This window comes from Pinus tabuliformis, chromosome 3_2 (assembly GCF_031772625.1).
Source record: "Pinus tabuliformis cultivar Carrire ecotype Pingquan chromosome 3_2, CPIR1, whole genome shotgun sequence".
In the NCBI taxonomy this organism is placed as follows: Eukaryota; Viridiplantae; Streptophyta; class Pinopsida; order Pinales; family Pinaceae; genus Pinus; species Pinus tabuliformis.
The window spans coordinates 307,841,726-308,824,451 of record NC_142302.1 but is presented as its reverse complement, the minus strand read 5'-3'; the positions used below and the strand labels follow the sequence as shown (position 1 = coordinate 308,824,451).

At 39.2% G+C, this 982,726-nt stretch overlaps 2 protein-coding genes and 1 pseudogene across 3 annotated transcripts; 1 reads left to right on the top strand and 2 right to left on the bottom strand.

Annotated features, from left to right (window-relative positions):
- Positions 1-150,735: 150,735 nt before the first annotated feature.
- On the bottom strand, positions 150,736-151,353 carry LOC149180786 (uncharacterized). Its single transcript, XM_089413986.1, has one exon. The coding sequence runs from the start codon at positions 151,351-151,353 to the stop codon at positions 150,736-150,738; it is 618 nt and encodes a 205-aa protein (XP_089270112.1).
- Positions 151,354-162,843: 11,490 nt separating this feature from the next.
- LOC149180784 (putative peroxisomal acyl-coenzyme A oxidase 1.2) lies at positions 162,844-636,824 on the top strand. 2 transcript variants are annotated; one of them, XM_089416296.1, is made up of 15 exons: positions 162,970-163,107; positions 163,190-163,328; positions 164,257-164,365; positions 164,676-164,737; positions 270,701-270,910; positions 271,020-271,104; positions 271,240-271,402; positions 271,827-272,025; positions 272,196-272,393; positions 320,651-320,782; positions 375,498-375,618; positions 462,161-462,271; positions 518,063-518,132; positions 635,921-636,104; positions 636,434-636,824. In XM_089416296.1, exons 3-15 carry the CDS (start codon positions 164,284-164,286, stop codon positions 636,641-636,643), a joined length of 1,827 nt encoding a protein of 608 aa, XP_089272422.1. In that variant the 5' UTR covers positions 162,970-163,107; positions 163,190-163,328; positions 164,257-164,283; the 3' UTR covers positions 636,644-636,824. The 2 variants fall into 2 exon arrangements, with proteins under 2 accessions (XP_089272421.1, XP_089272422.1); XM_089416295.1 differs by lacking the exon at positions 163,190-163,328 and having other exon boundaries at positions 162,844-163,107.
- LOC149180785 (uncharacterized) lies at positions 512,193-514,737 on the bottom strand (annotated as a pseudogene).
- Positions 636,825-982,726: the final 345,902 nt, after the last annotated feature.

Genomic DNA, 982,726 nt, shown 5'->3' with positions numbered 1-982,726 from the left:
ATACACATACATACATATATATATATATATATATATATCCCTCTTGTGGAAAAATTTGGGCATATCAACCCAGAAGGGAATCAAATCCCATCGGCCAGACTATCAGACCTAACCCCAAGGGTGTCGAGGAGAATTGACCATGTGACCTCCTGATCGGCGAATCCCGCCAGCTAGACTATCAGGGCCTAACTCCAAGGGTGTCGGGAGAATTGACTTTGTGACCTCCCGATAGGCAAGGCACTTAACAACAGGGACTCGACCAGTTGAGCTACCCCTTGGGGCTTATATATATATATATGCTACAAGATATAATAATAAGGTTTTCAGCCATATCACCTTAACCAATCTTAAAGTTTCCTTTTGACAAATATAGATCCTTTTTGGGGAAGAATGGTTTTCCTTAGGGGCAAGAGGGATTCTAGAAATTCATCCCATAGCTACCTAAATTTCAACAGGATCTATGTTGGGGTCATAGTAGTGCTCTCAATGGGGTGAAGGCTCATTTTTATGAGGAAGATAGGATAAGGTATATTTCCTTTACTTTTGATTGAAATTATAAGTGATAAAACATTTTTAAATTTGCTATATCTTTCTACACAATTTTTATTAAATATTACAATGCCAAATTTCACAACCATGTCTCTTATTATCTAATAATTAATAATTTCTTAATTTAAAACTATCTCTAATTTATTAAGCTCTTCCATTCAAAATGGTTATTTACCAGCCTAGTTCTATCTTAACTCTAAATCTATAAAGCATCGAGAGGGATCAAATCTCCCAGGGTGAAAACATATTTTTTGAGTGCAAAACTTGAGGAAATGTTTGAACCTTGAGAGATTGGATCCCTCTCAATGCTTGATAGATCCAGAGTTAAGATGGATATAGATTAGCTATATACAAATATAGATATATAACCACCCCACCCCACATTTACCTACTGCAAAATACTTACCAAGGTAAACATGAGCTGAGAGTTACATGTTGGTGAGATAGATGCTAGATGTTTATGGCACATATGTTGATGATAGATGTTGCATATGTTATTATTGGTAGGCTTGATGACAACATGACAAAGGAGCAGCAGATACCTTGATGGTTTGGCAAAACATTGATGATGGCATGTTGATGGCTTGATGCTTGTGTTGATGGCTTTGATAAGTCGTGATTATTTGATGTAAGTAAAAGCATAAAGGAGATGTGATATGTTTGAATAATCTTGCAGAGATTGTTTAATGAAGCATTTGTGGTGACACTAATTTGTTGTTAAGTTGAATTGTTGTGATGCAAAGGCAAGACTCCATGACAGAAAAGGCAAGACTCCATGACAGCAAAGGCAAGATTCCATGATAGCAAAACAAGACAAGACTCAAGGAGGTTGAGGCAATGGCATGAAGAAAAGAAGAATTTGATCATATAGATGGCTTTGGAGAGTGAATGTTGCATACATAGGCTTGCATTATTTCCATATGTTTTTTGCATATTGTTTACATTGGATAATGTTTGCATGTGTTGTGGTGGTATAATGTTGTTTTTGGCACTATGTTGATATTGATGCGCCTAATCATTATAGATGACTGAAATAATATGTGATAGATCACTTATTTATTTTATAATATTCAAAGAGTGAAGAGTTTGGAAACGAATGAGTGGAAGGCAAAGGGTCAAGCATGTTCACTCCATATTCTTATGTGGAATACAAACAGCCAACAAATTATCTTTATAAAAGATGTTGTTTTTGGAAGCAAAAGTGAGGTTAGAGAGTGGGAGGATGTGTGAGAGTTGATTAAGATATTATGCATTAGTTACCTGGCACATATGAATCTTATTTGAAGTAAATTTGAAGGCAAGAAGAGGCAAAAATGAAGATGGAGATATGTATAATTTATGACGAGGTAAACTGGAACATTGTTATTTCTTGTTTGCATCAGGGGATTGTATTCTTTGTTCAAGTAGTGGCTTGATAAATATCAGGTTGGAGCTTGTTGAGGTAGGAGCCTCCTATGGGTTGTAGCCTATAGAAAACATATGGGAATTGCAGCTTCCTTGGATGTTGCAACTTGCATAAAATTGAGGTAGCAGCCTCCTGTAGGTTAGAGCCTACAGAAAATCAGATGTAATAAGGAGTAGGAGCTTGCCTTTGCATCACAACAATAACAAAATCATAGTTTTCTCCCTTTATGGGTTTCCACATATATCTAGTGTCAATATGTGTTGTTATTATGTGCTAATGTGATGTTTTGGTTTGCTTATTACTTGTTGTTCACATATTCAATTTGTTGGTCATTATTTGTTAAGTTTCTCATGTAATGTTTTAGTTAATGAGTTTAATGAAAATAATTTTAATGTCCATGAATATACTAAACTGATTCACCCCCCTCTCAGTTTAGTCAATTTTTCATCAATTGGTATCATAGAAGGTTCCTTCGGAATAAGCCTAACAGCTTGAAGGTAGGTTTTCTTGAGTCATGGACTAGCAAAGTGTACTCGTGTTGAGTGCAACAAACTTTCATGAATGGAGAGATAAGTCAAAATATAAACTGATATCTTACGGACCTGGTGTATGGAAACTAGTATGTGATGGCTACTGCAAATATTCTCCCTCTTTGCAAGAAAAAAAGTGGAATGCTAAAGCAAAATGTGTCATGTATAACAATCTTCATAATAAGGATCTTGATACAATCATAGTTTTAACTTCTGCAAAAGACATTTGGGATAGATTGCAACTAATGCATGGAGAGGCTAGCAGTAGCAGTGCAGAGAAAGAAAAGATAAAGAGAAAGGAGAAAAAACGTATCAAAAGGAAAGTGTTCAATTAAATGAAACTTCTACCGATGTGAATGTACCTGACCCCTCATGAAGAAAAGATAGATGTAAATCAAGCTAGGCTTGACTTATCATTAGCTAGTATAGAAAGATTGAAGAATGAAAACAAAGATTTGAAGAAACTGGTGTATATATGTGATGGGAGAGAGCATGAGTACGAGGAATTTATCAGCTTGAAGACACAATTTTAAAAACAAAGGAGACTATAAGAGGTGATGAGTAATAAATTCAAGGCCTGTAAAATATTAGAAGCTGAGATTGATTCATCTAGAAGTAAATTAGAAGAGAAGAATAGGTTGTGCAAGTAGCTAGAAGAGGAGGTTGCCTCCATGAAGAACTCAGAAAGGGTAGACATTAAAGATGATAATGAATATTTCCTAAAAGGACATGTACGAGAAGGGACAAGCACCATGATTAACAAATAAGAAAACAAAAACAAGCAGCAATATCAAAATTCAATGAATGAGATGAAGAAAGGGTTCTCTACAAGAAGATAATTCTCTCGTGAAAATGAGTTGAAAAAATTTGGAAGATCTAAAAGGAGATTCTTTTCTCCTCAGAAAGATATCAGGTGTTTTTCTTGCCTTGGATTTGGACATGTATTGTTATGAAACCAGCTCACAAAAAGATAAAAAAAAATATATAAATCAACGACTTCAAAATCATCCTCTTTGAGGGGGAAACCTCATTTACATTACACAAATGAACAATTCTTGGATGATACAAATGAAAAGACATCATTTCTATATATAGGAGTCTAAGGGTTCCCAATACAATCAGAGCCTACATAACAATAATATTGTAGGGGCACAACAATAACAATAGTGGGCTTCTATGGGGCATAATAATAACAACATGGGGACTATATGGGCACAACAATACCATAAGGGGGTTGCACTAATAACAATAAGGGGCTACACTAGTAATATAGGGACCTAACATGCCCCTCTCCTTCAAAAATTGTTATCCTCAATGCTTAAGTATTTTTGGATGCTTTTGTATAAAATTCTTGTCCTCCCATGTGGAATCTTCAGCATGTAAGTTCTTCTACTTGATGAGATACTCTGAAATTGATCGATTTCGTAGCTGTCGGGTTCTTGTTTCCATGACTACATTAGATTCAAATATGATTTTTCATTCCTCGTCAAGTTCTGATAATATTGTTTAAACTGAGACCTTGTCACCTATAACCTTCTTTAAGCATGAAACATCGAAAACTGGGGGCACTCAGGAAGATGCAGGAAGCTCCAATTTGTATGCCATAGTAATAATATTTTGCAGCACTTTATAAGGACAATAGTACTTTGGTGATAATTTATTATCCTTCTTAGCTTGCTTGAGGGACATTTGTTTGTATGGTTGTAGTCATAAAAGTACCCAGTCGCCTATGTCAAAACTTCTTTTGCTACAATGTTGATCTGCCTGTTGTTTCATTTTATTCTGCGTGAAAGTGAGGTTATCCTTTTTCTTCTTGATATGTCCTTCTATCTTGAGAGTTTGAGGAGTGGTAATTCCTACCAATGCATTACAAGATATGGCCAAATTCATTTCTTCTTTCTCTGGGGTTGGATCCTAGTGTATATCCTCTTCTTTTGACGTTTCTTGATCCTTTTCTTCCTCCTCTTCACAATCAATGTAAAATAATTTCTTCTCAGCACACTTATGACCTTTAGTGTATTTGCTATCACAATTGTAGCAAAGGTATTTTTCTCCTTTTTCTTCCAATTGTTGTGGTGTCAACATTGTAGGTTGTGGAAATCTAGGAGCAACAACACTTCCATCTTTATAATTGTGAGTGGTATGATTTCTTATTGACATAATTTTTCTCTCAATTTTTCTTGTCAACCTGAATGCCTTCTCCAATGAATCAGGTTCCCAAAGATGAACCTCTAGTTGAATGTTATCCTTTAAATTCCCTATGAAGACATCAATCCTCTGCTTCTCTGGAATATCATTTACCCTTATATTCAATTTTTGGAAGTCCTCAATGTGCTCTGCCATTGAACCCTTTTGTTTGAGATTTATCAATTGGCTAAAGAAGGTGTTGCTCTTTGTATCCTCATAATGTGTTATCATTTCCTCCGTGAAAATTAACCATGTGACAAGTGGTTTACAAGAACAAATCCCTTTATACCATAAACAATGATTTGGTTCTAAATATAAAGATGCAATACATACCTTTTGTAGCAGTTGCACATCATGTAGATCAAAATATTTCTCCATCTATAGTATTCATTTTATGGGATCCTTGCCATCAAACTTCCTCATATCGATATTTGGAATATGATGGGTCTTCAATCCAATGTTAGATTCTACGAAATCATAATTAACATTTATTTTTTTCTCATCATGAGTTTCCTCTACTACCTTTTCGTCATTAGGAGGCCTTTCTTGTAGTAGCTTTGTCCCACCTTCCTTCAAACCTTCCATGTCTTTCTTCAAATATTCCATGCCTTTCTTCAAATATGCTTCCCTACCATCAATATTAGCTTCCATGGAACATATAAAACTATTTATCTTAGCTTCGATCGCATTCTTCAAATCATCCATCCAATTTTGCTTACTACATGTTTCTATTTTCTTGATTCGAGTCATTCTTTTTCTTTCTTTTAGGATCTCGATATTTAAACGAATATAACTCTGTAATTTCAGATCTTCAAGTTCTGCAATTTCTACTTGTGGTAGCCCTCTGAGTCATCTTTCTAACCCCACCACTCTGATCAATATTGGATTCTTCAATAAATATTTATGCCAAATCTCCTACAATGACATGATTATAGACTAGTTTAGTATAGCGAACTTGTACAACCTGCCACGTCTCAATGTTTCGACCTTCAGACCTGAAATTGACACACAGAAAACTACATTCTGTCCTCTTTTTGTAACTTCTTACAACATTTCAATCTGATGCTCAGAGAGAAAGTTATGACGATTTTCCCAAGGTCACCTATTTGGGATGTAATTCAGGAGCCTGAGAAAACCCTAAATTCCTTGGATCATATCTCTAAAACTATAGCAAAAAAATATCTGAAATTTGGGTCCAAGCTTCATCAGGATTGCGGCTCAAATGGGTTTTAATTTCAGAGTCTGAACCTTCGTAGAAAAATAATTATAGAAAAAATTCCACAATGACCTGTTTATGATGGAATTCTAGAGCTTGCAAAAACCCTAACTTCCTCAGAAAATATAGAAAAACAAGATCTAAAATTCAGACCCGAGGTTCAGAAAGATTTCGGATCAAATGGTTTTATTTTAGCTTCTGAACTTGGTAGAGAAAAAGTTGTAGAGAAAATTCCACGATGAGCAAAACCCTAGAAAATGTTATGAAAACAGCTCACAAAAAGATAGAAAATATAGATAAACAACTTCAAAATCAGCCTCTTCGAGGGGGAAACCTCCTTTACATTACACAAATGAACAATTCTTGGATGATACAAATGACAAGACCTCCTTTCTATATACACGAGTCTAAGGGGTCCCAATACAATTAGAGCCTACATAACAATAATATTGTTGGGGAACAACAATAACAATAATGGGCTTCTATGGGGAATAATAATAAAAACATGGGGACTATATGGGCACAACAATACCATAAGAGGGTTGCACTAATAATAATAAGGGCTATGCTAGTAGTATAGGGACCTAACATGTAGAAGCAAATTGTACGAGAAAGCATATCAGAACCAATCATCAAAAGATGCAACAAACAAGAAGACTTCCTCTAGCAAGAAAACAAAGAAGAAGACAGTCATTCACCAGGTACACAAATCATTTCCATGGTTATTGTTATTTGTGCAATGAATTTGAACATAAACTTGTTGAATGTAAACTATATGCAAAAAGGGGCACAAAAATCCACACACCAATTCAACCATACTTTGGTCAAATAAGATGCTATTTATGTCACAACCTTGGACACAAAGCCAATGATTGCAAGTTTCCATATACCCTAAAGAATCCTAAACATATGATGGAAGCAAATCAAAGCCGACCAAAATGTGAATCAAAAAGAAATGCAGACAGTTGAAAGCAACCTATTAAAGAATGGAAGAGAGAATAAAGAACAACTAGTGACCTAGCTTAGTTTTAGGGAGCGCTGCTCTAGGAAGCAAGGAAGTCATCCATTCAGTATTAGAAGAGCGGCATCAGCCCAAGGGGAGAGTAGCAACATCATCAAGACAAACATGCTGCATGATGCATTTTATAGCAGCCTTGGTTGGGAAGTTGGCATTAAATAGAAAGTTTTGTTTGCAGATTCTCTTCTATTTCAAAATCCAAACCTGCAATACCTGCACAATATGTCAAATAAATGAGTGTAATATATTTAATGTGTCACATGTGGAGAAACCTACAATAAATAAAAATGAGAAGACTCCTACAACTACTAGGAAGGAATTTAAGCATAATATCATTCCTCCTTTTTTAGTGAAGAACAAAAATTTTATAATTGGGAGGGAAGAGAAAAATCCATTCCCCCTTGATTATCACTCCTAGGCCTTCTGAAATGGTGCTACAAAAAGCATTGATTCACTTACAACAAGGGATCACATTTCCTCTTAGAAGAAGATTCCCTCTACGAGTGATACAACCCAGAAGAGAAACACTTATGTGAAAGAAATATATTCTAAAGTTAAGTCTGAAGGACCTTCTCCCAAGATTAGTGGTTGGCATCGTAGAGGCTCTGAAGATATGCTAGATTACCTTCCAAAAATTGATGGCATGGATGAGTCAAGGGGTTTGTCAACAATGTCATCTAAAACTCGATTTAGACTAGCACCTCTTCCACAAGGTCATGTCAGGTCGACATGTTGCTAGCACATAAGACTAGTTTTTGCGAATATGAGGATCTGCCCTAGATAAATGAACTTCTAGATATTGGTCGTTGTGTAGCCAATGCAAAATGGAATGATGAAGGAGCATTGGAATATTTGGTTTCCTATCTGGAAAATCTTCGAGATGCCCTTCTGCACTGTAAAGCCGAAGCTCTTATAGTCAACACTTTTGGGAGGCAGATAGAAAGACTGCTTAAGGAAAAGTAGTTACATTTTTGTGAATAGGTACAACCAGAAGAAGAGAAGGTAGTTACGTCCAGTAGCATTGTGGATGAAGATGGCCCAATGGAATGTTGGTTCGCCAATATGGAACGTTGTGAAGTCATTATTACAGTTGCAGGATACGTTATGGATAGAATGGATAGAGTACTGGATGAGATGAGGATACGTTATGGATAGAATGGATAGAGTACTGGATGAGATGAGCGATACATTTGGATGGTAGGGACAGTGGCAGAAAATGACCAGGATGGAGTGTTACTTAGACTATCAATTGAATACAAAAATAATCTGAAATGCAAAACAACAAATGGATAGAGGCAAACGAATTAGAATGATGTGTTAATGGATCAAATACGTTGAAGACTCAGATGCGTTTAGGACTGTTACATATTCTGCACAAGCACTCATTTGACAGTGTATGCATTGGAGGTAAGCATTCATTTGCAGGTAAGCGTTGAGGCCATGTGACAGATAGGTGCCAGTGAACATAAATAAACCTGGGCGCAGTGGTAGCATTAATATTGTAGTGTTTAATATTTCATGACAACATTAATAGATTCATTACAATATTAATACCATGGCAGTGTTAAAGCCACAATACATTAACAACGCATGTTAACATTGGGTGCATTAATACGTAGCAGCATTAACATTAATATATATAATCCATGGCATATATATTGAAAATATAAGGTGGCATATAGTTACAAATGTGTCGATACAAATGCAACAATGTTATTACAGTGCCATCTATTACAATGACAATTTTATCAATGTGTTGATACAATATTATTGTGGCGACGATGATATATATATTATTACCAATGGATTGATTCAGTTATACATTGGTTAATAAATGCATTGGTGAATAAAATGAGCAGGTGTGATAATAGATGTGGGAACATCGGGATGTTGAAGCAGCTTTTTTGTTGTTTGATACATTAAATATACATTATCATTTGGGCATTGCGTCAGTACATTGGGAAGCATTGATATCCATCCCAAGTCCATAACTGTGGATTTCTATGTCACAGATTCTAACGCATACTTTTTTTGAATTAGGGTTTTGTTTTGTGCCCTAATTACGATTCTGGACGGGCTGCATTATTCACCATTGCAATGGGGATTTTACCGAAATATGAATCCAATTCTTAAATTGATTGTTGGTACAGTGGAGGTTTACAATGCAGTGCCTATGGTGGTATATTTACAATACCTACGGCATCAGTCTCCTTTCTACCTAGCCAGGTGATCGAAAGAAGTTGAGAGATCAAAGCGAAATCTATATATGGAGATCATTGGCAATGTGTGGCGTACCCCAACAGATTTCCAATGCGTAGTTATGGAGAGGTGGAACGTGTATTACAACATGGTGTTGGTTTATAATGTGTTTACAATGTGGCATTCTAGCTTTACTTATATGGCGTTGGATATATGAACCGAAGAACTTCGAAGATGGTTCATTCAGATGAAGACTACTCTTTTCGGTCATCGTTTTCGTCTGGAACCCTAGATGCTCAGAGTTTGTTCATGGAGGAAGTTCTTGAGCTTGTTGTTGGTCATCGAGTTATGATACAGCCTGCAGCAATTATGGTTGTGTTTTAAATATGGACTGTGTTGGATATAATACAACGTTATTTAATGCAGCTTACGGTTTGGATGCAATATAATATGACACTATAATACAATGAAACATGTTTAATGTCTTTGCTGACTCTCCCAGCTTTGAACATATGCATAACAATGACTTCATAAAAATGGTGGAATAGAATGAATGCACTATCTCTGCACGCCTATAACATGTTGGTTCACCGAAAACCATGGCCATAAACAATTGATGATACATTCTTACATTGTTATTGTTACGAGTAGTCGTTGTTGGTAGTACGATTGATGATATATGACATTGAACATTATTTTTTTGTGTGGTAAATTGCAGACACAAAGGGATATAAAATTGATTCTAGTCAAATGTCTTTGCATCCCAGTTATTGGATGATGGGGATAACGCTTACACATGCAAAAATCACAAGTTAATGCCAACTCGAATGCAAATGATAAACCTATTACATATCTACAAAAATGTTGCCTAATAAATCATTTCCTAGCTTGGATTGCTTTAATACAATTTGGTATCAGAAAACATTGAAAGCGATTTCAGCATAAATAATGGCATGCTCCAACGAAAACAATGAAAGTGATGTCATTGAGAGTTAATGACTTATCAGAGGTTATTTCGCCGTGGTATCAATGTTATATTATTTATATTATTATGGGTCAATATTGTATTATTATAATGGTAACATTTTACACATGACAGCGTTATTGCATCACTATCAAGCATTATTGCTCTTATATGCAGTGTTATTGCTCTTATCTTTTATACATGACAATAATATTGCTCTTATATTTTATACATGGTAGCGTTATTTCTCTTATATGCAAGGTTATTATACATGCAGCTTTATTGACCTTCATGGCAGCGTTATGGCATTATTATCACCTTTATTCACCTACATGGCAGCGTTCATTACCTATTAATGCTCTAGCATTCAGATTAATGTATCAAAAATATATCTCCAGTGTATTCATATTCAAATGATGTTCCAACGAAAAACCATACAAATACATTTCTTTAGAGCAGCTAACCTAAAATGAAAAGAGAAACTGTCATATAAATGCATTCAAAGCCTTTGTGCAGCGAACTCACTGGATATATGAATGCAAAAAAGCAGCAGGACATGTTGCACATTAGTCATAACTCACTGGATATATGAATGCAAAAAAGCAGCAGGACATGTTGCACATTAGTCATGATTCCCCATTTTGATAAAGAAGGTGTTGCGAAAGTTGTTAAGAAAGTTGGACTCTTGCAAAAGTTGGATTGTTGCAAAAGTTTGTTGTGCATCTGAGAGAAAAAGGGAGATAATGGTTTGGACATATGGACTGAAGGTATGCACAACTTGGACTATTGAGAAAGTTGTTGCACAATTGGAGATTAAATAATAAGCAACCTCCTCAACACCTTGAAAGAAGATGGTGAATGAATATTTCCTTGTCATTCTTTTGTTGTGAACCCCTTGCCATTGATGTCAAAGGGGGAGGTAAGCAGAGGTTAGATGTGCACAAGGAGGATCAATGTTTTGCCAACAATTCCAAAGGGGGAGATTGATGGCATTATTGTCATTGATGGCAAGAGAGTAGAAAAGTATCACTCAGCAAAGGTATGCAAAGGAGCAGGTGTAATACTTTTTGGTGAGACAAATGCTAGATTTTTATGGCACATATGTTGATGATAGATGTTGCACATGTTATTTTTGGCATGCTTGATGACAACAGGACAAAGGAGCCGCAAATACCTTGATGGTTTGGCAAAACATTGATGTTAGCATGTTGATGGATTGATGCTTGTGTTGATGGCTTTGATAATTCATGATGATTTGATGTAAGTAAAAGCATAAAAGAGTTGTAATATGCTTGGATAATGTTGCAGAGATTGTTTAATGAATAATATGTGGTGACACTAATTTGTTGTTAAGGTGCTCAAATGGGAATTGATTGGGCCTTCGACATGGATGTAGTGATTAATCTGAAGAAACGGAAGATGACATTTGAGAGGAAGGCGCTGAGGGTTATTGTGCCACTAGACCCTGCTAAAGGAGCGCGCTACACTGAACCTATCCGCGACTATGAGGAGGATGATGATTTGGATCAAATATACAATATTACTGCGTGCGACAAATATTGGATCAATCCCGCTGCAGATGGGTGGATCGCGTGGGATAGAGACAATTCCTGTACCTCAGACTAAGATGAAGAACTCGAACATTAGCAGAATAGGCTACATGAGGTCTCTATGTTGTGCTACAATATGATGATCAAATGGTTGCAGTGCATATCTATGGAGGTAAGAAAGCTTCCACGTTATGATGGCTTAAATGATGTTAATCTCTTTTTGGATGAGTTTGAAAGGGAGGTGCCCGAGGAACATCGATTCTAGGCACTTGAATTGGCACTGCGTGCTACGCCTACCTCATGGTGGGGTATGCACAAGGATGGCTTCGCTGACTAGAAGGAATATAAGCGGATGATGAAGCTTAGGTTTGGGTATGCTAACACACGGATGACTAAGAAGTACAATGGGAAGGATGACCCACGCAAACACCTAGCACGGTGGACTAAAGCTTGGGGTGAAGAACCTCAACCAGAGTGGGTACATGTTTTCTGTCATACCTTAGACACTATCCCTATGAATTGGTACCTAGAAACAAAATTGTGCCACGGAACGGCTGAATGGGATATTCTACGGGAGAGTTTCTTATTAACCTTTAGTTTTGAGGACGGGTTTGAGTGCATTAATGAAGCACTCTAGGAGATAAAAGCCGCTATCTTCAGAACGCCTAAGGAGCCAATAGAATGGACTCAGCTGGATTGGAATACCCAACTGCGCCATGCGCTAGAGTGTTACAATGTGACTGCCTAAGAAGAAGAGGAGGATCCATGGAATATTAATATTCCATAAACTAAAGGTCAGTGCGAGGTTGAAGGAATTAAGACAGAAAACCCTGATGTAACAGAGCCGCTAAAAACCCGGCAAGTAAATATTGGATCTGATGCGGAGCCTAAGTTCGCGAAGATAGGAGACTATTGGGACGAAGATGCAGTCGATAAGGTGGTCGAACTATTGCATGAATACCAGGATATTTTCCCAACGAAGATCTCGGATCTGAAGGGTATTGTAGGAGATTTGGGAAAAATGAAAATTACTTTGAAACCTGATGTGAAGCCCGTAAAGCAGAGACCTTATTAGCCCAATCCGAAGTATAAGGAAAAGGTGCACAAAGAACTGGACAAAATGTTGGAGGCCAGAATTATTGAACCAGTTGAAGAATCTAATTGGGTAAGCCCTATGGTGGTTCAGGAAAAGAAGCAGCAGGGTGAAATCATAATATGCGTAGATCTGAGAAAGTTGAACAATGCATGTGTGCATGATCCGTTTCCAACACAATTTACATATGAAGTTTTAGAAAATGTTGGAGGGCAGGAAGCTTATTCATTCACTAATGGGTTCTCAGGGTACCATCAGATTAAGATCGCACCGGAGGATCACAACAAGACAACCTTTGCAACAGAGTAGGGTTGCTTTCAGTATATAGTAATGTCATTCAAGTTGAAGAATGCGCCCGCGTTCTTCTCTAGAGTAGTAATCGCGGCGTTTAAGGAGTTTATTCATAAATTCTTGAAGGTATATTTTGATGATTGGGTTGTGTTCAGGTTGGTGAAGCGCCATGTTACAAGTCTGCACCTCATGCTGGATACATATCACAGATACCAGATTGCACTGAAATTAAAGAAATGTATATTCTGTGTGCCTTTTGGAATTTTTCTAGGCCATGTAGTATGTAGGGATTGATGGTGGACCTTGTGAAGATAGTAGTGATTGTGAATTTAGAAGCTCCCAAAAATGTTAAGCAGTTGCGCGCAATGTTGGGCCACACAGGATACTATAGGAATTTTATCAAGTCTTATGCCCAGATAACCACACCGATGGAGAAACTATTAAAGAAGGATGCGAATTTTTATTGGGATGAGGAGTGTCAACAGAGTCTTGATGTGTTAAAGGACAAGATGGTGACTGCGCCCATCTTAGTATTTCCATATTGGAAGAAATAGTTCCATGTGCATGTAGATGCCTCATGTATTGCACTGGGTGCGGTATTGACCCAGCCTGGCGAAGGTGATATTGATCATCCAATAGAATTTGCAAGTAGGAAACTGTCAAAAGCCGAAAAGAACTATTCCACTATAGAGCACGAAGGGCTGGCGATGGTCTACGTGCTGCAAAAGTTTCGACATTATTTGTTAGGCGCACATTTCAAAATGTACACAGATCACTCCGCTCTCAAGTACCTGGTCAACAAGCCTGTGTTGGGGGGGAAGATATGTAGGTGGTTGTTGTTGTTCCAGGAGTATGACTTTGAAGTAATAGTGAAGCCTGGACGGTTGAATGTAGGACCGGATCACCTAAGCCAAATCGAGACAGGTGAAGAACCAACCAATTTGGAAGAAGGATTGTTGGATGCGTAGCTCTTTGCTGTGCGTGTTGCGGATGACCACTTTATTAATATCATTCAGTTTTTGACCACGGGTACAGCCCCGGAAGGCTATTCTACTCAACAAAAAAAGGAATTAGTGGTCCGCGCAGCTGATTTTTCTGTTATAGCGGGACATTTGTATAAGATGGGAACAGATGAAATATTGTGCCGATATGTTCCAGAGTTTGAGCGTGCTAGTATCCTTGCTGAAGCACATGGAGGAGTGGCGGGAGGACACTATGCAGGTAGAGCCACCGTGCAAAAGATTTTACGGGCAGATTTATGGTGGACGATAGTGCATAAATATTCTAAGGCATTTTGTAAAGCATGTGATGCTTGCCAAAGGACGGGAAAGCCTTCGCGAAGAGATGAATTTCCCTTAAACCCTCAGGTTTCGTTACAAGTATTTGACAAATGGGCAATTGACTTTATAGGTCTGATACAACCACCAGGAAGGAAGATAGGTGTGCGGTACATCATTACTGCGACGGAGTACTTAACCAAATGGGCAGAAGTACAACTGGTGAAGGATTGTACTATTGCTACAGCCACGAAGTTCCTATTTGAATACGTCTTAATGCGGTTTGGGTGCCCTAAGATATTGATGAGTGATAGGGGTACGCATTTCCTGAATGAAACAATCAGCACGATGCTCAAAGAATTCCAGGTTTACCATCAAAAGAGTATGCCCTATCATCCCCAAGCCAATGGTATAGTGGAAGCATTCAATAAGATTTTGGAGAATGCATTGACAAAGGTTTGTAACGCGAAGAGAAATGATTGGGATGTACGCATCTCAGCGGTCCTATGGGCATATAGGACGACGTGCAAGAAGTTGACAGGCCAAACTCTGTTTAGGTTGGTCTATGGGATCGAGGTGGTGATGCCCATGGAATATATTTTTCCAAGCCTGCGCATTGCAGCTTTGACAGAGATGGTGGATCGCAAGACCTTGGAGGAATGGCTCGTGTAGTTGATGGAGTTGGAAGAAGACCGGTTTCTTGCAGGATTTCACTAGCAAGTGAAAAAGGAACGTGAGAAGGCCTGGCATGATAGGCATATTAAGTTGTGCACTTTCAAGGTCAGTGATTTGATTTTTCTCTATCATAGTAAGTTCACAAAGTTTCCTGGCAAGTTCCAAATGCATTGGTTGGGCACATATATTATCAATCAATTACAGATGCTGACGCAGTTCAGCTCTCAAAGCTGAATGGCGAATTGTTCCCTAGAAGGGTGAATGGAATTCGGTTGAAGTTGTATACAAGGGATCCTACCCCTACGCAATGAATACATGGTAGCAGGACAGTCTTAGCGCTCCAGGTAGCTGCAAGGGAGAGCAGGACTATAAACTACACTGCCCGAAGAAAAAGAAAACGCAGTAAGGGGGATGCACGATGGACGCAAGGGGTACAACAGAATAAGCTGCGACAGAAGAAGCTACGATGGACGAGCTACGCCATGAGGGTTGGTGCCACACAGTCAAGTCCAAAAGTAGTTGTTGAAGACATTGTTCATGATTGGATAGCGAAAATCCCATTAGGAGGAGCGGGTAGGCGACATTTATGGTGAAAATATTTGGAGATTTGTCGCCAAAGATGCATTTATGATCAGAAAATGGAGGGAACAATCGGATTTGAATTCGAAATCGCCTATAAATCTGGCATGTTGGTCTGTCGTAGAACACTTTGCCTTTTGAAAATCGCGTATGAGCCCTCTTGTTTTCACTCTATGAATCAGCAGATTTGGGAGGATTTATTTTCAAGCCCGACATTTGTGAGACTTCCTGAGTGGAACGAGAAGATTATCCTTGAAAAGATGTCTGCCGAACCTATAAGTTCTAAAGCCATTGTCTCTCAAGCAGAAGCCTTAGAAGTTGTTGTCATGCGGAAAGAGTCAATTTTGCGGACAAAACCGACCTCCCTAGAAGCTAAGGCTTTCTAGTGACAAACAAGACAATCAAGCACTATCTTTCCCTAAATATGCATTTAAAATAAAAGCAACCAGGTGTTTAAAGCATACCTTTATTCCAACGCTGTTTGTAGCAGCCAAGTCTCTCCGATCCAGATGAGCTCCTCCTTCTCTTTGAAACCTGCATTCACTAACCAGCAAACGATTACATAGCACCTGAATAACTCATATAATAAAACATATTCATCATAAAGACCAAGGAGTTTATGAAACAAATTATATATAACAACTTGTTGAGAAAAATGAACTTAATTGTATTAATTGGAAACAAAAGAAACCATTACAACCAGTGCCTTGGTGTTGTGCAGGTCCCTCCCAGGGTCCAACAAGAGTTCTCCTTTACTTTGATCAGCTCACCCACTTCCAAATGAAGCTAAGAAAGGATTGGAATATCTCCTCTCAAGCTCTATAAGGGAGTCCTAATTTCAACAGCATCTACCCTTAGGAATGTTCAGCTTTCAACCTCCCCTCCCTCTGGCCCAATGCCTGTATTTATAATGCTTTGAAGGAAGTTAATCAGGTCCACCATCAATGGGATAAGCCCCTCTTTCAATGGGATAGCTCCCCTCTTGATGGGATAAGTTCCTATTTCTTTGGGATGCATGAACCATCTGGAGGCGCTCAATCCACGTCAAACCATCTTCTAGAATGCTCTAGATTCGACCACAAGTAACTTTTTTGAAGTAAAACTTGCGCCTTTTGACCTTTACAGGAGTACGCACCCACCCCTTTACAGACAGAGCGTACAAGTACGCAAGTATTATGAACTTGAGGTGCGTACACGCAGGTAAGGGTAAGAGAAACTGCGTAACCAGAGTTATATTGATTTTTTTAAAGACTTTCTCTCTTTCTTGGAGTTTGACATGAGGAGCAGAGGTATAAGACTTGCCAAGGAGGACAGTATGACAATTGATGGAGCCATACTGACTGCAAATAGTCATGGTGACAAATTTTAGTGTAACAGATTGCCCCCTAAAGTGCGAAGCCTGTAGTAGATTAGGGTTTCATATCATCTAGGAAGGGTGAAGCACTTTATCATTTCAAGGATTATCTTGTGGAGAGCCCAGTCGGAACTTGCAAATATTCAACACAAAATACATATATGAGATCATATCATCGCTGAGGTAGGCATTCCCATACTCAGATTGAAAACTTAACTAACAAACTAACTACTGCTCTGATATAGGAATGATTTCGCAGTACATCATAATCATAGACTCATGTAGACACAGTATGGACGTAGCCATCTGTTTATGATTAGTCTACTGTATAATGAATACAAAACTCCTCGCAGCCTGGATGGTGGAAACTAGATCCAGGGTCTTCATTTCTACTTCCCGAAATCGTACGATTCTATCCATGCGAATAAATGAGTTGATGTCGAACATGGTAGAAACCACTTGATTACCAGTCAATGATGTAAACTGTTAACAAGTGTGAGAGAGACCACCAGTGATGTCAATGGTTCTCAAAGTACCCAGTACAATCCATGAGATGTGAATGAATTTGTTGATGTCGAACATGTCACGGAATCCTTTGATCGAAAGTCAATGATGTAAACAGTCGTCAAAGGCGAGAAACCTACCATTGAGGCATGCAGATTTCAAGGTACTAATGATTTCTAGATCATCTTTCTAGATAATGTGCTGATGTCGATAGAAAGCGATCCATCGTAGGCAAGCCCACAACACGAAATCATAGATCAAGTTGAAGAAATGTAGTTGTAAGGACTGACTTAGGGATGGTCAAGATGGATGACAGGTATTTTCCAGATGAATGGTTTATTTGCAGTGACCTCTTGAACACATAACGACACAACAGATGGCTTGGTGACAATTGACCCAAAGTTAATACCCAGAAAACAGCTGAAGATTTTCAATGTGGTTTGATCAACTGTTAGGCAAAGGATTTCCCAACCCAGGTGAACGAAAAGTGTCGTGTTCAAGAGTGGTGATAAGGTTTTTCTGAGACAAAAGGATAAAAAATAGGCTCATTTTTCTCTCTTTTCCCCCACCATTTCTGGCAAGTACCTCTTTATTTTTTACAAGCTTGAGGAGGATAACATATGCTTGATTATAAGCTCATCCTTTGGATGAGTCCAACTTAGTTTAGATTCGAACCCTAAGAAGGAGTGGTCCGTTCCTGTTTGTAATCGAACAGGTCCTTTACTGTGAAATTTTAACGAGTCTAGTATAGGAGAAACTCGGCGTTTTTCAATTTTAGAGAGTCTGAAAAACTTAAGAAGACTCCAGGGTTGACCTTTTTCGTAAATTTGTGTCTCCCAAGCCCGAAAAAGTATAAAATAATACTTGAGAGAACCGCTTGATCTTTACGACCAAGGAGTACTTTCATGATTAGTGTCTCTGACCTGAAAAGTAAAAAGCGATCAAGGACACGTCATTTTATTTCCAATATCGAATTTGAAACGACAAAAATCCGGCAATCTTTTCATGTTTTTACGGTCAGAAAAGGGTTGTAAGAGGACCGTCTTTTAATTCCATTTTAACGAGTGTAAAAAGAAAAACTCGGTGATCTTTTCATGTTTTAGGAGTCAGAAAAGATCTTAAAGGTGACTCTAAGGTTTCAATTTTTCGTAAGTTTTAACGAGTTCGAAAAAATGATAAAAATGTACTCATGGTTTTCACTTTTTCGTAAGTTTTAATGAGTTCGAAAAAATGATAAAAATGTACCCATATGGCCGACTTTCAATTTTATTTACGAGCAAGAAAAGACGGAAAGAACTCGACATTTTCATTTGTTTTACGAGAATGAAAGATGGCAAAATAATCTCGGGATTTTCATGAGTTTAACGAGTCTTGAAAATAACTGAAATTGACTCGAGATAGGTTTCATTTTTACAAAAGCTTGAAACAGAGAAAAACTATGCTTCAGAGTAGTTTCATTTTTACACAAGCTTGAAACAGAGAGAAAACTGTGCTTGATGCCCCCTAAGCATAACTGCTAGAGCGCATGCCCCCCAGCCTCATTTCATTCAACCAGTTGGATGAAATGAAGGTTGAGTTACGAGATCATTTGAAAGACTCGACCTAAAACTATAAGAAAATTATGCAAAAAACTGAAATAACTAACCTAAATAGACAACTTAACATTTATGAGATCTAGCCAAACTCTCGACTCAATTAGAGGAGTATTTGTTCCATTTTTTAACGAGCTTGACACAGGAAAAGAACTATGCTCGGATTCGGTTTCATGTTTACGCAAGCTTGAAACGAAAAAACTATGCATGTTATAAGTTCACATGCCCCTAGCATAATGACGCAAATCAAGGTACATGCCCCCCAAGCTTCATTGCATTCAATGAGGTGGATGGAATGAAGCTTTACTTTCAAGATCTTGGAAACACTCGTGGGATTTGTTTCATTTTTTAGTGAGGTTGACACAGGAAAAGAACTATCCTCAAAACCCTTGTTTCATTTTTTAAACGAGCTTGACACAAGATAAGGAACTATGCTCATAACTACTCTCTACAATCTACCTAACAAAAACTTTACTCTAAAAACCTTGATTAATTTTTTAACGAGCTTGACACAAGACAAGGAACTATGCTCATGACTCCTTGTTTCTTTTTTCTTTAATGAGCTTGACACAAGACAAGGAACTATGCTCTAAAATCCTTGTTTCATTTTTTAATGAGCTTGACACAAGACAAGGAACTATGCTCATAAAAACCTTGATTCATTTTTTAACGAGCTTGACACAAGACAAGGAACTATGCTCTAAAATCCTTGATTCATTTTTTAACGAGCTTGACACAAGACAAGGAACTATGCTCTAAAATCCTTGATTCATTTTTTAACGAGCTTGACACAAGACAAGGAACTATCCTCATACCTGATTCATTTTTAACGAGGTTGACTCAGTAACAGGAACTATCCTCATACTCACTGATTCATTTTTTAATGAGGTCGACATAGTAAAAGGAACTTTCCTCGTTGCAGCCTGTTTCATTTTTTAACGAGGTTGGTATAGGAAAAAACTATCCTCGCAACAGCCTGTTTCATTTTTTAACGAGGTTGATACAAGAAAAAACTATCCTCGCGACACTGATCATGGCTTCCAACTGGAAGAAAGACATGTCAACAGACACACCTTGATCATGGCTTCCAACAGGTCTTCATCAGAAGGAAGAATACTTCTCTGGAAGGAACACATGTCAAGGGACTCAAAAGGGATAAGAACATCGTGTTCAAGTAATCCCATAAAGTTTTCCATGTCAATTACCGGATCTAAATCAAAGGAAGATGAGCAAACAGTGAGAGGCTCACTTACATCGGTAACTGAAAACATGGGACCAGTTGCCACATAATTAACCCGTGGCGGGGTAGATACCACTTTAGAATCAGGAACATTTAGGGATGTCATATTATTGGTAGTCAAAACAAGACTAGGGAATGAAAGCTGGTCTACAGTCACAATACTGCCATTGTGAGGGAAAGACATCACGCGAAAGAGTGTCGATACGACAGCTTTAATTGCATAAACATAGTCTCGCCCAAGGAGTAAATTGAAATCCAAGGGACCTCGAACTACCATAAGATCAATACAGACAGTTTTACCTTCCAAGGTAATGGAAAAATTAGGAAGGATCCCTAAAGGTTCACTAATGGTTCTATTAAAAGCTGTCAGATTCTGCGTAATAGGCGCAAGATGAGGGTAACCCAAAGCTTTCCAAACAGTTGAGGATAAAATACTAACAGAAGCACCTTCATCTACCTGAGTACGATGTATGTCCCTACCACCAGCCTTGACAATGATTTGGAAAGGGATGGAGGAAGGAAGATGAGGTTATGTCAGTCTATTCCAATCAAAGGAAAAGACCTCAATACTTGGAGGGGGTTCTGTAGAAACAGGTGAAATGCCCCCCGGCATAGAAGAATCTGATGTAACAAGAAGAACCTGAGCGGTATGAAGTTCACTCTCTAAAGGGAAAGTGGGATCAACCGAATGTGAAATTGAATCGACCACTTGATCAACTAATGGATCATCAACCTGAGTGACATGAGTTTCACTCTCCAATGGAAGAGTGTGATCGACTGTACTTGAAATTAGATCAATCACTCTGTCAGTTGACGGTAGGTTGGGAGAAAGTTTACGGTAACCAGTTGGAAATTCTTGTTGTGGAACAGTAAGGTTTTCCAACAATTTTGAGGCTTCATCCATGTGAGGGCAAATGTGAGTTTGATGACTCCCTTTGCATAACTTACAAGGAAACCTAACTTTACCCTTTTTCCCAAGAACCTGACTATCACTGGTTGATGGATCAATGGAAAGTTGATGAGATTTTCTGACCATACTTCCAAGACTTTTGGAATACCAGGACAATTGACAAGGAAGTGGTCACCCTTACAAAGCCTGCAAGGGTATTTGGGTTTACGATGCATGTTGGAGTTTTCCTCAACACAACTAACACTTACAGCCATGGTTGGTTGGTTGACTTCGTTCTTATCTTGCTTCTTCGTCTTCTTCTTCTTCTTCCCTTTCTTCTTCTTCTCAGACACCTGGTTACTAGCATCAAGGCTTTTACCAAGCGAAGAGGAAGAAATGGAGGAAGAAAAATTAGGTGAAGAAGGTAAAGGGTCAACAGAAGTTTGGTGATGTTGAGATGGTGAACTTTGTTGAGGTGAAGCATTCGATTGAGGTGGAACAATTGGAGTATTTGGGGCCAACGAAGTTGAAAATAACCATATCGGTAAACCTATTGTGAATCCAGGTAATGACAAAGTAGCCATATAAGGAGGACCAACATTTCCAAAGTAAGGAAAAGTACTAGGATTCTCGTTAGGAGGGGTTCCTAGGTTGGTAAATTCCGGAACATTTGCCATTATATTCAACTTCAGTGAATTTTATTAACAATTTAAAACTAAAATTAACAATTCACAAGTCACACCTAACAATTAAAATTCACAATTCACACCTATGGCCTCTAAAAGTAAAAACAAACAAATTAACACGCGCTATCAAATCTAGGAGTCAAACCACACACAAACAATAAATTTCCAGACCGAAAACACTAGTTGGTGATGAAATCCAACATCGCAGAATTCAGTACAGAAATCGCAGGGGGGACAGTTACCCCGGCAACCTGCTTAATGAATAGACTGGACCAAGTTCCTCCACTTTAACCGTCTCGAGTGAAGTGAACCCCCCAGAAAATCCAAGTGAGTCTAACCGACGTCTGCTCCAGGTACAGTGGGATCTTCCCTCCACCGTCCCCTTGGGTAGAACCCTAAAGATAATAGTCACTAAGGTCACCAACAGCAACAAATATACCTGGGGGAACAGTCTACAATCCGATAGCACGCAAGGGCAGAGTAACAAGATCAATCCCCTTGCCGGCTCCTTGACAATAATCCAAGGTTTACCGGCAAGTGACCCCAGGCTCCTCGACAATGGTCAATCCGAGGTTTACCATTTGTAGTACGTGCATATCTGGCGTCGTTCCCAATGAAGGAGGATTGATCCCCTCACTGGTTCGGACACGATCTCGTGCTTCTACTTTAAGAGGAGCTTTCCCAGAGCATAAACGTAACAGCTGGATTTATCCTACCACAAGATAAGCTACTTGTTTGGTTTTACTATCTTGGAGAGTTAATTACTCTCCTACTCCAAGACACTAGCCTGATCTATGTTGGTGTTTCAGAGCCCTAGAAATGTAAAAATTACTAGATGAATTTTAATTAAGCGCTGTGTTATTTAGGTTGTTATTACTCAAAGGGGTAAACGGATATGAAACCAATGGTGTTATGACCCGACTCAACTGAATGCAATCGAATATGATAATGTAATCTTTTCAATTCGATGAATCCTAACTAAAGTAAGGAGAGAATTTCCATTCACTTCCAACAATGCAAAAAATTGATCGCTAAGAGAAAATATAACAAATTCTCTAATGCACTAATTTCATCAAGAAAAACTAATGCAAATCAATTCCAAAATAGTTTTTTTTATTTTTTATTTTAACAAAGCATGAAAAGCTACTTAACAAAAATCAATTTTAAGATCTATGAAAATCTAAGAGAAATTTACCTAAAAACAAATCTAATGAGGTGAAAGCCTACAAAATATAATTCCAGGATGTTTTACTCAGTTACAATTCAACCAAGGACTAATTCATGCAGATCATAAATCAGTCAAAAATAAAAATAAAAAGCTTTTGTTCTTTTTCTTAAGAATGAAATTCACAGCTTAACAAACAAGCCTTCTCGAAATTCCGCAAAGAGACAACACAACGGTAGGTTTCTCACAAAGGTGGATTTTACGAATGGTCCGACTCCTAAGAAGACTGAAAAGACCAGGGAGATCCAAGGTTTTTACAACTTCTAAAGCCAAAGTCACTACAAGACCAATACAAAAATCAAACCTAGGGCTAGAACTTCTATGAACTTCACTAAAACCCTTGATGCTAATGAAACAAGCTTAGATGAAGACTTCTGACAGGTAACCAGTGGATCTGGGCAGCAATAAACAAATTATAAACAAAATCTAATGGGTAAAAAGGAAAAAATGGAAAATTTCTTAGACTTTTGACAGGGTACGCAGGCAGCCTGTTTGCACAGGTGCGGCCACGCTCTGTGTACAAAGAAGAAGTGCATACAGGTACGCACTGTGCTTAACGCAGAGGGTGCGTATTGCTCTCAAAAATAAGAAAAATAAAAAACTAACTCAACCCTAAGCTATTCCACCCAAATTCACAGTCAATCAGTCAAAAACCAGAAAGAAATCGACTTTTCTCAAATCAAAGTATCAATCAAAAGAGAAATCAATCAAATCCATGGATTCCCCAGCGGAGTCGCCATTTTGTCATGCGGAAAGAGTCAATTTTGTGGACAAAACCGACCTCCCTAGAAGCTAAGGCTTTCTAGTGACAAACAAGACAATCAAGCACTATCTTTCCCTAAATATGCATTTAAAATAAAAGCAACCAGGTGTTTAAAGCATACCTTTAGTCCAACGCTGTTTGTAGCAGCCAAGTCTCTCCGATCCATATGAGCTCCTCCTTCTCTTTGAAACCTGCATTCACTAACCAGCAAACGATTACATAGCACTTGAATAACTCATATAATAAAACATATTCATCATAAAGACCAAGGAGTTTATGAAACAAATTATATATAACAACTTGTTGAGAAAAATGAACTTAATTGTATTAATTGGAAACAAAAGAAACCATTACAACCAGTGCCTTGGTGTTGTGCAGGTCCCTCCTAGGGTCCAGCAAGAGTTCTCCTTTACTTTGATCAGCTCACCCACTTCCAAATGAAGCTAAGAAAGGATTGGAATCTCTCCTCTCAAGCTCTATAAGGGAGTCCTAATTTCAGCAGCATCTACCCTTAGGAATGTTCAACTTTCAACCTCCCCTCCCTCTAGCCCAATGCCTGTATTTATAATGCTTTGGAGGAAGTTAATCAGGTCCACCATCAATGGGATAAGCCCCTCTTTCAATGGGATAGCTCCCCTCTTGATGGGATAAGTTCCTCTTTCTTTGGGATGCATGAACCATCTGGAGGCGCTCAATCCACGTCAAACCATCTTCTAGAATGCTCTAGATTCGACCACAAGTAACTTTTTTGAAGTAAAACTTGCGCCTTTTGACCTTTACAGGAGTATGCACCCACCCCTTTACAGACAGAGTGTACAAGTACGCAGGTATTATGAACTTGAGGTACGTACACGCAGGTAAGGGTAAGAGAAACTGCGTAACCAGAGTTATATTGATTTTTTTAAAGGCTTTCTCTCTTTCTTGGAGTTTGACATGAGGAGCAGAGGTATAAGACTTGCCAAGGAGGACAGTATGACAATTGATGGAGCCATACTGACTGCAAATAGTCATGGTGACAAATTTTAGTGTAACAGTTGCGTCAATGGAAGCTATGCCATCTGTGCCTACAGTGCCGAGGTCGTCTAGGCCGAAGCCATTTTTTGTTAAGGAAAAGCAGAAGAAACCCCAAGCTGTACCGGTGAGGCAATCACCGAGGAAGATTCCGACAGAGGTTAGGCAGAAAGGAAAAATGGATAAGTCTAAGAAGCCCTATGAACCCTTAGATTTGGATGAAGAAGAACTTCGTGAAGGAGTTGAAGAGTTGGATGTTGATGAGGGAGAGCCTCTCACTAGGCTCCTGAAGTATATCCCTCTGCGAAAAGGGAAAGTGAAGGTTCCAAAGGATCCCGATAACGCGAAATTCATGATCTCTACGTCGTTATTTTTGAAAGAAGTGGTATTTGAAGGCATGCTCTTAGCGTGTATCCCTGTGTTAAAAATGGAGGATTGGGATCTAGCTGATCACGAGAAATTTCTGCATTTGGCCACCAATAAGTACATGACCAAGATTCACTATGAAGAGACTGGGGTCACAAAGCTGGAACCAATGAAATGGGTAAAAGGGGTCGAGCAGGCCGGATTGCTACATATGTTGTGTGTGCCACACTTTAGCAGGTCAGTTATCAATACTGTATGTGTGTGCCAATTGCTCACGCTGGTGCACGATGGGTGTTTGTGGTTAGGCGAACCCATCCCCATAACAGACATGTTGATCCACAGAATTATGAAATTTCCCTATAAAGGGGTGGATCCAACCAAGGAGTTTGGAGGCAAAATCAAGGAGAAGGAGATTGCAGATAAAATGAAAAATGAGTTTTTGACTGGCCAGGAAGGTCATGCAAGAATGTCGCGCGGACGAGGTTCCAGTGCCAGTAATTTCATTGGTTGCATAGTGCGCAAAGGGGGTGCAGTACAACTGGGCACAGTACCTCTGCAAGGAGTTCTTAGCAAATTTTTGCGAACCGTAGAATGATGGAAAGGCATTTCACTATGCCTAGCTCCTGTTGTTGCTTGTACTCATTGCATGGCGACTTCCGAAGGATAGTCAGTTCCCTCCATAGGATGAGGATTTACCAGAGGCAGCGAATTTCACTTCGTTGTGGGCGACGAAGGACCTGGAGAGGGTCATGGAAGCAAAAGTCTTCTGGATATTGGTCGAGATGGACCTCCGCCCAGTAATTAGTTAGAGGCCAAGGTTGTCTCCAACCTTGTTTGAGTAGTTGCAAGCCTACGCGGAATTTAAGGCTGATTTTCATAATGTATACATCCGCGCAAGGCGAGATCCTAAGAAGATATGGCACAAGTTGCCATACCTAGTTACGGAGGCCGATGTACAGGAGATTGTGGGGACATGGCCAGGGGAGTGGCAACAACCCATAGATATTGACGCAGGTAACAGCAAAGGCGGTGATAGCTCCTCTGTGCAGACAACAACTGCACAAAAATGGAAAGAAGCAGCACAAGCAGCAGCACGGGAATTGGTTGATCAGAAGAAGAAAGAAATTGTTGCTAAAGCAGTTGTCGCTAAGGCAACTACCAAAAAAGAGCGCTCTGCAAAAGAGGCCACAGTAGAAGTTGAGGAGTCGGCTAAGTCAGCTTCCCAGCATACTAAAGAGCAGGAATGGTCTAACCAGGAAGGAGGCAGGGGTGATGCGCAGAGCACTCCCTTCAGGGTGTCAAAGCATCAAAAGGAGACAACTACCGGACCAAGGAAAAAGCACAAATCAAACAAGCAAGCGTGCATTGACCCAATGGTCCTCATAGAGGGGGACCTTAATGAAATTGGGGATAAGGTCAGAGATACAACAATAGAACTGTGGCAATAGTTCGAGCAGTAGTTCCAGCAATCACTCGAAAGCATGCAGAAAGATCTGCACGAGCTGCAAATACATACAGGCTGGCTGCAAGCGAGCGTGGGACAAGCGAACGGGGTTCAAGTGACCCTACAGCAAGCGAGCGAAAGTGCAATGGAAACAGAATGGACTCTAGACCTCAGAGTCATTCCCTTGCTAGAAGGAACATTACGCGCAGAGTTAGAGGAAGATAATGTCCATCTCTAAAACATCAAAGGCGTGGGTGTGAATTTAGCCATGTTGCCACTTCAGACCCTCCACGTGCTTCATTAGGGGGTCTCGGATGAGCTTTGGATCAGAGAGTGGTGTGCGCTATCAGTAATTAGCGAAGTCAAAATGAATAATGAGCATATATTTGCCGAAAATGCTCAGGCTCTTAAGGAAAAAGAAGAGCTAGTAGAGCGAAGTCAGAGCCTTGAAGCAGAAATTACACAAGCACGTAATTCAGTACAAGAACTACATTCCAGAGGATGTGGCAACTTCAACAAAGATTTGGAAATTGGTTGGTGTAGTGCGACAATATAAGGATGAGATAGGCCGAGTTACTTTTTACTTTCAGATGAAGATCTCAGAACTGTAATTGAAAATGCAGCCGACTACTCCGCCAGAGGTTAGGGAGCAGCGTAGTGCAGCCATCAGAGAACACATTTCTACTTTGGATAATGCAGTATCGGGCTGCAATGGTCTTTTTGAAAATGCAATGGAGCTATGGACAAATTTGCAGGAGGACCCAAACCTACATCCACTGGGTACAGAGATTAGAGAGGCACAGTAGAAAGTTGATGAGATCATGGCAACTGCATGCACTTTGGCACCATTCCGACACTTCACGCGCTTATAAGAAGGGAAGTTGTTGTCGGCACAGGTTGAGGAGATGCAGCGCAAAGAAGCAGTTTTGAAGGCTCAGATTCAACCATGGACAGAGGAAGCGAGCCAGATTACTCTGGCTATCTAAGAGAAGCTGAAGACTTTCCAGCAGACACAAAGGACCATGCGCCTCGCAATGGAGGGGCCAACTACAAAGAACTTGGTCAAAGAAGTGCAACAGTCCGCAGTACAGAGCACAGCGGACCTTGAAGTATTGACGCTGGAGTTCAGCAACCTCCGCGATAAAGTGGAGAAACCAGCTGAGTGACTCGAGGGCAAGTCACCATATTTGTGTTGGGGGCCTGTTGGGATGGGGTCCCTGGGGTCAATTTTTGTCAGTTAAGTCAATTTTTGTAATAGATTTTGTTAAAGAATGTAAAGTCTCCGCGAAATATGGAAGCAGAGCGCAAAGCTAAGTAAGATTCAAAGGGGCATTAGTCCCTTGTATAGGTAGGCGATATGATGGTTTTGAGACTCGCCCATGGTCTGCAGGCCATGGTATTGTAATGAAAAGGTTATATATAGTTGAGTCATAGTGAGTCTAAAAAAGTAACTTTTTGTGAATCATTGTAAGGGAAACGTGTTAAGGTAGGAAAGGTTTGTTTCCTGTAATTAGGCGGAAAGGGAAGGCTCCTATAGTTGAGTGCGTGGAGACCTTGGTAAGTACGCAACTGAGTGCATAGGCCCCTACAGCTGGGTGCGCAGCGATAAGAAGTCTGTATCTAAACAATTATACTTAATAAAGATTGTTTGAGCCGAATATGTGCATTTGTGCCTTGTTTATTGTTTCAGTTAAGTTTGTATATCTCTGTGATCTGTTATGACTTATGTGAATTAATGCTTGTTTATTATGCGAAAGTAGTGGATCTGTATCTTTTATGCATGTTAATAAAAATTTAAGACCTTCTTGAAGAGTTGGGAGTTGTTGGAATATATTTACAGTAGTTGATCATTCAGAAGAGTTAGGGTTGCACAAAGGTAGATCTGAATCTTAAGATCCTTAGGAAGACCATTCCCCAATACTGCTTCGGGTGAGACTGCAGCCTACGCTACGCAGGTTGTTTTCGAAAGGGCTAGCAGTTAGGGTTTTTTTGGTTGGCGCAAATAACTCTGAACCTGGGTCAGGCCCCCTCAAGCCAACATTAATGTAACAAAGATATATCTTAGGTGTATTCTTATTCAAATGATGTTGCAACGAAAAACCATACAAATACATTTCTTTAGAGCAGCTAACCTAAAATGCAAAGAGAAACTTTCATATAAATAAGTTCAAATCCTTTGTGCAGCGAACTCACTCTTCAACGCGTATGGAATATATGAATGCAGAAACGCAGCAGGACATGTTGTGCATTGGTCATGATTCCCCATTTTGATAAAGCAAGTGTTGCAAAAGTTGTTGCAAAAGTTGTTGCACAAGTTGTTGCACAAGTTGGACTGCTGCAAAAGTTGGACTGTTGCAAAATTTTGTTGCGCAGCTAACAAAAAAAGGGAGATAATGGTTTGGAGATATGGACTGAAGGTATGCACAACTTGGATTATTAAGCAAGTTGTTGTGTAACTGGAGATTAAATAATAAGCAGACTCCTCAACACCTTGAAAGAATATGGTGATTGAATATTTCCTTGTCATTCTTTTGTTGTGAACCCCTTGCCATTGATGTCAAAGGGGTAGGTAAGCAGAGGTTGGATGTGCACAGTGAAGATCAATGTTTTGCCATCAATTCCAAAGGGGGAGATTGATGGCATTATTGTCATTGATGGCAAGAGAGTAGCAAAGGTGTGCAAAGGAGTAGGTGTAATACTTGTTAGTGAGGCAGATGTTAGATGTTTATGGCACATATGTTGATGATAGATGTTGAATATGTTAGTCTTGGCATGCTTGATGACAACAGGACAAAGGAGCGGAAAATACCTTGATGGTTTGGCAGAACATTGATGTTAACATGTTGATGGCTTTAATAAGTCATAATGATTTGATGTAAGTAAAAGCATAAAGGAGTTGTAATATGCTTGGATAATGTTGCAAAGATTGTTTAATGAATAATATGTGGTGACACTAATTTGTTGTTGAGCTTAATTGTTGTGATGCAAAGGCAAGGCTCCATGACAGCAAAGGCAAGATTCCATGACAGCAAAATAAGACAAGACTCAAGGAGGTTGAGGCAATGGCATGAAGAAAAGAAGAATTTTATCATATAGATGGCTTTGTAGAGTGAATGTTGCATACATATGCTTGCATTATTTTCATATGTTGTGTGCATATTGTTTACATTGGAGAATGCTTGCATGTGTTGTGGTGGTATAATGTTGTTTTTGGCACTATGTTGATATTGATGCACCTAATCATTATAGATGGCTGAAATAATATGTGGTGGATCACTTATTTATTTTATAATATTCAAAATATGAAGAGTTTGGAAACGAATGAGTGGAAGGCAAAGAGTCAAGCTTGTTCACTTCATATTCTTATGTGGAATACAAACAACCAACAAATTATCTTTATAAAATACATTGTTTTTGGAAGAAAAAGTGAGGTTAGAGAATGGGAGAACGTGTGAGAGTTGATTGAGCTATTATGCATTAGTTACCTGGCACATATGAAGCTTATGTGAAGCATATTTGAAGGGAAGAAGAGGCAGAAAAGATGATGGAGATATGCAAAATTTATGACCAGATAAACCAACAGATTGTTGTTTCTTGTTTGCATCAGGGGATTATAGTCTCCATTCAAGTAGTGGCTTGATAAACATTAGGTTGGAGCCATTTGTGGTAGGAGCCTCCTATGGGTTATAGCCTACAGAAAACATATGGGACTTGGAGCTTCCTTGCATGTTGCAGCTTGCAAAAAATTGAGGTAGTAGCCTCCTGTAGGTTGGAGCCTATAGAAAATCAGATGTAATAAGGAGTAGGAGCTTGCCTTTGCATCACAACAATAATAAAATCGTGGTTTTCTCCCTTTATGTGTTTCCACATATATCTATTGTCAATATGTGCTGTTATTATGTGCTGATGTGATATTTTGGTTTTCTTATTACTTATTGTTCACGTATTCAATCTACTGGTCATTATTTGTTTATTTTCTCATGTAATGTTTCAGTTAATGAGTTTAATGAAAAGAATTTTAATGTCCATGAATATACTAAAATGATTCACCCCCCCTCTCAGTTTAGTCAATTTTTCATCACACATGTTATTCATTTTTACAAACACTTTTCATACATAGTACATGTAAGTCATGGATGCATAGTTTGGTCAATGTTTACATTAGATTCACCAAGTGTTCGTCAAGAAGGCTTGTTTCCCTCACATACTTGTTGCAACAAACACATATTAGCGTAAGCATCCATATAAAATAACCAAGACCTTGTCAAACCATGAATTAGATCTAAATTAAGAGCATATCGTATAATAATAAATACACCATGCATGTAACATATAATAACGAACAATAAATCCATGAAAAAAAAGTCATGTAAACAATAGTAAATCAGCAATTATGCTCATTGGTCATCAATAAATAATAGCACATATGAACATATGCAAAGTACCAACCAAGTCGGGGACTTCTACATACCACCCGACCATAGATTAGGATGGACCAAATATTTATTTCAACCAATTACCCTCATGCCATATTCCAAGAATGAATGTGGGATCTCATGGAATAAACCAAGCAAAAACCAAACTAGGGCTTCCAGAGGCCAAACCACCTTAACCCTCAACTAGTGATTCCACCTCATGGTTGGACATCACTAACCATCACTAGATCAGTCTATACCTAAGTTGTCCAGGGCTCTAGAGCGTTTGTTCCAGCCCGACTCCAGGACTAATAACTCAACCGACAGTTGTCGTGTGGCTCTAGAGCGTTTGTCCAACCAAAGCTCCAAGACTAGTAACTCAACCCACCAAGGGCTCCAGAGTGTTTGTCCAACCAAGGCTTCCAGGACTAGTAACGCAACCCAAGTTGTTCCAGGACTTCTAGAGTGTTTGTCCAACCAAGAATCCAGGAACTAATAAATCAACCCACAGACATAAGGAACATGAGCACCAATCAGAAAACAAATGGAAAAACCCCAAAACACCATGGCTATCTAGGAAACGGCAAGGCTAGGCAAAACCATTGTCAATCTAGACAGATCTCCATGCCAATGACAAATCATAACCAAGAAAGCACATGCATGTACCATGCATGCCAAAACTAGTAAGGAAACCATGCATGCAACTCGATACATGCAAAGAAATCCAACTATAGTTGTTGATCCCGCTATTCCCTTGCACTTTCCCACTTTCCATTGCCTTCTTTCTCCAAATCCAATGTGCTCCAAGAATGCTCCAAGAAAAATATAAGTGTGCAAGAGTATAAGAGAAAGAGAATAGAATGAAAGTGCCAAAGACTGAATTGAAAAAGCTAACACAAACAAAATCCTGTGAACTGATACTCATAAGCCTTTTTATCATTGAGACCTCTAATTTCTTCATTTTCCTCTATTTTTCCTTCAATTTCCTCCTCATGCAATTATGTGGCTTTTCACCTTCCTTTTCTCCTATTTTCTATTATTTCATAAGTAAAATGCCAATTAATGCCTCTTTGCCTTTGCCAATTTCCTTTAGCCATAATAAACCAAAGTGACACCGACTAGGATGTTTTTTCCCACCATTCAACTTGGAATATGTGTCCCATGACCTTGGTCTTATATTTTTTACATGAATTTCTAACCAAGGTTGTTACAAAACCCTCACTCTTAGGGGAACACCGTCCTCGGTTTTCAATGACACTTATAAACCAAAAACCAAAGAAAACAAAACATACTACCCATGGAGCTTTATAACCCATCTCATTACAGTATCTATAATGACCACTATTGAAAGCATGACAATCATACCATTTACAGGAGCTTTATAACATAGCTTGTTATGGTATTTAAAATAATGACCACATATACACTTATGCACATTTTTTTCAACCAGCAAATAATCATACTGCCTATGGAGCTTTATAAATCTAGCTTGATACAGTATTTACAATAATAAACACATATGCACATTTTCTCAATTAGCGATTAAAAGGATACGATGCCCGTATCAACAACAAGGAAATTTAGAGGCTCATAGCTCCACCCTCGAAGTAATACCAGGATTCACCTCCTTCCCAGGAAGTCCAAAATCCACTGCCAAAGTCAAAGTTGCATCCAATGTCTAGCGCTATAATCCTACTCCACTTGTCCTCTTAGTGAGCATTTACTAACTCATTGTTCCAGGGCACACTCCCAATGTGTTTATGATTCCATCTGGAAATGCTAATGGCCAAAATAAATACATTCCCCGACCTTCCCTTCTCTGCTACATAGTCCCTCGGGAAATCTGGTCACCCCCTTCTGTGCAATCTCACACCTTCCAAGTTTTGCGGGTATATGCTTCTCTGCTACACAGTCCCTCGGGCATCCCCTCCCTTGGTAAGGTTTCCTCGCATCGAAAGGTCCAAAAACCAAGGCATATCCCTGGTCATTGAAATCAATGGAAACTATTGGGTACCAGTGTCCCACAATGGCCCTACTCCTGAAGTGCTTTACCAGCATACTACTGCCTATTACAATTCCTTTTACTAACGCTTTTAATTCTTGCAGACAGTTTCAACCATCTAGTCCGGGCATCTCCATGCTTCCTATACCAAGCACATAATTTCCATTAGATTCAAAATGAATTGAAATAAATCCAAATCATACCTCATTGGTGGCCCTTCAATAAGGTACACTTTCACTTGTGTTCACTTCCTATCACAACAAGTCAAACCAGCTCTTGACCAAATCATCATGTATAAACATATGACATCTGATTAGCTCAAAACATAACCATAATAGATCAAAATCATGAATCACATGCAATCATCATAAACTAGAATCATAGATCACATGTAACCATCAAAAATCAGAGTCACAGATCACATGCATAATTAAAACTGAAATAAAATATTGATACTTATCCTTCAATCAGTTCTTGCTTTTACCTTTGTTCTTTGTCCTTCTTGTGCACACATTAGATCAATTTCCACATCTGGCAAGCACCTAATACTTCTCTTCTCTTCAAGCACGTACATGTACATACAATGTACATCACATGCAGACACCCGCACACGGTGTACAACACCACACAATACATGCATCTACACCTAGCATGCAACACAACACATACACCTACGCCTGGTGTACCACACAACACATACACCTACATCTGATGTACAACACAGCACATACACCTACACCCGGTGTACACCATAACATAATATATATATGTACATAGATTACAACACAACGAATACATGTCAAAATACCATGACTACACAATGCACATACACAACATGTACGACATGCACACAATACCACATGTGCACAACACAACATGTACGACTTGCATATAGTACCACCTGTACACAACACCACCTGCACAATGTGTACATAGCACCACATGTACATGGAACCACCTGTACAACTTGTACACAACACCACATGTACATATCACCATCTGCACAACGTGTACACAACATCACATGTACACAGCACCACCTACACAATGTGTACACAACACCACATGTACATAGCACCACCTGCACAGCATGTACACAACACCACACACACAGCACCACATGTAGAACATGTACATAGCACCGCACACACACAACACTCATTTACAACATGTACATAGCACCACATGTACACAGCACCCCATGTACTCAGCATCATCTATACACAACACCACATGTATACAGCACCACATATACAACATGTACCTAACACCATATGTACATAACACTGCATATACAACATGTACCTAGCACCATATATACCCAGCACCGCATATGCAATATGCACACAGCACCATATATGAAATAGGCATACAATACCATATGCACACAAAACTGCATATGCTATATGTACACATCTCCAGTGTTGCACATCCTAATACCACACTGTCATTACCAAGCAACCCAGCTTCTAGTGTCTTTCCACTATCCATGCTTGTCCCAGCATGTCGTGGATTGCAGTGCGCATTACCTGTCATAGCATAAAGATAGGCATAGTATAACACATAATATCAAATGATATCCACATGATACTAACCTCATATATTTTTCATGTCTACTCTTCCCACTTGATTTCTCATAAAACCAGGAACCTCTTCATGCCATTCACCTGCATAAGCAATCATTCCTTCACAAGCATGATCCGTGACGACCCTGTCAAACAATGACATGCATACATACATATAAACATTAACATAAAATAATCATGATCTCTGATGACCCTTTCAGATAATGACATACATACATACATGTATAAGTATAGAGACATCAACATAATCATGATCACAACATAATTACTAGATATCATATTGTCTAGGTTAAGAGAACTCCCTTTATCTGCGCACAAAATACACACCATTGAGAACAACATTTCCCAACTTAGCCAAGGCATATGTTACCTTAAGCCCATTTACTTTACCTTTCATGTTACCTTTCTCATGATTGTCCTGCCACCGTCCATTTATCCCAATAGACGCGACCAATCCAATTAGTTGTCATATTCTTGCCTTCAGTTACCCTTATATATGCATCGAGCTTCATCCAGGTCTTTCACTACCTGTTGGGTACCACAAATCTCTCCCCATGCTCCATTAACTTTCCTCTTTCCCAACCAATTCCCAAGACCCTCAAAAAATAAAAGGCAAGAAAAAAAGGAAAACAAGAAGAAAACCATGGAAAACCAACAACAATACAACACCAAAAACAAAGTGGCATGGCCATGCACCATACATAATCAAAACTGAAAATCAAGCATAAACAAATCATAAAACACTGAAAGCACAAGACTTTGAGAAAACACCATGACTCAACCCTCATGATTTCCCAGTACTTCCAAGGATTCATGAGTGAATGCTCAGCTTGAGCCTTCTTCAAGATCTATGACAGTCTCTTTTGTCATTTCATTCCCTACATCGCACTGCAATAACTCATGCTTTTATTCATGCCTTTACAATATTAGAACTCAACCTCTTATCTCAAATATCAACCTTAAGATAACAACCTATCAAATACATATTCATGAATATAACAAATATCCACATAATGTCAGTCAAAATTAAGGTTAAGAAAACTTTTTGTATTCATGCAAAACACTCATTCATTTGGAATTGTGGTTTCCAAACATAGCCAAAGGAATTCTCACCCAATTCCTTTATTTTACCTTTTTACCTTGCTACAATTGAGTCTTATTATGTGCTATCACATTCACCAAGATGTTAGTTATATAAACAAATCAACTATTACCTTGTCAAGATAATACCAAACACGTTGCCGTGCAACTGCTCACACATGGCAGTCACATGTTCCAAAAATCAAGACATCATGTCTATTAATTTGAAATAAACCTTCACTAATACTAACAACCATGTCATAGTCGGCAATCAACTCACAATCATAGTCATAATACTAAAACTAGCACCCACTTGCACGCAAGTGCATATCAGTTGTCTCAAAACATATTGTGTCAGTACAACCGTATTAAAACAAGAGCGTTCCTTCATACAATTTTACAAGCACATACACATATCATGCACTTAATCAAGCATTCAAACAACCTATAACCATGCCCCCTTACTATCCATGGTCCACACTAAGGTAGAAGGAGGAAGCTACTATAATGGCTCGATCTCCAATTTCCAATTATGGAAATGGAATCTCCAAAGCTCTACTAAATTTAACCACAATTGAAAAGAAATTGATTTTCATTTCTCATACATTTTGTATGAGATTAAGTCAAAACATTTCACTTATTCTTCTTGTAACATAATAACTAAAAACATGTCACATAATCATGCCACTTTCCCATTTCCTTACATGCAACTTTTCAAATTCCTTGCATGCAATCTTTCAAATTCCTTACATGCAACTCTTCAAATTCTTTGCATGCAAATAGGCATAGATCAGCTACATCCATATTATCATACTACAATACTATCCCATCCAAAAAAAATAACATTTTCTTCAAACAATTACCATACTTTTACATTTTCTTCAAACAACTACTATACTATTACATTTGCATGTAAGAATTTCTTCAAACACTTTACATGCAAACTAATATAGAAAATTATTTTCATACAAGTAAACATATATCAACTACAACAATACTATTAGACATCAATACTATCCCCAACCACAAGCAACATACTCATTGGGGCATTTTATCAAATAGTTTGTATGCAATTAATCATTGAACCATTTAAGCATTTCATCAAACACTTTGTGTGCAAACTAATATAGTGAATGACTCAATGCATATATCCTAAAATATAGCAGTACAAGTTATGGAAAATTAACCATATGATCAATGGTATTTTCACTCACTATGGTTCAAGTTTCAACTTCTGAGATTTCATATATGAAAAGTTATAACAAAAATACCAACACAATCCTATTTGGTGCACAATTTTAGGAGTATCCAGAAAGCTCGACTTCCACTGGTCATATCTCCTAAAATGTAGTGAACAAATGATTGGGATTTTTATAACAATATTAGTGGGCTTTCCCTTAATTGTGGAAAAAATGTTAGATCCTGAGAGTGCACAGAAGAAAATTTATAACAAAAATGTCAGCGTGACCTGTTTGAGGCTTAATTTTACGAGCATTCAGAAGGCTCGACTCCCTCTACTCATATCTCCTAAAATATATCGACCCAATATCTGAAATTTCTACCACATAATCAGTGGTATGTCCCCTCAATCTGGACAATTTTTCAGCTTCTGAAAACCTACATAAGATAAGTTATTGCAGAAATTCCAACATGACCTGTTTAAAGGTGCATTCAAGAAGGTCATCTTCCTTAGATCATAATTCCTAAAATATTGTGAACCAATATCTGAAATTTTGACCATATTATCAGTGGGATTTACCCTCAATATAGACAATTTTTCAACTTCCAATATTCCACAGAAGAAAACTTATAACAGATATGAAAGAAAGGTTTAAAATTTAATCTTGTGTTCTTCATTTCACCTATTATAGAGCCCATCCAGTCCAAGTGTTTGAACTTGGAAGATCTAATACCACTCTGTAACCACCCCACCCCACATTTACCTACTTCAAAATACTTACCAGGGTAAACATGAGATAAGAGTTACTATGCATGACCCAAATTCCAAAATGTGGTTATGGATATGGGATCTAACTTGCCAACACATGTTACTACAAACACTTTGCATACATAGTACCTGTAAGTCATGGATGCATAGTTTGGTCAATGTTTACATTATATTCATCGGGTGTTCATCAAGAAGGCTTTCTGCCCTCACATACTTGCTGCAACAAACACATATTAGCTCATGCATCCATATAAAATAACCAATACCTTGTCAAACCATGAATTAGATCTAGATTAAGAGAATATTGTATAATAATAAATACACCATACATGTAGCATATAATTAACCAGCAATAAAGCCATGAAAAACCAGTCATGTAAACAATAGTAAATCAGCAATTATGTTCATTAGTCATCAATAAATAATAGCACATATTAACATATGCAAAGTACCAACCAATTCAAGGACTTCCACATACCACTCGACCATATATTGGGTTGAACCAAATATTTCTTTCGGCTAATCACTCCTGTGTTGTATTCCAAGCATGAATGTGGGATCTCAAGGAATAAACCAAGAAAAAAAAAAACCAGGGTTTCCAGAGGCCAAACCACCTCAACCCTCAACCATTGATTCCACCTCATAGTCAGACATCACTAACCATCACCAAATCAGTCTCTACCCAAGTTGTCCAGGGTTCCAGAGCGTTTCTTCCAACCTAACTCCAGGACTGGTAACTCAACCCACAGTCGCCGCAGGTCCAGAGCGTTTGTCCAACCAAGGCTCTAGGACTAGTAACGCAACCCACCAAGGAATCCAGAGCGTTTATCCAACCAAGGCTTCCAATACTAGTAACTCAACCCAAGTTGTTCCAAGGCTTCCAGTACTAGTAACTCAACCCAAGTTATTCCAAGGCTTCCAGTGCGTTTTTCCAGCCAAGGCTCCTGGAACTAATAACTCAACCCACATCCATAAGGAACATGAGCACCAATCAGAAAATAAATGAACAAAGCCCACAACACCATGGTTATCTAGGAAATGGTATGGCTAGGCAAAACCATTGTTAATCCAGGTATATATACATGCCAATGACAAATCATAACTAAGAAACCACATGCATGTACCATGCATGCCAAAACTAGCAAGGAAACCATACATACAACTCTATACCTGCAAAGCAATCTAGTTGTAGCTGTTGATCCCGCTATTCCCTTGCACTTTACCGCTTTCCATTGCCTTCGTTCTCCAAATCCAATGTGCTCCAAGAATGTTCCAAGAAAAATCTAAGATGTGCAAGAGTATGAGAGAAAGAGAATAGAATGAGATTGTCAAAGACTGAACTTAAAAAACCAACATTAACAAAGCCTATAAACTAATCTTGAGAAGCCTTTTTATCATTGAGGCCTCTAATTTCTTCATTTTCCTCTATTTTTCCTTCAATTTCCTCCTCATGCAATTATGTGACCTTTCACCTTCCTTTTCTCTTATTTTCCATTATTTCATAAATAAAATGTCAATTAATGCCTCTTTGCATTTTCTAATGCCTTTTCCAATTTCCTTTAGCCATAATAAATCAAAGTGACACCCATTAGGATGTTTTCTCCCACCATTCAACTTGGAATACGTGTCCCATGACCTTGGCCTTATATTTTTTACATGAATTTTTAACCAGGGTTGTTACAATATATATATATATATATATATATGTATATATATATATATATATATATATATATATTTCTTGTCAGAGAAGAATACCATTGGAAAATCCATGTGTTTTCAGAACCTAAAGTCAAAAAACAAATTGTAATTGACCAAGTCAAAATGTTTACATAACATAACATTACAACATATCTTACATATTGGGCTTGTAACCACCTCCTCCCATATTTACCCTCTTTCACCGACTTGCCTGAGGTAAACATGAGTTGAGGATCACTATGATAAGACTCAACCTCCTATATGACATTAAAGAAATGGAATCGACAACTTAAGACTTTACTCACTTCCTTAGGTGCTACAGGACCTCCAAGAGGAACCCAACCCCTCTGGGTGTCCAACCCCTGAGATAACTCTCTTTTTCACTAACCTAGAGCGTCAACCACTCCCTTACCAAGGCATGCAAGTGACTATAAGCTTCCATTCACTCCCATAGGCATGCATGCCAAAAACTGTGGACTTTTCCAGTCAGTTCTATGCCAGGGACCCTGAATTCTGAGCCACTTTTTCATGGCCAAGACTTGGGCCTCTTCCCAGAACTCAGTGAAACTTACAGAAATGATAAAGGACATAGAAACAAAGCTTATAAACCAAAACTTGAACCGAGACTTGACCTAACCCCTCCCAACCAGGAATAACATTCCATCAAACACATGGTAAACTTGCAACCTATAGGTCATGAATGCATATATGAACATAAGGATCTGAAAACTTATCTGAGGTTTAACAAGAAGGGTTTATGCCTCCTCACAATAGCTGTCATGACACAAGTTAGGTCATTCATTCATTAGCTAGACATTCATTAATGGAAATGTGATAAGATCCATACTTAGAACTTTCAATTAACCATGCTTACAACCAGCATATAACCAGATAAATTACAATGATAGAACAACCATTAAAGCCACATAATAACAAATACATTTACTCATCAAAAGCAAAAGAAACTTAACTCTTATTAACCATATGCAAAAGCCAACCAAGCTAGGTACTTCCATGTACAACCCAACCATAGATTGGGCTGATCCAAATTTTTCTTTCATCCAATCACCCATGTGCCATATTCCAAGCATGAATGTGGGATCACATGGGATAACCCAATCCATAAACAACCAAGGGAATTTAGAGGTTAAACCACCTCCACCCTCACTATACAGTGATCTCACCTAAACCGGTCCAGAGATCACAAATCAAACTGATCTTGGATGCCTCAGAATTCCTTCACCATCCCTTGAGGAATATTCCTATCTCCACCCACCTATTGAGGGATTCTTGGAGAAAACCATCTCCACCCCCAACCCTTGGGATTTTCCTGAGACCACCCCACTCAGATCCAAAACCTTCCGGCAATCCAAAGCTCAACCAAGAAAGAATCACATCAAACCATGGCTATCTAGAAATGGAAGGACAAAGCTAAAACCACTGTCAAAAGCTGGCAAAATCCATGCCACCAACAGGAATGAAACCAAGATACACACATGCATATGCCATGCATGCCAAAACCAGCTAGGAAATCATACATGCAACCTGTTACCTGCAAGTATCCATGTCGAAGTTGCTTCATCCTCGCATTCCTTATCCTTCCTTGTCCTTCCTTTGCTTGCTTTCTTTCCTTCTCCCCTTGGTGCTATTCTCCTCTCTGAGACTAACTCCAAAACTGGACTGACAAAAAGCTACCAATTGATGCTCTCATTGATTTTTATTATTGATGCCTATAATTTCTTCGTTTTCCTTACTTTTCCTTCAATTTTCTCCTCACATGCAACTTGTGACCTTTCACCTCCCTTTTCTCCTATTTCATTTATTTTCATAAATAAAATTACAATAATACCTTTTTGCCTTTTCAAAGCCTTTGCCATTGCCTTTTCCAATTTCCCCTTAGCCATAAACACAACAAGTGATGCCCACTACGATATTTTGCCCAACATTCAGTTTGGGATAAGTGTCCCTTGACCTTGGTCTTATTTTTCCATTATTAACTTTATTACATGAACTTTTAACCCGGGGTTGTTACAGGGTTGAAGAGCCCCTCTCGACATAATAAAATTATTACATCCTAATCCAAAAATAACCTTAAAAATCATTCCTTCTAATCAAAATACAAAATCAACAACACAAAATTAAAATTTTATTGCTCTGAGAGGCGCTCTACAACACAGTATGGAGGAGATTTTGTAGTATCCGTAAATGAGTCAAAAAAATTTAATGTCGGCTCAATATGGGGGAGATGTTGTAATGCCTGTAAATGGGTGTAAATATTTAAATGTTGGCTCAAGGAAATATGTTGTAGTGTCTATAAAATGAAACATTAAAAATTAACTTTTAAAAATTATATAAAACACATAATTATATGTATCATGATGGTTTTAATAAAATTAAAAACAAGAATGATAATCATTGGGGTTTTTTGCAACTAGTTTTCTTTGTTAGGGTTTTCACTTTGCAGAAATCATTGTAAACTTCTTGTATTCAGTACTCCTTTATCTTATGGATTTGATTAGGTGACTTTTTTTTCAACCCTCACTAAGTCTTCTTATGAATCCCCATGTGGGAAGGGGTGAAACACCTTCCTACAAGAAGGCGGTCACCGAAGAAAACCACTTTGTAGCTAATGGTTCTGGTGAAAAATGGAATGAATGAAATCAAGGGGAGAATGTTGTCTTGGGGGCTTACTGGAAATCAGAAAACAAGAGTAGATACATGTTGAAGGTTGTAACTAACCCTAAATTAGAGATCCGCTCTAACACAATTGAGGCATGTATTCAATTTATGAAATCGCATTCCCTTATCTACAAATTTGTTAGGGTTTGGTCGATGCAGAAGGGCCTAGTGAAATGGTTTCAAACTAAATGGAAGCTAAAGGGGAAAATCTATTTGAAGTCGGTAGCCAAGGGATTTTTTTCCAATGATTTTTCATAGCCTAGAGGATACAAATAGGGTGTTTGAAAGTGGCCCTTACTTCTTTGGTAACACAGGTTTATTCATCCACTTTTGGGAAGAGTGATACAATCTAGAGAAGCAACATTTTCTAGCCGCCTGAATTTGGTTATGATTGTTCTCACTACCAAAAGAATTTTGGGAGCCCGTGATTCTTGAATGTATTGGAAATGCCATTATTTCCTTCGTCAAAATTTTTTAGGGAACCAAGCGAGGTCGATATGTCTCATATGCTTGAATTTGTGTCTATATGTACAAATATCAACCCCTTCTAGAATTGATTGAACTTTCTTATAGGGGAAAGGTTTGATATCGATCCCTACACTATGAGCATGTGTCATTTTGTTGTCATTAGCACCATGAGTATGGAAATCTCTTTAGGGATTATTTGATCACCAAAACAAAGCAAAAGCTAGCAAATAATCAAGTTGATCCTGATGGTTTTCAAACAGTGGTTTCCAAACATCATAACCTTGGGAGCACACATGCGAATATGAGGGTGAACCCACCTCTAAAAGGGAATAAATACATAATTTTATAAGATTCCTTGGAGGAAATTAGGTTTCCTAGATCCATCACAGAAGGACAATCAAAAGAGGGGTAATCCTAAGCGTAAAGCTACTATGGATCCGTTGACTGTTGTAAATATTTAAAGGGGGGCAAATCAGTATTTGTTATAAATTAGTATATTTTTTAATTCTATAGAGCATTAATTTTTATTAGCATCAGATAAACATAAACATCATCAACACCATTCAACAATGCATAACAAATAGAGACAGTAGACACAGATTTTTAGGTGGAAACTAGTCCGAGACAAAAACCAATGAACACTTCTTAGTATTTGTCTTCAAAATATTTACGTCAAGTTTTTAGGTCCAACTAAAGGAGGATCCAACCCCATGATTTAAAGGCTCCAACCTGTAGGACACTCCAATGCCTTTTTTACCAATTGCAACAAGGAGGACGCTCCAACGCCTTATGTACCAACTGCAATTGGACAGACGCTCCAATGTCATGTGCATGCTCCAACCTACCCTAGCACCACCCTACCACCCTAAAGTTTTCTCAGGTTCCAAGCTGAAGGAGACTCCACTCTCCTGCCTTGCACCAACCTACCACCCTGATCAGCCGACAGACCACGTTTCACAATTTTTAGATTGGATCCCCTTAAGCTCGATATCAATACAAATAAACTACAATACAATGTTTGTTAATCAATTTTGCCTCTACTTTCCCAATCAAACCATATTGTAACATCCCTGGTGAAAATTTCATGTAATCAAAGTTAATAAAGGTAAAAATAATAACCATGGTTGATGGCACACTTATTCCAAGTTGAATGTTGGGCAAGACATCCTAGTGTGGGTGTTCATTCATTTTATTATGGCTAAGGAAATTAGCAAAGGCAATGGATAAGGCTTTGGAAAGGAAAAATGGCATTTTTGGAACATTTATTTATGAAAATAATGGAAATTAGGAGAAAATGGAGGTGAAAGGTCGTAGGTTGCATGTGAGGAGGAAAATGAAGGAAAATAATAGAAAATGAAGAAAATAGAGGCCTCATTGATCAAAAGGCTTCTGAGGATCAGTTGGTACCTTTTGTTAGTTCAGTTTTGGAGTTATCTCACTATTCTCTCTCTCTCTCTCTCTCTCTCTCTCACTTGAGTTTTCTTGGAGCATTTTGGTAATTGGGTCAAGAAAGGAAAAAAAGGAAAGAGGAAGGAAGAAGCAAGCAAGGAGGAGCAGGATAAAGCAGCTACAGCAGTATTCTTTGCAGTTATCGATTTTCATGTGTATTTTCCTTGCTAGATTTGGAATGCATGGTATTGCATGTGGTTATTTTGTTGCTATGGCATGGGTTTTTCTAGGTGTGACAATGTTTTCGGCCTAACCTTGCCATTTACGGATAGCCAGGGTGTGATGGGGTACTCATGTTTTGGTTGAGCTAGATTTTCATATGGATTCGAAGTTGAGTGAGGTGGACCTTCGAATCATAGAACACATGGCTTAGTAACCCCTGAACCAGACTGTGGGATGTGGTAAAGCTGTATTTTGTGTTGCCTTGGTGGGCCTAGTAATCCTTGTCGGTGATTGGCAGGATATACGGTAAAGCCAAGAGGTGGATTGCTCTTTGTTGGGCCTAGTAATCCCGGGTTGGGATATGTAGTAAAGCTTGAAAAGTGGGTCTCAGTTTAGGGCCTAATGATCCGGTGTGGATTGTGGTAAAGCTTGAGAGACTAGGAGACAGGAAAATTCCTCATGGTGTAGGTGGAGAAATATGGTGGCATCCATGCTTGTTTCGGCCTAGTGATCTGGCGGAGATCGTGGTAAAGCCTATTATTACATGTTTATTGTGTTGGCCTAGTGATCTGGGATGGATTATGTTAAAGCCTAGTTTCTATTGATGAGGGTGAGGTGGTTTAGCCTTGGGATTCCCTAGTTGGTTCTTTTGGTTTGAGTCCCACATTCTTGCTTGGAACATGGCACGGGGATGAATGGCTAAGGAGAGATTTGGCTCGGCCATTCTATGGTCGGGTGGAACGTGGTAGTCCCATCCTAAGTTTGGATTTTTCATCATCAATATGAGGTTATTTCTCCTTGTAATTTGATGAGTATTATATTGGTTTATATGTGGATCATATGGTTGTGATTTCCTTGGTATTTATGTTGCTATTATGCTGGTTATGTATATGTTTTATGACAGTGGATATGTATGGCTCTCATCATATTTTTACTTGTAAATGAATGAACAATGTATCTATGACCTAATAGATGATAATGCAATAAATGATATAAGGGAACAATGCTTCATAGTGATTCTCAAATAAGTATGAGACCCCTATGCTTAAATATGTTGTTTACACCTGTAGATTACATATTTGTGATATGTTTGATGAAATGTTTGTCATGGCTAGTAGGGGTCTGGTTAAGGGCTTGTTCAAGTATTTGCATTTGCATCATTGTTTCCTTGTTATATTTCTATTCTGAAGGTGTCATTCAATTTTGGGTAGTGACCTGGGCTTTGGGCCTAAAAAAGTGGCTCAAATCCCGAGGACGCTGGCACAACACTGAGAAAAATAGTCCCTGGACACTGACATGCCAAGTCATGAGAGTATCCAAAGCCTCCTGGACGTTGTCAGGTCCATATCATGGGGGTGTCCCGGGGTCAAGTGGTCTAAATCCTCAGTGGGACCTAGAGGCTGGTTACCAGAAAGGTTGGGATGGTTCTTAGGAGTCATGTTGATGATGTGAAAGGTCTATATGGTGTGTTTCTGTCGATTCCATTTACTTAAGGTCACCTAGGAGGTTGAATCCAATCATAGTAGCATCTCGTCACATGTTTACCCTGGTTGGTCGATTACTTGGGTAGATGTGGGAGGAGGGCATTACAGAGTGGTATTAGAGCATGGTTCACCCCTTGAACTGGATGGGCAATGCATTGGTCATGCATTCATGTTGCTTCCATGTGTGTTAATCATCCTTGTGGTCCATGTGCTTGTTGCATATGCATGGTGTCATTCATGGTTGTAGTGATGTCGCCATGTGAAGGAGGATGTTTTTGTCATGAAGTATGTCGTCATGAGTGTATGATTGGTTACATGTTGTTTATTCTTGCGTATTGTCAATGTAAATTGGTATGGCTGTGTTTTCATGCATGAGGTCATGGTACATGTAGTTGATATGGTCATATATTGATGACTAGACCCTAGCTAGAATAATGGTTACATGGTTATGTGCTTATGTATTATATGTATATATGTTTTCATGATTATGTTATACATGTAGTACGTTGATTGGTTGTTCTTGCAGATGAGATATCCTCCTTGAATTATACTAAGGTACGTTGGTTTATTGTGAATCGGTTTAGCTAACATAGTATGCCTCGCAGGAAATATATCAAAATGACTAGCAAGATGGTATACTACAAAGACTCTCCCTATGAATCAGTTGAGTAGCATGTTGTTGGGCACCCTTCTGATTTAGCAGACACATTGAGAAGCTTGAAGGAATAAATAAGGAGTTGTAAGGCATACAATGACAAAATCATGCAGGCACAAGAGAAACAAGCAGAGGCTAATGCTATACTCCTTCAACATTTGTCAGAATTGCAGTGACAAGGGCCACTTTGGATCAGCCATGGACAGGAGGACAGAACTAATGGGGCATATGGCAATAGGTCTCATGGTGGTCACAGGTCGGATAGAGATGATACGGTTAGATATGGTAGATTGTTGGATACTCTGATAGGAGAGGTGATTGATATAGGTATTATTCTAGTTCTGATTTTAATAGTCATCATGATCCTCATCGTTATCATCCTTACAAGAGGAATGATATGGGATACTTTCCAGATGAGTTTTAAAAAGAAAAGATACCCACTTTTGATGGAGATGTAAAGAACTCGGAATATGTAGAGGCTTGGATACTTGGGATGAAGAAGTTCTTTGAGTTGCATGAGTACACGGATAATATGAAGGCCAAAACAGTTATCTTCAGCCTAAGAGGTAAAGAAGAAATTTGGTGGGAAGATGTGAAGCAGGTCAGAGACATTAGGATAGATGACTTAGCATTATTTCAAGAGGCTTTTCAGGAACAAATACTTGTCAAAAAGGTACTACGACAGTAAGGCCAAAGAATTTTATGAGCTAAAGATGGGATCAATGACAGATGAAGAGTACATGACTAAGTTTCTAGAGCTATTGAGGTATGTAATGTATTTTAAAGATGAGAAGGATAAAGTTCAACGATTTTTCAATGGATTGTCATTAGCATTTAGAAATCGAATTGAGTATGATGAGCCTCGATCACTTGAGGAAGTTATTGGGAAATTGAAGCATTGTTGTGAACAGTCAAAGCATAAGAATGAATCTCAGCAAGGATGGAAAGGAAAAGACAAAGGTAAAGGTAAATGGTAGTCGAAAAGAGAAAGGCCTCAGAATGTAGACGAGAAAGAAAATGTGGCACCACAAAAGAGATTCAATATAGCTAGATAGGGACATGGGTCACAGCAACAGCATAGAGGTGAGGGTCTTGGTCGGTTGGAGTGTTGGACATGCGATAAGGAGCACCTTAAGAGATATTGTCCATAAAACCAGGGTGGTATGCCTCAGATATATAGTGCAAAGGAGGCACAAACTGTTGGGGATGTTGGTTAGAGCATTCCTCACATTTATGCAGCATTGGATAAAAAACAGGTATACCATCAAGCCTCTATCATTGAGATGGACGGTAAGCTTGTGATCAAGTTATTTCTATTTTGATTGACCCTGAATCTAATTATAGTTATTTTAGTTCTGACTTGGTGGATAAGTGTGGTTTGAATAAATAAGTGCATGCAGAATCTTGGTTAGTGCAGTTGGATACAGGTATAAAGAAGCGAGTTCATCATTGGGTAAGAGCTTGTGCATTTTATTTGAATGGTATGCCTACCGTAGCACATTTGAATATATTATCATTGGGAACATACAATATGTTGTTGTGAATGGATTGGTTGTACCTTTATAGAACCAAGGTGGATTTTTATGACAAATCCATTGAGTGTGTGGATGACAATGGGGAACCAAGAGTCTTAGAAGGAAATAAGAAAGTCACATCAGTTAGGATGGTGACAGTGATGCAAGCAAAGCGTAATCGCAGGAAAGGGTGTGTGTTATTTGTCGTCCACATTCCTAGTGAAAAAGGTAAGGAAGTTGAGGATGCAGATGTTTTAAGCAACTACCTAGTTCTTCAGCTGTTTCAGGATGTTTTTCCCAAAGAGATTTTAGAGTTTCCACCTCACAGGGAAGTAGACTTTTCTATTGAGTTAGTGCCAAGGGCAGTTCTAGCATCAAAAGCACCTTACAGGATGAGCACACTTGAGTTGGTAGAGTTGAAGTTGCAGTTGAAGGAAATGTTGGACAAGGGATACATTAGGCCAAGTGTATCCCCATGGGGCGCACTGGTATTGCTTATGAAGAAGAAAGATGGTACTCTCCTATTGTGCATTGACTATAGGAAGTTGAACAAAGTGACCATCAAGAATAGGTATATGTTACCAAGGATTGATGACTTATTTTATCAGTTGAAGGGAGCAACAGTGTTCTCAAAGGTTGATCTAAGATCTGTATATCATCAGGTACGCATCAAAGAGGAGGACATTTACAAGACAACTTTCTAGACCAGGTATGGGAATTATGAGTTTTTTGTAGTTCCATTCGGTTTGACTAATTCTCCAACTACATTTATGTTCTTGATGAATAGTGTGTTGCATCTGTATTTGGATCAGTTTGCTATTGTGTTCATTGATGACATATTGGTACATTCTAAAAAAGTGGAAGAGCATGTCGAGCATTTAGCAACAGTGTTGAGGTTGTTGAGATAACATCAGTTGTATGCTAATCTCAGCAAGTAGAGTTTCTTTCAAACTAAGGTACACTACTTGGGACATGTTGTTTCCAAGGAGGGCATAGCAGTGTATCCAAAAAAGATAAGGGTCATCATGGAGTGGGTAGCTCTGAGGAATGTGGATGAGGTGAGATATTTCATGGGATTGGTTGGTTATTATAGGAGGTTCATCAGGGACTTCTCACATATTGCTTATCCTATTACATCGTTGTAGAGGAAAGTTTAGAAGTTTGAATGAACAGAGGAGTGTGAGGCCAATTTTGAGCAGCTTAAGCAGTTGTTGACACATGCACTAGTGTTACAGATTGCATATTCGTACAAAGAGTTTGTAGTATGTATAGATGCTTGCAAGAGAGGACTTGGTGAATTCCTTATGCAGGCAGGATAGGTGGTATGATATGAGTCACAAAAACTAAACGAGCATGAGAAGAACTACCCGACACATAATCTTGAGTTAGCATCGATCATACATGCATTCAAGATGTGGAGGCACTATCTTCTTGGCAGGAGGTTTGTGCTAATGAGTGATCACATTAGGTTGAGGTATTTGTTTGATTAAACGAATCTGAACCCCCATAAATCTAGATGGTTGGCCACAATCAGTGAGTTTGACTTCGAGATCAGGTACATCAAAGGAAAGGAAAATAGGGTCGCCGATGCTCTTAGCAGGCGGGTACAGGTAAATAACTTAGCAGCTATGAGCTCATATGGGGTAGACTTACAGCATAGGATCTTGCAAGCAGGTCAGCAGGATGTCAGGTATATGGAGATTGTGCACAGGTTGCAGCAAAGTACAGGTACAGGTACATGTATAGGTAGTAGTACAGGTATATGTACATGTAGTGGCACAGGTATAGGTATAGGTGCTGGTGCACAGGATGTGGACTATTGTCTTACAGCAGATGGATTGGTTAGATTTAGGGACAGGATATATGTGCCAGATAGTAGTGAGCTCAAGAATGTGAGCTTGAGGGAGTTTCACGCAAAACCATATTCAGGTCACCCAGGCTACCGGAAGACATTGATCACAGTGAAGAAATTTTATTAATGGTCTAATTGGAAGAAGGATGTAGCAGAGTTTGTGGCTAGGTGTTTCAATTTTCAGCATGTGAAGGCTGAGTGTAAGCATCCAGGTGGAATGCTACAGTCGATTGCGATTCTAGAATGGAAATGGGAGGTCATTCCATGGACTTTATCATAGGTTTGCCAAGGATAGTGAAACAACATGATTCCATCATGGTTGTTGTGGACAGGTTGACAAAGGTTGCGCACTTCATTCCAGTGAAGTCTACATTCTCATCTGGCGATGTAGCTCAAGTATTCATCAGAGATGTAGTTAGATTACATGGTGTTCCAAAGAAGATTGTGTCAAATAGGGATGCAAAGTTCACGTCTAAGTTTTGGAAGTAGTTGTTTGCAATTTTGAGCACAGAGTTGGCCTTCAGTACAACTTATCATCTGCAGACAGATGGACAAACTGAGAGGGTCAACAGGATATTGGAGGACAGGTTAAGGATGTATGTAATGCATCAGCAGCGAAATGGGAAGAGTATCTTACACTGGCAGAGTTCGCTTAAAACAATGGGTATCAGGAATATTTGAAGATGAGTCCATTTGAGGCATTGTATGGGTGGAGTTGCAATACTACCATCAGTTGGAGTGATCCAGTTAATAGGGTTTTGATTGGACCAAACATGTTGGCGAACATGGAACATGAAATGTAGGTTGTAAAGAAGAATCTAAAGGCAGCACAGGATAGGCAAAAGAGTTATGAAGATCGGAACAGGTTGTTCAAGGAGTTCCAGGTTGGGGAATAGGTGTACTTGTGCATCAAACCAAAGAAGAGCTCCTTACGGATTGGATCATGTGCTAAGCTGGCACCACGGTTTTTTGGACCCTTCAGTATTATTGAGAGGATTGGGCCAGTAGCCTATCGACTTGTACTGCCTCCATTAGTGAAATTCCATGATGTTTTCCATGTGTCACTGCTTAAGAAGTATGTTAAATATGTTGATCATGTGATTGACTAGTCTGTATTGTAGGTGGAACCAGATGGAGAATTCCAGTCAGAGCCTCAGTGTATATAGCAGAAAAAGGTGCTCATGCTCTGGAACCAAGCAATCGAGCGAGTTAAAGTGGAATGGAAGCACTTTGTTATGAAACCAGTTCAAGAAAGATAGAAAAGAAAGATCAACGCCTTAGAATTCAGCCTCTTCGAGGGGGCAACCTCCTTTACATTACATAAATGAACAATTCTTGGATGATACAAATGACAAAACCTCCTTTCTATATATAGGAGTCTAAGGAGTCACAATATAATCCAGCCGACCTAACAATAATAATATAAAGCCACAAAAATAATAATAGAGGGATTCTATGGGGCACATAAATAACAATATGTGGGTAATAGGGGCACAACAATATAAATAAGGGGTATAACTACAATAGTAATGGGGTAATCACTAGTATTATAGGGACCCAACATGCCCCTCTCCTTCAAAAAAGTGTTGTCCTCAACGCTTGAGCAATTCTGGATACTTCTGCATAAAATTCTCATCCTCCCATGTGGAATCTTCAGCGGATAAGTTCTTCCACTTGTTAAGATACTCTGAAATTGATCGATTTCGTAGCTGTCGAGTTCTTGTTTCTGTGACTGCTTCCGGTTCCAATATAATTTTTCCTTCCTCGTCAAGTTCTGGCAATATTGTTTGAACTGGGAGCTTGTCGCCTATAACCTTCTTTAAACATGAAACATGGAAAACTGGGTGCAATCGAGAAGCTACAGGAAGCTCCAATTTGTATGCCATAGTACCAATCTTTTCCAACACCTTGTATGGACCATAATACTTTGGTGATAATTTATTATCCTTCTTAGCTTGCTTTAGGGACATTTGCTTATATGGTTGTAGCCGTAGGAATACCCAATCACCTACATCAAAACTTCTTTCACTGCGATGTTGATCTGCCTGTTGTTTCATTCTATTTTGTGCCAACACGAGGTTATCCTTTAAGAGTTGGAGGACTTGTTGTTGATGTTCGATGTGATGTTCCACTGCCTGAACCTTAGAATTTTCTCTTAAATATGATGTGATTGATGGTGGTTGGTACCCATAAAGTGCCATAAATGGGGTCATTTTTGTTGCTGTATGGAAGGAAGTTTTATACCACCATTCAGCCAGAGGCAACCATTTGACCCATTGTGTATGTTTATCAGATACAAAGCAACGAAGATATCCTTCCAAACATTTGTTTACTATCTCAGTTTTCCCATCAGATTGAGGATGATAAGATGAGCTATGAGCTAACTGAGTACCAAGACAAGAAAATAATTATGTCCAAAAATTTCCAGTGAAAATGGGATCTCTGTCACTTACAATAATCTTTGGGTTTCCATGTAGCTTTTGAACTGTTTCCATAAATGCAGTAGAAACTGTACTGGCTTTAAATGGATGTGATAATGCACAAAAGTGTGCATACTTGGTAAGTCTGTCAACTACCACCATGATGACACTCTTTCCCTCAGACTTGGGTAAACCTGTGATAAAATCCATTGAAACCTCCTCCCAACGTTGGCTTGGAATGGATAAAGGTTGTAATAGACCCGGTGTCTTAATTGTTTCAACTTTATTTTGTTGGCAAACCAAACATTCCGCCACAAACTTTTGAATATCTGATTTAAGGCCATCCCAAAAAAATTCCTTCTTAACCCTGTGGTAAGTTTTTAAAAATCCTGAGTGCCCTCCTAAGGGAGAAGTGTGCAATTCCATAAAAATCTTTTGTTTTAGCTGGGAATTCTTACAGAGGTATAAGCGATCTTTGTACCATAACGAATCATTTTTCCAGCTAAATGTATCAGAAGTACTTGAATCTTGTTGTAGCTTTCGAATAAGTGCCCACACTTCTTCGTCATTCTTCCATTCCTCCTTTGCTTCATTTATCCAATCTGGTTGGATAATAGAAATGGCACACAACAATGCTTCCATATCCTCATCCTTTCTTGAGAGTGCATCTGCCACCACATTTTGCTTCCCTTTTTTGTAGATGATTTCAAAGTCATAACCCAACATCTTTGTGACCCACTTTTGTTGCTCTTCAGAGGATAATCTTTGTTCTAAAAAGTATTTAAGGCTATCATGATCCGTTTTTACCTTGAAGTGTCTTCCCATTAGGTAGGGTCGCCATTTCTTAAGTGCATGGAGTATTGCCAACATTTCCTTCTCATAAATAGCTTTGCTTAAAAACTTTCCCTTGATTGGACGACTTTCAAAAGCAATGGGTCTTTCATCTTGCATTAGAACAGCACCAATTCCATTTCCTGAAGCATCACATTCCACAATAAAGGTTTTTGTGAAGTCCGGTGTAGCTAAGACTGGTGCTTGGCACATTGCCTCCTTAAGATGTTTAAAGGCCTTTGTTGCTTCCGGAGTCCATGAAAATGAATCTTTCTTCAATAATGTTGTTAGAGGTGCTGCTATTCTCCCATAATTCTTAACAAACTTGCGATAATACCCTGTCAACCCAAGAAATCCTCGCAGATGCTTTATGGATGTGGGGATTTTCCATTCCTTAATGGCTTTAATTTTGCTAGGGTCTACCTTAACTCCTTCATGAGATACAATATGACCCAAATATTCCACCTCCTGGACTCCAAAGAAACATTTGGATCTTTTTGCATATAATTGTTTCTCCTCCAATAGTTGTAGCACCTTGTCAACATGTTCAACATGATCCTTCCAAGACTTGCTGTAGATTAGTATATCATCAAAAAATACTAACACAAATTTTCTAAGGAATGGTTTGAAAATTGAATTCATCAAACCTTGAAATGTTGAAGGTGCATTGGTAAGGCCAAAAGGCATGACCAAAAATTCATAATGACCCTCATGAGTTCTAAATGCCGTTTTCGGAATGTCTTCAATCTTCATTCTGATTTGATGATATCTCGAACGAAGATCCAACTTGGTGAAGTAAATTGATCCATGCAATTCATCCAGTAATTCATCAATGACAGGAATGGGGAACTTATCTTTAATAGTGAGCTTTTTGAGCTCCCTATAATCTGGACACATGCGCCATGATCCATCCTTCTTGTGCACCAATACTACTGGAGCTGAGAAAGAACTTTGACTCGGTTGAATTATACCAGCCTCTAGCATTTCTGCAACCATACGTTCAATTTCACTTTTTTGGACATATGGATATCTGTACGGCCTGATGTTTGGAGGAACACTTCCTGGAATCAGATGAATAGCATGATCATGATCACACATAGGTGGGAGACCTTTGGGAGTCTCAAATACCTTGGAATGATTGTCCAGGACTTTTTGGAGATCTGGAGAAATAGATGATTCCAATGTGGAAACATCTAGCGAACATAATTGTGCAATTACACCTCTTTGCTCCTTTTTTAGAAGCTTTTTCATGCCATTAGAGCTGATTATCTTTCCTGGTTTCCCTGCAATACCCCTTAATTCAACTTCCTTTCCTTCCACAGAAAATTTCATGAAAAGTTCTTGAAAATTAAAAGCTATTGTACCCAAGGATTGTAGCCATTGGACTCCTAGTACAACATCAGCACCTCCCATTGGAATGGAAAGCATTGGGCTAGTCAATACATATTCTCCCATGGATAGCTTGATATTATGGCACTTTCCAGAACAATTTATTGTTCCTCCATTTGCAATCATCACTTGACACTCTGGTGCTGGATATAGGAAGCAATTCAATTCTTTTGCTACCCTACAATGAATAAAATTGTGGGTGCTTCCTGAATCAATCAACACTATTACCTTTTTCTTCTTGATTTGTCCTTCTATCTTGATGGTTTGAGGAGTGGTAATTCCCGCCAATGCATTACAAGATATGGTCGGATTTATTTGTTCTTCATCTAGGCTTTGTTCCTGGAATATATCCTCTTCTTTTGACCTTTCTTGCTCCTTTTCTTCTTCCTCTTCACAATCTATGTAGAATAATTTCTTCTCAGCACACTTATGACCTTTTATGTATTTGCTATCACAATTGTAACAAAGCCCTTTTGCTCTTTTTTCTTCCAATTGTTGTGGTGTCAACCTTGTAGGTTGTGGAAGACTATGGGCAACAACACTTCCGTCTTTATAGTTGTGAATGGTATGCTTCCTAGTTGCCATAATTTTGCTTTCCATTTTTCTTGCTAACTTGAATGCCTTTTCTAATGAATCAGGTTCCCAAAGGCGCACATCATGTTGGATATTATCCTTTAAAGACCCTATGAACACATCAATCCTATGCTCCTCTGGAATATCTTTTACCCTTATGTTCAATTTTTGGAACTCCTCAATGTGCTCCATTATTGAACCCTTTTGTTTGAGACTTATCAATTGGCTAAAAAAAGTGTTGCTTTTTGTATCCTCATAATGTGCTATCAATTCTTCCGTAAAAATTGCCCAAGTGATAAACTATTTACGAGAACAAAGCCATTGATACCATACAAACTGATTTGGTTCCAAATATAAAGTTTCCATACGTACCTTTTGTGTGTTTTGCACATTATTGAGATCGAAGAATTGCTCCATCTGTAATATCCATGTGGCGGGATCCTTGCCATCAAACTTCCTCATATCGATTTTTGGAACATGGTGAGTCTTCGATCCAACATTAGAGTCTATGGAATCATGATTAACATTTTTTTTGTTCTCATCATGAGTTTCCTTTAGTACTCTTTCACCCTTAGTGACTATTTCTTGTAGCAACTTATCCATCTTATCATCCATGCCATCAATTTTAGCGTCCATGCCATTCACCTTAGCTTCCATGCCATCCATCTTAGCTTCTACACCTTTATTTAAACCATCCATCTTAGCTTCTACATCTTTCCTTAAACCATCCATTTTAGATTCTGTTGCTTTTTGTGCAAGTGACACTCGTTGCACTTGTTCTTGTAATTTTGATATATCATATAGCATTTCTTCTTCTTCTTCATGAGTCATGCTAGAGCTTTCAGGCTCCTTACTAGGTGTTTGCATTTTCTTTCCTCGGGGCATCAGTTACCGATAATAATTCTCTAATATGCCCTTTGAATTCCTTCAAAATAAATTTTCAAACCAAGCTTAAGCAAAAATTAAAGAAAATCTACACACCTTTTTTCACTTTGTAGGAGCTCGATATTGCCTCCGATGTATCTCTATACTTTCTAATTATCTAGTTCTGAATTTGTGACCTGCAGTAGCCCTCTGTGTCCTCTTTCCAATGCCACAAGTCTGACCCAAATTGGATTCTCCGAGGAAGAGTTATGCGAAATCTCCCACAGTGACTTGATTATAGACTAGTTCAGTAGAGTGAACTTGTACGACATGCCACGTGTCACTGTTTCAACCTTTGACTCTGAAAAATATATAAAAGAAAACTACAGTCCGTCCTCTTTCTGTACCTTCTTACGAAATTTCAATCCGATGCTCAGAAAGAAAGTTATGACGATTTTCCCCAGGTCACCTGTTTTGAGTGTAATTCAGGAGTCTGCAAAAAGACCAACTTCCTCAGATCATATCTCCGAAAATATCGCGCGAAAAACTCTGAAATTCGGACCCAAGGTTCAGCGCGATTTCTTCTCAAATGGGTTTTTTTGCGACTTCTGAAACGTCACAGAAAAAAAGTTATAGCGAAAATTCCACGATGACCTGTTTGGAGCAGCGAAACCCTAGAATCCAAAGCTCTGATACCAAATGTTATGAAACCAGCTCAAGAAAAGATAGAAAAGAAAGATCAACGCCTTAGAATTCAGCCTCTTCGAGGGGGAAACCTCCTTTACATTACATAAATGAACAATTCTTGGATGATACAAATGACAAAACCTCCTTTCTATATATAGGAGTCTAAGGAGTCATAATATATTCCAGCCAACCTAACAATAATAATATAAAGCCACAAAAATAATAATAGAGGGATTCTATGGGGCACAGAAATAACAATATGAGGGTAATAGGGGCACAACAATATAAATAAGGGGTATAACTACAATAGTAATGGGGTAATCACTAGTATTATAGGGACCCAACACACTTTGGGCCCGATGAAGCTACATGAGAGATGGCATATCAGATACAGGTTATGTATCCTTCATTGTTTGCCGGTTGAGGCAAAATAATTCTGGTATGGTGTTTTGGTATATGTTTTGGTACACGTTTGATGATGTTTTGCTATATGTACATATGTATATGTATGTAAATACTGCCATGGATTGTGTTATAAAGCTCCAATAAGCGGTATGGGTGTCATGTCATTATAGTTGTCATGTTGTTATGTTTTCATGTTGGTTTTCTTTTCAGCAGGGTGATCATTGTAAATATTGCATCGAGCTATGTTATAAAGCTCCATGGGAAGTATGTTTTCTTTTCAATGGTTTTGCTGAGGTATAGGTGTGGTTGAACACCGAGGACAGTGTCCCCCAAGGGGGAGGGTTCTGTAACAACCCTGGTGAAAATTCCATGTAATAAAAGTTAATAAAGGCCAAAATAATAACCATGGTTGATGGGACACTTATTCCAAGCTGAATGTTGGGAAAGACATCCTAGTGTGGGTGTTCATTTGGTTTATTATGGCTAAGGAAATTGGCAAACATAATGGCTAAGGCTTTGGAAAAGAAAAATGGCATTTTTGGCACATTTATTTATGAAAATAATGGAAATTAGGACAAAACGAAGGTGAAAGGTCATAGGTTGCATGTGAGGAGGCAAATGAAGGAAAATAATGGAAAATGAAGAAAATAGAGGCCTCATTGATAAAAAGGCTTTTGAGGATCAGTTGATACCTTTTGTCAGTTCAGTTTTGGAGCTCTCTCATTATTCCCTCTTTCTCTCTCTCTCTCACTCACTCTCTTGGACACTTAGAGTTTTCTTGGAGCATTTTGGAAATTGGATCAAGAAAGGAAAAGAAGGCAAGAGGAAGGAAGGAGCAAGAAAGGAGGAGAAGGATCAAGCAGCTACAGCAGTATTCTTTGATTTGCATGTGTATTTTCCTTGCTATATTTGGAAGTCATAGTATTTCATGTCGTTATTTTGTTGTTATGGCATGGGTTTTTCTAGGTGTGACAGTGTTTTCAGACTAGCCTTTCCATTTCCGAATAGCCATGGTGTGATGGGGTTCTCATGTTTTGGTTGATCTAGATTGTCGGATGGATTCAAAGCTGAGTGAGGTGGATCTCTGAATGATAGAAAACATGGCCTAGTAACCCCTGAATCAGATTATGGTTGCGGTAAATCTGTATTTTGTGTTGCCTTGGTGGACCTATGAATCCCTGTCGGTGATTGGCAGGATATATGGTAAAGCCAAGAGGTGGATTTCTCTTTGTTGGGCCTAGTAACCCTGCGTTGGTATATGCGGTAAATCCTAGAGAGTGGGTCTCAGTTTAGGGCCTAGTGATCTGGTGTGGATTGTGGTAAAGCCTGAGAGACTAGGAGACAATAAAATTCCTCACAGTGAAGGTGGAGAAATTTGGTGTCATCCATGGTTGTTTTGGCCTAGTGATCTGGTGGAGATCATGGAAAAGCCTATTATTACATGTTTATTGTGTTGGCCTAGTGATTTGGGATGGATTACGGTAAATCCTGGTTTCTATTTATGAGGGTGAGGTGGTTTAGCCTCGGGATGCCCTGGTTGGTTCTTTTGGTTTGAGTCCCACATTCATGCTTGAAATATGGCATGGGGGTGAATGCATGAAGAGATATTTGGCTCTGCCATTCTATGGTCGGGTGGAACGTGGTAGTCCCATCTCGGGTTTGGATTTTACATCATCAATATGAGGTTACTTCACCTTGTAATTATATGAGTATTTTATTGGTTTATATGTGGATCATATGGTTGTGATTTCCTTGGTATTTATGTTTCTATTATGATGGTTATGTATATGTTTTATGACAGTGGCTATGTATGGCTGTCATCATGTTTTCACTTATAAATGAATGAACAATGTATCTATGACCTAATAGATGATAATGCAACAAATGATATAAGGGAACAATGCTTCATAGCAATTCTCAAATAAGTATGAGACCCCTATGCTTAAATGTGTTGTTTACATCTGTAGATTACATCTTTTTGATATGTTTGACTAAATGTTTGTCATGGCTAGTAGGGGTCCGGTTAAGGGCTTGTTCAAGTATTTGCATTTGCATCATTTTTTCCTTGTTATATTTCTATTTTGAAGGTGTCATTCAATTCTGGGCAATGACCTGGGCTCTGGGCCTAAAAAAGTGGCTCAAATCTCGGGGATGCTGGCACATAGAAAAATAGTCCCTGGACACTGACATGCCTTGTCATGAGAGCGTCCAGAGCCTCCTAGAGGTTTTCAGGCCCTTATCATGGGAGCGTATGGTCGTCAAGTGGTCTAAAACCTAAGTGGGACCTAAGGGCTGGTTACCAGAAAGGTTGGGATGGTTCTTAGGAGTCATGTTGATTATGTGGAAGTTTTGTATGATGTGTTTCCGTCGATTCCATTTCCTTAAGGTCACCTAGGAGGTTGAATCCAATCATAGTAGCCTCTCGTCACATGTTTACCCCAGTTGACCAGTTACTTGGGTAGATGTGGGTGGAGGGCATTACACCTAGCTTCAATCGAATATGCTCATGTTAATCATAAACATATCAGCATGTCATGAAGCATATGATGAGATAAATCCAACACTGAAAACCCTAGAATTCATCAACTTTCCATATATCTCAATGTACCTGCTCAATGTGTCACTGGCAAACCTTAGTTCTACTCAATCATCAATATGCAAGTAAATTATCAAAATATAATCAACCCAGATAGATTTGTCAATTCCATTGTCAATATCAACAATAAGGCACTACATATATCAAGTTCTCATAATTCCTCTTCCATCCAACACATGATATACGATAGTGACATTCAGCCAAATAACAATCCAATACTTTATCATAATATGAAAAACCAATCAACAAAACTTACACTAAGCATGTACCAAGCTCATAGTACAATGATCATGACAGATGATATTATGGAAATTATAATCCATTCCAAATGTGAGAACTCCATAATTACAACAATATGATTTGTCCTAGCTTAAGTTTATTCAACTTTAAAGTGCAAGCACTCTCAAGTTCATTACACCAGTGCTCAAACAAACACATCTCTCATTGTTTTAATCAAATCGCCCTATATGCAAGCCAGTGATGATATCACTCTGAAAGATCAATTACACTTGCACAAACACCATATGCGTCACTCTTTTATATGTTGGCTTTCTCGGCTTCTAAATGCTACGGGTAGCATATTGTGTAATAGCATAGCCAAAGACTCGTACAGATGTGTGCGTTGGTTATAAAAAATCAACCTTTTGTTTTGCACAAGTAGTATATGTGTGTGTGTGTGTTGATGAGCTTATAATTGTACTTTATAACATTTCACCAGCACGTGCACAGGCATCTTTTCAAAATTTCTTTACATTATTGTGATCTCAATTACGATATAGGTTCATCGCCCAACTCTGTCAGACGCACATGATCCAAACATACTTATAGGCACATAGGCAGTGACTTTTTGACTCAATGCACTAACCTGCTCACAAAGTCTCCATGCAAGAACAAATAGTTGAAAAAACCAAACCTATATTAAGATGTGACCAAACTTGCAACTTGTAACCACCCCTCCCACATTTACCCAGCTTCACCGACCTGTCAGGGTAAACATGAGACAGAGAGCTACTATTACATGACCCAAAAGTCTAGATCCAATTAAGGAAGTGGGGTCGACAAATGGAATTTAACAACCACAAACTAACTTCCTACAAGTCTTACAGGACACTTAGGAGCAAAACAACCACTCCAAGTGCCCAAACCCTAAGCTAGACTGCCTTTTTAGTGACATGGACCCACAACTGCATGCATGACAAGGCTCCATGTGGTTATAGGCCTCCAACCGCATGCATAAGCTTGTAAGGGTGTGGTTATGGCCCAAAACTTCCAACTCAGAGGGTGTGGTCATGGATTCTGAGCCACCATTTCAAGCTAGCCTCCATACCACTGCCCAAAGCTCAGTGAGACTTTCCAAAATGATAAATAACATCAGGAAAAATCCATTCACACAAAACGTGATCAAGGACTTGACCTAACTAGGCCTAACCATGATAGTCATTTCGTTAAACATATGGCAAACATGTAATCTATAGGTCATGAATGCATATTTGAACATACGAGTCTGAAACGTATCTGAAATTCACCAAGAAGGTCTAATGCCCTCTCATAATAGATGCAATAACATTTGTTAATCCACACTTTCATCAATCATTCATATATTCATCAAACATGTCAAGATCCATAGACAATATACATCATATAACCAGTGTATAAACCATGACAACTCAACCATAATAATCAATGCATATACTCATAGATCACAATAGAAAAGACATCATATTAACATATGACGAATTCCAACCAAGTAAGGTACTTCCACGTACCACCTAACCATAGATTGGGCTGAACCAAATCTTTCTTTCAACGAATCACCCCTGTGCCATATTCCAAGCGTGAATGTGGGATCTCATGGAATGAACAAAATAAAACCAAACACATGGCTTCTAGAGATCAAACCACCTCAACCCTCAACTAGTGATTCCACCTCACGGTCGAACATCAATATCATCAACAAAATCGGTCTCTACCCAAGCTGTCCAGGGCTCCAGAGTGTTTGTTCCAATTGTGGATCCATGAACTAATTACTCAACCCATAACCTTCCAAGGCTCCAGAGCGTTTTTCCAACCCAGCTCCAGGGACTAGTAACTCAAACCACCAAGGGCTCCAAAGAGTTTGTCCCGACCTAGGCTCCAAGACTAGTAACTCAACCCAAGTTGTTCCAAGGCTTCCAGAGCATTTGTCCCAACCAACGACTCCATGAACTAATAACTCAACCCATATCCATAAGGAACCTTAGCACCAATCAGAAAAAAAAAAAAAAAAAAAAAAAAAAAAAAAAAAAAAAAAAAGTGGGAAGACCCACAACACCATGGTTATCCAAGAATGGCAAGGAAAGGCTAAAATCACTATCAATCTAGAAAAATCTCCATGGCCATGAAAACACATAACCAAGAAACCACATGGATATACCATGCATGCCAAAACTAGCAAGGAAATCATACATGAAACTCGATACCTACAAGAAATCCAACTTTAGTTTCTAATCCACATGTTCCCTTGTGCTCGCCTGCTTTACTTTGCCTTCTTTCTCTAATCCAAGTGAACACTAGAGTGCTCCAAGTAGACTCCAAGAATGCTCTAAGTGTACAAGAGAATGAGAGAATGAAAGAATAGAAGAGAGCCCCAAAATTGAACTAACAAAAGCCATGAACTTATCCTTAGAAGCCTTTTTATCATTGAGGCTTGTATTTTCTTCATTTTCCTTCATTTTATCTTTAATTTCCCTCTCGTGCAAATCTATGTCTCTTCACTTTCCTATTCTCTTATTTTCCATTATTTTCATAAATAAATGCCAATTAATGTCAGCTTGCCTTTGCCAATTTCCTTAGCTATTAATTAATCACCAGTGGTACCCCATCACTACATTTTTCCCAACATTTATCTCGGAATACGTGTCCCATGACCTTGGTCTTATTTTGCCTTTATTAAATTTATTACATGAACTTTTAATCTGGGGATGTTACACAACTAATCGCAGCCAATTCTGAGCTTCGTAGTTAACTGAACATATTTTATGAAGGTCGTAGAGTATGTAATCGACACTCAAAAAGTTAAAATTTGTCAACAAAGGGAATGCTACGAACACAGTTGGGAGAAGAGAGGTTTCCTGGGTTCACTCCACTATCCTCCATGTGGGGCCAGGTATCACCTCCCTCCTCACATGTAATGTTTCGGATAAAAATCCTTCGCATTTTCTCCCTCTCACTCAGTGTTCTAACCCTCCCACTCTAATCTTCTACCTTAACCCTGTCATTAAATCATCTCTCCTCATCATTCCCAAGCCTCTGTTGGCACTATTAAATCCCATCAACTCAACTTTTTTCCCTCCATCCTTTTAACCATCTGCTTCCCCTTAGCCTCCGCTTTAGACCCAAATCTCTGATGACCCATATTACACCTCTCCCATTAAATTTTGCGCTCCCTCTAGCCAAACCTTCACTCCATTCTCATAAGATATGGAGCTGAAGGATCTTACCCATGACTCACTAAACACCATGGAACCTCTGACGATAGAGAAATCATTCTTTGTTGCTAACGAAGTTCCCATTAGCCTTGCATCCTGTAAGAAGGTTACCACTCAGAGAAAGAGAGGTACCAAATTCAAGAAAATATCTAAATGTACTTTTGCCCTGTATGAGCTTCTAACACATTTTCAAGAGATGTAAAATCGTCTAGCCCCTCCTTTCATCGAGCATGCCTCTTTAAAGGTTGGCCACCTAGATGTTTCCCTCTCTAAATCTCGGGTCCTTAGAGTAGAGACACCTAACTTTGACCTTCCCAAATGACTGTAATGTCTCTGAACGTTCGAGATTGGGATCGGCAAAAAAAAGATGATCACTGAAAAATAATATCACCATCTACAAACCTGAGATTGTACTCTCCCAAGAAACCATGACTTGAAAGGAAAAGGCGTGGGGTTTTTTATTACTGATATGTCCAAACTAGCTTGTGTGCACAACAAACGTTGTTGGTTTATCAGGAGGACTGGTTGTAATTTGGAACCCTGACAAATATAATTTCAAATCATATAACACTACTGCAGGCATATTAATCACAGGGGGTCATCAGGCACAAAAATTCAACTCCAGATAATCAACATTTATGCACCCTTCTTAAACAGAAAATTATTTTGGAACATGGTTGACAATAGTGGTATACTAGACCTTAATTTGTTGATATTCGCTGGGGACTTTAATTTCTCCCTTGATTCTACTGAAATCTGGAGTTCCCTCAGCCATCTTGGCCCATTAGGGCATTACTTCAAGGAATTTTTCTAGTATAAATCGCTTCGAGATATCAAGCCAGAGTCTGTTGGACCCACTTAGAAGAATGGCCGCTAGGGAAATCAACGCATATCAAAATTCCTTAACCGTTTCTTTGTTCACCAGTCTATTGTTAGCCGCCTCATGGATTTGATCTCATGGATCCTCCCAGCTCACATATCTGACAATTTCCTATTCTCATGAATTGGGTAGGGGTGCAATCAATTAAGGCTCCTCCTTTTAAATTTAACCATTTATGGTTGAAGGAGCTAGATTTTATAGAACTTGTCCAATCTTTCTAGAGGATACCATATGGGGACTTTGGCCCCTGGATGATGGATAAAATTACCAGCAATTTGTTAGTTTATGTAGCAACGGATGTGTTCTAGCCATGAAATTTGGTAGAGAAGCTAGAATACATGATATTTCCAAAACCCAGAAATCGTTTCTGGAAATTCCACCTAGAAATGACTTAATTAGATTATTAACCAATTTTTAAATATTTCCTAGGTCTAAACTTAGGGAATATGGTTAATTAATCAGCATTGATTAAGTCAAGGTGTGAATCATCTAGAAACCCACACAAAGCGACTTCAATATGATCCTATCCATTGATTAAGTTTTAATCTTGGTCGTTGGTGCTCCAATAGTGGATTATAAGAGGAATTCGATGGGCACTTGGAGAAGATACACCAGAACACCAAAAGTTTGATTTCCTTGGCAGATCAATTTCTAGAGTAGGAGCAATCAATTTCCAGAGAGCCGGAGAATGAAGCAGTGAGCGAGGGGCAAGGACAGTGAGTTTGGAGGAGATTTTCCAGATCCATAGAATCAGCTACAAGAGGGTTGATTTTACTCAGTGAGGTTGCGCAGAGGCAGTGCAGAAGCTTCAGAGGCAGCAGTTCGATTTGGCCAGACAGAGGGTCGATTCAGTTGCTGAAGGCCAGGAATATTTTTGGAAGGGATCATCAAGTCATTCTCAAAGTCTGGATCAGGCAAAAGGCTTGATCAGTTGTATTTCCAAGCAAAGGGTATTAGTGGATGCTCAAGCTTGATGCAGGGGTTTCATGGAGCCCATTCAGAGCCAGTTTTGGAGTTGGAACAGTGTCGGGTGAGACAAATTTCTCTCACTAATTTTTGTGACTAGTTTCTCCTCTAGTGGATTACCAATATGTGCATCCAGATTGTACTTGGATTTTCACTATTGCTTAATAATAAAAAACCCTCAGTTGTTGCATCCGTTTTCCCAAGTTGGGCTTTTCCGAGGACTTTTGTCCAAAAATAACGGTCTCATTTTTATGTGTGTGTGCTAGTATTTTCACAGATTCCAAACCTATTTATTTTCCACATGATTTTATTTGTGAAGGTTGCAGTGTGATTTATTTGATATTTGTCGTAGTAGATAAATTGTTAAAATAATTAAAAGTAGAAAAATAAATTCCAGTTGTTGCAATAGGATTTCAGTTTTGGAATTTTCACATGGTATCAAAGCGAGAGTGATCATTCGGGAAGTTCAAAAGCGAAGAAGATACTTTCATTGTGCAAAGGGAGCAACAGGCTAAAATTCTTGAGGCGATTCACTTCCTTGACAGGCAAATTGAGTTTCTGGGGCAAAAAATTCAATTTTTAGTTGCAGGGTTGCAGAAAAGATGAATTGCCTGGAATAGTGATTCCGACAGTTAGAGGGAGCAGTTGCAGCTTAAATTTTCACTGAGTAGATTCCTTGGTTAGACACGGAGGGTTTTGTAGTAGTAGAATCAGCGTCAGGTGGAAGAGAAAAGCACACACAACAAAGATAAAATTTCTCTCAGGGAACTTCGAGTCTTAGAAGTTCGATTTTTCCAGGCAGATTATTAGTAGCAACTAGCAGATTTGTGCATTCCAAAAGGGAGTGCGAGCAGCAGAGAAACAACCAAGCAGAAGGAAAGAGAGGGTTTTCGATAGTTTCTGATATGGCCATAGCAGGACTTAGAGATCAGTATGGGTCGGAGGTTTCCTCCAGCTATGTCATCTGGAAAGCCAAGATGTCCTTCCTGTTGGATGAATATGGCTTGAAGCTCTACATAGACAGTGTTGTGGCAATTCCTCAAGATGTAGACCAGCTAAAGGAATACAAAAAGGAGATGGTGCAGGCGAAGTGGTTGATCCTAGATGGAGTCCAGGACTATATTGTCTCACACATAGCTAGGAAGGATATTGCCAAAGAGATGTGGGTTACTCTCTCCACACTATATCAGGGCACTTCCGAGTAGCAAAAGATGTTCGTAGAGGAAAAGGCTAGATGCATCAGAATGTAGAAGGGGGAAAACATAGATCCCTTCCTCACTAGGATTCAGGAGGTCCGAGACCAGCTTGCAGTTGTTGGGGCAATGCCTCAACCAACAGAGCTAGTGAGAATGGAACTGAACAATGTCTCTGAGGAGTGGCACGTTTTTGTCCAAAGTATATTGGGAAGAGAAAATCTACCAGATTGGGATAGGATGTGGGACGATTTGCAGCAAGAGGAGTTGAGGCGAGCTTTGTTAGAGAGCTCCATCGGTGGAAGCAATAATTGGACTCAAGGTGGTGAAGGAGGAAGAGAATGTGGCTCTCATATCAAAGGGTTCCAACCAGGGGCAAGGGGAACAAAGGAGGAAGAAGGACCTGTAAAATTTAAAGTGCTTTAGGTGTGGTGAGTTCGTTCACTACAACACGCAATGTCCACTCAGGAAGAAGGACAAGCCAGAGAAGCAGGACTAGCAAACAGCGTCAACTGAGATCAACAAGTTATCCTTCAGGTTGGAGGAAGACTTCGCAATGTTGGTAGCCATACCTCCATGAGTGAGGTGGGGTGACTTGGAGTTGTAGCCCCAAAGAGATACATATTTTAGCAGGGTCCTTGAGGAGTCCACCTCATGGATTATTACCTAGCTACAGGAGCCCATAGTATTCAGTATCAGGATGGATCAGTGCCATTTGATGCAGTCAATACTAGAGTGATAGTTGTAGACTAGTAGCAGTCAGATGTTAAGGAGCGCAGTGTTGACAGCAAAGCAGATGGCTCAGTACAGAGTTGGAATCAGCGCATATTCTTCAATGACAGTGTAGATTCTAGTAGCCTTCAGGACTCGGGAGATAGATGCATCATATTGAACACAGTTGATTCAGTGTTTTGGATGCTTCTCAGTTGCAGTAGTTGTAGTTGCAGCAACAATAGATGAGGAGTTGCAGTGTAGATGCAAAGTTGGCAGCAGTATAGCAGTGTCAATAGCAGCACAGATGCAAGCATCAGAGTTGCGCAATAGTTGGTGGGCAGCAGCAGCCAAACATCAACAATGTGACAGAGGTAAAATAGAGACAGGGTGTTGTGGTGGGATGTGTAGCACTAGAGAAAGAACATAACCCTTTCTAAGAGGGAGTTTTAGTTTCTGTAGCATCGGATGTGTTCTAGCCACGAAATTTGGTGGAGAGGCTAGAATACATGAGATTTCTAAAACCCAAAAATCATTTCTGGAAATTCCACCTAGAAATGACTTAATTAGGTTATTAACCAGTTTTTAAATATTTCCTAAGTCTAAACTTAGGGAATATGGTTAATTAATCACAATTAATTAAGTCAAGGTGCGAATCATTTAGAAAACCACACTGATCGACTCCAAGATGATCCTAGTCCTTGATTAAGTTTTAATCTTGGTCATTGGTGCTCCAACAGAAAATTATAAGAGGAATTCAATGGGCACTTGGAGAAGATACACCAAAAGTTCGATTTTCTTGGCAGATCAGTTTCCAAAGTAGCAACAGTCAGTTGTTAGAGAGCTAGAGATCGAAGTTGTGAGTGAGGGGGAGGGATAGTGAGTCTGGAGCAGATTTTCCATATGTGGAGAGTCATGTATAGGAGGGTCGAGTTTCCTCAGTGAGGCTACGCAGAAGCTTCAGAGGCAGCAGTTCGATTTGGCTAGATAGAGGTTCAATTCAGTTGCCGAAAGCCAGGAATATTTTCGTAAGGGATTAGCGAGTCATTCTCAAAGGATGGATCAAGAAGATGGCTTGATCCATTGTAGTTCCAGGCAGAGCGTACTAGTGGTTGCGCAAGCTTGATGCAGAGGCTGATGCAGGGGTTTCATGCAGCCCATTAAGAGCCAATTTTGGAGTTGGATCAGTGTCGGGTGAGACAAATTTGTCTCACTAATTTTTGTGGCTAGTTTATCCTGTAGTGGATTTCCAGTCTATGCATCGAGATTGTACTCATATTCTCATTGTTTCTTAATATTAAAAACCCTAAGTTATTTCACCGGTTTTTCCAAGTTGGGTTTTTCCGGGGAATTTCGTCCAAAAAAAAGGTGTCATTTTTATGTGTGTATGCTAGTATTTTCTCATATTCCAACCTATTTATTTTCCACGGAATTTTATTTGTGAATATTGAAGTGTGATTTATTTGATATTTGTCGTAGCAAATAAATTGTTAAAATAATTAACAATTAGAAAAATAAATTCTAGTTGTTGCAATAGGATTTCAATTTTGGAATTTTCACACAAATTGAGAGCACTAAAGGCCAAGGCGAGAAGTTGGGCTCACAACAAGAAGCGGGCTCTGATACAAGAATTGATCAACATTGATGAGAAAATCAAACTTCTAGAAGACCCTATAGATCTGTCATATTTTTTTGAGTCTTCCAAACTTGAGATTCATAAATTGGAACTCAGCAGATCTCAGATTTTGCTCTGTCAAGCCAAATATTGGCAACAAAAGAGTCCAACCATGTAGGTGGAAGCTGGAGACAAAATAGTCATTTTTTTCATAAACAGGTGACTCTGAGATGCCAAAGGAAATCCATTTGGATTATATGTACTAACTGGGGTTGTCATCTCACTAGCCAAAGGTACATTGAAAGGGAGGCCCTACACTACTTCAATAATATTTACTGCTCCAAAGACTCTGTTCCTTTTTGCAAACAATTGGATCTCTGCAACCTCTTTCCCCTTTTGACTAGCGCGGAGGACAACAAATTATTGGAGTGTCCAGTCACTAAGGAAGAGGTTCAATTTGTATTAAAAGGCTTGGCTAGAGGACAAAGTCTTGGCCCTGACTGTTGGACCATGGAAATTTTCTTACATTTCTAGGATATCATGATTGATGAGCTAATTGAGATGGTTGAGGAATCTCACAAACTTGGATGGGTCTCTGCTGCCACAAATGCAATGTTTATCTCCCTTATTCTAAAAGTTCCCAAGCCTGTCACTTTCTCAGACTACCATCCTATCTCTTTGTACAACGCTATTTATAAATTGATCTCCAAAACCGTTTTGGATGAACAATTTGGTTTTTTGGAGCAGCACTAGAACATGATGTTGTTGTTATCACTGAGGAATGCATGCATTCCATTAAGACTTGTCGCCTGGACGCTTTCCTTATGAAGATTGACCTTACAAAAGCTTTCGACTATGTCAACTGGGAAATTTTGTCGATGACCCTGCACAAGATTGGGCTTGGCTCTACTATGATAAACTAGATCAAATGTTGCATTAACTCTGCTTCATTTTCTATTATAATCAATGACCCTCCCACATTTTTCTTCTCGGCCTCCAGGGGATTCTGACAAGGTTGTGCACTATCTCCACTCATGTTTCTTCTTATTATCGATGGATTAAGAATAAAATTCCTAGATGCGTGAGTCTGGGATCTCATTACAGGTTGCAAGATTGCAAATGAAGTACCACTTTCCCACCTTATGTTCATTGATGACGTGTTGTAAATTGGGAAATCTGATCCTACAGAATGGCTAGTGATTTTTGACATCCTCTATGATTTTGGACTTGCCTCGGGTCTCATTATGAACAGGACAAAGTCAATCTTGATAGGATACATCAGATTATCAATATGTTTGGTGTTAAAATTTCTCACATGGATGAGGGTTTTAAGTACCTTGAATTTATTTTGATTCCAAATGGATATGGAAATAAGGACTAAGCATTGATCACTCTCAAGATCAAAAAGAGGCTTCATCATTGGTCTTTTGGATTTCCCTGGGGGCTGACTTATTTTAATCCAATCAGTTCTTCACAACATCTCCATTTACTATATGCATATTTACAAAATTCCTAAGGGTGTTTTCAATAAAACAAATTCCATTTTTTCCCAATTTTTGTGGGTTGGCACTCGTTCTAATAGAAAATCCCATCTTGTCCACCTAGAGATGCTGGATAGACCTGTTGATTATGGTGGTTGGGGCCTTAAAGACACAAAATATTTTAATTTGGCAATTCTTCTGAAAAAAATTATGGAGAGTTGTTTGTAGTGATGACCATTGGCATCATATCATCATTGTAAAATATCTCCAAAACAAGGACCTTTTGGGTTGGCTCGGTGCAGGTGCACCTAATCCCCCACATATCTCTCAATCATGGTGTAGTCTCCTCCTAACCAGGCATTGGTTCTTCAGAAACATCAAATGGGACATTGGCTCTAGATCCATTTTGGAAATCAGCTTGAACCCTCTCTCTAGCACAAAAGGTACGGATACATTATCATTTGCGCTCATCACTTTCTTACATAATTAGGGTATTTTTGTGCTAAAATACTTTTCCCATGCTACACTTTCTTCTATTTTATTCATGTATTGGAAAGATGTTGAGGAGCTCGAGATGTATGAACATCTTGTTCTGGAGTGAAAGGTTTATATTACAAACCTTAAACTATATGGGATTCTCCTCTCCTCAAAGGACGACTGATTAATCTGGTTTGGAGGCATTCACAATGGACATGTTATTGTTCGAGAGGCTTACCAGTTAATATCCTAGCCCGCTAGATCATATAAGTTTTTCTCTTCACTCTCTAAGTCCTAGAAATGGAATACACCTCTTAAACTTAAGTGCTTTTCTTGGTTGGTGGCACACAATCTCACTTTGACATGGGAAAACCTTTGTAAGTGGGGTTATCAGGGCCCGGGCAGACGTAGTCTCTTCTAAACTCATGGAAAAGAAATCAATCATTTTTTTATTCACTTCCCCTTTACTTCATCGGTTTGGATCGGGGTGCTCAACATGTTGAACATTCAAGATGAATGGCATCGATCTGACATTGTTTCATGCCTTTATCGGGGGCAGTGGATCACAAGCGCCATCGGTCATTGTCTTTCTTTGTCATTTGGGCTATTTGGAGGACTAGAAATACCCTCATTTTCAAACAAGCAAAGCCCGACATCTGGAGGACTAGTTGCAAAATCTTATATTTCTACGAGGAATACTTTTTTACCTCTTCCAAGGGTCCAAAAAGCCCTCTTCCCCCTCAAAATTTATGGTCTACCTTCCCTGTAGGTTTCTTCGATGGCACGTCATCTTTTAGTCTTTATGGCTAAAGTATGGCCATACACTTGGGGCCTGAACGATTCCTCATATTTCATTGGCACAACAACAGTGGGACCAACACTCGGGAAGAGTTACTTGCACTTTTGGGTGTCCTGCACTGTGTAATCTAGCTTGGACTTATGAATATCATTGTATTTGGAGACTCCAAATCAGTCATAGAATGGGTTAATGAAAGAGGCACTCTAGAATCTCTGGCTCTCACCATTTGGAAACAAAGAATAAGGGAATGATTAATGTCTTCCAGAAAATCACAATATCTCATATCGACGGGATATAAAATTGCGAAGCCAATAGACTTTCAAAGGTTGGATGCAGTGTGGTGCCAAACACGATACACTACTAATATTCTGACAAAGGTCTGGACACATCAGAATATAAAGAATTGAATTCTTGCTTATAGGGGCAACCAGATCTCCTATTCTTTTGACTCAGATTTCAGTGTTAATAGATTATGTTTTTGCAATTTTATATTCAATATGTTATTATGAACAACTCTGAATAGAAGATTAAAATGAACACTGTAATATTTGCTGTTATATTTTGTGAAAACAACTTAATTGGAATGTAACCAAATTGAATGATGAACTTTCTTTTCCCAATTAATGAAATGGTTTTTTTTTAATAAACAAAAGGAAGATCCAAATATCATCTTTCAAAAATTTCGAACAATTTTCCATCACATCGTTGGATCACACTGGAGTTAGAATTGTGAGATAAATCAGTTTCCATCCGCTCCAAATCAGATCGAACCCTCAATGCCAGAACAAGTGAAGGCAATGCAAATAAACCTGCACAGATCTACGCCAAAACTCTGGGATGTGGCCCAATAATCTAATTTTCAATTCAATGCTTGACCAAAATAGGTGTCAGGACCGATTGAACCATGGAATCCATACGCATCACATAGAGATACCTTTTTCAGATCACTTCGCATTACCGCAAAACCATAAAAGTGAATTGTTACATTCACTCTGCCTTAGCCATCGATCATATATATATATATATATATATATATATATATACTTGGGATGAGGTTGCATGATAATCAAAACCCAAAAATAAAAAATCAAATTAAAATTTGAACCATGGTGAGTGAGCGCATAACACGACTGATGCCGACTTGTGCTCATCCTTCACACTTACACTTCTAAGGACATGTGCACATATATAAATTCCATTGAGAGGCCCAAGGATTAAGAGGGTTGTCATTGAATTTCCTAATATAGTGCTTTGATGGTTTATTGCCCATGTTAAAATTCGTGCAAAGTTGTTATAATTCATGCAAGGCCTAAATTTATATAATTAAATTCAAACATATTTTCAATCAAGACCAATATGACCATCATTATTCATTTTTTATGCATGGGCTGACTTTGGGATCTTTGGCCATTATTTCGAGGCATCAATTTTAGGAGGACATATCTTTTTAATCAAAAGGAGCCTTGTTGCATGCCACATATCGTTAGAGTCGACTTGACAAGGATCTCCAAGGAAAATTCACAGATATGTTGCTTCAAAAATCTCCAGCAAGTGTTGGGTACATTCATCATCCAGGGAATCCAAACCCTAGAGCTAGGGTTTCCAACCATACTTCAATTGGAGCTTCCAACTAATGCAATCTAGACAAATATTAAGAGTGTTCAATAACAAATCTTGGCATCAATGGCAACACCATTCAACATCAACTGCATTGGAGACAGAGGAAACCTTAGAGCAAGAACCAGTGGCTATGGACACCGATGAATATGTTGAAACCATCAGTCATGAGGAATAAGTTCTAGTCAATCTATTGCATGAATGGAAAACCAAGGAACCATTGTATATTCATGAACTCCAACTACATCAATTCCAACAAATCTATTGTGAGTTAAAGGACAAGAAAGAGATGGATGGTAGTGCAACAATGTCATCATCAAGGGATCTAAGAGTCCTTATGCGGGATAGCCAAAATAAGGGGTAGATACAAAAATAAAGCAAGAAAAAAGGGATGAGATCCACTTGAGAATCGATTCGAGTTGGAGAACATATGGTTAATTATGGGCAAGTCACGATTCTTCCGAAAGCATTTTCCTCCCTTAAACATCTTATTCAATGAATATATTATTATGGAATATTTGTGGCCTCGATAGCCAAGAAAATAAAAGATATTTTAGGGATATAATAGTCAAGGAGAAACCCCCAATTGTCTTGGTTTATGAAACCAAAGTTTCTTGTGAGAAATTTGAAACTATGATAGAATGTTGTTGGAGAGGATGTGAGGTAATGGTAGTGGATGTTAAAGGAAACATTGAAGGACTAGCTATATTTTGGAACCCATTAGAAATAGATTTTTTAAATTGGGTAACCCTCCCTCGCACCCTCTCTAGTCATTTTCAGTATATTGCCTCGAACGAACAAGGGTGTCTTTCAACAATGTATGGACCTCATTTCCTGGTCGAGAAGGCAACATTCTTAGCAAACACAAAGACTATTCGATCCATACATCCAAATGACCTGTGGATAGTCAGAGGGAATTTTAACATATTAATTCCTTAAAAGAGAAAAAATGGGGTATAAGGAGGCATGACTCATAGGAGCAACGATTTATAGACCTAATTCAATATCTCCGCATGGTAAATGCCAACACAAATAATGAGACCTTTACTTGGAACAACCGGTGTGGTGCATAGAATCAAGTGGCTAGGTAGGATCATTTCCTAGTGTCAAAAGCCTCGATGGGTAAGGAGTTCTTTGTAAAGGCAACTATTTTACCCACACTAGGTTTGGATCATTGGCCAATTCGTCTAGAGCTGGATCTGAAGGAGGGTCCCCACAATCACCCTTTTGATTTTGAGAGTTTTTTGTTACAAGATTTGGATTTATGGAAAAAGCTTGAGTTTGGTGGAAGGAGATCCAGACTTGGGGGTCAATACGATGCACACTTTCTAGCTAAAACTAAAGGAATTCAAATCAAAAATCAAGGATTGTAATATAAATGAATTTGGAAATATATTCTCTAAGAAACAAGCTTTGGAGAACATGATGCATCAAATCCAGTAATAGATTATTCTTAATGGGCACTTTGAAACTTTTATTCAAGTAGAAGTGATCTGGATTGGATCAATGTATTGTTTTTCATCCATCTCAATTCATTTGGAGTGGAAAAAGTGGAGGAATCAGCTCACGAGATTGTTTTTACTAGCGGGACCCAATTTGGAAAAATGAGGTTTGAAACCTTCTGGGAGCATTTTGAGGCATAAAACGAAATTTTTTGGGGGTAAAAATTTGTTGCTTTATCATAGAACCATTTCATGATATTCTACACAAAGAGATCTTTCCAACGGTGCAAGAAGCACATCATTCGGAGTCAGTATGCAAAATTTATACCACTTAGAAGTTGACCTTCCTGTTTTCACACATATAGTTAAGGAGGATGCCGCGTCAGCCCCCATTATTCATGGAAGAGGGGCTAGCCACGTGTTTGTGATGTAAAAGACTCTAGAATATTCTGTATTGAATTTTTAGTTAATAGTTGATGTAGTCAAAATTACCACTAGTAGGCTATCGGGTTGTGTTATAATCAGGCCACTAGGAGGAAGAGGCATTCCATTCTTTCGAGATAATTTTGTTCCATAGTTGAGCAAATATAGTGACAAGAGATAGGAGGTAGAGCACAAACAAAGTATTTGTGCATTTTAGCATCCCATGGTCCACAAACATTACTTCTTTATACCTGCAGCCATATATCCAAACAGAGAAAGAGAGTGAAACAACCTCGCCTTCCAACTGGGTTTTCTCCTAAAAGGGTTTCCCACAGAGTATATCTTGTATATTGTGTGTGTGAGTGAGCTTATTTTTTCGTTCTCTACTTTTCGGCATAATTTCCATTAGCATGCATGCACTAATTACAGTTAAATCTACAAATCTTGAAGTTTAATAAAAGTGTAATAGTGTAGAATCTCATATTTTTAATATAATATTATCAGACCTGTTGCGACGAACTATCTCGTGGAATATCCACGACAATTTACGGATCATTTGGTATTAGAGCATGTTTCTTAGGGTATTTTGTGGAGTTTTCAGGGATCTAATTTGGTGGGTCCAAAAATCGTAAAACCCTAATCATGACCAACGAATCTGTAAATGAACCTCGTGATCCTACATAAGTGAGGTTTACGCTTCTGGAACAAGTCGCAATTATCAAATGCAATGTAAGCCTCCTCATGGTGGCTATGAATAGAAATCTAGGGATATTTGGAGAAGATGGGGATTTGAATGCATAGGACAAATCAGAACAAGGATCAAAACATCGAGGAGAAACGAAGAACCAGTCGAAGAAAGGAACAAAAAAATATCAACCCAGTTCGAGTGTCGTGAACCAATCACGGTCCCTGTTTAAAATGGAATAAAAAATCAATATCAAGTCGTACCACGATGAGGTTGATGCTCTAAATCTGAACCACTGGTTGCAGCAACTGAAAGTTTGTTTCAGTGTCCATAAGATCGAGGAAGGGCAAAAGATATCATTCGTGTGACTAAAATTAAAGGGCCATGCACTGACTTGGTGGGAGAGCCACACAAAAACCCTGAGGTTGGAGGGAGAACATCCAATGACTAAGTGGGAGGATTTCAAAACCCTCATTAAGTCACATTTTTATCCCATTGGATACGTGGAGGACCAGTGGATCCAGTGGCATTACTTCAGGCAAAATTCAGGCCAAAGTGTGTAGGAGTACACCACAGAATTCAGGAAGATGGCTATAATGTTGGGTATCTCTCCAAAGAACCCAAATGTACTCCTCAAGTATTTAGGGGGTCTGCACCACCATCTGCGTGAGAAAGTGATGTTGTTCAAGCCCAAATTGGTGGCTGAGGGTTGTGTACAGGCATAGTACCTGGAGATCATAGGCCTGAAGAGAGTGCAATCAAGTGGATTGAAGCAAAAGGAGCAACAAGAAGCTTCTAAGGAGGGGAAGAAGAAGAAAAAAGGGGGAAATCATAAGAAGATGACAGTGACAACACACAAATGCAAATATCGTAGCAACCACTGCAACATCTATGGCCATATAGAGGGAAAATGTTGGAAGTTGCATCCAGAGCTAAACCCGAAGAACAAGAAGAAATATAGCAAGAAGAAGAATCTCATGGCCACTGATTCGAGCAACCAAGTTGAAAGCAGCTCAAATGTGGATGAGAAGATCATTTGTATGTCAGTACAGAAGGAGGTGAATCTGAGTAGCCTTCAGCAACAGGAAGAGAAAGAAATGACCAAACTCTTCTATATAAATATACAGGTCAAGAAGACAAATATTGATGCTCTATTTGACTCAGGATCGCAAGCGAATCTCATTGCAACAGAGTTGATCAAGAAGTTGGGATCGGAATTTCATGATCATCCAAACCCATATCCATTGGGATGGGTAAATAAGGATGCAGATTTGAAGGTAACAAAACAATGTAAAATTAGATTTTCTATCAGTGCTGATTTTATTGATGAAGTAGACCTAGATGTGGTTCCCATTTATGTATGTGGAGTCATGTTTGGGATTCCATACATGTACATGTGTGATGCAATATTCATGAGGAGATCCAACCAGTATCAGCTCGTCAAGGATGGAAAATCGTTCATCATCAACGCGCACAAAGGCAAGTCAAAAATCTCACTGGTAAGTGCCAACCAAGCCAAGAAATTAATCAGTTCCAGCAAGAAGTATGTTTTATTGCTTTTACGAGAAAGTGAGTAGAGGAATCAATAGGAGACAATGTATTCCTAGAGGGGTGTACTTAGAAACATAAACAACAATTGGAGGAGTTGTTACAGGCATACAAGGATGTGTTACGAGAGCCTAAAGGGTTACAACTTAAGAGAGAAGTGGAGCATGAGATCCAGTTATTGCCATGAGACTCCCTATTGCCAAATATTGGGTTGTGCAAGACTCAGTCTGTTATAGAAGAAAGTGAGGTGAAGAAACAATTGTAGCAACTACTGGAAAATGGTGTCATTCGACCGAGTACATCACCATGTGGGGCACCCATCATCATTGTGTCGAAGAAGGATGGGACTTGGCAAATGTTGTAGAAATTCCTTGTATACTCAAACTGCTAATTGTAATTTGCTAAAACAATAGACTTGACTCTACTCTACTCATCAGTGGAAACAATTAAACAATCATGAAATCACGAAGTATACAAGAAAAAGAATTCAATCAACACATTACACAATGATTTCCTGGGGAAAGCCACAACTAAAAGTCCCTGCTATCTATATATTGCATTAGTCAGAAAATATGAGAAGATTACAATGCTTTTCTCAAGCCCGAGCAACTTCTACACTATCTCTATCTGTATCACAGCTTCCTAGACAAACCCAGACCAATACTTAGCCAATTTCTCGCTTGCCCAAGTCCTTATTTCCTTATGTTGTTTCCTTTGGAATTAGCCCTCTATTAATTAGGTAAATTCCTCAATTGGAATTGCGCAATCCATCATAGGCCTTCCTCTTATTGCATGCACCACTTGTACAATTCAGATGATTATACAACTGATAGTATAATGTCCCTGAACTCCAAGCTCAATTGGGTAACTCTTAGATTTGACATGCATAAGTTATTTATGAGTGAAGCATCGATTAACTGGTTGAACACATGAAGCAGCACCCCACTATCTGACCTCCTACTACTTCCTCCATCAGTTGGAACTAGTTTAACTGACTTTAACCCAGTTAAATTGAATTAATTAATTACAACTCAAAATAAACTCAACCAGGGCTTCTATAATGTAGGAGACACTCTGCATGACTCAAGTTAGACCCTCAACTCGAATTAACTGAGCCAAATAAGTCAAATTAACTTAGTTAACTAATACAAGTTGTCATGTGATGTGGAATTACAATTTTTTTCCTAATTTAATTCAAGGACAAAATTAAATCAATATTTTCTTGTTGCATTTTCAACATTTATTGTAGTCATTTTCAACACTCCCTCTCAACAAGAAAGGGATTCACATCTATATTGATCCAATACCTTTGGAATTTTCTGCATGCAACATTTCTCATTTTTGTTGTTGTTACTGCAACATCTGCAACTGAAAAGCATCCAAAAAAAATTAATAAAAAATAATCACTGAATCAATCTACAACTGTCTACTGGGAAAATTGTGCTATTGTTGATGTTAGTGTCAGTCTTTCCAGCCTTCCTCCAGTGATCAAATATGCTCTTACAAAGTGGTCTCAGAGTGTCAAGGCCAAATTTTGTCATTTCAGTGAGTCTTCAAACAAAATTTGGTCACTAGGCATTAGCTCTAGGGTTTGCTCCCACTCTTTTCAAAGTTGCCCAAATGCCCATCTATGTCACTATTCAGCTAAGTCTATCATCATTCATAGGGTTTTCATTATCATCTCAGTGTCTAATGAGTTATTTGACACCTTGTTCATGCTTCGGTTGCGCCCAGGCAAGGTCATTTCCCTCTCCTAGGGTTTTGAAGGCGATTTCTCTTGGACGGTCAAATCATCGGCAAAACTTGTTTCCAGATGTTCATACACCTTCCCCTATCCTTAAAGTACCTTACCAAATGCTTCCCATCCCTTAGATCCGCCAAATTCCTCATTTTTGCACAAACCCTAGTTTCTAGCTACAACCTGGCAATTTTCTAGGTTTGGCCTGTGTTTTGCCCTTTTGGACCCCTTCCCCTCACTTGATCTCCACGATTCCACTTTCCCCTGCTTCCTAACATCCCTCCCCACTCCCAAAAATTTCCCCAAGAATTTAGAAGCCCCCTATCCCCTTCATTTCGCTCCATTTCGACAAAATTCCTTGTTTCACACATCGGGGCAAGTTTCACTCAAATGATGTTTCAGAGCAATCAAAGATGAATTTTTCAAAACTGAGAGAGGTTTTTGTCCACAACAGGCCAAGGAAGAAAAACCTCCTTCACTTTTTGCACAGGTGTCATGGTTTTAGAGAAATGTCAAAATTGCAATCGCTAGATCCGAGGTTGGCCAAGGCACTAAAACGACGGAAAAGGCCTGATCCACTCCAAATTTTGGTCAAAACCTCTTTGACTGAGCATGGTACTTGATTGGGGACTCCCAGCCCAAATTTCAAGAAATTTGGAGAAAATTTTGTCATTTGTGAATTTTTGTGCCATTTACAGGTTTTGTCCATTAACGGGTCTCACCCCCCGCGCGACCCTTCATCTTGGCAACTCCATTTTGCAAAAACTTAGCATTTCCAGATTTGTCATGAGAAGTTACATATGCTCATCAATGGACTTGAGATTTTATGAAGTTTTGGGCCTCCAGAAAGTCAAAAAAGGAGCAACAAATGACTTTCTGCCACATTTTTTAGACACAGAAAGCAGTCTTGGGAGATTGCAATTTTGGAGGGGAAAATGACCACCAAATTCAGAAATTCCAGTTAGGTTGGAAAGTAGACTCACAGAACTTTCCAACAAGCCTACTCTTGCTCAATTTGGACACCGTAAAGTGCCCCAAATGTGGTCCCAAAGGCGCGCGACCCGTTAGGCAGAGGCGTGCGACCCGTCAGGCAAACTTCTCCAAATTTCAGTGTACAGCGCAGAAAAACGCAGTTTGACCCTGTTTGACTTTTTGGGGTGGATTATTATCCTCTTTGATGTAATTAATGTACTTTTATGACACTTTTACTCTTATGTACCTCTTCTAGAAGATTCATTCATGAAAAAGGTGAAAATTAAATGAATGAATTGGTTTCCTAGCTTATAGAGGTAAGTTGTTTTGACTGCCTAGTTTGTAGCGCTTAGTTTAGAAGTGGTTGAAACAGCTCCTAGGATAGTGAGCTCGACCCATGGAGGCAGGGAAAGAGGTTAGATGATCTATATTATGTACTTTCTTTCTCATTTTCGTGGTTGGACTCTTGAGGGAGAAGCTATCATTGTATTATTCACTGTATCTCTGCAATCTTTGGCTAAGGAAGACCAGGGTTTTGCAGTCCTTTTTGGGATTCTTGTGGTTACATGTATTGATGGTGTGTTTTCTCTATGTATTTTTAAGTGTGTTATGTGAATCATTTCCTTTCTTTTCCTTCTGCACATTAAACAAATGAAGTGTTAAAGTAGAATTCATGACAGTCATGCTCTGCTTTTAAGTTTGTTTAATTTCAATGTTTTCTACTGTTTAAGGAGAATTCAAAGTTATTGTTTGCTCTCCTTAGCTCCTCACCTGTCTTTCCCATCCATTCACCTCAATCTAAGGCATCAATACTGTATCCTAACTCGCCCCAAAGAACCCCCTGCAGAAACTGTGTCCTATCCCCGCACCCAAAATTGCCATTCCTCAATTTGCCACCAAAAACCCTAAAAATTCCAAATCAACCCTTTTGATCAGTTTACTAGCCTAAAATCAGTGTTACCATATTGGTCATCTCATCCATTGAAGATTTCACCGAGATAGACCGAAGAGAGCCCTCTCCAGCCCCGTAGGGCTAGCTACGAGGCTAAGTGGTTTGATGTTGCCTTGAGGTTTACCTTTCTCAGCCTGAGGTGAAATTTCAAGCGCTAACATACTGGCAACCATACTGGGGAGAACAAACAAATTGTTGTGGATTGATGTGTTTGTTTCATAAGTCTTAGACGGAGCCTGAAGTTATGCCAAGTAGCCTTCGAAACGCTTTTGCTTTGCATAAGCGGAAGTAGATAAACGTTGCTTCAGTCCATCTCCGTGAGCTTGTGAATACAGAACTTCATTTGCATTTTACCCCAGTACATGTATCAAGTTCAGATCTGATTGTTGATAGTGAACAACGATCAGACACTGACAAGGCTGAAATCATTCACTGGCGACTCCTTTCACTGAAGAATCCAGCGATCAATGCTTCATGGTGACTTCACTACAAAGAGATCAGTAGCTTTGAGATTTTCAAGATGGACCGAATCACAAGAAGATATGCTCCCTTGAGTCGAGATCACATCCCCGGTTTTCCAAATAAAATTCCGAAGGTAGCTTGGTCAAGGAATCTGCCTATATTTAATGATGATGGTAAGAAGGATGCTGCTTTACATCTAGTTAGATTTCATATGCATATTCGCAAGTTGAAGGTGGATTTTCCTGAAGATTGCTTAATGAAAATATTCTTGGCCACTCTGGAAGGTGCAGCTCAATCATGGTATAAAAGTTTGCCGCCTACTTGTATTTACTGTTTGAAGGATTTTCATGCTATGTTCCTTGAAAGATATCAAGCATCTTATCCATCATTAAATTTGGTTCATGACTGTTGCAAGCATGCTTATAGTTTTATTGAAAGCCTTGAGGAATATTATGAAGATGATAATTTTATGGATGTTGAGATCATGGAGGCTCTGTATGAGAATCCATTTCAGCAACATGAAGAGAACCTAGTGGATACCCATCAAAATGATCAGGAGATTTTGCAGCAGAATCAAGATCAACAGGTTGAAGATGGTCATATGGCTGTAATTGATGAAAGAGAAGAGCTTGTTTTAGATCTGCCCACAGAAGAAGACCAGATTGCAGAATGTGATGCAGTCAAGTCAGCTATTTCAGATCAACATTCAGATCATGATGACCAAGAATACCTTGTGCTGAATCCTGAAAAGGAGAATTTTGTTGTTGAGATCATAGACAATGGTATGGATTCAAATGTTCTCAGTCGTGCTGCCAGTCTGTCATTAGAACCGAGTCTCCATGAGGAGGTCATTCAGTCTGCTTATGAACAGCAAGACAAGATCTTCGTTCAAGTAAGTGAAAAGGTTTCTCTGGATGAATCTATGATAGCTGATAGAAATGTTAGTGTTGGGTTTCATGAAACATCTGAAATTTCTTTTCTCGTGTTTGATGAATGTAATGAGAATCTGGCTGTCATATCTTATGAGGATGACCTACCATATATTCAAACTACAAAAGATCAGATCATTCAGGATTCCATTTCAGATTCTTCCTCATATGTCTCATGTTTTGAAATGTTATTTCAAGAGGAGATCTGCTCATCTACTTGTTCAGAATTTTTTGAAGCCCATGAACATACTTTTACTGAAGCACATGATGAAGGCAGATCAGAATTTGAAGCAAAAGACACCTTGTTCTTTCAGCAGGAGGTGGCAGTGGCAAATCTTCATGTTTTTCACGATCCTCTAGCAAGTTTGTTGCCGCCAGCAGTGATAGTGTTTATTGCAGTATTCAGTGATGAAGGAGAATATGGTCGGTTATATTTTTGGATGCCCAGTGATAGGTTTGTATTGTTGACCAGAAGATCTAATCAGGAGAATCAATCAAGAAGGCATCTGCTTGATTGGTTGCATTGGCATTTTGAAATAGTTTGATGGTATATTGTTTTGTAAGAAACACAGGTAGTTGTCATCATGATTTCAAATCTTGATGCACTACTGCCCTTCAATAAGCTTTGTAAGTTCTTGTTTTAGTTAAGTCAGTCATGAGTCATTTGTGTTTGGTCTGTTGAGTGAGTTTTTCAAGTTATTTCAGTTTTCCATCGAGTCGGTTTGAGTCAAGCTTTAGTTAAGTCTCAGTCATTTTTCAGTCAAGTTTTCATTCAATAAATGTGTCAAAGTTTTGTGTCAAAGGTGTAAATAATGACTCCATTGCCCAATGGTTGAAAACATTGGTCTGCTCTCCCAGAGGTCTACGGTTCTTGGCACCTCCAAGGAGATACCATCCCCATTGGATCCAATGTTAGTGTCAGTCTTTCCAGCCTTCCTCCAGTGATCAAATATGCTCTTACAAAGTGGTCTCAGAGTGTCAAGGCCAAATTTTGTCATTTCAGTGAGTCTTCAAGCAAAATTTGGTCACTAGGCATTAGGTCTAGGGTTTGCTCCCACTCTTTTCAAAGTTGCCCAAATGCCCATCTATGTCACTATTCAGCTGATTCTATCATCATTCATAGGGTTTTCATTATCATCTCAGTGTCTAATGAGTTATTTGACACCTTGTTCATGCTTCGGTTGCGCCCAGGCAAGGTCATTTCCCTCTCCTAGGGTTTTGAAGGCAATTTCTCTTGGACGGTCAAATCATCGGCAAAACTTGTTTCCAGATGTTCATACACCTTCCCCTATCCTTAAAGTACCTTACCAAATGCTTCCCATCCCTTAGATCCGCCAAATTCCTCATTTTTGCACAAACCCTAGTTTCTAGCTACAACCTGGCAATTTTCTAGGTTTGGCCTGTGTTTTTCCCTTTTGGACCCCTTCCCCTCACTTGATCTCCGCGATTCCACTTTCCCCTGCTTCCTAACATCCCTCCCCACTCCCAAAAATTTCCCCAAGAATTTAGAAGCCCCCTATCCCCTTCATTTCGCTCCATTTCGACAAAATTCCTTGTTTCACACATCGGGGCAAGTTTCACTCAAATGATGTTTCAGAGCAATCAAAGATGAATTTTTCAAAACTGAGAGAGGTTTTTGTCCAAAATAGGCCAAGGAAGAAAACCTTCCTTCACTTTTTACACAGGTGTCATGGTTTTAGAGAAATGTCAAAATTGCAATCGCTAGATCCAAGGAGGTTGGCCAAGGCACTAAAACGACGGAAAAGGCCCGATCCACTCCAAATTTTGGTCAAAACCTCTTTGACTGAGAATGGTACTTGATTGGGGACTCCCAACCCAAATTTCAAGAAATTTGGAGAAAATTTTGTCATTTGTGAATTTTTGTGCCATTTACAGGTTTTGTCCATTAACGAGTCTCACCCCCCGCGCGACCCTTCATCCTGGCAACTCCATTTTGCAAAAAATCAGCATTTCCAGATTTTTCATGAGAAGTTACATATGCTCATCAATGGACTTGAGATTTTATGAAGTTTTGGGCCTCCAGAAAGTCAAAAAAGGAGCAAAAAATGACTTTCTGCCACATTTTTGAGACACAGAAAGCAGTCTTGGGAGATTGCCATTTTGGAGGGGCAAATGACCACCAAATTCAGAAATTCTAGTTGGGTTAGAAAGTAGACTCATATAACTTTCCAACAAGCCTACTCTTGCTCAATTTGGACACCGGAAAGTGCCCCAAATGTGGTCCCAAAGGCGCGCGACCCGTCAGGCAAACTTCTCCAAATTTCAGTGTACAGCTCAGAAAAAGGTAGTTTGACCCTGTTTGACTTTTTGGGATGGATTATTATCCTCTTTGATGTAATTAATGTAATTTTATGACACTTTTACTCTTATGTACCTCTTATAGAAGATTCATTCATGAAAAAGTGAAAATTAAATGAATGAATTGGTTTCCTAGCTTATAGAGGTAAGTTGTTTTGACTGCCTAGTTTGTAGTGCTTAGTTTAGAAGTGGTTGAAACAGCTCCTAGGATAGTGAGCTCGACCCATGGAGGCAGGGAAAGAGGTTAGATGATCTATATTATGTACTTTCTTGCTCATTTTCGTGGTTGGACTCTTGAGGGAGAAGCTATCATTGTATTATTCACTGTATCTCTGCAATCTTTGGCTAAGGAAGACCAGGGTTTTGCAGTCCTTTTTGGGATTCTTGTGGTTACATGTATTGATGGTGTGTTTTCTCTATGTACTTGTAAGTGTGTTATGTGAATCATTTCCTTTCTTTTCCTTCTGCACATTAAACAAATGAAGTGTTAAAGTAGAATTCATGACAGTCATGCTCTGCTTTTAAGTTTGTTTAATTTCAATGTTTTCTACTGTTTAAGGAGAATTCAAAGTTATTGTTTGCTCTCCTTAGATCCTCACTTGTCTTTCCCATCCATTCACCTCAATCTAAGGCATCAATACTGTATCCTACCTCGCCCCAAAGAACCCCCTGCAAAAACTGTGTCCTATCCCCGCACCCAAAATTGCCATTCCTCAATTTGCCACCAAAAACCCTAAAAATCCCAAATCAACCCTTTTGATCAGTTTACTAGCCTAAAATCAGTGTTACCATATTGGTCATCTCATCCATTGAAGATTTCACTGAGATAGACCGGAGAGAGCCCTCTCCAGCCCCGTAGGGCTAGCTACGAGGCTAAGTGGTTTGATGTTGCCTTGAGGTTTACCTTTCTCAGCCTGAGGTGAAATTTCAAGCGCTAATAGTTGACTCTACTAATGAGCCTCATTCTCTGTTGTCAACTCTTCTCTGCACTCCTAAGTATTTTACTTACATTGATTCTCCTGCTACTGAATACTGTGGGTCCCCGTAGCAAGGTAATGATCCATGAGACAAAAAACACCTCAATGGATCCTGCCCAAATTTCTGCACTCTTGGGACTATTGCTTCACATCACCCCACCTCTCACCTGGAGGTATGGTTACATGTGCTCCCTCTACCCACTTGGCTCAAAATTCCCCCTACTGGAGGTTTCTTCTTGAGTGTATGTCTCCACTCGGCATCCTCTTTGCTTCTCCAATTGTGGCTGCTCCACAACTTGCTGAGGCTACTTTTGAGGCTGCACGTTGAGACGTAATTCATGCTCCCTCTCAACCACCAAATTTATAACCTTTTCCTTGCTCCTCAAGGCTTTGCATGCATCTTTTACCTCCAGTGCATACAGGTTCTTGACTTACACACTGATCTATTTCACCTATCCGGTGGCAATGTGTCTAAGGAAAACCTTTCCTCTACTAAATATCACATTGTATCCACAGTCTTCCAATACCACGATGGAAACAAGATTCTTCTTTAGTCCTGGAACATACATCACATATATGAGTCGAAGAGGGGATCCAAACTCCTTCTGAAAAGTAAATCTACTGATATGGGTCAGACTATACCTCCCATCATCTCTAAACTCGATGTTCTTCTTGAGGTCTTTCTCCTCCAATTCACTGAAGAGATCTCTATTCCCCGTCATATGGAATGAGGCATCGTTGTCGAGATATCAATTTCTTCCCATTACTATGCTTGTCATGCAAGCAATGAGAGTAAAATCAAGTTTGAATTTTTTGAGGACATTCCGTGGCATGTTGCAGGCTCCTTCTTACTTGCTTTTGTTTGAGGACATTTCATGGCATATTGCCCGAACTCGTGACAATGAAAACACTTGATGTTGGACAAGTCTTTCTTCTTGCCCTCCTCGCCTTGGGACTTCTTTCCCTTGGCTTTCTTTTCTTTGCTGACTAATGCAAAATCCTCTTCCACTTCTTTGGATGAGGTCCCATCTCTAGTGTTCTGTCAAATCTCTTCTTGCACCAAGTCAGAACACAAATGCTCCCACTCTAGTAGCTTCTCCCTCCCATTTACCAAATCCTGGTAGTTGTACCAACTCTTGGGAAGACCTAAAACTGTTAGGCTGACCAAATCATCTTCAGCAACTGTAACACCAACACTTCCAAGCTCATCCCAACATTGGGTGAACTTGGTCAAGTACTTTGGTATTGTGTCACCCTTCTCCATCTTGATATTTCTGAGCTTGTTGATCTGTATTACAAAATTGAAGGTTTATGGAAAATTTGCAAGTAAATTTTATGTCTTTTAGGCAATGGATCAATTTGTAAAAGTACATAAATTAATGGTTTTTAAACTTAGTTTGCAGCATAAAAAAAAAAAAAAAGAGAGACAAATATACCATACACAACAACGCAAGACAAAAAAATGATAGAGGAGTTCACCCCTCCTAGGCTACATCACCTTATCCAGCTTCCAATGTTGGGTCTCTTTCAATAAGTGCTCAAATATGTGATTTCATGGATTTACAATGCTCAGAATGTAAAAATAATTTCTCCAATGGCTTCAGAACAGTAAAAAACCCCAAGTTGGGCTCTTGTTGGGCTCAATTTGGCCAAAAACTAAGAAAGTTATGCTCTAGAGAAGTTTTGTTGCTCACTGCTCTAGAAACTGGCTCCTCGATCTAATTGTTCTATGAATTCCGCAATTCAAGAGGCTGTCAAGCGCCATTTTCGCTCGGCGTTTGTGAGATTCATGCCAGATTGGGTGCAATTTGCCGGAAGTTTAATTCGTCCACTAACCCCTCTGCGTTGATTTTCTGCCCTCGCGCTTATTTCTATGAGTGCATATGGCCGAGGGCCGAGCTTAAATGCACCCCTACCACTCTGCAAATCCCACTGGTGGGCACGGTCACATTACCACCCATGAGGTCGGGGGTTGGGCTAACCACTCGCCCCCGCCAGGTCAGCGTTTTATCCACTTTGTCACGGTTCCGTCTACTCCATAAAACTCGAGGTTGACCCCTGAATCCTCGTGCTCATCGCTTTGGCTCCCTCCAGTCGCGCCCACAGTCTCGTGTGAGCCCACATGCCCTGGTGTCAGGCTTAAACTTAGCCCTCACTACTGTCGCGCCAACCCTTAGTGCCTTCCACTCCGACCCTCAGGTTATGTGGTATAAGGTATCACCTTGGCCTTGGGTTAAGCCCCAAGCCCTTGGTTGTTCCGTCATGGTTCTATGGGGCGTGCAGTGACCGAGGGCCAGGGGCTTAGCCCCGATCCCATCCCCCAAACATGCATTTCAGAATTTTTAAATAGGGGTTTTGCCCTATGTATTATAAGAACCACCAACAACACAACGGTAGAGCACTGCACTGTTTTCCATGAGGTCGTAGGTTCGATCCCTATTGAGTCTTTTCCGACCTTGCCAAAATTTTACATGCCATAGGGGTACCATGTGGCAGCCCATGATTGGGCCACGTGACACCCTACCATTGGACCTCAAACAAAACCATTGACCAATCAGAATTCAACCATGTGCTTCAATCCGGAGACTGCCACTTGTCATCCTGTCATTGACCCGAGGGTGCACAGTCAACTTGTTGACTCATTATATAGACTGCCCAGTCAGCAGTCCTGTACTTCAACCTGCAAAAAAATTACTTGTTTGGGAAAATGATCAGAACGCGCTATCTGGAGCATACTATATTGGTTTTGGGCGATTCAAGTTGTGTTGGATTTAGGGTGATGAGATCTACATTTTGGCGCTGGTTTAGAGAACTTTTGAACAATTTTATTCTTGAGGACTTTACTGATCCCCTGGATCATTCCTCACCACTAGAAACTTTTGGACCTCCAAAATACTATTTTCAGTTAATAGATATATGAGGGTACAATTCCCTCCCCCTTCCAATCTCAACCCATTTGGCCTTGCTTGGATTTTTTCCCTTGAGTCCTACAGGAAGGTACTCCACGTTCCCTCTTCTTCAAGTTCTTATTTTTCTGTCAAGGATAGTATCTTGCTGCAATTCTTCAAGATATTTAGGAGAGAAATATTCTATTGAAGGAATATGAACATTCTCTCCTTGATCTTCAATCAAAGGAGGCTCATACAATTTCAAGTTCTCTTCACCTTGAAGCTTTTCTTTGCTGATGCAAAGCCTTACTTCATCTCCAATCTGAAAACTATGGTCAACACGATGCTTATCATGTCTAGCCTTGTACTTGGCTTGACTCTTCACCAAATGTTCTTGTACCATCTGATTCACCAACTGAATCTATAATGGTTGATTAAGATCTGATGCAAAAATTGATGTTGTATTGATTTTACCTTTCAATGCATTGAAGGCTTTCTGCTGCTTTCCTCCCCATTGAGAGACATGTTTCACCCTTGTCAAAGCATGCAATGAAGCTAGCTTTGTCTTGAAAGAAGTTTTCCATGTATCACCTTCAGCAAGTCTTATTTGATGGTAACCACTTCGCAAGTTCAACTTAGTGAAATAAACAACATCCTTCAATTGATTTAACAAAACATCAATGTGAGGAAGAGGATAACTACTCTTTACCGTGATTTTGTTCAAACTTCCAAAATTCACACACTGTGATTACCATCGCCATGTAGCATCCTTCTTTAGAGCCAAAACATTAGGATACCCACAAGGAGATGTACTAGACCTAATGACCCCTTTGTCAAGTAGCTTTTGCATCTGCTTCTTGATCCCTACAATCTCTATCATTAGCATCTTGTTCATACCAATGTTCAAAAGTGATGCATCATGTTGCAAATGAACTTCATGTTGTTTTACTCTTTTAGGAGGCAACTCGTCAAACTCCTGAAACATCTTATCACATGTGTAAACAACCTCAACTAAATCATGTTTGAGTTTTACATCACATCCTTGGAAAACTTCAAATTCCTCAACATCTTTGTGTTTGATCATTAACAATTCAAAATTTTGACTAGCATTTACAAGCCTCTTCATTTGTCCAGCATTCACAAGAGACAAATTCAACTTCTTGTGATGTGCTCTAACAATATACTAAATCCCATATTTAAACAAATCATACTTGTTCTCATGGTGATGAAAGATGGTTTTCCTATCATATAAGTATGGGCTTCCCAAACAATCCTGCATATGTCAAGTGGTACTACATCAAGTTCTACCTCATCAATAAAATTTGCAGTGATGGCAAACTTAAGTATGCATTTTCTTGTCACTTTCAATTTGGCATTGTCTCATACCCAACCCAAAGGATAAGGTTTAGGATGAGGAATTGTTTCCAAATTTATTTTCTTGACAATGGCCTCTGAAATAAGATTGGCTTGAGATCCACTATCAAACAAAGTATCTACTTTGTTATGTTTTGTTATGACCCTAATATGGAAAAGCTAAATTCTTTCTTTTTCATTTTGAGTTTCAATGGCCTTGCTAGAAGAACTAGTATTTGCAATAGAATCCTTACCTTTCAATCCTATGGATGTAATTTTGGTCTCATCTTTGGAATCAGATCCTAGATCTTGTTGAGTTGTTGCAGCAGTCTTTTCTTTCTCCTTGTTGTTAAACTTGTTGGATCTCAACTCAGGATGAAGTTTCCAACAATGATCTTCATCATGGCCTCCTTTTGAACAGTGTTTACATGTGAGTTTTTCTCCCTCTTTCTTGATTCAAGCATTATTTTTATCCTTTCCTTTGAACTTCCCCTTTCCTTTATCTCTAGACTTATATGGCTTATCACTAGTCCCTTAAGGAAAAAATTTCCCTCTTGTTCTAAATGAGTAGCCATTACACATACTTCATCTAACTTTGTAGGGTTAAACATAAGAATTGTATGCCTCAAGTAACTATGTAAACCACCTATGTATTTAAGGAGAGTGTCTTGAGAGGATAAATCTACACCCAAAATGAGAGCTCTTCTTCTAAACTCTTGGGTATAACTTTGAACACTCATACCTTTTTCTTGTCTAAAATTTTTCCAGTCCATTATTTCTTTCTGCATGTATGCTAATGGATAAAATTGTCTTCTTAATGCAGCTACAAAATCATTCCAAGAGGAAATAATCTTACCACTTTTCTTGAGATCCTCTTGAGTTTTGGCCTCCCACCAAATGAGTGCTACACTTTCCAACCTTAGAGAAGCAAGCTGAATTTTAGTGGAATCATCATCAATTTGTTGAATCCTGCAATAGACTTCAAGTTGACGAACCCAATTATCCAATTTCTCAGCATCTACTTCCCCATTGTACATAGGCAATTCAAATTTTACATCAAGCTTTAACAAAGGAGTTTTACCATGTCCCTTTGGAGTTCTTGGAGTATGTGAAGGGGTTGAAGTAGAAGAAGATGAGGGTGAAGATGGTGGTGAAGAAAAAGGTGGAGGTGGAGGTTTGTCACCATTTCCTCCATTACCTTTTGGAGGGTTTGAGCTCTCTCCTTGCAACCTTGTGTTTCTCTCTTCAAATAGAAATTTCACCATTTCAGACATTTCAAAGAAATATTTTATGAAAGTTCTCTTATCCTCAGAAATCTCTTCATGACCTTCTTCATGTGCCATGACTAGTGAAGCTTCAGATATGTGTGGATTCCTTGAACCCACTTGATGAGTTGGCTCTACAAGCACTAATTCTCCTCTTTTCAGCTTCAACCTTGTAAGCATCAAAAAACACTTGCAAACAAAATCAAACCTTCAAAATAGCCTTTAGCTCTGATACCAAACTAATCTGTACTACAAACTTGAAGGTCTATGGAAAATTTGCAAGTAAATTTTTATGTCTTTTAGGCAATGGATCAATCTACAAAAATACATAAATTAATGGTTTTTAAACACAGTTTGCAGCATAAAAACAGAGACAAATATACCATACACAAAACACAAGACAACAAAATGATAAAGGAGTTCACCCCTCCTGGGCTACATCTCTTGGTCCAACTTCTAATGTTGGGCCTCTTTCATTAAGTGCTAAAATCTGTGATTTCATGGATTTATAATGCTCAAAATGTAAAATTAATGTCTCCAATGGCTCCAGAACAGTCAAAAACCCCAAGTAGGGCTTATTGGGCTCAATTTTGACAAAAACTGAGAAAGTTGTGCTCTAGAGAAGTTTTGTTGCTCACTGCTCTAGAAATTGGCTCCTTTGTCTAATTGTTCTACGAATTCTGGAATTCAAGAGGCCGTCAAGCACCATTTTCGCTCGGCACCGCTGAGATTCACGCCGGATTGGGTGCAATCTATCTAACGTTTAATTCGTCCACTAACCTCTCCGCGCCGATTTTCCACCCTCGTGCCTGGTTCTATGAGTGCATGTGGCCGGGGGTTGAGATTAAATGCGCCCATACCACTCTACACCTCCTGTTGGTGGGCGAGGTCATGTTACCGCCCATGAGGCTGGGGGTTGGGCTAACCATACGCCCCTACCGGGATAGTGCCTTATCCACTTCACCACGGTTCTGCCTACTCCATAAAACTCGGGGCTGGCCCCCAAATCCTCGTGCCCATCATTTTAGCTCCCTCTAACCGTGTCCACGGTCCTATGTGATCCCACATGCCCTGGGTCGGGCTTATCCTTAGCCCTCATGACTGTTGTGCCAAACCTTAATGCCTTTTTCTTCAGATTTAGTCCTGTGGTGATTCATGGGACCTGGAGCTAGGGCTCTGAATTAGCTCCCAACCTGTCAGCAGAAACACCTCCACCCTCAGGTTATGTGGTATAAGGTATGACCTTGGGTTGGGGATAAGCCCCAAACCCTTGGTTGCTCCGTCATGTTTATATGGGGCGTGCAATGACCGGGGGCCAGAGGCTTAGCCCTGACCCTATCCCCCAAACATGCATTTCAGAATGTTTAAATAGGGGTTTTGCCCTATGTATTGTAAGCACCACCAGTAGCACAATGGTAGAGAGTTTCACTGTTTCCCATGAGGTCGGAGGTTTGATCCCTATTGACACTTGTCCGACCTTGCCAAAATTTTACAAACCACAGGGGTGCCATGTGGCAGCCCATGATTGGGCCATGCCATTGACCAATCGGAATTTTTCCATGTGCTTCAATCTGGAGACTACCACTTGTCAACCTGTCATCGGCCCGAGGGTGCATAATCAACTTGGTGACTTCATACAGACTGCCCAGTCAGTAATCCTGTACTTCAACCTGCAAAAATTTTACACGTTTGGGAAAACTATCAGAACGCAATATTTAGAGCATACGATATCTATTTTGAGCGATTCAAGTTGTGTTGGATTTAGGGCGACGAGATCTACGTTTTGGCGTCGCTTTCAAGCACTTTTGAACACTTGATAATACTTATGGCCTTTTCAACACATTTTCTCCACTCTGCTAGGTCTTGAGCAGTAGTTGCCTTAGGAATATCAATGTTTATGATTTCCTTCAGCTCGTTGTCTTCCAACACTGCCTCCAACCTTTCCTTCCAAGCAATATAGTTCAAACTACCCTCAAGGGAATATTCAAGTCTCAATTTGTAGAACAACATCCTCCTAACTCTGAAGACTGATATTACAAATTCGATTTCACCTGCAAAAGACAAACTTGTATTCTCCTCTTCTAGAGTGATTTCTTCTCCGATACCATGTAGAAATTCCTTATAGATTCAAACTGCTAATTGTAGTTTTCTAAAACAATAGACTTGAATCTACTCTACTCATCAGTGGAAACAATTCAATGATCGTAAAATCACGAAGCATATAAGAGAAAGAATTCAATCAACACATTACATGATGATTTCCTGGGGAAAGCCATAGCTAAAAACCCCTACTATCTGTATATTGCATTAGTCAACAAAAATGATAAGATTGCAATGCTTTGCTCAAGCACGAGAAAATTTTGCACTGTATCTATCTGTCTCACAACTTCTTAGACAAGTCGAGGCCAATACTTAACCAATTTATCGCATTCCCAAGTCCCTATTTCCTTGCGTTGTATCCTTGGGAATTAGCCCCCTATTAATTAGGGAAATTACTTAATTGTAAGTGTGCAATCCATCATATGCCTTCCTCTGACTGCATGCACCACTTGTACAATTCAGATGATTATACAATTGATATTACATTGTCCCTGAACTCCAATACCAACTGGGTAACTCTTAGATCTGACATGTATGAGTTATTTATGAGTGACTTCTCTTTTAACTAGTTGAACACAGAAGCAACACCCCACTATTTGACCTCCTACTATTTCCTCCATGAGTTGGAACTAGTTTAACTAACTTTAACTCAGTTAAACTAAATTAGTTCATTACAACTCAAAATAAACTCAACCAGGGTCTCCTATAATGTAGGTGTTGTGTAGGAAATCCTTTCTGCTGATAAAAATGATCCCTTTAGTCCTATGGGAGGATCTAGCAACAAATGAAGGCAAATATATGTAAACTTTCCTAGTTTATACCAGAAAACACAAAGGAGGATAGATGACCTACCTCACTCTGATGCTAACTCCCGTTAGTGTCGTCCTTGATTCCTTTTGTTTCCAAGCTCAATCTCCTCTTCATATTTATGGATGAATACCTGCAAGGAATATCACCTGGAGAAAACTAACACATACATAGCAAAATTCATTCTAATATAAACCATGTAACATATCAAGGAGTATTACACTAAATGAGAAATAATTGACGCATTTATGGAAAGAAAACACATAATGTATTATTAATAGATGGTAAAGGTAGCATTACAATCATTTAAGCCTTGATGTTGGAAGCCTCCTTTAGGTAAGTTTCCAATTCCTAGCCTTAAACTTCAAACACTCCTTTCTCCTTAGCAAAATGGGCAGCAATTGGGCATAATTCAATACTAGGAAGGCATCCAATCATTAGCCAACCATTAGTGGATAGTAGGGATCTCATTTATAGGGAAGGAGAGGGAGTTGATGACCTATGAAAAGAGGGAGGAGTCCCACATCTCAAGGGAGAGATCCATGGTAGTAGGATCTAAGGCCAAGAATGGGAGGTCTCGTTCCAATCCTCATCTACCTAAAACCACATCGTCGTTCTCAATCTTTCTAGTAAGGGAAGCTTCTCCTCCATTTTGGGAAAAAGTGCTTGAAAAGGTGTTAGCGCTTGAAATTTCACCTCAGGCTGAGAAAGGTAAACCTCAAGGCAACATCAAACCACTTAGCCTCGTAGCTAGCCCTACGGGGCAGGAGAGGACTCTCTCCGGTCTATCTCGGTAAAGATTTTCAATGGGCGAGATAACCAATAGGGTAACACTGATTTTAGGCTAGTAAACTGATCGAAAGGGTTGATTTGGGATTTTTAGGGTTTTTGGTGGGAAAATTGAGGGGATGGCAATTTTGGGTGCGGGGATAGGACACAGTTTCTGCAGGGGGTTCTTTGGGACGAGATAGGATACAGTATTGATGCCTTAGATTGAGGTGAATGGATGAGAAAGACAGGTGAGGAGCTAAGGAGAGCAAACAATAACTTTGAATTCTCCTTAAACAGTAGAAAACATTGAAATTAAACAAACTTAAAAGTAGAGCATGACAGTCATGAATTCTACTTTAACACTTCATTTGTTTAATGTGCAGAAGGAAAAGAAAGGAAACGATTCACATAACACACTTACAAGTATATAGAGAAACACACCATCAATACATGTAACCACAAGAATCCCAAAAAGGACTGCAGAACCCTGGTCTTCCTTAGCCAAAAATTGCAGAGATACAGTGAATAATACAATGATAGCTTTTCCCTCAAGAGTCCAACCATGAAAATGAGAAAGAAAGTACATAATATAGATCATCTAACCTCTTTCCCTGCCTCCATGGGTCGAGCTCACTATCTTAGGAGCTATTTCAACCACTTCTAAACTAAGCACTGAAAACTAGGCAGTCAAAACAACTTGCCTCTATAAGCTAGGAAACCAATTCATTCATTTAATTTTCACCTTTTTCATGAATGAATCTTCTAGAAGAGGTACATAAGAGTAAAAGTGTCATAAAAGTACATTAATTACATCAAAGAGCATAATAATCTACCCCAAAAAGTCAAACAGGGTCAAACTGCGTTTTTCTGAGCTGTACACTGAAATTTGGAGAAATTTGCCTGACGGGTCGCGCGCCTCTACCTAACGGGTCGCGCGCCTCTGGGACCACTTTTGGGGCACTTCCAGGTGTCCAAATTGAGAAAGATTAGGCTTGTTGGAAAGGTCTATGAGTTTACTTTCCAACCCAACTGGAATTTCTGAATTTGGTGGTCATTTGCCCCTCCAAAATTGCAATCTCCCAAGACTGCTTTCTGTGTCTCAAAAATGTGGCAGAAAGTCATTTTTTGCTTGTTTTTTGACTTTCTGGAGGCCCAAAACTTCATAAAATCTCTTGTCCATGGATGAGCATATGTAACTTCTCATGACAAATCTGGAAATGCTGAGTTTTTGTGAAATGGAGTTGCCAGGATGAAGGGTCGCGCGGGGGGTGAGACCCGTTAATGGAGAAAACCTGTAAATTGCCTGAAAAAACCAAAATTTACCCAAAATGCTCAAAATTTCTTGGGATTTGTGTTGTGGCTAGGCTATTTAGTGCCTTGGTCCTTCAGTGAAGCCTCGGCCAAGATATGGAGGGGATCGGGCCTCTTTCTCCTTTTTTGTGCCTTGGCCAACCGCCTTTGGAACATCTTCATCTTTGCCTTGCACACGTGCATTCTCGCCCAATAATGGTTCTTCATGTTTCTCAATAATTTTTTATCTTGGTTAGCCTTAGCCAACAACCTCTCCAAGTGAGCATTGAGCTGGATAAGCATGGACTCTCGCTCTGCGGGCAATAGATCACCGGGTCTTCTTCGATTCAAGTTGCGGTCACTACGAATCCTCCACAACTCATCAAGAGCTTGCTCATCCTCCAACTGTTTGTTGCGCTGCTCTAGATATGAGATTTTCCATTGTGCCCCCTCTAATCTCCTCTGCAATGCATCATTTTCAGCTCTGAGGTGCTGAATGATCTCCTTTGACTCTCGGCTAGGAGAACTGACATCAAGATCAATAAGCTCTATATCTGGAACACCTGATGATCCCTCATCAATCCTGGGCTACTTGCCCCTCTCTGATACCTGTGCTGCTGAAGAAAGCGAGGCCCCTTCCACCTGCTATGGAGATAACACTCGCTGAGCTGATGACGAAGGCGAGACCCCTTCCACATGCTGTGGAGAAAGTACTCGCCGAGCTGCTGCAAATAAGGCCCTCTGGCCTCTCTGATAAGTAACCAATGGTGAGGAGCTGACATGTCTAGTGATGGGGATGTCATGCTGCTGTGATGGTCCTCCCTCCTCATGAATAACCTCAGGATGTGGCGGTGGTGGTGCTGTGAAAAGCTCACGAGAGATGAACTCCTCCCATGAGATGCCCTGCTGAGCCAACTGATGTAATACTACAAGCTGAATCAAACCATAATGGTAAAGGCTCCTATACTGCTGTGCCGGGCTCTTCCTCTGCATCATTGACACCATCCTCTCAATGTTCTGATAGAAGAAAACAGGGATGTTCATCATCCGTACCCGTGTGAAGTGCATCAATAGGCGAATATGGTACGAATATACCTGTGAAAATCTGCCCTCACAAGTAAAATAGAGCATGATGAGCCTCATCATGGGAGCATACTCACTCCTGAGAAATCTGAAGGGAAACACTCTTGTCAAGTGCCTCATGAGTGCTGGTCTAACGAAAGGCTCAAAATGAACACTGTCCAACACCTTGCGCTTATTCCATACTTCTCCGACATTGGGTATCCCTGTGGCCTGTGCAATCATCTCGGGTGTCAAGGTAAAGTCCACCCCAGCAAGGTTGACATGTCCATCATGCAAGTGTAAAACAAATAGGCGAGCCAACTCTCTATGGTGTTGAATCCGAGAGATCCTCTCGCAAAACTCATAGCAAGACATGTATTGGAAACATGAAACTGCCATAGGACAAGCCTGTAAATCTGCCAAAGAAGTGGGCTCCTCTCTCTTATGATGACCACCCTTTCCACCCTTATGAGGCCTCCTGTGTACCTCAATCTCTGAAGCTGATGCCTGGTCATCACTCTGCTCATAGGTTTCGGTTTCTGACATGGTTTAAGGAGCAGAGTGGCCAAAATGTACTGTTGTTTCTGCCTTGCAAAATGCTGATTTATATGTTGTTTCAAGGGGACAAGGAGCACGAGGGGAATGTTAGGGGAGGGACACCTTTAAAGGGAAAATGGGAATAAATATATAAAACAGGGATTTAAGGGAAAAAATCATTGCATATGCATTATTATATACATTGTTTACATGGGTATTATGAGAGGTAGGATTAGGGCTTGATTTTTCATTTTTTAGGGAAAGGGGTAGGGTTTAGGTTTTCCTTACAAATTTAAAAGGGAAATTTATATAGAAAGACAAGGAAAATGACATGGGAAATGGGAAAAATGATTTACAAGGGAAAAACCTTAAAACAGCATAAAACCCTAGGCATATTTTACAATTTTAAACCACAGCCATATAGAGCTTTTTCTCTTGCACAATGAGATCTTTAAAACATGTATTCATGATGTCTTTAACCATAACAAGCAGCAATTTGTAAGTTGGAGGGCCTACCTTAGGCAATTTAGCAATTTTGTTGGCTCCTTGGATGATTTGCAGGTGATTTGGTAAAGAGGGCGTTGACGGGTCGCGCGCCTTACCCAACGGGTCGCGCGCCACTGACAGGTCGCACCCGTTATAAAATAACACTGCTGGAATGGGCTCGACGGGTCGCGCGCCTGGTCTGACGGGTCGCGCACCTGTCAAGCTCACAATTTCGCTCAAACCCTCGCCCAATCTCTCTTGCAAGTGAGTTAGATGCACAATGAGGGTAAATGGAGGGAGATTGAGCTTTTATAATTTTGATTTGAAATAATTTCATGCCCAAACCCACTTTATAATGTTTTTCTTTGACACTTTATAAATTTGACCATTTTGGTTTCCTTTGTCCTGAAATTGACTCATTTAATGCTTTTGCTCGATACTTTTTGCAGGGATATCATCTGAGGGATCTTGACAAGAGAGCCAGGGTTACATGCTGTCCTTGGAAGCTTTTTGAAATTTCATCACTTTTTACAAAAATTTGAAAAATGACCTTGGCTTTAAAAACAGGGTTTTTAAATCCAAGGTGAAAATTAACTGTACAAGATAGAAATTTGCGAAGAAACACCTTTAAAATCATCCCTCTGGCTTGCTGAGCACTTATTGACCTTCAGAGACATGACCTTGTAAACAAACTTGACCAAAACCCTAGACCTAGGAATTTGACCCCAAGACAAGACAAGACAAGCTTGAAAGTGACTAAGGACTGAAATGACTTGATCCAACAATGCCAAGAGGGGGACAAAAACACCAGCTCCTCCATCAGGGTTATGGCATGCCTAATGGGATGCAAAAATTGACACTGATGAGACACCTACTTATGCAAATGCAAAGAGTTTTGATCGCTGATGGAGGGCTACTAGACCGACTCTAACAAAAGGAACATCGCAGATTTTCCTGGTAAAGGTAGTGCTGGAAGCACTAGTCACTAGTTATGTAAAAGGACCAGTGCGGATTTTCTTGATAAAAGTAGCGTTGGTCTTTCAAAACAAGGTTTTTGACAAGCTCTTCAGAATTATTTCAAGGCAATTTTTCTTCTTTTCTTCAGGGATGCTTCTGAACATGTTTCATGGTGAATGCACTGAAAATTTTCATCATTTTGAAACATTTGTTGCATTAATGACACAAAGTTCAACACTTCAAGATATGAGACGGGGAGTGTGACAAAATATTGTATAACAAATGCCCCCTAAAGCATGAAGTTAGAATGGGAAGTGATGGTTGAAGTGCTTTATAAGCAAAGGCAAGGACTTAGATAACTACCATCAGGAGACCTGCAAATCAAACATAATACAATATATCTGACATCTTTGATGTAAGTATGCTTAAAGTGTAAGCATCTAATAATACACGGATCCACTGCATGGACGCAGTCATCCGTATAGAGAGGATCATGTTTACAATCATGAATACTTAATAACTCCACGCAGCGTGGATTTATCAAATGAAACCTAGGGTCTCATCTATATCTCGATCCAACCAAAGTACGAATCCCACCATGTGAATAGATGTGTCGAAGTCGAACATGGTAGAAACCACCTGATTACCGGTCAATGATGTAATCCGTTAACAGGAACAAGAGAAACCACCAATAATGACAGTGGCTCTCAAGGTACAACAACACAATCCACAAGCGTGAACAATGAAGCTGAAGTCGAACATTCACAGAATCATTCGATCGAAGGCAAGTGATGTGAACCAATCATCGAATGTGAAGAACTTGTCATTGAGGCATGCAACCTCCAAGGTTCTGAAAGGGAGTTTCTAGATCATCTTCCTGGATAATGAGCTAGAGTCGACAAGAAGTGATTCGTCAAAGGAGGACCATAATGTTTCCCACATCATCAACACGAAACATAGGATTTTGCAAAGTTGGCAAGAATGATTCAAGATTGTTGCAGAAAAAGTCAAACAGGGTATAAGTGGTTTGAATTTGCAGACAGTACTTCTCGTGAACATATCGGCGACACGACTCCGGAATTTGGCAATATTTGACTCAAAATAGGATCAAAGGTCATGGTGACAATAGGATATAATCAAATGAGAGGCAAATGGATTTCCCAAACCTAGTAACGCAAGTGACGAAGTGAGGATAACCCAAACTTGACATGAGATACAGATAAGTATCATGTTTAAGAGCGACATGCTACCTTTTATACAAAATACAAGATATATGTTTCCTTCCATTTTCCCCACTTTTTATAGCGATTACCTCTTTATTTTCAATCTCAATCTTGAATAGGATACCATATGCTTGTCGTATAAGTTCATCCTTGAGATGAATCCATCGTAGTATTTTTAACGAGCCCTAGTAAGGAGTAGCTCGTTCTCGTCATGGTGGAAAATCCTTCATCGTTTTAGTTTTAGGAGTTCGACAAAGGGGTAACTCGACATCTTTTTCATGTTTAGAGAGTTTGAAAAAGAGGCAGAAAATAAAACTCCAAATGTCCCTTTTCGTATATAGTCTCTTAAGTCCGAAAAGGTAGAAAACAATACTCAAGAGAACCTCTTAGCCATGTTCGACTAAGGTATTCCTTTTTCGTAGCTAGTTTATCTCAGTCTGGAAAAGGGTTAAACTTATACTGAGTAGACATCTTTTCATTTACCTTAATGAGTTCGAAAAGACAAGTTCTCGACAATCTTTTCATATTTTGAGAGTCTGAAAAAAGCTAAAAGAGGACTCCTCCTGGAGGAACGAGTGGTCTGAAAGGATAGTAAGTGGTTTCAGTGGTGATGGAACTACTCAAAACATGTAAAGGTAAAGAGGCTGGCTAATAAGAGCACTCATTGCAACAGTTCCTCAGGAAAGGGTAAAACAACGAAATGAAAGCGTATGATCGGCCAAAGAGATTATGACGATGGAATGAAAAAACCAAGGCTCATCTGAAAAAAACAGGCTAATAAAAATGGAAATCACGAGAGGTAAAGTGGGAATGGTTTCATTTTTACACAAGCTTGAAACATGGGAAACTATGCTTGAGAATACTTGAAAATGGTTTCATTTTTTCACAAGCTTGAAACATGAGAAAAAACTATGCTTGGATTTGTTTCATTTTTACACAAGCTTGAAACGGAGACAAACTATGCTTGAGATTAGTTTCATTTTTACAGAACCTTGAAACAAAGAAAAACTATGCTTGATATTGATTTTATTTTTACACAAGATTGAAACAAAGAAAAACTATGTTTGAGATTGGTTTCATTTTTACACAAGCTTGAAACAAAGAAAAACTATGCTTGAGATAAGTTTGCATGCCCCCAGCATAATGACTCAATTTAAGGTACATGCCCCCCAAGCTTCATTTCATTCACCTAAGTAGACTATTGGTTACTAATAGGTGGATGGAATGAAAGTTCATTTACGAGATCCAATGAAAGACTCAATTGGCAATTTACGAGATCTAATCAAAGACTCGAATTGGAAGGGGATTTGTTTCATTTTTTAACGAGCTTGACACAGGAAAAGAACCATGCTCATGACACCTTATTTCATTTTTTAACGAGCTTGACACGAGTAATGGAACTCTGCTCTGAAAACCTTGATTCATTTGTTAAGGATCTTGACACAAGACAAGGAACTCTACTCCAACACCTTGTTTCATTTTCTAAGGAGCTTGACACAAGACAAGGAACTCTACTCTAACACCTTGTTTCATTTTTTTAAGGAGATTGACACCAGACAAGGAACTCTGCTCTAACACCTTGTTTCATTTTTTTAAGGAGATTGACACAAGACAAGGAACTCTTCTCTGAAAACCTTGTTCATGGACCATAAGAGGCCATGGATTCCAAGAGGTTCTCATCATTTGGGATAACAACACTCTCGAAGGGATACATATCAAGGTATCTAATGGAAAGGTCAGGCTCCAATGCCCCCAGTACATGATGCACTATACTAATAACTAGATCATCAATAGACACGGGGATGGAACAGGTGGCCACATAGTCAAACTGTGGCGGGGGCGATACAACTTGCATACAAGGACCATTTAGGGAATATGGTTGATTGGGAGTCAAATTAGGACCAACAAACGAAAGTTGATCAATGGTCACAATTCTTCCTTCATGCGAGAAACATATGACACGAAAGAGAGAAGAGATAAGAGCTCCCGTGACATAAACATAGTCATGACCAAGGAGTAAATTAAAATACAAAGGGCCTTGGACAACCATCACATTGATATAGACGATTTTTCCTCCCAAAGTAATAGGCAACTTAGGAAGGATACCTAATGGTTAACTGGTTCCTCTGTTAAAAGCCAACAAATTTTGGGTAATGGGCACAAGCTGCGAAGAACCTAAAGCTTTCCAAGTAGTTTCAGATATAATACTAACTGATGCACCTTCATCTATGATGGTGCTAAGTACGGGTATATTATAAGCTTGTACTATGATCTAAAAAGGTACGTAATAAGGAAGACGATAGCCTACAAGTCGAATCCAATCAAAGGAAGTGACCATACTACTTGGAGGGGATGCCATGGGAATTGGAGAGCTTCCCCTTTGCATTATTAGAACGGGAGGATTGCCCCCCTATACCCTGGGAACGGGAGGGTTTCCCCCCAATTCATTGGAACCTGAAGAAACAAGAAGAACCTGAGTGGTATGAAGTTCACTCTCTACGAGAAAAGTACGATCAACTAAAGGTGGAATCGAGTCAACCTCTTTCTTGACCAATGGTTGGTCGAGAATGGGCTCATGGGATTCACATTCAGAGAGAGTGGGATTGACTAGAGATTAATTATGATCAATAACTTGATCAACTATTGGAGGATAAGAGGAAAGCTTTTGATAACCAGTCGAAAGACGAGGCTTAGAAGTTGTAAGGTTGTCCAACACTTTTGAGGCTTCATCCATATAAGGAAAAAGGTGAATAGGATGATTCCCTTCACATAGCTTACAGGGAAATTCAACTTTACCCTTTTTCCCATGGACCTTACTATCACTAGTTGAGGGTTTTTCACCAGCATGATCTCTAGGGGCTGATGACGAAGGCTGACATGAGCCTGTAGACCACACTTCTAATACCTTGGGAATACCAGGACAATCTCTAAGAAGGTGGTCACCCTTACATAACTTGCAAGGGAATTTGACTTTGAAGGGCTTATTTGAAGGTTTCTCAACATCAATTGCATCCATAGCAATGGTTGTTTGGTTGCCCCCTTGATTATTTTGCTTCTTCTTCTTCTTAGCTCCCTGGTTACTAGAAGCAATACTTTCACCAAGCGAAGAGGGAGAAAGGGATGAAGAAACAATAGGTGAATAAGGGAAGAGGTCAACTTTACGATCAACATGAGGTTGATGTTGTTCAGGTGGAGGAGAACCTGGTTGAGAAGCAGTTTGGACATTCGGAACCATAGGAGTCGAAAATAACTAGACTGGAAAACCAATGGTAATCCGGGAAGGGACAATGTTGCCATATAAAGAGCACCAATATTTCCAAAAGAAGAAAAATGACCAAGATTCCCATGAGAGGGGTTTCATTGATTGGTGGAATCAGGAATTGTTTCCATTAGTCTCAACCTAAGATCTACTAAGGATTATTTCCATAGGAAGGATGTTGTTTTGTGGTGAATTAATTTTACAAATTAACAACAAATAAATAAAAAAAAGGGTAACTAGGCATAAAGGTTTACCAAGCAACCGTGAACTACAATATACACCTTGGTTAACCAAGGACTTAATGTACGACATAAATCTCCTCGAATGGTGTGTTTGGTGTATCACGATATACAAGGAGACAGACTCGGTTACCTATGGATGGATATCAACCTATAGGGGACTCCCAAAATATACTTTGTCGGTACGTGGGAGTGCAGTCTATAGTATTGTTGTCTAATGCGTAACCGTTCAATGAGAGAGTTCCTTTATACTTTTCATGCATGGAGCATCGTCCGATATACCCAAAGGTACATGGAGAACGATCCTATACACTTATGTACGTGGAACGAGATTTCACCCTCGGGATGAAACGCTGGAAAACAACGACAAATCCTACGTTTAACGACGTCGGAACACATATATAGCCTAGACCTCTAGATGTTTGCATTATTGTTCCAAATGCTCCTTAGGTTAACTGAGATGAAATTTAAAGTTGATTTTGAATTATGTTTTGGTTTCTAGGCTCGAAAATTGATGTCACCTGAACAAACCTATGATGCAACTAATATGAAAAAAGGACTCTTTTCATTTTCGATGAAAGTTATCTAGTGTAGGGAAGAAGTGAAAACATTGATGCAACAATCAAATATGCAACCAACAATAGTTTCCTAACTAGTTCTTTCAATTCCACAATTCCAATGAAAGAATCAAAAAGTAAATGAAATTTAATTTATTAAAATTCACCTACATGAATTTTTTCTTTTAAAATGAATGAAGATGCACTTATCAACTTTCAACACCAAGCAATGTAATCTATGCTCAATGACAATCTCAAAAACAACTTTCCAGTGCAATGTAATCTAATGCAATTTCCAGAAGTAATGATCAATTTTGAGATGAAGGCTTAAGAAATGCAAATGCAATTTCTTTCTGGTTTCTAAAAGAACTAAAAATGCTTATCAAATAGCAAATCAGTAACACACGCAAGAAGCAAAACAGTAAATTCAATTACCCAAAGAACTAAAGATTCAACCAAAGTTCGTTTTCACTACTTCAACATGGAATAGACTCTTGCAAACCATTCAGAATTTAACAACAATAAGTCAAAATTCTTTCCACACATAGTAGGAGAAAAGCTTTAGAGAACAAGACATTCTAGGTCTTCTGTCAGAAACCCTAAAAAATCTCATTTTTTGGACCAGCGCTAATTTAATGGTCCAAATCCGCGATGACAGGGTCTTCAACGCTACTATAACTAGCAAAATTCGTGTTGCCAGCGCTCTATGTTGCATAAAAGAGCATTATGGGCTAGAAAATCTTAGGAAAAAACAAACAAAGTTGAACAGAGACCTAGATTTGACACTCTAAACCACACACCACTCAAAATGTGGATCCACAACCAATCAAAGTTATGGATCACTAAGAGGTTGGCCAAAGTGATCAAACAAGACCAAAAACAAAAGGAGGTTTGAAGGTTTATGTACCCCTAGCAGATTTTCCATTTTGTTGTGCAGACAATCCTTTCTGCAAACAAAAATGATCCCTCTAGTCCTATGGGCGGATCTAGCAACAAACGAAGACAAATATATGTAAACTTTCCTAGTTTATACGAGAAAAATAATAGAGGCTAGATGACCTACCTCACTCTGATGCTAACACCTGTTGGTGTCGTCCATGATTCATTTTGTTTCCAAGCTCAATCTCCTCTTCACCATTATGGATGAATACCTGCAAGGAAGATCACGTGGAGACAACAAACGCATACATAGAAAAATTCATTCTAATATAAACCATGTAACAAATGAAGGAGTATTACACTAAATGAGCAATAATTGACGCATTTATGGAAAGCAAACACATAATGTATTATTAATAGATGGTAAAGGGAGCATTACAACCATTTCAGCCTTGATGTTGGAACCCTCCTTTTGGTGAGTTTCCAAGTCCTAGTCTTAACCTTCAAGCGCTCCTTTCTCCTTAGCAAAATGGGCATCAATTGGGCATAATTTAGCACTAGGAAGGCAACCCATCATTAGCCAACCATTAGTGGATAGTACGGATCTCATTTATAGGGAAGGAGAGGGAGTTGAGGATCCATGAAAAGAGGGGGGAGTTCCACATCTCAAGGGAGAGATCAATGGGAGTAGGATCTAGGGCCAAGGATGGGAGGTATCATTCCAATCCTCATCTGCCTGAAACCACATCGTCGTTCTCGAGATTTCTAGTAAGGGAAGCTTCTCCTCCATTTTGCGAAAAATTACCTAAAAAGGACCAGCACGGATTTGCCTGATAAAAGTAGCGTTGGTCTTGCAAAACAAGGTTTTTGACAAGCTCTTCATAATGTTTCCAGACAAGTTTTCTTCTTTTCTTCAGGGATGCTTCTGAACATGTTTCATGGTGAATACACTGACATCTTTCGTCATTTTGCGATGTTGTGGCATTAACGACACAAAGTTCAACACTTCGGGATACGAGACGAGGAGTGTGACAAAATACTGTATAACAACACAATACACTCTACATGACTCAAGTTAGACCCTCAACTCGAATTAACTGAGCCAAATAAGTAAAATTAACTTAGTTAACTAATACAAGTTGTCATGTTATGTGGAATTACAATTTTATTCCTAATTTAATTCAAGGACAAAATGAAATCAGGATTTTCTTGTTGCATTTTCAACATTTCTTGTTGCCATTTTCAACATATGTGTATAGATTACAGGGCGTTCAACAAAATCACGCTCAAGAACAGATACCCCCTTCCCAAGATAGATGATTTGCTAGATAAATTGCAGCAAGAAAAGTACTTCACCAAGTTGGACTTGAAGTCTAGATATCACCGGGTTCGAGTCAAAGAAGAAGATACATGGAAGACTGCCTTCAAAACGAAGCAAGGTTTATATGAGTGGTTAGTCATGACATTAGGCCTATGTAATGAACCAGCTACATTTATGAGATTAATGAATGATTTCATGTGCTCTTTTATAGATTCATTTGTTATTATCTATTTGGATGATATACTGGCATATAGTGCTACCTAGGAGGAGCATATGTCACATTTGACGCAGGTGCTGGAAACATTGAAGAAGCACTAACTGCTAGCAAATCTCAACAAGTGTCAGCAAGAGAACTGAAGATAGATCCTTCCAAGATGGATGCCATCATGAAATTGTCATGCCTACTAATGATTTTGAGGTCAGGAGTTTCATTGGGAAAACATAGTACTTGAGGAATTTCATAGCCTCATTTTCAGCTGTAGCAACACTGCTCCATACCATAACAGCAAGTGGCAAGAGTTTCTAATGGGGAAAAGGTCAGCAAAAGGATTTCGAAGAGCTAAAGAAAAAGATCATCCAAGCACCATTTCTGGCATTACCAAACTTGTAACAACCCTTTGAAGTGGAGAAAAATGTGAGTGGGTATGTTATGGGAGTTGTCTTAATGCAGGGACGAAGGCATCTATGCTGCAATTCTGAAGTATTTCATGGGGCAGTCCTTAACTACCCTACCTACGACAAGGAGCTCTATTCCATGGTTCAAGATTTGAAGAGGTGGAAGCACTCTCTTATGGGAAAGGAGACAGGAATCCACACAAATACCCAACCAATACAGTACTTCCAGGCCCAGAGTAAGCTACAACAGACCACGCATTACAAGTGGATGGGATTTTTACAACAGTTTCATTTGGTGATCAACTATAAGAAGGGAAGCATAAACAAGTTGGTTGACATGCTTTCAAGGCCACCCACATCAAAGATCACAACTTTGGGGACTCTTATGCACATGGAGCCATTCACCCATGATGCATACAGAGAGGCATATTCAGAAGATGAGGACTTAAAGGAGGTGTATCAACAATTGCAGAGTCAGAGTCATGTGCACGATGGTGTTAGCATGGTTGACTACCATCTCCATGATGGGTTACTCTACAAGTTATATAAGTTATGTGTTCCTAAAGGTGAGTGATTGCAGTTGATCAGAGAGGATCACACCTCCAAGGTTGTAGGTCACTTTGGTTTAGGGAAGATCGTGGCTAACTTGTAGAGGTGTGTATATTGGCCCAAGATGCAAGAGCAAGTAGCTAGGTTCATAAGAGGATGCATGATTTGTTGTACCAGTAAGCCTAGCAATAGGAAAAAATGTCTATAACATCCTTTACCTATACCTACTCGTCCTTGGGAAATCATTTCCATGGACTTTGTGGGAAGTTTACCGACAACCAGAAAGGGACATGACTACCTCTTCGTGGTAGTTGACAGGTTCAACAATATGTGTGTTTTGATGCCTTGTAAAAAGACTATGAGCGGGCAAGAAGTAACAAATTTGTTCTTTGGACAGGTCTGGGTGCACTTTGGGATACCAAGGAGCACAGTTTCAAACAAGGATACAATATTTATCATTGCATTCTCAATTGTGGGAGAATATGGACACAAAGTTGAAGATATCTACAATGTTCCATCCGCAAACAGATGGTCAGACAGAAGTAGTCAACAAGACTTTAGTGCATCTTCTCAGGGGATACAACCAAAAGCATCTGAAGACCTGGGATGAAAATATAGTATGTATACAACATTCTTACAAAATAGTAGTCCATACTTCTACAAGTAAGTCGCCTTTTGAGGCTTGTTTTGGATATCTTCCACCTTCACCTTTGGATATTGCATATGGGCAGCAAGAAGGAGTGAGGGAAGATCTTGCAGGAGATGCTTTGAGGGCTGACAAATTTATAGAGAAAATCAGGCAGATCCATCTACAGGTACAAGAAACACTGTAAAAGTCACAGGAGAAGTATAAGGCCAGGCATGATCAACACAGAACAAATAATTCATTCAAGGTGGGAGACAAAGTATGGTTACAGTTGAACAAAGAGAGGTTGTGGGGGCCTGTTGAGTCTTGAAAATGTCATTCATTTCCATTACACTTTCACTATTATGTCCATTATATCACCTCCATTTCACCTCCATTTCACTACTATGTCACCACATTCATCCCACTTTCATTATCATTGGGCCACCTTTATGTTTTTCCAATCTTTATTATTTCTAAGACTTTTAAGTGAATTTGTGTTTAAACATTAGAAAATAATGTGCATATGCTTATACCTAACAAATGGGTTGAGATTGTTGACATGTGTAGGTTGAAAGGAGGCTTCTAGAAGACCCTTATGTGGCACTCTAAGGCCAAATTCGAATTTGGTTGGAAAGAATCATGGGATCATGAGGATATGTGTCACATCTCCTAATTGTATTGTAACTCTAAAAAGACATGTGTCTTATCAGTTCCTATTTTGATTAGGACTCTAGAGGTAGAGGGAGAGATTCATGGATTCTCATTAATGAGATGGCTCTCATCTTTTTGTATAAATAGGAGATCTCTCTCCTTCATTTGTTAGTCTTTTAGTCCCTAGTTCTTAAGTTTGTAGTTCTTCCTTGATGGCTTTTGAAAGCTTTGGAGAACTTTGTTGTACTTTGTACTTTTGAAGAATTTGAATAAAGCTTTGATGTTCTCAACATGGAAGGAGATGTGAAGTAGATGTCATGGAGCATATTAGGATGTAAGGTAGAGTAGATTTCATTTTGTAAATATTGCTTTGTAGAATGTAAGGTAGAGTAGATTTCATTTTGTAAATATTGCTTTGATTTCATTATGTTATTTGATTGCTTTCAAGTTTGATAGATTAGATTTTTCATTCATGCAAGTGTGTTTAATTTTGCTTTGATTTCATAGGTGGTAGAGGGCCCCTGCCTTGTATAGTTGTCATTTAATTTTGCATTTTATTTTTCTCATGTATATTAGTTGTACATAACAAAGTTGTTTTGATTACTGTTGTTTTACATTTTTCTCATGTATATTAGCTGTACATAAATTGCTTTCAAGTTGATTGTAGATTAGTGATGCACATAGCATTTTAATGAACTAATGACATGATAGAATCATTTTGTCCTTTTGCTGAAGCAGCAAGGATACTGGGTCTCATAGTCATTAGCTCATTGTTTGGTTATTGCATTTTATTTTGATTGAACTAGTTGTATATTCACACTTTTGTTTAAATACTAACTCCATCAATAACATGTTTTAAGTTCTTTTGAAGTGCTAAGTTTTGGAAGTTACCATTAGGGACATAGGCCTTGTCTTGAAATCTTTATCCATACTTGTCCTTTCAAAGTATTCTTAAGACCTTAGAATAGGATTTCCATTTGCATTAAACACTTTAGAAAACCAACAAGAACAAAACCCCAAAAACAAACATAAACTATAAAACAACGAAGTAAGAGAAAGGTTAACTAAGCACATATAGTGCACCACACTTCATCAGTTTACGATACCCGGATTGATAATTTATGTAGAGCAATTTAAGACGTTAAATTGACTAGACATTTTGGCGCCGTTGCCGGGGAAGTGTAATTAGGAGACCTCATTTCTTACATCTCGAAAAAAAAAGTTAATAATTCTTGAGTATGCTCTCCTCTTGCACTTTGTGTGATCTAGAGGATCAGAAAAAAGATTGTTAAGTAAAAAAAGAAAAATAATAATTCTTGAGTATGCTCTCCTCCTGCACTCTGTGTGATCTAGAGGATCAGAAAAAGAATTGTTAAGAAAAAATAGGAGACAAAATAAACTTCATCACTTCAATTGATTCAAGAAAAAAAAAAAAAAGAGACAAAATAAACTTCATTTCATTTCCATTTTCACTCCATACCATCCATTTCATCAATAAAAGTTATTTCCCCATGATCATTTCCATTAAGATTGCCTAACTATCTCTATTTAGCTAAGTGGTTGCTGTGCCAAGTTTCCGCAGCTGGAATCAGTTTCCGCAGCCAGAAACAGTTTCCGCAGCCACCACTCTGTTTTTCAAATTTACAGTCAAGATGTTAGTGCAATAAAATGAAAATGCAGGTATGACTAAGCATATGCTATGAAGACATGTACATGGAGCATCTACAAACATCAATAAGGAGCAATTGAGTAAGGGCTAATGGACAAACAAAGACAAGGATTCTAAAGGTTCAACTTGTAAATGTCTGCACTCCCACTTTTCTTTATGAAATGGCTTCACGATTCTTCAAATAATGTATCCTTCATTAGTGTGTGTTTCCTATGATTGGATTGGAAATTTCTATAGCTACCCTCCCTCTTCAATGAATGCCTTCAAATCAGCAACTACATTCATCTCAGAAGGATTTCATTATTCATATACCAATTGTGAGGGTAAGTGATCGGGTGACCTGTGACGGTGGCAGAGATAAAGCCTGTTCCTGCTCCTCCTATCAGTCGCCCCAATTCTTCAATTCTATCCCTTTGTCTAAAGATCACAAGCCTAACAGGGTTGATGAACGGGAGCGTATTGAGCAAGCCGAGGGCAATGTTATGTGAGCTGGAACATGGAGAGTAGGAGGTGTTCTTGCTGTATCTCGGGCATCTGGCAATCGGTTATTGAAACAATATGTTGTGGCTGAACCTGAGATTCAGGAAGCAATAATTGATGATGATTCTTGTAATTGTTGAACCTGTGTAATACACCTGCAGAACAGTAGATCAAACAAGAAAAACGAATGCAGCAATAAAAACATCAACTCAGAAAGAATGCAGAACAGAGAATTGTTAACTCAGAAAAACGTCATATTTTAAACGTTCGATTTGCCCAAATGGAGATGGATTTTAAAAAAATAAAACATGGGTTTTTTTTCCAGGTGGGTTAATTAGATAACCCAAAAATCATTTGAAGAAATTTGTGGCGGTCTGGGAGAAATATTCGGTTCTTTGGAGCCCATTTTTGACTGCCGCGCGTAAAAAAAAACAGAACTTTCAATTAAATGAGCAGACAGTGATTTAATTCGGCTCTGTGCTGGCACCTGCTCTACCTCTCCCACGTCTTCCACCCTTTTCCACCACGTCTTCTGCCCTTCTGTCACCCGTTTGCAATCCAACACATGTTTAATAACAGTCTGAATTGAACACGGCACGTTTTGGTTGTTTGAAGTAATACGTTTTCCGCCACCCGTCTGCCCATTTAACAATAACATAATCAAATACGGCACTTCTCCAACAGCTATTCCTATGACTCGACGTTTTTCTTGCTAAAATATCGGCACAGTGCTAATACTCAGAGATCTTGTCTTCATTAACATGTTTTGTGTGCGACGTGCTTGACAGTCTGACCCTATTTTCAATCAAAAACTCTGCATTGTTTTTCTATCCGCTCTTCACAGCATCTTGGCCTCGAATACATCTACAATTGATCTCCCTATAGTGGTGGGAAATTTCATCAGCTTTGCTGTCAGTCGAATGTTCTTTACATACACTCAATCGGCTCATATGTTGGTAATTCTTGGTGTAGATATTTTAGACAAAGTCATCACAAGCTTTGGTCCATTCAGATTGCATGTTCTTGTTGGATATGAAGTATCTATTGAGGTTGGCCAGCAATTTGTTACAGCCTTCACTCCTCCACATTTTTTTTTCTCTTCCACACACACAGCCACTTTCCGCAGCTAGCACAACTTTCCGCAGCTAGCCCAACTTTCCGCAGCTGTTTTGTTAAACTCTAGGTTGCAGGTGTCATCAAGCAAAACAAGTCACATGGGTAGCTGGGGGAATGTTGGTACATGGATGGTGTCCTATTCATTCGATCAAATTTGATGAAAAAGACCCCTGTCAAAGGGAAGTCAAATTGTGTGTTATCACTAAGTCGCCACACTGAGTCGCTGCATGTCAAGAAAAAATAATAATTTTGAATCAATGAAATGAACAAGTTATTTTCTCACTTTTCTGAAGGTATTGATTAATTTTGGATTGATGATGAAAGATGAATGGCTAACTTTGTATCCAATATTTTTAGCTACAGAACTGTGCACATTCCGCAGCTGTTCTCCAATTCCGCAGCCAGAAAAACCTCATTGTTCAAATCAGCCTATCTTTCTCATACAAAATCAGATTTTGATGATTTAACTAGCATTGGAAAGATCTCAACAAGATCTATACAATGAAAAATCTATCATTAGAGTTTGAAATGGCAAATAATGAAATAAATTGCTGGAAAGAAGCAACATTCAACTTGGGCACCAATTTCAAAGCAGGTATAAATTCTTTTGATTTTTCCTTTGAGAACTTGTTTCATTAATACAAATTCTTAGTTTTGTGTGTAAATATCATAACTAGAGAGATTGATCACCTCTCTCCTTTGATAATCTTACATTCCATTGCAGAAGAAGTATTAGTTTTTTTGCAGGTTCTAGGAGGAAGGACAAATGACTACAAGAGAATGGTGTCTCTCTAAGAGACCAATTTGTTTCATAAGAGGATGATCAACAACAAAGAGGAAATATGCTGATGCAAAATTAGATCCAAACACTTGAAAAACTTTCAGATACTATTGTCTCCATCACATCCATCCATCACATCCATACTTCATAATAAACCATTCACCTTATTCCACTCCATACTTTCCACTTACATTCACATACACTTTCCATCTCTTTTTGTCCATTCATAACCCACAAATAAAAGCAAGAGGCTCATTCACATGCTTATTGCCATTGCCATTTCTGTTCTCCATTGCCATCTTCCATTTTCATCTTCCATTTCCTGTCATTTTCATTCCACAAATAAGCCCTGCTTCAATGCAAATTATTGAGTCCATAGTCCTTTGAGTCTAAGTTCTTTGTAAAAACACCTTGAGGCTTGCATGCCTTAATGGCAAGTCCTCATGCTAACAAACAATGGGAATACATTAATGTCCCTTGTTCGTTAGATCTTCTAGGTGACTCGACATCAGCAAATTCATTCGTACCTAGCAAGATGTGTTTCGGCATCTTGAGTCTCATTGTCATCAATGGTGAGAGTTCTCGTGTTGACTAGTGGCATCCATTAATGGCCACTAAGCCAACAATTTCCTACTATGTTCGACATTAGAACATCTTTTCACATAGTAGGAATTGTGCCAATGAATTTTGAAAACATGAAGACTATTATTTTCATCATTTTGGAGCAGATTCAGCAAGTTTTAGTAGAAGCAATAAAAAGTCATCTTATCTCTCTATCCATGGCTCCTCTTGTTCAGCCACTTGAAGAAGAATATGATCAGAAATTTTCAGCCACTACACATACAACTCATCCATTCCAAAGGGTAAGTGAAGGTACGGCATTTTCTAACTTTTGACCATAGAATTCCATAAAAAGCTAGAATGATAATTGTTGGAAAAACATTTCTCTTCCTCATTTCATAAAATTGCCAATACCATCAGTTGGGGGGGGAATACATTCATATTCATATCTTGCCATGTCCATATCATATTCATGAGCTCACATACTTCCAACATATATTAATTATTACATTGCTATTATGAGCATACAATGGCTTTTGAAAAAGTGCTTAAAGGATAAATTGGATACAAACAAAATCATGGTTGTCACACAAGAACCAACCATCATGCAATCCAATAAAGATATACTTTGCAACAATAATCAAAATATCATTATGCAAAGTTCAAAGATCAAAATAGAAGGCAACAAAAAAAAAAAAAAATGGTTGTAACACAAGAACCAACCATGTTGCAATTCAAGTGAAACACTTTGCAGAAACATGAAGTTATCAAATGATATCATGCAAAGTTAAGCCAAAGCTCAAGGATTAAAAGAGTTAATGTAATATATATTGCATGAGGACATGCAATAGCTTCAGTTGGGGGGTATGTTGAGTCTTGAAAATGTCATTCATTTCCATTACACTTTCACTATTATGTCCATTATATCACCTCCATTTCACTACTATGTCACCACATTCATCCCACTTTCATTATCATTGGGCCACCTTTATGTTTTTCCAATCTTTATTATTTCTAAGCCTTTTAAGTGAATTTGTGGTTAAACATTAGAAAATAATGTGCATATGCTTATACCTAACAAATGGGTTGAGATTGTTGACATGTGTAGGTTGAAAGGAGGCTTCTAGAAGACCCTTATGTGGCACTCTAAGGCCAAATTCGAATTTGGTTGGAAAGAATCATGGGATCATGAGGATATGTGTCACATCTCCTAATTGTATTGTAACTCTAAAAAGACATGTGTCTTATCAGTTCCTATTTTGATTAGGACTCTAGAGGTAGAGGGAGAGATTCATGGATTCTCATTAATGAGATGGCTCTCATCTTTTTGTATAAATAGGAGATCTCTCTCCTTCATTTGTTAGTCTTTTAGTCCCTAGTTCTTAAGTTTGTAGTTCTTCCTTGATGGCTTTTGAAAGCTTTGGAGAACTTTGTTGTACTTTGTACTTTTGAAGAATTTGAATAAAGCTTTGATGTTCTCAACATGGAAGGAGATGTGAAGTAGATGTCATGGAGCATATTAGGATGTAAGGTAGAGTAGATTTCATTTTGTAAATATTGCTTTGTAGAATGTAAGGTAGAGTAGATTTCATTTTGTAAATATTGCTTTGATTTCATTATGTTATTTGATTGCTTTCAAGTTTGATAGATTAGATTTTTCATTCATGCAAGTGTGTTTAATTTTGCTTTGATTTCATAGGTGGTAGAGGGCCCCTCCCTTGTATAGTTGTCATTTAATTTTGCATTTTATTTTTCTCATGTATATTAGTTGTACATAACAAAGTTGTTTTGATTACTGTTGTTTTACATTTTTCTCATGTATATTAGCTGTACATAAATTGCTTTCAAGTTGATTGTAGATTAGTGATGCACATAGCCTTTTAATGAACTAATGACATGATAGAATCATCTTGTCCTTTTGCTGAAGCAGCAAGGATACTGGGTCTCATAGTCATTAGCTCATTGTTTGGTTATTGCATTTTATTTTGATTGAACTAGTTGTATATTCACACTTTTGTTTAAATACTAACTCCATCAATAACATGTTTTAAGTTCTTTTGAAGTGCTAAGTTTTGGAAGTTACCATTAGGGACATAGGCCTTGTCTTGAAATCTTTATCCATACTTGTCCTTTAAAAGTATTCTTAAGACCTTAGAATATGATTTCCATTTGCATTAAACACTTTAGAAAATCAACAAGAACAAAACCCCAAAAACAAACATAAACTATAAAACAACGAAGTAAGAGAAAGGTTAACTAAGCACATATAGTGCACCACACTTCATCAGTTTACGATACCCGGATTGATAATTTATGTAGAGCAATTTAAGACGTTAAATTGACTAGACATGGCCTGGTAAGAAAATTAAGGCTCTGAGGTATGGTCCCTTTGAGATATTGGAAAAGGTGGGTGATAATTCCTATCGACTCAGTTTACCACCATATATGCGCATTTACTCAGTTGTGAATGTAGAGAATTTGAAAATCTATGAGCCTTCCATGCTAGATTAGGAAGAGGAATAGATCCTACCTTTTGTGGAGGATTTGGCACCAGATGCTCAGGCAGAGTTGACAGAAGATACAGTTTTTCATAAGAGGTCAAAAACTACAAGACAGGGGCAGCATGACCTTTGGCAGATTGGATTGAAGGGACAACTTCCATGCAAAGCTAAATGGTACACAGAGATAAGGTGGAGGAAAAATTTCCTCACCTCATTCAGTAGAAGCTTTGGGGGACCAAAAGCCTACCAAAATGGGGATGTGTGATCTAGATTGGATCATTACATTATTTTTCATCCATCTTGATGCATTTGGAGTGGAAAAAGTGGAGGAATCATCTCACGGGACAATTTTTACTGGTGGGACCCAATTTGGCAAAACAAGGTCTGAAACCTTCCTGGAGCGTTTTGAGGCATAAAACGAAAAAAATTGGGGGTTAATTTTTTTAGCTTTAGCATAGAACCATTTCATATTATTCTACACACAGATATCTTTCCAACGGCACAAGAAGCGCATCAATCAGAGTCTGTGTGCAAAAGTTATGCCACTCAGAAGTTGGCCATATTGTTTTCACACTTATAGTTTGGGAGGATGCCACGTCAACCCCCATTATTCATGGAAAATGGGCTAGCCACGTGTTTGTTATGTAAAATACTCTAGAAGAGCCTATATTGTAACGTTTGTTAAGAGTTGATGTAGTTAAAATTAGCCACTAGCAGGCTATCAGGTCGTGTTATAACCAGGCCACTAGGAAGAAGATGTGTTCCATTCTTTCGAGAGAATTTTATTCCATAACTGAGAAAAGATAGTGAGGAGAAATATGAGGTAGAGTACACAGAGAGTATCTTTGCACTATAGCACCCCACAGGCCACAGGCATTACTTCTTTGTACTTGCAACCATATTTCTAGAGAGAAAAAAAGAGCGAAATAGCCTCACCTTCCAGCTAGTTTTTCTACCGAAAGGGTTTCCCAGAGAGCATATATTGTGTCTTATGTGTGTGTGTGAGCTTATTTTTTTGTTCTCTACTTTTTTTGCATAATTTCCATTTGCATGCATGCATTAATTACAGTTAAATCTATAGATCTTAAAAATTAATAAAATTGTAATAGTGTACAATCTCGGATTTTTAATATAATATTATCAGATCTGTTTTGACGAATTGTCAAGTGGAATATCCACACAATTTAAAAATCAAGAAGGGATCACACTTAATTAGTTGGAACAATGCCAAAATTCGAAGGAAAATTATGGAAAAAAAAGTCGTGTCTTTAATGGCTTAGGGAGGGAGAATGCAACACAAAATTCTTTCACAACGCTATGATCAAACATAGAAAAAACAACAAGACTTTTTTGTTCTCCTCAAGTAACGGGAAACGTCTAGTCCAACAAAAGGATATTGAGTAGGAACTGGTCTCTTATTATCGAACCCTTCTCATCGATCCTACGCCTAATAGGGAAGCAAATATTTGTCACACCATAGCCCGTGTCCCCAATCTGGTTGTTCTAGATCATAATGATGTAGTGATGAGAGAGGTTTCTTTTGAGGAAGTGGAAGAGGTGGTAATGGCGATGCTTGGGAATAAATCACTTAGTCCTAATGGATTTACCACTTACTTCTTCCAAGTTTGTTGGTCTATCCTTGGTCATTAGGTTCACCCCTTGGTGGACGATTCTTGAAGAACTAAATAGGTATGGTCAGGGCTTAATGCCACATTTATCACTTTAATTCCCAAGGTAGATAGATTTGATGATCCCAATGGATTTCCACCCATATCTCTATGTAATGAGATTTATAAAATCATCTCTTCTAAGATTGTTAATTGCCTCAAATTTCTCCGTAAGGAAATCATATCCCTTAAGAAAACTAGCTTTGTGGAGGGCTGACAAATTTTTGATGGAATAGTTGTTGCCCATGACGTAATTAATTCTTTGAAAAAATCTAAGAAAGCCAGAATGTTAATCAAACTAGACCTTTATAAGGCCTATGATTGGCTTAACTGTTAATACCTTTTGTCTACCCTGCAGCCCTTTGGCTTCTCTCCATCATGGATTGCTTAGATTTGGTCCCTGATATCCACCCCTTTCTATTCCATTCTAGTCAATGGATCCCCTTATATCCCCTTTAATCCATTTATGAGCCTCCATTAGGGGGATCACATTTCCCCATTCTTGTTCATTCTAGCAGTTGAAGGACTTGGAAGGTATCTTGAAAAGACCAGCCACCAATCCAATCTCTAGGTTTTAAGGTTGTATGGTATCGAACTTCCCATTACACATCAATATTTTTTGGATGATATATTATTCTTTTCCTTGCCCACGCGAAAGGAATATCTAAACTTAAAATATACATTGAATAGTATTCATGGAGGCCTCTTGTACATTGATTAATGGGTATAATTCCAATACCTTCTTCTTCAATATGACTAGTGTGATCCAACGCCATTTGGATAAGCTTCTAAAGTTCAAGATTGGCTCCTTACCCTCCATATATTTGGGAGCTCCTTAGGTGGCCAATTCTCTTCGGGAGGTCTGTTGGTAGAGCATTCTCCAGAGGATTAGATATAAATTAGATAACTGGCCATTTCGAGCTCTGAACTTGCAAATCAGCTTGTTCTCCTCAAATTGGTATTAATGGCTCTTTCGGTTTATTAGCTATCAACGATGGCAACACCAAAATCGATACTAAAATCCATGTCTTCCCTTTTCAAAGATTTCCTTTAGAGGAGAGTGAACAAGGAAAATAGGTGGTCTTTGGTGGCATGGGATAAGTTGTGCTTCGTAAAGCTGGTAGGTGGTCTAGGTTCGAGGGATCCAGAGACACTAAATAATGTCTTGGGATCCAAGTAGTGGTGGTAATGGCTATAGTGGGGATCAAAGTTATGGAAATAGAGTTGGAACTAAAAATAAATACACTCCTCTTCCCAAGTTGAGAAACTGCATAGAAGTGATTGCCCCTAGGGGCCTTCAATCTAGAACATTGCTAGGAACAATCATATTTTAATCCAGTGACACACCTTTTGGGAAATACAATATGGGATAACTGCATTATTTTGACAGGATGCCTCGAAACAACTGCCACAATTGGGGGATTGTGAGGGATTTTGAGACTTAGAAAGGGATTTTGAGACTTAGAAAGATACACCAATGAGAAACAATGTGTTGAGGTGGCAAACTTTTGGAAAAAATACCAACACTCCAATTTGTGGTTTGAATGGAAACAAGTTGAGGAATGAGCTCCCCATCCATCCTTGAATTCCTTGGTAATCCTATCCAAAGCACTCCAAGATCGAAAAAATTCTCTCTCCAAACTAAGATAAGATCTAGTGGGGGTATCACCCAAGAGGCAAGTTTTCATTAAGGGAAGGGTATGCTATTGTTGCGGGTCATCCAGACCTACCTCATGATGCCATTTGGAGGAAAATTTGGATGAACCAACTTTGGCCTAAGGTAGCTCATTTCCTTTGGTTATTAGGTCAGTGACAAATTCTGACATGTGACCAACTGAGGAGGAAAGGATATTCAAGCCCCTCTCTTTGTTATATCTGTTGGAACAACGAGGAGTCCATGGAGCATATATTTAATACTTTCCCGTATGTGGATCATATTCAAGGAAAATTACAGGCTATATTTGACTCCCCTTATCAAAGTGGCCATAGTATAATGGAAACTATAAAGTAGTTGAGAAATGGAACAGGTGCAAATCCAGTGGTTAACAAAGTGTAGATCTTAGCTCTGTGATTTCTATTATGGGCCTTAGGGAAAGAAAGGAATAGTAGAATCTTCACACAAGAATCCACTAAGGGATAGGTGCTTTGGTATCATATCAGACAGAATATAAAGGAAAAAATTCTCAGTGAACCTTGGACGCAAGAAGATTGGAAAGTGAGTCCCCAAGAAGCTAGAATTTTATCTTTGTTGGATCCCTAAAGCATACCCCCCTAGGTGGATCTACCATTCAATTTTCCTTCTGCCATTTGATGCTTTTGTTAAACCTAATATTGGTGGGGCTTCGAAAGGAAACCCTGGCCAAGCGTTTGGTAATTTAATTGAGCTTAAATTACTGCATAAATTATCGACGAGGACTTGTAAACTAATGAAGTGTATGTGCACCATTTGTGCTAGAATTCTTTATTAGGTGAGTAAATTTTCAAATTAAATTAGGATGTTTTCATGCACGTGTTTTATCTAAGAAATTATCACTCTTGCAAGAAAGGAAAATAACACATTGATAGAAATAAAGCAAAATTGAAATGCAGAAGTAAATAACAAAATCAAATCCAAATTCACTTTACACTTGTCGAAAGAAAACTAATCTCACATTGCAAAAATAAATACCACCCAACAAAATTAGATCTACTTCTCACTGACAAAAACGAAACTAATCTTAAGTACATAAATAAAATATCACACCGGAAAATATGAATCACACTAATAAAGCCTTGGAAGAATTATACTCCTAATTGCAATTCGAAATTAAATGATTCTACTCTACAAAATTTACATGTGCATAATAGATCACCTTTTTGATTTACTTTCTTCATCCTTCACACAACGAAATGATCAGAACTATGAAATAAATCTTCAACAAACTCTTTTATAAATTCTCTCCTCATTGTCATAAGCATTCACTAGAAATCAAGATTGAAATATTAGTTATGATAATCTAATGCTACATAACTAAAATACAAAACTGAAATATTTAACTAAAAATAAAATGAGACCTTACAGCTCCCAGGGGACCCTCCTGTGAATTGTAGGTATGCAGTTATCAACAGAGATTAAACACGCATTTAAACACAATGCACAGAGGAATAAGAAGCTCACTTTTATAATTGCAAAGAGTATTTCAAAAATAATAACCAGTATGTGTGTCATTGTCGTGTTGAGAGGCAGGTTTTATAACCTCCTTCATTAAACTGTTTGGAGTTTTCTAAGCTTATCCTACTTGACAAAAATACTAAAAATAACATAAGATAACATAAAATAGCGATTCTTCATGATTTGTTATCGAAGAAGCAAATCATGAGGCAAAATATTAGCTTCATCCTTATCATCGATCTCCTTGCTTGCCTGATTCGCCTTTGGCTCCTTTTCCGCTGGGTTGACTTCCACGTTGACCTGCTCATACGAAATTCTTATCATCTTGCTCGATCATGGAGATAGGTGGATATTGTTATGCTGGTTGTCAGTTACTTGTCCATATATTTTGTTCCTCAACTGGTGTTTCGGAACCTACATATTCTTAAGTAAGATGCAGAATCAATCATTAGTTGCAGAATCGATTCAATTCGGTAGCTTATGAAAATATTAAATCAAATAATAAGGAAATAATTAAACTATGAATAAAAGATGATTAAGTACCTACTTTTTCCACTAACCTTGCAAGCTTACACCTTATTGAGATTATTATGGTCAAAAAGGAAGGAAATGGAGTGAATGGGGTTTAAGGAAGGTGTCAAAAAGGAATAATTTTGGTCTTCAAGATTCCCCCACACAGAAGATATTGCATGTCCTCATGCACAAAATTTCAAAATTTTGTGATCCACTCTGTCACTGAGCTACCTCCGAGGCTTGAGCAAGAACATCTAAATTAGTATTCTTTGTTTTTTCAGGTTCTAGTTCTGGTTGCCATCCTTGGTTTCTTCATTAAAATCATGCATTGCAAACCCCTAATATTAATTTTGAGAAGCTTATTTTTAGCCTTTAATTTCTTGTTTTTCTTGTACCAGTGGCAAAGATGTAAGAGGATATTGTCATTTTGAGTCCTTTGAATGCCATTTTGTACATTCATTGCTTCATGTTCTTTCTTCAGAAACTTGTTTAACACTTCTAGTTCATAAATTTCTTGTTTAAGAGCATTTTCAGTTCTAGATTCTTCTGGAGGGCTGAAATGAACTTCTTCACTCAGAATTTCTTCTTGGTTTGAGGATAAATCATCAACTTTTCCTTGTGTCGTTTGTTCAAGAGATTCTATATAGTCATAGATTTCTTGTTGAACATGGTCGATTTCTGGGGTCTTTCTTGTTGGACTTGCAATTGGTGATGGTATTTTCTCTACTTCTTCTTCTGCTAAATCAACAAATCCTTGAGACTATTTAATGGCCGATTTCATAAGTCGTGCACTTCTTATTGATGTTTTTTTAGCAGTGAGAGTACGTGTTTTCTTGCTAATTTTGTCTTGCTCTGTTCTTTCCTTTGATGGACCTTCATGTGTACTAGCATATTTCTTCTTTCTAAGACTCTCTAAAACATTTACAAGAGGGGTTTCATCATCATAATCTTTATTTGTGTGCTCATTTTGTGGAATTTCTTGTGCAGGTATTTCATTTTGAAGCTTAGGGTTTGAGGGGAGTTTCCGATGACTTCTTCTTATCTTGGAACAGGACTCATCTTGCTTAGCTCCTTTAAAATTATTTCAAACCAGAAAATCCTCCCAATTATCCCCTTTACTCTTCAAATGAGCTTCAATTAAAATTTTTACTAACCCGTGATGATACAGAGCACTATCAATAGATTGTATTTTCCTTTGGATATTAGCGGCCATTTTTCTTAAACTACAGAGCAGGAAATATGGCAAATTGATTTCATTGCCATCAATAAAATGCATCATCAACCGAGCATCATAAAAGAACATATTCCCAAACCTAACCTCACATGTTATGAACTTTTGAATTATTAACAATAAATTTCTCCATTTATTTTTTAAATTTGTTACCAGAATTCCCTTCTTAAAAATGGGGATGTCCATACCTGGGTTTTTCAAGAAGATTTCCCAATCTTTCTCTTTGATTTTCCGGTTCTTAAACCAACTTTCTCTATTTCTTGGCAATCATGTAGCTTCTACCATGAGCGGCTCTGTCAAGACTAACCTTATATCTCCAATTTATGCTTTTTTCCCATCATAGGCCCAAGCAAATGACTTTGTAATCTCCTTGTCATGCCCATCAAACTTTTCAAAGAATTGTAACCATTATGCCTGCTGCAGTTGCTGCTTCACCTGTGAATATGCTTCAAGAAACTTGGTCCCATTCGGCTCAGAACGCACAATAACTCCCATGGTGAGGAAGCTTCAGTCCCTAATTGCCCTTTTTAATAGTATTATGGAGTGTAGCAAGGAAGAGAACGGAATTCAGGTAGCAATTGAGGTGTTTTCGGCAAAGAATAATGAAACAGAACCGAAGGAAATGGGATATAATGTGAAGGAAATGGGATAGTGTATGGGAGAAATGGAATGTTCTACGGATAAAGGTGAATAAATTAAACAATAGAAAGGTTCTAATGCCATTCAAATCTCGTGATGGTTATCAAAAATTCATGCATTGAATGGCGAAAACCATTATTATGTCATGAAAATGGTAATCATTACATAATATGGTGGAGGCAACAGTTATAATCATCTATTCATATCATAACTCAATATTTTTCCTTTATTGTTTAACTAATATTTACATATCTTCCATTCTTCCTGTCACACAATATTTTGTCACACTTCCCGTCCCGTATCCTGAAGTGTCAAAATGATGAAATCTGTCAGTGCATTCACCATGAAACATATACAGAAGCATCCCTTAAGAAAAGAAGAAAACTTGCCTTGAAAGAGTTTATGAAAAAACTTGTCAAAAACCTAGTTTTCAAGATCAACGCGTTTTGCACCACTGGTGACCCGTGCTAGTAACTTGTTGCACTATGCTGACCTAGCGCTGCCAGCGCGAATTTTATAAGGAAAAACTGTGTTGAACCTCTTCAGGCAGTTTTTCCTAAAGTGGAGGAGAAGCTTCTCTTACTAGAAGTCTCAAGAATGGCGAGTTGGTTACAAGTGAATAAGGATTAGAGCGAGATCTCCCATTCTTGGTCCTTGATCCTAATTTCATGGATATTTCCCTTGAGTTGTGGAACCTATCCCTCCTTTTATGGATCCTTAACTCCCTCTCCTTCCCTATAAATGAGATCCCTACTATCCACAATTGGTTGGCTATTGCTTGGTTGCCTTCCTAGTGCTGAACTATGCCCAAATGTTGCCCATTTTGCTAAGGAGAAAGGAGTGCTTGAAGGTTAAGGCTAGGACTTGGAAACTCACCTAAAGGAGGCTTCCAACATCAAGGCTTAAGTGGTTGTAATGCTTCCCTTTACCATCTATAAATAATACATTATGTGTTTTCTTTCCATAAATGTGTTTATCCTTGCTCATTTAGTATAATACTCCTTGATTTGTTATATGGTTTATATTGGAATGGTTTTTTCTATGTATACATTTGCTATCTCCATGATCTGAATTGGATCATTATATTGCTTTTCATCCATATCGATGCATTTAAAGTGGAAAAAGTGAAGGAATTAGCTCACGGACCGTTTTTACTAGTGAGACCCAGTTTGGCAAAACGGGGTCTGAAACCTTCCGGGAGAGTTTTGAGGCATCAAAGGAAATTTTTTGGGGGTAAAAATTTACAGCCAAAGTGAAACACCTTTACATTCTATTCTACACACAGAAATCTTTCCAACAACACAAGAATCGCGTCAACCAGAGTTTGTATGCAAATGTTATGCCATTATGAAGTTGACCTTCCTGTTTTCACACCTATGGTTCGGGAGGATGCCACGTCAACCCCCATTATTCATGTAAAAAGGGCTAGCCACGTGTTTGTGATGTAAAAAACTCTTGAAGATTATATTTTTTAACTCTAGTTAAGAGTTTATGTAGTCAAAATTAACCACTAGTAGGCTATCGGGTTGTGTTATAACCGGGCCACTAGGAGGAAAAGGCATTTCATTCTTTCGAGAGCATTTTGTTCCATAGTTGAGAAAATATATCCAGAAGAGATATGAGGTAGAGCACATAGAGAGGATTTGTGCATTGTGGCAGCCCACAGGCCACATGCATTACTTCTTTATATTTGCAGCCATATTTCCTGACAGAGAAAGAGAGTGAAGCAGCCTCATCTTCCAGCTGGGTTTTCTCTGGAAAGGGTTTCCCAGAGATCATATCTTGTGTATTATGTGTGTGTAAGATTATTTTTTCGTTCTCTACTTTTCTTCTTGATTTACTTTTACATGCATGCACTAATTACAATTAATTTTACTAATCTAGACATTAAATGAAATTGTAATAGTGTAGAATCTCATATTTTTATTACAATATTATCATATATGTTGTGACAAACTATCCAGTAGAATATCCACGCCAATTTACGGATCACTCCATGTGATTTTCCTTGCAGGTATTCATCCCTAACGATGAAGAGGAGATTGAGCTTAGAAGCGAGAGAATCGAGAACGACACCAACGGATTTTAGCATCAGAGTGAGGTAGGTCATCTATCCTACTTTGTGTTTTTTGGTATAAACTAGGAAACTTTACACATATTTGTCTAGTTTGTTGCTAGATCTTCCCATAGGACTAGAGGGATCGTTTCTGTCCGCAGAAAGAATTGTCTGCACAACAAAATGGCGACTTCACTAGGGAGATTATAACCCTTCAAACCTCCTTTTATGTTTGGTCTTTTTGATTAGTTTGGCTAAACCCTTAGCGATTTGTAACATAGGTTCAGTATGGGTCCACATTCTGAATAGTGTGTTCTTTAGAGTGTTAATTTTGGGTCTCTCTTTGAATTTCTTTTCATTTTCCTAAGTCTTTCTCGCCCAATGCATTTTCTCCAGAAACAGTCACATTGTCATCGCGGATTTTACCCATTACAGTCACACTGAAGGCCTGTCAGCCTGTTACCACAAATTTTTACTATAAAAGTAGCGTTGAAGACCCTATCAACGCGAATTTTGACCATTAAAGTAGCGGTGATCCAAAAAATGATATTTTTTTAGGGTTTTTGATAGAATATCTCGAATATCTTCATCTCTAAATTCTTTCTCCTGCTTTGCGTGCATAAAACTTGCCATTACTTTTGTTGATTTCTTATTGGTTTGCAAAAGTCCGTCCCATTTTTTAAAATAGTGAAAGTGAATTCTAGTTGAGCCTTTAGTTGTGTGTGTGGAAGGAATACTGATTTGTTGTTGATTAAAGCATTATTAGTTCTTTTGGAAATCATAAAAGAAATGGCATTTGCATCTTCTCAACTTTCATCTCAAAGTTTACTTTTCGAATTGCATTAGATTACATTGCATTGAAAAGTCGTTTTGGGATTTTCATTGAGCATAGATTACATCACTTAGTGTTGAAAGCTAAAAGGTTCATTCTCATTCATTGAAAAGAAAAAGTGAGAAAAATTCACGTAGGTGCATTTTAATGAATTGGAATTCAATTTACTTTTGGTAGGTGCATTGGAATAGTGAAAGTGAAAGATCGAGTTAGGAAGCTTTGTTTGTTGCATACTTGGTTGTTGTATCAATGTTTGAACTTCTTCCCTACGTTAGATAGCTTTCATTGAAATGAAAAGAATCATTTTTTCATATTAGTTGCATCGTAGGCTTTTTCAAGTGACATCGATCTTTGAGCCTTAAAACTGAAACATAATCTATGATCGACTTAAAATTTATCTCAATTTAACAAAGGAGCATTTGGAACATTGACGAAAACATTTAGAGGTCTAGTTTAGAGATGTGTTCTGGCGTCGCTAAATGTAGGAGTTGTCGTTGTTTTCCAGCATTGTATCCCAAGGGTGGAATCCCGTTACACATACGTAAGTGTATAGGATCATTCTCCACGTACCTTCGGGTATATCGAACGACGCTCCACGCATGAAAAGAATGAAGGAACACTCTCACCGAACAGTTAGGCATTAGACAACACTAATACAAACTGTACTCCCACGTATCGTCATGTATATATTTGGAGCCCCCTATAGGTTTCTATCCATCCATAGGTAACTGAGTATGCCGCCTTGTATCCTGTGATACACCAAACATAAGATTCAAGGAGATTGGTTGTCATACATTAAGTCCTTGGTTTGCCAAGGTGTATATCGCAGTTCACGGTTGCTTGGTAAACCTTTCTGCCTAGATTCCCCTCTTTGATTTATTTTTGTTGTTAATTTCTCAAATCAATTAATTGACTGTGGAACAACATTCTTCCTATGGAAATACTCCTTAGTAGATCTTAGGTTGAGACTGATGGCAACAGTTCCTACATCCACAAATCAAGGAAACCCCTCTGACAGGAATCCTCCTCTTCCTTCTTTTGGAAATGTTGGTGCTCCTTATATGGCAACGTTGTCCCTTCCTAGATTTACCATTGGTTTGCCAGTTTGGTTATTTTCAACCCCTATGGTTCTAAATGTCTGAACTGCTTCTCAACCAGGTTCTCCTCCATATTAGCAATATCAACCTCTTGTTGATCCTAAAGTTGACTCTTTGCCTTCTTCACTTGTTCAGTATTATTCCTCTTCTTCCTCTTCGTTTGGTGAAAGCCTGCAAGCTACTAACCACGTGGATCAGAAGAAGAAGAAAAGGAAGATTAAGAAGAAGAAAAATAAGCAAGGGGGCACCCAAGAATCCATTGCTATGGATGCAACTAGCATGGGGAAACCTTCCAATCATCCCCGTAAAGTTAAATTCCCTTGCATGATTTGTAAGGGTGACCACCGTTTTAGAGATTGTCATCAGCCTTTAGAGATCATGTTGGTGACAAACCCTCAGCCAGTGATAGCAAGGTCCATGGCAAAAAGGGAAAAGTCAAATTTCCCTATAGATTATGTGAAGGGAATCATCATATTCACCTTTGTCCTTATATTGATGATGCCTCAAAAGTGTTGGACAAAATTACAACTTCTCAGCCTCGTCTTCCAACTAGTTATCGAAAGATTTCCCCTGATCCTCCACTCGTTGATCAAGTGATTGATCAGAATTCATCTCTAGTCAATCCCATGAGCCCATTCTTGACCAACCATTGGTTGAGAAAATGGTTGACTCGTTTTCACCTTCAGTTGATCGTACCTTTCCCGTAGAGAGTGAACTTCATACCACTCATGTTATTCTTCTTTCTTCAGATTCCAATGAATTTGGGGGCAATCCTCCTATTCCCACGATACATGGGGGTGATCCTCCAATTCCCATAATGCAAGGGGGTAGTTCTCCCATTCCCATGGCACCCCCTCCAAGTAGTATGGTCACTTTGTTTGATTGGAGTAGACTGGAAGGATATCGTCTTCCTTCTTGCGTGCCCTTTCAGATCACAGTACAGGTTTATAATATACATGTACCTGGCACAATCATAGATGTAGGCTTTAGGTTCTTCGTAGCTTGTGTTCATTACCCAAAATCTGTCTTTTAACTGAGGAACCAGTCAACCATTAGGGATCCTTCCTAAGTTGCCTATTAATTTGGGAGGAAAGATCATCTATATCGATGTGATGGTTGTCCAAGGCCCTTTGGATTTTAATTTACTCCTTTCTGTGACTATGTTTATGTCATGGGAGCTCTTGTCTCTTCTCTCTTTTGTGTCATATGTTTCCCGCATGAAGGAAGAATTGTGGCCATTGATCAACTTTCGTTCATTCGTCCAAATTTGAATCTCAATCAACCATTTTCCTAAAATGGTCCTTATACTATGGTGTCTCCCCCGCCATAGGTTAATTATGTGGCCACTTGTTCCATGCCTGCGTCTACTGATGATCTAGTCAGTGATATAGTGCATCATGTACTGGGGGCATTGGAGCCTGATCTTTCCATTAGATCCCTTGATATGTATCCCTTCTAGAGTATTGTTATCCCATCTAATGAGAACCTCATGGAAGCCATGACCTCTTATGGACCATGACTGAAGGTTCCTGGAGCACAGTGCCTTTTCTTGTGTCAAGCTCCTTAAAAAATGAAACAAGGATTTTGGAGCAAAGTTCCTTTACATGTGTCAAACTTGTTAAAAAATGAAATAAGATGTCATGAGCATGGTTCTTTTCCTATGTCAAGATCGTTAAAAAATGAAACAAATCCACTTCCAATTCGAGTTGATTATATTTCGTAAATTCCCAGTCAATTATTTCACTTGATCTCGTAAGTGAACCTTCATTCCATCCACCTATTAGTAACCAATAGTCTACTTAGGTGAATGAAATGAAACTTGGGGGGCATGTACCTCGAATTGAGTCATTATGCTGGGGGCATGCAAACCAAACTCAATCATAGTTTGTTTCTGTTTCAAGATTGTGTAAAAATGAAACTAATCTCAAGCATAGTTTGTCTCCATTTCAAGCTTGTGTAAAAATGAAACCAAATCCAAGCATAATTTTTTTTTTTTTTTTTTTTTTCAAGCTTGTGAAAAAATGCAACCATCTTCAAATATCCTTTTTTTTTATGTTTCAAGCTTGTAAAAATGCAACCATCTTCAAATATCCTCAAGCATAGTTTCCCATGTTTCAAGCTTGTGTAAAAATGAAACCATCGCACTTTACCTCTTGTGATTGCCATTTTTATCAGTCTGTTTTTTCCAGATGTGCCTTGGTTTTTTCATTCCATCATCACCATCTCTTTGGCCGATCATACGCTTTCACTTTATTGTTTTACCCTTACCTGGGGAACATCTATGATGAGTGGTTTTATTAGTAAGTCTCTTGACCTTTACAAGTTTCGATCAGTTCCATCATCACCAAAACCAGTTGCTACCCATTTATACCACTCGTTCCCCCAAGTGGAGTCCTCTTTCAACTCTTTTCAGACTCCAAAACTTGAAAAGATTGTCGAGCACTTGTCTTTGCGAACTCATAAAACTAAATGAAAAGATGTCTACTCAGTATAATTTTAACCCTTTTCTGGACTAAGATAGACTAGCTATGAAAAATTAATACCTTAGTCGAACATGGCTAAGAGGTCTCTTGAGTATTCTTTTCTACCTTTTTGGACTTGAGAGACTATATATGAAAAGGGACATCTGGAGTTTCCTTTTTGCCTCTTTTTCAAACTCTCTAAACATGAAAAAAACGTCAAGTTACCCCTCTGTTAGACTCATAAAATTGAAACGACAAAGGACTTCTCACCATGACAAGACCGAGCTACTCCTTCCTAGGGCTCATTAAAAATACTAAGATGGATTCATCCAAGGGATGAACTTATACGACAAGCATATGGTATCCTTTTCAAGCTTGAGATTAAAAATAATGAGGTACTCACTAGAAATAGCGGGAAAAAATGGAAGTAAACATATATCCTGTATTTTGTATAAAGGCAACATGTCGCTCTTGAACATGACACTTGTCTGTATCTCATATCGGGTTTGGGTTATCCTCACTTTTTCACTTGCTTTACTGGGTTTTGGGAATCCATTTGCCTCTAATCTGATTAAATATTATTGTCATCATGACCTCTGATCCTATGTTGAGTCAAATGCTACCAAATTCCAGAGTCATGTCACCGATATGTTCAAGAGAAGTCCCATATGCAGTCTGAGCCGCTTATACCCTATTTGACTTTTCTGCAACAATCCCAAATCACTCTTGCCAACTCTGAAAAATCCTATGTTTCGTGTCAATAATGTGGGAAACATTATGGGGCTCCTTCGATGGATCACTTCATGTTGACTCCAGCTCATTATCCAGGAAGATGATATAGAAACTCCCTTTCACTACCTTAGAGCTTGCATGCCTCAATGGCAGGTTCTTCGCATTTGACGATAGGTTCACATCATTGGCCTTCGATCGGATGATTCTGTGAGTGTTCAACTTCAGCTTCATTATTCACACTCGTGGATTGTGTTGTTGTACCTTGAGAGCCATCATCATTATTGGTGGTTTCTCTCGTGCATGTTAACAATTTACATCATTGATCGGTAATCAAGTGGTTTTCTACCATGTTCGAATCCAACACATCTATTCACATGGTGGGATTCGTACTTTGTTAGATCGAGACAGAGGTGAAGACCCTGGGTTTTGTCTGATAAATCTAGGTTGCATGGAGTTATTAGATATTCATGATTGTACATGTGATCCCTTCTATTCGGATGGTTGCGTCCATGCCGTGGATCCATACACATGATCCTTTTTATTCGGATGGTTGCATCCATGCCATGGATTCATGTATTATTAGATGCCTACTCAGAGATGTATTATTAGGCATACTTACATCAGAGATATTAGATATCTTGTATCATGCTTGATTTGCAGGTCTCTTGACGATGCTTCTCTGGGTCCTTGCCTTGACTTGTAAAACATTTCACTCATCACTTCTCATTGTGCCTTCATGCCTTAGGGGCATCTATTACACATTATTTTGTCACACTTCCCGTCCTTTATCCTGAAGCATCAAAATGACGAAATTTTTCAGTGTATTCCCCATGAAACATATATAGAAGCATCCCTTCAGAAAAGAACAAAACTTGCCCTGAAAGAGTCTATGAGAAAACTTGTCAAAAACCTAGTTTTCAGGATCAACGCATTTTGCACCACTGGTGACCCGTGCTGGTAACTTGTTGCACTATGTTGACCTAGCCCTTCTAGCGCGGCTTTTATAAGGAAACCATGCATTGAACATCTTCAAGCAGTTTTTCCTAAAGTGGAGGAGAAGCTTCTCTTATTAGAAGTCTCGAGAATGGTGAGCTGGTTACAAGTGAATAAGGATTAGAGTGATATCTCCCATTCTTGGTCCTTGATCCTACTTTCATGGATCTTTCCCTTGATTTGTGGAACCTCTCCCTACTTTTATGGATCCTTAACTCCCTCTCCTTCCGTATAAATGAGATTCCTACTATCCACATCTGGTTGGCTATTGCTTGGTTGCCTTCCTAGTGTTGAACTATGCCTAAATGTTGCCCATTTTGCTAAGGAGAAAGGAGTGCTTGAAGGTTAAGGCTAGGACTTGGAAACTCACATAAAGGAGGTTTCCAACATCAAAGCTTAAGTGGTTGTAATTCTTCCCTTTACCATATATAAATAATACATTATGTGTTTTCTTTCCATAAATGTGTCTATCATTGCTCATTTAGTATAATACTCCTTGATCTGTTATATGGTTTATATTGGAATGGTTTTTGCTATGTATACGTTTGTTGTCTCCACATTATTTTCCTTGCAGGTATTCATCCCTAACTATGAAGAGGAGATTGAGATTGGAAGCGAGAGAATCAAGGATGACACCAACGGATTTTAACATCAGAGTGAGGTAGGTCATCTATCCTCCTTTGTGTTTTCTGGTATAAACTAGGAAAGTTTGCACATATTTGTCTAGTTTATTGTTAGATCCTCCCATAGGACTAGAGGGATCGTTTCTGTCCACATAAAGGATTGCCTGCACAACACTGCCTTACTAATTTTCTCTTTTTGTAGGTTGCTTAGGTTGCTTTAGCTATGATCTCCATTCAGGTTGCTTTGGTAATGATCTTCATTTGCTTTTGTCGTAATCTCTCAAGTCAGTTGCAAAATTTCATGAGAGTTTTAGATTATTGACAACTTTTTAGCTGTCTTATTTCTGAAAAAGAGGAATAAAGGAAATGGGATAAGAATAGGGAAATTAAAGAAAATCTAGGCTGTCAAGAATTATTGGTTTTCAACTTAGATTTTTTGTATAAACATGCCAACAATGTTGGTTTTCATGTTTATACAATTAGTTTTTATTTTATTTTATTATTATATTTTTCTTGAAAGAGAAAGTAGAAGGCTAAGTTGGAGAGGAAGAAGAATTTTCCTTGACCAACTTCAAATCAAGATTATCTTATAGATTTCTTATGAATTCTTCCTTTGTTAATGGTTTATGATATATTCGTAATCTATGGCCATTTACAAGGAAAGTTATTTTTTCTTCATCAATGGTTTTAATTATGACTGCTTCATTATCAAAGACAGTTTCAATCTCATAAGGACCAAGTCAATGAGTTTGAAATTTTCCTTGAAAATCTTCAAATTTAGAATTAAAAAGCAATGCCCAATCACTTGGCTGGAACTTCCTATCTTTGATAAACTTATCATGTCATCTAGATCTTGTTGTTGAACTATGTTGGTTCTGTGAATAACATCTTGTCGTATCTCATCAAGTTCATTCAATTGCTCCATTCTTTGTTTTTGGGCTTCTGATAGATCAAGACCCAATTTGACTTATGTTTTGAACGTCTTTATTTGGAATTCAATAGGAAACAAGACTTGCTTCCCATAAACAAGTTCATAAGGAGTATGTCCCGTTGTGTTTCTCCATGTGGTACGATATGCCCATAAAACTTCTGGAAACTTTTCTGCCCAATCCCTTCAATGCAGATGTACAGTCTTGGTAAGAATTGCTTCAAGTACGTTTAGCTTCAACTTGTCTGTTTGCTTATGGATGATATGGAGTGGACTTCTGATGTTTGATATTGTATTCCTCCATTATCTTTTGCACCAACTTTGATGTAAATTAAGTACCTTGACTTGTCACAATTTCCCTTGGGACACCAAAAAGAGTGAAAATATCCTCAAAAATAAATGAAACTACAACATTTTCAGTAGCAAAAGGAAGTGCTTTATCTTCTAATTTTTTTGTGACATAATTTGTACAAACAAGAATGTACCTTTTTTTCCTTGATGGTGGATTGATTGGACCAACAAAATCCAAAGCCCACTTTTCAAAGGGTTCAATAAGTACTTTAGGTTGTAGAGGCATCTCATCTCAAGGAACATGTTTTCCCATTCTCTGACTACTATCACATATCTTAACATATTATTTGGCATATTTAAAAAGACAAGGCCAATAATATCCCAAGAGAAGGATTTTATAGGCAGTATTTCTATCAGCAAAGTGTCCTCCACATGGTTCATCGTGACAAGCCTTTAATATTTCCAGTACTTTATCTTCTCTGACACATCTTCGAATGATTAAATCAGGCCTTGTTTTGTACAATTCTCCATTTATCCACGAAAGATGCATTGGTTTGAATAACTTTCCTTTTCTCCCGAGGAGACAAATGTGAAGGTAACTTTCATGTGGAAAAATAGTTAGCAATATCTGCAAACCAAGGAGATTAAATATATACTGCAAAAATATATTCATCAGGAAAATAATCTTTTACAAGAACATCCTTATTATTATTTTGGATTCTAGATAGAAAAGCAACAATTGTATTCTCCTTTCTAGGCCTATCCAAAATAGTAATATTGAATTCTTGTAATGGAAATAACCATATTGTAACTTTTCCATCAATAATTGGTTTATTCATTAAATATCTAATTACAGAGTGATCTATGTGCACAAAAGTTTCATATCCAGTGATATAATGTAATTCCTTTTCTGTTACGGTATAATTCAACTATGCAAGAGTCAAATTTTTACTTGTGTAATAAATGGCATAAGGATTCAAATCTTTTTGTCCCAATACAACACATAAGGTTGTATCTGAAGCATCAATTGAAATGTGAAAAGGAAGACTCCAATTTAATCCTCTTCAGATGGGTGCTTCAGAAATCCTTTCTTTTAATGTTTCAAAAGCTTTTTGGCAATTAGAATTCTAAGTGAATTCATAGTCTTTTGTAAGTAATTTGAAAAGTGGAGAGGCTATCTTTGTGAAGTTTTTATGAATCTTTTGTAATAACCAATAAAACCAAGAAAACTTCTAACAACTCTTTAACAAGCAGGAACTGATAATTTTGAAATAAATTCTACTTTAGATGTATCCACTTTAATTCCATCTCCTAAAATGTGGTGGCCTAAAACCATTCCCTTAGTGAACATCATAAACCATTTTTCATGGCTTAATGAAAGATTTGTTTCTTTACATCTAATGCGAACTTTTTCTAAATTTTCAAGAGCTTCCTCAAAAGAATTACCATAGGCAGTAAAACCATCCATGTAAACTTCCACACAGTCATGAATTAGATCAGAAAAAATGCCTAGAACTGCCCTTTGGAATGTTGCAGGTGCATTACATAATCCAAAAGGAAGTACCCAGTAAGCATAGGTTCCCCATGGACAGGTAAAAGTTATTTTGTCTTGATCTTCTAGAGCTACTTGGATTTGGTTATATCCACTAAAACCATCCAAGAATGAAAAATATTTTTTCCTTGCCAACGTATCAAGGACTTGATCTATAAAGGGAAGCGGAAAATGATATTTCAAGGTAGCTTTATTCAATTCCCTATAATCGATGCATACTCTCCATTTTCCATTTTTCTTTGGAACAATCACTAATGGTGAGACCCACTGACTATCTGATATTGGGTAAATGAAATTCACATTCAACAGTTTTTGTAACTCCTCTTTAACAATTTCCCTTAAATTTGGATTCATCCTCCTTTGGGGTTGTCGAACTGGTCTAGCATTTTCTTCAATATAGATATGATGCATACAAGTATTAGGATCAATTCCTTTCATGTCGACGTATTCCCATGCATAAGCAGAGGAATGGTCTTGTAACATCTTTATCAATTCTTTCTTTTGGAATTCTTCCAAATTATCATTAATGTTCAAAGTTTTCCCTGTAAAGATTTTTAATTAATTGCCAAATTTTTCCATAAAATGTAAAGCGATTTGATGTGATGATAGATATTCAACATTATATTGTTCTTGAAAATTTTGGTCTTGTTCACAATATGAGGAAGACTCATTATTATTCATTATATTTAAAATTTGATCTTCTTCACCTATTTGCGAAGTAGCAAATATCGGTTGTATGTCAAAATCTTCATTATCATCATCTCTCCAAACTTCACCTTCTACTTCTATTGTTGTTTTTGCAGGAGGATATAGTGTGAATTTCTTAGTAAAGCTTCCATCAAAGATAAACATATCACCAAATCTACAACTTATAAAAGCATCAGTTGTAGCTAACCATGGTCTGCCAAGAATCAATGGGTGTCCTCCTAAATTATTCTTGGGAGTTAAAATCATAAAGTCAACAGGATATTCCCAAGAATCTAAAGGGACATATACATATTCCAATACACCATCTGGTTTGATAACAGATTTATCTGCTAACTGTAGTAATGTTGGTGTGTATTGAAGATTATAAAGTTTTAATTGGTCCATAGTTTGTTTACTCATGATATTGATAGTTGCTCCTAAATCGATTGATGTGTTTTGAATCTCAACACCATTAATGTGTGTTTTTATAGTGGGACTACCCAGATATAGATATTTTTGAACTGTTGGTTTTCCCATCATAATATCTGCAATTTTTTAACTTCTTCTTTTTTCTTCCTGGTTTTTTAATGCTTAACTCCCTTATTGTCTTTGCAAATATTGGTATTTCCCTTATAGCTTGTAACAAAGGAATTTTGATGCAAATATTTTTCAATTCATTTAACATATCATATTTAGGCAACACAATTTGTTTTTCTATTCCTTTGTCAATTTTTAGCCTTTTAGGAAAGGGTGGATTTTGAACAGAAATAGAAGGTTGTTCTGCAATGGGAGTTGGGTTTATTGAGGTATCATGTATAGGGGCATTCTCTTTCTCAGGAATTTATTCTTGATTAAGATATGTTTCTTTTTCAATCGGCTCATCCTGTCCAGATTCCTGAATAACAACAAATGGTAACTTCTTTTCCAAAACTCTACCAGATCTAAGTTAGACATTGTTTAGATCTAATGGAGTTATCATGTAAGCTTGGAAAATCTGACCTTCTATATCGTAAACATGTTGTGAATTTTTATTATTCGGATTTGGAAGTAGCTGAGCAGGTAGTTGATTAGTTTTTTGGGGGTAGGATGTGGATGATAATTGAAGTGGTTGATTAGAAGGTTGAGTTTGATTTTGACATAGTGGAAAAGTGTTTGATTGAGGAGGATAGTATGGAGGTTGATATGGAATAAATGGTTGTTGAAATTGATTATATTGAGGATTCCCAAGAGGATACTACCACCCTTGTGTCCATAATGGATTTTGAAGTGGCCAACTTTGCCAAGGCATTGGAGTATTCCAATTTTTCTAAGGTTGTGCATATGATTGGTATTGAGGATTAAGACCTTGTACCATATTTGGTTGTTGTGGTGGCCATGGTCTTTTACCAATAAAATTGAGTGACTCAGCTTGGCTTGCTTCAACTTCGTTTTGCAAGACTGCTTTAAGTCCAGGAATTGAAGGGAATTCCTTTGTGATATGACTTTCTGCACATATATCACATATTTCTACACTGTCAAGAGGACATTCCCTTAGAGCATGTTTCTTTTTGCATTTAGGACAAAAAATTGATCATGCAACATTTTCAGTTTTTCGCTTGTTTTGAACCTTAAGAGTATCTATTTGTTCACTAATACTCCCTAAGATATATGTTTTGAAGGTGTCAAGCAAATTGCTTATTTCTGCTCTACTTACTATCCTAGTTGTAGATTTATTAATAGTAGACATAATAGGGTCTCTTGGATTTTTCCCGATTCTAGCCTTCCCTCTTGAAATGTGTACACGCAATTCACAAATTTCTCTAAATGATAACTAAGAAACATCTTCTTTACCCATTAAATTGAGAAGTTCTACCCACTCATCTCTAATGGCTTTTAGCAAAAGAGCTTTCATAGTTTCTTCATCTAGATTATGCATTTTATCCCTTTTAACATTATAAGCAAATCTTTCAACAAAATCTTCAAGATTTTCATCATCTTTTTGCATTATTTTAAAGACTTCATCATTAAGGTTATGAGGTATACAATAATCTTTGTATTTATCTAAGAACACATTTTTCATTTCTTCCCATGTTCTTATGGTATGTGTTCCTAATCCCATAAACCATTTAAGTGCTCCGTCTTTAAGAGTGGCTGGAAACAATTTCAATTTTTGAGAATCAAGCAAGTAATCATAAGATCTACACAAGACTTCAAACTCAAAAAAATGTTTCAGGATCCTCAAGTCTTACTCAATTGAAATTAGGGAGGATGGAGGGTGAGATATTCTTCATTGTAACTGTGGTATCTTCATCTAAGATGGCAAACCCAAAAGGTTATGGTTCTCCTGTACCACCTCTTTCTCCACCTCCTCCTCTATTTCCCTCTATACCTCTTCCTCCATTACCTCTTCCACCTCCAATCCTAAATTCACCATTCACATTATGTACTTCTCCTTCCCCTGCCATTGTAGATTCCTCGGAGCTAATGTAGGGTTCTTCAATTGGATTTTCTAGCTCTTCTTCTGGTTCTTCTATCAATGGAATAAAATAAGTTTCTTCTTATTCTTCACTAGGGACTTCCAATTCTTGTCCTAGAATTGGTTCTCCAGTTGAAGATAGAAAGATTACTCCTTATATTGGGGATGTAGGTTCATCTACTACAACTTTAGTAGAAGAAGTTGGTGAATCTTTTGGTTGGATTTTAGATCTTTGTACCTTAGGAAGTCTAAGTTTACCTGCAAATGATGGAATATGAGTTTCGGTGGATGGTGTGGCACTACGAGGTCGTGGTGGGGTGAGTGGTGATGTTGGAATGGAACTCCTACCTCTACTTATAAACCTACCCCTAGAATCTCTTTCCCTATGCATAAATATGTTTTTATCATTTTTTTTAAATGAAAAGACTCCTAAAAAAAATGAATCCTATATACACTTCCCCAGCAATGACGCCAAAATGTTTGGTAATTTAATTGAGCTTAAATTACTGCATAAATTATCGACCAGGGCTTGTAAATTGATGAAGTGTATGTGCACCATTTGTGCTAGAATTCTTTATTAGGTGAGTAAATTTTCAAATTAAATTAGGATGTTTTCATGCACATGTTTTATCTAAGAAATTGTCACTCTTGCAAGAAAGGAAAATAACACACTGATAGAAATAAAGCTAAATTGAAATGCATAAGTAAATAGCAAAATCAAATCCAAATTCTCTTTACGCTTGCAGAAAACAAAACTAATCTAACATTGCAGAAATAAATATCACACCAACAAAATTAGATCTACTTCTCACTAAGATAAATGAAACTAATCTTAAGTACATAAATAAAATATCACACTAGCAAATCTGAATCACACTAATAAATCCTTGGAAGAATTATACTCCTAATTGCAATTCAAAATTAAATGATTCTACTCTTCAAAATTTACATGTGCATAATAGATCCCCTTTTTGATTTATTTTCTTCATCCTTCACACAACGAAATGATTAGAACTATGAAAGAAATATTCAGCAAACTTTGTTATAAATTCTATCCTCACTGTCACAAGCATTCACTGGAAATCAAGATTGAAAGATTGGCTATGATAATCTAATGCTACAAAACTAAAATATTAACCAAAAATAAAATGAGACCTTACATTTCCCAGGGAGCCCTCCTGTGAGTTGTAAGCATGCAGCGATCAACAAATATTAAACACGCATTTAAACGCAACACACAGAGGAATAACAAGCTCGCTTTTATAATTGCAAAGAGTATTTCAAAAATAATAACCAGTCTGTGTGTCATTGTTGTGCCGAGAGGTAGGTTTTATAACCTCCTTCATTAAACTATTTGGAGATTTCTAAGCTTGTCATATTCAACAAAAAATTAAAAATAACATAAGATAACATATAATAGCAATTTTTTGTGATTTGCTACCGGAGAAGCAAATCATGAGGCAAAATTCCAGCTTCATCCTTATCATCGATCTCCTCGCTCGCCTAATTCCTCTTTGGCTCCTTTTCCAATGGGTTGACTTCCACGTTGACTTGCTCATACGACATCCTTATCATCTTGCTGGATCATGGAGATATGTGTATATTGTTATGTCAGTTGTTAACTACCTGTGCATACATTTTATTCCTCAACTGGTGTTTTGGAACCTAGATATTCTTGAAGTAAGCTGCATAATCGATCATTAGCTGCAGAATTGATGCAATTCAGTAGCTTATGCAAATATTAAATCAAATAATAAGGAAACAATTGAAATGTGAATAAAAGATGATTAAGTACCTGTTTTTGCCAATAACCTTGCAAGTTGACACCTTATTGAGATTATTATGGTCAGACAGGAAGGAAATGGAGTCAACGGGGTTTAAGGAAGGTGTCAAAAAGGAACAATTTTGGTCTTCAACACCAAGCTAGGTACGGGAAATCTTCTGCGATTGGGATTGTTTTGTCTTAAGAGTTTACATGGTCCACTGTGGACATACTTGTAATAATATGGCAAAGTTTCTTGGGATGGAGCGAGGTCTGTTGGTGGCTATTGAGACCGACTTCTCAAAACTGCAAATAAACGAGGACTCTCAATTGTTTATTGCTATTGTAAAGAAGTTGATAAATGGAACCTTGGTGGAGAAGCTATCTAAAAGTTAGAGGATGGAACCCATTATTTCCTATATTTAATCTCTACTTAGATTGATCCCTTGTATCTTTGCCTCTCATTCTTAGCATTTTGGTAATAAGGTCATGTACCTCCTCACCAATGTTCGTTGCCAAAACAATAATTCTGATTATAATGTATCTTGGACAAAGGGGAACCAATATGATTAATATGCTTTGATAGAAATATGTTGTCATTGATGGCAAAGACAAAGAGTATGGAAAAGGCAAAGATGGTCTCGGAACAAAAACTTTGGAGCCAGTTCTAATTCAGAAGATCATATCAAGTGTTGTTGGCAACTACTAAGATGGATAGAGCTCTGAACGAGATTTACAGTGGCATAAGGATGTCTACAAATGGTCTCCTGGATCATAAGTTATTGCCACTCAAAGATCAAGAAACCCAAAGTCAAAAGTTGCATAGCTAAACTTGGTGTTAAATGCAAAATGGTGAAAATTGGGTGTTTTGCTAAATTTGGCGGAATGGTTGGCAAAGCGGAGCAGTGTTATACAATGGGAAGCTTTATGTGATGGATGTGCACCACGCGTCTCCTCAAACTCATTAGCGAATATGCAAGGGCTCATGACATTGGTGGTTTAACTGCAAGGGGAGCCCCGCGTTGGGCAGTAATGCCAAAATAACTAACCTGAGATCAACGATCCATTTCTTGGTGGGACCTCCTCCCCATTTTCTAAGAAACTAGACCACAAACTGACTTGGGTGGTCCATGAAAACCACAACGCTAAACAATTTAACATCAAAGCAGTGCAACAACAGTACATTAGTTGACAATTATATCAAGGTTTCTGTCTTGAGATATAAATCTCAAAAGAAAATACACGGAGATTTCTCTAAGAGATACTTTGAGTTATTTCCAAGATATGTAGAGGTGACTTATCACTGGGTTCTACTTGAGACCCTCCTTCTGTCGTGATGATGACATGTACTTAACAACATGGAAGACACATGGCACAATTTCAATGGCTCGTAGAGATGACATAGGAGACACATGTGGAAGATTATGTCAATAGTGATGTGGCCTAATTAGAGTGTGACACATGGCATGCAGATTCAATGCTTTTGGGTGGCCGAGTGGGCCAAAAATGAGTGACACATGGCACCCTTGTAGAGGTTGCAGACATCTGGTAGTGACATAACACCCTGGAAGAAATTGTCCCCAGAAGAAACAATCTTGAAAGCTATTGAATGGTACATAGGCAAATAAAGTCTGAGAAATTAGCTTTGGGACACAGTAGCGCTGAGGTGGCATCTCAATGGAAATGTAATTGGTCTGCGAGGACACATAACCTCGGAGGAAACTCACCCTAGAAGAAATAAATCCCAGAAAAACCTATCTCTGAAGTTTTTATGAGAGGCATCAACGAAAAGGTCAAAGGAATTATTTTTGAGAGGACATGGCAGACATGCAATCTCAGTAGAAATTTGATTAGTCTGCGAGGACACACCATCTCGGAGGAAACTCACCCCAGAAGAAATAAATCCCAGAAAAAACTATCTCTCAAGTTTTTCTGAGAGGCATCAATGAAAAGTTCAAATGAATTACTTTTGAGAGGATGTGGCGGACATGTAATCTCAGTAGAAATTTGATTGGTTCGCGTGTTAGGAGGATGGTCTCCATGTAATACATCATATTGGAGGAAACATTCTCAACAATAAATAAAGTTGCTCCAATGAGTTTTTGCCAAGAAATAAAAGCTGAGAAAATAAAGGCGGGTGCTAATGGTTGGCACCCAAACTTAGTTATGTGGGTGCATTATGACCACCGACGTGGAAGTTTTGAATAAGTGATGGAAAATCCCTTTAGGGCTAGAACAAAGCGCCTTGGGCCTATGTTGAGGAATTTTCATGTGAAATGTTCAACATCTTGGAATTTGGCATTATGTGCCATATTTAATGAAATTCACCAAACTGGCAAAGCATTAAAACTGGTACAAAGAAGGCATGATCGATTTGGAAGCTAGGATGGTAGAATGAACAAATTTGGTGGCGGGTTTAGAAAATTTGCTAAATTTGTAGTCAACTAAATTTAGAAGAACACTGCTAAAATCTGTAAAATTCCAAAATGACAAATTTGGATAGCTTAACTCAAGTTTTCTTGCAAAGAGAGGGGAGAAGAGTTAGAAGGCTTATTGTGCACATCAAGAGGACATTCCAGAAGTAGAAAATAAGAAGTTAATGAGAACAAAACCTATGACAAGTGAAATTTAAAGTGCAAGATAACTAAAGCTCAAGAACTAAAAATATCAGTCCTAATTCTATATAAGCATAATCAAATTTGCAAGATTTACAAGTTGTTGGTTGTTGATTGCTCATAGGTGGATGGTGGATTGATCAATGATTAAATATTGATGGAGGTGATTTTATGGTGGTTGTGTTGAGTGTTTGAAGTGAGAAATGTAATTGTTTATGAAAGAAAGTGGCCTTCAAGATTTTGAGTTTGAAAATGATATGAAAGATGGATCATTGAGGTCAAGCAAGTGGTAGCTTGCAATTTAGGAGTTGTAGCTCCTTCTAGTAGTGGCTGGTAAATAGTTAGGGATTGTAGCTCCTTTCAGTGGTACCTAATAAATCAGGGGTTGTAGCTCCTTTTAGTGGTAGCTGATAAATTAAGGAGTAGTAGCTTCCTTCTGTTGCAACCAGAGAACTTCGTAACAACAAACAGAAGCTTTCCTTTGTGAAATAAATTGATGAAGAAGTTTGAATAAGTTGTGTGTTCTATTTGTACTACTTGCGTTTATTGTTATAATGCTCATATGATTTGTTTCTAAAATATTTATTGGTGTCCTAGTAGCTTTACTAGTGAAAGATTTATTTTTTTCCTAAATTCCTACAAAACTGATTCAATCCCCCTCTTAGTATTGTCCTGGTTTCTATCATGCTTCTCTATAATCCATTGTGGAGGAAGACAAAATTCCCCGATTGAGGTGAACCAACAAGTGGCATCAGGAATTGGAGAGGCGCCCTTCATTCTGCGCCTCCTAATGCGATTAATGGGGGGGGTGGCTTGGTTTACCTCCCCCGGGACGATTTCATGCAGAAGTTCATGTCACACATGTTATTAGGTTGGTTCATTAATAGACCCCCGTATGCCATGGTTCAATGTAAAAATTTCTATTTAAGGCACTAAGGTAATTTTGGTTCGAAGCAGGTGGGAAGAAACCTTCCCCTAGTTTGCTTGGTAACTTAGACAAACAAGCTAGGAAAGGGGATTTTATGGGTTGTTAAGCATTTTTTCTTGGCTAAGAATGCAAAATTTTGTCTAGAAATTTTGAAGGTGCTCTCAGAGGCATCTGTGTTCATTGTGCTGTAAGAGGACAGGGTAGTTGCATGGCAAGGAGACTCAACGAGCAAGGGGCAACCCTTTGATTCCAAGAGTTGGGGCTATCCTGGGGAGGGGGTGTAAACAAGGTCCTTGGTTCATTATGGGTGCTCTCGTTATGGAAACTATTAGGTACTTTCAAATTTGACATTGACATCTTTATAATTAGTTAATTGCAGTGGTTTGAGTAAGGCCTTGTCGAGTTATGATGTATCAGTAACTTTGTTTATGCCTGGAGTTTTCTTTGGTACTATGGAGGTTTGGTTGTTATTTGGAGGTGGTATGCTTACTTTGCGATGAGTCCCATCGCAAAGGTTCTAGTTTGTTGGTTGTCTTCCCCTTTACCCATGTAAATTGTCTTCTTATAATTCCCACTAGGAGATGTATCGGGGTTGTGAATGTAACCATGGTGTGTAGTCCCTGCTATGGTTTGCGTAGCATGGTGTTGAGTGTTTTGTTGTCTATTATGAGGATGGTAAAGTACTCTGGCTTCCTATGTGTTGGTTTGAGACCACAATCACAATTTTGTGGGCATAATGTATATCATGATGTACTTGGAATGTAATTTAGCAAATTGCAGGTAATATAACTTAAACTTACAAAAAAAAAAAAAATTATTTCTATATATAAAGATGTGAAATTTATATAAACATAAATAATATTATTAAGAATTAGCATAGATCCACTTAACTCCAATCTACCAAGTATCAAAATGACTCAAATATTTTGAGGCACAAACCTTTCCTCAAGTTTTGCACTCAAAAAGAGGTTTTCCTCTTCAAAGATTTGATCCTTATCGATGCTTGGTAGATCCATAATTAAGACAGATATATGCTGGTATAGAGCCTAGTATGGGGGTGATGTTGTAGCGTTAGTAAATAAGTGTAAAAATTTAAATGTTGACTCAGTTAATAATAAAAAAAGTTAAAAGTAATAAAAATAATAAAATTCAATTTGTTATATTGTAATGTTGTTTTTATTAATAAAATTACGAACATTTTTTTAGATAATAGAAAATCATAATATACATATCATATTATAATATATAACATATAAGTTGTAGCTATAAATTAAGATCCCCTTTACCATATAAATTAAAATAATTATTTCTTAACCATATTTAAATTTAATTAAGAAGCACATAAAAAATTAATACTTACAATAATAGTCTGGATCCATCTTAACTCCAGATCTATCAAGTGCTGAGAGAGATCAAATCTCTCAAGGTGCAAACCTCATTTTCGAGTGCAAAACTTGCGGAAAGGTCTACTTCTTGAGAAATTTGGTCCTCTCAACGCTTGATAAATTTGGAGTTAAGATGGATCGAGGTTGATTAGTTTTAATTAATAATTATAATTACAATTATAATTGTATTATTATTATTATTATGTAATTTGACCAATTCAAAATGTTTACATAACATAACATTACAACATCTCTTCCATACTACGCTAGAGAGCGCCTCTCGGCAAGATTTATAACCATGGATATTCACCCCCACTTTACCATGGATATTACTAACTTGTAAATAGGCTTTGTTACATTACTATGTGCCATTACAATGGCTTATCAATACCACATGCCCAAAAACCATAACTCATTTTACAATGGGGCAGCTCAATTAGTGATTGTTGTGTTATGAAGTAAAAGCATAAGATTCAAATTAGTTCAAAACCTTGTGAGACAAGCCAACAATATATATATATATATATTCCATAGAGATTAAATTAATGTTCTAATAAAATTAAAAATACAATACTTTTATATATAGAGATGTGAAATTTATATATTATAAATGATATTATTAATAATCAACGTATATCCATTGTAACGAAGGATCTACCAGATGATGAGAAGAATCAAGTCTCTTGAGATGCAAACTTTCCCTCAAGTTTTGCATTGAAAAAGAAGTTTGTATTTTGAGAGATTTGACCCCTCTCAATGTTTGGTAAGTCCAAAGTTAAGGTGGATCTATGTTGGTTTTTAATTAATGACATCCAAAAGTTTAGCTAAATCCAACCAACACAAATGGTATATTGTGTTTGTAAACTTGAACTTGAGAGGGGTTTGTTTAGAACATACCTAGATCCATCTTAAATTTGGAACTTCCATGCGCTGAGAGGGATCAAGTCTCGAGTTAAGATTGATCTAAGTTGGCACTTTTGCATTCCATAATGGATTTTCTCAAACCTTTAAATAAACTTCATTATGCTATGGACAGAATAATGGATTGTCAAAATCTAAAACACAAAAACGACCAGCCATAAATTATTAATTGCACTAAGAGACGCTCTCCAACCCAATATGGGAGAGATGTAATGTAATGCTTAACATTTTGACTAAATCAAATTACATAAAAATAAAAATAAAAATAATTAATAAAAAGATTAATATAATGTAATGTAAACATTTTCACTAAGGAAACTAAAAATAACAAAATAAAAACAACCCTATAGAAATTAAATAATAATAAAAATAAGAATGGCCCATGGTATTGACCCATGATATTGACAACCCATAGTATTGATCCATGGTATTCATGTGGACTAAATCCTATTTAAATAGAGAAATTAAACCAACCTAGATCCATCTTAACTTCGGATCTACCGAGCGCCGAGAGGGATCAAAACTCTTGATATGTAAGTCTCTTTTAGAGTAAAATGATATTTGATCCCTCTCGGTGCTTGGTAGATCCAGAATTAAGATGGATCTACGCTAGTTTTATTATTGCGCCAAAAGGCGCTCTCCAACCCAGTATAGTAGATATGTTATAAAGTAATGTTTAACATTTTTTTTTTTAACTGAAACGGGTATGTTTTTTATTTATTTGAAGGTAGATGGTTGGGCCAAAGCCTAAACAACCAAGAGTACAGTTCTCCTTATCCTCTTTCTTATGCTAGGATGGATTACAATTCTGTCAAGAGAAGCAAGATTGGTATGATATCTCGTCATTAATGTTGAGTTGTCCCTTCTGAAGAGCGCACCCTTTATTTTCCATGAGGTCTGCTTCACTATTCGAATTCCTTAGAATGTGGTAGAATTTGTAGGTGTCGAATTCAAGGAGGGTTCTCTTTAATCTGCTGAGAATTTTGTTGAGGCTTGCATTATTGAACAATTCCTCCGTGTTGAGTTTTTTGATTAGTATTTTTGAGTCTCCAAATGCTTGAAAGTCTTTGATGCCTCTTTCCCTTGCAATTTGGCATGCTTTGAGGAGAGCTAGAATCTCTGCTTGATTGTTGGTTTTTTTCCCAATACCCCAGCAAAAGCAATCCCTTCTTGAGCCATCCGGAGAGTACATAATACCCCCTGCTCCAGCAGCACCGGGGTTCCCTTTGGAAGCCCCATCAAAGAAAATCGAGGTTAGATGTTGTTGCCTCCACCAATCTTGGAAAGTGATGTCAGAATCTCTTTTTCACCATTCAGGGTTTGCAATGGGGGGGACCAAGGGGAGCTTTTGAGGCAGAGGGGAAAGAGAATCCAACCATCTCTTTTCTTCAGGAAGGAGAGTGAGGTCTTCTTTAAAGTAAGATTGCTGGACTGCTTCTAAAAGGAGGGATTTTGCTTTGGTTGCTACTTTCAAGGGAGTATAAGAGATTTCTTTGAAAATCTATTCATTCCGGGTCAACCAAATTTGCCAACATACTTATTTTGGGATGGCGATCCAAATTCTATTCCAAAGAGATTTAGTGGGAATATTGTGGGGATATAGGTGGCTCCACGAGGCAAATAACTCTGCTACAAAATCATGGCCAGGGGGGAAATCCGAAGTTCATGGAGAATGTAGCCCCATACTTCTTTAGCAAAATAACAGTCAATAAAGAGGTGTTTAGTTGTTTCAGTATTGCTTCTGCAGAGGGCACATCTATGCAGTCCTGCGTAGCTTCTCTTGGCTAGATTTTCTCCTGTTAGGACTCTGTTATGCACCAAAATCCAGAAAAACAAAAAAAAAAAAAAATTGACTTTGGGAAGACCTCCAGGATCCCATAATTTTTTCCAGAAACTGGGTGGATGATTGCTGCTTTTTTTTGGGTGAAGGGCGCTATAACCAGCAGTTGTGGTATACCTTCCTGAGTGTCCCCATCCCCATGCATCCTTCATGCTTCGATGAACTGGTGTTGCCTCTTCAAGCAATTCAATGAGCTGATTTTGTTTCTGTAAGAGTCTAACAGGGACATCGTGGAAGTCTCAGCAGCACCAATTGCCTTTGTTGTCCCACCTAGAAAGATCGTAGACGCTATTGATGCCAGCGCATTGGAGCCACTCCTTTATATCTGCGATGTCTTCAGACTCAGATAGCGGAGCACGATCCATAATGCGATCATCCCACAGAGAGGTTTTCTTTCCATTTCTGGGCACGCGATACACCTTCTCTCTGAAGAAGTGTAGACATTTTCGGCATAAATTCCAGGTTTGGGAGCAGTTAACTGAGATGCAGGCTTGCAGATTCCGTAGCGCAGGACCATCTGCGTACTTGTGCAAGAGTGATTGACTGACCGGGTGCTGTGGATCACAATGCAATTTCCACAGGATTTTGCCACCAAGCACAAGGTTAACCATCGCAGGATCGCGAATTTGTAAACTGCCCTCTGTGATGTCTCTTTTGACTGTGTCCTAGTTGATCAGGTGAATTTTGTCCTGATTCCCTTTCCCCCCTTGCCATATAAAATCCCTTAGGAGTTTAGATATTTGATCCATCACATTTTTAGGAGCAAGAAGAAAAGCATCTTGGTAAATTGGCAACGCAGACAACAGAGTTTTAATAAGAATTACTTTTCCTCCTTTTGTTAACCAGTAGCCTCCCCAAGATGAGATTTTTGTTTTGATTTTGCTGATAATGTCGCTCCACAGATCCCTTTTGTTAATTCCATTTGTAATGGGCAAACCCAGGTATTTGATCTTGTCCCATTTTGCATAGGCTTTAAAGCCCAGGATCTGAGATATGCTCATGAGCTCTTGCTGTTCCATATTCCAGCCATAAATTTCACTCTTTCTTTCACTTACTAAGGCTCCTGTTACCCTGCAATAGCATTTGAGGACTGAGTCAAACGCCATTGCAATTCTGAGAGAGGCTCCTCCGAGAAGAATAAAGTCATCCGCAAACAGGGCATGGTTTAAGGGATCTATGCCATGGGAAATTCTGAGGCCAGGTAGTGACCCAACGTCTCTCTCAGCAGTGAGCTTTCTGCTCAGAGATTCAACCAGCATAATGTACAGAAAAGGAGAGAGGGGGCAGCCCTGCCTAAGGTCTCTCTGGGCATGAAAGAAGCCATTAGGGCGCCCATTAACTAGGGGGGCAATCCAGGGATTTTCAATACAGACTTTTATAAGATTCACAAACTGGTTCGAGAACCCGAAGGAGCGTAAGACTTTGATGAGGAAGGTGTGATTAACCTTATCAAAAGCATTCGCCATGTCTAGTTTTATCAACAATCCTTTTTATTTTCGTTGTTTACTTGAGTGAATTGTCTCCTGCACTTGGATGAAATTATCCAAGATGTGTCTACCTTCAACAAATCCTCCTTGGGAGGAGGAGATGAGCCTTTTGAGTAATGGTTTAATTATGTTTGCCAGCAGCTTGGCCAAAATTTTGTAGGAGGTGTTACATAGAGATATGGGTCTGAATCTGGCAAAGGTTTCTGGGTTGGCCTCTTTTGGAATTAGTGCGAGGTAGGTGGAATTGGTTCCTCCTCCTATCTTAGCTTTCTTCTGGAACCCTCTTATCATTTTCTGGAGGTCATATTTAATGGTATCCCAACAGATCTTGTAGAAGTGGATGGTGAACCCGTCAGGCCCAAGAGCCTTATCAGGTTCCATAGACCAAATAACATTAATTATTTCTTCCTCCATGAAGGGTTTGATGAGAGCATGATTGTCTTCTGAGCTAACAAGGAAAGGGATGTTTGAGAGGAGCTCTGCTGAGTCTTCCTTGTTGCCTTGTGTCCCTGCAGTAAAAATCTTTTTGAAGTGACTTTCTGCTGCCTCTTTTATTTGTGCAAACCCTTTGCAGATCTGCCCTTCTTCAGTTGTGATTTCTGAAATATGATTACATGAGAGTCTAGCTCTATATTGGCGATGAAAGAAAGAGGTGTTTCGATCCCCAACCTTCAACCACAAGCTACAGGATTTGATTCTCCAGTACTCTTCTTCCATTCTAAAGGAGCGGAAGGAAGAGCATTGGGCTTCTACCTCTTTGCCTATCATCTCTGAGGTGATATCCTTGTGTTCCATTTCAACTTGTATGTCCTCCAAAGTCTGCATTATTTCTTTCCTTTGGCTGGTTGGATTTGGAGCGGGTTTTTTATCCATTCTTTCAAGGCTTGTTTTGCTGCCTTGAGCTTTTGCTCCCAAACATAACATGGTGATCCTGAGATTGGTTTGGCCCAAGCTTCTTTCACTGTTTCCATGAAACCATCCCTTTCAATCCAGAGGGGGCTGAAGCGAAAAGGAAGAGGACCCAAGTCTTCTTCATCCTCCAGGAGCAGCTGAATGGGCTTATGGTCTGAAGTTAATTTGGGGAGGATTTTTGTATTGATTATCTTGTTGTTCATCATCAGCGAGCTTTGAACTAAGAATCTGTCCAGACGAGCAGATATGTGTTCCTCCCCTGTCCTGTTATTTGTCCATGTATAGAGACCTCTTATTGGGCTAAAATCAAGGAGGTCCCATTGCTGGATGAGATCTTCCACAAAAGGCAGCAAATGGTCTCTACTGCTGTTGCCCCCTCTCTTTTCTTTGGGCTTCAGAACTATGTTCAGATCTCCAGCAAGGATTATGTTATTGGGGTTATGCTGCTCTAAGAATGCTAGGAGGGAATTCCAACATTCTCTTTTTTCAGAGTAAAGAACTGGAACATAAAGATTGAAGAGTGAGATAGTCAACTTACTTGCACAATGCTTTAATTCTGTGAAGATCCAGTGCTGAGTTTCGAAGGAGTTGTTCAGGTGGAAGAGATCTTCTGTCCATAGGGTAGCCAGCCCCCCTGAAGAGCCCCTTGAGCTTACTGCTTTGCCTGCGTTTTTCTTCCACTTCACCTTACTGATGTCGAGGAGGGCTTGCCCTTGGATTTTTGTCTCTTGGAGCATGAGAATATTTGGTGGTTCGATTTTCAGTAGATCCTTGACTGCTTCTATTTTCATGTGGGTCCCCAGACCTCTACAGTTCCAAGAGACAAGACGCATTATTTACCAGATGGGGGGAGGGATCCTCCCTTAGGAGGCCTTGTTCTGGTATTTCTCCCAATAGACATCTCTATCGTGGGCTGGCTGCCTTGAGTTTTAAGTCTTTCAGCCTCCTCCTCCCTTGCTTCTTTATGGGATTTCCTTCCGGCTCTTTTTGACGGATGCTCGTAGATCTCGTCCTCCGATGATCCTGAGCTATCTGCTGGCTTTTTCCTTGTGACTTCTGCATACGAGGGATTGGAGGGGCTGCCTTTGGAAGCCTCTGGGTGGCTTGCTTCTTTGTCTTCTTTGTTGGAGTTGGATGTTCCTTCCTGGTCTACGTTTTTTGGGATTATTTCTGAGGGTTGGGCCTGACTACTTTCTTTTTCATTTGGGTTTGGACCCCTTTCTTTGGTGGGTTTGGAGCTATTGGGGGCCTCCTTCTGAGTGACTTTCCCCCTACCTTTTTTTTGCTACAATGCTTTATGGACTAGGGTCCATTGCTCGCCATTGTGCATCTCTGCTTGTCCCTTAGCCTTTTTCTTGGAGTGTTTTGCGAAATGGCCATGGCCATGGCAATGTCTACATTTAAAAGGGAGCTATTGGTAATCCAATTCTTGAACATGCGTCCATCCGGCAACCATTAGCTTGATTGCTTCTGGCAATCCCTCCTCCAGATCGACTTCGACACATATGTGGGCACACGAATACTGATCTTTTTTGACTGCTTGGTCTATGTATTTTCCTAGAGCGTTGCCGATTAGCTGAAGAGACTTTTGGTTCCAGCAGTGGAGGGGAAGATGGGGCAAACGCACCCAGACGGGAACAGCTGATGGAACATCCTGAGCAGGGTCAAAATCGGGCGACCATTTGTTCAGATATAATCCTTGTGGACCCATAAAATATGGTCCGTTCCTGAAGATTAAGCTTCTGTCCTCTGCACTTTCAAAGACGAAAACGAAGTAGCCCTTGCCCACAAAGTTGATTTTTATGGCCTCTTTGGTTAATGGGATCCAGTTTCTCTGAACCCACTCTTCAACAGATTTTGGTGAAGGCCAGAGGCCAGTGAACTGGCCTATGAGGCCTCTCTCTGCAAGATTCAGAGCTGCTCTGCACGTTTCTTCTTCCGGGAGTGCAACAGAGGGTATGTTGTCCATTTTCTTCACGAATTTTTGTTGCATGGCGGAAGGGGTTCTCTTAATGCAAGTTGCTATCATCGTTTTGAAAGCCAGAACCTCTGGGGGGAGAGGGGGGGAGGCGGACCCCCGCTGGAGTCCATTGGAGAGCCGAGGGGCTCAAGAGCTGCTGTGCGCAGTAGCCACAGGGGGCGCACAGAGCAGAGGCGGCAGACCTAGTTTGCAGTAGAGAGGCAGCGTGCGCGGTTAATGTTTAACATTTTGACTAAGTCAAATTACATCAAAATAAAAATTAAATTAAACTAAATAAAAAGATTAATGTAATGCATACATTTTAACTAGGTCAAAATAAAACAAAAATAAAAATAACCTTGTAAAAATTAAATAAAAATAAAAATGGCCCATGGTATTGACCTTTGATATTGAGAACCAAAGGGGGAATTAAACTAGTTTAGATCCATCTTAACTCCGGATATACCAAGTGCCAAGAGAGATAAAATGTCTTGATATGCAAACCTATTTTAGAATGAAAAGATATTTGATCTCTCCACCCTTAATACATCCCAAATTAAAATAGATCTACACTAACTTTTTTTTACCAAATCAAAATACTTATGTTTACATCACAACACATCATCTCACCGGGTCAAAATGATAAAAAATATATTTATTTTTACCTCACAACACATCATCTCACCGGGTCAAAATGATAAAAAATAGTTATTGTTTCACATAAGATGCAATACCGCCAAAAACATTCACAACATGAACCACGAGAGAGGCGGGCCCACACAAGAAAAAGGAAACAAAAGAAGCGCAGTTTTATAATATATAGGGGAGAGCCACCAGTGCTTGAACGGATCCACGTCAAGTAGCCCGTTCGCCACATTGGCACCTCACCCTTCGTACGACACATGCCCACAACATGCAGTGACCTGTTGACTTGACATAGCCACCGGTTCGGCAGGTGGAGGCGGGGTTTAGGGTTTGTAACGCCATCAACCTTGTGGCTTGTTTTGTGTTGTGTTCATTTCTGTTTGGGTCTTGTTCTTGTTCGTTTGCTCTGCTGGGTAGTTGCACGCCGCTGCTCTAATGGCGGTCACTGCCATTATGGTCGTCGGTGATGCAGGTAGTGGTTTCGGTGATGCAGGTAGTGGTTTATGGACCAACAAAGATGGTCGTGTTGGAGGTTGTTCGATTGTTTTCATCCGTTTTGTCTTGTTTTTTCGACTGGTTTTTCTTCCCCGTCTGGTGGTATGGGCTCGTTATTCGTCTGCATTTCTCCCTGTGGCAGATTTAGCTTGGCTCGGTGTTGGACATGGCCGTTTCGCGCTCCGAACAGATTTTTCAGGTTTGTAGTTAAATTTATGAGCTTGAATTTCACATTTTCTCTGTAGTTTTGGGGATATCTAACCATGTTTGATGCTGTCTTGCAAGTTGTTATAGTCTGAGCTACTGTTTTTGGAGCATCTGGGGTTCCTGTGGCTTTCTGGCATGGAGAAAAAACAACAACTAGACATAGAAGGTAGGACATTGTCCTACCAGCCTGAATATTGTGTTTTTTAACACATTTAGCCGAAATTGGATTATTGTGCCTTTGTTATGCATGTGTATGTGTTTTTAAACACCTTCACCTGTGTGGGTTTTGTGGGTTTTGGCTAATTTATGGGTTTTCAATTTTGTTGGTTTTGGGTGGGTTTTGTGTGGGTTTTCAGTTTTGTGGGTTTTGGGTTGTGCGTTTTGTGTGGGTTTTAATTATTGTAGCACTATTGGCCTTGTGGGTTTTAATTATTGTAGTACTGTTGGCGTTTTGTGTAGGTTTTAATTATTGTAGCACTGTTGGCCTTATGGTTTTAATTATTGTAGCACTGTTGTGCATTTTGTGTGGGTTTTAATTATTGTAGCACTGCTAGTTCTTTCAATTCAATAGGCTCTATGGCCTTAGCCTTTGTGTTTACTGGAGGTTGTGCTTAAACTTAAACTGGAATTGCTTGTTAATATACGCAGCCTGAGGCGCACTTCAGTTGAGAATGAGTGTTATTATGACAGGTCGGCAAAGTTTTGTGTGGGTTTTCAGTTGTGTGGGGGGTTTTGGGTTGTGGGCTTCCTCCATTTAGAAATTGTGGAAGAGAGGATGTTTCAGCCATGAACGCACAATCTGTAGTTCTGAAATTGCAGTTGTAGTTCTGATTTTTTAATGTAAATGTGATGATTTTTCCACTGTCATCTGAAATAAAAACCATTATTGGATGGTATTTCCACTTTTAATTTTCGATTCTGTGAAGTTTCACTTGGCTTATCAATATCATACCAGTTTACGTAAAATCGTCTTTTCGTTCGTTTCGAAATATCTATGACGGATTTGAAAATAAAATTCTTCTCTTCTTGCATTACATCAGCGTTGCGTAAAGCTTTTACATTGAGAACAACCCTAAAGAAAAAGAATCAATTGTCTGACAATTGTTTTGATGGTTAGATAAAGTTCAGATTTATGAAATTGGACTTAATAGTTAGGTATGTGTATTTTCTTATAGCAAATTACAAGTTAAAATTCAAAAGGATAGAACATATACAACTTTGGCAGTAAAATAGAAATACCAATCCCTTAACAAGGAGATCTCATACAGAGTTTATATTTTCTGAGATACGATGACCCCTGCTCAATCATAACCCATAATATTATGGCAGTCAAACGCTCTTGAGCTCCTTAATCTTGTAGCAACATTTTCAATTTTGCTCATTTTGATAGGAGCTAATTTAAATTTTAATATAAAAAATTATAATTTTTGAAATAAAGAAATAATGTAGCTATATAAATTAAATAAATAGTCTTAGCTGCTGGTTCTTTCAATTCAATAGGCTCTACCGCCTTAGCCTTTGTGTTTACTGGAGGTTGTGCTTAAACTTAAACTGGAATTGGAATTGCTTGTTAATATACGCAACCTGAGGCGCACTTCAGTTGAGAATGAGTGTTATTATGACAGGTCGGCAAAGTTTTGTGTGGGTTTTTAGTTGTGTGGGGGGTTTTGGGTTGTGGGCTTCCTCCATTTAGAAATTGTGGAAGAGAGAATGTTTCAGCCATGAACGCACAATCTGTAGTTCTGAAATTGCAGCTGTAGTTCTGATTTTTTAATGTAAATGTGATGATTTTTCCATTTCTTATGTTATAGATCCTGTTAAACACAGTAAGAATGGTCTAGGTAATTATATTTTTCAGGTTTAACCTTTAGTATGAAGAGCCATAGAACGGGGGGAATCTTTCATTGCATTGTGGATTTTGTCAAGAAGCTTTGCACTGTTTAGCCCCACTCTCATGGCTTTACTGTACATTAGATGTACATCAGATTTTCAAGTCTGTTAAGATGCACATTTTAGATGCACATTTCAGGTTCATTCATCACTAGAGCTATTTATCTTGCCTTATCAAAGTGCAAACCATTTTTGGTATGGTGTGTTATTTCTTTGTTGGAGGCTTGCTTGGTTCATCTCTTTTTATTTAGTGTTTCTTTGGAATACTTTTAGAAGCATGTATTATTTTCTGTCATAATGGTTGGGTCATAATTCCATTCAAGATTTAGGACAAAATGTGATAGATTTTCAAGTGAATGGACCATAATTCCATTAACATTGAGAACAGGATGGACCATAATTCCATTAAGAGCTACAATGAAGCTTCTACCTATTATTCAACAGTGAATATGTTTGTAATGATCCTAATTATAGTGATAATTTTTTATCTTTATATGTGCAATATATAACCTCTCTTGAAATAGGAACTGTCAATATATAACCTCTCTTGAAATATTAAAACAAATATCTTCCACTGGATAGATATTACAGATAGATATTATAGATCTCTTTGTCTCTTGTTGAATCCCCTCATGCTCAATTTCTTGATGGTTATTAGTATCTTCTATTGGTAACTACTTGTGATTTATGTTCACTTCTTTTCCTTCTTTATTATGTTGCCTTTCATCAAGTAATTACCAAATTAAGTAATTACTACTTCTTTTCCTTTGCAATGTTGTTTCAAATTGGATTCAATTGATCTTTACTTTCTATTATTTTCTCTTGAATTTCCTTTAGTGAGAACAAAGGGATTCTTTTGTTTACTACCTCTGCGAGCAGACAAAGGGCTGGTTTCTATTGCACTTCTCAAGCACATGCTCCTGGGCAGATCTTTCCTTTGAAAATGAAAATGGTCCATAAAGCTGAGGGGGTCCCCATGGTGGAAAGAGCTACAGTGAAGCTTCTACCTATTATTCAACAGTGAATATGTTTGTAATGATCCTAATTACAGTGATAATTTTTTATCTTTATATGTGCAATATATAACCTCTCTTGAAAAAGGAACTGTCAATATATAACTTCTCTTGAAATATTAAAACAAATATCTTCCACTTGATAGATATTATAGATCTCTTTGTCTCTTGTTGAATCCCCTCATGCTCAGTTTCTTGATGGTTATTAGTATCTTCTATTGGTAACTACTTGTGATTTATGTTCACTTCTTTTCCTTCTTTATTATGTTGCCTTTCATCAAGTAATTACCAAATTAAGTAATTACTACTTCTTTTCCTTTGCAATGTTGTTTCAAATTGGATTCAATTGATCTTTACTTTATATTATTTTCTCTTGAATTTCCTTTAGTGAGAACAAAGGGATTCTTTTGTTTACTGCCTCTGCGAGCAGACAAAGGGCTGGTTTCTATTGCACTTCTCAAGCACATGCTCCTGGGCAGATCTTTCCTTTGAAAATGAAAATGGTCCATAAAGCTGAGGGGGTCCCCATGGTGGAAAGAGCTACAGTGAAGCTTCTACCTATTATTCAACAATGAATATGTTTGTAATGATCCTAATTACAGTGATAATTTTTTATATTTATATGTGCAATATATAACCTCTCTTGAAATAGGAACTGTCAATATATAACCTCTCTTGAAATATTAAAACAAATCTCTTCCACTGGATAGATATTACAGATCTTTGTCTCTTGCTGAATCCCCTCATGCTCAGTTTCTCAATGGTTATTAGTATCTTCTATTGGTAACTACTTTTGATTCATGTTCACTTCTTTTCCTTCTTTATTATGTTGCCTTTCATCATAATTCCAATTCAAATTCAATATAGTTTATAGTTTAGCTTCTACTATGAAACCAATCAACATATTGCATCCTTACAAAATTCACATTGCGATGTGGTTACAAAAATTAATTCATGCCACCCCTATGCTTGATGGCCTCCATTTCTTGCATTGCCCAAAATTGTTGAGTCTCCTGCCTGACCCAAGTATGGTGGACTACCCAAGATTGGTTGATTAGGATGTGCTTGAATGTTACCATATCCTTGACTCCAATTTGCTCCTTGTAGCCATGGAGGGACTGAGTAACCCAAGTGTCCACTTGTGTTACTAACCCCAGCACTGAGTGCAGGTGTCATATAAACACAATTAGGATTTAAACCTACACTGGTAGGGGTATATGAGGTGGGCACAACCCCTGGCTGATAGCAGGGGACTTGGATGTTAATCAGCTCTTGGTATGATGGTGTGTGCTCTGCAATGTGGTCCAACGTATTGGACATCATCCTATTTGCCTCAAACTGGCTTGGACCATAGACTTCCCTACTTGTCACCCCTCCTCCTCTTTCCAACACTTCTTGAACCTTTCTTGCCTCCCTCTCTTGCCTTGCCAATTGTTTTTGATGTTCCTTATCTTCCCTTGCTTTTTGTCTTTCCATCCTTTCCTTTGATCGAGCTTCTGCTGCTGCAATCCTTGCAGCTCTCTTGTCCTTGGCCAACTCCTTCTTTCTCTTTTTAGTTTCCTAAATTTCATTTTTTTTATGTTCAGACTCAAACAATAAATTCATATAATCTTTAGATGTGAGCAACTGTGAACTCCTCCCCAAACGAAGACAATATGCAGTTGAGTGCCTTGATGAGGCCTTCACTCTCTCTACTGGTAGCTTTAGGAATGCACCAAGTAATCTCTAATTTGTCCCATGCTCCCTAGGATCTGACACTTGGCTTTCAGCCTTCAGTACAACTGATTGGCCCCCATTATTGTCTTCTTCAGGTACTTCATGTTGAACAAGCTCCTCTTCTAGTGAACCATTATCCACAAAATAATGAACAAGTTCGGTGTTCAACTCTGATGGTTGTGAAGGCATGTCCATGCTTTCCTCATTGGTGGTAGACACATTATGTGTGTTAATATTCATCATGGACTCTACCAACCATGATGGTGGGCTGCCCATGGGGCTTTGGATTGACGGTGAATGGGTGCGCTGTTAAAGGCACTCCTTGCGATAGGTCACCGGTTCAAATCCCCCGTGGGTACTTAGGTTAGTCTTAACTAGGGCAAAAAAAAAAAAAAAAAAACCATGATGGCGGGCTTACCTGGCTTGGCATGCTCAATTGTTCATTGTTTAATCCTGTTGCATTATCATTTGAAATCAAGTTTGCATCTTCATTTGCTTCATCAACTGCCTCATATGGAACGTCACATGTAGAATTAGAATGTGGTTCAGTGGGTGTGACAGCCTACATGATATTGACAATTGGTTCATGACTGAACTGTGTCTCACTCACATGTTCATCATCATCACCACATAAGTGCCCTTCATAAAGGGACATTATACCTTCAGCAGCAGCAACATCTTCTTGGGCATCAACATGGTCTTGTAAGTTCTCTGCTTCTTGACCTTCCACATAAAATGCTTGGCTACAACAAGTATCATGCACAAGAGCATCAACATTAAGTGGCCATATACCAGTCCTCCTAAATCCAACCTTGATATTAGAAGGTGTGAGAGCCCTTTTTAATGCTTTACTTGCAAGCTCAACTAGCTCAAACCTCTTTACTTCCACCCCTGGATTCTTTGCCATCCACAAAGCTCACTCGACCCTAAAATAATTCTTGAAAGGCCCAAACATGCTGACATCAAGGGGTTGCAATCTGTGAGTGGTATGAGCTGGCAATGTTAATAGGTCAATGCCAAAATTGTTGGCCTCCTCAATTGTCTGCAAAGCCATGTGGCTTCCATGGCCATCTAAAATCAGTAGGTGTCTGTTTTCAGGCGAGACACCACCTGGTATAGATGCAACAAAGTGACAAAGCCAATTCAGGAATAGTTCCTTTGTCATCCATGCATGGGGATGTGTTACCATGCATGCACCTGGTTCACAGTTTTGTATATAGTTTTTTAGTTGTGTTTTACCTTTGAATAGGTAAAATCCTGGGATTGAAGAACCAATTGCATTGACACAAGAAAGAATAGTGATCCACTCTTAGGCAAAATCTTAGGCACATTTCTACTCCCTCTTTTGGTATTTACCTGCATACCACAATTCCTTCCTACCTGTAAGCCTGTTTCATCACAGTTCCATATATGGTTTGGGGCATATGAGTGTTGCTCATATGTAGCAGAAAGAGTGTTATAGAACTTGGACACAATTGCAGGGCGTAGATTTAAAGCCCTGTCTCTGTCAAGGCCCTTAGTTGTACGTAGCACAAGGTCTGGATGCCTTTTTTTAAATCCACTCCACCATGATTTACCAGGAAACCCATCTTTGAAGGGGTTTGGCCTCCCCTGACAGATTTGAGCTACTATGGATTTAAGTTGTATAATCTCTAACCCATGTCCCAATTGGGCCATCTCCTTACACCACTCAACCACCTTGGCCTCCTCCTCTTCAGTCATAACTGTAACAGGCCCTCTACGCTTCATATTAGTCAACCCATTTATCCAATAATGTATGTTAGAGGCAGCAATACCATGTTTTTTTGCAGAGGCACGGATTGAATGTCCCTTAAACTCGATGTCATCAATTGCAACTAGCATGTCTTGCTTTGTCCAGCCTTTAATGGCACTGATTTTCTTTGTTGAACTTGCACCTTGCACTGTGGTTGAAGGTGGCTCTGTGGTTGATGGTGGGATAGCATGATCTGCCACCACAGTGTCCTTTTCAACGACATTACTGGGTGCATTGGGAGCATTCACATCACCCCCCCTATCCTCATCTGATGAACTGGATCGCAGTTGGGCCCCCCTCGCCCCTCGCCTCCTCCTGTTCCTTGTACGATCTGCAATAGAAACTCTTGGCATGGCTGCAACAACCTGCAAAGTTACCACCAAATTCTGATTTTAAAAAATTGTATTAGAAAACAAGGAAATTCATTGGCCTTTGCAATCAATGAGAAACAACAATTAGTGCTTTATCTATATATTGTAACTAAATACATCTTAGATCTGAAAATCATTATTGGAAGGGTTTAAACTTCTTTATTTGATTCTTAGATGATTTTTATGAGTTATTAGGAAGAGCTATTCCTTTTTAATTTTGTAACAAGTTTGACATAACACAATTTCTTTAACCCAACTATTTTTCTGTGTCCTCAAATGATTGTTCTTGGCATTCATTTTATTCCTAGTTGGTGAAAATATGGGTTATTAGGAAGAGCTATTCCTATTTCTTTTTGTAACAGCTTTGACATAACACAGTTTCTTCAACCCAACTAGCTTTCTGTGTCCTCAAATCATTGTTCTTGTCATTCATTTTGTTCTTGGCATTCATTTTATTCCTAGTTGGTAAAAATACGAGTTATCAAGAAGAGCATCCTTTTTCTTTTTTTTTGTAATAGCTTTGACATCACTGAGTTTCTTTAACCCAACTAACTTTTTGTGTCCTCAAATCATTGTTTTTGGAACTCATTTTGTTCTTGCCATTTTTTTTATTCCTAGTAAGGGTTAGCATGTTTTTATGTAAGGGTTCTTAGTTTTAGTGTCTTTATGTAGTTATTTTGATTTCAGATTCACCTCAGGCACATATCTTTTCAGTTTTGTCATTCTTCACTCATTGTTATACTGTTGGAGGCATCTGATCTCAATGAGCATTAATATAGGTAAGAAATTATCCTTGATGTTGATTGCTTAAGGGCAACAACTCACACTGAGTTTTCTGTGTGCCAATCAACTTTGATTCTTTACAGATTTATGGGTTTGTTGGCAACATACAACACCTAGGGGACCCCCTTGAGACTGGAAAATTACCAGTCCAAACAGAGAGGCGTAGTCGTGGTAAGGCTAGATGGACTGTAATTATTAGGCAGGTCCACTGATGCAGATTTGCATGATAGCACTTTGAAACCTTCACTTTAAGTTTATGCAGGACTTTGACAGACCTTAACGAAGATAATATAACATGTTCTCATAGCTATTACAGTTTGGGTTTTCCACACCTAATGGTGCACTATATGCCTTCAATGTTGCCCCCACTGTGGTGTAATTCAACCTCAAATAATATTTGGTTTGGTTCTATTATGCCTTATCTCTGGTTCTTAGAATCTATTGGCTCAATAGTTGTTAGATGTGTTGCAATGTTTGGTTTGCTTGATACTTATTTTGATTTCAGATTCACCTCAGGCACATATCTTTTCAGTTTTGTCATTCTTCACTCATTGTTATATTGTTGGAGGCATCTAATCTCAACAAGCATTAATATAGGTAAGAAATTATCCTTATTGTTGACTGCTTAGGGGCAACAACTCACACTAAGTTTTCTGTGTGCCAATCAACTTTGATTCTTTACAAATTTATGGGTTTGTTGGCAGCATACAACACCTAGGGGACCCCCTTGAGACTGGAAAATTACCAGTCCAAACAGAGAGGCGTAGTCATGGTAAGGCTAGATGGACTATAATTATTAGGCAGGTCCACTGATGCAGATTTGCATGATATCACTCTGAAACCTTAAGTTTATGCAGGACTTTGACAGACCTTAATGAAGATAATAGAACATGTTCTCACAGCTATTACAATTTGGGTTTTCCACACCTAATGGTGCACTATATGCCTTCAATGTTGCCCCCACTATGATGTAATTCAACCTCAAATAACTTTTGGTTTGGTTCTATTATGCCTTATCTCAGGTTCTTAGAATCTATTGGCTCAATAGTTGATAAATGTGTTGCAATGTTTGGTTTGCTTGATACTTATTTTGATTTCAGATTCACCTCAGGCACATATCTTTTTAGTTTTGTCATTATTCACTCATTGTTATACTGTTGGAGGCATCTGATCTCAACGAGCATTAATATAGGTAAGAAATTATCCTTGTTGTTGACTGCTTAGGGGCAACAACTCACATTGAGTTTTCTATGTGCCAATCAACTTTGATTCTTTACAGATTTATGGGTTTGTTGGCAACATACAACACCTAGGGGACCCCCTTGAGACTGGAAAAGAGAATTTCTAAACCAGTGGGTCTGTTATTCATTTAGAAATGCTTCTCTAACCAGACAATGAATCTACCTGACATCATAATTTGCTCTTTGAAAGGATATTCTTTGCTATTATAGTAGTCTGATATTGAGTTGCAGGGGTCAGATTTGAGGTTATAGTGGCAATGAAATTGGTTTCTAAATCAGTGGGTATGTTATTCATATAGAAATTCTTCTCGATCTTGTGATCTATTTAACAAGTGATATTGGCTGTAATGGCTTTAATTTACCCTTGTTTCTCAACAAAAATAACATTATTCAACAAAAACATACCTATATGTCTCTAGCAACTGATGAATAGAATGAATGTAACAATGTGCACACACTTTGTTTGTATGTCTCTAGCAGTTGATGAATAGAATGAATGTAACAATGTGCACACACTCAGTTTGTATGTTTCCAACAACTTCTGAATAGAATGAATGTAACAGTGTCTGAACACTTTGATTGCATGTCTCCAATAGCTGATGAGTAGAATGAATGTTTGAAATGAAAATGAGTAAGAGTTGATGTTTTATAGTTTTTTCATATAGAATTTAATTGGTAGGGAAGATTGGCATGGATTGCCATCTCCCAAATTCAAATGTGTGGCCTGGATTGATTTGTACATGATCAAATGGTTGATAATCTTTGATGGTTGATCCATGTGCTTTCCTGTTTTTAATTCCTGAATTGAAAAGGCTGGTGTGTTTAATACTTGAATTTAAAGGGTTGGTGTCATTTATTGCATCCTCTGAACTAATTCCTGAATTGAATGTTGTCATTTATTGTCTTCAATAGGTTGAATGGTTAAACACACATGTACATATGGCTGACACACATTTCACCTATTCTTGTGTAGGTATTACTGAGCAATGGGATGTGTTGCTCCAGTGGAAATCTGTAGGTGACTGTTTGATGGGATAGGTGTACTCCTGAATAGAATTCAATGGAATGTTTTGTAGTGCATTTTGACTTATTTGGTAATTCAAAGCTGGAGATATTTGAGACATTATGTCTTGTCAACATGTGATGTTAAGGTTTGGTATTTGACACTTGTTGGCCCAATCAATATGTGGGCCCATTTTGGACTAAATTATATAACTTATATAATTTAATATAAACTATTTATGTGCATATTTTTGATGATTTATGAATATTTTTTATGGATGCGTGGGACCAATACTATAACTAGTTAATAGAACTTTTCTACCTATGCCACTGTTTCAACTTTTTTTTAATATAAAACTGTTTCAACTTTTTTGTTTGAAGCTATATTTTATGGAATTGTTTCACATTTTGTTGTTTGAAGCTATATTTTCAATGATTTTGACTCTGATTGATTGATTGGTTTTATTTGTAATGGATTCAAACAGTAAAACAATTGGAATACTCCACATATATTGTGGAACCCAACCCCAAAATTATTTACAGAGTTTGCTTCGAAGATGGAGGACTTAGCAAGAGAACGGGCACACGCAACCTTCGATGTAGAAGCCATGAAAATTATATGGGCAGGCGGCCAGCAGTCATTTGAATTACACCACAAATTGGCTTCAGTAGTCGCCAATGATCCCGTGAGTTTACATTTCATCTTCAGAGTATTGTTTTTGTTTGTTTGTTACAACGTTCACCCATATTCAGTTTGTTTGCATGCAGTTTGAGGCTTTTAGCTTTTGAATGCACCCCATTAAAGCTTTTGCTGAACAACATCGAGAAACGAGCAACTAGGCAATTGTGTTTTCTAGTTGGCTACCCAATGCAGTTGTTTTTGAAGGCCACGTAGTACTGTTACAAGGTGATTTGAATGATCTATTCCGAAGAGTTGGGATCTTCTCAAATTGCATTCGCTTTGCTCGCAGAAGCTGCTGATTTACTGGCAGTACTGCTAAATCGCCTTGGCTAATTTTCGACGACAAAATTATTATTGCTGTGAATGTTATCTTGCAAGCAAAGACATTGGCAGACTCCACTTTGTCAGTATCGTAGTAGTAGAAAGTCGAGACATAATTATACCACTGGCACTTCTTAGGGTAGGATCAGAACGCTAGACTAAGTGAAAACTTAATACTAATAGCTAAATGTTAAAGTTAAGCATAGGAGTTGTCTAAGTTTCACCCTTCAAATTTGTGATTTTAATGAATCCTCGCTGAATTATAGACAAATTAAGTCGGAAATAAACCAGAAATTTTTTCAAAAAAATCTCAGGTATAGACAAATCACTCAACATATTCCATTAATTCCTTCTCACGGCTGCTGACTCCTTCCCTCTCCAGAAGCCAATTTTCAAGAATTATAACCATGCAGCTGGAACAAATAGATAGTGGAAAATGCCCCACTTCTACTAAGTAAAGGCGATCAAGTGCCTACGTAGGATTCGTATTTCATTAGATCTGCTACACACTCTTCATTACTAAGAGGAACAAGTCTCAGACAAATTCACACATGATATTTACCTCCATCCTTGCTTATCTTTCCAAGAAAAAAAGGATGGAATTATATGAGGTATAATAGAAGAGATAGTCTATACATTCCTTCTGAGTAGTTAATTTTACAAGAGCTGATATGTTGTCATTGATTTTTCCTAATCTAAGCTTGTCCAACCAATGTATTATGACGCTCATAAAGGGAACGGTTGAAACTACATTTTTGATATGCTTTATAATTTATTATTATAGTCCTCACTATGCCTTTAGTCTTTTGAAGCTCTTTGATGTACTTTTCAGGTTTTTCGGAAGGACAACAAGCCAAAAATGACTCGTAAAGAACTATTTATCAGCGGAATTAGAAAAGCAGCTCACTGTAGAGAACTCGCTCTCGAACTTGGGCTTTCAGGTGCAATTTTTTTTTCTCTTTCTAGATTGACTTAAAAATTGTTCAAAAGGCTGAGGAAGACAACGGGGGAGAGGGATGAGTTTCAAAAGTGATCAGTCAAGAGTAAAAAATTGTTAGAAGTAGTGAGGGAAGAGATGGATTGTGCAATATTCTGTCATAAATTGTTCTACTTTGAGGTCAATTGAAAGGAAAACTTGTTTAAGTGTCATTCTGCAACTTGAGCTTTGAAAAGGAATATTGTGAAATACGTTATTTTCCCTTTTTGTTCCTGAGTGCATTTTTTTGATTTTTTGTGGCCTTCCGATAACAGAGGATGATGCAAGAACATTAAGGATGCTTAGAGATGATAAAGCTTATGATGACTTACACTGGGTAAGGACTATTTATCCTCATCCTTTTTCTTCTTCCAACTAAAACCTCACGGATTTCCCCCTCTTCCCTATAATATCTGGATGGAGGGGCTCGACCACCAACTCCAATAGCAGTTCGGAACGCTGAGGGACTTGACTGAATTTGAATCTGTGTCCTTTGGTGTCACCATTGGTAACATGTCTAGGGCAGATGGTTCAACCGATTTAGCCACTCTTGGCGCTATTTATTCTTATCTATATTTAACAATATTATCTAATTCTGTAATGTTAAGTCAGAATATATTATTCCTCTTTGTGGATGTTTAATTCATCATTGCAAATTAATGAATTTTTAGGTGTGATTTATTCTTGACAGTATCCTGTAAAAGCGTGCGAAACTTTCTGCATTGTAGCTTGCAGTCTATTGCTTGCACAACTCTGTGATAATCAGTTTTAGTACTCCATGCTGTGATCTAAAAAATTTGCAGTAAAAATCTAATATTTATTTGCCGTGATCTAATATTTATGGGCAGGATATTTGTGGATGTTTAATTCATCATTGCAAATTACTGAATATTTAGGTGTGATTTATCCTTGAGTATCCTGTAAAAGTGTGGGAAACTTTGTGTATCGTAGCTTGTAGTCTATTGCTTGCACAACTCTGTGATAATCAGTTTTAGTACTCCATTCTGCGATCTACTATTTATGTGCAGTAAAAATCTAACTTGTGTTTCTAAACTGCAATTCCTTAAAACGTACTAATACATGCAAATATGTGGATGAATTTTGCATTTTGTTTGTTCTGTCAAAGGTTTGAAATATGAGTTTTGGTCATATGATTGTTTGTGATTGGCAGCCGAGTTTGTCTTCAATATAAATTGCACTGGCCTTTGCAATGCAGGGCATGAGTGAAAACACCACACTTTTTGCTAATGGCCTACTCATCTGTTTGAAGTTCGATGGTTTGTCTTGCTCTTGCATAACACATGTAAATATTAAGATTATCAAGAGATGCTAGGAAGAGGCAAATATATCCAATGTGAAATGGCAGTATAAGTTTGTGCATTAGCTCAGACCAACTGCTCTAATGCTGAGAATAATGAGTCTACGAATGCAGATTCATCTATTGATTACACCAAAGAAGGTGGACAAAGTGTAGTAAACAGGTCCTTACTAAAGGTTTCTCTCCATTGAAACATGATCAACAAGGGTTGAAATAATGGGTGAGTTTTTTTTAGTTTTGAAAAATACATCGTATATTACAGGAGATAATTTACAAGTTTGTGCATTAGGTCAGACCAACTGTTCTAATGCTGAGAATAATGGGTCTGCGAATGCAGATTCAATCTATTGATCACACCAAAGAAGGTGGACAAAGTGTAGTAAACAGGCCCTTACTAAAGGTTTCTCTCCATTGAAACATGATCAACAAGGGTTGAAACAATGGGTGAATTTTTTTTAGTTTTGAAAAATACATCCTATATTACAGGAGATAATTTACAAGTTTGTGCATTAGTTCAGACCAACTGTTCTAATGCTGAGAATAATGGGTCTGCGAACGCAGATTCAATCTATTGATCACACCAAAGAAGATGGATAAAGTGTAGTAAACAGGTCCTTACTAAAGGTTTCTCTCCATTGAAACATGATCAACAAGGGTTGAACAATGGGTGAGAGTTTTTTTTTTAGTTTTGAAAAATACATCTTATATTACAGGAGAAAATTTACAAGACAGCTGACAAAAAAGAAAAAGAAAAACAGAAGGGTATATACTATATACAATGGTATCTCGTATCCTCTTCCTGAGAGCTACTAGGGCAGTAATAAATTCAGAATATATCAAAGCATTTAACTCTCTGGTATTCTTAATTAAGAGGCATCCTTTGGTATACAATAGTATACATATCTCTTCTTGCCAAGAGTGACCAAAAGATTGGACTGAATTGACCTCTTCAGTAAAGACATTTTTGTATCTAAGTTTCCAGATTGTAAATAAGGCTGTAATCCAAAGGCTGTACCAAAGGCCCCAAATGTGAGACAAAACCAATGACCCTGAATCACTAAGAAGAGCTGCGTGCCAATGAAATTGTCTCTGAAGCAGCCTTTAATGACAATCCTGCACAAGCCGCCAGCAAGATCAGGCAAACTTACACTCCCATAAAATATGTTTCAAGGTCTCTGAGTGGCTGCAACAGGTTGACAGATCATCTGTCAACCTGCTTTTGGCAAGATGGTTTTTGGAGGACAGCTTCTTGTAAACAACGAACCATGCAAAGACTCATAGCTTGTAGCTTAGTCGGAGTGACCAAACATTGTGCAACTGGTGGATTTATATAGCCTCAGTTAGAAGACGTCCATCCAGCATTCAGCACAAGAGATAAAGCCTTCTCCCGACACAAATTAGAGTGAAGTTTCTTGTAATCATACCGCTGAAGCATCTTCCAAAATCTCCATCACTGATCTCTCCAAACGTTCCTTGCATATCAATATTTTCAACTTGGACTGATCCGGAGGAATCAAACCCATGGTGTCTTTAATAGCCAGCTTATTGGAGGATAGAAAAGCTTTCTGATGGGCTAACTCTCTCCAATCCTCTAGTCTCTAGATGCAAAGTCCCAAGGATCCTTCCAAAAGAAGACCCTTTCTTACTTAGGCTATGAGACTGGACCTTGAAATCAAGGACACCTAGAAATACACTGGCCTCGATGTAGCCAGTTCCATACTGGTCGCCACACCAAAGCCCATCCAGTACAACTCCAAGAGAAGTTTTGCATGACAAAAGGAGTGACAATTCTCTCCCATATGATTTGACAAATCACTTTTCTTGACACCTTAGAGAGTTGAGGGGACAAGATAATGTCACACAACCCAAAAGGGCCTCAGATCAACAGTAAATGATTGGCAGATTGAAATCTTTAACATAAAAGAATTTATCATGGGGTGGATCCTTAAGGGAACTTCATAATCCATTTTGTGGCCAAAATATGACCTTGCATTGCCACATCAATAATGCCAAGACCACACTCCTCTTTAGGCATAACTACAAACTTCCCAAGGAACCATAGGAAGTCCTCACACACCACCATACTTGGACAAAATGAAGGACCCCAAAACCTGCTTCAATCTCTTGAATTGATCCTTGCTTAGGAGCTAGCAAGTGACATAGTAGACGTGTGAGGCTTGGAGAATACACGAGACCATTGTAAGCTTCATAGCCAAAGGGAGATCCTTATACTGCCAGACCAAAAGATTGGATTGCAACCCCTCAAGAGACCACTTCCACATATCAACAAGTAAGAGGCTAGTACTAAATGGGATCACAAAATAGTGAACAACCACTCAAGGCTTGACCCAATTCCATATAGATTGAATCCAATCTAGAGGATCCTTAATCCCTACCAACCAATAATTTGTTTTTTTCATTAACCACAACGTGAGAAGCACAATATAAAGCATCCAAACATGAATCCTAGTCCAAGCACATAGAAAGAAGAGAATCATTAGCAAAATGGTTGTTGATCATTTCTAACCCATCTAGAAGAGAGATACCTCAAATTCTCCCTTGCATCCTTGCAATTTCTAATAAATGCCCCCAGGAATCGATAACTAAGCCGTGAAGGTAAGGGGCAAGAGTGTTAGTTTTTCTGGTAGCATCGGACATGTGTTCTAGTCTTGATTTGTAGGCTAAGGAACACAAGATTTCCAAAAACCATAAAAGGTTTCTGGAGAAAACACCTAGAGACTACTCAATTAAGTTAATTGATCAATAATTAAAAAATTCCTAAGCCTAACTTATGAAAATTGATTTTTAACAACAATTATGAGAAAGATCGAGAAAGTTTTAGAGACTCACATAGATCGAGTCTAAGATGATCTTAGTTATTGATAACGTTTTAATCATGGCCGTTAGTGATATTGCAAGAGATTATAAGAGCAAATCGATGGGATGGAGAGATATACAGTTGTGAGACACAGGGAGAGCGAGTTCCTTGGCAGATCGAGCTATCTTGTTGCAGAGATCAAGCAAGGAAGAAGAGTTCGAGCCAGAAGGAGAGTAGGAGAAAGAGGGAGCATCAAAGAGAAATTCCGGAGGAATTTCTCAGTGCTGGAGAGCCAACAGAGAGGAGGCTGAAATATTTTGTAGAGAAAGCCGTCCATGTCATGTCCCCATTTTTATTTTCCTCTATAGTACAGCTAGGATGGGTTTTCAGGGTATGTGATGGCTAGGCCGCAGGGACAAGATTATGTCATCAAGGGTCCCGGGAGAGTTTTGAGGAGTTTTTATGGGATCCGACGACATTCGCTTGAGACATTCATCATCATGAGCAGTTCCACACAACTTGTTTTTGGTTCTGTGGCTTTTTGATAATTCATTATTAGGCATAACCTAATTAATTATTCTCAAGGTTGCATTTCGAGAGGAATATTTAGCGGAACACCTTAGTGTAATAGCTCATTGGAATCAAAACGAGAAGATCTATAAAATGGGATGCTAAGAAGTGATTTCAGTGGCTGAAGAGAGTATGGTGGGCGATTTACCATTTTCCGGTTCCCAGCTTAAAAATGACTTTAATTAGTCATTTAATTAAAAAGGGGAAAACTAATTAATTGGAGGAAAAAGGCTCAAAATGACTTAAGTGAATTAAAATAAAGTTAGAAAGTCACTTAAGATAAAGTCAAGGGAGGAGCTTCTAGAATAATAATAAAATAATAAAATAAGATGCTTCTAGAGGTTTGGAGATCTATCTATGGAGTCTTTAAAATGAGGAGGAGGAGATAATTTGGGACATCTTGGAGTTGTCATATTTTCTTGTTGGAGAGGTTTGGAGAACCAGGAGTTCCTAGATTTAGTTGTAGCCGCAGGACGGAAACTCTTGGGTGAATTAGAGAGAGAGTGGACGAGAACCCATCTCTCCCCTTGGTGAATTCATCTAGAATTCAAAGGTGCAGCTTATTGATTTCCAATTTCTATTTTGGAGACCCAATTTATTATCGTAGCAGATCTTCTGTGGCCATCATTGCAACTATTTCTATCGATAGCTTTGTATGTAATTGCTCCAGTAAATAAATAAAGCTACTCCATTCTCCATTTCTTGTGTTATTTACAATTGTGGCATTTTTGGGTTTATTTGCAAATTTCATTTTATTTTTGCCACAATTTCATGGTTCTTGTTCTGCAATTGCTTGGAGAAATTTATGTAGAAAATTTTAAGCAATTTCTTGAGAAGTTTAAGAAAATTATAAACCAGGACATTACAGTCTAGGTGGTGTGAGTTATCCAAATTAGCGGAGCGAATTACCAGGAAGGGTTTGGATCAGTTGCCGGAGGCCAGAAAAACATTCTGGAAGGTAGAGCGAATTTTTCTAGTGGTAGGAGAGGGCTAGACAACAAGTTTTGGAACAGTTGTAGAGGCCGTACGAACTGCGCAAGCCAGGAGTGCGAGCAACCAGGAGGCAGTGCGAGTATGATATAGGGAGGCTTAGTGATTCTATAGAAGGGATAAATTTTTCTCCAAATTATTTAAACGAGATTTTTGCTGGAGTATTGCCAGTAAGGCATCTAAATTATTTTACTCAGATTTTACTACTGCACAATAACAAAATAAACCCTCATTTGCTGCAGCAGTTTTCCCTTTGGGGTTTTTCCAGGGACTATTGTCCAAAAATTATTGTGTCGATTTTATTATGTGTGTGCATCTATTTTCTTAATTCCAACATTTTATTTAACTTCCACAAAATTTATTAGTGAAGAATTGCAGTGTGATTTATTCGATATTAATCAAAAACTTAATAAGTTTCTAATAAGTTAGAAGAGTAAATTCCAGTTACTACAATTTCAAGGAAATTTCGCAAAGAGAACATCCTTGTGTGATTGATGGTCTTCTCTACCATAGTGTGTGTCTTTCATACTCTGGACATGAAATCAATCTACCTTGGTTTCTATCTTCTATCCCAATTTACCTTGAGATTTCAAGTTTTCCTTTAGACTTAGCCTACTAGGTTGATTTTGCCAAACCTTTTCTCAGACATCCTCTATTTCTCTTCCTTGGAAGATCTGATTTCTCTGTCTTCTTCTTCCTCCAACTTCACTAAGCACATTTTTTCCCTCTCACTTTGCATGCAAAATCCTTTGCCTAATTGTAAGAGTACTGGGCCATGTGATGGCTATTTCAACTATTCGTAATAAAAAGATCTGAGCTCATGCCAAGCATTCAACATTTCATTGGGGTTCACTCTTTGAAGTTGGATGGACCACTTAGATGCTCAAGGATGATCAAGGATAGGCACACGTAGTGTGGATCAAAATATTTGTGTCCTTCTCTAAGTATTTTAAGAAAATTGGAAGAGAAGACCTAAAGGTGCATGCAAAATGGAAATGGAGGAGATAAATAAGAAAACTACATAAAAGATCTAAAGAAAAAAAGTGTGCTTTAGTACTTTAAATCATTGTTTGATTCTCTCCACTTTGCTTGCTTTGTGAAGTCCCTTTGGGAAGTTGTGTCTTTTGTGTTTGTGTGGCAGACATATAAAACATTAGAAATGCGAGAATTGGGTGGCTTGAGGCAAAACTAAAGCCTAAAATCTATGTTAAAGGGATGGAAGGATAATGACATAGAAAATAAAATCACTATAGAGAGTAGATCACAATAGAATTGTATTACTTCAGAGATGCCCGAAATTGAAGTAAAAACAACCAAGAGAGGAGTTTACCAAAAATTGTAAGGGTTGATCTTTGATCTCTCTAGACCAATAAATGCATGAATTAGACATAGGTAAGGAGGTGCTGGGTCATTAAATACCTCTAAACAATATCAACCATTAGGTCACAATGGAGGGATATGATTAAACTAGTGTTACCAAAATCAGGATTAAATCCCGATAAAATCGCCAAATCACGAGTTTTTCAACCAGATGATTTTATTGGCCGAGTTTTCAGCGAGTTTTTGGAAATTGAAAAAAATTGGGATTAAATCGTAAAATTGCAAGTCGATTGAAAAACCCGTGGTGGTTCGTTCGAGCCGACATTAAGTCAAAAAAATTTAGTGTTTCTTTTTTATCATTTGGCACTGTTAGCTCACTAAGTCTGACCTGTGAATAGAAGAGCGCAGAATCTAAGTGTCGAGGAGAAGGAGATTTGTTGTATTTTTCTCCACTGGTCAATGATTTATCTCCACTAGTTGCGGATTTGTAGGTAGGTGCCAAAATTTCTCATTCTTTTTTAGTTTGAATGGAGGATTAGGGTTTAAAACGACTGTTGGTTTGAATTTATTTGTGTCCAACCCACACAAAGTTGCAAACCATGAATATTCAATATATTAAAACCCATAGTGCTGGGTGTTTTCCTGTGAGGGTTTTAATGCTGGGCATTTTACTTCAGTTGTTAACCCAATCGACTGATTCAATCCTTCAAGCCATACATTTGATGAATCTATCAATCTATTTGAGCATGGCAACATGCATGCATATGGATTTTTTAAATTTTTTAATGAACAATTTTTAATTTTCTCATGTGATGGATAAATTTTAATTTTTTTCAAATTCTCTTTTTGTGCCCTAGGTTCAACTTCAAACAAAATGCCGAGCCACTTGGACCCCATGTGTGTACTGTGTATATGGTAAACTTGATGTTGTATTCGGGGGGGCAGGGGGAGAGGGTGTTGTCTAGGCAATCCTCTTTGCGGACAGAGACGATCCCTCTAGCCCAATGAGTGGGACTAGCAACCTACGTGACAATCTACTAGACACTTTCCTAAGTTACAATCGAAATAGAAGAAGAGGAAGATGGCCTACCTCGTTCTGATGCTACGATATCCTCCTTTGTTGAAGACCTCGAATCGCTTGCGCCATGGGCTCGATCCTACTACTCACAGTGTTTTAATGCCTGCACAAGAGATCAAGACACAACAAAGCATGCAAGTACAAATAGCATAATTGAAAGTAACCTACTTAACAGATCAAGGAGCATTAAGATAAATGATGCATTAACATACACATTTATGGAAAATGAACCAGCAATTGTATATATTAATAGAATAAAGGAGGAAGCATACAACCAAGCCTTGATGTCAATAAGCTCTCCTTGAATGAATGTCCAAGTCCAAGCTCAAGCTCTCCAAGCACTCCTTCTCCAAGCCAAATGAGTAGCATGTAGGCACAATCTCAGCATAAGGGTGCAAATAGCCAAAGACCAACCATTTGGGAATGGGAGAGGATGAATATATAGGCAGGGAAAGGGAGTTAGGATCTCTCCAAAGATAGGAGAAGGCCCTCATCTCAAGGAGGTAGCTCATAGGGATAAGACCAAAAGGCCAAGTTGAGAGAACTCGACCTCATCCACGCCGAACAACCTCCAACTCGTCGTTCTGGAAGCCTCTAGATCACGAAGCTTCTTGTCCTCTTTGGGAAAATTTCCTTTTAGGGATCATCACTGGTATCCAAGCCAAAAGTGCGATGGCATCGCGGGGCTAGTATAGTGCAACTAGCGACCATCGCGGTTTTCAGTGTCAGGGGGGCGATGATGCCAAAATTAGGGTTTTAGAGTCATTTCCTTTAGGGGAAGCTCAAGGCATTTTTCAATCATTGTTTTAAGGAGGATCTGAGTTGCATATCTGGATGAGTACACTGCATGATGGTCATGTTTCGGGCACTTCAGGGTATGTCACAAGGAAGTGCGGGAAGTGTGACAAAATACTATGTAACAAATGCCCCCTAAAGCATGAAGGCAAAACAGGGAGTGATGGCTGAGATGCTTTATGAGCTTTTGTAAGGATGAGAACAAACACTGTCAGGAGACCTACAAATGAAGGACGCATATACATATACATATTTGATATCAAAACATGAATCCACAGCATGGGCGCAGCCATCCGGATAATAAGGACTATGTGAAAGGATCCATGGTATGGGCGCAACCATCCAAATGAAAATGATCATCTGTAAATGTAAGATCCAATGTATGGACGCAACCATCCAAGATAGAAGGATCACCATAAATGTAAAGTACCATGGTATGGTCACAGCCATCCGTATAACAGAAACATGTGTACAATCATGAATAACTCCACGCAGACTGAGTCATATCAGACAAGACTCAGGGTCTTGTGCTCCATCCCAACTTGATCAAAGTACAAATTCAAACATGCGAATAAATGTGTTGAAGTCGAACATGTGAGAAGACCACCTGATTACCGACCAATGATGTAGACCGTTAATAGGCACGAGAGAAACCACCAATAATGACAATGGCTCTCAAGGTACGATAGTACACTCTGTGAATGTGAAAATGAAGCTAATGTCGAACACTCATGGAATCATCTGATTGAAGGTCAATGATGAAAACCTTTCGTCGGATGCGAAGAACTTGCCATTAAGGCATGCAAGCTCTAAGGTATTGAAAGGGAGTCTCTAAGTCATTTTCCTGGATAATGAGATGAAGTCGACAGGAAGTGACCCATCGAAGGAGGGCCATGATGAGTCTCCCATCATTGACATGAAACGAGGAATAAAGTGGAATGAAATGAGTAGGATCCAAGATTGTAGCAAAGAGTCAGACAATGTATAGGTAATAGACTGCAGATAGGACTTCTCTTGAACATATCGGCGACACGACTCCGAAGTGTGGCAACATTTGACTCAAAATAGGACCAAGGGTCATAATGACGAAGTGGAATGATCAAATGAGAGGTGAAATGGATTACCCAAACCCGGAAGGACAAGTGACTAAGTGAGGATATCCCAAACCCAACACGAGAAACATATGAGTGTCATGTTCAAGAGTGACATGCTGCCTATACAAGAGATGTTTCACTTTCACTTTTTCCCCACTATTTCTATTGAGTACCTCTTTATTTTTACACAAGCTTGAAGAGGATACCAAATACTTGTCGTATAAGTTCACTCTTCAGATGAATCCATCCTAGTAAGTTTACGAGTCCTATGAAGGAGAAACTTGGGTTCGTCATGATGACAAGTCTTTCGTCGTTTAATTTTTTACGAGTTCGACGGAAGAGTAACTCGGTGTCTTTTTCATATTTAGAGAGTTTGAAAAAGAGACAAAAAATAAAACTCCATCAGGTCCCTTTTCGTAATTTGTCTCTCAAACCTGAAAAGGTAGAAAACAATATTTGAGAGAACTTCCTAGCCATGTTCGACTAAGGTGTTCCTTTTTCGTATAATAGTCTAACTCAGTCCGGAAAAGGGTTAAACTTATACTGAATAGATGTCATTTCATTTACTTTTACGAGTTCGAAACGACAAGTGTTCGACAATCTTTTCATATTCCAAGAGTCATAAAAGAGTTGAAAGATGACTCCTCCTGGAGGAACGAGTGGTATAAAAGGATAGCAACTAGTTCTGGTAATGATTGAACTGCTCAAAACATGTAATGGTCAAGAGTCTGGCTAATAAGACCACTCATTGCAGATGTTCCTCAGGAAAGGGTAACTCAACCAAGTGAAAGCGAATGATCAGCCAAAGAGATGGTGGTGATGGAATGGAACAACCAAGGCTCATCTAGCAAAAATAGGCTGATAAAATGGCAGTCACGAGAGGTAAAAAGAGAAATGGTTTCATTTTTACACAATCTTGAAACATAAACAAACTATGCTTGGGCTTGGTTTCATTTTTACACAAGCTTGAAACATGAGAAACTATGCTTGAGTATACTTTGAGGATGGTTTCATTTTTCACAAGCTTGAAACATGAGAAAAACTATGCTTGGATTTGGTTTCATTTTTACACAAGCTTGAAACAAAGATAAACTATGCTTGAGATAAGTTTGCATGCCCCAACATAATGACTCAATTCGAGGTACATGCCCCCCAAGCTTCATTTCATTCACCTAAGTAGACTACTGGTTACTAACAGGTAGATGGAATGAAGGCTCACTTACGAGATCAACTGAAAGGCTCCACTGGGATTTTACGACATCTAATCAAAGACTCGAATTGGAAGGGGATTTGTTTCATTTTTTAACGAGCTTGACACAGGAAAAGAACCATGCTCATAACCTATTTCATTTTTTAACGAGGTTGACATAGTAAAAGAACTATCCTCATGGGAACCTATTTCATTTTTTAACGAGGTTGACATAGTAAAAGAACTATCCTCATATCCCTTGTTTCATTTTTTAAGGAGCTTGACACAAGACAAGGAACTCTGCTCCAAACCCTTGATCACAAACCAAAAGAGGCCATGGATTCCAAGAGGTTCTCATCAGATGGGAGAACAACACTCTGGAAGGGATACATGTCTAGGGATCCAAATGAAAAATCGGGCTCCAATGCCCCCAATACATGATGTACTACATCACCTACTAGATCATCAGTAGATGCGGGCATGGAACAGGTGGCCACGTAATTAACCTGTGGCGGGGGTGATATCGCTTGCACATAAGAACCATTTAGGGATGATGGTTGAGTGGGAGTTGATTCAGGACCAATGAATGTAAGTTGATCAATGATCACAATGCTTCCTTCATGCGGGAAACACATCACTCGAAAGAGAGAAGAAACAAGAGCTCCCATGACATAAACATAGTCATGGCCAAGGAGTAGATTAAAATCTAAAGGGCCTTGGACAACCATCACGTCTATATAGACAGTCTTTCCTCCCAAAGTAATAGGTAACTTAGGAAGGATCCCTAACGGTTGACTAGTTCCTCTATTAAAAGCTAACAGATTTTGGGTGACGGGGACAAGCTGAGGAGAACCTAAAGCTTGCCAAGCAATTGAGGACAAAATGCTAACAGATGCGCCCTCGTCTATGATTGTGCTAGGTACGACCATATGGTAAGCCTGTACTGTAATCTGAAAAAGGCACATAAGACAGAAGACGATATCCTCCCAGTCGACTCCAATCAAAAAAAGTGACTAAACTACTCGGAAGGAGTGTCGTAGGAACGTGAGAGCTACCCTCTTGCTGTATGGGAATAGGAGAACTGCTCTCATGCACCTTGGGAACGGGAGGATTTCCCTCTAGTTCATTCGAAACCGACGAAACCAGAAGAACCAAAGCGGTATGGGGTTCACTCTCTACCTGAAAGGTACGTTTAACTTAAGGTGGAGCCAAGTCTACCGTTTTCTCAACCAATGGTTGGTCGAGAATGGACTCATGAGACTCACTTTCAGAGAGTGTGGGGTTGACCAAAGATGACTTTTGATCAATCATTGGATCGTGAAGAATCAGGGGAAAGCTTTCGATACCTAGTCGGAAGACGAGGTTGAGAAGCTGTAAGGTTTTCCAACTCTTTGGAAGCTTCATCCATAAGAGGACAAAGGTGAATGGATGATTACCTTCACACAACTTAAAGGGAAATTTCACTTTTCCCTTTTTCCCATGGGATTTACTATTACTAGTTGAGGGTTTTTCACCATCATGATCGCCAGAGGCTGATGACAAAGGTCAATGTGAACCTGTGGACCACACTTCTAAGACTTTGGGAATACCAGGACAATTTCGAAGAAGGTGGTCACCCTTACATAACATGCAAGGGAATTTTACTTTCCGGGGCTCGTTGGAAGATTTTTCTCCATTAGTTGCATCGGTAACTATAGTTGTTTGGTTGCCCCCTTGCTTATTTTGCTTCTTCTTCTTCATCCTCTTCTTCTTCCTCTTAGCCTCCTGGTTACCAGAATCCAGACTTTCACCAGGCGAAGAGGAAGAACGAGGTGAAGAAATAGGCGAAGAAGGCAAGGGGTCAATTCTAGGATCAACATGAGGTTGATGTTGTTCAGGTGGAGGAGAACTCGGTTGAAAAGAAGTTTGGACCCTCCGAATCACCGAGCTTGAAAATAACCAAACTGGCCGATGGACAACGTTGCCATATACAGAGCACCAGTATTTCCAAAAGAAGGAAAAGAACTAGGTTTCCCATCAGAGGGGTTTCCTTGACTGGTAGACTCAGGAAATGTTGCCATTGGTATCAACCTAAGATCTACTAAGGAGTATTTCCACAAGAAGGATGTTTTTCCGCGGTCAGTTAATTGATTTTAGAATTTAACAAAACAAAATAAAAGAGGGGTGAATTAGGCAAGAGGGTTTACCAAGTATTTGTGAACCGCAATATACACCCTAGCTGAAACCAAGGACTTAACGTACGACGACCAATCTCCCTGATGCTGTGTTTAGTGTATCACGTTTACAAGACGGTTGACTCCGTTACCTGTGGCTAAAAGATGACAACCTAGTGGGGTCTCTCAATATATACTTGACGTTACGGGGAACACAAGTCCGTGTTAGCGCTGTCTAATGTAGAACCGTTCGATGAGAGCGTCCCTATATACTTATCATATCGAAGTGCCTCCGATATACCCGAAAGTACTAGAGAACCTTCTATATACTTCCATATTGGGACGAGATTTCATCCCCAGGATACACTACAGGCAGTTAAAGACAACTTCTATGTTTAAAGACGTCGGAACACGTCTCTAGCCTAGACCTCTAGATATTTGCGTTAAGTTCCAAATGCTCCTTAGGTTAATTGAGGTAAATTTTAATGTTTATCTTCAATTAAGTTTTGGTTTTAAGGCTCAAAACGATGTCACCTAAACACCTATGATGCAACTATATGAGAAAAGGAAAACTTTTCGTTTCAATGAAAGCTAGACTAATCAAGGGAAGAAATTTCAATCAATAATGCATCAAACAAAACGCATCATGCAAAAATGCCTTCCACTAACTTTCATTTTCGTCTTCCAAATGCAATGCCAAAAGTAAAAATGATTTTGACTTTTCACTATCCTAAATGCAACTTTTTCGAAAGCAAAACGATTTTGACTTTACTAAGATGCATTTATATGAATTATGCTTTTCTTTTCGTTTTGAATGATTTGATGCACCTAATACAGTCTTTAGCTTTCAAACACCGAAAAATGTGATCTATTTTCAATGATGAATCTCAAAAAATAACTTTTCAATGCAACTAATCTAATGCATTTTCACGAAAAGTAAATTTCGAAATACAAGCTAAAACAAATGCAAAATGATGTTTTCAATGATTTCCACAAAAACAACACTTAATCAATCAACAAAACAAACATCTCAATGACACCAACAAGCAGCAAGTGATGACCAATTGACTAGAAACCCTAGAACTCAATCAAATTTCACTTCAAAGTCAATGAGACAAATTTTGCAAATTAATCAAGACAATCAATAAAAAACAATGACAAATCCAAGCATACAGGATGGGAAAATATCTTAGGGGCCAAGACACTGGATTCTAAGGTATAAACCCTAAAAATTCACACATTCAAGGATCAACGCTACTTTATATACCCAAACCCGTGATGATTGGGTTATCATCGCTACTTTGCATAGCCAAACCTGCGATGGTCGGGGTCATCAGCACTACTTTGTGTAGCAAAAGTAGTGATGATTTTCAGTGCAACCAAACAGTGAAGAATTTCTTTTCATCGCGACTGCACAGGTAAAAACTCGCGATGCCAGTGTGACTTTTAGAGCGAAACCCGCGATGGGCGAGGAATATGGGAAAAACCAAAAAAGATTTCAAAAAACAATCCAAACATAGCACTCTAAGGCAGTAATCAGTGATGGTATAGACCTAGACTGATGCAGACAACCCGAGAAATCGGCAGTTGGTCTAACTAGTCACAAGATCCGATTGAAGGAATGGATGGAAAGGGTTATAGCCTCCCCAGTGGAGTCACCATTTTGTTGTCTAGGCAATCCTCTCTGCGGACAGAAACGATCCCTCTAGCCCAATGAGTGGGACTAGCAACCTACGTGACAATCTACTAGGCACTTTCCTAAGTTACAATTGAAACAGAAGAAGAGGAAGACGTCCTACCTCGTTTTGATGCTACGATATCCTCCTTTGTTGAAGACCTCGAATCGCTTGCGCCACAGGCTCGGTCCTACTGCTCACAGTGTTTTAATGCCTCCACAAGAGATCAAGACACAACAAAGCATACAAGTATAAATTACATAATCGAAAGTAACCTACTTAACAGATCAAGCAACATTAAGATAAATGATGCATTAACATACACATTTATGGAAAATGAACTAGTAGTTGTATATATTAAGAGAATAAAGGAGGAAGCATACAACCAAGCCTTGATGTTAATTAGCTCTCCTTGAATGAATGTCCAAGTCCAAGCTCAAGCTCTCCAAGCACTCATTCTCCAAGCCAAATGAGTAGCATGTAGGCACAATCTCAGCATAAGGGTGCAAATAGCCAAAGACCAACCATTTGGGAATGGGAGAGGATGAATATATAGGCAGGGAAAGGGAGTTAAGATCCCTCCAAAGATAGGGGAAGGCCCTCATCTCAAGGAGGTAGCTCATAGGGATAAGACCGAAAGGCCAAATTGAGAGAACTCGACCTCATCCACGCTGAACAACCTCCAGCTCATCGTTCTGGAAGCCTCTAGATCATGAAGCTTCTTGTCCTCTTTGGGAAAATTTCCTTTTAGGGATCATCGTTGGTATCCAAGCCGAAAGAGCGATGGCATTGCGGGGCTAGTATAGTGCAACCAGCGACTATCGCGGTTTTTAGTGTCATGGGGCGATGATGCCAAAATTATGGTTTTAGAGTCATTTCCTTCAGGGGAAGCTCAAGGCATGTAACGACCCATCTAAATTGACCCATTAATAAAATTTTAAACTTTATAATATATATATATTAAATTTTATAAAATATATAATTAGACCTTATAATATAAATTTATAAAATATATCGTAACTGAACTTTATAACATATATAATATGAAATGTTATAAATATATATCATTAAAGTTTATAACATATATAATGAAATGTTATAAATATGTATCATTAAGGTTTATAACATATATAATATGAATGTTATAAATATATATCATTAGAGTTTATAACATATACAATGAATGTTATAAAAAAAAAGATATCATTTAACTATATAACACTTATAATGGAAATGTTATATAAATATAAATGAACTCATAAAAAGACTATGCGTTAACCTACCTAAAACGCACTACCGAAACCATTAACCAGGGCGCGTCGAACCAGCTGAGAAGTTATGGCAGAGCGGCTTTGCCAGGACAGGATCTCAGAGGGTTAAATTGCATGCGGAGTCGTGTCAGGAGGTAGAAGAGCGGTGGCCGGAAGCAGGAGGGTGGCCACCGCCAAGCCTGCCTTTATAAATCACTAGTCTGAACCGGTGAAAGGGGGGAAAAAACCAGAGAGGGGCAGCAGAGACCGAGAAGCATAAATTCATCAGCAGGAAACCGGGAGAAGGGAATTATCAATTGAAGAGCTTTAAGTGGTCTGGGGTTCTGGGCACGGAGGGACAGAGAGCCTCTGTGGAGAGCTTTCTGGATTGAGCAGCTAGGTTTGCTCAGTCTGGTTGGGTGGTATTGGCCTCTCGAAAATTGGGTCAAAACAGCCACGGCATCACCAGCAGCGGGATTGCTAGTTCAATAGCAGAATCAGCAATCAGCTAGCAGTTCAGGTATGTGCAGATTACATTTTTATGCATTATTGTTTTCCAGTTTATGAGTATTTACATGTTTGCTGTATTTCGAAATATGGGCATTACACATGGTATCAGAGCCCGTGTTCAAACCTTCGGGACCTCTCAGGCCTACGCTCCTGTACGCTGTGATTTAATTCGTTCTGGATACGACAGTCTTAGGGTTTGTATCGAACTGAAATGTGGAGTGAATCTTTTCGGCTTTCCTCTTATATTACTTTTTTTGCGTACATCCTTGGCCGTTTCACTAAATTGCAGTCTCTCGGCTCAAACCCGCACTCATCGAAAATGAACGATGTGTTCTCATAAATTGTCTTTTCTGCTATGTGAATTGCTTGGATTCGAATGTTAGCTTTTGTTGGAGCTTTCAATCCATAGGTGAGATTGGGATTAATTGTTGTCACAGGGTCATCGTGATCACCAATCATATTCAAAAAGTCTGTCCACTTATCTCCTCTGGAAGTATCTTTGAATATATCGCCTCATATCTGTGAGGTTGGAGGTTACACAAGTAATCCAACGTTGCTTCTTTTTCAATCAAAGCAGGGTTATGTTCATCAAGTTCATCACGGATAAATCCATTGCTGTCTCCCTGTGAAGTTTCTGCTGCTCGAGGCAACAGAGATGATGCAGTTGACTTTATAATCTGGCGGCCCATGAACGTTCCGACCCTTACAGAACCGTAGTCTGCTCCACCAACGCTAGGAAATCACCTTTTGTTGGGGTTTTACTTTTTAACGCGCGCCTTGAAGCTGTGGTCGCGGCACTAAATTCGATCTGAAAGTGTTTCCTGATTCAAACTAAACAATAAACAAATTTATACGTTTAAACATTTTCCCAATGGAAGTCTGGTGTTTCACCGTTTAGTTTGTTGGTTCTATACAGAGAATTGCGGGAACGAGTCTTACGGTCCCAATACGGCGTCTGTTCGAAAGGGACCATTACTATGGTAAGGACGTATGAGCGACGACGACGTGACCAGGCAGCATCATCACCATTAATGCCGCCACCGTCGCCATCGTCATCCCCATCACCTTCGTCACCACCAAGGCAACCGTCAACATCAAACGCCCCAACGCCAGAGTTGACTGTGATAATGAACTCTTTGGAAGCCTTATTGGAGACATTAAAGGAATCAACTAAGGCTAAAAACAAAGAGGAATTTCAGCATGTAGCCACCAGTTCAGCGGAACCAAATAATTTGGAGCCCAGAAGATCGAGAGAAGACATCTCTAGAGAGCTTCAGAAAATTAGACTCCCAGAATTTTCAGGAGGTCAAGCTGGTGAACGCGCTGAGGCATGGTTGGAAGGGATGAACCGGTGCTTCAGGTTAAGAGAATATTCACCTTCAGCAAAAACAAAAATTGTCGTGTTTCAACTAAAGGAAAGTGCCTTGATTTGGTGGGGAAATCTGGAAAAGCAGCTGCACCTTACATCGGATAATGTTCCTTGGGAACTATTTGAGGAAAAGTTCCGCGCAAAGTATTTACCTCCATACTTTCAACAACAGCAAGCCAGAGCCTTTCATACACTAATTCAGGGAAGTAAAACGGTGGAAGAGTATGAAATAAGGTTTATGGAGCTGGTAAAATACATTCCCTACTTAGACTCTGATGAACGTCAAGCTGAACGCTTCATATTTGGGTTAAACCCTCGCATCAGAGCCTTGGTAAGTATGTGGAAACCATCATCTGTAGCCGAGGCAGTTGAATGTAGCCGTTATGCAGAAGAGCACCTTGGAATCAAAAAGGATATGGGGCCAGCAGGGCCTTTTCAATCAGGGTTTCCAGGGAAGGCTCCCCGGAACGTTTTCAGAGGAGGTAGCTCGAGGCCACCTTACGGTAACAGGTTTACCCCAAGTATGGGGACAAGAGTTCCCATGGCAGTGAACACTATAGCCACGGAATTTTCCAACACTAGACCATGGGCATCGCGAGGGACTACCGGTAGAGGAAGGAGTGCGAGAGGAATCAACATGGGACGACGCGGCTCGTTCTCTAGAAATTCACACCTTGACTCAAGAGGATCAGCGCAGCTCAATTGTTGGGGATGCGGGGGGCCGCATTTCCAGCGTAACTGCCCAGAAGCTTCATCGAATATATTGCAAAGGACTGGGAAGGAGCCGATATCAGCCAATCGAAGTAATCATAGAATTCATGCAGTAGTCAACCACGACCAAGCAGCCCATCAATCCACTGTAGTGGAATCTTCAGGTATTATCAATGGCGTAAAACTCAAAATCTTATTTGATACTGGTGCCACAGATAGTTTCATTTCGTCATATGCATTAAACAAATGTGGGTTGGCAGCTCGTAGACAAAATGATTTCCACCAAGTGGAAATGGCCTCAGGAGAACTCCAAACCGTGGGCTTGAGTGTGGATCAATGCAAAATTGACCTAGGGGTCTGTTCGACTAAACTAAAAGTCTATGTCACAGCCTTAGGGACGTATGACCTTATCATCGGTATGGATTGGCTGGAAGCTCACCAAGCTTGGGTGGACTGTTATGGAAAAAGGATTTTAGGCGTAAATGATGAAGGAGAAGTAATCCAAATTCAAGGAATCAAGAGGGAAGTTTCCTTACGCTACATTTCGGCAATGCAGGTGAAGCGTTGTTTAAGAAAGGGTTGTCAGGCTTATGCAATTCACGAAGTAAGCCAGGAAAAGGGGCCATCCTTAGAACAATATCCGGTGTTAGCCGAGTTCCCGGATGTATTTCCAAAGGAACTACCTGGATTACCCCCGGTAAGAGAATTGGATCTCACTATTGAATTAAAGCCAGGTACCCAACCGATCTCAAAAACGCCTTATAGAATGACAGCTCCAGAACTTCAGGAATTGCAAATCCAGTTGAAGGAACTACTCGATATAGGGCTTATTCGGCCCAGTACCTCACCTTGGGGCGCTCTTGTAATTTTTGTAAAGAAGAAAGATGGATCCTTAAGATTATGCATAGACTATCGAGACTTAAATCGAGCTACAGTAAAGAATCAATACCCTATGCCGCGAATTGATGATCTTTTCGATCAAATGAAAGGAGTTGCTGTCTTTTCAAAAATTGACCTTCGATCAGGGTATCATCAGCTAAGGATTTCTGAAAATGATATCTTTAAGACTGCATTCCGGACACGTTTTGGGCATTATGAATTTACTGTGGTACCATTTGGGTTAACAAATGCGCCAGCCGTATTTATGAATCTTATGAGCAGTGTTTTCCGTCAGTATCTTGATAAATTTGTACAAGTCTTTTTAGATGATATTCTCATCTATTCCAAGAATGAAGAAGAGCATAAAGAGCATTTGCGGCTAGTATTGTCCTGCCTTAGAGAACGTCAGTTATATGGAAAACTGTCCAAGTGTTCTTTCTTTCAGGAAAAGATTCATTATTTGGGTCACATCATATCGGGTGAAGGGATTTCAGTAGATCCTGAGAAGGTAAAAGCGATCATGGAATGGCCAATACCGAAAAATGCACATGAGATACGAAGCTTTATGGGCTTAGCAGGTTATTACCGGAGATTTGTGGAGGGATTCTCCAAAATCGCAAAGCCAATCACAACCCTCCAGCGTAAAGGTGTTAAGTATGAGTGGACCGAGGAATGTAATAATGCATTCTCTGAACTCAAAAGACTACTCACCAGTGCACCAATCCTAAGAGTCCCTGATATGGGCAAAGACTTTACAGTATGTACTGATGCATCCAAGCAAGGGCTGGGTGCAGTGTTAATGCAGGACAGGGGAGTGATAGCTTATGCTTCCAGAAAGCTAAAACCTCATGAAGAACTCTATGCTACTCACGATTTAGAATTGGCCGCTGTAATGCTAGCTTTAAAGATCTGGAGACACTATCTGGTGGGACGAAATTTTACACTTAAAAGCGACCATCAAAGTCTACAATATTTGTTCACCCAAAGAGACTTAAATGCCAGGCAAAGGCGATGGAGTGAATTCCTAAGTGAATATGACTTCGGAATATCATATATTAAGGGAAAAGAAAATGTGGTAGCCGATGCCTTAAGCAGGAGACCCCGGATATTTTCTCTCATACCCATTAAAGTGGACTTAAGACAACGAGTACTGGATCGTCTTATAAAAGACAGCTGGTACTTAAAGGTGAAGGCAAGTCTTGAGGGAATTAAGGCAAAAGAATCTAAATTTGCGGGTTATGAATTGGAAAGCGATGGGATCCTACGATTCCATGGAAGGATGTACATTCCAGATGATAAAGATCTTCGAGATGCCATCCTTAGGGAAGCTCACAAGGCAGTATATTGTGCTCATCCTGGAGTAGGGAAAATGTATGCGGATACCAAGAAACTCTTCTTTTGGGCAGGCATGAAGCGTGATATCACTCAATTTGTTGCAAAATGTTTGGAATGTCAGCAAGTAAAGGCAGATCATTGTCACCCAGCGGGTCTCTTACAACCCCACGACATTCCTATGTCTAAATGGGAGACCATTTCTATGGATTTTATCACTGGACTACCTCTTACTTCTCAAAGACACAATGCCATTCTGGTAGTGGTGGATAAATTAACAAAAAGCGCCCATTTCATTCCGGTACGAGATACTTATGATGTTGCTGACGTAGCTCGAGTATTCATAAATGAAATTATCAGATTTCATGGAGTACCTAAGAAGATTATATCCGATAGAGATTCGCGATTCACTTCCAGATTCTGGACTTGCATGCAGACAGCCTTAGGTACTCAGCTAAATTTAAGCACTGCTTACCATCCTGAGACTGACAGACAAACTGAAAGAGTAAATCAAGTACTTGAAGACATGTTGCGAATGTATGTAATGGATCAGCAATCACACTGGGAAAAGTATTTATCCTTAGTCGAGTTCGCATACAACAACAGTTACCACAGTTCGATAGGGATGCCTCCATTTGAAGCTTTATATGGCAGACCTTGCAGAACACCGTTAAGTTGGGACAGGTTAGAGGATCGAGTGATAATAGGACCAGAATTAATCCATGAAATGGAAGCACAGGTCAGACAGATTAGACAACGATTAAAGGAAGCACAGGATAGACAAAAGAGTTATGCTGATGCTCACCGAACTGATAGGAAGTATGAAGTAGGGGATCAGGTCTTCATCCGCATCAAACCAAATAAAAGTACTATTCGATTCGGAAAAGGGACAAAGTTGTCACCCCGATTTATAGGACCTGTTGACCCCTACTGGTCAACTGCCCATGCAGTACACCTCCTTTCTGTTGGCAGAGAGGGGTAGCTCCTGAGCGACATGTCCGTGCCAGCCTACAGTCATCGACAGCTTGATCATTTTTGTTGTAAACCCAGTCTGCATGTATAAGTTGTAAATAATCTAAGCAGATCAGAGTCATGTATGTAAAGTTGCCTAGGTGGACCTAACTTTCTAATGATGATCTGCGTCCCGGGAGGTTTTTCGTCTCACCGATCCACGATCGGCAGAGTTTTCCTTCAAACCTGACCCCAAAGCCGGGATGGATTTCGTCATCAGAACTTTAGGAAAATCCTAGTGTGTTAAATCTGCTAGATTATAGTTGTGTCGCAGAACTGGGTGTTTTGTGAGGGTCTGTATTAAATGGGTTTGTCCCTTAAGATGTAATTTTGTAAAAGTCATGATGTAATGTGTCCTGAGGGTCGAGAAATGTTTTAAATCCCCTCATGAGTCCTAAGTCCTAGGTCCTAGGTGATGTTTCTGAAGGCTTAGTTCAGTGATCCATTTTAAAATGAATTTAAAAAATTAAAAAATGAATAAAAATAATAAAATAATAAAAAATAAAAAAAAAAAAAAAAAAATAAAGCAAAAATCCTAACTAATAAAATAATAATATTTTAAGTTAATAAATCGACGGATGAGATCAAGAGATGTCTTGATCCTCATCAACGGTCGAGATCATTTCTACATGGATCACTAGAACTAGCCGTTAGGATCATTTCCTTTATATAGGGTCTTAGGGGGTCATTTCAAGGCATCTGATCTGTGAGTCTGTACTGAAAAGCTCTCTTGTAATCTGATTTTCTGGTTAATAAAAAGACTTTGGGGTCCAAATCGTGTTGGTGTTACTCTCTGGAATTGCTGTGAGATCTTTAATTTTCTGCATATTTCAGTTTTCAGCCATTAATCATAGCTTGTTTTTAGAGTAGTGTGAGCACAGGTATCTTGTTCACCTGCTAGGGATTGAGGGCTGCTAGGGTTTCTGAAATAATGGCAGGTATCTCCATTATTTCCTGAGATCTAGCAGCATTCTCTCTCTCTTTGCTGATGGTTGCTTGAGATGTGCAGGAAAACCTTTCTGAAGGAAATTGTGGGCGTTTGGGGAAGTTCTAGGCTGAACCAGCCGACTCCCACTGGCTTTTCTGTGCAGAGCCCAGCTGATTGTTCCCTGGGTTAATCATTCAAAGTTTCTTTTCTGTTTTACATTGAGAGATTTTCTTTCTGTTCACAGTGAAGTTCAAAATTTCTGATATATTGAAAACATTACTGCAATTATTGTCAAATCTGGCATTTCAGGGGCCAAAAATCTGTAAATTAATTAGCTGATCTAGGGTTTTGAGTTTTGCTTTTATCAGGTTTAATCAGGGTTTTCATCAAGAGCAATTTTTGAGTCAGCTGTCGAAGAGCATTCCTGGAACCAGATCGTCGGTATTACTTGCATCACATGAAATCGAAAACAGTGGAAAGCCCTCAGTTATTTAAGCCGTAACGTGCATCATTTTTGTCTGAAACCGAAAGCATACGCTGGGGTTTTTTCTGGTCAAATCGCTCCATCGGCTGATATTTATTGTTCCAGTTGCAAACACGCCGAGAATAGAGTCCCTAAAAAGTACCCACGCTGCCGCAGCAGGTCCTTTCAAAATGACGGTGCAAGAAAACGCGTCACTGTATTTGGCATGAAATGCTTTCGAAGAACCCAGTCGTGAGTATTTCGTTTGGAGGCATCGTGTTAATCAGAATCACGTGTTGGGTTTTCTGGCATGTATTGGTGCGTTGTGGAAAATACGATTAGATGAATATTCGTATGGTAAACATTGTTAACGCATTGATCTCCCTCACATCCTGCCATCGAAAAAGCTCCAAATCTGCAAACGCCGGAGGGTTTACGTAATAGCTGGAGCTCCGAATCTGCAAACGTTGTCATAAACACAGCTCCAAATCTGCAATCGCACCTGCAAATACACAAAGAAATCAAGTGATGCGGGCCAGGTAATATTACTATATGCGTTTAAGAGTTAAGCCCCAGTGGCGTATATCTCCCATCGACATTTCATCTGCAAAAAACCGTCAAATTTCTTTCAGCACGCATACCAGGTAATGCATGAAAGAAATCGTATAGTGGTAATGCATTTTTGTTTATTTCGACGGCTAGGTTTTCTCTGCTCTCATTTCCGATTTTATGTGATTTGATCTCTTTCAGGTTGACAGCGTAGGTTAATGTAGTTTTTTGGATCAGGTTTCGATTAACTGTGAGATCGTATTTAGTTAGGGTATTCGCTTCTTTTAAAATTCGATGCGTTTTCGGTAGCGTAGGCATAGTTTTGGGTTTTCATATATGCGATTGTCAAAGAATTTTTGGTTTAAATTTTTTTTTTGTTATAATGTGTATATATTTGCCATTTAAATTCTTAGGTTTTAGTTAGATTTAAATCAATAAAACAACCAAAAAAAAAAATGTTTACGTTTCAGCCTTAGTTTTTAGTTAGATTTTATTTTGTTGTATTTAGTTTTGTTTTAATTAAGTTTTTAGTATGTTAGCGTTAGTGCTTTAGGTTAGATTTTAGTTTAATTTAAATTAATTTAAATTCAATTTTTCTTTAGATTTATTTGGTAATTTTTTTTTTTTAGATTTTCTCTTATAATAAAATAAAAATGAAAAAATATATTTTTTAGTTTTATTTTTAATGGTTAGAATTTAGTTTTAGATTTTTTCTTTTTTGATTTTTTAAAAATATAAAAAAAAATAAAAATAAAAAGGTTTAGGTTTTGTTTTATATTTTTTATAGTTTAGTTTTAAAATTAATTTAGTTTTAGAATTTTAATTTTTTTAGATTTTTAATAATATTGAGAAATAAAAAATTGAAAAAAGATTTAAAAAATTTTGAAAAAAAATAAAAATAAAAATTTTTGTGGGAAATTATTTTTGCAAGTCTCAGGAGCTTTCGCGTTATATGTTTCATGCTGAGATCTAAATTTTCAAGTCGAGATGCGAAGTTGATATCTGGTTAATGGTTTATGATGCGTGGTGGTTTAAAGCATTCATCTTTTTTTAAATTTTCAGTTGCTGGATATCGTTTTTCATCATTCTAAGAGCATTGTGATTTAGCTGAAGATAGATGATTGCTGTTCACGTTTATGTTTCTACATCATTTAACAAGTAATCATTGTAATAACAATCTCTTAAGGCACTGGTCTGCTAAATTAATCAAATCCATCTAGTGCTCATCTTATCGCGTCTCGTGTCTCCCAACCAACTGGTTGACAGTTGGTCTCATCATCTCACAGGGTCTACCCCCCTTAGCCGCGGGAGACAGGCTTAAACGGAGGGATCGGGGATCAGAGTGACAGCCCCCGGTCTGAGCGTTGTCGTGTCAATCTGCGCGACAACATGACCGTTTAAAGTCGTGGAAAGAGTTGGACCTGTTGCCTATCGTCTTGCCCTGCCACCCCACCTGCATAGAATTCATAATGTATTTCATGTTTCTATATTAAGACATTATGTAGCTGATCTATCTCATAACATCCAGTGGAAAGAATAGCAGGTATCGGACGAGGGAGTCATAACGGTCGAACCTTTACGTATACTGGAACGTAGAGTTCGACAGTTAAGGAACCGTCTGGTGGACCAAGTTAAGGTCCAATGGGACAAGTATAGTCCTGGATCAGCAACTTGGGAGAATACAGAGGACATATGTCAGAGATACCCTAGTTTATGTCCATTTTGAAGACTTTACACTATGTTTAGTATATATTTACTTCACTACTGTCAGAGACCCAAAAACATTTGAATGATTAGTGATAAACATGAAACTTTGTGGCATAATATATGTTTAAATTCCTGCTGGTACATGGATACCAAAATAATATGTGTTTAATTCCTGCTGGTACATGGATACCAAAACAATATATGTGATTATTTTACTAAATTATAAATGTTGAAGTAAAGTTAAGGCCGTTAAATGATTTTACTCCTGGTAGAAATTGAAACAATATAAATCTGTTTTATTTATGCATGTCAAAGATGAGCAACTGAAATGGAAGACAGGAAGTGAATACATCCTAAAGAAAAGTCAGAATACATGCATAGAAAATGACAAAATTATGTTATGCTATAGTATCATATGTAAATAATACATAAGTTATTTCGAATATGCTGATGCACATTTTACAAATGCATGGGTAAGTGTAAGATTGCAGATACCCTGGCAGATAAACTATGATTTCAGATAATTGATCCAATTTTCGAGATGACCACGTGATGACAGAACCTCAGATCAGTTAAAGCTCAAAGTGATTCTATGATAAGGTGTTAGCCCAAAATTTACTGGGAAGGGTGGAGGTGTTACCCACCGTTTATATTTCGAACCCTGGAGTCATGGGAGGACTGTGCGAGTAATGCTCCCCTAGACATGTGATGACGACTGCCGGATGCCTACTGAGAATCAGGTCGGTATAACCGACGCTGTCACCTTAGAGTTATGAATGGTTAGGTCAGTGAAACTGACGCCACGGCATACTCCAGTAGAGGACGGATAGGATGGGAGCGGAAGAGATTAGGAAGGATAGGATGATTTTGAATAGCTTGGGGACCTGGATAGAAAAGGTCATGTCCATTAAAACCTTGACCCTAAAACTCTAAACTTCGGGACGAAGTTCTCAGAAGGGGGGGTGTATGTAACGACCCATCTAAATTGACCCATTAATAAAATTTTAAACTTTATAATATATATATATATATATTAAATTTTATAAAATATATAATTAGACCTTATAATATAAATTTATAAAATATATCGTAACTGAACTTTATAACATATATAATATGAAATGTTATAAATATATATCATTAAAGTTTATAACATATATAATGAAATGTTATAAATATGTATCATTAAGGTTTATAACATATATAATATGAATGTTATAAATATATATCATTAGAGTTTGTAACATATACAATGAATGTTATAAAAAAAAGATATCATTTAACTATATAACACTTATAATGGAAATGTTATATAAATATAAATGAACTCATAAAAAGACTATGCGTTAACCTACCTAAAACGCACTACCGAAACCATTAACCTGGGCGCGTCGAACCAGCTGAGAAGTTATGGCAGAGCGGCTTTGCCAGGATAGGATCTCAGAGGGTTAAATTGCATGCGGAGTCGTGTCAGGAGGTAGAAGAGCGGTGGCCGGAAGCAGGAGGGTGGCCACCGCCAAGCCTGCCTTTATAAATCACTAGTCTGAACCGGTGAAAGGGGGGAAAAAACCAGAGAGGGGCAGCAGAGACCGAGAAGCATAAATTCATCAGCAGGAAATCGGGAGAAGGGAATTATCAATTGAAGAGCTTTAAGTGGTCTGGGGTTCTGGGCACGGAGGGACAGAGAGCCTCTGTGGAGAGCTTTTTGGATTGAGCAGCTAGGTTTGCTCAGTCTGGTTGGGTGGTATTGGCCTCTCGAAAATTGGGTCAAAACAGCCACGGCATCACCAGCAGCGGGATCGCCAGTTCAATAGCAGAATCAGCAATCAGCTAGCAGTTCAGGTATGTGCAGATTACATTTTTATGCATTATTGTTTTCCAGTTTATGAGTATTTACATGTTTGCTGTATTTCGAAATATGGGCATTACAAGGCATTTTTCAATCATTGTTTTAAGGAGGATCTGAGCTGCATATCTGGATGAGTACACTGCATGATGGTCATGTTTCGGGCACTTCGGGGTATGTCACAGGGAAGTGCGGGAGGTGTGACAAAATACTGTGTAACAGGGGGGCGTCAATATACAATATTTAACTTGCAAGTTGTGTGGAAGCATTTGTTAGGGGGCATCAACCAATTGAAATTTCATTTGGAGCAAATTATGGGACAAAATATAGAACTTTTCCCATTGGCAACTTCAGCAATCATTCATAAGGCCATTAAATTACTGCAAAATAAAGATGACGCCAAAGATAACAGGGTAGCAGTGAGAAGTCAAATTGCAGGGGGAGGAGTGTGGGAAGTGATAGTGCTTCTTTAATATCACCTTCCACATCCACATTGCCCAACCCCTTAGCTGTCTCATCCTTTTTTGTTCCTAGAACCACACCTGGTGCACAACCTAGCATCAAATCAGCACTTAAGAAAAAAAGGAAAAAGTGGATAAGATGGTGGGTAGGTGTCTTCTATGGAGTGATGCTCCTTTCAACATTGCCAAGACCAATCCATTCCACCAACCTACGTTTGATGTGTTGAAATTCGAGTGCAAGCTAGAATTTCTAATCTTGATAATTACTTGTGAAGATATTATTGTTCCTTTTTAGCTTTTCTTCATTATTCATCAAGCAATTATCAATTTAACCATTCAAGTACAAGAAAATAAAGATCAAAGTGCATAAGGGACAACAGGAATTAGAACAGAGGCCAGGGAAAAACCCACAAGGGGAAAACCCAACAATCCTTTCCTTATAGATTTTTTTTTCAACAAGAGAGGAATCCGAGTCATAGACAAAATGACCATTAGATCGATTACCCAAGTGCCAAGTGAACCCTCCATTAGACGATAGTTGTTTGAAGTTTGTCCATAGGGTTTCCCTCAAGCTGCTACATATTAGTCCATAGAGATATCAACAAGGTGTCAACTGTTAGTCTTGAACAAGGTGCAAACTTCATCCTCTGCTCTAGCCTTTGCATGCTACAAAGATACCCATAGAAACTTCGCATCATTTCTCAAAAATGGAGCCTTAGGACAGATCTTCATATGCTTCAAATTAGCATGTCACAAACCAGAATATCCTTCCATAGAAGAGATATCCGAAATGGTGCCAAATAGTGGAGAATTGATGCCAATATGTAGTGGTTTCTGTTGCAGAATGTAACTAGGTTCGGTCTTCATAAATTATATTTGAGTCACAATGAAATGTACCTATCAAAAGAATAAAAAATAATTTTTTATTATTATTGTTATGATTTATTAAAGCATGTGTTTCATGCTTGGGTCATCATGTTTTAGGTCAAAGTCCCCATTGAGGACTTCTAGGATTTATATTGAGTCATTAGAGTCATTGTCCATTTAAAGAGACCCTTCTTGGGCTTTTGAATCATGTAAAAATATTTATTATTGAGTCAAATAAGGTATTTGTCACCTCCACACCAAGTCGGCCTCAAACAAAGTAATTCAACCTCACCATAAGCCTATATATTGAAGCAGTTCGAATTCATTTGGAGCATCTCACTCACAAGTTCGATATCGAAGAGAAGAAGAGCAGAAAAAGTGCGAAGTTGTTTGAAGAAGGAAGATTGAAGTTTTTGGGTTTGTCTCTCTCTCACTCGTATGGATTTACTGGGATATTTGCTGGAAGGAGGACGATACTGCTGGATCGAAGTTGTTGCTAGGCTAGCTGCTTGGTCGAAGTTGTTGCTGGGCTAATTGTTGGATCGAAGTTGTTGTTGTTGATTTGGGGTAGCATCGGATGTGCTCTAGCCATGAAAATTGGTGGAGAGGCTAAGGCACATGAGATCTCCAAGACCCATAAATGGTTTGGACAGATTGTATCCGGTTTGGGAGATATTAAAATAATTAATATTTTTATTGGAGTTCCTAAGTCTAAACTTAGGAAAAATAAAATATTAATGGGTATTAATATAAAAGTGGGTTAGAAGGGTCCAAAGGTCATGGATCAAGCCAAATCTAATCTTAGCCGTTGATTAGAGATTTAATCTCGGTCGTTGATGGAACAACGAGAAAAGTATAAGAAGAGGCTTGAGGGTCAGTTGGAGAACACATCGAGTTGATTAAGAATTCGATTTTTTGGGGCAGGGTTTGTTGAGGAAATGAGTGAGTGATCAGAGTTGTAGCTGAGGGGCAGTGAATACATAACAGAGAGGCAGAGTTAGTACCAGGAGGATCAACGCAAAGCCGAGAGAGGGATGCAGAGCCAGCTAGAGGCCACGCAAAGGCAGCCAGGAGCTGCGCAGAGCCAGAGAGGGCTAGCGTGTGAGACGCAGAGGGTCTAGGGGCTGACGCAGAGGCTCCAGAAGCTGACGCAGAGCTCAGAGAGGCTGATGCTGGGCCAGAGAGGCTGACGCAGTGCCTAGAGGCAGCGCTGGGAGCATTTCGTGGGACAGATTGAGAGCTAGAGAGCCGGATAGGGTGACGCAGTCCCTATCAAAGTGACGCAAAGCAACAAAAGCTACATTGTTGCTGTGGGATCGTTCATCCAGTGATTTCGCCGGAATATCTGTCTCTGATTGAGAGGTACTACTGCCGAGGGCATTCTTTGTTGGTGAGCCATTTCTGGCACCCAGGTTGTACTCTAAAACTGCATAATAATAAAACCCTATGAATAGCTGCACCGGTTTTCCCGCATTGGGTTTTTCCGAGGACATTAGTCCAAAAACAACGGTGTCACTTATGTGCTTGTTTACTTTCAGTTGATGATCTGTATGTGTTGATACTGTACTTGTATTTATTTTCAGTATTTACATGGTAAATAACTTGTTAAGTAATTGAACAAGTAGGAAGAAATAAATCAGATAGTACAGGAAGAATTTCTAACGGGTTAAACTTAGAAATTCCAACATGGTATCAGAGCGTGGTTGCAGATCACAGGATAACTGAAGGCATCAGCCGAGCAGAGCAGTAGCAGCAGAAAACAGCTGTCCCGAGTGACAGAAGCTTTTCCTAGTAGAAAGAAACAAGGAAGGGGTGACGCAGAGTGCCTGTGTCATCAGTTCGATCCAGGATCAATGCAGTGGCAGAGAGGAGCAGACCTGACCTACGCAGTGCCCCTTCATCTTTCTCAGCCAGGAAAGATTGATGTTGTGGCTAGGAGGTGCAGATTTTGCCGGTGCCGGGATTGCGTAGAGCCTAGAGGCTCAGTTCTTCAAGTTGCTAAGGTATAGGGGGCTGCAGATAATTTGCGGAGCGAAGCTGGTGGGGTACTGTGGTTAGAACAATACCTAACAGGGCAAGACCAAGGAGGATGGATTTCCAGAAAGGAAATCAAGACTCAAAGGGAGTCGAACCGAGGACTTCCAGGAGGGAAGTAAAGAGACTCAGAGGAGTCGGAAGAAGAGCAACAAGATGGCAGTGAATGGGTTGAGAGATCAGGATAGACTGGACAGAGCTTCCAACTTCGTAGTCTGGAAGGCCAGGATCTTGTCCATTCTAGACAGGTATCGCATCAAGCACTTCGCCTTGAAAACGATAGCGATCCCAGTTGACCCAACTGAAAATGAGAAGTACGAGGAGGCAATGGCCAAGGCAAAGTGCATCATCCTTGATGGGGTCAAGGATCATGTGGTGCCGCATATTGCCGAGAAGGACACGACAAATGAGATGTGGGAGGCCCTGAAGAAATTGTACCAACATACTTCCGTGCAGAGGAAGATGTTACTTGAAAATCAGTTGCGGTCATACCAGATGCAGAAGGGAGAGCAGATAGATGTCTTCCTCAGTGGATTGAAGATCCGTGATCATCTAACTTCCATAGGGGCCACGCCGGATCTGGAACTGATGGTGAGGACCGCATTGAACGCAGTCTCAAAGGATTGGGAGGTATTTGTCTAGAGCATACTGGGCAGGATGAGCCTTCCAGATTGGGAGGAATTGTGGATGGCTCTTCTTCAAGAAGAGATTAGACGGGTGACCAAGGCAGGGAGTAACAAAAAAGGGGTCAGAATCAAGGAGGAAGAAGAAGATGTGGCTCTCACATCTGCGGGAAAGCAGGAGAAGAGAAAGAAGAAAGACCTCTCCAAGGTCAAATGCTTCCATTGTGGGGAACTGGGTCACTATGCGAACCAATGTCCGAGGAAGAAGAGTAAGGGAGAGGCTTCTGAGACCAAGGCAGCGCCAGCGAGGGCAGAGAAAGAAGTGGAGACAGATGATGACTATGCCATGAGTGCTCATGTGCCACTTGAGAGGAAGTGGGGAGACATCGAGTTGTAGTTAGACGGACTATAAACGATGAGGGGCAGGATCCTTGAGGTACCCAACCTCTTGGATTATACCTTGCTACGGGAGCCCCGAAGAGAAGTAGCAGGATTGGCGGATGTTGGTAGAGACGGATGCGGATGGAGTGATAAAGGGTGCTACAGTGCAGGAGTCCTGGGACAGCGTGAGGCAACAGTGCGAGATGCATGGAGTTGTTGCAGCAACGCAGAGGTCAGTAGAGGGAGCACTTATTTCTCAGTAACTGAGTTGCAGCGCAACGGTTAGCAGTAGCAGTGCTGTGGGCAGCACGATGCAGCGTGAGAAGGGGATGCAGTGCAGATGCAGTGTTGGGTATATGGACCACTAGCAGCACAGATGCAGAGGGAGCTGCCATATGGATGCAGCAGTGGCAGTGGCAGGGCCATGGGCAGCAGTACAAGATGCAACAGTGCAGAAGATGTTGGGTGAGGAGGCCCAACATCAGCACAGGGACTGATGCTGGATGATCAGGGTGATACTCAGTGAGGAGTATTACTAGAGCACAATCCTCGGTAAGAGGGAGTGTTGATTTGGGGTAGCATCGGATGTGTTCTAGCCATGAAAATTGGTGGAGAGGCTAAGGCACATGAGATCTCCAAGGCCCAGAAATGGTTTGGACAAATTGTACCCGGTTTGGGAGATATTAAAATAATTAATATTTTTAATGGAGTTCCTAAGTCTAAACTTAGGAAAAATAAAATATTAATGGGTATTAATATAAAACTGGGTTAGAAGGGTCCAAAGGTCATGGATCAAGCCAAATCTAATCTTAGCCGTTGATTAGAGATTTAATCTTGGTCGTTGATGGACCAATGAGAAAAGTATAAGAAGAGGCTTGATGGTCAGTTGGAGAACACACTGAAAGAGATCAAGAACTCGATTTTTTGGGGCAGGGTTTGCTGAGGAAATGAGTGAGTGATCAGAGTTGCAACTGAGGGGCAGTGAATACATAACAGAGAGGCAGAGTTACTACAAGGAGAATCAACACAGAGTCGAGAGAGGGACGTAGAGCCAGCTAGAGGCCACGCAGAGGCAGCCAGGAGCTGCGCAGAGCCAGAGAGGGCTAGCGTGTGAGACACAGAGGGTCCAGTGGCTGATGCGAAGGCTCCAGAAGCTGACGCAGAGTCTAGAGAGGCTGACTCTGGGCTAGAGAGGCTGACGCAGTGCCTAGAGGCAGTGCTGGGAGCATTTCGTGGGACAGACTGAGAGCTGGAGAGCCGGATAGGGTGACACAGAGCAATAGAAGTTGCATTGTTGCTGTGGGATCGTTCATCCAGTGTTTTAGCCGGAATATCTGTCTCCGACTGAGAGGTACTATTGCCGAGGGCATTCTCTATTGGTGAGCCATTTTTGGCACCCAGGTTGTATTCTGAAACTGCATAATAATAAAATCCTCTGAATAGCTACACCGGTTTTTCCGCATTGGGTTTTTCCGAGGACATTAGTCCAAAAATAACAGTGTCACTTGTGTGCTTGTTTACTTTCAGTTGATGATTTGTATGTGTTGATACTGTACTTGTATTTATTTTCAGTATTTACATGGTAAATAACTTGTTAAGTAATTGAACAAGTAGGAAGAAATCAGATAGTACAGGAAGAATTTCTAACAGGTTAAACTTAGAAATTCCAACAGTTGCTGGGCTAACTGCTGGATTGAAGTTGTTGTTGGGTTAACTATTGGATCGAAGTTGTTGTTCGGCTAACTGTTGGGTTGAAGTTGTTGCTAGGCTACTACTAGGTCGAAGTTATTGCTGAAAGGGTTATCATCTACAAAAGGAAGAAAGGGCTGACTTGGTGTGGAGGAAGTCTGTGTCTAGGTCAAGAGTCTTGGATTATCTCGTGAAGTTATTAAGGAAGAGTTGTTGACTGGGTTTTCCCCTAGATAGGGGTTTTGCCCTGGCTGTCCGCCTACATCTGGTGTTTGTGATCTTTGTGCTATTGTTTTGGTAATTGCTTGATGAACTAAAAGATAAAAGAGGAACATAAGAAAAACATAAGAATATCACAAGTAATTATCTATATAAAGAAAATCTTTCTGCCTTTCTGATTTTCTAACATTTTCCTCATCTAAAAAGGTGCCTCTAAAGGCTAAGCCGACTTGTCTTCTGGAGGGTCGACTTGGTCAACATGGAGACATAAAACATACTTTTAAAAATTCAATTTTCTTTCTTTTAAGATGTCCAAATGGGACAAGGCAAAAACAAGTTTCTTTTGACTTGAATAAATTCTTTTTGACTCTTTACAAAATCATAATTATGAAGACTGAACCTAGTTACAATTTCAACAATCCCTCTTAACTAGGGAGGTATTCGTAATGACTCATCGGGATATTCTTGTTGAGAAATCTATAGGGCAATGATTAGAGTGATTTATATTTCCTTGATAACTGCTTGTGATGTATTTTTACTTTTTTCTTACTTTTTAGCTTCGTTACTTATTATTATGTTTGTATATCATCAAACCACTACCAAAACAAGAAAAACAAGAACACAAAATATAGGCTGCCAGCCAAGGCCAAAACCTCTCCAATTGAGAGGAAAACCCGCAAATCTCTTATCTTCCTTATAGATTTTTCAATTGACGAATTCCAAGACCTCTAGACCAAGACCAAGTCCAACCTTTCTGGATGATGTGCTTTCCTTGAACAAGTCAAACCTAGTGAAATCTCTTCTAGTAGCACAACTTCGACCCCCAACTGCAGAATTTCGGCCTCCACTGCAGACCTAAAATTTTCGGCACTTCAGCAGTTGCTGCTGCCACACGTGTGAGCTTTGTTTAGCCTTCCAAGGCTTCCTCAGACCTTCGCTTGGTTTTCTCTTCTTTCTGGAGCTTGAGGATGGCTTCTTGTGACCTTCGCTTGATCTTCATTGCTTCCCTTCTTCAAGATCGAACTTGTAGAAGAAAACCCTAGATCTACTACAGAAACCCTAGCCTTCCTTTGCACGTGTGAGAGAGAAATAGCCCAAAAACAAGTCTCCTTTGTCATCTTCCTTCTTCTTGTTCCTCCTTCGCTTGGTTGAGAGAGAGATGAATGTGCTTCAAGGAGGTCGAGTTTCCTCCCTTATATAGGCTTCTCAAGGTGGACATGGCTCCTCAAATTAGGTCAACTTGCCAGCTGCCAGACCAACTTGGTTTTGACGGGTATTTTTGACGCTTCTAAGGAAAAAATAATTTTCTTTACAAGTTACAATGTCCCCGATGGGGTCTTCAACTTATGATAATGACTCTTTTGACTTCTTGACCTAGGACCAACCCTACAAGCACTCAATGGTTGCTTGACCTATAAAATAAAAGACCTTGAGCATGAAACCCATGCTCCAAAAATAATAATAATAATTTTCTTTCATTTTAGAATTTAGAAGAATCAAAAGTACATTTCATATTTATGAAGACAGAGCCTAGTTATACATTTTTCAACACTCTCTCTTAACTAGGGAGGTATTCATAAATGGTACATGGACATTTTCAATCTAAAGAGATCTCATAATAAGAGTCAGATTGGTAACCCATCTGTTTAACATCATAACACCCAACATTGTCATATAGCAAGACCTTGACTACAACTCTACCTCTCCACAAGATTAGAGCACAATGCTGGCGAGACCAATGATTTATAGATACCATCATCATTGTCTCTCAAGGTACATGCCCCACCTGGGTGTTCATAGAGTATGACCTTCTTTGGACTGTTCTTATCATGGATAGCTAGTCCTCAAAGAATATCGCTCCACACCAACTCTTATCTTAGTTGCCCTACCACATCCTTAAAGAGCATTAGATGCCAGATGTTTACCCAATCTTCCATTCTGTCTTCCCAAGTGAAGACAAGATTGATGTGCCTATCTCTCCCTCTCAATCAGGGAGGATACATCAACCAAACCAAGCTTGTCTCTCAAATATACAAGCTTCTTATTAGGAAGAGATTTTGTCAATATGTTAGCTACTTTCTCATCGATGGAGATATACTGTAGCTGCAACACACCACCTTGTACTAGCTTCGGAATGTAGTGATACTTGTTGTTGATATGCTTTGTATTTTCATACAATTGTATACAACTGGTGTTATCACAATGTATCACTGTAGGGTCCATTAGTCCTTCAAATAAGTCCGATAGCAGCTTCCTCAACCAGACAACTTCTCTGCTTACTTCATAGGCTGCAATGTACTCAGCCTCAGCACTACTCAAAGCAATCATATCTTGCTTTTTTCTCATCCATGAGATCATGGAGGATCCCAAACTAAAACATCCTCCTGTAGTGCTCCTTCCATCTTGCTCATTGCCTCCCTAGTCAAAATCTATATATCCAATCAAGTGGACATCATTCCTCCTTTCATATTTTAGGCGGTAATGGATTGTTCCTTGCAGATATCTCAGTATGTGTTTTGTTGCTATCCAATGATCATGCTTTGGCTCCACTTGGAATTGACTAAGAATATTTACTGCAAAACATATGTCTGGTCGAGTATTCACCAAGTACATCGTGAGCCAATCAATTGCCTATACTTGGAAGGATCCACGGGGCTTGATTCAGAACTCCTTAGTCTTTTCAAGTTTGTGATCATTGGGGTTGTCATTGGTTTGCAATCCATCATGTCAAACCTCTTCAACATCTTGATCACATACTTTCCTTGACCTAGATAGATTTCATCAGGTCCTTGCCAAACTTCCAGTCCCAAATAGTAGTGCATCAGCCCTAGATCCTTCATGTCAAATTCTGTTGCTAGATGCTTCTTACATTCTTCAATTTGACCTTCCACACCTGTCAAGAGAAGATCATCCACATACAAAAGAATGATTACCGACTCTCCCTTCACAACCTTAATATAAAGGTTTGGATCAACAAAACTCTTTGAGAAGCCTAATCTTTGTAGGTATGCATCCATTCTAGCATACCATGCCCTTGGTGCTTTCTTGAGGCCATATAATGCCTTCTTCAATCTGCAAACATATGCCTTTCTGTCTTTAACTTCAAATCCCAAGGGTTGCTCTATATAGACTTCCTCATCAATTGTGCCATTTAGGAATGCAGTCTTGACATCCATTTGGTGGATGTTCCATCCCATTGATGCTGCCAAAGAGACCAACGAACGAATAGTTGTATACCTTGTTGTTGGAGAAAATGTCTCTTCATAATTGATGCCTTCTTGTTGAGAGAAGCCCCTAGCCACAAATCTTGCCTTATATTTATCAATACTTCCATCTGCTGCATGTTTGATCTTGTAGAGCCACTTGGAAGTTACCACAGATTTGTCTTCAGGCCTAGGTACAATCTCCCAAACTCCATTCTTCATTATAGATTGATATTCTTCATTCATGGCATCCTTCCATTCTTGGTGATTGACAACTTCTTCAAAAATGGATGGCTCTGCTTCAATTAATTTTGTCATGTAGGCTGCATACCCAGAATATCGTTTGGGCTTCTTACTTTCCTTGAATGTACCTTGAGTTGCTCCACGACCTTCTGCATCTAGAAGTGTAGACTTCAACTAGTTAGGTCTTTTTCTGGTTTCAGGAATTACCACAGGGTGTATTTGTTCACAAGGACCTTATCTTCATGGTTGATTCTTCTTCTTCCTTAGTAACTTCTTCTTTGAATACCGGAAATTCTTCATCATTAGAGTCCATAGGGAGATCCTTTGATTTCTTAAATGTAATACTTTCATCAAATATCACATCTCCACTGACTTCTATTTGGTGTCCTTCCTTTATGTAGATCCTATAGGCCTTAGAAGAGTTACTGTAGCCCACAAAGGTTCCCTTCATGCCAGATGGATCCAGCTTCTTTCTTTTGTCCTTAGGTATATGTATATAGACAGGACAACCAAAAATTCGGAGATGATCTACGGTTGGTTTCTTCCTAGTGAACACCTCTTCGGGAGTCTTATTATCTAGAGACTTGTGGGGACTTCGATTTTGTATATATACAACTGTCTTTGTAGCTTCACCCCACAGAAATTTCGGTAAGTCTTGATCATGTAACATTGCTTTTACACTTTCTTCAATGGATCGATTCTTTCGTTCTGCAACTCCATTTTGTTCGGGATTATATGGGACTATCAGCTCCCTCTTAATCCTAGAATCCTTACAGAAAGCTATGATTTCCTTGGATGTATATTCTCCTCCATTATCAGATCTTAATATCTTGATTCTTCTTTCTGTAAGGTTCTCTACTTCAACTTTGAATTCTTGAAATTTAGTAAATACTTTATCCTCGAATTTCATTAAGTTAACCCAAGTCTTCCTTGAATGATCATCTATAAATGTGACATAATATAGATGACCTCCAAGTGATTTAGGAGTCATAGGACCACAAACATCGGAATGAATAAGATCCAAGATTTCTTTTGACCATGAAGCACTGCTTCCAAATGGTCTCTTGGTGTTCTTACCCAATGTACATCCATTGCATACCCTTTCGTGATCTCCTTTCAGTTTGGGAATTCCATCTACTATAGAGCTTAGAGTTGGAAGAATTTTGAAATGGAGATGACCAAATCTTCTATGCGAAAGTTCACATGGGCTGATTTCAATGTGAACTAAAGCTTGAGCAAGAGGGGATAGCAACCTGTAGAGTCTTCCTTCACGAATCCCAATTACTCTAGCATTTTCTATGCTTGAGTTCTTACTCCATACTACAACTTTTCCATCAATGAAAGCCACTCTATCACCTTTATCTTCTAGACTTGAAATGGAGAGTAAGTTCTTATGCAAACCTGGAACAAATAGGATGTTGTTGAGATGAATATTGCCTCCATTCTCCAACTCTATTGAGGTTGATCCAATTCCTCTCACAGGATAGCTCTTATTATCTCCAAGCTCTACGGAGTAAGAAGACTTTCCTTTTGACAATTTTTTAGTTGCTTGTGATGCCCGGTCATGTGCCTTGATGCTCCACTATCGATTACCCAAATGTTCTCATCTTGAAATGTGCCAGTGAGTGCTGAGAAGAGTCCTTCGTCCTTTGTCTTGGTTACTTTCTTCTTTGGAGTAAATAGGAGATTCCATGCTTCTTTGATACCCTTCTTGAGATGACTTGCTACCTTTGAACACTTCTTTAGGAACTTCTTCAATGTAGTAGAGATCTTCATAATGCCCTTTTCCAACCTTAGCTCTGATACCATGTTGAGAAATCTATAGGGCAATGATTAGAGTGATTTCTCTTTCCTTGATAACTGCTTGTGATGTATTTTTACCTTTTTCTTACTTATTAGCTTTTTTACTTATTATTATGTTTGTATATCATCAAATAGCTACCAAAACAAGAAGAACAAGAAAATAGAATATAGGCTGCAAGCCAGGGCCAAAACCTGTCCAATTGAGAGGAAAAAATCTCTTCTCTTCCTTATAGATTCTTCAATTGACGAATTCCAAGACCTCTAGACCAAGACCAATACCCTCCAAGACCAAGTCCAACCTTTCTGGATGATGTGCTTTCCTTGAACAAGTCAAACCCAGTCAAATATCTTCTAGTGGCACAACTTCGATCCCCAGGTACAGATTTTCAGCCTCCACTGCAGACCTGAAATTTTCGGCCCTCCAGCAGTTGTTGCTGCCACACGTGTGAGCTTTGTTTAGCCTTCCTGTTAATTGAGGTTGTCATTGATGTCAATATGGCACTAGCCGAGATGGAAAATATTGTTGAGATGCCTGGGTCCAAATGATGATGTCATAACTCGTTTAATAAGAATGTCATTGTTGTCGCACAGAATGTCTAGGCACTGTGACAACGGCTCAGATCGGGGGCTGTCACCCTGATCCCCAATCTCTCCGTTTAAGTTGTCTCCCTACAACAAGCTAAGGGGGGTAGACCCTATGGAAAAGTGGAATGAAGAAGAACTAGTTGGGAACCAGCCAGTTCGGGAGACACAGTGAAGCGATCAAGTACTTGATTAAGATTTAGCAAGACTTATAGGATTTGATTAGATTTTAAACGATTGATACCAGTGCCTTATGGAGTCAACGATCTTGCTAGGGAAATTAAGACCAAGTAATCGATTAGCAACTGCTGCTTAGATGAATGACTATTTTATATGAAATGCAGATCCTAAAACTAATGTGAGATGCAAGAATCTTGGTTAATTTTAGTTAAATGCCTATTTAAATGTGAACCCTTCAATCCTTTCTGTGTTGAGCTTGATTTCGTAGTAATTGGCAGAGAGAAGATCAGGAGAAGCACACTAAGGTGTGATTAACGATACCTCTCCTGAAATTCTAACATACCCGGTGCCTCCGGCGCTGCAGAGAACTGTGGCTCTGACGACTGCAAGGTCACCGTTTTAAGTACTATTAAAACAGGCTTCTCAAGAAAAGACGGATGGAGATCTATCTGTCTATATTGGCCCAACAACTGATGTGGCCTCGCGCAAGGTATCTTGAAGCCACTTGGGCTTCCTCTTCCCTGAGCATACTTCTCCCACCGGAGTGAAAGAATCCTCATCATCATCAGAAGCCTGAACTCCTGAAGGCCTGTCAACTGACCTCATGCCTGAACCTGTGCCTGTAGATGCTGAAGTACCGTGCGAACTGTCCATTAGTGGACTACCCTGTGAACTGCTCTGCAGACTGCCCTGCATGCTGCCCGAAGAACCACCCACCTGACTCTGAGAGCCACTGCTCACTGATGGACTTGACACTGTAATCGACGTACCTCCTGATCCTTGACCACTGGATCCCTGTGACTGACTTAGCTGCTCCTGAGGGTCTGGTGACTCTGGATACTCTAACTCCCGTGACCTCCTGAAAGCTCTCTCCTCCTCGAACTTCACATCCCGCCTGACAACCACTTTCCTCTGCGCAGGAATATAAATCCGATAAGCTTTCGAGGTCTTGCTATAACCCACAAAGATGCCCTTGTTTGTAGTGGGCTCTAGCTTGGTCCTGTTCTCCTTGGGGACATAGGAGAATGTAAGGCACCCAAAGATACGACAAAGTGCCCAACATCAGGCTTCTTCCCCAAAAAAGCCTCCTTCGAAGTCACATTCCCCAAGGCACGATGTGGACTCCTGTTTTGCAAGTACACAACAGTGTTGCAGGTCTCTGTCCACAAAAATAAAGGTAACCCCTGATCATGAAGCATGGCTTTGGCAGCCCCTGCAATGGATCTGTTCTTCCTCTCTACAACCCCATTTTGCTGGGGGTAGTAAGGAACTGTGAACTCCCTCCTAATGCCTGCCTCAGCACAAAAATCAACAAACTCACAAAGGGTATACTCCCCTCTATTGTCCGACCTGAGGACCTTGATCTTCCTCCCTGTCTGGGTCTCCACAAGAGCTTTGAACTCTTGAAACCGCTTGAAGACCTCACTCTTGGTCTTCAAGAAATAAATCCAGGTCTTCCTGGAGTGGTCATCAATGAATAAAACATAGTACTCATAGCCACTCAAGGATACATGAGACATCCGACCACTCACATCGGTATGAATCAAGTCAAGGATCCCGGTCGCTTTGCTGTCACTGCTGGGAAAAGGGATCTGGCAAACTTCCCCATAGCACATCCTCTACATACATCAAGGTGATCAGAATTGAAATCTGGCACACCAGTGGTGATCTCCCGCAATGTACTCAAGGCCCCATGATACATGTGCCCCATCCTGCGGTGCCAAATCTCACACAACTCTGAACTGCTAGATTTGCTGTCGGTCTTGTCTCGGGTGCTGCTACTCAATGTCATCAGGGGCTGGAATGAGAACTTGTACACCTTGGCATGACGCACATCAATCTCTCTAGCTGAAGAAGCTGGAGTTCCTCTAGGATATATAAGCACCTGCCATCTCCTGAACAACACATCATACCCTCTATCCTCAAGTGCTGAGACGGATATTAGGTTCTTCTTCATTCCAGGCACATATAGAACATCTGACACTTTCAAGGGAGGTTTGGGTCCCCTATCAAATGTCAATGTCCCCACACCGACTGCTCTAACAATGCTGTCATCACCAAATACTACCTCCATATCAGTATCACCCTCTGAAAGCTCTGAGAAGTACTCTCTGACTCCTATCATGTGGCGGGAAGTGCCACTGTCAACATACCAGATGCTAGAAGATGCTCTGTTAGTAGCGAGGAATGCACACTCTCTGAACCTGTATGGCAGGTGATCCTGTACTAGTGGCCTCACAAGCTATGAACCCAAACTCTCGATCAAATCTCTCTGAGAAGCTCTCTATCTCTGCAGAAGCTGCCATGGGTTTGTCTTTCCCTTTCTTGTTCTTCTTCTCCGGACACACAACAGCATAGTGTCCCAACTTTTGACAATTCCAACATTTGACTTTGGAATAGTCCTTCTCCTTGTTCTGTTGCTTGCCTTTACCTTTGCTTTTGCCTCCACTGTTGGAAACTTGCTTCTTTGCTCTGCCCTTCTTGCCTCTTGCTATCAATGCCACATTGTCATCCTCCTCCACCTGTTTGGCTACCCCAAGATGGTTCTTTCTGATCTCATTCTGAATGTAATCATCCCACAACCTCTCCTAATCGGGAAGGTTTTCTCGTGCAACAATGCCAACCACAAAATTCTTCCAAGTCTTGGAAAGACCATTTAAAGCAATTCTCACCAACTTAGTGGGTGCAATGATCTCACCTACGGCTGCCAACTCATCTCTCACTGAAGTGATCTTTGTGAGGTATGTTGTAGCACTGTCAGTCTTAGCCATTTTAATGGCCTTCAGTTTCTCCTTTAGGACCATTTTTCTGTTTTCATTTGAGCTTTGGTAAAGATTGGTCAACGCTATCCACATCTCATGTGCATAAGTCTTTCCTCTCACATGAGAAATGACATGGTCTTTGATTCCTTCCAGAATCAATCTTTTTGCCTTAGCATTCTTTTTGTTAAACTCTGCCAACTGTACAGGGTCAGCAGGTACTACTACTGGGTTTTGTGTGGTATTTACCATAATGCCCCAGACTTCTGCTTCCTCAAAGATGCTCTGGATTCTCTCCTTCCATGCACTGTAGTTGTTCTGCCCATCCAACCTCTCTTCAACTTTCGAACCCAAAGACATGTTTCACTATCCTACAAAATTGAAATTTTCAAATCTGTGGTAAAGGTTTCTGTTTTCTATATAAAAATCAGCGTGCTGTAATTTTCACTTTGCTGTCCCAAACTGCACTTTTCAGCTAACCAAGCTCTGATACCATGAAGAAATTTCAACCCCCACTTCGGTTATCAGTTTTCCTTATCACACCATGCATTTAGTTTTAAATCCAAGCATGATAAAAATTCTAAAATCTGGAAATGATAATATTTTTCTGAAAACACAAATTTAAAGATTTCACAACTGCTGAAATTGCAGAAATAAAACACAGCAAAATTATGACAGCCCCACAGAAAATAACACAGTGATTTTTGGTCAATGTGACCCTAGAAAAACCCCCTACAACTCTTGGGGAAAACCAGTTTGAGAGCTCTTCTTTATTTCTGAAAATGATTTTACAGAGAAACTAAAATACACAGTAAAAATTCCAGCAACCACAAATTACAACTTATCTTGATTTTCGTGCTTGAACTCCACCTCGAAAATCGTGCCAATCAGCAAACAGTACAATAAAACAACATTAAATGCTGTACGACCAGCCTTGAAAAATGTGCCCAGAACTTGCTATCCCTCTTCTTCGATTTCTGTGCCTTTCCTTGCTGTACGGTTTTTTCTTGGGATGCGTGCCAATAAATGTTGATGCCCAGATTTGCTGAAATGTCTTCTTGCTGCTCTCTTTCATTTCCTCATTGCTTAGAAATTCTCTCCTTTCTCTCAAATGCTCATGAAAGAATGAATTGATTTTTTCCTTTTCTCTTCTTTTATTCTCTAAATGACCTTTTGGGTTACCCTATGATCTAATGGCTGAGATTCATTTAGATCTAGGGATGAGAATAAATGTGCATTTAATTCTCACTTTCTATTTTTTTAACGCACCCACTTAAATAAAGACCCACTTAGCCTTTTATTTCCATAGTCACTTTTTCACTTTCTAATTCTTCATTCACTTTAATAAAGTCATCTTTAAATTAGAATGTAACTTTACCACTTATAAAGTCACTTTTAAATTAGAATGTAACTTTACCACTTACAAAGTCACTTTTAAATTAAATTGACTTTACCACTTATAAAGTCACTTTAAGGGAAAAGTAAAAAATAAATTTGGACACTTTTCCCTAGGCCAAAGACCAAAGCCTTAGGGAACCACTTGTCCTCTGGTACCCAAATTTTAACAAGAAAAGAAAAACCCGATACCCAATATGTACAAAAATAGAGAAAATCCCAAAAACCCAAGTGTTAAAATTCAAAATTATGTTACAAAAATTTTAGATTTTCACAAGTAAATAACATATCTATACAAATAAAATACATCTCTATATAAATAATTTACAGATCTATCAGATCTGAGGAGTATGAATCCAACTCAGCTCCTAGATTTGATAATCTAAGGCTCTTAATAGCCAGATCTATCAAAATTTCCACAAAATATTTAAAAGATTTTGAAATTTTAGAGAGGTACTAGCCCAAAAACACCCTACAGAAAATTAATTATCGTTAAATAAATTCTGAGGCTTATATGAAGTAGGTTTTTCAGAAAATATGTGTTGAGAGTTGGCTGGTCCAACCGAAGACTATCCCCAAACGCTCAATGAGAACCTGAGAGATTTTCTGCAAATACTAGATCAACCATCAAATCAAGTAGAGAAATAGAACAACAATAAAATTCGGAAGAAATAGAGATCCCTGCTACTTCAATCAAAATTAAAAATGTTACCCTAGATCCAACAAATTGAATAAGATACCTGTATTTAGATTATTCTAAGAAAGCTATTGATTAATAGTTTTCACATAATATTAAGCAGAAATTAAAACAATGTTACCATAAATTCATGAAGAGGAACACTACAGCACGTTGAAACCCCAAAGACTTTTGCATTAATTCAAAAAAAGTATATAAAAGAGCTTTAGAGCTTAGTACACGATTCAAAGATCGGATGATCTCCACTGACAACTGACCTCCTATTTAAAGATAAATCTTCCAACGACTGGTTCGAGTAATCCTTGTCAAAGTAATCTCGACCATTGATGAGGATCAAAATTTCTTTTAATCTTATCTGTTGAAATTTTAATTATTGAGGAAATTTCAAAATTTTCAATTAAATGCATTTTAATTAATTCAAAAATTAAATTTTTGAATTAATTTCCTCAAAATTTTGACTTTGACTTAACCCCAGGGACCAAAGGCTTAAAATTTAGCAAAATAATCAATTAACCTTAGTCCCCAGACCTCTTAAAATTTAATATTTAAAGGACCCACGAATTTTGCCTTTGGAAAATTTAAATTTACCTAGGACCTATAATTAATTAAATTTCTAACTTGGGATTTTAATTAATTTTGGCCAGAAAATTTAATTAATTAACCTATGAGGGGATAAATTATTTTTCTAGCTCTCGAGACACTTTACATCATGATTTTTACATTTTTTACATCTCAAGAGGGAAAACCCATTTGCAAAAGACCGTCACAGACTACCCAGTTCTGCGACACCGAAATATAATCTAGCAGATCAAGCAATTTGTAATAAAATAACCTAACCAAATAGTTAGGATTATTCCCAAATCACTTTTACACAGACTCGATCTATAACACTAGGACTCGCCTAAGATCCTGGTGACAAAATTCATTTCGGCTTTGGGGTAAGGCTGAAGAAAAACTCTGCCGACCATCCGAGAATGGATCGGTGAGACAAAAAATCTCCCGGAATGTAGATCGTTACTAGAAAAATAGGTTTACCTAGGAAATTACATGACACAGATCTGCTGAGATTATTTACATCATATACATGCAGAATGGGTTTATATTATAACATGACAATCAGGCTGATGATAATAGGTGGACGATGCAGACACATCGATCATGTGCTATCCCTTTTGCAAAAAAAGGGGGTGTATTGCTATGGGTCGTTGACACGTAGTGGTCAACAGTCATCAATTAATATGTCAAGTCACTAATGAAGAAGTCTTAAGAAGTGCCAAGTGCCAAGTATTTAGAAGCCCTTGATGACATATGGAGGACTACATTTGATGATGTTATATTCTTGATGAATGACCACAATTGATGATGGCACTTGATGAGGTCTTGATAACATGGTTGGAGATCATTTGATGGTTGGAAGATTATTTTGGAGTTATCCTAATGATGCTGCACTATGACTGCACTAGTATATCATGACATTGTTCATGCGTCATGCTACATGGATGTTGCACTCCTACATAATGACTCTATGATCCTATGATGACATTGATAACAATGAAGAAGCCACGTTGTCCCAAACTTTTTATGCATAAAATTTAAGGACAGTCACAAAGAAAAATTATTTTGGACACCTTGGAGGCATCCTTTGAAAATGGATCCTAGACCATCTTAAAGAGGATTTTTCCGTCTTTCTAACGAGCCTTTATTTGCCCCGAAACTCCCAATAGTTTGTGAGATATTGAATTTTTAAGTTAAGGAAATTATTCCTAGCAGTGAGCCGACCTACACTCAGTCATACAAGTCGGCCTCACTTCAAATAGACATGTCCCTTCAGTTATAAATGAAATCTCTATAAATATACGTCTAAACACTTCATTTTGATGAGCAATTCGGGCAAGAATTCAGAGATACGAAGTACAAGAGAAGACAGAAGGCTGAGGAGAACAAGGAGACTATTGTTTAGGATGAAAAAAAGGATAATTTTGTTTGGGCATAAAATCTTGGTCGAAGCTGCCGTAGTTGCCGTGGTCGAAGCTGCCGTAGTTGCCGTGGTCGAAACTGGTGTAGTTGCGATAGTCGAAGCTGTCGTAGTTGTCATGGTCGAAACTGTCATAGTTGCTGTGGTTGAAACTGCCGTAGTTGCCGTGGTTGAAGCTGCCGTAGTTGCCATGGTCGAAGTTGCCGTAGTTGCCGTGGTTGAAGCTGTTGTGGTTGAAGTTGTCATAGTTGTCGTGGTCGAAGTGTTGATTTATTGGGATTGGACAAATAGAGCTTGTTGAAGTCTTCTCTTGAGAACAAAATAGGGTAGAGTTGGAGAACTTTGTGAAGCAGCATATTGAAGATTTGTGGAGATCATTGAAGACCATGATGCATTGAAGCCATCATGAGGTGACCTTGGAGAATTTTGTTTGGGTGACATGAAGAGCAGTGGTGACACCTTCATGTGAAGAACAAGGTAGTCATTGATAATGTGACATGGAGACTAAGTGAAGGTGTAGCTGAAGATTGACAGGGCTCGTTGAAGAAGACATTGGGAGACATGAAGTATAACCAAACATATCTTGATGAAGTAAAGCTAAGGGTTGGAGCCCAAGAGGTTGGAGCCTCAAAGAGACAAGGTTGGTGGCTTGGAAGATAGGGTTGGAGCCTCAAAGAGACAAGTTTGGTGTCTTGGAAGATAGGGTTGGAGCCCTTCGGGTTGGTGCCTTGGAAAGTCCAAGTTGGTGCTTGGAAAATATAAGATTGGTATCCTTGGAGTTGGTGCTCCTAATCTCAAGGTTGGTGCCTTGGATAAGATAGGGTTGGTGCCCTAGAGGTCGGAGCCTCACAAAAGTCCAAGTTGGTGCTTGGCAACAGGTTGGAGCGTGGAATATTGAAGATCGGTGTCTTCATCTAGGGTGGGAGCCCTATATATATTGTACTTGATTCATTATAAATATTATATTAATAAAAACATTTATTTCTATTGTTCATTTTGTGTTCTAAATATAAGTGATCTAACTGGTAAAAGTAACAATTGAAAAGAAATACTGATTCACCCCCCCCTCAGTATTTCCAACACTTCCAAGGCTTCCTCAGACCTTCACTTGGATTTCTCTTCTTTTTGGAGCTTGAGGATGGCTTCTTGTGACCTTTGTTTGACCTTCTTTCCTTCCCTTCTTCAAGATTGAACTTGTAGAAGAAAACCCTAAATCTGTTGCAAAAACCCTAGCCTTCCTTCGCACGTGTGAGAGAGAAATAGCCCAAAAACAAGTCTCCTTTGTTCTCTTCCTTCTTCGCTGCCTTCTTCTTGTTCCTCCTTCACATGGATGAGAGAGAGATGAATGTGCTTCAAGGAGGTCGAGTTTTCTCCTTTATATAGGTTTCTCAAGGTGGATGTGGTTCCTCAATTAGGCCGACTTGCCACTTGCTAGGACGACTTGGTCTTGAAGGGTATTTTTGACACTTACAAGGACAAAAATAATTTTCTTTACAAGTTACAATGTGCCCGATGGGTTATTCAACTTATGACAATGACTCTTTTGACTTCTTGATCTAGGACCAACCCTAGATGCACTCAATGGGTGCTTGACCTATAAAATAAAGGACCTTGAGCATGGAACACATGCTCCCAAAATAATAATAATAATTTTCTTTCATTTTACAATTTACAAGAATCAAAAGTACATTTCATATTTATGAAGATCGAACCTAGTTACACATTTTTCAACAATTCTCAAGTTGAAGACTTCTATAAGAAAGGATCCTAATTGATAAACATCATCATGACCAACATTGTCAAATTACCAAGGCCTTGACAAGTAAGCTCTATCTCTCCACTAGATCAGAGCACAATGTTGGGAGGCATTCAATAGGATACCGCACAACTGCCTCTCTGAGGTGCATACTCCACCTAGGTTCATCAAAGTATGTCATCCATAGGACCATTTCCTACTTATCACTAGGAATTTTCTGTCCACCAACCATTCTTAAACCAGGTCAATGTACTTGACTTAGCGTGTTAGTCCTAATCGGTCACAGTACTTGACACAATAATGTAAGTCCTTGATACTTATCCAATCCTGGTCCATGTACTTAGGGTGTTAGTCCTAGTCACAATCAATGTTGCACGACTCACACTCGTATAAGACTCGTCAACTCATATAAGACTCAGGAACGACCCTTATAAGACTCGTCAAAATACAAAAAAAACTTAAAATATGGTAAATTTTAAGCACAAAAAAGAAACTAATGACAATTCCAATCCTTATAAGTTATAAAAACCACAATATATGCAATAATTCATAACATCATCTCATATCTATAAAAGTACAACATAACATATTTGATTTTTGTAAGCAAAACATTTAGATACTGAATAAGAAAAGGACTCATGATTCCATAATTAAAATAAAAAATGTCAGCAAGTTCAAAATTCAAATACATATGTCATAAATGATAAATGATTGTTTCATAACAATCTTGAGTCTCATCACTCATCGATGACCACGCCTAAAATAAGCCCTCGTGGAGCTAGTGGTAACATTGGAAGGCTGAAGCAACTGTGAGGCAGGTGTATTTGGAGTCCTCATTTGAGATGACAAACTAGAGATATCCTCAGTCTCTTCATCAAGCCAACTCAAATCAGGGGCCTCCTCCACAACCCAATTAGACTCTAAATTAATAGTATCCAATAAAATTGGATTTGTATTCTTTGGTTGCACTTGTTTTGTGAGCATTCGAAGGTTGTAGTAGATGAAAACCAACTTCTCCAACCTCTCATGCTCCAACCTGTTTCTCTTTTTGCTGTGGATGTGCTCAAACGCTGACCAATTGCGCTCACAAGAAGAAACACTGCAGGGTTGACTCAGAACTCTGATGGTGAATTCTTGTAATTGTGGTGCCTCAGTGCCACAATCTATCCACCAATGAGCTGTAAAAAAATAACAACAAAGATTATCAGTTTGCAATGTCAAACATATAAAAGAGAACTAGCAAAATTACAAGCTAAGTTCTAACAATTTTCACTTACAAGGCATTTTCTTGTCCTTGAGACGTTGGCTTGAGCTGAATCCAAACATGCCAGATGCTTCCTTGTACATATCTCGTTGTATGTTGATTTTGTCCTGAATATCTTGATCCGAGAACATCTTCTCAATGCATATCATGACACCTCTCATCACCTCAGGATCTCTTTGAATGCTAGACCCCTCATTATAGAATAAGCTCGGATTGAGATATGCTCCTATTGCATGCAATGGTGAATGTAGTTGCCTGTCCCACCTGGAATCAATAATTTGCCATATAGGGAGATATTTAGATTCATTTCCCTTATAGAAAGTCTTGATGGCCTCTTTGGCCCTGTCCATGCCCTCATAAATATATCCCATTGCAGGTTTCTCTCCATCCATCAATCTCAAGACTTTCACAAGGGGCTCAGTGAAGCTGACAATCTCAATCACTTTGTCCCACAAGCTATCAGCAAGGACAGATGTTTTCACAGACATTGCTTTTGGTTTTGTGCTATCTTTCCAGAATACCCATTGCTGGCTACAAAACATTCTTCTCCAAGCTTGGTACTCATATAAAAGGCTTTGGAGGGAAAGAAAGTTTGTAGCAAACCGTGTGACAGCTAGGCGACTAAGCTCACCTTGTGTGAATTCCCTCATAAGGTTCAACACCCAAGCATGATTATAAATATACTTGGTAATATGCTTGCATTCTTGCACAACATCTTGCACCCACTCCAACTTCCCAATGTACTCTAGCATCAAGTCTATGCAATGGGCAGTGCATGGAGTCCAAAAAGTGGTGGGATATTTGGCACAAAGCAACCTTCTAGCTGCCAGATAATTTGCTGCATTGTCCGTGATTACTTGGACAACATTTGCAACGCCAACTTCCTCCACCACATCAACCAACAATGAAAAAATCAAACGTGCATCTTTTACATTTGTAGATGCATCAATGGATTTTAGGAACATGGTTCCTTTAGGGCAAGCTACAACAAAATTTATTATTGTTCTACCCCTCTGATCCGTCCACCCATCAGACATAATTGTACAACATGTAAATTTCCATGAGCTTTTAATGCTCTCCAATTGTTCCTTGACCCACTCAAGCTCCTCATCTAGCTCTTTCCCCCTAAGTGCATTATAAGATGGGGCTTTGTATTCAGGGCTAGCACATGTAATGGCATCCACCATGCGCTGATAAAAATAAGGCTTTGCATAGTTGAATGAAAGACTGTTATGGCACCAAAAGCTCCTCACTACCATATTTGCCTCCTTCCTCTTCTTTTCATTGAAACTGTCCAAGGTTGGTTGAGATCTTGGAGTTGTACAAGGACTGAAGAAAGAAGAGGTTATACTCCTGTTTGCCACAACACTTGAAGAGGAGTTACCAATACCTGGACTTTGAAACTGTGTTTCACTCTGAGATGAAGATCTAACTATCTCAACAATCTCTTCCTTCCTTCTTGCCCTCTTAGAACTTGCTTGTTTAATGGATTCCAAAGCAGCTACCATTTCAGTAGTGATTTCATCAGGGCAACTTGGTCAACATCTCACACCATTCCCAGGAATTCTGGCTAGGTGGTATTTCAGCCTGTTTATGCCTGCATGCATTGTGGCATTGCAATAATTGCACTTGATATTGTGGTCATTACTGGCAATGATTCGTTGACCATGTGCCCATGCCGGATCACGAGACTGTCTGAAACCCTTTGGTGGCATGGTGACAAAATCTGGAAGATTTTTTTTTTTTTTTGGGTTTGAATTTTATTTTTTTTTTTTAATTTGCAAATTTTTTTGGTTGTGCGGTTGAGTTTCTCAGCCACACAGGGCCACTGTGTGGTTGAGAAACTCAGCCACAGGCAGCCCCAAACATAAAAAAATTTGCAAACATAAAAAAAATTAAAAACAAAAAAAAACAAAAATGAATACATGGAAAACATTCTAACTAGGTTCATGAAGCCTACCTGAAGCTTAGTCTGATCCGATGAAGCCTCCTTTAGCCTCCTCCAACAGCTCCTTCAGGCTCCTTTAGCTTCACTCTCAACACTCACACAAATTAGCCAAACACTCAAATGACAAGTGAATGAGAAATGGAAGGGAGAGAGGTGCTTATAAAGATTTTTTTTCCCTCCAATTTCCCTTTTCCTCCACCTCATTTCCAAAAAAGAAAAAAAAAAGAAAAAGAAAATCGAAATTTTGGACAGATTGTGGGTTTTCATGCCCAACGGGTCCTATACGGGTCCGATGAGGGTCTAATGGGCTACCCGTGGGTTTGATGCGGGTAGCCGGGTCTTATGGAAAACCTGCCGGGTCCGGGTCTAGACCGCGGGTTCTATGCGGGTGACCCGACCCAGCCATAGACCCACCCTTACCCGCGGGTTTAAAACGGGTGGTGCTTCACTGATTAATACAACATCATCTTTCTCCACCTTTTTAGTTCCAAGACAAGGTTTGAATCATAGCTCGAATTGTTGATACATACCTCTCATCAGACTTCTGAGATTTGGCAAGATACAAGTGACTCTTTCCTTTAATATCATAATTCATAATGTTGACCTTCCTTCGCTGTGTATGCCATGTTTCCTTTATGCATAAAGAGTAATAGATCTCTGGTTACAACATAGACTAAAAAATCTCACAGACATGTACCATAGACTGAGACGAAGTTCGGACTATACCACTGAGATGATCAAGCTTCAAATGACACTACTAACTTGAACACATGGTTTTGCTTAGAGCTTCGGCTTATAATATCTTCTCCAGAGGTAATTTGGATCTCTTTTAAGGGTGATTCAGAGGCCTCATATCTTTTACATAATTGGGATGCCATAGAGAGGCCATACCATTGATTTCTTTTGTTAGATACTGTTTCATAACAAAATCGGTCTTCTGAGGCACCTTAGAGATAATTATTCAGCCTTCAAAATTTGCTTTGACACTCAGAGATGCAGACTTGAATGAGGTAACTCGGACATCACTTTAGATTCCACTGGGATGAGTTTGATGATCATAACTTGGATATCCATTAAATAGGCTTAGCTTCAGTCATCAAAAAGGATTTGGCTTACAAACATTGATTCATAGAGAAGAGAGGCTAGCTACGATCATTTCTTCACTGGACTTCTTGTATTCAGAGTACTGGTCCTTCTTAGACTATAGAGGGCTTGGTGTACCTCTTCTATAATCCTGACTTTGGCTCAAACTTTACTTCATTACTGAGATTCGAACCATAGAGAATGATTAGGATCTTGTTGACTTCAAAGAGGATTCATACCATACCTCAGGTTGGTTAAAACTTTGGATCACAGGTCTCTTACTGAGATAACAAGCGTCAGATCCACATGTACTTGTCTCTTTATTTGGGCTCATTATTACAGAGATTTGAGACTTGATCTTCAAAATATGTATGTGTTCAAGATTGCTTCGAATATCAGACTTGGACTTGAGATTACACCATACAGACTTCGAGATCTCGGACTTATATCCCTGACTCTGGACTTTAGATAACTTGAATAAAGATCCACAGAGGCTCGGCCTTTAGTTAGTGATCCATAAAGGTTTGGATTTGACAATCCACAGAGGAGGAGGCCTTGGATAACCATGCTTCAAACTTGGATCAAGGAGTTTACAGAGAGAGCTCAGATGTAATTCAGGCTTATCACAACTTCATAGAATAGATTCAAACCTTCCTTCTTAGCGACATGTCACAAGGATCTTGGCCCATCACTACATAGAGGACTCAGATTACTATGAAGTTGCCAAGTCAAACCTCTTTAGATCTTCAAGAGGGCTTCAAATTTTGGATCTACTAGAGAGATGAACCATAGAACTTTGCATTGCACAGGAGCCACAGGACTTTGCATAGGACAGAGATATGATCAAACTTTTTTTCAACTAGCTCTGAAATTCTAGTGCAAGCTAGAATTTCTGATCTTAATAATTATTTGTGAAGATATTATTGTTCCTTTTTAGCTTTTCTTTATTATTCATCAAGCAATTATCAATTTAACCATTCAAGTATAAGAAAATAAAATTACAGTGCATAAAAGACAACAGAAATTAGGCCAGAGGTTAGGGAAAACCCACAAGGGTAAAACCCAACAAGCCTTTCCTTATAGAATCTTTTTTCAACAAAAGAGGAATCCAAGTCATAGACAAACTGACCAGTAGATCAATTACCCAAGTGCCAAGTCAACCCTTTATTAAACGGTAGCTTTTCGAAGTCTGTCCATAGGGTTTCCCACATGCTGTTACATATTAGTCCATAGAGATGTCAACAAGGTGTCAACTGTAAGTCCTCAACAAGGTGCAAACTTCATCCTCTGCTCCAGCCTTCGCATGCTACAAAGATACCCATAAAAACTTCGCATCATTCCTCAGAAATGGAGCCTCAAAACACATCTTCGTATGCCTTAGATTGTGCATCAGATAAGCATGTCACAGCCCCGAATTTCCTTCCACATAAGAGACATCTGAACTGGTGCCAAATGGTGGAGAATTGACGTCGATATATAGTGGTTTCCTTATCCGAAAAGGTGCCTCTAAAGGCTGAGTTGACTTGTCTTATGGAGGGCCGACTTGGTCAACTTGGAGACATAAAATATAATTTTAAAAATTCAATTTTCTTTCTTTTAAAATGTCTAAATGGGACAAGACAAAAACAAATTTCTTTTGACTTAGATAAATTCTTTTTGGCTCTTTACAAAATTATAATTATGAAGAGTGAACCTAGTTACAATTTCAACATGTTGCAGTTCCTAATGTTGGCTTGGGATACAAAGCCCCTTCCTATGAGGAGTTGAGAGGGCCTATTCTTCAAAATGAAAAGGTTGATTGCACAACTAGATTGGAGGAGTTTAGGGCATCGTGGGAACACATTGGATGCACTATGATGTTAGATGGTTGGATTGATTAGAAGGGTAGGACCCTTATTAACGTCTTGGTTAGTTGTCCCAAGGGGACAATGTTTATGAAGTCTATTGATGCATATGAAAATATCAAAGATGCAAATTTATTATGTGAGTTGTTCGAGACCTTCATTAGGAGGTAGGTCCACAAAATGTTGTCCAAGTCATAACAGACAACATTGCAAATTATGTTGCTGCTGGTAGGTTGCTTATGGAGAGGTCTCCTAACTTCTTTTTGACACCGTGTGCTGCACATTGTATTGACTTGATGTTGGAGGATATATCGAAGATTCCTTTTGTGAGGCATATTGTTGAATCATCCAAGATCATAACAAATTTTATATATAATCATGCATCTGTGCTTAAGCTTGATGAGAAGATTCACCAACAACAAAGAGTTGGTGCTTCCTGCCATTACACAGTTTGCCACCGATTTCATATCTCTTCAATCTCTATTGAATTCTATGTGGGATGTGAAAACCGTGTTTTTTTCACCGGAGCGACATGCTTTATCTTTTAGCCACAAACCGGAGGGAGAGGCCACATGTAGATTAGTTTCATATAAAAAGAGATTTTGGGCAGGAGTGGAGGAGGTGTGTGCCATTTTCGAACCTTTGGTAAGGGTTCTTCGGTTGGTTGATGGAGATAAGCTCCTAATGTGCCTACTTGTATGAGGTCATGGATAGGGCCAAAGAAGTCGTCCGTACCTATTATGAGAATAAGGGGGATGAAGGGTTTGAGAAACAACATTTGTTATGGAGAGTGATTGATGAGTGATGGAACAATACCCGCCATTGTCCCATTCATGCTTCAGGGATCTACCTCAACCTTACATTTTCTCACTTTTGTGGTTTTAGATTTGATGCTGAGGTGATGGATGGATTCTTCACTTGTGTTGAGAGGATGGTGTCATTTGAGGTAGAACGTGAAGTGGTTCCTAACAAAATGGATATATATAGGATGGGAGGTGGCACATTTGGCTTTAACATGGGTGTTAAAGGATAGGAAGACCAAAATGCTAGGTAAGCTTCAGTTTGTTTCAATTTTCAAATTTCATTGTCTCTTCATAATTTGCTTCAAGTTCCAAATTTCAATGTTTTTGATTTTCTTATGTTTATCTTATTTGTTTTAACTTATAGATTGTGATATCCCCAATTTTGTGAGCATCGGAATCACTAAGGAATTTTGCCCAATTTTGGTAATATGAATTAAAAAATAGCAAATATAATATTATCGGATGAAGGTGGCAAATATTATTTTATTGGAGAAAGGCAACAAATAATATTTTATTGAAGAAAGATGACAAATAATATTTTATCGGAGAAAGCAGAAAATGCTATTTTATTGGAGAATGACGACAAATTATTATTTTATTAAAATGGCGACAAAAAGCCTCGTAGGGGAAAATGGCCCGCACAAATAAAAATAATAGGAAAAAGATGAATCTAGAAGCTGTTGTTTTTTCCACGATCCTGGTGTCTAGGATAGAATCTTAAATCATTGACGCTGTCAAACCAAGAATCACAATGAAGCTACTTTCCACAGTGGAACAATATACAACAATAAATCTACCAGTGCATAAAATATACACAACTTTTTACGCAATTTTGTACAATAACCCAATCTTCGTTATATTAATCTAATCGAATAATACAACAATCTGGGGCTCCCGTACCAAGGATAATGGCCCTCAAATATCCACAAGTACAAGAATACAAAATACAAGATAATCTGACGGTCTAGCTGATGTAGCGATGATCACAACTTCTTTGTCATATCCTGTACACTTGTGGGTTCTTCGCTTCTGTCCTGCAGCACCTGTGCCTCTCTCAATGCTCCAAGTCCATTTGGCCATTGAATCTTAGCTATCCAATCTGCTCTCTCGTTGATCGTTTGTCCATCAACGCATCAACACATCGAGACTCCTATTGAGTTGTTCACAACTCCGTTTGTGAACAACTCACAATTGCCCGTTGTTGCTCCTCAGCTACTCAGGGTCTTCTTCTCACTATAGTCTTCTTGCGCTTCTCCAATGAAGACTAACATAGGGCAGGAGGGCTGACACTTATCACCATCAAATGTCGCTTCTCCAATGATGAAAACGGGCTACAAAAATCTACTCCTCTGGCTAGCCAAACCTTCAGCTACAACCTGCCTCCTCTAGCAGCCTCCCTAGTTCATCAAGGTGCTACTTAGGTTACCAAAACTTCACCCAACTCACAACTGTCCAAAGTCCTTGTCCACTGCTAAGGGATACTCTTGGACACCTACTTGTTTCCCTCCACCAACCACAAGATGCCCAATACCTCTGTCCAAACACGGACCACCATCCAACTAGCAATCAACTCTACACAAATACATCAAAACACATACCTCTGCAAGTCCTTAAGGGCTGATGTCTTCCTCTGCAATTTTGGTCACTGGTTAGGGCTTGTTAGCAGGCTGCTACAACCCCTCTCCACTTAATTAGAGGAAATTTCAGCCTAAAAGTGGCCTCCTAAGGAAAAATCAGTAAATTAATATAAAATGCCATGTAGACAATTTTTTAATATTACTTATAAAAAATTTAATATACTATTTCTAATTTTTTACTTTATCGAAATCCCATACTTTTATTAAAATAATTGTCTATATATATTTTATATATATATATTTAATTGCCTATATATATTTTATATTTAACTACTTTTTTTGGTGTTTTATTAATATCGTTGTGTATTGAGGCCATAATTTCACTCGGAATATATTTTTTTGGACGGAATCTGGTAATTTAACCTTTATGGAATACATTTTTTTAACTATTTAACTATTTTTTAAGTATTTAATTATTTTATATTTAACTATTTAACTAGTCTATGTTTAACTATATATTTTATATTTTTGGCCCGGATCCGGTAATTTCTCTTTCATGGAATATGTTATTTAACTATTTAATCATTTTATATTTAACTATATATTTTATATTTTTCGCTGAAATCCAGTAATTTTTCCTTTATGGAATATGTTATTTAACTATTTAACTATTTAATATTTAACTATATATTTTATATTTTTGGTCGGAATACAGTAATTTTTCCCTTATGGAATATGTTTTTAAACTATTTAACTCTTTTATATTTAACTATATATTTTTATATTTTTGACCAGAATCCGGTATTTTGTCTTGTTTTTTAAATATTTAACTATTTTATATTTAACTATATATTTTTCATTTAACTACCTTTGAACTATTTATCTATTTTATATTTAATTATAACTATATTTATTTTTTAACTATTTAACTATTTTATATTTTATATTTAACTATTTTTTGGGGGCATGGTTATTAACATCAAATGGGTCCGCACTTTTAATTTATATATTTTTTTAATATCAAGATTTACATGCATTAAACTTCTTTTGATATTCTAATTCATATGGGTAAGGTAGGTAAATAATATTAATAAAATATTTCACGAATACCCAAATTATTAATAAAATATTTCATCGATACCCAAATTAATAATAAAATATTTCACACATACCAAAATTAAACAATTTAAAATTATTTAGGACATGTACTTCTTTTTAAAATTTAAAGGATTTTGATTGGTTTACAACTTTACATATTATGACATGGAAATTATGTGAAAATTTCATAGACACTTTTGGGCTGAAATTTCCTCTAATGCCAAACTTCTTCAACCCATGTGGATTCCCTCCAATTATCTCTGCTCCTCTTCGCTGCCAACCTAGGCTAGTAACTAGCCCTCCAGCAAGCCATCCGCCTACCTATGTAAGGAAAATAGGCTTTGCGGCCTGTTTTGCACCATAGAATAACCTCTCGACCCTCTTGTTCCAAGACAAATAGGCTGGCGACACACCTGTAGCTTCTCTCAAGAAGTGCGACCTTTTGTTGGAGAGTTCCTCCACCAAAAAAATTGCCCAAAACATCAAACAAACCACCTTTAAGCCTGCGGCCAACTGCCTGTGGGAGACAAATTAGCCAAAAACGAGTCCCAAACAACTCGTCCACCTTGCTTCTCCAAGCTGCGGCTACCTCAGATGTATTACACAAGAGGTGAATGCACTTTTGGATGTTACTAGAATGCCTCTCCACTCACTTGAATTTACACATTCTCATGTGGTGTCATCAACATGTCTTGTGGCACACTAATACACTAGGCTGACCTGCTCTAGGTGCCACAAAACCCACGAGCTATCTTCAAAAGTTCATATCTCAAGTTCTAGATGTCAGATTTGAGTGATTTTCATGGCCCCTTTCTTCTCTAAGGGTCCTCTATCACCTCAAATCATCACATGTCCAAAAATCCTCTCGGATTCACACCCACCAGCTTGGGTGCAAAGCCCACAAAGTGCTTTTGTGGCACTCCAACCTCTAATCCCCAAACCCTAGGGCTTGGAGTACCTCCCAAGCTACAAAAAAATCAACGCTCCCTCTTAGCGAGGGAGGTACTTGCAAGACTAGGAAGTAACTCGTCATCATCATCATCATCATCACTGCTCGCAATACTTGCCCAACCCCTGGCGCCCATAACTGCAGCAATCCCTGTAGCATGGACTATGCCTCTCTCAGAAGTGTCGCTATCATTGGAGGCCTTTTGCTTCTTCTTTTCCTGAAATGCCTTCCACTCTCTCCATGATTCCTTCTTGCCAGATGTAGAAGCACCCTTTCTCCCCACTGACGACGTGCTCTTCTTGGGCTGCAACGTCTCCCTCTAAACCTGCAAACTCCCTCTAGAACTCCACTCCCTCTGAGCCTCTGGAACCTGGACCTTCTTCTCTGGAACCTGTACATTCACCTCTAAAGCCTGCACTTGCACTTGCTTCTCTGGAACTTGCACCTGGTCCTCCTTCTTCTTGCCATGATCTATAGGCTTGCCTGTCAGCCTGTATAGACCATTCTCTCTAACTCCAATCATGACGCTTGCGGAGCTAGAGCCTCTAGGCTTGAGTCTTGCCTTCCCATCCTAGAAGAAGACCTCAAACCCCCTCTGCTAGATCGCTGAGACAGACGTCACACTATATCTGAGTCTTGGTACAAACAATACATCCTGGACTGGCATCCCCTGTCTTGATTCCATCCTGAATGGCACAACTCCCGATCCTCTGATCTCTTTCTAACTCTTGTCGCCCAACACCATGTGCAACTTCGAGTCCCACTCAGCTAGGGTCTTGAATACCTCCCGTGACTTGTCATATGTTTCGACGCCCCACTACCCACGTTCCATGCAACCTCGTCGATGGTAACCTGCCAGAAATGAAAGATCAAAGCAAAATCCTCCTTCTCCAACCTCTTGGAGAGATCATCTATCTCAGCAGAAGTGGCGACACCTGTGATTCGCTTCCCTTTCTTCTTCTTGTCATCTTCCTTCTTTTTCATCGGACATCTCGTTGAAAAATGATCCATCTCGCCACAGTTGAAACACTTGATTTTACTCAAGTCCTCCTGCTTACCCTTCATTTGTGCTGCAAGACGTCATCTTCAAAAGCCTTCTTCTTCGGATGAAGATCCTTATCTAGCAACTCTTCCTGAATGAAGTTGTCCCATAGCCTATTCTAGTTTGGCAGATTGTCTCTGGCAACGATCCCCTTGATGAATGACTTCCACTCTAAAGTAAACCCCTTCAAGGCAATCCTTACCATCTCAGGATCTGAAATAGTCACACCGACAACAACAAGCTCATCTTTGACCTGAGACAACCCCGTCAAATATGAAGTCACTCCTTCACCCTGTATCATCTTGGTGGACTTCAACTTATCCTCCAATATCAACACCCAGTTCTCGTTCTTATTGTGGAACAAATTCTGAAGAGCTACCCACATCTCATGTGTAGTGTTCTTCCCGGAAAAATGAGGTATTAGGGAGTCTTTCACACCATCTAGGATGATAAATCTCACCTTCCTATCCAGCTCCTTCGGGTCAGTTGGCTTCTTGATGGCTTTCTCGGGGAATTCCAAGATCCTGTTGACCTGCAAGACCAACCTGATCCTTTCCTTCTGTTATGCTCTTAACCTGCAAAATGATACCCAAATACAGAATATGCGAAGAAAAGATACCCAGAACACAGAATAGCAATGATTTTATTATTCAGAGAGTAATGTTCACTTGCCTCTTCGAGGGGGCAACCTCCAATAGAGCAGAGCTCGACTACAAAAATAAGACACAATGCTCCTCGCAGGGAGTCTCTATCCTTTATATATGACTCATACATGCAATACCACGGGCCAATACCGTGGGTTTTATTAATATCATCTATCTAATACTACGGCCCATTTGCAACTAACTGTGGTCCCGTCATTAATTGCGGGTTAACCACTTACAAATATTAATATGGGCTTTATTGAATCTTGACTATGACGTGATCCCATGACATAAATAAGGGGGTTAGGGTGGGACCCTAACATGCTCTCCCCCTTAAGACTAGCCTTGTCCTCAAGGCTGAAGCTGCGGAAACTGCTGAAGAATAGTGGCTGGTTCCCAAGTTGCATCTTCAGGAGAGGTGTCTTTCCATTTGACGAGGACTTCCTTAATCATGCGGCCGCGCAGGTGCTTGTCTCGTGTGTCTAGAACCTGTTCGGGTTGAAGCCAGATTGACCCTTCTTCGTCCAATTCAGGTAGACTGGTTTGAACTCGGCAATTGTTCCCAATCACTTTCTTGAGGCACGATACATGGAAAACTGGATGGATTTTTGCCGTAGGTTGCAAAGCCAACTTGTAAGCCACTTCTCCAATGCGCTAAAGTACTTGGTATGGTCCGTAGAATTTTGGAGAGAGCTTTTGACAACCCTTGTCTTTGAGTGATGTTTGCTTATATGGTTGCAGCCTCAAAAAGACCTGATCCCCTTCTTGAAATTGGCGCTCGGAGCGATGCTGGTCGACCTGTTGCTTCATGCGGTTCTGAGCTTGATGAAGATTCTCTCTAAGATGGGCGAGCATGGTTGCGCGGTGTTGTAGGAGTTGATCCACTGCTTGTACTTTGGAGCACCCCTTGAGATAAGAAGTAGGGGAAGGCAGAAGTTGACCATATACTGCTTCATAGGGAGTCATTTTGGTGGTGGCATGATAGTTGGTGTTATACCACCATTCAGCCAGAGGTAACCACTGTACCCAAAGGTGTTGCTTTTCTGAAGTGAAACACCTAAGGTAGGTTTCTAGACATTTGTTGACGGCTTCGCCAAATCCTCAAAATGTCAATGCTGCCAAAAGTCCTGCAAAAAGTATACCCCGGTATAGGAACCCTTCACAACAACTCCGATCTAGTGGGTCTGAGAGATCTGAATGACGGAACAACTGCTGCGGCGGATCTGATGGATCTGCGGGACTGATGTCTGCTGCTGCTGCACCTCTTTGCACACGTGGATCGGGAATAGATGATGTGTGATCCCCCGATAGAAAAGGAAACTATGGTCGTGAGGAGTGTCAGGTGCTACAGATCGCAATATACACAAGGGTCTGGCAGTAGTACTCGGCCCAATGTTTCAGGGCTCTAACTAAGGAGGATCGACCGTACCCTTAGCCGTACAACCCGACTTCCCTATCGTACGGGCGAGTAATCTCTCCGAGTGCTGTTCTCGGTGTACTGTAGCCACAAGACGGTCGACGGTTTATCTATGGCGAGGTTTCAAGGGAGCCTAGGGGGCTTCCGATATACCCAGAGGGTACGTGGAAGACAGTCCGTGCGTGGTTCTTTCTAATGCGCTACTACTCGAAGGGGTACCCACAGGGGTTACAAGGGAGTCCAACAGACGTGACCACCTCTTGTATTTCCTGCGTGCATGCCTCGCCAAATCCGCAGGTTTATGCGCTCAATGACAGATCCCGTGGTTTAAAGACGCCGGAACACGTCTCTAGCCGAAATTTTTTTTGCTAAGAATTGGAGATCCCACCAGCCCTGGAAAGTGCTCTGATACCACTTGTTATGCTCTTAACCTGCAAAATGATACCCAAATACAGAATATGCGAAGAAAAGATACCCAAAACACAGAATAGCAATGATTTTATTATTCAGAGAGTAATGTTCACTTGCCTCTTCGAGGGGGCAACCTCCAATAGAGCAGAGCTCGACTACAAAAATAAGACACAATGCTCCTCGCAGGGAGTCTCTATCCTTTATATATGACTCATACATGCAATACCACGGGCCAATACCGTGGGTTTTATTAATACCATCTATCTAATACTACGGCCCATTTGCAACTAACTGTGGTCCCGTCATTAATTGCGGGTTAACCACTTACAAATATTAATATGGGCTTTATTGACTCTTGACTATGACGTGATCCCATGACATAAATAAGGGGGTTAGGGTGGGACCCTAACACCTTCCGTGGACTATAATTGGACAACCCTTCCAACCTTTCCTCATATCGAGACCAACTTGCAACTTCAACATTGTAGTGAGCCCTTCACCTACAATGTGACAAACTCCCTCTTAAGCTGTACTTAGCTGTGCACACTCTGATTCATTGCCCCTTCAAAGTAGCTTAGACACGCTCTGATACCATGTTGTTTTTCCACAATCCTGGTGTGTAAGATAGAATCTTAAATCACTAACGCTACCAAACCAAGAATCAGAACAAAGCTACTTTGTACAGTGGAAGAATATACAACAATAAATCTACTCGTGCACAAAACATACACAACGATTTACACAATTTTGTACAATAAACCAATCTTCGTTATATTAATCCAATTGAATAATACAACAATCTAGGGCTCCAATAGCAGGGATAATGACCCTCAAATATCTACAAGTTCAAGAATACAAAATACAGATAATTAGATGGTCTAGCTGATGTAATCAACGATCACAACTTTTTTTATATATCCTGTACACCTGCGGGTCCTTCGCTTCCGTTCTGCAATACCTGCCTCTATAAATGCTCCAAGTCCATCTGACCACTGAATCTTGGCTATCCAATCTGCTCTCTCGTTGATCATTTGCGTTTTGCAACACCTGCCTCTATCAATGCTCCAAGTCCATTTGACCACTGAATCTCGGCTATCCAATCTGCTCTCTCGTTGATCGTTTGTCCATCAATGCATCAACACATCGAGACTACTTTTGAGTTGTTCACAACTCCATTTGTTCACAACTCACAACTGCCCATTGCTGCTCCTCAGCGACTCAGGGTCTTCTTCCCACTATAGTCTCCTTGTGCTACTCCAATGAAGACTAACATAGGGCAAGAGGGGTGCCACCTATCACCATCAAATGTCGCTTCTCCAATGATGAACACAGGCTACAACGATCTGCTCTTCTTGCTGGCCAAACCTTGAGCTACAACCTGCCTCCTCTAATAGCCTCCTTAGTTCATCAAGGAGCTACTTAGGTTACCAAAACTTCATCCAACTCATAGTTGACCAAAGTCCTTCTTGTCCTTTGCTCTAGGGCTACTCTTGGACACCTACTTGTTGCCCTCCACCAACCACAAGATGCCCAATACCTCTGTCCAAACACGGACCACCATCCAACTAGCAATCAACTTTACACAAATACATCAAAACACATACCTCTGCAAGTCCTTAAGGGCTGATGTCTTCCTCTGCAATTCTGGTCACTGGTTAGGGCTTGTTAGCGGGCTACTACAGCCCCTCTCCTTCACTTCCAGACTTCCTCAACCACTGCGGATTCCCTCCAACTATCTCTATTCCTCTTCGCTGCCAACCTAGGCTAGTAACTAGCCCTCCAGCAAGCCATTCACATACCTGTGCAAGGAGAATAGGCTCCGCGGCCTGTTCTGCACCTCAGAATAGCCTGTGGGCCCTCCTGTTCCAAGACAAATAGGCCTGCGGCCCACTTGTGGCTTCTCTCAAGAAGTGCGGCCTGCTGTTGGAGAGTTCCTCCACCAAAAGCCTTCTGAAAAACATCAAACAAATTACCCTTAAGCCCGCAAACAGCTGCCTGTTCCTAGCTTGGACCTGTGGGAGACAAGTTAGCCAAAATCCAGTCCCAAACAACTCGTCCTCCTTACTTCTCTACGCTGCAGCTGTCTCAAATGTATTACACAAGAGGTGAATGCACTTTTGGATGTTAGTAGAATGTTTCTCCACTCACTTGAATTTATACAGTCTCATGTGGTATCATCAACATGTCTTGTGGCACACAAATACACTAGGCCGACCTGCTCTAGGTGACACAAAACTCACCATCTATCTTCAAAAATTCATATCTCAAGTTCTAGATGTCGGATTCGAGTGATTTTCGCGGCCCCTTTCTTCTCTTAGGGTCCTCTATCACCTCAAATCATAACATGTCCAAAACTCCTGACGGATTCACACCCACCAGCTTGGGTGCAAAGCCCACATCTTGGGTTCCAGGCCCACAAAGTGCTTTTGTGGCGCTCCAACCTCCAAACCCCGAACCCTAGGGCTTGGAGTACCTCCCAAGCTACCAAAAATCAACAGAAGCTAGAAGAAGACTCAATGAAGAATTATAAAAGGAGAGAGGGCTCATTTGCAAAGCATCCTATTCCTATTATATCTCATTGTCATTAAAAGAAACTCAAGCGAGTTTCAGACTTAAGGGTTTCAAGCGAAACTCTAAGCTGATTTTGGTGGACTTCGAGTGCCACCCTATTAAAATATTGGGGAAGACCACTTCAGGTCTTCCATTTATGTTCATTGCAGCGTTACATGAATTTCCAAATCAAGAGGCCGAGCTGATACATATTTGCATTCAGAATTTTGAAATTGATTTATAGAGAGTTTACAGGGGATTTCCCATGCCAAATTAGAAGGATGGATTATCTATTAATCCAAGACTCAAATCTTCTCCAAATCAAGAGAGCCAAGCTAGTTTATTCAAGGCCGAATTCTTAAGATACCCAAGGCCGAGTTCTGCTACAGGAGTTAAATAAGTGGGCCGAGTTGTTTATGTGGGTTGACTTTCCTTCTTCCAGGACCAAATTTTCCAGAATTTGTCTTGCTTAGGAAAGGGCTGAGTTCTCTTTCAGACTGGACAAATTTTGTTAGCAGAGGGACGAGTTAACTGGTGTTTTGGGCTGAGTTGTCACTATCACTGTTGAGCTGGTATATATTGCAGGAAGGGCTGATATTCTCCTTATTTGGTGAAGTTCAAGTTGCTGGCTGTAGCATACCTTGTGGGACGAGTTTAGCTCCAGTGGTCGCTTTTTCTGTCTCTATTTGTGGGTGTTAAGACACTAATTACCTGTGCGTGGAGCTGCCATGTCATAAGAAGAAAGGGAGCTGATTTCTGGGCTGGAATATCTATCTGTGGGCTGTCACATCCTTCTCAAAAAAGGCTGAACGTGGCTTACTTATATCAGTCACCATTCTGGGCTGCATGCAACTTGGTGGGAGCTGAGCTAGGTGTTATATCATTGCTGGGTGATTGCTGGACGTATATATCAGAGCTAGAAGCAGTGGAATGTCATCATTGTTGCTAGAAGAGGTCACTGCCATCTTATTTCAGAGATATGATCAGGTTCCTTGCTTTATCATGTTGTATCAGCTATCTTGTCAGTCCATTAATGAATGGTGTATCATTGTGTAATTCTGAGCTGATTTTATTGGTATAAAATGCTCATTTTGCTACTGTATGGTGCACGCTGAATAATGTGTTTCTTGCTAAGTTTGCTTTGAAGTATGTCTTGCTATTTGGAAGAGTTTGGGGGTGTTTTATTAGCACTGTGCTTTTGTATTTGAAATTAAATGGAAAGAAATGACCCTACAGCCATATGCTCCTAAACTATTTGACAAAACTCATCAAAGATAAACTCAGTGAGACTCAAAGATTTTTGTCGCAATAATTGGAATATTCCAAGCGGGAATATTACTGTGGTATCAGAGCATGATTTGGCCAGTTGTGGAGAAGCCAGCAAGATCATGGAAGAGTTGGGCATTCATGTACAGGAATTGGTGGAATCATAGAGATTCTGGTGACTCAAGGAAGGAGTACGCAAGGAATCATGGATGAGATCCTCAGGAATAATGAGAAGCTAATAGAAATGTTGGCCCAGTTGAGTAGTGGTAAGGTAATAAACCAGAGCCATCCTCATGACAAAGACTCTAGAGGTGCGCATGCCACAAGGGTGAAGCCATTGACACCATATAGGGAAGGTCAGTTGAATCAGGACATACAAAAGATAGTGGGAAAAATAACTTTCCCTAGCTTTGATGGTTCAACTAGGAGCTCTGCTAGAGAATGGGTGCAAAAAGTTGATACTTACCTCTAGCTAAACCCCATGATAGAGGTGGATGCTATTAAGTATGTTGCCTTACATTTGGATGGAGATGCGCAGGAGTGGTGGTATCGTGGGCTGATCACTTTGGGTCATGTCGGCATCACATCATACACAGAGTTCACATAGAGACTCATAGAGATATTCAACCGAAAGGACACTAGACCTCAAAAGGAGTGGACAGGACAAGGACAATTAGATGACGAGACTAGGAGGGACCTCCAGAGGAGGAACTTTGGTTTCACATGGCAGGAGCTGTGGATGGGCATAGGTACACTAAAGGCAATGCTCACTACATGGGGGTGCTTCCTGACAACAAGCTTGAGGAGGAGGTTGTGCGTGAGGCAAATAACACCGGTGGTTGTGAGGACTTAGGTCGGCCTAGTGTGACTTAGGAGTCACCACTGTTGGAGAGCCCATTGATGGCTCAGGTGGAGACATTTGCAGAGAGAAGAGAACATGCACCCATAGGGCCTGTTGCTGCACAAACTAGTAGGCCTAGTTTGTAGGGTAAAGCTAAAGAGCACAACAACAATTTGGGACAAATGCCCACTGTCACCACAACCTATGTCCCCTTCTCTTCTTGGATTTTCACTAACGGGAGGAGTCCTAATATCCCTCACTTGTGATTAATGTGTCTATACTAGGGTTTGAAGTGAGGCAAGGATGGCTCATTCAATGGAAAGACTCAATTAAGGTGTGAGCTTTGGGAGAAACTAAGATGGCTTTCCACAAAAAACCCCTTGAGAGAGAGACTATACTAGACCTAGGGTTGAGGTATGTAACGGGATAGAAGTTCATCCAAGGTCAATATAATCAAGAGAAAAGGTTTTGAATGATATGTTACTACGTTACAAACCTTCAAGAAATCCTTAAGTCAAAAGCAACTTTAAGGGTTCCCACCTGATATGATGGCTAGGGCATCAATTATCTTGAGATTCAACCATGAGAAATGCCTCAAATTTGAAAGAGGGCTAGAGGAAACACCAGCGCAGAAGCTTGTCCAATTGGTTTGGCAAGAGCTCACTCCAAATGAATTTCGTACCAAGCCCTAGAGAGGCTACCTATCCTTGAAGGGATGAAGAATAAGGAGGGAAGATAAGGTGAGGGTAAATGATTTTTTGATGAGGAGATGATCACAAAGGATCCCAGACCCAGTGCCTTATCAATTGGGAGAAATGGAGTCAAGATTTGCTTTAATTCAAGAACTTCGCTCTATCAAGGAGACTTATGTAGCTTCACTAGCCCTAAAGGAGGCAACTACACAACTACAATAGATATTTATAATTCGTTGACAATGAATTATGGAGTTTCAAGGTTGCACTATGCAAAATAAGCCTCTAGGAACATTCATTCATCATTATCTATGAGTAATGCATGCAATACATCAATAATCCCAGTGTTCTCATAAATTCACATTAAATTAGGGCACATTTAAGATCATAACATAATATTCCATACATTAGACATGTAACAATGTAAATATAGCATCAAAAGACACTTACAAGACAATGAGAATATATCCACCCATCAACATTGCAAAGAGAAGCTCTAAGACAAGGTAGAGAAATTTTCCATACATCAAAATGCATCCAAACATCCAATTTTGTCCAACAATTGCAGGTCCGAATTCTTTTCATAAGAGATCGAAATTCAAGTGATGATGAAAGATACAAATGAGGCCTCTTCTATTTATATGAGGCTCCTCAAGTTTGATTTGGTCTAATTTAGCCTAATTAAGCCCCTAATAATATTTTAATGTGCAAAATACATGTCTTTGGTGACAAGCCCACCAAATAACTACTAAAGTGAATGATAAGCCATCCCAAGAGGGCTGAAATAGTGCAAAATGGAGTAAGAAGGGCCATTGGAAGGCCAAGATGAGTCCTCTAAGTGCCATGATGAAGAGGAGGGCTCCATAAATGATGATCAAGGGGGTGGCCCCTTGATTTCCAAGCAAAACATCATGTGGTGCTCCCAAGTGGCTGTGGGGCACAATCAATGGTCTCATGGGTCTCCAGTGGCTCAATAATAAGTCAATGCTCCATCAGTGAGGGCTAGAAGATGATACATGCCCTCCTGTGTCTCTCCGGATGAGACAAAACCTCATCTAGTCCTTGGATCAATTGCGAAGTGTTGGGTGCAAATGTGTGGCCGACTGAGCAACGTGGTCCAAGTGCATCATCATCTCTGTATGGCTAGGGCACGAACAAGCAATGTCTGGTGTTGAAGAAGACCATGGTATAGTAATGGATGATCTGCAATGGTGGAGGCCCATGGCTCTCAACGCTCGCCCTACAAGTGCCATTATGACCCTATGGAGGGATTGGACCAGTGTTTTAAAATTTGGCCGGACGGAATCGGATTAGACCAAGCCGAACCCCTGCCTGGGCCAGCTCGGTACAAAAACCGGTTCATTGGCCAGTCTGTTACTGAACCGACTGAGTCGATCACTGACTCGGCTGGTTCAGTAACAGACCGGTCGGCTCGGCCGAGTTTGACTTAAACCGACCGAGATAGTCAAACTCGGTCAGCGATGTGTTTTGGAGGGAATGCGGACCCCAAACTCCAAGTGCCATTATGACCCTATGGAGGTGTTGTCGCACAGATTGACACGACAACGCTCAGACCGGGGGCTGTCACTCTGATCCCCGATCTCTCCGTTTAAGCCTGTCTCCCGCGGCTAAGGGGGGTAGACCCTATGAGGTGATGAAGACCAACTGTCGACCAGTTGGGTTGGGAGACACGAAGAAACAAGCACTAGATTGATTTTGTTAAGTTAAAAGACCAGTGCCTTGTGGAGTTAATGTTTAATCGATTAATTATCAGACGCTGCAGAAATATAAACCATGTAGAGCAATCATTTATCATCAAAGCTTAACTTTTACCAGATACAAGATAATCAATAAAGGCTCAATAGCTTAATGATACTCCAGCAATTAAAAATTTTAAAAGGTAAATGCTTTAAACAACCACGAAAAATGCTAACCAGAGATCACATTTATGTAGTTAATCTTCAGATGAACATTAAAGCATGTCAAACATTAATTCCCACATCAAAATTTTAGCCTCAGCAGAAAAGGATAAAAAGTAACAGATTCCTGGGCTAAGATTCAAACTGGCAAAATATTTCCAAAATATTTTTATGTTTTTCAAATGAAAATTAAAGACTAAATGAAACTTTAATTTAAAAAATCTAAATATTAAGATCTAAACTAAAAGAAAAGAAAATCCTTTTTTGCCTTTTTTTTATGATTTTATACTTAAAAAAAAAAGAAGCTTAAATTTAAAATGAAACAAAATCTAATTTAAAACAGAACTTGATTTTGATATTTTATAAAGATTAAAAAAAAGTAATAAAAAAAATAAAAAATAAAACTAAGATCTTAAACTAAACTTAAACTAAATCTAAACTAAAAAAAAAAAATCTATTAAAAGTAAAAATGATACCCCCTTTCCTTTTATATATTTTCTTTTTTATTTGATTTTTTTATATTTATAAAATATAAAAATAAACTCTTTTCATTTAAAATTCTAAATGTGCAAAATTAAAACCTGAATAAACAAAAATTAAATCTAAACTAAAATCTAAAATATAACCTGAACTAAAATGCTAACCAAAGTCCTAAAAATAAAATTTTATGAATTATAAATAAAACAAAACAAAAATTTAAATTGAAATCTAATTAACTTAAAAATTTTAAAACTAAAATAATCTAATTATAAACCAAATCTAAAAATTTTATGAAGTTCTAAAAAAAAGAATTAACAAGACCCACGTTACCCTAAACTTAAACGAAACTTAAACAAGATTCTAAATCTAATTTAAATGAAATCAAAAAAAAGAATTTGCCAACGACTTACCATACGCCTAATAAAATACCTACGCTCAACCGAATGTGCAGCTGCAGGTTTGACGGCCGGAAAGAGAACGCAGATGGGACGCAGCACGCAGGCAGTCTTTGCAGGTGGCTGTAGGTTGCAGATACGCTTGCAGTTTGGAGATCAAGCGGATAGGTGAGCACGCAGCGTAACACCACAAAAAATGTCACCTGGCCCGTGCATAAACGAAAACGCGAACTCTTTCAGTGCGTTCTGCAGATTTCTTTGATGGCGGACAGAGAACGCTTGCAGGTTGGAGTGTTTTTTAATGGCGCAGATCTTAAACCCAGGATCGTATTTGAAACTGAGAGACTTCCCTGACGCCCACGCTGTGACGATTGCTTGGTCCGTAACAGTAAAACGTGATTTCTTTACCCACGCATACAGTTCATTGTTTACCTTACGTATTTTGCAGGTGGACGGCCAAAAGATGTGAAAATTTTGCAGGTGCGTGGAGACTGGAGAAGATCAAGCAATGAGCAAAGAAAACCGCAGGATAAACTGTGCGAAGGGATGGCGTGAGAAAAAAGAGAAATACGCAGTGATTAGTGTGGACAGTGTTTGGAGGCAGCGAGCAGATAGAAGAGAGCAGCGTGCAATATGGCTGAGTTTTGGAATGAACGAAGGGAGAGAGGGAGCTATGGTATAGACGCATGCAGTATGGGTATGCAACAAGTGAATGGCAGCGTTACAACAAAGGAGAAGAAGGAGCTGCGTTTTTATTTTTATTTTTATGCAGATTTCTGGCAACTGAGGATAGCTGGGGAATTTGAAAAACGATTTTGCAGTCCTTGGAAAAATATTCCAAACCCCAGAAGCTGATATCAATGAAACCGATGCAAAATTTCTTCCGGACCTGAAAAACAATTGAAATTGAAACCCTTGGACAGCGAAACGGCGCAGATAAACCTTGGAAATCTTCAGAAACCCTGCAACCTGGAATGAAAAATCACCCAAAAATGATACGTGCATAAAACAAAAACTGAAAACCCTAAACCCAGCAAAAAATTTACAGTATTTACAAACGGAAAGCTCTTTAGAAGCCAGATTTATCAATAATCACAGTAATATTATCAGAATTTAATTTTAATGTAAAATGCTTCAGAAAACCCTGCATGCATTCATAAAAAATATTTCGAATGATAAGCCCGGGATCAAGAATTGGCTGGGCTCTTTCAGAAAACACAACCTGGGAGTTGGCTGGTTCAGCCGAGAACTTCCCCTAACGCCCCGTAATCTGAAAAAGGATTTCCTGCACAGCTTAAAATCAACTATTAACATAGAAGGAGAAAACAATAGTGAAACCCTGATCAAATGGAGATACCTGCCACTATATTTCAGAATCTAAACTATTACTCAAACCTCAAAGATCAGACAAGATACCTGTGCCTAGATCAATCTTCATTAAGCTATCATCAATGGCTGAAAATAAAATTATGCAGAAAAAAAAAGAACAATCTTACAGCATTTTCAGAAGAGTAACACCAGCAATATTTTTAACCCCAAAGTCTTCTTTATTGCACAAAAAATGACTACAAGAGAGCTTTCTTTAGCACCAGACTCTCAGATCTAATCTGATTTCAAATGACCCATAGCGCCCTATTTAAAGTAAAAATTCCCAACAGCTAGTTCGAGTGATCCATGTCAAAATGATCTCGACCGTCGATGAGGATCAAGAAATCTCTTAATCTCATCCGTCGAATTTTGAATGCATCAAAAAATTGAAATTCTGCATTTATTTACTCAAAATATTATTATTTTATTATTTTAAGTTTTTTTTACTTTATTTTATTATTTATTATTTATTTATTTTTTTTAAATGGATCCTCGAACTTAGCCTTTGGAAAAATCACCTAGGACCTAAGACTTAGGACTTATGAGGGGATTAAAAACATTTTCTAACCCTCAAGACACTTTACATCATGACTTTTACAACTTTACATCTCAGGGGGGAGAACCCATTTGACATAGACCCTCATAAACCACCCAATTCTGCGACACAACTATAATCTAGCATATTAACACACTAGGATTCTCCTAAGATTCTAATGACAAAATCCATTCCGGCTTTGGGGTTAGGCTGAAGGAAAACTCTGCCGATCATAGATCGGTGAGACAAAAAACCTTTCGGAACGTAGATTATCACTAGAAAATTAGGTCCACCTAGGCAATTTACATACATGACTCAACTCTGCTAAGATTATTTACAATTAAATATGCAGACTAGGTTGACAACATAAATTGATCAAGCTGTCGATGACTGTTGAATGGCACGGACATGTCGATTAAGCGCTATCCCTTTTTTTGCGAAGAAAAGGGGGTGTACTGCTGGGAAGTTGAAACGTAGTGGTCAACAGGAGGGATTGGACCAGTGTTTTAAAATTCGCCCGGACGGAATCAGATTAGACCAAGCCGAACCCCTGCCTGGGCCAGCTCGGTACAAAAACCGGTTCATTGGCCGGTCTGTTACTGAACCCACTGAGTCGATCACTGATTCAGCTGGTTCGGTAACAGACCGGTCGGCTCGGCCGAGGTCGACTTAAACCGTCCGAGATAGTCAAACTCGGTCAACGACGTGTTTTGGAGGGAATGCGGACCCCAAACTCACTTAAATTTTGGTTTTAGGTTTTTTGTTTGCCCATCTAACCTCTCCCAAGCCTATAGAAGCTACCCAACCCCCTCATGTTTCCTCGCAACTATCTCATTGCATTTGTGTGAGAATTTGTGAGGAGTTTGTGAAGAGCTGTGGAGTTGGTTTTTGGAGTAGCAGTGAGGAGTCTTTGGCAATCATTAGAGCAACAATGAGGAGCTTCTTGGGTAACCATTGGAGCAACATTGAGGAGTTAGCTTGTTGGAGCAACATTGAGGAGGCTAGAGCCCAGACGTATTTTTTTTTTCACTTGTAAAATCTACCTTTGCTTGTGTTTTTTTTTTGCAAATCTGGAAATTGAAAAGAGTGATTTTTGTAAAAAAAATGAACATAGAAGAGTTGTTTTTTTCTTTTCATTTTCAAATTTGTTTCCTTGCATTTCCAAGTCCAAATATCAGAAAATGGCTCCTAGAATGAAAGATGCTTCTTGGGCATATGCTGAGATGATTGATAATCAAATGCATTGCAAATTTTGTCATAGAAAAATTAAGAGAGCTGGAGGGGGCATTCATAGGCTGAAACAACACTTGGCTGGTATTAGAGGCCAAATTGCTCCATGTGCAGCATGAATAGAACAAATTAGGGATATTAGGAAGGAGTTGATAGAAAAATTTGAGAAGTTTGAGGAAGAAAAGCTAGACCAAAAGAAATAGAGGCTGAAATTGGGAGGAAGAGGAGTATAAAACACATGATGGATGCCAACCCCAATTTTGATTATGAGGGCTCTTCATCTATCCCTTGCACTGATGCATCCAACCCCTTTCGCTATGTTCCTCCCTCTTTGGAGTCTATTCAAGAAAAGGGTAAGGGTAAAATGAAAAAGAAGGGTGATATCAAAAGTTATTTCACACCCTCCTCTCCCTCTGATAGTGCACATGGTCCTCAAGCTAATAGAGGTCAAATGCAACCCACTTTAGATAACTATTGGAAGAAAGAATTGAGAGAAACTGCTTATGATGTTGATATCCCCTTCAATGCTTCTCGTTCAACATATCATGAACCTATGTTTAATGCCATATTTGCTGTTGGAAAGGGCTTCAAAGGCCCTACTATGCATGAGTTAAGGGGATCTCTTTTGCAAAAAGAGGTTTTGTCCATTGATGAATATTTGAAAGATTTCAAAAGCTCATGGGCAAAAACAGGATGTACCATCATGTCAGATGGATGGACTGATCAAAGGAACTGTACCATCATAAACTTTCTTAAGTTTTGCCCCCAAGGAACCATGTTTCTAAAATCAGTTAATGCATCTGATAGGGTGAAAGATGCACACTTGTTGTTTCAGCTTTTGGATGAGGTTGTTGAAGAGGTGGGGGTGGCTAATGTTGTTCAAATCATCACAGATAATGCCTCTAACTATGTTCTTGCTGGTAAAATGTTCGAGGAAAAACACAAAACCATCTTTTGGATCCCATATGCTGCACATTTCATAGACCTCATGCTTGAGGATATTGGTAAAATAGATTGGATCAAGAACACTGTAGAGCATGCCAAAAGCATAACAAAATATATCTACAGTCACTCATGGATTTTGAACCTGATGAGGAAACACACAGGGGCCAGGGATATTATAAGCCTGCCATCACTAGATTTGCAACTCAATTTTTGACATTGCAATCTATGCTTTCCCAACATAGAAACTTGCAAAGGGTATTTTCTGTTGAAGAAAAAGGGTAACTAGGTTTGGTATTTGTCAATGTAATTTTGATCTTTGTACTTGTCAAGAAAAAGAATTATTATTTTTATAAATTATATGAATGAGTTTCTTGTTCATTCTATAGGTCTAGGAAAGTCAAAGAGTCAAAATTATATTGAGGAGCTCTTCTTGAGCATATATGTAATATATATAAGTCTACCTAGTGACTAGATTACCCTCCAAGACCAACACAATCCTCATGAAGAAGACACCAAGCAAAACGATAAGGAGTATATTCATGTCAGCCTCAAATATATATATAACTATCATGTTGGCTCAATAAACAGACACAACGTTTCACACTGTATGTCGGCTCATTTATGGAGACGTGACCACTATAAATACCCTGCTGGGGTCACCACAAAAAACACAGAACTTCACATAAGCCTCTGCAACTTCGGATATCTCTGATAATTTCAGATAAGTGTCTGCAACTTTGGATGATGACAGAACCTCAAAATACCTCTGAAATCTCGGTGACAACTACAATAATCTCCTCGCATATTTTCGTGCAATCTCAGCATAGTTCAGGGTACAAGAATCTCGGATAAAGACAGAGGTTCATTGTGTCAATGGAGAAGGGTCATGTCTCAACAGTCTTGTTATAATGATAATAAGAAGAAACTCAATGACCTCACAATGAAGCATTCTCGGCATACTAGTCACAATCATAATCTCAGTGAGGTGGTAATCATGAAGATAAGGTCATGTTCAATATCTCGGTGCAACTCTCATAAATTATAGAGACCTCGCTGACATAAAGATGATCTCAGTAAGGGTGAAGCAAGGATATAAGTAAAGGAGTAGCTATGGTACAACAACGATGATCTCATTATCATGGTAAAGCCCTCCATCAAGGTGCAACAATGATGTTGCAACAATGAAGAGTGCAATAGTGATGGCCTCAATGATGTAGCTATGATGATGATCTAGATGACGCGGTAATGATGATGATGATGTCAACATTAAGAAGAGGATTGGTGTCTTGGTCTTGGAGTGGTCTAGTAGGTCAAGGGTCATGGTCTTGGTATTCGTCAAGTAGAATCTCTACAAGAAGAATTTTGTGCGGGTTTTTCTCTCCAAGAGGGAGAGGTTTTGGCCCTGAGAGAAAGCCAACATCTGGTGTTCTTGCCTCTTGTATTTTGGTAACTGTTTTATGAAGTAAGAAATACACACACTAATGATATCAAGATAAGATTGTGCTAATAAGAAAAAGTTAAAATACCTCACTAATAGTTATTTTGCTAAGAAGAATCACATTAACTACATTTGCCCTAGATTCTTCAACATGGTTTCAAAGCTAAGGTGCTGAAGTCAAATGAAGGGCAGCAAAAGAGACATATGAGGATCTGTCTTCAAGGACATCAAAGGAGGTTGAAAGGATTAAAGGAGCAAGTATACAACAAGCAAGTCTACAACAATCATGGAGTATCAACTTCAGTAATTACAGTCATGCACTCAACTCATGCTCAGTTTGACGGAGTATATCAGTGATCCTCACTTCTTGATCACTGAACTTTCTCCATGCCATAATCAGGTATCTATACATATTATAGAAGTAATCCAAGGAATACCTCTCAAAATCCATGATTACATCACTGTCTTAATATAGTTATTACATCAAGGCAGTTTCAGTGATGAGACAGTCTATCTATACAGTGCCACCCGCAGTTTAGTTATGTTATTGACAAGTTTGGGCTCTCAATACATTGCCTCTCTACACAATGCACATAGACATCACTGTGCAGTGCCATATCAATATACTTGTCACAGTCTCGAATTCTGTCTATGATTATGATCTCAATAGCATGGTGCTCGGATCAGAACATAGTATCACTAGCATGTCAACAATATGTTGAAGTCAAAAATACCTTAAAGATGAATTGGGAAGGTCATGAAGCAGTTTCGGTGATGTCAAGACCACTAATGTCATGGTGCTAGAAGATCTCCAAGGAAGTCGTGATGAAAGGATACTAATGATGGGAAACTCAAGCAAAAGAAGCATAAAGGTGAAGATCTCCTCTTCACACACCAAGTAAGTATCTTTCAATTTTATAATCAGATTTGGTTAAATGATTTCATGATTGCAAGGGGATTTATAAATCGGTTAGATAATCGAAAGTCCTTGCATAGAATAAGGAGGATTATCATAATCCTCATAGAAAAGAGAAATCATTGATATCTATGAAAAGGTCTATGAAGGTCAAGCATTGTTTGAATGCATCAAGAGATTCATAGGATTCATATGATATCACTCAAAAGTCCTCTCATACCTAAATAGCAAAAGAGGGGACATAAAGAGAGATATATGAAATGCTAGATATTCTCTCGGAAATTAAAGTAAAGAAGGTCACATCACTTAGACCTACACAATAGTAAAGGTATCAAAGAATGAATGAATAACTTCATGAAGATCTAGGAAAGATGATAAGAAGGAAGTCATCATTGATGAGCAAGGTAACAAATATCAATGAACAAAGAAGGTTACCTCACCCAACAATTTGTGGTCTCTATGCTAGATAGAGAAAGACAAGTTGCAGTCTATAGTATTAAAGGATAAATAATTCAACCATGTGCAGAAAGGAAAGGCAAGGTTGGTCCTTAAGCAAAGACAAAAATAAGTATAATTAAGATTCAATGCTATAGAAAGATTTTGGAAACTCATATCAATGAAAGATGGAGGAAGCTAAAGAAAAAGGGCCAAGGAAAGAGGGAGTATCAAATCTCTCCTATGAGTAAGATAGTATCCCTCACAAAAGGATCCTATGATAAGCTCCCATGTCTTGTGTTATAAGATATGACAATGATAATAAGATGCATCATGGCATCATGAAAGCATTAGAAGCAAGAGCTCGTGACATCACCATGGGAATCATGAAGGACAAAAAGGACAAATCCATGGCAGTCAAACATGAAGGATATAACTCTTGGGAATCTCATTGAACATTAAAGGAAATAAATATGTCATCCAGGACAAAGCTCAACATACATCAAGAAACATCTGTTAGATGGGGATATGCAAGATCCTCAAGGTTCTCTAATGGAATCCTCATCGGAGTGTTCAATAATCTAGAGAGGAAGCAAGTGTTTCATCAAGAACTCCAACCTATGGAATTCATGGGATAATGGTGTGATAACATGAAGTAGATCAAGTGATTGAAGATCTCTTCAATCAAGGAAGCTACTGGAAGAAGCCTAGATGACCTAAAGGTAAAATGAGTTATGTATGCTTGTATTTAATATTATAATGTCATGTCATATGGTTGCAGGTAACAATGGATCATTACTTCTATCTTGAGAAGCATGATCTTCTCCTCTGAAAGAATGCAGGAAGGCATACGTCACACTAGATGAAATCTCATATGAAGTATGAGGTAGTTGACTAAGAAACTCTGATTAAAAGCTCCGGGAAATGGAATGTGTGAGGAAGGAAGAGATCGTGAGATATGCAACCATGATGAAGGCAATCAACATCCAAAAGACCAAGAAGATTTGACGAGGAAATCTCCCAGAAAGATAGGAATACTTTGATGAAAGTTTGAAAAAGATGAAGACCATCAACAATGGATATCTTTGGGAGATGTGTCAATATGTGTGCAGGATGCTGATACCTACAACAAGATGTCATGATGAAGAGCCATCTCGTAAGGTATGATTTGATTTAATATGATGTTTTGATTTCTTGAATAATATTTGGATAATGCAGGGCTACTCGAACAAGAGTTGTAAATACAAGTACAACTAGCATTCATGTGGTGGATGGAAGAAGCATGATGAGAAAGAAGTAGTCATATAACGAAGGTTCCAAATATGAAGAGGGCAACTTTCCATGAAGAAAGGAATGACATTATGAACTAAGGAGGAAAGTGATCGATGGCTGTTGCCCTACAAGGAAGAAGCTGCTGATGTATAAAAGAGTCCCTAGCTAAGAGGGAGCTTTGACAGATCCCTGATCAAGAGGGAGTTTGAATTAGATCACCCCTGATTACAGAGTGACAATTGTGTTTTTCCATTTCATGTGTCATGCACTAGACCAGGACTAACAACTGTAAGTCTAGATGAAGGCCATGAATGGAAATGTAGACACATGATATACACAACATTCTTGTCTTCACTTGGGAAGAAAGAATGGGAGTGTCTGGCATCTGATACTCTTTGAGGATGTGTAGGGCATCCAAGATAAGAGTAGGCAAGAGGATCGATATTCTTTGAGGGCTGGGAACCCAAGATAAGAATAGTCCTAGAAGTTCATACTCAGTGAACACCCAGGTGGGTATGTACCTTGAGAGACAATGATGAAGGTGTCTATAAATCATTGGTCTCGCCAACATTGTAGCTCATGGTCTCATGGAGAGATGGAGTTGTTAGTCAAGGCCTTGCACTATGAGAATGTTGATTGATATGATGCTATACAGATGGGATTACCAATCCGATTCTTCTTATGAGAAATTCTTCAGATTGAGAATAACCAAGTACCATTGTAAATACCTCCCTAGTTAAGAGGGAGTGTTGAAGAAAAAGGGTAACTAGGTTCGGTATGTCAATGTAATTTTGATCTTTGTACTTGTCAAGAAAAACAACTATTATTTTTATAAATTATATGAATGAGTTTCTTGCTCATTCTATAGGTTTAGGAAGGTCAAAGAGTCAAAATTATATTGAAGAGCTCTTCTTGAGCATATATGTAATGTATATAAGTCTACCTAGTGACTAGATTAGCCCTCCAAGACCAACACAATCCTCATGAAGAAGACAACAAGCAAAACGATAAGGAGTACAATCATGTCTGCCTCAAAAATATATAGATAACTATCATGTTGACTCAATAAACAAACACAATGTTTCAAACTGTTTGTCAGCTCATTTATGGAGACGTAACCACTATAAATACCCCGTTGGGGTCACCACATAAAACACAGAACTTCGCATAAGCCTATGCAACTTCAAATATCTCTGATAATTTCGGATAAGTGTCTGCAACTTTGGATGATGACAGAACCTCAGAATACCTTTGAAATCTCGGTGACAACTACAGTAATCTCCTTGCATATTTCTGTGCAGTCTCGGCCTAGTTCAGGGTAGAGGAATCTCGGATAAAGACAGAGGTTCATTGTGTCAATGGAGAAGGGTCATGTCTCAACAATCTTGGCATAATGATAATAAGAAGAAACTCAAATGACCTCACAGTGAAGCATTCTCGGCATACTAGTCACATTGATAATCTTAGTGAGGTGGTAATCATGAAGATAAGGTCATGATCAATATCTCGGTGCAACTCTCATACATTATAGAGACCTCGTTGACATAAAGATGATCTCAGTAAGGGTGAAGCAAGGATATAAGTAAAGGAGAAGCTATGGTACAACAACGATGATCTCATTATCATGGTAAAGCCCTCCATCAAGGTGTATCAATGATGTTGGAACAATGAAGAGTGCAGTAGTGATGGCCTCAATGCTGCAACTATGATGATGATCTAGACGACGCAGTAATGATGATGATGATGTCAACAGTAAGAAGAGGATTGGAGTGGTCTAGTAGGTCAAGGGTCATGGTCTTGTTATTCGTCAAGTAGAATCTCTAGAAGAAGAATTTTGTGCGGGTTTTCTTCTCCAAGAGGGAGAGGTTTTGGCCCTGAGAGAAAGCCAACATCTGGTGTTCTTGTCTCTTGTATTTTGGTAACTGTTTGATGAAGTAAGAAATACACATACTAATGATATGAAGATAAGATTGTGCTAATAAGCAAAAGTTAAAATACCTCACAAATAGTTATCATGCTAAGAAGAATCACATTAACAACATTTGCCCTAGATTCTTCAACATTTTCCAGTGATTAATGGAATGAATGTCAATGGTCTCGCAAATAGGATGGCAAAGATGTGAGAAAGAAAGTTAGTTAAGGAATATTTTGGAAAAAGGCAACAAAGATTGTGAAGGTTGCTGAGCCACTGCTTAAGGTGTTGTGGTTGGTGGATGGGGAGAGATTGGCTATGGGCTTCATTTATGATGTTATGGATCAAGAAAAGGAACAATTAAAGGCAGCATACAAGGATAGAGTGGCTAAGTATGGGCCCATTTGGGAAATCATTGATCAAAGATGGAATAATCAACTCTATTGCCCTATACATGCAACTGGGTATTTTTTGAACCCAAAGTATCATTATAAAGCTCTAGAGGTAGAAGCTTTGACTGGGGAGGTTAGAGATGGATTGATTGACTGCATTGATCGCATGGTCCCTAAGGAGAGTGACCAATTGGAGATACACCGACAGATCCCTTGTTTCAGCAGAGCCACAGGTACCTTTGGCAAGAACTTAGCAAGGATTGCAAGGGAAGCAAATGAGCCAAGTAAACAAAGAATTTCAATTTTCAAATTCTTATTTTGTTAAATTGTTTATAATTTGAAAGTTGGATATAATTTGTTGAGCTAACTCATTACAAAACTATGTTTTTTGCTGCGTAATAGTGGGGGGCATTTGGTAGCCATAGTCTTCAAGTGCAGAAGTTTGCAATCCATATTTTGAGTCAAACTTGCAGTGCTACTGGGTGTGAGCGCAATTGGTCTGTCTTCGAGAGGATTCACACGAAGAAGAGAAACCGTTTGGAACAAAAATGATTAAATGATCTAGTCTATGTCCAATGCAACCTTGGAATAAGACGCAACCAATTGCTGAACAAAAGACCTGATACAAATCCCATTGTGTTGGAAGATATTGATCCAACATTAGATTGGGTAGTGGAGAGTCATCCAAAATAGTTTGATTTTGATGAGGATATTGGTATTGATTTGGATTTATAGATGGAGGCAGTAGTTGAACATCATGTTCAGTTAAATGCAAATCCACTAGTACCAGGTGTTGGACACCTAATCCTAAAGGGTTAGTGTGGAAGCCGAAAAGACTAAGCAGTCCAAGAGACCTTGGGATCTGAAACCCAAGAGTCACAACATTGTATTATAAATGTACATCTCCTGTTAATAAAAGTATGTACTCACTGATTTATCTTTCACATCTCTTGTGCTGTCCATGTGTGTTTAACACCAGGCCCAACCACAAGTCCTCCATTTGTAGAAATTTCCTCTACTCAGCTACGACGGAAGCACATAGCTCGTCTATCTTAGCGTGCAGCTGCTGCGCCTGCTAGTGCTACTACTTCTATAGTTGCAGTTGGAGATGGTGATGAGCACGAGGAGCCATAGGTTTCCATGTCTGACTCTGATTCAGAGTCTGAGCCAGATGATGTTGGCTTCTCTAGCAGTAGCCAGCAGTGACTAGTGACTAGTGATGTTTTACTTTTGTTATAGAGGCCATTTAGAGCCTCCTTGGTTATGTGTTTTTGTTCTGATCTCTACATCATGTATGTATTGGACAGTGCACTAGGTGCCATTTTGATATAATGGATATATTGATGCACCTAATTTGATCATATGTTGTCTTCTCTCTATATTCTAATGCTTTGTGTTTGGAAACATGAATGAAAATCTTTAAAATTATGTTTTTTCATAAAAAAAATATTTAATGTATTTTTTACGACGACGAAGTCATTGAAATCAAACTGGCTGAGTCGATACCGAGTCGGAGTTGGAGTCGACCCTCGGCCGGTTTCGAACTCGAGTTGGAGTCGGAGTCGACCCTCGGCCGGTTTCGAACTCGAGTCGGAGTTTTAAAAGATTGGATTGGACCCCGTATAGGGAGACCAAGTCCAAGATGAAGACCCACCTGCAATCCTTTATAAGATCCAATGCATCTCCTCACCTTCTAGTACAATCAATCATTAGTGCAATTGAGTAAATAGGCTTGCTAATCAAAGGAAAAAGTGGACACTTCATAGTGGCATGCCCTTCCAAATGGGCTTCAAAATGTACAAGTGTTTCCTTGCTCGACAAGAGAGGTTAATAAAGGACCCTATTAAGTGGTTTCAACCTCTAAGGGAGTGATAGGTCCATGTTACATCCATCAAATGGCAGGTGTCATGTGAAATGATGATGGAACAAAATGGGGCAATAGGGAAGGCTCCAAGCCACATGCCATGGTACAAGGGAAGCTAGAATGAGAGAAGCTTACACCTTGGGTATATGAATGTAGGAGGGAGCAATCGTGGTACATGAGCTACCTCGACCTTTGTTTTTCCACCCTTCTTCATATGTCTTTTGCTTTTTATTGATCTCTCTTCATTTTACTGCTCGAAGCTCCAGGAGATGAGAGCATGATGCGTAAGATGTAGCAATGAATACCCCCTTGAGGTGGAGAATTCATCGCCCACTGGGGGTTGGGACAATCGTGGGTTCCTTAATGATGCAGGGGACATTCATAGGGGCCCTAGGAACTAGGGTGATGGCCATAGTGATAAGGGGGTAGAGCTCATGTTTGGCTTTCGCTCACGTACTAAATTTTTATGTCCCGACCATCTTTTGCATTTTATGGTACATTTCCTGTTGTAAGTGGCCAAATTATGCTTTTATTTTTATTTTTAGCTGCATCAACTTTCGGGGCATCGTTTCAGGCCTGACCCAAAGTGTGGACAAGGGGAGGGGGAAGGCAACACCTTGTGGACCCAATGGATAAATGTGGACCCAGATTGGGAAAATGTGAAAAGGGCTAGTAATGAGTGAAGGGGAGGGAAATATATGGTGTCGGGAAGTGGAAACATGCAACCAAAATTAGGGTTTCCCGTATAGTGCCACTCCTAAAGCTAGTAGCCAATAGAGGAGATCCCATGGGACTAGGATACAAGATTAACCCCTAGGTTGAGACAAGGAAACACGAGTACAATTCAAGTCCATTCTTTCCACCGAATCACCCCACTAATCCATGTCCAAATGTGCCCAAGAAAAGCAAGCATAAACACCCAATTGCATAATGAAAAGTCATACCTTCGAGGTTAGAAGGCTCAACTTCAAACATATGATCATAACAAATGGGCGAGGGCATACAATGATTGGTTCAGGTGGCAAAGAATGGTGGCACATCGAGTTATCTGGTGGTTGCAAGGGGCTGCTGGCTGTCAGCTGAAGACAAATCTAGGAGAAAATTTCTCCTATAGGAGTCACCCATTGGTGGTGGGTAACATTTGGCTCCAACTGGGACATGAGCTCTTAGTAGAGTGTACAAACCATGTACTGGAACGGGGAGGTCATGAGAAAACCAACAATCTCTTGGGACCACAGACCTGTTACCTGCACATCAAAGATGAAGAAAACAGGGCAACATGCTTTTATGGCGTCCTTTCATCACCCGTGCTTTTGTTAGTCCATAAAATCAACAAGAAATAAAATCTACTCTAAAATGCAAATTTAATCTAAATGCACCTAATCTAACATGAAAATATAATATGATATTAAATTCTAATGTCAAAATCAATATGCAATGCATCCTACTCTAACATGCATATATGATACAATGTCAAGTATCAAGGAAAGGGGTGATGTGACTTATTTTGACCAGCTCTGGCCAAAGTTTGTCGTCAAGTCTAGCAATGTAATAATATCCTTCACCAACCTTACCATGAATCTTGACTGGGATAGGGTTTTGTCTACCAACACAACATCCCCAATCTTGAATTCCTTCCTAGGTTTTTGTACCCACTTCTTGTTTTGTTTTTTATTAGGGCTTTTAAGGATGCGAGCTTCCTAGGAGGGAAGAATGGGGGAAGGATCCTTAGTCTCGGGTATTTTATAATATGGGATAATACTAGGTTTCACCACATGATTCGGATATAGAGGCTCCTTATAAAGGATAAATGGGGTTCCATCAGGTTGCGGGATAGTGGCGTAAGATAGATCCATTTGGAGTTGACCTCCCACAGTAGCACCCCATTTCTTGGACAATAACATTCCCCAAACATCAGGTATATCAATAACTACAACATCCATGAGCAATGATATGTCCTTATTCAAGGCTAATGACACTTTAAGATCTTTGATGAGGCCTTCAACATTAACAGATCTAGAATCAAAGCCACACACATTTTTGTATTTACGAGTGATATTTAGATTGAGTTGCTTCATAACTTTTAATGGCATGATGTTCATAGAAGCCCCAAAATCTAACATACAATTGTGTAGAAGGAGGTCATTAATGGCTAAGGTAAGCAAAGAATGGCTCATGACCAGGATTGGTGTTAGAGAGGTGTATATTTTGCAACATGATAGGTGGTTCCTCTACATCCTCAATCCCTAATAAAATAATAATAATAATAATTTTTTTCTTCTTCTAGTTTTACATAAAAGATCATTATGAAGACAAAACCTAGTTAAATTTTCTAACACTCCCTCTTAACTAGGGAGGTATTCATAATTCCATAATTGGTACAAGGATACTTCTCAAATTGAAATATTCTCATAAGAAGAGTCAGATTGATAAGCCATTTTTTAAGCATCAACATCATAACCAACATTTTCAATTATCAACATAGTAAGGCCTTGACTTGACAAGCTCCAATTCTCCACAAGATTAGAGCATAATGCTAGGAGGCACGCACATGGACACCACCATAGCCTCTCAATGCACATACCCCATCCGGATGTTCACAAGGTATGTCCTTCCAAGGCTATTCTTATCTTGGATTCCCAATCTTCAAAGAATATGTCTTGGATACCCTGTCAGAGACTCAGATCCTCAAAGAGTGTTGGTCCATGCGACTACATCCTATCTTGCATTCCAATCCTCAAGGAGTACCAGTCCCAGATGCTTAGTGTCACATATGGAGAATATGGTGTCCACCATCACTCCCTTTCAACCAGGGAGGAGGTCTTTACTCCTCAAACATGGAGGAGATTTCTTACTACCTCTTAATTAGGGAGACATCATCATAATCCTTAGCTGGTCTCATACTTCATTAATGCATCAACTACTTGTTCTTCTATGGAGATCCTAGTGGTAGTTGCAAAGACTCTTATCTCACAATACATCATATCTAAGCTTCGACCTTCTTTCACATTTCATATTCATGACAGGGTTTCTTGGCTCCTAGCAGCATCATGTCATATCAAACTTCGAGCTTCCTGGATCTTGTCAATCATTAAACACCATTGTCATCAACTGGTTCATTTGTCTTCTACAAGGAGCCACGCTTCCTCACAGCTACCGACACATGTCTTCTTCCTTCATAACAAAGTTTTTCCTTATAAATCATATCAACTTTCCAATATCAATTATGCTCTCATGCTTATCGGAGCCATCAACAGTGTTATTCAAGCAATCCATGTTTTCCATGATCAAATCACGCAACAGTAGGTACATCTATATCATCCAACAAAATATGTCAACTGTTATCTTTCCAACCTTTGCACATACTCCTACAATATTCCTTTCTAGGTAGCCAAATCATATCTCAAGCAAATCATCAGTATTGGACTTGCCAAATCATAATCGCTTTAAATTAAGGTGTCAAATTTTGCTACTTGCTTCTTCTGAAGTCAATTATTCCTTGCATGGTCTTTTTTCATATTGTAACAAGGTTTTGCTTCATCTTTCAATTATCAATGTGTTCTTGGAATATGCTCATCAGCTGGAAGCTTCAATATCATAAGGGTTTCTACAGCTCCCTCTTTCCATCATGCTCATTATTATCAAGTTGTCATTAAGCTTCGAATCTTGTTTTACTTTGTTCTTCCATCCTTCTCATCTCGCTTCCACAATTTCAACAACCTTCGTTATGTGCTTGCAATTCTTACTAGCAAGTACAACCAAGCAAAATATACAAAGACAAGAGCATGTTGTCAACCCTGTCAATATAGGGTTTCCATGATTTCTCAAGTGTACTTTAAGGGTTCTAGTTACAAACCCTAGAAATTCCTTGACCTAACCCTTATTAGGGTTTTTACAAATTAGTGAAAACATTCAGCCTTAGGGTTTTGTCTTCAAGTCCTAGGTCTTATCTTAATCCACCTTTTGCTAGGTTTTAATACATATCCTACAATGTCTCTCAAAACTTTTTTATGCTAGGGTTTCGAGATGTTTTAATATCAAAGAACACTTAACTTGCAAACCCTAGATACCATTTAGAAGGGATTCCTTAGAGGGAACAATTACTTAGGGTTTCCTTTTCTAGGGTTTTCCAATTCAAGTCTCATCTAGGGTTTACAAACCCTAGATACCAAAAAATTTCAAACAAACCCTAAACATTAAGATCTACCATGCAAGAGCCTCATGCATTTCATTTCTTGATCTCAAGGCCTAGATGCTTGGAATGCTACCATATGGACAACTATATGTCTCTATTTCTGATCTATGTTTATGTAGACCCTTTATCTTTTAAAAGACCATCATGACCTAGAGATCTTGACACATATGATGAAATGCATATAACAGTCACACAGACCTCTGTAATTATACCTTATCTTTTCTCTGCAAAGATCTGTTTCTTCTTCAAGTCCAATTATCCTTGTCCACTCCAACAAAGATTCTTTTTTCAAGTACCCAAAATGCTTACGAACTTCAGATTTCTTCTATCTTCTTCCACCAAAGATGGCTTCAGACTTTGGTCCATAGAAATTCCTTCAAGCTTGCATAACTTTTGGAACAATATTCCCTAAATCTTCGATCTTTGCTTTAGGAGTCTCGACCTATCATCCTTCCACTGTCATGGTTTCTTTGAACAATGGTTATAGCTGAAGAAGGATCACAATCATATATTATCATGCATCAAGGTTACTACTATATATCCAAGCCACTGTTATGTAACTTGTCTTAGTTATATATCAAAGTAACTAGATAGCTGTCAAGGATCAGATTCATTGCATATCATTAAGTATATCTCTGTCAGGAATGTGAACCCCGACTCATAGTCAAGCATATTTTTCAAGGTCACGGTCCATATATCAAGAGCATATCACTTTTTGAGATCGCTATCTAGTGTTATCATTATTGTCATATGCACTTTTATCATGCTTATTTTTACAAGTCCAAGTCAAGCGATGTTACTCCGAACTAACGATGTCATGCCATTGTGTAACGAATCACTGTGTAACAAGTGCATTCCATATAGCATGCCAATAATGCGATGTTGAACCACTGTATGATGCGATGCTATAGAACCATTGCTACAAGCCACTAAAACAACGAGCCAATTGTGCATAGAGAAATCCACAGGGTCACGAAACTACTGTGTACAGCGAGGCATGTAGAATACGTGAGCCATAGTATTGAGAGTTATGAGAATGAGTGTATGCGAGTCTTAGATAAACACAAGCCATTGCAGTGAACCATAGATAATTGTGAACCATACAAGCCATAGATAAATGCGTGACAATGATAACAAGTGCGAGCCCTTAGGTAATCCTTTATTCGTAGGTCAGCTTCATTGTTATGGTAGGTCCTCCTTTTATGTATAGGCTTGTTGAAAATATATCTCAAACAAAAAACTTTTTTTCCATCGATACCTTCAGATACATATTGTCACAGTGATAGAGGAGACTTAAAAATAAGGTGCTTCGAGTTACAATCTTCTTTTGAAAGCGTTGATGCCTTTTATATCTCTTGGTAATGTTTTAGGCACTGTCACAAGACCAGGTGGGCGAATCACAGAGTATGATCGCACCACAGAGTATCACAAAAGTATGATCGAACTTTAGATCATATGCGAGTTCACAGAGGCATGAACCATAGAGTAGAGCCACGAACATATAGCAATTAGCTGTCCATAGTATATAGCGTCCCACTATGATCCTTATAAACTTTAATGCAAAACCCTTGTAGTGAGCCATTGAACCACAGGCCCAAGATTACAGATGCGAGTTTTGAAACAAATTGCGAGCCTTTAAACCTTAGCACAGAGAGCCACAACAAGCCTTACGGAGATTACTGACAAGCCATTGTAATATATATGTTATAATACCATTGATGATACCGCAGGAGGTGATCCTGTGATCAAAGTTTTCCTTTTGCCACAAAGGTTGGAGTCTATAATTCATCCACTACTTGCCGCAAAAATTCATCCAATAAAACCACAAAAAGAGAGATATCCTTCAAGAACGCAACAAACTTGAATCCAAAGGCCAAAAAAATGTGATCTTCAAGCCTCCTTCTTCAAACCCTAGCTCTGATACCATGTTGAGAAATCGGGAGGCTTACAGATTATAGATTAGATTTCTCTTTCTTTCATAACTGCTTGTGAAATTTGTTGGCTTCTTATTAATTTAATTATGTTCTTCTCCATCAAACAATTATCAAACTTACAAAACATGAAGATCATAGAAACATAAGGAACACAAGATATAGGCTCCAAGCCAGGGCAAAACCCCTCCAAGGGAAAAACCTAGATAAATTCTCTTCTTATAGAATCAGATCAAAATGAGATGTCCAAGACCCATGACCATAGAAAGATTCTAGCCTTCTAGGTGCTAAGTCAAACCCTCCTTCTGCACAACAAATCCATCAACAACAAGAGGCCAACAACAAATCTTCAATAAGAAATGGGATAAGGCAGAACTTCCACAAACCCTGCTCCAACTTCAGACTTCGGCCCTCCTTCTAAATTTTAGAACTAATTGAGCGAATTGTGTGTCCAAATGAGCTCAAATCATCCTCTATTTATACTGTCCATAGGGTTGTGAATAGACATAACCTTTGGGGCGGAGCTGACTTGATAGGTAGGGCTAACTTGGCATCTAGAGGGGTCACTCCAATGTATTATAAATATGTATCATTGTGAATAATATATGCAATTCAATGCTTATCCTTCATATTTTGCCTTCACCATGTATGTGTTTAACATGGTATTAGAGCGGGCATTCTGCTGCCCTGCTCCAATTTGACCCACTTGCTTCATTTTGTGGCTTGGCCTCTCTATGCATGTCAGTTCTGCCATTTCTACTCCCTATCAGAAGCATTTCCTCTGCTCTGTTAAATTCATGCATTGGTTATGAAACAGTGACAGTTGACTGTGTATGCATCTCCAGAGATCTGTGATTTATTCTCTGAGTATTTCTCTGTGCGTGTAGTTCATGGTATGTGTGTTGAATGGTGAAGTTCATATATGTGAATTCATATGTGTTGGTTCATATGCTGGTTCATGCATTGATTCATATGTTGCGGTGAATATTCTTTGTGCATTGTTTGTATGTCATATCGGTTTCCCATAGCTCCAGCGTAGTTGTTGAAGAGCTGTCGTTGTTTAAAGAGTTGTGGGTATGAGCTATGCATGTATGACATGTGTTATTTCATTCTCTTTAACCTACCATTATTCAGACCTCTCCCGTTGGTAGTCCCGTGCTCTGTTAGTGACCGTTCACTTTTGGTTGGTAAAGCCTAAATTGAATGTAAGGTAGGGTGTCATGTCCCTTCTCAAATACATTTGTAACAGGATGTTGCTACACAATTTTTGCACAATTTTGGCTAAGGAAAAGAACCCAACATTTTCGACTTAGGGACTTAGGAGGAAATTCGACTTTATTTGGTTGCTAGTGGAATGTGGGGACCACCCACATGTGAATTCGAACTAGGCCATTCAAATGGCTTGGATGGAATTCGAATAGCTGGATGGAGGGGCCCACATGAGGCAAGGAAGGCCCAAGGAGTTAAAAGGAGGAGGAAGCTCTCATTTGGATTCATTCTTACACCTTGCAAATCGAAATTACTTGACTGTTCGCTCTGCTGTTTAGCTGAGTCAACCGGCTGTTTAGCCACGAATCTCTCAAGCGGGAGATTCAACCTTTCCTTCGGGGGACCTTCCGTGCCCGCCCTAGGGAGGCAGTTCCATAAGCATTTCAGGAGATCTGGGAGTGTGTTACAGCACTACCATTCAGCCACAAACAGGGAGTGCGTATTTTTGGCTAGCTAGAGAATACGCAGGAGGAGTTGGAGCCATCATTGATCAGACATTTGCTGAGAGAGTTAGAGGATTGGGAGAGCAGCAATAGGCCAACATTTCTTGTGAGTTTTGGAGCCAACAGAGCCAACGTCCCAACAGTTCGAATCACTGGGCTTGGGGACAGCGCAAAGGGCCTGTACATCATTTTCGTGGAGCTTAGGAGCAGGTGCTATAGGGCGGAAGCCCTACCAGGAAGTCAAGGGATTTATAATAGGGGTCAGCCCAACACTTTGGGACTATTTCCGAGAGGATTTACAAGCAGATTCCAGCAGGCCGAGTTTTGCAGTTGCAGTTGAAGTTGGGCTCCTTGGGGGTCGAATTTCAAAAGTCTAAACCAGATAAATTCCTTTGTGGGTTTTTCTGGGTTTAGGCCAAGGAGTTCGGGGTTACAATCTTATAATTTTCTGAGCATAGGAAGTGGACTTTCCAGCCATTCGAACTCAGCAAAAGAGACAGTTTTCTGGGCAGCGCAGTGCAGATTGGTGTAGCAGTTGGAGCAGTCATTGGTTCAGCCATTTCTCACTTGGGTTTGGTCATGCTTGTCCATTGAGACAAGCCCAGGTGCACCATTCTATTATCCATTGTATTTTTCCCTCAAAGAAGTAATAAAATGGCTTAGCAGTTCCTTATTTACAGCGTTTCCATGGGTGTTTAATGTGTATTTCGTTTTTATATTTTGCTGCAGAGGTTTTATGCTTTATATCACTTGCATTTCTATTTAGGAACATTACTTCCATGCTCTTGGGTTCCCCCATGTCCTCCTCTTCAACCACTGCTTTCCCTCTGACCTCCGTGTCTGGAGTAATCTCCAACTCTCTTTCTCTGCTCTGGTACCTCTGCTTTCGATTTGTGCCACTGGTACGAAAGAGGGAAGTGTGGCATGAGTTGGCCCATTAGCTGATGGGTGTTGCGCTGCTGATGAGGGGTGATCGAATGGCTGAGAGGCTTCAGAAGTTTCCCCAAACAGAAACCCTCTAGGAGTGGTCCTGTCTCTGTTTTGCAGCGTTATCTCTTCCAGCGTATCTTTCTGAACCTACCATTATTCAGACCCGTCCCTTTGCTAGTCCCGTGCTCTGTTAGTGACCCTTCCACTTCTAGTTGGTAAGCCTAAATTGAATGTAAGGTAGGGGAGCTTCTTTCTGGCGGTTAAAGCAAGCATTTTGATATGACACATTACCAATGGAGGTCAAAGCTTGCATTTGGTTATATGTTGTGAGTTTTTACATTGAATATGCACTGAATCACCGATTGGAGCGGTTTTTCGACTAAGAGAGCAGCCATCAACAACTCTAGCAAGGAAGGTTGAGTAGGAAGTAGATGAGCGGTGACTTTGATTAGTGTTCCGTTGACGGTGCGAAGCCCTTGCAAATGCTTGGTGCATTGAAAATCCTATTGTACGTTTAAAATCTCTGTGCCAATTTATACCTGAAGGAATAAATGCGTCTAGAGCTCAGCAACTGTAAAACACAGACCCTACGCATCTGCCTCCAGTAAGGACCATATGGAGCAAAGGCCACGTCTGAGGAATTATAGGAAAGGCAACTGATACCAACAAAAATTTGTCTGCTGCGTTGATCATCGTGCATTGAATTACTGTGAGTGCTTTGAACCAATACTATTTGGTGCATATTATTCTTGTGTTGAATAATGATTGTGTTGCATTGAATGGTTGGAGAGCATGACGTTGTTTTGTGTAAAATTTTTGTTCTGGTTGAAAGCCATAAGTATATGGCTTTGGGCTGGTTGGAGAACTCTTTGTGCATAACTCCTGCGAATTATATTAAATGTTGAACCGTGAGTTAACTGTTGCACGTTGTATTGAACACTGCTCTCGCTGGTGTTGCAAACGTTGTCTCTGGCTACCTTGTTGATGTGGAAATGGATATGCGTCCAAGATTTATCAATTTTAGCTTCTTCAGTTATGAGACATGCTTAATTTTGCAGGCATCTAAGGCATGTTACTTGATTGAAGTTCACATAAATTATAACTGGCTTGAAATGTCAAGACGCTACAGTATTCTTTGGAGAAGATACTACATTTCACATGGCATTGACCAATCTAAAGAAAGAAAAGTCTCCCTGTACAAACACAAAGATCTGCTCAAATTTTTGGGGCTTTGAGAAAACAAAATCTGAATATTAAATGTCACCAACGTGACATTATTTATTGCAAGTGAATGCTACTAAAACTCGTCTCTCGATTAATAAACTTTGAGCTCTGGATATTGCGCAAAATACTCATCCGCAGTGATTGTGGTGACTTTGTCCACATATTTTTGGATTTGAACACTTTCATATGCTTCTTTGTACATGTCAACTAGACAAGAACCTATACCCTTTCTATAGTATTCCCAATCAATTGGTTGTAGTTCCTCGCTGAACTTGGTAAAATGTATTGAAGCTAATTCTGGTGCATCCCTTGGTGCGTTGACATTTTGAGGGCCGAAAGCACTCAAAGATACATTGGTGAAACAAGCTATTGATAGAACATAAGAAGTCGATTGCATAGATTGTGGTGGGCAGAGACAAGGTTTGATACAAACCTACTCAAGCTGATTTTTGATGTAGTGAATATTCATTGTTGGCCATTTAGCAAACATTCCTTGTGTGCAACCTCTTCGAGAAGTTTTCTATGTTTTAGAGGGATGCTTGAACACTTAATTGCCTGCATTCCTTGGTTGTTCATTTATGGTGAAGAAATTGATTTATAGTTGAAACAATTTCTTTATTCTTGGGAGCAACACTAGTGAGATTCACTTGATTTTTTCAATGAAAATGACCAGAATTAATATAGTATTAGAGTTACTGAATACTCTGATACTCTGTTCTGTTGATGATACAGTGAAAGTCAGGAAAACCACTCTTATTGATGTTCAAATTTGTTTACAAAATGCACAAGAAAACATGAAATTTTTGCAGCTGGAGTCTCAGATTCATCAAGAGGAGCTACAACATCGTAGTCATGATTTCGAACTTGTTTTTGTTCCAAATAATCCCATTTTTGAGTCCAAAGTTGATTGTAATCAACAACCAGAAATTGTTCAGATCACTGAACCCAGTACAAGAGCAGATTTGAATGCAGAAGCAGAGATTCAACATACACTTCCCAAGTCAATCATCAGACCTTGGGAAGAGCTTGTCCATAACAAGCACATAACTGATCTTGGATATGACAAGGATGTGTCCTTTCATATTCCAGACTATTCCAAGCCAATCCGATTTCAAAGTGTCGGGTTTCTTCAGGACGATTTATCTTCCCCTGTTCCTCCTCCTCTACAACAACAGATTGTGAAATGCCAACATTGTGACCGAGTTGGCCATATGAAAGATCACTGTTTTGATCTTCATCCGTGCAAGCATTGTGGTCAGCGTACTCATTCTTCACATAGATGCTTCAAAAACAAGCCTCCTGCAAGAACAAAGATTCATCTTGGATGGATTGCTTCTTGGCAATGGGCTTCAACAGGTAAGAAGATATTTCGCTCATACAACAGGATTTGTTCTCGAATATTGAAAAGTCTTGCAGGTGAGATCTCTTCATCTTCTCACCTTGTATCTGACAGGGGGCGAAATGATGGTCATCTACAAGCTCCAAAGTCACAACAAACGAGCCTGAGCCACAACTTGCCATACTAGATTCAGAGTTGTATCCAGAGACAAAGCATGCCTTCCGTTGGTGGTCAACCTTAAACCATCTATGCAGGGTTGAGACCTCCCTTTTCAAGTTGAGCTTCTCCCTCTTCAAAGAATTGGGGACACTTCCTCTAGCAAAGGACTTCAGCTTCTTGCCAGTTCTGGAAGAGTTCCAAGAATTGCATTAAGCATTGGTGGTCATCCTTAAACGATCGCAGGTTGAGACCTCCCTTTTCAGGTTGAGGTTCTCCCTTTTTATGCGGGGTGAGACCGCGCTTTCCAGGTTGAAGGTCTCCCTCTTCAAAACATTAGGAGCACTTCCTCTAGCAGAAGACTTCAGCTTCATGCCAGATTTGGAAGAGTTCCGGGAACTGCACTAAGCGTTCCAGTGTTGGTGGTCATCCTTAAACCTCCACCTTATGCCAACATTTCAGAGAGCACACTAAGCCTAGTGCTGCCATGCATTTTTGCACATTTTGTATTACAGCTCTCTTCTTGGACTCATACATACCCTTTCGGATTAAGGGGGGAATGTTGGACACCTAATTCTCTAAGGGCTGGTGTGGAAGCTGAAGAGTGAAAGGGAGTCCAAGAGACCACTTTGAATATGAAACCAAGGGTCACTCCAATGTATTATAAATATGTATCATTGTGAAAATATATGCAACTCAATGCTTATCCTTCATATTTTTCCTTCACCATGTATGTGTTTAACATGATGAATAAGTGGGTAGTAGTGGATTAGCAAACCCTGGAGATGAGTACCAAGAGGAAGAGGAGGAGGAGGATAATGAGAGTGGAGATGATGATGGCAAGAAAACCAAAGTTGACCAAACCCCCTGTGGAAATATGTTACTAGGCTTTCAGGAGGGAAAGGGGGTGGAACCACTAAATTTACATGCCCCCATTGCAAAATCACTTTCACAGGTTCATACATCTGTGCCAAAAAGCATCTTTGTGGGAAAATGGCATGCAATGGAAAGGATCAAATAGGAATCAAACTTGTGGAAGTGTGGATGGAAATGATCTTTGAGGTTGCTTGAGGGAAAGCATCATTTGGGAGGGGAGGACTGTCATGTCCCTTCTCAAACACATTTGTAACAGGGTGCTGCTACTAGTGTTCCACGGGGACGCGTCCCCCAAGGTCGGGTGCGCGCACCCCTCGCACCCCACGCACCCCACACACCTGGGATAGGGGGATGCCTGGGGAAACGTTTCCCCACGTCCCCCTTTTTGGGAGACGTGGGGAGACGCAGGGGGGACGTTTCGCTAGTGTGGGGGATGCGACTCCCCAAAAGGGGGACGCCTAGGCGTCCCGCCTCAAAATGGAATATGCGTCTCCTCTTAAATCTGCTTGTAAACAACGATTTATGATAGGGGAAACCTAGTATTTGATCATATTGTCCTACTAATGCTATGAAATTCATGGTAATGTTAAATTCTTAAAGTAAAAGTGACATTCTCCTTTATCTTTCATTTTCATCCTTTTACTTTGTCACTTTTACTTAAATTTTTAACATTACCATGAAATGACTCAGGATGTTTGAGAGTGGTTCCGACCTCATTGGATTTCATATGGAGAAAGTAGAATTTTAGATCTCACTCAAAATCCAGCAGAGTTAACAGTTTTTCAAGAATTCAGGATTTGATGGATTGCAATGTTTCCATTGCATTTTGTCATGTACAAGGGTATGGAATTAGTATTTAATCAAGATCCCCAAGCCCTCTGTGTACTTTAGAGTGACTTTTAGATTGATCACTCCACTGTTTTTTAGTTTTAATTATATCAATTTACTATTCCAATCTTTAGATTTCAGTGTCTATTATAGTCTATTTTGCTTACTACTAATTAGATTCTAGAATGATAAATGATGAATTTTAATTTTAAATCAATTTAGAATCTAGAATGATGAATGATGAATTTATTTTTTAAATCAATGTAGATTCTAGAATGGTGAATAATGAATGATGAATTTAATTTTTAAATCAATGTAGATTCTAGAATGGTGAATAATGAATGATGAACATGGATCAGAGTATTCCACTATTGAATCTCGTGGTCTATGGATGAATCATGTATGTATTAGTAAGGATGATGAGTATGGATCAATGTATTTCATTACTTAATTCAATTATGTATGTATCATTGTATTTATGCTTTCATTATTGAATATGAATTTGAAATATATATATATATCTATATCTATATATATATATATGAAAAAATAAAAAAAATTATATACCTCGACGCCCCCCCAAAATTTCGCTAAAATTTGAGGGTACTCCCACACGTCCCCCTTGTGCGTCTCCCTGCCCCCGCGTCTCCCTGTCCCGGAGTCTTGGTGGAACATTGGCTGCTACACAATTTTGCACAATTTTGGCTAAGGAAGAGAACCCATCATTTTCGACTTAGGGACTTAGGAGGCAATTCGACTTAATTTGGTTGCTAGTAGAGTGTGGGGGTCACCCACATGGGAATTCGAATTGGCCCATTTGAATAGCTTGGAGGAAAAGTTGAATATGTGGATGGAGGGGCCCACATGAGGCAAGGGAGGCCCAAGGAGCTATAAAGAGGGATCAACTCTCATTTTGGGATTGATTCATACATCATACAAACAAAATCACTTGACTGTTCACTCTGCTGTTTAGTTGAGTCAACCGGCTGTTTAGCCACGAATCTCTCAAGCGGGAGATTCAACCTCTACTTCAGGGGACCATCCGTGCCCGCCCTAGAGAGGCAATTCTACAAGGATTTCAGGAGTTTCGGGGCAGTGACATAGCACCACCAACCAGTGCAGATCAAGGAGTGCGTATTCCTGGGCAACCAGGAAACACGCAGAGGGAGATTGAGGCAAGCAGATATCTGATTGCTTGTCTGGGAGTTGGGGAGCTGAGGTAGCAGCATTATACCAACGTTTTTGCTGGGTTTTACAGTGAGTTGAGCCAGCATTCCAAAAATTCGAACTGCTGGTCTAGGGGACAACGCAGAGGCCACACAACATATTTTTGTGGTACTTGGGAGTAGCTGAGTTGGGCCAAGAGATCATCTGGGGAGTCAGGGATTGGATAGCATGAGTGAACTCAATATTTTGGAGAAGTTTTCAGGTGGATTTACAGGCAGTTTCCAGCAAGTCGAAATTGGCAGCTAGAGCTGAGGTGAGGCTCCAAGGGGGTTGAAAATCAGAAGTCTAAACCAGCCAAAATCCTTTCTGGGTTTTTGACAAGGATCCCAAATATAAAGTTTCATAATTTTCTGAGCACCGGAGGTGGGGTTTTAAGCCGTATCTTTGCAGCAGACAATGTAGAATTGTTGGGGATTAAATAGTGCCTTTGGGGGTCGATTTTGGGAAGTCCAAATCAGGCCAAACCATTTGTGGGTTTTGGCCAAGGAGTCGAGGTTAAAAGCATATAAATTTTTGGGCAGTTTCAGTGCACCTTCCAACCATTTGAACTTCAGCAAAGCAGTAGTTTCTAGGCAGCGCAGTGTAGATTGGTGCAGTAGTTGGGCAGCCTTTAGCGCAACCATTTTCCTACCTAGGTTTGGTCCTTCTTGTACTTTCAGACAAGCCCAAGTGCACCATTCCATCATATATTGTATTTGACTTGTAGAAATATAATAAAATGGCTCAGAAGTTCTCCATTTGCAGCTTTTATATAGGTGTTCGCTGAATATTTCGTTTTTGTAATTTGCTGCATGTATTATTTACTTGTTATCACTTCTATTCCTATTAAGGATCATTACAGTGGTATCAGAGCATGATCTTGGCCCAGCTGTGGGAAATTAGCCAGAAGATCATGGAAGCTTTGGGTATGAGTGCATAGTGACAGGTGAAACCGGAGACAAACCCATGGCTCAAGGGAAATCCAGTATGCAGAAATTCTGGGGTAGAATTCATTGGGACAATGAGAGGTTGGCCCAGTTGAGGAGGGTGACAGACCAAACCCATCCTCACCCTTACAACAAAGACATTAGAGGTGAGCAGGCCGTGGGGGTGCAACCATCTACATCATGTGGGGAAAGTCGACCAGATCAGGGCACCAGATCTCCTGAAAAGGAGCAGACAGGACAAAGACGGTTAGAGGGTGAGACCAAGGGGCGCTTTTGCTGGTGGAGACCTGGCTTTAGATATCAGGAGCCTGAGGAGGAGGTTGAGCATGATGCTGAGAGCCCACAGGATGGTGAGGAGCACATCGATATACCCGGTGTGGCACAGGAGTCACCTTTATTAGAGACCTCTTTGATAGCCCCAATTGGCACCCTGGTGGAAAGGATAGAGCCTACTCGCATAAAGCCATTTGTTGAGGGGGTGCCATCCCTGGACGAGATGCCAAAAGTTGTTGGGGTATCTGGAACTGTGACCGAGTTTGCAGGTGATAGATGCCCACAACAATTCCATCAGTTTCAGGCCGATCTTCTAGCATTAAAAAGGAGGCCGCGTTAGTGCGAGAGGCGATTCTGCAGCAGAACGAGGCACTGGAGGGCATGAGAGTGGTTTGTGCCAAGTCCATGGCCAAATTGACTCATGTTGGGGAGCAGTGGGATTCCCTACTGGTGCAGCTAGAGTGCACGTTGGAGCGTGAGAGCAGCCCTCTCCGGGCATACATAGACGGCGCTGGCAGCACTGTTAGGTTACCTTGGCCCATTGGACAAAGGGAGACAATGCTACCTAGTCAGATTGTATGTATTGACCAGGATAGCGAGATGAGACAACTTGAGTTGCACAGGGTGCAACACTCGCATGCTGGGGTTGTTCTATGTGTGGGAGTTCATGCATTCGATCCCTCTCTTGGGGTTGGGTGACGAGAGATTCTGAGTTGGTACCTGGTGTAGTGGACCCAGGTGGAGCTCAGCAGGAGTTTCCAGGCATTGGCGATGCTGGAAGCTCCGATTGGCATTGGGATCCCGGAGGGACCACCTATCATTTCCCATGTATGCCGGTTGACTACAACCGGGATGGTGTAGTTGACTTAGCAGTTGAGCATGCACATTCGCTAGGGGAGTATCGGTCAGCACTAGTGGCCGACCAGTTTATGGACAAACTCTTTTGGTTTTCTTGGTATGGCACTTGTACATGGGATAATTGGGTGATCAACATACTCTGGCAGGAGTTTGTCGTAGGAGATGGCATTGGTAGGCCACCAGATGGTGCCTTGCATGGAGCTGGGGGCTCTTCACTTTTGTGCGGGGCACAGAGGAGCGAAGCAGTCGTGGCATCACTGCTGACACATAGGGAGAGTCACTTCTCAGATCCCTCAGGGGGGATTTGGAGGGAAGATCCATTCATCGGCGGGGATAATGATGCAATGGTGGTGTGCTGGAGTGCGTTGGACTGCGTTGCAAAGTGGGAGTGCCTCAAATTGCAGTGAGTACATGTGGGGAGTGATAGGTGCAGTGACACAGGTAGGAAGCAGGACGATACAGGATGGCATAGTTGCAGCCGAGGATATCCAACACTGTATAAGGGTAGGCTGCGGTGTATAGTGGCATGTCCAAGGGTACTGGGATGATCAGTGGTATGCAGAGGCATATGGTGCTGCACAATGAGGTCTTGGAGTGTTGCCTCCAGGGACACCCATGGACAGAGATACCGGGCATACCTTTGGGTGTAGTTCACCCAGGATCGATGGGGACACAGATGAGCGATACTTGATGGTATCCGCAGGGACTCACACTCCTGACCCTCTTCTACGTCACTTACAGGAACGGGTGATCTGGTTGTTGTCCTTTGACACTCTAGGCACGAGCAGCAGGGGACGAGGAGCTCACCCAAGATATTTGGATGACACTTGGTGCGATAGAGGGGAGACTTCTTAGCGGGGGCATCGAGTCGGTGCACGAGTTGACAACCACAGGTCGAGGGATGAGGTGATCACCGACAGGGATGGCATATCATTCATCACTGATCCTATGCCTGGGGAGCTGGTCACAGGGGAGACATGTTTCACTCTTTCCACAGGGCATGTCTGGACCATGCATGAGCAGAGGATACCGTGTACGGCTGAGATAGTTGTCCAGTTCCGGGTTCCCAACATTGCATTGATACATTCTCTAGGGTGCGGGTCGCTGAACCAGTGGCGATGGTTGGCAGGAGCAGGATGGATCCGCATACACTGAGTCGATTGCGCGTATCAGATACCCATCTATTGGTTGCATTCAGGGGGTAGCTATTTGGCACACGTGGTTTCCTGTAGTCACCAGTACTACACAGTGGCAGGCACCAAATAGTTTAGCATGCCTTAGATTAGTTCATGATGTATGGAGCCTATATATGGGTGGCATGCAGGGACTAGAGATAAGGGCCAAAGGGATTCCATCGGTTGTTAGGGCTATGCCGCAGCAGGTCTGCTTATGGGATGCAGGGATTCAGTTGATCGATAGATCACTCGTGATGAGCGGAGTCGTGGCAGAGAGTGATATAGTTCGCTCTTGGGATGACACATGGGGGTTCACAAAGGGTTTCATCATATGGGGAGGCAGATATTCTCTATTGCTGCACAGGTTCAGAGTTAGATTTGGATGGGTATGCCTTGGTGCCATGGAGATGCCCGGGCAGGATGTGTCTCGCCTCTTTCAGTATTCCACCATCGAGTTCTAGGAGAGGAGGATACTGTCTGCGCACGATGGGGAGTATGACATAGTCAGAGTAGTGCAACGTCAGCATGGTGGCACCACTCTGGGACTAGCAGGGAACTGGGGCGTCACAACTCTTCACAGCTCAATAACCTTTAGGGATGTGTTGGCTACTGCAGGGGGAGATCATACAGATCTTTCATTGGGCTTTAGCGAGTCACTGATGGGGCAAGGGAATTCTGCTACTCGCACCGGGCAAGATAGCGAGTGGAGCAAGGGGAGCTTCATGTTGGACAGGATGGTCTGGGATCCTGGTATTGAAGGATTCTTTCATATCAGGACAGTGCTGAGGTCAGGGACGATTCAGTGGCACATCTGGGACCCTGGCACATGTTGCAGTGACAGTGGGGAGCAACAGTTAGAGAGGATGCTCGTCAGGGATTGCTTGAGGACAAGCGATTTTTGGAGCATTGGAAGCACTTTCCGGATGAGGATGCCACTTGGGAGGGTGAGCACATATTGGAGCACCCAAATTTGAGGTTGCTTGAGGGCAAGCAACATTTGGGAGGGGAGGACTGTCATGTCCCTTCTCAAACACATTTGTAACAGGGTGCTGCTACACAATTTTGCACAATTTTGGCTAAGGAAGAGAACCCATCATTTTCGACTTAGGGACTTAGGAGGCAATTCGATTTAATTTGGTTGCTAGTGGAATGTGGGGGCCACCCACATCGGAATTCGAATTGGCCATTCGAATAGCTTGGAGGGAAAGTTGAATATGTGGATGGAGGAGCCCACATGAGGCAAGGGAGGCCCAAGGAGTTATAGGCAGGGAGCAACTCTCATTTTGGGATTCATTCATACACCTTGCCAAAAAAATCACTTGATTGTTCACTCTGCTGTTTGGCTGAGTCAATCGGCTGTTTAGCCACAAATCTCTCAAGCAGGAGATTCAACCTCTACTTCGGGGGACCATCCGTGCCCACCCTAGAGAGGCAGTTCTACAAGGATTTTAGGTGTTCTAGGGCAGTGACATAGCACCACCAACCAGCGTAGAGCAAGGAGTGCGTATCTGGGCAGCCAGGAAACACGCAGAGGGTGATTGAGGCAGGTAGAGATCTGATTGTTTGTCTAGGAGTTGGGGAGCTGAGGTAGCAGCATTATACCAGTGTTCTTGTTGGGTTTTACAGCTAGCTGAGCCAACATTCCAACAATTCGAACTGCTGGGCTGGGGGACAATGCAGAGGCCACACAACAAATTTTCGTGGTACTTGGGAGCAGCTGAGTTGGGCCAAGAGATCATCCGGGGAGTCAGGGATTGGATAGCACGAGTGAACTCAACATTTTGGAGAAGTTTTCAGGTGGATTTACAGGCAGTTTCTAGCAAGTCGAAATTGGCAGCTAGAGCTGAGGTGAGGCTCCAAGGGGGTCGAAAATCAGAAGTCTAAACCAACCAAAATCCTTTCTGGGTTTTTGACAAGGATCCAAAATATAAAGTTTCATAATTTTCTGAGCACCGGAGGTGGGGTTTTAAGCTGTATCTTTGCAGCAGACAGTGTAGAATTTCTAGGGATTGAATAGTGCCTTTGGGGATCGATTTTGGGAAGTCCAAATCGGGCCAAACCATTTCTGGGTGTTTGTGGGTTTTGGCCAAGGATTTCGGGGTTAAAGGCATATAAATTTCTAAGCAGTTGCAGTGCACCTTCCAACCATTTGAACTTTAGTAGAGCAATAGTTTCTGGGCAGCACAGTGCAGATTGGTGCAACAGTTGGGCAGCCTTCAGCTCAGCAATTTTCCTACCTGGGTTTGGTCCTTCTTGTACTTTCAGACAAGCCCAAGTGCACCATTCCATCATCTATTGTATTTGAATTGTAGAAATATAATAAAATGGCTCAGAAGTTCTCCATTTGCAGCTTTTATATGGGTGTTTGCTGAATATTTCGTTTTTGTAATTAGCTGTATGTATTATTGCTTGTTATCACTTGTATTCCTATTAAGGATCATCATAATGTTCCACTACATGCCTTGCCATATATCCTTATGCCAAAATACTACTCTCCATCCTGGTTGGGAAAACCTACACCTGGGGGTGGGGTTAGGACCAAACCCCATACAAATCCAAAGGTACAAAATGGGTATATGACAACATTATACAAGTTGGTCCCTGATAGGGAGGAGTGTGCTAGATTGCATGGAGAATTAGGCAAATACTTCACTCAAACTGGAGTGTTTGGTTCTTTGCATGCAATGGAAGATGGGGACAGAATGAATGCTGTCACATGGTGGGACATGTATGGTGGCGGGGGACTTTTGGAAAAATTGACAATAAAAGTGCTTTCATAGGTTGTTAATACTTCTTTTGCAGAGAGGTGTTGGAGCACCTATAGCTTCATCCACAATGTGAGAAGAAACTGCCTCAATGAAAACTGGGCAAAAAGCTTGGTTTTTGTGCACTACAACTTGAGATTGTTGACACATTATTGTGCGTGGGCTTGTGTTGATACATCATATATGACTTGGGACAACAACCCAAAGAAAGATAGTTTGGAGGATGGAGCTATACATTTAGAAGAATTGGAAGCAAAAATTTTGAAAGATGATCATGAAGTAGTAGCAACAACAACAACCATGTTGCCCCCATCGTCCAATAGCAGTGCTTGAGTTCCACAAGCTTTACTGTTGCCACCTCCATCTATAACCTCATGTGGAGGTCATGTGCCTTTTGGTTCTGGTTTTGGACATGGCCGTCCGACTATGCAGGAGGAGACTCCTAATAGACCGTGAGCTTCTCATAAATTAGACATTTCTCATGGCAAGAGGCCCAAGTAGTAGATAATAGATTTACTTGTCTTTTCTAGTTTCTAGTAGTTTTTAACTTTTTATAACTGTTGACTCTTTCATATTTATTATAATATTTTTTGTAAACAATATATGACAATTTAAGTTTAAGTTTGAAGTTGGCAATTATAACTCATTAGTAAATTACATTACGAATATGATGCTTTGTGAAAGTTGAAAGTTGAAGCTTTTCATTTGATGTTAGTTATTCTTTGTTATAGTTTGGTTACTTGGTAATGGTAATGGTTACAAGTACAACTTTAGTGATCAATGATGACAAATGTTATATATTGAATTTTGAAAGCTTGAAACTTTGAGATTGATGAATCATGAGACTCCATATGTTGTATGTTACTAACTGGTGGAGATGTGGTTGATGAAGATTATAACTTCTAGATGAGTGGTTGTATATGGTTTAATCCATGTTTTTATGTTTTTTATATCTAATCCATCATTCTACGTGCCTTTGTTGACACATATATATCAAAATATATAAAACTATATATTATATAAAAATTCGCTCCCGACCCAAGAGCTTTTGAAAATGTCGCTCCCCACTCCCAAGTAACCTTGGTCCCTGGTCTGTCACTTGGAAACCCGTAGTACTTGTTGACCAACTTTGACCAACCATAACTTGATCATGCCTTCACTAATTGAAAAAATTCCATGTGGCATGTCATCCTCTCATCAAATTGAACAAAATAAGACCAAATTGATTTTTTTGACTTCTAAGACCACTTGCATCGGGAAAGGTGAACTACCTTGGGAAGTGTGAAAATTTGATAATTGTGAGATTGTCATTTTGAGAAAAATTCGAGGGACACTGCTCCAAGGCCAAGGCCACCTTTAGACTCAAGAGATTCATAACCATGTGGTGAGACATAGGTGCCCTAGAAATGGGTTGGATTGCCCCCACATTGGTGGTCACCCCTACAAAAGTAGGCTCCTCTAAAGCCAAGATTTTTCAAGTAAGCTCATCCAAGGTCCTCCAATCCTATCCAGGATGAAAAGGAGCTAGATATCAAACATAAGGTCTAGGACACCTAACATAGGGCCTCACATGGTTGTTACAAGGCTTTAACTTGCGACCTTGGGCTTAGAATGGTGTGAAAAATGCTGCATAGATATATATGTACCCTTGCTAGTGTAAGGGGCAATAGTTCTCTTTACACAAACTCTAGCTGAGGTATTCTAGAAGAGTTCTCGCAATTCTATGATAAAAGTTTCCAAAGTCATAAACTTTATGTTCATTGAAATCCATTTTCTATGTGAATACCATAAATGAAAGTTCTCCCTCTGTATTTTTGTAAGGGGTTTTCTTCAAAGGGTCATAAATTGTAAAATGGAAAATTTAACAAGACTAAAATAGACAATTCATGCTGGCATTCCATCCATCAAGGCCAAGGCACCCTTTAGACTCAAGAGACTCATAACCATGTGGTAAGACATAGGTGCCCTTGACATGGGTTGGATTGCCCCCACACTGGTGATCACCCCTACAAAAGTAGGCTCCTCTAAAGCCATGAGTTTTCAAGTAAGCTCATCCAAGGTCCTCCAATCCTATCCAGGATGAAAAGGAGCTAGACATCAAACATAAGGTCTAGGACACCTAACATAGGGCCTCACATGGTTGTTACAAGGCTTTCACTTGCGACGTTGGGCTTACAATGGTGTGAAAAATGCTGCATAGATATATATGTACCCCTGCTAGTGTAAGGGGCAATAGTTCTCTTTACACAAACTCTAGCTGAGGTATTCCAAAAGAGTTCTTGCAATTCTATGATAAAAGTTTCCAAAGTCATAAACTTTATGTTCATTGAAATCCATTTTCTATGTGAATACCATAAATGAAAGTTCTCTCTCTGTATTTTTGTAAGGGGTTTTCTTCAAAGGGTCATAAATTGTAAAATGGAAAATTTAACAAGACTAAAATAGACAATTCATGCTGGCATTCCATCCATTCAATTTAGAAATCACTAAGATGGATATATAAATGAGCAAAGGTAATCCTGAGAGTAATGTTGGTTTCTACTGTTCAGATGACTTATCAAGGTTTATTCACTTTATGCCGTTTGGACTGATGTTTTCACCCATTGCACTACCAATTTTATCAGTTTGCATTTAGATAAAATTCATGTGAATAAAATTATATATATATATATATAATTCACTTAATGATGCATTGGTCAGTAAGGAAGTGTTTCAAGTCTAAATGTTCGCTCTTTTAATATGGATGGGAAGAGAAAGCAAAGCCTTGTACAGTTCTTGATGTTTTCTTGTAAATTGTAATATAAAACACATTTTCTTTCACAGGAAAAGAAAACGAAAAGCTTGTTTTGTAGAGTCCATAGATACTCAGGTCAATCTGTGATGATTTTTATGCATATATATTTTTTATTTTACCTACATTTATGTCTTTCAGAATATGTTTGTTCCTGTACTGAGGACTCAAGCAACAGCAGAACAACAAAAGAAGTGGCTACCTTTAGCAACTAGCATGTCAATTATTGGTTGTTATGCACAAACGGAAATTGGGCATGGTTCTAATGTACAAGGGCTGGAAACTACCGCTACTTTTGATCCATCTACTGATGAATTCATCTTGAACAGTCCAACTCTCACATCTACAAAGGTAATTGCTGAGAAACCCATGGAATTAACTTTAGAAGGATTTCAATTTGTTTATACCTTTTTGCTCAGGTCAAATGAAATAATATTGTGGCATGTGCATGATCTGATAGTGGTGGCCAGGAGGCTTGGGTAGGGTTGCAACTCATGCAATTGTTCATGCACGGCTGATTTTAGACAAGGACTATGGTGTGCACGGTGTGTTTCTTTTCCATAATAGCTTAACGATAATAAAAAAAATACTGAGATACAAACCTCAGAATAAATTAAGCATGCAAATTTCTAGCTTCTAATCATAAGTTTTCTTATTGGAATTAATGATGTGGAGTACAGCATTCATTGTACAAATTCGAAGTATGGAGGATCACAAACCTTTGACAACAATAACAGTGGGGGACATTGGACAAAAGTTTGGGAATGGTGGAACTAATACAGTGGATAATGGTTTTGCACAGTTCAATAACACTCGAATCCCTCGTGACCACTTGCTAATGCGGTATATTATATTAGATTTAATCTGATTTCAAGTTCACAAAATGATAACTCTCTTTTGTATAGCAGTGCTTTAAACATGAAAGAACTCAACCTCAATGCTTTTTCTGACATCAGCTGAACAGATTCCTGATGATTGATGCAGTCTCCCTTTTTTTTAAGCTCAAATTACTAAGGAAAATTAATTTGATTGGAAAGACTTAGAAAGCGAAGTGGCAAGAACCTGTCTGTCACATACCGACAGCTTAAAATCTTTTACACTTACATCATATATAGCTTTAACATTCTGTATTGTCTTTGTTCCAAATCACAATTGTACATCACTGTAGCTGATTCTAATATTCATTCAAGCTGGCTTAGGTCAAAAGAAGAAAGTAAAGGGCCATATTTATATATCAGCTTATTCTAATGCACTGGTTTTCTACCAGAATGGCTATAGTAACAAAAGAGGGCAAGTATGTACGTCAAAATGTGCCTAAACAGATTTTATATGGAGGCATGATCACTGCACGGCAAATCATTCTCATGGAAGCTTCAGTGTGTCTTTCTCGTGCAGTTACTATAGCTGTGAGGTACAGTGCTGTTAGGCGGCAGTTTAGCCTTGACAATGGGAATCGGGAGATACAGGTACAGATTATCTTTCAACACTGGGAGAAAAAAGGCAACACACTATGCTTAAATCATGTTTTTTATGCAAAATGGCTGTGCCATTAAATGCTTATTTTAAATTGAACATGAGTGCCAGCTCTGTTGAATTACCTAATCAAAAACATTTAGTAAGTCAATTACGGTGACAGGTGCTTGACTATCCGACTCAACAACAAAAGATATTTCCCTTACTAGCAACTGCTTATGCATTTCGTTTTGTTGGACAATGGATGGAATCATTGTACTCGGAAGTTATGTACCAATTTGAGAACGACAACTTTTCAGCCTTGGCAGAGATTCACGCATGCACATCTGGACTAAAAGCTCTAACCACCTCGGTTACTGCAGTAAGTAGTCTGCATTCGTTATAAACATTGGTTGTTGTTAAGGAACCAATACCCTATTTTGCGTTGTTTTCTGTCCTTGTTATTTTTGTGCAACATAATCAATTTTTTTATGGAAGGCAGAATCTCAAGAAATGAAATATATTATATCAATATAGCTTGTTCGGAAAACCTTTTGAATAGATGGAATAATACCTGAGAATGTTGAAGAAAAATGACTATTTAGGTCTTATGCAAAATTGGGTGAAGATGGTATGTTTGTTGCAAAGTGAAAATGTCATCCACTTATCATAAGAAACTGGCCGTTGGCTTCTTGCAATATATTTGTTTCAGATTTCTTTTAATCAGACCAGATTCGCTTCTTAAAGATGTATTCCTAACATCATCTAGAGACTCTCTACCAGTTTTATATGCAATTATGACACTCTTAATAACCATGTTAAACCTCTGCATTCAAATTGTACCCCTTTTTTTGTTCTGAAAAAAACTTTTCAATTTACAATCAGAAAACCAAAACTTTGAAGGGTACACACAATGAACATCATAACCTCTTCCGAAGAGCTACCAAGGCAGAAATAAAAGCAGAATACTCAGTGTAACCCAAAGATTGAGCGTCTTTTATCAACAAAACTCCTTTTTCCAATAATTAATGATGAATCTCATCCTTCCAGACCAAACTGAAGGCAGACAAGGAGCTAGGCTCATGATCAAAAACAAGTTTACACTGCAGCTTCCGTAAATCAAAATGCACCACTATCCACAAGCAATGCCAAGCCCATAAAAGGTAGTACAAACAAATGCTCTTGTCCATCACCAAAAAACGCTGCCTGCCAGTGAACCCTGCCCTGTAGAAGCTCTGAGTACTGATCCTCAAACCAACTTCAACAACGACTGGAAAAACAGGCAGTCCCATAAGCTATGCTTAATTGTCTCTGGGAATTGAAAAACAGAATGAAGGCCATCTGACAGTGTTGATTTGGGGTTGTATCGGATGTTCTCTAGCCACGAAAATTGGTGGAGAGGCTAAGGCACATGAGATCTCCAATACCCTGAAAGGGTTTGGGCAGATTCTAAACAGTCTGGGAAATATTAAAATAATTAATATTTTTAATGGAGTCCCTAGGTCTAAACTTAGGGAAAATAAAATATTAATGTGAATTAATATAAAACTGTGTTAGAATGGTCCAAAAGTCATGGATCAAGCAAGATCTAATCTTAGCCGTTGATTAGGGACTAAATCTCGGCCGTTGATTTGTCAACGAAAAAAGTATAAGAGGAGGCTTGAAGGTCACTTGGAGAACACACCAAGAGATCAAGATTTCAACTTTTTGGGGTTGGGTTTGCTGAGAAAGTTGAGAGAGTGATCAGAGTTGCAGCTGAGGAGCAGTGAATATAGAAGCAGAGAGGCAAAGATAGCACCGAGAGGATCAGCGCAGTAGCCGGAGAGAGGGACGCAGAACCAACCAAAAGTTCACGCAGTGTTAAAATTGGCAACTAGAGCCAAACTCCATGTGGGTCATCTTATTAATGACAACTGATATTTTTCTTGGATCCCTCTCATCTAGAGGTGTAGGATTGATCTAAAGATCATCCAATTCCGATAAGTATTCATGGAGATATGAATTTATTTGTGTTATGGGCAATTCGCCAAGGTTGGCCAGCAACCAAATATACCCCACTTATGCTCAACGTTTTAGTATAAATAAAGGTGCCTTGAATCATTTGAGAACACACTCTCATCTCTCTTGATCTCTCCTCTCCATTTGTTTGGGTTGTCCTCTCTCAAAGAGGACGCAGTCAACTAAAGAGCCCTAGCCGCAGTCTTATGAGGAGATCCATTCGCAGGTTAGAAGAGACCTATACGCAGCTCAAAGAAACCCCTATACATTTTCAAGAGGGAGACATATTCGCAGCTCAAGGAGGAAGCCTAGCCACTGTCCAAACAGGGAGATCTAGCCACAGTAAAGTAGGCCTATGCACAGCTGAAGGAGAAGCCCTTATGTGCTGTCCTAAAAGTGCCTTAGCGCAGGTCAAAGGTGCCTTAATCTTAGGCCCTAATCCGCTGTAAAGAGATTTCGTAAACACAGCTAAAGGGAGTCCCTAATCCGCAGTCATAAAGGAGACTAGAACGTTGTCAAGGATGGTCCTACTTTCTGTCAAGAAAGCTCCAATACGGAGAAAATAGGTAGCCCTAATTCGCTGTCCCAAGAGGCCCTAAATCCGTTGTCCTAAGAAGCTCTATATTCACAATCTAAGAAGCCTAAAGCCACTATCAATGGAGCCCTAATACTCAGCCATGTAAAGACCCTAAGACGCAACATAGGTAGCCTTAGAACGCAGCAAGAAAGTGTCTTAAAGGTATAGGAATGGACAGTGTGTTTGCTGTAGGTGTCTGTGTGATAAAGGAAGACTAAAGGGCTGAAGAGGAGGCTGTGTATCTTGCTAGAAGGCTGAGGATAGAGGGTCCTCCAGAAAGGTTGCCTCAGACCTGTTCTAAGGGCTGTATAATCCTGTTGTAATAAGAGATGGACAGTGCCATTGTCAAAGGTTAGAAGTATTGCATTGAGGATCAGTCAACTAAGCAAGGAGCAGAGTGGTGGTGTAATCATCTTGGAGAACCAGTTGAAGAATGAAGACTGAGGAGCTACACATCTAGATGCAACAGTTATATGCAACATGACAGTTAGTGGACATTATGCACAACAACATGTAATGATTGCAGCATAGTGATGACAGTATGTACAACAACATGTATAGGTACAACTGTTGCATAGTGGAGCCAGTGTGTACAACAACATGTATAGGTACAGCTGTTGCATAGTGGAGGCAGTGTGTACAACAGCATGTATGGGTACAACCAGGACTGGTTGCATTTCCGTGACAAGAGCAGCTCAGTGAATGGGTGCAACGTGATGACGAGATGCAACACGATGGAGAATCAGTGGAAGCAACTTGTCTTCAACTGATCTCATGTATCATCTTCTTAGAGATGATCTATGCTCTTATCTAGAGAAGTCAAAGTGTTGACTTCTGTTGTAAATGTACTATCTCTCTCTCTCTCTCTCTCTGTTGAACTATTGAAGAACATATAAGAAGAATTGATCAAGGGTTCCCCACATTGGGGTTTGTCCCTGGCTAGCGCCACATCTTGTGTCCTCTTGTCTTGGCTTGTCTTCTGCGATTTATGTTTATGTTCTATCTGCAATTTACTCTAATGTTGATGTGATTGCTAATCTGGAAAGATATGTGAAAATTGAAATAAATTGCTCTAAGCATAGAACATACCTAAAATTAACATGGTATCAGAGCTGAGGTGAAGACAAAGCCCAAGCAAGAGTGAAAGAGCAATCACCGAAGACAATTGGAAAAGGACAAAAGGATCAGTGGATTCCTTATCCCTCTTCAAATTCACCAAGGGTGAAATCGAAGCAGAGAATATTATCAGAATAGTGCATCGGAAGCTTCTGATGGCCTACCTAAAGATCACTTCATTGGTAAGTCCGGATCTAAGGGTGGAAGGAAAGGCAGATGCCTTGGTTGCAATAAGTTCGACCATTATGCGAAGGAGTGTCCGAATGGCTGGGACACATCACTTGATGATGATAACAATCATTCCAGGGACATCTTCAATGGTTAGAGGAATGACAGGTAATGCAGGTCATCAAGCAAACGACTGACTCTTTAGAGAAAGCAAGGAACCCCAGGTATGAAGAATCAAATGTTGTTTCTGATAAGATAAAGAAGCGCTATCTTGTATTGGCCCTCTCCTTCAGATTCTTTGGAATCTGGCTTATCAATTATAGTGCTTCAAGGCACTTCATCAGATAGAAGGGTACTCTCTCTAATTTGGTAGAGATGGAAACAATCGTGGGATTATACTTGGAGCTAATGCCACCTATCCCGGAAAGGGTGTAAGGAATGTTACCGCACAATTGAGTGAGGGTAACTCGATTCATTTACAGAATCTCTTTTATGTACCTGATCACACGAAGAACTTGATGTCCATTTCGGCAATGGAGGTCAAAGGTTATCGGGTGGCATTCATCGATGGAAAGGTACGTGTTTGAAAATGAAATTTTCAAAGATGCTTTTACTCATGGGTTCAGGGTTGGCAATTTGTGTCAAGTTGCAGGATGGTCCATTGGGGATCATGACATATCTCATCTATAACATCTGAGATCTACTTTATGAGGCCCTAACTGATGTGAGTCAGATGGTGACTCGGATAAGTGAATTCAAGAAAATCATGAAGGTACATGTCTGAGATGTACCGAAGGAAAATCTTACAAGGGGACCATTCCCCTCATGTAGCAGGTCCACAAGTTTGGAACAACCTGAGGGGTTTGAGATTCATTATTGGGAATCTCATGTATACAGGTGGAAGAAAGACCTCTATGGCTTGAAGTAAAACACCCCGGGCCTAATATGAGAGGATTGATAGCTGTCTGATGAAGTTGAGATTCACTAAAAGTGAAGCCGATCCAAACCATTATTTGAAGGTTGTGGATGATAGAACTCTCATACCAGCACCTTCTGAGAAACGACCTATTTCTGACAGGTGCAGACCCTCTCACTTGCAAAAGTAAGAGGGAGTTGGATTCCAGATATGGAATGGTAAACTGCAAGCCCGTGACTACCTCAAGGATCTTAACTTTCAGAAGTTATATGGTGGTGATGCCGGACCAGATTTGGGAAATGCCTCTGAGTTTCATAAACTCATCTGCATTGATGTTCTTGGTGAACTTCCGTCAATATATATGCTTTGCATTTAACACATTGAGCTCATATTTGGTTGAGCCTCACTAGATTGGTGCCAAGAATCTTTTGAGATACCTTCAGGGCACAATCTCTCAAGGATTAAGATACATTGCCGGAAATATGAAGCTGCATGATTATTCGAATGCGGACTGGGCAGGCAGTGTGGAGGATCACTAGAGCACTTCTTAGTGCTGGTTCTCTTTGGGTTTTGCTTCGATATCATGGATGAGCAGGAAGCAGAAGTCGGTTGCTATAAGCACCGCCGAGACCGAATACATAGCTACGAGTATGATCTCGTATGAAGTTGCCTGGTTGTGGAAGCTCTTCAGTGCGCTGTTTGTACACATGATGAATACCACTGTGATTCTTTGTGACAACCAGGGGGGAATTCGATTATTGAGGAATTCCGTGTTCGATGATTGCTCCAACAAATAAACATCACATACTACCTTATCTGGGATATGGTAAGTCAATAAGCGAGGAGACTCCATCGCATTAAGACTGATGTACAGGTTGCAGACACTTTGTCAAAGCCCCGGGGAAAGGTCAAATCTGTGATTTTCCCGAACGACTTGGAGTTGTTGAGAGACCTTCATATAAGGGTCTTGCATGTTGCATGCATTGAGCTCTAGAAGCTCTGGGGGGCTTGGGGTACTTACTGGAGCGACATATGACCACAGGACGACTCACCCTCCCCTGGTGGTGCACTATGTACAGGGTGACAGGTTCAACCTTTCCCTGTGATACCTCATGGCGACTATGGAACAGGATGATTAGTTCTCCCGTGGCAACTATGGAACAGGATGATTAGTTCTCCTGTGGGTTGGGATGATTAGTTCTCTCGTGGTGACTATGGAACAGGATGATTAGTTCTCCTGTGGGCCGGGATGATTAGTTCTCCCGTGGCAACTATGGAACAGGATGATTAGTTCTCCTGTGGGTCGGGATGATTAGTTCTCCCGTGGTGACTGTGGGACAGGATGATTCGTTCTCCTGTGGGCAGGATGATTAGTTCTCCTGTCGAGGCATCCTACCCATGCAGTCTGGGACTCATGGGAAGTACCTCTCATCTGATCAATGAGCAAGGAAATGGGGTTAGGGACCATAGTAGTACTATCGATGGACGCATCGTTGTATCTACCGTACTCCCTATGCTAGGATGACCTCCATTGATCTGGGATCAGTATGAGTGGTTTGAGACACTCTCTTGTGATATTGATCTGGGATCAATGAAACTGACTTCGGGTCAGTAGAGAATGGTATGAGACATTCTCGATCAATTCTTCTTCTTCATGATTCAGCAGAGCAGAACTGAGCAGAGCTCAGCAGAGTAGAGTAGAGCAAAGCAGAGCAGTGCAGGGCATTGATGGCAGAGATAGTACAGTCGAACATATGGATCAACGGATGGAGTTCTCCCTAGTTGAGAGGGAGTGTTAAAATTGGCAACTAGAGCCAAACTCCATGTGGGTCATCTTATTAATGGCAGCTGATATTTTTCTTGGATCCCTTTCATCGAGAGGTGTAGGATTGATCTAAAGATCATCCGATTCCGATAAGTATTCATGGAGATATGAATTTATTTGTGTTATGGGCAATTCGTCAAGGTCGGCCAGCAACCAAATATACCCCACTTATGCTCAACATTTTAGTATAAATAAAGGTGCCTTGAATCATTTGAGAACACACTCTCATCTCTCTTGATCTCTCCTCTCCACTTGTTTGGGTTGTCCTCTCTCAAAGAGGATGTAGTGGAAAGGGTCTTCTTAGAGAGCCCTAGACGCAGTCAACTAAAGAGCCCTAGCCGCAGTCTTATGAGGAGATCCATTCGCAGGTTAGAAGAGACCTATACGCAGCTCAAAGAAACCCCTATACATTGTCAAGAGGGAGACATATTCGCAGCTCAAGGAGGAAGCCTAGCCACTGTCCAAACAGGGAGATCTAGCCACAGTAAAGGAGGCCTATGCACAGCTGAAGGAGAAGCCCTAATGTGCTGTCCTAAAAGTTCCCTAGCCGCAGGTCAAAGGTGCCTTAATCTTAGGCCCTAATCCGCTGTAAAGAGAGCTCCTAAACACAGCTAAAGGGAGTCCCTAATCCACAGTCATAAAGGAGACTAGAATGTTGTCAAGGGTGGTCCTACTTGCTGTCAAGAAAGCTCCAATACGCAGCAAACAGGTAGCCCTAATTCGCTGTCCCAAGAGGCCCTAAATTCGCTGTCCTAAGAAGCTCTATATTCGCAATCAAAGAAGCCTAAAGCCATTATCAATGGAGCCCTAATACTCAGCCATGTAAAGACCCTAAGATGCAGCACAGGTAGCCTTAGAACGCAGCAAGAAAGTGTCTTAAAGGTACATGAATGGACAGTGTGTTTGCTGTAGGTGTCTGTGTGATAAAGGAAGACTGAAGGGCTGAAGAGGAGGCTGTGTATCTTGCTAGAAGGCTGAGGATAGAGGGAGCTGTTTGAGAGCTCATAAAGGATGGAGCAGTCCTCCAGAAAGGATGCCTTTGACCTGTTCTAAGGGCTGTATAATGCTGCTGTAATAAGAGATGGACAGTGCCATTGTCAAAGGTTAGAAGTATTGCATTGAGGATCAGTAAGCTAAGCAAGGAGCAGAGTGGTGGTGTAATCATCTTGGAGAACCAGTTGAAGAATGAAGACTGAGGAGCTACACATCTAGATGCAACAGTTATATGCAGCATGACAGTTAGTGGACAGTATGCATAGCAACATGTAATGATTGCAGCATAGTGATGACAGTATGTACAGCAGCATGTATAGGTACAACTGTTGCATAGTGGAGGCAGTGTGTACAGCAGCATGTATAGGTACAACTGTTGCATAGTGGAGGCAGTGTGTACATCAACCTAAGTTACCAGAAAACGGATACGGGTACGGGGTTTGAAACGGATACGGCAAATTTTCAAAAAATCTGGATACCATATGGCAGGAAACGACACATAATAAATATATAATAAATATATATATATATATATATATATATATATATTAAAAATAAAAAATTCATATTTCCATTGATATTTCAGAATCTAGATTATCTGTATCGTCTATGATCTATCATGATTCATGATTCATCATCGTCAATTCAAGTTTCAACATATGCCATATTGAAGCAACGTTTCAGTGTTCACTCTCCAAAGAGGCAGAGATTACCTTCTCATATCAAGCCAAGGGTTCCTTTTTTGCTGGCTAAATATATCTTGTTATCTGGGCCGAGTTTACCTCTTATTACTTGCTAGTCGAGTTTGCTGCTTTGTGGGCTGAGTTCTGCCATTTTAAATGGGCTGAGTTTTGTCCTTTTGAGGACCCAGTTCCAGTCTATTTCTGGAGTTCAAGATGCTACTAAAAAGGGGGTTTAGTCCCCTCTTGTTGTGCCATTCAAGCTGCCCAAGACCTCTGTTATTGGTGGCTGAGGATTTGTTTGGAAGAACTGTGGGTAATATTTGATATCAGTCTTGCGTTTTTTGAATCTATCTTGTGCTAGACCAAAACAGTTCCAGTAAAAACTTAAAAGCCAAGGGAGGCAGTCTTGCTTGTGTCTGCCTGTATCATGTCAACTATGTTCCAACTTCCAAGATGAAGATAATGTTCCAACTTGCTTAAAATGCTTTTTTTTCACCAAAAATGTTTCACGATTTTTGAAAAACCTTTTAAATTTTCTAAATACTCTTCAAAATTTCCTGAAAACGTTTTCATTTTTTTAAAACTGCAAGTTTTTTCGACAAAAATGCCTCAAAAACGGCTGTGAAAAAAAACTTCCCGTTTCCAGAGAAAAAACGGCAAAAAAACGTTTTTCCGGCGTTTCGTACGCGGATCCGGATCTGAAACGGGAAAACGCCGTTTTGGGGTTGGAGTTAGCCGTTTCCAGCAACTTAGACATCAACATGTATAGGTACAACCATGTCTGGTTGCATTTCCGTGACAAGAGCAGCTCAGTGAATGGGTGCAACATGATGACAAGATGCAGCATGATGGAGAATCAGTTGAAGCAGCTTGTCTTCAACTGATCTCATATATCATCTTCTTAGTGATGATGTATGCTCTTATCTAGATAAGTCAAAGTGTTGACTTTTGTTGTAAATGTACTATCTCTCTCTCTTTCTCTCTGTGTGTGTTGAACTATTGAAGAACATATAAGAAGAATTGATCAAGGGTTCCCCACATTGGGGTTTGTCCTTGGCTAGCACCACATTCTTGTGTCCTTTTGTCTTGGCTTGTCTTCTACGATTTATGTTTATGTTCTATCTGCAGTTTACTCTGATGTTGATGTGATTGCTAATCTGGAAAGATATGTGAAAATTGAAATAAATTGCTCTAAGCATAGAACATACCTAAAATTAACACGCAGAGCTAGCCAGGGCTCACGCAGAGGCAACCAAGTGCTGCGCAGTGCCTCAGAGGGCCAGCATGAGTGACGTAGAGGGCCAGAGGAATGATGTAGTGCCTCCAGAGGCTGACGCACGCCAAGCCATAGTGACGATGGGATAACGCTGGGCCATAGAGAGCTGACGCAGTTCCTAGAGGCTGATGCTGGGGTTTCGTGGGGCAGATTGGAGCTGTGGAGCTGCCGGAGTGTTTATCTGGGGTTTCAGCTGGAATATCTGCTTCCGAGTAGAGAGGTACTACTGCCGAGATTTTTCTCTGTTGGGTGAGCCGTATTTGGCACCCAGATTGTATTCTGAAACTGCTTAATAAATCAAACCCTCAGATAGCTGCACCAGTTTTCCCGCATTGGGTTTTTCCGTGGACATTAGTCCAAAAACATTGATGTCACTTGTGTGCTTATTTCTGTTTCCTTCAGTTGATGATCTGTAATGTGTTGAGCATGTACTTGTATTTATTTCCAGTATTTACATGGTAAATAACTTGTTAATTAACAGAACAAGTAGGTAGGAATAAATCAGTAAAGTACATGAAGGGTTTCTAACAGCTAGACTTAGAAATTTCAACATGGTATCAGAGCGTGGTTGTAGATCACAGGAGAATTGAGGACATCAGCCGAGCAGAGCAGCAACAACAAAAAACCGCTGTCCCGAGTGACAGAAGCTGTTCCTTGCAGAAAAGTAGCAAGGAAGGGGTGACGTAGTGCCTGCATCATCAAGTTCAAGCCAAGAAGAGGCAGCGCAGAGGCTGAGGGAGGCAAAGACAGGCTCACGCAGAGCCACACAGAGGCCAGGAGGGTTGATGCAGTTGGTTGAGGAAGCTGATTTGCCGGTGCCGGGATTGCGTAGAGCCTAGGAGCTCTAACCTTTAGTTTGCTAGGGTTTAGGAGGCTGTGGGTAAGTTGCAGAGTGGAGCTAGTGGGGTACTGTAGTCAGAAAAGTACCTAACAGGGCAAGGCCAAGGAGGAGGGAGTTGATACCGAGGATTTCTAACCGAGAAATCCGGATCAGTGGTGTAGTTGCACTAACGATCGGAGTGGGGGCATCTCGACATTGGCAGAAGGGTTTCCAGGAGGGAAATCGAGGCTCAGAGGGAGTCGCACCAAGAACTTCCAGGAGGGAAGTAGAGGAGTAGCGAGATGGCAGTGAATGGGGTAAGAGACCAGGACAGACTGGACGAAGCCTCAAACTTCGTAGTCTAGAAGGCCAGAATCCTATCCGTTCTAGACAGGAATCGTGTCAAGCACTTCGCCTTGAGGACGATAGCTATCCCAGTTGACCCAACTGATAACGACAAGTACGAGGAGGCAATGGCGAGGGCCAAGAGCATCATTCTTGATGGGGTCAAGGACCATGTAGTACCACATATTGCCGAAAAGGACACAACAAATGAGATGTGGGAGGCCCTAAAGAAATTGTACCAGCATACTTCTGTGCAGAGAAGGATGTTACTAGAAAATCAGCTGTGATCATACTAGATGCAGAAGGGAGAACAGATCGACCCCTTCCTCGGTCGATTGAAGGAGATTCGGGATCAGCTGACTTCCATAGGGGCCACACTGGATCAAGAATTGATGGTGAGAACAACCTTGAACGCAGTCTCAAAAGACTGGGAGGTGTTTGTCCAGAGCATACTAGGCAGGGTGACCCCTTTAGATTGGGAGGAAATGCGGGCTGCTCTTCGCCAAGAAGAGATCAGAAGGCTGAGCAAGGCGGGAAACAGCGGCAAGGGGATCAGAATCAAGGAGGAGGAGGTGGATGCTGCCCTAGCATCTGAGGGAAAGTAGGAGAAACAGAAGAAGGACCTCTCCAAGGTCAAATGCTTCCACTGTGGGGAGCTAGGTCATTATGCGACCCAGTGTCCAAGGAAGAAGAGCAAGGGAGAGGCCTCCGAGACCAAGGCTGCGCCAGCAAGGGCAGAGAAGGAAGTGGAGACAGACGATGACTGTGCCATGAGTGCACACACACCACTTGAGCAGAAGTGGGGAGACATCGAGCTGTAGTCAGACGGACTACAGGCGATGAGGGGCAGGATCCTCGAGGTACCCAGCCTCTCAGATTAGACCTTGCTACGAGAGCCCCGAAGAGGAGTAGTAGGACTGGCAGATGTCGGTAGAGATGGATGCAGATGGAGCGAGAGAGGGAGCTACAATGCAGGATTCCCAGGACAATGTGAGGCAGCAGTGCAAGAAGCACGGGAGTGTTGCACCAGTGCAGGATGTGACAGAGAGGTGTGCAACAGTGCGAGATGCATGGAGTAGTTGCAGCAGCGCCGAGGTCAGAGAGGGAACACTAGTTAGCGACAGAGGGAGCTTCAGCATCGGGAGTGTTTCTAGCCTGACGAAGATGTCAGAGTTGGGGAGATCAGTTACTTACTTCTCAGTAACTGAGTTGCAATGCAACAGTTAGCAGTGGCAGTGCTATGGGCAACACGATGCAGCATGATGAGGGGGGTTGCAGTGCAGATGCAACTATGGCAGTGGCAGGGCCATGGGCAGCAACACGGATGCAGAGGGAGCTGCCGTACTGATGCAACAGTGGCAGTGGCAGGGCCATGGGTAGTAGTACAGATGATGGGCAGCAGGCCGAGCATCAGTACAGGGACCGATGCCGGATGATCAAAGTGATGCTCAGCAAGGAGTATTACTAGAGCACAGTCCTCACTAAGAGGGAGTGTTGATTTGGGGTAGCATTGGATGTGCTCTAGCCACGAAAATTGGTGGAGAGGCTAAGGCACATGAGATCTCTAATACCTAGAAAGGGTTTGGGCAGATTCTAAACAGTTTGGGAAATATTAAAATAATTAATATTTTTAATGGAGTCCCTAAGTCTAAACTTAGGGAAAATAAAATATTAATGTGAATTAATATAAAACTGTGTTAGAATGGTCCAAAAGTCATGGATCAAGCCAGATCTAATCTTAGCTGTTGATTAGGGACTTAATCTCGGCTGTTGATTTGTCAATGAGAAAAGTATAAGAGGAGGCTTGAGGGTCACTTGGAAAACACACCAAGAGATCAAGATTTCGACTTTCTGGGGCTGGGTTTGCTGAGAAAGTTGAGAGAGTGATCAGAGTTGTAGCTGAGGGGTAGTGAATACAAAAGCAGAGAGGCAGAGATAGCACCGGGAGGATCAACGCAGTAGCCGAAGAGAGGGACGCAGAACCAGCCAAGGGTTCACGTAGAGCCAACCAGGGCTCATGCAGAGGCAACCAGGAGCTATGCAGTGCCTCAGAGGGCCAACGTGAGTGACGCAGAGGGCCAGAGGATTGACGCAATGCCTCCAGAGGCTGACGCAGGGAAAGCTAGAGTGACGCTGGGCTAACACTGGGCCAGAGAGAGCTGACGCAGTCCCTAGAGGCTGATGCTGGGGTTTCGTGGGGCAGATTGGAGCTGTGGAGCTGCCGGAGTGTTTATCTGGGGTTTCAGCTGGAATATCTGCTTCCAAGTAGAGAGGTACTACTGTCGAGATTTTTCTCTGTTGGGTGAGCCGGATTTGGCACCTAGATTGTATTCTGAAACTGCTTAATAAATCAAACCCTCAGATAGCTGCATCGGTTTTCCCGCATTGGGTTTTTCCGGGGACATTAGTCCAAAAACAACGGTGTCACTTGTGTGCTTGTTTCTGTTTCCTTCAGTTGATGATCTGTAATGTGTTGAGCATGTACTTGTATTTATTTCCAGTATTTACATGGTAAATAACTTGTTAATTAATAGAACAAGTAGGTAGGAATAAATCAGTAAAGTACATGAAGGGTTTCTAACAGCTAGACTTAGAAATTCCAACAGACAGAACAATCTTGGCCAGTTGCCAACCTTGCCTTAGATAAAAAGCTCTTGATAAATAACAACCCATGCAAACTCGTTCAGCTTATGAGACAACTATATAGTCCAAGCACTGTGCAGGTCCCTTGGGGATGGAGATTTGTACATATATATTTCAAGCTAATTTATGATAGCTAAGTGTAATTTCTTGATTGTTTGTGTTGGGGAACCTATCTTGAGCCCCTATTGGTTGACCTAAGCCTCCAGAAGAACCATAGAAATCTTTGAACTAAAATCTGGAAAGTACTCTTAAATCCACCTTAAACCCTAAATTCCTATCATTATTGTCTAGTGGGAATTATTATCGAAACCTTAGGGGGAACTTAGCTTAAGATGATTGAGTTATTTGATCCCTAAATTCTACTAGGGAAGCATCCCTTCTATTGGATTGCGTTCATCGCTAAAACGACGGAAGTAGTTGCTGGGTTGGTACTGGTGACACTCTCATTGTTGCACTTGTCTAGGTTGTTGATGATAATAGCATTAGATAGGTACTTTCACACAGGTTTAAATGTCTAGATGCATGGAAGTCATCCAAAGGACCCTAACCTTAGCAAATTACTTTAATTAAATGAATAATTAAAGTAATCGACTTTTATAAGAAAAAGTGAGTTAATTTAATGAAATGCTAAGGTTATTTGCATTAATGAATTAGATGAATTTCAACCATTGATCTCAAATGATATTGAGATCTACTCTCAACTGTTAATCACTTTGGAGATTAGGGTTGTGGATTTCGTCAATGACTCAAACTTATATAAGGAAGGCTAGGCCAAAGGTGAAGATACATCTTTGAACACAAGACATTGTGAGATAGTGGGATCCAAATGATCAAGTCAAGAAGTACATTCATCCAAGTGTCCAGGGTTCGATGAAGAGTGCAAGAAACAACAGGGGAGAAAGATCCAGATCAGCTAAGCAAGCTTGAAGGATAGATCTGCAGAGGGTTTGATTAGCTGGTATAATTCCAAGGTTTTGCTATATTTGTATTTTTCCTCATAGGGCCATTTTCCCAGTATGGGGGCCCTTGTATGTTGAAGATATTTAATGAAACAACAGATTTAAAGGGCAAAAATCTATGCGTGCATGTGAATGAGATTGGTGTGATTATTTTGCTTCCACTATTATGTTTTTATTTACATGTTAAAATCTCAACAATGCTTTTTTTTTAGTAGATTTGCTAATTTATAGCAAGGTATCTACTAGGTTAATAAATTGTCGGTGGCTGGGTTTAAAGGAAATCTAAAATGGTATCAAAACATTATCTTTGAGCGAAGACTAGTCTCTAGTATTGCACAAGATTAATGTACAATGTAGGAGTAGCACATGTGGAGGTAGTCGTACGTACAAGTAAAAGTTTGACAAGAGGCGCAAGGGTCGTACATAAAAGAAAGAGGCAGTTTAGACCTACAATGATGGAAGCAACAACCATCAAGCCATACAGTAAATAAGAAAAACAACCATACTGTACGATGATAGAGAAAAAAAATTAAGTATTTTTTTGATGGTTGTAGTGATAGGAAACACATTAGAAAAGTCGTACATACGACCATTGAGTAAAAGTCTGATAGGAGGCGCAAGGGTCGTACATAAAAGAAAGAGGCAGTTTAGACCTACAGTGATGGAAGCAACAACCATCAAGCCATACAGTAAATAAGAAAAGCAACCATACTATACGATGATAGAGAAAAAAAATTAAGTATTTTTTTGATGGTTGTAGTGATAGGAAACACATTAGAAAAGTCATACATACAACCATTGAGTAAAAGTTAAAATAAAAATTGCAAAAAGGGATAGTGGCCAGTTGCCAATCACTAGCTGGTGGCCACCAATAGCTAGTAGTTGCTAGCCATGCGGGGTACAAAGCCATTGCCATTAGAGTAGCTGCATTTGAGGTAAACGAATCACTATGTGTAGGAGTATAGGCTGTCGTAAACAAATGCATGAGAAGTAGATGAATCACAATGTGTAGGAGTATAGGTCGTTGTAAACAATTGCATGAGAGGCAACATGTGATGATACTACATTAGTCAACTATGCAAAACCGTACAGCAACAATGACGTAGAGGACAACTACCGTACAACCAAAATAGATGTATGGAGTTGTATGTAGGTAGGGTGAAGAGCATAGGATAGCGGCCATACACATGGTTATAGAACGATACAAACTTGCAGATTTTCCAAAAGGATTGGTGGAGGTCTTTCTTTAGAGGGAGAAAGGGAGATTGTATTGGTCAAGGGTTTGGTAGAAAATATTTTTTTTGTGGGTGTTTTAAAGGACCAATACATAGATCTTAGCAAATCTATAAACAAACATTGGCTTTTATTTTTGTGGGTGCTAGAAAGAATATGCACAAGGTAGAAAAATTAGATCTAGTAAGGGAAGCAACCAATCTTATGTTTGAAAACCAGTTGGATGGAACATTTAACTTTGTGCCCTAGAAGGCAAGGGTTACCTTGTTGTTGAAAGAAAATGACCTTTGGGATATTGTTGGTAAGGAAATTCAACAACTAATAGATGCAACATACAACATAGGTTGTAGCCCACTAAAAGAACATTAAAGTTCTGCGGGTCATCATAGATGCTATGAAGGATCATTTGATTCCTCAGTTGGTGGAGAAGACAACTATGGAGATGTTCAATGCTCTAGTGGACTTGTTCTAGAGTGAAAACATGAGCAAGAAGATGGTCTTGAGAAACAAGCTTAGGTCCATCTAGATATCAAGGTTTGATAATGTTACTGGTTACTTCAAGAGGTCTAGCCCAATCTTATCTTCAATTAGCAAAAAATTAATCTTCCAATGATAAATAACAATTGTAGATAGAACAACAAATGCAATGATAGTAGGAGACAATAAAGAGAAATAACAAGAGACACCAAATTTGGTCAAAGAATAGGGAAAAACCCCACAAGGGGGAAAGCCCTTTCAAATTCTTGTTCTTATTAGATTGTCATAAAATGTTCAGTAGAGAGATACAATAATCCAATTCATCAACCAATAGTCAAAGTTGATCCTTTGACTATTCAACAATGTCAACCAACCAATATCCAAATGATGAGCCAATAGTCAAATTTGGTCAAAGTCAACAACAGTCAACAACAACAAATGATGCCCTAACTAGTGTTAAGTCAATGGTCAAACAACCTCCAAGAGGGCTTGGTCAAAGGTTAAAATATTAGGCCTTCCAAGTTGGTCAAACCTAAGTCAAAACAACCCCAAAATACATAGTCAAACTGGGTCAACGGAGAGAGAAAGTTTGTGGTCAACTGCAGTCAAACAACCCAGAAAAGCTCGGTCTTTGTGCCAAAGAATGCAACCTCCAAGGACAGATCCAAATCATAAGTCAAACCAAGTCAAAGTGCTCTTGTTGTCACGCAAAGTGTCTAGGCACCGCGACAACGCTCAAAGTAAGGGATGTCACTCTTGATCCTTACTCACTCCGTTTAGACTCTCTCCTAGACAAGTCAAGGGGGGTAGTCTCTAAGGTAAATGGATGAGAAAACCTGTGGATCACAGGCTCTAGGAGATTTTAATGATGGACAACTTGATGAATCTAAATGAATCTCGATTAATTCAAATGAATAGATTAAATGCCAACGTAAACAAGACACGACCACAAGATAGAAAAAATTATAGACCAGTGCCTTTATGCTAAATTAACCATAGATAAAGTAAAACAAGTTATCCAGAACTCTTTACAAATATGTGACGAATAATGACAATCATGAATAATCAATATAAACGCCCAACAATGTGACATGCAAAAGATTCCAAATTTAAAATGATTATCGTTAATGACCAAGATCTAGAATTAATTAATTTTCTCCAATAGTCAATATAACTTCAAACATTTATCGTACTTTGACCATAGGAAAATCATAAAAATGCATTTAATGACCAAATAACACTAAAGAACTTTAAGTTTAAATTTTGTAATTATTCCTTTGGCAATAACTAAAGAAATAAAACAAATTGACAGGTTAAAAAAAAATTGAATCGAAATTTTTAATGGGCCATAAGCCACATTAAAAATTTTAATGTTTAAGCAAAATCCCCTTAATTTATTTCATTTTCCTTAGTCACAAATTTAAAAAAAAATTAGAATTTTTTAATGTTTAGGATTTTTCAAAAAAAAATGTTATGAATTTTTAAATTTTTAGAATTTTTTTATGATTTTTAATAAATTTTTAGGATTTAAAAAAAAGAAGAAGAAGAAGAAGAAAAAGCGAAAGAATCAAATATCAAAAAAGGTTAATTTTTTGAAAAGTTTTTAATTTTTTTAGATTTTAAAGCTTTAAAACCTAAATAAAAATAATCAAAATCGAAATCATAAAAAAATGAAAACAAAATTAAATTTGAAATAAAAAGAAAAACTAAGAAATACGAAAATCAAACTATACAAACCTAAACTAAAATGAAAAATTAACTAAATCTAAACCTAAAAATCAAATGAAACTAAAAAGAATTTTTTTTTATACATATGCCTATCTTAAGTTAAATGCCCATACGCTATACAAATAAAAAAAATAAGTCGAAATGTTATTTGCGTTGCAGCTGCAAGTTAATACGCAGAGAGCGTAGGAGGAGAAATACGCAGGTCTGGGCAGCGAATGAAGGAGAGCTCGAAGGGAAAGGGATAGATTGCGTGGAGGGAGGAGCGACCGGGGGGTGCTGGAATGAGGGTTGAGCTTTTGGCAGCGAAAATCTGATAGGCTGCGTGGAGGTTTAAAGGAGTTGCGAGAAGAGTGAGGAGGCTACGATGGTGAAGAGAGCTAGACAAAGGAAATGGCTGCATGGAGGGAGGAATAAGGCAACGATGGAGAGGTTTGAAGAACGGGAGAGTTAGGTGGGCTCATGCGGAGAGCATGAGGAAGCAATGGCAGCAGTGGAGGAAAGAGCGAGTTGCTGGAGGTAATACGCAAGGGAGGAAGGAGGGTTAGCACGCAGGTTTAGAGACTGCGTGGAGGAGGTTTTGGGAGCAAAGCGCTGGACAGAGCCGCGAGGAGATGGGGGTATAGATGCCAGCGAGGGTTTGAGATTTCTTTTGCAGGTTTAGCAGCAAAGAAAACAGTGGGCAACTGAGTGAGGGTTTGGAAAGGTCATCGTTGGGAGGGTAGACAGAAGAAAAACGCAGGAAGAAACCCAAGATTTTCCAGATCTCATAAAATTTTTTCAGATTTAAACCTCTTAAAATAAAAATAATTTCGAATTTCTCCAGAAAACAATAGTAAAAACAAATTTGAAATTTTCCTCTCAGGCAACCCCAGGCAGCAGAGAAACTGTAGCCCAAGAATTCACAAATTGTAATGTTATACTTATGCTTAAAATTTATCAATGAAACCCTTATGAAAATTCTCCAGATTTAATTAAAATATTAAATCCACCTGCTTCAGATTTGACCCTAAAACCCTTAAAAAAAATTCAGATCTGAATTTAAATTATTTAAAACCCTTGGACTGCAAGATCTGGATATGATCCCTGCAAAAATGATGTTGATGAATCTCAGAGATCCAGATCTTACCCTCCAGGGCCTAGATCTGGACTCTGCACAGTTTTCTACTTCAGATTTGTAGCTGCAGGACAACAAGCAACACCCAAACGATATATACAATGACCCAAAAAACTAAAACCCAGAAAACCCAAGTCAGAAAATTGAAGAAAATTACAGATCTATGTACATAAATGACAGATCTATCAGATCTAGGGAGTGTGAGTCCGACTCCGCTCCCAGATCTGATGATCTGAGGCTCTCAACAACCAGATCTATCGATTTAGCACAAAAAAAATATTTTGAATTTTAGAGGAGGTACTGAGCTCAAAACCCTTCATGCATCACCCATAAAAATATCTTATGATAAACCCGGGATCAAATTTAAGTTGGGCTCTTCAGAAAACACGGATCGGGAGTTGGCTGGTTCAACCGAGAACTTCCCTGAACGCCCGATGATCTAAAAAATCAAGACTTTCCTGCAAAACTCAATTCAGCCATCAACATAGAGCGAGAAAACGATAATAAAATTCAGATTTAATAGAGATACCTGCTATTATATTCAAAACTTAAATTATCATTCAAACCCCAGCGACTGAGCAAGATACCTGTACTCAAATCACTCTTCAGAAAGCTATCATCAATGGCTAAAAAGAAATCTATGCATGAAAATGACACATCTTACAGTATTTCCACGAAGAGTAACAACCACAGAAATTAACCCCAAAGTCTTTCTTTATTGCTCAAAAAAAGATTACAAGAGAGCTTTTTGCTTAGTACACAATCAAGAGATCGGATGATCATGACTGACAAAATGATCTCCTATTTAAAGATAAATCCTCCAATGGTTAGTTCGACTGATCCTCGTCAAAGCAATCTCGACCGTTGATGAGGATTAAAATTTCTTTTAATCTCATCCATTGAAATTTTAAATTATTGAGGAAATTCGAATTTTTCATTTAAATGAATTTTAATTAATTCAAAAATTAAATTTTTGAATTAATTTCCTCAAAATTTTGGCTTTGACTTAACTCAGGGGCCGAAGGCTTAAAATTTAGCAAAATAATTAATTTACCTTAGTCCCTGGACCTCTTAAAATTTAATTTTTTAAGGACCAACGAATTTTGCCTTTGGAGAACTAGGACCTAGAATTAATCAAATTTCTAGCTTAGGATTTTAATTAATTTTGGCCAGAAAATTTAATTAATTAACCTATGAGGGGATAAATTATTTTTCCAACCCTCAGGACACTTTACATCATGATTTTCACATTTTTTACATCACAAGGGGGAAAACCCATCTGAAAAGGACCCTCACAGACTACCCAGTTCTGCGACACAAATATAATCTAGCAGATCAAGCAATTTGTAATAAAATAACCTAACCAAATAGTTAGGATTATTCCCAAATCACTTTTACATAGATTCGATCTAGAACACTAGGACTCCCCTAAGATCCCAGTGACAAAATCCATTCCGGCTTTGGGGTAAGGCTGAAGGAAAACTCTGCCGACCATCCGAGAATGGATTGGTGAGACAAAAAATCTCCCGGAATGTAGATCGTCACCAGAAAAGTAGGTTTACCTAGGTGATTACATACACGATACGGATCTGCTGAGATTATTTACATTATACACATGCAGACTGGGTTTACATTATAAGATGATGATCAAGTTGATGATGATAGCTGAATGGCACGAGCACTTCGATTAGGCACTATCCCTTTTGTGAATAAAAGGTTTGTACTACTATGGGTCGTTAACACGTAGTGGTCAACATCTGACTCTACTTGGGTACACGTTGCTACAATGGAGGAATGTGAGAATCCAAAATCTGCATCCACGCAACACACAATATAACATAAGTAGCGTCCACCCAAGAGATCATCATATAATGTTATGCACAGGAAATATATAAGCTCTTTATTTATTAACTAGTCTAATAACATGAAAAACACAAATCTAACTACAAAATGAAATACTGAAATAACAGGGCATAAGGTTAGAAATACAATACAAAGATGCCCCATGGCATCATATGCGTTCAATATAGTGCATACTGAGCATTTGCCTACTTTCAGGCAAATCTGTCGGCTGTTTCTCGGATGTGCCATGTCCAATTCTGCATACGGTAGGACTTTTTCCTATTTGAAAATCAAGCTGTTCGCGACCATCTGATGCATCAAATCGCTTTCTCATTCTCTTTCTCTTGTGCTTTTTCTTTGTGGCAGGCTGTATCACTAATGACGTGGAACATTCTGCTTCAAAACTCTCAGATGAAGTATGTAAGATATGCATGACATGTCTTTCTTCATTCTGCATCTGCTCTGTCAAGGATGATGGATTAGTCGCACAGGTATCATGAGTTATAACTTGACCCTTTTTTATTTCTTCTTCGATCATGTGATTCTTGGTTAAATCTTCGTTAATGGAGTTAGCCTCTTTCTTGAGATATTCACAACAAGACGGGACCTGTGATTTCCTCTCTTCCAGCGTTTTATGTAATGAACCCATTTCTCTGGCATGTCTTACTATTAACTTAGCTTCATTGAGTTCAATTTTCACGAATCTTTCTTGCAGAGTGACATGATTAGCTTGCATAGCCTTTATTTGATTCTGAATAATGGACATCTGATAAGAATTATTAACTTCCTTTATTTTTAATATGTTCTCGATGATATGTATTCCATCTGTATTTATGACACATGGTACCTGCTTTTCTTCTATGGCCAATAATCTATTCTGAAGATATATTTGACCAACTTCCATGTCCTTTATAATTTTATCATTTTTTGCTTTCATGCCCATGAAATAGTTTTGCATATAGTTTATCTCTTTCTTATGATTTCCCTGTTGATTATTATAGTCAAATCTCATGATGGTCATTTCTTCATCCATAGTTGACAACTTGTTCTGAATCGAACTCATTTCCTCCTGATAACTTGCTTCCATGGAAGTCATTTGATTTGAATGATTGAATTCCATGATCGTCATCTTTTCCTCTAGGACTAATAACTTGCTTTGCATAGAATTAATTTCCCTGTCATGATTAGCTTTCATGGTTTCCATTTCCTTAGCATGTTGACTTTGCATGTCGGTTACGTGATCAGAGTGTTTAATTTTCATGATTTCCATCTCCTTATCACGTTTTTCCAGGTGGGTGTATAAAGTTCTCATATCCTTGACATAATCAGTTACAATTTTTTCTTGATTAAGCTCCATATTTTTTACCAGCCGCATTAGTTCTTCTATAATTTTCTTATCATTTTCCCTTTCATTGTCGACACTGATTTGACAACTTGTCCCTGTTTTCCCACTGTCATGGATTTGATCTGCAACGGTACAAGTGGATGGCACATTCTGATATGGAGAATTGTCTTGAAATCTTTCATCGATAGCTGGATCCTTCACAAGATCACTTTCATTCTGTTGCATAATTTTAGGGGCACAAGGCGAGCTATCTTGATAACCATATCTATCTTTAAAAGCATTGACGATGTCTTGTAAAGAAGCGAAAGAATCTTCAGGACAATTATTAAACCAATTCAAAGCATCACCCTCTAAAGAAAAGGCAAATAGACGCATTTTGACATCTTCATGATCATATTGGGGAGAACGACAATATCTGAGTATTGTATGAGTAAACCTGCATAGATTCTTTCTAACAGCGACTAAATCACCACCCGAGAACAAAGAAAATTTATGAATGGCCACTTCCGGAATATCATGGAGAAAATCAGTAAAATGACACGGGGTAAATGAATCATCCATGATGACTTGCCTGAAGGAATAATGAGGGACCAAATGGATGCTAGAGAGAGAACCCTGCTCAAGAAAATCAAGAGATCCACAAGAAGCAAGCCTCTAGTAGAAACTCTTGTAAGAAATGAAAGAAGTGGAGTCGCCACTTGAACATGAATCTTGCTCTAAGATCCAAAAGGCAAACAACTAGATACAAGGGAGGGTTTCTTGTTTGAGAAATAAGGGGAAGAATAAGTGGAGTCGCCACCCAAACAAGAAACGAACCGAAATGTCCAAGTGCTAAAAGTGTAGATGAAATGATTAATGAGATGATGAAAGATAAAGCGATGAAAAGATAAAATGACACCAGGAAATGTTGTGCTGTCTGACAGGCTAATGAATGGTGGAAAAGATGAGATGATTAAAATGATGTCAAAGAAAGCAAGGACATAAAAAACTCTGTCCGTGGTGGCAATGCCAAGAAGTGTTGACTTTGTCGGCTCGAATGAGAGATGAGAAAGATGAAAGACGAATGTTGTAAAGCCAAGGCCCAATAAATCGATCCCCGACAACGGCGCCAAAAATGTTGTTGTGCAAAGTGTCTAAGCATCGCGACAACGCTCAGAATAAGGGCTGTCACTCTTGATCCTTACTCACTACCTTAGGGACTACCCCCCTTGACTTGTCTAGGAGAGAGTCTAAATGGAGTGAGTAAGGATCAAGAGTGACAACCCTTACTCTGAGCATTGTCGTGGTGCCTAGACACTTTGCGCGACAACAACTCCCAAATACCAAAAGTCAACGATGGTCAAAGTGCTGGTCAAAGACAAATTACGACCCTCTGAAATTTTCTCTCTCCTCTTCGGACGTGGGGATGAAGACCTGCAATTTTCAGATTCTACGAACCTCCAAGAAGAAGAAGATGTGTGATGTGATGCACGGTGCACCAAATGAGGTTGACATGATTGTTATTTATAGGCATTGGAGGAGACCAAATTTGTCCTTTAGGCTAATCTATATTATTATGTCATAGTGGGTTTTTACATCAAAAATATATTTTTCCTTTACCAAATTAAATTCTTCAAATGACAATTTGAGGCTTCTTTGGATGAGGAAGACTGTCCAATAGAGGAAATTTGTTCATGAGCTGCCAAATTAACACTCCCTCTCAACTAGAGAGAAATTTATGACTGCAGTATATGTCCCATCTCAAATGTCTCAATATTATCAAGACAAATTTTGTCTCTGCTTATCTTGGCTCATCTCTAATGAACACTCTCGAGTCTAAAAGAAGAAAAATTTGACATCATAGGGGAGCTCAAGCTACCACCCTCTATCCAAGGACAATAAGCAGGATATGACTTACCGTGAGGCAAGGATCACAACTATCCTATCGTCAGGACAATAGGCAGGATATGACTTACCATGAGGTAAGGATCACAACTATCCTATTGTTCGTTGATCTTCCCAACTTGACCCTTAAGAGTCAGTGGTGGAACCCCTGCATCCTCTCACTTGGGCAGGATACTACTTACCATAAATGGCAAGGATTGCAACTATCCCAAGTCACCTCTCAACCCATTGGCCAGTTAGGGAGGATGTAATGTTTCTAATTAATAATTAACAATAAATATCAATGCATGTGTTAGCTACGACAAAATAAAAGTTTACAACGCAACCACAAAACAATACACACGAGAAATGGAGCCAAAAAATTGAGCCATTGTATTAAATTTGGAAATATGAGTACATCAGTGGAAGAAAAATGGAACCTGGGCTTGCTACTGCAAGCATGCAACGCCCAGGTGAAATAATGTGAAATCTCCAACTGAAATAGCTTAATCTGGCAATTCGCACTGCCAAAAAATTCTGCTGTTGTTGTTGCTGGAGGTGAATTATGGTTTCGGCCCTCAAATCTGTTAGAAAATAAAAAAGGCAGAAATATTTTCTTTATATTGATAATTACTTGTGATATTCTTATGTTCCTCTTTTATCTTTTAGTTCATTGAGCAATTTCCAAAACAATAGCACAAAGATCACAAACACTAGATGTAGGTAGACAGCCAGGGCGAAACCCTATCTAGGGGAAAACCCAGTCAACAAGTCTTCCTTAATAATTTCATGAGATGATCCAAGACTCTTGACCTAGACACAAAATTCCTCCACTCCAAGCCAACCCTTTCTTCCTTCTGTAGATGATAACAATAGCTTCAACCTAGCAGCAACAAAACTTCAATCTAGCAGAACCTCGACCCAACAGTTAGCCGAACAACAACTTCAATCCAACAGTTAGCCCAACAACAACTACGACCCAACAATTAGCCCAACAACAACTTCGACCAACAGTGTCTTCATCCTTCCAGCAAATATCCCAGTGAATCCACACGAGTCAGAGAGAGACAAGCCCAAAAACTTTGATCTTCCTTCTTCCAACAAATCTCTTGCTTCTGCAATTTTGCACTTTTTAACTGCTTCTTCTTGTGAATCGAACTTGTGTGAAATATGTCTCCAAATGAATTCAAATTGCTCCAATATATAGTCTTCTGGTGAGGTCGAATTACCCTATTTGAGGCCGACTTGGTGTGGAGGTGACAAATGACTTATTTGACTGAATAATAAATATTTTTACATGATTCAAAAGCCCAAGAAGGGTCTCTTTAAATGGACAATGACTCTAATGACTCAGTATAAATCCTAGAAGTCCTTAATGGGGACTTTGCCCTAAAACATGATGATGCAAGCATGAAACCCATGCTTTAATAAGTTATATTAATAATAATAAAAAAATCTTTTTCTTTCTTTTGATAAATACATTTTATTATGACTCAAATATAATTATGAAGACCGAACCTAGTTACATTCTTCGACACTCCCTCTTAACTAGGGAGGTATTCATACTTACATACACAAGTACATGGAAGATCTCAAAACACATTGACCATGAAGAGTTTATGCACTTACGGTGCCACGAACTAGATTTTTGACCAGGGAAATCTATCCGGGTGGGACTAAGATGGACTAAAGATTTCAACCTCTGTAGGTACCGTTAGGCTTACTTTCTAACCATCAACCCAGGGATTTAGGTGCACAATGCAAGGTCAGAGCTCTATGACCAATGCCACCCTCCCTACTACTTCGAGAACTAGACATCAACACATATGTCGGCCATATGTCCTCCTAGGCATTTTACACACTCAATGCCTCAACACATCAAATCTCTCTAACTTCAAGGATGCTTTTCAAAAAATTTGAGAGATTTACTTGAGCAGTCGCAACCCCAATCAGTAGCAATCCTTCAAATACGCATGAGTAAACACAAACCTTTGGGTCTTCTGACATCTTGATGCTGTCTCACAATTCATCACGGTAAGACTTCGAGGCTTCCCAAACAAATCTTGACAAAGGTTTCCTTAATCATTCAACTTCCTTTCCTACTTCACATGCAACAACCAAATCCAACTTTCCTTCTTTGAGCAGCCCCTCAATATTCATTCTCCAATTTTCTTCTCCAAGGTATCCATCATGACTATAATACGCCCTCTCAACTGGGGAGATATCCTTCTTTTAGCTCAACTCCCTCTTAACTTGGGGAGATTAACTTCTTACTATAACATTGGAGAATCTTTCATGGCTTCCATCCTTCTTATCAAAGTTATCTTGACCATCATTATTCATATAACTTCCTTTATCATGCTTTTCAACCAAATCAACTTTACTTACGAACATCTTCATCATCTTGAAGATTATGTACTTGCAAAATTTAGAAAGCAAGTGCAACTAGATCCATATAGAAACATGAAGTTAACCATATCATAATCATACAATAATGGAAGCATTAAACTTTAGACATCAAATACTTAGTTAGGTTCATAATCAACAAGAAACACATATTTTTATACTTAAACTTCTTGCTCGAGTTAGGTTATAACCCCTAGACCACATTAGTAACTCAATCAGGATATCAGTGTTATTATATCTAGGGCTTCGATATTTCTTCCAGAGATATGACATACTCTACTATAATATATTGCAAACCCTAGAAGCAATTCAAACAAGTACACTTATGATGCATCTAACAATTTTAGAATTCATATGTTAGACTTCTACTAGGATTTAATGCAAACCCTAGATTTCATGCACCTTAGACAACAATCAAAACCAATCACAACACAATCTAAGGTTTCAACTAAATGACCAACATCTACTAGGGTTTGTTGTAAACCCTAGATTTTATCACCATAATAGAAACAATATCACCATATCCTAGAATATCGAACTTTGACAAGGGCTTAGTTGTAAACCCTAGAACTTACACACTATCAACAATTAGGTTAGCACATATCCATATCTAGGATTTCATAATCATGCACAATATCAATATCCATTAGGTAAGACCAAGACACAAATATCAATACATTTAAAGTCAGACATATAACAATCTAGATCAGACTAGGGTTTTTATCATATAGACAAACATACACCTAGCGTTTCATTCCTAGGAGCTTACTCTCGATACTTAAGGGTTTTACTCATAAACCCTAATTCACCAAACTCATGATATTACCATCCAAAACCCCAAACTATGATATTCATCAAAACCCCAAACATCAAAAGAATAGTATTTTCTAGATTTCATCAACAACCCTAAGTAGACTAGGGTTTTCACATTAGCATTCACATACCCTTAGGTTAGGGTTTTACAGAGAACCTATTAGGGTTCTACAGACATAATTATTTTAGTGAGGGTAGATTCAATCTAATGATTAATCTCCCAAACAAGAATCTCTATGATTTAGGAGTCCTAGACATAACACTTGTTAGTAATCTAAAGCAGATTTCTTAGAATGAATGAATATACCTTTATCATGATGAGAAACAAAACTTATAGTCTAAGACATACCTTTGAGTTTTAGACAAACCTTATAGGACATCAATTCCAATAAGACTTCTATGCTTTGTCTTGAGAGGTCTTCTCCATGGCCCTTTGAGCATATCAACAATCTTTTCCTAAACAAGGAAAATACAAAAGAAATGTTATTATCATCTAATGTAAACACATCTAGATAAGAAAAGGAAAACAAAATATAAAGGATAATACATGGAGTAAGATACTTAACTTTGGAAAAGTGGCGAGGGCTCCCTCTTAATCTAATCTTGAGGGATACCTAAAATTTAACAAAACAATTCAACAATGTCTTTCCAAAGAATGTTAAACCTATAAGTGCTAGAAATCAAAATACAAAACAAATAAAAAACTTAAAGTAGAAGGGATTAATAGTATAAGTCCTTTATTTCCGATTCTTTGCTCTTGTGCTTCTTTGGAGATCCTTCTTCAGCAACATTTGCATGATCTCTATTTCTCTTTCTATTTCTCGGATTTTTAGGACAATCACTTTTATAGTGACCCATCTTGTGACAGTTGTAGCATTCGATTTTGGATATGTCTATCTTCCTTCTAGGCCCTTTAGACTTCTTGAATGATCCTTTGTTCTTGTGATGAGCGAAGTAGGCATTTGAAACTTTTTCTTCTTCATTCTCTTTGTTGCTTACTAGAGAAATCCTGACTTCTTCCTGACTGCAAGCATTCCATAGTTGTTCAAATGTAGGAGTCTCCTTCCAGCTGTTGAGACCTGATGAGAAGGCACTCCATGATGTTGGTAAACCTAGAAGTGCAGTGATTACAAGCTCCTTCTCTGGTACTATCTCATCAATTGCCTGGAGTTCATCTCTTAATCTAGCTATTCTCATAAAGAAAGATGCCACAGTGTCTTCCTTTGTCATCTTTATAGATCTTAGTTCATTTTTAAGGCTTGCTATTTGACCAAGATTCTTAATAGTGAATAATTTTGATAATGCCTCATACATCTCTTGAGCAGAGTCTATGTTAGATATATAGGGGATGAGGTTATCCTTTATTCCATCCACCATTAGAGTCATGGCCAATATTTCTGTTTCCCTGATTTTTTCCTTTTTGCATCACTTGACTCATTAGTAGGCTTCTTTACCTTTCCCTTGACTAGATCCAAAACTTTATTCTTCTCGAGGATGAGGTCTATCCTCTTCTTCCATGCCCTGTAGTTAGATGCTCCATCTAGCTTGTTTTCTCCTTTCATTGAGTTAGACATTGTCCTTGAAGATGATAGATTTGACTTCTTATATGATCCTTTTGATGACCCTTATTCAAAGCTTCTTAGAACTCCTTACTCTTCTTTCAATAGATCTTTGAGCTGCCTTTTTTCCTTCTTCACCTTAGCTCTGATACCATGTTAGAAAATCAGAAAGGCAAAAAGATTTTCTTTATATTGATAATTACTTGTGATATTCTTATGTTTTCTTATGTTCCTCTTTTATCTTTTAGTTCATCAAGCAATTAACAAAACAATAGCACAAAGATCACAGACACCAGATGTAGGCGGATAGCTAGGGAAAAACCCCTATCTAGGGGAAAACCCAGTCAACAAATCTTCCTTAATAATTTCACGAGATGATCCAAGACTCTTGACCTAGACACAAACTTCCTCCACACCAAGTCAACCCTTCCTTCCTTTTGTAGATGATAACAATAACTTCGACCTAGCAGCAACAGAACTTCGGCCCAACAGTAGGCGAGCAACAACTTCAATCCAACAGTTAGCCCATCAACAAATTCGACCTAGCAGTATCTTCGTCCTTCCAACAAATATCCCAGTAAATCCACACGAGTGAGAGAGAGACAAGCCCAAAAACTTCGATCTTCCTTCTTCCAGCAAATCTCCTCCTTCTGCAATTTTTCACTTTTTAGCTGCTTCTTCTTGTGAATCGAACTTGTGTGAAAAATGTCTCCAAATGAATTCGAATTGCTCCAATATATAGTCTTCTGGTGAGGTCAGACTACCTTGTTTGAGGCCAACTTGATCTCCTTGAGGCCGACTTGGTGTGGAGGTGAAAAACGACTTATTTGACTCAATAATAAATCTTTTTACATGATTCAAAAGCCCAAGGGCGTCTTTAAATGGACAATGACTCTAATGACTTAGTCTAAATCCTAGAAGTCCTCAATGGGGATTTTCACCTAAAACATGATGACCCAAGCATGAAAGCCATGCTTTAATAAGTCATATTAATAATAATAAAAAAATCTTTTTCTTTCTTTTGATAGATACATTTCATTATGCCTCAAATATAATTACGAAGACCGAACCTAGTTACATTCTTCAACAAAATCTGCGCCAAAAATTCTGAAAAATTAGCCTTAGGCTCCTCACACCTAATCCAAAAAAACCCATAAATCTTTTGGGCTAATTCCAGCTGGCCTGGAATGCCCTAAAAAGTGCGAATTTCCGGACCACCTAGTTCTGCGCCCAACAAGATGAACATTGTTGAGAAATGGCAAAAATCCTCTTGCAAATTTCTGTGAAATTATGTGCAAATATTCTTAGGAAATGGGTGTTGATTTTGTAGCATCGGACAGGTGTTCTAGTCTTGACTTTGGTCAAAGAGGCTTAGAAACACTAGAACTCCAGAACCTAGAAAAAGTTTAAGGAGAAAACACCTAGAGATGGCTTAATTAAGTTAATTAATCAGTGATTAAATTTTTCCTAAGTCTAACTTAGGGAAAATGATTAACTATCAGGAATTAATTGAGAAAGGTGAGATTTCTCTAGAAACTCACATGGATTGACTTAGAATGATCTTAGCCATTGATGAGGATTTAATCATGGCCGTTAATTAGCCAATGACAGATTATAAGAGGAGGTCGATGGGGTTGGAGCAAGACACATGAGAGAGAAGCTAGTAGTGTGAGTTCTTTGGCAGATCGAGCTATCCAGCTACAAAGGTTAAGTAGAGGAAGAGGGTTCAAGGCAAAAGGGACACAGAGGGGCAGAGACAGTGATTCTGGAGGAGGTTTCCAGTTTCAGAGAGTTAGGAGAGGAGGTCGAGTTATTTCCACATGAGGCTGCCCAAGGATTGTGCAGTAGTCTCAAGGAGGCAATTCAATTTTGCTGAGAAAGAGGTGGGTTTAGTTGCCGAGAGTCGTGATAATTTTCCAGAGGGTTGGAGGATCATTTCTAGAGCAACAATAGTCAGTTAGAGGTATATTCAGTGCATGTGAGTGACTGCGCAAGGCTTGCGTAGAGGGGTTCGAGTTAGCCAGTTTGAGCCAGGATTGCTTGCGGAGGGGTAAAATTCCCTCAGTAATTTTGCCATTATTTCTGTCAGACATGATCGCCAGTTTGGCATCCATGTTGTTGTACTCAAAATTTCATTGCTGCATAATAATGAAACCCTCATCTGTTGCACCAGTTTTCACGCATTGGGTTTTTCTGGGGACAATTTATCAAAAATAACGGTGTCATATTTTTGTGTGTGTGCTCTATATTTCTCAGTTTTCAACATTTTATTTTTTGCAGCGTTTTTATGGTGGAAATTGCAGTTGTGTTTTTATTCGTTATTTGCCATAGCAAATGAGATACACTTTATTTTTTAATCAGTTAGAAGAATAATTTCTAGTTGCTGCAATAGACTTGAAAATTACACATGGTATCAGAGCGAGTTTGATAGATCGGAGGCTTAGAGATGAAGAGGGAGAAATTCGCAGCTCAGAGGGAGCAACAACAATTTTTTTAGGGTTTGTGTAGAGGTTGGCCATGTAGGTCGAATTGCTGGTCAGAGGTTTGATTATCCAGTTGCAGATGGCAGGGAGAGTTCGATTTGTCCAGAAGCAATTCCAACAAGCAGTGGTGAAGCCGGGAAGAAGTTCCAGTGAAGTAGAACAGAGAATTCGTTGAGTAGATCCTTGATCTGGGCGCAATTGGTTTGCAACAGTATTTGCAGTTGCAGATCAGTGTCGTGTGGAAGAGAAATTTCACACTGAGGGATTCTTTTTCAAAGGGTTTCCAAATCCAGTTTACTAGCAAGTAGCTGAAGAAACAAGTGGATCTACTTATTCCAGAAGGGAGTGTGAGTAGCAGTTAGCAACCAAGCATGAAGGAGGATATTCCTGTTTATTTTCCCAGTTGTGAGTTTTTGCAGAGATGGCCTCAGTGGGATTGGCTAACTCGCACAACCTGGACAACTTTCTTTGCATAATATTTTGGCCTCCCTTTTCCTACTTCTCTAGCATTGAAAAACTCTTGGGAAACTCCTTTGGAATTCTCTCAACTGCTCCCTCTCTCCGATGCTCTCCCTCCGGCTCGAAATCTTCTTCCTTGCTAAATCACTGGAACTGGATAACTTGACTTGCCAAGGAAATATGCTCCCCTTTTTGAAAATTGTAACTAGGTTCGGTCTTCATTATGATGTAATTGTAATCATGACATTGTATATTTTTTAGAAAGAAAGAAAGAGAAAGAACAAAAAATATATTTTATTTTTGGAGTTTGGGTTTCATACTCAAGTTTGAGTCAAAAGTATGTTCTTTGTGCTTTTAGGTCTTTATAGGTCTTTCTAAGATAAAAGATAATATTGGTCATGTATCATAGTCCCATTTGGATTGTAATGAAGAGAAATATTTATTTTGTCAAGAAAAAGCCATGGATAAGCCCAAGACAAAGTTGGCCCAGAAGCAAGATCAAGTCGGCGTAAAGGAGGGCTATTCGACCCCTCAAGGAGGCCATGAATACAAAGGAGCTCGACCTCATTTGGAAACTCAACTCAAGCAAGTTCGATATGCAATAGCGAAGAAGAAGAAGAGTAGCTGGGAGGACGAAGAGGAGTAGAAGTCGATGTCTGCCAAAGAATCTCTTTTCTTGTCTCGCTAGGGTTTGTGAAGCTGCCAATTGTAGGAGGCCGAAATTCTGAAGTAGTTGCAAAAGGCTGAAATTGCACGGCTGAAATTCTGTTGCAGGGGTCGAAGTTGCAGCCTCAAGGAAGCAATATCAAAGTTTTGGAAGCTGTCTCAAGGAAGATATTGTTGGGGGTTGGCTTGGGGCTTGGAAGGTTTGTTGGCTTTGGTCTTTGGGTCTTGGAAGTCTCTTTTGTAAGAAAATTCTAAAGAAAGAGAGAAGCATTTTTTTGGGTTTTCCCCTTGGAGGGGTTTTTACCTAGCTTGGAGCCGATATCTTGTGTACTCTGTCTCTTTGTGATCTTCATTGTTTTGATAATTGCTTGATTAACAAAAATAAAGAATCAACTAACATCACAAGTAATTATCATGATAAGGAAAATAAGTTCTAATCTACAAGTCTCCATATTTTCCAACATGGTATCAGAGCTAAGGTGTAAGAAGGAGACTGAAGATCACATCTTTGTTGGCACTATGACAAGGGTTATAAGAAAGGGTTTCAAGGTTCTTGGAAATCTTGCTACATCTATCAAGAATTGTCTATTGAAGATCATCTCCAAGCTCACAAAGGAAGTAGCAGATGAAAGTTTGTTCTTCACTTTATCTGGCACATTCAAGGATGAAAATGTATGGGTTATTGACAGTGGCGCCTATAGACATATTACGGGAGAATGCAGCTAACTCCAAACCCTATCTAAGGAAAACTCATCTCATTCTATCAAACTTGGAGACAACAAGAGCTATCTAGTGAAAGACATTGGGTCTACATCATTGGAGCTCGAGTTAGGTGGAAGCATTCACCTCAACAACATTTTATATGTTCCAGGTTTGAAGAAAAACTTACTTTCTATTTCTTGTCTAGAGGATAAGGGTGATAGAGTTGCTTTTGTTTATGGCAAGGTTTTGGTTTGGGTAAGGGCTATAGTAAAAATGAAGATTGGGATTTGTGAGGGGACATTGTATAGACTCTATACACCTCTAGCTCAAGCCTTAGTTCACTTAGAAGTGAGTCCTTCCAAACTATGGCATAGAAGGTATGGACACCTTCATTATAAGATTTTGCCATCTCTGAGTCAAATGGTCAATGACATCCTCGAAATAAAATAAGATCCTGAAGGGATCTATAAGGGATGTGCTTTAGGCAAGAATGTAAAGAAACTGTTTGCAAATAGTGATACCAAATCTAAGGAAATTTTAGATCTCATACATTCAGATTCAGATGTATGTGGACCTATGGTAGTCAAGTCTCTTAGTGGGCATAAATACTATGTAACCTTCATTAATGATTACTCAAGGAAGACTTGGTTATACCTTCTCAAGAACAAGGATGAAGTATTCGAAAAGTTTCAGGAGTTCAAGAATGTAGTGGAAAACCTAACTGAGAGAAATATCAAAATTCTAAGGTTAGAGAATGGTGGAGAATACACCTCCAAAGAGTTAATAGCTTTCTGTAAAGAAGTAGGAATCAAGAGGGAGCTCATTGTTCCCTATAATCCTGAACATAATTGTGTGGTAGAAAGGAAAAACCATACTATTGAAGGATGTGTCAGGGCTATGCTACATGATCAAGATATCCCTCATTTCCTATGGGCAGAGGCATGCATGACAACTATCTACTTACAAAATCGAAGTCCTCATAGGATTCTTAACAACATGACTCCGAAAGAAGCATTTACAAGAAAGAAGCCAAGTGTGGATCATCTTCGGATATTTGGGTGTCCTGTGTATATTCATATACCCAAGGACAAAAGAAAGAAGCTAGATCCTACCAGTCTAAAGGGCATCTTTGTGGGATATAGTGCTTCATCAAAAGCATATAGAATTTATATCAAGGAGGATCGTCGAATTGAAGTAAGCAAGGATGTCATCTTTGATGAGAGCATAGCTTACAAGAAATCAAGGGATGTTCCGGTTGACTCTGATGAAGAAGAGATACCTATCTTTGAGGATATCTCTAGGGATAATAATGGTCAAGAACTAGGACCTGCTCAAGAAGATGTTGAAGGTCCTTGTGAGCCTATACAACAAGTAATTGTTCCTAAAAATTGGAAGAAGCCTGCTTGGATGAAAACTACTCTTCAAGAGGCAGAAGGACATACAACATCGGGGATATCCTGGGAAAGTAAGAGACAAAAGAGGTATTCTGGATATGATGCATACATGACAAGGCTTATTGAGGAGAAATCTTCCTCCTAGGCTAAACATCAAGAATGGAGGAATGCTATGTAGGAAGAATACCAGTCCATAATGAAGAATGATGTCTGGGAGATTGTCCCTAGGCCAAGTGACAAATCTACAATCACTTCAAAATGGATTTACAAGATAAAGCACACTGCATATGGGAGCATAGACAAATACAAAGCAAGGTTTGTAGCAAGAGGCTTCTCGTAGAAGGAAGGAATTGATTATGAGGAAACCTTTGCTCCCACAGCTAGTTATACAACAATAAGATCGCTTGTTTCATTGGCTGCTACTATGGAATGGAACCAATGTTTTAAAAATCGGAACCGGTGACCGGATCAGTCCACCTAATGAACCGGGTTACCGACTGGAACCAGTCGAATCGGGACTGGTTAGGTCTAAACGAACTGGTTTTAGAAAAATACATTAAATAATTAATTTTTAATGAAAAAAACTATTATTAAGATTTAAAACCATGATTACAAGCCAACAGAGACAAAATATGCAAAGATTGCTCATTTATATACCATGTAAAGGTGAATATATCAAAATGGCACCGAGTGCAATACATATCATCGACAAAATACATAAGCAATGAGGCTCTAAATGGCCTCTAGAGTGCAAAAACAAAGCCTACAAACTATGGGGCCAGTGGCCTACTACAAGACTCAAGTCTACATATATGATAATTGTGATCAACATTATCACTTGAAACTTCTCATGAGTCATCATGATCAAACTCAGTTGGTTGAGTCTCGACTCCCAAACTTTGCAGTCACAATTCTCTATTGGTTCAGTGACTTGAGTCTCAAACTTCTGAAGGTATTCTGCCCTGATATGCCCTATTATTTCATTTGGTGCTCCACATGGCTTTACATGGCCTCCTATCCTAGCCAAGTGTTGCTTGAACTTGTTAATACCCCCTCCTTCAATGGGTTTTTGGCAATATTTGCAGATCATTTTGCCATCAATCATATCACAATGAGCCCATGCAGTATCTCTGGCTTTTGGAGGCATGATGACTACTACTTAGCTTAAACTCTGATGTTCCACTACTCCAACAAAAACTCAACACTCTCCAAGCTCCCAAGCAAACTCTCAAACACTCCAAATGAGATGTGTGAGACAAATGAGAGGGAGAAGGGCCTCTTAAAAGCTTGAAGAGGGTGTTTTTGGAGGGAAAGGACCCTTACTTTCCCTCCAAAAACCCTAAACCACCTTGGATAAGCTGCTGTGTGGGTCCTCCGCGAGCATGGCAGGTAACTGACCGGTTTAGGGCGGAACCGGCTGGTTTGACCACAAACCGGCTGGTTCCGTCCTAAACCGTTCGGTTAGGACCGGTTAGGGCCCATTTCTCGCCATCCAGCCTCCTAAACCAGGTTTTTGCTCCGGTTCCAACCGGTGGGCCTGCTAACCGACCGGTTAGATTGGTAACCAGTTAGCTAGGCTGGTTTTTAAAACTATGGATGGAACATCCATCAAATGGATGTCAAGACAACTTTCTTGAATGGGGCCATTGGTGAGGAGGTTTTGCATTGAGCAGCCTCAAGGATTTGAAATAAAGCAGAGGGAGACTCATGTCTACAGATTGAAGAAAGCTCTATATGGCTTAAAGTAAGCACTTAGGGCTTGGTGTGCAAGGATGGATACATATCTATTGAGTGTTGGTTTTACCAAGAGTACTCCAAATCCTAACCTATATATCAAGGTGGTCCAGGATGGACCAATTATCATACTTTTGTATGTCGATGATCTACTAGTTATAGGTGTAGAGCATCAGATTCACGAATGCAAGAAGCAGTTAGCAACATAATTCGATATGAAGGATCTTGGAATTGTGCACTATTATTTGGGACTAGAGGTATGGCAAAAGCCAGGAGAGATATCTTGTTCAAGGTAAGTATGTGATCAAGATGCTTCAAAGTATGGCATGATGGATTGCAAGCCTATCTATGATGACTCTTATGATTACCAATTTAAAGAAGTTGAGGAGTTCAAAGTCTAGTCTGGTGGATCCTGCTTGCTATAGACAGTTAATTGGGTCCTTGATGTATCTAGTGAATACTAGACCAAACATTTGTTTTGTAGTAAATGTCCTAAGTCAGTTTCAGATAGAGTCAAAACATGATCATTGGATTGCAGCCAAGCATATCCTAAGATATTTACGTGGAACTATATATCACTACCTCCCGTGCACAGGTAATAAATTCCAACTCGTGGGATATACAGATTCATGTTGGGGTGACAGTGAGACAAACAGAAGAAGCACAACAGGTGGATGCTTCAGCCTAGGATCTTCCATGGTCTCATGAATGAGCAGAAAGCAAGATACAGTTTGTTTGAGTAGTGCTGAAGCTGAGTATGTTGTTGCAAGCGAGGTCTGTCGGGAAGCAGTTTGGCTCAGGAAGTTACTATCAGACTTGTTTGAAGGACCGCTTAGCCCTACATGGATACATTGTGATAATCAAAGTTGCATAAGATTGATGGAAGACCCGATGTTTCATGCTAGACGAAGCATATAAACAACAAGTACCACTACATCAAAAGCTTGGTACGAGATGGGGTCGTGGAGCTGCACTATCTACCTATAGATGAACAGGTAGCAGACATACTGACTAAAGTGTTACCAAATAAGAAGTTTGAGTACCTGAGAGGTAAGCTTGGTTTGGTGGATATCTCTTCCATAATTGAGAGGGAGTGATATTGGATAGTTCTTGTCTTTATGGGTCAGACACTAGACTAGGACTAACAACCGTAAGTCTTAGTGAAGGCCATAAAGGAAGAATGGAGTCTGAAGGATTGAATAAGCATCTAGATTGGAACTTCTTATGGATTGGAGAATCCAGGTAAAGAAGTTGCTGACCGATGCTCTTTGAGGATGAGGTAGGGCATCTGAGATAAGAGTAGTCGAAGAGGACCAATATTCTTTGAGGATTCAGGTTTGGGAATCTAAGATAAGAATAGACCTAAAAGGGCATACTTTGTAGACATTCGGATGGGGTATGTGCCTTGAGAGGTAGTGTGGCAGCTCACGTAAAGCCTCCCAGCATAATGCTCATAATTAAAGATGAACTTGTCCAGTTAAGGCCTTCAGGGACAATGTTGGTTATGATAAATATGCTTGACAAAAGATGGGTTATCAATCCGACTCTTCTTATGAGAGTGCTTCAAGATTGAGATTCCTTGTACCATGAATACCTCCCTAGTTAAGAGGGAGTGTTGAAAATTGTAGCTAGGTTTGGTCTTCATTATGATGTAATTAATCATGACATTGTATATTCTTTATAAAGAAAGAAAGAGAAAGAAAAAGAAAGAGAAAGAAAAAGAAATTATATTTTCTTTTTGGAGTATGGGTTTCATACTCAAGCTTGAGCCAAAAGCATGTTCTTCATGCTTTTAGGTCTTCTAAGTCTTTATAGGATAAAGAATAATATTACTCGTGTCATAGTCCCATTTGGACTCATTGTAATGAAGAAAAATATTTATTTTGTCAAGAAAAAGCCATGGATAAGCCCAAGACCTTGTCGGCCCAAGAGCAAGATCAACTCGGCCTAAAGGAGGGCTATTCAACTCCTCAAGGAGGCTATAAATACAAAGGAGCTCGACCTCATTTGGAAACTCAACTCAAGCAAGTTTGATTTGCAATAGCGAAGAAGAAGTGTAGATGGGAGGACAAAGAGGAGTAGAAGTCAATGTTTGTCAAATAATCTCTTTTCCTGTCTCGCTAGGGTTTGTGAAGCTGCCAGTTGCAGGAGGTCGAAATTCTGAAGTAGTTACAGGAGGCCGAAATTGCAGGGCCGAAATTCTGTTGCAGGGGCCAAAGTTGTAGCCTCAAGGAAACAATATTGAAGTTCTGGAAGTTGTCTCAAGGAAGATCTAGCTGGGGGCTGGCTTGGGGCTTTGAGGGTTTGTTGGCTTTGGTCTTTGGGTCTTAGAAGTCTCTTTTGTAAGCAAATCCTAAAGAAGAAAATCAACTTTTTTCTTGGTTTTCCCCTTGGAGTGGTTTTGCCTGGGCTTGTAGCCTATATCTTGTGTACTTTGTTGCTTTGTGATCTTCATTGGTTTGATAATTATTTGATGAACATAACTAAAAAGGTAATAAAGAATCAACTAACATCACAAGTAATTATCATGATAAGGAAAATAAGTTCTAATCTACAAGTCTCCATATTTTCCAACACCCCTCTTGTGTCTCTCTACATCCCATTGACTTGCTCTTATAATCTTTTGTTGGAGCTTCAACGACCATGATTAGATCCTCATCAACGACTATGATCATCTTAGATTTGATCTGTGTGAGTCTCTAGAGCATTCTTGATCTTCCTTAATTAATTCCCATTAATTAATCAATTTTCTTTAGTTAGATTTAGGCATTTTTTAATTATTGATCAATTAATTTATTTAAGGCTTTTCACAAGCTTATCTCATGAAATCTTTTCTGGGTTTTAGAGATCTCATGTTCCTTAGTCTCTTAGACACAAATCGAGACTAGAACAACTGTCCAATGCTACCAAAATCTAACTTGGCATTGGGATCCAAGTGGATCTATTGATGGGAGGTTGAGTCAGAGATGGGTTTGGGATCCAAGTATTGAGGGATCTATTGTCGCCCGGAGTGTACAGGCGCTGCGACAACGCTCAGGACGGGAGCTATCATTCTGATTCCCGCCCACTTCGTTCTAGTTGTCTCCCAACAATAGGCCATGGGGGGTAGTTCCTATGAAATGAAGTGAAGGAATGCAAGTTGAGAATCAACTTACTTGGGAGACACGGATTAGTGGCCTAGCCATTTGGTTGAAGTTAAGCAAGATTGTTGATTAAATTAGATTTTTCAATTATGAGACCAATGCCTTAATGGAGTCACAAATACTTGCTTCTTATGAATTGAAACCAAATGACCTGATGGACACTCGCTGCTTGAATGATTGACTAACCTATATGATGTGAAAATCCTAGGACCTACGTGAGATGCAATGATCTTGGTAAGTTTTAGTTAAATGCTTAGTCTAAGTGTAACCTTCCTGTAACTATTTTGAAGCTAGGCTCTAAGGTAGGTTGTGGGAAGGAGGCTAACAGGAAGCAGGCTAGGGCCTAATTAACGATACCTTCTGTTAGGCTTCTATCACCCGATGCCTCCGACGTTGCAGAGACTGTGGCTCTGACGACTACAAGGTCACCGTGTTAACCACCGAAGAGTTGCCGAGACCCCTCAAGCTAGATAAGAAGGGTTGTCCTATATCTCTATCAACCTAGCTTATGCTAGGAGGTAAATTATTAATGCAAGTCTAGATCTAGAATGCTTATGCAAGAGATTATGAGTGAGATTTATCTTGAGTTAAGATTTTCTTAAGTTGTTTAAGTACTTTGGTTAGAAACCTTTTAAGAGTACTCATCAACAAGATAAAATGCTTATAGATACAAGTGCAAATGTCAACAATATTTCACAAGATACCAAGTAACCCAAGATGCCAAATGCTAACAATAGTCAATCAAGACGCTGGTCACAAATTTATGACAGTTTATATCAGCAATACTACTTCAGAAAATTCAGATTTATCAATGTTGTAGCAACAGTTTATAAACTACTTCAAACGACGAAACTTGCCCAACACATTGAAACATAAAATTTCCAATTTGACCAGTAATGTGAATTGGCTTCTTTAGCACATTTTATGATGGTGTATTCAGCGATATTTCAAATCTGATTTAAAAAATACAGCAGTAAGTAAAGACAGATCAACAAGATAAAACTGCCCAAAATAGATGGCCAATATGCCCAAAAATAGCAAAATGCACGAGAACTTGAAAATTTATATTTTAGGGCTTTTAGTGAGTTTGACTTAGCATTTTTCAGATCTGATTTGATAATTACAGCAGTTAATTAATCACAGATCAGCAAGCTAAAAATACTGAATATGCTGCCCCAAATGTATAAAAAAGGTAAGTTTTTGCCGGAAATTGGAAATTCAAAATTTTTAGTTCTTATCAAGCATATGCTTCAAAAATATTTCAGACTTGAATTTCATAGTTATGCAGTAAATTCCAGCAAGCTAAAATGTTAGATATATAAGTCAAATTAGAGATGCCCAAGCGGCCAAAACTTGTGAAAATTTAGATTTTGCAATTTTAATCGATTTTTACCAATTGAAATATGATTTTAGGGCTTAGAAATTGATGATTTAACTGCTTTAATAAAACTGAAGCAAAATAAGGGTTTGGAGGTCAAACCCTAGGCTCAAGGCCTTGAAGATCCCACTGATGAAAATTATTGAAATCTTGGGATCACCTTGCCGCTTGCGAGATACAAATTTTGAGACCTTATCCTTGCAAAACCGCCAAATATTTAGCCTTAAATCTTCAGATTAGGGTTTCAAGTCAATTTTGGGGGAAAAGGCCAAGAATTGGAGAACAAGGTCAAGGGAAGCGAATTTGCGGGGATAAATGGGCTACAATGATAGATCGGGGCACAAGGATGGAGAAAATGGCCAACGCTTTTCCCAATGAGGCTAGCATTGGAGAAATAAGGGTTTAGGGGCTAAGGGCCTAGGGCTTAAAGGCTCCACAAGGGAGCCGCAAGCCCTTAGAGGGTTGCGGCCAAGGAAGAGGAGGGGATGAGGGCCGAGGGAGGAGGGTCGAGAGCTATGTTATCGGATCTGGTAGCAGGGGGGCCAAGATCCACAGATCCTCGGATCTGATCTGGATCTGGATTAGGATACGGAGGAATACGGATGAAATACGATAGGTGGCAGATCTTTCTTCTTGGGAAACAAATCCTCCTTGCCAGAAACACATCCTGCTTCATTTGCCGGAACCCACAAACTTTTTGGCCAAAAGCCGGAACCCACAAAAGTTAAAAACTTAAAGCGTGTGCGGAGGATTTTAGGGTTTGCAATTTTTACTTTAGCTAAAGGTAGTGTTGTCCCTATTTGTCAGCAGTGCACCCACCATTCAACAGGTGGAAGTTGGAACAGGAAACGGCGTTGAACGTTTCGGTTTGGCGTTATTCACTGTTCAGGCATTGCCACATTTGTCGTTGTCGTTATTCACTGTTCAAGCGTTCAGGCTTCAACGTTTGTTGTTTGTTGGACCAAGTCACACCGCAAGCCTGCAAGGTATTTGTCTATTGAATATTCTGCTGATTTATTTCCGCCACAATAACCTATGATAAGTTGTATTCGGGTCAACGCCAGTTCACTAATAACGAGCTCATCCCCACCTTTAGCCACCCCGTCAAACTTATCTGTAGCCACCCCTCGTCAGACTTGTTCCAACTTCCTTGTACACAGCTCCAAAGCCTCCCTTGCCCAACTTATTATCTTCATGAAACTCCCCTGTTGTTTCAGTCAATGTGTCCAAGCTAAACACTATTTGGGGATTGAACAATGATCCTGATCCCGAGAAGCCATCACGCCTTCCCGAATCTGATAAATTTTTATATACATATATACAAAAGAGAAAGCATGGAAGTTAAAAAAATTGATCATTAGAAGCTAAATAGTAAAAGTATTTTAAATGTTTTATAAGATTAAGTTCAAAGAATAAAGTATGTATATTTTTATTTTAATAGAATTTATTAGTAAAATGGAAAATGATTTTTTATTCTATAAATATTAAATAACAAAGTCTCAGACGCTAATACAGTAATTTAATTTGGTATTATATATGGGAAAGAATATATATGACTGTAGAACATGGTTGTATCTCTATGTCCTCTTATCTTATTATTAGAAATATTAATAATAATTGCATTATTGCACCGAGAAGTGTTCTACCATTCAGGAAGATATTCATATTGTAGTGGTGTGTTAAAACTTAAATGAAGTGTATTTTAATTTTTATTATTTAATTGTGTATTGATAATTATTAATATATTATAATTTGAACTTTATATGCAGTACTGAGTAAGATAACTTATAGACCATTATCATTATGGAACTTGAACCATCACAACATGAGCAGAGTGAAGGGGAAATCATCAAAATAGACCCAAAATCTCCTCTATGGCAGTATGTGGAGATTATTGGAAAAAATCTCGGAGGTGGTTCATTTAAATGGAAGTGCAATGAATGCCAAGATATCAAAAATGGCTCATATACTAGAGTGAAGGCCCATCTCACTGGTCAAACTAACACAGGGGTGCAAGTATGCACCGGGCCAAAAGATGCAAATGGCAAACCTGGCAAAGGTTTGAGTCCTAGAAAAATGAAATTCTATGCATCTTTGCAAGAAGCTGCTGATAGGAAGCTTGCTAAGGGAAAACACCTTGTGCAAATCTCTACAACTAGGCCTCCATTGCCATCTAGGCCTGCTGCCACAACTAATAAAAGGCCCACTCTAGACCCTCTTGAAGCAGCTTTCAATAATCAAGGTAGAGACATAGCCGATGAACATGTAGCTCGTTGCATCTATGCAAATGGGCTAGGTGCGTTCCCCTTATTGGCAACAAATGATTAAGGCAGTTAATGAAGCGCCAAAAGGGTACAAAAGCCCTGGATATGAAAAGGTCCACACTACTTTGTTGGCATCAGAGAGACAATCCGTGGATAGACAACTACAGGCAATCTGGGATACATGGGCAGAAACAGGGGTGTCCATCATTTCTGATGGATGGAGAGACCAAAGAAACCGTCCATTAATTAATGTTGTTGCAGTATGCCCCCAAGGGGCAATGTTTTGAAGGCTGTTGATTGTAGTGGAATAGAGAAAGATGCATCTTTCATATCCACAATTCTTATTCATGCAATAGAAAGTGTGGGGCCACATAATGTTGTTCAAGTCATTACGAACAATGCACAGGTTTGTAAAGTTGCAGGTTTGATTGTGGAGGGTCGATAATGATCACATCTTTTGGACTCCATGTGTAGTACATTCATTGAACTTTATGTTTGCCAAGATTGGTGAGATTGAATGGATTAATGAAATATATGTAGCAACAAAAGAAATCGAAATGTTCATAACCAATCAGTCAATGTCCCAGGCCATATATCGAGGTTTTGTAAAGTTGGAGCTACTGAAGGTATTTTTTTTAATCAACATTATTTCAAATTTCAAAATTTGTATTGGAAATTCCTAATTTTAATTACAAATTTGTGTATGATTTCTCATTTGAGATTTGACTTTTTGAAACTTGTAGGTTGCTGAAACTCGTTTTGCCTCCCACACTCTTGTCATAAAGAGACTTGTGGTGGTGAGACAAGCATTACAAGCAATGGTCATTGACCCTCTTTGGGAATCATGGAGGACTTCCACTTCTGATAGAGGGCAAGAAAACAAGTCCATCATTCTTGATGATGCATGGTGGGACAAGGTCAAATACCTTCTATGGTTCACTGAACCAATCTTGACCTTGATCAAGACATTTGATACAGATACACCTTGTTTGGGGCAAGTTTTTGAAAACATTGATAGTATGTTGGAGAGGATTAGGGAAATTATCAGGGCAAGTGAAAATGACCCTTATGAAACAGTCTATTATTTAGTGAAAGACATAGTTACAGAAAGGTGGAACAAAATGACCACACCATTACACCTTCTGGCATATGCATTGCACCCTAAATACTATCATTCCAAAATTTTGTCTTTACTTGGTAGAACAACGCCAAACAAGGATTCTGAAGTGGTACAAGGATACAAGACAAGTTTGAGGAAAATTTATAGAGATATGGGAGTTGCAATGGAAGTCTACCAAGAATTTGGAGGGTTTGTACAGTTTACTGGTAGTTTTTCAGATCCAGTAGCTATGGACAATCGAGGGTATCTTGATCCTATTACTTTGTGGGACTTCCATGGTGGGGATAACATTCATCTCTCTACTCTAGCCACCAAGTTGCTATCACAAGTTGCTAGTTCATCATCAGTTGAGAGGAATTGGAGTACATATGGCTTCATCCATTGAATGAAGCGAAATAGGTTGGGAGTGGCAAAGGCTGAGGATCTTGTTTATGTTCATTCCAACCTCCGTCTTCTATCACATGTTGAACTAGAGTATAAAAAAGGTCCGAGCAGGATGTGGGATGTGGAGCCTGAGATCTCTGACTTGAACCTAACACTAAATGCCATGACGCACCTTAACTTACTTGAGGATATTTTTCCACCACGAGTTCAACCTACTGATGCAACTTCCTACATTCCAGGACCCCCATCATCTATTCATGAGGTAGAGTTCCAATATGCAGAAGATATAGATTCATTTGAGGATATGTAAATGTATTTACTATTATCATTTATGATATTATGATCCTTTTTGTTACTTTGTATGAGGGTTGATGCATCATTTCAGTGTTTCAGTCTTCATATTTATAATATATCTAATGGTTTCAGTTCTAAAAGTGTTTGATGGTTTCATGGAGTATTTGATTTTCGAACTCTAAAGTGTTTTTTAAAATTTTGAAAATATTATTATATTTTATTTTTTTGTACCTGATGTATCCTTGCCGTATCCGGATCCTGGATTTTCAAAAACTAGCGGATCCGGATCTGGATCCATATCCGAATCCGAATCCTGGTAACATAGGCTGAGAGGACGAGGGGAGGTCGAGAAGGCTAGGGGAGCAAGACGCAAGGGAAGGAGGCCGAGAGGAGGAGGGGCTAGTGGCAAGCCTAGGAGGGCCTAGGAGAGGAGGAGGGAGGCCGAAGCCTCAAAACCCCACGACAAGGCCTAGGGAGGCTCTAAACCAAGAAGCAGAGGGAAGGAGGAGAGATGCTAGGCTTAGAGGAGGCAAATCTGGTCCCGAGAAGGCCAAAAACTGAAAACCCTTGTCTCAAATTTTTTTCTTCTTCTGGATCTGAATTTTGCCATCAAATATTTAGTGAAAGTCCTTGCAAAATTATCATGAGGCTGGAGCTTACTCTCAAGGGCCTAGATCTAGCTCTTCCTTCACTCAATCCCTTGATTCAACCTACAAAAAATAGAAATACAACACCCAAACCCCAAATATATACAAAATAAATTAAAAAAAAGCCCAACCTAAGTTAGAAAAATAATTTACAATTTAAATTTACAATTTTATTTACAAAATGTACATGGGTTTTCAAACGGATTTTGAGAAAATAATTTTTATAATATTTTTTACTTGAAAGAATGGCTAAAACGCTTCAAAAAGATTAATGATCACTATAGCCCAAGCGAAGATTAAATCCACCATATAAAAACTAGAGATCCAAGCAAAGTAACCCTTGCCCACAGTCTGTGAACTTGGAGACCAAGGATCGAGTACCTGCAAACACTATGTATTATCTCAAAATAATAATCATAAAGCACCACATAGGAAGCCCGTAGTCAATTCATACCACAGATCAACGAAACAAAAACACCTCAAGTTGCACCCCAAAGTCTTTTACTATGGTAGAAAAAATAGTTCCCAGCAGGACAATAGTTTAAACAATGCTTTCGCAGCAATTCTAGCCAGAGATCAAGATGACTAGAGACTCAAATGATTCTCTAATTTATAGATAAATCCTCCAAATGGAAAAATAATGGCTAGTTTCTTTGATCCTTGTCAAAATAATCTTGGTCGTTGATAAACACTTCAAGATCTTTTAATCTTGGCTCTTGATTTTTATTTTTGAGGGATTTTTGAATTTATCATTTAATTCTATTTTAATTATCTCAAAATTAATTATTTAGAGCTAATTTTCTCAAAAAATTGACTTTGATTTAACCACCAAGGTCCAAGGGTCCAAATTTTCTTGAAAAAGACAATATTCCCTTAGTGGAGGACCTTTAAAATTTGATTCTTTTAAGACCCACGAATTTTTCCATTTGGAAAATTTATTTTCCTAGACAATTTAATTTTGACTCTAATTAATTAATTTTTTGGCTTAGGATTTAATTTTATTTTGCCAGAAAAGTTAATTAATTTACACGAGGGGATTAATTATTTTTCCAACTCTCTAATACATATGATTTTTCATTTACAAGACTCAAAGAGGGAATACACATTTTTCTTAGACCCTCAAGACACATAACCCATCTGTGACTCAATATGATCTAATAAACCAAGTGATTTGTAATAAAATAATTTAGCCAATTAGCTTAAATTATTCCCAAACCACTTTTACATCAAACTCTACTAAAACACTAAGATTCACCTAATAATTCGACAATAAATTTCACCCTAACTTTGGAGGTTTAAGCTGGAGGGAAAAAACTCTTTTGATTAGTCGTGTCAAAAAACACAGGTAATCAATGAGGTTAAAAAACCTCCTAGGATGGAATTCGTCATCAAATTATAGGGTTACCTAGGTTGTTACATAGACTCACGGTTTTACTAAGATCATTTACAATATATAACTTGTAGAATGGGATCACTATGACACACAGACCGCTGATATGTGATCCGATCCTTGTTGAAAAAGTTGGTGCTTCTGCTTCCTTGGAACTTTGACAATTTGAGTGCAACATGATCCATTCAGGTTTGGTTAGCATGGAGGCATGATGTGACCCAGTGGTTCATATGGGATCCTGGTATCAGTGTATAAATGCCTCTACAGTGGACAAATGCGGATTGCTTGATGACAAACAATCTCGGGGTGGGAGGATTTGTGATGTTCCCATTTTCAGTTTCCGTTATGATGCAGTCAGGATGTACTTCCAGGGTTGGCGACAACCAGTTTACAAGAGCAAGATTACATCATGAGAGGACTGAAGGGGTTTTGGAGGAGTTTTATGGGGTCCAATGAAGTTCACTTACCGTATTTCACCATTGGGGGTACTTCCGCACAATTCATTCTTGGTTCCATCACATTCTGACAACTTCTGTAAAACAGATTTATTTTTAGTATATTTTAATTGTATACACTAAAGGTGTTGTTGGAAGCGGGTTATTTGGAGAAACACCTTAGTGTAATAGCTCATTGGAACCAGAATGAGATCTATAGGATGGGATGGTGAAAAGTGTCATTCAGTGGCTGAAGAAATCGTGAAGGAAAATTTACCATTTTCTAGGATTAAAAGTGATTTTAGTAGCCCTAGGACAAAAACCCTTGGGTGATTTGGTGAGAGTGGATGAAAACCCATCTCATCCTTTGGTGAATTCATTTAGGATTCATAGGAGTGCTTATTGGTTGTAGTTCCATTTTTGGGAGGCCAAATCCAGTGTTGCAGCAGATATATCTCGAGGCCAAATTCAATTGGAGGATCCCATCTCAGTTATCCTCTAGTTATTTGTAAAATCAGTTTTTTTTGTATTAATATAAATAGAGCTAAGATTTCTTGCATGCATTTATTGTCTATTCTGAGTTGGAGTTGGTATTTCTTAGTTTTCCCATTAAATTTATAGTACAATTTGTGTGATTTGATTGATGAATTCACGGCAATATTTTTCTTAAGCAAACATCCCGAGAAAATTATGAAATTTAATAATCGAGATATTACATCCACCTGCCTTAATAATTGTAGGATCTAATTTTTTATCCATAGCTTGGTTAGCCAACCAATCTGCCACCTTATTAGCTGCTCTTCTTGTTGAGAACTTGAGTGTACAGATTCAACATTGAAATTCTCTAGAAACAAGATCCAATATTATTGTTGTCCCGCTGACATTCCTCTCATATTCTTTTTTCTTCTTATTTCTATTGCCCAAGTAGATTAAGGCACTAGTCACAAAATCAGAATTTAAACTAAGTCAGACAGCTTAGGGATATCCCTGTGAGACCAGAGAAGCACTGGTCTAAAACTGAGAGGCACTGTGCTGGTGACAAGATCTTTTCCTAGATTGCCCTTTTGGAACTCCTTGAGATTCCTCAAGGGACAATTCTGAGTTATAAGTTGATATGAATACCTGATGCACAATAATTTTCCTTCCAGAGGGAATAAAATATGTGAGAGAGAATAAGTTTGAGTTCTTGTAAGTATCTACATCTGTGCCACATTTTTATCATTAAGGATTGTTCGGGTTTGTTATTTAAGTTGTTTTCTAGTTCACACTTTCATCTTGCGGCTTCTTACGTTCAAAGTTCCCTTCTCTGATTTTGTTTGATACTTTCTGGTCTTTATTTTTTGTAACTTCTCTTTCTAAGAGAGAATTTTGCCCTTGCTCAAGAAACATGATTTTTCAACAAAGGATTTTAGATAATGATATTGAAGTATTACCTTGAATTTTGCCAGGATGCAATTGAAAAATGCAGGAAAGCTTGTGGGGGCCATGGTTACTTATGTGCTAGTGGACTTCCAGAGCTATTTGCAGCATATATACCTGCTTGCACATATGAGGGTGACAACACAATTCTTTTTATCCAGGTAAGCTCAGCTTTCAAGTAAAATTTCTCTGAGTGCTAACACTAATGTTAAGTCACATTCATTTGTCAACATTTTATGTCTCCTGTTTCTGGAAAAGAAATTTCTGCTAAGAAGGGTTGTTCAATCTTCTTTTGGCATGCTAGTGAATAGATCTTTCACTCTAATTTCTTTCAAATTCTGTTCTTTGTTCTTTTGATGAATAAAATTTGCCTCAGACCTTTTTGGGGTGAGTGACCTTGGAGATAGGTAGTTCACTTTTCCCAAGCACCTAAGATCTGCCAAGCAAGAATATAGAACTGAAACATAATTTATTTGCACTTCTACCTCCTAGTCTGGACCCATGCCCTAGATATAAATCTTTGTTTCTATTTTGAAGGAAAAAGATATCGAGGTTGAAAAAATATTACTTTCTATCTATGTTGCAGGAAATGTGCCCCCCACCTTGTATGGACCAAAACACTGAAACATGACTGAAACACATTTCAATCTGTATGAAACATGTTTCACTTGTGGGAAACACGTTCATACAGACTGAAATGCGTTTCAGTGTCCGTAAAGCGTGTTTCCAAAAACAATTGTTCGATTTTGCCTTAGTTTGATTGTTGGGACTCAACATTTTGGTTTTAATGTTTAATTAGAGGTTTAATGTTTAATTAGAGGTTAATTATGAATTAATGAGACCTCAGAAACCTATAAGACCACAATTTTTTCTTTTAAAAGAGGTTTTCACTGTCAATTTGCACCAAAAATGCTAACAATTAATGGTAATGTTAAATTCTTAGAGTCCCTTATACTTAAATTCTATGTTACCGGATCTGGCAGGGGAGGGGCAAGATCCCCGGATCCACGGATCTGATCCAGATCCGGATCCTTATCCGCCAGAATACGCGGAAATATGGCAGGTGGCGGATCCTTGTCGACGGAAACAGATCCTGTAAAAGTTTGTCGGAACCGGTGAATGTGAAAAGCAAATGCCGCCAGTGATTTTAGCTTTTTGTCTTTTCGTTAAAGGTTAAAGTGTGCACCCTACTCTCGAGGAACAGGCGGAACAAGCGAGGAAGGCATGACTGCTTATTCATCACGACCGCTTATTCATCACCGTTTGGTGTCGTTCATCGCACTCGTATTCCAATATTCGAAGCTCATTTTTGTAGCTTTGTTCTTCGAAGGTTTGAGACTCGAGAGTTTGTTTCAATTTTTTTTGTTCCCCAATTCCACCGAAACCCGTCTTTAATTCCGAGTGGGTTAGGGAGAAAAAAGATAGCGGAAATGGGATTCAGACCTTTTAAATGGTTCTTCGCCTACACTTCCTCCACTAACCCGACATCCCTACAACACTACTTCCTACACGACAAATATGTTGTTTTTTATTGTGTTATTTGTTTTTTATTTGTGTTTTTTATTGTGTTATTTGTAACGAATATGTGTGTTTATCGTGTGGAGCCATGCAGTAAAAAGTAATATCCTATAGTATAATATGTGTATGGTTTGTGTGAAATTTATTGATTGTGTGGGGCTTGGCGTTAGTTTATTGGTCTAAATAGTCCTAAGTCCATATATATATATATATATTAATTGTATAGATCATCCGGTTGATATCCATCCCCGATTGCTTGTATTGTGCCATGCAGTAAAAAGTAATATTCTATAGTATAATATGTGTATGGTTTGTGTGAGGTTTATTGATCGTGTGGGGCCTAGAGTCAGTTTATTGCTCTATATAGTCCTAAGTCCATATATATATATTAATTGTATAGTCATCCGGTTGATATCCATCCCCGATTGCTTGTATTGTGCCATCCATTTGATTGTATAGATTTATCCATTTCCATATATATTTTATTTTGGAATCAGGCGAGGTCGAGTCAACAATGACAATTAAATTCTCTAAATAAGTCAGTCTTGACACCATCTTATCTATCACATGACATATATTCACTCTAAGCATCAATATATTAGAAATACCACATCATTTGTCCATGTGCTCTTATCTTATTATTAGAAATTCAGGAAGATAATTCTAAAAGTGTTTGATGGTTTCGGGGAGTATTTGATTTTTTAACTTTAAAGTGTTTTTTAAAATTTAAAAATATTATTATATTTTAATTGTTTTTTGTACTTGACGTATCCTTGCCGTATCCGGATCCTGGATTTTAAAAAAACTAGCGAATCCGGATCCGGATCCTTATCCGTTTCCATATCCGAATCCTAGTAACATAGCTTAAATTTTCAACATTACCATTAATTGTTTAAGGATGTTTGTGAGTGGTTCCAACCTCATCGGATTTCATATGGAGAAAGTAGAATTTCATATCCCATTTAAAATTCAATATACTTTACGAGTTTTAGGATTTTGGGATTGGTAGGATTGTAGCATTTTCACTAGATTCCCTAGCGTATGAGGGCATGGGATTGGCATTTAAGCAAGAGCACCAAGCCCTTTATGTACCTTGATGTTGGTGTTATTGGTTGTTGGAGTCCTTTGTCACAGCCTTAGCAAAAACACACCCTTCACTCAAACCAAAATCATTGATTAGGCATGTTAATTTTTTTCTACAATGGTTTAATGTTTGGATTAGGTAGTTTCATCAAAATTCAGCGGTGTTGATTGATGCCCCTAGAAGATTGAGGTAGAGACAAAACGTGATTCTATTGATGAGGATCCCAATATAAGTGATGGTGGAAAATTGCTTGACATTCATGTTTGTCATTTAAATGTTCTTGTTTATTTATTTATAATGCTTTCTGTCCAAGTGTCAATATAATGTGCTATTTATATAAATAGCACATTGTATGTATATGTGTGTGTGTGTGTGGTGTTTCCCCATTTCCAAATTTTTGAGGGGTTATGTTTCTAGTGCATTTCTATTTCTGAAATATGTAACCGTTTCCTTGTATTTTGCAACTTAGCTTTCTATAGCTTTAACTTTGTCACAAACATCAATGCCAATGAAACAAAAAGAAGTGGGCCCGAAATCATGTTAAAAGTCTAGAATGTATTAGAAGAAGTGTTGATTTTTCTACAATAGTACACAATATAATTTGATCTTCTAATCTTGATGATTACTTCCAATGATTTATCAGTTTAATTTATCACATGCGACATGTATCATTAAACAATTTTACTTAGAAAATTTTCAACACTAACATTAGGATCAATAAAAGACAGCCAAGCATGATAGAGACAACACATTTAACCTGGGAAAACCCACCTGGGGAAAAACCCAGCAACTTTTATTCTAAAGGAGAATAATTATTCAAAAGTACAAATTAAAATCTTTCTAAAAATCTGTGCCCAATCCAAATTCAAGTTACCAGTCAAATGTGGTCAAAGTACTTATTAAAATCCTTCAAGATGCATGAAAGTCAACTTTGGTCAAAGGGGCCAAAATCCAGCTTGAGGTCAGCTGGTCAAAGGGTCAAAATTTGGCCTGAGGTCAGCCTAGCGCTGTGGTCAAATAGCCTGTGGTCAACTGCATTCAAAGAGCCCATAATTTCTGTCAAACAGGTCTGAACTTGTGTGGTCAATGCAGCCTTCTTCTTCAGTCAAACTTGTTCAGAATTTAGTCAAACAGCAGTCAAAATAGTAGTCCGAATCTCAGTCAAAACAGACAGGTCAAAGATGGTCAACGGGCAGCTTCAATATCTTTGTCAAACCTCAGAAATTCTCCTCCTTTTCCTTGTATGTGTGAACATAATTGTATATGATTGTGAGTGATCTGAATTGTCCAAATGATGGAGGTGAAATTTGATATTTATAGTGGTCAAACAAGGTGGGTTTGGACCAAGGGTCACACCCATTCACATGGTGGGGCTGACTTGTTTTGTGGGGCCTACATTAAGCCCAAAACAATAAATTAAACTTTTAATTTTGTACAATTTCTTTTTGGCATGGGGAAATACCTCCCAATGCTACAAAAAATCAGCACTCCCTCTTAGTGAGGGATGTATTCTCCAGCAACAGATTTGCTTTTGAAAATTCACCTTTATAAGAAAGGTTGATGAGCTCATAAACAAATCCATCTTGGAGTGGGCAAAGTCATTTTTTTACGTGCACGTTTTATAGATCAGTCCATCTTCCAGGGTAATTTGCCAAAGTCCATTATGGCTTCAATCAGTTTCTCTTGGTCAAAATCCTTTGTGACCTATTCAAGTTCTTTTGATAGCCAAGTCCTTCTGGCTCCTAAAATTTTTCGTTCACTTCGCCAAGGTCCATTATGGCTTTTTACATTTATCTTTTCTGGTCAAAGTCTATTATGACCTAGCTAAGTCCTTCTGGCAGCCAAGTCCATCTGGCTTCTAGAAGATTTGCCCTATTTTATAATTTTCCCTGGAATCATTCATCTTTTTGTCAAAGTCCATTATGGCCTAGCCAGGTCCATTTGGCTTTCAAAGATGCCTTGCTTTTTGTCAAAGACATCATGGTTCCCTCTTAATGAGGAAAGAAAATTCTGTCAAGCTTGTTTCTGAAGTATACAAGCTTTTACTTAAGAGAATATCATCTATTTACTTATTTATAGATATACACTGGAGCTCCATTGCTCCTTTCTGCACCATGTCTTGGATAAAGTAACTTGGCCATGCCCATCTAGCCTTTAATGCTTTACTGCTTCATGGTTTGTAATACAAGCTGCAATATATAGAAGTCTGTTTTCTGTTTCATCAAGGGTATCATAACTGAAGTAGTTCCCTTAAGATGTTCTTATGTGTTCTGCACTATCTGAATTTGTAGCCTTTCTTTATTACCATATTCAATTTTATTACACAGGTACTTATTAGTTTGCTGCGATTCACTGCATCTGTCTTAGCTCAACCATATATTGTTCAGTGTTCCTTGCAAAGCAAGTATTAGGCCTGGTGTTGACCCGGTAAATTTGTACATCGTAATCTCCACCAAATCTGTATCTTCAAATCATGAAATAGTGTGTCTACCAAAGATTCTTCATTTCAAACTTCCGAGGCCAACTGAAGCAGATTCTTGTGGTAGTTCTAGTTACTCCCTCTGTCTCAGAAGCAGTTCCTCCTGCCTCTGTTATGAAGGCAAGTCCTTCTGTCATTGTAGGCAAGTTCTTCTGCCATTGCTAGTTTCTGTATTATGGAAGTGCTTCTGCTTACTAGACATGGTTTCTTCAAGTAGGGCATATTGTTCTTCGATAATCTCAACTTATGGCATCCAACTAGAGAGCTGCTCCTTTCCATCTGCCTGACTATCTTCATCAATATTGGAACCCTTTTGGTTACCTGTCACTGTCTTGGATGTCTTGTACAATTTCTTCATAATTCGTTCTTCTTGAGTCCAAAAAAATATATCCTTGTAGTTCACTCCCTCTTACATGGGAGATTCTTCTTGTCACAAATTTTACTTCATTCTTGGAATCATTACTTGGGCAACTTTTATGATGTACCTGCAATCCTCATTCAGGAGGTCATGAAAGAAACAATTATAACCAAGTAAAAAATATAAAGACTAAATTTATCTAAAGAATAAAAACAGTAATCAAAGGAGAAGGATATGAATTACTTATCTTTGATAAATTTGTCTTCTTGATTCTTGCTTTCTTATAACATCATTTTAAATCTTTCTGCAATCTTTATCAAGATTATGCAACTTCCTTTCCCGCATTAGGCATTCCAAATCCAGTTCTAGGGTATCCCACAAACCCTATAATTTACAAGAGGCTGCCCTTTGCCTCCAATGTCGTTGATGATCTCAACCCATGTCGTGGTACTGGGTGTTTATCAATCTATTTGTGAGCAGAGCAACAATATAGTTATTGTTGTCTCCCTTTTGTGAGAGAATCTTTCTTCCTTCTATATAGCTTTGTACTTTCTGATGCTGTCATTGTAATGGTAGTCTTTACCAATGTGGAAAAATCGAAGTCGGGATTAATTTGGCAAGGGTCCAAAAGTTGAAAAACTCGTCAAAGTCGGGAGTTTTTTGAAAAAGTCGGCAAAAAGTTGGCAAAATTTAAAAAAACACAAGATTATTCATTTTTTTATTTTATTTTTTTAACATCTAGAGTATCCACAACATCAAATAAATACATTTCCACATAAACAAGTAAAGTAAGCTAATATATAATATGTATATGAAGTCTAGTGCTACATCACATATCAAAATAGTGAATCAACTCTTGAATTTTGAGTCCTGTCTGAGTCTCAACTCTTAAGAGTCAAAATATCAACAAAAAATATAATAAATGTATATCATGAGTCATCAAGTAATCAGTCACTGAGATCCTCTTCCCCTTTTAATTTTTGTTTCCGCTAATTGTATTAGGAAATAAGTCATGCATTTATTCAGTGGATTGTAATTTGCTTGGGTAATAAGGTGTTAGGTGGTAGGTCCAATGAAAATAAATAGTGAGTATCACAGTAGATGTGAAAATTAACGCTTGGTGACTCCACGTTGCTTATTTTCTGAGAAAACAGTAGATGTTAGATTACTAATCTAGCCTTGGCATCTATTATTCAAAAACTCTTGGAGGTAAAATCCACTTCTGATACATAACCTTTCCCCACATTTACAAGGAGTTCACCACTAAAGAAGATTCCCTTTCAAAACATGCTCTCATTGCAGGAAGGATCTTTTCTGTCACAAGATTTCACGAGTACTTTGTTCCTGTTTGAAAATGGGTTCTTTTTTGAGGCACTGGTTTTGTTTTTTTGGACAGGTTGTTGTTATTTGATCTTCATGACCTCCTCTTTGTTGTTTCTTCTGGAAGCATTCAACAACTATAACAATGTTATTGATGGTGTGGGATTATTTCTACGAAACACTGTTGTATGCCTGTCCTTTTGGTACTTTTGTAATCTTTTGAAGGGGCAGTGGTTGTTAGAGTCTGGATCACTGAAAGCCTGGAGGCTTAGCCATTGTATACTTTGCTTTCTAACTAGAAATATGAAGTATAAAGATTTGTTTTTCCTTGGAAAACAAAAACATATCTTAACCTCAAAACTAACAGATTACAAATGAGACTACTATGCTTGCAAGAAGTATGACAAACAATACAATGCAATAACTTGAAAATGCATGGATGGAAGCCTCAATTTACAATTTTTTCACCTTTGCGGCCTCTTTATCTGCGGCTTGGGAAGGGAGGCAGACTTTTTGGGTTGACTCCTAATTAAATTGGGAGTAATTTTTTCCTTTGTGAAAAAGTCACCAAAAAGTCTGGGGATTAAATCGTTTAGTTCAAAAAATCGTGTTTTTAGGATTCAATTGGGATTTTTTGCAGACTTTTTCCACATTGGTCTTTACAAAGGTCTTCCTTTATAGGAAGGGTTCAAAGCTATGCATAAAATTTGAAAGAACAAGAAACTTGAATAGAACAAAAGTACTTATCTCTTGATTGAAAGAATCCTTTGACTTCTTTTGAGGTGGTTGGTCATCCTTATCCTCAACATCAGCTGCTGATGTATGCAGCTTTGCATGATTTGTATGGGCTAGGGTTTTTTCATCCTATTGAGTTATTTAGTCATACCATAGGCTCAACAGCAGGCTGGCATCAACACAAAGTCATCCTTATGCATCACACCAACTTCACTTGCATCTTGCATTCTAGGTATAGACCTAGGGTTTCATCTCACAAACCCTAGGATTTTCATTCAAGTCTTTAATACAAGATGTTAATAAGAGAAGGAGCCTCGCTCCCTCTAGCTTATCATCATACCCATGCTTGAAAAATGTTGTCATCTCATCCGAGTCATATTCTTCTTTGATCCTCTTGAATCTTCTCATATACACGCACCTTTTATGTCTAATATCTTTACATTGTCACTCTTGTGCAATAGCTTGCATTGTTGTTCAAGAAATGTGCCATCTTGAAAAATTGATCCATAAAAATATCCTTCAATAGTAAGCCATTGGAGGTGTCTTGTCTCAAATCCCTTTATTCCAATCTTAGGCTGTAATAACATTGCTGTCATCCACGTGTCTAAAACCATTATTGTAAATTCCAATGGAATCCTTCCTTGTAGTCCTTGGTGCTGGTTACAATACCTTGTCTCAACTCTACCAATCCTTCAAATATAGGTCTCGGACAACACTTTATGTTCTACTAGCACCTTATCAGTTGGATCCTTACACTCCACAGTCCTGCTTATACTTAGTCTTGGCCTATTTTGTTTACACTTCCGGAGGTACCCGACTTGGTAACTTGGGTCTGTTCTTATGTACTTTGAAAATTTTCAAACCATGGTAAGTAAAGGATTTTTGAGTGATTGCTACACATATGAACTTTGCTAATGTTAATTTGTGATAGCATCAGATGTGCTCTAGCCATGAAAATTGGTGGAGAGGCTAAGGCACATAAGATCTCCAAGACCCAGAAATCGTTTGGGGAAATTCCACTCGGATGGAGAGATATTAAAATAATTAATATTTTTAATGGTGTTCCTAAGTATAAACTTAGGAAAATTAAAATATTAATGTGTATTAATATAAAATGGGTGAGAAAGTTCTAAATGATGAGGATCAAGCCAAATCTAATCTTAATCATTGATTAGGGACTTAATCTCGGCCGTTGAATCGTCAATAGGAAAAGCATAAGAGGAGGCTTGAGAGTCAATTGGAGATACACCAAGATGATCAAGAATTCGATTTTCTGGGGTAGGGTTTGCTGAGAAATCGAGTTAGTGATCTGTTGCAGTGAGGGGCAGTTCGTCAGAAAGCCGAAAATACATATCAGAGAGGCAGAGAAAGTGCCGGAGAGACAGCGCAGAGCCTTGGAAAGCTGACGCAGAGGCAACCAGGACTAACACAAAGGTTGAGGAGGCTAGTGCAGGTGACGCAGAGGGCCAAGAGGTTGACGCAAAAGGCCAAGAGGCTGACACAAAGGCAGTAGAGGCTGCGCAGAGGCCAGCAAGGCTGACGCTGGGCTAAAGAGGCAGCGCTGTGGAACTTTCGCGGGGCAAACTGGGAGCTGAGAGGTAGATGCAGAGCAGAAGAGTGTGACACAGTCCCTGGAGGGTGACGCAGTTCCAGAGAGAAGCTTGGAGCAGCTTTTGCTGTCCAGCTAAGGAACTGTCGAAGTTGCTATGGGATCAATCATCCGGTTGCTGATCAGCCGGAATATCTATCTCCGAGGAGAGGTACTTCTGCTAAGGAAATTCTCTGAAGGGTGAGCCATTTCTGACACCCTAGTTGTATTCAGAAAACTGCATAATAATAAAACCCTCATATCTGCTGCACCGGTTTTCCCGCATTCGGTTTTTCCGGGGACAATTGTCCAAATATAATGGTGTCCCTTGTGATTGTCTCAATTATTTCAGTTGCTGATCTCTATATGTGTTAAGGCTGCATTTGTGTTTATTTCGGTATTTATATTTATAAATAACTTGCTAATGGAAAGAACAAGTAGGAGATAATAAACCAGATAATGCAGTAGGGATTTCTGATGTGACAGACTTAGAAATTTCAACAACTAATGCAACCATTGATTTCCAAAAAAAGGTCTTGTAATGTGTATGCTATGCAACTCAAGAAGGAGGCCATTCCATCAAATTCATCCATGTCTTATGGATAGAGTTCTATCAAAAATAAAATGTGATATTCCCACTTAACAATATTGCTAAGGGGAATTATCAATTTTGTCATTTTTGTCATATATTGGACTAATACTTAGGAAAAGTGGGTTGTGGGACCCCACTTGGAGTTTTGAGCTAAGGTAAGGGCCCAACATAGGAGAAAAGGAGAAAATCAGATGGCTAGTGGACGGTGGGGGCCACCCCCAAAAGGGAATACGCTCTCCTCTTGGCAATACACACTCTTGGAGGGAAAAGTGAGGAAATCGATGGATGGGTCCCACATGGGGGAAATTGGAGGCTCAATGACAAAATAGGAGGAGGCACTCATTCTTGGGCATCTTTGATCATTTGAACATTCACCCTTGACTAGCACGCTTGAGCTGAGAGCCAAGTCTGCATGTGCTGTTGAGCACACGAGATTTTCAGGCGAGAATCTCACCCTACCTTCAGTGGACTTAGAGTGCCAGCCCTAGGAGGTGTTTTGCATCCTTTCAGATCTGTCCGGGGAGTTTACCCAGTGAATTTGTGGAGCTGGGGAGCAAGTGGGATGCAAAAGAGGAATACGCTGTTCTTGGAGGAGTCGATTGTAGAGCAAGGATTCTGTTGGGCTTTCAGGGACAACCTAGGGCCTTCATTTGCTGATAATTTGGAGTATTTTCAGGGCCCCAATTCATGGGAGCTTGTAGAGATTCGTACTAGGGACTACGTGGGCCTGCGCAGTGGTACATTGTGCCACACGTGGGAGTTGGAGAAAAGAAGGATTAAGGGTTGTAGCTTGTGGGATCGTTCCGGAGGGACATTTGCTGAGTATTGCAACCATTTGGGGACCTTCAGCAGTGACATTTACAGGTGGGTCAAAATACCTAGTAGACAGTGGAGTGAGGGGAAATTGAGCCAAAATTCCAGGGTCAGCATTTGGCCAAACCCTTGTTGGGTTTTGGTGGGTTATTGGAGGAGAGACTATTGAGAAATCTAGGGCATAACAATTAGGTGATTTCTCTTCTAAAGATAACTGCTTGTGAATGCTTTTTACTTCTTTGGATTAAGATCTTCTCTTTACTTAGATTATTATTGTATTCTTCTTCATCAAACAACTACTAGTGCATAAACAATAAAGAGACAAGAGACACAGAATGTAGGCGATCAACGAGGGCCAAAACCTCTCCAACTTGAGAGGAAAACCCAAACGAATTCTTCATCCTTATAGAGACTTCAATTGACGAATACCAAGACCAAGACCCTTGACCTATTTGACCTCTCCAAGGCCAAGTCACAAAGCTTCTTATTTTGACCTCTTCTTCTTCCTTGAGTCAATGATGGTCAAACTGCTTGCTTCTTCCTCTTTCTCAGCTACCCTTAAGATCTCGACTTCCTTTCTTGGCTCCTTGAATCAGACCTACAATTTTTCGGTCCTACTTCAGAAACCCTAGTTGTAGTACTTGACTCGGTTAGATATTCTGAATTCCTTCGCTCTAGATGGAGGCTTCTTCTATGGTAATGTGGCTTGGGTATCACCCTAACTTTCTCTGTGTTTTGACCTTCAAGTGTTACTGTAATACCTCGACTCCTTTTGCAACACCTATACCTTGCACGTGTGAAGAGTATCAACCCAAAACAGATCAGAAATAAACTTGGTTATGTACTTCCTTCCTTCGCTTGGTTATAGGCTTCCTTCTTCATGAACTTCGCACTTCTTTCTGTCTCTTTTCCTTGACCGAAAATTTTGTCTTCAAGTGGAGGTCGAGTTGCCCTATTTATAGTGATCTTCCCATCAAATAAGTCGACTTCTCCTAGTGACAAGGCTGACATGCCTTTCTAGAGATATCTTTAGGCTGACTTGAAGGAGGTGCTTGAGCTTGGTCTTGGAGGGTCTTTTAATGACTCATTTACATATGTAACATGCCCAATAAGGGTCTTCAAACTTTGACATTGACTTAATGAACTTTATGACTTGATGACTAACCCTAAAGACTCACAATGGGAGTCTTAACCAATGTTATCAGAATCGAATCAGTGATTGAACCGAAAAACCTTGTGGACTGGGAACTGGTAAATAACTGGGAAAAAATCGGTTTACCAAAAACACATAAAATATTCATATTTTGATGAAAAACATATATATTCATGTGCATCCATATGAATCCAAATCATTTATACACAAATATGCAAAAGTTCTCATTTACATAGCATGTCAGGGTGCACATAACCAAAATAACATTGAGTGAAATCCATCTCTAAATTGAAAATACATCAACAAATAGGCTCTTAATGGCCTCTAGCATCCAAAAAAAATCATGCTACAACAAATGCCTACATATCATCAAAATCATTACCTATATTGGGGTCTTCATCATCAATATAACCATTTAGGCATTAAAATAAGATAGAAAAACGTAGCATGTCATGTCAAGATTTTGTTTGAGTGATGGGTACATTTTTAGTAGAGTCATGATAGAGGAGTTCGACAACCAATGCCACTAACATCAAAGTACATAGAGGGCTTGGTGCTCTTTATTAAATACTAGTTCCATACCCTCGTACATGAAAAAATCCAATGGAAACGTTGCAATCCCCCCAATCCTGAAATCCTGAAAAACTATTAAGTCTGTTGGATTTTGAGAAACCTAAAATTCTAATGAGGTTGAAATCTCTCAAACATGCTGAGTCATTTCATGGTAATGTTAAAAATTTAAGTAAAAGGATGAAAATGAAAGATAAAGGAGAATGTCACTTTTACTTTAAGAATTTAACATTACCATGAATTGCATAGCAATACTAGGGCCATAGGCTTCATTATTAGGCTGAGGGCCATAGGCTTGAATATTAGGCTAGTCTAGGGGAGAATTAGAAGTGGGCCAACCAACATAAAAAATCCAAAAATAAAAAAAGGAATTTTTTTTTGTTTTACGTTGGCTTTCATAAGCAGAAACTGCACAGAACCGGTCCTAAACTGATCGGTTCGGTACCAAACCGACCGGTTCCGTTACAAAATTGGTCGATTCGGTACCGAACTGGCCTATTCTGGTTCGAACTGGTTTTGGGCCAAAGACGGCCAGACCGACCGGTTCCATTGGTTCTAGTACGGTCCTAATAACACTAGTCTTAACTACAAAATAAAATTCCTTGATCATGAAACCCATGAATCAACCATTACAAAAAGTAATTTAATTTTTTTCTTTACATCAATTAAATAAAATCATAATTACATATGTCATTATGAACACTGAACCTACTTACACTTTTCAACAGAGACCAGGGTTAATTTCGTGGAATTTTCTGAGCACCTGAAGGGGACCAAATCAACCATTCTTCTCAGGCAACAGTTTTCTCGGGGATCAACGCAGAGCCATAGAGGGAACAACTACGCAATAGTTGGGACATTTGTTTTCATCACTTTGGTTTTGCTAGCTTGCCTTGAGCAAGCCTAGGTGCACACCTTCCAGATGCTTGATTGTAACCCCATACTTTTATAATAAAATGGCTCAGAGCAACGCAATTCTTGGCTCCTTTTATGGTGTTTGATTTGTGTAATTTTTGTGGGTATTTTTGCTATGCATGCTTTGTTTATCATTGTAAAATTTCCTTAGGGATATTACAGTAGTGTCAAAGCTCATAGTCTTGGCTCAGCCTGTGGGAGCAACTTAGTCTATGACACCGGAGGATAAGCGGAACGTCACTTACAGGAGGCACAGGGATAGAAGGAGGAAAAGGCAACTACAAATCACTCCTGACGCTGTGACCATTTAACCGGAGGTTGAGAGGTCAGACATGGGGGATAATGGGGGAGACAAGATGAGTAAAGAAGAGGAGTTTGCCCAACATCTTCTGAAGGCCATCAACGATCTGTCTAAGGGCATTAATGAGCTGCGGCAGCAGAATTGCAGCAACAACAAGGGAAAAGGGATTCAGGGAGAAATTCATCTGGGTGAAGGCTCGGGTACTTCGCACCACCAGGTAGCGAACACACCCAATGTACCACTTGTTTCTAGTGCACCACCTAGGTCAACTATCCCCACATTTTTAGCATCTGGTGCTAGAGAGATGCAAGGGCAGGAGGAGATGCCCATGGGGGAGTATCTTTGTGGAGTATCAGTCCTATGGGCCGGATTTTAGAGAGGCCATCACCTTCAAGGATTTCTGCCAGCCCAAGGGCAACAATAGGAGCAAGGGACAGAGTGGTGGAGGCTACACATGGCACTGACCTACAACGCATGATGGGGAGATTATTCCTCCCAACTTTTGATGGCTCAGCCAAGAGCTCGGCCAGGGCATGGGTTGAGAAGTTAGATGTTTATTTTCTGCTCAACTAGATGACAGAGGTGGAGGCAATCAAAATTTCCATGCTGCACTTAGAGGGGGAAGCCCATGATTGGTGGTTCCATGGGTTAACCACTATGGGACATGTGAGATTCACGACATATTAGGATTTCACCTAGAGGGTATTGGAGCGTTTTGAGAGGAGAGATCCGGAGGAGCACTTTGGAGAGCTGACATGACTCAAGCAAACTGGGAGTGCTGAGGCCTATATCTTCGAGTTTTTGAGATTGTCAGTGATGGTGTCTGATTTATCAGAGGCCAGGAGGGTTTTCATGTTCTTGGAGGGGCTAGCAGAGCCGTTGAGGGGTTTGGTGAGGTCCAACAAGTCCACCACTTTGCAGGACGCAGTTGGTAGAGCCCAGGACTTGCAGGATGCTCTACCCAGGGCCAAAGCGCAGATACCGCCCAGAAAGGTGTTCCAGCAGAGGGGGAGAGACACTAGGGCTCCACCACTGAGAGCCAACCAGGGGCATGGACAGTTGGATGAGGAGACCTAGAGAGACCTCCGGAGGAGGAAGCTATGCTTCACCTGTCAAGAACCTTGGGCACTAAGCCATAGATGCACAGCGGGCAAGGCCCATTACATTGAGGTCTTCTCTGACAGTGACCAGGAGGATGACGTAGAGTTGGAGATGGGCGGAGATGACAACGTAGCACATGAGGAGAGGGGACCGCCACCACCACCACCACCACCACCACCAGGGGGAGCCCCTTTCGCACCAGCAGGAGGGGTCCTTGCGTCCTTACGTGGGGTACCCAATTTTTTTACGTTGAGGATCAGAGGCACAGTGTAGGGACAACATGTCTCAGTTTTGGTGGACAGTGGGGCCACCCACAATTTCATCGATGCACAAATGGTTCAGAGGAGGGGTATCACGGCTGAGGAGTTTGAGGGATTTTCAGTCCTTGTGCCAAGGACAGGTTCATGCAGTGTATGCGATATGTTCTTGCTTTGACTGTGTCCATGGGGAACTATTCAGTGACAAATCATTTCTTCGTGGTGGATGTACCGGACACCAATGTGGTGATGGGTGTCCAGTGGCTCTATTCTCTTGGTCGAGTCACTACTGATTGGAGGAAGTTGGAGATGGAGTTTACAGGGCCGGATGGCAAATTAGTTGTTCTTCAGGGCATGCATTCTTACCCTCCAGAGACAGTCTCAACACATAGGATGGAGGCTGACTTGAGGCATGGTGACATTGAGTGGGCGGTGGAGTTGAGGATTTTCGAGGCTGGGGGTCAACCCAAGCCACCACACGCTGACATACAGGCCATCCTAGATAGGTACTCGGTAGTGTTTGGGGACATACCACCAGGGCAACCACCTGACAGGGGGTTTGAGCACACAATTGAGCTAGAGCCGGGGGTACAGGTCGTTATTACCACTCCATATAGACATCCCAAGGCCTATAGGGATGAGATTGAGCAAGCCATTCAAGAGTTGCTGGCACTTGGGCACATTAGGCCTAGCTCTAGCCCCTTCGCTTCATCAGTTATCCTGGTGAAGAAGAAGGATGGGATGTTATGCATGTGCATAGATTACCGGGCACTCAACAAAAAGACCCTGAAGAACCGCTACCCCATTCCATGCATAGATGAGTTGATGGATGAGCTGAGAGGAGCCAAGTACTTCTCCAAGATAGACTTGTATTCGAGGTACCACTAGATTAGAGTGAGGGATCAGGACGTCCCCAAGACAACCTTCAGATGTCACTATGGGCACTTCGAGTTTTTGGTTATGCCTTTCGGGCTAACCAACACATCGGCAACTTTCCAGTCCTACATGAACCATGTGTTTTGTGGGCAATTGCAGAAGTTTGTATTGGTATTCTTCGATGACATTTTGATCTATAGCAGGACTTGGGAGGAGGATTTAGAGCACCTGGAGGTGGTGTTACGTATTTTAGAGGAGCAACAATTCTACACCATGCTGTCTAAGTGTGAGTTCAAGTTGACAAAGATGCTCTATTTGGGGCATATTATTGGGGAGGATGGCGTGAGGGTGCATGAGGAGAAGATTAGGGCCATCCGGGATTGGCCAATACCCCGGAATGTGATTGAGTTAAGGGGCTTTGTGGGCATATGCACCTATTACAGGAAGTTTGTAAAGGGCTTCTCACAGTTAGCAGCTCCCCTCTCGGATTTGACTAAGAAGGGGGCCTTCGCGTGGACAGAGAGGGCACAAGCAGCATTTGAACACCTCAAGGAGGTGATGAGCAGTTGTCTGGTGTTAGCCCTCCCTGATTTCACTCGACCATTCACCTTGGAGTGTGATGCATCAGGTGAAGGCGTTGGTGCAGTTCTGTCACAGGATGGCCATCCCATCGCTTTTGAGAGCCGAAAACTCCTTCCGCATGAGAGGTCGTATTCCATCTACGACAAGGAGATGTTGGCCATTATGCATGCATTGGCCAATTCTGATAGTACTTAGTGGGCAACAGGTTTAGAGTGAACACTGATCACAACAGTCTTCGCCACTTTCTGGGGCAAAAGGACCTCAATGACAAGTAGTAGAAGTGGGTTAGCAGAGTCCAGGCCTACGATTTTGATATAGAGTATATCAGGGGAAAGCACAATGTGGTGGCAGATGCCCTATCTAGGAGGCCCGCAACATTTTCCCTCATGAGCATTTGTCATGATTGGAAAGCACAACTGCTGGTGGAGTACTCCAAGGATTGTTAGACGTGTGAGTTCTTAGAGGGCACTTACGGGGATGAGCGCTATCGTGTGATGGCAAATGTTATTTATTACAAGGGGCATATCTATTTGATTCTCTTTTCTCAGTTGAAGGAAAAAATCCTCCACGCAGCCCATTATTCACCATTGTCAAGACACCAGGGGTTCCTGATTACTTACATGACAATTAGGGAGCGTTTCTCATGGAAAGGCCTCAAGGGGGACGTGCTGAAGCATGTACAAGAGTGCGAGGCCTGCCAGAGGAACAAGGGAGAGTTGACTCATCCAACAGGGTTGTTGCAACTGCTTCCTGTTCCAAAGGGGAAATAGGAGAGCATCTTGATGGACTTCATCACAGGCCTTCCTATGGTGCAGGGCCGTGATTCCATCTATGTTGTGGTGGATAGATTGACAAAGTATGCCCACTTCTTTGCTATACCCACCAAGTACTCTGCTTCGCAAGTTGCAAAGTTGTTCTTCAGGGAGATTTTCTAGTTGCATGGTCTTCCCAAGACTATACTAAGTGACAGGGACAACCGCTTCATGGGGGGCTTTTTGGCAAGACCTTTTCAGGCTAGTGGGCACAGGATTACACCTAGCACCAGTTACCTCCCCCAGACCGAGATCGTCAACAAGTGGCTGGAGGGTTACTTGCGAAACTATGTGAGAGGGCAACAGCGAGCATGGGCGAGATGTCTATACTTGGGGGAGTATTACTATAATACAACCTATCACATGTCCATCGGTATGTCACCTTTCTGCGCTCTACATGGTTACAATGCTTTATCTTTTGCTGACATTGTTTTTGGAGACAGCCGGGCCTTAAGAGCCAAAGATTGGATCTAGGAGAGCCAAGATATTCTCAAGGCTCTCAAGGATAACTTACAGACAGTGCGAAACCAACAGAAGGTGTATGCAGACAGGCACAGGGTGGAGAGGCACTTTGAGGTGGGGACCCTAGTTTTTCTGCCCCTCCAACCCTACCGACAGTCTACATTGAAGCAAAAGGGGGCTGAGAAGCTGCAACCACAGTTTTATGGGCCTTACCGAGTCACCCAGAGGGTCGGTGAGGTGGCCTATGAGTTAGAGCTTCCACCTGGAAGCCGAGTGCACAATGTCTTCCATGTATCGTGCCTCAAGAAGGTACCGAGCCAGTGGGTGACAACAGTTCTAGAGCTACCTCCATTAGATGATGATGGGCATCTGGTTTTAGAGCTTGAGGCCATCTTGGACAGCAGGGAGAGGAGGTTGAGGAGCAGGATCATCAGGGAGTTTCTGGTCAGGTGGAAGAACCTACCTGAGGAGGATGCCACTTGGGAGGGTGAGCAAATTCTTCAGCATCCAGCATTGCAATTGCTTGAGGACAAGCAACATTTTGGTGGGGAGGACTGTGATATTCCCACTTAGCAATATTGCTAAGGGGAAATATCAATTTTGTCATAACTTGGACTAATACTCAAGAAAAGTGGGTTGCGGGAACCCACTTGGAGTTTTCAGATAAGGTAAGGGCCCAACATAGGAGAAAAGGAGAAAATCGGATGGCTAGTGGACGATGGGGGCCACCCCCAAAAGGGAATACGCTCTCCTCTTGGTAATATGCACTCTTGGAGTGAAAAGTGAGGAAATCGATGGATGGGTCCCACATGGGAGAAATTGGAGGCTCAATGACAAAATAGTTGGAGGCACTCATTCTTGGGCATCTTTGATCATTTGAACATTCACCCTTGACTAGCACGCTTGAGCTGAGAGCTAAGTCTGCATGTGTTGTTGAGCACACGAGATTTTTAGGCGAGAATCTCAACCTACCTTCAGTGGACTTAGAGTGCCAGCCCTAGGAGGTGTTTTGCATCCTTTCAGATCTATCCGGGGAGTTTACCTATTGAATTTATGGAGCTGGGGAGTAGGTGGGACGCAGAAGAGGAATACGTTGCTCTTGGAGGAGTCGGTTGTAGAGCAGGGATTTTGTTGGGCTTTTAGGGACAACCTAGGGCCTTCATTTGCTGGGGATTTGGAGTACTTTCAGGGCCCCAATTCGTGGGAGCTTGTAGAGACCAAGCCATTCGTACCAGGGATTGCGTGGGCCTGCGCAGTGGTACTTCGTGCCACACGTGGGAGTTGGGGAAGAGAAGGATTGAGGGCTGTAGCTTGTGGGATCATTCCAGAGGGACATTTGCTGAGTATTGCAGCCATTTTGGGGACCTTCAGCAGTGACATTTACAGGTGGGTCGAAATACCCAGTAGATAGTGGAGTGAGGGGAAATTGGGCTGAAATTCCGGGGTCAACATTTGGCCAAACCCTTGCTGGGTTTTGGTGGGTTATTGGAGGAAAGATCCAGGTTAATTTTCCAGAATTTTCTGAGCACCGAAAGGGGACCAAATCTCCATTCTTCACAATCAGTAGTTTAGTTTTTGAGGGGATCAACGCAAAGCCATAGAGGGAACAACTACACAACAGTTGGGGTACTTTTTTTCATCACTTGGGTTTTGCTAGCTTGCCTTGAGCAAGCCCAGGTGCACACTTTCCAAACACTTGATTGTAACCCCATACTTTTATAATAAAATGGCTCAGAGCAGCGCAGTTTTTGGCTCATTTTATGGTGTTTGATTTGTGTGTAAATTTTGTGGGTATTTTTGCTATGCATGCTTTGTTTATCACTATAAAATCTCCTTAGGGATGTTACATGAAAAAATAAACATACCTTATGTAATATGCCTAATAGGAAATAACAATGATAACAAGAGAAAATACTAGCACACAACACAATTTTAACCCATGAACAAACAACAACATAAAACGCCAGAAACTGTGCCAAGCTGAGCCATTGTATTAATATAACAAGATGAAGTACAAATATATGGAGATAGATGAACCTGGGTTTGCTATCGCAAGCAAGGCAAAATTTAAAAACCCAGGTGCGGGTGAGGGCACTCAATTGTTGAAAATGGCTTTGCGGCAAGGAACGCACCCAACCAGAAATAATTGCTGCAATTGTTGGGAAATGAACTGCTGATTTAACCCTGCGAACTGCTCAGAAAATTCAGCGAAATTAACCATAACCTCTACTCCTCAAACCCACGAAAACCCAGCAAGGAATTGGCCTAATTCTGGCTGGTCCGGAAGGCCCTAAAATGCACACTCCTTTCTTTGCCTAGTGTACACACAACTGAAGTAGATATGTTGCTTTAAGCCCAAACTCCCTCTAGAAATCCCTCCAAAAAATCCCCCACACTTTTCGCCGGCAATGCCTCTAAATCTCGACAAGTATCTCTCCTCAACTCCCATAACTCCACACCATGTGCAGGCCTAGCTAGTGACCCTCTCGTTTATTTTAATCCATTTGCTCAACATGGTATCGAAGCCATGTTTTTCCTTTTTATCCTATTGTGTTTCCAATTGGAAAATGAATTTGACATTGGATTTTGTTTTCGAAATATGCAAACATGTTTCTAGCACTTGGGGGGTTAGGTCCCTATAATACTAGTGTATTCCCTTATTATTATTGTCATTGTACCTCTTATTGTTATTGTTGTGCTCGTGTTGTCCTCATATTGTTATTATTGTGCCCCATAGAAGCCCACTATTGTTATTGTTGTGCCCTTACATTATTATTGTTATGTCGGCTCTGATTATATTGTGACCCCTTAGACTCCTATATATAGAAAGGAGGTCTTGTCACTTGAATCATCCAAGAATTGTTCATTTGTGTAATGTAAAGGAGGTTGCCCCCTCGAAGAGGTTAATTTTGAAGGCGTTTATCTCTCTTTTCTTCTATTTTGTGAGCTGGTTGCATAACATTTGGTATAAGAGCTTGGATTCTAGGGTTTCGCTGCTCCAAACAGGCTATGTTATGAGATCCGTCGGGCCTATAGCTTGATCTATGGATCCCCAGATCAGAGACGGATTCGGATCCGGATCCGCAGAGATCTTCCTATCTTCTATTCGTGGGTAAAAAATCATCAACATATGGGAGCACAAAATTCCAAAACGAGAAATTCAATGCAAGTCAATGGAATGGTAAGAAATAGATTAATGAATCCGTTAGCGGAAATAAACTAGGGAATTGCTGGGCGACATAAAATTTATTATTTTTATGTTGAACATATTATAAATTTTAATACAAGACGCTATAAACTTTAATGCAAGTTCGTGGCGACATACAAGACGCTATAAACTTTAATGCAAGTTCGTGGCGACAATTTATTATTTCTATGTTGACCATATTATAAACTTTAATAGTATTAAAGTCATATTATAAACTTTAATACACGTGACGTGAACTCATATTTATTAAACTTTAATAGTATTAAAGACATTATAAACTTTAATACATGTGACGTGAACTCTTATTTATTTAGAAGATATTTTAAAGTTCAAAAAGTAAGTTTATATTTTAATCAATTTTAAAGTTCCTTTTCAAGTTTAAACGTAACTTTTCTAAAATAACTATAAGTTTAATAATTTGCTTAATATAAATAATTATAACTTAGTGTTTAAATATTTATAAATGATGCATTAATTATATTATGATTAATTTAATAATTATTTTTAAAGTATTAAATTGGAGTTATATATTTAAAAATTCACATATGTTTTTTTTATTTTTATATAAGTTCAATTAATGTTTAATTAATATTTATAAATGATACATTAAAAATTATATATATAATAATTATATATTGTATGTAAAAATTATATATTAAAAAATTAGCATATGTTTTTATTTTTATATTTGTATGAATTTAGTTTTTATTTTTATATTTATATAAATTTTAATTTTAAAAATTATAAAATATTTTATATTTGCTTGTACTTTCCGTTTCTTTGCCGTTTCCGGATCCTGGGTTTTCAAAAAACTGGCGGATCTGTATCCGAATCCGGATCCGGATCTGGATCCGAATCCAAATCCTAGTAACTTAGCAAAGAGGTCATCGTGGAATTTTCGCTATAACTTTTTTTCTGCGACGTTTCAGAAGCTAAAAAAAAACCCATTTGAGCCGAAATCGTGTTGAACCTCGGGTCCGAATTTCAGATCTTGTCTTGCTATATTTTCAGAGATATGATCCGAGGAAGTTAGGGTTATTGCAAGCTCCCGAATTATATCTCAAACAGGTGACTTGGGGAAAATCATCATAACTTTATCTCTGAGCATCAGATTGAAATTTCGTAAAAAGTTACAGAAAGAGGACGACCTGTAGTTTTCTGTGTATCAGTTTTAGGTCCTAAGGTCGAAACAATGAAGTGCTAATCAGGGCATCGTAGGAGATTTGGCATAACTCTTCCTTGGAGAATCCAACCTTGATCAGATTTGCGGGGTTGGAAAGAGGACTTAGAAGGCTACCGCAGGAGGCAATTTCAGACCTTAGAGATCCGAAATTACAGAGATACAATGGATTCAATATCGAGCTCCTACAAAGTGAAAAAAGGAGTGTAGTTTTTTTTTAAATTTTGCCTAAGTTAAATTAGTTTGAAGGAATTCAAAGGGCATATTGAAGCATTATTATCATTAATTGATGCCTCGAAGAAAGAAAATGGAAACACCTAGTAAGAAACCTGAAAGCTCTAACATGAATCATGAAGAAGAGGAAGAAATGCAACATGATATATCAAAATTACGAGACCAAGTGCAATAAAATTCACTCTCACAAAAAGTAACAGAAGTTAAGATGGATAGTTTAAAGAAAGGTGTGGAAGCTAAGATGGATGGCGTGGAAGCTACGATGGATGGTTTAAAGAAAGGCATGGAAGCTAAGATGGATGGTTTAAAGAATGGAATGAAAGCTAAGATGGATGGCATGGAAGCTAAGATTGTTAAAATTGGCAACTAGGGCCAAACTCCATGTGGGTCATCTTATTTATGGCAGCTGATATTTTTCTTGGATCCTCTCATCGAGAGGTGTAGGATTGATGTAAAGATCATTCAATTCCGATAAGTATTCATGGAGTTATGAATTTATTTGTGTTATAAGACAATTCGTCAAGGTCAGCCAGCAACCAAATAAACCCCACTTGTGCTCAACGTTTTAGTATAAAAGGAGATTACTTGAGAGTCATTTCTCACACACACTTCTATCTTGATTTCTCTCCACTTGTCTTGGGTTTAGTGGAAGAGAAATCTAGGAGTGGAAGCCTTAGACGTTGGAGGATAAGAGGTTGCCCTAGCCGCAGTCAAGAAGAAATACGCTGCCCTAATCTAGAGGACGCAGTCATGAAGAAAATCCCTAACACTATCAAGAAGGAGCCCTAAACCTATACGCTGGTCCCTACTAAAACACAGACCTAAAGGCTGCCCTCACTAAGACCTAAAGGCAGCCCTAACGAATCTATCCTAAGGCAACTCAAGAAGAAGGAGGACGCTGATGTGAATGGTCAAAGGGGCAGCGTGGAGGTTGCCCTAGACAGCATGAAGGGCTATGTGGACAGCAGAGCCTTAGCCGCAGCATGAAGGATCAAAGTGATAGCGTGGAGGCTGCCCTAGACAGCGTGAAAGGGCTGTAGGGACAAGCGTGGGGACAGAACGGTTAAGAGCACAATAGGCAAGCAACCAGGCCGAGGAGAATAGAAACGATATGCTACTATTTGTGGACAGATAGCTGGGTGTGTAAGGGCTGCCTGATGCCCTAACCAGTGACCATATAAGCAACAGTAAAGGCAACATTGGAACAACAGTGTTGTGGATAGCAACAAAGTAAATGGGACAGCTAGGCTACATGGCGCTGCTAACTAGTGCAACAAAGTAAATGGGACAGCAGGCTACATAGCGCAGCTAAAATGTATGGGACAACAAGGTGACTAGTGCAGCTAAAATGCATGGGACAACAAGGTGACTAGTGCAGCTAAGATGCATGGGACATCAAGGCTACATAGTGCTGCAAAGATGCATGGGACAACAAGCAATCTTGGAATGAACAGTGGGACAACTGTATGCCACATAGGACAACAATGACTAGCATGTTACAACAAAGGCACATGGGACAGCAACAAGTATGGACAGCAAGGCAAGCATGGTGTAGCAGTATGATGTGTACAACATGGTCATGAGGTCCAGCATTATGATGATGGATGTAGCATGGTGCAACATGGTGAGGTGAAACATGATGATGAGATGCAGCACAATGATAGGTGAAGGAGTCACCTTGGAGAATCAGTTGAAGCAATATGTCTTCAACTGATCTCATGTATCATCTTCTTAGAGATGATCTATGCTCTTATTTGGATAATTCAATGTGTTGATTTCTGTTGTAAATGTACTGTCTCTCTCTCTCTCTGCTGAACTAATGAAGAACATATAAGAAGATTTGATCAAGGGTTTCCCCACATTAGGGTTTGTCCCTGGCTAGCGCCACATCTTGTGTCCTCTTGTCTTGGCTAGTCTTCTGTGATTTATGTTTATGTTCTATCTGCAGTTTACTTTAATGCTGATGTGATTGCTAATCTGGAAAAGATATTGAGCTAACTGTGAAAATTGAAATAAATTTCTCTCAGCATAGAACATACCTAAAATTAACATGGTATCGGAGCTGAGTTGAAGACAATGCCCAAGCAAGAGTGAAAGAGCAATCACCAAAGACAGTTGGGAAAGGACAAAAGGATCAATGGATTCCTCATCCCTCTTCAAATTCACGAAGGGTGAAATTGAAGCAGAGAATATTATCAGAATGGCGCAGCAGAAGCTTCTGATGGCCTACCTAAAGATCACTTCATTAGGAAGTCCAGATCTAAGGGTGGAAGGAAAGGCAAATGCCTTGTTTGTAAATAAGTTCAGCCATTATCTGAAGGAGTGTCCGAATGGCAGGGACACATCACCTGATGATGATAATAATCATTCAAAGGACATCTTCAATGATCAAAGGAGTGACAGGTATTGCAGGTCATCAAGGAAACGACCGACTCTTCAAAGAATGCAAGGAACCCCAGGTATGAAGAATCAAATGTTGTTTTTGATAAGATAAAGAAGCGTTATCTTGTATTGGCCCTCTCCTTTAGATTCTTTGGGAATCTGGCTTTTTGATTGTAGTGCTTCAAGGCACTTCATCGAATAGAAGGGTGCTCTCTCTAATTTAGTAGAGATGGAAACAATCGTGGGATTATACTTGGAGACGATGCCACCTATCCCGGAAAGGTTGTAGGAAATGTTACCCCTCAATTGAATGAGGGTAACTCGATTCATTTACAAAATTCTCTTTTGTGTACCTGATTGCAAGAAGAACCTGGTGTCCATTTCAGCAATGGAAGTCAAAGGTTTCAGGGTGGCATTCATTGATGGAAAGGTAAGTATTTGAAAATGGAATTTTCAATACTTTTGAGTTCAGGGTTGTATCAAGTTGTTGGAAGTCCATTGGGGACCATGTTAGTTGTCACATCTCATATATAGCACCAGAGGTCTACTTATGGGGCCCTACCCGATGTGAGTCAGATGGTGATTCGGATGCTTGAATTTAAGAAGAGCATGAAGTTACATGTTTGAGATGTACCGAAGGAAAATCTTACAAGGGGACTATTCCCCTCATGTAGCAGGTCCACAGGTTTGGAACAACTCGAGGAGTTTGAGATTCATGATCAGCAATCTCAGGTGGAAGAAATCCCTCTATGGCTTGAAGCAAAACACCTTGGGCATAATATGAGAGGATTGATAGCTGTCTGATGAAGCTGAGATTCACTAGGAGTGAAGCCGATCCAAACATTTGCTCGAAGGTTGTGGATGATAGACCTCTCATACTGTCACCCTTTGAGGACGACCTATTTCTGACAAGTGTAGACTTAGATTTGAAATGGTGAACAACAAGCCGGTGACTACCTCGATGGAAGCTTAACTTTCAGAAGTTATATGGTGGTGATGCCGGACCAAATTTGGGAAATGCCTCTGAGTTTCATAAACTCATTTGCATTGATGTTCTTGGTGAACTTCTGTCCGAATATATGTTTTGCGGTTAGCATGGTGAGCTCATATATGGTTGAGCCACACTAGATTGGTGCTAAGAATCTTCTGAGTTATCTTCGGGGCACAATCTCTCATGGATTGAGATACACTGCCGGAAATATAAAGCTGCATGATTATTCGACTGCTGACTAGGCAGGCAGTGTGGAGGATTGCAAGAGCACTTCCTAGTGCTGGTTCTCTTTGGGTTCTGTTCGATATCCTGGATGAGTAGGAAGCAAAAGTCAATTGCTATAAGCACCACTGAGACCGAATACATAGCTACGAGTATGATCTCGTGTGAAGCTACCTAGTTGTGGAAGCTCTTCAGCGAGCTATTTATAAACATGATGGATACCACCGGGATCCTCTGTGTCAACTAGGGGGAGATTTGATTGTTGAGGAATCCCGTATTCTATGATTGCTCCAGTATATAGACATCAGATACTACCTTATCTGGGATATGGTACGTCGATGAGCGAGGAGGCTCTATTGCATTGAGATTGATGTACAGGTCGTAGACATTCTGTTAAAGCCCCAGGGAAAGGTCAAATTTGTGACTTTCCCGAACGACTTGGAGTCGTTGAGAGACCTTCTTATGAGGGTCCTGCATGATGCATGCATTGAGCTCTGGGAGCTCCAGGGGGCTTGGGGTACTTATTGGAGCAACAAGCGACCATAGGGCGACTCACCCTCCCCTAATGGTGCGCTGTGTACAGGGTGAATGGCTCAGCCTTCCCCTGTGATACCCCGTGGCGACTTAGGGAAATGATGAATCGTTCTCCTGTCGAGGCATCCTACCCATGCAATCTGGGACTCATGGGAAGTACCTCTCAGCTGGCCAATGAGCAGGGAAATGGGGTTAAGGACCATAGTAGTACTATCGATGGACGCATCGTTGTATCTACCATGCTCCCTATGCTAGGATGACCTCCATTGATCTGGGATCAGTATGAGTGGTTTGAGGCACTCTCTTGTGATATTGATCTGGGATCAATAAAACTGACTTCAGGTTAGTAGAGAATGGTATGAGACATTCTCGATCAATTCTTCTTCTGCATGGTTCAGCAGAGCAGAGCAGAGCGGAGCAATGCAGGGCACTGATGGCAAAGATAGTACAGTCGGACATATGGATCAACAGATGGAGTTCTCCCTAGTTGAGAGGGAGTGTTAAAATTGGCAACTAGGGCCAAACTCCATGTGGGTCATCTTATTTATGGCAGTTGATATTTTTCTTGGATCCCTCTCATCGAGAGGTGTAGGATTGATCTAAAGATCATTCAATTCCGATAAGTATTCATGGAGTTATGAATTTATTTGTTTTATAAGACAATTCGTCAAGGTCGGTCAACAACCAAATAAACCCCACATGTGCTCAACGTTTTATTATAAAAGGAGATGACTTGAGAGTCATTCTCACACACACTTCTATCTTGATTTCTCTCCACTTGTCTTGGGTTTTAGTGGAAGAGAAATCTAGGAGTGGAAGCCCTAGACATTGGAGGATAAGAGGCTGCCCTAGCCGCAGTCAAGAAGAAATACGTTGCCCTAATCTAGAGGATGCAGTCATGAAGAAAAGCCCTAACGCTATCAAGAAGGAGCCCTAAACCTATACGCTGGTCCCTACTAAAACACAGACCTAAAGGCTGCCCTAACGCAGACCTAAAGGCTGCCCTAACGCAGACCTAAAGGTTGCCCTCAATAAGACCTAAAGGCAACCCTAACGAAGCTATCCTAAGGTAGCGCAAGAAGAAGGAGGACGCTGATGTGAAGGGTCAAGGGGGCAGCGTCCTAGACAACGTGAGGGCTGTGTGGACAATGGAGCCTTAGCCGTAGCATGAAGGATCAAAGGGATAGCGTGGGGGTTGCCCTAGACAGCATGAAAGGGCTGTAGGGACAGCGTGGGGATAGGATGGTTAAGAGCACAATAGGCAAGCAACCAGGCCAAGGAGAATAGAAGCAATATGCTACTGTTTGTGGACGGATAGCTGGGTGTGTAAGGGCTGCCAGATGCCCTAACCAGTCACCATATAAGCAACAGTAAAGGCAACATTGGAACAATAATGTTGTGGATAACAGCAAAGTAAATAGGACAACTGGGCTACATGGTGCTGCTAACTAGTGCAGCAAAGTAAATGGGACAACAGGCTACATAGCGCTGCTAAAATGTATGGGACAGCAAGGTGACTAGTGCAGCTAAAATGCATGGGACAACAAGGTGACTAGTGCAGCTAAGATGCATGGGACAACAAGGCTACATAGTGCTGCAAAGATGCATGGGACAACAAGCTACATAGCAAAGATGCATGGGACAGCAAGCAAACTTGGAATGAATAGTGGGACAACTGTATGCCACATAGGACAACAGTGACTAGCATGTTACACCAAAGGCACATGGGACAACAACAAGCATGGTGCAACATAGCAAGCATGGTGCAGCAGTGTGATGTGTACAACATGGTCATGAGGTCCAGCATTATGATGATGGGTGCAACATGGTGCAGCACAGTGAGGTGTAGCATGATGATGAGATGCAGTACAATGATAGGTGAGGGAGTCACCTTGGAGAATCAGTTGAAGCAACATATCTTCAACTGATCTCATGTATCATCTTCTTAGAGATGATTTATGTTCTTATTTGGATAAGTCAAAGTGTTGACTTTTGTTGTAAATGTACTATCTCTCTCTCTATTGAACTATTGAAGAACATATAAGAATAATTGATCAAGGGTTTCCCCACATTAGGGTTTGTCCCTGGCTGGCGCCACATCTTGTGTCCTCTTGTCTTGGCTTGTCTTTTGCGATTTATGTTTATGTTCAAGCAAAACTTAAAGGCAACATGGAAGATATGGAGATCGATTTGAGAATGTTGCTACAAGAAATGCTTACTAATGGCGAAAGGGTAGTAAAGGAAGCTCGTGACGAGAACAAAAGAAATGTTAGTCATGATTTCATAGACACTAACGTTGGCTTGAAGACCCACCATGTTTCAAAGATCGATATGAGGAAGTTTGATGTCAAGGATCCCGTAACATGGATACTATAGATGAAGCAATATTTCGATCTCCATAATGTGCAAAGCACACAAAAGGTACGCATTGCAACATTTTATTTGGAACCCAATCAGTTTGTATGGTATCGATGGCTTTGCTCTCATAAACAAATTGTCACTTGGGAAATTTTTATGGAAGAAATGATAGCACATTATGAGGATACAAAAAGCAGCACTTTTTTAGCCAATTGATAAATCTCAAACAAAAGGATTCAATGGTGGAGCACATTGAGGACTTTCAAAAATTGAATATAAGGGTAAAAGATATTCCAGAGGAACATAGGATTGATGTGTTCATAGGGACTTTAAAGGATAACATTCAACATGAGGCTTGCCTTTGGGAACCTGATTCATTGGAGAAGACATTCAGGTTGGCAAGAAAAATTGAAAGCAAAATTATGGCAACAAGGAAGCCTACCACTCACAACTATAAAGATGGAAGTGTTTTTGCCCCTAGCCTTCCACAACCTACAAGGTTGACACCACAACAATTGGAAGAAAAAAGAGCAAAATGGCTTTGTTACAGTTGTGATAGCAAATACACTAAAGGTCATAAGTGTGTTGAGAAGAAATTATTTTACATAGATTGTGAAGAGGAGGAAGAAAAGGAACAAGAAACATCAAAAGAAGAGGATACACACCAGGAACAAACCCTAGAGAAAGAAGAAATGAATCCGACCATATCTTGTAATGCATTGGCCGGAATTACCACTCCTTAAACTATCAAGATAGAAGGACATATCAAGAAGAAAAAGGTAATAGTGTTGATTGATTCAGGCAGTACCCATAATTTTATTCATTGTAAGATAGCCAAGGAATTGAATTGCTTCCTATATCCAACACCAGAGTGTCAAGTGATGGTTGCAAATGGAGGAACCATAAATTGCTCTGGAAAGTGCCATAATATCAAGCTATCCATGGGAGAATATGTGTTGAATAGTCCAATGCTTTCCATTCCAATGGGTGGTGCTGATGTTGTACTAGGAGTCCAATGGCTACAATCTTTGGGTACGATAACTTTTAATTTTCAAGAAATTTTCTTGAAATTTGTTTCAAAAGGAAAGGAAGTTGAATTAAGGGGTATCACAAGGAAACCGGGAAAGATAATTAGCTCTAACGGCATGACAAAGTTTCTAAAGAAGGAGCAACGAGGCGTAATTGCACAATTATGTTTGCTAGAGGTTCCCACATTGGAATCATCTATTTCTCCAGATCTCCAAAAAGTCTTGGACAATCATTCCAGGGTATTTGAGACTCCCAAATGCCTCCCACCTATTCGTGATCATGATCATGCTATTCATTTGATTCCAGGAAGTGTTCCTCCAAACATCAGGCCTTACAGATATCCCTATGCCCAAAAGAGTGAAATTGAACGTATGGTTGCAAAGATGCTAGAGGCTGGTATAATTCAACCTAGTCAAAGTTCTTTCTCTGCTCCAGTAGTATTGGTGTACAAGAAGGATGCATCATGGTGCATGTGTCCAGATTATAGGGAGCTCAGCAAGCTCACTATTAAAGATAAATTCCCCATTCGTGTCATTGATGAATTATTGGATGAATTGCATGGAGCAATTTACTTCACCAAATTGGATCTTCATTCAGGATATCATCAAATCACAATGAAGACTGAAGACATTCTGAAAACAACATTTAGAACTCCTGAGGGTCATTATGAATTTTTGGTCATGCCTTTTGGCCTTACCAATGCACCTTCTACATTTCAAGGTTTGATGAATTCCATTTTCAAACCCTTCCTTATAAATTTTGTGTTAGTATTTTTTGATGATATACTAATCTACAACAAGTCTTGGAAGGATCATGTTCAACATGTTGATAGAGTGCTCAAACTATTGGAGGAGAAACAATTATATGCAAAAACCTCCAAATGTTTCTTTGGAGTACAAGAGGTGAAATATTTGGATCATATTGTATCTCATGAAGGTGTTAAGGTAGATCCTAACAAAATTAAAGCCATTAAGGAATGGAAAACCCCCACATCCATAAAGCATCTGTGAGGATTTCAAGGTTTGATAGGGTATTATTGCAAGTTTGTTAAGAATTATGGGAGAATAGTGGTACCTCTAACAACATTACTGAAGAAAGATGCATTTTCTTGGACTCCAGAAGCAACGAAGGCCTTTGAACATCTTAAAGAGGCAATGTGCCAAGCACCGGTCTTAGCTATGCCAGACTTCACAAAAACCTTTATTGTGGAATGTGATGCCTCAGGAAATGGAATTGGTGCTGTTTTAATGCAAGAAGAAAGACCCATTGCTTTCGAAAGTCGTCCAATCAAAGGAAAATATTTACACAAAGCTATTTATGAGAAGGAAATGTTGGCAATACTACATGCACTTAAGAAATGGCGACCTTACCTAATGGGAAGACACTTCAAGGTAAAAAAAGATCATGATAGTCTTAAATACTTTTTAGAACAAAGATTATCTTCAGAAGAGCAACAAAAATGGGTCACAAAGATGTTGGGTTATGACTTTGAAATCATCTACAAAAAAGGGAAGCAAAATGTTGTTGCAGATGCACTCTCAAGAAAGGATGAGGATGTGGAAGCATTGCTTTGTGCCATTTCTATTATCCAACCAGATTGGATAAACGAAGCAAGGGATGAATGGAAGAATGACGAAGAAGTGTAGGCACTCATTCAAAAGTTGCAGCAAGATCCCAGTACATCTGATACATTTAGTTAGAAAAATGATTCGTTATGGTACAAAGATCGCTTATACCTCTGTAAGAATTCCCAACTCAAACAAAAGATTCTTAGGGAATTGCACACATCTCCCTTAGGAGGGCATTCAGGATTTTTAAAAACTTACCACAGGGTTAAGAAGGATTTTTTTTGGGATGGCCTTAAATCTGATATTCAAAATTTTGTGGCAGAATGTTTGGTTTGCCAACAAAATAAAGTTGAGATAATTAAGACCCCAGGTCTATTACAACCTTTATCCATTCCAAGTCAACGTTGGGAGGAGGTTTCAATGGATTTTATCACAAGTTTACCCAAGTCCGAAGGAAAGAGTGTCATCATGGTGGTAGTTGATAGAATTCCCAAGTATGCACACTTTTGTGCATTATCTCATCCATTTAAGGCCAGTACAGTTGCTAATGCATTTATGGAAACAATTCAAAAGCTACATGGAAACCCAAAGATTATTGTGAGTGACAGAGATGCTATTTTCACTGGAAATTTTTGGACAAAATTATTTTCTTGTCTGGGTACTCAGTTAGCTCATAGCTCATCTTATCATCCTCAACCTGATGGGCAAATTGAGATAGTGAACAAATGTTTGGAAGGATATCTTTGTTGCTTTGTATATGATAAACAAACATAATGGGTCAAATGGTTGCCTCCCGCTGAATGGTGTTATAACACTTCTTTCCATACTGCAGCAAAAATGACCCCATTTATGGTGCTTTATGGATATCATCCACCATCCATCGCATCATATTTAAGAGAAAATTCTAAGGTTCAAGCAGTGGAAGATCACATCGAACATCAACAAAAAGTTCTCCAACTCTTAAAGGATAACCTCACTTTGGCGCAGAATAGAATGAAACAACAGGTAGATCAACATCGCAGCGAAAGAAGTTTTGATGTAGGTGATTGGGTATTTTTAGGACTACAACCATACAAACAAATGCCCCTCAAGCAAGCTAAGAAGGATAATAAATTATCACCAAAGTATTATGGTCCGTACAAGGTGTTGCAAAAGATTGGTACTATGGCATACAAATTGGAACTTCCTGCATCTTCCTGAGTCCACCCAGTTTTCCATGTTTCATGCTTAAAGAAGGTTATAGGTGATGAGCTCCCAGTTCAAACAATATTGCCAGAGCTTGACGAGGAAGGAAAAATCATATTGAAACCTGAAGCAGTCACAGAAACAAGAATTCGATAGCTGCGAAATCGATCAATTTCAGAGTATCTCATCAAGTGGAAAAACTTACCCGCTGAAGATTCTACATGGGAGGATGATAATTTTATACAAAAGCATCCAGAACTACTCAAGTGTTGAGGACAACAATTTTTTGAAGGAGAGGGGCATGTTAGGTCCCTATAATACTAGTGTATTCCCTTATTATTATTGTCATTGTACCCCTTATTGTTATTGTTGTCCCCATATTGTTATTATTGTGCCCCATAGAAACCCACCATTGTTATTGTTGTTCCCTTATATTATTATTGTTATGTCAGCTCTGATTATATTGTGATCCCTTAGACTCCTATATATAGAAAGGAGGTCTTGTCATTTGAATCATCCAAGATTTGTTCATTTGTGTAATGTAAAGGAGGTTGCCCCCTCGAAGTGGCTGATTTTGAAGGTGTTTATCTCTCTTTTTTTCTATTTTGTGAGCTGGTTTCATAACACGGGGGTAGTATTTCCAGTAACTTATATATATGGAAACATGCTTCTAGCTCTTGGGGCCAACATTTCGAATAGGGGTTACCCACTCGGGTGGATAACAAGTACCTAAGTGTCAATTTCATGTGCTACAACCAGTGGAATCTTTAAGTATGAGGATTTTATCAAATGTTTGTATACATTTCAAATAGTGAGAGTGATAAGGATTAATAACCAATTTTAACTTTGGATTTTAAAAAGATAGTATTTAAACTAGCATATAAAGAATGAGTGAGTTAGGTACTGGTTAAGACATGCTTCTATACTTTTGGGCATTTGTTGAATCTTTAAGTACGAGGATTTTATGAAAAGTTTGTTTACATTTCAAATAGTGAAAGTGATAAGGATTAATAACCAAATATCAACTTAGGCTTGTAAAAAGACAATATTTACACCAATGTTGCAAACATCATGATAAAATCGCCAAATCACGATTTTTTTCAAAATGAAAAAAATCGCAATAAAATCATAAAACTCAGGCAAAAATTGCCAGTGGTTATGAAAAAATCGCCAAGCTGCGAAACAACGAATTAATAAAAGTTTTTTGTGGTTGTTTGATTTCATTTTGCAAACAGAGGGCAAGTTAGAGAGCTAAGGAGGAGGAGAACGATTCTACAAGGGAGAAAGAGGAGAAAACTGAGGTTATTTAGGATCACAAGCAAAAAAAATGATTTTGGATCAAGTTTCTTTAGCAGGATGTGGATTCTAGGTATGGGCATCAAATTTGGCCCTATTTTTTTGTTTTCTTCTTGTTTATCCTTGGGTTTCAGTCACTCATATATTTTCCATGTTTTTTGCTTGGGTTTGTGTGTTTTTTTTTGCCTTTATTGTTTCATTGAGTGGAGAGGGTTTTTTATTGTAAAAAATTCAAAATGTGGATTGTGAATTTTATTTTTTTTAAATTCTTATTGTACCTTAAGTTCAATCTCACATTAAGAGTTCAACAAACATGCCAAGACATTTGGACCCTATGTGGGAATTTGTTGAACCCGATGAGGGGTTTGATAGATCATATTTGAATTGCAAATTTGTGGGAACTTGGAAGCATATGATAGGGGCATATTCTAATAATTCCACCTGTTGGAAATTGAGTTCAGCACTTCTCGTGTGTTTCGCGACATGGACTAACTGTCTCTTGCGGATCCTAACTTTGGCAATTGTAGCAGAGACTAATGCTTGCGGGTTTTGGCCTAATGACAATTGTGATTCCAACAAGTGGTATCAGAGTGATAGGTCTCGAGTTCGAAACTCACTTGGCTAGCGTTGGGGGGGAGATCGTTGGACATTGGGTTCAACGCTCCCTGCGTGTTTCGCAACATGGACTAACTGCCTCTCGTGGATCCTAACTTTGACGATTGTAGCAGAGACTAATGCTTGTGGGTTTTGGTCTAACGACAGTCGTGATTCCAACACCACCTTGTGTTAGGAAAAATACTAAGGGGGGGATGAATCAATATTTTTTAATTCTCTTTAACTTTCAATTTCACATTCAGAATTCTGTACGCTGCTATTCTTCATGCAATCGACGTGTGTATGCGACATCAGTGAAATAAAACCGCCTATATCCAGTTTACTTATTTTTTCATAAATTCCATCAGTGATTTAACTTAACCAGTGCATCATTGTTTCTTTAGTTATTCATTATGCAATAACCATGAACAATAAAGAGCAGATAAATCATCAACACATAAGAAACACATCAACACATAAGAAACACATCAACACATAGGACACCGGGATTTTAGGTGGAGACCCAATGTGGGAGAAAACCACCGCTATTGTCGTCTTTGTCTTCTTCTTTTATTATAAAGAAAAACTTGATTACATCTTGTACTGATGCATACTCTTACCAGCGCGCAGACACCCATCTGTAGGAGGCTACAACCTCCACTCGTTCTCTAGCACCCATTGGAGGGGAGCTACAACCCCTTGATATTGTTTACCGGCTCCTATCGGAAGGGAGTTCCTACTCCTTTACTGAGGGCTCCAACCCTTAACACCTCTCGTGGACCACGTTTCATAATATTTCATACTGGATCCACTTGTCTCAAACAAACATCAAAACCTGTAGGCCACCTTTCATCAAATTTTCACACTAGACCCACACCAACAATAAGCCCAAACCAAAATGCCAAACTGAAATACTGAATCTCAAAATCTGAATCACTAAAGCACTATAAACCAACTGAATCATTGAAACATCAAGCTACTGAATATTGAATCAACCACTGCAACTGGATCAAATCAATGCACAACCAAACCACAATAGATACAAACCATCCTGATCAAGACATCATTGACAGACAACAACAAATACAACAAAACTCATCAACTGTCATCATCAAGCAATACTGCAAACCCTGATCGGATATAACTCGAAATATATATGCGACTGTTATTAAGCAGACCTGCGTATATACACGCTTATCATGTGCAACAACTGTGTACAAATTTCAATATACTGAAAAACATATCTCAGAATATATGCGCGACTAGACATAAACAGATCCGTGTATGTACTTGACTATCCAAAAGCAAACTTGCGTACAAATCTTAAATTACTGAAACAAACCTTCGCTGCAAACACAACTCACATTCCACAATCTTCACTGTCAAGACTATAGATTTCTAAAAACACATTCAGATCACAACATCACTATAACCACAGATCTATCATTTTTGGCTACCTAAACATTTGCAACAAGCAAATCAATCAAGCATATCTTCAGATCTTTCAGATTTGAGTCTTGTCCTTGCTCCCTAGTGCACACCTGTTCCAGATCAAATCACACATAAATAATCCATTACTTGCACAGATAACTACTTGATCTCCACCTCCTTATATAGCTTTTGCCTTTGCCAATACCTCAGCCAAATCCTTTGGTAATGTCGTTAGTATTCGTTGATGGGACCAAATAGATGTTGCCGCCACACTTATTATGGGAAAATACAATGGTAATGACCCCTGGTATCCAAATTTCCATGGTTCGGGTTATGTACTCGACTTTTGTTCATAGAACCTGCATATGTACGCAACCCTTCTTCATAAGAACCGTGTATACTTCTCAAACTTCACATTTGTCATCCATCTGATATTGAACTGCCATTTCTTTTCCATATCTTCTATAATGCCTATACCATAATACTTGTACAATCAGTTATGTCATCATATTATAACGAAGTTGACATTGATAACATATTTATCAATCAGGTTGCCATCAAGGACAACACATTAGCCATAATGCCAACAATCTCTCCCTTTGGACTTGATGGCAACCACTTTGGTGTTTGGAAACCACCTGCCAACACCAAATCTTCTCTCCCGCTTTGACATCAAGGGAAAAGGGCTGAACCAGGCTAAATGAAGTACTTCCCTTGTAGTGTTCATTGCTATAAGTTGGATCTGCTGATATAAACTATGAAATTTGCATACTGACCATGCACCCGCTGAGCATATGTTGGACCTTCCAAAGATATACAATAAAAGAACAAGGCTTTATGACTCAAACAAATATGACCTTTCCTATCACTAGTGCCTCTATGCTCCCATGATTACATCAATCACCCAACATAATGGGTTTACATATTGGACCCAATTAGACATCAATTGCCCAAAATAATGGTGTTACATGACATGACTTGATCCCAATAGCCCATACATGATTGAATTTTACAATGATTACAAAATAGGTCTTTTCATGACCTTTACATCACGAGACGTACATAACCATAGACAATGATTTCAACAATGACATATCTTTGTATCAAAACCATGATACTCATCAACAACCACCATGCTTCAAATAGGTATCTGCAACATAATCATCTGACAATAACAACATAAATAATACCAGCATGAACCTTCTCATCATCAAGAAGCAATAAGAAGATAAGACAGTGTAGCATCAATCTCTCCAATGTGACTAAATATGTAATGCTTCCAAGCATCACCAAGCAAATGTAGCAAAAGCATACGATTGTGCAATAAAGATCTGTCAGCAACTCATCCCCTTGACCTCATGTCCTCAAGGTCAACACACTCTCTCCATATATAGGAAGAGCCACAATCCTCAAGCAGCGATATCATTCTCTTGAACCACAACACCATAGATAGTATACTCATGCATCAATAACATATGTGCAAACAAAGAGTACCTCAAGCGTCACAAATCATTAAGTAGAATAGAACTGATCAACACCATCATCAAGCAACATCTTTAGTGATCATAGCATACATATCTTCCTTATCAATATTTAACAATAGCAAGAATAAGACATCATTAATAGGTTCACCAAATGCAACTCAAGCAACATATAGGCATCATCCATAACTTCACTACATGTAACCCATGCATCGTCGATAACTCATGACATAATGATAGAAACGTGTATATTTTTCATTAGTGACAACAACAATAACCATATATCAAAATCACCAGCAATCATAGTCAACATAATGCAACAAGGAGTATTCAAGAAATCATAATGCCAACAATGAACCATTAGAAGCATGGAAGGCACTCCCCCTCAACTTGTGCCAACTCTTCATCATCTGATCACATCATATCTTTCTCATCAATCAAAGGGACATATCAAAGACCTTGCAATATCTCAACATTCATCATGAGCTAATACCCTAATCAGCATAAGGGCATTGCCAACAGACTGCAGCAAACCAATGTCAAAACCAAAAAGACAAGAATGAATTAATGGAAACATATGTGAAGCCCCCCCTGAATTTGTGCCATTCATTTTCATCAGAGGAAACCATATGCGATTAGTGACCTTCTTGTGTACCTATTCATACTGCCAAAACTACACACGAAGAAAAAGAGAAGGTGGCCACTTGAAAAACCTAAGAAAACTTAAAAAATATCAATAAGTGAAGAAAAAGAAAATACAAATATTTGCTATTTGATTTTTATTGCACCACTTTAATATGAAGTGTTTCAAACTATCAGAGGATGGACTAGTCATGCCGATCTAGTTTTGTAATTTTGAACAATGGGATATATGTTACTCTTGCACATTGGATGAAATACCTTCTTACATTTCCATTTACTATGAGATGTAAAGATATGTTTGTCAGTAAAGATATGATATAAATATACTTCTATTTAGTTTGTCAGAATGTCAGTCCTACATTAGTGGGCTAGATAAACTTGAGTGATAGTGTCGTCATAAATGTGGATTTGAAATTTAGTATAATCTCAAGTTAATATGAGTAAACAAACATGTGTACAATGCATATATATGTATAGATATATACATAAATACATGTATACATTTGTAATATCCCAAACTAGGAAAAACAATTAATATTAAAAACATGCACCAAGCTACAGAAATTTTTTACACATGCAAGCACAAAATTCACACTCAAATAAAGATCAACTAACCATAGAGCAACAACCATAAATTTGTGCCATTTTATTAAATTTTCAACTGGAACTGAGTACAAGGAGTGTAATGATAGAACTTGGGCTTGCTAATGCAATACCCAGGTGAAGATATAAGTAAAAATCCAACTGAAATGGCTCAATCTGCCCAAACGCACTACCACGAAATTTTTGCTGTTGCTGCTGCTGGAGGCAAACTGTTAAATGACCCCTCAAAATTGCTCCAAAAGCTCTGAAAAATTAGGAGAAGGATCCTCACATCCAATCCAGCAAAGCCCAGAAAAATCTCACGCTAAATCCCCAAGACATTTAAGCCCCAACATCTGCGTGTGGCTTTTCCTAGTTAGCTAGTGAGCCACAGAAATCGAACTATTGAAAAATACTCAATCTTGCCAAAGGGAATCACCTCCAAACTGTTGGAAAATCAAAAAGACAGTAAAGATTTTCTTGATCTTTGATAATTACTTGTGATGTTTCTTATTATTACGAGTCTTTATATCTTCTTTCTTTAGTTCATCAAGCAATTACCAAAAGCAACAACACATAAAACAATGGACACAAGATGTAGGTGCATGCTTGGGAAAAACCCCCCTCGAGGGGAATACCCAGTCAAAGTAATTCTTCCTTTCAATAGTATTCTTTGAGACTCTTCACCCTAGACCAAGACCAAACCTTCCACACCAAGTCAGCTTCCAGAAGCTTGACCTCTTCCCAGAAACTTCGAATATGCAGCAACTTTCGACAACTGGTAGCTTCTGACAGTAGTCCAACTTGGAAGACTTCGATCTCCCAATCCAGAGCACGAAACAGAGAGAGACCACCACCAAAATTTCGATTTTCCTTGTCTCCTTAGACTCCCCCAAACTTGCATTCACTTCGACTTCCCAGCAACAAACTTCGCACCTTTTCCTAGCTACAAGAGAACTTTGCACTTTTGCCCAGCAACAAGAGAGTTCGAACTTGATGAGAGAGAGATGCTCCAAATGAATTCAATGTGCTTCCTTTTATAGGCTTCTTGTGGGGTCGAATGGGTCCTTAGGCCGACTTGATCTTCTCTTAAGCTGACATGGTGTGGAGGTTACATAATTCATCTTTGACTTAATACTTAACCTTTTTACACGATTCTAAAGTCCAAGAAGGGTCTCTTTAAATGTACAATAATTCTATAGACTTAGAATAAATCCTAGAAGTCCTCAATGGGGACTTTGACCTAAAACATGGTGACCCAAGCATGAAACCCATGCTTTAATAAGTCACAACAATAATAATAAAAATTCTTTTCTTTATTCTTTTGACAAGTACATTACATGATGACTCAAGTACATTATTGAAGACCGAACATAGTTACTTTTTCCAACACTCCCTCTTAAGTAGGGAGGTATTCATAATGTACATATACAATGGAAGATCTCAAACTATATGAACCATGAAGAACTTTAGGCACCGCAATGCTATGGACTAGATTCCTGACCAGGGCAATCTATCCAAACAGTGACTCAATGGTTTAGGCACCGCAATGCCAAGGACTAGATTCCTGACCAAGGCAATCTATCCAGGTGGGACTAAGATGGACTCAAGCTTTCAACCCCTCTAGGTACCATCAGGCTTACTTGCTAATCATCAACCCAAAAAATCTAGGTGTGTATCCAAAACAAAGCTCAATGATCAACACCACCTTTCCAACTTCTAGACATCAACACAATGTGCCAGCTAGATGTCATCCGAGGCAATGCTTCACTCACAAAGCCTCAACACCCCTTGATCCAACAGATCAAGAATAACCAATCTCTCCCAATCAAACTTGACTGGTAACTAGCATGCTATCGAATTCTTCGAGAGATTCATCTGTACAAACACAACTCCAATCAATAATATACTTTCACATGTACATAATCAAATACAAAACTTCGGGGTCTTTCAGGCAACAAATGTTGCTTCTCAACCTTCCATAATAGGACTATCAACCGAATCTTTGACAGAAGATTCCTCAATAATTTATTCTTCCTACTTCATATGCAACAACATAATCGGATCTTGCTTTCCTTCTATTAGCAGCACCTCAAAATGCATTCTCCAATTTCCTTCTCCTACTCACGGTCCTCACTAAAGCTTATGGCTATTAGTCCTTGTCTAGTGCATGACACATGAAGCAGAGAATCATATCTGTCACTCCCTCTTCAACAGAGAGGATCTAATCATTCCTATACAAGGAATATTCTCAACCATCCTCTTATCCTAGGGAGATTCCTTTCATTCGAGCTCCCTCTTAACCTAGGGAGTTCTACTTCTTCTTTTCGTCATCAGAGAATCTTTCGTGGCTTCCAACCATTTCATCAGAGTTTATTATCATCCTCATCATGCTTGTCACATCGAGCATCTTCACCAAGTTGAAGATTATGTACCAGCACAACGTGCTTGTCACATCGAGCGTCTTCACCAAGTTGAAGATTGTGTACTTTCATAGCTTAGATAACAAGTACAACCAAACCTATAGAACAATGATGTTAGTCATATCAAAATCACGGAAGCATTTCATCTTTATACATGTCAGATACACAAACTCAATTACAAACAAGAGACATATATTCTTCAACATCTTGCTAGGGACTTTATTATACACCCTAGACTACTTCATAACAACATTCATTCCATCTAGGGTTTCAATGTGTCTTCCAAGGGTATGACATACCTTACTACAACACATAGTAAACCCTAGAAACAATTTACACAAATATAGATCTAACCACCTTTCATAATACATATGTTAGACTTCTCACTAGGGATTCATACAAATCCTAGATTTCATACAAAAGAATCAATCAAAGTCAATCACAACATAGTCATTAACTTGACCAGCTTCCACTGGGGTTAGTTCCAAACCCCTAGATTTTCCAATCAACCATCAATCAGTCACTAACATGACCAGCTACTACTAGGGTTAGTTGCAAACCCTAGATTTCCCAACAATCATCAATCTTAACCAAAAATTCAAATTTCAACAAATACACATCTCAAGTTATCATATAGTTGACATTCATCAGAGATAACTAAGGTTCAACTCCAAAACCCTAGAATTCACAAATTCACCAAACTTATACAAATCTCAAATCATCATATTCCAAAGATTTTACTTTGACTAAGGTTTAACTCCAAGACCTTAGAATTCCACAATCTCAACAATCATTAAACACATGCATCTCAAATTGTTACATTTCACACTAGACAATATCACTACTAGGATTTAACTGCTAAACCCTAGATTTTTCAATTTCAACAATCATCTAATAGATTTCAAACACATACTAGACAATTTTAACTTCACTAGGGTTTAGCTATAACACCCTAGATTTTCAGATATCATCATCCTAGAATCTCAGACAAGGACTTCCATTAAATCCTAAAGCTCATGACCATCAATGACTAGGTCAACACATATCTAGGAATTCATAACCATACATAAGCATATCATATGTCCAACAACATTAATACATCTTGTCCTAGACCAACCTAGGATTTCAACCAAAAGGACATATCTATATATGCCTAGACTTAATCATCATGTAAATATATATCATGTGTTAGTCAAACCCAACTTCACAACAATATCAAATACGAGTTAGACACACAATCATTTTGATTACACTAAGGTTTGATCCGACAAACACACACATACCAAAGAGAACATTTTTAAGACAATGTAAGGGTCTTGCTCACACATTCCACCAAACCCCAATGAGCTAGGGTTCCAATGTAGAAACATAGCAAACCCAACATTACCAAAACTTCAAAGGTTTGGGATTTTAGACCTCATCATTCAACCCTGACAAGTTAGGATTTCCAGATCACATCAAAATCCCAAACAAGACATCATCAATAAAACTTCAACTAGAATTTCACAATCATCCTAAGCAGCTTAGGATTTCAGACATTCACATTAGCATACCCTTCGGTTAGGGTTTTCTAGAACATGCCTAGGGTTCTACATAGTCAATCAAGAATATGAGTGGGGTGGGTAGATTTTATCAAGCGCTGAATCACCCAAACAAGAATCACTAAGATTCAATACAACTAGTCATAACAAGGTTAGTAATAGATCATCAAATGAATAATCCTTTTAATCAATGTATTCAAAGCATACCTTTGTTTCTTGACTAACCTTGTCTTGAGAGATCCTCCTTCTTGCAGATGTTTTTCCTAGTCAAGATAACAGAGGGAGAAAGGTGATTAGTATTTAATATAATCAAAACTAAATGAGTACATGAACCCAAAACTGAAAAGACATGAGATACTTATCTTTGAGAGTTGTTGAGAGCTCCCTCCAAAGCTTGAGGGAAACCTACAAACTTAAAGCAATAGAAAAAATGTCTTTTCCAAAGATATGTTAAAAACCTATAAATTCTAAAACATATAAAACAAGTTATGTAAAGCAAATGACTTAATAGTGTAAGTCCCTAATGTCGGATTCTTCAAGCTTGACTTTCTTTGAGTCTCCTTCAGCAAAGATGGTTTGATCTCTTCCTCTCTTCTTATTCCTTGGATTCTCGGGATGTCACTCTTGTAGTTACCTTTCTTATGACATTGATAGCACTCTATCTTAGACATGTCAACTTTCTTCCTTGGCCCCTTCGATCTCTTTCCTTTATGATGAGCAACATAAGCATTTGATACTTCTTCAGGATTGGCAACCATTGAGATCCTTAATTCTTCTTGACTACATGTGGTCCATAATTCTTCAAAGGTGGGAACTACCTTCCAATTGTTGAGACCTGAAGCAAATGCACTCCAAGTGGGTGGTAATCCTAATATAGCAGTGATCACCAATTCTTTTTCTGGAACAATCTCATCGATGGCCAAAAGATCATCCCTGAGTCTAGATATTTTCACAAAGAAGATTGCTACAATATCTTTTTTAGTCATTTTCGTATTTCCTAGATCATTATTCAAACTTGCTACTTGACCAATGTTCTTAATAGTGAACAGCTTCGACAAGGCTTCATACATCTCCTCAGCATGATCGATGTTAGCTATAAATGGGACAAGATTGTCTTTTATCCCTTCTACCATTAAAGTCATAGCCACCAATTCCAGATCCTTGAATTTCGCTTTGTCGGCATCACTGGGTTCTTCTGTAGGCTTCTTTACATTTCCTTTTACCAAATCCAACACCTTGTTCTTCTCAAGGATTAGGTCAATCCTCTTCTTCCAAGATTTGAAGTTAGATGCTCCTTCAAGCCTGTTCTCACCCTTGATAGAGTTAGATATCTTTCTTGAATATGATAGACTCCTTCCCTGAGATAGTGCCTATGGATACATATTCCTTTTTCTTCTTTCTTCACCAAAGCTCCAATACCATGTTGGAAAATCAGAAAGGCAGTAAAGATTTTCTTGATCTTTGATAATTACTTGTGATGTTTCTTATTATTACGATTCTTTATATCTTCTTTATTTAGTTCATCAAGCAATTACCAAAACCAACAACACATAAAACAATGGACACAAGATGTAGGCACATGCCAGGGCAAACCCCCCTCGAGGGGAAAACCCAGTCAGAGTAATTCTTCCTTTCAATAGTATTCTTTGAGACTCTTCACCCTAGGCCAAGACTAGACCTTCCACACCAAGTCGGCCTCCAGAAGTTCAACCTCTTCCCAGCAACTTAGACTATGCATCGACTTTTAGCCATTGGCAGCTTCCGGCAATAGTCCAACTTGGAAGGCTTCGATCTCCCAATCTAGAGCACGAAACAAAGAGAGACCACTACCAAAATTTCGTTTTTCCTTGTCTCCTTAGACTCCCTCAAACTTGCATTCACTTCAGCTTCCTGACAACAAACTTCGCACCTTTTTCCAGCTATAAGAGAACTTCACACTTCTGCCCAGCAACAAGAGAGTTCAAATTTGATGAGAGAGAGATGCTCCAAATGAATTCGATGTGCTTCCTTTTGTAGGCTTCTTGTGGGGTCAAATGGGTCCTTAGGCCAACTTGATCTTCTCTTAGGCCGACATGATGTGGAGGTTACATAATTCATATTTGACTCAATACTTAACCTTTTTACATGATTCAAAAGCCCAAGAAGGGTCTCTTTAAATGCACAATAATTTTATAGATTCAGAATAAATCCTAGAAGTCCTCAATGGGGACTTTGATCTAAAACATGGTGACCCAAGCATGAAACCCATGCTTTAATAAGTCACAACAATAATAATAAAAATTCCTTTCTTTATTCTTTTGACAAGTACATTACATGATGACTCAAGTACATTATTGAAGTCCGAACATAGTTACTTTTTCCCACACAAACCTCGGTGAAATTTTTTCTTCAATCTCTTGGCAATAAACAACTCCACAACTCACAAAACATCCAAGCTCAACCTTTTCACAGGAAACAACCAGTAAACCCCAGTGCAAGCCCAAGAAAGAGAATATTTTACACACCAAACTTCAACACTTTCAGCCCTAAAATTCCCAAGAGAAACTCTTCCTCAAAGGATTTTTTCTGCAAAATATCTGGCCCGGAAGACACCAACCTCAAAACCTCACAAAAACTCTAACTGTGTCCTTTGGAAATTCATACTAGCTAAATATGCTCTGCAATAATCCACCAAAAATGCCGAATCCTGCTCACAATCTCTCTTCTAGAGCGACACTTGAAGTTCACTGAAGAAGAGTTGGGATTTTGCTTGGAAAACCCTTGTGCTAAACAACACTGATTGGCTTGGCTAAGCAGCTCAAGCAAACTCTCCAATTCTGAAAATGAAATGCCAAAATGACGCCAAGAATGGGGCTCTTCCTTCCTTTTATAATTGCTGCTCACCTTTTGCTTGGGGGTTCCACTAATTCAACCCTGTTTTCTCATCCCCTTTTGCCTTGTGGTTCGATTTCCCTAGGGAGTTGAATTTCCCTTTCTTGATCCCCACAACTTAATGCCGCTTCAATTTTTCTTTTTCCTAAGTTGAGCCTTCCTTTTTCTCCAAAATTAAATTAAAACCTCCACAACTTACTTTTGCCTAAGTTTTATTTATCATAACATTATATTAATTGCCAAAATTGCAAAATTGAGAATTCCCTTGGCAAAATTTTAATTGGGGACATGACAATCCTCTCCTCCCAAATGTTGCTTGACTTCAAGCAACTGCACTGGTGGATGCTGTAGAATTTGTTCTCCCTCCCAAGTGGCATCCTCCTCTGGTAGGTCCTTCCACCTGACAAGATATTCTCTGATAGTCTTGTTCCTAAGCTTCCTCTCCTTCTCTTGCAGTATGACCTCAAGTATTAGAATTAGATGTCCCTCATCATCCAGGGGTGGCAGTTCTGCTATAGCTATAACCTGTTGTCTCAAGGCCTTTTTCAGGTAAGACATGTGGAACACATTATGCAACTTACTTCTTATCAGTGTTGCGAAAATCGCGATTTAATCACGATTTTTTGACTCAGTCAATATTATCGCCCGATTTTTACAAAGTTTTTTTTTGGAAAAATTCGCTGAAAAAATCTCGACCCTCCGGGACAACGCATTTTATAAGCAAATTGATGAGTTTTATTTCTCATTTTTAGCAGACAACAGACTTGTTGGAGAGCTGAGGAGGAGAGGAATGCGTCTACTAGGGCAGAGGAGGAGAAAAACGGGAGATTTTAGCATCCCAAGCAAGCGAACTTCATGTTTGGACCAAATTTCTTCGGCAAACTGTGGTTTTCAGGTATGGGAACCAAATTTGGCCATTTTGTTTTGGTTTTTTGTTTTTGTTTTTGCCCGGGTTTCTATAACCCATTGATTATCAATGATTTTTGAGTGGATTTGATGGTGTTTTTTTTTTCATTTTTGTTGCATAGAGTGGAGAGGGTTCATTTTGGTCAAAAATGCAAAAACTTGATTGTTAGATTTATTAGTTTAATTTTTTCTTGTGCTCTATTTTTTTGCATCATTTTTTATTGGGTTTGAATGTGCATTTTTTCTATTATTGTTGAATTGAGTTGAGGTTTTTTTTGTTGTTGTCAAAAATTCAATATGTTGTGTCATGTATGTAATTTTTTTTTAATTTTTTAATTTGCAATTCTTATTGTTCCATAGGTTCAACTTCAAACTTCATCTTACATTAAAACTCAAGAGTTCAACTAAGTTACAAACATGCCAAGGAAATTGGACCCTCTGTGGGAATTTGGTGAACCTGATGGAGGGTTTGATAGAATAAACTTGTCTTGCAAGTTGTGTGGGCAACATATGTCAGGGGGGGGGGTTTATAGGTTGAAGTATTACCTTGCACAAATCCTTAGACGTGATGTAGGGCTTACACCAATACAAATGCGGAAATCATCTGAAGAGCCATGAGATCATTGGAAGAATTAGAGAAAGACAAAGTGACCAAAGCAGATTTGAAGAAGCAACTAGTAGGGAGTGTGTTAGGATGTGAATATGGAAGTGGCACTGGGTCTATTTCAGCATCAATGTCTACAACCAACCGTGTAGCTATCTCATCATTTTTTGCTCCTAGAACCGCGGCTGGTTCACAACCATCTATCACTTCAATGCTTAAAAAAAGGAGAAAGAACAAGCTGACAAGTTATTGGGCAAGTTTCTCCTTTAGAGTGATATTCCTTTCAGCGTTGCAAGGAATAATCCATTTTTCCAGCCTGCTGTTGATGCTATTACAATTGTTGGCCCAGGGTACAAAATCCCTTTTTATGATGACTTTAGAGGCCGCATTCTTCAAGATGAAAAGGTTGACCGCACCAAAAGATTGGAGGAGTTTAGGGCATCATGGGCACAAACAGGATGCACTTTGATGTCAGATGGTTGGACCAACCAAAATGGGAGAACCCTTATAAACTTCTTGGTTAATTGTCCCAAGGGGACAATGTTTATGAAATCTGTTGATGCATCTTCACATATCAAAGATGCAAAATTATTATGTGATTCGTTGGATGTGTTTATTTTGGAGGTGGGTGCAGAACATGTTGTCCAAGTCATAACAGACAATGCTGCAAATTATGTTGCTGCTGGCAAGATGCTTATGGAGAGGCATCCTACTTTATTTTGGACATCTTGTGCTGCACATTGTATTGATTTGATGTTGGAGGACATAGGAAAAATTTCCTTTGTCAAAAATATTGTTGACTCATTAAAAGCATTACAAAATTTATATATAATTATGCATCTGTGCTTAACTTGATGAGAAAATTCACCAACAACGAGTTGGTGCGCTTTGCCATTACACGGTTTGCCACCAGTTTCATATCTCTTCAATCCCTCTTGAATTCTATGTGGGATGTGAAGAGAATGTTTCTTTCAGATGAGTGGCATGCTTTGACATTTAGCCGCAAACCAGAGGGAGAGGCCATATGTAGATTAGTTTCATACCAAGAAAACTTCTGGGTGGGAGTGTAGGAGGTGTGCAATGTTACCGAACCTTAGTGTGGACTATCTGTACGATTAGAGACACAAGAAAACTAAGTCCCCAAACTCAAAATATCTTTCCACACGGTGCCTGTCTGCATACATCTTGTGCTGATTCTGTGCTATCTGCAAGTTATCCTTGAGAGCCCTTAGGATCTTCTGGCTCTCATGTACCCAATCGTTTGCCCATGGGGTTCGACTATCTACAAAAATCATGTCAACAAACGACAATGCATCATAACCATAAAGGGCGCGAAAAGGTGACATATCAATGGACATATGGTGAGTGTTGTTGTAGTAGTACTCTCCCATGTGAAGCCACTTCACCCATGCGCACTGCTGCCTCTTCACATAATTTCACAAATACCTCTCCAGCCATTTACTGACAATCTCTATTTGCCCATCTGTCTGGGGGTGGTAGCTAGTGCTAGGAATGAGCTCAATGCCCACCAATATGAATAACTCCTGCCAAAAACACCCCCATAAACTTGGTATCCCGGTCACTAATGATGGCCTTGGGAAGACCATGCAGCCTGAATACATCCTTGGGGAAGAGCTCGGCTATCTTTGAGGCTAAATATTTGGAGGGAATGGCGAAGAAGTGAGCAAACTTGGTCAGTCTGTCCACTACCACATTTATGCAATCACGCCCCTGAACTATTGGAAGTCCGGTGATAAAATCCATAAATACGCTCTCCCACTTCCTCTCTGGAATAGGAAGAGGCTGAAGTAAACCGGTCAGATATGTCTGCTTCCCCTTATTCCCTTGGCAAACATCGCACTCCTGTACATGCTTTAGAACATTCTCTTTGAGGCCTGTCCAAGTAAAACGCTCTCTGATGGTCTTGTAGGTTTTGAAAAACCCCTGATGGCCTGCTATAGGTGAGTCACGTGCTGCATGCAAAATCTTCTCCTTCAATTGTGAGTCTGGCACCAAATATATCCTATCCTTATAATATTATGAGCTCCTCCATCGCTTGGTATTTGTCATCTCCAAAAGTACCATCCAACATCTCGCATGCCTGTCGATCCTTAGAGTACTCTACTAGCAATTGTGCTCTCCAATCTTGGGTGATGTCCATAAGTGAGAGTGTCGCGGGCCTCCTAGATAGTGCATCTGCTACCACATTATGCTTGCCCTTGATGTATTCAATCTCAAAATCAAAGGCTTGTATCTTACTCACCCACTTTTGGTGCCTCTTCTGAAGCTCCTTCTGCTCTAAAAGGAATCGAAGACTGTTGTGACCAGTCTTCACCTTAAACCTATTACCCACCAAATAATGCTGGAACTTGGCCAACACATGCATTATGGCCAACATCTCCTTATTGTAGATGGAATATAATATCTCATGTGGCTGTAGCTTCCGACTCTCAAATGCAATCAAGTAGCCTCCCCATGTCAGAACTGCTCCAATACCCTCTCCAGATGCATCGCACTTCAATGCAAAGGGTCGTGAAAAATCTGGTAAAGCCAAATCTGGACAACTGCTCATCACCCGCTTGAGGCACCCAAAAGCCTCCTGCGCCATGTCTGTCCATGCAAATGCTCCCTTCTTCGTCAAGTCTGTAGTGGGTGCTGCCAACTTGAAAATCCCTTCACAAACCGCTTGTAGTACATGCATATGCCTAGGAAACCCTGCAACTCCGTCTCATTACTGGGTGTAGGCCAATCCAAGATAGCCCTAATCTTCTCCTGATGGAATTTGACTCCATCCTCTTCGATCACATGCCCAAGATACAACATCTCTGCCAAACCAAACTCACACTTGGACATCTTGGCATAGAATTGCTACTCCCCCAAGATGTGCAATACCTCCTCCAAGTGTTGCAAATGCTCCTCCCATGTCCTGCTGTAAATCAGAATATCATTGAAGAATACCATCACAAATCTAGGCAACTGCTTGCGGAACACATGGTTCATGCAAGACTGAAAAGCAGCCGATGCATTGGTTAGCCCAAAGGGCATCACCAAGAACTCAAAATGCCCGTAATGACATCAAAATGCAGTCTAAGGTCATCCATCGGCTCATCAATGCACAAAATCGGGTATCTGTTCTTCATTGTCTTTTTATTCAGGGCCTTGTATGTTGAAAAGTGTAACTAGGTTCAGTATTCATAATGACATGTAATTATGATCTTTGTAAATGATGAAAATAAGAGAATAAAATTTTTATTGTAAGACTTGCTTCATGGGTTTCATGAGCAAGAGGTTTTATTTAGATGGCTCCCATTAAGAGCCTTAGGATTTGTCATTAAAGTCAAAGAGTCAATGTCATGTATGAAGAACCCTTCTTGGGGATATAACAATGTATATGAGTCTATGAAAATGTCTAGAAGCCCTCCAACGACAAGCACTGGTCCTTCTCTTGATGTCGACTTCAAAATAGAGAGTAAACTCATGTTGGCTCACCTCAAATAGACACACCTATTCGGATAAACATAGGTCGGCTTTTTTATGGAACAAACCACTATAAATACGTGGACAGACTCTTCGTATTTACACAATACGATGATTCAAATATCTCTCTCTGATGTTCGGATGAGGTTACAGTCATCAAGTTCGGATCTTTGAATTCGGGTGGATAGAGGTAGAGTGAAGTTCGGATACATCTCTATAATTTCGGATGGGCAGTAGCAAGATATCTTTGTGGAAACTATAGTACGGTGTTGTCTCACAGTCAAGGGAATTTGGATCCCTCTGAGATTCAGATCATAGAAAGGAGAATAGTTCAGATGGGTCAGCGAGGAGTGATGAAGGGACAATGAAGTTTTGTCTAGTGAAGGAGCTATTGTTTAGTGTTGTATCACTGTGTTTTAGTGTTGTTGTAGAGGTCACATTTTGGTGACATTACTTTGACATGTTTCGGTGCCATGACTAGTATATCTACAATTCGTTGAAGAGATGATCTCAGTGTGAAGAAGGTCGAAGAGGAAGAGGAGTCAAGAAGAAGAACAAAGAACTAGTGTCTTGGTCTTGGAGTGGCTAATAGGTCAAGGGTCTTGGTCTTGGTATTCGTCAATTGGAATCTCTATAAGAAGAATTTGTTCGGGTTTTCTTCTCAAAGAGTGAGAGGTTTTGGCCCTGGTTCATAGCCTACATCCTGTGTCTCTTGTCTATTTATGTTCATGCATTGGTAGCTGTTTGATGAAGAAGAACACTAATAATTTAAGCAAAGAGAAGATCTTAATCTAATGAAGTAAAAGATATTCACAAGCAGTTACTAATCAAGAGAAATCACCTAACTATTGATGCCCTTGATTTCTCAACACTATAATCAATGCACATGTGAAGCGTCCCATCCTTCTTCACCAGCACAACTGAAGAATCAAAATGACTAGAACTAGGTTTGATGTGTCCTAAGGCCAATAACTCCTTTATAGCTCTCTCGGTCTCATCTCGATATGCCTTGGGATGCCTGTATGGAGTAGTGATGATTGCATGCGCACCCTCCTCCAACTCTATAGTGTGCTCAAACCCTCTATCTGGTGGACGACTTGGAGGAATGCCCACGAACACTGCTTGATGCTTCTCTAGTAATGCCAAAATATCTGGATGTGGCTGCTGTTGCTTCCTTGTCTAAAAAATGCGCAACTCTACTGCCCATGCTATATCTACGTTTCAAATCGGCTTCCATCCTGTGGGTTGATACAGTCTGTGGCAGATATGAGTGCATACCCCTTAATACTACTAGCTTCTCGTTTGGCCCTATGAAATCCGTCTCCAGCTTCTTCCAATCAATAGTAACACGCCCCAAAGAATATAACTACTGGACAACCATCACTAAATTGGTATCCGACACAACAACCACAAAGAAATGACCCGTCATTGAATAATTTCCCATGGTCAGGGTCATGCTGGGAACATATCTTGTGCACTGCATGGTCTAATCTCCCAGTGCAGGCACTGAAAACCCCTCAAATGTCTCTGTGCATATGCTTCTCTGCTCCACCATCTGAGCATTAATAAAATTGTGGGTTTCCCCACTGTCTACTAACACTGAAACTCGCTATCCCTGTACTGTGTTCGTGATTCGTAGTGTCAAATACTTCAGTACTCCCCGAAGTGAAGCAATGACTCGTCTAGTAGGCAAAAGCAGTCCTCCTCCTTGTTGTGGCGGTGGTCCACCTCCCATGGTATGGGGTCCTCCATCTCCTGCGTCAAACTCCTGCTCCATCTCATCATCATGCTCGCTATCTGAATACACCTCAATGTAATGGCCTTTCCCTTGGTACACTTGTGCCCCGGTGCCCATGGCTCCTGACACGTGAAGCACAACTACCTCCTCCAGAAGTCCCCCCTAGTCTCATCCCCCTTGGGGTGCAGTGTGCCTGGCAGGTATAGGGGCCTTGGTCTTAGGCAAGGCATCAATCACGTCTTTGGATCTAGAGATGGCATCTTGCAATGTTGCATGCCTATAAGCCCTCACCCAACCACGTAGGGGCTCAACTACCCCCTCAATGAACAACATGATCAACTGAGTCTCTGAAATATCTATAACCATCACGACCAATCACTGGAACTCTGATATATAAGCCTCAGGACTACCAATTTGTCTCAGATGTGCTAACTCCCTGAAGTGCAACTCTGGATCCTTCCTATCAAACCTCTCAACCAACCTCTTGGTGAACTCAATATAGGAAGTAATGTGTATGTGTCCAAGAGTGATCAAGCCATGGTACCACCACTCCTGCGCATCTCCCTCCAAATGCAGGGTGGCAAATCGAATAGCATCAATCTCTTGCATGGGGTTCAAATGGAGATAAGTGTCCAACTTCTGGACCCATGCTCTAGCTGAGCTCTTGGTTGACCCATCAAAGTATGGAAGTGTGACCTTCCCTGCTACCTTCTGCACCTCATGGTTCGACTGTCCTCCTCTATATGATGTTCCAGCTCCGGTCTTGCGTCTCTCCTTGAGGTGAATAAACTCCCCAAGAGACATGGCATGCTAAATCCTGGGGTCTAACCCCTCATACTCATCAATCCCCATCTCCACAGAGTGCACCAAATCTGCAACAGGATCTGGTTCCCTCTCTCTCTTTGACTCATCCATGAACTATGGCATAGTGGGACGGCTAGCCTGGCCACGAGTAGGAGTATATGGTTGCTGGAATATATGCTCATTGGTGTGATGACTCCCACCTCCTTCTCTAGAACCTCCATCACCATTGTGCTAATGCTCAAGCCGGTTCTGCACTTGTAGGCCCAACATTTGCTACATCATATCCATCATTAACTGACCATGCCTCAACATTTGTTGATTTACTCTCAATAGCTACTCCATAACCTAGTTTTGTCTTGCTTGCCTAGGCTGTTCATTTCCTCCATTTCCTTCCTGACCCTACATGTTTACTCTAGCATTGTCAAACTCTGTATCAGAAAAGTGGTTAGGTTCTTCTCCTCTTCCGCGTCCTCTTCCTCTACCTTTGCCTCTGCCTCTAGACATCAATTTCTCTTGTGCCCAAAAGGTCTAGACATGAATTAATCTTGTGCCCACAGTTGGCCAACAACATGCTCTGATACCACTGTAATGTCCCAAACTAGGAAAAATGACGAATATCAAAAACATGCACTAAGCTACAACAAATTTTTTACACATGCAAGCATAAAATTCACATGTGCAAATAAAGATCAACGAACCATAGAACAAGAGCCATAAATCTGAGCCATTTTATTAAATTTTCAATTGGAACTGAGTACAATGGAGTGGAATGATAGAACTTGGGCTTGCTAATGCAAGCATGCAATACCTAGGTGAAGATCTAAGCAAAACTCCAATTGAAATGGCTCAATCTACCCAAACGCACTGCCCAGAAAATTCTGCTGTTGCTGCAGCTGGAGGCAAACTGTAAAATGACCCCTCAAATCTGCTCCAAAAATTCTGAAAAATTAGGAGAAGGCTCCTCACATCCAATCCAACAAAACCCAAAAAAATCTCACGCTAAATCCACAAGTCACTGAAGCCCCAAAATCTGCGTGTGGCTTTTCCCAGTTAGCCAGTGAGCCACAAAAATCTAACTTCTGAAAAATACTCAATCTTCTCGACGGGAAGCACCTCCAAACACCAGTGAAAAATCTTCTTCAATCTTTCGACAATAAACAGCTCCACAACTCACAAAATACCCAATCCCAGCCTCTGCGCAGGAAACAACCAGTGAACCCCAGCACAAGCCCAAGAAAGAGAAAATTTGGCTCACCAAACTTCAACACTTTCAGCCCGGAAAATTCCCAAGAAAAACTCATCCTCCTCAAAGGGATTTTTCTGCAAAATCTCTGGCGTGGAAGACACCAAATACCAGCTCCTCAAAACCCCACAAAAACTCTAACTGCGTCCTCCTGAAATTTGCACTAGCTGAAGATGCTCTGCAATAATACACCAAAAATGCCAAATCCTGCTCACAATCTCTCTTCTAGAGTGACACTCTAAGTTCACTGAAGAAGAGTTGGGATTCCGCTTGGAAAACCCTTGTGCTAAACAACATTGGTTGGCTTGACTAAGCAGCACAAGCAAACTCTCCAATTCTGAAATGAAATGCCAAAATGATGCCAAGAATGAGGTTCTTCCTTCCTTTTATAATTGCTGCTTACCTTTTGCTTGGGGGTTCCACCAATTCGACCCCCTTTTCTCATACCTTTTTCCTTGTGGTTCGAGTTCCCTAAGGAGTTCGATTTCCCTTTCTTGACCCCCACAACTTAATGCCACTTTAATTTTTCTTTTTCCTAAGTTGAGCCTTCCTTTTTCTCCAAAATCAAATTAAAACCTCCGCAACTTACTTTTGCTTAAGTTTTATTTATCATAATATTATAGTAATTGCCAAAATTGCAAAATTGAGAATCCCCTTAGCAAAATTTTAATTGGGGACATGACAACATTTTTGTACTTCCCCATTTGCAAAAGATTGGAGGCTTCTTTGTGAAGGTGTTTCTGTTGTGAATTATTTTGTCCCTTTCACATTTTAGGCAACTTCTAAACACACATGTATAGTATTAATGTGATAACATTTCATGTCATATTTTGCAGGTTGGCAAATTCCTTGTAAAGACGATTCTCAACATGAAAACTAGTTTGAGACCTCAGGGAACAACTCAATATCTAGCAGATCTAGACCTCCTCACAACAAAAGATTGTGAAGTATCAGATGGTATCTATAATGCATTTCTAGTAACTTTGCATATGATTTAATTGCTTTGAATACTCTGATTGCATTTTTATGTTTTCAACTGAGTAGGATGAGGACTACTTTTGAAGTGACGCCTACAGGATGTGCAAAACTTTAATAGAAAAAAAATGGTAGGAAAGTGCATTGGAAGCAAGTAGTGTTCAAATGGAAACTGAATAAACATTCATGAAACTTAAAATGATGGGGTTTTCTCAAACTATATGAACATTCAAATAAGAAATCTGAGGACAGGTTTGCTCATCTTTTACAACTTTCCTTTGGTTTGGATATTGCAGAATGGATTGCTAATGATATTGTGCTATTTGCTCTTACCAATCGTCATCTTTGATTGGTGATAGCTTTAGTACACACCAGCTTTGTTATTCATTTTCTCAGGAAGCATAGGAGATCACCTTCTCTTTGAAGACTGTATAAATATGAAGTAAATCTAAAATATATTAAATCTACATGCACATTTCTAGAACCATAGTTTCTTAACCCTGCCTTGTCCTTTTACCCAGAAAACATTCTGTAGATTTGGTATGGGCTTGTTGTTTGTTTGGACTACGTATGACAACACTAGTCACGTGCACTTTGATCCTTGCTTGGCTGGTTTGGAATGTGTTCACACCAATTATGAGTTGAGACAGACCACCGTATCCCTGATTAGTGAAGGGTTGAAAGACTATACTCTCTTTAAAAGGTGGAGACTAAGGGACATTTCATTTTTAGATGCCCAATTTACCATGAGATTTGTAGGTGGTATGACCATGTTCACAGAGACTCTGGTTGGAAATTATCTCTCACCTTCCACTAATTTGACCATAGATGTTTGTGTGTTTCATAGAGAGGTGAGCATTTAAGCACTAGACACCATGGAATCTTGACCTATTAGATTGATTACATCATTCCTTTGACCAATTTCAGTTAGTAGGGGTGTCAAGCTATTTGTGACTGTTGCTGATATTGTGCAGATAGTCATACAGTATCCCAGCGTTTAGACTATTGTGAGACTGGCTTACATTATTACATCTAGTGGTTGACATAAGGTGAAAATCTCCTGTTTCCTCATCCAGTGGAATGTATTCAACTTTTAATGAACAAATTTAAGTGCTTGGGATATTGGACCTGTTAACCCCTAAATTTTCCCTTTGCGAATTTGGAGGGTTAAGGACCAGCACATTTCATCAGGTTGGAGGTTCAGAGATAGATATGGGGGAGCACCACACACTTCTCCTCACTATGTGGATGCTCACAAGATCTAGAACAGCTGCCAGAAGATGAGTGGTCTACATAGTTGTTGGCAGGCATGGACACATGAGACTTCGAATTTTCCGGTTCCTTTCCTTACTGAAAAGCCCTTTTGTTTTGGAAAGGCTGTTGATTTGCCTGTATATTTTGTTGACTGTGAATGATCTTCTCAATCTTAACAACCTTGTTACTCAAGTCATTCAACAACCTGACAATCCTAGAAGGGATTTCTTTATTTTCAGGTTTGAGTTTTCCTTTAGACTCTCGTAATCCTCTAACTGGTAGATCTTGGGGTCTTATTTCTGTGGATCGAAAAGCTTCCTCATAGGTACCTGGGTCTTCCAAGATGCTTTGATATTCTTCTCAAGTTTTATAGAGGCAGCACATGCCTCTTCCAAAGTTTGTGGTTCCTTCTCTCGGAGCTAAAAACCAAGACTCATCAACAGATCGGAAGTAGTATGATAAAGCCATGCTAAGATTTGTTAATCAAGGTTGTCACTGATGTCAACATGGCATTGACCGAGATGTCAATATTTTTGAGATGCCTGGTTCTAGATGATGATGTCAGGACTCTTGTTTGACAAGGATACCATCAATGAAGATGTCAAGCCATGAAGATGTCAAACCATTAATGAAGAAGTCCTAAGGAGCCCTTGAACTAACTATAATGTTGCATATCTAAATCTTAACCCTTGATGACATATGGAGTCATACACTTGATGATGTCATACACTAAATAAATGACCACAATTGATGATGGCACTTGGTGAGGGTTGGAAGACTAGATGATGACGTGGAAGATCTCATTTGATGGTTGGAAGACTACCTTAGAACTTTCCTAATGATGTTGCACTATGACATATCACTGCACCATTATATGATGACACGAGATGATACACTCATTATTGGATACACTCATGATGACATAAATGCAACACTCCTACATGATGACACACTCATACATTGATAACAATGAAGAAGCCATGCTGTCCCAAACATTCCTCATGTTGTCCTAAACTTTTTATGCATAAAATTTAAGGATAGTTACAAATAAAATTATTTTTTGCCACCTTAGAAGCATCTTTCTCAATGGGACCTAGACCATCTTAAAGAGGATTTTTTCCTCTTTCCAATGAGTACTCACTTGCCTCCTAATTCCTTACCGTTGAAGAGAAATCAATTTTTGAAATCAACATATGTCAAAAATTGTCAAACTGTCCAAGCTGACTTGAGTAGGCTCATAACCCTTGGCAAAGAGACGTATCCCTTCAGAATATGGAAAAACCACTATAAATATAAACCTAAATTTTTCCATTCAAGCTCAGATTTTCGGTGGAGACAAGACAAGAGGTAGAGAAGCAGCCGCAACCTAGAAAAGCAAGGAAGACAAGTTTGTGGAATTGTTCTTGGGTTAAATACTCTCCCATAGGTTCGAGCTAGGAGCATTGAAATTGCCGTGGTCGAAGCTGTTGTAGTTGCCGTGGTCGAAGCTGTCATAGTTTCCGTAGTTGCCGTGGTTGCAATTGTCATATTTGGAGCTGTTGTAGTTGCTGTGGTTGAAGCTACCGTGGTCGAAGTTGCCGTGGTTGAAGTTACCATATTTTCCGTGGTTGAAGTTGCCATGGTTGAAGCTGCCATAGTTGCCGTGATTGAAGATGCCATGGTCGAAATTGTTGTAGTTGTCGTGGTCGAAGTATTGATTTATTGGGATTGGACAAATAGGGCTTGTTGAAGTCTTCTCTTGAGAATAGAATAGGGCAGGCTTGGAGAAATTTGTGAAGCAGCATATTGAAGATTTGTGGAGATCATTGAAGACCATGATGCATTGAAGCCATCATTAGGTGACCTTGAAGAAGTTTTGTTTGGGTATGATGAAGAGTAGTGGTGACACCTTCTAAGAGATCAAGGTTGTCATTGATGATGTAACGTGGAGACTACAATGAAGACTAAGTGAAGATTGACGTGGCTCGTTGAAGAGGACATTGGGAGTTGTGAAGTATAACCAAATATATCTTGATGAAGCTAAGGTTTGGAGCCCAAGAGGTTGGAGCCTCAAAAAGACAAGGTTGGTGCCTTGGAAGATAGGGTTGGAGCCCTAGAAGATCAGAGTCCTCAAGAAACCAGGTCGGAGCCTGAACCAGATATAGGGTTGGAGCCGTTGAGGTTGGTGCCTCAAAATTGATGAGGCTGGAGCCTTGGAAGTCCAAGTCGGTGCTTGGCGAATACAGGTTGGAGCTTGGGAGATTGAATATCAGTGTGTTCATCTAGTGTTGGAGCCCTACATATATTGTACTTGATTTATTGTAAAGAAGAAATTAATAAAAGCCTTTGTTCTTATTGTCATTTTGTGTTCTAAATATAAGTGATCTAACTGGTAAAAGTAACAATTGAAAATAAATACTGATTCACCCCCCCTCTCAGTGTTTCCAACATTGGTATCAGAGCCAATACCTTCACTCAAAGCCTAATAGCGTGAAGGTTGATCCTTAGAACACAAATGGCAAAGCCAAGGAAGAAAGCCTCCAATCCTTCTAAAGATGTCTCTTTCTCAACCGCGAAAAATGAAGACAATCAATTTGGGAAGGTTCCATTGTTTAATGGAAACTTTGATGTATGGAAGGTAAGAATGAGAAATTTCTTAATGGCTTAAGGCATTGAAGTATGGGAATCAATGATTACTGATAACATGATGAATGGAGAATCCAAGGAGTACAATGCAAAAGCGATGAAAGCAATCTTGAATGGGCTACCAGATTCTATAAAGGCCAATTTGGAGAAATGTTTGTCAGCAAATGATATATGGGACAAACTTCATGACCTTCACTTAAAAGGAGTGTTGACCATGACCTCTAGTCAGGAAGATGATGGAAAGCAAGAAGGAAATCCAAAACCCATCAAGAAAGCTGAAAATAAGAGTAATGACATCAAGGCCATAAAAGACCTAGAAGAAGAAGAAAGTAAATAAGACTTTGAAGAAGATCTCCTGACTAAACTTATAGCTGCCATGGAAGAGATTAACAATTTGAAAAAGGAAAATGAGGAACTTAAGAAGAAAGCGCAAGATGGTGACCAGGACAAGACAAAGAAGGAAGTTGATCTTTTCAAGCTTCAAGTACAAGAAAGGGATGAGGAGCTCACCAAGCTTAAGGAAGAATTTCATCAAAACAAAAGAAAACATCATGAAGAAGTCATATCCACGACAAATCAATTGGATAAGGCAAAGAAAAGAGAAGAAACTTTGTCAAGCCACCTTGAACAAAAACACAAGAGTTTGAATAAACTTGAAGCAGAGATTGGTCAATACAAGGAAGAGGTCTCCTCCCTTAGATCTCAACTAGAATAAGCAAGGAGACAAGCGCAAGGAGCTGAGAAGGTGATGGAAGCTTTGGCATGCATAGAAGGACAAGTTGATGAAGAAAAAAAGGAGAGAAACACCATGACGTGCCAACTAGAAGAAAAGGAAGATGATATCACCAAGTTATGATAAAAAATCACTTCTCTTAAGGCCCAATCATGTGAATCAACCAAGATGAAGGAAGAAATGGAGATCATTCTATCAAAGATGGATAAAGAATGCAAGAAAATGAAGGAAGAAATCATCTTTCTTAAAAAGGAAGTTGACTTGCTGAATAAGAACTTGAAGAGTTCTCAAACCCTAGATGACATTCTAAGTCATCAAAGGTCTCCCCTTGATAAATCAGGTCTCGGCTATACAGGTGAATCCTCAAGCAAGAATGATGCAAACCCTAATGCTTCAAACAAGAAGGCTGTGAGGAAGCCAGGAAGAAATGTTGATGCTCCCAGTTCTAGCAAAGGCAAGGAGAAGAGTGAAGACATTAATGAAAGAAATCCTACTCCAAAAAGACTTGCAGATGGTGTCAAGAATACAAAAGGCAATGAATATCATCAAAGAATCCCAAGGCAAAAAGACTTCAGAAATACATCAAGGAAATCTCCATCTCCCAGGTACCAAAGTATATTTCTTGGTTATTGCTATTCTTGTACAAACTTTGGGCACATTGCAAAAGATTGTAGGGCATATCACAAAGACAAATATAATGGTCCCTGTCAATCTCCTAGAAGCAATTTTGCAAGAAGAAGTCATGATTTCTCATTCATGAACAAGATGGAGTGCTTCAATTGCCATAACATTGGACATATGGCACGTGATTGTAACTTGACTTGGGTCCCTGAACAAGCTAAAACCATGACAACCAAGCCAGAAAAGAAAGTTACACAAGTATGGAGAAGGAAGCAAATTGAATCCGAAAGTCTCTTGAACACTCCAACCAACAACACATGTTGTTGATATGATAAAGTCATCCTTGATATTCCAAGTGTTTGATAATGAGACTCTGCCAAAGGAGACCATGCATACTGTTAGGGGGAGCTTATGATTCTTAATCATTCTTGCAGAAGCTATCCGTGAATGGGCCCTATGAAATTCTTGATGAGTCACACATGGACAATCATCTTTTGATAGATCATCTCTTGGGACCAACTCCATTGAAGAACATGATTCCTTACTCATTCGTTGGACTATTGTTGAAGATTTCTTCCATTTGATCACAAGGCAGGGGGAGTTGGTTCATCATATGAAGAAATGTAAACACATCTATCATGGACCACATTGCTAGAAGGAAGAGCACCACGACAGGGGGAGTAACATAGCTATAAAGAACTACTTTTGATAAAGAAAAGAAGTAGCTTGACAGGGGGAGTACTTCGGCACCCCATTTTCCATTGATGTCAAAGGGGGAGAGAATGTTGGAAGGGCAAGAATATTGTCATCAATGACAAAGGGGGAGAGAATGTTGGAAGGGCAAGAATATTGCCATCAATGACAAAGGGGGAGCTTGTTAATCAAGGTTGTCATTGATGTCAATATGGCATTGACTGAGATGTCAATATTCTTGAGATGCCTGGTTCCAGATGATGATGTCAGGACTCTTGTTTGACAAGGATACCATCAATGAAGATGTGAAGCCATGAAGATGTCAAACCATTAATGAAGAAGCCCTAAGGGGCCCTTGAACTAACTATAATGTTGCATATCTAGACCTTAACCCTTGATGACATATGGAGTCATACACTTGATGATGTCATACACTAAATGAATGACCACAATTGATGATGGCACTTGATGAAGGTTGGAAGACTAGATGATGACGTGGAAGATCTCATTTGATGCTTGGAAGACTACCTTAGAACTTTCCTAATGATGTTGCATTATGACATATCACTGCACCGTTATATGATGACACGGGATGATACACTCATTATTGGATACACTCATGATGACATAAATGCAATACTCCTACATGATGACACACTCATACATTGATAACAATGAAGAAGCCATGCTGTCCCAAACATTCCTCATGTTGTCCTAAACTTTTTATGCATAAAATTTAAGGACAGTTACAAAGAAAAATATTTTTTGCCACCTTAGAGGCATCTTTTCTCAATGGGACCTAGACCATCTTAAAGAGGATTTTTTCCTATTTCCAGTGAGTACTCACTTCCCTCCTAATTCCTTGCCATTGAAGAGAAGTCAATTTTTGAAATCAACATATGTCAAAAATTGTCAAACTCTCCAAGCTGACTTGAGTAGGCTCATAACCCTTGGCAAAGAGACGTGTCCCTTCAAAATATGGAAAAACCACTATAAATATAAACCTAAATTCCTCCATTCAAGCTTAGATTTTCAGTGGAGACAAGACAAGAGGTATAGAAGTAGCTGCAGCCTAGAAAAGCAAGGAAGAGAAGTTTGTGGAATTGTTGTTGGGTTAAATAGTCTCCCATAGGTTCGAGCTAGGAGCGTCGAAGTTGCCTAGGTCGAATCTGCTATAGTTGCCGTGGTCGAAGCTACCGTATTTGAAGTTGCTGTGGTCGCAATTGTCATATTTGAAGCTGCTGTAGTTGCCGTGGTTGAAGCTACCATGGTCGAAGTTGCCATAGTTGCCGTGGTTGAAGCTACTGTAGTTTCCCTGGTCGAAGTTGCCATTGTTGCCGTGGTCGAAGTTGCTGTAGTTGCCGTGGTTAAAGCTGCCGTGGTTGAAGTTGTTGTGGTTGAAGTGTTGATTTACTGGGATTGGACAAATAAGGCTTGTTGAAGTCTTCTCTTGAGAACTGAATAGCGCAGGCTTGGAGAAGTTTGTGAAGCAACATATTGAATATTTGTGGAGATCATTGAAGACCATGATGCATTGAAGCCATCATGAGGTGACCTTGACGAAGTTTTGTTTGGGTATGATGAAAAGTAGTGGTGACACCTTCTAAGAGATCAAGGTTGTCATTGATGATGTAACATGGAGACTACAGTGAAGACTAAGTAAAGATTGACAGGGCTCGTTGAAGAGGACATTGGAAGCTATGAAGTATAACCAAATATATCTTGACGAAGCTAAGGGTTGAAGCGCAAGAGGTTGGAGCCTCGAAAATACAAGGTTGGTGCCTTAGAAGATAGGGTTGGAGCCCTAGAGGATCAGAGTCCTCAAGAAACCAGGTCGGAGCCTGAACCAGATATAGGGTTGGAGCCGTTGAGGTTGGTGGTTCAAAATTGACAAGGTTGGAGCCTTGGAAGTCCAAGTTGGTGCTTAGCAAATACAGGTTGGAGCCTGGGAGATTGAAGATCGGTGTGTTCATCTAGTGTTGGTGTGTTCATCTAGTGTTGGAGCCCTAGATATATTGTACTTGATTTATTGGAAAGAAGAAATTAATAAAAGCATTTATTCTTATTGTGCATTTTGTGTTCTAAATGTAAGTGATCTAACTGGTAAAAGTAACAATTGAAAAGAAATACTAATTCACCCCCCCTCTCAGTATTTCCAACAAGATTTAATCTAATGCAAGGAGCAATTTAGGTTGAGTTGACATGGAAGTTGAGAAATTTATTTTTCTCTCTCCTATTTTCCCTCCTTATTCCCTATTTTCTGTGCTACTTTCTCTCATAGTTTTCCTCTCACTCATTCCCCTAAATTTTCTCCCATTTTCCCTCCCCATTTTTCTATTCTTCCTCCTAAATTATTTGCCCTTTTTCCTCCACAGAAAAGAAAATCAATTTAAACCTAAGTCACTTGACACGGGGACACGGGACATGAAGGACACGGGGATTCAAGTGTCGGACACGGACATAGACACGTTGACACCTCGGAACAGGACACATTATATATATATATATATATATATATATATATATATATTAGATATTTCTTACACAAATTCTCATTCATGATACAAATTCATTGATTCAAACATAGATCTTCATCTAGATGTAAGTTTTACAAAGTAACATTATGCATACAAATACAATTGTGACATAAATGATAAATCATAATACATATTCAATTCATCAATGATCCAATAGGAGAAAGACAAGATACTGTAGTTTTCTCATTAAGTCATCAAAATCAAAATGTGTTACATAGGTAGTACAATGCCAATGGCAAATAGAAATAGCAAATACAAAACAACTACAAGTCTACAAGCCTCAAGGCAGTAGGTAGCTCATGAGTCATCAATCCTCATCATCAAAATCAACATCACTATACTCATCATCATGGTCACCACTGCTCTCCTCTGTTGCATCCTCCTCCTCTGTATCCAAAGTCATCTCCTCATCTGTTGGTGTGGAGGATGACCCCTCTAGAGTATCACCATTATCAAATGTGACAGGCTCTAGCACTGGCTCATTGAGATCCATGTTGGCCAATGCCAACTCAACACTGTTGTCCATACCCAATCATGGAATCTCATCCCTCATAAACTTCTCCTAGGATGGGTTGGTCTGTATCTGCAAATCGAAGCAAAGAAATGATAGGGTCCATGATCTGAATAAGTAGATCTACCCTCTCCCACCAAGCATCATCTAACACTGTGTCCTTCACTCTTTTAGAGGCTGCTTGATCTGTCTTTTCCCAAAAAGACCAAAACTCTGAAATAACCATGGCCCCAAGAGCTGTCTTGACCTCCCTCAACCTCTTCAACATGATGAATGAAGAGGCAAACCATGTATCCACAATCTTCAATAATGATAGATTGGTGTACTCGTAGATAGTGAGGGAATTTGTATAATTTTGTACAAAGTTGTTGATATGTCGTGCATCCTCAATATTGCTTCCAATCCAAAGCACATCAGAAGCAATAGATTTAAGTGCCTAGTTCAATGAATGGACAATGCAAGGTGCCCAAAACACTTGTGGATATTTAGCTTCCACAATCATGCTAGTAGCCTTGCAAACAGGTGCATTATCTATAATGATTTGCACACAAGAATCAACACCTACATCTTCAATAACTTTAATAAACAACTCACTCATATATTGTGCATCCTTGTATTGTCCAAGTGCATCCACTGATTTCAAGAAAACTAGACCATTCAAGGAAGACACCATGAAGTTGATGAGTGGGTGTCATGCTGGATCTGTCCATCCATCAGAAACAATGCTAACCCCAGATGTTGGCCATGTTGATTTAATAGGCTCAAGCATTTTGTCCACCTCTTTTTTTGCCTTCGTCAACAATGTGGTTCTAAGCTTTTTTGACCCAGGAGGCACATACTCTGATTGAGTCACTTGAGTTAGAGCTTGGCACATCTCCATAAATAGAGGTAAGTGTGCAACATTAAAGGATATGAAGTTTTGATAGAAAAAAGGCAATGGTGAGATCAAGCTCTTCCCGTTTCTCTTTCTGAAAAATGTTGTCCATTGGACCAAGTGCAATTGCCTTTCTTTTTGTTGCTTGTCCCCCACTAGAACTCTGAAATGGGAATTTGTTTCTGCGTTTCCTCAAGAATGGAAGGGGGTCATCATTCTTGTTTTTTTCGATTTTGCAGCCACATTTTCCATACCAACATTGGCCTGTCTTTCCATTTCTTTCCTCTTTGGTAAAGGTACCTTTGTACAAGCTGCAATTCCACAACTTGGTAAAGCCAACAAATGAGATTTCACACGGTAATATGTGCTCATGAAATTAGTGTTGCAATCGCTGCATTTCCAACTCACATTGCCTCCTCCCTTCATCTTGCTGCCTAGCCCTTGCTCTCTTGTGACATATTTCCACAAGGGATATTTGTTATCTTGAGGATGTTGTCTTGCCTCAACATTTGAAGCTGCTGTTGCAACCCCACTTGCAATAGAGGGAACACTTGCAACATACTCTGATGAAATTGGAACAGGAGGGGCATCTCCAATGAGGACATTCTTCCCCTTCCTTTGCCCCTTCCCTGCTGCCCTTGATTGAGCCATGAATGCTGTAAAAATATAAACAAAAAATGAACAAATTTGTAAAATAAATGCACATGCAAACTACTGTAATAAAAATACAAAAAAAGTAGTGAGAAAATGCACTTACCTGTCGCTTGAATCTCCTTGAAAATGCTCCCACACCCTTTTCTCTTTGCTCTAACACACCCACAACAAACCCACAACCAAGAAGAAAGGTGAATGTGAAATTAGAATGGCCAAATCGGCCTTTTAACGCCGCACAGAAGTCTAATTTTCGGGATTCGTGTCTGATCGGGACATGATCGTGTCCCGACCGGACATGACCGGACACGATCAAAAGGACACGAATCATGTCTGATTTGCCCGATTTGGGACACGAGAGGCCAGGGGGGATGAATCTGGTTTCATAGATTTAAACCAAGTCTAGTTGATGAAAAAGGAGAGTGGAGAAAATTAAGCGCAAGTCGAATTTCTAGATGAAAATTAGCCAAATCAAATTGACTAAATTAACTTGGAGTATTTTTATTATGAAGGAACTGTTACCCACCACTAGTGGGTGACTCTTATAGGAGAATTTTTCTCCTAGATTTGTCTTCAGCCGACAGCCAACAGCCCCTTGCAACCACCTGATAACTTGATTGCTACCATTCTCCGCCACCTAAGCCAACCATTGTGTACCCTCACTCATATGTTATGATCGTATGTTTGAAGGTGGGCCATTCAATCTCGAAGGTATGATTTTTCATTATGCAATTGGGTGTTTATGCTTGCTTTTCTTGGGCACACTTGGGCATGGGTTACTATGAGGATTTGGAGGAAAGAAAGGGCTTTGACTGTGCTCTTGCTCCCTTAACTCAGCTGGGGTTTAACCCTGTATCCCAGTCCCGTGTGATCTCCTTTATTGGCTACTAGCTTTAGGAGTGGCACTGTTATCACTCCAGGAAACTCTCCTAGGTTGCAGCTCGGAGATGCCTAGTAACATATAATCTTCAATATTGTTCTCTGAACTATTGGAATGGATGAATGTTTGGATCAAGCCGGATAACCGTTTCAACTCTGTTTTCACTCCAGACATGCATGAAAACCCTCAACTTGACAAGGCTTTGGACCACTAATGCTCAATCATTTATAGATTCGATGGATAGATGGAGAATATTGACTGTACTAGCAGATGCATACATAAACATATATGAATGACTAGCTATAGGCACTAAAAGAAGCTTGCAAATCTAATTTATCAACGCAGAGATAAGATGACGGTTATCTGGCATTAGACACAGAAGAAAACATGAATAATCTATTCAATTGCAAATCCAATTTATCAACACAGAGATAAGATGACAGTTATCTGGCATTAGACATAGAAGAAATCATGAATAGACTATCCAAGTGAAAGCTTAGAACAAAAGAGAAATATTGAACATGTAACAACAAAAGAAGCTTGTATTACTGGAATGAAGATGAGACGCTGCAAGGAACAGAGTATCAAAAATCTCCAGAAGTTGAACCCTTATTACATTTAGTTTTCAGCCTTTTATAGGCCTTTTACAATGCTACTGATCTCTCAAAGGCTCGGAGTCTTAATCTATCCTCTCTCTCCCTCTAACTGTTTGATGCCCTGACTAAGCAAGCATGGGCTCGGAGGTTCCTTCTTCTGACAGAAGAGTAACCACTTTTGGGTAGCTTGCTGCGTTGTCTGGGAGCTCTCTCGTGCCAAAGATGCCCCACAATTGATTCTGTTGTTTTTGGGCTGACCGTTGTCGATGCCCCATGATGTTTCTGTTTGTTTTGACAAGCTGCGCTGTCTGCTCCATGACCATTCTGTTTGTTTGGATGTGTTGCGCGTGCTGTGGCCCTTGTTATTCTCTTTCCGGTCTCTGTTTCTCGGCAATCTGTCTCCCGGACTCTGCTATGTGGTGGAATGGGTCTTCGGGCCTTTGTTTTCCCTTTAAATGTTTAGAGTGACTATTTTTATGTTAAACACAGAAAAACGCTGCAACACTTGTAAAATCCCGCCAAGATTTCAACGTTTCGGACTTCAAAAGTCCTTAATCATTGCCTATCCCTCTATCGGGTCTGCCCTTAGGGTTGTTATCGTATGTTGCAAACGGCCTGTTCCCTTGCTTCCCTTCCTATTCTTGGAATGTGAAAAAAACACTGAAAGCTATGAAAAATTGGCCTTGGCGGACCTGAAATATTATATATTTCATTCCCGAACCCTTTCGTGTCTGGGACCTATCGCATCGTTGCTGCCCAAGGCTCCCTTTGTATTTCGTAAAAATACGAAATACACAAAAAATTCATTGAAAAAGGCTTTCCCGCGGACCTGAAATATTATAAAATATCATGTATATAACCATCGGGTCTGGTTATCGGATCGCCCATATGTATATATGCCCGCTCCCATGTGTAGCCGATGCGATATAGCGATGCGATCAATCGCAATCGCATGTTGCTCATGCCCCGGGCCCATGGTTAGCGCTCCTCTGTAATCCCCGATAGCGATCCGGCGACGCGATGTGGGCCGTCGATCTGCGCGCTTGATCGACGGTCCACATTGCATCGCTGATCGTAATCACTTTGCGCGCTTACTCCGCCTGCTTCCTCCGCCGATTGCAACCCGCCGATCCAATCATCGGGATCGCTGATCGGGGGTGTCCTTCGCCGATTCTTAAGTCCTCTCTGCTAGCCGATATGCGATTTGCCGCTTAGATCTAGGTCATTGATCGGCCAGATCTAACGACTGCTGTGCATTGCTCAGTTTAAGCCTCCGATACTTGGTTTTTCATGGTTTTTTGAGTGTTTTAGCCTCCCAATAGTGTTTTTCCTCCCTTTTAAGGGCTTTCCTCCTGCGCTAGTTTTGATCTTTGAATGATCCTTAAGCAAATTTCGAAGCCTTTGGTAGTGTTTTGGATCCATTTTTGGGCCAAATGCTTCCAAGGCTAACACTGGCTCCTTCTGGGGATGAAATCCTCCCTGTGAGGTTTCAAGAATCACAGATCAATGCCTTTCCTGTAAAAACAACATCAAACCTTCCTCCTAGTGTTCCATTGGGCATGGAGTCTATTTTGCAATGAAAATAAAAACTGGAAAAAACATATTTACAATACCAAGGCTTTAAAGCCTTAAATGAAATAAAGTTTCAAAAACCGCCCATTGACTGGGCCATCAAAGACTTGTAAAAGCCTGTTAATTTGATCATCCTCTTCAAAAACTTTGCAGCATTTGACTTTGTCAGGTAGAGATGGTCTATATTTCACCTCATCTCTGTATGCTTTCAGCCTTGGATGCTTTGCTTGGAAAGTTTTGTTGACCTGAAAAGTTAATATGAAAGATGAATCAATGCATTCCTGTGTGGGGGACACAAGGATTACACCTACTCCTGCAGCTTCTTTAGAGCAAGCCCCATCAAAGAACATGTCCCAAATTTGTGGGCCTGCTTCCTCTGTGATCTGGCCAACTGGTTTTTTAAGCTGCGTGGAGGCCAACTGAGATTCTCCAATCTGAAGAAAACAAGCTCCAAAATTAGTGTCTACAGCATAAATGGGATGATTAGTGGGATTCCTTTCATCGCTGATAATATAAGCCAACTGAGCCTCTCTGTACAATCTCCTATTTTCACCTCCAAAAACTGGGACAGTAGCATAGGACAGATCATTTTGCAATGTTCCACCTAATCTCTTGATCCAACCTTTGGAAAGCAACATGCCAAACTTGGGGGCTACCTCTGCTACCACAATATCCATCATCATGCTTTTCATGGGCAGCTAGGACAAGATGATGGCTAGATCCTTGATTAATCCCAAACATTTCACTTTCCTAGAGTCAAAAGAAAACAGGTCATGATAAGGCTTGGTAATGTCAAGACCCAATTTATCCACGACAACCTTGGGCATTAGATTATCACTGGCTCCAGTGTCCAGAAGGCAGTTGTGAAGGATTTTATCATGAATAGTCAGAGAGACATAGAATGATGGGGAGCCGTCTTCACAATTTTCAATCATTGGGCTGAGAATAACAACTGGTTGGTCATCTTGCAGATTTACATAGTCAGTGGAGGCTTGGATGGCTTTAGGCTCAAGGGCCTCGAGGATGGATCTTTTGAAGGACTCATTCTTCACTAGTTCAATCAGAGGCATAGGTATTCTTAGAATCTTAGCTTCTGAATTTCTAATTGAAAACTGAAAGGAGAAGGAGACTTGTCAAGGCCTCTTACCTCTATCACTGGAGCTTTGAGGATGATGGGGTCAACTGCCGGTTGCTTCTGCTTATTAGCTTGTTGTTCTGCAGGGACAATAGTTCTTTGAACATGGGTTTCCTTGGCATTATTCATCTTTGACCTCAGATTATATCTTTGTTGATCTTCAGTTTGTAGAATAGCTTCACCATCCCACTCTTGGCTGATCTGGTCATTGAATAATGACTTTTCATAGGCAGCTAAGTTTAAAAAAGGGGCAATGCCTGTCTTCAAAACAATGGATCACATCATCTTCTTCAAACTACTCTTCCTCCATGACTGCGTTTTGAAAAGGGGTCTTTAGCCTTTGGTCTTCATGGGCATCTTTGCTTCTTTGCAGAATCTGCAACTGCTCATCGGTTCTTCTATATGGATTTGGATTTGGAGGAGCAAAGGTGTTAGGAACTCTTCCTTTCCCATGGTGCTGCTCAACCTTTAATTTGGAGATTTCAGAGGCTAATGACTCTATCATCTTGGTCATTTTATCGATCTTGGGATCTGAAGATGATGAAGATTCGCCCCTCTGTCTTCTTCTATCAACATTTCCCTTGAGCTTCTCTGTAGCCATGATGTTTGATTCTACTTCCAAGGCTGCATCCTGCATATCAGCCAAAGTAGCACATCGCCTCTCCTTCAACAGTAAACATAAGTCAGAATCAAAGGCACTGGCATAGATGAGTCTAGTAGAGGTAGTGGTGGTTTTACTTCAGCTGGTATCTTGCTGTACATGCGGTTAAACCTCTTATTAAAATCAGACAGCAACTCACCATTTTCCCTCTTTAAGTTCCCAAACTCAGTGTGGTAGTAGAGGAGATCCTTCTTATCCCCCTAATGCTTTAGGAATATGCATCATCTAAAGCCTCAATATCTGCTGTAGATCTTAGGGTTAGTTCTCTGAACCATATTCTAGCCTCTCCATCTAGGCTTTGGACAAAGACTCTCATCCACACATCATCTTCGCTAATGTCCAAGTTATCAACATAGCTATAGAATGATTCAAGATGTTCTTCAGCTGTAACACCTTCAGTCCTAGTGAACTTAGGCCTATACTTCTGATATTCTCCAGTAGGCATGGCATTCAAAGGAGTGGGCAGTACTAGAGGTCCATACCTAGCAGCTATGATTCTTTCCATTTTGGTGGGTGCTTGTGGACCTGCCATAGCTGTGGTGGCTATAAGAGTACTGATAGTCTGAATGATAGAGGGTTGAGGAGTGACTGACAAGACTAAAGGAGTATGATGGATAGGAGGTGAGGTTTCCTTTGGGCTTACAACAAAAGGAGAACCCAAAGAATAAGGAGCTTTATGAATCTCTGAGAGTTTTTCTTCACTGCTAGTATTAGATGCTATACTCTCAACATGTATTTGTTCTATTACATGCCTTTCTTGAAGAGATATAGAATATTGTTTAGGTTTACCTGAACCTGATGCTCCTTTCTGCAATACCTTTCTTTCTTTGATGATTTTTTCAGGATCAGATACTGGGTCAGCTTGTGGCTTCTGAGGATTTCTCCGAGTATGCCTCACAAATTGAGCCAGAACTATGAAGTGGAGTCGCCAAGAGGTTCGACCTCCAGTAGAGTCGCCAGATAGATGATTACAACCAAAAAAGTGCCCAGACTTTGTCTATCATCAAAGCTGGATCTATGTCGTCTCCCAGGGAAGCTGAGCTTCAGTCTCCTCTCCCCGGCAACGACGCCAATTATGTTATCACTCCAGGAAACTCTCCTAGGTTGCAGCTCGGAGATGCCTGGTAACATATAATCTTCAATATTGTTCTCTGAACTATTGGAATGGATGAAGGTTTGGATCAAGCCAGATAACTGTTTCAACTCTGTTTTCACTCCAGACATGCATGAACACCCTCAGCTTGACAAGGCTTTAGACCACTAATGCTCAATAGTTTATAGATTCAATGGATAGATGGAGAATACTGACTGTACCGGCAGATGCATACATAAACATATATGAATGGCTAGCTACAGGCAGTAAAAGAAGCTTGCAAATCTAATTTATCAACGCAGAGATAAGATGACAGTTATCTGGCATTAGACACAAAAGAAAACATGAATAACCTATTCAATTGCAAATCCAATTTATCAACGCAGAGATAAGATGACAGTTATCTGGCATTAGACATAGAAGAAATCATGAATAGACTATCCAAGTGCAAGCTTAGAACAGAAGAGAAATGGATATTGAACATGTAACAACAAAAGAAGCTTGTATTACTGGAATGAAGATGAGAAGCTGCAAGGAACAGAGTATCAACAATCTCCAGAAGTTGAACCCTTATTACATTTAGTTTTCAGCCTTTTATAGGCCTTTACAATGCTCCTGATCTCTCAAAGGCTCGGAGTCTTAATCTATCCTCTCTGTCCCTTTAACTATTTGATGCCCTGACTAGGCAAGCATGGGCTCGGAGGTTCCTTCTTTAGACAGAAGAGTAACCGCTTTTGGGTAGTTTGTTGCGCTGTCTGGGAGCTCTCTCGTGCCAGAGATGCCCCACAATTGATTATGTTGTTTTTGGGCTGACCGCTGTCGATGCCCCATGATGTTTTTGCTTGTTTTGGACAAGCTGCGTTGTCTGCTCCATGACCATTCTATTTGTTTGGATGTGCTGCGCGTGCTGTGGCCCTTGTTATTCTCTTTCCAGTCCCTGTTTCCTGGCAATCTATCTCCCGGACTCTGCTATGTGGTGGAATGGGTCTTCGGGCCTTTGTTTTCCCTTTAAATGTTTAGAGTGACTGTTTTTTTGTTAAACACAGAAAAACGCTGCAACACTTGTAAAATCCCGCCAAGCTTTCAACGTTTTGGATTTCAAAAGTCCTTAATCATGGCCTATCCCTCTATTGGGTCCGCCCTTAGGGTTGCTATCACGTGTCGCAGATGGCCTGTTCCCTTGCTTCCCTTCCTATTCTTGGAATGTGAAAAAACATTGAAAACTATGAAAAATCGGCCTTGGCAGACCTGAAATATTATATATTTCATTTTCGAACCCTTTCGGGTCCGGGACCTATCGCATCATTGCTGCCCAAGGCTCCCTTTGTATTTTGTAAAAATACGAAATACACAAAAAATGTAATGAAAAAGGCTTTCCCGTGGACCTGAAATATTATAAAATATCATGTATATAACTGTCGGGTCCTGTTATCGGATCGCCCATATGTATATATGCCCGCTCCCATGTGTAGCCGATGCGATATAGCGATGCGATCAATCGCAATCGCATGTCGCTCATGCCCCAAGCCCGTGGTCAGCGCTCCTCTGTAATCCCCGATAGCAATTCGGCGACGCGATGTGGGCCATCGATTTGCGCGCTTGATCGACAGTCCACATTGCATCGCTGATTGCAATCGCTCTGCGTGCTTACTCTGCATGCTTCCTCCGCCGATTGCGACCCGTTGATCCGATCATCGGGGATCGCTGATCGGGGGTGTCCTCCGCCAATTCTTAAGTCCTCTGTGCTGGCCGATATGCAATTTGCCACTTAGATCTGGGCAATTGATCAGCCAAATCTAACGGCTGCTATACATTGCTTAGTTTAAGCCTCCGATACTTGGTTTTTCATGGTTTTTTGAGTGTTTTAGCCTCCCGATAGTGTTTTTCCTTCCTTTTAAGGGCTTTTCTCCTACCCCAGTTTTGATCTTTGAATGATCCTTAAGCAAATTTCAAAGCCTTTGGTAGTGTTTTGGATCCATTTTTGGGCCAAATGCTTCCAAGGCTAACATGCACTACATGGGAAGCCCTGATTTTGGTTGTGTGGTCCCGGTTTCCAATACCATATATCTCACTTCCTTCGCTCATTACAAGCCCATTTCACATTTTCCTCATCTGGGTCCACATTTGTCCATTGGGTCCACAAGGTGTTAGCCTCCCCTTCTCCTTGTCCACACCTTAGGTTGGGCTTGGAACGATGCCCCGGAGGTTGATGCAATTAAAATTAAAGATAAAAGGATAACATGGCCACATACAACAGGAAATGTACCACAAAATGAAAAAGATGGCTAAGAAAATAAATTTAGCGTGTGGGCAAAAGCAAAACATGAGCTCTACCCCAATCATTGGCCATCACCCTGGTTCCTAGGGCCCGTCTGTGCTCCCTGCATCATTAAGGAACCCATGAATGTCCCAACCCCTAGTGGACGATGAATTGCCCCACTTTGAGAGGGGGTAATCACTGCTATATGTTACACATCATGCTCTCATCCCCTGAGCCCCAAGTAGTAAAATGAGGAAAAACCAATAAAAGGCAAAAGGAAAATGAAGAAGGGTGGGAAAACAAAGGCCAGGGTAATTCATGTACCGCAATTTCTCCCTCCTACATTCATACACCCAAGGTGTGGGCCTCCCTCATCATAGATATCCTTATACCATGGCATGTGGCTTGGAGCCTTCCCTTTGTCCCCACTCCGTTCCATCATTATTTCATGACATATGCCACTTGATGGGTGTACCTTGGACCTGTCATTCCCCAAGAGGTTGAAACCACCTAATAGGGTCCTTCATTAACCCCTCTTGCCAAGGAAGGTAACACCAGGAATGTTTAAAGCCCAAATTTGGAAGGGAAAGCCACTATGAAGTGTCCACTTTCGCCCTTGATTAGCAAGCTTATTTACTCAATTACACCAATGAATCATTGTATTGGAATGTGAGGAGACACATTGGATCTTATTCAGGATTGCAGGTGGGTTTTCATCTTGGACTTGGCCTCCCTATACGGGATCCAAGCCCTCCATAGGATCAAAATGGCCTTTATAGGGTGAGCATTGAGAGCCATGGGCCTCCAGCCATGCAGAGCATTGATTGCCATACCATGGGATTCTTCAACACCACAATTTACTTGTTCGTGCCCCAGTTATATAGGGATGATGATGCATTTGGACCACGTTGCCCAGTTGGCTACACATTGCACTCGACACTTGGTAGCTGATCCAGGGCCCAGAGGAGGTTATGTCTTTCCTAGGGAGACATGGGAGGGCATGTGTTGTTGAAGTTTCTAAGTTTACTTACTTAGAAACCCTCCATGCACTTTATCTGATTTATTCCTACCTACTTGTTATTTTCCTTAATAAATTATTTACAATGTAAATACTGAAAATAAACACTAGTGCATGCTCAACATATTATAGATCAACAACTAAAAGAAACAGAAACAAACACACCATATGACATCATTATTTTTGGACTAATGTCCCCAGAAAAACCCAATGTGGGAAAACCAGTGTAGCTATTTGAGGGTTTTCTTATTAAGCAATATCATAGTACAATCTAGGTGCTGAAATTGGCCAACCCGACAAAGAATTTCCTTGGTAGTAATACCTCTCAGTTTCTGACAAATCTCCTGGCTGAAACCCCGGATAATCCTTCCAGCAGCTACTCAACACAAATCTGCCCCTAGAAACCCTAGCGTCTGCCTATCTGGACTGCGTCAGCCTCTCCTAGCCTATATAGGCCTGCCTCAGCCCCAGGAGGCCTTGCGTCAGCTCTTTGACCCTCTGCGTCAGCTACGTTGGCCTCTCTGGTGCTCTGCATAGCACTTAGCTGCCTCTGCGTGAGCACTGGCTACTTTTGCATCACTCTATCTCGCTGCTCTGCTACTCTCTCGGAACTATCTCTGCCTCTCTGTCTCTCGTACTCAATGCCCCTCAGCTGCTCTCCGATCACTGATTCTATCTCTCTTAGCAAACCTCACTCTAGAGAATAGAATGACTGATCAATCTGGTGTATTCTCCAAGTGACCCTCAAGCCTCCTCTTATACTTTTCATGTTGACATCTCAACAACCGAGATTAAGTCCCTAATCAACGCCTAAGATTAGATCTGGCTTGATCCATGTCTTTTGAACCACTCTAACACAGATTCATATTAATACACATTAATATTTTATTTTCCCTAAGTTTAGACTTTGGGACTCCATTAAAAATATTAATTATTTTAATATCTCCTGATCTGTTTAGAATCTGCCCAAACCATTTCTGGGTATTGGAGATCTCATGTGCTGTAACGACCCATCTTTAATTGCACATATTATGTGCCCCTGTATAAAAAATAATAATACTAAAATATAATAATAAAGCAATAAAAATGATAATTATAAAATAGAATAAAGATTTAGTATTGTATCAATAATTAATTAATTAATCTAAAGTTTTAAAGTTATATTAAAACAAACATAAATAAACTTTATATATTAGAAAAAAATATATATAAATAAAACAAAGTATATATATATAAGGTACATATCAATATAATCAAGTAATATAAAGTATGTCATATAACATAATAGTGTTAATATATATATGATGATCAAACGTTATAATACCTTCAATCTTATATATATAAACCATCGCATAAAAAGAACTAAACCTTAAGCAAAGCAGAAACGTCTGTACGGGAGGATGACTCACAGCTGGAGGAAGCTGTCACCGCGAGAGTAAGCGGTGGAGTCGTTGGTGTACAGGACGGCCACCGCTTAGCCCTGACTATAAAATCACCGAGATAGGGCTGAGAAGGGAGGAGAAAAAACGGAGAGTGGAAGGCAGCAGTTCAGGAAATCAGGAGTTCAAGCCAGAGGGAGCTTTACATTGATCTGAGGTTCTGGGCACGGGGCAATGAGCTTCGGTGAGAAGCTTACTAGATTGGCTGGGAGGAATTGATTTCCGGTAATTGGATCAGAATAACCGCGGCGCCATCAACTACATCGGAGCAGGCAGCAGTTCAAGTAGGTGTTCGAAACTCCTTACAGTTACTGTATTTCTATTCTACTTTATCACCTTATTTCAGTTATGGTCTTTACACATGGTATCAGAGCTGCGTTCAAACCCTTCGGGACCTCACAGGCCCTACACAGCTAGAATTTCGTATAAACCTCTATCTGAGCGTATAATCGGCTGTCTGAGCGTCTGTCTTACGGCTATAATTTCAAATTTCTGGTTATATATCTGATGCGTTGTGGTCACGTATCATTCATGCGCTTTCCCCTACCTTGTCATCTTCTCTTCCTGTTATGGAATTCCATGGATACCCGGCACTTGTCCCTACATGCAATCTTCTTGTGTCGATGTGTTTCTGGACGTTTCGAATCCCTTCATGCTCCTTCCGTCTTCTGTAAATAGAGGTCAGCTCTAGTTGGTCAGTTTTTTTTTTTCCTGCTATTTCGTCTTTCATTCCTAGAATATGACTCTGTTGCGAGCGTTATTTCCTCTGGTTGTTGTGTGGAAGTGATCCCATCTCCGTCTTCAGAGGGGCGGAAGTTTTCATTTCTCTGACAAAATTGCCAAAGGAAAAAAACGATAACAATGCCTAATTTTCATTACAGCAGATTCAAGCCAATCTATACCAGAGCTCCTACCTTGCAAAGGCTGAAAATGGGTTTCAATCCGCAATCACGCCGGACACAAATCCCTTTGGTGTTGAATATATTTTTCATAATAGAGGACAAGCAATATATAACAACGTAGGTAGTCTATTGCATTCTTCGCAAGCTTTCTTGAATCCGAATTCAAATGGTATTGGAATCGTGGAACATGGCAGGGGATTCAGTACACAGGCAGGTTCGGAAGAACCCAGAGACAGTTTAGAATATGATGTAGTGATAGTGGGTGCAGGACCAGCTGGGTTATCTGCAGCTATCAAGTTCAAGCAACTCTGTCGAGAGAAAAATAGAGACCTCTCTGTCTGTGTAGTGGAGAAAGGAGCTGAAGTCGGTGCACATATATTGTCAGGAAATGTTTTTGAACCTCGTTCTTTAAATGAGCTTATCCCAGACTGGAAGGAACAAGGGGCTCCTCTCAGAGTACCTGTTTCCTGTGACAAATTTTGATTGCTTACAGAAAATCGCTCTTTTTCCCTTCCTTCACCCTTCAGTAATGAGGGAAATTATGTAATAAGCTTGAGTGAGCTTATACGCTGGCTGTCTCAAAAAGCTGAGGAATTGGGGGTTGAAATTTATCCAGGTTTTGCTGCAAGTGAGGACATCGGCCTAGGTTTTACGTGATGCAAGCTCTAGTAAAGTGATTGGAATTGCAACAAATGACATGGGATTGCCAAAGATGGCTCCAAAAAGGAAAATTTTCAGCGTGGAGTAGACCTTAAAGGGCAAGTCACACTTCTTGGCGAAGGTTGTAGAGGCTCACTTTCTGAGAGAGTGATCAAATATTTTAACTTGCGGCAGCAGGGGAATGGGCAACATCAAAGTTATGCGTTAGGTATCAAGGAGCTAGAATTTCCTACAAAGCAAAGGAAGGATGTGATGCTGCCTCAATCGCTGGTCATGTGGATTGATTGGATCCTTGGTTTTCTCAGGTTTTAGTTCAACAATTTTTTTATAAAAAGGATGTGATTTTGGGAGCTCCTTGCCATTAAAGAGTAAGACATGGTAGAATTTGCGTTTTCTGCTTTCAAGGGTAAATTAAAATTGTTATCATTTTTAGGATGTCTAGCTGCTTTACCCATTTCTTACGAGCTTCATTGAGATTATCATCAATTCTTTTTGAGAAATGAAATGAAATTATATCATTGCCACAAATGACCGAAATAGGTCAATGGGAATTGGACGAACAATGGTTGCCAACAAACAAAAAGGAGTGCCTAGAGCATATCCTAATCAGTTTCTCAGAATCAGATGACAGCCTAGACATCCATTTCATTTCTAGGGTCATTCACTTAATAGCAAAAATGGTTAAGATATTTAAAAAAAAAAAATTGTTTTCTGCTGAATAGGAATTAATGAATTATTAAACACAATAGAAGTTTGGATACAACGAATGCTTTTCTTGGAAGTTTGATTTGTTTTAGTTAAAGTAGATAACGAATGTTTTTACCTGTTTTAGTAGTTTGAAGAAGAATTATTCTCATTATCACAGCCATACCATGCTACTCTTTCTATCTTTAATATGCTATGTGATTTGGATCATTGGTTGAGTCCAGGGGATTACCACGGTTCTTAACAAGAATTCAGTGATGAGTGAGTGTGTTTGTCTACTGTGTATTAGAATGTTTTAGTAATTTAGTTCTGAAGCAGACCAAACCGAAAAGTGAACCACACTTCAGCTGTGCCATCCAACCATTTACAGACGTTATACAATTATTATATTTGATCTTTTAGCTGATCATAGGAATGTTATTAGTAAATCAGTTTGTGGCTCTATTGTAAGTGCACCTATAAGCTTTATTACCTTGAAGCTAAGCATTCGTTGAAACATCTCTTGAATTTAAGCATACTTTGATAAGTTGACTGAGTCTTATAAACAAAAATTAGATATACATAAACGTACTTACATACAACGATTTGTGTTTAGCTACAGAGTAGTTTCAATATAATGCATTGATAGGTCATCTCTAAAGTAACTCTAACATTGCCATGATCTTACAAAGTTTTGATTTTGGTAGTCCCGTTACATTATGCCTGTAGGTGGCTCTTAAACATCTAGAAATGAGATGGTGCACTAATGTAGGAAAGGATAGTATAGATCATTTTATTTGCATACTATTAAACTAACCTCGTATAATCTTTACACTGCCCCAAATGCATTCAAGTTTACTGAATGCAAATGCCAATTACCCCTCTGTCATGTGCCATGGTGAACTGTTAAAATTGCATACCTTATATTGCCTTTATGCCACATTATCTGCTGAACTGTATTTCTTCTAGATTGTAATCATGACATGTCTATGGTAAATTTTCCGGCTAAAGGACAAACTGATTTGGAACCAGAACAACCCTCCATGTTATTATAGGTTTAATCCATATCTAAATAATATATTAAAAAATATAAGTATGTATGACCTTCTTTAAAGGAAATAGCTAGATTGAGGTATGACGGGTATGTTACCGAGGTATATTGTAACGAGACATTTAAACATTTTCATTTTGTGGATATTATTTAGATGTTTGATCTTAGGAGCTAATAACCATACACTTCAGCATTATTCATATTAGGATAGAATACCCTGCATTAGGACAAGGAGGTCGCGAGGCCACCCTCCTTGACCTTGGTACCAGTAAGATCCGCCTAGCGGGTAAAAATAGCAAAACTATACCCGTTTATGAATGTGAAGTTGCAAAAGAAAATTATGCGTTAAATTCGGTTGTCTACCTCAAAATTTTGATAAAATTTTATTATGTGTTCAGGAACCATTACAATGGTAAGGACGTATGAGCGACGACGACGTGATCGGGCAGCATCACCACCATTAATGCTGCCACCGTCGCCATCATTGTCCCCATCGCCTCCACCATCACCATCGTCACCACCAAGACCATTGTCAACATCAAACGCTCCAGCGCCAGAATTGACTGTGATAATGAACTCTTTGGAAGCCTTATTGGAGACATTAAAGGAATCCACTAAGGCCAGAACCCAAGGGGAATTTCATCATGTAGCCACCAGTTCAGTAGAACCAAATAATTATGAGCCCAGAAGACCGAAAGAAGACATTTCCAGGGAGCTTCAGAAAATTAGACTCCCAGAATTCTCAGGAGGTTGAGCAGGTGAACGCGCTGAAGCATGGTTAGAAGGAATGAACAGATGCTTTAGGTTAAGAGAATATTTTTCTTCGGCAAAAACAAAAATTGCCGTGTTTCAATTAAAGGAGAGTGCCTTAATTTGGTGGGGAAATCTGGAGAAGCAGCTGCACCTTACATCGGATAATGTCCCTTGGGCACTGTTTGAGGAAAGGTTCCGCGCAAAGTATTTACCTCCATACTTTCAACAACAGCAAGCGAGAGCCTTTCATACATTAATTCAGGGAAATAAAACGGTGGAAGAGTACGAGATTAGGTTTATGGAGCTTGTAAAATACATTCACTACTTAGATTCTGATGAACGTCAAGCTGAACGCTTCATATTTGGGTTAAATCCTCGCATTATAGCCTTGGTAAGCATGTGGAAACCGTCATCAGTAGCCGAGGCGGTTGAGTGTGGTCGTTATGCAGAAGAGCACCTTGGAATCAAAAAAGAGATAGGGCTAGCAGAACCTTTACAATCAGGATTTCCTGGAAAGACTCCTCGAAACTTTATCAACGGAGGTAGCTCAAGGCCACCTTACGATAACAGGTTTACCTCTAGAAATATAGTAACAAGAGCTCCCATGGCAGTAAACACTATAGCCTCGGAATTATCAAACGCTAGGTCATGGTCATCTCGAGGGACTGCCAGCAAAGGTAGAAATTCGAGAGAAATCAACATGAGAGGACGAAGCTCGTTCTCTAGAAATTCACGTCTTGAGTCAAGAGGATCAATGCCGCTAAATTGTTGGGGATGTGGGGGACCGCATTTTCAACGGGATTGCCCTGAAGCTTCGTCGAATATGTCGCATAGGACTGGAGAGGGACCAATATCAAACAATCAAGATAATCATAGAATTCATGCAGTAATCAGCAACAACCAAGCAGCGCATCAACCCACTATAGCGGGATCTTCAGGTATGGAACAACGGAATCGTAACGGTCGAACCATTACGTATACTGGGACATAGGGTTCGATAGCCGAGGAACCGCCTGATGGACCAAGTTAGGGTCCATTGGGACAAGTACAGTCCTGGATCAGCAACTTGGGAAAATACAGAGGACATATGTCAAAGATACCCTAGACTATGTCAATTTTGAAGACTTTAAACTATGTTTAGTATATATTTTTACTCTATTGCAGTCAGAGACCCAAAAACATTTTGAATGATTATAGATAAACGTAAAATTTTGTGACATAATATATGTTTAAACTTCTGCTGGTATATGGATACCAAAACGATATATGTGGTTCATTTTATTAAATTATAGTTGTCAAAGGAAAGTTAAGACAATTAAAGGATTTTACTTCTAATAGAAATTAAGATATTGTAAATCTGTTTTGTTTTTACATGTCAATATGATCAATGGCATAGAAATCAGGAAGTGAATACATTTTAGATGGAAGTCAAAAGACATGCATAGAAAATGGTAAAATATGTTATACTGTAGTATCATATGTGAATAATACATGAGTTATTTTGAATATGCTGATGCACATTTTACGAATGCATGAGTGAGTGTATGATTGCAGATTCAAGTATCCAATTACCGGGATGACCACGTGATGACAGAACCTCAGAACAATTAAAGCTCCAAGTGATTCTATGATAGGGTGTTAGCCCTAAGTTCTATTGGGAGGGGTGGAGGTGTTGCCCACCGTTTATCCTCCGAACCCTGGGGTCATGGGAGGACTGTGTGAATCACGCTCTCCTAGACGTGTGATGATGACTGCCGGATGCCTACTGGGAATCAGGTCAGTATAATCAACGCTGCCACCTTAGAGTTATGAATGGTTAGGTCAGTAAAACTGACGCCACGACATACTCTAGTAGAGGACGGATAGGATGGGAGTGGAAGAGATTAGGAAGGATAGGATGATTTTAGAAATAGCTTGGGAACTTGGATAGGGTAAAATTTATCCATCAAAATCATAAGCTTAAAACTCTCTAACTTCGGGACAAAGTTTTCTGAAGGGGGAGTGTATGTAACGACCCATCTTTAATTGCACATATTATGTGCCCCTGTATAAAAAATAATAATACTAAAATATAATAATAAAGCAATAAAAATGATAATTATAAAATAGAATAAAGATTTAGTATTGTATCAATAATTAATTAATTAATCTAAAGTTTTAAAGTTATATTAAAACAAACATAAATAAACTTTATATATTAGAAAAAAATATATATATAAATAAAACAAAGTATATATATATAAGGTACATATCAATATAATCAAGTAATATAAAGTATGTCATATAACATAATAGTGTTAATATATGTATGATGATCAAACGTTATAATACCTTCAATCTTATATATATAAACCATCGCATACAAAGAACTAAACCTTAAGCAAAGCAGAAACGTCTGTACGGGAGGATGGCTCACAGCTGGAGGAAGCTGTCACCGCGAGAGTAAGCGGTGGAGTCGTTGGTGTACAGGGCGGCCACCGCTTAGCCCTGACTATAAAACCACCGAGATAGGGCTGAGAAGGGAGGAGAAAAAACGGAGAGTGGAAGGCAGCAGTTCAGGAAATCAGGAGTTCAAACCAGAGGGAGCTTTACATTGATCTGAGGTTCTGGGAACGGGGGCAGTGAGCTTCGGTGAGAAGCTTACTGGATTGGCTGGGAGGAATTGGTTTCCCGGTAATTGGATCAGAATAACCGCGGCGCCATCAACTACATCGGAGCAGGCAACAGTTCAGGTAGGTGTTCGAAACTCCTTACAGTTACTGTATTTCTGTTATGCTTTATCACCTTATTTCAGTTATGGTCTTTACATGTGCCCCAACCTCTCCACCAAATTTCGTGGCTAGAGCACATCTGATGCTACCCCAAATCAACACTCCCTCTTAGCGAGGACTGTGCTCTAGCAATACTCCTCACTGAGTATTACTTTGATCATCCGGCATCAGTATCTGTGTTGATACTAGGGCTTCCTACCTAACATCCTCTACACTGCTGCATCCTGTACTGCTGCCCATGGTTTTGCCACTGCCACTGCTGCATCTGTACGACAACTCCCTCTACATCCGTGCTGCTGCAGGTCCTTTCTCTTAGCATTGCATCTGCACTGCACCTCCTCTCATCATGTTGAATCGTGCTGCCCATTGCTACACTGCAACTCAGTTACTGAGAAGTAAGTAACTGATCTCCCTACTGACCTCCCTGTTGGGCTAGAAACACCCACCGATGCTGAAGCTCCCTCTACCGCTAACAAGTGCTCCCTCCCTGACCTCTGTGTTGCTGCAAAAACTCCCTGCATCTCGCATCGTTGCACACCTCTCTGTGCCTTCCTGCATTGGTGTAATACTTCTGTGCCTCTCGCACTGCTGCATCCTGCTAGCTTTGCACTGTCTTGGGACTCCTACACTTATCTCTCTCGGCCGCTCCATCCGCATCCGTCTCTACCCACATCAGCCAGTCCTGCTACTCCTCGTCGGGGCTCCCGTAGCAACGTCTAATTCAAGAGTCTAGGTACCTCAAGGATCCTGCCCCTCATTGCTTGTAGTCCACCTGATTACAACTCGATGTCTCCCCACTTCCACTCAAATGGCGTGTGTGCACTCATGGCATAGTCACTGTCTGTCAAAACTTCCTTCTCTGCCCGTGCTGGTGCTGCCTTAGTCTCGGAAGACTCTCCCTTACTCTTCTTCCTTGGGCACTGGGTCGCATAATGACCCATCTCCCCACAGTGGAAGCACTTGATCTTGGAGAGATCTTTCTTCTTCCGCTTCTCCTGCTTTCCCTTAGATGCTAGGGCCACATCCTCCTCCTCCTCCTTGACCTTGATCCCTTTGCTGCTGCTACCTGTCTTCGACTGCCGTCTGATCTCTTCCTGGCGAAGAGCTGCCCACATCTCGTCCCAAGGTAGGAGAGTCCCTCTGCCCAGGATACTCTGGACAAACACTTCCCAATCTTCTGAGACAACATTCAGGGCTGTCCTCACCATAAGCTCCTGATCCGGTGTTGCTCCTATAGCAGTCAACTGGTCTCGGATCTCATTCAGTCCTCCGAGGAAGGTGTCAATCGATTGACCCTTCTTCATCTGATACGACCTCATCTGGTTCTCAAGCAGCATTCTTCTCTGCACAGAAGTATGCTGGTACAGGTTCTTGAGAGCCTCCCACATCTCAACTGCTGTTTCCTTCTCGGCTATATGTGGTACCACATGATCCTTGACCCCGTCAAGGATAATGCACTTGGCCCTCGCCATCGCCTCTTCATACTTGTCGTTATCATTGGGGTCGACTGGGATAGCTATAACCTTCAAGGCGAAGTTCTTGACACGATTCCTGTCAAGCACTGATAAGATTTTGGCCTTCCAGACTGCGAAGTTCGATGCTCCGTCCAGTCTATCCTGGTCTCTTACCCCGTGTAGTGCCATGACGCTCCTCTACTTCCCTCCTGGAAGTTCTCTGTTCGACTCCTTTGAGTCTCTACTTCCCGTCTGGAAGTTCTCTTCTGGACTCCCTCTGAGTCTTGATTTCCCTCCTGGAAATCCTTCTGCTGCTTGTCGAGATGCCCCCTACTCTGATCGTCTTGTGCAACTGCACTGCTGATCCAGGTTCCTCGGCTAGAAACCCTTGGTAACAACTCCTCTGGCCCTGCTCTGTCAGGTACTGTTTTGACTACAGTACCTCACCAACTCCACTCTGCAATATTCCTGCAACCTTCTAGACCCCAGCAACTGCCTCTCTGTGAATTGCGTCAGCCCTGGGATGCCCTGCGTCAGCCCTCTGGCCCTCTGCATCAGCAATGTTGGCCTCTGAGATGCTCTGCGCAGTTCTCGGCTTCTTTTGCGTGGTTCTGGCTGGCTTTGCGTTACACTTCTTTGGCTTCTGTGCTGCTAGAAACAACTTTTGTCACCTCGGGACAACTGTTTTCTGTTGCTGTCACTCTGCTCGACTAATGTCTTTTAGTCATCCTGTGATCTGCAATCATGCTCTGATACCATGTTGAAGTTTCTAAGTTTACTTACTTAGAAACCCTCCATGCACTTTATCTGATTTATTCCTACCTACTTGTTATTTTCCTTAACAAGTTATTTACAATGTAAATACTGAAAATAAACACTAGTGCATGCTCAACAAATTATAGATTAGCAACTAAAAGAAACAGAAACAAACACACCATATGACATCATTATTTTTGGACTAATGTACCTGGAAAAACCCAATGTGGGAAAACCGGTGTAGCTATCTGAGGGTTTTCTTATTAAGCAATATCAGAGTACAACCTAGGTGCCGAAACTGGCCAACCCAATAGAGAATTTCCTTGGCAGTAATACCTCTCAGGTTTTGACAAATCTCCTGGCTGAAACCCCGGATAATCCTTCCGGCAGCTACTCAACACAAATCTGCCCCTAGAAACCCCAGCGTCTGCCTATCTGGACTGCGTCAGCCTCTCCTGGCCCAGCGCTGGCCCTGCGTCAGCCCCAGGAGGCCCTGCGTCAGCTCTTTGACCCTCTGCGTCAGCTACGCTGGCCTCTCTGGTGCTCTGTGCAGCACTTAGCTGCCTCTGCGTGAGCACTGACTACTTCTGCATCACTCTCTCTGGCTGCTCTGCTGCTCTCTCGAAACTATCTCTGCCTCTCTGTCTCTTGTACTCAATGCCCTTCAGCTGCTCTCCGATCATTGATTCTATCTCTCTTAGCAAACCTCGCTCTAGAGAATAGAATGACTGATCAATCTGGTGTATTCTCCAAGTGACCCTCAAGCCTCTTCTTATACTTTTCCTGTTGACATCTCAACGATCGAGATTAAGTCCCTAATCAATGACTAAGATTAGATCTGGCTTGATCCATGTCTTTTGGACCACTCTAACATAGATTCATATTAATACACATTAATATTTTATTATCCCTAAGTTTAGACTTTGGGACTCCATTAAAAATATTAATTATTTTAATATCTCCTAATCTGTTTAGAACTTGCCCAAACCCTTTCTGGGTATTGGAGATCTCATGTGCCCCAACCTCTCCACCAAATTTCGTGGCTAGAGCACATCCGATGCTACCCGAAATCAACATGTGTTATCTTCTAACCCTCATTCACGGAGCATCGACTTGATTGTGAGCCATTTGGAGACCCATGAAACCCATTTGGGGCCCACAGAGCCCAAATAAGGGTTTGGACATGTTTTGTAGCATGTAGAGGACACCCCCCTCTCATTCATCATTTTTGAGGCTCTCACTCTCATCCAAAGCACATGAGGCCTCAACGCTGCCCTTCTATGCCTCCATGTTAGCCTTGCATGGGCTTAAGAAGGCTTGTTCAACTTGGTTTTTGAGCTATCATGGTTGGCTTGTAACCATGGGTGGGTTACTTAGCATTTTAGGCATTGGAGGGGCTTCATGTTTCATAATTTGAACTCTTAGCTATTGTATAAATAAGAGAGAGGTAGTCTCTCCTAAACATCATCACTTGGATTTTCAGCCTGCAATTTGTGGAGTGATTTGGATGCATTTTGATGTTTCGAAATTTTCACTATCTCTCTTGGAGCTTCGTTTTGGCATTATGATGGATGAATATATTCTTCATTGTCTTGAAAATGCTATATTTCTGATTTTGATCAATGTCTAATGCATGGAATATTGTCTCATGGTTTTAATGTGCCTTAATCAATGAAGTGTTGTTTAAACATTGAGGCTATTGGGAATTTTGCATGTGTTACTCATGGATAATGAATGAATGATTTTTCCTAGGGTATTCATTGCATGTGCATCCTTGAAACTCTTTTAATAATTGTCTACGAAGTATAAATATCTAGAAGTGTCATGTAGCTGCCTCCATTAGGGCTAGTGAAGTTGCGTCTAGGTCTCCTTGAAGAGTGAGTTGCCTCTTAAGGTCATCCTTGACAACAATTCTCTTGATTGCTAGGCACTAGTCTTTAATCCTTGGTGATCACTTTCAAATTGATAAATCATACTTCTTTTCACCTCTTTTTCACATCTTTCCCTTGTCCCTTTAAGGATAAGGAGGCCTCCCTAGGGCTTGATGCGAATTGCATTAGAGAGAAACTTTTGCAAAACCGTTTGGACAACCTACTGCGTTGGTGTTTCCTCTAGCTCTCCTCCAGATTTGAGGCAATTCTCACGGTTGATTCTCAACAAAATTTGATGCCCTAGCGATTGCATCAAGAGGGAACCCTAAAAGCTAATACTTCAACTAAGGGATTTCTTCAAGGCTTGTGTTTTAGTAATTGTTGAAATATATCATTCATTGCCTTTTCTCTTGCCTACCTTGACCTTGGGTAAGCTCATATATCGCTAAACATCTTAACCCTAGGTCTTGTGTAGTGTTCCTTTCAAGTGGTTTTTCTTGGAAAGTCTTACTAGCCTCTCCCAAAGCTCGCACTTTCATTGAACCTTTCCATTGAATGAGCCACCTTGCCTCACTTCAAACCTATCCTAGATACATCTACTACAAGTGAGGAATACTGGGAATCTTCTCGTCAATGAAAATCTGAGAAGAGAAGGGGACTTAGACTGTGGTGATAGTGGGCCTCTATCCCAGAGTGTTGTTGTGCTCTCTTGCTCTTGCCTCTTTACAAGGCCTGCTAGTTTGTTCAACAACAAGAACTTTGCTAAAAACACCTAAGTTGAATTTACTAAATTATTCTTGGGGTTATTTTTATCTCATGCTGACTCCAAGAGGCTTCAATTCAACTCAAGAAAGGGCCACTTAACTCAGTTTCTTCTCCACTCAAAGCTTAGTTTATCTAACCATTTAGAGTAGTGCCCAATTATGGAAGAATTTGACCTCTCTTCCTTCTTGCCATGAATTGCAAAGGGAAAAACTATTTAAATAGGTGGAAGGCTAGCTTGTGTAATATCCCCTATCACTTGAGATGACTAGAAGGATAACCTTAAGCCCATTTTGTCACTTGGGAAAAAAGGCAAAGGGATTTGTGGTCAAATTTTGGCATTTTGGACTTAGGAGATCTGGGTAAGTGGGTCCCACACTCAAGTGGGGGCCACAAGGAGGCAATACGCACCACTAGAGAGAGAGTGCGATTTTGGAGCGAAGTGGTGGCCACCATGGAGGATGCATGGGCCAGGAGTATATAAAGGAAAAAATGGGGCATTCCACACCATCTTTTGACTGTTACACTTAAGAAATTAACCTCTCTTGGAGCTGTTCAACGTAAGGGTTGGGGTGTTGTTGAGCACAAGGGTTTCAGGCAAAATCCAAGCTAGTTTCGAAGAAATTCAAGTGTCTCCATGGCTGGAAACCATAGGAGTCTATTACTGAGCTTCTACAATGCTTCATCTACAACAATTTGGATCAACAGTGCGCATTTCCTAAGCGGAGAAAGGAAGTCGACTTGATCGTTACACAGGCCGAAGAAGAGATTGAGGGATAAATTTTATTGGGGTTGTCTCTTGATGGAAGAGCGGGATTTTGGTGGTTGTTTGTAGGGCTAATTGAGGGCCATTTCTGAGGGCCATATTTTGATTTTTCTGGTATTGCATGGGCCTCTTTGGAGAAAGCTTGTGCAGGCATAGAAGCTAGGCTAATTGGGAGCTTTAGGGTCTGGAACATGTAATATTCCTAACGGGAAATATTAAGTGATAACAACATACAAAGCATAAACATATAACTATAAATCTAACACCCCAACATAATGATAAATTGCACCGGAATTGTACCAAGAGCTAAGCCATTTTATTTATTTTGAGCGGAATGGCTACAATAGATGGTAATAGTAGAACCTAGGCTTGCTATAGCAAGCTAGTCAAGTCCTAGGTGAAAATGGAGCTGCCCTAGTGTTGGAAATTGCTCTCCCCCAAGTCTCTGCGCTGACCCAATAAATTTCAGCCGTTGCTGCCAGATAGGTAATGGAAAATATGCCCTCAGAAGTGCTGAGAAAATTATGATAAATTTGTTGGTGCACTTTCTGAACAAGGCCAACAAAACCCAAAAAAGGATTGGCCCTGTTGTCGCGCGGATTGACACGACAACGCTCAGACCGGGGGCTGTCACTCCGATCCCCGATCCCTCCGTTTAAGCCTGTCTCCCGTGGCTAAGGGGGGTAGACCCTGTGAGACGATGAGACCAACTGTCGACCAGTTGGTTGGGAGACACGAGATACGATATAAAAAGGACTCGATGGATTTGATTAGTTTAGCAGACCAGTGCCTTAAAAGATTGTTATTACAATGATTACTTGTTAAATGATATAGAAACATAAATCGTGAACAACAATCATTTGTTATCAGCTAAATCACAATGCTTTAAAAATAACCAAAACGATATCCAGCAACTGAAAGCTTCGAAAAGATGAATGCTTTAAACCACCACGAATCATAAACCATTAACCAGATATCAATTTCGCATCTCAGCTTGAAAATTTAGATCTCAGCATGAAAGATATGACAATTCCCGAAAATGACTGGATCTGACAAAGAAAATTTTCCACAAATTTTTTTTTATACTTTTTCGATTTTTTTTTTTTTTTTTTTTAATGAAAATAAAATGAACTAATAAATTAAAATCTAAATCTAAAGCTCTAAATATTTATTTATTTATTTTATTTATTTTATTTTTTTTTAAATTAAAATTAAACTCTAAATAAAATAAATCCTAAAACATAAATCCAAAATCCAACTATAAAAATAAAACTTAGGCTAAAATAAATATTTTTATTAAAATCTAAAAAAACTAAAATGAATTCTAATTTAAAACTAATTGCTAAATCTAAATTCTAAATATTTTTTTTTTTGATTTTTTATAAATTGCAACTAAAAAAAAGAATTAAAATAAAAATGAAATACGTAATTATACAAAACTAAAAAAAACTAAATAAAACAAAACAAATTAAAATCTAATTAGAATTAAAATCTAACCAAGCCTAAGTTCTAAATTTAATTAACCTAACGTCTAAACTATGCTACCGCATACAACCAAATCGTATATACAAAAATGAAACAAATGAAGAAATGACCGAACGCGTGAAAGGGTTTTCGACAGGAGAAGGCTCAAATCGTTTTTTGAAAGTTACCTGAACGCTGCATAAATGACTTCGATCATCACTCTCACTGCAAACGCATGAATGGAGACTCTTACCTGACGTTTATCCGATTGTCAGCGAATCTGGCGTGTTTGGATTGGTGCCCACGATGAAACCAGCTATACGCTTTGACTCCCAGATGCTTGACGGCAGAAGCTCTCTCAATGGTAGAGGTTTGCAATGTATAAATGCAGGTTGGACGACGGATCTTTATGCTGAGCCGAGGATGAATCTGAACGTTTACCACGCGTGCCCACAGAAACTCGCCTTGATCGTATGAAACCCAAAGGATTTTTCTACGCAGAACCGTTAGAGGGACACGCTATCTGCAAAAAAAATTTGTGTATTTGAAGCCGCTGGCCGTCGAAGAGGGTTTCTCGGACGAGCCTAAATATCTCAGTAGCTTGCTGCGTCTGCGTGCATAGTAATTTTGATGCCTGAAAACCGATTTCGATTGAGCTTTTCCTGTATAGAACGTAGGCAGTTTCGTAACAGTGGATGGAGTTTCTGGTTGTGGTGATTTGATTATGGCTTTGCAGTTTCAGAAGAGCTTGCTGCGGATAACGTGAAGGGCAAACAGTGAAATGAGAGCAATAAGGAAGCATGGGAGAGTCGGATCTGTGTGCGGGCAACTTGCTGAGATTGCATCATGAAACCCTGAGATATTTTTAAGAACCTGCACCTGTAACCTGCCAAAAGAAAAGAGACTAAAATGAAGTATGCCAGAAAATAAACTAAAAAACCCTAAACCCTAAATGAAAACTGCATAAAGCAAAATATGAAACCCTAGATCAACTAATTTAATTTACAGATTTGGCCCCTTAACAGCCAGATTCAGCAGTAAGCACGGAAAAAATTTTAAAGAACAGAAATTTCAGATCGTCACTGTGAAGAACTTCAGAAAATCTCTCATGCAAACTTAGAAAAATAAACCGAATGATAGACCCAGGATCAAATCCAACTGGGCTCAGCAAAAGGTGCTTGCGGGAGTTGGCTGGTTCAACCGAGAACTTCCCCGAACGCCCACAAAATTTCCTTCAATGATGTTTTCTGCACAGCTCAAAACAACTGTCAATAAAGAGGGCAAAAATGCTGCTAGATCTCAGGAAGTAATGGAGATACCTGCCATTACTTCAGAAACCCTAACAGCACCCAAACCCCAGCAAGTGAACAAGATACCTGTGCTCACAATACTCTACAAAAAGCTATTACTAACGGCTGAAAATAACATATGCAGAAAATGAAACAATCTCACAACATCTTAAGAGAGTAACACCAGCAAGATATGGACCCCAAAGTCTTCTTTTATTAACCAGAAAAAGATTTACAAGAGAGCTTCTTCAGTCTCTGACTCACATATCGAATATCTGAAATGACTCCTAGCACCCTATTTAAAGGAAATGATCCAACGGCTAGTTCGATTGATCCATGTAGAAATGATCTCGATCGTTGATGAGGATCAAGACATCTCTTGATCTCATCCGTCGATTTATTCACTTAATTTTTTATTATTATTTTTTAAATTTTTAAATTTTTTATTATTTATTATTTTATTTTATTATTATTTTTTAAATTTTTATTTATTTTATTTATTTTATTATTTTTATTCATTTTTTAATTTTTTTTATTCATTTTAAAATGGATCACCGAACTAAGCCTTCGGAAACATCACCTAGGACCTAGGACTTAGGACTCATGAGGGGATTTACAACATTTTTCGACCCTCAGGACACATTACATCATGACTTTTACAATTTACATCTTAAGGGACAAACCCATTTAATACAGACCCTCACAAATCACCCAGTTCTGCGACACAACTATAATCTAGCAGATTAACACACTAGGATTCTCCTAAAGTTCTAATGACAAAATCCATCCTGGCTTTGGGGTCAGGTTTGAAGGAAAACTCTGCCGATCCATGGATCAGTGAGACAAAAAACCTTCCGGGACGTAGATTACCACTAGAAAGTTAGGTCCACCTAGGCAATACACATACACGACTCATGTCTGCTAAGATTATTTACAATTCATACATGCAGACTGGGTTTACAATCAAAATGATCAAGCTGCTGATGACTGCAGGATGGCACGGCAACGCTGATCAGGTGCTGCCCCTTTTTTTGCAAGAAAAGGGGGGTGTACTGCATGGGTAGTTGACCAGTAGTGGTCAACATCTGGCTCTACTTGGGGACACGTTGCTGCTTGCAGGAATGTGAGAATCCAGAATCTGCATCCATACAACACAAAACAAAATATAAGTAGCGTCCGTCCAAAAATCATCATATAACATTAAGCACAGGAAAGATATGAGCTCTTCATTTATTAACTATCTAAAGCAGAAATGAAAATGCGGAAAAAGAAGGAGTAGGGTTAGAAATACGATACAAAAGATGACCCATGGCATCAGATGTGTTCAATATAGTGCATACTGAGCATTTCCCTGCTTTCAGGCAAATCTGTCGGCTGCTTGTCGGATGTACCATGTCCAATTTTGCATAAGGTAGGACTCTTTCCTATCTGAAGATCAAGCTGCTCGCGGCCGTCTGATTCGTCAAATCTTCTTCTTATTTTCTTTCTCTTGCGCTTTTTCTTTCTGGCTGGTTGAATTACTGATGACCTAGTACTTTATGTTTCAAAGCTATCAGATGAAGTATGTAAGATATGCGTGCTATGCCTTTCTTCATCTTGCATCTGATCTTTATCATTCTTAAGTCTGTCTGGATCACCCTCAATCAACCATCTTTCAATCGAATCAACAACCTCCCAATAATAAGATGAATCTTGTTGCAGCAAATGAGAAGACTCCTGATCTGTTGATGTTTGCTGGTTTCTCTTATCCTTTGCCAGTTGCTGAAACCTTTGAACTTGTATTTTAATGGCATCCATCTGATTAGAGTGTTCAACCTTTGTAGAACTGATTTGTCTGGCATGGTGTTCTTGCATGTCTTTTATTACTTTAACATTCTTTTCCTTTATGTCCATCAAGCAATGCTGCATAAAATTTATTTCTTCTTTATGATTCGCTTGCATGTCAGCCACTTGATTATTATGATTGAACGTCATGATAGTCATTTCCTCATCCATAGTTAATAACTTGTTTTGCATAGAGTCAATTTCCTTATCATGATCAGCTTTCATGGTCACCATATTTTCCTCTAAGACTGACAACCTGCTTTGCATGATTCTAATTTCTGTTTCATAATCAGTTTTTATGGCCTCAATTTCTTTAGCATGGTGACTTTGCGTGACCTCAATCTCCCTGTTACGTTTTTCCAGATGGGTGCATAAAGTTTTCACATCATTGACATAATTAGTTTGATTGATTTCCATATTTCTCACCAGCATCATTAGGTCTCGTATAATTTGCTTTTGCTCTTCTCTTTCATTGTCATTCGTCCCTGATTTTTCACTATCATGAACTTGATCTGCAATATTTCCAGTGGATGACACATTCTGACATGATGAATCGTCTTGGGATCTTTCAGCTAGACCTCTTATCAAATTATTTTCATTCTGTTGCACAATTTTAGAGGTAGAAGGCAAGCTGTTTGGACTATCATATCTATCTTTAAAAGCATTGAGAATGTCTTGTAAAGAAGTGAAAAAATCATTAGGAAAGTTATTAAACCAATTCAAAGCATCACCCTCTAAAGAATGGACAAACAGACGCATCTTGAAATCTTCATGATCATATTGAGGAAATCTACAATATAAGATCATTACACAAGTAAACCTGTTTAAATGCTGTCCAACAGTGACCGAATCACCACCCGAGAACTTAAATAATTTACCAACGGCCTCTTTCGGAAGATCATGGAGCCGGTGAGTAAAACGACATGGTCTACATGAATAATCCATGATGAACAATAAGGGATGAAATGGATAATAGAACTAGATCTCTGCTCAAGAAAATCAAAAGATGGAAGAAGTGGAGTCGCCACTTGAACAATGAGTCTGATTCTAAGATCCAGAAGCAATCAACAAACAGATATGCAGGAGGCTTCTTGTCTGGGAAAAATAAGAAAGTGGAGTCGCCACCCAAACAAGAAACACACCGAAGATATGCTGATGATATGGCGAAAAATAAGGCAATAAAAGATCAAAATGATAACCTTAAAGGTCGAATCTGCCTGCTCAAAAGAGAGATGAGAACGATGAGACGATGAATGATCGATGAAAACCTCCAGGAACAGAAAAACTCTATCCCCGGCAACGGCGCCAAAAAATGTTGGCGTTGCCGGGACAGATGAAGAGATAAGAAATGAGAAAAATGATTTGTCGTTTGAAAACGTCGAGAAAACAATCTTCCCGGCAACGGCGCCAAAAAATGTTGGCGTTGCCGGCTCAAACGAATGATAGACAGATGATCGATGAATGATGAAATGTCGTTGAAACGCCAAGGACAGAAAAACTCTATCCCCGGCAACGGCGCCAAAAAATGTTGGCGTTGCCGGGCCAGATGAAGAGATAAGAAATGAGAAAAATGATTTGTCGTTTGAAACACCGAGAACAAAGTGTCCCCGGCAACGGCGCCAAAAAATGTTGTCGCGCGGATTGACACGACAACGCTCAGACCGGGGGCTGTCACTCCGATCCCCGATCCCTCCGTTTAAGCCTTGTCTCTCGCGGCTAAGGGGGGTAGACCCTGTGAGACGATGAGACCAACTGTCGACCAGTTGGTTGGGAGACACGAGATACGATATAAAAAGGACTCGATGGATTTGATTAGTTTAGCAGACCAGTGCCTTAAAAGATTGTTATTACAATGATTACTTGTTAAATGATATAGAAACATAAATCGTGAACAGCAATCATTTGTTATCAGCTAAATCACAATGCTTTAAAAATAACCAAAACGATATCCAGCAACTGAAAGCTTCGAAAAGATGAATGCTTTAAACCACCACGAATCATAAACCATTAACCAGATATCAATTTCGCATCTCAGCTTGAAAATTTAGATCTCAGCATGAAAGATATGACAATTCCCGAAAATGACTGGATCTGACAAAGAAAATTTTCCACAAATTTTTTTTTATACTTTTTCGAATTTTTTTTTTTTTTTTTTTAATGAAAATAAAATGAACTAATAAATTAAAATCTAAATCTAAAGCTCTAAATATTTATTTATTTATTTATTTATTTTAAAATTAAAATTAAACTCTAAATAAAATAAATCCTAAAACATAAATCCAAAATCCAACTATAAAAATAAAACTTAGGCTAAAATAAATATTTTTATTAAAATCTAAAAAAACTAAAATGAATTCTAATTTAAAACTAATTGCTAAATCTAAATTCTAAATATTTTTTTTTTTTTATTTTTTATAAATTGCAACTAAAAAAAAGAATTAAAATAAAAATGAAATACGTAATTATACAAAACTAAAAAAAACTAAATAAAACAAAACAAATTAAAATCTAATTAGAATTAAAATCTAACCAAGCCTAAGTTCTAAATTTAATTAACCTAACGTCTAAACTATGCTACCGCATACAACCAAATCGTATATACAAAAATGAAACAAATGAAGAAATGAACGAACGCGTGAAAGGGTTTTCGACAGGAGAAGGCTCAAATCGTTTTTTGAAAGTTACCTGAACGCTGCATAAATGACTTCGATCATCACTCTCACTGCAAACGCATGAATGGAGACTCTTACCTGACGTTTATCCGATTGTCAGCGAATCTGGCGTGTTTGGATTGGTGCCCACGATGAAACCAGCTATACGCTTTGACTCCCAGATGCTTGACGGCAGAAGCTCTCTCAATGGTAGAGGTTTGCAATGTATAAATGCAGGTTGGACAACGGATCTTTATGCTGAGCCGAGGATGAATCTGAACGTTTACCACGCGTGCCCACAGAAACTCGCCCTGATCGTATGAAACCCAAAGGATTTTTCTACGCAGAACCGTTAGAGGGACACGCTGTCTGCAAAAAAAATTTGTGTATTTGAAGCCGCTGGCCGTCGAAGAGGGTTTCTCGGACGAGCCTAAATATCTCAGTAGCTTGCTGCGTCTGCGTGCATAGTAATTTTGATGCCTGAAAACCGATTTCGATTGAGCTTTTCCTGTATAGAACGTAGGCAGTTTCGTAACAGTGGATGGAGTTTCTGGTTGTGGTGATTTGATTATGGCTTTGCAGTTTCAGAAGAGCTTGCTGCGGATAACGTGAAGGGAAAACAGTGAAATGAGAGCAATAAGGAAGCATGGGAGAGTCGGATCTGTGTGCGGGCAACCTGCTGAGATTGCATCATGAAACCCTGAGATATTTTTAAGAACCTGCACCTGTAACCTGCCAAAAGAAAAGAGACTAAAATGAAGTATGCTAGAAAATAAACTAAAAAACCCTAAACCCTAAATGAAAACTGCATAAAGCAAAATATGAAACCCTAGATCAGCTAATTTAATTTACAGATTTGGCCCCTTAACAGCCAGATTCAGCAGTAAGCACGGAAAAAATTTTAAAGAACAGAAATTTCAGATCGTCACTGTGAAGAACTTCAGAAAATCTCTCATGCAAACTTAGAAAAATAAATCGAATGATAGACCCAGGATCAAATCCAACTGGGCTCAGCAAAAGGTGCTTGCGGGAGTTCGCTGGTTCAGCCGAGAACTTCCCCGAACGCCCACAAAATTTCCTTCAATGATGTTTTCTGCACAGCTCAAAACAACTGTCAATAAAGAGGGCAAAAATGCTGCTAGATCTCAGGAAGTAATGGAGATACCTGCCATTACTTCAGAAACCCTAACAGCACCCAAACCCCAGCAAGTGAACAAGATACCTGTGCTCACAATACTCTACAAAAAGCTATTACTAACGGCTGAAAATAACATATGCAGAAAATGAAACAATCTCACAACATCTTAAGAGAGTAACACCAGCAAGATATGGACCCCAAAGTCTTCTTTTATTAACCAGAAAAAGATTTACAAGAGAGCTTCTTCAGTCTCTGACTCACAGATCGAATATCTGAAATGACTCCTAGCACCCTATTTAAAGGAAATGATCCAACGGCTAGTTCGATTGATCCATGTAGAAATGATCTCGATCGTTGATGAGGATCAAGACATCTCTTGATCTCATCCGTCGATTTATTCACTTAATTTTTTATTATTATTTTTTAAATTTTTAAATTTTTTATTATTTATTATTTTATTTTATTATTATTTTTTAAATTTTTAAATTTTTTAAATTTTTATTTATTTTATTATTTTATTATTTTTATTCATTTTTTAATTTTTTTTATTCATTTTAAAATGGATCACCGAACTAAGCCTTCGGAAACATCACCTAGGACCTAGGACTTAGGACTCATGAGGGGATTTACAACATTTTTCGACCCTCAGGACACATTACATCATGACTTTTACAATTTACATCTTAAGGGACAAACCCATTTAATACAGACCCTCACAAATCACCCAGTTCTGCGACACAACTATAATCTAGCAGATTAACACACTAGGATTCTCCTAAAGTTCTAATGACAAAATCCATCCCGGCTTTGGGGTCAGGTTTGAAGGAAAACTCTGCCGATCCATGGATCGGTGAGACAAAAAACCTTCCGGGACGTAGATTACCACTAGAAAGTTAGGTCCACCTAGGCAATACACATACACGACTCATGTCTGCTAAGATTATTTACAATTCATACATGCAGACTGGGTTTACAATCAAAATGATCAAGCTGCTGATGACTGCAGGATGGCACGGCAACGCTGATCAGGTGCTGCCCCTTTCTTTGCAAGAAAAGGGGGGTGTACTGCATGGGTAGTTGACCAGTAGTGGTCAACAGGCCCCAAACCAACTCTCCAAGAAACCCACAAAGTGGTGCAAATTGCCAGCTAACTAGAAAAACGACTTCTGAAAGAAAGTGGATTTCTGGTAGAATATTGTCTGAATCACGCTAAAAATGCAGCCATAGACTCCTCTCCAAATACCCACGAAAACCCAAAAAATGTTTGGGCCGATTCTGAGCGACGAGAGAGCCCACCAAATAGTGTGAGTGGCTCTCATCTGAAAGCCCTACCGCTCTGCGGGATGCCATTGCATCTACTTGCACCTCATCAATGGCTGGCCCCAAAGATGGATGCTCAACTCTCTCGACCACCTCCCCAACTTGAGCCTTCAATGGGCTCTCCAACAAAGATGACTCATAAATCTCATGAGGCAGATCTAAGTGCCCCTCACACCCATGGGTGTTATCAACCTCATATGATAGCTCTAATGGTGTATCAAAGGTTGTCTTAGGGCTCACTTCAATCTTTTCTTCCTGGTCTTTAACTATTATTCCATCTTCAAATCTGCAACTTCCTTTTTCCTTTGTTGCCTTTGATGGTTCCCATGCTCCCATTTTCTCTATTGTATTTGTGAAGGTTTTGGTATAATCTTCAAATTTTTGAACAAATTCTGCGAACAATTTTTCTTGCTGCAACTGACTCAGAAGAATTTTTAAATAAACCATTTAGGCTAGCAGGTTAACCAACTCTAATACCATTGTAATATTCTTTGTTATTAAATTGCAAAAAAATCAAGGGTTTTGATTCAAAAATTGTGGCATAAATATTTGCTTAAAAACACCATAAAAATTTGCTTAAATGTTATACATTGGGAATCACCAGTAATTAAATAAATATTCAAACCCATAAATGTAACTGTTGCAACTTCGACATTATTTTATTGAATGGAATACTTTGTAGCTCGATCTGTTGCAGGATTTGGCATTTCGTCCCAAGCAAATATGTCAAACTTGGTCCCAGTAAAGCCCACGAACTCGATCTCTTCAAACCACGACTCTTCTCTTGGCAGGTACAATAAATTCGGCCCTTGAGACTTAATGATCTCGGCCTACAAACATGACAAATTTGACCTAATAAACTCGGCCCTGGCCAATCACGAACCCAGCCTATGCAACAATGTTAAACTCGACCCTATAATAAAAGATCTCCGACAAATAAACTCGGCCTTAGCTAATAAAGATCTCCGACAAATAGAAACTATGCCTCTGTAAATAGAAACATGGACACTAGTAAATTTGGCCTCCACAATATACTTCGAACCTACAATTATAATAAACAAAGCTCATAAAGTTAACCCTTTAGCTATGTTAGTTTTTGTAGCGTCGGAGAGGTGTTCTAGTCTTGACTTTGGTCAAAGAGGCTAAGAAACACAAGATCTCCATAACCCATAAAAAGTTTCAGGAGAAAACACCTAGAGGTTGCTCAATTAAGTTAATTAATCAATAATAAAATATTTCGTAAGTCTAACTTAGGAAAAGTGATTAATTAACAGGTTTTAATTGAGAAAGGTGAGAATTCTCTAGAAACTCACATGGATCGACTCAGATATGATCTTAGCCATTGATGGGGATCTAGTCATGGTCGTTGGTTCACCAACAAGAGATTAGAAGAGGAGGTCGATGGGTTGATGAGGAAAAACACTTGTGAGAGCGAGTTCCCTAGCAGATCGAGCTATCCAACTGCAGAGGTTGCGCAGGGAAGAAGAGTTCGAGCCAAAAGGGATGCAGAGACAGAGAGGGAGCAAAGGCAATGATTCCGGAGGAGATTTCCAGTGCCGAAGAGTCAGCAACAAGAGGGCCAAGTTTTCCTCAGTGGGGCTGCACATGTAGCTTCAGAGGAGGGTTCGATTTAGGTGAAGAGAGGGTTGATTCAATTATTGGTGGCCGAAAAAAAAATTCCAGAAGGCCAAGCGAGTCATTCTCAGAGGTTGAGTTGGGAAAAACTACAACATTAGAGCAGTTCTAAAGGCAATACGAATTGGCTTCCACAGAGGCAATGTAAAGGTTGACGTAGGGGTGTTCGAGTATCCAGTTTGAGCCAGTTTCGTCGTTGAGATCAGTGTGGGGTGAGACAAAAGTTGTCTCACTAATTTTTGGCCAGATTATTTTCCTGAGGATTGCCAGTTTGGCATCCATATTTTTGTATTCAGATTTCATTGCTGCAGAATAAAACAAACCCTCATCTGCTGCACCCGTTTTCCCACATTTGGTTTTTCCGGGGACATTTGTCCAAAACTGATTGTGTCAAATTTTTGTGTGTGCTCTATATTTCTCAGTTCCAATTTTGTTTTTTGTTTTTTTTTTTTTTTTTTTTTTGCAACATTTTTATTTGTGAAGAATTGTAGTGTGATTTATTCATTGTTTGCCGTAGCAAATAAGCTACATAATTAATTAGTTAGAACTTAGAAGAATAAATTTCCAGTTGCTGCAATTTAAGGAAATTTTCACATGGTATAAGAGTAGTGTTGAAGACAGATGAAAAGCTTAGAAGCGAAGGAGAAATTTTGTAGCTTCAGAGGGAGTCTCTGAGAAAAATTTCCAAAGTCTGCGCAGAGGTCCAGCCAGGTAGTGCGAATTGCTAGGAAGAGTTCGTTTATCAGTCACAGGTGGCAGAAAAAGTTTGAACAACCTAGAAGCAGTTCCAAGAGGCAGTGGTGTAGTTGGGAAGCGGTTCCGGTGAGTAGATCGATATTTTCGTTGAGCAGATTTGGGTTGGGTGTAGTTGATTAACATCAATGTTTGCAGTAGCAGATCAACGCCGGGTGGAAGAGAAATAACACACACAGAGGGATTTTCCAAGAGGGTTTCCAGATTCAGTTCTCTCGAGGAAATCTGTGATTTCCAGTAGCAGCAGGTAGAACTGCGCATTCCATAAGGGAGTACGAGTTGCAGTGCAGGCAACCGAGTAGGAAAGGAGGAGGTTCCTGTTTATTTTCCCAGTTGTGTGTTTTTTATAAAATGGCCTCAGTAGGACTTCAAGATCAGGATAGGCTAGATGGAGCCTCGAATTATTGTATTTGGAAAGCCAAAATGTCTTTTCTGCTAGATGGGCATAATCTAAAGACGTACGTAGAGAGAGTTGTAGCTATACCTATATACCTACAACAGTTAGAGAACTACAATAAGGAGATGGCCAAGATAAAGCGGTTGATCCTTAATGGCGTTCGAGATCATATAGTCTCACACTTAGTGGCCAAAAGTATGACCAAAGAAATGTGGGATGCGATTGCTATGCTTTTCGAGAACCCTTTTGAGGACATGAAGATGTTCTTGAAGGAGAAGTTGAGGCTCCCCAGGATGACTAAGGGTGAAGGAGTTACTCCTTATCTCACTAGGATTCAGGGTGTTCGAGACGAGCTTGTCGTAGTAGGAGAAGCACCTCAAGAGAGTGAGTTGGTGCATACAACTCTGAATGGTTTTACCTAGGAGTGGGCAACCTTCATCGAAGGCATAACTGAATGAGAGAACCAACAAGGTTGGGATTGATTGTGGGCAAATTTTACGCAAGAGGAGATAAGGCTTGCTCTAGTGAAGAGCAATATCAACGACAACCGTAGTAAAGGACCGAAGAGGGTGAAGGAAGAGGAGAACGTGGCCATTACATCAAAAGGGAAGGAAAAGAGAGGTCCCAGTCAGGGACAAGGCTGACAGGGAGGAGAAAATGAAGAAGAAGGATCTGTCGAAGATCAAATGTTGAGATGTGGTGAGTTTGGTCACTGTTGCCCACACTTTTTCAACGATCCAAGAAGCAATTTTTTTAAATCAATGTCATCATTCAACTTCAGATTATATCATTGTAAACCCAATTTTTGCAAATTTTATTGTAAATGATGCTAGCATGGCCATTGAGTCATGTAATTGCACCTAGGTAAGCCTATGATTTTTGTCAAAAGATTTCATCCTAAGAAGTTTTTTAACCTCCCTGAATTATGTGTATTAGTAAACACAGATAATCAACAGAGTTTTTCTTCCAGCTATAACCCCAAAGCTAGGTTGGAATTCTTTGGCAATGTCTTAGGTGAGCCCTAGTGTTTATCGAGTCTATTGTAAAAAGGTGTTTAGGAATAATTTTCGTGCATGGTCCCTCATAATTAGACACCATCGCTGAATTATTTTATTATAAGCACACTTGGTTTCATTCTAGATCATATTGTATTGCATAATTAGGTAATATCTTGAAGGTCTGGTCTAAATGTGTATTTCCCCTTCTAAGGGTTGAATTAAATTGTAATATCTTGATGTAAAAAAATATTGTAGTGCATGGTTACTCATAATTATACACATGGCTAAAATATTTGAGGGTGGAAAAATAATTAATCCCCTCTAGAGTCAATTAATTATTTTTTCTGGCAAAATTAAATAAAATCCTAAGCCAAAAAATTAATTAATTTTGAGTAAAAAATAATTAGAGAAGAATTAAATTCTCTCCAAGTGGAAAATAATCAGAAATTCGTGTGTCAAAAATAAATTAATTTTTGGAGGTCCTCCACCAAAGGAAAAATGAAATTTTTAGAAAATTTGACCCCTTGGACCTTGGTGGTTAAGTCAAAGTCATTTTTTTGAGGAAATTAATCCAAAATATTAATTTTTGGATTAATAAAAAATGTTTTTTAAGAGAAATTCGAAATTTTTCTCAAAAATAAGAAATCGACGGTGGAGATTTGAAGAAGATGAAGATATTTTCAACGGACAAGATTATTTTGACTAGGATCAAGCCAACTAGCCATTGTTTCCACTTGGAGGGGTTTATTTCTCTCTCATTCTCTATATAAGGAAGCCATTGAGCTCCTATGTGGTATCTTGGGATAATCTCTGGATGATGTAATTTTGTAATGCTTGTGCTGAGCCTTGCTCTGCTGGAATTATTTTTCTCATAATAGAAAGACTTTGGGGTTTCAGTTCATGGTGTTCTTCTATCTGCTGATCTGTGCTATGTGCTAGTTTTTATTTATTTATTCTCTATATCATGCCATTTTTTTTTAATTGTTATTTCATTTGTTGGTGATAAGAACATTCTATTGGTACGAGTTATCTTTGGTGATCTGATTCACCATATGATCTAACAATTATTTTCAAGACTGAATAGAAATCTGCAGGTATACTAGCCCTTGGGATCCAAATTCACAGAATGTGGGGAAGGATTGACCTTGTTTGAGCTCTTGGCTTTCATTTGACGAACTATTTTGTAGGAGAGTTTTGGCTAGTAATTTTTCGAAGTTATTTGTCCATATTATTTGCTTTAAAATCTCTAAAAAAAATTTCAATCTCCTTCTCTTGCGCTATAACGAAACTTACATGCTAATGAGGGCAAACCATACTTTTTGTACTTTAATTTTAAATCTTGTATAGTACTTGGGGTTTTGGGATTTTTGTGATTTTTTTGTATATATTGGGCTTTCGGGAATTTTTTCTATTCATTTGTGCAGGTGAATTTTCGCCTTCAAAGGAATTCGAATTTGTGTGGTAGAACTAGCCCTATGCTAGGGTTTCAAGGGGTTTTCTCCTCCAAGGTAAGACGTCTACCTTTAACCAGATCGTTCAAGTGGGAAGGGCTGAATCAAGCCCTAGAGGCCTAAATCTAGCCTCCAAAGGCCCATGAACCTCAACGCTCAGCCAAGAAAAAGAGCCGCTAGCCCTACAAGGTAATTTTTTGGATTTTTTTGGTGAATTTTGGTGTTTTCATAACATTTCTTTTGGTTGCTTGTAGGGATCTGAAAATTTTTAGGCCTCTAGGGCTTAGTTGAGGCTTTAATTCCCTTAGCCGCAGCCCCTTCCAGCCTTGTCGTCAGCTTCTTCTCCTCACGACAACCCCAGATGACCCTTTTCCTAGTAGCCACAACCTCTTTTGGCCCTTTGCCTTGGTGCTGCAGGCCTCAAACCCTCTCGACAACTTTAGTTGGCCTCTCTTTGCCTTGCCATGGCCTCATTAGGCTTTTTTCCTTGTGCTGTAGGCCTTTGTGCCCTTGATCCCTTGATGACAACCCTATTGGGGCCTTCCATCCTCTGCCGCAGACCTATGGGCCTTGTTCCTTGTCATTGCAGGCCTTTCTAGGCATTTTCCCCTTCTGTCGTGACCTTGTCCTAGCCCCTAGCCCTCCTTTAGCCCTCATTCAGTCATAGCATTATCATCTCGTGGTTTGACACTAACACTTTTGTGGTTGCAGGAGTTTTTCAATCTGTTTTGGAATTAACTTTTGTGGTTGCAGTCTTACAAACTCCTTGAGGGATCTCTAGCAATTAAACTAGCCACTAGCAAAGGCCATAAGGCCTAGTGGTTTGCTTCCTTACCTTCTCTTCTCATCATTGTTTTGTATTGTAGGATTGAAACACATTATTGTAGTGGCATTAAACACCTAACAATGGCATAAAAATTAACTAACATTCACCTTATCTCATAGGAAAATAATTTGCATTGTTGGGCTTATTCGTTGCTAGGCATTGCTTATGATTTTTGGACTGCTATGATCATTGGTCTCTTTGCTGCCTTATATCACTGTTGCATCTCGTTCATTGCACTGTTGCATGCATAAGCATTCACTGTTAGCAATCTCATCCAAGTGATAAGACACATGTGCTCTCATTAAGTCAATATTCTCAATAAGAAGATAAGGGCTCTAAAAATTGGTTTACTTGGATTGAATTGGCATTTCTTGCATAAGATTAACTTGTTGCTCTAATAAGTCCGCTCTTTCTCTTTTAATGTCATTAACATCAATCTAAAGAGTGACATTGTTGAGTAATTATTGGTTATCAAGTTTTGCTATTTCTCTTTCATTAACATTGTAAAGCATTAGTATATTGCATTGTCTAAAGGATTGCTAGCATTTTCATGACATTGGCTTTAAATGAATAATTGTGTTTGTCATTGCTATCATTGCCTAAAGACACTGGATAATGGATAAGTGGTTACACCACTATTGTCATAATTAGCATTTCTTGTGTGTTTTGTATTAAGTGCTCTAACCTAAGTTGCACGAAACACCGAAAAGTCTAGAAGTTTCCGAAATGGGGATGGCCCGAAACGCGACCCCTAGAAAATGGAAACGCAACCGAAACGTCACACACACACACACACACACACACACACACACACACATATATATATAGTGAATATTAAAGAAATTAGAACACATTATTTTGCAAGAAAAGAAAGAATGAGACATATAAATGACATTTTAGAAGGAAATCCAAATTTATATTAACTCCAACAGATGATTACATGATGCAAATATCCAAAATTAACCTTTATAGATGAGGCTTTAAGTCCAAGACTCCAAAATCAGCCTTTATATGTGAGGCTATATGCGCTAAAACTGAAATAAAACATGACCTAAGGAAAATCATGGCTACATTAACATATCATTACTAATAAAAGTTAAAACTCCTCATCCTCATTAACAAAGATAGAACAAGATGCTTGTTCAACAAAAGAGGCAACTCTACTAGTAATTCCAGTTGCACTTGCATCACCACTGTCACAAATATCAAGAGGAAAAAGAGAGAGCTCTAAATATGGACATTCTGGATGCACATCCCAATATTTATGAGGTCCACTTGTAAATTCTTCACCCCTACGAGACACAAGGTGTAGGTTTGAATGGACATATACAAGGTCGTTTGCCCTTTGCGATCCCAACCTGTTGCGCTTCACACTATGAATGAAACTGTAGGTGCTCCAATTCCGTACTGCTGATGAAGAGCTTGCCACTTGTGATAGAATACGAGTGGCAAGACTTTGCAAATGAACACCACTTGCCCCATGACAAGTCCACCACTTAACTGGGTCCATGGTCCTCCTCTCATCCAAAGTTGATATGTCTGCAAAATCCTCTAATCCAACAGCAAAACGGGCAAATTCTTGCCTTACATCAGTTTGTAAAGAAGCTGGAAATATCCTTTGAAAGGCTTTTTTCACTCCATTGGCCACTTCCTTGTCCTTATATGGAGCCTTCCTCTTCCCATTGCTTTCAGCAATTGTTAATTTTAGGTATGTTCTATGCTGAGAGCAATTTACGTCAATTTTTCACATTAACTCAATATCAATTAGCAATCACTTTTAGCATGATAGTAAAATGCAGATAGAACATAAACATAAATCGCAAAAGAACAAGCTAAGACAAGAGGACACAAGATGTGGCGCCAGCCAAGGAGAAACCCTAATGTGGGGAAAACCTTGATCAATTCTTCTTATGTTCTTCAATAGTTCAGCAGAGAGAGAGATAGTACATATAAATCAGAAGTCAACACTTTGACTTGTCAAAATAAGAGCAGAGATCTTCTCTAAGAAGATGACACATGAGGTAGCAGATTTGAACTCAGGTGATTCCATCACCATACTGTACCTATTACCATGCTGCACCGTGCTGCACCATCACACCATGTCCATCATCACTGTGTTGCACCATCACTGAGTTGTACCTCAACATCATGTTGTACCCAACATGTTGCTCTTCATCATCATTATGCTACATCCTTCATGCTGCACTATGCTGTACCCTTCATTGCACTATGTTGCACCCATCATACACTTAATGTATACTGCAATACATCATCATCATGCTGCTACAATACATCATGCTGCACCATACTGCACCATGCTGCCCTCATCATGCTGTCACCTATCACACCATGTCCATCGTCACTACGCTGCAATACTATATCCAATTACCAGCCTTAGCTGCTTGCTATGGCTTGCAGCGTAGCAGAGCAGCTAGGCTATAGTTACACTCTTCATGACACAATGTTACTTAAGGACAACGTTCAAGGTCGTCTCCTATGACAACGTTTAGGTAGCGTAGAGTTTCTTTATGACAGCGTGAAAGGCTTTTACAAACAGCACGTAAGGCCTCCTTCTGACCGCGTCCTTGACTCTTTCTAAATAGCGGATTATAACACCTTTGATGACTGCGTTTGGGGCAACATAGAGTCCTTCTCTTGTTGTGGAATAAGGCCAACCTTTAGGATGCATTTGGACAGAGACTAGGGCACACACAGAACTATGGCTAGGTCTCTTTAGAACAATGTATAGACCTGTCCTTAGGATAGCGGATTGAGGACCCTTTGAACAGCGTATGAGAGCCAACATTATGACTGCGGTTAGGGCTTGAACTGACTATAGTTAGGGAACATAAAATTGCGGCCAAGTCTCTTCAGAGATTGCGGATAGAAGACTATGTTTAGGGCCAGGACTGCGGCTAGAATTCTGTGGCTAAGACACTTCCTCACTGCAGCTAGGGTAAGGATAGATTCTCTTTTTTGGACTGTGTCTAGAAGTCTTTACTTAGGACTCACTTCCTTGCTGGGATATCACCTTATCACCTTCTTCCCTAAATGCGTTAGGACTTCTTGCCTTCATGACTGCGTGTTAGTTAGGGCATCATTAGGCTAGCAGTTAGGGCTTCTCCATAACAACGTCAAGCTTCTCTATAGTGTAGAGCCTTCTCTATGGCAGCATATAAGCTTCTCCATGACAACGTAGAGCTAGGGCATCGTCTTCTTACGGCAGCATATACTCTTATGATCTCTCCTCCCACCAAAAGCTAAAGACAAGTGGAGAGGAAGAGATTACAAGAGGTTTGTCTAAAATGACTTGCAAGGCACCTCTATTTATACCAAAACATGGAGGACAAGTGGGGGTAATTTGGTTGCTGTCCGACCTTGACGAATTGTCACATAACACAAATAAATTCATATCTCCATGAATACTTGTCGGGATCGGATGATCTTTAGATCAATCCTACACCTCTCGATGAGAGGAATCTAAGAAAAATATCAGCTGCCATAAATAAGATGACCCACATGGAGTTTGGCCCTAGTTGCCAATTTTAACACTCCCTCTCAACTAAGGAGAACTCCATCTGCTAATCCATCTGCCAGACTGTACTATCTCTTCCATCAATGCCTTGCTCTACTCTGCTCTGCTGAACTATGAAGAAGAAGAAGTGATCGAGAATGTATCATACCATCCTCTACTGACCCGAAGTCAGTCCCATATAAAAGAGAGTGTTTCATATCACTCTTACTGACCCGAAGTCAGTTCCAATAAAGAGAGTGAGTTGTATCACTCTTACTGACCTGAAGGCAGTTCCAATTGATCCCGATTCCGAGATCAATATCATCCTAGCATAGGGAATATGGTAGTAACACGATGTGTCCATCGGTACTACTATGGTCCCTATCCTCATTTCCCTACGCATTGGCTAGGTGAGAGGTACTTCCCATGAGTCCCAGACTGCATGGGTAGGATGTCTTAGCAGGAGAAGGACAAACCACTAATATTGCCTACATGTTGCCAGGGGTATCCTAGGGGAAGGTTGAACCACTCACCCTCTACACAACAAATTACTAGGGGAAGGCTGAACCACTCACCCTATGACTATGTCTCAACAGGAGAAGGATGAACCACTCATCCTGCCTACATAGCAAACCACTAGGGGAAGGCTGAACCACTCACCCTATGGTTGCTCATCGCTCCAAGATGTACCCCCAAGCCCCTCAGAGTTCCCATAGCTCAATGTCCATATCATACAGGACACTTAGGAGAGAATCTCTCCACAACTCCTAGTCATTCTCGAAAAGTCAAGAATTTGACCTTTCCTAGGGGCTTCGACAGAATATCGGCGACCTGCACATCAGTCCCAATGCGATGGAGCCTTCTTGCTCCTTGATGTACCATATCCCAGATAAAGTGGTACCTGATGTCTATATGCTTGGAGCGATCATAGAACACAGGATTCCTCAACAATCGAATCCCCCTCTGGTTGTCACAGAAGATCATGATGGTATCCAACACGTGTCCAAACAGCTCACTGAAGAGCTTCCTCAACCAGGCAGCTTCACATGAGGTCATACTCGTAACTATGTATTCGGCCTCAACGGTGCTCAAAGCAACTGACTTCTGCTTCCTGCTCATCCAGGATATCAAAGTAGAACTCAAAGAGAACCAACACTCAGAAGTGCTCTTGCGATCCTCCACACTGCCTACCTAATCAGCATCAGAATAATCATGCAACTTCACATTTCCGGCAATGTACCTCGATCCATGAGAGATTGTGCCCTGAAGATATCTCAAATGATTCTTGGGACCAATCCAATGAGGCTCAACCATATGTGAGCTCAACATGCTATCTGCAAAACATATATCCGGACGGAAGTTCACCAAGAACATCAATGCTAGAATGAGTTTATGAAGCTCAGAGGCATTTCCCAAATCAGGTCCGGCATCACTACCACATAACTTCTTAAAGTTAGGTTTCATCAAGGTAGTCACGGGCTTGCAGTTCACCATTCCAAATCCAGAATCCAACTCCCTCTTACTTTTGTAAATGAGAGGGTCTGTACCTGCCAGACAGAGATCGTCCACATAAGGTACTAGTATGAGAGGTCTATCATCCACAACCCTAAAGCAATGGTTTGGATCAACTTCACTCCTAGTGAATCTCAACTTCATCAGATAGCTATCAATCCTCTCACACCAAGCTCGGGGTGCTTGCTTTAAATCATAGAGAGCTTTCTTCCACCTGCATACATGAGATTCCCAATCATGAATCTCAAACCCCTTGGGTTGTTCCAAATCTGTGGACTTGCTACATGAGGGGAATGGTCCCTGTTGACCACTACGTGTCAACTACCCATAACAGTACACCCCCCTTTTTTCGCAAAAGGGATAGCACCTGATCAACGTGTCCGTGCCATTCGACTATCATCATCAGCTTGATCATATTATGTTGTAAACCCAGTTTGCATGTGTAAATTGTAAATAATCTTAGCAGATCTGTATCATGTATATAATTGCCTAGGTAAACCTAATTTTCTAGTGATGATGTACATTCCGGAAGGTTTTTTGTCTCACCGATCTATGATCGGTAGAGTTTTCCTTCAACCTAACCCCAAAGCCAGAATGGATTTTGTTATTAGAATCTTAGGGGAGTCCTAGTGTGCTAAATCGAGTCTATGTAAAAGTGATTTGGGAATAATCCTAACTATTTGGTTAGGTTATTACAAATTGCTGGATCTGCTAGATTATGTTTGTGTCGCAGAAGTGGGTAGTCAGGAGGGTCTTTGTCAAATGGGTTTCCCCCCCTGAGATGTAAAAATGTAAAAATCATGATGTAAAATGTCTTGGGGTTAGAAAAATAATTAAACCCCTCATAAGTCCTAGGTCCTAGGTATTTTTTTCCAAAGGTTAAGTTCGAGGGTCCAATAAAAATAATAAAAAATAAAATAAAAAAATAAAAAAATTTAATTGTGTCGAAACATTTTCGTCACATTTAGTCTTGGCATATTCACTTAAGGATTTGTCACATTTACAATTTTGGGTGTATCTCCTTCGCTAAGGCTAAAACATTTAAATGTGGGATTAATGTTTATCATTTTTATATAGTCAAATGCACTTAAATTTTATCTAAAGAGTAGCTATATGAAAGTGGTGAATCATTTTATGAAATTAGTGAGCTTTTTAAATTTCGTGATTGCTTCAAATATTTAAATCTTTTGAAATTTAATTGCTAAAATATTGTGCATTGCTTGGATTATTTAATGTTCTTTACATCTGAGATATTTTGCAATTTTTTCAAGCAGTCGTCAATTATTTCATAAGCAGCAGCAGCTAAATGATTACTTTGGATCATTGACTCCTCAAGGCACTGGTATTAAATCTTTTAAAATTTTAACCGAGACTTAATCAAGTAGTCGATTGCCTTGTTGTGTCTCCCAAACCGGCTGATTCCGAGCTGGTTCTCCTTTATCCCATGGGGTATACCCCCCTTAGCGTGCTTCAGGGAGACAACTTAAATGGAGAGACCGAGGATCAGGGTGACAGCCCCCAGTCTGAGCGTTGTTGCGCTGCCTAGACACTCTCTGCGACAACATTTTTTGGCGCCACTGCCGGGGAAAGAATGTTTTCTGTGCTTGGTTTATTCGACATTCATCATTCATCTTTCATCTTTCTCATCTCTCATTCGATCCAGCAAAGTCAACATTTTTTGGCACATCTCATCTTTTCCGCCATTCATTAGCCTGTCAAACGGCCAACATTTCCTGGCGTCATTTGATCTTTTCATCGCCCTATCTTTCGTCATCTCGTTAATCGTTTCATCTGTACCTTTAGCACCTGGACATCTCGGTTCGTTTCTTGTTTGGGTGGCGACTCCATTTCTTTTCATTTATTCTCAGACAAGAAGCCCTCCCTAATATCCGGTTGTTGTTTCCCTTTGGATCTTAGAGTTAGATTCATGTTCAAGTGGCGACTCCACTTCTTTCATCTCTTGATTTTCTTGAGCAGAGATCTCTCTCTATCATCCATTTGGTCCCTCATTATTCATCATGGATTTTTCGTTTACCCCGTGTCATTTTACTAATGTTCTCCATGATCTTTTGGAAGTGGCCATTTTTAAATTGCCTTTGTTCTCGGGTGGTGATTCAGTCGCTGTTAGAAAGCATCTAGGTAAGTTTTCTCATATAATGTTCATATATTGTAGACCTCCTCAGTATGATCATGAAGATGTCAAAATGCGTCTATTTGTCTTTTCTTTAGAGGGTGATGCTTTGAATTGGTTTAATAATTGTCCTGAAGACTCTTTCACCTCTTTACAAGACATTGTCAATGCTTTTAAAGATAGATATGGTTATCAAGATAGCTCGCCTTGTGCCCCTAAAATTGTGCAACAGAATGAAAGTAATCTTATGAAGGGTCCAGCGGCCGATGAAAGATTTCAAGACAATTCTTCATATCAGAATATGCCATCCACCTATACCGTTGCAGATCAAATCCATGATAGTGGAAAAGCAGGGACAAATTGTAAAATCAGTATCGACAATGCAAGGGAAAATCAGAAGCAAATTATAGAAGAACTGATGTGGCTTGTAAAAAATATGGAGATCAATCAAAAAAAATTTGTAATTGATTATGTCAAAGATATGAGAACCTTATAGACCCACCTGGAAAAACGTGATAAGGAAATGGAAATCATGAGAATTAAACACTCTGATCACGTAACCGACATGAAAAGTCAGCATGCTAAGGAAATGGACACCATGAGAGCTAATCATGACAGGGAAATTAATTCTATGCAAAACAAATTATTAGCCCTAGAGGAAAATATGACGATCAGGGAACTCAATCATTCAAATAAAGTGACTGCCATGGAAGCAAGTTATCAGGAAGAAATAAGTGCTATTCAGAACAAGTTGTTAACTATGGATGATGAAATGACCATCATGAGATTCAATTATAATAATCAGTTGGCTACCATGCAAGAAAATCATAAGAAAGAGATAAACTCTATGCAACATTGCTTGATGACCATAAAGGCAAAGGACGACAAAGTAATAAAAGATATGGAAGCTAGTCAGATATGTCTTCAGAATAAGTTATTGACCATGGAGGAAGACCATGCCAGGGAAATCAGTACTATGAAGGTTGAACACTCTAGCCAGATGGATGCCATAACGATACAGGTACAGAAATTTCAGCATCAGTCAAAGGATGAAAGAAACAAGGAGATGTCAATAGATCAGAAGCCTCATTATCTGCTGCAACAAGCTCCATCTTATTATGAGGTCCTTTGTTCCATTGAAAAGTGGCTAATTGAAGGTGACCTGGATAAAATGGAAATTAATAATCAGGTTGATGCTCACACGGTTAATCCACCAGTCATAGAAGATCAAGTTATAACTCATGACACCTGTGAGACTGATCCATCATCCTTGACAGAGCAGATACAGAATGAAGAAAGACATGTCATGCATATCTTACATACTTCATCTGAGAGTTTCGAAGCAGAATGTTCCACATCATCAGTGATACAGCTTGCCACGAAGAAAAAGCGCAAGAGAAAGAGAATGAGAAAAAGATTTGATGCATCAAATGGCCGCGAGCAACTTGATTTTCGGATAGGAAAAAGTCCTACTGTATGCAGGATTGGACATGGCACATCCGAGAAGCAACTGACAGATTTGCCTGAAAGCAGGGAAATGCTCAGTGTACACTATATTGAACGCATCTGATGCCATGGGGCATCCTTTGTATTTCTAACCCTACTCCTTGTCTTTTCAACATCTCATTTCTGTTTGAGGATTAGATTTACCTTTTCATGTTACTAGATAGTTAATAAATGAAGAGCTTATATCTTTCTTGTGCTTAATGTTATATGATGATTTTTGGGATGGACGCTACTTATGTTTTGTTGTGTGTTGCATGGATGCAGATTCTGGATTCTCACATTCCTACAGTGCAGCAACGTGTCCCCAAGTAGAGCCAGATGTTGACCACTACGTGTCAACTACCCATAGCAGTACACCCCCTTTTTTTCGCAAAAGGGATAGCACCTGATCAACGTGTCCGTGCCATTTGACTACCATCATCAGCTCGACCATATTATGTTGTAAACCCAGTCTGCATGTGTAAATTGTAAATAATCTTAGCAGATTTGTATCATGTATGTAATTGCCTAGGTAAACCTAATTTTCTAGTGATGATGTACATTATAGAAGGTTTTTTGTCTCACCGATCCATGATCGGCAGAGTTTTACTTCAGCCTAACCCCAAAGCCGGAATGGATTTTGTCATTAGAACATTAGGGGAGTCCTAGTGTGCTAAATCGAGTCTATGTAAAAGTGATTTGGGAATAATCCTAACTATTTGGTTAGGTTATTACAAATTGCTGGATTTGCTAGATTATGTTTGTGTCGCAGAACTGGGTAGTCTATGAGGGTCTTTGTCAAAAGGGTGTTCCCCCTGGAGATGTAAAAATGTAAAAATCATGACGTAAAATGTCTTGAGGTTAGAAAAATAATTAAACCCCTCATAAGTCCTAGGTTCTAGGTATTTTTTTCCAAAGGCTAAGTTCGAGGGTCCAATAAAAATAATAAAAAATAAAATAAAATAAAATAAAATAAAAAAATAAGAAAATTTAATTGTGTCGAAACATTTTCGTCACATTTAGTCTTGGCATATTCACTTAAGGATTTGTCACATTTACAATTTTGGGTGTATCTCTTTCGCTAAGGCTAAAAGATTTTAAATGTGGAATTAATGTTTGTCATTTTTATATAGTCAAATGTGCTTAAATTTTATCTAAAGATTAGCTATATGAAAGTGGTGAATCATTTATGAAATTAGTGAGCATTTTAAATTTTGTGATTGCTTCAAATATTTAAATCTTTTGAAATTTATTTGCTAGAATATTGTGCATTGCTTGGATTATTTAATGTTCTTTACATCTTAGATATTTTGCAATTTTTTCAAGCAATCGTCAATTATTTCATAAGCAGCAACAACTAATTGATTACTTTGGATCACGACTCCTCAAGGCACTGGTATTAAATCATTTAAAATTTTAACCGAGCCTTAATCAAGTAGTCGATTGCCTTGCTGTGTCTCCCGAACCGGCTGATTCCCAGCTGGTTCTCCTTTATCCCATAGGGTCTACCCCCCTTAGCCTGCTTCAGGGAGACAACTTAAATGGAGAGACCGGGGATCAGGGTGACAGCCCCCGGTCTGAGCGTTGTTGCGCTGCCTAGACACTCTGCGCGACAACAGTGCCCTAGTAAGTTTTCCTTCGGTACATCTCGGACATGTACTTCCATTCTCTTCTTGAATTCAAGCATCCCTTTCACCATCTGTCTCACATCGGGTAGGGCCCCATAATGAGCAGACCTCCGGTGCTATAGAAGAGATGTGTCAACTAACATGGTCCCCAATGGACTTCCTGCAACTTGATACAAATTGCCAACCTTGAACTCAAAAGCATCTTTAAAAATTCCTTATCCACACACGTACCTTTCCATTGATGAATGCCACCTTTGTCTTCCATTGCCGAAATGGACCCCAGGTTCTTCTTGAGATTAGGTACATAAAGAACTTCTTGTAAATGAATCATGTTACTCTCATTCAATTGAGGGGTAACATTCCCTACACCCTTTCTGGGATAGGTGGCATTGACTCCAAGTATAATCTCCACGATTGTTTCCTTCTCTATCAAATTAGAGAGAGCTTCCTTCTATTCGATGAAGTTCCTTGAAGCACTACTATCAATAAGCCAGATTCCCAAAGAGTCCGGAGAAGTAGTGGAGAGGGCCAATATAAGATAATATTCCTTTTGCTTATCAGAAACAACATTTGGTTCTTCATACCTGGAGTTCCTTGCTTTCTTGAAGAGTTGGCGATTTTCCTAATGACCTGCAGTCCCTTTTGCCATTGTACCTGTCATTCCTTCAATCATTTGAGATGCCCCTGGAATGATTGTTATCTTCATTAGGTGATGTGTCCCTTCTATTTGGACACTCCTTTGCATAATGACCAAACTTATTGCAAGCAAGGCATCTGCCTTTCCTTCCATTCTTAGATCCAGACTTCCCATTGAAGTGACCTGTAGGTAGGCCACCATGTGCTTCCGTTGTGCCACTTTGATAATCTTCTTTGCTTTGACTTCACCCTTGGTGAATTTGAAGAGGGATGAGGAACCCATTGAGTCTTTTTTTCCTTTCTAACTGTCTTCGGTGATTGCTCTTTCACTCTTGCTTGGGCTTTGTCTTCACCTCAGCTCTGATACCATGTTAATTTTAGGTATGTTCTATGCTGAGAGCAATTTACTTAGATTTTTCACATTAACTCAATATCAATTAGCAATCACTTTTAGCATGATAGTAAAATGCCAATAGAACATAAACATAAATCACAGAAGAACAAGCCAAGACAAGAGGACACAAGATGTGGCGCCAGCCAGGGACAAACTCCAATGTGGGGAAACCCTTGATCAATTCTTCTTATGTTCTTCAATAGTTCAGCAGAGAGAGAGAGATAGTACATATACATCAGAAGTCAACACTTTGACTTGTCAAAATAAGAGCAGAGATCTTCTCTAAGAAGATGACACATGAGGTAGCAGATCTAAACTTAGGTGATTCCATCACCACGCTGTACCTATCACTGTGCTGCACCATGTTGCAGCCATCATCACTGTGTTGCACCATGTTGCACCCATCATACCATGCCCATCATCACTGTGCTGCACCATGCTGCACCATCACACCATGTCCATCATCACTGCGTTGCACCATCACTTAGTTGTACCTCATCATCATGCTGTACCCAACATGTTTCTGTTCATTATCATTATGCTGCATCCTTCATGTTGCACTATGCTGTACCCTTCATTACACTATGTTGCACCCATCATACACTCAATGCATACTGCAATACATCATCATCATGCTGCTGCAATACATCATGTTGCATCCATTGTGCTGCACCATACTGCACCACGCTGCGCTCTTCATGTTGTCACCTATCACACCATGTCCATCATCACTACTCTGCAATATTGTATCCAGTTACCAGCCTTAGCTGCTTGCTATGGCTTGCAGCGTAGCAGAGCAACTAGGCTATAGTTACACTCTTCATGACATAGTGTTAATTAAGGACAACGTTCAAGGTCCTCTCCTCTGACAACGTTTAGGTAGCGTAGAGTTTCTTTATGACAGCGTGAAAGGCTTTTACAAACAACACGTTAGACCTCCTTCTAACTGCATCCTTGACTCTTTCTAAATAGCGGATTATAATACCTTTGATGACTGCATTTGGGGCAACATAGAGTCCTCTTGTTGCGGAATAAGGCCAGCCTTTAGGATGTATCTGGACAGAGACTAGGGCACACACAGAACTATGGCTAGGTCTCTTTTGAACAACGTATAGATCTGTCCTTAGGACAGCGGATTGAGGACCCTTTGAACAACGTATGAGAGCCAACATTATGACTACGGTTAGGGCTTGAACTGACTACAATTAGGGCACATAAAACTGCGGCCAAGTCTCTTCAAAGATTGTGGATAGAAGACTGTGTTTGTGGCCAGGACTGCGGCCAGAATTTTGTGGCTAAGACACTTCCACACTGCAACTAGGGTAAGGATAGATTCTCCTTTTTGGACTGCGTCTAGAAGTCCTTACTTGGGACTCACTTCCTTGCTATGATATCACCTTCTTCCCTGAATGCGTTAAGGCTTCTTGCCTTGATGACTACGTGTTAGTTAGGGCATCATTAGGCTAGCGGTTAGGGCTTCTCCATACCAACGTTAAGCTTCTCTATAGGGTAGAGCCTTCTCTATGGCAGCGTCTAAGCTTCTCCATTACAACGTAGAGCTAGGGCATCTTCTTCTTAGGGTAGCGTATACTCTTAGGATCTCTCCTCCCACCAAACGCCAAAGACAAGTGGAGAGGAAGAGATCACAAGAGGTGTGTCTAAAATGACTTGCAAGGCACCTCTATTTGTACTAAAACGTGGAAGACAAGTGGGGGTAATTTGATTGTTGGCCGACCTTGACGAATTGTCACATAACACAAATAAATTCATATCTCCATGAATACTTGTCAGAATCGAACGATGTTTACATCAATCCTACACCTCTCGACAAGAGGAATCCAAGAAAAATATCAGCTTCCATAAATAATATGACCCACATGGAGTTTGGCCCTAGTTGCCAATTTTAACAACAATGAATTCTTCATCATAAAATTTTGGATTCAGAGCATGTGCCAAAGTGTGCAATGGAGTGTTGAAGCTATTCCACCTGGTAACAATAATGGATCTCACTTGTTCAACAAAATCAAAATCCACAAAAAGAAGAGTGGGAGCCTCTTGTGTAATAATTTCCACAGTTTTTTCAACCATGGTATCCATGCCATCATAAACCTCTCCTAGGAAAGGTTTCTCTGTGTCTGCATCTCAAAGAAGATCAAATGTAAGTGATGTGAACTTGAGCAAGAAATCAATCTTGCTCCACCAATCTTCATCAACCAACACCCTCCTCACCATACTTCCCTTCTCTGAATCTGCCTGTCTCCACTCAGCCCAAGTTGGACCCACCACCATACTCATTAATGCATTTTTAACTTCAACAAGGCGACACAACATGATGAAGTTTGAGGCATACCTTGTCTCAACAACTTTCAACAACTCCAATTTGGAGTATTCTCGATATATTGCTTGAGATTGGTGGTGGTTGGTGATGAATTTTATAATCTCCCTAGCCTGCCCTGTGACCTCCTTAATCCATTCTATATTTGCCTCAATCTCTTCTAAAATCAGATTCAAATTGTGGACGATGCAAGGAGTCCAAAATATGTGATTGTATCTACTCTTAACAATCAAGCCTGCAACTTTGTAAACGGGTGCATTATCTGTGATAACTTGCACCATATTTTCTGGCCCTATTTGTTCAACTGCATAAATCAAAATATTAGCAATGAACTTACTATCCCTTATCTCACCCGAACAATCTTCTGCTTCGATGAACATGGCCACTTTTGGTGATGATGTAGTGACATTAATCAAAGGCCTGCGTCTTGTATCAGTCCAACCATCTGAGATAATGGAAAGCCCTGTACTACATGAGTTACGAATTGGTTTCCGAACATCATCAAGAAGTTCCCTCTCTTTCTTTAGCAAAACTGTTTTGACTTTTTCATAGTTTGGGCCCTTGTAGCCTTGAGGAGCTTTGTTAATCGCTCTCACCAAATCCTGCCAATATGGGGATCGAACCACATTAATGGGGATGCCACAAGCAAAGATGGCCCTTGCCACTCTTGAGTCAGCTTCTTCTCTCCCTTGACTATCAAGCATTTTCAACAATCTGTTGCCTTGAATTGGAGTTGATGGCTTTGATAACTCTGCTTCTACTTCTAGTGCCCTCCTCTTTCTTGCTTCCTGGAATATCTTTGGCTCAATGTTATCAGACATGCGGGGATTGGTAGTGCCCATGCTGATTTTGCTTCTTTGATCCTTCAACCTTTGAGCATCATCATTCTCTTTCTTGAATTTAGCCCTCACCTCTGCATTTTTGGTATGTATACACACATCAATACCCTTTATCTCTTTAGGCAAAATGTGAGCCTTCACTCTTGTGTAAGAGCCCTCGAAGGTCATTTTTGCATAAATTGCACTTCCATTCCCATGTATCATCGGAACCCATCTGCTTCACTTTGGTAACATACTTCCATAGAGGATAATATTCTTGTTGCTTGCTTGCTTGAGTGGATTTAGGGGCACTTGAAACACAACTTTGAGAAGCCATGAACGCTGCAAAATTACAATGATACAAAATGAAAAACTCACCCAATTTAGGGGCACTTAAAACACAACTTTGAATAGCCATGAATGATGCAAAATTAGGAAATGAAAAACTCACCCAACTACCTGTTGCCCACACTCTTCCTCTTGCTGCCCACGCCCTTCCTCTTACTGCCCATGCTCCAAAACACAAATAAACTCATCGCTGCTGCTATAGGAAGCTCTTCTTGCAAAACATTGTGTGAGAAATGAGTGAATGAAGTGCCCTTTTAAAGAAAAGAAGGGGCTCATAGGATTTCTAGAGAATTCTATTCTTTTCATCTTCTAGAGAATTCAATTTGTAATATTTTTTATTAAATTTAGCTAACAACCACATAAAAATTGGTTTGGTAGCGTGTTTTGGTGTTAGATGGCGTCCACGCCCTTTTTCCACTCCTTGAGATGGTAGAAAAAGGCCAAAAAAAAAATATTTTTCCCTTTTCGGCCGCTGAAACTCAACTGTTGCGGCCAAGACAGGGTAAAAACGCCGCTGGCCGTACCATCCAACGTTTCAAAATCGTGAAACGGCGTACGGTACTGCCGACAATGTTTTGGCCCTGTTTTAAGCCCGTTTCGGAGTTTTGGGCCGTCTTCGGTATTGGTACGCCACCATTTTTGGTGTTTCCTGCAACATAGGCTCTAAAATATTGTTTTTGCAAGTGAGCTTTACATCTAAGATTCATAATCTTGCAATATCGTAACTCACTCTTAAAGCACTTAATTGATCTCTATATTGTGATAAGATTGATCTTGAAGTCATCTAAGTGATCTTAAGAATTGCTAATTGTTGGTATCTTGTTGAGATATTGGCATTTATTTAATTGACACATCAACATTGTTAAGAAAGACATTAGACTTGTGCATTTTACATTTATTGATCAAGTGATTGTCCATTGTGAGATTGCTAATCTTGAATCGCCTTACACAACATTTTTTGGCATCATCTAATTTGTTCATTGAGCATTTCTTTTGGTGAAGGTTGTCTTTGTAATTGTTAAGTACTTTTCCTTTTATTGCTCTATATCGAATATTTTTTTGGGATGATTTGTCTTGAAGTACTTAAAGTATTTAACGATCTCACCTAAAGTTAATCACTCATTTCACACTTGCATTCAAGGAGTAGTGGTGCATTAATTAATTTACCTCCAAGCATAAGTTTGGTTGAAAGATGATAAGACCCACCTTTCTCATCCAATTTGCGAAACTAGACCCTCACTTGCGGTTAACATGGTGACCTTACCGTTGCTAGAGCCACAGTCTCTGTAGCGCCCAAGGCATCAGGTGGTTAGAACTCCACGGGAGGTATTGTTAATATAGCCTTTGCTATCTTCTCCTGGGTTTCTCTCCACAACCTACACTTGTTACTAGCTTCGAAACAATGGAGAGAAATGATTCACTTAGGTAGGCAACTAATCTAAAAGTAATCAAGAGTTTGCATTTCACTTAGTTTTAGGTGTTGCATCGCATATATTATAGTGTGCATCCTAAGCAGCGATTGTTCATCCGGTAACTTGGTAGTTAATTTATATTGTACAAGTGATTTGACTCCATAAGGCACTAGTCTCCCAATAATCTAATTAAACCGTGCTAATAGTTAAGCTGGCTAATCGTTTTTAACTAAGTTGTAGGCAATTCAGTTGTGTCTCTCGAGCTTGTCGTTTCCCGATAAGCCTTTCATCCTCACATTTCATAGGGACTAGCCCCATAACTTGCTGTAGGGAGACAACTAGAACAGAGAGGGCGGGGATCAGAGTGACAACCCCTACCCTGAGTCATTGCATTCACCTGTACAATTTGGGCGACAACAATGACTACAATATTCAGTGTCCAAAGAAGAGAAAGGACAAGAAGGAGAAGCAAGAGCAGGCAACAACTTCGACGAAGATAGGTAATTTATCTTCCATATTGGAGGATGGATTCACATTGTATGCAACTATACCTCCAGGGGAGAGGTGGGGTGACATTGAACGTTAGTCACCAGAGTTGCAGAGATTTAGGCAGGGTCCAAGGAAGATAACATCGGACAGGTGTTTCTTCTTGGATCATTACCCTTGCTACAGGGGCCCATAGTGTTCAATAGCAGATGGATCAATGTCAGTTTGGCGCAGTTAGATCTTAAGGGACAATTGCAGTACTAGTTGCAATCAAATGCTGAGGGGCGCAAAGCAGTTGCCGCGCAGACAGATAGTGTAGAATAAAGACTCGTAGTTGTAGTCAGAGACTTAGGAGATAGTTGCAGTCAGAGACTTAGGAGACAATTACAGTCGCATTCACCTATACAATTTGGGCAACAACAGTGACTAAAATATTTAGTGTCCAAAGAAGAGAAAGGACAAGAAGGAGAAGCAAGAGTAGGCAACAACTTTGACGAAAATAGATAATTTATCTTCCATATTAGAGGATGGATTCACGTTGTATGCAACTATACCTCCAAGAGAGAAGTGGGGTGACATTGAACTTTAGTCACCAGAGTTGCAGAGATTTGGGTAGGGTCCAAGGAAGATAGCATCGGACAAGTGTTTCTTCTTGGATCATTACCCTTGCTATAGGGGCCCACAATATTCAATAGCAGATGGATCAATGTCGGTTTGGCGCAGTTAGATCTTGAGGGACAATTGCAGTACTAGTTGCAATCAAATGCCGAGGGGCGCAAAGCAGTTGCAACGCAGACAGACAGTGTACGATAAAGACTCTTAGTTGCAGTGAGAGACTTAGGAGACAGTGCAGTCAAGGACACAGTTGATTCAGAGTTTGGCTCTCAGTTGCAGTAGTTGCAACAACATCAACATGAGATCAGTTACAACACAGAGCAGAGTTGGTAGTAGTACAGGTGCTACAGTGCAGTGTCAACAACAACGTAGATGTAGGGTTGGTTCAACTCAGAGTGGCATATGAATTAGAGTTGCGTAGTGGCTTGGTGGGCAGTGGCAGACAATCACAATTGTCAGATATCAACAATGTGTATGGAGGATGTTACGAAGATAGAGTGAGAGAACACCTTCCTCGCTAAGAGAGAGTGTTAGCTTTTGTAGCATCAGACATGTGTTCTAGTCTCGACTTTGGTTAGAGAGATTAAGAAACACAAGATCTCTAGAACTTAGAATTTTTTTTAGGGGAAAACACCTAGAGGTTGCTTAATTAAGTTAATTAATCAATAATTAAATATTTCCTAAGTCTAGCTGAGGAAAAGTGATTAATTAATAGGAATTAATTGAGAAATGTGAGAATTCTCTAGAAACTCACATGGATCAACTTAGAGATGATCTTAGCTGTTGATGGGAATCTAATCATGGCCATTGGTTCACTAGCGAGAGATTATAAGAGGAGCTCAATGGGGTTGAGGAGGAAAAATACTTGTGAGAGCGAGCTCCTTGGTAGATCGAGCTATCTAGCTACAAAGGTCGAGCAGGGAAGAAGAGTTCGAGCAAGAAGCGATGCAAAGACAGAGAGGGAGCAAAGACAATGATTCTGGAGGAGATTTCCAGTGCCAGAGAATCAGCAACAAGAGGGTCGAGTTTTCCTCTGTGAAGCTGTGCAAGCAACTTCAGAGGAGGGTTCGATTTAGCTGAATAAAGGGTTGATTTAGTTGTTGGTGGCCAAAAAAAAAATTCTAGAAGTCCAAGCGAGTCATTCTTAGAGGCTGAGTTGGGCAAAATGACAACAACAAAGCAGTTCTAAAGGAAGTACGAATTGGTCTGCGTAGAGGCTGATGGAGGAGTGTTTGAGCAGCCAGTTTGAGCTAGTCTCAGAGCTAACATCAGTGTCGGGTGAGATGAAAATTGTCTCACTAATTTTTGGCCAAATTATTTTGTTGAGGATTGCTAGTTTGGCATCCAGATTTTTGCACTTAGATTTCATTGTTGCATAATAAAATAAACCCTCATCTGCTGCACCGATTTTCCCACATTGGGTTTTTCCAAGGACATTTGTCCAAAAATAATTGTGTCAAGTTTTTGTGTGTGTGCTTTCTATTTCTAAATTCCAGTATTTCATTTTCCGCAACATTTTTATTTGTGAAGAATTGTAGTGTGATTTATTCGTTGTTTGTCATAGCAAATAAATTGCATAATTAATCAGTTAGAAGAATAAATTTCCAGTTGCTGCAATTTAAGGAAATTTTCACAAGCCAAGGGTTTCTCTTCTAGAAAATCCGCTCCAAACACATGCAAAATCACTTGTCTAGACAAGTGGAAGATCTGAAGTAATCTCCCAAAAGAGCCAACTAGGGCGGCACTCGAAGTCCACCGAAATCTACTGAAGAGTTCCGCTAGAAACCCTTGCACCAGACTCACTTGAGCCAAATCATTTCTCCAGAAATAATAGATAAAATAGAGTGTTTGAGAAATAACCTCCTCTCCCCTTTTAAATATTTGCTGGACCTTTCTCCAATCTTCTAAAAGCACCTTTTTATTTATTTATTTTTATTGACAAGGTCACTATGTGGATTTTTCTTATTTCCTCCAAGTGACTTTTGCCCCTTTTATTCACTAATATTATATTCTCTAATTAAACAATAAAATCACTTTTCCCCTCTTTTATTTAATAAAGTGACGTTTATTAACTAATTAAAGTCACTTTTAACCTCGAGAAATGCTTAATTAACCACCATGATCACGCCACCCACCCCAAACCACCTTTTCATCATCCTACCTTGTAGATCTTTTTGTCTCGATTCCAACGAGATATTACACTAAGGTGTTCCTCCGAACAACCAACCCCAAATATCACCTTAAGTGTAAATAATTAAAATATGCCTGATAATAACCTTGTTTTAGAGGAATTGTTGGACTGCAATGTGAAAATTCCTTGGAATGCAACAACTAGAAATATTTCTCCTAACTGATAGAATTAATTATGCAGTTTATTTCGTCTGTGGCAAAATAATGAAATATTCACATTACGATTTCTTCACCAAATAAAATACTGTGGAAGATAAATTGGAAATTGAGAAAACACTGACACTCACACACAAAAATATAACACCGTTATTTTTGGACAAAAGTCCCCAGGAAAACCCAATGTGGGAAAACCGGTTGCAACAACTAAGGGTTTATATTATTATTATGCCGTAGAAATTCTGAGTACAATTTGGATGCTTAAAACTGTCAAATCTATAGAGAAAATATTGGCAAAAATATTGTGAGGAAATTTTCCTCACCCTACAATTAATCCAACACTGAAACTGGCCTCTAAAACCCCTCCACAAAATGCCCTATGTCACCCTCTGCGCAGGCACAAATTCGTGCTACTTAGATCTCACTCTAAGCTGCCTCTTCAGCCTGCCACTGACTTTGGAAATATTTCTCTCGGCCTCTGCAAATTTTTCTTGCCTTCAGAACTCTTAAACGACTTCCCAAATCTGCAAATCGAATGACCTCTTATAGGCTACTGCGCAACCTCTCTGTGGCGAACTTTGCCTCTTTGCAAGCTACTCTTCGGAATTGGAAAACTTACTTCGGATCACTGCTGACCTCTTCTGCCACTTGCTACACGCCTCCCGGCTTGATCTCCACTGCTGAATCACTCCTACAACTAGGAATTTGAACTGCGTGGGCAACAGAGCATCTGCACTGATGTCTTCTCCATCTACCCATCGACCTCTTCTTATAATCTCTAGTTGGGACTCCAACGACCACGATTAAAACTTAATCGATGGTTGAGATCATCTCCAAGTCGATCCGTGTGAGTTTCTAGAGAATTCTCACCTTTCTCAATTAATTACTATTAATTAACCAGTTTTCCTAAGTTAGACTTAGGAAAAATTTAAATGATGGTCAATTAATTTAATTGAGCTATCTCTAGGTGGAATTTCCAAAAACGATTTATGGGTTTTGGAGAACTCATGTGTTTTAGCCTCTCCACAAAGTTTCGAGACTAGAACACCATCCGATGCTACAAAAACTAACATGCAATGGATTTAGTATCGAACTATGCGAAATTGATTCTGATGATGAAATATGGCAAATGATCCTAGTGGGACCCCATAAAACTCCTCCAAACTCTCTAGGCCCACCGATGGTGTAATCCTATTCCTATGACCTAGATGACACAAGCCCTGGAAATGACTCCTAACCACATCGCAAGCTAATCCAAAACTTGGGAACATTACAGTTTAGCAGGCTTGAGATGGTCATGGTGTTGGCTTTCACAATGGCAACAAAAGGGTCTTGCTTGGTCTCTTGGACAACTACTAGGTCCTTCAAGGCCTTGTCTTTGCTGCCAAGTTTTTGTATATCTAGGCAGTCAATTCAGTGAATCTCTCCTCTTGCCAATTACCCAGCAGAGTGAATTTCTCCCCCAATTGCAAGGCTGCAATCTGCTACTGTCTGATTATGCCCTCATAACGGTGAATTAGTCCTAGCACTTGGCAAGCTCTTTTTCCAAATCATCCGCTATATGCCTCCAATATTGAATTTCCTCTTGTATCTACCTGTTGAAGTTTCTCAACTCTTTCAGCTTCCTCCTCTTCAAGGCTTTTTCTTTGGTAGTGACTTTAACTTCTTTGATGAACCTAATCTAATACCATATGATTTGTAAACAGTTGGCCTATGGCTTTGTCTATTTTGTCACCACGGATCCTCTACAGAATCAATTTTTTTTCTCTATATTTCAAGATGGATTTAGATCTGGTTTTCTGCTTGTTTATGTAATTTGAATTCATTATCTCTTGAACAACTTCTATAGCAACAGCTTCTGCAGCCTCTCTTTTGCTTACTAGTTTTTGCTTGTCGAAGGTAAATTTTACCAACCAACCTGCTATAACTCTGCTCATTCACAATACTAACAAATAAAGGTTGGCCTAGCAATGAATGGAAATCAACCAGCAATGGAAAATCGGCTGGATAAGTGAGTAGATTCACACAGGTTGTGAATAAGATGCCTAGGGGAATGTAAATTTACCCAGGCAGCGAATAAAATGCCCAAGGGGGTGTAAATTCACCTAGGCAGCGGATAAAATGCTTAAAGGTATGTAAATTTGCTTAGGCAATGAATAAAATGCCCATGGGGGTATAAATTTACCCAGGCAAGTGTAGAATTGATTGTACAACTCTGTAGAAAAGGAAAAACACCCAACAAGCAATAAATGCTATGAACAGCCTGTGGGCAAAGGAAAACTGCCTAGCAATACCAATTCAACTCAGGGAGTGAGACAAACTATTGTTCTTTTAAGCCAGTGAACAAAGCAGGGTGCGTACACTATGTTTACAAGACTCAGATTGCTGTAGCTTTCATGAAAACATCCATAGCCCAGAGTGCTCAAGCACACAATAAATTAATGAACCCACAAGAGAGCCATGAAATTGAAACAATTACACACAAATTCCCACATCAATGGGCATTTTACTAAGCTTAGGAGATAAATACAAAGGGGTGAGCTATACATAGATTTGTATTGTTACTCATGGAAAATGAAAAAATTGTAGATGGCCATGTCTTAGAGGCACCATCACTCATTGTGGACAGGCTCCTTATCTCGTTTGTCCACAGATCTTCAAGCAGATTGCTCTCTTTGAGCTCTCATTCCTGCTATTGTCTTCCCCAAGTTCTCCCTGCCTCTCCCTTGTTGATGTCTTCACTATGACCATCATTGTTTTAGTGGGCTGCCTTTAAAAGGCCAACCATCACAATGGTTTGTTTCCACTTCCAATTTTTCTAGAAAAGGTAAAATAAAAATTATAAAAGGAAATGTTTACAGAATTTACAAAAGATAATGTGAGTAGGTGCTTGTTGCAAAGTTTGGCGAGGATCTAGTTAAGATAAAATCTTCTTTTCTATCCTTCAAGTGACATAAGTCATAATGTCCACTGCTCTTATCTTTGAATGTTCTCTTCAAAACCTATTCAAGAGGCAAAATGTGTTTAGCCACCGAATTTGGGGAATGTGATGTGTTAGTTTTTGTAGCATCGGATGTATTCTAGCCACAAAATTTTGTGGAGAGGCTAGAATACATGAGATCTCCAAAACCTAGAAATCATTTCCAAAAACCTAGAAATGACGTAATTAGATTATTAGCCGGTTTTTAAATATTTCCTAAGTCTAAACTTAGGGAATATGGTTAATTAATTGGCATTAATTAAGTCAAGGAGAGAATCATCTAGAAACTCACATGGATCGATCCAGAGATGATCCTAGCCCTCGATTATGTTTTAATCTTGGCCGTTGGTGCTCCAACAGAGGATTATAAGAGGAGGTCGATGTGGTGATGGAGAATACACTTTAGCAGTTCGATTTCTGAGCAGATCTATTTCCAGAGTAGTAGCAGTCAGTTGCCGAAGAGATCGAAGCAGTGAGAGAGGGGCAGAGAGTGAGGTTGGAGGAGGCATTCCAGATCCAGCGAGTGCATTTGTAGAGAGGCAAAAGAGCCATAGAGAGGCTGACGCAAGGGTAGCGTAGTAGTCTCTAGAGGCAAGATCGATTTGTTGAGATGGAGAGACGTTTTTAGTTCCAGAGGCCGGGAAGGAGTCCCAGAGTGTTGGAGAAGCATATTTCTAGTCAGTAGAAGGTAGAACGACTTCATCAGAGACCAGTTTGAGGCTAAACGTCCACCAGGCTACACAAAACAACGCAGAGGGTCAAAGGGTCGAATTTTTGAAGGCAAGTCGAGCCGGGAGTTTGTCTGTGGGGTGAGGAAAATTCCTCACTAGATTTTTGCTAGTGTTTTTCTCTGTAGGATTAGTAGATTTTGGCATCCACTTGTACTCAAAATTTCTCACTGCTACATAATATTAAAGCCCTTAGCTACTGCACCGCTTTTCCCAAGTTAGGTTTTTCCGGGGACTTTTGTCCAAAAATAATTGTGTTATTTTTATGTGTGGGTTCTAGCATTTCTCAGTTTCCAACACATTTTTTTTTTCTGCAGTATTTTAATTGTGAAGGTTGCATTGCATTTATTTCGATATTTGCCTTAGTAGATAAATTGTTAATTAATTAACAATTAGGAGAAATAATATCAGTTGCTGCAACAGGGTTCCAGTTTGGAATTTTCAAAAGGTATCAGAGCGCAGTTGATTAGATGGAGAGGTCAGAGGCGAAAAGAGAAGGAATTTTGCTGCTCATTGTGGGCAACAGGCTGAAATTCCCAAGGGCAGCACAACCATTCTGTTAGGAGGCCGAGTTACTTGTGGAGGTTCGATTTTTCTGAGTGGGGCAGAAAAATTCGATCCTACCAGATCTAGTGATTCTAGAGGCAGAGGGAACAGTTCAGATTTTTTTGTTGGGCATATCTCTAGCTGGACGCAGTGATTTTTGCAGCAGTTCGCTAGAGCAAAGCCAACATCGAGGTGGAAGAGAGAAGAGAACACACAAAGGGAAAATTTTCCTTAGGGAACTTCTAGTCTCAAGAAGTTCGAGTTTCCTTGCAGATCGACAGTCATTGTGAGCAGATATTCTCACTCTAGAAGGGAGTGCGAATAATAGAGCAACAACTGAGCAGAAGGAAAGAGGAAGTTTTCGATAGTTCGTTGAGATGGCCACTGCTGGGCTTCGTGATCAGGATAGGTTGGATGAAGCTTCCAAATACATCATCTAGAAGGCAAGGATGTCCTTCCTTCTATATGAATATGGCCTAAAAGCCTATATTGATGCAGTGATGGCAGTTCCTCAGGATGCAGGTCAGCTGAAAGAGTACAGAGATGGCACGGGCGAAGTGGTTGATCCTAGATAGGGTTCGGGATCATATAGTCTCGCATATAGCTGGCAAAGATAATGCCAAGCAGATGTGGGATGCTCTCACCACGTTATATTAGGGTACTTCCGAGTAGCGAAAGATGTACCTCGAGCAGAAGTTGAGGCTCATCTAGATGCAGAAGGGGGAAGGCATAAACCCCTTCCTCACCAAGATCAGGAAGTCTGGGACTAGTTGTCAGCTGTTGGGGCAACACCTCAACCTATAGAGCTAGTGAGATTGGCACTCAACGGTGTCTCCGAGGATTGGCAAGTCTTTGTCCAAAGCATATTGGGCTAAGACAAGTTAGCAAAATGGGACAAGATGTGGGCTGACTTGCAGCAGGAGGAATTGAGGCGAGCTCCTTTAAAGAGCTCCATCAGTGGCAGTAGCAGCGGGTAGAAGCAGGTGAAGGAGGAGGAGAATATGGCCCTCACATCTAAGGGTCCTAGTTAGGGACGGGGGGAGCAGAGGAAGAAGAAAAAGGACCTGTCAAAGGTCAAGTGCTTTAGGTGTGGTGAGCGTGGTCACTACAGTGCCAAGTGTCCTCTTAGGAAGAAGGACAAGGAGGAGAAGCAAGACCAACAGTGTAATATCCCTTAAACACAAGTAAACTCCAACCAGAGATGGACTGAGAGGGTGTTTACCAGATATGTCGCCTTTGAAAAGAGGACGAGATCTGGAGGCTACCTGGCCCTTTCTAGACTCTGTCTAAGAGTATAGTAGCCAGGAAGTTCAAAGAGATAGAAATAACAAGAGTGCAACATACAATAATGTATACATGGAATATAAGCAGATACTCGAGAAATGCAGAGAGAAATGCTAAGCCATTTTATTATACTGAGTAATGGAAAGAGTACAAGAGGTGATCAGAAATATAACACCTCGACTTGCACAAGGCAAGTGAAGAAATACACTCAGAATGGTGAGGAAATGGCCTTTCTCTGAACTGCGTCCAAGCTGTCGGAGAACTGCTGTGTTGCTGCTATTGCTGGAATCAAGTGAGGATTTGGGGCTGTTCCCCTCCTTAGAAAATGCCGAAACTCTGGAATCAGCCTCTACTCAATAAACCCAAAAAAGCCCAGAAAGCTTTTCTAAAATAGCTGACCCCCGAGAATCACCCCCTTGAGGATCTACGCTATCCCTCAAGGCTCTGCGCTGCTCCTGAAGAGAATCCTCCAAAACTCTACCCGAAACTCTGCCAAAATCCTCCAATATGCAAGGGTTGATCCCTTCCTCAATCTCCAATCTCAAATCCTCCACAAAAACCCAATTCGGAGCTCCTACCAAAAGAGATTGCGTCCTCCCCTCTCAAGACTGCGCAGTCATCACAATGCTCAGTTCCTCCTCAACTCCAGAGATCACTCCTCTTGCAAAACACTGATGAAACTACCTTGCCCGATCCGGCAATCGAAGTCCCCCGGGGCAAAGGGTGAGATCTCTGAACGGAGACACTCGATGCACTAAACAGTGTTGCAGACAGGCCAAACAGCCAACGTGCTCTAAGTTGAAATGACTAGCCCAAATGCAACATAATCCAATACCGAAATGAGGAGGCTCCTCTCTCCTTTATAGCGTTGGCCTCTCTCAAAACCCTAAGGCCCACCTCCTCCAACGTAGCCTCTCTCTTGCCACGTGCTCCTTCTCCATCTGCGCAGTCCCTCCAATTGTCTACGTGGGCCCCCTTCTCTACGTGGTCCTTTGGCCCCCTTGGCTCCCCTTTTAAGTTACAACGTTGTGCTACTAGGGAGTGACTTTATTCAAAAAGTGAGTTATGTCCCCCCTTTCCTCACCTTTTATTTATAAATAACTATAGAAGGCAATGTTGTCGCGCAGATTGACACGACAACGCTCAGACCGGGGGCTGTCACTCTGATCCCCGATCCCTTCGTTTAAGCCTGTCTCCCGCGGCTAAGGGGGGTAGTCCCTGTGAGATGATGAGGCCAACTGTCGACCAATTGGCTGGGAGACACGATATACGATTAAGATAAGCACTAAAAAGATTTAATTAATTTAGCAGACCAGTGCCTTAAGAGATTATAGTTAAGATGATTACTTGTTAGATGATATAGAAACGTAAATCGTGAACAACAATCATTTGTCATCGAAAGGTATCAGCTAAATCACATTGCTCTTAGAATGACCAAAACGATATCCAGCAATTGAGAATTTTTAAAAAAATGAATGCTTTAAACCACCACGAATCATAAACCATTAACCAGATATCAATTTCGCATCTCGACTTGAAAATTTAGATCTCAGCGTGAAAGATATGACAATTCCCGAAAAAAAAAAAAAAAATTCCACAATATTTTTATATTTTTTCGAATTATTTTTTTATTTTTTTATTTTTTTTAAAACAAAAATAAAAACTGAACCTAAGATAAATCCTAAAAAAAGAAAAATCTAAAACTAAAATCTAAAATCTAACTAATATCTAAAACATTAAAAACTAAAACATAAAAAAAAAAAAACTATACAAAACTAAAAAACTAAAATACAAACATTTTTATTTTTTTAATTTTATAAACCTATATAAAAATGAAACTATATATAAAAAAAAATTTAAAATCTAATAAATTAAAATACATAACAAATTAAAATCCTAAACTAAATCTACGCTGGCCTAACAATTTAAATCACGCAAGCATATCCAAAATCCTCGAATGAAACATACGCTAACCTACAGTGATCATAATAAAACGCTGCAAAGCAAAAAAAAACAGTGCGATATACTCAGGAAACCGTGACCCTGAAAAAGACTGAAACATAAACCGGCGACAGGGAAATTGATCCAACGCAGATACCTGAAAATCTTACCTGAGGTTATGCCAAACTCGTGAATGCACCCGGTGGAAATGAAACGATCCTTGCGGCGTAGTGATTTACAGGTGACGGCAGCGTTTGTGGATCGGCCCTCCTTCTGGCGTTCGATTGAGAGGAATGGCTCATGGGCAAGCAAAATGATAGCTGATGCTTTGTTTCAATTTACTGGCAGCACAAATCCGAATCGCATATGATCAAGGAAGAATGCCGACACGAGATCAACCCTCAGCAACGTGACAAAGAGGATCGAAAACGACAATCTCGCTAAAAATTTTGCTGAATAAACCTGGGCTCGTAAATGATAAATCGGGACTTCTGCAGGTGACGGCGTGGGAGTGTAAGTCTGCCGTCAGTATGAAAGGGAGGAAGAGGTCGATGTGAGGCGGTGAGAACAGCTGCGGAATGACAAATCGATAGCATGCAGGGGGGTCATGCACTTTGGCAGAATCGAATATTCCAATTAGCCATGGCTAATTAGGAATATTATTGTCTCCCCCGGCAAAATGTTGCTTGTCCTCAAGCAACTGGAGTGATGCATGCTACAAAATTTTCTCTCTCTCCCAAGTGGCATCCTCATCCGGTAAATTCTTCCACCTCACCAAGAATTCCAGGACTGTCCTGCTCCGCAGCTTCCTCTCCCTGGTATCAATAATAGCCTTTGGCTGCAACACCAAATGCCCCTCATCATCCGTGGGTGGTAGCTCATCTGTCACTGTCACCTGCTGCCCCAATGCCTTCTTCAGGCATGATACATGAAAAACGTTATGAATCTTGCTGCCTTGGGGCAGCTCCAACTCATACGCAACCTATCCAATCCTGCGTATCACCCTGTATAGCCCATAAAAGCAGGGCTTGAGCTTCTCAGCTCCCTTCTGCTTCAGTGAGGACTGTCGGTATGGCTGTAATCGTAGGTAGACCAAGTCCTCTACCTCAAACTGTCTCTCCACCCGACCCCTGTTAGCATACAGCTTCTGCTGGTTCTGCGCTGTAGCCATATTATCCTTGAGAGCTAGGAGAATATCCTGACTCTCTTGGATCCAAATCTTGGCTCTCGGAGCCTTGCTATCACCAAACATCACGTTAGCAAAAGATAAAGGATGATATCCATACAAAGAATAGAATGGTGACATACCAATGGACATGCGATGTGTAGTGTTGTAGCAGTACTCCCCTAGATGCAGCCACTTCAGCCATGCTCGCTGCTGCCCACTAACATAGTTACGCAAATAGCCCTCCAGCCACTTGTTAACTATCTCTGTCTGCCCGTCCGTCTGTGGGTGATAATTGGTACTCGGTGTCAACTCCGTCCCCACCAACTGGAAAAGCTCGTGCCAAAACCCGCCCATGAAACGGCTATCCCTGTCGCTGATGATGGTCTTAGGAAGAACATGTAGCCTGAAGACCTCTCTGAAGAACAGCTCGGCCACCTGCGCTGCTGTGTAGTGTGCGGATATGGCAAAAAAATGTGCGTACTTTGTCAGTCGATCAACGACGACAAAGATACAATCCTTGCCTTGCACCATGGGCAACCCTGTGATGAAGTCCATCGAAATACACTCCCATTTCCCCTCCAAAATGGGAAGAGGTTGCAAAAATCCTGTGGGATGGCTCATCTCCCCCTTGTTCCTCTGGCAAATATCGCACTCCCGGATATGCTGGAGTATGTCCTCCTTGAGGCCCTTCCATGAGAACATCTCTCTAATGGCCTTGTAGGTTATGGTAAACCCCTGATGGCCGGCCAATGGTGAATCATGTGATGCCTGAAGTATCTTCTTCTTGAGCTGAGATCCCTTAGTCAAGAAGATTCGGTCCCTATAGTAGATGATCTCATCGACTACCCTATACCTGTCATCCGCCACCTGCCCATCCAGAACCTCACATGCAAATCTGTCCTTGGAGTACTCTACTAAGAGTCGAGCCCTCCAGTCTGTGTCCAAGCTCATAAGAGACAACGTGGCTGGTCTACGTGAAAGGGCATCTGCTACCACGTTGTTCTTACCCTTGACATACTCAATGTCAAAGTCATACGCTTGGATCTTATTGATCCACTTCTGCTGCCTCCCCTGTAGCTGTTTCTGCTTCAAAAAGAACCTGAGGCTGTTGTGATCAGTTCTCACCGTGAACCTGTTACCCACTAAATACTGCCGGAATTTGGCCAATGCATGCATAATGGCCAGCATCTCCTTGTCGTATATAGAATACAACCTCTCATGCGGAAGGAGCTTCCGGCTCTCAAAGGCTATAGGGTGACCTCCCTGCATCAACACTGCGCTGATCCCCTCTCCCGATGCATCACACTCCAAAACAAATGGTTGGCAATACAAGCACTGGGCAGCTGCTCATAACCTCCTTGACCCTGTCAAAGGCTCGCTGCGCTGTATCCAACCAACTGAATGCCCCCCTCCTCGTCAGTTCTATCAGGGGTGCAGCAAGCTGTGAGAAACTCTTGATGAACTTCCGGTAGTAAGTACAAATGCCAATGAATCCCCGAAGTTTTGTCACGTTCCTCGGCTCCGGCCAATCTCTGATGGCCCTGATCTTTTCCTCGTGGACTCTCACTCCGTCCACCCCTATGATGTGTCCCAAGTACAACATCTCCATCAACCCAAACTCACACTTGGAGAGCTTGTCATAGAACTGCTGCTCCTCCAAGATGCGCAACACTGTCTCAATGTGTTGGAGATGCTGCTCCCAAGTCCTGCTGTAAATGAGAATATCATCAAAAAACACCAACACAAACTTCCTTAAGTGACTGCAGAAGATGTGATTCATGCAGGACTGGAATGTAGCTCGGGCGTTGGTTAGCCTGAAGGGCATCACCAAAAACACAAAGTGCCCATAGTGACACCTGAAGGCGGTCTTGGGAATGTCCTGCTCCCTCATGCGAATCTGATGGTACCCAGATCTCAAATCAATCATTGAGAAGAACTGTGCTCCTCTCAACTCATCCATTAACTCATCAATCCTGGGTATGGGGTACCTGTTCTTCAGGGTCTTCTTGTTCAGGGCCCTGTAGTCAATGCACATCCTCAATGTGCCGTCCTTCTTCTTCACCAACACCACGGAAGAAGCAAAAGGACTCGTGCTCGGCTGAATGTGCACAAGAGCCAGCAACTCCTGAATGGCCCGCTAAATCTCATCTCGATAGGCCTTGGGATGCCTATAGGGGGTAGTAATCACTGCCTGTATGCCTTGCTCAAGCTCAATGGTGTGCTCAAACCCTCGGTCCGGTGGTTTTCCTGGCGGAATCTCCCCAAACATTGTGGCATACTGGTCAAGGATGGACTGTATCTCTGGGTGCACCGTTTGCCCTGTAGTCCCTGCATCTGATGCACGCAGCTCCACTGCCCACTCTACGTCTCCCTTCTGGAAGACTGCCTCCATCCGATGAGCCGAAACAGTCTGAGGCGGATATGTGTGCTATCCCCGTATCTTCTCATGCCTCCATGTCTTCTCATCATCCCACTCCATCTCTAGGGCCTTCCAATCTGTCGTGACCTTCCCTAGAGTGATAAGCCACTGAACACCCAGTATCATGTTGGTGTCCGGAATATTGACCACGAAAAAGTGGTCATTCAGTGTGTAGGTGCCCATCGTCACTGATAACTCTGGGACATAACGAGCACACACCATGGTCAGATCTCCTGGGACAAAAACTGAAAAGCCATTGAAGCTCTCTGTCTGTATACCTCTCCGCTCAACCATCTGTGCATCGATGAAGTTGTGGGTTGCCGCACTGTCAACCAAAATTGATACTCGCTGGCCACGTACTTTCCCCCGTACACGCAGCGTCAAATACTTGGGAACTCCTCGCAATGCTGCAAGGGCCCCTCTGGTAGGTGCAAAAGTTGCACCACCTGCTGGTGGTGGTGGAAGTGGTAAAGGATCCTGCGCAACATGACTATCTCCTGCCTCCACATCATCCTCCTCATCCTCTTCCCCGCTACTCTCGGAGAAGACCTCAATAAAATGTGCTTTGCCAGCAACATATCTATGTCCTGGTGCCCACGGCTCCTGACAGGTAAAGCACAACTGCTTCTTCTTCAGCTCCCTCCTGGCATCATCATCAATCTGTGCTCGTCCTGGATTCCCTTTTGGAGGCGGAATCCTCACATCCTTCCCCTTAGGCTGGAAAGCCTGTCTCTGGGGGTAAGGTGTTCGGGTCCTGGGTAAGGCATCCTGTAAGTCCCGGGTCCTGCTAATAGCATCCTAGAGTGTGGTTGGTCTAGTGGATCTGACTAGACCCCGAAGTGGCTCTGCTAACCCCTCAACAAACATGTAGATCCTTCGTGCCGCGGATAGATCTTGCACCATCACTGAAACCCTCAAGAAGTCTGCAATGTAGGTCTCTGGGTTCCCGGTCTGTTTGAGCCTTGTCAGCTCAACAAAGTGCTGTTCCGGATCCCTCCGGTCAAACCTCTCTATCAGTCTCCTGGTGAACTCGGCGTATGTCGTCATTGTGGAGTGTCCGAGTGTAACCAACCCATGGAACCACCAGTCCTGGGCCTCACCATCCAAATGTAATGTCGCCACCTTGATGGCCTTTGTCTCCAACATTTGGTTAAGCTGAAAATAGATGTCCAGCTTCTCCACCCAAGACTTTGCCGAACTGTTTGATGAGCCATCAAACGTAGGCAAGTGGAATCTACTAGCTGTGCGGTGGGTGTCTCCATCATGATAATGCCGGTACCCTCTGTGATGGTCGCGGGGTCTACGATCCCGCAGGAGCTGAACAGTCTCTGAATGAGAGAGCATCCCTGAACTCCTGCCCATAGGCCTGGTACTCTGCAAAATAATATCTCATATGACCGGGCTCTGCCTCCTGCTGGGCTCCGGCCCCCGTGTCTGCTCCAAAGAAAGTGGGCATGGTAGAGTGTGTAAGGGCATGTGAGGCCATCTGCTGAGTAGTATCACGCTGAGTGGCACCCTGCTCTGGCAAATGGTGGGATGTACCCGATCCCTCACCAACCTGGAAAACCCGTGGGTTCTCATGCTGTCTAGCCTCCACCGCCGTGAATCTCTGCCCCATCACCTCGATCTGCCTCGACAGATCCTGCACTGATTTGAGGAGCATATCTGCAAATCTCTTCTCGTCCTCATCTGTCGTCGGATCCTCCTGCTCTGTGTCCACCACAGGCTGCTCCTGTTCTGTGTTCACCACAAGCTCCTCCTGGTCTGTGTCCACCACCCGAACACAGTCTCCCTCTCCATAGGTGTTCTCCAACCTACGCTCAATATCTTTGTATTTCCTACCTCTGTAACAGATGTAGGGCTTCTCCCTCGGTGTCATAGACTGCTAGCTCCACAGGCTGAGCCAGATCTATGCTCTGATACCACTGTAATATCCCTTATTAGGGATATCGCTTAAACACAAGCAAACTCCAACCAGAGATGGACTGAGAGGGTGTTTACCAGATATGTCGCCTCTGAAAAGAGGACGAGATCTGGAGGCTACCTGGCCCTTTCCAGACTCTGTCTAAGAGTATAGGAGAAAAACACACAAGTGGTATCGTAGCCGGGAAGCTCAAAGAGATAGAAATAACAGTAGTGCAACATACAATAATGTATACATGGACTATAAGCAGATACTCGAGAAATGCAGAGAGAAATGCTAAGCCATTTTATTATACTGAGTAATGGAAAGAGTACAAGAGTTGATTAGAAAGATAGCACCTCGACTTGCACAAGGCAAGTGAAGAAATACACTCAGAATGGTGAGGGAATGGCCTCTCTCTGAACTACGTCCAAGCTGCCGGAGAATTGCTGTGCTGTTGCTACTGCTGGAATCAAGTGAGGATTTGGGGCTGTTCCCCTCCTTAGAAAATGCCGAAACTCTGGAATCAACCTCTACTCAATAAACCCAAAAAAGCCCAGAAAGCTTTTCTAAAATAGTTGACCCCCGAAAATCACCCCCTTGAGGATCTACGCTATCCCTCAAGGCTCTGCGCTGCTCTTGAAGAGAATCCTCCAAAACTCTACCCGAAACTCTGCCAAAATCCTCCAATATGCAAGGGTTGATCCCTTGCTCAATCACCAAGCTCAAATCCTTCACAGAAACCCAATCCGGAGCTCCTACCAAAAGAGACTGCGTCCTCCCCTCTCAAGACTACACAGTCATCACAATGCTCAATTCCTCCTCAACTCCAGAGATCGCTCCTCCTGCAAAATACTGATGAAACTACCTTGCTCGAGCAGGCACTCGAAGTCCCCCGGGGCTAAGGGTGAGATCTCCGAATGGAGACACTCAATGTACTAAACAGTGATGCAGACAGGCTAAACAGCCAGCGTGCTCTAAGTCGAAATGACTAGCCGAAATGCAACATAATACAATACCGAAATGAGGAGGCTCCTCTCTCCTTTATAGCGTTGGCCTCTCTCAAAACCCTAAGGCCCACCTCCTCCAATGTAGCCTCTCTCTTGCCACGTGCTCCTTCTCCATCTGCGCAGTCCCTCCAAGCGTCTATGTGGGCCCCCTTCTCTACGTTGTCCTTTGGCTCCCTTGGCTCCCCTTTTAAGTTACAACGTTGTGCTACTAGGGAGTGACTTTATTCAAAAAGTGAGTTATGTCCCCCCTTTCCTCACCTTTTTATTTATAAATAACTATAGAAGGCAAAATTGAGCAAAATGGAATATTCCAATTAGCCATGGCTAATTAGGAATATTACAAACAGACAACTTCAACAGAGATCGATAGGCTTTCCTCTAGGTTAGAGGAAGACTTCACGATGTTTGCCGATATACCTCCAGGAGTGGGTGGGGTGACTTGGTGTTGTAGCCCCAGAGCGCTACAGATGGGTAGGATCCTTGAGAAGTCCATCTCATGGATCAATACCTTGCTATGGGAGCACACAATATTTAGTAGCAGGATGGATCAGTGACAGTTGATGTAGTCAAATGCCAGAGTGACAGTTGCAGAGACTAGTAGCAGTCAGAGGTTGGGGAGCAGAGTGCAGAGTTGGAAGCAGTGCAGTTGGCAAAGTGCAGAGTCAACAGCAATACAGAGTCTTCAATGGACAGTGTAGATACTAGCAACAGTCAGAGACGTGGGTGACAGATGCATTATACGGATCATAGTTGATTCCGTATTTTGGATGCTTTTCAGTTGTAGATGTTGGAGTTGCAACAATAATAGATGAGAGGGAGTTGTAGTGCAAATGCAGTGTTGGCAGCAAGGTCAGCAGCAACACAGATGCAACGTATATCAGAGTTGCACAGTGGTTGGTGGGCAGTATGGCCAGACATCAACATCGTGACAGGAGATGATGCAGAGATAGGGTGTTGCTACAGGGTGTGCAGTAGCACTAGAACACATTCCTCGCTAAGAGGGAGTGTTAGTTTTTGTAGCATCAGATGTGTTCTAGCCACAAAATTTTGTGGAGAGGCTAGAATATATGAGATCTCCAAAACCCAAAAATCGTTTCTGGAAATTTCGCCTAGAAATGACTTAATTAGATTATTAACCAGTTTTTAAATATTTCTTAAATCTAAACTTAGGGAATACAGTTAATTAATCAATATTAATTAAGACAAGGAGAGAATCATCTAGAAACCCACACGGATCGATCCATAGATGATCCTAGCCATCGATTATGTTTTAATCTTGGCCGTTGTTGCTCCAATAGAGGATTATAAGAGGAGGTCGATGTGGTCATGGAGAATACACTTCAGCAGTTCGATTTCCACAGTAGAAACAGTCAGTTGTCGGAGAGAGAGCTAGAGATTGAAGCAGTGAGAGGGGCAGAGACAGTGAGGTTGGAGGAGGCATTCCAGATCCAACGAGTGCATTTGCAGAGAGGTAGAAAAGCCACAGGGAGGTTGACGCAGGGGCAATGCAACAGTCTCTAGAGGCAAGATTGATTTGTTGAGAGGGAGAGACGTTTTTAGTTCCAGAGGCCGATAAGGAGTCCCAAAGTGCCGGAGAAGCATCTTTCCAGTCAACAGGAGGCAAAACGACTTCATTAGAGACCAGTTTGAGGCTAGATGTCCAGTAGGCCGCACAAAGGGCCAGATTTCTGAAGGAAAGTTGTGTCGCGATTTTGCCTATGCGGTGAGAAAAATTCCTCACTAGATTTTTGCTAGTATTTTTCTCTGTAGGATTGGCAAATTTTGGCATCCAGTTGTACTCAAAATTTCACACTGCTGCATAATATTAAAACCCTCAGCTGCTGCAATGGTTTTCCCAAGTTGTGTTTTTTCTGGGGACTTTTGTCCAAAAATAATTATGTTATTTTTATGTGTGTGTGCTAGCATTTCTTAGTTTCCAGCGTATTATTTATTTATTTATTTTTTTCCGCAGTGTTTTATTTGTAAAGTTTGCAGTGTATTTATTTCGATATTTGCCATAGCAGATAAATTGTTAATTAATTAACAATTAGGAGAAATAATATCAGTTGCTGCATTAGGGTCCCAGTTTGGAATTTTCACAGATGTTGCACAAAAATAAAAAGGCATATTTTTGCCTTTTTTTGTTTTAAGCTTTTATATCATAACTTTCACTGGTGCACTATGCATTTTTTCAGTTTAGCAGATTTTCAACTTTGGGATTTAATGTTTGATTTGTCAACTTGGAGGGGAATTTTTTTAAAAGGGAAGGGCATGTGGTGTACTTAACCACGTCTTTACTAGGTATTAGACTCTATCACATGAGCTATTGTATGTCTGCTTTGGATTTTGTAAAAATGTCACTTTTATGTAAAAGCGTCTGGTGACTATTACTAGTGACTTAAGCTTTAAGTTAGGGTTTGTGTCTTTCTATTTGTATAAAAAGGGATTTCCCCTCTATATTACATATCTCAAATCATTTTAATTTTTTTACTAGTGTTGAAAACATTGGCATCGGCAAAAAAATGGTGAGAAAATTGGTGAAAAAATTGGTTAAAACTGGCAAAATTCAGCAAAACCATAGCAAACATAAAAAAAACAAAATATATTCATTTTTTCAAAATCAGAAAAAGTCAGCAAAAAGGGGGGAAAAAGGGAAAAAAGGTGGAAAATGGAAAAATTGGGAAAATTCACTGAAGGAAAAAATCACAAAATTTTCAGGCCAAAAAAATCACAAATTTTTGGCACATTGCCAAAAAATTGACGATGTAACACTGGTTTTTACCAATACAATCAAATAGATATTGGTGTTTATTGGAGACATCTTCCTCTACTAAAATTTGTAGGTGCAATGTGGGAGACATCGGGTTTCTTTGCATTATGGCTCTTTGTTTTACTTAAGTTATTTCAATAGCTGCAGTTGTAGTTCCATTTCAGGTACTGAAACACTGAATTGTTTATCTGTAGTAACAAGATGCTTACTTTTGACATTTCCTAATATGGAGGCATGATTTTGCACCTAAAAGCATCACACTAGAATTTACTGTCAAGAAAACAGATTTAGTTTAGACTCCCAAAATGATCTCTCTAACATCTCAAATGATAATATCATAATTACTTTATTTGATCAGAGTAATAATTTGAAGTAGGTATGGTTTTGTTTGTTACGTTTTCTTGTCTTAAATAAAATAGGTGCTTATATTTATAGTACAAGGTCAACAGTCAAAGTCCAGACAGGGTAACATGTGTTCATTCCTGCTTACAATATATCAGGTCTACATCCTGATAATGGTCAATTTAGATTTTGATCAGCTTTGAATAGATGCCAAACACATGTCAACATCTGACTATTTAAAACCCAAGTTTATCTCCACGTGCTTCAAATTAAGCTGTAATAGGTTTCAAAATGATGTATGATATAATCTTATTACAAATCCAAGTTCATTTATATATATGCAGTTTTGGGCTGAAAGGCATTCAGCTTCTGAGCATTGTTTCTAATGGAAGCCATAAATTTGAAGCTTATACATCCCTAAACTCCACAGTTTGCTTATTGCAGAGGATGACTGGTTGAGTTCTAACGTCATTTTGGGCGCATTCAAAGCAAGGGCAGCAAGGCTTGCACTTTCTATATCCAGGCACATACAGAGATTTCCTGATCAAGATGCTGGTAATTCTCCTTTGTATCCAACTTGATATCGTGGCCTTATGTTGGTTATGTTTGCTGAAGGTTCTCTCTGGTCATTCAATGTGTTAGAAACTGAGTTTTCAACAACAAAATTGGTTGTTTTACTGAAATATCAAATGGTTCCAAGGTGTTACTTCCAGAATGAGGCATTGATGTCCTCTCTAGACTGATTTAAATGTAAAATAAAAGAGTTGTTGGAGTTTTCCTTTTCTGAAGAAAGAATATAAGAATGAAATAAAATGACTACCTTATCGACTTTAACACCAAAGTGAGCTTGAGAGGGACCAGAGATGAGAAAGGTGAGAATCTAAACTGAGATCATAATATGTCAATGGGGAATTGTTAAAATTGGCAACTAGGGCCAAACTCCATATGGGTCACCTTATTTATGGCAGCTGATATTTTTCTTGGATTCCTCTCTCCAAGCGGTGTAGGATTGATCTAAAGATCATCTGATTCCGACATATATTTATGGAGATATGAATTTATTTGTATTATTGACAATTTGTTAAGGTCGGCCACCAAGTTAATCAAGCACTTTTACTGCCAGCTCAACCCCAACGTTGCATTTAAATAGAGGAGACCTCAAGTCATTTGAGGAGCACATCATCATATGATCTCTCTCTCCACTTGTTTGGGTTTGTCTTCTCACAAGGAGGACGTGGTGGAGAGAAAGATCAGAGGTGCCCTAGGCGCAGCAAGAGGAGATCTAGCCACAGTCTAAAGAGGAGATCTAGCTGCAGTCAAGAGAAGCCCTAATTCGCAGCAAGAAGGAGCCCTAGACCACAGCAAGGAGGAGTCTTAACATAACATGAAGAAGCCTGGAAGGACAGCGTGTTTGTTGTAGGTGACAGCGTGATGAAGGAAGCTGTTCAAGGCATGTTTTAAGGACTGTTTGCAAGACAGGGAAGCCGCAGTCATAAGGTGAAGTAAAGCGTTGAAGAGATCTGAATTTAAGGCTAAGAACAGATCAGCGTAGGGTTGAATAGTGTATGCGTTTGGGTGCTGGCAAGAGCAGTCAGCTAGGCCGAGATCTTGAGGAAGGCAACGCTGCTGTTTGGGTATCATTTGGGAAAACCGAAAACTACAGCTAGCTGTTGTGCTAGGCCGCAGGCCATAGCACACAGCTGGAGTTTGTGTTAAGAGCAGTCAAGGATGGACAGAACATTTGGAAGGCAGCTTGGCATGAGAGAAGGGTCTCCAAGGTAAACCACAGTCCTAAAAGGATTTGTCTCCTGACTGTGTGGTGGAACTAAGGCTACAGGACATGCCCTAACCAGTAACACAGCAAACCACTGTACTAACATGTTGCAGCAGTGTTATGTGAAGGGCTACTAGATTGATGAACTCCCAAAGGGTATGCTACATCACTCTTAGGAACTGTTTGAAGACTGTCATAAGAGTTTAGGGCTGCAACAAGTGCCCTACCTAGAACAGTCATCATTAGCAAAATGATATCAGTATTATGAACAACATTTGGGCTGATTGAGCTAACTGTTGGAGGCTGAAGTTGACTAGGCTTGACCAAGCCATTTAGAGGAAGATTCTGTCCTGTTTGACTGGTATTGACTTCTTTGGTCAAGGCTTTACTGCTGCTGTCATAAAATATCAGTTTTGTATATTTGTACTATCTCTCTCTCTCTCTGCTGAACTATTAAAGAATATAAGAAGAATTGATCAAGGGTTTCCCCACATTGGGGTTTGTCCCTGGCTGATGCCACATCTTGTCTTGGCTTGTCTTCTATTGTTTATGTTTATGTTCTATCTGCATTTTACTATCATGCTGATGTGATTGCTAATTTGGATATTGATATTGGGCTTATAAGAAAATTGAAGGAAATTGCTCTTAAGCATAGAACATACCAAAAATTAACATAGCATCAGAGCAGAGGTGAAGACAATGCCCAAGCAAGAGTGAAAAAGAAATCACTGAAGACAGTTGGAAAGGACAAAAAACTCAATGGGTTCCTCATCCCACTTCCCGGCTGAAGACAAGCTCCGTGAAAAGTTTGACTATCACGGATGGGAGATGTCTCTTGATCTGACATTGGAAGAACAAGAAGTGTTGGATTATATGAAGGGTAAAATCCCTGAGCCTCCATCAAATGGACTGGCTGCTACAAAGAGCAAGTACAACAACACTGAAGTCAAAGCGAAGAAGATTATCAGAGATTCCATTGACAAGCGTTTCTTGGCCTACATCTCCGTTTTGAACACCTCCAAGGAGATCTACGACAGATTGGTAAGCATGTTCAAGATTAGTGATGCAAATCAAATTTTATTTCTCAAAAATAAGCCGAAGGATATTAAGAAGGGCAAAGACAAGGATATTCAATTCTACTTCTTAAGAATCACGAAAATCAAGAATGATCTTCTTGCGATTGGAGAAATCATATCTGACAGGGAACTTACTATCACTACCCTTGGAGGGCTCCCACTCGAGTGGTATATATTTAGAACCACTATTCTCAATAATGATCGAATTCCAGGGTTTGAAGAATTGATGTCGAGATGCATTCAAGAAGAAACAAGAATGGTGGAGCAAGAAATGCCTTTTACTAAAGGCAACCCTACTGCATTCTCTGCTCATGCCAAAAGGAGAAACAATGCAGGGACTAAAGGTCATTTCCATGGAAAGCCTGGATCTAAGGGAGGAAGGAAAGGCAGGTGCTTTGCTTGCAATAAGTTTGGCCACTATGCAAGGGAGTGTCCAAATAGAAGGGACACATCACATGATGATGATCACAATCATTCCAGGGGCAACTTCAACAACAATGATCGAAGGAATGATAGGTACAATGGCAAAGGAAAAAGGAATGCAGGACATCAAGGAAATGGTCGACCCTCCAAGAAAGCAAGGAACTCCAGGTATGAAGAATCAAATGTTGTTAACAATAAGAAAAAAGAGTATTATCTTATATCGGTCCTATCCACTACCTCTCCTCTGGACACTTTGGGGAATTGACTTATTGATAGTGGTGCTTCAAGGCACTTCACCAGATACAAGGAAGCTCTCTCTAATTTGATAGAGAAGGAGACAAACTTGGAAATTATTCTTGGAGACAATGCCTCCTATCTCGTAAAGGGTGTAGGGAATGTCACCCTTCAATTGAATCAGGGTAACACGATTCATTTACAAGCTAAGTTACCAGGATACGGATACGGATACGGATACAGATCCGGATCCAGATCCGCTAGTTTTTTGAAAATCCAAGATCCGAATACGACAAGGATACGTCACGTACAAAAAAATAAAATATAATAATATTTTTAAAATTTTAAAAAACACTTGATAGAGTTCAAAAATCAATTACTCCATTGAACCATCAAACACTTTTAGAACCGAAACCATTAGATATATTATGAATAGGAAGACTGAAACACTGAAATGATGCATCATCCGTCATACAAAATAACAAAAAGGATCATAATATCATAAATGTTAACAGTAAATACATTTACATATCTTCAAATGGATCTCTATCTTCTACATATTGCAACTCTACATCATGAATAGATGATGGGGGTCCTGGAATGTAGAAAGTTGCATCAGTAGGCTGGACTGGTGGTGGAACAATATCCTCAAGTGGGTTGAGGTGAGTCATGGCATTTAGTGTCAGGTTCAAGTCAGAGATCTCAGGCTCCACATCCCACATCCTATTCGGACCTTTTTTATACTCTGGTTCAACATGTGATAGAAGACGGAGGTTGGAATGAACATAAACAAGATCCTCAGCCTTTGCCGCTCCCAGCCTGTTTCGCTTCACTGAATGGATGAAGCCATATGTACTCCAATTCCTCTCAGCTGATGAGGAACTAGCAACCTGTGATAATAACTTGGTGGCTAAAGTAGAGAGATGAATGCTATCCCCACCATGGAAGCCCCACCAAATAATAGGATCAAGATGTCCTCGATCGTCCATAGCTACTCGATCTGAAAAGCTACCTGTAGACTGTACAAACCCTCCAAATTCTTGGCGAACTTCCATTGCAACTCCCATATCTCTATAAATTTTCCTCAAAGCTGTTTTGTATCCTTGTACCACTTCAGAATCCTTGTTTGGTGCTGTTCTACCTGGTAAAGACAAAACTTTGGAATGATAGTATTTAGGGTGCAATGCATATGCCAGAAGGTGTAATGGTGTGGTCATTTGTTCCACCTTTCTGTAACTATGTCTTTCACTAAATAATAGAATGTTTCATCAGGGTCATTTTCACTTGCCCTGATAATTTCCCTTATCCTCTCTAACATACTATCAATGTTTTCATAAACTTCCCCCAAGCAAGGTGTATCTGTATCAAATGCCCTGATCAAGGTCAAGATTGGTTCAGTGAACCGTAGAAGATATTGGACCTTGTCCCACCATGCATCATCAAGAATGATGGACTTGATTTTTTGCCCTCTATCAGAAGTGGAAGTCCTCCATGATTCCCAAAGAGGGTCAATGACCATTGCTTGTAATGCTTGTCTCACCTCCACAAGCCTCTTTATGACAAGAGTGTGGGAGGCAAAACGAGTTTCAGCAACCTACAAGTTTCAAAAAGTACAAAAGTCAAATCTCAAATTGAAATGAGAAATCATATATAAATTTGCAATTAAAAGAATTTCCAATACAAATAATATTGATTAAAAGAAAATACCTTTAGTAGCTCCAACTTTGCAAAACCTCTATAAATGGCTTGGGACATTGAATGATTGGTTATGAACATTTGGATTTCCTTTGCTGCCACATATATTTCATTAATCCATTCAATCTCACCAATCTTGGCAAGCATAAGGTTCAATGAATGTACTGCATATGGAGTCCAAAAGATGTGATCATATTGACTCTCCACAATCAAACCTGCAGCTTTACAAACTTGTGCATTGTCCGTAATGACTTGGACAACATTATGTGGCCCCACACTTTCTATTGCCTCAATAAGAATTGTGGATATGAAAGATGCATCTTTCTCTATTCCACTGCAATCAATAGCCTTCAAAAACATTGCCCCTTGGGGGCATACTGCAACAACGTTAATTAATGGACGGTTTCTTTGATCTCTCCATCCATCAGAAATGATGGACACCCCTGTTTCTGCCCATGTATCCCGGATTGCCTGTAGCTGTCTATCCACAGATTGTCTTTCTGATGCCAACAAAGTAGTGCGGACCTTTTCATATCCAGGGCTTTTGTACCCTTTTGGCGCTTCATTCATTGCTTTAATCATTTGTTGCCAATAAGGGGAACGCACCAAATTGAATGCTAACCCATTTGCATAGATGCAACGAGCTACATGTTCATCAGCTATCTCTCTACATTGATTATTGAATGATGCTTCAAGAGGGCCTAGAGTGGGCCTTTTATTAGTTGTGGCAATAGGCCTAGATGGCAATGGAGGCCTAGTTGTAGAGCTTTGCACAGCGTACTTTCCCTTAGCATGCTTCCTATCAGCAACGTCTTGCAAAGATGCATAGAATTGCATTTTTCCAGGACTCAAACCTTTGCCAAGTTTGCCATTTGCATCTTTTGGTCCGGTGCATACTTGCACCCCTGTGTTAGTTTGACCAGTGAGATGGGCCTTCACTCTAGTATATGAGCCATTTTTTATATCTTGGCATTCATTGCACTTCCATTTAAATGAACCACCTCCGGGATTTTTTCCAATAATCTCCACATACTGCCATAGAGGAGATTTTGGGTCTGTCTTGATGATTTCTCTTTCACTCTGCTCGCGCTGTGATGGCTCCATAATGATATATAAATTACGTTACTCACAACTGCATATAAAATTCAAAATATAATGTATTAAAAATTAAAATTTAATAATATTAATTATCCATACACAATTTGAATTAAATAACTAATCTATATATATATATATATATATATATAGACAAAAACTAAAATATATATGAGATTTTAAAAAATTAAATATTCATTTGAAAAATTGAAAGCTACATATATTATATATATAATTATAGTAGCATTGTTTTATAAATGCTGATAATTTATATTTATAAACTCTGATAATTTAACAGGTTGATGCCAGAAAACAATGCTACTATATTTATAAACGCTGATAATTTTTACTAAATTAATAATTTAATATTTATAAACCCTGATAATTTATGATTGATATCATACTGATAGTAATAAATTAATAATTTTTACAGTTATAAACGCTGATAATTTTTACAGTTATAAACGCTGATAATTTTTACAGTTATCACACCCCCTATGGTCTCTACGCTAATCCGATGGAAGGGCAGTGCCGCAGCTATCAAATGTCCGAACCAATAAAGTTATAAACGCTCCCGTGGCTTGATTCCAGAGCTCGAATTTCTAATTTGTAAACGCTGACGGCTGTGGTAAACCCAGAACCGTGGACCCGTAACAATGGTTATAAACTTATAATATATAATGGTTATAATATATATCGACTGAACGCTGACGGCTGTGGTAAACCCAGAACCGTGGACCCGTAACAATTGTTATAAACTTATAATATATAATGGTTATAATATATATCGACTGAACGCTGACGGATGTGGTAAACCCAGAACCGTGGACCCGTAACAATGGTTATAATATATAATGGTTATAATATATATCGCAGTCGCTTGGAAGTTTGGAACCCTCGATAAAAACAATGCGGCTGTAATCATATAAAAACAATGCGGCACATTCCAATGGCGATGATATTAAAAACTTAAAATACCTTGCCCGGTTTCTGGTCCAGCCGACACACTTTGAAACTTGAACTGGAACGCTGGGCCCCCTGAAGCTAAACGCCAAGAAACTCAAAGGTAAACGCCAAACGCTTCTGTTCCACTGTTTTTTTCTGTTCCGCCTGACTGCCGACCAATGGGGGACCACCTAACTTTAACGCATACATCAAAGCAAAAACCCTAAACTAAACTCCCACGCATACAACGCTTTTACTTTTTCGCTTTTTCGGTTTTAAGTTATGCAGGTTCCGGCATTCGACTAGCCATACGTTTCCAGGAAAGACGAGCCGTTTCCAAAACTGATATTCGCCACGTGCCGTTTTTTCCAGGTATTTCTCCGTATCCGGATCCGGATCCGTATCAGATCCGAGGATACGGAGATCTCGGACCATCAGCTGCCGGATCCGGTAACGTAGTTTACAAGAAGTTCTATATGTACCCGATCTCAAGAAGAACCTGGTGTCCATTTTGACAATGGAAGACAAAGGTTACAAGGTGGCATTTATCGATGAAAAGGTACGTGTTTGGATAAGAAATTTTAAAGATGCTTTTACTCTTGGGTTCAGGGTTGGCACTTTGTATCAAGTTGCAAGAAGTCCATTAGGGGCCATGTCTTGTGACACATCTCTACAATCTGAACTATGGCACCAGAGGTTTGCCCATCTTCATTACAAGGCCCTACCCGATATGAGACAGATGGTGACAGGGATGCCCGAGTTCAAAGAAGAGCATGAAGGTATATGTCCGGGATGTACCGAGGGAAAACTTACAAGTAATAGCAAGACCACAGATGTGGAACAACCTGAGGGGTTTGAGGTTCATGACCAGGAATCTCATATATGCAGGTTGAAGAAAGCTCTCTATGGATTGAAGCAAGCACCCCGGGCTTGGTATGAGAGGATTGATAGCTATCTGATGAAGCTGAGATTCACTAGGAGTGAAGCCGATCCAAACCTTTACTTTAAGGTTGAGGATGATAAACCTCTCATACTGGTACTTTATATGGATGACCTCTTTCTGACAGGTGCAGACCCTCTCATTCACAAACGTAAGAGGGAGTTGGATTCTGAATTTGAGATGAAGGACCTAGGACTGATGCACTACTTCTTAGGGTTGGAGGTCTGGCAAAAGGCAGGAGAAATTTTCCTATCTCAAGGAAAATATGTTGTGAAGATGCTGGAAAGATTTGGGATGGTGGACTGCAACCCCGTGCCTACCCCGATGGAGCTTAACTTTAAGAAGTTATGCGGTAGTGTTGCCGGACTTGAAGTGGGAAATGCTTCTGAGTATCATCAACTCATAGGAGCACTAATGTTCTTGGTGAACTCCTGTCCAGATATATGTTTTGCAGTTAACACATTCAACCAATATATGGTTGAGCCTCATCACACACATTGGATTGGTGCCAAGAATCTTCTGAGATATCTTCGAGGCATAATCACTCATGGACTGAGATACACTACCGGAGATGTGAGGCTGCATGGTTATTCTGATGCTGATTGGGTAGGCAGCGTGGTGGATTGCAAGAGTACTTCTGGTTGCTGTTTCTCTTTGGGTTCTGCTTCGATATCCTGGATGAGCAGGAAGCAGAAGTCGGTTGCTTTGAGCACCACTGAGGCCGAATACATAGTTGCTAGTATGGCCTCCTGTGAAGCTGTTTGGTTGAGGAAGCTATTCAGTGAGCTGTTTGGACATGTGTTGGATACCACCGTGATCCTCTGCGACAACCAGAGCAGGATCCGATTATCAGAGAATCTTGTGTTTCATGATCGCTCCAAGCATATAGACATAAAGTACCACTTTATCCGGGATATGGTACAACAAGGAGCAATAAGGGTCCAACACATTGGGACTGATAAGCAGGTCGCCGATATTCTAACGAAGCCCCTGGGAAAGGTCAAATTCTTGACTTTCCGAGAACGACTAGGAGTCATGGAGAGACCCTCTCCTGAGGGTCCTGTATGATATGGATATTGAACTTTGGGAGCTCCGGGGGCTTGGGGTACTTGGAGCAATGAGCAACCATAGGGTGAGTGGTTCAGCCTTCCCCTGGGATACCCCATGGCGACATGTAGGCAGGATGAGTGGTTCATCCTTCCCCTGCTTAGACATCCAACCCATGCAGTCTGGGACTCATGGGAAGTACCTCTCATCTAACCAATGAGTAGGGAAATGTGGATAGGGACCATAGTACTACCGATGGACGCATCGTGTACTATCGTACTCCCCATGCTAGGATGACCGATATTGATCTAGGATCAATTGGATCTAACTTCGGGTCAGTAAGAGTGGCATGCGACACTCTCTTTTATTTGGAATTGACTTTGGTCAGTAAGAGTGGTATGAAACACTCTCTTTCATCTGGGACTGACTTCGGGTCAGTAGAGAATGGTATGATACATTCTCGATCACTTCTTTTTCTTCATAGTTCAGTAGAGCATAGCAGTGCATTGATGGTAGAGATAGTACCGATTGACAGATGGATTATGTTGGGCGTGGGATCCCCTAAGGGTAGTTTTGGGGCTTAAAGCCCATATTTTGGTCCAATTTTTGTAATCCAAATGTAAAGACTCTGCATTTTGTGGCCGCAGAGCACGTAGATGTTAAAGAGTCATAGGGTTGTCCACCCTTATTTTGATAATGTAATGTCGGTTGTAAAAGATCTATCCATGGTCCGCGGACCATGGGATTGTATAAATAGAGCTAAGCTCTAAGTAGTTAAGGCATGGAAAATGATGAAGATATGATATGATGTATGAGAGATAGCTCTGAGTAGAAGTCTAAGTTTGGGTCGTAGCGTAGGTAGAGGCTCTGCAGCTGAGTGCGCAGAGGCCTAGAAGTCCGCAGCTGAGTGCACGGACCCCTGCAGCTGAGTGCACAGGGCGAGTCAAGTCTGTAATCATTTGGAAGTATCAATAAAGAGAAGTATTCTATAATTTCTGCGTCTTTATTTCCTATTTATGCATCTGTTATATTGGGTATGAATTTCACTTCTAATGCTTATATGATGCGCGAATGTGTATAACTGTGTTGGTTAAGTGAACGCAAGTAAGAACATCTGTTTACGTGAAGCTAACTAAGATCTGTTAATAAGATAAGTAAGATACTTAGCATAGTTTGGGAAATATCACAGTTCACTGCCCTAGCAGCGCGAAAGCATATCAGCCCCTAGTTAGGGCTGCGCGGAAGCCGATTGTAACATTTCACGAAGGTACTGAAGGGTAGAGCAGAGGGATAAGCAACCTGCGCGAAGGCAGGTATAGTTGGAATAAACCGACATCACATCCATCTCAAGGGTGCGGAAACTTGGTTCCAGCATCCCCCCATACTGCTTCGGGTGAGACTTCAGTCCGCGCTCCGTGGGCTGATGCTGAAAGGGCCAGTAGTGTAGGGATTTGTTTGGCTAACTAACTCTGAACCTGGGTCAGGTCCTTGCAAGCCAACAAATGGTTCTGTTGCCGGGACTGGAATCTGCATGAGAGATGTGTGATGTCGTATCACTGGAATCCAACTAAGAAATAAATCAAAGGTTGGTTGGACATAAGGATTCACAAGTTCGCGGCGTAAGAGAACAGAAACCTACGACTGTCAAAAGAACAGTGGTTGGAAACAACTGATAGAAGAGATCCAGAGGCCCATTTCAGAGAGTTGACACAGCTCGGATAGATATGCAGCCCATAGCACTACATATCAGAGTTCTTGAGGGTATCGGTGATGGTGCCAAACTTGTCGGATGCCAGGAGGGTCTACACCTTTGTTGTGGGATTAGTTGAGCAATTGCGTGGGTTAGTGAGGTCCCGCAGGCCCACCACTCTACAGGAGGCAGTATCTTGTGCTCGGGATTTGCAGGGTGCAATCCCCAAGGCTAGGGCACTAGTTCCACCACGAGCTCCTTTTCCAAAAAGGGGCCATGACACTAGGTCACCACCACAACATGACATTCAGGGGCGTGGGTAGTTGGACGATGAGACCTGGATAGATCTCCGTAGGAGGAAGTTGTATTTCACTTGTCAGGAGCCATGGGCACCACGACACAGGTGTACCAAAGGCAAGGCCCACTACATAAAGGTGTTTTCTGATAGCGAGCCGGAGGATGAGGCAGAGCACGAGATAGGTGCTGGTGATGATGAGCCACGGGCTACATGAGGAGAAGGTGGAGGCCCACCACCCCCACCAGGAGACGCTCCTTTCTTACTGCCCGCAAGAGTTATCGCTTCACTTCAGGGAGTGTCAAAGTACCTTACTTTGAGGATCAGGGTCACGGTGTAGGGGCAACGCATTTCAGTGCTAGTAGACAGTGGGGCAACCGTAGATGCCCAAATGGTGGAGAGGAGAGGCATACACACAAAGTCTTTTGAGGGTTTCTCCGTTTTGGTGCCGGGAGACTGCACCTTGCAGTGTACCAGATACGTTCTCGAGATGACAGTGGTGATGGGGAACTATTCAATGACAGACCATTTCTTTGTGGTGGATGTTCCAGACACCAATGTGGTGCTTAGCATACAATGGCTCTACTCTTTGGGTCATGTTACCACCGATTGGTAGAAATTGGAGATGGAGTTCACAAAGCCAGATGGGAGGCCAGTTTTGTTGAGAGGCATGCATTCATATCCCCCACAGACAATATCGACACGTAGGATGGAGGAAGACTTGAGACATGGGGATATAGAGTGGGCTGTAGAGCTCAGGATATCTAATGTAGGGGGTTGCCTAAAGCCACCACACCCAGATGTTCAGGCCATTCTAAACAAATACCCAATAGTGTTTGGAGACATCCCACCGGGGCGGGCACCCGATAGGGGGTTTAAGCGCACCATAGAGCTAGAGCTAGGGGTACAGGAAGTCATTATGACCCCATACAAGCATCCCAAGGCCTATCGGGATGAGATTGAGTAAGCTATTCATGAGTTGCTGGCATTGGGGCACATTAGGCCCAACTCTAGCCCCTTCGCTTCATGAGTTGTTTTGGTGAAGAAGAAGGATGGTACATTGCGGATGTACATTGACCACTGGGCCCTTAATAAGAAGACCCTGAAGAATTGGTACCTCATTCCCTGCATAGATGAGCTTATGGATGAACTTAGAGGAACTAAATACTTCTCTAAGATAGACTTATGCTCGGGGTACCACCAAATTCTGGGGAGGGATCAGGATATCCTTAAGACAACTTTTAGATGCCATTATGGCCATTTTGAGTTCCTGGTTATGCCCTTTGGGCTAACCAACGCACCTGCTACCTTGTAGTCCTGTACAAACCTTGTTTTCCACAAGCAACTGCGTAGGTTCTTGTTGGTGTTCTTTGATGACATACTGATTTACAACCACACGTGGGAGGAGCACCTACATCATATAGATGTGCTACACATCTTGGAGGGGCAACAATTCTATGCGACGCTATCCAAGTGCGAGTTTGGGCTGACTGAGATGCTCTACTTCAGGCACATTATTGGAGAGGATGGAGTGCGGGTGTATGAGGAGAAGATTAGATCCATTCGAGACTGGCAAGTTCCCCGGAATGTGATTGAGTTGTGGGATTTGTAGGCATTTGCACATACTACAGGGAGTTTGTAAAGGGCTTCTCACAGTTAGCGACACCCCTCATAGATCTGACTAAGAAGGGGGCATTCGCATGGACAGATAGAGCACATGAAACATTTGAGCACCTTAAGGAGGTGATGAAGTTGCCTGGTGTTGGCTTTGCTCGATTTTACACATCCATTCACCTTGGAGTGTGATGCATCAGGTGAGGGCATTGGTGTAGTGTTTTCACAGGGAGGCCACCCGATAGCTTTCGAGAGCCGGAAGCTCCTTAGTTATGAGAGACTTTATTCTATTTATGACAAGAAGATGTTGGCCATCATGCATGTGTTGGCCAAATTCCGGCGGTACTTGGTGGGCAACAGGTTTAGGGTGAAGACCAATCATAACAGTCTTCGCCACTTTTTGGAGTAGAAAGGCCTCAATGAGAGGCAAGAAAAGTGGTTCAGCAGGATTCAGGCCTATGACTTCGACATAGAGTATGTCAAGTGCAAGCAAAACACAGTGGTAGATGCCTTATCCAGGAGGCCCTCGACACTTTCACTCATGAGCATTTGCCATGACCGGAAGGCACAAGTTTTGGGGGAGTACTCCAAGGATCGACAGGGGTGTGAGATCCTAGATGGTATTCATGGGGATGAGCACTATAGGGTGATGAACAATGTCATTTACTACAAGGGGCACATATATCTTGTGCCTGGTTCACAGTTGAGGGAAAAGATTCTCCATGCAACCCACGATTTGCCTTTGTCAGGACATTAGGGGTTCTTGAAGACTTACAGGATAGTCAGGGAACGTTTCACTTGGAGGGGCCTCAAGGGGAACGTGTTGAGGCATGTGTAGGAGTGTGAGGCTTGCTAGAGGAACAAGGGGGAGTTGACTCGTCCCACTGGATTATCATAACCGCTTCCCATTCCGGAGGGGAAGTGGGAGAACATCTTGATGGACTTCATCACGGGACTCCCTATGGTGCAGGGTGGAGATTGCATATATGTGGTGGTGGACCGGTTAACGAAGTATGCCCACTTCTTTGCTATCCCCACCCAATACACTGCTTCACAACTTGTGAAGCTATTCTTCAGGGAGGTTTTCCGGTTGCATGGTCTCCCCAAGACCATAGTCAGTGACAGGGCCAACCGCTTCATGGGGCTTTTTTTGCAGGATTGCTTCAGGCTGCTGGGCACAGAGCTCACTCCTAGTACCAGCTACCACCCCCAGACAGATGGGCAGACTAAGATAGTTAACAAGTGGCTAGAAGGTTATTTGCGGAAATATGTGACAGGGCAATAATGAGCTTGGGCGAGATGGCTACATTTGGGGGACTATTGCTACAATACTACCGATCACATGTCTATCAGTATGACACCTTTCTGAGCCTTATATGGATATGATGCTTTATCTTTTGCTAACTTTGTTTTTGGAGACAGCCGAGCCTCAAGGGCCAAGGATTGGATACAAGAGAGCCAAAACATCCATAAGGCTCTCAAAGATAACTTGCAGACAACCCAAAACTAGTAGAAGATGTATGTAGACAAGCATCGAATCAAGAGACATTTTGAGGTGGAAGACTTGGTTTTCTAGCATCTCCAACGTTACAGGCAGCCCATGCTGAAGCAGAAGGGGGCCAAGAAGCTACAACCACATTTTTATGGGCCCTATAGGGTGATCAAGAGGATTGGTGAGGTGGCATACGAGCTAGAGCTTCCACTTGGAAGCAAGGTGCACAATGTCTTCCATGTCTCATGCCTCAAGAAGGTACTGGGACAACATGTGACAACAACTACTGAGCTACCTCCATTGGATGATGATGGGCATTTGGTTCTTGAGCCTAAGGCTATTCTAGAGACCAGGGAGAGGAGATTGAGGAGTAGAGTTATCAGGGAGTTTCTGATCAGGTGGAAGAACCTGCTCAATGAGGATGCCACTTGGGAGGGTGAGCAGATACTTCAACACCCATCACTGTAGTTGCTTGAGGGCAAGCAACATTTTGGCAGGGAGGACTGTGATATTCCCACTTAGCAAATATTGCTAAGTGAAATATCAATTTTGCTCAATTTTGACATTTTGGTTTCGAACTTAGGAAAAAGTGGGTTGTAGGGCCCCACTTGCAATTTTTGACTAAGGGAGGCTCCAACATAGGGGAGAAAGGACAAATCGACTTCTTAGTGGATGGTGGGGTGTTACAGGGAAAAGTGTCTACACAGAACTGCTTATCCCACTAAGGTGTGGTAGCTACCTTAGAAACAAAAAAAGTAAAGCTACTTTCGTTTTTCCTTTATGAAATATAGATGAGAGAAGAACAAAGAAGACCAACCTCTGTCTTGCGCTAACCTCCTAGTTCGATTCCTCTCTCTCTTGATAGCCTTTCACTACTTGCTCCCTTGTACGCCCAGCTTCACAGAGTACCTGTAGGATCACAGTAGCATGACACTATACAAGAACATGGATCTATAATCATAAGCAATCTAGGATCAGATGTAAATTGACCATACAAATGCATAAAACATAAATGACACAAGAGTATGGAGGAAAACTTGAATAGCTTTTATTGATAAACAAGAAAGAGCCAAGGGAGTTACAACCAGTTGTTCTGACCTAGCATCATCCTCTCAGCAAGTAAGCCCTTCTTCACCTCATACAAAGCTTAGATCACCCAACACTATGATGTTGTCTCAAGAAACCAACAACAATTCCTTACAATATGCGAAATTCCAGCCTCTGGATCTCTGGGATGAGGGATCCATATATAGATATCTGTAAGGGAGATGAGTCAGCTTGTGATTTGATTAGTGTCTTCCTTCTGATAGTTCTTGCTTCCACTTGGAGATTGATGATCTCTTACTCATCCTTGGTCGAATTCAGAGAGGCAAGTGTCACAGGAGAAGTTCTGGAAGATTCCATGCCTCTCCACCTCGCAGAATGACACTGCCATTTGTCACTTCTCGCCCATCGCACCCCATAGAAGGGCTTTTTGAAATGCAACGCACCCACAAAGTGTACTTAGGTGAGATGCAACGCACTTTGCCTATGGAGCAGCTGAAATGATCCTGTTTTGACTAGTTTTGAGCAGTTTTTCATGGAGAACTTCTGGGAGAAGCTGTAATCAGTTGACCTTGTTCCTTTAGGGGTTAGAACAACACTTTTAGGGACTTAGAAGCCCTTGGTTTATGGACATTTCATGCTTGGGGTTGTAGTGCCCAAAAATGTCTATAACAATTGCCCCCTAAAGCATGAGGTCGTTAATCTTTTGATGTCGGGTGAAATGCTTTATTATGAGGATCCGAAGTTCTTTCAAGCTGAGAGGAGACCTGTAATAAGATACAATACAATACATTATCTTCATAATATTTTCATGATCTAGCTGAGGCGGGCATTCCCATGCTCAACTTTATAAATTCATTTTCATGTACATAGGACAGACAATCGTCTGAGTGTAGACTGATGATTCTGGTAGAGCCATCATCCCTTTGATTGGATGATTATCTGTGCAGCAATGATGTACATTTGATGTCTTTATTTCCCTGAATATATATCGCAGCCCGGATGGATGAAACTAGATCCGGGGTCTTCAATCTCGTTCGATCTTCACTCGAGGTACAAGTCGATCCATGTGAGAGATGTTCTGGAGTCGAACATGGAAAGACATCGCTTGATTACCAGCCAATGATGTAAGCTGTTAACAGGCGCGAGAGGAATCACCGATAATGATAATGACCCTCAAGGTACTGCAGTACAATTCACATGGTGTGAATAAATGACATGGCGTCGAACACCACGCAAAATCTTTCGGTCGAAGGTCATTGATGTAAACCTGTCGCCAGAAGTGAGAAACTTGCCATTGAGGCATGCAAGCTTCAAAGTACTGAACGGGGTGTTCCTAGACCGACTTCTTGGATAATGAGCTGATGTCGACAAGAAGTGATCCGTCACAGGAGGGCCTTAATGAATCCCACATCAATGACACGGAACAGAGCAAATGATTTTAATGGAGGTGAAAACGATCTGATGACATAAGGTTCAGGGTGGCGGTCATGAAAGAATGGAGTGTAAATGTATTGTAGCGGGTGAGACACAGGTGAATTCTCTGAATGACTTCTCTTGAACATATCGGCGACACTGACGTGATGGATTGGTAGCATTAACCCCAAATGTGGATGGTGTGATGGGACCATGGTGATGTGACCGGTGAATGAAACAACCCAACCCGACTTGGATGCGGAGTGAAAGTGTCATGTTCAAGAGCGACTTGCTACCAACAAAGTTTCTTCAAGTTTTCTTCCCAATTTTTCCCCAGTCATTACTGACTAGTACCTCTTTATTTTTGTCAAGCTTGAGGAGGATAACATATGCTTGTTCTATAATTTGCCCTTCGGGCAAACCCATCGCTATGTTTTAACGAGCCTAGCGATAGTGAAACTCGTTCTTGTCTGCTATGGACAAGTTTGTCGCTATTAAGTTTTAACAAGTTTAACGACAAAAATAACTCGGTCCTTTTCAATTTTAGAGAGTCTGAAAAGGAACGTAAAGGAAACTCCAAAATTCCTTTTTCGTCATCTAATCCCTTAAGTCCGAAAAAGTATAAAACAATACAGAAGGGATGAATTTTCGATACTTTTAACGAGCCGAACAAAACAAGCTCTCGATCTTTTTGTGTAATAATCCCTCAGGTCCAAAAAGATTAAAATCTAGAGGAGGGATAGCACTTCCGGTCCCTTTAACGAGCTGGAGAGGCCAATGGCTCGGTAATCTTTTCATATTTTACGAGTCAGTTGAAAAGAGCTTAAAGGAGACTCGTCTTTTGAGGAACGAGTGATAAAATTGGGTAGCAGCTGATTCCAGGTAAGGTTTGGAATTTTCCAATCACGGCAGTGTTACAAGGATGGCTAGTGAGATCACTCTTCGCAGCTGTTCCTCAAAAGGGGTAAACAATCAAATGGAGGTGAATGATCAGCCAATACAGAGTGGAGGTGATGATGAGTTTGCATGCCCCCAGCATAATAACGCAAATCGAGGTGCATGCCCCCCAAGCTTCATTGCATTCAACTCGGTGGTTGGAATGAAGGTTTACCTTCGAGATCTTTGAAAGACTCGACTTTGATTTTACGAGATCGTAATCAAAGACTCGATTTGGAAAGGGAGTCGTTTCATTTTTTAATGAGGTTGACACAGTAAAAGAACTATCCTCATGACTCCTTGTTTCATTTTTTAACGAGGTCGACACGAGATAAGAACCGTCCTCGGTATCCACCGTATTTACAGTATTTGATAGAAAATCAAAACTGATGGATGATGAAAGTCATCAGGAGTATCTTCTTTACAAGTCGGAAGATGGGAACGATGGTGGTAACCTTCCCATGGTGTCCCTTCAATTACCATTGATTGAACAATTCCTTCGTCGGTGTAATGCACTCGCGACCAAGGATCTGAAGGGGTGCCATATTCCTTAGACCTATCTATCCAAACACTCGATGAGCGTTGATTTGGGTTTGCCCCCCAAGCCAAGAAAATTGATTGCTACAATAAATATTTCTAAAATGGCGATGATCCATGCTGACAAAATGTTTAGGAATCTTCCGAATCCATTAGATATAGAAGATTTCATATTGCAGGTTTCCACTATGGCCACTTCCGCCAAATTACTCGGAGGCGTTAGGTCAAAAGTACCCATTAAGGCAGGGTCTTTTAGGAGGCCTACTCCAATATTTTGAAGCGAATGATTGCTTCCATGGATCATTGGAATGCTTCCCGTAACTTGTAAACTGTTGGGGAGAAATGTTTGTTGGTCGACGATTGTAATTCCTCCTTGGAAGGGAAATGCAATCTTCCTGAAGTAGGTCGACACAACTGCAGCCATGGCATATATCCAGGGCCTTCCCAGTAGGATGTTGTAATCGAGGTTTCCGTCGATTACTTCAACATCAATTTCTACTGTTTTGCCCCCCAGTTCAACTTGCAAGTTACTTAAAATCCCATATGGAGTGTATGATCATCCATCAAATGCTTTTAACGTCGTTGACGATCTCGACAAGGGTGGTGAGCCTAAATTTTTCCAGCAACTCATCGACATAATACGTGTAGATGCCCCCTCATCAATAATTGTCCGATGAACAATTTTGTTGAGGCCTTTCACTTGAATAAGGAAAGCTAGTTGAGCTGGTAACTGAGGGTCATATTCTTTATGATCAAAGGCTACAAGATTGGAATCCATTGGGTCAATCCCACCTATTGCTGATAATAAAGCTTGCTTTTGGGAGGGGCAATTTTGCGGTACCTCAAGTGTCGACATAGCGGACGGTGATTGGGCCAGGTCCTCTACTATATTATAATTCTGTGCTACTTTGGCACGAGGATTAAATGTCGATTTGTGTACTACTCCATTTGGCGGCTTTATCATTGGTTCAGGAATGATGGGTGGCACAACTTCGGTCAAAGTTGTTGTCGAACTACTAGGTCGTTCATTAGCCTTGTTATTCGACAGCTATGGATTCTCGTAATCTTTATTCCTTGTCAAAGCATCATTTTGCTGTTTTGAGATAGACAACATAAGCACTTGGGATCGGGAAGCATTTTGATTAGCAACCAGTTTGGTTCCTGGGTTTGGAAACGGATCAGTCAATAATGTTGGGGTTTTTGAACTCTTAAAGAGTTTCTTAACTTCAGCTTTATGTGGACAATCTCTCGTCCGATGATCCTCATCGCATATCTGACACCCTGCAAGGGGTTTCCTTTGCCCAGAAGGGTTTGCAGAAGGTTTTTCAGGAGATGACTCATCCTCCTTCTTTTTTCTCCCTTTCTTTTTCTTCTTGCCCCCTGGTTGCTTCAGTTGTTTGCCCTTGTCGGTCGACACGGCATTTACCTCCGAGGCGAGAAGTTCTTCATTTGCATTTTGATCAGAAATCTTACAGGCTTTCTTAGATGTAGCCTTTGTCGATTTCGTGCTTGTCATACCTATCATGCCATTATCGGCATGAGAGTCATTGTTTGATTTAGGAGGAGGAGGGACAGAGAATTCCGGTCTGGGAGCGTTAGGTATTTTATTGTAGAGCGTGCCAGACTGAGTGTAAATCAAGTCTAAATATTGTGCACGGGCGATAACTTGCTCTTCGGTGACGACTCCCCCTTTTGCCACATCTTCCGTGATGGAAGGCAATAATGACTTAATAAACCATTCAGCTAAAAGCTGATCAGGAACATACGTTTTTACCATTCTACGACGACGTCGCCACTCATGTATATGGTCAGATATGTGAGTGGCCATTGTCTGCTTGAAATTGGTAAGAAGTTATGTTCGTGTTTCGTACCTTATTGGTAATTGAAAATGGGTTAAAAAGGTTGTGGCTAGGGTACTAAAGTTGTCAAATGAAGCTCTGGGTAACTCGATATACCATTTTGCTGCCGGACCAGTTAACGTCCTCTGAAAAAGGCGAAGCCTAATCGAATCATCGTTTAGGGTGTTTGATGAACACCACAGATGAAATGTCATCACATGATTCGACCGGTCCTCACCCGGATTTCCATTAAATTTAGGAATATCTGACGGAAGTTTATGCGGAATCGCTGGCCACCAAGGGGCATAAGCAATTGGATCATTCGTCAGCTGGTTTAGATCCGGTAATTCTAGAGTTGCTACAAAGGGCAACTGTTGATTCAGGTTAGGCAAAACATACCCAGGATAAGATGGAATCGCCTGAGCAGTGGGTCTTTGCATACCAGCATAATGTATTTGATGCTGGCAACTTTGACAAGGTTGATGGGCATAACCATTATAATATGGTTGTTGAAAACCGCTGATCCGGATTTAAACAGGAACGCAACAAATTACAGAGATAACCATATACACAAAGATGCAGCGGAAATAATACTTCATTTCATTAATGGAAAATACTGAAATATGCTTACAACCAGAAATGGAAATAAACCAGCTAGGGCGATGGTAGCTTATCTCTGAGAAGAGATGTGATGGCTACATGCCTCTGAACTATGTTACAATGAGGCTCGAAGGCCTATTTATTGTTGAGAAACAATGGAAAACCCTTAACATTCCAAAACCTAACCCTAGGAGATGAAATGCCAAACTGTGGGCCCCGTTTGGGGTAAATTGGTACATCAACTTCCCGGGGTCGTAACTTTGGCATATGATCTCCGTTTGACGCATACAATAGATCGTTAGAAAGATCTATCCGAGTACTACCATTGTTGGAACTGGAATGGACCCATGTTGCCCCCGGATTCCCCAAAAAACGTCGTTTAGGGCCTCAAAACGGCTCCGGAAGTTCAGGACCCGAAAAACTGCTAAAAATAGTAAATTGTGCTACAATTAAGGAAACTGAAAATGCTGAGAAAGACAATGGTGGGGGTCCAGGTGGACTTGGCAGGTGGCCACCAATATCCACCTGGATCATTCCTCCCCCCTTAGGAAGCAATGGTCCCCATTGCGTTGAGCTCCTCCATGAGATGAGGAAACTTTTGCTGAACCTGTTCCCTGGTGAGCCACTTGCCCTGCTGAAGGAGTTGGCCTGCTTTGACAACTCGATACAGTTGGATATTCTGTTGGCGAGTGTTCTTGATCTGTGTGTCCATGATCCGATCAGTTGCAGCTTGTTCCATGCAATCTGGATTTAATTCTGTGGGTTTGAGCTGTTCTGCAATGTCGGATGCGTCTAGCAATGGTGGAAAGTATGGCCGAAGGCGGTTCACATTGAACACTGGGTGCAGGCCAAGGAATGGGGGAATGCTGAGCTCAAATGCATTGTCTCCCATAGCCTTAGTAATGGTGTAAGGACCATATCGGAGTGGTCTCAATTTCCGATAGGCTCCAGTAAGGCGTTCCTTTTGCAAATGCAACCAGACTTTGTCGCCCACCTGAAACTTGTGTGGCACCCGATGTTGATCATGTCGCTGCTTGTACTTGGCATTTGATTTCTCAAGAATGTCATGGACCTGCTCGCGAATATGTTGGATGCGCTCAATGAAGCTGGTGGCCTTATCTGTTTCGGACTGGACATGAGCTGAATTCATGTGAGTCGCTGCAAGTGGCATGGCCACATCAATGGGGCATAGTGGCTGGAATCCCAAACCCACCTGAAAAGGGCTATGGCCTGTGGAGCTGTGAAGAGCTCGGTTGTAGCTGTGCTGAACATAGGGGAGGCTCTCGTCCCATGTGCGTGGATGCTTTGAGTTATACATGCGCAGGATGTGCACAATCATCCTATTGACAACCTCTGTCTGGCCATCAGTTTGAGGATGGAAGGCTGTGGACTTCGTGAGTTTGGTGTCCAGCATTGACCAGAGACTGGACCAAAATGTGCTGAGAAACCGACTGTCCCGATCTGAGATGATAGACTGTGGGATCCCAAAGTGCACCCACACTCGTTCAAAGAAGAGTTTAGCAGTGGCTTCTGCTGTGATATTCTTCTTGCAGGCCACCATAATGGCCATCTTCGAGAACCTGTCGACGACCACAAAAACACAGTCATTTCCATGCTTAGTGGAAGGAAGGCCTGACATGTAATCCATGGAGATGGATTCCCAAGGTCGACTAGGGGTAGGCAACGGGGTATAGAGGCCGTGCTTCTTAATGGTCGGTTTGGCAATGGCACAGGCAGTACATGATCTGATGTACTTCCCAACATCCTGTCGAAGATTCGGCCAATAGAAATAATTTTGCAGTACTGCCACTGTTTTCTCGACCCCGAAATGCCCAACAGCCCGACTGTAGTGTGCTTCCCAAATCATCTTGGCACGCTTGCTTGAAGGAACACAAAGGTGACCGAGGTGGCATAATAGGGCATCCTGGAGGTGAAAATCTGCAACACGCCGACCCTCCAAGAGTGTCTGGTATGTGTGGCCGAATTTTGGGTCGCTTTTGTAGAGAAGTGGCCAATCAGAAGTCTCGTGCTCACAAGAGTTGACCACGGTGGTTAACGCCATGATCGGTGGTCGACTGAGGCAATCTGCAACATTATTGGTGCTGCCCTTCTTATACTTGATATTCAAGTGGAACTGTTGCAGGTATGTAGACCACTTCTGATGGCGATCATTCAGCAATTTCCCTTGGGTCTGTATGAACTGCAGGGGTCGGTGGTCTGTGTGGATGACCGTTTCCTTCCCCAAAATGTAATGCTTCCATTGTCGGCAGGCCTGTACAATGGAATACATCTCTTTATCATAAGTGGGGTACTTCCGGACTGTGTCTGAAAGTGTTTCACTGTGATATGCCACTGGATGTCCATGTTGAGTAAGGACTGCCCCAATAGCATAGTCAGAGGCATCTATCTCGACCTCAAATGGTTGTTGTAAATCTGGTAACGCGAGCACTGGTGCCGTGTAGAGGCGATCCTTCAACTCCATGAATGCCTTCTGTTGAGATTCAGACCAAAAGAATTTTGCTTTCGCCCCTCCCTTGGTGACCTGACTCAAGGGCCAGGAAATATGAGAAAACCCCAACACAAACCTGCGGTAGAAGTTGGCAAGACCTAGAAAGCTGCGGAGCTCTGTTAGAGTGGTTGGAGAGGCCCAATCCCGAATGACTTGGATCTTGGCTGGATCGACATGCACCCCCTGTTCATCAATGATGTATCCCAGATACTGAACCTGGGTCATGCCAAAAGTGCATTTCTCCAAATTGGCACATAGCTTGTGTTGCCGCAGTGTTTGGAGAACCTGTCGGATGTGGTGGAGGTGCTCTTCCCAACTCTGCCTGAAGATCAGAATGTCAGCCAAGTATACTACTACAAAGGAGTTGGTGAATGGCCGCAAGATGTCATCCATTAGCCTCATAAAGGTTGCAGGAGCATTCGTCAATCCGAAAGGCATGACCAACCATTCGAAGAGGCCCTCCTTGGATTTGAAGGCAGTCTTCCACACATCAGAGGGTTCGATTGGTACTTGGTGATATCCTGACTTCAGATCGATCTTGCTGAAATATTTCGCCCCCTTTAGTTGGTCTAGGAGGTCATCAATCCGCGGGATCTGGTACCTATTACGGACAGTGATCTTGTTCAGCGCCCGATAGTCAATACAGAGTCTCCACGTCCCATCCTTCTTCTGTACCAACACGATCGGGCTCCCACAGGGCGATGAACTCGGACGGATGTGACCTTTCTGCAGGAGCTCCTGAATTTGCCTCTTGATTTCATTGTTCTCCAGAACGGAGCGCCGATAAATTGGTCCATTGGGTAGCGGCGCACCGGGGGTCAGATCGATGGAGTGCTTGACTTGACAGTGCAGAGGAACCCTTGCCGGGGAGGTGAAGATGTCCTCGTACTCCTCCACAATCTTGTCCATCTGTAGTTGTCGTGCAGAGGGACCCCGTCTGGAGGCCGCGGCCACTGTCTTCTTCTTTCCTTGAGGGCGTATCATCAGGAAAACAAATTTCCTGGTTTTGGAAATGATCTTACTGCATTGTTTTGCAGTAATCAAAGAGATGGCGGCAGGTGGTGCTACCTCTGGTATCCTGAACAACTTATTTCCCAATGTAATAATAACAGCATGGGGCCTTGATTCATACACAGCATGTCACTTCCACAAGTATGGTTGTCGTAGTAATACATCACAAACTTCAAGGGGAGCAATGTCACACAATACCTCATCCGTGAAGGGCTTGATGTTGTATGGAAGGCGACACTGCTGGCTCACGCGAAGATCTCGTCCTTGGTGAAGCCACCCAATGGTGTATGGTTGTGGATGTGCTGTGGTCGGTAAGCCCAACCGCTTCACGACCTCTGCCGAAATGAGGTTCTTTTGACTCCCGCTATCAACAATGAACTGTATCGGGGAGCCCTTTACCCACATCTGAGAGTGGAAGAGACGCTCCTCCTCCTCTGGATCTTCGGGTTCATTTTTCTGGATCTTTGCGGTAGCAACAGTGGCGCTGGGATCCGCATCAATGATCTGCTTCCCTTTTTCATACCCCTTATCGGGTTCTGACTTAGAGTCGGAACATGCATCTGATTCTGAAACCTTTAGCTCAGCCACCAGTGACTGCTTGGCCCGACACTCACTTGTGTTGTGAGTGGAGCTCTTATGGAACTCGCACCATTTTCTAGTGTCCTTTCTCGGCTTCGCGGCGCTGTTCTTTGCTTGCAGCTTCGGCTGGTTGTCTTGGGCTGTCCCGCCTTGGCTTTGTCCTTTGTTCTGTGGTTTCGAGGCACCTTTCCCTTGCTTTGGATTCGCAGATCCAAAGTCTCGCTTCTTTTGTTTAAACTTCTGCTCGACCTTGACGGCATATCGGTATGCTGCGCCGAGCGAGGGGATGTTTAGGAATTGTATTTCTTCCTGGATGTACTTGTGCAGGCAGCCACGGTATTTGAGTATCAAATGTTGCTCCGAATCCTTGATACCCAACTTTGTGCGAAGGGTATGGAAAAGATTGGTGAACTCCGGCACGTCTTGGTCCCTTCTCTGCCGCAGCGTGGTCCACTTTATGTATTCATCCTCATAGCTTCCAACAGGGTAGTACTGCTCCTTGACGGCATCCCGGAACGAATCCCAGGTGGGTGCGGCTGAAAATAGTGAGCCAGTACTTTCATCCTTCTGCTCGCAGTAGGTTTCCCACCAGTCCTTGACGTGGGGGGCTGCTTTGAGGAGAGAAAAAACAATCTTTTCCCGACTCGAAAATTCATGAACAGAAAAATAACCCTCTAGCAGATTTAACCATTTATCTACGGCATCTGCGTCTATTTGACCCTCGAATATGGGGATTTCAAAATTAACTTGTACCTTAAAGGGTGTGGCGTTTTCAGAGTAGCTGCTGGAAGCCGATGCGTCGCTTCTGGGTAGCCGCTGAAGGATCTGGGCAAAGCTGTCCATCATCGCGTTCCGTTGTCGCTCGAGGGCTTCTTCGAGCAAGATTTTGATGGGATCTCCTGCCCCCTCGTCTTTCTTGTCGTCCGCCATGGGAGGCCGTCGGGATTTGCGAGGCTGGTCTTGCAAAGGTTCAACCAGTTCAAGCCCTAACTCCTTATATCCCGACCTTGTTGGGGACATGCAAAGAAAAACAGAGAAAAAACAGACTGCTCTGATACCACTGATCCGGATTTAAACAGGAATGCAACAAATTACAGAGATAACCATATACACAAAGATGGAGCGGAAATAATACTTCATTTCATTAATGGAAAATACTGAAATATGCTTACAACCAGAAATGGAAATAAACCAGCTAGGGCGATGGTAGCTTATCTCTGAGAAGAGATGTGATGGCTTCATGCCTCTGAACTGTGTTACAATGAGGCTCGAAGGCCTATTTATTGTTGAGAAACAATGGAAAACCCTTAACATTCCAAAACCTAACCCTAGGAGATGAAACGCCAAACTGTGGGCCCCGTTTGGGGTAAATTGGTACATCAACTTCCCGGGGTCGTAACTTTGGCATATGATCTCCGTTTGACGCATACAATAGCTCGTTAGAAAGATCTATCCGAGTACTACCATTGTTGGAACGGGCAACATGGTCCATGCAATGGACCCATGTTGCCCCTAGATTCCCCAAAAAATGTCGTTTAGGGCCTCAAAACGGCTCCGGAAGTTCAGGACCCGAAAAACTGCTTAAAATAGTAAATTGTGCTACAATTAAGGAAACTGAAAATGCTGAGAAAGACAATGGTGGGGGTCCAGGTGGACTTGGCAGGTGGCCACCAATATCCACCTGGATCAACCGCTTTGGAAATGCGGTTGCCCATTACTTACAAAGACTTGTTGCTCAGGTCCTTGATATGATTGCTGGAATTGCGGTTGTTGAGATTGAACCAGCCCTGGTTGTTGGACCATTTGCTGTTGTCCAATACTGGATGATTGACCAAGATGAGGAGTCATAGTACTTGTTTGAGCCTGAGTCGCTCCAGATAAGGAGGCACTAACCTGAGGTTGTGATTGAGTCGTTGAGACAAGAGGCTGTTGTATTGCAACCTGAGAAACTTGGGGTTGACATACAACAGGTAGCGCTTGTATTTGCGATGCAGTCACCTTAGCAGGTATAGTGGGAATATTCGACACAGGGTGGACTGGTTGCATTGAATATACAACCCTTGGTTGCTGAGGCAGTATTGGTACCCAACCGCTGGATGTAATTCCAGTTTGACCTGAACTTTGTTATAAACTCCCATATGGTTGTTCTCTGGGAGGGAACAATGAAAAGGCATACTGCCCTCCATATGGTGGAAATCCAGTACTTAAAGGGTAGATTGGCCTTTGAAGACACATTGGATCAATTTGTTGAGTTTCAACATAAGAAATACCAGATGATAATCCGGATGAAGACATAGGAACTGACCATGTCGTCGAAACAGTCCCTGATTGGACTCCGGATTGTTGTTGATAACTTGCCGGGACAGATGGTATACCATCGAACATCGTTGGAGTAGCAGCAGGAGGCTCTGCCGCTGCTGCGTCAGATGACACAGTCCTGGATGTCGATGGTTGTTCAGACATATCTAGTCTATCCAAAAGATTTTCTAGCGATTCTACAAGAACTTGCGATGAAGGGAGACTAACTTCTAAGACCAACGAGGGAACAGTGACGTTATTCCGATTAAAATAAATTTTAGACGCTTTGACACAACTTGTTTTTTCAATTTTTAAGAGTCGAGAAAAAAAAAAAGATGACTCTAGTCGCCTTCGATTTTTAATGAGCCTGAAGTGACAAGTGCTGAGATGGACCTTTTCCGTTAAGGAGTCTGAAAAGGAACGAAAGGGACTGCTCTGGAAATCTAGGTAGAGGGATTACCAAACCAATCGCAAAACTGCAGAATACTTTTTACGGTACGGCAGTCAATCTTCCCGAATGCTGTGTTCAGTGCATTGCGATCGATAGGGCGGCAGACACGGCTTCCTATGGATAAAGGATTAAGCCTATTGTGGTCTCCCAAAATATACTCGACGGTACGTGGGAGCACAAGTCCGTACTGGCACTTATCGTCTCAAAGTGGAGGAATCACCCAACCATCAGTGAGAACAACAGTTACCAGGCTTTACGACGCCGGAATACGTCTCTAGCCTAGACTTCTAGATGTTGTGCGTTAGGTTCCAAAGCGTTGTTAGATTCATTAAATTTATTTTATAGTTGATCTTGCTTAAGAAATTTGCCTTTCAGGTTCACCACGAGATGTAGATGTACAATTCCTAAAATGCAATCTAAGATGATAAACAGTCTTTTATCTTCTTTGTGCAATGAAAATCCTAGCTACTAAGGAAAGAGAGACAATATTCTTTCACAAAGAGCAAAGAGCACACACTAGATGCACTGTCCTAAATCAAACCAATCAAACAGTGTAAATGCAAATGCACATGCATGTATTTTTTTTCGGCTTTCTTAGTATGTGAATGGTAAAAAGAAAGATAATGCACAATCTGAATTACTTTTCAAGCGACAATTACTAACAAGTTTCTTTTCAAAATAAAAAATGGAGACAATCACAACACTTTACGATTTGAAAATGAATACTTGCTTTCGACACTAGAAAAACTACAAATTCAGACCAAATACAATAGTAACAGGGTAATCGACGATCTACAGCAACCAAACTCTTTCCTATGACTGAAAACGACACTTGCGACACTTTCAAATCAAAGGACGATAGTACAATTACGTTACTTTTGGCAAAGGAGAACTGAAAATGACTCAACAAATACACAAAAACATTTACAGTTCTTTTGCACAATGGAGGCGGAATAACAACAAGGAAAAGGGGTTTTAAACAGAGATATACTGATTACATGCAGCAAAATTCATGAATAGAACTGAAAAGAATGAATCACAAAAACCAAAACTGAACAATGCCTAGTCTGATCAGCGCACCTGTAACACAGGGAATTTGAAATGCAGCGCACCTACTACACTCGGGAAGTGCGCTGAATTTCAGATTCACAAAATAGTACCTGCGCTGGGCCAGAGACGAGACTTTGCTTGGGTTCCGGGTCACAGTTTGCAGTTCAGTTCATGGGTTTTGGCCGAGCAAATGGTAATCAGTAATGCAACAATCAGGGGTAGATCTAAGGAGGTTCTAAGAGCTACCACGAGGGCAATCAGAGAGTTTGTGAATCAGTTGTTTAAATCATAAACAAATCCTGGAGATTGACTGAAGCGGCATTTATCTACTTTGCATTTGCATAGCAAATGCAGTTCGAAAGCTACCTGGCTTGACTTCAGGCTCCGTCTGTAAGTTTATAAAATAAACAACAAGGAAGATAAACAAACAAACTAATTTGTCACCAGTATGGTGGCCATTTTGTTACAGGGAAAAATGTCTACACAGAACTGCTTATCCCACTAAGGTGTGGTAGCTACCTTAGAAACAAACAAAGTAACGCTACTTTCGTTTTTCCTTTATGAAATATAGATGAAAGAAGAACAAAGAAGACCAACCTCTGTCTTGCGCTAATCTCCTAGTTCGATTCCTCTCTCTCTTGATAGCCTTTCGCTACTTGCTCCCTTGTACGCCCAGCTTCACAGAGTACCTGTAGGATCACAGTAGCATGACACTATACAAGAACATGGATCTATAATCATAAACAATCTAGGATCAAATGTAAATTGACCATACAAATGCATAAAACATAAATGACACAAGAGTATGGAGGAAAACTTGAATAGCTTTTATTGATAAACAAGAAAGAGCCAAGGGAGTTACAACCAGTTGTTCTGACCCAGCATCATCCTCTCAGCAAGTAAGCCCTTCTTCACCTCATACAAAGCTTAGATCACCCAACACTATGATGTTGTCTCAAGAAACCAACAGCAATTCCTTACAATATGCGAAATTCCAGCCTCTGGATCTCTGGGATGAGGGATCCATATATAGATATCTGTAAGGGAGATGAGTCAGCTTGTGATTTGATTAGTGTCTTCCCTCTAATAGTTCTTGCTTCCACTTGGAGATTGATGATCTCTTACTCATCCTTGGTTGAATTCAGAGAGGCAAGTGTCACAGGAGAAGTTTCTGGAAGATTCCATGCCTCTCCACCTCGCGGAATGACACTGCCATTTGTCACTTCTTGCCCATCGCACCCCATAGAAGGGCTTTTTGAAATGCAATGCACCCACAGAGTGTACTTAGGTGAGATGCAACGCACTTTGCCTATGGAGCAGCTGAAATGATCCTGTTTTGACTAGTTTTGAGCAGTTTTTCATGGAGAACTTCTGAGAGAAGCTGTAATCAGTTGACCTTGTTCCTTTAGGGGTTAGAACAACACTTTTAGGGACTTAGGAGCCCTTGGTTTATGGACATTTCATGCTTGGGGTTGTAGTGCCCAAAAATGTCTATAACATGGGGGCCACCCCCAAATGGAAATACACACCCCTTAGATAATTTGCACTCTTAGAGGGAACAAGACAAAGGGGGTCGATGCATGGGACCCACAAGGAGAAAAGGAAGCTGAAGGATAAATTGGAGAAGCATGCAACATTTTGGGGCTTTTGAACCTTTGTTAATCGAATCTACCTAAAACGCTTGAGCTGTTGAGCCAAGTCTGCAAGCGCTGTTCAACACACGAGATTTTCAAGCGAGAATCTCTGCCTACCTTTGGTGGACTTCGAGTGCCAGCCCAAGGAGGAAGATCTACACTATGTGGGAGCTGTTCCAGGAGTTTGCATCAGGCATTTCGTGGGATTATTCAACAGACTGGACCTAGTAGAGAAATATGCACTTCCTGGGAGAGCTAGTTGTGGAGCAACAATTTTGTTGGGCTTTCCGAGAGAGACTTGGACCATGTTTTGTTGAAGATTTGGAGTGCTAGCTGAACACATTTCAGTGGGAATCTTGCTATAGCATTGACACTTCTCAAGGACTGCGTAGGTTTGCACATGGGGCATTTCCTAGTCCACACATGGGGGCTAGGTGGATAGATACTTGTGGAGGCATCCAGAGGGGAGTTTTACTAGCATTTGCTATCATTTTGGAGGAGTTGGGCAGTGTCATTTCTAGGTGGGTCAAATTAACCAACTAGTGGAGGAGCACGTGAAAATTGAGGGTAAATTTAGAGGTCAGAACTAGGTCAAACCCTTTCTGGGCTTTGGTGGGTTATTTGAGGAGAGGCCAAGGTTGATTTCTCGGAATTTTCTGAGCACTGGAGCAAGGCCAAACAACAGATCCTTACCAACCAGTGGTGCTGTTTTTTAGGGCCATCGCAGAGCATTGAGGAGGATACTCTTCCAACATCCGAGCACTTGTTCTCTTCACCTGGGACTTGTTTAGCTTGCCTTTGTCAAGCCTAGGGGCATTCACTCCATGCTTATATTGTACCCTCATTGATTTTTAATAAAATGGCTTAGCTTGGCGTAATTTTTGGAGCATTTCTAGGCGTTTAATTATATGTGTGAAATTTTGTGTCGCATGTGCTATTAATGCTTTGTTTATTGCTAGTAATTTTCCCTTGGGAATATTACATCCAAATTTGGGGCTTTGAGTATGTAATAGTGTTACCTCCCTAGGTAGGAGTGGCTAATAAATAACCCTATTAGGTGTTCCCAACCCATAAGGGGAAAGATAGGTCCAAGGTACATCCTTCAAGTGATAGGGGTCATGTGAATAGTAATGAGGTGGATAGGGAGATAGGGGTTTGAAGGCCAAATGCCATGGCTTCAAGGGTGGTAATGATGAGGGATGTCCACATATTTAGCTGTATGGATGTGTTAGTTTTTTGTAGCATCGGAGGTGTTCTAGTCTCCAAACTTTGTGGAAAGGCTAAAACATATGAGATCTCCAAAACCCAGAAATCGTTTATGGAAATTGCACCTAGAGATGGCTCAATTAGATTATTAACTGATTTTTAAATATTTCCTATGTCTAAACTTAGAGAATATGGTTAATTAATTAGTATTAATTGAGAAAATGTGAGAATTCTCAAGAAACTCACACAGATCAACAAAGAATTAATCTGGGCCCTTGATTAAGTTTTAATCTTGGCCGTTGGTGCTCCAACAGAGGATTATAAGAGGTCGATGGGTAGATGGAGAATACACTTGTGGGGTTCGATTTCTTTGGCAGTTCGATTCTAGAGAGAAGCAACAATTGCCGAAAAGCTAGAGAACGACGCAGAAATAGTGAGGGGCAGAGACAGTGACGTTGGAGGAAGTTTTACAGATCCAGCGAGTGCATTTGCAGAGGCGAAATTTTCTCCAGGAATCTATGCAGAGGCAGTGCAGAAGCTTCACTAGGCAGTTCAATTTGCTGAGGAAGGAAGATGTTTTCTATTCCAGAGGTTGGGCAGAGGTTCTAGAGTGTTGGAGAAGCGTTTTCCTAGCCCACAACAGGCATAGCAACTTGATTAGCAGACGATTCAGGCAACACGTGTGGAAGACAACTTCAACTTGATGCAGAGCCTGCGCAGGTCCAATTGGACAACTTGCTTTTTAGTAGTAGTTGAGTGCCGAGATTGCTCAGAGTGAGGGTAATTTCCCTCTAGATATTTTTGCCAGTATTTTCTCTGCAGGATAGCCAACTTTCAGCATCCAAATTATTGTACTCAAAATTTCTCACTGCTGCATAATAATAGAAATCCTCAATTGCTGAATCGGATTTCCCAAGTTGGGTTTTTCCGAGGACATTTGTCCAAAAATAACTGTCATATTCTTTATGTGTGAGTGCTAGATTTTCTCAGTTTCCAACGCTATTTTTTTTCCGTAGTTTATTTGTGAAGATCACAGTGTGAATTATTTGATGTTTTCCGTAGCAGATAAATTGGTAAATAAATTAACAATTAGGAAAATAATTTCTAGTTGTTGTGATAGATTAAATTTTCACATGGTATCAGAGTGCGAGTGATCAATCAGGAAGCTCAGAAGCAGAGAAGGAATTTTACTGTTCTAAGGGGCAGCAAGCTGAAATTCTCAGAGGTTGCGCAGTCCCTTGACCGATAGATTGAATTGTTGGGCAAGGGTTCAATTTTTAGGAGGTTGGTAGAAAAATCGATCTTCCTAGAAGAGTGATTCCAACAGTCAAAGGGAGCAACAACAACTCAGATTTTCACTGAGCAGGTTTTTGGTTTGATGAAAAGGGTTTTGCAGCAGCAAAATTAGTGTTAGGTGGAAGAGAAAAGCACACATGAGGGAAAATTTCTCTCAGGGGACTTCGAGTTTCAGAAGTTCGATTTTTCCAGGAAGATTGACAGTAGTTGAGTGCAGATTTCCTCACTCTAGAAGGGAGTGCGTATAGCAGATCCAACAACCATGCAGAGGGAAAGAGGGAGTTTTCGACAGATTTAGAGATGTCCACAATAGGGTTTAGAGGTCAGGATAGGATAGAGGGAGCCTCCAACTATGTCCTTTGGAAGGCTAGGATGTCCTTCCTTCTGAATGAACATGGCCAGAAGACCTATACAAAAAAGGTAGTAACAGTTCCCCAAGACCCCGATCAGCAGGAGTACAAGAAGGAAATGGCTAAGGCAAAGAGGATGATTTTGGATGGTGCCCGAGATCATCTGGTCTCACATGTGGTAGACAAGGGAACGACTAAGGAAATGTGGGATGCTCTTTCTGAGCTATTTTAGAGTTCTTCTGAGCAACGAAAGATGTTTCTCTAGGAGAAGCTGAGGAACACCAGGATGCAAAAGGGCCAGAGCATAGATGCCTTTCTCACTCGGATTCAGGAGGTCTGAAATAAGCTGTCAGCTGTTGGGGAGGCACCACAACCCACAGAGCTTCTACGATTGGCACTAAATAGTGTCTCAGAGGATTGACAGGTATTTGTCCAGAGCAATGTTTTCAAAACTGGCCGGCTCGGAACCGACTCGGCCAAGTTGGTCCGCGCAGCCCCCAAAATTATGACTCGGCCTTGGAAACGGTCCGGCTGGTCGGGTTAATACCGAGTTGGCCGAGTTGTCTAACAACTCGACCGGCTCGGTATTAACCCGACCGGCTCGGCCGAGCCTGCAATAACTCGGCTGGGTTAGAAACAGCGGCCCAGAAACCCGTAAATCAATGAATTTTTTTTAAAATTGTTTTTTTGGGGGACTCCAAACCTGATTTTGTTTTGTCTATTTTGTCTTTGGGGTCCATTCCCCTCTCCTAAACCCTATTTAACCCACCCAACCCCTCTCATTTCTTCACAGCCATCTCATGCATTTGAGTGAGAATTTCAGTGAGAGTTTGTGAGGAGTTGTTGAGTTTGTTTTTGGAGCAGCAGTGAGGAGTCTTGGGCAAGTATTGTAGCTGGAGTGAGGAGCTTCTTGGGCAGCCATTTGGAACAGCATTTGCCATTAAGGAGTTGGTTTCTTGGAGCAACCTTGAGGAGGCAGTTTGTGCCTGGAGGTATTTTTTTTCACTTGTAAAAATCTGTTTTTGCTTATTAAATTTTATGTGCAAATCTGGAAATTGAAAAGAGTTTTTTTTGTGAAAGAAATGAACATTGAATCAATGCTTTTTTTGTTTGTTTTCATTTTTAGATTTTTTGCTTTCATTTCCAAGTCAAAAAATGGCACCTAGAGTGAAAGATACTGCTTGGGCATATGTTGAAATGGTTGATAGTCAAATGCATTGCAAATTTTTCCATAGGAAAATTAAGGAAGGTCCTGGGGGCATTAATAGGCTGAAACAACACTTGGCGGGGATTAGAGGCCAAATTATTCCATGTACCTCACCAGAAATTGGGGAGATTAGGAAGGATTTGTTAGCCAGCTTTGAGAACTTTAAAGAAGATAAGGCTAGGCAAAAAGAGTTAGAGGCTAAAATTGGGAGGAAGAGGAATATACAAAAATTGCTGGTTACCAACCCCCATTTTGATTTTGAGGGTTCTTCCTCTATCCCTTGTATAGATCCATCCAACCCCTTCCGATATGTTCCTTCCTCTTTTGAGTCTATTCAAGAAAAGGGAAAGGGTAAAATGAAAAAGAGTGATATGAATATCAAAAGTTATGTCACTCCCTCCTCTCCATCAGATGCACATGGTCCTCAAGCTAGTAGATGTCCTATGCAACCCACTTTAGATAACCATTGGAAGAAAGAATTGAGGGAGACTGCTTGTGATTACATAGCTAGATGGTGGTATGATGCTGATATCCCCTTCAATGCTTCCCGTTCACCATATTATGAGCCTATGTTTGATGCCATGCATGCTGCTGGAAAAGGCTTCAAAGACCCTACTATGCATGAGTTAAGGGGGTATCATTTGCAGAAAGAAATTTCCTCCATTAATGAGTATTTGAAATATTTCAAGGACTCATGGGAAAGAACAGGATGTACCATCATGTCAGATGGATGGACTGATCAAAGAAACCATACCATCATAAACTTTCTTATCTTCTGCCCATAGGGAACCATGTTTCTAAAATCAATTGATGCATTTGATAAGGTAAAAGATGGGCAATTGTTGTTTCAACTATTGGATGAGGTTGTTGAGGAGGTGGGGGTGGCTAATGTTGTTCAAGTCATCACAGATAATGCCTCTAACTATGTTCTTGCTAGTAAACTGTTAGAGGAAAAACACAGAACCATCTTTTGGACCCCATGTGCTGCACATTACATAGACCTCATGCTTGAGGATATTGGCAAATTAGATTGGGTCAAAAACACTGTAGATCATGCCAAAAGCATAACAAAATTTATCTACAATCATTCATGGATTTTGACACTGATGAGGAAACACACAGGGGGCAGGGATATTATTAGGCCTGCCATCACTAGATTTGCTACTCATTTTTTGACATTGCAATCTATGCTTTCACAACATAGAAACTTGCAAAAGATTTTTTCCAGTGAAGAATGGAGTCAAAGCCAGTGGTCTCACAAACTGGAAGGCAAAGAATTGAAAAAGAAAGTTAATGAAGAAATATTTTGGAAAAAGGCAACAGAGATTGTGAAGCTTGCTGAGCCACTGGTTAAGGTGTTGCGGTTGGTGGATGGGGAAAGTTTGTCATGGGCTTCATTTATGAGGCTATGGATCAAGCAAAGGAGCAAATAAAGAGGGCATACAAGGATAAAGTGGCTAAGTATGGGCCCATTTGGGCAATCATTGATGAAAGATGGAACAATCAACTCCATCGCCCTATACATGCAGCTGGGTATTTTTTGAACCCACGATATCATTATAAAGCTAAGGCGACAGGAGCTTTGAGGGGGGGAGGTTAGAGAGGGATTGATTGACTGCATTAATCGCATGATCCCATTGGAGTGTGATTAGTTGGAGATACAACGACAGGTCACAGCCTTCAACACTGCCTCAGGTACCATTGGGAAGAACCTAGCAAAGATTGCAAGGGAAGCAAATGAGCCAAGTAAACAAAAATTTCAATTTTCAAATTCTTAATACTTATTTTGTTAAATCATTTATAATTTGAAAGTTGGATATAATTTGTAATTTTGTTGAGCTAACTCATTACACTCCTATGTTTTTTGCAGCACAATGGTGGGAGGCTTTTGGTAGCCATTGTCCTAAATTGCAGAAGTTTGCAATTTGTATTTTGAGTCAAACTTGCAGCGCTACTGGGCGTGAGTGCAATTGGTTTGTCTTTGAGAGGATTCACACAAAGAAGAGAAACCGTTTGGATAAAAAACGGTTAAATGATCTAGTATATGTCCAATAGAACCTCCGGCTCAGGCGCAACCAATTGCTGAACAAAAGACCTGATTCAAATCCCATTGTGTTGGAAGACATTGATCCAACATCAGATTGGGTAGTGGAGAGTCATCCAACAGAGTTTGCTTCTGATGAGGATATGGATTATGAATTACAGATGATAGCATCACTCGAACATAATGCCAAGTTGAATGCAGATCTTGATCCACTTGTACCAGCCTCAGCCTCAGAGCCAGCAAGTCCTCTAGTTGCAGGCGCTTCCTCTGCTCAGCCACGACAGAAGCACATATCTCGTCTATCTCAGCTTGCAGCTGCTGCACAACCTGCTAGTGCTACCACTTCTACAGTTGCAGTTGGAGATGATGATGAGGAGGAGCCATGGGGCCCCCTGTCTGACTCTGATCCAGAGATTGATCCACATGATCTCGACTCCTCTAGTAGTAGCCAGTAGTACTGGTCACAATTTACTTTTGTAGAGGCCATTTCTAGGCTCCTTGGTTATGTGTTTTTGTTTTGATCTCTATATCATGATCATGTATGTATTGGACAGTGCACTGGGTGCCATTTTGATATAATGGATATATTCATGAGCCTACTTTGATCATATGTTGTCTTCTATCTATATTCTAATGCTGTGTGTTTGGAAACATGAAAAAAAAAAATATTTAATGTATTTTTTACAACGACTGAGTCACTGAAATCGAGCCGACCAAGTCGATACCGAGTCGGAGTTGGAGTCGACGCTCGGCCGTGTTGGAGTCTGAGTCGGAGTTTTAAAACATTGGTCCAGAGTATCTTGGGCAAAGATACCTTGGCGAAATGGGACAAGATGTGGTCTGATCTACAACAAGGGGAGTTGAGGAGGACTTTATTAAAGAGTACCATCAACGACAGCAGCAACAAGTGACCGAAGAGTGAGGAGGAGAATGTGGCCCTAACATCTAAGGGTCCTAGTTAGGGGTAGGGGGAGTAGGAGAAGAAGGACCTGTCAAAGGGCAAGTGCTTTAGGTGTGGTGAGTTTGGTCACTACAGCATGCAGTGTCCTCTCAGGAAGGACAAGCCGGAGAAGCAGGACCAGGAAGTAGCATCCATTGAGTTCGACAAGCTGTCCTCAAGGCTGGAGGAAGAGTTTTCTATGTTTGCAGCCATACCTCGAAGAGGAAGGTGGGGCGACTTGGAGCTGTAGTCCTAGAGATTGCAGAGAAAAGGCAGGGTCCATTGAGGAGTCCACCTGATGAATCATCACGTGGCTACGACGCCCACAATATTCAGTAGCAGGATGGATCAGTGTCAGAGATGCAGTCAAATTCTAGAGTGATAGTTGCAGATAGTAGCAGTCAAGTGTTGGGGAGTGCAGTGCAGAGTTGGCAACAAAGCAGAGTCAGCAGTAGTGCAGATTCCTTGGTGGACAATGCAGTAGCTAGTAGCAGTCAGATGCTCAGGAGACAGATGCATCATACTGAACACGTTTGATTCAGTATTTTTGATGCTTCTCAGTTGCAGTTGTTGCAGTTGCAACAACAATAATTGAGAGGGAGTTGCAGTGCAGACACAAGGTTGTTAGCAGTATGGCAGTGTCAGTAGCAGCACAGATGCAACATCAGAGTTGCGTAGTGGTTGACGGGAAATGGCCAGACATTAGCAACGTAACAGAGGGATGATATAGAGATAGGGTATTGTAGCAGCAGTGATGTAGCACTAGAACACCTTCATCGCTAAGAAGGATTGTTAGTTTTTTTGTGGCATCGAAGCTGTTCTAGTCTCAAAACTTTGTGGAGAGGCTAAAACACATGAGATCTACAAAACCCAGAAATCGTTTCTGAAAATTCCACCTAGAGATGGCTTAATTAGATTATTTGCCGATTTTTAAATATTTCCCAAGTCTAAACTTAGGGAATATGGTTAATTTATCAGTATTAATTGAGATAAGGTGAGAATTCTCTAGAAACTCACAAAGATTGATAAGGAATTAATATGGACCCTTGATTAAGTTTTAATCTTAGCCGTTGGTGCTTCAACAAAGGATTATAAGAAGAAGTCGATGGGTAGATGGAGAATAAACTTGTGGGGTTCGATTTCTTTGGTAGTTTGATTTCCAGAGAGTAGCAATAGTTGCCAGAAAGCCAGATAAGGATGCAGAAATAGTGAGGGGCAGAGATAATGAGGCTAGAGGAAGTTTTCCAGATCCGACAAGTGCATTTGCAAAGAGGCCACAATTTCTCCATGAAGCTGTGCAGAGGTAGCGCAAAAGCTTCATTGGGCAATTCGATTTGTTGAGGAAGGAAGACGTTTTCAGTTCCAGAAGCCGGATAGAAGTTCTAGAGTGCCAGAGAAGCATTTTCCTAGCCAGCAACAGGCATGACGACTTGATTAGCAGACGATTTTGGCAATACGTGTGGCAGAAAACTTCTGCTTGAAGCAGAGCCTGCGCAGGCCAAGTTGGACGACTTTCTTTTCAGTAGTAGTTGAGTGCCGACATTGCTCAGAGTGAGGGTAATTTCCCTCTAGATATTTTTGCCAGTATTTTCTCTGCAGGATAGGCAACATTTGACATCCAAATTATTGCACTTAGAATTTCTCACTGTTACATAATAATAAAAACCCTTAGCTGCTGCAACGATTTTCCCAAGTTGGGCTCTTTTGGGGACATTTATCCAAAAATAACTGTGTCATATTCTTTATGTGTGTGTGCTAGATTTTCTCAGTTTCGAGCACTATTTTTCTTTCGCATTTTATTTGTGAAGATCAAAATGTGAATTATTTGATATTTGCCGTAGTAGATAAATTGTTAAATAAATTAACAATTAGGAAAATAATTTCCAGTTGCTATGATAGATGAAATTTTCACAGGATGGAGGAGGGAGGAATTGTGGTACATTAGTTACCCCAGCCATTGTTTTTCCACCTTTCTTCATTTACCTTTTGCCCTTTTTTCCTTCTTTGTATTATTTCTCAGGGCTCCAAGAGATGAGAGCATGCTGTGTATGGTATAAACAATTTTTACCCCCTTAAGGTGGGGCAGTTCATCGCCCACCAAGGGTTGGAACGTGCATGGGTTCCTTATTGATGTGGGGGCACTCATGGGGCGTAGGAACCAGGGTGATGGCCATAAAGAAGGGTTAGAGCTCATGTTTGGCTTTTGACCACATGCTAATATAATGTCTCGATTGTCTTTTGCATTTTATAATATTCTTTTCTCTTGTTTCTTGCTTGTGGCAATGATATGCTTTTAACCTTTTTTTAGCTGAATCAAACTCCAGGGCAACAATTTTAGGCCTGACCCAAACATGTGTACAAGGGGAAGGGGTGTAATAGCCCTTTGTGGACCCAAAGATGGAAAATGATGAATAGGGCTTATAATGTACATAGGGGAATGAAAAATGTGAAACGGGAAAACGAGACAGTGCTACCAAAATTGGGGTTTCCCAAGCAGTGCCCTTCCTAAATCTATAAGCCAATAGGGGGGATCCCATGGGACTAGGATTAAGGATTAAACCCCCATTTAAGGTGAGGTACAAGACTATAGTCAAAACCCTTCTCCTTCCAAGTCACCCAATAATCCTTGCTCAATGTGCCCAAGGAAAAACATGCGTAAGCACTTGATTGCATAATGGAAAACATACCTTTAGGATTGGATGGCCCACTTTCAAACATATGCTCTCGACAGATGAGCGAGGGGACATATGACTGGTTCAGGGAGCGGAGATCAAATTCAAATGGCACAATATATCGGATATACTAGTGATTGTTAGGGGTTGCTGGCTACCGACTGAAGACAAATCTAGGAGAAAAGTTCTCCTATGGGGTCACCCACTTTTGGTGGGTAACAGGGTCAATTTAGACCACTACCACTATAACCTCCATGTGTACCAACATAGCCTCTCATGTGGCACTCATGGCTGGTGAAGCGAACAAAGTTCGTTCTTCAAGTCAAATACTCTAGAAGACTTGGAGTATGTAGATCTCCATTGAGGATACAATAATATATATAAAATGTATGAATAAGAATGATGTTACAATCGAGAGTGAGGGTCTTGTATATATAGCCAAGTAAGTAACCTTTATGAATGGTCATGTCTCCTTAGACATACCTCTTTGTATAACTAATTATTACTTATTTACGTATTATTATGTTTATTATTTATTATCTATATTTATTACTTTTACATAATTATATTCATAACTTTGCCTTCCTATTCAAAAAGCTTTGTCCTCAAATCCTGTTGATGGAAGGGCTTGATCTCTTTTTCTGCTATGAACGTCTTCTGCTTGATCTCTTTTTCTGCTATGAATGTCTTCTCCTCTTAGAACTATCATCTTCGTTGATACAAGTTGATATGATCATTGGAGTGATGTATAAAATTGTCGCACGGAGGAAGGATCTGACCATTCTTAATTAACCTTTTGTGAAATCCTTTGATTACTGGAAACTTGTGATGAACTTTTATTACTGGATTGAGTTGTGCGCACTTCAATATTCTTTAGAACATAAGTTTGTTGTTTATGTTCTGAGTGATACAAATTCGTAGATTGATTGAGATGTCTATTCTTGTGATTCAGATGTAGATAAAGAGTTCTTTTGGTTTCCCTTATCATGTGTGTAGCAAGATTCTGATTTACTTCAGGTTCTGATGTCGTCGAGTTGGTTACAAAATCTTCACTTGGAATTTCCTTCATCTCAACATCTGAGTGAATTTTTTGTTTCACTAACGTGTCGTCTTCTTGAGTTGTGATATTCACTAGATTAGTATTCATTCCATTTTCTTCAACTTGAATTTCTTTATTTGAAGAATTCAACGCTTCCTTCTCAATAAGTTGTTGTACCTTATTTTCCAACGACTTTTTGTCTTTCTTAAGCTTCTTAATTTGTGTTAATAATTTTTCACTATGGTCTTTAAGCCGAGAAACTGTTATGAATAAATATATATAAATAATATAAATATAAATAAGGAGGATAATTGTAATAACGATTAGTTAATTAGTAATTAATACTGAAGAGGCATGTGTAAATGGGACATGACCTTCCATGAAGAGGCACTACCTAGTATATAAGTAGGCCTCTCACTCTCATTGTATCATCATTCTTATTCATACATTTAATATATATTCTTGTATCTCAATGGAGATCTACATATTCCAAGTCTTCTGGAGTATTTAACGTGAAGAACAAACTTTGTTCGCTTCATTTGGTATCAGAGCCATTCGATCCTCTGGCAAGCTCAACCGCTGCACAAGAGTCTCGTTCTCCGATCTAGGGCTTTGGCCATCAACATTCCGTCAACCTTGTTACCGTATAATTGAAGCGTATCGCTTAGAATTTGGGAGTTTCTCCTCTTCTTTATTTTCGCTATCAGGCCTTAGCCATTAAAATATATATATATATGAAAATAATAATAATAAAAAAAAAAATCTATTAAAAAAAGAAATTATACGAAAAAAATTCAAAATACAAATATATATATATATATATATATATATAATAACAAAATTAAAAAATCTGACTTGCGTTAGTAACCCAGAGAAGTTAATACCCAAAAATAATCGTCTGTGTTTATACCCTGCAAAATTCATGCATGACAAATACGTGGAATCTCCAGGTCACAATACCAAATCACCTCTTAAAATTATATTTCTCGAAACAACTGCACCAACTTCCACCCAACGCTAGAAAAACCATTGTATATTTAAAATCCCATCGCTATATACCACAACAATCATCACATCCCCAACAATCGTCGTAGCCCCAACGACAACATCTACACCGCCGCCACCCCTGCCACTATACCGTTGCCCTTGTCCAATACTGCCGCCGCTACAAGCCGCACAACCTTCATCCGACCTTACAGAGGACGCTACCACTGTAACATACCAACCACCGTGTTATTACTTTATTTGAAGCCCCAGTGACTACTAACACGAGTTCTTCTTGGAGCTGCACTTTAGTTTGCCACTGTCGACTCTCCCCACTGCCGCCATCTATCAATTGATGAGCTTATCAGAAAAAACGACGCCTATCAAGCGTTGAATCGTTGTCCATTATAAATCCCAAGTAGCACAAAATTGAAAGCTTGTCGCAAGAGAAAGATAGTGCCACCAAAATCTAAGGTTGGGGCTTCACATGAGATGCCCTCATTAATCTGACACCCGTACTGTTCTCTACCATCCATAAGACGTGTCAGTTGAATCTTTTGCCTAATTCAAAGTTAAAAATCAATTCATATTAATTACACAAGGATATATTTTGGTAAGGTTTATAATGAACACGGAAAAAAGGTGTTTTAGAAAAGTACAAAATAAATAATAAAATCATATATATATATATAAGGAAAAAAAATTATTTTGAAGTTATTAAAGGAGAAGAGAGTTCCAACGGATAAATAAAGGTTATATATGTAAAAAGGGATACTTATAAAATAAAATGAAAAAGGGACCTTATTATAATTCCAAGCAAGGGCATCTCAAACAAAGAATATATAAAGTTTATAATCAAAGTATCATTGACGAAGTTCATTTTGACAAGCAAAATGACATCTAATTCGGAATTTAAGGAAGAAAGATTTCCGAAAACTTCACGTAATTATGCTCCAGTGCTATTTAGAGTTAAAGGGTCCATTGCAGGAAAAGATGTCACTATTTCTATCTCACCTGCCGAAGATAAAAATTATATAACACCTAAAATCGCAAACCAAAATTAGTGATTCCGGAGTCAAATATAATCGAAAAATTACACTGTTTTGGCAACACAAAATGTGACCTAACCAATTTACAGTTAAACATTGAGGATTATACATTTATATCGCACTTTAGTTCAAACCCTATGGAGTGATCAAGGGGACATTATTTTGGGTTCACCCTAGATGGAAATCCTTGGTTCGTTCATCCTGAATACAAAAAAGAAGTTTCTGACACTTTCTTACAAAAAGAAACAAATAACACTACAGGATGTCACCGTGAAGCCCAATTCAGTAACACCAGAAGACATCCAAGATATTTCAAAAGTAATTTTTCAAGAAGGTAAAAAAGTACTACAAAATATGCAAAATAAAATTCACAAAATCACTGCTGATAGAGATTAAGTTTTCGACTTAAGGATCATAGAAAAAAATTACTAACACAAATTAAAAAGATTAAGAAGGACAAGAAGTCGTTAAAAGACAAGTTAGAACATTGTATTCAAGAGGAAGCATCGAAGTCACTCGCCGTAACATCCCGAGTTGAAGATAAAGAAACAGATACTGAACCAGTCAATAGCAGAACTCAAGAAAATGATCAATTAGTTGAAGGAAAAACACACTCACATGTTACAATCCAGATGATGAAAATTCCAAACAAAGATTGTGTACCTAACTCAACAACCATAGTACCAGAAGGAAATCAAAAAAATTCCACACACCTAATAAGGGAAAGTCAAACCAAAAAAGTTCCCTATTGACATCCGAATCATGAGAGTAGACAACTCAACCAAGTTACATATCAGGACCATTCAGAACAAAAACAACAAACTGATGTTCCAAAGAATATTGATGTAACCTCAATCCAATCCTATGATGACAATTCGTTACGAAATTCCAGTGATCAGAATATTCCACAAAAGATTAATCTAGGATGGTCTGATCCCTTCTCAGTGCGACAATTTTGTTTGTCACTTAGAAGATCATATCAACTTGTATCAACAAAGATGACAGTGCCAAGACGAGAAGACATTTGAAACCGAAAAAAAGATCAAGCCTTTTGCATCAACAAGCTTTGAGGACAAAGCTTTTTTGAGGAGGAAGGCAATGTTACGAATACATACATATTAATAATATAAATATAAATAAGGAGGATAATTGTAATAACGATTAGTTAATTAATAATTAACATTGAAGAGGCATGTCTAAATGGGACATGACCTTCCATCAAGAGGCACTGCCTAGTATATAAGCAGGCCCGTCACTCTCATTGTATCATCATTCTTATTCATACATTTAATATATATTCTTGTATCTCAATGGAGATCTACATATTCCAAGTCTTCTGGAGTATTTAATGTGAAGAACGAACTTTGTTCGCTTTATAAACTTCTTCTTTTTTGTTAGTGGTGATCTTGTCAATTTCTCTTTGCATATTTTGTAGTAATTTTTTTCCCTCTTGAAAAATTATTTTTGAAATATCTTGTATGTCTCCTAGTGTTACTGAATTTGGTTTCAATGTAACATCCTGGAGTGTTATTTTCTTCCTGTAGGAAAATGTTAAAAACTTCTTTTTCGTATTCAGGATGAGGGAACCTAGGGTTTCCATCCATGGCGAACCCAAAATAATGTCACCTTGATTGCTCCATGGAATTTGAACTGAGAATTGCGATATAGATGTATAATCCTCAATGTTTAACTGTAAATTGGTGTAGGGCTCGTTATTGAAATTTACAAACAGTATATGCCTATCCATTTAAATTCATTTCTATTTAAATTCATTTCTAACATACTGTATTTACAATTGCATAAAATTTCATTTCTAGCAGAATGTACAAAATATGCCTTCCAATTTTATGACTAAACAAATCAAATTAGATATATGTACTTACCTGGTTTTTCTGAGTTGGTGTCAGTTCCTGGATGATGTTGGATGATGTTGTTCTCCGGATACCAAACCAACCAATTTCCTCCCAGCCTGTCTGGGATCGGTCTTTCCGGACCCCAAACCCAAAAGGCTTCAAAAGTGAAACCTTTTGGCCCCCGTGCCCAAAACTTCCAAGAACAGGTCTCAATTTTCCTAGATCTACATCTGGAACCCCAAAGCTCATTCGGTATTTCACATTCCTCTCCCAGATTTTCCATTTGTTTCCTTTTCTAAATTTCCATCCCGCAATCTCCATATAACCATCCCCCCACCTTCTCCTCTTAGGTTTTCTTATATAGGAAAGGATCCTTCCCTCCGAAGAAATCCCACCCTTTTTTCCTCCAATCATCCTTGTTCTTATCCTTTTAAATTCCCATTACTCCAGTCGGTTGTCTTTATTATACATTAAATTATATTTTTATTTAAATATATAATAAATGGTATTTTGATCTTTATCGCCTCAACCGACTTTGGGAAGAGGATCTTTTTTTTTTTTAAAAGTACTTAACATGACATGCCAAAGGATAAGTTGATTAACTTGGGCCTAATAATATTTATTTATTTATTATTTAATTAAATGTTATTAATGAAAATGAATTAATATATTATAAATAAGGTATTAATTAATTATTTTACTATTTAATTTATTTCCCATACATAAACACTTCATATAATTAAATTGGTATGAATACTACTACAGTGCTTTCAATAATTAATTCATTTTTTTCTTCTACTTGGGAATTTTCATAATAAGTTAGTATGCATACTAGCGCAGTGCATGCAATGCATGCATATGTAGCTATCATATGCATGCCTCGTATACATGCTAATATTTTTATGTTACTTGTAAGTTGAAATGGGTCGTTACATACACCCCTCCTTCAAAACACTTCGTCCCGAAGTTAGAGTTTATATAGTATATCGGTAATTACTTTAGTGTTTAGTATAATCATGTAAGGATTGCGTTCCGCGATTGAATACTTATTTGTAATGAAAAGAATTTTAAAATTTGTTTTGAACATTCATGCTCTGCCCCAACAGAGTTCCCAAGCTATTCTATAATCATCCTGTCCTTCCTAATCTCTTCCACTCCCATCCTATCCGTCCTCTACTGGATTATGCCATGGCATCGGCTATACCGATCTAACCATTCATAAACCTCAAGGGTGATAGCGTCGATTGTATCGACCTATATATTTTGTAGGCATCCGGCAGTCATCATCACACGTCTAGGGGAGCGTAACTCGCACAGTTCTCCCATGACTCCGGGTTTTGGAGGATAAACGGTGGGCAACACCTCCACCCCTCCTAATTGGATCAAGCTGAACACCCTATCATGGAACCTGATTGAGCCTCAATTGTTCTTGAAAGTTTTGTCATCACGTGGTTGGTTTGGTATCCGGGATTTAACCAGAGCTTGTATAGCGTATCAGGGTGATGAAGACATCTGCAACATAAATACTTGTCCACACATCATAACATATGCATTGATATATTCATAAAATATATTCAAATAACCCTTTCCTATACATGGCTATGTCTAGCTGATATATCTACAATTAACTTTCACATCAAAATAGTAAAGTGTGATCACTATTATTATATCCATTTTATCAATGATAGGAAATCTATGGTTTTTCATCAAAGTCACACATGCTCATAAGTAAGACATCATATGTAGAAATTTCATCCTAACATAATTTATGTGGGCATCCATGAATCAACAATACATGCAGATTTAAGTAACATACATAATAAACCATAATAATTTGAAATAACATACTCCTCTGTATCTTTTCATAGCTATGGAAAATTTCAAAATGACAGTCTCAAGAATATGGCTAATAAAGTAAAGATAAAATAAAGCCTTATCTATTATACACTTTTCCTATAATGATATTGCTAATAAATTTTATATTCTTTATGTATTAACACTTATTATCCTTATCATGTTGTATCAAGTTTTCCCTATACAACAATCACTTCAGCTATCTTTCATGTATCAATTATCATATTATAAGCCCTTTAGACACCCTTCTGTACTGCTATCTTGTAGCTTATTTGACTTTTACTTCACTTTTATAGTTCCCCACCTTGCAACTAGTGTTATTTGTTAACATTACTCCCTATTTCCACACACACACATATATATATATATATATATATATTTTACTTGATGATTGCTTTCTTTTTCTTCATTTTCCTTTGACCTTGTTATTTATGATTCTCCTTATCTCTTCAATTACCATAGAGTATACATTAGTTTATTGTTTATTTATGCCCTCATTGCTTTTTATATTTACTTTAACTATTAAAGATATACTCTATATTCTTTTATATTTTGTAACATATTTATTTTCACTCTACTTTATATATATAGTTCCCTGGAAATCATAGTTATATGTCATACTATTATAAATTTGTTCCTTTCCTAATTTTCACTTTCATTTTTATTTGGGTTATTTATTATTCCACTATGTTTTATGCACACCCTGATTTAATATTGAAATTATGAAATATTCGTCTATATATATATATATATATATATATATATTCATTCCCTGAAATCTCTCACATGTGTGTTTCGTCTTTATAGAATGTAAAAATAAAATAAATGACCTTTGTTAATCTTTTATTTATCAAAATACTCATTTTAATCCTAAAGACTAATGAGCCAAATTTATTCACCTTTTCTTTTATTTACTTTAATACTAATTGCTTACAATACATTGAAGTCACCTTATACTACTTTTACTTTCATTTCTACTTTATTGCTTTATAATATTTAAAATTAATTACTTAATTACTTACTTACCGTATTAAATTATTTTATTATTATTATTTTCTTGGCTAAAAATCCACATATTCTTCACTAGATTAACATCTTTCATTTAATATGTGAATGGATTTCTATTCAGGAAAACTAAGGATAATCACCCATTTGCATTAGGTTGTCATTCTTATCCAAATTAGAATTGGGGAGAATCCATGATTAATGCCATGTGAACGTCTGAAACCTTTACTCGGGATCCATATTTCACAATTCTTATTTATTTACTTATTTATTTTCTTGGAAAGAGAAAATTCGAGCTTCGTAATTCATTAAATAACGCGATAATCTGTTCATAATAAAGTCACAACTCAATCTTCTCTGCACAAGGCTTGATTCATTCTGTGTACTTTATACAATCTTCTACTTAATTTTGTTCTCCAAGATCTAGTTCTTTTGAAAAAAAAAAAAATTATTTTTTATTTTTTATTTTTTTCAATTCAATCCAGATATATTTTAATTTAATTCCATAAATATAATTATAGAATAATCCTTAAATAAAATACAAACTCCAATGTTACACCCCTCATCTCCCGATCTCACATACCCATCTTGATAGGAAAAGAAATGAGCATATTTTATAATATACAATGTTTATTGTCATTTTAATGATTTTGTTTGATTTTAAAATTTTTACAGAATTATATTGTTTTACTATACTTTCCAAACAGCTACAAACACATTATCTTAGATTTAGACTTATAAGGCCATCGTTATATACAATGAGATAGGATATATATATTATGTTCATTTTATATTATATATAATTCTGTATGTATATTTTATATTATATATAACTGTTATTTTAAATGGCTTGGCTTTTTTAAAGATTATTGCACGATGGAATTTTATAGCTTCCTTATCTTCTTCGTTCTTACTATTGTATGACTATCTTCTATACAACATATGATGTTTTCAATTAAAATTTGTCTTAGAGCAATAGAAAAATTAAGCCCTCTATTAAATACATTAATCTCATCATTATTAAAATGGTTAATTACTTTCTTATTTGAAATTCCCAATATTCCAATTTTTTTTTTTTTTTTTTTAAAACGTCCACTATACTTATTTGACCAGTTTAAACAATTAATAATTACATACCCATGAAATTAAATGGTCATTAGTAAATAAATAATACCATATTTTTTTTTTAAATAAATAATACCATATTTTTTTTTTTGAAATAAAATGTTCATGACACTTACTACGTCCCCCCCCCCTTTTTTTATTTTTTCGCGCCACGGGCCAAACTTATATTGAACTCAACGGAAAGCACCAACGTACGGTCATCAAGAATCTGGGATTCCGGCTGAGGAGAGATAACGAAATTGAAAGAGTTAGCATAGTCTAATAATCACAGTGCATAAATTTTCAGCTGTCAAAATTTGGTCTATCCGCAGAATTGATTTTCAGCTCATGTTATCTTCTTGATTAGGTAGATTCTAGTACTTCTTGTTCATGTCGATTTGATATAACAAATAGCAGCATTGGTTAATTCTTTAACACATAGTTTGAAGATAAAGAAGAAGAATTAATGTTGTTATATTCTGTGTGTGCATAATTTAATAAAAAAAAATATAGCTAAAGCAAAAATGTTACAATATTAAATTCTTTGCAGCCTTCACTATAAAACAGGAATTTGACTTTTCCAGATGCCCATCATTGTGAACTGACTTCATTAACTCCAAAACCATTAAATCTACGGGTCGGCCATAACCGAAGTATCAACAGCCTTGGGAATATACATACACTCACCTGTTGATTAAGTAGGGAAATTATGCCAAAACTCTTTACAAAGTTTGGAATGCTTTAAACGCCTCTGCGTCATCAACGTGTTAAACTCATGTGAGTCACTGCCACTAATCAGCAAAATTTCTCTCAATTTCCCTTAATTCGTTTGACGTGTGAATATTATGAAATGAAATGTGGAGGGACTATGACCTTTCCACTTGGCCCTCCAGACGTCGCCTCACATGGCCCTTAAACTTTAAAAACCGAAACATGTATCATATTGGAACCTTAGAACCTCATAAGCTTGCCGCATTTCCTTACAATTCCTCCAATTCACCGTCGGCTTTACTAACTGCAGGTAGCTCAATTATGATATTCAATTCCTCCAATTCACCTTCGGCATTACTAACAGCAGGTAGATCAATTTCTGTTGCCTGACTAGCATTACTAACTGCAGGTAGATCAAATTCTGTTGCCTGACTAGCATTACTAACTGCAGGTAGATCAATTTCTGTTGCCTGACTAGCAGCAATACCAATAGGAATAATAGCAGGTTTATTAGCCTTTTTATTTCGAACCTTCTCTGTAGTCTGACAATTCACTGTGTCATCCGAATTCTCTCATCTGAATTCAGGTTTATTAGCCTTTTCACTTCAAACCTTCTCTGTAGTCTGACAATTCACTGTGTCATCCGAATTCTCTCATCTGAATTCACTGTGTCCGTCTTTCTATCATTTTTTTTTTTTTTTTTACAAGGTCTTTAGTATTAATCTCAAAAATGTCTTTAATATTAATCTCAAAATGTTAGATTATGCACCTAAGTTGTACAATTCGAAAATTCTTAGATACATCGGCCTCTTATGTATTCAATGTAAATATTTGCATCTTGCTCCATCAGCAGCATTGTAAACAGAAAATATATTGTACAATCTTGAATGGTTGTAAAAATGACCTCTAAAAGGTGCCTATTACATTTCAGCTGGCCGTTTAAAATGATTCCCTCTCTAGATTTATGCTCATGGTTCTAAGTACTGAAAGTACCTTTTCTGCAAGCTTGTTATCTTTCTTGGACCAACTACAATGTAGGATATCTGCCAATTGACTTTTCTCCGGACAATCACATGTCCTGTAAAAGCATTTCTTATCTGAACAAATAGAAATAGTAAGTGACTGTCCTTGTATACAGCCTTCATGTTCCTGAAAAATCAAACCTCCTAGGAATCCTACTAACCTTAAATATACAGCATGAAGTAAATTTAAGCCAGACATTTTAACGTCAATATTCAAGTCTGAAGAATTTGATGATACATCAGCACCAACATTAACATTCATATTTTCCATTTCTGTATTGTCATCTCGTATCGAATCTAAAGGGTGGCCAACTGAACTCAGGGAATGAAATGAAAATTCCTGATTTTGCTGCATATCATTGTCTCGATTCCAATCTGGAGAAACATTTTCATGGGAGGTGGTATAGTGTTTCTTCCTTGCAGGTTCCTCAGGTTCAAAGCTAGGCCATAATTCACTCTCAGAATTGCACAATGCTTTTGGTTTTATCTCCCTGTTTCTGTTGATGTATATTGGACAGCAACAGATAACTCAACTTTGTGATCCTCCTTTTCCAGAGTATCCAGTGCTTCTGATGAATGGAGAACTTTTACTTTCTCTGCTTTTCCCATTTAAGACAATACCCTCAGCTGGCATTTTATCTCTGACGAGAAGTTCTTGAAGATTTTTTTGTATTCTGCTTGCTTAAGTCCAAAGTAGTTACTTTACCTTGATTTAAGTGCTTAGCCATGCTCATATTCTTTCTAAGGAATTCTTTTGTGACATCAACTTTGACTGAATGGCGTGAAGGAATATCAACAGTTTCATTGTTCATGGGATCATAACTTGGAATTCCCAGCTCAGAGGAAATTCTGGCCTTCAGTAAGGTCATTTTAGGCTTCTCACCATGGACAAGAACTGTATGTCGCGGAGAAACATGCTTCACAAGATCCATAATCCCTTTCGCATCAGTATGTGCACTGAATGATATTATATGTATAGAACCTGACAACGAACTTCAATATATGTCTTTTTGTCCAACTTCACCCTTGTTGCTTTGCCAGACATCAGCTTATGCCCAACAGTTCCAGCTACACAATACCCAGGTAAGGTGACTAGATTCTTCTCTGATGGTGCCCATTCTTTGGAAACATCTAAAGGAAGCCCACCACTGATGGAATATGATTGGCTTCTTCGCTACCATGGGCTCGGATCTTATTTATATAGATGCCTAGATTCTTATGAATACAGACTACAGATAATAACAACTTCCTTTCTGAAAATTGGTATGCTTGCTTCAAAGTCTTAACTTAGAATTTTTCGGTCATTTGTTTATGCACAGAACTATAAATGTTGGGATGACATTTTTTTTTTTTGGATACATATTTTCGGCTACTATACCATTGTCTACAATTCAGACTTTATATATATGACTGTTACAATTCAAACTTTATATATATGACTGTAACAGATCTTCCGTAGTTCGGTCTTGGTCCTTGTGACTGTAGCTTCAAGATGATCCTGTTAACTATGCTTACAGTGCCTTTAATCAACTCGGCACTAGGTCCTTTACTTGCTAGCTAACTAGCCATTTGATGATTTCGGATTACTGAGGTGACAACGTGTTCTTAATTTGAAAGGTGATTTCAGACCTTAATATTTATGCCCAGAACCTTGCTCCTTTTACTAAAGGATTCGACCTTGAATGGCTATTAATCTAGCCTCTCGATCCTTTTAAGAACAATACTTCTATACTCTTCAAGTTACTTCACTGTCTTGCTCAGGCTGCGGCCTAATCACTGGGTTAATTTTGTTTTGTAGTTATGCCCAGAATGTCAACTTCTCTGCGCAGTTGTGATCTTCTATCTGCCCTTGTGCCAAAAGTTTTGAATATGCAAACTTAACACTTAGTGTTAAATAGGAAAACTTTCTTACGTTTATTAGTTATAATTCCCACTATACGATGGTAGCCGCTAAGGTCCCAAGTGTTTGAATTTAGCTCCGATACCATATGTAGGGCTCGTTATTGAAATTTACAAACAGTATATGCCTATCCATTTAAATTCATTTCTATTTAAATTCATTTCTAACATACTGTATTTACAATTGCATAAAATTTCATTTCTAGCAGAATGTACAGAATATGCCTTCCAATTTTATGACTAAACAAATCAAATTAGATATATGTACTTACCTGGTTTTTCTGAGTTGGTGTCGGTTCCTGGATGATGTTGGATGATGTTGTTCTCCGGATACCAAACCAACCAATTTCCTCCCAGCCTGTCTGGGATCGGTCTTTCCGGACCCCAAACCCAAAAGGCTTCAAAAGTGAAACCTTTTGGCCCCCGTGCCCAAAACTTCCAAGAACAGGTCTCAATTTTCCTAGATCTACATCTGGAACCCCAAAGCTCATTCGGTATTTCACATTCCTCTCCCAGATTTTCCATTTGTTTCCTTTTCTAAATTTCCATCCCGCAATCTCCATATAACCATCCCCCCACCTTCTCCTCTTAGGTTTTCTTATATAGGAAAGGATCCTTCCCTCCGAAGAAATCCCACCCTTTTTTTCCTCCAATCATCCTTGTCCTTATCCTTTTAAATTCCCATTACTCCAGTCGGTTGTCTTTATTGTACATTAAATTATATTTTTATTTAAATATATAATAAATGGTATTTTGATCTTTATCGCTTCAACCGACTTTGGGAAGAGGATCTTTTTTTTTTTTTTAAGTACTTAACATGACATGCCAAAGGATAAGTTAATTAACTTGGGCCTAATAATATTTATTTATTTATTATTTAATTAAATGTTATTAATGAAAATGAATTAATATATTATAAATAAGGTATTAATTAATTATTTTACTATTTAATTTATTTCCCATACATAAACACTTCATATAATCAAATTGGTATGAATACTACTACAGTGCTTTCAATAATTAATTCATTTTTTTTTTCTCCTACTTGGGAATTTTCATAATAAGTTAGTATGCATACTAACGCAGTGCATGCAATGCATGCATATGTAGCTATCATATGCATGCCTCGTATACATGCTAATATTTTTATGTTACTTGTAAGTTGAAATGGGTCGTTACAATTGGTTATGTCATATTTTTTGTTGCCAAACAGTCTAATTTTTCGATTATATTTGACTCTAGAATCACTATTTGGTTTGCAATTTTAGGCGTTATATAATTTTTATCTTCGGAAGGTGAAATAGCAATAGTGATCTTTTCCCGCAATAGACCCTTTAATTCTAAAAAGCACTACAACATAATTACGTGAAGTTTTCAGAAATCTTCCTTCAATTCCGAATTAGACTCCATTTGCGTTTATCGAGGTGAACTTAGGGTCTTAAAAGTAGCTCTTTTAATCCTTAAAAACTTTTGAATGGAGCTTTAGAGGTTAATTATTCCTTTTGTGATTTCAAAATACCTCTTCACAAATATTTGGGAAGCCTTCTTTAATAAGACTTCACACCTTTTTTTTATTCTTACTAAGCTCACCTTTCAAAATATAATGAAATGTCCTTTTAATAATATAATACTCTATTCTTCTCTTTTAAAAAACCTTATTTTCTTTTTTTTATAACCTTCTTTATAATTATTTTTAATTAACTAATAATAATAATAATATATATTTTTATTAAATAATTGTAATAAAATTATATGAAAATAATGTTATCATATAACTTATGATTGGATTATATAAAACTATATCATCGACCAAGACAACAAAAGTCATTGCCCTTACGGATTCGATGGAGACGTGACTATTTTGAGGGATGCGATTGGTCGGGCCATGGAAGACAGGGCGTGATCGAGGGGTTTAAGTGGATGTGATGTGGCATGATTGAGATGCGTGGAGCAGTCAAAGGATGTGGTGTAGTGTGACTCGAGACATACAGTTTGTGGATGTTAGAACGAGAGTTGGAGGCGGTTCAGAAAACGACAGCGTAAACACCGGTTCGGGCAGTAGGTGAGTAGCGGTGGAGTGAGGAGATAGGCAGATAGAAGTGCAAGGAGAAGAACAGGGTGCGAGAGCGGAAGAACGAGATCAACGTGGTGGTCAGGAAGCAGTCTGAGGTTGACTGTTTCGTTGATTGGGAAATAACGATTCACGAGACAGGACTGTCACGGCTCGAGCGAGCTACGGATGACATGTACAACAATTGAATGCAATGTCTCGGGAGAGTGCGACAGTTTTAGACTGTGGCTACATGGTTGTTGTGGGTAGAGTGTTGATGCAGCGGGTCAAATAGGTTGTGGGCGGAGCATGGATGCAACAGAAGGGATGTCGATGCTATGGGGTTGGGGCTCCGGTGGCTGTGCAGTCGGGTCAAATGGAACACACAAAGTGGCGGATGCGCTGGCCAAGTGATTCAATGGTAGCTGAGGTGATTTGAGTGATTCGAGGGTGAGTGGTTCGACAATGGGTGTCGCATGTGGTGGTGGCTAGCTGCTGCTTGTAGTGGGTGGCTCCAGAGGCTGTGTGCAACAGGTGACTGATCGGGCAGTTGAGCAGCAACGGGAGTTATCGAGGACTAGTGGCCCGATTGCTTGACGTTTTTTTGTTTTGTTTTTTTTGTTTTTTAATTTTAATTAAATGATATAATTTTTTTCTTTTGGTTAATATAATTTGTTTCCTTCTTTATTCTCCTTTTTTGTTAATATAATGTTTTTATTTTTTTAATATGTTTTTTTATTTTATTTTTTTAATATTTTTTTTAACTTTTATGTTTTTTTATTTTATTTTTATTTTTTATTTTTTTTTGTGGCCAAAGGCCAACTATTGAATTGGAGACCTTCCAAAAGATTGTAGCGAAACACTTCAACAGCAATGAAGTTGACGAATTTCGATGGCCAAAGATGTGGATCGGAGAACGAGCTCTGTGCAACGGTGAAGTGGCCAAAGGATCAAACTGCTCTGATACCAAATGAAGCGAACAAAGTTCATTCTTCAAGTCAAATACTCCAAAAGACTTGGAATATGTAGATCTCCATTGAGGATACATGAATACATATAAAATGTATTAATGAGAATGATGTTACAATTGAGATTGAGGGCCCTGTATATATATCCAGGTAAGTACCCTTTATGAATGGTCATGTCTCCTTAGACATACCTCTTTGTTTAACTAATTATTACTTATTTACATATTATTATGTTTATTATTTATTATCTATATTTATTATTTTTACATAATTATATTCATAACAGCTGGTCGGGGATTTGAACCAGTGATGTCACAAAGAATGCCTTAACAGTGCACCCTATCACTCACTGATTACACCTGGTAGGCAATAGTTCAAATATTATTGACTTGTGGTTCATTTACATTAAAAATGTTTATTCAACATAGTTACTCTTAAAAAATTATATTTAAATTAATTTATGTTGTACTACCTTTCCTTTTTATTCACTAAAGTTTTAACTACATGGAATATTTATAATACAGACCCTCATAAAGGACATTAGGTTTTGGAGAATTGTTTATGAATTTGTTCTCTTTCGTTGTCTCTAAAATGAACAAGAAATTATTCTTTCAATACACCAATAATCATGAGGAATATTTGTAATTACGAATTACATTTCCAATTTTTGCATCAAATGATCCGTAGGCCTCAATTCTTTAATTTTCTTGTGGTTCAGTCTTAATTTCATCATTTCCTCATTAGATTCAATGTAGTTAAGCTCTTTAAAGATTAAATTTAAATTACTTATGTTGTAATCCCTTGTCTCAATATTGAGTAAGTTTGAACTAGTGGAAGATTTATAATGTTTACCTTTGTCATGGACAATAGGATTTGAAGAGTTGTCTGTAGATTTGGTTAGTGTTGCACGTGCACATTGCCAACTCATTGTCCTCTCAAAGTAAGTGTGAATCACCCTCTTTGAAATATTTTTATATTTCATAAGTCACATTGCAAGTTTGATAGACATGGTCTAATACAAGATGGAAGCTGTTTTTGACCTACAAGCGATGCATGTACAACTCCATAGGAATTTGGAAGTACTGACATCTTATTTTGAGTATGATAATTAAGTTGTTTGACAATTGACTGGTATTTTTCTACATCCCCAGGAATGTTAATTAGCTTATGATTCAATTGAAACTTGAACTGAAAAATATAAACTTGAAATAGATTTTGTTCATGAAAGAATAAATTCTAGAATGTTATAAGAACTAGTTTTAGATGCTTTTCATATATGTCAATCATTTATAGTAACTTGTAAGTTTTAAACCAGGAACTTAGCTTTTTGAATCCTTGTAGTGCTTGTAATCTAAAACGAATGTCTCACCCCTAGCATAAAGCAGTAGGTCCTTAATGATATTTTGCGTTCCTCTTGAAAGCATTAATTCAATCTTCTATTGCAATTTCTTTTTGGGAAAGAGGTTCTGAGATAGATGATCTTGATTTTAAACAAGCTAAAATCTAACTCATGAATGTGTTTCTAGTACTTCCATCTTGTCACTTATGGTTATAAAGAACAAGCAAAGAAAATTTACAATTTACAATATGTCAATGACCTTGTTTTATATTAGTAGTATTAAATGGAGGCCGAAGTATATCTTCTCACCAATTGTTGCCAAATGAATTAACATAATGAGTAATCCCTATCACTAACTGTTACTGGCACCACTCTCGTCAGTGAACTTCCTACATTCAAGTTCTAAATGTGTGAGAACTTTAGGATCATCCAACATTAAGAAACTTAAATTTTTCAATATCAACGACCCTTACAAACTATATATAGCCAAGAAGACTAATTTTCTATGTTCATCACATAAAACATAACTTGGCTAGTGTCGAAGATACTTGATCCCTATCCATAAATGACACACATGTGCATGCACACACAAATTTATTAATTCCATTACACTTACATTCATATCCTGCATTTACATAGTATAAATGTACGAGTGATAACAGTTTAAAAGTGGGCAGAGAATTATCACTATTTTTAGTGTGATGGTCTGTGACTCAACTAGTTTAGCAAGTCAGTTGAATTGTTTTCTCAATGAGCCAACACAATCTCAGCTGATTCAAAGTGAATTAGTTGAGTTTGACTAGACTAAACTATACAGAGGAAATTGACTTTGGGGTTCTTGGAATCATAATGAATTTTACATAGATTTTTGTAAAGAAATAACAGGAGGATTTCATGTCTTTTGCTTATAGTACATTTACTACATGGAGAGTTATGACGTTGGGAATGCAGTTGCTATGAAAGATTTAGATGCATGTTCATACTGGTAATATATTCTAAGTTGTGAATGGTTTTGATTCTTGAAATTTGAATTTTCATCACGTCTTTTTGACAAAATATGTGTGTATAACAGATTTGAATTCTGACTTTTCAAGAAGTAAAATAAAACAAAATCACGCAGATCTGGATCCGTGTTTGTTTCTGTGCAACTTAGGTAGAAATTTAAAAGATATGTACAAATAAAAATAATGATTTGATTGCAAGTAGATATGATTCAATTTTCATAATATAATTCCAAAACTCATATCACGAAGATTCAAATTTCAATTAATAAATTTTAGCTCCTAGTCTTAGTAGTCCTCCTTACACTCCCTGTTATCTCTCCAACACTCCTTAAAGGAAAAGTCCCAACCTTATTCTGGGGAAAGTGTAATGCCCTCTTCAAATTGAGGGTTAATGAGGGACGAAGTAGCCTAACCGACCCCGTAGGCTATAGTCTTAATAAAGGAAACGAAACCCAATTTTTCCCAATTTGGGGAAAAAGTTGGGTTGACTGGGGCAAAAGAACCCAAAACTAGGGGTTGCACCCACAACCCCTCACATCTTGAATCCCATGGAGAAATCTATAAATAAGAGAGGAGTTGAGATCAAATCATCATCAATTGTGGAACAAATCATCTGTTCTCTTGAGCTTAGCATTAAGGGTTTTAACTTTTAAGAGCCCTTTTCTCCTATCAATTTTGTTGGGGAAAGATTCCACTGTAGTTGATAAACTGTTTTCTCTTTTCTATTTTTCCACACTGTTCTGGCACAAGATTATTGAAGAGTTTTTTTGGTCCAAGTCTAACAAATTCTTTTCTGAGGCAACATCTGAAGTAAGCGAAGTTGGATTCTCTCGTGAAGGTCAAACAAGCCTTTTGGAAGGCAAAATAAGAACAAAACTCTAGACAGACACAATTTGAAGGCCTTTGAGTTGCTTGGTGACTTAAATACATTGCTACTGTGGCAGACAAGTGTCCTGAGACCAGCTGAGAATCTAATTGAGTGAAATCCGATGGGGTTTAAAGTTTAAACATACTTTGTGACCGTCTGACAACTGTCGGAAGTATCCTGTAGTGGTTCAGAGGGTGGATTCTAGCGTTCTAAAGACTCAACAACAAATCTAAGCTCTTAAATCAGGTATTCGTGGACCCCTATAAATAGCAGACCGACCATCCTGAAGCAAACAATTCAGAATTCCTGTAGCATATTCGGACTCCTAAAATAGCTACTAATTTCTGTAGTAGAGTAGACGGGCACTTGAAGGGAACAGTTCGTGTGACTCGATGCAGGAATTAATATGGTCCTGGGGGAAACTCAGGTATTTTAAACATACAGGGACTTGTGTAGGGTTTTAGGAGCTATACAGAATCTGGAACTTTGGTTAGGGTATCAATACAATATTAAATTTACTTTGAATCATGTTGTGTGGATGTAGGGTATTGTGCCCTATTGTTGTGAGAAGTTGATGAACAATACATTGTTCTGTTGGGTTTGTTGAATTGTTGATTGAATTCATAAAGTGTTACATTGCTCTGTTTAGTTTGTGCATTATTAAGAAGGTTGGTACTTTTCATCAATTGTATTGAATTAAATGTGTATTGGAAACGGATTTTTGTAAAATGCTAGTGCGAAAAAATTGCCCTAGAATACTACAGGGGTACCAGAGCGAAAACATCTTTCCAGCCTGTGAATACATGAGTCTTGAATGCTTTTGGTGGATACCGACAACATCACTGTAAGAAAAAAAAAAGAAAAAATCATCAACCAACAATGGGGGATGAAATAGGACAAGGGAATCAGGATCCTAGCATCTTGTTAAGTGCAATACAACAACAACAACAAATGACCAATGTCCTACTAGAAGGACAACAACAGATGGTTCAGGTTATTGTCCAAGCCATAAATAATCTTGATAATAATGGATTGAACGTAGGTAATAGGGTTAATACTAAAGGGAGCAACAGCGGTCACCCCAATGCTGTTCCTCAAACAAGCCATATGGCAACTAGTGGAAGGAGTCATAGGCCTTTGCTTCCTCAATTCTTGAACCATCATGTAATATTCCTAATTAGCCATGGCTAATTGGAATATTCGATTTTGCTCAATTTTGCCTTCTATAGTTATTTATAAATAAAAAGGTGAGGAAAGGGGGACATAACTCACTTTATGAATAAAGTCACTCCCTAGTAGCACAACATTGTAACTTAAAAGGGGACCCAAGGGGGCCCAAGGACCACATAGAGAAGGGGCCCATGTAGACACTTGGAGGGACTGCGCAGATGGAGAAGGAACACGTGGCAAGAGAGAGGCTACGTTGGAGGAGGTGGGCCTTAGGGTTTTGAGAGAGGCCAATGCTATAAAGCAGAGAGGAGCCTCTTCATTTTGAATCTTGATCATTCGATTATGTTGCATTTGAGCTAGTCACTTCGACTTAGAGCACGTTGGCTATTTATCTTGTCTGCAGCACTGTTTAGTGCATCGAGTGTCTCCGTTCGGAGATCTCACCCTTAGCCTCGGGGGACTTCGAGTCCCTGCTCGGGAAAGGTAGTTTCATCAGTCTTTTGCAGGAGGAGCGAACTTTGGAGTTGAGGAGGAGCTGAGCATTTGATGACTGCAAAGTGTTGAGAGGGGAGGACGCAGTCTCTTTTGGTAAGAGCTCTGGATTGGGTTTATGTGGAGGATTTGAGCTGGGAGATTGAGCAAGGGATCAATCCTTGCATATTGGAGGATTTTGGCAGAGTTTCGGGTAGAGTTTTGGAGGATTCTCTTCAGGGGCAGCGCAGAGCCTTGGGGGATTGCGTAGATCCCCAAGGGGGTGATTTTCGGGGGTCAGTTATTTTAGAAAAGCTTTCTGGGCTTTTCTGGGTTTATTGAGTAGACACTGATTCCAGAGTTTCAGCGTTTTCTGAGGAGGGGAATAGCCCCAAATCCTCATTTGATTCCAGCAGTAGCAGCAGCACAGCAGTTCACTGGCAGTTTGGACACAGTTCAGAGAGGCCATTTCCTTACCATTTTGAGTGTATTTCTTCACTTGCCTTGTGCAAGTCGAGGTGCTATCTTTCTGATCACCTCTTGTACTCTTTCCATTACTGAGTATCATAAAATGGCTTAGCATTTCTCTCTGCATTTTTCGAGTATTTGCTTATATTCCATGTATACATTATTGTACGTTGCACCACTGTTATTTCTCTGGTTGGAGTTTGCTTGTGTTTGAGGGATTTCCCTGATAAGGGATATTACAGTGGTATCAGAGCATATATCTGGCTCAGCTTGTGGGGCTAGTAGTCTATGACACCGAGGGAGAAGCCCTACATCTGTTATAGAGGTAGGAAATACAGAGATATTGAGCATAGGTTGGAGAACACCTACGGAGAGGGAGACTATGTTCGGGTGGTGGACATAGAACAGGAGGAGCCTGTGGTGAACACCGAACAGGAGGAGCCTGTAGTGGATGCAAAGTAAGAGAATCCGATGGCAGATGAGGATGGGAAGAGATTTGCGGACATGCTCCTCAAATCAGTGCAGGATCTGTGGAGGCAGATCGAGGTGATGGGGCAGAGATTCACGGTGGTGGAGGCTATACAGCGTGAGAACCCACGGGTTTTCCAAGTTGGTGAGGGATCGGGTACATCCCACCATTTGCTAGAGCAGGGTGCCACTCAGTGTGATACTACTCAGCAGATGGCCTCACATGCCCCTACACGTTCTACCATGCCCACTTTCCTAGGAGCAGACATGGAGGCCAAAGCCTAGCAGGAGGCAGAGCTCAGTCATATGGGCGATTATTTTGTAGAGTACTAGGCCTATGGGCAGGAGTTCAGGGATGCTCTCTCATTCAGAGACTTTGTTCAGCTCCAGTGGGATAGTAGACCCTGCGACCATCACAGAGGGTACCGGCATTATCATGATGGAGACACCCACCGCACAGCTAGTAGATTCCACTTGCCTACGTTTGATGGTTCATCAAACAGTTCGGCAAAGTCTTGGGTGGAGAAGCTGGACATCTATTTCCAGCTTAACCAGATGTCGGAGACAGAGGCCATCAAGGTGGCGACATTACATTTGGATGGTGAGGCCCAGGACTGGTGGTTCCATGGGTTGGTTACACTCGGACACTCCACAGTGACGACATATGCCGAGTTCACTGGGAGACTGATAGAGAGGTTTGACCGGAGGGATTTGGAATAACACTTTGTTGAGCTGACGAGGCTCAAACAGACCGGGAACCCAGAGACCTACATTGCAGACTTCTTGAGGGTTTCAGTGATGGTGCCAGATCTATCCGTGGCACGGAGGATCTACATGTTTGTTGAGGGGTTAACAGAGCCACTTCAGGGTCTAGTCAGATCCACTAGACCAGCGACACTCCATGATGCTATTAGCAGGACCCGAGACTTACAGGATGCCTTACCTAGGACCCAGACACCTTACCCCCAGAGACAGGCTTTCCAGCCTAAGGGGAAGGATGTGAGGATTCCACCTCCAAAGGGGAATCCAGGACGAGCACAGATTGATGATGATGCCAGGAGGGAGCTGAAGAAGAAGCGGTTGTGCTTTACCTGTCAGGAGCCGTGGGCACCGAGACATAGATGTGCTGCTGGAAAAGCACATTTTATTGAGGTCTTCTCCGAGAGTAGCAGGGAAGAGGATGAGGAGGATGATGTGGAGGTAGGAGATAGTCATGCCGCGCAGGATCCTTTGCCACCTCCACCACCAGCAGTAGGTGGTGCAGCTTTTGCATCTACCATAGGGGCCCTTGCAGCATTGCGAGGAGTTCCCAAGTATTTGACGCTGCGCGTACGGGGGACAGTATGTGGCTAGCGAGTATCAGTTTTGGTTGATAGTGGGGCAACCCACAACTTCATCGATGCACAGATGGTTGAGCGGAGAGGCATACAGACAGAGAGCTTCGATGGCTTTTTAGTTTTGGTTCTAGGAGATCAGACCATGGTGTGTGCTCGTTATGTTCCAAAGTTATCAATGACGATGGGCACCTACACACTGACTGACCACTTTTTCATGGTCGATATTCCGGACAGCAACATGATCTGGGTGTTCAGTGGCTTATCACTCTAGGGAAGGTCACGACAGATTGGAAGGCCCTAGAGATGGAGTGGGATGATGAGAAGACAGGGAGGCATGAGAAGATACGGGGACAGCACACATATCCGCCTCAAACTGTTTCAGCTCATCAGATGGAGGCAACCTTTCGGAAGGGAGACGTAGAGTGGGCAGTGGAGCTGCATGCATTAGAGGCAGGGACCACAGGGTAGACCGTGCACCAAGAGATATAGTCCATCTTTGACCAGTATGCCACAGTGTATGGGGAGATTTCGCCGGGACAGCCACTGGACTGGGGGTTTGAGCACACCATTGAGCTTGAGCAGGGCATACAGGCAGTGATTACTACCCCCTATAGGCATCCCAAGGCCTATCGGGATGAGATTGAGCGGGCCCTTCAGGAGTTGCTGGCTCTTGGGCACATTCGGTCGAGCACGAGTCCTTTCGCTTCTTCCGTGGTGTTGGTGAAGAAGAAGTACGACACATTGAGGATGTGCATTGACTACAGGGCCCTTAACAAGAAGACCCTGAAGAATAGGTACCCCATACCCAGGATCAATGAGTTGATGGATGAGTTGAGAGGAGCACGGTTCTTCTCAAAGATTGATTTGAGATTTGGGTACCATCAGATTCGCGTGAGGGAGTAGGACATTCCCAAGATCGTCTTCAAGTGTCACTATGGGCACTTTGAGTTTTTGGTGATGCCTTTCGGGCTAACCAACGCCCCAGCTACATTCTAGTCCTGCATGAATCACATCGGTGTTCTTTGATGATATAGCATCTCCAGCACATTGAGACAGTGTTGCGCATTTTGGAGGAGCAACAGTTCTATGCCAAGCTCTCCAAGTGTGAGTTTGGGTTGACGCAGATGTTGTACTTGGGACACATCATAGGGGTGGATGGAGTGAGAGTCCACGAGGAGAAGATCAGGGCCATTAGAGATTGGCCAGAGTCGAGGAATGTGGCAGAACTCCGGGGATTCATTGGCATTTGTACTTACTATTGGAAGTTCGTCAAGAGTTTCTCACAGCTTGCTGCACCCCTGACAGATCTGACGAGGAAGGGGGCATTCAGTTGGTCGGATACAGCGCAGCGAGCCTTTGACAGGCTCAAGGAGGTTATGAGCAGCTGCCCAGTGCTTGTATTGCCAGATTTTTCGCAGCCATTTGTTTTGGAGTGTGATGCGTCGGGAGAGGGGATCGGCGCGGTGTTGATGCAGTGGGGTCACCCTATAGCCTTTGATAGCCAAAAGCTCCTTCCACATGAGAGGTTGTATTCTATATACGACAAGGAGATGCTGGCCATTATGCCTGCATTAGCCAAATTCCAGTAGTATTTAGTGGGTAACAGGTTTAGGGTGAGGACTAATCACAACAGCCTCAGGTTCTTTTTGGAGCAGAAACAGCTACAGGAGAGGTAGCAGAAGTGGATCAGTAAGATCCAAGCGTATGACTTTGACATTGAGTATGTCAAGGGTAAGAACAACGTGGTAGCAGATGCCCTTTCACGTAGACCAGCCACGTTGTCTCTTATGAGCTTGGACACAGACTGGAGGGCTCGACTCTTAGTAGAGTACTCTAAGGACAGATTTGCATGTGAGGTTCTGGATGGGCAGGTGGCGGATGACAGGTACAGGGTAATCGATGAGATCATCTACTATAGGGACCAGATCTTCTTGATTGAGGGATCTTAGCTTAAGAAGAAGATACTTCAGGCATCACATGATTCACCATTGGCCGGCCATTAGGGGTTTACCAAAACCTATAGGACCATTAGAGAGAGGTTCTCATGGAAGGGCTTTAAGGAGGACGCACTCCAACATATCCGAGAGTGCGATATTTGCCAGAGGAACAAGGGGGAGATGAGCCATCCCGCAGGATTATTGCAGCCTCTTCCCATTCCGGAGGGGAAATGGGAGAGTATTTCGATGGACTTCATCACAGGGTTGCCCATGGTGCAGGGCAAGGATTGTATCTTTGTCGTCGTTGATCGACTGACAAAGTACGCACATTTTTTCGCCATATCCGCACACTACACAGCAACGCAGGTGGCTGAGCTGTTCTTCAGAGAGGTCTTCAGGCTACATGGTCTTCCTAAGACCATCATCAGTGACAGGGACAGCCGTTTCATGGGCGGGTTTTGGTAGGAGCTTTTCTGGTTGGTGGGGACGGAGTTGACACCGAGTACCAGTTATCACCCACAGACGGACGGGCAGACAGAGATAGTTGGCTACTTGCGTAACTATGTCAGTGGGCAGCAGTGAGCATGGCTGAAGTGGCTGCATCTGGGGGAGTACTGCTACAACACTACACATCACATGTCCATTGGTATGTCACCATTCTATGCTTTGTATGGATATCATCCTTTATCTTTTGTTGACGTGATGTTTGGTGCTAGCAAGGCTCCGAGAGCCAAGATTTGGATCCAAGAGAGTCAGGATATCCTCTGAGCTCTCAAGGATAATATGGCTACAGCGCAGAACCAACAGAAGCTGTATGCTGATAGGGGTCGGGTGGAGAGACAGTTTGAGGTAGGGGACTTGGTCTACCTACGATTACAGCCATACCGACAGTCCTCACTGAAGCAGAAAGGAGTTGATAAGCTCAAGCCCCGCTTTTATGGGCCATACAGGGTGATACACAGGATTGGACAGGTTGCGTATGAATTGGAGCTGCCCCAAGGTAGCAAGATTCATAATGTTTTTCATGTATCATGCTTGAAGAAGGCATTGGGGCAGCAGGTGACAGTGACAGATGAGCTACCACCCACGGATGATGAGGGGCATTTGGTGTTGCAGCCAGAGGCTATTATTGATACCAGGGAGAGGCAGATATGGAGCAGAACGGTCCGGGAATTCTTGGTGAGGTGGAAGAATTTACCGGATGAGGATGCCACTTGGGAGAGTGAGAAAATTTTGCAGTCTCCATCACTTCAGTTGCTTGAGGACAAACAACATTTTGCCGGGGGAGACTGTAATATTCCTAATTAGCCATGGCTAATTGGAATATTCGATTTTGCTCAATTTTGCCTTCTATAGTTATTTATAAATAAAAAGGTGAGGAAAGGGGGACATAACTCACTTTATGAATAAAGTCACTCCCTAGTAGCACAACGTTGTAACTTAAAAGGGGAGCCAAGGGGACCCAAGGACCACGTAGAGAAGGGGCCCACGTAGACACTTGGAGGGACTGCGCAGATGGAGAAGGAACACGTGGCAAGAGAGAGGCTACGTTGGAGGAGGTGGGCCTTAGGGTTTTGAGAGAGGCCAATGCTATAAAGGAGAGAGGAGCCTCCTCATTTTGATCATTCGATTATGTTGCATTTGAGCTAGTCACTTTGACTTAGAGCACGCTGGCTATTTAGCTTGTTTGCAGCACTGTTTAGTGCTTCGAGTGTCTCCGTTCGGAGATCTCACCCTTAGCCCCGGGGGACTTCGAGTGCCTGCTCGGGCAAGGTAGTTTCATCAGTCTTTTGCAGGAGGAGCGATCTTTGGAGTTGAGGAGGAGCTGAGCATTTGATGAGTGCATAGTGTTGAGAGGGGAGGACGTAATCTCTTTTGGTAGGAGCTCCGAATTGGGTTTATGTGGAGGATTTGAGCTGGGAGATTGAGCAAGGGATCAACCTTTGCATATTGGAGGATTTTGGCAGAGTTTCGGGTAGAGTTTTGGAGGATTCTCTTCTAGGGTAGCGCAGAGCCTTGGTGGATTGCGTAGATCCCCAAGGGGGTGATTTTCGGGGGTCAGCTATTTTAGAAAAGCTTTCTGGGCTTTTCTGGGTTTATTGAGCAGAGGTTGATTCCATAGTTTTAGCATTTTCTGAGGAGGGGAACAGCCCCAAATCCTCATTTGATTCCAGCAGTAGTAGTAGCATAACAGTTCACCGGCAGTTTGGACGCAGTTTAGAGAGAGGCCATTTCCTTACCATTCTGAGTGTGTTTCTTCACTTGCCTTGTGCAAGTCGAGGTGCTATCTTTCTGATCACCTCTTGTACCCTTTCCATTACTCAGTATAATAAAATGGCTTAGCATTTCTCTCTACATTTTTCGAGTATCTGCTTATATTCCATGTATACATTATTGTACGTTGCACTACTGTTATTTCTCTGGTTGGAGTTTGCTTGTTTTTGAGGGATTTCCCTGATAAGGGATATTACACATCAGCAAACAATAACTCAAGAAACAACAGAGCCGGATAGGCTCTTTGATGAGTACTTTTGGGAGTATGCAACATTGGAAGAACACACTCAAGCAACCCTAACTTTTTGGGAATACAACACTATCAGGTTTCAGAATAGACCTAGGGAGAAACGGAATTTTTGACCTAATTCGCAAAGTAAGTGAACTTTTCCTCCCCAAATTTGATGGATCATCTAAATGTTCAGCAAGAGCTTGGGTGCAAAAATTAGACACCTACTTCAGACTCAACCCTATGTTAGAAGCAGACACCGTCCAATTCGCCGCATTGCACCTAGAAGGAGATGCACATGATTGGTGGTATCATGGATTGGTTACGTTGGGACATGCAAACATAGCTTCTTATGTAGACTTTTTTCAAAGATTAATAAATAGATTTTTGATCAGAAGAACTCGGAAATACATCAGAGAATTTGCATAGCTCAAACAAACAGGATCGCACGAAGAGCTTATTGTAGAATTTGAACAAATTGTAATCATGGTGACAGTTATATCTGAAGAACGACTAGTCATACTTTTCACAAAGGCATTTTCCGAAACCCTACAAGGTTGGCTCAAGGCATTCAATCGGAAACCCTTCAGGATGCCATCAAAAAAGACTCAAGACATGGGATATGCAGCTACCAAATCCACTGCCCCATCCATGTATCTCTTCCCTCAGAAAGATAAGGAGAAGAAACCCTTTCAATGAGATTGTCCCAAAAGGGATAGGATGGATGAAGAAACCCAAAGTGAATGAAGATGGAAGAAACTCTGTTTCACATGCAGGGAACCATGGGAACCAAGACACCGCTGTTTGGGCAAAGGAAAGATCCACTTCATCGAGGTGGTGTCTAATGATGAGGATGAGGGAGGTGAACCCACCCGAAATGATGAGCCTAACATCCCAAGGAAGGAACAACCCTAGGAGGAAGCTAAAGAAGAGGAAAAAACACGTGAAGAAAAAAAGTCCTGACCACAAGTCAAGATTGCAACTCTATCAGGAACACCCAAATATTACACCTTCATGGTCAAGGGAATTATCAAAGGACAATGTATCACAACTTTGATTGATGGGGGAGCTACACAAAATTTCATTAATCCAACATTAGTAGCAAAGAGAGGGCTTCCCACAGTAGAGTTCGAAAGCCTTGATGTGATAGTAGCAGATGGGTACAACTTGGACTGCACAAGGATGATCCTAGGTTTGAGTGTAACATTTGGTAATTATACTTTCACTAGTGATTTTTACATAATAGATCTTGTAGATATTAATATGGTATTGGAAATTCAATGGTTGTATTAGTTGGGAAAACATATTATGGACTACCAAGCATTGAAAATGGAATTTAAAGCTCCTAATGGAAGTGAGGTGGTTTTGAGAGGTATGGCAAATGGTGGCCCACAAGTCATTTCCACCAGAAGGATGGAAGCCATATTTACGCATGGAGATGTGGCGTTCACAACAAATGTAGGATTATTAGCCCAAAGACCCCTAGCCATTGCAAACCGTAGTACAGGGTAGATATTCAACAAGTGCTAGGCAAACATGCTCAAGTGTTTAGTGATATTCCTCTAGGATTACCTCCTAAGAGAGGATTTGAACATACTATTGAATTGGAGGAAGGGACCAAGTCCATAATTACCACACCATATTGACACTCAAAGAAATTCAAGGACGAGATAGATAAGACCATTCGGGAATTATTAGTTTTGGGCCATGTTGACCACTAATATGTCAACCACCCCTTGAGCAGAGTACAATGCAAAACAATTAGAATTTTTCAGATTTCATCATCATCTTACAACTTCTGGTCATTATAATGTAATCCAAATTTTGCAGCCCTGTGGGCCTTGATGTAAAAATGATTCTAGTATGTTTATAAAGCCATGTAAAACATCTAGGTAAGCCTATGATTTTTACCAAAGATTTTCACTTTAGGGAGTTTTTTTTCTTTGCCAATTATTTGTTTTTTTTTAAACATTTACAATTGGTAGATTTTTTTGCCCGAGCATGCCTCAAAGTTAGAGTGGGGCTTGATGTTAAGGTCTTAGGTGAGTCCTAGTGTATCGAGTATATGTAAATTATCATGCTAGATCATCTTTAAAGTGTCGCAGTATTTGGTTGAGTCTAGAGGTCATGTTTTTATTGTCAAAATTCACCTTTTGTATGAGACTTTCTATGTAATATTTCATGTAAAAGATGTAAAAGGTGTTGTCTATAGAGGTTCTAGGGGGTGTGAGTACTCAAATTATACCTCAACTCCTAAGCTTTCTGTCTAGACACACTTTGAGGGTGGAAAATTATGTGTAAACCCCTCTAGAGTCAATATTATTATTTTTTGGAAAAAAATGACAAAATTATTAGCGAGAAATTAGTCAAAAATTAAAATGAGAGAATATTTTTTTTCTCCAAGGGAAAAAATAATTAAGAAAGGAATGTGCACTTTCCAAAAAAGGGGATCAAATTGAAGGTGGAGAAAAGTCTCATTTCCAAGGCAAAAAAGACCCACAAAAATTTCATTGGGCCTAAAGGAAAATATTTCTCAAGGGAAGTCAATTTTTTTTTGTCCGCTTGGTTATTTTGAATGAAGGAATTTCAAGAAAATTATTTTTGAAGATTTTCTAGTGGTCCAAAATCACCCTAGGGTGAAAGATTTGTCCATCCAACACTTCAATTAAGGAGTTCGAATTTTTCTATGGATTTGTGCAACAGTAATCAAGGGTTCAAACTATTTTGAGGATCAAGCCTTAGATCAAGTCAACTAGCCGTTTTTTCCACTTAGTGTTGGAAATAATACTGAGGGGGGGGGGTGAATCAGTATTATCAAATTCTTTTCAATATGCCTTCCAGATTTATACTTTAATTTATTCTTCAGATATTGATCATTAATTTGTATGTCAGTGCCATATAATAATGAACAAGAACAAGAAAAATAGATAAGCACACCAAAGAACACCAGATATAAGGTGGAAACCCAATGTGGGTGAAAACCACCTGCTGCAATATGTCTCTATCTTCTTTCAATTAGAAACTTCTTTTACAAGGATTTTGTACTGGTGCAGTCCTTTACCAGTACGTAGGCTGCAACCTGCAGAGAGCTACAACTCTCTCTCGTTTTCCAGTCTCTCCTGGAAGGGAGCTACAACCCCCTTTGCTCTTTTACTTCTTTAGGGACCACGTTTCATTAATTTTCAAACTGGATCCAAGAAGATCAAATAATCATCAAGTACATGCAAATCACCCAATCTCCTTATACAATCAACCAATGAATCACCCAACTTCTCAGAATGCTGTAAACAGAAAAGTAATACCAGAAATCTAAATCGAGAACTCTGCAGCAATAGATAAAAGACAGCCAATAAATGTTTCAAGATAGGTCCGCAACTTCACCAATAGTGGCCTGCGAATACCCGCAATGCTTCTGTGTCTAAACTGCGCAGATCCGCACCTGGTCGGTCTACTGCTCTGCATATCTCCACACCACTCGTTCTGCTGCCCTGCGTACCTCTGCTCAGATCCACACCTGCACTGCCCGCCTGACAGCATACCTCCGCGACTTGTTCTTCTGTTTCCCTGCGTACCTCCGCACTGCGCCTTCTCCTGCGCTGCGTACCCCCGCACTCACGCCGTGGATCGCCTGCAAACCTCCGATTAGGGCCAAATTAATAGTCCTCCAATGTGCCACAGTCAGTCAGATCCACAGATCTGATCATGCACCCGAGAGATCACGACTTATCAATTGATTTGCCTTAAATTTTCTCCTTGATTTAGATCTAGCTTTTAAAACCAATCACCCAAACTTTCAGATCTTAAGATATTCAAATTTCATAAGTGTCTAGCCAAGTGATCTCTTTTCCTTTTTATAGGCAAGCCCTTATTCAAACCATGGGACAAAACCATCGAAAACCAATACAAGGGATCCAAACAGGGGTTCAAATAATTTAGATCCTAAACCACGGGCCAAAATCATAGGATCATGAACGACGGGCTAAATACCAAGGGCCAAACATAAGAAACCCCACGTGAGCGCGCTTCTCTGCATTGGAGTGAGTGAACTGGGGGACCGCACCTTATGAATGGATAACCTGCGGGTATGTCCGCACTTCCTGGACGGCGAACCTGCGGGTCTGCACCTTTTGAACGATGCACCTGCGAACCTCTTATTTTCCATCATTTTGAGAGCCTGAATAGAATTTTGCCACTTGAGTGAGTTGCCATCAAGTACAACACCTGTACCATAGAGCCAAACCAGAATCATAATGCCAACAATCTCCCCCTTTGGACTTGATGGCAACCTCAAGATCCTCAACGTCATTCTCCCCCTTTGACATCAAGGGCAAAGGGTTATGCTCCCCCTGAGAACATGCTCCCCCTGACTATAAACCAGATCTGCAAAAGGAAAGAAATTTCTTCAAGAAGAACCATAATCCACCAAACACCATAATTGACCATGCAAGAGATAGAGACATATTGCAGCACTATTCAGATCAGCATCCATGATCTCCTTCTGTACTTCCTCTAAGATCTTCTACCATAATGCCAACAATGCATTATATGCTCCCCCTGAACCTGTGCCATTCGATCTTCGACCAATCCGCAACCTAGCAAATGTACGCGTACACCCCATATGAAACTTGTGTACAACCAACAATCTCTGAAATAGATGAGATTCAACAATAGGATGATGCATAAACAACCCCCAGCTTTTGCCTGAGGTATTCAAAGGTCTCCCTGGGCAATGGTTTGGTGAGTATATCAGCAACTTGTTCCTTAGAAGGAACATACTCCAACTTGACCTTTTGTTCAAGCACTTGTTCCCTGAGAAAGTGATACTTGATCGGTATGTGCTTGGTCTTTGAATGCATGACTGGGTTCTTTGAAATGCTGATTGCACTTGTATTATCACATAAGATGGAGATAGGTGGAGTACAAGTGATCTGAAAATTCTGCAAGGTCTGCATCATCCAAAGGAGTTGAGTGCAGCAAGATGCAGCAGCCACATATTCCGCTTCAGCTGTAGATAAAGCAATCGAACTCTGTTTCTTGCTGAACTAAGATACTAATCTGGAACCCATAAAGAATGCACCACCACTTGTGCTCTTCCTGTCATCCACGATTCCGGCCCAATCTGCATCTGTATAAGCATGAAGTGTGAGATCTGTATCTCTAGGATACCATAAACCATAGTTTTGAGTTCCTTGAAGGTACTTGAAAATTCTCTTCACTGCCTAAAGATGAGTTTCCTTTGGATTTGCCTGAAATCTTCCAACTATTCCCACTGCATGCATGATGTCTGGTCAGGTACCTGTCAAATAAAGAAGACTTCCAATCATAGATCTGTAGGTTGGTTGATGCACTACTGCTGATTCATCATTTGCACTGAGGCTACATCCTGTGACCATGGGGGTACATACTGGTTTTGCATCTTCCATGCCATATTTCTTCAAAATCTGCTTGAGATACTTGGTTTGAGACAAGAAGATCCCGCCTTCATTTTGTTGGATTTGCAGTCCAAGAAAATATGTCAGTTCTCCAAGCAAAGACATTTCGAATTCTTTCTGCATCACCAAGGCAAAGCTTTAACTCATAGCTTCTTCATTGCTGCCAGAGATAATATCATCTACATACACAACAAGTATTAGTAATTTGTCATTTTCAATTTTTATATAAAGATTGCTATCTGCTGATCCCTTTGAAAAACCTTGTTGATGAAGATATTTGTCCAAGCGGTAGTACCAAGCCCTTGGAGCCTGTTTAAGACCATAGAGAGCCTTTTTTAGTCTGCATACAAGATTTGGATCATTCCCAAGGATGAACCCATCTGGTTGCTCAATGTACACTTCTTCTTCTAAGTCTCCATTCAGAAAGGCTGATTTTACGTCCATTTGAAATACTTTGAACTTCTGAAAGCTTGAGAGAGCAAGGAACATTCGGATGGCCTCAAGTCTAGCAACGGGAGCAAAAGTTTCTTCAAAGTCTATTCCTTCTTGTTGAGCATACCCTTTACAAACAAGTCTGGCCTTGTTTCTAATTACTTCCCCATTTTCATTCAACTTACTTTTGAAGATCCATTTTGTCTCTATGACATTCTTATCTTTTGGTCTAGGAACCAACTCCCAAGTGTTGTTCTTTTCGATCTGCTCAAGTTCTTCATCCATTGCCTTGACCCAGCATTCATCTTTGCATGCCTCTCTTACATTTTGTGGTTCAGTGGAGGAGAGTAATGCCAAATAGCTTGAGGCTTCTGCAATTGTTCTTCTTGTTTGTACACCTGCCTCTTTCTGCCCCAAAATCTGAGATTCTGGATGATTCTTCTGAACGTACCTGGATGGAGTCTTCTCTTCTATCCTTATTTGTTCCTCTGGTGCCTCTTGATGTTCTTCTTCATCATCAATCTGATTTGGAGAGTAGTCTTCATCTTCTTCGATATTTTCATAATTTACTTGCCTAGGAATGTATCCTTTTTCATCAACCACTACATCAATGCTGTCAACAATTCTTCCAAGTCTTTTATTGTAACACTTATATGCTTTGCTGTGGGGAGAATAACCAAAGAGAATGCCTTCATCTGCTCTAGGTTCAAGTTTGCCAAGCTGTTCACCATTATTCTTAATATAGCATTTGCTTCCAAAAATTTTGAAATGCTTTACTGAAGGAGTCTCACCATACCAGAGCTCATGAGGAGTTTGAGTGCTGTTCACTCGGACATTTGTTTTGTTGAGAATAACAACCACAGCAAAATCAGCTTCACCCCAGAAGGTTGCGGGAGTCCCAGACTCATCAAGCATAGGACAAGCCATTTGTTGGACCGTTCTGTTCATCCTTTCCACCACTCCATTTTGCTGAGGAGTCCTAGCTGTAGAGAATTCCCTTCTTATTCCATGTTCTTCACAGAAATCGAAAAATTCATTTGAGGTAAACTCCCCACCTCTGTCGGACCTGAGGCACTTAATTTTGTGATCTGATTCGTTTTCAGCCAAGGCTTTGAAAGATTTGAATTTTTCGAATGCTTCGTCCTTGTGTTTCATAAGTCCCAACCAAACCATCCTGGAGAAGTCGTCAATGAATAATATAAAGTATTCTTCTCCTCGAGGTGACCTTGTCCTAAATGGACCACATACATCTGTATGGACTAGTTCAAGAGGCCTGCTGGTTGATCCTTCCTTCTCAGGGAAGTTAGTTCTGGTTTGCTTACCAAACTGACATGATTTGCATATGGTGTTGTCTGGAATTTTGATATTTGGAAGATCACGAACTGCCTGGTATTTGCATGCTTTCCTTATTTGTGAAAAGCTTAGATGCCCCAACCTTCAGTGCCATAACCAATGTTCATCATCTTTGCTCAAATAGCATTGTTGTTGTTCTTCTTCAAATATGTATAGATTATTTGGAGTTCTTCTGCCTTTGATCACTATTTTTCCTGTATCAAGATCACGAACACTACATCCATTTGATCGAAATATTACCTCTGTTCCTTGATCGCACATCTGACTGACACTTAGTAGATTATGCTTCAAGCCATCAACATACAAAACATTTCCAGCTTTGACCTTTTCTTTCAACTGAGCAGTGCCTTTTCCTTTTATGGCTGCAGGGGTATCATTTCCAAAAGAAACTTTCTTTCCCTTTTCTAAAGCAGTATATGATTCAAGTTTTTCTTTATCACCTGTCATATGCTTCGAACATCCGCTGTCGATGTACCATAGATTTTCTTGTCCTTCTGCATAAAATGCTATCCCACATCTTTCTGTTTGTGGTTCCTTTATTCTCCATGTTCTAGTGCTTGAGGCTTGTTCCTTTGTCTGCCGAAACCTGCTCCTGCATTCAGAATCTTCATGACTGAAGTTATTACAAATAGAACATTCAATTTCATTTTCAAGGGCAGAAAAGTTGTTATAGGTCCTTTTCGTAATCCCAGTCATACTTCTTTGTTTTTGAGCTTCTCTAGTCATGATTGTCTTATAAGCAACACATTGAGCTGCTTTGTGACCGAAGTTATGGCAAGAGAAACATTGGCCATTGAAGAAACTTCTGCGATTATCAAATCTACCAGCCAAATGATTGTAATTTCTATTGTCATCCATTCTTGAAGCAAATTGAGAAGTTTTTACCTGTGGCTGGTTGTAGCTTTTGTTCACCCTTAAGATGGATTGCCCCTGGTTTACCTGGTAGTCTTTGTTTGTTCTTGATGTAATTCGTCCCTGCCTTACCTGGTGATCTCCATTGGGCTTTTGCTCATTCCTCCTTGCTGCATCAAGATAACTCTTTGAGGTGGATGCTTGAGATGTTTCTCCATTATAACCCAGACCTGTCTTGATTAGTGGAGAATGTTGTACATTGATAATCTCATCCAGAGTTTCAGATCCTTTAACAAATTTAAGATTAAGAGCCTTTGTTTTCTCAATTTCTTTTCTAAGGCCAACAATTTCACATTCTAACTTCTCCAGAGATTTTTCTTTTTCATCAAGTTGGAATTGCAGAGTATCAATGATCATATCTTTTTCTTCTAAACATATTTTGAGTCGAGAAATCTCTTCATAAAAACCATCTACATCTATAGCGTCCATGTAATCATCATCTTCAAAGGCCATTAAAAGTTTATAATCATTACCTCGTTCATCTTCGTCACTATTTGATAGGCCATCACTGTCTTCATGAGTGTAGTAACTTTTCTTAGTTGCATTCTATTTCTTGTTCCATCTAACAGGTTCCTTCCCTTTGTCAATCTTATCCTTGTGAGGACATTTCGCAGCATAGTGACCGACTCTTCCACAAGCAAAGCATTTGAAAGGTAACTTACCTCGGAAACGACCAGTACCCCGTTGAAGATTTCTGACAAAATTTGATTCTTCTTCTTCTTCTGACACGTGTCCTGACTCATAGTACTCTCTTTTGCCTGAAGCCTTGAAGGCAGCTTTTCTCCTGTCTGATGGACCTCCTTTCCTCATTTCATAAGCAGTTAGAATTCCGTGCAGCTGTGACATTTTAAGGCTTTGTAGATTCTCTTTTTCTTCTATTGCAGAAACTTTAGATTCAAACCTAGGGGACAAAGATCTTAGAACTTTTTCAACCACAACAGCCTCTTTTATTTCTTCACCCAAATTTTTCATACAATTAACAATCTCATCTACACGAAGAAAATAGTTAGCCACACTTTCATCATTATACATCCTGAGATTTTCATACTGAATTCTGAGGGTTTGAAGTTTTGCTCGTTTTACCTGATCATCTCCTTCATAGCTCAGAACAATCTTGTCCCATATCTCTTTTGCGGATTTAAACTGCATTACCTTAACAAATTCTGATTGAGATAGGCATCCTAATAGAGTATTAACCGCCTTTGCATTTGTTTCATATTTCTTCTTCTTAGCCGGATCTGTAGGAGTTGCTGATGGAAAAGTATACCCTGTATCTATGATATCCCAGACTTCTGTACCAAGAGATTGAAGATAGGCAGTAACTCTTACCTTCCAATAAACGAAGTTTGTCCCATCAAAAATTGGTGGCCTGATTGATGCTTCCCTCTCGTAGTTGCTCATGATGAAAGATCTTTCTTCAAGCGATCAAGCTTCTTCTGAAGAACCTGCTCTGATACCAATTATTGGAAATAATACTGAGAGGGGGGGTGAATCAGTATTATCAGATTCTTTTCAATATGCCTTCCCGATTTATACTTTAATTTATTCTTCAGATATTGATCATTAATTTGTATGTCAGTGCCATATAATAATGAACAAGAACAAGAAAAATAGATAAGCACACCAAAGAACACCAGATATAAGGTGGAAACCCAATGTGGGTGAAAACCACCTGCTGCAATATGTCTCTATCTTCTTTCAATTAGAAACTTCTTTTACAAGGATTTTGTACTGGTGCAGTCCTTTACCAGTACGCAGGCTGCAACCTGCAGAGAGCTACAACTCTCTCATTTTCCAGTCTCTCCTGGAAGGGAGCTACAACCCCCTTTGCTCTTTTACTTCTTTAGGGACCACGTTTCATTAATTTTCAAACTGGATCCAAGAAGATCAAATAATCATCAAGTACATGCAAATCACCCAATCTCCTTATACAATCAACCAATGAATCACCCAACTTCTCAGAATGTTGTAAACAGAAAAGTAATACCAGAAATCTAAACCCAGAACTCTGCAGCAATAGATAAAAGACAGCCAACAAATGTTTCAAGATAGGTCCGCAACTTCACCAATAGTGGCCTGCGAATACCCGCAGCTCTTCTGTGTCTAAACTGCGCAGATCCGCACCTGGTCGGTCTACTGCTCTGCATATCTCCACACCACTCATTCTGCTGCCCTGCGTACCTCTACTCAGATCCGCACCTGCACTGCCCGCCTGACAGCGTACCTCCGCGACTTGTTCTTCTGTTTCCCTGCGTACCTCCGCACTGCGCCTTCTCCTGCGCTGCGTACCCCCGCACTCACGCTGTGGATCGGCTGCGAACCTCCGATTAGGGCCAAATTAACAGTCCTCCAATGTGCCACAGTCAGTCAGATCCACAGATCTGATCATGCGCCCGAGAGATCATGACTTATCAATAGATTCGCCTTAAATTTTCTCCTTGATTTAGATCTAGCTTTTAAAACCAATCACCCAAACTTTCAGATCTTAAGATACTCAAATTTCACAAGTGTCTAGCCAAGTGATCTCTTTTCCTTTTTATAGGCAAACCCTTATTCAAACCATGGGACAAAACCATCGAAAACCAATACAAGGGATCCAAACAGGGGTTCAAATAATTTAGATCCTAAACCATGGGCCAAAACCATAGGATCATGAACGACGGGCTAAATACCAAGGGCCAAACATAACAAACCCCACGTGAGCGCGCTTCTTTGCATTGGAGTGAGTGAACTGGGGGACCGCACCTTATGAACGGATAACCTGCGGGTTTGTCCGCACTTCCTGGACGGCGAACTTGCGGGTCCGCACCTTTTGAACGATGCACCTGCAAACCTCTTATTTTCCATCATTTTGAGAGCCTGAACAGAATTTTGCCACTTGAGTGAGTTACCATCAAGTACAACACTTGTACCATAGAGCCAAACCAGAATCATAATGCCAACACTTAGAGGCTCTCACACTCTCATTTTTCTATAAAATGAAGCTCTAAGCTCCTCATTTGAATTATCTAAAATCTTGAGCTCTTGGTCAAGTGAAGCTTTGATACCTTTTTAATATTTTTTCAAGCAATAAAATAAAGTCTTTGTGACAAAGCTATGGTGTTATTCTTCAGTTATATGGTATAATTTTTTCTGATCTCTTGTGCTTAATGTTCTACTAGTGTTTTAATATTGTTATTTCCATTAGCTCTTGAAGATTCATTGGTGTATAGTTACCTTGCATCATTGTTTAGATTTGGAGAAACAGACTAGGGGAAACAAATCTATTGGTTTTCGGTTAAACCCTTAGACTCTATCACCGAGCTATCCAAATCTTTGTGGATCTAACAATTATCTTTCAAGTGTGTAGAAAATAATATTGTTGATCAAATTTTGGATACTTGGGGACATTCTCGGTTGAATTAACCAACTATTCAAGCATAAAAGCTGAGGAACCCATTGTAATGCCCCCGTAATAATAATGATAATAATTAAATAAAATAATATTAATATATTAATAAATAAAACAATAAATAATAAATAATAAAGAAAAAGATAATAATAGTGAATAAATAATAAAGAAAAGATAATAATAGTAAATAAATAATAAGTAATGAAGAAAATATAATAATAGTAAATAAATAAAATAATAAATAATAAACTCAAGTTTTAAATAAAAATATATAAAAATAAACTATAAAAATAGTAATAATAAATAAAGTTAACAAAAAGTAAAAATGAATAAAATAAGAAAGAGTCAAGTTAAGAGAAATATTGAATTAAGCAAAACTTAAAACAAAGAAATAAAAGTAGGCATGTTGACAGATGGATTGTATGCATACGGATCCCTTTCCATTCCCTTTTCATTTTTGGAACCATTTGTTCTATTTAATGGACGAGAGAGGGATGAGATTATTCATTCTTATGGAGAAGAATGTCGAGAGACAAAGGTAACATTGACAGTAGTACATTGATTGAGAGCTTGGGGGTGGCCAACTGTAGAAAGCTTATGTGCAACTGAGTCTACGGTTGGGTGGAGAGTCGTCCCCAAAAATTTGTTGCGGTTAGCGGGATTCAAATAACGTTCAACTTCAAAACCACAAGTAAGGAATCTCATCGCTACAGGTAAGTCGTCTTTGCTCGTGTTTTTCATAAATTCTATGTTAAATAGTTGAATAGTTGTGTTTTGATTATTAATCACATAAATTGGCGTAATTAGTTGTATTTGTTGAATTTTGGGTTGTTATATATGGTATCAGAGCCAAGTTCAAACCCTTAGGGCCTATGTGCATTTCAATGTTGAAATCACAGGGAAAAAAATATAAATATTGATACAATATCTAAATTTTATATTATATATTTTGATGGATTTTTATGTTCTCATTCTTAATAATTATAAATAATCTTGTTGAAAATAATTATAAATAAAATATTTTAATTATATATATATATATATATATATATATATTAAAGCGTGTGGGGTTTTATGTTGTAGACAGCTATATCACTTTATTTCCATTGGTCCATACTTATTCCCCTTGGTCCACGATATAATTTATATAGCCTTGATTTACCATTAACATTGGGTAAAGGGGTATATCCCGTATAATTTATGGAACACTTCCCTATCATATTATAACACATGTCGTCACTTCTAAATTAAGGTGAAAGGAATGGTTTGTATGTTATAAGTTTTCAGTCTATAATATACATACTCCGTATTCATAAAAACATGATGGCTTGAACCTAAAGTGAATTTTTTTTAGCAAGTTTGCGATGAAGAGTTCTGTGAATTGGCGTAAGAATACTGGAATGTCCCCGGTGAGAGGAGCTAGTTCCCAATAACTTTTGACGAGTTTGGTTAATTGAAAATAGAAAAAATTTCGATAGGTTGGTATACGAGGTGAAGGGATTAATAATGGCCTTGGAGAAGACATAATCTTCCAACATTAGAATAAAAAGGTCGGATTTTGAATGTTGTGCCAAAAAAAATGCGAGTCAAACGAAGGGCCATGAGACTGAACAAAGAAACTGGGGACAAAGAAACGAAACTAAACTACACTTTTCTCCAAGCTTGGGTTCACCAGAAATTAAGGCGAAGTAGAGAGCTATCCAATTTCACCGGCTGTCCAATTTTTGCTGGAATTTATTAAAATTTCGGCAAACTTACTTCTAGATATTTTCTGAAGAAATTTTATTTGTTGAGGCCATATGTAATAACCATGCACACACAGTAACTAAAATTTGAAATACAGAAGCCTGAAGAATTAATTTGTACTTACCTTAACTGCTGCTGATTCTGCTACTGAACTGGTGATTCTGCTGCTGGTGATGCCGTGGCTATTTTGATCCAATCTCCGGGAGACCAATACCGCCCAACCAGACTGAGCAAACCTAGCTGCTCAATCCAGAAAGCTGCTCAACAGAAGCTCTCTGTCCCTCCGTGCCCAGAACCTCAGACGGCTTAAAGCTCTTCCAATAGATAATTATCTTCTCCTGGTTTTCTCCTGGTGAAATTCTGCTTCCGGTTCTCTCTGCCCCTCTCTGGTTTTTCCCCCTCTCTCGATCCAGGCTGCCGGTTTTTATCCATGGGCCTGGCGGTGGCCGCCCTCCTACCTGCAGCCACCGCCTTCCCCCTACTTGACACGCCCTCCATGCAATTTAACTCTCAGATATTTCCCGGCAAGGTGTGCTCTGTTATAAATTTCCAGCAGGTTGGACGCGCCCCTTTAATGATCTTTGGTATATATATATTTTTTTAGCACAGTTTAGTTTTACGCTTTAGTTTAGATACGTTTATAAAGTTCAATTATATGTTTTATAACATTTCATTTATATATGTTATAAAGTTCAATTATATGTTTTATAACATTTCATTTATATATGTTATAAAGTTCGATTATATGTTTTATAACATTTCATTTATATATATTATAAAGTTCCATGATATATTTTATAAATTTATATTATAAAGTCCAATTATATATTTTATAAAATTTAATATATATATATATATATAGATATATATATTATAAAGTTTAAAATTTTATATAATGGATCAATTTAGATGGGTCGTTACATACACCCCCCCTTCTGAGAACTTCGTCCCGAAGTTTAGAGTTTTAAGTTCAAGGTTTTAATGGACATGACCTTTTCTATCCAGGTCCCCAAGCTATTCAAAATCATCCTATCCTCCCTAATCTCTTCTGCTCCCATCCTATCCGTCCTCTACTGGAGTATGCCATGGCGTCAATTTTACTGACCCAACCATTCATAAACACTAAGGTGACAGCGTCGGCTATACCGACCTGATTCCCAGTAGGCATCCGGCAGTCATCATCACACGTCTAGGGGAGCGTGACTCGCACAGTCCTCCCATGACTCCAGGGTTCGGAGGATAAACGGTGGGTAACACCTCCACCCCTCCCAGTAAAATTAGGGCTACTACCCTATCATAGAATCACTTTGAGCTTTAATTGGTCTGAGGTTCTGTCATCACGTGGTCATCTCGGAAATTGGATCATTTACCTGCAATCATACACTTACCCATGCATTTGTAAAATGTGCATCAGCATATTCAAAATAACTCATGTATTATTCACATATGACACTACAGCATAACATATTTTGCCATATTCCATGCATGTCTTTTGACGTTCACCTAGATTGTATTCACTTCCTGATTTCTATCCCATTGATCATATTTGACAAAATAAATAAATCCGATCTATAAATAAAGGTCTTTCCTTAAACAACTATAACTTAGTAAAATGAACCACATAGATTGTTTTGGTATCCATGTACCAGCAGGAATTTAAACATATATTATGCTATAAAGTTTCATGTCTATCCATAATCATTCAAAATGTTTCTGATTCTCTGATTGTAGTGAAGTAAATATATACTAAACATATTGTAAAGTTCTTCAAAATGGACATAAATTAGGGTATCTCTGACATATGTCCTCTGTACTTTCCCAAGTTGCTGATCCAGGACTATACTTGTCCCATTGGACCTTAACTTGGTCCACCAGACGGTTCCTCAGCTGTCGAACTCTACGTTCCAGTATACGTAACGGTTCGACCGTTATGACTCCCTCGTCCGATACCTGCAATTCTTTCCACTGGATGTTATGAGATAGATCAGCTATATAATGTCTTAATACAGAAACATGAAATACATTATGAATTCTATGCAGGTGAGGTGGCAGGGCAAGACGGTAGGCAATAGGTCCAACTCTTTCCACGACTTTAAACGGTCCTATAAATCGGGGTGACAACTTTGTCCCTTTTTCGAATCGAATAGTATTTTTATTTGGTTTGATGCGGACGAAGACCTGGTCCCCTACTTCATACCTCCTATCAGTTCGGTGAGCATCAGCATAACTCTTTTGTTTATCCTGGGCTTCCTTTAATTGTTGTCTAATCTGTCTGACCTGCGCTTCCATTTCATGGATTAATTCTGGTCCTATAATCACCCGATCTTCTAACCTGTCCCAACTTAACGGTGTTCTGCAAGGTCTGCCATATAAAGCTTCAAATGGAGGCATCCCAATCGAACTGTGGTAACTGTTGTTGTATGCGAATTCGACTAAGGGTAAATACTTTTCCCAGTGTGATTGCTGATCCATTACATACATTCGCAACATGTCTTCAAGTACTTGATTTACTCTTTCAGTTTGCCCATCAGTCTCAGGATGGTAAGCAGTGCTTAAATTTAGCTTAGTACCTAAGGCTGTCTGCATGCACATCCAGAATCTGGAAGTGAATCGCGAATCTCTATCGGATATAATCTTCTTAGGTACTCCATGAAATCTGATGATTTCATTTATGAATACTCAAGCTACGTCAGCAACATCATAAGTATCTCTTACCGGAATGAAATGGGCGCTTTTTGTTAATTTATCCACCACTACCAGAATGGCATTGTGTCTTTGAGAAGTAAGAGGTAGTCCAGTGATAAAATCCATAGAAATGGTCTCCCATTTAGACGTAGGAATGTCGTGGGGTTGTAAGAGGCCTGCAGGGTGACGATGATCTGCCTTTACTTGCTGACATGCCAAACATTTTGCCACAAATTGGGCGATATCACGCTTCATGCCTGCCCAAAAGAAGAGTTTCTTGGTATCCGCATACATTTTCCCTACTCCAGGATGAGCACAATATACTGCTTTGTGAGCTTCCCCAAGGATGGTATCTCGAAGATCTTTATCATCAGGAATGTACATCCTTCCATGGAATCGTAGGATCCCATCGTTTTCTAATTCATAACCCTCAAATTTAGATTCTTTTGCCTTAATTCCCTCAAGACTTGCCCTCACCTTTAAATACCAGCTGTCTTTTATAAGACGATCCAATACTCGTTGTCTTAAGTCCACTTTAATGGGTATGAGAGAAAATATCCGGGGTCTCCTGCTTAAGGCATCAGCTACTACATTTTCTTTTCCCTTAATATATGATATTCCGAAGTCATATTCACTTAGGAATTCACTCCATCGTCTTTGCCTGGCATTTAAGTCTCTTTGGGTGAACAAATATTGTAGACTTTGATGGTCGCTTTTAAGTGTAAAATTTCGTCCCACCAGATAGTGTCTCCAGATCTTTAAAGCTAGCATTACAGCGGCCAATTCTAAATCGTGAGTAGCATAGAGTTCTTCATGAGGTTTTAGCTTTCTGGAAGCATAAGCTATCACTCCCTTATCCTGCATCAACACTGCACCCAGCCCTTGCTTGGATGCATCAGTACATACCGTGAAGTCTTTGCCCATATCAGGGACTCTTAGGATTGGTGCACTGGTGAGTAGTCTTTTGAGTTCAGAGAATGCTTTATTACATTCCTCGGTCCACTCATACTTAACACCTTTACGCTGAAGGGTTGTGATTGGCTTTGCGATTTTGGAGAATCCCTCCACAAATCTCCGGTAATAACCTGCTAAACCCATAAAGCTTCGTATCTCATGTGCATTTTTCGGTATTGGCCATTCCATGATCGCTTTTACCTTCTCAGGATCTACTGAAATCCCTTCACCTGATATGATGTGACCCAAATAATGAATCTTTTCCTGAAAGAAAGAACACTTGGACAGTTTTCCATATAACTGACGTTCTCTAAGGCAGGACAATACTATCCGCAAATGCTCTTCATGCTCTTCTTCATTCTTGGAATAGATGAGAATATCATCTAAAAAGACTTGTACAAATTTATCAAGATACTGACGGAAAACACTGTTCATAAGATTCATGAATACGGCTGGCGCATTTGTTAACCCAAATGGTACCACAGTAAATTCATAGTGCCCAAAACGTGTCCGGAATGCAGTCTTAGAGATATCACTTTCAGAAATCCTTAGCTGATGATACCCTGATCGAAGGTCAATTTTTGAAAAGATAGCAGCTCCTTTCATTTGATCGAAAAGATCATCGATTCGCGGCATAGGGTATTGATTCTTTACTGTAGCTCGATTCAAGTCTCGATAGTCTATGCATAATCTTAAGGATCCATCTTTTTTCTTCACAAAAATTACAGGAGCGCCCCAAGGTGAGGTACTGGGCCGAATAAGCCCTATATCGAGTAGTTCCTTCAACTGGATTTGCAATTCCTAAAGTTCTGGAGCTGTCATTCTATAAGGCGTTTTAGAGATTGGTTGGGTACCTGGCTTTAACTCAATAGTGAGATCCAATTCTCTTACCGGAGGTAATCCAGGTAGTTCCTTTGGAAATACATCCGGGAACTCGGCTAACACCGGATATTGTTCCAAGGATGGCCCTTTTTCCTGGCTTACTTCGTGAATTGCATAAGCCTGACAACCCTTTCTTAAACAACGTTTCACCTGCATTGCCGAAATGTAGCGTAAAGAAACTTCCCTCTTGATTCCTTGAATTTGGATTACTTCTCCCTCGTCGTTTATGCCCAGAATCCTTTTTCCATAACAATCCACCCAAGCTTGGTGAGCTTCCAGCCAATCCATACCTATGATAAGATCATACGTTCCTAAGGCGTTCCTAAGGCTCTGATACCATCTGTAATAACCATGCACACACAGTAACTAAAATCTGAAATACAGAAGCCTGAAGAATTAATTTGTACTTACCTTAACTGCTGCTGATTCTGCTACTGAACTAGTGATTCTGCTGTTGGTGATGCCGTGGCTATTTTGATCCAATCTCCGGGAGACCAATACCGCCCAACCAGACTGAGCAAACCTAGCTGCTCAATCCAGAAAGCTGCTCAACAGAAGCTCTCTGTCCCTCCGTGCCCAGAACCTCAGACGGCTTAAAGCTCTTCCAATAGATAATTATCTTCTCCTGGTTTTCTCCTGGTGAAATTCTGCTTCCGGTTCTCTCTGCCCCTCTCTGGTGTTTCCTCCTCTCTCGATCCAGGCTGCCGGTTTTTATCCATGGGCCTGGCGGTGGCTGCCCTCCTACCTGTAGCCACCGCCTTCCCCCTACTTGACACGCCCTCCATGCAATTTAACTCTCAGATATTTCCCGGCAAGGTGTGCTCTGTTATAAATTTCCAGCAGGTTGGACGCGCCCCTTTAATGATCTTTGGTATATATATATATATTTTTAGCACAGTTTAGTTTTACGCTTTAGTTTAGATACGTTTATAAAGTTCAATTATATGTTTTATAACATTTCATTTATATATGTTATAAAGTTCGATTATATGTTTTATAACATTTCATTTATATATGTTATAAAGTTCGATTATATGTTTTATAACATTTCATTTATATATGTTATAAAGTTCGATTATATGTTTTATAACATTTCATTTATATATGTTATAAAGTTCGATTATATGTTTTATAACATTTCATTTATATATGTTATAAAGTTCGATTATATGTTTTATAACATTTCATTTATATATATTATAAAGTTCCATGATATATTTTATAAATTTATATTATAAAGTCCAATTATATATTTTATAAAATTTAATATATATATATATTATAAAGTTTAAAATTTTATATAATGGATCAATTTAGATGGGTCGTTACACCATATTATTGTTCCATTTATTGTAATTATTTTCTGGATCCAGATTTGTCTATTGGGGCCGAGTTTATTTGTTGGGCTTAGTTTATTTACCGCAACCTAGTTTATTTGTTAGAGCCAGATTTATCTATTGGGGCTGAGTTTTATTGTTGGGTTGGGTTTATTTGCTAGAACCGAATTTATTTGTTGGAGCCTAGTTTATTTGCCAGATGTTTTATAGGAAATTTCACTCATTTCAGCCTGTGATTTTGTAGTGGGTTTGCAGGATTGAAGAGTTGGAGCATTGTGGTACGAATTTATCTTATTTGGAGCAGTGTGTAGAGCTGGGTAGATAGGGAAATTTGCACTAATTTGGGCTTTCTGGGTCAGCTGGAATTTTTCCCAAGATTTTTCTGGGTTTTTCGAGGTTTTGTGAGAGGAGTCCGTGGTTAAAATTTCAGAATTTTCTAGGCAGTATTCGGGTTGTAAATCAACATTCCTTCAACAGTGCGCCTTATTGGTAAACTAGGTAATTCACACCACTTGGTGGGCTTGATCTTGGCTTGGAGTTAAGCCAAACTATTTCTTGATTTTTATGGGTTTGGTGTGAGGAGATACGGGTTAAATTTTAAAAAAATTTCTGAGTAGTTTTGAGGGTGGAAAATCCAGCTCTTCTTCAACAACAACAACAATGTTTTTTGGGCAGTGCGTGCTACCTGTTTGAATCATTTCCAACACTTGGTTCTACTTCATTTCACCTAGGTTTTGGTGTGAGGAGATACGAGTTAAATTTTCGAAATTTTTCTGAGTAGTTTTGAGGGCGGAAAATCCAATTCTTCTTCAACAACAACAACAATGTTTTTTGAGCAGTGCGTGCTACCTGTTTGAGTCATTTCCAACACTTGGGTCTACTTCATTTCACCTGGGTTTTGCATACATGTAGTGTGGCATCATATTTATTTATGTTACAAGTGTTTCCACTTTATCTGCAAAGTGTTTGACAAAAGTATTGCTTGCTAATTGTTTGTTAAAATTTCTCAAAGAATTTTTTTAATATTTGTCGAGTTAGTGAGAGAGTATGGTGAGTCTACATGAGGTGTTCATATTATATTTGGACCTCTATGTAATTGTTGAATGTGACTTGTGAGGGATGAGTATGTCTTGATGTGAGAGGTCTATGTATTGAGTCAGTTGGTCATGTAATCAAAAGTTTATTGTTGTCCTGTTGAGTGGATAAGGTATGCCAACTTGATTGAACTAAAACATGGATAAGACCTTCATCAATTCTCTTAATAAACCAGTAACAACAATCAACGTAAAACTTTCCAAGGAGATACTTACTATGCTACAACAAGAACGACCACATAAAGAACTTGAGATGGGATACAAAATCTTTACTCTTGGAACAAATTTGATTTTAATGGGATTTTCAATAAAAGCCCTTCTCAAATTGGAAGTACTTGCTTCACTCCTCTCAAAGGTGTATCAATTAGATGGGAAGAGCTTGATTTGGGTTGTAAAGCCAACCATGCTTGCCTTAGTACAACCCAAGTATTTGGAGCACCCTTGTATAGGAGTCAAACTTCAAATTTCCTATTGTCTCAGTAGTATAATAATGTTGACCACACTTATACCCCCTTACAGTGATGACATTATGAGAAGAGTCTTCAGACTGATAGTGGGGACCTTTAAGGGTTTGGATGATAGTGAGGGCCCTACCTTTGGGAAGAGGCTAGAGATTCTAGAAGTCATGGCCTTGGTTAGATCTTATCACCTCTGTTATGAATAAAATATATATAAAAAATAATACAAATAATGTAAATAACAATAATAATGATTAATGATTAATTAACTAATAATTAGTAGTGAAGAGGCATGTCTCTATTGACATGACCATTTCTGAAGAGTTACCTGCCTAGGTATAAGCAGGGCCTCACGCTCATTGTAATCATTTCACTTGTATTCAAATATTCATATATAATATATTATCTGTCCCATTATGGACATTCTTATATACCAGATATTTTGAGTATTTCGTTGCGTATACGAACTTTGTTTGTTACATTGGTATCAAAGCATTCTTCCGAGTAGACGCACTTTGTTTGTTACATTGGTATCAGAGCATTCCTCTGAGTATACGAACTTTGTTCGTCACATTGGTATCAAAGCGTAAACGAACTTTGTTCGTTACAACCTCATGTTTGAACTGGAGTGTGACAACTTGATCTCGCAGATGTTCCAATGCTTCTTTTGCATTAGAAAACATCATCCTGACACAGTCATAACACACATGCATTCCATTTTGTCCGCATGTATGGGAGGACATGATGCCATTTGCAGGAGGTTGCAGTCTAGATTGTTGGCCATTTGGAGGAGAGAACAATTGGTCTCACCTGCTGCTTATGAACTAGCCGAAAGGTTGGTTAAGCAGAACATTGGTCTGTTCAGGAGACGATTGACCCAAGAGGAGTTGCGGAGGATTGGTAGTGACCAACCATGCAACAAGAATGGGCTGAGGAGGAAGGGTCTTTGCTTCATGTGCAAGGAAACTTGGGAATCTGGCCACTCATGCTTGAGCGACACCGAGGAGATGACAGGGGTAGATCAAGAGGAGATTCTTTCCGACTTTCAAGATGATGATCCTTCTTTGGTGAGTCCATGGGTTCATACGAGGATGCCTCTGAGGAGCATGAGCAATCATGTGGAGTTGTTGACAACATGCCAAATTTATATTTTGGTGTGTATAGTGAGTAGTCAGTGGACCCTATGGGAGACATTCAGGGTGATGAGTCACCAATGACGATTCAACATGAGCAACATATGGTGGAGCATGAGTCAGTTGAGGAGGATGATATGCACAGTATGCATGATGAGCCTTTTATGGAGAGCCAGTTGGAGTTTCATGTTGAGCTCATGATAGAGGATGAGTAGCCATCTTTTGGACTAGCCATTGATGAAGAATAGGCAAATGCATAGACAACCGACAGGGTGGTAGTACTTGCAGACACTTGTCATCAGGGGGTGCTGGAGTCTGACAAGATAGTTTTGTAGGAGGTTGGTAGACTGGAGGAGCATGGAGTTCCCTGTCAGACGAGGGAGATGGTGGTGCATCCATATTTGGGTCTACCCATTGATGAGGTGCAAATAGATGCAGCAGCAGCCAACAAAGCTGCAACATTTTTAGGTAGCAACCCTCTCCAGGAGTACATAGACAAGGCTTGCAACACAACTTTCCCACTTTTGCCCATTATAGGGAGAAGGGAAGGATTTCTTGGACAAATCTTGTTGATGGACCAGACAAAGTAGCATGAGTTGAGCATGGACCAATGACAACATAGTAGACTTGTTCCATACATAGGTGTCCATGCATTCGATTCTTTCCACAGGATAGATTGGCGGGAGATCATGAGTTGGTATCCTATTGATGGAGCAATATTTTTATTTAGGGAGATAGTGTAGTAGGAGCCCATAGCAGTGAGGGATACTGCATGTTTCTGTTGGTAGTGGGATGTAGGTAGTTAGCTCATTACCATTCCAACACAACATTAGCATAGTAGGATTGACCTTGGTTTATGCCAGGGGTTGGACTGGAGAGAGGTGACGAGTTGGGATTCTACTGGTGGAGCAACATCTATGGTCAGAGACAGAGCACAACTTGAGGCATGGGGGATGGATGAGGGTGATTGGTTATGGTGGTTTTGGGATCCAGGTGGTGGATTGAGTCAAAGGTTTGTTTGAGATCTAGGTATTAAGGGACCCATTCATGTTGGTTAGCTTAGAGGCATGACATGGTACAGTGGTTCATTTGGGATCTTGGTATCAGTTTACAGATGCCTCTGCAGTGGATAGATACAGATTGCTTGAGGGCAAGCAATATTGGGGCGGGAGGATTTGTCATGTCCCCATTTTTATTTTCCTCTATAGTACAACTAGGGTGGATTTCCAGGGCATGGGATGGCCAGGTCATGGGAGCAGGTTTATGTCATCAAGGGTTCCGGGGGAGTTTTGAGGAGTTTTTACAGGGTCCGATGGCATTTGCTTGGCATATTCTATCATCTGCACAACTTGCCTTTCGTTCCGTTGCATTCTGACAACTTTCAGAAAATAAGGTTATTATTGAGCCTGACTTAATTAATTTTGCTTGAGGTGGCATTCCAGGAGAAATATTTGATGGAATACCTCAGTGTAATAACTCGGAATCATAATCAAAAGATCTAGAGGATGTGATGCTGAGAAGTGACTTCTAGTGGCTGGAGAGAGTATGGTGGGAGATTTACCATTTTCCTTTATTAAAAATGGCTTTAATTAGTCATTTAATTAAGGAAAAATAATTAATTGGAGGAAAAAGGCCAAAAGTGACTTAAGTGAAATAAAATAAAATTAAAAGTCACTTAAGATAAAGTCAATGGAGGAGCTTCTAGAATAATAATAAAATAATAAAATGAGATGCTTCTAGAGGCTTGGGGATCTATCTATGGAGATCTATAAAAGAGGAGGAAACCATTTGGAGACATCTGGGATTGGAGCATTTGTCTTTGATATCGATTGGAGAATTCAGTGCTCTACTATAGTAGCCCCACGACGGAAACCTTCGGGTGATTCAGTGAGAGTGGGCGAGTACCCAACTCTCCCCTTGGTGAATTCATACAAAATTCATAGGTTGTAACTATTGTTTTCGGTTTAGATCTTGGAGGCCTAGGTCAGCTTGTAGTAGATATTTGTGGGAGGCCATTCTCTCAGCCATTTCCAATATTTGCATGTACTTCCTTATATTAATAAAATAACACTGAGGTTATTCTGCATGTGTATCTTGTTAATTCTTTAGTTGCAGATCATGTTTCCAGTTTTTGTCATTAATTTAATGGTTAAATGTGTGCAAATTGTTATTTTAATTGACGACTTAATTTTTTGAAGAAATTTTCAGCAAAAATTGTATTTGGGACAAGCATGTATCCCATCTGCAAGGATTGGAACAATGATGCAAGCCCTCCCTTGTCTCCCATGGTGAGACAAAATCTGATCTGGTACCCTAGATCAACTGCCAAGCGTGTAGCCGGCTGGGCGAGGTGATCTAGGTACATCGTCATCATTAAATAAGTCAGACACTAGTGAGTGATGAATGGTACTGAAGGATCCCATGGCATGGCTATCTACTCTCTGCTATAGTGGAGGCCCATGGCTCTCGAGTCTCAACACACACCCTAGAAATGGCAATATGATGTGAATGATATAGCAGTGGATACCCCCTTAAGCAATTCATCACCCACCAGGGGTTGGGACAATCATGGGTTCCTTAATGATGAGGGGGGCTCACTTAAGGGGCCCTAGGAACCAGGGTGATGGCCATAATGGTAGGGGTAGAGCTCATGCTTGGCTCTTTCCCATGTGCTAAATTTTTATGTCCGATCCATCTTTTGCATTTTATGGTACATTTCCTGTTGTAAGTGGGAGAGTTATGCTTTTAACTTTCTTTTCAGCTACATCAACCTTTGGGGCATCATTCCAAGTTCAACCCAAAGTGTGGACAAGGGGAGGGGAGGCTAACTCCTTATGGACCCAATGGACAAATGTGGACTTGGATGGGAAACATGTGAAAAGGCGTTATAATGAGCAGAGGGGAGTAATATATGTGATGTCGGGAAGCGGGACTGTTATCCACCGCTTTTTTGGGTGATATCCCTAGGATAATTTTTTTCTCCAAGATGGTCCTCAACCAACAACCAACAACCCCTTGCAGCTACCAGATGACTCGATGTGCCATTCTCTTTGCCACCCGAGCCAACCTTGTGGTCCCTCGCCCATCTATTATGATCGCATGTTTGAAGGTGGGCCTCTCAACCCCAAAGGTATGACTTTTCATTGGTTTAGTTGAGTTATTTTGTTTACTTAACATGGAGACTTTTGGGCATGGATTGGTGGGGGGATTTGACGGAAAGAGTGAGCTAGGTTTGTACTCTTCTCTCCTCTACTTGATTCGGTTGTTAGCCTTGTATCCTAGTCCCATGGGATCTCTTTTACTGGCCATTAGCATTAGGGTTGACACTACATGGGAAATCTCGATTTTGGTTGCGTGGTCCCGCTTCCTGACACCATATACATCACTCCCCTCTGCTCATTTTAACCCCATTCATCACTTTTCCCATTCGGGTCCACATGTGTCCACATAGGGTTAGCCTCCTCCTTCCCTTGTCCATGCATTGGGTCGGGCCTGGAACGATGCTCAGAGGTTGATGCGACTAAAAAGAAAGGAAAACGCATAATTTGGCCACTTGCAACAGGAAATGTACCACAAAATGCAAAAGATGGTTGGGACATACAATTTAGCATGTGGGCAAAAGCCAAACATGAGCTCTACCGCTCATTCATGGCCATCACCTTAGTTCCTATGGGCCCTAGATGAGCCCCCTCCATATTGAGGAACCCATGATTGCCCCAACCCCTGGTGGGAAATGAGCTACCTCACCTTAAAAGGGGGTATCTACTTCTATATTCTATGCATCATGCTCTCATCCCCTGGAGCACTGAGCAGTTATGAAGAAAAATCAATTAGAGGCAAAAGGCATATGAATAAGGGTCAAAAAACAAAGGTTGGAGTAACTCATGTACCATGATTTACTCCCTCCTACACTCATATACCCAAGTGTGGGGTTCCCTCATCATAGCTACCCTTGTACCATGACGTGTGGCTTGGTGCCTTCCCCTGATCCCCACTCTGTCCCATCATTATATCGCATGCCACCTACCCATTGATAGATGTACCTTGGAAGTGTCCGCCCCTTTCAAGGATGAAACCACCTAATAGGGTCCTTGGTTAACCTGCTTATTGAGCTTGGAGACACATGTACATGCCAAAGGGCACTATGGAAGGGCATGCTACCATGAATTGCCCACTCGATTCCATGATTTGTAAACTCTTTTACTTGATTACTCTAATGATTTGTTGTATTAGAGGGCAAGGGGACGCATTAGATCCTATGCAGGATTGTAGGTGGGTCTCCATTTTGGGGTTTGGTCTCCCTATACGGGGTCCTAACCCTCCAGAGGCCCACATTGGCACTTGTAGGGTGAACATTGAGAGCCATGGGCCTCCACCATAGTAGAGTACTTCATGGATCCCCAACACCATTCAAGGATCACTTGTGTTCCACCTTTTGGATGAGGATGATGCACTTGGATCACCATGCCCAGCAGGCTCCACAAGTGTGCCACACACTTGGCAGATGTTGTATGGTCCAGATGAACATGTGTCTCACTGTAGCAAAGGGAGGGCTTATGTCATCATCCTAGCCCTTACAGATGGTTTACAGGCATTATCAATCCACTTGGAGACCCATGAGGATGTCATTGTGCCCCCACACCCACTTGGGAGCACCACATGTGACTTGCTTGGAAAACAAGGGGCCAACCCCTTGTCCACTATGTTTGGAGCCTTTTCACTCAACTTGGCACATTTGGACTCCATTAGGCCTCCTCAATGGCCCAACGACTCATCATATTCATTATTTTTCCCTCTTGAGAGGCTATTCTTTGTATTATTGAGCTATCTTGGTGGGCTTGTCACCAAGTCATGTCATTATTATGTATTATTTTATTATTTGGGGATAAATTAGGCCAATTAGGAAAATCAAATCCCCTTTAGAGTTGTATAAATATGAGAGAGGCTCATTCTAACCTCTCATCATCACTTGGATTGGATTGGTATCTCTTGAGAGATTTTCGCACTTTTTGCTGGGATAAACTTTTTGGAGTTTCTTGATGCACTATGATGTTTGGATTTTTGCTATTGTCTTTGGAGCTTCTTTCTAATGCAAAGTGGATGAATGGATATATTCTCTCTCATGTAAGTCAAAATTTTGATGCTATTCTTGTTATCTTATTTGTCAAATGTAGGTATGTTGTTATCATTATTCTTGTATGGGTTAATGTAATGTGAAATTCTTCTGGGACCTTGAATAAGTGATTTAATGCATGCGTTTCTCTTTGAGGGATTGGGTGAATGTTCCTAGAGGCACCTCTTAGGTTGAAAGACCTCGAAACTTCATCTCTTTGGCAAATTTGAAGTATAAATCCCTATTGACCTAGTTGTTGCCCTTGGAGAGGCTAGCAAAGATCAATTAGGGCTCCTTAGCTCACGAAAATTCTTGATCTATGTGTATCTTGACTCCATTAAACCCAAGCAATAAGGCACTGATCCTCATATCCCTTTGGTGGTCAAATTTACCTCTCTTTTCTTCACTTTTCCAAATTCTAGGCCTAACCCTAGAGGTCACCTAGGGCATCAAGCGAAATCTTTTGTAGCCATCCAAACACCTTGAAAATTGGTCCACAACTGCGTTGGGGTCTTCTCAAGGGGTCCTCCAAATTTGAGCACAATCTGACGGTGGAATCCTGAGATATCGCAAGCCCTAGCTCGAGGATCATTTCTCTCCCTAGGCTAATTTGGGTTAGTGTCCTCATTTGGATCATTGCGTTCAAATTTCAAAAGAAAATTAGTCCTTTGATCCTATTCTCTTTCCTAATTAGGTCAAGCCCCTCTTTGGTCGATCAACTCCATACCCTTGACCTAGTTTGGGTCCACTTGGGTTCTCTGTGGTCCCACAACTTTATAACTCAAATTCCACAAGGATTACATAGAATCCATTTCTCCATAGGGATCCTTAAGTCTAGGAAGCTTGTTGTCAAGACAAATCCTCTAAACCTAGGCTCAAGTGTCCTCTTGGCCCTTCCTAGAGAGCCTATCACCTTGCTTTTCAAGCAAGTAAGCTATTTAATTGAGTCTCTCTTGTGAATAGGCTTTAGGAATCATTCCTTATCCAATCATTGATCTTGTCATCATTGTGATTCCTCTTCTACCGGGTCTCCTCCCATTAGTGAAAGTTTGCAAAGAGTAAGGAGCTTCAACTGAGGTGACAGTGGGCTATTGCTCCATTGCTGCCTCTTGACCTAGTAGTTGCTCTATAGGATCCCCTCCTAGGACCCCTGCTAGCTTGAGCAGTAACAGGGACCACTCAACCAAAATTGGGGTTTCCCATGTAGTGCCACTCCTAAAGCTTGCAACCATTAGGTGAGATCCGACGGGACTAGGATACAAGGTTAACCACCAAATTGGACAAGGGGACAAGTCACAAGAGTACATACCAAGCCCATTCTTTTTGCCGAATCCCCCCACTAATTCATGTCCAGAAGTGTCCATGATAAGTAAGCAAAAATACCCAACTACATAATGAAAGCCATGCCTTCCAGGTTGGAAGGCCCACCTTCAAACATATGATCATAATAGATGGGCGAGGGAACATAATGGCTGGCTCAGGTGGCGGAGATGGTGGTACATCGAGCTATCTGGTCGCTGCAAGGGGCTGTTGGCTGCCGGTTGAAGACAATTTAAGAGAAAAAATTCTCTTATGGGTGTCACCCACAAGTGGTGGGTAACAGGTAGACCATGTAACCTGAAATTTCTTGGAAGAATAAGTCCGCTACCTAGGACATTGAACTCCTAAAGGGGATCACAAAAAAATGGGCGTACTTATTCAATCTATCCACTGCAACATATATGCAATCCTTGCCTTGCATTGATGCAGTCCATAGAGATGCTTTCCCACTTTTATTTTGGAACAGGAATTGGCCGCAACTAGCCTGCTAGATGGTATGCTCCTCTTTATTCTTTTGACAAACGGTACATTCGCAGACATACTTCAAAACATCCTACTTGAGGCCCTTCCAAGAGTACCTCTCCCTAACTGCTCTATAGGTTTTAAGATAGTCTGGATGACCTGCGAGTGGGGAGTCATGTACTGCCTGTATAACATGCAAATCTGGTACTAAGTAGATCATGTTCTTATAGTAATTGCTTTCCTGCACCACCCTGTACTTGCTATCCTATATCTGCCTATCCAAGATCTCACATGCCATCTTGTTCTTGGAGTACTCCACTAATAGCTGGGACTTCCAATCCAAGGATGTGTCCATGAAAGAGAATGTTGCAGGTCTCCTAGAGAGTGCATTTGCAACCACATTACTTTCCCCTTGACATACTCAATCTCAAAATCATAAGTTTGAACCTTGCTCACCCACTTCTGCTGCCAATCATTTAACTCCTTTTGATCTAGGAAGAACCTGAGACTGTTATGATCAGTCTTGACTTTGAACCGGTTGGCTACCAGATATGGCCTAAACTTGGCTAGTGCATGCATGATGGCGAGCATCTCTTTGTCATATATGGAGTAGTGATGCTCGTAGTCCCTAAGCTTTCTGCTCTTGAAAGCAATAGGGTGGCCATTCTGCATCAATACTACTCCAATCCCTTCACCTGAAGCATCACACTCCAAAACAAATGGCTAAGAAAAATCAGGCAAAGCTAAAACAGGACAAGTGCTCATTACCTCCTTAAATCGCACAAATGCCCTCTTTGCTATATCTATACATACAAAAGCTTCATTCTTGGTCAAGTCTGTAAGTGGTACTGCCAGCTGGGAGAACCCCTTGACGAATTGCCTGTAGTAAGTGTAGATGCCCAAGAATCCTCTCAACATCGTCACATTCTTGGGAGTAGGCCAATCAATGATGGCTTGAATCTTCTCCTGATGCACTTGCACTCCTCCACCAATCACGTGCCCCAAATAGAGCATCTTAGTCAGACCAAACTCACACTTGGACAACTTGGCATAAAATTGTTGTTCTTCTAATATCTTCAACGCCTCCTCCAAGTGCCGCAGATGTTGCTCCCGTGTTCTACTCTATACCAGAATGTCATTAAAGAAAACTAGCACATACTTGTGCAACTTCTTGTTTAACATATGGTTCATACAAGACTTCAGGGAGTTAGCACATGTACGACAGATTGGTAGTCCGGAGGCTTATATATCAGAGTTTGAGCGGTTGGTCGTGATGGTTATAGATATTTCAGAGACTCGGTTGATCATGTTGTTCATTGAGGGGCTAGTTGATCCCCTACGTGGTTGGGTGAGGGCTTATAGGCCTACAACATTGCAAGATGCCATCTCTAGAGCCAGAGACATGATTGATGCCTTGCCCAAGACCAAGGCCCCTATACCTGCCATACAGACTGCACCCCAAGGGGGATGAGACTAGGAGGGACTTTCGGAGGAGGTAGTTGTGCTTCACGTACCAGGAGCCATGGGCACCGGGGCACAAGTGCACCAAGGGAAAGGCCATTACATTGAGGTGTATTCAGATAGCGAGCCCGATGATGAGATGGAGTAGGAGTTTGACGCAGGAGATGGAGGACCCCAGACCATGGGAGGTGGACCACCACCACTGCAGGGAGGAGGACTACTTTTGCCTACTGGATGAGTCATTGCTTCACTTTGAGGAGTACTGAAGTATTTGACACTGCAAATAACAAGCACAGTATAGGGATGGCGAGTTTCAGTGTTAGTAGACAGTGGGGAAACCCACAATCTTATTAATGCTCAGAGGGTGGAGTAGAGAGGCATACGCACAGAGACATTTGAGGGGTTTTTAGTGCCTGCACTAGGAGATTAGACCATGCAGTGCACAAGATATGTTCCCAGCATGACCCTGACCATGGGAAATTATTCGATGACGGGTCATTTCTTTGTGGTTGCTGTGTTGGATACCAACGTGGTGATGGTTGTCCAGTGGTTATATTCTCTAGGCGTGTTCCTACTGACTAGAAGAAGCTGGAGACGGATTTCATAGGGCCACACGAGAAGCTAGTAGTATTAAGGGGTATGCACTCATATCTGCCACACACTGTATCAACTCACAGGATGGAAGCCGATTTGAGACATGTAGATATAGCATGGGCAGTAGAGTTGCGCATTTTTTAGACAGGGAAGCAACAACAACCACATCCAGATATTTTGGCATTACTAGAGAAGCATCAGGTAGTGTTCGTGGACATTCCTCCAAGTCGTCCACCAAATAGAGGGTTTGAGCACACTATAGAGTGGAGTAGGGTGCACATGCAGTCATGACTACTCCATATAGGCATCCCAAGGCATATCGGGATAAGACCGAGAGAGCTATAAAGGAGTTATTGGCCTTAGGACACATCAAACCCAGTTCTAGTCATTTTGCTTCTTTAGTTGTGTTGGTGAAGAAGGATGGGACGCTTCACATGTGCATTGATTACAATGTTGAGAAATATAGGGCATCAATAGTTAGTTGATTTCTCTTGATTAGTAACTGCTTGTGGATATCTTTTACTTCATTATATTAGGATCTTCTCTTTGCTTAAGCTATTAGTGTTGTTCTTCATCAAACAATTACCAATGCATGAACATAAATAGACAAGAGACATAGGATGTAGGCCATGAGCCAGGGCCAAAACCTCTCACTCTTTGAGAAGAAAACCCGCACAAATTCTTCTTATAGAGATTCCAATTGATGAATACCAAGACCAAGACCCTTGACCTATTAGCCACTCCAAGACCAAGACACTAGTTCTTTGTTCTTCTTCTTGAATCCTCTTCCTCTTCGACCTTCTTCACTCTAAGATCATCTCTTCAACGAATTGTAGATATACTAGTCATGGCACTAAAATTGTCAAAGTAATGTCACCAAAATGTGACCTCTGCAGTAGCACTGAAACACAGTGATACAACACTGAACAATAGCTCCTTCACTAGACAAAACTTCGTTGTCCCTTCATCACTCCTCGCTGACCCATCTGAACTGTTCTCCTTTTCTGTGATCTGAATCTCAGAGGGATCCAAATTCCCTTGACTGTGAGACAGCACTGTACTATAGTTTCCACAGAGATATCTTGCTACTGCCCATCCGAAATTACAGAGATGTATCCGAACTTCACTCTGCCTCTGTCCACCCGAATTCAGAGATCCGAACTTGATGACTATAACCTCATCCGAACTTCAGAGAGAGATATCTGAATCATTGTATTGTGTAAATGCGAAGAGTTTGCCCACGTATTTATAGTGGTTTGTCCCATAAATAAGCTGACCTATGTTTATCCGAATAGGTGTGTCTATTTGAGGTGAGCCAACATGAGTTTACTCTCTATTTTGAGGCCGACTTCAAGAGAAGGACTAGTGCTTGTCGTTGGAGGGCTTCTAGACATTTTCATAGACTCATATACATTGTTATATCCCCAAGAAGGGTTCTTCATACATGACATTGACTCTTTGACTTTAATGACAAATCCTAAGGCTCTCAATGGGAGCCATCTAAATAAAATCTCTTGCTCATGAAACCCATGAAGCAAGTTTTACAATAATAATTTTATTCTCTTATTTTCATCATTTACAAAAATCATAATTACATGTCATTATGAATACCGAACCTAGTTACACTTTTCAACATACAGGGCCCTGAATAAAAAGACAATGAAGAACATATACCTAATTTTGTGCATTGATGAGATGATGGATGACCTTAGAGGAGCTAAATACTTCTCTAAGATAGATTTGCGCTTGGGATATCATCAAATTTGGGTGGGGGAGAAGGACATCCCAAAGACTGCATTTTGATGTCATTACGGGCATTTTGAGTTCTTGGTGATGCCCTTTGGGCTAGCCAACGCATCGGCTACTTTTCAGTCTTGCATGAACCATGTGTTCCGCAAGCAGTTGCCTAGATTTGTGATGGTATTCTTCAATGGTATTCTGATTTACAGCAGGACATGGGAGGAGAATTTGTAGCACTTGGAGGAGGTATTGCGCATCTTGGAGGAGTAGCAATTCTATGCCAAGATGTCCAAGTGTGAGTTTGGTTTGGCAGAGGTGTTGTATCTTGGGCATGTGATCGAAGAGGATGGAATCAGATTCCATCAGGAGAAGATTAGGGCTATCTTGGATTGGCCTACACCTAGTATTGTGATGAAGTTGCAGGGTTTCCTAGGCATATGCATATACTACAAGTGGTTTGTGAAGGGATTTTCAAGTTGGCAGCACCCCTTACAGACTTGACGAAGAAGGGAGCATTTGCATGGACATACATGGCACAAGAGGCTTTTAGGCGCCTCAAGCGGGTGATGAGCAGTGGTCCAGATTTGGATTTACCGGACTTTTCACGACCCTTTGCATTGAAGTGCGATGCATCTGGAGACGGTATTGGAGCAGTTCTGACGCGGGGAGGCTACTTGATTTCATTTGAGAGCCGAAAGCTACAGCCACATGAGAGATAATATATTCCATCTACAATAAGGAGATGTTGGCTATAATGCATGTGCTGGCCAAGTTTCGGTAGTATTTGGTGGGTAATAGGTTTAAGGTGAAGACTGGTCACAATAGTCTTCGATTCCTTTTAGAGCGGAAGGAGCTTCAGAAGAGGCACCAAAAGTGGGTGAGTAAGATACAGGCCTTTGATTTTGAGATTGAGTACATCAAGGGCAAACATAATGTGGTAGCAGATGCACTATCTAGGAGGCCTGTGACACTCTCACTTATGGACATCACCCAAGATTGGAGAGTGCAATTGCTAGTAGAGTACTCCAAGGATAGACAGGCATGTGAGATCTCGGATGGTACTTTTGGAGATGACAAATACCAAGTGATGGATGAGCTCATAATATTATAAGGATAGGATATATTTGGTGCCAGACTCACAGTTGAAGGAGAAGATTTTGCATGCAGCACGTGACTCACCTATAGCAGGCCATCGGGGGTTTTTCAAAACCTACAAGACCATCAGAGAGAGTTTTACTTGGAGAGGCCTCAAAGAGAATGTTTTAAGGCATGTACAGGAGTGCGATGTTTGCCAAGGGAATAAGGGGGAGGAGACCTATCCGACCGGTTTACTTCAGCCTCTTCCTATTCCAGAGAGGAAATGGGAGAGCGTATCTATGGATTTTATCACTGGTCTTCCAATTGTTCAGGGGTGTGATTGCATAAATGTCGTAGTGGACAGGTTGACCAAGTTTGCTCACTTCTTCGTCATTCCCTCCAGATATTTAGCCTCAAAGATAGTCGAGCTCTTCCCCAAGGATGTATTCAAGTTGCATGGTCTTCCCAAGGCCATAATTAGTGACCGGGATCCCAAGTTTATGGGGGTGTTTTGGCAGGAGTTATTCATATTGGTGGGCATTGAGCTCATTCCTAGCACTAGCTACCACCCCCAGGCAGATGGGCAAATAGAGATTGTCAGTAAATGGGTGGAGAGGTCTTTGCGAAATTATGTGACAAGGTAGCAGTGCACATGGGTGAAGTGGCTTCACATGGGAGAGTACTACTACAACAACACTCACCATATGTCCATTGATATGTCACCTTTTTGTGCCCTTTATGGTTATGATGCATTGTCGTTTGTTGACATGATTTTTCTAGATAGTCAAGCCCCACGGGCAAAGGATTGGATACAAGAGAGCCAGAAGATCCTAAGGGCTCTCAAGGATAACTTGCAGATAGCACAGAATCAACACAAGATGTATGCAGACTGGCACCGTGTGGAAAGACATTTTGAGGTTGGGGACTTAGTTTTCTTGTGTCTCTAGTCGTACAGATATTCCACACTGAAGCGAAAAGGAGCTAAGAAGCTTAAACCACGTTTTTATGGGTCGTACAGGGTTATCAGACGAGTTGGAGACGTGGCCTATGAGCTAGAGCTTTCAACAAGAAGCAATGTTTCAAAAATCGCGATCGGGATTAAATCGGCGAGGGGAAAAAATTGGAAAAAATCGTAAAAATCGGGAAAAAATCGGTAAAAATCAGGAAAAAATCGTAAAATACAAAAATATTCATTTGTTTTTCAATTTTTTTTAATATCTAAAGCATCTACAACATAAAATAAATACATTGACACATAAATATGATAAAAGAACTAATATATAAGATGTGTAATATCATTTCTAGTGCTACATCACACATAACAGTGAATCATGTCCTGAATAGTAAGTCCTGACTCCTGAGTCCCAACACAGTCTCAAAATATCAACAAAAAATATAATAATGTATCTCATATCATGAGTCATAATGTCATATACAATGAAATGAACCAAATAACTAATACTACTGATTTCCTCTGTCCCTCTTCCGAGAAAATGCAATAGCTTTCTCTTTCCCTCTAGATGTAGATGTCGGTGGAGTTGATAGTGGACTCTGCTCTGCTCTAAAAGCTGAAGAACTAGGAGCTACAGGAGGTAGACCACATCCTCTACTGGTGGCAGGGGTAGCCTGGGTAGGTCGTGTCACGTCCTCTTGTTGCTCCTCCTCCTCCTCCTCCTCCTCTATGCATTCCACTACCTCCTGCTCTAACCAATCATCGACAGACTCCATGAGAGGTCTCTCAGCCTCAACCCTCCATGTAGCAATGGTGTCAATCCCATTCAATGAGATGCTCTCCATATCAGGTATCTTCTCAAGTTGCCTCACCCACAATCGAAAATTGTAGTAGACGTAGACCATGTCATTAAGTCGTTGGGACTCCAATCTGTACAAAGATCATAAAATAATAATTATAAAAAAAATATTATTTAATGAATTTAAAAAATTAATTGGAAATTTGGAATATTTTAAGTTTTAAGTTTAACATGTTGCACTTCTTGTTGTGTATTTTTTCAAATACACTAGTTGCGCTCACATCTTGAGGAGCTACATGTTTCGCTGAGGATTCAAATGGCAAGCTTTCGCAGATGGGGTACTCTAGCACCATAGCGAGTCCACCATGCATCTACAACAAAATTACAAATAAGATAAACATAAGAAAAAAATGAAATTTGAAAGTTGAAACAAAGTATGAAGTTATGAACTTGAAGAGACAATGAAATTTGAAACAAACTAAAAAATACCTGGCATTTTAGTTTTCCTATCAACCACAACCATCTCAAAGCTAAATGTGCCACCTGCCATCCTGTATATCTCCATTTTTTTGGAGATTTTTGCACGTTCTGCTGGAGATCGCACCATCCTCTGAACACAGGTTAAGAATCCATCCATGATCTCAGCATCAAATAAGAATGCAAGTGGGTAAGAAAACGCGGGCTTCAGATAGATCCCTGCAGTATGAATGGGACAATGGAGTGTGTTGTTCCATCGTTCATCAATCACTTTCCATGGGAGGAGTTATTTCTGAAACCCCTCATCTCCCTTATCATCATAGTAGGTCTGAATGGATTCTTTGGCCCTGTCCATGGCTTCATACAAATAGCTCATTGCGGGCTTCTCACCATCAACTAATCGAAGAACCTTTACTAAAGGTTCAGTAACATTGCATACCTCTTGCACTCCCGCCTAGAAGTTTTCCTAGTATGAAACTAATCTGCATATGGCCTCTCCCTCTGGTTTGCAGCTAAATGTCAAAGCACGCCACTCATCTGAAAGAAACATTCTCTTCACATCCCACATAGAATTCAAGAGGGATTGAAGAGATATGAAACTGGTGGCAAACCGTGTAATGGCGGGGCGCACCAACTCCTTGTTGTTGGTGAATTTTCTCATCAAGCTAAGCACAGATGCATGATTATATATAAATTTTGTAATGCTTTTTGATGAGTCAACAATATCTTTGACAAAGGAAATTTTTCCAGTGTCCTCCAATATCAAATCAATACAATGTGAAGCACAAGGTGTCCAAAATAAAGTAGGATGCCTCTCCATAAGCATTTTGCTAGTAGCAACATAATTTGCAGCATTGTCCGTTATGACTTGGACAACATGTTCTGCACCCACCTCCAAAATAAACACATCCAGCAAATCACATAATAATTTTGCATCTTTGATATGTGAAGATGCATCAACAGATTTCATAAACATTGTCCCCTTGGGACAATTAACCAAGAAGTTTATAAGGGTTCTCCCCTTTTGGTCGGTCCAACCATCTGACATCACAGTGCATCCTGTTTGTGCCCATGATGCCCTAAACTCCTCCAATCTTTTGGTGCAGTCAACCTTTTCATCTTGAAGAATGCGGCCTCTAAAGTCATCATAAGAAGGGATTTTGTACCCTAGGCCAACAATTGCAATAGCATCAATAGCAGGCTAGAAAAATGGATTATTCCTTGCAACGCTGAAAGGAATATCACTCCAAAGGAAAAACTTGCCCAACAACTTGTCAGCTTGTTCTTTCTCCTTTTTTTTAAGCATTGAAGTGATAGATGGTTGTGAACCAGCCATGGTTCTAGGAACAAAAAATGATGAGGTAGCTACAGGGTTGGTTGTAGACATTGATGCTGAAGTAGAACTAGTGCCACTTCCATATTCACATCCTAACACACTCCCTACTAGTTGCTTCTTCAAATCTGCTTTGGTCACTTTGTCTTGCTCTAATTCTTTCAATGATCTCATGGCTCTTCGGATGATTTTCGCATTTGTATTGGTGCAAGGCCCTACATCACGTCTAGGGATTTGTGTTAGGTAATATTTCAATCTATAACCCCCCCTTGACATATGCTGCCCACACAACTTGCAAGACAAGTTTATTCTATCAAATCCTCCATCAGGTTCACCAAATTCCCACAGAGGGTCCAATTTTCTTTGCATGTTTGTAACTTGGTTGAACTTTTGAGTTTTAATGTAAGATGAAGTTTGAAGTTGAACCTATGGCACAATAAGAATTGCAAGTTAAAAAAAAAAAAATTATATACATGACACAACACATTGAATTTTTGACAAACAAAAAAAAACCTCAACTCAATCCAACAATAATAGAAAAAATGCACATTCAAACCCAATAAAAAATGATGCAAAAAAATAGAGCACAAGAAAAAATTAAACTAATAAATCTAACAATCAAGTTTTTGCATTTTTGACCAAAATGAACCCTCTCCACTCTATGCAACAAAAATGAAAAAAAAAACACTATCAAATCCACTCAAAAATCATTGATAATCAATGGGTTATAGAAACCCAAGCAAAAACAAGAAAAAACCAAAACAAAATGGCCAAATTTGGTGCCCATACCTGGAAACCACGGTTTGCCGAAGAAATTTGGTCCAAACACGAAGTTCTCTTGCTTGGGATGCTAAAATCTCTCGTTTTTCTCCTCCTTTGCCCTAGTAGATGGGTTCCTCTCCTCCACAGCTCTCAAACAAGTCCGTTGTTTGCTAAAAATGAGAAATAAAACTCATTAATTTGCTTATAAAATGCGTTGTCCCGGAGGGTCGCGAATTTTTCTGTTCAAATTGCGGGTTTTTGGAGAAAATCGCGATTTTTTCAGCTATTTTTTCGAAAAAAAACTTTGTAAAAATCAGGCGATAATATGTGTTGAAATTTGGTACCGGAGGATAGGTGGTTCCCTAAGGCTTTGATATTTGGCCTAGGGAAATGTGTCCAAAAGAATTTAATTATTCTCCTAAAGTGACTTTATAATTTTTATAAAGTCAAATCTAATTTAAAAGTGACTTTAAGTGATAAAGTTACTAAACTCTAATTTTAAAGCGACTTTAATAAAGTCAATGTAAAATTAGAAAGGAAAAATGACTTTGGAAATAAATGACTAAGTGGGTCTTTATTAAAGTGGGGTGAATTAAAAAAATAGAAAGTGAGATTTAAATGAGCATTTAATCTCAGCCCTAGATCTCAATCTATTTCAGCCATTGGATTTAGGGATTCCCCAAAAGTCACTTAGGGTTAGATTAAAGGAGAAAAAGGAGGAAAAGGTCATTCATTCTTTCATGAGCAGATTGAGAGAAGGAGAGCAAGAGAGCAAGGGAGATTTCTGGACAGGGAAGAGAAGGAGGCAGCAGCTTGGCACACATTCCAAGGCAGCATTTTAGCAAATCCGTATTGCTGAGTTAGCACACAGTGAAAGGCAGATATTGGGCACGATTTTCTAGAAATCCGTACAGCAAGTGCACAGAAATCGAGGAGTAGAAATTCGTACAGCAAGTGGTTGTACCTTGGCATGCAAATCGAGGCAAATTCGTACAGCTGTACTGCTGGTTTTTTCTGCACACAAATCGAGGAAATCTGTACAACGTATTTATGGTAGCTTGCACGCTTTTCTAGGTAGGCTGTATAGCAGCATTTAAGGCTGAAATTTGGGCACAAAAATCGAGGAGGCCGTACAACATTTATTGCTGTTCTGTTTTGCTATTTTCAAGTTTTTTCAGTTGGCTGTGAGGCACGGAAAACGAAATAAGTTGTAAAAGTTTGCTTGCTGATTTTTTGTTGAATATTTCTCACTGTAAAAAGCATTTTCCAGAAATAAGGAGCTTTCGAACTGGTTTTCCCCAAGAGTTGTAGGGGGTTTTTCCAGGGTCACCTTGACCAAAATTACTGTATTTAAATGTGTTGAATGGCTGTTTGTATGTGCTGATTTTTATATTTCTGCATTTTCCAGCATTCTGTAATTTTTCCAGAATTTGTGTTTTCAACGAAATTTATTTTTTCAGCTGTTGAATGTATGGATATGGGAAAGGGCATTTAACAATTTTGGAGAAATAAGGTGAAACTGAAAACCGAGGTGGAAAATGAGAAATTTTTACATGGTATTGGAGCTTGAGTGCTGAAGTGCAGTTTGGGACAGCAAGGAGGAAAATTACAGCTTGCTGATTTTTCACTCAGAAAATTCCAGCAAGCTGATTTTTCACAAACAACAGTTTTATCTTTACTACAACAGTGCTATTTTTCAGTTTTAGGACAGTAGGATGTCATTGGGATTGAGGGTGGAGAATAGGTTGGATGGGCATACCAATTACAGCATTTGGAAGGAGAGAATATAGAGTATCTTTGAGGAGGCAGAAGTCTGGGACATCATGGTGCATACTACACAGAACCCGGTTGTTGTGCCTACTGATGCCACTCAGTTGGCTGATTATAATAAAAAGAACAACAAGGGTAAGAGACTAATTCTAGACGGAGTCAAAGACCATTGCATTCCTCATGTGAGAGGAAAGAGAAATGCCCATGAGATGTGGACAGCACTGTTCAATCTCTACCAGAGTACCAATGAGAACCGGAAAATGGTCCTGAAGGAGAAGCTGAAGACCATTAAGATGGGCAATGATAGTGCAGCTGGATATCTCACAAAGATTACTAATGTGAGAGATGAGTTGGCAGCAGTTGGAGAGGTCATTCCACCCACTGAGTTGGTGCGGATTGCAGTGAATGGCCTCCCCCATTCATGGATGAACTTTGCTGATGGGGTTTGTGCACGTGAGACCCTTCCCACATGGGAGAGGTTTTGGGATGATTGCATTCAGACAGAGATCAGGAAAGGTCAGCTTGGGGCAGCCAAGTCAATTGAGCAGGATGCGGATGTAGCAATGTTGGCAGGAGGCAAGAAAGGCAAAGGGAAGAAGCAGGCTTCCACAAGCAATGGTGGGGGCAAAGGTAAAGGTAAAGGTAAACAAGATAACACACAGAAGGACTATTCCAAGATGAAGTGTTGGAATTGTCAAAAGATGGGACATTATGCAGTTGTGTGTTCGGAGAAGAAGAAGAAGAAGGGGAAGAACCAGAGCATGGCAGCTTCAGCAGAGGTTGAGGACTTTGCAGACCGTTTTGACCGGGAGTTTGCGTTCACTGCGTATGAGTCCTCTAATGCAGGATTACCTGCCACACAGGTTCAGAGGGAGCATGCTTTTCCCTCGATTAGCGGAGCATCTTCGGATATCTGGTATGTGGACAGTGGGGCTTCACGTCACATGACAGGAGTTCATGAATACTTCTCAGAGCTTTCAGAGAGTGGCACTGATATAGAGGTAGTACTCGGTGATGACAGAATTGTTAGAGCAGTCGGGGTGGGGACACTGACATTTCAGAGGGAGTCCAAACCTCCCTTGAAGGTGTCAGATGTTCTTTATGTGCTAGGGATTAGGAAGAACCTCATATCCGTCTCAGCTTTGGAGGATAGAGGATATGAGGTACTGTTCAGGGAAGGACAGGTGTTGATGTATCCCAGGGGCACTCCAGCTGATTCAGCTAGAGTGATAGGTGTACGCCATGCAAAGGTGTACAAGTTTGCATTCCAGCCCCTTTTGGCATTGAGCAGTAGTACCGACAGCAGAGCTAGCAGTTCTGAGCTGTGTGAGATTTGGCACCGCAGGATGGGGCATATGTATCATGGAGCCTTGAGGACCTTGCGGGAGATCACTACAGGTGTGCCAGATTTCAGTACTGATCACTTTGATACTTGCAGAGGATGTGCGATGGGCAAGTTTGCCAAATCCCCTTTCCCAGCAGTGACAACAGAGTGACTGGGATACTTGATTTGATTCATTCCAATGTGAGCGGTCGGATGTCTCATATTTACTTGAGTGGATATGAGTACTATGTTTTATTCATTGATGATCACTCTAGGAGGACCTGGATTTATTTCTTGAAGACCAAGAGTGAGGTCTCCAAGCGGTTTCAGGAGTTTAGAGCTCTTGTGGAGACACAGACAAGTCGGAAGATCAAGTCCTTGAGGTCGGACAATGGGGGAGAGTACACCCTTGGAGAGTTTGTTGACTATTGTGCGGAGGCAGCCATTACGAGGGAGTTCACTGTTCGTTACAACCCCCAGCAGAACGGGGTTGCGGAGAGGAAGAACAGATCCATCGGAGGGGCTGCCAAAGCCATGCTACATGATCAGGGGTTTCCATTGTTCTTGTGGGCAGATGCTTGCAACACAACTGTTTATTTGCAGAACAGGAGTCTGCATCGTGCCTTGGGGCACATGACTCCGGAGGAGGCTTTTTCTGGGAAGAAGCCTGATATTGGTCATCTTCGTATCTTTGGGTGCATTACATACTCCTACATACCCAAGGAGAAGAGGACCAAACTAGAGCCCACCGCAGAGAAGGGTATCTTTGTGGGCTACAGTGAGACCTCAAAGGCCTTTCGGATTTACATTCCTGCACATAGGAAAGTTGTTGTCAGGCGGGATGTGAAGTTCGAGGAGGACAGGGCTTTTAGGAGATCACAGGAGTTAGAGTATCTAGATCAGCCAGACCCTCAGCAGCAGTTGAGTCAGTCGCAGGGATCCAGTGGGCAGGGATCAGGAGGATTCGGAGGTACATCTATGAGGATGTCAGGTCCGTCAGTGAGCAGTGGCTCGCCGAGCCAGAGGGGTGGTGCTCCGGGCAGCATGCAAAGCAGTTCACTAGGGAGTCTACTGATGGACAATTCACACGGTACCTCAGCTTCTACAGGTTCAGGTGCAGGCAAGAGGACAACAGACAGACAGTCAAGAGTTCAGGCTCCTGATGATGATGAGGAGGAGCAGTTTCATTCTTCAATGGGAGAAGTACGCTCAGGGAAGAGGAAGCCCAAGTGGCTTCAGGACACCTTGAGAGATGCCACATCTGTTGCTAAGCCTAAGAGGCCGGTCAGAGAGAGTAGACCACCTGAGAGGTTTTGTAGTTATATGGCAATGACTATTAGCATCCTTGACTCTGAGCCTTCTAGCTATGAAGAGGCAGCTAGCCAGCAGGTCTGGAGAGAGGCCATGCAGGTGGAGTATTCTTCTATCATGAAGAATGATGTTTGGGAGGTGGTGCCGAGGCCTGAGGGCAAATCCGTGGTTACTTCCAGATGACTTTACAAGGTAAAGCATGTTGCAGATGGCAGCATTGAGAAATTCAAAGCGAGGTTTGTGGCTAGAGGATTCTCCCAGGTAGAGGGAGTTGATTATGAGGAGACCTTCGCTCCCGTGGCTCGATATACTTCGATCCGCTCCATTATATTGATAGCAGCAGAGATGGGTTGGAAGATCCACCAGATGGATGTGAAGACTGCATTTCTCAATGGCTTCATATAGGAGGAGGTGTACATTGAGCAGCCACAGGGCTTTGAGGTGCATGGGAAGGAGTCCCATGTGTGCAGACTGAAGAAGGCCCTTTATGGCCTGAAGCAAGCTCCCAGAGCTTGGTACTCCTAGATAGATACATACTTGCAGGGGATGGGTTTCACAAAGAGTGAGGCAGATCCGAACCTTTACTATATTGTGATAGGTGAGGAGCCTCTCATTCTGGTGCTGTATGTGGATGACTTGGTCAGTACAGGTGCAGAGAGACTCATAGAGCACTGCAAGAGAGATCTTGCGGCGGAGTTTGAGATGAAGGACATCGGCTTGATGCATTACTTTTTGGGTTTAGAGGTGTGGCAGGAGGAGGGGCATTTCTTCCGGGGGCAGGGGAAGTATATTGTGGACATCCTTGGCAGATTCCACATGGAGGATTGTAAACCCATGTCGACACCGATGATCACCAACTGGAAGAAGCTTCATGCTTCGGATTCCGAGTTGGTGGATCCCACATTGTACAGGCAACTGATTGGTTCCTTGATGTATTTGGTCAACACTAGACCAGATATTTGTCTTGCAGTCAACACGATGAGTCAGTTTATGTGTGAGCTTAGGAAGGTTCACTGGGTGGCTGCAAAACACATTTTGCGGTACTTGCAGGGGACAGTGGATTATGGTCTGGACTACAGGCAGGAGGATGGAGTGAGATTGGCAGGTTATACTGATTGGGCAGGTTATACTGATTCTGATTGGGCAGGTTGTGCTTCTGATAGGAAGAGCACTTCAGGGTGTTGTTTTGGGTTGGGTTCGGCAGTAGTGTCATGGTTCAGCCAGAAGCAGCAGTCAGTAGCATTGAGTTCAGCGGAAGCAGAGTATATGGCAGCCAGTCTAGCTAGTTGTGAGGCCATCTGGCTTCGCAAGATGTTGTTTGGCTTATTTGGTCAGCCGTTGAGACCTTCAGTGATTTACTGTGATAATCAGAGTTGCATTAAACTCACGGAGAATCCAGTATTTCATGATAGGTCAAAGCATATCAGGATCAAATATCATTTCATTAGAGACTATGTTCAGAAGGGAGCTATGAAGCTTGAGTATATTCCCACTGATGAGCAGGTTGCAGATATTCTTACCAAAACCTTACCACGGGGCAAGCATGTCTACTTCAGAGACAAGATGGGTGTGGTGAGGAACACCTTCCTCGGTAAGAGGGAGTGTTGAAATTTGGTACCGGAGGACAGGTGGTTCCCTAAGGCTTTGATCTTTGGCCTAGGGAAAAGTGTCCAAAAGAATTTAATTTTTCTCCTAAAGTGACTTTATAATTTTTATAAAGTCAAATCTAATTTAAAAGTGACTTTAAGTGATAAAGTTACTAAAGTCTAATTTTAAAGCGACTTTAATAAAGTCAATGTAAAATTAGAAAGGAAAAGTGACTTTAGAAATAAATGACTAAGTGGGTCTTTATTAAAGTGGGGTGAATTAAAAAAATAGAAAATGAGATTTAAATGAGCATTTAATCTCAGCCCTAGATCTCAATTTATTTCAGCCATTGGATTTAGGGATTCCCCAAAAGTCACTAAGGGTTAGATTAAAGGAGGAAAAGGAGGAAAAGGTCATTCATTCTTTCATGAGCAGATTGAGAGAAGGAGAGCAAGAGAGCAAAGGAGATTTCTGGACAGGGAGGAGAAGGAGGCAGCAGCTTGGCACACATTCCAAGGCAGCATTTTAGCAAATCCGTACAGTTGAGTTAGCACACAGTGAAAGGCAGATATTGGGCACGATTTTCTAGAAATCCGTACAGCAAGTGGCTGTACCTTGGCACACAAATCGAGGCAAATCCGTATAGCTGTACTGCTGGTTTTTTTGCACGCAAATTGAGGAAATCCGTACAGCGTATTTATGGTAGCTTGCACGCTTTTCTAGGCAGGCCATACAACAGCATTTAAGGTTGAAATTTGGGCACAAAAATCGAGGAGGCCGTACAACATTTATTGCTGTTTTGTTTTGCTGTTTGCAAGTTTTTCCAGTTGGCTGTGAGGCATGGAAAACGAGATAAGTTGTAAAAGTTTGCTTGCTGATTTTTTGCTGAATATTTCTCACCGTAAAAAGCATTTTCCAGAAATAAGGAGCTTTCAAACTGGTTTTCCCCAAGAGTTGTAGGGGGTTTTTCCAGGGTCACCTTGACCAAAATCACTGTGTTTAAATGTGTTGAATGGCTGTTTGTATGTGCTGATTTTTATATTTCTGCATTTTCCAGCATTCTGTAATTTTTCCAGAATTTGTGTTTTCAGCAAAATTTATTTTTTCAGTTGTTAAATGTATGGATATGGGAAAGGACATTTAACAATTTTGGAGAAATAAGGTGAAACTGAAAACCGAGGTGGGAAATGAGAAATTTTTACAATATGTGGTGAGTCAAAAAATCGCGATTTTCGCAACACTGGGTAAAACCATCAAAGTTTGGAAGGGTCAGGTTCCCCACACTTTACTGCAATTCAGTGTTTTGTGTGCTTGATCCTCCAACCCCTTTGTGCTTGTTACCACTTTTCAAGAGACAAAAACCCTTGAATGTGATTTCATCTTGGAAGCCATCTCCCATGGATTGATATTCCTGGAAATAATTTCCCAATGGCATGTCCTCTTGATCCCCTAGTTCCGCTGGACTAGCAGGTGAAAATTTGGGCTTAGTGGGTCATGATACTCCACTATAAATTTGAGTGTAGCTTTGGGGATTGGTTATTGAAATATTATGAGATGTACCTATTCCTTTTTCGACATATGAGTCCCCATTAGTTCGTTTGTTCCAGTTTTGTTGCCTCGTTTCTTCAATCATTTCTTTTTGCCCCTTTGCCAAGTCATTTAGAGCTTTCAAAAGGCTATGAAATGATGCTTCCTCCTTACTTAATGGGGTACTTCAATCTCCCATCTGGACCTCCTTTGATATAGTGAGAACTTCTTTTTGCAATGGTGAATTTGGCTCTGAATCTATTTGCAACTCTATTTCTTTGCTCTTGTAGCTCTTCCTTCTATATTGTTGAGAAATCAAGTGAAGTAGGAATATGTTTGATTTCTCTGTCTTGATAATTACTTGTGAATAGTTAATGTCTCCTTTTTAACTTTAAGTGTTCTTCATCAAGAAATTATACAAGTAATCAAAAAGTAAAGATCATCAAGAGACAAGAGACACCAGAAATTAGGCTCCTAGCCAGGGCAAAGCCCCATAAGGGGGAAAACCCAAAAATCCTTGTCTTATAACATCAGATCAGAATGAGATATCCAAGACCAAAACTGCCACCAAAACTCCAAGTCCAACCCTCCTCCAAGTCATCCCCAAAGTCAAAAGTCAACATAGGTCAAACTGGTCTTCCTCAAATTTCGGCCTCCCTAAAATCTCACACCTGAATTTTTGGACCTGCAATGATCTTAGAAATTCATCCTTTTCTTCACAGAAATTCCTCCACTTGTGCAATCTCCTTTTTGTCCCTTTTCTCCATTGTTTAGGTGCAAAAGATATGTATGATTGATGATGGTTTAATGGGTTTCAAAGTGAACGAATTGTCCTTTATGTATATTTGTCCAGGAGGTTGAATAGGTGGCTTTTGGAGCCTAGGTCGACTTTTTCCCAAGGAGTGTAGACTTGGCAGTTTTGGTGGACTTTAATTCCATAAAAAAAATCTTTTTCTTTTCCTTACAAAAGTCCAAATGGGACTTCACTCAAGTACAATGACTTTGACTCAAAATAATTTTTGTTTTGACTCAATTGACACTATAAGCATGAAGAACATGATTTGACTAGAAAATAATAAATATAATGGATATAATCAATGATAAAAATTACATTTTATTGCATTATGAAGACCGACACTTGTTACATTTTTCATCACTCCCTCTTAACTAGGGAGGTATTCATAATGACACATCCCAATACTCTCAAGTTGAAATATTCTCATAAGAAAGGATTTTAGATTGATAAGCAACAACATAACCAACATTGTCAAAAATAGCAAGGCCTTGACTAACAATCTCTATCTCTCCACTAGATCAGAGCACAATGATGGGAGGCATAAATTTGGACACTACCTCTCTAGGTACATACCCCATCTGAATGTTCACTAGGTATGTTCTCACAGGACTATTCTCATCTTGGATACCCATCTTCAAAGAATATTGGTCCTCGGGACTATTCTTATCTTGGATATAAATCCTCAAAGAATATCGGTCCTAGATGCTTATCCATTCCACCATTCTCCATACTAGTTCCTTCACTAGGCTTATGATTGTTCGTCCTGGCCATAGTGCATGACACATGGAGAGTATTGTGTCCAATCCTCACTCCCTCTCAACTAGGGAGGAGATCTTTACTCCCTCTCAAATAGGGAGGACTAACCATAAGCCCAAACTTGTAAAAATTTCTCATCAATGCATCGACTACCTATTCTTTCGTGGAGATCTGTTGTAGCTTTGAGCTTCAACCTTCCTGGTTCTCTAACAATTTTCATGCAAGTTTTAATCAAGTAGTTAATCAAACATCTTATGGAGCCAAAATTCTTCACAACTGATTGCATAAGCCTTCACATCTTCTTTCTTCATAACAAGGTTATGCTTTCATGTTCTTCCAAGAAATTATATCGGCTTCCAATCAACAATAATATCCCTATCAACATCAATACTGTCAACCCAAACAATGTGTTCTTGGATCAAACTAATTTGTTGCAGGTATAATGATATTAGAACTCCTCAACTTCTTCTTTAAATTGATTTCTCCTTCTTCAATTACGTCTATTTGGATTTAGAGAAGTCTTTGTGCTTTGTTGCGTTCTTCCAATTCCTCCATCTATTAGTCAAGTTTAGATAGCTCTTGTCTTGACCTTGCAAGCTTTATTAGAAGACCATGAGAGAACAAAATGCAAAGTACAAAGACAACAGCTTTAGTAGTAATCAAGGAGATGTAGAGTACTTATCTTTTGAAGAAGGTTAGCTCCCTCTTAATCTAGGACCTGTTCACCAACCTTGTTTTCACATTAGCATGATGTGATTATTATCAAGGGTTAAATCTGACTCTTACGACAGACACAATTAGATAGGGTTTTGTTCCTAGGGTTCTTCTTAATCCAAACTATGCTAGGGTTTACAAACCCTAGTTGCCAAAGTCTTCAAGGCCTGTTAGCTTCTAAATTGCAAGTTCAAAATATATACAAACCCTAGAAATATCATTATCAAGCTTTCTATATAGAATTCATTTCATTCCTAGTCTTTATATGCAAGGAAAGACTTCAAATGTTAATGATTTTTAAAATGCATCTACACAAACCCTTTTCTATGATGCACTACTATCTATCACTACTACTGACCTATATCGTTGATTGCAAATGAATGTACCTCGTTTAACTCTACCTGTTCTCCATTATTACCTTCGAGTATAGTACTATATTGTAACCCCTTGAGGCTACTCGCACTAAAATCAGACTTCTCATTCAATTCACTTCCGCAACTAGGTCTTCATATGGTCTTCACATTGATCTCAGTCCTTCATGCTTCAAGCTTTGAAGATTCAATGTCAGATAGGTCAGCTTCCATTGATGTGATTAGTCCTATGTATAGGAAGGAAGCTATGGCTTCTTCATAGACCTTTAGATATTTTACTCATAGTTCTTCCAGTCTCGGTCTTCAAGATGTCACAGTTCTGTCTTTAGATCACAATGGGTATTAAATCCTTTTGTTCACGTACTTCGCATATCGACTCAGTTCATCAATCTAGACTTCACATATCATGCCACAGAATACACATTCTTCCACAGAAAAATTCATCATTTGAATTCCTGGATTTATCTAAGACAATTTTGGATGTCTATATTGTTGCTTATCATAGATGCTTTGACTCTTAAAAAAAAGTATGTTGCCACAATGAATTTGGATGTCTTAGTAAGCTTCGAATATCTCATAGAAATGTTGTCACAAAGATTTTTGTAAGCCATAGTGTCATAGAAGATTTGGGTGTCACTGCAGAAGATTCGATTCTCAGAGATTCGTGCTCCAATATTTTGCATAAACTTCTAAAGGTTTTGTATTATAAACTTGTTCATAGAGATAGATAGCCAATCTGTTTATATGTATATGTCACAGAGATGTAGGTGCCAAAAGAAGCATGCTTTATTAATGGAGGTAGGTACCATTGGGACTTGCATTAGTATTGAGAGATATGTTACATGAACTTGGATCACTTTATATGTGTCACAAAAGCTTACATCACTTCTTTTCTTTTTTGAGCGATATCATATATACTCTTTCTTCTAGATTTTGGCCTTCATCCTTCCTTATGTCTTTGTAAATTGTAGATATGAATTAGTTCAGTCCTCAGAGATATATAGCTCCAGAACAGAGATCTGGATCACTTTTCTTGGTTTCAATGTGATGTTCCTTTTTCTGGTGTTCCTTATGGCCTGGTTAGGATGGACCTTTAAAGTTGGGGGCAGACAGGTCATAGGTGCAGGTGTGAGTCATCAGCGGGCTCAGGGGCTTTTGGTCGAGTTTTGAGGAGCTGTATCAAGTCTGAAATGCAGATCACCTTAGTGTAATAGCTCATTGGAACCAAAATGAGAAGATCTACAGGATGGGATGGCTAGAAGTGATTTTCAGTGGCTTGAAGAAGCATGGTGGCCAATTTACTATTTTTTCACATTAAAAAGAATATTTTAATTAAGGGAAATGTGCTCAATGGTTAAAATAGTAATAAAATAGGAGCTTCTAGAGGGGTCCATCAGATCTATAAAAAGAGGAGGATGCGGCCATTAGACGACATTTTGGATTTGATATCGCTTCTTGTATGAGAGGTTGAAAACCCGATTCTCTACTTCATTGGTAGCCCTAGGACGGAAACCCTCGGGTGATTCAGTGAGATTGGGAGAGTACCCATCTCCCCTTGGTGAATTCATCTAGAATTCACAGGAGAGCTTAGCAGTTACATTTCAGTTCAATTTTGGAGGGTCGGTTTCAACATTGGAGCATATTAGTTTTGGAGACTAGGTTATCTATCTCAGCTATTTCAGTTATATCATCATGTACACTCTTTCAGTTATTTATTATAATAAAAGCTGAGATTATTTATGTTCATTGTGTTATTGAATTGCATGTACTCTATTTGTTATATTTTACATGGCAATCTTCTGTTTATGTATGGAAATTTTATTTGAAGTATTTCTGAGTTAAAATTTCAAGAAAACTACAGATTTCTACATTTGGAATATTACATTTAACTTGGACTCCTTTAGTAATTACTTCCCATCATCAATAGGCTTGGATTATACTGATCTAATAACTTTGCTACCTTTTGATACCATTCAGAATTTCTGAAGTATCCTCAGAATTTCGATCTAAGACATGTGACTTTAATGCTCTTTAACATTTTTGCTATCTTATAGGTGTTCTTGACATACATTAAAAGCTGCTACAGGATTATGTTTAAGCACAAGTTACACCTTCATTCCTTTTAGAGATGTTATTCCTTTATTGGTCGATGTTCACAATGTCCTCTTGTCTTCTACTAAATGTATTCTCAACCATGTGAAGATTCAAACTATAGAGATTGTATGCCACAAAGGTTATGGTGTTATAGATAGCTTGAACTCCATTAGTGCCATGAATTTGTATCAAAGTGAGAAATTTGGATTATCTTAGAGAAGTTCAAATTCTACAATTCGGATATATGCTTACAAAAATTTGCATTTCATAGAACTTTGGATCAATACATCTCCAAAAACTTGCTTTCAAATTTCAGAAAAATATCTCAATTTTGTCTTATGTCTAGGGTTGCCACAGAGTTCGGATCTTGATAGAGCTATGTTAGGTCCCTATAATACTAGTGATTCCTCCATTACTAATTGTCATTGTAGCCCTTATTGTTATTGTTGTGCCCCTATTGTCCCCATATTGTTATTATTATGCCCCATAGAAGCCCACTATTGTTATTTTTGTGTCCTTATATTATTATTGTTATGTCGGCTTTCATTATATTGTGACTCCTTAGACTCCTATATATAAAAAGGAGGTTTTGTCATTTGTATCATCCAAGAATTTTTCATTTGTGTAATGTAAAAGAGGTTGCCCCCTCAAAGAGACTGATTTCTAAGTCGTTGATCTATCTTTTCTATCTTTTTGTGCATTGGTTTCATAACATTTGGTATCAGAGCTTTGGATTCTAGGGTTCACTGCTCCAAAACAGGCCTTTGTGGCATTTTCGCTATAACTTTTTTTATGCGATGTTTCAGAAGCTAAAAAAAACCCATTTGAATCGAAATCTCGATGATCCTCGGGTCCGAATTTCAGATCTTGTCTCGCTATATTTTCAGAGATATGATCCAAGGAAGTTAGGGTTTTTGCAGGCTCCCGAATTACATCCCAAATAGGTGACCTTGGGAAAATCGTCATAACTTTCTCTCTGAGTATCAGATTGAAATTTCATAAGAAGTTACAGAAAGAGGATGGACTATAGTTTTCTTTGCATCGTTTTCAGGTCCGAAGGTTGAAACAGTGACATGTGGCACTTCATACAAGTTCGCTCTACTGAAAAAGTGTATAATCAGGTCAACTTGAGAGATTGGGCATAACGCTTTCTTGGGGAATCCAATTTCTATCAGCCTTGTGGCATTAGAAAGATGACTCAGAGGGCTACCACAGTTCACAATTTCAGACCTTGGATATTCAAAATTTCATAGATACATCAAATACAATATCAAGCTCCTACAAAGTGAAAAAAGGTGTGTACTTTTTTTTAAATTTTGCAAAAGTTTGGTTTGAAAAATTAGTTTGAAGGAATTCAAAGGGCATAGTGAAGCATAATTATCATTAATTGATGCCTCGAAGAAAGAAAATGGAAACACCTTGTAAGAAACTTGAAAGCTCTAGCATGACTCATGAAGAAGAGGAAGAAATGCAACATGATATATCAAAATTACGAGACCAAGTGCAACAAAATTCACTCTCACAAAAAATAAGAAAATCTAAGATGGTGGTTTAAAGAAAGACATGGAAGCTAAGATGGATGGTTTAAAAAAAGGCATGGAAGCTAAGATGAATGACGTGGAAGCTAAGATGGATGGTTTAGAAGAAAATCTTAAAGGCAACATGGAAGATTTGAAGACAGATTTGACAAAGTTTCTACAAGAAATGCTTCCTAATGGCGAAAGGGCAGTAAAGGAAACTCATGATGAGAACAAAATAAAAGTTAATCATGATTTCATAGACTCTAATGTTGGATCGAAGACCCACCATGTTTCAAAGATCGATAGGAGGACGTTTGATGGCAAGGATCCCGTAACATGGATACTACAGATGGAGCAATATTTCGATCTCCATAATGTGCAAAACACACAAAAGGTATGCATTGCAACTATATATTTGGAACCAAATCAGTTTGTATGGTATTGATGACTTTGCTCTCATAAACAAATTGTCACTTGCGCAATTTTTACGGATGAAATGATAGCACATTATGAGGATACAAAAAGCAACATTTTTTTTAGCCAATTGATAAATCTCAAACAAAAGGGTTCAATGATGGAACACATTGAGGACTTCCAAAAATTGAATATAAGGGTAAAAGATATTCCAAATGAGCATAGGATTGATGTGTTCATAGTGACTTTAAAGGATAACATCCAACATGAGGTTCGCCTTTGGGAACCTGATTTATTAGAGAAGGCATTCAGGTTGGCAAGAAAAATGGAAAGCAAAATTATGGAAACAAGCAAGCCTACCACTCACAATTATAAAAATGAAAGTGTTGTTGCCCCTAGCCTTCCACAACCTACAAGGTTGACACCACAACAATTGGAAGAAAAAAGAGCAAAAGGGCTTTGTTACAGTTGTGATAGCAAATACATTAAAGGTCATAAGTGTGCTCAAAAGAAATTATTCTACATAGATTGTGAAGAGGAGGAAGAAAAGGAACAAGAAACGTCAAAAGAAGAGGATATACACCAGGGACAAACCCTAGAGAAAAAAGAAATGAATCCGACCATATCTTATAATGCATTGCCCAGAATTACCACTCCTCAAAGTATCAATATAGAAGGATATATCAAGAAGAAAAAGGTAATAGTGTTGATTGATTTGGGCAGTGCCCATAATTTTATTCATTGTAAGATAGCCAAGGAATTGAATTGCTTCCTATATCGAGCAGCAGAGTGTCAAGTGGAGGAACCATAATTGCTCTAGAAAGTGCCATAATATCAGGCTATCCATGGGAGAATATGTATTGAATAGCTCAATGCTTTCCATTCTAATGGGTGGTGTTGATGTTGTATTAGGAGTCCAATGACTACAATCCTTGGGTACAATAGCTTTTAATTTTCAAGAACTTTTCATGAAATTTTCTTCAGAAGGAAAGGAAGTTGAATTAAGGGGTATCATAGGGAAACCAGGAAAGATAATCAGCTCTAATGGAATGACAAAGCTTTTAAAGAAAGAACAACGTGGTGTAATTGCACAATTATGTTCGCTAGAGGTTCCCACATCGAAATCATCTATTTCTCCAGATCTCCAAAAAGTCTTGGACAATTATTCCAAGGTATTTGAGACTCCCAAAGGCCTCCCACCTATTCGTGATCATGATCATGCTATTCATTTGATTCCAGGAAGTGTTCCTCCAAACATCAAGCCTTCCATATATCCCTATGCCCAAAAGAGTGAAATTGAACATATGGTTGCAGAAATGCTAGAGGTTGGTATAATTCAACGTAGTCAAAGTTCTTTCTCTACTCCAGTAGTATTGGTTCACAAGAAGGATGAATTATGGCGCATGTGTCCAGATTATAGGGAGCTCAACAACGTCACTATTAAATATAAATTTCCCATTCCTGTCATTGATGAATTATTGGATGAATTGCATGGATCAATTTACTTCACCATGTTGGATCTTCATTCAGGATATCGTCAAATCAGAAGGAAGACTGAAGACATTCCGAAAACAACATTTAGAACTCATGAGGGTCATTATGAATTTTTGGTCATGCCTTTTGACCTTACCAATGCACCTTCTACATTTCAAGGTTTAATGAATTCCATTTTCAAACCCTTCCTTAGAAAATTTGTGTTAGTATTGTTTGATGATATATTAATCTACAACAAGTCTTGGAAGGATCATGTGCAACATGTTGATAGGGTGCTCAAACTATTGGGGGAGAAACAATTATATGCAAAAAGGTCCAAATGTTTCTTTAGAGTACAAGAGGTGGAATATCTGGGTCATATTGTATCTCATGAAGGCGTTAAGGTCAACCCTAGCAAAATTAAAACCATTAAGGAATGGAAAATGCCCACATCCATAAAGCATCTTCGAGGATTTCTCGGGTTGACAGGGTATTATCGCAAGTTTGTTAAGAATTATGAAAGAATCACAGCACCTCTAACAACATTATTGAAAAAGATGCATTTTCATGGACTCTAGAAGCAGCGAAGGCCTTTGAACATCTTAAAGAGGCAACGTGCCAAGCACCAGTCTTAGCTACGCTAGACTTCACAAAAATCTTTATTGTGGAATGTGATGCCTCAGGAAATGGAATTGGTGTTGTTTTAATGCAAGAAGAAATACCCATTTCTTTCGAAAGTCATCCAATCAAAGGAAAGTATTTACACAAAGCTTTTTATGAGAATGAAATGTTGGCAATACTACATGTACTTAAGAAATGGCGACCCTACCTAATGGGAAGACACTTCAAGGTAAAAACGGATCATGATAGTCTTAAATAATTTTTAGAAGAAAAATTATCTTCAGAAGAGCAGCAAAAATGGGTCGCAATGATGTTGGGTTATGACTTTGAAATCATCTACAAAAAAGGGAAGCAAAATGTTGTGGCAGATGCACTCTCAAGAAAGGATGAGGATGTGGAAGCATTTCTTTGCACCATCTCTATTATCCAACCAGATTGGATAAACGAAGCAAAGGATGAATGGAAGAATGACGAAGAAGTGTGGGCACTCATTTAAAAGTTACAACAAGATTTCAGTACATCTGATATATTTAGCTGGAAAAATGATTCATTATGGTACAAAGATTGCTTATATCTATGTAAGAATTTCCAACTCAAACAAAAGATTCTTATGGAATTACACACCTCTCCCTTAGGAGGGCATCAGGATTTCTAAAAACTTACCACAGGGTTAAGAAGGAATTTTTTTGGGATGGCCTTAAATCGGATATTCAAAAGTTTGTGGTGGAATGTTTGGTTTTCCAACAAAATAAAGTTGAAACAATTAAGACCCTAGGGCTATTCCAACCTTTATCCATTCCAAGCCAACATTGGGAGGAGGTTTCAATCGATTTTATCACAAGTTTACCCAAGTCCGAAGGAAAGAGTGTTATCATGGTGGTAGTTGACAAACTTACCAAGTATGCACACTTTTGTGCATTATCTCATCCATTTAAAGAGAATACAATTTCTATTGCATTTATGGAAACAATTCAAAAGCTACATGGAAACCCAAAGATTATTGTAAGCGACAGAGATCCCATTTTCATTGGAAATTTTTGGACATAATTATTTTCTTGTCTTGGTACTCAACTCATAGCTCATCTTATCATCATCAATCTGATGGGCAAATTGAGATAGTAAACAAATGTTTGGAAGGATATCTTCGTTGCTTTGTATCTGATAAACAAACACAATGGGTCAAATGGTTGCCTCTGGCTGAATGATGGTATAACTCTTTTTTCCATACTGTAGCAAAAATGACCCCATTTATGGCACTTTATGGATATCATCCACTGTCCATCCATCATATTTAAGAGAAAATTCTAAGGTTCAAGTAGTGGAAGATCGCATCGAGCATCAACAAGAAGTTCTCCAACTCTTAAAGGATAACCTCACTTTGGCACAGAATAAAATGAAACAACAGGGAGATCAACATCGCAGTGAAAGAAGTTTTGATGTAGGTGATTGGGTATTCCTATTGCTACAACCATATAAACAAATGTCCCTCAAGCAAGCTAAGAAGGATAATAAATTATCACCAAAGTATTATGGTCTGTACAAGGTGTTGCAAAAGATAGGCACTATGGCATAGAAATTGGAGCTTTTTGCAGCTTCCCGAGTGCACCCAGTTTTCTATGTTTCATACTTAAAGAAGGTTATAGGTGACAAGCTCCCACTTCAAACAATATTGCCAGAACTTGATGAGGAAGGAAAAATCATATTCGCACCTGAAGCAGTCACAGAAATAAGAACTCGACAGCTACGATATCGATCAATTTCAGAGTATCTCATCAAGTGGAAGAACTTGCCCGCTGAAGATTCCACATGGGAGGATGAGAATTTTATACAAAAGCATCAAGAACTACTCAAGCGTTGAGGACAACACTTTTTTGAAGGAGGGGCATGCTAGGTCCCTATAATACTAGTGATTCCCCCATTAAATTGTCATTGTAGCCCTTATTGTTATTGTTGTGCCCCTATTGTCCCCATATTATTATTATTGTGCCCCATAGAAGTCCACTATTGTTATTTTTGTGCCCTTATATTAATATTATAATGTCGGCTTTGATTATATTGTGATCCCTTAGACTCCTATATATAGAAAGGAAGTTTTGTCATTTGTATCATCCAAGAATTGTTTATTTTTGTAATGTAAAGGAGGTTGCCCCCCTCGAAGAGACTGATTTCTAAGTCGTTGATCTATCTTTTTGTGAGCTGGTTTCATAACAAGCTACCATAGAGATGCTATAGACTTCGGTCAAAGCCACATAACCTTATTCAAGTTAGCAATGGATTTTATGCTTCAGATATGCTGCTTCGATCTTCCTTAGAAGTATTCCATGATCTTCTGCTCTGACTATTTCTAGTGTTAGCTTTGCTTAGGGTTTCCTTAACAGTGCTCATGCCTCCACCATAGCTTTAATACCATGTTGAGAAATAAAGTAAAATAGGAATATGTTTGATTTCTCTATCTTGATAATTACTTTTGAATAGTTAATGTCTTCTTTCTAACTTTAATTGTTCTCCATCAAGCAATTATACAAATAATAAAAAACATAAAGATCATCAAAAGACGAGAGACACTAGAAATTAGGCTTCAAGCTAGGGCATGTTGAAATTTTGATGCTCTATGTTGTTACAATCACTTAAATCTAAAACTTATTTATGCTGCAAAATAAGTTAAGTAATTGTAGATAAAACATAAACCATATAAACTCTATGCACAATGGAAGACATCCAAGAACTCAATGAGACACAGAGAAATTAGGTCAATGACCAGGGCAAAACCCACAAGGGGAAAACCCAACCAAGTTTTTCTTCTATTAGAAATCAATTGTTCATCGATTATACAAAGTACAATGAAAAAATGAAGTTCACCCAAATCTGAAGAAGATCTTTGACAACAATAGCTGATGCAAACATTGAATCACTTTGGCTCTCCAAGATCTACTCTTGCTCTCTCTCTCAATCTTCCTCTAGACTCTCCAACTCTCTCTTTCTCAAGTTTGAATTCTCCTCTCACAAGCACAAGTTTGTCAAGTGAAAGTGAGAGGCACAAATATATAGGAAGAGCAAGGAGGTCGAATTCATGAGGGAGTAACTCTTATGGCTTCAGGAGTTACATATGCCAAAATAGGAGTGTAACTTATGCCATAAAGGAGAGGAGTGTAACTTATGCATTAAAGAGGTGTAAGAGGAATCTTTTTATGACGAGTCGTTAAATTGTGTAAGAGAGTCTAAGAGGTGCGTAAGAGCATTAAAGAGAGAGAGGACTGAATCCATTAAGAGAGAGAGAGGGAGTAACATATGCATTAATTGAGGAGAGTTACATATGACATGATTGATTCTCATGATTGAGAGACTTGAATTTTTTTTAATAATAATATAATAATATCATAAAGAAGATAATAGTAGTAATAATAATAATATTGATGATTAAGTTAAAAATTAGACAATTGAGATTGACTGAGGACAAGTTGAGTGATTTTTCATCGTATATATATGATTACGAATTGATGGAAAGTGACTTACTATTTTTGGAAAGTCATGGTTGCAAAGATATACATGACTTTCTATTTTTAGAAAGGTCGGAAATGAAATTTTATTCAGGGAAATTCATATAGCTGTCAATTTTCAACAGGGCAAAACCGTGTGTTGACCACTCCGCGTCAACTACCCTATAGCAGTGTACATTCTCGCAAGAAAATTCCATCATGCTTGGGCAGTGAAGATTATCTAGATTTCATCATCATCTTCAATCGACAGTCTGTCAAAATTGTAAACCCATTGTGCATGTTTGTAATGTAAATGATCTTAGTAAGACCATAATGTTTGTAACAACCTAGGTAAAACTATTATTTTGATGACGATTTTCATCCTAGGAGGGTTTTCGTCTCACTGATTCATCTGTGTTTCTAAACACAAATGATCGACAAAGTTTTTTCCCTCCAGCCTCACCCCATATTTAGGGTGGATTTTGTCATCAAGATCTTTAGTGAATCCTATTGTTCTAATCGAGTCTTCTGTAAAAGTGATTTGGAAATAATTTCAGCTAATTAGATAAATTATTCTATTACAAATCACTTGGTCTACTAGATCATATTTGAGTCACAGAATTGGATAAATAATTGAGGGTCTATAATGAATGGGTGTTCCCCCTTTATGTATTAAATTGTAATATCTTGATGTAAAAAATATTTTAGTGCATGGTCCCTCATATTTAGACACCATGGCTAAATTAGTTGAGGGTTGGAAAAATTATTAACCTCCTCATAAGTCAATTAATTAAATTTCCTGGAAAAAATAATTTAAAATCCTAAGTCAAAAATTTAATTAATTTTAAGTCCTAGGAAAAATTAATTCTCCAAATTAAAAAAATTCGTGGGTTTTAGGGGAATTAATTTTTGGAGGTCCCCGACCAAGGGAATATTGAAAATTTCAAGAGATTTTGGACCCTTGTGCGAATATTTGGAGACCCAAATCCCCTACTGCAACAAACTGATATTACTTCTCCTACTTGTTAATTCATGGAAGTTATTTATTGTGTTACACTGTAAATATCGAAGTAAATACGACTGCAACCTTCAATAATTAAATTATATTCGGAAACAAGAACTGAGCAAGAAGAAATAACCACACACACAATTGTCATAGTTGTTTTTGGACAAATGTCCCCAGAAAAACTTGAGGGTTTGTATTATTATGTAGTAGTTTCTGAATACAATTCTTCGGATGCCCAAACTGGCAATCCTATACAAAGATCTAACTGGACAAAAAGATAGTGAGATGATCTCACCTTGTCACTGGAAAATCCGACATTGATCTGCACTGGAGATGAGCCTCGGTGCTATCTTTGCACAACAATGTGTCACACCTATGCAGTTACTGCATCACTGCTGTTGGGACTGCGCTACACCTCCTCTTGATCTCTTGCTAGCTACAAACTTCGGTCCTCTAGCCTCCCGGTCTCACACCCTGGCTTCAACACTAGATCCCGGCTGTTCCCCAACAGAGATATAGACTCCCTCTGAAGCTTTGCACTGCCACAACGTAGCTCTGCGTTGCCTTTGCGTGGCACTGTGTTGCCTCTCCGGACTACTCTCTGCCTTCTCTGCCTTGCACTCTCCGGATCAGGAAAACTTCCTCCGGAAAACTATCCCTGCCCCTCACTGCAAGAATCTCCTCGATGATCTCTCTGGCTACTCTGCGCTGCTCTCTTGAGAAATTGATCTCTTGATCCCACTCGATGTGTCTTCCAAATGCCCATCGAAGTCCTTCTTATAATCTTTTTGTTGAGTAATCAACAACTCAGATTAAATTCTAATCAATGGCTCAGATCATATTGACTCTATATCCGTCTTTTTCTAGAAGATTCACACCCAGTTTTATTAATACCCTTTAATTATTTTAATTTATTAAGTTTAGACTTAGGCATCCATTAAAAATAATTAATTATTTTAATAAAACTGTATCCGAGTGGAATTTTCGAAAACGATTTCTAAGTATTCTGGAATACATGTGTCCTAGCCTCCCTGCAAATTTTGAGGCTTAGAGCACATCCGGTGCTACTAGAAATCAACACCTTGGGCCTTGGTAGTTAAGTTAAAGTCAAGTTTTTGAGGAAATCAACTCAAAATAATTAATTTTGAGTTGATTAAAATTCAATTAAATGAAAAATTCGAAATTTCCTTAAAAATAAAATAATTTCGACGGAGGAGATTAAAAGATAATTAAATATTTTTCAATGGTCAAGATTACTTTGACGGAGATCAAGCCAACTAGCCGTTGGAGAATTAATCTGTAAATTAGAGGTCATTTATCTCACAAATCATCTGATCATTGAATCATGTACTAGCTCTTGAATCTCTCTTGTAATATTTTTTCTGGAATAATACAACGCAAAGTCTTTGGGGTTTTATTTAATGGCAATGTTCCTCTCCGGTGTTTTATGGTAATATTGTTCCTAGGAAACCGGATTCGTCCTAAACCCCCTGCGAATCCCGAATCCGGCGAATCCGACACGATTCGGTCCGGATTTGTGTCCAAATCACAGGACACGTCATGTCCGGATTTGTGTCCGAGGGCGTGTCGCTATTTTCAGGGGCGTGTCGCGATTTTAGGACACGTGTCCGGTTTCCAGGACTCGCTAAGCTCAGCGCGGGTATGAAAAGGGCGTGTTTGCTCATTAATATTTCATTTGGTAAGTGATTTGTGCTGTTGCAGCAAGGAGTAGAGCATTTTGGCAGCTTCATAATCAAGTCTAGGCCCTAGTATTGATATGCTATTCATGGTAATGTTAAATTCTTAAAGTAAAAGTGACATTCTCCTTAATCTTCATTTTCATCCTTTTACTTAAATTTTTAACATTACCATGAAATGACTCAGGATGTTTGAGAGTGGTTCCGGCCTCATTGGATTTCATATGGAGAAAGTAGAATTTTAGATTTCATTCAAAATCCAGCAGACTTATCAGTTTTTCAGGATTTTAGGATTGGGGGATTGCAATGTTTCCATTGAATTTTGTCATGTATTAGGGTATGGAACTCGTATTTAATCAAGAGCACCAAACCAAGAGCTTCTGAATATGTCGCTCCTGCTCCCGTTTTCGCTCCCGCTCCCCGCTTTCGCTCCCGCTCCCAAGTAACACTGTTCCTAATGATATGGGTCTGGACACCATTGTTGAGTTGCCATTGGCCAACATGGATCTCAATGATCCAGTGCTAGAGCCTGTTAGATTTGATGACTTAGAGGGGTCAGCCTCCATACCAGCAAATGCAAAGGCGACTATGGATATAGGGGAGGAGGAGGATGTAGAGGAGAGCAGTGGGGACCATGATGATGGGGACAGTGATGCTGATTCTGATGTTGATTGATGCCTTGAGGCTTGTATACCTGTAGTTGTTTTATATTTTCTATTTCTATTTGCCATTGGCATTGCACCAACACTACCTAGTACCTATGTAACACATTTTGATTTGATGACTTAATGAGAAAACTACAGTTGTCAGTGTGTTTATCTTACTATCTTGTAGTTGTAAGTTCTCTTTCAGTTATGAATTATGAATCATGATTTAAATTTTTAATAGATTTATCATTTATGTGACCAGTACCACTGACATTTATTTGAATTTTGTATGTACTATGCATGCTAATAGCTATAGATGAAGATCTATGTTTGAAATCAATAAATTTGTATCATTAATTAAAATTTGTGTAAGAAATATGATAATATCTAATTTTTAATATATATATATATATATATATATATATATATATATTATTTTTATTTTTAAATATATTATATATATATATATATATATATATTTTAATAAAATAATATATAACGTGTCCTGTTCCGGGGGGTCAGCGTGTCCCGAATCCGACACCACGAATCCCAAATCCTACGTGTCCCGAATCCCCGTGTCAGGTGACTTAGTATTGTTCCTAATATTATGGTGATCTTATTTAATAAGTTGTTGGTTAATAGCTTTCATGAAATAATCTATTGCATAGATATTTTGCATAGGTTATTGGATTTAAAATAGCATTATAATTTAATTTGATTAGCAGGTATCTCTAAACTTTGAAAATTTAATCGTTATTTTATATCTCTATTGATTTAACAACTTAAATTCTGAGTGTGCAGAGATTATTCATATTCAAAAATTGGGCATTTGGGGAAGTTTTCAGTTGGACCAACCGACTCCCAAGACATAAGATCTGGAGAGCCTTCTTGATTAAAATCCTAAGATTATCTAACAAATTTCTTTCTGCAGGGATTTTCTGGGCTAGTACCTAAATTAAAAAAAATGTTATCTATCTTTAATAAATTGTGCTAAATATTTAGATCTGGCTAGCAAGAACCTGAGATCTACAGATCTAAGAGCGGAGTTGGACTATACTCCTCAGATCTAATAGATTTGTATTTTATTTATATAGATCTGAAGTCTTTGTAGAATAATTTTGATTTTCTAACTTTTGGGGTTTTGGATTTTGTTTTAAATTTTATGTTTTTGGGTTTTTAGCATACTTGTAAATATTTTTTTAAATTTATTTTGTAAATAATTTTTTAGATTTCAAAAGTGTAAATATTTATCTCTATGCTTGTAACTTTTGTTTTTGTATATATTCGTGGCCTTCATAGGAACAACGTATGTTTTGGTTTTATGTTTTTATTTGCATGCGTATCTTGTCATATTCTTTGAAAGGAGCCAAGCAAAGGAAATAAGTGCTAAATCCTCACCGAATCTCACGACTAGGAATTGAAGTGTATACCATTTTGAGGGTTATTCGGTCTTTAGAGAATCTTGAATTTCTTTGGAAGGTTTTTCTCTTTTTTCTAAAATTCTAAAACCATAGCCCTCCTCTTCCTATAGCGGCTAGGGTATCAAGGTTCAGTCTAGAATCAAAAGCGGGTCCTCTTAAGGGAGTCGATTTATAAAAAACTCTTCAAATTTTGCCTGAATTTTTCATTGGAATTTAACGTCTAATTTTGCAGGGCAACCTCCAGGCTTTTTTTTTGAAAACATAGTCTCACTGCAAATTTGATTTTCGACCAGGGTTTCAGATTGGCATATAATTTCTGGGTAAATATTTCTTTTATGACTGTTGCAAAGGATTTCAAAAGAAGCACCGAGGTTGAGGGCCTTCCCATTCAATAAATTGAACAGAATTTTGTTACAAGGCTTGAGGCCATTGTTTTCACTGTATAAATCAATTTTTTGGGCTTATATTCATAGTATAACTTGGTCTAGTGTAGAGTTAGGTAAAGTGTGTTTTTTTACTATGTACATTTGTAACTTACAATCTGACGGTCACGATATGTTCTAGACATGAAGTGATCCGACGGTTCATTCTTTCCTCGGTATTACTGACACTTGATCCGTGGCTTAACACCCGATTGGTCCATGATCTCTATTTCAAGAGCATGGAGGTTCATTTGTAGGATGACCGTTCATGAGAGAAGCTTATGTAAATTTTCATTCTTTTATTAATAAATTGTTTGAAGTGGTCGCGTTGGCTCAAGTCATGGACTGTTTCCCTCTTTGAGGGTTTTAACCATGTCAAGAATACTGGTGTATTGATCTGTGATCTGTATGTGAGCGTGTCCTTTGGTGTTCTGTCTGAGCAACTTACCTTGTAAATTCCTACATGGTATCAGAGCTATTTGAGGGCTACATCCGTTGGTGATCCAAATCCGAAGTCGGTACAACTGCATCCGATTGTCGTTTCCTAGATCTATTGTTTCTGACTGGTTTCGGGCGGAGAGGACTGCTCTATTGTGTTAGGAGCATCTGTTCTAGTGAGGAACCCCTTTCGTTTCACGTAAAAAGGTTTTCGGTAGCCCTAGCTACATCATTTTTAAGATCTGGAGGTATATAATTTTTTTTGCAGTTCTAGTTATTCATCTCTTTGTTTATTTCGGTTTATTTAGCTCTATTTTTTATTTCTGGATCTATACGTGTCATTTCTGCGTATGCTCTTTGCCCTGCAACTCTGTGCGATCTGGGCAAATTAGAAACAAAAAGAAAGGATTTTTCTCATGCGTATGCTCTTTTCTGCCGCGTCTTAGTGTGATCTCGGAAAATCAGAAACATTGAGGAAAATATTTAGTTTCCGGTGAAAACTAATTTCAAGTCATAAGGTTTGGTTTTTTTTGCATGTCTGTGTTGGGTTGTGTGGTTTTTTGTTTTGCGGGCAAAAAGAGCTTTTTCAAGTAAGCACGCACTCTAAAGCTTCAATGACAAAAAAAAAACCCTTCCTCTTTTCAAAAAATTACTAACCTTTTAAACTAGCTCACTTGGTCCAAAGTTACTTCATGAGAATAGAGGTCTTGAGTTCAAGTCTTTCTTTTTGTCGAGTTACTTTTTCAAAAAGCACATGTAACTTATGTTTTAAAGTTACTTTATGTAAAGTGTTCTCACTCATTATAAAAAGTGAGTCACTTATAATTCTAAAGTTTTTTTTATCTTTTATTTAAGCTACAATTTAGTGGGTAGCTCATAAAGTACCATTGTAAAAGTGACTTTCACTTATTTATAAAAGTGGGTCACATTTTTTTTTTTAAGTGAGCTAAATAGATTAAGTTTGGAAGGGGGGGGGCGCGGATTTTTTTTTAAATATAATGTTATCATTCACTTCCGCACATTCATGCACTTCGTCGGCATCTTCAACAACTTTTCTTCAAAAAGCCATAACTTCTTCATCCGGAAGCCATTTTTTTTAATCGGCCTAATTTTTCGAGATCTTTCCATTGGAACACTTAGTTTCAGCATCTACAGCTTCAGTTTCTGTTAAAATGGAAAGTCCATGCCAAGTTATTCTTGACAACACCAACTACTTCCAATGGTGGTCCTACATTGTGGATTTACTTAGAAGTAAAAGTCTTTACAGAATAGCCTCGGGCCAAGAAATTAAACCTAAAGATGAAGATAAGACAGCCAAATGGGAAAATAGACAAGATCAAGCACGTGGGTTGATAGGGATGTCTATTTCTCCAGACCTTAGATTCCATATTGCAGAACTTGATACCCCTAATAAAGCAATGAAACAACTCATTAAAGTTTTTGGAATTAAAAATGAAATTAGGGCCCATCAACTCGAAAATGAGTTGCTTACGTTGGACCCCAATAATTTTTCCTCCATCGAAGATTTTTTGTCCAAGTTCAAGACCCTTAGACTTCTCTTGGAAGGTGCTAAGGTTAAGAAAGAAGATGGTAGCCTTATCTATTCCATTCTTACTAAGTTGGGACCAACCTACTCTGTGTTTGTTTCCACCTTCCATTCTACTAGAGAAGCCTTTATTTTCTCAAGGACAAGATTACAAGTCCCCCTCTTTTGATGCCCTTTGTGATTCTTTAATAAGAGAACAAGAAAAACTCTTACATCTTGGTCTTCTTAATCTTGGAGACTCTTCTAAGAAAGCCTTAGCTGCCCAGCAACAACCAAATTCAAATAATCCTAAGAAGCTGTATCCTAAAAAGAATGGTCCTAAACCAAACAAGGGTCCTAAGCAATTTCATTCTCAAAATGAAAAATCAATTCAACAAAATGATAAAGCAAATAAAATCAAAGGGAAGAACACTGATAGGCAAAACAACTTTTGTAATTGAGATGACCACTTAGAATCCAAATGCTTTAAGAAGATGGAAGCCTTGGAAGCTGCAATGAAGAAGCATAACATCCATTTGGAGAACTCTTCAACTTCAACTTCATCTTCAGGAATAACACTTTCTGCATGTGGTTGTCAAGCATCTTGGTTTGGTTATGCACTAAATGTATCTTCTTCTTCTCATTCTCATGAGTGGCTCATTGATTCTGGAGCTTCTTATCACATGGCCAAAAACAAAGCCATGTTTTCTTCTTTAAATGATTGTAACACCAAAAATATATATGTTGGTGATGATAGATCTCTTAGTGTTGTAGGGACTGGAACTATTCATCTAGACAATGGTCAATTTAATTATGTATTGTGTGTTCCAACCTTATCCTGCAACCTTCTATCTGTATATCAGATAACTCATTCAAGTGAAGGTAAAACCGTTGAATTTTCACCCCACGATGTTGTAATTAAGGACCGAAGAGATCCTAGACAGATTTTAGCTACTGACATTGCTGATGATTCAACAAGGTTGTATAAGTTTAACAACTTTGGTTCATCAACTCTTCCCTTGGTATTTGTTGCTCATAATGATGAAGTGAGCAAACTTTGGCATGAGTGATTTGGTCACTTAAACTATCGCTCCCTTCAAAATCTATGTAAAGAAAATATGGTGACAGGTCTTCCTATGGTATCTTGCAGAGATGGTGTTTGTTCCGGATGTGTACTCGGAAAACACCATCGAGATAGTTTTGAAAAACATGCCTCTTGGCATGCCTCAGCGGCTTTACAACTTGTGCATAGTGATTTATGTGGTCCACTTCCAGTTGTTTCATTCTCTGGCTACAAGTATTTCTTAACTTTCATTGATGATTTCTCCAGACGCACTTGGGTATACTTCTTAAAACTCAAGAGTGTTATGAATATAATTCATAACAAGTAATTAAATAAAATAAATATAAATATTTAATAATTAAATATTAATTAGTTTAAATAGTCATTAAGTTAAGTGAAAAGGCATGTCTAAAAGACATGCCCATTCACGAAAGGACACTTGCTTAGGTATCAAAATGCGGGTCCTCACTGTAACATTCATCACTTGTACAATTTTATATATAATAAATTATTATTATCAAATACCTCTGTGTATTTTTACTTTCAAGTTTCCAAGCTATCAGTTTTCTTGCTTCAGCCATAGTTTTTATGTTTTAGTGGTATCAGAGCCATGGCACACAATATAATCATGCGGGTCTTTGAACGTTGTTCACCGCACTATGTGCCATTACGTTCACATCCTGATGGCGTTGAGCAGTTTAATAAAATTCAAAAAGTATTTCAACATTTAAAAAAATCATGTGCTGAAGCTACAACATGTTTTAAGGAGACTTGTGCAGAAATTGATAATACATGTACAACGATTGAACCTGATGGGCCAAGGGATAATACAGGTTCAGCGATCAAACCAGATGGGCAAGGGGATATTTCATCTGAAGTGATTGATGAGAATATGTCAGATTCCAAAAGTTTAGTTTCCAAGGCGTCATTTGACGCTGAGAAAGTCATTGAGCCAAGCCTTGTGACTGTTCTAGTAGATATACCAGCATTTTCTTTGATTCATGGTGTGAACCAAAGCTATTTTTTCGCTACAGGGGTTGTGATCTATCAATCTAAGACCGTTGGAATAGTTGCGGTTGACAAGTTTACAGTGCCCGTTTGTGTATCAGATGTCACGTTGAATTTTGCTGCCTTCCCACTGAACATGCATGGAGAGGTGGTTTTTCTGCATCCTATACACAATTATGCATTAATAACATATGACCCTGCTGCATTAGGTCCATCTGGGGCTGCTGCCATCCGTGTAGCTGCTCTTCTTCCTGAACTAGTTTTACATGTAGGTGATGTTGTATATCTTGTTTCTTTGAATCGTGGCTTAAATGCTCAATCACTCAAGTGCATTGTCACAAAGCCTAAGGCTTTTTCCAATAGTATTGACGTTATCAAAGTAGACACAGATTTTGGGGTAGGTTATTCAGGTGTACTAGTCAATGAACATGGGAATGTTCGGGCATTATGGGGCAGATTCTCTAGAAATGAGATTGGAGGAATTCCGATTTATGCTGTAAGTAAAGTGCTACACAAAATTATAAATGGAACTCCGGATGGTCCACCTTTGCTTATAAATGGAATTAAAATGTGTAAACCTACTGTCTGCATTTTAGAGGTGGAACTTGCTCCCTTTTTACTTTTAAAGGCGCGTGGCTTTGGACTAAGTGATAACTGGATTACAAAGTTAACACACATCAGACCACACGTACTTCAGGTGAAGAATTGTTGGGTTGGATTAAGCGCTCAACATACCTTGCTGCCAGGGGACATGCTATTGGCAATTGACGGGAAGCCAATTACCGTTGTCCGTCATATAGAGAACGCTTGTGAACAGTACAAGAATGAAGAAGAAAATTTAAGAATAACAGTTTTTTGCCAAGGTTTGAAGTTGAAACTTCCGGCAGGCACCGATGTGAGTGATGGGTTTGGACCTAAACACATTGTGAGTTGGTGTGGATGTATTGTTCATGAACCGAGAATTGTTGTCCGTGCATTTGGATTCTTTCCAGAAGAAGGGTATGGGGTATATGTGTCATCATGTTTTGGTGGCAACGCTGCAAGTAGATATGGGATTTGTGCGAACCCGTGGATTGTGGAGATTAATGGAAAACCGATCCCAAATCTTCAAATTTTTAAAAGACGTTATAAAGGAATTGAAGGAAGGGTCCATGATATAAAACGCGGTGAGGTTACGGGGTCAACTGACATGACCAACAGACGTGGCTAGCACCGGTTCAAAAAATAAGAATTACGCTCAAATTGACTATTTAGAAAAATCGAACTATATAATATATATATTCGCTCTTATATATATATATATATATATATATATGAAATATAACGATAGTATATATTTTGTGAATTAATTAATTAATTATAAAAAATATTATAAAATCGATGTATAAATTATATAATTACATATTATATATATATATATATATATATATATATATATATATATATAGTTTATAATTATATAATTTAATTTAAAAAAGAAATAGAGTTGAAAAACATTATTATTTAAAATATATATATATATATAAAATAAAAAGGAAAAAAAAAGAGGACAACTTTGGACTCAAAATAGAGTTATTAGCGAATTATAGACGATGAGCCAACTTTCCGCCTTCCATATGCTGAGACGACAACTGCAAAGACAATTGCCAACAATATAGCTTTGAGGACAAAGCTTCTGAAGGAAGGGGCTATGTTATGAATATAATTCATAACAAGTAATTAAATAAAATAAATATAAATATTAAATAATTAAATATTAATTAGGTTAAATAGTCATTAAGTTAAGTGAAAAGGCATGTCTAAAAGACATGCCCATTCACGAAATGGCACCTGCTTAGATATATAAATGCGGGTCCTCATTGTAACATTCATCACTTGAACAATTTTATATATAATAAATTATTATTATTAAATACCTCTGTGTATTTTTACATTCAAGTTTCCAAGCTATCAGTTTTCTTGCTTCAGCCATAGTTTTTATGCTTCAAAGAGTGAAGTATTTAACATGTTCTTGGCCTTTAAGCCCTTTGTTGAAAAACAATCTGGACATCAAATTCTTAAGCTAAAATCTGATAATGGTGGAGAATATGTTAACAACAAATTCATCAACTTTTGCACTGAGCATGGAATTCAAATGTAACATACTGTTCCATATACTCCACAACAAAATGGTGTAGCTGAAAGGAAGAATCGCATCTTAAAGGAAATGGCTAATTGTATGCTTCAATCTAAAGGACTTAGTCTTAATTTTTGGGCAGAAGCAATTAACTGTGCAAATTACATAGTAAATCGCACTCCTACTAAGGTTTTAAAGAACATCACTCCAGAAGAAGCATGGAGCTCAATTAAACCAGATGTAAGTCACTTTCGTGTTTTTGGAAGTGAGGCATGGGCCCATATTCCAGATGAGAAACATAAAGCTTTAGAACCTAAGAGTGAAAAATGTATTTTTGTTGGATATTCTGAAGATGTCAAAGGATATAGACTTATTCCACTTAAGTCCGAAAATGTTATCATTAGAAGAGATGTAAAGTTTGCTGAAAATATGCTGGCCTACGAGCCTAGTTCGACGGATGTGCCACCTCTCTCTATCCCTTCTATTTCTGAAAACATTTCTTCTTTAGATGATGACAGCGAGGATGACAATCCTCCTTCACCTTCTTAGGATCCTCCTTCAACTCCTCAGTGTCCAAAATGGGTCCGTGCTACTCGGGATGCAGCAGGTGCTCTTGCAGGTGATCCTACAGATCAGCGACGTACAAGTTCTTAGTTCGATAGAGCCTCTTCTTTACTGGCTCAAGCTTCAGCGAATCATGATCCTGACACCTTTGCAGAAGCTTCAGGCCATCCAGATTGGGACACAACTATGAATGAAGAATATCGTTCATTATTAGCAAATGATACATGGGATCTTGTTCCTCTTCCAAAGGGAAGAAAACTTGTTAGATGTAAATGGGTTTACAGAACCAAGTTTGGACCAGATGGAAAAGTTGATAAACATAAAGCTCGTCTTGTTGCTAAGGGTTTTTCACAAGTTGAAGGCATTGACTATACTGAAACCTTCTCCCCTGTTGCCAAAATGAACTCTATCCGCCTTGTTCTTTCCCTTGCTGCCTCTTTCAAATGGGAAGTCCATCAGATGGATGTTAAATCTGCCTTCTTGCATGGGGACTTGCATGAAGAAATCTATATGGAACAACCTCCTGGCTTTATACAAACAGACTCCAGCCTTGTATGTCGGCTTAAGAAATCCCTTTATGGTCTCAAGCAAGCCCCTAGGGCTTGGTATGCCAAAATGGATAACTTTCTTTTAGATACTGGCTTTTCTAGGTGTCATTCTGACAATACTGTCTACACCAAGAAAGTGGGTAAGTCCCTTATCATTCTTGTTCTTTATGTTGATGATCTTATCCTTACTGGTAGTGATCCCAACCTTATAAACCATGTGAAGTCCAGCCTTAAAAAGAAGTTTGAAATGACAGACTTAGGACACTTGCATTATTTTCTTAGTCTTCAAGTCTTGCAATCCAAGGAAGGTATTTCCCTTTCCCAGTCCAAGTATGCCTGTGATCTTCTACGCCACTTTCACATGGAAGACTGTAAGCCAGCCTCTTCTCCCTTTCTGTTTGGAGCCAAACTTTCAGTCACTTGTACTTCCCCTGAAGTTGATGCTACCTTATACCGTCATCTTGTAGGAAAACTTTTGTATCTGACCCATACTCATCCTGACCGTTCCTTTGCTATTAGCCTTATTGCTCGGTTTATGCAAAACCCACATGAAAATCATTGGAAAGCAGCTAAAAGAATACTTCGTTATGTTCGAGGTACAGTTCAGTTTGGGATTCATTACAGTGCAGAAGCATCCCCTGTATTGGTTGGTTTCATTGATTCTGATTGGGTTGGTGACCCTGATGATCGGAAGTCTACTACCGGTTATGTCTTCACTCTTGGTTCTGGACCTATTACATGGACTTGCAAGAAACAAAGTGCCATTTCTCTTTCTTTAGCAAAAGCAGAGTATCGTGGCGCTGTAGAAGCTAGTAAGGAAGCCCTGTGGCTTCGTCAAATCCTGTCAGAGTTTGGCTTTCAGTAGCAGCATCCGACTACACTTTGGTGTGATAATCAAAGTGCCATTGAACTATGCAAAGATCCAGTCCAACATCAGCACAACAAACACATTGAACTACACATGCACTTCATCAGAAAGCTCATTCATGACCATGTTCTTGAAGTGCAATATTGTTCAACTGATGATCAAGTTGCAGACATCTTTATAAAGGCTCTCACAGAGGCAAAGTTTACTAAACTTCGATTTATGGTTGGAACTCAGGAAGTTGTCACTAAGGGGGGATAGGCTCTAATGCCTCCTTCCTTCTCCTATTGTGTCATATTTGTACATCCTTCAATCCTATCCCAAGTTGTTCTTAAGGGGGGATGTTAGGATATTCCGACATATAGGAAATAGTTAAGTATAACTTGGTTTAGTGTAGAGTTAAGGAAAGTGTGTTTCTTTACTATGTACTTTTGTAACTTACAATCCGACGGTCATGATATGTAGTGATCCGACGGTTCATTCTCTCATCGGTATTACCGACACTTGATCCGTGGCTTAACACCCAATTGGTCCATGATCTCTATTTAAAGAGCATGGAAGGTCATTTGTAAGGTGACTGTTCATGAGAGAAGTTTATGTAAATTTTCATTATTTTATTAATAAATTCCCTGAAGTGGCCATGTTGGCTCAAGCCGTGGACTGTTCCCTCTTTAAGAGTTTTAACCACGTCAAGAGTTCTCCAACATTTAAAATTCATGGGTTTTAAAGTTTTTAATTTTTGGAGGTCCCCGACCAAGGGAATATTGAAAATTTCAAGATATTTTGGACCCTTGGGCCATAGTAGTTAAACCAAAGTCAATTTTTTGAGGCAGTTAACTCAAAACAATAATTTTTGAGTTAATTAAAAGGAAATTAAAAGTGAAATTCGAATTTCCTCAAAATGTAACTATTTCAACGATGATAATTAAAAGATCATTTGATCTTCATCAACGGTTGAGATTGCTTTGACGGGGATCATGCCAACTAGCCGTTGGAGAACTTATCTATAAATTAGAGGTCTCTCTCCATTATTTGGATCCTATTTCTAAATCGTGTACTTGCTCTAAGAAATCTCTTGTAACTTTTTCTGGTTAATAAAACACAGACTTTGGGGTTTCAGACCATGGTGTTCCTCTTTCAGATCTATGTGGTAATATTGTTCTTAATACTCTGCCTTTTCAATTTGTATTTGCTGGATAATAGCCTTTGAGGATTGATCTGTGTACAGGTATCTTGCACAAATTTCTGGGTTTTTAAAATATCATTTTGATTTGATAGAAGTAGCAGGTATCTCTATTTTTTGATGATTTTATGATCATTTTTGAATTACTATTAATCTAACAATCAGATCTAAGTGTGCAGAAGTTATCATTTAGGATTTGGGCGTTTGGGGAAGTCCTCAGCTGGACCAACAAACTCTCAGTTTACAAAATCTAAAGAGCCTACTGTTTTTAATTTCTGAAGTCATCTTACAAAATATTTTATTTGAGGGGTTTTTCTTGGGTTTGTGCCTCTTTAAAATTTCAAGTTTATTTATAAATTTGTGGAAAATTGTTTATATCTGGCTAATAGAGGGCTCTGATTTGCAGATCTGCTAGATTTGTAGAATATTATTGTAGATTTGTAAATATCAAATTTTTTAATTTATTGGAGTTTTTGGGTATTTCATATTTTTGTATATACAAGCTTTGGGGTTTTCTATCTTTTGTTTGTGGAGGAACTGATCCGACGATTGTAGGTGAATTTTGTGGATTTTGGAGGCAGATTGTTTTGACGGGAATCAAACCAACTAGCCGTTGGAGAATTTATCTATAAATTAAAGGTCTCTCTCCATTATTTGGATCCGATTTATGAATCGTGTACTTGCTCTAAGAAAACTCTTGTAACTTTTTCCAGATTAATAAAATACAAAATCTTTGGGGTTTCAGACCATGGTGTTGTAGAAAAACCTGTAGATTCACAAGCTCATGTAATCTACTAAAACAAGAGACAAGAATCTACTTCTACTCTTTACAACGGAAGCCCATAAACATCGAGCAAACAACAATCAATAGAGGAAGAGAATCAAAGGCACATAACACAATAAATATCCGGGGAAATGCACAGCTCAAAACTACACTATTTGTTTTGTATTAATTTGGAAAATCAAGATAAAATTACAATGCTTGTTCTCTCTAGAACAATTCCAGCACTCAGCAAATTCAATCTCCAAATTATAAGCAAGCTCAAGGCCAAAGCTTAGCCAATTCACAAGCTCTCCAAGTCTCTATTCCAATGTGTAATTCCTATGGAGAATAGCTTGTATTTAAAGGGAAATAAAGCCTCTAAAAATAGCGCAATCCCTTAAGGATCAGTTCCTGATTGCATGCACTATCAGTGCAACTCAGAAAAATCTAAAACAAATAATACACTGTCCCTGCACTCTAGTCTCAACTGGGTCATTTTCAGAATCGACATGCATGAGTTTCTAATGAGTAAATATTCAGTTAACTAGAGTAGCATTGGTGGAGTTCATTAGTGTCACGACTAACTGTTAACTCACTATTAGTTCTTTCAATCAGTTTGAGAACTAATTCAACTGAACTGACTCATGAAACTAAGTTTTCTATTTTACAACTCACAATTAACTCACACTGGTCTCCTACAAAGTAGGGAGAACATATTCATGACTTCCAAAAGACTTCCAACTTGAATTTCCTAAGTTAAGTAAGTTTAATAAACTTAATTTAATTATTTTAAGTTGCTATGAGAATAGAATTCAAATTTAATTCACAGTGTAATTCAAGGACAAATTAAATTGGAATTTCTTGTTGCCATTTCTCAACAGGTGTTCCTCTTTCAGATTTATGTGGTAATATTTCTCTTAATACTCTGTCTTTTTTATTTGTATTTGTTGGATAATAGCTTTTGAGGATTGATCCGTGTACAGGTATCTTGCACAAATTTCTGGGTTTTTAAAATATCATTTTGATTTGATAGAAGTAGTAGGTATCTCTATTTCTTGATGATTTTATGATCATTTTTGAATCTCTATTAATCTAACAATCAGATATAAGCATGCAGAAGTTATCATTCAAGATTTAGGCGTTTGGGGAAGTCCTCAGCTGGACCAACTGACTCTCAGTTTACAAAATCTAAAGAGCCTACTGTTTTTAATTTCTGAAGTCATCTTACAAAATATTTTATTTGCGGTGTTTTTCTTGGGCTTGTGCCTCTTTAAAATTTCAAGTTTATTTATAAATTTGTGCAAAATTGTTTATATCTAGCTAATAGAGGGCTTTGATTTGCAGATCTGCTAGATCTGTAGAATATTATTGTAGATTTGTAAATATCAAATTTTTTAATTCATTGGGGTTTTTGGGTATTTTATATTTTTGTATATAGATGCTTTGGGGTTTTCTATCTTTTGTTTTTGTAGGAACTAATTCAAAGATTGTAGGTGAATTTTGTGGATTTTGGAGACAGATTGCTTTGACGGGAATCAAACCAACTAGTCGTTGGAGAATTTACTTATAAATTAGAGGTCTCTCTCCATTATTTGGATCCGATTTCTGAATCATGTACTTGCTCTAAGAAAGTTCTTGTAAAATTTTCTAGTTAATAAAACACAAAGACTTTGGAGTTTCAGACCATGGTGTTGTAGAAAATCCTATAGATTCACAAGCTCATGTAATCTACTAAAACAAGAGACAAGAATCTACTTCTACTCTCTACAACGGAAGCCAATAAACATCGAGCAAACAATAATGAATAGAGGAAGAGAATCAAAGGCACATAACACAATAAATATCCGGGGAAAGCCACAACTCAAAACTCCACTATTTGTTTTGTATTAATCCGGAAAATCAAGATGAAATTACAATGCTTGTTCTCTCTAGAACAATCCTGGCACTCAGCAAATTCAATCTCCAACTCATAAGCAAGCTCAAGGCCAAAGCTTAGCCAATTCACAAGCTCTCCAAGTCTCTATTCTAATGTGTAATTCCTATGGAGAATAGCTTGTATTTAAAGGGAAATAAAGCCTCTAAAAATAGTGCAATCCCTTAAGGATCAATTCCCGATTGCATGCACTATCAGTGCAACTCAAAAAAATCTAGAACAAATAATACGTTGTCCCTACACTCTAGTCTCAATTGGGTCGTTCTCAGAATCGACATGCATGAGTTTCTAATGAGTAAGTATTCAGTTACCTAGAGTAGCATTGGTGGAGTTCCTTAGTGTCACGACTGACTGTTAACTCACTATTAGTTCTCTCAATCAGTTTGAGAACTAATTTAACTGAACTGACTCATGAAACTGAGTATTCTATTTTACAACTCACAATTAACGCACATTGGACTCCTACGAAGTAGGGAGAACATATACATGACTTCCAAAAGACTTCCAACTCGAATTTCCTAAGTTAAGTAAGTTTAATAAACTTAATTTAATTATTTTAAGTTGCTATGAGAATAGAATTCAAATTTAATTCACAGTTTAATTCAAGGACAAATTAAACTGGAATTTCTTATTGCCATTTCTCAACAGGTGTTCCTATTTGAGATTTATGTGGTAATATTTTTCTTAATACTCTACCTTTTTTATTTGTATTTGTTGGATAATAGCCTTTGAGGATTGATCCGTGTACAGGTATCTTGCACAAATTTCTGGGTTTTTAAAATATCATTTTGATTTGATAGAAGTAACAAATATCTCTATGTCTTGATGATTTTATGATCATTTTTTGAATCTCTATTAATCTAACAATCAAATATAAGTGTGCAGAAGTTATCATTCAGGGTTTGGGCGTTTGGAGAAGTCCTCAGCTAGACCGACTGTCTCTCAGTTTACAAAATCTAAAGAGCCTACTGTTTTTAATTTCTGAAGCATCTTACAAAATATTTTATTTACAAGGTTTTTCTTGGGCTTGTGTCTCTTTAAAGTTTGAAGTTTATTTATAAATTTGTGCAAAATTGTTTATATCTGGCTAATAGAGGGCTCTGATTTGCAGATCTGCTAGATCTGTAGAATATTATTGTAGATTTGTAAATATCAAATTTTTTAATTCATTTGGGTTTTTGGATATTTCATATTTTTGTATATACATGCTTTGAGGTTTTCTTCTTTTGTTTGTGGAGGAACTGATCCGAATATTGTAGGTGAATTTTGTGGATTTTGGAGACAAATCTAGGCCCTGAACGGGATCTCCTTTTCGTTTGCAGGTTGAAGAGAAATTTCAAGAGGATTGTGGGATAAAAATTTTAGTACCTGGAGGCCCTGTGCTGGCCATCTCGAGCTCCTTCTCGACCTTCCTTCCTTCATCCCTTCTCGGCCTCCCTTCTTTCCCTTTCTCGGCTTTCCTTTACGGCCTCCACTCCTCGACCCTCACTACATCCTCTCCCTCGCTACCCTTTCCACCTCACTCTCGGCCCTCACCTCTAGCCTTATGGCCTCCCCTCATTCTCGGCCTCGCTCACCTTCCTCTCGACCTCTTCCCTCACCTCCTCTTGGCCTCCCTTCAGCTCCATCTCTCATCCTCAAGGCATTCCACCCTCAAGCCTCCCCTCGCTAAATTTTTTTCACTATTTTTTCCTAAGAATTTCCCAAAACTTTTTTACAAAATTTTCTCAATTTTTTTTTTGAGTTTAGTACTTGGATTTGAAGATTTTCAATGATTGGGGCAGCTTGTCTCCAAGTGTCTTCAAGTCCCTAAAGGCTGACTAGTGCACATCCTCTAAACCCTTACCTCATTTCATTGATCTAATTGAAAGCCAAACTAACAGTGGCATAGATTTTCAATTAGCTGAAGTTTAGCAACAAATTTAATTTACATCTTTTACTGCTGTACATTTTAGAAATATAAGGTATCTTCAATAACCTTTGGCATGCTAATTGACAAATTTCTGAGCATTGTTTCACTGCTTTTCAGTAATTTATTTCCGAGTTTTTAGATCAAATGCATCACTAGATTTGAAATAGTTAAACTCTGAAATTTTCTGAATTGTTAGTTATTAGTTTGTCATGTGAAGTTTTTGTTGTTATACATAGAGAAAATATGAATATTGCATAGTAATAGGACCACTAGTTTAAAATATGTTGTTGGCATTGTCATTTGTTTTAAGAGCAGATTACTAAACTGATATTTCATTGATGTGATCTGAGTTTAAACACTAAGTTAACTTTTTGAAGTACATTTGTTTTTACATGCTCATGCAAGTAGAACTAATCTAGTTTTACTTATGGATCTAATGATCTCTGATTGAGTACTTCATGCAAATGGATTTCTGAATATAAAGTGTTTTATTTCCAACATTTTACATTGGTTTCCTATTGTACATTTCAGTAATTACTTGTGCAGACTTCATATTTTATGTTGTTGGGATAAGTATTTGTTTTCACATTAAGATCTTTTTTCTGAGCCTCAAGTTAAAGAACACTCAAGACATATTTCAGAAATAATCTTAGGCCCTCCTTTCGCCATCGCATCATTTCACTTTGCATTTGCATACTAAGCTAGTTCTTGCATATTAAAATTTTACTTCCAAGCGTAAGCTTGGTCGATAGAAACATTATCTTAGAACAGACATTTAACTAAAATTGACCAAGTCCCTGCATTTCACATAGCTTTAAGTTTTGCATTTTCATATAAGATAGTCAAATCATTTAGCAATAGTTTCCCATCCATTACTTAGACTTTATTTCCTTCATGAGATAGTTGACTCCACAAGGCACTGGAATCATTTTTCTCAAATCTAATTGAATCCTTCAAAATCTTGCACAATCTAAAACAAGTATTGGTTGCTTAACTGTGTCTCCCAGATTGGTTGGTTCTCAACTAATCTTGCCTCACTCCATTTCCATAGGGTCTACCCCCCTTAGTCTACTATTGGGAGATAACTCAAACGAAGAGATTGGGGATCAGTGTGATAGCCCGATCTCAGCAGTTGTCGCGGTGCTTAGACATTTTGTGCTACAACAAACACTTTTTTACAAACACTTGGCATGCAAATTCTGGACAAACATCTTTAGCAAATAAACTCATACTTTTGTCAAATAATTCATGAATCTAATAAGAGAAACCACATCAACTAAATTTTCAGGCAAATCTGACCTTTATTGGCACTTGATCTTCAATGTTTACAAATGGAAATAGAGAGAAACCCTTGGAATATGCTTTAGCTGATAAGGAGAAATATATTCCAATAATATTTGATGCTAATCTCTTGGAGATCACACTTTGGCACTCAGAATCAGCTCGGCCTTCTAATTAATTACGTCCTCAAAAAGGGAATTAACTACAATACTGATATGCTTGTGAGATGATGTCCTTCAACCTTTCTGCAATGGAAAATTCTGCCTTGACTATGGAATGAATTTGGCCTCAAGATGAATATTCTGCCCCTTCGAAATAGTTATGAGACCACTGAATGTGCCAAGGATAAACTCTTTTCTTCTGCCTGGAATATTAACTTTAGATATGAAACTTTTACTGGAAGTGTGTGTCTCCTTGGGGACAATTCGACTCTCTTTCTTTATGAAATTCAGCCTCCTTTAATTCATTCACAAGATGACAATTGATGGTTAGAAATTCTTCCTTCCAAACTGAGCGAATGGCTATAGGAAAGTACAACTCGACTCTAGTACTTTTTTGGTGTAGATCGACCCCCTGGATTGGATAGACTCGACCTTCTCTTCTTGAAAATTATATGTGGAATTGGCACTGGGAATATGGCTGAGCTAAACCCCTTGGATCAACAAATTCGACCTCTGCAACCTTGCCTTGGCACTAGAATAAACTTGGCCTAATGTTCGACAAACCAGTCCAGAATTCCGCCAGCCTGAGGAAGGGCACTCGACCTCTTTGAGAAAGAAACTGATTTAGCCTCCTTGAGGAATGAGAATCTTTGGAAAAACTCGACCTCTATAAGAAACAAGAGCTCCCCTTTCCTGCAATTATAATCTTGCAGTAAACTCAATGAAATTCTTCAGAAATTATCACGGGAAATGAGATCCACTAGAGTGGCAATAATGTCCATTGAAGATGGAGAATTGCTAGCTAGGGTGGCAAGAAATCCACCAAAACTAGTGTGAGGATTTTGCTTCGTTGGACACTTAATCCTTTAAGGCTTGGTGTGGAATGTGAATAGTCACCAGAGTCCAAGAGACCACTTGGTATATGAAACCAAGGGTCACAAGAATGTATTATAACTGTATATCTTTGTTAATAGAAACATAATTCATGCTTTTCTTCATTTGTTGTTCATTATCGTGTGTGTTTAACATCGTATCAGAGGAGGTGTACTCTTGCCTTGCCCAAATTTGAGCCACTAGTTTTTGTGGCCTTTTTGTGCATGTTAGTCCTGCAGCTCTTCCCATTCTCTCGAAATAACAAAAAAAAATGGTCGTTCTCCCTCATATTCGGATCCATCACCTGTCTTTGCACCTCATTATAACCTGTTAGTGAGCAGAGCGACCGTTATTTCTCAGATCCTGAGTTGCATCACCAGAACTCTCTGCTTGAATTGTGCACCTATTGACTGCTCTACCAAAGTCAAAGTTTTACCTAAATTCCAGTGAACCCCACAACACAACATTGATTAAACCTTATTAATTTTTTATAACAATGATATGTTCTATGCTTAAGCACAATTTACTTCAATGTTCCTTTAGCAACCCAATGACAATTTCCAATTATATCCAATAGCAATCACATCAACTTATAAACATTGATGGTAAATGCAAATAGAACATAAAATCATATGCAAAAAACAAGCCAAGACAAGAGGACACAAGATGTGGCGGATGCCAAGGACTAACCCCAATGTGGGAAAACCCTTTGATCAAATCTTCTTATTATTCTTCAATTGTTCAGCAGAGAGAGAGAGAGAGTACAAATATCATAAATACAAGCCCAAAATAGATTTTCCAAATCAGCAGTCAATGCAGCGCTAACAAGAAAGTCAACAGTGGTCAAAGTTGCCCCAAAACGTCCTCCAATCAACACGGTCAACAACATTTCAATTCTGTTAAAATTGGCAACTAGGGCCAAACTCCATGTGGGTCATCTTATTTATGGCAGCTGATATTTTTCTTGGATCCCTCTCATCGAGAGTTGTAGGATTGATCTAAAGATCATCCGATTCCGATAAGTATTCATGGAGTTATGAATTTATTTGTGTTATAAGACAATTCGTCAAGGTCGGCCAACAACCAAATAAACCCCACATGTGCTCAACGTTTTAGTATAAAAGGAGATGACTTGAGAGTCATTTCTCACACACACTTCTTGTGTTATCCTCCTCTCCACTTGTCTTTGGGTTTTTGGTGGGAGGAAGAGATCCTAAGAATCTACGTAGCCCTAAGGAGAGGATGCCCTAGCTCAACGTTGTCATAGAGAAGGCATGACCTAGATCTAGATGCAGGCAATGAAGAGAAGGCCCTATGTCCTAATGTGGTAGCTTACATGGAGGGCAACCCTTATGGTGGACACAAGGCTATACGTTGTCCAAATCAAAGCTGCCCTAAACGCTGTTCAGCCACCCTAAACATTCTCTGTTTTAGCCACAGCAAAAAGAGGACAGAACAGCTTGGGTTTTGGAAGCTATTAAGAAGGATGAGGAGATTCTGGACAGCGTGATAAGGAGGAGATGAAGGAGGCCGAGCAATGGATATATTTGAGGACTGTTCTTTGTAACAGGCTGAGTAAAGGGATGACTAGGCCGCAGCTAAGGCAACATTCCTGCGAAGGTTTGAAGGGCTGTCTTAGGCCATCTCAGGTGATCGAATTATTGCAAGGAAGGGCAGCCGCATTCACTATTTAAAGGACGGGCAAACCCTTAACTAGTTTGCTGCAAATCTATGGAAGCTTGTTGTGAGGGCAAGTCGTGGACCTTGTAAAGGCTAGAACCACCCAGGATTATTGTGAAGGGTCTCATCCCCACAAGGAAGGGCAGCCGCATCACCTTGGAGCAAATCTGGGCGGAAAAGAAAGCTGGCAAAGAGACTGTGATATGCACTAACCAGACCTTAGTTGCAACAAACAAATCAAACCTCAAAACATTGAGCTAAGGTATGTTGTTTATGACATTTCTTGTAGGTGTTAAGGGCTTCCATATGCCCAGAACAATAGTGTTTTGGGCATGACTGTTAGGTACAGTAGTTACAGCAGTACAACTAGGACAACTAGGCAATGGTACATACATATATTTAGAGCAGCGTAAGTGTGTTGGGACAGCAACAATGTTGGGTTGCTGTAAGTATACTGGGATAACAAGCCCTGATGGGACATCAGTACTAGCAACAATGATATTGTGCCACAATGTTCAATGGGACAACACAATGATGAGGCAGTGGCACAATGGGACAACAATGACATTGTGCAGCAGTGGCACAATGGGACAACAAGCATGAACAACATGGTGCAACATGGTGCAACATGGCAAGCATGGCAAGCATGGACAACATGGATAGTTGTGGCAAGCACATGAGACATGTTGTATGACAACATGATTCAACAATGGCACATGGGACAACAGTGCAACATAGGGTGCAGCATGGTGCAACACGGTGAGGTGTAGCATGATGACGAAATGCAGCACAATGATAGGTGAAGGAGTCACCTTGGAGAATCAGTTGAAGCAACATGTCTTCAACTGATCTCATGTATCATCTTCTTAGAGATGATCTATGCTCTTATCTGGATAAGTCAAAGTGTTGACTTCTGTTGTAAATGTACTATCTCTCTCTCTCTCTGCTAAACTATTGAAGAACATATAAGAAAAATTGATCAAGGGTTTCCCTACATTGGGGTTTGTCCCTGGCTAGCGCCATATCTTGTGTCCTCTTGTCTTGGCTTGTCTTTTGCGATTTATGTTTATGTTCTATCTGCAGTTTACTTTAATGCTGATGTGATTGCTAATCTGGAAAAGATATTGAGCCAACTGTGAAAATTGAAATAAATTGCTCTAAGCATAGAACATACCTAAAATTGGCACGGTATCAGAGGTGAGGTGAAGACAATGCCCAAGCAAGAGTGAAAGAGCAATCATCGAAGACAGTTGAGTAAGGACGAAAGGATCAATGGATTCCTCATCCCTTTTCAAATCACCAAGGGTGAAGTCGAAGCAAAGAATATTATCAGAATGGCACAACGAAAGTTTCTGATGGCCTACCTAAAGACTACTTCAATGGGAAGTCTGGATCTAAGGGTGGAAGGAAAGGCAAATGCCTTAGTTGTAATAAGTTTGGCCATTATGCGAAGGAGTGTCCGAGGTAGGGACACATCACTTGATGATGATAACAATCATTCCAGGGACATATTCAATGATCAAAGGAATGACAAGTAATGCAGGTCATCAAGGAAACGGCCGACTCTTCAGAGAAAGCAAGGAACCCCAGGTATGAAGAATCAAATGTTGTTTCAGATAAGATAAAAAAGCGTTATCTTGTATTGGCCCTCTCCTTCAGATTCTTTGGGAATCTGGCTTATTGATTGTAGTGCTTCAAGGCACTTCATCGGATAGAAGGGTGATCTCTCTAATTTAGTAAAGATGGAAACAATTGTGGGATTATACTTGGAGCCGATGCCACCTATCCCGGAAAGGGTGTAGGAAATGTTACCCCTCAATTGAATGAGAGTAACTCGATTCATTTACAAGAATCTCTTTTGTGTACCTGATTGCAAGAAGAACCTGGTGTCCATCTCGGCAATGGAAGTCAAAGGTTTCAGGGTGGCATTCATCGATGGAAAGGTACGTGTTTGAAAATGGAATTTTCACAGATGATTTTTCTCATGGTTTCAGGGTTGGCAATTTGTATCAAGTTGCAAGATTATCCATTGGGGATCATGTCAATTGACATATCTCATCTATAACACTGAAGGTCTACTTATAGGGCCCTACCAGATGTGAGTCAGATGCTGACAGCGATACCTGAATTCAAGAAGAGCATGAAGGTACATGTCTGAGATGTACCGAAGGAAAATCTTACAAGGGGACCATTCCCCTCATGTAGCAGGTCCACAGGTTTGGAACAACCTGAGGAGTTTGAGATTCATGATCGGGAATCTCATGTATACAGGTAGAAGAAAGCCCTCTATGGCTTGAAGTAAAACACCCCGGGCATACTATGAGATGATTGATAGTTGTCTGATGAAGCTGAGATTCACTAGGAGTGAAACTGATCCAAACCATTGCTTGAAGGTTGTGGATGATAGACCTCTCATATCGGCACCTTTTGAGGACGACCTATTTCTGACAGGTGCAAACCCTCTCATTTGCAGAAGTAAGAGGGAGTTGGATTTCGGATGTGGAATGGTAAACTGCAAGCCCGTGACTACCTCGAGGATCTTAACTTTCAGAAGTTATATGGTAGTGATGTCGGACCGGATTTGGGAAATACCTCTGAGTTTCATAAACTCATTCACGTTGATGTTCTTGGTGAACTTCTATCCGGACATATGATTTTCAGTTAGTAGGATGAGCTCATATATGGTTGAGCCTCACTGGATTGGTGCCAAGAATCTTTTGAGATGTCTTTGAGGCACAATCTCTCATGGATTGAGATACACTACCGGAAATATGAAGCTGCATGATTGTTTGAATGTTGACTAGGCAGGCAGTGTGGAGGATCTCAAGAGCACTTCTGAGTGCTGATTCTCTTTGGCTCTTGCTCAATATCCTAGATGAGAAGGAAGCAGAAGTTGGTTGCTATAAGCACTGCTGAGACCGAATACATAGCTACGAGTATGATCTCGTGTGAAGCTGCCTGGTTGTTGAAGCTCTTCAGCGAGTTGTTTGTACACTTGATGGATACCACTGTAATCCTATGTGTCAACTAGGGGGGGATTCGATTGTTGAGGAATCTCGTATTCTATAATTTCTCCAGCATATAGACATCAGATACTACCTTATCGAGGATATGGTACGTCGATGAGCGAGGAGGCTCCATTGCATTGACACTGATGTACAGGTCGCAAACATTCTGTCTAAGCCCCGGGGAAATGTCAAATTTGTGACTTTCTCGAACCACTTGGAGTCATTGAGAGACCTTCTGATGAGGATCTTGCATGATGCATGCATTGAGCTCTGGGAGCTCCGGGGGGCTTGGGGTACTACAGGAGCAACACGCGACCATAGGGCGGCTCACCCTCCTCTAATGGTGCGCTGTGTACAGGGTGAATGGTTCAACCTTCCCTTGTGATACCCTGTGGCGACTTAGGGACAGGATGAGTGGTTCTCTTGTCGAGGCATCCTACCCATGCAGTCTGGGACTCATGGGAAGTACCTCTCATCTGGCCAATGAACAGGGAAATGGGGTTAGGGACCATAGTAGTACTATTGATGGACGCATCATTGTATCTATCGTACTCCCTATGTTAGGATGACCTCCATTGATCTGGGATCAATGAAACTGATCTGGGATCAGTATGAGTGGTTTGAGACACTCTCTTGTGATATTGATCTAGGATCATTGAAATTGACTTCGGGTCAGTATGATACACTCTCTACATATAAAACTGACTTCGGGTCAATAGAGAATGGTATGAGACATTCTCGATCAATTCTTCTTCTTCATGGCTCAGCAAAGTAGAGCAGAGAAGAGCAGTGTAGGGCACTGATGACAGAGATAGTACAGTCGGACAGATGGACCAGTGGATGGAGTTCTCCCTAGTTTAGAGGGAGTGTTAAAATTGGCAACTAGGGCCAAACTCCATGTGGGTCATCTTATTTATGGTAGATGATATTTTTCTTGGATCCCTCTCATCGAGAGGTGTAGGATTGATCTGAAGATCATCCGATTCCAATAAGTATTCATGGAGTTATGAATTTATTTGTGTTATAAGACAATTCGTCAAGGTCGGCCAGCGACTAAATAACCCCACATGTGCTCAACGTTTTAGTATAAAAGGAGATGACTTGAGAGTCATTTCTCACACACTTCTTGTGTTCTCTTCCTCTCCACTTGTCTTTGGGTTTTTGGTGGGAGGAAGAGATCCTAAGAATCTATGCAGCCCTAAGGAGAGGATGCCCTAGCTCAACGCTATCATAGAGAAGGCATGCCCTAGATCTAGATGCAGGCAATGAAGAGAAGGCTCTGCATCCTAATGTGGTAGCTTATATGGAGGGCAACTCTTATAGTGGACACAAGGCTATACGCTATCTAGATCGAAGCTGCCCTAAATGTTGTTCAGCCACCCTAAACATTCTCTGTTTTAGCCGCAGCAAAAAGAGGACAGAACAAAGTGGGTTTTGGAGGCTGTTAAGAAGGCCGAGGAGATTCTGGACAGCGTGATGAGGAGGAGATGAAGGAGGCCGAGCAATGGATATATTTGAGGACTGTTCTTTGTAACAGGCCGAGTAAAGGGATGACTAGGCCGCAACTAAGGCAACATTCCAGCGAAGGTTTGAAGCGCTGTCTTAGGCCATCTCAGGTGACTGAATTATTGCAAGGAAGGGCAGCCGCATTAACTATTTAGAGGACGGGCAAACCCTTAACCAGTTTGCTGCAAATCTATGGAAGCTTGCTATGAGGGCAGGTCATGGACCTTGTAAAGGCTAGAACCACCCAGGATTATTGTGAAGGGTCTCATCCCCACAAGGAAGGGAAACCGCATCATCTTGGAGCAAATCTGGGAGGAAAAGAACGCTGGCAAAGAGATTGTGATATGCCCTAACCATACCTTAGTTGCAGCGAACAAATTAGACCTCAAAACAGTGAGCTAGGGTATGTTGTCTATGACATTTCTTGTAGGTGTTAAGGGCTGCCATATGCACAGAACAACAATGTTTCGGGCATGACTGTTAGGTACAACAGTTACAACAGTACAACTAGGACAGCTAGGCAATGGTACATACATATTTAGAGCAGCGTATGTATGTTGGGACTGCAACAATGTTGGGTTGTTGTAAGTATACTGGGATAAAAAGCTGTGATGGGACAACAATACTAACAGCAATGATATTGTGCCACGATGTTCAATGGGACAGCACAATGATGAGGCAGTGGCACAATGGGACAACAATGACATTGTGCAGCAGTGGCACAATGGGACAGCAAGCATGGACAACATGCTGCAACATGGCAAGCATGGATAGCATGGAAAGCATGGTGCAACATGGCAAGCATGGACATCATGGATAGTTGTGGCAAGCACATGAGACATGTTGTATGACAACATGGTTCAATAATAGCACATGGGACAGCAGTGCAGCATAGGGTGTAGCATGGTGCAGCACGGTGAGGTGTAGCACAATGATAGGTGAAGGAGTCACCTTGGAGAATCAGTTGAAGCAGCATGTCTTCAACTGATCTCATGTATCATCTTCTTAGAGATGATCTATGCTCTTATCTAGATAAGTCAAAGTGTTGACTTCTGTTGTAAATGTACTATCTCTCTCTCTCTCTCTCTCTGTTGAACTATTGAAGAACATATAAGAAGAATTGATCAAGGGTTTCCCCACATTGGGGTTTGTCCCTGGTTAGCGCCACATCTTGTGTCCTCTTGTCTTGGCTTGTCTTCTGTGATTCATGTTTATGTTCTATCTGCAGTTTACTTTAATGCTGATGTGATTGCTAATCTGGAAAATATATTGAGCTAACTGTGAAAATTGAAATAAATTGCTCTAAGCATAGAACATACCTAAAATTAACAAATTCGGCCTTCCAGGAGAGTCAAAGTCAGCGCAAAACAATTTGGTCAAACCCACTCAAAGGAGAGAGAAATACTGCTGTAATTTTCTGCAGTCAAATTTGAAGTCAACCTAAAGTCAATGCTGGTCAAATCCCCCTTGGTCAATGCTCTGAAACTTCAGCCTGTTTTGACCCAGAAAAACTCGGCCTCCTGCCACACGTGCGAAGAAGAGAAGCTGCCTCCAAGAAGTACAAACCAAATAAGAGAAGAGAGAGATGATGTGATGTGTGATGAGTGAATGTCCAAATGAGGGAAGGGTCACTCCTATTTATACAATTCGTTGAGGGTGAGGAGACCCATCCATTGGGCTTCATGAGCCTACATTTGACTGAGGCCGACCTTGACAATTTGTCCATAAGAAGAATAAATTCATAATTCCATTTCTGCTTGTCAGAATGAGATGATCTTTATATCAAAATTGTACCTCTCCGAAAGAGGAATCCAATGCAATAATTATCTCCATCATATGAGTTGTCTTAAGGTGGAAGTTGGCCCTAGTTGCAATTTCAACACTCCCTCTCAACTAGGGAGAATTCCACTTACCAAGCCATCTAACATCATCATGCCAACCTGTCATCCTGTATCGTCCATGCCATCACTGCCTTGCTTTGCTCTGTTGAACCATGAAGTAATAATGAAGAAAATGTGATTGAGAGTGTATCATACCACTCTCCATTGACTATAGTCAGTCCTTGATCCCATATCAAGTTGTTGAACACCATGCATCCTAGTCATAGGGAGTACGACAGTACACGATGCGTCCATCGGTAGTGCTATGGTCCCTAACCAGCGTTTCCCAACTCATTGGCCAGATGAGAGGTACTTCCCATGAGTCCCAGACTCTATGGGTAGGATGTGTGTCGGGGCATCAATAGGAGAAGGTGAACCACTCATCCTATGCATATGTCAATCGTAGGGGAAGGTGAACCACTCACCCTACATACATTTGTCTGGGTAGGGAAAGGTGAACCACTCACCCTACACACATGTCAACAATAATGGGGTATCACAGGGGAAGATGAACCACTCACCCTGTATCCAACGCACCACTAGGGGAAGGTGAACCACTTACCATATGGTTGCTCATAGCTAGCGTCAAGAAGTACCCTGTGCCCCTAGGAGCTCCTAGAGCTCTGTGTCCAACTCATACGGGACCCTCGTAAGAGGGTTGTTCCACGACTCCAAGTCTCTCACGAAAGGTTAAGAATTTGACCTTCCCGAGAGGATTCATGAGAATGTCAGCAACCTGCTCATTTGTCCTGATGTGTTGGAGCCTAACTGCTCCCCGTTGTACCATATCCCGGATAAAGTGGTACCTGATATCAATGTGCTTGGAGCGGTTGTGGAACACGAGATTCTCTGATAGATGAATCCCACTCTGGTTGTCGCAGAAGATCACGGTGGTATCTAGCACGTGCTCAAATAGCTCACTGAAGAGCTTCCTCAACCAAACTGCTTCACAACAGGCCATACTTGCAACAATGTATTCGGCCTCGACGGTGCTTAGTGCAACCGATTTTTGCTTCTTGCTCATCCAAGATATAGAGGCAGATCCCAAGGAGAAGCAACACCCAAACATTCTCCTACAATCCACCACCCTGCCAACCTAGTCAGCATCTGTATATCCATGTAGTTTCAAATCCCTGGTAGTGTATTTCAGACCATAGTGGATTGTGCCCCGAAGATATCTCAAGAGATTCTTGGCAGCAATCCAATGAATGTGATGAGGCCCGACCATATATTGACTCAACATGTTCACAACAAAGCATATGTCGGAAAGGGAGTTGACCAAGAACATCAGTGACCCCACAAGTTTATGATACTCAGTAGGGTTTGCCAATTCGAGCCCAACAACACTTCCACATACCTTCTTGAAGTTGAGTTCCATCGGAGTAGTCACAGACTTGCAATCCACCATCCCACATCTCTCAAGTAGCTTCACAATATATTTTCCTTAAGAAAGTAAAATCTCCCCTAGCTTTTGCCAGACCTCCAACCCTAGGAAATAATGCATCAGTAATAGGTCCATCTCGAACTCGGAAACCAGCTCCCTCTTGCATTGATCAATGAGAGGGTCATCACCTGTCAGAAAGAGATCATCTACATAAAGGACCAGAATGAGAGGTCTGTCCTTTTCAACCTTGAAGTATAGGTTCGGGTCAACATCGCTTCTTGTAAATTCCAGCTTCATAGGATAGCTATCGATTCTTTCATACTAAGCCCTAGGGGCTTGGTTCAACCCATAGAGGGCTTTCTTCACCTTGCATACGTGTCTCATGATCTTGAACCTCGAACCCCTCGGGTTGTTCCACATACACTTCCTCCTTAAGCGAACCATGCAAGAAGGCAGTTTTGACATCCATCTGATGAAGGTTCCATCCTTGCGAGACAACAAGGGCCATGATCGAACATATGGAGGTATATCGGGCAACTGGTGCAAACATCTCATCGTAGTCTACTCCTTCCTTTTGAGAGAAGCCTTGAGCTACAAATTTGGCCTTGAATTTCTCAGCACTCCCATCAGCTCCATGTTTGATCTTGTAGAGCCATTTCGAAGTGACTACAGAGTTATCCTTGGGTCTAGGAACCACATCCCAAACATCATTCTTCATGATCGGCTCATACTCTTCGTTCATCGCATCCTTCCAAACCTGTTGCTTCATGGCTTCTTCGAATGTACAAGGCTGATATGGTACTCATGGCAGTTAAGTACCCTTCGTACCGATTTGGCGTCTTGCTTTCACGAAATGTCCCCCTCGGTGCAATGTGTTTCTCGGCGTCTTCAAGAGTATCTTTGAGCCATAAAGGCCTCTTCCTTGTAGTAGAGGGCTCACTAGGAGGTGGATCAATGGGATCCATCGGACCTTCAACATCGGGCATCGATTCATCGGACGGAGGTTCATCCTACTTTGCTGCTTCAACATCATCATTAGCCTTCCTAGGAATAAGAAGATCTCGAATCTTTCTAAGAGAAGAATCTTCATTGAAAGTGACATCATTACTTAATTCCACTTCCCTTTTCCCAGGCACATAGATTCCATATGCCTTCAAAGTTTCACTATAGCCCACAAATGTTCCATTCTTCTCAGATGCATCTAATTTGTTTCTTTTCTCTTTTGGTACATGAAAGTATACAGGACAACCAAAAATTCGAAAATGAGAAATGTCTGGTTTCTTATCGGTGAATACTTCTTCGGGTGTCTTGAAGTCCAAAGCTTGATGTGGGCATCGGTTTTGGACATACACAACGGTGTTGGCAGCTTCTCCCCATAAGAACTTTGGAAGACCTTGATCATGAAGCATAGCCCGAGTGGCTTCAATGATAGTATGATTCTTCCTTTCAACAAAACCATTTTGTTCAGGAGTATATGCGGTGGTAGCCTCCCTCTTAATGCCAGCGTCTCTACAATAGTCTTTGAATTCATTAGACTCATATTTGGTCCCATTATTGGTCCTCAGAATTTTGATCTTCTTCCTTGTTTGATTCTCAACCAAGGCTTTGAAGGAGAGGAACCATTTGAATACTTTATTTTTCTTCTTTGAGAAATAGATCCATGTCTTGCGAGAGAAGTCATCCACGAAAATAACATAATACAAATATCCACCCAAAGATGTCACGGGCAACATACTTGATAGATCAGAATGGACCAATTGAAGAATATCGGTGGTTTGAGTCTCACTTGAGGGGAATGGTCCCCTTGTATGCTTTCCAGCTTCACATCCCTGACAAACACCTTCATGATTTAAGTTGAATTCGGGCATCCTTGTGACCATCTTCCTTACATCGGGTAAGGCTTTGAAATGAAGGTGAGCAAATCTCCGGTGCCATAATTTGGATTGAAGAGAAGTATCACAAGTCATTGCTCCCAACAAACTTCCTCCAATCTGATAGAGACCTTCAACTTTGAATCCTAGAGTGAATGCATCTCTTGGGTTCCTTTGCAAAGACAAACCTTCCCATGAACGAATGACACCTTAAAACCTTTGTGTTCCATCGCAGAAATGGAAACCAAGTTCTTTTTCAAGTCAGGTACATATAGCACTTCTTGTAGGTGAAGTGTTTGACCATGATTTAAGTGAAGAGTAATGGTCCCAATTCCTTTCACGGGATAAGTGGCATTATCCCCAAGTATAATCTCCATATTTGTCTTCGTTTCAACCAAGTTAGAGAGGGTCTCCTTGTACCTAGTGAAGTGCCTTGAGGCACCACTATCAATCAACGAATGGTCCAATGTATCCGGAGGAGAGGCGGCAAAGAGGGCAGAAATAAGATAAAATTATTTTTCCTTTACAACATTAACTTCATCATACCTAGAGTTTCTTGACTTCTTCGAAGGATGACCACTTCCATTTCGAGCAGCAGGAGCATTCCTCTTTCCTGTGTTATTGAACCTGTTGTTCCTTTGATTGCCATTTCCCTTGAAGTTGTTGTTGTTGTTGTTGTCATCATCTCTTTGAGTATCCTTCTTGTGAGGACACTCTCTAGCGAAGTAGCCAAACCTGTTACAATCGAAGCACCCTCCTTTTCTTCCTTCTTTGAATCTCGGCTTGAACCCTTGTCCTTGATTCCTTGGACCAGCATTGTTCCTTATCTTAGAATGAGCAGAGAAGGCAGTAGGATTGTTTCCATTAGAGGGCTTGTCTCTTTCCATCATCCTTATTTTTTCTTGAGTGCAGCTAGCCAATAGTTCATCAAATCCCGAAATCCTGTCATTGTTGAGAATGATAGTGTTGAACACATCCCAATCTCTTGTAAGGCCCCCAAGTGCAATAAGAGAGTTCCCGGTCACCAGTGACTTCACTAATAGATAGGAGATAATTCTTGATCTCGGTAATCCTCATGAAGTAGGATTGGATGGATTCTCCTATATCCATCTTGATATTGTTAGAAATGTTAGTTTATAATTGTTGATTGACTATGACAATACACACAGGTTTCTGAATGTAATATATTTTATTAATTGATAATATTCGAATGATGATTACAAGGCTGAGGCGGTGCTCCATTAATAGGAGTTCACTGGCCATGCCTAATCAGAGAGACATGTCCTTTGGGACTGATGTCTCTTCATTTAGCTAATAGTAATTAATTGTTAGTTAATTGATTAATATTAACCGTTTAATTATTTAGGTAATATTTTATCATTTTTAATAATTTTATGAATTTAAATTCGTAACATTGCCTTCCCCTTAAGATGCTTTGTCCTCAAAGCATAGGTAGGTTTGGGTGTTGATGAAGAAAGTGTTCTGATTCCCAAGACGAGTCTTCCTCTGGTAACCTCTTCCATTTGATGAGGTATTCCTTTATTGTCTTCGATCGTAAAACCTTTTCTCGGGTAGCGAGTATACCTTTAGGTTTGAGACTATTCTTCCTTCTTCATCGGTCTTTGGTATTTCTGTTTGTGCTATTTGGTTTTGTCCTAATACTCTCTTGAGACTTGATACATGAAAGGTATTGTGCATTCGACAATTATCAGGTAACTTTAAGCCATAAGCTATGCTACTTATTTTTTTGATTATCTGATACAGCCCATAATATTTAGGTGATAATTTATTCTTCCCTTGTTGTTTTAGTGATAGTTTCTTATAAGGTTGGAGTCTAACAAAGACCCAATCTCCCTCCTCGAACTCTCTTTTAGAGCGGTGTTGGTCAGCTTGTTGTTTCATTCTATTACGAGCCATGGTTAGATTTTCTTTTAGTAAGTTGATGATCCTTTTACTTTCTCCTAGGTGGCCTTTAACTGCTGGTACCTTGGAATCAAGAAGTGCAAAGTCTTTCCATTTGGGTGGCTCGTAACCATATAAGGCATGGAAAGGTGTCATTTTAGCTGAAGTATGGTATGTGGTATTATACCAACATTCTGTCAGGTGTAGCCACCGGGTCCATCTGTTTTGTTTATCTGTAACGAAACAACGAAGATATGTTTCCAAGCATTTATTAATGATTTCGGTTTGCCCATTTGTTTGGGGGTGATAGTCCGAACTCATGTTGAGGGATATTCCTGCTTGGTGACAGAATTCCTTCCAAGATTTGCCCCTAAACCTTACATCTCTATCGTTGACGATGACCTTAGGGAAACCATGTAGTTTGTAAATATTTTTACAAAACACATCAGCGATTTGTTTAGTTGTGTCAGTGTTTTTAATAGCCTAAAAGTGGGCATATTTAGTGAGCTTGTCGACTACTACAAATAGTTTATCCTTTCTGTCAGATGCAGGAAGTCCTTCAATAAAGTCCATCGAAATCTCCTCCCACTTTTGATTTGGAATGTGTGATGGATGTAGCAACCCTGGGGTTGGAATGTTTTCGCTCTTGTTCTTTGACAAATATCACATTCTGCAACATATTTCTGAATTTTCTTGCTCATACCCTTTCAATAGAATGACAGTCGGATGTTGTAGTAAGTCTTGTAGAATCTGACATGTCCCACTGCAGGCGAATTGTGAGACTCTTTTAGTATTCTCACTTTAAATTTGGATGCAGGTGTCAGGTAAATTCTACCCTTGTACCATAAGATGTCATTCTTCCACTCGTAGTTGGTATGTTGACTGATATTCTTAATCATGGAGTCACAATCCTCATCCTTGGCATATTTGGCTCATATTTATTCCAACCATTCTGGGACAACTATCATAGTAGCGCATGTTGTGTTGCTGTCATATTTATGTGAGAGTGCATCTGCCACGACATTTTCTTTCCCTTTTTTGTGCAATATCTTCAGGTCGAAGGCTAACAACTTCTCCATCCATTTTTGTTGCTCTGTTGATAATGTCTTTTGCTGAAGTAAGAACTGTAGACTGTTGTGGTCGGTTCGGATTGAGAATTTACTTCCAAGCAAGTATTGGCTTCACTTTGTTAAGGCATGTATGATGGCAAGCATCTCTTTTTGGTATGTTGATTTTAAGCCCTCTCGTTTATTAAGTTTGTTGCTTTCAAATGCTATAGGATGGTTGTCCTTCATTAATACGGCTCCAATTCCGAATCCTGAAGCATCACATTCGACTACGAACGGCTTGGAGAAGTCAGGAGCCGCTAGCACTAGTGTGGTTGACATTACTTCCTTTAAATTCTCAAAACACTTGTCTACTTGGTCATTCCACTGAAAAGCATTCTTCTTTAACAAATTGGTTAGACCTAAAAATCCTCCTAGCTTGGATACGTTCTTCGGTTTGCGTCATTCTTTGATTGCCTTGATTTTGTTGGGATCCACTTGGACTCCTTCCTTGGATATAACATGTCCTAGGTATTCAACTTCCTTTTGCCCAAACGTACAATTTGATAGCTTGGCGTAGAATTGGTTCTTCTCCAATACAGACAATACTTCTTCCAGATGCTTGAGATGTTCCTTCCATGTCTTACTGTGGACCAGAATATCATCGAAGAAAACTAATACAAACTTCCGCAAATGTGGGTGAAAAAGTTCATTCATGGTTGCTTGGAAGGTGGCTGGCGCATTTGTTAATCCAAATGGCATAACTTTAAACTCATAATGTCCTTCATGAGTCCTGAATGATACCTTTTTGACGTCTTCTAGTCTTACTCGTATTTGGTAGTAGCCTGATCTTAGATCTAATTTGGAGAAGTATTATGCACCGTGTAGTTCATCTAACATTTCGTCAATGAACAAAATCAGAAACTTATGTTTAATAGTGATTCTGTTTAAACCTCTGTAATCTATACATAATTGGAAGGCTCCATCCTTCTTCTTGACCAATATTATGGGTGCAACGTATGGACTTCTACTTTTCGTAATGATTCCATGCTTCAGCGGGTCTTGTATTAAGCGTTCTATTTTTGTCTTGTGGTGATGGGGATAACGATATGGCTTAACATTTACTGGTGTTGAGTCTAGTTTGACTTCGATAATGTGTTCAATTTGCCTTTCAGGGGGTAATTTCATTGGTAGTTCTTGAAAAACCTTCTCGTAGTTCTCAATCAAGGATGAAATTTCTAATGGTTGGTGGGTCCCTTCTATCGATAATAACTCCAACTGCTGACATTGTGCAACAAATGCTAGTGCCCCCTTGCAAATAAGTTTCTTCATCTGCTGAGCGGTGATGACTTGGGTTGGTGGCGCTTGAAACCCAAACAACTTATATTTCCTTCCATCCCACTTGAATTTAATGAACTGCTTTATGTGATTTGCTGAATACGTGCCTAGTGTTCGTAACCATTGTACCCCTAAAACGACATCTACTCCTCCTAGGGGAACTGTGTAAAAATTGGACTCCATTGCATATTCGCTTAATTGCAACTTAACTTTATGGCACTTGCCTACTCCATCTATACGTTTCCCATCTGCTACCATAACTCTTAAATCTTTTACTGGGTAAGCAAAAACGTTCAGTCTTTTTGCAACAGTGACATCTACAAAGTTGTGTGTACTCCCTGAGTCTACTAGAACGATAACATTTTGCTTCTTGATGTGACCTTTAAGCTTCAATGTCTGTGGTTGAGCTATCCCTATGATGGCTGTTAAAGAAATTTGTGGCATATCTTCTTCTAATTCTGGACTAGGGTTTGCATTTTCTTCGTTGTCCTCTTCGTCAGAGCTGTCTTCTGAAGATTCTTCTTCTCGTTTGGCTTTGCAATTGTACAATTTTTGCGTTGCGCATTTGTGTCCTGCGTAATACTTGTCTCTGCATTTCCATCGTTTGCCATCCTTTTTCCTTTCGACACTAGATTGTTGTTTTCCTTCATTTTTCATTGGTGGTGGAACATACTTGCTAGTGTTCTCTAATGATGGTTTACCTGATTTCCCCTTGGAATAGCTATTAGTTCTCTCGTTACTAGCAAATGGTGGCTTGTGGAGTTTATATTTCCGCTCGATAATTATGGCTGCGTGTCTGGCCTCCTCAGTGGTTTTGGGTTTATGCAATTTTAATTCTTCGCGAATGTAATCTTTAAGGCCACAGCGATACATTTTTAACAACTCTTCATCTGAGAACCCTCTCTGCCTTACTGCTAATACTTCCCATTCATGAGTGTATTCACTCACTGATTCTTTTTGTTTCAGGTGAATGAATCTCTCATAGACATCATCCTCCTCCTTGTCGTGAAACCTATTTAGCAGGGCATTTTTAATGTTTTTCCAATTGAACAAGCAACCCATACATTTAGACGACCACCACAAAAACCAATCGTACGCTTCTGCTTCTAACTAGTTGGATGCAGTCATGACTCTTTCTTGCTCACCGAGCGGAGGGTTCGCTAAAAAAATGGTGTCCATCTTGTTTACCCATAAGACGGTGCCCTTATAATTCTTACCATCATACTTAGGTAATTCATTTTTTATTTTAAGATGGTTCCTTGCAAAAGATTTAGTATAATATTGGCTTCCTTCGAAGTGAATTTGTGGTATTCACTGCTTCTCATGCCTTAGGAACTCATGCTCTGAAGAAGTCTCACCTTCCGGAGTCTTGGGACTCTGTGTAGCTGAAGGTGGATCAGTCTCTCCGAAACGCTGGCTCATCAAGTTTTTTAAGAAAGAGATAGCCATTTGGTCCTGCTTACTAATAGATTTCTCGACGTTATCAAGGCGTTTATTTAACTTGCTAATGTCCTCTTGAATTCTTTTCATATCGTCATTGTTGTTGCCCGCCATTTTGTTTCGTTTTTTCTTTGAAAACCCAATTTTTTTTTTAAATAATAATATTTATTTTTTCTTTTAAATAATAATAAATATATATATATATATATATATTATTTTAAATAACAATAATATTTATATAATTATAAACTATATATATATATATATATATATATATGATTGTAATTTATATATACTATATAATTATAATTATATAAAATATATATAGTTTTTAATTGTTAATGGAGCGGTGTATGACCGAAAAAAGAGAATCACGACCGTTGAACGTAATTTGTATTTGTATCAACGATCTCTCGCTGCCCTGGACTTATACGCGCAAACAACGGATCATTCCACGATGGCATACTGTTCCATGCCTAACCTGCAGACGTCACCTACGTTGTTCTTCCACACCGCCTTACACGCACAGACAATGGATCGTTCCACGGTGGCCGGCTGTTCCACACATAGACTGCAAACGTCACCTCCACAGCACGTTGTTCCTCCACGCCGCTGAGCACAGGGAACCGCGCCACTGTTCTGAGAGCAGTAGTCTTGCAATAGTGAAACAATAGAGCAGGTCGAGGATGGGAGGCTCGTAGGGCCTGATGGCCAGCAGAGTGATGTGGGTTGTCACCAGAAGAATTCTGGCTTTGATACCACTATTAGAAATGTTAGTTTCTAATTGCTGATTGACTCTGACAATACACACATGTTTCTGAGTGTAATATATTTTATTAATTGATAATATTTGAATGATGATTACAAGGCTGAGGCGGTGCTCCTTTAATAGCAGTTGACTGACCATGTCTGATCAGAGAGACATGTCCTTTGGGACTGATGTCTCTTCATTTAGCTAATTAATTGTTAGTTAATTGATTAATATTAACCATTTAATTATTTAGGTAATATTTTATCATTTTTAATAATTTTATGAATTTAAATTCATAACATATATATTTCATCTTGTTCTTGAGAGAGAATTTGATTTGCATTGTTCACTTTGAACATCCCAACCAACTTTTCATACATCTCCTTATATGTTTCCAAATCAGAAATATAGGCAACCAAAGGCTTATGAATGGAATCAACACTAATCTTCTTAGCTTTTACCTCACCTTTCTTGTACTTGGTTTGTTCAGCAATGGATGCATTTGAAGGAGGCTTGGCTATTCTTCCTTTGACATAGTCCATGGCATCATTCTCTTCCAAAGTCAAATACAAAGTCATCTTCCGTGCATGATAGTCAGACTTGTCCTTAAGCTTGTCCTTGGATTTGAAGAAAGATGTAGTCGTCATTGGGACTAGTTCCAAGTCCTTGTCCAACAATTTCTCTTAGTTATTGCTTTGCTTCACTCTTGCTTGCGCTTTGTCTTCACCTGAGCTTCGATACCATGTTAATTTTTGATAACAATGGTATGTTCTATGCTTAAGCACAATTTACTTCAATGTTCCTTTAGCAGCCCAATGACAATTTCCAATAGCAACCACATTAACTTATAAACATTGACAGTAAATGCAGATAGAACATAAAATCATATGCAGAAAACAAGCCAAGACAAGAGGACACAAGATGTGGCGGATGCCAGGGACAAACCCCAATGTGGGAAAACCCTTTGATCAAATCTTCTTATTGTTCTTCAATAGTTCAGCAGACAGAGAGAGAGTACAAATATCATAAATACAAGCCCAAAATAGATCTTCCAAATCAGCAGTCAATGCAGAGCTAACCAGAAAGTCAATGGGGGTCAAAGCTGCGCCAAAATGTCCTCCAAGCAGCTCGGTCAATAGCAGTTCAATTCGATCTCCCAGGACAGTCAAAGTCAGCCCAAAACAATTCGGTCAAACCCAGTCAAAGGAGAGAGAAATACTGCTGTAATTTTCTGCAGTCAAATCTGAAGTCAAACTAAAGTCAACGCTAGTTAAATCCCCCTTGTTCAATGCTCTAAAACTTCGGCTTGTTTTGACCTAGAAAAACTCGGCCTCCTGCCACACATGCAAAGAAGAGAAGCTACCTCCAAGAAGTATGAACCAAATAAGAGAAGCGAGAGATGATGTGATGTGTGATGAGTGACTGTCTAAATGAGGGAAGTGTCACTCCTATTTATACAATTCGTTGAGGGTGAGGAGACCCATCCACTGGGCTTCATGAGCCTACATTTGACTGAGGCCGACCTTGACAATTTGGCCATAAGAAGAATAAATTCATAATTCCATTCTGCTTGTCAGAATGAGATGATCTTTATATCAAAATTGTACCTCTCTAAAAGAGGAATCCAATGCAGTAATTATCTCCATCATATGAGCTGTCCTAAGGTGGAAGTTGGCCCTAGTTGCCAATTTTAACAAAACTGGAGGCATTCTCTATGTGTTGAACGCCGTGTTGGTTTGGTGTGTGAGATTTTGGGGCATTTCTCTGCCCTGTAGCTCCTCTGCTCCATTAAGTCTGCTGCTTGCTATGCATTGGTATCAACCCCTCTGTTGTTATATACCTAGGGGGGATAATATGGGGTACAAAGGGAGGTACCCAAGGTAATAATGTAATAATGGAATGGGCCATAGTAATAAATAAGGTGGTTAACCCATATCATGTAAGGGACCACAAGTAGTTAGTAATAATGTAATGGGCCCATGGTATTAGTTCGATGGTATGAGGAAACCATGGTAATGATCCATGGTATTGTATGTATGAGGCCTATATAGAGGCTAGAGACTCCACATGGAGGGATGTCAAGGAATATGTCAAGGATTATTGTATGAACAAGCATATGGCTTGTGGAGTGTTCTCCCTCCTTAAGGAGTGAATGTATGGTGTTGCCCTACCTTAAGGGTTTTGATATCAACAAAGAAGCATTTCTATCTATTTCTCTCTTATTGTTTCTGAGTTTATTTCCATTATCATATATTTCTAGGTTAGATATATGACAAGTGGGATCAGAGCACTTTCTTGGGCAAACAGTGGATAATTTTTTTTATTTTTTGCAGGATTTTGGGGGCGACGAGTTTGCAGATCAGATCTGTACGTTTTGGTGCAAGATCTGCAAAATTTAATTGCAGATCTGGATTCTATGTGAAAAAATACCCAATTTCAAAAAAAATATCGGTCGAATCAGAGTCCGGATGAAGGAGATATCGCTGATTTAAAAATCAGTGGGGTTGCAGACAATTTTTCGAGGCAGCGAATTTGCGGCGCAGATCTGGATGTTTTGGTGCAAGATCTGCAAAATCTAATTGTAGATCTGGATTATTTGTGAAAAAATACTCAATTTCAAAAAAAAATCAGTCGAATCAGAATCCGGATGAGGGAGATATTGTTGATTTAAAATCAGCTCTTTTTTGCAGAAATTTTGGTGACGGCGGGAGAGTTGCAGCACAGATCTGAAATTCCAGTGCCTGGATCAAGATTTCTATCACATGGGCAGATGCAGAATGATTGTTCCATTTCTGAAAACAGGTCATAATAGGGATTCTGAGCAATATTGACTAAACTGTGACAATTTCAAATTTTTGCCAATTTTTTTGTGATGGCGGGCCTAGCTCAGAGTTTGAGGGACTTGTATAAATTTGATGGCTCTCATCCATTCAAATGGTTAGCACAAATGGAGAAATGTTTTAGATTGAATTACATCATGGATGATGAGACTAAGTTGAGAATGGGAAAAATGTACTTGGACAATGAAAGATGGCAATGGTGGCAAAGGCATCAAATTGCTATCGAAGGCCTTTGACTTGGGACATATTCACAAAAGCTCTTATGGACCACTTTGACCGTAAAACTAATCTTGTGGATAAGCTCACACAGACAAACACACAACCTAGCAAAGATTTTATTTTTACAGAAAAGAAGGAAACCAAGGAACCTAAAGGGTTATTTTCTGCTGGTATCTCCTTATTGCAGGTTCATGGATTGATTCAGAAAGAGAAGATCATTGTTTCTATAAATCCTAGTTGCAAGCATAATTTCATCAATGTTAATTTGGCAAAAAAATTGCAAGTTCCTGCAAAACACATTGAAAACACACAGGTGGATGATGAGGATGTTCAAGTGTATAAGGATTTGAAGATTTCTATGGATAAGTATGTGTTGCATGGTGATTTTTATACTTCAAAAATGGATAATATTAATGTTGTTTTATATATTCTTGGATGGAATCTGTGGGTACTATAAATATTAACGTGCAGAAGAAATTCCTAACGCTTTGGTATAAAAAGAGGAAAATTACATTACAGGATATTTCCATCAATAAACAGGTAGAGTCCACGGAAGTTGATGCAGAAGATGTTCCAGGGATTGACATATCAGATGATGCACAGTTGATGGTCGACAATCAAACACAAACAGAGGCTGAAGCAGAAAAGGTTACAGGTGTTGATACATCAGATGAGGGCTCAGTGGTGGAAGTAATATTGGAAGATAAGACACCACAGCAGGCACCACAACATAACAGTCAGGCTCCAGTAAGGGGTGAATTAAAGAAAAAGACACCGTGGGTTAAAACTTCAACATATCATCACCCACATCACCCCGCAAGACAACAACCAACAAGATGGCAACCAATTAGCCACAAGGACAACAACCCCCGCCGGACAGATAGAGAGGAGCAAAGATCCACCTACTACACATCAACACAGAAGAGCTACCATGGTCAGCTTCCATCTCAAGCGAGCGCGGCACCAGCGAGATCGAGGGTTCATCTTTCTCTTGGATGGCTAGATGCACGTGCATGGTACCAGTGGACTACTCTTTTGAGTAGATCTTATTATTTATGTTCTTCCCATGTTTCGGGGACGAAACATGCTAAGGGGGGTGGAATGTTATATACCTAGGGGGGATAATATGGGGTACAAAGGGAGGTACCCAAGGTAATAATGTAATAATGGGATGGGCCATAGTAATAAATAAGGTGGTTAACCCATATCATGTAAGGGACCACAAGTAGTTAGTAATAATGTAATGGGCCCATGGTATTAGTTCGATGGTATGAGGGAACCATGGTAATGATCCATGGTATTGTATGTATGAGGCCTATATAGAGGCTAGAGACTCCACATGTAGAGATGTGAAGGAATATTGTCAAGGATTATTGTATGAACAAGCATATGGCTTATGGAGTGTTCTCATTCCTTAAGAAGTGAATGTATGGTGTTGCCCTACCTTAAGAGTTTGATATCAATAAAGTGAAGCATTTCTATATTTGGATCTTATTATTCTTGGGTTTATTTTCTATTCTCCTATATTTTCTGGGTTAGATCTATAATAAGTGGGATCAGAGCCAAGTGGGTACCCAAGGTAATAATGTAATAATGGGATGGGCCATAGTAATAAATAAGGTGGTTAACCCATATCATGTAAGGGACCACAAGTAATTAGTAATAAGGTAATGGGCCCATGGTATTAATTGATGGTATGAGGGAACCATGTTAATGACCCATGGTATTGTATGTATGAGGCCTATATAGAGGCTAGAGATTCCACATGGAGGGATGTCAAGGAATATGTCAAGGATTATTGTATGAACAGGCATATGGCTTGTGGAGTGTTCTCTTTCCTTGAGGAATGATTGTATGGTGTTGCCCTACCTTAAGGGTTTTGATATCAATAAAGAAGCATTTCTATCTATTTCTCTCTTATTGTTTTTGGGTTTATTTCCATTATCATATATTTCTGGGTTAGATATATAACATCTGTTATGTTAAATTCATTGCTTGCTAAACAACCCAATCGCTTTCAAATATGTAACATTGTCTCTGCATATCCAACATCTCAGTGTGTTCAACCATGTACGTTCTGCCATACTGTGTGCATTTGTTTGAGGTATACTCTTTGTGCGTTTTCTTGAGGGTTGTGTATACTCTCTACGTGTTTGTTTAAAGGTAGTGTATGATTCTTCAGAGCTTTGTGCCTTGGTTCATACGCTGGTTAGTGCATTGGTTCATATGCCGGTTGTTAACTTTCATACCATCTCTCATATGCTGCATTGGCTGAGTTGAATGGTTGTATGTTGCATTGAATGGTTCCATATTGTATTATCTACGACTAGTCTAGCAACAAACTAATATTACACCTGGTGTTTTCCCATTGGCATTCTCTCTCATGCAAATTAATGTATAGTGTGTCTGCTAGGAGTTTTTAAAGTTACCACATATACAACTCGTGTTAAATGAGTTTTTGGATGCCACGCTACCTTCACTTCCCATTAATTTGTTAAAAGATAAAGAACGTGTAGCAGTCCATGTTGCCATTTGTAGGACTTCAGATCAAATAAAGGTGACCTTCCCTACACACCTACAGGGGTGCAACTGCTTGTACCACTTTGTGTCTATGGATCCTCTTGAGGGCTGTGAGTTCCTTCTCATATTTTCCTCGACTGACATTGATGCAAAGCTTGGATTAGACGCGAAAGTCTTAAGTTATTGGAGCTTTGTGGAAATCATCACAACAAGCAATGAAGACATTAAGAAATCCCAATATCGAATTTGCTGGGTAGGATTTGCATTATGCCAGCGTTCATACTTGACAAAATGTTTTGGTATCACTGTGAGTTGCACTCCATATTTTAGAGTTCAAAATATTTCTGAATTTCAGTACAGTTTCACTGGTATTATTGATGTCAAACTCAATCTCCATTATTATTTTGTCTTCCTATCCCTTTAATTAAAAGGATACAGATCCTTGAACCGAGATTGATTGATCCTCAAGCAAATTTTGTCTTCAAAGTGCCTGCTTTCAATTTGTTTGGCACCCTTTTTTTGAGGTTGTTTGAATTTATAACTTGGTGCAAACACGAGTTATTCATTGTCTCCTACCCACGACTCAGCTGGATATGCATCATTTTGATAGATTGCTACCTCTGATTCTAGCCTAAGATATTAATTGTACTTGGTGCATTTCCATGACACCTTTAACTACCAAGATGGAAAAAATGGCTACAATTGAGGATGTATTAGAATTACTAAATACTCTGATACTCTCCACTGCTGATGGGATGGTCAACATCAACAAGGACACTTTTTCTTGTTAGAAAATTAGAAAGGCAGAAAGATTTTCTTATATAGACAATTAGTTGTGATTCTTTTATCTTTATGTTCCTCTTTATCTTTTAGTTCATCAAGCAATTACCAAAACAATAACACAAGGACAACAAATGTAGGCGGACAACTAGAGAAAAACCCCTATCTAGGGGAAAACCCAGTTAACAATTCTTTCTTAGTTTCTCGAGATAATCCAAGACACTAGACCGAGAAAGAGATTCCCTCCACACCAAGTCAGCCCTCAATCCTTCTTGTAGATGACAACCCTTCACAAACAACTTCGACCTGGCAGCATCAGCAATTGCTTCGACTCAGTAGCAGCTTCAACCCAACAACAGTAGCAATAACTACTTCGACCAAACTTGGAGAACTTTGATCTCCCTTGATACACCTCAGAACAGGGTGAGAATTGTCCCAGAATTTCGATCTTGAGGTTTACTATCTCCTTCCAGAAACTTGCACTCCTTTCCAACCCTTCCTCTAGCCCTTTCTCAACTTTGCACGTTTCCAGCTTCTAGCTTCAGGAATCGAACTATGTGAGAGAGAATAAGATGCTACAAATGAATTCAAACTCCTTGTATTTATAGCCCTTCTTTGACGTTGAGTTACTTGTCTTGAGGCCAACTTGGTGTGGAGGAGACTAAATTCATTTTTGACTTGAAAATAATTCTTTTTACATGACCTGAAAGCCCAAGAAGGGTCTCTTTAAAGGTACAATGACTCTGATAACTCAGAATAACTCCTGGAAGTCCTCAATGGGGACTTTGACCTAAAACATGATGACCCAAGCATGAAACCCATGCTTTAATAAGTCGTAATAATAATAATAAAAATATTTTCTTCATTCTTTTGATAAGTATATCTCAAATACATTTTTGAAGACTGAACCTAGTTACAAATTTCAACATTTCTGACATTAGAATCTGTTTGCAAAATGCACAGGAAAAGATAGAGTTTTTGCAGCTTGAGTCACAGCTTCAACAAGATGAGTTACAACACAAAAGGCATCATTCTAAACTTGTTTTTGCTCAGAACTATCCTCCGTTTGAGTTCAAGACAAACTCCCATCAACTACCAGAAAGTGGTAAAATCAGTAACATTGAGTTTGACTCCCATCATGTGCCCATTTCAGGAGCAAATTTGCATGCAGGTGTGGAAATTGAGCCCGCACTTCCCAAGTCAATCATCAGACCTTGGGAAGAGCTTGTCAGCAAGAAGCGCATAACATGTCTTGGATATGATAGGGATGCATCCTTTCATACTTTAGACTACTCCAAGCGCATCCAGTTTCATAATGTTAGGTTTTTGCATGATAGTTCATATTCACCTGTCCCTACTCCTCCACAACAACAAATTGAAATGCCAACATTGTGACCAAATTGGCCATGTGAAAGATCACTGTTTTGATCTTCACCCGTGCAAGTATTGTGGTCAGCATTCTCATTCTTGAAACAAATGCTTCAGAAACAAGCCTCCTGCAAGAACAAAGATTCACCTTGGATGGATCGCTTCTTGGCATTGGGCTTCAACAACCAAGAAGATATTTAAATAATACAACAAATTTTGTTCTCAAATACTGAAAATTCTTGCAGTTGAGTTTTCTTCATCTTCTCACCTTGTATCTGACAGAGGGGGAATTGATGGTCATATACAAGCTTCAAATGCACATCAAGCGATCTTGAGCCACAACCTGAACTTGCTTCCTGAGCCTACATCCAAAGACAGCCATACCAGGATTCAAATTTGTAGCCAAAAATAGAGAAGCCCCTAAGCATGACTTTGGTTGGTGGCCTTCATTAAACCACAGCAGGTTGCAAACCTCCCTTTTTCCAGGTTGAAGGTCTCCCTCTCCAAAGCATTAAGGAGCACTTCCTCTAGCAGAAGACTTCAACTTCTTGCCAGATTTGGAAGAGTTCCGAGAATCGCACTAAGCGTTCCTTTGGTTGGTGGCCTTCCTTAAACCACCGTAGGTTGTAGACCTCCCTTTTTCAGGTTGAAGGTCTCCCTCTTCAAAGCATTAAGGACCACTTCCTCTAGCAGAAGACTTCAACTTCTTGCCAAATTTGGAAGAGTTCCAGGAACTGCACTAAGCGTTCCAGTGTTGGTGGTCATCCTTAAACCACCGCCGGTTGAGACCTCGAGTTCTCCCACCTTATACCATCATCTCAGAGAGCACATTCAACTTATTGCTGTCATGCATTGTTGTATTTTTGTATTAGAGCTCTCTTCTTGGACTCGTATATACCCCTTTGGATTAAGGGGGGGAATGTTAGACACCTAATCCTCTAAGGGTTGGTGTGGAATGTGAATAGTCGCTGGAGTCCAAGAGACCACTTGGTATATGAAGACCAAGGGTCACAATAATGTATTATAAATGTATATCTTTGTTAATAGAAACATAATTCACACTTATCTTCATCTGATGTCCATTATCATGTGTGTTTAACACGCTTGGAACCCTCAACACTGAAACTTGTTTGAGCTTCACTTCAATGGCAATAAGAAATCATGAGATCAAATGCCTAGCAGATGAGCTCCACCCCCCTTTTATAATTTTTCATTGAGTCTTCTTCAACCTTTTAGATCTTCTTTTAATATTATTTTATTGAAGAAGTCACTCTTTCCTCCTAAGTGATTTTTTGCCCCCCTTCTAATAAAAATATTTTTCCCCTTTTTATTAATTATAATTTATCCCTTTGATTTAATAATATAAAAATTGGGTAAATTTCTTTGGGTTTCCTGGATTAATTTTCCTTCTTGCTAGCCTAAAGGAGACAATTGAGCAAGCGGAAACCATGGCTCCAGCTCAAGAGATAGGGGACATTACACAATGTGCAAAATTGTTAGAGGTAGCCTGCACCAGATAGCTGGGTAACATTCACAAATCACAAAAGATACCTTAGCTATGATGTAGGGTTGTATCTACTTTGGATTACATGCCGAAGAATATTTTACGCAGTATTAGATAAGAATGTTTTATTAATATCCACAGGTGAGCAAATAAATAGGTCAATGGGACTAGAGAATACAGCAAGTTGCAATCACAATGTTGGAGTTCCAAGGCAACTTGTAAGTGCCCAAAGCAAAAAAAATACAAGTGAAAATAAGAGTAGTTAGTAAAATAGAGTACACCAAGTGGTTCAACCCTAGAAAGGAGAGAACCACTAGTCAGCACTAGAAGTAGAGGAGGGAGTGGAGCTATCCCTGTACTCATCAATCACTTGGAAAGCACAAATATAGAGTCTAATGAGAAAGTACAAATGTAGAGTCTAATGATAAATCAGCTATATTTCATCAGAATACTCACACACACATGCAGACACTTTCCTGAGTTCTATTTGGCATGTGGCTTCTTTGCAAAGTGCAACTACATTCAACATTTGGATGTTTCCATTCAAGATGACTGTCCAGGCAACCTCCATTTGCATTCTGCTACATAAAATTTGCTCTCCTACATTCTGTGTCGTCTCCAACAATCGCAGATATCCAAACTATCAGAGGACAAGATATTTGCGATACCAGATTACTGATCAACTTCTCTCCAATAAAAGTTTAGTTTGGATTCTTTGCTGTTGTTCTTTATTTTGTAAATGTGAAAGCAAGATGCTACTTCCTAGATTTTTCAATTGCACATTGTGAAAGAGGTTACCTCATATTTGTGTCATTTAAATTCTTTTAGAAAACTGCAATTAACCTTGATACCCAGAACATAAAAGTTATAAGATTACACATCCACAAAAGAGAGTAGGTAGTCTCAAAAGATTTTCAGAGACTGTTTCTATTATAAGCTTGAATTGGTTTCATCTTTTATATCTTTAACATCTCTTTTATCGTGTTATAACATAAATCAAATGTGAAAGGTATGTGGCTCAAACATCGATGTTGTCTTTATCTGCAGTTTCATTGATAAATTACATGGTGCAATTCCCGATTTGAATGTGAAGAAGCAGCTACAACTTCTCTGTAATACTTATGGGCTCTCATTAGTTTGGGAACATGTTGAGGAATTTCTGGTCACTGGATACATGACCAAGAGGCAGGCAAAACTGGCAAGGCATCAACTAAGAAGTCTTTTATCTCATGTGAGTTTACCATATTTCTGTTCAGTTTCAATATTCCTTCGTTTCTCTTTATCTTAAATATCTTTGTTTGTGGTAGAAGCTCATTATAGCTTATTTTAAGAAGACTGAACTTGTGTTCTTCTGACCTGATTCTTAAGTACGTGAGTTTCCTTTAACCCAAGAGCATGACAGCTGCTTATTAAATGTCGATGTTTTGAAATCCGTTGGTCTTCTGAGAAAAGTAGCATGTCTGCCTTTCGATGTGGTTTTCTGCCTCATAATTTTTCAGAGACCAAAAATATAATATCTAAGCACTGCCTGATGATTTTCTTTTTCAATGATGGACTCAGGTGCGTCCAAATGCTATTGCATTGGTTGATTCCTTTGATCATACAGATGATTATTTGGGTTCAGTGTTGGGTCGCTATGATGGTGACGTATATACATATCTTTACAGGGAAGCTTTGAAGGATCCTTTCAACAATTCTGCTGTGACCGAGGGATACAAAGAGTACATAGAGCCTATCATTAAACAACGACTACATTCATCAAAGCTGTAAATCCTGCTTGTATGAATTCATATCAACAATAATTTTACTTTTTTTGCAGGGTCATGGTCTAGAATGACATTTTATAACTTCTATGATGCTACAGTGCATGCATTTACATATTCCATGCATGTTATTTGATTGCACTGAACCAATTTGACTCATTCAAGGATTCGAAAAATTGACTACATCAGTTATACGGCTGCTATGTTTCTTGACAAACAAAGATAAGTCACTCTTGCATGACGTGTAGTTAGGTGAGAACATCATAAAATGAGAAATCAAATATTCATTTGATATTTATTCGTATGGAAATAAACCAAAAATATGATCAAGGTTCGATGCTCAGTGTTAAATTTGTCAAAGAGGTGAAATGAGACCAAACTGTATCTTTCTGATCAGAAATTAAATCCATCATCACAGGCAGAAATAAGCCAAAAATCACCATCCTTTTTAGGAAAATTAGAACTGATGTGGAAGAGAAGCAAGTGATACTCTTTAATAAAAACGATCTTATGCTATAACTGAAACCAAAACTTTCAGTTTGTACATCCCACATCAGAAATTTGTAATTTCTTCAATCTCCAACGGTGTCTACATACCTTTTATCTTTGAATTTCTGGAAGAGGAGATTTACGTAATCCTCATGAATAGGGTGAATTTGTTGAGATTCAGGAGAGATAGAATGCGGGGAGAGGATGATCACATGGAACCAACCAGCAAACCTTAATTCTAAATAAAGAGTAAATAAACCAACACTGGACCAAAATAATCTGGTGAAGTCCTAATCCTGCAATAAGAAAGAACGACACTAGGACAGACAAGAGATGCACAAGTTGCAAGCTTGAGCCCCATTAGTTCTAATCCAAAAAGTTAATCAATTAAACTCTTAATCCCCGTAGAAGAGTGAAAATAGAATATGGTTGAATAGTTATACTAGATATTTGGTATATCTATCCATTAAATACATTAACTAGATTGATAAATGTTGAAGCTTATAGTAACTTCGGAAGTTCTTCTGCGTAGGCTTGGTGTCTTAGCATGTGGAAGATCATTTATTACTTCTTTAGGTGCTTGCTTGGTGGATTGAGTGATTTATGTCTTCTTTCCTAAGTGTAACTTAGGAAAAGTACAATAATTAAAGTCAATTAATTATTGTGGACTATTAAGTCATTTTCTATGGATAAATAATTTAATTATTTAAGTGACTTAGAAATGATCTCCAAGATATTCTAGAAGGAAGATTAGGGTTAGGGATCTAGGCGAAGATTATAAAAAGAGGCCTAAGGAAGAGGTGGAGACACAAGAGAGGAGTCACAACAAGAGAAAGTGATTTTCTCTAGTGCAAGTGGCTCAGTAGATTGAAGTGCAAAGGAGGAAGATTACAAGAGGATTCGAGGGCGTATCTAGTGTTGAAGAATCTAGGGAAATTAGAATTAATGTGATTCTCTTAGCTTGATAACTATTTGTGAGGTGTTTTAACTTTTCTTCTTAGCATAGTCTTCACTTGTTATTATTTGAGTGTGTCTTCTTAGTTCATCAAATAGCTACCAAAACAAAGAGACAAGAACACACGATGTTGGCTTTCTACCAGGGCCAAAAACTCTCCCTCTTGGAGAGGAAAACCCACACAAAATTCTTCTTATAGAGATTCCAATTGACGAATACCAAGATCATGACCCTTGGCCTAATTAAGCCACTCCAAGACCAAGACACCAATCCTCTTCACTGCTGAGATCATCACCTTCATTGCTGCTTCACTGAGGTCATCTTTGAGATCATCATAGCTATGCCATCATCGAGATCATTACTGTGCATTCACTGAGTTTATCACTGTACATTTACTGAGATCATCATTGAGATCATCATTGCATATTTACTGAGATTATTACTATGCAATTACGAAGATCATCATTGCACCTACGAAGTCTATATACTGAAGCTGCACCGAGATCTTCTATTATGATTATGCCTTTGTAATTATATCTTCATCACGGTCATGAAATCACTGTGCCATGATTATGACTATGTCCAGAATATGAGACAAAGTGTGTTTCTGTGAGATCACCAAGATCCTTATCATCATACTTACGCCTTGACTGTGATTGTTCCTAAAGAGTATTCTGAGTGTGTATCCCTTCATCGTTAAATATACCGAGACCATGACTTCATCTTAGAAGTATGCTGAGACAAATATATTGTGATTATAGTTATGTCGGAAGTGTAATATAAAAAATGTGCCGAGACTATAGTGGGATCATCGTGATCCTCTCCATCATAAATGATTGTGCTGAGACTGCAACTGTGCCACTATAAATATCCACGAAATTTCAGAGACCTCGAAATAGTGTCCTCCTGTAATGCGAATTGCAGACTCCTGTACCCATCGAATTAATTTAGAAAGTTTGAGTTTTCCTTTTGTACTGTACCCACGAAAATCACATAGGAATCCGATTTCCATGTCTTTGTTTTTTGCAGACCCTCACTGGGTATATATAGTGGTTTCGTCTCTATAATAAGCCGACCTGTACAAATGAACTGTTGTGTTTTCATTCTAAGCTGACATGACTATTTTTTATCTTGTTTGGAGACCGACTTCATCAAGAGTGATCGTGCTTGTCTTTGGAGGGTTGTTCTAGACATTCGGTTGACCCAATACATTACACGTAGGCTCAAGAATAGCTCCTTATACATGACTCTGACTCTTTTTCTTTCCTAGACTTATGAAATGAGAAAGAAACTCATTCTTATAATTTACAAAAATAGTATTTCTTTTTCTTGACAAGTACAAAGATCAAAATTACATTTGTAAATACCGATCCTAGTTATACTTTCTTCAACACTCCCTCTTAACTAGGGAGGTATTTATAATGGTACTTGGTCATTCTCAATTTGAATAATTTCTCATAAGAAGAATTGGATTGGTAACCCATCTATATAGCATCATAGCAACCAACATTGTTTCCACAACAAGGCCTTGACTAATAGCTGTATCTCTCATTAGATCAGAGCACAATGTTGGCGAGACCAATGACTGTAGACACCTTTATCATTGTCTCTCAAGGTACATACCCACTCGGGTGTTCACTGAGTATTACCTTCTAGGACTATTCTTATCTTGGGTTCCCAACCCTCAAAGAATATCAGTCCTCTTGCCTACTCTTGTCTTGAATGCCCTACACATCCTGGTCTAGTGCATGACACATGAAATCGAAAAACACATCTATCACTCCCTTTTTAATCAAGGGTGACTTAATCCAGGCTCCCTCTTAATTAGGGATTCTCCTTTCATCAACAACTTCTTCTTCGTGGGTCCTTCAACGACTTGATCAACTTCTTTTCTTGATGTCATGAAATTCAGTTGAGCTTCTTCCTTGTAGGGCTTTGGCCATCGATCACTTTCATTCTTGGTTTGTCATGTCATTTCTTTCTTCATGGAAAGTGGCCTTCTTGGTACATATTTGGAACATTCTTAATCTGGCTACTTCTTTCTCATCATGCTTCTTTTCAGAGTATCCACTGCATGAATGCTAGTTGTACTTGCACTTATAATTCTTGTTTCAGTAGCCCTGCATGAACTCATCCAAATATTATTCAAGAAATCAAAACATGTCATTAAATCAAATCGTACCTTTCGAGATGGCTCTTCATCATGACATCTTTTCAGTAGGTATCAACATCCTGCATACTTGTTGACACATTTCCCAAAGATATCTATTGTCAAGGGTCTCCAATTTTCAGACTTTCATCAGAGTCTTCATATCTTTCAGGGAGATTTCCTAGTCAACTCTTCTTGGTCTTTGGATGTTGATTGCCTTCATCACAGTTGCATAGCTCACGATCTCTTTCTCAGGGGTTTCTAATCAGAGTTCTATAATCGTAGTCAACCACCTCATACTTTATATGAGGATATATTATGTTGATTTCATTTAGTGTGACTTATGCCTTTCTGCATGTTTTCAGAGGAGGAGATCCTTTTCTCTTGATCATGCTTCTTAAGATAGAAGTGATGATCTATATTACCTGCAACCATACGACATGACATTATACAGTTAAATACACACATACATACCTCATTTCACTTTTAGGTCATCTAGGTTTCTTCCAATAACTTTCTTGATTGAAGTGTCTTAAACCCCTTGATTCACTTCTATTATTATGTCACCATAACATTATCCATGAATTCCATGAGTTGGAGTTCTTGATGAAACACTTGCTTCCTCTCTAGATTAGTGAACCCTACGATGAGGATTCCATCAGAGAATTTTGAGGATCTTCTATATCCCCAACTGGTAGATGTTTCCTTTTTAACTTGATGTATGATGAGCCTTGTCCTAGATGACTCCTTCCTTTCCTTCAATGTCCACTGAGGTTCCCAAGAGCTATATCCTACATGTTTGTCTGCCATGGATTTTGTCCTTCATGATTCCCATGGTGATGTCACGAGCTCTTGTTTCTAATGCTTTCATGATGCCACGATGCATCTTAATATCATGGTCATCTCTTTAATGAAAGATCAAGAAGCTTATGATAATATCCTTTTGTGTGGGAAGCCATCTTAATTGTAGTGGAGATCTTGTTGCTTTCTCTTTCCTTGGCCCTTTTCTTCAGCTTCCTTCATCTTTCCGACGATATGAGCCTCTTTCTTGAATCTTATACTATTCTGTCTTTTCCTTTCTGCACATAATTGTGTCTTTCAACATTTTTGCTTTCTGTCATAGATACCACAAGTTGTCGAATGAGGTAACCTTCTTTATTCATGGATATTTGTTACCTTGATGATTATCTTCTTATCATCTTTCCTAGATCTCTCAATTGAGAACTCATGAAGATATTCTTTCTTTCTTTGATACCTTCATTTTGTGTAGATCAGGTCTAAGTGATGTGACCTTCTATATTGCATTTTTTAGAGAATGTACCCTCTATTATTTCATATATCTCTTTGATGTCTTCTTTCTTGGTACATGGGGATGAGAGAACCTTAAGAGTTCCTTCCCTTGAATTCAAAGAAGACCTTTTCCCTTGATATGTTCACTGACTTCTTTTATCTATGAGGATTATGACTATACTCCTCATTTCATGCAAGGACCTTTGATGACCCATTCAATCCATAGATCTCCTTGTAGTCATTTAACCAAACTTTATTATTAAAATGAAAGAGAATTACTTGACAAGTGAAGATGAACTCTTCTACCTGATCACTTTGATGTTGGTTGGAGAAGATGTATTGGAGTTTCCTCCTAGTTGATCTTCTCTTCGATGGAAAACCTTTCTTCAATGGAAAAGGTTGCTCCCTTTTGATGAGGATGATCTGTTGCTTCCCTTGGATGATCTTCTTCTAGGGCAAGGAAATGATCCTTGCTTTTATAACCTTGAAGGTGATGACAATGCTTTTTCTTCTTCAATATGCTTTGCCTTCTTTAGTAGTGTAGATCAGGATTGTTGCTAGGGTTTCAACCTATTTCAAGATGAGGTGATCTTTGATTTTGAGATCCTTTGAGTTACCTTGCTTTGTAAACACCTTGATGAGGGTCTTGGTGGCCTTTTGATGATGGTTGTGGAGACACAAGTTCTTGTTGTTGTAGACTGCTTGTTGTAGACTTGATCCTTCAATCTTGACAAAACCCTTCAACTTGCTTTGATGCCCTTGAAGACTGATCCTTGTATGTCTCTTTGCCCTTCCTTTGACTTATGAACCTTAGCTCTAATTCCATGTTAAAGAATCTAGGGAAATTAGAATTAATGTGATTCTTCTTAACTTGATTACTATTTGTGAGGTGTTTTAACTTTTCTTCTTAGCATAGTCTTCACTTGTTATTATTAGAGTGTGTCTTCTTAGTTCATCAAATAGCTACCAAACAAGGAGACAAGAACCCAGAATGTCTGCTTTCTGCCAGGGCCAAAACCTCTCCCTCTTGGAGAGGAAAACCCACACAAAATTCTTCTTATAGAGATTCCAATTGACGAATACCAAGATCATGACCCATGACCTAATTAAGCCACTCCAAGACCAAGACACCAATCCTCTTCATTGCTGAGATCATCACCGTCACTGCTGCTTCACCAAGGTCATCTTTGAGATCATCATAGATACTCCATAATCTAGATCATTAATGTGCATTCACTTAGTTTATCATTGTACATTTACTAAGATCATCATTGCATATTTACTGAGATTATTACTGTGCAATTATGAAGTTCATCATTGCACCTACGAAGTCTGTACACTAAAGTTGCATCAAAATCTTGTATTATGATTATGCCTTTGTAACTATATCTTCATGACGGTCATGAAATTACTGTGCCATGATTATGACTACGTCCAGAATATGAGACAAAGTGTATTTCTGATAGATCACCAAGATCCTTATCATCATACTTACACCTTGACTGTGACTGTTCCTAAAGAGTATTCTGAGTGTGTATCCCTTCATCGTTAAATATACTGAGACCATGACTTCATCTTAGAAGTATGCCGAGACAGAGATACTATGATTATAGTTATGTCAAGAGTGTAACATAACAAATGTGTCGAGACTGTAGTGGGATCATCGTGATCCTCTCCATCATAAATGACTGTGTTGGGACTGCAACTATGCCACTATAAATATCCACGAAATTTCAGAGACCTTGAAATAGTGTCCTCTTGTAATGCGAATTGCAGACTCCTGTACCCATCGAATTAATTTAGAAAGTCTAAGTTTTCCTTCTATACTGTACCCACGAAAATCACAGAGGAATCTGATTTCCATGTCTCTATTTTGCGCAGACCCTCACTGGGTATATATAGTGGTTTCGTCTCTATAATAAGCCGACCTGTACAAATGAAATGTTGTGTCTTCATTCTGAGCCAACATGACTGTATTTTATCTTGTTTGGAGGTCGACTTCATCAAGAGTGATCGTGCTTGTCTTTGGAGGGTTGTTCTAGACATTCGGTTGACCCATATACATTACACATAGGCTCAAGAAGAGCTCCTTATACATGACTTTGACTCTTTGACTTTCCTAGACTTATGAAATGAGCAAGAAACTCATTCTTATAATTTACAAAAATAATATTTCTTTTTCTTGACAAGTACAAAGATCAAAATTACGTTTGTAAATACCGAACCTAGTTACACTTTCTTCACATCTAGGAGGCCAAATTGCTGGATATTGCAGGGTTGAGTTGCCGAAGAGAGAGGGACGTCGATTTGATCAGAGAATCCAATTTTCTAGTGCCGAATTTCCTGAGGTGTAATCGCAACTCGAAGGGAAGGCATAGGGTCAATTTGCTAGGAAATTAATGGGCCAAATTTCCCCAAGTTGAGTTCCCTCAAAGGTTGATTTCTAGGAGGTTGAATTCCTTGGACCAAGTTCATCCAGTGGGGCCAAATTACAGGTTCGAGTAAATGTATTTTTCCTTGTAATTAATTCTCTGTTGGTTGAAAACCCTAATTTTCCAAATTAATGAATGACGGTGAATTGTTGTGGATATTTATCTGTTGCAATGTGATTGATCTCTCCTAATTTTTTGTTTTCTACTGCATATATTTCTATGGGTTAAAATACCAATGTTTTTAATTTTTAGTACTTCAAAATTTATTTGGCTAATTAAATAAATTGTTGGGAATGAATAATTGTTGTGAGAAAATAAATCTAGGATGACATTAGGATATTTAACATGGTAAGAGAGAGATATGAGATCAATAGCATTTGCAACGACTTTCTTCTTTTTATGGCAATATAATTATGTTTTAATTTTGCATATGGGGTTTTGTGGCAAAGGTTGATTGTGTAGATGGCATCCCTGAGTAGTCTGCGATATGAAGACAGGTTGGATGGGGCCACTAACTACAATCCATGGAAGGAGAAGATTGCCATGATTCTAAAAATAAATGGTCTGTGGGATTTTGTGAACACAGACATTCAGGTTCCTTCAGATCTAGACCTAGCGGTCGAGCATGATCTCACGGATAAGAAAGCAAGTTGTATAGTTGTAACTTTTGGATGGCATGAGGAATCATATGATTCCTCACATATTAGGGAAGGACACAACACGTCAAATGTAGGTAGTCCTAACCAGTCTTTATCAGAGCACAAACAAAAATAGGAAGATGGTGTTGCGAAAGAAATTAAACAACATCAGGATGAATAGACCAGAGATCATAACATCTTACCTTACAAGGATCTGATAGCCTCATGATGAGTTTTCAGCTGGTGGCGAAACTGTGAATGATTCAGAGCTAGTGAAGGTTGCTCCAAAGGGTTGCATTAAGCATTGGACCACCTTTGTGGATGAGATCCTTGCTAGGCAACATCTTCTTGATTGGAGCTCGTTGTGGGATGACTTCATCTAGAAGGAGATTTGGGAGAACTAATTGACTGGAGGGCAACAAAGGAGTAGTGAGGAGAAGGATGAACTTGCTCTTGCTATACAAGCAAAAAGGGGCAAAGGTAAGGCCATGCAAAACCAGAGTGGAGGTGGATCTTCACAGAGTAAAAAGGAAAAGGACATGAGCAAAGTCAAGTAATTTTCATGTCACGAGTTCAAGCATGTTGCTAGCTAGTGTCCAAACAGGAAGAAGGCCAAGGGAAAGACAACCACGACAACCATTGCTCAAATGGATGAGATGGCTAAAACATTCGAGAAGAACTTTGCCTTGGTGTCACGCCTTTCTGGAATTGTCACAAGATGTGTTTGGTTTGTGGAGAGTTGACCATCTCGTCACATGATGGGATCTCGATACATTTTCACCAACATGACTAGGGAGCCTAGTGTTGAAATTTGAGGGCAATATAGAATTTCTTATCATGGTAATTACTTGTGATTATTTATGCTTATGTTTTACATTTAGTTCTTTGCTTCATTCATTAGATCATCAAGCAATTATAGAAATGCAATGCAATAGACAAGATACACCAGAGATTAGGATCCAAGCCAGGGAAAAACCCACAAGGGGAAAACCCATCAATCGTTTCCTTATAGAGTCTTTGTCAACAAGAGAAATCCAAGTCAGACTAGCCGGAGATCCAAGTGCCAAGCCAACCCTCCAAACTCTATCATGTTTTATCCTCAATATGGTCAACTAATATGTCACAAGCCTGCCCTTTAGATGCCTTGTTCCACATAGATATTTGTCCTTCTTGTAGCTCACATTTCACATATCTTATATTCCTTATATAGCTCGCATCATAATCACTACAATCCTTCTTTAGCTCACATATCATCATAGAGATAGTCTCAGTAACTCGCATAACTTCAAAAAATTCTAGCCTCAGGAACTCACATCTTTTCTAGGTCATATGTCACAAAAAAAGTCACATATTTTTCAGATCCTTTGCCACAAAAAACTCGCGCATAAGCCTTTTAACTTGCCACAAAACATCCACGAATTGATTGCCTAAACAAAGGAGAACCTATTCCAATATATAGCTGTTTGTCCATGCAAAGGGTCATGTCCTTTGGGTAGGCCGACTTGATTTCTTGGACGGCCGACTTGGCTACTTGGAGAGGCAAATGATATTTACAAAATTTCAATTTTTCTTCTTTCCATAGGGCCATGAAGAACATACCCTTGAGTTTTTCTTTTGACTAAAATAAGGCATCAAGAACATGCTTAATAATAAAAAATAATAATAATATTTTTTCTTCTTTTGTTTATATAAGTATAATGACAATTATGAAGACCGAACAGAGTACAATTCCAACACAGGGATATACATGTAGAACTTGGTGATAATGCCAAGTATGTAGTAGAAAGCATTATCAACATTGAGTTTCAGATGGACTCAAGTGGTATCATCGAGGTGAATGAAGTGTTGTTTTTTCTGGGTTTGGAAAAAAATCTCCTTTTAGTTTCGGCCATAGAAGACAAAGGATTAGAAGTCAACTTCACGAGAGGTGGAGAGGTTGTTGGGTTGAAAAGAATTGATCCCAGTAAAAAGCGTGTAATTGGGAAAAGGGATAAGAATCTCTGTATGTTGAGAGTATAACTAGTGAAGGATTTTATACATAAGAATGATAACCAATGTGAGATTTGGCACAAGAGGCTAGGACACCTACATTATAGGGCTCTTCCTATGTTACAAAGAATGGTTACAGGTTCCTGAAGATTAGGGTAGAGTAAGGAGTGTGCAAATGTGTGTGCTTGGCAAGCAACCCAAGGTTGTGTTTCCTCACAACGAGACTAGGTCTAGGGGAGTGCTTGATTTGGTGCACTTAGATATTTGTGGTCCTATGTATATGGAGTCGATGACAGGGTCTTTGTACCTTTCAATAGTCATAGATGATATTTCTAGGAAGACTTGGATCTACTTCTTGAAGACCATGGGAGAAGTCTTCGATTAGTTTCAAACGTTCAAAGCTCTTGTGGAGGACTAGACCAGGATGAACGTTAGAGTTCTGAGATCAAATAATGGGGGCAAGTATACCTCCAACAAGTTCCAGGATTTTTGCAAGGTTGCAGGGACAAAAAAGGATCTCATGGTACCTTACAACCCTTAATAGAATGGTATTTACAAGAGGAAGAGCATGACAATAATGGAGGAAGCGACGGAAATGATTTATGACCAGGAATTTTCTATGTTTTTGTGGGCAAAGGCATACAACACAACTGTTTATGTGCATAATAGGAGTTATCACAAGATATTAGAGGATGTGGCGCTTGAGGAGATGTTTATACGGGTGAAACCAGATGTGAGCCATTTGCACATCCTCAATAGTTCATTGTATGCCCATTTTTTCATAGAGAAGAGGACTAAGCTGGAGCCCTTGTTAGAAAGGGGCATATTTGTGGGCTATTGTGAGGTCTCAAAGGCCTACTAAGTCTACATTCTAGGACAGAGGAAAGTGTTAGTTAGTTGGGATGTCAGATTTGATGAGGGAAGGACCTTTAGGAGGTCTTATGAGAAAGAGCCAATAGAGGTAGAGGACCGGGAGCGAGAGGCCCCTAAGGATGACCAGGGACACATCCTATAGATTTGGAGGAGGAGGTCAAGATGGATTGAACAAATCTTAAGAGATGTTGAGGAGCATGTGGAGGCTCCCAGCAACACTTTCAGGCAGATTAGACCACTAGCGAGATTTTCCAGTTATTTGGCCTTGTTGGGCAACATCATTGAGTCCAAGATTTCCACTTTTGAGGAGGTTGTAATTGAGCAGGTTTGGAGGGATGCCATGGTGGAGGAGTATAACTCCATTATGAGGATTGATGTATGGGACATAGTGTCAAGAATGGAGGGAAAATCTGTGGTCACTTCTCAATGGATCTACATGATCAAACATGCAGCGGATGGTAGTGTTGAGAAGTACAAAGCGAGGCTCATGGCGAGAGGGTTCTCCCAACAGGCGGGAATGGATTACGAGGAGACATTCACACTTGTTGCCAAATATTCCTCCATTAGAGAAGTTATGTCAATTGCTTCAGAGATGGGGTGGAGGATACATTAGATGGATGTGAAGACTACATTCCTTAATGGGGTTGTTGCACTCAAATTGTCAAAGTTTCAGGGAAGCGGAGGTACAAAATTTTTCAACACAATCGGATCACATATCAGCAGTCCATGTGTCATGGTTATCCCATTCTGCAAGTTATGTAATGTAAATGATCCTAGTATAACTTTGAGTCTATGTAACAACCTAGGTAGGCCCATAATTTTGATGACGGATTTCATCCTAGGAGGTTTTTTAACCTCGTCGATTACCTGTGTTTCTAGATATGGCCAATCATAAGAGTATTTTCCCTCCAGCTTAAACCCCAAAGCTAAGGTGAAATTTATTGTCGAATTATTAGGTGAGTACTAGTGTTTTTAGTCAAATCTGATGTAAAAGTGATTTGGGAATAATTTAATCTAGTTGGCTTATTTATTTTATTACAAATCACTTGGTTTGCTAGATCATATTGTGTCGCATATGGGTTATGTGTCTTGAGAGTCTAAGCCAAATGTGTCTTATCTCTTTGAGTCTTGTAAATGTAAAATATTATGTATTAGAGAGTTGGAAAAATAATTAAATCCCTTCGTGTAAATTAATTATTTTTTCTGGAAAAAAATAAAAATAAAATAAAAAAATAAATATTAAATCCTAAGCCAAAAAATTAATTAATTAGAGTCAAATTTAATTTGTCTTAGGAAAATAAATTCTCCAAATGAAAAAATTCGTGGGTCTGAAAAGAGTCAATTTTTAGAGGTCCTCCACCAAGGGAATATTGTATATTTCAAGAAAATTTGGACCCTTGGACCTTGGTGGTGAAGTCAAAATCAATTTTTTGAGGAAATTAGCTCAAAATGATTAATTTTGAACTAATTAAAATTGAATTAAATGATAAATTCGAAAATTACTCAAAAATAAAAAATCAAGGGCCAAGATTAAAAGATCCTGAAATGTTTATCAACGACCAAGATTATTTTGACAATGTTCAAAGAAACTAGCCGTTATTTTTTCATTTGAATGATTTATCTATAAATTGGAGTCATTTGAGTCTTTATCATCTTGATCTCTGACTAGAATATCGCTGCTGAAGCATTTTTGTAAACTATTGTCCCACTGGGAACTATTTTTTCAGCTATAATAAATGACTTTGGGGTGCAACTAGAGGTGTTCTTGTTCATTGATTTGTGGTATGTATTGATTACGAGTTTCCTATGTTGTGTTTTATGTGATTATTTTGAGATAATACAGTGTTTGCAGGTATTCAATCCTTGGTCTTCAAGTTCACACACTGTGGGCAAGGATCATTTTTCTTGGATCTTTAGTTTTTATATGGTGGATTAAATCTTCGCTAAAGCTATAGTGAGCATAAATTTACTAAAATATTTGTAGTCATTCTCATAAGAAAAAAACTCCATAAAAATTAATTTTCTCAAATATTTAAAATTTTCAAAACCCTTGTATATTTGTAAATCTTGTAAATAATTTTCTAGATCTAACTTGTAAATAACTTTTCTAACTTGGGTTTTGGGGATTTTTAGTATTTTGTATATTTTTGGGGTTTGGGTGTTTTATTTTTTATTTTTCATTTTTGTAGGTTGGATCAAGGGATCAAGTGAAGGGAGAGCTAGATCTAGGCCCTTGAGGGTAAGATCTAGCCTCTTGAAGAATTTACAGGGCTACCCACTAAAGATTTTTCAACAAAATTCAAATCCAAGGAAGAATTTTCTTTTCAAGACAAGGGTTTCACTTTTCCAAGCCTCTCGGGCTTAGATCCAACTCCTATAGGCCCAACGGGGTCCCTCCTTAGCCCGCGTTAGCCCCCTGAAGCCCTGTGTCATCTTTTTCTTCCCTTTTAGGGCTGGACATAGCCTTCAGAGGCCTTGACCCTCCCATCTAGCCCCAACGTTAGAGATTTTATGCGTTCAAAGGCCTACCCGTGGACCCTAGGCCACACGACTACCCTCCTCTTGCCCAAACATTTGCCTTTCAGGTAGACCATCCTCTTTTTGGCCCTCATTTTCCTCCTAAATCCCATCGTCAAGCCTTTCTTGGCTTTCCTCCTCCAGCGTTGCATTTTTTTGGCCTCTTCTTGCCTTTTCTTCCCCCTATCTATCATCTTAGCCCCTTTATCCCCAAACATTGACCTTCCTTGGCCTGGCGTTGACTTTTCTTGGCCATTTTCTGCCCTAGTTTGATCTAAACCCTAGATCTGAAGTTTTGGGACTGAATACTTGGTGTTTTTGCAGGTTTTGGAGCTCAAAATTTCTATTTTTCAGGTGGCAACTTGATCGCAAGGTTTCAACAAATTTTGTCCAAGGGATTTTCAAAGCCTTGGGCCTAGGGTTTGACCTCTAAAACCTAGTTTTACTTATGTTTTATTACAACAATTAAATCAGTAAGAATTAAGCCCTAAAATCATATGCTACATAATCAAAATTGTTTTATTTCCATTCTTATGAATTTTGGCCACTTGGGCACAATAGATCTAGCCTACATCTAACTTTTAAGCTTGTTGGAATTTACTGCATAACTGAAAAACTCAGATATGAAAATTTCTTAAGCATACACTTAATAAGGGTAATTTTTTTTTAATTTTCAGTTTCCAACAAAATTTTACTATTTTTAGGCATTTTGGGCATTATCTTTAGTATCGCTAGCTTGTTGATTTGTCATTTGTTTACTGTTGTAATAAACATGTTAGTTCTGAAATTTGCGGAGTCATACACTCTAAAAGCCCTAAAAATTGGTTCTTTTAAGTTTCAATGCATTTTTCCCCTTTTGGGCAGATTGGTCATTTATTCTTGGCATCATTTGCTTGCTGATCTGTGGTTATTTACTATTGTAATTAATATTTTAGATCTGAAAATTTACTGAAGAATACATCTTAAGAGGGCTAACAGATTTGATTCTTTGAGTTAATTGAGTTACTTAGCAATTGGGCATATTTTGACAAGCATAGGCATTGTTGGATTGACGTTTACTTACTACTGTCATAACTTGTTCAATGGTGTCATAAATTGTTTACTTCTCTCATAATTGTCACTTGCTACTCATAAAAAGATCATAGGGACATAAAAGTGCCTAAGTATATTCATAACCTTATGTTTGGTTACTTGTTCCTAGTGTTTATATTGTGAAAGTGGCTAATATTGTTTGTCTTTTGTGAGTTTATATATTATAAGAATTTATGCTTCACATCTAACAAGCTCACTCACTATAAACACTTAAATCATAAGTCAAGCCCGATGATAAATCTCTTTGGAATATTGGCATCTTGTGAATCTAATTTCATACCTTTTGGGCATTAAGTAATAAGACCACGTGTAATCTTGTTTACATCATTGATAATTGTGATTGGCATCTTGATTGATAAATGGATAAGTTAGTTTAATTGGTTAAACATCTCGTGGAAATTTCTTGAAGATTGCACTTGTATCTTTCAACATCTATCTTGTTTAAGATTGTATCTTAATATTGTTAAGTACTCTTGCTTTAAGAAAAATTCACAATAAGTACTTAAGTAGCATAAACAATCTTAACCCAAGATAATCTCACTCTTAAATCTCTTGCTCAAGCATCCTAGATCTAGCTTGCATTAATTATTTACCTCCTAGCATAAGCTAGGTTGATAGAAATATAGGGTAACCTTTCTCATCTAGCTTGAGGGGCCTCAACAACTCTTCAGTGGTTAACATGGTGACCTTGTAGTTTTCAGAGCCACGGTCTTGTGAAAATTCCTAAATCTAACACATCAGAAACCCCTACTGCAATTTCTAGTTTACTATCTCCTACTTGTTCTTTACATTAACAAGTTATTTAATTGCATAAACATTGAAGTAAACACAAATGCAACCTTCACAGATATACAAATCATGCACTGAAGTAAACATAAACAATAACACAAGGGACACCGTTATTTTTGGACAATCGTCCCCGGAAAAACCCAATGAGAAAAACCAGTGTAGCAGATATGAGGGTTTTATTATTAAGCAAATTTCTTGAATACAACTTGGGTTCCAGAATGGCTCACCCAACAGAAAATGTCATCGGCAGTGGTACCTCTATTCGGAGACAGATATTCCGACAAATCAGCAACCGGATGATCAACCCCACAGTGACTCTGACTATTCCTTGTGCTGGGCAGCGAAAGCTGCTCCAAGCACTGCTCTAGAACTGCGTCACCCTCTCCCGGCTCAAGATCTGCTGATCAACTCCCAGTCTGCCCCACGGATTCTCCCAGCGTTGCCTCTGAGGCCCACTACGTGAGCCTCTACGACCCTCTGCGCTGGGTCCTTAGACCTCTGCGCCATCCCTTCTTGAGCCTGTGTTGTCTCTCCTAGTAGTTCACTGCCTCTCTGCTATGTATTCTTAAGCCTTGGATGGAAATCCCTTGCTGAACTGCCCCTCGATGTAACTGATCACTAACTCAATTTCCTCAGCAAACCCAACCCTAGAAAATCAAATTCTTGATCTCTCTTGGTGTATCTCTAATTGACCCTCAAGCCTCCTCTTATACTTTTCCCATTGACGATTCAACGACCAAGATTAAGTCCCTAATCAATGGCTAAGATTAGAACTGGCTTGATCCTTGTCACTTAGAACTTTCTCACCCATATCATATTAATTTACATTAATATTTTTATTTTCCTAAGTTTAGACTTAGGAACTCATTAAAAATATTAATAATTTTAATATCTCCTACTCCAGGTGGAATTTCTCCAAACAATTTATGGGTCTTGGAGATCTCATGTGCCTTAGCCTCTCCACCAAATTTTATGCCTAGAGCACATCCGATGCTACCAAAAATCAACACTCCCTCTTAGCGAGGAATGTGCTCTAGCGATGCTTCACCATAGAAGCATCACACTGATCCTCTGCATCGGTTCTCTGTGTTGATGCTAAGTCTGCTGCCTCACATCCACTGCACTGTTGCTTCCTATATTTTTTCCCATGACACTGCCACTACCACTGCTACATTTGTACTGCAGCTCCCTCTCAATATGCTGCATCATGCTGCCCATAGCATTGACACTATTAACTATTGCACTGCTACTCAGTTACCGAGAAGTAAGTAATTGACTTCTCCCAAACACTGACATCCCGATCAGTCTGGAAGCCTCGTGATGCTGAAGCCACCTTTGCTACTATCTTATGCTCCCTCTGCTGCCACTGCGCTGCTGCAACCTCTTTTGTGCCTCTCGCACTACTGTAACCTCCACTGTGTTGCTACAAACTTCTGCACTCTAGCACTGCCTTGCTGCTCCATCACACCTTGCTCCACCCGACACCTGTCATCATGCTACTGTCGTTAAGGGCTCCCGTAGCCGTATGTGATCCAAGAGTTTGGGCACCTCAAGGATCTTGCCCCAGTTTTGTAGTCCTCTCAACTACAGCTCTATGTCTCCCCACCTCTTCTCTAGAGGTGCATGAGCACTCATGGCACAATCGTCATCAGTCTTGACATCCTTCTCCGCCTTTGCTGGAGTAGCCTTTGAGTCGGAAGCTTCTCCCTTGTCTTTCTTCCTGGGGCAATGAGGCATAATGTCCCAGTGCCCCATAGTTGAAGCACTTGACCTTGGAGATATCTTTCTTCTTCCTCTTCTGAACCCCCTGTTGTCCTGCAGATGCTAGAGCTGCATCCTCCTCCTCCTATTTCTTGATTCGAATTCCCTTACCGCTACTTCCCGCCTTAGTCAACCTCCTGATCTCTTCATGTTGAGAGATGCCCACATCTCCTCCCAACTGGGGAGAGTCGCTCTGCCCAAAATGCTTTGGACAAATGTCTCCCAGTCCTCGGAGACTGCATTCAGAGCAGTCCTGACCATAAACTCTAGATCCGGTGTAGACCCCACGGAAGTAAGCTGGTCACGAATTCCTTGCAACCTGAGAAGGAACGGATCTATCTCCTCTCCTTTCTGCATCTGATATGACCTCAACTGATTCTCTAATAACATCTTTCGCTGCACGGAAGAGCCCTGGTATAAGGTGGTCAGCGTCTGCCACATCTCCCTTGCTGTGTTCTTCTCAGCAATATGTGGTATGACATGATCCTTGACCCCGTCTAGAATCATGCATTTCGCTTTCGCCTCGACCTCCTCATACTTCTCATTTGCATTCGAGTCAACTGGGACAACTACGGTTTTCAAGGCATAGTCCTTGATGCGATGTTTATCCAGGATTGCCAGGATCCTGGCCTTCCAGATGACAAAATTGGAAGCCTCGTCCAATCTGTCATGATCCATCAATCCGTTTATTGCCATCTTTGCTCCTCTTTTATAGACTCCCTCTGAGTCCTAATTTCCCTCTCAGAAATCATCTGGCCAACTATCGAATCACTTCTCTCCATCCTCCTTTGCTGCTACAACTCAGATCTAGATTTCTTGGCTAGAAATCTATTGAGGTAGTGCTTCCCTCTACCTTGGTTCAGTCTCCTTAGACACTGTTCTACACTCACAGAAACAACGTCCCACCAGTTCCATAAATCAAAATCTGCTCTGTTCCCTGAGCCCTAACAACTAAAGAATTTGAGCCCTTCTGGCTCTGCGCAATCACAATGAGAGTTGGATCAGCTCCACCTAGCCACTGCGTCAATCCTTCTTGGCTGAGAAAGATGATTTGGCATTGCGTAGGTCTGATTTGTCCTCCTCTGCCTCTACACTGGCTTGGATAGCTGACACAGCTATTGCGTGGGCTCCTCCCAGGTACTGCGTCACCTTTACCTGGCTTAGAGTGCTGACGCAGGCACTGCGTGAGCCTCTGCGTCACCTTCTCTGCACTGCGTCACCCTTCCTTCTGCGTCTCTAGCTTTGGAACAATGCTCTCTCGGGACAACTACTGCTTTGCTACAAACTCTTAGATTCCCCGGTTGGTGGCTTCAATCTCCTATGATCTGCAATCCCTTTGATACCATGTGAAAATCCTTGAATCTAACACATCAGAAACCCCTACTGCAATTTCTGGTTTACTATCTCCTACTTGTTCTTTACATTAACAAGTTATTTATGTTGGAAATACTAAGAGGGGGGGGGGAGTGAATCAGTATTTCTTTTCAATTGTTATTTTACTAGTTAAAACATTTATATTCAGAACACAAGATGAAAAACAAGAATAAATTCTTTTATTAATATAATCTTTGCAATAAAATAGATACAATATATATATGGTTCCAATCTGTTGCCAAGCACTAACTTGGACTTTTGTGAGGCTCCAATCTCTAGAGCACCAACTCCGTTTTGTCAAAGCACCAACCTTGGACTTAGGAGCACCAACTCCCAGGACACCAATCCTTCCAATTCTGAAGCACCAACCTCAAGGACACCAATCCTTCCAATTTTGAGGCTCCAACCCAATCTTGTCAATGCATGTTTGATAGTGATTCTCTGCTCCCAAAACTCTTCTTTACTGAATTCTGTCTGTTTACAGCTTCACTGTAGTCTCCATGCTACAGCATCAATGGCAACTAGTCTTCATATGAAAAAGTCTTTACAACTCTTCATACTGTCCACACAGGGTCTGCAAAAGTTATCTCATGATGATATCAAATAGCCATCATGATCTTTGATAAGTCTCCACGCAGCGTTACTGAGTCTACTATTAGTTGCACTAAGCTCTGCACAAGAACCAACTCTCTGTTTCAAGCCTCTATTCTCACTGTCACGATGAATGCTTCCAGCGTGACTACTGCCCACTGTTCTTGCTATTGAAATCTCTTACTTCCTAGAAATACATTCACATATGCTTCAATACTGGTGCTGGCTACTGTTCCCTTCAGGCGATATCAAATGAAACTTTATTTATCTTTTCACAAAATTGTTCTTCAGGCTGTGTTATGTACCTGATTAATTCATCGTTGGTCCAAGCCTTTCACAGGGTAGCACGATCAACAGAGTTGCTCGTCTGTCGGCTTCCTCCTATCCTGTTGGACCTTCGGCTTCCTCCTGTCCTGCTGGACCTTCGGCCCTTTTCTGTCCTACTGGACCTACGGCTTGCTCCTTTCTTCCAGTTTGCCAACTCCCCTTTGAACCTTCCTTGTTCACTGTTATAGAAGCTTGATACGCCTGACCTTTGGCTTCTGCTCGTTTCCTCTGCACTCGCTTGATCTTTTGGATTTCTCTGTGCTCACTCTTTGGCTTCCTCTGTCTCTTCGGATTCATCAAATTTTTACAGGACACGTTAATGCGGAAGAGAGGGAGTATTATAATAATATTGCATATTAAAGGAATAACTATATCAGAGAGGCCCCCCTTTTTTTTCAATATTCATACAATGGACCCCAACCTATCGAAAGCGTTTATTTGACTTTAAGGCCCCGGCAACACATTTATTGGAACCACGGGAATACACAGAAATATACCCTCCGAACACATAAGCCCAGACTTCAAATGCATTACGCCCGCATCTATAACTTCATCAGGTCCACTACTCCATAACTTTATCGCAATCGGCAGATTTGCACATAACATAGCCAATTCCCCGATACCCGAACGCGATATTATTTTAAACTATTTTAATAACTCCGTTGGATCCATATATATATATATATATCGCAATCGCATATTTAATGTGCCATCCCTTTATAACTTATGATATGATATTAAGCGGTATTCCTTAGCGATCCTCCACTGTTGATCTGGTCACGATCCGATGGTCAACACTTAACCCGATCAACCCAAAACCGTCCGTTGATCCTTCGTCGTCGATCAACCCATGCTGGATCCAACGGCCTGCATGAATTTCGGGTGAGCAATTTGCAAGGGAAATAACCACCCGAAAAAGTGGTTTTCTCTCTCCACTCGAGTGCTACGTGTCGCCCATTGAATGGAATCGGGTGCTCTCCTCTAAATACCACTTACCACCTAGCGTCCACCCAAAAACCACTGCCACTATTACAAACCCGCTTATAGTTGTTGAACGCGGAGTAATGACTCTCCGCTCCAATAGCTCTTTCCGCTCTTCTCTGGTCTAATATGGCTCCACGCGGATACACAGAGTAACGACTCTCTGCTCCAATAGCTCTTTCCGCTCTTCTCTAGTCTGATATGGCTCCACGATGGCTTCTGATACACTGCTCCAATAGCTCTTCTCTGATATTCCTCCTCTATCTCATGATATGGCTCCTTTGTTAACTGCTCTTCCACTGGCTTCTCCTCCTGATGCATGTTCCTCTTTGTTCCTTCTAATGAACAATATGGCTCCTCTGTTAACTGCTCTTCCGCTTATGCACCTCCGATATGTGTTTCTCTTTGTTTCTCGTGGCTTCCAATGACCTCTTCCTCTTTGCGGGACTTCTTGGGCATATAATACATGCGATACTCCCGATATGGCTCCTCTTGCTCCAATAGGTCTTCCTTTGGCTTTGCAATGTCTTTCAATGAACTTCTATGATACCTTCATACCTTGATGGCTTCTGATATCTTTTCCGATATGCCTCTCTTGCTTTGATATTCTGCAATACTCCTCTGATGTGTTAACTCTTTTGATACTCTGCAATACTCTTAAGCATAAGCGATAGCTTTGATATGCCTCCTTTGTTAACTCCTCTGTTAACAGACTCTTACTCATGGCTTGGCTTTCCTGATGGCCTTGCTCCTTGGCTTCTTCCTCCTATTTCTTCATGGATCTACTCTGCTTCTCCTTGGCTTCATATCATCATTTAGTATCTTAGAATATTTCCATATAGACATACTCTTGTTGCTTCATGGATCTGCTCTACTTGGCTTCACATCATTGTTTACTGTCCAGAATATTGCCATATTGACATCAATGACAACCTAGATTAACAATCTCCTCCTTTGTTATTGATGGCAATATTCTTCTTCTCTCCCCATTTGACATCAATGGCAAAGGAGTGCACAAGGATTCCCCCTGTCGAACTGCTACTCTTCTTCATGAATAGTAGATCTTCATGGGTCTATTACTCCCTCTATTATAGTGCTCTTCTTTTTACTCAAGATAGAAAGATTGCTACAACTAGCACATTATCCCCTCTTCATGTCTCAAAACTACTTTTTCATGGCTTCAACAATGCTTCAGTTTTGTTAGATGCTACCAACTACTCTTGCTTCATACTTCATTCCCAGATGTATCTGTTTATTTGAAGGTTGCCTTTATTTGTGTCCATAATTTACCTATTCTCACATTCAATCCCTTAGTTGAGGCATAAACTTCTGTAATAATAGCAACATGGTTATTTGCCCTATTTCTCTAGTATTAGATGACATTCTCTGTTGTTCCAATTTCTACTTAGTGATCAAGTGGAAAAACATCTTCAACACCAGTCTAAAGAATAGTTAAGAGATCAAGTTCTTCAATGGAGTGCTCCTGAGAAATTATCTTTATTAATGAATGATTGTTAATATAGCTCAACAAGGATTTCATAAGGACCCTTTCACTAATAGCTTCTGCAATAATGATCAAGAATCACAGGCTCCCCCTAACTGTATGCATCTTCTCTTTTGGCAGAATCTTCCTATCAAAGGCTCAGATTGTCGAAGATCGGGTCAACAACATGTGTTGTTGGTTGGAGATTTCAAGGGACTTTCGGATTGTATTTGCTTCCTTCTCCATACTTGTGTACCTTTCTTCTTTTGCATAGTTCTAGCTTGTGTAAGAGCCCAAGTTAAGTTACAATCACGTGCCATATGACCAATGTTATGACACTTGAAGCATTCTACATTGTTCATGAATAAGAATTCATGATTTCTTCTTGCAAAATTGTTCCTTGGAGATTGTTGGGGACCATAATATCTATCTTTATGGTATGGTTGGGGACCATAACATCTATCTTTATGATATGCTTTACAATCTTTTGCCATGTGACCAAAGTTTGTACAAGAATAACAATAACCAAGAAATAAACTTTGGTGCCTGGGAGATGGAGATTTCCTTGATGTACTTCTAAAGTCTTTTTGTCTTGAGATCCTTTGATGATAACCATTGCTTCTAGCATCCTTGACATTATCTACATTTCTTCTTGGAGTAGGATTTCTTCCATTGTTGCCTTGATTTTTCTCCTTGCCTTTGCTGGAACTGGGAGCATCACCATTTCTTTCTGGCTTCTTCACATCCCTTTTGTTTGAAGCATTATCATTCTTGTTTGAGGATTCACCTGCATACCCGAGACCTGATTTATCAAATGGACATCTTTGATGGCTAAGCATGTCATCCAAGGCTTGAGAGCTCTTCAAGGTTTTGTTCATCCCTTCAACCTTTTTCCTGAGGAAGACAATCTCTTCTTCCAATCTTTCACACTCATTATTCTTCTTAGCAAGTTGTTTCTCAGTTTCTTCCTTGATAAGAGCAGCTTCATTTGCTTATGTTTTAAGGGAGATGATATCTGACTTCATTTTGAAGATTTCTTCATTTTCTTTTGCTAGACTGCTCTCCATTTCTTCCTTGATCCTTGTAGCTTTACATGTTTCGGCCTTGAGAAGTTTGATGTTAGATTTTAATTTGAAAATTTCTTTATCCTTTACTTTTAGTTGACATATCATGGTGTTTCTCTCCTTTTCTGCTTCATCAACATGTTCTTCTATGGTTGCCAATGCTTCCATTGTCTTCTCAGCTCCTTGTGCTAACTTTCTTGCTTCTTGTAGTTGAGATTTGAGAGAGGAGACCTCTACCTTGTACTGACCAATCTCTTCTTCAAGTTTGTTCAAGCTCTTGTGCCTTTGTTCAAGTTGACTTGACAAGGTATCTTCCCATTTCTTTGCTTTATCCAATTGATTTGTCATGGATATGACTTCTTCATGTTGTTTTCTTTTGCTTTGATGAAATTCCTTCTTAAGCTTGGCAAGCTCTTCATCCCTTTCTTGTACTTAAAGCTTGACAAGGTCAAATTTCTTCCTTGTTTGGTCTTGGTCACCAGCTAGTTCTTTCTTCTTAAGTTCCTCATTTTCCTTTTTCAAATTGATAATCTCTTCCATGGCAGCCATAAGTTGAGCGAGGAGATCTTCTACAAAATCTTTTTCATTCTCTTCATCTTCTAAATCTTCTTTAGCATTGATATCATCATTCTCATTTTCGGCTTTTGTGATGGGTTCTGGATTTCCTTCTTGATTTCCATCATCTTCTTGACTGATGGTCATGGTCAATGCTCCTTTTGAGTGAAGGTCATGAAGTTTGTCCCATATACCCTTTGCTGACAAACATTTTCCTAAATTGTTCTTTATAGAATCAGGTAGCCCATTCAAGATTGCCTTCATTGCTTTTGCATTGTACTCCTTGGATTCTCCATCCATCATGCTATCAACAATCATTGATTTCCAGATTTCAATGCCTTGAGTCTTTAAGAAATTCTTCATTCTTGCTTCCCATATATTAAAGTTTCCATTGAAACATGGAGCCTTCTCAAATTGATTGTCTTCTATTTCAGTGGTAGAGGGAGACACATCTTTAGGAGGATTGGAGACTTTCTTTCTTGACTTCGCCATTTGTGTTCTAAAGATCAACCTTCAAGTTGTTAGGCTTTGAATGAAGGTACTGGCTCTGATACCAATTGTTGGAAATAATTGGGGGGGGGTGAATCAATATTTCTTTTCAATTGTTATTTTACCAGTTAAAACATTTATATTCAGAACACAAGATGAACAACAAGAATAAATGCCTTTATTAATACAATCTTTGCAATGAAATAGATACAATATATATATGGTTCCAATCTGTTTCCAAGCACCAACTTGGACTTTTGTGAGGCTCCAACCTCTAGAGCACCAACTCTGTTTTGTCAAGGCACCAACCTTGGACTTAGGAGCACCAACTCCCAGGACACCAATCCTTCCAGTTCTGAGGCACCAACCTCAAGGACACCAATCCTTCCAATTCTGAGGCTCCAACCCCAAGGGCTCCGACCCAATCTTGTCAAGGCATGTTTGATAGTGATTCTCTGCTCCCAAAACTCTTCTTTACTGAATTCTGTCTGTTTACAGCTTCACTGTAGTCTCCATGCTACAACATCAATGGAAACCAGTCTTCATATGAAGAAGTCTTTACAACTCTTCATACTGTCCACACAGGGTCTGCAAAAGTTATCTCATGATGATATCAAATAGCCATCATGATCTTTGATAAGTCTCCACACAACTTTAGTGAGTCTACTATTAGCTGCACTAAGCTCTGCACAAGAACCAACTCTTTGTTTCAAGTCTCTGTTCTCACTGTCACAGTGAATGCTTCCAGCATGACTACTGCCCACTGTTCTTGCTATTGCAATCTCTTACTTCCCAGAAATACATTCACATATGCTTCAATACTGGTGCTAGCTATTGTTCCCTTCAAGCGATATCAAATGAAACTTTATTTATCTTTTCACAAAATTGTTCTTCAGGCTGTGTTATGTACCTGATTAATTCATCGCTGGTCTGGGCCTTTCACAGGTTAGCACGATCAATAGAGTTGCTCGTTCATCGGCTTCCTCCTGTCTTGCTGGACCTTCGGCTTCCTCCTATCCTGCTGGACCTTCGACCCTTTTCTGTCCTGCTGGACCTACGGCTTACTCCTTTCTTCTAGTTCGCTAACTCCCCTTTGAACCTTCCTTGTTCACTGTTATAGAAGCCTGATACGCCTGACCTTTGGCTTCCGCTCGTTTCCTCTTCGCTTGCTTGATATTTCGGCTTCCTCTGCACTCACTCTTCGGCTTCCTCTGTCTCTTCGGATTCATCAAATTCTTACAGGACACGTTAATGCGGAAGAGAGGCCATATTATAATAATATTGCATATTAAAGAAATAACTATATCAGAGAGGCCCCCCTTTTTTTCAATATTCATACAATGGACCCAAACCTATCGGAAGCGTTTATTTGACTTTAAGCCCCGGGCAACACATTTATCAAAACCACAGGAATACATGGAAATACACCCTCCGAACACATAAGGCCGGACTTCAAATGCATTATGCCCGCATCTATAACTTCATCGGGTCCGCTCCTCCACAACTTTATCGCAATCGACAGATTTTCACATAACATAGCCAATTCCCTGATACCCAGACGCGATATTATTTTAAACTGTTTTAATAACTTCATCGGGTCCATATATATATATATATATATATATATATATATATATATATCGCAATCGGCGCTTTCAATGTGGCAAGGCTTTACAAGAGGCTTGCGATATGCGACGGATGTGATAATATATTAAATCATATTGCAATGGTCCAGTCGGGTCCGTATATTATCACAATCGACACTTTCAATGTGGCAAGGCTTTATAAGAGTCTTGCGATATGGCGGATGCGATGTAACTTTAAAGTGTATTACAATGGAATCCTCGGGCCCGAGTATTGTATCACACACACACACACACACACACATATATATATATATATATATATATATATATATATATATATATATATATATATATCGCAATCGCATATTTAATGTGCCATCCCTTTATAACTTATGATATGATATTAAGCGGTATTCCTTAGCAATCCTCCACCGTTGATCTGCTCACGATTTGACGGTCAACACTTAACCCGATCAACCCAAAACTGTCCGTTGATCCTTCGCCATCAATCAACCCGCACTGGATCCAACGGCCTGCATGAATTTCGGGTGAGCAATTTGCAAGGGAAATAACCACCCAAAAAAGTGGTTTTCTCTCTCCACTCAAGTGCTACGTGTCGCCCATTGAATGGAATCAGGCACTCTCCTCTAAATACCACTTACTGCCTAGCGTCCACCCGAAAACCACTGCCACTATTACAAACCCACTTATAGCTGTTGAACGCGAAGTAACGACCCTCCGCTCCAATAGCTCTTTCCGCTCTTCTCTGGTTTGATATGGCTCCATGCAAATACATAGAGTAACGACTCTCCACTCCAATAGCTCTTTCCGCTCTTCTCTGGTCTAATATGGCTCCAAGATGGCTTCCGATACACTGCTCCAATAGCTCTTCTCTGATATTCCTCCTCTATCTCATGATATGGATCCTTTGTTAACTGCTCTTCTGTTGGCTTCTCCTCCTGATGTGTGTTCCTCTTTGTTCCTTCTAATGAACAATATGGCTCCTCTATTAACTGCTCTTCCGCTTATGCACCTCCGATATGTGTTTCTCTTTGTTTCTCATGGCTTCCAATGACCTCTTCCTCTTTGTGGGACTTCTTGGGCATATAATACATGCGATACTCCCGATATGGCTCCTCTTGCTCCAATAGGTCTTCCTTTGGCTTTGCAATGTCTTTCAATGAACTTCTATGATACCTTCATACCTTGATGGCTTTTGATATCTTTTCCGATATGCCTCTCTTGCTCTGATATTCTGCAATACTCCTCTAATGTGTTAACTCTTCTGATACTCTGCAATACTCTTAAGCATAAGTGATAGCTTTGATATGCCTCCTTTGTTAACTCCTCCGTTAACAGACTCTTACTCATGGCTTAGCTTTCCTGATGGCCTTGCTCCTTGGCTTCTTGCTCCTATTTCTTCATGGATCTACTCTGCTTCTCCTTGGCTTCATATCATCATTTAGTATCCTAGAATATTTCCATATATACATACTCCTGTTGCTTCCTGGATCTGCTCTACTTGGCTTCATGTCATTGTTTACTGTCCAGAATATTGCCATATTGACATCAATGACAACCTAGATTAACAATTTAATTGCATTAACATCGAAGTAAACACATATTCAACCTTCACAGATATACAGATCACGCACTAAAGTGAACAGAGACAATAACACAAGGGACACCGTTATTTTTGGACAATCGTCCCCAAAAATCCCAATGCGGGAAATCCGATGCAACAGATATGAGGATTTTATTATTAAGCAAATTTCTTGAATACAACTTGGGTGCCAGAATGGCTCACCCAACAGAGAATGTCCTCGATAGCAGTAACTCTATCCCGAGACAGATATTCCAGAAAATCAGTGACCGGATGATCAATCCCACAGTGACTCTGGTTGTTCCTTGTGCTGGGCAATGAAAGATGCTCCAAGCACTGCTCTCGAATTGCGTCACCCTCTCTGGAATTACGTCACCCTCTCCCAGCTCAGGATCTGCTGATCAGATCCCAGTCTTCCCCACAAAATCTCCCAGTGCTGCCTCTGAGGCCCTCTGCGTCATCTACGTTAGCCTCTACGGCTTCTACGTCAGCCTCTACGACCCTTTGCGTCCTCTGCGTTGGCTCCTTCGGCCTCTGCATCAGCCCTTCTTGGGCCTGCACTATCTCTCTTGGCACTTCACTACCTCTTTGCTATGTATTCTTTAGCCTTGGATGGAAATTGCTTGTTGAACTGCCCCTCGCTGCAACTGATCACTAACTCGATTTCCTCAACAAACCTAGCCCCAGAAAATTGAATTCTTGATCTCTCTTGGTGTATCTGCAACTGACCCTCAAGCCTCCTCTTATACTTTTCCTATTGATGATTCAATAGCCGAGATTAAGTCCATAAGAAACGACTAAGATTAGAACTGACTTGATCCTCACCACTTAGAACTTTCTCACCCATATTAAATTAATACACATTAATATTTTTATTTCCCTAAGTTTAGACTTAGGAACTCATTAAAAATATTAATTATTTTAATATCTCCTCATCCGGGTGGAATTTCTCCAAACGATTTCTGGGTTTTGGAGATCTCATGTGCCTTAGCCTCTCCACAAAATTTCATGGCTAGATCACATCTGATGCTACCAAAAATAAACAAGTCTTTGCAGTGCTAGAGGCATCGGGTGATAGGAGCACAACATAAGGTATCGTTAATCAGGCCCTAGCCTGCTTCTTGTTGGCCTCCTTCCCACAACCTACTATGGAGCCCAACTTCAAAATAATTAAGGGAAGGTTACACTTATACCAAACATAGAATTAAAATTGACCAAGATCACTGCATCTCACATAGGTCCTAGGATTTGCATATCATATAGGTTAGTCAATCATCTGAGAACAACAGGTGTTTATCTAGTCATTTGGTTCCAATTTACTATAAGCAATAATTTATGACTCCATTAAGGCACTAGTCTCATACTTTAAAATCTAATCTAACTAATAATCTTTCTTAAATTCAACCAAGTGGTTAGGCTACTCATCTGTGTCTCCCAAACAAGTTGATTTCCAACTTGTTTTTCTTCACCTCATTCCATAGCCTGTTATTGCAAGACAGCTAGAACAAAGTGGGTAGGGATCAGAGTGACAACCCTCATCCTAAGCGTTGTCGCAGTGCCTATACAATCTGGATGACAACATTTTTTGGCTCTGTTGTCGAGGATAGATTTTTCCGTTCCCAGGGTTTACGACAATATCTCAATCTTTCAATCTTTCCATTTTTCTTTATTCCTTGTCCCGTCAATGCCACAACATTTTCTAGTGCCGTTGTCGGGGACCAATTTGTTGGACCTTGGTTTTATGACAATCTCCGTAATCTTGTAATCTTTCATCCTTCATTCATTGTCCCATCAACGCCACACCTTTTGACACCTTTATCTCATCATTCTTCATCTTCTCATGACCTTATTATTTTTCCCCTCACTAATCCTCTCATCTTGTTCATTCTCACATTTAGCACCTGAACATTTAGGTTGGTTTCCTATTTGGGTGGTGACTCCACTTATTCATCCATTCACTAGAATGTACCCCGAAGGAATCCGGGTAGCCTGGTTAACCTCGCTCAGGATCCTGAAAAGGTTCTAAGAGCTCAGTTAAATAAGTTACACTCTAGAGATCGTTTAAATCTTCTAGGACAGGAAGCTATCCTTGGCCTCCATTTGCTTTTCATTAATCCTCCAAATCAAGATATCATGGATGAATTCTATGGGTCTTGCAACTTCGCAAACATCCAAGGGTATCTACATGATTTGCCAAATGAGTCAACTATGAACAGATTGCCAATCTTTGAGGGGAATAATGCTATCAAATGCTGAAGAACATATAAAAAATCTCATTGCGTTCATCGAGAGATATGCTCATTCTACGGAATATAATCATGAAGATGTTAGGATGAAATTATTTGTCTTATCATTGGAAGGTAATGCACTTGATTGGTTTCACGACAAGGCCGATAATTCCTTTGACTCTCTGGGAACCCTCCTCAACACATTCAAAGACAAATATGGGGATAGGAGGGAAGGAAAATACTTGGTAAAGGAATTCAATACCATTAAGAAGAAAGAAAATGAAACAATGGTAGAATTTAACTAGAGGTTCAACAAACTGTTAAAGGATATGACTCAAGATTATAAGCCTCCTGACAAGATAGTCTTAGAAACATACCTTGAGGCTTATCATGTAGAAGTGCAGTATGAAATAAGACAGGCTCACCCTGTCACTTTAGCTGATGCCCAAAATACAACTGAAGAGTTAGAAAAGGATAAAAAGGCTTCAGGAAAGTCAGAAATCCCTAGTTATGAAAGAGGTCCTGTTAAAGTTAAAGAAGAGTCAGAAACAGTAAAGGAATTAACCCGATTGGTTAAAGAAATGGAAATTAAACATGCCAAGCAAATAAGTGACATGCATAATCAACTAATACAGATGGAAAGGAATACCAGGATGCAAATGCAGAATATGCCTCCTCGGAATAATAACAGGGGTAACAACAACAATCAATGGCCAAGAAGGAATTCCTCAAACGATCAAAGGCCTCCTACACCACTTGAGTCTGCCAACATGGTTGATGAGTCTATTCCCTTCTGCAGACCTTGTGACAATTTTCATGAAGAAAGCACATGTGCCTTTGCTAGAAGGATCTTAGAGGAAAGTAGAAATCAACAAAATAATAATGCAAGTCAAGGTGAGTCAAGTGAAAGCCGATGCACCAATATGATTTCTTCAGCCTTCGCAATAAACACCTTTGGTGAAGAAAAGGACCCCATTACTCAGGCATATGGTGAGAAACCAACTCAGGAACAAGTTATAGAACTTGCAAAGAATAAGGGCTATACATATCAAAGGAAGGGTAAAATTCAAAATCAGAATAAACAAGTTCCCGTCAAAATATTCGGTTTAAACGTGGATTAGGTTGCATGGATAAATAACATTAAGATGTATGTCCCAGTACTTGAACTTTTAAAGATTCCATCTCAGCGAGCATCTTTCTTCAGGGCTTTGGGTATGGCTCAGCAGGGTAATATTGATAACTCTAAAGACGAAGAGATTAAATTAAAAGATATCAACTGCTATATGACGAATGAGGATCATCAACCATTCTTTCTTACTTTGGACATAAATGACAGATTACTTCACAATTGCATGTTGGATTCTAGTGCATCTACAAATGTTATGACCAAGAAGGTCATGGAACAATTAAACTTAAGAATTTCTAGACCATATCATAACATTTTTTCAATGGATTCTAGAAAAATTGAAGTCCTTGGTGTTGTTAAAGATCTACAAGTCTCATTCGCTGATTACCCATATAGAATCATCACCATGGATATCACAATCATTGATGTGCCAAATGTATGGGGAATGCTTCTCTCGAGGAAATTTGCAGTTGATTTAGGTGGGTCCATTCAGATGGATTTATCTTATGCCACTATCCTCGCAACAACAGGTGGAATGGTCATATTGTACAGAGAGGTAGAAAGAAGGTACCACATGGAAGTTCCAAAGAAGTTGGAAAATAGTGAACATGTTATGCCATAGGAGCATCCGCCTCATTTTGAATTAGAGATATGTCACTTTTTCCACCACCCATCCCCTCCGCCAAGCAGAAAAAGAAGAAGATTTTAGATTGACAGAGATATGCAACACAATGATGAGCAATCACACCGACCTAAGAGGGTCAAACTTCAGCAAGGGACATTTGAAAAACAGCAGAGTGATCTACCAGTCAGCGGACAGATGCCTGAGATTGTTCCTCACCGATGACATCTGATGCCATGGGCATCATTTTGTATAGTATCTCTAACCCTACTCCCTTTTATTTCATGTCGTTAGATAGTTTTATTTCACGCATTTATATTATGTCTTTTATATTTCAGTTTGTTAAAGTAGATTTTTCTATTCCAACAATATTTTCTATATATGCATGATGATTTCAATGTTGAATGGATATCTATTTGATTGACTTCTATTTCATTGGACGTAGGATTTTTGGATTCTCACATTACGTTTTGGAAGCAACTTGTCCCCATATGGAGCTAAATGTTGCACTTAAATTGTCAAATTTCCAGGGAAGTGGAAGTACCAATTTTTTCAACACAATCGGATCACATATTAACAATCAATGTGTCATGGTTATCCCATTCAGCAAGTTACGTAATGTAAATGATCTTAGTAAAACCTTGAGTCTATGTAACAACCTATGTAAGCCTATATTTTGATGACAAATTTCATCCTAGGAAGTGTTTTAACCTTGCTGATTCTCTGTGTTTCTAGACACGACTAATCAGAAAGGTTTTTTCCCTCCAACTTAAACCCCAAAGCTAGGGTGAAATTTATTGTTGAATTATTAGGTGAGCCCTAGTGTTTTTAGTTGAGTCTGATGTAAAAGTGATTTGGAAACAATTTAAACAAATTGGTTTAATTGTTTTATTACAAATCACATGGTTTACTAGATCATATTGTGTCACAAATGGGTTATGTGTCTTAAGGGTCTAAGCCAAATATGTGTTCACTCTTTGAGTCTTGTAAATGTAAAATCCTATGTATTAGAGGGTTCGAAAAATAATTATATACCCTCGTGTAAATTAATTAATTTTTCTAGAAAAATAAAATTAAATCCTAAGCCAAAAAACTAATTAATTAGAGTCAAATTTAAATTGTCTTAGGAAAATAAAATTTCCAAATGAAAAAATTTGTGATTCTTAAAAGAGTCAATTTTTAAAGATCCTCCACTAATGGAATATTGTATATTTCAAGAAAATTTGGACCCTTGGACTTTGGTTGTTAAGTCAAAGTTGAATTTTTAAAGAAATTAGCTCAAAATAATTATTTTTGAGCTAATTAAAGCGGAATTAAATGATAAATTCGAAAATTTCTCAAAAATAAAAAGTCGAGGGCCAAGGTTAAAAGATCTTGAAGTGTTTATTAACGGCCAAGATTACTTTGACAAGGATCAAAGAAACTAACTGTTATTTTCCAATTTGGAGGATTTATCTATAAATTAGAGTCATTTGAGTCTCTATCATCTTGATCTCTGGCTAGAATATTGATGCTGAAGCATTTTTGTAAACTATTGTCCCGTTGGGAACTATTTTTTTTGCTATAATAAAAGACTTTGGGGTGCAACTCGAGGTGTTCTTGTTCGTTTATTTGTGTTATGTATTGACTATGGGCTTCCTATCTTGTGTTTTATGTAATACATAGGGTTTGCTGGTACTCAATCCTTGGTTTCCAAGTTCACAGACTATGGGCAATGATAATTTTGCTTTGATCTTTAGCTTTTATATGGTGGATTAAATCTTTGCTAAGACTATAGTGAGCATAAATTTTCTGAAGCATTTCTAGTCATTCTTCAAAGGAAAAAACTCCATAAAAAATAAATTTCTCAAAAAATTAAAAATTTCAAAACCCTTGTATATTTGTAAATCTTGTAAATAATTTTCTAGATCTAACTTGTAAATTATTTTTCTAACTTGGGTTTTGGGGATTTTTAATATTTTGTATATATTTGGGATTTGGGTGTTTTATCTTTTTATTTTTGCAGGTTGGATCAAAGGGTCAAGTGAAGGAAGAGCTACATCTAGGCCCTTGAGGGTAAGATTTAGCCTCTTCAAGATTTTACAGGGCTACCAACTGAAGATTTTTTGAGCAAAATTCAGATCCAAGGAATTTTTTTTTTAAGACAAGGGTTTCACTTTTCCAAGCCTCCCGGGTCTAGATCCAACTCCTATAGGCCGAACATCCTCCCTCCTTCACCCGTGTCACCCTGGAGAGGCCATGCGTCATCTTTTTCTGCCCTTTTAGGGTTGGCTGTAGCCTTCAGAGACCTCAACTCTCCCTTCTAGTCCCTACATCAGGGCTTTTAGGCCTTCAAAGACCCAGTCATAGACCCTCGGCTACACGGTTGCCCTCCTCTTGCCTAGACCGCTGCCTTTTAGGCATACTGTCCTCTTTTTGGTCTCACTTGCCTCCTAAACCCCAACGTCAAGCCTTTCTGGGCTGTCCTCCTTCAGTGTTGCATTTTTCAGCCTCTTGACTTTTTTGCCCCCAATCTATCATCCTTGCCCCTTTATCCCCAAACCCCAGTCTTCCTTAGCCTATCATTGGCTTTTCTTGGCCATTTTCTGCCCTAGTTTTCCCTAAACCCTAGATTTGAAGTTTTGGGACTGAATACTTGGTGGTTTTGCAAGTTTTGAAGCTCAAAAATTCTATTTTTTAGGTGGTAACTTGATCCCAAAGTTTCAACAAATTTTTACCAAAGGATCTTCAAGGTCTTGGGCCTAGGGTTTGAACTCTAAACCCTAGTTTTACTTATGTTTTATTACAACAATTAAATTAGTAAGAATTAAACTCTAAAATCATATGCTACATAGTCAAAATTGTTTTATTTTCATGCTTCTGAATTTTGGCCACTTGGGCACCTTAGATCTAGCCTAGATCTAGATTTTAAGCTTGCTGGAATTTACTGCATAACTGAAAATTTTAGATCTGAAAATTTCTGAAGCATAAACTTAATAAGGACAAAAAAAATTGAATTTTTAGTTTTCGACAAAAAATTACTATTTTTAGGTATTTTGGGCATTATATTTAGTATTTCTATCTTGTTGATTTGTTATTTGTTTACTGTTGTAATAAACATATCAGTTCTGAAATTTGCTTAGTCATACTCTTTAAAATCCCTAAAAATTGATTTTTTCAAGTTTTAGTGCATTTTTGCTATTTTTGGGCAGATTGGTCATTTATTCTTGGCATCATTAGCTCGGTGATATGTGGTTATTTATTACTGTATTTAATATTTCAGATCTGAAAATTTAGTGAAGAATACATCTTAAGAGGTCTAACATATCTTATTTTTTTAGTTAATCAAGTTACTTGGCAATTGTACATATTTTGGCAAGTATATGCATTGTTGGATTGACATTTACTTACTGTTGGTCACTTTAATTGCTTATTGATTCAAACAACAAAGTGCTACATAAATTGTCAACCCAGGGAAGTCTGTTATTTCAAAGGCAACTGCGTACTATATGTACTCAATCTTAAAAGCAATAAAAGTTGTAGTAAAGACTAGTCACACCTTGCCTTAAGCAAACTGAAGCTCCACTCTGAGTTACAGCAAAAACAATCTATTGCAGACAGCTACTAAAGAATGCTTAATTTCATTAAAGAAGTAATCTAAAGAATCAATCTGCAAAGGAAAGTGCTGGCTATGCTGTAACAGTGAACAAGACCCTATTCCCAGAGCGGGAATCTTCAGCACCTGTTCCTGATTATCAAGCTGCCAACTCACTCTGTAAACTCAATTGCCAATGCAACACACATGAATTAACTGTGGATACAATAAACACTGCAGCAGTCAATTGGAAAGAAAACAGAGTCTCAGTAATAATGCAAAAAATGATATTCAATAAATAGTACTATTAAAAAAGCATGAATGAAAGACACACTTAACACACTGCAGAAATATAATGGGTGAATCTTGTGATGAAGGTGGGCCCTGTCCTTCTCACAAGATTCCCCAGGAGACGAGAACTAGAGAGAAATGTTCAGAACAAGATTTTATTCATCTATCAATATGTCATGTTACAGGAAAGAAAAGATTCCAGTTCTATTCCTTCAACTAAGCCTTTCCCCGCAGTCTGTTCGTCCCCTTCTAATGTAGATGTCTCCTCTTTTTAAAGAGGAGACATCTATTACAATAGATTACATTGTAAGTCCTATTTTAACCCTTTATACAAAAATAGGGAAGTTAGTTTTCCCTTTAACAAAATGCTGTTACAAAAATACTGTCTTTAGATCATGATCGTTACATCCAGTGTAGCAGCTCCTTCGGTGATCTTCTTTTGTTGCTGTCAAATCTAGACTGCAAATCACAACTGTTCAGCCACGAGATTTGCGCGTCGTTCCTGCTGTTTCAGCAACTGTGGACATAATCTTGCAATCTCCAGGCAGTTTCAGCAACGTGGACTACACATTGTTCTTTAACCATTCAACAACTATCAATTCAATGGTTAATAATGAAGATAGCGTAATTATATGTAAAATAATTAAACGTATAGTGATGAGAAGAAATATTGTGTACCTTTGGGGTACTTGGGTTAAAATAATAACAAGGATTTTAAATATAAGTTGAAAAAGGATGACATCATAGCAAAATGTATGGTAAAAAAGAGACAATATGAGGTCCTAACATCCCCCCCAACTAAAAGGGTTGCATGTCCTCATGCAACTTTTACTCTGAGTCTGAGTCCTAGTACTGGGCTGTACAGTGCAAATTACTTAGATAGTTAGTATAGAAGGTGCTATCAACCAAATCTCTGAAACCATGGACATTCTGTATTCTTTGCCATGCTGCGAGCTCCTCCGTTTTGGGCAACCTAAAATAAGCCTTATATTACTGTACTGGCAACCATAGAAGAGGGAAGTGAAAATGATATCCTAACCACTTTTCAGCACACTATTGAATGCATTTGACATAATTAGGTAGCTGTTGCTTGAAGATTAAGTGGGTTAAAGGGATGATATTCCTTTCTCTCCTTAGGGCAGTGTTCCCAAAATAGATTGTTTGCCTGTAAGGCAAGAACTCCCTTGGCTTTGACATAATGTTGGCAATCTTTTAAGACTGCTGCCTGTAATTCTCTAAGATGCTCGGTCATTCCTAGTTCCTTTAGAAACCGATGATGTTCAGCGACAAAAATAGCAGCATTCTGTGGTTCGAATCGAATCCATAGAAGGCAATTATCTTCATTGTGTTCTGCTGAAAGGAAGGCATTTTGCCACGTGAGCTGATTGGCCAGGGAAGAGACAAAGGTTCTAATCTGAATGTCCCCAACCAAAGGAATCAGATTAAGTTTTCTATCCTCAGGCATGGCTTCATTATGGAGGTATAGTTCACAGATTAAATTTTGTTCATTGAATGATGCCTCTGTGAATGTTTTGATAAACTCTTGAGGTGTAGATACCTCATGAGATCGTCCATCCCTGATTGCCTTTGCTTGGAAGAATGCTAGGCGCTCTGCCAGAAACACAGAATAATTAAAGGATGGTTTCCTGGTGGCCAGTAGTCTTTGAACCAAATTAAACATGAAAGACAATTTAGTTTTTAACTATTTATTTTCCCTGTGCTGTGCACAAGACTGTTCCAACACATTCCAATTTGCATATATATAATTCTGCCATGATAATTTATGTTCCTGCAAGATCCTTTCCTATGATATGACATATTCCTTCTTCCATATATCCATCTCTAAGATGCTCGGTCATTCCTAGTTCCCTTAGAAACCGATGATGTTCAGCGGCAAAAATAGCAGCATTCTGTGGTTCGGATCGAATCCACAGAAGGCAATTATCTTCATTGTGTTTTGCTGAAAGGAAGGCATTTTTCCACGTGAGCTGATTGGCCAGGGAAGAGACAAAGGCTCTAATCTAAATGTCCCCAACCAAAGGAATCAGATTAAGTTTTCTATCCTCAGGCATGGCTTCATTATGGAGGTATAGTTCACAAATTAAATTTTGTTCATTGAATGATGCCTCTGTGAATTTTTTGATAAACTCTTGAGGTGTAGATACCTCATGAGATCATCCATCCCTGATTGCCTTTGCTTGGAAGAACGCTAGGCGCTTTGCCAAAAACACAGAATAATTAAATGATGGTTTCCAGGTGGCCAGTAGTCTTTGAACCAAATTAAACATGAAAGACAATTTAGTTTTTAACTGTTTATTTTCCCTGTGCTGTGCACAAGACTGTTCCAACACATTCCAATTTGCATATATATAATTCTGCCATGATAATTTATGTTCCTGCAAGATCCTTTCCTATGACATGACATATTCCTTCTTCCATATATCCATCTGTGCTTGAGTACTTATGGTCTGAGTGAAGACAGTCTTTGAATGCCGAGGTTCAGTCTGGGTAAACACAGTCTTTGTAGGCCTTGATGCAGGACTTTCAGTTTTAACAACCAGAGTAGGCCGAGATATTTGTGGTTTCACTTCTTTTTCAAAAATCTTTGAAGGCCCTGCTAGTTCTTGTGTAACAGTAGGGCGTTCCTTTTTAACTATAACAGGAGTTGATGCAAGAGTGTCTCCAGGCAATGGGACTTCGACTATCTTATAACCAGCTTGATGATAAATATTACCACATTGGCTGCACATGTATTCACTATATTGATCTTTCTCTACACTTTTCTCGGCTGCAGATGCTGCATGAGCTAAGGTGTACAGATTAAGCTCTCTTTCATAGGCTTCCCTTGCCACTATTAGTTCCTGCTTATAAACCTCGAGCTCTGATTTCAGAAACTCGTTTTCTTGTAAAAGGGAAGCCAAGGTGACTGGGCTTTGTGTAGTAGTCATAGTCTCAGTAGCTGATTCTAATGGATGGAAGGGCTGTTGTTCGGTAGCAGCTTCATTGTTTGCAGCCTCAGTAGGTAGTTTTTGTGTGACATCAGCTGAATCATTAGCTGGTTCTGTAACTGCTATATCATGTTGCGCATCCAAATTTTGCATATCAACAGATGGTTCTTGTGTGGCAACTGTTGACTTCGTAGCTGGTTCCTGATTATCTATATTCTGTTCATCAGCAGGTGGTTCTTGTGTAACACTTGTTGAGTCAGTAGCTGGAGCAGCGACGTCATGGTCATTTGTTTCATGGACATCAGCAGGTGGTTCTTGTGTGCCAACTGCTGAGTCGGTAGCTGGTTCTTATGGGATAGCTACATCTAGGTCGTCAATTTTATGGACATCAACAGGTGGTTCTTGTGTGACAACCGCTGAGTCAGTAGCTGGAGCAGCTACGTCCTGGTCATCTGTTTTATGGACATCAGCAGGTGGTTCTTGTGTGACAACTATTGAGTCAGTAGCTGGAGCAGCTACATCTAGGTCGTCTGTTTTATGGACATCAGCAGGTGGTTCTTGTGTAGCACCTGCTGAGTCGGTAGCTGGTTCTTCTGGGGCAGCTACATCTAGATTGTCTGTTCTATGGACATCAGCAGGTGGTTCTTGTGTAGCACCTGCTGAGTCGGTAGCTGGTTCTTGTGGGGTAGCTACATGCCATATATCATCTTGGGTATCCACTTTTGATAGATCAACAGCTGGTTCTTGTGGAGCAGCTGTTGAATCAGTAGCTGGTTCTTGTGTAACAGCTACGTTCTCTGAAAGGAATGATGCCACAAAATCCTGTGCATTTTGCATTTCAGTACCCGAGGGTGAGGTAGGTAAGGATTCAGGGCCTTGGGACTGTGGTGGGGTATGGGGTTTTAGGATAATAGGTGGGGAATTTAGGGTAGTGGTTTTAGTTGCTGCTTCAGAAGACGTCCTTGTTCGTCTTCTTGGTAAAAAGGCAGGAAGAACAATGGTTTTTCTTTTATGAGTAGCTTTCTCTGGGGTAGGAGGGTCATCAGAAGTGATAGCTTCTTTAATTGAGGCCCTTGTTCGTCTTTTTGGTAGGGGCGCAGCCTTTTCTTGCCTTTTCCTTTTCAGCTTAGCAATGGGAATGTTGTCATCTGAATCATCACTGGGGATATGGACAGTGGGAGTGGATGATTCAGCTAAATTATGGGGTGGGGTCGATGCAATGGAGGGGTCAATTGGATTAACTGCTACGGGTGGCTGGGGATTTTCAGCATTTAATTGGGGAGTTTCGGCTGCTGTTTGAGAAATTTCAGTAGATTCCTGAGGATTTTCGGCTGCTGCTCGAGGAACTTCAGCAGTTTCTTGGGGATTTTCGGCTGCTGCTTGAGGAATTTCAGCATCTTCATGGGGTTCTGGGGGTGGGTTGTTAAGGAGAGGGGGATTCTATTGAGCAAAGCCCCTCTAAATTAGAAGCTGAACAAGACGATGGTGAGTGAGGGAAAGGAGTGGGTACTTCGCATTCATGGAATAATGTGACATATTCTTTAGACACCCAAGTAGATAATATGGCATATTTAACAGACAACCATGTCTTAAATGATTCAACAGGACAAAATCATGCTGATAAACTACCTGGTAACGTCCTTTACAGGTGAGATAGTGCTTGACAAACTCGGCAACCTTCGGCCATGGAAGTGGTAATGAATGAAGTGCAACACCCCTGCCTTTAGGCTCGACCCGCTCTCCTGGTAGAAGGAAGTCTTGTTGTGCGTTCAAAATGATGTGTTTGCGACTGAACCATCGAATGCCAGCAGCCGGTAAACCTGAAACCTGTGCTATATCATCCTCTGTTACTGGAATTCGGACTCCTTGAACGGTAGAGTAGCCTTCCCGTAAATTGCGTGCAAATTCAAGGACTTGCTGAGGATCAAATTCTTGGAGCCTTCGAAAATAATCTACCCAGCCTACCTGCTGAAAAATCTGATATACCTCTGGGTGCAATTCCAATAGAGTTGTTGAGCCGGGTTCATTTCGAATAGCGTTGCCTCCCATAGTTACTTGCTTTAGTAAAATGCACAGTACAAAGCCAAGTTACCGCACCCGAAACAGAGTAAGTTTTGGAAATAAGGTCGTGACATAATAAGACAAAGATGGGGTGACGAGACATAATCGTGGTAAAAAAACGACGGTGATTGGCGTATCGTGAAATGATTGCAAAATTTTGGTATTCCCCCCCCCAACTGCGGCTAAAATGATAAGTTTGAATGTATGACGATTGCGGTAATCATGTCACAATCTTCTCATTAACTATAGTTTAATATTTACACATAAAAAAACACATACCTCATGTTTACCTTCGATTGATATTCTGAAAATATAATGTCATCGCTAATAGATCACCAATGGTTATGAAAAGGGTTTTGTAATATGAGGGTATTTATATGAAAGGCTTTTGTAAACATAGGAGGAGGTCGTGAAAGAACAAAGTTATAAGGATCAATAGATATTTCTCACAATGGAAAGTAATATGTATCCATTCTTTTGAGAAGAATTAATGTTTCAATTACGGGAAAAATGGGAAAAATTGGTGTTTTAGGGAGAGATGGAAAAAGTCGGTGTTTCAGCAATGGGGAAATTGGTGTTTCAGCAACGGGAAAAAGGGAAAAAGTTGGTGTTTCAGCAATGGGGAAAATGGTGTTTCAGCAACGGGGAAAATGGGACAAATTGGTGTTTCAGCAACGGGAAAATAAAGAGAGATGTTGCTGTAAAGCAAAATAGGAAAGTGTTGCTGAGAGGTAATGTGGGGGAATGAGCTATGAATTGAGGTGAGATGAGAATGTTTCCCAAAATGAAACTTGATCCTGCTTGCAATACAATTGTTCTTTTCAACCAGCCTCCCAATATGAGACCTGCAAAATAATAAATTGTAACATGGCAACCCTTGACAGGGATTATTAGTTAAGAAATCTAATCTAATAAAGAAACATATAATGCAGCGATTACATGCAATGAGGGGCAGCAGGCTCCCCCAAAAAGATATAATGTGAATCTGCAATGCAAGTGGCCTTAAAATCCTTTTTAGAAATTGGTTGCTGGTACGGACGAAGCCGATACCCATTCACTAACAATGGTGTTCTAGAATCATCAATTGTTAGGAGCCTTACTGTTCCATTGGGAAAAATAGTATCTATCTCATAAGGTTCCAGCCACCTTGTTCACAATTTTCCTTGGAAATTTTCAAACCGGGAATCATACAATAGGCCCAATTACCTTTTTGGAACTGCTTAAGCTTAATAGTTTTATCATGTCACCTGGTTCTTTGTTGTTGAATCATAGTTGTTTGATGGATGGCATCCAACCTCTTTTCATCCAGTTCCTGAAGCTGTTGCAACCTAGATGTCTGTGCATCAGTCAAATCAAGGTTAACAGCTATAACAATTCTTAAGGTTTTGATTTCAAATTCCACAGGAAAAACAACACTTTTTCCATAAACCAATTCATAGGGTGAAAAACCTATAGTGTTCCTCCAGGTAGTTCTGTAAGCCCATAATGCCTCAGGCAGCCTTTGAGACCAATCCTTCCTATTCTCCTCCACTGTTATTGTTAAAATGGCTTCTATGACTTTATTTGTACTTTCTACCTGACCATTAGCTTGGGGGTGGTAAGGTGTAGTCATTTTATGATTGATATGATATTTTTGAAGCATAGCTTTAAAACCATGAGAATTGAAAGGAGGTCCTCCATCTGTGACTAGTTCTCTAGGCACTCCAAACCTAACAAAGATTTCTTCAAATAAAAAGGTTAAAACAGATTCTTCATTAGCTCTAATAAGTGCCTTAGCTTCCACCCATTTAGTCATATAATATGTACAAACCAATATGTAAACTCTTTGGTTGGATGGAGGGTTGATGGGTCCTACAAAGTCTAGAGCCCATCTTTCAAAGGGTTCAAGTATTACCTGGGGGTTCAGTGGCATTTCATCTCTATGATTAGGTTGGCCCATTCTCTGACAACTATCACAGGCCCTAACATATTTCTTTGCATCCTTGAAAAGTGAGGGCCAATAATAACCCATCTTGAGAATTTTATGTGTTGTTCTCTTATCAGCAAAATTCCCTCCACAAGGGCCATCATGACAAGCCTTCAATATATCATAAACCTCATCTTCTCTAATGCACCTTCGGATTTCTTGATCAAGTCCTGTATGAAAAGGACACCCACTTATCCAACTATACCGGGCACTCTGTTGAATGATCTTTCTTTTCTCCCGATGTGATAGGTGTGATGGTAGCTTCCCTGCAACCAGATAATTGGCAATGTCTGCATACCATGGTGAGTGAGCAGATACTGCAAACAAGTACTCATCAGGAAAGGAATCATCTACTGGAGTATTATCATCAGTTTTTATCCGAGAAAGAAAATCAGCAACTAAATTTTCTTTACCTGGTCAATCTACAATTGTAATATCAAATTCTTGTAATAACAATAACCTCCTGGTAACTCGAGCATTTGTGACAGATTTGTTCATTAAATACTTGATATCCGAGTGGTCAGTATGAACAAAAGTAGGATAACCAGTAATGTAATGTCGAAATTTATTAATAGCATAAATGACTGCTATAAATTCTTTCTCGGTAACTGTGTAATTAAGCTCAGTAGGGGTCATATTCTTACTAATGAAATAGATAGGATAAGGAAGACTATTCTCTTCTTGTCCCAAGATGGCTCCAATTGCAGTATCCGAAGCATCAGAGGATATATGAAAGGGAAGTGCCCAATCAGGTCCCCTTAGAATAGGAGTTGTAGACAACTTATGCTTAAGTTCATCAAATGCTTTCTGACAGGCATCAGTGCACTTAAATTCAACATTTTTCATAAGTAACACAAACAAAGGAGAAGCTATTTTAGAAATTTTTTTGATAAATCTTCTATAATATCCAGCATGTCCTAAAAAACTTCTTACATAAGTTTGTGTTTTAGGAATAGGAAGGGTCTGAATTACCTGTATTTTGGATGGATCTACTTGAATCCCAAGGAATTAAATGAAGTGTCCCAGTACAATTCCTTCATTCATCATCATATGACATTTTTCAGTACTCAAAGAAAGATGAGCTTGTATGCATCGTTTAAGTACTTTCTCAAGGTTTTGTAATGCATCTTCAAAAGTCACACCATAAGGAGTAAAGTCATCCATAAATATTTCCATAGAATCATTAAGCATATCAGAAAAGATTCCTATCACTGCTCTTTGAAACGTTGCTGGAGCATTACATAGTCCAAATGGGAGAACTCTATAAGCAAAAGTTCCCCAAGGACTAGTAAAAGTGGTCTTGTCTTGATATTGGGGTGCAATTCTGATTTGGTTATATCCGCTAAAACCATCTAAAAAGGAAAAGAATTTCTTTCCTGACAAGCTGTCCAGCACCTAATCAATAAATGGCAAGGGGAAATGATCTTTTTGAGTGGCTTTGTTTAAGGCTCTATAATCCACACACACTCTCCATTTCCCGTTTTTCTTAGGTACTATCACCAATGGAGAAACCCATTCACTGTCAGATATGGGGTATATAAACCCTGCATTAAGCAACTTTTGAAGTTCTTCCTTAACAATTTCCCTCAAATTAGGATTCATTCGCCGCTGGAGTTGACAAACTGGTCGAGCCCCCTCCTTAATATAGATACGATGAGTACATAATTCAGGAGAGATCCCCTTCATGTCTGTGTAGTCCCATGCGAATGCTTCCTTGTTTTCACGGAGAAACTTCATTAGCTGTTGTGTTTCAGCATCTGATAAATTGGGGTTTATGTTCAATGTTTTGCCAGGTTCGATTTCTACTGTTCTGCTTTTAGAGGAGATAGCAGTTGATGTTTGAAGTAAATTTTCAGATTTAAGCTTTTCCCGTGTTTCAGGTTCCAGAGTTGCAGTTAACTGATTATGTGTTTTAGTAGTGACCGAGGAAGGTTCAGAAATAAAATTACTAATAACTTCATCTTCCGTGGTGTCTTTAAGAGTTAAGGCTTATCCAATGGTCAAAATGGGTTGAGTGTCATTATCCTCATAGTCTAACCATACAGAATCATCATTGTTAATCATAGGCGTAGCATGAGGATAAAAATTAAGTTGCTTAGTTTCACATCCATTAGAAATTGTCATTGAACCTGATCTACAGCTAATAAAGGCATTTGTTGTAGCCAGCCAGGGTCTCCCCAAAATCAGAGGATGCCCCCCCAACTTTGCTTTAGTCTGTAATACAACAAAGTCAGCTGGGTAATTCCAGGGTTCAACTGAAATGATCAGGTCTTCAATAACCCCTTTTGGTTTGATTGTGGAACGATCAGCTAATTCCAGGATAGTTGGTGTCTATGATTACATTTTTCAACTGTAACAGTTGTGCAGTTTCAAGGTTCATAATATTTATAGCAGCACCTAGGTCTACCAGAACTTGTGAAACCCTAGTTTTTCCAACCTGTACTGTGACTGTAGGATGGCCGGGATCACCATATTTTACAGGAGGAACTTTTCCCGACATTAAGGTAGCTAGATCACCCATCACATGAACTGTAAGGGGATCTTTAGCTTTCCTGCCAGGTTTCTTGATGCAAATGTCTCTGACGGTTCTGGCATAAATTGGTACATCGCTGAGTGCTTGTAAAAGTGGAATTTTAACATAAAGATTCTGTAATTCCCTTAGAAGATTAAAAATAGGTGGCTCAGGTGTCTTAACGAGATCTAGACGTTCAGGGAATGGTGGCTCTACTGTTTCAGCAGTTTTATTAGAGGGTGGCTTGACTGTTTCAGCACCCTTATTAGGTAAATTATTATTTTCTGCCTCTTCCTTGTCAGAGTTGGAAGAGGTAATATCGTCAATGATCGGCTCAGCTCTCCCGGATCATAAATGAATATCATTACACTGCACAAGAGATGTAGGCAAGTTCTGAATATCGATGACTTGCACAGCTTTATTATTATTAGGGTTAGGGTTCGGTTGTACAGGCAGCTGGGGTCTCATTATCTGATTATTCGGTGGAGTACCTGACGGGAGAGAAAGTTGTTGCTGAAACTGAGGAAATTGGTTTGGGAATGGAGTTTGTTGAGCTCTCCAGTTTGGGTTCCATTGATTAAAATAGGATTGTTGTAGAAGCCAAGGAGTCCACATTGCAGGGTCTGCAAAGGGAGGGTTTGTTTGTTGCATGGGTGGGAAATTCATTTGATTAAAGGGTGGGTATTGCATTTGGTTGAAGGGCGGGTAATTTGCTTGATTAAAAGAAGGATAATTATTCCAACGATTAAATGGCATACTAGAGTTTGTACCTTGTCCTCGTGGTTGCCATTGCCTCCTTTTTGTCAGCAGATAAACTGCTTCGGCTTCCTCCTCAGTTGGTTGCAACGCTACTTTTATCCTTGGTAAAGAAGAGCATTGTTTAATTTCATGGTCCTTCTCACAAATGGTGCAGATTGGTACCTTGTCCAATGGACGTTCCCTTAGCGGATGTTTTTCTCTGCATTTAGGACAGAAGATGGCCAACGCGGCTTCTGCCTCTGCTTGTTTCTTTTTAACCTGCAAGGTATCAATCTATGAAGCAAAAGAACTTAACATTTCAGTTTTGAATTCCTCAAGTAGATTACCTATTTCAGCTCTTGTTGCTCCTCCACTGGCTGATTTTTGGACCCTTGAATAAGTATTATCCCTGCTTTTTGATTTATTTACAGTTCCTCTTGAACATCTCTCGCAGAGGTTAACGATTTCATCATATGATTCTTTAGATATATCCCCTTTACCAAGCATATTTAACATATCTAAACAATCATCCCTTACCCCTATCAATAATATTGTCTTAAGGATATCTTTACTTACATCAGGGTGATTGGATCTCTGTAGATTACATTGGAGTCTTTCCACAAAGTCCTCCAGATTTTCGTCCTCCTTCTGAACCATCTTGAATAGTTCCTCCCTTTTCTCTCTTGTCCGGCAATAGTCTTGGTATTTGGCCAGAAACTTCTCCTTCATCTGATCCCATGTTGTAATCACATGACCTCCCAAGCTCATAAACCATCTTAGTGCATTTCCTTTTAATGTTGCTGGAAATAAATTCAATTTTTGAGCATTAGTAACATAATCATAACTTCTACACAATATATCAAACTCGAAAAGAAACTCATCAGGGTCTTCAGAGGATAAACCATGGAAGTTAGGTAAGGCTGAGAGTGGGATATTCTTCATAGGAGTTGTTCCTTTGGGAAGTTCCCCAATAGGGAATTCCAAAGTGGATAGAGAGTTCTCACCTCTTCCTTCTCCTCCTCCACGTCCTCCACCAAAGATTCCTTCATTGTTTCCATCCGTTGGTTGTTCTCCTGTTGCACTTGCCCGGTCTTCAGTGCTTTCTGTTGGACTCTCAATGTCCTGAACTGGTTCATCAACTTCAATATCTTCTATGTCTTCTACTAGTTCCTCAGTATGTTCTACTATTTCTTCAACCCTTTCAGGTCCCACTACTTCCTCTGTTTCGTAGTCCGTTCGGAGAGAATGCTGAGTTTGTGGCCTCTGAGAAGTCTCAGCTTTTGAAATGATCTCATCAATGAAAGTTTTTCTTCCTCCTCTTCCTTTGCCTTTGCCACCTGTAGGATTAGTTTTCTTGTGTCCTCTCATGCATCCTACATATCTAAAAGAAAATTATCAGTGCTTTTTAAAATCTATGATTGCCTTCCCTGGCAACGGCGCCAAAATGTTGGGTGAAAATATTGTCGTTTAATTCTGTTGTAGTATTTGTCCAACTATTTAATTTTTCAAACTGAGGTTCGTAGGCTTATGAAGCACATGCACTATATATGTAGGACCGAAGTGGAACTAATCTAATCTAAATTACTGAAATCAAATTAATCTAGAAAAGCATTGAAACACTAACTAGGAAAGCAGGAAATTTCATAAGGGAAAAGCAATACAACATGTGAAGAGTTGAATGGAAAACAACATATGTGAGCTCACAACAATAAAGCTATCTCAAATTACATTACAAGAATCAAATGACAAATCATGAAAGTGTAACAATAAAAGAATACGAATTAAAGCTAAGAATTCCTTACAAGACTATCTCTTAAAACTCAAAAAACTCCTCAAATGAAGAGAGAGCACTCTCTTATATACATGAAGAAGATAACCATCTCATAATGACAGATCCACTATTCTCTCAACCACTCTCAACTACTTTCTCATTATTACAAGATATGATCCCTTCAAATCCTCCACACATATCTCACATATCTTGGATAAGATATGCCAACCAAATCCTCCATGCTCTTCTTCTTAGGAATAGGCTTGAATAATTATCTCCTTAAAATGGTGGAGGAGATATTTGAGAAGTCTCTTGGAATTAATCCTTCACATATCTCCTACACATTACAAAGCTCACATATTCTTGAGATATATATGAAAACATGTATATTTTTTAATATTTAATCATAAATTCACTTATAATACAAAAATGAATAAAGTGGAAAATAAGAAGGTGAAACCCAAATGTATTTATGAAAATGATATGATGAAAGGTTAATGGGATGGTGAAATATAAGGAATAGTGAAGGGAAAGGTGGATGAAGATACAACATTTCTGAGTCCCAACACTTACTACTATCATAACTTTTTTACTGCTGTCATAAATTGTTTACTTCTCTCATAATAGTCACTTGTTGCTCATAAAAAGATCATAGGAACATAAAAGTGCCTAAGTATATTCATAACCTTATGTTTGGTTACTTGTTCCTAGCATTTATATTGTGAACGTGGCCTAATATTGTTTGTTTTTTGTGAGTTTATATGTTATAAGAGTTTATGCTTCACATCTAATAAGCTCACTCACTATAAACACTTAAATCATAAGTCAAAATTGGTGATAAATCTCTTGGGAATATTGGCATCTTGTGAATCTAGTTTCATATCTTTTGGGCATTAAGTAATAAAATCACGTGTAATCTTGTTTTACATCCTTGATAATTGTGATTGGAATCTTGATTGATAAATGGATAGGTTGGTTTATTTGGTTAAACATTCTATGGAAATTTCTTGACAACTGCACTTGTATCTTTCAACATCTATCTTATTTAAGATTGTATCTTAATATTGTTAAGTACTTTTGTTTTAAGACAAATTCACAATAAGTACTTAAGTAGCATAAACAATCTTAACCCAAGATAATCTCACTCTTAGATCTCTTGCACAAGCATCCTAGATCTAGCTTGCATTAATAATTTACCTCCTAGCATAAGCTAGGTTGATAGAAATATAGAACAACCCTTCTCATTTAGCTTGAGGAGCCTTGACAACTCTTCAATGGTTAACACGGTGACCTTGCAGTCGTCAGAGCCAATATCTCTGTAGTGCCAGAGGCATCAGGTGATAGGAGCACAACAAAAGGTATCGTTAGTCGAGCCCTATCCTACTTCCTATTGGCCTCCTTCCCACAACCTACCTTGGAGCCCAATTTCAAAATATTTAAGGGAAGGTTATACTTAGACCATACACATAATTAAAATTAAACAAGATCACTACATCTCACATAGGTCCTAGGATTTTCATATCATATAGGTTAGTCAATCATCTCAAAGTAGCGGGTGTCGATCCAATCATTTGGTTCTAATTTACTATAAGCAAGAATTTGTGACTCCATTAAGGAACTAGTCTCATACTTTAAAATCTAATCTAACTAATAATCTTGCTTAAATTCAACCAAGTGGCTATGCCACTCATCTGTGTCTCCCAAACAACTTGATTTCCAACTTGTTTTCCTTCACCTCATTCCATAGGGACTACCCTTCATACCCTGTTGTTGGGAGACATCTAGAATGGAGTGGGCGGGCATCAGAGTGACAACTCCCATCCTGAGTGTTGTTGCGGTATCTATACAATCCAGGCGACGACAAGGGTGATTGAGGAGGAAGTATATATTGAGAAACCATAGGGCTTTTTAGTGCATGGGAGAAAGTCTCATGTATGCAAGTTGAAGAAGGCCTTTTATGGGCTGAAGCAGGCTCTGCACGCATGGTAATTTAGAATTGATGGATATCTTCTTGATTTGGGTTTCACCGAGAGTGAGGCAAAATCTAACTTGTAATATGTACTTGTTGAGGATGATTTTGTCATCTTGGTACTTTATATGGATTATCTCTTCTTGACAAGATCAAAGAAGTTCATAGGGATGTGTAAGGAGGATCTTGCTTTAGAGTTCAAGATGAAGGACATTGGCTTGATGTACTACTTTTTGGGATTGAAGGTGGGGCAATAGTCAAGAGAGATTTTCCTGTTGAAAATTGGCAGCTAAGGGATGAATTTCCTTGAATAAATCTCATTTTGGACAATTCTAGAGTGACTTTCTAAAAATAGAAATTCGTGTCTATCATTTCAAGCATGACTTTCCAAAAATAGTAAATCACCTTGCTTGAATTGGTAATCAAGTATAGATGATGAAAAATCACTTAACTTATCCTTAATCAATTTAATTATTCAACTTTTACTTAATCATCAACATTATTATTATTCTTATGATACTATAATATTATTATCAAAATGGAAATACATGCCACCTTTCCTACTTGGCTCTCAATCATGCCACTTCACACCTCTCTCTTTGATGGCACTCGTAACTCTCTCTCACTCAATGATGCGTTACTCTCTCTCTCTTAATGGTTTCATTGCACTCCTCTTACACTCTCTTACACTCATTAAAGACTCGTCATAAAAAATCTGTCTTATGCACTCATCAATGCATGTGTTACACTCTCCCCTTTATGGCATGAGTTACAAGGCATTAGTAACCCTCTTCCTAATTTGGCATATGTTACTCTTCCTCAAGGCATGCGAGGTATTCCTCCATGACATGAATTGGTTGCTCATATATATATGTGCCTCATATCTTCACTCTTCACTTACTTATGCATTGTGAAAGGAGAACTCGAACTTGTGAAAGAGAGACTTGGTGAGACTAGAGAAGGAGAGAGAGAGAGAGAGATACTTGGAGAGTAAGAGAAGAACTAGGTGAACCAAAGTGATTTAGTATTTGCATCAACTGTTGATATTAGATATCTTCGTGCTACAACTAGTTCAGATTTGGGTGAACATGCTCATTCTCTTGATATCTCATTGTATTTTGTTTCTCTGCCAAACAATTGTATTTTAGACGATTCTAGAGTGACTTTCTAAAAATAGAAAGTCTTGTCTATCATTTCAAGCATGACTTTCCAAAAATAGTAAATCACCTTGCTTGAATTGGTAATCAAGTATAGATGATGAAAAATCACTTAACTTATCCTTAATCAATTTTAATTATTCAATTTTTACTTAATCATCAACATTATTATTATTCTTATGATACTATAATATTATTATCAAAATGGAAATACATGCCACCTTTCCTACTTAGCACTCAATCATGCCACTTCACACCTCTCTCTTTGATGGCACTCGTAACTCTCTCTCACTCAATGATGTGTTACTCTCTCTCTTAATGGTTTCATTGCACTCCTCTTACACTCTCTTACACTCATTAAAGACTCGTCATAAAAAATCTGTCTTATGCACTCATCAATGCATGTGTTACACTCTCCCCTTTATGGCATGCGTTACAAGGCATGTGTATATCTCTCCTTTATGGCATGAGTTACAAGGCATTCGTAACCCTCTCCCTAATTTGGCATATGTTACTCTTCCTCAAGGCATGCGAGGTATTCCTCCATGACATGAATTGGTTGCTCATATATATATGTGCCTCATATCTTCACTCTTCACTTACTTATGCATTGTGAAAGGAGAATTCGAACTTGTGAAAGAGAGACTTGGTGAGACTAGAGAAGGAGAGAGAGAGAGAGAGAGAGAGAGAGAGAGATACTTGGAGAGTAAGAGAAGAACTTGGTGAGCCAAAGTGATTTAGTATTTGCATCAACTGTTGATATTAGATATCTTCGTGCTACAACTAGTTCAGATTTGGGTGAACATGCTCATTCTCTTGATATCTCATTGTTTTTTGTTTCTCTGCCAAACAATTGATTTCTAATAGAAGAAGAATCCAGACAAGTTTTCCTCTTGTGGGTTTTTCCCTAGTCAGTGAACCTTAGTTCTTTGTGTCTCATTGTGTTCTTGACTATCTCCTATTGTTCATATGGTTTATATAGTGTATGTTCTATCTACAATTGTTTAATTGATATTGCAGTTGAAAGAAGTTTCATAATAAGTAATTGTTACGACATAGAACATCATTTTTCAACACGGTATCAGAGCCTTGGTGAAGACAAGCCCAAGAAGACTTGTTTTCCCGCTCATTTTTTGTTGAAATATCACTTGTTGTCCCTTCTATTTGCTGATCATTTTCTGCTAAAATATCACTTGTTGTCCCTTCTATTTGTTGTTCATTTTCTGTTGAAATATTACTTGTTGCCCCTTCTATTTGTTGCTCATTTTTTTTTGAAATATCACTTATTATCCCTTCTATTTGCTGTTGAAATGCCACTTTCTTCCCCTTATATTTACTGCTGAAATTTGTTTAAGCAAATCACGATGTCTTCTTCTTACTTCAAGAATGAAGAGAAGTTGATCAATGCTTCGAATTTCTGCCATTGAAAGGAAATATTGGATATTACTTTTGAGGAACATGATGTACTGGAGTACGTTGAAGGAGAGACAACATAACCAATAGAAAACACTAATGTTGCTATCAAGGCTAGATGGAAGAAATAAGAAGTCAAGGCGAAAAGGATTATCTTCGATCCCCTTGGAGATCATTTCATCACCTATGTCTCCAACTTGAAGAAATCAAAAGAAATGTATGATAATATGATTGGAATGTATAAGGTGAACAACCTGAGTCAAATTCTTGCCTTAAATAATCAACTCAAGGATATTAAGATGAATAGAGGAGAGACCATTCAAGCATACTTCATGAGGATATCTAAAATCAAAAATCAACTGCCAATAGTTGGTGAAATTGTATCTGACAAAGAGTTGGTGTTGATTACGCTTGGAGGTATTTCTCTAACTAGGGGAACTTTTATTACTACCATCAACAACAATGACAAGTTTCCCACATTTGATGATCTCCTAGGAAAGTGTAGTCAAGAAGAGGTTCGAATGATTTCCAAAGGAAGAATTCTCAAGCATGAGGAGGGAGAACCCACTGCCTTTGTTGTCCAAGGCAAAAAGTAGAAAGGAAGAAGAGGCCATCACTGTTTGAGAAAGTCTACTCCTAGATCCAACAGTTCCTTTAAATGGAACAAAGACTTATCAAAAGTCCAATGCTACAATTGCCATAAGCATGGCCACTATGCCCGTGATTATCTAGAAAGCAAAAGAGCATCAAGATCCAACTACAACAATCATACCAACAAATCTAATTATAGAAGAAGAAGAGAAGCTCCTTCTACTCGTAAAGAAAGCTATTGTTCTTCAAGGAACCCAAGGTATGATAACAATGCAGCTAAAACACAATCATAATACTTTCTTGTTTATGCTCTTTCTAGTTCCTCTCATGTAGATTCTTATGACTGCTGGTTGGTTGATAGTGGTGCCTCAAGGCACTTTATTGGTTATAAAGAAGTGCTCTCAAATCTGGTTGAGAGGGATACAAATTTGAAAATCATTCTCGAAGATAACTCTACATACCCTATAAAGGGATCTGGTTTTGTTTCTTTCCATCTAGATCAAGGTAAAACTTTATCACTTCAAGAAGTTTTGTATGTACCCGGTTCGAAAAAGAATCTTCTATCCATATTTACTTTAGAAGATAAAGGAATGGAAGTTGTTTTCATAAATGGTAAAGTTGTCACTTGGCTGATGAGATCTAGCATGAGAGATGCCTTCACTCTAGGATCAAGATGTCAAGTTTTGTATAAATTCAATGGAAGACCAATCCATGCACTGATCCATGACAACAATCATCAAATTGAAATATGGCACTGAAGGTTCTCTCATCTGCACCAGAAAGCATTACCTCATGTGAGAAATATGGTTTTTGGAATGCTATAAATTAGAGTAGATCATGATGGATTTTTCCAAGGATGTGTAAGTGGAAAGCAAGTAAAGGTACCATTTCATTTGAGCAAAAGTTGAACCCCTTAGGTACTTCATCTTATACATTCTAATTTATGTGGATCTATGCTTGTATCTTCTCTTGGTGGCTACTTGTATTATATAATCTTTATGAGTGATTTTTCTCGTAAGGCATGGATTTATTTTTTGAAAAATACAAGTCAAGCATTCAACATGTTCAAAGACTACAAATCTCTAGTAGAAAAATAATCTAGAAAGTATATCAAAATCTTCAGATCTGACAACGGAGGAGAGTTCACTTCCATTGATTTCATTGACTTATGCAAAGAAGTTGGAATCAGGAAAGAGACCATCATACCATATAACACATAACAAAATGGTGTGGCCAGAAGAAAGAATAAAACTATCATGGAAGCAGTGAACACTATGTTATATGATCAAGAATTACCAAAGTTCTTATGAGAAGAAGCTGCTAACACAATTGTCTATGTCCAAAATAGATCTCTTCACCATTCCCTAAACAACAAGACTCCTAAAGAAGTCTTCTTTGGTGCAAAGCCTAAGGTTGGGCACTTGAGAATCTTTGGTTGTCCTATCTACTTCCAAGTGCCAAAAGAAAAGAGGAACAAGCTGGAAGCTTCATGTAAGAAAGGTACACTTGTTGGTTATTATGAGAATTCTAAAGCTTACAAAATATACATACCTGGTCAAAGAAATATAGAGTTTAACAAAGATGTAACATTTGATGAAGATGTAGCTCTTGGAAAGGTAAGTAACACTCCTCTTCCTCCTGCTAATGTTGATAGAAAAGATGATACATTTTAAATACAAGAAGATCCCGATGTTGAAACTGATCTTGCTGATGAACCCATGGAGCCCATGGACCCCTTGGATCCTCCTCCATGTGACCGTCCTTCTAGAAAGAGACCATTATGGCTTCATGACACTCTTCAAGAAGCTGATAAACACATTGCCCCCAAAGGAACCTTCAGAGAAAGGAAGAAACCAAGTCGGTTCCAGGGATATGTTGTATCCATGCACAACATTACTAAAAAAATCATGTACTTTTGAAGAAGTTGTGAAATATCAAGTATGGAAAGATGCAATGGCTGAAGAATATGAGTCCATCATTCATAATGATGTATGGGAAGTAGTTCCAAGACCCAAAGGTAAGTTTTTTGTGTCTTCTAAATGACTGCACAAAATTAAGCATGGTGTGGATGGTAGTATTGAAAAATATAAAGCTAGATTTGTGGCCAGAGGTTTCCCTCAGAAAGAGGGAATAGACTATGATGAGATTTTTGCACTTATTGCCCGATACACCACCATTCTATCTATTATGGCCATAGCTGCTAGCCATGGATGGAATCTTCACCAAATGGATGTGAAGACTATTTTTCTGCATGGCTTCCTTGTAATATTCTTAGTGGAAAATTAGCAGTGATAAACAAAGCATACAAGGTACATGCAACAAAAAATACGCACAAAATTAAATACCCAGGAATACTCCAAAAACTGCGCCAATATGGACCATTTTCATTATAATTCAAATGGGGTACAATATGAGAATGGAGTAAGTGCACCTGGGCTTGCTCAAGGCAAGCTAACAAGTCCCAAGTGATGAAAAACTACTGCCCAAGTGCTGAAGAGAAGCCCCCACAATGATCTGTGTTGGTCCTAAGAAAACTACACTATAGCTGGAAGAATCTATTGTTTGGACTAGTTCTGTTGCTCAGAAAATTCCAAGAAATTAACCCCGATCTCCTCTGAAATAACCCACCAAAACCCGAAAAAGGTTTGGCCTAGTTCTAACCCTCGAAATTACCCCCAATTTCCATGTGCGCCTCCAATGATTGGGAATTTTGGCCCACCTGAAAAAATCATTACTTTGGCCTCCAAAAATGATGCCAAATGCTAGAAAAATTTCCCCTTAGATGTCTCCACCAAACCCATCTTAACCCAACTCTGAATTCCCATCCTCTCAACTCCCACACGTGGCTTAAGGACAATCGTGCATAGGCCCACACAGTCGCTGGAAATGGGTGATGAAGCTATAGAAAAATCCCTCCAGAAATATGCCCAATCAACCCCTGAAACTCCAGCAATTTGCAATCCAATCCTCTCCTCAAAGACCCAACAAAAGCGTTTCCCAACAACTGCCTTCCCCTGGGAGTGCATACTCCCTTTTTTCTTCCATTCTATTGAGAAAGACCCACAAATTTACCTACATAGTCACTAGAATAGCTCTGCAATGTGAAATGGAACTCCTCCCAGGGATGGCACTCAAAGTCCACTGAAGGTAGGGTGAGAATTTTGCTTGGAGATCTTGTGTGCTGAACAACACTCTATTGACTTAGTTGAACAACTTGAGCAAACAATGGTTTGGTTGTCAAATGAGAAAAAGTCCCAAAATGAGTGCTTCTCCTTCTATTTACAATTCTTTGCCCCTTCTTTCCTTATGGGCTCCACCACATCGAACTCCCTTCTTCCCTCTTCTCTCTCCAACTCGAATTCTCCAAGTGGTGTGTATTCCCTCTTGGAGTGGCCCCCACATCCCACTAATGCCACAATATTACCCTTTCTCCTTTAGTGGGGTCCCTTCTTAATAAACATATATTCCTCCTTTGCATTTACCCACTTTTCCTAAGTTGTGAGTCCAACATTTAATAACCTTAGGACAAATTGCAAAATTGGTGTGACTACCTGGTAATTTTAGTTAGAGGGGATATCATAGTTCCCCCCCCCCCCCAAAATGTTGCTTGTCTGCAAGCAGCTATAATACCGGGTGCTGAAGAATGTTCTCACCCTCCCGAGTGGCATCCTGATTTGGCAAGTTCTTTCATTGCACCAAATACTCCCTCATGGTATGGTTCCTCAACCTCCTCTCCCTAGTCTCCAAAACGGCCTCTGGCTCAAGCACCAAATGGCCCTCATCATCCAATGGGGGTAGTTTAGTAGCAGTTGTCACATGCTGTCCCAATACCTTCTTGAGGCATGAGACATGAAAGACATTATGGACCTTGCTTCCAAGTGGAAGCTCCAACTCGTAAGCCACCTCTCCAATCCACCTGATCACCTTGTAAGGCCCATAAAAGTGTGGTTGTAGCTTTTCGTCCCCCTTCTGCTTCAACATGGACTATCTATATGGTTGGAGGCATAAAAATACCAAGTCTCCCACCTCAAAGTGCCTCTCAACCCTGTGCCTGTCTACATTTATTTTCTGCTGATTCTGGGGGGTCTGCAGGATGTCTTTGAGAGCCTTAAGGATGTATTGGCTCTCCTAAATCCAATCTTTGGCTCTTGGTGTGAAATTTTTATCTATTGCAGTAACTGGAAATTATTCTTCTAACTGTAAATTTAATTATGTAGTTTATTTTCTACGGAAAACAATGAATAAAATCACAACTGCAATTTTCACCATAAAAATACTGCAAAAAATAAAATACTGAAAATTGAGAAATTCTAGCACACACAAGAATTTTGACACAGTTATTTTTGGGCAATCATCCCTGAAAAAACCCAATGCAGGAAAACCAGTGCAATACATGAGTGTTTTATTATTATTCTTTAGCAATAATTATGAGTACAATAATTTAGATGCTCTCCTGGAAATCTAATATGAGGAAAACTCTGGCAAAATTATTCTGAGAATTTTTTCCACCGAAATTGCCTCCCCGGCCTTACACTGAGCCTTTTGCATCACCCTCTGTGCAGTGCTTGCGCAGATCCTCTGGGGAATTCAACCTTCCTATCACTGCCTCTTCCCATGACTAGAATACTTCTAGTTGGAATGCTGCTACTGCCTCTGCCACCTGCTACTCACCCTCTGGCTCTATCTTCCCTACTGAATCTCTTCCTCTTAGAAAATCGAATTGCCTGGGCAAATGAGTATATGAATTGGTGTATTCTCCATCACCACTTCGATCCCTTCTTATATCTTCGTGTTGGGAATCTAACGACTAAGATTAAATATTAATCAATAGCTCATATCATTTTTGGATCGATCCATGTGAGTTTCTAGATGATTCTCACCTTATCTCAATTAATATTGATTAATTAACCATATCCCCTAAGTTTAGACTGAGTAAATATTTAAAAATCAGTTAATAATTGAATTGAGACACTTCTAGGTGGAATTTCCAGAAACGATTACCGGGTTTTGGAGATCTCATGTATTCTAGCCTCTCCACCAAATTTCGTTGCTAGAACACATTCGGTGCTACAAAAACTAACACACCACCACCACAAGGAGGAGGACCACTTTTGCTTACTAGAGGGGTTATTTCTTTGCTTCACGGAGTTTTAATGTATCTTCCACTAAGAATCAGAGGCACAATGCAGGGACAACATGTTTTGATGATAGTGGACAGTGGGGATACCCACAATTTTATTGATGTTCAAATGGTGGAGTAGAGAGGGCACTTGAAGTCCACCTAAGGTAGGGTGAGATTTCTGCTTGGAGATCTCGTGTGTTGAACAACACCTTGTTGACTTAGCTGAACATCTTGAGAAAACAATGGTTTGTTGTCAAATGACAAAAAATCCCAAAATGAGTGCTTCTCCTTCTATTTGTAATTTGCTACCCCTTCTTCCCTTGTGGACTCCACCAGATCGAACTCCATTCTTCCCTCTTCTCTCTCCAACTCAAATTCTCCAAGTGGTGTGTATTCCCTCTTGGAGTGGCCCCCACATCCCACTAATGCCACAATATTATCCTTTCTCCTATAGTGGAGTCCCTTCTTAATAAAAAAATATTCCTCCTTTGCATTTAACCACTTTTCCTAAGTTGTGAGTCAAAAATTTAATAACCTTAGGCAAAATTGCAAAATTATTGTGGCTGCCTGTTAATTTTAATTAGAGGGGATATCATAGTCCTCCCCTCCCAAATGTTGCTTGTCCCCAAGCAACTGTAATGTCGGGTGCTGAAGAATGTGCTCACCCTCCCAAGTGGCATTATAATCTGGCAAGTTCTTCTAGTGCACCAAATACTCCCTTATGGTATGGTTCTTCAACCTCCTCTCCCTAGTCTCCAAAACGACCTCTAGCTCAAGCACCAAATGCCCCTCATCATTCAGCAAGAGTAGTTTAGTAGCATTTGTCACATGCTGTCCCAATACCTTCTTGAGGAATGAGACATGAAAAACATTATGGACCTTGCTTCCGGGTGGAAGCTCCAACTCGTAAGCCACCTCTCCAATCCGCCTGATCACCTTGTAAGGCCCATAAAAGCGTGGCTGTAGCTTTTCGGCCCCCTTCTGCTTCAACATGGACTGTCTATATGGTTGGAGGCATAAAAAGACCAAGTCTCCCACCTCAAAGTGCCTCTCAACCTTGTGCCTATCTGCATTTATTTTCTATTGATTCTGGGGGTTCTGCAGGTTGTCTTTGAGAGCCTTAAGAATATCTTGGATCTCCCAAATCCAATCTTTGGCCCTTGGTGTGAATTTTTTTTATCTATTGCAGTAACTGGAAATTATTCTTCTAACTGTAAATTTAATTATGCAGTTTATTTGCTACGACAAACAATGAATAAAATCACAACTGCAATTTTCACCATAAAAATACTATGGAAAATAAAATACTGAAAACTGAGAAATTCTAGCACACATACAAGAATTTTGACAAATTGTTTTGGACAATTATCCCCGGAAAAACCCAATGCAGGAAAACTGGTGCAACAGATGAGGGTTTTATTATTATTCTTCAACAACAATTCTGAGTACAATAATTTAGATGCCCAACTGGCAATCTAATATGAGGAAAATACTAGCAAAATTATTGTGAGAATTTTCTCTCACCCCACAGCTAATTTCTGCCTCAGAAAATCTCCCTAGCCTCTACGCTAAGCCTCCTGCGTCACCCTCTACGTAGTGTTTACGCAGATATTGTGGGGATTTCAACCTTCCTTTGCCTCTTCCTAGAACTGGAAAACTTCCTCCTGGAATGTTGCTATCCTCCTCTTCCACCTACTACTCACATTTTGGCTCTATCTTCTCTGCTAGATCACTACCACTAAGAAAATTGAACTGCCTGGGCGACTGATTATCTGCACTAGTGTGTTCTCCATCACCACATCGTTCTCCTCTTATCCAATGTTGGAGCACCAACGACCAAGACTAAAACTTAATCAATGGATAGGATCATCTCCAGATCGATCCGTCTGAGTTTCTAGATGATTTTCTCATTTTCTCAATTAATACTGATTAATTAACCATGTTCCCTAAGTTTATACTTAAGAAATATTTTAAAAATGGTCCATAATGTAATTGAGACACTTCTAGGTGGAATTTCTAGAAACAATTTCTAGGTTTTGGAGATCTCATGTATTCTAGCCTCTCCATCGAATTTCGTGGCTAGAACACATCCGATGCTACAAAATCTAACACTCCCTCTTAGCGATGAATGTGTTCTAGTGCTGCACTCCCTGCCACAACACCCTATTTTTGCATCATCTCCTGTCACGTTGCTGGTGTCTGATCATACTACCCACCGACCACTTCGCAACTCTGATATACGCTGCATCTGTATTGCTTTTGGCACTGCCAACTGCTGCCAACATTGCATCTGCATTGCAACTCCCTCTCATCTGCTGCTGCTGCAACTGAGAATCATCCAAGGCTCTGCTACTGAAATTGGTTCAACACCATACCCATATGTTCTCTGAAATAGACAAACTTAGATCTGCAAATAGCTTTAGTGAGTATATCTGCAACCTGCACTTCTGTGGGAACATACTATAGCTGGACTGCTCCACATTGTACATAGTCTTTGATGAAATGACATCGAATATCTATGTGTTTTGACCTATCATGAAACAATGGATTCCTGGAAACATTTAAGCAACTCTGATTATCACAGTAGACATTGGTCGCCTCCATCCTCTGCCTGAACAAGCTCACTAGCAGCTTCCGAAGCCAAATAGCTTCGCACATAGCTGCGATTGCTATCATATACTCTACATCTTCAGAGCTTAGTGCTACTCACTTTTGCTTCCTGCTACACCAAGAAACCATCACTGATCCAACATTGGAGAAGTACCCATAGGTACTTTTCCTGTCCACTGAACTGCCTTCCTAATTTGCATCTATGAATCCACATGATCTGACATCATCTCCTTAGGTATACCTCAATCCATACTCGATTGTGCCACACACATACCTCAAAATTTTCCTTGCTGCTTCCTAATGTACCCTCTTTGGATCTACCATGAACTGACTAAGGGTATTGACTGTGAAGAAAATATATGTCCTAGTATTGACTAGATACATGAGAGACCCAATAAGTTGTCTATACAAGGTGGGGTCAACATCATTGTCATCTGATGCATCTATCTTCTTCCAATTGGTGATCATGCGCGTCGACATGGGTCTGCGATCTTGTATTCTGAACCTCTTGAGAATATATGTAGTGTATCTTCCTTGCCCAAGGAAGATCTCCCCATCCTTTTGCCACACTTCCAATCCTAGGAAATAGTGCATCAACCCCAAATCCTTCATGTCGAACTTTGCTGCCAAATTCCTCTTGCAATCCTCTATGATCCCTGATGATCCTGTCAAAAAGAGATCATCCACATACAAAAATAGGATGAGTGGCTCACCCTCTACCATCAAATAGTAAAGGTTGGGATCTGCGTCATTCTTGATGAATCCCATCTGCTACAAGTAGCTGTCAATCCTACTATACCATGCCTTGGGAGCCTGCTTGAGTTCGTATAGAGTTCTCTTCAGTTTGCACACATGAGTGTATCTCTCATCATTCTCAAAGCCCTCTAGTTGTTCTATGTACGCTTCTTCCTCTATCACTCCGTTCAAGAAGGTTTCTGTGACGTCCATCTGGTTAATCTGCCATCCCATCTAAGCTGCTAGGGATATAACTGATCGGATAGAAGTGTATCTAGCAACTGGGGTGAAGGTCTCCTCATACTCTATCCCTTATTTTTGTGCATACCCATTTTCCATGAACCTAGCCTTGTATTTTTCCACAATGTCATCTATAGCATATTTGATCTTGTAGATCCATCTAGAAACTACAACTGGTCTGTCTTTCGACCTTGGCACTACCTCCCAAACATCATTTGTCATGATAGAGCTATACTCTTCTACCATGGCATCTACCCATACTTGATGTTGCGCTGCCTCCTGAAAGCTATAAGGTTCTGTAACCTAAGCCACGAATACTTGGTACCTGTCAGGCTTCTTGCGCTGTCTTTTGTTCGTCCTAGGAGTTCCAATAAAATCCTCTGCATCTCTCAATTTCTGACAAACCTCTCAGCTGGATCGACCACTAGTCATGGGAGGTTTAGCCAACTCCTCCTCATGCTGCCTATGCTGCTCTATCTGCTGAGAACTCCCCAAATTTCCTGCACCTGAGGAAATACTGGTATTGGTCATAGTACTCAATCCTTGTGACTTCCCTCTTGTCTGTACTACTGGATACCCCTGTGGTTGCCCTTGCTGCTGGACCAAAGGAGCTTCTGCTAACTGATCACCTACAGGCATCTCACAAGATCTCCTGAAAGCTCGGTCCTCCATGAACTTCACGTCTCGCCTTACTACAATATTCCTATTGCTAGGAATGTAGATCCTGTATGCCTTTGAGGTTTTGTTGTACCCAACGAAGAACCCCTTCTCTGCAGTCTAATCCAGTTTGGTTTCTCATCTGGCACGTGGCAATAAGCAATGTTGCCAAAAATTCTGAAGTGACTAACTTCTGACTTCTTCCTTGTGAAGACTCCTTCTGGTGTTTTCTTCCATAATTCTCTATGAGGAGTCCTGTTCAAAATATATATTGCCGTGTTACATGCCTCTGCCCATAGAAATCTGGGTAAATCTTGGTCATATAACATATCCTTTGCATCTCCAACAATGGTTTTGTTTTTCTACTCCTCTACACCATTCTACTGTGGGTTATATGGAGTTGTCCATTCTCTCTTGGTGTCTTCCTTTACACAGAAATATGTGAAGTCTTTATCAATATATTATCCACCATTATCTAAGCGAAACACCTTGATCTTCTTCCCTATCACATTCTCCATGAGAGATTTAAACTCTCTGAAATGATCGAAGACGTCATCTTTGATCTTCAAGAAGTAGATCCAGGTTTTCTTGGAATGGTCATCAATAAAGGTGATGACATATTCGGCACTGCTAAGAGATCTAGTGGACGTCGAACCGCAAATATTTGAATGTATGAGTCCTAAGATGCCATCAGCTCTGCTGTCACTTCTTGGAAATGTTTCCTTAGCATACTTCCCAAGTACACATCCTCTGCACACATCATCGTGTTCTGTGCCAAGTTATGGAATCCCTGTTACTATTTCTCTGAGCATCCTGTGTGCTCCATGGTGTAGATGTTCCATTCTCCTTTTCCATAACCCATTCAACTCCTTCCCACTACTACTGTCACTTCCTATTAGTGTCATTGGAGAGTCAACCTGTAACTAGTACAATCTGTTACTTTGAACTCCAATTTGTCTTACTTTTTTCCAGCTTGGGTGTTTGACATACACTTTCTTTCTTACGAAGTGAATGCCATACCCCTTATCCTGTAACTTGGATACTAAAATTAGGTTCATACCCAATCTTGGCACATGCAATACATCTGTAGCGTTGGTGCTTGCTCCTAACTCCCTCTGAAAATCTATGGTACCTCTCCCCACTAGAGTACATTTCGTCCTGTTTCCCATAGTAATCTGGAAGTCCATCTTCTCCTCCTTGTAGCTAGAGAAATATTCTCTAACCCTTTTCATGTGAGCTGATGCACCACTGTTTATATACCAGATACCTGTGTAGTTGATCCCGATAAGCAAGCAAATTCATCCTCCAACCTGGAAGACACATTTGAAGTCTCCTAAATGTCATTTATGTCCATGGTTATTCAGAAGAATTTATAGTGTGATATTCCTCTTTCACCCAACATTGGTTCTGCACTAGCAATCTGCTAAAAAACCTTATGCGTCTCGCTAGAGATCTGCCCAACGAAATAACTAAGCTTCTCCCTTTGCCTCTGGAATCACTCGAACTGGAAAAATCGATTTTTTCTGCCCCTTTCTTAGAAAAATCTAACTTCCTCAAGCAACTCGGCCTCCTAGCAAAAAGACTGTGTTGCCCTTGTTGAGCAATGAAATTCATTTCCTTCATTTCTGACCTCTCCAACTGATCAATTGTGCTTTGATACCATGTGAAATTTTTATCTATTGCAGTGACTGGAAATTGTTCTTCTAACTGTAAATTTAATTATGTAGTTTATTTGCTACGGTAAACAACGAATAAAATCACAACTACAATTTTCACCATAAAAATACTGCGGAAAATAAAATACTAAAAACTGAGAAATTCTAGCACACACACAAGAATTTTGACACAATTATTAATGGACAATTCTCCCCAGAAAGACACAATGCTGGAAAACTGGTACAACAGATGAGGGTTTTATTATTATTCTTCAGTAGCAACTATGAGTACAATAATTTAGATGCCTAACTTACAATATCATCTGAGGAAAATACTGGGAAAATTATTGTGAGAATTTCTCTCACCCCATAGCTAATTTCTTCCTTTGAAATTACCTCCCTAGCCTCTATTTTGAGCCTCCTGCATCACCCTCTACGCAGTGCTTATGCAGACCCTATGGGGATTTCGACATTCCTTCCTTTGCCTCTTCCTGGAACTAGAAAAATTCCTTTCGAAATGTTGCTGCTCTCCTCTTCCACCCACTACTCACCCTCTGGATCTATTTTCCATGCTAGATCACTTCCATTGAGAAAATTGAACCGCCTGGGAAACTGAGTATCTACACTAGTGTGTTCTCCATCATCACATCAATATCCTCTTATAATCCACGGTTGGAACACCAACGACCAAGATTAAAACTTAATCAATGGCCAGGATCTTCTCTGGATCGATCCATGTGCATTTCTAGATGATTCTCAGCTTATCTCAATTAATACTGATTAATTAACCATATTCCCTAAGTTTATACTTAGGAAATATTTAAAAAATGATTAATAATCTAATTGAGACACTTCTAGGTGGAATTTCTAGAAAGGATTTCTGGGTTTTGGAGATCTCATGTATTCAAGCTGCTCCACCAAATGCTGTGGCTAGAACACATCCAATGCTACAAAAACTAATACTTGGGGCCCTGTTGTCTCAAAAAGCAAGGTCAACAAAAGATAAATCACCATAAGAAATGTGACATACTGATGGACATGTGGTAGGTGGTATTGTAGCAATACTACCCCAATTGTAACCACCTCATCCAAGCTCGCTGCTACCCTATCACGTAATTTTGCAGGTAACCCTCCAACCACTTGTTGAATATCTTGGTCTACTCATCCATATGACGGTGGCAACTGTTACTAGGAGTGAACTCAGTGCCCACCAATCTGGAAAGCTCTTGCCAAAACACCCCCATGAAACGATTGTCCTTGTCACTAACTATGGTCTTGGGAAGATCATGCAAATGAAAGACCTCTCTGAAGAATAGCTCCACAACTTGCAAAGCAAAGTACTGGGTGGGGATAGCAAAGAAATGTGCATACTTCGTCAACCTGTCCACCACCACATATATGCAATCACGACCCTGCACCATGGGAAGCCCTGTGATAAAATCCATAGAGATGCTCTCCCATTTCCCCTCCAGAATTGGAAATGGCTGTAGTAACCCAACTGGATGGGTGAACTCCCCCTTGTTCCTCTGAGAGGCTTCACACTCCTGCACATGCCTCAACACATCCCCCTTAAGGCTCTTCCACGTGAAATGCTCATTGACCATCCTGTAAGTCTTCAGGAACCCCTGATATCCCGACAAAGTTGAATCATTGGTTGCTTGAAAAATCCTCCCCTCAACTGCGAACCTGGTACCAAAAATATGTTCCCCTTGTAGTAAATGACATATGCCATCACCCAGTAGTGCTCATCCCTATGAGTACCCTCCAAGATCTCACACACTCATTGATCCTTGGAGTACTCCATCAAAAGGTGGGCTTTCCAATCATGGTAGATGCTCACGAGCGAAAGTGTAGCAAGCCTCCTGGATAGGGCATGTGCCACCACATTATGCTTGCCCTTGACATACTCTATCGAAATCGTAAGCCTAGATCCTATTGACCCACTTCTGTTTTCTATCATTGAGGCCCTTCTACCCCAAAACATGGCGAAGACTATTATGGTCAATCTTCTCTATGAATCTGTTACCCACCAAGAATTGTTGGAATTTGGCCAACACATGCATGATGGCCAACATCTCCTTGTCGTAGATGGAGTATAATCTCTCATGAGGAAGGAGTTTCCATCTCTCAAAAGTGAGTGGGTGGCCCCCGTGTGATAGTACAACGCCAATGCCTTCACTTGATGCATCACACTCCAATGTGAACAACTATGTAAAATCGGGTAGTGCCAACACCAAACAACTGCTCATCACCTCCTTGAGGTGTTCAAACGCATCCTACGATCTGTCTGTCCATGCAAATGCCCCCTTCTTGGTTAAATTAGTAATGGGTGCAGCCAACTGTGAGAAGCCCTTTACGAATTTCCTATAGTAAGTGCATATGCCAACAAAGCCTCTCAACTCAGTCATGTATCGGGGCACTGGCCAATCCAAGATGGCTCTAATCTTCTCCTCATGCACTCTCACGCCATCCTCCCCAATAATGTGCCCCAAGTAGAGAATCTTTGTCAAACCAAACTCGCACTTTGACAACTTCGCATAAAATTGTTGTTCCTCCAAATTACAAAGCACCTCCTCTAATTGTTGCAGATGCTCCTCTCATGTCCTATTGTAGATCAATATATCATAAAATAACACCAACATGAACCTCTGCAATTGTCGATGGAACACGTGATTCATGAAGGACTAAAAAGTGGCAGGTGCATTGGTCAGCCTAAAGGGCATAAACAAAAACTCGAAATGGTCGTAGTGACACCTGAAAGATGTCTTGGGGATATCCTGATCCCTCACCCTGATTTGATGGTACCTTGAGCGTAAGCCTATCTTAGAGAAGTACTTGGCTCCTCTAAGCTCATCCATAAGCTAATGAATGTGGGGCATGGAGTAATGGTTCTTTAGGGTCTTCTTGTTGAGAGCTCTATAATCAATGCACATGCATAGTGTACCGTCCTTCTTCTTCACCATAACAATTAATGAAGCGAAGGGCCTAGAGTTGGGCTTAATGTGCCCTAGTGCGAGAAAATCCTGATAGCATGCTCGATCTCATCTTGATAGGCCTTGGGATGTCTATATGGGGTTTTGATGACTGCCTTCACCCCTGGCTCTATCTCAATAGTGTGCTCAAACCCCCTGTCAGGTGGCTGCCCTGGTGGGATGTCTCCAAACACTGTCGGGTATCTATCCAATATGGCCTGAACATATGGATGTGGTGGTTGGGGCTAGCCCCCAACCTTTGAAATCCTCAACTCCACTGCCCACTTAATTTCCTCATGCCTCAAATCGCATCAAGACTATCTGTGTTGGGTATGAGTGCATGCCTCGCAAAACTACCAGCTTCCCATCTGGCCCTGTGAACTCCAACCTCTGAAATCCTCAGCTCCGCTACCCACTCAATGTCCTCATGCCTCAAATCATGTCGAGACTATCTGTGGTGGGTATGACTGCATGCCTCACAAAACAACCAGCTTCCCATCTGGCCCTGTGAACTCCATCTCCAACTTCTGCCAATCTGTGGTCACTTGCCCAAGAGAGTAAAGCCACTGGACACCCATCACCACATTGGTGTCCAGTACATCCACCACAAAGAAGTGGTTAGTCACTGAATAATTCCCCATGGTCATTGTCAAAGCGGGGACATATATGGTGCACTGCATGGTCCTATCCCCTGGTACAAGGAAGTAAAACCCCTCAAACTCCTTCATAGTGATACCCCTCCTTTGCACCATATGTGCATAAATGAAGTTGTGGGTGGCCCCACTGTCTACCAAAAATGAGACACACTTCCCCTGCACTGTGCCTCAGATCCTCAGGGTCAATTACCTAGGGACCCCACATAATGAAGCAAGTACTCCCCCAGGTGGTGGTGTTGGAGGTGGTCCCCTTGCTGTGTGTGGCTCCCTGTCACCTCCATCTACCTCCTGATCTACATCATCCTCTCGGTCACTGTCAAAGAAGACCTCTATATAGTGGGCCTCGCCCATGGTGCACTTGTGGCCTAGTGCCCAAGGCTCCTAGCTCCTAGCAAGATCTTTTTCAAGGCAACTTCCAAACTTTGACGTATTGCAACTTCATCCCAGTTTTTTGGCCCTACAAATGCACCTCAGATTTTAGGCCCTTCAATTATAGCCTCCAGTGATTGGCAACAACAAAACCCTAACTTCAAATGTGTGGAGAGAGAGAGAGATGATCCCAGGAAAACTTCGAATTCTTTTCTTCCTTTCTCCATCCTTGCAACTCTTCTTCTCCTTCACTATTGCAGACAAAACTTGTGTGAGATGTGTGTCTCAAATTAGGTCAAGCTTCTTGAGGGGTCGAATAACCCTCCCTTAGTATGACTTATCCTTGACTAGGGCCAACTTTGGTCTTGGAGGAATAAATGGATTTTTCTTGACAAAATAAATATTTTCCTTTGTTATAATGAGTCTGAATGGCACTATAATACATGACATAAATTCTTCTTTGTCCTATAATGACCTAGAAATAGCTAGAAGCACGAAGAACGTGCTTTTGAATTGGACTTGAGTATGAAACCCATGCTTTACATAAAATATAAATTTTCTTTTCCTTCTTTTGCTTTCTTCATACACAATATATAATGGCATGATTACAAATAGGTCATTATGAAGACCGAAACTAGTTACAGTTTCCAACCCCAAGGATTTCCTTCAAACCCTAGCATTCTTTTAAGTATCCAAGATCTTCATCTCTCTTTCAACTTGATCAAGAAATCCACCATAGGTGTCTACATGGGAGTGATCTTAATGAATTTTCTTCAACCCAACTTTGATACCATGCTAATATCAGGGCTAGATTGTTCTCCGTTGTAGATAATTACATTTTTCAACTTTTAATAATTTTCACAATACATTCACCCCATATATAAAGAGAACATTAACAACGCAGTGGAACAATAAGGAACATCAGAAGAAAAACATACACAATAGAGACACCAGGATTTTGGTCAGAGACCAGGGCAAAACCCCACATGGGGGAAAACCCAAAATCAATTCTTCTTCTTCCATTAGATATTCATCAAATGTTCAATTGAGATACAATGTGAAAATATAATGAGACACAATTATTTCATCATCAACCATATTAGGGCTTCTAGGGCCAACCTTGGATCATACAAGATCCTCATAAGATGGCAACAAACAAATATATCAAGGATGCAATCATAAGACCTCTGCTAGGGCTAGGGATGCCTTCATATCACTATACATATCATATATCTATGTCACGATCATATCACCATCATCCAAATCATAAGAATCATTGTCTTGCCTTACTGACATATATCAATGTCACACCACTACCGAATATTACTGTCATAATGATCGACATACATCTATGTCATATCACAACCATATATCACTGCCAAGAGGTCACTGTCATACATCAAGAACACTCTGCTATACATCACTGAAGATATATATAAGGACACTATTGACATTCCATACATCACTATCCAAAAATGACAAGTAACTCAACTATACATCATAGTCATAAACACAAATACCACTGCCTTGCATCACAATTATAAGAACTAGAGTCTCCTCCCTAACATCATGTGACACAAGAACTAGAATATTTGTTCATGCATCACTAGCATTGAATATTATCCCAAAAATCACTGTCACTAGTACTAAATATTAGGGCACATAAACCATTGTCATAAGGTTTCTCAAGTAGGCCTAGCAAACTGTTAATTTTCTAGTGCTCTATGCTTAACACAATCACTTATTACAATTCTTCAATTAGCAATCAATTTATCTAGTATCCTTCGAGCAACAATAAGAAATTGTAGATAGAACAATAAACCAGTGCACAATAGAAGACAACCAAGAACAATAGAGACACGATATTTGGTCAAATACCAGGGAAAAACCCCACAAGGGAGAAAACCCTTTCAAAATTCTTCTTCTATTAGACTGTCTTCAAATGTTCAGCAGAGAGATACAATGTTCAAGCTCATCAACAAATAGTCAAAGGTCAAAAAATTTGACTACAAAAGCCAACCAATCAATATCGATTCAAAGATGAGCCAACAAGTCAAATTTGATCCAAAGTCAAACTCTGGAAATCTGGTCAAAGTCAAGAACAACATCAACAACCCTAATCAATCAATGGTCAATAGTCCTCCAAACAATTCGGTCAAAGCAGCATCAAATTTGGCCTTCCAATATCGGTCAAACCAAGTCAAAATAGTCAACAAAATTCCACAAAAATCGGTCAAAGTCAACTCGTTGACCTGTGGCAACCCTAGGTGTAGACCTGTTGTCAACGTGGGTCAAAGTTCCTAGAAAAAATCGGTCAAATTGTCCCTAAACTCGGCCTCCCAAAATAGGTCCAAAAATAGGTCAAACGAAGTCAAATTCTCCAAGGTCAATGCAAGTCAAATCATCCCAAAGCATAAGTCAACACTAGTCAACATAATGCACTCCCTCTCCTTTGCACATGTGAACTCAAAGCTTGCAATTTTAGAATTATACGAACCAATAAGATCAAGAGAGAGAATATGATGTGATGTGTGATGATGCCTCCAATTGATGTGACATGATGTGTATTTATATGTCTTAGGGGGTCAAATTTCCTTCCCTGGACTGACTTGTACTTTTTTGTACATGTGGGTTTCATCTCAAAAATAATATTTTTCCTTGACCAGATTATAATCTTCCAAGGGTTAGTAGGGGCTTATCTGGATGAGGAAGACTTCCAAATGGAGGGTATTTCTCTCCAAGATGCCAAATTTCAACACAGACATCATAAATACCACATAAAACAAGCCTTGAAGATCACATAAACACTACCCTAGCTGTAGAGGGTTACGACCATTAGGGGCACACCAAGATATGCCAAAGATTCTAATTAATTTTGTTTCAATAGACCGTATATAATATAGAAAAGAAAGGCCACATATACTTACATAGAAAGAGCATATTTCCATAGAGGAAGCCCGTAGTCAAGATCTGAAATAGGTTGCATAAATTCACAATGGTAGGAAAAAAATGAAGGCATAGTTTGGCCCCATAGGATGCCATTGTTAGGCCGCATAGGATGCCATTGTAAGGCCGCATAGGATGTCAAATATAGAGACTAAGATAGGCCACATTGGGTTGAAAATTATCCATAGAAAATACATAAGGAAAGTTGCAGAGGTAGGCCACATTAGGGTGGAGAAAGGCCGCATTAGATCCATAGAAAAAGGCCACAGAGGATGCCATAGACAAGCCGCAGAGATGGACAACCTCACCACATAAATACCTTAGAGATACACAATGAAATTAACCTCCTTTGAATGTTGGAACAAAACTTCCTTTGCCACTGAAATTTCAAATCAAGATGAAGACCAAATTGAATGCCATATGGTGGAGGATAGGTGTCAATTTATAGTTGATCCTCAATGTGAAGGGTCATGACTGATGGGCAGGCCGACTTGATTATTATGAGGCCCATCTGTGGAAAAACCCATTTTAAATTACTCTTAATAATAATTAAATATATTTAACAAATTCCATGATGATTGCTTGCCAGAAAAAATTTGACACATCAAATAATAATGAGAGGAGAGCCAAATGATAAATTTCCTTTATCCAAATTAAATTCTCTTTTGGGGAAAGATGAATTTTCCTTGGGGAAATTAAGTTTCTATTGGGGAACTTCATCCCACAGTTTCCCCAAATTTCAATAAAGGAAACATGTATTGTGGAATGGTGCAACAAGATATGGACCAAGTCTATCAAGAATGAGAAAGAGGGACATCCATCCAAAGGAAATGAACCTTCAATAATTTAGATGTTGAGCTCAGGGACTTGGAAGGTGAGTTAAATATATGTAGGGAAGAACTTAGAAATCTCACCAGGAGACAACAAGAACTGGATGAGTAGAATTCTGAATTGCAAAAATATTTGTAGGAATTGACATATCAAATTGAATCCTCAAAAATAAAAGATGACATTGGTAGGAATAGACCTCATGAGGCTGAAAAGAAGATAATATTTTCTTGTTGGTACTGTGGAGAAAATCATATGAGAAAGGACTATCGTTGCAGGTAGAAAAAGAAAGAAAATAGCCCCTGTGAGTCATAGGGACAAGAATCAGCGATGCAAGATGCTAAGAAGGAGGAGGGGGAATTCCCTCAAGCTCCTTAATATATGTGTATGTGTGTTGAAAATATCCCCTATGAACTGTTGAGGGATGTGGGAATTCAAGATTTCCATAAACTGTGTAAAAGCCTTAGACTGATTTTTGTATATGTATATACACACACACACACATTTGTATATGGTGATGAAGGACACACTAAATGCTAGACTTAGGGAGTTGAGTTGTCATGGGATATTTTTAAATTCTTGCATAGGCTCTTTATTGTTGACTTCATGATTTATTTTTATTGCTTTGATTAATGAATTGAATGCATGCTCATGCTACCTTTATCTGTAATTTTATATTGTTTTCACGACTTTTATTGTTTCCCTGACTTTCCTTTTTACATTTTTTTCTTTTGACTTTCATTCTTGGGGGCTTGGGAATATTGGTTGGGATTGGAAGGAAAGCCATGAGGTTCTGGTAAGAGAGATGAGAAGGACCAACATAAATTACGACCTAAAGGAGGCCCTACGAATAATTAAGAGCATGAGAAAAAAAAAAGGATGGAATTTAACTGTGCAAGTAGTGCTAACAGAAAGCAACAACGAGAACATTGGTAATAACAACAAGGAAAAAAGGTAAAAGGGAGGAATTAGACAAAGAATTCCTTTGACAAATGTCATTGAAATTTCATGCATTTTTGCATAAAAGAAGGGGGTTCTTTAAAGTCCAATTTTAATTGACATATATTAATATATGTATGTCCATGATTAAGTGGATAACAATATGAAAACCAAGTGGGTTGGTTTGGTCCATGGGGATAATGGACAACAATATGGTAGCCATGAAAATGGCTCAAAAGGAGGTTCTCTTGACCTTGACTCTAATTACATATGCAAATGTATGTTCATATATATATGTGTGTGTGTGTGTGTGTGTGTGTTTAACAATGTCTTGTCAGGAATCATTCTTGTGGAATAATGATTGTATAAATTTAATTGATGCAAATGTAAATGGCTAAATGGGATGACATAATAAGTTTTCCAATGAGATTCTTGGTTGAAAGAGGAATAGATGGGGTAGGGAATCGTTGGATTATTGATGATTTTAATGTCATAAGAATATGAATTTTATATGCTCATGTTGTATCATGTGGATGACAAGGAAATGTTGATGGTTGTGGCAACATGTACACTAACTAATAATTAGAATCCTTGATTACAGGATTGGGCATGTACTCCAATAAGTGTTGTGTTGATTCTAGAAGAGAGTTCGGTGGAGTAGAGAAACTCTGATGATAACATAATTGATAAACCCATGAGGCTTGTTGGTTGATAATCACAGAGCATAACTCTAATGATAGCATATCAGAGAAACCCATAAGGCTTACCGACTGATAATCACATAGGAGCTCTGATGACAACAAAACTAAAAAACCTATGAGGCTTGTTGGTTGATAATCACAGAGTAAGCTCAGATGATAGTCCAGCTTAGAAACCTAGAAATCTTGCTGGCTAATAATCATTTAGTAGTGGTTGTGCCTTACAAGTCTGCTAAATCCACTAGAGACTATGCTAGTTGATAGCTTCTAAGTGGTGGAGTCACACATGTCTAGAGGGATGATAACACCTAATGGTAGTTCCATGGAGTTGGGTTGAGAACACAAGTGGAAGTTCTACTACGCTGTTGGAGAGTGCACTCGTATTCCTTTAGGAGTAATGCCACTGATAAAACCTCCTCACTATTAACAATATTTCTCTCTCCAAGGCTAAACTTAGATTCTTTGTTCTCTACATGAACTTTTTCACTGATTTGTAGTCATTGTGATGTAACGATGAGCTATTGAGAACACTTGATAAATGGATCTTGTCAATGACTGATTTGTAGCCATTGTGGTGTAACGGTGAAGAACTGAACACCTGGTAAATGGGTTTGTCAATGACTGATTTGTGGTCAATGTGGTGTAACAACGAGGAGATTTTGAGAAAACATGATAAATGGACTTTGTTAAAGACGTGTGTGAATGGATGGGAAACCATTCAAAGGACAAGACAAGATTAATCTCATGAGAGATTGTATGCCATGTTACAAGAAAGCATAGTAATTTCCCAGTCTGGGTGAATGAAGCTAATTGAAAAGAGGGTTGCAAGAACTTTAAGACATTAGAGTGCACAATAAAAGAACCAAGAAGACTGCAAATGAGCCAGAGGAAGTGGATGATCCAAAGATACTTTTCATGTTTATTTAAGTTGTTGGGAAAACAACTCTATATGTGAATTGCAATTGTAATAGAGCTATACGTATAAAGCTCTGAATCATTTATGCTTGGGTTAAGCATGTTTTCTTTGTGTTTGGGAATGAGAACACCAAGGACAATGTTCCTCTAAGGGGGTTGGGATTGTGACATCCCTTGCAGGTCAATTCCCCTTGTAAACCTTTTTCCTTGTAATTATGTAATTATAAATTAAAAAATGGTTGAGAAAGGGACACATATTCCATTGCTTGAGGAGGAAGATCACTTGAGGAAGTTAGTTATAAATATCAGCCATGGGTTGACTAAATGATTTTAATATAGTTGAATGTGTATTAAATTCAACTAAAAAACAAAGACATCTTCATGTTCCTGTTGGTAAAAACACAAGCCAAGAAAAAGACAAAATTTATGAAGAAGTATGGGTTGTGCTGGCCACAAGGAGGCCCTAAGTAAACCCATGAAAATACAGACAGTTGGTCTGTGGAAAATTATGAGAAGGCACTCCTCGAGGGAGTTGAAACGACCAAAAAAGGGGAGGAAGAGCATTCTCTGTGAACATTCTCACGCGTGTTGAGGAGGGAAGACGTTGTGTGCACAAAGAAGGAACAAACACAAGAACATGAGGCTGGGAGGATCCCATGGAAGATGAGAAAAGGAGGTCGATGGGATCTTGATGAACAGAGAAAGGAGGCCGAGAGGCTCTTGATGAAGAAAGAACTGGAGGACGAGAGAATCTTGTGATGAAAACACCCACAACTCATACACACAAGTAGAGAGAAGGGAACAAGAAAAAGGGGAGGCCTTGAGGCTCGTGGTGAGTAAGATAAATCATTGAGAAGGCAAGAAAGGATATGTGGATAGAGAGAATTCAGGGAGAAGAGAAGCTTTGATGATAACCTAGTTGAGAAACCCATGGGGCTTGTTGACTGATAATCACAGAGAATAACCTTGATGATAGCCAGTTGAGAAACCCATGAGGCTTGCTAAATGATAATTATAGAGAAGTGGTTGTACCTTACATGGTTGTTAAATTCAATGGAGGCAATGCTAGTTGATAACCTTTGAGAGGTGGAGGCACCCTGTAGTGTTCCAAATGTAGAAATTTTGAATAATATGACACTTATTCACAGAGATTATCCCGATTATACACTATTGCGGAATACATGCATAATACATAACCTCCTCTACGTTGATCGTCAATTTAGCAACATTAAAATCAATGAAACATCAATCGCATGCGCACATTAACACAGTATGTAACCCGGGGAAAGCATACAGCTGAAAACCCCACACTATCTGTATATTATAATGATTGAAAACATGTAACAATACATAGTACAATACTCCTCACAAGTATCCAACACTATCTGCACCTGTTACACACAAAACTAGCTCAGATCCGAACAAGTCACAGGTTCAAATCTCCTCCGCTGCTTTGCCTGCCTCCACTGCACAATCCCTGGTGAAAATCACGTGAGCACAGGCTACAATTGCCTAGATATTGGCCCACACTGCGCAATCCTCATTGGCATAACTCAATCCATGCATGTGCAAAATCTCATGCACAACTCATAGTCACAACTCACCCTTTCACTTACCTCTAACACCTGTCTCTGTTGAATTGTCCATGCACTGAGTTAACTGATGTATTCTTTAGTTTCTTTATGAGTTAATAATTAGTGAATTAATTAATAATCAATTCACACAACTCATCACTAGTGTATTCTTTAGTTAGACTAAATACAACTAGTTCAACTAAGTCAAATTGAACACAACTCCATCAACTCCACATCCAACTCCACAGAATTCACATGCATGAGTTCTAACTGAAGTCCTCCATGCAATAGCTCAACTAACACATAAGAAACCACGTGATTCCTTCTGTCAGCTGCATGTGCCACATCCGTAGCTTGAACTGAAGTGCTCCAAGAGAATAAGATAATGTTTAGAGTCCAAATATTACTAAGGGCTAATAATATTTGACTGTTTCTATTTTTAGTTTGGCATTCTAAAAATAGACTTTGAGAGGTAATATACGCTCCCTCTCAACCACCAAGTCTCCATCAGTTGCCTCACTGCTCAAGGCTTTGCATGCATCTACATGCAACTGATAAAGGTTCCTGACTTGAACACCTATCTTCCGAGTTTCTCCAGTTGTCTTGCTGCGCAGGAAAGCCTTTCCCTCGCTGAAGACAACATCATATCCCTTGTCTTCTAACATTGCCACAGAGATAAGATTCTTCTTCAATCTTGGAACATGCAACACTTCCTTCAATCTGAAGGGTTTACCAGACTCCCTCTCAAAGGAAATGGTACCGATACCGGTCTATCTACCATCATCGCTCATCTCGATGTGCACTCCAAGATCTTTCTCATCTAGATCAGAAAACAAATCTCGAACTCCTGTCATGTGAGAAGACGCACCACTGTCCAAGAACCATATCGATCCCATCGCACTTGATACAAGCATGCGATCAGCAAAAAATCCAGCTCAAACTGTGAGGCTAAGGCCTCTCCTGCTGCAGATCCAACAACTTGCTTATTTTTCTTCTTCTGCAGACAATCTGTGGCATCTCCATTCTCAGCTTTGATGTTTCTGAGTTTATCCTTGAGCGCCATTCCACCAGCTCAAAACTTAACTGCTTCTGGTCTAAAATTCGTGAGAACAAAGTATTTCTTGTACACAGATCGATTGCATGGGCATTCACTGGATATCTCACCTTCCAAAAGAAGGATGAATCCAGAGGCTACCTAGCCCGATTACAGACTCTGTCTGAAGAAATAAAATATAATCACTCACTGAATAGTAGATCTGATGATCAACAGCTCCGATACCATGTAGAACTTTTTCTACAAATCAACCAGCTCTGATACCATGTAGAAATTTTGAATAATATGACACTTATTCACAGAGATTATCCCGATTATATACTATTGCAGAATACATGCATAATACATAACCTCCTCTACGTTGATCATCAATTTAGTAGCATTAAAATCAATGAAACATCAATCGCATGCACACATTAACACAGTATGTAACCCGGGGAAAGCATACAGCTGAAAACCCCACACTATTTGTATATTATAATGATTGAGAACATGTAACAATTCATAGTACAATACTCCTCACAAGTATCCAGCACTATCTCCACCTGTTACACACAAAACTAGCTCAGATCCGAACAAGTCACAGGTTCAAATCTCCTTCGCTGCTTTGCCTGCCTCCACTGCACAATCCCTGGTGAAAATCACGTGAGCACAAGCTACAATTTCCTAGATATTGGCCCACACTGCGTAGTCCTCATTGGCATAACTCAATCCATGCATGTGAAAAATCTCATGCACAACTGATAGTCACAACTCACCCTTTCACTTACCTCTAACACCTGTCTCTGTTGAACTGTCCATGCATTGAGTTAACTGATATATTCTTTAGTTTCTTTATGAGTTAATAATTAGTGAATTAATTAATAATCAATTCACACAATTCATCACTAGTGTATTCTTTAGTTAGACTAAATACAACTAGTTCAACTAAGTCAAACTGAACACAACTCCATCAACTCCACATCCAACTCCACAGAACTCACATGCATGAGTTCTAACTGAAGTCCTCCACGCAATAGCTCAACTAACACATAAGAAACCACGTGATTCCTTCTGTCAGCTGCATGTGCCACATCCGTAGCTTGAACTGAAGTGCTCCAAGAGAATAAGATAATGTTTAGAGTCCAAATATTATTAAGGGCTAATAATATTTGACTGTTTCTATTTTTAGCCTGGCAGTCTAAAAATAGACTTTGATCACTCTACTGTGAACCAAAAATAGAAGTCCATATATTTTTCCCAACATGACCAATCATCCATAAACAGCATCCTGCAACTCATAGACCATGATCCATATGTCTAAAAATAGACATAGTCTAAAAATAGACTTTGCGCCAAAAATAGCCTGCGGGCCCACTTAGTGAAGGCGACTTCTTTCCACTAAGCTCCATCATCTTGTTGCATTTTCAACACCAAATGGAAATTAACGATGATAAAGAAAGCAAACAAAGCACATCTAACACCAAAAATTACACATGCAATCAGGTAACCAGAAATGCTCCATAAACATGCTAAAATGGGTCAATTTCTATTATCAAATGATATGAGTACAATGTGTGATGGAAGGAATTCACCTGGGCTTTCTCAAGGAAAGATACATGCCTCAAGTGTCCAACAATGTCTGCCCAACTGCTGTAGAACAACTCCTTTGCAAGAATCTGTGTTGGCCCTAGTGAGATTGCACTGATGGCTGGAAAAATTGAAGATTTGCCCCACTTTTGGTGCTCAGAAAATTCTGCAAAATTAGCTTGGTATCCTCCCACCAAACCCACAAAAACCCAGGAAGGTATTTGGATAATTCCAACCTCCAAGAATTGCCCTATTTTAGCACTATGCCCTCCTGAACCAAGACCGCGTCCCCCCAGTGATGAAATCTGTTGAATTCCTCCTTATTCCCCCTTAATCTGCTAATGAAGGGCTTTGGGAAATTTCTCATGTATTAGGAGAGGCATTCCATCACAAATTTCGACACTCAAGAGTTGAGGCCGACACCCCATGAATCTATCCAGCGTCCTCCCTGCGCAGTCCCTGGAAAGAAAAAATTGTTATGCCCCAAAGTAGCAATCTTCAGCTCCCAAATTCTCCACAAGGCTTAGTATTCCCTTGGAGAATCTATAATAAATTTATCCCGAAGAAACACCTCCAAAAGCCAGCGAAAATGAGTGATATGATTTCCCTACTGCATCCTCTCTGGAGTTTGAATTGGCCGAAGGAAACTTATTGAATTAGGCTCCAACTCCACAAATCTCCTTACCCAAGTAGAAATATATTACCTCCTTAGGGTGGCACTCGAATTCCACCAAAAGAAGGGTGAGCTCTCCCCTTGGAAAGCTCTGTCCTAAGCAACACTTGTGACCCAGCTAAGCAGCTTGAACAACAAAGAAAATGGATGAGTGACAAAAGGACCGCAATAGCTTTTGTGCTCCTCCTATTTATAATTTTTGCTTGCCTCCTCATGTCAGTCCCTCCATCCAACATTTCGACCTCCTTCCTTGGAAATTTGACTTTCCTCTCCAGGGGGTGCGTATTTCATGTGGGTGTGGCCCCCACATTCCACTAGAAAAAGTATTTCAATCTCCTTCTCTTAAGTCTCATCTCCAAAAATTCTTGGGTCCCCACAATAGCCAAAAATGCAAAATTGTGAAATTGACTTTAGCAAAATTGTTCTAGGAAGGAATATTACAGTCCTCCCCTCCCAAATGTTGCTTGTCCACAAGCAACTGCAGTGCTAGATGCTGAAGTATGTGCTCACCCTCCCAAGTGGCATCCTCATCAGGTAAGTTCCTCCAGTGTACCAAATATTCTTTGATAGTCCTCCTCCTCAATTTCCTCTCTCTGGTCTCCAAAATGGCACGAGGCTCGAGCACTAGATTTCCCTCACTGTTAAGCGGGGGTAACTCTATATTTGTTGTCACCTATTGTCCCAACACCTTTTTAAGGCACGAGACATGGAAAACATTGAGGATCTCGCTCCCGGGTGGAAGCTCCAGCTCATAATCCACGTCTCCAAATCTCCTGGTCACCCTATATGGCCCATAAAAACAAGGTTGTAGCTTTTCGATCCCCTTTTGCTTCAACATGGACTGCCTATATGGTTGTAATCGCAGAAAAACCAAGTCCCACTCCTCAAAATTCCTTTCGATCCTGTGCCCGTCTGCATACAATTTCTGTTGATTCTAGGCCGTCAACAGGTTGTCCTTGAGAGCTTTGAGGATACATTGGCTCTCTTGAATCCAATATTTGGCCTTTGGGGCTCAGATGTCTCCAAAAACAATGTCAGCAAAAGATAAAGCATCATACACATATAAAGCACTGAAAGGTGACATACAAATGAACATGTGATGGGTGGTGTTGTAGCAGTGTTCTCCCAAATGCAACCACCGTATCCATGCTCGTTTCCACCCTGTCACATAGTTCCCTAGGTAGCCCTCCAACCATTTTTTATCTCTTTTGATTTTCTCATCCATCTATGGGTGGTAATTGGTACTTGGATTTTCTTTATGTTGATAATTACTTGTGATATTCTTATGTTCTTATTAACTTTCTTATGTTCTTCTTTTAACTTAGTTCATAAAGAAATTACCAAAACAATAACACGAATATCAAAGACACCAGATGTATGTGGACAGTAGGGAAAAACCCCTATCTAGGGGAAATCCCATTCAACAATTCTTCCTTCAATAGTTTCACTAGATGATCCAAGACTCCTTGACCTAGACATAGACTTCCTCCAATGACCAATTTATCCCTTCCCTTCTTCTACAGATGATAACCTTCTAGCAACAACTTCGACCTAGATGTAGCAACATATCTTTGACCCAGTAGCAACAACAGAAACTTCGATCCAGTAGCAGTAGCAGAAACTTCGACCTAGTAGCAACAACACTTCGACCTAGGAGAAACAACATTTCGATCCAGACACAACAATAGAAACTCAACCTTGATGCAACACTTTGACCTTTCAGCAAATAGCTTAGTAATTTCACACGTGTGAGAGAGAAACAACCCAAAAACTTTGATTGCCTTCTCCAAGAAATCTCCTTCTATTTCTTCTGCAATTTTGTGTTCTCCTGCTTCCTTCTCTTGGATATTGAACTTGTTTGAGTGATACTCCAAATAACTACTATATATACCCTTTTCTGTGGGTCGAATTATCGTCATGTAGGCCGACTTGATCAAGGAAGGGCCAACTTGGTGTGGAGGTGACAAATGACTTATTTTGCTCAATAATAATTATTTTTACTTGATTCAAAAGCCCAAGAATGGTCTCATTAAATGGACAATGACTCTAATGACTTAATATAAAACCTAGAAGTCCTCAATGGGGTCTTTGACCTAAAACATTATGACCCAAGCATGAAACCCATACTTTAATAAGTCATAAGTCATAATAATACTTATTTATTTTTCTTTCTTTTGATATACATTTCATTATGACTCAAATACAATTATGAAAAATGAACCTAGTTACATTCTTCAACACTCCCTCTTAACTAGGGAGGTGTTCATATATATACAAGTACATGGAAGATCTCAAAACACATGAACCATGAAGATTTTAGGCACTGATGGTGCCATAGACTAGATTCCTAACTAGAGCAATCTATCTGGGTGGGACTAAGATAGAATAAATCTTTCAACCTCTCTAGGTACCATCATGCTTACTTGCTAACCACCAACCTAGGGAACTAGGTGCATAATGCAAGGTCAAAGCTCTATGACCAACGCCACCTTCCCTACTTCGGGAACTAAAAATCGACAAATAGGCTGACCAGATGTCCTTTGAGGCATTATGTATTACACACAATGCTTCAAAACATAAAATATCTCTCGATTAAACAAATTGATAACATCAAGCATGCTTCCAAAAATTCAACATATTTACCTGAACAATCACAACCCCAATCAATAACAACCTTTCAAATACACATAAGTAAACATGAACCTGCGGGGTTTTCAAATATCTAGATGTTGCTTCACAATTTATCACAGTAGGAATTAGAGGCTTCCCAAACAAATCTTGACAAAAGTTTCCTCAATCATACAGCTTCCTTTCCTACCTCACATGTAGCAACATATTCTACAACTGGATCCTACTTTCCTTATTTCAGCGCTATCTCAATATACATTCTCCAATTTCTTCTTCAAGGTATCCATCATGACAATAATATTCCCTCCCTCTCAAATTGGGAGATATACCCTTTCTTTTATCTAGATTCCCTCATATATTAGGGAGAGAAACTACTTTCTATGACATTGGAGAATATTTTATGGCTTCCATCCTTCTTATCAGAGTCATCTTGATCATCATCATTCATATAACTTCCTTCATCATGCTTATGAATATCTTCAACATCTTGAATATTGTGTACTTGCACAACTTAAACAACAAGTACAACCAAAATACATATATAGAAGCATGAATTTAACTATATCAGAATCATGGAAGCATTAGACTTTAGACACCAAATACCTAAACTTAGTTATAATCAGCAAGAGACACATACTTTTATACTTCAACTTCTTGCTCGGGTTTTTGTCACAAACCCTCAATCAAGATATCAATCTTATTATATCTAGGGCCTCAATATTACTTTCAAAAATATGACAGACTCTACTATGATATATTTCAAACCCTAGAAGCAATAAGTACATTTCTACAATACATCTAACAATTTTCAGAATTTATATGTTAGACTTCTACTAGGATTTAATGCAAACCCTAGATTCCATCTTAGAGACACTAATCCTTAGATGTCAACAAATAAGAACAACACAATCTAAGGTTTTAATGATATGACCAACTTCTACTAGGGTTTGTTGTAATCCTTAGATTTTATCATCATAATGGAAACAATATCACCATATCCTAGAATATCAAATTTCTACTAGTTATAAACCCTAGAATTTACACATTATGAGCATCAAAAATTAGGTTAGCACATATACATATCTAGTATTTCATAATCATACGCAAGCATATCAATATCCATTAGGTAAGCCCAAGACACAAATTTAAAGTCATACATATAACAATCTTGATTAGGCTAGGGTTTTGATCATATAGACAAACATACACCTAGAGTTTCATTCCTAGGAGCTTACTCTAGATATTATAAGGGTTTTGCTCATAAGCCCTAATTTACCAAAACCTCAAGATCTAGGAATGCATTACCATCTAACCATAAAGGACTAGGGTTTCCACGAAAATACTAAAGCCCCAAATATGACATTACCATCAAAACCCCAAATATCAAAAGAATAGTATGTTCTAGATTTTATCAGTATCCCCAAGTAGACTCAGGTTTTCACATTAGCATTGACATACGCTTAGGTTAGGGTTTGACAGAGAACCTTTTAGGGTTCCATAAACATGATGATTTTAATGAGGGTAGATTCAATCTAATGATTAATCACCCAAATAAGAATCTTTAATATTCAAAGGTCCTAGACATAACACTTGTTAGAAATGTAAAAAAATATATTAGAATGAATGAATATACCTTTATCACGAAGAGAACACAAATTATGATCTAGAACATACCTTTGAGTTGTTTTCTAGACAAAACTTAAAGGACGTCAATTCCAATAGAACTTCTGTCATGATTTGTCATGTAAGATCTTTTCCATAGCCCTTGAGCATATTAGCAAGCTTTTCTTAAACAAGGAAAATATGAAAAGAAGTGTTATTAGCATCTAGTACAACCTCATTTAGATAAGAGAATGAAACCAAATATAAAAAGGATAATAAAAGGAATAATATACTTATGTTTGAAAAATGGTGAGGTCTCCCTCTCTCAATCCAATCTCGAAGGATATCTATAACTATATCAAACCAATTCAATTTTTTTTTCCAAAGCATGTTAAACCTACAAGTACTAGAAAGCAAAGTATAAAGCAAAATCATTCAAAACTTTAGAGTAGAAAGATATATAAGGGATAGAGTCCTAAGAGTCCCTAGAAAATAAGTCTTTGACTTCGTATTCTTCCATCTTGTTCTTCTTTGGTGGTCCTTCATCAACAACATTTGCATGTTCCCTTTCTGTCTTCTTATTTCTTGAATTCTCTGGACAATTGCTTCTATAGTGACCCATCTTGTGACAATTGTAGCATTCATTCTCGAATAGGTCTACCTTCCTTCTAGGTACTTTAAACTTCTTGAATGTTCCTTTATTCTTGTGATGAGCGGAATATGCATTTGAATTTTTCTCCTCTTTCTTCTCTTTGTTGCTTACTAATGAAATTTTGACTTCTTCTTGACTACATGCATTCCATAATTGTTCGAATGTAGGAGTTTCCTTCCAACTATTGATACCTGATGAAAAGGCAGTCCAAGATGTTGGTAATCCTAGAAGTGCAGTGATTACAAGATCCTTTTCAAGTACTATCTCATCTATTGCCTGGAGTTCATATCTGATTCTAGCTATTCTTACAAAGAAGGATGCCATAGTGTCCTCTTTTGTCATCATCATAGTTCTTAGTTCATTCTTAAGACTTGCAATTTGACCAAGATTCTTGATTGTGAATAATTTGGATAAGGCCCCATACATCTCTTGAGCGGAATCTATGTTGGATATATATGAGATGAGGTTGTCCTTTATTCCATCTACCATTAGGGTTGTTGTCCCTTAAGAAACCAATTTCCTGGTTGTGTAGAAATTGTGCTTAATACATTAATGTTTATTGTTTATGTCACTTAATGGTCACTTAATTATATATTATACTTTCAAATGAAGAACCTGAAACACCTAATTTTTAATATTCAATACTTAAGTGATATGAAAGTCTCATAATGCCATTTGATTGCTGAATATAAATGCTGAGTGAAGAATGCTTTGAGAAGTTAGAGACATTATGTTGCTTTTCACATAAACTATTATCTGTAACTTAGAGGAAATGTATAACTAGGAACGTTAAATATAGGAGCACCCTTTTAAGGGTTTTTAACTTCATTCACATGTTGAAAATGCAACAAGATGATGGAGCTTAGTGGAAAGGAGTCGCCTTCACTAAGTGGGCCCGCAGGCTATTTTTGGCGCAAAGTCTATTTTTAGACATATGGATCATGGTCTATGAGTTGCAGTATGTTATTTGTGGATGATTGGTCATGTTGGTAAAAATAGATGGACTTCTATTTTTAGACATATGGGCAGGTTTCTATTTTTAGACTGCCAGGCTAAAAATAGAACAGTCGAATATTATTGTCTCATAATAATATTTGGACTATAAACATTATCTTATCCTCTTGGAGCACTTCAGTTTGAGCTACAGATGTGGCACATGCAGCTGTCAAAAGGAAATACGCTTTCTTTGTGGGTCAGTTGAGCTATTGCATGCAGGACTTCAGTTAGAACTCATGTGGTTGAGTTTGGTGGAGTTGATTGTGGAGTTGATGGAGTTGTGTTCAGTTTGACTTAGTTGAACTAGTTGTATTTTAGTCTAACTAAAGAATACACTAGTGATGAGTTGTGTGAATTAAATATTAACTAATTCACTAATTATTAACTCATAAAGCAACTAAAGAATACATCAGTTAACTCAGTGCATGTACAGTTCTGTGGAGACAGGTGTTATAGGTTGAGATTGCTATCAGTTGTGACTATAGTTGTGCATGAGATCTTGCACAATCAATGGGATTGAGTTATGCCAATGAGGACTGCGCAGTGTGGGCCAATACCAAGGCAATTGTAGCTTGTGATCACGTGATTTTCACTTTGAATTGTGCAGTAGAGGCAGACAAAGCAGCGGAGGAGATTTGAGCCTGTGACTTGTTCGGATTTGAACTAGTTTTGTGTGTAATAGGTGGATATAGTGCTGGATACTTGTGAGGAGTATTGTACTATGTATTGTTACATGTTCTCAATCATTAATATACAGATAGTGTGGGGTTTTCAGCTATATGCTTTCCCCGGGTTACATACTGTGTTAATGTGTGCATGCGATTGATGTTTCATTGTTTTTAATGCTGCTAAATTGATGATCAACGTAGAGGAGGTTATGTATTATGCATGTATTCCGCAATAATGTATAATCGGGATAATATCTGTAAATAAGTGTCATATTATTCAAAATTTCTACATGGTATCAGAGCAGAGTTGATCATCAGATCTATTATTCAGAAAGTGTTTACATTTTATTTCTTTAGGCAGAGTCTGTAATCGTGCCAGGTAGCCTCTGGATTCATCCTTCTTTTGGAAGGTGAGATATCCGGTAAAAGCCCATACAATCAATCTCTGTACGAGAAATACTTTGTTCTCACAAATTTTAGATTAGAGGCGGTTGAGTTTTGAGCTGGTGGAATTCGAATTTGCAGCAGTGTTTTCTTGGTGTCAAAGTTGAAATGTCTTTCAACGGATTGCGATTGGAGTATGCTCTTGAGGGCAGTTCGAATTATATTGCATGGAAAGACAGGATGGAGGCCATGTTAGATGATAATGGGCTGAAGGAGTTCATAGAGGCTGAGGTCCCAAAGCCTACTGATGTTGCTGAAGTTGTGGTTTGGCAAAAGAAGACAACAAAGTGTTGAAGGATTCTGTTGGAGGGCGTGAAGATCACATTGTGTCCAGCTTGCATGGAAAGGCTTCTCCATACTTGATGTGGAAAGCGTTGACAGATCTATTCCAAAGCAAGAGCGACCAAAGGAAGTTGGCGCTCAAGGATAAACTCAGAAACATTAAGTGTGAGAATGGAGACAGTATGCCCAGGTATCTCACGAGGTTCACCCAATGCCGGGATGAGTTGGGAAGTGTGTGGGTGACTGTCGATGATGAGGACTTGGTGAGCTTGGCTCTCCTTGGTCTTCTGAAGAGTTGGCATTCCTATCAGGACTCTGTCAATGGTCGGGAGAAATTGCCAAGATGGGAGAGACTTTGGTTTGATCTTATGCAAGAGGAGATCAGGCGGAATACCAAGGACGAATCTTCATCAAAGGCATGTGATGAAGAAAATTGTGCTTTCGCTGCCAAAGCAAAGAAGGGGAAGGAGAAGGGTTCTCTTTCCGAATCCAGTTCTTCCAATGATGGGGAGAAGGTTGACAAGTTGAAGGTGAGATGCTTTCGTTATCATGAGTTGGGCCATTATGCTACTAATTGCCCAAAGAAGAAATCCAAGAAGGGATTCGGGGAAGGATCTGAAGGTGAGGCAATTGCTTCACAATTTGAGTTAGATTTCACACTCTTCGCATGCATGGTTTCATCCATGGTGGGAAGTGGTTGGTTTCTTGACAGTGGAGCTTCTTTCCACATGATCGGTGACAAGAGTTTGTTCAGTACTTTGGAGGAGAAAGATCTCCAGATACTCATAGCGATGGGTAATGATGAGAAGTATAATGTCTCAGGTGTAGGCACGATTATTTTTCAGAGGGAGCATGGAGCTCGCCTTATCTTGACCGATGTCAAGTATGTACTAGGACTGAAGAGAAACTTGGTGTCGATTGCGATGCTGGAAGACAGAGGCTGTGATGTAGTCTTCAGTAAGGGAAAGGTTTTCCTTAGACACATCATCACTAGACAGGTGAAGCAGATTGGTTCACGGGTCAAGAACCTGTATGCTCTCGAGGTTCAAGATGCATTCAAAGTCTTGAGCAGTGAGGCAACTGATGGAGACTTGGTGGTTGAGAGGGAGCGTATATTACCTTTCAGCATGCAGAGCCAGAAGAAGTCTCAGATGATTGTGGAGGAGCCACGATTGGTGCAACAACTTCAGTAGGTTGTGGAGCAGCCACAACAAGGGAAGCTGAGAGGAGATCAAGTAGAGACATCTACTCATGCAGAGACCTCCAGTAGGGGGAAACTTTGAGCCAGGTGGGCTGAGGGATCGCATGCAGCCATACCTCCATGTATGAGGTGGGGTGATGTGGATTGATCGTCCCAAGGAGGAGGGGCAGGATCCTTGAGGTAACCAACCTCTTGGATGAGACCTTGCTACGGGAGCCCCGATGTGGAGTAGCAGGAATTGACTGATTGGGTAGAGATAGATGCAGATGGAGCAGCAGAGAGAGCGACAATGTAGGGAATCCCAGGACAGCGCATAGCTAGCAGGCTGCAGCAATGCGAGAGGCACAAGTGTTTTGCACAGTGCTAGGTGGCACAGAGAGGTGTGCAATGGTGCGAGATGCATGGAGATGTTGCAGTAGTGCAGATGTCAGAGAGGGAGCACTTGTTAGCAGCAGGTAGAGCTTCAACATTAGAGTATGTTCCTAGCCCAACAGAGTGGTCAGTTGGGAGTGTTTTTGTTCCAAGTGTTGTTGGAGCAAGTGGACCGAGCAAATGTGTTGCATGCAGAACATTCCAGAGTTGCAGGATAGGGGTTGCAGATAATCCATATCTTGTTGAGAGGGAGTGTTGAAAATGCAACAAGATGATGGAGCTTAGTGGAAAGGAGTCGCCTTCACTAAGTGGGCCCGCAGGATATTTTTGGCACAAAGTCTATTTTTAGACATATGGATCATGGTCTATGAGTTACAGTATGTTATTTGTGGATGATTGGTCATGTTGGTAAAAATAGATCGAATTTTATTCTTAGACATATGGGTAGGTTTCTATTTTTAAACTGCCAGGCTAAAAATAGAACAGTCAAATATTGTTGTCTCATAATAATATTTGGACTATAAACATTATCTTATCCTCTTGGAACACTTCAGTTTGAGCTACAGATGTGGCACATGCAACTGTCAAAAGGAAATACACTTTCTTTGTGGGTCAGTTGAGCTATTGCATGCAGGACTTCAGTTAGAACTCATGTGGTTGAGTTTGGTGGAGTTGATTGTGGAGTTGATGGAGTTGTGTTCAGTTTGACTTGGTTGAACTAGTTGTATTTTAGTCTAACTAAAGAATACACTAGTGATGAGTTGTGTGAATTAAATATTAATTAATTCACTAATTATTAACTCATAAAGCAACTGAAGAATACATCAGTTAACTCAGTGCATGTACAGTTCAGTGGAGACAGGTGTTAGAGGTTGAGATTGCTATCAGTTGTGACTATAGTTGTGCATGAGATCTTGCACAATCAATGGGATTGAGTTATGCCAATGAGGACTGCGCAGTGTGGGCCAATACCAAGGCAATTGTAGCTTGTGCTCACGTGATTTTCACTTTGGATTGTGCAGTAGAGGCAGGCAAAGCAGCGGAGGAGATTTGAACCTGTGACTTGTTCGGATCTGAGCTAGTTTTGTGTGTAACAGGTGGAGATAGTGCTGGATACTTGTGAGGAGTATTGTACTATGTATTGTTACATGTTCTCAATCATTAATATATGGATAGTGTGGGGTTTTCAGCTGTATGCTTTCCTCGGGTTACATACTGTGTTAATGTGTGCATGCGATTGATGTTTCATTGTTTTTAATGCTGCTAAATTGATGATCAACGTAGAGGAGGTTATGTATTATGCATGTATTCTGCAATAGTGTATAATCGGGATAATCTCTGTGAATAAGTGTCATATTATTCAAAATTTCTACGTCACATAAGTAAACAAAGACCTGCAGCTTCATTACCATATTTAAAGAAAGGAAGACACATAATGACACATAACAGAGAAATTACAAAATCATACCCAACAATGTGTGGAAAACTCCTGATTCTTTCATTAATCATCAATTCATATCAAAATACAATAGTATATCCCAGGTCCTTCAAAATTCGAACCCTTTTTCTATAATTTTTCCTCTTTTTATACATCATGAAACAGTTTGGTAACCATCAAAACTGCTAAACTGTTTAACTATCTTCCTAACTGTCTAAGGTAAAGGGTCATTACAAAATATTACATGGAGGGTAAAAGACACCTCATTCTTCTTAAGAAAACAAGAAAATAAGAAGTGACAGAAATCAGAGTATGATTGGTGATTGTTGCTCGCTGTTCGGATCTGTGGCCTGAGTATGTGGTCCTGCTAATGCATCTTTGTTCTGCTCTATCATCCATTCCTTACACTTTCTCCATAGTGGTACATTTGACTTTGGTGCTTCCTCTAACTTGTTGAGTGCTATTCTGCAAGCTGTAATCCTACCATAAGTAGGTTTGTCAGAAAATAGAGTCTTCACCATCCAGAGAAGTTTAAAATCTTTATTCAGGAAATTCACAATGGTGGCTCCTTTTAATATTGTTGTCCTTTCATGAGTGTTATCAAGTTTTCTTTTAGTCTCAACCAACAAAGTCTCATATGTTTTCCATGGAAGCAAGTTTCCCTAAAGATCCCAACAAGAAGGAAGTCCATCTCTAACCCTTTTGTCAAACAAGATGTTAAACTTTGAAATTTCTTCCTTTATCTCCTTTATCTTCTTCTCAGCAGTAATCCTGTAGATGTTTCTAACAATCATTTTATTGAAATCAATTGCACATGTTATTCTGTCTGGCATGTCATGCTCCTTCAACTCTGCAGTAGACTTAGAGTTAATGAAGTCTATCATCCTCTTTGAAAACTTTGATTTGTCTAGATCTTTTTTCTTATTTTTAATAACCACCTCCTCCATATCCCTAATTAGTGTTTTTTCTTCAGATATAATCACTAAAAACTCCCAAATACCTCTGACAACCTCAATAACTTCATCCCGTAGGATTTCTCTGGCTTGAATTAAGGACATGTTACCCTTCATTTTTTCCTTTAGTCTTTTGATTTCATCTTCAGCCCTCAAGAGATCTTCCTTGTATTTCTTGGCATTGTCTCTTTCTCTTATTGTTTCTTCTTCACTTAAATTCAATAATTTGCAAGATGTTTCTAGCTCTCTTTGAGATTTCTTCAAATCATGCTCGGCCATTTTAAGCTCTGTTCCCAATTGTAGAACCCATGTTGCTGGATCATCTATGTTGGCTGGCATTACCACTGTACAAACATGAGTGTCTACCTGTCTTTGTAGCTTGTCCAGAGTTTCTTTAAGTAAAGAAACTTCTTCAATCTTCTGCAACACATCTTGTAGGAGCTTTTCTTTTTCATTTTCTACTTCAGCTATCCCTGCAGCTAAGGGATGCTCACCTGTAGGTAGATTTAACTTCTTTTTCAAAGCTCCAATATTTGATTTAGCAGATTGCAACAACTTTTGAACAACAGTTTGGTCATCATAATTGACCCCTATTTTAATGATAATCTTCTTTAGCTCGTCAACTTGAGCATTCAAAGCTCTGGAGTTAGCTTTCTCCAACTTTAGCTGCTGAATCACTTTATTTAGCATTTTCTCTACCTTAGCAGCTGCTGCATTTGTCTTATATAGATCATTTACAATCAATTGTCCAGTTTGCATATGCATATTGACCTTGTCAAGCATTGGAAGCTTGTGAGTGTCAATAGTCAAATTTACAGTCTTGAAATTTCTAGAAGATCCCACTGATATTTCTGTAGGATGAGAAAAAGCAATTCTGAGTTGACTCTTCTCCAAATCCATGGCAGATAGCAATCTTGTTTGTTCAGGGGTTACCTGAGACTCAGCCTGAGCTTCCATATTTAACTTCATCTTCTGATTTTTCTCAACTATTTGAGCAAACATACTTTGAATTAAAGGAACCTGATCATGAACAGGTTCTCTGGAGGATGGTGAAGCAGGGGCACCCTCTATCTCTCCTAACTGAATAATCAAACCAGGTTGAGCCAAAGACATTGCATCCTGAAGCTTGATTCTTTTTGCTGCTTCAGATTCTTCCTCATCTAGATCAATAATTTCCTCTCTAACCCTCTTGACCCCTTTTTTAGTAATGCTAGGGGTTTCAATCTTTGTTTCCTAAGTGCTTTGCAAGCCTCCATTTGCCAATTTTTCTACTTCAAGTCTACTTTCATGTATAAAGGTTGAATAGCCATTCTCCACTCTTCTCTTTGAAATAATTTGGTGAGGGTCATAAGCCCACTCAACCTCCTGTAAAAGACACATATCATTCAATAATCTTTCAACTTCCTGGGCAGCCTGTCTGGTATTTACAATGAAGGGTCCCACTGCTTTAGGCAGCTTGAAGAAGAAGCCTTTCTTCATAGGGACAAAATGAACTTGATCAACATTTAAGCTTTGCCTTATAAATTCTAGGGAAAAAAGCCTCATTGACACAAACTTAGGTAATCTATAAGGTTTGACAGAGGCTCCATAAAGCCTAATCTCTGCATGCTCTTCAAAGATGAACCAATCCCCACATCTCACATCCTTACTCAATTGAAGACACTCTTGAGCTTTAGGAAAGAAAGTTGGGGGTAGGCTTCCATTCAGAATCTTATAAGCCACTGGAAGAAATAAGGAAGTAAACTCAAATAAACCACTATCTCCTGGATCATTCCTTATTAGGTCTGTCCAGAAAACCACTGATTGCTTCTTTTTATTGATATCAACAACGTTTAACCCCAAACCAAAGAAATGTTCAGCATTCTGGTACAAAAATAAATAAGTAATGACTGAAGGAAACTTGAAAGAACCAGTGAGAGGAAAAGTCATAAATTGAGTATTGATGGCATCTACCCAGAATGTTGGGATGTCTAGTACAACTTCAGGCTTCATCATTAAGGAGAAAAATCCCAGAACAACTTTATCTACCTACTTGGAGTCTTCTTTCCCTAGAATCTTAGCAATTACTTGCAACACAGGTCTTATATCCACTGCAAACATTTCTAAAGAGAAAAGATTGCCATCTAAGGAGAATTGGCTAGATTTAGGAGCTAAGAAAGAAGTGACATGAGAAAGCTCCTGAGGAGACATGCTATCATAATAAGAAATCAGGGATTCCTCAGTAAAGGTGGTGTAAGTTCCTGACATAGGGTAATTCAAAGCTTGGTGTATTAACTGTGAAGTCACTTGAAAAACATTTTCCCCAGACTGATTCATTACAAAAAATTTCTTGGGGTACATTGTTGAGGCTAGCCATTGAATAAATTCAGGAAATAAATGAGTTCTGGGAACAAAAGCGGCTAGAACACCTGACCTGACCATTGCCATGAATATAGGAGACTTCTTATGATTTAGAATGACCTCTTGATATAATGAGAGATGTTTAATTGTACAGAGGGTATCAGAAATATCTCTTTCAACATCCATTAAGGGGGTATGAATAACTGATGAGGAACTTACTTGTTGGGCCATGGTGACTGTAGGTGACAGATACAGATGACAGTTACTGGCATGGTTTCTGACTTGGATTCGTTGAACTGGCTGCAAGACTGCTTAATATTAAAACAAGGCTAAAACAACGAGGTTTTGCTGATCTCTTATATATAAAATAATCGAACAGGGGGAAACAAAAACTATAATTAATGAACTTAATTAATGGAATGACAGGTGAAGTGACGGGGAACAGTGGATGAAGCGGTTGATAATAAATGAGGGTGGCGGATGACGTGGAGGAGATGAGATGGAGTGAAGTGATGAGGGTGGCCCGCTGCGGGGGTAGGGAGTGTACAGGATATTCATCGGGTTTGAACCCCCACAGTAATCTTGGGCCGTAGATCTTGGTCAACCAGCTTGATGTCATGGTCAACTGCGGGGGTTGAGCTTGAGTTAAAACTCATGCTTGTTGCTCCCCCGCAGAGCACTTTATCAACCTCCCGATCCCATGCTCACTCAGATTTTAGGATACCGCTCGCACTTTAATATGGGTCGGGGCCCACCTTACATCGGCTTTGAATGCCGTCATCAATAAACAATTGCTTTGGACTTTTTATTCTCTTTTAATTTTTGGAATATAATATATGATTTTTTTATTTTTGTTCATTTTTTTATAAAATTAAAGAATTAATTTTAAATAACAATAGATGCTACAACAAGGGCCATGGCCAATATCTTTGTTTCTATGAACTTTGCCTTTTCTGCATCACATGATTCATTTGCAGGCTTCTTTACTTTTCCTTTGACTAGATCGAAGACTTTATTCTTCTCGAAGATGAGATCTATTCTCTTTTTCCATGCCCTATAATTGGATGCTCCTTCTAATTTGTTTTCTCCCTTCATTGACTTAGATATTGTTCTTGAGATTGTAGGTTTGAATTCTTATTTGATATTTTTCCTAGATGACCCTTATTCAAACTTCTTAAACCTCCTTATTCTCCTTTCAATAGATCTTCAGGCTTCCTTTTTCCTTGTTCTTTACCTTAGCTCTGATACCATGTTGGAAAATCAGAAAGGAAAAAATATTTTCTTTATGTTGATAATTACTTGTGATATTCTTATGTTCTTATTAACTTTCTTTTGTTCTTATTTTAACTTAGTTCGCCAAGAAATTACCAAAATCATAACATGAATATCAAAGATACTAGATGTAGGTGGAAAACCAAGGCAAAACCCCTATCTAGGGGAAAACCCAGTCAACAACTCTTCCTTCAATAGTTTCACAAGGTGATCCAAGACTCCTTGACCTAGACATAAACTTCCTCCAAACACCAAGTCATCCCTTCCCTTCTTCTGCACATGACAACCTTCCAGCAACAACTTCGACCTAGATGTAGCAACAGATCGTTGACCTAGTAGCAACAACAAAAACTTTGATCCAGTAGCAGTAGCAAAAACTTCAACCTAGTAGCAACTTCGACCTATTAGCAAGTTTGACCTAGTAGCAACAACACTTCAACCTAGTGTTATTTTTTGTAGCATCGGATGTGTTCTAGCCTTGAAATTTTGTTGATATGATAGAATACAGGAGATCTCCAAAACCCAGAAATCCTTTTAGGAAATTCCGCCTATAAATGCCTTAATTAGATTATTAGCTAGTTTTTAAATATTTCCTAAGTCTAAACTTAGGGAATATGGTTAATTAATCAGAATTAATTAAGTCAAGGTGTGAATTATATGGCAAAAGAAAAAAAGTACTCAAATGAAAAAAGATTAAAAAAAAAATTTGAATATAAAAATATCAATTAAATGAGTTGAGTTTCATACTTGTTAATTATAAAAGATAAATGCTAAATTTTAACAAAGCTAACTGACAATAAATTTTGGTAAAAGCCATAGTGAACCTATTTAATGGGTTTAGAAAATATAAATAATGTTACAAAAAGTAAATACTAAATTTGTAAATAAGTCAACAGATAGTAAATATCGGTAAAAACTATGGTTAATCACTCACAAAATTAAATAAATTTTTTAAATATGTAGGTTTAAATATGTAAAGTTAAATGAAATGCTAAAACTCTTTAAAAATATATATAAAAATAGAATTAGAATTAGAATTTCTAAACAAATAATTTTATATATTATATTTTGAATAATATAAAATATGTTATTATAATCATTTTTAAAAAAATTATTATAAAAAATTTAAAATATATTTTAAAAGTTTTCAAAAATAATTTTAACATTTTGTTATATGTTATTTTCAAATTTCTATTAAAAAAATTGATTTTATAAACTTGAAAGGATAGTTTCTTGGGTCGCGGTTTTATATATACAAAAAGATTATCATTTTTACTAGTATTTTAATAATCATTAAAAAATATGCCTACTTTTTTATTTTTAAATTTGTTTAGCAATCTTTAGAACGTTTACAACACATCTCTTCAAGAAATTGGAATTAAAAAACATAAATCAATAGAGAAATGGGGGGTCGCAGTTTTGTCACTACTTAAAAATTTATGTAAAATATTAATGAATCTCTTTTAAAGAAAATGAATAAACTAGATAAAAATATATATATTAAATTTTAGAAAAAATATGACATGAAATTGAATTTAAATTGACATGTTTTGTCATCTTTTAACACCACCTAATTCTTGGTGATTTTGTAAATTTAAGAGTAAACATTCCAACTCCATTTATTTTTATAAAACTTCTTTGCCACAAAAAGGGAAAAAGTGATACACATTAACATGCTAGGCATCGAATAATCTAGAAACTCACACAGATCAACTTCAAGTTAATCCTAGCCATTGATTAAGATTTAATCTTAGTCGTCGGAGTCCCAACAGAGGATCATAAGAAGAAGTCGATGGGCACTTGGAGAAGACACTTTAGCAATTCAATTTCTTGGCAGATCGATTTCCTGAGTAGCAACAGTCAATTGTTAGAGAGAGAGCTAGTGAGATCAAAGCAGTGAGTGAGGGGCAGGGACAGTGATTCGGAGGAAATATTTTCCAAGTCGGGAGAGGCAATAGAAAGAGAGCCAAATTATCCCAGAGAGGCAACGTTGAGGGGAAGCGCAGTTGCTTCAAAAGGGTAGTTCAATTTGGAGGAAGGAAAAACGTTCTTAGTTTCAGAGGCTGGGAAGAAGTCCCAGAGGGCCGGATAAGCAATTTCCTCAACATCCAGAGGTAGAACGACTTCATCAGAGCCCAGTCCAAAGCATGTTGTCCAGCGAGCTACGCAGAACAGGGTAGAGGCTGATAGAGAGCTCCAAGAGGCCGAGTTTTGATAGGGAGAGCCAAGCCAAAGATTTCCTTTGGGAGAAGGGTAATTCCCTTCAGTATTTTTCTCATATTTTCTTGCTGTTTGGATTTCCAGTTGGGTTTCCATGGATGTACTCATATTTCATTGCCACATAATAAAATAAAGCCCTCACTACGATGCCGGTTTTTCCAAGTTGGGTTTTTCGGGGGACTTTTGTCCAAAAATAACTGTGTTATTTTATGTGTGTGTGATAGCATTTCCTCCAATGTTTATTCTTCCACAGTTTTATTTGTGTAGGTTGCAGTGTGAGTTATTCAATATTTGCTGTAGGAATTAGTAAATAAATTGTTAAATTAAATTAACAATTAGGAGAATAATTTCCAGTTGTTGCAATAGGATTCAGGATTTCGAATTTTCATGTGGTATCAGAGCACAGATGATCAACCGGAGAGCTTAGTGGTGACGAAAGGAGTTTTGTTGTACAATGTGAGCAGCAAATCAAAACCCCAGAGGCAATGAAGTCACTTTTCCAAGAGGCTGAGTTTCTTAAGGAGATTTGATTTTTCTGAGTGGCAGAGGGAGTAGCCCAGTATTTTTCGTAGAGCAGATCTCTAGCTGGATGCAGTAGTTTTGCAACAGTTTTGTAGAGAAAAGCTAACGTCGGGTGGAATAAGAGCACACATTGATGGAACCTTTTCCTCAAGGAAGTTATAGTCTCAAGAAGTTCAATTTCCCTTACAGATCATCAATCGTTGTGAGCATAGGTTCTCACTCCATAAGGGAGTATGAATAGCCTAGCAACAGTTGTGCAGAAGGGAAGAGGAGATATTCAACATTTTGTTGAGATGGCCACTGCTGGGCTTCGTGATCAAGACAAGTTGGATGGAGCCTCCAACTATGTCATCTGGAAGGCAGTGATGTCCTTCCTTCTGGATGAATATGGCCTGAAGCCATATATTGATGCAGTGGTAGAAGAATCCCAGGACGCAGATCAACTGAAGGAGTACAAAAGGGATATGGCGTGTGTTAGCACCCTTTAATTAACCTCTAGGCTAAAAAAGGATCACAAGGGTAACCACAAACCACTTTTCGGCTAAGATCTATCTCTCTTAGCCTTGGAGAGGGATCTCTCACTCAAAATTCTCAATAAATGAATGGGTTGACTCCAAAATATCTCAAGCTAGTTATGTTAATTAGTGAAACAAGTTGATTTGATGGAGTTGCAGGTATTTGTGGGAAATTACATCCATTGGGCATATAGTCACCTTAGGAATAGTCTTAAGTGAAAATGGACAAGGATGGTTATATGTAAACAAGGGAAAGATAGACTGCATACTGATATCTTGATCTAAATTCATTGTAGAGTAGGGTGAAGAAGGACTTAGAAGAAATACATAAACTGCTTGGTTAACAAGATGCAGAGCACAACCATGTGAATTCTGAATCAATTACTAGTTAAACCAAACATGAGATCTGTGTAAAATAGCATGGAAAAATAGAAAAAGAAATTCAACACATGAGGAAATACATTACCAACAGAGACCGTCACATGAATCCTTACTAATCAAACCAACCTTCCTTGTATTTCACTGAAAGTACAAAAAAGGAGTCTTTTTTCCACACACTAACCAACGAAACCATTTTCCATGTCTTTACATCATTATATACAATGAGGAATTCGAATTACCACTCTAGGTGGTTGAATTCACTTCATAAAAGTCGAATGGTCTAGATGCAATGCATCTTCACTTGCTATGTAAAAAAAGCAACTGCTATATGAGGACTAATACAATTTAGAAACATCAACTCAAACAATGCATCTTTGTTTAACAACTCAAACTACATGATTTTAAACTTATCGACACTTATCCAACAACTAAAATGACTTCTAGAAGTTCCAAAATTCGAAATTTTCCAAAATAACATTGACTGATATGTTTGCGTAGCAGAGGGTATAAGTCTTCAAACTTGACATGGTTGCAGATTATACTGGAAAAAACAAAGAAGATGGATGTGCTTGAGATAATCGTGTGTTGTTGTAGAACCTTTGAAGTACTCTTTTCAGTTTTTACAGACATCCCAACTGACTGATCCCAACTTTCATAGCATTTGCGCAACAGAAGTTGAATTTTGAACTTGTACTGAATTCTCCTGCTCCAAAATGATTATGAGTGACCAATAAACCATCTCATTCACCTTACATTACCCAACATACTTCAAACCTTCCAAAACCTCCACACTTTCATCAAAACATTCATGGAACTACATAACAGGCCCTTGGTTACATAGGTTCAGACTTCAGTAAAATGGAGCAAAACAAAGCGTATAGCCAAAGCTTCAAAAATGAAAAAATGAGCATGTCCTCCTTATACTACCTCAACTTTGTGAAACCTCTGCCAAGATGCCAAGGCTACCTCTTCCTCTTCTTGCTAGATGATTGTTCCTTGAGTTGCTTTCTAACCGTGGCCAGCGTGTTAGATGTCTGTTTGGCTTCCTTGAGTTATTTTCTAGCCTTGGTCAGCTTTAGTTTCATTAATCTTAACCTTATTCTCAGGATCAAATTCTTCATTAGGGGAATTTTGAGGTCTAAAATGGGCCTCCTAAGAAAAATGTACAACCAAAATAACCTTTATAAGAACCAATAGGATTCAAGATGATGATGTCAACCATGGGGTATGATTGACCATTTTTGGAGTAAAAAAGTAAAAAGTTTAAAAAATAATAAAGTAATAAAACTACTTTTTCAACTTGTATTTTCAATTTATCTCCCTAAGGTTTTACTCAAATTTCGAGTGAGAGTACTCGTTGGATGCAAAATTTCATTCTTCATCGAAGGAGTACCCATGTTGCATACTTTCGATGGGTTCTGCTACATGAAAAATGAGAAATACATGAAAAACGTGGTTACTTTCAATGAACCCTGCTACATGAAAAATGAGAAATACATGAAAAAACGTGATTGCAATCACATTTTTCATGTATTTCTCATTTTTCATGTAGCGTGGTTCATTGAAATTTTTCAACATAGGTACTCCTTGGATGAGAAATCAAATTCTATATCCAATGAGTGTTGCTGCTCGAAATTTGAGTAAACCCATAGGGAGATAAGTTGAAAAAATAGTTTTTTTTTTCCCTCTAGAAATTGGTTATGTAATCTAATCTTATTGTATTATTTCCACTATTATTTTATAATTTCCTTAGGAGGCCCATTTTCAGACCTCCAAACTCCCTTAATGAGTGTAGTAGCTCTTTATCTGTTTGTGTAAAGGTAGAATCCACTTCAAAACTACCTTGGCTTTATCAACCGTGTCAAGAGCTTCCAAAACTCGAGCATATATTTCCTCTTTGTACCTTTCATTCATTTCTATCAACCAATAAACCTGATGTTGGCACTCCTCAATTTTCTCAAACAACTTCTGATACTCTTAACACTCATCAAACTCTGACTTTTCTTTTGTTGGAACGACCTCTTTCATGTGTTCTTCCCTCTTGGCTGTTGAGCTTGTCCTAGGTCTTCTTGGTTTTTCTGGCACATTGAACTCTTCCAAATCAACCACTTTCTTTCCTTTGTCTTGGGATGTAGGTCTAGTAGGCCTCCTCGATGACTCACCTTCACTATATTGGGCTGCCTCTTCTCCTTTGTGTCTAATCTCTCTGTTTTCCTTCTGCAAATAATTCATCATGATATGGGCTTTGTCAAGTCTATCATGTAGCTCTATGATTTTTAGATCCTTGTCCTCCATTGGAGCCTCTTGGTTATCTCCCCCAAATTCTTGACCACTCACCTCAAATTGCTCTGGTACATCATCAGGTAGCTCAATGGTCTTCTTAGAGGTGGTTTCTTCAACCATTTTTCTTGTAGTGGACCTGGTTCTTGGTCTATGGGGAACCTGTGTTTCTTCATGGGAAACTTGTGGCATCTTACCTTTCCCTTTATTTGTTGTTCTCCTATCCTTCAATGACTTCTTTACTGTCTCTTCAACTTCAGACCTACTAACTGACACTTCAGTTGCAAGCACCCCTTCATGTGTGTCTTCTTGAGTTTTAGAGTTGTTTGAATGGGCCAACAAACTTGAGGCTGATAAGAAACCATCCCAAGACCTTTTCCTGTTCTCCAACTCATTCAAAATCAACAACTTGATTAGTGCAAAGTGGAACAAATTGGGTAAGTGCTTCTCTCCCTTGGACTGAACATTTTATGCCATTTTGCCCAAAATTTTGAAAAGGTAATAGGGTAAGTTAAGACTCATTTTTCCAGTGAAGTGCATGAACATCCTAATATGATATTGGTACACTCTACTGAAACGACCCTCACAGGTAAAGTATCTTTGTATCACCTTCAACAATTTACTGTAGTGGTTGAACATGTAATTCCTTGGAAATGTAGGTCCATACTTACCTTTATACTGAGGTTTTACAAAATCTTTGTAGTGTGATGCATCAAACTCCATGCCTTTGAACCAACTTTCACCAAGTAGGGGTATCTCTGTGGTTTGGGAGATGGTTTCTTCTAAAACTGTGAGCTCCGAGTTCCCAACCTTCACCTGGTTACCTTTAAGGCCGAGAGAAAATAAATTGGCAAGTTGAAAGTGGTAACCATGGGTTTGAACCTTATCAAAAAATGCTATACAACCTGTTTGTTAAAATTCCACTCAGATAGTTGGATCAACATTGACCATCTCTAGACTCCTGGGTTCAAATCAGACAACATCTCCTCCCCTTGATTTCTTTTTATCCTCTGTGTCTTGCATCCTGACTGTGTAGGTTACTAAACTCTCGCTTTTAAACCTGATTCTGCGCCATTCAGGAGGAAACAAAGTCTGTGAAAAGGGGACTCTACGTGTCAATACGATGATATATGCAAACTTAGCAGGCTAACAACAAATTTAATAAAAGGAAATAATTTGGGGTTTTGTAGAATGGTGAGTAAAACAAGTATTTCACCATATAAACAAATGCAAACAACCTTTTATGCCCAAATCACAAGACACAGACTTATACAAAAAATGCGTGACAAACCAAATGAAACAACAAAATGAGAGGTTTGACCTAGATTTAATGGAAAATATATAAATTTTAGGTTTAATTAAATATTCTCCAAACACATTTGATCCCACAAATTTTCAGAATGATGAGTTCATATGAAGATAGACAGTAAGTAAATTTGTGCAACAATTGTGCAGTAAAGGCGAAACACAGTCATTGATTGTAGTATACCCAATCCATTTCTAACATTAAAACTGGTTGGAGGGCATTGTTCTTAACTCAATCACCATGAAAGATTGAGAAAAATGAGTGGAAGACTTACATAAACCCTTATGGAGACGTTAAACCAGTTGCGCAGCAATTGCGTAGCTTGACCAGTTAGCGTAGCAATTGTGCAACGACCACAAACATTGAGCTTAAACCTCCTCCTTCAACCATATACAACCTTCTTTGAAACCTCAGACTAGTTCAGATCTCAAATTTCACTTTAGATGAAGGAGAAATGAGGGATGGCTTGAATAATTTGAGTTTTATGCCTTTCACATGTCCCTTTCATGCACCAATGGTGAATTTTGAGTGGAGGGAGTGAGGTGACATGGGTAAAATCTTTTAATATGAGAGTTACACACCACTAACAGATCCATAACGAACTTTAACTATCTGAACCTAACTGACATGGCTTCATACTTGACTTATGATGAATGAAACCCCATGAAATGATCCCTTGAACCCTCATAATGACTCCTCATGGACTATTAGACCTTTAAAAATTTGAATTAGGGCTAAAATACCCCTTTATGACATGAAAATTTACAATGAGCTTTACTCATATGAATATTTATACAATGCCCCTTTTGACTATGACACCTAGTGATTTCATAGGCTAGAATTTACAAAGTAAACACCAAAATGAAATAGTAAGATAGACATATTCATTCCTAGATTATAGGACCCTAACAACATGTGCAAAGAGATTGATCCTAGATGGTGTTTGAGATCATGTTGTATCACACATAGTGGCCAAGGGAACGACCAAAGAGATGTGGGATACACTTTCCACGTAGTACCAGGGAATTTCTGAGCAACAGAAGATGTACTTAGAGGAGAAGCTGAGGTTCATCTAGATGCAGAAGGGGGAAGGAATAGATCCCTTCATCACCAGGATTCAGGAGGTCTGGGACCAGTTTTCAGCTGTTGGGGCAGCGCCTCAACCCATTGTGCTAGTGCAATTGGCACTAAACAATGTCTCCGAGGAGTGGCATGTATTTTTCCAAAGCATCTTGGGCAGAGACACCTTGCCAGGGTGGGAAATGATGTGGGATGATTTGTAGCAGGAGGAGTTGAGACGAGCTCTATTGAAGAACTCCATCAATGGTAGTAGTAGTAGATCGAAGCAGGTGAAGGAGGAGGAGAATTGATCTAAACTTAAACAGGAATGCAACAACTTACACACATAATCATAAAGACAGAGATGCGGTAGAAAAACACTTCATTTCATTAATAGAAAAATGTTGAACTATGCTTACAAACAGAATGGAAATAAGATAGCTCGGGCGATGGTAGCTTATCTCTGAGGAGAGATGTGGTGGCTACATGACTCTGAACTGTGTTACAATGAGGCTCAAAGGCCTATTTATTATTGAGAAATAATGGAAAACCCTAAACATCCAAAAACCTAACCCTGGGAGATGAAGTGCCAAAACTGTGGGCCCCGTTTGGGTAAATTGGTACGTCAACTTCTCGGTTCATAACTTTAGCATACGATCTTCGTTTGGCTATCATAATACCTCGTTTCAAAGATCTCAAGGAGAAGGCCTAAAGAAAAAAAAAAAAAAGCCGATTTGGGACACTTTTGGACTCTTCGTTTTCCCTAAAAAAGTTGTTTAGGGCCTAAAACGGCTCAAGAAGTTCAAGACCTGAAAAACTGCCAAAAATAGTAAATTGTGCTACAATTAAGGAAACCAAAAAAACTGAAAGAGACAATGTTGGGAGTCCAAGTGGAATAGGTGGGTGGCCACCAATATCTACCTAGATCAATCCTCCCCCCTTAGGAAGCAATGGTCCCCATTGTGTTGTGTGCCTCCATGAGATGGGGAAACTTCTGTTGAAATTGGTCCTTGGTGAGCCACTTGCCTTGATGAAGGAGTTGACCATCTTTGACAACCTAATATAGTTGGATCTTCTGCTGGCGAGTGCTCTTTATCTGTGTGTCCATGATCCGATCAGTAGTGGCCTGTTCCATGTAGTCTGGTTTTAGCTTTGTTGGTGTGAGTTGTTTTGTAATGTTAGATGTGTCCAACAATGGTGGGAAGTATGGTCGAAGGCGATCTACATTGAACACTGGGTGCAGACCAAGGAACGGTGGGATGCTGAGCTCGAAGGCATTGTCACTGATGGCCTTGGTTATGGTGTATGGCCCATATCCGAGCAGGCGAAGCTTGTGGTGGGGCCTTGCAAGCCATCTTTTTGCAAATTAAGCCAAACTTTGTCGCCCACCTGGAACTTGTGCGACACTCGATGTTGATCATGGCGCTGCTTATAATTAGAATTGGATATGTCCAATATATCATTGACCTGTTGGTGGATGTGTTGAATGCGCTCAATGAAGCTGTTGACCCTTTCAGCTTTGGACTGCATGTGAGCTGAACCTACCTGAGTGGCTGTAAATGGTATGGTCACATCAATGGGGCATAATGGTTGAAATCCCAACCCTACATAAAAGGGGTTGTGGCCTACTGAGCTGTGGAGAGATCTATTGTATCTGTGTTGGACATAGGGGATACTTTCATCCCATGTGCGTGGATTCTTCAAGTTGTACATGCACAAAATGTGTACAATTGTAGTAAATTGTGCTACAATTAAGGAAACCGAAAAAACTGAAAGAGACAGTGTTGGGGTTTCAAGTGGAATAGGAGGGTAGCCACCAATATCTACTTGGATCAATCCTCCCCCCTTAGGAATCAATGGTCCCCATTGTGTTGTGTGCCTCCACGATATGGGGAAACTTCTGCTGAAATTGGTCCTTGGTGAGCCACTTGCCTTGGTGAAGGCATTGGCCAGCTTTGACAACCCAATATAGTTTGATTTTCTGCTGGCGAGTGCTCTTGATCTGTGTGTCCATGATCCGATCAGTAGTGGCCTGTTCCATGTAGTCTGGTTTTAGCTTTGTTGGTGTGAGTTGTTCTGCAATGTCAGATGTGTCCAACAATGGTGGGAGGTATGGTCGAAGGCGATCTACATTGAACATTAGGTGCAGAACAAGGAACGGTGGGATGTTGAGCTCGAAGGAATTGTCATCGATGGCCTTGGTGATGGTGTATGGCCCATATCGAAGTGGGTGAAGCTTGTAGTGGGGCCTAGCAAGGCGCTCTTTCTGCAAATGAAGCCAAACTTTGTCGCCCACCTAGAACTTGTGCGACACTCGATGTTGATCTTGGCGTTGCATGTACTTAGCATTGGATCTGTCTAATATATCATGAACCTGTTGGCAGATGTTTTGAATGCGCTCAATGAAGTTGTTAGCCCTTTCAACTTCGGACTGCACGTGAGCCGAATCTACCTGAGTGGCTGTAAATGGTATGGCCACATCAATGGGGCATAATGGCTGAAATCACAGCCCTACTTGAAAGGGGTTGTGGCCTGTTGAGCTGTGGAGAGCTTTGTTGTAGCTGTGTTGGACATAGGGGAGACTTTCATCCCATGTGCGTGGATGCTTCGAGTTGTACATGCACAGAATGTGTACGATCATCCTGTTGACAACCTCTATTTGGCCATTAGTTTGGGGATGGAAAGCCATGGACTTAGTGAGTTTTGTATCCAACATCGACTAGAGACTTGACCAAAATGCACTCAGGAATCTGTTGTTCCGATCTGAGATAATGGACTGTGGGATACCAAAGTGTACCCACACTTGCATAAAGAAGAGCTTAATAGTGGCCTCTGCTGAGATACTCTTCTTGCAGGCCACCATGATGGCCATCTTAGAGAATCTATCGAAGACCACGAAAACACAATTGTTGTTGTGCTTAGTAGAAGGAAAACCCGACATATAATCCATGGAGACAGATTCCCAAGGCCGGCTAGGAGTAGGTAGAGGAGTATACAGGCCTTACTTCTTGATGGTTGGTTTGGAAATGGTGCAGGCAGTGTAGGATCTAATGTACTTCTCAACATCCTAACGAAGTTTTGGCCAATAAAAATACTTTTGCAATACCGCCATTGTTTTCTCTACTCCAAAATGTCCAATGACCCAACTCTAGTGCACCTCCAAAATCATCTTGGCACGCTCACTTGAAGGAACACATGTGTCCCAAGTGGCATAACAGTGCATCCTGAAGGTGAAAATTTGGAACTTTCTTCCCTTCCAGGAGTGTCTGGTATATGTTGCCGAATTCTGGATCGCTCTTGTAAACATGCAGCCACCCCGATGTATCATACCCACAAGAGTCGAGCACAGTGATCAGCGCCATGATCGGTGGTCTACTGAGGCAATCAGTGACATTATTGGTGTTTCCCTTCTTATACTTAATGTTCAAATGGAACTTCTGGAAATAGATGGACCATTTCTGATGGCGATCATTCTGCAACTTCCGTTGTGTCTCTATGAATTGTAGAGGCCGGTGGTTTGTGTGGATGATCGTTTCCTTACCCAAAATGTAATGATTCCATTAACGACAAGCCTGCACAATGGAATGCATTTCTTTGTCGTAAGTGGGGTACTTTCGGACTGTGTCTGAAAATGTCACACTGTGGTAAGCCATTGGATGCTCATGTTGAGTAAGAACTACCAGAATAGCATAGTCGGAGGCATCTGCCTCAATCTCAAATGGTTGTTGCAGGTCTGGTAATGTGGGAACTGGTGCATAACAGAGGCAATTCTTAAACTCAGGGAATGTGCGTTGTTGGGTTTCCGACCAAAATAACTTTTCTTTCGCCCCGCCCTTGGTGACTTGACTTAAAGGCCAAGTGATATGAGAGAACCCCAACACAAATTTACGGTAGAAGTTGGCAAGACCCAAAAAGTTGTGGAGCTCTGTTAGAGTGGTTGGGGCTAGCCAACCTTGAATGACTTGTATCTTGGATGGGTCCACATGTACGCCCTACTCATCAATGATGTACCCCAGATATTGAACCTGGGTCAGGCCAAAGGTGCATTTCTCCAAGTTAGCACACAGCTTATGTTGTCGAAGGGTTTGAAGGACCTATCGAATATGGTGGAGGTGCTCTTCCCAACTCTAGCTAATGATTAAGATGTCATCTAGATACACCACCACGAATGAATTGGTGAAGTGCTGCAAGATGTCATCCATCAGTCTCATGAATGTTGCAGGGGCATTCGGCAATCCCAATAACATGACCAACCATTCAAAAAGGCCCTCCTTGGATTTGAAGGCAGTCTTCCACACATCAGAGGGTTCGATAGGCACCTAGTGATAACCTGACTTCAAGTCAATCTTGCTGAAATATTTGGCCACCTTGAGTTGGTCCAGAAGGTCATCAATCCGCGGGATTGGGTACCTATTCCGAATAGTTATCTTGCTCAGTGCCCGATAGTCAATACAGAGTCTCCAGGTCCCATCCTTCTTCTGTACCAATACAATCGGGCTCCCACAGGGTGATGAGCTTGGCCTGATGAGCCCTTTTTGTAGTAATTCCTGAATCTGCCTCTTGATCTCATCGTTCTCCATAATAGAGTGTCAATAGATCGATCCATTGGGCAACGATGCACCTAGGGTTAGATCAATGGAGTGCTTGACCTGACAGTGCAGAGGTACCCCTGTGGGTGAGGTGAAAATGTCCCTGTACTCCTCCACGATCTTGTCCATTTGTTGTTGTTGTGCAAAGGAGCCTTGCTTGGAAGCCGTGGCCACAACCTTCTTCTTGTCTTGGGGGTGAATCATAAGGAAAACAAATTTCTTGGTCTGGGAAATGATCTTACTGCATTACTTTGCAGTGATAAAAGAGATGGCAGTAGGCGGGGCTACTTCCGGTATCCTATACAACTTATTAGCCAAAGTAATAATCACAGAGCGAGGTCTAGACTCATATACATCATGCCGCTTCCATAAGTATGGTTGTCCTAATAATACATCAAAAATTTCAAGAGGAGCAACGTCACACAATATCTCATCTGTGAAGGGCTTGATGCTATAGGAAATGCGACACTGCTGGCTGACACGAAGATCTCCTCCTTGGTGAAGCCACCCAATGGTGTACGGATATGGATGTGTTGTAATCTTTAGGCCCAACTGCTTCATGACTTCTGTTGAAATGAGGTTCTTTTGGCTCCCATTGTCGACAATGAACTGTAATGGAGAACCCTTCACCCACATCTGTGAGTGGAAGAGGCGTTCCCCCTCCTCTGGATCTTCAGGCTCAATTTTCTGGATCTTTGTGGTGGCCACAGTGGCACTGGGCTCTGCATCAATGATCTGCTTCCCTTTGTTAGTCCCCTTATCGGGTTCTGATTCAGAGTCAGAACCTGCGTTTGATTCGGAAGCCTTCAGCTCGGCCACCAGTGACTGCTTGGCCCAACACTTGTATTGTGAGTGGAGCTCTTATGGAACTCACACCATTTTCCCATGTCTTTCTTCTTCTTCATGGTGTTTTTCTTTTCTTGGAGCTTTGGGGGGTTGTCCTAGGCAGCCCCGCCTAGGCTTGGTCCCTTATTCTATGGTTTGGGGGTGCCTTTTCCTTGCTTTGGATTTGCAGATCCAAAGTCCCGCTTCTTCTGTTTATAATTATTCTCAGTCTTTACAACGTATTGATACGCCATGCCAAGCGAGGAAATGTCCAGGAACTCCATCTCGTCCTAGATGTACTTGTGTAGACAGCGGCGGTGCTTGAGCACCAAATGCTGCTCAGTATCCTTGATACCCAGCTTCATGCGAAGGGTATGGAAAGTATTTATGAACTCCGACACATCTTGGTCCCTTCCCTGCCATAACGTGGTTGACTTTATGTATTTATCTTCATAGCTCTTGACAGGGTAATATTGTTCCTTGATGGCATCTCGGAAATAATTCCAAGTGGGTGTAGCTGAAAATAGCGAGGGTTGACTCTCGTCCTTTTGTTCACAGTAGATTTCCCACAAGTCCTTGATGTGTGGGGCGATTTTGAGTAGTGCAAACATAATATTTCCCTGATTGGAAGAGTCATGAATTGAAACATATCCTTCTAATAGATTTAACCATTTATCTACGACGTCTGCATCTATGAGGCCTTAGAATATGGGAATATCGAGGTTAAATTGTACCTTAAAATGAGTGGCGCCTACAGAGTCGCTGCTGGATGAAGATGCATCGCCTGTGGGTAGTCATCGAAGGATTTGGGCAAATTTATCCATCATCGCATCCATCTGTTGCTCAAGGGCTTCTTCAAGAAACATTTTGAAAGGATATCCTGCCCCCTCATCTTTATTTTCTTCCACCATGGGAGGTCTTCAGGTTTTGTGAGGCTGATCCTACAATGGTTCAACCAGATCGAGCCCTAACTCCTTATACCCTGACCTCGTTGGGACATGCAAAGAAAAATAGAGAAAGAGCAAAACACTCTGATACCACTGATCTAAACTTAAATAGGAATGCAACAACTTACAGATATAATCATAAACACAGAGATGCGACAGAAAAGCACTTCATTTCATTAATAAAAAATGTTTAACTATGCTTACAAACAGAATGGAAATAAGATATCTCGGGTGATGGTAGCCTATCTCTAAGGAGAGATGTGGCGGCTACATGCCTATGAACTATGTTACAATGAGGCTCAAAGGCCTATTTGTTATTTAGAAACAATGGAAAACCCTAAGCATATAAAAACCTAACCCTAGGAGATGAAGCGCCAAAACTGTGGGCCCCGTTTGGGTAAATTGGTACGCCAACTTCTCGGGGTCGTAACTTTGGCATACGATCTCTGTTTGGCTATCATAACACCTCGTTTCGAAGATCTCGAGGAGAACACCGAAAGCGAATAAAAAAACTAGTCTGGGACATTTTCGGTCTCTTTGTTTTCCTTAAAAACGTCGTTTAGGGCCTCAAAACGGCTTCGGATGTTCAAGACTCGAAAAACTACCAAAAATAGTAAACTATGCTACAATTAAGGAAACCAAAAAGAATGAAAGAGATAGTGTTGGGGGTCCAAGTGGAATAGGCAGGTGGCCACCAATATCCACTTAGATCAAGAATGTGGCCCTCGCATTGAAGGGTCTCAGTCAGGGACATGGGGAGCAAAGAAAGAAGAAGAAGGGCCTGTCAAAGTTCAAGTGCTTCAGATGTGGTGAGCTCGGTCACTAAAAGTTCCTAGTGTCCTCTCAGGAAGAAGGACAAGGAGGAGAAGCAGGACCAGCAGGAAGCATCAACATAGATCGATAGGTTGTCCTCTAGACTGGAGGAAGACTTCGCCATGTTTGCTGACATACCTCCAAGAGTGGGGTGGGGAGATTTGGTGTTGTAGCCCCAGAGCACTACAGATGGGCAAGATCCTTGAGGAGGTCCACCTCATGGATCAATAACTTGTGATTGGGTCCCACAACATTCAATAACAAGATGGATCAGTGGCAGTAGATGCAGTCAGAGGCCGAGTGACAGTTGTAGACTAGTAGAAGTCAGATTCTGGGGAGCGCAGTGCAGAGTTGGTAACAGTGTAGTTGGCATAAAGTAGAGTCAGAAAAAACGAAGATTCCTCAGTATAGATAGCAGTAGCTAGTAGCAGTTAGGACTCGGGAGACAGATGCATCATGCTGATCACAATTGATTCAATATTTAGGATGCTTCTTAGTTGCATTTGTTGCAGTTGCAGTAACAACAGATGGGAGGGAGTTGCAGTGAAGACATAGTGTTGACAACATTTCAGAAGATCAACAACAACACATATGCAACACATATCAGAGTTGTGTAATGGTTGGTGGGCAGCAACAGCTAGACATCAGCAATGTGATGGGAGATGATGCAGAGACAGGGTGCTGCTACAGGGGATAGTAGCACTAGAACACATTCCTTGCTAAGAGGGAGTGTGAGTTTTTGTAGCATCAGATGTGTTCTAGACTTGAAATTTTGTGAAGAGGCTAGAAGACAAGAGATCTCCAAAACCGAGAAATCATTTCTGGAAATTGTGCCTAGAAATGCCTTAATTAGATTATTAACGAATTTTTAAATATTTTTTAAGTCTAAACTTAGGGAATATGGTTAATTAATCAAAATTAATTAAGTCAAGGCGTGAATGATCTATAAACTCACACATATCAACTTCAAGTTAATCCTAGCCATCAATTAAGACTTAATGTTGGCCATTAGAGTCCCAACAAAGGATTATAAGATGAAGTCGATGGGCACTTGGAGAAGACACTTAGGCAATTTGATTTCTTGGCAGATCGATTTCCTAAGTAGCAACAATCAATTTCCAGAGACAAACATTTAGGAGAATTTTGAGGTCTAAAATGGGACTCCTAAAAAAAATGTACAACCAAAACAAAATTTATAAGAACCAATAGGATTCAAGATGATGATGTCAACCATGAGGGATGATTCACCATTTTTGGAGTAAAAAAGTACAAAGATTAAAAATAATAAAATAATAAAACTATTTCTTCAACTCATATTTTCAACTTATCCCCTAAGTTTTTACTCAAATTTCGAGCGGGAGCACTCGTTGGATGCAAAATTTAATTCCCCATCCAAGGAGTACCCATGTTGCATACTTTTGATAGACCCTACTACATGAAAAATGAGAAATACGTGAAAACATGTGATTGCAATCATGTTTTTCATGTGTTTCTCTATTTTCATGTAGCAGGCTCCATCAAAAGTATGAAACATGGGTACTCCTTGGACGAGGAATCAAATTCTGCATCCAACGAGTGTTTCCAGTCGAAATGTGAGTAAACCCGTAAGGATATAAGTCGAAAATACAAGTTGAAAAAATAGTTTTGTCTTTTTTCCCTCTAAAATTTGATGATGTAATCTAATCTTATTTTATTATTTCCACTATTATTTTATAATTTCCTTAGGAGACCCATTTTAGACCTCAAAATTCCCCTAATGGCTAGTGAGATCGAAGAAGTGAGTGAGGGGCAAGAATAGTGATTTGGAGGAAAGGTTTTCTAGATTCGGAGAGGCAGCAGCAAGAGAGATGAATTATCCTAGAGAGGCAACGATGAGGGGAAGCGCAGTTGCTTCAACAAAGGTAGTTCAATTTGGAAGAAGGAAAAATGTTCTCAGTTCCAGAGGCTACGAATAAGTCTTAAAGGGTTGGATTGGTGATTTCCTTAGCATGTAGAGGTAGAACAACCTCATCAGAGCCCAATCCAAAGAAATTCGTCTAGGAAGTTACGCAGAGCAGTGCGGAGGCTGACGCAGAGCTCCATGAGGCCGAGTTTTGATAGGGAAAGCCGAGCCAGATATTTCTTGTGGGAGAAGGGTAATTCCCTTCAATATTTTGCTCAAATTTTCTTGCTGTTTGGATTGATAGTTGGGCTTCCATAGATGTACATAGATTTCACTATTGCATAATAAAATAAAACCCTCACTGTTGCACCGGTTTTCCCAATTTGGGTTTTTCCGAGGACTTTTATCCAAAAACAACTGTGTTATTTTATGTGTGTGTGGTAGTATTTCTTCCATCGTTTATTCTTCTGCAATTTTATTTGTGTAGGTTGCAGTGTGATTTATGAGTATTTGTAATAGGAATCAATAAATAAATTGTTAAATTAAATTAACAATTAGGAGAATATTTTCCAGTTGCTACAATAGGATTCAGGATGCCGAATTTTCACACCGAGTAATAACAATATTTCGATCTAGATGCAGCAACAGGAACTCGACCTTGATGCATCACTTCTACCTTTCAGTGAATAACCTAGTAAATTCACACGCGTGACAGAGAAACAACCCAAAAACTTCGATTTCCTTCAGAAAATATCCTTCTATTTCCTCTGCAATCTCCTATTCTTTTGCTTCCTTCTCTTGGATATTGATATTGTGTGAGTGATACTCCAAGTGAATCAAACTCCACTTATATATATACCCTTTTATGTGGGTATAATTACCCTCATGTAGGCTGACTTGATTAGGTAAGGGCCAACTTGGTGTGGAGGTGACAAATGACTTATTTTACTCAATAATAATTTTTTTACATTATTCAAAAGCCCAAGAAGGGTCTCATTAAATGGAAAATGACTCTAATGAATTAATATAAAACCTAGAAGTCCTTAATGGGGACTTTGACCTAAAACATGATGACCCAAGCATGAAACCCATGCTTTAATAAGTCATAATAATAATAATAATAAATGTCTTTTTCTTTCTTTTGACAAATACATTTCATTATGACTCAAATAAGATTATGAATATTGAACCTAGTTAAATTCTTCAACATACTGGGGATGAGCTCAATGCCCAATAATCGGAAAAGCTCCTAACAAAATGATCCCATGAAATGACTTTCCTTGTCACTAACTATGGCCTTGGGAAGGCCATGCAAACGGAATACCTCTGAAAATTAGCTTTGTTACTTGTCAAGCAGAGTATTAGGCTGGAATAGTAACGAAGTGTGCATACTCAGTCTGTTATCACCTGGATTGAACCTCAGACTGAAGGAAGGCAATGCTAGGGTAACCACAAACCACGCTTAGCCAAGTAGCTAGCCCTACTAGGCCAGGAGAGGGCTCTCTCCGTAAGGATCTCAGCCAAGATGACTGGATCAGGAAAATAATATTAGGCTAGGTATAGTAGCACAAGGTTTGATTTGATTTTAAGGGGTTTTGTTGGATCAGGAGGAGCCAGATAGTTTGGGCAAGGAAATTAGGTCAAAATTGCAGGGTGTTCGATGGGGAAAGGTAGGTATGAAGCTTAGCACTCTAGGGTTTGATGGGTGAGGTGATTCAAGATCGGTGAGAAGATAGGAAGAGCATGTGATCATCATGGATCCTTCCTAAACTATAGAAAACATAATCTGTGAATATTTTCCCAAAGCAGAGCATTAAAGTTATGGGTTCTGCCTATCAACTTAAAAAAATCCACTTATAAGCGATGAAATGATTAATGAAGCACACAAAACATTTTAACGTATGATCACAAGAGAGGAAACTGAACTAAACATCATACCACATGGATCCCAAAGAAATAGCTGCAATTTCTAATTAATCTCCTCCTAAACTGATACAAAATGATGTCTTTTCAAAACCTAAGCATCCAGCTGAGTCCAACCCTTTACAATGAGAAAGAAGAAGAAGGTATAGACATGAATTCAACCTCCTCCCATCCTTAGGGGTCGAATCCCTAAGATGAGGAGCTAACCTAACCAACACTGAACAAGAAACTAAAATCTAGGCATCCTAACAACTTGCCTCTAAAAGTGAAGAAACTAATTTATTTGTGCTCAAAATGACTTTAATCTAATGAATCTACCCTCTACTACTAATTATCCATCATATTTACAAGCCAAGTCATCATTTACATTAGTAAAACATGCTCCATGAGAGAAAACCGAAGATCACATTCAAAACACAATGAAATGGCAATTTGGTGCAAAATTTGTCCTAAGCGCAGCGCCACTTTCAGGTCCCTTTTGGAGGCCTTCTCGGCATCCAAATTGAGCTCATGATAGCTCATTGGAAATCTCTTCAAGTCTACTTTCCAAAACATCTATAATTTCTTAATTTTAAGCTCATTTGACCCCTCAAAAGTTGATTCTCCCAAGACTGCTTCTGTGTGTCCAAAAAGTGGTAGAAAGGTCATTTTTGGGGTGTTTTTTGACCTTTTGGTAGACCAGTTCTACTCCAAAATCTTAGCAAATGCATAGGGTGCATGTAATCATCGCTCTGAATCCAAAAATGCAAGCCATTTTTCCATTGGGTGTCCCTAGGAAAAGTGCAGCGCCAGTGGTGCTGCGCATAGAGCCAAGTTTCCTGTGTTAAAATTTCCAAAATTTGCCAAAGGCAAAAATTCCTCCAAATTTGATCAAAATTGGTGAGCAACACCATCATCAAGCATCTTGATGAGCCAAGGAAGCTTCAGCAAGCAACCTAAGCCTATCCTCCTCCTTTTTTCCTTTGAGAGCCCGTCTCAGCCTTGCTTTCATCTGCTTGACCCTTATATTGCAAATTTTGTTCTGGGTCCTGTAGTGGTAGGCCATGTGCCTGATGATCTGGTTGTCCCTATTGGCCCTTTGTAGCAGCTTCTCTAAGTGAAAATTGACTCTTTCAAGCCAAGTTTCTCTATCCCCCTCAATTTCCTTCTCAATTGAAGTCAAAGTGACCGGTGCTTCTTCCTCTTGCATTGTTGATTTACCCTTGTCACTTTGTCTCTTTGCCTTGAGAAGTTCCAGCTCCATGAGGACCTGCTTATCACTTAGCTGCTTGTTCTCTTGTTTCAGATATGTGATGACATACTTGGCTCTCGCCAAGTTGTCCATCAATGCTTGGATTTGAGCCTCTTTCTCCTGTATGATGATGTTTTCTTTTGTTGCTTCATCCTGAGCCTCCAAATCAATTGTCTCTATGCCATGATGAATATGATGTTGTTCTGGCTCACCATGCTCCATCAAATCAAAATCTTTCTCCTCCTCATAATATTTGTCTTCTCTATCCATGTTTGCCAAGCTTTGAGGCTGTGTACTCCTAGAAAAGGGATGGAGGGGGTGAGTAAGGGTGATTAGGAATAAGGGAAGGGGAAGTGATCTTGTGGGGTATTTGGTGGACTAGGTAAACATGAAAATGAGTGGGAGGGTGTAAACCATGAAAATGAGGGAGAGGGGCTAGGGTTTTTAAGTTATTTCTTTAGGGATGAAGGAAAAAGGGATATGGAGTGTTATGGAGTGATATGGGGCAGGGGTTTAGGGTTTTAGTGATAAGTGATGGGAGGAATAATAGGGGTTAGGGTTTCTAGGGTATAACTAGGGAGGAATCTAAGGTTTTACATTTGGCATTGTAAATTACCTTTAAGTACTTCAATTTCGAACCAATGATGAAGTACAGTGAGGAAATTTACTTGCTTGAGGGAATAAAGGGTGATTTTTGATGTTTTTAGGTAGCTGGAGACTTTTTTGGCCCTTGCTGGCTCAATGCACTGCGCCCTCCTGAACGTGAAATGCAGTGTTTTTTAACACTGCCCAAAACGGCCTACGTAGCGCTCAGCCTCAAACGCCTCAGACGCGCAACGCCAACCTCCCTAAGTGCAACGCCACTTCTCCTTGGCCCAAAACTCACTCAACTTCTCCTCTTTTCTTCACCTTTTGACTCCTTCTTTGCCAAATGAGAATGATGAGTTTGAAAATGAAATGTGACACCTTATATAGGAGTAGATTTTGATTTTTCATTAGAAAAACCCACTTTCTAATGTTTCTTGACCTTTTTCAAATCTCTGTTTTAATGCCTTTTCTTCATTGTTCCTTTTCAGGTGGATGATGCTCAATTTGAACTGATTTTTGCAGTGGTTCATTGTCTTGTAGCAAGGAGAGATGCCTTGGTGCAGCCGGGATCATTTATTACATAAAGTGACTTAAATTACATAAAAATATAAATTAACTCAAAATACTTTGTTTTCACCTCAAAAACATGTTTTTTGAGGTGAAAATTACATTAGTTAAAAAGATAATTGTACAGTGACTATGACTTACTAGCAATCATTCTTGATTTATTTATCATCCTCATCCCCTTGTTGCCCTTTATTTACACCTTTAAATCATGCCTTTGACCTTGGAAATGAAACCCTAAGACCTAATGAAAACATGATTGCATTTTGACCATGAAACCATGACTGAATACAACCTGAAGATGGGTTAGCAAGTGTACTTTATGAGGGAGAAATTAGATTTTCTGAGGAGAAGACAACCATCAGTGGATCAACTTGACATGACCTAATGAAATGATGTAAAAATTTCAGTATGGGACCCCTAACATGAAAATACAAAGAGCAAATTTGATCCTTGATGGAAGTATGCAGATACTGGCACTAACACGGTCAACCAATCCACCACCACATACATATAATCTATGCCCTGCACCATGGGAAGCCCTATGATAAAATCCATAGGGATGCTTTCCCATTTCCCCACATGAATGGGAATTGGTTGTAATAATCTGACCAGATGAGTCAACCCTCCCTTGTTCCTCTCACAAGCCTCACACTCCTGCACATGTCTCAATACATCCCCCTTGAGGCCCTTCCACGTGAACCATTCTCTCACCATCCTGTATGTTTTCAAGAACCCCTGGTGTCTTGACAATGGGGAGCCATGGGCTGCGTGGAGAATATTATATCTCAACGGTGAACCTGACACCAAGAATATGCATCCCTTGTATTAGATGACATTAGCCATTGTTAGTGTCAGTATTTTCATACTGCCATCAGTGATCAAAACTCCTCTTTTATCTCATATTAGGGTCCCATTCTGAAATTTGTGTCATTCCACCTAGGTCCTCATTTAAAAATTTACTCACTGATGGTAGCCCTAGTAAAAAAACCTCACTCACCTACACTCCATCTACCTCTCTTGACCTTTTCCCATGTCCATTCCTCTCATTTCCCTCTCCCAGGGTTTTCGAGGACATTTTTCTTAGTTTCATGACCTCCATGGTTAAATCATAATCAAAACTTGTATCCTGATGCTCTTACACCTTCCCCTATCCTTAATATACCTTCTTAAACACTTCCCATCACTCCTATCCCTCAAAATCATCATTTCTCTACAGACCCTAGCTTATTGCTACGCTTTTGACACTTTTCTAGACTAGTTCTGTGTTTCACCCTTTTGGACTCCTTCCCCTCACTCAATCCTTAAAATTCCAATTTCCCTTACTTCCTAACATCCCTCCCTACCTCCCAAAATTTTCCTAAGAATTTAGAAGTCCCCTATCCCCTTTATTTCCCTTCATTCCTGTAAATTTCTCAAATCCCCTATTTTGCCTACACTAAACCCTAATTTCCTCTCCCACTGAGCTAGGGTTGGCTATGGAATCAGAGACATCTGAGCAGAGGAGGCCTAAGGGAGGTAATTTCAGCAAGTATGAGGCCATTACAACTCATAAACATCATGTCTCCATCATTGTTCAAGTAGTCATTCCAAGGGACAAATCATTTGCCACACATAGGGCCAGTTATGCTTCAAAATATGTTTCCAACCAAATATAGTTTCATTTTACAAAAGTGAGAGATGTATTTATCCATCATAGTCCAAGGATGAAAAACATTGTTTGGTTTTTGCACAGGTGTTATTGTTTTGGAGAAATGTCAAACATGCAGTTCCTACAAGAGAGTTGTTGCACTTCTGTAGGGACCTTGGAAAAGTTACTTTTTCTCCTAGCTGGAGTGTCCAAATGAGTTTCTTGATGAGTCAAATGATAACTAAACAGAAATATCTTTCCAATGCGCTATCATGAGCTCAATATGGAGTTGAGGAAGACCTCCAAACATTTCCTGCAAGATCACACTTCATTTTTGTACCCTCATTCTACACTTTTTGAACATTCTTGGGAGAATGAACCTTTTGAGGGTCAAATCAAGTCCATTTTGAAAACTAAAGGAATTTCTAGAATCTAGACAGGATAAGCTTTCCAACGAGCTATCCTGGGCTCAATTTGGACACCGAGAAGGTAGGAACAAGTGGGTCTGAAGATGGAGTTGCGCGTTGACACAAGCGCTGCGCGTTTGACTAGTTGCCTAATTTTTCACTGTTTTTCTCCATATTTGATTTTCCTCTTGGGAAATCAACTTTTTATTGATGCAATTGATCATGTAAATGTAATGATTGTAGTTTTACTATTACCTAGGGTAAATACATTAGGTAAATAGACTCTATGAGGTGTAATGAATCAGTGCTTTGTAATTAGGGATGAGTCACTTTGACCACCCTACACTCTAGCTATCAGTTCAGATTTTGGTGGAACTGCTCCTCCTCTCATGGATTCAACCCCTGATGGCTCGAAAGAGTTTTTTTGAGGCCTATATCTTGTATTCTTCAGTCTTTTCAAAGGTTGGACTCAGTTGGATGTTGTACTAGTGATCAGAGATACTATTGTATCAGATTTTGGCCAGTATTAATAGATGAGTTGTAGCTATTTCCTTAGGATACTTGTGGTATGAATATTTGACATTGTTTCTTCTATTGTCTCATATTTTTTAATGTGTTTTTTATTCTAACAATCATTTCATGTCTATTTTGTGATAGTTTTCAAGTTGATGAACAGAATTCATGAGTTTCCATGCTCTGTTTTGGGGAAACTTTCATAGTTTGTAATCATTTCTTTAGTTTAGGAAGAATTCATGTGTTTCATGCTCTTCTTAGCTCCTCACCAATCTTAAACCATCTCAATAAATCACCTTAAAGTGTTAGGTTTTCTACCTACCCTGCCCCTTTGAATGTTTGCAATCATATCTCATTTTCCCTGACCTAGTCTCTTTGACCTAATCCTCCTCCAGCAATCCAACATCAAATCAAAACAACCCATGCACTTTATACCTAGCCTAAAAACCTAATCTATCCAGCCCTCTTGGTTGTGATCCTTTGGAGAGAGCCCTCTCCGGCCTGGTAGGGCTAGCTACCAAGTCAAAAGATTGGTTTGTGGTTACCTCAGCTGGACTCTTCTTCAGCCTTGGCGTCGTTGCCGGGGAATGAAAGGTTCATTTTCCCTCGGTGTATGAATAGTTCTCATTCGAGTTTGGTCCTCTGGATGATGGGACTAAGCTTCATAAAGGATGATTCCGTAATTGTAGTGTTGAGATTGTAGATTCGGCCTCAAGGAGACAAATAAGATAGAATTCTGCATCCTGATCCAGCTGATTTTGTCGAAGACAATCAGAGCTTCTTCAAAAAGCGAAGAAGGTTACAAGTCACAAGTTCGATCAGACTTCATTCCATTGGTAAGCTCTTGATCATTACCAATTTAACATTTCTCTATTGAAGACATTCCTTTGAAAAGATCTTTGTTCAGCTCAAAGTCTTAGGTCTTTTTCCTCATAGAGTTTGTGACCCTGTTAAGATACTAGCTCTGAAAAGATATACCAGGTCAAACCCTGACCCAAATCCTCCTTCTCCAGTTGATGATCCTGAAAGATTGTTGAGAAATCCTAAAGTCCCTTTCCCCAAGACTGAAAGCACAAAATTAGAAAGGACCACTTGCCAAATCAGATACTTATTGTTGAGGATATTCTATTTGACATTAAATTTGAGTTATCCCTATTTCATTCGAGATCTAAGTCTTGTCTTACAAAAGAAATTTTTGATCCCATAAAGTTTGACTCATACCTTCCCGCCTCAAAGTCTTTTCTTAATCAACCTTTTGATGCTTCTTAGTCTTCAAAACTTGAGCACGAGGTTTGGTCCAATTTTGAGAAACTCCAAAGCCTAGCTGATCAATTACAAATCATTGCGGAAAAGGCCTATATTTAGTATCATCTTGAAAGCTTATCTTCTGCCATATCCCCTACCGCACCTCCGAAAACATCCATATCACCACCTTCATCTTCATCCCAACCAACACAACCCATTGTAGTTCCCATTCACCATTCCCTAGCAGTCATGGTGAGATTTGCACCTTTAGTATTACCTGGTTAGTTGGCAGCTTTACCTCAGACCTATGGCCAAAGACTTCCTCTTTTTGATGGCAGCCCGGGAGTCATAGCACAACAACATATTGATAAGATGGTTGATTTCATTGACTTAGAGGAGGTTGATGAAGATGATGCTAAAATGAGACTAATGGCTCAAAGTTTTTCTGGAGATGTCAAAAAATGGTTCTGTGGTTTGGCAGCTGGCTCCATTGATACTCCTCAGAGGTTAAATGAGTTGTTCTTAGCTAGGTGACGATAAAAGAAGAATCCATTGCAGATCTTGGCAGAATACAATACATTGAAAAGGAATCCTAACGAGACGGTTCAAGAGTTCACTGTAAGGTTTAATTAAAATCTACAATTCCATTATGGATAACATGAAACCTCCACCCAATTTAGCACTTCAACATTACCCCGATGCTTTTGATCCAGAGATGGCTTATCAACTAAGGGAAAGAGATCCTCCAACTTTGGAAGAAATTTTGAATAATGTGATAAGTGTGGAAGCAAACTTGATGATTAAAAAGTCTCAGTTGAAACATGAGAAACCGGAAAAGGGAGTAACCATCAAAGAAGAACCTTCTTCTTCCACCAATCTTAAAGTAGATGCACTGATTAGAACCATGGAGAGAATGGTCGACCGGATGATAAATTCAGATAAAACTCAGGAGCCACAAGCTCGAAATCCGAACTTCATAAACCAGCAGCAACCTCAGTACAGGATAAAACAAAGAGAGCAGAAAGCTTCTAAAGCATCGACATCTCAACAGCCAATTCAAACACCCTTGCAGTAGAACTATGCTCAAGGAGAGTTTGATGATGAAATAGACCCGATTGTCGAGGAAAATCACTTCTTTAGAGAATATTACCATCCCATTTTCTTGACTAAAAATGAGAAGTATGTCGAGGAGATGGAGGATCCTAAGGATGAAGACTACATACTGGAAAATGACAATGCATTGGAAACTCAATCTGATGATTATCAAAGAGGATACTTAAATGCACTTAGCTCTTAGTAGAAGCAATATTCCTTGAGAAATAGAGATGTCCCAATCACTCCCATTCAGAAAAGGACATCACAGCAGAAGGATACTCAACCAAAAATAAATCCTCAAGGAAATCAAAGCAAAGGTAAAGAGCTGGTAGCAGCTAACCAAAGCAAAGTAAATAAAGCATCTACAAGCAATCCAAACAAAGACCCTGATAGTCAGAAGAAGGATCAGACACCAAGAGATCTTCTCGAGAAAAGAGACACCATCCAAAAAGAGGTAGACAAATCCAACTCATTCAATTTAGAAAATGACATTTCAAAGTTGAAAGTGCTAATCCCTCTTACTGAACCTGTCAAAAATAGCCATTACAAGTCTGATATAGTTAAAATGCTAAAATTTGATCCTATGTCTAATATGGTTAATATTGAAGATGACCAACCTGAATTAATTTTTGGTCCAACCATAGATGGTCAGTCAGGAGATAGTGATGTTCCTCCATTTTACCTAAGTTTAAGAATCCATCAGTTCATTCTTCATAACTCCATGCTTGACTCCGAAGCCTCCCATAATCTAATGCCCAAAGCCATCATGGAAAGGTTGGGTCTAGATATAACTCGTGAGTATCATGACTTGTACTCTTTTGATTCCGGTAAGGTCTGTTGTCTTGGTCTAATCAAAGATTTGGTAGTATCCCTGGACCAAATCTCGGCAAAGAATGTTTTAATGGATGTGGTGGTAGCTGACATACCACCATGGTTTGGGATGTTATTGTCAAGATCCTGGGGAGCGAAACTAAGAGGCACACTACAGTTAGACTTCTCCTATGCCACCATCCCGGTTTTCGGGCAATTGAGGAAGTTGTACCGAGAAACCAAAATGAAATTCATGATAACTAGCAAGGAGAAGCCTAATAATCATCCTATAAATGTTGTACATATAGATTTAGAGTCATTTATTTTATATAATGATAGTGGACAGAACGATGTAGATAGTCATCTTGTGGAAATTAAAGATGTACCAGAGATTTTCAATTGTATAAGGACAATTTCAGATTAGGAAAAAGAAAGGCTGCCAAGTTCATCAGAACAACCATTGGACAAGAATGAGAAAGGCTCAGAACAACCATCAAAGAAGGTAATGGAGAATTCAGAATAGTCTGAAGAGAAAGTTCAGAAAATTGACCCAAAACAAAAACAAGATGTACAACCCTTGGAAGAGGAACATGGTCTTTGGACCATGGACTTTGATGGCGCTCTTGGGAAATATGGAGCAGGTATTGGCATTTGGATTTGAAGTCCACATCATCAGCAAGTTAAGCTCCCTCAGAATGTTAGATTATGCTCATACAAATTAGCTTTTGATTGCACTAACAATGATGCGGAGTATGAAGAGCTGATCACAGGTTTAAAGATCTTGAAAAGGTTAGGTTTACGAAAAATTTCTGTGTATGGTGATTTAGAACTTGTGATCAACCAAGTTAAAGGTGAATATCAAACTCACCATCCGCGAATGAAACAATATAGAAATGTGGTTTTAGATATTCTTAGGATGTTTACTGAATATATAATTTTAGTTGTACCAAGGAGTCAGAATCTTATGGCAGATTCATTAGTTACAACTGCAAGCAATTTCAAAATCCCCATTTTTTCAAACAAGGAATTTGAGATTCATGTGAAGCATCGGCCCTCTGTTCCTAACAACTTGTGATATTAGCAAGTATTCTGGGATGACAAACAGGTGAATAAATTTCTTCAGAGTGAAGGAGAGTTTAAGAATTGTTCCATGGATGAATTTTACGACAAGAATGATCAAGTCATCAAGGCAACCCAAGTTGATATATTATAGCTAAAGGACAACAATATTCTGAAAGGTCTTGTACCTTTGGAAGACTTGTTTGATCGAGATGATGTAGCAAGGAAGCCTACATTAGTACCCATTGAGAAAGGTGTAGAAGACATGAACATTGGAACAATAGGCAAACCAAAAATGATTAAGTTGTCCAAAACATTGTCTCCCGAGATAAAAGATAAATACATTCTTTTACTGTCTGAATTTTCTAATGTTTTCACGTGGGATTATGTAGACTTGAAGGAGTATGATAAGAAAATAATTTAGCATATCATCCCAATCAAGCCCGATCAAAATCCCTTCAGACAAAAGCTAAGAAGGATTAACCCAAGGTTGCTGCCATCCATAGAGAAAGAAATTAACAAACTTTTCAAGGTGGGCATCATCGTTCCCATCAGATTTTCTGAGTGGATATCAAATCTAGTCCTGACGAGAAAGAAGACCGAAGAAATTAGGCTCTGCATAGACTTCAAAAATTTTAAAAAAGTGTCTCTGAAAGAGAATTATCCGCTTCCCAAAATGGACCATATCCTTCAAAGAGTTGTTGGTGCTTCCCGGCTGTCACTTTTGGATGGCTTCTCCGGTTACAATCAAGTTTTAGTGCACGAAGATGATCAGGACAAGACAACATTCACCACACCTTGGGGCACATTCAAATATGCAAAAATGCCATTTGGTCTTAAAAATGCAGGGGCCACTTTTTAGCGTGCCATGGACATAGCCTTTTCAGATGAAAAAGATGTTTTCTTAGTTGTATACTTAGATGATGTAACCGTATTTTCACATTCAGATGATGAACATTTTCATCATTTAAGAGTCATTTTTCAGAAATGTAGAAAGTTCGGGATCTCTCTCAATCCAAAGAAAAGTTTGTTTGCTATGGAGGAAGGCAAACTTCTCGGTCACATCATTTCAAAGGACGACATCCGGATTGACCCTTCATGAGTAGAAGCCATTCAACAAATTGACTTCCCTCGCAGCAAGAAAGAAATCCAAGCATTCAATGGTAAGATGAATTTCTTACGCAGATTTATTCCTAATTTGGCTGAACATCTTAGAGAAATTACTGATATGTTGAAGAAAGATAATGAGGTGAAGTGGTCTGAAGAAGCCCCCAAGTCCTTTCATGCAGTCAAGCTGGCCTTAACCATTGCCCTTGTTTTAATCAGTCTTGATTACTCTGATGATTTTATTATATTTTCATTTGCTTCTTACCATACCATGGCAGCAGTACTAATGCAAAAAAAGGGATAAAACCGAGCTTCCAATAGCATTTTTCAGTCGCAACATTAGGGATGCAACCCTTAAGTACAACATCATTGATAAACAGGCCTTGGCTTTGGTAAAGGCGATCAAAGATTTCAGAGTTTACATTTTACATTCGCATACTCTTGCTTATGTGCCTAATGCAGCAATAAAAGAAGTTCTTGTGCAGAATGACCTGGAAGGTAGATGAGGTAGATGGATAGTGGCATTATTAGAATATTATCTTGAGATCAAGCCTACCAAGCTGATCAAGGGTCAAGGCTTAGCAAAAATCATGGCCGAGTCAAACCTTCATGCTCTAGATATCAACCTTGTAGCAGCATTGTCCAACAATCAAGAAGAAGTGGATCTCATTCAAGTATCTGAAATATTTCTATCATCCCCACGATATTCTAATATTATTTCTGTGCTTCAACATCTAAATCCCCCTCCAGGCATGTCTAAGGCTAAGAGCAGGTCATTGAAGTTGAAGGCTTCTAAATATTGTATCATGGACAATGCACTTTCTTGGAAAGATCCTGGAGGTGTGTTGTTGAATTGTTTGACCGAAGATGAGTCCAAAGAAGTAATAAATGACTTCCACAAAGGAGATTGTGGGGGCCACTTGTACAGGAAGACCACGACCAACAAATTATTGTGAGCGGGTTACTGTTGGCCTACACTTTTTGCAGATATCTACAAGGCAGTGATGAGTTGTCACAAGTGTCAAGTTTTTCAAGGTAAAAGAAAGCTTCTTCCTTTGCCTCTACTGAGAGCAGGTTACTATTGGCCTACACTTTTTGCAGATATCTACAAGGCAGTGAAGAGTTTTCACGAGTGTCAAGTTTTTCAAGGTAAAAGAAAGCTTCTTCCTTTGCCTCTACAACCTATATTAGTTAGTGCACCCTTTCAGCAGTGGGGCCTAGATTTCATAGGTGAGATCAATCCATCATCATCGGCACAACATAAGTGGATATTGATAGCTACATATTACTTTACTAAGTGGATCAAAGCGATCCCAACAAGGCAAGCAACAGATTCAGTTATCATTCAGTTTTTAGAAACTAATATCTTGTCCCATTTTGGTTGTCCTAATAAGATTATCACAGACAACGCAGCAACATTCAAGTCCAAAAAGATGACTGAGTTTTGTGACAAATACAACATTAAGTTGGGACATTCTACAACATACTATCCGCAAGGAAATGGTCTAGCGGAGTCCTCCAATAAATCCTTAATCAACATCATCAAGAAAATGTTGGAGGCCAACAAAAAGAATTGGCACAAAAAGCTAATCAATGCATTATGGGCAGATCGGGTGAGTAGTAAGAAATCTCTTGGGCTTTCTCCTTTTCAAATTGTGTATGGAGTAGATACTGTTTTTCCTTCATCATTAGCAGTACCGATCATGAAATTGTTACAAGAAGTGGGAAGTGAAGAGAATGATATTCAGCACCGGATCAATCAAATGATTCACCTACAACAGACACGGGATGAGGTATTTTAGAACACCTCTAAGCTTCATGAGAGGATAAAGAGAATCTATGACCGGAAAACAAAGGAAGATGACTTCAAAATTGGAGATGTGGTGCTTCGTTGGGATGCCAGAAACAAAGACAAGGGTAAGCATGGTAAATTTGAAAACCTATGGAAAGGCCCTTATCAGATTTCAGCTTTCTGAGGACAAAATGCTTTCTTGTTGGATGAGATGAATGGAGAACCATGCTTAGGAGGACCAGTCAATGGTAGGCTCCTGAAGCACTATCTTTTCTGAATTGTCCTGGTTTCATTGTACATACAGTTTAATTTTTTGCAAGTGTGAAGTATAAGATAAATGGAGTTCGGAGCCCGAAGTGAAGGCCATGGAGCTTCACTGATTTTCTGCCATTTTTAGTATTCAGTCATCAGTTAAGTAAGTCAGTTTTGAGTCAGTTTGAGTTACTTGAGTTGTGAGCATTTACTCATGTTTTTCAGTTTAAGTTTTTGACCATATATGCCCATATGGTTAGGCACTTGGTCTACGGTGTTCTCGACACCTCCAAGGAGCTTCCATCCCCAATAAGGCCGATGTTAGTGTCAGTGTTTGCATACTACCATCAGCGATCAAAACTCCTCTTTTATCTCATATTAGGGTCCCATTCTGAAATTTTTGTCATTCCACCTAGGTCCTCATTTAAAAATTTACTCACTAATGGTAGTCCTAGTCAAAAACCTCACTCACCTACACTCCATTTACCTCCCTTGACCTTTTCCCATGCCCATTCCTCTCATTTCCCTCTCCCAGGGTTTTCAAGGACATTTTTCTTAGTTTCATGACCTCCATGGTTAAATCATCATCAAAACTTGTATCCTGATGCTCTTATTCCTTCCCCTATACTTAATATACCTTCCTAAACACTTCTTGTCACTCCTATCCCTCAAAATCATCACTTTTCTACAAACCCTAGCCTATTGCAATGTTTTTGACACTTCTCTAGACTAGGCCTGGGTTTCACCCTTTTGGACCCCTTACCCTCACTCAATCCTTAAAATTTCAGTTTCTATTACTTCCTAACATCCCTCCATACCTCCCAAAATTTTCCTAAGAATTTATAAGCCCCCTATCCCCTTTATTTCCCTTCATTCCTATAAATTTCTCAAATCCCCTGTTTTGCCTACACTAAACCCTAATTTCCTCTCCCACTGAGCTAGGGTTGGCTATGGAATCAGAGACATATGAGTAGAGGAGGCCTAAGGGAGGTCATTTCAGCAAGTATGATGCCATTCCAACTCATAAACATCATGTCTCCATCGTTTTTCAAGAAGTCATTCCAAGGTACTAATCAGTTGCCACACATAGGGCCAGTTTTGCTTAAAAGTATGTTTCCAACCAAAAATAAATGAATTTTACCAAAATGAGAGAGGGTTTTATCCATAATAGTCCAATTAGGAAAAACCTCCTTTATTTTTTACCCAGGTGTTGTGGTTTTGGAGAAATGTCAAACATATAGTTGCTGCAAGAGAGTTGCTGCACTTCTGTAGTGACCTTGGAAAAATTATTTTTTCTCCTAGATGGAGTGTCCAATTGACTTTCTTGATGAGTCAAATGATAACTCGACAGAAAGAGATTTCCATTTTGCTATCATAAGTTCAATCTGGAGTTGCGAAAGACCTCGAAACGTTTCCTGAAAGATCACACTTCATTTTTGTACCCTCATTCTACACGTTTTGACCATTCTTGGGAGAATGAACTTTTGGAGGGTCAAATCAAGTCCATTTTGAAAACGAAAGGCATATCTGGAAACTAGACAGGATAATATTTCCAAAGAGCTATCCTGGTCTCAATTTTGACATCGGGAAGGCAAGAACAAGTGGGTCTGAAGATGGCGTGGCGCGTTTGACACAGGTTGCGCATTTGACCAGTTGCCTAATTTTTCACTGTTTTTCTCCAAATTTGATTTTCCTCTTGGGAAATCAACTTTTTACTAATGAAATTTATCATGTAAATGTAATTATGATATTTTTACTATTACCTAGGGTAAATATATTAGGTAAATAGACTCTATGAGGTGTAATGAATCAATTCATTGTAATTAGGGATGAGTCACTTTGACCACCCTACACTCTAGCTATCAGTTCAGATTTTGGTGGAATTGCTCCTCCTCTCATGGATTCGACCCCTGATCGCTGGGAGGAGTTTTTTTTAGGCCTATATGTTGTATTCTTCAGTCTTTTCAAAGGTTGGACTCAGTCGGATGTTGCACTAGTGATCAGAGACACTATTGTATCAGATTTTGGCCAGTATTAATAGATGAGTTGTAGCTATTTCCTCGGGATACTTGTGGTATGAATATTTGACATTGTTTCTTCTATTGTCTAATATTTTTTAATGTGTTTTTTATTCCAGCAATCATTTCATGTCTATTTTGTGATAGTTTTCAAGTTGATGAACCGAATTCATGAGTTTCCGTGCTCTGTTTTGGGGAGACTTTCACAGTTTGTAATAATTTCTTTAGTTTAGGAAGAATTCATGTGTTTCATGCTCTTCTTAGCTCCTCACCAGTATTAAACCATCACACTAAATCACCTTAAATTGTTAGGTTTTCTACCTACCTTGCCCCTTTGAATGTCTACAATCATATCTCATTTTCCCTGACCTAGTCTCGTTGACCTAATCCTCATCCAGCAACCCAACATCAAATCAAAACAACCCCTGCACTTTATACCTAGCCTAAAACCATAATATATCCAGCCCTCTTGGCTGTGATCCTTTGGAGAGAGCCCTCTATGGCTTGGTAGGGCTAGCTACCAAGTCAAAAGATTGGTTTGTGGTTACCTCAGCTGGACTCTTCCTCAGCCTTGGAGATCCGGAGGAGTGATAACAACCATCACCCTATAATGCTCATCTGTTGAAAATAATACTAAGAGGGGGGGTGGGTGAATCAGTATTATCAAATAAATATAACTTTTTCATTTCCATATTAAGATTCATATACGCTACTTCAGTTAAGGCAAACCGCATGTATACGCAACTGTGTGTAATGCAACAAGCGTATATCCAGTAGACTTATGATTTAGTTAGTTGATCCTTAATGAGTTCATTAGAACATTATTAACCATATGAACAGTAAATAGGAGCAGTAAAATAGAATAGATGATCACACACAAGAAGCACACATGAACACCATGATGTAAAGTGGAAACCCAATGTGGGTGAAAACCACCTGCTGCAAGTCGTCTCAATCTTATTTTTAATAAGAAACTTCTTTTTACAATGGTTCTGTACTGGTGTAGTCTTATACCAGTACGCAAGCTTCTACCTGCAGAAGGCTACAACCTTCTCTCATTCTCCAGACTCTCCTAGAAGGGAGCTACAACCCCCTTAGCTCTTGTACTAGTTGAGGTACTAGTACGTAGGTGCTGACCTACAGAAGGCTTCAACCTTCTCTTTTCTTCTAGGGACCATGTTTCATAAATTTTCAAACTAGATCCATGTATATCAATCAAACATCAAGTAGATCTGCAACAACCAATCTCCTTTGTACAAATACTGAATCAACCAATAACTTCTCAGAATGTTGTAACCAGAAAGTAGTACCAGTCACCAGACACCAATTCTGAACCTAGAACATTGCAACAATAAACAGAAGCAGCTAAAACATATTTCAAGAGACGTACGCTACTTCACCAATATAAACCTGCGTACATACGCAGATATGCAAAAACCAACCAGCGTATACGCAATCTTCACTTGCTTAACCTGCGTGTATACGCGCCTCTACTATGTCGAACCTGCGTATAGATCTATAAAAGATAATTTATCCTTTTACTTAAGTAGACATCAGTTATACCCATATTATCAGATTTATAGATCTAATCATGCGCCAAATATAATAGATCAAAATCACACAATGATACTACTTATTCAAGCCTTCAGATTTCGACCCATCAATAGATCTTAACCATTGTGTAATGCTCAGGTTCCTCCTTGATTCAGATCCAGCTGTAACTCACCAACCAATTACCAGTGTTCCAGATCTTGCTCCTCTCTAGATATTCAACATATAAGTCGATGCCCTTGCCAAATGATCTCCTTCCCTTTTTATAGTCTTAGGCCTTACTCAAAGCATGGTCCAAAACCATTGAGAACTAATACTAGGGATCCAATACTTGGGTTCAAAACTTTAAATGCAATACCAAGGACCAAAACCATAGGTTCAAATATGTCGGACTAAATACCATGGACCAACCATAAGTTTTCCACATGTACGTGCTTTTCTTTGCATGAAAGTGCGTGTATACGTATACGTGCCTTCTGATCAGTACACCCACATGTATACGTGACTTTGTTACGAGGAACCTACGTATACCCCATTTTCTTTCATTTTGAGAGCCTGAACTGTGATCTGCCATTTGAGTGAGTTGCCATCAAGGACAACACTTATGTCATAGAGCCAAACCTGTTCCAAACCTGTGTCATAATGCCAACAATCTCCCCCTTTAGACTTGATGGCAACCCAAAGTCACTCAAAGTCATTCTCCCCCTTTGACATCAAGGGCAAAGGGTTATGCTCCCCCTGAGTCCATGCTGAAGTCTTAGCTCTGCTGTGCTGTCCAAGCTCCCCCTGACTTGTAGGCAAGGTCTGCAAGAAGATGTTATATAAAAGAAACATGACTTTATACATCATAAATGACCTTCCTATCACCAAAGACTCATACATACATCCATCTCCCATCCAAATGGGAAAATACCAGTATTGACTCATCCACCCAACTAAGTGGGGATACATGATAAAATAAGAACATTACATCATTCATCCCAGACATAGTGGGGAAACCAAAATAGGCCGTTACATGACCTTGATAAAAGAAATATAAGACATAGAGACAAAATATCTACAACAATACTTCTGACAGTTATCAACAACAAACATCAACAGCATTTGTCAATCATTATTCAGACCAGCACCCATGTTCTCCTTCTGCACCTGTTCCACCTGAAATCAAACCAACTGTGAATTTGAACCAAGATCTTCTAAGATAATGCCAACAATGCATTATTAGAAGAATATATGCTCCCCCTGAACCTGTGCCATATGGTCTCTGTCAGACCCATAACAGACTCTTTTCATTCTGGGCCTGGCCCCACTGCTTTTCTTCAAACCAACATATACACGACTGTACCTTAATAAACCGGCGTATGTACGTGGATCCTCCTCATTCAACTCGCGTACAACCACTTTTCTCTGAAATAGACAAGATTCAACAGCAAGCTGATGCATCAACTACCCCCAGCTTCTGTCTGAAGTATTGAAATGTCTCCCTGGACAGTGGTTTGGTGAGGACATCAACAACTTGTTCCTTAGAGGGAACATACTCCAATTTGACCTTTTGTTCAAGCACTTGTTCCCGGAGAAAATGATACTTGATCGGTATGTGCTTAGTCTTTGAATGCATGACAAGATTCTTTGAAATACTGATTGCACTTGTATTATAAAAAAAAATGGAGATAGGTGGAGTACAAGTGATTTGAAGGTCTTGCAATGTTTGCATCATCCAAAGGAGTTGTGTGCAGCAAGATGCAACAACTACATATTCTGCTTCAGTTGTAGATAATGCAATAGAACTTTGTTTCTTGCTGAACCAAGATACTAATCTAGGACCCATGAAGAATGCACCACCACTAGTGCTTTTTCTATCATCCACGCTTCCTGCCCAATCTGCATCTGTATATGCATGAAGTGTGAGATCTGTACCTCTAGGATACCATAAGCCATAGTTTTGAGTTCCTTGAAGATACTTGAAAATTCTCTTAACTGCCTGAAGATGAGTTTCCTTTGGATTTGCCTGAAACCTTCCAACTATTCCCACTGCATGCATAATGTCTGGTCGGGTACCTGTTAGATAGAGCAGACTACCAATCATGGATCTATAGGTTGGTTGATGTACTGCTGTCGATTCATCATTTGCGCTGAGGATGCATCTCGTCACCGTAGGGGTACATACTGGTTACGAATCCTCCATCCCATATTTCTTCAAGATCTGCTTGAGATACTTGGTTTGTGATAGAAAAATGTCGTCCTTGTTTTGTTGGACTTGTAAACCAAGAAAATATGTGAGCTCACCAAGCATGGAAATTTCAAACTCTTTCTACATCACCAAGGCAAAATTTTGGCTCATGTCTTCTTCATTGTTACCAAAGATGATATCATCAACATACACAACAAGTATTACCAACTTATCATTGTCAATTTTTATATATAGATTGCTATCAGTTGATCCTTTTATAAAACCTTGTTGATGGAGGTACTTATCCAACCAATAATACCAAGCCCTTGGAGCCTGTTTAAGGCCATAGAGAGCCTTTTTGAGACTGCATACAAGTTTTGGATCATTTCCAAGAATAAACCCATCTGGTTGTTCAATATATACTTCTTCATCCAAGTCTCCATTCAGGAAGGCAGACTTCACGTCCATTTGAAATAATTTGAACTTTTGAAAGCTAGAAAGAGCAAGGAACATTCTTATGGCCTCAAGTCTAGCAATTGGTGCAAAAGTTTCTTCAAAGTCTATCCTCTCTTGTTGAGCATATCCTTTGCAAACAAGTCTGGCCTTGTTTCTAATCACATCTCCATTTTCATTCAGCTTATTTTTGAATATCCATTTTGTTCCTATGACATTTTTATCTTTTGGTCTAGGAACCAACTCCCAAGTGTTATTCTTTTCAATCTGCTCAAGTTCTTCCTCCATGGCCTTGACCCAGCATTCATCTTTGCATGCCTCTCTTACATTTTGTGGTTCAGTGGAGGAGAGCAATGCTAGATAGCTTGAAGCTTCTGAAATGGTTCTTCTTGTCTGTACACCTGCCTCTTTCTGCCCCAAAATTTGAGATTCTGGATGATTCTTCTGAACGTACCTGGATGGAGTCTTTTCTTCTATCCTTATCTATTCTTTTGGTGCCTCATGGGTTTCTTCTTCATCATGAATCTGATTTGATGTTGATGGATAATCCTCATTATCTTCGAAATCTTCAGATTTTACCTGCCTAGGAGTGTTTCCTTCTTCATCAACCACTACATCAATACTTTCAACAATTTTTCCAAGTCTTTTATTGTAACACTTGTATGCTTTGCTGTGGGGAGAGTAACCAAGGAGAATGCCTTCATCTGCTCTAGGTTCAAACTTGCCAAGATTTTCATCAGTCTTCTTGATGTAGCATTTGCTTCCAAAATTTTTGAAGTATTTTACCGTGGGAGTCTTACCATACCAAAGTTCATGAGGAGTCTGAGTGTTGTTTACCCGGATATTTGTCTTGTTGAGAATAGTAACTGTAGCAAATGCGGCTTCACCCCAGAAGGTTGCGGGAGTTCCAGACTCATCAAGCATAGCACGAGCCATTTGTTGAACCGTTCTGTTCATCCTTTCCACTACTCCATTTTGCTGAGGAGTCCTTGCAGTAGAGAATTCCCTTCTTATTCCATGTTCTTCACAAAAATAGAAAAATTCATCTGAGGTAAATTCTCCTCCTCGATCAGACCTGAGGCATTTGATTCTATGATCTGATTCGTTCTCCACCAAGGCTTTGAATGATTTGAATTTTTCGAAAGCTTCATCTTAATGCTTCATAAGTCCTATCCAACACATCTTGGAAAAGTCGTCAATGAACAATATAAAGTATTCTTCTCCTCGAGGTGACCTTTCCCTAGATTGACCACATACATCAGTATGGACAAGTTCAATTGGCCTGCTAGCTGATCCTTCCTTCTCAGGGAAATTAGTTCTGGTTTTCTTACCAAATTGACATGATTTGCATATTGTATTGTCTGGAATTCTGATGTTAGGTAGATCACGAACCACCTGATATTTGCATGCTTTCCTTATCTGTGAGAAGCTTAGATGCCCCAATCTTCTATGCCATAGTCAGTGTTCATCATTCTTGCTTAGATAGAATTGTTGTTGTCCTCCCTTGAGTATATATAAATTATTTGGAGTTCTTATGCCTTTGATCACTGTTTCTCCTATGTCAATCTCACGAACAATGAATCCATTTGATCGAAATATTACTTCATTTCCTTGATCACACATTTGACTGACACTTAATAAATTGTGCTTTAAGCCATCAACATACGTAACATTTCCAGCCTTGACCTTTTCTTTCAAAAGAATAGAACCTTTACCTTTTATGAGTGCAGGGGTGTCATTTCCAAATGAGACTTTCTTTTCCTTTTCTAAGGCACTATATGACTGAAGTTTATCTTTATCACCTCTCATATGTTTTGAGCATCCACTATCGATGTACCACTGATTTTCCTGTCCTTCTGCATATAAGGCTATCCCACATCTTTCTGGTTGCGATTCTTTCTTTTTCCATGTTTTGGGACTCAATGAAACTTGCTCCTTCTGAGTTGTTTGCCGAAACCTGCTCCTGCATTCAGAATCTTCATGACTGAAGTTGTTACAAATAGAACATTCTACTTCATTCTCAAGAGCAGAAAAGTTATTGTAGGTCCTTTTCATGATCCCAGTCATACTCCTTTGTTTTTGAGCTTCTCTAGTCATGATTGTCTTGTAGGAAACACATTGAGCTGCTTTGTGACCAAAGTTATGACAAGAGAAACATTGGCCATTGAAGAAACTCCTGCGATTATCAAATCTATCAACCAAATGATTGTAGTTTCTATTGACATACATTCTTGAGGCAAATTGAGAATGATTTACCTGTGGTTGGTTGTAGCTTTTGTTCATCCTTAAAGTAGATTGCCCCTGATTTACCTGATAGTCTTTGTTCATTCTTGAGGTAAATTGTCTCTGATTTACCTGGTGAGCTCCATTGGGCCTTTGTTGTCGATTGTCAACCTGCTCACTTCTCCTTGCAGCTTCAAGATAACTTTTGGAGGTAGATGGCTTCTGTGCTTAAGATGTTTCTTTGGTATACCCAAGACCTATCTTAATTAGAGGAGAACGCTGCACTTTGATAATCTCATCTAACGTTTCAGATCCTTTAGCAAATCTAAGATTAAGAGCTTTCGTTTTCTCAATGTCCTTTCTAAGTCCCACAATTTCACATTCTAACTTTTCATTGTGTTTCTCCATTTCAGCAAGTTGGGATGTCAGAGTATCTATAATCATATTTTTCTCTTCTAAGCAAATTTTGAGTTTAGAAATTTCTTCATAAAGACTTTCTTCATCTATAGCATCCAAGAAATCATCATCTTCAAAAGCCATCAAAAGTCTATAATCATTACCTTGTTCATCTTCATCGCTATTTGAGAGTCCATCGCTGTCTTCATGTGTGTAATAGCTCTTCTTACTTACATTTTGTTTTCTATTCCATCTAACTGGTTCCTTACTTTTGTCAACCTTATCTTTATGAGGACACTTGGCAGCATAGTGACCGACTCTTCCACAAGCAAAACATTTGAAAGGGAGCTTACCTCTGAATCTTCCAAAACCTCGTTGAAGGTTCTTGACAAAATTTGACTCTTCCTCTTCTTCCAACATATGTCCTGAGTCATTGTAATCTCCTTTTCCTGAGGCCTTGATTGTGGCTTCTCTCTTATCTGATGATCCCCATTTTCTCATTTCATAAGCGGTTAGGATTCCATGTAGTTGTGACATGGTAAGGCTCTGTAGATTCTGTTTTTCTTCTATGGCGGAAACTTTTGATTCAAACTTAGAAGACAAAGATCTTAGAACCTTTTAAACCAAAACAACTTCTTTTATTTCTTCACCCAAATTTTTCATGCAATTAACAATCTCATTTATATGCAGGAAATAGTTAGCCACACTTTCATCATTGTACATTCTGAGATTTTCATATTGAATTCTGAGAGTTTGTAGTTTTGCTCGTTTTACCTGTTCATCTCCTTCATATCTCAGAACGATCTTATCCCATATTTCTTTTGCGGTTTTGAGCTGCATAACCTTCAAAAATTCTAATTGAGATAGGCTTCCTACTAGAGTATTGACCACCTTTGTATTTGTTTCATACTGCTTCTTACCAGCCTTATCTGTAGGAGTCGCTGATGGAAAAGTGTATCCTGTTTCCACAATATCCCAAACTTCTGTACCAAGAGATTGAAGATAGGCAGTGATTCTTACCTTCCAATAGACGAAGTTGCTTCCATTAAAAATTGGTGGCTTGATTGATGCTTCTTTTTCGTAGTTGCTCATGATGATAGATATTCCTTCAAGCGATCAAGCTTCTCCTGAAGGACCTGCTCTGATACCAATTGTTGAAAATAATACTGAGAGGGGGGGGGGGGGGGGGGGCGGGTGAATCAGTATTATCAAATCAATATAACTTTTTCATTTCCATATTAAGATTCATATACGCTACTTCAGTTAAGGCAAACCACGTGTATATACAACTGTGTAATGCAACAAGCGTATATCCAGTAGACTTATGATTCAGTTAGTTGATCCTTAATGAGTGCATCAGAACATTATTAACCATATGAGCAGTAAACAGGAGCAGTAAAATAGAATAGATCATCACACACAAGAAGCACACATGAACACCATGATGTAAGGTGGAAACCCAATGTGGGTGAAAACCACCTGCTACAAGTCGTCTCAATCTTCTTTTTAATAAGAAAATTCTTTGTACAATGGTTCTGTACTGGTGCAGTCTTATACCAGTACGCAAGCTTCTACCTGCAGAAGGCTACAACCTTCTCTCATTCTTCAGACTCTCCTGGAAGGGAGCTACAACCCCCTTAGCTCTTGTACTAGCTGAGGTACTAGTATGTAGGTGCTGACCTACAGAAGGCTTCAACCTTCTCTTTTCTTCCAGGGACCATGTTTCATAAATTTTCAAACTGGATCCATGTATATCAATCAAACATCAAGTAGATCTGCAACAACCAATATCCTTTGTACAAATACTGAATCAACAATAACTTCTCAGAATGATGTAACCAGAAAGTAGTACCAGTAACGAGACACCAATTTTGAACCCAAAACATTGCAGCAATAAACAGAAGCAGCTAAAACATATTTCAAGAGACGTACGCTACTTCACCAATATAAATTTGCGTACATATGCAGATATGCCAAAACCAACCAGCGTATATGCAGTCTTCACTTGCTTAACCTGCGTGTATATGCACCTCTACTGTGTCGAACCTGCGTACAGATCTATAAAAGATAATTTATCCTTTTACTTAATTAGACATCAGTTATACCCAGATTATCAGATTTATAGATCTAATCATGCGCCAAATATAATAGATCAAAATCACACAACGATAATATTTATTCAAGCCTTGAGATTTCGACCCATCAATAGATCTTAACCATTGTGTAATGCTCAGGTTCCTCCTTGATTCAGATCTAGATGTAACTCACCAACCAATTACCAGTGTTCTAGATCTTGCTCCTCTCTAGATATTCAACATATAAGTCGATGCCCTTTCCAAATGATCTTCTTCCCTTTTTATAGTCTTAGGCCTTACTCAAACCATGGTCCAAAACCATTGGGAACTAATACTAGGGACCCAATACTTGGGTTCAACACTTTAAATGCAATACCAAGGAACAAAACCATAGGTTCAAATTTGTCAGACTAAATACCATGGACCAACCATAATTTTTCTCACATGTACGCGCTTTTCTTTGCATGAAAGTGTGTGCATATGTATACGCGCCTTCTGATCAGTACACCCGCGTGTATATGCGACTTTGTTACGAGGAACCTGCGTATACCTCATTTTATTTCATTCTGAGAGCCTGAACTGTGATCTGCCATTTGAGTGAGTTGCCATCAAGGACAACACTTATTTCATAGAGCCAAACCTGTTCCAAACCTGTGTCATAATGCCAACATCATCATCATGTGTGCCCTCCAAGATCTCACACACCCGTCGATATTTGGAATAATCTACCAACAATTGTGCCTTCCAATCATGGCAGATGCTCATGAGTGAAAGTGTCACAGGCCTCCTGGATAATGTATCTACCACTACATTATGCTTTTCCTTGTCATACTCTATATCCAAATAGTAAGCATGGATTTTACTACCTATCATTGAGGCCCTTCTACCCACAAAAAATGGTGAAGACTGTTGTGGTAATTCTTCACTCTAAACTTGTTGCCCACCAAGTACTGCCAGAATTTGGCCAATGCATGCATAATGGCCAACATCTCCTTGTCATAAATGGAACACGAGCTCTCATGCGGAAGGAGTTTCTGACTCTCAAAAGCGATGGGGTGGCCATCCTGTGACAAAATTGCGTCAATGCCTTCACCTTATTCATTGGACTCCAAGGTGAATGGCTGAGTGAAATTGGGGAGTGCTAATATTGTACAACTGCACATCACCTCCTTGAGGTGCTCAAACGCTTCCTATGCCCTATCTGTCCATGCGAAGGCCCCCTTCTTGGACAAATCAATGAGGGGAGCTACCAACTGTGAGAAGCCCTTCATAAACTTCCTATAATAGGTGCATATGCCCACAAATCCTCTTAACTCGGTCACATTCGAGGGTACTAGCCAATCCTGGATGGCTCTAATATTCTCCTCATGCACCCTTATGCCATCCCCTCCAATAATATGACCCAAATAGAGCATCTTTGTGAACCCAAACTCACGCTTGGACAACTTGGTTTAGAATTGGTGCTCCTCTAGAATGCACAACACCACCTCCAAGTGTTGTAGATGCTCCTTCTAGGTTCTACTATAGATCAGGATGTCATCGAAGAATACTAACACAAATATCCACAACTTCCTACAAAACACATGGTTCATGCAGGACTGGAAAGTGGTAGGTGTGTTGGTCAGCCCGAAGGGCATAATCCGGAACTCAAAATGCCCATAGTGACATCTGAAAGTTGTCTTGGGGATGTCCTGATCCCTCACTTTGATCTGGTGGTACCCCGAACACAAGTCTATATTATAGAAGTACTTGGCTCCTCTAAGTTCATCCATTAGCTCATCGATGCATGGAATGGGGTAGCGGTTCTTCAGGTCTTCTTGTTGAGTGCTTCGTAATCTATGTACATGTGTAACATCCCATCTTTCTTCTTTACCAGAACAACTAATGAAGTAAAGGGGCTAGATCCGGGTCTAATGTTTTCAAGTGCTAACAAATCCTAAATGGCTCCCTCAATATCGTCCTTGTAGGCCTTGGGATGTCTGTATGGTGTGGTGATAACTACCTGTAGCCCTATCTCTAGCTCAATCGTGTGTTCAAACCCCCTATCAAGTGGTTGTCCTGGTGGTATGTCCCCAAACAAAACCGGGTACCTGTCCAAAATGGCCTATATGTCGGGGTGTGGTGGTTTGGGCTGACTCCCAACCTCTAAAATCCTCAGCTCCACTGCCCACTCAATGTCCCCATGTCTCAAGTCAGCCTCCATATTGTGCACTGAAACTGTCTGTGGAGGATATGAATTCATGTCCCATAGAACAACTAACTTTCCATCCAGCCCCATAAAATTCATCTCCAACTTCCTCCAATCCATAGTGACCCATCCAAGAAAATAGAGCCACTAGACACCCATCACCATGTTGGTGTTCGGTACCTCAACCACAAAGAATTGATCGGTCACTAAGTAGTTCCCCATGGTCACGGTCAAAGAGGGAACATATCTAGTACACTACATGGTCCTATCACCTGGTACAAGAACGGAGAAGCCCTCAAAGGACTCTGTGTGAATCCCCCTCTTCTATACCATCTAGGCATCTATGAAGTTGTGGTTTGCCCCACTATCTACCAATACTGAAATACACTGCCTTTGAACTATACCTCTAATCCTCAATGTCAAGTATCTCGGAACTCCCCTCAATGGAACTTCCCCTGTAGGTGAAAATAGTGCTCCGCCAAGCGGTGGTGGTGGTGGTGGTGGAGGCCCCCCTACTGCATGTGGCTCATTTTCATCCCCATCTACGTTTGGTCCTCCTTCATCCTCTGGTTCACTATCAGAAAATACCTCAATATAGTGAGCCTTGCCAACAGTGCACCTATGGTTTGGTGCGCAAGGCTCTTGACAGGTAAAACATAGCTTCCTCCTCTGGAGGTCTCTCCTAGTCTCCTCATCCAACTATCCACGCCCTTGGACTACTCGCTGTGGTGGGGGCCTCGTGTCATGTCCCTTCTGTGGATAGGGATCTCGTGGTGGTATGGGTGCTTGAGTATTTTGGATCTCCCCTGCAAATATCTGGCACAAGTCATAACCTTCTGCAAAGTAGCGGGTCTGCGAGATATCACCAGCCCAAAAAATGGCTCAAGCAAGACCTCTACAAATGTGTACACCCTCATGGCATGGGATAAATCTGGCACCATGACTGAGACCCTAAAAAACTCTACTATATACTTCTCTGGATGGTTGGTCTCTCTGAGCTGGGTCTGAAATAGGCCTCGGGGTCCTTCCTATCAAAATGCTCCACCACTCTCCTTGTGAAATCCTCATAAGAGGTCATGATGGCATGCCCTAGCGTGGTCAAGCCATGAAACCACTAGTCGCGTGCCTCCCCCTCAAGTGCAAGGTATCCATTTTGATGGCTTCCACCTCTGTTATTCGGTTGAGTTGGAAATAGATGTCCAATTTCTCCACCTAAGCTAGAGTTGTGCACTTGGAAGATCCATCAAACATGGGAAAATACATCCTCCCAATGGTACGCTACAACAATGAACTCTGCTTGCTCATGCCTCTCTTGTTCTACTTGAGCTGGCATAAATCTCTAAAGGATAAAGTTGCTTTGAAATCCTCCGCCATAGACTGCCACTCCCGGAAATGGTTTCCCATGGGAATCCGATCACCTTGCCTCATTTTCTCACCCATACCTGTGAGCAAGAACATAGGTAAGGAAGTCATGGTTGGCCCACTATAGGCCTGAGGATGAGTGTTGGGTGAATGGTGGTCATATTGGTGAGATGCACCTGAAGTCTCCCCAAACAAAAAGTCTCGATGTAGGCTCTTTTCCTGATTCCACTTCTTGAGTTCATCCAATATCTCCTTCTGCACTTTGGCCAAATCATTTAGGGCCTTTAAGATGCTATCAAATGTTGCTTCCTCTTTAAACCTTGGCTCCCCCATATTTTCCACCACCATTTCCTTCTCTGGTGCCTCGGTATCTAGTGTAATCTCCAACTCTCTTTACCTGCTCTGGTACCTTTGCCTCTGGTAAGTAACGTTCTGCCTATCCTCCTCATTCATAGTAAAAATCCTCATCGTTGAGCCAAGATCTAAGCTCTTATACACTATAATGTTCCAAATGGAAATTAACAGTGACAAACAAAGCAAAATAAGCACACATAACACAATAAATTACACATGCAATCAGGTAACTAGAAATGCTCCAGTAACACTCCAAAATGGGCCAATTTTTATTACCAAATGATAGGAGTACAATATGTGATGGAAGGAATGCACTTGGGCTTGCTCAAGGAACGCTACAAGCTTGATGTGTCCAACAATGTAAGCCCAACTGTTGTAGAACAACTTTGTGAATCTGTGCCGGCCCTAGTGAGACTACACTACTAGCTAGAAAAACTGAAGATTTTCCCCACTTCAAGTGCTCAGAAAATTCTACAAAATTAGCCTAGTCTCCTCCCACCAAACCCAAAAAAAGAAAGGAAGGGATTTGGTTAATTCCAACCTCTCGGAATTGCCCTATTTTAGCATTATGCCCTCCTAAACCAACACTGCATCCCCCTAATGATGAAATCCTCCTTATTCGTCCTTAATTTGCTAATGAAGGGCTTTGGGAAATTTCCTCTGTAGTAGGAGAGGCGTTCCATCAGAAATTTCGACACTCTAGAGATGAGCCCGACATGCCACAGATCTTTCCAACTCCCCTCCTGCACAGTCTCTGGAAATAAAAATCCGTTCTTCCCCAAAGTAGTAATCTTTAGGCCCCAAATTCTCCACAAGGCTTAGTCTTCCCATGGAGAAGCTATACTAAATTTATCCCGATGAAACACCCCTGGAAGCCAGCTGAAATGAGTAATACTATTTCTCTACTGTGTCCTCTTTGGAGTACAAATTGGCTGAAGGAAACCAGCTGAATTGGGCTCCAACTCCACAAATTTCCTTACCCAAGCAACAATTGATTACCTCCCTAGGGCGGCACTCGAAGTCCACTGAAAGAAGGGTGATCTCTCCCCTTGGAAAGCTCTATGCTAAGCAACACTTGTGACCAAACTAAGTAGCTTTAGCAACAAAGAAAATGGACGAGTGAAAAAAGAACCCCAATAGCTTATATTCTCATCCTATTTATAATTTTTCCTTTCCTCCTTATGTGGGTCCCTCCATCCAATATTTCGACCTCCTTCCTTGGAAATTCAACTTTTCTCTCCAAGGTTTGCATATTTCATGTGGGTGTGTCCCCCACATTCCACTAGAAAAATTATTTCGACCCCTTTATCCTAAGTCTCATCTCCGAAAATTCACGAGTCCCCATAATAGCCAACAATGAAAAATTGTGAAATTGACTTTAGAAAAATTGTTCTAGGAAGGAACATTACACACCAAGGGCTAGTGGGATGATAACACCTTATGGTAGTTCCATGGGGTTGGGTTGAGAACACAGGTGGAAGATTCAACTAATCTACTAGAAAGTGCTCTCTTATTACTTCAAAGGTAACATAGTTGATAAAACCTCCATGTTATTAACTATATATATCTCTCTCCACATCTGAAATTGAGACTCTTTGTGTCTAAATCCCTAAAGATGTTGGGATGCTGCAAGTCCCTCTACATAAAAGAAAGTGTTCTCTTCATGATGTGGAAATTGTTGAATAAATGGTGGGTGAAGCAGGGAGGCCTTGAGACATCTTGTTTTAGTTGATGATACTAATTTACTCTCCTGAGTAGAAGATGGTTATATGCCAATGAAGTGGTTCATTGTGTTTATTTGATTTGGATAACTGGTGGGTGGAGGTGAGCCAACCTCGATACAACCAGTTTCAACTGATAATATTGGTTTAAGACTCCTATGAAAGCACTCTACCTCAAGCTTTGGAATCTCGCTCGGGGGTGAGAACTGCAAGAAGGACTTTGTTTCAATTTGTCTATGGTTGGGTGGAGAGTTGAAGTCCCAATCTCTGTTGAGCACATTTTAATAAGATAAGGATATTCTAGCTCTTGCATTTTGAATTTTATGTATGTTTAATGCATTGGGTTTAATTCCTCTGGTAATATTGCTTCATTGTGATGGTTTAATGCTTATGATATAATGAGGAACGTGAAATCTTGTACAATGCTAAATTTATGTGCTATGGATGAGGGATGGTTCATTCTTGGAGGACTGATGTATTTTTGTTTACTTATGTTTCATGTGTTGATTATTATATGATTGGCACGAATTTGTTAATTGGTTAGATTAATGAATAGGAGGTGAAGCTGGCATGAAAAATGCATTGCAATTGTTTTGAATATCTTTACAGGAATAAGCTTAATCATGTGTTTATTCTAGGCTCGAAGTTGTGTATGAATAAATGGATCAATCTTTGTTAATCAACAAGTGGCCACATCAAAAAATTTCGGCTATCACGTTGGCTAAGTGGCTAAGCACTTATGTAGACACACACACACATGATGGATTAAAGGTCATGGTCGAGTCTCAAAAAAGCTTAAGAGGGATAGCCTAGACGAGCTTGTATACTCATTTTATGTATATAAACACACGCGCACGTGGGGTCAAGGTAAAGGTATCCTACCTTCGCACTGTGAAGTGGTGAAGTACGAGGGTGGACAAGCTAGAAACCTTAGCATAAGAATTTAAAGGGAAATAACATAAGCTCCCTTCACTTTTATGATCAAGTGCTTAGACAGAAGGAATCTTAGTCGTGGATGAGTGGGCATCATGGTCGTTGGATGAACCGGACACTTTGTCCCCTGTTTCGAGGGGAGCATCAAAGGAAACTCCCGGGATCAAATCCCCAGGATGAAGTGGCAGTGGAGCCACTGTCAACATTGGGTGGAACCCATAGTTATGAGATATGTGACAAGGAAGGTGTGATGAAGGATGATGTCACCTTGAACCCTGAAGATTGTGAATAAAGGGCATAATGGAACACCTAAGATATAAGTCCTTGGGTGACATGATGCATGGGCTCTTTTCAGTGGGTGGGAGCACTACAGGGTGTGAATGTGTTCGCTTGTCGATTAAGGGAGGTGGTAAGCCTTAATGCAAAGTTTGTAATGCCACGTAGCCTAGAAGGTTGTCCCTGACATACTAAGTGGGGAATAGTATGGGAACCTGTTGGGATTTATCCCTTGACGTGACATGGCCATAAAGGGCATGTGCCTTAGCTATATCTATATATATATATATATATATATATATATATATATATATATATATATATATATATATATATATATATATATATATATATATAATTACATGCATTGTATATTGGACCTCATAATGAGTTTTAACAAGCACGAGCTGGTCGACAGATGCCAAGTGGCCCATGACTCGGATAGCCACATGGTAGGTCAAGACAACATGGCCTTCACTGGTAGGACAATCTTTAAATGGCTATAATTTCCAATCTAAACACTTGATTGAGGCAAATTTATATATTATCAGATTTGTCTGAATGAGATAGAAGTAATGGTATCGTCTGTTTTGAGTTTCGAAGGAGTAAAAGAAAGCGAAAAATTTAGGCCCAATTTCCATAATGGGACTTTGGAGGTTGAGTCAACATAGTTACTACCTCCTTCTAACTTTTTTTTGGGTTGGGTTTATTAGGGGGTATGTTACATTAATTAAATAAATTGCTAGGAATAAATAATTGTTGTGAGAAAAAGATCTGGGTTGGTATTAGAAAATTTAACAATAATTCAGTTTGGAAAAAAGAAGCTTCTTTTGAGTGTAAAATCTTATTATCATAGTGAATCTGCAATAAATATTATCCCCTCCCCAAAGAATAAAATTTTCATATAAGAAATGTGTGAGTGTTCATAGATTTTAGGCTGACATAGAGGTAGTCCTCCCAAGCCAAGGTCCCATAAATATCCCTTTAGATTATTCCTAATGATTGACAATAGGTCTTATTTCTATTCTTCCCCAATGACATGGTGATTATTTCATGCCAATATTTCCTTCCCATGATCAATAGAAAATGGATTTCTAGAAACTCTATTGTATATCCAAGAATGTTCTTGTTAAGATCTAGACAAACTAGTCCTAATTCTAGGATGATGGGTGGGACTTTGGAAAATATTGATAAGGGGTACTTCTATATGACCATTGTATTAGGTATGTTTAAGATTCCATCTAAACCATGGAGATCTAAGCAAGATAAGAAATTAAAAAACATTGGATATAATAATCTACGTATTGGTGGTCCTACCATTTATTTCTCTCAAAAAAAGAGTATGTATATTGCCATCACATGTTCACACTAAGAATTAAAGTGGCACACCTATTGATCCAGTGAAGAACAATTGAATATGGATCCAGAGACTTCTATATACCATGTGTGATAAACAATTTGGCTCACCAACTAAATATACAAAATGCTTGGAATATAAAGAAATCCATTTAGGATAAAAAAACATATATATTGAATAACATGTATGAGAAATGATATGATAGGATTAAAAATGAGGGTCTCATATAAATACCTAAGTGGGAGTTCCCTTTCATTAAGATTCATGTTATTTAGTTGAAACACACACACACACACACACACACACACACACACACACACACACATATCCTCCCCCTTTAGAAATGTTTTGTGAGTCAAAACACATTTATGGAAATGTGTGATGTCTTTTTCCATGGCTTGTAATGTCTTCAGATCATTCTTTATTTTTTGAGTTGTCATAGTTGATAATACGATATTATATGAACCTTTTATTTCTGAGAAAATTTGTCAAACTATAGAAGGATTTGACCATCCTAATTTAATCTTTTACGAAATGTTGCACCTTCAAGGTTTTCAAGATGAATTGTTATCATGCAAGTTAATGATACAAGTATCAATATTCTTCAAAAAATAAGTTGATTGCTTCCTAAATGATGTTGATATATTAATTTGTTAAGATTCATGGTCTTATCATTGGGATATAGATAAGGTTTATTTATAACATGACTTTCCCTTAACAACTTGTGGTATTTTCTTGGTTTAATTTTGATATTATTTCTTCTTCATGCCTTCGTGTTTCCTTTTCGATTGTTGATTTTTTATTAGTAAGTACACTCAAAATTTTCATCATTTGTAATCCAACATCTAAATATAACTTTACTTTAACTAGATTGACATAATATTTAGTCGTGATATTAATTAGATATGTATTTGTTCCATTCTCCTCAACCTGAATTTTTCACTTAAAGACTTGGATGCTCCCTTTTTGATATGTTTTAACATGTCTTTAGACAAAAAAATTTCACATTTGAACTTCTTAATCTATGTCATCAATTTATGACTATGATTCTCAAGGAGAGAGTTTTCATCTTTTTTATCCAAAAAAAAATTGTCAAATTATTTCTGTGTCTTTTGCACTGACTTTTGATTATCTTGAAGGATCACCTTTGAGATATCATTAAGGCCTTTTGGTGTTATTTAATCTGACTCAAATGTAATGTCTTGGAATGCTATGTTTTTTGTTTTGTAGGAACATGCAAAAACTTATTCTTTTTATCTAAGATGAAGGCCCCTATCACTTCCACCTAGTGTGAATCTAGAATTATGTCATTCTCATCACAAAATAAGGATATAACAATGAATTGCGATATAAAATGATCTATAAAATATCGTAGATATTCCACTGGACAGTTCATCTCAACAGGTCTTATAAAACTATTTCAATAATCTGAAATCTAATATATTAGGGTTTTATTTCTCTTTAGATCTCTAGATTTGTAGATTACGGTTATTGTGTATGCATGCAAATTAAAATTATGCAGAAAATAAAGAATAATGAAATAAAATGTCACAAACCATGATTTGATACAAGATATGACTTGGGAAACCATTTCGAGAGAAAACCCAGCTTGAAGGTGAGGTCGTTTTGCTTTCTTTCTCTAAATAAAAAATGGTTGCGAATATAAAGAAGTTCAGTCAGTGGTTTATGGGCTACTAAAGTGCAAAAATTCTTTGTGTGTGCTCTATCTCCTATCCCTCTCAACTATTTTTTCTTATCTATGAAACAAAATGCACACAAAAAGAAGGGAACCCCTTTTCCTCTTTGTGGTCTGGTTATAACACAGCTTGATAGCCTACTAGTGGTTAGGTTTGACCACCTCAACTCTTAACTAGAGTTACAATATGGAATATCCTAGAGCTTTCTTCATCATAATCACATGGCTTGGTCCTTTTCCATGAATAATGGGGGTTGAAGGTCAACTTTTGAGTGACATAACTTTTGCATATGGACTTCGAATGAGACAATTATTACATAGTTGGAAATGTATCTGTGTGTAGAATATGTAGAAAAGGTGTGGCATTAAAGCATAAAAATTTTACCCCCAAAAAAATGTAATTTGATGTCTCAAAATGCTCCTAGAAAGTTTCAAACCCTTATTTTCCAAACTGGGCCTTACCGATAAAAATGGTCATGTGAATTGATTCCTCCACTCTTTCCACTCTATAAGCATTGAGATGGATGACAAATAATATAATGATCCAATACAGATCACACCTCCCCATTTGGGGATGATTTTGGTCCCCAAAAACTTATACTGATTGAGGGGAGGAAACGTTTCCTCCACCTTCTCTTGTGTGTACCATTTAACTTTGTCTGGAAATTATCCTTTCAACCAAATATACCAAAGGTCATGTTTCCCCTGCCTTGTAGTTTTGAACCACTTATGAGAAGTTGTATCCTATGTCAACTCTACCTAAGCAATTGGTTCCAAATCCTCCACAAAAGGTAGAAAATGTTCTTATTCCTGATCTAGCATGGAAGGCTCATAGAGCTTCAAATTCTCCACATTCGCAACTGAGTAAATGCACATGTATGGGGGTAGACTGAGTCTATAGGCATCATCTCCTACATTTTCTAGTATCTTAAAGGGACTATGTCATAGAGCCTTGATTTTATTACCAGGACTCTGTAGCCTCTCCTTGTTCAACTATAACCATATTCTCTCCCACCTTAAACGACTTCTATGTTCTATGTTTATCACGCTTGGCCTTGTATTTTTCTTGTGACTTCTGTAGTGTCTCCTGTACCTATATATGGATCTCCTTGATCTTCGTAAAAAAAAATTCAGCCCTTAAGGAATCCCCTATAAGATCCTCTCACTCCTTCATGTTGACCATATGTAATGTCTAAAGGTGAAGGAAACAAATATTCAAAACAACTTTCAAATGGGGACTTACTAATAGAAGTGTGGACTACTATGTTATAAGAGTGCTTCATATATATCATATTTTCATCATAGGTCTTTGGATGCTTATGGTTATAACCCCTCAAAATCTGCACCAAAGTTGTCTTGACTATTTTTTTCCCATCTGTCTGAGGATGGAATGTTGTAGAACTCCTCAACTTCATGTCCATCTTCTCCCACAACGTAGTCCAAAATGTACTTAGAAATCTCATGTCCATGTCTGAAATGATGTTCCTTGGTATCCCAAAGTGCTCCCAGACTTATCCAAAGGATAATTTTGATGCTTCATGCCCATTGATGGTCTTCTTACAGGGCATCAAAACACACATTTTGTTGAACCTCTCAACTACCATGAAAAGCTAGTCATGTCCCTTCTTGGTTTTTTGTACACCTCCCACAAAGTCCATGGAAATGCTTTCCTTGCGACGAGTGGGTATAGGTAAGGTTTGATATATACCTTGATTCCTATTACTAGGATTGTTGGTATAACAAAGCATGTGTAACACCCCACCCAAGATTTACCCACTTTTACAAGTTCACCAAGGTAAACATGAGCTAAGAGTTACTATGCCTGACCTGACCTCCAAGATTTAGTTATGAAAATGGGGCCTAACTTTCCAACTTGTTCAATGTCTTCTGCAACACTCAAGAACACCTGACCACACCATTAGTAGGTTGATTCCATTGGTGACCTTCTTCCTGAGATGGAACCACTCCTTGACCTATCTCATAGCCCAGTCATTCTCGCAAAGGGCAGTCGGTACAGTTAGAGGTTTCCAGTTGCATGGATGACACATTATCCCAGTAGATGCAACTGCATGGATGACCCAATCTCCCAGTAGCTGTAACCGCATGGATGACCCAACCTTAGTGCCGTTGGGGTAGAGGATTCCCAGTTTCAAAGTTTGGCTCCAAAAACTTAAGCTAACCATCCAACTGCCGAGATCATTCCAAAACTATGGCATTAACTTGTACAAGTCTTCATGCAATATTCGTGGCTCTTTTCCTACTCAAACTTGTCAAATGCATGATAATCATTTAAACAAACAAATTGTAAACATATTACCTGTAGGGCATGAATGCACATTCTACTCATTGTTTCCTTAGTTCATCAAATGATCATCAAGAAGGCTTACTTCCCTCTCATACTAGCTATAGTAGACACATATTATCTCATGCATTCTTATAATCATACAATAGCTTATCAAACCATGAACAAGATCCATAACAAAAGCATCTCATATACCAAGAGTATACCATGCCTGTAACCAAAATTGAACCAAAATGAAGCCATGAAAAGTTAGTCATAAGATTAACAAAATAACCAATACATGTGCTCATAGATCTCAATAAGAAATAACACATAATAACATATGCATAAAGCCAACTGAGTCAAGGACTTCCAAGTACCACCCAACTGTAGATTGGGCTGAACCAAATCTTTATTTTAGCCAACCACCCTCGTACCATATTCCAAGCATGAATGTGGTATCACATGGGATAAACCAAAACATAACCAACTAGGGATTCCAAAAGTTAAACCACCTCAACCCTCGACCATAGTGATTTCACCTAAATCGATCCAGAAATGATCGAAACCAAACAAGCTTGGATGCCTCCAACTTCTTCACCATACCTAGAGGAATTTTCCTGTCTCCACCCATCCGTCAAGAGTTCCAGGAGAAATATCATCTCCACCCTTGACCCTTGGGAATTTTCCTGAGACCACCTCACTAGGATACAAAATCTACCATCCATCCAAAGTTTAAACCAAAACAAGGAACCTGATACATCATGGGTATCGAGGAAATGGAAGGCAAGACTGAAACCACTATCAATCAAGGAAAATCACATGCCAATGAAAACAAACATAAACAATAAACCAATGCATGCACCATGCATCAAATCCCAGCATGATAAATTACACATGCACATTGTTCCTTGCAAATCCACAACTATTTTCTACCCTTACTTGTTGCTATCCAAACCTTCTCTTATGTTTCCTTGCTTTCCTTGTTTGTCCTTGGATTGCTTGCTTATTCTATCTCTCTCTCTCTCCTTGGAGTTAGATTTATGAAACTAATCAAAAGCTGAGAAAAAGTTTTCAATTGTTTCCGAGGTGTCTTTATATCATTGATGTCTGATGTCTCTTCCTTTCCCTTTCCTCTTTTCTTTCATTTTCCTTTATTTTCTCTCTAATTTCCCTTGCATGAATATTCTTGTGTCTTCATCTTCCTTTTCTCTCATTTTCCTTTATTCCTTTAATTAATTTCCATTTATTGCCTTTTGTCTTTGCCAATGCCAATTCCAATTTCCCTAGCCGTTAATTAATGACAAGTGACCCCCAATGTGATGTTTTCCCCTCCATTCAACTTGGAATATGTGTCTCATGACCTTGGTTGATTTTTGCCTTTTTACACGAAAATATAACCTGGGGTTGTTACAAACCCCTCCCCCTTGGGGGAACACCATACTCGGTGTTCTATGACACTTATGACAAACAAAACATATTTCTTATGGAGCTTTCTAAACATAGGTCAATGTGATATTTACAATGACAAATTGTTGAAAACATGAAAAACATATTTCTTATGGAGCTTTATAAATACAACTTGATGCAGTATTTACAATAATATACACATATATACATATGCACATGTGCTTTAACCAAAAAATAAAAGGAAACGATGCCTGCATCAGGGACAAGGGAGTCTAGAGGCTCACACCTCCTCCCTCAAAAGTAGTACCAGGGATTCACTTCCTTCCCAGGAAGTCTAGAATCCACTGCCAAAATCAAAGCCTGCCTCAATGTCCAACGCTATGATCCTTGTGCTACTTTTTCTCTCAGTGAAAAATTACTGGCTCATTGTTCTAGGGCACACTCCCAATGTGCTTTTGATTCCATCTGGCAATGCTAATGATCAAAATTAATTTATTCCCCATCCTTCCCTTCTTTTCTTCCTAGTTCCTCAGAAAATCTAGTCACCTCCTTTAGTGCAGTCACTAACCTTGCAAGTTCCCAGAAATTCATTTCTTTTCTACTCAGTCCCTCGACCAATCCATCCCTTGGAAATGTTTCCTCAAATCAAAAGGTCCATAAACCAAGGAATATCTCTGCTTCAATACGATCATACCGGTCATAGCATGCTTATGGAAATCAATGGATGCTATTGGGTGCCTGTGTCCCATAATGGCCCTGCTCCTAAAATACTTTATCAACATATTGTTGCATGTTCCAATTCCTTTTTCTTCTACTGCTAATTCTCTTGCAATCAATTCCAACCACTAAACTAGGAATTTTACATGTTTTCCTCTATCAAGCACATAATTTCCATTAGACTAAAAAAGGAATTGTAATAAACTCACATCATACCTCATTAGTAACTCATTAATGAGGTGAAAATTTCAATTTTGTTTGATTCCTGTCATAACTAGTCAAATTAACTCCTTGATCAAATCATCGTGTATAAACATATCACATCTGGCTAGCTCAAAACTCAACCATCATAAATCAGAATCTTAGACTATGCTCATTTTGAAATAAAATATTGATACTTATCTTTAACTTTTTCTTTGCTTCTTCCTTTGTTCTTTTTCCTTTCCATACACACATTGGATCGATTTCTAAACCTGTCAAGCACCTAGTTCCTTCTCTTCTCTTCCACATGCATAATCGACAACAAGGGTATCCAAAGACTACACTGCTTCTACCCTCAATATCAACAACAAGGGTATCCAGAGACTATATCGTCTCTACCCTCAATATCAACAACAAGGGTATCTAGAGACTATACTGCCTCTATCCCCAGTATTAGCAACTCAATATTGGTCTCTTCCCAAGCTGCCCAAGGCTCCAGGGGTTACTATCTTAACCCACAACCTCTAGGGAACCCAAGTTGTTGCAGGGTCCAACCCACAACCTCCAAGGAACCCAAGCTGTCACAGGGCTCCAAAGATCATGTCCCAACCCACGACGTCCAGGGATCTCGAGAACCAATCCCTTCACAACACGTACACGTCACATATACATAGTGTACAACACAACACACACATGTACACATAGTACAACACAATGAATACACTTGTCACAATACAACAACTAAATAATACACATGACACAATACAACATCTACATAACACAACAGTAGTACTGCACATCCATAGACCACATCGTCTCTACTAGGCAACCTTGCCTTTAGTGTCTTTCCCACACCTTACTGCATTCATCCACAACCCAAGTCTCAGGTTTGTGGCTCTTTCCATTATCCATGCTTGTCCCAGCATGCCACTGTTCAAACTGCTTTCATTCTGCTGATGTATTCTTTAGGATTGCATGTCCATAACATAAGCATAGGCATAGTTATAAGCACATAATATTGAAATCATATCCCCATGATACTAATCTCATAGACATTTCAAGGTTACTTTCCCACTTGATTCCTCATAAAACTAATAATATTTTCATGCCATTCGCCTACATAAAGGAATCATTCTCTTGATGACCCTATTAGACAATGGCATTCACACACACACACACACACATATAATCATTAGCATAATAATGATCACAACACAATTACTCATGTTCATAAGGTCAAGGTTAAGATAACTTCCTTCATTCGTGCAATGCATGCACAACATTGAGAACAAAAATTCCCAACTTAGCCAAGGCATCTAACACCTAAAATCCATTTACTTTACCTTTCTTGTTACCTTTCCCATGACTATATTGCCACTTTCCATTTACCCCAATGCACCCAACCAGCCCAACCCAACGGGCTTTATCCAAGTCTTATATTACTTGTTGGGTTTCACTCAACTCTCCCTGAGCTCCATTAACTTCCTCTTCCCCCAAACCAATTCTCAGGACCCTAAAAACATAAAAGGCAAGAACAAGAAGGAAATATAAAGAAAACATGGAAACCAAACAACAATACAACACCACAAACAAAGTGGCATGGCCATGCACAATTCACAGTCAAAATTACAAATCAAGCACAAACAAATCACAAAACACCAAAAGCACAAGAATTTCAATAGACACCATGACTAAACCCCCATGGTTTCATAATGCTTCCAAGGGTTCATAAGTGAAAGCTCAACCCAAGCCTTCTGCAAGATCTGTCATAGTCTCTTTTTCTGTGCAATTCCCTGCATCATATTTCCAGAAACACACAACTGTCAGTGCATTAATAAAATATAACAATATACTAGTTACCTTGTCCTATTGTACCCAACACGTTTCCCTGCACTGAACACATGCACATATCATCTCTCAAGGGATTCAATTCCCCAGATGAATTCAACTATCATTAGAAAACAACTATTATGCCTGCATCTTATCCATCACCTTCCATGTAGCTTCCTCGACCTAGAGTGCTTCCACACACTTTAACTTTCTCTATTGCTTGATCTCGAAGCATGAATTTATTATGCTGCACGATGTATTGAGGCTTTGTCTGGAACTCTCCCGCTGGTTCCACCTTCCATCTCGATAGTAGATGCTGGATGATTTGCTTGCCTGCTATCCATTGCTGCATAGATTCAGGGAATGCTCTGACCTACATCCCCAATTGTCTAAGCCTCTTGAGAAATATAGGCTTAAGGCATGTCACGCTTCCATTGCAACACTCTGATACAAAGGGAAATCCTTCCTGCGATGATCTCCACCACAAGTTCAACACCGCAATGGTTCTCTATTGTTGCCTTTATTCTGTTGTGTTGGAAATAATACTAAGAGGGGGGGTGAATCAGTATTATCAAATCAATATAAATTTTTCATTTCCATATTCAGATTCATATATGCTACTTCAGTTAAGGCAAACCACGTGTATACGCAACTGTGTTTTATGCAACAAGCGTATATCCATTAAACTTATGATTCAGTTATTTGATCCTTAATGAGTGCTTCAAAACATTATTAACCATATGAATAGTAAACAGGAGTAGTAAAACAGAACAAATCATCACACATAAGCAACACACATGCACAACGAGATGTAAGGTGGAAACCTAATGTGGGTGAAAACCACCTACTGCAATTCATCTCTATCTTCTTTTAATAAGAAACTTCTTTTTACAATATTTTTGTACCGGTGTAGTCTTATACCAGTACACAGGCTTCTACCTGCAGAAGGCTACAACCTTCTCTCGTTCTCCAGCTTCTCCTGGAAGGGAGCTACAACCCCCTTAGATTTTGTACTAGCTAATGTACTAGTATGTAGGTGCTAACCTACAGAAGGCTACTACCTTCTCTCATTCTCCAACTTCTCATGGAAGGGAGCTACAACCCCCTTAGCTCTTGTACTAGTTGATGTACTAGTATGTAGGTGCTGATCTACATAAGGCTTCAACCTTCTCTTTCTTCCTCCAGGTACCACGTTTCATAAATTTTTAGATTGGATACTCTTGGAACACAACATCATAATCTGAAGGCCATGTTTCATCCAATTTTCATACTGGACCCATCAATAACATTGAAGCACAAAATCAATCACCACTTGCATCATCAATCTCTGAATTACACAATACTGAATCACTGAAACCTTGTCAACAAAATGCAGTCACTAGTACACAGAGCAGAACATAGAACTCTGCAACAATATTCAGAACCAATTGTATCATCAGAAATCATGCATCAGAGTGCATACGCTACTCGGAAGAGCCTAACCAGTGTGTATACGCAACTTCACCAAATCAAACTAGCGTATATGTCATCAATTACTTACTTATAACTTCACTGCACTTCTTGACTTCAGACATACCCAGATCATTATATATACAAGGATAATACGTATGTTAGAAACTAGATCTAGTCCATCAGATCACATAAAGATAAGTCATTATGATCCTAATCCATTATAGATCTCATCCATCAAAACTGAAGCTAAACATAAACGACCAATTTGAATATGCAGAATACTGACACCAGTAAACAGTCACCAGAACTCAGAATTTGCATCAACAACCAGAACCACCTGTATTCCAAACTTGAGTTATACCCAGATCATAATATTTACAGAACATTACATGCGTTAGTATACAGATCTAGCATAAGCATGATCAAACCGTATAGAGATGATTCATTCCAAGCCATTAGATCTCGATCTATCCTTAGATCTTGTTCTCCATCAACCGCTGAGATTCCTCCTTGGCTCAGATCAAGCAAAGCATCATGAACGCATAACCTGCATATTGGATCTCATACTTCATTAGATATTCAAGACTTTCTGAGTGAACTTGCCTAATGATCTCCTTCTCCTTTTATAGTCTTAGGCCTTACTCAATACCATGGTCCAAAACCACTTAGAACTAATAACATGGACCAAATACCTGGGGTCAATTCCTCGGACCAAATACCATGGACCAAATACCACGGACCAAAAACTTAGTTTTCCAACATGTACGCACCTTTCCTTGCGTCAAAGTGCGTGTGTACGTTATACACGCCCTTGTATATAGTGAACCTACGTGTATACACTACTTGGTATATAGCGAATTTGCATGTGTACATGACTTGGTATATAGTGAACCTGCGTGTGTACACAACTTGGTATATAGTGAACCTGCGTGTGTACGTGACTTGGTATATAGTGAACTTGCGTATATACTTCTCTTTCTTCATTCTTTGTAGTCTGATCATCAATTCTTTGCTACTGACCTGCTGCACTATGATCTGTCATTTGTGTGAGTTTCCATCAAGGACAACACTTGTATCATAATGCCAACAATCTCCCCCTTTGGACTTGATGGCAACAACAACACCGAGTCACTCTCCCCCTTTGACATCAAGGGCAAAGGGTGGACAAAGATATTCTCTCCCTTGATATACATTCTGCTGTCCATACTCCCCCTGAGTACATGCTAAAATCTCTTATTGAGCTCCCCCTTTGTACATGCCAAGATGTACCAATCAATCCATGCTCCCCCTGAGCACATGCCGAGTGTACAAAAATATTTTTCAAGAGAATAACATGACTCTACAACTCAACTAAGTGAGTATGACCTTCCTATCACCAATGACTCATACATACATCCATCTCCCAACCAAGTGGGGATATACCAATATTGCTGATCCACCCAACCGAGTGGGGAGTTTACATATGATAAACAAGAACATGATATTATCCATCCCAGGCATAGTGGGGAAACCAAAATAGGCCGTTACATGACCTTGATAATAAAAGAAATACATGACATAGAGACAAGACTATGATAGTCATCAACAACTATCACCAACACTATATGATCTGCTTCATAGGCATCTATCAACATCATCTAGATCAACAACTTGTATATGTCCATTAGTGTAGAGGTCATCAACTTGTAACAAGGTATGTCTGCATATAGATATCAACTCATCCTTTTGAACATTATCATATCCTTTCATGAATTAATTCTGCATATGACATACAAAATCATTCACATTATATCATATGTGAAAAACACCATAGCCATCTCATCATCATCAAGATCTGCATGATCTTATATATCATCCATGTATCATCACTCGGGGACATCCCTTATCTGCATCAGTCAACATATGTAAGTATCAACCTATCATTATATAGGTAAGAACTCATTATCATCATGTCTCCAACAATGCAACTTTGAGTAATCATCCATGTATCCAGCATACTGCATATAACACTATGTATCTTGAGCTCAAGATCTTTTGTCAAGACTTCTTGATATCATCAATAGCAACAATCCTCATCCATGTGAACGCCAAGAACTATAGGAATCCTGCATCATAACTGTCGACATCAACATATGAGTGACTCATCATCAAGGAATGAAGTTGTGTATTCAAGCTTTGTACTTCTCCTTATCCTTATGAAGATCACCATGTAAGCACCATATATGCATCATCAGAGAATCAACCACAAATCTGATCTAAACACTAACTATGTAACCCCAAGAATCACATGAGATTTTGTCATGGACAACTCATAACCATATCATAGCAAGATGTATCATTTAGCCATATAAGCATCATCAACAAGGACTACTAACCATAATGCCAACAATGTATTATTAAAAGCATATGCTCCCCCTAAACCTGTGCCATCTTGTTTACTGTCAGATCTAATCATGCGTATATTAGCAAGAAGTATCAAGGCATCATCATATTTAAGTTAGGATCAAAACACTTTTAAACATCTTACAAGTCTCAAGACATTTCCACACATCATCAGCAAAATGTAACCATTATCAAACAGAACAAATAATGGACTGAATCATATCAGACCCTTTTTCCTGAGCCTGTCCCACTGCTTTTCCTCAAACTAACATATACGCGATTGTGCAGTGACTAAATCGTGTATATACACGACTACCCTTTATGAAACTTGCATATGAGCTTTAGGACACTGAATTTTTACACTTTCATCTCCCTCTGAGTCTGTTATGTCTGTATATTGTGCTGTGCCACATCTTTTTTGCTGTACTTCCTTCTTCTTCCATATCTTCAAGTGTGATGATGTTTTCTCCTTTTGGTATGGTGCTCATACTTTGTTCCTACATTCCCTTGCTATATGTCCAAGCTTGTTACATGCATAACATCTTACATGTTTCATACTCCTTCTGTAGCAATCAACAGCTTTGTGACCAAACATATTGCAAGAAAAAAAATATCCCTTAAAGTACCTGGAACGTCATGATCTTTCTGTGTGATGGTCTTGAACCATTCTACTTCTGCATCTGGCTGCAACATGTCCAAAATTATGACATACATAACATTCAACATTATTCATCAGAGGAAATAACCGACTATCACTCCCATAGTTAGGAGAAAAATATTTTCTTTGAATAATTTATTTCCTTGATTGTTGATGGGATTGACCTCTCATCTCCTTGTTGAGCATTTCAGATTTTGCATTAGAGTTCCTTGTCTTACTTTGTGAACTAGATTCACCTTCAAAAGATTCATGAAAACCAAGACCAGTTTTGATAGCAGGAGACCTTTGACTACTAAGAATATCATCCAAGATCTTAGCACTATCTTGAAAGCGTAAGAGCTTATCCTTTTCTTCTAATTTATCTTTTAGAATATTTACCTCAACTTGATGTTGCTCTTCCTTTTCAAGATACTGTTTCTTCATGATTCCTTTAGCTTTTCTTCCTTCTTCCAACTGATGACTTATTTCAAGAATTTTGTTTTCTTGTTTTTCAAGAGCTTGGAGAAGTTCTTTATTCTGCTTATTTGATTCTTCAAGATCTTCTTTTAGCGAGAGGATCTTAGCTTCAAGACTTTCATAGTAACTGGATCTTTCTCTGAGTTTCTTGATTGTTGTGCTCCTTTCATTTACTTCATTTCTTAATGATGTCACTTCATCTTGTAGCTTTTGACATTGATCTTCCTTTTCCTTGAATAGCTTCCTTACCTTGTTTCCTTCCTCTAGTTGAGCTTTTAGTTTAGTCGCTTCTTCTTTTAAATTCTGCCTCTATTTGATATCTTTCTTTCTCACCCATAATCGCAAATTCAGTTGTTTCGCGATCACTTTCATCATCTTCAAATGGATAGAGAAATGTTTCACTAGAAGATAACAAATTCATACCTAATAGTTCTTTTGCTTTTTCATCTTCATTCTGAGGTGATTTTGAATCTGAAGTGTTTCTTCCACATATTCCCCAATCGATTCTCCCACTGTCATAGTTCTTCTGAGATGTCTTCTTCTTCTGAGGCGCTTTCTTCTTTAGCTTCTTTCCCATTGTTCTATGGATCTCCTTCAAGCGATCAAGCTTCTACCAAAGGACCTGCTCTGATACCAATTGTTGGAAATAATACTGAGGGGGGGGGGTGAATCAGTATTATCAAATCAATATAAATTTTTCATTTCCATATTCAGATTCATATACACTACTTCAGTTAAGGCAAACCACATGTATACGCAACTATGTTTAATGTAACAAGCGTATATCCAGTAAACACATGATTCAGTTAGTTGATCCTTAATGAGTGCTTCAGAACATTATTAACCATATGAACAATAAACAGGAGTAGTAAAATAGAACAAATCATCACACATGAACACCGAGATGTAAAGTGGAAACCCAATGTGGGTGAAAACCACCTGCTGCAATTCGTCTCTATCTTATTTTAGTAAGAAACTTCTTTTTACAATATTTCTGTACTGGTGCAGTCTTATACCAGTACGCAGGCTTCTACTTTCAGAAGGTTACAACCTTCTCTCATTCTCCAGCTTCTCCTGGAAGGGAGCTACAACCCCCTTAACTTTTGTACTAGCTGATGTACTAGTATGTAGGTGCTGACCTAAAAAGGCTACTACCTTCTCTCGTTCTCCAACTTCTCCTGGAAGGGAGCTACAACCCCCTTAGCTCTTGTACTAGCTGATGTACTAGTACATAGGTGCTGATTTACAAAAGGCTTCAACCTTCTCTTTCTTCCTCCAGGTACCACGTTTCATAAATTTTTAGACTGGATACTCATGGAACACAACATCATAATCTGAAGGCCACGTTTCATCCAATTCTCATACTGTACCCATCAATAACATTGAAGCACAAAATCAATCACCACTTGCATCATCAATCTTTGAATTACCCAATACTGAATCACTGAAACCTTATCAACAAAATGCAGTCACCAGTACACAGAGTAGAACACAGAACTCTGCAACAATATTCAGAACCAACTGTATCATCAGAAATCATGCATCAGAGTGCATACGCTACTTGGAAGATCCTAACCAACGTGTATACGCAACTTCACAAAAGCGAACCAACGTATATGTCATCAATTACTTACTTATAACTTCGCTACACTTCTTGACTTCAAACATACCCAGATCATTATATATACAAGGATAATACGTATGTTAGCAACCATATCTAGTCCATCAGATCACATAAAGATAAGTCATTATGATCCTGATCCATTATAGATCTCATCCATCAAAACTGAAGCTAAACATAATCAACCAATCTGAATATGCAGAATACTGACACCAGTAAACAGTCACCAGAACTCAGACTTTGCATCAACAACCATAACCACCTATAACTTCAAACATCATAGTTCATATTGTATACGCTATTTAGATGTATCTAACCTGCATATATACGAGCTTTTACCAAAGTCAACCAGCGTATACATCTGTAAATATTCATTTATGATTTGTAGTTATTCCAAACTTGAGTTATACCCAGATCATAATATTTATAGAACATTACATGCGTCAGTATACAGATATAGAATAAGCATGATCAAACTGTATAGAGATGATTCATTCCAAGCCATTAGATCATGATCTATCCTTAGATCTTGTTCTCCATCAACCGCTGAGATTCCTCCTTGGCTCAGATCAAGCAAAGCATCATGAACCCATAACCTGTGTAGGAATTTACAGGGTAAGTTCCTCAGAAAGAACACCAAAAGGACACCGCTCACAACCAGATCTCAAATCAATACACCAGTATTTTTGACGTGGTTAAAACCCTCAAAGTGCAAGGAGGGAAACAGTCCACGGCCTGTCCCAACGTGGGTACTACAGGCAATTTATTAATCAAAGAATGAAAATTTACATAAGCTTCTCTCATGCACGGATTACCCGAACAATGACCCTCATGCGCTTTAAATAGAACTCATGGACCAATCGGGTGTCAAGCCACGGATCAAGTGTCGGTAATACCAAGGAGAGAATGAACCATCGGATCACTACATATCGTGATCGTCGGATTGTAAGTTACAAAATGTACAACGGTAAAGAAACACACTTTACCTAACTCTATACCTAACTCTACACTAGACCAAGTTGAACTTAACTATATCCTATGTGTCGGAATATCCTAACATCCCCCCTTAAGAACAACTTGGGATAGGATTGAAGGATTTACAAATATGACACAATAGGAGAAGGAAGGAGGCACTAGAGCCTATCCCCCTTAGTGACAACTTCCTGAACTCCAAGCATATATCGAAGTTTAGTGAACTTCGCCTCTGTGAGAGCCTTTGTGAAGATGTCTGCAACCTGATCATCTGTTGGACAATATTGCACTTCAAGAACATGGTCATGAATGAGCTTTATGATGAAGTGCATGTGTAGTTCAATGTGTTTGCTACGTTGATGCTGGATTGGATCTTTGCATAGCTGAATGGCACTTTGATTATCACACCAAAGTGTGGTTGGATGCTGCTGCTCAAAGCCAAACTCTGATAGGATCTGACGAAGCCACAAGGCTTCCTTACTAGCTTCCACGACACCACGATACTCTGCTTCTGCTGACGAAATAGAAATGGCAGCCTGTTTCTTACAATCCCATGTAATAGGTCCTGAACCAAGAGTGAAGACATAACCGGCAGTAGACTTCCGATCATCAGGGTCACCAGCCCAATCAGAATCAGTGAAACCAACTAATAGAGGAGCTGATTTGGCACTGTAATGAATCCCAAACTGAACTGTACCTCGAACATAACGAAGTATTCTTTTAGCTGCTTTCCAATGACTTTCACGGGGGTTTTGCATAAAACGAGCAACAAGGCCAACAGCAAAGGAAAGATCAGGACGAGTATGGGTTAAATACAAGAGTTTTCCTACAAGTTGACGGTATAAGGTAGCATCAACTTCAGGAGAAGTACAAGAGACTGAAAGTTTGACTCCAGACTGAAAGGGAGAAGGGGCTGTCTTACAGTCTTCCATGTGAAAATGACGAAGAATATCACAAGCATACTTGGACTGGGAAAGGAAAATACCCTCCGTGGATTGCAAGACTTGAAGACCGAGAAAATAGTGTAAGTGTCCTAAGTCTGTCATTTCAAATTTCTTTTTAAGGCTGGTTTTCACATGGTTTATAAGGTTGGGATCACTACCAGTAAGAATAAGATCATCAACATAAAGAACAAGGATGATAAGAGAGTTGCCCACTTTCTTGGTGTAGACAGTATTGTCAGAATGACACCTAGAAAAGCCAGATTCTAAAAGAAAGCTATCCATTTTGGCATACAAAGCCCGAGGAGCTTGCTTGAGGCCATAAAGGGATTTCTTAAGTCGACAAACAAGGCTGGAGTCTGTTTGTATGAAGCCAATGGGTTGTTCCATATAGATTTCTTCCTGCAAGTCCCCATGCAAGAAGGCAGATTTAACATCCATCTGATGGACTTCCCATTTTAAAGAGGCAGCAAGGGAAAGAACAAGGCGGATAGAGTTCATTTTGGCAATAGGGGAGAAGGTTTCAGTGTAGTCAATGCCTTCAACCTGTGAAAAACCCTTAGCAACGAGACGAGCTTTATGTTTATCAACTTTCCCATCTGGTCCATACTTGGTTCTGTAAACCCATTTACATCTAACAAGTTTGCGTCCCTTTGGTAGAGGAACAAGATCCCATGTATCATTTGTCATCAATGAATGATATTCTTCATTCATAGCTGCTTCCCAATGTGGATGGCCTGAAGCTTCTGCAAAAGTGTCAGGATCATGATTTACTGGAGCTTGAGCCAGTAAAGAAGAGGCTCTTTCAAACTGAGAGCGTGTACGTCGCTGATCTGTAGGATCACCGGCAAGATCACCTGCTGCATCCCGAGTAGCACGGACCCATCTTGGAAGTTGAGGATCCTGAGAAGGTGGGGGAGGATTATCATCCTCGCTTTCATCATCTGAAGAAGAAATGTTTTCAAAAGTAGAAGAGATAGGAAGAGGTGGCACATCCGCCGGACTAGGCTCGCAGGCCGATTTATTTTCATCAAATTTTACATCTCTTCTAATGATAACATTTTTGGACTTAAATGGAATAAGTCTATAACCTTTTACATCTTCAGAATATCCAACAAAAGTACATTTCTCACTCTTAGGTTCTAAAGCTTTATGCTTTTCATCTGGAATATGGGCCCATGCTTCACTTCCAAACACACGAAAGTGACTTACATCTGGTTTAATGGAACTCCAAGCTTCTTCTGGAGTGATATTCTCTAGAACCTTAGTAGGAGTGCGATTGATTATATAATTTGCACAATTAATTGCTTCGGCCCAAAAACTAAGACTGAGTCCTTTAGATTGCAGCATACAATTAGCCATTTCCTTTAAGGTGCGATTTTTCCTTTCAGCTACACCATTTTGTTGTGGAGTGTATGGAACAGTATGTTGCATTTGAATTCCATTTTCGGTGCAAAAGTTGATGAATGTGTTTTTAACATATTCTCCACCATTATCAGTTCTTAGCTTAAGAATTTGATGTCCAGATTGTTTTTCAACAAAGGCTTTGAAGGCCAAAAATGTGTTAAATACTTCGCTCTTGAGTTTTAAGAAGTATACCCAAGTGCGTCTGGAGAAATCATCAATGAAAGTTAAGAAGTACTTGCAGCCAGAGAATGAAGCAACAGGAAGAGGACCACATAAATCACTGTGCACAAGCTGTAAAGGGGCTGAGGCGTGCCAAGAGGCACGTTTGTCAAAACTGTCCTGATGATGTTTTCCGAGTACACATCCGGAACAAACACCATCTCTGCAAGATACCATAGGAAGACCTGTCACCATATTTTCTTTACATAGATGCTGAAGGGAGCGATAGTTTAAGTGACCAAATCGCTCATGCCAAAGTTTGCTCACTTCATCATTATGAGCAACAAATACTGAGGGAAGATTTGATGACCCAAAGTTGTGAAACTTATACAACCTTGTGGAATCATCAGCAAGACCAGTAGCTAGAATCTGTTTAGGATCTTTTAGATCCTTGATTACAACATCATGAGGTGAAAATTCAACAATTTTACCTTCACCTGAATGAGTTATCTGATAGACAGATAGAAGGTTGCAGGATAAGGTTGGAACACATAATACATCATTAAACTGACCATTGTCTAGATGAACAGTTCCAGTCCCTACAACATTAAGAGATCTATCATCACCAACATATATATTTTTGGTGTTACAATCATTTAAAGAAGAAAACATGGCTTGGTTTTTGGCCATGTGATAAGAGGCTCCAGAATCAATGAGCCACTCATGAGAATGAGAAGAAGAAGAAGATACATTTAATGCATAACCAGACTGAGATGATTGACAACGACATGCAGAAAGTGCCATTCCGGAAGTTGAAGTTGAAGTAGGCTCCACATGGATGTTATGTTTCTTCATTGCGGCTTCCAAGGCTTCCATCTTCTTAAAGCATTTAGATTCTAAGTGGCCATCTCGATTACAAAAGTTACAATGTCTATCAGTCTTCTTCCATTTGTTTTTATTGGTCTTATCATTTTGCTGAAATGATCTTCCATTTTGAGGCTGAGTTGGTTTAGGACCATTCTTTTGAGGATATGACTTCTTAGGATTCTTTGAATTTGGTTGCTGCTAGGCGGCTAACGCTTTCGTGGAAGAGTTTCCAAGATTAAGAAGACCAAGGTGTAAGAGTTTTTCTTGTTCTCTTATTAAGGAATCACAAAAGGAGTCAAAGGAAGGGGCCTTGTAGTCTTTTCCTTGACAAATGAAAGCTTCCCTTGTAGAATGGAAAGTGGAAACAAATACAGAGTAGGCTGGTCCCAACTTAGTAAGGATGGAATAAATAAGGTTACCATCTTCTTTCTTAACTTTAACACCTTCCAAGAGATATCTAAGGGTCTTGAATTTGGACAAGAAATCTTCAATGCAAGAAAAATTATTAGGATCCAAAGTAAGCAACTCATTTTCAAGTTGATGGGCTCTAATTTCATTTTTAATCCCAAAAACTTTAGCGAGTTTTTCTAATGCTTCATGAGGAGTCTCAAGGTCTGCAATGTGGAATCTAAGATCAGGAGAAATAGACATCCCTATCAAACCACGTGCTTGATCTTGTCTATTTTCCCATTTTGCAACCTTGTCTTCATCTTTTGGTTTCTTCTCTTGGTCTGTGGCTATTCTGAAGAGACCTTTACTTCTAAGTAAATCTTCCATGTAGGCTACCCATTGGAAGTAGTTAGTGCTGTCAAGAATGACTTGGCATGGACTTTCCATTTTTTTAAAAAAATGAAGCTGAAGATGCAGAAAGTAAGTGTTCCAATGGATAGATCTCGAAAAAATAGGTGGTTTTAAAAAAAACGGCTCTGAAAAAGGCTTCCGGATGAAGAAGTTATGGCTTTTTGAAAAAAAATTGTTGAAGTTGCCGGCAAAGTGCGCGAATGTGCGGGAATGAAAAAATCCGCCCCCACAAAAGGGAGACTTGAACCCAAGACCTCTACTCTCTTAAAATAGCTTTGAACCAATTGATCTATACAAAAAATTTGAGAGAGAGAGAGAGAGAGAGAGAGAGAGAGGGGTGGGGGGGCCTTGGTTTGCGTGCTTGCCTTGAGAAAGCTCTTTTTCTCTACAAAACACAAAACACAAAACCCAACACGAATATGCAAAGAAAAACGAACCTTGCGGCTCGAAGTTAGCTTTAGCCAAAAAACTAGAAATTTTTAAAAAAATCTCAAGGTTAGCTTTAGCCGAAAAACTAAATATTTTTCTCAATGTTTCTGATTTTCCGAGATCACACTAAGGTGCAGGGAAAAGAGCATACGCATGAGAAAAATCCTTCCTTTCTGTTTCTGATTTGCCCAGATCGCACAGAGTCGCAGGGCAAAGAGCATACCCAGAAATGAAAGGTATAGATCTGGTTAAAAAAAGGGCTAAATAAACCGAAACCGAAATAAGCAGAGAGAAAATAACAGTAAACTGCAAAAAACACTGTATACCTCCCGATCTGAAAAATGACGCAGCTAGGGCTACCGGAAACCTTTTCGCGTGAAACGAAAGGGGTTCCTCACTGGAACAGATGCTCCGAACGCAACAGAGCAGTCCTCTCGGCCCGAAAGCAGTCAGAAACAACAGATCTAGGAAACGACAGCCGCATGCAGTTCTACCGACTTCAGATTTGGATCACCAACGGACGCGGCCCTCAAATAGCTCTGATACCATGTAGGAATTTACAGGGTAAGTTCCTCAGAAAGAACACCAAAAGGACACCGCTCACAACCAGATCTCAAATCAATACACCAGTATTTTTGACGTGGTTAAAACCCTCAAAGTGCAAGGAGGGAAACAGTCCACGGCCTGTCCCAACGTGGGTACTACAGGCAATTTATTAATCAAAGAATGAAAATTTACATAAGCTTCTCTCATGCACGGATTACCCGAACAATGACCCTCCATGTGCTTTAAATGGAACTCATGGACCAATCGGGTGTCAAGCCACAGATCAAGTGTCGGTAATACCGAGGAGAGAATGAACCGTCAGATCACTACATATCGTGACCGTCGGATTGTAAGTTACAAAATGTACAACGGTAAAGAAACACACTTTACCTAACTCTATACCTAACTCTACACTAGACCAAGTTGAACTTAACTATATCCTATGTGTCGGAATATCCTAACAACCTGCATATTGGATCTCATACTTCATCAGATATTCAAGATTTTCTGAGAGCACTTGCCTAATGATCTCCTTCTCCTTTTATAGTCTTAGGCCTTACTCAATACCATGTTCCAAAACCACTTAGAACCAATACCTTGGACCAAATACCTGGGGTCAATACCTCAAACCAAATACCAAAATACCATGGACCAAATACCACGGACCCAAAACTTAGTTTTTCGACATGTGCACGCCTTTCCTTGCGTCAAAGTGCGTGTGTACGTTATACACGCCTTTGTATATAGTGAAACTACGTGTATACCCTACTTGGTATATAGCGAACCTGCGTGTGTACACGACTTGGTATATAGTGAACCTGCGTGTGTACACGACTTGGTATATAGTGAACCTGTGTGTGTACGCAACTTGGTATATAGTGAACCTGCGTATATATTTCTCTTTCTTCATTCTTTGTAGTCTGATCATCAATTCTTTGCTACTGACCTGCTGCACTATGATCTGTCATTTGTGTGAGTTGCCATCAAGGACAACACTTGTATCATAATGCCAACAATCTCCCCCTTTGGACTTGATGGCAACAACAACACCAAGTCACTCTCCCCCTTTGACATCAAGGGCAAAAGGCGGACCAAGGTATATTCTCCCTTGATATACATTATGATGTCCATACTCCCCCTGAGTACATGCTGGAATCTCTGATTGAGCTCCCCCTTTGTACATGCCAATATGTACCAATTCGTCCATGCTCGCCTTGAGCACATGCCGAGTCTGCAAAAATATTTTTCAAGAGAATAACATGACTCTACAACTCAACTAAGTGAGTATAACCTTCCTATCACCAATGACTCATACATACATCCATCTCCCAACCAAGTGGGGATATACCAATATTTCTCATCCACCCAACCAAGTGGGGAGTTTACACATGATAAACAAGAACATGACATCATCCATCCCAGGCATAGTGGGGAAACCAAAATAGGCAATTACACGACCTTGTTAATAAAAGAAATACATGACATAGAGACAAGACTATGATAGTCATCAACAAATATCACCAACACTGTATGATCTATTTCATAGGCATCTATGAACAACATCTAGATCAACAACCTGTATATGTCCATTAGTGTAGAGGTTATCAACCTGTAACAAGGTATGTCTGCATATAGATATCAACTCATCCTTTTGAACATTATCATTTCCTTTCATGAATGAATTCTGCATATGACATACAAAATCATTCACATTTATATCATATGCGAAAAGCACCATAGCCATCTCATCATCATCAAGATCTGCATGATCTTATATATCATCCATGTATCATCACTCAGGGACATCCCTTATCTGCATTAGTCAACATATGTAAGTATCAACCTATCATTATATAGGTAAGAACTCATTATCATCATGTCTCCAACAATGCAACTTTGAGTAATCATCCATGTATCCAGCATACTGCATGTAACACTATGTATTTTGAGCTCAAGATCTTTTGTCAAGACTTCTTAATATCATCAACAGCAACAATCCTCATCCATGTGAACGCCAAGAACTATAGGAATCCTGCATCATAACTGTCGACAACAGCATATGAGTGACTCATCATCAAGGAATGAAGTTGTGTATTCAAGCTTTGTACTTCTCCTTATCCTTATGAAGATCACCATGTAAGCACCATATATGAATCATCAGAGAATCAACCACAAATCTGATTTGAACACTAACTATGTAACCCCAAGAATCACATGAGATTTTGTCATGGACAACTCATAACCATATCATAGCAAGATGTATCATGTAGCCATATAAGCATCATCACCAAGGACTACTAACCATAATGCCAACAATGTATTATTCAAAGCATATGCTCCCCTGAACCTGTGCCATCTTGTTTACTGTCAGATCTGATCATGCATATATCAGCAAGAAGTATCAAGGCATCATCATCTTTAAGTTAGGATCAAAACACTTTTAAACATCTTACAAGTCTCAAGACATTTCCACACATCATCAGTAGAATGTAACGATTATCAAACAGAACAAATAATGGATTGAATCATATCAGACCCTTTTTCCTGTGCTTGTCCCATTGCTTTTCCTCAAACTAACATATACACGACTGTGCACTGACTAACTCGTGTATATATGCGACTAACCTTTATGAAACTTGCGTATGAGCTTTAGGACACTGAATTTTTACACTTTCAGCTCCCTTTAAGTCTGTTATGTCTGTATATTGTGCTGTGCCACATCTTTTTGAATGTACTTCCTTCTTCTTCCATATCTTCAAGTGTGATGATGTTTTCTCCTTTTGGTATGGTGCCCATACTTTGTTCCTGCATTCCCTTGCTATATGTCCAAGCTTGTTACATCATAACATCTTACATGTTTTATATTCCTTCTGTAGCAATCAACAGCTTTGTGACCAAACATATTGCAAGAAAAACAATATCCCTTAACGTACTTGGAACGTGCTGATCTTTCTGTGTGATGGTCTTGAACCATTCTACTTCTGCATCTGGCTGCAACATGTCCAAAATTATGACATACATAACATTCAACATTATTCGTCGAAGGAAATAACTGACTATCACTCCCATAGTTAGGAGAAAAAGATTTTCTTTTAAGAATTTCTTTCCTTGATTGTTGATGGGATTGACCTCTCATCTCCTTGTTGAGCATTTCAGATTTTGCATTAGAGTTCCTTGTTTTACTTTGTGAACTAGATTCACCTTCAAAAGATTCATGAAAACCAAGACCAGTTTTGATAGTAGGAGACCTTTGACTACTAAGAATATCATCCAAGATCTTAGTACTATCTTGAAATCGTAAGAGCTTATCCTTTTCTTCTAATTTATCTTTTAGAATATTTACCTCAACCTGATGTTGCTCTTCCTTTTCAAGGTATTGTTTCTTCATGATTCCTTCAACTTTTCTTCCTTCTTCCAACTGATGACTTATTTCAAGAACTTTGTTTTCTTGTTTTTAAAGAGCTTGGAGAAGTTCTTTATTCTGCTTATTTGATTCTTCAAGATCTTCTTTTAGCAAGAGGATCTTAGCTTCAAGAATTTCATAGTAACTGGATCTTTCTCTGAGTTTCTTGATTGTTGTGCTCCTTTCATTTACTTCATTTCTTAATGATGTCACTTCATCTTGTAGCTTTTGACATTGATCTTCCTTTTCCTTGAATAGCTTCCTTACCTTGTTTCCTTCCTCTAATTGAGCTTTTAGTTTGGTAGCTTCTTCTTTGGAGGCACATTCCCTTTTGTGCAATAGATCTTGTTGATCTTTAATTTTGTCTGTAAGCCTTTTAAATTCTGCCTCTATTTGATATCTTTCTTGCTCACCCATAAGCGCAAATTCAGTTGTTTCGCTATCACTTTCATCATCTTCAAATGGATATAGAAATGTATCACCAGAGGATAACAAATTCATACCTGATAGTTCTTTTGCTTTTTCATCTTCATTCTGAGGTGATTCTAAGTCCGAAGTGTTGCTTCCACATATTCCCCAATCGTTTCTCCCACTGTCATAGTTCTTCTGAGATGTCTTCTTCTTCTGAGGCGCTTTCTTCTTCAGCTTCTTTCCCATTGTTCTACGGATCTCCTTCAAGCGATCAAGCTTCTACCAAAGGACTTGCTCTGATACCAATTGTTGGAAATAATACTGAGAGGGGGGGTGAATCAGTATTATCAAATCAATATAACTTTTTCATTTCCATATTCAGCTTCATATACGCTACTTCAGTTAAGGCAAACCGCATGTATACGCAACTATGTTTAATGCAACAAGCATATATCCAGTAAACTTATGATTCAGTTAGTGGATCCGTAATGAGTGCTTCAGAACATTATTAACCATATGAACAGTAAACAAGAGCAGTAAAACATAACAGATCATCACACATAAGCAACACACATGAACACTGAGATGTAAGGTGGAAACCCAATGTGGGTGAAAACCACCTGCTGTAATTTGTCTCTATCTTCTTTTAATAAGAAACGTATTTTTACAATATTTCTGTACTGGTGCAGTCTTATACCAGTACGCAGGCTTCTACCTGCAGAAGGCTACAACCTTCTCTCATTCTCCAACTTCTCATGGAAGGGAGCTACAACCCACTTAGCTTTTGTACTAGTTGATGTACTAGTACGTAGGTGCTGACCTACAGAAGTCTACTACCTTCTCTCGTTCTCCAGCTTCTCGTGGAAGGGAGCTACAACCCCCTTAGCTCTTGTACTAGCTGATGTACTAGTACATAGGTGCTGACCTACAAAAGGCTTCAACCTTCTCTTTCTTCCTCCAGGTGCCACGTTTCATAAATTTTCAGACTGGATACTCATGGAACACAACATCATAATTTGAAGGCCACGTTTCATCCAATTTTCATACTGGACCAATCAATAACATTGAAGCACAAAATCAATCACCACTTGCATCATCAATCTCTGAATTACCCAATACTAAATCACTGAAAACTTTCAACAAAATGCAATCACCAATACACAAAGCAGAACACAGAACTCTGCAACAATATTCAGAACCAACCGTATCATCAGAAATCATGCATCAGAGTGCATACACTACTTGGAAGAGCCTAACCAGCATGTATACGCAAGTTCACCAAAGCGAACCAGCGTATATGTCATCAATTAGTTATTTATAACTTCGCTGCACTTCCTGACTTCAGACATACCCAGATCATTATATATACAAGGATAATACGTATGTTAGCAACCATATCTAGTCCATCAGATCACATAAAGATAAGTCATTATGATCCTCATCCATTATAGATCTCATCCATCAAAACTAAAGCTAAACATAATCAACCAATCTAAATATGCAGAATATTGACACCAGTAAACAGTCACCAGAACTCAGACTTTGCATCAACAACCAGAACCACTTGTAACTTCAAACATCATAGTTCATATTGTATACGCTACTTAGATGTATCTAACCTGCATATATACGCGCTTTTATCAAAGTCAACCAGCGTATCCATCTGTAAATATTCATTTATGATTTGCAGCTATTCCAAACTTGAGCTATACCCAGATCATAATATTTATAGAACATTACATGCGTCAGTATACAGATCTAGAATAAGCATGATCGAACCGTATAGAGATGATTCATTCAAAGCCATTAGATCCCGATCTATCCTTAGATCTTGTTCTCCATCAACCGCTGAGATTCCTCCTTGGCTCAGTTCAAGCAAAGCATCATGAACCCATAACCTGCATATTGGATCTCATACTTCATCAGATATTCAAGACTTTCTGAGTGCACTTGCCTAATGATCTCCTTCTCCTATTATAGTCTTAGGCCTTACTCAATACCATGGTCCAAAACCACTTAGAACCAATACCTTGGACCAAATACCTGGGGTCAATACCTCGGACCAAATACCATGGACCAAATACCAAAATACCATGGACCAAATACCACGGACCCAAAACTTAGTTTTCCGACATGTACGCACCTTTCCTTGCGTCAAAGTGCGTGTGTACATTATACTTGCCTTTGTATATAGTGAACCTGCGTTTATACACTACTTGGTATATAGCGAACCTGCGTGTGTACACAACTTGGTATATAGTGAACCTGCGTGTGTACACGACTTGGTATATAGTGAACCTGCGTGTGTACGTGACTTGGTATATAGTGAACCTGCGTATATACTTCTCTTTCTTCATTCTTTGTAGTCTAATCATCAATTCTTTGCTACTAACCTGCTACACTATGATCTGTCATCTGTGTGAGTTGTCATCAAGGACAACACTTGTATCATAATGCCAACATGTTGCTCCACGGGCTGAGACCCATGTCCTTTCTCAATTGTATTAAACTTCTTATGAGGTGCCACATTTTCCTTATCACCTGCATCCTAATATATTTCTCGCTTCTCTATCCATTTTCCTTTAGTCTTCTCATTACCTTTCTAGTCACGCTTGAACTTAGGCTTGCACTTTGACTGTTCATAATAGTGCTTCAACTTTTTGATGGCTTTCTCTAATGTCCAAGGCTCTTCAAGCTCAATTCGATCTTTGAATGATAATGGAATTCCATTGCTGAACCTTTGGATCTTTTCTTTCCCATCTTGAGCTTGAAGAATTTCTTGGCCTTTCCATCATGATATCTCTCAGACAGACTCTTTCAAACTCATCCCATGCAACCATGCTTCTACATCTTCTAACTAGATTAATGACCAGGGATGTGAAACTAGAATTAAAAACGTATTGTAGGTGTTTTGAATATCTTTACATGAATAGGATTAATCATGTGTTCATTCTAGGCTCGAAGTTGTGTATGAAACGATGGATCAATATTTGTTAATGAACAAGTGCCTACATCAAAATGTTTTGGCTATCAGGCCAGCCAAGTGGCTAAGTACAAAGCTCAAAAGAGATAGTATAATTACATGTATGTGATGGATTAAAGGTTATGGCTAAGTCTCGAAAAAGCTTAGGAGGGATAGCCTGGACGAGCTTGTATAGTTATTTTATGTATATAAACCCACACATGCATGGGGTCAAGGTAAAGGTCTCTTACCTTCACATTGTGAAGTGGTGAAGTACGAGGGGAGGGGGAGCTGGAAACCTTATGTTTTGAAGCATAAGAATTTAAAGGGAAATGGTGTAAACTATGTTCACTATTGTGATCAAGTGATATGATTAAGCACTTAGACGGGAGGAATCTTAGCCGAGGATGGGTTGGAATCATGGTTGTTGGATGAACCTGGCACTTTTTCCCTGGATGTTTTGAGGGGAGCACCAAAGGAAACACCAAGGATCAAATCCCCAGAATGAGGTGGTAGTGGAGCCACTTTTAACACTCGATGGACCCCATAGTTATGAGACATGTGATGAAGGATGATTTCACCTCGAACCCCAGATATTTTAAATGAAGGGCATAATGGAACACCTAGGGTATAAGTCCTTGGGTGACGTTGTGCATGGGTTCATTTCAATAGATACAAGTGTTGCAGGGTGCGAATGTGTTCGATTGTCAATCAAGGGAGGTGTTAAGCCTTAATGTAAAGTTTGTAATGCCATGTAGCTTGGAAGGTTGTCCTCAACATTTTAAGTGAGGAATAGTATGGTAACCTGCCAAGATTTATTCCCTAGGGAGACGTGGCCATAAAGGGCTTGTGCCAACATGGCTATATGAGTCATGGGCCATGTGGCAGTTGTTTTCCCGCTCGTAGAGGACCACTCCATCTTGATCTACCACATGGTGCCCACATGGCTATCTAAGCCACGGGCCACGTGGCAGTTGCCATCTCGCTTGTACTTGCTTAACAAGTACGAGCAAGATGGAAGCTGCCACGTGGCCTGTGACTCAAATAGCCATGTGGGCACTGTTAGTGTCAGTCTTTCCAGCCTTCCTCCAGTGATCAAATATGCTCTTACAAAGTGGTCTCAGAGTGTCAAGGTCAAATTTTGTCATTTCAAAGAGTTTTCAAGCAAAATTTGGTCGCTAGGCATTAGGTCTAGGGTTTGCTTTCACTCCTTCTAAAGTTGTCCAAATGTTGGTCCATGTCACCATTCAGCTGAGTTTATCATCATTCATAGGGTTTTCATTATCATGTCAGTGTCTAATGAGTCATTTTACACCTTGTTCATGCTTCAGTTGCACCTAGGCAAGGTCATTTCCCTCTCCTAGGGTTTTGAAAGCTAATTTCTCTTGAATGGTCAAATCATTAGCAAAACTTGTATCCAGATGTTCATACACCTTCCCCTATCCTTCATGTACCTTATCAAACACTTTCCATCACTGAGATCCCCCAAATTCCTCATTTTTGCACAAACCCTAGTTTCTAGCTACAACCTGGCAATTTTCTAGGTTTGGCCTGTGTTTTTCCCTTTTGGACCCCTTCCCCTCGCTCAATCTCTGAGATTCCACTTTCCCCTGCTTCCTAACATCCCTCCCCACTCCCAAAAATTTCCCCAAGAATTTAGAAGCCCCTTATCCCCTTCATTTCGCTTCATTTCCACGAAATTCCTTGTTTCACACATCGGGATCAGTTTCACTCAAAAGATGTTTCAGAGCAATAAAAGATGAATTTGGAAAAACTGAGAGAGGTTTTTTTCCATAACAGGCCAAGGCAGAAAAACCTTCTTCACTTTTTGCACAGGTGTCATGGTTTTAAAGAAATGTTAAAAATACAATCGCTAGATCCAAGGAGGTTGGCCAAGGCACTAAAACGACGGAAAAGGCCCGATCCACTCCAAATTTTGGCCAAAGCCTCTTTGACTGAGCATGGTACTTGATTGGGGAATCCCAGCCCAAATTTCAATAAATTTGGAGAAAATTTTGTCAATTGTGAATTTTTTGTGCCAAACACAGGTTTTTGCCCTCAACACGTAGCGCACCGCGCGCTACCCTGAAGATGGGCAAGTCCATTCCTCAAAAACTCAACATTTTTGGATTTTTCATGACAAATTACACTTTCTCAGCAATTTCCAAGAAATTTCACCAAGTGTTGCGCCTCCAGAAGGTCAAAAAACATGCAAAAAATGACTTTCTGCCACTTTTTTGACACACAGCAAGCAGTCTTGGGAGATTGCAATTTTGGAGAGGTAAATGGTCATGAAATTCATAAATTCCACTTGGGTTGGAAAGTAGACATCTAGACCTTTCCAAAAAACCCACTTTTGCCTCATTTGGACTCCGGGAAGTGCCTCAAAAGCAGGCCCAAAGGCGCGCTACGCGTTGAGTATCAGGGCGCTACGCATCAGGCTATTTTTCCAGAAATGCACCTACAGCTCAGCAAAACGCAGTTTTGACTAGGTTTGACTTTTTGGAGTGGATTTTGATCCTCCTTGATGTAAATGATGTAATTTTATGATACTTTGACACTTATTTATCTCTTCTAGAAGATTCATTCATGAAATAGGCAAAAATTTAATGAATGAATTGGTTTCCTAGCTTATAGAGGCAAGTTGTTTTGATTGCCTAGATTTTAGTGCTCAGTTTGGAATTGGTTGAAACAGCTCCTAGGATAGTGAGCTCGACCCCTAGAGGCAAGGGAAGATGTTAGATTTCCTATATTATGTACTTTCTTGGTCATTTTCATGGTTGGACTCTTGAGGGAGAAAGCTTCTATTGTATTACTCATTGTATCTCTGCAATTTTGGCAAAGGAAGAAAGACCAGGGTTTTGCAGTCCTTTTTGGGATTCCTGTGGTTACATGTATTGATGGTGTGTTTCTCTTTGTACTTTTAAGTTTGTTATGTGAATCATCTTCTTACTTTTCCTTCTGCAAATTAGGCAAATGAAGTGTTAAAGTAGAATTCATGATTGCCATGCTCTACTTTTAAGTTTGCTTAATATCAATGTTTTCATCTGTTTAAGGGGAATTCAAGGTGATTGCTTGCTCTCCTTAGCTCCTCACCAGTCATTCTCATCCATCCAACTCTTTCAAAGGCATCAATGCAGTCTCCTATCTTGCCCCAAAGAGCCCCCTGCGAAAACTGTGTCCAATCCCTGCACCCAAAACTGCCTTTCCCCGATTTTCCACCAAAATCCTAAAAATCTAAAATCAAACCTTTTATCAGTTTACTAGCCTAAAATCAGTGTTCTTTATTGGTTATCTCCGCCCTTTGAAGATCTTTTCCGAGATATACCGGAGAGAGCCCTCTCCTGCCCCGTAGGGCTAGCTACGAGGCTAAGTGGTTTGATGTTGCCTTGGAGTTTGCCTTTCTGAGCCTGAGGTGAAATTTCAAGCGCTAACATATTGGCGACCATACTGGGGAGAACAAACTTGTTTGTGGATTGATGTGTTTGTTTCATAAGTCTTAGACGGAGCCTGAAGTTATGCCAGGTAGCCTTCGAAATGCTTTTGCTTTGCATAAGCGGAAGTAGATAAATGCTGCTTCAGTCCATCTCCGTGAGCTTGTGAATACAGCACTTCATTTGCATTTTACCCCAGTACATGTATCAAGTTCAGATCTGATTGTTGATAGTGGACAACGATCAGACACTGACAAGGCTGAAATCATTCACCTGGCGACTCTTTTCACTGAAAACTACAGAGATCAATGCTTCATGGTGACTTCGCTGCAGGAAGACTACTAGCTTTGAGCTTTTCAAGATGGATCGGATTGCAAGAAGATATGCTCCCATGAGCCGAGATCACATCCCTGGTTTTCCAAATAAAATTCTGAAGGTAGATTGGTCAAGGAATTTGCCTACATTTGAAGATGATGGTAGGAAGGACGCTGCTCTACATCTGGTTAGATTTCACATGCATATTCGCAAGTTGAAGGCTGATTTTCCTGAAGATTGCTTGATGAAGATATTCATGGCCACTCTGGAAGGTAAAGCCCAATCTTGGTATGAAAGTTTGCCGCAGGCCTGTATTTACTGTTTAAAGGATTTTCATGCCTTGTTCATTGAAAGATATCAAGCATCTTATCCATCATTAAATTTGGTTCATGACTTTTGCAAGCATGCTTATAGTTTTATTAAAAGCCTTGAGAAATATTATGAAGATGATAATTTTATGGATGTTGATATCATGGAGGCTCTGTATGAGAATCCATTTTAGCAACATGAAGAGAACCTAGTGCATACCCATCAAGATGATCAGGAAATTTTGCAGCAGAATCAAGATCAGCAGCTTGAAGATGGCCATATGGCTAAAAATGATGAAAGAGAGGGTTCTATTTCAGATCTTCCCACAGAAGAAGACAGCGTGCAGGGTAGTCAAGATTCATGTGATGCAGTCAAGTCAACTATTTCAGATCAACATTCAGATCATGATGACCAAGAATACCTTGTGCCGAATCCTATAAAGAAAAACTTGGCTGTTGAGATCATTTGGCATGAAGAAAACAAAGTTACAAATTTAAGTGCTCCCATTTCATCAGAACAAAGTCTTCATGAGGAGGTCATTCAGTCTGCTCATGAACAGCAAGGTGAGATCTTTGCTCAAGCAAGTGAAAAAGTTTCTTTGAGTGAATTTGTGGTAGACGATGTAAATGATAATATTGTGCTTGATAATATTGAAGAATGTAATAAGGAACTTGATAATTTGGTTGTGATATCATATGAAGATGACCTACCATATTGTCAGACTACAGAAGATCATAGCATACAGGATTACCTTTCAGATTCTTCATATGTCTCATGTGTTGAAATGTTTTTACAAGAGGAGATCTGCTCATCTACCTGTTCAGAGTTTTTTGAAGCCCATGAGCATACTTTTACTAAAGCACATGATGAAGGCAGATCAGAATTTGAAACAAAGGACACCTTGATCTTTCAGCAGGAGGTGGCAATGGCAAATCTTCATGTTTTTTACGATCCTCTAGCAAGTTTGTTGCAGCCAGCAGTGAAGGTGTTTATTACAGTGTTTTGTTGCAGCCATGGTCAACTATGTTTTTGGATGCCCAGTGATAGGTTTGTATTGTTGACCAGAAGATCTAATCAGGAGAATCAATCAAGAAGGCATCTGCTTGATTGGTTGCATTGGCATTTTGATATAGTTTGATGTATATTGTCTTGTAAGAAACACAGGTGGTTGTCATCATGATTTCAAATCTTGATGGACTGCTGCCTTTCAATAAGCTTTGTAAGTTCTTGTTTTAGTTAAGTCAGTCATGAGTCATTTATGAGTCAGTTTTCAGTCATGTAGGTTTCATAATTGAGTCGGTTTGAATCAAGTTTCCGTCAATAAATGAGTCAAAGTCTTGTATTGTTTGTCAAATAATGACTCCATCGCCCAATGGATAAAGGCACTGTCTAGCTCTTACAGAGATCTGCGGTTCTCGGCACCTCCAAGGAGCTACCATCCCCATTGGAGCCAATGTTAGTGTCAGTCTTTCCAGCCTTCCTCCAGTGATCAAATATGCTCTTACAAAGTGGTCTCAGAGTGTCAAGGTCAAATTTTGTCATTTCAAAGAGTTTTCAAGCAAAATTTGGTCGCTAGGCATTAGGTCTAGGGTTTGCTTTCACTCCTTCTAAATTTGTCCAAATGTTGGTCCATGTCACCATTCAGCTGAGTTTATCATCATTCATAGGGTTTTCATTATCATGTCAGTGTCTAATGAGTCATTTTACACCTTGTTCATGCTTCAGTTGCACCTAGGCAAGGTCATTTCCCTCTCCTAGGGTTTTGAAAGCTAATTTATCTTGAATGGTCAAATCATTAGCAAAACTTGTATCCAGATGTTCATACACCTTCCCCTATCCTTCATGTACCTTATCAAACACTTTCCATCACTGAGATCCCCCAAATTCCTCATTTTTGCACAAACCCTAGTTTCTAGCTACAACCTGGCAATTTTCTAGGTTTGGCCTGTGTTTTTCCCTTTTGGACCCCTTCCCCTCGCTCAATCTCTGAGATTCCACTTTCCCCTGCTTCCTAACATCCCTCCCCACTCCCAAAAATTTCCCCAAGAATTTAGAAGCCCCCTATCCCCTTCATTTCGCTTCATTTCCATGAAATTCCTTGTTTCACACATCGGGATCAGTTTCACTCAAAAGATGTTTCAGAGCAATAAAAGATGAATTTGGAAAAACTGAGAGAGATTTTTTTCCAAAACAGGCCAAGGAAGAAAAACCTCCTTCACTTTTTGCACAGGTGTCATGGTTTTAAAGAAATGTTAAAAATACAATCGCTAGATCCAAGGAGGTTGGCCAAGGCACTAAAACGACGGAAAAGGCCCGATCCACTCCAAATTTTGGCCAAAGCCTCTTTGACTGAGCATGGTACTTGATTGTGGACTCCCAGCCCAAATTTCAAGAAATTTGGAGAAAAGTTTGTCAATTGTGAATTTTTTGTGCCAAACACAGGTTTTTGCCCTCAACGCGTAGCGCGCCGCGCGCTACCCTAAAGATGGGCAAGTCCATTCCTAAAAAACTCAGCATTTTTGGATTTTTCATGAAAAATTACACTTTCTCAGCAATTGCCAAGAAATTTCACCAAGTTTTGAGCCTCCAGAAGGTCAAAAAACATGCAAAAAATGATTTTCTGCCACTTTTTTAACACACAGGAAGCAGTCTTGGGAGATTGCAATTTTGGAGGGGCAAATGGTCACGAAATGCAGAAATTCCACTTGGGTTGGAAAGTAGACATCCAGACCTTTCCAGCAAGCCCACTTTTTCCTAATTTGGACTCCAGGAAGTGCCTCAAAAGCAGGCCCAAAGGCGCGATACGCGTTGAGAATCAGGGCGCTACGCATCAGGCTATTTTTCCAGAAATGCACCTACAGCTCAGCAAAACGCAGTTTTGACTAGGTTTGACTTTTTGGAGTGGATCTTGATCCTCATTGATGTAAATTATGTAATTTTATGATACTTTGACACTTATTTATCTCTTCTAGAAGATTCATTCATGAAATAGGCAAAAATTTAATGAATGAATTGGTTTCCTAGCTTATAGAGGCAAGTTGTTTTGACTGCCTAGATTTTAGTGCTCAGTTTGGAATTGGTTGAAACAGCTCCTAGGATAGTGAGCTCAACCCCTAGAGGCAAGGGAAGATGTTATATTTCCTATATTATGTACTTTCTTGGTCATTTTCATGGTTGGACTCTTGAGGGAGAAAGCTTTTATTGTATTACTCATTGTATCTCTGCAATTTTGGCAAAGGAAGAAAGACCAGGGTTTTGCAGTCCTTTTTGGGATTCCTGTGGTTACATGTATTGATGGTGTGTTTCTCTTTGTACTTGTAAGTTTGTTATGTGAATCATCTTCTTACTTTTCCTTCTGCAAATTAGGCAAATGAAGTGTTAAAGTAGAATTCATGATTGCCATGCTCTGCTTTTAAGTTTGCTTAATATCAATGTTTTCATCTGTTTAAGGGGAATTCAAGGTGATTGCTTGCTCTCCTTAGCTCCTCACCAGTCATTCTCATCCATCCAAATCTTTCAAACGCATCAATGCAGTCTCCTATCTTGCCCCAAAGAGCCCCCTGCGAAAACTGTGTCCAATCCCCGCACCCAAAATTGCCTTTCCCCGATTTTCCACCAAAATCCTAAAAATCTCAAATAAAACCTTTTATCAGTTTACTAGCCTAAAATCAGTGTTCTTTATTGGTTATCTCCGCCCTTTGAAGATCTTTGCCGAGATATACCGGAGAGAGCCCTCTCCTGCCCCGTAGGGCTAGCTACGAGGCTAAGTGGTTTGATGTTGCCTTGGAGTTTTCCTTTCTCAGCCTGAGGTGAAATTTCAAGCGCTAACAGGCACCATGTGGCAGGTTAGGATGGGTGGCTCTCATTTATAGCCCAATATTTGAATGGCTATAATATCTAATCCAGATGTTCCATTGAGGAAAATTTATATATTTTCATATTCATCTTGATGAGACAGACTTAATGGTATCATTGGTTTTGAGTTTTGAAGGATTAGATGAAAGGGAAAAATTTAGACTTCATTTCCATAACGGGACTTTGGAGGTTGAGTCAACATAGTAACTTCCTCCTTCTAACCTTTTTTTTTGGGTTGAAGTTATTAGGGGGTATGTTATGTTAATTAAATAAATTGTTCGGAATAAATAAATATTGTGAGGAAATAGATCTGGGTTGGTATTAAAATATTTAACAATAATTTAGTTTGGAAAAAAGAAACTTCTTTTGAGTGTAAAATATTATTATCATAGTGAACTATTGTTGGGAAAAATACTAAGAGGGGGTGGAGGGGAGTGGGGCCATTGAATCAGTATTTTAAATTCAAACTTCCAAATTTATATCTTGAAAAATATACATTATTGTTATTAATACAACTTGCATATGTATGCTACTTCAGAGAAGGAAACCAAGGTATATCCATTTTACTATTTTTTAATGTATTCTATCAGATAATTATCTTCAATCAGTGCATCAGTAGATTAATTACTTTTCAGTATGTAGTAAAGAACATAAAGAAATCACAACAAACACACATAGAACACCAAGATTTTAGGTGGAAACCCAATGTGGGAGAAAACCACCATTGTTGTTGTCTTTTTCTTCTTTCTTATGATATAAAGAAAAATATTACATTTGTAATGATGTAGACTCTTGTTAGTATGCATTCACCCACCTTCAGAAGACTACAATCTTCTCTCATTCTCCAACGGTCTCTGGAAGGGAGCTACAACCCCTTGAACTCATTGACCAGCTCCTACCGGAAGGGAGCTCCTACCACCTTTCTGAAGGTCGCAACCCTCATCTCCTTATGGACCATTTTTCATAATGTTTCAGACTAGATACACCTGTCAAACAATCATCACACAACATGTAGGCCACATTTCATCAAATTTTCAAACTAGACCCATATCTGTTGGAAATACTGAGAGGGAGGGGGGGGTGAATCAATATTCCTTAGAAATTAGCAATTTTAAATCTTTTCAGATCATTATTTAATCTTCAATTATTATTAATGTTTATGCAGTAATAACAGTTAATAAAATAACACAATAGACATAAGAATTTTAGGTGGAAAACCCCCTCTGGGTCAAAAACCACCGAACACTTTTCTAATAAGTTCTTTAATCTTCAGCCCCAACTGAAATGAAAGCAACAACATCCTAGAATTATATAAAAGCATTATTCTCCAAATCCCACTAGAAGGATGCCCCAACTCCCTGGTTTCTTCAGTAATCAACTGAATGGATGCCCCAACACCCTAGCAAGCCACAACTCGCCCTAGCACCACCCTACCACCCTGTAATGACTGAAATGAGACAAGAGTGTGGATTCCCATACAAGAGACAATGATCCATGATAAAATACGATTTATAATGATTATGACTAGACACCCAATCACACTATGACCTACAACTCAACCATGACATCATCCCAACAGAGACTCCTATACCTCCCAATAATGCCTTTTCAACTCTAAGAAGATTTACTATTTTACAACAATGACTCTTTCAATGATGACACGTTTACAAATTACTCTTTTACAACTTTAAAATGATGACTCTTAGCCTTGACACTTTTACAAATGACTCTTTTACAACTTTACAATGATGACTCTTAGCCTTGACACTTCTTCACAATATACGAATGGTTGTCATATCTTCAAAGGATGTCCTGCTACAACGCTTCCTTTGATTTGATACTTTTGTTCTTGAATTCTTGCTTGAAGATGTACTTGAATCTTCGTCTACCTACATGCAAAATTTTCCCAGTGAAGCCAATCCCAAAACAAAACAAAATACCCTTCAACTTACCTCTGCCTGCAAAACACATGTAAGTGCATAATAATGAATAAATACAAAATTAAATTACAGTGCATACTTGAAGTGTGCTTGTCACTTTTTTTGTTGACTTGTTGCAGCAGTAGATAAAGACTCCCACTCTTGATATAGGCCTGGAATCTATGCAAGACTATATCCAAAACTGACCTAAAGATATGTACAATAAAAACTGATGACAAACCATAGACTTGTGATGGACCAAGTTCTAAGTACAACAACAAAGACCATTCTATGAACTATGACAAAACAAGTAACATGAAATTACAACATCATATATATTTAGCAGACTTGGTGTAGTATCAAGAATATGTAGCATCAAATGTGTAGTATCAAGAATAGGACATCCAAAATGTGGTATCAAAACTAATTGTGACACGTAGAGACATAGAGATATAACCAAGACCTTGTATATATTTACGTTGTCCTACAAAAACATATGTCAGAGATGATACTCATATTTCAAATGTAAACACTAATCATACATACCTTGCTATAGGAGACTTACCCTTGACTGTTGATGTGTGGTCCTTACTGCAGTGATCCTTGAATGCATGTTTTTTCTTGCCTTCTAGGAGCTCGATATTGAATCTATTGTATCTATGTAATTTAGGATATACAGAGCCTGTTATTTTGTCTTGTGGTATCCCTCTGAGTCCTCTTTCCAACCCCACAGGGCTGATCAATATTGGATTCTTCAAGAAAGAGTTATGCCCATTCTCCCACGATGACATGACTATAGATTGGTTCAGTAGAGCGAACTTGTACGAAGTTCCACGTGTCACTTTTGTGACATTCAGACCTAAAAACGCTACTCAACAAACTACAATCCGTCCTATTTCTAGGGTTATTTATGAAATTTGAATCCAATGCTCAGAGAGAGTTATGAAGATTTTTCCAACATCACCGGTTTGACATGGAATTCAAGAGCCTACAAAAACCCTAAATTCCTCAGATCATATCTCCGAAAATATAGTGAACCAAGATCTGAAATTCAGTCATGTGGCTCATCAAGATTTCAGCTCAAATGGATTTTAATTTCAGCTTCTGAAGTTTTCTCAAACAAGACTTTATAGTGAAAATTCCATGATGACCTATTTGAAGCCACAAAAATCCCTACTAGAGGAGGATATGAGGGTCAATATTGATATGAATGTATTGAGTTGAGAGGGTTTCAACAAGTGAACATTGGAGGGATTTTAGGAGAATTTTTATTATTATTAATTATTGACTATTCAATGACCACAACCAATTATGAGTGCAATGCCACAACCCCATAGGGTTTTAGCCCACTAACTGAGTTACTAACTTCAAACATGAATATCTCTCAAACTGTGAAGAATTACTTGGCGTGCCATGTATCAACAGAAACATCTCGACAAGTAGAATCCATATAAAATATCCTTGACTCATAATAGAGTAATTTTTCAAGTCAAAATTCTCGTGTAAGATCGAGGTAGCCCCTGGTGCTGCTTGGGTTGACATCAATGACAAACACTTATCAAAAATCTCCCCCTTTGGCATTGATTGCAACACAATTATTCCCCATGTGATTGTGACACCTCTTCCTATTGCCTTCTCTCCCCCTTTGTCATCAATGGGAAAGGGTAACCCCCCCTGACAAACAACCATCCTGTGGACCTGTACACACCTCCACTCCCCCTTTCTACTCGAGTAGATAATATAAAGAGTCTAATGAAAACTTGGGAGAATCCCAAGCTTTTGGTGAATATACTCAAATGCTTCAAGAGGTAATGGTTTGGTAAAGATGTTAGAAATTTGTTCCTTTATGCCAACATATTCAAGCTTGATATTCTTTTTGGCGACCTTCTCTCTAACGAAATGATATTTAATCGGAATGTGCTTCTTTTTGGAATGCATCACAAGATTTTTGGAGATACGTATGGCACTGGTGTTATCACAAAAGATGGGAATAGGCTCATCAAACATGACTTGAAGATCTTGCAAAGTTTGCTTCATCTAGAGAACTTGAGTACAATAAGTTGTTATCGCGACATATTCTACTTCTACTGTGGACAACGAGATTGAAGACTACTTTTTACTTAACCATGAAACAAGACAACCACCTAGATAGAATGTTTCTCCACTGGTACTCTTACGATCATCAACACTTCCTGCCCAATCTGCATCTATACACGCTTGGATAACTAGATCATTTCCATTGGGATACCATAGACCATATTCCGTTGTGCCCTTAAGATACCGAAGAATTCTTTTGACGACAATAATATGAGATTCTTTTGGTGCTGCTTGGAATCTTGTTACTTGTCCAACTGCCTGCATCACATCAGGCCGGGAGGCTATCACATATAGTAGACTACCAATCATGGATCTATACAACCTTTGGTCCACATCCTTTGACGAATCTTCTAAGCTTAACTTGCAACCTTTTATCATGGTGGTAAGGATTGGCTTGCAATCTTCCATCTGGAATTTTTTGAGCATTTCCTTGATGTACTTGGTTTGATATATGGATATTCCTTTATCCTGTTGAGAAATTTGAAGCCCCAAAAAGTATGTCATCTCTCCAAGCATAGACATTTCAAACTCACTTTGCATTTTTGTGGCAAATTCTTTACTTAATCTGTCATCATTTCTTCCAAATATTATATCATCCACATATACCTTGATAATCGTTAGGTTATAAAGATTGTTGTTAGCGCTTCCTTTCATGAATTCTTGTTGATGTAGATACCTATCAAGACGAGCATACCAAGCCCTAGGAGCTTCCTTGAGACCATATAGTGCCTTCTTTAATCTGCAAATGTAGTTTTCTTTGTGAGTGAGTAGAAAACCTTCGGGTTCTTCAATGTAAACTTCTTCTTCCAATTAACCATTTAGAAAGGATGAATTAACATCCATTTGGTAGACCTTGATTTTTCTCAAGCATGCATAAGCAAGAAACATCCTAATAGCTTCCATTCTGGAAACGGGAGCAAATGTTTCTTCAAAATTGATTCCTTCAACTTGTGCATATCCTTTGCAGACTAATCTTTATTTGTTCCTGGTAACCTGTCCGTCCTCATTCAATTTGTTTCTGAAGACCAGTTTAGTTCCAATAACATTTTTATCCTTTGGTCGTGGAACCAATTCCCAAGTGTCATTCTTCTCAATTTGATCCAGTTCCTCATCATAGCCGCTACCCAGTGTTCATTTTGACTAGCTACCTCAAAATTGCTAGGCTCAAAAGTCGCTAAAAGAGCAAGATGGACTTGTTGTGATGAATGAAGTTGTTGACTTCTTCTGGTTCTAATTCCTTCATTTATGTTGCCGATGATTTGATTTGATGGATGATTCTTTTGACACCATTCTTTTAAAACTTTTGGAAAAGTTTCTTGTACATCTTGCTGATCATTTCTTATTTCTTCTTGGTTGACTGGTGTTTCCTTATTTGGTTGGTCTTGTTCTAGAGATTCTTCTTCATCCTTCACAGATTCTACCTCAAGCCCCTCAGATTTGCTTGAAGGGATGATCTCATTGTTATCCTTTAGAACACAGTCTTCGTCAAAAGTAACATTTATACTTTCAATTATTTGTTTTTGCCTTAGATTGTAGCATCTGTAAGCCTTTATTTTGCGCGAATAACCCACAAAAATACCTTCATCAACACGAGAATAGAACTTGCCCAATTTTTGGTCTTCTCTTTTAATGTGGCATTTACTTCCAAATATTTTGAAGTATTTGACGTTAGTTGGTCTTACTTTCCATAGTTCGTATGGAGTCATCTTACAATTTCTCTTGAGAAGGCCTCTGTTTATAATGAATACAACAATATCAATTTCTTGAACCTGGAATTTATTGTCTAAGTTTGAGTCTTTGATCCAGGTGGCTCCAGGGACACACATAGGGCAAAGAGGGCTTATGGAAGCTCAAAAATCAAAGTGATCAGAATGCTTTTGAACTAGGACCAGAGTGTAGATCTTGTCATCCTGATCGCAACGGTGTGAACAGTTCGTTAATCCGAGCTCGTATGAGGGAGAACAAGCCAGTCAAAGTTTTGGTCAAAGTTGGGATGTGGGCCAGGTTTAAGTGTCCTACAATTTGATCGACCCTGGGGCATGAAACCTAGCTCCCGATTGCGGGAGAATTTGTTGGAGACTTAATTTGTCTAATATCTCGTATATTAGACAAATTAAGAAATGACTTTTATTGTTATAAAAAACAAAAAAAAATATTAATATAGGTGGCGAGCCATGACCCCTACCACCTCCACTGGACCCAAAAACTATATTATAACACAAATTTAAAAAACGGGCAAGCGTCCATGACCCCGCCAGACCCCCAACCACCACCGCACATTACATAAAACAGTTATTGTATGGGTTGTGGGCGGGTCACCTCCGGTGGACCCGACCCACGCCCCACCCACTATACAACAAAAATAACATATGTTAAATATGGGCCAGTGGGAATTGAACCCGCCCGGCCACGTGGTCGGCCTGCACCATGGGCAGCCCAACCCAAAATGAAACCCACACCATTTAATATGCCAACTAAACCTTAACCTCTGCCATTTAATGCACCCTCGTGTAATGTGCCCAACAAAAATGCATGTAATTTTGGAGGGGTCAGGATTTGATCCCCTGACCTCTGCGCTACTAACTTATCTGCCAGTCGTTGGGCCACGGGGCTTCCTTGGTAAAATCCACCCACTTTTTCATATATAAACCCATTTTTTAATCTATGCGTGGGAGGCGGATTTGAGAACGAAGGAATGAAACCACATTATGCAGAGTAGAACGAAGGCCAAGGCACGACATGAAAACCGAGACATTTTTTAATTGTAGATGGAACCATGAACCTGGGAAAAACATAGGGGGAACCATGATTAAGCGAAATTTTCAGGAGGGTGAAATTTTGCCAGTATCCGAATTGGACAAAAAAATTGCCGATCTTACACTTCTCAATGACATGAACCTGATGGCATAGTCAGAATTTTGATATGAGCAACATATTTTCAGATGACTCGGAGGAGGGAACCTTTGAGGAATCTAGGAAGAATCTAAAAGATTCATGTAGCCCTAGATTTCCACTTTCTCAGAATTTAGAAATTTGACAATCGATTTTACACTATTCGACGCCGCAAATCTGATGGTTCATTCAGATTTTCAATTTGATCATTTCATTTTTCAGCCACTTTTCAAAGTGGAGTGTAGGTGTCAGCATTCATGTGTGAGCAGTCATTTCCATGAGATTCGATGCCATGAGATTGATGGTACGACCAACTTCAGTAGTTTGACATCCTTTTCTTCATATGGCCCTAGGATCTGAGATATATGCAGTGTGTTCATGTACTTCTTTTTGCTATAAGATGCATTGTGCTGCATAGATCCTTGTTTGATGTTTGATGTGAGATCTTGTTTTCTTACTTGTTTCATGATTCCAGCTTGATGTGACGCGGAATCATCTATGAGTTGTACTTCTTGTCATGTTGTTATTGAGATCCCTTTGTCGTCATGTTAATGGGATACTCATGTTGTAGTCATGTATGTCTGAATTGAGATCCCTTTTATGCCATGATTGGCGAGATGCTCATTATTGTCATATGTGAAATTATGTCATACTGATAGGAGTCATTTTTTGAATGAGAGTTCCTGCAGCGGAGCATCTCTTGGAGCCACTCATGCGTGAGGAAATATTCCTTGTATGATAGAGAAAACACATGCATGTACATCATCACTCTTTCCAGCACTTAATGAAGCGGCCTACACCATCTTGACACTGGGGCCCAGAGACGTAGTCCCTCCTAGATGAACTCCGTTATCAACATCTTGTGTTTTATGTTGTTGATTCTTGTCATGTTCCTTCTTCTTAACAGCATGCATATATGTTCACTTATGATATTTTAAATGCAATTCTAATCATATCACGAAAGTAAAAGATCTTGGTTAAATCCGAGAGTTGAGTCAACTCGGATCAGGTTTGGTATCAGAGCGGTATTTGCGTGGATGTGAATTGCGAGCACGAACAATGGAACGTGCAGTGACAGAGGATGAAAAAGTGATGTACGAGACCATGCTCAAAATTTCCCAAAGGGTGGAAATAATGTATGAAGCTCTACAAAAAGAGACAAAGGAAAAAGGAGCGATTCCAGCTTCAGTTGCGAGCCACGGAAGAGGCCCTGGAAGAATTGAAGCACAACAAAAAAAATCTTCAAATAGAGAATGTTGAATTGAAGATGCTTCTACATGAAGAGAAAGAGGAAAAACAGAGTTTTCTACAATAGCTACAAGCTAAGGACGAGGCCTTGGAAAAGCTGTAGCGTGACCCATGTGAGGTAAAAAGTAATTATCTAAATTCATGTATGTGTCCTGATGATGATTTCTCTATTTTTGAAAATCATACCATAGGAATTGGCTCCAAACTATTGAAGAGAATGAGGTATGAAGGAAAAGGCTTGGGCATTAATGGTCAAGGCATTATCAACCCCATCAAAGTAGAAGAATTAGCCCATCAAGAAGGACTTGGGTATGTCAGAAAGAAGTTGGGGAATCCGCCAAGACAACAAGCGAACCACCAAAAATAGATGATGAGAAGCCCTCATCAGTTCTTTCCAACTCAATAGGGAAGGTAAAAGAGGTTGATTTCCTTTCAGTTTCATCTTCACATAGTATGATTTCTGTTGGAGATGTGGAGATACCAATTACAGGGAAAAACATGAGGCTCCTTACCAGGATGAGGTACAAGGAGGAAAAAGAACTTGGTGTTAATAACCAAGGCATAACGCAACCATTGGTGGTTGAGTAGAGACCTCGATTTAGAGGCTTGGGATACACCGAAGGAGAATGCTCGAAGGTGTGAGATTCTTCTGAGACATCGTCGAAATCGTCGAGGAAAGAGAATGATGGAATACATCCCCATCATCTCATGGCAGTGCCCATTGCAGGGAAAGAGCTGAGGCAAGCTCTCACCACCATACTTACACCAAATGCAGCAAGGAAAGGTATAACCAGTCTCGATATTCGAATGTTCATTTCAGTTATAATCATGTTGTTTATGATGGACATAAATCATGGAATCAAAAGACATTTACCTTTTGTGGATTACATAACCATACATTTTATAAATGTTGGAAAAGAATAGCAGCACACAAAAGGAGGAGGCATGGAAGACCCTCTCAACAGCAGGTAAAGAAACGTGTTAAGCAGATCTAGAGGAAGAAGATGTATTGGAGTCATTGCAACAAAGGTGGCCATCAAAGAGCCACTTGTTGGAGGCTCCATCCAGAGCAGCGCCTTAAAGACAAAGTGTCGGTGCATGAACCAGGTGAAGAAGTTATTCGACAAGAAAAACCACCATAGGGGGAAGATCCATTCACATCGATAAGTGAAAAATGGTTTCTAGATATGTTAGCTTGTCATGGTTGTGCTTTTGTAAATCATTTGTTACATTTTAAAATGTAAAAGTGATGATGTGTTTTCCATCACTTATTAAGCAACAATGATGTTTGGTCTTATTTTGAGTTGCATGATAAACTGTGAAAGTGATGTCGTGTTTCCATCACTTGTCAAAGAAACAATAGTGTTTGGCCTTATTTTTGTAAATCATGTGTTGTAGTGATGATGTGTTTTCCATCACTTGTCGAAGTAACAATGATATGTTGGCCTTGTTTTCATAACTAGGGTATTGTTTCCATTTCGATGTAAACTTGACCACCAAGTATGTGTTATAAAATCATAGCAAGTATGGGATGCTTGGGTCATTAGTTGGTCATGAAATTCAAGCATGTAATTTGCAAAAATGTACTATAGGTTGCAGAGGTTGTAGGTGTCAGCTCATCGCTTAAGGCTCCGAAGAATAAAGGTGAAGGAGATGGAAGCGAGACCTTTTCAAGACACTTGTGATGCAAACAAGGTACATAAAAGTTGTAGATTATGTTTAATGCTTTTGGAGGACCAAAAACTCCTCAGTGGGGAGGATTGATCCAGGTGGCTCCAGGGACACACACATGACAAAGAGGGCTTATGGAAGCTCAAAAATGAAAATGATTAGAATGGTTTTGAACTAGGACCAGAGCGTAGATCTTGTCATCCTGATCGCAATGGTGCAAACGGTTCGTCAATCCGAGCTCGTATGAGGGAGAACGAGCCAGTCAAAGTTTTGGTCAAAGTTGGGCTATGGGCCAGGTTTAAGTGTCCTACAATTTGACTGACCCCGGGGCATGAAACATAGCTCCTGAGAGCGGGAGAATTTGTTGGATACTTAATTTGTCTAATATCCCTTATATTAGAAAAATTAAGAAATGACTTTTATTGTTATAAAAAACCAAAAAAATATTAATATAGGTGGCAGGCCATGACCCCCTCCACTTCCACCGGACCCAAAAACTATATTATAAAATAAATTTTTAAAATGGGTTAGCAGCCATGACCCCGCCGGACCCCCAACCACCATTGTACATTACATAAAACAATTATTGTATGGGCTGTGGGAGGGCCACCTCCTATGGACTCGGCCTAAGCCCCACCCACTATACAACGAAAATAACATATGTTAAATATGGGCCGGCAGGAATCGAACCCACCCGGCCATGTGGCTAGCCCGCACCACGGGCGACCCAACCCAAAACGAAACCCACACCATTTAATATGCCAACCAAACCTTAACCTCCATGATTTAATGCACCCTCATATAATGTGCGCAACAAAAATGCGTATAATTTTGGAGGGGTTAGGATTTGATCCCCGGACCTTCGTGCTCCTAACTTATCTGCCAACCATTGGGCCATGGGGCTTCCTTGGTAAACTCTGCCCACATTTTTATATATAAACCCATTTTTTTATCAGTGTGTGGGAGGCAGATTTGAGAATGGAGGAACAAAACCACGTTATGAAGAGCGGAAGAGAGGCCAAGGTGTGGCACAAAAACTGAGACATTTTTTAATTGCAGGGGGAACCATGAACTTGGGAAAAACACAGGCGGAACCATGATTGAGCAAAATTTTCAGGAGGGTGAAATTTTTCCAGTACCCAAATTGGACAAATTTTATGTTAATCTTACACCTCTCAGTGACACGAAACTAATGATGTAGTCAAATTTTTGATCTGAGCAGAAGATTTTCAGATGACCCGGAGGAGGGAATCTTTGAGGAATCTAGGGGGAATCTAAAAGATTCATGTAGCCCCAGATTTCCACTTTCTCATAATTCAGAAATTTGATAGTCGATTTTACACTATTCGACGCCGCAAATATGATGGTGTATTTAGATTTCCCATTTGATCATTTCATTTTTCAGCCACTTTTCAAAGTGGAGTGCAGGTGTCAACATTCATGTGAAAATAATCATTTCCATGAGATTCAACGTCGCGAGATTGATGGTACGACTAGCTTCAGCAGTTTGACATCCTTTTCTTTATATGGCCCCAGGATGTGAGGTATATGCAGTGTGTTCATGTACTTCTTTTTGCTATGAGATGCATTGTGCTGCATAGATCCCTGTTTGATGTTTGATGTGGGATCTTGTTTTCTTACTTGTTTCATGATTCCTACTTGATGTGACGTGGATCATCTATGAGATGTACTTCTTGTCATGTTGTTATTGAGATCCCTTTGTCGTCATGTTGATGGGATACTCATGTTGTAGTCATGTATGTCTGAATTGAGATCCCTTTGATGCCATGATTGGTGGGATGCTCATTATTGTCATATGTGAAATTATGTCATACTGATAGGAGTCCTTTTTTGAATGAGAGTTCCTGCAGTGGAACATCTCTTGGAGCCACTCCTGCGTGAGGGCATATTCCTTGTATGATAGAGAAAACACATGCATGTACATCATCACTCTTTCCAGCACTTAATGCAGCGGCCTACACCATCTTGACACGGGGCCCGGAGACGTAGTCCCTCCTCGACGAACTCCATTATCAATGTATTGTGTTTTATGTTGTTGATTCTTGTCATGTTCCTTCTTCTTTACAACATGCATATATGTTCACTTACGCTATTTTAAATGCAATTCTAATCACATCACGAAAGTAAAAGATCTTGGTTAAATCCGGGAGTGGAGTCAACTCGGATCTGTCTTTTAACATGGTTGTAGTCAATTCCTATACGGTTCTATTTTTTCTTTTAGCTACTCCATTTTGCTGTGGTGTTCTGGCCATTAAGAATTGCCTTTTTATTCCATGTTTGTCGTAGTATTGCTGAAATTCTTTGGACGTGAATTCTCTGCCATTATCTTATCTTAGATATTTGATCTTCAAAATTAGTTTCATTTTCTACGAATTCCTTGTAGATTTTGAAACATTCGAATGCCTCAGACTTTTTCTTCAGGAAAATGACGATTATCATTCTGGTGTAATCATCTATCATTAAAATTAAGTATAATTCACCATCTAAACCTTTTGTTCTCATAGGACCACATAGATCAGTATGTATTAATTCCAATGGACATGACACAAAATGTTCCTTTGCCTTGAACTCGACTTTTGTCTGTTTGTCATGCCAAAAAGATTCACATATTGTATTGGTAGGTTTTGATATTTTCGGTATTTCTCTAACTGCTTCCCTTTTTCTCATCTTGACCAAATTGTCAAAATTTATATGTCCCATTCATTTGTGCCATAACCAGCTTTCGTATTCTTTTTCCAAGAAACACCCTTTAGGTGTCTCATCCAAAATATACATGTCATTTGGAGCTCTGCTTGCTATAGCCGAAATTTTACCAAACTTGCCTTTCCTGATTTCACATTTCTTCGAGTTCAATAAAATCGTGTGTCCTTGATCGCACATTTGTCCAACACTGAGCAAATTGTGATTCATATTTTCAACCAGCAACACATCATTTTCTAATGCATCCTTGCTTCCAAGAGTGACCGTACCTGCTCCTATGATGTTTGAAGACCCGTCATTTCCAAAAGACATTGTTTCATCCTTCTTTTCTTTCAAGGATGTGAACTTATTTATATCTCCAGTCATATGCGTTGAGCAACCATTGTCAACATACCATACGTTTTTGTTGCTTTGAGCCTTGAGAATGAGAGCACACCTTTCAGTCTTCCTTTTCCATACTTGTTCATTTTGATTTTGTGAGATTTACTTTGAAGAACTTCCAAGTCTACAATCTTTGGCCAAGTGTCCAAAATTGTTACATTTGTAACATTCGAAATCATCTCTCAAATGATCAAATATGTTGATATTCTGCTAAGTTCTGGAATACTTATTTCGGAGAGATCTCCCGGAATTATATTCATTCCAAACATAAATCCGACATTTTGTAGCTCTATGTCCAAACCTTCCACATGAATAACAATGACGATAAAAGATAGGTTGATACCTGGGAGGAATCTTCTTCGAGGAATTGTCTTCCAAGGTTCTTCCTGCGAGTCTTGATCTTTTGATCTAGTTGGAAGATCTACTTGCTTGGTAGGTTTTTCATATCCATCTTCTTTAGTTGTCATAGAAGGACTTGACTCCTCTTTGAATTTTTCTCTGTAACTAAGACCAGTCTTGTCGCTACATGATCGTTGGTTGCTGATGATTTTGTCCAAAGTCTTTGAGCTGTTGGCGTAGTTTTGAATAGTTCTTCCATTTTTTACTTCCTTTCATAAAGAAACAATTTCATCTTCCAATGCTTCTCTTTCCTTATTGCTTTCCTTTAATTCTTTCTCAAGCGATTCTTCAATTTGTTTGTATTCTTCAACCTTGATTTTAAGATTTAGTACATGTTCCCTTTCTGTCTTTAATTCGTCTTCAAGAGTGTTGACATGCTTCCTCTCAGCCTTGAGCTCTTTGATAACCCTGATCACTTCGTTTTGAAATTCAACCTCAGTCATTTCTTCTTCTTCATCTCCTTCGTCAGGTGCCTCTTGCTTATTGTGCTTGGCCATAAACACTACTCTTCCTTTGAATTCCTCTTCGTTATCACTGCCTTCTTCGAATGAGGAGCTATCTTCTTTGGAGAAGAAACTTTTCTTAAACCATTTCTTCTTACCTTGCTTGTTGAAATTCCTAGGACTTTTCTTTCCTTTCGTAACAACCTCATTTTTTTAGGACATTTGGCGACAAAATACCCAACCTCACCACAATCAAAACATATTAGTGGAATTTTACCTTTGAATTTTCCCGTACTTGTTATCATTTTTCGCATGAAGTAGGAAAACTCTTTATCTGAGAATTATTCTTCATCTTCTTCCTTTTCCTCATCCTTACAATTGCAAGTTTTTCCTTTTAGAGTCTTCTTGTCCTTACTATTCTTCTTGGGTGCAGCTAATGGTGTTTCTAAGTGAGATGTGTCATCCTCGTCCTCAATCCTCATTTCATATGCTGTAAGAATTCCATGCAGTTCATCTATGTTGATATTGGTCAGATTCGATCTATCTTCCAAGACAGATACCTTAGGGTTAAATCTTGCTGGAAAGGTTCTGAGGATCTTTCGGACAACAATTTTTGTTTCAAAAAGTTCTCCCAAACCTTCCAATGTATTTGTTGTTTCATCAACATGCTGAAAGTATGCAGCAATATCTTCATCTTCCCTCATTTTGAGTTGCTCAAATTTTCTTTGAAAATTTGAAGCTTTGCTTCTTTCAGCTTTGAGTCACCTTCATATATATTTTCAAGCTTTCCCCATACCTCTTTAGCAGTTTTGCAACTCAATACCTTAAGATAAACAGATTCGATAAGCCCACTAATAATAAGATCTTTAGCCTTTGCATCATATATCATATTTTTCTTACCTTTTTCATCTTAGGTCGGTGTGAAACCTTTGTCAACGATTTCCCATACTTCATATCCTTACGCCAGCAAATGAACCTGAATTCTTCCACTCCAAAGTGCATAGTTATTTCCATTGAACAAATGAACTCTATTCTTAGTATACTCCATGATCTCCTTCTAGTTGTTAGACTGCTATTGAAGGAACCAATCTCTGTTACCAATTGTTGGAAATACTGAGAGGGGGAGGGGGGGGTGTGAATGAGTATTCCTTAGCAATTAACACTTTTAAATCTTTTCAAAGAATTAGTTAATCTTCAATTATTATTAATGTTTATACAGTAATAACAATAAATAAAATAACATAGTAGACACAAGAATTTAGGTGAAAAACCCCTTCTGAGTCAAAAACCACCGAACACTATTCTAATAAATTATTTAACCTTCAGCCCCAACTGATACGAAAGTAACAACTTCCTAGAATTCTAGAAAAACATTCTTCTCCAGCTCTCACTGGAAGGACGTCCCAATGCCCTAGTTTCTTCAGTAATCAACTAAATGGATGCCCCGACACCCTAGCGAGCCACAACTTTCCCTAGCCCCACCCTACAACCCTGTAATGACTGAAATGAGACAAGAGTGTGGATTCCCGTACTAGGGACAATGATCCACAATACAATATGATTTACAATAATTCTGAGCAAACACCTAATCACACTATGACCTGCAACCCAACCATGACATCATCCCAACAGAGACTCCTATACCTCCCAATAATGCCTTTTCGACTCTAGGAAGATTGACTCTTTTACAATAATGACTCTTCCAATGATGACACTTTTACAAATGACTCTTTTACAACTTTATAATGATGACTCTTAGCCTTGACACTTCTTCACAATATACGAATGGTTGTCATGTATTCAAAGGATCTCCTGCTACAATGCTTCCTTTGATTTGACACTCATGCTCTTGAATTATTTCTTGTAGTTGTACTTGAATCTTCATCTACCTGCATACAAAATTTTCCCGATGAAACCAATCCCAAAACAAAACAAAATACCGTTCAACTTACCTCTGCCTGCAAAACACACGTAAGTGCATAATAATGGATAAATACAAATTGAAATTACAATGCGCACTTGAAGTGTGCTTGTCACTTTTGTTGTTGACTTGTTGCAACAGTAGACGAAGACTCCCACTCTTGATATAGGCCTGGACTCTATGCAAGACTGTATCCAAAACTGACCTAAAGATATATACAATAAAAACTAATGACAGACCCTAGACTTGTGATGGACCAAGTTCTAAGTACAAAAACATAGACCATTTTATCAACTATAACAAGACAAGTAACATGAACTTACAACATTATATAGATTTAGCAGACTTGGTGTAGCATCAAGAATATGTAGCATCAAATGTGTAGTATCAAGAATAGGACATCCAAAATGTGGTATCAAAACTAATTGTGACATATAGAGACATAGAGATATAACCGAGACTTTGTATATACTTACATTGTCATGCAAAAACATATGTCAGAGATGATACTCATATTTCAAATGTAAACACTAATAATACATACCTTGTTGTAGGAGACTTACCCTTGATTGTTGATGTGTGGTCCTTACTGCAGTGATCCTTGAATGCATGTTTTTTCTTTCCTTCTAGGAGCTCGATATTGAATATGTTGTATCTATGTAATTTTGGATATTTAGAGCCTAAAATTTTGTCTTGTGGTAGCCCTTTGAGTCCTCTTTCCAACCCCATAGGGATGATCAAAGATTGGATTCTTCAAGAAAGAGTTATTCCCATTCTCCCACGATGACCTGATTATAGACTTGTCCAATAGAGCAAACTTGTACGAAGTTCCACGTGTCACTGTTGTGACCTTCGACCCCAAAAACACTACTCAACTAACTATAGTTCATCCTCTTTCTGTGACCATTTACGAAATGTGAAGCTAGTTCACAGAGAGAAAGCTATGACGATTTTCCCAACATCACCTATTTGACATGGAATTTAGGAGCCTGTCGAAACCCTAACTTCCTCAAATCATATCTCCGAAAATATAGCGAACTGAGATCTGAAATTCAGTCACAAGGTTCATCAAGATTTCAGATCAAATGGGTTTTAATTTCAGCTCTTGAAGCCTCACAGAGAAGGTTTATAGCGAAAATTCCATGATGACCTGTTTGGAGCGACAAAAATCCCTACTAGAGGAGGATATGAGGGTCAATATTTATATGAATGTCTTGAGTTGAGAGGGTCCTCAACAAGTGAACATTGGAGGGATTTTAGGAGATTATTTTAATTAATTATTGACTATTCAATGACCACAACCAATTATGAGTGTCATGCCACAACCCCATAGGGTTTTAGCCCACTAACTGGGGTTACTAATTTCAAACATGAATATCTCTCAAACCGTGAAGAATTACTTGGCGTGCCATATATCAACGGAAACATATCGATGAGTAGAATCGATATAGAAGTTCCTTCACTCATAATAGAGTAATTTTTCAAGTCAAAATGCCCATGCAAGATGGGGGTAGCCCTTGGTGCTGTTTGGGTTGACATCAATGACAACCACTGATCAACAATACCAACCATAAACCCAAAAAAACTGAAGAATTGAATCTGAGACATTGTCACAATGTAAATATATTGAAATTTTGAAGCATCAAGTCACTGAACACAGAACCCAAACAGAAACAACAAATATCAAATTCTGTACGCGATTGTATTGAGTAAGACTCACGTATATACGTGTTTTCTCTGTATAACACCTACATACAGATCTTAGATGACTGAACACTATAGCGAACTGAGATCTGAAATTCAGTCACAAGGTTCATCAAGATTTCAGATCAAATGGGTTTTAATTTCAGCTCTTGAAGCCTCACAGAGAAGGTTTATAGCGAAAATTCCATGATGACCTGTTTGGAGCGACAAAAATCCCTACTAGAGGAGGATATGAGGGTCAATATTTATATGAATGTCTTGAGTTGAGAGGGTCCTCAACAAGTGAACATTGGAGGGATTTTAGGAGATTATTTTAATTAATTATTGACTATTCAATGACCACAACCAATTATGAGTGTCATGCCACAACCCCATAGGGTTTTAGCCCACTAACTGGGGTTACTAATTTCAAACATGAATATCTCTCAAACCGTGAAGAATTACTTGGCGTGCCATATATCAACGGAAACATATCGATGAGTAGAATCGATATAGAAGTTCCTTCACTCATAATAGAGTAATTTTTCAAGTCAAAATGCCCATGCAAGATGGGGGTAGCCCTTGGTGCTGTTTGGGTTGACATCAATGACAACCACTGATCAAAAATACCAACCATAAACCCAAAAAAACTGAAGAATTGAATCTGAGACATTGTCACAATGTAAATATATTGAAATTTTGAAGCATCAAGTCACTGAACACAGAACCCAAACAGAAACAACAAATATCAAATTCTGTACGCGATTGTATTGAGTAAGACTCACGTATATACGTGTTTTCTCTGTATAACACCTACATACAGATCTTAGATGACTGAACACTAAATAATTAATCACTGAACCATTCATAGACCATTTCACTAGTTACATGTCATTGAATCAATCACAAATTTCTGAACCAATTACAAATCATATACGCAGTCAAACTTTTGTGCCATTAAAACTGATCAATTCAACCAAGTCACCTCAATCATGCTAAAGACTTAATCGACAGACAACAACAAGTAAACCAAAAAACATCAACTATAAACATCAATCATCAGATCAAACCCTAGTTTATGTACGCGACCTCCACGAGGAATATCAGTGTATGTATGTGCTTACCATGAACAACACTCGTGTATAAATCTGCACATATTGAAAATTATTTCGTAGAATATATACGCGACCCTTCAGAGATGGATCCGCATATGTACGTGACTATGCCCAAACATACCTGCGTACAGATATGAAAAACTTTCACTACAAACACAATATCACTTTCCGCAACCTTTACTATCAATACTACAAACTCTTGGATAAATCATTTAGATCACGGTTTCATTAGTTACTTTACAGTACGTAAATCAATCAAGCACACACATCAACATATTTCAAATATTTTAGATCTGATTTTTCTTCTTGCACCCTAGTGTACACCTGTTTTAGATCAAATCATTCATAGATAACCCAATACTTGCACACCTAACTGTTTGATCTCCACCTCCTTATATATCTTTAGCCTTAACCAATACCTTAGGCCATTCCCATAGTAATGTCGTTGGTATTATTTTATGGGATCAAATAACTGTTGTCGCACCCATTACTATGGTCCAATACCATGGTAAAGACCCATGGTATTCAAGTTACCATGTTGCAGATTTTGTATGTGACTTTTCTTCAAAATACTTTTCTATGTACGTGACCCTTATGCATAAGATCCATGTATACTTTCCAAAACTTTATATTTAACATTCACATGTCTCTGAACTGTCATTTATCTTTTCATCACATTTATAGCATTTGTTCCAATCTGCATGACCATCATGATATCAAAATGTTGACATCTTTATCAAGTGTGTGCCATCAAGGAAAACACATTAACCATAATGCCAACAATCTCCCCCTTTGGACTTGATGGAAACCACTTTGGTTTTTGGTCACCATCTGTAAACACACCTGCAAATACCAAGGCTACTTACCAATCTTCTCCAAGCATTATTCTCCAAACACCAAGCTTCTCCCCCACTTTGACATCATGGGAAAAAGGATGATCAATGCTGAATAAAGACTTTTATTCGCCTGTGTATACAGGATCACTATAGGTCTAGTCTACTAAATATGAGAACTACATGTTGACCATGCTTCCCCTGAGCATATGTTGGACTTTTTGCAGATATTCAATAGAGTAAAACACTGTATGACTAAAAAATTACCTTTTTTATGACCAATGACACATGATTACATCAATCACCAACACAATGGGGTTACATATTTGACCCAACATTACATCAATTAACCAAAATAATGGGATTACATACAAAACATGACTTGATCCTAATAGCCCATACATGATTGAATATTACAATGACTACATCATGCGTCTTTACATGATCTTTACATCAAGGGACATATATGACATATATAACCAAAACCAGGCCCTTAACAATGAGGTTGTAAGATCATGATAGTCACCAGCAACCACCATATAACATATAGGAACTTGTACCATGAGTATTAGATAATAGCAACATAAAAACAACATGAACATCCTCATCATCATGGTACCAATCATCAATACCGACCATACTGGACACATCCTCTTCATCAAGCATGTCGATAGATAACTTTATCATTTGGAAACCATGCATCATTGATAACTAGTGACATAAAAACAACATATAAATCTTCAATGGTAACAGTAGAAGTATCCATACATTAGCAAAGAGACAAGGTAAGTGTATGGAGCCATAATGCCAACAAGGGAGCTTAGGGAGATACTAGTTTCTCCCTTTGAACCAACTAACTGCAACAAACCAAAGTCACAAACAAAAGACCAAACATGAAATGGTAAATGCATATAGGAGGCTCCCCCTGAATTTGTCCCATTTTTTATCAATCACTAAGATGTATACGTATCTGTCTAACTCAGAAACCGCGTACATACACGAATTTCCTTCACATTATCCACGTACAAAAAGTAAACTTTAGTAATTTACAGTCACATCTCCCCCTAAACATGACATACCTGTCAAGAATAATTAGCAAAGTGATGAAGCATGAATCATTCCTAAATTCTATTTGAGATATTCAAAGGAATCACATAGAAGTGACTTTGTAAATATATCTGCAATTTGTTCCTTTGAAATAACATACTCCAGTTTGACCTTTTGTTCAAGCACCTGTTCTCTCAGAAAATGATATTTGATTGGAATGTGCTTGGTTTTTTAGTGCATGACAGGATTCTTAGAGATACTTATGGCACTAGTATTGTCACAGAGAATATGTACATGTTGAGGAAAAATGAATTGCATTTCTTGCAATGTTTAGATCATCCATAGAAGATGAGTACAACAAGATGCAGTGGCAACATATTCTGCCTCAACGGTAGATAAAACAATGAAGCTTTGTTTCTTTCTAAACCATGAAATCAAGCGGGGTCCCAAATAAAATGCTCCTCCACTAGTACTCTTGTGGTCATCAATATTACTTGCCCAATCAACATATATGTAAGCATGAAGGGTAAAATCTGTGTAATTGGGGTACCATAGACCAAAATATTGAGTTCCTTGTAGATACTTGAATATTATCTTAACAGTTTGGAGATGAGTTTCCTTAGGATTTTCTTGAAATCGTCCAACAATTCCAACTACATGCATAATGCTTGGTATTGTACCTGTAAGGTAGAGAAAATTGCCAATCATAGATCTGTATCTTGGTTGACTGACTGAAGGAGAATCATAATTTTGACTAAGATTGCAACCTGTTACCATTGGTGTACATACTAGCTTGCAATCTTCCATTCCATATTTCTTTAAAAGCTATCTGAGATACTTCGTTTGAGAAAGAAAGATACCATTCTTAGTTTGTTGAACTTGAAGACCAAGAAAGTATGTTAGTTCACCACATAGAGACATTTCAAATTCTTACTGCATAACTGAAGCAAATCCTTGACTTGTCGATTCTACATTGCTTCCAAATATGTTGTCATCTACATAAACAACAACTATCAAAAGCTTATCTTTATCAATTTTGATATATAGGTTTCTATCTGCATACCCCTTTTTGAACCTTTGTTGCTGAAGGTACCTGTCAAGACGATAATACCATGCACGATGAGCTTGTTTTAATCCACACAATGCCTTCTTAAGTCTGCACACAATATTTTTATCATTGCAAGAATGAACCCTTCAAGTTATTCTATATAGACTTCTTCTTCTAGACCCCCATTTAATAGTTCAAATTTAACATCCATTTGATATACTTTAAAGTTATAAAAACTTGAAAATGGAAGAAACATTCTTATTGCTTCAAGTATAGCTGCAGGTGCAAATGTTTCTTCAGAGTCTATCACTTCCTGTTGAGCATAGTTGTTGCATACAAGTCTTGCTTTGTTTCTACTTACTTCTCCATTTTCATTTAGTTTGTTCTTGAACACCCATTTTTTCCCAATAACATTTTTATCATGAGGCCTTGGTACTAATTCCCATGTATGGTTCTTTTCTATTTGATCAATTTCTTCATGCATTACCTTAACCCAACATTCATCTTTTCTTTCTTGATTCACATTTTGAGGTTCATTTGTGGATAGTAAGACTAAGTAATTAGAAGTTCCAACAATAGTTCTTCTAGTTTGTATTCATGCTTCCTTTTCACCTATAATTTGAGATTCATGATGTTTTTCTGAACATACATTGAAGGATTCATTTTGGATGTATCTGTATCTTCATTTCCTTCTTTTGATGCTTCTCTATTTCCTTCTCCTACAACCTTTTGACTTGTAGTAGGGAGAGGTTCATCGTCTACTGATTCTTCTCTTTTGGTACCTGTGGATTCTTCATCAATTGAAACATCTATGCATTCAACAATCTTTTGAAGCATTTTATTACAACATTTATATCCCTTGCTTCTAGAAGAGTATCCAAGAAGGATTTATTTATAAGCTCTAGATTCATATTTTCCATGCTTATCATCATTTACCTTTATGTAACATTTTCTTCCAAAAATTCTAAAGTGTTTGACAGTTCCAGGCTTACCATACCATAGTTCATATGGAGTTTTATCATTGTTTACTCAAACATGAACTTTGTTAAGAATATTCACAATAGTATGTGCTGCTTCCCCTACAAGGTATGTGGTGTTCCTGACTCATCAAGCATGACACGTGTCATTGGTTGGATTATTATGTTCATTCTTTCTGCTGCTCTATTTTGTTGTCAAGTATTAGCTATAGAGAACTATCTTTTGATGCCATGTTGTTCACAGAAATTGAAAAACTCATCTGATATAAACTCTCCTCCTCTATTAGATCTAAGACATTTGATTTTCAAATCTAACTCATTTTCTACTAGAGCCTTGAATACTTTAAATTTATCAAATGTTTCATCTTTCTATTTTAGTAAGCCAATCGAAGACATTCTTGTAAAATCGTCAATGAATAATATGAAGTATTGGTCACCACACAAAGACTTCTTTCTCATAGAACCACACAAATCAATATGAATAAGTTCGAGTGACTTACTTGAAGTACCTTCTTTAACATTAAACTGAACTTTGGTTTTCTTACCAAATTGACATGATTTGTAGATACTATTTTCAGGCGGAGAAATGTTGTGTAAGTCACAAACTGCTCCCATTCTACTTGATTTGTATAATTGAGAAAAACTAAGGTGTCCCAACCTTTTGTGCCAAAGCCAACTTTCTTCGTAGTTTCTTAAGTAACATGTTCTTGGTCGCCTTCCAAGACATAGACATTGCCTAGAGTTCTTGTTCCCTTTATTATGATCTTACCTATGTCTAGATTTCTTACCACACAGTTCTTTGATCTGAAAACAACTTCATGCCCTTGGTCACACATTTGACTAACACTTAACAAGTTATGTATTAATCCATCAACAAATAAAACATTTTCAGCCTTGACCTTTTTCTTTAACAACATGGTTCCTTTCCCTTTGATAGTAGCAAGTGAGTTATTACCAAAAGTTACATTATTTTCTTTATTTATTTCATTAAAAGAAATAAACTTATCTTTGTCACCTGTCATATGCTTCAAACATATGTTGTCAATTTACCACATATTTTCTTGATCTCCTGCATACAAAGCTAGACCACAATTTTCAGATTTTGTAGTTTTCTTTTTCCATACCTTGGGTGTTATTGTCTTTTTCTCATGCTGGTAAGATGGTCTCATTCTGCTTCTGCATTCATTTTCTTTATGACCAAATTTATTGCAAAGAGAACATTCAATATCATCTTGAAGAGGTAAGAAAACATTATAAAAAGATTTCTTTACCTTGATCTCATTCTTTTGTTTTATTTCTTCTCTAGTCATAATAGTTTTATAAGCAACACACTAAACAAATTTGTGACCAAAATTATGACAAGTTAAGGAATGAACATTGAAGTAGGAGTACCTAGGAGTACAATATCTTCTTTCCCTTTGATTATGGTAAGGTTATTTTTCTTGAGAGATATTTGATCCTTCATTTTTTTTATGAGAGCTATAATTTTGATGACTGCTACCTTTTACTGCATTGAGGTAGCTTCCTGTACTTGTTTCAGAAGATTTTATATTTTTTTATGTTTCACCATTTGAATTGTATCCAAGACATGTCTTGATTACAGGAGAGCGTTGCACTTTGATGATTCCTTCTAAAGTCTCAGATCCTTTAGAAAATCTAAGATTTAGAGCCCTTTTCTTTTCAAGTTCTTAGACACACTATTTCAAGTTCTAAATTTTCATAGTGCCTTTCCTTTTCTAGAACTTGTTTCTTCAAAACTTCTTTTAGCCGGATTTTAGCTGATTTATTTCTTCAACAAGAATATTTTCCTTACATATATCCTTTTCTTCTAGAGCATCCATAAAAACATCATCAAATTCATCTACACATTTTTCTTCAAATGCCATAAGAAATTGACAATCCTGATTAGATTTAACATCCTCATTATTGGAATAATGTTCGCTATCTTCGTGAGTATAAAAATTTTCTTGTTATCAAACCTTCCTTTAACATTCCCTTTTGAAGAAATATTCCCTTTCTCATTATTTTCTTTATAAGGACATTTAGCAGCATAGTGGCCAGCCCTTCCATAGACAAAACATTTGAAAGGAAGTTTACCTCTAAACTTGCTAGTTCCTACTTGGAGTTTCTTCAAGAAATTTTCTTCTTCTTCATATGAAATGTAACCTGTTTCCTTAAGGCCTTCTTTTTCCTTCCCTTTGTATGAAACTTTGAATGTTGTTTCTCTGTATCCAAATGGACCCCCTTTTTACATTTCATAAGTTGTTAAAATACCATGGAGTTGTTCAATAGTGATATTCTTCAAACCCTACATTTCTTCAATGGCAGAGACTTTGGAATCAAACTTTGGGGTTAGAGATCTTAGAATTTTCTCAACAACAATTGAATCTTTTACTTCATCACCAAGATTTTTCATTGAGTTAATGATCTCATCTAACCTAAGGAAAAAACTTGTAATATTTTCATCATTATGTGTTTTGAGAGTCTCATATTGAATTCTAAACGTTTGAAGTTTAACGCTCTTTACCTTAGTGTCACCTTCATAGCTCTGGATAATTTTGTCCCACATAGCTTTTGTGATATTTAGCTACATAACCTTCACAAATTTGACTCTCCCAAGCTTCCTAAGAGAGCATTGACTACTTTCGCATTAGTCTCATACTGTTTCTTCCCTGCATCATCTGTGAGAATGGAGGATAGATATTGATATCCTCATTCAATGATTGCCTATACATCAGCTCCAAGTGATTGCAAATATGCTCTCATTCTGACTTTCCAAAATACCAAGTTATTTCCATTAAACAAAGGTGGCATGGTAGAAGATACTCCCTCTTGACTGCTCATCTTAATGGATCTCCCTTTAAGCGTTCAAGCTTCTTCCGAGGGATTGTTGGGAAAAATACTGAGCGGGGGGGTGAATCAATATTTAAAATTCAAACTTCAAAATTTTATATCATGAAAAATACATGCCACTATTATTAAGGAAACTTGTGTATGTACGCTACTTCAGAGAAGGAAACCAACGTATATCCAATTTATTGATTTTTATGTATTCTATCAGATAATTATCTTCAATTAGTGCATCAGTTGATTAATTACTTTTCAGTACGTAGTAAAGAACATAAAGAAATCACAGCAAACACATAGAACACAAGGATTTTAGGTCGAAACCCAATGTGGGAGAAAACCACTGCTGCTATTGTCTTTGTCTTCTTTCTTATGATATAACGAAAAATATAATATTTGTATTGATGCAAACACTTGTCAGTATGCGTGCACCCACTTGCAGAAGGCTACAATCTTCTCTTGTTCTCCAACAGCTGCTGGAAGGGAGCTACAACCCCTTGAACTCGTTTACCAACTACTACCAAAAGGGAGCTCCTACCCCCTTTCTGAAGGCTGCAACTCTCAGCTCCTTGTGGACCACTTTTCAGAATGTTTCAGACTGGATCCACTGTCGAACAATCATCACACAACCTATAGGCCACCTTTCATCAAATTTTCAAACTGGATCCACGTCAACCATAAACCCAAAAAAATTGAAGCATTGAAAGTGAGACATTGTCACACTGTAAATCAATTGAAATTTTGAAGTATCAAGTCAATGAATGCATAACCCAACCAAAAACAACAAATCTCAATTTCTGCACACAATTGTATTGAGTAAGGGTCGCATATATACACGTTTTATCTGTATACCACATGTGTATAGATCTCAGAATGCTGAACACTAAATCATTAATCACAGAACCATTCATAGACAATTTCACTAGTTACAAATCACTGAATCAATCACAGATTTTTGAACCAATTACAAATCATACACAGTCAAACTTATGTGCCATTAAAACTAACCAATTCAACCAAGTCACCTCAATCATGATAAAGCCATCATTGATAGACAGCAATAAGTAAACCAGACAACATTAGATGTAAACATCAATCATCAGATCAAACCGTAGTTTGTGTATGCGACTTCCACAAGGAATATAAACCTATGTACATGCTTACCATTCACAACACCCACATATAAATCCGCACATACTAAAAATTATTCCGTAGAATATATATGTGACCCTTCAAAGATGGATCTGCATATGTATGCGACTATGACCAAACATACCTACGTACAAATCTGAAAAACTTTCGTTGCAAACACAATATCACTTTCCGCAACCTTTACTGTCAATACTATAGACTTCTAAATAAATCATTTAGATCAAAATATCATAGTTTCATTAGTTACTTAGACATTTGCAGTAAGTAAATCAATCAAGCACATATGTCAACATATTTTAGATCTTTCAGATCTGAGTCTTCTCCTTGCTCCCTAGTGCACACCTGTTTCAGATCAAATCATTCATAGACAACCCAATACTTGCACACCTAACACTTTGATCTCCATCTCCTTATATAACTTTAGCCTTAGCCAATACCTTAGGCCAATCCATTAGTAATTCCATTGGTATTCTTTGATGTGATCAAATAATCGTTGCCGCACCCATTACTATGTTCCAATACCATGGTAAAGACCCCTGGTATTCAAATTACCATGGTGCGGATTATGTACATGGATTTCCTTCAAAATACTTGCATATGCACGCGACCCTTATGAATAGGATCTATGTATACTTTCCCAAACTTTATATTTAACATCCATTTGTCTCTGAACAATCATTTCTATGTTCATCACATCTATAGCATATGTTCCAATCTGCATGACCATCACAATTTTGATATCTTTATCAAGTAAGTTTCCATCAAGGACAACACATTAGCCATAATGCCAACATCTGCTATAAATATTATCCCCTCCCAAAGAACAAAATTTTCATATAAAAATGTGGGAGTATTCATAGATTTTAGGGTGACACAGAGGTAGTCCTCCCAAGTCAAGATCCCATGAAGATACCTTTGGATTATTACTAATGATTGACAATAGGTCTTCTTCATATTCTTCCCCAATGGCATGGTGATTATTTCATGTCAATACTTCATCCCATGATCGATAGCCAATGGATTTCTAGAAACTCTATTGTATAGCCAAGAATGCTCATGTCAAGATCTAGACAAACTAGTCCTTCTCATTCTAAGATCATGGGTGGGACTTTGGAAAATCTTGATAAGGGGTACTTCTATATGACCATTTTACTAGGTATTTTAAGATTCCATCTAAACCATGGATATCCAAGCAACATAAGTAATTAAAAAACGTTGGACATAGTATTATACGTATTAGTAATCCTACTGTTTATTCCTCTCAGTAAAAAAGTATATATATTGCCATCACATGTTCTCACTAAGAATTAAAGTGTCACACCAATTGATCCATTGAAAATAATTTGAATATGGATCCATTGAGACTTGTATCTACTGTGTGCAACAACCAATTTGGTTCACCAATTAAATATCCAAAACACTTGGAATATAAAGAAATCCATTTAGGATAAAAATCATATATATTTAATAAAATTTATGAGCACTGATATGATCATATTACAATCAAGGGTCTCCTATAAATATATAAATGGGAGTTCCATTTCATTAAGAGTCACGTTCTTTAGTTGAAACACACACACACACACACATATCCCCTTTAAAATTGTTTTGTGAGTCAAAACATATTTGTGGAAAGGTGTGATGTCTTTTTGCAAGGCTTGTAATGTCTTCACATCATTCTTTGTTTTTAGAGTTGTTATAGTTGATAATACGATATTATATGAACCTTTGATTTTTTAATAAATTTGTCAAACTATAAAAGGATTTGAACATCCTAATTTAATCTTTTGCAGAATGTTTCACTTTTAGTGCTTTCAAGATGAATTGTTATCATGTGACTTAATGATATAAGTATCAATATTCTTCAAAAGATAAGTTAATTTCTTCCATCCTAAATGATGTTGATACATTAATTTGTTAATATGCATGCTCTTATGATTGGGATATAGATAAGGTGTCTTTATAATATTACTTTCCCTTATCATCTTGTGGTATTTTCTTGATTTAATTTTGATATTATTTCTTCTTCATGCCTTGGCATTTTCTTGTTGATTGTTGAATTTTTATTAGTAACTACACTCCAACTTTTCATCATTTGTGATCCAACATCTAAGTATAACTTTAACTAGATTGACATCTTCTTGAGTCGTGATATTAATTAGATATGTAGTTGTTCCATTCTCCTCAACCTGAATTTTTCACTTGAGGACTTGGATGATCCCATTTAGATAAGTTGTTCTAACTTGTGTTTTAACGATTTTTTTCACATTTGAACCTCTTAATTTGTGTCATCAATTTATGACTATGATTCTTAAGGAGAGAAATTTCTTCATTTTTTATGACAACAATTTTTTCAAATTATTTTTGTGTCTTTTGCATTGACTTTAATTATCTTGAAGGATCACCTTTGAGATATCATCAAGGTTTTTTGATGTTATTGAATCTAACTCCAATGTAATGTCCTGGAATGTTGTTTTTGTTTTGTTTTGTAGGAACATGTCAAAAACTTATTCTTCTTATATAAGATGAAGGTCCCTAGCACTTCCACCTAGTGTGAACCTATAATTATGTCATTGTCATCACAAAATAAGGATATAACAATGAATTGTGATATAAAATGATCCATAAACTGTCATAGATATTCCACTGGATAGTTCATCTCAACAAATCTTATAATCCTATTTTAAAAATTTGAAATCTAATCTATTAGGGTTTTTTCTCTTTATATTTCTAAATCTGAAGATTACGGTTATTGTGTATGCATGCAAATTAAAATTATGCAGAAAATAGAGAACAACGAAATAAAATCTCACAAGCCATGATTTGATACAAGATATGACCTTGGAAATCCTTTCGAGAGAAAACCTTGCTGGAAGGTGAGGTCGCTCTACTCTCTTTCTATGAATAAAAAATGGTTGCGAATATAAAGAAGTGCATCCTGTGCCATACTACAGTGCACAAATTCTCTTTGTGTATTCTATCTCCTATCCCTCTTGGCTATTTTTTCTCATTTATGGAACAAAATGCACTCAAAAAGAATGAAACCCCTTTTTTTTCTTGCGGTCTGATTATAACACAACTTGATAGCCTAGTAGTGTTTAGGTTTGACTACCTCAACTCTTAACTAGAGTTACAATATGGAATATCCTAGAGCCTTCTTCATCATAATCACATGGCTAGGTCCTTTTCCATGAATAATGGGGGCTGAAGGTCAACTTCTGAGTGGCATAAATTTTGCATATAGACTACGATTGAGATAATTCTTGTGCCATTGGAAAGGTATCAATGTGTAGAATATGAGAAAATGGTGTGGTGCTAAAGTAGAAAAAATTTACCCAGCAAAAAACATCATTTAATGCCTGAAAATGCTCTTGGAAGGTTTTAGATCCTTATTTGCCAAATTGGGTCCTACCAATAAAAATGGTCATGTGAGTTGATTCTCCACTCTTTCCACTCTAGAAACATTAAGATGGATGACAAAAAATATAATGATCTAATCTAGATCACACCTCCCAATTTTTGGAGGATTTTGGTCCCTAAAAGTTTCTATTGAATGAGGTGAAGAAATGTGTCATTAGGGGATTTTTGAGGTCTAAAATGGGCCTCCTAGGGAAATTATAAAATAATAATGGAAATAATAAAAAAATATTGCATTACATCATCAAAATTTAGAGGGAAAGAAAGAAAAAGAAAAAAAAATCAACTCATATTTTCAACTTATCTCCCTATGAGTTTACTCAAATTATGAGTGGAAACACTCGTTGGATGCATAATTTGATTCCTCATCCAAGGAGTACCCATTTTTCATACTTTCGATAGACCATGCTACACAAAAAATGATATATACATGAAAAACGTGATTGCAATCATGTTTTTTCATGTAGCAGGGTCCATCAAAAGTATGCAACATGGGTACTCCTTGGATGAGGAATTAAAGTTTTCATCCAACAAGTACTCCCACTCCAAATTTTAGTAAAAACTTAGGGAGATAAGTTGAAAATACGAGTTGAAAAATTACTTTTATTATTTTATTATTTTTTAATTTTTTTACTTTTTAACTCCAAAAATGGTGAATCATCCCCCATGCTTGACATCATCATCTTGAATCCTATTAGTTCTTATAAAGTTTATTTTGGTTTTAAATTTTTCTTAGGAGGCCCATTTTAGACCTCAAAAATCTCCTAATGCCTCCACCTTCTCTCGAGTGTACCATTTAGCTTTTTTATGGAAATTGTCCTTTCAACCCAATCTACCAAAGGTCATGTTGGCTCTGCCTTGTAGTTTTGAACCACTTATGCAACGTTTTATTCTATGTCAACTCTTCCAAAGAATTTGGTGACAAATCCTCCACATAAGGTAGGAACCGTTCCTCTTCCTGATCTAGCATGGAAGGCTCATAGAGCTTCAAATTCTCCACATTCACAACTGAGTAAATGTGCATGTATGGGGGTATACTGAATCTATAGGCATTATCTCTTACATTTTCTAATATCTTAAAGGGACTATGTCGTAGAGAATTGATTTTCTTACGAGTACCCTATAGCCTCTCCTTGTTCAATTATAACCATACTATGTCTCCCTCCTTAAACGACTTCTATGTTTTGTGTTGATCATGCCTAGCCTTGTATTTTTCCTATGACTTTTGCAATGTCTCTTGTACTTGTATATGGATCTATTTAATCTTCTTAACAAAAATTTTAGCCATCAAGGCATCCCTTATAAGATCCTCTCACTCCTTTGTGTTGTCCATATGTAATATCCAAAGTTGAAGGAAAAAAATATTCAAAACAACTTTCAAATGGGGACTTACTAGTAGAAGTGTGGACTGCTCTGTTGTAAGAGTGTTGCATATATAGTAGATTTTGATCCCAAGTCTTTGGATGCTTATGATTATAACCCCTCAAGAGATGCACCAAAGCCCTCTTGACTACTTTCGTTTTCCCATCCGTTTAAGGATGGAATGTTGTAGACCTCATCAACTTCATGTCCATCTTGTCCCACAATGTAGTCCATAATGCACTGATAAATCTCGTGTCCCTATCTAAAATGATGCTTCTTGGGATCCCAAAGTGCACCTAGACTTTTCCAAAGAACAAGTTTGATGGTTCTTGTCCATTGGTGGTCTTCTTATAGGGCATCAAAACACACATTTTGTTGAAGCTGTAAGCTACCATGAAAAACTAGTCATTTCCCTTCCTGGTTGTTGGTAAACCTCCCACAAAGTCCATATAAATCCTTTCCCAGAGACGAGTGGGTACATGTAAGGGAAGATATAGACTTTGTTTCCTATTTCTGGTCATGTTGGTATAACAAAGCATGTGTAACACCCCACCCCACATTTACCCACTTTTACAAGCTCACCGGGATAATCATGAGCTAAGTTACTACACATGGCTCGACCTCCAAGATTCTGTTGTGGAAATGGGGCTTAACTTAGAAAATTCTTCAACACCTTCTGCAACAATTAGGAACACCTGATCACACCATTAACAAGTTGATTCCACTGGTGACCTTCTTCCTGAGCTAGAACCACTCCTTGACCTATCTCACTGCCTAGTTGCACGCACAAATGGAAGTCATTGTAGCTAGAGGCTTCCAGCCGCATGGATGACCCATTATCTCAACGGCTGTAACCGCATGGATGACCCAACCTCAGTGCAACTAGGGAAGAGGATTTCTAGCTTAAAATTTTGTCTCAAGAAACTTAATCCAACAACCATCCAACTGCCTAGATCCTTCCAGAACTCTACCATTATTCTTTACAAGTCTGCATTCACTATTCTTTAGTTTGTTCTTGCTCAAACTTGTCAAATACATGCTAATAATTTACACAAATGCATTGTAAACATATTAATAGTAGGCCATGAATGCACATTCTACTCACTATTTCCTTAGTTCATCAAATGATCATCAAGAAGGCTTATTGCCCTCTCATACTAGTTGTACAAAACACATATTAGCACATGAATTCATATAATCATACGATAACTTGTCAAACCATGAAAAAAATCCATAACAAGAGCACATCATATACCAAAATTATACCATGCATGTAATCAAAATTTTACCAGAACAAAGCCATGACAAACCAATCATAAGATCAACACAATAACGAATACATGTGCTCACAGATCTCAATAAGAAATAACACATAATAACATATGCATAAAGCCAACCGATTCAGGGACTTCCACGTACCACCCGGCTATAGATTGGGTTGAACATAATCTCTCTTTAAGCCAATCATCCATGTGCCATATTCCAAGCATGAATGTGGGATCACATGGGATAAACCAAAACAAAACCAACCAGGTCTTCCAGAGGTTAAACAACCTACCCTCAATCATAGTGATTTCACCTAAACTGGTTCATAAATCATCGAAACCAAACAAGCTTGGATGCATCTGAATTCTTCACCATACCTAGAGGAATTTTACTATCTCCACCTATTCGTCAAGAGTTCCAGTGGAAAGCTCATCTCCACCCTCGACTGTTGGGAATTTTCTTGAGGCCACCTCACCAACATCCGAAATCTATCGAACATCTAAAGCTTAAACCAAAACAAGGAACCTGCTACATCATGACTATCCAGGAAATGGAAAGGAAATGTTGAAACCACTATAAATCCAAGCAAATCCCATGTCAATGAAAAAAAACATAAACAATAAGCCAATGCATGCACCATGCATCAAATCTTGACATGCTAAATCTCACATGTGCACTATTACCTTCAAATCCATAGTTATTTTCTTCCCGTGCTATTGTCCAAAATTCCTCTTGCACTCCCTTGCTTTCCTTGCTTGTCCTTTGCTTTCTTGCTTATTCTCTCTCTGTCCTCTTGGAGTTTGATTTCTGAAACTGATCAAAAGCTTAGCAAAAGTTGTCAATTGTTTCTCGGATGCCTTTTTATCATTGATGTTTGATGTCATTTTCTTTCCCTTTCCTATTTTCTTTCATTTTCCTTTATTTTCTCTCTAAATTCCCTTACATGCATATTATTGTATTTTCATCTTCCTTTTCTCCTATTTTCCTTTATTCCTTTAATTAGTTGTCGTTTATTGCATTTTTCCTTTGCCAATGCCAATGCCAATTTCCCTAGCCATTAATTAACCACAAATGACCCCCAATGCAATTTTTTCCCCTCCATTCAACTTGTAATACGTGTCCCATGACCTTGGTTGATTTTTTCTTTTTTAAATGGAAATATAACCCGGGGTTGTTACAAACCCCTTTGCCTTGGGGTAACAACGTCCTTGGTGTTCAATGATGCTTATGACCAACAAAACATACTGCTTATGGAGCTTTATAAACACAACTTGATGTAGTATTTACAATAATATACACATATATACATATGCACATTTTATTTAACAAATAAATAAAAGGATATGATGCCTGCATCAACGACAAGGGAGTCTAGAGGCTGACACCTCCACCTTCAAAAGTCGTACCAGGGATTCACCTCCTTCCCAAGAAGTCCAAAATCCATTGCCAAAATCTAATCCTGCTTCAATGTCCAGCGCTACAATCCTTGTGCTACTTGTTATCTCAGTGAACAAGCTATCAGCTCATTTTTCCCTAACACACTCCCAATGTGCTTATGATTCCACCTGGAAATGCTAATGATCAAAACGAATTTATTCCCCATCTTTCCCTTCTCTGCTTCCCAGTGCCTCGAGAAATCCGGTCACCCCTTTCCATGAAGTCACTCACCTTCTATGTTCCCCAATATCCCCTTCTTTGCTACTCAATCCCCCAGTCAATCCATCCCTTAGGAAGGTTTCCTCACATCGGAAGGTCCAAAAACTAAGGTATATCCCTACCTCAAAACCATCACACCAGTCATAACATCCTTATGGAATTAATGGACACTATTAAGTACCAGCATTCCATAATGGCCCTGCTCCTAAAGTACTTTATCAACATATTGTTGCATGCTCCAAATCCTTTTACTACTACTGTTAATTCTCTCACAGCCAATTCCAATCACCCTATTACTGCTCAGGCTTGTAGGGGACCAAAGGGGGATCACTAAAGGGAATATACTAGGCCAAGGGCAACAAATGGAGACTTAACCCACTGTCACCTCAGCTAAGGCTCCCTTCTCTTTATGGACTTTCACCGATAGGAGGAAACTCGATATGTATGGAGTCATTAATGAATGGTGAGCCAATGGATATGAGTGACCCAAACAAACCCTTTACCAGAAAAGTTTGAAAGATGGAGATTGCTTGCTCACTAAGCAAGGTATTATGTATTCTAGGGAAAGGAAGAGAGGATTTTGAGGGTTAGGTTTATGGGAATAGGCTTGTGAAAGAGTTCCCCAATCCCTAAAATCCTTGTTAGATTTGGTATCCTAGATGGTTCTTGAAGAATGATCTTTAAGAGGAGCGGAACCACATAGGGCCATGTGGACCCTGTCTAGGGTATGAGGAAAGTATGAAACAACAAATGATATTCTTACCCTAAACAAGGTGGGGGAAAGGATCAAAGAAAGAATTTCACTTGAATATGTTGTCTTGACCCTATGAGGTACTAGCCTTAGGGATGACAAGGAAAGTTTTGATCCTGAAGCTAGGGCTTGACTTTTCTCCCAACTCCAACATCGGAATGGCTTCAAAATTGGATGAGAGCTAAAGTAAATGCCAGCGCAGGAGACTCGAGGAGATCAATTTTTTTTATGGCCAGTTTGTCGGGAAATTTATGCCCTAGGTACCCCAATGTGGCTAGTCCCAGAAGGATGTGAGAAAATATGGATTTTAATGACCACCCTTGGTATATCAGTGCCTTAATATTTGTGAGAATGGAGTTTATGTTGAGTAAGATTAGGATTTCTTGTTCCTAGTCAAGGAGGCCGCAAGATCACTTCGTTTTCCTTCTAGGTCAATAAGAAGCAACCTTGCAGCTTTTATACTTCGATGTGCAAGAGGAATGGATTATCAAGGTGTTAGGGACCTATAACTTATAGGATCTCAAGGTGATTAAGCATTTCACAGTTTTCAGGTTTCAAATTGTTCATAAGATGTCAATTTTCAATTGATTTCATTGAAAAGAGAAAAAAAAAAAAGAGAAAAAAGAAGAAAAAGAAAAAAGAAAAGAGAAAAGGGTCTATAAGTCTAAGTGCACCCTACAAATGGAAGAGAAAAAAATGCTAGGCTATGGAATAAGGGTAAGTAGATTCAAAGAAAAAGAGAAGGGATATCAAAAAACCTTTTTTAAAACTTGGAAGTCAGTTTCCAATATTTTCCTAAGGTTAGAAGAAAATTCCGATCTTTTCGAAGGTCGAAATAAGGAAATTTATAAGGAAGGGGTCTTATATCCCATTAATAATAATTCATCCTTAAACCTTATTTATTTACCCCTTTGTTTCTATATTTCACCCCCATTTATCTCTCGACCCCACTATCGTACTCACCCATCATATCATGGCTAATCAACCTACCATCTTTCACCCCATCTCCTCTCACTCCGCCCGATTGAATGGCCTACGTCCATTTCTGGCCCCTCCTCACCCTTCGAAAGTTAATCTCGAGGGGGAGGGGGGGGGTCCGAAGTCGATGGTTTCTGCCCCCATACGTGTCATTCCCTCATGAGTTTGCACACCCCCCCCCCCTTCTCATACCACCTACCGCTCCCCAGGCCCCCCGAAAAGCTGTATTTGATACCATCCAAACCGCTCACCTATTCGACTATTGGACACCCGCCATCTCACGGTGCCAAACCATCCCATCCACCCAATCACTTCCATTCCCACCATTGAGAAATACATGGGTTGGGTCGTTAGCCAACGAACCTGCACCAAATCAGGCCAATCCAACGACACGATTACAAATCATAAAACCACCAATTCACGTCGATTTCGAATTTTAACTATTATTGTTCACTTGTAGGCGTCTTTCCAATCCATTCAGCCATTACCAAGAATGCACAGTGAAGCCAAAGCACAGTAATACAATGTAGGATTACTCATTTTCTTGCAACGATCATCATTTCCCACTCTTGAATCCCATTTCTGTTTAAATCCCTATTCTTTCTCCCTCACTGAAATCCCACTTCTTTTATCCCTTTCTGTTACAGATTTAGCACAGGACAATTTTTAGAGGAAAGCTGCAAAGAAAACAGCAATGGCACCAAAGAAGAAAGAACTAGAAGTATTCAACCTAATGGTGCACCCACCATTGGATTTAGATCATTTACCATTGGTCGACAGGGATTTCAAGATCCATGAAACCCTCTCACAATTTGATCTATTTAATATATATTGTTGGTGGGAGGACAAATTCATGGAGGAAATGGATGACATAGGCCTTTGGGACACCAACCTACCTTTTTATATCTTCCCTAAAACACATAGTTTCCCAGAACTGATCAAGAAGTGTCATTCATGTTACAATCCACAGCAAAGGGCAGTGATGGCCCCAACAGGACATATTTTATTCACAATTGATGCTCAATCCATCATGCAAATGATGCAAGCCACGGTTATTGAAGGAGTTGTTCCTTTTTCACATGAATTTCTGATTGAAATGTACCAAAAACTTGATTTTCCAAGAGAGCTAAAACATTAGAACTTTTCATGGCTAAGAACACACCTTTGCCAAGCAAAAACCCTCCTTATTCCCCCTCTATTTTCCCTGATAGAACCAGACATATTGCCACAGTTATTTCCTATTTACTTGGCTATTATTCTGACCAATGGCTTCATGAAGCTATTATAGCTTTCCTATCTATCCTCTCAACTGAATCCAAGTCTTCTATCCTTTTCAACTTTAGCCAGTTTCTAGCAGATGCAAATCCATGAACAGCTCGTCAAATTTTTCACAGATGAATTTTTTCATTACTCCTTAGTGTTGGTTTACATGTTTTTGTATTTTCAGGAAGATAAGTTACAGTTTTCATTAAGAAAAATGAATGAGGAAGGTGAACCTCAATCAGTGATATTTTGGACAATATTGGTAATGAAAGATCAAAATACTTCAGCTACAAGACGTTTGTGGAAATGTTTGTCCACCCAGCAATGAGACTCCTCAATGGGACTGCAAAACCAAGGATAAATGAAGATATAAAGAGAATTATGCAACTGTTTGATCAAGCTAGAACTGGTGATCTGTACTTGTACCAAAACTACACTGAAATAAGAGTGTATGGCTATGAGTTGGCCCCCTACAAGCTGCCAAAGTTCCTCCCCATGAGGATCTTTGCATTGGAATACATTAGACATATGATTAATGCAAATGAGATGCATTTTGTATCAACCAAGAAGAAATCCCAATTCAGGATCAAGTCCCAAATTGGTCCCTTCATATGCAACAACAGAGCTGCAGGAGAGGAGGCAGACAAGAGATTAAGAGAGATGAATTTCACCCATAGCTTCACATGGTCTTATGACCCACGTGGAATTATTTCTAAGAAGAGGGTGGAAAAAAAGTCCACTGCCTACATCCACACTCAAAGGCCCGAAATCGAAAAATATATGAATCAAACAGACTGGAGGCCAGATACAATCCAAGAGGCCGAGGAGCAAGTAATTTCCTCTTCCAGTGCACAAACTCCACGACAACACGAGAAACAAATTACTGAAGAAAGGTCTGAAAATGGAAAAGAATAAGAGCAAGGGATAACAGGGAAGAGGTCCAGAGAATATCAGTCACCAAGAACTGATATTTCCATGAAAGAATTCAGGTTGAAGTACAGGAAGAAAGCTAGAAAACACATGGACATAGATAAAGGGTCACCACAACAGACGGTGATAAATATAATTGATATTATATATTCCTCCCCAGCTGGTGGATAATCATTTCCTTCTACTCTGATTTCAGAAAGACTACAATCTCTTCAAGTGTCCTCATCTTCAAAGGTGACTGAAGAGAAAGAAGAAACAATTTTTGATACCTTCAGATAAATCAAAATCAGAAATGAAATACTAAAGAAGAGCACCTATGCTCAGTTTTCGAAGCAGAATGCAAGTGCACAAGCCAGACTTCTCTCTGCCTTTGACTCAGAGAAGGGAAAAATGCATATGGCATTTTTGGAGGCACAAACATCAGAGCCCAAAACTCCAGCAGACTACAAGAAGACTTCCTTTGAGTTTGATGTCAAGAATTTCCATCCAATTGATCAGCTAGAGATGCACAAGAAAATAGGGGAAATGATTTCATCTACTTTAACCAACACTTCCATGAATTTGTTCAAAATGCAGGTGGCCCTCTCAAACGCTCAGTCTCAGTTGAAGATGGAGAGGATTTCATCATTGTCAAAGGACACCAGGATTAAGTCTTTGGAAGACTTAGTAATAAAAATTGGATATGATCCCTCAGATACAAAAGCAGTTGAAGAAGTAATAAAGAAGAAAGAGTTAGACATTGCAGCTCTGAAGAAGCAGCTCAAGTTGCCTACTACACATGACCCACTGACCAAGGAAATAGAGGAAACAGAGAGCATAAAGGCTAACATGATGAAACTAATAGTGGAGCAGTCCATCCAAATCAAATAGATGGAGACAGAGATGGAAAAGATGGTGCAGGAGAAAGAAAAAGCAGCACAGATGGCTAGCACAACAGTGGAGACCCTTCCTCTAACAACCCTACCCATAACTACTCCAACAGGTGCAGCCACAGGAGCAGGAAGCAGTGCAGAACAGTTGGCAAGATCTATGGAAGGAATGAATCTGCAAAATGAAGAAATCAAGAGGCTGGAATCCCAAGTTGGTGTGCTACAAGATCAGATTAAAAGAGCTGAAAACAATCCCTTGGTAGAGATGCAGAGAGCAAAGGCATTGACAGAGAAGCTTCAAAAGTTAGAAAAAGTATCCTCCATTGGAAATACTCTAGGGAGGGTTAAGGAGATCATTTGGCACAATATAATAGATCGTATGAATGAAATTTTTCCTAGCATCCAAATTATTTTTTAGTAGAAAAAGTTAGTAGAGAAAACCAAAGAGCCATTTCAGCCACCAATACAGAGTTGGGAGATATGCCAGCAACAACAAACAAAATTATCAAATTTCTCAATGCAAGAAACAAATATGAGCTAGAAGACTTGGGAGTAGCAGACAGGACAAAGACCATATTACAAGTCAAAAATGCGCTGACAAAGAAGACTTTAAATGTGCAGCTTCAAGAAAAATGCCAAGTTTTAGAGCTCATAGTCAACAGGTTTTTCAACAGAATGCAACCTCTACATCAAAAAGGCCTTCCCTCTCTATTTTTTATAAATGACAAATTCATGGACAAAGGGGATTATTTCAAGAAATTACAGGGCATAGCCACAGATGCTGCAAATCTGTCCAACATCAAAGGCAACATAACAGGAAAGGCTTTACTAGAAGCAATCATCAATCAAATTTACATTGAACATGAGTTGAAGCATGTGTTTTTAGTCAAGCCATCATTTGCCAAATACATTGATGCTGATGAGGTTTATCGAAGATTAACCAAGATCAAGATCCCAGAGTGGGAAGCGTGGAGTGACTTATGTGACTACCAGGAAGAACGATACAAGGATGACTAGAGTGACCATACAGGCATGAGTCAGCACTAGCCACATCAACAAAACCACTCCAGTCAAATTAATACTTCAGGTAACAACATCCCAGAAAAGGGGGACACCTGTCCCAGTTTTCTCAGCGTGGCCACTCCTTGGCAACATTAGTCAATTTTTCCCTTCATTGTAATAAATAATAGATTTTGAAGTGTACAAGGAAAATCGTTGTAGTTTTTATTTAAATACTCCATGCATTGGGAGTATTATAGGGGGGACCCTAGTCATTGGAATTATTTTTCTATTTGGAGCATTGTAATTTTGAGCTGGAGCATCAATAAAAAGGACAGTTTACAAGATACTTGATCTGTTTTGACCTGGTGATGTTTTTATTTCTATGTTTAATGTATTTCTGTTTATCCATCCATGCATCTTTAATTCTTATTGTAAAGCAGAAATTATAGTTTAAGATATGTTGTTGGAGCACCTTACTGCTATCTTTGTTTACAATCTATATGTTTTCCTCTGAAGTATGATTAAAAAATACTTAAATGCTTTTTAATCCTGACTGATATCATTTTTCTGTCATTCCATTTATCACTCTGCTCTAAAGATCTAGTAGGAACAATTAGCTTGCCCTGTAAACGCTCTATAAGATTGATGCTACCACCCAGCTATGTGACTCCATAGCCCAATGGAAAATATTAAAAAACGATCTTTCTCCAACCAAATGAACAAACAAACAAACAATATTTTTACTCTTAATATCTAGCCTAAAACATTATAGCACTAAAAACAAATTTAAATCATAATTACATAGAGAGAGCCCTCTCTGAGTCCAAGAAGGCTAGGTCCTAGACTCATAAGAAGTTTGATGTATCTTTTGTGTCTTTTGTCTTGCCAATCTCCGAAATCACATAACGATAACATAGTGGCGACCATACTAGGGAAACATTGAAAAATTTACCCTTTCATTCGAATTCAGAGTACCCAGTTAAACAGATTTGTATGATATTATAACTCCTAAGATTGGTTTATCCTTCGTTTTTGAATATTCAATCTGTCTATGTGTTAGATCTAAACATTGGCTCATAAAATAATCTCTACTAGATCCCATCTAGATCCCAATCCTCCCACCATAGTAGATAATTCATAAAAGATCTTAAGGAAAACTCCTAGAATTAAGAGTTAGACAAGCAGTAGATTTCTTCACAGAGCCAACTCACTCCCTGAAGACTTTGTCACCTTCCAAGATATCTAGTTTGATTTACACTTTGAACAAGGCTTATTCAGGACTAAATCAGAGAATTGGAAAGATCATATCATCTTTGATCCATCAATATTACCTAAAAGCCTAGTAAGAGAACTTTCCTCACAGACTGAATCAGATCTTCAACTCTTACAACATTTTGATACACTGCAAGATCTAGTGATAGATCTCACCTCAGAAATTGATGATGCTTACCTTCAACAGTCAGTAGAATTAAGTGCTTTAAACCTCGCAGCTTCCTCCTTCACATCTCAACCTGCATATATTCAATCACCAAGTCCTACTACCTCCATAATCCCCACCCCTTCTTTCATCCTTCAACATAAGGTTGCTCAGATTCCCTTACTCTCATTCTTGCCTAGCACTAGTCCAACTTCATCCATTGTTCAACTTCCTTCAAGTGGTCCTCCACCACCACCACTAATCATGGCTGCCATATATGCTCCTTTGGTGTTACCAGTCCCCTGTCTAATATGCCACAAGACTACCAGTCCAAAATCATACGATTTGATGGGACAGGTCCTTTAACAACCCAACAACATGTGGACAAAATGAATGATTGTTTTTACCTATAAGAGGTAGATGATGAAATTATTAATCTCAGAATGTTCGCTCAAAGTTTAGGAGAAGTTAGAAAGCGGTTCAAATCTTTGCCTGAAAATAGTCTAACTGATCTCCCTGCATTTCACCAAACTTTTCTCAATAGATGGGAAGTCAAGAAGAACCCTTTACAAATTCTATCAGAATATGAAAATATTAAAAGGGAGGTAGGTGAAAGTGTACAAGATTATTGTGCTAGATTCAACAATACCTATAATGCAATACCTGTAAATCTCAAACCACCCCAGGATTTAGCCTTGATAAAGTTCCCAGATGGTTTTGATGCAGATATGTCGTACCATCTTAGGGAAAGAAATTCTCCAACACTAGAAGCAATGCAAAGAGACGCTGTGAGTGTAGAGGCCAATTTACAAGCTAAAAGAGCCAGGATGAGAACTGAAAGACAAGTGACTTTTAAGGAAGAAGCTTCAAATTCTGCAGCAAAAGCCAAAATTTATTCCTTGGTGAGGACTATGGAAAGTATGATGGAGAGAATTAGTATAAATGATAGGAAATTAGGAATGTTCCTAGGGAAAATCCACCTGTCCAATAGAACAGGAATCCAAACCTTAGGAGAAACACTCCACAAATCATACAAAGATATCAAAGAGGCCCAGATCAACAAATTAGGCCACCATTTCAAGAAAATTATGCTGATGATACAAGTGTAGTTGAAGAAGTGGAGGAGAATCAGATAAATTTAATGGGAACTATTGAAGATGATTCAGTTTTTCTTACACTAGAAGAACATGAATTGTTTTTGTTGACTCAAACAAAAATGGAATCTGAAGAATCTGACGATTATAAACATGGTTTTGAAAATGTTATACTAGAATTTCATAGACAATATAATCTCAGGAGCAAGAAAAACAATGATAGCTCAAACAGAAAAGATCTGAATAATTCTGCTAAGAAAACTTTAGAATCTGATCCTAAGAAAACAACTGAAAGCTCAAAGAGAAATACAAAAAATGTTATCAAGAAAACAATTGATGTCTCAACAAAATCTGTCCAAACTGAAATGCCTACTACAAGTAAACAAGCTGAACTTATAACAAAGACCATAGCTGACAAAACAGATTTCTCAAACTTGCTAAAAAGTCAAGCACCCTTCAATATTGAGAATGAAATTGCAAAACTCAAGATCTCTATCCCCCTTACTGAATTGGTGAACAAGAATATCTATAGGTCTCAAGTCCTAAAGGCACTCAATGTAGGAGAGAACACAGATACAGTGAATTTAAATGATGACCAGCCTGAACTCTTGTTTGGACCAGAAGTGGATGGCAAGCCTCAAGAAGGGGGTGTTCCTCCATTTTATGTCAGTCTTAATATTCATGATAAGATCCTTCATAATGCCATGTTGGATTCAGGTGCATCACATAATCTCATGCCAAAGACTGTTATGGAAAAACTTGGATTGGAAATCACTAGACCATACAAAGATCTCTATTCTTTTGACTCTAGCAAGGTTAGATGTCTAGGTCTAATTAAGCACCTTTGTGTCACACTAGCCCAAATACCATCCAAAAGTTTAGTGATGGATATTGTAGTAGCAGATATTCCTCCTAAGTATGGTATGTTATTATCAAGGTCTTGGGGGGCTAAGTTACAGGGAACACTTCAAATGGATATGACATATGCCACAATACCAATATTTGGTCAATCAAGGAGACTATATAGAGAAACGTTAATGAAGTACATGGTGAGTAGTCAAGAAAGGCCAGACAATTATCCCCTCTACTCAGTTCACACTGATCTTGATTCCTTCATTCTATATAATGACAATGATGGAGACATAGATACGCAGGTAAAACAGGCAGAAAATGAATTCAATGAAAAACATGACACTCAAGTGCCCATTATGCAGCAAAACCCTGAAACATAACCTCTTTGGAATATGAATTTTGATGGCTCATGTGGTAAAACAGGATCAGGGGTAGGAATCTGGTTATATAATCCAACAACTAATCAGGCTCAAGGTTACTCTTATAAACTGAATTTTCTGTGTACAAACAATATAGTAGAATATGAGGCATTATTATTAGGCTTGAAGTTGCTTAAAAAGATAGGTGCTAAAAGGATTTATGTCTAGGGAGACTCTGAGCTTATCATTAGACAAATTAAAGGACAATACTCGGCTAAACACCCTAGATTGAGAGAATATTGAAATGTTGTAATTGATTTCCTCAAAACATTTGAAGAGTATGACCTTGTTGTTATCCCTAGGCTCCAGAATGCTCTGGCCAATGGACTAGCTTTTTCAGCCAGCACCTGCAAATTACCTCATCTGAACAAACAATACATAATTGAAGTAAAACATCGTCCTGCAGTTCCTGATAACATGAGATACTGGCAAGTTTTTGGGAATGACAAAAAAATTGAAAGCTTTTTACAATCAAAATATGAATTTGAAGACTACAACATAGTTTTGGAAAGTGAAATAGACAGTCACACTATTGTACATAGTGATTTGGATCAAATTGCTAATGATTTAGATCAAACTGTTGTTTATGAGGAGAAATTTCCTGTAAATAAAATTGTACAAAAAACTGAAATACATAAAGATCCAGAAAAAGAAATCAAAAATATGTATTATGCTAAGATCATAGTCCCAATTAGATATTTTAAATGGGTATCCAACATTGCGCCTACAAGAAAGAAAAGTGGTGAAATAAGTCTATGCATTGACTTTAGAAATTTAAACAAGGTTTCTCTTAAGGAAAACTATCCCTTACCGAAAATGGATCACATATTTCAAAGGGTAGTAGGTTCTAGTAGGATTTCCTTGTTAGATGGTTTCTCATGATACAATCAAGTTTTAGTACATCCTGATGATCAAGATAAAACTGCTTTCACTACCCCTTGGGGAACTTTCATGTATGTTAAAATGACTTTTGGATTAATGAATGCAGGAGCTACTTTTCAGAGAGCAATGAACATTGCCTTTTCAGAAGAGATTGGATATTTCATTGTGATTTATCTCGATGACATCACATTGTTTTCAAAAACTGATGAAGAACACATAGCACATCTAAGAAAAGTATTTGAAAAGTGCAAAAAGTTCGGTATTTCACTCAATCCTAAGAAATCATTGTCTAGTCTTGAAGAAGGAAAGCTTTTAGGCCATATCATCTCTGTTAGCACTTGAAATTTCACCTCAGGCTGAAAAAGGTAAACCTCAAGGCAACATCAAACAATTTAACCTCGTAGCTAGCCCTACGAGGCAGGAGAAGGCTCTCTCTGGTCTATCTCGGTAAAATCTTCAATAGATGAGATGACCAATAAGGTAACACTGATATTAGGCTACTAAACTGATCAAAAGGGTTGATTTGGGGTTTTTTGGGTTTTTGGTGGCAAATTGAGGAGAGGGCAATTTTGGGTGCGGGGATTGGACACAGTTTCTGCAGGGAGTTCTTTGGGGCGAGGTAGGAGACAGTATTGATGCCTTTGATTGAGGTGGATGGTCAGGAAAGAAAGGTGAGTATCTAAAGAAAGCAAACAATAACTTTGAATTCTCTTTAGACAGAAGAAAACATTGAAATTAAACAAACTTAAAAGCAGAGCATGGCAGGCATGAATTCTTACTTTAACACTTCATTTGTTTAATGTGCAGAAATAAAAGAAAGGAAATGAGTCACATAACAAGCTTACAAGTACAGAGAAACACACCATCAACACATGAGTCCACAAGAATCCCAAAGAGGACTGCAAAACCCTGGTCTTCCTTAGCCAAAAATTGCAGAGATACAGTGAATAATACAATGATAGCTTCTCCCTCAAGAGTCCAACCATGAAAATGAGCAAAAAAGTACATAATATAGATGCTCTAACCTCTTTCCCTGCCTCCATGGGTCGAGCTCACTATCCTAGGAGCTGTTTCAACCACTTCTAAACTAAGCACTACAAACTAGGCAGTCAAAACAACTTGCCTCTATAAGCTAGGAAACCAATTCATTCATTTAATATTTACCCTTTTCATGAATGAATCTTCTAGAAGTGTTACATAAGAGTAAAAGTGTCTTAAAAGTACAATAATTACATCAAAGAGAATCATAATTCACCCCAAAAAGTCAAACTGAGTCAAACTGCGTTTTTCTGAGCTGTACAGTGCATTTTGGAAAAATCTGCCTGACGGGTCGCGCACCCTTGCCTGACGGGTTGCGCGCCTTTAGAGCCATGTTTGGGGCACTTTCAGGTGGCCAAATTGAGCAAAAGTGGGCTTGTTGGAAAGGTCTGTGAGTCTATTTTCCAACCCAACTAGAATTGCTGAATTTGGAGTTCGTTTGCCCTGTTAAAACTCAAATCTCCCAAGACTGCTTTCTGCAATTCAAAAAAGTGGCAGAAAGTCAATTTTTGCTAGTTTTTTGACTTTCTGGAGGCCCAAAACTTCACCAAATCTCAAGTCCATCCATGAGCATATGTAACTTTGCATGAAAAATCTGGAAATGCTGAGTTTTGGTCAAAAGGAGTTGCCCTGATGAAGGGTCGCGCGGGGGGTGAGACCCGTTAATGGGAAAAACCTGCAAATTGCCAAAAAATGCCAAAATTCACCCAAAATTCTCAAAATTTCTTGGGATTTGTGCTGTGGCTAGGCTATTTAGTGCCTTGATCCTTGAGTGAAGCCTCAGCCAAGATACGGAGGGGATTTGGCCTCTTTCTCCGTTTTAGAGCCTCGGTCAACCGCCTTTGAAACATCTTCATTTTTGCCTTGCACACATGCATCCTTGCCCAGTAGTGGTTCTTCATGTTCCTCAGCAATTTCTTCTCTTGGTTGGCCTTAGCCAACAGCCTCTCTAAGTGTGCATTTACCTGGATGAGCATGGACTCTCTGTCAGCGGGCAATGGGTCACCGGGTCTTCTTCGGTTCAAGATTCAGTCACTACGAATCCTCCATAACTCATCAAGTGCCTTCTCCTCCTCCAACTGTTTGTTGCGCTGCTCCAGGTATGTAATGGTCCAATGTGCACCCTCTAATCTCCTCTGTAAGGCATCATTTTCAGCTTTGAGATGCTGAATGACCTCCTTTGCCTCTTGGCTCGGAGAAATGGCCTCAAGATCAACAAGCTCAATATCTGGAACTCCTGATGGCCCCTCATCAATCTTGGGCTGCTTGCCCCTCTGTGCTGCCTGTGCTGCTGAAGAGAGCGAGGCCCCTTCCACCTGATGTGGAGATAACACTCGCTGAGCTGATGATGAAGGCGAGACCCCTTCCACCTGCTGTGGAGATAACACTCGCCTAGCTGCTGCAAATAAGGCCCTCGGGCCTTTCTGATAGGTGACCAGAGGTGAGGAGCTGACATGTCTAGTGACAGGGATGTCATGCTGTTGTGATGGTCCTCCCTCCTCATGAATAATCTCAGGATGTGGCGAGGGTGGTGCTGTGAAAAACTCACAAGAGATGAACTCCTCCCATGAGATGCCCTGCTGAGTCAACTGATGCAATACTACTAGCTGAATCAAACCATAATGATAAAGGCTTCTGTACTGCTGTGCCGGGCTCTTCCTCTGTAACATGGGCACCATCCTCTGAATGTTCTGATAGAAGAAAACAGGGATGTTCATCATCCTCACTTGGGTGAAGTGCATCAAGAGGTGAATATGATATGAATATACCTGTGAAAATCTGCCCTCACAAGTAAAATAATGCATGATGAGCCTCATCATGGGAGCATACTCGCTCCTGAGAAACCTGAATGGAAACACACCTGCCAAATGTCTCATGAATGGTGGCCAGACAAAAGGCTCAAAGTGAACATTATCCAGCACCTTGCGTTTATTCCACACCTCCCCAACATTAGGTATCCCAGTGGCATGTGAGATCACCTCGGGTGTCAATGTAAAATCCACCCCTGCAAGGTTGACATGTCCGTCATGCAAGTGTAAAACAAAAAGGCGAGCCAACTCTCTGTGGTGCTGAATCCGAGAGATCCTCTCACAAAACTCATAGCAAGACATATACTGAAAACATGTGACTGCCATAGGACAGGCCTGTAACTCTGCTAAAGAGGTGGGCTCCTCTCGCTTATGATGTCCACCCTTTCCACCTTTATGAGGCCTCCTCTGTACCTCAATCTCTGAAGCTGATGACTGGTCATCACTTTGCTCATAAGTTTCGGTTTCTGACATTGTTTAAGGAGCAAAGTGGACAAAATGTATTGCTGCTTCTGCTTTATAAAATGCTGATTTGTATGCTCAAGCGATTTGATGGCTTGGAGGGCGTTTGAGCAAATTTGAAATAGGTTTGAAGGGAGACAGCTTGACGGGTCACGCACCTCGCCCAACGGGTCACGCGGGCTTGACGGGTCGCGCCCGTTGAAAATTTACACTGCAGGGAACCCTCTGACGGGTCGCGCGCACCTGACGGGTCGCGCGCCTAGCCTGACGGGTCGCACGCCTGTCACTTGCCCGAACTTGCTCTGCTTTCGCTCCTTTCACTCTATCACTCACTCAAACTTCTCTTGCAAGTATTTTGGATGCACAATGAGAGTGAAAGGAGGGAGATTGAGCTTTTATAAGTTTCATTTGAAAAAATTTCATGCTCAAACCCACTTTCTAATGTTTTCTCTTTGACACTTTATAAAATTGACTTTTTGGTTTCCTTTGTCCTGAAATTGACTCATTTAGTGTTTTGACTTGATTCTTTTTGCAGGTAGATCATATGAGGGATCTTGGCAAGGGGACCAGGGTTGCATACTGTCCACTGAAGTCTTTTGAAATTTCATCACTTTTTACAAACATTTGAAAAATGACCTTGGCTTTAAAAACAGAGTTTTTAAATCCAAGGTGAAAATTAACTGTACAAGACTAAAAATCTCGAATAAACATCTTTACAATCATCCCTCTGGCTTTCTGAGCACTTATTGACCTTCAAAACATGACTTTGTAGACATTTTTGACCAAAACCCTAGACCTAGGAAATTGACCTCAAGACAAGACAAGACAAGCTTAAAAGAGCTTAATGACTGAAATGACCTGAGCCAACAATGCCAAGAGGGGTATAAACACACTAGCTCCTCCATCAGGTTTTTGGCATGCCTAATTGGATGCAAAAAATTGACACTGATGAGACACCTACATATGCAAATGCAAAGAGTTTTGATCGCTGATGGAGGGCTTAAGACCGACTCTAACAATCTCTAAAGAGGAATTAGGATTGGCCCCAGTAGGATTGAAGGCATCCTTAAAATCAGTCATCCAAGAAGCATGAAAGAACTTTAGTCTTTTATTGGAAAAATCAATTTTTTGAGAAGATTCATACCAAATTTGGCTGAATTACTCAGGAATATAACAAACATGGTAAAAAAGAACACAAAAATCAAATGGAATGTGGAAGCCAAGCAATCTTTTGACCTAGTCAAACATGCATTAACACAAGCTCCAGTTTTAATCAGCCCGGATTTCACTAAGGATTTCATAATATTTTCTTTTGCATCTGAACATACTATTGTTGTTGTGTTATTGCAGAAAAACAATGATGGACATGAACAACCAATAGCATTATTTAGCAAAGCTCTGAGAGATGCTTCTTTGAAGTACAATATCATGGAAAAACAAGCATTTTCTTTAGTTAAAGAAATCAAAGACTTCAGGGTTTATGTTTTACATTCTCATATCATTGCTTATGTGCCCAATGTAGTGGTCAAAGATATTCTTACTCAAAATGGACTAGATGGGAAGAGAGGCAAATGGATAGTTGTGATATTGGAATATGATATAGAAATCAAGCCCACCAAGTTGATCAAAGGACAGGGATTAGCCAAATTGATGGCTGAATCAAATTTCAATGCTTTAGACATCAACATGGTGTTTGCTTTGGATGATCTTGAGGAATTGGCAACTCCACCAATAGATGAGGCATATTTAAATTCTCCCTAATATGCAGACCTTTTATATGTTCTTTTCCATTTAAACGCTCCTCTTGGATTATCCAAAACAAAAGCTAGATTTTTCAAATTGAAAGCTATCAAATTTTGTATTGTTGATGGTATATTATATTGGAAAGATGTTGGAGGTGTTTTACTTAGATGTTTGTTAAAAGATGATGTTGACAAAGTTATGCAGGAATTCCATGAAGGTGACTATGGAGGCCATATTTATTGGAAGACAACTGCTAATAAAATCCTTAGAGCTAGTTATTATTGGCCTACATTATTCCCAGACATCCATAAGATGGTAACTGCTTGCCACAAGTGCCAACTCTTTGAAGGAAAGAGAAAATTACTACCCCTTCCCTTGAAACCCATCTCTGTTGAAAGCCCTTTCCAACAGTGGGGATTGGATTTCATTGGTGAAATTCATCCTCCATCCTCTGCCCAGCATAAATGGATCCTAACTACCACAGATTACTTCACCAAATGGATAGAAGCCACTCCTTCAAGAGCTGCTATTGATTCTGTCATAATAAAGTTCCTTGAAACCAATATCCTTTCTAGATTTGGTTGTCCTAGGAAACTAATCACTGATAATGCTGCAGCTTTCAAGTCAAAAAAGATGGTGGATTTTTGTCACAAATATCATATCTCTTTGGGACATTCAATAGCTTATTACCCTCAAGGTAATGGGTTGGCTAAATCTTCCAATAAAAGTTTGGTAAACATTATTAAGAAGATATTGGAGGACAATAAGAAGTCATGGCACAACAAATTGATCTATGCATTATGGGTTGACAGATTGACTACAAAGAAATCAATTGGCATGTCCCCATTTCAGTTGGTTTATGGTACATATGTAGTATTTCCTTCTTCCATGGGAGTACCAATTATGAAGATTATCCAGGAGATACAAAGTGAGCCTAATGATATACAAAGGAGGATATATCAAACTATTCAATTGTAGCAATCCAGAGAAGAAGTATATAATAGAACTCAAGTTGTCCAAGAAAATATAAAGAAAATTTTTGACAAAAGAACCAAGGCCGATGATTTTAAAATGGGGGAGAAAGTGTTAAAGTGGGACTAAAGAAGAGAAGACAAAGGAAAACATGGCAAATTTGAGAATTTTTGGAAGGGTCCATATATCATTTTAGCTTTCAGAGGGAATAATGCATTTTCTCAAAGAATTGGATGGAACGGAATTATCAGTAGGTCATGTCAATCGCAGGATGTTGAAACATTATTTTGCATAAGCACAGAGATTTCCCCACTCCATTGTAAATATCATAGTTTTCAGGTTTAGTTGGTTAGTTGATTTAAAAAAAAATTCAGATTGAAGACAAAGCAAATTTGAAGAACTCAAGGCTACTGGTCATGTGTTCTTGACACTTCAAGCTAAGAAGTGCCATCCCCAACTGGAGCCACTGTTAGGGTCCTATAATTTATAGTATCTCAAGGTGATTAAGCATTTCACAATTTGTAGGTTTCAAATTGTTCATAATATGTCAATTTTCAATTGATTTCATTAAAAAAAAAAAAGAGAGAGAGAGAGAGCAAAGGGTCTGCAAGTCTAAGTGCACCCTGCAAATGGAAGAGAAAAAAAAAATGATAGGCTATGGAATAAGGGTAAGTAATTCAAAGAAAAGGAGAAGGGATATCAAAAGACCTTTTTTAAAAGTTCGAATTCAGTTTCCAATATTTTCCTAAGGTTAGAAGAAAATTCCAATATTTTCTAAGGTCGGAATAAGGAAATTTATAAGGAAGGGGTCTTATATCCCATTAATAATCATTCCCCCTTAAACCTTATTTATTTACCCCTTTGTCTCTATAGTTTGCCCCATTTATCTCTCGACCCAACTACTGTGCTCACCCGTCATATCATGGCTAATCAACCTACCATCTTTCACCCCATCTCCTCTCACTCCGCTCGATCGAACGACCCACGTCCCTTCCCCCCCCCCCCCCACACCCTCCGAAAGCTAATCCCGGGGGTGGGGGTCCTAAGTCGGAGGTTTCCACCCCAATACGTGCCACACCCTCATGCGTTCACACCCCCCCCCCCCCTCTCACACCACCTATCGCTCCCCAGGACCCCCAAAAAGTTGTATTTGATACCATCCAAACTGCTCAACTATTTGACGGTTGGACACACGCCACCTCACGGTGCCAAACCATCCCATCCACCCAATCACTTCCATTCTCGCTGTTGGGCAATAAATGGGCCATTAGCCAACGAACCCACACCAAATATTGCCATTCCAACCACACGATTACAAATCATAAAATCACCAATTCACACTGATTTCAAATTTTAACTGTTATTGTTCACTTGCAGACGTCTTTCCAATCTATTCAGCCATTACCAAGAATGCACAATATGAAGCCAAAGCACAGTAATAAAGTGTAGGATTACTCATTTTCTTTCATCGATCACCATTTCCCACTCTTGAATCCCATTTCTGTTTAAATCCCTATTCTTTCTCCCTCACTGAAATCCCACTTCTTTTATCCCTTTCTATTACAGATTTAGCACAGGACAATTTTTAGAGGAAAGCTGCAGAGAAAATAGCAATGGAACCAAAGAAGAAAGAACCATAAGTATTCAACCCAATGGTGCACCCACCACTGGATTTAGATCATTTACCATTGGCCGACAGGGATTTCAAGATCCATGAAACCCTCTCAGAATTTGATCTGTTTAATATATATTGCTGGTGGGAGGACAAATTCATGGAGGAAATGGATGACATAGGCCTTTGGGACACCAACCTGCCTTTTTATATCTTCCCTAAAACACATAGTTGCCCAGAACTGATCAGGAAGTGTCATTCATGTTACAACCCACAACAAAGGGCAGTGATGGCCCCAACAGGACATATTTTATTCACAATTGATGCTCAATCCATCATGCAGATGATGCAAGCCCCGATTATTGAAGGATTTGTTCCTTTTTCACATGAAGTTATGATTGAAATGTACCAAAAACTTGATTTTTCCAAGAGAGCTAAAACATTATAACTTTTCATGGCTGAGAACACACCTCTGCCAAGCAAAAACCCTCCTTATTCCTCCTTTGTTTTCCTTGACAGAACCAGACATATTGCCACAATTCTTTCCTATTTACTTGGCTATTATTCTGACCAATGGCTTGATGAAGCTATTATAGATTTCCTATCTATCCTCTCAACTGAATCCAAGCCTTCTGTCCTTTTCAACTTCAACCAGTTTCTAGCAGATGCAATCCATGGACAGCTTGTCAATTTTTTCTCAGATGAAGTTTTTCATTACTCCTCAATGTTGGTTTACATGTTTTTGTATTTTCAAGTAGACAAGTTCCAGTTTTCATTAAGAAAAATGAATGAGGAAGGTGAACCTCAATCAGTGATATTTTGGACAACATTGGTAATGATAGATCAAAAAGACTTCAGTTATAATACGTTTGTGGAAATGTTTGTCCACCCAGCAATGAGCCTCCTCAGTGGGACTACAAAACCAAGGATAAATGAAGATATACAGAGAATTATGCAACTGTGTGATCAAGCTAGAACTGGTGATCTGTACTTGTACCAAAACTACACTGAAATAAGAGTGTATGGCTATGAGTTGGCCCCCTACACGCTGCCAAAGTTCCTCCCCATGAGGATCTTTGCATTGGAATACATTAGACATATGATTAATGCAAATGAGATGCATTTTGTATCAACCAAGAAGAAATCCCAATTCAGGATCAAGTCCCAAATTGGTCCCTTCATATGCAACAACAGAGCTGCAGGAGAGGAGGCAGACAAGAGATTAAGAGAGATGAATTTCACCCATAGATTCACATGGTCTTATGACCCACGGGGCATTATTTCTAAGAAGAGGGTGGAAAACAAGTCCAGTGCCTACATCCACACTTAAAGGCCCGAAATCGAGAAATATATGAATCAAACAGACCAGAGGCTAGATACATTACAGGAGGCTGAGGAGCAAGTAATTTCCTCTTCCATTGCACAAAATCCATGGCAACAGGAGAAACAAATTACTGAAGAAAGGTTTGAAAAGGGAAAAGAACAAGAGCAAGGGATAACAGGGAAGAGGTCCAAAGAAGATCAGTCACCAGGAACTGATATTTCCATGAAAGAATTCAGGTTGAAGTATGGGAAGAAAGCTAGAAAACACATGGACATAGATAAAGGGTCACCACAACAGATGATGATCAATATAATTGATATTCCAGATTCCTCCCCAGCTGGAGGACAATCATTTCCTTCTACTCCGATTTTAGAAAGACAACAATCTCTTCAAGTGTCGTCATCTTCAAAGGTGACAAAAGGGAAAGAAGACATAGTTTTTGATACCTTCAGAGAAATCAAAATCAGAAACGAAATACTAAAGAAGAGCACCTATGCTTAGTTTTGGAAGCAGAGTGCAACTGCACAAGCCAGCCTTTTCTCTGCCTTTGACTCAGAGAAGGGAAAAATGCATATGGCATTTTTGCAGGCACAAACATCAGAGCCCAAAACTCCAGCAGACTACAATCAGACTTCCTTTGAGTTTGATGTCAAGAATGTCCATCCAATTGATCAGCTAGAGATGCACAAGAAAATAGGGGAAATTATTTTATCTACTTTAACTAGCACTTCCATGAATTTGTTCAAAATGCAAGTGGTCCTCTCAAACGCTCAGTCTCAGTTGAAGATGGAGAGGATTTCATCATTGTCAAAGGACACCAGGATTAAGTCTTTGGAAGACTTAGTAATAAAAATTAGATATGATCCCTCAGATACAAAAGCAGCTGAAGAAGTAATAAATAAGAAAGAGTTAGACATTTCAGCTCTGAAGAAGCAGCTCAAGCTGCCTACTACACATGACGAATTGACCAAGTAAATAGAGGAAATAGAGAGCATAAAGGCTGACATGATGAAACTAATAGTGGAGTAGTCCATCCAAATCAAATAGATGGAGACAGAAATGGAAAAGATGGTGCAGGAGAAAGAAAAAACAACACAAATGGCTAGCACAACAGTGGAGACCCTTCCTCTAACAACCCTACCCATAACTACTCTAGCAGGTGTAGCCACAGGAGCAAGAAGCAGTGCAGAACAGTTGGCAAGATCTATGGAAGGAATGAATCTAAAAAATGAATAAATCAAGAGGCTGGAATCCCAAGTTGGTGTGCTACAAGATCAGATTAAAAGAGTTGAAAACAATCACTTGGTAGAGATGCAGAGAGAAAAGGCATTGATAGAGAAGCTTCAGAAGTCAGAAAAAGAATCCTCCATTAGAAATATTCTAGGGAGGATTAAGGATATCATTTGGCACAATATAATAGATCATATGAATGAAATTTTGCCTAGCATCCAAATTATTTTTTAGCATAACGAGTTAGTAGAGAAAACCAAAGAAGCCATTTCAGCCACCAATACAGATTTGGGAGATATGCTAGCAACAACAAACATAATTATCAAATTTCTGAATGCAAGAAACAAATATGAGCTGGAAGACTTGGGAGTAGCAGAGAAGACAAAGACCATACTACAAATCAAAAAGGTGCTGACAAAGAAGAGTTTAAATGTGCAGCTTCAAGAAAACCCAAGTTCTAGAGCTGACAATCAACAAGTTTTTCAACAGAATGCAGCCTCTACATCAAAAAGGCCTTCCCTCTCTATTTTTTATAAATGACAAACTCATGGACAAAGGGAACTATGTCAAGAAATTACAGGGCATAGCCACAGATGTTGCAAATCTGTCCAACATCAAAGGAAACATAACAGGAAAGGCTTTACTAAAAACAATCAACAATCAGTTTTACATTGAACATGAGTTGAAGCATGTGTTTTTGGTCAAGCCATTGTTTGCCAAATACATTGATGCTGATGAGGTTTATCGAAGATTAACCAAGATCAAGATCCCAGAGGGGGAAGCGTGGAGTGACTTATGTGAATACTAGGAAGAACGAGACAAGGATGACTAGAGTGACCATACAGGCATGAGTCAGCACCAGTGACGTCAACAGAACCACTCCAGTCAAATTAGTACTTCAGGCAATAGCATCCCAGAAAAGAGGGACACCTATCCCAGTTTTCTCAGCGTGGCCACTCCTTGGCTACATTAATCAATTTTTCCCTTCATTGTAATAAATAATAGATTGCAAAGTGTACAAGGCATATCATTGTAGTTTTTGTTTAAATACTCCATGCATTGGGAGTATTAGAGGGGGGACCCTAGTCATTAGAATGATTTTTCTATTTGGAGCATTGTAATTTTGAGCTAGAGCATCAATAAAAAGGATAGTTTACAAGATACTTGATTTTTTTTGACCTGGTGATGTTTTTATTTCTATGTTTAATGTATTTCTGTTTACCCATCCATGCACCTTTAATTCTTATTGTAAAGCAGAAATTATAGTTTAAGATATGATGTTGGAGCAGCTTATTGCTATCTGTGTTTACAATCTATATGTTTTCCTCTGAAGTACAATTAAAAAATACTTAAATGCTTTTTAATCTTGACTAATATCATTTTTTTGTCATTCCATTTATCACTCTACTCTAAAGATCTAGTAGGAACAGTTAGCTTGCCCTGTAAATGCTCTATAAGATTGATGCTACCACCTAGCCATGTGACCCCATAGCCCAATGAAAAATATTAAAAAATGATCTTTCGCCAACCAAATGAACAAACAAAAAAACAATATTTTTACTCTTAATATCTAACCTAAAACATTATAGCACTAAAAACAAAGTTAAATCATAATTACATAGAGAGAGCCCTGTTTGAGTCCAGGAAGGCTAGGTCCTAGACTCATAAGTGGTTTGATGTATCATTTGTGGCTTTTGTCTTGCCAATCTCTGAAATCACAAAATGATAACAAAAGGTTAATTTTTACCCCTAGGATATTTCTCTCACATTACATGGCCCATACATTGAAGGAATGCTATAATAGAGACAAGTTCCACAATATTAAGCAGTAAATGTATGCAGCAATTAGCCCTAGAACAACGAAAATCCTAGTCCAAAATATTGAAAAAAGTAAACAAGAATAATAACAAAAAAGCATGTACTTACATGTAATAGAGTATATCCAACCATTCACAATTGACAATAAATAAGCTCCAAGAGAAGACAGACCAATATCAACACATCAAAACTCATCCATAAAACTCCAATTCATCCTTAGAAAAAGTGTGAAAATCTCAAGAGAGATAAGAGATCCGAACCAAAGTGATGATGAGAAAATAAATCATCTCACTTGTATTTATCCATAACTAAGGAGTTCGAATTAGCCTCCTTGGCCTACATAAGCCCCAAAAATAAAATAATGCTCTAATAATACAACTTTTGGTGACAAGCCCACCAAACTACCTCATAAATGAAAAAGTAAGCCTCTCAAGAGGTCAAATAATGATCTATGCATGTCGTAGGGCCCTCTAAGAGGCCTAATGAGGTCCATGGATGCCACAATGAAGAATAGGACCATCAAAAGCAGTGGACAAGGGGTTGGCCTGTTGTAATAACATGTGGTGTTCCAAATGACACATGGGGGCACACAAGTGTCATCATGGGTCTCCAAACAAATAAAAGATGCATGTAGACCACCTACAAGTGCTAGGATGATGTTGTAGGTGATTCCATGTCATCGTGCAAGTCTTGGATCATCTGCCAAGTGTATGGTGTGGATCTGGGGCCAACTGGGCATGATGGATCAGGTGCATCCTCCTTGTCCAATAAGTGAACCACGAGCAATCTTTGAATGGTTGTGGGGATCCATGGAGTGCAATATGCTAATGTGGAGGCCCATGGCTCTCAACGCTCACCCTACATGTGCCAATGTAGCCCTCTGGAGGGTTAGGAGACCAAACCCAAATGGAAACCATCTGGAATCCTGCATAAGATCCAATGCATCCCATAGCCTTCTAGCACAATAAGTCATTAGAGAAATTGAGTAAATGAGCTTACCTAATTATGGATGATAGGTGGGTACTTCATAATGGCCCGCCCTTCCACAATGGGCTTCGGGATGTGCCAATTTCTCCTAAAATCCAAATGGGGTTAACCAATAACCCTATTAGGTGGTTTCTACTTCTAAAGGGGATAATATAGTCAAGGTACATCCATCAAAATGTGGTGGCATGTGGAATATAGGTGAATGAAGTAGGGAATGAGAAGCGGTAGCCTTGGGTCACATGTTGGGGTACAAGAGTAGCTAACAAGAGGGAAGCCCACACTTGGGTTTCTAATGTGTAGGAGGAAGCAATTGTGGTACATGAGGTGCCCTAACCTTGATTTTTCCACCCTTCTTTTATGCCTTTTGTCTTTTATTATTTTCTTTGATTAATTGCTCAAGGGGTTAGAGCATGATGTATAAGATATAACAATGAATTTCCCCTTTTAAGGTGGGGCAGTTCATTGCCCACCAGGGGTTGGTACAATCATGGTTTCTTATATGATGAAGAAGGCTCATAGAACCTGTAGGTGTAATGTTCCTTTTTTTGGTGTTCCTTATGACATGGTTAGGATGGACTTTTAGAGTTGGGGGCAGATAGGTCACAGATGCAATTTGGTGTCATCAGCGGGCCCAAGAGATTTTGGAGGGGTTTTGAGGATTTTCTATGAGGTCCTATGGAATTTTCTTTGTCTATTCCATCATCCACGCAATTTTCCTTTCATTCCAACGCATTCCTGACTTTCAGAAAATGGATTTATTATTGGGCCTCACTTAATAATTACATTTAAGGTGGAATACTTGATAGAACACCTTAGTGTAATAGCTTGTTGGAACTAGAACGAGAATAGCTACATGATGGGATGGATAGATGTGAGTTTAAATGACCTAAGGAGACATGTTGGCCAATTTACCTTTTTCTTGCATTAAAAAGAATATTTTAATTAAAATAAAGAGGGAAAAGTGCTCCATGATTAAAATAATAATAAAATAGGGGGTTCTAGTGAGTTCCATCAGATCCATAAAAGAGGAGGAGGCAATTGGAGGACACCTTGGATTTGTGTTTTCTTCTTGTGGAGAGGTTTGAGAATCCGATTCTCTACTTCCTAGGAGCCCCATGATGGAAAGCCTCAGGTGATTTAGAGAGATTGGGCAAGCACTCTTCTCCCCTTGGTGTTGTTCCAGAAATCCTTTCTGCAGGTAGAAACAATCCCTCTAGTCTTATGGGAGGATCTAGCAACAAACTAGACAAATATGTGCAAACTTTCCTAGTTTATATTAGAAAATACAAAGGTGGATAAACGACCATCCTCACTCTGATGCTAACACCCGTTGATGTTGTCCTTGATCTTCTCGCTTCCCAGTTCAATCATCTCTACGATGTTGTGGATGAATACCTGCAAGGAAGATGAAACAGAGACGACAAAGGCATACATAACATAATTCATTCTAACATAAACTATGTGACAGATCAAGGAGTATCACACTAAATGAGCAATGATTTACACACTTATGGAAAACAAACACATAATGTATTATTAATAGAAAGTAAGGGAAGCATACAACCACTTAAGCCTTGATGTTGGAAGCCTCCTTTGGATGATTTTCCAAGTCCTAGCCAAGACCTTCAAACACACCTTTCTCCTTAGCAAAATGGGCAGCATTTAGGCGTAATTTCAGTATAGGAAGGCAACCAAGCAATAACCAACCAGCAGCTAACCCAAAGTAGATGGTGTTTTGACCCTGCAATGAAGGGTGTTTTATGTCATATTTTCCTAGCCCACTAATGAATTTGGTGTGATTTCAAACTTTCTAATCTTTTTTAATATCCAATGACTCATAATGTAACAATCCACTAGTTATAGTCACATACACACATTTTCACCTTTAAAACTTGTGTTGCTTAGTGATTATGTATACATGTTACACAAGTATTTTCGATCCCATCACTCACTCTTTACTCATTTATAGGGTGGACGGTGGAGTTGAAAATATATCTCATCCACAAGTTAACTTATGCTAATTATTATATTATATATTGAGTTCATTTAGAAGACTTAAGAATCAAAATTTGAAAATATTAGATTTTCTAACATATAGGTTCAAAGATATATTTTTTTAAATATAAAAAGTACAGATATTTGGTGGTTTAAAATTATGGATGAAGGGTTTGAATTAAGTTAAATGAAAATATGAAAAAAAAAATAAAAAGCAGTCCATTAGTTTTCATAATCCTCATCTAATATTTATAAGATTTGTTTCATGTCACCATATTAGGAATAGAAATTAACAAAAAGGGTATATGTTGAAAATAGGGGCATTTTAGTTAGAAAGGTGTAGTGAAAACCAACTGATCTTAAATTGATTATGTAGATTATCTTCTGGATACATCGCATTAGCTTTCTTTCTGATCGACGTTTCAAACCAGCAACGGTGGTTCATCTTCAGGATGTGAAATATTATTGAAAGACTGTTCTCATTTTTCCAAATATATAGAGATGAGATGCTTAGCCGACAGATATTAGAATTTAAAAATTTTAATTTATTTTAATTATAATTTTAATTGTTTTATTATATTTTGTTAATTTAATTATATTTTGTGATATTTAGGGATTTTAAATTAATTATCGAATTATTATTTTCATTAGGGTTATGGTTATATTAATTTCATTAGGGTTATATTAATTGTATTTGTATTAATTTATAATTGATTTTATGATTATTGATTTTTATAATTATTTTAATTATATTTATCTTAAATTGATTGCCTGTTTACCAATTGGATGGAGCAACAACAAAGTGCATATAATTTATGTGACTAATGTCATTATTGTGTATTACAACATCTAGAAGAGGCCATGGACAAAGGACATGGACGATATAGGCCTACTAAATCAACGAGAGGAAAGTGGGTGGCCATAGAATCAGATACAGAATCTGCATATACAATAAAGGTAAGAAGACAAAGCAACCTCAACCAAAGGAGGATGGTGTTTATGAATTCACAAATGCTACAACATAGACAAGATAAAATTATATAAAATATGTTGTTGTTTTTTTTTTAAATCCAAACATGATATCGATACGTTAAATATATGAGTAAAATGAGGTTTTGTGTTGGATAGCATATTGTTTGAAATGATATAATTGGTGTACTAAACATCATTGACTATGTTATGTATTATAGGGGCAAGACGAGGCCATGGAAACATATCATGTCATATTAAATAAGGACACAACAGATGTTGCAGGACATCAGGGAATTATCAAATTTTGACTTAACTTAGGAAACATTTTTTTATATGTCCATTATTTTTCACAATATTATTAGAATTTATAGTGTATTATCCAACCTTGAAATAAGTTAATGCATGTTGTTGATATTTCAGATGGAGATTAGAACAAGTGCACAACCTAAGCATTCAACTAGCAAAAGAAACAAAACATGTGTACATGGGTGTGGACCTAAAATTGTTAAATCATGAAGAACATAGCCAGTGGAAGAGGATATGACAATGGATACTTATGAAACAACAAATAATTCCACTAAAGAAGAGGTTGGTAAAAACTATAGTACATGGGATGTGATTTGTTAAGCGATATTTGATTATATTTATTTGAAATTGATACATTTGCATTTAGGGATAGGTAGAAGATGATGATGAAAGAACGACTACTAATACCCAATTTGATATAAATTGGTTATTAATTTTTAGGCGGGATGATCCAAACCATTCTTTAAACCATACTGGGTTAAAAATAACATATTTAAAGAGAACTCTACCACCTGAGAAATGTCAACAACTGATGAGATTCACATACACTAATGACTACAATATGCTACTAGCTAGCAGCCTTAATGATGATGAACATGAAAATGAAAATGCAATGCATGAGGAGCTAGGGTTTTGTCGGCGGGACGAATGCTCGACCGAGAAGTTGCAGGGTAGGCTGCAGACAAGGAGAGGAGGCACGCAGGGTAGGAAGATCCTGAGCTTCAGGACAAGCCCAGAAGAGCGGGCCTCATTCAATCAGTTTCACTGGAGAAGAATAAAGCGATAAACAGCGATAGCGGGAGCTGACTGGAAGTGATGGGAACAGAGCAAGGGAGGGGAGAGATCCCCTCCTACAAAGTGGTAATAACAGGAGAAGCAAGGAAAGAGAGGCAGAACGATGGAGAGCGAACCAACGAGGGAGAAACTTCAGAAGCTGGAGCACAAAGGAGATCAGGAATTCCAAGCAAATGTCTACCAAGGGCAACGAACAAACCCAGGTTTGTAATCCCGCCCAATAGTTTAGAAAACTACAGAAGCTACATGAGAGATTATGCTTTGATCTGTAAATTCATAGGATATTGGCCAACTGAGAGAAATCTCATGAGATGGATCTATCAGAGGTGGAAACCAAAAGGACATGTAGAAGTCAAGTTGGGGGCAAAGGGGTTTTTCACAGTCATATTCTCTAATCTTGAAGACAGAGAACGGATCTTTGAGGAACAACCCTATTTCATGAACAACGCTGGTCTGTTCATGAGAGATTGGGTAGAATGCTACAACCCAGATAAGGAGAAGATGCTAGCTGCCCCGATATGGATAAGACTTTTCGGCCTACCATCAGAATTCTGGGAACCAGAGATCCTTAAAGGTATTGGAAATTCAATAGGCTCCTTTGTGAAAGTGGCCGAATCGACAAAGAGGGGAAAATACAACACTTATGCTAGAATATGCGCATACATGAACATCACAGAGCCTCTTCCAGATTCAATAGAACTGGAATATCATGATGAGATATGGAACCAGACAATAGACTATGAACATATTCCATTTCGCTGCAGAAGATGCCATGAGTATGGCCACTTATTTAGGGAATGCCCCATTACGATAGCTGAAAAGGAAAGGGAAGCAGAAAACGAAAGGAAAAATGCAACAAGGAAAACAGGGGAAGAAGCTGAGGACTTCAGAGAAGTTCAAAGGAGGAGAAGAAGAGGAAACAGACAGGAACCGAGGGGGAAGCAAAAAGAAACCCAGAAAACTGAAGATCTAAATAAGTTTCAAGTCCTACAGGGAGAAGGCCAGGAAACAGATGCAAGCGAGGAAGAAGAACCTGAGGGAATGGAGGTAACAGATGAAAATGCAGACAAAGAAACAGCTAAGTCGAATAAAGATCAGAGGGTAGAAAACTCAGAAGAAACCCAAGAGGATCATGGAGAAATGGAGATAGACCCACAGAAAACAAAGGGAGAAGAAGAAGAACAAGTAATGGCGAAACTTATACAGGAATGGAAAAGGCTCGATGAAAGATTCATTCCAGAAGAACAAAAACAGAGATACAAAGAAGCATTTCAAAGATATAAAGAAAAAAGTGGACTAACAGAAACCAAGGAAAATCAAAAAATGGAGAAACAGGAAGCGCAAGTCATAGGAGTGAGCAGCACTGGCAAGGGAGGAAAAAAAAGAGGAAGGAGAACAATGAATGAAACAATACAGGAAGTAGGAGAAATGCTTGTTAACTCAGGAAGAGTGATACCTCTCTCAGAGGTATTCCAATCCCCCCCGAAACTGTTAAGATGATTATTACAAGCTGGAACATAAGAGGCCTCAATAGCAGAGGCAAGCAAAGGTATTTAAATGAGAGATTGAAAAGAGAAAAACCCAGTATAATGATTTTACAAGAAACAAAAATAAATACTGAGAAAATGAGAGATATCTTGAATAGAAGCAGGAATAGATATGAAATGATGGGACAGGACGCGGTTGGGAGCGCAGGAGGTCTGGTAATAATTTGGAATCCAGAAGAAATACAATTTAGTAACTGGATGAGCTTCCCAAGAATATTAACAGGAACAACAAGCATTGTAGGAACGATAGAGGAGGTTTTTATAACAGGGGTGTATGGACCGCATATCCAGAGCGAAAAAGAAAACTTTTTACAAAATTTAAAAGCTTTAAGATGCCTAATACCAGGAAAACAATGGATCATAGGAGGAGATTTTAACTTGATCAAAACCTCAGGTGAAAAAAGAGGAGGAGTAAGGAGAATGGATAAGGTAGTGGAGCAGTTTGGAGATCTGATAAGGGACCAAAAGTTGATTGATATCCAAACCATCAATGGAAAGCATACCTGGAATAACCGAAGAGGAGGAATTAACCAAATAGCCTCTCGACTGGACAGATTCCTAATCTCTGAGCAAATAATGATGAAGGATGTTTTCATAGAAGCAACCATCCTCCCGGTAGCAGGATCAGACCATTGGCCGATTAAATTAGAAATAGATTTGAAACAAAGACCTCCTAATAAACCCTTCAGATTCGAAGCCTTCTGGCTAAGAAATGAAGGACTGATGGAGAAACTAGAGGAATGGTGGAGGACGAGTGATCAAAGAGGAAAGAATAAGATGCACACTTTCCAACTCAAACTGAAGGAAATGAAGAATAAGTTAAAGAAGTGGAACAAAGAAGAATTTGGGAATATTATAGAGGAGAAAAAGAGACTAGAGCAAAGAATGGAAGAACTTCAGCAGTTAGACATCTTAGAAGGCATACAGGAGGGAAGGACTACAGAAGAAGGAACGATACTAAATCAGCTAGAAGAAAGAAGGAAACAAGAAGAGATTTTATGGAAACAGAAATCAAGGGTGCAGTGGCTTAGGGAAGGAGAGAGGAATACTAAGTTTTTCCATAAAGCAATGGTTCAACATAGACAAAGAAACCGAATTTTCTCAATAAAAAATCAAGAAGGGCAAAGAATTCTGCAGCATGAAGAAATTGAAAAAGTGCTGGTCAACCATTTCAAAAATATTCTCAGAGAACCACAAGCTAATAGAGTCAATGCTATTTCAAAGATAAGCAGGGAAATTCCAAATATGGTAACAAGAGATCAAAACCTGGCTCTAATGAGGAAAATTACGATGGAAGAAGTGGAGGATATTGTCAGAAACATGAAAAGAAACAAAGCTCCTGGACCGAATGGGTATACAGTAGAATTTTACCAAGCTGGGTGGCATTTCCTTGCGGAAGAAGTTCTGGAAGTCATGGAGGAAGCCAGAATAAATCAAAGAATATGGCCTGGAATAAACTCAACTCTTTTGACCCTTATTCCTAAGACTAATCAGGCTGAGCAAGCAGAAGGCTTTAGACCCATAGCCCTCTGTAATGTCATATACAAAATAGTGGCATCGGTAGTAGCCCAGAGACTGAAATCGATCCTACCAAGTATTATTTCCCCAGAGCAGACTGGGTTTGTAGAAGGGAGACAGATTCTGGACGGGTTGGTGGTGGCTCAGGAAGTGATCCACACACTGAAAACGAAAAAAGAAAAAGGTATGCTGATCAAATTAGACCTATCAAAAGCTTATGATAGGCTAAGCTGGAAGTACCTAGAAACAATCCTTAAAGCTTTTGGATTCTGTGATAGATGGGTGAATTGGGTGCTGAGTATGATCTCTACACCGAACTTCTCTATTCTGCTGAATGGGGCTCCATCAACAACATTCAATGCAACAAGAGGTCTCAGACAAGGGGATCCCTTATCTCCCTTTCTCTTCATAATAGCAGCAGAAGGATTAGGTAGATTATTTAAAAAAGAATTAAGAGAAAGGAAAATACAAGGTCTCAGATTATGGGGAAATCAAACCACAGTTACTCACCAACAGTTCATAGACGACATAATGATATATTGCAAAGCAACCCTGAAAGAAGTGAAAAGGATAAAGAAAATACTAGAGATATTTATGGAAGGCTCAGGGATGGAGGTAAATAATGAGAAGTCCAGAACCTTTTTCTTTAATACTGTGGAACCCATTAAGAATCATCTTACCAGGGTCCTGGGATATCGGAAAGGGGATCTCCCTACCAAATATTTAGGGACAATGTTAGACTCTTCATCACTCAAAATAGGAAATTGGAAGAATATCATTGAGAAAATTATGAAAAGATTGGAAAACTGGACTTTCTGAGCACTGAATCTGGCTGCAAGGGTGGTTCTGCTAAAAGCCACTATTCAGTCAATTCCGATATATCCCTTATCCATTATGGCAGCTCCTAAAGGAATATGTAATAAACTTGTAGAAATTTACAGAAAATTTCTGTGGGGGGGACCGAAGCAACAAAAGAAGTGGGCCCTCTGCTCGTGGAACAGTTTAACTAGACCGAAGGAAAAAGGTGGTTTAGGCCTCAGAGACCCAGGGACTTTAAATCAAGTTCTCGCTGCAAAGTTAAGATGGAGATGGATCCAAGGAGGGTCGGATCTATGGAAGGAAATCTGGACAACAAAATATAATATGCCTCTCACCCCGGAAGAAATTCTAAGGGAGCAGGATATGCCTCGAGGATCAGATATATGGAATCTAACCATCCAAAGCAGGGACTTAGTCGACAGACATATATTTTGGGAAATCAAAGGAGGTCAGATAGCGAGATTTTGGGATGAAGCCTGGCAACAAAGGGAAAAAATGATAAACTTACAAGATCTGCAAGAAATCTACAGAACAGGTTTGGAGAGAAACCTCATTACAGTTAAGGATGACTGGGCTGAAGAACAGGGAAACGAGGAATGGAGAGAATGGAAACCTCTAGAAGAATGGAAAAGGAATGCAACAGAAGACCAAAAAACAAAATTCGAAAAGGAAATAGACTCCAGAAAGATAAAAAAGAGAGAAGGCAGAGACATCCTTTGATGGGGCAAAGAAACGAAAGGAATATTCACCATAAAGGAAGCTTACAAAGTTAAAACTCAGCAAGATCAGGGGGAGGAAGAACAAAAGTGGAAAAAAATATGGAAAACAAAATGGTGGCCGAAGATAAAACTGTTTGCATGGTTGGTAGGAAGAAGGCGGATTTTAACATGGGATAGAATTCAAAGAAGAGGCTTCTCAGGACCCTCAAGATGTTGTCTATGCTATTCAGAGGAAGAAGATCAGGAACACCTGCTTAATGGTTGTAGTGTGGCCCAATTCCAGTGGGAAAAAACGAGAAATCTATTCTCAACAACAGAAAGAAACCCGCATGACATTATTCAAACCCTCTGCGAATGGGGAGAAGGAAAGTTTCAAAGTAAAATAGTAAGGAGAGCGTGGAGTCTTACAGCAGGCTTTAATGTATGGAACCTGTGGAAGGAAAGAAATGGCCGAATATTTAAAGGGAAGTCATCGGGTCCGGAGGAAGTATGGAAGAAAACTCTAAGTCAAATCAGGGAATCTATTCTAGCGGAGAATTGGGAAGAAGAGGAGTGGAAAACCTCTGAAGCTGAAGCAGAGATTCTTACTAAGCTGAACTTAGAAAAGGGGATGATTTACCATCAAAAAACAAAGCAGCACCCATCAATAACCAACCAAAGTCATGCAGTCTACCGAAAGCCTCCTGAAGGGTTTATGAAGCTCAATTTCGATGGTGCTGCGAAAGGGAATCCAGGACCAGCGGGTTTCGGTGGAATATTCAGAAACAGACAGGGGGAAACAGAGTGGATCTATGCGGAACATGGAGGGACAATGACCAACAACGAGGTAGAATTTATGGCGGTATATCACAGTCTCAAAATTGCCAGGAGAAATGGTTATAGGAAGATTGAAATTGAAGGAGATTCCACCCTAGTTGTTGACACGATTAGGAAATTAATTCAAGGAAAGAAATGGGAAAAGGTAGTAAAGAGCTGGAGGAATGCAAGTATTGTTCGAGACATAGAGGAATTGCTGCAAGCGATCGACTACAAGATCACTTCACACGTAAGAAGAGAGGGCAATAAACCAGCAGATTGCTTAGCGAACTGGGGCAGCAAGGAACCTTTGGATCGAGTTGATGACAGCTGGACCAATCAGGTAATGCTGGCAAAATGGGACGGTCTAAAACACCTAATTGGCAATGATAATCATGATGCAGAACAAGGATAATTACAACTCCGCGTGGAGCGGGAGATGGAGAATTAGGCGAAATTCGGCGGCAATAAGGAGAGGACAGAAGGACGGCGCCCTTTACTGCCTGACATCAGCAATCAATGTTTTTGCAGTGCGGCAGGGACGCGACCCAAATCGAAATCCGATTACCAACATTAAAGCCATCATTCAAAGAAGGGGTGACATTAAAAGCGGAGAGAAATCCCATCATAGGAACAAAGGTGGCGAGGAGGGTATAAGGGAAAGCTCCGGTAGAATGACAGGCAATAGAAAGGTAGCGAGAGAAGAGGCAACTTGGCAAAGAATCCCGAACCAGCGCCTCCAACGATCTAAAATGGCTGGGTGAAGAGACAATCCAGTCTTAAAAGTGAAAGATGCGGATGAGGGCAAACACCTTGAACGGGGAAGGGTTAAAATTGAAATTGACAGTTCGGATGAGATGGATTTCAGGCAAAGCGAAGAAATCAGAGGTAAGCAGTTCGAAACCGGGCAGAGTAGCAGAGGCCCGAGGCAAGCTAGAGCGGAAGAGGGCCAAAAGCATAAAGAGCAGAGGGGAAGAGGTCGCCCCCGTCAACCCACAAATAATGTGGGAGGTATCAGTACGCAGAAAAGAAGGAAAAGAGGGCACAAAACGATTGATACGGCTCAGCATGAAGCTGAACAAGCCTATAATCTGGAGACCAACGCAGATATAAGGAATATCATCGACGCCATGGAGGAAAGGGTGCTTGAGGAGCCCTCTGACCCGGAAATGGATGAATGGTCCTCGCAATTGCCGGACCCTGGAAACACGCGCGGGAGACTAACCATGTACCGCCGTGCTCTGCATACTTATTGGGTTCTGAAACACCTCCTGGCCAAAGCCATGGAGCAAGTTGCGACAGAGATGCCGGAGATGGCGCAAGAAACCGCGGCTGCAAAAAAAGAAGTTGCAAATGTGGAGGAGCTGGTGAAGCAGCAGAACGAGCACCTCAAGGAGATTAAAGATATGTTGAAGGAGCTGAGGAAAGAAGGTGATAACAACAAAACCGGCAGAGGAAATGCAGCAAACTGAAAGGCTAGTTCTTTGTTCATTTTTCTGCTATGAAAGTCAATACTCTGTTTTTTTCGAAACTATATATAGCTTGCCATAGTGGCAGTAGAACATGGGGCGGGTTTAGTAGGACTGAGAAAAAGATAATCTGCTGGGGTATACTTGGGGTAAGAGGTCTTTTTGTTGTTATGATGTTTGACAATGTCTAGTTGGATAATTTTGATGACTGTTGGAAGTATAGGAGCCAACAGATCTGGTTTCCCTTCGGGCAGATTGAGGCTCCTAAGTTTTTGTACTTTTATAAATGATTATAGATAATAGAAATACCGCAGCTTACAAAAAAAAGAAAATGCAATGCATGAAGAAGGATAGAATGAGATTATTACGGGTTTATTTGGGGATGGAAGCAATGATGAAAATAATAATAATATGCTTGTCAGTAATGATGAAAACAGGGGTAATTACCACCAACGTAATGTTGATGATAACAACATGTTGAAAGACTCCTTCAAGCAAGCAACAAAGACACCTGTGTTCAAATAAGGTGCAAGTAGAACCTAAAAAATGGCATGCACATTAATATTATTAGAAATAAAGTTGCTATTTGATTGCTCAAACAAAGGATTCAGCACCCTATTGAAGTGAGTTGAAATCTATTTCTTACAATGCATTTTCAATTGGTCTACGTAATTCGTAAACATTCATCAACTTTGTTTATATTTCTTTAAGGAGATTTTAAAGCCATATATTGGATATGAATAGTCATAATATAGAATATTTACATATCAAACATGTTCATCATAAGTCAAACATTCAATTGATCTAATCTTTGGCAATCTTATAGGGCACTAAAACTAAAATATTTCCTAAAGAGTATGTGTTTCCATCAACTTATAGAGAAGTGCGTCAGTTGTTGGTTGAGTTGGGGAATGGATATAAGAAAATTAATTAATATAAAAATGATTTCATTTTATATAGAGATGAATATCAAGATAATGTAGAATTCCCTGTATGCAAAGAGGAGATATCGTACAAATGTACAAGGTCCTATAGTTCCAAAGAAGGTTTACATCACATGCTAATTATATCTAGACTTCAACGAATGTTTCATTGCAAGTCATTTTCACAATTTATGGACTGGCATGCAAATAATAGGAGTAAATATAGATTCATGTGAATCCCAACCAACTCCAAAGCATTGAAACTCATAGAGGAAAAATGGCCAACAAAATTCAAATATGAACCCCGTAGTATCAGGTTTGGTCTTACAATTGATGGAGTGTGCCCATTCTCTTTCATGAGCTCAAATTATGGTGTTTGGCCAGTCAGATTGATAATATATAATATTTCTCCATGGATGAGTGTTAGAAAGGAGAAACTTATGTTGACTCTCATTGTTCCAGGAAAACATCAAGTTAAAAAAATGGATATCTTGAACCTTTTATTGATGAGATGCAACTACTATGGAAATGCATAAGAATGTATGGCATATCATGTCCTCCATCAAATAGGTCCTTCATGTTGTATGGTGTTCTACGTTGGACTATTCATGATTTCCCAGGACTTGGTTGTTGTTCTGGTATGATAATTATTTTTACCTATTTACACTCATAATTTATTATCATCCCAAATTTAATACTTAGTTTTGTACTATTATTTTGATGTTATTAACCTTATTGAATTGCATGGTTTCAAAGCAAAGGGATATTTTCATGTCCAAGATGTGCAAAACAATTTCAAGGGTGGTATTCTAAAGATCTTCATAGATTTATTTATGTAAACAACAAGGTTCTTCTACCACCGGATCATAGGTTTAGAAACCTCCATAAGAATCAATTTGATGGAAAAATATATGTCCTCCCATGATTATGGGTCCAGTTGACTAGCTTAAGAAATATGAGGATGTTGAATTGAAAGCTTGGCAAAAAAAAATTGATGGGGGTGATTCTATTGAAGAACCAGAACAAGTTGTAATTAAGATGCTAAAAGGGATGAAAAGGAAATCCATATTCTAGGAACTCCCATATTGGAAGGATCTATTAATATCTCACCTATTATATCCCATGCACATCTTCGAAAATCCAGATTCAATTTTTTGACATATAGAAGGTAAAGAGAAGGGTACCTTTTCTTCGAGGAGAGAAGGGCAGATTTTATAGAAAACATTTGCGGCCAAATAGGGAAAATGAAAAATATGCAGAACCTCCACGGATTTTGAAAAATAAAGAGCTATACCAACAAAAAAAATTCACACGTTTAATAAGAACATGTACTAGCTATGAGTCATCATTAAATAAAGATTTTACAGTTGATCGACATATCGCAAGTGTTAAAACACGTTATTTTCATAATTTTATGAAGGTATTATATATCACCATTTAACATTTAGTGTTAAAATTGATTAGGTACTAAAAATATTCTTATATTCTACCGTGTGACAAAAATAACTAATGATGATCTTTGATAAATGTGTTTGACAGCATATCATGCCATTGATAATTAGGGGGATCCATGTCTTACTGTTGATTTGAGGAATTCCATAAGTTGATTGTCAGCATTTGTAAGGTATGTGGTATGGAATGTTCATGTTTGAGAGACATAGAGATATTGTATTGCATTTTAATTTTTTCCTAAAGGTTCATACTAATTTAGTATTCTTATATTAGGTGGGTGACATCCAAGGATATCCACGAATGTGAAGTTCCAAAATGGAAGAAGGAAATTGCAGAAATTGTATGTGTATTTGAGAAGGAACTCCCTGCAAGTTTCATGGACCTACAAGTCCATTTACTTATACACCTAGTTTATGACATTGAATTAGCGGGTGTCATATCGACGAGGTGGATGCTTTTATTTGAGAGGTATATGATGACTCTAAGAAGATATGTATGACAAAAGGCACATATAGAGGGTTGCATGGCTGAAGGGTATGTATTGAATGAAACATTTTTCTTCCTATGTGAATTCCTTGTTAAGGATTTCGAAGATGGGCCATGCTTCTGTGATGAAGAACGAGCATTAGCTATTATTGATGGAGAAAAACACAAACTAATGGTGTTCAAGTAGAAATTAGTAAGTAAACTCATGGTCATTATCATTGTTTTTATTGCGATCATTAATTTAACATGTAATTTATTTTTGTCAAATTAACGACATGGCCTTTGGAGTTCAAATAAGCATGTTGACATGTAATAGGTGTAGATGAAAGTGTTATACTCGACAAGTTCATTTTGTACCACATGGACTTTATGAACAAATGGATTGATTTGTATGATAAAAAGGGAGAAGAAGTGTTAGAATTAAGGAGAAAATTTAAAAGATCGAACCCAAGGAATGTCCCATTTCCTATTGATCTGTAAGGGGAATGGGCCAAAGATTGCACACTACAATGGGTTATTGAACAAATTCAAAATCAAATAGAAGATGCAGGTATAGATTCAAACATAAAAAAAGATGAAATCAACATGTCTAGAGGATGTGAAAGAAAGGTACAGTTGGAATTTTACAAAATGTTGTTTCCTTACATTTTTGACACTATTAACTATTTTAATATTCGTCATTATATTTGTTTTAACCGAAATAAATGGCCTTTCAAAGGAAAGGAAATATCCAGCAATGTGGGCATATGGTTGACATTATCATGTAGAATGTGTATATGTAAAGAGGAAATCCTTTGATTGTGGCATCATGGTTGACTTCAAGCAATCCACTTGATGAAGCTCAAAAGGTAAGAATATTATTGAAGGGAATCTACAATATGTTGGGAAAATACGAGAAATTATTGAGTGGATTACCACTATTTTTAAATGTTGTATTTTTAAGTGTAGATGGTATTGAGAGTTTGAAAGGACACAAAGACATGATACCCATAATGGATTTTTTTCTATAGATTCCTCAAAGTTCCTACCAGAGGATAAGGAGCCTTATGTTCTACCAATTCATTGTGAGTAGGTATTTGTTTAATTCAATGAATTAGAAGCAGTAGTGATCAATAATCTATTAATACATTGTTTGTTGTGAATATATACATGTGTTTATTAATAAAATTGTTATAGCATACATTTAATATATGTATGTACTTGTTCATGCATAGGTATTTTTATATGAAGATATTCTGAACCCAAAATGGACATTTGTCATACATAATGATCAAATATTAATGCATGTATTTGATGATGCATTAGTGGATACTGAGCAAAACAATGGTGGCCGAAAAAATGAGAGAGAGGGATTAGAGAACATCGAAGGAATTGACATACATGATGATGTTGAAGGTGGTTATGTTTAGGCACAAGAAGACAACATTAATGCAGAGTTACATGATGTTACCGAAGACAATAATATGGATGGTATAGAAAATGATGATCCAAATACATCTGGTAACAATATGGATGGTCTACAGTCAGATTTCAATGATGATGATGCAAGTTAAGACAAGGATGATGATAATATTAACTACTTGAAATATCATATGGACATTGACAATGATGCACTGGATGAAATTGTTGCAGACAAGGATGTTAATGACCAAGACTTCTAAATTTTCAGAATATTTGAAATAAGTGTTTAAAAAAAGATGATTCTTATAGCCTAAAATTTGAAATGCTTCAGTAATATTTGTGTCAATGAAAATTACCTATTGCAATATCATTAAAGTGTTCAAGATATGGTATGAATTGTTGGCAGAAAAAATTAGGATTACTTGAATGCTTCTTCCATTAATTTTATATCAACATATGTTTGTGAAGACATAATAAAATATTAATTCCCATATCTCACAATGATGTGAATACAAAACTTTGTTAACTTCATTATTTTTTTATTGTTTTCATTTTAATGTTGGTCTACCCAGCCTTACATTTAATTATCGATCCAAATAGACTTTAATTTTTACAAGACTATCGTGCAAAGTCTATGCTAAGGCAGACGATGACTAGTATAAAATAATCTCAACCCAAAGTCGTTACACACACTCTCAGCCATCAAAAAATTTGTTACACACTCCACACAGATTCAATGCGAAGAAATACTACAGAATAACCTCCTTTGTCATTCAACCACTCTCACAACACTCCTCAAAACCATCACTCATTCAATCTGCAAACATAAAAGGAAGTGCAATCCAAATTGTAACAACAAAGCAAATAATTCACAACCACACTAAACTGAGGGATCAATCCAGGGATTAAGCTATCACACCATCCAAAGCCTAGTGAAATTAATTAAATTACACTTAACAACAATAGTAACAACAATCACATAAATGAGAAATATTTATGCAATGTGCCATTCAACCACTCTCATAACACTCTTGAAAACCATCGCTCATTCAATCCATACACATAAAAGGAAGTGCAATCCAAATTGTGACAGCGAAGCAAATAATTCACTGCCACACTAAATTGAGGGAATATTCCAGGACTTAATATGTCACACCATCCAAAGCTTATTGCAATTAATTAAATTACAAACAAAATTAACTGTAACAGTAGCAGTAACAACAATCACATAAAACAATTATTTATGCAATTGTCATTCAACCACTCTCACAACACTATTGAAAACCATCACTCATTCAATATGCACACATAAAAGGTGTTGGAAAATACTGAGAAGGGTGGGTGAATCAGTATTCCTTAGAAATTAGCACTTTTAAATCTTTTCAGAGCATTAGTTAATCTTCAATTATCGTTAATGTTTATGCAGTAACAACAGTGAATAAAAGAACACAGGAGGCACAAAAATTTTAGGTGGAAAACCCCCTCCGGGTCAAAAACCACCGAATGCATTTCTAATAATTCTTTAATCTTCAACTCCAATTGAAAAGAAAGCTCCAACTTCCTAGAATCTAGAAAAACATTCTTCTTCAGCTCCCACTGGATGGACGCTCCAACGCCTGATATTCTTTAGTAGTCAACTGAATGGATGCCCCAACACCCAATGAGCTACAACTCACCCTAGCACCACCCTACCACCCTAAAGTTTTCACAGGCTTGAACCTGTTGGTGACTTCATGCACTAGCCTAGCACCACCCTACCACCCTATAGAAGAATAAAAGAAGAATGGACTCCCGTACCATGGAAAATGGTCCACTTTACAATGGTATAGAGTGATGTAGAAGAAGATGACACACTAGACCATATCCCCAACTATGACACAACCACTTAATGATGATCCTAGACCTCCCGACACTACCTCTTAAACTCTTGGTAGATAGAAACTTGTACAACTTTTACAAAGATGCTTTTACAAAGATGCTTTTACAATGACTCTACACAATGATACTTTTACAATGTCTGTATGCAGTGCTTCCCACTTGAAGACTTCATGTGGTGAACTTCTTGTTGTTGTTCAGCACCTTGATTGCTGCTCTTGTCATGCTACCCTTTCTCATTCTTCAGAACATTAGATTATGCATTGAGTCTTCTCTTGATGAATATATAATACCTGCAAAAAGTCTTCAAGGAAATACCCATGACATGATAATAACAAAACTTACCTCATCCTGCAAAGCATATGTCAGTGTTAAACAAAAAAAACAAATTAGAATACAAAGAACCTAATTCAATTAAGAGATGAACATGCATATACAAAAGATACTTACCTGTAGCTTACCTCTGTTGCATCATTTTGCTGCACCTTGCTCTTTGCTACCCTAGGAAGTCTGGTCCTTTGCACCCCTTGACAACACTCGATCTAGTTTTTCTTGCCTTCTTGGAGCACAATATTTAATCTGATGTATCTCTACCATTTTAGATCCTCAACATGTGATCTTCGGTCCTGTAGAATCCCTCTGAGTCTTATTTCCAATGCCACAAGTTTGACTCAATTTCGACTCTTCAAGGCAAATTTATGCCCAATCTCTCACAATGACCTAATTATGGACTAGTTCAGTAGAGCGAACTTATACGACATGCCACGAGTCACTGTTTCCTCTTTCGGCTCTAAAATTGATACATAGCAAGATACATTCCATGCAATATCTGCCACTTTTTATAGAATTCCAATCCTCTTCTTAGAGAGAGAGTTATGACAATTTTCCCAAGGTCACTTCTTTGAGATGAAATTTGGAAGCCTACAAAAACCCTAACTTCCACAAATCATATCTCCGCAAATATAGTGAACCAAGATCTGAAATTCGATCACGATATTCATCAGGATTGTGAATCAAATGGGTTTTAATTTCAGAATCTAATACTTCGCATAAATGAAGCTATAGCGAAAATGTGATGGTCGCTACATTTGGAGTATATATGAGGTTTCTTTTTATAGAGTTGAGAGGGGCTTCTATAGAGAACGTTGGAGGGATTTTAGGAGCTTAAAAAAATTATTAATTAATGACTATTAAATGACCAAAATCAATTATGAGTGCCATGCCACAACCCCATAGGGTTTTAGCCCACTAACTGGGGTTATTAACTTCAAACATGAATATCTCTCAAACCGTGAAGAATTACTTGGTGTGCCATATATCAATGGAAACATCTCGACGAGTAGAATCTATCTAAAAGATCCTTGACTCAAAATAGAGTAAGTTTTCAAGTCAAACTTCCCTTGAAAGATCAAGGTATCCCCTAGTGCTGCTTGGGTTGACATCAATGACAACCTCAAATCATCTTTAGATCAATAAAAGGAAGTACAATCCAAAATGTAACAACCAAGAAAATAATTCACTGCCACACTAAACTAAGGGACTGGTCCAGGACTTAAGCTATCACACCATCCAAATCTTACTGCAATTAATTAAATTACACACAAAATTAACTATAACAACAATCACGTAACGATGTAATGTAAAGGAGGTCGCCCCCAGAGGAACGAGCGGAAAAACTGACGGAGCGATGGAAACGATTAGGGTTTGCTCCTGCAGAGTTATGGTTGCTGCCGTTTCGGTCCTAAAGCCCGCCGCAGGGGCCGAAGGCGATTCAGGGCCTGGGATAACAGAGAACGCTGCTGGTAGACTGCCTTTATCGTGATCGCCTACAGTGAAATGGTCTGTCTTTCGCAGTCAAACGCCTCAAATCTACTCAGATTTGCACGGATATGTATCTGTGGGGGCTGCAGTCAAAAGGAATCAAGCGATTCCGGATCGGGGACGAGTTAAAAGCCTTCAGCGAGACCATGAGGCGAGGAAAACAACGGAAGCCCTTTTCTCTGTGTGGATATATGAGGAGGGTCTTCTCCCGCGAGAGAACGAGATCCTGAACTGCGCATTCGAACAAAGAAGATCTTGTGGCGTATGGTGTTTAGAGGAAAGGCCTCGTCAAATCAAGAATGCTCAGAGAAATGGCAGGGGGGGACTGCTCGATGCAGATCCGCTCTCTCTTTCATCGCATGGACCCAGACACTGGAGTATTGGCTTAGATCTACTCGATCAAGTCTTTTCCCGAGTACAGTTTGTCCCCAGGTCTCAGTTCGAGGGCAACAATCATAGATCGTGCAGAGTTTCTGCAGATCCGGGCATGTACAAGGAGGAACGAACAAAAACAGGGCCAGATCTGGAGTATAGCATTCAACCAGAACAGGTAAAAACAAATTGTTTTCAGATTCTGATAAAACCCCCTCAGGGGAAATCTCGTCTAGTGTGGGTTCATGCAGGAATCACCTCCATGCAGCTGAAATATCAAATATGGGCAGAAATGGGATACCCTGTTCAGATCCAACATCTGGTCAGTGGTAGGCGGTCTCTCCAGGACTGCAGATCGATGGAAAGCTATGAGATCGGACCAGGATCGATCATTATCTTAAATCTCAGACTAAGAGGAGGGGCTCTGCCTCAGGGACAGACAAGCTCCTCAGGGGGAGACAAAGGGAAAAAAGCTGCAGCCCAGCACCAACCAAAGGGATCATACAAAAACATCTTACAGGGCAGCAGGAATTCAGGTTTCTCTCCAGATCAAGGCGGACACATGCCCAGGCCATACATAGTAGATCAGTCAGAGCAAACCCCAGCATTAAACCTAGATTCTTCAGGGCTTGATGATTTCGTCAAGTCCTATGAAACGAAAGCCCTAATCTGCCGTTTCAACAGCTTTTGGCCTAAACCTATGGATCTGTTCCATTGGATCTTCAACAACTGGACCATGGAATGTGACATTCATTTATGTGCAAAGGGTTTCTTCATAGTAAGATTTACATCCAAGGAGGTCAGAGATACAGTCATCAGTGCCGGACCATGGTTTTGGGGAACATCGGGGCTGTTTGTGACCCCATGGTTCCCAGATTTCGACCCAAATAAAATGACTGTAACCAAAATGCCAGTATGGGTTAGACTACACAATCTTCCTTTGCACTTTTGGGATGAACGAGTGCTGGAAGGCATTGGGAACAGCATAGGGAAATACATCAAAACAGATCTGGAAAGGATCGATGAAAGGATCTACACCTTCGCACGAATCTGTGTGGAAGTAGATTTAAGTAAAGGGCTACCTGAAAGTATAAGGTTGATCTACAAACAACAGAACTGGTTGCAGGTACTAGATTATGAAAACACGGCTTTCAGATGTAGGATCTGTAGGCAGACAGGACACTTACAAAGTTCATGCCCAGAAGCCAAGAATAAAAAAAAGCAGCAGGGGAAGCAGAGGAAAGGATGGCACTTTTCTCCTCCAGATTCAGATGACGAAGAATCAGAAGCAGCAGAGGAAGAACTCCCAGCAGAGAAAACTGAGGCAGCTCAAGAAATGGAGAATCAGAAAGAAATCCCATCAGACAACAAGGCAGTGGAGACAAGCATGCAACCTAGTACGGGCAGCATAAAACGGCACCACCACTCAGATACTTCAGATTCAGACAAAGAACCTGGCCCACAGAATACAGAGACACAGTTAGTCATTGCTTCGATCGAGCCCTCTCAAGGAGAGTGGCGTAAGGTCGAAAAGAAAAAGGGGCGAAAAACTTGATGCGTGAGTTCTACTCACTGCCGGATTTCAGTTTTTGCCTCACATTCTCTCTCCTCTCTTCTCTTTTCTTATTCTTTGTGCACGTTAGTTCTCTAACGTTGCGTGGGGTGCGAAAGCACTCGGGCCCTTGCGGCAGCATACGGATTGCTTCATTGCATCTGCTAGTGTAACTTTTCATTATCTTTTTAATAAAAAGTTACCGTTTTTTTCCTTGGAAAAAAAACAACAATCACGTAACTGATAAATATTTATCCAATATATCATTCAACCACTCTCACAACACTCCTAAAAACCAACACTTATTCAATTTGCACACATAAAAGGAAGTGCAATCCAAAATGTAAAAGTAAAGAAAATAATTCACTGCCACACTAAACTGAGGGACTAGTCTAGGACTTAAGCTATCACACCATCCAAAGCTTACTGTAATTAATTAAATTACACACAGAATTATTGTTATGAAATTATGTTTCCACTCTAATTAACAAGTGATCCCTGTTAAGAAAGAGCGCCCTTCCTCCTCAGTAGGGGTTGTTGTACTAAAAAGTACACAAAATAATCAGAGGAAATTATTAAACCACAAGGTTGATATTTGCATTACTAAAAGTATCAAGATTACAGATTTTTGGTGTTTCCCATTTCCAATCCTATTCTCCAATTCTTCACTCTAGCCATAGTGGGCAAACAAACTTCTCTTTTAGAGATCTTAATTACAAAGAGAATATCATCATGAGAATATTTTGATTCTCTTGTGATATTAAAATAAAATGATATCTTAACAATTACACAATGATTACCATGGAAGGGGTAAAATTATAACAGTTTCCTTTAGTTACAAATAGAGTTACAAAAGATCTCAACCAAATAATTTGGATGCTCCACAAATATCTCCAAGTGATGAGTATTTTATTTTGACTTTGACGCACTCCTAGATCTAGTCTAATTAGGAAAGGCGGCATGTGCTTAAGAAACTGTCTATGTAACAACAAAAACTCCCAAAACCTTAATTAATCCAAATTAGTAAAGGAACTGAAATGTAATCTTGTAACAACAAGCTTCGATAGACCATCCAAACTTGAAACAACCCATACATTAGTTTTATGATAAAAGGTAGCCTAAGAAAGTAGCTCTAATGTCAAATTATAAGTAGAATTGGACTAAGAAAGTGACAACTAAAAAAGGACATACTCAGGTGAATAATGGTTGTTATAGTAACAAGATATGGTCCTGTTGGTAAAAAGGGATAAAATAAATAGGAAAATAAGTAGGAAAAATATGACAATTATGTGACCCAACATCTCCCCCCAGCTTAAGCTTCTGCATGTCCTCATGCAGACTCATGTCATTGATGCCTGACATGTTGAGAGTGAAGTTGTGTGAGGTTGTATTTTCCTACCATGTCTTCACCTCTGGCCCTGTATCCTCAAGAAATAACCAATTCTCCCTCCCAACACTTATTAGTAATAATATATGGATGTTGATATCGATGGTTGGGTAACCAAATAAGAGGGAACTTGAATCTAAGTCTTATCCTTCCTGCACCAATCTTCCTAATACGATCAACATACCGATGAACTTTGGAAAGTGCTTGCTTAAAATTCTGATAACAATAGGGGTCTCCCTTCTTCAATTCTTGTCGAGAAAGATCCCATCTCAACTTGCTTCCTTCTAAAGCTCCAATTCTCATTCATTGTATATTTATATGCCATCTTCATAGAATTGATTCTTGATAGTCCATCAACAGTGTCTTAGTGGCTAAAAACCACCATATTTTATTGTATTTGTGTGCAATAGCTTCAGTTGAACCCTCTAATAAAGAGATCTACCCATTCTTCATTTTTTGTTATAGTATCATGGGAGTCTTTCCAACCTATCTTATTTTTCATAAAAGAAACAAAAGTCCTGAGTTGTACATCTCCCGCATAGGGTGTCAAATTGAATGGTTCGTCCCCAAAGAAAGCGAGATCATGCATGTACAGCTCACACAACAAATGTTGTTCTGAGAAATTAGCACTTTGAAATGTTTCTAGGAATTCATGTATCTCCCTTGTCTTATATGGTCACTTTTCCTTCAGGGTTGTTAATTGGAATAGATAATGGTTTTCTTGTAAACATAAAGGATAAGAAGGATAAGGAAGTCTATTGCACAATAAGCAATTAATGATCTCATAAATGAACTCATTTTCTTGTTGTAATAGCTTAACCTCTCCTTGCAGTTCCTTCACCTGTTTCATTGCTTGATTCCTCTCCTTTTGAATTTTCACAAATTCTGCAATTCTTAATTTTTCAGCCCACTCCTTAAGCTTATTGACCATTTCCTCGTGTTTATTTAGGAAGATGACTTCATCTTTGGGAAAGAGCATTAATTTCTCTGACTACTCTAGTACCCTCATCAAATCTTCAAATTTAATGTGATTTATTTCAGATGTTGTTTCAACATCCTCCTTCTGATCCCTTTTCTCTTCTTGCTACTCTATTTCAACTATTGGTTCTTGTGTAATAACAACATCATCGATACATTCTTTTGGTACACCATTTTTTTTATTTTTAGTGTACTCTATTTCAATTGTCGGTTCTTGTGTAACAACAACATCATAAACATGTTCTTGTGGATTAGCAGACTATTTTTCTACTTCCTTCTCTGCTTCGATTGTTGGTTTTTGTGTAACAGTAGCGTCATCAACAGGTTCTTGTGGAATAGAAGGTTGAAATTATTTGTCATGTTCCCCCACTTGTACTCTAACTGAAATAGTAATAATCTCCATGATTTTAGCTGCCTCAAAGATTTGTTGGCTGACCTTACAAACTTTTTCTGAGACAATAGATGATTCCATTTCTATAGCCTATGCAAACATATCCAATCCAATTTCGTCTTAAAATGAAGTTGTTCTTTAACCAAGGAAAGTTGTTTCTTTAACTCCTCATTTTCCTTTCTCATATTTTCAATTTGAATGAGAGGGTCAATTTTCATCTTACCTGGTGAAGTAACAACCTCTTGTTCTTTTGTCTTCTCTTATGTTACTAGTCCTTTTGTCTCTTGTTGTTTCTCTAGTTCTTGTTTAGGATCTAGTGTAACAACAGTGATTTCATATGTAGAGGGGCCTTCCTCTACAGACTTCTCCTGTTTTTCTTTGTCCGGTTTCTCCTCAAACCCACAAGGTCCAGTTGTATCAACACATTCTCCTTTAGCTATAGTAGTATGTTTTTGAGTCTCTTCTAGTATAACAACTACTCGTACCCTTTTCCCAAGGGTTCATCCACCAATTAGAATTTTCACTTTCCTTTTCTACACTATTATCTTCATTGAAACTCTCGTCCTGGTCCCTTCAAGTGTCTTCACTTCCTCAGCTCCAGTTTCAGGCACATTTATTGTTCTAGTAGTTTCTTCCTCCAGCACTTCCTCTACAATCAAGCACCCGCCTCGACTTTCCTATGATGTGTCACTAGAAACCACCACAGGTTCTTCTATCCACATCTCCTTTCCTCATGAGGATGAACTAGGGGTCGTGCAAATAGAACTCCGCCTCTTAGGGTTCTGTTGACTAGTCATAGGAGGTGTATCATCCTTACTCCGATTCAAGCCTGCGATTGTCTTTCTCTTGGAAGATGTAGAAGTTTCAGAAACATGTGTTGTTTGAGGATTCGGTGTTGCTCCAATATTTGGTTTTGTTTTAGCGCTAGGGGTTGCTTTGGCACTTGGTGTTGCTTTAGTACTGGGTGTTGCTTCAACAATGTCTTCCTGCTCCTCAGTCGCATTAGCACAAGGTCTCACTATTAAATCATGCCATGAGCTCCCTTGTCTCTATAACGAATGCATGGTGATTAATTTAATGAGCGCATGGTTAGTGACACAATTTTTTGGATGTTTTTCCCCTTTCACAGACTCTTCCATGTGTTGTAATGACTTTAGCAAGTAGTATGGTAAATTAATCAACCACCCTTTCGTCAAGTGTGCCAGAAATTGAAAGTGATAATTGAAAATAATCCCAAAACAACCATCATAGGTAATGACTTTTTGGATGAAGAGGGCTACATATTCCCAAGGGCGAGGAAGAGATGTTCTATCAAAACCCTTTTTCTTGGGTGTAAATTCTTCTCCCTCCTATAAGAATATTTCCTTAGCTTCAGGATTGGCCACTTTCCTTGAGAACCATTGTTCTCCTGTCCTATGCAGCCCTATCACTTTTACGATAAATTATTATGTAACAACAATTATGAAGCCCCTGACCACAAAGTGTTATTCAACTAAGGCTTGGGAAAATTCTAAAGAAACCAATTCCCTAAAACCCTATAATTTTTCAAAATAACTCAGCCATCCAACCCTTCGAAAAATTTCCAATGCTTCTGTATGTTGTAAGAGCACATTAACAGAGTTAGGTTTGTGTTTGACTGTTGCTCCACCCATAGCTTCTCACAATCACACTACTCAACAATATTAGGAACCTGTTACAGAGGTGCTTCAACACACATAGATGCTTGCTCATGGGATAATGTCAAGGTGTTTGAATTACTGTCGATTACTCCTCTGTATTACCATTTCAGAAATTTTATATCAAAATGAGTTTCCAAACGATTGCACTAATCTCCAAACGTAAAAAAACAAATAGTAAATAAAAAATACTAATAATGATGGAGTATTGTTACTAATGGTGGTGGTTACATCGGTTTAATCATAAAATATAATGGTGTCAGAACAGTCTAATCATGTAGTGTTATGAGAGGGTGAGCTATGTATTAATTAGATGAATAATTGGATTTCCTAGATCCGGCCTGATTAGGAAAGGTAGAATGTGTTGATCTGTAATTGATCCAAGACAATTAATAAGGTATTACAGACTCATGTGCATGGATGTGCCTATGTTATTTTATGCAATGGATCAAAAAGATTGCGAAATACACAAGCATTGAAGCAGTCAAGGAAAACATAATAGGAAAACATATGAACACAACAAGTTTAATAAGGAGTTCACCCAATACTCCTGGGCTATGTCTCCTGGTATAGCCTTTAGTGGTGGCCTCTCTATTATGTTTTCAAAGAAACGTTTTTACAATGGTGAGCTCAATTTAAGTCTCACACAATAGATATAAATTAGCAAGACTGTACTTGGATCCCCCAAGTCTCTGGAGTACATAGACTCTCCTTACTGACTCTCAACCTCTATTGGTCACAGTAGTATGAGCCCAATCTGAGACTCATGCATGATAGACATTACAGAGGAGTGTGCTTGAACCTCTCAAGCCTTCTCTGGAGCACACAGACTCTCTGACTCTCTCTGTCTCTGTCTTAACTTTGGCTCGATGCTGCCTTTACTTCTGTAGGTCAGCTCGGCTTCTTCTCTCTGCTCTTAGCTTTCTTAACTTGCTTGCTTCTCTCTCTGTCAGCTTGTGGCTTTAAAGCCAATCTGCTTCCAGACTGTTCATTTCCGCTTCCCGGCTTTCCGGTTCCCCTGGATCTGTCCATTTGAGTCCCTCTGTTTTGTATAATCATCACTGTATAATGCCTCACAGGGAGGTGACCACCTATTTCATAACGAACTGAGTGTCAGTTCTCTTGGACATTTTCGAAATGATCATTTTTTTCCCGTTAACTCTAAAAATGCCCGCGAAACACGACCTTTTGCCAATGCATCGTCCATGTCGGACTTCAAATCCTATAAAACTCTACCTATTAACCTCGTCAAATCCGGTCATCCATCGGAATGCGTCTCCATCATCGATCTAGAGCCTCCAAATCCAACGGTCATCGTCCATATTGGGCGGATAAGTAACATGATGTTTACTCGTTCGATGTGAGCGGTTTTATCTCTCTTCCACCAGACGCATGGCAACCATTGTGTGGCATCAGGCAGGACTCGGTTGAAACCGCTTACCGTTCAAAGCCCTTCCGATATCCTGCAGGTTTTTGTGGGACCCCGCTTCTGACATAATCGGAATAATATCCATTACATTTTATGATTTTTCAGGCCTGGGTGCTTGCGGTCTTTCCTTCTTTGAGTAGTTTTCCCTGCGATATGCGATACATCAGAAACTACCCCCATTTCTTGAATTGACCTTTGGTTTTGCTAATTTGCGATAGCGCGCGTTACCATGGGCCAACGGTCTATGCACTTGACCGACGGTCCTCGTTGCTCTGCACTGATCACAAATTACAACTGTTACGAGGATATCTCCAATAATCTTGATCTTTATAAGACTTTGAAACTTTTGCATGATTTTTAAAGAGTTCATGAAAACTTAGAGAGTGTTCTAGGATCCAATTTGGATCACGACCTTCCCACTGAAAAAGATTTTGGACCACCAAAAATGGTTTTTAAGCATCAATCAAGTGAGGATATAGATTCCTCACTTGCCCAATTTCTATCCATCTTGCACTGCTTGGTTTTTAACCCTTGAGCCCAATCTTGAGGTACTCAACATCCCCTCTGCGCGTAGTTCTCACCTTCCTATCCAGAACTGTATCTTCCTGCAATTCATTGAGATATTCAGGCAACAGATCATCAATAGAAGGCAATTGACTCTGCTCTTTAAGATCTTCAATCAATGAAGGTTCAAACAGTCTCAAGCTTTCTACATTGACTATTGAATAGATGTGCATGTAAGCTGGCAAATCAAGGCGAAAAGCATTCTCACCGATTTTCTCAAGTATCTTGAAAGGTCCATACCTTATCAGCTTCAGCTTCTTACCTTCACCTTGCATTCTGTCTTTGCTGATATACAGCCATACTTGATCACCTACTTGGAAATTATGCTCAATCCGATGCTTATCATGCCTTGCCTTGTACTTGGCTTGGCTCTTTTCCAGCTATTCCTGTACTGCCTGGTGAATCTCTTGGATTTGTTCAATGAACTTGGTTGCCTTGTCCATATCACTGTGTCCATCAACCACTATGTCTTTACCAAAGACAAAATACAAGGGAGACCTTGGTGTGAAACCAAAACAGGTCTCAAAAGGAGATCTCTATGTAGAGGAATGTTTAGCTCGGTTGTAAGCATGCTGCACATAACACAAATGTTCATCCCAAAGCTTGGGATGCTTGCTGAAATATCCTCTAAGCAACTGGATCATTGTCCTGTTGACCACCTCTGTTTGGCCATCTGTTTGTGGATGAAAAGTTGTGCTCTTCTTCAGTCTAGTGTCCATCAATTCCCATAGACTTGACCAAAATTTCCCAACAAATCGGGAATCTCGATTAGATACAATGGAAGTGGGTAATCCAAAATGAACCCATACATGCTGAAAGAACCACTTTGTTGTTTGTTCAGCTGTAATCTGTTTGTCATAAGGTATTAAAATACACATTTTGCTGAACCTATCCATAATAACATATAAATAGTCATGACCTTTTCTAGATTTAGGCAGTCCCCCAAAAAATTCCATGGAAATAATTTCCCAAGGATGAGAAGGAACTGGTAGTGGAGTGTACAAGCCTATTTTTCTATTACTAGGCTTGCTTTTAGCACACATGGTACACCCTCTTATATATCTAGAAACGGTCTCATTCATTTTTGGCCAATAACAAAATCTTTGCAGTTGTGCAACTGTTTTACTTACACCAAAGTGACCTGATATTAGAGAAGTGTGTGCTTCTTGAATTATCTTGACTCTTTTGGCTTGAGGAATGCATAACTTTCCCAAATGATACAAGAGTTGGTCCTTAACATGATAATCCAATTCTTCTACTTGTTTTCCATGACTTAAAGTTGCATATACATCTTTAAAATCTATATCTTGAGCATACTGTTCAATGTAGCTTTCATGCAATACTGAATTATGCTTAAGTATAGTAGATGCATTTATAATTGGTCTGGACAACATATCTACAACTTTATTGTGTATGCCCTTTTTATATCTTATGACAAGATGAAACTGTTGTAGAAAATCCATCCACCTATAGTGTCTTGATTGCTGCAACTTAGTTTGGGAGTGTAAATATTGAAGTGGTTGATGATCAATATGTATAACTGTCTCTTTGCCCATTAGGTAATGTTTCCACTTTTTCACACTCTATACTAATGCATACAATTCTTTATCATATGTGGGATAATTAACTACTACAGAATTAAATGTCTTAGAATGATAACATATGCATTTACTGTGCTGCATCAACGCTGCTCCCATGGCATAGTCACTGGCATCTGTTTCAATCTCAAATGGTCTTTGAAAATTGAGCAGTGCTAGTACTGGTGTTGTACTAATCTTTTCTTTTAAGGTGTCGAAGGCTTTCTGCTGTTTGCCTCCCCACTGAAACACCTTGTTCAATCCTGTTAAAGCATGTAAGGGAGCTGCAATCAAGGAAACGTTAGAAATAAACTTTCTCCAATATTGTGCTGCTCCTAGGAAGCTTCTAACTTCTGTAGTAGATTTGGGTTTAGGTCAGTTTATAATGAATGCAACCTTAGAGGGATCTATCTTCAAAGCACACCATTCTCATGTTTAATCCCACTAGCATAGATGAGGTGTATGTTCAGGCTACACATCTAGAGGATAGAGGAAAGAATGTGAACCGAGAATTTGGGGGATCATCAAAACCCACCGCAAGAAAGAACAAGGAAAAGAGAAAACAGAAATGGAAAGAGAGGAAGACAAATACTGTACAAAAGACCAAATCTTCATGCACTCACTGCAAGAAGGAGGGGCATGATGATGAACACTACTGGATTCTGCATTTGGAGCTGAAGCCCAAGAATTACGATGGCAAAAATAAGAAGACTACTGCAGCTATTCAGAAGGATTTGGGGTCAGACTCAGGGGATGAAACAACAATCACAGCCACAAGTATAAAAGGTAAAAATTCTGAGGCATCTACTAGCAATTCTGCACAATCTACTGATAATGAAGAAAATGAGAGGAAAGACATGAGCTTTTTCATATTAGAGTTATTTCCAAGCATCAAAAGATTGATACTTTGTTTGATAGTAGCTCAAAAGTAAACTTAATTTCTGAAGCAATTGTAAAGAAGCTGGGATTACTAACCACACCTCACAATAAGCCATATCCATTAGGTTGGTTATGTGATAAAGCAAAGCTACAAGTGACTAGACAATGTAAACTTAGGTTTTCTTTTGGGTCAGCATTTGTAGATGAGGTTGAGTTAGATATTGTTCCCTTGGATATATGTGGAATTGTTTTAGGAAGTCCTTACTTGTATGATAGGAAAGCCATTTTCTATAGAGCTGAAAATAAGTGTCAACTTGTTAAAGATGGAATTGAATATAATGTAAGAGCTCATAAACTCAAGAATAATTATACTCTCATAAACTCAGGGCAGATGAAAAGAATTGTAAATTCATGCAAACAATTTTTACTGATGGTTGTAAAGGAAAAGAAACCTGATAAAACCAATGTATTTAAGGGCTATAATGCTAAACAACAAGATGATTTAGAAAAAGTTGTTTCAGAATATGATATTCTATTTCAAGAACCTAAAGGTTTGCCACCCAAAAAGGAAATAGTACATGATATTAATTTGCAGCAAGATGTTCCATTGCCTAACATCGGAATGTATAGGTTGTCCGCTTTAGAGAATGCAGAGATCAAGAAGCAGGTACAGGAGCTGCTCGAGAAAGGGTTCATAAGACCTAGCACATCACCATGTGGGTCTCCAATTGTCTTGGTGAGAAAGAAAGATCGCTCATGGAGAATGTGCATTGAATACCAAGCACTGAATAAGATAAAGATAAAAAATCGTTATCCCCTTCCTCGCATAGATGATATATTAGATCAGTTGAAATAAGCTGTTTACTTTTCCAAGTTGGACTTGCATAGTGGCTACCATCAGGTCAGAGTTGCAGAGAAAGATGCATGGAAGACTGCTTTCAAAACAAAGCAGGGATTGTATGAGTGGTTGGTTATGCCTTTTGGCTTAACTAATGCTCCTGCTACTTTCATGAGAGTAATGAATGATGTACTCAGGCCTTTTATTGATGATTTTGTCATTGTATATTTAGATGACATTCTTATATTTAGTAAAACATGGGAAGAACATTTGAATCATGTAAAGCAGACTCTAGATGTTTTGAAAAGAGAAAATCTTTATGTTAAGCTATCAAAATGTGAATTTGGAAAAACATCTTTGAATTATTTGGGTCATATTGTAGGGGGTGGTGAATTGAAGATAGATCCCTCTAAGGTTGCAGTCATTATAAACTGGCCTAAACCCAAATCTGCTATAGAATTTAGAAGCTTCCTGGGAGTAGCACAGTATTGGAGAAAGTTTATTTCTAATGTTTCCTTGATTGCAACTCCCTTACATGCTTTAACAGGATTGAACAAGGTGTTTCAGTGGGGAGGACAGCAGAAAGCCTTCGACACCTTAAAAGAAAAGATTAGTACAACACCAATACTAGCACTGCCCGATCTTCAAGACCATTTGAGATTGAAACGGATGCCAGTGACTATGCCATGGGAGCAGTGTTGATGCGGCACAATAAACCCATATGTTATCATTCTAAGACATTTAATTCTGCAGTAGTTAATTATCCCACATATGATAAAGAATTGTATGCATTAGTACAAAGTTTGAAGAAGTGGAAACATTACCTAATGGGCAAAGAGACAGTTATACATATTGATCTTCAACCACTTCAATATTTACACTCCCAAACTAAGTTGCAGCAATCAAGACACTATAGGTGGATGGGTTTTCTACAACAGTTTCATCTTGTCATCAGATATAAAAAGGGGATACACAATAAAGTTGCAGATATGTTGTCCAGGCCAATTATAAATGAATCTACTATACTTATGCATAATTCAGTATTGCATGAAAGCTATATTGAACAGTATGCTCAAGATATAGATTTTAAAGATGTATATGCAACTTTAAGTCATGGAAAACAAGTAGAAGAATTGGATTATCATGTTAAGGACCAACTCTTGTATCATTTGGGAAAGTTATGCATTCCTCAAATCGAAAGAGTAAAGATAATTCAAGAAGCACACACTTCTCTAATATCATGTCACTTTGGTGTAAGTAAAACAGTTGCACGGCTATAAATATTTTGTTATTGGCCAAAAATGAATGAGACAGTTTCCTAGAATCAAAGATCTTTTTCTAAATTATTGGGTGTAACTTTGTACACTTTTCCCTTTCAATTGGCGAAGAGTTTTCCAACTCATCATAGCCTGCTGCATATAAGCTAGTGGATAGAATTGTTTTTTAATTACAGAAACAAATTCACTCCAGACAGAAAGAATTTTACCATGCTTCTTCAAATCAGCTTGTGTCCTGCCTTCCCACCATACTAGGGTGGTGCCACCAAGGCGTAGGCTAGCCAGCTAAATCTTTCTCCTTTCCGAATCGATGTTCTGCACTCTGTAATATACATCAATCTATCTAATCTAGTTATCTAGCTTTTCTGCATTTAATTCTCTGTCATAAACTGGCAAATCAAACTTCACATCTAATTTAATCAAAGAAGGTTTCTTCTTTTTCTTTTCAAGGCTTTCTTTATGTGAAGAAGATGATGATGAAGGTGATGATGGAGGAGATGGTGGAGAGGGATTCTCTTCTTTTCCTTTACCTTCTAGGTGGGCAACTAGAAGAGGCTATTCTACTCCTTTGTCATGCTGGGAAGTTGAAGAATCTTCACTTCGACCTTTCTTAAATTCTCTATACATTTCCTCTACCATGGCTCTCATGGTCATGAAACTGTCCATGAAATGGGAGTCTGATTCCAAGGGACTTTCTTCTACCATTTTCTTCTTAGGATAGACTCTTCCAATTTCTGGGTTAGCTTCAACCAACTCTCCTTCTCCTAATTTAAGCTTTGATCTAGTTAGCATTCAACAAAAAAAAATCAAGCACAATCTTGTCTAACCTTAGTAACCTAGAGCTTTGATACCACTTGATCTGTAATTGAACCAAGACAATTAATAAGGTATTACAGACTCATGTGCATGGATGTGCCTATGTTATTTTATGCAACGGATCGATAAGATTGCGAAATACGCAGGCACTGAAGCAGTCAAGGAAAACATAACAGGAAAACATATGAACACAACAAGTTTAATAAGGAGTTCACCCAATACTCCTGGGATACCTCTCCTGGTCCAGCCTTCAGTGGTGGCCTCTCTATTATGTTTTCAAAGCAGAGTTTTTACAACGGTGAGCTCAATTTGAGTCTCACACAATAGATATAAATCAGCAAGATTGTACTTGGATCCCCCAAGTTTCTAGAGTACACAGACTCTCCTTACTGACTCTCGACCTCTATTGGTCATAGTAGTATGAGCCCAATCTGAGACTCATACATGATAGACATTACAGAGGAGTGCGCTTGAACCTCTCAAGCCTTCTCTGGAGCACACAGACTCTTTGACTCTCTCTGTCTCTGTCTTGACTCTGGCTCGATGCTGCCTTTTCTTCTGTAGGTCAGCTCGGCTTCTTCTCTCTGCTCTTAGCTTTCTTAACTTGCCTACTTCTCTCTCTTTCAGCTTGTGGCTTTAAAGCCAATCTGCTTCCTGACTATTCGTTTCCGCTTCCTCGCTTTCTGGTTCCCCTACCTCTGTCCGTTTGAATCCCTCTATTCTGTGTAATCATCATTGTATAATGCCTCACAGGGAGGTGGCCACCTATTTCATAACGAACTGAGTGTCAGTTCTCTTGGAAGTTTTTGAAACGATTGTTTTTTTCTCGTTAACTCCAAGAATGCCCGCGAAACACGACCTTCTGCCAACGCATCGTCCACGTTAGACTTCAAATCCTATACAACTCTGCCTATTAGCCTTGTCAAATCTGGTCATCCATCGGAACGCGTCTTCGCCGTCGATCTGGAGCCTCCAAATCCAATGGTCATCATCCATATCGGGCGAATAGGTAACATGATGTTTACCCGTCAGATGTGAGTAGTTTTCTCTCTCTTCCATTGGACGTGTGGCAACCATTGTGTGGCAACGGGCGGGACTCGGTTGAAACCGCTTACCGCTGGAAGCCCTTCTGATATCCTGCCGGTTTTTGTGGGACCTCACTTCTGATGGAATCGGAACGATATCCGTTACATTTTATGATTTTTCGGGTCCGGGTGCTTGCAGCCTTTCCTTCTTTGAGGGGTTTGCCCAGCGATATGCGATTAGCAACTTGTCGCTAATTTCATATCAGAAACTACCCCTATTTCTTGAATTGGCCTCTGGTTTTGCTAATTTGCGATAGCACGCGTTACCCTGGGCCGACTATCTGCACGCTTGACCGACGGTCCTTGTTGCTCCGCGCTGATCACAAATTGCAACTGTTACAAAGATATCTCCGATAAGCTTGATCTTTATAAGACTTTGAAACTTTGGCATGATTTTTAAAGAGTTCATGAAAGCTTAGAGAGTGTTCTAGGATCCAATTTGGAACATGTGCCTAAGAAACTCTTTGTGTAACAACAATAGATCCCGGAACCTTAATTAATCCAAATCGGTAAAGGAACTGAAATGTAATCCTGTAACAACAAGCTTTGAAAGACCATCTAAACCTGAAACAACCCATCCATTAACCATTAAACTACCTAACCCGTAAGCACCAAATCCCTTAGTTCTGACCCTTAATCCCTTAAACACTAACCCCTAATCCCTTAACCCTTAATCCCTATACCCTAAATCCCATAATCCTCAAAGCCCCTATCCACTTAACCCCCAACACCTCAATTAATTAACTATTTAGGCACATCTGACACTAATTCCGAGGATAAAAATGGAGTTAACCAAGGAGGTAATGTAGGTGCAAAAAAATGATTTAAACCTAGCGCCACCACTGGCGCTATTTTTGGGGAAATTGATGGCATTATTTCTAGCGCTATTTATGATGCTACTTCCAACATAAATTTCCGGCGCTATTTCTGGCACTACTTTTGTTGATATTTACGACATTATTATTTCCTAAATTAGTGCCTAAATGTTTTGGTCAGCGAAAGCAATGCCAAAAATTGCGCCATCCCAATAAATAGCGAAGAATTTAAAAAAAAAAAAATTAGAGAAAAATACACTAAAACAATCCTTGGAAGTAAAAAAGGGAGCTAATCATAGGGATTTTCTGTAGTCCTATAAGCATTCCTAGAATTAATGCAACCCTAGAAGAGCATCAAGTCGAGCATTGATCCACCATGATTGATATATAAGATAATATCCTAAACCAACATGTATCCATTTTAATATATCATGGGGCTAGTTTAAGTTATATTAGTCCTCAAATAGTAGATAGATGTAAGATGATTATAGAAAAGTGTAAAAATTCTTGGCTGGTCCAACTAGCCATTGGTACCAAAAGGAAACTTACCACCTGGGTTGAAGATTGTTCCATTAATTTAAATGGATGTAAAACAATGATGAACCTAAATGTTTTACTGTTAGGATCTTATGATGTATTGGTAGGAATGGAAAAGTCATAAAAGCATAGATCAATAGTTAAATGCTTAGACAAGATCGTCACTTGTACCATAGATAAGGGATAGGTACTGATCATTAAGGGTATACCTGGACCAATTTCTATTAGGAAGATATCAACCTTACAACTAAAAATATGTGCTAGAAAAGGATGTAAATTATTTACTATACAGGTAAAATAATTTTCACGGGAAACTAAGGCAAGAACTTTATATGATCTAGAGGTAGTATGGGAGTTCAAGGATGTGTTCTGGATGAAATTCCCAGGTTATCACATAAAAGAGATATTGAATTCACTATTGAGCTAACACTTGGGGCCGCATTGATGTCCAAGGCACCCTATAGAATGAGTGTACCAAAATTTCCAGAATTGAAAATGTAACTTCAAGAACTGTTGGATAAATGATATATTAGACCAAATTTTTCACAATGAGGAGCACATGTATCATTTGTGAAAGGGAAATATGTTAATTTCAAGATGTGTATTGATTATAGGAAACTAAATAAGCTAATAATAAAAAACAAGTATCCATTTCCTAGAATAGATAACCTGTTTGATCAGGTAAGATGAGCCATTATCTTTTCCACAATAGATTTAAGGACTGGTTATCATCAACTGAGGATTAAGGACGAGGAAATTCATAAAACTACTTTTAGAACTAGATATGGGCATTATGAGTTTACTATGCTTCCATTTGGATTTACAAATGCTCTAGTCACATTCATGTGTCTAATGAATAATGTTTTTAGCCAATATCTAGATAAGTTTGTGTTGATTTTCATTGATGACATTCTGATTTATTCTAAGACCCGAAGAGAACGTGAAAAAAAACTTAATAATAGTGTTGCAGACAATTATAGAACATCAATTTTATGCCAAATTCAATAAGTGTGAGTTCTACGAGGACCAGATTCAATACTTGGGACATGTAATTTCCAAAGAAGGAATTGCAATAGACCTTGAAAACGTCAAAACAATCCTTAATTTGCTCAATGTCCCTTGAGATGTAGTAGATATCAAATATTTTATGTATATTATGAGATATTACCATAGATTTATTGAAGGACTTTCTAATTTTACCTAGCCCATCAACTCTTTATAGAAAAAAGGAGTCAAATTTGAGTGGACTAAAAGTGCCAAGAACGTTTAAAACAAATGACACATCTATTAATTGTAGCATTGATACTTAAAATCGTTGATCCTAATAAAGAATATATAGTATGTACAAATGCAGGCCTAGAAGTAATAGGTGGGGTATTAATGTAGGATAATAATGTAATAGCCTATGAATCTAGTAAATTGAAAGATCGTGAAAAAAACTATGATGTATGATTTGGAATTGGCTACGATAATACATGCATTAAATATGTGGTGCCATTACCTATTAGGCATGAAATTTACACTAATTACTAACCATAGTAGCCTAAAGTACTATTTCATCCAACTTGATTTAAATGTTAGATAGGCTAGATGAATGGCCTTTCTAAGCGAGATTGATTTTGATATCAAACATATCAAAGGAAAAGAAAATAACGTGGCAGATGCTTTGAGAAAAAATTGTAAAACAAGTTTGTAGATTTTTTGCAAGTAGTGTTAAAATAAACCTTGATGATCAAATTTAAACAACATTCTTAGAGGATTAGATTTGTTGAGAAAATTAAAACAACATCCTTGGTGGATTAGATTTATAGACAAATACAAGATAATTTGGAGTCGGTCAAACAGAAAATTCAAAATATGCCTTAAATAAATATGACCTATTATTATTTAGAAACAAAATTTGCATTCCTAATGTGCCTGTATTCAAACAACTAATTCTAGATGAGCATCATAAAAGCCTTTTTCATCTCATCCCAGACACCAAAAAATGATTTCAACACCTATGAAGGAATTATTTTGGCCTAGAATGAAGGCGGAGGTATCTTAATATTTAGCAAAGTGTCAGTATTGCCAAAAAGTAAAAGTGGAACATCAACATCTTGTTGGATTACTAATCCCCTTTCCCATCTAGATTGGAAATGGGAAATTGTTTCCTTAGATTTTATTACAGAACTACCTAGAACTAGAAGACAATATAATTCAGTTATGGTTGTAGTGGACAAATTAACTAAATAATCCCACTTTATACCAGTTCAATCAATATACAAATTTGTTCATATAGCTAAAATTTTCATGAAAGATATTTTTAGATTGCATGGAATGCCAACAAGCATTATATCTGATAAAGATGAAAAATTTACCTCCAATTTTTGGAAAGCACTTTTTGCAAGAATGGGTACATAATTAAATTGCATCACTACTTACCATCCTTAAACAGATGGACAACATGAAAGAGCTAATAATATTCTTGAGGATAGGCTTTACATGTATCTGATGGATCAACCCACTAAGTGGAAAGATTATATACATCAGATTGAGTTTTCGTAAAACAACAGTTACATGGAATTCAGTGGCCCAATCGATCCCAAGGAGTGTGGGGTATGGATTTCTATCATCCACAATCTCTATTACTTCAAAATCCACTAGTGTGCTTGCGCCTTCGATGTCAACTGTTACTCCCTGCAATCTTCCCATTGGGATGATTTCATGTTGATTTTCCATCCTTAACTGGATCGGAGACCACTAGAGCACAGGTCTCCCCATTATTTCCCATGTTTGTTTCGGAAACACATTCGTGTCGGACCCCAGATCCAAGATAACCTGGTCCATTTCGTATTCCCCTATCTCTGCGGTGAGTCTCCTCTCACTTCCAGACCTTGCCTTATGCTTACCAAGCTTTCTGACTACACGCAGTTCGCCAGTAGCATTGTCCTTGCTAGCACACTGATTGATCAATTCCTACAGTCCCTTCACAACCTTACTATCACATAGTAGTTTCATGTAGGTTTCCAAGAACGTGGTAATCATGGATGGGTCCATTTCTTCAACTGGTTTCTCCTGACTTCCTGAGGTAGAGGCCTCAGCAAAACTTTTCTTTGCTTCCATAAATGTTTCTTTTGTGCATTCTAGATCAAACTCGGTCTCCTTTTTCGGTGCTTTGCGGACCCACTCACCCTCTGTAGGTTGCTTCCCCTTATCCTCACCAGTCGTTATTCCACTCCATAGCATAATGTTTACCTTAGGGTCTTCCTCGCGAGGCTCAACCCTCATCATCTACAGGTTCTAAGTCAGCTGCGGAGGATGCACCCCCTTTCGTGAATCTTAGTCAACAATATAGGGCAATCCTCAGTCGCATGGTCAAACTGAGTACAATAACGGCATGACAATCGGGACGAGTTTGGGTAGTCTCTCACGTAGTGTCTTGGTCCTCCACAATTGTAACGAATAAGCTGCCCTCGGCCTCTACCAGGCCCTCCTCCACCTCGGCTTCGGCCGCGCCCCTGATACTCACCTCGTGCTCCCCCAGCACCTTGGTCCGGAGGTCACGTTTTTGCCTGCACCATGTATGCATGTGTCCTGTCCATCATTAATTCGTAACTACGACAATTTAGCTCATCATGATCTACTGATTGACAAAAATTGCAAAAGAGCGGTTGTGGTGTCTGTACAAATTTCTGCAGCAAATGGCAATTGCCAGTCGCATGTTTCCTAGCTACCTGGCATATAGCACACCATAGCACGGGCCCTGTACTTGGCCCTGCTATAACCTCTTGCCTTAGAGGCATTGGTCCCCCTACTACAACATAATTCACAAAGACTAGACAGTGATCCTTGTCATGCCCTTGACCTTTGTATTTCAGGCACCAGACTTCTTCGTGCGCCTCTTGCCGAGTTGTTCTGTCTTTCTTCATGCTTTGCATTTCGAGGCAAAGGTTCTGCAACTGCACGTGAATCTGCTGAACCCCCAGATTAGCATCTTGCATTGGTGTCTCATGCAGTCTCATCGCGATTTCCAGAGCTTCCGCCTAGGTCCCAATCTTCTGTTGTGATAGCACAACCCTTAGGTGGGGTAGGAGCGAGGCCACAAACCATTCCCAGTGCTGCCCATCAGTTAGTTTCATGTTGGATTCACAGATCGTACACTTCAATATTTGATCCAAATCCCAGGGTGTATCCCCAGGGTTCATCATTATCTCCTTGAATCCCACAATGGATTGTGCATGAGACTTAGGTCTATTGAATTACCTATTTAGCGCAGTCTTGATATCTGCCAATGCGGACGTCAGGTTATCAGTACTGTACTTAATGCACCACGTTAGTGCGCAGTCCTGTAAAGCACTAACCAATGTTGTTTTCTTCATTTTATCATATGTGATACCTTGAGCTTCCCATATAGCCTTCGCGACGAACAAAAATTGGTCCGGATCTTCATTTCCTACGCCCTTGAATACAGGTAGTTTTACGGATTTCGCCATGTTGAACAATGGTGGAGGTGGCGGCAGTGTGGGTGATGGGGCAAGTGGTGGAGGTGAGGATGGAGGTGGTGTGGATGGATGGGATGAGGATGGAGGCGATGTAGGTATTCGCGGGAACCCTTGTCTTATCAACTAAATAGCACTTAGCAGAGAAGCCTATGTTGTTCCTTCGTCATCACTCAGAGGAGGCTCAATCAATGGGCTATACTCAGGACCTTTTCTTCCTCCATCCCTAAAAGACCTTCCACTTCGCGTAGCTCCAAACATCAAGGTAACTGCATGACCCACTTTTCACACAAGAGCATCTTAATCCAGGTATTTAATGATTTCAAATACTTACCTCGCAGCCCCTTGAAGAAGTGGTGCTCTGCTTCGTTGTAGCTGACCAAAATATCAACCGCGAACTCTGTCACAAACCCTCCTATGATACAGTCGAGCCAATGATCGACAGTGTGCATGATCTTATCTTCAGAGGCTTCCAATTTCCACACTAACTCCAAGGTCTAAACAATCGGATTGTCAAGCCTCCACATTCCCTAATCGTCTGCCAACTTTGTAATCCACTCGTATAATTCAACAGGGAAAGAATAGAAGAAGATTTCGTGTATCTCTAGGTACAAATATATGTCCAGCCACTATTCTTTCGTCAATCGTGGATTCCTATTTTCTTGCGCTGTGAATTCATGGATTTTTCTATCCAACTAGTCTTCAATATCCTTCTTAGTTGGATTCCAATGATGCAACATCACTCGTTATGTAGATCCCGGTCCCGAAAACGAAACCATTTGTTGGCTTGATGGGCCCTAACCCAGGTTCAGCATTAGTTAGCTAAGAAAATCCCTACACTACTAGCCCTTTCGGTATCAATCCGCGGAGCACGCCTGAAGTCTCACCCGAAACAGTATGGGGGGATGCAGGAACCAAGTTTCTGCACCCTGAGATGGTTGTGATGTCAGTTTTATACCTTAAATATGCCTTCACGCAAATTGATAAGCCTTTAGGGCTTATCAATGCACTTCTCCATTAGTCTTTCAGAACCTCCACGAAGGTCTGCGATCATCCTTTGTGTAACCCTAACAAGCGATCTCGGCACTTATGCGCCTCTGTAACTACTTTGCGGTATAGTTCTCCGAATTATCTTAAGTTTTTGCTAATTCTATCATGCAATTTAGATTATCTTTGCGTAAACATATATCTCTACGTGCATTCATATAACAAAGGAAAACATATAGATTCGCGCACCAATTTAGTAATAAAACATAAACCCAGTGCTTAACATAACATAATCGCATGCAATTGACAAAAGTAAAATACACAGTAATTTTAGAATACTCTTCTTTATTGATGATCCAGATTTTCAGTATAGACTCTGACTACCCTACGTACATAGCTGTAGGGGTCCGCGCACTCAGCTGCGAACTTCTACCCTAGGCCTCTGTGCACTCAGCTGCAAAGCCTTCTTCCTACACTAAGACTCTCTCTCTTAGCTCCTCACAGACTCATCAATGAATCTATCTCCATCAACTCTACTTAACTTCAAACTGACTTAGACTCCTCTAAGACCTCCTTTTTATACAATCCCATGATCTACGGACCAAGGGAGGATCTCATCAAACCGACACAACCTATCTAAACTAAGGGCAAAAACCCTTTTTGACTCTTGATATCTTCACGATCTGTGGTCACAAAATGCGGAGACTTCACATTTCTTTATACAAAATTCAGGTTTTATGCCCCAAAACTTGGGTTTTTAACCCTAAAATTGACCCCCGGGGACCTGTTCCCAACAAATTTCTTAAAATACATCCCTTTGAAGTCCTTCAAGGATGCAAATTTCATATTCCATTGAGTCATAGTCAACTAGAAATAGTTTTGGAACTTGATCTCTTACAAGGAGATAAAGCATATAGTCAAAGAGGTAAAACTTAACCTAAAGGAATCTCAAGATAGACAAAAAATATATTCATATATGAAGAGAACTCATAAACAATATAAAGTGGGAGAATATGTGTACATTAAATTCAAGCCCAAGAAAATGACATTGAAACTGGGAAGTTGTGCTAAGTTAGCACCAAATTTTCTGGACAAATTGAAATATTAATTAGAGTAGAACCAATGGCCTACTAGCCCTCATAAAAGTACACTATGTATTTCATGTATCACTTTTAAAAAATATATATTCATGATCCAACTCATATTTTTCAGTGGAATGTGGTTCAGGTTGAACCAGAAGGTGAGTTCTAGATCGAGTCTTTGCAAATTTTAGACATGAGGGAAACTTTGCTTCGAAATTAGACAATTGCCTAGGTTAAAGTGCAATTCAAGCATTTTTTTCTTGAGGAGGCCACTTGAGAGATGAAAGAGAAAATACAAGAAGCATTTCCTTCACTTTTCCAGAAGTGATGAATAGAAAAGAAAAAATGACGATGATGTTCATTTAAGGGGAGGGGAAACGTAGTGCCCCTCATGTACTTATTTCATTATCAAAATTTATGGCCTTATATTGCTTGCAAATATTTAGATCAAGAGAATAGCCATGGGGCTAAGACTAAGTTGGATATTCTCAATGATATATGTAAGTATTAATATATTTCTATGAATGAAATAATTTTTTTATTTCACTTGTTTTGTTTTTGAAAATATAAAAGGAGTTAGCATGTGAATAGTGAGGATATTCTATTGTTAGGAAATCCATTATAAATTAGTTGGAGTCCAAAAAGGGATAATTTTTGAAGTGACAATTGTCATAATTCAAACCTCCATCTTCCATAGATTTCTAACCCTTATAGATTTGCATAATGGGAGAAAAAGGTCATGCAGGGTGGGGGAGAAAAAAGGGAAAGATTGCAGGAGTGAAAGGAAATCAGAGGGAAGGAAGGAATTCCAGCTAGAAGTACTAGATAAAATAAAAATGGATAAACATTGATCTAATAGGACATTGCCAGGGTCTAAGGAGGAACATATCAAAAACTAATTGGGATTTCTAATAGAAGGGAAGCCTGAGGCTCGGGAGGGAACAACTCAATATTGGTTTATTTGGTTGGGTGGAAGGTGCTTGTTCCTGTTATATTTCCAAATGCTCTAATAAGTGAACAAAATGTTTGATGAAATATTTTAAGAGTTATTTTTAGATGGAAGATTATTGTATTCAAAATATGGAAGAATAGATAGTTAGACATGTAGTAGGAAATTTATTAAAGGGATTTTGATAAGTATTTGAATTATTTACATGAGTTGCTTCTTTACTCAAATATTCTAAGAATAGGGAAAATAAATATCTATGGATGTTTTTACTAGTAGATACTATAAGTCTTGGAACTGTGTAGAAGAATATCCTCTGTACTACCCATTGAAAAATACAGTTCTCAATTATAGTATGGAAAACCTTGAAGAGTAGTGGCAGAAACCGTTGGAATAGAAAACTAATAGCTAACCTTTTCGGCTCCAGTAATACTAAAAAAAATTCGAGTTTGACTTGGCTGACGGTTACTAAGAAGAAATTAATAAGTAATGTAACAAATATGGGATGAGAATTACATGTTATAGAATATACCTTATTGCATAGGAAGGGATAGGGGTTTGTCCCTATGTAATCTATATAATGCAAGGAGAGAAAAAGCACAAATATAAAAACTATTACAAGTAAATTACTTGAAGAAAGGGATGAGAAGTTATACATGAATAAAAACATGTCTAGTAATGGACTTAATCCTCAAATATAAGGCCAAGTAGATGCAACCAAATAAGTTACATTGATTATACAGGAAGGTCTAAAATCGATAAGAAACTATAAAGATATATTAATTTACTTTGCTTGCTAATTTAGAAACTACTTCACTCACAGAATTTGGAAGATGGAAAAACTAAAAAAAAAAAAAAAATTAAATCTAAGAATTTTTAAAGTTATGTGGTTACAATCAGGTTGCTTTATAGACATTTAAGAGTCAATTGAAGCATAGGTAGCCTAATGTTCTTGGTAATTAAAAATTGCATAAATATAATTACACATTAATATACATAAATAAAGGTTTAATCTGAGTATTAGAAACTCATACAAATATAGTTATATACATTAACAAGCCTAAGCAATATCAGGCTCAGTATTGAAACCAAATATATTAAAACATCAAAAGGTAAAAAGTTATACCACTTGATGTTGCACCCACTAAAGGATAGTAGAAACTTACAAGTTAGAACATAACCTGCAATAGAAAAACTTCAAATGGGAATAAGGTACCTGGAATACTTTTGAGTATTAAGCTCATTCCAAAACAACCCTTGACATAATTAAAGCTAACCTGGAGCAGAAAAAAAGAGAAAGGCTCTGTTAGTTGGCTATACATAATCCATACAACCTCGAAAGTAAACAAGAAAGAAAAAAATACCCTAAATTTTACCTGAGAAGGATTTCCTCGTCCATCGGAACCTCCACACCTGTTGGAAAAGGGTTTTTATAAATATTTTGAGTACTTTGGTAAAAAAGAGTGCAAATATTGACCCATATTGTACATTAATAATATAAGTATGAACTTTGATAATTACATATGGCTCAGGGTGACCAAAGGAAGGGTAATTTCCAAATTTTCTAGGAGGAAACCTACAGGAAATTGAAGGAAAATATCATAACCAAATAAGGACAAGTTAGGGTTTCAAAGAAATGATAAATAAATCATCCCAGTGGGGAAAATGCTAAGAATAATTTACCATAACGATGCTAAAATGAAACAAAACCAATATGTCAAGGCAAAAAACCCTAGCAATGCAAAATGTACCTACAAACTCTTGTCACTGAGACCTGTGTTTGGAAATATGGACATAAATTCCACAATAACTTCACTCAAATCAGTGAAAGGGGAGCTAAGGGAAGTAAGAGTTCAGTAAATCCAAACAAGGAAACCCTCAAAGTAACCGAGGGGAAAACTTAAAGGTAGTAAGGACAACAATCAAAACCCCTTGAAAATTACCTGAATAAAACCCCCATGTGATGAGTAATGGAGCTAAGCCTTAGAGCTGGAACTAGAACATCATCTAAAGATATAATTGTTGGCATTATGACTAATGTGTTGTGCTTTATGGAAACCTACTTGATGATTTGTCTTTTGATGGAAACCTACTTGATGAAGATGTCAATAGGATGTGTCTACATATGACAAAGACTTTGGTCAAAGGAATAGCAGTTCAGAGACAGATGAATGATAAATATGGAGTTTCAAGAACTATATGTGGTTCCTATGAAGAAAATTCACGTACATATGCGAGTATGAAGAATAAAAGGTGAGTACAATTTTTGCACCATGGTAATCTAAGTACCAAGGGTATTTACCATAATATTGACCCATGGTATTCATCCTAGCAACGGATATTTGATCCCGTCAAAGAATACCATCGATAGTAGTGTGGTTTTGACCTGTGGTATTGGATAAAGGCTAAGCTATATAAGGAGATGAAGATCAAAGTACTTGGGTGTGCAAGTGATGAATATTTCATGAATAGTTAGATTTGAAGCAAATGTGCATGTAATGGGCTACTAATGAATTATTTGACCTGAAACTAAGCATGCACCCGGGAATTTGATGATGGATCAAATCCAATAGATCTGAAATGACTATATTGATAGTGGATTGATTTGATCTATAATATTTATGTCTGATGCATGTTTTATTATGTATGCCAAGAGATGGGTTTGTTCTGAAGGTCTGATGTGCAGCGAAGCTATAAGTCAAAAATTGTAGATTTGTATGTGGGTTTGATAACTTGAAAGGTGTGTACATACGTCGGTTTAATGTTGGTAAGTCACGTATCTATTCATATATGTACATGGATTTGATTCCTAAAGAGCATGTATACATGTAGAAATGTTTTGTGGAAAGTGTGTATATAAGCTAGGGTTTTGCTGAAAAATATGTATGATCTATCTAATCAGTATTGTTGTGTTTGTATTGTCTGTCAATGAAGTCTTACTTGATGATCTAGGTTTAACAGTGATTTTTGAAGTTGAATTGATTGATTGAAGAGTGATGATGCTGCTATCTGTATGTGATTGAAGATTTGTGATGGTTCTGTGATAATTTCAGAATAATTCAATGGTTCGGCGTGTAACTCAATGTTTGTTTCAAAATGATAATGGTTCAGTTTTAGGGCTCAATGTTTTGAGATATGTATGCGGGTACACTTCAACAAAATCACGTATACACACAGGTTTGCTAAAGTAAAGTACCGTATATATTCTGATATTTTATTAATCAAGGTTTTCAGATTGATTTAGTGAGTTGATGTAGTGTTTTGGTTCAGCATTGGTATTTTGGTTACAGTGTTCTGAATGATTTGGTTGTTTGAGAATAAGTTGATTGATTTTGGGTATTAGTTGATTCAGTGATTCGTTAATTCAGTTGGTTCAACAAATGTGTGATTTTTTGAAGTAATCAGTTTTATTTTTTATATTTGGTGTTGGGCTTAAATGATGGTAGTGGGTCTAGTCTAAAAATTTGATGAAAAGTGGTCTATAAGTTGTGATGTTTTGTATCAGGTGGATCCAGTATGAAAATTTATGAAATGTGGTTCACAGATGTGTTGAGGGTTGGAGCCTTTAGTGAGGAAGTGGAAGCTTCCTACCAGTGGTAGCTGGTAAATCAAATCAGAGGGTTCGAGCTCCCTTCCAGCGGGTGTCGATAAACGAGATCAGGGGTTTGGAGCTCCCTTCTAGCAGGTGCTGGAGAAAGAGAGAAGGTTGTAGCCTTCTGCAAGTGGGTGCCTACGTGATGGTATGAGTATGCGCCAATACAAAATTGTAAGAAGTTTTTATTAATAATAAAAGAAGACAGAGACAACAACATCAATGGTTTTTTTCCACATTGGGTTTCCACCTAAAAATCTCGATGTTCATGTGTGTTGATGTGTTTCTTATGTGTGATGGTTTATTTTTTTCTTACTACACATTTTTATTGTTTAATTAATGCTTAATGAGGTATTGATACACTGGTTCAAGTTAAACAGATAATGAATTAACTAAAAGTAAGTTTACTGGATATACGCTAGTTATCTGCATAACAGTCACGTACATACACAGGTTTCTTTCAGTAAAGTTGCGTACAGAAATATGAGTAAGAAAAGAAAAGTTTAAAATATTGATTGTCCCCCCCCCCTCCTCTTAGTATTTTTCCCAATAATTGGTATTAGATCCGGTCACTTCAGTTCAAGCTTAATCACTTGAAGTGGATCAAAGTCGATGGGAAAGAAGTAAAAGAAGAATGAAACTCAAAGGAAGAAGACAACTCAAAGAAACTGTGAAAGTGAATACTTTCTATCATATACACTAATAGATGGAAGCAAATATTCAGATTCAAAAGCACCCTACTTTGTAATGATCAAGAATGAAGATGATAAAGCGAAAGAATTATCAGGTACTAGTTTTTATTCCACTTGTGATCCATTTTCCTATTCATGTAATATTGAAGATAGTGGATATGATAGTGAATCAACTGAATTTTCTATTATGGGTAAAACTGAAAGTAATCTAATGGCCCTAGAAGTAGAGGTTAAAAGGCTCATAGATAAAATTAGAGATCAACAAAATCTATTCGATAAAAGGGATTGTACCTACAAAGAGATTATCAGGTTAAAGACTCAGTCGTAAGAGGGAAACAAAATAAGCAAGTTGTACAAGGAAAAGGAAGATCAATGTCAAAGGCTGCAGGATGAAGTAACATCATTAATAAATAAAGTGAATGAAAAGGATACAACAACCAAGGAACTTAAAGAAAGAACCAATTACTGTGAAGAACTTGAAGCATAAAATATCTCTCTCAAATCTAATCTTGAAAATTCAAACAAACGATATGAAGAGACTCTTCAAGTATTTGAAGAACAAGAAATAGGTTTAAGAAGGAAATCATTGAGTTGAGAACTCAATTGGAAAAGACTAGAGGTGAAAATTGTTGAAGAATCTAGGACAATTAGAGTTAAAGAGATTCTTCTAGTCATGATAACTATTTGTGAAGTTTTTTTTAACTTTTTCATCTTAGAAAAATCTTCACTTTTCATTATTAGAGTGTGTCTTCTTAGTTCATCAAATATCTACCAAATCAAAAGAGACAAGAACACAAGATATTGGCTTTCTTCTAGGACCAAAACCTCTCACTCTTTGAGAGGAAAACCCGAACAAAATTCTTCTTATAGAGATTCCAATTGACAAATGCCAAGACCATGACCCTTGACCTATTTAGCCACTCCAAGACCAAAACACCAATCCTCTTCTTCATCATAGATGAGATCATAATCATTACTATTGAAGTCACCATTTTTGCTACATCGAAGCCATCATTATTGCACCACTGAGATCTTTACACCTTGCTACATCTTCACTAAGAATATTGTTGCACTTTTACTGAGATTAGTTCTACTCCTTCATTGAGACCTTCACCATGACATCAAGATCTATATACTGAGATATTTAGAGAGTGATATCATGACTGCTTCTAGAATACATGTCAAGAAAAAGTGTGTTACTATGAAATCCTTTCATCACGATTATGCTGAGATTGTGTGTGATACTGTGGATTCCTGAGATCATATTTATCACCGAGACATTTACTCAATTTTCTTCCTGCATTGAGATCTTCACCAAGACTGTTATTGTGATCTCCTTGCACTAAAATATTCCTCCTAGATATGCCAAGAATGTTACCACCGAGTACTGCAATTACTCACAAAATTGTAGAGGCATCCGAGGATTCTCTACCCTCTTATAACGTGGATTTCAGACCCCTATACCCATCCATATAACTCAGAGAATCTGAGTTCCTGTACTTGTTCAAAGTTGTAGAGGTGTCCGAAAATGTATGCCTGTAATGTTGATCTTACACGCCTATTTATGGTAGTTTCATCTCCATAATAAGCCGACTTGACCAAGTGAACCGATGTGTCTCTTATATGAGTCGACATGTCTTCTTTTAATTTGATTTGCAAGCCGACATAACGAAGAGGATTTGCTTGTGATTTGGAGGGCTTCTTGATATTGTTTTATGACTCAAATATATTTTCTCATGCTCAATAAGAGCTTCTTCATACATGACATTGACTCTTTGACCTATTAATAAAACCTAAGGCTCTCAATAGGAGCCACTAAATAAATAAACTTCTTGCTCATGAAACCTCTGCATCAAGGCATACAAAAACAATTTTGTTCTCTTTATTACATCATTTACATCAGTCATAATTACATGTCATTATGAAGACCTAACCTAGTTACACTTTTTTCAACACTCCCTCTTAACTAGGGAGGTATTCATAATGGTACTTGGTCATTCTCAATCTGAAGAATTTCTCATAAGAAGAATCGGATTGGAAACCCATTTGTATAGCATCATATCAACCAACATTGTCAAAGTGCAAGGCCTTGACTAACAAATCTGTCTCTCCATGAGATTGTGAGATACACTGTTGGCGAGACCAATGACTATAGACACCTTCATCATTGTCTCTCAAGGTACATACCCACCCGAGTTTTCACTGAGTATGACCTTCTAGGACTATCCTTATCTTCGGTTCCCAACCCTCAAACAATATCGGTCCTCTTACCTACTCTTGTCTTGGATGCCATACACATCCTCAACGAGCATCAGATGCCAGATGATTACCCAATCCTCCATTCTTTCTTCCAAAATGAAGATAAGAATGTTGTGTCTATCTCTCCCTATCAACTAGGGAATATACATCCATAATGTGTCTACATTTCTCTTCATGGCCTTCACTAAGACTTACGATTGTTAGTCCTGGTCTAGTGCATGACACATGCAATAGAAAAACACAATTGTCACTCCTTTTTAATCAGGGGTGACCCAATCCAAGCTCCCTCTTGATCAGGGACCTGTCAGAGCTCCCTCTTAACAAGAGACTCTCTTTTTCATCAACAACTTGTTCTTTGTGGGTCCTTCAGTTGCTTGATCAACTTATTTCCTTGATGTCATGAAATTTAGTTGAGCTTCCTCCTTGTAGCGCATCAGCCATTGATCACTTTCCTTCTTGGTTTGTCATGTCATTCGTTTCTTCATGGAAAGTGGTCTTCTTGATACATATCTAGAACCTTATTCATATGACTACTTCTTTCTCATCATGCTTCTTCCATCCACCACAAGAATGTTAGTTGTACTTTTACTTACAACTCTTGTTCGAGTAGCCCTACATGAACTCATCCAGATATTATTCAAGAAATAAAAACATAATATTAAATCAAATCATACCTTACGAGATGGCTCTTCATCATGGCATATTCTTGTAGGTATCAGCATCTTTCATACATGTTGACACATCTCCCAAAGATATATATTGTCAAGTGTCTTCATCATCGGAGTCTTCATATCTTTCCAAGAGATTTCCTAGTCAAGTCTTCTTGGTCTTTTGGATGTTGATTTCCTTCATCAGGGTTGCATATCGATCTCTTCCTTCCTCACACATTCCATTACCAAGATATTTCAATTATAGTTTCTTAACTGTAGTCAACCACCTCGTACTTCATATGAGGACATCTTCTGTTGATTTCATCTAGTGTGACTTATGCCTTCCTGCATCCTTTCAGAGGAGGATATTCATTTTCTATTGATCATGCTTCTCAAGATATAAGTAATGATCCTTGTTACATGCAACCATACGACGTGACATTATAATATTAAACACAAGCATACATACCTCATTTTATCTTTTAGCTTCCTTGATTGAAAAGATCTTGATCTACATCATGTCATCACACCATCATCCCATGAATTCCATAAGTTGGATCTCCTGATGAAACACTTGCTTCCTCTCTATATTAGTGAACCCTCTAATGAGGATTCCTTCAGAGAATATTGAGGATCTTGTATATCCCCATCTAGAAAATGTTTCATTTTTGACTTGATGTATGATGAGCCTTGTCCTGGATGACTTCTTCCTTTCCTGCAATGTCCAATGAGGTTCCCAAGAGTTATATCCTTCATGTTTGACTGCCATGGATTTTTTCCTTCATGATTCCCATGGTGATGTCACGAGATTTAGTTTCTAATGCTTCCACGATGCATCTTATTATCATGGTCATATCTATAACACAAGATTTAGGAGCTTATGATAGGACCCTTTTGTGAGGGATACAATCTTGATCATAGTATAGATCTATTACTCCCACTTTCCTTGGCCCTTTTCTTCAACTTCCTCCATCTTTCTGGTGATATGAGCTTATTTCTATAATCGTTTCATAGCATTGAATCTTAGCTATACTATTTTGTCTTGTTTGAGGACCAAACTTCCCTTTCCTTTTTGCACATGTTTGAGTCCTTTAACCTTCAATACTTTTGTCGTCAACTTGTCTTTCTCTATCTAGCATAGAGACCACAAATTGTTGAATGAGGTAACCTTCTTGTTCATGGACATTTGTTACCTTTCCTATCAGTTAGAACAATGATGATTATATTAATCTCCCAATTTGGATCGTATGAAGATATTACTTTATTCTTTGATACCTTCAATTAGGTCTAAGTGATATGACCTTCTTCACTGCATTTCAGAGAGTATATCTTCTAGCATTTCATATATTTCTTTTATGTCACCTCTCCTACTACATAGGGATGAGAGGATATAGGATTGATTTCATATGACTTCTCTTCCAGGGATTATATCTATCCTCCTTTCTTATGCAAAGTATCTTGATGACCCAACCAATTTATAGATCTCCTTGCAAACACGAAGTCATTTAGCCAAAATTGATTGTAGAATGAAAGATACTTACTTAACAAGTGAAGATGAACTCTTCCACTTGATCACTTTGATGATGGTTGAAGAAGATGTATTAGGGATTCTTCTTGGATGATCTTCTTCTAGGGCAAGGAGATGATCCTTTCTTATTTTTATAACCTTGAAGATGACAATGCCTTCTTGCCTTCAATATGATTTTCCTTCTTTTGTAGTGTAGATCATACTGCTTTTAGGGTTTCAACCTGTTACAAGATGATTTGATCTTCGTTTTTGAGGTCCTTTGAGCTACCTTTCTTTACAGACAACTTGATGAGGGTCTTGATGGCCTTTTCATGAATACTATGGAGACAAAAGCTCTTGTTGTTGTAGATTGTTGTTATGGACTTATTTGTGTCAATCTTGATCCCTTTCTTTGATATCCTTCTTGAAGCTTGATCCTTGAATGTCTCTTTGCTTCCCTTCCTTTGACTTCAACACCTTAGCTCTAATACCATGTCGAAGAATCTTGGGCAATTAGAGTTAAAGAGATTATTCTAGTCATGCTCACTATTTGTGAGGTATTTTTAACTTTTTCATCTTAGCACAATCTTCACTTGTCATTATTAGAGTGTGTCTTATTAGTTCATCAAATAGCTACCAAATCAAAAGAGACAAGAATACAAAATATTGGCTTTCTGCCAGGGCCAAAACCTCTCACTCTTTGAGAGGAAAACTTGCAAAAAAATCTTCTTATAGAGATTCCAATTAACGAATACCAAGACCATGACCCTTGACCTATTTAGCCACTCCAAGGCCAAAACACAAATCCTCTTCTTCATCATAGCTGAGATCATCATCACTGCTACTAAAGTCACCATTGCTGCTACACTGAAGTCATCATTATTGCACCACTAAGATCTTTACACATTTCTACACCTTCACTAAGAATATTGTTGCACTTTTGCTGAGATCAGTGCTACTCCTTCATTGATACCTTCACCATGACATCGAGATCTATATACTGAGACATTTAGAGAGCGAGATCATGACTTCTTTCATAATACATGTCAACATAGAGTGTGTTACTATGAGATCCTTTCATCATGATTATGCCGAGACTATGTGTGCTACTGTGGATTCCTAAGATCATCTTTATCACCAGGACTATTACTAAGTTTTCTTCCTGCACTAATATCTTCACCGAGACTATTATTGTGATATCCTTGCACTAAAATCTTCCTCCTAGATATGCCAAGACTGTCACCATCGAGGACTGCAATTAGTCACGAAATTGCAGAGGCATCTAAGATTTCTCTACCCTCCTGTAACACAGATTTCAGACCCCTATACCCATTCATATAACTTAGAGAATCCAAGTTCCTGTACTTGTCTGAAGTTGCAGATGTGTCCGAAAATGTATGGTTGTAATGTTGATATTACACGCCTATTTATAGTAGTTTCATCTCCACAATAAGCCGACTTGACCAAGTGAATTGATGTGTCTCTTACATGAGCCGACATGTCCTCTTTTAATTCAATTTGCAGGCTAACCTGATGAAGAGGATTGTGCTCGTGATATGGAGGGCTTCTTGACATTGTTTTATGGCTCAAATATATTTTTCTGATGCTCAAGAAGAGCTTCTTCATACATGACATTGACTCTATGACCTATTAATAAAACCTAAGGCTCTCAATGGGAGCCACTAAATAAATAAACTTCTTGCTCATGAAAGCCATCCAGCAAGGCATACAAAAATAATTCAGTTCTCTTTATTACATCATTTACATCAGTCATAATTACATTTCATTATGAAGACCAAACCTAGTTACACTTTCTTCAACAAAAAAATGATCAAGGTAAGTATTCTAGAAGGTAAGTTAGCAGAAAAGGATAAGAAATTGAGATTTCAACATAGCTCAAAGATATTGGACAATATCCTTAGCAATCAAAGGTCTCCCTCCATCAAATATGGTCTTGGATTTCTTGAAAATGAAAAAGGAGAATCTATCTCACAAGCTTGTGCAAGCAATCATAAGGCTATCAAAGCAAATTCTGAAAAACCAGATAAATAAGTGAAAAATCAACCAATCCAACAACAAAAGAAAGAAAATATTCAAAGGAAATCATTTTCTCCTAACTATAGAAGTAACAATCAATTCTATTCTCTACACAAGAATGTTGAATGTTTTATTTCCCATAACTTCGGACATGTTGCAGCCAACTATAGAAGAAAATTGTTTCGATCTCAAGCAAATAGCCACTTCACAACAAGATCAACTCCTAGGCATAAAGGATGGTTTTATGGATATTTCTTTTCTTGTAACTCATTTGGGCATAAGGTCATTGATTGCAGGTCTAGTATGCAGAACAAAACCAGGAGATGGGATAAGTTCTAGCACATGGGTAAAAAGTGCAAATAGATTTGGAGGAAGAAGGAACATCAGTCAGAAATGTAGGGAAGATTGACCCTATTGTAGTCCATTGATTCTTGAAGCTTACTTCTCACAATGACTACAGAAGTGATGTGAGGTACATGACCTCATAAGAACATAAGATGATTATCAGGTCCTCAAGATCAATGATGTATAATATCAGGGGGAGCAATACATGTTTTGTCTTGATGATGACTTCCATGATTGTTTTGATATTCATGTTTCTTATATTACTGATAGTGCATTTGGTGTAGTAACGGTGAATAGGTACATATAATATAGGCTCAGGGGGAGTTGAAGTTGTGAAGTTTCAGTATTTGACTTTCTGTATGTGAATCCTATGAAGACAAATTGTGTATATACGCGAGTTATGATCTGAACAGTCATGTATGTTTTTCTATGATGAATAAACAGTGGGACAAACTCAGGAAAAGGCTTTGATATGCTTCAGACAATTATTATTTTGTTTTCTTGTTCTAATGAATTATGGTTATAGTCTGTTGATGATATTTATAAGTGGTTGATGAAGATACTTTGATTTCCTTACTGATATATGAGATGATATGATCAGATCTAACAGTGAACAGTTGGCACAAGTTCAAGGGGAGCATTTGCTATGCTTCTAATAATGCATTGTTGGCATTATGATTTCTTTAAAATTCCTTGGTACATAATGATTCTTATATTAAGGATGCTACTGAAAATGCTCATGTTGCTGAAGTTGCTGAATGGTGCATCATGCTATGTTGCGGTCATGGGTTGCCTATGATGAAATCATGGATGATACTTATATATTGCTTGATCCACATAGTTTTTATGATGCTACTGATAAGATTTATTATGATGGACAATTCTTTTGATGATGTGTATGTTGAAAATAGCAACAAGAAATGCTAAAAATAGAAGTGCTAAAATTAACACTGCTATAAATAGCATTTCGGGATACCTTCCTATTTTAGTTAGTCCCTGAACTAAAATAGAGAAGTAAAATTCGAATTTTATCTTAGCAGCTATTTGTAAAATAATAAATTAATTCATCTTGAGTTAATTAGTTGTAGAAAATCAAACATGAATTCTATGTGAAGACATGCAACAGTTTCTCCATTGATTGAGGAATTTATCCCTCAGTTAAAGAGATAAGGATGAGTTTTAATTAGATAGCTCAGTTAACTGAGTTAAGTCCAGTTAGATTAGTTCAAATAGTTTGTTGAACTAATTGTGAGTTCAGTTAGTTAATGCATGCATGCATGTAACTACTGCACTTCAGATAATTGAATATTCTCTCATAAATAACTCATGCATGTGAATTCAGACAGAGACCCAGTTGTGATCAGATGATGGGACAGTGTACTATCAGTTGCAAGAATATTCCATGGAGGATATCTCTTGCATGCAGAAGGAATTCATTCCTTGGATATTGCACAGTTATTTTTGGGTTTAGTGAGTGTGTGATGAGGCCAATTCACACAGGTGGCAGCATTGGACCCCAAGGAAAACTGCGCAAGGAAATAGGAGGCTTGGAGGGCAGAGGGAAGGCATATCTTGTGTCTATTCAGTCTATGAGCTATATTGTTCGATTGTGCAAAGAGCAGGATAACTTGTGAGCTGATTCTTTGTGTAATCTGAACATATTTCCACTTGTATGATAATACAGAGATAGAGGTTTTTAACTGAGGCTTTCCCCAGAGTATTCTTCTGTGTTCATGTGTGATTGATTTCTCTTTCTCAGTTATATGTTTGATTTCTCTTTCTTAGTTATATGTGTTCTATTTGATCTTGCTCAATTTGATTAAGCTTCCGTAAAGTTTGTTGTAGAAGTAGATCTTCTATTTTGCCTTAGTATATTGCATAATCTGTTGATCTAGAGTGGGAAATTCTACATGGTATCGGAGCAAAGGTGATCAAAGCGAAGAACAATATACAAGAAGTGAGAAGTTTGAAGGTTGAAGTTCCTGAATATAGAAATCGAGTTCTTATCACATCTCAATTTCACCAGTGGCATTCAACGGTTTAAGACTTGAGTATGTCCTTGATGGCAACTCGAATTATATAGCATGGAAAGATCGCATGGAAGCAATATTAGAGGATAACGGTCTAAAGGACTTCATTGATCAAGAATTCCCCAAGCCAGCAGTAGCTAATGCTATAGAATTGGCGGAATGGAAGAAATGTGTGGCTAGAGTAAGGAGAATCCTTCTGAAGGGAGTTCGAGACCACATAGTCTCGAGTCTCCATGGGAAGGAGACATCATTTTCAATGTGGAAAACATTGAAAGATATATATCAGAATAATAGCAATCAGAGGAAGCTAGCGTTGAAAGACAAGCTTTGGAAAATCAAGTCTGAAAAGGGCAACACGTTCTCTACATATCTGAACAAGCTCAACACCTGCAGGGATGAGCTTGGAAGTGTAGGGATCATGACAGTCGATGATGACATGGTGAGTCTTACGCTCCTCGGTCTTCCTAAGAGCTGGCATAGCTACCAAGACTCGGTAAATGGAAGAGAAAAACTGCCAGATTGGGAACAACTTTGGTGGGATCTGATGTAGGAGGAGATAAGAAGAAGCACCAGAGATGGATCCTCATCAAAGCAAGATGATGAGGAAAATCTAGCCTTAGTGAGTAAGGTGAGGAAGGGGAAAGGGAAGGCGTCCCATTCCAAATCCAGTTCTTCCCATGGTAGGAAGAAGTTTGACAAATCGAAAGTGTGATGCTTTCATTTTCATGAAGTGGGCCATTATGCTACAAATTGTCCACAGAAGAAATCCAAGAAAGGATCCTCGAAGGGATCTGATGGTGAGGCACTGGCCTCACAGTTTGAGTTGGATTTCTCTCTTATCACATGCATGGTTTCATCCATGGTGGGATGTGTTTGGTACCTGGACAGTGGAGCTTCATTCCACATGCCATGTGAGAAGAATCTTTTCAGTACCTTGGAGGAGAAGGATCTCCAGATGCGGATCGAGATGGGCGATGATGGAAAGTACCGTGTTTCAGGTGAAGGTACGATTGTGTTTTAGAGGGAGCATGGAGCTCCTCTCACCCTGACAGATGTAAAGTATGTACCAGGTCTGAAGAAGAATCTTGTGTCTATTGTTATGCTAGAAGATAAAGGCTATGATGTAGTCTTTAGTAAAGGAAAGGTATTCCTAAGGCATATCGGCACTGAACAGACGAAGCGAATCGGGGTTTGAGTAAAGAATCTCTACAAGCTGGAGGTAGATGACTGTGCTGCATTGAGTTCCAAAGCTAAGATGGTGCAGAGGCAAGATTTTGGTGAGCTATGGCATAGAAGATTGGGCCAATTGCACCATGGAGCCCTGAAGATCATGCAGCAGATTTCTACCGGACTTCCCAAGGGAAAACTGGAGCAAATGAATACATGCAAAGGTTGTACCTTGGGTAAGTATGTGAAATCTTCCTTTCTGGATCGAGACAGTAGAGCTGGAGCAATCCTGGAGTGAGTTCACTCAGATGTTTGTGGACCATTCTCTATAGCCTCCACCGCTAAACAAAGGTACTATGTTATTTTTATTGATGATTTTTCTCGTAGATGTTGGATCTACTTTATGCACAAGAAGGATCAAACCTTCTTGAGGTTTTGTGAGTTTAAATCCTTGGCAGAGAAATAATCTGGAAAGAAAATAAAAGCCTTGCATAGAGACAATGGTGGAGAGTATGTCTCCCAACAGTTTAAGGACTTCTGCGCTGCAGAAGGAATTAAACGGGAGTTAACGACACCCTATAACCCACATCAGAATGGGGTGGCCGAAAGGAAGAACAGATCGATTGTGGGAGCAGCTCGAGCGATGTTGCATGACCAAAGCCTGCCACTGCATTTGTGGGCTGACGCATGAAATACAATATTATACGTGTAGAATAGAATCCCACACTTTATATTGGGAATGAAGACACCTATGGAGGCCTTTTCCAGGAAGCGACCAGATGTGATTCTCTTCCGAATCTTTGGATCATTGGTTTACTGCCATGTGACCAAAGATGCCCGAAAGAAGCTAGATCCAACAGCTGAGTTGGGAATACTTGTGGGGTACACTGATACACCCCACAACTATCGGGTGTACTTGCCTACCAGTCAAAGGATAGTGGTACGTAGAGATCTGAAGTTTGACGAGCAGAAAACCATGTGAGTATCACTTGAGAGGGAGCTCAAGTTGCATGCAAAGGAGGAACTTTCAGTTCCTAAGGAGGAGGAGCCTCAGATTGATGTGGAGCAGCCGCATGCAGAGGATCCGAGAGTGGAGACATCCACTCATGTTGAGACTTCTAGAGATGGGTGGAAACGCTCAAGAAAAGCTGACAGGTTGATGTTGGATGCGTGAGAGAATGTGGAACAACATCTTCTCAGCACAAACAGAGGAGGTCACCTGAGCGGTACACTGGTTACATGGCCGTGGTTGGGGAGTGTGTAGAGTCTGAACCTTCTTCATTCGAGGAGGCAATGCAGCAACCAGTCTGGGTTGATGCAATGGTGGAGGAGTATGACTCCATCGTTTGGAACTGTTTTTGGGATGTTGTCCCAAGACCTTAGGACAAGTTAGTGGTGAGTTCCAGATGGCTTTACAAGGTAAAGCAGGCAGCTGATGGCAGTGTTGAGAAACATAAGGCAAGGTTTGTTGCCCATGGTTTCTCATAGGTCGAGGGGATCGAGTACAATGAGACCTTTGCTCCTGTAGAAAGGTACTCATCTATTAGATCGATGTCGGCACTATCAGCTCAGATGGGTTGGAAGATCCATCAGATGGAAATGAAGACAACATTCCTCAATGGGAAGACTGAGGAGGAGGTGTACATTGAGCAGCCAAAGGGTTTCGAGACCTTCAATCATGAGTCACATGTGTGCCGACTCAAGAGGGCCTTGTATAGACTGAAGCAAGCACCCCGTGCTTGGTACACCCGGATCGATAGCTATTTCACCAGGTTGGGCTTCACCAAGAGTGAAGCAGATGCGAACCTTTACCACATCATGGTAGAAGGTAAGCCATTGATCATTGTTCTTTATGTCGATGATCTGATTTTGACAAGTGATGATCAGCTGATCCAGTCTTGCAAGGAGGACCTTGCAAGAGAGTTCAAAATGAAAGACGTGGGTCCTATGCACTACTTTCTAGGCATGGAGGTGTGGCATAAAGATGGTGAAGTATTTGTGTCTCAAGGCAAGTATGCCAATGAGATACTCAAGGGCTTTCACATGGAGAAGTGAAAGCCCATGTAGACTCCTCTAGCTAGGAACTGGAGGAAGGAGGATGCTACTTCAAGTGAGGTAGTAGCTGCTACTGTTTATCGCCAACTTGTGGGCTCACTTATGTATCTAGTGAACACACGACCAGACTTTTGCAGTGAACCAGCTGAGTCAAGCTATGGTTCAGCCTACCAAGCTGTTTTGGAAGGAAGTGAAGAATGTGCTGAGATACCTCAGAGGCACATCTCAGTATGGATTGTGGTATAGACAGACAGAGGGAGTGAAGCTTCAAAGCTTCACAAATGCGAATTGGGCAGGGAGTCCATCAGACTGGAATATAACTTCTAGAGGAACCTTCAACCTTGGTTCAGCTGCAGTTTCCTGGTACAGTAGGAAATAGAGATCAGTTGCACTTAGATCATCAAAGGCTGAATACATGGCTTCTAGTCAAGTTGCATGTGAGGCCATTTGGATGCGTAAGATTCTAGTGGGATTGTTTGGTCAGAGGATGGATCTAACCGTGATCTACTGCGATAATCAGAGTTGTATCAAACTCTCTCAGAATCCAGTTTTTCATGACAGGTCCAAGCACATTGATATCTAGTATCACCATCTTCGAAATTGTGTGGTCAAGAGGATCATGTTGTTGCTATATGTTTCGACCGAGGAACAAGATGCAGATATTTTGACTAAGGCATTGTCAAAATGCAAGTTCGAGTTCCACAGAGATAGGATTGGGGTTATTGATAATCCCTTTCTTGTTGAGAGGGAGTGTTGAAAATAGCAAAAAGAAATGTTAAAAATAGAAGTGCTATAAATAGCATTTCGGGATACCTTCCTATTTTAGTTAGTCCCTGAACTAAAATAGAGAAGTAAAATTCGAATTTGATCTTAGCAGCTATTTGTAAAATAATAAATTAATTCATCTTGAGTTAATTAGTTGTAGAAAATCAAACATGAAGTCTATGTGAAGACATGAAACAGTTTCTCCATTGATTGAGGAATTTATCCCTCATTTAAAGAGATAAGGATGAGTTCCAATTTGAGTTGTAATTAGTTAGCTCAGTTAACTGAGTTAAGTCCAGTTAGATTAGCTCAAATAGTTTGTTGAACTAATTATGAGTTCAGTTAGTTAATGCATGCATGCATGTAACTGTTGCACTTCAGATAACTAAATATTCTCTCATAAATAACTCATGCATGTTAGTTCAGACAAAGACCCAGTTGAGATCAGATGATGGGACAGTGTATTATCAGTTGCAGGAATATTCCATGGAGGATATCTCTTGCATGCAGAAGGAATTCATTCCTTGCAGATTGCGCAGTTATTTTTGGGTTTAGTGAGTGTGTGATGAGGCCAATTCACACAGGTGGTAGCATTGGACCCCAAGGAAAACTATGCAAGGAAATAGGAGGCTTGGAGGGATGAGGGAAGGCATATCTTATGTCTATTCAGTCTGTGAGCTGTATTGTTCTATTGTGCAGAGAGCAAGATAGCTTGTGAGCTGATTCTTTATGTAATCTGAACATATTTCCACTTGTATGATAATACAGAGATCAGGGTTTTTAGCTGAGGCTTTCCCTAGAGTATTCTTCTATGTTCATGTGTGATTGATTTCTCTTTCTCAGTTATATGTGTTCTATTTGATCTTGCTCAATTTGATTAAGCTTCCGCAAATTTTGTTGTAGAAGTAGATCTTCTATTTTGCTTTAGTATATTGCATAATCTGTTGATCTAGAGTGGGAAATTCTACAGTGTATGGTACATATGTTATGTTTCTTACATGAGTTCAAGGAGATAAACAGAGCTTGAGTATACAACCTCATTATTTGATGATGATAAGTGTCAATCATTAACTTTATGCTGATGTCATTATTCCTTCAAAGATGCATAAGTTGCATATGGTGTTGTTATGTGTGATGATTCCTATAGTGTTTGGCTCTCACATGTACATAATATGCTACACATAGTATATTGTTTTAGGATTTTTTCTCTTGATGGTATCAAGGAGATGGGTTAGCTAGCTCTTATGGATTATTACTTAAGTTGCATGATGATGTTGGTGCGATAGTTCTGATTGCATGGAGAAAACGGGCCAAGAGAATGATGTTACTGCAGCTTTCATGAAGACATATGCTAAATGATACTTGGAGACTTAGTCACATATAGATAATGTTAAGGAATGATGTTATTTTTCCCTATGATGATATCTCACTTATATTGATTGATGCATGAAAATATATATTTCTATGCTTTGTTGAACATGGATTGATGCTCTTCCTACTAAGGGAAAGAGAAAGTCGACCTTGATGAGGTCAAGAGGATGAGTTGATAGTTGATCTCTACATGTTGATGTTGCATACTTGGTCACAAGTTGATATGCATGTTGTTGTTGACAAATGCTTATGGTGCAGATGCTTTGTTGAACATGGATTGATGCTCTTCCTACTAAGGGAAAGAGAAAGTCGACCTTGATGAGGTCAAGAGGATGAGTTGATAGTTGATCTCTACATGTTGATGTTGCATACTTGGTCACAAGTTGATATGCATGTTGTTGTTGACAAATGCTTATGGTGCAGATCCTATATTGTGTATGATAGTTGCTGATGACTATCATGGTCTTTTTGAGGTCTCTGGTATTGGTTATAAATGCCATATATGTCTCTTGATGTAAAGGTCATGTAAAGACCTATGATGTCATAATTGTAATATTCAGTCATGAATGGACTATTATGTTCAAGTCATGTAATCCAATCTTTTTGGGCATGTGATGTAATGATGAGTCAAATATGTAATCCCACTGTGATTAGGTGGTTGATGCAATAATGAAGTCAAATATGTAAACCCACTATGATTGGGTGATTGATGTAAGTTTGAGTCCTTGTTGATAGGAAACGTCATATTCAGTTAAGTCATAGAGTCATGTACTTCATTTTAAATCTTTCAGAAAATTCAACATGTGCTTAGGGGGAGCATGGTTAGTACTCAAAATTCATTCTCAACATATCAGATCTACAATGCTCATGTCAACAGAGGGAGAGAAGCCTTCATTCAACATTGGTCAGCCCTTTGCCCTTAATGACAAAGGAGGAGAGTAACTTGATGTTTGAAAAGCTTGATGCTTAGCTTGATGATTTTTACATGTATTTATAGGTAGTGGTGACCAAACACCAAAGTGGTTTCTATCAAGTCCAAAGGGAGAGATTGTTAGCATTATGATTAATGTGTTGTCCTTGATGGCAACCCACTTGATGAGTTTTCTTTTGATGGTAACCTACTTGATGAATATGCCAATAGCATGTGTTTTCATATCACAGAGAGTTTAGTCAAAGGAATAGAAGTTTAGAGACAAATGAATGATAAATATGAAGTTTCAAGAACTATAAGCAGGTTCTGTGAATCAAAGTCACGCACATACGCAAGTATGAAGAAGAAAAGGTGCGTAGAATTTCCACACCATGGTATTCTAAATACTAAGGGTCTTTACCATAATATTGACTTATTGTATTGAGCCCAACAACGGATATTCAATCCCGTCAAAGAATACCATCGGCAGTAGTCGATTTTGACCTATGGTATTGGATAAGGGCTAATCTATATAAGGAGATGAAGGTCAAAGTACTTGGGTCTGCAAGTGACAAATATTTCTTGAATAGTTAGATCTAAAGAAAGTGTGCATGTAATGGGATATTAATCGATTTGTTTGATTTGAAACTAAGTATGCACCTAAGAATTTGATGATGGATCAAATCCAATAGATTGGAAATGACTATATTGATAATGGATTGGTTTGATCTGTAATATTTATGTCTGATGCATGTTTTATTATGAATGCCAAAAGATGGGTTTGCTCTGAACATCTTATGTGCAACAAAGCTATAAGTCAAAAATTGTAGATCTATACGTAGGTTTGATAACCTAAAAGGTACGTACATACACGAGTTTAATGTTGGTAAGTCACATATCTATTTAGATCTATACGTGGGTTTGATTCTTGAAGAGCACATATACACGTGGAAATGTTTTGTGGAAAGCACATATATAAGCTAGGGTTTTGCTGAAAAAGATGTCTGATCAATCTAATCAGTCTTGTTGTGTTTTTGTTGTCTGTCAATGAAGTCTTACTTGATGATCTGGGTTTAACATTGATGTTTGAAGTTGAATTGATTGATGGAAGAGCGATGATGTTTCTAGCTATATTTGATTGAATATCTATGATGGTTCTGTGATTATTTCAGAATAATTCGGTGGTTCAAGGTGTAACTCAGTGTCTGTTTCAAAATGACATTAGTTCATTTTCAGGGCTTAATGTTTTGAGATATGTACGTGGGTACGCTTCAAGGAAGTCGTGTATACACATGGGGTTGCTAAATTAAAGTAGCGTATCCATTTTGATATTTTATTGATCAAGGTTTTCAGATTGATTCAGTGAGTTGATGCAGTGTTTTGGTTCAGTATTGGTATTCTGGTTACAGTGATCTAACTTCTTGGTTGTTTGATAATAAGTTGATTGATTTGGTTATAAGTTGATTCAATGATTGTTTGATTTAGTTGGTTCAATGAATGAGTGATTTGGTGAAGTAATCAGTTTTAGTTTTGATATTTGGTATTGGGATTAAATAATGGTAGTGGGTCCAGTGTAAAAATTTGATGAAAAGTGGCCTACAAGTTGTGATGTTTTGTATCAAGTGGATCTAGTATGAAAATTTATGAAACATGGTCCACAGAGTTGTTGACGGTTGGATCCTTCAGCGAGGAAGTTGAATCTTCCTACCAGTGGTAGTTGGTAAATCATATTAGGGGGTTGGAGCTCCCTTCCGGTGGGTGTCGATAAATGAGATTAGGGGGTTGGAGCTCCCTTCCAATGGGTGTTGGAGAATGAGAGAAGGTTGTAGCCTTCTGCAAGTGGGTGCCTGCGTGTTGGTATGAGTCTACGACACTACAAAATTGTAAGAATTTTTTCTTAATAATAAAAGAAGAAAAAGACGAGAGCAGCGATAGTTTTTTCCCACATTGGGTTTCCACCTAAAAATCCTGGTGTTCATGTCTATTGATGTGTTTCTTATGTGTGATGGTTTATTTTGTTCTTACTACACATTGTTACTATTTAATTAATTCTTAAAGAGGTATTGATACATTGGTTCAAGTTAAACATATGATGAATTAACTTAAAAGTAGGTTTACTAGATATATGCTAGTTGTTTGCATAACAATCACATACATATTCGAGTTTCATTCAGTAAATTTGCGTACATAAATATGAGTAAGAAAAGATAAAATTTAAATATTGATTCAACCCCCCCCCCCCCCCTCTTAGTATTTTTCCCAACAATCATTTAGCAATAAGCAATAAGAATCTCATTATCAGAGATGGGTAAGCCTTGGTTCGATGGGGAAAGGTTAAAGTTCCTTCAAATCTTCTTAGACCTACACAAAAAATTAGCCAATTAGTTAATCTCTCAAACCCTAAATAATTTCAAGGAAGGAATCAATATTTTTTCAACCTTGTGTAAAGTTAAGTGACCGTTACCTATAAAGATTCTCCATTTTCATATCATCCACCGAGTGGATAAGCCATTTCCAAAAAGCCACCTTAATGCATAACAAAATCAAGTTTTTGATGAAGGGAAATGAATACAAGCTTTCAACGTAGGAGCGGAGTAAGGCGTTGAAGAGTATGGGTAAAAGAAAAACTAGGATCAAGAAAAACCCTCATGGAACTTACAAAGCACCTGGCTACTAAACACAAACAATGCAAATGATGGAGGATACTAGCCAAGGTGAGGGGTAGTAACGCTATCTACTTGCAAGAAGTATTACACCATTGGATCTCCTTGAAAGATCCCAGTCATTCCCAATTGACATATCATGTGGGCAAGCCAATGACTAGCGTGCCACATTACCAATAGCCACATGGTATCATTCCATATCACGGAGGAATATTAATACCAATACAAAGGTCTATTAGTAGAGAGATGGTGGAATGTCTTGTTGTTATAAGCATGATCACGAGTTTCCAATGTTTATGGAACATCCTTTTTACCAGAATGACTAAAGGTATAAATATGTCCATGATATAGGTGATAATTCCCCTTTGCGAGGAAATGTGTTTGGGACAAACATTATTATACTCATGCATGGCATGGTGGTAGGGTTGGTTAGTCATGTTATTACACTTAACAATTAATAATCATGTGTTTTACAACAAAGAAAGAGTTTAGTAAGCGACGATGTTGATTAATCCTTGTTTTCCTAGGAGAAAAATGAAACTGATCACGAGGTAGCATTATGAAATTGTAATATTCAAAATTGCTACACATTTAAATAATTAAGCAAGGATTAAATGGAAGATTGCACACATTCATGATAATGAATTAAGTCGAGGGAAATAAAGCTAGTAGTAAACTAGATTGTAGACCCCAAGGCCATCAATAAATGAATCCTTCGTTGGAAAGCATGAGTGAGAAAATGAATGACCACTTAGGAAATTGGAATTACAATGAGGGTTTGTTGCATGTTATGTAGAGTGGTGGTTACTGGTTGGCATGATCCAATGCTATGTTATTCCAAATATCATGAGGGCATGTTGTCATGTTCCCTAGTCTATTGGTTAGGTAGAATGGTGGAAAATCTCCCCCCCCCCCACCTTTGTATCGGTAATACCCTATCCAGGGTAGAAGAGTATGTCTAAACACATCGCCAACACATTTTCTTGAGAGGAGAATAAAAAAGAAGAATCCAGTAGGAGGATATGAGAGAGGAAGAGTCAAGTCACCCATAATTAGCCAGCAGATCAACAATTTTATTTCTAGACCATCAGACATGGGTAGCAATAATCATCAGGATCCTAGAGATAAGTTTGGTTATCTAGCTAAGAAATAATCATCAAGATCCTACAAATAAGAGTGGGTATCTGGCTAAGGAATCCTTCAAAGCGCCAATTCGTAGAGACTTTCTGAATTAGGGAGCCATTTTGGATTTTTTGGAGCATATTCATAATGAGCTGGGAGTCTCCTTCAACTTAAAACTTGATTATTCCTTGGGAGTGAGTTGTTCTGAGCCCAGTAATGAGAGCCATGAACTCCACAACATTGTCACTATTGATTCCAAAAGTTCCAATATATATGTAGATGGGATGGCCTTCATAATATCATATGATACCTCCATATCCCAATGGGACGGGATTTCCTTTTAATGTGCCACTAAAATTTAGCTTATGGAAGGAAGGCGAAGGGGGAAACCAAGCCAAAGGGATAATAGAGTGGCACAGGGGAGTAGAGGGAAGAGGGGAGGATGGAGAATGGGAGGGAGAAGGGAACCAACAGAGAAGGATTCTTGCTTTTCTACTAGATGCTTGCCAATCCTTAGGATACCAAGCGAGAGAAAGGAAAAACTCCTTGAAGTTAGATATGAAGGAGTTCTAGGGGGATTTAGAGGGAAGTGAAAAGCCCTTGAAGATTCTTCCATTACGCTCTTTACAAAGTGTCTAAAGAAGGAACCTAGGGGAAAGAGATCATCATTCAATTTCATATTAGGTTCATGGAAACCTAGGAGCGTTGACCTATAATAGTAATGAAGATGTTTGAGTGGCCTCTATCAGAAAGAGTAATTTTTTCCTCGTGTTTGGACCGTAGATTTTTCAAAAAGATGCAACTATTAAGGAGATGCTCTATATCTTCAGGATGTAATAGGAATAATGAATAAAAATATGCCCCTTGGTAACTACACTTCTAGACATTGTCCCAATTTAGGGCTTGTTTTTCATCAAAATCCATAGAAAAAAGGAGACTTTAGGCCAATTTTTTTGTTTTCTATATTTTGGTCCATATTTCCTTTGTCTATAGTATTTGGTGCCTTGCCTCAAGGTGGTAATACTCATGCACATAAAATATACCTTTAGATGAGTACCCCCTCCATAGTTTATTTAGCGAGTGTGAGAAAAGGATACGTCTTTTATGAAGGTTGATCTAGAAATTTTTCCAAGTATCAGGGTTTGGCTTTGGATTCCATACCTTTGAGGGAATCCAGTGGTGCCATCTCAAACTAGGATTAGATTGAACCAAGTAGCTAGAGATCTAGGCTATACCTTGAGTCTTAAGTTGTCATCTCTATTCTCAATATGTCAAGATGTTGTTGGTAACCAAGTTTGGGGAGTTTATGCTAGGAGTCATGGTAGAATAAAGTTGTTTAACCATCTTTGACTTCCTAAAAAGAATGTTGTTGGATCAAACTCGTGTCTCTTTTTCCAGGGTCCATAAAGATAAAACTCAGGCTATAATATGAATTCATATGAGGACATTAATTAGAGTTTATGGGGCATATTTGCAGTTCCAGATTCTTTTCCATAGGTCAAGGCCTCCTTGTAACCGATGCCACCAAATTTTGGCTCCTTGAATTGTTTCTATAATTTGAGGATCTCACAACCCAAGTCCTCCTTTTAGCTTTGGTCTGTAGATCTTATCCCATTCCACTGGAGACCATTATTTTCCAAGCGTGTACCTCCCCAAAGAAAAGATCTTTGGATATAGTGAATCTCATTTGAAATCGAAGTTGGGGCCATCATTTTCAAACAAAGATATATAGGGATCTCTTGTAGTATAGCTTTAAGGAGTACAAGTCGAACCGCTATATTAAGAGATCTAAATTCCCACCGTAACAATTTTTTATTGAGCTTGGTTATTAATTCTTCCCATAGGCTCCATTTAAGGGAACTAACCCCAAAGAAGGGCTCCAAGGTATTTTGAGGGAATTTTACAAATTTGGAAGCCAAATATCTGATCTATGTGTCTATGGACAACCAAAGGAGTGTTTAAGAAATAGAATTGAGATTTGGTCTTTTATTGATGTCCAATCCTAAGGCTAGAGAGAACTGATCCAAGATTTTTGAGAATTCTTGAGCTTAATGAAGTGTTGGAATGCTTGTAACTGTCATGTCATCTACAAATTGTTGATTTGTGAGTAGAAGATCATATCTAAATATCCAAATACCCTAAAGCCTTTTCTCTAAAGTTGCATCTTTTGAGTGACCTAGCCCTTCCACTATAATGATGAAGAGGAATGGAAAAAGTGGGTCCCATTTCCATATCCCCTAGGATGATGAGAATGTTGTAGTGAGAGATCCATTGACTAGGATTAAGAAAGAGGTCGATGAGAGAAGATTGTTGATGCATTCTACCCACTCATTAAAGAAGCCAAAATTTCTAAGGATGTTTCTTAAAATATTCTAGTTTATCTTATCAGAAGCTTTATAAAGGTTAAGATAAGCATAATCCTAGGCTTATTTGGAATTTTTAGGGAGTGGGTGACTTTGTGGACCAACATAATTCCATCCAATATTTTCCTCCCTTCAAAAAAGCATGTATGTTCTAGAGAGACCAGGATTGGAAGGAACGACTTGAGCTTGTTTGTAATAGCTTTAGTGATAATTTTGTAAATTACATTGCACGGGTATATCAGCCTATAGCCATTTAGATCCTCTACCTTTTCTTTCTTGGGAAGCAATGCTAGGAACATGGGATTGAAATCTTTGAATATGGTTCTTGACTAGCGTGATTATTCCATTGCCTACTAGAAATCATGCCCAATGATTAACCAACATACCTAAAATAATTCGATGGTGGATCCATTTGGTTCAAGTGCTTTATTACTAGTGATGTTTTTAATTGTGGCTTCCACTTTGTTCATCGAGATGACTTTGAGCAAGGCTTCATTTTGTTTTGTAGTGATTAGATTAGGAATGTGTTGGAGTATGTGTTGAGATTCCTTTGACCGATTAGTGAGTGGTTTCAAGAGAATATTTTGAAAGAAGTCATTTAGTTCATAGGATATCTCCTGGTGGGATCGAAAGTTTTCTCCTATAGTATTTTTTATAGAATAGATGTAGTTTTGATGTCTATGATGGATCATTCAGTTATGGAAAAAATGCAGTGTTCTTTTCCCCTTCTTTAATCCAACGTATTCTGGATTTTTGTTGCCATAAGAGTTCTTCTTTCTTTCTCTGCTTCTCTGTTTTAATGAGTGCACCTGCTTCTTCCTTGATTATAACCTTTGATCTACCATTGAGAATTGTTTTCTGTTGGATTGCTTCCATTTTATTTTCTAGTATGCACTTTTGTTCTATGATGTTTCTAAAGTTTTCCTTATTCCATTCCTTTTGTCTACATTTTATTTTCTAGTATGCACTTTTGTTCTATGATGTTTCTAAAGTTTTCCTTATTCCATTCCTTTTGTCTGCATTTTATGTGCTTGAGTTTCTTGATGAGAGTAAACATTGTTGATCCTTTTTCTATTATTGGCTCATCCCATCATTGTTATATATTAACTTATAAATCCAAGTGGCAAAGCCATAACTTTTCCAAAAAAAAGGTCAATTGCGATGCCAAGTTTTAAAATCTACATTCAAACAGATTAGCCAATGGTTAGAGCCATGGCTTGGGAGGACGGAGGCCTCCAAAAATAGATTCCATTGTAATACATCTTATAATAGCAAGAAGCAATATAGTTTTGAGGACACCTACTAGGCTTCTCCCCTCCTATTATTCCAAGTGAAGATGCCATTTTTAGTTTCTATGTCAAAAAGTTGTGACCTTGTGATTGTGTCCTGGAAAAGGAGTGAATCCATGTCCAACCTCCTAACATATTTGTTCTTCTCATTTATGGATTTGATTATGTTGAAATATCCTCCAAGAATCCAAAGGGAGGAGGAAAGGAAACTACGAGTAATGATGATGGAATGAAGGAATAGAGGTGTATCTTTGGTAGCAGGGGGTCTATAGACATTGAAGAGGAAACATGATTCTAGAGAAACAATAGGTTGGAATTGAATTGAAAGGATATATAAGGAGTCAAACATATTGAGAACATGGGTATCTTAGTCACTCCCTATTATAGTGAGGCCCCCAAATGAACATTGAGCAAGAATTTCTATTCTCGGGCAACTTCTTCTCCATTATCTAATCATATTGGTTATAGTCTCACTTGAAGTTTTAGTTTCATGTATCATCATTATTGCAGGATTTTAGAGCTCCATTTCTCATTAGAAGCCTATGCTTTCCTTTGCATATGACACCCCTAATATTACAAGAGATTATTTTCCTATTAGGGGTACACTAAAGGGACGAAAAACATCCATTATTACACTAATTCATCCTGAATTAACCAACATACCCAAAAAATCATCCAAAAAATGTTAATTACTTTTCCTGGCTTGTTTTTTTCCTCTTTGTGGGGCTTGTTTGGGTCTTTCATGGGTTGGGTTTAAATGCATAACAACCAAGAATTTGATACACTCTGTAGTTTGGTTGCAAGGCTGCACAATGAATTTTAAGATATGTTTGGCCAAGTATGTAGTGTTTGAAAGATAATTATCCTCTACAAACAAAAGTGAACTCCCTAGATCTAACAGTTGATCTAGAAACAATAGAGACAAAAAGACTAATTCTTTCCTTAGAGAAATTAGAACATGGAGGTAAAACCTACCTAGAGTCCAACGCAATTTCTCCTCTTCTCCTTGCTTGCAAACTTTAGCTCCAACTCCAAATGCTATAAATAGGACCTGCAAGACAACTAAAACAAGCAAGAGAACTACAACATAAAAATAGCATGTACTAATATCTCTAAGAAAAGAGTCAAGAAAGCTTTGTAATACATATGCATTAATGAGACATAAATATAGGAAAACAAAGAATTTTTGTATTAATGAAAGTAGGAGAGATTACAACCCTTTAAAGATCTTGACTATGTAAATGTCTCCCATTTGTTTTGTCCTTTGTCATAAAGCAAATCTTCAAACAAAACTCAAGTGCATGGATGTATAATGGATCCTTATGCACAAAGAAACATCATGAGGGAATAACTAATACTATCCAAAATCCAACCTAGACTCTATGGGAGGTATTGAATTTATAGGGTAAATAGGGTAGTTTGGGATTTACAAATATAGGACTTAGATATACATATGAGGAAGGATAAGGTCTAGGGATAAGACATAAGACCTCAAGCATAGGATTTCGATATCTTATTTAATATTAAATGGTTCAAACCACTGGGGAAGCTTCTGGAAAGAGAATATTCAATTTATTTTTTTGTTCTTACCAAAATTCAAGAGCCATCACACTTGCATCAAAGGTAACATGCAATGGTCAGTGTAGTTTCTCAGTGTACAGCTTGAAACAGTGTAGGTTGCATGAAGGTAAAGTGTGATGGGTCCAAAACTTAGGCTTTTTAGTTGTTTAACCCATAATTTTTGGAATTTTTGTAGAGAGAGTGTTCTAAGCTTTGTAGAGGATGAAGGCAAAGTGTCATTGAATGTTGATTGATCCCATTTTCAAGCCATTTGATTGGATGTGACAAAATGACATGTAACATATTTCCCCCTAAAGTACATAATCAGAAGCAATGGCTAAGGAATGAAGTGATTTACCATGTGACAAGTCTGGATCAAGAATAGATTGGTTGATATCATCATCTATTACAATACATTATCATCATGATATCATCGCTGAGGTAGGCAAAACCATACTCAGCATATAATCCAATTTACATGTACAATAATCAAAGTCATGTCCATTGATGACAAATGGCAGAAAAATGTTTGGATGCATTTTTGAATGATCATAGCCATCATAGTTTGTGATCTTGTCTGAACCCTGAAATCATAGCCTGGATGGATGAAACTAGATTTGGGGTCTTCCACCTCATCACTCAATAGTGTGAGTCTAACCATGTGAATAAATGAGTTGGATTCGAACATGGTAGACATCATCTTATTACCGACCAATGATATAATCATTAACAGATGTGAGAGGAACCACTGATAATGATAATGGCACTCAAGATACTATAGTACAATCTATGTGGTGAAAATAAATGAGTTGAAGTCGAAAACCATACAAAATATTCTAGTTGAAGGCCAATGATGAGAGCCTGTCAGCGAAAGCGAGCAAACTTGTTATTGAGGTATGAAAGATTCAAGGCACTAAAGGGAGTTTCTAAGTCAACTTCTTGGATAATGTGTTGTTTTCGACAGGAAGAAACCCGTCGCAGGAGGGCCTTGATGTATCCCCAATTAACGACATGAAACGGTTATCAAGATTTGAGACAGAATGTAATGATGTAGATCTAGTCCAGGGGTGGTCGACATGAAGTAATGCTTAAGGTATTGTAACAAATGTCAATTAAGGGCGAACTTCCTCTTGAAAATATCGATGATACTAACATGGAGTTGGTAGCATTGACTCAAAGACCCATCATGAAGGTGTAATCAACAGAGAGGCAAGAAGATTCCCCAACCCAAAGTAATCACAGAAATGAAGTGAAAGAGTGTCACATTCCAGAGAATCTCACTACCATTGATAGGTATTATGCCCTATTTTCCCAATTTCCCAACAATTTCTGGCCATTACCTCCTTATTTTTTACAATCTTGAGGTGGATAACATGTTGATCTATAAGTTCATCGTTCGGATGAATCCGTCTGAGTATTTTTAACAAACCCTAAGAAGGAGTGGTTTGGTCTCTTCATGCTTGACAAATCCATCATTGTTTAATAGTTTTACAAGTGCATCAAAGGCCTAACTTAACTTCATTTTCATGTTTATAGAGTTTTAAAAAGAGGAAAAAAATAAAACTCAAAGATGTTCCTTCTCGTAAATTTCTCTTGGGCTTGAAAGGCATAAAACAATACCTAGAATAATCTTTTAGCCATGTTTAACTAAAGTATTACTTTTTCGTAAATAGTGTATCCAATCTGGAAAATGGTTAAACTTGTTCTGCGTAGACATATTTTTATTTATTTTGATTGAATTGGAGTATCCACAGTAAAGATCATACTTGTCGATGTTTCAAATCCCAACAGGGATCCATCATCAGGACACTTACTGAATGATCAAAAACACAAGTGCTCGACAATATTTTCATGTTTTAGGAGTCTGAAAAGAGTTTAAAGAGATAAAAAAGACAAGTGCTCGACAACATTTTCATGTTTTAGGAGTCTGAAAAGAGTTTAAAGAGAAACTCCTCCTGGAGGAACGAGCGATATAAAGGGTATCAACTGGTTCCAGTCATGATGGAACTTCTCAAAACATGTAGAAGTCAATAGGCAGGCTAATAAGACCACTCATTGCAACGGTTCCTCAGGAAAGGGTAAAACATCAAGTGAAAGCGAATGATTGGCCAAGCAGATGGTGATGATGGAATGAGAAAACCAAAGCTCATATGGAAAAAATAGGTTGATAAAAACTGGAAATCATGGGAGATAAAGTATGGGATAAGTTTCATTTTTATACAAGCTTGAAATAGAAAAGAACTATACTTGAGAATACTTGAAAGTAGTTTCATTTTTACACAAGCGTGAAATGAGGAAAAAATATGCTTGAGAGTTTTTGAATATGGTTTCATTTTTACACAAGCTTGAAACATGGAAAACTATGCTTGGAATTGGTTTATTTCCCCAATATAAGGGTAGAGGCCTATCTCCCCAGCCTCGTTTTGTTAGACAACTCTTCTCATTTACCACAAATAGACCATTGTTTACTAATAGAAATATGTTCACCACGAAGGAAGGAAGAGGATTATGGGCAAATGAAATGAAGCTAACATCACTGAGATCAAAATCAAGATCATATTCAACGAGTCAAATCAACGAGAGAGGATTTGTTTCATTTTTTAACGAGCTTGACGCAGTAAAAGAACTCTACTCGAGGGGTTCCTTGTTTCATTTTTTAATGAGCTTGACACAAGAAAGGGAACTATGCTCATCAGTTGTTTACCTTGATTATGGTCCCCAAAAGGGCATGGATTCCAAGAGGTTCTCATTAGACAAAAGAATAATTCTTTGGAAGGTATCAAAGGGTCTAATGGAAATATTAGGCTGCAATGCCCCCAATAAATGGGTTATTATATCACCTACTAGATCTAAGTCAAAAGAAGTTGATAAATAATGAAAGGCTCATCTTCCTTAGTAGGTACGTGCATGGCATAGGTTGCCACATAATTAACCTATGGTGGGGGAGATACCACTTGCATATTTAGAACATTTAGGGAAGTCAGATGATTGGCAGTCAAATTAGGACCAATGAATGAAAGCTAGTCGATAGTCACAATTTTTCCATTATGCAGGAAACACATTACTCGAAAGAGTGTGGACACGACTACGTTCATAGCATAAACATAGTCTCACCCCAAAAGGAAATTGAAATCTAAGTGATCTGATACGATCATATACTAAAACTAATGTAGAATTGATTAGCCATTAGTGAGTTTGAATGATAACTGAAAACACGGAAAACGAGGAAAACTGCTGGAGCAGAACACTTTATGACAGCTAATAAACCATACGAAATATGCAAAATAGAAGTGTAAACAAAGAAAACACAGATATACCAGAAAAAAATATTTATTATGGGGTTCGTCCCTAATGGACGACGTCTCTGGGTCCGCTTTCAATATGGACAACCATTTTATTAGGAATGAGAAGAAGAAGTGGATTACACAGTGAAACGAAAAGACTGAATGTGTGCACATGGACTTCTGGTCACTGTCATCATATAGCTCTCTAAACCAGCTTTCCAACGCCGCTTACAGTTTCCAAATCCGACTCTCGATGCTCTCGAAACTCTGAAAACAAAATGCGCCTCTAACCTCCAGAACCTGGACATGAAAACTGAAAACACTCCTCCTTTGTCTTCAATGAATAATTCTGCCTTTATAGGCCTGAAAATGCATAATAACCTCCTCAGGCTTAGTTAGGCATGAATGAGCTGAAATTTAGAGTTTGAATAGGTTAAGTTTGCCACCTAGGGGACACCTTGGTTCATAGTTATGGTATTCGAATTAATACAAAACCAATTTTACAAACAAAAACCCAAAATAACTATAGCTATCCCCGAAAGCCGCTAACATTTTCTTAACCGGGTGGAGGCTCGATGATTGTGCATGTGAACACCGACTATAACCCGTGGTTATCCCAGCGGCTTGTCCTCCGGCGATTCCGGTTGGCGGTTAATCAACATTCGGTCACATGAACCCTCTTTCCAGTGGTTCTGATATGGCATATGCTAGCGGTTAAGGTCTGACTGCGTTCACATGGAACCGGCTCCAACGCGGTTTAGAAGATGTCGGTTAGGCAGGTGTTAACTCTCACGGTTGTTTTGCAGAGGTCACATGGTCCTTCGCTGCAGTCTCCTACCCGCGCGGTTAGGACTGTGTTTTGATTTAATTTGTTTTAACAATGTTTAACATAGGAATTAGGTCGAGAGGTTTAGGTTGTTGGTCCTTAGGTTTTGAGCTAGGTAATGTAGTTTAATACATAAATTAATGTATTAGGGTTTGAATGTAATAGGTTTAGCTTAGGTTTGGATGTGTAGCATAGGATTTAGGATTTAGGATTTGATACATGGTTTAGACTTAGGTAAGAATGCATTAGAATTATTAGGATAACAAATGATAATAAGATAGCTAGGAGTTAGGGTTTAGGTCTAGGCTTAGGTTTTAGGTTTCGTTTAACTGTTCATAGACCCATGTTGGCTCTGCACAGCGACATTGGTGAAATTAAAGCCTTTACCAAACGATCGACCCTTGTACTTCCTTGTGGTCTCCGTGCGACATTCGTCAACATTGCACGACGACAACCATCACATCTTTGAAACTGACACTGGTGGTGATGACGACAAGGCTATGTCGTCGACCAGGCACTTTAACTCGAATCCTTTTACACAATCAACTATATCAACCATAAATCCTGCAAAGTCGAATGACAAAACACATGTTATCGACCAAACCCTGGCGGAACTGTCGATGACATAAGTCGATAGCCAGATACAACACCACATCAACTGAATGCCATGAAACCATATCATTACCTGAACAACCTAATCATTACCAACACTGTTGATCTGTCGAAACTGAATTGAAGCGATGATGACACTGAATGACACTCATGAATACTGATGATGACACTTTGAACACTTGTGCATTTGGATCGACGGATCCTCCTGGATCATTCCTCTCCACTTGAAAGCTTTTGGACCACAAAAGTTTGACTAAACAATTAGTCGATGAGGGTAGAACTCCCTCTCTTTCCATATTGACCTAACAATGTACCAATACATTCGATCAATCACCTGCATGTGATGACCTTGATGATGCTGACCATGATACCTTTTGATTCAGTCACCTGTTTCTTCCCTCTGCAGTATGGCCAACTTGCGACAATGGGCAAACAACTTGTTATCAACATGGCAATTGAATTCTTTCCACGAAGAATCATGAGTTAGTGATTCAAAAACATCTTTGAAAACAGTATTTGTAGAACTTTGTTCAATACATCTGATGGGTATTAACAATCTACTTTTTGGAATAACTGAAATATTCAAATACTCCTTTGATTTTGACTTCATATCAATTACTTGACTTGATTTACTTTCCTATTGACTGATTACTAATTGAACTTGTTGCATAGAACTCATCCAGCTGTGATGTAAATACTGCTACAACTTAGTTTGATTCTGAAAGTATCTAAGGAATTGTTTATTTACTTGAATCACTATGTCTATTAACTGATATTTCCATTGACTAACACTTTCAGTTAATGCATTAGTTTTCAAACCATGGTAAGGAAAATTTAGATATGCTTTCGAAAATGCTTTGTCATGAAAACTTATAGACTTCCTCTCCACTTGCAAAGAGTCTTCATTAATTTTAAAAGCATGAAATGATGATGCAATACCAAAGAAATGTATAACTGACTTTCCCCAATACTGACCTGCACCCCTGAAACTGAAAATAAACATACCATTTGAAACAAGTCTCTGATTTTACTCACATGTACCATTCCTTGCAATACACTGCTGATGATGATAGTTTCTAGAATTCAGTTGAATGAATGAATTGAGATTCATTTTGTCTTTAAGAATATGTTCATAGGACATTAAATGTATCTCATGTTGCTCATCATGTTCATGAATAAGACTTCTTGGAAAAGAATTAAACACCTTAACCAATTGATCTATAAACTGAATCTCGCATCTCGAACAATCAACCTTATGTTGTTCCTTAATAACCATGAGTACATATTTACTTGAACTTATAAATTTCTTAACTTGATTTGAAACAATTAAATCCAAGTTTGATTTGACTTTGTGTGCCCTAACAATAAATTCAATCCCTTCTTTCTTTAGGTGATATTTATGTTCTCTTCTGTAAAACACTACATCTCTATCATAAAGATAAGGACTCCCTAAGACAACTGCACAAATGTCTACTGGGACCACATCTAATTCCACTTCATCAATGTACTTAGATGTAATTGCAAATTTTAACCGACACTGCTTTGCGACATGTATCTGAGTTGATTTATTAATCCAACCTAATGGGTATGGTCTTGGATGATTCTGTGTTTCCAATCCAATTGATTAACTGTATGTTTAGATATTAAATTTACTTGCGATCCACTGTCAAACATTGTGTCAATCTTTGTATGCTTAGAAGTTATCCTTATATGGAAGAGTTCAACTCTTTTATCCTCATGTGGAGGATTTATGTTTGAAGAAGATACACTAGTTTTCGAACTTGAACCAGTATCAGAAGTTTTACTTGTTGTAACCATGGCGGTTATCCTCCTTTCATCCCCTGAATCTGAACCTAGATCTTGCTGGACTACTGCAATGGCCTTCTTTTCATCCTTCACCTTAAGGAACATTTTGGGCTTAAGTTCTGGATGAAGTTTCCAGCACTTCGATTCATCATGACCGATTCTCTGGCAATGAGAACAAGTAGGTCTTTCCTTCTGAACGATTGTTGATTTCTTTCTCTTCGAAATGTTCTTCCCCTTACTATCACTGGAATCTCTGGTTTCCATCTCTTTGGATGACTGAGATGAAAACTTGAATGTTCCACCACCTGATTCAATATGTATGGCCTGAACACACACCTCATCAAAATCATCAAGATTAAACATCAATAAAGTATGCTGCAAATATGAATGTAAACTGTCGATGTATTTTAACAAAGTTTCACGTGTATCCAATGAAATACCAAGCGCCAATTCTTTCTTCCTGAACTCCTGAGTAAACTCCTAAACACTCTTCCCTTTAACTTGCCTCAGATGCCACCAATCAATAACAGCTTGCTGCATGTATCCTAAACGATAGAATTGTTTCCTAAGAAAACTTAGACCATGAAGAGATGACTTTTCCTTTACGCTTTACATCTAACTGAGTTTTTCTTTCCCACCAGATTAAATTTGTTCCCCCCATTCTAAGTGTAGATAACTGAATTTTAGTTTTATCTCTATAAATTTTCTGAATGCGACAAGACACTTCTAACTACTTTATCCAGTTATCTAGTTTTCTAGGATTCATTTCGCCATCATAAATAGGTAACTCAAATTTAACATCAAGTTTCAAAAAATATGTTTTCTTAGGTTTCTTTTCCATTTCAGATTCTTCACTAGAAGAAGAAGAAGGAGAAGAAGAGGATGATGGAGATGATGGAGGTGAAGGTGTTTTATCATCCTTGCCTTTACCTTTTTCCTTCTTCGATGCCTTTGAAGAAGAAGCATCTCTCGCCTTCTTGTCTTCGTATAATTCTCCCAACATCTATTGCATTTTTAAGAACACCTGCTAAAAATTTTCCTCACTCATCTTAGTCTTAGTGTTTTCACCTGCTTCAGGTCCTGACATGGTCGATTTCTAAACGACTCGTCGCTTTCCAATCTCTGGATTGATCTGCTCAAGTATTCCTTCTCCTCATTGCGACTTAGACCTGGTTAACATTCAATGGCACATTCTACAAATGAAACCTGTTCCGATACCAAATTATATGATCTAATATGATCATATTCTAAAACTAATGTAGAATTGATTAGCCATTAGTGAGTTTGAATGATAACTGAAAACACAGAAAACGAGGAAAACTGCTAGAGCAGAACACTTTACGACAGCTGATAAACCATAATAAAGATGCAAAACAGAAGTTTAAATAGAAAAAAAACAGATATACCAGAAAATGATATTGATTATGGAGTTCGTCCCTGATGGACTACGTCTTCGGGTCCGCTTTCAAGATGGGTGACCGTTTTATTAAGAATGAGAAGAAGAAGTGGATTACATAGTGAAAAGACCAGACTTAAAGTGCACACAAGAACTTCTGGTCACTGTCATCATATAGATCTCTGAACCAGCTTTCCAATGCCGCTTACGGTTTCCAAATCCGACTCCCAATGCTCCTAAAACTATAAAAATAAAATTCACCTCTAACCTCCAGAACCTGCACATGAAAACTGAAAACACTCCTCCTTTGTCTTCAATGAAGAATTCTGCCTTTATAGGCCTGAAAATGCATAATAACCTCCTCAGTCTTATTTAGGCATGAATGATATGAGATTTAGAGTTTGAATAGGTTGAGTTTGCCACCTAGGGGACACCTTGGTTCATAGTTATGGTATTCGAATTAATACAAAACCAATTTTACAAACAAAAACCCAAAATAACTATTATAGTTATCCCCGAAAACTGCTAATAGTTTCTTAACCGGACGGAGGCTTGATGATAGCACATGTGAACACCGGGTATAACCCACGATTATCCCGGCGGCTTGTCCTCCGGCGGTTCTGGTTGGCAGTTAATCAACATCCAGTCACATGAACCCTCTTTCCAGTGGTTCCAATACAGTTTATGCTGGCGGTTAAGGTTTGACTACGTTCACATGGCACCGGCTCCGATGCGGTTTACAAGATGGCGGTTAGGGAAGCTGTTAACTCCAACGGTTGTTTTACAGAGGTCACATGGTCCTCCGCTGCGGTCTCCTACCCACGCGGTTAGGAATTTGTTTTGATTTAATTTGTTTTAACAATGTTTAACATAGGAATTAGGCAGAGAGGTTTAGGTTGTTGGTCCTTAGGTTTCGAGCTAGGTAATGTAGCTTAATACATAAATTAATGTATTAGGGTTTGAATGTAATAGGTTTAGCTTAAGTCTGGATGTGTAGCATAGGATTTAGGATTTAGGATTTGATACATGGTTTAGACTTAGGTAAGAATGCATTAGAATTCTTAGGGTAGCAAATGATAATAAGATAGCTAGGAGTTAGGGTTTAGGTCTAGGCTTAGGTTTTAGGTTTCATTTAATTGTTCATAGACCCATGTTGGCTCTGCATAGCGACATCAGCAAAACTGAAGCCTTTACCAGACGATCGACCCTTGTACTTCCTTGTGGTCTCCGTGCGACATTCATCAACATTGCACAACGACGACCATAACATCTTTGAAACTGACATTGGTGGTGACGACGACAAGACTATGTCGTCAACCAGGTACTTTAACTTGAATCCTTTTACACAATCAACTATATCAACCATAAATCCTGCAAAGTCGAATGACAAAACACATGTCATCAACCAAACTCTGGTGGAACTGTCGATGACATAAGTCAACATCCAGATACAACACCACATCAATTGAACGCCATGAAACCATATCATTACCTAAACAACCTGATAATTACCAACACTGTCAAACTGTCGAAACTAAACTAAAGTGATGACGACACTAAACGACACTCATGAATATTGATGATGACACTTCGAACACTTGTGCATTTGGATTGATGGATCCTCCTGGATCACTAAGGGTCTCATGACTACCATAACATCAATACATATAGTTTTTCCTTCCAAGGTAATAGGCAACTGAGGAAGGATCCCTAAAGGTTAATTGGTTCTTCTATTAAAAGCTAACAAATTTGGAGTAGTGGACACACGCTGATGGGAACCCAAAGCTTGCCAAGTAGTCAAGGATAGAATGCTAACATAGGGACCCTCGCCAATAATAGTGTGATGTATGTCCTTATCGCAAGACTTCACCATGACTTGAAAGGGAATTTAAGAAGGGAGACGAGGTTCTGTCAATTGACTCCAATCAAAGGAAATGACCTCATTACTTGGAGGGGTTCCATGACAACAAGATAAATGCCCCCTTGTTCGGTACAATCTGAAGAAATAAGAAGAACCTTGAGTGATATGAACATTACTATCTATGGGAAAAGTGAGATCATCTGAAGGTGGAAACCAGTCAACCATTTTCTCAACCAATGGTTGGTTAGGAACAAACTCAAGGTTTCTATGTTCAGAGAGAGTGGCATTTATTGAATATGGATTGGGATCAATCACTTCATTAACTAGTGGAGGATTGGGGGAATGCTTTCGGTAGCCAGATGGAAGTTATTGTTGACAAACAGTAAAATGTTCTAATAGTTTGGATGCTTCATCCATACAACAGAAAAGGTGAATTGGGTGATCCCCTTAACATAACCTACAGGGAAAGTTGACTTTACCCTTTTTCCTGTGAACTTTATTATCACTAGTTGATGGTTTTTCACCAACATGATCTTCAGAAGTTGGTGACAAGGGCTGATGTGAGCTTGTGAACCACACTTCTAATACCTGTGGAATACCAGGAAAATCTCTCAGAAGGTGATCACCCTTACATAATTTGCAAGGGAATTTTACTTTACATAGATTTGAAGGTCTCTCAACATTAGTTGCATTCATATCAATGTTTGCTTGGTTTCCCCCTTGCTTATTTTGCTTCTTCTTCTTCTTATCTTCATGGTTACTAGCATTAATACTTTCACCATGCGGGGAAGAAGAAAGGGAGGAAGAGACATTGTGCGAAGAAGGAAAAGGGTCAACCTAAGGATTAAATTGAGGTTGATGTTGTTCATGTGGAGGACTTGGTTGTGGAGTAATTTGGACATTCAGGCCCAACGAGGTTGAAAACAACCATACTCTAAACCTATATTAAATCCGGGAAGGGACAACATAGCCATATAAGGAGCGCCAATATTTCCAAAAGGAGGAAAAGGACTAGGATTCTCGTTAGAGGGGTTTCCTTGATTGGTAGACTCGGGAACTGTTGCCATCAAATTCGACCTAACTAAGGAGTAAAGTGAGAATTTAATGTCTCACGAACATTGACTATGTTGTTTCACGGTTGATTAATTGATTTGAGAACAAAAAATAATAATATAAAAGGGGTAACTAGGAAGAAGGGATTACCAAACCCTTGTGAACTACAAAACAATGTTTCCACTACGTGTAGGCAATCTCCTTGAATGTTGTGTTTGGTTTATCACAGTTAACAACGCAGCAGACTCGATTACCTATGGTAGGTTAGCAACCTAGTGGGGACTTCCCATATACTCGAGGTATGTGGAAGCACAGTTCATGGTAGTGTCGTCTAATGCATATTTTACGATAGGAAGTATTCTAATATACTTTTCATATATGGAGTGCCATCTGATATACCCGAGGGTATGTGGAGAGTGATCCTATATACTTACATACATGGAATACCATCTACCCGCAGAATGTAAAGCATATAAGTAATGACATCTCCTACGTTTAACAAAACTGAAACACGTCTTCTATCCTAGACCTCTATGTGTGTCATTAATGTTCCAAAAGCTCCTTAGGTTAATTGAACAAATTTTAAAGTTGATCTTCAATTAAGTTTCAATTTCAAGATGAAACTAGTATGAATAAAATAACTATTTTTCTTTCAATGAAGATCTATCTACGAGAAGAAAGAAATAAACAATGATGCAAAAAACAAGAGCTTCCTAACTAGATCTTTCAAGTTCATTATTCCAATTCAATTCAAAGCCCTAAATGCAATGAAAAAAATGTTTTTTTCTTTTCTTTTCTTTTCAATTTTCAAATGGAAACAAAACTGAAATGCGGCTAGATTATTGATCAAAAGAACTCACATAGATTGGGACTGTAGCATGAAAATTCCTTTTATCAAAACAACAATCAAGCCACGTGTTTAAAAACCCTAATTGACAAGAATAAAGAAAAAAAACTCTCACCAAAAGGTTATCATTCTTAAAAGTAAACACACTAATGGCTTTACAAAGACAATGACCAGTTTAGAGACTTAGGAAAAAACACTAGATCAAATCAAAACTCATAGAAAGGCATAAAAATTCAAAATTTTCATCCTACAGGATCATCACGGGTTACGTATGAGCACCAGTGTGAACTATCACACTTACAGAGAGAGACAACTACGCTGGGTCGCTCTGTCTCATAACAAAAAGTGTGTTGGGGCTACTTTTGTTCAAAAGGAAAAACAAAATCCCTAACAAGCTCAGAATTATACTTTCCTAAGACTGATTAATGTTTGAACAAGTAAAATTGAGTTTCTTTCAAAGGTCTAAAAATATTAGACAAAGGAAACCACTTAAGGAACATCTGTTCTCCAACGAAGTTACCAAGTTGGATAGAAGTGAACTCCCTATATCTAGTGGTTGATCTAGAAACAACAAAAACAAAAAGATTAATGTTTTCCTTAGAGAAATTAGAAAACGGAGGAAGGACCTACCTAGAGTCCAACACAAATTCTCCTCTTCTCCTTTCTTTCAAGCTTTAGCTCCAACTCCAAATGCTACAAATAGGACCTGCAAGACAACTAAAATAAGAAAGAGCACAAAAGCATACAAACAACATGTATTACCATTCTAAATAATGAGTCAAGAAGGAATTGTAACACATATGCATTAATGAGACATAAGTATAGAAAACAAAACATTTTTGTATTAATGAAAGTGGGAGAGATGACAACTCTTTACAGATCTTGACAATATAAATGTCTCCCAACTATCTTGTCCTTACTTTGTCACAAATCAAGCCTTCAATCATAACTCAAGTGCATGGATGGATAATGGATCCTTAGGCACAAAGAAATAACATGAGGGCATAACTAAGAGTCTCCAAAATCCAACCCAAACTCTATGGGAGGTAGTGAATTTATAGGGTAAATAGGGTAGTTTTGGATTTACCAATCTAGGACTTAGATCCACATATGAGGTAGGATAAGATCTAGGGATAAGAGATAAGACCTCAAGCATAGGAGTTCGAGATTTAATTTAATATTAAATGGCTAAAACCATTCAAGAAGCTTCTGGAAAGTGAAGATTCAAAATTATTTTTTATTTTTACTGAAATTCAAGAGCCATCGATGTAGGGACCAACCCTATAATTTTTTTTTAGAAGGGATGTTTCATTTTGTTTGAAAGCTAATTGATCCATTGTCATTGTAGAAATTTGTCGAAGGGATAGCATTTTGTTGCAGAGCTAATATTTGTTGATTATATGCCTTATTACTGCCCTAAACACTCCAAAATAATGCACAATAATTCCAAGAAATAGGAATAAACAGTTTACTATCGTCTTTGCATATTTGGATGACTGATTGGAGTATAGGAGGATTGATATCTTCGTTATAGTGATTTGATCTTTCCTTGATAGTGGTAAAATCTAGGAAATTTTCCAGCAAGAAATTTTACTCTATAGCAACTGGAAAATGTGTCTTTGCTCCAAAAAAAATAGTGATGTGATATGTAATTAAATAAGGAATAAATAAAGGGGTTCTTGCTCAAAAGTACTTACATTGGATAAGTCCCTCGTGGATTTTTTCCTCATATGTTGTGAATATGACAGTAGCAAACTGTAGGCCTGCAAAATGTTTCTAATACTCTCGTGATATTATTGAAAAATAAGGGGGTAAACTATCTTGGAGTATAAGATAGGTATACTGCATAAAGTTAGAAGATAGAATTGAAACACAAGCTAGGAATTTATTATTATTTTTGTATTTTTATTGTATAAAAAAGAAGAAGATATTTTTGAATAAGTTTTGCAATTGGTAGTTGTAGTAATGGTTTCCTTGGCTTTTCTTACCTTCCAAATGTCAATCACAACCTCCTCTAAGTCAGCTATTCACCTTGGAGTAGAGAGTGGGATTGGAGTGTATCAACTGAGAGTGGGATTGGAGTTTAGCAATGATCTCACCCAATTCTAGTCTAGAATAGTGTACCAGCTCCCAAAATCTCTGAAAAGATTGTCTACTTCAAGATGTCCTCAACCACTGAGCCAACTATGGCACCAAGCTAGATCTCACTCTTACCTAAGGGAATTGTGATAAGGGTCTGTCTAATAGTTGGGTTTGATTATCTTTTTATGCCAACAAAGAGTGAGATGAGCTCTAGAGTCTAGTGCACTGATCTCCCCTTCCACGTGACCATTGTCCCTTAATGGATGAACCCACTGCCTTGTAATAATATGTAGTATTGATATCTATCCTATTAAGAACTATTGCAACATAAAACTAAGAAGAAGAGGAGTAGAAAAATAAACCCCCATGTGGCTAGAAGAGAGAGTATGGCCATCTTGGAGGAGTGATTTTTCTTGAAGTAACCCTTTTTCCCAAAATTTCATTGTGGCAGTCACCTATGCCTTTTGATGAACATTTTGAGCTAAAATTTCAACATCCAATATTTTGTGTTTGTTGATAGCTAAGCTCATAAAATCATAAAACATTAGAAACGTATTTTCTCTCTTTTTACTAAGGACATTCTCAGTTTATGTTATGATAATGCTACCAACCACCTCTACCATTTACATGACATGATGTAGTCTAAACATACTAATTGAGTATATTGATGGTATTCTTTGGATTAAATCTTATAGGAATGTTTGAAATTGATAGGCGAATTATATAATCAAGAACTTATAAATGCATAAATTGTTCCTTTGGAAGGATATAAACATAACAATAAATTATAGAACCACTGAGGTTGGTTATGATTTTTATCTGATTTCTATTTATTTATTTTTATCTTATAAGGAAAAATCGTGTTAAATTGTGGCAGGATTCATTGGTGAACCATGGTTAGAAGAGGTACAAGAAGAAGTGGGGCAACTAAAGGGTGCAATATGGTGCCACCACAACAACCGACTCCTACCTCCCCACCCAATGATGGGGAAAACATCACAACACCAAAACATATACCAGCTGGAGAAGTGTTGAACTTAATGAGATAGTTCTAACACATGTCTGAGGCATTAATAAATCGTTTGGAACGAGAGCATGGAGGACTTGTCATACAAAACGAAGAAACCCAAAACACTACAAGAAATGATGTATGTTGAGATTTCGAAAAAGTAAAATTTCCAGAGTTTTGGGGGTCCAAATATGGTCAATCTCCAGAGGCATGGTTAGAAAAAATGGCTATGTGCTTTACCCTGAGAGATTACACCTCAAATATGAAGGCCAAGATTGGTATATTCTAGCTAAAGGGAAACACGCTACTTTGGTGGAAGACATTATTAACCCAATTGGGGATGGATATATCATAAGTAACTTGGGAACTATTTGAAGAAAAATTGAGAGAACTTTACCTATCAGAGGAGTTCCTTGAGAGGCAACTAAATGAATTCAATGCATTAAAGTAAGGGAGTCACTCACTACTAGAGTATGAGGCTCGTTTCATGGAATTACTCTGTTATGCCCCTCACTTAAACACAGAAAAGCTCAAGGTGAACAAATTTGTGTATGGACTAAATGTTAACATTCAGGCCAAGGTTAGAATCTTAATGCCTCACACCTTGCACGAGGCAATTTAGCGGGAAATCATTGTAGAGGAGGAGATCATGAGTAGTGGACCTAGTAAGTCAACAAGGCCCATAGGATCAGGAGTACCAAGTGGAAACAGTATGGAATGTAGAAATTTGCAAGGGGGTCATGTGCTCAATCATCAAAAGTGGTCAGTAGGAAATCAAAGAACACCATATAGGCATCCAACTCAGCACTTGCACAGGGTACCTCAATAAACTCATCAACCACAACAGCACCGACCTATGCGACAACACCAAGTCACACCTCCTCAGCACCGATCCCAATAGTATGGCTCTTTCCAGTAGAGTTCCAGGCCAACTCCTGATTCAGTTGGTAGTAGGAGCCAAGCTCCTAAGAGGGGGTGATGGAATTGTGGAGGTCCTCACTACGAGAGGGATTTCCCTCAAAATACAGGTAATACCAACTCAACTAAGAATGCAACTACGGTGGGGGATCTGGGGAATGTTCATCGCATCCATGCAATGGTGAACCATCACCAGGTCGAACACTAGTCCGCTGTGTTGGAAACCTCAGGTAATATTGATGGTATGAGTTTTGTCATTTTAATAGATCCAGGAGCTACTGATTCCTTTATTTCTCTAAATGCATTATCAAAGATTAAACATAAAGCAATTGCACAATATGAATTTAGACATGTAGAAATGGCATGTGGTATGAAAAGAAATGTAGGAAATTTGGTAAAGGATTGTGAGGTGGACTTGGGTGTATGTAAGACCAAGGTATCCTTATACTCTACAATTTTAGGATTCTATGACATAGTTATAGGAATGGATTGCTTGGAATGACATGAGGCACTCCTAGACTACAAAGACAAGATTCTACATTTCACAGATGATGACGGCCAAAGAAAATCATTAAGGGGAAAGAACTGAGGGGTGTCCCTGAGGTTCATCTCCTCCATACAACTAATGAAATATAGGTGAAAGGGATGTCAAATGTTCTCGGTGTTAGCTCTAAACGATAAGGGTGATTCTCAAAACCTTGATAAACATCCATTTCTTATTGAATTTAAGGATGTATTTCCCAAAGAACTACCTAGACTACCCCCAAAAAGAGAAATTGATTTCACCATTGACCTTAAAGCAGGCACTGAGCCTATTGCAAAGGCACCCTATCATATGTCGGCTCCAGAGCTAAAGGAATTGCAGATCCAATTAAAGGAACTATTGAACTTTGGGTTCATATGACCTAGCATATCTTCGTGGGGAGCCCCTGTGATTTTCGTTAAGAAGAAGATGGGTCTTGGCGACTGTGCATTGACTACCACCAGTTGAATAAAGTGACGATAAAAAATAATTACCCTCTACCAAGGATAGATGACTTCTTTGATCAAATGAGGGGGGCAACTGTGTTTTCAAAGATATATCTGAGGTTGGGATATCATTAGTTGAGAATCAAGGAAGAAGATATCCCGAAGACATCCTTTAAGACAAGATTTGGGCATTATGAATTTGTAGTTTTACCCTTTGGACTGACAAATGCCCTAGGTGCTTTCATGAGTTTGATGAATAGAATATTTCAGGATTACTTAGACAAGTTTGTACAAGTCTTTATCGATGAAATTTTGATCTACTCAAAGACCCCAGAAGAGCATGACGAACAAGTGAGGATAGTTCTACAATGTCTTAGAGAAAACCAATTATACAGGAAGTTGTCAAAATGTTCCTTTAACCAAACCAAGATTAATTATCTTGGACACATTATCTCTGGGGATGGTATCACAGTAGACCCGGTAAAGATCGAGGCCATCATGGGATGGACAACACCAACCAATGTTTATGAAATACAAAGTTTCATGGGCATGGTAGGGTATTAACGTAGAATTGTCGAAGGGTTTTCGAAAATAGCAAGCCCCATTACCGAGCTCCAAAGAAAGAACAAGAAATTCATTTGGACTGAAAAATGTGAAGAGGCATTCCAAAGGTTAAAGGTATTATTAACAGCAACACCAATTTTGAAGGTGCCGGATATGGAACAATAATTTTTGGTTTGCACTAATGCCTCCAAGGAAGGGTTGGGTTGTGTGTTGATGCAAGAGGGAAGAGTAATAGCTAATGCATCAAGGAAACTTAGAACCCACGAAGAAAACTATGCAACCAATGATCTAGAAATGGCAGCAATTGTTTATGCACTAAATATTTGTAGACACTACCTTCTAGGAAGGAAGTTTGATCTTAGGAATGACCATTCTGGGCTACAACACATATTAACTCAAGACCACTTAAATGCAATACAAAGACGATGGCCTGAGCTAATTAGTGAATATGATTTTTATATCACTTACATAAAAGGAACAGTAAATAGGGTGGTTGATGCTTTAACTAGGAGGCCTCGGATATTTTCAGTGATTCCCTTAAAGACAAATTTGAGGGAGAAACTACTTGATTTACAATTTAAAGACACCTGGTACCAAGAGGTTAGCAAAAGTTTTAGGTAGGATGAAATGAGGGTCCCAAAATATGAAGGATACTCCCTTGACAATGATGGGATACTATGATTTCGGGGAAGGATATATGTACCACCGAATGAAGATATACGCCAGTTAATCTTGAATGAAGCACATATCATAGTATATATGGCACACCCTGGTGTTAAGAAGATGAGTGCAGACCTGAAACCACTCTTCTTTTGGAAAGGGGTGAAGAAGGACATCATAAACTTGGTAGCAAGATGCTTAGAGTGTCAACGAGTAAAGTTGAACATAGACATCCAGCAGGATTATTTCAACCCCATGAGATACCAAAATCTAAATGGGAAGTTATATCAATGGACTTTATTGTGGGACTACCAATGACCTCAATAAGACATGATTCCATATTTGTAGTGGTGGACACGTTGACCAAGAGCGCCCATTTCATACTAGTTAAGAATACATATAAGGCACCGGAAATAACCAGATTTTTTATTGATGAGATTATGAGATTGCATGGAGTGCCTAGGAAGATCATATCTGATAGGGGAGCAGTGTTTACAGGAAGGTTTTGGACCAGTTTCCAAGAAGCCTTGGAAACCCAGTTGAACTTCAGCACTGCTTATCACCCTGAGACAGATGGGCAGACAGAAAGGACTAATCAAATCCTCGAAGACATGCTTCAGATGTATGTGATGGACCAACAAAAGAGATTAGAGGAGTTTTTACCCCTCGTGGAATTTTCTTACAATAATAGTTATCAGAGCTTCATCGAGATGGCGTCATTTGAGTTCTTATACGGAAGACTTTGCAGAACACCTCTTAGTTGGGACTGACTAAAGGATCGAGTATTAATAGGACCAGAAGTGGTGCAAGAGATGGAAGAACAAATGACTATGATTAGGGGGAGGCTAAAAGAATCACAAGATTGAAAAAATAGCTATGTTAATGCTCATCGGGTAGACTGAAGTTATGAAGTGGGAGATAGGATGTTCCTGAGAGTAAGGCCCCAAAAAAGCTTTATAAGATTTGGAAAGGGAGAAAAATTGTCTCCACGGTTTGTGGGACCTTTTGAAATCTTAGAAAGGAAAGGGTCAGTGGCATATAGGCTTGCCTTACCTCCATCTTTAGTGCGTATGCATGATGTGTTTCATATTTCTATTTTGCGTCATTATATTTCAGATCCTTCGCATGTTATTGACTTTGGTCATTTGCAAGTTTCGAATGAGGGAACAATAATGGCCGAACCAGTTCGCATACTGGACCAACGAACCTTACAGCTTAGACGATGGTTAGTGGACCAGGTTAAGGTCCATTGGAACAACTATAGTCCCAGTTCAGCTACTTTGGAGGACGCTGAGGAGATGCGGCATCGTTTTCCTTACCTATTCCAAGGACTTCGAGACGAAGTTGATTATTAAGAGGGGGTGTATGTAGTGCCCCACTCTAGTTGACTGACAATGATGTGACATTAGCATTTATTTAGCCCTAAGGGCCACACTTTATTCTTTGAGGACCTCAGGTTGAGGATCCGACACATGACTCTATTTTTAGGGGTTGTGATGTTTATGTATGTTCTCCATTGGTATTATGATGAAGATAGCATTAATGGTTATGTATGTTATCTATTGGTATTATGATGATCGTAGCATTAATGGTTATGCATGTTCTTTATTGATATTATGATGATTGTAGCATAAATGGTTATTTTTGGTCTCTAATGAATTTATGATGATGATAGCAGTAAAGGATACGTATGCTCTCTATTGATTTCATGATGATGATAGCTTTGATGGATAAGTATGTTTTCTATTTATGTTACGATGTTGATTGATTTGATGGATATGTATGTTTCCATTGATGTTATGATGATGATAGCCATGTTGGATGCGTCCCCTATGTTACCTACTTGCATTAGTTCTGGTTCACAATGAACAATGATGTGAATGACTAGGTGATGTTGATGATGCTATTATGACAATGACTAATAATGAGAAACCTTGTTACTGATGATTATTGAGTATGGCAGGAAACCACTAGAGGCACTCACATATGACGAGTTGAGAACACCTTGTTTGATGAAAATTTATATTTTGTCTTTGAAATTCTAAGTCAATTTTGAAACCTGCTATATATGTTTATCTATATTCTGATGATATGCTAGTGGTTGCAGGCACAGAAATTAGGGGAATTTTGAGGTCTAAAATGGGCCTCCTAAGGAAATTATAAAATAATAATGGAAATAATAAAATAAGATTAGATTACATCATCAAATTTTAGAGGGAAAATAGAACAACTATTTTTTCAACTCGTATTTTCAACTTATATCCCTATGGATTTACTCAAATTTCAAACGGAAACACTCTTTGGATGCAAAATTTGATTCCCATCCAAGGAGTGCCCATGTTGCATACTTTCGATGGACCCTACTACATGAAAAATGAGAAATACATAAAAAACGTGATTGCAATCACATTTTTTTCATGTGTTTCTCATTTTTCGTGTAGTAAGATCCATCGAAAGTATGCAACATGGGTACTCCTTGGATGAGGAATTAAATTTTGCATCCAATGAGTACTCCCACTTGAAATTTGAGTAAAACCTTAGGGAGATAAGTTGAAAATGCGAGTTGAAAAAGTAGTTTTATTATTTTATTATTTTATTATTTTTTACTTTTTTACTCCAAAAATGGTGAATCACCCCCCATGGTTGACATCATTATCTTGAATCCTAGTGGTTCTTATAAAGTTTATTTTGGTTGTACAATTTTCTTAGGAGGCCCATTTTAGACCTCAAAATTCCCCTAATGTTAGTTTCTTGGCCGAATGACTCACATATGGGTGATGGGGTTGTACAATTGGATGGAACTGCATGGGAGGGGTGGAACAGTGTCTCTGATCTCACCCACTAGCACTCCTGTCGTGACTTAGGTTGGAAAGGTTGAAACATCTTCGCCTTGAAGATCACAATGTCATGAGGGTTGGTCCCAAAGTTGGGTCGCTCATGAGGATTTTACTGGGGGGCGTGCATCAAGGCGGATTCTTTGATCCCCGACACCATTAGTCTCACTATAGTAGGCAACATAAGAGATGATAGTGGTCTCTATCGTTGCACCTATACTCTCCCCTCATAGCCACTAAATGCTTGAAGGGCAAGTGGAGTGGCACCCTTGGAACTTCAAGGGAATTTCTTGAAGGGCACGACCAACTTGGCATCCTTGGAATCACAATTAAATTGTTAGGTGTGACACCCTTGGAACTTCAAGGGAAGTTCTTGAAGGGCACGACCAAACTTGGCACCCTTGGAATCATTAAAAATAAATAAATTAATAAATATAATCAAGATATAAAAACTAGGTAAATTCATATCAAGGGTAAATGATGTTAGAAACTGAGGTAATTAAATCAAGAATAAAACTTGGGTTAAGAGGATCATAGGAAGAAATAAAATATTTTACCTTAGAAACTCTACCCTCCCCATGTTGGAAAATATTAGGTAGATAATGTAGTTTAATTAGGTAAAAAGGGGAAACAGGGACATAAATGTAAGGATAAATATTAATCATAAAATAGTTAAACCTAATTAAGAGAAGAGGATGGTGAATTAAAATAAGATTAATAAATTAAATTTTAGAGAAATTTAGAGAACCTCCATGTGGCAACAACCAACATAAGAATATCCATCTAAGATATAACTTGAGTTAAATTAGGAAGTAGATATGGGATCAAATCTTGACTTATCAATTGACTTTAGTAATGCACACAAATTAAGGAGTAAAAAGGGGGATCAAGAGACAACTAGGAGAAGAAATAGGAATCTTGTTGAGGTGAGGAAAAATATTATTTTTTAAATTAAAATTTAAGTAAATAATTTTGGAGATCCTTGATGAGAGAGTGACACATGGGTGGGTGGATAATCAAACTATTGAATTATAAAAAATAATTAATTATGCATGAAAATCCAAGTGTCACCTATGAGGACTCCTATAAAAGAAGGGTCAGACCATGGGAGAAGAGGCTTTTTCTTTACCCTATTGTTGGATGGATGAGACTTTGTAAGAGTAGTGACTATGAGCTATAGTGAGTTTGGTGAGGTAGAGGACTTTAGAGAGGGGACTCTTGAGCCAAAGAGTGCTCTCCTCTACTAGCTAATACATTCCTCCATTGTACAACCCCATTGCAGCTCGGGGGTCCACGAGGAAGGAGAGTACCCAAGGAGTAGGTTGGGAGGTCAACCGGTGGGTCATTACATTCGGATTAAGCACATCGACATTCACACTTGGAGGCCACTGACAACAAAGGAGGGAAATTAGCGGCAAGTCAAGTTTGAATCTCATCTCCTGGTGAATGGTACCTAAGTTGTTATAATATTCACTTGTAGGACTTCATTATGGTTTAGTTAATAACATGTAAATTAGATGATATGTTCAATGAAGTGAAATTCAGGAATTTGTATATAATTCTTAATAATTTTTGAGTGCCCAATGCTATTTTCTTATGGTTGTATTTTTGTATTTAAAAAAAAATATAGAGTTGGTCCCTACAATCGCACTTGCAACGAAGGAAACATGCATTGGTCAGTGCAGTTTCTCAGTGTATAAATTACAACAGTGCAAGTTTCATGAAGGGAAAGTGCGATGGGTCCAAAAAATAGGATTTTTAGCTATTTAACCCATCATTCTTGGACTTTTTGGAGAGAGAGTGTTCTAGGCTTTGTAAGGGATGAATGCAAAGTGTCATTAGATGTTGATTAATCTGGTTTTTAGGCCATTTGATTGGATGTGGAAAAATGACCTGTAACACTTAGGCTTGATGTTTAGGGAGAATGAAAGGGTATTTACCCTTTTAAGCCTTGGCCAGTTCTGTCAAGTTCAAAGAATCAATATCCATGTCTTTGCATTGATCTAAGGCATAATCTGGCCCATCCAGAACTTCTAAGAGAATCATCATTGGGATAGGTGGAAAGTTAGAGAAGGAAAGGGGCATTGAAGAAGATGGCGAAAGGGATGACAGGTAGGGGCTATGGAAGGTCAACGAAGGAGGGGGTAGTTGGTGGATGAAGGGAACATGGATGAGTCCTGCATGTCAATTTTGGTGTCTGATCAATCTAGGGAAAATCGGTGGATTCAAGGTTTTTCATTGGGTCGAAGCGGTGTGAACTAGATGGCTTCTTCTATATACCAGGGGTTGGTGGGGTTGGGGCATTAGGACCCTTTCTCTTATTTTCTACCTTGGTGAATCCATCATTGTCAGTGGTATGGGTCGTGTCAGGATTTGTGGTAGTGGCTAATAGAGGATAGTTGTGGTATAGATGCCCATATTCATGGCAACAGTGACAAAGGAACGAAATAGGCTCATAATCTAGAGTTTGTTTCTAGAGCTCGTCTTGGTATTATATGTTGATATATTCAAGTAATGTATTAGAAATATTCATATAAACATAGATATGGGAATATGAAATATACTTGGATATCTTGGTCACTTTGAAGATTTTGAAAAAGTGGCTGAGAGTGTTTCTAGTACCGACAAGGGTTTCCTCATCCCAGACTTCCCATGACAATGAGTACATACTTATCTAGACTAGGATTGTAGTGAAATCCTCCTTGTCTAACACAAAACATTTTTTCCAGAATCGCAAATAAAGTCTCGTCAAATTGAAAAAATAGGGCCCATTATTGAAACCTTGTTTGGTCCTCTAAGCTAGAGAATACAATAGTAAAGAAACCCTTGGCACCAAGTTCAAGCTTGATCTAACCTTTTGGATTCTACTTGGTTTGAACTCGTTGAGTGTGAGCTTTTTCTGATAGCTAGATCCCCAGAAATTTCCCATTGAGCACATGATCCTACATACAATGAATATATTTACCTATGTGGCTTGAGTGAACCTCAAATTTGGGGTCTATTGTTGCTTTTGGCGAGAATCTACCAGGTTGTTGTTTACCTTATTGGCCAGCAGAACGCTGGGGATTGTGTTGAGCTCCGTTCAAAGTGGAGCTTGAAGGGTTGGGAATGGTCGCGAAGGGTTGAACCAAATTTTTTTGTCAGCAACAATCATGCTATAGGAGAGAGAATTGCTCCCTCCATTAGTGCTAGCCATAAGAAGAGCGGAAGGGTCTGCACTCAAAATTTTGCAACTTGGGTTTGCAGGCTGATTTAGGGACCAACAAGCTAACTTAGATTTAAATCTTTATCCTTATCATATTATTAAAAAATAATTAATATATAAGTTCAACATATATACATTTAAAAATACATGAAACAAGATTCTTAACCATGGAGATTTACCTCCCCTTCACCATGGGGATTCTTCAGCTTTGTTACAATAACATAGGCCAATGCCATGGCTTTTCAATATTGCATGCTCAACAAATCATAACTCACTTTAAATTACACTTTAATATGACATTTTTTTAATTAATTAATTTAATTAAAAAGGAGAGAGGGGCATATCTACTTTGGAGATAAATTTCAACCTTTGATTTGTGTATAATACTATGAATATTCTAGAATATTCCATGGAGGTTAAATCTCCATATTGGGCTCTAACTTTGCATGTTGTTGGATACTCAACCTTCATATCATTCTATACAAATCTACCCCGTTCACAAACACACACACACATTCCCACAGGCTAAAATCCTTGGCTAAGCTCAATGCTACCATCATGTTTTTCAGATGTTAGGGTGTTGTTTGCAAAAGACACTCCCTTTTATCAACATCAAGATACTCATTTGGGTAATCAATGTTCTCTTTATGAATGGCATTCTCTTTTATTCCTATGTGACAGTGATTAATGTTTTTAGATGTTGGAGTAGACACATGAAAACTCTCTCTAGTTACCAATCCACATTATAAGAGCCTTCCCTTTGTCATGTATTTCAAGAATCAATAGGAAAATGATTTGGATCTAGATGCATTTGACATCTTCAACATCAATTATTTATTTAGTTCATTACAAGATGTTGTAATGTCTTCTCTTGTAAACATTTTGATCAGTCAAATTAGATAAAAATAACATAATTTTTTTGAAAAACTAGCATAGATCCATTTTAAGTACTGATCTAACATGAGTCGAGAGGGACAAATTAGATAAAAATAACATAATTTTTTTGAAAAACCAACATAGATCCATTTTAGGTACTGATCTAACATAAGTCGAGAGTAAAAAATTCAAAAACCAACATAGATCCATTTTAAGTACTGATCTAACATGAGTCGAGAGGGATCAAATTTCTTCATGTGCAAACTCTTTTAGAGTGCAAAATACAATAACATGAGTCGAGAGGGATCAAATTTCTTCACGTGCAAACTCTTTTAGAGTGCAAAATACAATATGTTATTTTTCGTTGTTTAAATTGTATTTTTGAATGTCAAATAGAATATTTATAGGATCAATTAAAAATTGTAACCATAAAAACTTAATTGTTTTTCTATATATAGATATATATGAAGTTGATATCGACATAAATCAGTTAATATATAACTTCAAATTGTTTATATAAATCTCTGGTTGAAATATTTTGAAATGTATTAAGATTCATTTTTTTTAATTATAACCGACATTATTTTTCTATTTAGAACATTATTTTTTATTTTTTATTTTATTTTAAAAGAGCACGGACAAATGAAGAAATTTACACATCCCCTCATACTAGGATGTAGAATGAACCTCTTGGCTCAATCAAATAAAATAAAAATAAAAATTAATAACTAAAATAAAATTGAGGTAAAATAGTTGGTTGGCTATTTTTTGGCTCCAGGGTTTGACAACCTACGATTTTGCCAATGGTATTCTTCTCTAATGTAGCCTATTTAAAGGCATTAAATTCCTATGGATTTTTCATTTTTTTTGCGCCTAGAGGCGCTCTCGAGGCCAGTATGGAAGATATTTTGTAGTGTATAAAATTAAGGCAGTATGGAAGATATTTTGTAGTATATAAAATTAAGGAAAAATAATAATTTACGGTTTGCATTTTTTTGTCTACCTTTCTACAACCGATTGTTTTTCCAATAATATTCTTAGAGTATTTACATAAGGTAAAGTTTTCAAAATGAACCCTTTTAAACATTTTGACTCTTCAAATTACTTTTAAAAATAATTTTTATAATAATAATTAAAATAAAATTAAGGAAAAATAATAAATTTACCATTTGTTTTTTTTCACCACCTATTTTTTTTCCAATAATATTCTTATGGTATTTATAATAAGCCTTTCAAAATAATCATAGCATTATTTTGCATGCATCCATGTGCACAATTAGGAAGTTAGGAAGTGATCACTAATTATTTACCACCTTTTAATTTTTAAACATTGGAGAAGTTTGGAAATTTTTAAGGAAATTCAAACACTAGAGAAGTTTGACAATGTTTAAGGAAATTCTAGCATCAAAATAGATTCATGAAATATTTATTTGATTTAAATCATTTTAGATTTAGGATTTACAAGATAAATTTTCGGAAAACGAGTGAAAATAAGATCAATAAGCCTACTTCTCACACCAGTTATTCTGGCATCAAAACAGGTTCATAAAATATTTATTTGATTTGGATCATTTTAGATTTAGGATTTACCACATGAATTTTCGTAAAACAAGTAAGTGAAAATAAGATCAATTTCTCACACCAGGACCGCAACGTAAATATTGTTAAATTCAACACAAAGACAAATTTTCGCCCTTCCAACATTAACAAATTCAACACAGACAAATTTTCGGCCTTCCAACATTAATAAATTCTCATTGTACAAATATATTTAAAAAAAACATTACCAACTACACCTATCGAGATGCTTGAACTTTAGGGCTAAAAAGATCTCGTCCTGTCATTAGAACTCTGCAAACACCCTAAGAAGATCGGACTTGAAGACTTTGATGACATGCATGTTAAACACACATGGGCAACAAGAATAATCTGAAGGATAAATCATGAGAGTACAATTTTTATTAACAAGAGATATACATTTATAGTACATTATGTGACCGTTGGGTTCCACATCCCAAGGCCTCTTGGACTACTTTGTCTATTCAGCTTCCACACTAACCCATTGAGGATTAGGTGTCCAACATTCCCCCCCTTAATCCGAAGGGTTATGTATGAGTCCAAGAAGAGAGCTGTAATACAAAATGTGAAAAAATGCATGGCAGCACTAGGCTGAATGTGCTCTCTGAAATGTTGGTATAAAGGGCGGTGGTTTAAGGATGACCACAAACATTGGAACGCTTAGTGCAGTTCCCGGAGCTCTTCCAAAACTGGCAAGAAGCTGAAGTCTTCTGCTAGAGGAAGTGCTTATATTGTTTTGAAGAGGGAAACCTTCAACCATGAAAGGGAGGTCTCACCTCGCATAAAAGGGAGAACTTCAACCTGAAAAGGGAAGTCTCAACCTGTGATGGTTTAAGGATGACCAACAACTCTGGAATGCTTAATGCAATTCCTGGAACTCTTCCAAAACTGGCAAGAAGCTGGAGTCTTCTACTAGAGGAAGTGTCCTCAATTTTGTTCCTGGAATTCTTCCGAAACTGGCAAGAAGTTGAAGTCTTCTATTAGAGGAAGTGTCCCAGATTACCAACTGAAGGCATGTTCACGGGCATCTTTGTTTCTGGCTACAACTCTGAAACTGGTGTGGCAAGTTGTGGCTCAGGCTCGCTTGATGTGACTTTGAAGCTTGTAGATGACCATCATTTCCCCCTTTGTCATATACAAGGTGAGATAATGAAGAAAACTCAACTGCAAGATTGTTCAATACTCTGGAACAAGTTCTGACATGCGTTTGGAATATCTTCTTGGCTGTTGATGCCCATTGCCAAGAAGCGATCCATCCAAGATTAATCTTTGTTCTTGCAGGACGTTTGTTTCTAAAGCATCTGTGTGAAGAATGGGTGGTTTTATGACAGTGCTTACATGGATGAAGATCAAAACAGTGATCTTTCAAATGGCCAACTCGGTCACAGTGTTGGCATTTCACAATCTGTTGTTTTTGTTGTGGAATAGGGACAGAATCTGGAACAGCTGGGTGTGAACTGTCATGAATGAATCCAGCACTCTGAAATTGAATGGGCTTGGCATAGTCTGGAATATGAAAGGACAAGTCCTTGTCATATCCAAGACCAATTCTGTGCTTGTTGTGGACAAGTTGTTCCCAAGGTTTGATGATGGGCTTGGGAAGTGCATACTGAGTTTCTGCATCTGCATGTACAATTATTGCTTTATTGGGTACTAAATCTGAACCAGCTATAACATTATTGACTTACTTCTGACAGGTTGCAGTCTCACTGTTCTGAACAGAAACATGTTCAAAATGACTCCTCTGTTTTAATTCTTCTTGCTGTAGCTGAGTTTCGAGCTGAGAAATATCAATTTCCTCTTGTGCATTTTGTAGACAGACCTGAATGTCTGTGAGAGAGACTTTTCTGACTTTTAATGTATCATGATTAGTAGACAATATCAAAGTTTTGAGGAACTCTAATACTTCACTGATTCTGGCCATTTTTTCTTCAATGTCAGATTTACACCTTAAAAAACTGATCACAACTACTACTCAATGCAAAAAAGTAATACCCACTCACAGTACACAGCAATATCCTTTATAAATGTGCAGCAAATGAATCAAGGAAGCAAGGCAAAGAAGTGTTGTATTGATAAAGGAACCTAGAACAATCGCGAGTTTGCATAGTAATAAGGATAAGTTTGTTCCCGGAAATTCGTCCTCAACACACAACAGGCAACTATGACTGATCTGCAAATGTCTCTAAAACCAACTTTTCCTCTTTGGATAAGCTACAACCAACTCAACCTCTTGAAATAGGCTCCTCTTTGTCTAGAGTTGGCACCACTAACAAGTGCTACTCAACCCCTTTGAAATGATAAGTCTACTATTAATTCTGGAACATATGATCAATGGCTCCTTGGCCTACTGTGAAATTCCTCTTGGAAAAGTTCCAAAACAACTCTGAGTTTTTCTGAGTTTGATGGGATTTTTCAGTGAGGAGTTTAGTTAAACACTTTGATGACAGACAGTTGTAAGTATATTTATTGAGTTTTACTCCAAATTGAGATGCACAGTGAGAGTATAATGCCTCCAGAAACCTCTCAATCAGCAATATAATATATTCAATGATTTCACCATTAAATTAAATCACCGCTGAGCACATTACATCAGTCACTGGGAGTAATTTACTCACTGGAAACAACACAGAAGATACTAGCCATGCATCTCTACTGATTTCTGAACTTACAAATAAGAGTTTACAGTACAAAATAAGAACCTGGAACCTGTTGCAACCCTCTAATCATATCATCACTGTCCCCAAAGAAATATAGTGGATATCTAGTATGTAAGCAGCAAGATATTCTTCAGTAGTTTTAGCAAGTTCCCCACGTGACTTTCAGCCATACAAGTTCCCAACTATAATATTTATTAACCAGTTACAACCTCTAAAGGAGCACTAATTACACGCATAATAGCTAGGAAAACTCATGAGATTCAGGGTAATATGCAGGGATTTATCACAGTTATCTTCTGTGCTGACTCATTCCACTGAAGTAGAAACACTCCCTCTGTACCCACGCTCAACAGGACAAGAAATGTGGTCCATATATCACTGATATCGACTTCCTTGTAGACAAATATTATGCCCAACAAGCATAAAATGACCCACAACCTCTATACAGTCATGGTGGTTGAGCCTTGCAAGCCCAGAACTCGACCATTGCAAGTGTACATGCCCAACATCAAATCTGGAAATGACTGTGGCAGTTTAATGTCTTCAGCAGCAGAACGCCCACGAACAGAATCATGGCAAGAATTGCACCAGATCAGGATTACTTTGTCTTCTAAAAATGTAAAGAATCTTGAAAAAGTTTGTGCTGATCTTGTGCGTGGTGCGAAAGATAAACGTCTGAAGGTTAAGGGACCTGTCAGAATGCCAACAAAGGTCCTTAATCATACAACTTGAAAGTCTCCTTGTGTAGAACGTATCAACACCTGGGATTGTTTTGAATTACGTGTCCACAAAAGAATCACTGATCGTTTTGAATTACGTGTTCACTGCTGCTTCAGGTATCAAATTATCAAGTGGTAATTACAGGAATTGCCGCAAGATCTGTGAGAGCCAGCTATAAGAGAAGGAATGGTTTCTATGTCGAGTAGTTTTGAGGCAGGGAACTGCATAGTGAGACCAACGGATGGAGTTCAACTCAATCTATTGCTGAAGATTCAACTACCCATATGTCACAATCCCTTGCACAGGCATGACCACAAGGAGCAATATATTCAACGCTCCAGTAATGCATTCAACAATGTATTCGAACTATGATAGCATGGAACAAGAGTTCCACCAAGAATTCAGTAATTCTGTAATGATTCTAAGAAGAGGTCGAGATAAAAATATACCAAACAATGCCATTGGTGGAATTCCCCTCAACGCAAGAATTTAGGTAAGGATCCGATGTCTTCAATACATAACCGCCACAACGTGGACCTGTATAAGCGACCTCTTACAAAACTGCCACAACGTGGATCTATTTGCAGGTGATTCGATACCATCTGGTAGGTGCATTGATAAATATGATGATTATGGTGCTAGCCAAAACGCAGGTTTGCAGAATAGATAGAAATGCGGAATTGGTTGAGAGAATGTTAAGCAGAGTAATGCCAACTCTTATAGGTGAGACTAGCAGAGAAACGTCTAATTTCACAAAATTCAATACAGAGTAACACACAACGAATCAATGTTTGAGTGCGGGATTTTGGCAAATTTCAAGAAGAGAAGCGGATGAATATCATTAAGCAGACTGGAGAAAGATTCGGCCGCTTTTTCTACCAATTTCTAGAGGGTGAATCAGAGAAATCACAACTAGAAAATAGCTGACAAGATTAGCTCTAAGTTAAATGTAACGCATAGGCTCGGGAGAAGGCAGATGGGTCAAGTTTCAAACATGACAACAAAGAGCATTTCAGCATGTGAAGAGAGGCAGGGAGACCATCAACGTATCAATAGAGCCTTAGCATTTGAATTGTGCATATGACAGACCTGGTGATGCAGGATGATAGAAAACGCTTGAATTTACAGACCCGGGATGCCAATTTTTACTATTTATGGATTATGGGCAAAGGTGCAGGACTGACATGCACAGAACTGGCAGGTCTGCACACAGTAAAATGCTTTAAAACACTTTATAAGGTGGCAATTCTACTCAATTTTGATTAGGAGAAAGGCAGAACTGACATATATATAGAGACCACAAAACAAGTGGCTCAAATTGGAGCAGGACCAGCAATCGCCTGCTCTGATACCATGTTAAACACACATGGGCAACAAGAATAATCTGAAGGATAAATCATGAGAGTACAATTTTTATTAACAAGAGATATACATTTATAGTACATTATGTGACCGTTGGGTTCCACATCCCAAGGTCTCTTGGACTACTTTGTCTATTCAGCTTCCACACTAACCCATTGAGGATTAGGTGTCCAACAATGCGTTTGCATGAACTTTCCAACCCGTGCATTGTCATTTCTCAATCTCTTCAATTCCTTCACCACGGGCAACCCTTCTTTGTAATATTAATATTTAACCATTACAAAACATTATGATGGATTACAAAGAAAAAAGGGAGAAAGTAAAATCAATTACAATTCCATACTTTACCTTTAAAAAGTTAGGGTAACTTTAAGTGTTACCTTTAGAAAAAGGGTTGTGTAAATTTGGTCTTTTGAAGATTAACACAAGATTAAACTTTTTTTTTTAGTATATTTATGTTTTACATTTACCAAAAAAATTCATTGATTTTCTCTTTTAAAATTTTTGTAAAATTAAAACTTTACTTTTGTAACATGGAGTAAATTTAGTGTTCAATTGAGATCAATACTTTATGTTTACAAATCAGTAGGTAAATTTGTTTATATATATGTGTGTGTGTGTGTGAAGTTAATAATTGCTTTGTGTTTACAAAAGGGGAAAACTTGTATTGAACTTTTAAAATGATGTAAATATTTGAATTTTTTTTCATGTAAGTTTTAATACTTTATTTCTAAGAAATATGAGAAAAATTGTGTTTTACCTTTACAAAAACATGGGTAAATCTCTGTTTTACATTTAAAATAGGTTGGCTAGATTTGCTTTTTAGGTTATTAGCTTTCACAAAAGATGAGGTGAGGTAAATTTTTTCGACGCCTTATTCATAATTGATTCATATGTTTTATAAGCTTCTAAGCTTATTAAAATTAGGAAATGAGATTTCAGGTAAAATTAAGTGGAGTGCCCTAAAACACTTCTTGCTAAGATCTTGTCTTCCTGGAACTTAAGGAAACGTGTTAATGACCAACAGGTTAATGACCAAGACATAGAGGCCTGGAGTATGCCCTAAAACACTTCTTCTTGCTAAGATCTTGTCTTCCTCGGACTTAAGGAAACAAGTCAATGACCAAGACACAAATCCATCTGGAAGGAGTGAAAGCCCACCCCCTTATGGACCACCAATGGGTAATTATAAGTGTTGTGGTTTTCTTTGAATAATAATGATGAGTCAACCTACATTTGCAAATAACAACCAATGATCATTGTCCCCACTGGTGGTTTGACAATTAAGTTATGATGGGTTTTCCCATTGTTTAAAGTTTAGGTAAAATTGAGGTCATAGAGATAATTTATTGTTGGTGGTTTTTGGGTTCCATGTTGCGAGGTTGGTCTTGCCAATGGTATTCTACATATAATTTAAACCAGCATAGATCCTGAATCTATCAAGCGTCAAGAGGGTGGTTTTTCCAATGGTATTCTACATATAATTTAAACCAGCATAGATCCTGAAGTGTCGAGAGGGTCAAATTCTCGAGGTGCAAACCTTTCCTCAAGTTTTGCATTCAAAAGAGAGGTTTGCAACTCGAAAGATTTGATCCCTCTCGTTGCTTGATAGATATAGAGTTAAGATGGATCTACGTTGGTACAATAAGCCAATGAAGTATATGGTCCACACATTGTTCAATTTCTCTCAAGTTTTTTTCTCATTTATTGTTAAAAATAGCAACTAGAAATTCCAATTTAATCTCTCCTTGATTTAAATAGTGAATAAAATCGAAATTCTAGTCTCATAGAAACTTGTAATAGTTAAGTAAGTTAAATTGACTTAGTTGGCGTAGGAAATTTGAGTTGGAAGTCTATCTAGAGACATGTAGAGTGATCCCTAAATTTTAGGGGCCCAGGTTCAGTTCTTTTGAGTTGTAATTAATTAACTCAGTCTAACTAAGTTATAATCAGTTAAACTAGTTCTAATTGTTGGAGGAACTAGTAGGAGGTCTAGTAGTGGGGACGGGCACCAGTGCATCCTTAATACCACACCAGTTAACTGAAGATTCACTCATAAATAACTCATGCATGTCAGTTCAGAGGAAGACCCAGTTGAGATTAGAGTTCAGGGACAGTGTACTATCAGTTGTATAATTTTCCGAGTTGTACAGATGGTGCATGCAATCAGTTGAAGGCCTATGGATGGATTGCACAGTTATGGAGAGTGGATTTCCCAATTAAATATGGGCTAATTCTCTCAGGAATTGCGCAAGGAAGTAGGGGCTTGGCAAGCAACAGATTTGGCTAAGTGTTGGCTTGAGCTGGTTTGTGAGGTAGAGAGATAGATTGTACTTGTGCAGGAATTGTTCGAGTTGAATAAGCATTGTATTTTCTTCCTAGATCTTCTGGTTAATGCAATATAGATAGTCGGGGTTTTGAGTAGTTGTTTTCCCTAGAAAAATATTGTGTTATGTGCAATTTATATTCTTCTTTTTCTGCTTATTGTTTTCATCGATCAATTTTGGTTTCTATTGAAGAGTAGAGTAGATTCTTGTCTTATGTTTTAGCATATCACATAAGTTATTGAATCTACAAGTAAAAATCTACATTTATGAGATGGGGTTTTTGTTAGGGTTGCTCTAGTCATGGGGGCTTCACTCAATGAACCTCTGACCTATCACGTGCATTCATGGCATATTAAACAATACCCTTAATTTGACTACATATTGGAAAATACCTCAAAAAATCACAGTATTTAACCCCCTACCAATATGAACCCAATACACCTTCCCAATTTAAAATACCCCAACTTTCACTAGATATTGTAGGTACCCATTTTTCCACTAACATTTTTTATACCCCTTTATATTTTTCCATTAACTTTGAGCTCCATTTTTTGTACCTACCAATATAAAAACCCTTTACCCCCTATATATCCCGCAATATATTATGTCATTTTTCCCTCAATATATATCCCCCAATATGAACCCACGTGGTATGGTATTGCTTCACTAGTGAAGCCCCCATGGCTCTAGTAAACTTGAGTCGGTCAAATTACTTAGTGGTTTTTCAGCTCCAAGTATATGACACGCATATTTTTCCCATGGTATTGTCTCCAAATGTAGCCTATTTAAAGGTTGGAAAAATTAATGTTAATTTGTTTTACTAATAATGGTGTCTTTAGACACCACCATCTCCACCTTCTCTCTAGGTGACTAACAATTTGGTATCAAAGCTGGATAAAATTGTAAAGGTATAGAGCCTAGTGAAGGCAATGCTATAATTGGGTTCGGTGCACACAAGCCTAAGGAAATGGTGCAAATGAGGCGCACTCAATGTGGAGGAGGAGAACATGTTGGTAAATCTTAAGGACATAGACTAACTATCGTAGAGTCATGGAAGATGAGCAGGACACTACCCAAGTACTACATGATGATTCCAATGGGTGTGCATGTTATCATGTGATAATATGTTCGAGGAGATCACTGTGTGGGAGCTGCAATAGTTATGGTGAAGCCATGGTGTTGGTTGAGGAGAGAGCCAATGCACAGAGGTAAAACTCTTGAAGAATCACGCTCAGAGCATAGAGGCATACCAAAGCATGTTATTAATGAGAGTAGTTGCAAGACAACAAGAAGTAGTCGAAATGTGAAAATGTTGAGAAGGGTATTGTGAGTGCTGAGAAGAAATTGTGGTGTGGGTGTTGGAATGGCAAAGAAGAAATTGCATTGGAGGTGTTGCAATGATAGAGAGGCATGAAAATTAATGGTCCAAACAACGACAAAAAGAAGCAGGTGAGCGGCGACATTGGAGCAGTATAGGGGATTTGAAGGTAGCCAACGATCTCGAAGAATTAGTTGTTGAGGCAGTGGCAAATGAGTGGAGTGTATAGAGCAGATCAATGGAAGATTCAATAATGACTAAGGTGGCTGTGAAGATTACATGGAGCGGTTGAATCAATATAATATTATCAGAGGTAGAGTAGGCAGATGAAAAATGATAAGTGTAGAGGGGAAGGCGAGGAATGATTCCTGGCCATAGATATTATGGATGGACTGTGGTAGCCAGAGCCTTTGGTAAAGGCAAATTTGAGCACGCAAGGAGGCACAGGTTAAAGGAAGAAGCCCTGCATATATTATTTGTGGCTCTACTCTGTATAAGAAAACAAAGTGTCCGCAGACCCACCATGTGCGAGGATGTGGGCATCTAGGCGGTTTTGACGTAATGGAATAAATATTTGTACTACTTAAGAGAATGATGCCTATGAAGGACTAAGTGAAGCTGACAGAGTGCAAATGAGATAGAAATGGCATATTAAGATATGGATTGGATAAAGAAACCAAGAGAGTGGTGTATGGATGAAAATAACAGAGATCGATGAAAAGAATAGAGATGGAGTAAAATGAAGGAGAGAGTGGTGTATGGATGAAAATAACAGATTTCGATGAAAAGCACAGAGATGAAGTAAAATGAAGGAGCCGGTTTGTAATGAGTGAACACCAGAAGGGAAAGTGGCACATGGAGTCAATGGACCACTTGGAGAGGTATTAGGGTGGTAGGGGTACTGCTATCTTGGCTTGATGATGGGAATGTGAGAAGTCAAATGAGATGATTGATGAATGATACCAATGCAATATCCCGGAGTAGTTTAAGGGGGGGAGTTTTAGGGTGGATCTGGTAAACTTGACTTGGTCAAGCTACTCGTGGTTTTGGGCTCAAGTTTACGAACACCCATGGTTTTTTTTTCATGCTCCAACTACTTGTACTAGAAAATCTCCACCACTTTGATATTTACCAGGATTTAATATTTACCACTCTAGATTAGATATTCACTAGGCTCTAATACTTACCACTGTGGCTTTGACAGTGATGTTAGGACACTGAGAGATATGGTGGTGTCTAAAGACATTGTTATTTGAGCTCATTGGACAACAAGATGAATAATCATGGAATCTTTTGGCTTATAAATAGGCTACATCTCACATCAATACCATGGAAAAAACCATAGGTGTTCATAAACCTGGAGCCCAAAACCACCAGTTACTTAATCGAGTTAAGTTTACTAGATCCACTCTAACAATGTCTTACATGGATGTTTCCACCACAAGATACCTCTATCAACATGAGCAACATAGTTGTTCCAATATAAAATTTTAACCTTGGGTTCAACATATTTCAACATTAACAACTATAATACCAACCTCCATGCAACTCTCCATACAGCTCACCACTTCTTAAAGGTCAATACTAACCACTAAAGATGTTTTTATAGCTTTTTACCTTTCCATAGAGACATTCCTAAATAAAAAGGAAAGCAGAAACACTTCCAATCCAAACGACGAGGAATTGATATGATATATAGATACCCTATCCCTCAACATGTTTCTCCATAAAAAAGACACCCCATAGTAATACATCTCTTAAAGAATTAACTTAAATTTGTTAATTAATTATATCCTTCATTCTTCACATTTTGTAGATATATCTATTTTTTTATATTCAAATTATATTATTTATAATATCATATTAAATATTTTTGTCTTAATAATGATTTATAAATAATTTACCATCTAAAAAACTAATCATCACTTTGATTTTTAAATAGGTAATAATCCTAAAATAAAACATGTTGCACATACCTATTCCATTTCAATAAGTTTGTTGTAAATGATACGTTAAATTTTATAAATCATTAAGCAATAAAACTATGACCCGAAGCCTAATGGTGGCAATTTCTGTAGCATATATAAGATTTATCATATTTCTCTGAAACTGGTCCCATGAAACTTGTTATTAATCCGCGGAAGATTAATTTACAGGACGTCTGGCATAAGCTCCCGATAGGTTTCTTTGATGGGTTTGTAATAATGGTTAATGCAGATGTGGTGTTTTTATTGTTATTAAATTTGATAATTATTATTTTTTTGGTGGGGTGGTAGAGGTACTAATAATAGGATGGAAATCATGACATTATGGGGTTATTATTTACTGTTACCTGGTTTAACATTAACATATTTTAGGTATCCGGAGAATCTAAAGGCTCTGTAGATTGGATCAAGGGGCTCTTATGCTTTCAACCTCTTTTACTGACATATTGGATGAAGTGCATCCGCATTCTGACTCCAAACATATCTACAGAGAGCAGAATACTACTGCTGACTTGCTCTCGAAAAGAGAATTTCCATTATCGCCTGAGGCCATTCACTATTCCAAATACAACTGCTACCGGCACCATCCCTACTTCTTAGATTTCCCGGCACCATCCCTACTTTTTAGATTTCCCTATTTTATGATATTTTGTAATGAAAGCACTTGGGCTTTTTTACTTTATCTATATGTTAAACCATAAACGAAAGATCAAGCTGATATTAGACCATTTTTATAAAATATTGCTTTTTTGGTAGAAACCCAATGAACTATACTGTGAAATAACTATGTAAAAGTACTTTCTTTTCCATATATAAAAAAAGCGTTTTTTTCTACTTGAAAAAAACGAAGCCATGCTTTAACTATCAAAGTAATTTTTACTTTATCAATTATAATTATTTTAAAGAAAAAGAAAAGCCTTTTGTCGTGTAAAAAGCAAATAGGAAAACATTGTAGCTTTACAAAACCATAGAGAAGCAGCGACTGTCATAAGACATGTATGTCATTTCAATGAATTAGCAGGCAAAGTGTATGTAAATGGGAATATTTTGTAGTTCCTTTTCCACTGCTGATCTAAAAAAATCTGAATGGTGTCGTTTTTGTGGGCAACGGATTTCTTTAATCATTTTTCTGCTGTCAGCTTCTTGTATGGCATGAACCTGTTATTGAAGGGAATCTGCTGGCTTCAATATAGATGGTATTTGTGACAAACTGTTATTGCTTCTACTCGCCCGCCGTAGTAATTTTGATCCAGGAGGTGACCTTTGCTGTGGGCCACTGTATCTGTTTTCCACATGCGATTGTCTATCTCTTTCCTCTGCAGTTGTTTCAGCAAATGGTAAAATATAATGTATAGGCAAGGACTGGTTTGCATTCCCATTTGCAGAGGGAGGTTTCAATATGTGCCTTGCACCTCCACTCAATTTCATTGGTTCTGCCAATTTGAGGGAAGATTCTGTATTTGAGTGGTGCAATCCAACTCTGAGTGTTCCAAATTGGCTTTCTATAATATTTTTTTTGGGTTTTTTCAATGATCCTCCATTCTCTCGGCGGTTTATAGGGAGGCCACAGTGCAGGAAAGCGTTAGAAAAGCTCGCATGGACCTTGCTCCTATTGGAAGAGTTCCCGCCATCTCGGCTATCCTTGCACATAG

Bases quoted from the DNA above. Each gene is read 5' to 3' on its own strand.
- LOC149180786 (XM_089413986.1), bottom strand. From the start codon at position 151,353: ATGATAGCAACTTGCATTAAGAGAACCCCTTCCGCCATGCAACAAAAA.
- LOC149180784 (XM_089416295.1), top strand. From the start codon at position 162,979: ATGGAGGACTTAGCAAGAGAACGGGCACACGCAACCTTCGATGTAGAA. The intron at 320,783-375,497 runs GTAAGCTCAGCT...CATATTTTGCAG, and splicing joins ACACAATTCTTTTTATCCAG to GTTGGCAAATTCCTTGTAAA. The intron at 375,619-462,160 runs GTATCTATAATG...TGCTTATTGCAG, and splicing joins AGATTGTGAAGTATCAGATG to AGGATGACTGGTTGAGTTCT.